This window comes from Zootermopsis nevadensis, unplaced genomic scaffold, assembly GCF_977971745.1.
Source record: "Zootermopsis nevadensis isolate Lab colony 2312 unplaced genomic scaffold, Znev_1.0 Znev_ptg000006l, whole genome shotgun sequence".
Taxonomy (NCBI): Eukaryota; Metazoa; Arthropoda; class Insecta; order Blattodea; family Termopsidae; genus Zootermopsis; species Zootermopsis nevadensis.
The window spans coordinates 11,542,311-12,523,884 of record NW_028259138.1 but is presented as its reverse complement, the minus strand read 5'-3'; the positions used below and the strand labels follow the sequence as shown (position 1 = coordinate 12,523,884).

At 38.1% G+C, this 981,574-nt stretch overlaps 14 protein-coding genes and 3 long non-coding RNA genes across 57 annotated transcripts; 6 read left to right on the top strand and 11 right to left on the bottom strand.

Moving 5' to 3' along the window:
* Nucleotides 1-42,226: 42,226 nt before the first annotated feature.
* Nucleotides 42,227-598,152, bottom strand: LOC110840051 (paired box protein shaven). Of its 13 annotated transcripts, none has more exons than XM_087343729.1 (16): nucleotides 598,097-598,152; nucleotides 568,720-568,819; nucleotides 513,728-513,890; nucleotides 483,307-483,354; nucleotides 377,325-377,374; nucleotides 307,408-307,620; nucleotides 296,948-296,977; nucleotides 122,584-122,749; nucleotides 103,993-104,190; nucleotides 78,670-78,965; nucleotides 57,608-57,693; nucleotides 56,559-56,766; nucleotides 55,185-55,268; nucleotides 50,825-51,064; nucleotides 47,827-47,946; nucleotides 42,227-45,132 (listed from the first exon to the last, which is right to left on the bottom strand). In XM_087343729.1, the coding sequence occupies exons 6-16, from the start codon at nucleotides 307,592-307,594 to the stop codon at nucleotides 44,909-44,911; spliced, it is 1,839 nt and encodes a 612-aa protein (XP_087199855.1). In that variant the 5' UTR covers nucleotides 307,595-307,620; nucleotides 377,325-377,374; nucleotides 483,307-483,354; nucleotides 513,728-513,890; nucleotides 568,720-568,819; nucleotides 598,097-598,152; the 3' UTR covers nucleotides 42,227-44,908. The 13 variants fall into 13 exon arrangements, with proteins under 13 accessions (XP_087199855.1, XP_087199854.1, XP_087199856.1 ...); XM_087343728.1 differs by lacking the exon at nucleotides 598,097-598,152 and adding an exon at nucleotides 597,768-597,849; XM_087343730.1 differs by lacking the exons at nucleotides 513,728-513,890; nucleotides 598,097-598,152 and adding an exon at nucleotides 597,768-597,849.
* Nucleotides 256,508-267,422, bottom strand: LOC147874729 (uncharacterized). The gene is made up of 3 exons (XR_015533839.1): nucleotides 267,373-267,422; nucleotides 263,975-264,083; nucleotides 256,508-256,529 (listed from the first exon to the last, which is right to left on the bottom strand). It is a non-coding gene; the product is annotated as an uncharacterized LOC147874729 (long non-coding RNA).
* LOC110831002 (uncharacterized) lies at nucleotides 389,073-392,774 on the bottom strand. The gene is made up of 3 exons (XR_002543437.2): nucleotides 392,626-392,774; nucleotides 391,256-391,424; nucleotides 389,073-391,066 (listed from the first exon to the last, which is right to left on the bottom strand). It is a non-coding gene; the product is annotated as an uncharacterized LOC110831002 (long non-coding RNA).
* A 2,261-nt stretch (nucleotides 598,153-600,413) lies between the features above and the next one.
* On the bottom strand, nucleotides 600,414-653,122 carry LOC110830994 (maternal embryonic leucine zipper kinase). 2 transcript variants are annotated; one of them, XM_087343700.1, is made up of 13 exons: nucleotides 651,799-653,122; nucleotides 650,444-650,602; nucleotides 649,962-650,112; nucleotides 649,609-649,872; nucleotides 648,175-648,281; nucleotides 646,467-646,634; nucleotides 646,040-646,237; nucleotides 644,999-645,140; nucleotides 643,345-643,479; nucleotides 634,761-634,836; nucleotides 616,844-616,997; nucleotides 615,136-615,239; nucleotides 600,414-603,031 (listed from the first exon to the last, which is right to left on the bottom strand). In XM_087343700.1, the coding sequence occupies exons 2-13, from the start codon at nucleotides 650,585-650,587 to the stop codon at nucleotides 602,788-602,790; spliced, it is 1,887 nt and encodes a 628-aa protein (XP_087199826.1). In that variant the 5' UTR covers nucleotides 650,588-650,602; nucleotides 651,799-653,122; the 3' UTR covers nucleotides 600,414-602,787. The 2 variants fall into 2 exon arrangements, with proteins under 2 accessions (XP_087199826.1, XP_087199825.1); XM_087343699.1 differs by lacking the exon at nucleotides 651,799-653,122 and adding an exon at nucleotides 651,465-651,741.
* Nucleotides 653,123-654,378: 1,256 nt separating this feature from the next.
* On the bottom strand, nucleotides 654,379-657,805 carry Pbp95 (proximal sequence element A Pbp95). The gene has a single exon (XM_022066481.2). It carries the CDS (start codon nucleotides 657,341-657,343, stop codon nucleotides 654,641-654,643), a length of 2,703 nt encoding a protein of 900 aa, XP_021922173.2. The 5' UTR covers nucleotides 657,344-657,805; the 3' UTR covers nucleotides 654,379-654,640.
* A 142-nt stretch (nucleotides 657,806-657,947) lies between these two features.
* Tim23 (translocase of inner mitochondrial membrane 23) lies at nucleotides 657,948-662,614 on the top strand. 2 transcript variants are annotated; one of them, XM_022066484.2, is made up of 6 exons: nucleotides 657,948-657,964; nucleotides 658,582-658,742; nucleotides 658,838-659,087; nucleotides 659,707-659,876; nucleotides 660,871-660,985; nucleotides 661,826-662,614. In XM_022066484.2, exons 2-6 carry the CDS (start codon nucleotides 658,664-658,666, stop codon nucleotides 661,836-661,838), a joined length of 627 nt encoding a protein of 208 aa, XP_021922176.1. In that variant the 5' UTR covers nucleotides 657,948-657,964; nucleotides 658,582-658,663; the 3' UTR covers nucleotides 661,839-662,614. The 2 variants fall into 2 exon arrangements, with proteins under 2 accessions (XP_021922176.1, XP_087199831.1); XM_087343705.1 differs by lacking the exons at nucleotides 657,948-657,964; nucleotides 661,826-662,614 and having other exon boundaries at nucleotides 660,871-661,435.
* Nucleotides 662,615-664,002: 1,388 nt separating this feature from the next.
* On the top strand, nucleotides 664,003-669,630 carry LOC110831000 (uncharacterized). Of its 3 annotated transcripts, XM_022066491.2 has the most exons (4): nucleotides 664,005-664,792; nucleotides 665,518-665,695; nucleotides 666,196-666,533; nucleotides 668,245-669,630. In XM_022066491.2, the coding sequence occupies exons 3-4, from the start codon at nucleotides 666,199-666,201 to the stop codon at nucleotides 668,729-668,731; spliced, it is 822 nt and encodes a 273-aa protein (XP_021922183.1). In that variant the 5' UTR covers nucleotides 664,005-664,792; nucleotides 665,518-665,695; nucleotides 666,196-666,198; the 3' UTR covers nucleotides 668,732-669,630. The 3 variants fall into 3 exon arrangements, with proteins under 3 accessions (XP_087199828.1, XP_021922183.1, XP_087199829.1); XM_087343702.1 differs by lacking the exon at nucleotides 665,518-665,695 and having other exon boundaries at nucleotides 664,003-664,792; XM_087343703.1 differs by lacking the exon at nucleotides 664,005-664,792 and having other exon boundaries at nucleotides 664,813-665,695.
* A 1,448-nt stretch (nucleotides 669,631-671,078) lies between these two features.
* On the bottom strand, nucleotides 671,079-723,088 carry Nak (Numb-associated kinase). Of its 6 annotated transcripts, none has more exons than XM_022066497.2 (18): nucleotides 722,443-723,087; nucleotides 720,269-720,390; nucleotides 719,171-719,304; nucleotides 718,633-718,744; nucleotides 717,344-717,547; nucleotides 716,396-716,528; nucleotides 715,081-715,184; nucleotides 713,969-714,620; nucleotides 712,542-712,770; nucleotides 711,523-711,685; nucleotides 710,414-710,570; nucleotides 707,869-707,961; nucleotides 706,336-706,389; nucleotides 686,108-686,356; nucleotides 685,565-685,708; nucleotides 684,201-685,047; nucleotides 682,386-683,604; nucleotides 671,079-673,182 (listed from the first exon to the last, which is right to left on the bottom strand). In XM_022066497.2, exons 1-17 carry the CDS (start codon nucleotides 722,567-722,569, stop codon nucleotides 682,398-682,400), a joined length of 4,731 nt encoding a protein of 1,576 aa, XP_021922189.2. In that variant the 5' UTR covers nucleotides 722,570-723,087; the 3' UTR covers nucleotides 671,079-673,182; nucleotides 682,386-682,397. The 6 variants fall into 6 exon arrangements, with proteins under 6 accessions (XP_021922189.2, XP_021922192.2, XP_021922195.2 ...); XM_022066500.2 differs by having other exon boundaries at nucleotides 671,079-683,604; nucleotides 684,201-684,733; nucleotides 684,839-685,047; XM_022066503.2 differs by having other exon boundaries at nucleotides 671,079-683,604; nucleotides 684,201-684,349; nucleotides 684,839-685,047; nucleotides 722,443-723,085.
* Nucleotides 723,089-724,507: 1,419 nt separating this feature from the next.
* On the bottom strand, nucleotides 724,508-737,095 carry FucTB (alpha-(1,3)-fucosyltransferase 10). Of its 4 annotated transcripts, XM_022066508.2 has the most exons (10): nucleotides 733,933-737,095; nucleotides 733,330-733,454; nucleotides 732,649-732,886; nucleotides 732,122-732,160; nucleotides 731,633-731,705; nucleotides 731,422-731,549; nucleotides 730,308-730,530; nucleotides 728,402-728,585; nucleotides 726,917-727,091; nucleotides 724,508-725,792 (listed from the first exon to the last, which is right to left on the bottom strand). In XM_022066508.2, the coding sequence occupies exons 4-10, from the start codon at nucleotides 732,140-732,142 to the stop codon at nucleotides 725,286-725,288; spliced, it is 1,311 nt and encodes a 436-aa protein (XP_021922200.1). In that variant the 5' UTR covers nucleotides 732,143-732,160; nucleotides 732,649-732,886; nucleotides 733,330-733,454; nucleotides 733,933-737,095; the 3' UTR covers nucleotides 724,508-725,285. The 4 variants fall into 4 exon arrangements, with proteins under 4 accessions (XP_021922200.1, XP_021922196.1, XP_021922199.1 ...); XM_022066504.2 differs by lacking the exon at nucleotides 732,122-732,160; XM_022066507.2 differs by lacking the exon at nucleotides 732,122-732,160 and having other exon boundaries at nucleotides 728,402-728,537.
* A 145-nt stretch (nucleotides 737,096-737,240) lies between these two features.
* On the bottom strand, nucleotides 737,241-750,090 carry LOC110831005 (dnaJ homolog subfamily B member 12). Of its 2 annotated transcripts, XM_087343701.1 has the most exons (10): nucleotides 749,956-750,090; nucleotides 748,183-748,348; nucleotides 747,542-747,610; nucleotides 746,908-747,016; nucleotides 745,483-745,628; nucleotides 744,384-744,530; nucleotides 742,636-742,757; nucleotides 742,344-742,462; nucleotides 739,576-739,739; nucleotides 737,241-737,764 (listed from the first exon to the last, which is right to left on the bottom strand). In XM_087343701.1, the coding sequence occupies exons 2-10, from the start codon at nucleotides 748,313-748,315 to the stop codon at nucleotides 737,646-737,648; spliced, it is 1,128 nt and encodes a 375-aa protein (XP_087199827.1). In that variant the 5' UTR covers nucleotides 748,316-748,348; nucleotides 749,956-750,090; the 3' UTR covers nucleotides 737,241-737,645. The 2 variants fall into 2 exon arrangements, with proteins under 2 accessions (XP_087199827.1, XP_021922202.1); XM_022066510.2 differs by lacking the exons at nucleotides 737,241-737,764; nucleotides 739,576-739,739; nucleotides 749,956-750,090 and adding an exon at nucleotides 740,984-741,303 and having other exon boundaries at nucleotides 748,183-748,678.
* A 354-nt stretch (nucleotides 750,091-750,444) lies between these two features.
* On the top strand, nucleotides 750,445-758,293 carry LOC147874728 (uncharacterized). Its single transcript, XR_015533835.1, has 2 exons — nucleotides 750,445-750,555; nucleotides 757,895-758,293. It is a non-coding gene; the product is annotated as an uncharacterized LOC147874728 (long non-coding RNA).
* LOC110830988 (uncharacterized) lies at nucleotides 751,303-804,921 on the bottom strand. 8 transcript variants are annotated; one of them, XM_087343692.1, is made up of 32 exons: nucleotides 804,796-804,921; nucleotides 802,395-802,523; nucleotides 800,562-800,692; nucleotides 798,785-798,935; nucleotides 797,590-797,636; nucleotides 795,648-795,764; nucleotides 794,862-795,068; nucleotides 792,978-793,091; nucleotides 792,253-792,440; nucleotides 791,822-791,948; nucleotides 791,548-791,669; nucleotides 790,865-790,994; nucleotides 790,317-790,477; nucleotides 789,003-789,048; nucleotides 786,974-787,062; nucleotides 786,520-786,592; nucleotides 784,271-784,377; nucleotides 783,338-783,456; nucleotides 777,033-777,848; nucleotides 776,154-776,284; nucleotides 773,401-773,538; nucleotides 770,819-770,956; nucleotides 769,227-769,405; nucleotides 767,263-767,388; nucleotides 765,201-765,357; nucleotides 762,275-762,854; nucleotides 761,798-761,937; nucleotides 760,475-760,830; nucleotides 758,979-759,098; nucleotides 757,281-757,408; nucleotides 753,886-754,055; nucleotides 751,303-752,828 (listed from the first exon to the last, which is right to left on the bottom strand). In XM_087343692.1, exons 2-32 carry the CDS (start codon nucleotides 802,489-802,491, stop codon nucleotides 752,739-752,741), a joined length of 5,295 nt encoding a protein of 1,764 aa, XP_087199818.1. In that variant the 5' UTR covers nucleotides 802,492-802,523; nucleotides 804,796-804,921; the 3' UTR covers nucleotides 751,303-752,738. The 8 variants fall into 8 exon arrangements, with proteins under 8 accessions (XP_087199818.1, XP_021922162.2, XP_087199817.1 ...); XM_022066470.2 differs by lacking the exon at nucleotides 804,796-804,921 and adding an exon at nucleotides 804,455-804,689; XM_087343691.1 differs by lacking the exon at nucleotides 804,796-804,921 and adding an exon at nucleotides 803,537-804,158.
* A 10,384-nt stretch (nucleotides 804,922-815,305) lies between these two features.
* On the top strand, nucleotides 815,306-819,586 carry LOC110830990 (uncharacterized). Of its 2 annotated transcripts, XM_087343704.1 has the most exons (3): nucleotides 815,306-815,402; nucleotides 817,832-818,038; nucleotides 818,156-819,586. In XM_087343704.1, exons 1-3 carry the CDS (start codon nucleotides 815,391-815,393, stop codon nucleotides 818,462-818,464), a joined length of 528 nt encoding a protein of 175 aa, XP_087199830.1. In that variant the 5' UTR covers nucleotides 815,306-815,390; the 3' UTR covers nucleotides 818,465-819,586. The 2 variants fall into 2 exon arrangements, with proteins under 2 accessions (XP_087199830.1, XP_021922169.2); XM_022066477.2 differs by having other exon boundaries at nucleotides 817,832-819,586.
* A 2,492-nt stretch (nucleotides 819,587-822,078) lies between these two features.
* On the top strand, nucleotides 822,079-826,703 carry LOC110830991 (uncharacterized). The gene is made up of 3 exons (XM_022066478.2): nucleotides 822,079-822,464; nucleotides 822,600-822,815; nucleotides 824,511-826,703. The coding sequence occupies exons 2-3, from the start codon at nucleotides 822,804-822,806 to the stop codon at nucleotides 825,003-825,005; spliced, it is 507 nt and encodes a 168-aa protein (XP_021922170.1). The 5' UTR covers nucleotides 822,079-822,464; nucleotides 822,600-822,803; the 3' UTR covers nucleotides 825,006-826,703.
* On the bottom strand, nucleotides 826,628-845,311 carry LOC110830989 (uncharacterized). Of its 4 annotated transcripts, none has more exons than XM_087343696.1 (3): nucleotides 844,911-845,311; nucleotides 831,226-832,245; nucleotides 826,628-829,383 (listed from the first exon to the last, which is right to left on the bottom strand). In XM_087343696.1, the coding sequence occupies exons 2-3, from the start codon at nucleotides 831,238-831,240 to the stop codon at nucleotides 826,963-826,965; spliced, it is 2,436 nt and encodes an 811-aa protein (XP_087199822.1). In that variant the 5' UTR covers nucleotides 831,241-832,245; nucleotides 844,911-845,311; the 3' UTR covers nucleotides 826,628-826,962. The 4 variants fall into 4 exon arrangements, with proteins under 4 accessions (XP_087199822.1, XP_087199824.1, XP_087199823.1 ...); XM_087343698.1 differs by having other exon boundaries at nucleotides 831,226-831,394; XM_087343697.1 differs by having other exon boundaries at nucleotides 845,215-845,307.
* Nucleotides 845,312-848,655: 3,344 nt separating this feature from the next.
* LOC110830986 (uncharacterized) lies at nucleotides 848,656-944,908 on the bottom strand. Of its 5 annotated transcripts, none has more exons than XM_022066465.2 (14): nucleotides 944,165-944,908; nucleotides 936,610-937,943; nucleotides 876,633-876,703; nucleotides 873,052-873,152; nucleotides 872,127-872,315; nucleotides 870,821-871,390; nucleotides 869,570-869,838; nucleotides 868,767-868,897; nucleotides 867,698-867,844; nucleotides 866,549-866,641; nucleotides 863,143-863,211; nucleotides 862,102-862,233; nucleotides 854,976-858,370; nucleotides 848,656-851,528 (listed from the first exon to the last, which is right to left on the bottom strand). In XM_022066465.2, the coding sequence occupies exons 1-13, from the start codon at nucleotides 944,273-944,275 to the stop codon at nucleotides 855,111-855,113; spliced, it is 6,477 nt and encodes a 2,158-aa protein (XP_021922157.2). In that variant the 5' UTR covers nucleotides 944,276-944,908; the 3' UTR covers nucleotides 848,656-851,528; nucleotides 854,976-855,110. The 5 variants fall into 5 exon arrangements, with proteins under 5 accessions (XP_021922157.2, XP_087199814.1, XP_021922156.2 ...); XM_087343688.1 differs by having other exon boundaries at nucleotides 866,549-866,635; XM_022066464.2 differs by lacking the exon at nucleotides 866,549-866,641 and adding an exon at nucleotides 865,773-865,895 and having other exon boundaries at nucleotides 944,165-944,907.
* Nucleotides 944,909-950,589: 5,681 nt separating this feature from the next.
* Nucleotides 950,590-969,756, top strand: LOC110830992 (cysteine-rich protein 1). Its single transcript, XM_022066480.2, has 3 exons — nucleotides 950,590-950,750; nucleotides 967,562-967,714; nucleotides 969,074-969,756. The coding sequence occupies exons 1-3, from the start codon at nucleotides 950,711-950,713 to the stop codon at nucleotides 969,115-969,117; spliced, it is 237 nt and encodes a 78-aa protein (XP_021922172.2). The 5' UTR covers nucleotides 950,590-950,710; the 3' UTR covers nucleotides 969,118-969,756.
* The last annotated feature ends 11,818 nt before the right edge of the window (nucleotides 969,757-981,574 follow it).

The window sequence follows — 981,574 nt, the reverse complement described above, 5'->3', positions numbered from 1 at the left end:
ATATTAGTCTTTATTATGTATTTTTCAGTGATCATATACATTTAATGTTAAAATAGGTCTGTCTTTAAATTCATGTTACGTTGAAATTTTAAGTTATTTTAAAATTCTAATGTTGAATCGGTCTTTAAATGATGGACAACATGGTTGCCAACACATTAAGAAGACAGACCGTCCTGTCTCGGTCGTGTTCTTTATTCTGATTCCGAGAAACTTTTGAAGATAAGGTATCTATCCGACGTCCCCAAGGACAGGACCTCGGGGAGTTTCTGTGAGCGGGTAACTTTGTTGTTTCATGCTTCGCTGGCAAACCGAGACGTATTTAAAACAAGGGACGTAGCAAGACAGGGGTAGGTTTTCGCGATCAGCCATCTCACAACAACTGTTCTACAGGTAACAGATGGAGACACAACGATCGATAGAAAGACACGTGCTACAGTTTCGAAGAACATCACGAAACTTGAAAATGTAATGGATCATTTTCGTTTAGTACGGAGGGACATATTATTTACGATCTTTTCTGTATCTGACGTGTTGATATTAGTTATAATTAAAAGCCGATCACACTTTTATATGGCAATGAAAATACCCATAAGGTTTTGGAAAAGTGTTGTACAAGAAATTTTGAGATTCATGTAGAATAAAATTTATAATGTACTCATGTAAACCAACCAAGCATTCGGGATTAAATTAGTTTAAAATCGAATATAACACGTTTTGGAGATAAAAGACGTCGAAGTGCATAACCTTCCTATTATGCGTTTATTTCACACGCGTTATGAAAATAACTTTTAAAACAAGGAATATTTAACAGTTCGAAACGAAAGCTTACCTGTTACAGGCTGACAGTATTTAAGTGAGATCACCCACATACCTGTTTCAATTTTGTTGTCTGCAGGTGGACAGCTGTTTTAGAAATCAGCGTAGTTTCTACACAAATTTGAATCTGATCATGTTGCTTTGGTGTCGTGTTGACTGTGAATTTGGTTCATAGTTTCAACACTGCAAACCAATGCTATTGCTTCAACATTATTTCTAATTTGCATACTTTATGTGGGTTTAAAAAAAGTTTTAGTCTGATGGACGACGTTGCGATTCAGAGCTAAAGTGAACTTAGATTCTCGTGGCAGTGACGATGCCTGTTATGGTCTTAAGGGATGCTGCATCCTGTAGTCTGTCGTATACTGACGTTCCAATGGAGCCTTCTGACTCCGTCATCAGCTTTAATCTGAGGGTGTTCGAGAACAATGGTGTTGAGGAGAATAATTGTACACAAGAGAGATGTTTTTACAGAGGATTGGAGAAAATTTCGTACTGAGAAGCTTTATCATAATGTATGCCTACTCCATATCAGATATTGTTAATGTTGTTAAATCAAGAAAGATAAATTTGGTCGATGCACATATCAATGTAAGAGAAGATTTGTTAGACAAAGGAGTAGATGGTAGATGGGAGGATATTATTGAATGTGCTCTTAGATAACTAAGGCGTTATGGAAAGTGGATTAATCTGGTTTGGTTTAAGATCCAATGACGTTAATTTGTGAACATACAAATTAACCTTCTTATTACATACACATGAGAATGTATTAAATACCTGTGTATAAACTGGACAAGATGTGCCGCGAAAGAAATCTGTATTGAAGGCCGCATATTTCTTGTCAGGTTTATGGCGTGTTGCGAGTTGCTTCTCGCAGGCGCCGCTATTCTAAGTCACTCTGCTGTCTGCCTGCGGTTGGCTGAACAAAGCACGCGTTAATGAAACCACTTTGTCATCATGAATATGGAAGCAGCATCAGCCGTTGTGGAGAAGGCTGGGGTATTTTTGTCAACATCATAACCGTGTCCTTTATTGCTGCAAGAACGGTTAAACAAGTAAACTAAGAAAAGAGTGTTCCCGTTATACATCAACGTTCTTTGTCATTTTCTAGTTTTTTTATTTGATTCAGGTCTTGTGGACTGCAATGCTATGTAGTCTTGTTGGTGGTTATAAATGTTTCGGTATAACGAACCAGGTTCATCTTCAGCATGCGATTTAATGGGAACAAAATTTTTGGAATGCTACGGTGGCGGGAAAGAAACTGTATTTACTCTTGAATAACTGCTACAAAAGTCTCTCTGAGAGCTTATTCTCAAATATGGAATTCATTTTGTCTTCGCCAATTCCAAAATGAAAGTAGGCATTCTAAAATACATTTTAATTCCGAGATATTGTTAAATGTTTGATAGAACAGAGTAAAGAGGACTAACAATTACATGTATTTAGGTTCATAAATTTCTAACGTGTTAAGACTAGACAGATATCGTATAGGGAATGTAAAATGTGAGCCAAATCATGTCACAAAATAGGTTCTGTATTATATAGTCTTGTAATATTTATCTGTATTTTCCATAAAATTAGTTTTAATTTTGCTCTTTAATTTAAAAATTTTCAAATATTTTTGGTTTTGCGCGCGTTTTGGACAATTTCCAGCATTTTTGTTTTTTTGAAAATTTTCAAATTTTTCAAATTTCTTTCAAAATTCTCCCAACCTTATGCCTTGCAAACCGGTCTCTGTCGGACTGTTTCTGATGTACTGTGTCTCTGACGAACGCGGTCTGTGCAAAGACACGGTCGGAAACACACCGAAGTCCTGCAGAGGCCTGTTGATGTAGACGACGAGGCAGTCAGTGACTTCTCAAGACTTGGGACGAGTGACTTCTCAAGACTTGGGACAAGTGACTTCTCAAGACTTGGGACAAGAACTTCTCAAGACTTGGGACAAGGACTTCTCAAGACTTGGGACAAGTGACTTCTCATGACTTGGGAGTCTAGTCCTGATAGGGATGAGACAGGTCAAATTTAGAAGGAAAATTTTTCAAATTTTTCGAAAAATCAAAAAACGCTGCAAACCTTCTGAAATGCACACAAAACCAAAAATTTTCGGAAAATTCGGAAAAAAATTAAAAGTTGAAAATTTTCAAAAATTCTTAGTTTTGTGCGCTTTTTGGACGATTTGCCACGTTTTTCGATTTTTCGAAATTTTTCGAAAAAATTGAAAATTGAGAATTTTCAAAAATTTTCGAAATTTTAAAAAAATTAAAAACGACTGCAAATGGCGTGAAACGCGAAGAAAACTAAGAATTTTCGAAATTTTGGGAAAAAATTGAATTCAGCTATGACGGGTGAGGCACAGCCCTAAACAAGGAGACAAGACTTGGGACAAGAACTTCTCAAGACTTGGGACAAGACCTTCTCAAGACTTGGGACGAGTGACTTCTCAAGACTTGGGACGAGTGACTTCTCAAGACTTGGGACAAGAACTTCTCAAGACTTGGGACAAGTGACTTCTCAAGACTTGGGACGAGTGACTTCTCAAGACTTGGGACAAGAACTTCTCAAGACTTGGGACAAGAACTTCTCAAGACTTGGGACGAGTGACTTCTCAAGACTTGGGACGAGTGACTTCTCAAGACTTGGGACGAGTGACTTCTCAAGACTTGGGACGAGTGACTTCTCAAGACTTGGGACAAGAACTTCTCAAGACTTGGGACAAGAACTTCTCAAGACGTGGGACGAGTGACTTCTCAAGACTTGGGACGAGTGACTTCTCAAGACTTGGGACGAGTGACTTCTCAAGACTTGGGACAAGTGACTTCTCAAGACTTGGGACAAGAACTTCTCAAGACTTGGGACGAGTGACTTCTCAAGACTTGGGACAAGAACTTCTCAAGACTTGGGACAAGAACTTCTCAAGACTTGGGACAAGTGACTTCTCAAGACTTGGGACAAGTGACTTCTCAAGACTTGGGACAAGAACTTCTCAAGACTTGGGACGAGTGACTACTCAATGCTTGGGACAAGAACTTCTCAAGACTTGGGACAAGTGACTTCTCAAGACTTGGGACAAGTGACTTCTCAAGACTTGGGACAAGAACTTCTCAAGACTTGGGACGAGTGACTTCTCAAGACTTGGGACGAGTGACTTCTCAAGACTTGGGACAAGAACTTCTCAAGACTTGGGACAAGAACTTCTCAAGACTTGGGATAAGAACTTCTCAAGACTTGGTACAAGAACTTCTCAAGACTTGGGACGAGTGACTTCTCAAGACTTGGGACGAGTGACTTCTCAAGACTTGGGACAAGTGACTTCTCAAGACTTGGGACAAGAACTTCTAAGGACTTAGGACGAGTGACGTCTCAAAACTTGGGACGAGTGACTTCTCAAGACTTGGGACAAGAACTTCTCAAGACTTGGGACGAGTGACTTCTCAAGACTTGGGACGAGTGACTTCTCAAGACTTGGGACGAGTGACTTCTCAAGACTTGGGACAAGAACTTCTCAAGACTTGGGACGAGTGACATCTCAAGACTTGGGACAAGAACTTCTCAAGACTTGGGACAAGTGACTTCTCAAGACTTGGGACGAGTGACTTCACAAGACTTGGGACAAGAACTTCTCAAGACTTGGGACAAGTGACTTCTCAAGACTTGGGACGAGTGACTTCTCAAGACTTGGTACAAGAACTTCTCAAGACTTGGGACAAGAACTTCTCAAGACTTGGGACGAGTGACTTCTCAAGACTTGGTACAAGAACTTCTCAAGACTTGGGACAAGAACTTCTCAAGACTTGGGACAAGAACTTCTCAAGACTTCGGACGAGTGACTTCTCAAGACTTGGTACAAGAACTTCTCAAGATTTGGGACAAGAACTTCTCAAGACTTGGGACAAGAACTTCTCAAGACTTGGGACGAGTGACTTCTCATGACTTGGGAGTCTAGTCCTGATAGGGATGGGACAGGTCAAATTTAGAAGGAAAATTTTTCAAATTTTTCGAAAAATCAAAAAACGCTGCAAACCTTCTGAAATGCACACAAAACCAAAAATTTTCGGAAAATTCGGAAAAAAATTAAAAGTTGAAAATTTTCAAAAATTCTTAGTTTTGTGCGCTTTTTGGACGATTTGCCACGTTTTTCGATTTTTCGAAATTTTTCGAAAAAATTGAAATTTCTCAAAGGGGTACCCCTTTGAGAATTTTCAAAAATTTTCGAAATTTTAAAAAAATTAAAAACGACAGCAAATGGCGTGAAACGCGAAGAAAACTAAGAATTTTCGAAATTTTGAAAAAAAAATTGAATTCAGCTATGACGGGTGAGGCACAGCCCTAAACAAGCAGACAAGACTTGGGACAAGGACTTCTTAAGACTTGGGACAAGTGACTTCTCAAGACTTGGGACAAGAACTTCTCAAGTCTTGGGACGAGTGACTTCTCAAGACTTGGGAAAAGAACTTCTCAAGACTTGGGACGAGTGACTTCTCAAGACTTGGGACAAGAACTTCTCAAGACTTGGGACAAGTGACTTCTCAAGACTTGGGACGAGTGACTTCTCAAGACTTCGTACAAGAACTTCTCAAGACTTGGGACAAGAACTTCTCAAGACTTGGGACAAGAACTTCTCAAGACTTGGGACGAGTGACTTCTCAAGACTTGGGACAAGAACTTCTCAAGACTTGGGACAAGTGACTTCTCAAGACTTGGGACAAGAACTTCTCAAGACTTGGTACAAGAACTTCTCAAGACTTGTTTCAAGAACTTCTCAAGACTTGGGACAAGGACAATTTTGAAAATTCTCAAAGGGGTACCCCTTTGAGAAATTTCAATTTTTTCGAAAAATTTCGAAAAATCGAAAAACGTGGCAAATCGTCCAAAAAGCGCACAAAACTTAGAATTTTTGAAAATTTTCAACTTTTAATTTTTTCCGAATTTTCCGAAAATTTTTGGTTATGTGTGCATTTCAGAAGGTTTGCAGCGTTTTTTGATTTTTCAAAAAATTTGAAAAATTTTCCTTCTAAATTTGACCTGTCCCATCCCTATCAGGACTAGACTCCCAAGTCATGAGAAGTCACTTGTCCCAAGTCTTGAGAAGTCCTTGTCCCAAGTCTTGAGAAGTCACTTGTCCCAAGTCTTGAGAAGTCACTCGTCCCAAGTCTTGAGAAGTCACTCGTCCCAAGTCTTGAGAAGTTATTGTCCCAAGTCTTGAGAAGTCACTCGTCCCAAGTCTTGAGAAGTTCTTGTCCCAAGTCTTGAGAAGTCACTCGTCCCAAGTCTTGAGAAGTCACTTGTCCCAAGTATTGAGAAGTTCTTGTCCCAAGTCTTGAGAAGTCACTCGTCCGAAGTCTTGAGAAGTCACTCGTCCCAAGTCTTGAGAAGTCACTTGTCCCAAGTCTTGAGAAGTCACTTGTCCCAAGTCTTGAGAAGTCCTTGTCCCAAGTCTTGTCTGCTTGTTTAGGGCTGTGCCTCACCCGTCATAGCTGAATTCAAATTTTTTCCAAAATTTCGAAAATTCTTAGTTTTCTTCGCGTTTCACGCCATTTGCAGTCGTTTTTAATTTTTTTTAAAATTTCGAAAATTTTTGAAAATTCTCAAAGGGGTACCCCTTTGAGAAATTTCAATTTTTTCGAAAAATTTCGAAAAATCGAAAAACGTGGCAAATCGTCCAAAAAGCGCACAAAACTAAGAATTTTTGAAAATTTTCAACTTTTAATTTTTTTCCGAATTTTCCGAAAAATTTTGGTTTTGTGTGCATTTCAGAAGGTTTGCAGCGTTTTTTGATTTTTCGAAAAATTTGAAAAATTTTCCTTCTAAATTTGACCTGTCCCATCCCTATCAGGACTAGACTCCAAAGTCATGAGAAGTCACTTGTCCCAAGTCTTGAGAAGTCCTTGTCCCAAGTCTTGAGAAGTCACTCGTCCCAAGTCTTGAGAAGTCACTCGTCCCAAGTCTCTAGAAGTTCTTGTCCCAAGTATTGAGAAGTTCTTGTCCCAAGTCTTGAGACGTTCTTGTACCAAGTCTTGAGAAGTCACTCGTCCGAAGTCTTGAGATGTCACTTGTCCCAAGTCTTGAGAAGTTCTTGACCCAAGTCTTGAGAAGTCACTTGTCCCAAGTCTTGAGAAGTTCTTGTCCCAAGTCTTGAGAAGTCACTCGTCCCAAGTCTTGAGAAGTCACTCGTCCCAAGTCTTGAGAAGTCACTCGTCCCAAGTCTTGAGAAGTTCTTGTCCCAAGTCTTGAGAAGTTCTTGTACCAAGTCTTGAGAAGTCACTCGTCCCAAGTCTTGAGAAGTCACTCGTACCAAGTCTTGAGAAGTTCTTGTCCCAAGTCTTGAGAAGTCACTCGTCCCAAGTCTTGAGAAGTCACTCGTCCCAAGACTTGAGAAGTCACTTGTCCCAAGTCTTGAGAAGTTCTTGTCCCAAGTCTTGAGAAGTCACTCGTCCCAAGTCTTGAGAAGTCACTTGTCCCAAGTCTTGAGAAGTTCTTGTCCCAAGTCTTGAGAAATCACTCTTCCCAAGTCTTGAGAAGTCACTCGTTCCAAGTTTTGAGAAGTACTTGTCCCAAGTCTTGAGAAGTCACTTGTCCCAAGTCTTGAGAAGTCACTCGTCCCAAGTCTTGAGAAGTTCTTGTCCCAAGTCTTGAGAAGTTCTTGTACCAAGTCTTGACAAGTCACTCGTCCCAAGTCTTGAGAAGTCACTCGTCCCAAGTCTTGAGAAGTTCTTGTCCCAAGTCTTGAGAAGTTCTTGTACCTAGTCTTGAGAAGTCACTCGTCCCAAGTCTTGAGAAGTTCTTGTCCCAAGTCTTGAGAAGTTCTTGTACCAAGTCTTGACAAGTCACTCGTCCCAAGTCTTGAGAAGTCACTCGTCCCAAGTCTTGAGAAGTTCTTGTCCCAAGTCTTGAGAAGTTCTTGTACCTAGTCTTGAGAAGTCACTCGTCCCAAGTCTTGAGAAGTCACTTGTCCCAAGTCTTGAGAAGTTCTTGTCCCAAGTATTGAGAAGTTCTTGTCCCAAGTCTTGAGACGTTCTTGTACCAAGTCTTGAGAAGTCACTCGTCCCAAGTCTTGAGATGTCACTTGTCCCAAGTCTTGAGAAGTTCTTGTCCCAAGTCTTGAGAAGTCACTCGTCCCAAGTCTTGAGAAGTCACTTGTCCCAAGTCTTGAGAAGTTCTTGTCCCAAGTCTTGAGAAGTCACTCGTCCCAAGTCTTGAGAAGTCACTCGTCCCAAGTCTTGAGAAGTTCTTGTCCCAAGTCTTGAGAAGTCACTTGTCCCAAGTCTTGAGAAGTCCTTGTCCCAAGTCTTGTCTGCTTGTTTAGGGCTGTGCCTCACCCGTCATAGCTGAATTCAATTTTTTTTCCAAAATTTCGAAAATTCTTAGTTTTCTTCGCGTTTCACGCCATTTGCAGTCGTTTTTAATTTTTTTAAAATTTCAAAATTTTTTGATAATTCTCAAAGGGGTACCCCTTTGAGAAATTTCAATTTTTTCGAAAAATTTCGAAAAATCGAAAAACGTGGCAAATCGTCCAAAAAGCGCACAAAACTAAGAATTTTTGAAAATTTTCAACTTTTAATTTCTTTCCGAATTTTCCGAAAATCTTTGGTTTTGTGTGCATTTCAGAAGGTTTGCAGCGTTTTTTGATTTTTCGAAAAATTTGAAAAATTTTCCTTCTAAATTTGACCTGTCCCATCCCTATCAGGACTAGACTCCCAAGTCATGAGAAGTCACTCGTCCCAAGTCTTGAGAAGTTCTTGTCCCAAGTCTTGAGAAGTTCTTGTCCCAAATCTTGAGAAGTTCTTGTACCAAGTCTTGAGAAGTCACTCGTCCCAAGTCTTGAGAAGTTCTTGTCCCAAGTCTTGAGAAGTTCTTGTACCAAGTCTTGAGAAGTCACTCGTCCCAAGTCTTGAGAAGTTCTTGTCCCAAGTCTTGAGAAGTACTTGTACCAAGTCTTGAGAAGTCACTCGTCCCAAGTCTTGAGAAGTCACTTGTCCCAAGTCTTGAGAAGTTCTTGTCCCAAGGCTTGTGAAGTCACTCGTCCCAAGTCTTGAGAAGTCACTTGTCCCAAGTCTTGAGAAGTTCTTGTCCCAAGTCTTGAGATGTCACTCGTCCCAAGTCTTGAGAAGTTCTTGTCCCAAGTCTTGAGAAGTCACTCGTCCCAAGTCTTGAGAAGTCACTCGTCCCAAGTCTTGAGAAGTCACTCGTCCCAAGTCTTGAGAAGTTCTTGTCCCAAGTCTTGAGAAGTCACTCGTCCCAAGTTTTGAGGCGTCACTCGTCCTAAGTCCTTAGAAGTTCTTGTCCCAAGTCTTGAGAAGTCACTTGTCCCAAGTCTTGAGAAGTCACTCGTCCCAAGTCTTGAGAAGTCACTCGTCCCAAGTCTTGAGAAGTTCTTGTACCAAGTCTTGAGAAGTTCTTGTCCCAAGTCTTGAGAAGTTCTTGTCCCAAGTCTTGAGAATTTCTTGTCCCAAGTCTTGAGAAGTCACTCGTCCCAAGTCTTGAGAAGTCACTCGTCCCAAGTCTTGAGAAGTCACTCGTCCCAAGTCTTGAGAAGTCACTCGTCCCAAGTCTTGAGAAGTTCTTGTCCCAAGTCTTGAGAAGTTCTTGTCCCAAGTCTTGAGAAGTCACTTGTCCCAAGTCTTGAGAAGTCACTTGTCCCAAGCCTTGAGAAGTCACTCGTCCCAAGTCTTGAGAAGTCACTTGTCCCAAGTCTTGAGAAGTCACTTGTCCCAAGTCTTGAGAAGTTCTTGTCCCAAGTCTTGAGAAGTTCTTGTCCCAAGTCTTGAGAAGTTCTTGTCCCAAGTCTTGAGAAGTCACTCGTCCCAAGTCTTGAGAAGTTCTTGTCCCAACTCTTGAGAAGTCACTTGTCCCAAGTCTTGAGAAGTCACTCGTCCCAAGTCTTGAGAAGTCACTCGTCCCAAGTCTTGAGAAGTCACTCGTCCCAAGTCTTGAGAAGTCACTCGTCCCAAGTCTTGAGAAGTTCTTGTCCCAAGTCTTGAGAAGTTCTTGTCCCAAGTCTTGAGAAGTCACTTGTCCCAAGTCTTGAGAAGTCACTTGTCCCAAGCCTTGAGAAGTCACTCGTCCCAAGTCTTGAGAAGTCACTTGTCCCAAGTCTTGAGAAGTCACTTGTCCCAAGTCTTGAGAAGTTCTTGTCCCAAGTCTTGAGAAGTTCTTGTCCCAAGTCTTGAGAAGTTCTTGTCCCAAGTCTTGAGAAGTCACTCGTCCCAAGTCTTGAGAAGTTCTTGTCCCAACTCTTGAGAAGTCACTTGTCCCAAGTCTTGAGAAGTCACTCGTCCCAAGTCTTGAGAAGTCACTCGTCCCAAGTCTTGAGAAGTCACTCGTCCCACGTCTTGAGAAGTTCTTGTCCCAAGTCTTGAGAAGTTCTTGTCCCAAGTCTTGAGAAGTCACTCGTCCCAAGTCTTGAGAAGTCACTCGTCCCAAGTCTTGAGAAGTCACTCGTCCCAAGTCTTGAGAAGTTCTTGTCCCGAGAACTTCTTGTACCAAGCGCACAAAACTAAGAATTTTTGAAAATTTTCAACTTTTAATTTTTTCCGAATTTTCCGAAAATCTTTGGTTTTGTGTGCATTTCAGAAGGTTTGCAGCGTTTTTTGATTTTTCGAAAAATTTGAAAAATTTTCCTTCTAAATTTGACCTGTCCCATCCCTATCAGGACTAGACTCCCAAGTCATGAGAAGTCACTCGTCCCAAGTCTTCAGAAGTTCTTGTCCCAAGTCTTGAGAAGTTCTTGTCCCAAGTCTTGAGAAGTCACTTGTCCCAAGTCTTGAGAAGTCACTCGTCCCAAGTCTTGAGAAGTCACTCGTCCCAAGTCTTGAGAAGTCACTCGTCCCAAGTCTTGAGAAGTTCTTGTCCCAAGTCTTGAGAAGTTCTTGTACCAAGTCTTAAGAAGTCACTCGTCCCAAGTCTTGAGAAGTCACTCGTCCCAAGTCTTGAGAAGTTCTTGTCCCAAGTCTTGAGAAGTTCTTGTACCTAGTCTTGAGAAGTCACTCGTCCCAATGCTTGAGAAGTCACTTGTCCCAAGTCTTGAGAAGTTCTTGTCCCAAGTCTTGAGAAGTCACTCGTCCCAAGTCTTGAGAAGTCACTTGTCCCAAGTCTTGAGAAGTTCTTGTCCCAAGTCTTGAGAAGTCACTCTTCCCAAGTCTTGAGAAGTCACTCGTTCCAAGTTTTGAGAAGTACTTGTCCCAAGTCTTGAGAAGTCACTTGTCCCAAGTCTTGAGAAGTCCTTGTCCCAAGTCTTGTCTGCTTGTTTAGGGCTGTGCCTCACCCGTCATAGCTGAATTCAATTTTTTTTCCAAAATTTCGAAAATTCTTAGTTTTCTTCGCGTTTCACGCCATTTGCAGTCGTTTTTAATTTTTTTAAAATTTCGAAAAATTTTGAAAATTCTCAATGGGGTACCCCTTTGAGAAATTTCAATTTTTTCGAAAAATTTCGAAAAATCGGAAAACGTGGCAAATCGTCCAAAAAGCGCACAAAACTAAGAATTTTTGAAAATTTTCAACTTTTAATTTTTTTCCGAATTTTCCGAAAAATTTTGGTTTTGTGTGCATTTCAGAAGGTTTGCAGCGTTTATTGATTTTTCGAAAAATTTGAAAAATTTTCCTTCTAAATTTGACCTGTCCCATCCCTATCAGGACTAGACTCCCAAATCATGAGAAGTCACTCGTCCCAAGTCTTGAGAAGTCACTCGTCCCAAGTCTTCAGAAGTTCTTGTCCCAAGTCTTGAGAAGTTCTTGTCCCAAGTCTTGAGAAGTTCTTGTCCCAAGTCTTGAGAAGTTCTTGTACCAAGTCTTGAGAAGTCACTCGTCCCAAGTCTTGAGAAGTCACTTGTCCCAAGTCTTGAGAAGTTCTTGTCCCAAGTCTTGAGAAGTCACTCGTCCCAAGTCTTGAGAAGTTCTTGTCCCAAGTTTTGAGAAGTCACTCGTCCCAAGTCTTGAGAAGTCACTCGTCCCAAGTCTTGAGAAGTTCTTGTCCCAAGTCTTGAGAAGTCACTTGTCCCAAGTCTTGAGAAGTCCTTGTCCCAAGTCTTGTCTGCTTGTTTAGGCTGTGCCTCACCCGTCATAGCTGAATTCAAATTTTTTTCCAAAATTTCGAAAATTCTTAGTTTTCTTCGCGTTTCACGCCATTTGCAGTCGTTTGAATTTTTTTAAAATTTCGAAAAATTTTGAAAATTCTCAAAGGGGTACCCCTTTGAGAAATTTCAATTTTTTCGAAAAATTTCGAAAAATCGAAAAACGTGGCAAATCGTCCAAAAAGCGTACAAAACTAAGAATTTTTGAAAATTTTCAACTTTTAATTTTTTTCCGAATTTTCCGAAAATATTTGGTTTTGTGTGCATTTCAGTAGGTTTGCAGCGTTTTTTGATTTTTCGAAAAATTTGAAAAATTTTCCTTCTAAATTTGACCTGTCCCATCCCTATCAGGACTAGACTCCCAAGTCATGAGAAGTCACTTGTCCCAAGTCTTGAGAAGTCCTTGTCCCAAGTCTTGAGAAGTCACTTGTCCCAAGTCTTGAGAAGTCACTCGTCCCAAGTCTTGAGAAGACACTCGTTCCAAGTCTTGAGAAGTTCTTGTACCAAGTCTTGAGAAGTCACTCGTCCCAAGTCTTGAGAAGTCACTTGTCCCAAGTCTTGAGAAGTTCTTGTCCCAAGTCTTGAGAAGTCACTCGTCCCAAGTCTTGAGAAGTCACTTGTCCCAAGTCTTGAGAAGTTCTTGTCCCAAGTCTTGAGAAGTCACTCGTCCCAAGTCTTGAGAAGTCACTCGTCCCAAGTCTTGAGAAGTCACTTGTCCCAAGTCTTGAGAAGTTCTTGTCCCAAGTCTTGAGAAGTCACTCGTCCCAAGTCTTGAGAAGTCACTTGTCCCAAGTCTTGAGAAGTTCTTGTCCCAAGTCTTGAGAAGTCACTCGTCCCAAGTCTTGAGAAGTCACTCGTCCCAAGTCTTGAGAAGTTCTTGTCCAAAGTCTTGAGAAGTTCTTGTACCTAGTCTTGAGAAGTCACTCGTCCCAAGTCTTGAGAAGTCACTTGTCCCAAGTCTTGAGAAGTTCTTGTCCCAAGTCTTGAGAAGTCACTCTTCCCAAGTCTTGAGAAGTTCTTGTCCCAAGTCTTGAGAAGTTCTTGTCCCAAGTCTTGAGAAGTCACTCGTCCCAAGTCTTGAGAAGTTCTTGTCCCAAGTCTTGAGAAGTTCTTGTCCCAAGTCTTGAGAAGTTCTTGTACCAAGTCTTGAGAAGTCACTCGTCCCAAGTCTTGAGAAGTCACTCGTCCCAAGTCTTGAGAAGTTCTTGTCCCAAGTCTTGAGAAGTCACTCGTCCCAAGTCTTGAGAAGTCACTTGTCCCAAGTACCCCTATGAGAATTTTCAAAAATTTTCGAAATTTTAAAAAAATTAAAAACGACTGCAAAAAGCGTGAAACGCGAAGAAAACTAAGAATTTTCGAAATTTTAGAAAAAAATTGAATTCAGCTATGACGGGTGAGGCACGGCCCTAAACAAGCAGACAAGACTTGGAACAAGGACTTCTCAAGACTTGGGACAAGTGACTTCTCAAGACTTGGGACAAGAACTTCTCAAGACTTGGGGCGAGTGACTTCTCAAGACTTGGGACGAGTGACTTCTCAAGACTTGGGACAAGAACTTCTCAAGACTTGGGACAAGTGACTTCTCAAGAGTTGGGACGAGTGACTTCTCAAGACTTGGTACAAGAACTTCTCAAGACTTGGGACAAGTGACTTCTCAAGACTTGGGACGAGTGACTTCTCAAGACTTGGTACATGAACTTCTCAAGACTTGGGACAAGAACTTCTCAAGACTTGGGACAAGAACTTCTCAAGACTTGGGACGAGTGACTTCTCAAGACTTGGGACGAGTGACTTCTCAAGACTTGGGACGAGTGACTCCTCAAGACTTGGGACAAGTGACTTCTCAAGACTTGGGACAAGAACTTCACAAGACTTTGGACAAGGACTTCTCAAGACTTGGGACAAGTGACTTCTCATGACTTGGGAGTCTAGTCCTGATAGGGATGGGACAGGTCAAATTTAGAAGGAAAATTTTTCAAATTTTTCGAAAAATCAAAAAACGCTGCAAAAATTCTGAAATGCTCACAAAACCAAAAATTTTCGGAAAATTCGAAAAAAAATTAAAAGTTGAAAATTTTCAAAAATTCTTAGTTTTGTGCGCTTTTTGGACGATTTGCCACGTTTTTCGATTTTTCGAAATTTTTCGAAAAAATTGAAATTTCTCAAAGGGGTACCCCTTTGAGAATTTTCAAAAATTTTCGAAATTTTAAAAAAATTAAAAACGACAGCAAATGGCGTGAAACGCCAAGAAAACTAAGAATTTTCGAAATTTTAAAAAAAATTTGAATTCAGCTATGACGGGTGAGGCACAGCCCTAAACAAGCAGACAAGACTTGGGACAAGGTCTTCTCAAGACTTGGGACAAGTGACTTCTCAAGACTTGGGACAAGAACTTCTCAAGACTTGGGACGAGTGACTTCTCAACACTTGGGACGAGTGACTTCTCAAGACTTGGGACAAGAACTTCTCAAGACTTGGGACAAGTGACTTCTCAAGACTTGGGACGAGTGACTTCTCAAGACTTGGGACAAGAACTTCTCAAGACTTGGGACAAGTGACTTCTCAAGACTTGGGACGAGTGACTTCTCAAGACTTGGTACAAGAACTTCTCAAGACTTGGGACAAGAACTTCTCAAGACTTGGGACAAGAACTTCTCAAGACTTGGGACAAGAACTTCTCAAGACTTGGGACGAGTGACTTCTCAAGACTTGGGACGAGTGACTTCTCAAGACTTGGGACAAGAACTTCTCAAGACTTGGGACAAGTGACTTCTCAAGACTTGGGACGAGTGACTTCTCAAGACTTGGTACAAGAACTTCTCAAGACTTGGGACAAGAACTTCTCAAGACTTGGGACAAGAACTTCTCAAGACTTGGGAAGAGTGACTTCTCAAGACTTGGGACGAGTGACTTCTCAAGACTTGGGACAAGTGACTTCTCAAGACTTGGGACAAGTGACTTCTCAAGACTTGGTACAAGAACTTCTCAAGACTTGGGACAAGTGACTTCTCAAGACTTGGGTCGAGTGACTTCTCAAGACTTGGGACAAGAACTTCTCAAGACTTGGGACGAGTGACTTCTCAAGACTTGGGACGAGTGACTTCTCAAGACTTGGTACAAGAACTTCTCAAGACTTGGGACAAGAACTTCTCAAGACTTGGGACAAGAACTTCTCAAGACTTGGGACGAGTGACTTCTCAAGACTTGGGACGAGTGACTTCTCAAGACTTGGGACGAGTGACTTCTCAAGACTTGGGACGAGTGACTTCTCAAGACTTGGGACAAGAACTTCACAAGACTTTGGACAAGGACTTCTCAAGACTTGGGACAAGTGACTTCTCATGACTTGGGAGTCTAGTCCTGATAGGGATGGGACAGGTCAAATTTAGAAGGAAAATTTTTCAAAATTTTCGAAAAATCAAAAAACGCTGCAAACCTTCTGAAATGCACACAAAACCAAAAATTTTCGGAAAATTCGAAAAAAAATTAAAAGTTGAAAATTTTCAAAAATTCTTAGTTTTGTGCGCTTTTTGGACGATTTGCCACGTTTTTCGATTTTTCGAAATTTTTCGAAAAAATTGAAATTTCTCAAAGGGGTACCCCTTTGAAAATTTTCAAAATTTTTCGGAATTTTAAAAAAATTAAAAACGACTGCAAATGGCGTGAAACGCAAAGAAAACTAAGAATTTTCGAAATTTTGGAAAAAAATTTGAATTCAGCTTTGACGGGTGAGGCACAGCCCTAAACAAGCAGACAAGACTTGGGACAAGGACTTCTCAAGACTTGGGACAAGTGACTTCTAAAGACTTGGGACAAGATCTTCTCAAGACTTGGGACGAGTGACTTCTCAAGACTTGGGACGAGTGACTTCTCAGGACTTGGGACAAGAACTTCTCAAGACTTGGGACAAGTGACTTCTCAAGACTTGGGACGAGTGACTTCGCAAGACTTGGGACAAGAACTTCTCAAGACTTGGGACAAGTGACTTCTCAAGACTTGGGACGAGTGACTTCTCAAGACTTGGTACAAGAACTTCTCAAGACTTGGGACAAGTGACTTCTCAAGACTTGGGACGAGTGACTTCTCAAGACTTGGGACAAGAACTTCTCAAGACTTGGGACAAGTGACTTCTCAAGACTTGGGACGAGTGACTTCTCAAGACTTGGTACAAGAACTTCTCAAGACTTGGGACAAGAACTTCTCAAGACTTGGGACAAGAACTTCTCAAGACTTGGGACAAGAACTTCTCAGGACTTGGGACGAGTGACTTCTCAAGACTTGGGACGAGAGACTTCTCAAGACTTGGGACGAGTGACTTCTCAAGACTTGGGACAAGTGACTTCTCAAGACTTGGGACAAGAACTTCACAAGACTTTGGACAAGGACTTCTCAAGACTTGGGACAAGTGACTTCTCATGACTTGGGAGTCTAGTCGTGATAGGGATGGGACAGGTCAAATTTAGAAGGAAAATTTTTCAAAATTTTCGAAAAATCAAAAAACGCTGCAAACCTTCTGAAATGCACACAAAACCAAAAATTTTCGGAAAATTCGGAAAAAAATTAAAAGTTGAAAATTTTCAAAAATTCTTAGTTTTGTGCGCTTTTTGGACGATTTGCAACGTTTTTCGATTTTGCGAAATTTTTCGAAAAAATTGAAATTTCTCAAAGGGGTACCCCTTTGAAAATTTTCAAAATTTTTCGGAATTTTAAAAAAATTAAAAACGACTGCAAATGGCGTGAAACGCGAAGAAAACTAAGAATTTTCGAAATTTTGGAAAAAAATTGAATTCAGCTATGACGGGTGAGGCACAGCCCTAAACAAGCAGACAAGACTTGGAAAAAGGACTTCTCAAGACTTGGGACAAGAGACTTCTCAAGACTTGGGACAAGAACTTCTCAAGACTTGGGGCGAGTGACTTCTCAAGACATGGGACAAGAACTTCCCAAGACTTGGGACAAGTGACTTCTCAAGACTTGGGCGAGTGACTTCTCAAGACTTGGGACAAGAACTGCTCAAGACTTGGGACAAGTGACTTCTCAAGACTTGGGACGAGTGACTTCTCAAGACTTGGTACAAGAACTTCTCAAGACTTGGGACAAGAACTTCTCAAGACTTGGGACAAGAACTTCTCAAGACTTGGGACGAGTGACTTCTCAAGACTTGGGACGAGTGACTTCTCAAGACTTGGGACAAGTGACTTCTCAAGACTTGGGACAAGGACTTCTCAAGACTTGGGACAAGTGACTTCTCATGACTTGGGAGTCTAGTGCTGATGGGGATGGGACAGGTCAAATTTAGAAGGAAAATTTTTCAAATTTTTCGAAAAATCAAAAAACGCTGCAAACCTTCTGAAATGCACAAAAAACCAAAAATTTTCGGAAAATTCGGAAAAAAATTAAAAGTTGAAAATTTTCAAAAATTCTTAGTTTTGTGCGCTTTTTGGACGATTTGCAACGTTTTTCGATTTTGCGAAATTTTTCGAAAAAATTGAAATTTCTCAAAGGGGTACCCCTTTGAAAATTTTCAAAATTTTTCGGAATTTTAAAAAAATTAAAAACGACTGCAAATGGCGTGAAACGCAAAGAAAACTAAGAATTTTCGAAATTTTGGAAAAAAAATTGAATTCAGCTTTGACGGGTGAGGCACAGCCCTAAACAAGCAGACAAGACTTGGGACAAGGACTTCTCAAGACTTGGGACAAGTGACTTCTCAAGACTTGGGACAAGATCTTCTCAAGACTTGGGACGAGTGACTTCTCAAGACTTGGGACGAGTGACTTCTCAAGACTTGGGACAAGAACTTCTCAAGACTTGGGACAAGTGACTTCTCAAGACTTGGGACGAGTGACTTCGCAAGACTTGGGACAAGAACTTCTCAAGACTTGGGACGAGTGACTTCTCAAGACTTGGTACAAGAACTTCTCAAGACTTGGGACAAGTGACTTCTCAAGACTTGGGACGAGTGACTTCTCAAGACTTGGGACAAGAACTTCTCAAGACTTGGGACAAGTGACTTCTCAAGACTTGGGACGAGTGACTTCTCAAGACTTGGTACAAGAACTTCTCAAGACTTGGGACAAGAACTTCTCAAGACTTGGGACAAGAACTTCTCAAGACTTGGGACAAGAACTTCTCAAGACTTGGGACGAGTGACTTCTCAAGACTTGGGACGAGTGACTTCTCAAGACTTGGGACGAGTGACTTCTCAAGACTTGGGACAAGTGACTTCTCAAGACTTGGGACAAGAACTTCACAAGACTTTGGACAAGGACTTCTCAAGACTTGGGACGAGTGACTTCTCAAGACTTGGGACGAGTGACTTCTCAAGACTTGGGACAAGTGACTTCTCAAGACTTGGGACAAGGACTTCTCAAGACTTGGGACAAGTGACTTCTCATGACTTGGGAGTCTAGTGCTGATAGGGATGGGACAGGTCAAATTTAGAAGGAAAATTTTTCAAATTTTTCGAAAAATCAAAAAACGCTGCAAACCTTCTGAAATGCACACATAACCAAAAATTTTCGGAAAATTCGAAAAAAAATTAAAAGTTGAAAATTTTCAAAAATTCTTAGTTTTGTGCGCTTTTTGGACGATTTGCCACGTTTTTCGATTTTTCGAAATTTTTCGAAAAAATTGAAATTTCTCAAAGGGGTACCCCTTTGAGAATTTTCAAAAATTTTCGAAATTTTAAAAAAATTAAAAACGACTGCAAATGGCGTGAAACGCGAAGAAAACTAAGAATTTTCGAAATTTTGGAAAAAAATTTGAATTCAGCTATGACGGGTGAGGCACAGCCCTAAACAAGCAGACAAGACTTGGGACAAGGACTTCTCAAGACTTGGGACAAGTGACTTCTAAAGACTTGGGACAAGAACTTCTCAAGACTTGGGACAAGAACTTCTCAAGACTTGGGACAAGAACTTCTCAAGACTTGGGACGAGTGACTTCTCAAGACTTGGGACGAGTGACTTCTCAAGACTTGGGACAAGAACTTCTCAAGACTTGGGACAAGTGACTTCTCAAGACTTGGGACGAGTGACTTCTCAAGACTTGGGACAAGTGACTTCTCAAGACTTGGTACAAGAACTTCTCAAGTCTTCGGACAAGGACTTCTCAAGACTTGGGACAAGTGACTTCTCATGACTCGGGAGTCTAGTCCTGATAGGGATGGGACAGGTCAAATTTAGAAGGAAAATTTTTCAAATTTTTCGAAAAATCAAAAAACGCTGCAAACCTTCTGAAATGCACACAAAACCAAAAATTTTCGGAAAATTCGGAAAAAAATTAAAAGTTGAAAATTTTCAAAAATTCTTAGTTTTGTGCGCTTTTTGGACGATTTGCCACGTTTTTCGATTTTTCGAAATTTTTCGAAAAAATTGAAATTTCTCAAAGGGGTACCCCTTTGAGAATTTTCAAAAATTTTCGAAATTTTAAAAAAATTAAAAACGACTGCAAAAAGCGTGAAACGCGAAGAAAACTAAGAATTTTCGAAATTTTGAAAAAAATTGAATTCAGCTATGACGGGTGAGGCACAGCCCTAAACAAGCAGACAAGACTTGGAACAAGGACTTCTCAAGACTTGGGACAAGTGACTTCTCAAGACTTGGGACAAGAACTTCTCAAGACTTGGGGCGAGTGACTTCTCAAGACTTGGGACGAGTGACTTCTCAAGACTTGGGACAAGAACTTCTCAAGACTTGGGACAAGTGACTTCTCAAGACTTGGGACGAGTGACTTCTCAAGACTTGGTACAAGAACTTCTCAAGACTTGGGACGAGTGACTTCTCAAGACTTGGGACGAGTGACTTCTCAAGACTTGGTACAAGAACTTCTCAAGACTTGGGACAAGAACTTCTCAAGACTTGGGACAAGAACTTCTCAAGACTTGGGACGAGTGACTTCTCAAGACTTGGGACGAGTGACTTCTCAAGACTTGGGACAAGTGACTTCTCAAGACTTGGGACAAGGACTTCTCAAGACTTGGGACAAGTGACTTCTCATGACTTGGGAGTCTAGTGCTGATAGGGATGGGACAGGTCAAATTTAGAAGGAAAATTTTTCAAATTTTTCGAAAAATCAAAAAACGCTGCAAACCTTCTGAAATGCACACATAACCAAAAATTTTCGGAAAATTCGAAAAAAAATTAAGAGTTGAAAATTTTCAAAAATTCTTAGTTTTGTGCGCTTTTTGGACGATTTGCCACGTTTTTCGATTTTTCGAAATTTTTCGAAAAAATTGAAATTTCTCAAAGGGGTACCCCTTTGAGAATTTTCAAAAATTTTCGAAATTTTAAAAAAATTAAAAACGACTGCAAATGGCGTGAAACGCGAAGAAAACTAAGAATTTTCGAAATTTTGGAAAAAAATTTGAATTCAGCTATGACGGGTGAGGCACAGCCCTAAACAAGCAGACAAGACTTGGGACAAGGACTTCTCAAGACTTGGGACAAGTGACTTCTAAAGACTTGGGACAAGAACTTCTCAAGACTTGGGACAAGAACTTCTCAAGACTTGGGACGAGTGACTTCTCAAGACTTGGGACGAGTGACTTCTCAAGACTTGGGACAAGAACTTCTCAAGACTTGGGACAAGTGACTTCTCAAGACTTGGGACGAGTGACTTCTCAAGACTTGGGACAAGTGACTTCTCAAGACTTGGTACAAGAACTTCTCAAGTCTTCGGACAAGGACTTCTCAAGACTTGGGACAAGTGACTTCTCATGACTTGGGAGTCTAGTCCTGATAGGGATGGGACAGGTCAAATTTAGAAGGAAAATTTTTCAAATTTTTCGAAAAATCAAAAAACGCTGCAAACCTTCTGAAATGCACACAAAACCAAAAATTTTCGGAAAATTCGGAAAAAATTAAAAGTTGAAAATTTTCAAAAATTCTTAGTTTTGTGCGCTTTTTGGACGATTTGCCACGTTTTTCGATTTTTCGAAATGTTTCGAAAAAATTGAAATTTCTCAAAGGGGTACCCCTTTGAGAATTTTCAAAAATTTTCGAAATTTTAAAAAAATTAAAAACGACTGCAAAAAGCGTGAAACGCAAAGAAAACTAAGAATTTTCGAAATTTTGGAAAAAAATTGAATTCAGCTATGACGGGTGAGGCACAGCCCTAAACAAGCAGACAAGACTTGGAACAAGGACTTCTCAAGACTTGGGACAAGTGACTTCTCAAGACTTGGGACAAGAACTTCTCAAGACTTGGGGCGAGTGACTTCTCAAGACTTGGGACAACAACTTCTCAAGACTTGGGACAAGTGACTTCTCAAGACTTGGGACGAGTGACTTCTCAAGACTTGGGACAAGAACTTCTCAAGACTTGGGACGAGTGACTTCTCAACACTTGGGACGAGTGACTTCTCAAGACTTGGGACAAGAACTTCTCAAGACTTGGGACAAGTGACTTCTCAAGACTTGGGACGAGTGACTTCTCAAGACTTGGGACAAGAACTTCTCAAGACTTGGGACAAGTGACTTCTCAAGACTTGGGACGAGTGACTTCTCAAGACTTGGTACAAGAACTTCTCAAGACTTGGGACAAGAACTTCTCAAGACTTGGGACGAGAACTTCTCAAGACTTGGGACAAGAACTTCTCAAGACTTGGGACGAGTGACTTCTCAAGACTTGGGACGAGTGACTTCTCAAGACTTGGGACAAGTGACTTCTCAAGACTTGGGACAAGAACTTCTCAAGACTTCGGACAAGGACTTCTCAAGACTTGGGTCAAGTGACTTCTCATGACTTGGGAGTCTAGTCCTGATAGGGATGGGGCAGGTCAAATTTAGAAGGAAAATTTTTCAAATTTTTCGAAAAATCAAAAAACGCTGCAAACCTTCTGAAATGCACACAAAACCAAAAATTTTCGGAAAATTCGGAAAAAAATTAAAAGTTGAAAAATTTCAAAAATTCTTAGTTTTGTGCGCTTTTTGGACGATTTGCCACGTTTTTCGATTTTTCGAAATTTTTCGAAAAAATTGAAATTTCTCAAAGGGGTACCCCTTTGAGAATTTTCAAAAATTTTCGAAATTTTAAAAAAATTAAAAACGACTGCAAAAAGCGTGAAACGCGAAGAAAACTAAGAATTTTCGAAATTTTGGAAAAAAATTGAATTCAGCTATGACGGGTGAGGCACAGCCCTAAACAAGCAGACAAGACTTGGAACAAGGACTTCTCAAGACTTGGGACAAGTGACTTCTCAAGACTTGGGACAAGAACTTCTCAAGACTTGGGGCGAGTGACTTCTCAAGACTTGGGACGAGTGACTTCTCAAGACTTGGGACAAGAACTTCTCAAGACTTGGGACAAGTGACTTCTCAAGACTTGGGACAAGTACTTCTCAAGACTTGGGACAAGTGACTTCTCAAGACTTGGGACGAGTGACTTCTCAAGACTTGGTACAAGAACTTCTCAAGACTTGGGACAAAAACTTCTCAAGACTTGGGACAAGAACTTCTCAAGACTTGGGACGAGTTACTTCTCAAGACTTGGGACGAGTGACTTCTCAAGACTTGGGACAAGTGACTTCTCAAGACTTGGGACAAGGACTTCTCAAGACTTGGGACAAGTGACTTCTCATGACTTGGGAGTCTAGTCCTGATAGGGATGGGACAGGTCAAATTTAGAAGGAAAATTTTTCAAATTTTTCGAAAAATCAAAAAACGCTGCAAACCTTCTGAAATGCACACAAAACCAAAAATTTTCGGAAAATTCGGAAAAAATTAAAAGTTGAAAATTTTCAAAAATTCTTAGTTTTGTGCGCTTTTTGGACGATTTGCCACGTTTTTCGATTTTTCGAAATTTTTCGAAAAAATTGAAATTTCTTTGAGAATTTTCAAAAATTTTCGAAATTTTAAAAAAATTAAAAACGACTGCAAAAAGCGTGAAACGCGAAGAAAACTAAGAATTTTCGAAATTTTGGAAAAAAATTGAATTCAGCTATGACGGGTGAGGCACAGCCCTAAACAAGCAAACAAGACTTGGAACAAGGACTTCTCAAGACTTGGGACAAAAACTTCTCAAGACTTGGGGCGAGTGACTTCTCAAGACATGGGACAACAACTTCTCAAGACTTGGGACAAGTGACTTCTCAAGACTTGGGACGAGTGACTTCTCAAGACTTGGGACAAGAACTTCTCAAGACTTGGGACGAGTGACTTCTCAACACTTGGGACGAGTGACTTCTCAAGACTTGGGACAAGAACTTCTCAAGACTTGGGACAAGTGACTTCTCAAGACTTGGGACGAGTGACTTCTCAAGACTTGGGACAAGAACTTCTCAAGACTTGGGACAAGTGACTTCTCAAGACTTGGGACGAGTGACTTCTCAAGACTTGGTACAAGAACTTCTCAAGACTTGGGACAAGAACTTCTCAAGACTTGGGACAAGAACTTCTCAAGACTTGGGACAAGAACTTCTCAAGACTTGGGACGAGTGACTTCTCAAGACTTGGGACGAGTGACTTCTCAAGACTTGGGACAAGTGACTTCTCAAGACTTGGGACAAGAACTTCTCAAGACTTCGGACAAGGACTTCTCAAGACTTGGGTCAAGTGACTTCTCATGACTTGGGAGTCTAGTCCTGATAGGGATGGGGCAGGTCAAATTTAGAAGGAAAATTTTTCAAATTTTTCGAAAAATCAAAAAACGCTGCAAACCTTCTGAAATGCACACAAAACCAAAAATATTCGGAAAATTCGGAAAAAAATTAAAAGTTGAAAAATTTCAAAAATTCTTAGTTTTGTGCGCTTTTTGGACGATTTGCCACGTTTTTCGATTTTTCGAAATTTTTCGAAAAAATTGAAATTTCTCAAAGGGGTACCCCTTTGAGAATTTTCAAAAATTTTCGAAATTTTAAAAAAATTAAAAACGACTGCAAAAAGCGTGAAACGCGAAGAAAACTAAGAATTTTCGAAATTTTGGAAAAAAATTGAATTCAGCTATGACGGGTGAGGCACAGCCCTAAACAAGCAAACAAGACTTGGAACAAGGACTTCTCAAGACTTGGGACAAGTGACTTCTCAAGACTTGGGACAAGAACTTCTCAAGACTTGGGGCGAGTGACTTCTCAAGACATGGGACAAGAACTTCCCAAGACTTGGGACAAGTGACTTCTCAAGACTTGGGACGAGTGACTTCTCAAGACTTGGGACAAGAACTTCTCAAGACTTGGGACAAGTGACTTCTCAAGACTTGGGACGAGTGACTTCTCAAGACTTGGTACAAGAACTTCTCAAGACTTGGGACAAGAACTTCTCAAGACTTGGGACGAGTGACTTCTCAAGACTTGGGACGAGTGACTTCTCAAGACTTGGGACAAGTGACTTCTCAAGACTTGGGACAAGGACTTCTCAAGACTTGGGACAAGTGACTTCTCATGACTTGGGAGTCTAGTGCTGATAGGGATGGGACAGGTCAAATTTAGAAGGAAAATTTTTCAAATTTTTCGAAAAATCAAAAAACGCTGCAAACCTTCTGAAATGCACACATAACCAAAAATTTTCGGAAAATTCGAAAAAAAATTAAAAGTTGAAAATTTTCAAAAATTCTTAGTTTTGTGCGCTTTTTGGACGATTTGCCACGTTTTTCGATTTTTCGAAATTTTTCGAAAAAATTGAAATTTCTCAAAGGGGTACCCCTTTGAGAATTTTCAAAAATTTTCGAAATTTTAAAAAAATTAAAAACGACTGCAAATGGCGTGAAACGCGAAGAAAACTAAGAATTTTCGAAATTTTGGAAAAAAAATTGAATTCAGCTATGACGGGTGAGGCACAGCCCTAAACAAGCAGACAAGACTTGGGACAAGGACTTCTCAAGACTTGGGACAAGTGACTTCTCAAGACTTGGGACAAGAACTTCTCAAGACTTGGGACAAGAACTTCTCAAGACTTGGGACAAGAACTTCTCAAGACTTGGGACAAGAACTTCTCAAGACTTGGGACGAGTGACTTCTCAAGACTTGGGACGAGTGACTTCTCAAGACTTGGGACAAGAACTTCTCAAGACTTGGGACAAGTGACTTCTCAAGACTTGGGACGAGTGACTTCTCAAGATTTGGGACAAGTGACTTCTCAAGACTTGGTACAAGAACTTCTCAAGTCTTCGGACAAGGACTTCTCAAGACTTGGGACAAGTGACTTCTCATGACTTGGGAGTCTAGTCCTGATAGGGATGGGACAGGTCAAATTTAGAAGGAAAATTTTTCAAATTTTTCGAAAAATCAAAAAACGCTGCAAACCTTCTGAAATGCACACAAAACCAAAAATTTTCGGAAAATTCGGAAAAAAATTAAAAGTTGAAAATTTTCAAAAATTCTTAGTTTTGTGCGCTTTTTGGACGATTTGCCACGTTTTTCGATTTTTCGAAATTTTTCGAAAAAATTGAAATTTCTCAAAGGGGTACCCCTTTGAGAATTTTCAAAAATTTTCGAAATTTTAAAAAAATTAAAAACGACTGCAAAAAGCGTGAAACGCGAAGAAAACTAAGAATTTTCGAAATTTTGGAAAAAAATTGAATTCAGCTTTGACGGGTGCGGCACAGCCCTAAACAAGCAGACAAGACTTGGAACAAGGACTTCTCAAGACTTGGGACAAGAACTTCTCAAGACTTGGGGCGAGTGACTTCTCAAGACTTGGGACGAGTGACTTCTCAAGACTTGGGACAAGAACTTCTCAAGACTTGGGACAAGTGACTTCTCAAGACTTGGGACGAGTGACTTCTCAAGACTTGGGACAAGAACTTCTCAAGACTTGGGACAAGTGACTTCTCAAGACTTGGGACGAGTGACTTCTCAAGACTTGGTACAAGAACTTCTCAAGACTTGGGACAAAAACTTCTCAAGACTTGGGACAAGAACTTCTCAAGACTTGGGACGAGTTACTTCTCAAGACTTGGGACGAGTGACTTCTCAATACTTGGGACAAGTGACTTCTCAAGACTTGGGACAAGGACTTCTCAAGACTTGGGACAAGTGACTTCTCATGACTTGGGAGTCTAGTCCTGATAGGGATGGGACAGGTCAAATTTAGAAGGAAAATTTTTCAAATTTTTCGAAAAATCAAAAAACGCTGCAAACCTTCTGAAATGCACAAAAAACCAAAAATTTTCGGAAAATTCGGAAAAAAATTAAAAGTTGAAAATTTTCAAAAATTCTTAGTTTTGTGCGCTTTTTGGACGATTTGCAACGTTTTTCGATTTTGCGAAATTTTTCGAAAAAATTGAAATTTCTCAAAGGGGTACCCCTTTGAGAATTTTCAAAAATTTTCGAAATTTTAAAAAAATTAAAAACGACTGCATAAAGCGTGAAACGCGAAGAAAACTAAGAATTTTCGAAATTTTGGAAAAAAATTGAATTCAGCTTTGACGGGAGAGGCACAGCCCTAAACAAGCAGACAAGACTTGGGGCAAGGACTTCTCAAGACTTGGGACAAGTGACTTCTCAAGACTTGGGACAAAAACTTCTCAAGACTTGGGGCGAGTGACTTCTCAAGACTTGGGACGAGTGACTTCTCAAGACTTGGGACAAGAACTTCTCAAGACTTGGGACAAGTGACTTCTCAAGACTTGGGACGAGTGACTTCTCAAGACTTGGTACAAGAACTTCTCAAGACTTGGGACGAGTGACTTCTCAAGACTTGGGACGAGTGACTTCTCAAGACTTGGTACAAGAACTTCTCAAGACTTGGGACAAGAACTTCTCAAGACTTGGGACAAGAACTTCTCAAGACTTGGGACGAGTGACTTCACAAGACTTGGGACGAGTGACTTCTCAAGACTTGGGACAAGTGACTTCTCAAGACTTGGGACAAGGACTTCTCAAGACTTGGGACAAGTGACTTCTCATGACTTGGGAGTCTAGTCCTGATAGGGATGGGACAGGTCAAATTTAGAAGGAAAATTTTTCAAATTTTTCGAAAAATCAAAAAACGCTGCAAACCTTCTGAAATGCACACAAAACCAAAAATTTTCGGAAAATTCGGAAAAAAATTAAAAGTTGAAAATTTTCAAAAATTCTTAGTTTTGTGCGCTTTTTGGACGATTTGCCACGTTTTTCGATTTTTCGAAATTTTTCGAAAAAATTGAAATTTCTCAAAGGGGTACCCCTTTGAGAATTTTCAAAAATTTTCGAAATTTTAAAAAAATTAAAAACGACTGCAAATGGCGTGAAACGCGAAGAAAACTAAGAATTTTCGAAATTTTGGAAAAAAATTTGAATTCAGCTATGACGGGTGAGGCACAGCCCTAAACAAGCAGACTAGACTTGGGACAAGGACTTCTCAAGACTTGGGACAAGTGACTTCTAAAGACTTGGGACAAGAACTTCTCAAGACTTGGGACAAGAACTTCTCAAGACTTGGGACGAGTGACTTCTCAAGACTTGGGACGAGTGACTTCTCAAGACTTGGGACAAGAACTTCTCAAGACTTGGGACAAGTGACTTCTCAAGACTTGGGACGAGTGACTTCTCAAGACTTGGGACAAGTGACTTCTCAAGACTTGGTACAAGAACTTCTCAAGTCTTCGGACAAGGACTTCTCAAGACTTGGGACAAGTGACTTCTCATGACTTGGGAGTCTAGTCCTGATAGGGATGGGACAGGTCAAATTTAGAAGGAAAATTTTTCAAATTTTTCGAAAAATCAAAAAACGCTGCAAACCTTCTGAAATGCACACAAAACCAAAAATTTTCGGAAAATTCGGAAAAAAATTAAAAGTTGAAAATTTTCAAAAATTCTTAGTTTTGTGCGCTTTTTGGACGATTTGCCACGTTTTTCGATTTTTCGAAATTTTTCGAAAAAATTGAAATTTCTCAAAGGGGTACCCCTTTGAGAATTTTCAAAAATTTTCGAAATTTTAAAAAAATTAAAAAAGACTGCAAAAAGCGTGAAACGCGAAGAAAACTAAGAATTTTCGAAATTTTGGAAAAAAATTGAATTCAGCTATGACGGGTGAGGCACAGCCCTAAACAAGCAGACAAGACTTGGTACAAGTGACTTCTCAAGACTTGGGACAAGAACTTCTCAAGACTTGGGACGAGTGACTTCTCAAGACTTGGGATGAGTGACTTCTCAAGACTTGGGACAAGAACTTCTGAAGACTTGGGACAAGTGACTTCTCAAGACTTGGGACAAGTGACTTCTCAAGACTTGGTACAAGAACTTCTCAAATCTTCGGACAAGGACTTCTCAAGACTTGGGACAAGTGACTTCTCATGACTTGGGAGTCTAGTCCTGATAGGGATGGGACAGGTCAAATTTAGAAGGAAAATTTTTCAAATTTTTCGAAAAATCAAAAAACGCTGCAAACCTTCTGAAATGCACACAAAACCAAAAATTTTCGGAAAATTCGGAAAAAAATTAAAAGTTGAAAATTTTCAAAAATTCTTAGTTTTGTGCGCTTTTTGGACGATTTGCCACGTTTTTCGATTTTTCGAAATTTTTCGAAAAAATTGAAATTTCTCAAAGGGGTACCCCTTTGAGAATTTTCAAAAATTTTCGAAATTTTAAAAAAATTAAAAACGACTGCAAATGGCGTGAAACGCGAAGAAAACTAAGAATTTTCGAAATTTTGGAAAAAAAATTGAATTCAGCTATGACGGGTGAGGCACAGCCCTAAACAAGCAGACTAGACTTGGGACAAGGACTTCTCAAGACTTGGGACAAGTGACTTCTAAAGACTTGGGACAAGAACTTCTCAAGACTTGGGACAAGAACTTCTCAAGACTTGGGACGAGTGACTTCTCAAGACTTGGGACGAGTGACTTCTCAAGACTTGGGACAAGAACTTCTCAAGACTTGGGACAAGTGACTTCTCAAGACTTGGGACGAGTGACTTCTCAAGACTTGGGACAAGTGACTTCTCAAGACTTGGTACAAGAACTTCTCAAGTCTTCGGACAAGGACTTCTCAAGACTTGGGACAAGTGACTTCTCATGACTTGGGAGTCTAGTCCTGATAGGGATGGGACAGGTCAAATTTAGAAGGAAAATTTTTCAAATTTTTCGAAAAATCAAAAAACGCTGCAAACCTTCTGAAATGCACACAAAACCAAAAATTTTCGGAAAATTCGGAAAAAAATTAAAAGTTGAAAATTTTCAAAAATTCTTAGTTTTGTGCGCTTTTTGGACGATTTGCCACGTTTTTCGATTTTTCGAAATTTTTCGAAAAAATTGAAATTTCTCAAAGGGGTACCCCTTTGAGAATTTTCAAAAATTTTCGAAATTTTAAAAAAATTAAAAAAGACTGCAAAAAGCGTGAAACGCGAAGAAAACTAAGAATTTTCGAAATTTTGGAAAAAAATTGAATTCAGCTATGACGGGTGAGGCACAGCCCTAAACAAGCAGACAAGACTTGGTACAAGTGACTTCTCAAGACTTGGGACAAGAACTTCTCAAGACTTGGGACGAGTGACTTCTCAAGACTTGGGATGAGTGACTTCTCAAGACTTGGGACAAGAACTTCTGAAGACTTGGGACAAGTGACTTCTCAAGACTTGGGACGAGTGACTTCTCAAGACTTGGGACAAGAACTTCTCAAGACTTGGGACAAGTGACTTCTCAAGACTTGGGACGAGTGACTTCTCAAGACTTGGTACAAGAACTTCTCAAGACTTGGGACAAGAACTTCTCAAGACTTGGGACAAGAACTTCTCGAGACTTGGGACGAGTGACTTCTCAAGACTTGGGACGAGTGACTTCTCAAGACTTGGGACAAGTGACTTCTCAAGACTTGGGACAAGGACTTCTCAAGACTTGGGACAAGTGACTTCTCATGACTTGGGAGTCTAGTGCTGATAGGGATGGGACAGGTCAAATTTAGAAGGAAAATTTTTCAAATTTTTCGAAAAATCAAAAAACGCTGCAAACCTTCTGAAATGCACACATAACCAAAAATTTTCGGAAAATTCGAAAAAAAATTAAAAGTTGAAAATTTTCAAAAATTCTTAGTTTTGTGCGCTTTTTGGACGATTTGCCACGTTTTTCGATTTTTCGAAATTTTTCGAAAAAATTGAAATTTCTCAAAGGGGTACCCCTTTGAGAATTTTCAAAAATTTTCGAAATTTTAAAAAAATTAAAAACGACTGCAAATGGCGTGAAACGCGAAGAAAACTAAGAATTTTCGAAATTTTGGAAAAAAATTTGAATTCAGCTATGACGGGTGAGGCACAGCCCTAAACAAGCAGACAAGACTTGGGACAAGGACTTCTCAAGACTTGGGACAAGTGACTTCTAAAGACTTGGGACAAGAACTTCTCAAGACTTGGGACAAGAACTTCTCAAGACTTGGGACAAGAACTTCTTAAGACTTGGGACGAGTGACTTCTCAAGACTTGGGACGAGTGACTTCTCAAGACTTGGGACGAGTGACTTCTCAAGACTTGGGACAAGAACTTCTCAAGACTTGGGACAAGTGACTTCTCAAGACTTGGGACGAGTGACTTCACAAGACTTGGGACGAGTGACTTCTCAAGACTTGGGACAAGTGACTTCTCAAGACTTGGGACAAGGACTTCTCAAGACTTGGGACAAGTGACTTCTCATGACTTGGGAGTCTAGTCCTGATAGGGATGGGACAGGTCAAATTTAGAAGGAAAATTTTTCAAATTTTTCGAAAAATCAAAAAACGCTGCAAACCTTCTGAAATGCACACAAAACCAAAAATTTTCGGAAAATTCGGAAAAAAATTAAAAGTTGAAAATTTTCAAAAATTCTTAGTTTTGTGCGCTTTTTGGACGATTTGCCACGTTTTTCGATTTTTCGAAATTTTTCGAAAAAATTGAAATTTCTCAAAGGGGTACCCCTTTGAGAATTTTCAAAAATTTTCGAAATTTTAAAAAAATTAAAAACGACTGCAAATGGCGTGAAACGCGAAGAAAACTAAGAATTTTCGAAATTTTGGAAAAAAATTTGAATTCAGCTATGACGGGTGAGGCACAGCCCTAAACAAGCAGACAAGACTTGGGACAAGGACTTCTCAAGACTTGGGACAAGTGACTTCTAAAGACTTGGGACAAGAACTTCTCAAGACTTGGGACAAGAACTTCTCAAGACTTGGGACGAGTGACTTCTCAAGACTTGGGACGAGTGACTTCTCAAGACTTGGGACAAGAACTTCTCAAGACTTGGGACAAGTGACTTCTCAAGACTTGGGACGAGTGACTTCTCAAGACTTGGGACAAGTGACTTCTCAAGACTTGGTACAAGAACTTCTCAAATCTTCGGACAAGGACTTCTCAAGACTTGGGACAAGTGACTTCTCATGACTTGGGAGTCTAGTCCTGATAGGGATGGGACAGGTCAAATTTAGAAGGAAAATTTTTCAAATTTTTCGAAAAATCAAAAAACGCTGCAAACCTTCTGAAATGCACACAAAACCAAAAATTTTCGGAAAATTCGGAAAAAATTAAAAGTTGAAAATTTTCAAAAATTCTTAGTTTTGTGCGCTTTTTGGACGATTTGCCACGTTTTTCGATTTTTCGAAATGTTTCGAAAAAATTGAAATTTCTCAAAGGGGTACCCCTTTGAGAATTTTCAAAAATTTTCGAAATTTTAAAAAAATTAAAAACGACTGCAAAAAGCGTGAAACGCGAAGAAAACTAAGAATTTTCGAAATTTTGGAAAAAAATTGAATTCAGCTATGACGGGTGAGGCACAGCCCTAAACAAGCAAACAAGACTTGGAACAAGGACTTCTCAAGACTTGGGACAAGTGACTTCTCAAGACTTGGGACAAAAACTTCTCAAGACTTGGGGCGAGTGACTTCTCAAGACTTGGGACAACAACTTCTCAAGACTTGGGACAAGTGACTTCTCAAGACTTGGGACGAGTGACTTCTCAAGACTTGGGACAAGAACTTCTCAAGACTTGGGACGAGTGACTTCTCAACACTTGGGACGAGTGACTTCTCAAGACTTGGGACAAGAACTTCTCAAGACTTGGGACAAGTGACTTCTCAAGACTTGGGACGAGTGACTTCTCAAGACTTGGGACAAGAACTTCTCAAGACTTGGGACAAGTGACTTCTCAAGACTTGGGACGAGTGACTTCTCAAGATTGGTACATGAACTTCTCAAGACTTGGGACAAGAACTTCTCAAGACTTGGGACAAGAACTTCTCAAGACTTGGGACAAGAACTTCTCAAGACTTGGGACGAGTGACTTCTCAAGACTTGGGACGAGTGACTTCTCAAGACTTGGGACAAGTGACTTCTCAAGACTTGGGACAAGAACTTCTCAAGACTTCGGACAAGGACTTCTCAAGACTTGGGTCAAGTGACTTCTCATGACTTGGGAGTCTAGTCCTGATAGGGATGGGGCAGGTCAAATTTAGAAGGAAAATTTTTCAAATTTTTCGAAAAATCAAAAAACGCTGCAAACCTTCTGAAATGCACACAAAACCAAAAATTTTCGGAAAATTCGGAAAAAAACTAAAAGTTGAAAAATTTCAAAAATTCTTAGTTTTGTGCGCTTTTTGGACGATTTGCCACGTTTTTCGATTTTTCGAAATTTTTCGAAAAAATTGAAATTTCTCAAAGGGGTACCCCTTTGAGAATTTTCAAAAATTTTCGAAATTTTAAAAAAATTAAAAACGACTGCAAAAAGCGTGAAACGCGAAGAAAACTAAGAATTTTCGAAATTTTGGAAAAAAATTGAATTCAGCTATGACGGGTGAGGCACAGCCCTAAACAAGCAAACAAGACTTGGAACAAGGACTTCTCAAGACTTGGGACAAGTGACTTCTCAAGACTTGGGACAAAAACTTCCCAAGACTTGGGGCGAGTGACTTCTCAAGACTTGGGACAACAACTTCTCAAGACTTGGGACAAGTGACTTCTCAAGACTTGGGACGAGTGACTTCTCAAGACTTGGGACAAGAACTTCTCAAGACTTGGGACGAGTGACTTCTCAACACTTGGGACGAGTGACTTCTCAAGACTTGGGACAAGAACTTCTCAAGACTTGGGACAAGTGACTTCTCAAGACTTGGGACGAGTGACTTCTCAAGACTTGGGACAAGAACTTCTCAAGACTTGGGACAAGTGACTTCTCAAGACTTGGGACGAGTGACTTCTCAAGACTTGGTACAAGAACTTCTCAAGACTTGGGACAAGAACTTCTCAAGACTTGGGACAAGAACTTCTCAAGACTTGGGACAAGAACTTCTCAAGACTTGGGACGAGTGACTTCTCAAGACTTGGGACGAGTGACTTCTCAAGACTTGGGACAAGTGACTTCTCAAGACTTGGGACAAGAACTTCTCAAGACTTCGGACAAGGACTTCTCAAGACTTGGGTCAAGTGACTTCTCATGACTTGGGAGTCTAGTCCTGATAGGGATGGGGCAGGTCAAATTTAGAAGGAAAATTTTTCAAATTTTTCGAAAAATCAAAAAACGCTGCAAACCTTCTGAAATGCACACAAAACCAAAAATTTTCGGAAAATTCGGAAAAAAACTAAAAGTTGAATAATTTCAAAAATTCTTAGTTTTGTGCGCTTTTTGGACGATTTGCCACGTTTTTCGATTTTTCGAAATTTTTCGAAAAAATTGAAATTTCTCAAAGGGGTACCCCTTTGAGAATTTTCAAAAATTTTCGAAATTTTAAAAAAATTAAAAACGACTGCAAAAAGCGTGAAACGCGAAGAAAACTAAGAATTTTCGAAATTTTGGAAAAAAATTGAATTCAGCTATGACGGGTGAGGCACAGCCCTAAACAAGCAGACAAGACTTGGAACAAGGACTTCTCAAGACTTGGGACAAGTGACTTCTCAAGACTTGGGACAAGAACTTCTCAAGACTTGGGGCGAGTGACTTCTCAAGACTTGGGACGAGTGACTTCTCAAGACTTGGGACAAGAACTTCTCAAGACTTGGGACAAGTGACTTCTCAAGACTTGGGACAAGTACTTCTCAAGACTTGGGACAAGTGACTTCTCAAGACTTGGGACGAGTGACTTCTCAAGACTTGGTACAAGAACTTCTCAAGACTTGGGACAAAAACTTCTCAAGACTTGGGACAAGAACTTCTCAAGACTTGGGACGAGTTACTTCTCAAGACTTGGGACGAGTGACTTCTCAAGACTTGGGACAAGTGACTTCTCAAGACTTGGGACAAGGACTTCTCAAGACTTGGGACAAGTGACTTCTCATGACTTGGGAGTCTAGTCCTGATAGGGATGGGACAGGTCAAATTTAGAAGGAAAATTTTTCAAATTTTTCGAAAAATCAAAAAACGCTGCAAACCTTCTGAAATGCACACAAAACCAAAAATTTTCGGAAAATTCGGAAAAAATTAAAAGTTGAAAATTTTCAAAAATTCTTAGTTTTGTGCGCTTTTTGGACGATTTGCCACGTTTTTCGATTTTTCGAAATTTTTCGAAAAAATTGAAATTTCTCAAAGGGGTACCCCTTTGAGAATTTTCAAAAATTTTCGAAATTTTAAAAAAATTAAAAACGACTGCAAAAAGCGTGAAACGCGAAGAAAACTAAGAATTTTCGAAATTTTGGAAAAAAATTGAATTCAGCTATGACGGGTGAGGCACAGCCCTAAACAAGCAAACAAGACTTGGAACAAGGACTTCTCAAGACTTGGGACAAAAACTTCTCAAGACTTGGGGCGAGTGACTTCTCAAGACTTGGGACAACAACTTCTCAAGACTTGGGACAAGTGACTTCTCAAGACTTGGGACGAGTGACTTCTCAAGACTTGGGACAAGAACTTCTCAAGACTTGGGACGAGTGACTTCTCAACACTTGGGACGAGTGACTTCTCAAGACTTGGGACAAGAACTTCTCAAGACTTGGGACAAGTGACTTCTCAAGACTTGGGACGAGTGACTTCTCAAGACTTGGGACAAGAACTTCTCAAGACTTGGGACAAGTGACTTCTCAAGACTTGGGACGAGTGACTTCTCAAGACTTGGTACAAGAACTTCTCAAGACTTGGGACAAGAACTTCTCAAGACTTGGGACAAGAACTTCTCAAGACTTGGGACAAGAACTTCTCAAGACTTGGGACGAGTGACTTCTCAAGACTTGGGACGAGTGACTTCTCAAGACTTGGGACAAGTGACTTCTCAAGACTTGGGACAAGAACTTCTCAAGACTTCGGACAAGGACTTCTCAAGACTTGGGTCAAGTGACTTCTCATGACTTGGGAGTCTAGTCCTGATAGGGATGGGGCAGGTCAAATTTAGAAGGAAAATTTTTCAAATTTTTCGAAAAATCAAAAAACGCTGCAAACCTTCTGAAATGCACACAAAACCAAAAATATTCGGAAAATTCGGAAAAAAATTAAAAGTTGAAAAATTTCAAAAATTCTTAGTTTTGTGCGCTTTTTGGACGATTTGCCACGTTTTTCGATTTTTCGAAATTTTTCGAAAAAATTGAAATTTCTCAAAGAATTTACAAAAATTTTCGAAATTTTAAAAAAATTAAAAACGACTGCAAAAAGCGTGAAACGCGAAGAAAACTAAGAATTTTCGAAATTTTGGAAAAAAATTGAATTCAGCTTTGACGGGTGCGGCACAGCCCTAAACAAGCAGACAAGACTTGGAACAAGGACTTCTCAAGACTTGGGACAAGAACTTCTCAAGACTTGGGGCGAGTGACTTCTCAAGACTTGGGACGAGTGACTTCTCAAGACTTGGGACAAGAACTTCTCAAGACTTGGGACAAGTGACTTCTCAAGACTTGGGACGAGTGACTTCTCAAGACTTGGGACAAGAACTTCTCAAGACTTGGGACAAGTGACTTCTCAAGACTTGGGACGAGTGACTTCTCAAGACTTGGTACAAGAACTTCTCAAGACTTGGGACAAAAACTTCTCAAGACTTGGGACAAGAACTTCTCAAGACTTGGGACGAGTTACTTCTCAAGACTTGGGACGAGTGACTTCTCAATACTTGGGACAAGTGACTTCTCAAGACTTGGGACAAGGACTTCTCAAGACTTGGGACAAGTGACTTCTCATGACTTGGGAGTCTAGTCCTGATAGGGATGGGACAGGTCAAATTTAGAAGGAAAATTTTTCAAATTTTTCGAAAAATCAAAAAACGCTGCAAACCTTCTGAAATGCACACAAAACCAAAAATTTTCGGAAAATTCGGAAAAAATTAAAAGTTGAAAATTTTCAAAAATTCTTAGTTTTGTGCGCTTTTTGGACGATTTGCCACGTTTTTCGATTTTTCGAAATTTTTCGAAAAAATTGAAATTTCTCAAAGGGGTACCCCTTTGAGAATTTTCAAAAATTTTCGAAATTTTAAAAAAATTAAAAACGACTGCAAAAAGCGTGAAACGCGAAGAAAACTAAGAATTTTCTAAATTTTGGAAAAAAATTGAATTCAGCTATGACGGGTGAGGCACAGCCCTAAACAAGCAAACAAGACTTGGAACAAGGACTTCTCAAGACTTGGGACAAGTGACTTCTCAAGACTTGGGACAAAAACTTCTCAAGACTTGGGGCGAGTGACTTCTCAAGACTTGGGACAACAACTTCTCAAGACTTGGGACAAGTGACTTCTCAAGACTTGGGACGAGTGACTTCTCAAGACTTGGGACAAGAACTTCTCAAGACTTGGGACGAGTGACTTCTCAACACTTGGGACGAGTGACTTCTCAAGACTTGGGACAAGAACTTCTCAAGACTTGGGACAAGTGACTTCTCAAGACTTGGGACGAGTGACTTCTCAAGACTTGGGACAAGAACTTCTCAAGACTTGGGACAAGTGACTTCTCAAGACTTGGGACGAGTGACTTCTCAAGACTTGGTACAAGAACTTCTCAAGACTTGGGACAAGAACTTCTCAAGACTTGGGACAAGAACTTCTCAAGACTTGGGACAAGAACTTCTCAAGACTTGGGACGAGTGACTTCTCAAGACTTGGGACGAGTGACTTCTCAAGACTTGGGACAAGTGACTTCTCAAGACTTGGGACAAGAACTTCTCAAGACTTCGGACAAGGACTTCTCAAGACTTGGGTCAAGTAACTTCTCATGACTTGGGAGTCTAGTCCTGATAGGGATGGGGCAGGTCAAATTTAGAAGGAAAATTTTTCAAATTTTTCGAAAAATCAAAAAACGCTGCAAACCTTCTGAAATGCACACAAAACCAAAAATTTTCGGAAAATTCGGAAAAAAATTAAAAGTTGAAAAATTTCAAAAATTCTTAGTTTTGTGCGCTTTTTGGACGATTTGCCACGTTTTTCGATTTTTCGAAATTTTTCGAAAAAATTGAAATTTCTCAAAGGGGTACCCCTTTGAGAATTTTCAAAAATTTTCGAAATTTTAAAAAAATTAAAAACGACTGCAAAAAGCGTGAAACGCGAAGAAAACTAAGAATTTTCGAAATTTTGGAAAAAAATTGAATTCAGCTATGACGGGTGAGGCACAGCCCTAAACAAGCAGACAAGACTTGGAACAAGGACTTCTCAAGACTTGGGACAAGTGACTTCTCAAGACTTGGGACAAGAACTTCTCAAGACTTGGGGCGAGTGACTTCTCAAGACTTGGGACGAGTGACTTCTCAAGACTTGGGACAAGAACTTCTCAAGACTTGGGACAAGTGACTTCTCAAGACTTGGGACAAGAACTTCTCAAGACTTGGTACAAGAACTTCTCAAGACTTGGGACAAGTGACTTCTCAAGACTTGGGACGAGTGACTTCTCAAGACTTGGTACAAGAACTTCTCAAGACTTGGGACAAGAACTTCTCAAGACTTGGGACAAGAACTTCTCAAGACTTGGGACGAGTGACTTCTCAAGACTTGGGACGAGTGACTTCTCAAGACTTGGGACAAGTGACTTCTCAAGACTTGGGACAAGGACTTCTCAAGACTTGGGACAAGTGACTTCTCATGACTTGGGAGTCTAGTCCTGATAGGGATGGGACAGGTCAAATTTAGAAGGAAAATTTTTCAAATTTTTCGAAAAATCAAAAAACGCTGCAAACCTTCTGAAATGCACACAAAACCAAAAATTTTCGGAAAATTCGGAAAAAAATTAAAAGTTGAAAAATTTCAGAAATTCTTAGATTTGTGCGCTTTTTGGACGATTTGCCACGTTTTTCGATTTTTCGAAATTTTTCGAAAAAATTGAAATTTCTCAAAGGGGTATCCCTTTGAGAATTTTCAAAAATTTTCGAAATTTTAAAAAAATTAAAAACGACTGCAAAAAGCGTGAAACGCGAAGAAAACTAAGAATTTTCGAAATTTTGGAAAAAAATTGAATTCAGCTATGACGGGTGAGGCACAGCCCTAATCAAGCAGACAAGACTTGGTACAAGTGACTTCTCAAGACTTGGGACAAGAACTTCTCAAGACTTGGGACGAGTGACTTCTCAAGACTTGGGATGAGTGACTTCTCAAGACTTGGGACAAGAACTTCTGAAGACTTGGGACAAGTGACTTCTCAAGACTTGGGACGAGTGACTTCTCAAGACTTGGGACAAGAACTTCTCAAGACTTGGGACAAGTGACTTCTCAAGATTTGGGACGAGTGACTTCTCAAGACTTGGTACAAGAACTTCTCAAGACTTGGGACAAGAACTTCTCAAGACTTGGGACGAGTGACTTCTCAAGACTTGGGACGAGTGACTTCTCAAGACTTGGGACGAGTGACTTCTGAAGACTTGGGACAAGTGACTTCTCAAGACTTGGGACAAGAACTTCTCAAGACTTGGGACAAGAACTTCTCAAGACTTGGGACAAGTGATTTCTCAAGACTTGGGACAAGAACTTCTCAAGACTTGGGACGAGTGACTTCTCAAGACTTGGGACGAGTGACTTCTCAAGACTTGGGACGAGTGACTTCTCAAGACTTGGGACAAGTGACTTCTCAAGACTTGGGACAAGAACTTCTCAAGACTTGGGAGAAGGACTTCTCAAGATTTGGGACAAGTGACTTCTCATGACTTGGGAGTCTAGTGCTGATAGGGATGGGACAGGTCAAATTTAGAAGGAAAATTTTTCAAATTTTTCGAAAAATCAAAAAACGCTGCAAACCTTCTGAAATGCACACATAACCAAAAATTTTCGGAAAATTCGAAAAAAAATTAAAAGTTGAAAATTTTCAAAAATTCTTAGTTTTGTGCGCTTTTTGGACGATTTGCCACGTTTTTCGATTTTTCGAAATTTTTCGAAAAAATTGAAATTTCTCAAAGGGGACAATTTCCAGCATTTTTTGATTTTTTGAAAATTTTCAAAATTCCTTTCAAAAATCTCCCCACCAGATTTATGGCAGAACCGGTCTCTGTCGGACACTCATATGTACTCTCTCTTACGAACGCGGTCTGTGCCTGATACGATCTCTGGACTAGCTGGTCTCTGTATGACACCATCTCTGAAGTGTAGTCTTTGCACACGACGGGTGCTGCAGACATCACGTAAGGCAGAGACAGGGACCGACAGAGAAGGCGTGAGTCAGCGATCGAGTCCGTCAGAGACACGGTGAGAGACTGAGTCTTGCAGAGGCAGCTTGATGCAAACACCGAGTCAGGCATCAACCGAGTGATGTAGAAGGCCGAGTCCGTCAGACAGGGTCAGGCAGTCACCGCGTCTGGCAGTGATCTCTTTGGGAGATCTGAAGAAATGTTAAATTTATTCAAAATTGACGAAAAATCAAAAATGCTGGAAATTGTCTGAAAAGCGCACAAAACCAAAAAAGTTCGAAAAAATTTGAATATGAAATTTTTCATTTTTTTGGTTTCGTGCGCTTTTTGGACAATTTCCAGCATTTTTTGATTTTTTGAAAATTTTCAAAATTTATTTCAAAAATCTCCCCACCAGATTTATGGCAGAACCGGTCTCTGTCGGACACTCATATGTACTCTCTCTTACGAAAGCGGTCTGTGCCTGATACGATCTCTGGACTGGAGAAGGCGAGAGTCAGCGATCGAGTCAGTCAGAGACACGGTGAGAGACTGAGTCTTGCGGAGGCAGCTTGATGCAAACACCGAGGCAGGCATCAACCGAGTGATGTAGAAGGGCGAGTCCGGCAGACGGTGAGGTATTCACCGCGTCTGGCAGTCATCTCTTTGGGAGATCTGAAGAAATGTTAAATTTATTCAACATTTTCGAAAAATCAAAAAATGATGGAAATTGTCTGAAAAGCGCACAAAACTAATTTTTTTTTGAAAAATTTGAAAAAAATTTTGAATTCGAAATTTTTCAAGCACGACTCAGTCTCTCACCGTGTCTCTGAAGCACTCGATCGCTGACTCACGCCTTCTCTGTCAGTCCCTGTCTCTGCCTTACGTGGTGTCTGCTGCACCCGTCGTGTGCAGACTACACGTCAGAGATGATGGCATACAGAGACCAGGTAGTCCAGAGATCTATCAGGCACAGACCGCGTTCGTAAGAAACAGTACGAATGAGTGTCCGACAGAGACTGGTTCTACCATGCATCTGGGGGGGAGATTTCTGAGAGTATTTCTGAAAAATTTGAAAATTTTCAAAAAATCAAAAATGCTGGAAATTGTTCAAAAAGCGCACAAAACAAAAAAAAAGTTGAAAAATTTCACATTCAGGCACAGACCGCGTTCGTCAGAGAGAGTACATATGAGTGTAAGACAGAGACCGGTTCTGCCATGCCTCTGGTGGGGAGATTTTTGAAAGGAATTTTGAAAATTTTCAAAAAATCTAAAAATGCTCTAAATTGTCCAAAAAGCGCATAAAACAAAAATTTTTTGAAATATTTCAGATTCAACTTTTTTCAAATTTTTTGCCCCTATCTATACATGTATATATATATATATATATATACACCTTGGAACTTACATGTGAACAAGGTGTCCTTAATGTATGTATATTTAGACCTGGAGCATATATGTGCAACCTGCACATGTTTATCTAATCAAACGTTTCTATTCAGATCCCACAAATTAATCTCCCATGTATAAAACACCCTGAGTAAGAGCAGAACCTTCAACAGATATCAGAAATTGTTTCTATGTGCTGTCTGCAGTGTTTTCCCTTAGGGATATTGGTGAGGGCAGATAATGCATGCCTGCCTCTACAACTTGGCTACATACAGCCTACACTGTGCTTGCTATCAAATTAGAGCCTAAAGTATGTTAAGTTTTTTACAGAATCTCCAGTAGAGTCTGAAGGTTATATAGTTTATGTAACAGCATAATGTAGAATACATACTCAACTCCTTCACAACTTTCATTACTTATGCTCTAGAAGTGATATAATATGGTAGGACATGTGAAAACTTAAGGCAAACAATACAAGTCTAAATGATGTTCCCGATTTGAAAGATATGCTACTCACGTTTAATGAAATTCAGATGCACAAAATTGGTACAGATGGAAAGAGAAACTCTCCAAGTTTTGTTTCAGTGCATCACAGGTGTTCAATGTGAGCCTCCTTGGTAACTCGGCACACATCCGGCCTGTAGCAGAGTTCCTCCCAGACACGTCGCACCATATCACGATCGATTGTTGCTGCAGCCCCCTTTTCTTAAATTCAGAATACCACTTACGAATTTTATGCCCACTGGGTAGATCTGCCGCAAACTCGGTTCGGAAATGCCGTTGCACACTAATAACAGACCGGTTAACGCGGAAATCCATGACACAAGAAACTCCCGTCTTCGATGGCAGCCATTTTCTCTCATATCGCCCCTGGCGGCGAACAGTGTTATTACGCGGCCGCGAAGTATACCAACATAAACATGGAGAGTTTCTCTTTCCATCGGTGCCAATTTTGTGCACCTGAATTTCATTTAACGTGAATAACATGTGATTCTAATCGGGAACCTCATTTACACTAGCCTTGTACAATTTAATGACATTTTTATGAATACACCTGGAAAAACCTCTGTAGGCCTAGACACAGAAGAGTAGATACAATCAAAATTCTATTTAGATGTGAACTTCATTTAACTAATCGACGGCAGAGATCAATTACGTCCTTTTGTGCGATGAACTTTCGTATACCATAAAATGAGAACATTTCTTGAACAACTTAACAACCGTCATCTGCTGAAGGAAAACTATGTACATGTAATTTGCTGTTACACGTCTTTCAATCATTTAATGAGTAAGCCAGTCATCTAGTTATTTTATAAAGTGGATATAGTTACCTATTCGGTAATTGTTTTCTCACACAGTTAATCAATTAGCAAGTGAATAGGTTGCTCAATCTGCAATTGATGTGAATGCCTGGACACAGGTAAAACCAGAAGCGGAAAGACGGTGTCTGTGTCGGGAGGGGAGAAGTTGGCTTGTGCTGCATGAGCCCCTTTGTTAATCTTTGGCTAATAATCCAAGTCCCTTGTTAACTAATTGGCAGCACATCTCTGGAGGGAAGCATATATATATATATATAACAATGAATTGACATTCAATTAATTCTCTACAATAACTTTATTCTCTATTTAACTAGGCTACATGATATCAGACCACGTGATGTTATGGATGAGGTGGGAATGACACTGATTTGGGAACACTGATTGAGATAAGAGTTTGTAACTCAAATTTGGGGTGCTTGTGGCAAGATACAGGTGGTGTCAAACAAGGAACTTGTCACATTTTAAATTAAGAAAAAAAAAAAAAAAAAGAGCTTAAAGCAAAGGACGTTAGTGTTGCTTCTCTTTTTACATATCAAAACTTACTTCTATACAATCAGAAATATAACTATAATAAATTTGACATTATTACCTTCGCAAGAAGATAACATGGGAATAATATTGCTTAACACTTTTTTCCTTCCTCTTTGGTTAGAATGTATTACACTTTCATTTCTTATAAGAAAAAAAGGAAATAAATAAAACATATTGAAAAAGACTTCCTTTTATATTGACATTCACTCTTTAAGAGTACTATGTGCATACTCTTTGACTAGGATTTGTAAACTATTGTTCCTTGTTTTCCTAGTGATTTACCTGATTAATGTCTTGCTTTCAACTTCAGTCCATTCATTACAATTCACCAATAATTTCTTTGTCAAATAATCTGAAGTATAAAAAATATAAAGATTGCACATTTCTGAAGCTCTATCAATCTGTAAAATATTATACTCTTAGAGGCCCATCTTTATAAAACTTGCTAATAAATTATCATTTAAATTATAGAACTTCAAAAGTTGACTCGACTTCTTTTATTATTTTATTAGTAAGTTATGATTTAATTAAAATAAAGTGCACAAAGTAAAAAATTACATAACCAGTGGAAATAACATTTTTTTATACATATTGTGGGCTTCTTTGTTAATAATTTCCAATAAATATATATTTAACCCTTCACAGGATAAGTGGTAACTATGAGGACCATTTAAGAACTCTTTGTTTTTACCATGAAGTGAATTCTTTATGTTTTGTTTCTAGAATAAAAATGGATTTTGTTTTGTTTAAATTACTCACACAATTTTTGTTTTCTTAAAGGCCAGAAACAAACTTTGGATATCATTTAGATAACTTTTGTCATAGAAAGGGTTAAAATACATACCACACTATAATAAATTCTTCTTGGGCTACCAGCCATGTCCGGTGGTTGAAAGGCAAGTACGTCAGTGCCCTGATGACGTGGAAAAAGATGGTTCTCAGAACGTTCGTTTCTTCACCTTTCAACTACCTGACATGGCTGGTAGCCCGAGAAAATTTATCGTACTTCGTCGCCATGAAAGCTCTGTATCATATACATATCATACTACTCTGGCTTCAAATAATACCATTTATGGTACAGGTACCTATGTGTACCACTTGTCGTAACAGTCAGTAGTTTGGACTTTCATATTCAAAATGAAATAATGTTATTTTACTTCTAAAATAAGCAGCTAATAGTTTCATTTAAGCCACTTCTCTTTCGAACATAACTATGATGCGTCGTCTTGCAAATCAGAAACGAGCTTCAAACATTATTTAGTTTGTTTTTCCTGTAAAGGATTAAAAATTCATTCGGTACTACGGTCTCAAAACGAATGTTGAATTCGTCAGTTACGAATTTGAACAAATAAGAAATATTTGTATTACAAATGTAATATATTTTAATTTATTTTTTACTGAGTCTATGAAACTGAAAGATATATCTGCTCCATTATAGCCATTTTTTTTCTCTCTTACATGTATGGACAAAGGGGATATGCATACTTACACGAACCTGCGTGCTAAATTAGCGACGCACAAGTCGGCATGCGATGTGCAGATATGAAACTGTTTTTAAAAAGAAGTCCGAGTCTAACCGTACACATATGCGTTATTGTGATGTGAAATGAGGTTCAGAAAGTCTTTGGTTTTTTGTCTGTATACAAAAAAATAAAATAAAAATTGAAAAACGTTTATCACTTTTGAGTTTATGTTCTCCATTCATCCGCTCTTCTAAAATGTCACGTGATTCGGACAAAAATGTCTGTGCGATTCTTAACTCTTACTTAGTCCACGCCAATGCTGTTCTTGTATCCATAGCAACACATGAAACAAACATCTCACTACTCCTCCATTTTCACTCTAGTCACTGCCTTGTTCCACTTAAAGTAATTCGGATGAGTATCTGTGATCGTTGTCTTTACTCTGTGCACTTACAGTTCACAGCAGACGTGTATGTTGTTTTTTTTTATACGAGTAATTCGGTGAAGGGTGAGATAAGTTCTGGAACACAACATCAGTTCCACTTTATAATATTCTCTAGAAATGAAGAAAACATTCATCACTGGAAAACCAATTTATATAATAGTTTATCTAGAGAGACATGTTTGCCTTACGTACTTCTTACCTACTCAATGTAAAATACCAGTTACTTTGATGCGTTGTAATGTGGCGATGTACAAGGCAATGACATAATGTGAATGTAACGTAAAATATTTAATCTCAACTTCGCAATATTACCGATTCGTAACAAGTGAAGTTTCCTTTTATCAAATACAGTTGAAAACATCATTCTTCAGGCCCATGACTTAACAAATGTAGCAAACACCTGTTAACTAGTTACATCATCATTTCATCCAGATTCTGTCGACAATCTTTGGTTTCATAGCCTTCCATTCTGAGATCCAATGTGACATTACTGAAATTTCTCACGGAGTCCTGATTCTGTCAGCCTAGGAGCAATTCTGCCGCAGCGGAGTTTATGTCAGCTTTCATACACGCACTTCCTGTGGGTGAGGCTGCACTGGCACCAGAATTTGCTCTGGTGGCCGCCAATGGAGATCTGGCCTCGACCCCAGTATCAGCATCCAGGGCACAACTTGCCCTTTGGAATAAGTTTTGGTTTAATGAAGAACAAGATGAAACACTGTTCCCATAGTAGTAGGTGGAATCTGTCAAGAGAAATCAGCATGTTGTGTTTGGAAGGCTACAGTTTGAACAGATTACTAATTACTTGATGGAGCCGCGACAGCTCAGTCAGTATGGTGACTAGCTACGGGCTGGACGACCGGGGTTTGATCTCCGACGGTGGCAGAGGATATTTCCTCTAGCCTCTGCGTCCAGACCGGATATGCGGTCTACTCAGCCTCCTATCCAATGGGTACCGGGGTCCTTTCCCGGGGGTAAAGTGCAGTCAGGGCGTAATGCTGACCACTCACCTCCATCTGGAGCCGAGGTCAAGAATGAGTATGAGCTATACCGCCTCTCCCCCCAAGCGACCTACATGGCGTGTAGAGGGAGTGCTTTACTTTTTACTGACTATTTGGGTACTGCCCACACACGGCTTTTATTACATTCATGTGTATCCTTAACTCCATAAATCTGCTAAAATTTCAGTAACTGTACTTGTCATCCATAAAATATATTATGGTTTGCATTTACTGCTCACAATGAACAGTGACTAAACATTAACAACCTGAGCATTTTGTGTAGCCATCTGAACACTGCCTTGTACTATGCGCTGCGTGGTATAAGTAACTTTCTCATAACATGTCTTGTGATTCTTGTCTCCTTTGGTCTATCAATGCAGGAGAGCTTAAGAGTTGCGTCATGTCCTACTGCGAGATTTATTGCTGGTTTCAATATATTTACGTAGTTCGAGAATGTGTTCAGAGATCAGATTCAAATTTGAATCATATTATTACATTTCAATTGTTAAAAATATTGATTTTATTGTTGAGAAGCCATAAATTCCTTTATTTGTTTAGAGATTGAAAGGATATTTATTTTACAGTTTTTATCAAACGCCAAATAAATTCAGACCACAAATCCATGCTTTATATGAGATAGCTCTTGCATAAGATGGAAGGAGATAACAGAAATATGAGGAGATGGAAAGTGAGGGTAGAGATAAAATTAAAAGAATAAGGAACAAGTGCATCAAGGTGCAGGCAGTTCTCGAAATGGACGGTCTATTTAGAAACGATGAGCGTACCGCTACGACCAACGGCACCGTTACAGACAATGGTAAATTTATGCACCACTTTTCTATACAAAAATAAAGCCCACAGAGTGTATTTTGTTTTCATCCATAAATGAACAGAAGCTCGTAACATGATCAAGGAGCATAATTTTTAACGTTATTCACATAAGGTTATGAGACGAGATAGCTCAGTCCGTGTAATGACTAAGCTATAGGTTGGATGAGATGGACAGGAGTTCAATTCCTGGCATGGGAAGAAATTTCTCTTCACCACTGCGTGCAGACCGACTCCGGGGCCTACCCAACCTCGTATCCAACGGTTATTAGGGCTCTCAAGGGATAAAGCTGCCACAGTGACGACTAATGCCAGGATAAAGAATGGCAGAGCTCCATCCTCCAATACATCTTCATATTATATGGCGCTAAGCACAAGTACGACTTTGCTTTTACAAGACCGTGGTTGAGACATACCTGAACAGCCAATACAATGGACAAGGAGGGATATTTTAGAGGGAGGTTACAGAAGATCAGAGCATGAAGCAGATATAGTGAAACCTGCTTATAATGAGGGCTCAAATATTTTTCTTTTAACATGGGTACTTTTGCTTAAATAAAAGTAATGTGTAATGCAGTGGTCCCCAACGCGGCGCCCGCCAAGGCTTTCTTTGGGTGCCCGCGTTGATACGGAAAGAGGTTATACTGAATAATGAAGGCCGTTCAACCACGAACATCATAAAATCAAAGCGCAGATCTCGACTTACTGACGCCCACCTTGATGATTGTTTGCGAGCAATAACATCATCCTACACTCCCAAATTTGAAAAACTGGCCGATGAACTTCAGTGCCAAACATCACACTAACTTCCCACTTGAGTAATAATAATTGTACTTATGAAACTATGAATTTTCGATTGCGTGGTTTCTTGTATCATTAAACGTCATGTTGTTTTGTGTATTATTTGGTGTCCATACCTTATTTGTCCAGAGAAAAGAAAATTTGGCTTTGTTAATTGGTCGGTGCCCGCCACCATCTCATAAACTCTCAAATGTGCCCGTAGGCACAAAAAGGTTGGGGACCACTGATGTAACGCATTCAAGACGTCAAATCAGGCGACATACAGAAGCAAACAATGACATGCCCCGAGTGTTTATTATCCAGATCGCAACATACATACACTACGCTGTTACTGAGCACTGCGCATTTTCAGTCCTCTTTCCTTTCTTTCATGTTTACATTTTCCTCTTTATCATTAAAGTATTTTGCCCATATTTTGTAGAGGATTAATCCTTTCTCACTTGTGACGAGAACGTTCCTTCTAAGATAATGTCCATGAATCACAGCACATCAAGAAAAATATATAAATATTCAAGAAACTTATCTTACGTTAAAGTCTCACTTCCATTTCTACGTTAAATTATTTCTGTTCATTGCAGGTAATTTTAAAAGTAGCGTCTACTCTGTTATCAGGGCTGGATACATTTTTTGACAACCGCAGGTTTATGCTTAATCCAAGATACACCATGAGCTAGTACAATGGTTGAAACGTGAAACCTTGTCTTCGTGCTCCCGTATGTTTAGGCACAGGGGATAACCTGGTCCATTTCGAGTACTGAGGTGCGGTATAAAACGAAAACTCTCTCTGAATACTCACTGTTTACTTACTGAGTAACCCGCCTGCGCCATAGCCATACGTGCCATAGGACGTAGTGTACTGGGAATATGGTGAGCTGTATGAGTAGTCACTGACTGGAACCACACCCCCTCCAACAGCACTGCCACCTACTGCAAGCAAAACAAAATGCACGTCAGATGTTTGTCTTAGTAGTTAACTGTCAGAGCCATCTAGCAGTCAATCAGGAAAGTATTTGGGTGAGAAATGGGCTGCAGAGCCATTGGATGGATAGATGGATGATACAAAGTGCATAAGGAAAAAATGTTTCTCATTAAATAATGAAACCTGTCTGGAATAATTTTTGATGTAAGCCTACTCATTCTTTTAATCTAAGTTGCTGAGAGAGCTCAAGAAATTCTTTGCTTTTATGGAACTCAAGAGATTCTTTGCCATCGTTTTCACACAGTCCGCCATTGTATCCAAGCAGAGTCAGATGGATTTGATTTTTATTTTCCATATTAATATTTCTGTAAGATCAATTTTAATATTATCTTCTCATGTATTCATCTCTTGATGTTTTGGAATACATATTTTATGTGCATTTGTTATACTTTGTGTACTAAATGACCTGTCCACATGTTACTCCCTGACTTAATATTACTCATACAATTTATGATGCTTTTCATTACGCTTTTATCGCCAGTCCTGTGATTCTACAACAGTCTTAAACTTAAAATATTTTCCTCATCATTTTCTTCTTAAACAACATAAATCTATGGTTCATGTCTCCTATTAATATTATTTAAATCAGTGAAATCAAGAGACTGCATTGGGGAGGAGGGGGGACATATGCATACAGAATTTTCATGTGGAAACCCCTTGGAAAAGAACTGGAATGCCAAACAGGAAATGGATAACATTAAGATGGGAGAGGGTCGTAGAAAGGAATGTGGAAGAAACTGATTCAGGATTGTGTCCAATGGCGGGCTTCAGTATTATCATCAGTGTTGAACTTATGGTTCTATTAGCAAGCTGTTAAGTTAGTTTAAACAAAATTCAGACAAAAGTTGCAAACACTAATAATCTCCTCGAACGTAGCAGCCAATAACTGTGATGCTCGATTTAACAAGTGTGACATTTGTGTAATGTTGAAAAATTTAAAATGAAGTTCTGATGGTAGTGACTCTGGTGGAGTCCGTATTCTGTGGGAGTCTGTGATCTGGCAAAATTAGTTTTGTGTTGGCGGGGTTAATAGGAACCTGGCTTTTGTTGCCACGTAGATAATTGGTCTATTAAGAAATTTTATAAATTTTGTACTTTCAATGTGATTTGGAAAAAATAATGTTGCAATAAATTGTATTACCGTTCAACATAAAAGAGGTTCATTCCTGTAAATTTTGACACTTATGTTATCCTGTACACATTTTGTTTCTGAGATAATGACTTACAGATATTAAAATGGAAATTGTGAATGTGACAGATGATGCATTTATTTAGTATTGTTATTGTTTTATTAGATGTTCCACAGCTTGACATGGAAATCCAATGAGTCAGGCATACATAACCACATAAAATATGACTGCCCAGTATGCCCCGTCAACTGTCCCTTAAATGTCACGGTCATCCTGAGGATTCAAACAGCATTTCTTAGCAATGCGTTTTCGCAGTAGATAATTTTAAAATACCAAAACTATTGTCGTAATTGGTGGCAAAACTGATGATAAAGTTGACAATATCAATAAAATATTAATTACTCGTGCTTACATTCCCCAGGAAATTTTAAAACCCTTCAAAGGTATTTTTAATGCTGAAAATAATACAATAAGAACATTCACAATTAATACTTTCCACATCCAATTATGAAGGTCGTTAAATCAATAATAAAGCGATTAGTGTGATTTTAATATAAATGGGGGCAATAAGAAATATGTATACAATGTTTGATCAAGAAACTTAAAGCGAAGAAACCGGTTCGACAACACAGATGTTTGAAATCTATGTTGTAAAAATAGGATCGGAGGGTACGGTCGGTATTTAAGTTACTTGCAACATGGCCAGATGGCTAGTTTATGTGAACCATGTGATAAATCTTTACATTACACAGAATTATGTGGTGGATAACCTCACATGGTCACACGGTTATGTCTGGCTGCGGATTCCCTCGTGTGATTTCAACATCACTCGTGTGCAAAAATACATATACATCTTCATCTACAGTATCCACAATTGTTGTCTGATTTTAACTAAAACTGAGATGTGTAGGCAAATTTTATGGAGGAGTGGAGGTATAGATCCACACATTATTAATCTTGGCACCAGATGGAGATACGAGACTAGTTTCATGACCCAGCAGCTTTGCCCCTAATGAAATTAACCCAATATCCACTGGCTTGGAGGTTGGGTGGGCTCCAATGATTAATTTTCAATCACTACCAAATTTTAGGTTAAGTACAGACCTGGAACAACCTCACTTTGTATTTCAGAACAAGTACTGTAACAAAACTTTATGTTTTTCAAAGATATGTTGCTAAACAAAATGCTGGTTGGTTTCTAATGCCTATAGCTAAGGTCTACAGTGACCTTGCTTGCTTATGAACATCGAGACAAGGGTTGGTGCACTCACAGTGGGTATTCCATTGCTCCAAATGATGTGTGACCATGAACATTGAGGTCTGCACAGGGGACAGAGACCTACAATTTAAAACAGACTCTAAACGTGAGTATAGGCCAGAAGTCTTTATATTCACAGAGGCTTAAAATATGTGAACAGAACAGCTGCAAAAATGTTGTTTCATTCAGCTTCATTCCTACGTAGAGGTTAATGCGGCCATCTTGTTGATTTTAGTGGTATAAATTTAAAAAGATGGGGTGGAGGTACCTAATTATCATGATACCCACACCAAATTTTATCAAGATCCGTTAAATGGGTCATGGGCATGATGACACCGTATGAAAATGAAATCTAACTTGTGTTTTGGATTCCTTTCAAAATACGTGACATTTTTGTACACAAAAACATGTTTGCGGTTCCGGCGGGTCGAGACTTGCCTGTGGAGTAGTGCGCGAAGCCGGGCAGCATTGTGGAGTACGGCGAAGCGGCGGCTGTGGCAGCTGAGTTGTTGGCAGGCTGCAGTACGGTGAGCGAACCAGGGTCGGGTGAGCTATTGCCACCCTGTGGCGCTGCCGGCGGGGCAGGATCGGCGGGGAGGGACAAGGGGAGCCCTGGGGACGACCCAGCAGCGGCAGCAGCGTCCGTACTCGTATTAACCCCGTTATAAGTGCTGCTCTCTGGTGGACGGCACAACAAACACACTTGCCACTAGCTACATACACTAAAACATGCTGCTTAAAAGCGAAATCCAAACTCATGCTAATTACATTTCCAAGCTTGCCAACGGATGTCTTACAACATATTCTCTGGCATCATTAACGTATTATAAAACTTATATCTATATATTTGTCTCATCTTGAAATACCAACTCATGTTCTGCACAATCCATTCGAGATTTTATGTTCTCATTGCGGTAAAAATATCGATATTCTGGTTTGTGGATTAATTTCGGAGAAACATAAAGTTTCGACCTTCAGGTGAAGATGGAGACAGTACGTTTTTCCGTTGTGTCTACGCACAATTCCACGGCGCATCACAACGGAAAAAGAAAACACCTACACTCAAGTCAATTCATATTAGAGGAAATTTTATAATTTGCCCAAAGATGGCTGCGAAAGTCCGTACTATTTGCTCTGCCATCTGTAAGAAGACATGTGAACTGCAACATCTAACAACACAGTGATACCAACGGTATTCTTAACCAGATTTCAAACATTTTCTGAAAAGAAATCGTTTCGCCCAATACAAAGTATTTATCCCTCCCTACCATAAGTTTAATTTCTCAGTAAACTACATCAGCAAGCAAACAGGCACTAATATGAATAAAAAATGCTTGGAATTGGCGAGTTAGACATTTTGATTAACAGCAGTCCTGTGTAAAATAAGCACATTAACAATTCATATTGCTACTTCTAAAAGTAGTAATTTCGTGCAAAATATAATTTTCAAATAAAGTTATTTACTAGTAACACGTAATTAAAATACAATATCTATCTGCAATCAGAAGCAAACTTAATAATCCGGGTACGTCTACAGGGCAATACATGCAATTATAGGCAACTGATAAGTCTAGAGCTATCACTGTATTCCAAAATGCATGGACATTCAGCCAAATAATTCACAGAAAATTCGGTGCAACATTAGCATTTTAAATAAAATTTTAATTGATCAGAGGAAATATTATATGCGACTTTCGTATCATAATTTTACACGAAGTCTTTGATGTCAAGGTCATTATCTAAGCCAACCGACAATTTTTATAATCTACACTACAAATGATAGAGGTTATAGTAGCCTACAATTAAAACCATCACGTAAATTCTGAAACTTACAAAAGTATGTAATGAATGTTGTATTTATTATTATAATGTATTTAACATAAAAATTCTAGAAATAAAATCGAACATCTCTGCGGAATAGTTAACACTTCTGGTTAATATTCAGGCGAACACGGCTTTAAATGTGAATCAGTGAGGTTTTTGGTAGTTAGTCTTTGTAGCCAAATGTTTTTATATAAAACTTTAAATTAGCACGTAATCGATTCGTTTCACATTCTATCCAATTAATTATTTATTAATTATCCTATCGTTCAGCGGAATGTAGTATAAACTACTGAATGCGATGCTGAATAAAACAAATCAGAAATAATTCAGATTTCAATGAAACGAGAGGTGTATTAAAATTTTTGAGCACCAAGAACGAAAGTACACAAAATTAAATACGTTAGCATAAATTCAATATTTAAACAGTACGTAATGTACAGCAATAAATATTCTTTAAATACAAACACTTAGCAAATATTTAACCTAATTATATGCAATGATTATATAATGAAAAAACATGTAAAAATCTCTTAATATAAAATTACAGAGAGGAATTTTTGATACGGGTAGTATACAGCGTCATGAGAGATTAACTTCAGACTGCCATTAGACTTACGGAATGTTGCATTATTAGTGACAGTTTCCGGGATCGATCACGCGACTATTTTGTTACGAGGATCATATACCAAAAACTGCATGTGATTTCTCTACAAACAAATTATATTTCAAAGCCAATAAAACTGATAATATATATTTAATTTTTTTATATAAGAAGTCATCTAATATAGTTCTAGAGCAAAACAATACGGATTCAAGCCTACTGAAGCCAAAATAAGAAGATTAGTCAGTGGACACGACTACAGGACGTAATTTCTAAACTTCTGATTTGTATTTAATTACAGAGTCACGGAAGAATTTAAACATACGCTTTGTAGTCGCGTTGCTGAAACAAACGATTCACAGAAAATTGCAAACAGTACCAAACATGTACGTAGTACACATCACATATTTCATGCAAATGCAGGAACAGGAAAGAGGTATATTGGGCATTTGCATGCAGTAGACCAATGGCGGAGACAGAGGCATGCGGGCAGCCGATCCTTTTCAGAGAGCAGGGGGTGACGGGCGGTTTGGAGGGTAGATGAAGGATGCCAACTCATTTCCAGCGGTGGAATGAAAACGACCACATATTGACCGCACAGCGGCCCACGAATAAATGGATTATCCCTACCCTCGTTTTCTGGACTACCATCAGTGTAAGCCGATTTTTAGAAAAAATATATACACGCCTTTGTGTTTAAATTTAAATGAATCGAAACAACCTTCTCCAAACAACTTTTTTTACACTCGAATTTAACAAAATATGAATAGTCGTCAAATACAGAAGCAAAACTAGATATTTTTGTACGCAGGCAAAGTTAAGTTTTATGTTTAAAATGCTTGAGAAATGAATGAAGTAAGACTGATTAATATTTTTCGCTACTCTCTGACTTTAGAACAGACGGCAAAAAATTTATCAGCATTATTATGTGGTATCTGTTTCCTTATAATCTGCCCTCGAGGCAGCTACCCCGATTTACCCTATCCAAATATTGCCTCTGATTAAATAATTGCCTACTACCAAAATGTACGCCTATGATATATTTTGCGTATGGGAGGAGCCAATCGTTTCAAATTATGTGATACGTCATCAGTCCTAGCGAAGGAACCTTTAGAGACGTAAGCTGGAACATGACCTTAGCCTTCAAGGCTTTGAGCTCACGCAGAAGGCAAATATTTTATCTATATTTTTGGCATTTTCTTACACAGTGGATTGTCCAGAATCAAATGCATCATCACCGGTCTGAGTTAACGTCCTGAAATTTGCCGAAACAGTGTACAAGATTTGTGACGTTTCTGTACCACCCAGAAAGTTGGTAAGATTGTTTGACAAGAAGAAACATTTACTGAAATGTTGGTGCAATTAGAATATAAAATAACCTACAGTAACCAAAAACCTTGTAATTCATACCTTCACAGACCGAGAGTGGGCCCAAATATAGCAATATATATATAACCTACATTTTGATATGCCGGAAGATTTTCTGAGCCTGTGAAACTACAGAGTGTCGACTGTAAATCCTTCAACCAGGGTTGATTAACAGCAGCTTAGAAGCAGATTTATAGGTTATGTTAGGTTGTACGTGATCAATACAGTTTAATGATCACATGGCTAAAAGAACGTATTGTGTAGTCGAAATTATCAAAACTCGAAATAAAATTCGGCCACAAGAAAAAAATTAAGCTTCATAAAAGTAATATTATAATTTACTGAAACACTATACAAGAAAAGTTAAAATATCTAGATGTAGTAATTAATACGCTATTCTAAACTGTAAGTTCATTGTTTGGATATCTGTAGAATATATAATATACGCTAATTAAATATAATTCAGTTTATAAACGTTGAGTCTTTTCACCAAGAATCTTGTCGCCACATAAAGGTGTGATTATATTGTTCAGTTCACTATAGGCCTATAAGCAAAAGCCTTCAAAATCTCGCCAGAGCCGTAAGACGCGTATCAAGTTGAATTTGATTCAAATTTATTCCATCTCGCAAACGTTGGAAATTCAAAATATCTACTCCCTCTTGTGCTGGTTAAAATAACTATTACTTGTCAGTATGACGAGAAAGATATTTATCATAAAACAGCTTTTCAAGTTTTGGAAGCCGCGTGAGGACCACGGGAGAACCCCTCAAGTCCTTTACTACACGCTGTCTGACACGCATGTAAATACTCCAAGTCCAAAGCGGCTTCCTTGTAAAAAAAGAGGTTAGGAAAACAATTCAAGTATAGAAGTACGCCACTTGTGAGTGACAGGCCAATCAACTTCATTCTGGTCCGCCTTTGACAACATTATAATACGCAAAGCGTAACTGCGTCGAGTGTGCCTGGGCTGTGGAAGGAAACATAACCTCACACTCTGAGCTTACCTTGCTGGTAGGCCGCCATGGTGGGATCGAGTTTCATCTCTTGCAGCGTTATTGGCGCTAGAGGCGTGAGTGTGCCAGGCCCTGCTGCCGCGCGCGGAAAATAACAGAACAACAAAAATAAACAAATGAATCCCCAAAACAAAACAAAACTCGAATAGTTCAAAATAAGAATAATTTTTTTTTAAAAAAAACACAAGTTTTCAATGCCGTGTTTAATTCAATCGTGCCTAGACCTACAGGAAACCTTGAAAAATGCGAATCATTAAAAAAAAATACATGGATCGCAGAATCTATTTCATCCGTGGAGGATATTCGAGTGTACAAGTTCGTTGTCCAGTTTGAAGTTATCAGCGATGACAGGCTGGAAAAAGTTACAGGTTTTGTGCACATCATGGACGAAAAATTAGACAAATAGCTTCATCCGTTAATATATACAGTTATCTTGCTGTAGGACAAAAGATATTTTATATAACATAATAAACCTTATTTCTTTACAATCTTACATGGGTAAATAATCTACTACGAAGTCGGCATAAAGAACTTATTCCATTTGTATAACAAAGTAAATAATATGAGCTGGGAGATGAAATGTTTTGATTATCCTTAAGTGCTGTTGATGATTTGGCGTATAGTAAGCTTAATTGCTTTAAAGAAGAACATTTACAGTGGGTAAAAGACGGAAGAATGCGTATTCTGAGCCACAACATAAGGGTGATATTAGCTGATATGTTCCAAGTTCATAGATTAATTGGACACACAAAACATAAGGTAAACGTAACACAAACGGAAAAAAAATTAAAATTAAAATTAAAAAGATTCAGACTCCACCACCAAGGTAAACCGAGCACACCACGTGACAAATATTCACAAAACTGAAAAATAGTACATTTTCTCAATTATCACCTTCGCCTTAGCACGAAAAAAGACTCAGGCGGACACGAAGTCCCGACGGGACATTCATCGCTTTTATTTAAAAGGGGGCGAAGAACGCTTAAAGGCAAAAGTAAACTTTTACAATCATCGCTTTAACCCTTTGAAGCCGAAGATCGTCTGAATATTATTTATGAATTCAGTCCGTACCGCGAAGAAAACACTACACCTCACCATTACGAAAATCAGCTGGTTAACCCTTTGAAGCCGAAGCTCGTCTTCATAATATTTACAAATCCAGACCGTACCGCGAAGAAAACACTTCACTTAACCATTAGAAGTCGAATCAGGCGGTACCACATAAGATTTAACAAAAGAACATCCCGGTCAAAGCCTTAAAAATACAAAATCCTGTTCCAACTTCGTTGACGCCTTCTGCAACCACAACGACGAGTTTGACCATACGTAACCAGAAACGAATCGTGGAACGTGTTCTCCACTTACCGAGTGATGTTCCAATGGGCGGGGTGTACACCGGCGTGCTCTGCGCTTGCGTCATAGTGCTGATACTCTCGTAGAGGTCGGAGGTTGTGGTAACCGTCGGAAATCCAGTCTGCGCATCATAGTACGGAGAACCACCGTTAGCGGCGCCACTACCGAGCTCCGAAAGCAACTTGTGTTCATCCTTTATACTCCATTTACTAGACCACAACTAAAAACAAAAATATATATATAAAAAAAAATTATTCTAGATTTGATTTCAGTGTCCTCTATCACAAGTGACCACAACTAAAAACAAATCACACGTCTCAAAGAGAATGTCACGTGATCTTCATCTCTGCTGGAGGATTCAGGATGGACGGAGATTTTCTACTCATGAAGGAGAAACCAAGTTTAGCATTTTAAACGAAAGCTTTGTAACAGAAGAAAGTCGCATTTTAGTAATTCTTAATTAAGTCCTAAATATTAAGAACTACCTGTGAATTGAAAAGCCTACAACTTCCAAAAAATATACTGAAAAAAATGATAAAATTATAAAATTGTAAAAAACTATAAATAATTGTAATTTGAGTTTAAAAGTTTATAATTTACACCTGATGACGGTTTGATAAACCGAAACATGTTGTGAATGTTCCGATTTAAATCGAATGCTCGATATGGAACATAAGATGATATTTTAATAATTTTAATTATCTTAACTTACTATTTTATTGTGATTTGACGGTAAACAAATATAATAATTATTTTAATTAATATCACAATATGACGCAGCTATACTATCTCATGAGCAGCCTAGTTTGTTATATTTCTGTCTCAACAGTCTTACAGAATCTCTTTGAAACTTTGTTTCTCTTACACAGATTATCCTACTAAAAACGATATCTACCCTCAAATAGACGGTATTCTGAGCTTATTTGACGGCTGGGTGCGATGGTGTAACACATTTCACGTAATACAAGTCAAGATGCGAAATTTCATACACACAGAATAACACCAGTCTCGAGTCTTCCTCGCGAGCCACAAGCTGACAACCATAACCTGGCGTTACTTACATTAGAATAAAGTTGATCTCCGTTGTACTGTGTTCTTTGCCTCTTGATGTCGTCCTCCGGATGGCCGTTCATATCTCGATTCTCATCTAAAAGACAAACGACGCACGTTTTATATTTCAACCTTACAATAAGGAAATGTTAGTCTACCACGTTACCGCTAAGGTAATCTTCAGGGTGGATTTCTATAGAAAATGGTTCTTGTAGAAAGGTTACTGTGACATGTTATGTTTTCCTTCGAGGTCATCTTGCAACCACCCCTCCCAACGTCTGGATGACTACGAGGGGACATTTAATCAAAAGAATTCCGCTTTTTTGGAAGCCAAGTCTAAGAGTCTTATACCACCAAAAAAAAGGGGGATAAATCTAAAAGAGACAACGCAAAAGGAAAAGATTGGGGGAAGGATTAAGAGAAGTCTCCAAGAGTGTTTTAAGTTTTATGCCCATATTGTTCCACTCTAACTCCGTTTCGAGGATAATGACGCCCCCCCCCCCCCACCCACCCTCCACAATCGGCGTCTAGGAAAGAAACTTGCAGGACGGAAAACAATGAAGTATCGACTCGAATCAGCGTGCCAACTCCACGTTAAGCTGGTGTACTTCCGGTGCGACGCCAGCGCCACTGCGGTCAAGTAACGGGACCACGAATAAAAAAAACACAGAAAGAACTTAAAATGTTTCCTTTTTGTTTTCCTCTCTTTATCACCCATTCGCTTCGATATGACGACAGAAAGAGCTTCTCTACTTTTTATGGAAGAAGGGGGGGGGGGTTTCCAGAGGCCGTCTAAAATACCAGTGGAAGCATAACGTATTTGAAGTACAATTTCCACAAAAGCAAAAACTAATTTACTTCTGTACCGGAACCACGGATAAACACCGTAGAGAAAGCGTAGTCTGAGAAATATTTTTGTTGCGTGTCGAGATTTACACAGCGAATTTATCAATTAAAACGTTTGGTATGTGATATTTTATTATTTATTTATTTAGTGTTCTGTCTGACGACAGGTCCATATGAACAGGATCCTTCCATTCTTTTCTCGGACTGGGACCTGTTCATATACGTTCTTGGCAGATGATCCAGAAGTGGTTTGCCATTGCCTTCTTCTGTGTGTGAATGGAGTAATTGTTGGGATGCCACGGAGGAAAACTCCGTGTTGCCTAGACCACGGCCTTGCCCAACACAAGTTATAAATTCGGGCACCGCCGGGAATCGAACCCGAGACCCCAGGATTACAAGGCCAGCGTTCTATCCGCTAGACCACCTCATCTTATTATTATTTAGTGTTCTGTCTGACGACAGGTCCATATGAACAGGATCCTTCCATCCTTTTCTCGGACTGGGACCTGTTCATATACGTTCTTGGCAGATGATCCAGAAGTGGTTTGCCATCGCCTTCTTCTGTGTGTGAATGGAGTAATTGTTGGGATGCCACGGAGGAAAACTCCGTGTTGCCTAGACCACGGCCTTGCCCAACACAAGTTATAAATTCGGGTACCGCCGGGAATCGAACCCGAGACCCCAGGATTACAAGGCCAGCGTTCTAACCACTAGACCACCGTGGCTCTATGTGATATTACAATTTCAGTTATGGCATTTTTAAAAGAAGAGTGTCTTTACTTTGTTCTCTTGTGTCGATGACAACTTTCCATTTTACCCTTCAACGTCAATGTCATTATAATTGTGACAAAGTTTCAATTATAATGACTTACACAAAACATATTTAGAGTGGAACTGATCGGTTTCAATAAACAGTATTTTGTTCGTGGGAGGGACTTAACCTACAGAAGAATCATGGAAAGGTTTCCATCTGTAGACACTTTTCATTCCCTTAATTTTACTCTAAGACGGAGACAGAACAAAGATTCGAAATGTAATAGGCCTATTTATTTTTATGAGAACATAAAAGCTTTTTAGGAAGAAGTTTCTCTCTCTAACCGTCAATGGCGCAGAAACTTGTATAAGAACTCGCGGGTCCAGAAACTGCCCGCTTATTTAATCATCCTAAAACGCTGTTTCTAATTATTATTAGCCACGACTTATTTGTTTATAGAACGAAGCTCCATTAATTGCACTATTTATGTTGCGTCGATGATATAGCAACTTTGGTAAGGATTTGGAACGATGTAATCATGGTCTATGTTAAAGAAACACTCATAGAATTTTCTTGGAACGAAAAAACTCAGTCAAGATGGCCGGTCTCTCTTTCGAGTTTTGAAAGAGGGATTGTCCGGAGTAATAAGAGGGGATGCTCACAACTCGACCGAAATTTAATTTATTTTATTTGTTTCATTAAATTCTTTATCTCTTCTAAGTCAAAATATTCTCCTTATCACTTTGTTGTCAAGGCCTTTAAGCTGCATATCTACTCGTAATATATGTTAACAAGTAGAATTATTACTTAACATAGGCCTATTTTAATCTCTATGTTCCCACAGGAGATGAGATGATGAAACACATCGAAATGAATGGTAGGGCATCCCACTATGCGTTATAGGAGGAGAGTGTCTTGCTTTACGAAATGGAAAGCTAATTAAGTGGTCCGACAAGCTATTCTATTTAGCTGCAGCAACTAGAAATCCCAGAGGGTCTGAAAGTCAAAGCCTTTTGTGACACACGCTGGTCACTGCTTCCTCCCCACGATGATAACGCAAATACGGGCACCATTTTAATTGATAGCCTAAGCGTCCTCTTCCTAGCTCATACTTGAGATTAAATGACTGGAGTCAACCATCGACGAGATTGATATACTACATAGGGTTTTCACAAGAGGATGATGATATTTAAAACTTAAATATTTATTGGGTGTAATAAGACACAAAATCTAAACAGATTTAAAGTTATCAACAACAGTTTAGATGTCTATTTTGTTTTTAACTTTGGCGTATTACTTTGATGACAATAACGCTGAACACTCACCCCCCCCCCCCAAGCTAGTTTCAATGTCAAAAAAATGGTAATAGGTATTTTTCGTCTCTCCCCCCAAGCGCCTCCATGGAGTGTAGAGGAAGGTTTTAAATTTTTATTTCGATGAGATCTCTATTTATACGCGGCTCGGCACACACGTACATCCAATGGACAATGTACGCAACGTGTTTTCTGGAGAAACAACGTTCAATTTGTGTCAATGGCTCTAAATTTGAGTAAATTTGGAATCTGTAGTTGTAGACCGCCTAGCGGACATCTAGAACATGAAATACGTAGATACTCCTAACACGAAATTATGCAGTGTACTCGCAAGAACACAAGAGACAGATTTTTTTCAATTCGTAGAAAAATCCGCTGCTCGTGGATAAATTAAAAATCTGAAAATTCCGATGTTGCTGGGGCGCATTAAGGTAACTTAGTGTGGCCCCCGAGGGAGAGGGGAGGGGGTGCCGCGTTTCCGAAATAACTCCAGATTCCAACAGTCGGATCTGACCGAGAACATTATGTACCAGACAGTCGTAGGACTGTAACCGCTGTGAGTTACCTTGAAGCCTGTGACAGCCGCGAGTGCCACAGGTACAGGAGGAAAGCCAGACAGAGTATCGTAACATAACGTTCCGTACGTAGCCTGGAGCAGCGCCCTCAATAGATTGCAATTCCTCCCCGAGGAATAGACGCTGCTTTCAGGATGAGAGCGATCCAATTAAAATAATGCACCAACAAGTGTTGGAACAACCCCTGCTTGCGCTGCAAACTCACCCTCTGGTCTCTGGTTTTCCAATCCCAACCCCCTACATCCCCAGCGAAGCTGTTGCACTGCGTTTCAATTGACCAGTGACATTTCGATGTCCGCCTACCGGCTGCAAAATTGTGATTAGATTGTTCCCTGCGTCCCTGCAGGGTTCATATACTAGAGGGGAGATTTTAGGGGTGGGGGGTGGGGTGGGGGGTTACTGTGGGAGACTAAAATTGGATTACGAGTGTTGAGCTAGTATTATATGATGATGATGATGGAGTGGAAGGGGAGGATTTTATAGTGGGGAGTGTTTTTCGTGAGGAACGAGGGATGAGGTGGGTGGGTGGGTGGACTGTCGGAAAAATGTATGGTTCATATGGAGTGTTATTAGGGTCGGGGGATGAAACTAGGGAGATATGGGATGGGAGCGGAATGATACATGTGCGGTATAAAAGTAGTGCTTTAAAACGTGTAAAGGGACAGGGGAGAGCATACGATATTTTTATGGTGGGGAAATTACATTTTTTAAAGGGCAAAGAGTGATTTTTGCTATGTGAAATTGCTGTGTATGTGCTTTATATAATTCATGGATTCTGGTTACATGTAATAATAACAGTGTAGGAGATCTCATCTCGGGTGTAAAATAGTTCCACAAAACACGGGCTTAAGGAAATTTCACTTTTTCGCATCAAAATTGCTCATATTTCATTCTGATTTAAAAATAGTCCCAATAGCATGAATGAGAACATTATTACTCCACCTTCAATGGTGTGTCAGTACTGCAATGTGCTTAAGAGAAGAACAAAGACAACTCTTCAACGAATATAACTGTTACGCCTCGCAAATGTTCGTCTTCGTCACTACGAAACGCCCACTTAGAAGGTTCTGTGACCATTTAAACGCATTTCACATCCGCACTTAGATTTCCCTAAGATCCGTTTTAATATTATTCCGTTTACCTTTGTTCCTACTTTCTTTGTCTTAATTTATTCCTGCCTTCTTTTATTTCTGTTTCAATATATTTTTTAATTTTTAAATTTCATTTGTCTTTGTTTAAAATGTACTTTTCATTTCGTCCTGATTATATTTTCTTATCACCTTAACTTTTTCTATAGAGAAAATTAATATTTAAAATAATTATCCAGAGGCATAATTTGTATGTCTATATTTTCTGTAATATCCCTTGGCTCTCAGGGTTTCGTGTCGTATCTTAAAGGTTTTAAATTGCTTTCACTTTTCCATGTTGTTGTGCAGCATTTTTGGAGACACCCGGTAGTATAAAAGTCCAGTGAAGTGCAACCTGTTTTTAATAATGATGATACGACATGAAAATGGTATCGAGTGTCATCGAGACCCGTTATCATGCGCACGTGTGTTGTCCGCCTGATAAGGACCCCCCAGTCCGTCAAACACGTGTCATGTCCCCGCTTACAATCAATTCATTAATTTGATGATTGCTTTCAACATCACGTCCTAATCCACGTGATACCGTGATGGATGCGCATGTGCGTTATGGAAATACGATAGAAAGATAACATACGAAGGGGCATGAAAGATAAAATATTGGTGAAATTCTATTAATTAATATTAATGGATAGGGTGATAATTAGTGGGATTTGAGGCGAAAAGACTGAGGATGGGTCTTTCTGGGTTATATCGTCGTTTAGTATGGTAGAAGTTTACCAACGTTTCAGATGTCCTTTCTGCTTCCATCATCAGGGCGATGAGCCCTGACGATGAAATAGGCAAGTTAGTAAACGTCTACCAGTCTACACGGTGCTGTAGCCCAGAAAACAGTCATCTTAAGACGAAAATAATTGACGGTGATGATAATCAGTGGTGAAACTTTAGGCTGCATAACATAAAGATTTTTTTTCAGCTGAATATCTTCAGACTATAGCCACGGTGGTCTAGCGGTTAGAACGCTGGCCTTGTAATCCTGGGGTCTCGGGTTCGATTCCCGGCGGTGCCCGAATTTATAACTTGTGTTGGGCAAGGCCGTGGTCTAGGCAACACGGAGTTTTCCTCCGTGGCATCCCAACAATTACTCCATTCACACACAGAAGAAGGCAATGGCAAACCACTTCTGGATCATCTGCCAAGAACGTATATGAACAGGTCCCAGTCCGAGAAAAGGATGGAAGGATCCTGTTCACATGGACCTGTCCTCAGACAGAACACTAAATAAATAAAATCTTCAGACTGATGAAGCAATTTATTACCACAGCAGCAAATCCTCACCAACCGGTGGGTTTACGTTGCTCAGAAAAATTTCAGGTGGCAAAAACTAGACCTTAATGGAATTACAAATACGGGACGTTGTGAGATGAGAAATGAAAACTAAATACCGCGATTCGCAAAAATGTATACAAATAGTAAAACCGCGGATACTTGAAATCCTCTTCTGGGTAGGTATTCTGTACTAATTCAGGCGAACTGTTTCAGTTTTGACCCCGGAGGAAGGGAAGCTTCCATTCACATCACCGCATTTTGGGCGTGGACAGCGTTTTTGATTATCTGGATTCAGATGCCTACTGTAGTAAACGAGGTACGAGGCAGGCAGCATCCTGGTTCCCCTGTGAACTCATAACAGTTTCGTACCTACAACAAGCGAGTTTTCTAATGACAAAGTTTCATTTCATCCTAATGTAAAAACAAAAGTTACTTTAGGACAATCGGAGGCAAATTAAATTCGTCCGGCAGATTTTGTTCTACTCTCTTATTAAAACTCATAAACATACGTTTAGTGGTTTCATTCACGAAACATGAAGCCGGGGGACTAACACGACCTCTCTAAAATGATAGATAAGAAACTATACAATCAAATTATTTTATTTTTTTATTTAGTGTTCTGTCTGACGACAGGTCCATATGAACAGGATCCTTCCATCCTTTTCTCGGACTGGGACCTGTTCATATACGTTCTTGGCAGATGATCCAGAAGTGGTTTGCCATTGCTTTCTTCTGTGTGTGAATGGAGTAATTGTTGGGATGCCACGGAGGAAAACTCCGTGTTGCCTAGACCAAGGCCTTGCCCAACACAAGTTATAAATTCGGGCACCGCCGGGAATCGAACCCGAGACCCCAGGATTACAAGGCCAGCGTTCTATCCGCTAGACCACCTCATCTTATTATTATTTAGTGTTCTGTCTGACGACAGGTCCATATGGACAGGATCCTTCCATCCTTTTCTCGGACTGGGACCTGTTCATATACGTTCTTGGCAGATGATCCAGAAGTGGTTTGCCATTGCTTTCTTCTGTGTGTGAATGGAGTAATTGTTGGGATGCCACGGAGGAAAACTCCGTGTTGCCTAGACCAAGGCCTTGCCCAACACAAGTTATAAATTCGGGCACCGCCGGGAATCGAACCCGAGACCCCAGGATTACAAGGCCAGCGTTCTATCCGCTAGACCACCTCATCTTATTATTATTTAGTGTTCTGTCTGACGACAGGTCCATATGGACAGGATCCTTCCATCCTTTTCTCGGACTGGGACCTGTTCATATACGTTCTTGGCAGATGATCCAGAAGTGGTTTGCCATTGCCTTCTTCTGTGTGTGAATGGAGTAATTGTTGGGATGCCACGGAGGAAAACTCCGTGTTGCCTCGACCACGGCCTTGCCCAACACAAGTTATAAATTCGGGCACCGACGGGAATCGAACCCGAGACTCCAGGATTACAAGGCCAGCGTTCTAACCGCTAGACCACCGTGGCGTAAAAAAAATAAAAATAAAAAAAAATAAATAAATATATATATATATCTAGCTTACTGTAAATAAATATAAGGATAATATACTTAAAAAGTAACATTTTGTGGACCGTAATTTGAGGAACATTACTACAGGTTCACAACGTTAGGTCTACGTAACTGTTTCGCGTGTCAAACATATTTTTTAACAGTGAGCTGGGTTGAACAGTAAGTATAATGACGAGCTAAGGGGCTAGGCGACCGTGGTTCGATCACTGCAGAAGCACAGGATTTTCCTCAAAATTTGCCATGTTATGGAATAGATTTAGTTAAGAAATAATTCTCCATGAATTAAAAATAATTTGTTTAATTACTATGAATATTTATAAATCACAACGGTTAAAACCTTAATTTACTTTTTAATAGGCCTGTTAATTAGTTGCGTTATTGTTATACTACGTATTATCTATCGTTACGCTAAATTACAAATAACGAAGAAATCTGTGGATGGTGGTATCTCTAATATCCACCATTTTGCCCGTGACATTACCAAGATACTTCGGTCTTTCTCTCCCCTTCCGCCATATTCTTCTTCATCCCTTACTAGCTCCGCCCCTCAGAAACTTGATCGCACATTACACTACACCCCAAATTCTCAAGACACTTCTGCATGTACTGACAGGCTGTGTACGCTATAAAGGTCAAATGCATCCGGAGAGAAGACCTGTGACCTTTCTTCACATTTCACCTAAACATTCATTCCTGTAAAGGATTACCATATAATTTGTAGTCAAGCAAATTACGACTGTTTATTCTCTGGTTCCTTCCTGATGTCTGCTTACGATTAAATCCTATTAAGCTTCTTAGAAATCGCTTAACACACACTTAGATTTCGACTAACTACACAAAGAAGATTGTTTCTTGAGAAGCTGAGCCTCGTTCAGCTTGTAAAGAAATCGTCCGTCTTTTATGGAAGTGAAACGATCATTACAGTACTTATAATAAGAGCCTTACGCTAGACAATGAACTAATCAAATTAAACCTTATAATCTTATAACCTATTTCTTTTAAATATTCTTTAGTATTATCCTCTCATATACTTTCTCTCGCAAGAGGTCTGTTTAAGCCTCTTTCTGACAAAAATTCTGCATTAATTTCTCACGGTGGTCTAGCGGTTAGAACGCTGGCCTTGTAATCCGGGGGTGTCGGGTTCGATTCCAGGTGGTGCCCGAATTTATAACTTGTGTTGAGCAAGGCCGTGGTCTAGGCAACACGGAGTTTTCCTCCGGGGGCTTTCCCGGTTTCTCCGTGGCATCCCAACAATTACTCCATTCACACACAGAAGAAGGCAATGGCAAACCACTTCTGGATCATCTGCCAAGAACGTATATGAACAGGTCTCAGTCCGAGAAAAGGATGGAAGGATCCTGTTCATATGGACCTGTCGTCAGACAGAACACTAAATAATAATAATCCCCTTTGCCCCCGACTTTATAATCTTTATTCCTTTGATCGCTCTGACTACAATCGCCGTTTCCATACTTAAAAATTAACACAAAATGAGGAGTTCGTGTTTGTTCGACCTTCAGCGTTTTATATCCGAAACTAATGAAAAGATCCAGTCTGAATTAAAACGACAAACTTTTTTGAAAACGAAAATTAATCTTCGGACTCTTCAAAACATCGGGAATTTTTGATTCAGCTAAGATACTATCGACATCTTCCGGAGGACCTCGCAGAATTAGTGAATTTATTTTGAAGCAGTTTTTAATGTCTATATGACTTCTTCCTTTCTGCGTGTTTTTACGCCGAATAACACAAGCGGTTCAGTGAGGTTTCTAGCGTCTAGTGTAATCGGGCCCGGTCCATGTAAGAATCAATGGCATGGAAGACTGCGTTTTCTCAACCACACGACGCTAGCGTCAATAAGCCGTAGCGACCACCACGGGAAACTGTCGAGGAAAGCTACGAGCCAGCTAATCAATGATGGACGGCCGCCTCTGGGCCATCATGGCTTCTTCTTTCTCGGGTACTGTGATTTTCACGGTCAAAACAAAGCAAACACAGTCATATTTTATCCGTTCCATGTCCTTAATACGCATTTACACGTGACTCTCTGCTTGTAGTCACTGCAATTGAGGTTAAAAACAGTGGAGTGTGTTCCACGTGAGTCCCTTGTTATTTTATACATCACAATGCAATGTCGCCAACTACCTTTCGTGTAGTTCTTTAAATATTCAGTATTGTCCGAATATTACTCTTAGAACTAACATGTCGAGAGGGCGGTGACGAAAGTGTGTAACAATAAAAATACTGATTTGAAGGATATTAAATTCTTTATTTATTTTATTATTATTTAGTGTTCTGTCTGACGACAGGTCCATATGGACAGGATCCTTCCATCCTTTTCTCGGACTGGGACCTGTTCATATACGTTCTTGGCAGATGATCCAGAAGTGGTTTGCCATTGCCTTCTTCTGTGTGTGAATGGAGTAATTGTTGGGATGCCACGGAGGAAAACTCCGTGTTGCCTAGACCACGGCCTTGCCCAACACAAGTTATAAATTCGGGCACCGACGGGAATCGAACCCGAGACCCCCAGGATTACAAAGCCAGCGTTCTAACCGCTAGACCACCTCATCTTATTATTATTTAGTGTTCTGTCTGACGACAGGTCCATATGAACAGGATCCTTCCATCCTTTTCTCGGACTGGGACCTGTTCATATACGTTCTTGGCAGATGATCCAGAAGTGGTTTGCCATTGCCTTCTTCTGTGTGTGAATGGAGTAATTGTTGGGATGCCACGGAGGAAAACTCCGTGTTGCCTAGACCACGGCCTTGCCCAACACAAGTTATAAATTCGGGCACCTTCATTTTTTTTGACAAATGTTCATTATTAGTGTCAATGCGCCCAAAATTTAACTGTCTGTATCTGTGTGTAGAGTAGCATCAAAATTTAGACCCTTCTAGCAGGATGAATTCGACATGCGATCCGCATCTATGCCAAAACTTTCGGAATGTAAAGGGACCAGTGTATTACTTCAGAATAAAAAAAAACTCAAGGAGCTTTTCCATGATTTGACAGAATTCGCAATCAACAGGGAGAATCAGATGAAAGGCACAAATATTTCACATACTATTTTTAACAAGTCACCATACAAACGTAAGTGACTACTTTTCAATGATCAATTACGTAGTCACGTTTTACTTTGCACCTCATTAGTTGGCTTGGTCCTAATACTAAAACTGTTAATGGCATTAAGTTAAATATATCGTAATGTAAAGAACTCCAAGCGACTCAAAAATTTCAATCACAATCATTACCAAAATTTGCCACTGAATTAAATTAGTCATTTCTGTAGTTTTGGATAAAATATCTATCCACTACCTACACGAACGCTCATACACAAATTCACACATTAGCTACAGACCAGTCGAATTGTCGATGTGGAAGGAAACGTACATAAATATCTACGTCTCATTCGGGACTCGAACTAGAGAAGCAAACATAATCCCCAGAGCGGCCGACGGAATATATCTCTTCAGACAGTTGCAGTGAGACAGTAAGAGGCCTGCATTGTTACTTACTGGTCGTAGGAATTCTGTTCTGCATGCGAAATAGCCGTCTCCCCTTACTTATTGATCCTTACCCCGGTTGGAGGAATAGAGAATTCGTGACGTTACACAGTTTTTGGAGCTCTGGAGACAGAAAACCGCCTAAAGGAATCAAGACGGCTAACCCGCCAAGCAGGTATGTCGGAGAAGTTGCCTGAATAGCACGGCGATGTAACAGAGATCTGATATTCAATACAGATGACTTTTAAGAATAAGAAATATCTTCACGGGCACCTTAAATAAAGGTAAAATGTTTCCAATTAACCATGGAAAATGTTTCTGACGTTTGGAGAAACTTACTGTCAAAATTGTATAGATACATTCTAATATATTTCCGTCTACATTTATTTATAGATCTTTATTGGCAATTATACGAGGCTCGTCCACAAAGTAAGTTTCCCTGGGGCCGTTTACAGAAACAAAACACAATTTCATGGAAATATTTATTGCAACAGATACAGCAAGTGTCCAGCTATTTTTCAACATATTCGCCACCGGAATTGAGACATTGGTCATACCGTGGGACCAACTTTTGAATACCTGTGTCGTAGAAGTCTGCCGCCTGGGATTGGAACCACTGTGTGACAACCATCTCCGCCTCTCTGTCATTCTCAAAACGCTGACGCTGACCGGACAGGAATTTCTTGAGGTGTAGGAAAAGATGGAAATCACTGGGAGCGAGGTCCGGGCTGTAGGGTGAATGATTAAATACCTCCCAGCTGAACTCCTGCAGGAGACTTGCTGTCCGTCGAGCCGTGTGCGGCCTAGCGTTATCACTGACCGCACTTCACAGTCGGCGGGAGCTGGAATAAGAACCTCCATCTTCAACAGCTGCAACGATGCTACTGTGAGAACGCGGGAAGTACCGTTAGTGCATGAGCCATGCTATGTCATTGCTCTATCACGTACGCACAGTCGCTTCGCGCAATATAAGGTTTGCTAGCTGTGGGACGAGTGGGAAACTTACTTTGTGGACGCGCCTCGTAATAGTGGCGGTATGTGTTTTGTACAGACTACAGTGCAAAATTTCTCGTACATCCCGCGTCAATTTTGTCTTAATATTATCCGATTTAAAAAACACCTGATTAAATTTCGTGTAAGTATGGTTATGCACAAGTGAATATACGGGAATATATATTTTAATCTAACCCTGAAGTGATCTGAGGGACGCGACCTCCCATCTTGTGTTCGCCTCGTACAATGGATATAAAATAGCACAGAATGTCAATAATATTCTAGAGAAGTTATATAAAATCAATTATAAGTTTTCAAAGCAAATTCGAAAAATTATAATTTATATAAATTCTGTATTGTCAAAGTACATCAGTAGTACGTGGTATAAAAATCAAACTCAATGCACCTTTCGTCATTCACACGGGCAGATGTTCTACAGCCGTCAAAGCATGTCACTGGGTTAAGACTCGATCAGCTAACCTTCATAATACGAAACAAATACGCACCGTTGATAAATTATAAAGAGAATTATAATTGCAGCAAACAGTGTAAAGGACAAAGCCAAGATATTCCATGAAGAGGAGTGTTGGAGCGGGCTTCGTGTGGATATGCAGGAAACTTGCACGTTCTGCTTGAGATGATATGCGACCAGCACAGCACAATATTTCGAAAACTACATAATATAGGTGGAGAAGCTAAACACGGATTGTGGCTTTATGAGTAACTGTGGATGAGAGAACGAGACAGAGAACTTCATAAGGGCGAGTTAATGTATGTGTGGAGTAATGCTCACGTCAAGTGGGGGACGGGCTGTTTTAAGCGCAGTGTACGAGGGTGGAGGTGGGGGTGGGTATGCTCTGAGGTTATAAAGCTGTTCCACCAGCCACCAGAAAGAGCCGTCCTCAGAGAGGGTGTGGTGAATGAGAAGTCTGTTAAAGAGAGAAGAAGTCGTTTACAATTCTTCAGATTAGCTTGAATTAAAGGACCAACTTTCTCGTAGGATTTGAGGTTTTCATGGCGGTCAGTCTGAAGATTGCTGTCTTCTGGGTTGTTGCGCCGTGTAGTCTGTAGGAGTTTACCGACGTTCCAGAGGTCCCTGCTGACTCCATCATCAGGTCGAGGATGGAGGCAGCAAGGACACAAATTCACTAATTTTCTTCTCAATATTCCATCTTTACATGCCCCGCACAGAAGACGTGCTGAAGACTAATTACTTTCACTTTTAAAATTGTTGTTCATTTGACAGCCATGTTACAAAGCCTTTGTTATACAGAACAGAAAAATAAATTCACGCCTCGTTTCAAAAAATCTGTATACATTTTCACATTCATCCCGAAGGAGTTAAAATATGAATTTTATTACTTGTTTTATATGGTTATGGAAAGTTATCTCCTACTTTGAGTGAAGAACATGAAAATATAATGCTCATAAAAATATTTAACCCAAGAAGAATGAAGTGAATGAATAATGTAGGATTGGGCCGATAACAATTTATGCAGGTCACCTACAATGTTCATGGCGTTGACAGCAAACCGGTATGCCTCCCCCAAACACACCACGCCTCGAAACGTAAAAAGAAACAAAGACAGACCCCAAAACTCAGAAACTGTCTTGCCAGATAAGAACTCGCGAATACCCCCCAAGTGGTAGTTGCGTCACTATTGCACGACAGTGATCCTCTCATCTCATCCGCACAGCTTCACTCTCGGACCCTGCCGTTCCGATGCCTGACTCCGGTGAATGGCGCGTTTGTCCGTCGTTGCTTGAGGGGACTCCCCCTCCCTCAGTGGCGGCTTGTGTCGCTAGCAGTGACAAAGGAATTACTTCCATGCTCTCCGCGGGTGACAACATTTGGCCGGAACCCAACGTTCGCTGCCGCGCGTACATCTGAAGGGCGAACTGACTGACTGACGAAATCTCTAAACAACTCACTGACTCAGTGACTGAATATTTGACGGACTATTAACTTACTTTCTCACTAACTCGCTAAATGCCTACAAATCTGTGAAACGAATTAACCAACGGACTAACTAATTCCTACCTAATTAACTAATAGGAAACTGATCAATGCAATTACCGAGTAATTAATTACATCGCTAGCAAACTGAGTCATTATACACTGTGGAAACTATATTCAACTGATTAAGCACGTAATTAATTAATCGACAGATTATTTAGTTATTATGACTGAATTAAATGACTAACAAAACTCACTAATGAAACTGCTGACTGACGAATTTACCGAAAACTTGGTAAATAATTCTGCAAATATGTAAACGACTTACTGGATTAATAAACAGTTATACAGTTAGACGAGACATATCGCTGCTAATGAATCTAAAGACTTAATTACGTCACCAAAAAGCATAGCATTCAGCAAGTTCATCCTAAAGACATACTTCTCTACAAACCCTTTTAATATTATCCTCACTGTCCTTTGACCGAAGAAACTGCAGTGTTTTCTCACCACGTGCTGGACTTTGGGCAGGTTCCAGTTTGAAGCTGACGGAGCTGCACTTTCCTCTCCGCCCCTCACATCCCGGAGTGAACAATCAGAGTAGAACACAGGATAATCCCCCACCCCTTCCCGCCACACTCTAGAGCAGTCACAAAAACCAGATCCTTTTCATGACAGCCCAACTTTCATTCTCGCCAGAAACCATGTTATTGTGTATGAACGTAAACTTTTACTCCTTGCGTGAAAACAATTGATGTAAGTGGACTCCGCTAGAAGAATTTAACAACATTACGAACCCCTTCTCATTTATAACGCAAGCATTAGCATGATTAAACTCGGCGAATGCAGTGACGGAAGAACACTGTACATTACAATCGTCTTAAACCTGCATTTCGATATATGAGAGACGCTACACCTACGAAAAACGTAGGTTCTTTCATATCAAGGGACTTGTGACTTACGGATGGACAGCTGTACTACCAGGGTAGTGATACCAAGGAAGGTTAAGAAGGGCTGCATTAGTTCTTCAGCAGCTAGCAGTCGCTTAATCCTGTCACGGACGCCGATCAAGAAATTACCTGATCTTTATTAAATCCGGAAGTTAACTGCACCGTTCACAAGAGCCTAAAACGGATATCTACCCTGAAGCAGACGACATTTTCATACACTACTTTAAGGTCAACATCAACGTCATCCTCCCATGATCACGCACTGCACGGCAGTTAGCATTTTATTAACGTATTGCAGAATCACTTTCGCTATAAAACTAATTTATAATAGATAAACTGCAAAATCAACTGATAAGGCATCGATAAACAAACTAAGAGACAATAAGATCTCTTTAATATATCATAAAATTTCTTCCGTAATTTGTTTTGATAGGCCTGTAATTGTAATTTACGTGTTTTCATTTAACTGATACGGGAAAAGTGTATAAATTTTTATATCCGCGTTGTATGAACATTGATCTTTCTCTGTTTTGTCACATCCGAAACATCAGTGAACCTCCGGTCCAACGGCAGATAAGTCGATTCTTCGCAGCGCCCACTGCGGGCGCCAAAGCTCATTTCCCAGCCTCAACTAGCGTCCTCGACTGTGTCCAATGTTACGTACGCCCACAGCACGTTGCCTTCAGGGCTCCGACCTTCGATACAGCGACAAATTCGCCTTTTCTTTCTACCCTGAGGGCCCCAATAAGGCTGGTACAGCGGTAGGCTACAGAATTATATCCCGGAGGTACTTGTTTCGAACACGGCCTAGATTCTTCGTGATTTTCTCCAGTTTCTTTAGGTTAATACCGCCTTCTTCGAAACGCCGGATTAATCACCGCCAGTAATCGTCTTCCCATGTAATTTTATGTCATTTTCTTCAGTTCGTCTAACCAGTACATCGATGGAAAAGATAATTGGGAGATCTAGGTCTAGACGACAGAAAATACCAAAATGAGTCTTATAACAAAAACAAGTGAAAGACTGGACTCAATTAAAGTGGATCAAAATATAGCACACTAGCATGCTGTTGTAAACATTGAGAAGAATCTTTTAGAAGTAGGAAATATCTTGGTCTGCCCCATCATCGTACCAAGGAAGAACGTGTTCCTCGTTCTGACCAGTTCGTTAGCTTTAATCGCAAGATGACAAACTTATCCGACTGGTTGGTACCTCATCTTCGTATTCCGGAGAACCCGGGGTCAAACCTTAGTCAGGAGACCGCAGTTCTCACTGTTTGTCTGAGTCTATCCATTCAAATACTGGCATAGCACCCTCAAATCGGCCACGGCCGCTTCCATACATATTCTCTCAAGTCATTATTCACGAATAATCCTATGATTGGACGCTGCAGTCTGTGGACAGACCGCATCTTATGTCACTGTTGGTCTGCAGAGTTACTTAATGCCCCTGGTCGCTAGGCAACAATGCTTGTCAATTGGCCGTCGTCTGCGACCGATGGTTGCTGATGTCTTTTTCCTGACTGACGAACTAAAGGCCGAGGACTGGATTGGTCTGTTAGGTCGAGGGGAGGGTTTTGATGCAGGGAGAGAAAACTGTGTTGGCCATGTGACAGGGGTAGTACAATGTATTGTCTACGATCAGCCGTGTGCATCGCAGTTTCCTTTCTTTACTTCGTTGTGAAGATCATGGACCAGCTACTAGCCTCATAATACAGTCGCTCCAATTTAGCAGAGACGCAAATGGCTGGTTAGACTTCACAGCGCTCAGATGAGGCACAGAATCTCCAGTGGATGTAACTGGTCGTCGGAATTGGAGATTCCATCGACTGGCAAATCGATAATTCTTCGCCTTTTGTGTCGGTTAGATAATAATCTGCTATTCCTGATTCTAAATAAATCCACGGAGATCGTAAAGCTAAAAGCCACTCACCTAGTTAAGAAATCCCTAATCCTTTATTGAACCCGATTATCGTACATTACCGTGTAGTACAAACAAGTAGACCTTCAATGGATTCTAACCAGGGCAAGTTGAGTCTTGTCCACAATCTACATTTTATATTATGCTCGGATCTTCTAAGACGTCTTCCAAGCGACATCGTATATTCTACGTATTGACGGTGCGTTACACTACCTTGAACTTGTCTACAACCGTCTCCATCCGAATCCCTTCCTACAAGTGAAACAGCTTTGTTATGCGCATTGAATCTCCCTCAGAAATATTGCTGATTCTAATCCGGAAGTCCTACCATCTTTCAATGATTTAAGCTAATCATTGTTATCGTTATTATTATTATTAATATTAAGTGTTCTGTCTTACGACAGGTCCATTGCTCTGCCCAAAAAGAGCTCTCCAGTTGTCCCTATTCTCGGCTTCTCGCTTTAATTCCTGGAACGTCATCTTCTTTCCTTGTTTAAGGTCGTCGGTTAGCTGTATCAATCTTCTTCCCAGTCCTCTCTTTCCTTCAACCTGGCCTTCGGTGATATCACTCATTAATCCATTCCTTCTCATAATATGTCTCAGCCAGTTAGCTTTCCTTCGTGAATGTTTCTTTGCTCGTTGACTCTCCTCAATACTTCTTCGTTGGTCACTCGATCCGTCCACCTGATCTTCTCTATTCTTCTCCAACACCACATTTCGAAACTCTCCAGGTATTTCTGTTCCTTCTTCCTGAGTGTCCAAGTCTCTGCTCCATACGTAACACTTCACTAGTTTCTTCGTCGTCTCCAAGCCCAACTTGCTAGTGAGAAGTATCCTCTTCTTGACGAAAGCTGCCTTGGCCATGGCTATCCTTGCTTTTACTTCCTTGGTGCATAGGGCGTCCGTCGTGACTGTGCTTCCCAAGTACTTGAAATGCTCCACATTCTCCAGCTGTTTACCATGGATATTCATCAGAATAATTTTGTTTCGAACAAAATCCACGACTCAAAAAATACAGTTCGGCGTGGTATATCGTTAAATAACCAAAGAATCGAGTCCACTGACGGACCTAAAACTAATATTTCTTCCGATGACTGAACGAATCGTAGAGTTTTACTCTAAGCCGTTGCACGACAAGCAGAAGTCTGCAAAGAGCCAAATCGTCTACCCACATTACATTTCTACGCCCAAATACCTTCCTTGCTTACTGCTAGCAAATCCTATCGTCTCCACACAGACCGTATTCGATTCAACCTGGATCAGCGACCAGTCATCCATTCTCCTCCGACTTCCATGACCAGAATTGAGAAGTCGGAGAGAGAAACAAAGAAACGAATGATAAAGATTTCAATAGAAAGAAGGACGTAAGAGGAATGTATAATTCAAAGTTTTCGAGTTTGGATTTTGAGGAGACAAACAAGCAAAGAATCGACTCATGTATTTGTGATTCTGTGTGTCACTGGGAACAATGTTTAACGGAGTGAGATCCTAAGAGCTCTAGAGATCGAATTTACTGAGTTGACTCGGCGTCTGCGAGAGGCTGATGTTTCGATGGTCATGTTAGTAGTAGCAGAGGAGATTTAGAGTTAAAAATGAGGGCTCAGAGTGGTAAAAAAACAAGGAAGATTCTAAAGCAGAGACTTTCGAGTATTTAACAACGCATATGTCGACCCTACAGGTCTACAGGATTCAGTGGTAAGATGACCGCGAAAGGTGAATTGAAAAATAAGTTCGGAGAAGTGGCCGTGGAGATGTTTACAGTACCAGCAGGTATACCAACATTCATCTCAAGGGCTTAAAAACGCCACGACAATTCTCAATCAGGACAGAGGATCACATAGAGGAACTTCGAACCCGAGATCTTCTTATAAGTAGTAGGGTCACTGACCAGTAGGTTCATACCGTAACGTTAGGGCACACTGGAGTCGTCCATGTAACTGGGAATGAAAATTGGTCTGTCAGTCTGACCGAAAAATTTAGATTGATACAACAACTTGTTTGAGATAAATGATGAATTCACAACACGTGGGAAATGATAAATTAATTGACAGTGGACTTAGACAGACGAGTAAATTGTAAAAGAATGTCGAAACATAACTTAGAAAAGCCATGGTGAAATGAACTAGTTTTGGATTTAGTCATATGACGGACTTCCGCAAATATAGATAGTTCTACCTCTTCAGATTACATAAGGACAGGAAAGAGGCCTTTTTTCCTCTACAGTCGTACACACTACTCCCCCCCCCTCAAAAAACATAAACCCAACCCAACTCATCAGCTAAAAGTCTTAAGAAACTTGAAGAATTTTGGCCTCAAAACACGTGAGACATTTCTTAATCTGTCTGGACATTTTGTAGGACTCCTTGGACGAGTGATCAGGCAGTTACAAGGCGCGGACAACATTTATACATCGAATGGGATTCGAACCCACGGTCTCAGTGGTCCCTGAATATAAACGATCAAGGGCCAAAGTCCCAGACCGAGCGGCCACTATGACCGATATCAAAACGATATATAACTCCCAAGAGCCCAGGATCTATCCCGTTGGCAAGCTGTTGGTTACTGGATCGGTTAGGTAGAATCAAATTGGGGTTCTACTGTGCAAAACCGGCTTATAACCGCTTCTTTGCCACCAACTTCTCGACATGTGGGCATCTGTAAATGGTCAGATTTTGTGGTTTTTCTATCGGGTAATAATTAGAAGTTCTGAGAGCCACGTGTGTTCCACGGGCCACGATTTTTACGACATCAAATGGTCTGGACGATAATTTTAAGGACACGCTAAGAGAAGGCTCTTCAGCTGCAGAAGATTTCTTCGGCAAGACTCCAAGAAAGGGCGGCGACTTTAAACAGATCTTTTGACCAATAACCGCTGTTAATTAGTCGGCATTTCTCAGACACTCGTTTCATCTCCTCAGTGTCCGTACCCGCGCGACTGCGGTTGAGAAGACCACAGGATGAAGCCAGGTTTTCGTTGAATCCCACTTTCAGAACAGACTATACGTGACTCGGGTTTCCACTTCGGTAGTAAGACGCCCATCAACACAAGCATATGCACAGTAATTTCTTAAATCCTCGACGTTTTAAAGACTTAAAAAACCTTAAAACATTAAAAATGTTTTTTTCTTCGAATTATAGATCTGTCAATACAGATTGGTAATATCTCGATCTATCGGATCTAACATAACAAATGACTTCTCCCCTTTTTTACCTGAAAATCAAGGTCGATCTACCCTTCCAAATGTAGCAGTTTTTAGTGTTTTAATATTTTAAAACCTTTAAAAACAGGCGATGGATAAATTACAGAATGAACGAAAATAGTAACACAATTGCTAAGAAAATTCTGAGAAGAATATTAACAGATGTTCATATAAAGTTTAAAAAACCCATCAATTGTTTCAAAACTTATTGAAACGGTCAGGAAGCACGAAAATTATTGTACTAAATGTTCATTATTTTTATTATAAAATAAAGAGAGATTGGATGAAAGAAAGTAATGAATTGTCGTCAATGCAAGACGGATTACGAAGTGCAAACAAAATGAGAGGGATGTCATACGTCAAAAATCTTCTGGCGTAGGGTAGAATTGTTCCTTGTATCCACAAACTGGATAAGGCAGGCGGAAGGTTTTTGAACTAGCCCTAGGTGAGAATCTGCTCATTCTCCTTTGAGATTATCTCTACATCTTAAAACTTTGCATGCCGTGCAAAAGAAAAATTAGCAAAGACAACATGGCAAGAAGCAATTCTATGCGATGTTCGATAGACATGAGGGATCAGCTGTCAGTTGTTTAATTTATCAACTATTCAAAAAAATAATCTTGTCTTTGCTACGAACGTGATATCTCGTGTGTTTAAATTCTATTGCTATATCTTGAAAATGGAATAAAATAATTTAGAGTTTTTCATGAATGTCGACTACAAGTTACCATAAATAAATTCTTCCGTGGTATAGGATCTTCTTGAAAAGTTGGCAATTACAGTACTTAGGTGATAAACATATAATGTTTCTACTCCAATTGAAGTCCAAAATGGTCTACAAAATACATGAAACTCTTGAAATTTGCCAAACAAAAAATTGTATTGTACACAATTTTCATCTCCTCCGACCCCCCAAAAAATCAGGTCTTGTCCATCTCGCCCCCTTAATTTATTTGGTCATTCCAAAAAGCATAATTTTCGGCGACGAAATTCTTCTGTCACAGTAAAGTGACGGCCCCTTGCGAACAAAAGAGGCAGTTGGCCTACTATCAGCTTCTGTTTCATAGAATTAGCAGTGAAGTCGCTCACCTTCGTTGCCATAGAAACACCCACCTGTGTGGTGGTCCTCTCTCTTGCGCTTCGTGATGCTGTTACCGTTCGGGTCCGGCTGCTGCTGCTGCTGAGGAATGCCCAGGATCCCGTTGATGCTGTACGCCCCGGGGCGCTGGGGGTCGTGGTGCCCCCCGGAGTGATGTGGCGGCGCTTGCACTGAAGAAGCCGGTGCGTGCGTGATCACAGACACGGAGCCAGTCTGCTGCTGCTGTGTCACCCCCGCGGCTGACTGCTGTTGCTGTTGCTGTTGGTGGTGGACATGCTTCGCCTTCTCTGCTGCCTTGTTCCGGACGATCCTGCAAAACATATTTTCGCGAGACATCAATACTCAGGCCCTTTCTGTCTCGAGGTGACCTTTCGAAGCATCTCTGACGAAGATAAACAAATTTTATACAAAGATATTTAGGCCTGAGTTTAATAAAATGGATCGCCGAGGCTTGGGATGTCATTAGGAGTTGGTTTCGAGCGTATGGAGGAAGGCGTGAATATATTAAGCTGTCCCGGACTGTCGAAAACGGATGGTCGTCCAGCTTTCGAAATTAAAAACAACGTAATTGATTTCATGTCTTTGTCAGTTTAATTATCTGCTTTACTTACTTGGCACACACCCTTCTGCTACAAAAACAGGGCAAATGAAAAATATATTAACTATTTCAATGGTTATATGAATAACGACGTTTCTATGTGTCTTTTGAAATACTGCTCCGTGTAGTCTGACGAGACATTTACAGACGTTTCAGGCTCTGTCATCAAGGCCCTAACGATGGAGACAGCAACCACTTCCGAAACGTCAGCAAACGTCTACCACAATACAAGGTGCAACATCCCAGAAGACAAGTCACCTTGCTAGCCGTCGTGAGAACCTGAAATATCACCAAGTAACATTTATTGACGATGTAAATGACTGTCTAAAAGTGCGACCCCAGTACGTGACTGAATATAACCATGACACCGATAACAGACTGAGAAAGAATTATGTTGCGATTTACTCAATTCTGCAGTCACTTCATGTTTCGGTTCCTTTTCAACCTGGCCCGCAGTCGCTATCAAGGACAAGCTCAAAGCTCAATCTGCACAGCCTCTGACTGACGGCTTAGGCAGTGAGCTCGCGTTCCTGAGACGCGGTGTACATCCAAGCGAGCGCAACCATCCGGTCTTGAGTTTGCAAATTTCCGTGTTCATATTTCGTGTTTCTATGTTTTGCGCCGCGCAAGCAGATCCTCTGTTTGTTGTTTAGTGTTCTGTCTGACGACAGGTCCATATGAACAGGATCCTTCCATCCTTTTCTCGGACTGGGACCTGTTCATATACGTTCTTGGCAGATGATCCAGAAGTGGTTTGCCATTGCCTTCTTCTGTGTGTGAATGGAGTAATTGTTGGGATGCCACGGAGGAAAACTCCGTGTTGCCTAGACCACGGCCTTGCCCAACACAAGTTATAAATTCGGGCACCGCCGGGAATCGAACCCGAGACCCCAGGATTACAAGGCCAGCGTGCCACCTCCGTACGAATTAAATTGACATCTGTAATTTATTCATCTGTGTCTTTCTTCCATTAAACCATTCATACTCTTTCCTTTTTCTTTGTTTTCTCGCGTAATCTTCCTTCCTTTCATGAAAGATTTAACAATTCATTTACTTCTAATACATTTCCACACAAAAATACACAGGCCTGTGAAATTCCACTTTTCCTTCTATCCTCAGCGCCACCCAAACATCACAAACATAAGTGTCCATATTAACACGGCACCTTGTAAACTGTGACCATTTATAGACACCCCATTTGAAGAAGATCCTGACATCCGCTGAGACTCGTTCTCGGGCAAAGTAGTTCCTAACACGAAGGCCTGGTTACTTAGGAACACGACGTATGAGAATATCAACGCAACTTCAGATTACTTTGCGTATTCATAATTTTCATCCCCGCCTTCCACACGTTCACCACGGCCAGGCATGCGCACTCCTCACGTGTTAGGTCACGTGACTGAGGGCGTGTTGGGTAACGCGATACCCTTATAACCCCGAGCGTCCACCCCCTTCAAAACACAGGGCGGGGGTGGGAACCCTCAATTAAGTAATGACGTGATTAATACACCCCAGGGCCAGTCAGTCGATCAATCATCAATTTCCCTAATGAATATAAAAGCACCAAAGCGACCACCAATACATATTTTGATAAATAAAAAATATTCTGCACGTGTTTTCACTGGGAGGGTGAATTTAAAAGTTACTGGCAAGCCGTGTGGCCGCGTGTTCTTCTTAGGGAGCCACGTGGCGCTTCGTTTCTAATTTCGACTCGGAGCTGGCGTCAAAGTTAGGCGCAGATTGCAAAAATGCAACCACATATGAAACTGTAGTAACACTCTTCCTATCAAAGCTTCGGGAAATTGTTTACAGCTAAACGGAATAAATTAATAACATATTCCATCGCGCAAGAAATTTCGTGAACAGCTGACGATCACATTTATCTGTTAACGTGGGTACGTAAGATTCATCACAGACGCCACATTAGAAAACGAAACTGGACTCCGTTCTGGAACAAATGTATTCAGTCTATAATCTCATGCCCGGTTTCCTGTACTCGTAGGAACATTTTAATATTATCCTGCAATCTATATCCAGGTTACCCAAGTGATATCTTCCGTTGAGGTTTTCGTGCCGAAGATGTAACTCATTCTTCTACATATGTCTCTGGTGTGCTACATGCTCCTCCTATCTTATCCTTGTTCACCTAATTAACGTAAGAAATAATAACGAAATTGGCTATTATAACTACGGCTTCATGTAACAGGAATTTAATATAAAATCATGTCACTGATTTGAACGCACCTGTTGTAACCTATATTATCTGACAATTGTAATCGCGTGTCGTAATTTAATCACGATTTCATCCACTCTAATTATCCACTTGTTCACCAATCTGTCTGTCACCTGTTGACTTCCGCTCACGTGTTGGGCACCCCTAACATCTGTCCCACCCCCACAAACACGCACCAATGCGTGACGAAAGTCCTTCGAAACGAGGGATTTTTCCTGAACTTCAGCTCAAAAATAAAGAATTGTGGATTGCGTTGAAAGTTCATAGGTCTAGCACAAATGACCATTCAAAACTCCGAAGATCAGGGTATATAAAACATTAGTTTTGTCGGGTGTCTTGTATGGTTGTGAACATGGTCTCTTACTTTGAGGGAAGAATGTATATTACAGGTGTTTGAAAACAGGGTGCTCAGGAGGATATTTGGACCTAGCAGGGATGAAATAATTGGGGAATTTAGAATATTGGATAAGAAGAAGAAGCTGTGTGAATTGTACGGGTCACATAGCATAGTGAGGACAGTGAAATCTAGGAGGCTCCGATGGGTTGGACATGTACCACGCACGGGGAGAAGGCAAGGGGGTGCACACACGACTTAGGCAGGGAATCCTTCTGGAAAAGACCACTGGGCAGACCAAGAAGGAGATGGAGGATAATATCAAGATGGATCTTAGGTAAGTGAGCTGTGAGGATGGCAAATGGATGGAGTTGACTCAGGGTCGTGGCAGGTGGCGGGCTTTGGTGCTGTCGGTGTTGGACCTGCGGTTTTGCTACCAGGGAGATAGTTAATACGAATAACCAAAATATTACAATACTACACATGGCCCAATACATATACAACGCAGCCTTTGCAGACATATACTGAGGCGTGTGTTCTTGGATTCCCACGAACCAGAGATTGACCCTGAAGTTCAATTATCCATCTAAATGTCTTTACTGCTATGTAATTTTATACTCGACATGTTACGTAAAATGATATATTAAAACGACAAAATAATCTGCAAGTCAGTGTAGCAAAGGAAATGATAGTTAGGCTTAATTAAGTACATAGTACGGTAAGGTAAATGTATCATGCGAAGCTGAGATTCATGATTCCATTTTAGGTTATGTAATTTCTCCATGAAACCCATGAAGAAAACTCATAACGTAAAAGTTAAGTCTGTCCGTCTGTTGCATGTTTTAATCTCCGAAAATAACAAAGGAATTTTGTGACTAGACTGGATTGATATCCCAGTAATGAACGACCTCTGATGGTTTCTTGTAAACGTGGTAATTAGCAGGGATTACAAGGTTAGAACGCTGGCCTTGTAATCCTGGGGTCTCGGGTTCGATTCCCGGCGGTGCCCGAATTAATAACTTGTGTTGGGCAAGGCCGTGGTCTAGGCAACACGGAGTTTTCCTCCGTGGCATCCCAACAATTACTCCATTCACACACAGAAGAAGGCAATGGCAAACCACTTCTGGATCATCTGCCAAGAACGTATATGAACAGGTCCCAGTCCGAGAAGAGAAAAGGATGGAAGGATCCTGTTCATATGGACCTGTCGTCAGACAGAACACTAAATAAAATAAATAAATAAAATGCGTTATGTTTCAAACAAAAATTGTATATCTTGAAAAAACTGTTTTCTACGTCATTTTATCTTACGCCTTCGTTGAATCCGTTCATCTACAGGGATTACATCATTCGAATTCTGATGACGTTGTCTGCTACCAGATGTTGATACAAAGCCTGTACACTGCGCAGTGGCGTCTGGAGCGGACGTGGAGAAATAGTGAGGACACTAAATTAGAATATTTTTATATAAATGTGCCGTGTTTTATTGGCCAGTGCATTGTTTCGGCTCCGAGCAGGCGAGCAGTGAACCGTTTCCACGAGTGTTTTGTTTAGCTGTTTGCTGTTCCGCTCGGCTCAAAGTTTGTAAATTTCAAGCGTCATTGCCTTCCTTTCTACCCCTCCCCCTTGAACCCCGACCCCAATATTTTCCTCATTACCTATGCCTAATTCAACCGATATTATATTATAACGAATACCAAACACAATGGCGAAAACCGTTTAAGTCACAACGTAATCTTCCTCCAAATTTCTATGTAAAATTCAGTCACACGTTTTCGAAAAGACAAACATTTATAAAATAAAATCCTTCCTGCTGTTTTGTATGGGTATAAAACATGGCTTTTCAGTCTGATAAAGAAAATATGAATGTGCGCAGAAGAATATTTGAATCTAAGACAAATTAAGCGAAAGAATGAATCAGAAACTTCCACAACCATCAGCTTTCTTCGCGTAGTGCTGTTAGTATTATGACTAAATCAAGGAAAATAAGATGGGGAGGACATGAAGCACGTACAAAAACTTGATGGAAAGAGATAGCTAGGAAGTAAAAGGGATGATAATATTAAAGTGGATCTTAAGGACCTGATTCTTTTGACTCAGAACTTGCAAACATAGTAACGGATCTTGGAGAGTTTCATGCAGAGGAGGGGGGTTTACAGTTCTGACCAAGTGAGCAGCTGTGAGGGTTTCAAGAAAGAATCTGTCACATGACGTGAGTTAGTAAGCCGGATAGGATTCTATTTTTGATGTTGTCTTTTAAAAAATCTGTAAATATAGCGACATGTCACTATACGGGTCAAAGTTGCATTACAAATTTCAATACGCCTACTATGTTGTGAATATATAATTTTCTTCCTTAGTAATTGCATGTGTTTTGCCTAAGAGATGCGACATAACCAGTACAATTGATACATCGTCGTTAAAAGAATAATTGTTAATAAAATATTTTCATGTGGAGCATTCTGTTCGTTTGATACTGGAATCAGGCTAATTGTACGGATTCTATTTCCTAAAGGGAAGCATATCTTTTTAACGACACTGTGTCAGAACTGATTCTAGTGAACATGGAGCCCCAATCGAGCCTCTTTCTCAAAAACAAAGCAGTTGACTTTGAAAATACCGAACGTAAGTTCCACTCCAATTGTTTGTATTTACCTAGCATTGCTCAGCAGCAATTATTAAAACAGACAACTGCTTCTATGGACAATTTACCATCCAAAACAACAATATTAACATCGTTTCGTGGTTCATAACGTCAGCAGCTGATACGATGTCATGAAATAGTCTAATACACAACCAGGATCCCGTACAATACAAATTTATTCTGCATTTTGAAATGGACAATGACATGTGTCGCTGTTACGCCCAGTGGTCAGTTAATGACATTAATAACTTTTAATGATCGATGTGGCGATGTATCCTGGCCGCATGTAAATTTTCAACTTCCCACGCACAGAATCTTCTCTTCCCTTCACCAACAGTTGATTTCCGTTTGCATTCCATTACGTATCGAATTCGCATAAATCATTTCTCTACACTGAAGTACAGAGTCCGTATAAAACAATGGAATTTGTGTTATCTGCTGGCTTTTGTAATCTGACAACAAATTTAATACATTCAAATCATTCAGCTAACAATAAAGTTAAATTATTATAAATTTCTCATTATTTGTATAATATATGACTAAATATATTGGATGCATTTATTCAGTAAATCCAATAGATTATAAATATCAAAGCGAAATTACGTTTCAGTAAGAGATATGATAACCACGGTGGTCTAGCGGTTAGAACGCTGGCCTTGTAATCCTGGGGGTCTCGGGTTCGATTCCCGGCGGTGCCCGAATTTATAACTTGTGTTGGGCAAGGCCGTGGTCTAGGCAACACGGAGTTTTCCTCCGTGGCATCCCAACAATTACTCCATTCACACACAGAAGAAGGCAATGGCAAACCACTTCTGGATCATCTGCCAAGAACGTATATGAACAGGTCCCAGTCCGAGAAAAGGATGGAAGGATCCTGTTCATATGGACCTGTCCTCAGACAGAACACTAAATAAAAAATAAAGAGCTATGAAGAGAGAATGTGTCACATTAATGGACAAACAATTTTTGCTCTGTTCGTATTAAGCCTACTCGTATTTCATAAGAGCACCAGGTAAAACGTTAGAACAAAAGGTCTTCAAACCGCGGCCAACCGGTATGATTTATGCTGCCCGCGTACATTCTTTTAATATTTTATGACTAGTATAGTGAAAAATAAATAGATCCCACAGAAATTTATATTAATTTTAAGTGTATAATAAACATAGAAAATCAACAAATTTATCGAAGAAAATTATATCCATATGTTAACCTGTTTGCGATTGTAACACACAGAAGTATTTTTAATAAATTCAAATAATGTTACAATAAACTAGAATAAACTGAAATAGATGTACAAGTAGCGACAGTGAGTCGATAAGGGTAAATGAGATATTTAGGAACTTCATTAAAAACCACGTCATGAAGACGTATGGGGGGGAGTGGAGGTAGCCTATAACTGCACAAATTTTTAACTTTGGCACTAGATGTAGGTGAGTGTTCAGCTTCAAGCCTCCGCCTCTAGGCTATGAGTTGGTCGACCGGGGTTCGATTCCTGATACAAACAGCGATTAAATTTAAATTTAATATTTTCGCTAATGTTCTCACCCCTCCTCCAGTCCAATGATTGGCGACATCTCTTTCTCTGATGATAAAACTGGAAGATTACGGTGGACTGCCATTAACACGTGCGACTACCGCTCCAGTAATTCCGCTCTGTCAAAAGGGTTGGAATACCTACACGCTCCTCGAGAGGAACCCGGTTTGGATATCGGCTTGGTTATTAGTTATCTTGACAAGACTTCAGAGGATCTACTCAACTCTCTTTTGTGCAAATTCGCTGACGGAACGTTTAAGTAGGCCTACGCCAGAATCGCCTTCTTAAAAGCCTTTTATACGTGCTACTTCCAACTCGATCTACCATTCTACTCGCATAACAAAGTAATCTTTAAATACTTCAGATCGACTTTTGGAGATGATAGAGTGTCATTAAATAAAATAAAGTTGTTCTATCACCTTTCCGGGTGTAGCATTCGCTGAGATCACTGTTTTTATACGTAGTTTCCGAATACCCAGCGAGTAGAGGGCCCCAGAAATTGCAAAAGTCGACAATCTAAAACCCGAGGATTTGCAGAAGAATGTGAGAGAGCCAAGAGTCTTAACGCCAAGTGGGTGTCTTGGGGGGGAGATCAGGCGAACTTGAGCGTAATGTTTCCCCCCGGTGCTGTTTGGGGGGGGGCTGATATTGTTCCCCCAAGTCTACTCAAGACTCATCTTTTGGCAATACTTCTCTTCCTTTCGAGTGAAAGCAAGAAAGTAAAGTTTTGGCTATTCGCATATTTCACCATCTCAACTGCCTGTGTTACAACTCGAACGAGAACGGCTTGAAATTAACGGTTCATGGCCAATGATACATTTTAACCTTCTATTAACATTCATTAATGGAAAGCATAATCGGTGTCTTTAACCTGAGCTACACTCATTAATTTTATACGGTCTTTGCACAAAATGCGTAGGACAAAGAAATTCATGTTCGTCCATTTAATCTATTCAAATATTTTATCTCGATACTCAACAAAATATTTCGATTAAATAAGATACACGGAATCTAAATGCTTCGAGGACAATTTCACATTTGTCTGTATTCACAATCAACGCTTCTTATATGAAACTCAAATCCAATTATATAAAATTTCTCCAAAAACTTTCGTTGTAAAACTGCAAGACACAAGTTTTACATTATTATACATATTCCTTCTATTGAAAGTTTTTTCGACGTGGTATAATAGTGGCATTCTGTGAATACTGTGATGAACACAAGAACTTTATGGCTAGTAAAGCAACTGTCAACTGCTCAAAGGTAAACGGTTTCATGCAGACAGGTCCCAGTACAATGTTTACTTCAAAATCTATGGTATTTTAAAAGAGGGCCTTTCCACATGTGAAAACAAATACATAAGGGACACCATAGAGCAGCGTAATTTCTGAGAAGCTGACAGTAGCTCGAAAATACCCCGACTTTTACGGAAACCGAATGTTTATTGCAGTCTGTCCTTACCCTGTGCTCCCCAAAATTCCATTATACTTCCGTCTACATCTATGTCTTCCGAATAGTCTCTTTACTTCAGGATTTCCAATTAAAATATTGTACGTATTTCTCACATTTTTATAAATCCCACATGTCTCGCTTAACTTATCCTTCTTGATTTGATCATCCTAATAACAAAGAGATACAAATAGGACTGTTTTAATATTATATTTTAAAATTACTATGATTGTCTACTGAACTGAAGTTAGCTTTTTATAACGGTCATAGCTAAACAGTTATACTCCACATTTCTTCACACAGGACGGAAACATATCCATTTTCGAAAAGGTGTTTCTTCCAGGACACTTGACGATAGACAAAGTCCAGAAATCCAGCAATATTAAATGTAATGTACGCTTACTACAGCCAGAAAACTTTAGAATTAAATTCTCTGTTGTTACAGGATTTGAAGATTCACCATCAAAGATGCAAAGATGGTGTTGCAGGAAGAACAAAGAGAGACTGTAATAATTACGCAATTATGAATGTGACAATGTTTTCCCAGCATCTACAGGGCACTCCGACTGGCCACTGTTTGCTTTGGCACTCATGACGGACGACGAGATAAAAGTGAGGAGGCTTTAGGTAGGGAATCTAGTTAGCTACTCAGCAAGCTAACTAAGCTCAATTCTAAAGCGTTGTGACGATGGTGGATTACACTTTAAATTATGGACTATCTGGGCTTTTCTCAGTGACGGAGACTAGCTCTACCCAACGGACTCAACTGAGTAGGTAACTCTCGCCTGAAGACGGAAACAGAGCCAGCCTCCGAAACGTCATGTTTTTTTTTTCTTTTAAACAAGGACTATGGAAAAAGTCCAGATAGTGTATAATTTTAAGTGTACCTAAGCTTACTTCCTTGAAAAGTTAATAGATAAAAAGCTAGTTAAAAGTACGTGTTTATATCTGAAACACTGTCATATGATATGATGCCATCAAAACGCGCGCAACTCATTCATATAAATCAGGTATCGGGATTAATAAACACCTGTTCTGAACAGGTTTACAGCTGACGAAACAGGAAGATCGATCAGACAGGATTTTAAATGTATTACTGGACACGGCATGTATGGTATTTGTTTAAGATCGGTGACGTTCTAACTGGAGCACTCTGTAGAATAAACAATGGTTGTGATTTTTACCAGAGCTTCAAAAATAATTAAAGGTGATCTGCAGTGATACCGTAAATGGTGGCCAGTGATCAGGCTTCAGACTGTCAACTCGTCGTCACCCAGAGAGCGACATATGGTTACCTGGCTGTTAGCTCGAAGCGCTGTTTGCTAAGGGCTAATCAAACAGCTCATAGCTTTAATAACAGCTGATGGGATGCCACCTGCAAACTGACAGCGGACACAGAACTCTTCAGGTTCTTACGAATATTTCAGGAAATGAAAGCACAACAGGGAGGGGTAGCAGCCGTCAGTTCGAGCTTTGTACGCTTACATTTCCACAAACTACTAAACGGGATTCAAATAAATATATTACTGAGGCTCTACACTAAGATCTTCCGGGAGAAATTAATTTTTATTCATATTCACAAAATTAGTCCTACTTAAAAAAAAAAATTATGTGTGTTCAATACGATTGTCAAGAAGTGTTACGGTATAACATATAAAACTGATTGAGCTTGTTATATTACATTACTTCTATTTCATTTTTCAATGAGATGATCAGGGTGTCTTATGATGGAGGCAGCAAGAACCTCTGAAACGTCGGTAAACTTCTACGAGACTACACGGCGCAACGACCCAGAAGAGAGTCATCTTCGGAGTCGCCGTTGTGACAACTTCAAATCCTTCTAAGAGTAAGAATATGTTTCACATCACGCGTTTACGTAAGGCGTATGAGGTCTCCATCGGACAGCTCCATGTATTTTTAACCTCGACACTAGATGGATGTAAGTGGCCGGCTTTACCTCAGGGGAGGAGCTCCAGTACGTAAGGTTGAAATGCCCCACATGGGCAGGACGGCGAAGAAAATGCCTGTGACCCCACGTAAACCGAGAGCTGATCAACACATGGCCTGTTTACTTACCGACGTCTTCCGGCTCCATTACTCGAGTCGTGCAGTTTTAAACAGTTTATATTCCCGTTGATTTTAACGGGTTTTGAAACACGATATATGCCTACTTGACTTGTCTATTAATTTAAGACACGATTTTTTTTTTCTAGAAGGCTAGCGGCATTTCGTTGGGGACTGAGCAGGTAAGTAAGCCCCCAGACGATCTGCACATTTCAATGTACCAAGGACAGAGGATAACAAAAGCTTTTCTTGGTGTACAGTCCCCAGAGACACCGTACCTGCCTTTTGTAATATCAGCTCTCTATTCTTCGTTGTCACCTTTTAAACGTTTTTAAAATGTTTGTAGCCAAAAACCATTCTGAAAGTTTTACATGGTTTCCCTAACGCAGAAAAGAATATACCGCTTTGTTAAACACAGAGACATTCTCATAATCGCTCAAGTCCATTTCGTCCTTGCACAAAGATAAAGTGAAACAAGCCAGCAGGTTCAAAGTTTTCACATAAAAGGGAACCCTTATCCCAGAGTAGACTCGTATTAAGAAGCTATCTGAGAACAAACTTACTTCGACAAATAAATCTCTACCTTCCTCGCAGCGAACAGAACTGAATATTTTTGGGGGGTAATTATCGTTCTGCTTTCTCTGTGTTCTCTCCTCTGGTTTGTCTGTAAGCAGTCTTCTTGCAATTATTCACTCCTTACATCCTCCAGCTCTCTTTATTCAGCCCGTCCTTAAGAATAGGCGAGGACGATAGGAGACCAAACCAAAATATTATTACTTTTAAAGACAAGAGAACATGCAAATATCCACACGACGTAGTTTTCTTAAAACCCGTGACCAAATAAACTAAAACCAATTTACCGTAACAAGTAGTAGATATAACCCATTACAGCTGCTTCGTTCGCAACCTGAGGTACACGGTCCATACACGGTCCGCAATGAAATTGTACCAGACCATTCTGCTGGGGGATACTTTCGACCGTACCTATTAAATTACAGAAAAGGTGCATCTAAAATCCTCGCAAAGGAGGAAGGCAGGGGTAGGCTATTCAGCCATTCACAGCTGCCCCTGACTGAGAGACCCACGGGGCCGTGAAGTCGAGTTCATCAATTGCTTGTTTGATGGATGTACTTCAGGTACAACAGTCAGAGGACAGTCGGTTCACGTTGAAAGTAACGCTCGGTTTGGAAGAACGCGTTAGTACTTAAATGGCTGTGTATTCTATCAGAAGAGCACCCTGTATCATCGGATAAGGTAGTACCAGCTTACAAGACAACATAAAAACACTTTCAGGCAAAAAGTTGTATTATAATACTTGAAAACCGTGTAAAATTGTAGGGGTATATTGCACAGGCTAATGCTGACAGATATTTGTACAACCAGAAGCTGACAAGCGAAGAATATTTAAGTAAGTAGGCACTGAGAATGGTCTAAGAGACTTAAACGAGTCTGCGACAAGGTATATAAAATGATAAGTGTTGATAGAATTAAAGCTCACAGACGTCATGACAAGAGGTGAATCATCATTAGCAAAATCATCGTCATCAAATTCAGGCAGGAGACGCCAAAAGAGATTTTCCTTTTTCCTTCGCTTTTCATTCGGAGGGTACACACACAGAATAATTCTGGGAATCGATATTTCTCCATTTGATTCCCAAGACATTAACTCAAGATTATGTAACGAGACGCTCCTCCCTTATTTATGTACTTAAGAATTTGCCACTTATGCTTATTTAACAACGTTGTCGGTAGTTAGAAGTATATAATATCTCATTATAGGATGAACAATGACTAATACATTAAAAATTATGACAGGAAAAAGTCTTGACCTAATTTAAAGTTAGCTTTTATCCCGGAATATGACTTAACGGGGTGAGTAAAACCACGAGAAATCTGTCCGGGCCGAGATTTGAACTCAAGATCTATGGATGATGCAGGTGTGCGAACCATTCGCCGGCAACGTTCATTATTAATGAGCTCATCATTATCAGCTGGTAGAAATTCTAGCCCATGTGACCAGTTTCAGTGTCCAGGGTACTCGAACTGATACTTCCATCTCTTCGATGGTCGAACTAGTTCTCGTATTCCTTTAACGTGGTAGTTAAAGAAATATTTAAACAACGGTCTGATATCAGATCGCAAATATTTAACACTGCTAACACAAACCCCACAATTTTATATGATTCTAAGCCGTCTCAGTCCAATCGACGTACATTAAAAAAATTTGTTACCTTAAGAAGTATTTAAATATTATGGTCACATGTATAGCTCGGTCTTTCAGGTGAACGCTTATCTTAACCATTAAACTGTACGTAGCCCAGTCACTTTTTGGTTCTAATGTCCGCGGTCTGTCCTTAAATGAACACAGAACAAGAATATGAAGATTATTGAATTGTGGCTGATTTAATCGAGTTGTGGCCTCTATGCTGATGTGTTATTCTTAACTCAAAATGTACAGTAACCGCAAAGAGATACAAGCAATGGAAAATTTGAAGTAGTTATTTGAACGAGGGGACAAACATCCCTCTTCCATTGCTGATTGGCTGATATAACAGGATTAGCAGTTCTCGATTGGTCACTAATACAGTGTAAAGTACATGTAGGGTTTATGCATTATCCACAGCGACTTAGCGGGGCATTCACAAGGGATTTGCTTCTTCCTGGCTGACAGCTACGATGAGGTACTGGTACAGTCGGGATAGAAATATTGTTAAACACCTCCTAGATTAGAACACGGCCAGTACACTGGCGTAATACAACGATATTCTCTTGTGTTCAAGAGGTGTCTGGTTCGAATCTTGTTCCGAACGATTATCGTCACTGAAGTGCTTCATGATTTACCTCAGACTCTCCAGTTAGTATCTACAAAGAGACCAAGACCGTCTCCTTCAAAATCCCTTCCTATTCATAATTATTTCAATTGTGTAATGAAAACAACATTTTTACGTAATTTATCAATCGAAAGAAATACTTTGAACAGAATAGTTAGTCCCTTGACCAAGAATCAAACCCAGAGTCTCCTGAACATAAAACATAACTTTTGACCACTGCATCAAGACGGTGTTTTGCGTTGGGATCAAAAATTATGTTTACTCTGTCTAGTCTCTTTTTGGACGTGACTGTACCACCATGCGTGCGGGACGAATAAATGTTGAAAAGAGCAGTCCGTTTGCTAAGATACAAGTACTTAACATCCCCTCAGCGGCTGGTATCAGCCTCATACAGCAGCTAATACAAGCGGATTACACACTGGCCTGCCTCTCTCGCTCACCCAGCGCACAGATGATAAGCGTATGGGGGAAAAGGGAAGGAGAAAAAGAAGAAAAAGGCACAAAGCGTAAACAGTGACTGTTGCTGTCCGCTCTCGAGTCTGAAGCACCTCCAACATTTGCTTTGCCAGCTGTTGCAGAATTTCTGAGGGGAAATACCTTTGGACACAAAGCAGGTGGAAGTATAATATTAAAAAGTTTTGTTATAGTAAATTTTAGGATGTAGACTGGATGAAATTGGTGGAGCATCGCGTTCAATACGGAGTGTAGTGGTTGTAATGTAATAAATTAAGTTTATTTTGATAATTTGTTACTGTATCTGTTATCAGTTTGGGTCTTTAGACGGAAATAGCAACACGGCTTTTAAGTTAAGAAATTTTGGTGAAAAATATCGGATTAAACTGGCTCCAGAACTGACGTAATAGCTTCACATTTTTACCGATATTGAGACTACAGTAACGTTGGAATATGGGCCTTAGGGTGAAAGGTTTGGGGGGGTAAAAAGTGAAAAATTCTAGTCAACAGTTTATCGAGAAAATTTGACTCACGCACCAGTTAATGTAGCGATTTAATTGTGACACGAGAAAATCTACAACTTTACTGTCGGAAATGAAACCGCTATGTCTTCCGGGTTCTTGTTTAGTCTGGCCTTACCTTGCAGCAAGCGCTTTAGAAACGTCGACAAATCTGTACCGGACTACACGGCTCAACAACCCAGAAAGACAGCAAACTTCAGACACACCGCTGTGATAACATCAAACTTTACTCTAAGTAGATAATTTATTGGCTTAGCTATGGTGGGAATATATTAATGGATGTTGCAGAAATATTGTTCGGACTGTACCTTAGCACTCCAAGCCGTTCCTTCTGCTCACTTAAGAGGATATGCAGTGCAAAGTGCATTATAAGTGTCTTAAGAGGTTCTCCGACCCCAGTACAGCAGTAATTAGTGGCAAGGGGACAATAATTGAGTACCACAATGTACCGAAGTGATAGGGATACTCAACGGCTTTCATATGAGACACGTGACGCGTGCCTTGTTACTGCATAATTGTTAACTTCTTCTTAATGTGGAATCTAGACGCCCTGTCTGTTTTCAAGGTTCCTGATAACAAAATTACTTACTGAGAAATTCTAGATTCGGTTAGATTACGGATTCTTACAACATTAATCACAAATTACAGTATTTAATGCACATCACCAGTACAGGGATCAGTTCCTTTACCAGATGTTCTTCTATTGCTAATATAATCTATGGGAAGATTCAAAAGTTGAATAAACATTACATTTCGCTCCATAACATTTCATTATTTTTAATTACTTTTCGGTTTAATACGTCGTTTTATTTTGTTTAGATTTCTAAGATGTTTATTTTGACTGTTCCTGTGTCAATGCAGTTTTTATTGTAGAGTAAGGATGTTTGGCTGCTGTGCCGTCAGGACTAGAAAACGCTGTAACCGGCTCAGTGACCACTCAACAGCGGAAGGCCACTGCCGTGTCGCTCTAATTACATTCCCCTCTATCAGATCCGTCTAGAAACACAAGATGAAGGAGCGGTAGTTGACTGTACACGCTGTTGCATATCTAAGGAGTCTCAGACGAGACACGCGAGCCGAGATTACGCCAGCCAATTTCAACTATACTGAGTTCTGGTTGTAGAATTTATCGCTGTACAAAAGTGGTCACTCTCAAATGACCCCTGGTTACAGAAAGTAGGGACTTAACTTCTGTTCGAATACTATTGTATTCTGTACGAATCTGATACGACAAGAAACTTTCCTACTCTGTTTCGTCAACTTGACTGCTGTTCTTACTGAAATTACTTCCACATTACAAACGCGTTCTCCTATTTCGGTGGCACTTGCATTAGGTACCAGTTAAATTTGCCAGGACGTCCAAATCAAGGACAGTAAGACTGGTGGGAACGTATCACGCATCGGGGAGGTTATTATCTATCTATATGATAAGTAAGATTTCAGATTGTAGTCTGGTAGAAGTTTATAGACGTTTCAGAGGTCCTTGCTACCTCCATCGTCAGGGCGATGAGTATAATAAAGCTTAGTAAATTTTTCGGGAGATATTTGGAAAGGTCAGGTATAGCATTCTCGAACAATAACCCCGTATTGTAATTGGAAGACGACTGCGTTCTGAGAGGCTGAGTAGCCCTGTTATACAAGACATTGCCACGTTCTCATACATAACCAAGTGACGGGGTGGGTCTGTCCACTTTCATTTAGGCAATCAATAGATCTACGGCAGCTAAAGTTGCGTTGGGGGTGAGGGGAGGCCTTGTTGTTTCCATTAATTAATTTCGATGGGACCTGCTGCCTCTTATCGCTAGTGGGGTAATATGTTGTGACATTACATAGCTTGCTTACACGTTGGGGCGGGCTTTCTGCGCCAGATAAGGGGATTGGATTTTGCTGCTATTATAAAGCCGCTCGGTACAGAGAGAAGCTGTAATCTTGTTCTGATCACTTTGCTTCAGGATACACATTACGCTTGTTATGTATTAATCAGAGTGAATCATCGACCTGAACTACACAAGTGGACCGACAGGAGGACGTTCTGATGGTAGCCACAGAACAAGTCAGGCGACGTAATCCCTGCACTTGGCACAGAATCTACTTTTGGATTCCTCAGGTTTACGCTGATTTCTGTCACACACCTTCGCCCATTCTATCTTCACATCTCTTCGTGGATGTGATATCTTAACCCTTTAAGACCCAGTGGTAACTATATGTACCACACAGTTAATAACTAAGCGTTTTGTACGTATGGGTTTCGAATTGTTCTCAGAGTAGAAAGGGATTATTTTCTTAAACAGCGTCAACCAACTGTCATTTTTAATTGTGAAGTGTAGTGTTTTCTTCGCGGTACGGACTGATTTATTAAATAATATTTAGACGAGCTTCGTCTTCAAAGGGTTAAACAGAAATTCATTCGTCAGTCATATTGCTACATGGATCTGTTCTTTAAATTTTACAGACGATCAGTCATTACAAAAGGAAAACTACGCAAGGTCCTTAGACATAGCAAAATATTAAGAGAGACATTAACCCTTTAAGACCCAGTGGTAATTATATGTACCACCTACTTCACACAGTTAATAAATCTGCGTTTTGTATGTACGGGTTTCGGATTGTTCTCAGAGTAGAAAGGGATTATTTTCTTAAACAGCGTCAACCAATTGTCATTTGTAATGGTGAAGTGTAGTGTTTTCTTCGCGGTACGGACTGATTTATTAAATAATATTTAGACGAGCTTCGTCTTCAAAGGGTTAAACTAAGTTATGTTATCGACAGGAAGTTTATAGCATTTTGTGTTCGTCTAACCGTAAATCTGAGATGGGTTTGAAATTTTTCTGTATCTGCCATTCTGTTCCTTCTTTGTCCTTTACAACTGCATGTCATAACTAGAGAACTACAGTTTAACTACGTATTCCTCTGTATCAGGTGTGCAAGTTTTTGATTGTTTTGTAGATACGTAATTTGATAGCAGTGACAAACGAGTGAAGTGAGTGACCAGGTTGTGAAAGTCAGTGCTTCGATTCTTGTCGAATAGTTGACATTGTCTAATAACTAAAGCTGTGGTCGAGATTCCATAAAATTTATTGCGATAAGTCGTGGGATAAAGATGGTTGGGCGCAAGATTAACCTGTACATCTACACAAATAAAGATACTAATTTTTTTAAAAAAAATCTGCGTGTATAGAGAGACATACATACATTAATAGAGAAACTGAGATATAGAGAGGCGGACAAAAAGGCAGATACTGAAGACCTAACAGAGATGAAGAAATGTAATCGACGAGATTGGGCCCATGTAGAAAGAAGTCTGACTGAATTTCGAAGCCCAGCCCGTGGCAAGTCCTTCCCTAACTTTGCCGTGGTTTAAAAGCACTTGAAAGCAGAGTAATATATGATTCTGGAGTCGAGTAACACATTCAATAGTTTTTCAAACCTTTAGAGCTTTATTTGGATGGAAACCGGTCCCAGTGAAACGCAGACAAGAGGCGACATCTGTCGCTGTGCCCTTAACGAAATAAATATGCAGCTGGGACGAGGAGGTTCTCTCGTGTTCAATGTACTAGAAGTAACAGTGCCGGCTTGGAGGGGGTACCAGTAAGTGCACTGGGGCGCTGGCCAAGTGTTGACGTCTGCATTGACCCCTGAGGAATATTATAAATGATTGCCCATCTCTGCCAGTGACAAGTGAAGCAGAAATCAAAGTTCTTCAACATGAACACTTTGTTAAACGTGACGACAAAAGAAACGTTGATAATGGCTCTTGTGTGCTATTTGCACAAGGTGCATAAAGTGAACGCATGATATGGAGTTCGTGGCTTTATTAAATCCGATTTACTCTGTCTCTTGAAGACTTTAAATATAATTATAATTTAATTTTATAGAATTCTACAAAAACTGTTAACGATACTTTGTATAATTTTTATATAAAACATACACATGCCTTTGGGATTCCTTATATTAATATATATATTTTAAATATCGCCTATTTTCATTTCCACTCGCAAAGCCATTGAATTTTACCTCTTTTGAAAAATAAATTTCATCCAAATCGTATTTAAAGACAATTAGAGAAGGCCGAATGTAATTCAACGTGAAATGATATCTTTCGTATCTCAATTCATTATCCCAATTATTCCTTTAATTTATACCACTCGTACATTTTTATCTTTCCTATTTTATCACGTATTCCTTTCCCATACATTTCAATTCAGAGCGAAAAAAGAACCAACAGCCACAGTAGTTGATACGTTGTTTCAAAGTTTTCGACACACACATTTTAAGTGCTCATGAAGGCACCTGTTGACAGCAAAGCTTCTAAGAGAGAACACTTTGCCTAGTAGCGCCAATGCAGAGAGCTTTAGGCCTTGTAAACTACACGAAACTTGCATCAAAGAAGCAAACATTAAACAAATGTTCTTTTGTGCAATACAAGTTTCATTCTTACCTCCAAGAAAACACAACGCATCTCTTTAACACAAACCAATCGGTCAATTACCGTTTATACTTATTTTTTTAAATAAAAAGTCACATATAAAACCATTCCATGATCAAAATGCTAAGTAGAAACTGTGGTGAACCCGGCTACACCGGAAACCTGTCTTCAACGGAGTAACGTTTCGGTATCTGCGGGTTCCGTTATAAGCAGGTTTTTGTTTTGATTTTTTTGTTTTGCAGAATCGAGTACGAAGTTGAGGGTCACCCGGTGCTAGGAATGGCAGAGTTGCTTCAGGCAAGGAGCGCAAACCATTCCCAGCAGACCGACTATTCCAGCATCGCCATGATCTGACTTCTCGCCATTTACCCCGCTAAGAACCTCCTTACGCCATCTTCTCAAGTTTTACTATCGTTTCATTTTATTCCGTCAATCCGCGGTCGATGTGGAAAAGGAAACGCGCAGGAGAAGGAACGGGATATTTCGAGGTGTCGGCGTAACTTCTGTCCCGAAGTTTCAATTCTGAAGTGAGCGAGAACTGATGATAAATAAATGTGTAACAACTGATCCCGACTCGTCTTGAAATCTTTCGAGATATGCACTGAAGGTACAGACCAGCTGCTAGAGAAAGGACGCCGATGAGCTCGTGCTGAGTTGCAGAACGCGCCAAGTTTCAAATTATTCTTAAGAGTTTCATGCAAAGGAATAAAAAAAAGATTTGTATCAGGTTTGAATATTTTAGAAAAAAGGTTATAGCATTATTTCAAGATACAAACTAAATATTTCGGAACACAAAGTCACCAAGGCAATCGAAAATAAGTTATACGAATTCTTTATGCTTTAGACCAGTGTTATTCAACCTGAGGTACGCGTACCCCCGGGGGTACGCGAAGACATCTTAGGGGGTACGTGAAATTTAAAAAAAATATTTTATGAAAAACACTGAATAATCAGTAATGTAATTTATTTAAATTATTTTAGATGTAGATTATATACTATGTATAACTTGAATTACACACCAACAACTTTGGGGGTACAAAGTTGAAGAGAAATTATATCTGGGGGTACGCGAAGACATTTTAGGGGGTACGTGAAATTTAAAAAAAAATATTATTTTATGATAAACACTGAATAATCAGTAATGTAATTTATTTAATTTATTTTAGATGTAGATTATATACTATTTATAACTTGAATTATATACCAACAACTTTGGGGGTACAAAGTTGAAGAGAAATTATATCTGGGGGTACGCGAACAAAAAAGGTTGAATACCACTTCTCTAGAATAAGCGAAGAAAGTTTTATGGACATATCCTATCCGTCCGTCCGTCCGTCCGTCTTATCTTTCAGCCGAAAATATCTATCAATGACCGTATCGGTTACACAGTAAAGGAGGCTTTAAAATCTCTTCTGCATTTCTGCTCTGCATTGTACTACTTTTCAATATTGTTATTAATAATTATCGCTCATTCCGTACTGTTTTGTCCGAAATGAAAAAAAAAAACAGTAACAAAGCAGCCAACGATTCTGACTTGTATTCTAAATGTATCCATTTCGAATCTCGGTGGATCGAGTAGTTATTTTACTTTTTTCACCATTCATAAATAAATTCTCATCCAATCCATGTCGTAAATGTTCCAGTTGAAACAGCCCAGTAAAATATCCCATCAGTTATGTTCTAAATTTCAGCGGGGTGCCATATCGGATACATTTTGGGGGCTGTACGTGAACCAAACCTCGCGTCAGGCAGCTGCAATATCGGCTAGATTATAGAGATGGAAACTACAGAAGCTTCCAAAGCCTCCATAACCCAACATAAAATCCCTACAGAGTTCTTCTTGAAGCCAAGGAGGAAACCTCCCCCCTCACGACGTCTGGAGCGCTCGGAAGGGCAGGGGGAGGGGGTGAGAGGATCAATAAGAAGGAAGGTTTCCTGTAGGCTGCAGGCAGCCACTTCTCTGTAGCCGTAGACATCAGCTACCAAGGTACAGGATAAGCCAGTCTACAGTTCATTCACATAGGCCAGCAATTCCAATAGCATCGTACCTGGTTCCTTCTTTAGAAACTTACAGTCGCTCACCTTGTTAAAAAGTGAAACTCGAAGGTTCGTTATCGTTTTCACAACACTCCGCCATTGGACCGTATTCTAAGCCAGCTGAATCCACTTGTTTCTATTTTAAATGCATTTATTTTGATATCTCCCACTAGACACTACCAATTATTCTAAACATCTAAATTCCCAACGCGTGCTATATGTTCCGCTCATCTCACATTCCTTCATTTCATCTCTTTAGCGACATTAAAAATGGATACACACTATGAACGTCCTGATTTGAACCTTTCACGGCAATCTGATTTAATGCGTAGATAAATAACTGGAAAGTTTTAATGAAGAATCTGTTTAGTTAACTGTTTCATATCAAACTTTATAACGCAACTTTTTTTTTTGTAGTGTTCTGTCTGACGACAGGTCCATATGAACAGGATCCTTCCATCCTTTTCTCTTCTCGGACTGGGACCTGTTCATATACGTTCTTGGCAGATGATCCAGAAGTTGTTTGCCATTGCCTTCTTCTGTGTGTGAATGGAGTAATTGTTGGGATGCCACGGAGGAAAACTCCGTGTTGCCTAGACCACGGCCTTGCCCAACACAAGTTATAAATTCGGGCACCGCCGAGAATCGAACCCGAGACCCCCAGGATTACAAGGCCAGCGTTCTAACCGCTAGACCACCTCATCTTATTATTATTTAGTGTTCTGTCTGACGACAGGTCCATATGAACAGGATCCTTCCATCCTTTTCTCGGACTGGGACCCGTTCATATACGTTCTTGGCAGATGATCCAGAAGTGGTTTGCCATTGCCTTCTTCTGTGTGTGAATGGAGTATTTGTTGGGATGCCACGGAGGAAAACTCCGTGTTGCCTAGACCACGGCCTAATTTAAAGTGAAATTCCAACTAATATTACACTAAACATTTGGTAAACGTGGAAATAGACGCAACACTCAGCCTTAAACCGGAGATTTTAATACACAGACCGATAAATGAAAAAGATGGAAGCAGCTATAATGTAACGAACGAAAAGCTGTTTTAGTAAATGAGATGACGAAGGAAACCGAACAAGGCCTTAATACCACCAGACTCTGTGAACTATCGTTAAGACTGCGAAAACGCAATGGAATTAAATATATTACAGAGACAGCCGGTTACGAATCAGAGAACATAGACTAGCCTTGCGGTTGCAGAGAGGTCGCTGGGGTAGACAGCCGATGATGTAGGACGTGAGTGTACCGCGTAAAGTGGTGTACGATTCTAAGAGGATGAGTCCCTTCAGGAGAGGCGGAGATAGAATGGAGATGTGGAGGAAGGAATGCAAAGCGCGGGGGAGAGAAATGCAGAAGCAGGGGGTGAAATGGACGAGGGGGTAGTAGATCCATGATGAGGTAAAGCCGAAGGAGGGATGAATTTTCTTCTTTAGGGAGTAAGGAGAAGAAGAAGAAGAATTGTGCCGTGCGACGCCTCGCCCCCTCCCCCTTCGCCGCCGCGGTCGACATTTCACTCGGTCGTCGCCGTTTCGCTCGTTTGGGTTTCTGGAACCACAAAATGGCGGTCTACTCGTCTGCCTGTAACGCGGATGTGTGTGAGGCTTACGATTGCCTGCTCCAGCTGCTTCTTGCAGAGTTCATAAATCTGCCACCACAAAGTTTAACGTTTAATAACTTAGTATTTGGCCCACACTGTTACCTACCGCGTTCTTTACTCAAAGTGGATAAAACGAACACGTCATTTTGAGGTTATGTCTAAACCAACTGCATTGACTGACGGATGACATTTCATGTTTGTGGATTTACACACTGAACGTTGTCGTGCGAATTAATTTTGGTTAAAGTCTAAAGGTTTGCGATGATGGTCCCTGAGAATCTGTGAACATTTTTCTGGACTTTGTCTATAGTCTTAGGGGGTACGTGAAATTTAAAAAAAAAAATTATTATAAACACTGAATAATCAGTAATGCAATTTATTTTAGATGTAGATTATATACTATGTATAACTTAAATTATACACCAACAACTTTGGGGGGTACAAAGTTGAAGAGAAATTATATCTGGGGGTACGCGAAGACATCTTAGGGGGTACGTGAAATTAAAAAAAATATATTATTTTATGATAAACACTGAATAATCAGTAATGTAATTTATTTAATTTATTTTAGATGTAGATTATATACTACGTATAACTTAAATTATACACCAACAACTTCGAGAGTACAAAGTTGAAGATAAATTATATCTGGGGGTAAGCGAACAAAAAAGGTTGAATACCACTGGTCTAAATAACAAATAGAAATAAAGATAAAATATGTTTCGGAAGCTGTAACTCCTTCCGTCTTCAGGTAAAACAATCTCGTTATTGGGCCCTTTGGTTGAGCTACCACGAAAGCTAGGGTTTCAACCCTTTCCTTTTTATCTGAAGAGGGAAGAACTTCTAGCTTCCGAAACGTCGTATTTTATTTTTATTTCTATTTCATTTATTTATACCATGGACAAAGCCCAAAAATATTGATGCTAATTAACTTTGTTGGTTTCTGTAACTGTGTGACTGTTCTGAAATCCGTGAGCATCACGGCGACTAGACGTGCAATAACGTTACCATATTTCAAGTGAACCAATCACATCCTATTAACATATTTGTAATCAAAGTACAAGAAGAGCTTTTATGCCCTTCCAATTGTGCCCTTCCCCAGGGTCCAGTACTTTCCGTACAAATGTTCTCTGGGGACAGAGCTACCCCTTGTATGTGCAGTGATGGGGGTAGAATAACCCCTCCACCCACCCTCCTGACACCTCCGTCACATGTAACATCTGTGATCGCGCCCTCTACAGCTCAACTCGCTTTTAATAAACTTAATCATTTGTAGGAGCACTACAGATTTACCCGCTGATGTGGCGTAATAGACTGGTGTCTTGGGGATTTCAGATTTGCACAGGCTTCAAGGACGAGATTAAAACACAGCCAGTCAATACGCAGGACTCTAATGAAAATTTCAAATAAATCGTTTCAGGATCTACAATTTCCGAACGAGTAAGTAATTCCGTTGAACAAACTGTTACTTTTTCCCTCGGGGTAAAGCGGCCGGAGCGTAAAACACACAACTAACCTCCATGTTCAGTCGAAGGTTTGTCATCTTCCCGTTCCTCAATGGTTCCCTGGCGTGATTAATATTTAGGATATTTTAATATTGAGACTCACAGAACAAGGCTGTTGGAAATGTTGGCTAACACAGCGTAATATATCTTAATTGAACATGTAAAATTCAAAAGAACTTCTTCCATGAACCCTATTCAAAAATACTCGTAAATGTGTCCCCCCTCCACCCCGTATGCTTTTTGAAAATTCGTGAAAAATAATAATGTCTCTTTGCAAATGTACTGAGGGAATACAATTACCATGAGAGATGAAAATATATCAGAAATTTCTATCTCAAAAATAAATACATTCAGTGGACGGTTCTTTATTAATTAACGCAGATTTGAGAGAAATATATGGTTTCGTTATAATAATTCGCTCCGTTGAAGCAAAATATATAATACATAAATATATATTTTATTATCCACTAGAAACAATATCAATTTTACTCATACGCTGGATCATAGAGGTAATTTGTTGCAAAGATAGTCTAAGTTTATTACCCGAAATGTTTTGTCGTCACCGTCATCATCAGGGGATGGAACGAACTGCAATAATACATATAGGATCTGCTAAGTTTACTTTTGATTTCGCGGCTTATACAATTTCCCGAAATATTAAAATAATTCCGGTATTCCTTATAGTTCTTAAAACAAGTATCACTGTTTGGTTGACGGTAGCAATGCCAAAACATGCTGGAAAATCTTAGATAAGTTTTTAAAACGTATAACCCTGCGAGAAAAACATGTAAAACTGAGATTGTACCTGGCAGATGATTAAATATATGGACATGTGTTAAGCAATTCTGTAATCCCATCCATAGTGATACGATATAATTTGAGGAAAATATACGATTCGACACTCCTGCTATTTCATAATCAACATTTTTAGAACTTTACAACATGCAGTAATGCAAGCCTTAACGAGTCTTGAGGGACACGTAGAGACTTGTTAATTTTCTACTATGTCTTGTAGCAAGGTACGTATTCTTTGACTGTTAACAAGTGACTTCTCTACGATCGAAAATATATCCTTCGTCCTTTTTATATTTACAGACTCACCTGTTTATGGAGGAGACGCTGGGAACATTGTCTTGCGAACAGATGCCTTCAGCCAGGAGTCGATCCCGAATCTCCCACGCGAACATGGTGGGATTCTCACGCTTGTAGTTCGCAATGGCGTCCACCACAAGAGGTGTCGCTACTTTGGGCTTACTTCCGCCGATGACGCCAGCTTTGAAGCTCCCCGTCTCATAATATCTGCAGGTCGGAAACAAACAATCACGGCTGTAATTTCGTGTCCATTTCATCAACTGGATTAAAAGAGTGCAATTAATTTATTTATAAACTTGACAACGGCCAAGCAAATGAAAGTTGAGGACGGCACTAAAAAGAATAGTATAATATAAAATAATGTAATAAAACCCACAAACGGCGTATAAAATCAATAAATAAAATTAAGAAACAAATGAAACGCAGTCCGTATGTAAAATACAAAATCTACATATTATGAATAGAGGAAATTTAAAATTAAATTGGTTATATGTAATGTTATAAAATGCCCAGAAACGAAATATAATATTTGTTGCAAATGTCCTTACAAAAGCAGAAACACGTGTACTTAGTTAAGGTAGTGACCTTGAAATGTGATTTACCATAGATGTAGAGTCGTCTCTAATTATCCTACTAGATATAAATATATTAAATTATAATTATTGTTATTATTATTCATTTAAAATGAGTTAATCTCATTTTAGTTCCAGTAACGAAGCAGTTGTCACATTTAAATATATAAAGACTGTGTCTAAAATATAAAAAATAAAACTTTAATTAAAAAAGTAATTTTCTTGCTGGTTTGTTAAATTTCATGCTGTCTGAACAACGGAACATGTATCTGTACCAAATTTGGCAATTTTAATGTCACAGGCCTACAGCCACGATCTTCTTACTTCAATTACATTTTCTTTTGAGACTGTTTGCCCTTATGATTAGAAAATGTACACATACGAGGTGCGATCAGAAAGTTTCAAGACTGCGCCTATAAAAACCCGTACACTTATCTCAGGTATTAAATTCATCCATCACCCTCGAAGTAGTTCCCCTGGGAGTGAACACAACGATCCCAACGCCGCTGCCAAGCCTGGAAGCATTCCTGGAAATCTTTCTTTGTCAGCCTGTCAAGCACCATCTGCGATTCGGGCTGAATCTCTTCTATCGTCTCAAATCTCCTTGCCTTTAGCTGAATTTTCATCTTTGGGAAGAGGAAACCTTAGAAAGGAAGTTGGGGTCGGTTCTTGCAAGATCTTTGAACTCCTGACAAACGAGAAGTCGATTCTGCTTCTGGTCCTCAGACAAAATGCGTCGCATGTGGAGTTCTTCCTTTAGAATCAGCTGACAGGTCCCATAGCCTATCCCAACAATGTCGCACAAGTCGTTGATGGTACGACGTCGATCTTCGTGAATGGCCTGCCGAATCTTCGTAACATTTTGGGGCGTTGTGCTCGAAGATGGTCGTCCAGAACGCTCGTCATCATCGACAGAGGTTCGGCCATTTTTAAAACGTGAATGCCACACAAAAGTTTGTGCACGACCCATTGCGGACTCCCCAAATGCTTGCTTTAGCATTTCATAGGTTTCCGTAGCCGTTTTGGCGAGTCTTTGGCAAAATTTGATGCACACGCCATTCCGAAATCGCAGGACGGTCGGTGTAATGCACTACCAAAACGCCCGTAACTAAGAAACAAATGCTAATTCGATGATGCCGGCTGGCACACTGATTCACTATGAATGTAGGCCGCATCCCCTAAAGGCAGAAGCTCGTACTACATCCGGTTCGCCCTCTATTGACACAGTCTTGAAACTTTCCGATCGCAACTCGTATCTATATTTATGCTCTCCTCGGCAGTAGATAGTTCTTTCCTCCGGCCGCAGATAAAAAGCAGGGCTTTAGCTCCTGATACGTTTCCATGGAGAGTCCTTGGACAAGACGTTTAATAGTATCCTACCATCTCTTTCTTATTCTAAGCGGCAGTTTTAAAAAATCTGTGTTTCTTATTCGAGATCCAACCAAAGCATTTGTAACCGATACAGCGTCTTTAAACAACCTTAAAAACTGCTGAGTGTTGCCGGTTAGCTCAGCTGTACGTCTGAGGAAAAGGGGCCGATCCCTTCATCTGGTTCCAAAGCGGCGAAGACCAAAGGAAATCTCGAAGCAGCGGGAATCTGCCCTAATTACTGCGTGACAGGATCAGTGCACAAAGACAGGGTTCACAGACAAGAAAGTCGTCACATGTGGCCATTCGGGGGGGGGGGGGGGGGGCGAGTGTGACAAACATTTCCGATGTATATTCAAAATAGCCCCACACACGGCTGACACCTACCTGACTTACGCGTAAACAAATTTACATGCTATTCCTGGTTTCCGAACGTACGTTCCGGGGTATCACTGAGTTTTACTCAGTTGCTCCATATGAATGCCCACAGGATCCTTACTTACATTACGAATAGTCTCCTTCCAGATCCTTATCCAGTAAAAATTCTTGGCTATACTCACATAGTTCTGGACTATTTATAATCTTTTCAGTTGTAACAGATTCGGTACCTGGTAATGAACTGATATGATCTGGCTGTTTAAAAATAATATAGTCACTAACTTTTAGAATGCGCTGTTAATGTATTCACGAGCAGGACTTTTTGAGCGAAACCATTTCGTGGCTTGATTTTTTAAGTTGCCAGTCAGGCGAGGCTTAGGCCGGCATTAGCTTCAGTGATTGTACGAGAAGTCGGTTTGTTCCCCAAGTTTCGTGTCTTGCTGTGTTGTTAGACCAAGTTTCTGTTCCGGCAACATAATTAAAGTTAATGAAACGTTAAAAAACAAAGCATTAATCGTCTCGGCGAGCAATTACAAACAGAGTGGTGGGTCCCTCGTTTAACCGCGGCTTCACCTAGACAGAAAACCGGGCGGCATTCAAAGGGAATATACACGAAGTAGCACAATGACGTTCGTGTTACTGGAAACTGGACGATTTTAGTTTTTTTTTTAAAAAAATTATATGAAAACAAGTTAAGGTAAAATTATCACTGATATTAACTGCGACGATAATGAAGACCTGTGGAGGAGTTGTGTTAAGGTCGGGCGGGCGTGGAGACGAAAAGAAAAAATGTCTGCCTCTGTCGCGAATCGAACCCCGGTTACCGGGGCTTAATCAGCCCCTTGATTGACTCAGATAGACAACCATGGCTTCCATAAGAGCAGGGATTACTTGATATTCTGAGTAATAATCAGTTTTTGAATAAAGTCTCTATATACCAAGTAGATCGCCACGGTGGTCTAGCGGTTAGAACGCTGGCCTTGTAATCCTGGGGGTCTCGGGTTCGATTCCAGGCGGTGCCCGAATTTATAACTTGTGTTGGGCAAGGCCGTGGTCTAGGCAACACGGAGTTTTCCTCCGTGGCATCCCAACAATTACTCCATTCACACACAGAAGAAGGCAATGGCAAACCACTTCTGGATCATCTGCCAAGAACGTATATGAACAGGTCCCAGTCCGAGAAAAGGATGGAAGGATCCTGTTCATATGGACCTGTCGTCAGACAGAACACTAAATAAATAATATAATACCAAGTAGGTAATGCTAGATTGTTAATTATTTACCTAGTTTTAAGTTGAGGCGAGAAATTTCGTAGTCTATACAGATTAAATATGCCATTGACATATAATTTCTTACTTACGTTCCACATTAAGTTGATATAAATTCCAAAGACTATGAATAAGAAAGAAACCACAGTTTTAACTAAGCTAAACCAGAACAATTAACAGTGCGCGTCCCATAACATGAGTCTTCCTCGTTTACGTGCACCCGAGTCTGTATAAGAATGGACTTCATTGTACCCTTGGCGGCATAATACTTCAGACTTTTTAACTATTCCTTTCTTTTTTCCTTATTAACAAAATGGAGCGTCTCCACCCGAACATTCCTCGCGTTCTGGGCGATAGTCAGCAGCGCAGGTGGCCATGAAGAGACAGAAAGACGTAAGCTCTGAGAACAATTAAGAAACTACCGAAATAAATGAACGTTGTTGTTAGCATCTGTGTCCTTCACATGTCGCAACGGATTTATCAGCGAGAGTTAAAACAGTTAATACTGTGCATGCCATTGAAACAACTCACTAAATGGCCTCCAGACTTCGCTGTGCAGTTCTGATCCGTTTCGTATTACCCTGATTTCAGATTTGAATCTCTCTCCGAAAACTAACAATCCCGACGCGGGCCATTAACAATTCACACACATCTAAGAAGACATTTATGTGATAACTTGTGTTGGGCAAGGCCGTTGTCTAGGCAACACGGAGTTTTCCTCCGGGATCTTCCCTGGTTTCTCCGTGGCATCCCAACAATTACTCCATTCACACACAGAAGAAGGCAATGGCAAACCACTTCTGGATCATCTGCCAAGAACGTATATGAACAGGTCCCAGTCCGAGAAAAGGATGGAAGGATCCTGTTCATATGGACCTGTCCTCAGACAGAACACTAAATAATAATAAGATGAGGTGGTCTAGCTGTTACAACGCTGGCCTTGTAATCCTGGGGTCTCGGGTTCGATTCCCGGCGGTGCCCGAATTTATAACTTGTGTTGGGCAAGGCCGTGGTCTAGGCATCACGGAGTTTTCCTCCGGGCATCCCAACAATTACTCCATTCACACACAGAAGAAGGCAATGGCAAACCACTTCTGGATCATCTGCCAAGAACGTATATGAACAGGTCCCAGTCCGAGAAAAGGATGGAAGGATCCTGTTCATATGGACCTGTCCTCAGACAGAACACTAAATAATAATACCTTAAAGTAAGCCACAGCCTTCATAATTCATTAGTCATTTATCTTGCTGTTCTATAGTACAAGCCTAATCAAAGCAGTTGGAAAAATAACAACGTTAAACAAACAATTAAACGTAAGTAATGAATAGTTGATGAGTATTCATTGTAGCGGGATGTATTCAATCAGCAGATTCATCACAGTCTTTACAAAATCGTAATATTAGGACATGCCCTGAAGAATATAAATTCGGTTCACACATACACAACATTTGAGTAATATCCTACCATCTTAGTTTTGTTCTTAGAAGTCTTTTTCGTCAGTAATACAAAGTAATTGTATCTCTCGTGTATCTTTTGTGTGTCTAAACTCAGAATTTACCACAATTGTTACCGTTGTAGGAAGCATGTTAAAATGAAGGAGATGCTTCCTTTGGATTGACTTCAATGACGCCAGATAGCATATTGTTCTCTTAATGCTAGCAGAAATTGCACAACGCCTAGGAGAATGTACGATGCTTATATTCTGTAACCCATTGTCGTCCGTCACGGTAAATTCAAGATCTGAAGCGCTCGGACTGATCCAGCGTTTCAAATCGAGAAAATGGAATCAACTGATGTCTCTGACAAAGGTAGAAAAGGGATTTTGTTTGTAAATCGAAGGATCTGTTAACAATTTTACAGTCAGTGCACTGAATTTTTTTTTATATTTATGGAAAAACGGGAAGATTGAATTTAGACGAAGGAAAAATTTATTCAACTGCGAAAAACATGATATACACTCACGTCAGTAAACGCCATTATGATCCTTAATAATAAGTTCATATCAGTTAAATTAAAGGATATTTCACGGCGTCAGGTCATTTATTTTTGCAATAAAAAATTACTGGGGAATGACAAATGTAAAATTCCATAATACGAAGCATTTAAAATCTTCCTGACTGACAATAATAAATACATATTTCATTCTCCAGTTGATCTCTGTACTTAGTAATGACATCACATTCTCTCTAAGTATAATATGACTCCTGACGTAAAAATTGCTACCATGGGATTAGCTGAGGCACGAATACGAGCTCAAAGCTACTTCTCTCAAAATATCGCGTATATTGATAGGATTATCTACACTTGGCGTTAAACGTTTAAACATGTCTTTAATGCTTTGTAGGGTGAAATTGTGACAAACAGTAGTCTAACTGAGTAGAGACTGTCTTCCTAGTACATCGGGAGGAAACGAGGAGATAATGGTTCTTGGTTCTGTACCAGGATGGGTAATAAAGACTAGAAGGAATCTGACGAAACACCACAATCACCGAATGAGATATGAATCTGCTACCTTCCAAATATCGGTCAGACGCTGTCAAGGTATTGGTTAATAAACACCAGTTTTTGTTGACGACCAAGTCTACGAACTGATGCAGCAGACTTCGATAAAATCATCCATTTCCTTGAAAATTATTTTATGATGTGCTATTCGCTATTCTGAAAGTTTGACTGAGTACTTTTAAATGTATTTAATATTTATTCAAATAATTCTAAGAATGTGCGCTATTATTCGGTTCAAAATTTATGTCATTCTATTTAAATCATTTAAAAAAACCTGAGAATTTGAATAAACAACACAACAATTTTGCAATTTATTTTAAATGATTGTAGAATATAAGTCTCTTTTTTGAAGGGAAAAACTTAAATAAGTTTCTGAAAGCAAAATCGTCAAAATAAGAAATTTGAGCGGCAGATGGATCACGTCAGCACAGGACAAATACTAAATAGCGATCTACAGGTTTACCTGGAATTTTTATTGTAATCAAATCTAAGACATAACGGGATTTGTTTAACTGTGTATCAACATATGTCTCTCGAAACAAGGAGGATGATAATATTAAAGTGAACTTTTAAATAAATCCCAACTGTTAATATACGAACAGAATCGAGTTAAAGTATGGACTATTTTTATTAGCGGCCTTGAAATTTTAACTTGTGGTAAGAGACAATTATATGCATTTTGTGTTGATTTGGAAACTATTTAACAATTGTTTTTCAACTTAGTTTCTTCACGTAAAGACTGATGTCTTAACGTTTCCGAACTGATCTGTCTTCTGGACTGCCATAATGCCAGCAATAACAATATAACTAAAAACCACCAGTTACATTTATCTAATAATTAACAATTATGACAGAACACGGTGTCGGCATATTTCCCTTTTAATCAACCAGCACTCTATTTCTAAATAACCATTATCATTACACATTTGTAATAATCATTTTCATCTGCCATCAGTATATGCCTCCTCCATGCCATTATAAAACCAAATAAACACAAAACAATCCACTTTCCCCCCCCACCCCACAACCACGTATCATTACACCAATATAACCAATAAAAATTGATGTCATAAATATCCCTGTGTATGTTCCAAACTCCCCTCTCCAGCGTCTGCATCCCATGACGATCTGTGTCATCAGCATATACTCATACTACCCCTTCCATCACTCACTTTGACAAAATTTACCCCCACCCTCCCCTGCTACCACACCAACCCCCCTCCCTCCGTCAAAAACAGCAGCAGAATCCCCGAGAGACTATGATAATAGACAACGGGAAATATTGAAAACAACAGACAGAGACCCGCAGCCTGAAACGAATAACATTACAACTTTACAAACGATATTATTTACAAAAGCTTTGACGTACACACACACAGGCAGCGTTGTCATCATCCCAAACTCCGGAGCTCCTGTCGATTTTCATAACAAAGCCCCGCGTTTGAGTGAGTGGATGGTGTTTGTTGTATCCCCAAAGGCATCGTCTGTTCAAATGTTATTATTAGTCTTGTTTCTAGGATAGGGAACTACAGGCCACGAACAACTCTCTCTCTCTCTCTCTGTGTTTCGTCTACACTGACGTTCTTTGCTGAGAAATCAGATGCCAAAAAAAAACTCGTTTTTGCAGATACGATAAACTTTTGCTGGAAATACACATTATAAAGTCTACTCTTCCACACTTTTTTTTTCAGTAGACTATGACATAATTTACAATTCTAAGTACTGTATTATTATAAATATTTTAATGAAGTATTGTTTATATTCTGGTTCTTTTAATTTGTCCTGTCATTAAAACCAGGTTTACTGACAAATGTCAAAGCTCTACTAGTGTTGTAATCCATATGATGTCCGGGATTTGCCTCTGTTTGACTTCACGTGATTGATTGCTATTATACGAACAGAACTGTATTGTTTCTTACTTTAAAATTTGTGTTGACATTTGGAATGAAACTCGAGTTACTTTATAAACAGAGATGGGTCTTACACAAGAGAAATCATTCGAAATTTAATCGGCTTCATAATAATAGAAACTAAGGTTTGACTGTTTAGCAATGTGTTTGTACAGCAAAATAACAATGTTGACGTCATGTACCCCGAATTGTCGCTCACCCCTTTTTTCGATGAATTATTAAATCGAAATGACGTCGAAGTAAGAAGCAACCTTTTAAGATAATACATAGTCATTTAAATTCAGTGGAAACCGTCGGCCAGAATACACTCAAAAAAGGGGCCATACAATTTCTACCACAATTCATGTTACTACAGAAAAAGGCCTGTTAAAACTTAAAGGGGAATTTTATATTTTGCATTTTAATCCCTTAGCCCCGTTTCTCCCTTCCCTGCATCCCTTATGTACATTTGTCGTCTTTTAAAACGCTTCTAAAAGCTGCATAGTGAAGACAGGGCATTAGAAATAGAACATTCTGCCATCTAGCGCCATTGCTGAGAAAGTTTGCCTATCATGCACAACACACGATATATTATTATATTATTATTTAGTGGGTACTTTCATAATCCATAGGTTTGAAAAAGTTACGTAATGGGGAGATTCATAATTTGCAATCTTCCATAGAAGACCTGCTGTTAGGGTCATTAAATCACGGAGTATTAAATGGGCGAAGCATTAACGCTTATGGGAAATCAAAATTGCATGTAGAACCCTCGAGGGAACAGATCACTAGGGACTCCCACACGTAGAAAGGAACATACAACTAAAAAGGATCTTAAACAGGGCAGAAGATTAATAGGTGGAATTGATCTGGTAAAGGACGCGGTCCAATGGCGTGCTTTTTCGAACACTATATACTGTATAGTGTTCAAATGAGAGGATGATAGCGTAATGAAATTGAAAGAATCTGGAAGGAAGCGGTCGTGGCCTAATTTAATAACGGTAGTTGCCTAGAGGGACTGAGGAAAAACCACGAAAATCCCGGTCAGGCTAGCCGGTCTCCGGGCCGAGATTTGAACTCGCGACTATCACGCACTGTTCGATAATAAGTCAATAGGAATTGATATTATAAAGCTGGAGAGACGCAGATACCTGGAGACGAAATGTCATCTGATCTGACACTAACTGTACCACAGAGCTCCCCCTTCTCCCGGTCTCGACTCTCACCACTTTGCTTTTTGAACTTCCTACGATAAAAGCCGCGCGGCGTTACACTTTGTTTAGCTTAATTATTAATGTTATCAATTAAAGAGATTAAGGTGAAACGTGTACCCCAACTCTGTTTCAATAAAACCTGCATTGTCTCTGTCTGTCCGCACGCCTTCTACACAGCAAAGGAAATACCGATAATGCTAATTAGGATACACTGTAATAATGTGTGAGTGTTTTGCTACTGTGCTCAAGCGTTTGGTTTGTCGGCCTGACGGATACGTCACAGTAAAATACAACCGAGAGACACGAATCTGCTCGTTTGAAACCGGCTTCAACGTAAAGCCGAACCTCCCTCCCCAATAATTTCGTTAATAAAATATCCAGCCTTTCACTTTTGGAGTTTACGTCTATGGAACGTTGCTGGTCGAGCAGCTTGGACTGGGATTTATCTTGAATTTACTAAGCCACTACACGTGCATGCTGAAACAGTACACTAGAGAAACCAGTAAGGTTTGTAGGGTTTCAGGTTTTCACGACTCTGATGATGGAGGCAGCAGTTGCAGTATGACTGTTTCCTGTCCTGCTTCGTATTGCCCCCCACTCACGAAAATACAGGATGCCTTAAAGTAGGCAACGACCGTTTCTATCCACATAAATTTCAATTAATTACTTTCTGCCATCCTCTCAGTAGATAAATAAAATAATATATAACAAATTTTCTTATAGTCTATACAAGCAAAAATATTGAGGAAAGGAGCGGAAAGGTTAACTTGGAGTAGAAGAGTCTATGGAAATGTAGATGGTACTAAATTTCGCATCGTATTTAATGATATTTGTAGGAATCTCAAATAGAACTTGATATTATGTAGATTTCCTACAAAAAATTCTCATCTCAGAAATACTGCAACACAAACATTTAATAGAAATCTACAACTTTAACTTCAAACATTGTTTGATACGGTAAATACTTTAAAACGTGAAAGGAAAAAATCTTATTTTGTCGCATTATAACGTCTACATATATCTAATGCTTAATATACAGTTACAATCAAAAACTGTATCTTTAGTTAATTTATGAAATGTGATTCATTCAAGTTTATTAACTGTGCAATGACAGATTCGTAACAAATTTGATATTAACGCTAAGAAGTTACGCAATATAACAAATAATGTCCCATATTTTTAATGGAAATGAAGCATCCGCAAAGAGTAAGTTGCTGAGACCCTTAGCACAAAAAATCGCCTCTGGACCCAATAATGGTTATGATCGAGACGATATATAAGAGAATTATGATTTAGCTGTCATCATAATCCGACCCTCGCTGCCACCAGCATGACAATCCTGAATCGTGACTCGAAATGACTCCACTTCCGTTTTCAATTCTCCATGCACTTCCGGTCTACACCGCACGCGGCCAGCATGCTATTAGGCTTCCCGCATTGCTCTTAAGGCTGGAGGGTGGTCTCTATTGCAGGCGAAGAACAATGTTCGCAGAAAGTCTCCTTTTAAACAGAAGCGACCAAACTTAGTCTCTACGCATGCAATGTGGTTAAAAATATTCTCTTTTGTGTGTCATCTTTCGTAACGTTGTTTAAGGCAGAATAAAAAATGGGGGTTGAAGCATTACTGGGAGTCTGACGGGGGTGGGGGGGATCTGTAATTGTGTTCAGAGCAAAGCATCACGTGCGACATGAATAAAAATAAAGCTGGATCTATGTTTCAAAAATTAGATACTTACGTCGCTGACCTAAAACTTAAAGGCTCACAGGCGTGCGGGTTCGAATTCTGCTCAGTACATAATTTTTGTAGCCATATTTTTTTGTTATCCAGAGTTGTCTTGCTATGCTCTGGTTATATACGAGCTAGACGAAAATGCTAAGAATCTTATAATTAATTCTAAAGCTTAAACTAACAGACCGGACTGCACTTCACGAAAAAAAGATTAAATATTCATCCGCCCTGTTTCAACTGCAGATGTTATTTAAGTGATATTAAATGTGCCTATTATCACAATTTGAGAGTAGCGATCAGGTGTCATTTAACTGAGGTTACTGCCCCACACAATGACAGAGAAGCAAATAATTGCAGGTTGATTTGTACCAGTGCTGGTTCACAATTTATGCTCCCTGTGTGATGTACTGACGTGAGATATAAGACAAAGGTCTCCCTGGTGCTTAATTAAACACAAAGACACGAATACGTATGGGGAAATGGACGAATAGATCAGCATATTCTTACCATGGACACTAGACAAAAGTGAATGGTCCACGTCGTACGGAAATTTACAACGATGATAATAATAATAATAATAAATTTAGCTAATATGGAACACGAAATGTTTTTGTAATGGCTGTAATCATCGGAGCCATAGGAATTACAAACTAAAGGTACAATGCATCTGGAAACGATACCAGGAAACCATTAAACAGATTCTCTTTCTAAGAAAAAAAGACAGCCTTACTAGGAACATGACATATTATGTAAAAGTGGTACAATCAGAAACTTGAAGCATCAATGGTGAGGTTCACCACTGGGAGGAATAATAATATTAATTGTACATAGAGCCCTGTGCCTTTAGAGAAACTGACAGTAGCTCGGATTGTTAAGAAACTCCCCGCCTTTTATGGAACCCAAAGGTACATTGTAGAGATCGCAAGAACTCCGCCACTGGTCCCATCAAGCGGTAATTTAAACCAGTCTTTATCTTCATGACCTATTTTTTTAAAATCAATTTCATTTTAAAATTATCCTCTCATCCACAATCATATTTTTCAAACAGTTTGTTATTTATTTCAAGTTTAATCATCAATGAAGTAAAGTTTGCATTTCTCGCCGTACACTGCGTGCTACACGGTTCAAATATTTGACTCCAATTAATTTTATCACCCTAAAAATAACATAACGAAGAGTACAACTCATTAAGTTTCTTAACCGTTAATCTTCTAAGATATTGAATAAGGGACGGTAGCTTTAAAGATGGTAAATAAACAAGTCTTGCTGGATTTACGTGCCTTGCGAGTCTGATTCACGAAGTACAAACACTGGACTGACACAAGAACGAATCAAAGGAAGGAGGGAAACAAGCGAGAGATGACGCGAGGCAGCCGACGGGGGTTTCCCGGCGAAGGATGTCCGGATCTGTTGTTCCGTTTCCGGTCCGGAACTGAGGGGCCACAGTCCCGAGGACGATTGCTGCAGTCAGCGGCGAACATAACAGCATTTCGCACGCAGCATCAGGCCATCAGGTGACATACGTCTCCTCGGCCCTGTAAGTTCCATGTCTGTCGCAGTTTGAGTTGACAGCGTCATTCGACACTGTTTGAGTGAAGTTCAACTGAACGTATATTACGACAGTCATCAAAATGCCATTTAAGATGAAACACGGACACGGAAGTTTACTCTGTAGGAATTAGTGGCACAAAGTTCATAAGTGTATCACTCGAAAGTAGGCTTAACTCTGAACTGATAAAAGAACTCGAGGTGATGTCCAGGTTAAAACTCCTCATCTGAGTAGGATTTGAGTTTTTCACAGCGCTGAGTATGAAGATTTACGTCTTCTGGGTTGTTGCGCTGTGTAGTCTGGTCGATGTTAACCAACATTTCAGAGGTCATACTGCCTCCATCATCAGGGCGATGAGTCTGAAGATTTCCGTCTTCTGGGTTGTTGCGTCGCGTAGTCTGGTCGATGTTAACCAACCTCTCAGAGGTCCTTGCTGCCTCCATCATCAGGGCGATAAGTATGAAGATTTCTGTCTTCTGGGTTGTTGCGCTGTGTAGTCTGATCGATGTTAACCAACGTTTCATAGGTCATACTGCCTCCGTCATCAGAGTATGAAGATTTCTGTCTTCTGGGTTGTTGCGCTGTGTAGTCTGGTCGATGTTAACTAACGTTTCGGAGGTCATACTGCCTCCGTCATCAGGGAGATGAGTCTGAAGATTTCTGTCTTCTAGGTTGTTGCGTCGTGTAGTCTGGAAGAATGTTATGCCGATGTTTCAGAGGTCCTCGCTGCCTCCGTCATCAGGGCGATGAGTTTCTGAAACGTTGGTAAACTTCTACCAGACTACACGACGCAACGACCCAGAAGACAGCAATCTTGTCACTCCTGATAAGATTTTGCAAACTCCTGGGCTTGAACCTCGGTACCGACTCGGGCTTTCACGACTAAGTGTCTCAAAACACATATCTCCTGGTTAAAATTACCTACTTCTACGTCAAGAATCAAACGTGACGTCTCCCGATACGAACCTGGCTTATAAACCACTACGCTGGTTTCAAATTCTTGTATAACGCATAATTTAATAATTTCAGTAATTTCAGTGACTTCAATGCTTGTACACAAATCAGCTATCATCCAACCTGACACTGAATACACTACGCCGTTAAACAAAGATACGATAAATAGGCTTAGACTTAAAATCGACTTGCATCAGAAGGAACTGACCTGGAAGTAGAATACAGTCTATAAACCATCGCCACAATAGACACTGTGGAAGGAGGGGAGTGACCGGTTAATTTAACAAGTTTCCGGGATTAGTTTGTAAAAGAGATGAGAAGAGAGCGAGTCTGAAAGAAGATTTTCAATCCATACTTGATTATAAATCACTGTCAGCAACTTGCACAAAATACTATACAGCTAGTCCCTATGGCACAGTGGGAGTGGTGAAGCGTCTTCCTGCTTTGTGGTCATTCTTCAAGGTTGGCTGCGCCAGCATAAGAAGTTCTGCCCGTCCATCTGGCCGCCTCTCAACACCTCACGTCAATGTAACAAGTCTGACAGCAGAAAATTTTATCTATTTTCTGTCTGATCTTCTGACAGGACCAATACAACAGCCATCACAAATCCAAGAAATCCATTACACGGATTAATGTTGGGCTAAACTACTTTATCAAAACTTGGCAACTCCGTCAACGAGTCAGGGCCTCAAAAATAATTCTTCGGCCCATTTTAGTGGCAATTTCTTCAGTTGAATTATATCACTGCGAAGCTGAACATTAATCACAGTAAATGAGTATTGATGGGATGAACAAATGAAATTATGCACGTGCTCTTCAGTGCAAGAAAGAAAACAAAAATATTCAAAATTCCAATGCAGACAATGGAATCTAAATGACTGAGGGGAAGAAGAACATTCTGGGTGCCATGAGAAAATATTGAGAAACACACCAGACGACTACGCCTGACAGGTTATTCAGGAATAATTCATGTCGAAATTAATATATTCTTACAACCTTTAAAGTGTTATCTAGAGTTCTAGCTTTTTTTGATTACGTGAAATCGATCTCAGCGACCTCGTGGTCTAACATGTCCACAGCTCGTGGTTTTCGATCACAGTCAGCAGGTAGAGATCTTGAAACACGCTAATCATCCGTCTGAGGAATCCTTTCAAATATCTACAAGGATTCACAGTTTCAGAAGTTAATTTTAAATATAAAGAGGTGACAGCCTGAAAAAGATTGGTAATGAGAATAAAAATGAATTAATAATCATTATATTAACTGCCACGGTGGTCTAGCGGTTAGAACGCTGGCCTTGTAATCCTGGGGTCTCGGGTTCGATTCCCGGCGGTGCCCGAATTTATAACTTGTGTTGGGCAAGGCCGTGGTCTAGGCAACACGGAGTTTTCCTCCGTGGCATCCCAACAATTACTCCATTCACACACAGAAGAAGGCAATGGCAAACCACTTCTGGATCATCTGCCAAGAACGTATATGAACAGGTCCCAGTCCGAGAAAAGGATGGAAGGATCCTGTTCATATGGACCTGTCGTCACACAGAACACTAAATAATAATAATAATAATCATTATATTATTGTCTGAAACTTCAGTCTTACGTCGGTTGTAATGGTAACTAAATTCTCACTAGAAAAATGTATGTATTTAATTAATCACAAATTTATCTTTATCGTCTAATCATCATAAAAAAGGTTATAAAATGTCTGTGTTCATGATACCTGAAAGGATTCCAGTAACGTGATATTTACATGTCTCTGTACGCTTATAAATCACACGGAGAGAAGGTTCTGCGCATGCGCGTATAAATTTTAACCTAACATAATCGCTACTAGACCACAAAACGGGTCAGAACATCATCTAAGCAGTTTATCAACTTTACATTCGCCTCGCTCGTTCGCTCACTTTGCGATGTGTGTTAAAAGTATTAAAACGCATCATTAAGAATATTGTACTTTACTTTTTATAAACAAAAGATGTGTGATTCGTCACAGTTTCTACGACGTCTGTACAGTCACTGTATAACAAACGTTGTACTTGCAACATTGAAGCCAATGAAAGGAAGATAAATATAAAGATGAGCGGAACATGTAGCACGCATGGGCTCTAAAATATTTTGGACTAAATAAGTCACGGAAAGTAACGACTTGGGAGACTTGAAAGTAGATGGAACAATAATATCGTAATGAACCCACAGCAAAATATATGGAAAGATTTTAAAAGTTTTGAACCGGATTGTATATGCTACTATCATGAGACAGTTAAAATCATTTCACGTACCGCAAACCTATTTTCTTACGATCCGACTTCAGAGTTTCCCAACAAATGTTTCATTCCTATACATCGTTTATTCCTCCCTAAGTCCTAGAATACTTATTTGACTAATGCAAACTTCACGACTTAGTCGCAGGAATAGTTTCGATTGAAGAATAGTTTGTCCCACTATACGCCATGTAGGCGCTTGGGGTGAGTGGAGGTATAGCTCCTCTCTTCCTTGACCTCGGCACTAGATGGGGTGTGAGTGGTCAGCATCACGCCCCGGCCGGTTTTACCCCCGGGAAAGGACCTCCGGTACCCATTGTAGAGGAGGCTGGGTGGGCCCCAGAGCCGGTCTGGACGCAGAGGCTAGAGGAAATATCCTCTGCCCCCGTCGGGGATCGAACTCCGGTCGTCCAGCCCGTAGCTAGTCACGGAATTACTGGCATTAATTTCAAACTAAAACTTGACGGTAACATATTCTTCACTAAACGATAGACTGCATTTGTTCTGTTGAGTGGTCACGACAATGTTCTATTCATTACGAAGCAATTACGAGAGCAGAGCCTACGTTTGAATTTTCTGTATTCATACGACTGATTGTCACTGCCAACTCAATGGGCTCATTTCAGCTTCACAGTGGCAGCGCGCGGTATCGAACCCAGAACACTTTAATTACAATTCTCGTATGTGGACCACTGAGATAGCCACATGACTGTTGTCTATGTTAAACAAATAAATATACTGGGTCTTTATGTATTTTAGGTTTATTTAACGACATTTTTCAGTAGCTCAGACTATAAAACGTAAGTACTGATTAAAAATATGGACCAGAGGCCGGCTTATGTAAAGAAAGTAATGAAATTTTATATTCCAAAACCGACGGGAAGTTTGTTGACTAACCAAGCAAATACTGTCATCTCAGGAAGTCACATAGTTAATTATTTTTAACTATTACGTCGATTAATTCTATATCAAATAATAATCGATCTTATGAAAAACGACTCCACTGACGAATTAGTAATGTAGGCCTACATATCAGATGGTGCTTGACAGGCTGACAAAGAAAGATTTCCAGGGATGCTTCCAGGCTTGGCAGCGGCGCTGGGATCGTTGTGTTCACTCCCAGGGGAACTACTTCGAGGGTGATGGATGAATTCAATACCTGAGATAAGTGTATGGGTTTTTATACGCGCAGTCTTGAAACTTTCCGATCGCACCTCGTAGAATTATTTCAGATATCTATTATTAATGAGTATTAAAGTTGCAGTGTAAACTGAAGAATACGGCGACGTAATTGTTAACACTTATTCTTCGATTCAGAAGTCCTGGGTACTAATCTTGTCTCGAAGACTGTTAATTCTGATTGGGATTTCCGTGGTCTTACACAGTTTTCCCAAGAAAATACTAACATAGCAGCTTAAGGAAGGTCACGATCGCTTCCTTCGACGTGTCCCAACACATGTCTCACAGGCATCTGCAGATCCGTAACCAATGAAATGGTCGGAAAACAAATAAACATTATTGTATAATTAATTATGCAGACCTACTGTTAAGATGAAGACCAAGGCACGTAATTGAATTACGAAGAAAGATTAGTGATGCCCACACTTGTACCATCGTGAGTGTACCAAAGAGGGGAGGAGCGTTAATCTTATCAATTTGCACGGAGAGTTGTACGCTAACAAATGGCTAGAACACGAAACACAGATCAAACACATGAACCTAATTTGTTATGGCCGTTTCTTCACCTCTCACACAAAGCATCGCTGTTTACCGCAGAGCCCGAGGTTTCTGTAGAGATTCTGGTCATGCTGATTAGAAATTTGCTTTGAGATATTTAAGTTTCGGATGGAGTGTGTTTTCATCTTCGTGCAGGGGCTGGACCACATCCTGCCCCTTCTATTCACCAGCTGTGGCTCTATTTTCATGAAATATCAATGGGCATAACTTAGTTTCAGTTATTATTGTGATATTTTATTCTATTGAAGTTTAAGCTTTTGTGCTATGTGCGTATAATACATTGAAATTGAAGATAAAATGACAAGGAATGTAAAATATTACGTTTTTATGAGTAACTTTCCATTACGTAGGAAAGTCACGAAACAGATATCAATCAGGATAGTTGGTAACCCTGTCCCGACTCGAAACAGGAAAAATTACTAAATATTAAGTCAGGACAGCCAACTTTTGAAGTTGTAACTGAACCCAGAACTTCCCGATCACAAAGCAAACCGTTGCATTTGATTTTTAAGTTAGTTACATAGTAAGAAAAAGGTAATCATGGTCCTATGTTTAAGAACCACGTAATAAAAAAACATACGCATATTTGGAGGTAATATTCCACAATCCTTGTCCTCGGCAACAGATAAAACGTCCAAGTATATAATATTTGGCAAAGAGACAATTTTTCGCAGTTAATAGTAACATTACCCCCACATTTATACGGCCAAATTTCTTATTTGAAGGGGTAGATATCCTTGTTTACATCCCGAGTCTTAGACATTGAACCTGTGACGCCATGTTAAATGCTGTCCTGAAAACATTGCTCCTTACTAAAAAATGTTTCCACTTTTGGAGCAATCTACATGGTAATGGATATTATGGTCGTTTTACCAGCGACACTACTAAATTCTGTATAAACTCTGAAATACCAAATATACTAGAATGAGGCCAATTACCAGAAATATAGAAAAGTAATGGTGAAATGAGAGTCGATGTTTCTCCACCGCATAATAGAGTGTCTGTGGGCCTACGCAGATGGGTAGTTGTGTTTCAAGGTCAAGTACATTCTCCTCTCAGACAGACAGTAGTTTGTAAGTAATTTCTGTAGTTTCATTGGTTTGTTATCGGGAACAGCTAACGTACCGAAACGGACCAACTGCACGCGTGTATCACGGCGAAATATTCAGATGCGCTTACCTGGAGAGAATCTTGGACACACAGCCGTGGGAGACCCTCAACTGCCGGGAGATGTCGCACGGTCGTACGCCGTTGTGGGCAAGCTCCACTATTCGCTGCCGAACGACGTCAGGCAACGGCCGCCCGTTCACAAAAACGCCGCCCAGCTGGTTCACACCGCCGTGGCCTGAAATGACAGCATCGGATCAGCCACTACCACACAGACTCACTGTTATAAAACCACTGAGGGAATGGAAGAATTTCGTGAAGTTCTGTCCCCCACGTCTGCTCTGTGAAAAGACATTTCGTGGAATTGTTTTAAAAAACGTAACGCAATCCAGTTACGCGCCACGTAGGCGCGCAGGGGGAGAGGTTGTATAATTCCTTCTCATTCTCAACCTCGGCACTAGATGGGAGTGAGTGGTCAGCATCACGTCCCGGTTGCGTTTTGACCCCGGGGAAAGGACTCCGGTACCCATCGGATAGGAGGCTGGGTGGGCCCCATATCCGGTCTAGATGAAAAATCCTCTGCCCCCGCCGAGGATCAAATCCCGATTGTCCAGCCCGTAGTCAGTCACCATACTGACAAAGCTATAAGGCTCATAAATTTCTTTCAAACATATCATTATTAGTTTGTATCTTATATGCGTCATGTTTGTGTTTGATTAAATATATTTATTTTGTACAGTCTATACACAAACGTTTGATGTTTATTGGTGTTGTAAAAATTATATAATATTAAAACATTTTGTTGTGTAAAATATTATATTAGCGCTCTTAATCGTGAATACGATTTTACATTATATTTTTAGCGCTTTTATTAAAACGACATGTTTCGACGGGTAATACCGTCGTCTTCAGGTTTTTATTAATTTAAAATATTTCAAAAGCTATTAGATATTTGATGCAATATATTATAATGATCCGTAGTTCTGTTTGTAGCTTTCCATTTTCATGGTAAGTTGTTTATTGTAGTCACACGTTATATTTATCAAGAGATGTTGTGTAGAGTAACGTGCGTCTGATAGCTAATAGCTTTTAAAATATTTTAAATTGATAAAAACCTGAAGACGACGGTATTACTCGTCGAAACATGTCGTTTTAATAAAAGCGCTAAAAAATATAATGTAAAATCGTATTCACGATTAAGAGCGCTAATATAATATTTTACACAATAAAATGTTTTAATATTATATAATTTTTACAACACCAATAAACTTCAAACGTTTGTGTATAGACTGTACAAAATAAATATATCATTATTAGGTTAAAGTAATACTGTTTACTGTCTTATATAAATTAATTGTGATTCCTGTCACGAACTGCATTAAAATTTATTTTGCGTGAGTTTATTGTTTACTGTCGTACTTCATGTGCATGGGGGGGGGGGGGGTCAGTCAATTGCAGAACCTCCAAAATTGGATATCACGACGAGTACGGGCGTTTGAACCCACATAAACATTCGGAATTAGGGTCACCGATCTCAGCTTTCGCTTGACATAAGCCGTGTGTAGCAGTTCTGATACGCATTCCATTAAAATTCTGTAAGATAAGAAGTAGTTTACAGAATATTGAGAAAAAAAACTCAATAAGGTAAACAGCATCAGTAAACAGTTTGCAGGCTGTAAAGAAACTATGATAATGGACGAGTGGATAAAACTTCTATGGTTTTAAGCAGCCAACTGGTAGACACAAGGTGATGCCAATAACCTTTCATAATACCAGTTCTAAAACGAAAATAGCAACAGTATTATCTAAAGTGAGCTTTCGCATTATGATCCTCAGTTGTTTCTATTACCCTGCAGCATTGGGGTGGTGCAATATGTTCCTGCCCTCAGATTTAATGACACCCTGCAGTGCAGCCCCCCAAAGAAATGCTCCCTTTGCCCTCCGCGAGCAAAGCTTTGTGGGAGCGGAGGAGAGGAGGAAATAATCCAGCCAATTGTTTGATGAAGTGGCTGGAGTGCTCATGTAACAAAGTTTCGTGCACACAGACGGTGCAGTAATATGGAAATATGCTTCTTGCTTCTGGGGAGTACAGAAAGGTTACTGCAATGTGTGACTGTCAGTGTTAAGTGTGAGGAATTCAACAGTGGCATAAGATGATTCGTCCACGCCACCATTAGCTGATTGCAATCCTGATTTCGGGATTCTATGATTTTCTTTTCTCTCGTGGTCCGTCAACTGCAGTTTCCAATTCCTTTCATGTCTTCGTTGTCTTGCCTTGTGATGTTCTGAGGTACCACCAAAGGAGTTTTAGAAACTGCCTAAAAGACGCAGAATTTACTGATACTAGTTCAGAGGGCATAATCGATCACAAGTGAAGACATTTTCTTCTGGTTTGTAACTATGTCATTAGCAAAGTTTATCTAAATAATGCACAAACTAAATGATAAGGAACTCACCAAACAGCTAGCTGATTAAACTTACCTCGCATTTAATTAACCAAGCAACCAAATATGCCTAACCTAACCTGCTTCCACTTACGTTTAGTCCTACACGTTAATGTCTTTCCTTTAGTGTTTCCGACCAGAAACCAGTGCGAGGATTTTTCCTCTGGCTTACATCGCCTAAGAAGACGTGGCAGAGTGTGAATTATTACGCTCCATCTGATGAAGTTTTATCCATCACGTTAAATGTGTTCTCATTTGGCTCAAATATTCGCCTGCAATCTTTGGTCCTCTCTCAAAATTTGTTAGCGAGGATCATGTTTGTATAAGGCAACGCGCAGAACATTTCATTATCCATTTTAATTTTCAGTTTCTTTATATACAATTATAAAGAGAGAAAAAACGAGTTTATTCCATTCTAGGCAGACCTGTTGCATTATGTGTTCCGACTGAACACAAGTAATTCTGAGAAAAAAAATTACCCCTTACTGAAACTGAGATCTCAATATCCCAGACACAAAATAATAGATTTTCGAGACATTCCTTATCATTATTACGGCACTGTAGACCTTCGAAAATTTATATTTTAAATGTCATGAACGATATCAACATGGTGGCCCTGCGCACTCACCAGAATGAAGAACGCTACCGTCGACCAGGCTAAAGTTTTTAAATATTTTATAGTGTATAAAGAGTGGGAGATATAAGAAATGCATACAAAATTTTAACTGGAAAAACTGGAGGGAAATAAGTACTTCAGCTTCAAGGTTTTGGCACAGAACACGTTCCATTTATTACGTGCAATTTTACTTTAGTTTAAATTCACCCAAAATGTAAACATTCGTCAATGTTAATGAAAACCCGCGTTCTTTGTTCACTCTTGAGCTGGTAGTAAAAGTGAGTTACGTTCACAGATGATGCAATGACACATTCCCAGTCACAGAAATCTGAAAATTGTAAGCTGCAAGCTAAAACGTGTTTTGAGTAATGCACAAGTTGTATATTTACGGCAAGGCCGCGTTTAATCCAGTTTCCGTATCAGACAGGTTTAAATTTTAGTACAAATTCCGTTTTAGACACTTTCCTTGCACTTGAATTAAGTCAGATTCTGAAAGATTTACTTGGAAATAATGATCGTGACGAATTGTGACCTGGAATGAGAGACGACACTAAACAAGAAACAAGCCGTGATAATTTTCTGCACTCAAATCCATGCTCCAGTCCGCTCGTTACGTTCTTGCAGTAGCATCGACTATCCGGCCATATTTAAGTGCAACTCCCAGTTGAAGTCATTAGAGGAACAGGCCATTTCATTCCCCTTCTTGGGCCGATGAAAAGCGAAAAAGATGCGATGGGTATTGGTGAGGGAGTCACTAAAAAGAGCAAGCGATCACCAACCACGGTCCCTCCCTTCGGTATAGGTTGATCCTAAATTCTCTACACACATAATTAACAAATCTATTCAATTAACATTCCTAATTCTATAGAATAACATCGTTTGTATTAGGTAGGTATGAGGCAGATACTGATTAATCTGATATATTCCTTAGTTCCTTCATACAAATTTTGGAACAGTTATTTAAATATAGAATATTTATATTATTTTATCCTAACTCATTAGTAACAAAAACACAAAATTTTCTTCGCATATGTCAACTTTGCATAGTAATTCGAGATGTGGTTTTTACCATTAGCTTTAAAACTGTAGTACATTGAAGACTCATCTCAGGAAACTTACAACCAAAATATGAAAAGCTACAATGTGGCTTTTGAATCATGAGTGTGTGAAGTAAGGACTCTCACGCTGGATTATTCAAACGTCTAGACTTTTATTCTTGACATATGTTATTAATTTAGTTAAATTCAAAAAAGCGAGTTGCGTTTAGCACACAGCATGCAAAATAACCAAGAATCACACACAATATTTTTCTGTAACAAAGCCGAAACTCATGACTAAAATAATCTCTGGAAGTAAGTAAGTCTACTGACTATTTACCTCACTTATTACTTACATGGTTAGTACTAGACATTCAACTTTATCAAAAGACACACACAAATTTTTCTCGAAATCCTTTTATCAGAACAATAATTCACGCAAGGAATTAACTAAGCCCTTCTTATAATTTACATATCAATATTTTACCTGTAATCAAATGTTTCCGGCAGATGACTTAGAACCAAGTAAGACTGATAAGAAACACTTATTACTCACCTTAATTTCCTTCTTCTGTGTTTGAAGAAACCGAGCACTGATATACTCGTACAACGATTTGTAAATGTGACAAGGATACAAAAATAATTTTGTGGATCAACTAAAGACCGAATCATCATTTCAAATATTCTGGAGTATAGAAAGAAATGGATTTACTACGTATACATAATTACTATGACAGTTCACAGGTAAGACAAAATGCATGGAGACAGATGCTCATGTTATTGGCAGATTGGAACAAAAACCAAAAGAAGATGACTGAAGGAATGTTTATAAAACTAAAGCATGAACGGGCTACAAGCAGCTCAACTTTATAATGAATAAGATTAATGCCCTAGAGAACGCGAACAGTGCCTCAGAAATGTATGCTATTTGTGAAACCCCCTGTGTCCACATAAAAAATTGTATTATGAGTATAAAAATGCACTTATTTAATGTCTTGATATTGTATATTATATTAAATCAATTGCACGGATCTAATGCCCAGCACAGAATATGTTTGCAAAAGCCATCGAAACTATTTTTTTTTTTTTTGTGGGTGGGGAGTAGGACCATGTAGATTTGTGCTCTGTATCCGCGTGTCCGGTTCATTCAATTCGTATAACAAAGAATGTTGTACCAAACACAAAAACCTACTACTACGGTCTGGCCAGCATTAAGAACACAACGCATATTGAGGATTACGCTGTTCATTTCATCCTGGATTTAAAAATTCCTTTTCAATTAGTAGTTTTTTTTCTGGAGAGGGAAGGTGGAAGTTTGTGGAAAGAGAGGATTTGAAACTTTCGAAGCTACTGTCTTTCTCGGCCGATGGGTCACACACAAAAATTGATGGTCGGATGGATAATGTAATATTTGGCTGACAGTGTCACGTGTTAAATACAGTCTATAGATTTTTTTGTGTAGTCTAATTCATTATGGCAATAAGTGAAAGCAGGGGCAGCCTGCAATATGTTTTAAAGTAAGTTAAATCTGTAAGGGTAAACAGAATAAATTAGAAAATTCAAGAAGACAGTGGTCCCTGGCGAGATAATTAAACAACAGTAATATGTGCATTTACGAAATTTGCAGTCAGTGAGTCGCGTTGCTGACAAGTCGTAAGCAGAGAGTGAATAATACACGGTGATAGAAACGCACTGTTTTAAACTGGTTCAATAGAAGTTTCATGAATAAATTTACAGAGGTGCTACGTAAGACATCTAGAACAGATATCTTGTTTAACGTCTGACTTGTGCTGTACTGGACTCTAACATAATCGCCTGTCTTTTATAACAAGTCACAAAAATTTACAGTTTACTTGTTCGTGTATAGTTTTATACTCACTTCAATTTCATCACAAGACTTTCAAATTACCACAGTTTTCGCCACTAAATACAAAACCCCGATAACGACAAGTATACACCGCAGAGTGTAAAAACATTTGTGTTATCGTGAGTGTGCATTGATTGTACGGTGAAATTATGGTGAGTGTTATCCCTTAATAGGTCTGAAAGAATGGGACCCAGAGAGTAGGTTTTCAACCTATCACCTGTCGCCTGATGATGGAAGCACAACCTACAACCGAAACAGCGTGATATGAAAAGAAATTAGACAACAGAATAATCATACGCGATGTACAACGAAATTGTCAAAAACCTTTAACGTCATCCTTCACTGCTCTGTTCGTACTGTAATCTGTGATCAGAAAACATTCATAAAAGCAACATTGCTCTTTCTTCTGAATTAATTTTAACCAAGATTATAATTTTTAAATCCATATAGCAGTAATGACCATACCTTTTCAAACTTTCAGAATGTTTATAGTTTAGATGCGTCATGTTTGTGTTTAAAATTCAAATATATATTTATTATTATTATTATTACTTTTATGACAATATCCAAACTCATTTTCATATAAATAATAAAAAAAATAATATTAATAATTCAAATGTTAATTATATTGTTAATAATTTCACAGAATAATGAACAACTAACATAATATGCAAAATAATAATAAGATCAAAGGAACACCCACAACAGTAATCTACAATCTACAATCAATGAAAAGCTTGCATTAATAAATATAGAATAGTTTTAAAGATAAAAAACCTGAAGATGATGCTATGACATTGAAACATGTAGTAGTATAAAGCGCAATATTGTAACATCGAGATAACGATGAATGGCGCAGAATGTTAACATTAATTTTAAATTTTAACATCAACAATTTAAAAGTTTGTGTATAGACTTGAATAATAAATATATATTTGAATTTCAGAATGTTGTTCTCTGTGTATCTTTATATTAAGAGTTCGCTAAAATTTCGAAGAACTTAAAATGTCTCCGTTTGTCACAAGTTTTTAGTCTCGTATTACATAAACTTTTGCGTCAAATAATTCTTCCGTATTCACATATTTACATTAAAGAATCAAAAGTGAGAAGTTAATCATATACATATCTATAGATCCACAACATAGTAACTTAGATATTTTCTCATTTTCAGTTTCGTTCTACTGTCCTCTTCTCCTTTCGTTTCTTTCTTTATTTCTGTACCTTACTTTTCAAAATTTTTTTTCCAGCAGAACGTTAACGAACTATACAGACATTTTTGCTGACTCAGTCCTTCCCCACTTATGACGAGAGTATTCCAGGATAAATTCCAAAAAAATCGCAGTGCAGTCCGGAACAGAACTACATAAACATAAAGCCAAAATTATTCAAAACATTATTTTCCGTTAAGCCATCTTATTTACTTTCCGAAAATACCTCAAATAACTTTCGTTTATTAGAATCAATTTTACAATCGATGTCGGTCCAAAATCCCATGAAGACAGACATTTCCTAACAAAGACACGTTTCGCTCAGTCCAGGTCGCGAGGTAAAACGATCCAAGGTAAGAAACAAACACATATCTACGCCGCCGGACTTAAAATACTTGTTAATGTAAGGAAAATAAGAACTCTCTTTTTTATGTGGAATCCATGACCATTTATCTTCATTTTGCACCTTATAGGCTTACGGTGGACGTGTGATTCTTTTGTTTAGGCCTCGAGGGGGTGGGCGGCCGACCACAACACGTAGAGAATCGACCTGAACGGATGTTCAGTAGCCAAACCGCAAAACCACCGCGGAGTGCCCTGCACTTGTTTCTCTAACTACCAGTAGACGTAATGGAGGCAGCTTCCAAGATATCTGGCGCATTATCGCGAGCAACAGCGGCCTAACAGTACACCCGCCCTCTTGTCTGCTTCATTATCAATATCATCCCATCTCAGTCATCAGCATTATTGTCATCGTCCACATTTATCATCACATTAATTACAATTTTCGTCTTCACTAATTCCTTCTTTTCAATTTTATTCAGCTCTTTGCCTGTATCTTTAATTATTATTGTCTTCGTCATCATTCCATTCAACATCAAAATGGGAGCCTTCCAATTGATCAGTTTTCTACGAGACTACGCGGCAAAATATCCCATAAAGTTGCCACCTACCTTCATATTCGTTGCCATGAAAACCTGAAAATAAAATCACTGTCCGATTCAGAGACAATCGGCTAAAAGTAATGCATAAATGATAAGGAAACAACCAATGGCTTAAATATTAATATTTATTTATTATTATAATAATCGCATTTATCATAATGTATGATCTGGAGCTTTTACGGTGAATAGATTTAATTAATTTAATTTAATTTTGGAAGTAAATGGGTTATAGTTTCTTCATAATTCCAATTTACGTCATTTATGACAAACCAATCTGCGTCTGTAACCAAGTAATTGAATTAGAGGCGTCCCTTGGCTTCTCAACATTACGTCGACGCTTAAAAACAGTGAAATTAAAGTTCTTGCTGAAGAATGTAACAGCAGACGTTCGCAGTGTCCAAGTTACTAAGAAAATGTCATTATTTTAAGATAATTTTATTCATGCTTAAACTGAATTATTCCACACAGATATAAGATATAATGCGATGTATTTTACATCAATTTTTATTTACGTTAATAAACAAAGGTCTACTTGGAAGGTCGAGATCCATTGTAATGATTGGATGAGAAAAGAAAATTTAACTATCGTAATAAAAAATAATTTTATTGTAAAAATATATAACTAATATAAATATACTTAAAATTTTACGATAACAATTTTGAAAAATAATTGCACTGTTAAGCATAAGGTAGGATAATTTAGTTATAAAATCGGTAATATAGTTAGAACCTAAATAAAGATCATTACGTCTTCCCATCGCGAGAATATAAATACAAACTAATAATGGAAACGTAGGCTATGTGCTTATAAAAATAATCTTCTGTGAAGAGTATTAAATTACACACGACATCCCACGTCATTTTATTCTAACTTACACATTCATTTCACGGGGTGTCCAAACAGGATTTTTGGATTTGTTACAGCTTCATGCAAAACAAATGCCAGCACTGGAAACAGTAAGTTTCTTAGAAGATGATAAATGTCCAGACGATGCCCAGGAACGGAGCAGTCCCATTAGCTATTCGGGACTGCTGAGTCGCACAAAACTCGCAGACGAGAATTTATGACGAATACCTTCCTACTATTTTGTGTGTACAGAGAATAGCAGAAACACAGATTAATATTTAGATGTCAATTTAAATGAGTTATCTGACTCATAATTATATCTGTACGTATTTATATTTCTTCAAATATGTCAAACATAACCGAAGAAATTAATGTAAGCAGCATCTCCGTATTTGCCCGAATGTGATCAGTTTGTTCAAAATACACACGGAAAATTTTGAAATAATTTCGATAAATGACGCGATTGTCAGTGGTACTTTCTAGCAAAATATTCAATCGCATTTCAACATAGGCTACTCGAATATAATACGCAATAAATTTCTAGGGATGCATTTGAAGGAAAAAAATTAGATCAAAGAATAAGATTAATTTTATACTTATAAATTTATAAAGTGGATACATGACAAATTTTATGCAATGTTATAATGATTCAATAATTATCGTCATTAAACTGAAAGTTGAATACGAATTTCATGCGGTCATTATTCTCATGCGCAATGTCAACCAAAGAATGGTACTATCTGCATTATCCCAGAGCCCATGACCTTGAATTACTGGTATTAGAGTCGTTTCCAAATAAGATATTTATATGGCCTACGTGTTGGTATTATACCTGAGGTGGAATTATAAAGTATAAAGGCCTATACCAGTGGTATTCAACCTGGGGTACGAGTACCCCCGAGGGTAAGCGAAGACATCTTAGGGGGTACGTGAAACTTAAAAAAAAAAAAAATATTTTATGATAAACACTGAATAATCAGTTATGTAATTTATTTAATTTATTTTAGATGTAGATTATATACTATGTATAACTTGAATTATACACCAACATCTTTGGGGGTACAAAGATGATGAGAAATTATATATATTATAGTAAAAAAGGTTGAATACCACTGGTCTACACGACTATGCGCATAGTTGAATAAAAATCCGCACGAGGGATTGTGGTTGTACCAAACAGACCTACGTTTTCGGTCCTAGTTTAAAGTTTATATTTATATTTCCTTATAATTTCATTATGTTTGCTTTTATCAATTATTAAATGTCTTATCCGCTTATACGAGCATTAGTCTATAACGTATTTAAAGGGTAATTATATTATTTTGCTGTGCAAACCTGAGTAAGTTAACTAACTCAGAATGTTACTAATGCCAATTTTGCTGGAGATACCTATTTCAACAGATTCCTAAAGGTAAAAGGAACACCAAGGAAAAGTGTCGAAGCGGTTTTATCTTGTGTTCTATTAAAAAACAATACAAGGGCTAATCTTTTTCGGGTTTTTGAAAACATGAAGTACAAAGGCGCGCACGGCATATTTTAGCAGTCACAAATTTTACACAGGTTTTGTTTAATATATATTAAATCTGTGGTACTTCACTCTTGAGTGTGAGAGGTTGCTGGCCTAGCGAGAAAAGACCCTCTGCTTGCGGTGAAATGGGTATCACCACGCCCACATATGGTGCTCAGTTACAGAGTTTTTAGTCGGATTACAACCTCGGATTACATTTCTTATCGCAAAAAGAGACAGACATAACATAAGTGAGATTTGGAGTTCTCACGACGTCGAATATGAACATGGCTGTCTTGTGGGTCGTTGAGTCGTGTATCTGGTAGAAGTTTACCTAGGTTTCAGAGGCCTATTACGTGTACAATGACTCGTTGATTGTTGATTAAACGGCCTGCTTCACATGTGATGTTGCTTCAGGTCTCGATGGATTGCTACTGTATACATTTAAGTTGGTGGTGGATATGTTTTGAGTAAAAACTTTATGGTGAGTGTGTTAACAACGATCTAACGGAGAAGGGTTTTGAGGACGAAAGAAACTGACTTCGATAAGTGTCCAATGGTGATCTTTGGTTTAGCTGTGATGTAACATCTTGTCGGATTCTCTTACTATATACTGTATACAGTTATTATTGTTCTTATTGAATTATTAATGTGCTTGATAACAGAGAAAGTCGATAACAGACAAGCGCATAAGAGAGGAAATATTTTCTCAAATAAAATATTTATTTTCTACAGTAAAAATCCAATTAAATGTAAACAAAGTACATTAAAAAAACTAAGACCAAACCCAACTAAGACGAACTAAACAAGCAGACTAGTCTAATCATGCCAGACTGCAGGAAAAGTGTTCTCAAACGCAACGATGTTTTTATGCCAAAACCCAGCGTATGGTATTTGCAAAAATGGCGTAACTACAGGTGAAGGACTTTGATAATAATTCAATTCAAATCATAATAATAACTATATAATACATGTAACATATATTAAAAATAAAATGTATTTAGAAAATAGCTGCTTCACTACGTATCTTAGGGGCAAGGTTTGTCTCGGGTACATAAAAGTAAATACCCTATAAAGTGATAAATAGATGGAATAATAATTCTAACAAATATCCGATATGTATGTTCATTATTTGTAATGCGCTAAGAAGTTGATCAACAGCTTCTGTCATGTAAGAAACTTTTAGCGTCGTATTCATAATAGACCGCCACCGGAAACTATCTTAAAACTCTAATACGCCTCCCAAATGACCTCTTCAAAATTTCCGTATACAATTTTGTTCAAATTTCTCATATTAATAGCGCGTGTCATTATATCTCTCGCCTATCTGATGAAAGTGTGTAATTTTATACGTAAAACAGTGTGCAATGTTCGACACAGAAACACTTTAAAGCTCAGTGATTAGCCTACTATACGTACGACTGTACTTATAAGTTTTGTGGGATTTTCAGAATATTTAGTGTTTATTTACCTGAGCAGAATCAACCTCTTGATCTTTGTAACGGAGACGGGTGTTTTCTTAGAGGTGGGAAATTAATTTTTAAAAATTAATTAGACGAGTTTAAACCTACGAGTAACACCAGTATTAAAACTGTTAATAAGCACGACGCTGTATTAATTATAAGTCTGAACAGCCTACACACGCCTTGTTTTATCTACGCAGTCGCCAGTTCAAAGCCAATGGCGCTGCTTGTACGCAACAGTTCAACCGTTTAGCGACAGACATCGTACATTTAACTCATTACAGGTCTCAGAGAGGATGCTAACTTTGTGTCACTACGAGTGCTTGGGGGTTTGAGTATCGGCCAGATCTCAGGACAGAGCGTTCATTGTACGCAAGGCTTATTCTAAGCATCGCCGCCAACAGGCTGTGGGCAAACGGATTGGGCTCGACTCGCGGGCAACTCACGTCGACCAAGAGCGGCGTAAGGCACACACTTTACAATTCATAATGTTCTGGTCTCAACTTGATATTGATAACTAGATGGCTTACCGAACGCAAAGGTTCATCAGCGAATTAACCAAAGCCATCCACCGGATTTTCTTAGCCATAGACAGATTAAAATACATACAGCTGAACTGTTAGTGCCAGAACCTAGTTTAGATGAAGTGGAACTAGCCATTTGAAAGTTGAAAAGTTATAAATATCCAGGTATTGATCAGATTCCAGCAGAATTAATTTAAGCAGGTGGCAAAAGGTTGAATATGAGGATCCATAATCTTATTTAGTTAATTTGGGATAAGGAAGAGATACCACACCTGGATATTTATAGGCTAATTAAATCAACGAACGGACACAGACTTTACTGGAAAGCTTCAAGTAGTAGACGTCCTTGAAAACCAAGACAATGTAAATACGAGGTTAATTATAAAACAAATAACGAGAACATTCATTATGAGGTCTAAACAGAATTTAAATGACTCGGGTTCGATTCCCGGCGGTGCCCGAATTTATAACTTGTGTTGGGCAAGGCCGTGGTCTAGGCAACACGGAGTTTTCCTCCGGGGGCTTCCCCGGTTTCTCCGTGGCATCCCAACAATTACTCCATTCACACACAGAAGAAGGCAACGGCAAACCACTTCTGGATCATCTGCCAAGAACGTATATGAACAGTGGCTCAGTCTAAAATGCAACGGTATCGTAAACAGTATATAACACGCGATTGGTCTTAGCTGTTCTTGAGATGGACATTTATTATCCTATTTGGAAATCTAACCAGTGTTTTTCAACTCGTAGCCTGACAAACAATGTTGATATCGAGCCCTACGTATTGCCAGAGTGCCCTCCTTCTCCGAATAAGATGGCAATTCTTTTCAAAAATATGCACGGCCTATAGAATAAGCAGAAGAAATTTTGCCGATAGGCCAATAGACCTTTGGATATAAATATGACTACAATCTAATTCTAAATTTTCAGCCATATTTTAATACCGAAAAGGTTAGCAAGTTGGTAAAGTTTCTGAAGTGTGTAGATTATAGCGGTCTTTAAATTTAATCGCCTTGTAGTGTTTTGGATGTGCGTCATCATTTCGGAGGAACATAGTGCCTCCATCATCAGCACTGAAATAAGGAGTGTAACAAAGTGTATGGCTTCTTTATTTGGTGCAGGAAAAGTATCGGACCTAGGACTGACCAATCACAGCCATGGGATTAAGAGGGGATGATACAGCCGTGTCTGGACCAATATGAAAGAGCCCTTTAAGGGCATCAGAGGGGTAGACTGAGTCAGGAAACAGAAATATCGGTTCTTTTGAAGAGATGAAAGGAAGGTAGGATCAAGTTTTATAAAAAGTATTTCGGGTTGCATCCACCACCAGCCCTGATAAGGGACACAGTATGTTCTTGTGACATGTTAACGCACAGTCAAAATTCTACACGGCCAAACAAAAACATTTACATCGTCGTTAAAATACATCTAGTTCTGATCTAGCCTAAATCCTATAAAGCGAATCCTCGGACACTATCGTGAAATAGGCCACGTCCTTTTACTTCTACGTTAAGCCAACTTATAATTCTTTACATGTATTTAACGCTATTGCATTCAGTACTATTAAAACTTGTTGAACTGCACGGCGTAGAATTAATATATATGATTCCAAATCATGAATTAAAAATTACATGGAAGAAATAATTCGAGAGCTATTCTTGTAAACTGCACCAGAATTTGCATGATGTGGTTGAAGAAATCTACAAAAATCTCCAGGACAGTCATTGAACTTCGATTTCAGGTTTACCACCGTAACTCATAACATCTCCAGTTTCTCTAATAATTTTCCTCGATTATACCAACATCACGTTGGACACTGTTCATTCTTTGACGCATCGTCAAGTTGGTAGAACTACGTCTCGTAAGTTTAGTCTAGTCCTGCCTTCAGGTGACTGACTGTCATCAAGCTGAAAAGCTTTGTTGAATTTTTAATTCAAAATTTAGAATAAAAAAAACCTTTAAGAAATACAACCACTCACCACAAGACGGAAATAAAACCTTTCCCAAAATATGGAACATATGAAATATATCTGAGACAACAGACAACTTCTATCATCATCAGCTTCTCTAGCAGAAATGTTTAGGACTCTAGAGCCTGTTTAGAATCCCAAAACTGATCAGGGCACATCATATTACTGGCAAAATAACCAATGCAGTTGATACAGCGCCATTTTTCTAACATATTATTCATATATAGCAGAAATGCATACAATATCATCTTCCTTCAATGTAACAGATTGTAGTATTTCGCTTTGCACGTTATAAACCGTGAAGAACATCTCTCTTCAGTAGCCTTCAAGTTACAGTGGATGCTGCTAACGAATCAAAACCCATTTACTCCAGATACCGCCATGCTGTACCAACTCCCTGCGTTACAGAATCTGTTAATTATATGAACCTGATTACATCCTTACACTAATAGGCGTAGTCCCCCACAATCCGAATACAGTCACTGCAACTGGTATTGGCTACCGGTATAGAGCAATTTGTTAACTTACGTACGTACAATGTAGACATAGAACACTTTTACTTAATGAAAGACGCACAGTAATCATCACGTGCAAGGAATATTTCAGAACAACAGTGAATTAAGTGATAAATAACGATTGATTATAGTAATAAAGAAGATTTATATGACTAACACGAAAAAGGCACAAACTTCTTTGACTGCTTTGGAGTATCTCGACAATACTAACAGAAACAGCTCCGTAAGCTAGGTTTCAATTTGCACATGATAAGCTACTGCAGATTTAATAAAATAAACGTGTATCAGTTGAGCCACTTTTGCTGTTTAGTAGCTCACAGAAAAGTATAAAACTATCCTCGTTTTTAAAAAAATACCACAGAGAACAAGACAGACGTTGTGTTAGCATAGGTAATGTCCAAATTAGTGACGAACTGAAAGCAGAGATTCAATTCTAACATTTCCTTTTCCCCCCATATACATATATAACATAGAACATGATAGAAGGTTTTGTATCTGTTGCCACGAACAGCTGGGAGCAACTAGTCTTGATTACATACATTAATGATAAAGTCAGCTGTGAACATATTTTTGTAGCTCAAAATCAAAATTATATTTGTGTATCACTAAGACCAGCGGGACAAAGTTTTCTTATCTGCCCGTCTCCCTTCTGAAAATATAAACAAATATGTGAAGTTTAATTTTACACGAATTTTATATGGTCGTGAAACTTGTCTCCAATTTGATGGAAGACGTCAATAGATATTATTTATTTGAGAAAGTACTGAAGAGTAAGAGGGACATTGGATAAAATTACTTCATCAGAAATCTCTAATTTTTAATCTTCAGAAATAGTGTCGCACTTATTAAATCAAGAAAGACAGACGAAAGTTCTTATCGAAATTTAGTCGGAAAAAATTCGGAGAAGCGGTATCTTGGGAGACCTAGACGTAAATGGTAGAATAATATTAAAGTGAATCTTTGAGAAATAAGATGTTAAGGGTGGAATAAATTCAACTAGCTCAGAAGAGTGTAAAATTGCTAGTTTCATGTTTCCGAATTCAAAAAAAGGGTGATTTTTTTACCATCTTAAAGCAACTGTTAACTTTTAATAAGCATTTTGAACCATTTAATCTTCATACTCATCGCCCTGATGACGGAGGCAGTATGACCTCTGAAACGTTGGTTAACATCGACCAGACTACACAGCGCAACAACCCAGAAGACAGAAATCTTCATACTCATCGCCCTGATGACGGAGGCAGTATGACCTCTGAAACGTTGGTTAACATCGACCAGACTACACAGCGCAACAACCCAGAAGACAGAAATCTTCATACTTATCGCCCTGATGATGGAGGCAGTATGACCTCTGAAACGTTGGTTAACATCAACCGGATACACAGCGCAACAACCCAGAAGACGGAAATCTTCATACTCATCGCCCTGATGATGGAGGCAGTATGACCTCTGAAACGTTGGTAAACATCGAACATACTACACAGCGCAACCCAGAAGACAGAAATCTTCATACTCTGATGATGGAGGCAGTATGACCTCTGAAACGTTGGTAAACATCGACCATACTACACAGCGCAACAACCCAGAAGACAGAAATCTTCATACTCACCGCTGTGAGAACCTCAAATCATGCATCATTATCCTGATGATGGAGGCAGCAGGCATCTGTGAAATTTTTCACGGGCCACAATTTGCAAGTCCTCGACTAACAAGCCGTGGGCTGAGTAAACACAAATAGGTATATGTTTTTTTCCAGCCTTTTTTATGACGGAACAAAAACGAACAGCAGATATCTCGAACTGGCATTACTAGTAATAAAAGCGTTGCGAAACGAGAGAAAGTGTTAGCCACCAACACGGTCTCCTTTTCCACTGGTTGATCACTCTCACGGACAGAATCATTTATCCGGATCAAATGTCCTCCGGAAACACTCGAAATTGTCATTTACAATTACGTGACAATAAAAAGGAAAATCGAAAGAGTAATATAAGTTCACCAGTGGGAAAGAAAATAAATTAGTGGTTATATCTATAACAAACATACAAGCAATAAAATTTGACAAAGATCCCACATCGGCGCCATTATGTCCTATTTATAACGACCTCGAGAAAAACACAAAGTCGATGTTACAAGAATCCTTGCACACACACACACGAACACACACACCAAAAACCCGCTTCATTCTTCGTCGATTTGGGAACAAAAACAAAAAAAAACCAGTTTGAGCAATGGTTATATCATAGCCCATACACATGGAGTCTTCAGACAGAAACTTTTTTCTGCTATATTCGGTGAAATATTGGATAAAAGTCGTGTGGAGTGACGACCGGGAGGTCTGGGTAGGTGGGAGTACATACAGCTTTTATACGGATCACATTTTTCAGACCAGATATTAGTCGAAGCAATTTTAGATTACGTAAAATTACGACAACTGGTATCACTGGTATTATATTAATAATGTTTTGATTTATCATTTATTATTCAAAATGCTGTCTCTTGTACCAATGACTTTACACCATCGAATTCGTAAACATGCACTAATCGACACATGGCCATTCGCGAAGCTCTTAAAATTTAAGCTGAAAGTGTAGTAACTACTGTTTTAAAATACACGTGAATACAGTTCAATTGTCAAACCAAACATTATAGAGCAGAACACAGATATTAATAGATAGATACACTACTTTACATGCCTACAGGAATTATCAATACGTAAAGATAATATAAGATAAAAGATTAACATAAAATCACATCGGTATCAGACAAAATTGATATTTACAATATTTCAATTGTAATGTCTTCCTTGAATCTTGACTTCGAATTATGAAATTACATTAGGATTATCAAGACACGTTATTGAAATAAATTAATAATGTTTTCTTCAATGCAGCAACAAATAATAAATTATTCTGACCATAAAGATATTTCGGTTTCCATGGTTTTTCATAGATGGAATAGGTTTGGTGTAGATAACGAAAAACGTATAGGTACTAAGGCTTTACATCGAATTTGTCAGGCAGGTTTCATTTTGGTTCAGACTTGATGAATATGAAGCTTACTTAAAACGCAATTCAAAACTGAATCTTAACATCTTTATCAGAAATTATCACAGTACAAAAAACTGGTAATTTTACGTGCCATAAAATACAAACCTTAACATGGTAATCTCTCGTTTTAAACATTTTTCAACGTTAAGGCATGTTAAAGAAATACAAAATGAATTATTACTTCTATAATGTATATCCGAGATATTTTACTGCCTTACAGTCATATATCTGTATCTGCAGTAAATTTAAATCGAACTGAATTCGATATGTAAAATCGAAACAAATGAATTTAAAAATCTGCCTACTCCGTTGAAGTTACCCCAGTTCGTATGTCGCACAATGTTACAAACGGAAGACATTGAGTGAGAAAAACCCCCAAAAAACACGTATATATATATTATTATTATATTATTATTTAGTGTTCTGTCTGAGGACAGGTCCATATGAACAGGATCCTTCCATCCTTTTCTCGGACTGGGACCTGTTCATATACGTTCTTGGCAGATGATCCAGAAGTGGTTTGCCATTGCCTTCTTCTGTGTGTGAATGGAGTAATTGTTGGGATGCCACGGAGGAAAACTCCGTGTTGCCTAGACCACGGCCTTACCCAACACAAGTTATAAATTCGGGCACCACCGGGAATTGAACCCGAGACCCCAGGATTACAAGACCAGCGTTCTAACCGCTAGACCACCGTGGTCCTATATATAGTTTTTGATCAGTGAAATTCTCTGAAAACACATGCGGTCCTGTCGGCCTCTTACCACTCACCAATGAGCGAGATCGTTATAACACGAAGGAAATTAGGAACGATATCTGGATCAGAACTTATAAAAGTGTGCTGTGACTTATCTCGTAAATTAATCTTCAAATATGCGCACGATCGTCTGCTATATGTACGAATCATGTACAATTAATATATTGATATTTTAGATCTAATTTAAAACTCGTGTTAGGTGAAAATCAGAATGGATTCTAAGAAGCATTTATCTGATGGGGGGGAGAATTGGAATCATGTCGTTAGCGGTGTTGAGCCCGCGTTCTGACATTACTCCACACCAAATTAACACTTTCTTATGCCTAAGATCTGCAAACTGTAGTCTGCGGGACACATGTGGCTCCAAGTATCTTAATTTTGAAAGCAATTCATAAATTTGTCTAACTCCTTCATTTTCTCTCTTTTCCTTAATTTCTTCTCTCTCTCTGCATTCTCCCTCCCTCCTATTCTTTCGTTTTTGTTAATGTCTTTCTAGTTTGTATCCACTGACGACTAAAACGAATTAAGTATTCCCTGTAGTTAAGAAACACCGTAAGATGTCCCTTTAAATTAGAATCTAGTTAAATGTCCGCTGTATTCCACAGACTATATGTGTCGCCAGCAATTTATGGGCAAGATATTAATACTCTTGAAAAGGAGACGAATTCTCACTGAAGAATAAATGTATTCTGCTCAATGCCTATTTAGATAATATCAGGTAACAGTGTTACCACTCTTACGGCCGTATTATTTTATTTTATTATTTATATTTATTTAGTGTTCTGTCTGACGACAGGTCCATATGAACAGGATCCTTCCATCTTTTTCTCGGACTGGGACCTGTTCATATACGTTCTTGGCAGATGATCCAGAAGTGGTTTGCCATTGCCTTCTTCTGTGTGTGAATGGAGTAATTGTTGGGATGCCACGGAGGAAAACTCCGTGTTGCCTAGACTACGGCCGTATTAATACAAGCAAATTATAATGCAGTTTCTCTGCGAGGTCAGGACAAACGCAAACATTACGTAACAAAGCGTGCGAAAATGTCCGCTGGGTATCAAATTGGATCAGGTAGCCAGAGGTCGAAACCACTTATCAAACGAGACACTTGGTCTGTTATACTTCTTGCAAATCATGGTCCCTTTCCGAACACACAACTCTGCATTATAACAAAAATAGAAGTGTATATTCTAGTTCGAAGGGCGTAACTTAATTTAGTATCCTCTTTGCTGTTTTATAAATCATTTGTGTGTTTTCGCCTTAGTGTAGGCAAATCCATTATTTCATCTCGAGCAGATATTGAGGTTTTCAAGGTAATGAAGATGTTCTTCCGGGCTGTGGTGCTATGTAGACTCAAAGTCATATTACACGATTACATTCGGATGCAAAATCACTCTAATGTCATTATGCATCCACTTTGTTAATTTCACATAAATGAACGTTCTCTTGCATCGTATCGTCACAGACTTATCTAACGATTTTAATAAGAAAAGCAGGACACTGCTTTAAAACAGCATCCTGCATCCTTAGAGTAAATTATTATCTTCTCATCTTAGTCAATATTTGGTGTAATGCGAATAAATATGACGTAATGTAGGATCTACTCATTACATAACTTCATATACAGTTGGTACTTTCGAATCAGTTATCAAGCCTCTGATAAAATGAGTTCATCTCTTAAAAGTATGTAAGGTGAAGTTGGCAAGACATATAGAAATAATACAGGCCCAAATGGAGTATGATATACGAATAGGACTTGCAGAATTAAGTCATAAATCCGAGAGAAATGGTCCAGTATCATAGCCAATGGCGAGATTTTGTGAACAAGATCACGGAATTTTTAAGGGAAGTTGGTTTGTTGGCCATCTGAGTAACTATCTAATTCTGAAAAATAATATTGAATCACGGAGTGAGATATCCTATATTATTTAAATAAAGAGTATTGAATGAACACAAAATGGAAACGTTATGTTCAAAAGTCTGTGTGTCTGCCTCTACTTAACGGGTTTACCTGAAATGTGTACTGAAGTCTGATCTATAATCACCCGGATAAAGTCGATTTCATCGTATTAAAATTACTATTTTACTTAAAGTTAAAATCGTACTTGTAAAATGTCTGAGAATAGATCACTGGACAAGAATGTTAAATAATATTCAGATAAATAATATTTATTTAAGATATTTATTGAAATAGTGCATGTTTAGATAAACACAGACTATGGCAAAATCTAAGTTAACGAGTTTATACACTACTGAGGTAGGCAAAAATCTAAAGAAACCAGGCTAAATAATGAGGTGCAGAGATACCACACACAGATGTTGCAATGGCCCCATTATGCCAGCCTGCGAGTTCAACATGGCAGCACATGCAAGTACAATGTCCCGAAAAACAACATTCACAACGCTTAAATACACGTCACGATCTTAATTAGCCCAATTAGGTAGAAATACATTTATGAAAACGACTCTTAACTGAAAGTTACTCTACAAAACGCCAATCCGGTCGCCTGTAATATTATTTAACAACCTTAACACATTTACCTTGAGGTCAATATTTTCATAGAAATGACAGCTCACTTAAAGTCAAAATAATAATTTCTAGAATGTTTGTACAACCTAAGTTAACACCTTTCTCACTTTGGAACGTTGTACTTACTTATCGAGAGAATTACGACCTCTGACCTGTTAATATTCATTACGAAACAATATATCCTTTGGACATGTGATATTATTTCCTGTATTTTAGATACACTGCAAGGTTTATCGTTTTTTATCATCATTAGTGCCACTTAAATTACAGCATTATATTTGTGTGCTAATAATAATATTTTTGTAACTTTACTACATAATTTATATATTTAAGGAAGGAGCTAATTATATCGACGAGTTCAGAACCATCATTATAACATGACATAATTTAAAAATTGGCCTATATTATTTTGAAAGTGATGTTTAATGTGTTGAACAGGATTAAATAGGGGGACGTATGCTTATTGGCTCACTGACGTGTTCTGATAAGAGTCAGTTTGATGAAACACAAAGTCTTGACCACTAAATTAGTCACCCACTCATGGAAGTGCGCACAGCAACCGAATTACTCCAGAGTACACCGCTCATATATTATCTCTAACACGCACATCGGGTTACTGAATTTTCTCAAATGAGAACCGCAGATTTCATTCTCTTCTACACGCTGCTGGTTCTTAAATATTATTGCTGTAATTATTATTTTCCTTCTGCTAAACGCGCATTACCTGCTAATGTTACCAGCAGGGACTTCGATGAATTTAAAAATCTAATTCTATAATAACCGCGGTACTATACACATATTTGACATTAATTAAATTAAATTAATTTTATATACATTATTACCCTTTCTCACGTCCTCTACAGATCACTGACTAACAATGTGTTATAGTCCTAATTTGTTTGTATTTGTTATGCAAATTTTCTTCTTCTCATAACCTAATTGACTTAATTTAATATTTATCAAATTTAAAACTTCTTGACGATGGTGAAGAGTCAATTGAATAAAAATTTTCTAGGATATTATCCATCGTCTACGTTTTATATTTACTAGACGATGGATAATATCCAAGAAAATTTTTATTCAATTAATTTAATATTTATTACAAAGACATCGACATATCCTGTGCCTTGTTATATTAATTTTCGATACAACCATGCAAATCCTCGATAAGCTGATTGTTGTAATATTTATTGATGAGTTCCTCCCTTGTGTTCTGTCTGTAATTAGCCTTCTGGCTGTTGATATAGCAAACTAATAATTATATTAATTAAAAAGTAAATTCTACGTTCTTTTCACGATACATTTACTGTAATAGATTGTGAGGATGGAAAGCGTACTGAACTGGACCAAATGGTGTTGAAACTTCGGGCTCTATTTCCAGAAATATAATTAACAAGCTGGTGGACATTACCTCCTCTTTGCATTTCATACACTCCGTGCGAATAAAGCATAATACGATTAAAAGGACATGTCTGAAAGCGAGTTTACAACACAGTAAATTGCAATCTGTGAGCAATCAGTGAAAACACCCACTCAGGTCAAAGCATTACACTGGTGTAGCTGGTTGCCAGGCAAATCGCGGGTGAAAACTCGCTTGCTGATGAAGCCTGTATCAGAATCGTGAATCTGTAGAAGATCTTATCGAGAACAGGGCACTAACTGCGGGAAAGAGCGGCACAAGGAAACATCACACGGTCGGCCAACCTTGCTTATTTATACGCCATAAACTGTGAATATCAGGTTCAGATTTCGCTTGGAAACCTCGTTTTGTCGGCAGTTCCTCGCTTTCACAACCTCGATCGGATATTTCGATAATTATAATTTTTTTAGAGGTCGGAATAAAGACAGATAGTGGTCACTTTTATTCCCTGAAGGCTAACCAGAGTCTTTCCGGTATCTGAAACCTGAACACCAACTACAAATGAGTCAAAAGTCGTGTTTTACGTGGCTAAAACATTAGAAAAATGATTTTCATCAAATGAGCGTCTTTTCAAGCAGACTAAAAATGACTATAAAGTGTTGGATATTCCCTAAATGATTGCCAAGTAATTTTTCTGTTAATGGAACCTGAATGACCATCATCGTATTGAGAAAACCTCACGTTCGACCCTATAACGATCCAGCTGTACATTTTGTTTATTTACGTAAACCTATTCTGATGCTATTCTCATTTTTAGGCCTACTTTTCTGATTTCCTCTACACGTGCTTCACCTCGATTAAATCACATTATCAAAATTTGGCAAAGCGTTCAAACTATGATGCTAGCAGATAAGTCGTATGTTGTTTTCAGTTCTTTGATTTTTTTTCGCCTCTGAAACGTCGGTAAACATCTATCAGACCATACGGCGCTACATCTCAAAAGGCAGCCATCTTTAAAGACAAAAACTCTTCATTTTAAAGAATGAACATAAAATGTCGATTATAAAATAAATGTAAGAAACATGTTAAAGACATAATTAAAAGTTTCGCTAGCAAAATATTTTTTTTAGTAATACAAAAACAATAATACAGAAATGACAAAAATTGTCATTATCAGACAACGACCTCTGATACAATCGCTTCGAAAATTGTAAAGTATAAATCCAGCGAAAATACCTTGGGAGAAAATTCTACGTATTTCGTAATAGGCCTATCCATAATAAGACAACCAGTCCACTAAAACAGCATTGAGTTATCTTGCCCGTTTAGATTAAATTCAATACGCACAAGATGGGTTACAACATCACATTATTTATATTTACAGATGATTCGAATTTCAAAACCAAGTAGCAGCGTTCTGCTCTGTAACCCTAATTTGTTAACCTATGACGTCACAAAATTATAAATACTTCTGGACATGAACTGCTACAAATTTTAATAGATAAATATTTCTGATACCGACCGCGTTGTACCGACATTAAGATGAAGATGAACTTTGACTCATGTGGACAAGAAAATAATTAAGTTAAAAACGTTTAAGTAGTTTCTCATAATTATATAAGATTTTTACAGCCTATATATATATATATATTTCATATAATAAATTTTGCTAGTGGTACATTCTTCTGGCAGTCCACGTGATAAAAATCGTATCTCCATTGAAATCCTATTACGTATATAACGTTACGAAACAATGCACACGATTCATAAAGCTTCTGATATTATTTATATTTATACGGGGAGAATATTCTTTGTGATACAAATTCAGTATATAAATCGGTCAATAAAGCAATAATCAGTGTTAAAATATTTAAATATTTTAGCAAAATCACTGCTCTAGGATAAATGCATATGGATGTATATTTGTGGACCTAAATTGATAACTATTGATGTTAAATTACGTCATATAATGATAGTAAACCGCATTATTTTACATATCGTAACATCCGTATGGACTAGATATGGTGGATATCTTAAAAATGTTTGCGACGGGCTGATCATTAGTCCAAGGAGACCTGCCAAGGGTCTGAACGGAGATTAAGAAACATCGCGTATTTGAAGAGGCCAGGGTCCCTCAAGGTCTGTCGAGCCACTGATAATAACAGTCTTAAACATGTCTTAAAACGTGTGTTAGTTAATTCTAAAAATTGTACACGTAACAGAACGAGTGCATTGGAGTCGAGAGAATTCGAGTTGCCGTCGGCCTGGAACGGGCGAGGTACCGACGCGCTGTGGCGGGGAAGAACGCGACGGTGGACGGCGACAACTTCTCAGCTTCCCCGGTCTACATTAATAGTCAAAGTTTTGCGTGCGTACGCGCTTGGGATCCTGGACTGTCGACGGTATTGCTAGTTTTGGCCTTAGACGAGATTAGAAATTAATTTTTATCACATTTAGTATTACGTTTAGCTATAATTAAACATCATTAAATATTTATTGACAACCACGATTATTACATAAATAGTTCGTAAGATTCACATATATTTTTCATATGATGAAGTCTTACGAAAATTATGCTTGTATAATTTCAAGTACAGACAAATTATTTATTTATTTATTTTATTTATTTAGTGTTCTGTCTGACGACAGGTCCAAATGAACAGGATCCTTCCATCCTTTTCTCGGACTGGGACCTGTTCATATACGTTCTTGGCAGATGATCCAGAAGTGGTTTGCCATTGCCTTCTTCTGTGTGTCAATGGAGTAATTGTTGGGATGCCACGGAGAAGCCCCCGGAGGAAAACTCAATGTTGTTTCAAACAGGATTTATTCTACGAATTTTTTTCCTAAAGTTACAAATTTAGCGGATTTTCAGTCTTTGTTTATTCAACGACGTCTTCTCAAACTCACACGTTATACAAAATACAATTTTGGGTACACAATGGGTTTTAGATGGCGATTTACGAAGGACGTGAAAGGCATTGGTGGTAAAAGGCGTAACTTAAGTAACTGAGTAAAATCACAAAACCCACGGTCGGGAGAGCCGTCCGATATTTAAACCCAGAATATCCCGGGTACTAAGAAGTGTCGTAATATGGATACATGCACGTCCGTAATAATCGGATTTATTTCCAAACCAGCTAGTTCTTAGTACTGATTATTTTTAAACTTATATATCACCCTATATTCTACAAAGAGAACACTGGGTTTGGCAGAATATACAGGCCCTAACACAGATTTGGAACCAAGAAATTTTCACAACTCATGGGAAGACACTAGACCGAGAAACAGATTAATACAATATACTTTAATCCTAATCACAGGAAAACAGGTTCTGAAAATCAGAACTGGGTTACAGTGGCTGAGGTTTGGAACAATTCCACACGTTACTGATAACACAAACCATTGGTTTAAAAAACGACACGGAATATCGTGAAGAGATAAATGACTGTAAAGTTTGCAGTGGCGTTAGAGTTAACGATGACACAATTTCTCCGTGAATGAGACCCCGAAATGCTTTTGGAAGATACTGAAACATAAGCAACATGACCCAGTTTCAAGAGTTATATAAATTTATAGTCATTGATAAGAATTAGCGACAGGCATAAATTACGTGGCGGAGAGATCACGCCACCAGGAAACGAGGCCCCTACCAAAACAACACATGGCTCGGGGCAGCTAGATGTCACTAATCGGATTTCAACTGAATCCACCCCCGACCGCTCTTTAACACAATTTGTCCCCTCATTAATATCCACGCAGAAGCTGTGCTCCTGCGTTTTATCTGCGCCCGCACGACCACCAGTCACGTCCTTGCAAGAGTGGCTTAAACAATCCATCTTTCTTTATCAGCGAGTGTTACAAAATATATAAATATAATTAGATTCATTGTATGATTTAATCATAACTGCATACTGAACACATTTTAAAAGAGTTATTCACTGGGTACTGGTTGGGAAGCCTGAGGGGAAGAGACCGCTGGGGAGACCTAGACGTAGATGGGAGGATAATGTCAGGCGGGATCTATGGGAGATAGGAGTTGAAGGAGACTGGGTCTGGTGGAGGACTTTGGTTAGTTCGGTGATGAACCTTCGGGTTTCATAAGCCATCTGGTTGGTTGGGTCCACTATTTGGGAAGCCTGAGGGGAAGAGACCGCTGGGGAGACCTAGACGTAGATGGGAGGATAATCTCAGGCGGGATCTATGGAAGATAGGAGTTGAAGGAGACTGGATTTTGTTGGTCCGGTGGAGGGCTTTGGTTAATTCGGTGATGAACCTTCGGGTTTCATAAGCCATCTGGTTGGTTGGGTCCACTATTTGGGAAGCCTGAGGGGAAGAGACCGCTGGGGAGACCTAGATGTAGATGGAGGATAATGTCAGGCGAGATCTATGGGAGATAGGAGTTGAAGGAGACTGGATTTTGTTGGCCCAGGACAGGGTCCGGTGGAGGGCTTTGGTCAGTTCGGTGATGAACCTTCGGGTTTCATAAGCCATCTGGTTGGTTGAGTCCACTATTTGGGAAGCCTGAGGGGAAGAGACCGCTGGGGAGACCTAGACGTAGATGGGAGGATAATCTCAGGCGGGATCTATGGGAGATAGGAGTTGAAGGAGACTGGATTTTGTTGGTCCGGTGGAGGGCTTTGGTTAATTCGGTGATGAACCTTCGGGTTTCATAAGCCATCTGGTTGGTTGGGTCCACTATTTGGGAAGCCTGAGGGGAAGAGACCGCTGGGGAGACCTAGACGTAGATGGGAGGATAATCTCAGGCGTGATCTATGGGAGATAGGAGTTGAAGGAGACTGGATTTTGTTGGTCCGGTGGAGGGCTTTGGTTAATTCGGTGATGAACCTTCGGGTTTCATAAGCCATCTGGTTGGTTGGGTCCACTATTTGGGAAGCCTGAGGGGAAGAGACCGCTGGGGAGACCTAGACGTAGATGGGAGGATAATCTCAGGCGGGATCTATGGAAGATAGGAGTTGAAGGAGACTGGATTTTGTTGGCCCAGGACAGGGTCCGGTGGAGGGCTTTGGTTAGTTCGGTGATGAACCTTCGGGTTTCATAAGCCATCTGGTTGGTTGGGTCCACTATTTGGGAAGCCTGAGGGGAAGAGACCGCTGGGGAGACCTAGACGTAGATGGGAGGATAAATGTCAGGCGGGATCTATGGGAGATAGGAGTTGAAGGAGACTGGGTCCGGTGGAGGGCTTTGGTTAATTCGGTGATGAACCTTTGGGTTCCGTAAGCCATCTAGTTGGTTAGTTATTTGTATAAAGTTGATGAAATAAACGCATAATATTAAGATTTCATTCTCAAAGCTTCTGAACGAATCTGAAGCATTATTCATTTTACTCTCGCCTTGCTTCAAAAATACTAATATCTCCAATGGGAGGTCCTTCACTTCATGCCGCCTCTCCTCAGACCATTGCAGAAAGCGAGGAATAATTTGCCAGTCTGGCAACTTGTATCGCCAAGCGGCTCTTGGCAACACCACTAAGCGGTGAAATGTGTTGCAATAATTCGGCCACGCTCCTCTGATCACCACCCTACTTACTGCCACTGTCATAACTCCACGCATGATAATCATCAGACAGCACGAGGAGTGAAATCATCATGTGGTCCATTAACACAAAGAAAAACAGATCATCTACAAATAGGGCGAACATTTGGCCCCAGGACGGCTATAAACAATAACTTATTTATCGGCAGGGGACAGGGTTATGGATCCAACAATCTCCCTCTTCATAACTGCCCATGCAGATGGTTTCTTTCATTATCCTTAAATTATTAAGATGGACACAGCACAACGACTGAGATACAGGCTATTAAATATCCACGGAAGTCTCACTTTTGGACAGAATTGAATGTTTTCCTGTCTAGAAGTGACTGACCGCCATTGATTTTCTGCAACTGTACTCTGGTGTTATGTTGGGCTATTGTATGAGACACTGGCAGCTAATATTTAACTAAAATGACGTTCTGGGTTTTTGCTCTACTCCAGTTACGAGGCCAAGGTTTGTCATTATACGGACGTGTTTGTACCGGAATTATATCGTTTTGGACACAGCCCGTTATGCGAGACATCGGAACATTTCGTGATTAGTATCGATGAATTCTGGATTCGATATTAATCGCTGATAATAATACCGGTATCGAAAATGAAATAAATTTCCATACCCGTAATCGAATTGGATGAGGAGATTGATAAGAAAATGTAAATTAGAAAAATATACCGTATTTCTGTGAACTGTCTATTGCTAAAGGTTAGTACAGGTTAAGAAAGACTGAGCAATGTTGTAGATTAGTTAGTCTAAGCAGCAAATTTTACGTGTTCTTGGCTCAGCGGTAGGCCTGCTGACCATACAGGTTTCCCAGTTTTATAATTCACACTCATAAAGGCAGACGGACTCTTCAGATGAGATGTCCGTCCCTCTTAATGCTTATAATTTCATACCACACAAACACATTGCCCCCAATGGGAATCGACCTCACGATATAGAGTACCAGAGACTGCGCGGACAAGGGACTCGACTAAATTTAGTTTTTACTCCTACCGACTGACAGACGAGGGTGAGTTGTCGTCTACCAGTGACCAGTGTACGAGAAGCGCCCTTCTGAGGTCTATTTAGATCTACATAAAAATTAGCTATCAGTAAAAATAAAAATTTGGCTTTAAACATGTACACTTTTTTACACGGTGAAAGGTTTTCAATTATAGTATAAATAAAATATATAACTGACAAGATAGTATAATTGCGTCATATTGTGAATCAAATATAAAAATTAATTATTCGGTTTTGTCCGTCTAATCACAATTATATTTAAAATTTACAAATAAGATAATTAAAATATCATTTTATGTTCCACATCGAATAATCGAATGTTCCAAATGTAAATCGATTATTCGATGTGGAACATAAAATTATATTTTAATTATCTTATTTGTAAATTTTAAACATAATTGTGATTAGACGGACAAAACCGAATAATTAATTTAATATATAACTGACTTCTATATAAGATATAAATGTGGTGGGCTTACGGAAATTCGGGTAACTATGATTAATAGGGTAAGAGAGAGATAGAGAAATACGTATCAACATTGACGTAGGTAACATCGATCAAAGATCTAGGTAATAGTTCGTCTCTCTTCCTTAAAATACAGGAACCAAAGCACAACAGAAATTTTCATACGATTATCTATCGACGTTTGCTTTTAATCGAACACGTAGTGTCGATAAACATATGTTCCAATCTTTTGACATAGTATCGTACAATTTATCGCTACTCGATTTACTTTCCAGCTAATCGGTAAGAAACATACTACGTCATTAATAAGAGACCTATTAAGGTATTAATGTTTTAGAGGAAATTTTACTAATTTAAAGTGTTTTCTAATTAAATGTATCCATTTCCGAAATATATAGAAATAACTACTCACCTCTATATTTCTGCATGTTGTGGCACAGTGAAAACTTTACATATTTTACCATCACCCGCTGGTATTTAAGAGACATTCACGTAACTTAAGTAAGTATATAAGTAAGTTGCATCTTTATTAACGCGTAATTTAAAATGTACTTACTCAAATCACGGAAGTGTTTGTAAGATATTCACCTAAATCGCTCAAGTATTTGAGAGATAGTCAGATGACTATCTCTCAAATACTTGAGCAGATCTTTGAGTGGATTTTGTCAAACTTAAGCAGATATTTGAGGCATTCACTTAACTTTGCAAATTATATGATAGATATTCACCTTACTTCAGCAGGCTTTTGTTAAGATATACAAGTACATGAACATATATTTAAAAAGAATAAATCAAAACTGAGCAAGTATTTGACATTATTTTTACTTAAATTAAGCAGGTATTCACCTAATTTGAGTAGAGTTCGATGCACTGCAATCACATAACCGAAGTAACAACTCGCTTGGGCGACTGAGGAATCTCGATGTTGAATTGAATCCATGTATTTAAGATCTCTATGTTCTCAGCCAACTCTTATGTTCTTTCACTTACAATATTGGCTACTGAAACTCAGACACTTGTAATGCTTATATTAAAAAACGCGGAAGAAAGCAAAATGCTATTCTAAATGATTAGCCAACTCATTTCAAGGCAAAACTACTATAGTATTTATTAACAAACACCTGCATATTGACTGAAATAAATATTTTAATGTTGGCATCCTATTTAAATTAGAACCAGATATTCAAGTTATTAATTTTCGGTATATAAAACTACTTATATCTACTCCACGATTAAGTCTATACTCGTCCGTGAGTCAACTCTAAGTTCTTCATTGTTTGAAAGTTCGAATGACTTGAAATAAATATTTTCAGATTCTTATGGGCGTACGTGTCATCAGTTTTTAAATTAAATGTTGAAATAAAAATTCACTGGTATTTGAAACTCTTAATTAATTTAGGAGAAAACGTATAGGACTAATCAGTTCTTATAATTTATATTTCAAAAGTTTTAAGTTAAGACTCATTTATATTATGCACGTATTAAATTAAGTCTTAAATATAACATTATTAAGCTAATTCCATTGATTAAAAGTGCAAGTCATCGATAAAATATAAACAAAACCGACTAATAAACGAAGAACTTGCTCTCGAGTACAACACTTAATTTTTGAAATCTTGATAAATCTGTGTTATTTTCACGTCAAAGTCTCCTATCACAATCTGGTTTGAATAACAACCGAACAGGACACTCGAGCACATTGAAACGAGGTACACGCCGAATACAGTAGCCCGAAAGCGACTTCTTAGCGCGTTCGTGTTAATCACACGCGGATGACAATGGTACATAGCTCTTCCGTCTTCTCCGAAAGCGTGAAGACTGCTAGGGAGGGTTTGTTGCCCGGTAGGGGAGGCAGCGTCATCCTCCCTCCCTATTCTCCACCCCCCGCGACACTATAACCCCCTCAAGAGAAGCTTCCTGGTGACCACACGATCCTGTCACTTACAATAAGACGCCCCCAGAAACTTGGAGGTTCTTATTTCGAGTGCACGAAGTGACTGAGAAGTTCAAGCACTGGGTGAACAAAAACACACGCAGACTCTCAATTCCGGGCTCCTCGGGACGACAACCACGTGGGACACGAAATAAACTGTGCAGTGACAGGATAACATTAATGGATAATAGGGATATTAATATATATCACATAAGAGATAGGGCTACGTGTATTTTTCATTAAAAACATAACACGCACATAAAAATTAGGTTCAAACCTTCATAGAACAGGTAAAAATTTGGAGATTAATGTGTAAATGGTAGGATAATATTAAAATTGATGCTACGAATATTGAGAAGTAGGCCTATACTATAGGCGGGGAGTTTACCAAGTAAGGGGTAAACAGGAAATTGGTAGAACTTACAAAGCTTGCTTTCTTTACTTAAGACAAGGCAGGCTAAAAAGATTCGGGAAAGTTTTATGGAAAGAGATCAAAAAATGGATGTCTTCAGACTCACCGCCGTTAAAACCTCAAATACTAGATGAAAAGATAGCACTTGGATGGATTTTAATTTTTGCCAGATAATGAATAATCGAGTTTTTGGAGTAATGTACAGCATGTCCCAAAAATATCTATTCAAATTTCAACACAAATATTAACCTTGTTGTCGATCTCCGTGTGTTGTGTGTATGAGGAGAAGCTAACGGTGTCCATTACGAACATCTACACTAAATTCGCTAATTCGGTAAGTGTCAATGTTACATATGTAATAGTTTAGTATATTAAAATGTATTTTATTTCATTCACCGAATGTGTGTATACAACCTTTTTTTGGGCAACCTGTATGTAACCTATAACGCATTGAGGAACAATAAATTAGCTTAGCATTTCGATTCGAAAATATTATGGAAAGATATTATTTAGGAGATCAAGATGTTAATATGTGAACAGTAGACTTGTTAATCTTTATAGGCTTGTAAGAAAATAGTCTATGGATATAGAAAACTGGAGTTAATATGAAAAACGATACATTTAGGCTATCAACGGTGATTGCCAAGGGAGCAACACTCAGTTCTCTCTTTGTGGCATTTTGTCGTAATGGTAATGTTATTTCGGGGTTCATAACAGCAGCTTAAAAATTAGCTGCTGTTATGGCTAATTCCCTTGTTTAAAGCTGAATGGTAATTATTATGCTCCATCTGCTTTAAGAATCAGTAAGATTCTGAGTGTAAACACAGATTACTTCCCTAAATAGCATCAAACATTTGGTCTTTATAATGGTAAAGCGCTGTGTTTTCTTTGCGGTACGGACTGAATCATTAAACGCTATTTGTACGAGTTTCAGCTTCAATACATTAATTAGCTACAATCCGTTCACTGTGCCTTAAGCATAAATACGAACTCATATCGGGCAGATATTAAGAAAATATTCGTATCCTATTGGCCGCTGTCCGACGAAGTTTCCATCACGCAATGCCCCTGTTTCTTAGGCAGAATACGCTGTCAAGAAATCAGTACGAACGCATGTTTTAGCGTCATGAAAATAGTGATTGACCTCCATAGACATACCGAAAAATATCTGTCAATTACGTATTTAAAGTAGTGTAACATCGAAACAGGACAGAGATGAAAGGAACTACTGTCGACTTGATATTCTGAGAAATTCTGGCTATAAACCATGGAGTCCACGTCTTATTCTGCTCATTTTGCCAATAACTTCCTTCTCTGTCGCTTTAGAAAGTCTCTACTCACTGTTCTGCAGATTATTCTAGCTCGTCTCCATGAGCGAATCCTCAGAATACCAATAAGCAACCATCCAGTAACGGTGTACCTCCTCTTGTAGAGACACCACAGCTCCGCTCCCTCAGTGCAACAGTGGCATATCGTACGGCAAACAACAAAATTCATTACTCTATTACGTACTAAAACAATTATTATCTCTGAGACTGCGATTCTAACATATTCTTATAGGCGGTTTCGGAGGAACATACCCCGTTCGTCTTCAAGGTTGAAGGTTCCAAGGGAGCCATTCCTTGAATATATCGCATCCACTTTTGAGATAGACTAAGGTTTAAACACTGATGATTGAGGCGTTACGTTCTTCGATATTTTGGTAACCACCTACAGGAATGCTCGACGGGCCAAAAGGAGACCACAGTCGACAATTATTTATCTTTCTTATTCGGGAAATAAAACAGTATTACAATTTTGATGGTTAGATGTTAAGATTCCCTGTGATCATTTAGGTTTCACTCTGAGAGTGATTATCCCCAGACCCCAAAATTCTGTATTTAACTATCGCTACCGACGAGGAGACCCGATCAGGCAGCACGAAAAACATCTGTCCTTAGTTGGGGGCTTCACCTCTGACTCGATACGAGACTCAGGTCATTGAAGAAATTAACTGTTCTAAAAAAACGTGAGGCACGTAAACCTGATTAATTAATATTTATATAAATTGGTACGTTATAAGGCAGAATCTGGAAGGAAAGGGGTGGGTGGAGGGTGGGTTTCTGGTCACAAGCAAGGGAATAGTTCCATCAGAGATAGTTATATTAGGTTGTGGACTGAAAAAACGAGGTGTTAGACCCGATGTGCCATGAAAGGTTTTCTGATGCGTGTCAGATGTGTTTCAAATTTTTATAAGAAATTACATGATCACACGTTACGGATATAAAATGTCCATTCTTATCATTCATCATAGATAGTTTTATCCAATATGTGTTACGTTTTGTTCTCAAATGTCTGCATTCTTATAGTTGCTGATACATATTTATGGCCATGTATAGCTTTGAACTCCTTTTTCTGAGGCGAAATATATTGTGCTGTCACGTGCCTTTGACAGATCAGGGTGGTCGTTGTAAAGAGGTTGCGGATCACTGTGTTAGACGGACATTGTCCTCTATATAAAAAATTCAACTCAATAAATTTATAAATGTAAGACTTGAGGTTCTCACAGCGCAACAACCCAGAAGACAGAAATCTTCATACTCATCGCCCTGATGACAGAGGCAGTATGACCTCTGAAACGTTGGTTAACATCGACCAGACTACACAGCGCAACAACCCAGAAGACAGAAATCTTCATACTCTGATGACAGGGCAGTATGACCTCTGAAACGTTGGTTAACATCGACCAGACTACACAGCGCAACAACCCAGAAGACGGAAATCTTCATACTCTGATGACGGAGGCAGTATGACCTCTGAAACGTTGGTTAACATCGACCAGACTACACAGCGCAACAACCCAGAAGACGGAAATCTTCATACTCTGATGACGGAGGCAGTATGACCTCTGAAACGTTGGTTAACATCGACCAGACTACACAGTGCAACAACCCAGAAGACAGAAATCTTCATACTCATCGCCCTGATGATGGAGGCAGTATGACCTCTGAAACGTTGGTTAACATCGACCAGACTACACAGCGCAACAACCCAGAAGACGGAAATCTTCATACTCTGATGACGGAGGCAGTATGACCTCTGAAACGTTGGTTAACATCGACCAGACTACACAGCGCAACAACCCAGAAGACGGAAATCTTCATACTCTGATGACGGAGGCAGTATGACCTCTGAAACGTTGGTTAACATCGACCAGACCACACAGTGCAACAACCCAGAAGACAGAAATCTTCATACTCATCGCCCTGATGATGGAGGCAGTATGACCTCTGAAACGTTGGTAAACATCGACCAGACTTCAAATTTATAAATAATTACAATATATATTTAATCTTGTGCATAACTTGTCTGCTGATACTTCTGTAAAGTGAACTGATATGTACATTTTAACAAAAATTATTTTTCTGACGGTCTCAAAAACTGACCTGTAATGTCACTGTTGCACGAAATAGCAGTTCTTATTCGTCTTTGCGATCAGAACTCCCTCTCTCCTAGCTGATGCGTCCATTTCTGTTCCACTAAATTAGATCTGCCTTGTCTGGTTTTCTTTTCGGAAAAAAAAAGATCCCCCCCCCCCCCCGCAACTGTTTGCAGCATCAGGGTTAGATCTACCCTTAGCTGCAGCGGCTCTGTCACTATGGTGACCCACCGCACACTTTGTGGGGGCTGGAAAAACTTTGTTTGGAACCAAAGAAATGAGAGGATAATTATGAAACTGTAATACAACCCACAATTAGAAAACCTTTAAAAGTAAAGCCCACTACAAAAGAAATTCTATTATATGTCACAGTTATTACAGTGATGGATTTCCAGTATCACAAACACAATCCTGGATATGTTTCCATTCGTGCTACATGCCCAACTCAAATATAGCTTTCGCTGACATAATATGAGGGTTTAAGGACCGTCGTGACAGTGGATGCTCGTCGGCTGTGACAAACGACGTTCGGGTTGTCCGAAGTCCTTCGTTAAAACTGTAGCTCATTCTGAACTAGGATATCGTTTGGTAAAAACTAAATTTTTAGATATTATTTTGGTAAATTTAATGTTTCAAAAGTACTTAAACCTATACGTTCCAGTGAGCAATAGAAATTATTGTATATGTCTAAAAATGTTTTTATTGAAATTAATAATAAAGCCTACGGCACACACACGTTAGATGAAACTCAGTTGGCCCCTGCATTATTTTAATTGTATGACTGCTCGCTAGTGGTCAGTGTGCATCGGAAGGTCCTTCGTTCGTCCATCTTGGCACAGGATTTCTTGGTTTTCATTTGTCTTCAAGAAAATTCTGGCGGTCTCAAATTTCCAAGTTGCTATAGCATGCTTCTCATGGAGCCCTTTCGGTCTAAATGAGTCAAAATTACCCATTTCCTGCGGAGGTCACCAAATTACGTAAATTAAGAAAGCACCTTCTCAATATGCATTTATCAGAAAATGTAAATTTTACTGTTTACCACCATAATTCTTCATTCTGTTTCTATCCTTATTACAACGAGCTGCCATTGCCTGGGAATGTTTCAACAAAACGATGTTTCTCCTTACAGAAATCCTTGCTTCAAAAGGTTAAAAGCTTTGGCTGCCAAATTACCATATAGAGTAACAAAACGTGAATTGGGACAAAGATATTTTGGTCAGCCAAAGGAAAGACAAACACTTCAAGATATATTTCATCCCTCGATGTTTGTGAGTTTCAGAAAATAATCACATTTGCTCACTTCCAATAAGATTATAATAAGTAATATTATTCCAAGTTGTGAAGCCATTAATGCCCCTGTCATATCTTAGTTCCCTATACTAATTTAATTAAACAATAATAAACATGAAAATTAACGAAATTAAAATAAATTAATGTGTTTAAAATTCACTCAATTGAGATAATCTATCCGACAAGCACTATCAGTGTGGAATTACAAGATGGCGGGGCTGACAGTACCAACAGCAATGGTCAGACGCGCAGATGACGAACCGCGGCAGTTGGTGACGTGTTTCCAAAACTTGGACGGATATTTTGGAAAACTGTGGGATGAACTGCAGAGAATCGAGAAGCAGGAAGCAGCTCCTCAACCTTCCTACCACTCTGCAAAAACGCCTATCTCAAACTTCTTGTGTGCAACCTGCCTGCTCTCAGCGTTCAGCCGAGGCCCATCCAGTCAGTCTGTCGACAGGGTAGTCTACTGTCGGTAATTGTGTTAAAGAATCTACGGCAAGGCGCGAGAGCCTCTCTCCTCTCGCTGCGAGAAGAAAGCTAGCAAACCGGGCATAACATAGTCTGGTCGGATGAAAAGACTCCCTTTTTCAGTCCCATCCCTTTAAGTCGCTATCTCGGAGTTACCAAGCGGAGATCTCCCGAACAAGGGAGGGAGAACGTTTTCATGCTGTGTTTGAATATAGGAACGCACTCGAGAAGACGAGGGCGTACAGGCCAATATAAATAAACCCCGAGCGTAAAATCTGCGACGGAATAGGACAGAAAAGTGGATACACATGTAAATAAAAGAAAAGTGTCATCGAATTTAATGGAAATCTATTCAACACGCGCTGAAGATAACAAAAATAAATGAAATGTATTCTCCAGTGTAGAGTTGAAATAGTTTTCATGCCCTCCACAAAATCTTGTATAAATTATTTTAAATAAATTTGATATATACTATTTAAACAATTATTTAATATCTAATAAGACTACAGGTATCATATTATGCATTGCCACAGATATGTGGAATAAATTCTTATCTATAAAAACTAAAGTTTGTTGATGAATAAAAAGTCTGGCTGAAACAAACTGCCCACAAGTACAGTTACAAAGAAGAAATCATCTCATTTGGATGCCTATTTCTTTACGCTTGTAAGTAATTATGGTTCCGATCGAACACGAGGTCTTCGAAATTAGAAGCTAGCGTGCAAACCACAAGAACAATAGAGTGATTTAGTGGTTACAATGGTTCTAGAAGCCAAGTATCCTAATGTATTTAGAATTTTAAAAAATTTCGAAATTTGAGAGACACGTGTGGGTTTACAAAACCTCGTTTAATACATTATATATTCCGCCCCATCTCCGTAGTAAATTTGATGGGATCACGTGATTCTGACTTTACCATACAGAAAACACTAAAAAATTGTAATTTTGTTGCTAGTGTTATGAAATGGGCTAAGAACGGGTATAATTTCTTATTTCAGGCTGGAATGACTGCAATATAATATTACATTTATTAACAAGCAGACAGGCATCCAGCAAGAAACTATTGATCTATTCCAATCAATTAATTTTATTTTTATTTTAAAAATGACAAGTCTCTGTGTGGAAGGGAGTGGGGAATTAAGTTTATCATTTCAAATTTCAATAAAAAAACCTTTTATAATTTTAACGCAGGTGTGCTGTCCCAACATCTTTAGTTTAAAATAAAGATATTAATTAAATTATAAACATTTAAACCCAAGGGTGCAATGAATCCTTAAAAACTTTATTTATTGCCAATATTAAGCAAATATTAAGTTTTACTTTTTAAAACATCCATCCTGAAATATGTAACCAGTCAATGTACTCTTTCTTTTTATAGGCATAATTATTTATACCGGCATACAACTCATTATATTGTTATTAAACGACTAATGTTTTAATTGGTGCAGTGAATCTGGAACACGATAATTTGACTCACTAGCCACTGGACACTGTCTTCATAATTTCCATAGTTACGGCGCAGACTGCATCAGACATATTTTAAAGTGTAACAGTTTACATTTTAAACAATACTAAAACATTTGACAGTCCTGTATATTAAGGTAGGCGTCTTCATACAATAACCTTAAAGCAACAGAGCGTTGCCTAGACCTATGGACTCCTAAACTGAACGTCGTAATTGGAATTCCAGAGGACAAGTTTTGAAATGTCAGACTGGAGAATGGAAAATTGTGGTTTTATGATTTCTCATGCAAGTTCTGCATTAGCAGCATATCGGGGTCACTTAATTCGATGTCCTTCTCAGTTTCTATATTTAAGATAATACCGAAAACAATGCAAGTAACTTTAAAGTAATAGCTTTCAGTCGGTAACACGTGGATTACTTGAAACAGGAAATTTGTATGAAATAAGTGTTTATTAGTACGTATTAACCGCATGCTACCATCTGGATTTTTTATTTTGAAACGCGATAGGCTATTATCGCCTGTGAGTTACACGGCACTCAAAATAGACAAATTTTAACAAAACTGGAATGCAGATTACTCAGATTTCTAGTCCGCTGGAAAATTTTATCCTGCATTCGTGTGTAACTGGGAATTTCATTAACGAAAATTACATTCAGATATATTATTAAAAGTTTATTACGTCTATAACACGAACCTTTGCGACATCGTCATAAAATGTTTCTTTTAAACCAAATTAGGAAAGCATTTCATGCTATTTAACATACCTATAAGGAGAAGGGGACCAAACCATAAATCCGCTTATATCCCTAAACATGGTCTTCTTATTAATTTATTATTTTGATAAAAAAAAACAAAAGATGAATTAGCGTTTATGGGAGTTTTATGATGAAATGCTTCACAAATATAATTTATTCTGAAGCTGATAGTCGTTTAGCTAGTTAACTATTTCTCGGCATTTCATGGAATCCAGAATTTTTCGTAATCTTGTGTAATGGTAAACAGGTTATATAAATCTTATTACTCACATTTTATGGAGATAATTTATTCAGATTTAATTCAGGCCTACCCATATAACATAATGTTGTCGACGTAAGATTACCAATTAATATCGAAACACAATTAATGCAGGGAAATTTTATGTATATGTGATATATATATATATATATGTCACTAATTTAATATTTCTTGCTTCGTGTGGAATTAAAACATGGCATCCATTACATCTCAAACATCTGGTAATTTACTTACAGAAACAGAACGAAAAACTAAATAAATATCTCAAATTAAACTAAAAATTTTTAGGCCTAACTTATTACGCGATAGGTTAAATATCTGTCATTTACTTCATAATTCATACAGGCACTGTGAAAATTCTATAGGCTCAGGCATCAAAGTTTAAAACGCTGTTACTTATGACTTTAAAAGTTGACAGCAAAACCTCTGACACTTTCCTATTCGTTTCGCTTTTGTTAAACCTGACCTTGGCTCTCTCTGCCGTAGGAATTCCAAAAGACTCTTCCGACAGGAGACGAGACCACCGGAAGACTTATAGCCTACTTCACACGGCAACACTAAGCAAACGGAGAGTTCTAAGTACATGCGCGGTCCCCAAATACCGGCACAATATTATCACCAAACTTACTGACAAACTAACAGACGGAGTAATTAACCGACAGTCTCCTTAAAAATCTTCGTAGCCATCTGATTAAGCATTTTTAAAAACAAAAACTTTATTTCTCAGTTAAAACAAAAAAATGTCATCACCGTAATCATAAAATCTCACCATTAGACCCTACCTTAAGTCACTTGAATATATTAAATTTATTTTAATTTTAACGTCTCAAATACGAATCATAAATTTTGATTTCCTTTGAGGTTTTCTGAACAAAATATTTGAATAAATGTCACTGTTTCTTATACATTGTTTATGCGCCGAAAATTTCATTACCCCCGATTAATCAACATAATAATATCCGGTGAAAGGTGAGAATCATGTAGATTCTCAAGATGAAGGTTTTGTCAGTCTTACCTGAGCACGATCTAGGAACGTAAAATTCACATCTGACGTGACTTGCGTTTGGGATAACTCGAAGCACCCAACCTCTCTCTATGATTAAGACTTACTCTTACACGTATAATATTCCATCATGTTCTGGTTGTAGCGGTAAGCGGTGGTGAGGTCCATGGCGGGAGGCCGGAATGAGAAGAGACTGAAATTTGATGGATCCAGGATGGCGGCTTCAAACTGTACCACCAACAAAAATCCTTCAAGGCCTACAAACACAGCTGCATTGTTGCTATCCAACAATGCAACAGCATGCTCGCTGCTGCACCACAAAGCCTCAACGTCACTGAAGGTTCTGCATTTCAGTTTCGAAGATACTTTTGGACAAGTCACAAGGTAAACGAAACACAACAGAACTATAGGACTCAACTTTGTCCTTGGTGTTTCACACAAATAAAGCACGAACTCTGTCCGACATTCTGAGGTCCTTCTCAAAGTTCTATCACCACACTTGAGGACACTCTCCAATAGTCTCTCTGGTTCCGAGGCACTTCCAGGGCACTTCCTCACTTCGGAGTCTCGTTTGATGCAAAATATCGTGATTAGAAATCCGTTCTGATTATCTGATAACAACAGAATACTTCGATTAGAAAATTCTGGAAACCAAAATGACGCGATGGCAAATCTGGACGACCATGGGCACGAATTTTGAGAATTTACTTTCTGGCAATGCGTACACACTGGAATAATCGAAAATAGATGTCGAAACGAGTGCTGATTGACTGTCAGCTGATCTGTCGGCATTCAACTGCAATGAACCTCTTGTTCTACCTCAAAACAAACAATTCGCCAGACGATAATCATCGTTGTAGGGGCTCACGACTACTTCGCGGTTGGTGACATTCTGGTACGGCACTTTGTTGCCAAGGGTTAGTGGTGTGCAGTGGGTGAGAGTCAGGGTATGGGGTATTTTACGAAGGAGGGGTATGTACAGCAGGGAGGGAGGAGGTGGTGGTGGTGGTGGTTACAACGAAGAAATGGGATGGGGGAACCTAGGCAACCAGATAACAACAAAAACCCTCCTCCGCTACCACCCTTCTGGCTTTCTACTCCAACCCCACGTCATGTGGGCTTGCTGAGGACTCCGGTTGACACACGGGCTTATCGCGGCCCTTCCCGTACGTCGTATAATCCCACACTCAGGCGTCAGCGACCAAAACATCAAGAGCTCTGTCTCTCTCCGCTCTCCTCGTGTCGATCCACACAAATCCCTACACTACCAGCCCGCCATGCTTTCAGATTTTACACCCATGTTACTGGCACAAACCCCAACTATGATATTGTCTTCTCGACGGCTGTGTCAGGAGCGACGGAGACAGAGCCCATCTGTCTCCGTCGCTCTCACATTCCTCTCGTGGTCTCTCATTTCCTACTTTACTTCAATGGCACCGAGGAGGCGTAGGGGGGGGAGGGGGTTGAGGTACCAACGCGGACTACGCAGACTCTGCCAAAGCAAAGCATCACAAACCAGAACATGAAAACTGTAGGGAGTGTGATGGCAGAGGGGATATAGGGGATGTTAATGCCTGTCTGTCTAGCAAGGTTTTCTATTGGCTAGCCACAGTCAAAGATCAGATCACGTGGTAGGGTAAGGGAGGGTTGAGATGGGCGGGGTTTTGGTTTCGACCCGTTCCTCGCCAGCTTTGGCCTGGACATGGGATGCTGTGGGCTACAGGCCGCCAGCTGGCGTAGTCATGACGACAAGAGATCGCGTCAAACAAGCAGGAAGGCAAATGAAATACGAAAATACTGACCGAATAATGATGCAAATCTTTTGCTGTCACTTCGAAAAAGAAAAATGTGTGCGTAGATCCACAAAGTAATTTACAGACGCTGATAGAAAGAGTGGAGTAACCTCTATGTATTGAATTACAAAAAATAATAATTTTGCAGCGAGTACCAGTCTCAAAGAACGGGAGGGAGATGAGAAAATAATACGCTGGCTTAGACAAACAAAACAAAAATGATAAATATCGGGCATAAACAAAGAGGGTAAATATGAATTAGTAGCAAAAGGAAGGAGCGACTGAGTGGTTTGTATCTTTTATAATTTCCTGAACGGTCTACGAGAATTTTATCAAACAGATTGTCCTGATTTACTATTTAGATTTCATACACCGCACGTAAAAATGTTAGGTCGATTATCTATGGTAGTTGAATCGATATATAATAGGAGAAGGAAAACAAATCAGGTGCTGAGAAGGGACTTTTCAAATTACCACTGGACCAATCTGCTAAAAAAAATATTAAGCGTTATTTCTTGTTACTGCATTTATAAATACTTATAGACTAAGTCTAGCTTTGTAGTGAGCACTACAGACATTTCTCCGCATTATACAGGAAAAATAACACAATTATTTCCGTGTAAGATTTGAGGTTCTCACAACGGTGAGTATGAAGATTTCTGTCTTCTTGGTAGTTGCGCCGTGTAGTATGGTCGATGTTTACCAACGTTTCAGAGGTCATACTGCCTCCATCATCAGGGCGATGAGTATGAAGATTTCTGTCTTCTGGGTTGTTGCTCCCTGATGACGGAGGCAGTATGACCTCTGAAACGTTGGTTAATATCTACCAGACTACACAGCGCAACAACCCAGAAGACAGAAATCTTCATCGCCCTGATGATGGAGGCAGTATGACCTCTGAAACGTTGGTTAACATCTACAAGACTACACGGCGCAACAACCCAGAAGACAGAAATCTTCATACTCATCGCCCTGATGATGGAGGCAGTATGACCTCTGAAACGTTGGTAAACGTCTACCAGACTACACAGCTCAACAATCCAGAAGACAGAAATATTCACAATTATTTCCGCTCAAGAAATCATAATTAACGTCGCATGAACCTTAGAGAAACTTTGAAATTGGAAGATACCTTCAATTTATTCTCTTCCACCAGAGGAACATGTCATGACCATTCAAATATACTAACTAAATTATCCAGCTGGTTTGTTCTGACTGATTTAAGATGTCCTATCGTACTGATAAGAGATATTTTACTCCCAAAAATGCCACAAGACAGAAACATACGCAGTTTTCTTAGGCCTACTGGGAAAATGATATATTATAATTATCACATCAATCTTTTGTGATAGCATTCATTTTCAAAAATTTATATAAATTCACAGAGCTGCTTATTCAAGCAGTGTACATGTCAAGGGGTTAACATAAGACAGTGAATTTTCGTGATCGGTATTAAAAGTGTTAACTACTAAATTTTCCACACGTTGATAAATTCCTCGATCTCGTAACAAAAGATTTGTAGGTTCAGAATGTCTTGAGCCAAAACATGGAATCTTGAATGCGTCAGTTTTCGAAATTGTGGGTAATGTGTGCCATCAGTATTCGTTTCTCGGGCGTGCTTATGATTTGCATGCGCCACGGCGGGCAGGCAACCCGCGTGTTGATCCATCAGGCTGACGGCTATTTGGCAATCTCGTGTGGGAAGACGCGGCCCTGTGTTGCTGTAATCGTACGTGTGGGGCATCGGCCCACACACGGCGAAGTCTTGCGCGCCACAATTCCCACATTTCCCATTTTGACAGGTTAATTGCCTAATAAACCGAGTAGGCACACGTAGGCCTGTGACCAAATCAACTGGTTTTATTAAGTTAATTAGGACATTTAATTATTCGTGTTTTTTTCCGTCTAATCACAAATATATATAAATAAAATTATACATAAGATATTATTTATTTTTACCTTATTACATTTTGTCTTCTATACTCGTTCTTTCAAATTCAGTAATAATTAAAAATATTTAAATTATTTACGTTAAAGGCCAATGTTAAACAACTATCACTTCAAAATATAGCCTCACTCCAATGAATTTGGAAGTAAACATCATCAGAAGTTACACAACAACAGTAATTAAGTTTTAGTTTATAAGATTATAAATTTTAACTTTTAACTTTACACCTGAAGATGGTTCAATGTAACCGAAACATGTAGTAAAAAGTTGTACCAAATATGTAAATGATATTTTAATATCTTATGTATAATTTTATTTATATATATTTGTGATTAGACGGGAAAAAAACACGAATAATTAAATTTTAAATCACAATATGACGCAATTATGTCAACTTAATTAGGACAATTAAATATTTAATTACTTACAACAACGGTAATTGTATCAACTTGACATTAAATAACGTTATTAAATTAATAAGTAGTCGGCAACCAATCAAAGGCTTAAGCTATTTTGGGACAAACGTCGAAGCCTGTACTGTATTTAAGTGTGGAGAGAAATCGTAAATGTGTTCTGGGAGACTCCCACCAACTGGAAGTCGATACCTGACTGTCAGCGTAACTTACACCACTCTGCGATGTCTACTGTGACGATTCCCATGCAACGCTGCGGGCGAGAGTGTACCAAGGTGAAGTCAGGGCTGAGAAAAATGATTGACAGAATAGAGGACATTACGTAACGGAGACACGTTATTCGCATAGCCACGTGAAGGTATCAAGATGGTGAGCACATAGGCACAAACATTATGGATAATTACGCCTGTTTCGGACACTTCAAAGTCGGAAGTTATTTCAAACACAACACTTCGGAAAATGGATTTGTTTTCGTCACGAGGTGGCAACTTTGACGGATCCTTTGGGCAGAGATACTCTCGACCCCTGGGCATATATGCATATAACCTGTTATATTACGAAGTATGACATTGGCGACACTTAGGCTTTTATATATAATGTGTGTGTCCATAGCCTACATAAATTTAATCACAAAACCAAACAAATAATTACTTGGCAAATACACGTTTTGATGTCAGGATAATATTAAAATTGGAAAAGATTATGAAGATGTGGTATAGATGTTTTGATTGACGGACATTTCTGGTGACGGTGACAAACCTTCCGGGTCTTTCAGAATGCATTTATTGGCACGCTGAATAACTGGTAGTTTCTCTATCAAGTCACTATAAAATGAACTGATTATATTTAATGACGGTGGTTCTACTGCTGAAGTTAGGGCTTTAGGTCTATAGTGTTAATGACATAGGAACTTCAGTGTTAATTTTAAGCAAATAATAATTTATTAACAGACAATTTCAATGTAGTATTCTGGCATTCACCTAGCTACAAAAATCATATGACTCCTCACCATGATAATCGATAAACAAGTAGAAACTCATTCGGGTGCCTTAGAAATTTTCCTACAAGTTCAGAGCATACCGCTATAGGATCCTTGTTAATTATAGCTTGCAGTTAGGTTAGTCTGTTAATAAACGAGTCGATCCATTAGTCAACAGATTGATTCAAAATCAGCTGTGCTGATGACATGCATTTCGATATTTTTCAATAACTTTTACTTTATGCCGTAGTAGAGTTGACCCTGTGAACTTCCTTCCGAATACAACGACTTTTTTTAGAATTAATGATCAGTTATGATCCCTTTAAGCCATTCTTCTGCTGAACAGCAGCTTCCTATGTTACAGAAAATCACAAGCCAAGTTCATGCGCCTTGTGAACATGGGACCTCTCCGTATCACCTACTCTCACACGGACAGACTTACAGCAGCTCCTCACAGTAATACGATATCTATCGATAGTCCGTCCTCTGCCAGACTGTCTTCATCCTCGTCGGTAAATTGCTTATAATGTCTTACTTTTTGGCTTGTGAATTCTTTGCAAATATAATGTCTGAAATAACGGGGGTATGTATCTTGCGTACTCTCAGATTGATTTATCTCCAAAACCACTGGATTCATTTAGATTAAATTTCATACTTACAGACTTAACTTCATTCGAAACCTACACTACAGGTGTTTAAGACATTTCACATGCGGTACGGTGATATCACACATCTCGAAATTGTACCGGTATAATATTTTGTATGTAGCAAAATGCAGACATTAAGATACGAAAATTTTACTTAAATATTTTATAAGTTTAATGTTTAAAGCGAAGTAATAATCAGTGGAGCCACGGTGATCTAGCGGTTAGAACGCTGGCCTAGTAATCCTGGGGTCTTCGGTTCGATTCCCGGCGGTGTCCGAATTTATAACTTGTGTTGGGCAAGGCCGTGGTCTAGGCAACACGGAGTTTTCCTCCGTGGCATCCCAACAATTACTCCATTCACACACAGAAGAAGGCAATGGCAAACCACTTCTGGATCATCTGCCAAGAACGTATATGAACAGGTCCCAGTCCGAAAAAAGGATGGAAGGATTCATGTCAGCAACAAAATATAATTTAAAAGAATGGCCACTGCTGAACAAGGTGGTTCGATTCCTGGCGAGGGCGGGAATTTTTATTTTCGCCATCAGGTTTGTACAGGGTGTTTGACCCAAAGAGCGTCCTATTCAGTGCGTATCGGGTACTCTTTTCTCTGGAGTAAAACGGCCGGAGGACGACACTGAACTATATATACCTCGTGAGTCTTGCATATGGAGATGTTCCTCGCCCACATATAACGCCTTAAAGCCACAAGAATAATCCATCTTGAATTTGGTTTAAAAATGTAGTTTTCATTCACTCAAAACCAAAATTTCCTACAAGATTAAATCACGTACAGCCTACGTCTCGGCTATTTCAGCTACTGGGTGACCAAGAGACATCAATAATCTTCGTTTTGAAGGAACAGACGCCTTTTGAGCGTTTGGTTTTTTAGTCTACTGCTGTAAGTCGTGCCCACTTGAGGACTACGGGGTTTCCTACCTCGGGACACAAAAGGCGAGAAAGTTGAGAGTGGACACAAAGCGAAGTTCATAATACAAGAACCCACGGTTATACACGGACACAATGCACAGTCGCAGAAATGACCCGCCGTTACACACAGCACAAAGACGAGGTAAGGAAAGCTTACATTTTGTTATCAACGGTAAGAAGGTTCCGATGAAATAAGACAATTACATGTCCAGTAGCTTAAATTGTAGGAATATTAACTGTTCTTGAAAAGTTGGTTTAAAATTTGCACAGTTTTAAATATAGGGGAGCCGTAGGCAGAACGGGGCCACGGGGCAAAACGGGGTATCGATTTTATTTAGTCTGCAATGCGTTGAGATCTATCGGGGCCGGGTGAAATTTCATTAGCATACAGCACAGGGTCATGTCATGTCATGTCACGTCAATACGCACCATTTTGAGGTTACAGTTTCTGAAATAATCACACATGTTCGATTCTACTCCTACATTTTAGAAATTTTTCTCAACTTCCGATAACGATAACACCTATTCATTATTCATATCCACTTTGTAAAATGATGCATGTTACAATGTGTTTTGTTGAAAGTCTTAAACACAATATATAAATTTATTTGTCATGATGTCATTTTTGGTGGTACAATTCTAACCTGTAAGAGTATACTCGGAGCAGTATGGGGTAGGGTAGAATGGGGTACCCCGTTTTGCCCCGAGTATACTCTTACAGATTATTTTTTTATTATTAGTGTTCTGTCTGACGACAGGTCCATATGAACAGGATCCTTCCATCCTTTTCTCGGACTGGGACCTGTTCATATACGTTCTTGGCAGATGATCCAGAAGTGGTTTGCCATTGCCTTCTTCTGTGTGTGAATGGAGTAATTGTTGGGATGCCACGGAGGAAAACTCCGTGATACCTGGACCACGGCCTTGCCCAACACAAGTTATAAATTCGGGCACCGCCGGGAATCGAACCCGAGACCCCAGGATTACAAGGCCAGCGTTCTAACCGCTAGACCACCTCATCTTATTATTATTAATTATCTAGCCAGTTAATAACTTACTCGGGTATTTACTTCGTTAACCGGCCACTTACTTCGTCACTCAAAAAAAAAGAGTCAGTTCCGGAAAGAGTTCTTTATTTAAGGCTTGCATGCTGAGACAATACTAAGCAATCAGCATTGTTATGAAGGAAGAGAAGTTAATATGGCGGATCCCGGGCGCAGTGATTAATGAGCCGATGCCAGTAAACACTTACAAGAGGATTTGTCTTCCCGCTCCACATTTCCCGCGAGAATTGAGCATCGGGCCCACGTCTTGTGACGTAAGAGGTTCACGGAGGAAATTGGTCATTCATATCCACAGCTTGCTTGATTGAATGCTCCCACTATGGGATCTCTACAGAATTCTGAAGTAAGACACATTTTATAGACAAGGAAGGACCTCGAATAGGCAGGAATTATACAACATCGGGAAATTGCAAGCAACATACCACAGTAATATGACAATAGAAGAGAATTAGCTTCCAGAAATTCTGGTAAGTTGACTTAAGCGGAAGAAATTTAACAATACCTAGAAAATTAAGAAGATATGAATTAAACAAACATATACAGATGCTCAAAATTTGGTAACATCTGGCGGGACCAGAAATTGTAAACATCCAGAAGCTAAAGACGTCAGAAATTAGCAGGATAACACAGACATTTGACCACAATAATAAAATCCAAGCATTATAAAAGGAAAGTTAAATTTGTCACTGATCTTAATTAAGCACTACGCCAAGATGTCGTATAAGATACTGGAGAACTGAATCTACGATTTCTATAACTTCCGCGATAAATAGACATGAGTGGTAATGTTTATGCTGTGGCCTGTCTGTACCTGGATAAAGATTCACTGGTTGTCACTGAAGGAATATGGGAGGCTGGCTGGACCCACGACCGGTCTCAAACTAACACCGCGGAGGAAAAGTTCCTTTCCTGCCGACAGCCTAAACCTCGGGAGTCAAATCAGCAGCACAGTACTCATATAACCCCGGGTTCTAAGCCATTAATACGGAAAATATAATATAGGACCTGTCACCTGACCGTTTCATAACAAATAAAATATTATGTTTTCTGGTACTCCAGTTGAAGGGTTCTGTAACTATCAAGACAGGACCAGAATTACAAAACAAATGAACCACAAACTTAATGGTGTTTATTTAACGGTCTAGTTCGAATTCATATTAATTTTGTGTTTCTATATATTCTTAATTGTAAAAGAAATCTTGACTTCTTGAACATGAAATAAGCAATGCTTGAAAGTAATTCAATACCCATGCAGTATTTGTGTTCAAATATATCAATGATCGTCTAACATTTGCGTTTATACAAACTTCAGATTAAGATCGTTGAGTGTTAGAATATTCGGCAAGAACACTGATATGAGTTTATAAAGAACGCGTTGACCATAAATCGGAGTCATGGTGTTATTTTCAACAAACAGAATTTATGAGACAGTTTCTTCTTCCTGAAAGGGACTTTCTGAGGTGTAATATCATTGTCCTCCTCTTAGGACATATAAAGAGGGTATAGAAATCCGAAAAGATGGGGTGGAAATACAAAACCACATAAGAACGCGTAAGCCATCAATAGCAAGACAACTTTATGGTCTCGAGATGATAGCTCTGTTGTTGTTTGGCAAGTCCTTGCAAGCAAGTGAAAATACTTTTCTGACTGTCTAAAAGGGAATAATGAAGGTAGGGGAAGGATCGGAGACTTACCTGAGAGTCAATAAGAAACACAGATCAACTGCAAGCAAAAACGAAATATCTCATTCCGAAAGAAAGAGAATTTGCTAATAGAGAAACGGTAGATTTTTCAGTGAGAGTTATGTCACTTGTGTCCCAAAGCAACCCCTAAGCTGAAGTTCATTCCTTGCAACACAACGCTTCCGCGTGAGGACTTTCTTTATGAAAATTTGACTTCTATGAAGTGAATTGTACGTTTACCTTGAATGGGAGCCTGTGAGATAGGCATCCAGTGGCTCACATTGTACATAAGATTTAGGAAGGGATGTCTGCCTTCACAACTTGCTATGGCTAACAACAGACGGCACAGACTTTTGTAAAAGTGGATGCTCTTATGATAGGCGCCTCATTACCAGCTCTCTCGAGTAATAGACTCTTCCAACCTCCCCCTGACACTCGAGTCAAGGTCACCCTGTTTGCTAGGCCGCTGCGCAAAACATATGTGCAGATGCAAACATTGTGAATTCACAAGCAGAACGTCACATGGAAATCGTTTGCTGCTGTTGGAGACGCGTTTCGTAATGCGTGTCCTGACAAGGAAGAAACGAATAAAAAACAACAACAATTCACTGACTCGTAACAGCATTTCCGGACACAGGAAGTCTGCGACAAACACTCATCGGGCGACAAAACAGCTGAAATTACGGACGTACCGATTTCAACACTTCCAAGAACGAAACGTGAGATGTCTTGTATCTTACTACCTGGCTAACAACGCCTGGTTGGAGCTGGGAACAGACAAATTTTATCTGATGTAACGTGTTCTGCAGTCTTCCATTGTATGGAGTACCACTAAACAACGAATGTTAGAAAACGTTTATCAAAGTGTTAGCCGAGCTAACAAGGTTGACACGTTCATTATTAAAGCTCAACTGCTCGAGACTATGTGATTTTGTTAATACTGTTCTGAGAAACGAATAATAAATTAAAAGTTGCAAATAAGTTTTATTGGCAACTAATACTGTTGTATAATAATCTGTAAATGTTTCCACAAAGTTTCGTAAACGGATGTCATGTGATTTTGAAAATACTCTGTGAACGTTATTTAGCCTATCTCATACATTTTATGAACTATTTTCTCCTGAAATTAATGAACGAAAAATGCTCCGAGCTAGGTCTTATTTTGATGTTTAATATATCTTGTAAATATTATAAATTAAACGGAAATAAAAAAAAAACTTTTTAACATGCTTTGACAATCTTTTTTGGATTAGTATGGTGGTGAACTTTTAAATAGTACAGACATTATTTTGCCTTCAAAAATAAAATTCAGTTTTATCACCCAAAATGTATCATGTGTTAAAACAGCCATCAGTTAATTTGAGAGACAGGAGTCAATAGAAAATATTATTTCTCCTACACAGCGCACGCGGCCGGTGAAAGGTTTTAATCTGAGTAATGCGATGCGGAGCGCTAACTGGTTTACATAGCGGCCACGCTCCGACGGTCACATGACCAATACGGCAAACATGAGATCGCAACACCCGGCCATCACAATAATGAATTGCCTGTCCATTTCATGTGACTATATTCTTAACATCTCATTAATATACTTCAGTAAGTTTTAAAAACAGAACACTGCTCGTTGTGTTAACAGAGCCAATCAAACAGCGTTAACGGAAGCTTACAAGAACAAAATTTTGTTTCAAATTCAGAAACCATGAAAGGTTTTCAAACTGTGAAACGCGGACACAAATGACTCTACCTTTTTCTTAACCGAACGGGTTTATTCTCATTTGGAATGTACCTTATTCGAATCCCAGCGAAATCCTATTGGTGTGGTTGAAGATTTTCGTAATTTTTAATTCAATGTGGTTGGAGCGATCTATCTCGAGATCTCGCAACCCAAATATTTGAGGTATGTCTACAATAAATATGCCGTTTAAATCTTTTTGTAGTTGATACAACGTCGTTAAATAACATACGAAAACATCTCTGTGCCAAGAAAGAGGAACCATATAAAACCTTTCTGATAAACAATGAAAGTTTCTTCTACTTTTAAGATTCACATTCTCATGGCTTATTTCACGACAAAGGCGAATCCTGATCTAATATTCAGGTTGTAATGAAATGCGATTGACCTATTACTAAATCCCCTAACAATAGCAGCACGATGCTAAGGCATTTAATAATAATTTGCCATCATAAAAGATCCTATGACAGACAAACATTAATAAATTCTAATAATTCAATCCCTTTATTAGAATATTTGTTAAGAGCAAAGAGTCTAGGTAGGAAAACATTAATAAATATATATATATATATACATTAATCAAAAACAAAACAAAATAATTTAACTTCATCAATCTAAACATTTCCTCGTATCGACAAAGTATCTTATAAACAATGTTTTTGTTAAAAATATCCATATGCGTACTCCATTTGCATTCATGACGAACCGAGCTGATGGGCCATGTCCTAATTCACTACTCACGATGAAAGTAGAAACGTCTCTCATTTGTCTTGTAGGCACACAAATACTAACAGTGTCCATGATTAAATGACAATTAATTTACCCTTGAAGCTGATGGCTCATAGAGAGAAATTACAACTTAAAAATGGATCCTAGCTGGTCTTAAACATCGACACTTTCTTATTTGTAACCTGACTCTCAGGATTCTAAAGAATGAAACATCTGATGATGTGAGAACCGCTACAATCATTAAGTTCAAAAATATATTGATGAAAGGGCGAAACATAAATTTTTCTAACACATAAAAATTCTCGTGATAGCAGCTTCAAAAGCAGAATAATGAGTGCTTAGCCCTTCCTGCCATATTGTGGAGGGTTGACAATTAAACCATGGCAGTTGCAAGTGTCAATACTGTGAGGGGGTTAGGTTAGGTTAGGTTAGGTTAGGTTCGGTTAGGTTACGCTGCTTTCTTACTTTCAGAATCACGACTGGTCTACGCAAATAGGATATTAGATTATAATCTTCCACGTTGGAAATGCTATGTAGCAACCAAACGGTAAATAATTTTAATTAAAGAATTGAAATTTATTTAACAGAAACATAAGTTTATTCTAGTATAGACGATCTTTATCTGTTATATTATACATTTTAGTGATAATGAATAATTAAATTTTAATTGACCATCCACAAAATTTGCATCAGAAATAAATAAGTTTACAAAATATAATATTCAGAATAATAAACAATGCCTTTGGCCTCTCCAAATGAGATTCCACATTTCAGTTCTTTTTTCTTAGTTTATTTTTATTTGTGATTTGGCGAAAAAAGTTTAACGAATGAACATAATTTATTCTGAAACGTTTCGATCGAGAGCAAATCTGAGAACCGGCACCTCACGAAAGTATGACGACTTTCGTCACGGTGGAAACAGGACGCAGCGGTGGAGCGTGACGTCACGAGCTTCCATTTGTCTCTCTCCAAGTGACACGGACGGATGAGGAAATATACACAAACACATTAACAGATGAAAACGCGAAAAATACCACACTCGTAGTCACTCAAGGATGAAAAACGTCACCAAACGGGCAGACAGATATGGGGGGGGGGGGGAACAAAAAACAAATATGTCCTTTAACTCTAGATTCATACTCCTTTTTACATGTTTGATTCTTGTCTTCAATTTGATAAATGTCACCCGATGAATCAAGCGAAGAGAGATAACAAATGTTTGTCTTGTGTATAAACCTCGTTTTGTGACAAAATAAACTCTGATGGAATCTCTAACCCCGGCACTCAGACTATAATTCATTTTGTTCCTGACTTTAATAATTTAATCTATGATTTTATTTTGACTTCGAATCCTGAGCAGATTAAATAAATAAGTGACCTACAAGCCAATCCAACTAATAACTGTCTGTTGACAAACAAACGAACTAACGGACGGAAGGACGAATTCATTGATGGCTGAATAGCAAGCTAGCTAGTTAATATTAGAGCAGATGTTTTTCCTTGTAAGTCGGCAGCTGGTAAGCCTTTTAAAAAATTACTAGCATTCATGGAACTTCTAATATATCTAGATGGTTGTCTCCAAAATATGAGTTGTAATTGTCTTAAAAAAACCTCAAAACTCATAAATTTGTACCGCGAGTTTTGTCCTGCAGTGCGCTAACTATAATATATCCTTTAAGAGGATACATGTAAAGAGTTGTTAGGTTTTATAAAATATTGTAACACGTTCATTATGTTATTTATGTATAAAGGTTTTTTGTTTAATTCTGTAGTTTAGTGGAAATCCATACACTGGAACACAGCAGAACCGATCAGATAAAATGCATCTTAGCCTTCCAGCCAGGAGCTCACCGAGAGTGTAAGCCTTAACTGCTTTGCTAACAAGATCTGGCTGAACTTCAGCTGTCTAGCGGTGCATTAACTGATTGGTTCTGCTGCATTCTAGTGCACGGAGTACCACTGGACCACAGACGTAAGGCAGAAAACTTTATTCTTCGTTTCTCAATGTGTTAGGAACAATGATTAATTCAGAACGCATTCATGAAGACGTACGAGGGATCGCAGGCATATTTAACCTCGGATCTAGAAGGACAAGGATGGCCATTTTAATGTCCTGGTCGCTTTGTCGTCGGGGAAATGGGCCCAGGTTCCCAATGACTGAAAACCAAGCCTGTACGGACGTGGTGATGAAAAGAAAAATTGCTGTCCCTACCTGGAAACGAATCCCGGTCGTCCAGCCAGTATACAGTCACTAAACGGAAGAATTAATTTGAGATTTATCAGCATTTATAATAGTAATGAAGGACAATGAAGAACGACACGTGGGGTAGCAATTCTAAGTGATTTTTACCAAAAGAAAGCTATCAGATGCACTTTCTCTCTTTCTAAAACGTAAAAACATCATTTGTAACATTCCTTTCGTTAACGAATATCCTTATTTCTTTCCTGAAATATAAATCTACGTCTCTTTCCTTCCAAGTCGAACGAAACCACTTAATTTAAGGTACAGGAAGACAGGGGTTTGAGCAGTGTTGCTGACGGAATATGCACGTAGGATACAGCATCTGCCACGCATTCAGCATGTAATAAATTTAAATGTAAATATAGGTATACTCCAGCCCCTTTTTATCCAATGTTAGATTAATGGTATGCAAAATGTGAAACACTCTTGGCAGAGCCAGTGGGAGGGAACAGAACTTGTTAATTCATTGCATCCATAGGAATCAAGCAATTTTTATCCAGTCACTAACAGCTCACCATCAAGGCGGTAATAATATTAATAATGCATAAGCTACTTACTCAGTACGGCTTCATTATCATTTATAAGAAATACATTATGTGACGTAACAGTAGTCCTGGTGTAATAAATATTCATACATCACTAAGACCATATAGGACCAGAAATTACTTTTGATTATATTTCACTAAATATTTATTACACAGGAAGACGATGCAAATGAAAGGTATAAATCGTAATTGGATCGATATTTTAAGTAATATACCGATATTTATATGTAAGACCAGTAGTCTTTTTATGATATGTTTAAAGTTAAATTTCAGTCTCATACAAAGCACGGGTTATAGAAGACACAAATTAAAATTTACCAACAAACTTTAAAGCAGTGTCCCAGCACTAAAAATATTCTAAATTCATTCAGTCGTTTTGTATATGAAACATGCAAAAAGTTAGTTATAAAATATATTCTTGTGTGTGACAACAACAACAGTAATAATAAATCATTCGAAAGCCGATCATGTAAAATATATAATGCCTCAAACGAAATCTATTTCAGAAATAGCTGCTGCACTATATACCTCAGGGGCTGTGGGGCCCATCCAAATTTCTTATACAAGTATAAGGCACTCCTTCCAGGAAGAGAGCTGTCAGAATGTGAATATGATACCAACATCCGAGCTTAAGAATGCAAGGAGCCTAAAGTCCACTTCTCATACAACTCAAACAGAAGCTAGGACACATGTACTGAGCTGACTTACTATAGGGCGGGTTTCTATGAACACTTATCTGTTTTAGCATTCAAACAAGATGGCTGGTCAGTAATGAAAGAGACGGAAATATAACGTTACAGTATTTCCAGATTTATGTTTGAAATTCACTGTCGTTATGACCGATGCCACACGCATTAGCAATGCGTTCTCACGATTTGATTACGCCGTCTTCGACGTAGAAAAATATATAAATGGCCAGACAGAGAGACAGATATCTCATATCAATATCGACAAAATTCCGTGCAATTACAACCGAGTTGCTTCATATACACAGAAGGTAACAAGCAATACGAAGAATGAAGATATCTTCATACTCACCGCTGTGAGAACCTCAAGTCTTACAATACGAAGAATGCACAGCGGAGTGTCTCATACATACCTCAGCGAAATGTTCATCTGGCCACTGACGGCGGTCAATCAACATCTGCCTTCAACCGAGCTAACAGAAGTCTCTGTCACTAACAGAATCACTTGATCACATGATAAGTGAACGCAGAACCAACCAGTATCAAGTTCTAATGCCGACTGAGATGATGAGGACTTCACTTCTTTCCGTCACCTTCTGTGTTATCTCATACACCCCTTTCCCTCCCTCTAGTACAACCCCCTACCTTCCCCTATCACCATCATTACCGTCAGCACCATCACCACCAGAGCCGTGGCCATGGGGCACGATGGGTACTCTTTGCATCACTAACTTTCCATAGCCTGGGTCCGTCACAGTCACGGTTGCTGGGAGCGAGGATTCAGCGGGCCGGCACCAATGCAGAATCTAGCACAGTGACACAGAAGTGCTGTCTGGGGCCAAACCAACTCACAGAATAACCAGCTAAGCCGCTCAAAAACTAACAAACAGGATAAGTTCCTAAGAAGCAGAGTAACAAGCTAAGAAACTGATAAGGTAAGTAACTTCGGAGAAAATTAACAAGTTAATTAACCAAAAAGAGAGGTAACTAGCAAAAACTAATAACCAAAATAACAAGGCAGATAACTGGGAATGTAACCAGGAGGATAAGTAATTAACGATAGTTAAGTAATCTGAACTAATGCGCGTCACAAGCTAAGTAACTAATAAGCAAATTAGTTATGAAATTATGTAACTGTGATACAAAGTATGTAACTAACAACATAAGAAGTCAACTAACTCACTGACAGATGAACCTTCGGGTCCCATAACAAGAGGAAATCTCTTCACAAGCTGAAAAACCGCATTGAGGAAACCGTGAGATACCGCCACGGTGGTCTAGTGGTCAGAACACTAGCCTTGTAATCCTGGGGTCCCGGGTTCAATTCCCGGTGGTGCTCAGATTTATAACTTGTGTTGGGCAAGACCGTGGTCTAGGCAACACGGAGTTTTCCTCCGTGGCATCCCAACAATTACTCCATTCACACACAGAAGAAGGCAATGGCAAACCACTTCTGGATCATCTGCCAAGAACGTATATGAACAGATCCCAGTCCGAGAAAAGGATGGAAGGATCCTGTTCATATGGACCTGTCGTCAGACAGAACACTAATAATAATAATAATAATAACCGTGAGATCTCGATGATGATGACAAAGTTCCAGAACGATTGAGATAGCGTCGTTTAACAGACTAGGACTCAAGAATCATACAGCACCAAAATAATCTGATTACTTGACCGACACTCGCATTTATATTTAAGAAGTATGGCCTTGTAGAATCGCAAGTACCTAGTGGGAGAATCATGGTGAATTGAGGATTTGATACAAAATGGAGGACTTACAAGAACACTGAAACTGTGTTGTTACTATATAAGGCTGCAGGAAGTAGGTATCTTTACCTTAATGACAATCTCATCTTATCGTGTCTCACCCCTTTATAAAAAAAAAAGAACGAGCCTCTGGTAATAGAGTCATGGCTTAAGCCTATATGTATCACATTTGATGTGGAAGATTTGTCACTACCAAACCCAAAGGTACAAGATATAACTGACCTAAAAGGTTGCATCCGATTATAAGAGCAATTTGTATAACGTAATTGACTTTCTAACATCTTCATTTTCTCATGACTTCTAATGTTGCCTGGTAAATGGGTTTTGTTTTATTTTTTTAAGTCTTTCCTCACAAAACTGCGTGTCCTGTTTCACATAAATGGAAGCGACTTTATCAGGTTAAACCTTCGCGTTCTGATAAAGTATTTATACCACACCTTTCGCCATTCAGTCACAAATAATTTATGTCAGAAATTTATTAGAAAGTTATTCACTATTATTATTATTTATTTATTTATTTAGTGTTGTGTCTGACGACAGGTCCATATGAACAGGATCCTTCCATCCTTTTCTCGGACTGGGACCTGTTCATATACGTTCTTGGCAGATGATCCAGAAGTGGTTTGCCATTGCCTTCTTCTGTGTGTGAATGGAGTAATTGTTGGGATGCCCCGGAGGAAAACTCCGTGTTGCCTAGACCACGGCCTTGCCCAACACAAGTTATAAATTCGGACACCACCGGGAATCGAACCCGAGACCCCAGGATTACAAGGCCAGCGTTCTAACAAAAATTAAATGTCGTTTGAGGTGTGTGTGAATCCGGAGTTTAACTTGTTCGCTACGTTTACCGCCAAATACTGTCAGTCTCGAGTTAAAGAGTTATCGTGAGTTCACTGAAGATCTGGTAATGAATTTGTTTCCAGAAATACAAAATTATCAAACGTTGTTTATATTTAATTTTCCTAATAATTTTGAATAAAAACAAATAAATGAGTGACATATGGATCAATACTAATGTTAAAATTGCTGTAATTCTACCAGTAACAATTCCTTTCCATTCTTTCATTTTGAGAATGAAAATCATTTGATGTGTGTTAACACCCCACTTAGTGCTCTGGGTAGATTTCACAACGCAGGGACACGAAGGCTAACGCAATCGATTGCTTCTCGGTATACAGGATACTGTCTCTTATTATTTACTGACATTACTGCAAAATGTTTAACGATTTGTACTGATAACAGTAAGACATGGCTGCATCGTGGGATCGGAGGGCAAACATCTTAGGGGCCAGCGAGTATCAGGTGGTAGTGTCTAAAATCAGGCCACGATCGAATTTTTCCAAATTTCTTCTAGTTAAATTTTCCTTTATCGTCCTACCATTCGACGCTAATTACTCTCAGCTACTGACAGCGTTATTAAACAAGCCATAAATAAACCAATATAATTCATAGTTTGTTCTGAGATTTAGGTGTCATTTAAGTAACTAGCAGCTTCTCATGAAAAAACTAAGATAAATGGAGATTTTTGTTGCACAGAAAAAAAGTGAAATGCAGAATGTGATTCCAGTTGATAATGTTCATATATTCTCGTAAGATTTGGCTCTAAAACGACGTAGCACACTGCACACTGCCCGCTTCTTCAAAATAGTTCTCAGACGACCATAAACCTTCCTTGAAGTCACAAGAGCGCACCAATGCGTAAAATCAGGCATGTTGCTCTAAACTTAGTACGTAAAGGACACGTGAATGTGCTTCTGTGGGTGTGTGGGTGGTCCAATATAGCGCTAACAGGACAGCTACTGAAGAAGAAGAAGAAGAAGAAGCAATGGCTAGGAACGAATCTGATGCTCGCATGGCCTGAAAGTTTCAACATACAAAAAGATATGCTGTGATATATCCCTCACCTGTACCACACATTTGTGTCACAAGATTACAAATTCACTGTTAATATATTTGTTGCTAAAAATTTTTATCTCAACTAGAAATTCATGAGCTAGGTACTGGTTAATTCTGTCCACACACAGCATCTCTGCCTGAATCCTTCATCCCTTGTGGTTTTCAGATAACAAATGGTCTGAATCTCTTATGCTGCGTAAAACACCCCGAGAATATTACGTATGAAGTACAAATTAATCAGTTCTTCAACACAAAAATTTCTCGAGTCATTTATTATTTAAACTCACTTAGGTTAAATGTTCTTCTCACCGATTTATTATCCAACATCCTCAATCTCCGTCGGAAAGAGTATTAAGAAAGCGATGCTAAACCCTACGTCACACAAGGAATTCCCCAACACGGTACAAAAGGTAAGCTACATGATGATTCATGAATTATGGGGGATACGCAGTTAATGACACACGGGTTTTAGAACTAAATTTTATATTTAAGGCGGTGGTAATTTTTTAGGCTCTGTCTGACTTACCCCGAAAAATACCTTTAGATATTATGAGACAGACGTGAGCATCTCTGGTACAGAGATATGAATCATTACCTCACTTTTTCTATATTTCTTACTTTTACTTAATGCCAATTTTGCAACTACTAGGCGCATAGACGCCTATAGAAAAGTCTGGTACACCGCCAAAATAATACAGCAGAATATAATAAAACAACATACTTCATATAGAACCGAAATTATATTATAAAAATGTCAAGTTTCATGATTTATTCATGGTCTATCTTCATATTTTATGCAGAGTCCCAGACTCGTAAACGAATTGTGGGCGAGCTGGCGGGATGAAATCAGCATCCGTGAAATATGAACATCTCCTCATCTTCGAGTCATCACGAACAGACACGCGCGCTCAGTGTCCCCACGAGAACTGTGCGCTGCAGCCGTTGTTTTAATTTCGCGGCAAGTGAGCGAGGGTTAGCCGCGTATTCTCCGAACCCACCTCCCCGTGACATGGGATGCTGCATGGTCATCCGTCAGACCTTGTCACGGTATGACAGAGACGGAGAGACATCGTCACGAGGGTTGATGAGACCTAGACTCTGCTGCAAAACCCGGGCCACGACAACAAAAATGAAAGAGTTTCTTCACGAGCCCCGAGGTACAAAGACTTCTTGAAAAATGATGTTTACTCAGGTGATCAAGAAATTCGCAGGGAAATTGCTCATTACGTAACTTCGTCCATCCTCACATCACTTCCTAAGTCGAAATTATCCTACGTTCCTCAACACTTGGCGACTGTTAGCTACTTAAGGACACTGTTCCATTAAACTAAATATCTTTTCTCTCATATACCCTCAATCAAAGCATGACCGTCCCTTACAGAAGGCGTGTCGATTTCATTGTCTCTAAATCGATTTAAATGTCTCTAAGTCGATTTCAATGTCTCTAAGTCGATTTCAATGTCTCTAAGTCGGTTTCAATGTCTCTAAGTCGATTTCAATGTCTCTAAGTCGGTTTCAATGTCTCTAAGTCGATTTCATTGTCTCTAAATCGATTTCAATGTCTCTAAGTCGATTTCAATGTCTCTATGTCGGTTTCAATGTCTCTAAGTCGATTTCAATGTCTCTAAGTCGATTTCAATGTCTCTAAGTCGGTTTCAATGTCTCTAAGTCGGTTTCAATGTCTCTAAGGGGTCGCTTAAAAATAGGTGACTTCCGGGGGCCATCAAATGGAGTGAGAAAATCAAAACAGTCTACCTTTACCAATTCCGGGCTAAAATTGAAGATAAGAATATTCTTCGTTTCTCTATTCTCCCACAAATACATACAAATGAAAATTTCATTAGCAACCATCACAAAGAATTATCGGGGATAATATCGAGGAGGGTGAGACGGATAAGAAATGTACCATTGGGGACATAAGAAATGCATTACACAATATTAACCACAAAACCAGGCCACTAGATAAACTTAAGCAAATACGAAAGAAATGCAATGTAAGGCTGTGGACTGGATTAATCTGGCTACAGATAGCCTAATAATAGGCTGTTGTGAACGCTGTAATCGGGTTCCAACGTAAGGAATTGCTTAACCAACTGGCTGACTATCAGCTTCTCTGCTTTACGGAGTTTATTTAACAAGTTAATCTGCTTGAAACATGAACGTAGCCCATATTCAATTTTGACAAAGTAGATACAAAGTTATTAACCTGTGTTTTCTTACCACGTCTTCTATGAGATGAAAAATATCTCAATTTGTGAATAAATAATATTCTTCTCCAGATTATAAAATTTATTAATAGTTTTGCATATGTTAGTGATAATGCCAAATAAGTGTCGGTTCATAAAAAGCACTTTCACATTTGGTTTTCGGAGTCTGTAGTTTTAGCTCGTGACGTACATAAAATTGTTGACAGAATGTTGAGTAGAGGATCTTAAAACTTTAGTAGTAAATAAATAACGAGCTGAAAAGCACATGGGAACTTTGTTCTTGTCATCATCATTTTGCTTTTGACAAATGGCGGCTGAGAGAAGGCGGGGGGGGGGGGGCGGGGGGGCCCCCGAGGGGTTTCAGAGAATACCCTTTTAGTGGCTGCTTGGTGCAAATCGGATATGGTCTTTCCTGTGTACTTGCTGGATGGTGACACGCATGACAGATCAAAAGAATGTGTTACAAAGCTTTAATGTGTTTTATTTTAACAGTTTCTGAGTGAGAGCGGTTACATTGTTTATTTTCCCACTTCGTAATACATCCAATGTTTCGTTCTTCCATTCGAATTGTATTGTTATATGGAATTTTTATAGAGTCAGCGAAAGAAATATCAGAGCGATGTGGTTTCGTGGTTCATGGTTCTTTAAGTGCCTGCTAAGCCTTCGTGCTTCGTACACGGAATGTCTGCGGTTCGAATACCAACTAAACTATCGCTTGACATTATCCCTTTAAGAATATCTACAGGCTGAAAGACCGAGTTCGATTCCCGACAATAGCAGAGGTTTTTGTCTTCACACCAGATCTGAGGCTGACCAACTTTGAACTATTTTTAGGATTAAAAAAAGAGCCTGAAACTACTTTTATCCACTATCGAGGTTTAGTGTGAGTATTATTTAGTGTTCTGTCTGACGTCTGGTCCATATGAACAGGATCCTTCCATCCTTTTCTCGGACTGGGACCTGTTCATATACGTTCTTGGCAGATGATCCAGAAGTGGTTTGCCATTGCCTTCTTCTGTGTGTGAATGGAGTAATTGTTGGGATGCCACGGAGGAAAACTCCGTGTTGCCTAGACCACGGCCTTGCCCAACACAAGTTATAAATTCGGGCACCGCCGGGAATCGAACCCGAGACCCCAGGATTACAAGGCCAGCGTTCTAACCGCTAGACCACCTCATCTTATTATTATTTAGTGTTCTGTCTGACGACAGGTCCATATGAACAGGATCCTTCCATCCTTTTCTCGGACTGGGACTTGTTCATATACGTTCTTGGCAGATGATCCAGAAGTGGTTTGCCATTGCCTTCTTCTGTGTGTGAATGGAGTAATTGTTGGGATGCCACGGAGGAAAACTCCGTGTTGCCTAGACCACGGCCTTGCCCAACACAAGTTATAAATTCGGGCACCGCCGGGAATCGAACCCGAGACCCCCAGGATTACAAGGCCAGCGTTCTAACCGCTAGACCACCTCATCTTATTATTATTTAGTGTTCTGTCTGACGACAGGTCCATATGAACAGGATCCTTCCATCCTTTTCTCGGACTGGGACCTGTTCGTATACGTTCTTGGCAGATGATCCAGAAGTGGTTTGCCATTGCCTTCTTCTGTGTGTGAATGGAGTAATTGTTGGGAAGCCACGGAGGAAAACTCCGTGTTGCCTAGACCACGGCCTTGCCCAACACAAGTTATAAATTCGGGCACCGCCGGGAATCGAACCCGAGACCCCAGGATTACAAGGCCAGCGCTCTAACCGCTAGACCACCGTGGCTATTAGTGTGAGTAGAGGTTCATATTTGCTAGAAGAATTTTCCGTCATAAAAGAAACAGTAGAATGTAGAAACGCGTAGGTGTCTACTATTAACGTGAAAATGTACAGCCACGACGTCAGGATTCGGTTCTGTGGAATTTAACAGGGACGTATCGAATACGAAGCAGTCATTTGTTTTGTTGGGCGAGATGCGATATTTGAATGGGTCTTAATGGTACAGAATGCGAATATATGAACTGAATCCCCACTGAGGGGATTCCCGTGTGTGGGGGGGGGGGGAGGTTTTCCCCGTTGATAACAAAGGTTAGAATCACGCTTTAGTAAACGCGCACTGGGGAGTTTAATCAGACAAAAACCAGAGACAATGACCTCACTAAAGACTGACTTTGTCAAAGAAAATTATCGAGTGTCACGCGAACTTATTTGCAGTATTACGTTTGTAGCATTTTTAGTTATGTCCATCGCTTGTGCAAGGGATTTGCTACAAAATGTTCATATTCGATTCTAGTCTGACGTTGTTCGGGTATAAGATTTAGGCCTGTACGAGGTGCGATCGGAAAGTTTCAAGACTGTGTTAATAGAGGGCGAACCGGATGTAGTACGAGCTTCTGCCTTTACGGGGTGCGGCCTACATTCATAGTGAATCAGTGTGCCAGCCGGTATCATCGAATTAGCATTTGTTTCTTAGTTACGGCCGTTTTGGTAGTGCATTACACCGACCCTCCTGCGATTTCGGAATGGCGTGTGCATCAAATTTTGCCAAAGACTCGCCAAAACGGCTACGGAAACCTATGAAATGCTAAAGCAAGCATTTGGGGAGTCCGCAATGGGTCGTGCACAAACTTTTGTGTGGCATTCACGTTTTAAAAATGGCCGGCCGAACCTCTGTCGATGATGACGAGCGTTCTGGACGACCATCTTCGAGCGCAACGCCCGAAAATGTTACGAAGATTCGGCAGGCCATTCACGAAGATCGACGTCGTACCATCAACGACTTGTGCGACATTGTTCGGATAGGCTATGGGACCTGTCAGCTGATTCTAAAGGAAGAACTCCACATGCGACGCATCCTGTCTGAGGACCAGAAGCAGAATCGACTTCTCGTTTGTCAGGAGCTCAAAGATCTTGTAAGAACCGACCCCAACTTCATTTCTAAGCTCCGTGTGACTTCTTCCTCTTCCCAAAGATGAAAATTCAGCTAAAGGGAAGGAGATTTGAGACGATAGAAGAGATTCAGGCAGAATCGCAGATGGTGCTTGACAGGCTGACAAAGAAAGATTTCCAGGGATGCTTCCAGGCTTGGCAACGGCGCTGGGATCGTTGTGTTCACTCCCAGGGGAACTACTTCGAGGATGATGGATGAATTTAATACCTGAGATAAGTGTACGGGTTTTTATACGCGCAGTCTCGAAACTTTCCGATCGCACCTCGTATGTGCCTATGAGACAACTAACCTAAACTTTGTACTTGTTTGGCTTCTGAAAGACAATAATAAATTGGACATACCGCAGATGGCATTTATAATGGTTAATAGAAACCACGGCACATGCTACAAGCAGATGAATGGTGGGCGAAATAAATTCTAGGGGAATTCCTCACTGTCAAGACATCGTGTGTGCACTCTCAGGGTGGCTTCTTCACGCTACGACACGCTCTGGCACACACGCTGCCTTCTCCTCCGAAGTTCCGTGGTACTTCTGTCTGATATTCTTGCGTCATATTTGTCATCTTTCTCCATCTCCGTAAAACTAAAATTTAGTAGCTACTGAAGTTATTTTAACATTTCTAGCCGTCGCCAAATGTCTGGGGTCCCGCGGAAGAACAGAAAATCTAAAAAGTTTTTAAATTATCAACAATTTGCTACAGTATTGAAGGTTTAATGTTCGGAATATGCTCTTGTCCGAAGCGGATTTTCAAATACTCGCAAAGAAATAGGCGATTGTCTAATTCATTTCTGACCAAGGAAATTTTCACGCCAACGAGCGACCAATTCTTTTTTTTTTTTTGACGTAAATACGTCTATAAGGAAGGGTCATTCGGCAAAAAAGTGGAACGAAAAGGGGAAACGTGTTTTTTCATATGCAGTGCTGATAACGACAAGCCTGTGTAATTCGTCGTCATAATTCAATATGTATATTTTATGGCGTCCATCTCAGAGTTATTTATTTTATCTTGCCAAGTATATTAAATATGGAAAATGACTTTAAATAAATGTAAGCTATAATAAACATTTTATCAAACTGCTGAAATTTTTAATGAATTAATAAGCGTTCTCCTTCATTTGTGTTTAATATTTATATCTATTTGACCGATTCGAGTTTTGATCTCCTGCAGTCAAAGTAGTCTTTGATGATTTCTCATTTAAACCGGGGGAGGTTGGACCCTTTACATGAAGGATCAGCATATTTTAAGATTTCCCCATTCACAGAAAATCACTTCAAGCTAGATTCAAACACGATATCACAATACACAGGTGAGAGAATGTCACAGTTTAGCCGGAAGACATTTTCTGAGTTTTCTTGTGGATTCTCTCATTTCATTCGATTAAATATTAGGACACTTCCTTAAAACAAAAAATGTCAGCTTAACCTACGCAACAGAGATGCCATATTTAAATTAAATAAAACACCGGATTAATCCAGGTTTCATAAATGGAACATAATTTGCACACTAAACATTTTCAACCATCTATATACTACGAATTATATATAAATCACTTGAAATCACGTGCCATCTGTTTATATTTATTTAGTGTTCTGTCTGACAACAGGTCCATATGAACAGGATCCTTCCATCCTTTTCTCGGACTGGGACCTGTTCATATACGTTCTTGGCAGATGATCCAGAAGTGGTTTGCCATTGCCTTCTTCTGTGTGTAAATGGAGTAATTGTTGGGATGCCACGGAGGAAAACTCCGTGTTGCCTAGACCACGGCCTTGCCCAACACAAGTTATAAATTCGGGCACCGCCGGGAATCGAACCCGAGACCCCAGGATTTCTAACCGCTAGACCACCATGTCCATCTGTTATGGATAATAATGTCGCTGAAAATATAACTTAGATTGTCTCTCTGACAGTCACAGATTATTGTCCAACTGAACATCGGGCCTGTATCAGTTTAGGATACGTACCAACACAAGACGACAGGTTTTGACAGCACGCAAAGTCTTAACGTCAACAAGTTCACTAGACAAGTCAGTTTTCCCGCTATTTATAAAATCGATACTTCTGCCCACTCTAATTCATCCATTATTAATAGCCGGTGGTCGTATTAAAATAATAACTGAGCATTTGTGACACGAAGCACGAACAATCGCTGTGACACGCGATGGCAGCTCCCGGCTCTTTTATTCTCACGTTGTAGTTCAGCAATCCAGCCGCTAGATGACAATACTTCCAATCCTCGTTGCCTCTAACGTCAACTTCAGTAACTACAAAGTCGTGCGCATTTCGTGTTTTTAAGTGAGTATATGGTGATAATAGGAATTGGGAAAACAAATGAGTAACGAAGGTCTCTTTATCGAAAAGGTTGCATTAGTTACTATTCGACGCTGTTGTAAACAACTGCAGTTTATGTTCAAATGGTCCTGTTTACAGACCAATACGAAAGGCTACAGTCAGATCACGAGTTAGGACCATAGTAATCCGCCATATCTGAAGGACATCTCGTCTAACAGGAGTTTTAATGTTCACTTATTGTAGATACAACTCATGTATTTTTCTGACAAAGGTTATCAGAACAGGAGAAATACATTGTCTTCTCCTTACAGTTCGTTAACATATTTTATATTCAAGTAATCAAGGATATATAATTTGTTTAGGGTACTTTCTAACCTGGATATTGCATAAAACAGATTTCTTCATAACCAAGTACTACACTCTGGTGACAGAAATAAGAATTGATAATTGCTAACTCGAAGTGACATCTGCACGGTGGCAAAAGTAACTATGAACAAAATATTACGTAATATTTCGGCTGGATTTCACTAAGCAGTTTACACCGAAGGCACGAGGAACAATTTTATTCAGAGTCAATAGTTCTAAAATCTATAGTCACAGATTATGCTGCACTCTGGCGGTAGAAATGAAGAACAATTATTAACGCTGAATTATAAGTTAACTGTTTAGGGATAAATTCGCTGCATTTCTCTAAGATACTGTCATAATAGAAACATTTCAGTTTAGTCAAACAGTTGAACTTTTAACGAGATCTACAGTATATTTCATTGTAAATGAATCTATTTTCAGTACTACAGAATGGAAACGTCTCGCAACCGATTCGTGTCACATGTTCTGTTTCACAAAGAATAAATTATATGTTATTTATCCACACACATTAACCTAACGTAACCTAACCTAACTTAACCTATTTTTAAAGCGACGTATTGCATCTTCTAGAACAAACAAAACACACACACAGTTTAAGAGGCGTAACAGAGTTGAGATTTCGAAGCAAAAATATCTCGTCAGCAAGTAGATTTGCGTGTTTCCGCACGACTACTAAAACAAACAGAGCGAAACGACTTGAAAGCGAAGTGGGATAGAATCATTACATCTGATGATCATCGATAACATTAATTGCATAATTATACCATAAGTTTAATTCTAAAAACTAACAAGCGATGTTCGTTAATTTGTCAAACTCACTTTCGGACACGCATCAAATTTTCAAGAAAGAGTGTTGCAACTAGTCTACGTCACATGACACGGTAGACTGAGCGCTGTGTTTAAATCCGTGTTACATAAATGAGAGTTTGACGCTCGTTTGTTTTCTGTTTTTTTTTGTTTGTTTTTTTGCGGAGGATATAATTAAACAAACGCGAACCTTGGAAGAAATAAAGAAATATAAATTGCTTAATGCGAACTGCGGCTAATATTTTTAATTGTTGCTGTGCTGTAACTTTCTTTACTGGGGATACTGGGAACGACCCGTTCTTCAAGTGCCTGAGCACTGCGGGACCCAACTTTTCGTTGGCTCGATCTATACACATTTTGGTAGGACTCCTTGGATGAGGGATCGGCCCGTAGCAAGGCCTCTACCTGTACACAGGACAGACATCCATGCCTTGAAGGGGATTCGAACCCACGGTCCCAGTGACCAAGAGGCACAAGGCCCACGCCTCAGACCGCGCGGCCACTTCTGACCCCCCAACTTTCTTTACTCATAAAATATAGTATTTTAGATTTATATTAAAGAGTACTGAGTCGGTTTTTAATTACGTGACTGAGTAACATTATCAAATGTTTAAATTTACAATGTAGTGTCGTGCCAGATAGAGACTGGACGACTGTGGTTCGATTTCAGACTGGGGCAGAGGACTTTTCCTCTAGCCTCTGTGTCCAGACCGGCTCTGGGGTCCACCCAGCCTCCTCTACAATGGGTACCGGGGTCCTTTCCCGGGGGTAAAGCCGGCCGGGGCGTGATGTTGACCACTCACCCCCATCTAATGCCGAGGTTAATAATGAGTAGTATCTAAACTTTGTCTACCCCCCCCTAAAAGCCTACGTGTCTTACTTTCCTAACGTACATTACCAGTAAAAGGAACAATCCTATATAATTTGGTAGCTTACAATATCTTAAAAAAATAGACTTGGAATCAAGACTATCTGTATTTTTCTGAATAATATAATAGTACAAGACAGGTTTTACTGCATATTTTAAATATATTTTGTGCTTTATTTAAAATCGCCTTCAAAAATTAAGGCTGTGTAACGTCAAATGATAGAATTCTTAATAAAAGTAAACTCGACAGCATGTGGAAAAAAGAGGTCGTGGCCTACTTTACGGTACTATCTTCACGTTTGTCTGGAGCGACGCGCGAACACAACGGAAGGCCTCAGGGTAACCGGCCTGTGGGACTGATAATCGACAACACGTGTTAGAGACACACACACACACACACACACGGGTGCAACATAATCATCGCTTTCCTCGTAAGTTAAAATAGGGAGAATGAGCTGAGAAGTTGCGGGTGCGGTTTTGGAAAGGAAAAGTCTTCGGGTGGCCACTTCGTCGTAATGACATTAATTTGTGATTAACCTATTCGCTTTCTTTGAAATATTTCGAGACACAGAAGCGAGAAGGACGAACGGAGAGGAAACACTTCATTGTTCCACATCAGAATCTGGTGAACTCACTCGTTATTAATGTGGGAACACGAAAAAGTGACAGTTAGATTACACTCAAAGCAACAGCCTGACCCTCAACGTCGTTACCGACGCAAACAACTGGCAGCGAGTTTCAGGTTTACAGTTTCGCTCCAGACGAAGTACAAATCCTGTGTGAAACATTTTGTAACTTAGTTTTGTTAAGCCTTGAAAGCATATTTCGGGAAAATGGGGAGGCTTCCGTCTCTCTTAATATTTTAATTGTTCGTCGTAAAGAGATAAAATCCCAGTGGTCATTAAAACACATCAACTAACAGGCATTCTATCTGATTTTGTCTACCGAATATATAAAAATGTATCAAAATATCTTCAGATAGATAAAATCAAGGATGATCAGATAACAAAAATTAAGGTAAATATTTCCCCTTACTTATTAAATACCCACGTCATGACGAAGTATTGAGAAGTGGAGGTGTACATCCACTTATTCCTTACTTCAGCATTGAATGGAGGTCAACAGCGGGGTTTTGTGAAAACTTTAATGAACCTTTAGGTTCCAAAGAAGGTGGAGAACGTATCTTCTCATGGCGCAAGCTAGACAGACAGACAGGAGTGTGTGTTCAGAGTTGTTCAACGTTGTTGTAGGTGGTGGGTGGTTACAGATCCCTAACACTGACCGCCATAAGTACATGAGGAAAAGGATAATTACCGAACATGAAAAACGTGAGCTGGCATTTGTTGAGCAACGCTAATATCCAAATGTCGAATATTTCAGTTCGGAAATACATCGCTGGGAGAATAAGGTCTGTCAGCTGAACCGGGATACGTCCACATATCGATCTGTCACCCACCTGAACCCGTTTGTCTTCCGTGGCTTCTATTCGAGAGTTATCTGGTTCGTACCTCGTTCTTAAAACACGTTTGAAGAAAGTTCATTATAAAAGCGAGTTATAAATATATTATCGTCTAACCGTTTATTTATTTTTTTGAAAATTCAGTCCTTGGTCCGCAAATGATGAGGGTATCAAACATCATAAATGGACGTAGTTACAGAGAGATATATGCTACATGTCGTCGTCTGGAATCGAATCCCTGTCGTCCAGCACGTAGCCACTCACAAAAGGATTTTACGATTGCAAAATGCGAACACTGAATCAAGGTTAATTTTTTTTAAAACTGTCGAGATTTTTTTTATTCGTAGGTTATTTATAAACGAGGTTTTAACCACAGAAGTAAAATGATTGGTCACAGATGGCGAGAAGGTAAAAATGTAGAAAGTAGTCCATTTCTAGTTTCTATCCTGGTGTACTCGTCGTAGAGGGACTGACATGTAGCCGAATAGTTACGATCAAGACAGACTGTAAACGCTGTCAAAATCGGCTTTCTTCCTGAATCCATAAACCACAATATAATAAGGCGTATAGGAACATGAATAATGTTACAACTGCAGCTCATTTCGGACCGTCTCAGCCGAGAAGCAAACATGGTAACCCAATCGTGACTCATAAGTTACCAAAGTTGAACAACGACCACATATTAAGGTACATCCTGTAGCAGTATCTCCCGTGTGTGTGGGAACGTTCTGTAGCCCCCCTGACAGGTATTTTCACTTTCCCCACCGCCCCCTCCCCCCCAGACTTGGATCTAATAGACCTAGAAGTTAGTTAATCCTGGGACTCCACCGGTGATTACGTCATTTCCGGCAGACCATTGCTTGCTGTATGAGAGCGAAGCTGTCACGAAAAGCATACGATTTTCCCCTCACACCCCCCCCCCCACCTGTGGTCCCACCAACCCACTTATTCATATGTAAGTATAAGGTACTTTAGGTTCGACACGATAATGAATTTTAAAATGTCGCAAAACATTCGTGTACGATATGTCTCGTGTTTTGTGGTAAAATTTAACCATGGTAAACAGACTGGGAATAAGATAGATTTCATCCATTGGAAGTTTCACGAAAGTTAAAATAAACAAATGACAACACATCGTAACCAAAAATTTCGGACATCACTCTGAAGTCAACACATACAAACAGAAATGTTAACTAAGTGTACGACACAAAACGTCTTCTAACGATGACCTATTTTACTAATGTTCCGAAACAATGGGTTACAATGCCACCACGTGTCCAATAGTTGCGTAACAATGACGCTGGTCATGATAGTTGCCTACCTCATAGGAACCGCGAAAGATATTGGCTCACCCTACAACGTGAATAATAATAATAATTAAAAATCTTAGAAATTAAAGTTCCGCCTCGTAACATGATGTATATGTTATGTACTGTGTTTTGTATGATAAAATTATTTTTAAGGAAAAAATGTTGCCACGATTAAGCAACACGCACATCATCAGCGTAAAATGCAAATATGCACTGATTATGATCTCTGACATGGCATTAATAGAATTGTTCAGGTCCATATTATTAAGTTCTCCGACTTAGTACAGACTCAATAAAAATTCACTTAACAGTTTTTAGAGAAGAAATAAGCTAACCACCCGAAAACGCGTTTATTTTATGTACGCTGAGATGATAAAGTTGCGTCATATTGTGATAAATATATATTTGTTTAAATCTTGTCAGTCTAATCACAATAAAATTCCTATTAAATATTAAAATATTACAATAATTAACATTTAAATATTTAAAATATATTAAAATGATGTTCTCTATCGAAATGTTCGATTTACATTAGAATATCACTTTTTACACGACATGTTTCAGTTCTAAATGAACCATCTTCAGGTGTATAAAATTATATAAACTTAAATATAATTTATTTTCTTAAATGCAACTTTTTAGTCAGATGTTTATCAGATTTCAAATGATGTTTTCTTCCAGATTTTAATGTATTTTAATATCGTATTCGAAGTTGTTCTGTATATGTACGTCGTGCTTAACATGATTTTGTGTGGGTGAACGTTTTGTTGTTGTTTTTGTATCATCCTGTAAAGTAAATAATATAAACACTAAATGAATATTAATAAATTAGAAATAGAAAATAAAATAATATATTTGATAATTTAATTTTGAAACATATCAGAAATGAAGTTGTGGAGGAGTTACGTCCATTTGGAAGTATTGCCGTGTTTGAACGCTGTGTTTATGTACGCTAGACAAAGATTTTTAACAAAGAAAACATAATTTAAGAGGTCAGATCGGTTAACGTCTAAATAAACAAAAATTTGTACATATAATTCTTATTCATTTATATTAAAGTAGACCTACTCTTTTAGAATCATGGTTTTAGATGTGGTATGCATTCTTACGTCAGTATGGTATCAGCGATTTTAAAGAACTGAAATTTTTGTCCTCTCTGACGATATCAGATACACCCACGATTAGCATTTACCGATATTATAATTTCACAATTAAAATCTTTCATGTAGAATTCATTTACGTAAAACTTACGAAAGGACCAAAGGGTACATGAAAGACCTACGCTTTGTGGCATAACATCTGTGACCAGCTGAATAATTGTGTTGTCATAGACAACTGTCAGAATCCGGGGTTTGCTACACAAGCTAGCACTTACATGCACCGCGTTTCACAAGCCATTACGAAAATAGGCCACGGCAGAATTATTTTCATGATCACATTTGAAAGCAATCAATGATCTATCGCAACGAGGTGACACACTTTTAAATTTAAGGTACATCGCAAAGTTCTGAAGACGTGGACGGCGGATTGATATTAAAATTAAACAATAGATTGGATTCATCTGGCTCGGAGTATGGGATAACCGCGGGTCTTTTTAACACGGCAATGAACCTGCAGAGACGTAAGACTTGAGGTTCTCACAGCGGTGAGTATGAAGATTTCTGTCTTCTGGGTTGTTGCGCTGTGTAGTCTGGTCGATGTTAACCAACGTTTCAGAGGTCATACTGCCTCCGTCATCAGGGCGATGAACGTTGGTTAACATCGACCAGACTACACAGCGCAATAACCCAGAAGACAGAAATCTTCAACCTGCAGAGACCATAAAAGACGGGAAATTCCTTGACCAGTTTTAGAGACTATGTACCCTACTTCGCCACTGGGTCAAAGCGCTTTGTAGCCTTATAGGTGAGGAACATGCCACCTCCATCTTCCTTCCCTCTGCCCTTGAGATGAAGACGATATTTTCCTTCGAAAAGTTGGTAAACACACGAATACATGGCGTCACAAGACAGAAAACTACAATCTCTCCTTTATTCATTTGTTTCGTTCTGTGTCTGTCAAGTTTACAGTCTTTTTTTTTTTTTTACAATAACACAAAAGTAGACTGAACGTACTTTTCCACTGATTCAGTCGCAAACAAAATGGCGGACAGTAACTGTAACTGAATACAAAATTATCTATCACGTGACGAGTTTCCGAAATCTCACGCGGACGTGAATCTCATATAAGCAAAAGCTCACGATACACGTAACTTATATATATAGTACAGATTATTCACGCAGGTGAACAAAAGAAGGTTGTGGGGCGCACGTGTCCACCTCAAATAGCTCCCCGCGTTACGAAACAACTGAATCTCATGCAATGTGGAAGAATAATATTTCAGTGACCTACATCTTTTTTTTTTTTTTTGGGGGGGGGGGGGTTAAGAGAAACGTACCCTCTTCATGTGGGAAAGAAGACCACAAGACACAAATAATGTAACCACAGATCAGCGTTAACACATACCGAGTTGGAACTGTTTGTGGTTTCAAAACCCTGTGTAAGAATAACACAAGTAGACTGATTCAGATGAAATAGTTTAAAGAGAAAACAAATTTCTTTACAAGCTATAAGCGTGTTACAGGCAAACTATGAAATCCGGCAATGTATAGAATGCCTAAAGTCAGTAGGCGAAGTATGAAATTCAGGCATTTTATAAAATGCCTAGAACTTTTAGGCAATGTATGAAACTAACAGATTATTTTATTACTTTGCTTAGGTATTCTATAGAACAGTGGTATTCAACCTGGGGTACGCGTACCCCCGGGGGTACGCGAAGACATCTTAGGGGTTACGTGAAATTTTTTAAAAAAAAATTATGATAAACACTAAATAATCAGTAATGTAGTTTATTTAATTTATTTTAGATGTAGATTATATACTATATATAACTTTAAATATACACCAACAACTTTGGGGGTACAAAGTTGAAGAGAAATTATATCTGGGGGTACGCGAACAAAAAAGGTTGAATACGACTGCTTTAAGAATACCTAGGAAATTAATAAAATGCCTCAGATTCTTTAGGCAGAGTATATAACAAAGAAGTTTCTATAATATGATTTATAAAGTTTTATTTTATCTTTTATATTTGCAAAAAACTTAATATAAAACAATTTTTTTTAATTCTCGAAACTTTTGTTATGTTCAGATTCAGCAATTTAATGTTTTCGCGACTATCTTGCACAACCTCCATCTTGAGAGCTTACCCAATCGACTTCGATTAATTTTAATTTACACAACCAAACAAAATTAACATTATGATTTATTTAATATTTTGCCTACAGACTTTAGATATTCTGTACATTGCCAGTAACAAGCGTACAACGTATTTAACAGTGAATCTGTGAATGATTTTTAATACCATTTTCAAATTGCTCGGTTCGAATCTGTACTAACTCATCGACAACACATCTGTGGTTTTAACCAGTCCCTCAAGATAAATGAAATTTCGGGGTATTTTAATATTGAAAAACCGAATTGTCCCAGAGATAAAGAATCGTTGAATAAAACTGTGCAATAAGACGGAACTGAAGGTAAAGAGTTTAGATCCATTTTAACTTGTAATTAAAATATTATGACTACTCATTTTTAACGAACATATGTTGAAAGTAATGCACAGTGATGACATGAAAATTATAAATGCTATTTTCAAAATAAACGAGGCTTGTACTTTGGAATGACGGGTATGATTCCCTTTAGCGGAAATAAAAAAACATTCCCGGAGTATTACGATGCTGCGAGCCGGGCGCCACCTGGCAGTCAGAATCGCCCTTCTGCAAGGATGAACCGATTACAATTTTCCCATGAATGACTTCATAACACAGGCGTACGGAACCGGAAACGAACATTTTCGTTTCGTTAAATCGAATAATCCTCAGTTATTAGCTTGGATCAAGAACAGACTATGTCACTTCACATCTGTCATTGCTTGGGTTTCTGCAGGAAAGTCGTGGGCTATTTTACCGAATGGGGAATGGAATACGAGTTTATTATATGTAATAAAAGTCTATATAAATAGGACACTCAAAAGCATGACTACAGGATCTATTTTACAGTCTGTCTTCAAACTATAATGAGATCATACCCAGGCCACTGTGCCCCTGGCGAACAGACTAAAGACAAACAAACAAACAAACAAAGGGCTTCTAAAAGGTGTTATGCCGCAATCATTTCACGGTTTATAAGCCTATGAGACACTCATTAATTCTGAAATAGTTAATGATAAGACTATCACAGAATAAGGAACTTCACAACTTGCCCAGTACTGTCAATGTATTCAAAAAGATTTAGTGAGGAGACGAATACCACATATATTTATTTATATTGTTTGGTTATTAATTAATTAATTTATAAGTCAGTAGATATTAAAATGCTCGTTTAAACGATTCGAATAATTAAACACCTGTAACACGTTTTCGAATTAAATCCTCGCGGAAAATCCCTAATTCACAGCGGTTGCAAACGACGTGAGGAAAATTAACTCGCATAGAAAGTTTTGGCTTGGAAAACAGAATTAAATTCAGGTAATCCCAGGATTCAAGTCATGAGTGAAATCTAATTTGCTCAGAAGCGCGAACCGTGTAGATGGATTTGTGAAATAAAACATACATACAAATATGAAACACATATGAATGCATACATACATGTATATAACCTATGTATACACATACATACACGTATCAACTGACTAAACCCACTGAAAACAAAAATTTGATTTGTAAGAGAATGTAATTTATACTAAAGCATCGAGTCTCTTTATAGCATTAATTTCATCATTTTCAAACGAATTTCAGTACGAGTCTGTACGACACATTTAATATGCATTTACAATACAGAAAATTTGACTTACCAAATATCAGAAACGCTTGTGTTAATAAGGTACCACTTACCTAAAAAAGAAAGAAAACAATTATTAATACAAGATAATGAACTTCATATAGGCATATAACAGGCTTTAGAAAGAGGTTATGACGTATTCTTATTATATATTTAAAGAAATTAACATGAATAACAACCTCATAACTGTACTCCTCACAGATCTATTTCTGAGCACAGCATCCACTAATGCGGAGAACCGACATCTGTAACATATCTGAAGCAAGATCACAATTTTCGCACAATTACCATGGGCGAAATTATCGACATAAAATAATTCGTTATTAGTTATTTTCAATTTATTTCATTTTCATTTCTTTTTAAATTTTATTCGATAAATTTTGGTTGTATATTTGTTTGTGGCTACGTTTTTACAGTACAATGATGTATACAGCGTGTTTCAGAACAAAATCTACCCTGCGAGTTGAAAAAAAATATTTTTACCGCTATCAAACAGAAAACTGTAAATACGTAACGGCATCATGACGTTGCGTGCACTGAACAAATCTGTATTTACACAACCTGCTCTAATATCACACGACATTTCAGGACCGACTTTTAAGTGCATTAAGCGTTGCTTGCACGTCAGAGGTGGCCAAGAAATTGTTACTGATGCCAGAGGATTTAACCAACCAACCAGTTCACACACACTCCAAGCTTCAATGATGTGGACTTGTATTCGGAAGATACTCGGTTCGAATCCCAACGAGGATACCAGCTATTCTTACTGAAGTCTTCAATAGCTCTAAAAATTCTCTCCAAATAAATGCAGGGCATGTAGGATTTGAGATTTTTCACGGCTGTGATTCTGAAGATAAGCTTTCTCCTGGCTCCATCATCAGGGCGTTGAATCGCACTGATGTTGGAGGCAGCAGGACCTCTGAAGCGTTGGTAAATTTCTACCAGACTAAACGGTGCACCAATGTAGGAGACAGCCATCTTAAAATGAAGGGTAGTATCTTCTTATAAGTTAAGACTCTCCTTCCTTTCATATGCTTACCCATTCACAATTCATATCATCTTTCTTACAGCCTACAAGCTGTATCTATGGCTGCATAGCTCTGTAAGTCTACAACTCCACAGCTGTTGAATAACACATGGAATAGCGATGTTAATCTTTATAGAGTTGTGTCCGTAATTGCTTTGGAATAAAACATTCAACATTCCTCTAAGAGCGTCTAATACGTTGTAGATCTGACATGATTTCGAAAGTTTCATACGGTTTGGATGTTCAGAATAAAAGAAAGACACCGTAACCATAATCAATCCACAGAGTGCAAAACAAGAGATGCACAGGAATAAGAAATTGTACATTCAACATGTCTATCAATGGCTTAACACTTTTCACGTTTTCTTATATAAAATGTCGTCTTGAAAGTCTATTACCGAATTAGAGAAGCTTTCAAATTCCTTCCTAGTCACCGGCCTACAGTGATACGTTTTAAAATCAAGACAAAGGAACCTCATTTGCCTTCGATGTTCCACAACAGCAATCTTTTTCTTTTTCTAACATTCCACCAAACATCCTGCCATTCTGTCCTTTTTATCTCTCCATTGTACTGCAATGTTGATTAGCCTTTCATTATCTTGAACGTCACTGAGAGCAGTGATGATGGGGCTTGGGAGGAAATCTTTCGGAGACTGTCCTCCACTTAGCAAAGTGTGCCAAATTGAATTCGAATAAATAAGTCTACGAGTCTATTTTCTTACGTAATAAGTTCTTCCTATTTCGTATTACCAAACAAACGCTACAGCTGAGCGTTGGTCGTCCTGGAGAAAATATCTGCCAATTTGTCGCAGAATCTTTTTCTACATTTGATAACTCTTCTCGGCCGGGTGTTATCCTGTCTCAAGGCCTCTTTTTATACAGGACAGCGTAACACAGAAAAATTCCGACACCTCGATTGACATTCGAAGCCACAGACTTAGAATTCGAGTGACCATGACCCATACCTTAGATCAGGGGTTCCCAACCTTTTTCGCTGGCGTACCACTAACCAAATTCGTTCAGGGAAAACTGTTATTTATGTTAATATTAACTTTTGATTTCGCTTACCACCCAACATTGGCTCGCGTACCATAGGTTGATAAATATCTCCTTAGCTAGAGCGGACACGTCGATTGGCGTTTATCTACTCTTCACCAATCGTCAGGGTAAATAAATCAAGAAATATAAGATTGGCGAGTCATGTAGTATGCATAAAGGCCGTGAAAGCCCCTGATTACGAAGAAGCTCAGATACCATGCGCGGGAACGCCACTGTGGTTACGTTCTGCTTTGAACGAGGTTATTCAGGGTTTACGTAAGTGTTCTATGAGAATGCATGTACAATTAGACCTCGAAGGATGATGGCAAATTGGGACGCATAGATAGGTTGATAATAGGGCTATCACGGTGAAGAAATTTTGCGTCGCACAAGAGAGGGGGACCAGTTGTACATCTGAATAACTGTAAACTACTCAAGCATACTTGGAGGGCTGCTTTGGTGTAACTTCACTTGACGTTTTCATCATATCTGAGACGTATTGAAGGTCCTCATGGCGGTCAGTACGAAGATGGCTGTCTTCTGGTTTGTAGATTTATCTCCCTGGTAACGGAGGCAGTAAGGACCTTTGAGGCTTTGGTAAATTTGTACCACACAACACGGTTCTACAACCCAGAACACAGCTATTTTCAATATAAATTAGTGATTATCTTCTTCAGGAAGGCTAAAACCATGGAACTTAATCATAAATGCCGTAATATGTTTAAAATTACTTTCCGATGTATTCTTTTTTATCAGCAACATTTTGCAAAACACTCCAGAATAAGATACATATCCTATAATAAAACAGACTAAGTGGCTGATGTATGTTCACGTGTACGACGACGTCCGCCATGTTAGACGATAAATTATAAATGCAAGTTTCTCTGTATACAATAATAATACTTAAACACGTTGTAACTACGGATCGTCATAAATCTGGCCGGCGTAAACCGACCGTCGTAAACAGGATACCGCCAGTATTTATGAAACAATTTGCGTAGAGTTTATCAGCCGAAACCAATCTAACGAGCAAAGTAACACGGCTGGAGACCGCAGATCAATGCCCCTCCCGAGTGACGTATTTCTTAGAAACATCAGAGCCAACAATTAACGGCATAAGCCACTCTTGCTGTAAGTGGAACAAGTTAACGACAAATGTTGCAGAAGGAAAAAATGTTTCCCACTCATTCATTTGCTGTCGTCCACCGGCTATCACACACTGACACCGACCAAACAATGAGATTCTGTGAACAGGATACACCGATCAGACAGGTAAATGTCCTTCCTCCCACTCCCATCGTGGTAATGGTCTATTCAGATGGCGTTCTTCATTTTCCCGAGAATTACTCTACACCCAGGGCACACTGAGCTGTACCAATTTTAATCCGCATCACCAAAACCCACTTAAGAATCTTTTAATACTATTTACGTCTCGGTCTTCAAATATATCCAAAGACGAGTCAACAAATTAAAAGGTAAATTTGGCTGTAAGCTTACGCACTTCGTGACTAAAAAGTCGAGTTAATGAACGTTAAATTATGCTATATAAATAACGCTATAAATTATTAAATAAAAATATGGCAATACGTCAGACCGTCACACGCTAGATTCTCAACGTGAAAAAGAGGCTTTAATCCAAAGGCCAAGGCTAGGGTAGCGTTATTTCTATCTTCACTGCCAATCATTGTTCCGTATTAATTTATCCCCACGACTGTGGTCTACGACAGGCCTAACCAGCCAGCACCTCACACACCAAAACCACAGACTCAATAAACTTCGAAGCATTCAGAGAGTTTGAACTTCAGCGACGTTATAAAAATCATACGAATACAATTATAATCACTTTTTAAAATAATGTAAAATTACACACGTATATGAGACACGGTGTTATTTTTATGTACGATTTATAATGGTTCAATACCCACCCCTCGCTTTTAGAAGCTGCTTGCATCAGAATTCTAACCAGAAACTCAATGGAATTCGATCCATTTTCACAGATCAGTTTCATAAAATAATATTTCTCGCTACGTCTGGATTGCAAAGAAGATTTGCAAATAACATATAGCTACATTTTTGTGACAAACATGTTTCCTTTAATCTTTGTTTAAATATTATATTCTGCTACTTTCAACGCTATCATAAAGAAGTTTGTTAGGCGTACTAGAAAGTTGTATTGGGTCTACACGGTATTCATATCACAAAGGCCTATGTATTGTTCTCTGTCTTTTGTATTTATTCCATTTCCTTGTAATGACCCTGTAAGTATCTCCTGCAGCTGTTGAGTCAGAGTGTTAAAATAAATAATTAAATACTATATCGATATTATTATTTAAAAATTATTAATGAATAAAAAAATTGTAAGGGATACGTAAGGAAGCGGTCGCTGCCTAATTTGAAGCATTTTTCCAGGATGGACTGAGAAAAAAAACTAATTACCTCAGCCACTAGCTGGGGTCCGGCCGCAATTTGAATCCAAAGAAGTTAAGACAAAAGGATTATTAAAAAAATCGGGTGTTGAGCAGCGAAAATGTGTTTAAGCTACAGCCATTTAGAATTTGTGCCAAAGCGCCTTGCCATGAAGATCTACAGAGTGTGTGGAGGCAAAGCTCCACGAGTTCTAAACTTCGACACTGGATGGGCGAGTGGTCAGCTTCACGTTACTGCCTCTTTTGGAAAAGGGGAAATCAACCCGAGTTACTCTTTGATCAGGATGCTGTGTGAGTGGACCTGGTCTGACTGCGGCGAAGACACAAAAGAACAGTGGGTACCGAGAACTGAACCCATTCCGCCTTGTAATAAACACACAGAAAATAATTAAATAAATAAATAAACAAATATATGAAAGAACTAATGAATAAATAAATGAAGAAACAAACGAACAAATTAATAACCAAACAAACAAACGAACGGAAGAATTGAGAATTAAATGGACCAGTGAACAAACAAATGAATGAATTAAGCAAGAGTTGCAAATGAAAGATAAACATACGAAATTGTTTTAGATGTGTTTAGAGGTCAGCAGTTATGATGCAAGTCCACGCTTATGTTTTAATACGGGTTTCGCTGCTTTGCTGTCTCTGTCCTGAATGTTTCTTTTTCCCCCCTGTAGCAGTTGGCTTCAGAAGAAAACAAGATAACAATAAATACATTTCCGCTGCTGAAGGCGAGCGGAAGTAGACGCAGAGGACGACTATTATACCATCATCTTCCTCTCCTACCTGGAGCCCGATTCTGCTACACCAAAAGTGGCATAAGTCGCTCTCGTCCGACGTTCGTCAGACTTCTGAATTAGAGGAATATAGCATTATGCGTTCTTTGCACGAAGGGATAACTTCATGGAACCAGAGCCCCTGTTGAGAAGCTAATAATCTCGCTGCCTTTCAAGAAATTTTTGCCTTATATGGAATAAAATAGTTTTTTCTCATATTCATAAGAACTTGCAACTAAACCCTGTCTAGACGTACGCAGCCCATAATAGCACAACACGATTACAGTAGATTCTGCTTAAGTGGGCCAATGAGTTCTAGTCCCGGTGTGTCCTAATTAGCCGCAACCCACTGTACAATCCGTTCACTCCTACACGTTCCACCATCAAAGTATCAGTTCTTTAGGTTTTTAGCATAAAATTTCGTGTACATTTCTCATCTCAATATGAATGCCAAAGTCATTCTACTTCATATGATACTCAACTACTTAATAAAGGGTAACATTTGATGAGGTAGTATAGCCCAACTTTTCATCACCGGAATTAAGGAACAAATTTTAAAAAAATATTTCTATAAAACACATTTAATCCCATCACCATATTGTTAGCTTACATTTTCATAAAAGATACGTCTCAATATACGATGCCATTCTTGATAAATTCTTGACTCAACACTAAATGAAACTTCGCATCGCTTCGGTCTAGTAACGTATAAAATATCAAAAATAATTGCTGCTGAGATACACTTTAATATTATCTTGGAGTGTCTATGTCGTTCTTTAAAGTGTGAATTTACAACAGGTTATCCAATTTAGCTTCTGTGTCAGCAAATTATTAAGTTTATCTCTTCGTGATGTATGTCTCAACCACCACACGAACGCACAAAAGCCTAGGACAATTACGCATGCACAAAAGTGACGATGAAATTCACAATTTCAGTCGAATATTGAAGGTGTCTAGCATTGGTGCCTTATTATAAGTAAAATTTTTCTTTTGGCCTTTGTTCGTCGCCTAAAATATAAAATAATAAAATTACGACGTTTCGGAAGCTGAATTCTGCACCCGTCTTCGGATAAAAAGGGGAAAGATGACATTAATCTTGTCTGTTTTGCTAGTGTCAGACCAGGGCGCCCCTGCAAATAAGATTTATTCCCTCTTGTCCCATTTTTACCTAAAGACGGAAGCACGATGAAGCTTCCGAAACGTCGTAATTTTATTTTTTATGATTTAGGCGACGGCAAAGTCCAAAAGAACAATTTTATGTATCAGAATTCCAGTGACCGACATCATAAGACTGTGGTATTAACTTATTATTTAATAATTTATCCTCAAACACTGTTAATTCTCACTCCATGACAGAACAGATTTCTAAATACCGAACCGATGTGTTTTAACCGAACACTACACAACACACAGACGAGGAACACAAAAGGAAAGGAATAAAAACACTTCATAATGTTATGTAGGTAAGAAATCCATACAATCTTCCGGTATATAAAAGAGAATTTCCTTATAAAAGCCACAACCCAGTTAAGGGGCATGTTGTTACACAGGGGGGAAAAGTAGCTACCTGCAATTCGTTCCGAGTGGTTCCCACTGTTTCGATTCGTTCCACTCGTTCTCCTCATTCAAACCCAAGATCTCCCCGCACCGCCGCTGTGCCTCTTAACAGTAGCCCCACGCTCGCTAAACTGCCCATTCTCTTACACACATCAAAAGCGAAGGAATTTGAACATCAGTAAAGGTAAAACAAGAGAGAAAATGGAGCACATACATTTGCAGGATGTATTCGCTCTTTCGCAAACAGAATTGACGTTTACGCTCACTGAAATCGCCCCGCAGATCTTAGGGATGTCTACATTTTATATTATGTAGGTCAACATACGAGGCGCGTCCCAAAAGTAAGTTTCCCACTCGTCCCACAGCTAGCAAACCTTATATTGAGCGAAGCGACTGTGCATACGTGATAGAGCAATGACGTAGCATGGCGCATGCACTAACGGCACCTCCCGCGTTCTCACAGTAGCATCGTTGCAGCTGTTGAAGATGGAGGTTCTTATTCCAGCTCCCGCCGACTGTGAAGTGCGGTCAGTGATAACGCTAGGCCGCACACGGCTCGACGGACAGCAAGTCTCCTGCAGGAGTTCAGCTGGGAGGTGTTTAATCATTCACCCTACAGCCCGGACCTCGCTCCCAGTGATTTCCATCTTTTCCTACACCTCAAGAAATTCCTGTCCGGTCAGCGTCAGCGTTTTGAGAATGACAGAGAGGCGGAGATGGTTGTCACACAGTGGTTCCAATCCCAGGCGGCAGACTTCTACGACACAGGTATTCAAAAGTTGGTCCCACGGTATGACAAATGTCTCAATTCCGGTGGCGAATATGTTGAAAAATAGCTGGACACTTGCTGTATCTGTTGCAATAAATATTTCCATGAAATTGTGTTTTGTTTCTGTAAACGGCCCCAAGGAAACTTACTTTTGGGACGCGCCTCGTATTTTGTGTAATCCATGATCATTCTTCGGGAGCCATAACAGTTAAGTTCTGTCCCTGTTCAACTGAATCTCAGTTAATTTTGGTGAATAAAATCCCAGTCACGAATCGGCATCTTCCAGAGAGTCTGAGAGTAGTAATACTAATGGATTATTAACAACGCCACAGAACATTAACACACCTGCAGTTAATTAGACGTGGAACTGAATTAAACGTCCCCATAAAATTACCGTTTTAGGTGATAAAGCTGTTAAAATACATCTACTTAATATTAATTGGACAAAATACATTTATAGGCCCCGAAGAGAGAAAGCTGGTTTCCTTTCTAAAACAAACATAACCTCAATCTCTACGCTGTTCCTATACTACAGCAGTAAAATTAAAACCAATGTAAAGAGTGTCATACAGATATGTATGGGAGAAATATATTTACACAGATTTTAAAATAAATACGACATGAGGTTGTGGACTTGGTTCATCTGGATAGAGATTGTTTGCGGGAATTTGTGAACGCGGTAATGAACATTCGAGTTCTGTAAAAGAACAAGATGAATTGTTCTTTAGCTCTTAAAGAATGACCCTTCTATTTTTTTTATTTAGTGTTCTGTCTGACGACAGGTCCATATGAACAGGATCCTTCCATCCTTTTCTCGGACTGGGACCTGTTCATATACGTTCTTGGCAGATGATCCAGAAGTGGTTTGCCATTGCCTTCTTCTGTGTGTGAATGGAGTAATTGTTGGGATGCCACGGAGGAAAACTCCGTGTTGCCTAGACCACGGCCTTGCCCAACACAAGTTATAAATTCGAACCCGAGACCCCAGGATTACAAGGCCAGCGTTCTAACCGCTAGACCACACGAAAATATGTGTTAGTAGTATGAATATTTGTAACGTAGCCATGTTAATTCCTTCACGGTAGGAGGGATATTAATCTGGGACTGGCTGAATAAGAAATGCGAACGGGATTTTGACGAGGAAATTTCTTGCGAAGCGATAAATTAAAAGTATAATATTATCACCATACTAATTGTACAATATAATACTATAAACATGACCTCCTTCTAGGTCTTATATGTGAACACTACCTGAGATACTTACAGGCAAAAATGTTACATGAATAACAAGTTTCCTCTCTCCGAACTCTATGTAGCAGCTCTGATACGTATTTCCTTAACACTCTCTACTTGCCGCTTAAAGTCTCTTAGATATAAGTGTTTATCTGAGCATCAGACAGAGGCTTAAAATTATTAGGAAAATTCTATACAATCTTTCCGCCAACTTGGGTTCCTTACGTATCTCAACACACTGCGCAGGGCAGACTGGCGTCGCGATAAATCTCTATACATAAAAAAGAATAAAATTTAAGCTTTATTCCATAACTTTTCAGTAAATATTATTAGAGTGATCAAATGAAGGAGGATGAAGTGGGCAGAACACGAATTTCAGATATAAGAAATACAATCATAAGATAGTGTAATTGCGTCATATTGTGAATATTCTAACAATTATTTATTTTAATCCGTCTTATCACAATATTTAAAATTTCTTATAATTAAGATAATAAAATATCATTGATGTTCCATATCGATTGATCGATTTACATTTTGGAACATCCTTTACACAACATGTTTCAGTTTTTATAAAACCATCTTCAGGTGTAAAATATTTACGAACTTAAAACTCAAATATAATTCCATTTTGGTGATGTTTCATGCCATTTGTTTTTCAATTTTGGGCGAGGTGTTGTCTTTTCTTAAATTTCATCAGATGTACATATCGGTCTGTAAGTAGAAGATTGAAAGAAACACCAAAGAATTTGAAAGAATTTATAAAATAAAATGCAAAATATATAAATTATAGTTAGAAAGTAGCAGTATGGAACATGGAACATCAAAAATATGGCCGTTATCAACAGACTAGATTAGTAACACATTATTTCTTTCTAATTTCTATTTAAGTTTACACTAAAGAATCGCATATTCAGACAATTTATAGTTACAAAAAATTATAAATAATATTTTTTATATAAAATATCCAATTACTGGTAACAAATTGTATATTATTATATTTCATAAACAAATTAACAAACAAATAACCGTATAAATAAAATTTATAACAGCTGTTAAGACAATTAAATTTATCATAAATTGATTAAAAGATTAATGCCATGGTATAGAGACTATTTTGAACAGAGTGTACTTGTTCAACCTCCGGAGAAGGTGCTAGCTTCTATGAAATCCGAAAGTATATCACCACTTTATTAATACCAACCACTCTTTCCTAGCAGCGAATCAAATTATTATTTTATTTGACACAAATAAGTTAATTTGTCATGACCGAAAAACAATCGCACAATAGATTTCGAATCCGCTGTAAAAGTTTTTCACTAGACCAACAACGAATATAATACACTACAGTTTTTACCCAGTCAAAGTTTCTGAGACTTGGGGCCCCCCTGCTGTCTGTGGTCACGGTGGCAGTTGCAGGACAATCACGCAGACCACCTAGATAGCCTGCCCGTTCACCAGGATCATAATCTGCTTCTCTATATGAACTCTCAAACACAGCTTAAGATCAATTTCACCAGCCGATAGTTTCAAGGTAACAGCTCCCTTGTAAATCTTACCAAGGAAGGGAAAATAGTCATCGAGGAAGCAGTCTTCAAAATACATTTGCTATGAAAAATCCTTGGATAAGTACAGTAGGCTGGAAACGGAGTTAGTTTAAGCTCAGTTAACTCTTTTGCTAATCACATCGCTTGCGTGGGTCTTGATCTCTAGGACACTGGGATCGTGGTTCGAATCTCGGTCCATTAATTCATCTTCGGCTTTGTGTCGTCTTGTGAAGGTGTGGGCGGCCTAGGTTCCACAAAAACTTTAAAGCCACGGGGGAAAAGAAGGGACTTTTAACTCCGTTTCCGTCAGACACACATCTCTTCGTCTCAGTGTGATGCAACTCTGGTATCATATCGTAAATACCAAGTTGACAATTTTCCAGCCCCTATTTCGTATCCCATATCAAAAATATATTTATTTTAGATTCCGACAGACGGTGTTGTTTTGTCTCGAAATGTTGCTGTCTGCACCCAGAATTCTTTCATGCATGTACTAGTACTGAGTAGCGCTTTGGGGGGAGGAGGGGGTGAAGAATATAGAAAAAGAGAACAGAAACGGAAGTACGAGGAAGTATAATAAATAACAACTAAAGAGAAACACAGATGAAAGGGCGGAAGATCAAGTATATCTTACGATAAAGAGAGGAAATAAATGGAAAACATCTTCTGATAGCTCCAATCGTGAGGAGCATAGTCGTGAGGTGGACTGGTTCCTACAGGGGCGTGATGGGACCGGGCCGCTTGTTACACGTGCCCTCAACACCCAGTAGAACCCCCCACGTGGAGCGGTGGACCTCCCTCAGAGATTGTTTAGCCGTTGGGTCGCAGACCCCAGCATCCCGCAGTGAGAGAAACATGGCACAAGCACAGCTGAAGGAAGCCTTCTAAATGCAGCCAGTATAACGGCTACCTGCAGGAAGAGGGCCAGGAATCGATTCCTTCGGAGGCAGGGACTTGTCTCTCCTCCGGTACTCAATGGGTTAAGGAAAAGACAGCTTTAAAGTCACCAGACACCTCAAACGTTGGCTGTCTTCTGGGTTGTAGCGCCGTGTAGTCTGGTAGAAGTTTGCTGCCTCCATCATCAGGGCGGTGAGACTACACGGAGCTACAACCTAGAAGGCAGCCATTTTCGTGGAAACCCCAAATTTTACCTTAAACATTTGTTAAATACAGTCGCTTAATTCACTATTGCTGATTACGATAAATTTTATCTGCTTTGTGAGCCTTAAATGGAAAGGTGTGTGTGTGTGTAGGTGGTTATCAACGTTATATGAGGGACTTGCTGAATTAATCTTCAGAGCAGAAGTTTCTCCTAATTGTTGGTAACCACATACGTGCCCATCATATAAATTTTCACAGCACTGTAAACCTTTATCCTGTTACGTTACAGCAACTTCATAAAATAAATTAAGAACAAATCTAACTAATCTGATTCGCCCTTATCGTGAATCGAATATCGGTTTTTCGTTCAAAAGCCAGGAAATTTACCGTGTTGCTTATAAAAACATCGCAGTTGACGATGGTTTCTATTTATTTACAGCTTATTTGATGATTTTGTAACTTTACCAGACTATAATCTCCCTGAATAATGTCTAAATACAAGGCGATTCATAAATAATGAACAGTAAAAGACATAGAAACAAACCGCCACAGCTTAATTTAAGTCACTACCTTAATATCCTCCTGGTTGGACTGAAGCAAACTGCGAGAACCCAACCTCAAGTCTCTTTGAAATGATTCGATCTCGTGACCTCACGATTACGAAGTAGAAATTCTAACCACTCGAAAGCGACTTTCGGAACCAACAGACAAACATAATATTGTAAACGTTCAAAAATGCTCATATAATTTATAAATTTAATCTACTCGTAACAGAAATGTAAACTCCATATACTAACTGATTAGATGACACTAAACAGAGAATGTTATTATCTAAGTGAAGAAAGCATGATCGCGTAAAAACAGTATTTCCTTAAAATTTCTTTCGTAGTCATTACATTACGTAACAAATTCTGTCAATTAGAAGTCATAACCACGTGTTGACGTCGTCATAATTTATCTACACAAACTGCGACATTTAATATGGACAAAAACAAAAGAACGGCTGGCGATAACAGAGCTAGACATGCAGTGGAAACTTCATTACGTAAAGAAATCTCATTGTCTCACTGTAATTGCATTTGCTTTGTTAAATGCGGCCTTGATGAAAGGAGCAGACCGACCGAGAGCGAAATGTCGTGTGCGATGTGAGGTAGGAGAGAGAGAGAGAGAGAGAGAGAGAGAGAGAGAGAGAGAGAGAGATATGTAAATTTCAGACAAGATACATCAAAATCCAGTCAATCATAAACCAAAACTATAGCCTCAAACTATAAAAGAATTCAGACGTATTTATAAACTGCTGACAGGTCAGCTGAGCCAGAATCAAAATGTGGACTGATAACAGAAGATAGGCCCATGATAAAGTGATCATGACAGAGGCAACACGTTAAAAAACTTCCCACCACAAATGATTCCAGTGTTCTAACATGATATATGTTTTATCAGTAACACATTATTCATATTCAGCATCAAAATCTAACCAGCAAAACACCAAATTAACAATCTAAATGGTACAGATTCCTTCTTGAAAAGTCCATCAATACCTGAGGATAAAAATTAACTGCTTTTAAGAAACCATAAAGTTTATTATCGTCTTTGAAGATGACAGCCAATAGAAAATATCTTGATGCAAATGAACACAGCTAACATTTTATCACCATAATTATCAAAGATCCATTTTGATGCTATCTCCCATCTACGCCTAGATCTACCAAATGACTTCTTCCCTTGTTCCCCGACAAAAATTCTGTGCAGACCTACATCTTAATAGACGATTTCATAAAATAACATAAGTTATTTGTTTATAAAAATATAATTATTGCCACAAAGACAGCTGCACATTGTATACAAGAAATATTCCCAGCAGAGTAATAATAAGAAAAACCTCCATTTTTATAGACCTTGCACGAACCCAATGTCCCTGAAGAATAAATTTTTGTATTGTTTTCCTCATGCAAACAGCAAAAGAATTATGTGCTAATTACAACTCTCATCACGGTCGCATGGCAACGAGAATACTCTCGCTCGTGTGCACCGATATCAGATTTTGGTCATTCAATTTAGTCACTTATTAGACTCCCCAAGGCCTCCATGGTAACGGAGGATGTTTTGAGCACATAATTAGTAAGATGAATTTTGTATCGCGTATAGGAAAAAGGTAAAATCCTCTGCCTTGAAGGCAAAAATGGATTATAACCTGACACCCCGACGGTAAGGCCACTTTAACTATGAGAAATGGAATATCGGAGTTCCATAGAAACTTTCTTCATCAGCTGAGCAATTGTTTGAGGAACATACTGTATCATTGGGAGGTCTATCGACCGTAGGTGCAGGATGACCCCCCGAGGGTGCAGTTGAGTAAAGAGCAGTGTTGGACGGTGGTAACCCATCTTGAGGCCTCCGCACTGAAAACTTTACAGTTCTTGCATCAATTCGACGAAAGGGCACCACCTGGACGCTATTTGCAATGCAACAGTCTTCAATATTCCTACATATTTGCCAACGCTGTAAGATTGCTTAGTATTGTCAGAAAGGTGATGGGCTGGACTCGTAGCTCGGATAGGAAGGAAAACTTATATGTAAATTTAGCTTTCTAAAAGAACATAATATAAAAAAGTTATATATGTATAACTCATAATGCAGAATTTCGTAATGTTCAGATATATAATCCCACATCTTATGTTTGTAATCTTATATGTAAGTGATGTAAGTTAATTACATAACAAAGCAACGCGATGCAGCACACAGCGGTGTGTGTTTATGCACAGTTCGTCGCAAGAAATAATCCCACTCCGTTACAATTTAACAATCTTGAAATTATACGTGTGTTAAAGAATGTCTTTACTCTTACTAGGATACGAGGTGCGATCGGAAAGTTTCCAGACTGCGCCTATAAAATAAAAAAAAAAAAAAACCCTACACTTATCTCATGTATTAAATTCATCCATCACCCTCGAAGTAGTTCCCCTGGGAGTGAACACAACGATCCCAGCGCCGCTGCCAAGCCTGGAAGCATCCCTGGAAATCTTTCTTTGTCAGCCTGTCAAGCACCATCTGCGATTCTGCCTGAATCTCTTCTATCGTCTCAAATCTCCTTCCCTTTAGCTGAATTTTCATCTTTGGGAAGAGGAAGAAGTCACACGGAGCTTAGAAAGGAAGTTGGGGTCGTTGTGTTCACTCCCAGGGGAACTACTTCGAGGGTGATGGATGAATTTAATACCTGAAATAAGTGTACGTGTTTTTATACGCGCAGTCTTGAAACTTTCCGATCACACCTCGTATTATTATTGTAAATGATGTAATAAAGCAATATTATAATAATTGCTTGCAAATAGAATGCAAGACACAAGATTACCGAAAAAAGCACTTCAGTACGGACCTTCAAAAAGAGAGACTTAAGAAGACCAAAGAAAAGATGGCGAGATGTATTGTGAAGATGGAATCGGCAAATTACCTAATCCACAAAGTCAAAATTATTTTTAATATTATTATTTTGGAAATAATTTAGTACTTATAGGACTTTGCAGTTTCTGCCTACATCAGACTTGTCAGATATAATATCGAAGTTTCTCACCTTTGACATGTTTGTAGGTTATTCATGATCTATCTCCATATAAAATTATATTTGCATATATCCAGTGGTTTAAACTCGATGCTGGAAAGAATTTTCGCATGACCAAAAGTTCTTATCAGCATACTACGTTGGAAACTGTCCATTGTCTAAAGCGACGTTTCAGGAGTTGGCTTTATTCCCGTCTTCAGGTGCGCCATCATTATACTGAGAGATGTAGAAGCTTCTATTTTCTATCAAAATAAAAACACGATGCAAATTTGTAACTGTAATTTCAACCATAACTCCAACAGGAAAGATTACTCCCAAAATATCCTGTATTTTAGCGTCATGTTATGATTGAATCAAATAATATTATTATTAGTCGTCTACAAATTACACATCGTATAATATTATACTATTATATCAAATACACCTCGATCAATCTACAATGCATAAAATTATACTGCGATACTTACATTTAGAGAGATGAAATGTTGATCGTGTATATTATAAAAAAGTTCGAACTTTAAAAATTAGTATAATTTTAACATCGACATATATCGCTTGTGGACTCTATGTTACGTGATGCATTTCTCGGGGCGTTCGCACCTCAAAAATTCGCGCGTTCATCATTTTCCTATTAGCGATTGAAGGAAATGAAAGTGTTCCAGATTGGAATGAATTTTAATGTCACAACATTAATATCAACTCTCATAGAAGTTAATCAACCGGTTAAAAGTTTGAATGTCGTACACAGACAGACTCGCACTGTGATTTCATAAAACTATTTCTTTCCCATAAGACAGGAAAGCTGGTTAAAAAATACATTAACATCTTATTTATATCTTCTAATCATGCGGTATATACCATGTAAGTGTCTTGGAGCCTATTCGAGAAGCGGAATTTCTGTGTGGACGAACACGGAAGTTTCAGAAAGAGGTCCTCATGTACAGGGCAGCAGGATTTGATGGTAAGAACCAGGATTCGGCAACACAAGTGCAGCACGTAGAGTTGTTATTAAAGCATTATTCATGGGGGGTCGCCGAGGGATGCTGCAAACAAGCACTGGCATGAGCAGACTGCCTCCTGCCCCCCTGTCAAATTCTCACTGGCCATTTCCAGGCAAAAGTGACTCAACTACAATTGCGCCTTTAGATAGGTGCAATATACAAGCTCTCTTCCTGATTTATTTAACGAGACTTTCTCAACTGTATTTGTTGTTCGGTAAGAATGTTTTAAGTCAATTTAATTCAGACTAATTAAAGAACTACTTACAGGCCACTAAATATGTAGCGTAATGGGACGAATCTCTTAAAAACAATAAATTGGAAGGGATTTGAAATGTCGGTTGTGGCCAACATAATATCATGGCACGGGCAATAGGGCCTAGTGTCTTATGGCTTCGCCGATACATCGAAATCTTACGTTACAAATTTCTTTGTTTCCTGGATGTGTTTTAACGTACTTTCATGTATCCGATTTCCATCTATTTTCCGTAGTGTTTATTAAATGTTCTTTGCAATTATTTACCTTCCACATTTCAGGAAAATGTTCTAACTTGTTGTTTTGTTTTAATTTCTATTAGCTCTATGCCATCAAACAAAACGCCACCTCATTACCATTAGGATTTTGCGGTTAAAATTTCAAAACCATGTTAAAATGTGATTTAAATTTTTAATTTCTTGTCATTCTTATTCTGTATTTCAAAGTTATATTAACGATTCCACTTGTGGACTCAAACTTAAGCTATCGTATTTAAAATTGGACAAAATGAATTACTAAATTAAAAATAATAATAATAATAATAATATCTATCGTCTTCTTCAGTCGACAAATTCGAAAAGAGTTTTCTTTCGTGGTCTCAGATGAATAATAGAGTATTTGTCACAACATCAAAGCTTCTTTACTGAAGAAAATAGTTACACGGTGAATACTCCTTCATCGATTCACTTCTTGATATTTACATTAGAATTTGTGTTCAATTTAACCAATTATTCGTCACAATAAGTTACTTTTGAAAGTGCAGATGCCTCAATTGTATGCACGAAGCAGAGTTGTGAGCATTTCGTCTTCCCCTCAGTGTGTTGGTTACCACGGAAACCTCTTGTAATAGAATGTGTGCGGAGCAAATTCGACAATCACGAAGCTGAGCATCTCAAGCCATTTTTTACGTTTATTTCTTTCTACAGAAAAAAGAAATCTTCGCCAGAGTTTAAACACTCAAGACAAAAAAAAATACCACTTCCCGCATTCTTGCATGCATTCGATTCTGCAAAGTGACCATTTCTCTAGAGTAAGATGAATGGCTTGTAGAACAGTTAGCTCCAGTTTACTGCCTGCCCAAAATATCTGTGGCTTACAAAGTCTCTGTCAGCACATAAGTGGAATAAATCCCACAAATCTGTTTCAAAATGTGATAAATAACATTTTAGTTCACGTAACTGCAAACAATAGTAAAGAATCAAACTCAAATTAGTTTTAAATTTGTATCTTATTTGCGTCGTGTTTGTGTTTGATTAAATATATTTATTTTGTACAGTCTATACAACAAACGTTTGAAGTTTAATTGGTGTTGTAAAAATTATATAATATAATATTTTACACAACAAAATGTTTTAATATTATATAATTTTTACAACACCAATAAACTTCAAACGTTTGTGTATAGATTGTACAAAATAAATATATCAAATTAGTTTTATTAGAATTGGGTTTGATTAGTTCAATGAAAGAAATTATAGGCCTATATTTCAAAATATCTTACCCTGAAGCTCTCCTATATAAAACCTAAAGTTAATTACGTGTTCCGAGGGGAAGAATAAAAAGACTGGAAGTAATTTTGAAAAATAAACTGTTGGGCGTATGAGACATGAAGGAAAAATTCAGAATAACGAATTACACACAGTAAGAACATTCACGGTGTTCATTATTAGGGCGATGGATTCATGAAGGATGGAATGTAAGAAGCCTTTCTGCATGTATCGAGGAGTAAGAAATACATTCGGATAGTTTGTCTCAGAACATAAAATGAAGTGACAACTTGGAATGTGCCTAGAGGGAATAAAGTTTCTCAAAACTAAATCCTATGACGTTAATTGGCGATTAGTATTTGAAGCGTGTCCATCATCCTATTTTCCACAAACAGAACACTACGTTTTCAAAGATGGATCTGCTCTCGTTTTCAGACAAAAGACGCCTAATTATCTGGGTCCGATAGAAAGGCTGACCTCAACCAACAGGTCTATAATGCCCTGCATAGTAGGTGTCCTTCATCCGAAGATAAAAACACATCAAGATGCTACAGTGAGGTGTTCTCGGCGACAAATCTATCAATACAGACTGTGATGAACCTTTGGGACTAGTTTATTTCGTGATGGTTGTGATTGATATTCGGGTTTCATAAAAGTGGGGGTTTCTTGACTAGATAAATAATTATGAGCTGCTGAAGAGGATTCGTATCCTGTATCGTGAGCTGTTCATTATATTGTTGCAGAAAGTGTAAATATCTTCTCAGACACACAGTAATTTCTTTTCTCTCGTGACCGCTCGTACTTTGCTTGTTAAGAATAACTCTGACATTAAGATGTGTAGTCACTGATCCGGGTTCGTAAATCTAAATAACAAATTCCGACTTAGTGTTAGTATTATGTTGAACACTGGTCGTCGTCTAAAGAGCACTTAACACGCACAACGTTTCGGAAGCTCGAATCACTCCCTTCTTCAGAAGACTTTTGTCATTTTTTTAAAAAAATATTTGTAGCCTGCTGTTCATAAAAATCATGATTTTGAGGTCTTCGTATGAGTCTGCGTTCATGAACCAACTGACTGATTTTAATTAAATTTAGTGTAAACGTTGTGCCACTAAAGATCACCCAAATCTCGCCATTTTTACTGTACGAGTGTAGATAAATGTGTATAAATAAACAATTAAAAATATAAAGACACTGAGAAAATGAGATTATTTCTAAAAACTTTAATGCAGTCAAAATCTGTACTGTACAATAAAAATTATTTGCGATTAAAGTGAACTGCACGATCCATGGCGGCCGTTTTAAATGCACATGCGCATCGACTGTCACGTGCCATCGTGAGCCAATCAGCTACAGAGTGTTGGTGTATAAAGTATTCACTTAATTCAAACGTGAAGCAGACGACGTTAATATATATCTCTCACTGACCCATCAACCTTTGTTTGTGTCTGCCACTTTAATGGGTTTAAATAGATAAGAAAAAACCCTGAAGAGAGTTCAGACTTACGGCAATCTGTTTATAAGCTCAACACGCTAATCTAAAAGTTAAAATACGCTGTTAGATTAAACACCCGTATTACGTACATATAACATTTCTAAAAAAAATCAGGGGACAGGATGTATGAAAAATAATTAAACTCTCTTTATTAGTTACGTCCGTTTTTCAAATCAGGAACATATTGTTTTATTGTATTAAAATGTTTTTAATATTAGCCAATGGATCAGTGCGTACAAGATTGAGTATTCGGGTCTGATTCTGTGTGATATTTGTCCACAGGCTCAGTTTTACTTAGATTTGTTAAAATATGATCCAGTAGCGGGTTCTTGTACACAAGACAATGAACCCGCGGGCACCACAGAAGGCGGAAAATATCTGAGAAACTATCAGTTTCTCAGCATAGACGATGTTAAACCAAATCACTTTTATAATTATTTAAAGACAGGTGTAGATCCAAACCCCAAAACCACACAGACCCTACGTACATTGCGTAATGCTCAGTGTAAACGAGATGGAATGACTTAAACCTTCAGAAAACGTGAAATTATCTTCTTGTTATGGGACCGTGAAGTTAAGTAACTCGCCAGACACAAGACGGAAACGAACAGAAGTCAGGATTTTGACTGAGACAAACATTTTAGCAGAATCCACGTGACTTAAGTCATTCATGTACTCAACGCTCCATTCACTGCGAGCCAATCCTCCTATACAAAGAGAACATTAGAATTTGTTCCTGAAACAGTATGGCAACCGAGTAAAATCACAAGCAAACCGAAGAATTCCTTCGATCTGCGTCGCATTTGTAACGGAATCTGCTTTATTAAACCTCGGTCTTGTTTCCAAAACCACGTCCTACCAGAAAAATCTTATCTCGCAGACGAGGTCACTTCATAAGCCAACAGTAAACGACACTTAATAACCACTGCAGTTAATACAAGTTTAACCAACGAACCATCCGGACAAAAAAATACCAGATCCTGGTTTCTCATCGTGAAGTCTCCGATCCATTCCCACGACAATCCATGCGGAATTTGTGGTGGACAAAGTGGTATAGTGGGGAGGATGTTCTCTGAACACGTCTGATCTCACTTGCCAATCGCTATCCGCCATGTTCCCGAGGTGTGCGACAGGCCTGTATAATCCTCAGGATATCACTGATCGATCCTCGTTTCGGGTATCAAATATGGCCCTGCACTCTGTTGGGTTCAGATCAAAGGAGTTTAACCCATTAAATCCCAGTAGTAACTATATATATATATATATATATATATATATATATATATATATATATATATATACCACCTGCTTTAAGAATCAGTAACCGTGTCTTTTGCTACCAGTGTTTATTTATTTAAGACTTTAATAAGATTAATAAAAATAAACAACCATTACTGATTTCCGCTGTTGCGTCGTGTAGTTTGGTAGGAGACTGATTATTTCCTTGATATTCAGGTAACTAGAGACCATTATTAACCAAACTATTCTTAAAATGGAAAGTTGTGTTGAGTTTTCTTCGATCTAAGAATTAAATATTTAAACAATATTTAGATGAGATTCGGCTTAAAATTATTAGTGTAACAACTGACAAACCCTGTTATAATCCGACTGTTCACAAAGTTTAAACATAAATAAAGCATGTCGTAAGGCTGCATTATTAAATTCCACTTAACGATGTTAATACAAATTAAATATTTTATCAAATCAAACATTCGAAAAATTCACTAGGAAGAAGTATAAGTCCCTGTCATCCAAAATCTAGTATCAAGTCAACTTAAGCAGAGAAAAAACTCCAAAATTAAAGAAATGGACAAGCTGTTTCAAGAGCGGACATTATTCTATGATTATTTAACAACTTTTGTTTCAAATTGCGCGGGTTATATAGTGCCGAATTAGAAAAGATGATAGCGAGATGTGGGTAAATAAGGATTTGAAAGGAGGCAGTTTACTATTTCAAATTAAACTTAGGAAAACTACGGATAACTTGTAAGACTTGAGGTTCTCACAGCGGTGAGTATGAAGATTTCTGTCTTCTGGGTTGTTGCGCTGTGTAGTCTGGTCGATGTTAACCAACGTTTCAGAGGTCATACTGCCTCCGTCATCAGGGCGATGAGTATGAAGATTTCTGTCTTCTGGGTTGTTGCGCTGTGCAGTCTGGTCGATGTTAACCAACGTTTCAGAGGTCATACTGCCTCCGTCATCAGAGTATGAAGATTTCTATCTTCTGGGTTGTTGCACTGTGTAGTCTGGTAGATGTTAACCAACGTTTCAGAGGTCATACTGCCTCCATCATCAGGGCGATGAAGATTTCTGTCTTCTGGGTTGTTGCGCTGTGTAGTCTGGTCGATGTTTACCACCGTTTCAGAGGTCATACAGCCTCCATCATCAGGGCGATGAGTATGAAGATTTCTGTCTTCTGGGTTGTTGCGCTGTGTAGTTTGGTCGATGTTAACCAACGTTTCAGAGGTCATACTGCCTCCGTCATCAGGGCGATGATCGCCCTGATGACGGAGGCAGTATGACCTCTGAAACGTTGGTTAACATCGACCAGACTACACAGCGCAATAACCCAGAAGACAGAAATCTACGGATAACTTAGTAAAATGGATAAATTCAAACCCATTACATCCCGGATGCAAGTCCAGAGTGTTATTTATACACGAATTTGTTCGCTCACTCTACACGAAGAACCAGAAGTGTTACCAAGCTGTAAGTAGCCAGAATTTTGTAGAAAACAAATATTTGATTCGTGTCTACGTGACTTGTTAATTTATATGTTCGTCGCCACATTGACTGGAAGCCAATCTTCTGATACAAGAAGTAAGTAATAAATGTTAGTCAAATGTAAAATATTTTAAAAAAAAAACATTGTTCCCACCAATTACATTAATATTTAATGTTTCGCGCATTTCATTAAGAAAATAAATTATTTTAAGCAACAACCATCAGACCTAACACGAATACGTAAATAAACTCAATTTATATCGATGCATGAGAAACGTTTAGCGTTTTTTGGGATAGAACGACATACAGGATGTAGGTATGAAGGACACGAAGTAGGTAGTGGCGAAGCGTTCATGTTAACCGTGTTAGCCCGGCTAACAAATTGAAAATCAAACATTAAAAAGTCCCCTGTCTTACTTTCGTAGTTCAGTGAAACACAACCGAACACGAAATGCATCGTTAGCCAGGTAACGCTCGCGGCAAGGATAAGCCAAAGTCAGCTTAGCTGACTGAAAACTGAATGCAGACCGAAATCAGTGGCTTCATCGTCGAAACAAATTTTCTTCGCTGAATTCGCCACTGGAACAATGATTTGAAGAGCGGAAGCCTCGCCCCGACATAATGAGAGCTATGACATCACATCCTGAATGCACGGGACATTGTGACGACGGGCAGTCGACAGGGTTTTCCTGGTGAACAGCTGGGTTTCTCTCCTCTGTTCTATTTATTTTTACCCCTAAGATGGAGCCGAAGGGTTCCTTCGAGACGTTTGTAACCAAGTTACCTAGACCAGTGTTATTCAACCTGGGTTACCCGAAGACATCTTAGGGGATACGTGAAATTTAAAAAAAATATATATATTATTTTATGAAAAACACTGAAAATCAGTAATGTAATTTATTTAATTTATTTTAGATGTAGATTATATACTATATATAACTTGAATTATATTGGGGGTACGCGAAGATATCTTAGTGGGTACGTGAAATTTTTAAAAAATATAATATTTTATGATAAACACTGAATAATCAGTAATGTAATTTATTTAATTTATTTTAGATGTAGATTATATACTATATATAACTTGAATTATATTGGGGGTACGCGAAGATATCTTAGTGGGTACGTGAAATTTTTAAAAAAATATATTATTTTATGATAAACACTGAATAATCAGTAATGTAATTTATTTAATTTATTTTAGATGTAGATTATATACTATATATAACTTGAATTATATTGGGGGTACGCGAAGATATCTTAGTGGGTACGTGAAATTTTTAAAAAATATATTATTTTATGATAAACACTGAAAATCAGTAATGTAATTTATTTAATTTATTTTAGATGTAGATTATATACTATATATAGCTTGAATTATATTGGGGGTACGCGAAGATATCTTAGTGGGTACGTGAAATTTTTAAAAAATATATTATTTTATGATAAACACTGAATAATCAGTAATGTAATTTATTTAATTTATTTTAGATGTAGATTATATACTATGTATAACTTGAATTACACATCAACAACTTTGGGGGTACAAAGTTGAAGAGAAATTATATCTGGGGGCACGAGAACAAAAAAGTTTGAATACCACTGACCTAGACTATCGCTACCTAAATGCCTAAAAAATTATTACCAAATTAGAATAAGTGATGTTATAGAAGAAACTACGAACAAAATGAAATCTTTTTGAATGAACAAAATATGGGAAAGTTATACAAAAAGTAGAGTTCATGATAAAATTAAGAGAATACACACAGACGTCTTTGGTATTAATCAATTTTAAAAAATGGTTATTGTGTTATTTACTAATCAAAACACAAGACATTAAGATTTGCCAATATTTTGTGTTCTTAAAAGAAGTTACTTGTTGTAAGATGTCGTAATACAAGACGTGCGTAGTTTTGTGGCACTCGAACGCAGAAACTGCAATTTTTAATCTAGTTTGGCGCTTCGATGTCGCCTGGTGTTTATCTCCTTTTTCCTGTGCCCTGTTGACCTGCGTACGCAGAGGTCACGCGACGAGCCAATCCCTCTCCAAGGAAATCCTACCGAAAGTATGAACATGCTCACAGTTCCAGAAGTTATTCTGAATCCGACCAGGCACAATGACTTATTGACAGAATAAAAATAAATACTGGCGAAGTTCCGTTGTTATAAACTGTTTAAATATCAAGTTCCAACAATTATAACAGAAAGGCTTTAACAGAAATTTAAAAATTAATTCTTTAAACTCCTGTAAGGTATTTTTGAATACATTTACCACGGATGGACACATAGAAATAACAATACGTGATGAGAATAGGTCAACATAAAAATAAATTTTTCAAATATTTTTAAAAATCACAATTCTCTGTCGATTTTAGAATCAAGAATGTCATGTCGCACCAGACAGTTGAGCTGTCCTGTGGAACGCCCAAGAAAACCTGCGATAACTTGAAGCCTGTATCTCAGATGAAATAAGGCGAATACGACTAGACTTGCTCACGTGTTCTGACTTTGACCATTAAACTTCCAGTTCTTCAGAGAAGCAACAAAGAAAGGAAGGAAGGAAAAAGGAAAATACTGGATAAAATACGCTGAGGAGAAATGCACTAAATCCACAAAACAGAGTAGTCCTTTAAAAGCTGATAGTTGCTCAGTTTCCGTTAGTTTCCTTCCGAAGTATACGTGAATAAGCATTAATTAAAATGTGGCTTGAGTTATTTGAAACAGAACGCAGACACGTGACGAGCTTTTGTGCACACAGCCATGAACCCTCCCGGTTATATGAAGTGGTGAAATTCCTGTCCGGCTCGGCGTACTACAGGATTCTACTGCATAAAGGTAGCTCATAATTTGGAAACATCGACTAAATTATTTATTATGTTTCCTATATATATATATATATATATATATATATTTATATTTTTTAACATGTATTCTTAATCTTTTGGAGTCAGTTCTTTTAAAACGTATTATTTTTGAAAGCCTCTAACTTTCTCTTTTACTTAAATTTTAATAAGTTACTTATTTACAGGTCTTAATTTCTAATTTTTATGTTTTATATTCGTGAAATTCATCGAATTTTCAAATTCCTTATTAGCAATCGTTTTGTATTACAGTTTCATCGTGTTTCTCACTGAGCATAATCTACTTTCATTTGTGATGCAAAATCCTTTCTGAGATGCTTTTTAGAGTTTAAAATATTCCCCACGTTATGTGTAACTATTTTTTTTTCATTTTAAACTCCGATTTTTACCTAAATTTCTCCGCAATTTATAGCCATTTTATTATGGCCTGAACCAAGCAGAACAGTGATGATACAATCCGAGTAACACATCTGTACGTACATCATTCTTGTCCTGAAATTGATCAACTCTAGACAAACGCTGGACAATTCAACACGGCGGAGAGAAGATTCCAGAAATACTTGCTGTAAATCTCCGTGCTTAAGAGACGCGTGGCTTTTCTATAAATGGAGAGTGGCCTGACAGGGGGGAGAGTGTTTTAAATTCACCAACGAACACAGTGTCCGTAATATGCCTCGAGAGTTCAAGCTCTTGTCATTAAAAATCAATGAAATACTTGTAATAATTACGTGACGTTATGCACACCCATTAAACAGAAATGTGACGTGTTCGACTGTGATTTTCAAAGCCACGACAAACTGGTTGCAGAGTTTCAGAGAGAACCTCGCTTGTCAATGAGACAGAATCACGATCTTACTTGAACTTGGAGACACTATGAAGAGATTACACGCGCTGAAAGTTAATCGGGAGTTCTATGTAATTTACAGGATACGTCAAAAGGACTTACCGCCAATAAAATTTAATTGGTGCTATAATAAACACGTAGATATTCAGTTTCGTACTTTACTTAAAACGTAAAAGTGTACTTCCAATGTGATTAATCGACAGGAAGTGAACGCTAGATGGTATAGAAGCAAAATACCCATACATTCTTGACCTTGAAGCTTCTAAATAGAGGTCAGTGGTCGTGTTCCCGCTCTGGCCGCTTCAACCCGTACCCAACCGATAGGAAAGCCGATCTGGACATGACGGTGGCAAAGAGAAAAATCCCTTTTACTGTCAGAAATTGAAAAAGACCCATACCTACAGCTAGTAACATCCTGACGATACTTAAACTGAGTACAATGCTATATAGAGACAGTTGAAAATGATTCTAAATTACGAATAAAGATTAAAATGTATAGAATGAAGTGGCCGTGGTATATTTTAGAGAGTATATAATTTTCTTGAAGAGGATAAGATAAACAACATCTGAATCATTATCTGAGACGAACCCAACATCAAAATACGAGGTAAGGGATGCAAACAACTGTAATTCGAAATCCGATCTGCCATTAAATTCGTTTTGAAGTGGGTAATTGAGAGTTTAGGGCTGAAGACAATTTATATTTCTATTTTTCACAATATAACTGCAGATACATTAACATGATTAATTCAAGAAAGTTGAAAACGGTGTTGTTTGCATTACGCATGGAAAAGATAAATGCAAAGAAAATTTTGGTAGGGAAACCCGAATGTAAGATAACACTAGGAAGACATAAGAATAGGACAATAATAAAATAAATGTTTTAGATAATGGGAGCTTGAGCGGGGGAAGTTGTGTGCTGTTGTGAATGCGGTGATGAACTTTCTGACTATATAAAGACGGGTTCATTCTGGTCAGGTGAGCTACTATTACGCATCAAAATTATGTAAGTTATAAAACCGGTGTTTCAAAACGGGTGAGCATTCATAATTTATATTTATTTTTTACGCAATTTACCAATTAATGTTCTATATATATGTGGAGAAATTTAAAATAAAGCAAAAGATAATATTAAAATATAAAATAAAATTTTCTTTACATTCGTCGATCTTGATTTTCCACTCCACACAGGCGAGTTGTGCGTTGGGCTTGACTACTACTGCCACAAAATGAAAGGAAACATACGTGTACAATTATGTCTACTTCATTTAGAATGGATTAGGTCCGTCGAATTGTTTAGATTAAGAATTAATTTGTGAACCAAAGCCTATTGGCAGGACTTCTTTGACGAGGAATATTACCCATTTGAAGACTTCATAATCTCGGTGTTTCAGCTGTCAAAGACTGCTTAAGCCTTGAAACTGAGCGACCACTGAGGCCAGGTGTATCATCATGTAAATAAAAAAAAAAAAAACTAGTGACCAGATTTTCACAACGTAAGAGGCCACAAAAAGGCTATTTCCCAGGATTCCCTGCGCTGTGTACAATACCACAATTCATCACGCAACATCAGGTTCTCTCTCTCTCTCTCTCTCTCTCTCTCCACTTCCTGTCACTATCCATTCCGAGCCTGTTTCACATCAACTTCTGTCTCTCTCCTCCAGATTCGTTTTAATGCTCCATTGTTTCGCCACGCCACAGTCACAACGCGTCAACATTTTCTCATTGTGTATTTCTGAGAGAGAAAATTTCCCCCACCCCCTCGCATCCCCCCCCCACCACTGCTCTCATCAACACACATTCACTGTTGTGAACCTATTCTGTATAAATTGCTCTTATACTGAGAAAATCTCCTTCGTGTTGAAGAATGGGGCAAGGCCTCTGCGCCCGTCTCTAGCTCTTGGTGAGGGAATCGACCTTGACCTCCAGGTCGGCCGGTAAAGAGGGCAAAGGGCGACAGAGCCACATCGTGTGAGCGACGAACCTAAGGAGAATAATTATGCTAAATACTGATTCAATTTTGTTTATCTAGATTTACATCAACGGACGGCGTTGCTGAAGTCCATTTAAGAGGAATTCGTGTAATGAGAAATAAAACCCCACTGGGTGGGAAACACAGGGTGATCAGTGGCGTGCACAGGGGTTACGCCGTGGTCAAATCCGAGAAAGATTTCCCAAAGAGACGTCTCGCTTTTCCCCCCCGACACAACCAGAAAATTTGTCACCAGAATAACACATATTAAATGACGATTGTGTAAAAAAAAAATTGAAGCTGTCCTACTACACTCCATGTAGGCGCTTGGGGGAGAGGTAGTATAAGCCCCTACTCATTCTTGAACTCGGCACTAGATGGGGTTGGTGGTCATCATCACGCCCCGGTACCCATTGGATGGGAGGCTGGGCAGGACGCAGATGTTAGAGGAAAAATCCTCTGCCCCGGTCGGGGATCGAATTCCGGTCGTCCAGTCCGGCTACGCCGGTTCATCTGAAGGTTTGTGACGATGGTGTATTGTAGAAAAACATTAACCCCATCATAATTCAACCTCATGACGTCATTAAGCACGAGTAATATTAAACAGCGAACTCAAATGCATTACTGTGGCATATTTTAAATGTTAATTAATGTAATATTTTAATATTTAATAAGAATTTATTGTGATTAGACGGACAAGATTTAAACAATATATAACATAAGAAATTAAGACTACGTGATTTGTACAATTATATATTACAGCTGCTTATGTTTATTTAAAATTAGCAGGTCAAGAGACGATTATCGTAGACTGTAGACCTATATTGCATGCACTGAACAGTTTATAATAGGCTTTACAAAGTCAAGGTCCCTTCATTTGAAACTGCGTTTAAATCTCGAGACTTAATTTCCATTAAACAAATGAATTAGCAGAGAAGAAAGAAAATGATGATTTAGTGACTGTGATAGGCAGACTAGTGGAATGTACGCAAATTAAATTTAAATCTGCTCCAGTTTATTTTTTGATCAAAAAGACAATTGGAAAGAGTTAAGGAATAAGTCTAATGTCACGTTGTTGAAATCATACGCTTGAATCTATCCTAGTTCCTCGGTTATTTTTTTTGTACATTTTAGTAAGAAACTGAATGTTTTGTGACGCAGCATTTAGACTCACGAGACACGAAGTCTTAATATTTTTAGCGTCTCATGATCGTGTTTGGGGGCCTTGTCAGAGAGATGCGAGAACCAGATACGCGCACAAAGAAGTCATACAACACTTTTTAATTTAAGAAAGATCTAGTCACCTGAGAAACATTCCTTCCTTCATTATGTCAATGAATATGCAACACTATTACGTCAGAAGTGGTAACCGCTGCCTCAAACGACTACTGCTAAGCCAATGCCTTCCCACTGGTCACAGTCTAAGTCAAGGCGTATGGAGACATGGAGGCAAGACAAAAAGATTATTTATCACATTCTCTAAAATGTTATGTCGATATACGTAAATTACGTTGATTGTAAATCAGTTATTAACAGCATAATAAACAGCAGATAAAACTTAACTTACTAGTAATGGAGAAGTTCTTTTGTTTCCTTTGAAGAAAGAAATGAATTCTTAAACACTAGACAGATGACACAATTTAAGAACAAATGACTGAAATATTGTCCGTTCTCAGGTCTCTATGACCGGACTACCTCTAAAGACTGGGCCCGGGCTGAGTAGATTCTGATAACAGTGATTCCAGTCTCCGAAACGTCCTTTTAAGTGAACTAGAAGGATGGATAATGTCCAAGAAGTTTGTTATTTCAACAATACACCATCCTCACAGACCTTCAAACGAGCTTCGGTTATTCCAAACAACCTGAGACCTGTTTTAATATTATCCTCCAAGCTACGCCTAAGCCCTCATGGGTTCAATCTCTGGCTTAGACCTGATGTCCACTTAGTTTAGTGTACTTAATTCTTTAAGTGACTTGATTATAAAATGAATACAATATTCATTTGTGATCCTGTCTTAATGATCGTGCCTTACTGCATCCGTGTTAACGCATTTGCAATTACTTTCAAAAATAGACATACGTATGTTCTAAGAATCTGCTGTCACTTACAAATTTACATTTGGTTTCTTTGCTGTGGCTTACAGTTTCCCCCCAAAATGCCTCTCTTTTTAGGGTTCGATATGTTCTTGAGAATCGCTGAACTCCAAGTGAACTTGCAGTTTGGCTGTGGCTTGCAGACTTTCCCTCTAGGGACAGTAGACAACCACGCCCAACACTTCACCATAGACACAAACAAAAAAATAAACTAAAAAGTTAGTCTTCATAGTTTAATGTAATTAATTAGAACAATCACCGTATTGATTGCAGATTATTGTCAGCAACAGTAATGAGGCTGTTAATACACTTTCTCCGCCCCATTGTTTTACCGTCCGCGTCCTGACCACCTCTACAACGTTAATTAATTTCCGTTCGGCGCACATCACTGGAACAAGAGTCTAATTGAAGTCCTGACATGAGAACTGGAAAGTGTAGCAGGATGCTCTCAGCAGGATAAGAAATGTAAGCAAATGAATGAAATGTCTGCCATATTAACAAGGCACAATGCGTACACTCTTGTTTAAAGCTCGTATAGACCTACTTTTTCCAAAAGCTATCTTTAAGATTTTGCGTCTCTGATACTGATTACTGTCAACGAAAATAACCAAGAGTTAAAAAAAAACATAACTCGAAAGTCTAACAATGGTATCCCACAATTTATCAGCGTTAAAATAATGGTCTGTTATACACGAAACTATTTTCTGAATGAACTTAGCATGCAATTCAGTTTTGAAAAATTTCTCTCGTTGTTTGAGATCTAATCCAGAATTTAGAACCTGCTATGATGTTTCTACATATTCACGTCACTCAAAATTCACAGATTTTTCCGAAATTCCTTCTAGTAAAAACTCTTTGCTAATAAATTCGGTGTCTTTTAGAAACACGCTCGTGGGATAGGGAATTAACTAGATAGACACTCTTTAAATTGTTTTCAAATGCTACTGAGTTTAATCTGCCATCGACATTTACAATTCAAGTAACTTTGCGTATTTGTTCTCTATTGCATTACGTGACGTTTAAAGACCAATTATATTTCAATAAATTCTTATTGTAAGCGATACGTTTTTCAATATTCTAGCCACCATCCAGGTATTAATGTCCTGCTTCTTCACGGTGGTCTCTTGTCTGCACAAGACGAGAGTGAAACTGAGTAATGTGAGAAAATAATACAATAAGATGCGATGTTTGTGTGACATGTCTGTTTTATGAACACTTCACTCTGTCGTACACATTACTTTAGTAAGTTACTGCATGGTGGAGTAGGTTGTAGGGGCAAACTGCCTCAAGCCGTATTTCCTATAAAAACAATATAAGAATTGGTGTTTCCAGTCTTCCCAACACAAAACTGCGAACATTTTTGTGCAGAGAGGCCAAGAGTTCTAGATGTAACTGATAACATTTGGAAGACCAGAGGAAAATATAGCAAAGCAACGTCTACCAGACAACACGGCGCAACAAACCTGAAGACAGACGTCTTCAGACTCACCACCATGAAAAACCTCAAATCCGACATATCTGAGAGTCGACTCGATCAAATCTTCTACGTAGTCATAAATCAGAAACCTCCATAAAGATAAAGGAATTTCCTTTGGAAGGACCGAGAACCCAAGAAACTCTAATTGCGAACTGCTACTTGTTCACAAAGCTTATCGGAATTTGACTCAATTAACCCAATTGCTCATTGTCAGATAAGATGCTGTCTTGAACGTGCATTCATATCACCTCATATGAAGAGGCATCACGCTCGTTAACAGAGCATTAAAGCAATTACCACGGTCATTACAATTCTGTGATTACCTTTCCATAAACAACACTTAACTCTGCAGCGTGTGGTCTACAACGTTAAGATATCAAAGACAACAGGAAATGTGCAATCGTTCGCACGCGAGCTTAAATTCCTGCACCAAAAAGATTTATTGAATACCTGAAGGTTCTTAGCTCAATAGTTTCAGGATTGGAATTGTCACTCACTACAAAACATTTTTCAGTTGTTATATTAGTATTTGACACTAAAACCTAGCAGTCTAATATAGCTATTATATTATAGACTTGTATTCGGTACGTAACTTTCTAGAATTCTGGTCGAACTACAGGCAACCTTGAATAAAGTTTTCAGCGGTTCTCCTATGATTCTTAAGAATAAAAGCAGAACAGCCTATATCTGTGTTCCACAAATCCTCAACTACAAACCATTCACCAGCCTAAGTTGATTCTATGTACCTGATTTAGTTGGAATGACGTCGTTAAATAAGCTAAGAGTAGACAAGTATAAATGTAACTTAAGATACGTCGATAATGCATTGGAGAGGGCAAAGTCGATTACGTAAATGATTGAATGACTAGGTAAGTGGATAATTGCACACAGCCTTCTATGGTATGATAATTCTCAGCTGTTTTACTGAGAACAAATGCTAATGGCTGTTCTATACAGATGAAAACAGAATTCCACACCGAACTAACTAAATTTGCCTCAAACCGTCACAGCCATAAATTAAAGAATAATGGAAGAAGTCAAAGGAAAACATTATTAAATAAAATAATATAAAACAGTCCTCTTGTAGAGTAAACAGTCAGTATATAAGAATGTTTCTGTCCTTTTGAAATGTCAGGCCTCCTAATTGTAGTCAGAGCATCCGGCCACCCAGAGCCTATCCTGTTATAGCCGAAAGAACTTCACAATTCCAGTATTAAATCCGTCATGACCTTCAAAACTCCTGCTTGGACATGTCGCGTGAGAATCAAAACTGTCTAAACTGCGCAATACATGAAATAAAGGTATAAGGGGTGAAATCATGTATGCTCGTTTGTGCGTGTTATATCACAAAGTACTGAAATTAATTCGACGATATTTGGTATGGGGGGGGGGGGGTCTACACTAAAAGCTGTCTGTCGAAAATAATTTTGGCTCGTATATCTTTAATTTACGTCCTAATGTACACGAAGTTTAGACCGAACATTACGTTGATATTTAGTTTGAAATTTTGATTGAGGTAAATGCACTGAAGGCTTACGTGTTTTCATGTGCAAAGTATATTTATAAGATAGTGTAATTGCGTCATATTGTGAATATTCTAACAATTATTTATTTGAATCCGTCATATCACAATATTTAAAATTTCTTATAATTAAGATAATAAAATATCATTGATGTTCCATATCGATTGATCGATTTACATTTTGGAACATTCTTTACACAACATGTTTCAGTTTTTATAAAACCATCTTCAGGTGTAAAAGATTTACGAACTTAAAACTCAAATATGATTCCATTTGGTGATGTTACAGACTTACAGACCGATATGTACATCTGATAAAATTTAAGAAAAGACAACACCTCGCCCAAAATTGAAAAACAAATGGCATGAAACATCACCAAATGGAATCATATTTGAGTTTTAAGTTCGTAAATATTTTACACCTGATGATGGTTTTATAAAAACTGAAACATGTTGTGTAAAGGATGTTCCAAAATGTAAATCGATCAATCGATATGGAACATCAATGATATTTTATTATCTTAATTATAAGAAATTTTAAATATTGTGATATGACGGATTCAAATAAATAATTGTTAAAGTATATTTATTGAATGTAAACTTCTAATTGGAAATTTTTAATAACATACGAAAAAAAAAACCTTTTTAACACTGCGAATTATGACATACAGGGCTCAAAGAACCCAATCATCTGCTAATACGTTACGGGCGAAAAATCAAGTCCAAATGGAATTTTGATTTTCGTTAAGTCACTTCCGTTCTCTCTTAGAGTTCTCAACGGAGATCGAAGAGTAGGCTCAGTTTGTCCATTGCTTGTGTAAGAAGACTTTTGTTAACGCTACATTTGACGTGTTTGAACTTCGGTATGTAGGAAAAAGATTACAGCAAAATACAATTTTCCGGTCGTTTTTTATTCATCACTGTGGGAATGATACGTCGCTTTGTTCCATTTCGATTGTTTCGACACGTGTAAGATGCTAAGATCCGTCGACCGAAGTGACTCACCTCTACAGTGCACAGGCAAGTCGCGGTCAGTTTGTTTTCTGTCACAACAAAAATGCCAATTTTATGTCTTGTATGATACGTGTTGTGTAAGTAGACTAATGCGAAATAATTATAACAGATTCAGTAGTTGCGGATTTTAATAGTGGACAAAATGCCTGGACAGCACAATTTTTTTTTATCAGAGTGGCAACGACGTCCTCGTCTAGCCTAATAAATTTGCGAGTTGTCAGGTCAGACTGTGAGCTATGAGATTTTCCTCTACACTGTAGTGTTCTGGAAACACGACCATTAAATATGATTACCAATTTCTTGAAAATTACGTTAACATTACAAACTGTAACAAACTAACTTTGTCATTATCTGAGTCTTTTAAGAAGCAAAGATAAGAAACAATTCAATTCAATTTCTGAATAAGATTCGTACTTAAACGTAATTGGGATATGACGTATTTTATTAAGTTCGTAAAACATGTAGGTTAATCAAATTTACAGGTATCAAAGAATGTGGGAATTTAAACAGAAGATAAAAATGACAGATAAGCTCATAGTTAAAAGCTAAATAGAATAATGACATTTAGGTATCTCCATTTTACATGAAACTCAATTTGAATTATAAATAATAGCAGTTACAGAAAAATATAAACCGAAACATTTCGAGGTTTCAGCGTGTGTGAAGTTATTTCGGATAAAAATTAAAACTGAAGATCTGGAGAAGGAAATGAATATTATCTGGTATACATACGAATAAATGTTTACAGAGATAACCCACCGTATCACGATGGATAATAGTAGACTCCACCGAAGTCTTTATCTTCGGTGTAAACCAAAAACCTAAATAGACACAAGAACGCGATAAATTCTGTCAGGTTAAGAAATGCACGTGTGTTGTTTACTATAGTCACACAATGTAAGTTAAATGTAATCTTAATAATAAAAATACTAAAACCGGGGAGAAACAATTATTCTCTTAGAATTATATCTAAATAATATTTCATTAATCTAACTCCGTCCAGTCATAATTTGCGGCCTCTTCTGTACCTCTGTTAATAATACGTCAGAACACTTTATTCTAGTTATATTGTGTACAAATGCAAGGCCATTCCCACATTAAACAATATATATTCCCCTATCTCTCCCACGGTCTGGTTATTATATGAAGTCTTTGCTACCACATGTAGGAGCAGAGCCACACAATGGATTTAGACACCATCTCACTTGGTACCTGCTGTTGGCTGGCGACGTAAATATACGGAGGGCAGTTACGAAATTCTGTCCAGGACTTAACAAGTCACTTCATCTCATGTAGAATTGTAAAGTGTTTACATGGTTAAGTAAACGCGATTTAAGTTGTGTGAATTACCACAACAGGTTCATTGTACATGTTAAATTGCTAGTTAACAAATAATGATATAGGAGTAACAAGAATTTAAGGCATAATAATCGATATATTTTAAATTTCTAGTTATGTGTGTCACAGATTTTACAGCCCGCCAAACTGCCTACGTACCTACAGAATTAATCAACTAAACAAATTAGTTGTTGACTGACTGACTGACTGACTGACTGACGAACGATGTTATATACGTTATGTGGTGAAGAAATTAGAAAGATCGTCTTTGGAATCTATCCTGAGACAGATGAAAATGATCATAGCCTCACACTTTACATTTATAATATGCATTTTAAAATGATCGCCCTATTTGAGCTTGGGGTCATTCAAATGACCTCATTTCGTGAGAATAGTCTGCAGAAATGTTACACGCGTTTAATTCCCCCACGCGTGCCACAGTCTCGAACATTCCCAGTCTTTTTTATTTATCCACCATAACAACATTAGCTGGTAAGCAGGCCTACAAATTACGAAATTACTCATTATATAATTTTGACGTAAATACGTCTATATTGTAGGTTATTCGGCAAAAAAGGGGAACGAAAAGGGGAAACGAAAAACTGTAACCTGTTTACTCGGCATTGTTGTTACCTATAAAACATTTCATTACATTACATTACTTTACATTACATTCAGCTACCACAGAGCCATCTTAAGCGTAACTAATTCAAGTTAAATAAGCAATGTCTTAATCAAACTTTACTGAATTGTAAAGCACGTATAAAGGAAATATTTAGAATAAAGCCAATATATAAACTTCCTTTCCGTATAGACGTATTTACGTCTAATTCTCCGGAACCGTGGTTCCACTGACAATTTTTTGTAATCCGTTGTTACTAGACCTCCTTTAAGTCTAAACAGAGACAACTCCAGCGCACCACACGCGTATAAACACGTCAGAAAATGTGGACATAACGCAATAAGTCTGGTGTATTCGCTAGAATAATATATTTGACGTTTGTGAGTGGGGAAAATTCTCCGGGTGAGGATTCCCGACAAGGGCATTCTTTGGCCAGGAATACACGAGGGAAATTCCTGGTGTGACTTCTCCCACTCCGCAACTTTGCGGGAAGAAGGGAATTTAGATTTCGAAGTAAAGTGCCCGTTATTAATCCCTATGTTAGTAGAACAAAGGGTTAAAACACCTAATACCAAAGCCTAGATTTGTAAAATATCTTGACCCACTCTCACCTACATCCAATTCTCACAGTATATTTTCCTTATATCCAATCTAATTCTATCACCCCAACTCCTTTATGGTCTTCCCATTGGCCGCTTTCCAAAATGTATCAGAATTCTATATGTATTCTTCTCTTGGGCTCACGACCCACGCATCAGACCGATCATAATGTATCAGTACCTCTATACAAATGTCGTATTAATAAAACATTACGTGTGTCATAAAGTTCCACATCAAGGATTCTGTAAGAAAATCAGCCGCTAAGGGACATAGCAATCAATCAATTGGTTTCAACACCCTCTCGCGTCTAAATTTTAAGTAGTAACATCCGGAACGGAACTGGTTTCTAATGGCTGCCCCTTTGGCAGGTCCGTATTTCGCTAATGAGGACCCAAACGAATAATATTTTTCACCTCTGACGTGAAGGAGGGCGCATTTATGACGATGACTGATGCACGAAGCCTCAACTCTGCCATCTGGTGGTGCCTTATGTATGACGAGTGACCATCTAGGAACTCACGATGGCGGACTGTTGGGGGAAAGAACGGTACATGTTGGCCGCAGATGACGGACTCAGTACCCAAATTGTAGCTGACAAACCCAAGGTGCCCGTCCACCCTTCCTCAAGGCGATGTTTCAATGGGACGTTTGCCTACCACGAACATTTTCGACTATCCAAGATCTAAGGGTATTTAACAGTGCGAAATTATAATCGTTTTTGCTAGTTTTATATGGAACTTAATCCATGTGCTCAAAATTATCGATAATGATGAGAGAAATTGCAATTAACTGTATCTGCCACAGATTTATTCTATCCCAGTGACAGAAATAGAAATATTAATTTGTAAAGATGCAGAAGGTAAGGTAATAGACTGTTTCAACCTATGCAAGTCTGTTTTCCGGCCGAAAACTGACCGCTAAACAATTTCATATCATAAAACACAACACGTATATCTGAGCGAATGTTAGCAGAGATAAAATGTAAAAAAATAAGAAATACAATGTCTGCAAGTGCGTGTTTGAATCCATTAAAAGAAAGGAAGTTCGCCGTAGGGATCTTTAATGACTTCATCTATAGCTCTTTTGACTGGGTACGAGATACGAAGCTGATACGAAGAACGCACTTCTGGAGTAAACTTTATATTCACATGCACCAATGTAGCAGGACTAGTAACGTTTTGCAGCTCCTGAGGTAAAAATTAAACTCAGACTTTTTTTATACACATTATGTACAATCCGACAGCTTTACCGCGGTACCCATTAAAGAAGAAGCTATATGGTTCCAAAGCCAATATGGAGATTATAGAAGACAGGAATAATTCCTGCCCGAAAGTGTCTGGTAAGCAGGAAGTCTCCTATCCGACTGAGCGATCCAGGCTCATTCAATTTTTCAGACCATCCCGAAATTAAATCCCATATTCGCTGCTGATAGAAACATATATATGACAGAAAATAACAAACAAAAAATTAATTAAACTACGTAATTACGTCGGACGTGTAGCACGCATGGTAGGAATATAAAACTGATGAAAGCTATTGGGTAAGGAGCACGGAATGAAACGTTTGCGCTCGACAGTGACAACGCGAACAATCTGATTCGATAATTATTTATTTTTCTGGACCGAATTTTTAATGGGATCCTGATGTTCATAGCCGAAATAACAAAAGACCTCCACTACACCCAAAGGAATCTAAATATTTTTGTTCTCACATCAATACACGTCTCCTGACCAAAGGAGACCCTGCCCTACCGTGGAATTAGTCAAGAGTGGGTAACGCTGTGGAACGTTAGCAGTTGTTACACTGTTGCTCTCAAATGCGAATGCAGTCAGATACGGAAAGTCGGCACGGCGGCCGGGGCTAAGGATATCGCCCCCAGGTGGCACGTGCCCCACGCCCCCCATTCCACCTCATCATTGACAGAGACACGGAAACATTTGACCGATCCCAGCTATCAGTTTCATTATTTCCGGACAAGACGTCGACCCTGATTAAACAACCTTCTTTTGAACTGACAGTCGCTCAGCTAGTAAGGTAGTTCGCCGCCTTAATTAAACTCGAGTGTTTATTGCCATGTTCACAACAGTCCGCCACTGATTCTTACCCCAGTCACAATCAAATCTACACTCACCAAATTAAATTAATTCTTCCATCTAAAATTATGTAGTTCGGATTTTTGTAAAGTAGCCAGCAATTACTGAACATAATTTATGAATATACTAAATGCATGAATCAAAGCCCTATTTTAAATATAATGATAGTAGCTGAGCCGGTGAAGACATTCCTCATACTTCCCGGAACCAGAAAATTCCACGCAATGTTCTCAACACCCCCGGAAACTGGACAATATTGGTTCCTCCGAGATGCACATTTACAGATTTAGTGACACATTATTTAAGCGATAAACCCGTTAGACATTTTACGAGACTCTTTGGTTCCAGGATCGGTTTTTCGTAAGGTCTTTGCCTGTTAAAAAAATTTAAAAAAAAACAAATAAATAAAAACGTGGTCGTCAACTGTCAATCAGGATTCCATCCAGTCATTCGCTGTCTAAGACCTCGGTCACGTCATCAGATATTCAGGCAGGAAAAGCAGTCTTCAGCACCATAACAAAGGCAGGCGAACGTATCCTGATCCCGCAGCGTAACGACGTATGAATGGCAGAGACATGACGTGACGTCAAGCCGACATGCACTGACCACATCGTCCCAGCCACAACCCGTGTCCCCCCTCATCAGACGAATCTTATCTCCATGTAAAGACCAATTCCACTAATTGGTAAATAGCGGGGCGGAGAACTTGCCTTGTATAGGGCCACGGGGAATTTGATACAGACTAAAGGATTTTGTACACACCCCGCTCTTCTAAAGTCGCGATTTAATGACCCATCTAATCAGTGCTCAGAGCTGTCCATCTGGAAAACAAGCGATGGCCGACGGTCGTTTTTGAAAGGCACGTTGACAGCTGCTCTGTTTTGCCAATGAATCCTCTGACAACGACTACCACACGCTTGCGACCTCACGCTTCCTTGTTCGGAGTTCAAATAATTGACAGACGTGCTGCATTATTCCGCTCGAGCTTGGGCGTGCTACGTCAAACGCAGGCGATGCTAGGAACCGTTAAATCGCAATGCTATAACAGGTGGCTCCATCATATGACGTAGTTGGACGTCCCAATAAATTGAGACAGCCGTGAATTAATATAACTATCTGAATTAGTGACTAAACCCGTAATTAGGCAACACTGTGGCATTAGAAATCGGTACGCTACCAGATCTTAAAATTACCATTATCGTTATTGCTACGCTACATGACGGTACCTGAAACAGCGTCGTTGAGTAACCTCTACATCGCGCGCACACACACACACACACACACACAGCCGCCTTAAGAAGTCTGGAAGGAATAAGTTCCGCTGGTTCAGTGCCCCTTCGCTCTGATGTTAAATGTTCGAACGAGACAAGGAAATGCTCTTACCCCATTTTAAGACACGAATTTGAAGCCAGTGAGATGAAATCACAGAAAATTCTATTCACGAATGTTTTAGGTGAAGCTGAAGAATTTTGGTGTTGTCTGTCCTTAGATAAACAGGCAAATATTGCACTTTCCGTAAGCGTGCACCTTGCAGGGTCAAGGTTCATACCGATCGCCAGTGGAAGACACAAAACAACGGGACTCAAATATCAGTACGTAAAGAAATGGACGACGCACTTGAGTCAGGATCGGTAATGAATCTGCATTTGGAGTAAATTGTTCTGTATAACTGTAAACCCAGAATTGCATGAAAACGGGAGATTCCAAGAACACACATATTTCATATTCTCTCTTTCCGATATTTCTAACTCCTTCCACCTTCATAATCACATACTGCAAAGCTAAGAACATGGTTTGAAAGTCACACTACATTAAAGTTTAATGTATCTTTTATATTTATTTAAATTACTTCAGTATCGAAAAGTGTTTTCATCTTAAGCTGTAGCTCTGAATCAGGTCTACAGTTTGAAATATGATATAAATATTTTTGACGACAATTCTTTCTTGAAACAATCGATCACGCTAAAGCTATGGCTTATATAACGTAAGAGTGACGTTGAACCATCACGAAACAATACGAGACTTGTTTCCAAGAAGATAAGAATTCCACACGCGGTCATCTGGGTTGAGGCACGGACGAAATCACGTTCATACGATGACGTTTTGTGAACGTGTACAGTAGCACATTCAAATCTGTATAGCAGTCTCTAAGCAGAAAAATTTCAAACGTGGTCTTCACTGTGTTAATGTTATACAATTTTGCAAAGAACGAATTTTCCTGTAGAGACCGAGAGCGCCAAGGAAAACTCATGATGTGAGTACCTGCACCGAGTTTCTAACCACGAACTTCCGAAAGACATTTCACTGAAACTTTGTTTCACCTACAGAGTTCACCGAACTCGATAAGAGATCCGAAAAGAAATATTACATTCAGAGATGGAGAGGAAGCGATTATGGCCTGTTTAAATATATAATTCGGGAGGGTCTGAGAAAAACAACGAAAAGTTCAGTCAGGATAGCAACAATTCGGGACAGTCACCCTAGGAATCAAAGACAGAAATGTGTGATAATTCAGTTAGTGCTTGGTCACGCCTCTTTATAAAAGAACAATTTTTGGTTTTTGTAAACTTGCATCTCACGTCTCTTATAAACAGATTTCTAAACGTGATTACCTGAGCGATCCAGCGCAAAAGTGCATCTACCACACATTGGCGGAAACAGAAGCATTCCTTAACCGGAAGACAAATACGACAGACGGACAGACTCTTCTCACGCTGAGGATGAGGTCCTTACACCCTCAACGGCCGCCCGGGAAACAGATTTTTCGTTGACGGCCTTTAAAAATAAAGCGTGTTTCTAGACCTCATTCTGTGACGTCATGAAACTCCAAGTTTGTATTTATATTCCTACGAAGAATTTATTTTATTTAGAAACAAATGGGGTAATCAAGCGATATTGGATGAGAATTTTGTAGAAATGAGGAAAGCGGACACAAACATAAGAATTTACTCATGGGGGTCATATTGTGCAATGTTTGAAAATATAACCGTACTAGCTGTTTTTTTTTCGAATATATGCTGAGCAATAAATAGTAAGGATAGAGCTCAGTTTAAATGCAAATGCTTTTCGAGATATTAAACTATTGCCGAATGAACTACAGTGAAGTTACTGTAAAATTTAGTGCTTTATAGCGGAAGGAAAATAAAGTTTCAGTGACGAGTAGAAAGCGGATTGCCAAATGTCTCAAACACCTTCATATTTATTTATTTCTCTGTGTGTGCTTGTGTCTAAAGGTTAATACTTTCTGTATTTCGTTTCTTTTAATGGTTCAGAATGAATATCAAAGAAAATGACAGCCATTTATTTTTCCTATATTTCAGCCTATCGTCTCTCTCTCTCCCTCTCCTCTTGTATTCATCTTTATTGCAAATCTTCAGTTCCTAATTTATACAAATAATTTATATCAAGAATTACTCTCGTATTTTCTTCTATCTAGTGAATTCAACGCGTTTGTAATGTAGCAGTTCTAAATGAGCACAAGTTCACACTAGATTCTTATTTTAATTACAATTTTTAAAACGCGGTTAAAATGTCTATAAAATAATTTCACCAAGTACTAGAAGGACATAAGTAACCTAATTTTTTTGATTACTTGAAATAATTCGGAATAGAGAAATAAAAACATCTAGGACCAATTTAAACTACCGCTTCAGTTCACACAGGCTTGCCAATTACTAGTGATAACGAGGTCTTAACGAAGCTCTTAATTTACAGAAGAAACAGTTTCTTACAGATAACTCGAACGTGACCACAGGAGAAAATGACTTGTCATTACGACGGCAGAAAAACTTATGTTAATTTTTAAGTTTTAAATCTGAGGAACAATGTTTTACGTGCGAATAATTTAAAGGAATTACTTTCATTTTTCTTGCATGACTTAGGAACATGAATGTTAATGTCGACACGACTTCTATTATCTACCAGAACGTTTGGATGTATTCGCTGCTTCGTTGTTTCTGATGTTTAGGCGAGAAGGTAAACAAAGACGAAACGATTAGTACTTTATGGGTTCGACGTTTCAGCAAAGGATTGTTATCATTTTGCTATAATATTTATATTACATTCTAAAAACGAAAAATCTGTATGCGCAGGTCATGTCTGCCTGTCGCTTACTTATATTCCGAGACTACTCATTGGATATTAGTTAGGCAATTTTCTAGCGAAAATATTTTGATGTTATCGACCTTTGTTCTTTATTTAGTACAGCCCTATAAATTATTTACTTCACTATATATTAAATAAAAAAAACTGCTTAATATAAAGATTATGCATCACGAAGAGGTACCTACCAAAAACATTTTTTTTAAATAAATCTATAGCCTAATTGTCTATCTCACTCACTTTCTACAGTAACTATTATAAATCAATTAAATAAATGAATAATTAACATATATTTCGGTGTTTGGCCCAGACTTGCTTCTTCGAGATCAATGAGATAACTTATGTTTCGCATCTCAACACTTCAAGCTAACTCTTTAATGAGTTTTCGGTAAAGGAAATTGTACATTAGGATTAACAGACCAACAGAGCAAAGTCCTTTAAACGGCAATCGGAAACTAGCTCTAAGGTTGTAGAACAAACGGATCCACAAGATATAACACCAAAGTCAGAAACTGAAAAAGATCTCAACCACTTCTATCAATCTCTTATCTTCACATTCTATTTTCCTATAACGTCATCCAATGATCTTTTTCTCGGTATCTCAAGTAGCTATTTTACAACGTGTTTCACATCCCTAATGCCACGATCCTACCAACATGCCCAGGTCACACGTTTCTAACTATAAAATACCTAAATTGCTAACTAGTTTTAATCGTCTTACATCAAAATATTTCTTGGGCACTCTGCAAATATTTGTAATTTATATTATCCCCCTCAAAATAAAATACAAATTTTCACGTGCATACAAAACAAAATAAAGTTTATAATTTCATATATTATAAAATTAAGCGTTTAAGAATTTAGGCCGCGTGATGACAGTTTTCGAACTGAATTACGACACGCATTTCCAGAAATTATTCTTATCCTGATTTCATTATACACTCCCGTTTCTCATTCGTAACGTAGATCCCATGCATACATTTTTTTAAATTTACTGAAATGTACAACAAACGCAGGATAATTAAAATACACACTTTTGTTCGTTTTTAAACGACCGTTAGAATGCTTGTAACGTATTAACATCAGCTTCCTATCTATAACACGAACAACATATGGCATCCTTTCGTTTAAAAAGTCAGGTGTACCAAACAAGAAAAGGACAGCAACATCTAAGGGTGTTTGCACTTCAATCATGGGTGGTTTGCCTTCCATTCAGCAAGGCAGTGAGATAATTACCCCCTACCTACCCTCTTCTACCTTCCCGTGACGTTCGTTAATCAACTTCCGGTACGAAATGGAACCAACCCCCCCCCCCCCCCCACAAACCTTGTAATATCTAATTCGCTTTTATTCCTTTCGTTTTGAAAAGAAGAAAGAACATTGAACAGTTTTACATCGAGCCTCATGTATTGTTTTGAAAGTTTACAATAGACTGTAACGGGCATTTTTTAAAACATTGAACAAGCGTCTTTTAATGTGTTGGGAGCCGTTTCATCCAAAGAATCCACGGAGATGACTTGTCAAATTCTTTTGTAATATACAGTATGTCGTTACTTTCACACACTGGCACACGAAATTACACCGCTGCTTGGCTAATGTTCTATCCAGCATTAAACTCACTTAGCTCGTAGTTGTTGTTACAAGAGTTACGCTCTTGGTATATTCAACTGTTTGTAGATGGTATTCGCATTTCAATTCCATAAAACGTTTGTTACTTAATTCCATCCAACACTCTGATCGTAAACATTCTCAATGTACGCTTTTCTCTTAGCCCTACAATAAATTATCAAGTTAAAAAACCATTTTATCAAAGATTAAATATTCACTCAGTCCAATGGATTCACAGCTCTGGCTAATATAAGACACTCAGAATACCTAAAGCATTTATTAAACTTGAGGAATGTTATTTTCCCATATATTTCAGTTGCCAAACCAATCACATTCACGACGTTTCATTTAGGCTACTGAAATAAGTAAGAACTTCTCTTTCTTACGTAAAGTGGTAAGTTCTGTAACAAGCCTCAAGTCGTGTTAATCGTACGACTGAGAACTGCTAGACTACATAACTTATAATAAGTCTAAAGACACTTAACACCGGCCACGATCCTTCCTTCCACAGTCCACTTACAGCGTAGAAAGAACACAGTCCAACCCACTTGACGCAAAATGTTTCTAGTCTTGGCACAACGTCGTTAAATAATATACTAACATAACTAACGACATTCCTTGAAATATTTATGGATTGTCAGCAGACGAAGATATTATGTGATTCTATGGGACCCCGCAGTTCAGCACTCTCTTCATCAGATACGCCACTGGTCCCTATCCTAAGCCAGCTACACCCAATCCATACCCTCTCACCCTTTCTGAAAAACATTTAGGGTTTTCTATCACGCGCGCCTGGGTGTCACAAGTGGATTTTCCTTCAGGGCTTCCGGTTTATATTTTAATATATTTCTCATCTCTCCCTGCATGCTACATGAGCTGTTCGTGCCGTTATTCCTTATTTAATCACCTAGGAAATATCTAGTAAAGAGAAGAAATTTTGAATCTATGATAGTATCACGTCTGCTTTAGAATATCCATGTATCTTTCTTATCATTTTATTATGAAACACCCTGTGGTAATGTCATTCGCTTCGTGTACTACCAACAAAGTAACCCTTAAATATTGAGTATGTTAGCATCAGGCGAAAAAGCTTTAGAAATCACAGTTGTGATGGCCACGGTGGTCTAGCGGTTAGAACGCTGGCCTTGTAATCCTGGGGTCTCGGGTTCGATTCCCGGCGGTGCCCGAATTTATAACTTGTGTTGGGCAAGGCCGTGGTCTAGGCAACACGGAGTTTTCCTCCGTGGCATCCCAACAATTACTCCATTCACACACAGAAGAAGGCAATGGCAAACCACTTCTGGATCATCTGCCAAGAACGTATATGAACAGGTCCCAGTCCGAGAAAAGGATGGAAGGATCGTGTTCATATGGACCTGCCGTCAGACAGAACACTAAATAATAATAAGATGAGGTGGTCTTGCGGTTAGAACGCTGGCCTTGTAATCCTGGGGGTCTCGGGTTCGATTCCCGGCGGTGCCCGAATTTATAACTTGTGTTGGGCAAGGCCGTGGTCTAGGCAACACGGAGTTTTCCTCCGTGGCATCCCAACAATTACTTCATTCACACACAGAAGAAGGCAATGGTAAACCACTTCTGGATCATCTGCCAATAACGTATATGAACAGGTCCCAGTCCGAGAAAAGGATGGAAGGATCCTATTCATATGGACCTGCCGTCAGACAGAACACTAAATAATAATAAGATGAGGTGGTCTAGCGGTTAGAACGCTGGCCTTGTAATCCTGGGGGTCTCGGGTTCGATTCCCGGCGGTGCCCGAATCTATAACTTGTGTTGGGCAAGGCCGTGGTCTAGGCAACACGGAGTTTTCCTCCGTGGCATCCCAACAATTACTCCATTCACACACAGAAGAAGGCAATGGCAAACAACTTCTGGATCATCTGCCAAGAACGTGTATGAACAGGTCCCAGTCCGAGAAAAGGATGGAAGGATTCTGTTCATATGGACCTGTCGTCAGACAGAACACTAAATAATAATAAGATGAGGTGGTCTAGCGGTTAGAACGCTGGCCTTGTAATCCTGGGGTCTCGGGTTCGATTCTCGGCGGTGCCCGAATTTATAACTTGTGTTGGGCAAGGCCGTGGTCTAGGCAACACGGAGTTTTCCTCCGTGGCATCCCAACAATTACTCCATTCACACACAGAAGAAGGCAATGGCAAACCACTTCTGGATCATCTGCCAAGAACGTATATGAACAGGTCCCAGTCCGAGAAAAGGATGGAAGGATCCTGTTCATATGGACCTGCCGTCAGACAGAACACTAAATAATAATAAGATGAGGTGGTCTAGCGGTTAGAACGCTGGCCTTGTAATCCTGGGGTCTCGGGTTCGATTCCCGGCGGTGCCCGAATTTATAACTTTTGTTGGGCAAGGCCGTGGTCTAGGCAACACGGAGTTTTCCTCCGGGGGCTTCCCCGGTTTCTCCGTGGCATCCCATTCACACACAGAAGAAGGCAATGGCATACCACTTCTGGATCATCTGCCAAGAACGTATATGAACAGGTCCCAGTTCGAGAAAAGGATGGAAGGATCCTGTTCATATGGACCTGTCGTCAGACAGAACACTAAATAATAATAAGATGAGGTGGTCTAGCGGTTAGAACGCTGGCCTTGTAATCCTGGGGTCTCGGGTTCGAATTTATAACTTGTGTTGGGCAAGGCCGTGGTCTAGGCAACACGGAGTTTTCCTCCGTGGCATCCCAACAATTACTCCATTCACACACAGAAGAAGGCAATGGCAAACCACTTCTGGATCATCTGCCAAGAACGTATATGAACAGGTCCCAGTCCGAGAAAAGGATGGAAGGATCCTGTTCATATGGACCTGTCGTCAGACAGAACACTAAATAATAATAAGATGAGGTGGTCTAGCGGTTAGAACGCTGGCCTTGTAATCCTGGGGTCTCGGGTTCGAATTTATAACTTGTGTTGGGCAAGGCCGTGGTCTAGGCAACACGGAGTTTTCCTCCGTGGCATCCCAACAATTACTCCATTCACACACAGAAGAAGGCAATGGCAAACCACTTCTGGATCATCTGCCAAGAACGTATATGAACAGGTCCCAGTCCGAGAAAAGGATGGAAGGATCGTGTTCATATGGACCTGCCGTCAGACAGAACACTAAATAATAATAAGATGAGGTGGTCTTGCGGTTAGAACGCTGGCCTTGTAATCCTGGGGGTCTCGGGTTCGATTCCCGGCGGTGCCCGAATTTATAACTTGTGTTGGGCAAGGCCGTGGTCTAGGCAACACGGAGTTTTCCTCCGTGGCATCCCAACAATTACTTCATTCACACACAGAAGAAGGCAATGGTAAACCACTTCTGGATCATCTGCCAATAACGTATATGAACAGGTCCCAGTCCGAGAAAAGGATGGAAGGATCCTATTCATATGGACCTGCCGTCAGACAGAACACTAAATAATAATAAGATGAGGTGGTCTAGCGGTTAGAACGCTGGCCTTGTAATCCTGGGGGTCTCGGGTTCGATTCCCGGCGGTGCCCGAATCTATAACTTGTGTTGGGCAAGGCCGTGGTCTAGGCAACACGGAGTTTTCCTCCGTGGCATCCCAACAATTACTCCATTCACACACAGAAGAAGGCAATGGCAAACAACTTCTGGATCATCTGCCAAGAACGTGTATGAACAGGTCCCAGTCCGAGAAAAGGATGGAAGGATTCTGTTCATATGGACCTGTCGTCAGACAGAACACTAAATAATAATAAGATGAGGTGGTCTAGCGGTTAGAACGCTGGCCTTGTAATCCTGGGGTCTCGGGTTCGATTCTCGGCGGTGCCCGAATTTATAACTTGTGTTGGGCAAGGCCGTGGTCTAGGCAACACGGAGTTTTCCTCCGTGGCATCCCAACAATTACTCCATTCACACACAGAAGAAGGCAATGGCAAACCACTTCTGGATCATCTGCCAAGAACGTATATGAACAGGTCCCAGTCCGAGAAAAGGATGGAAGGATCCTGTTCATATGGACCTGCCGTCAGACAGAACACTAAATAATAATAAGATGAGGTGGTCTAGCGGTTAGAACGCTGGCCTTGTAATCCTGGGGTCTCGGGTTCGATTCCCGGCGGTGCCCGAATTTATAACTTTTGTTGGGCAAGGCCGTGGTCTAGGCAACACGGAGTTTTCCTCCGGGGGCTTCCCCGGTTTCTCCGTGGCATCCCATTCACACACAGAAGAAGGCAATGGCATACCACTTCTGGATCATCTGCCAAGAACGTATATGAACAGGTCCCAGTTCGAGAAAAGGATGGAAGGATCCTGTTCATATGGACCTGTCGTCAGACAGAACACTAAATAATAATAAGATGAGGTGGTCTAGCGGTTAGAACGCTGGCCTTGTAATCCTGGGGTCTCGGGTTCGAATTTATAACTTGTGTTGGGCAAGGCCGTGGTCTAGGCAACACGGAGTTTTCCTCCGTGGCATCCCAACAATTACTCCATTCACACACAGAAGAAGGCAATGGCAAACCACTTCTGGATCATCTGCCAAGAACGTATATGAACAGGTCCCAGTCCGAGAAAAGGATGGAAGGATCCTGTTCATATGGACCTGTCGTCAGACAGAACACTAAATAATAATAAGATGAGGTGGTCTAGCGGTTAGAACGCTGGCCTTGTAATCCTGGGGTCTCGGGTTCGAATTTATAACTTGTGTTGGGCAAGGCCGTGGTCTAGGCAACACGGAGTTTTCCTCCGTGGCATCCCAACAATTACTCCATTCACACACAGAAGAAGGCAATGGCAAACCACTTCTGGATCATCTGCCAAGAACGTATATGAACAGGTCCCAGTCCGAGAAAAGGATGGAAGGATCGTGTTCATATGGACCTGCCGTCAGACAGAACACTAAATAATAATAAGATGAGGTGGTCTTGCGGTTAGAACGCTGGCCTTGTAATCCTGGGGGTCTCGGGTTCGATTCCCGGCGGTGCCCGAATTTATAACTTGTGTTGGGCAAGGCCGTGGTCTAGGCAACACGGAGTTTTCCTCCGTGGCATCCCAACAATTACTTCATTCACACACAGAAGAAGGCAATGGTAAACCACTTCTGGATCATCTGCCAATAACGTATATGAACAGGTCCCAGTCCGAGAAAAGGATGGAAGGATCCTATTCATATGGACCTGCCGTCAGACAGAACACTAAATAATAATAAGATGAGGTGGTCTAGCGGTTAGAACGCTGGCCTTGTAATCCTGGGGGTCTCGGGTTCGATTCCCGGCGGTGCCCGAATCTATAACTTGTGTTGGGCAAGGCCGTGGTCTAGGCAACACGGAGTTTTCCTCCGTGGCATCCCAACAATTACTCCATTCACACACAGAAGAAGGCAATGGCAAACAACTTCTGGATCATCTGCCAAGAACGTGTATGAACAGGTCCCAGTCCGAGAAAAGGATGGAAGGATCCTGTTCATATGGACCTGTCGTCAGACAGAACACTAAATAAAAATAAATCACAGTTGTACTCATACGTTCCTAACGATCTGACATTCATCTTCGGCTATTACGAGAGGCGATCCGCGTGTTTTTAATAAATGGTAAAAGAAAGGAAAACTAAAAATGCTACCTGCCAAAACTCAAAATTTCGGAATTATAACAGGACAGAAAGCATGACAGCTAAATAGAGGGAAACTTAAAGTAAATTAGCTAAAGTCAAAACTTCAGAACAGATCTCATTCAACACACACCATGTTGACGTATCCCCCTGTAATTTCACCGAATTCGTAGCAGACTTTAATATCAAGAGGGGATGATATGTCAAAATATGGGTTCTGTTTCCTCGACCCAAATTAGATACGAATTCAGGATCATTTATAATTTTTGAGCGGTCCCTTCCTGGAGTATTGACCGTGTTCATCTGCCCAGCTGGAGTTTCAGATCGCAAGATATTAAAGGGCCTGTGTCAGAGACAAACAGAATCCAAGGGCACGCACTTACACGCATCAATGAATCAAGTCCTAGGATTAGTGTCTCCCGGTTTTAAAGCTATGAGCGGTACGTCGGTAAACAAACCTTCTTACTACGAATAAAACCAGTTTCATTTATTCAAAAACATTGTAATTAAGGCACCACGGGTCTCGACACTGTCAAATAACAACCTCGAAATATGAGCATAAAAGTTTAGAAGGAATAAACATATTCTTATTGTCAAGTCTCTTATAAAAAATTCTTATTAACAAAAATTTATCGGGCGAATATATAAATGTATAAGCTTTAATAAAAGCACATAGATGTCCAGGTCTCTCGCCAGAATAAGGTACAAATCATAATAAGTGCAAAGATAAAGGTAATAAATCCTTTGATGGCCCTCTTCTGGTTGTAGCAACGTGTAGTCTGGTAGAAGTTTACCAATGTTTTAGAAATCCCTGCTGCCTCCATCATCGGGGCTATCCTACTTAATAAATCCTATTCATAACTGTTGAACTTGGTCTCTCGCACTAATGGGTAAAGACACAGTGTATTTGTGTAGAATGTACTAATGATAATACTTCTACATAAGGAAAAGGAAATGTATTAATAATAATTTGTTCTTCGTGAAAAATGACGAAAAAATGGTACATGTACATGTGGAAAATATCATAAGGTATTTTAGTAGCAAAACATAGAGGGTTTCGCCCAAGGAGTAGATGGGAAAACAATATTAAAATGAGTGCTAATGAAAGCGGTTGTCGATATTAAATTGGCTACTGATGGGGGGGTCAGTGGTAGGCTCTTCAGATTAAAAAGCTGGTAATATTTTGACGCGATGAACGACTATTAGCTTCCCAAGACAGATTCTGTTGCATTGAGTTGACGCTTAACATCATGGTAGTGTACTCGCGATTGGAATGGTAATATGTAAATGGAATATTCAATAACGGACTAATATGATGACTTTTAATAATCCTTCGAGTTCCAAAGATTCAAATAATTTCTTGAACAGCTGAATAATTACGAGGTACTCAGACACAATTCTGTAGCAAAATCCTAGCTTGTCTAAGAACAAAACATGAAATGAATTATGTATATGTCACTTATGCACTCCAGTGGCTGCCCGCCACGTCTCTTCCACTGGAGACCATCTGGTAGGCTGCCTTGCAGTACTCATATGTTGACGCAGTATACAGAGTCTGGGATAATTTGCAGATTCTAGAGGCAGGTCAGGTTGTTCCTTTATGTTATATTTTTGTTGCAAGGCTCAGTTTATTACAATAGATGTGTCTGGTTTTTGTTCTTTCAATTTAACACGCTCCGTTTTGTAGTTTGACTTTATAGTATAATAATTTGGGGGGGAACAATGACCCGCCGCCAGGCTGTACAGCTGTTCCAATTGCCAAAAATATGATACCCGCGAACAGTATTGTCTTTGACAAACTCCTAGGTGCAGAATCTCCCTCGGGTAGTTCGTAGTTATTCATCTGTTATATGCAAAATGAATGTCTTCATGATCACTGATATCGAACAACTTCATTTTCTACCGAGATTAAGTATGTGTGGAGCCTTATCACATAACACCTCGCATTTTCGTGACGATGTGCTTAGAAACTGGGGAAAATTGAACTTAAACTTTTGGTAAAAGTACTTATGTGGACGTTAGAGGCTATACGGGCTGGCGTTACTACGTACATGTTTACGCGTCTGGTGTAACAAAGGAAAGCCACTCGGAGATTCCTAGGAAACAAGCTAGCTGACGTTCTATATTACTTCGCGTATCTGGGATAATGTCCAGTTTGACTGTCCACAAGCTACGTACTGGGGTATGGTGTTCATGGTGATTCAGAGATAATTATTCTACAGTACTTGGAAACATAGCATGGTTCCCGTATTTCTTGGTAGGATTATCTGGCCTATCATATGTTCTAAGGACACAGATGTTTAGTAGGGCTGAATTAGATGAAAAGACATCGAATGGTATGTGAATAGGTGAGTCTTTGTAAAACAAATTATGGTAATATTCCGGTATTTGCCTGGATTGACTGAGAAAATCACGTAAAATGTTAATAATGCCTTTAAGACAACCGAGATTCGAAATGGTAGCTTACTACCCTGGAACGTTAGACCTACACAAATGTACTTGAGTGAAATGGAAAGATATTTAATTACAAGGTTTCTTTGGAGTTACTGAGAAAAATCTAGGATTTCTCTGAGAGGTTAGTCGATAAAATAGTCGAGGTTGGAATTGGGAGCCTTTAGAATAACAACTTTACCTCTAAGCCAAATTGACTGAGAAATAACTTGTATCGCGGAGTTAGTAAATTATTTAGTTAATTACTCAGTCGGTGAACTGAATTTTTATCTGCTTCGGATTCCAGGTAGTATAAAATATTTTGATTCCAACCCTAAGTGGAAAGCCGTGTTACTTTCTTCATTTCACTTTGCAACACTTCTTTGTCCTGGCAGGTAACGTCCGGTAAGTACGTTTGCTTCCAACTGCTAGCTTCCTCTATTCGAAACCATGTTTCAGAGTGCAAGAACCCGAATTTGTATTCTTCGACCCACCATATTTGCAATGATAACTAATACACACATAGTTTGATAAACATATGTGCAACTAAAATGTATTTTTGTCATTAGAATAATTTATTATTATTATTATTATTTACTGTGATATGTGACATAGATTTCTGCAAAAAAATATGTTTTAAGGCCTGTACTTGAGATATACATTTATAATGTCTTTTCCTATTTGTATTTACTTCGGTGCTGTTTATATTAATTATCGTTTAAAAATGTTAAAATTTAATTTCTTTAGTATTTTTTTGAGAAAGACAAGGAAAGTACCTGTAAAGGAGAGACTCCCTCTGTGTTGAAGTAAAGACGATGATCTACGTATATAATTAAAATGTTTCGACATCAAAGGTAAGGTAATATTAAAATGGTCATTAAAAATGTAAGTTGTGAAAATGTGGACTTTATTCATCTAATTTGGGTTCAGTTTTACAAAACGCTAATTCAGCGACTATCAGTTTCTGAACAAAGAGTCTGCTCCATGCAGCTAAGAACTGTAACAAACAACTTGGAAAAAAAACTGCATTGTGTCATAAATGCGAATCAGTTTGATGGTAGTGGTCTTCAATTTTATAGACATTAGTAACAGAAAAGTCGAGACAGACGGATAAAGATTAGGGGAAAAAAGAGAGAGACGGAGAAGATGAAAGGAAATAAATAACTTTACATGCAAGTGTCCCGATTCGATTCCAGAAGTAGTCACTTCCCCTCAAACTGAGCCAACCGGGCACAGCTATTGTTAAACTTGCGATATTTCCTTTCGCACAATCCGGAGATTACAATTTTCCCAGGGCTTAAAAATTCCACAGATAATGTTTTAACGGTAAAATTAGATGCAGAAGTTTCCAGCAAATCAAGTCGCGTTAACCAGCGGAAATGTAACGTACCTTATTGGAACGGATTGATCGCTTGAGCGTCAAAGTCACGAAGTTTCACCGTCATGTGAAGGAGCGCCGTGAAATTAGGCTTTATGCATGCCACTTCACGTTACACGAATGCAATCATTTAGCTACTAATTAATATTTGACCAACATTCGACACTGTGGAAGCAGTTTGGAACAAATAGCGACTGTCATGTGAAGGGATCTGTAAGCAAAGTTGACCTACAAGGGACGACGTAATACAAAATTTAGTCAGAATAGTGTCATAGCGCGAAAAGTTACTACGTAAAGGTAAAGGAAGAAATTTAAAGAAAATTTAAACGGGAAGGCAAAAAGGAGAATGGGATAACATTAAAATAGATGTTAATGAAAGATACTGTCCACTGTCACCAAATAGGGATTAAGGAAATCATTTGTTTTAGCGGTGTTCAACTTTGCAATTCTATTACGTCAGCCACTGTCTGTTCTCAGGGAAATTTTGTGACATGCCCCCATAGAATTTCAATGTAAATATACGAAGAGATTTCTGTTATCTCGAATGTGGTAAATAATAACAACATACAGATTATTGGAAGATCAGAAAGGAGCCGCTTTAAATAATCGAAGTAGAAGTGATGACAATATTAAAATATATTTTAAGTTAATAACTCTTCGTAATTTGGAATGAATTGGAGTGTCCCATGACCACACAGAGGTAGAAGTTATTGAACTACCGGCTTCTGAGATTGTAACAGAACTATAAAATCTACGAAGGATGTGTTAGCAGAGGTCTTGCGGAGAACTGTACTGAATTCCAGGGATCTATGTACAAGCCGCCACAAGATGTTGATGTATTGATAGCGATCTGGCTGGCCACCCAGGAGTACTAGCTGTGATCTCATCTCCCAGTCAGATAATGTACTACATTGCCCCGTAAGTATCGAGAGGCAGCCATATTTCATGTGTCTATCAAGAGAAACGTCCAGACCGCAAAGAGACTGAAGATCAAAATGATTAAGGATTTATTAAAAATCAGTCCGATGAAACCAGATTCAACACTTGTCTTTTCCTCGCCTTTCCTCCTTCTTATTCGTTTTCGTTCTTTGTCATTCTGCATCTTCCATTAGTAATCTCCTTCTTCTCATAACATTCTTCTATTTTTTCTTTTGTACTTTTTCCTGTCCACGTCTTCTTCTTCTTCTTATTCTTCTACAATCGGTACCCATTTTTTTGTAATTCTACAATTTTTTAACATCTTTCTTTCCATTATTTTCATCACCTATTGTCTAATAATCTTCTTCCTTCAAAAGTAAGTCAAAACTGAATCTGAGAAACAGATCACAAACGTCTCATACCAAGGAGTTTGTTGTAGTGATAAGTTATGTTACACATATAACATATACAACATATAAATATGAATAATAATTTTTTCTTAACTGTATCTGAAATTTGTCAAGAAATATCAATATTCTGTAAACGAAGGAACTTCATCTCTTCAGACACGGCTTATACGAGGTGCGATCGGAAAGTTTCCAGACTGCGCCTATAAAAAAACCCGTACACTTATCTCAGGTATTAAATTCATCCATCACCCTCGAAGTAGTTCCCCCTGGGAGTGAACACAACGATCCCAGCGCCGCTGCAAAGCCTGGAGATTTGAGACGATAGAAGAGATTCAGGCAGAATCGCAGATGGTGCTTGACAGGCTGACAAAGAAAGATTTCCAGGCTTGGCAGCGGCGCTGGGATCGTTGTGTTCACTCCCAGGGGAACTACTTCGAGGGTGATGGATGAATTTAATACCTGAGATAAGTGTACGGGTTTTTATAGGCGCAGTCTTGAAACTTTCCGATCGCACCTCGTATATAGTATCGAAATTTCAAACTATACCTATAGAGAGTAAATACAGTTCTGAAATAATATTCAACTAGAAATAAATTTAATAATCAATAACGCACAGCCTACAATGGGTAGTTACCCTTGTTGAGTACTGGGACCACGAACAGACAACGGCCATTTTATTAATTTGATAATAATCAATACCTTTCAACTCCACTGCCGTTTATAAAATACGTAATGTGATTATAAACAAAGTAATTTCAAGAAAATCAGCTTCTGTTTAATAAACATCAAACACGCCCTGTGATAAAGCGTTTCCTTCCTGTGGGATTAACATCAAAGGTAGATTCCCTTGATCTGTGCTCTGTGCAGACATAGAAACCCTCGCTCGTTACTAGAATGTTTTACATTTCTTTCGGAGAGAACGTACCAAATTTTAATGGCGGTAGTTAACTGACAATGAAATGTATGTTAATGATACAGTAGATGTGAGACCTCAAGTACCTGTCTGTTTTTCTACAGAGATGCACAGGCGTGTGAGTCACGATGCGTTTCAATGCGAGAGGCAATTAGAAAACACCACGAAACAATCCCAAACTATAATAGCTTACAAATAATTCCTTGAACATGAGATATTTATTCTGCTGATCAAGAAACACCCTTTTTATATGAAAATCTATGTTTTTCCAACATCATTGCAAAAACCAATCTTTACAATGGATATATTTCAATATTTATTTTAAAATTATTAATTATCAACAATTTTCAGTGGTCAATTCATTTGAGGTTTCCAATTAAAATTCTATATGAATTTTTACACATTCATTTCAATATACAAACAATAATTTAAAAAGTAACATTTATTAATGTATTCATTATATGACGATTATTTCTTCCGTAACGTCATATTTCTTAAACACCCAAAAAAGCTGAATATAATAAATTACTTATTTTATTTCCACTGTCATTATATCAGTCATAAAAAGTTCTATCACACTTGACAATGTTGATGTTCTCGACTGTGACACCGCGTACACTGACAAACAGATCTTCCAACCCTGAAAAGAGATTCACTATTTTTCTTCGAAAATTTGGCATTCATATACGGATACGAGTCTGTCATCGAAATTTACCAGCCGACGTGTTGTATTCAGGCCAATTCAGAAGGTTTATATAGCGACAAGGCGTCTGCGTCATATTCTATGTGTGCCAGGGACCGGCTATAGTCAGCCTTATCCACCCTTACCTACTAACCATCTGCAATTATTTTTTCCCATGATATTGTAAACTCTGTGTTTAAAAAATGTTTAAGTAAATAAACTAAGCCACACTTAAGAAATGTTTCTTCTCAAGCCATTTCTAAATCAAACTACGTAATTATTAGACATTTCATATCCTGAGCAGTGGATACAAAGAAAATAAAATAAAATAAGCTAACTAATCGAAGACAGTTTCCTCATTTTTTGGGTCAATTATGACACCACATGGAATGCGATCCGATGATTAAGAATGATCAATCGGAAGGGATACACGGCGAAGAGGTCTTGATCTGCTTAAAGGAATTGTGTCCTAATTTACCAACGCGGACGTAAAACAATTGTCAAGGCACTGTATCCGTATTTATGTTGAGAGAATGAGACAAACAGCAAACATTTTCAGAACGAATTTCTGGCAACTCGACCGAGATGCAAACCAATAACTTCACAAATATAAGTCCAGAGTGCTATGTCACTCGCTCGAACCTGCCCCGTGTCCTGGACTTCCTAGCCAACTGATTTTTAACGACGTAGCGCATCTGAAAATAGAACATACTGCGTTACAATCAGAAGGTGTAGGAGTTCGTGTATTTGGGGTTAAGCAACCCTCCCCCGCGGGGAACGAACACGCTACGAGGGAGGCGGTGTCCAAATTTACATAATAGGATCTCGATAGGAACTTCCCAAGCAAATACGCTGATTCCTTTCTAGCTGAGATTTGTTTTAAAAAAGTGAACGCCCTAGAGACCTCAACAGGTCGGCCGACTATGTTGCTACCTAGCGCCTCTCTCTGCAGTTTTTGAGTTATAAGTTTTCACGCTACTTTGACAGACTGATTTACAATGATTGATCAGCCTAATGTGCGATAAAGTTACAGAACATAAACGGCTAAGCAGTTATAACGCTTGTATGCAGTTCGTCTCACGGAACCTAAAGGCGAATGAAGTTCAACACGATTTGGATGTGCTCGGAACATCGGCTTGCTGTTGTAACAGCCAATTTATCTCAGAATTTCCCCTTTTTACTGATGTTGCAGACACAATTAGAGCTTTATTACAGTATAAAGCCGTCAATTGTTTCACCGTGTCTTTGTAAGGTTAGCTGTTCTACCATATGAAAGCTTCTACTGAATCCGTGATAACATCAGTGTCATAATAGTAACTCATAAGTTTTAAGAGAAAGTATGGCTTCAGACACCATTGTCGATTTATAACAATTAATAAGAAAATTCTTTAATCACTCGATTTTGCAAACAGAAGAACATTATTTAATAAACAGCAGCATGGCTTGTCATTCCTAACCTTGTAAATTATAAGGCGACAGTAGCTCTTAGCACTTGATATTAAAAATTATTCTTCTGCTTTCAACCACGACTTTCAGGAGAGTTCTGGTATGGTTTATTGATTACAGCATAACATTATGAAATGCCCTGAAAATATAAATTCGGGCAGTAACCATGAAGACAGCTGTTTCGAAAACATTAGCATCTGTTTGGAAATGGCAAATAAAAAATTCGCCGAAACGTCGGTTAACAGCAAATATTCGACCCGTGTATCACCAGAAAATCTAAGTTACACATTGTTTTTAAGAAATATTAAGGCTCTGTTAAAATAAATGAAATTAATGGCGTTAGTCGTGGCCTAATTCAAGTTATTATCATAACATGAGCTTAGAGGGATTTAGAGGAACTACGGACAGCATGGAACAAGAATTTTCATTCCAATCCTGATTTTACTCGAAGATATTCTAAAATTCATTGGGATGTTTTATCTCTACGAAGACCTGTAAGTGTCTTGTTACAGTACTCGCGCTGAAACATTTTCATCTAAATCATATGAGATAAAATCCTACGCAGATTTAACTTAGAACAAGAATATTTTAATATTTGTTTATTTTCAATTTGCATATGTGGCTTGTCTCGCACCGTAAAAGTGGCGTTGTCTTGATCGTGCATTCAAGTCCCTCATAACTATCGCATGAAAACAACAGCGGAACGAGTGCTGTGTCCTCCAAGGGTCAAAAAGGTTTTCTGAATACATCAACTGTTTTATAAGGAAATTCGTCTTTGACGGGCAATGCGACGGTGAACTGAAAATGGTGAACGGGAATGCCACAATAACCACCCGAATAATTGAAGAATTTTATACTCGTGACCTAATACTGAGAGAGGATTAAAATCTCTTCACTCAGTATTATAGCGGGGATCATTTGTGGGAGATTGATGTACGAGAGGCACTGGACACAAGGTAATGAAAAATACACATGAAAATTTTATATATTTCAAGTAAAATATCACTTGGAACATCTACGAAGTTTAAATTGGAGTACACGAATTCATATTATTAAACTGGAAGTCACGAAAATGGGAAGTAAGGTTTTAACACGATTAAAGTGATCCAGAACAGGGTACAATAGCAAAATTTTGTAAAGGCAGAGATGAAATTCCACAATGCTTAACAAAAAGATATTGAACAGTACAGAACAGAATATTAACAGCTCAAAGAAGACAGCATGGGTAGAGCAACTTTAATTAATGTGAGATCGAAAATATTTAATATAAAATTTTATTCGAAATACCTGAAGAGAAGCAAATGATATTCAAATGGACTTGAAAAGTAGAGTGTTTATTTTAAACATTTCTGTATGTTTGAAAACGCATGATTATATACGAGTAATCTCTACTAACCAACAAGAGAACTTAAAATCACTAACTTGTTTACATATAAATCTACTGTTTCTGAGCTTTATAAGATAACATATATATCCAGGCAATATAATAAATTCAAGGCCAATGGTGTATAAACATTGTGGACAAATCGTCTGGAAAATATTTATGCTAGGCTGACAAAGAAAGATTTCCACGGATGCTTCCAGGCTTGGCAGCGGCGCTGGGATCGTTGTGTTCACTCCCAGTGGAACTACTTCGAGGGTGATGGATGAAATTTAATATCTGAGATAAGTGTACGGGTTTTTATACGCGCAGTCTTGAAACTTTCCGATCGCACCTCGTATTCCAGCGGGATGATGTGAAACACATAGATCGCTCTTGCTGGCAACAGGCTGGAGAAAGCGTGCAGCTAGATCACTGCCACTGCGGGTACCTATCACCAATATGAGTCACTATTTTCTGTTTCTGCGTTATGGTCAGACAAGTACCAATATTTGTACCAGTCCAATCCTCTTATATGGAACACAGAGACAATTCTGTCATTGTGACTGGGCAATGAATCTGAACTGGATTGAACTGGTCCAGTGGCGTGCTTCCGTGGCGACTATGGACAGAAGGCTTTGACATATATAATAAAGTCTGCCATTAAGTAGAGACGGTCAGTTCCACGCTCCGACTGTCCTTACCCTGAAGAAAGAACCCCGGTTCCGAATCGAAAATTGGTATTGAAATTCGTTACATCACTTCACTGACATATTTCCCAGCTATTACAACTACAGCAATTAGAGAATATTATTTCTATTTGCACAGAGCATGTCCTCACGCCACCGAATCTTTAAGACGTCAAAAGGCCCCTAGCAACATAAGAAACACCCATTCCTCAAGCGGAAGTCGAAACCGTGATCCAAATATATGGGAGACAGAAGCCTTAAAGTGCTCATTCACTACTATCGGACATGTATAAAACGCTGTACAGGAAGGCTTGTCTATGATTTAACCAGTTTTTATTCTAACAAACAGGGAAATTAAAATTAGAACAAAGATTAACAATTTAACCAAAAAATTATATTTAAACATTCAAAGAGTTTTTTTAAATATAATTCTATTACGCAATGTGCTTTCTGAAGTTTTCTGAAAATCCCGTCAATAAAACACGTGCAGAACACTTTAACGAACTATAGGAAGAAATAATGAATGACGAAAGGGAGGTTAAAAGTGAAGGACATTTTAAAACGAGCATCGCTTAGTTAGGGGTAATGTTCCACACATTTCTGAAACAGACTCACAGTACTTGGCGTATGTATTTTTCAAAGTTTTTTTTATCTAGGGTCCACGTTTAAAGTTTAAGCAAACTAATTGTTGTGAGCAAACAATTTTTATCAAATCTAAAACTTCTTGACGATGGTGAAGAGTCAATTGAATACAAATTTTCTTGGATATTATCCATCGTCTAGTAAATATAAAACGTAAAACGACGTTTCGGAGATAGGACTCTATCTCCGTCTTCAGGTTCCTACACAGTTGGGCCCACTAGATAGAGCTAATCCCTATCTCCGGACCTTTCTTGGATATTATCCATCGTCTAGTAAATATAAAACGTAAAACGACGTTTCGGAGATGGGACTCTATCTCCGTCTTCAGGTTCCTACACAGTTGGGCCCACTAGATAGAGCTAATCCCTATCTCCGGACGAACGATTTATATTTACTAGACGATGAATAATATCCAAGAAAATTTTTATTCAAAAATTGTTTAGGTCCATTGAGATTTCGCTGTACGTAACACTGCGTTATCATTCCAATCCATTAATAAGTCATTTGACATCAATTTTGACAATAAATTTACATAAATATCTAAAGGCGAGGTCATTATAGCTTAAAACGCCATTTGGAATGTAAAAATTTTAAAAAAATTTCCAGGTAGTATTTTTGAGTGACGGATTGTATGAAACCTCGGCATATGAACCCATTTTGTCCGATTCCAAAGATGAAGTCGCTATATTTAAACATGATACAGGATCACAGATTTCCATTAAGTTTTCACATAATGAACACATAAAATATTATAAATAAAGGCAAAGTGAAGCAATCTTGATTGCGAACGAGTGGTTACGTTCAGACGAGGCCCAGAAGAGCTGTATGTAATTTTCGTGAGGAGGTAAACACGAGTGTGTGCACAGCGCACAGTGGTAGTTAGGTACGGAGACGGATGTTGGCCTCAGGGGTTGGTTAATGCAGCGTAGGTCTGTCCGTAGACCATCATGACTCCACTTAGCGTAAACAAACAGCCGTGAGGTACTGAGTGCAATCCAGTAGGATCCTAGGTTTTGCGATGGAAAGTGACCTATGGACGTCCATCTTTCCGATCTAATGATAAGAATTCAGACAGAAATTGCAGTCTCTCATAAAAAAAAAAGGAGACAAATTGAGAGAAACAAATAATGTACGAGGAATACGCGTTGTTCGTGTTTTCTTGTTGGAAGCCTGGAACATCTCTGAGCGGAAACTGCGACTATAATTTACTGGGTTGAAGTTTAGTTCCGATTCAGGGCTAATGCAAATATTCGGTCTGTAGTTATTTAAATTCGACCTGGAAACCCCAGTTATCGTAATACGTTTTTCGTGGATTTATATCTGTCTCTATGACAATTAGGGGATAGTATTTTAAAACATACCACATATTTTTCCATTCCTTATTCAAAAACTTCCTAGAATTCTAAGCGGCCGTTTTCCCTGAGATCTTCTGACCGAAATTATGTGTACTACATCTCCGCCCGGCATTAATTAACTGGCTAAACCATTTATAAAGAATCCCTGTTGAGCTGTTGATAGATAAGCCACATGCTAAGTTAGCTGAACAAAGTTCACAAATTCATAAATATTTCTCTTAAGTTCCACGTAGAAAGGGATATACCGTTATGAAATGGTGAAGATAACATCTACTCAAGAGTAAGAGAATGTAAATACCAAGAGTGAAAACACCTTTCTAGCTTATTTATGAAGTTCCTGTCAGAAATCGGAATACATTGCAGCCGCGTTATCTTGAAACAACGAAATTTGATCGCCACGCCCCGAAACATAAACCCATCTTGTATTAATGTCCCCCTTCCTCACATATTCATCCGACGTATTCATATGAAAGGTATAATGGATTGTCTCAAACAAGTTGTTTGTCGCCAATCCTTATAAACTTAATCTTTAGGTCCTAACTACAGGAAATAAGACTGATGAGAGCTTCAAAGTATGAAAGTGACGACAGCTCAATTGGCCAAAGCTCACATTTCCGTGTAAGCCGATATGAGAATGCGTCGAGGGAAGATGTAATAATATATATTAACAAATAAGAGCTCACTGATAACGATATGTGACACTTAATTTAAAAATGAATAATTCTAGATTTTATACATAATTTACTCCTGATTTTCAAACGATTCTCAAAATAATTAATAGTTATTTTCCTAAATAGTATTAATCTATTAAATTTGTACTGGAGAAAATCTGTCGTCTTCGAGGTAATGACTGGATTTTAATTAGACGAGGTTCGACTTTAAAGGGTTAAATACCACGCGAATGCATTTAATTAATATTATCATATTATTATTAAGTACGATACGATTCGCGGATAACGTGGTAAGAGTAATGTGTAAAAAACGCGTACAAATGTTTAGACGAAAATCTGAATAAACGAGAACACTTGGGGGGTCCTTCGTTGGAGGTTAATTTTATAATGTATTTTAAAATATAAATTCATGTGGTAGATTAAGGTGACTCAGAATGGGATATATTTGTGAACTCAAACACGCTAAATGAACTTCGAGTTCCGTGAATAGATGGGAAATTTTTAGATCAGGTAAGATACCGTAAGCTTCTCAAAAATGAATATTTTCTATGGAGCCAGTTAGTTTCATTTGTAAATTAGAACAAGCCGTAGAATATATTCCGTGACAGATAACAAAGAAGACTTTCAACTTTAATGCACGTGATAAATCTGTTACGGGAAATTACATAAAATCTTCCTTCCTTCAATGAATTTCCCTGTCATAACATTCAATTTATAGCGAGTAAAATTGGGTTCTTATCTGACTGCAGAAATGACTATTTATGTCCGAATGGCTAAACATTTTTACTTTTCTGACCACTCATTGAAGACGGTTACATGCATAAGCAGTGAGTCACAACTCGGTTTACGCAGTAAATTATAGCTTATTTTGTAAAAAAAGTTATAAAAACAATTATTTAACCTTCTTTGCATAACAAAGTTCGAATGTACAATTGCTCTCTGTCACTCGCACTTGAAATGCCTACATATTTTGGGTGTATTTCACAATTTGACGCTATAAAGTAACCTAAAGTTACAAAACCACATATTTATCACTAATTTCGTTTAGAGCTTCAAAAAATCTGAAACACGAGCAAGTCTGTACAAGCTAGATAAAATAAGACCATGAAGTTGTGCTCCATCATAAATTACACATATATTTCAGATGCGTGTCTTAATATTTTTCATATCTTACTGGACATGGCACTCATATATGACAGACAAAGATTCAGTATTAAAAAGCTATCACACTATACATTCACTTCACGATATCCGAAATTTTTTTAGTACTTAAAATATTTTAAATTTATTTTAATCTCGATATAAGATAAATAATCGATGTTTTTAATATTTGTCCTGTAAGAAGAAGGAAATACAGTGGATAGATATGAATCAAACTTAACATAGGCCCATTACTGATTTTGTAGAGCCTTCATATAACATTACGTCAAAATCCGATTACTTTCGGAGTGGTAACATGTGAACACATAGGCATGGCCTCCCCATCATGTATTCAGTATTTGCATAACGCTGAGAGAACGTATAATATTACGTGTCATTAAATTTAACGCAGAAAAATTACCTCGTGATGAGTTGAAACATAACACACAGAGTAGTTATTATTTTATAAAGACGTTGTGATGATGGCAATTAATAATATGAAACATAAACAGAAGACAATATTGTTAATATTGTAACTCATAATAAAATGAAAATAAGTTTTTCTTCGACTAAGTTCCAATTATATTTCTACCTCAAAATTCCTAATTTCGCATGTCTCCACATCATTTCCAACAGCGAAACGACTAAAATGTATACAGCTTTAATTAAATATCGAGTTAACACGAAAAGAGAAATAGTTTTAACGACGTCATTAGCAGTAATATACGTAGATCAAATAATCATCGCGTTCATAGTACAAAAATACATCGCTCACAGATCGCTACAGTCGGACTTTCAGAAACAAAATAAAGCAACAGATCTGAAATCACAGCAAACCTTATGTCTTCTTCATTTCGTGAGCTCTGTCCAGTGACAACAGGTCAGCATGAGTTGCTACAGTCTGGCACAAGAGGAAAGCCAGAACAATGTAGCAAAGGACACTTACCTGAAACAAAAGAGAAAGCAACATACAGAATTTTACATTGTTTCATTTCCATAAACAATACCCTGTTTTCAACACTCTTAACACCATACAGATAAGACAATGAAGTTTTCTTATAGGGGAATTATCAACAAAAGAATGAAGAATTTGATGGAAATACTTCCTTCACGTCACTGCATTCCAAAACCAGCATTAAATTAAAGAAAGCTTGTGGAATAAATTAGTGAATAACAACGGACGAGACTTTCCAATGTGGCACGCGGGCCACTTTCACGTACCTACACGTCGAAAAATATTAATATTTACAAAAATTTCTAGTGGAAATATTTCCTTTTATAAATCGGACACTCAGATATTGAGAATTTGATCACGTTTCTGTAGTGTCAAATATCTCATTGATATTCCTACAATCTGAAGATTAAAAATACAAGACAATACAAATTTTACTGTCGTAATATCCTTCCTATATTAATATAAATAATTTTTGTTGACTGGTGTCTTGACAAAAACATTTTTAATAAAATAAAAGTCAGAGACGTATTATTATTTGGCATGCGGCAATGATTTTGAGACATTTAAACAGAAATTTCATGTAATAGGCTAATCTCAATTCGTCAAATGCTCCGTTAAACAAATACTCCTAAGTAAGAAGTTCCGGGAAGAACCACTGACGAGTAATTTTATAGGAATATTTCAACACAACTGTAAATTAATGATTATTCAATTTAGTGATTTCTTTCTGCGCATATAGGAATAATTATGAATATTTAAATTTGGCATATATAACCTCAAAGTTAACTGAAATTATATGGTAACAATTCTAGAACGTTTTCTGTTACTGATTCTAGATCTTCAATTTGTTAACGTTAATCTTTAAGCTCTCTTATAAATTATGTAGAAGAGGCGAGGCGGATGATCTAGGTCTTCAATACAAAATTTTGTTCCGAATCAAACTGTTCTCGAGTCAGAAAAACACGGCATTACAATTACATTTCTTTAGCCACCTCGAAAACCGTAAGACATTCTAAAAAAGTCACTCAGCATCAACTGTGGCATTTGTCTGTGCAAATCGTGTTACAGACATTTTTAGCTTCGATAGATATTTAGCTACTTACACGTTCCCCTCAAAATGCACGCAGAAACGCATTGTGGATCTTCGTGTTAAGGGTACATCACCGTTGTCCGATTATATTAAATCCCCTGCTCCCCAAAATAAAATGTTATGAAAATTTCTTCGATCGTTTTCGAATTGTTACACGCGGACGGAGAGACATGACGTAAATATTATTTAATAATTCAGTTCCTGCCACAAAGAAAATACAACCCAGAAAGATCAGGTGGTGGATGCTGTTTAAGGAAAACCTCGTTGTTTACATTGAGAAGGGCTAATAGATATTCATCACCCTGATGACGGAGGCAGTATGACCTCTGAAACGTTGGTTAACATCGACCAGACTACACAGCGCAACAACCCAGAAGACAGAAATCTTCATACTCATCGCCCTGATGACGGAGGCAGTATGACCTCCGAAACGTTGGTAAACATCGACCAGACTACACAGCGCAACAACCCAGAAGACAGAAATCTTCATATTTTTAATCGCCCTGATGACGGAGGCAGTATGACCTCTGAAACGTTGGTTAACATCGACCAGACTACACAGCGCAACAACCCAGAAGACAGAAATCTTCATACTCTGATGATGGAGGCAGTATCACCTCTGAAACGTTGGTAAACATCGATCAGACTACACAGCGCAACAACCCAGAAGACAGAAATCTTCATACTCATCGCCCTGATGAAGGAGTCAGTATGACCTCTGAAACGTCGGTAAACATCTACCAGACTACACAGCGCAACAACCCAGAAGACAGAAATCTTCATACTCATCGCCCTGATGATGGAGGCAGTATGACCTCTGAAACGTTGGTGGACATCGACCAGACTACACAGCGTAACAACCCAGAAGACAGAAATCTTCATACTCATCGCCCTGATGACGGAGGCAGTATGACCTCTGAAACGTTGGTTAACATCGACCAGACTACACAGCGCAACAACCCAGAAGACAGAAATCTTCATACTCATCGCCCTGATGATGGAGGCAGTATGACCTCTGAAACGTTGGTTGACATCGACCAGACTACACAGCGCAACAACCCAGAAGACGGAAATCTTCATACTCACCGCTGTGAGAACCTCAAGTCTTACGGCTAATAGATACTTTATAAAGTATCATGCAAACACTGTTAATGTCTATTTGATTATCCACAAACAAAGTTTCATACGCCCGCCACCATCTGATTAATTAGCACCACTGAACCGAAATACAGTACATCAGTACAGCAAAAAATTCATAATTTTTAATTCTCTTGACGTGCCGAAGTCTGCTGCACCGTGTTGGATCTAATTTCAGAAGTTTAAAAGACAGCCGAATTAGTATAAAATTAAAATAGTCTATAATAGCATGATGATCGTACCACATTTATTGAAAATCCGTCCACGGTTAGAAAGTTGTTTGTTTGGATAACACACTTACGTGATGATACTATTTGCTTAATCTGTACTTAAAATATGTATCAGAATGTGCGAAAGAGTAAACATTTCACATAAACAAACATCCAGCACATTTCCATCCGTGCTCGTGGAATGAGGTCTTATCCAAACTGACATAAAAATGCATCTTTATTAACGTATAAGGCGTACTTTCGATATCAAGGAATCGTCGAAATGGTTTTGATAAAATTCTCACAGCAGAGACGTCTGATGTTAAGACTGACTAATTTTTGAGATGATAAAGTTGCGTCATATTGTGATAAATATATATTTGTTTAAATCTTATCAGTCTAATCACAATAAAATTCCTATTAAATATTAAAATATTACTAAAATTAACATTTAAATATTTAAAATATATTAAATGATATTCTCTATCGAAATGTTCGATTTACATTTGAACATCACTTTTTACACAACATGTTTCAGTTCCAAAAGAACCATCCTCAGGTGTATAAAATTATATAAACCTAAATATAATTTCATAAATGCAACTTTTAGTCAGATGTTTATCAGATTTCAAATGATGTTTTCTTCCAGATTTTATTGTATTTTATATCGTATTCGAAGTTGTTCTGTATGTACGTCGTGCTTAACATGATTTTGTGTGGGTGAACGTTTTGTTGTTGTTTTTGTATCATCCTGCAAAGTAAATAATATAAAGACTAAATGAATATTAATAAATTAGAAATAGAAAATAAAATAATATATTGATAAATTTAATTTGAAACATACCAGAAATGAAGTTGTGGAGGAGTTATGTCCGTCTGGAAGTATTGCCGTGTTTGAACTGAATAGAGTTCAGTATTGATCGTGGTTGTTTGTATGGGGGGGGGGGGGGTGGTAAGTGAAAGGAGGTTGTTGGGGGTGGAGTTAAGTATTTGAAGGGAATTAGGGTTATTAATGTAAATATTATTGTCATTCAAGAAAATATTTTGTTTGAATGTTTGTTGTAAAAAGTGATATCAAATGTAAATAGAACATTGCGATAGAGAATATCATTTAATATATTTTAAATATTTAAATGTTAATTATAGTAATATTTTAATATTTAATAGGAATTTTATTGTGATTAGACTGATAATATTTAAACAAATACTGACTAATTTGTTTCACGGAGTGAGGGGTAAGGTCATTGCCTTGGGGCACCAAACGGATTGATGTCTGGCACTAAGTTGGATGTGAGAAGACTACTGTGCGAAGTAACTTACTGGCAAAGGACACACAGTTAAGTAACTTCGACTACAAAATCACTGTATAAGAAAAACAGTTATGATTCTTGTATCCATAAAATAGTGTTATTATTTATATCGGAATCTATATATTACTTGCAAAAATTTGTCGAAAATGTACTTGTATCAGCAGTTGCTTTAAAGATTGAAACGTTTTCAACCTGCCCAATACCTACGAAATATGTCTAAACAAAATATTTATTAAACCATTTCTATTAGGAAACGTATCGATGTTTATCTTATGGGTTGTAACGCGTCGTAGGCTTGTAGTTAGATACCAACGTTTCACAAAAGCATTGTATCCATTACAAAGGACTTCATACGCAAGAGAGTAAAACAAGACCAACGTCTGCATTTTCAACAGCCAATAAGTTAGATTTCTAGGATTTGACAATAAGTCCTTCTTCAGTCAACACTTAGTTTAAAGTGTCGGTAAGGCACGAAGCCAGAAGATTCATACGTCTAGCTATGTGATACAAACTGCCCAGCGCGTTTACACAGCGCCAAACAGATTTTGTACAAGAGTTTTAAGAGATTGTGCAAATTACGTGCAAGAACAGATAAGTTATGTTTGCGTAAGAGTTAGCTTTCACATAAAGTAAACACCAGAGTTTCATTACAGCTTCTTGCTACATGTACGTGATGTGGTGTTCCAATTATTGTCCTCACGCAATGCGTGAAGTACGCAGGAAAAACATAGTTTCCCAAAACAGACGTATAAACACAAGGTTCATATTTCGTATTATAATATCTATACATCTTTTTGGGGCATTCCTTATTCGTTTGATAAAAGGAAACGCATGGATACTTGACAAAAATGTTACTAAAATGAGACTTATAGAATGTTTTCTGACATAAATTATTTTAATCCGTTTTTCTTCATGAAACTGTCTTCACCTATTACACAATCGAGTGCGATCCTCTTTCTAAAACCTCCTTGGTCGACGACATCTCATACATTTTACCCTGTAGATTTATATGTTTGCGCTATCTTCGGACACCTGTCCTCATCCATTCTACCTGCACGGTCCTTCCAGAAATCTCTTCGACAAATTCATCAAGATTCATTCTCTTTTGTCACTACAAAAGACCGCCATTAGACACAACCCCGAGAAATCTCAATTTCCTTACCTTCTTCAATAACTGCAGACCTGTACCAATTTCAATATCATCCTTCAGTCGAAAGCTATGTATTTACCAATGGAGTTTTCAATCAAAATTTTCTATCGACTTCTTGTTTCGCACATATATTACATATTCAGCCCTTTTCTATTTGACTGTCCCAACAACAACAACAGTTATCCTCTATTTATGATTTCTCTTATTTTTATTACAAAATTTGTTTCATAATCTTTGATACTCTCAGTCAAAATATGACGTCGACGAACAGCGTTTGTTCCAGCGACAATAGAGCAAAATATAGTGAAGTGCGCACTACTCGCATATGTGAACGCACTGGACCGCAACTTCCGGGATCCGTGAATTGAAATAAAAGCTTCAGAAACTGTCAAGTCAAATGTAAACTACCGCCTAAAAATGATTGCAGAAGAGAGTTAGACCACGTCAAGTTTTATCCCCAGGAGAATCGTGCACGTGAACCCACGAATACTGTCTTCGTCTTACTTGCAACAACGGCACAAGTGTCATTCGATAAAAATTGTAACATGATACGGCAATGAACTCACTATCATAACTAACAAGGAGCTGATACACTTGAAGTTATTTTAAAATCTGAATACGTCACTGGACTTCACGTATTTTTACGGAACATAAGAAAATATCTGGATTTTTAATTTTAATTTTGATTTTTAGATCTTGTCAATGGTCTAATGTTATAAAATAACACAATGTTTCGAGGACATAATCTGTCCGGGTCTTCAGGTGTAGGGGGCACCTACTCTGTGGGGTGTAAGAATGAGCTAATCCCAATCACTGCACTGGATTACACCGTCGTCAGAATCCTTCAGAATCTATAAGGAAATATTGTAGAGGAATTACTAGATCTACACGTAACTGGAAGTCTCAATTTTTTTATTGTCTCAGTTAAAAGTTCACTGTATTATAAATGTTTCACAAGAAACCTATAGACGTACACGATGTATATTTTGTAACATATATCAGATTTTGTTATAATAAGACGCATTTCATTAAACTACGAATCTCGGTACGAATTTCATGTAAAATGCTGTTTTGTAACGACTCGATTAGAACCAAAATCTACTTTCATGTTAAGTTTTACTATTGAATAAAAATAGTACTAAATTTCATTCTCTGAGTAGGCTAGTTGCAGATATTAAGCCTACATAAGGGCATGAAATCCCATTATGCATTAATTTTACGAACAGTAAGGAAAGAACACGAAAGAAGCAGTTCTCAGATACACATAGCAAATGGCAACAACGATAATGAATAAAAATATATAGCCTACATTAACTAAAACATAGGAACGTACAAAATGGAGGACTGGGTTCAAATGTGAGTCTTGAGACATGTTGTTCTAAATACAGACTATCCGTGTTTTGATAGTACCTTTATTCGTTATTTATATAACTATCCTGACACTCAAATCTTTATAACCAAAGTATTTAATAAAGTGTTGTTAAATAAAACGGAGACAGGAAAGATACGAGAAGCCTATAAAATAATAATAGATAGTCTGAAAAAAGGTGTGAGTCCTTCAGAATGGATTGTCTAAGTTTGTGAATTTCATACACATGGGCCAGTTTGATTTTAATTAGCTAGTCAGGCCATTTGATAGAACTTCTTGTAGTTAGAGACTCAATTAGTAATTTACGAATACTTCGCTATTCAGTCTCTCAGACAATCAGTCAAGCGACTTCACTTAATTCAACAGATCAGTTACTAATCAGTTAGTCAGAAAGTCAGGCCAATGAATGACCTATTTTGACCTCAAGATTGTAAGAGTTTGAATCTCTTTAATGGTCGCTGAGTCAGCGTCTTTTTGAAGAATCTGTAGTATAGAAGCTGTTTTAGTTTTCACTTTGTCATTTAAACCTTAAAGCAGAATCTAAATATCGTATGTTTTTTAAAAATTAAATTCTTACCTCAAACAAAAAAAGAACGTTTTCGTTACAAGAATCAGTTAATTATGCGTTACAAAATAATCATTGCTTGTTCTGAGTATCGAACAAAACCCTCAGTGGGTGAAATACAGAACTGCTTATGGTATATATAATTACCACTAGGGCTTTTAAAGTGTTAAGTTTATGAATATCAAAGGTCCCGAAGGTTTCGTTGCGTCGGTCTAAAGAGAGATGGGGTTGGTATCTACAATATGGCTGCACACGTGACTGTGTTTCAACGTTGTACCAAATAGGGAACAATGTTATGACGCACGCTTTGAGCGTCAACAATAGTTATTCTACCGAGTTCAAAGCGAATTTAAATATACGCACACCAGTTGTTTACAACTGTCTTGCTCTCATATAAATATTCTATGCAGTGGCCATGATGGTAATTTTTTTAAACAAAAAATTAACTAACACGCCTTCCAAGTGATCCCTGGTGTCATGACCTACATACCAAAGTTAAATATAAAACCGTTCAGCGACAGTAGAACCAGCAGTCTCATAAACATTCCACTTTTTCTCTTGGATTAAAGGCGGAAAATAGACTAGTAGGAAAACCATTGAAAATCGCGGCTTCGCATAAAATAGACTTTTTTCAACCCAGAAAGTACGTAAATGTGGTTAGTGCATGTTGAGTGTCGCGTCTGACTGTTACTCATGAAAAAACCACGCCAGTTGATTGATATTCGCTTTATAAGCGATAGAAATTGTAGCACCGAATAAGATTAAGAGTTTAAGGTGATTTGTTAGTTTAAGGAATCAACCCATTGGTCACACACAGGTGGGATTACACAAACCTGAAATAATTCAGAATAACGCATTAGAATCGATTCAGGAATACTTTTAGGACATTAAAATAACATGCTAGTTGCCAGCCCTTCAGAATGTCCAGTTCTTAACATATAGTCAAAACTGCTATCGCCGAATTCAAGTCATACCGTCAACAAAATCTATGCGATACGCCATTACTCCTGGGGTAAACAAAATCCCACTAACTCATTTCAAAATAATCGAGTCATGGAAGTATAACAACTACATCTGGTGTGAATAATACGTTACTAATTCAATAAAACCAAGTCATTCACTATAACTATTCAACCGTCAGTCAGAATAAACAGATAAATGGGTAGATTGTGTGACAGATTACCTTCAGAATTATCATCTTCGTGTTGTAGTGGACTGAGCGTCTCTACTAAAATAATATAATTTAAAATACGTTCTGTTGATTTACTTAGTGTGACGATTGTATTAAACAACCAGTGAAGTTGACTCAACTTAAATACTTTATAAGATGGTAAAGTTGCGTCATATTGTGATATAATAAGTATATATTAAATCTTGTCCGTCTAATCACAATAAATTCTTATTAAATATTAAAATATTACAATAATTAACATTTTGAAGCTTTATATAATTATATACACCTGAGGATGGTTCTTTTAGGAACTGAAACATGTCGTGAAACATGAAAAATGATGGTCTAATGTAAATCGAATATTTCGATAAAGAACATCATTTAATATTTTAAATATTTTAAATGTTAATTATTGTAATATTTTAATATTTAATAAGAATTTATTGTGATTAGACGGACAAGATTTAATATATACTTAAATACTTTAATCAATAATTTAATAACATTGGCTTCTCTGTCTGTGTTAAATATAAGAACATGCAGACGTAAACACAAATTACAATAGAAATTTTCAGTTCGGTGATTTCACCGACAGTGTAATTCTAAATACGTAACTTTGACGGAAAGGAAAGCAGTTTGCGCTATAATCTGTGACGTTTTTACAAAATTTAATGTTCAGTTTATGTATCATGCATCAGGCAAATGCAGTTTTGATGACTGCACTTAATGGTACACAACAACACACATGCCACATACTCCTCCCTCATATGTGGACTTACACACGTAAACACAAAATAACATCCTTGGGGCTTAAACGAGGATCCAATTGAAATCTCAGACAGAGTTCTTATACATTAATCCGTGTAATCGTCTTGGAACTCTAAACCCTTTATTTTTTTAGAGTCGCTTTGCAATTTTATAGCAGACTATCCACAAACATTGTTTTATATGATGTGATGATTGTTATAATTCGTGTAATTTTCGTTTTTATAAGTAACAATATCCCCTTTTCTCTCTTCCCACTTTTTTCTTATTGGCTTTTGTATGATTATGTAAGGCACGAACAATTTTGTACAAATTTCTTCCTTATGTTGAGTATGTACGCGATAGTCCGATAAGCTAACGTTGCTGATTAACCTGTATCAGCTCATTGTAATGTAATCACCATTATTAGTATCAGATTATCGACTGTGTGGGTTCAGCAGTGTTCACATACACAATACTGCTGCAAATTCAAAAGTGGCATAAGACGTAAATGGTAATACAGCAGTACATCGAAATATTTCGGTATAAATTAATAACGACCGTCAATAAAAGTACTCGACAGAAGAAGGCTGAACTGTCTTCGAAACAACTACAAAATTCCGATATATAAGTGTCACCTCCATCCCCATCGTCAGGGTAGATAATTATTGTATATGGAGACTACAAGGAACCACAACCCACAAGGACAGAAAAGAGAATGTATTATATTTCTTACTAAAACCTCTACAGTAGCAAATGAACTGCTAGGAAGCCTTTCAGAAAAATATTAAATTGAACAGCAAACACATCGAAACCAAAATTTTCAACAGACATGCATCAAAGGAAAGGATTTTTATATTTTTTTATAAACATATCAATTACAAATCTAAAACTTCTTGACGATGGTGAAGAGTCAATTGGATAAAAATTTTCTTGGATATTATCCATCGTCTAGTAAATATAAAACGTAAAAACGACGTTTCGGAGATTGGACTCTATCTCCGTCTTCAGGTTCCTACACAGTTGGGCCCACTAGATAAAGATTAGCTCAACTGTGTAGGAACCTGAAGACGGAGATAGAGTCCCATCTCCGAAACGTCGTTTTAAATTTTATATTTACTAGACGATGGATAATATCCAAGAAAATTTTTATTCAATTAAACATATCAATGTTTTTCATGAGGAATATCAGAGACTTATTCATAGTTTTCTCTTGGCGTTTGTTTTTGATAGATTAAATAAAGAGTTTTAAGCTTGAATATATTTAAAATTGGATCGAAATTAATTAATAACTTGATGCAGGTCAGATCAAAACCTAAAATTATAACAGTGCCTTAGAAGCACACACGAACCTAAAGGTACAATTTGGCTGCACGCGACAGAGACAAGCGACCGAGGCAGGCGACAGAGTTACGAGACCGAGACTGGTCGCTTCCTGTCTGCTCTCTGTACAATCGTATGAAGTACAAATACAGGCGACAGAGACAAAGCACAGGAGACCGCTCCCGGACCAGTAGTGTCTCGCGACGGGCTCAGGCAGCACGTGTGTTGTTGAGTAAAATAATGGCAGAAATCAAATTTACTGGTGACCAAGATGAGCAATTGGTAGAATTAGTAGCAGAAAACCGACCACCGACAGAAAGAACCTTCTTCACGTCTGGTTTTGAATATTGAACTCGTAGGTTTTCTTTGTTTCTTTCGCAACAAATAACACAGCAACACATCATCTTCTTCTTATTCTTCGAGTAACCTTTTTAGAAGCATTTGTGTACTCATTTTTCACAGAATATGTGCACGTATGTCTCAACAAAACAAAGAAAACAAACACTTTGCCGCATGTCTCGGTCGTCACCTCAAAAGTGTGTGGCGACAAGCTGCGATGTGTCCGTCTCCCGTCTCTGTCGCCAGCCTCGGTCGCTTGTCTCTGTCGCGTGCAGCCAAATTGTACCTTAAGAGACCACAACTCTTGCATTAGCTAAACAAACAGATCGAAACCTCTACAAATAGGCCAAGGCTCATGTGATCTCTGACCGTCTTACGAACTATTGGTTCACTCTCTACTACAAGACTACGAAGCATCACAATCCAAAAGACTGCAGTCTCGATTGTAATTGAGGGGCCGACAGCCGTCCCCCTGCCCAAATTAAAGGAACAACTGTGAGAACTTAAGACTGTACTGAACAGCTTGAGGGGAAAAATGTAAGGCTGGAACTTCGGTGGTGTTGGATCTGTGGGTTGTATTACAGATCCACAGATTCTTAGCTTGCAAGATGACGTTGTAACAAATGAAAGAGAATAAGCTTTGAATGAAATGAGTAGTCATGAATGGTGAGGTGGTAGGATTCTAAGAGCCGGTGTTAACAGGCCCGTTACAAGACACTATCCCAGCATTTGACTGCATGGACAGAGTACAAGCAATTAGACGCCGGCTTCTTACAGCAGAGGTCCGGATAAGCTCACGGGACATTTGATGAGATACGAACCAAGTTACTACGCCAGTCTGATCGGCTTAAATGCAGCAGAGTCGGATGTCACATGCTCGCTGCAGAGTTAAATGTGTCTAATGCACACAATGGCAGGTCAGGGTTCACTTACCCCGTCAAGCGTCACCAGAACATTATGCAGCCTGTCAAGGAATTTATCAAGATCATCACTAAAGTCTGCAATCATTTTATAAATCCCTTTAAAGATATTTCTTACGCACTTTTAGAAAATATTTTTTTTTCTCAAACGCATTCAAGATATACGTATACCATGATCAGGCAGATAATTCTAGCCTGTATTACAGGGATGGATCACTCTATGTATGAACACGAATTACATATTTAGTAAAAACATTAGAAAATACAACGTGTAATTTAAGTTTACTTTAATTACTTTAAGGGATAAAATTACTTAGGGCCTAGATATTTTGGGGCATACTTTGCAAATATAAATTGTTATTATATATTCATGCCACGCCACTACTTACATATAATTAAAAGAAAAAATAATTGAATAAAACAAAAGGTATCCATAAAAAGGATGTTACATTTTATGTAATATTTACATAAAAGTTTTGATTTCATGATATGACTAATGTAGTAGCACTGTCGTTTAAATGTGCGCCATAGTAAGCATTACAAGGAAGATATTCAGTGCATCAACCACGTATTTAATTTCAATTCTCCGCGAAAATAAAGTATTGATAAGGGAAAAAATAATTCCAGCACCAAATAAAAGAAATAATAATGTAATTTATCACCAACAGGAAATGTTAATTAGAAAAAAATTATCTTAATGAGATTTTAAACTTTCTTCATAAGTCACCAAGGATTTGAGGCAAAGACTCAAGAGTTCAGATTTCTGTATCGTATTAAAAATATAAGAAGTCAACTTCGCACTCCGGAACTCACTGAATAGGAAGTGGCCTACACACGCAGTAGTGAGGAACGTGACAATTTCTACCACTGTCTAAAATCCTACTCTCAGCGTCGCTGGAAAAATATTTTATTAGCAGATAAGGTGTAAGAAACTTGCCTTCTGTGCTAGTCACTGAACCCAGAAAGATAACTGTGCCATCTTTATCAGAGGATGACATGTGCCCATGATGCATTCAAGTAGTCATGCATGGAATTGGAAATGCAGAATATCCCATAGCATTACAACCATAGTGGTCAATGGTCCTTAATAGATTGAGCGTGACTTGACAAAAATCTGAGATCAGGGGCGGCGTTAGAACAGCTCTATTGGCGTCTACTGCAGAAATATTTGAGGCAAAATTAAAAAATATTTTTCGTCGAAGTATGTGTACATTTAAGGTGTCATTTTGATTCTGAGTCGTCAATTTATATGGCCAACAGATGCCACTAGAAATCCAAATTTTATAACTTTAACCTGCTATTGAAGAATAGAGAAGATCAGGTGGACGGATCGAGTGACCAACGAAGAAGTATTGAGGAGAGTCAACGAGCAAAGAAACATTCTGCAGGCGATTACACGAAGGAAAGCTAACTGGCTGGGACATATTATGAGAAGGAATGGATTACTGAGTGATATCACCGAAGGCCAGGTTGAAGGAAAGAGAGGACTGGGAAGAAGACTGATACAGCTAACCGACGACCTTAAACAAGGAAAGAAGATGACGTTCCAGGAATTAAAGCGAGAAGCCGAGAATAGGGACAACTGGAGAGCTCTTTTTGGGCAGAGCAATGGACCTGTCGTAAGACAGAACACTTAATAATAATAATAAACCTGCTATTGCAAGTGTAATGGTGAGTTTGTGATTTATCCCGAACGTACGGTAGTAGGAGAGAGAAAACTTTGAACGACCCTTCGTGGAATCGAATCATAACGGTCCAGTTTGTAGCAAGTCAATGTACAGAGCTCAAAAAATGATTGCACAAGAATCTAGAAAAACAAATGGTATGTGGGTTGCGAAAAGCTAGTCAGCATGCTTCGTTCTCCAGCGGTGACTTATAAACAGAAGTATTTTAAATAGCATCACGGTAATAAGACTGTAGAATATTCGTCTATTCAAGAAATGAGAGTTCTTCAAACGGTATTTGAACACGGCCCTTAAGGTCATAACAACCACTTGATATGAAAAATGTAATCTCTAACCCGCAGTACATGACTGTCCACTTCTGCACCGAAAGAAAGTATGTAAATCGCTTTCCTTTATTTCCTTATTAGTAAGCTCATTTCAAATTACTTCAGTTTTCTTATCTTCTCAACTAAAACTTTGTTCTACGTCTAACGTTAAGTCTAGTTAATGTAACAGTAACCACGGACTACTCAACGTCACGTGCCGATAAGAAAGGCAACTGGAATTTCTTAGTTGGAAGTTTTGCGTTACTATTTATTGTTCAATCTTAACAGACTATCGTAAACCCTCACGTGTCCTTGGTCGCTCCATATATCCTTCGGATGTCCAGGATTTATTCGACCCATTAATCCGTATTCTAGTACGTGATTTGGTAGGTGTCCTCACTCTGGTATGTATTCTTACTGTCATAAGTTATTTTTGTAATCCGTTTGTGTAATATTATCCATTATTATTTCACTATTATTGTATATATTATCAGTGTTTGCCTGTTATTGGCTTCTTGCTGTTGGCAAACACGTAAATAAATTAATTGAATTGAATTAATTGAATTGAATTTCATTCAACTTTCGATATATCGAAACTGTTTGACAAGAGTCACAGAGGCCTATAACCATATTTATATTTTATGCGATGTGGCCAACAGATTTTAACATAATTACCCGTTTTAAAGATCGACCAATACATTTCCCAAGAAACACGCAAAGGACTCGGAGCGAGCAGCAGTTTTGAGTAGTCTCAAGAATACTGACAACTGCAACACAGAAGAGTGGCGAGTCAGGCAGGCGAGCTGTCCGTCGAGTAGCTAAAGGCCCTACTTATCGATACCATCTCTCGATTGTGACTTCCCACAGCCTTACGTGAACATGTCATGGATGGAGGTACAGTCCTAATCGATTTCAGCATGCAAAATCTGAGCAGCGCCATAACGGGTTTATTCGGCTTAAAGATGTAACCGAAAGTCTCATTTCGCATGACGTCCAAAGTAACTATCATCGTCTCACAGCTTTAGAACTTGATTTACTTCATATATTGAGAAACACTTAACTAATCTGACAGCTATTTGTTTTGATAGTGTAAATATTTCCTGTACCGAAACCCTGCAAAGTTTGGTGTAAATCGGTTTATCCATTCTCGAGTTACAAGCGAACAAACAAAGAACATACTCATGAACCAATAGTTTTAACTTTATATGTAAGTTTATTTTAGGCGAGCTTTGTGTTTAAAGGGTATTTTATTGTTCTCCCATCTAAGCCAAGGTCTTTCAAGTAGTCTTTTCCTTCGTGGTATTGCGACCAAACTGTCTCCTTACTCTCATATGAGACAAGGCGTGTCCATCTAATCTTTGGTTTGATCATCCTAACAATATTAATTAAACCAAGAGTTCATATTAAAAACTACACTCGTAAGATGGCTGTCTTCTGGGTTGTAGCGACATGTAGTGTGGTAGAAGTTTACCGTCGTTTCAAAGGTCCTTGCTGTCTCCATCATCAGGGCGATCGCCTTGGTGATGGAGAACCCAGGAGACAGACATCATCGGACTCACCTAAGTGAAAACCTTAATTCCTATTTAACGACATTATTCTTCATATTTTCCTCAGGCATTTTTTTCCCCCAACAAGCTGTAAACTGAACTGACTCAAGACAGGAGACAGTTATGGGCTTAGTGAACGTGGTGATGGATTCTCCGGTTCGAAATGAGCAGGATGTAATTCAGTGACTGAATAATCGTCAATAACATAACATACGTCATCATGGACTCTTTATATCTTGAACTGAACGTAACTTTATTTAAACTCCCGAAAAGTGTTTATTAGCAATCAATAAATCAACCTAAAACTTATGTTATATTTTTCATGGCTTAACCAGCTTCTACACTTAAAGGGAGTTTTCATGATATTAACTAGTCAATACACAGTTTCTTTAAACAATTCATGACATTTGACGTCCTCATACGTATTACCAGTGGATTTCTAAATGGATGATAGATATAAGGTTCAAACAAACCGAGTAATTTACGCAGATAAAGTAAAATAAATTGCAATGTGGGTGATAATATGACACAGAGCTGCCCGGTATATTGTCGTGACAAGAAATCTCCACGGCTTCTTAGAAATTTTAAGTCTTTGTCTTGTGACGAGAGAGGGAGATGTTTTAGATTGCATCGTGTTACTATTACTAAGGTAGCCTTATGTTTGAGAGAGGGGCGAGAGAGAAAAAACGAGGTAAGAGGAGGGAACACTAATCAAAATTATATAATTCTCGCGTTTTTCTGAAATTACGAAGCAATAAAGCTGACAGTAGTTGAACTTTTGGATGCCTGTGAAAACATGCAATTCCATTTCGTACGTTTCATCAGAACCAGGATTCCATAAAGCTAAAAATGTAGAGGAGGACCATAAGGTTCAGGAAGGTGAACACCCACGCATTTTAAAACTTCTGTAATAAGCGGAGAGCGGACCACAAAAACCGAAACACAGTCTTCCAACGCGTTGCTAGCCAGAAAATTCTGTCACTGGATATTCTCGGCTCGTGGAATATTCCGAGCAGACGTTTTGAATAACCCAATTAATTGCATTCACGTTAAACCTCTTTCTATATGGCACACATTCACCTAAGATTGTACGGAACTGGTGTCTTATCTGTGAACTGTCGATGTGTTTGACGTGATCCTTGGATAAGGAGGCCGGAAAAGCACGCAGAATGACTGAGAACCAGTCGATGGGAACCGAAACAGAAGGGTAGTATCACCACGAATCTCAGAAACATAAGGTACGTGATACAAATTCGAACGCATAACCTGACGAAATAAAGGAAAGATGACGTTTTAATTAAATAGTAGGGAATTTCCTGTACAAAATAAGATGTCAACGACAGAACAAAATAGAGAATTTAGAACTCTAACTGGGGTAGTATTAGGGAATAGTTATAGTAAACAAGTAATGCTAATATGTAAAGACTGTGGTCGCGAAAACCTGGTGTTAGGCGGCCACAGAACACTGTATCCAGTACTCGACCAAATATATTCAATATATTCAAATAGTAACATATATTTTATAAATTAATTTATCCCTTAATTTCATCGCGAATTCCTTCTCCTATTACCTGTTTAAGTTCCTGCTCTTTACCTGGGCATTTACAAAAGTTAACTGTAACGAAATAACAAATTTATTATTTAACCACGTGTATATTAAAATTTAATATTTATCTATAATGAACTTCGTAATCAATGTAACCAGTAACAGAATTTTTATTATTATTTTTGTAAAGTGTTCTGTCTGACGACAGGTCCATATGAACAGGATCCTTCCATCCTTTTCTCGGACTGGGACCTGTTCATATACGTTCTTGGCAGATGATCCAGAAGTGGTTTGCCATTGCCTTCTTCTGTGTGTGAATGGAGTAATTGTTGGGATACCACGGAGAAACCGGGGAAGCCCCCGGAGGAAAACTCCGTGTTGCCTAGACCACGGCCTTGCCCAACACAAGTTATAAATTCGGGCACCGCCGGGAATCGAACCCGAGACCCCAGGATTACAAGGCCAGCGTTCTAGCAGAAACAAAACTTATTTTTGAAATCATAGAATTTAGGCTTTGTTAACAAGGGGACATGGCATCAAAACCCTTTGCAGTTACAGTCCACGACTGTAATCTTGAGACTTGTAATGGATGCAGGAAGTCCGAAGCTCTAAAAGCAGGCGCTATCTTTCCACCTTCCTCCTTCACCCCACTTCCTCACCCCGCAAGTCTCAAGATTACAGTCGTGGACTGTAGTTACCGTCTTGGTTCTACATGATGATAACGACTGTAAATATAAAATGCATCGCTACATGCAGCAACCAGAGACTAAGAAGGAAACAAAAGGACGGTTTCTATGAGTCAAATTGTTGTTCCACGGCGGCTGAACGCAAGAAACTTCCGGTGACAAAACACGATAATCGCCTCGTGACATATTACACTTTAGTTCTCATGCAGTCCAATGTGCGTCTATGCTATCACGCGTCCCGATTGATGCCAAATTTCATGCTCAATTGGGACTTTTCATTCTCAGCGGATCTTGAGATACGAGCATTTAAAAATAAGCTTGCATAAATTACATTTTTAAGAGCTCGCCGGCTTCCAATATTCACACGTGACCTGCCTTCTGATTCACGTCAGACGGCGACTTGAAGGAGATGTAAGGATGCGATATAACTGCTGAAGGTGCTGGTGCTTGTTATCGACTCGATGTATCGAACGTGTCAATCTCGATATATGGCGCAATCCTGAAACCTACACCTCGGATAGTCAAGGCAGATTGTACTAAATAACTTCTACAGTGTACTATGTACTTCAAGAAATCTGAAAATTGCTCTCTTCTGGGTTGTATCGCCGTGTAGTCTGGTAGAGGTTTACCGACGTTTCAGAGGTACTTCATGTCTTTATCATCAAGGAGATCATCGCCCAAATAATAGAGGTAGCAAGGACCTCTGAAACGTCGGTAAACTTCTACAGACTACACAGCGCAACAACCCAGAAGACAGAAATCTTCATACTCATCGCCCTGATGATGGAGGCAGTATGACCTCTGAACGTTGGTAAACATCGACCAGACTACACAGCGCAACAACCCAGAAGACAGAAATCTTCATCGCCCTGATGATGGAGGCAGTATGACCTCTGAAACGTTGGTTAAAATCGACCAGACTACACAGCGCAACAACCCAGAAGACAGAAATCTTCATACTCATCGCCCTGATGACGGAGGCAGTATGACCTCCGAAACGTTGGTAAACATCGACCAGACTACACAGCGCAACAACCCAGAAGACAGAAATCTTCATCGCCCTGATGATGGAGGCAGTATGACCTCTGAAACGTTGGTTAACATCGGCCAGACTACACAGCGCAACAACCCAGAAGACAGAAATCTTCATACTCATCGCCCTGATGACGGAGGCAGTATGACCTCCGAAACGTTGGTAAACATCGACCAGACTACACAGCGCAACAACCCAGAAGACAGAAATCTTCATACTCATCGCCCTGATGACGGAGGCAGTATGACCTCCGAAACGTTGGTAAACATCTACCAGACTACACAGCGCAACAACCCAGAAGAGAGAAATCTTCATCATCCTGATGATGGAGGCAGTATGACCTCTGAAACGTTGGTTAACATCGACCAGACTACACAGCGCAACAACCCAGAAGAGAGAAATCTTCATCATCCTGATGATGGAGGCAGTATGACCTCTGAAACGTTGGTTAACATCGACCAGACTACACAGCGCAACAACCCAGAAGACAGAAATCTTCAGACTCACCGCTGTGAAAACTTCAAATCCTTCTTCAAGAAATCTAAATTTTCCACTGATAAACAACCACTTCCTGAGGCTGCATATGACTTAAGATGCTTATGTAGAAAAATGTGATGGGTTGGGTACGTAGCATTCATACTACACATTATAAATGTGTACTTTGGATGGAAAATCGAGTAAAGAAGCTAACTGAAAAACTTAGGTACAAGTTGAAATAAATTAAAAAGTTGTCGGGCCGAAATAGGGCGTAGAAACAGGATTTAAGTTGGTAAGAAAGATGTAAAAATGGCTGAATTTTATGTTACAGTAAATAACCTTCGAGTTCACAAAATTAAATTTCAAGACTAGCTAAGTAAATCTACGTGTTAAATGTTTTAAGAAGATCGTGTTACTTAAATTTCTACGGTTCTGACTACACCCTCAGGCTGCTTTAACGTAAAACAGAAAAACGCTGCAAATAAGAGACAATACAGCTTCTAAAGCATTCAGCGATATTCCTATATTTAATAAGCAGTAGTGTGCAACACGTGTGAGAAAAGTAGAAAGAGACTCAGGGGATAAGATAAAAAATTAATTTATTTTCCACTAAATTTCAAAAGGCTTTTTACGTCAGTTGTAATTATAACAATTCCTATATTTTAATATTTTCCGTCAAATCACAATTTTAATAAGATAATAAAATATAAAATATTTAAAATATCACTTCGCGTTCCGCATCGAATGATCGATTTACAAATTGGAACGTCTCTTACGACATGTTTCGGTTATATTTAACCGTCCTCAGGTATAAATTAGATTGGTAAAATTTAAAACTCGAATTACAATCATTTACAATGTTATGCAGTTTATTGAAATGTTCTTATCAGATTACTCTTATATATTAGAACGAAGGTATTGTTTTTTATATGGCGTGGTTCATCTGATGTTCAATATTAGTCGGTGATGAGTTGATAGAGACATGACGTGTCTGGCGGAAGACATCTAGAAGTATTACTGTGTCGGGTCGAGGTTTAATGATATTTTAAATATTTTATATTTTATTATCTTATTAAAATTGTGATTTGACGGAAAATATTAAATGATATTTTAAATATTTTATATTTTATTATCTTATTAAAATTGTGATTTTACGGAAAATATTAAAATATTAACCTAATTCACAATATGACGCAAATATACTACCTTATAACAATTCCTAGAAAGTATTAAACTATGACGTAAAATTCTTTTGTTTCTCCGTTTATTTTCGTACTCTCTGATGGCTGCTTGGATACGCGTCAGTGCTATTTCGTACTAACACACAGTTTGATGCATAAAGCGATCTATGCGATATTTACAGCCCTCATTACCATGTGGTGGTATGACAGTACATAAATAAAAACTAACGTAATGTCCATACTTTTCATAACAGGAACCTAACAATAAACGCTATATAAAACAATAATTTACAACATTTGATCAATTAATATACATTATGTCATATTTCCATCTCACTACACAGGAGAAATGACACGAAACAATTCGTCATTTCATATATTTATTTTTCCAGTCTATACACAAAACTTGTTTTAAAATAATGTTGTTAAAATTATTTATAACATTTACAATATAAATTGCATTATGTTATATTTTAGGCGCTTTTCTGTGTCGTATAATATTACATTTATCTCAGCGCTTTTGATTTCGACGACATGTTTCGACGTTTACCACATCATCATCAGGCTTATCATTTCATATATTTTTTTAAAAACTATTGTACATTTGTGCATTGCGTTTATAGATTTTTAATTTTCAGTCTTCATCTTGATTTGGAGTATGCATTTTGATGTTCATTATCAGGTTGTATTGTGATGTGTCGGACGTCTGATATCCACAGACGATAAAAAATATATGAAATGATAAGCCTGATGATGATGTGGTAAACATCGAAACATGTCGTCGAAATCAAAAGCGCTGAGATAAATGTAATATTATACGACACAGAAAAGCGCCTAAAATATAACATAATGCAATTTATATTGTAAATGTTATAAATAATTTTAACAACATTATTTTAAAACAAGTTTTGTGTATAGACTGGAAAAATAAATATATGTATTGATATAACACAAACATGACGCAATTAAGATACAAATTCTTCATTTGTAACACATCTGGATACAAGTAAGTGTAAAATTCAATTGCACATGTGTCATTTTTGAATTCACAACTTTCAGGTATCTGAAAGCGGATCCCAAATGTATTAGGCACGGGCAGTTGGTAATATGCTAATTTAAGGAATGGGATAATTGCGTCATGATCGCCGATAAAGCACTTTATCCCTCGGCCAAAATTCGAACTGTGAAATGGGCAAAGCCACTTCCCCGTTCTTACCACGAGGTCGCTTGGGGACGAACAGAGGCCACATTCGTCTGTCCTCATCCCAGCGCATTGCCGAAATGCACTGCGGGTCACAACTAACCGAGGCAAAATATTGGGTAGGAACTGACAGTCATTCAGCCCGTCCAGAAATTCCTCGTTTTATACTCCGAAGACCTGGCTGCAAGCGGTCTCGGGTCCGATGTGGCCTGCGGACCGCCAGTTGGACCAGGTGATATGCACTATTCGGTAACATGTATTTTTAAGCTCGTCATTACGTAATTTTCTCCATTTTTACCTTCCCTTCGTTAAAATACCACTCCGAGGGAGGAACCCAGATTGCAGGTGTTTGAGAACAAGTGTTGAGGAGGATATTTGGGCCTAGGAGAAAAGACGATGGGATATGGAGAAAACTGCATAATGACGAGCTTTAAAATCTGTACTCCTCCCCCAGTATTGTCAGGGTGATTAAGTCGAGAAGAATGAGATGGGCTGGGCATGTAGCGCGCATGGATGGGACAAGAGGTGTGCACCGGGTATTGGTTGGGAAGCCTGAGGGGAAGAGACCGCTGGGGAGACCTAGACGTAGATGGGAGGCTAATCTCAGGCAGGATCTATGGGAGATAGGAGTTGAAGGAGACTGGATTTTGTTGGCCCAGGACAGGGTCCGGTGGAGGGCTTTGGTTAATTCGGTGAAGAACCTTCGCGTTCCGTAAGCCATCTGGTTGGTTGGGTCCACTATTTGGGAAGCCTGAGGGGAAGAGACCGCTGGGGAGACCTAGACGTAGATGGGAGGATAACCTCAGGCAGGATCTATGGGAGATAGGAGTTGAAGGAAACTGGATTTTGTTGGCCCAGGACAGGGTCCGGTGGAGGGCTTTGGTTAATTCGGTGATGAACCTTCGGGTTCCGTAAGCCATCTAGTTACTTTCGTTAAACTATCTCCATCAGCATCATGTTCTCTAACGCCTCTCAACTCGTATTTTTTTTTCTAGAATCACAAATGGAGGTTACTTCTGCTTTGTGTTCGGAAGGTCTCGATTTCCAGTCTCGGTTCACAGAGAGTTCCTCCATAAAAGGAAAAGCTGGGGTAGTATTATAACAGGCTAAGACCTCTTAGTGTCACGTCCTTCCAAAGTTCATAACTGATTCAAAATGATCCCCTCATGTAACTAAAATCAGTCGTTAAGTAACCCAGAAATTAATATTTCCTCTAAGAATGTTAACACGTAGTGCTTAGTAAATTAACAACTGTATGGACATCGGGGCGTCCAATCGCAGCCTTCAGAAGCCAACAACCTTCCGATGTCATCGTATGAAAATGAGTACCTTAATTCACTTTTACATCAACTTCCACGGCCCATCCAATGTTCAGAACAGACCACTGCTCTCTTGCTGAATAACGCGATAGATAACTCAGGGTAGTAGCCGTGGCTATGTTCCTGCTCTGTTGACCAGTGCCAGAGTACAACCACGTCAAAACATAAACTAACAATGCACAATATTTTACAATGTTTTTGCGTACTGAATAATTAATATTATTATATTTAACATGACACTAGCGAATCTGTAGCTGTTTTAGCGTCAAAAGTTCGACAAATTAGAAGAAAACACTTTCGATCGAGAGATGAAATAGTTAATTACAATCACTGCTTTCTTTTTCTTCTTATATAAAAAACATTATTTTACAGTGCAGTGTAGAAAAACAGACATTCTAGGCTTCTTGGAAAGCGCCCTTGGTAGACAGCCCAAAATACTAGCCGAAAAGTGTTCCGTTGAGTAGCACTCAATCTTTATGGCAGCACAGTTCTAAATAGTCCTGTTTGAACACGGATGGCGTTTGCTTAGAATACTGCAGGGGTACCAACTGTTGTGCAATCCTGACTCACTAATTATTTCTCAGTCTGATAGTAAGCAAAATATATATCTACATTTATCTCAATGACATTTACATACTAGCATAATAATTTGACTTTATTAAATATCTTAAGTTTGCTGCACTGTTTTTCTGCAGTAGAATAAGGTAAGTTCCAAACACCTCAGCCGGAAAAGTGTGTCATTCTGCCAATTATATATTACCAGAGGCGATTATAAGTTAGAAAAAAAAGTAACATGGTGATATTTTTGTCTTAAAACAGGCATTTATGAATTGGTTACGCTTTTCATTCATTATAAATAAAAACTTAATCATAAAAGAAATTTTTCGGCAGTCTTAAACCAGAACTGTAAATTATAAAAAAATATATATCAGAATTCAATCGATGTAGTGAAAGGAACCGTTATTAAAGCTACATGCTGTTCACACAGACCTTTAAACATTGTAGGTCTTGAAACCATTTCAATTCCCAGCACGTTAAATATCTGTGACACGCCACCATACAAATTTCAGAAGTGATGCAAATTGCAATTCTCGCATCAAAATATCGAAGCCGATAAGTAATTAATTTTAAAGCTATATCATCGTGTAGATATTCAGATTCTAAGTTCAACGGCGTTGCCACATCAGCAGTTCGCATGACGACCGACCACAGAAAGTGGACATTTACGACGCTGAGAACTGTTTGTACGAGAAACAGTCACTTTGAACGCATAATACTGAGATTTGAAATTTAATTACGGGACGGACGACAGAAATGCAGCTCTCAAAAAGTGTTCAAAATAATCCTAAGAATTATAAAGCGAGACTGAAAATAATTACATGTAAGGATAGCCAATCAGCGCTTACGAAAAAACATTCGAACGTACATCAGAGCTGAGTTAAAACAGAGAAAAAATTACTTGGAATTCTTGAATGACGTGGTCACGAAAATGAACTTCGGAATTGTCTGATCGCCGGCTTAATCCATTTCTAAAATTATTATAAGAGTTTGTATATCGATTATATTCTAAAATCAGTCTGGTAAATTTTATTTGGGTCGTACTTTACATAAATATTTAAACCAAAATTATACATTTTCTAAAAAAAATAACTCTTTGCAAGTAATGTATGCCATGAACTCAAGATGTTTAAATAATCAGAACAGTTTTATATAATTGTTAAATCATTGGAATATTTTGAAGGATTATGTCCTATATCCCTCATTTCTGTGGTTGAATCACACATTCACCCTGAAGATGGCATGTGAAATGTTTGATGAAACGTTGAATAACTATTCGAAGCGATATGCAACGGTAAAATCGAAACGGAATAGCGAAATGAATCTAACACTCTATAAACTCATAAAAAGTTTTAAACCAAGACCCAGTGTTAATTTTATTGTAATTAAGAATTATCAAGGCTGGTGAGAGGACAAAGTACGAAGAATAAGAATAATGAAACTGAATCTGAAGTTTTGATTGGTCATGCATTTCGAACTTACCAACAAGCAGAAGAAACCCTAAGAACCTTCTCGAGCCACCATTATGCGATAAAAAATTGTCAAAATATCAGCAGCATTTGTTGGACTGGAGTCAATGCGCCCCGCTTTTAATGGAGCTCTGTTTTCGTGACTACTCTCTAATAAATATATTCTGCTGAAACTTACGAGTTTTTTGACATCCAGATATTTTCATTATCTATTTTGTTACTCCTTAATCGTAAATATACAACTTCTGTGTGCTAATTTTTGGCCCACAGAACAGTGGGCGATACTTTCCTTGTATTGGAGAGGGACCCGGTTCGGATATTGACTGCGACATCGAATATACTAACTATGAGTCTTCATAGTTTAGTTTATTAGTTAGTTAGTTAGTTAGTTAGTTTAGTTATTACATTTTAACAGGCCTGATCGTATGATACGAAATCCGTATTGGAGCATCATTAACATAATCACTTTTTGAGAAATTATCAGGAATTTATTCGATGTTGAACCATTAGACCACATGAATATACCATGTGTCGGGCATCTGCGATCAAACTGACATCTTAACTTACGTTATTTGAAAATATTTCGCAAAAGAATAATCACAATTACTTATGACAACAAACGAATGCATTAGTTCTTAGTACAGATTTATCTCTCAATCTGAATAACACGGAAATGTTAAACTATCAGAAGAACAGATGTTCAATGCAGTCATTTCTCTGAGCATTAAAGTGTTGTACTTTTCTTCGAATATCCACTCAACATTTCAAAATAAATCATATCCAAATTATCTGATGCGTGTTTGGGGATAAATGAAGCTCACGAATTGTTAGTCCACTTTACGTAATTTTAGGCCCAATAACCGACAAATATGTCTAGGCAAAAATATTTCAATTTCCACAAAGATGCAAGATTATCCACCACTTAAATTTCATCTAATGTGCGAGCATTATAAATCTCTGTTACAAGACGTTCTTGGCGAAAGAAATCATTTGGGTCCCAAAAATTCGCAATAAATGTTGTATTTTCAGTGTTAATAACACAGTTGCCAAAAGGTTTTTTTTTCACATATTGTGATAAAATGTTCATATTACTCAAGAACCTTGGGACATCCTGTGAGATTCAATCGAACTACAATTCTGTCCGTCTCTCTTAAAAGCGCGCGCGTGCATGTTAATAGACCTGCCTACATAATCATCAGTTGTTTCGCACGGATGTGAAACTTTGTCCTTCGCTCTAAGGCAAGATCATAGAATGAAGGTGATCCAGAATATTGTTCAAGACCTTCTTTTGAGGTAAGACAGAGTACGCAACATAGAATTCGGCAGTATTATATAATCAGGTTAAAATTTAAACCCAAATTATTTTTTAATTCTACGACGCTGATAGTAACTAATCTTATATATCTTCAAAGATTAATAAATTGGAAAACATACGGCCTCAACTTCATCACGAAGATAATTTTGATTTGTTGCTCTCATTCCAAATTATTTTAATTATACCAAAGTTTCAAAACATTTATCCTATATCAATCGATATTAATGTACCATTTCTAACTCGATGGTTTACAGAATCCGCGGCTGACATGAGCCCATCCACTGACACGCGTTAGTTATCGGGGTGTTCATACCAGTGGCCCAAATCCCAAACGTAAGGTCACGTTCTGTGGCGCGTTCTGATCGATAGCCATCTACAGGATGGAGTGCAGATGATCGTTTGATTTCATTAAAAAAAAAACGAGAGCAAAATCTCACAGAACGAAACAGCAGCAACGCAGTGCAGAGAACACGACGCCAAACACTTCGTCAGATTGCATGATAGGCAAGAGGCACTTGCCTACGGTATTATAATTGACCTCAATTTGACCCCTACTGTATGGATAATTGGAGAAAATGAAAGAGGAAAAAGAACAAATCAGATTATTTTATAATCAAGTATAAAGCCCCGCTCCTCGTCTCGTTATACTTTCCTAAAGGTTTTAATGCAAGAAACGAGGAGTAATTGGACCAGAGGTCTAAGACACGTAGCCTAACAGCCTTATAGTTTCCCCAGCAGAAACATGGAATTACACAGAAATCGTCACTTGCTTGTTACTAGATCAATCTAGATACAATACGCCAGCAATTGTTTCTTAACTTCGTACAATGCCCGGATTTGAACTCCAACTTTAAGGTCAAAGACCCCTATTGGTATTTGATTAATCGATCTTGGATCTCTTTCGTCATGCTGAATCCTACGTGAGAAAGAGACGTAGCACCAATTTCAGCACACATCTTCTGTTTTATGTGTGTTTAGTGACGTAATGAAATTATGCAGTTCATTATTTTGGTGTTGCATGAAGAAGGACGGGAGATGTTGGTGGTTTTACGTGTGTTCTTGCACCAAGTACAGGAATGATGTTGATGTTCTGTAGGGAAGAACTGTGATTACATTTCGTACTGGGGATCTGTATAAAAATTCAGTGATAAAATCCTTATGTCACTCAAAGCAATCATGTGTAATTAAGCACGGTAGATCATCTTATAGACCAATTTCATTCCTACATAAATAGTTTAATGATTTATTTGTTCATATTTTTGCACAATTTCTAATAATATCAATTTATGTAGGATTTGAGGTTTTCACGGTGGTAAGACTGAAGATGGCTGTCTCTGGGTTGTACTGTCGTGTAGTATAATAGGAGTTTACCGACGTTTCAGAGGTGCTTGCTGCCTCTTCATCAACCGTGATGATGAAGGCAGCAAACGTCGGTAAACTTCTACCAGACTACACAGCGCAACAACCCGTCATCTTAACATCAATATACACTACGTTGATCTGCCAATTTCATGACACTTATCACTCTTAATTGTTAACATACAAAGAGAATTCATAGAGAATTGGTTGGTAAGTACACTTTATGATATTCAACATAATTTCACATGTCTATCTCCAATGCTTTATAATTTGGCTTCAACAGATTTAAAGCTAAATAGAAACATTACTTCAAGGCATGTTTTATATTATTCCAAGAAATTTAAAACATGTATTTCCCGGATCATAAAATTATATCTACTGGCAAGTACAGTGTAAAGCGTTTAGACGACCGCCATGTTGGTATCATGCTTGGGAACTGAAAGATATGAAGGTAGGATGGCCTTAACTCGGATGAAATTCGTACAAAATTTTATTAAAATCCGTCAGTCATTTAACAGTCATTAGGGGCAGGATGAAACACGGGCAAATCGATAACATAAAAAAAGAATGAACAACGGGATACAAATTCCTCGCTCGTGTGGAAACGACACAATTATTACCATCACCGTCGGATATTACCCTCAAACATTTCAGATTTTACCCCACTCTCACGCAACTTTTTCCTGACATCCATTTGTATGATATCGTGCCACCGTCTCCCCTGCCAGTTCGTATGTATACTAGGATGTCTTAAACATCATTTCGCATAATTCTTTCATTTCCCGTTTCGTTCATTTTAATTTAATAATTTAATGACGTAGCAGTAAATATAGGCATCCCGTGAATTTCCTTGTTCATTTCTGATAGTTCAAGTATTCTCACGAAGCTTGTTAATTCAGACTCAACGGGATTTAACCCACTTCACGTCACCACAACCCATTCACAAGAAGCAGACAATCGACTACATACCTGAAAGACTTCATTCATAAATCGATTAAATTTCTTTATTTTCCCGGTCTCAAAATTCATTTCCGTCTTCGGAAAATCTCGTTATCTGACCCTGATCCGACTGAGATTTTACAACACATTTTTTAAAGAGCTGCAGTATTTTAATAACACGCCCCTATCTCTGCGTACATTTCCTGAGTGTTCGTTCCATTTTCGCAACCAAAATGTACTAATGCAATCCGTCCTGATATCGTCAACCCCTACAGACCTTAACGACGTTCCACCTAAAAACAAAGAAGTGACTGGTATACCGGAGGCAACAGGCTCAGACCTTGACCCTGAGACCGGCGATTTCATCAGTCCCTCCAGGCAAGTGTTGTGACAGTATTTTAAATTAGGCCACTACCACTTCCTTCCACAAGCTTTCAAATTCTTAATTCATTAATCGTCCTGCTATTTAACGCTATTATATTCTGAATTATTGACAGCATCGTTAGATAAACCACAAATTAATTAAATAATAAATTATTTCACAAGTTTCCTTTATTTTATGTTATATCTAGAATTTTTAATAAAATTTTCCCTGTGAGTGTCAAACGTCATGCCATTTTCAAAGTCACTGATTTAAAATTCCTAACAGTATAATGTTAAGCGTACAAAAATATGATTCTTCCTTAAGTACTTTCTGCTAGGTGCACACACTATGCCCAGAACTTTGCTTACAAATACCTCTCAAGTCCGTTTTTTAACTTATTTCTTTACGTCATGACACAGCATGCTAGTTTATGACGAAGCACAGTGCTAAAGTTGAGCCGTGGGTCCTTCTTAACTTAACCATATTTAAGTCCTTTTTCTAAGTACACTTGACTACACGCCTTTGACTTAATGTTCTGATGTTGGGAGAGTCAGGTTAAATTTTCTCTTGTTATAGTAATTTTCTCTTTCAGTTGCATTCCACGGTTAATCTCAGTGTAATTACTAGCCATAACGCCCACAGTTATCATGTCTTATCCCTCAGTTCCAGGTAGCATTGAACTGATTCAGTGTGTTTGGATCGCTAAGCAACCAGCTCACAACCACAGTTTACCAGTGTGAAAAGTGACGCTCTGTAAAAATTACATTGGAATTCATTTTGAGTGTATTACTATCACTGCGAAGTATTCGTGTTAACCGTGTTAGCCCGGCTAACACTATAAGAAATACGAGGCGCGTTCTCAAAGTAAGTTTCCCACTCGTCCCACAGCTAGCAAACCTTATATTGCGCGAAGCGACTGTGCGTACGTGATAGAGCAATGACGTAGCATGGCGCATGCACTAACGGCACCTCCCGCGTTCTCACAGTAGCATCGTTGCAGCTGTTGAAGATGGAGGTTCTTATTCCAGCTCCCGCCGACTGTGAAGTGCGGTCAGTGATAACGCTAGGCCGCACACGGCTCGACGGACAGCAAGTCTCCTGCAGGAGTTCAGCTGGGAGGTGTTTAATCATTCACCCTACAGCCCGGACCTCGCTCCCAGTGATTTCCATCTTTTCCTACACCTCAAGAAATTCCTGTCCGGTCAGCGTCAGCGTTTTGAGAATGACAGAGAGGCGGAGATGGTTGTCACACAGTGGTTCCAATCCCAGGCGGCAGACTTCTACGACACAGGTATTCAAAAGTTGGTCACACGGTATGACCAATGTCTCAATTCCGGTGGCGAATATGTTGAAAAATAGCTGGACACTTGCTGTATCTGTTGCAATAAATATTTCCATGAAATTGTGTTTTGTTTCTGTAAACGGCCCCAGGGAAACTTACTTTGAGGACGCGCCTCGTATTCATTATCTCCGTCATTATTATTCTCAGAACGAACACAGAGTAAAGGCATTACAAACAATGAACTGAGGAGAAATATGGACCTAAAGAAGATATAGAGAGGGGGAGGATGGAGAAAATTGCATAATGAGGAAGTTCATAATTTGTACTCTTAACCAAGTATTATTAGGGTCATCAGATTAAGAAATACGTGGGTGGGTGGGACACGTATTATGATGAGAATTATGTACAAGATTTTTAGTACGAAGACCTGAAGAAAACTTGAGAGACATTAACATAAATTATATAATGATATTAAGACGGATCTTCAAAGAAAAGTTTGGAGGTTTGGAATGGACTAAGCAAGTTCGAGACAGGATAGAACGGCGAAATCTTCTGAAATAGGTAATTAATTTTCTGTTCCCATACAAGATGAAGGACTGCATAATTAGCTGAGCGACTGTTAGCTTATCAGAAATTGCTCTGATCGATTCTTTATTACTCTTACAATTTTGGGTTGAGTACGTACTGAAACACAACGGAGGAGAGACAGATTTTTATCCTCCAGCCCCTGGTCCACGCAACCTCCTACTCAGAAGCCTCTCAACTTCTTCCGTGAGATAAAGGCGGACGGAGAGTGAAACTCCTTACCATAATCAACCGAGTTCTGGGATAAATGGAATTTCATGACCACACAGCTCTAATATATGCTGATTAGCTACAGTATTACATTCCTTGTTACTTTAATGTTATGGCTGTAATTACAATCATCATCATCATAATCACCAATCTTATTGTTTTATGTTCTTTAAGGTCTAGCGTAAGCGAATGAAAACCTGAAGTTGGTGTCTGTCTGTCTGTTTGTCTATCGCGTTTCAAACAATGGGCCCAGAGGTCATTTTCCTTCTTATTCTTATTATTATCGCAAATCTTACTGTAAATATTCTCACCGCTGCTACACGTTCTTTGCATAAAGTATCAGAAATGTTGAATCTCGGAAATTAATGTACGGTATTTACGAATTTTTTTTAACTTTCGGATTTTGAAATTTCTATGATCTTTTTTAAAATTCGGAATCGTGAGATTTTACAAACATTTAAAATATACGTATTGGAATGTTTGTCATTTTAAGATCTGAAGTTCGAGGAACGTTCGGTTGGGTTACTTTACGTCAGCTCAGGTGGAGGTCGTATTTAGTTGAATTAGTTAATTCCTGGGTTGGTTTGTGGCCCCCGGAACATCGCGTGAGTTGGTCAGTACAAGTCTGCAGACATCCACGAATTAAGGGCAAGTACCGATCGCCAGCACGGTGCCGGGGTATGGGGGTGGAAAATATGAAATTCACAGGCAATGCTTGGAATGTAATGCAATTACATGACTTGATGCGTAAGGATCTTGTGACCATAAGGAGAACAAGGCATAAATACTTAAACCTGAACATCGATTTACTCTAATCCGACAGGCTTCTTGGAAGCGGAAATTCGAGGAAACGATTCTGATGAGTTGCTGAATGGACTTCCAGGCTTTGAAGCAGATTAAAGAACTATTTTATCATCGTCCTTGATCCCATAATGCATTAGTAAGTTACATCAGGAGACAAAGAATAATCTCCTCTTATTATGCACAAAATATTTTATTGTCGTGTTTGCAAATCGTTACAGGACGATTTTTCAACCACATTATATTTCTCCGGTGCACAAGAAATCGTACGGAAACATGCTGAAAAATACGTTAATCATCGCAAGAACTTGATAGTGATGTTAATAAGATAATAATACAAACCCTTTCCACGTTAACGGCACAACCGATTTCATGGAAATCCCGTCTACGTTAACAGCAAAACGCGTTCCTGGAAATCACGTGGTAAATCGGATTATGGTTTTTATACGCACATTACATTATAAATGGAGCCTACGTGGTTCACCGCAGACTGGAAACAGAGTTACGTACAAGAGACGCTACAAACAGTTCCATTTGACTTTATAAAATGGCATACGCAAAGCGTGAAAACATCTTCACAAGAAGCATTCATAGCCAAATTGTAGGTAGTATACCGAAATTTACCTAGAAGTAGTGAGGAAAATATTGACAACTCTAAACCATTACAGCAGGTCTTCAAGCCGAGATTTGAACCTCGGATCTCCCGAACGCGAAACAGGAATACAATAGGTTCGTTTCAGCAATCCTATTTCTATTTTCCCTTCTCAGACTCAATTATATAATAGGACGTAGGTTATTGCAAAATCGTAATTCAGAGTGGGGTCGTCCTAAGAATTCTGATAACAAAAGATAACTCAGTAAATGTACTTTGGATTCATCATCTTACACCAAATACCGGCATGCTCGTTTTCCTGGCAGTGTGTCTGATTTGGTTTTCAGTTTATTCAATTTTGTCCTACCTAAGATAACACGGTATGTGCCCTTTTAACGTTCGAATTTGAACACCAAATTCCACGAACGTTGGACAAAAACGTATTCTTCTTGTCTAAAATCGGCAAAATTCCGACATACACAAAACGTTAAAAAGTTTATACCATATTTGTAAATAATATTTGGCCAACATCAGGGAAATGCATAAAACTGTCATTTTAGGATCTTCATACATCATTCGAATGACGTCGTAAAATAGTCATCTCTAACACTAAAACTATATAATACATGTAACATGTATTACAAACAAAATGTATTTCGGAAATAGCTGCTGCACTACGTACCTTAGGGGCAAGGTTTGTCTCGGGTACATAGAAGTAAATACACTGTAAAATGGTGAATAGATGGAATAATAATAAACTGCTTCATAAAGCTTGTTGTTGCTGAGAGGTTTAAAGAGACAAATCGGACACCATCTGAACATAAGAAAATACCACTTAACTGAATACAAATAAAGTATTAGAGAAAATAAAGAAACAAATTTTAATTTACATGCATTTAAATGACGTATTTCACTACCATGACCTTTAGTACCAGAGAACAATACAAAAAAACTATTATAATGTTAAAATACTCTCTAATCTAAAATATGGTTCATATTAGTGAGTTATAACCACAAACTACTACCAACAACCAAAATTAAAACATTCTGAAAATAGTGCATTTGTGAACTCACCCTCCTGGTTGATCCCGTGCCCGCCTTCCTCTACAAAAGGAAGAGAAACAAAAGACTGATAGAGAAAAATCTCCTTCATGCAGCAAACGCAATTCAAAGTATTTTCGTGTGCACAGCATTCGAAAGCGGTGCAATCTATGTACAGTAAGTGTACTAACTATAGCGTGAGAAATCACATGAAAACCACACATAATGGAAAAGTTACTGGCCATAAGCTGCATTTCGCTTTGCTCGTTTCAAAATTTACGTAATCACTTTCTATTATTTTACTTGCTTTAATTAAAAGACGTCGCACATTCTTAATGACAAAGACACTAACAAGACTGACGGCTCACCTCGATTAACAAACTAACAAAATTTAAGACCTAATTAGACACCTGTCTTGTTAGCGACCCACAAACTAGATAAGTAGTTTAGCTGGCTGGCTGTAGATAACTGGGTATCTGATAAGTTATACGGGGTTCGAGGGTTTTACAGCGAACAAGGCTTTGTAAACGGTTACGTACGTTTCGGAGAAAACTAACGATTCCATTTTCCGTCCTGAAGAATGTTTTTCCGAAAAGTTAGTACACACTAAGAGACTACCAGGTGATAAAAAAAGAAACCTGAACTAGGTATTTTGTTTAATGAAAAATTAACTTAATGTGTTTTCTACGCACCTGACTGAATAAACCAGCCAGCTAATTAACTAGTATTTTTTTAAACGATCATAGCATAAATATCAGTTATTCACCTCACAAATCCTTTCTGTTATGGAACCAGCATAACAAGTTTATCTGCATTGTAACAAGTTTAGATATACGAGTAATTATTTACAGAAAATTTCTCTATACTTACTGCCCCAAAAGTCACTCAACCCTAGGAGATAAATGTTTTGTTAGTGTGGCAGGGAATTTCAATTTTTTCTGTAATTACTGGCAGCACTGGACTCCTGCGACCAGTTTCCCCGTCTTCCTTGTTCTTTAGCCAACTGTTTGCATAACAACCATCAAGTCATTTCCGACAATGCAGTGTGTGTTCATTACTGAAGATTATTTTCGAACAAACTCACATTAAACAAACAGGCAACCCGTTATAATTTCCTTAGGCTACTGTACCAAATAAGTCAACAAAGTTTTCGATCTCTTACTGTCGTCAATTTTTAAGTGATTGTAAGAATGTGTTAGAATGGATTGAGTTAAATCCATAATAGACTGCGAGACGTTTAAAAAATATATTATTATATCACGTAATTATAATTTTTTTTTCAAATTTTGGTTTTGTGTATTTTGGGGCATTCCATATGTGATCCATTATGTATAAATACTTTATTTGAAATACAATATAAATTTAGGCCACAGTCAGTAGGAGATTACTTATATAAGAAGAATATTTCGTTAAAATTATATTTATAGCTGACTAACCTATTAACTATTAACAATTTATTCCGTTATTATAATTTAATATAAACATATTATTAACGATGAGTGTATAAACTATCATAGTGGAGCAAACATCTGGTTTCAAGTTATTCTATAATTAAAGGTTTCTCGAGAAAAATAATTTTCAGGTTTTGAATTCTAGCACTCGCCATTAATAACTTTATGAGAGAATTTTTATGTTTTCATTTCTCCCATTATGAGTGATTTTCTCTTCAACCACAATTATAAGGATAACACTAATTACATATTGATAATACTAATAACTAGTAATTGTAATGAATCATAATTTAAGGCAGTTTTATTACTTGAAATAACATATTTATCTGCGTATGGAGAGAGATAATGAATGAACAGATCAGATCAGTCAGAATATATGCCACAGAATCCATCCCAGATTCTGGGCTACATCAGAACAATTTCTATACTTCTAAAAACAATATTGTGAACAAACTAACAGAGCTACAAATAATACATTAAATTCAATGGAAACACTTAGTAAAAAAAATTAACTTGTTACAGATTAATAAAACGCTATCAAATGTTTCATGTACAATTAATAAAATAAAGTTAAGCTTGGCAAAATGTGGGTCCATAAACTATTAAAATCCACAACTTTTAGCCTGACTAAAACGTTTAAGGCTTGTCATATATGTAACAAAAACAAAAATTATTTATTTACAAACACAGTGATTGAAAAGTCACGCAACCAAAATTAAAATATTTATTTATGGTTGCAATTCAACACAGTTCGATTTGACTAATAAATACACAATACCACTGTGACTATACAAGAACCCCACTCCAGTCACGTCATGTTGTAACCTGCTCGGACAAGTCCGTCTGTTGTCTTTTAACAGTCGAAACAACAAGGATGTCTTTTTCACAAATGTAACGAGTGTTCATTGTCAGTGTAATTGGCATTCTTACTTACTAAATGAGTTTCAAATACGTTTCCCGATTCTCCTGTACCGAATAAATCGACAATATCTTTTCTGGTGAACCGCTCCTGTGACGCAGGAAGCTTGAAGGACAGAAATCCTTCCACTAGAATTTCGGTGTTAAGTGACGAAAACTTGAACGATATTCCTCAAACTTTCATCTGCTACCGTCATTACCAACACTTTACACAACATTGTTTTTCTTTTGTTATCTGACTTCAATGCACTTTTGACAGGCAGAACATGTCAGAAATGGGTTGCGTGACTTTTTTATCTACCTGTACAATATCATATTGACTATATTCGCTTCGAAACGATGTGTCTTCCTGCAATAAACAAATGAATTAATAACAAGTCAAATGAAATATGAACAACAGCGAAGAACACATCTGGAAAATGAGTGTTGTTTACCGCGTTAGTATGTTTCCTTTTCTTCAGGTCCGGCAAAAATCCCATGGGGTTAATACCTTCTGATCTATCACGAATTGAGTACACTTAACTTATATTAGATATTTAAAAAACTCGGCTCGTATTGGTGAATTTATCTCTGCGATATAGCTCTTGCAACACCGACCAAAATCGGCCTTTCTTTTCAACGAATTAGTGTCAACAGGACGATGTGCTTTAAGTCACTCAGACATAACGTCTTATAGCACGCTGCGCACTCACACTGCGCATTACTCACAGCGTCTGTACGGGTCGGGACCTGATTGGCACGGAGTACACTCAACTACTCACACACCGTTACCATTTACATTAGGAACGGAGAACAGAACTTAGCCTCTCCTTAAGCACCAGCCCACGGTGAAATAAAGAACGGATCTAGTCAAATTCCATGTGTTTATAAAGTCGGCATACGAGGAAGTGAGCAGCCTGCTTCACGTTCCGGCCGATTTATTTCCAGAAGAAAAGTGAATAACGGAGTCTTACATTAGCTACACACTTAGTTACATCCACCTTGCTGAATGAAGAAATGGTTTATGTGCAGGGAAAGAGTGAAAAATACAATAAGCCGTGTATTTAAATTATCATGCGAATCTGAGCTACGTACCTGAGATAGTCGCTCAGTTAGTCAATAATTCATCATCATTTATGGGCACCGAAGGTTCATTATGGATGGGAGCTAAATATACTGATCGATGCTTATCGAATTTTATATGATCTGAGGGTATTTCTGAGCACTGAGAGGTGAACTGAATTAAAACTATTTTTTTTTTCTGTGAATACTCTGTCTTGGCTCTCTTGTTCTTCATTTTACTGCTTCAATTACACTTTTTGTGTTTCCGGATCGAAAGGAAGAGACAATTTTATAATTAGATTAAAACGTTTTCTGCAAATATTACCCACTACCCTCCTCCCCCCCCCACTATAAATATTTGTGTGATCGTGTGTACAAGAACCTAATATTAAATTTGTGACGACGTTGCACATACGACGGGGTTGTTATTAAACTTAATAACGATAAAGGCACAATATTCACACCATAATATTCCACTAAAATACATTTTAAAATTATCGTCCGACGTTTGCACGCTTATCATAAACGACCCCTTCTCCTACAGTGTTTCGGAACAAATATTTGAGGCAGTCGCTGACATCCCCTGCCGAAACGTCGGGCTCGGCCAGGGACACAATAATTGTTTTACTATTGACAATTCGTTTCATTTTATTTCAACTGCTGTGTTTGTTAATCTCAGAAAATGATGTAAGATACTCGGATGCTGTAAATCATAAATCATGAAGAAAGAAGGATATAAATTTTTAAAACAAATATTATGAACATCGCAAATAATATTCTTAGGGATATCCGTCACAGCGAACAATACATTATCTCTTCCTGTCTCTCAAAATAAGATACTTAAGTAGTCTTCCACGTCGAAGAAGTGCGGCTTTTCTCTGTATTAAGGAGCAAAGGATCCCTAACGTAGCAGAGCACTGTTTGATATATTACCCAGAATCCCGCCTCAAACCACTATTAAGAACAAAACACGTGTGCCCATCGACAGAAGCCTTATGAAATATTAAGTCTTAGAGCAAACAAGTTGAATCCAACGTCAACCGGTCAAATAGATAAATGCGGCCCGCATTAAGTCATCAATCCAGAAACATGTGTGCATATATATATATAAACTGCGAGGACCATCGGTATATTTTGTTTCTTCAGGAAAATATTCTGCGCAAACACAAATAAATGCACTATCACCTACTTTTCTGCTACAGGTACCAAATAACTGTTTCCACAGAGCAGAGTCCTTCTTCAGAACGCGATATTCTTATATCACCTATGCCTAGGTTTCCCGAGTGGTCTCTTTTCCCCAAGTTTCCAAACCAAAAATTTGTATGCATCTCAGCTTCAAAAACCCAAGATAAATTTTCCAATAATCTCATAAGCCTTCATCTAATAACCTTCATTTTATCAGTTTTTGGTCTTCTAAAATGTTATTTTCAATCGCTCTTGTAGTGTTGTATCACGTCTGTTGTTTGAAGCATCTGCAATTCTGCGCAGAATTTGATGGATATTATTAAAAAAAATATCAAGACATATTTACGTCCTTATATTATCATAGGTTCTCGATTTTTAACTCTGAATTCTAAGTACCAAATTAATACAAAGTTTCTGATATGACACAGTGCAAAAACGTTGCTTATGTACGCATGGAATCTTAAATGGAAAGTGAATACCGACGTAAAAGAAGACAGGAAAGTGAGAATGAGATGCTGCATACCTTATCCTTCCTTACATGTCGTCATTTTTGTCTACAATAAACTGGAACTCAAGTTACAGCACATAGCTACGTAAAGTTGGTACAAGAATTAGGCGAAAGTTATTAAATATTACTCTATATACGGAAACCATTTACAGCGACAGTAAAAGTTAGTCCCTGCTACTTTCAAATACTAAAACATTCACCACAATCTCTCTCTCTTTTACATTCCCATATATGACGTGAATTAACATGTGTGCGCTATGTAATCCTATATCGCTGTCAGGGACAATAATTTAAGTTGGCCACGATCGATTTCTCCCATACTTATCATCTCATCCAATTCCAAGCTGCAATTTACAAACTTTCGCTGAATAACCTGCCCATCTACGACGTCTCTCCCACCACACGTGATTTACCAGCAAAATATTTTATGCATTTCATGTCAGATTTATAAATTAATTTCGAAAACTGGTCAAAATAGTTCAAAATGAAGAACTTAAAACTTGTACTCGTTAGTTGATATTGTCAAGACGATTGAATGCAAAATTCGGGAAGATCGTACACATAAGAGAAAGAACAAATGCATAAGAAGTTTTATTAGGATGCCACTAAGAAGGGACCGCTTGTTAACAGTATGAACGTTCTGGTGATGGTATTAAACGTGAAGTCGTAAGGACCCCTCAAGAACACAAACCGGGTGCTTTTAGTGGGATTCTAAACACTCATCGTAACTGGCAACGGAATTGATTTATGAATTTCGAATAGAGCGAAGAACTCTGCCTCTTATTATGATTTACAGACTAAAACTAAGTCAGTTGCATTTCTACAAATTAAATAAATGTAGATCTTCTTCTTGTGGAAAGAGAAGCTGTGTCAATGGCTTGGAATTTCTTAAAAGAAAAAAAGTACCAAGGTCAACACATCACGTAGTTTTATAACAGAAATAAATTTTGGAAGTCGGCAAGTTGCAATTTTATCCAAGAAACCGAGTACGGATCTAACTTATTACGGTAGAAACGAGGTTGGCGGGTGAGAGACATGACATAAAATATGAATTACGAAAACTTTCCAACATTTATTTTTTCTTCCAGCAAAAATTTATAAGACGAAGAGAGCTTACTTATAATTCCTGTCTGAGTCATGCTGTTTGTAGTGTTACAATATCGCTCTTTAAACTGGCAAAACTGTACATATACCGTGTGTTGCAAAGCTTTTATAAGAAAACAGGTCTACAAAATGCATTTGAAAGTTGAAATTCTACCAGATATTTATGCTCTCTCCTATCAAAATACTTCGCGTTACTCAAGAATGGATATGAGAACCGTGTGATTGTGAATCTATGGGCGGGTAACAGATTAATGCGTCAGGAAAGCATCGAATTTACGGCCTACCGGCCCGAATATAAAGTTGTAATTTTTATCCAAAAATTTCAGGAAGAAATGTCCGCGCTTCGCAGTTGTACACGTTCAGTTGTGTTGGGTAAGACACTTTACTACAAGCTACCAGTGAAAATGTTGTTATATGTTGAAATCATGTTATTTAAGTCTACCTGATATAAATTACAAAACTGTAAAAGAAAAGTTATAGAAGTTTACTAAATTTATAAAATATTCAGTTAGTTTTGTTAGAAATGAAACATATATTTTTAATTATTGGAATACGAATTATAATTAGGAGCGCAAAACGTTTAACAAATATGAAATTGGAATTCTCTTCAAAGTGTTCTAAATTTAGGAAACAAAATTATTTTATTTTATTTTATTTTATTAATGCAATCATTTAATGATAAACATTTCATTCGAACGACGGAAAATATCTACAACATTTATTTATTACTTTCAAATATATAGGCCGGAACAGGCACCATAAACATTCAGATGTGACGGGAGTAATTACAGAAAGACTGAGGAAAATAATGCAAAATTGCGGTAACAACCAGAAGAGACTAGGGACATGTGTACCTGCGGAATGCAGAAGAGGAATGCGGGCCCGCTGTTTGGATGTCTTGGAAGTGACGTTGGAGCGGAGAGCAAGAGTGGCATTAGATTCAGTACCATATTTAGAATTAGATAGGAATGCTAAATATACCACACACGTTTTAGAAATATTATCCTTCGCCCACAGGCACTGTTAAAGAAATTAGGCTGGTCTAGAGGTCCTGACCCTTGTTAGGCCTCACACAGGACACGGCTATTCTGACTGAGAATTTTATAGGTTTCTCCATATCAGGATCTTTAAAATTCACGTCACACAAGACTTACGTGTTTACTAAACAAGTGCTCGTTACACTTTGATAGGACATTACACAACTTGTCGCATGTACCTGAGACACGGAAACGTTTCGATCTGAGTAGATCATCTTCAGTGCCCCAGGCTAATTAATGTTCATTCATGTCTGTCCGTAACCCATTTACATTCCCACTGTTCCGCTTATTAAAATTTATATTTCATCAGATTGCTGGATAATAATCTGCATAATTGGACATCAGACCAGTTTTTAACTTTTCATGCTCCTTGCATTTTCAACTCTGAATGCGGAGTCATCCCATATTTCGAAATAACCGTTCCACGTGACATGACAAGACGAAATAGAACATTACTTATAGATGAAAATTGTTAAATGTGACATGGCGCTATATTCAGTATTAATACAGTGCAAAAGTTTGTATAATTAAGATACACAGGTCTTGAAACCACAAAAATATTTTATTAATTCAAAATTGTAGGAGTTGTATTTGTGACAAACGGATTAACAAACAGACTGATTAAACCAAACTGTTGTGTGACAGATTTGAAAATTAGCATGGGGTAGCGATGAAGACCTGTTAAAGATCGAAACGTGCCTTTCAATTTCACAGGTGCTTAATGTCTTGTCAAAGCGTGATAAAAGCGAGTTGCTGAAATTTGTGACTCTTGGTTATATCCACACGGTACGAAAATACGCAAAATCACCCCCACAAGGTCACTGACCTGCTAATTCCGTTTTATGTTACATATAAATAAGTGATATAGCGATAAAGTGTTGTTGAAGGATCGGTGATACATATTTCATCGTTGCTAAGGTTGGGTTAAGAAAAGACGTTTCAGATGGGAAGAATAATTGACACGAATTCTGAAACTGAAAACTTACGTAACATTCTGATTTCAAATTTTATGTTGAAGACAGAAGGGTTGGTCATCATTTTCCGCTGTTAACAGGTCCAGTTTAAGAAGACTGAGAAAGTGAACAGGGCTGATTTGACAGTGGACAGTCCAAAGGGGGGTTTCAACATCTAGCTACTGAGTGCTCAGTGCATCCATGTGATTTCTTCACAGTACCCAAACATCCTTCAGATCCCCACAATTTGCTTCATTACTAGTTCTGTAACAGGGAAGATTTCAAGCACGGTAATCTTGATGTAAGATCCTAGAACTGATTCCCACAACCGAGCAAATCTCGAAGTCAGAAAAACGCTCTGGATAGATCTCATTCTTAGTTCGACAACAAGAAATTCAGAGACACACGAAACCGGAGCAAATTGTCTCAGTTCCTTAAAACGTATGAAGAAGAATTGTATCGTGCTGCAGGGTACTTGGTAAGTTGAAGATCGCAGTTGAGAATGGAAGGGTTTTGTGGTCTCTCAACTATCATGCGATCGCCAAATAGCCTGACTGTGGCTCCAAGCCAAGCGTTGAACTATGGCTAATATCAGTTATTGCAAATCCAACCAGGAATTGTCAAGAATAGAACCTTTCTAAATTTCTGTTTCTCAATGGCTCATTCGTGATTTCTCAAAGGCAATGAAACCATTACTATCAGGCTTTATGTAAACATGATATACCACCCGTCTGGAGAGCAGAATTTATCTTCTCTCGTTCTTTAGACAAAGCGTGCATACATAACGGATAGTGTGAAAGATTTTATAAGATGATATAGTTGCGTCATATTGTGAAATTTAATTAATTAATTTACAATTAAGATAATTATCTTAATTGTAAATTTTAAATATGAATTGTGATTAGACGGACAAAAACCGAATAATTAATGAAAGATTTTAGTTACTTTGGCCATCGGAACATTTCAATTCCGGTAATATTTTATGAAACAAAGATGCACTCAAAGTTGTCTCAAGAACTTAATTTCCATCTGGTCGGGTTTTCTCAGCGTAGGGTCACAGGTTCTCGCCTAAGGCAATCAACGTGGGATTAGTGGTGGAACAAACTGCGGGCGAGACATGGTTTTCTCCGAGTATATAACTCATTCTCACTTCATATCCTGACCTGATCAACATAGCAGCAATCTGTGACGAGAACAAACATCAAAGCTTCTATTACGCAATGTTATTTCTTGTTTCTTTGGTCCGAACCCTTTCCTCATGTGCCTGTTCTCAAGCTTTATAAAATTCAGGGTTAGGAATTTTACATTAAACCATTAGATACAACATACATTCATTGTATCTTCCTGTGTTATGCCCAACACGTCTCGGGGCACATTAGTAATCATTAAGGGGTTCTTGTATGTCCTCACGAAGCAACTGAGTTTATAGACTAATTTAAATAACAGTAACTTTTAAAAATAGTATTAAAATATATTAAAATTGTCCGTCAATCACAATAAAGTAATATAAGATAATTAAATGGTTAAAATATTATCCTTTGTTCCGTATCGAGTACTCGATTTACATATGGAACATTCTCGACATGTTTCGGCTTTCATAGAGCCGTCATCAGGTGTATGTTATAAACTCTTAATTCAATTACTAACAAACAATTACGGAACAAAGGATAATATTTTAACCATTTAATTATCTTATATTACTTTATTGTGATTGACGGACAATTTTAATATATTTTAATACTATTTTTAAATAAAATCACAATATGACGCACCTACAATATCTTACTAGCTTTTAAGTTATAATAACAAAATATTAAGAATTATATTTATATTAAAATTCTATACGCGTCTCAGTGACTGTATTTTTGCAGAAATGTTTGGGTCTCGAATTCGCTTTCCTCAAAAACGTGCAACACATCTGGCGTCTCTGTGACGACAGTCGATACTATCGATTATCTTACTGCGAATTTAGCTATCCCCCCCCAAAAAATTTTTGTTCATCCACAAACATCTGGCGTAGATCTGCAGTAACTCACGCGGTTTTTCATCACTAATTTTTGGCAAATTCTTATTAACTTTTAACGTCACCATTTTCTCCTTTCTCATCTTACATAATAATGATTCATAACGACGATCACATCGAAGACCACGTTACATAAACCTGCCGTAAGAAGCCAAAATATTGTCGTTAAGTAATTCGGCGATCAGCTCCAACACTCAGAACACGTGTCACCTATAATTTTCGCCCCGAAGTCGGCGCCCAGTAAACAAAGAGAGTACTTCGAAATATACTTACGTTTCTTCTTGGGTTCCTCCCCCGCCATGGCGTGGTGCATCATGGCGTTGTTCTGTTGTTGTTGTTGCTGTTGTTGTTGTTGTTGCTGCTGCTGTTGCTGCTGGTGCAGAGGGTCGACATGGTGCCCCATGGACACTGTCGTATGGATGTGCTGCTGGTGGACAGATGGCAGCTCCATACTAATCATAGCCCTTAGCACTCGCGTGCCACAGCCTGCAACACACAGTTCGGAGTGTCTTTTTTACTGAAATGCTCAGCTCTCGAAGAAAATACTGATTTTACATTTAGGAGAAGGTTATACTTACCGACACCTCGAAGTATAATATAATTAAAGACAATTTCGCGTCAGATATTTCTTCTGGGTACCGGAAACGTCTTTGCAGTTTGTTACATTTCATTAAATTAAATTTTATTGTACAAACCCCAAAACCGTAAACTTTTCAATTAATTCATCCCCTCCCAAAAAATGAGCTATACTTCAAAGACGAAAGTTTAACCTCATCAGTAAAAAAAAAAAAAATATTATTCACTATTTACAGAAACCGTATAAAATTACTTAAGATTACAATTTATTCGTCAGGGCTCGATTGGGTAAGTTATGCCCACATTAAGATTACAAGTTTCCGTCAGAATATAATTTTAATCCGTAATATCTTGAAGTTGCTTAAAATTTAATGACACTTCAAAACGGAACGCCTTGTACCAATCTGGTCTATCGATAGTGTACAGACATCTCTTTCAATGTAGTGAATACTAATTGAAAAACCCTGCTTGCTGAATACAGTTGTCTTCTGCATTGTTGCACCGTGTAGTAAGGGCTCATCGTCCTGATAATGGAGGCACAGAGTACCTTTGAAACGACAGAAAGTTTCTACCAGACTACTAAACGCAAAAAACCATCAAGACAGTCGCCTACATATTCGTCGCTCTGAGAACCTGAAATATCACTATTTGTTTAAGTATGGTGTCTGCCGGACAAGAATCTAATTACAAGTTACCTGTTTTTTGTTCGTTTGTTTGTTTGTTTGTTTCTGCTAGTATTTTCTGCAAACTATTTTCAAACACGCTCTTATTGTGTGTCATGTGAACGGATAAACGTTATTTTCGTATTGAAATAACATAATTCGAAAAAAAAGAAAGCTTCATATAAGTCGGAAACAACTTTCAAAAGTCGTAAATCTCAAAAATCGCCAGTTCATACACACAAAAAGACCCCTTGCTGAGCATAATTTCTTTTTTCTGGCAGCCAGATTCGTCTATCTCTCTGAAGACAGTAAAATACATTACAGCTAAGCTCGAAACTAGACAGTCATTGACCTGAATCTCGGTGTCAGTATATTTGTGAGAATTTTTATCATAGTTTATTGAACGAAGATGTCTTTAGATCAGACTTCACGGCGTCGAATTATATGGTGATTTATTATATTTTATATTATTATTAGTGTTCTGTCTGACGACAGGTCCATATGAACAAGATCCTTCCATCCTTTTCTCGGACTGGGACCTGTTCATATACGTTCTTGGCAGATGATCCAGAAGTGGTTTGCCATTGCCTTCTTCTGTGTGTGAATGGAGTAATTGTTGGGATGCCACAGAGGAAAACTCCGTTTTGCCTAGACCACGGCCTTGCCCAACACAAGTTATAAATTCGGGCACCGCCGGGAATCGAACCCGAGACCCCAGGATTACAAGGCCAGCGTTCTAACCGCTAGACCACCTCATCTTATTATTTATTTAGTGTTCTGTCTGACGACAGGTCCATATGAACAAGATCCTTCCATCCTTTTCTCGGACTGGGACCTGTTCATATACGTTCTTGGCAGATGATCCAGAAGTGGTTTGCCATTGCCTTCTTCTGTGTGTGAATGGAGTAATTGTTGGGATGCCACGGAGGAAAACTCCGTGTTGCCTAGACCACGGCCTTGCCCAACACAAGTTATAAATTCGGGCACCGCCGGGAATCGAACCCGAGACCCCAGGATTACAAGGCCAGCGTTCTAACCGCTAGACCACTGTGGTGGCTTATATGGTGATTAGTGAAAAATAAATTAGAAGGTACGCGGAATGAAGCGGTCATGTAGGAACTGAGATCAACCACAAATGACCTCAGACTGTTAATTACTCCACAATGACGTACGATATAAGAATAATTCTTGGATTCATGAAATTTGAAGTAGAAAGGTAAGTATGCTGATATTATTTTACTTTGTAGTCATCGTACTGGGAATCTATTGGCGCGGGCTAGTTTTGGTTAAATCTATAACAGTTGGATCAACAGAATTGAAATCTGGTTGGTTAAAAGGCTATTTGTCCTACTGTATCATGAACAATGCTGTTGGCTGCGTTTGTCTTATATGGAAATGACGTATCCTCTCTCGAGTTTCGGGGATTTGTTCCTCACGCTCAGCCCTCAGCGTATGTGATGTATGTGATCATGCCTGATCAGAGCACGAACTTCCTGAATAGAGAACCACCCACGCTGGCTTCTTGGCGCTCCAGTTTCTGCCGCCCAAGGGGTAGGTTTGGTGAGCACAGTACCAAATTTCATAGGGGCATCAAGGTCTCATATCCCCGTTTGATGATCTCAACTAGTACAAAGTTTTCAAAACTGTGGTTCGCGAACATAAATTTCTCATTTATTTAATGATTATTTTCACTTCAGAATTTAACAGACAACGTCAAATAAGATGGAAAGACAACAAACGATGATTACTTAACGATGGTCTCTTCTAACAGCGTCCAAATTTATGAAACACTGTCCCAAATTTTTTTTATCGAATGACTGTGGTAAAAATTAAAAACGCGATTAAGAAAGCCGAACTTCGGGCCCAGATTTGAACCCGTGACCTTCAAAATACGAATGTGAAACGATGTTATACTATGACCTTGATTTTAATATTTTTATCACTTACTATTTAATGAAGATTGTTCTACTGGAGGTGAATATCAAGTAGGAAAGATTAGGAGGCAATTGTAAGGTTGTATTTAAAAATTCTATGCCAGTAGTCATCTAAAGAGACTGAATAAAACCAGCCAGAATGCACAGTAAATGACCGAGATTTGAACCCGACACTTTCAAATACAAGTTACCGTTACACGGAAGTGGTAGGTTGACACTTTTTCGGCTACATGAAATATCTCAGGAAAAAGAAATATAGGAATATAATTATAACTGAGAATTTCTTTGTATGCCGGAGCTATTTTGAGAAAAATTAAGAAGAAACGTGATAGCGGTAGTTTCTCTTTGTTTTACAACATATTACGTCTTATATCCTATTCAAAACGCATTTTTATAACTGTGGTTTAAATAGTTATTCTCACTTCCAATTTATTTTAATCACAGTGTTTATGGAAATGGCAGCAGTTATAACGATTAAAACAACAATAATTTTATCCAATTCATTTTAGTCTATTATTACACTGTTTGCTAGCATAAAACAGCCTATAACAGGCAAAAACTGATAGAACCATAAAAACTACTAAAATACGCTAAAATATAAACAAAATAAATAATAAATCAAGACCCTTTCTCGCACAGAGAAAGTATCCTCAAATAAGACAATGTTTTTGCTAAATAAAACCAAATATCTGCAAGTGTAATTAGCAGCACTGACGCTTCAAGCTGGAAGTAGATAACGCTCTTATTTGCCTTGTAGGCACGTGAATACTTAGTGTCCACGGTGGAAAGGCAATTTATTTAGCATTTAATAAAAGAATAAACAGTATGTCGTCGCCTTGAATATAGTGTTTTAACGTTAAAACAATTTAATATCAGATCATAATTGCGTAAAATATCAAACTGAACCTCTGATGACACAAATTTGCGATAATATAATTAATAACTTGCTTAAAGACGGAAATAAATTAGTTTTTCTTCTGAATTCCACGTCAATAATTTTCTTTTCCAGCTTTAAACGTGACCCCGAAAACGAAAAAGGCCCGTCTTCTAGGTTTTAGGTTATGAGATGGGTCGGTAACCCACTCATAAATTACGCACTTCCTGCCCAGTTGTTTCAAAGGTCACACTCTGTTAGCAAACGCGAGCTCTGAAAATCTATAAATTAAATAAATCTTAATTGGGAATATCAAAATAATAATGTCACAAGACCAGTTAGTGCTTGAAGATGGCTGCAATTGCTAATTCAGAATTTGTTTTTACAACACCACCAAAGCACCTTCGCATTTATAAACGATACCTGTAGATGGAGCATTGTATTTCTGTAGACACTAGAGTAGTAAACCATCAGTCTGTTACGGGTATGACCAATGACCACTCATTTTAACAATTCTATATATAACATGTTATTCACGGGGCACGTATTTGTGTGGGGCGCCCTTCTTCGGGGGGGGGGGGGGGGTTTCCCGTAATTTCCACACTTATTTATTCTGGTTTTCATTCGTGTAACGAATATCAAAGAGTTATTGACACAAATAGTACATCCAGTGAACATGCTGGGAATTTAGCAAATCCAAACCTCGACACAGCGCCCCTGTCTTCCATCAACAGCGCCCAAGAAAGCCCCGAAACAGAAATTACCTACGTAACTTCTAAGAGAAACCTTCGAAAACATGTCATCCACGTTAGCCGTCATCCGCCAGTTTCCGTGGTGATACAAAAGTATCGTAAAGCATTTTAGTCGATTCCGACACAGCGCCATACAACTTTGTTTCCACCAGCCTTGCAGATAACTCCCAGGAACACTTAATTGTAAAATCACTGTTCACCAATAATTCTGCGATACCAAATGAAACTTACAGATACGACTCTTAAGATGGCCAACCTCGACGCATTTAACGCCTAATGTCTGATAGTCACGACGTTTGACTTGATAATAAGTAACCTGTTTAACGTCGTTGACAATGTCTTAAAATTACAGATCATCCAATATTATATTGACTGTTAAATAATGAATTGTAAACGTTGTGGCCATGGCATGATTTGATTTGCTACATTAGCAAGAGCCTAGAGGAACTGGGGGTTGCCACGAAAATCTTCAGTCCGTGTAACTGATCTCCACGCCAGAGTTTAATCACGTGACCTCCCGAATAGGTTGATATTAGACCTAGTGCACGGCATTGAGGCTCAGTAAACAGAATATTAAGTTCCGTGAGTGTAGAGGATTTTTACGTAAAAAGATCACCACTGTAGGACTCACAGAAAAAACAAAGAAAGAAAGAAAGAAAGAAAGAACATTGGGAATAAATAAAATGGAAAGAGAAGTGTAAAAAAGGAAGCGAGGTGTTTGGAATTGTGTGTAAGCTGTAATACGAAATACGTGCATGTCCAACCGTGGCCAGGGAGCTGTGGGAGGGGTGGGAGAAACACGTGAAGGACTGTTAATTGGTCCGCCAGTCAGAATCCCAAACAGCTCCAAAAGATTAAAACATCCAAGGAAAACGGTAACAGATTCAGACGTCAGTTATTCTCTCGCATTTTACCTTCCAAGATAAGACTTGATGATGTCTGCTCGTGCTTCTGACTCAGAGATAACACAGATGTACACTACTGACGTCGGACAACTTAGGTTTCCGAAGGATTTGACATAGTAATTTTAAAATTCTGACTGTTGAATAAGTAATCAACCACATTAACACATTAGTTCTTTTTTTAGAAATGTAACAATTAAACAATCAATATCAACTGCATTTTAAGATAAGTCTACATATGTAACACCCGTTTACCCTGCAGATTCAGATGCGTCTTAAAACTACACACATTACCCGTAGTCATTTGTTACGATTCCTCATCCACCATAAAAAAGTATTTAAGAAAAACGTAATGAGAAATATATTTCATACATTTAAACATTAGGCGTTTCTCAGAAATCATTTAAGTTCCATTTCAGATTCGTGCAGACTGTAGCAGGATTTTGGTTTCTATCTGACAAATACGAACAAAAATTATTCTAAATTCCATCCACAACTTTTTAATTTGAACTCCAAAAGGCGAGTTTGATCGAGAATTGCTTAGTAGACCCAATTATTAAATGTGTCCACGGACAGGTAGAAAGGCAAGTGGCAACCGCATTATGCGTTCATTTTAACTTCAGGCAAATAATATACAAATTTAACACAAACAAATCCATAATGCTGTCTAATGTTTAAATAGGTTTGTAAGTGTTTTTAAGGAAAAACGTAATTTAGGCAAATGCTGACAATATCTGGACCAAGTGAACGATATAAAAGGAGACTTGGAAAACGCAGTTAGAATTATGAGAAACTTCGTAATTTTTACTCTAATATTATCAAGTTACTTAAATAAAGATAGATAGGTTGAATAGGTGATGTGGCATGCATAAGGGAGATTAAGAGCAAATCCAGAATTGCTGTCGGAGAAAGTGGGTGTAGATGGGAGAATAATACTAAAATGAATCTTGGAGAAAAACCACATAATATCGTTATCTGGACTGGATTCAGCTGGCTTCACATAGGACCACACTGTGGGATTTAGTGAATTCGGTAACGAAGCTTCGAGATCAAAAACTTATGACTATCAGCTTTCAAAAATATTAAATCATTAATCAATTATTTATATAATAATTAAATCTGTTTTCTGTCAATCAGAAATTCACACAGTCAACTCCATAGTAAGTTAGTCAGGTACAAAGTGAACAAGTCTATTACATAACCGACTATAGTCAGCTAAATAATAAGTTACCCAGTTTATTACACAGTAAGTAAGTTGGTTAGTGAGTTAGTGAGTTACATAGTCTATCAGTAACAGACTTATAGTCATTCGACCAGATACATAATAATCGATGATCGAGGCTGAAGATGACGACAGTGTGTTCTTTTTTTTTGGGGGGGGGAGGGGACTTTAATATCTACCTATAAGTCCACACGGAGCAACAACCCAGAAGACCAACCAACATCAGAATCTTCACCGCCCTGAGAACCTCGAATCTCACAGCTGCATAATTGTGTCTCAAATGCTTTACGTAACTTGGCGAGTCACTTACATAAATTAGTCACAGAGTCCATTATTTCTTCAGTAACAACCTACTACTTACGTTCAACACCAAAATAAACCGAATCTCGTTTACATTATTTGAAATGTATACATGAGAAAAACCTTCTTTGTTGTAATTATCCTTTTTGGTGTTGCCATGGCGATGAGCTATTATGTCGCCTTTTAAAGTAAAGTAGAAAAGGAGAAAAAGATTTACTCTGAGCTTCTGGAGGTGCAGAATCAACTACCTGAGCAATTTTCTGCGTGCCAGATGGTGTATGAAATACTTAAAATATTTTTTGGTTTAACTACATGGATGAAGGTACTTCGACCTTTGAAAGTGGCAGTCCTTTGATGCGAAAGTGGCCTAAATGATAATTTTTATCGAAAAAATATTTTAACAATCATTGCTATTTTTTTTTCAACGAAGCTTTTTAGAAATAGTTTAATTATTATATTACTACGCTTAACCGCCACGGTGGTCTGCCGGTTAGAACGCTGGCCTTGTAATCCTGGGGTCTCGGGTTCGATTCCCGGCGGTGCCCGAATTTATAACTTGTGTTGGGCAAGGCCGTGGTCTAGGCAACACGGAGTTTTCCTCCGTGGCATCCCAACAATTACTCCATTCACACACAGAAGAAGGCAATGGCAAACCACTTCTGGATCATCTGCCAAGAACGTATATGAACAGGTCCCAGTCCGAGAAAAGGATGGAAGGATCCTGTTCATATGGACCTGTCGTCAGACAGAACACTAAATAATAAAAAAAAATTACTACGCTTGTGGCATGATTAGAAGTGCGATTCCATTCTATTGTTTAATTATTTAACAGCTTTGTACCCATATAAGATTACTATCTCCGTATACATTAAACAGGCCAGATACTGAGGCAGCAGGAGGCGAGTCCTAGTACTCGCAGGAGTGACCACTTTGTTTTGGTGACCGAGTTCTACCGACGACCAAATGTACGGGCATCTCGAGATCCCTTGAGAAGGGAAGGCATCAGCTGTCACCGAGACAACAAGAGATAATTTTATTAATTATAATGGAAATGTAAGTCGAAGTGGTGTTCGTCTATGTTGAATTGAAACTCACAGAAGCAATGTTAAGACTCGAAGACGGCGGCAGCCACGTCACTAATCTGACCCTGCGCAGAGTTCATGACGCAGCCATAACACGTGACTGACGATGAATCATCTCAAGAGAAATGGCGAATTGATACTCACAATAAGACTGTGGGGGAAAAATACAGAATATAAAATACACTAATACGGAGGACGTTAATACACAAGAAAATTGCAACTAAATATATTAGCATATTTGTAAAAAAATAATTTAAATCAATTAAGTAAATTATACTATTACAGAATGTGAAGACGTGTAACAATTTTCGTCTCGAATATGTCCAAATCCCTGCAGACGACATTAGCAGCTGATGAGCATCTAACAGAATGACTGTTTTTGATCGAAGGGCTAAAACTGAACACAGAAAAATCTCTCAGATTCCGAGCAGAGATGCGGAGACCGACAGCTTCCAGAAGGGAAGGACAGAATTTAAAACCGCGGTGAACCTGCTGAAGGAACAGTGCATCACTACAATGCCTTCTGTTACGAAGGGTATGGAGTTTTAAATACTCTAGAGCAGTGATATTCAAACTGGGGTACGCTACCCCCGGGGGTACGCGAAGACATCTTAAGGGGTACGTGAAATTTAAAAAAAAAAATTTAATGATAATAACTGAATAATCAGTAATGTAATTTATTTAATTTATTTTAGATGTAGATTATATACTATGTATAACTTGAATTATACACCAACAACTTTGGGGGTACAAAGTTTAAGAGAAATTATATATGGGGGTACGAGAACAAAAAAGGTTGAATACCACTGTTTTAAAGCATCAGCGTAGCTGTAATGCAATAATCTCAAATTAATCGGCCGTGACCAATTTTAATGTAGGTCTTCCTATCCCAGAATTCGCCTCAAAGAAGAGATTAAAATTCCTCGGTCAGAATATCCGATGGTCAAGATTCGAAGCGAATACCTGCCGGATACAAGTCTACACTGTTATTAATGCAGAAAACTGCTTGGTAATATTGGTCTTTTGGTGTTACCAGAAAACAGATGTGAACGTGGGTGTTTCTGTTTATTTTATATTGCTACTTTGTTGCACCACGTGTTAACACTGTTTCTCTGCCAACAAATTACGACATTGTTTATTATACACTATCTTCAATGACATTTACGTAGAACATACGACGTCGTGTGTGTATTAAAGGCAAAGTCAACACAGTGACTTGTCTTCCCAATAAAACATCCGGGCTGTGGAGATTATCACCTCCGATAAAAATATGGATCCAGCAAATAATTCTGACGAATAAAAACACGCGCGGTTCCTGGAAACAAATTAGGAATGACAGTCAATAAAGGTGACGTGCGTGAGTGCGTAAATTTATTTATTTTTAATAAATAAAGGATTTTAATGATATTGGCGAACTTATTAAAATTTATCCGTATAACATAACAGCCCACGGTGGTCTAGCGGTTAGAACGCTGCCCTTGTAATCCTGGGGTCTCGGGTTCGAATTTATAACTTGTGTTGGGCAAGGCCGTGGTCTAGGCAACACGGAGTTTTCCTCCGTGGCATCCCAACAATTACTCCATTCACACACAGAAGAAGGCAATGGCAAACCACTTCTGGATCATCTGCCAAGAACGTATATGAACAGGTCCCAGTCCGAGAAAAGGATGGAAGGATCCTGTTCATATGGACCTGTCATCAGACAGAACACTAAATAATAATAACAATAATAATAACATAACAGCTATTTAAACCGACTGATTACACGAATTAGAACCGAATAATTAGACAGTAGACACAGGCCTATATAATAGTTCGATTAATATTGACCAAACACCGATGTCCAGGTTTTTCATGAAATTTAAATGAGTCGATAAACTCAGCATCAATCAACTCTGACGGTAGTTTAAAATGACAGTGGCGATTGTTACACGTTTCCATTTTACGCGTTTTAGAAATACGCCTCGATTCGCAGAAACGTAATCCTCGCGTATGACGAGTAAGACCTGTACACATGGCATCTACTCTCTTCCGTCCATATCTAAAGGTCGTCTGCACCTGAGAACGCGCCAAGGAACCCGCTTAATAAAGCGTTTAGGATGCACTATTATTCCCCCATCTACACTCAGGTTTTCCAAGTTGACTTTTCTCTTTATAAAATATTCTGTTATACTGTTGGTTCGTAGAGATCAAGGAAATGTATAATTTCGGGGCGGTTTAGTTAACGATTTAATAAAGACCGACTTGAGCTTCAAATTATACACGGAAGCCACATAACAAATTAAATTCGCCGGGCATGAGTGGAACCCAGTATCAAATTTGGCTACATCCATTAAGTAGCCGAAACATGACATCCTATATTTCAACTATTTTATGAGTTCCGTTAAAGGAAACGTATGAAAGGAGACAACTGAATGTCGAAATTACAGCGATTCGGCACTTCTATACAATATTTTATTCGAATCACTCGATTGTGATTTCTGAGAAATTATGAAAAGAGATTATGTGATAAAAATGAAAGATAGTACATGAGATACAGGCCAAATGCCCGAAACATGATTCTAGCTCAGGACCTAACCGCCTGAATTGAGTTCCATTCAACATAATGCGTTACATTTCCACAACGAAGCTTTCATACGTTAGAGTTCTTGAAACAGAATTCTCGGAAGACATTATTAGTAGACGACGCTACGGAACATATGGGAAAGGAGAACAAAATTTCACAAAGGAAATATCAGTCAAGAAGATTACTATTACAGCTTTTCAAGATGACCGTTGTAAATCGTAGTCATATCGAACGTATCCGGATTCGATCCCCGATTCATTAAATCTTTCTTGAAAAGGGGATCTCGATCTGTAGTAATCGATGTTCATCCACTACGATTAATTTCAAAGGTTTTCCATAAATCCAATTTCCTATCAGCGCAATTTCATATAAAATAAGAATTTAATGCAATGGAATTTTAACAACAACACTGCGAAACTTCGGAGTTTATATAATATTTAGTAGGATAAAAAATAATTATTCTTGAGAGATTAAAAAAAACTCATTAAAGAATAAGTTACCGTAGCCTACTTTAATTTTGAGTTAGCGAAAAGGAACGGCAAATGTTAGTGTGGACACTATCTGCGGTGGTACTGGCCTGATCGAGATATAAACCCGGTTTGAAGGGAAAATGGCATGGAACACGAATTATATGACATGGGCAAAGTACCTTGAGAAAGACCTTGAGGAGAGACTTGGGTGAGAAATGGCCGCTGAATTTTGCTTATGCAAATCTTGTTCATGATCGTAAGGTTCTTTCACATGCCGTAAATCTTTACGACATGAGACCGCCGGCTTTAATTCCCCTCCGAAGGAAGTTGTACTACGGATTTTTATCACCTCTTAAAAAATCCATCGACCTCGGTCGGGTTTGAACCCGCGAACCTTGGGTCTAGTGGCGAGCACGCTAACCTGTAGTCCACCGAGGACGATCAATTTTCATTTAATGAAGCTTTAATGTAAATGGTTTTAAGTATACAATTGCTGAGACTTCATGTCTGTTCCGATTTAGTGGTCATGTCAGATGCAGATGAGAAGGCTCCAGCTTCCAGAGGCATCCGTCATTGCAGGAGCCGCTCGCCATCTGACGGAACTGTCCACACACCGGACCGACACGAGAAGCTCAGTCCTACTTACGGTACGGGCAGGATATGGTTTGGTTGAATGGACAAAATAGGAGAGGACATCTAGTAGACAAATACACAAGCAGAAGGATGGTATTAAAATGCACGGTGGAATGAATATATCGCCCTGATGATGGCGGCAGCAAGGACCTCTGAAACGTCGGTAAGCTTCTGCCATACTACACGGCGAAACAACCCAGAAGACAAAAATCTTCAGACTCACCGCCGTTAAAACCTCGGATCCTACGTTACTCTTGGTGCCATGGCGATGTCGAAGACGCCTCGTGGGAACCGACAGAGGTATATCCGCAGACCATGGAATGTGAGTAGACAACAGCTAGACTTCCCCCTGCAGGTTACTGGACTACAGACAAGAGCATTTCTTCTACCCGCAATTAATCAATTGCCTAGTTTAAAGTTATGCATCCAGAGAAGACATTACCCGGTTTTGCGAGTCCTAAATGTTCATCACCTTGTTCAAATAATAATTCTCCACTCTAACCTATTCTGAGGTAGTTTATACTCCAAATCAACATTCGGTGTAACAATTATTATGTTTCTGTTTATATAATATTCTTCAATCACGTGTCACTTCCTCTGTACTGTTTACAAATATCTTACTAAAAAATTGTGTTCTCAAATACCCTCAAATTAGCTTTTCTTAAAAGTGAAGGTAATATGAAAAGTTAATATACACAAATTTTACAAATGCAGTATTTTTTATCATCGCTTAATGTTGATACGTACGAATGAAAATTCACTGGAGACATCACGCTACGTATAATAATACTGCACTGTCCTCAAGGCTATTACATTTCATGGATAACATAAATTTTTGAAAACGTCGTACATAATTTCAAATAAAACGTTTCCAGTGAACGTTCTGGATCTTCAGGTGTGTTTTGTTACTTTCATCAAATGATTGGCCGCTCTTAAAGAGTGTGTGTTTGAAGCTAACGTAATCAGGTGTTCCTAGTCTATTGAGGGTACAATTTTAATGCGTAAAATTCAATTGTATATATGTTCACAGATTGACAAGCACACAGGTAGGCTCAAAGTCCCCAATTTTAGATTTGAGATTTCTACTACTACGAAAATTCGTGTGTATATATATGTACACATACACACACACATTTTTAATAATATCATGCAGGTGGTTCCCAAGTTTCGAGAGACATGTGACTTCCAACACACACCCTGAAGCAGCCACATGTAAGACCACAAGGCCTCACAGCCTAGACGATAAAATCACAAATACAATTTCTCTTTAAGCAGTCGAGTAATGCAGTAGCACGGATCTCTGTGTTTAAATCCATATCTGAGAGATTTAAGGCGTCGGACATCTGTAACAGCTAAACCGCTTGTAGGAATACAGATGGATAAACTGCATTTATTATTCATTTATGCGTTTCGCTAATCTCTCAAAGAAATACTAAATCGAAAATTATTTTTCGCTAATTCTTCTCAGAATTCCATCATCATCATCATCATCAACGTTGGGGATTAGAAGAAACAGCCGGCATCATTCCCATTAAAATCTCATTTTGCAAATCCCTCTTTTTTTTATTGGTCTTCAAACATTCCCATTTCCTTGTACGCCTTAATTCTAAGCTCTCTTTGATATTCGAACGTCTTCCGTCTCCTAAACATATCGACACCATTTATTTACGTAGTCTCAAATTCTATCTGCAACATTATGAATATGTAATTCCAGAAGAAAATGCCCCAAAATGGTGTTATTGAAGTTAATTTAAAAATTTTAAGGGCCTCTGGACCAGTAGGTCTGTATTAAGGCACGTACGACGTTAGATCACAGAACACCAATGCCATTTAAACCGTGACGAGTACCTCAGATCCTATTTCAATTGTATTAAATTAATTTATTTCAGCTAATTTTCTTTCTCAAAGAAAAAATGAAATGTATAATTAACTGTTCTTGTGTGCGTCCCACTTTCAGTCGTTCATCTGAGTATATAAAACATCTTAGGTCCTATAATTATCTTTAGACAAGTCCTTTAATCAATACGAAATAACAGGTCTCGCCCTTACATTGCACAATTTTATTATATAATTATTAAAAAAATCATTTTAAAGCCTCTTTCTTGTACAAATTTCGTTATTAACTTGTATTAATGTATTCACTTTTATTATACTTTCCTTTCAACTTTTAAATCAACTGAGTGTATCATGTAAAGTCATGTCAGATTAGGTTAGGTTAGGTTAGGTTAGGTTAGGTTAGGTTAGGTTAGGTTGGGTTAGGACTAGCCTTTTGAGCGAAGAACCTGATAGCTCAGCACAGTGACTAGCCACGGTCTAGATAACTCTGGGTTCCATACCCGAGGTATAAGAAACTTTTCGCTTACCTACAGCACGTCGACTACAGGGACCCACCCACTCCCATACCCAATTGGTATCGGGGTGTCTTTACCTGGGAGGATGACCCACATATCTCAATCAGGCTCCTAGTCAAAGAGTCAGTGGAGCTTTTCCTTCACTTTTCCATTCGTCTTCTGAATAAGGAGCTTCAACTTATACCCACATACATTCGATCTCTAAAAATGTTAACACACAAGCTGCTGCCAGCTCTGTAAAAATTTTAATCTTCGATTTAAAGTATGAAAATAATAATTTGAAATTAAATCAGAATCGAGGGAGATTATTCAGAAGGCACCACGAATTAAAGGCTGTAACTTGTGAAGTTGGGTGACTTTTATTATGGGACTTATTCTTTGTTGTTTTTTGCCAAAGTGCCAAAAAGACTCAGTCCTTGAGGTGTCAGGGGATTGCAAGAGACAACGTGCCTCATTGATAAATCTGAGGGGCTCCGTGTCGCATTGGTAATGAGGCCAACGCCTACGTGCAACGGTGGCTTATGTCGCGATTTGAGAATTCTATATGAGCTAATTTATTCAGGATTTTCTGGCTTTCATAACTTACGTCTGTATGTTGTCTGTCTATAAGAGAATTATTGTGAATTGTAAACTGAAAATGATGCTGAATAAAATGGTTGTGAAATATTTTAAGATCTCAACATTTGCCTGAATAAATTGAAGAAATATACGATTAACCTCAGACGGGATATCTCTGAACGGAAAATCGACCCCCCTCAAACGCCTTAATACGAATGAAAAGCTTTTCAAAAAGCGGAATTTGAAGCACAGATCATACGATTCTGTTGTCATCTCAACTAGTGAAGCTATTTATATCTACTGTTCGCCTATTACTGATTGTTTAGGAAAGTCAAGGAGACTGGGGTATGCAGAGCATATAACGCTCACAGAGAAAGGAAAGATAAACATGAAGTGAATCTGGATACAAAGAAGCTGAGTGGGTACTCAGACAGCTGTAAAGAATTTTGAGTTTAAACAAGAAGATTGAAATCTCTTGCAAAACGAATAACTGTTGATTGCTTATGAAACGACATCTGTGATAATAGAGAATGATCAATAACTAACGAGCACATTTGTTTTAAATTATTATTTTAGAAAACCGATAGATATTTATCCTAATTTGATTTAATCAAACAGAGCACTGTATAAGTGCACGCCTTTTCCTAGTGCCATGTCGCGATTAACTTTAACGTCCATTACTTTTAACCCCACAATTCAATCTACCAATGGTATCGTCGGGTTAAATTCTACTCGACGTATGGATGTATGTTCTCGTTCCTCTGTCACGTGTTATCCTGTGCAGATAAAGACCTTACGTTGGACCCATACTCCATTCAAGGAGCCCAATCAAACACGCGAAAGAATTTGCAAGTTTCAGAACAGTAGGATTTGAGGTTTTCACGGCGGTGAGACAGAAGAGGGCTGTCTTCCGTGCTGTAGCGCCGTGTAGTCTGATGAAAGTTTACCAACGGCTCAGAAGTCCTTGCTGCCTTCATCTTCGCCCAAACTACGCGGTGATACAACCCAGAAGACAGCCATCTTTAGTTTCAGGACAGACCACAGGGTCCAAACCCTAAATATCATTCGTTTTAAAGGTACATACGTCATAACAAGAAGTCGTGAACACAGCAATTGATCTCTTGGGCACAGACACTAAAATTTAAATTTCAATGTGTCGTGAAACGTGAGAACAAGCTGACTAAGGGATCGGAGTAGTAAATGCTTTCTCCAGGATACGGACACACAGGTAGGTTTCGTGTTTCTGCAGTGTAACAGACAAGCTACATGCATAAATTCTACAAGTAGCAACATCAGCAGCAATAAAAATTATAAAGTAGGACGATGGAAAAGTGAAAAACGTTCTAAGAGTTAAATAGAAATTAATGTAGATTTTGATACAGAAATAAAGAACGCGGAAGTGAACATTTTCATAAGACTCTCAAGATTGTCAGGAAATAAAAATAATCGATACGAAGTGCAAAGAGAACAAATCATGAAAAGCGGAATGCAAAAAAAGGTTCGAGATGAAAGATACAGGTACTTTAGAAAATATACTTGTTCAATTTCATCAGTCTAATCACAATAAAATATTATTATTAAATATTAAAATATTATTACAATTAACATTTAAATATTAAATATTTAAATATTTAAATGTTAATTGTAATAATATTTAAATATTTAAATGTTAATTGTAATAATATTTAAATATTTAAATGTTAATTGTAATAATATTTAAATATTTAAATGTTAATTGTAATAATATTTTAATATTTAATAATAATATTTTATTGTGATTAGACTGATAAAATTGAACAAGTATATATTCAACACAATATGACGCAACATTATCATCTCATCTTTAGAAAATATGTTATTTATGAAATCATACCTCAAGCCTAGAGAATTAACTAACCTAGCAGATATAGAAGCCCCAGTCATCGTGACCCCGAAATTAAATCGAAACCACTCACTGAAAAATAAGACGTCTCATAAAACGTAAAAACAATACGAAACCCGCACAAATTTAGCAAATTAACTAACTTATACGCAGAAGAAAGTTGTTTCGCAATTTGCGTAAAGCGTAAAACTTATTGTTAACAGAATGTTATGGTGTGGTAACAACATAACAAACAGGACGCTGGAAAGGCTTAGAAGGTCACGAGGAACAATTAATTACGTCGAAACGTAAGCCTTAAAGCCTGGCAGAAGTTTGTGTGACGAGGAAGACGATCTTTGTATGTCATGGATTGAAAACATACCCGTACTTTTATAAAATCAAATGCCTAGAATGTAATGGGAATGATCAGGAATTGACATAATTCAGTAACAGAATTAAGGGTTGATTAATTACTAACAGGAAACGGAGAAATTATAAAAAAAATACGTCGTTGTTATTCCGTCCCGGCTTGATTCCACATGAATAATTATTAGTCAACCTACGAGGCTGGTCTACAAAGTAAGTTTCCCTGGGGCCGTTTACAGAAACAAAACACAATTTCATGGAAATATTTATTGCAACAGATACAGCAAGTGTCCAGCTATTTTTCAACATATTCGCCACCGGAATTGAGACATTAGTCATACCGTGGGACCAACTTTTGAATACCTGTGTCGTAGAAGTCTGCCGCCTGGGATTGGAACCACTGTGTGACAACCATCTCCGCCTCTCTGTCATTCTCAAAACGCTGACGCTGACCGGACAGGAATTTCTTGAGGTGTAGGAAAAGATGGAAATCACTGGGAGCGAGGTCCGGGCTGTAGGGTGAATGATTAAACACCTCCCAGCTGAACTCCTGCAGGAGACTTGCTGTCCGTCGAGCCGTGTGCGGCCTAGCGTTATCACTGACCGCACTTCACAGTCGGCGGGAGCTGGAATAAGAACCTCCATCTTCAACAGCTGCAACGATGCTACTGTGAGAACGCGGGAAGTACCGTTAGTGCATGCGCCATGCTACGTCATTGCTCTATCACGTACGCACAGTCGCTTCGAGCAATATAAGGTTTGCTAGCTGTGGGACGAGTGGGAAACTTACTTTGTGGACGGGCCTCGTATATGAACGTGCCGAGAACATTAAATTCAATTTGAAGTAATCAAAAGTTTGATTCAAGTTTCAGATTGGTATTTGATTAGATACGTTTGGAAATATTTTACTTATAAGATGAAAATAAGTTCAATCCGGCAGACAATCAGAGAGAAACACAACGGCTTGGACAAGAAACGATATGTATAAATAAATCCGAAATGAGGAACGAGGAAGCGATTAATACAAGAGAATAAAACAGAAACTGAAAAAGAATTATTTGGCCTATTACAAGAATAAGACATCCTAAAAACTTAACTGAATGCCAAGAATAAAATAATAGCAGCAGGTCCTGAGATATCACCACTTCGTTATAGCTTCGGAATAATTAATCTGGAGATTGGAAACGCTAAACAAGACAGATAGCATACCAGGAAAATGTTAACAACGCAGGGAGCGCATACAATTAGAAGGGCCACATAAATCAAGACATAGTCAACACAATAACATATTTTAAAAAGTCGAAAAATCGCCCCTTAATATGTACCATAAAAGATCACGATATCATCGAATTCAAAACAAATTCCTTAAATCAAACATAGGAAGTCAAGAACACGTTGGAATGAAGAAAACGTGAAGAACTTCGAAACTGAAGAGGGAGCAAAGCAAAAAGTCAGTTACTAGAAAAGGAAATAAAAAGTCGGCGCTGAAATTAGATAGTGCGTGGGAAAAATATAAAAAAAACTCGAATGCCCGGATAATCAGTGAAAAGGGCGCTATAATTTAGCTTCAGTAGCAGACAACGAAAGTGAGCTAATTGCTGTCTAACATCAATCACCAGGCACTGTGCTGCAAGCAAGGTAAAAACTGCAGAGGGCACAACGTAAATGCACCAAAAAATCACTGGATACAGCTGGCTCATCTGATTAATATTCGGGATTTTTAGAAGAAAAAAAAGGTAAATTTGGCCAGCTGAGTGACTCAGGTTTTATATAATCTGCTTAGTTTATTCACAGATGATTACGACGCTGAGATGACTGGTAGGTAATGAGAAAGAATTGGGAAGGAAGCGGTTACAGACACTATCCAGAAATTAGTATGGAAAAACTTGAGAACAGCTACCAGACACCTGAGTCAGGGCAGACGGTGTCTGAGTAGAAACTGGCTCGTGTAGCTAAACGAGTTAAGTCTGGCTATCTTCTGGGATGTTGCGTCTTGTGGTCTGGTAGATTTCAGAAAATCTTACTGCCTCCATCTTCAGGGCGGCAATAAGCTTCTCTGAAACGTCGGTAAATATCTACGAGAATACACAGCGCAACGTCCCAGAAGAGTCTTAAACCACTGTTGTTCTCAGGAGGTTATAATGTTCTGGAGTGAGGAAGCTGGCGATTGGGCTGATTGATTAGACAACGTTCCCTGCCCGCCTTCTGTCCATTGTCCACAGTCCACAGGGGAGACCTCGTCAATTGCTGCTTAGTTCCCGTTACGTGGACATGGTACAATGACCAATGCAGCAGACCACAAACTTATGTGATGCCAAACTTTTCTCATCAGTACGAGCAATGTAAGAAAAGATTATTTTGTGGCTTTTTCATGCTATAAATCCATCTGCAGTCCATCTTTCCGTGCAAGGCGAGTTCAGTAGTTTGAATAAGTGTTATACCGTAAAGTGTGAATGAAAAATCAATTAAAACTGTCATCAAAATCATCACAACGATGTCAGTGCTCATGTTCAGGGAAGGAGCACACAGTCTCTTAAAACTCTGCATATATTACTAGCATGTGTTTATATTTCTTAAAGATTGAATTAAACTAATCACCAGTAAAGATCTTATAAGTTAAACTTATTTGTATTTGGTTAAATATAACCGAATTAAAAAAATGTTCTAAATAAAAGTTGAAGAACGTAATGACATATTTTACACTTAAAAGTGATGTCAAGTCTTCCGAGTTATAATACCGTGTTAAGACAGTATTGTTTCGAAGGGAGATAATGCATCCTTCTTCAAGGCATCGATAAGATATTAACTGGTTATGTACTACATTCACGAATTCCGGCCTCCAGGTCGAGAATCGAACCCTGGACCACTGGTAGTGGACGTATAGCTCAACTCTTTATTGACCTCGGCAGTGGTTGGAGGTAAGTCAGCTTTACGCTTTAAGCTTACACACGAAGAAACGTCTCCCGGTGCCGAACAGATAAAAGGTTTGTGACTGGACACGAGTCCAGATTCCAGTCATAGCAATTCTTGAGTAGCTGGCAAAAATTTCCGCTTATTTGAAAAAAAATTGTCCACTGGATCCTACCCGAGCCAGATGTAACCTTTTTAATATTATTTTCCCATAAAGCCTGCGTCTCCAAACAGTTCTTCCGACTTCTGCTGTGGGCCTGATCTTACCAATCGAGAGCTGTACGTCTCACTGCATTCATCCCCGTTAATTATTATCCGTAATTTATATGGAGGTCAAGTCAATTTTCCTCAATAAATACTCAACGTAAGGAAATATTTTATCTTTGTTGCGGGATCTGAAAAGATAAAAGTAGCAGTTCCCAAAAATGTCCACAAATAAAATAAATAAATCCTACAAAAAATCGACCATAATAACCTAACCTGACTTCCTTCTTGATATACTGATGCTTTTCGAAATCAACGTGAGGTTAGAAGGCCTACTCCGTATTCGAGAGGTCCTGTATTCAAACCCAGGTCCGAATACCGGGTGACATGATTAAGGCTTTCGTGGTTTTCCTAAGTCCCTCTATGCAAATTCTGGCGATGCACTTTAAAATAAGCCACGACCACTTCATTTCGTATTTTAAATTGATTATTCACTAGTCACATTGTCACAAATCATCCCATAGCATAAGCTAACGACAACATTATTACGCAAATCATAAACAAGCAGACTGCGTGAAAAGGCCGTGAAATCCATCAGCTGTTTGGCAGATTTGTCTCTCAGTCAGTGCATTTAGAACGGCACCATTCCACGTGGGAAACGCTCCACACTTAGTGAGGCATAACCCACTCCGAGAAGCAATCGACCGGATTAAATTAGACCGGAAACTGTGGGTAGTCGTAGAGATTAATACTCTCACGAATCTGTAGTCTGTCACCGTGGAAACCAATACCTCCTACTGTTACTTACCGGTACGATGCTCTGCTTATTCTGTGACAGAAAATTAAGTTTCTAATGCAAAAAAAGCAGAAACTCAATTTTATCGGACGTATTTTTACCGACCGCTTAATCAGAATTGAGGAAAGTTGATTGCAATAGAAATAAACTCTATCGAGTAAGGTCCTTCTGTACAAACTGACAGCCGCTCAGCTCCTCAATGAAATTTAAGCTTTGCTTATCCCAAGAACAATGAATACCAAACCAAATGAAAGATAAGTATGGTACTTATTGATGAGATGGAGAAATCTGTTACTGAAATTGAATATTTAAAATAAGAGAAGGTTCGAAACCCTTTAATATTCCCATTTTACATCTATTTACAACGAAACACGTAGAGTTTCTGAAAAGTCATGTTTTAAAAACTTACTACGATGAAAAAAAATCTAAAATGTTTATAATACTACAATAAATAAAATGATTAAATTGAATTTAATTAAACCATCGTCAAAAATATTGAGACTTAGCTTACATTTCTTGCTGGCAGGAAACATTGAATTATTTTAAATGAACACGCTTGTATGCATGTTTGTATACGAAATTAAGAATGTATATCAATTCTTGTGTAAACATGGACTTGTGTTTCATAAGCATAATTAGATGTCCCATGACTGTATGCAGCCTGTATAATAATCATGATTGTTGGGTGGCCTAACAACCAGAAATTAACAATTTTTAAGCTAATAAAATGATAAATTTTAAATGTATTCCTATTACAATGACTCTACACAGACAGACGTTTGACAGAATTAAATTTTACAGATTAAAAATACATTTATCAGCTCCTCTATGGAAAGTGATTACACGTTTTGTGCAGAAGACACGAGAGGTATTCGTGGCTTCTTGCAGCAGAGGAAAAATAACATTTGTAGCCTGTGGTGTCCTTGATGATCAGAATTCCCATATGCAACAACACGAGGTCTTTTGTGTCAACTGGTGTCGTGACGTGAGGAGGGCAGGAAGTAGACAAGGTTCCTTGGTACGTCGTATGTCAGGCAATCCGGACCTGGATCCATGACAACCACACCTGCGATCTAGCGGACACTGATACTGCTAGCTCTATTTTTTTTAACGAGACTTCAAGTTTCGCGTCTTCATATATTTCAACCAGGATTTTATTTAAAGTAGGATTTACAGGTCCAAGCAACCTATTATTTTACATACTCCACATAACTATATTTTTACAAATCGTATCCTTGACTAATTAATATTAAAGTAATGAAATCATGAACAATGACATAGGCTGGACACTTAGCACGGATGGGTGGGACGACAGAAATGAAAGGAACTTGAGAGAGACAGGTGCAGACTAAAGTATTTTGGAATTACGCTGTAAAGATGTGAACTAAATTCAAGTGCCTCAGGATAAGATCCTATAATGGATTCCTGTGAACACGGTAATGACCAATCGGTCCTCATAAAGGTCGGTGTTATGGATAACTGAGCGACAAACCAATTCTCAGAAATGTCTCTGCGCTGTGAAAATAATTTTGTAAAACGTAGTTAGAACTCAAGGTTTGATGAGGAAAGGATCCAATTTTTCGTCAGCATAAAGTTAGTCTGTGAGCACAAAAGCCATTGACAAGACAACCATACGTCAAATAACTATATTAAAATGTCAGAAATTCCTATTTGTTATGTTTTTTTAAGCACTTAAACTATCCAAGAATATTTCACATAAAACTAGCGTATCATGGTGAGATTTTTATTTTTATATTCTAGCTCAAAATCAGCCAAGACATGATTTAGATTTTCATACAAAATAACTGTTAAACTGAACATATGAAAATTAAAAATTAAATTAACCCAGTACGCATTTGGTATAAAACTCCTAACACGAAACTAAATCAAAATCCTTTGAAGAAGACAGTTTCGAAGACGAAACACACGGACAGATTGGCCAACCACAAAACATTACCTGCCGATTCTCTGCTAATTTCATGTTATTCTTGCAAATAATACGTAAAACACCCTGTCGCTTCCAGAATTTTAGCCCTGATATTCCACAGCTAATGGTCGCTTCTCAGGGTTATTTCAGCCTGTAAATATGACAACTTTTCTTGGTTGTATGAAGCATGAGCATTACATGAAGACGATGGGTCAGTCACAATAATCATCAGTACTTAATTACTAGCGTTGGGCAGGTCTTAAGCAATTACAGCCGTCCCATCTCATAACTCAAATGACGTAACTAATCAAATAACCCATTAACTAACTATATCACCAGAAGACAAATGTTCAGCTCAGCTTATAATAAGTTCGTCTTTGATCCCTATATTGAAAAAGCTAAATTCAGTTCATATCCATAAAATCTCGTACCTAAAGCTTCGTATTCATTTTAGTATCTTTCCTAGAAACTTCATCTAGTTTTCACTCCAGGCTTCGTCACCACATTTTGGCAGATCACGAAACGAGAATTTAATGGTATCTCGCAGCAAACTAACCAGATTACCATTATTATTATTGTTGTTGTTTTATACACGTAGCCTCTGCATGATTAATTCAATTCTCTGTCAATCTTCGTGTTTATTTATCTCTTTTATTTGTAATATTTTTCATGCTAAAATTTATTTAACTGGGTAGCAACACTTTACGAATAAGTTACTTATGCCAATAATAATAATAATAATAGTCAAATATAATATGACTATTATTGCCCCTTCAACAAAAGATGGAGGCTTGTGGTCGGATTCATGATGTGGTCACGTAACCCCCACTGGTAAGAAGACAGAGTGAATCTCGAAGCCGGTCTGGACGCTATATTTAGCGACTATTTACATTTTTCTTAAGTCTATTAAGTAAGAGATTAGCATTAAAAATATTAAAAATATATTAAAATTGGCCGTTAATCACAATATAAGATAATTAAAAGATTAAAATATCATTTTACGTTCCTTATCGAGTACTCGATAAGGAACGTAAAATGATATTTTAATCTTTTAATTATCTTATATTGTGATTGACGGCCAATTTTAATATATTTTTAATACTTATAAATCACAATATGACGCATCTACAGTATCTTAAGAGATTAGCATAAAATAGGCCCTTCAACTTCTTAATGAGGTGGATGTAAAGTTCCATTCAGCTTCAACGTTAGAATTAGATTAATCCGAGTGGTCAGATTCATCCCTTCCCCTACAGAGAAAAAAAATAACTAGTCCACCCTTCAGTTCGTCACTTCACGCATATTATAAACAGGCAATTTAAAGAAATCGCGAGAATCGAAACATGTTTTTGTTCGAGGCACTTTTAGATGATCGCCTTTGGTCTAATCCCTGTATTTCAGTACTTAAACGTGAATTAACTGTGAAACCCATTCAACTGTACCTTCCTATATATTCCTAAGTCTTTCTAAATATTTTGTACCAAAACTGGAAACCATTAAGCGCTGAAAATTTCTGGGATAAAGGAAAATAATAGCTTTCTTTAAAGGAAGAGTCTCGAATAATGTCTCCTATTCAGTTTGTCGTCGTGATGTAGCTGAGAAGTGTCATTTATCCCTCACGATTCTTGTCCATTCATCCTCCATTTAACCACCAATGGGATAGATCTTCCAAATACTGTGTGTTTACATTATTTCTGTATATCCTGTCCATGACGACAAGAGAAAATGCATGGCCACCTTTGATTCTTCATTCTTTACACCTGAAAAATTTCAATAGGGGACCCCCCGTTTCTTCTACGAGGCAGCGAAAATCTTGTGTACGATTTGAAGCCATAATCCTGATTATTTGCGTTTTAGAGGTAACCTGCGTTTCTATTGAAATCGTCATTTTATGGTAACCGTGAAAACCTGATTTTACATGCTAAAGGTATTTCAGAAATTGTTCTTCTCTAAAAAGAAAGGAAATTTTTTCAGAAAGGAAAAGACATGCGGTGAGAGAGGGTGACAATTATCTAGCAACTAGAAGGATTCGTTACAGCGAATTTGCATTAGGCTCGGTCTGCTGGACCACAAGATATGGATGAGAAAATTATCTCCCTCACAAGGAATTCTTTGCATTCTCATTGCAACAGGCTTTTATGCGTGGGACAACGGAAGCTTCAATGACTGAATAAAACTGATTGTAGATATGAGAGAGGGATCCATCACACTTTACAAATAGTAGGATGCTTGTTTCACAACGCTCACGGATTACGTCTTGTGGCCTGTTCCAATACAGAATTAATTCCGAAAGTGTGGACGTTTAAGATGTTTAACGGGACTCACTAAAATCATCATAAAGGCACTGGACAACACAGGGCTGCAAACTTAGATATACGACCATGTAATGGGCTGGAAACAAGCCAGCGAGATCAATCAATGCTGAAATACAAATATTAAGAATAGCTTATGGAAATAACTTAAAACGCCAAGATTTATTTATATCCTTATAACAGAAAAGATAATTTACTTCGTGCGTCATTTAGACACACACTTTAGCGAACTGTTTCAGTGTTAAATGTTGAGTAACGCACGGTAATATTCTACCATCAATAAACATAATCGAAATATTTCACTCCGCAGAAACTTTTCATGAAATTCATTACTTCACGGCTAGCACCGACAACAAAATGTTGTCTCTAGCTGTCTCTCTGGCTCTCCACAACAAATCAGCCTAGAGGTTTAGAGTTCAACAATATATTTGGTTACCTCGCTACACACATTCCGTCGAAATTCGCTTCCTATGGTTTTCTATACGTGTTAACTTAATTTTGTTAACTGCGTATAAATTGTAAAAAAAAAAAGCTTGTTTGTCTGATCATCCGACAAGCAGATACCTGACTTACAAATTCGCAAATGAATATTTCAAAGCTTGTCTTACAAGCAAGACGCCAGCCGCCTAACAACAGCCGAACTAGAAATTAGGTTAACATTGCAGGTACTATAGTTCGTTATTGCTCTTAACCAAACCTCGTTACTTCGCCACAACTACAATGGGCCACTCATATTTACAGGTCCTCAATAATTTGACACTCATTGAGTGGTAACAATTTAGATGGTTGCTTAATGGGCGCATTCTAAGGCTGCACTCAGTGCAGAGATGGGTTCTCAGCTTGTGGTCGGTGCACATTAAAATGCAGTTCTATTTCACAATCGTTAATCATTTCTTGTTATACTACTTTAGTGGAAAATACTCCTGTAAAGGAGGATATTCCAAAGACATATGCTAGGATAGTATTCAGACGAATCTAATTAAGCAGGTTTTGTGTTAAGATTTTGTATCGGCGGTGTTTGAATCTCTGGTTGTGTTACCAGAGAGTCAGTACATCAGTTAGCATCTTGAACATAAAATGTCAAGATTCCATTAGCTTAAACGGCCAAATAAGTTGGAAGCTCGAGAGGCGATCTCAACACCTCCAAGAACACAATGTTCTTTATAATAAATGTAAACCTTTAACAGACATCGCTCCCAGTACTTGTATTGAAGTTCCCTCAGCTCAGAAGTTTAAACCGATATCATTTATTTGTGACTGCTAATTTAAACACGGAACTCGGTCTTCCTATTACGTAACGTTCACACTGTCTGCGGATCAGATGTTATTAGCGACGGACAAATATTTATATACATGATCATCAGTCTCTGTGAAGAAGGAAAGGCTCAAGGAATGCGGGTTGACTTTGATTGAAACTGGAGCCAAGTACGATACGCAAAGAACGTTTCTGAAAGCCTCGACTACACAGTTGGCGAAGCCAAAATCAGAAGAATCTCATATGTGCATCGCGGTCGTTGACACACACTCAGCATCAGACAGCATGTGGTAGATATCTGTTACCATATGCCGTGACATAAGGTCTCCGGTTCATTTCTTGGTGTTGTGTTGCAATGCCGTACGGTTCCTGTGCTACTCGTGCGTTGAAGTCTCCAGCATTGAAATATTCGAGTGGCATTCTCCGTGACGCAATGTTCTGTCGTGGTCAGTTTGTTTACACTGAAGCAAGATGTGGGAAGTTCATCTTTCAAATACCTAACATTCCCACAGAACGCAAACTTTCATGCTGACGAAAATTATTAGGCAGATTACGTTTATTTGTTCACCTAACAACGTTCTTCAACTACATACGAATACTTAGATGACGCGTTGGGAAGGATATTGAAAGAAGCAATTGTAACCTATTTCGATGGAAAACTCCAAGACAATCTCAGTCATGATAACTGACCTCGGAGCAGAGAATCCAATTAGAGACATTCTGGATGCTAATCAGGATATTCGCTTAAGCGGGAGGATAACATCAGAAATAACTCGTCAATGAGTAATGGATAGTAAAGGCATCCGTCTGAAGACGAATGTGGACTCATGAGCTACGTGAGGTCTGGTGTTGTGAACACATTCCGGTTCCATACGGACAGTGTAGATTCTAAGGTGAGTCGAACGACTATCGATTACTGAAGGAAGTTACTACACCAAAGAGCTCAGTACAGAGCTTATAAGAGATTCTAAAGAAATGTCATTTTTTACAATATTAACTCAGTTGTAAAGTTTCTCACAGATAAGTTACAGGCACTATTAATTCTTAGTTTACTTTATGATAATAAAAAACTGTTTAGGTTATAGAGTGCCAAACATAATTATGATTATTGAAATGACAAGATGGATGCAAAATTCTCCCTTTTAAAGTTCTCTGATAGTATTTTCTTGAGGACTATGTAAAATTAAGGAATTTTAATAAGAATATCCGAGCTCCAAATCTAAGGACTTAAGAAATACGAAGCTCATTGCTGGATATTCTACCGTGATAATCGGTGATAGGAGATCCAAAGGAGTCAGGGTCATACTGGTCGATAATATTAAGTGAGGTACAAACTACGTCATGACTCCTCAGAAAGTTTGAAATATCCAACGTAAATGCGTCAAAATTTTCCGTAGGAGTAGACAGAGGTCTGGGGCACCGAGTGCAGTATCCCACATGAGCTTTGTGTTTCTAAGCATGCAGGAAACATCTTGGCATTCATATCGCTCTGTTATTCTGGCTGCATCTAGGCTGGTGACAGAGCAGGTCTCGAGGAATTCCGAGTGGCTGCTGCCTGACTGTTCTTCATGCAAACACACGGAAAAGTTAAAAATTATTGATGTCTGTACTCAACGCTGCATGACACCAGAGGCTTTTAGAGCTGAAAAACGACGTCCACATGACATAAGTCCAGTTCAGTACAGAAAATGTCAACCTCGAAGTATTTACCTATCTTAATATGCGTAAGTTTCTAATGAATTATTTTAACATCTGCGTCGAGACCACATCTGGGGCCACCCAGTCTCGTAGCCAACTCATTTCACCGTTGTGGGAGGGGGGGGGGGGAATGTGACCGGGGCATGACACTGACCACTGACCCCTATTTTCCACAATCCTCTCCTCAAACAGCCTTCATGGCGTGTAGCGGAACAGCATTGCTTTACTTGACTTTAAATGAATACCAGGCCGAATAAATTAATTTAACATAGTAACTAACAACCCAAGTATGTCACTAGTCACAGCTGTTAATTAACAGTCTAACGTATTAACGTCAACCCAAGCATCGGTACTTTAAATATCTACCCACCTGTAAGAACTTCCTGGCGACAAATCTACCTACCAAACTAACGAACGAACTTCTCTGCGTAACTGGCTGTTAGTTCTCGTGGAATCCGAAAGTTCAATATATCAATCTACCTGAGTCCATGCCGGAGAGACATTCTTGAAAATTTAAGTCACACAGCTGATCCATAATTGTCTTGCTTTCACGGAATTTGAATATTTAATACCGTAATCGTAAAAACTAACTCTTGTCCCACACTAATTATTAATAAGATCCATCTGCTGCTAAGCATCCCGTGAAATCACTCTCTTTTATCCATCTCGCTGTCCGTCTTATCACTCAAATATGAACTTGTCAGAAGTAAAAATTATGAAAATCATTACACCGTTTTCTGAGTCCTCGTGTTACTTCCCCTATCTTGTTTTGAAATTTTTTCTGAGGAAATTTCCACACCCCATTAATAAATGCCTTCTATTAGAGTAAAAGAAAATATGTTTAAAATTATTCATTGTCAGGACTTTTTCCATCGTATATTCTTTAAAACCCACGACGTTTCGGAGGCCGGTACTGTCTCCGTCTTCAGGTGAGAGGTACCTACTCTGTTGGGTCCCTCAGACAGAGATAGTCGCTGTCACTGGACAATTAATAATTTTAATTGTAATCTACCGCCGTCAAAACTCTTTAGAAGAAAATATGTTATTTAACAGTTGATATAATGAGTCTCCAGTATCTGCAACACCATGGTTCTGATTCCACATGAAACTGCAGGTTCACTGTACCAGCCGTCATCATCATCATCATCAGCTATCATAGTAACCTCATCATTTGCAAGGAAGAGAATCCACCCTTCGGCTACCAGCAGTTGACATAACACTTTTATTGAGATAATGCTAATGACGGCCAGATTTAAGAGAACAGTTGCACACGAAAGTGCCTGGAGCACCGCAAAATAACACACTATCATCATCAACGTCATCATTATCATCGCATTAAAGACTCGGAAAATAAACAGAAGACAAACGTTCACCTACTGTAAATTGGAATAGTACAAAAAGTGTGAGACATAACTTTAAGAATTTAATGAGAAAGCTGGATTGAAAAAAATATGGTTCCGTCACAAATCTTTGTCACACGAGGTTCAGTCACTGCTAAACCCGAATCGTCCTTTCCTTATAGACGTCGGGCTATCACGGCCATAATGCAGGCCACATATCTCATAATCTATGCGAACGTCGACAACTTGTCATTTATAAGAAGCAAATGATTCTCTTCCTTTCAGTTCTAAAGCATCATCGTTCCTTATACGGAACCCAAATAACGGCCTGCCTGTGTCTATTACCGTTCGTATGTTCTCTCATTCAAATTCGGGCAATCATCGCTATGAAAAATAATTGATCAAGTCCATGATATTTTATAGACAACATAAAATCAGAAATTACAATGTGATCATATTCACCGCCATCAGGCGTCATTTTCACAAAATTTCAACAAAAATACCAACATGGCTTCAGGATGAATATTCTGCGATAAAAGTATGAGCTCTGTTCAACATGTCACATCTACACACATCCAAAAATGGAAAACTTTTGTTTCTAGGTCTGATGCTCTGTTGTGAGCATAAACGTGTAAAATCGTGCAGGAAACGTACCACTAGTTCGAGAGTGATGTCACCAAATTTAATTTATTAATGTTTCATTAAAAAATCAAAATTATAAATAAAGCATTTAAATACTAAAATTACGGACATCTTATTCGTATTAAATTTTTTCGTAATTTAAAAGAACATCATTAAAACGCCGAAGAATGTACCATAGAACTAAAATGAAAATGGTGTTCGTATTAGCATAGATAAATTGTTTTTTTATAAAAAGATAACGTGCATTTTGATAATTTTTAAGCGCAGACCAATTACTGCCAGCAGAACTTCAAGGTTGACGTAATTACATTTACGTAAGTTGTTTAAAAAATGGAGGAAGGATATTCACAGAATAGCATATTTGCGTAATTAATGTACAGAAAAGGTCTTCATTAACTCATTTCAAAGTTTATAAGAATCTGTCAAGGGGTTAATGCAATTAATGAACCCCCATATTCATCGTCGTGGTTACAGAATGATACAATTGCAGTTTAAACGTAGCCAATGAGATCTCAGGTTCTCACAGAGTCTAGTACGAAGATGGCTGTCTACTGAGATATTGCAACAGATAATCTGGTACCGACGTCTCATAGGTGCCTGCTGCCTCCATCATTAAGTCTCGTTATCTTGTCGATGGAGGCAGTAAGCACCACCGAAACGTCGATAAACCTCAACATAGCGCAGCAATTCAGACGTCAGCCACATCTGTTAATAACCAGTTTAAAACAGTTCACAAATAAAGTATTTCTAGGATAATGAAATAAGAAATAATTTTATAATTTCGATAGAAGTTTCAGCGCAAATCTTTTAAATGTTACCGTTCCGAAGAACGAGTCAGTCCGTCCGTCCGTCCCTCCCCCCCAACAATTGAAATATTAAAACGACTAACAAATGCTTGCTATCACAAATTCGTGTTGTGTTCTGTTATCAGTAAACTTCACACGCCTCACGTCCTGCCTGGTGCAGAATGAACCCGTCGAAATTCAGCCTGATTATGATAAATTAGTCACTGGCTTCTGCTGACAACACCAACCGCACAGTTAGAAGTGTCAGTTCTAACAAATAAAACATTTTAATTTAACTGACCTCAGACTATGCTTTGTTCAGTAGCCTGAACGTTGGTGGTAATGATGCTGATAACACATTCTGGCAGTGTGACTATATTTCTACTATTTTCATGGAGTACAGAAACCATCTTCTTTATGATGGTTAAGTCTTTGAATCTCATCCTAAGGACTGCAGACACTCGAGAATAAAGTTCTCGTAAGAATATTTGGATCTAAGAACCAGGACGTAACAAACTCACAAGAATACGTAACAGGCAGCGCCATAATTTGTTCTGTTAACGTACTTTCGTTACGATAACTGAACAACGGAATATAGATGGCAAGAACATGACAAAGCGTTATTATTTTTGAAGCTGACTATCTTCCCATTTGTTTCAACGTTTAGTCTGGTAGAAGTTTACTGACGTTTCAGAGCTTCTTGCTGCCTCCATCATCAGGGCGATAGGACCTGATGATGGTGGAAGCCTACAGAATGCAGTGTCAAATGCTCCGATCTGGCTAGACCAATGAAATTGGAGGAATGTAAAAGAAATTTTTCACTATGCAACACGACGTAGGCATGTTGTTGTTATTATTATTATCATCCATATATATTAAATATTAATTACATCAAATATAAATGTATACATATTCCTCTCCTCCATTCACCATTTACTATGCGTTATCATTATAATTTTATAAATTCTCTGATTTAGTTCCTTGTCTGTTTTAAATACTTTCGTCTCCTTGTAATCTATCTGACTTAATTTAATTAAATTATCATTACAAAGATATTGATGCATTCAGTAGCAAGATGCCTTTACGTATTAATTAATTTCCTCCACGGTCATTCTCTTCTGGTGCACCTGTAATAGGCGACGCGCTGATAATAAAGAATTGAATTATTCAAATACCTTAGCACTTTTTTTGTGTTCTTGGGAGATTTAGTAATACTGTATTTCCGCACGACCTAACCTACCCTGACTTATAAACCAGGATTCGCCACTGAGAGGTTGCATCGTCTTGATGAAATGTTTGTAACAAGTGTTTAAAGCCGATGGTGGTCTGCAAAGTTACAGCCTACAATTAATTGGCAAGACAATCAAAGTGACACGTTGACATAATAGCCTACACTATTGGCTTCAAATTGTAGTCACACGTTTGCCAAGACGGACAGATTTTTCTTGGCTTTTGTTTCCCAGGTTTGTCAGGAGTTCACACGAAAGGACATCAGTTATGTAACGCGGGTGCCAGCAACGCCTACGCCCTACAGAATTTGTACACACACGACACTCAAGCGGTTTCAAGTTAGGTTCATCTAAGATCCTCATAATACACGAAGATGCGTCTTAAGTGACCCCTGCATGGAAGATGGCGGTAAATTATAAACTACAAAAGCTTTGTAAGGGAACCGTTATTCCTTGAATTTGTGAGGAAGACTGAGGAAATCCACGAGAAATCATAGCCAAAATTAAGGTCCTACAGGCAAAGAATCACGTATCAAGGAAGTGTGCTTGTTATTTAACCTCAACTTTTGGAATTATTATTATTATTTTCTATTATTACTGTACTAAATTAAATTTAGCCATTATTATTACTATTATTCCATAAAAATAATGTCAATAACCGAACTGACGGAGACAGAATGAGAATACGAGATCTCAGTTTTTACAACGAGTAGTAAAAAGATGACTCTATTGTGGTTTGTTGCGCTCTGAAGATGGAGGCAATAAATACCTCCGAAACATCGGTAAACTTCTACCAGACTGCACACCGCAACTACCCAGAAGACACTCATGTTTATAGAACATGATTTTGCTTGCTTAAGAGTTTGGATGCATAGTTTTAAAGTTTATTTCTTCTGATTCTCTTAAATTGTAAATCCATTAGTTTAAAAACAATAGATTGTAAGATTATAACACTTGTAGGTGTATAACACCTAATAGCCACGTTCGTTAGGTGGTTTCATACATTAAATAAACAGAGAAATAAACTGACTACAATCTGTCATTTCGAGATTACATCTAAGAAACGCTGTTCACGAAATTGAATAATTATGACTAAGAAAAACTCATCCCCTATAATATACAAACAAATTTACGTGCAAACATTCACTATTAGTTTGACACGATGTTAAAATTTCTGAGAGATTAAAATTGTATATTGAACGAAGAAGTGATCAGTAATAATTCGTCACTATTTACTGTTGAAGTGGGGAAAAAATTCTGAATGACTTGTTAAACACAGGTCAATGCTTCAAAGTCGTTTTGTAACAGAACATTAAATTAATTGAATACAAATCTGATTTCAAGGCGGCCTAAAATCAATCAAGATGGCTTTCTTCTGAGTTGTTGCGCCCTGCAGTTTGGTGAAAGTTCACTGATGTTTCCGAGGCAATGAATAGGACGTTCTGCTCTTTTTAACTGATGAGAACGTCTTCTCAAGCAACAAAATATTTATTTTCGTGGAGAATAACCTAGTGTCATAATCCCACATAAAGAAAATCTTATGCTCTTATGTAAAGTTGTCGTTGAAATTGTCTGATCCAAAGAAAATTTGAAATTATTCCACATATTTAGTGTAAAATTCTTCAATATCAAATTTAATCAATACCGGTTTATCCATTCTGGAGTTGCTTTATACGTACGACAGACAGGCGGACGAAGCGATTTCATTAGACGCTCCACAGAGTAGCGAACGTGCCTAATTAAATGAAGGAAGTTGACCGGAAGTTCCAATTCACAGACGCTGTTAAACAACGATCAGGTTTACGTCCAGAGCTGACAAGAATAGTGATTCTGAACGAAACAACTTGTTTTAACGGATTAAGAAGCCCTGAGAGAGATGAAGTCTTTCAACCATTTATCCGTTCCTAGAATTGAATTCTGAGAAAGTGTATTCATCCTTTACATCATTAATTAACACTACATTACAATCTTGTCACTGGTCACAGCGCAGCGCGTGATATTAAATCACATTGCTCAACGCAGATTTCGCAGAACCAAACATACGCCACTTAAGTCACGTGACTGGTCATTTCAAAATGTGGAACATCAACAGAAGCTGTTACACGGCTGTGGAGCGAGCGAGTCTCGATGACTACATAACCTATAAAATACGTAACGGTACATGCTTGCGCGTAGGATAAACAACGCGAAGAAGGCACTTGAATCTTACAACAGGCAGTGACATCTGGGAGACTAGTCAGGAACCCGCAGGCGCTTCATCGCCTATAGGCTTACCACTTAATTGATTACCCATTTCGGTACTAACGCACTCATATGTCCTTGAAAAGGAAAGTGGCTTAAGTGACCACGGATTTTAAGTTTGAAATATACACCTTTTATTCGTGATCAAAGGCAATTTAAGTCGTTATTCAACGAAATTAATGATTATTAGAAAAACAGGACCTAAAAACAAAATGTCCAATTAACTACAACGAGGGATTAGACCCTCTAACCTGTTCAGATTCACAATTTTAAAAACATACTCTTTAGACAAGATTTTATGTTTAATGAAGAGCATAACCATAACATTTCACTCATCAACTAACTTAACTAAGTAAACACAATGACAAAGTAAGTTATAACTTATTATTTTCATATTTTATGATTTATCAGTGATATTTGTCTTTCTTGGTATATTTCAAGTAGACAAGTTATATAGCGTCAAATGGAAAGACGATTATAAATCACGAATTTTGAAATGAAACAACGTGGCTTGTTTTAAGTCATTATCGCGACATTTTACTGCACGTTCTGTGTAAAACCGCAAAGAACTCTGTCTGCACAGTCAGTCTGAGACGCAAGAATTCCAACACAAGAATAATAACAACTTAACCGTGAAATTTGTTCATAATTATTGTAAGTAACATTGTGAATACTACCAAATCGCTGGACGTTCTATCCCGTTAAAATATATCAATCAACAAACACACGTCAAGCCAGATTATTACAGTTCACGTCGTCATAGTCTGTTCCTATCCCATCTTCGTCTTTGATCTCATTCCAAGAGGTTCCATACCAAAACTCGGCGACACCCCTTTGCAACAGCAGTATGTGAGAAATTACAACCAAGTCGATTTTAGCGACCTGACAATTTTATTAATTCTGAAAATATCGAAATAATCGCCACCCAAAATACCGTTACCCTCACTGTTGCTCCACATCCGAAGAATTCTGTTATTAGCTTTATAAGATGCTACGTCCATCTGAACCACACAGCCTAAAGGACGTAGCTGCTAATTACGCAAATTTTCCGATTAATATCAGAAAATCCAATAAGTCTTATTATTATTTCAGTGGTCTAGCTCTACATATTAATCAATCTTTCAAGACATTTTAATACTTGGTATAACTGGGTCTGGACTGTTACGATTATATACCTCTGCGTTCATATTATAAAGGTTATTGGTTTTCCGGTTCACCAAAGCGCGGCTATTAACTTAGAAATTACAGTCTCTAACCGGAAGCATTTCAGGAGCGGATGTCTGAGGTACATTCACCTATTTGCTATAGGTCTCTCAATACTTTGAAGTATACCGGGGATTCATGAACAATTGCAATGCAGCTAGTTAATTCAAAAGCTAGATTAAAAAGGTAACGACCTCTTAACTCCGGAGTTTGAACACGTACATTTCAAATGCGTTCTTCGATTTAAAATGCCTCATTTCACAGAAATAAATATTTATTCCTGGTATTTTGTTAAACATAAAATACGCGTATCATATCGGAGAATGTTTTAATTAAAGTTGTATAACGCACTAATATTTAAGTTTAAAGATGTGCATTATTTGCAATGAACACTGACTTGTTAAAAAAATATATATAGAAGTTTGGTTATAATGTTATGTAATTTAAGTGTTACATTGGATCGACAATTATAATTCTGTCTGCTTGATGATACGACACGTCCAATGCCTCAGCTCCGCTACTGACATCTCTAAAATATATTATCCTCCACTTTTTCACGAACTAGCAAGACACACCCTACATTCCCTGGTCTCAGTACAGACCACCAATACAAAATATCATCGAAATCCGATGAGTAATGTCAAAACTTAAATATAGGTAAGGATCTACAGACAGTCAAAATTTAGAAAATTTTACGCAAATAACATGTAACTAGATGATGTCTCTGGCATTAAAGCCATACTCCGCTCTTACTACAAGCAACCTGAAGACCTGATAGTGTGTACAGGCCTCGAGGTAAATCCTAACGTACGAGGTTTATTAACATTGCCTCTTATTATTGTACGCCCCATGTATTTCTCTCGAAAGACTGTGCTTTTATAATGGCAGAATCAATAATGATATTTGTAATTTGGATTAAAGTGGATCGGCCTTATTAACAGATTAACACAAGACAGAGAAGACGCTCTCAAGAAAACAATGACTCAGCCGATAGGGGGGCAGGTCTTTAGCCTAACACAAACACTTTAACTTGGTTCGAACATGGTTACTCGTCGTTAAAAGAAAAATAAAAATATTATAAGATTAAGAGCATATTTGCGAATTTCGTGCTACGATTAAGTCCAGAAGTTTTAATCTTCTCATCTTCTAACAGAAAACCAAATTATACTTTGACCTGCTGTTTAATGTGACTGTGAAACTATGAGTCTCTTTCGTCATATATGAAACACGTATTGAGGGTTTTGCTGAAAAAATTCTGAGCTGGTTTCTTTCCCAGCAAAGCGACTGATAATGCACCATGGAGTCGGGTTTGCACAGTCTTTAATATTGAAGACGTGCCAGCGGGCTACGCTACAGCTGTGAGACATAGCAAGGACGGTCAGGGACAGTCCACTTGTCAGGTGCTTCAGAATACATTCGCCGGAGGCTGTTTTGACTTGGAATTGCTTTGTATTGCCGCCATGTACCCATGCCAGGTCCTTAGCGTCCTATCACAAAGTTACGTGTTTGCGATTCCATGTCATCGGAGGTTAATAAATTATAAGGTGTTCCCTGCACACCAGCAAATGTTCCACAGGAAAAAATACACACCGTTACAGAGTTAAACAGTCAGAGGAGGTGAATAATTTCATGAAGAGGAAGATTATATTCATGTATAAGGTATTTAAAAACGTCATTTTAACAGAAGTTGTGTAAAGTCTAATGATATTTAAAGAGTTGTGAATTTTAATGATTTTATATAATCTTGAGTCATTAAGAATATTGTTTAAATTTTAATGGTAAGACTGCAGAGTCTAGGTACGGATTTCGTTGGTCGTTGCTATTTGAAGATATTTTTACTATCCGAAACAGACAGAGGAAAGCCATGACAAACATTATTAAACATGGACAGTAAGAAGCCTACATTCGAACTGAGTACCTCCAAATAAAAGGCCAGATCGTTACCGCTGGATTAAACTGCGTGATATTAGAAAGAGTTTTGTACTTTTCTTTCTACGAAGGAAAATTCGCAGATACGAAGGCAAGCATTAATGTCAGATATTTATTTTGAGAAAAACAGATTATGAAGATGATAATCTGTTATACTACACGAAGATTGGTCCACTGTTGGGTTTGGCTACCATAAATACAGAGACGTTTTTGATTAGCTAAATCATCTTCTGTTACTGAAAAGGTTTGAAGATTTCTGTGTTCTGGGTGGTTGCGCCGTGTAGTCTGGTAGAAGTTTACCGACGTTTCAGAGGTCCTTACTGCCTCCGTCATCACGGCCATAATGATGGAGGTAGCAATGACCTCTGAAACGTCGGTAAACTTCTACCAGACTACACGGCACAACAACCCAGAACACAACCATCTTCAGACTCACTGACGTGAAAATATCAAATCCTAAAATAAAATGTTATACTTCTACTCTTTCACGGCGACTGAATGCAACGACCCGTGTATGTAAGATATGGAATGAGGTTCTACGCTGACAGAATTGATCACTCGAGAAGATTTCAGTTCAATATCCATCCAGCATGCTCTATCGTGAGATTTTTACGTCCGACTGTCATAATGTAACGAAGAGGCTTGTGATATTTGGAAGGTTGGAAGTTTTTTAAGGTAGCTCAACGCGCGATTAGCCCGAAGATTAGATGAACAAGATTTATTTAAACAAGGAAATAAAGTAATCCTATTAAAATATATTGTATGAGACAAATTAGAGTGCGGTCCATATCGGACAGCAAAGATTTCATTCCAAGGCAGTAAGCATCACTGAAACATCGGTCATTTTCTACGAGACTGAACGGGGCAACATTCCAAAAGACGGTAGCCCTCAGGTCGAAGCCTTTTTAACATTCCACGTTTGCCTTAATTTAGACAGGATCAATTTCATAACAGGATTCATCCTACACAAGAAATACCACAATGGACAGTGGCTTCAGCCTTGTTCTTTCGCATTTATCGAAACATAACCAATTTAGCTTCAGTAACCAATGAGAAATATTTTTCATCGAATGGAAACCAAACCAAAAGGAGTCCGGTGATCATAGAACAGAAGATCTCGCTGAGAACATTGGGACAGTAAAATGGTAGTCTAAACCACCTTAGTTAATATGGTTTATCATACGCTTTTTATACACACAAACATTATGAGCAAATTAATGTCTCTATTTTACGCTTTGCATCCTAGGAGCTGTATAAAGTATCTGTACCGTTACAGAAGAATTTAAGGACCATTTCCATGCTCCGGCAAGTACATAAGAATTTACACTCCACGAAGGTTTTATGTCAGATTCGGTTGCATTTTTTTTTTTACGAACGACAAGCGGTCTTTCCCTGCTGCTTTCATGAATACGAATTTAACTGTGACTACACCACAAATTCCAGAATCATCATCAACGTCATCAAGCCAATTTAAACTCGATTACAGAGTTTCCGTGCTCTGTTTTCATTATAATGCGACAAACTAAATTCATCACACTGAAAAGCATGACAGATCATTTTTATAACGTTATAACAAATGCATCCAGTTTGTTTACGAATCGTTCTTCTTCCCTTGAGATTTGAACTACTAAGTTACATTTAGAACGAAATAAATCCTACGTGTAACACATCGGCGAGGACCAAACTCAATATAAGACATGGGAACTTTCTTTACACCACCCAGTACAGAGGAGCTGAGAATCAATACAGCCTCCAACAGTACGATATGGCTTTAAACTTTTTAATAATATCATATGGTAGCAAATAATATTGTTAGTGTATCACAGCATGTAGAAATATAGCGTAGATGGAACTAAAGTTCTACGTTTACTACCAAAAACACCAGAGTGAAGTAATCAGCACTCATACTTCGTATTAGAGAGGTCACGGGTTTGAATACCGGCGTCGACGTAAGATCCTAGCTCAGATTTTTCTTGTAGTCAAAGCCGGGGATAATGACTTAAATTAGGTCGGTCAGATTCCTTCTGGAGCATTTTAAATTCTTTTCACTTCAATATAATTAGATGCTATTTAATCTTAGGAACTAAAATCATCTTTAAATCAACCAAGAATAAACACGAAAATTCTGCATGTTCCACACCTGACATCTGAGTAGAAGTAAAGCTCCAGCCTTCTTAACACCAAGGAAGAAACATAGTAACTTACTAGTACAATATGATACAATATTTTATTTTCCGTCTATACACAAACTTAAAATAATGTTGTTTAAAATTACTTAAAATTATAACATTCTCAGTAGATACTGCATCTTGTTACATTTTTTGTATCGACGACATGTTTCAATGTGTATTACATCATCATCAGGTCTATCAATTTTAATATATTTTAAAAACTGTTGTACATCTTGCATTGCGTTTACTGATTAATTTGATTTGTTTAATTTTAAGTTTTTGTCTCTTCCTCTTGATTTGGAGGTTGTGCTTGGATGTTTTATATCGGGTTGTAATTGATGTGTGCACTGCAGTCAACAGTCTCTTAATATCGGACACACAACACATCAATTACAACCCGATATAAAACATCCAAGCACAACCTCCAAATCAAGAGGAAGAGACAAAAACTTAAAATTAAACAAATCAAATTAATCAGTAAACGCAACGCAAGATGTACAACAGTTTTTAAAATATATTAAAATTGATAGACCTGATGATGATGTAATACACATTGAAACATGTCGTCGATACAAAAAATGTAACAAGATGCAGTATCTACTGAGAATGTTATAATTTTAAGTAATTTTAAACAACATTATTTTAAGTTTGTGTATAGACGGAAAATAAAATATTGTATCAATAAAACACAAACATGACGCAATTAAGATATAAATTATAACTCACTAGCATTAGACCGGGCAGATCTCTGACTGCACAGAATGGCGACGAACAGGGGACTCCTAAACCACAGAGACCCTACCGGGAATCAAACCTGTTCCAGCCTGCAGCCAGTCACTGAACTATCTTGGATCATACACCTTTTTATTGTACTCGAACTTGATTTAAAACTATATACAGCTATTATAGAGTTTATTTATGATTCTGTTATTTAAAATTCGAACTGCCCCCGACATTAATTATTTAATGGCATACTTTGTTTATAATTCAATTGCATTGCTTCTAGATTATGAAAATAAATCGGCATTTCCCTGTGGTTAGCTTCATCTTAGTATAACGGACAATGTAATGTGAGCTACGATGCATGACTTCATCGAACCAAGGTATATTTTTAATCAATGCTTTTACGCAAATCTTATAAAACATTTGATCCAACTGAAGTTACTTCTCTGACTTATGAGATATTCTATGTACCAATACCCCACTTACTCAGCACATACAGCTCTGAGGTCGTTCTTTGCCATCCTCTTGTGTTATCGTAAAATTATAATTCCACTACAACGTCACTCATTACACACCTCTACGAGTGGTTATTGTAGTCTACTACTGAACCACTGAATTATTTACAGTGCATCTCTGCAGTCACTACTTAATAAGTATAAGGAAGTTATCGGAGCCACTACACATTACCTTGCTTATGTTGTCCAGTGCGCGTTCAAGTGTAAATACGTTGTAACATGTTAAATTCAAAATAGATAAAATACAACACAATAAAATAGCGTAAAATATTCAGATATTTCTTATCCATGCTTTGACGTCTTGGCTATCTGGTTATATTGTGTTTATCATCGCTTTGTATTCTTTGTGGTTCCTTGATGGTACGGTGTCATGATCTATTATGTGTCCGGAAGACGCTCATTTGATGACGCCGGAATAAAATATAATACAGTGAACAAACAACGAGGATTTACAACAAAAACAATGCAAAGATCAACACAAAATAACCTAACCACACGTCTAAGACGTAGCCAAAATCATAGATAAAACTTCTGTGATGATTCTACCGTGTCTTTATTTTCGTACATTGTACTATTTTACCTGCTTTCTAAATTTAACATGAAGATGGCTGTCTTCTGGGTTTGTTACGACGTGTAGTCTGGTAGAAGTTTAAGGACGTTTCTGCCTCCATCATCATGGCGATGAATCGGTAACCTTCTACGAGACTACACCGCGCGACAAACCCAGAAGACAGCCATCTTCAGACTCACCGCCCTGAAAACCTCAAATCCCAAATTTAACATATTACAACGGAAAAGCGTACTAGACTACGTAAGCAAATTAATGTACAAAGATCTATATGAGGCTGCGTGACAGTTGACACACGTTCGAGGAATGACTCCAACTAACTGCTATAACATTGCAATAGTTTAACAATAAACTCAACACTGGTAGATTAGTGTAATTAATAAAAGAATATTGGTATCATAATTATGGATAGCTAAGCGGTACTGTATTTTTTAAAAAAGGCGCCTTGAATTATCCTGTAAACACGCCAGCTGTGTGTAATATTACTCAAGGTCGGGGCTGTCCAGTGGGGACAGGTTTCATGCTCCTGTGTGTTTCGACTCCTTCATTTCAACTATTAATTATTATAACCACATCAATTCTGCCTAAATCCATGTGGGAGAACCTTCCTTAAAAAGCGTATAGTTATAAAACTGGTTAAGACAACGTCCATACTATAAACCTGAAATTATTTACGTTTTCACAAAGACCTACTCCTTACACTGGAACAATTTAGCAACTTTTTCTGGAGCGTTTGAAAACCATTTCGGAGCGTACATTTCTTAGTGCAGTTAATGACACTTTCTCTGAGGTTTTGGCTACCGGTATTTTATAATGACGGGTTGATGAATGATTATAAACGATGTGATAGGAAGTTTTCTTGGAAAGCTTTCAGCCTTCATCGTAGCATTTACCTGTTGCGACGGAGTAATTATTTAGCTCTGAAACCTAAAACAACTCACGAACACTAAACAAAACTTGTAACCACTCAGCAGCAATGTTCGGTTTTTCATTTTTGGGTCGTATCGAAGCCAGATCATCACGAACACAGGACTTTTTTGATTGCATCGAAACACATTTTACCTGATTTCATAAATAGGTTTGGAGATACTGTGTCATAATTATTGTATAAACTCTAAAAATTACTCTTCAATTAATGTTTCAATTTCGGGTAGATTTATGTATAGACCCATAGCTATCGTACACCGAAAGTTGTGACGGAAATCACATTCTGAATAACAGAAATCTAACGTTGTTACTAACAAACAAAGATTAATATAACCTTTTCGCAAATGCGCCAGTATATGATATACAGTCTTTTTGGTCTTCAAACCTCAGAAAACATTTCAGTAATCCACCCTCTCATTTCGCACAAATATGAATCGAAATGTAAGAACCTCTTATTATAAATCTATTGTAGAAGACAGGTTATAACTTCCGGAATGTGGACGGATACCTCGATATGCCAGGATAAAGACATGCAAATTTTAAATTCGTTTTCTGTCATGAAATAATTCCATCGTCAGTGGTCTGGATTATGTATTTTTGATCCATTAATCAAGGTGTGCTGTCGAATAAAGATGCCTGTAATTAAAGTGCCGTAAAGGTCACGAAAGGTCAGCTTCTAGACTTCAAGAATGTTGCTGACCAAATGAACCGGGAGATAAGCTGCATGTCGTGATGCATTTCGTCATCTCAAGTACAACGGCACCTCTTTGTCAGCTGCGGAGAGACCTACCTCGGTCCACGAATTACTACCTCTTGTTTTTTATTTCAAGTCTCTTAAGTATTAACAATCGTTCGGACCTGATGAATTGTTAACCTGCACAAAATACTATCAAATAAATTAGATTAGAAGCTGAGTCGTTCGGAGTTTGTTACCAACTGTAGCGGATTAAATTTCTTCCTTCCTCAGTTTTTCCTCTTACCGTCAGACGATTCGTTCAATTTTAGTGAAAATTAGTTTATTTCTGATACAACCTAAAAAAATGTTAAAGCTAAACACTTGATCTACAGTGATCTATCAGCTTTACCAAAATACGGAGTTGAATATATTTTATCGTGAACGTACCACGTTGTAACAAGCTACAGGCCTCGTTCTTCCAACTTTACTTCCAATTCTTAAATATATTAAAATTAATTTAAGGTGTTAATTGTCATTATGCATACCTAATACCAAACATCACAAAATCTATAGATCCAGAGTGAGATACATTTGCCCAAAAAACCAATTCACTAAGTTAAATTATAACATCACAATTCCTTATTATCCATTCATTATCAGTATATATCACATTTACTGTCGAATTACAACGGTGATCAGAGTTTACGAAAACGTTTTCAGAGGTCTGTATTGAAAGACTAGTATTTTAGCAAGTTGTTTGTGTAAAACTCAAATTAAAATCTCAGTCCTTCAAGAAAGCCACTTGTTTCTATTAATTAAAAGAGGCGGCCATGCCAAAATCCTTGTAATAAAACTGTAAAATATATAGGAAAGGAAACTCGTATGTTGTTAATCATCTGACTCTGAGATCAAGCTTCTTGTTAGAATCTCACTGCAAATACAAAATAAATGTCCTTGGCCCAGTTATAAATACTAATAGATACCCTATTAGACCACTACCTTCACGTTGCTAGTAGTAAAGAACATTTAAATCAAATTCAAATTTAAAAAAACATTTTTACACTACAGACAATAAAATGAAAACATCTCAGAGTAGTTATTCCTAATAATGTAATTGACCGATTGGCAAACACCACGAAGTAAATTTTTCCTCTTAGAAGCTGACAGTCACTCAGCTGATCATAACCGTCCCACCTTTTATGCAACCTACACGTTCATTAACTTGTACATAACAGCCTTTCACAGAAACCTATCCTATACTGAGTCACTTCAAACCCTATTTAACCCTTTAAAGGCAAAACTCACTACAAATGATGTTTACAGACGTACTTCCTGCCTCCAAGAACACACGTCACATAACCAATAAAAATTAAACAAGTCAGTTAACTTTAGAAAAATATTTGCTCTTTATTATGTCGACCAAATCAAACCTATAATAAACAGGCTGTATGAGCGACATGCAAATTTATGTAGGTGAAAAAGGTGGTACGTATACTTACCATTTACCTATACGAGTTTAAGCTCCACCTTAATATTATCCTTCTGCCCAAGACTAGGTTTTAAATGTGATTCCTTTCACCTCTCAAAAAGATTAATGAATTTCTCATCTCAACCATTATCAAATTATAGATCAGATCGAAAAGTATGTTTTTAACACACAGAAAAATTAAGTTTGCTTTATAACTCAGTCTCGAAAATTTTAGTTTTGGGTATAAAATATTCATAGTGTGTTAATTACAGTGCTCTGTAATGTTTGTTCCAGTAATCCGGAAATCCACGAAGGAACCGTCTAAATTGGCTTATTTTATATTTATTTAGTGTTCTGTCTGACGACAGGTCCATATGAACAGGATCCTTCCATCCTTTTCTCGGACTGGGACCTGTTCATATACGTTCTTGGCAGATGATCCAGAAGTGGTTTGCCATTGCCTTCTTCTGTGTGTGAATGGGATGCCACGGAGAAACCGGGGAAGCCCCCGGAGGAAAACTCCGTGTTGCCTAGACCACGGCCTTGCCCAACACAAGTTATAAATTCGGGCACCGCCGGGAATCGAACTCGAGACCCCAGGATTACAAGGCCAGCGTTCTAACCGCTAGACGACCTCATCTTATTATTATTTAGTGTTCTGTCTGACGACAGGTCCATATGAACAGGATCCTTCCATCCTTTTCTCGGACTGGAACCTGTTCATATACGTTCTTGGCAGATGATCCAGAAGTGGTTTGCCATTGCCTTCTTCTGTGTGTGAATGGAGTAATTGTTGGGATGCCACGGAGGAAAACTCCGTGATGCCTAGACCACGGCCTTGCCCAACACAAGTTGCAAATTCGGGCACCGTTGAGTTTTGACTAAATACTAAACTAAACCAAATTAAAATACCTTCACTCCTAGTATAGCGAAGTGCCAGGTCAGAGACGAAGCCCTTAGCTTATAACAATAACGCGCTGATTAGGGGTGGTTACTGCACACTTTATGAGGTGGAGGTAGACGAGGATGGATCAATGGTTGAATGAAGATTAACAGAGAAAAACTGAGTAACTTGGAGAAAAATACATTCTAGTGCAATTTCGTCCACAACAAATTTTAAAGTCGACTAGGATTGAACCAGGGTCTCCGTGATAAAAAGCCATCATGTATTAATTTATAAAATGAGTTTACTTCGTATATCACATTTTCAACAGAATTTAAGAATATACGAAAAACTGATGACACGTCACACAACATGCTTGCTGCGTTGAAATGTTATGTTTCATGGAACAGATTATTCTTTCGTTTACTTCGTAATTTTATGTCTACTGTATTTCAATAATTCTGTGCTCAAACATATTTATGTATACTCGCTTTTTAAAACAGCCTTCGGGGGGTATTTATGGGCCGGAAGACATTCCTTCTGCAGCTTATACTTTAATATATTTTGCGGTTCTGCTTAGCAACATCACGCTACAGATATAATATACCGTGTGACGTTTAATATAACGATGTAGCATTTGATATTTTGTCTACGATTCAGATAAATTAAATGTTCAATTTGTTATATTATTACGTCTACTTTACACAAATTGTTTATTATAAATAATAAACAAACCAATTACAGTGACAGCGAGTTTTAAGGCAAGCACGATCTTAGATCACAGAAAACTGTGAGCGTTGGTTCGATTCCCACTGGATGCTAGAACGCGTATTTACGTTTCATTGCTTTGTGTAGTTAGAACCCTTTCAATGGGCCAATTCCCTGTCCAAGGAGTCCTACCAAATGTTTACAAAGTGGTTCGTAAATCCAGAATTTAATTATGACGTGGAACAAATACATAAAAGATGTGGATGACAATATAATACTCTGGTATACACACAGAGCAGGGTTAATTATTTATTTAAATGCAACGGTAAACATATATATAACCTTCTTCAACAGAGAGTAACTATGCATTCTGCCCGCAGAATCTGTTTCATACGATTCTCAGACAAAGCAATGATTATTTCCATAGATGGCATTAACTAAGTGATCTTTGTAATGAAGAAATGACGTGTTTCCTTTGAGGTACGGGAAAATTTGTAAGTATTATATGGAAGGGCCTTTTTCTTGAGAGTGTTGAAAAAAATCGTTGCTAACACAAGTCTTCTTAGAAAAATAAAATGTGAAGATATAGGCATTGAAGAGGTTCAGTACAAAGTCCAACGGCGGCCTTTCGTCAAGCCGGCGATGAACATCCTGGTGCCGTAATAGGCAATTACTATAAGGCGCTGGAGTAATGCCGTGTGCCATGGAGTTTTGTATACTGCTTAATAGGTAAGTTTAATTTGGATAGCCCAAATGTACAATCCTCCTGACAGACGAAATGTTTTTGCATTGTCATTTTTTCGTAGGACAGAAGTAATTTCCTTTGCTGTCTTTCAACGGTTCTGTTACAGCTGAATACTGACCGATAAGATAACCGGTTTCTTCAAAAACTAAGTACATTCCCTTTTATGTGACCTGTACACTTGTAAAGAATGCTAAAAAATATTCTTGTTATTTACTTAACACAATAATAATAACAATTATGGATGAAGGATTTCGATTCATATCTGAAATACGATTTATCTTTGTTACAAGTTCAATAATCTGGTGCAGGGTGTCACATTTCTAATTTATGACAATGTAATTAAATTTGGGTAAAATTCAATGTTAATAATTTTAGACACGGTACATAATGACTAATAAGCATGTTCTAGCGACCATCAGCTCGCTACGATCGTGGATTAAAATTCCTTCTACATGATTAACCAACCGCATATTTAAGGCTGAGAAATCTTGTAAATTAGTAACCTAGGATAACGCCAATTAATCAATCAATTAATATCAACATTAAATTATCAAACCACAACGCAGAAGCGATAAATTTTTGGTATTCAACAATTATTTACACTAAAAATAATTGTACAAATAAATACTCATCAAAGGTAAGCATTATTATTAAGATCAATAAAAATGAAATAACAACGAATCTCAGATCATTCAATTTCAATTAAATAGGTTTGAGTTCTCATTGGTAACTAATTAATGAACACACATTCAGCAAATTCCTTAAACCTAACGAAGATTTACTCAAAATGCATATACAAGCGTAAAATCTATTAAAAGATAAACCATTTATAATTATTTTAATTAAAGGAGCGAATATTTCTGTCAACACACGCGCTATTTTTTTTTTTACATAATATTTTAAAAATTAAATTTTTTTCTCGATTATTTGGCTTATTCTAATCAAGGCGGTTTCAAAATACACTGCACTTACTAGATAATAGCAATCTAGTTTTACAAGGTCTTATGGTATACATGTAGGCCAACTGGCCTGTGGGACGGGGGGGAAAAACCAGTCATAGATAATTCGAAAATTGAAAGCATTACTCTATCATCACGACACACAGAGGGACTTGAAGTTCCGTGCAAAGTTATGAATATCTGAAACTGTACAAATACAAAACCGAAGACTCGCAACCAGCAGGACCGTTCCTACTCCACCGTTTAAATCCCCGAGTACCACCTGTTGCACGCGGACTCAGCCAATGTCCGCGGCACCAACAGAGCCGCGCCTGCAGCTTCGTTTCGTTCCGAGACAACTTTCCACATGTGTTTATATTCGAGGCACTGACAAGTCCTTGATCCAAAGAATTATTCGAATAATGAATGTATTACACCGTGCTATTTTTACATTTATCCCAAGAATTCATTGCCCTAATTTATCACAGCGCCGCGTGTTTTAAATCGACCCGCATCGAATGATCATTATTGTTAAAACCATCACACTAATAATACACGTAAAATACGAGATTCATCATTTATGATTCGTTTAATTCTGGTAATGGCTTGTTTATAAATATTTCCTTAATTTTGCACTGACTTTTAAAAGATAATATAAATGTGAAATGAGTCTATATTATTTCCGAATGCTGTGTATTATAAAAATATACGAAAAAACACTTGTATATTTTCACAGTTGAATTTTATTAAAACAATTTAAAATTAAAAACGAGAAAGTTTCTCATTTTTTAAGCTTGTTGAACAATAATAAAACAGTTTAAGAAAAAAATTCGAAAAATCCTGTTTTAGCTTGTGAGAAGGTGTTCTGCTAATTAAAAAAAACAAATTTATAAACATTATTTTGGTTATTTTCCATTTTCGAATGACATTAAACAGTTGAACATCGAAATTCTCGTAACATTTTTATTACGCCTTGATAAACTTAATTCCTTCTGAACGTCGTAAACGATAAAAGCAGACTATCACTGTGCACAATTTGTACATGGTTTAATTATTATTAATTTATAATTGTTGCTTCTTGGAACAATAGACGCCAAATTTAATTTCATTAGACATCGTCTCAAGTCCTGTTTCGATGAAGCAGGCACTTCTTCGTGCTAATTAACACATTTCCTAAAGCGATAATTGTTTCAGCTTGAAAATGATTTCCATTTAAGGAATAATACCTAATCGCGCAGTACTAACCTCACATCCACGTGCTTTTTAAAATGCCTGCTTACGAAGTAGAAACAAAATTATCAACAGGTTGACAGTCCTTCCACACAACAATTTTCATTACAGTCACAATGATTTTTAAGTTTCATTTCATGCAACAGGACGTATCCTTTAAAATCATAACAACCTAATAGTTAAGGATTTCAGTAAAATTATTTAATAAAATAAATATTTAGTTTTAATTTAATTTAAATACTCAAGACATTCGCGTTATTTCCATTTGAATTTAATTACAGTAAAATCACTCCAAAGTACAGTTAAGTGTTTCTTTCAGAAACTTAAAACTTACACATTAAAATGTACCGTTTGGGACAAATTTTCACGAAAGCGTCAAATACTACGTAAATGTGGCAAGTGTTGACTTGCAAAAAAAATATATTTATGAAATTTAGTTACTTACCGGAAGAAAAGTAAATATTTCAGGGTTTAACTAAAATTTATTTTCATTTGAAGCACGTCGTTAAACTTTTGTGGATGCTCTATCGTTTTCTTCGCAAACTCGGTTAAAAAGATTGAAATACGCGATCAGATCTTACTTCGACGTTCCTATGTTCCCTCGTCATTAATTTAAATGCCTGTTATATGTAAGACTCGGATACGGAGATATGAATGCACGAACCTGACTGCAGATAAAAGATTACAGAGTCTGATAAAATCACCAGATCACCTGCTACACTCGCAAAACTTACCTGTCAGTAGGTATCACCTCACAATACGTAGTCGGCTATTGTCTCCTGGATAATTACGTTCCTAAAGAAGATATCACAGTAAACTTTACCGGAATAGTAGACAACAGAATCAACGTCCTATCAAGTCATCACACACTGTTCAATTATATATTCGAAAACTCATTCCTGAGAAACAAACACATAACACAATATAGGACACTCAACAAAGCACAATGCACATGTTATGGTTCATCGCCTCCACAAGAAATTTCACGTGTTGACGGAAACAAAATGGTCCAGAAGATCACACGAACCAGCACTCCTTCCCCGCGGAGAGGGTTTGCTCTACCGATGAAGCGTGGGTCCAGAGGGGGGTCAACCAACACTAGGTTCGAGGAGCAAGTTGGCGACCGTGCAATAGCCGAGCTGTCTCTCGAGTGCCTACAACACGCTTCACGGAGTCCCGGTCGGCAGACAGCACCGCCTCAGGTAATAGCTAATAGGACTCCCCCCACCTGCACCTTCCCCTGCATGAAACAATTCAGCTCCCCTTCCCCCAAGCCGCCGCCGTGGCTACTCACCTGCAGAAAAAGTCACAGCCGCCCCCGCGTTTATCCTCCTTCCTCGGCAATTTTTCTCCTGAAGAAAAAGCGAGCTACAAGACGCTGATCCAACAAGCGGCAGGTTCTGCTGCTACGACTCATTATGGAGCTACTCAGACTGGAACAATCCCCTCCTTCTGGTATCCGATTGGTCTGCATTTACTGAATGCTGAAGCAAAGGCCACCTTCTTCGGGCTACCGAATTGTATTGTGACTTCGTCCGATTTCTTGTGCTAACTATATTTGTGTGTTCCAGTACTCCTTCCCCTACTCCACCTGCGGCCTCTGACAGCGAATGTTAAGATACTTTCTGGGTATCAGAAGACAGCAGCAAGCCTATTATTTGGTAATAGGTGCTTAACAAAATCTCTTAAATACATCATACTCTCTTATCTGCAAAGTAATATAAAAAAATCAGTCGGTCAAAACGTTTTAATACGTAATCACGAAGAAAGTGAACTTTCTTCTAAAAATATTTCACTGACGGATTGTCGGTAAGGAGAGTTAAAAGATTGGAAAAGCGAGTTGTTCTAAGATACTCTGAATGCGTAGAATAAGGATTTAGCTGAAAACAGACTACACATCCACTGTGTAATGAAACAGCGTGAAATGTGTAATTAAATAAGCCGAAATATGTGGAGGAAATTATTTAAAATTACACGTAACTTTGTTTCTGTTCTGACTGACTGACTATTTGTGACTGGCTACTGGACAAACAAAGAAAGTCACAGAGGGTAAAATAACATACAAGCTTGAAGACAATATAAACAAGAAATTATATTAAATGCGTAGTAATTTACATTTTTAAAAATTCATTAAATACCTTACTAGGAGCAAAGCACAATATTAAAAACCAATAGCCAATTCACTGTAAACAATATTTTGATGGCAGGAGCCAATATATGCAACAACTATTTGGTCCTGATTCATTAATTATTACTCTAAATAATACCAAAGGTCTAAAATGAGAACAGGGCAAATTTAAATTAAGAAATTTTTCCTTTCTTATTCTAATTAAACTCTTGCCCTTCCAGCCTACAGATATTTTTTGTTTAACGACGCTGTAAGGAAAAAATCAGTCGTCTCCAAACTTAAGATATTATCACAGCATTCTCCAGAGGGGACTGAAGAAAATCAGGAAAATTGCCAGGATATCAGGTCTTCGGCCTAGATTTGAACCCGAGACCTCCAGAATACGAAGTAAAGTTTTGAAAATTATCATCGGAATAAAAGTATGTCTAAACACCTTGCCAAAAAAATATATTTGTATCTTGACCATACGCAAATTTGTGACGTTTGGCTCTTGTATTCAGGTGTAAATGTAACGAAGCTGAATTCAACAAATCTTATAAATTAATTTATTACGAGAAATAAAACAATCAACAGATTAAAACGAATGGCAAGGATCATCGATCTCAGGTTTTCTCCCGGCACTGCCAATCTGTGCACAAACGGTCGTTAAGTAGGAAAATCGTCGAGAATAAGAGACGCTAAAATTTCTTAATGTAATCAAAGAAACACGTACAGCGGCAAGGTTTATGAATGCGTACGTACATCTGATTCATAAGTAATCGGTTTCTGAATGTCAGTGACAACTTATGATTGCTATCGCCAATTTCCTGTACGGGAATAAGTCGATTGTCCTTCCTACACTTTGCTCGTTGCCAATGCATCATAAATTACATCCATCCATCAAACACCGTCTTTCTCCTTTCCTGGTGAGATGCTGTCCCGCACTTCTTTGGACCACCTGTTATCCGCCATTTTTAAACGTGTCTGATGCCATATTAGTTGTTGTACTACGATATAATCCAAAGGAGAATATTACAAACCCTTCACTTATCTAATCACATAGTTTGTGATTTCCCTTCCCCTTCGGTGTTCTTGCAGATCATATCCAAGAATTTATCAGTGCGAAAAATATTTATTTAATTTTTAAAATGACGTGCTTCTGAACCGTATATAATAAATATTGTATTATTGTCCGATAAAATTGTGTTTACGATTCTTTGTGACGCCAAAACGTGAATTTTATTCGTATTTTCCTTACGCGTGGTCCCTAAATTCCTTACCCATCACATTTACATTTTCCAACGACACGCCCGCTCACCGATTAGATAGCAGCCCGGTCCTTCACATCCCTAAAGCCACATTCTTCTTGACGTAAGTCTTCTTAAATCACAAAAATACATTCACTTTGAAGATAGCTACTGCAACGTTTGCCGAAACGTCTGTAAACCTTCAACCATATCGCCAAAAGCCGAAGGTATTCAAGAAAATATAGGATTTTCATCTTAAACCTCATACATTCTTGTTGTTAATTCCAGCAGTAGAATGTAAAATTTATTTGTTCTCTACTAGCAAAATGCAGATAGAAAAGAGTACTAGAACATGGTACAAGGCCCATATTTCTTCATTTAAAATTTTACACCGTATTTCAATTCATTCCACATGTATTAAACCGCATTAAAACATATAAAATCGTTTATCCGTTGTAAACGTAAATATCACTGTTGTAAATAACTGCTCTGTAATGTTTTACAACGGACTGGGCGACTGGCTTTCAATCCCCTGCAGAGCAAAGAACTTTTTTTTCTGGTCTCTGCGTCCGTGTCGAATTTGGTGTCCATCCAGCCCCAAGTCCCGGCTGTAAGTTTTCACGGATGATAAATGCAGCAAGCACATCTGAAACGTCCGTAAACGTCTACCAAACTACACGACGCTACATCCCATAAGACATTTCTCATGTTCACCGCCGAGAGAAACTGAAATCTCACCAAGATTATGTTGTTATTTACGAAATTAATTATGGTTAACTTTGCTCTGGATCTGATACAAATCTGAATGTAGTGTCTCTGCATTATAATAATATAATCATAACAAGACGTAGCAAGATTTTGTTTCCTTTCTGTTGTATAAGAACACAGAAATTAAAATATTGAAAACTATGTTTTTATTTTTCAATGCGTTAGATGTATCCTATCAATTTATAGAATTATACGGCAGACTGATGATATTTTAGAATCGAGTGGTAGGACAATGAATGGTACTATGAAGGAGAAAGCAACAGGAGCCTGGAGAAAATCACGTAACCAATGAGGAGCTTCATGAACGTTTGCGCTGTTTGAAGAATGTTATGAAGATGGTAAAAGCAAGTAGGATGAAACAGGAGGGAAGGATACACGCAAATATGAGAAACGGATGTAGAACAACAGTCAGAAAATACAAATAAATATCCTAGACGCAGGTGTGAAAATAATAATAGAATATATTTAAAATAAACAGGATAGCCAATGAACTTTCAGTTTCTATAATAACTGACCAGCTGAGTGGTTATTAGCTTCTCAAGAAATACACTGTTACATTTCAATTCACAGGTTAAATTCAGATCATAGCGACACATGACCTGTTCTTGAAACTTTGTTTTCGGTTCCGATATAAATTCTCCATTGCAGTGACAGGCAAAACTTTTATACCCACATAAAACAAAACACAAAATTATAGTTAAACGATGGATATTTTTAGACTGAACGGAGTGGATAATTTAATTGGTTCAGACAAAGAATCAAGCTTTACAGTTAAAATAGCAGAACAAAACGTACAGATTTCTTTGACGAAAATCCATTGTCGATTTATAATCTGCAGTTGTAGCCAGCAAACGGAAACAAATTTCGAGTTTCTGTACAGTTACACGACTTTTTTTCACAGCCATCTGTTTACAAAATCATTCCCAGTGTTTAAGCACAATGCGTTCGACTGTGTAACTAATCAGATGATTGTCAGTGTAACGTTAATCTGTGTTCGATGGTCATCAGGTGGTGATATAGCACTTTAAAGTTGAAAGAAAATGCGGAAGAAATCGTAAGTTTAGCAGAAATCGAGCCAGTTTACCTCGTATTCTGAGGTCGGTCAGTCAGTCTGTCTGTCTGTTAAATTTATAAGTGGTGGGGGGGGAAAACGTTTAAACATAATTATCAACACAGTAATTGAAATTCAACAGAAAACTCGAGAAATAAATCTGTCTATTACCCAACGAGCAGTATTACAGTCTACGTTCTAGAAACCTATTGATTTGGGGTAAAAAATTAAGATGGCAAAGTTGCGTCATATTGTGATATAATAACAATAAAGTCACATTGAGCATGATGTATATATACAGAACAACATCGAGTGTGTTATTAAAAATGGAATAAAAATCTGAAAAAGAACATCGTTTAAGATCTGGTAAAAATATGATAAAAATGTACACTGGCATAATGTATGAAAATTGTATTTGAATTATTTATCGTTTTGAAGCTTTATATAATTATATACACCTGAGGATGGTTCTTTTAGGAACTGAAACATGTCGTGAAACATGAAAAATGATGGTCTAATGTAAATCGAATATTTCGATAAAGAACATCATTTAATAATATTTTAAATATTTTAAATGTTAATTATTGTAATATTTTAATATTTAATAAGAATTTATTGTGATTAGACGGACAAGAATTTAATATATACGTAAGAAATTAAGTTTTTCTTTCTGAATTATTAAATCAAGGCCATGAATTTAATAAGTAAATAAAAATAATAAAATTTCATGTATTTGTACCCGATGATTGCAGTTTTGTTTTCGTAGAACTGTTCTACCACTACTACATTTGCAAAGAAAATTTAATTTTTTAAAAATCCTCTATTTTTTCGGAGTCACTGGTAAGGGTGTGGGAACTACGACGCCAAACTCAAAAGTTCAGTGACCACATGACGTTGGCATCATTCTCAAAGTCAAAACGTCCATTTCTGACGAAAGCATCAGCACTGTTACACTTTGCGTAAGTTTCTTGTTTCGTTATTTATACACTAAAATATATTCGTCTGTAACGCGGCATGTAATTCGACCGATGGTACCCTCGCAGGGTACTGTTGCATTTCATCACTCTCTTTCTCGTCTGTCTGGCCTAATTCGCATCGATTTTAATGTCGTGAGTATAAAAGAACTGAACTTTACTCATTTCTACGCCCCGTTGTGCAAGTCATGTTTCGATACGACAACGCAAAACACCTAAAAACTAGAAAGCCTACACTTGAAAAAAGAAGTTAGACTTTGGAAGCTTCTGGGTTCAAACCTGTGATCATTTACAAACGTCATAAAGAACTGTTAAATCTATTGCAATTTTTATAATAACTGATCTTTGTTGCAAAAATATTATATTTTATATCTAGCTGCATAAAGCTTGAGGTAAGACATACACAGTTCATATGTTCAAACGTAGATACTTAATACAACTAATGTGTTTCAGAAGTAAACAAAGGTTAACAATATGGTATTTGGAAGAATCGGGTAGGGTACCATGTAATTTTTAACATCTTGATATTAATTCTCACAATTTTAAAAATGTTATATGAATTGTGTGCAACATTTAATGTGCAAAGCTATTAAATTATTGTAAAACTGTGGTTTTTAAAGCACATGATCCTGCCGCGGTAAGTTCCACCTCAATTACGGCAAATTTCAGAGAACATAAGAAAATATGAACCACAGAATGCCCCACTGTATCCTGTAGACCAGTGATATTCAACCTTTCTTGTTCGCGTACCCCCAGATATAATTTCTCTTCAACTTTGTACCACCAAAGTTGTTGGTGTATAATTCAAGTTATACATAGTATATAATCTACATCTAAAATAAATTAAATAAATTACATTACTGATTATTCAGTGTTTATCATAAAATAATATATATTTTTTTTAAATTTCACGTACCCCCTAAGATGTCTTCGCGTACTCCCGGGGGTACGCGTACCCCCGGTTGATAACCACTTCTGTATACAATGCATAAGACATGTAAGAACATATATACCGCAGTTAACAGGCCCAAAATATATGACGTCAACGAAAAAGACGTAATGCCATTTTAAATACAAAATCCCACATGATCTTTGCTTCTGAAGAAATAATAATATTTTACGAAATTTCAGCAACCTGCTTTGAGGAACAGTGGGAGGTCCGTATCTAATCTAACGACAAATAACACGGGAAACCTTCATATGAAACACTTAAATTGATAAGAGGCAAGTGACTACGTATTCAGCCAAGCTGGCAAATAAGTAACTGACCTACCGGGTCCCTGTATTACACAGCTTTTAAAACGTTAAGGAAAGAATATGAATCTTTCGATAGGCAATCACACGGCATTAAAGTCTTCACATTCATACATCAAAGAACAGTTATGGATATGCACGTATAGCGTAATAATTCATATGCGTAAAACTAGAATGTAACATTTGACCCTTGCGGACGGAACCAAAGAGCTACAACACAGAAGACGGGTGTCACTGTCTAAATCTGTTACCCTAAATGTCACATGTGACGGGATGACAGGGGACCACGTGGAACGGGAAACAAGGTTCCTCTGATCAAACACTCTTTGATCGCCTTATCTTACTCTTATCTTATGCCTGTGTTCTGCTATTTGGGACTTGGATATGATTATTATTCTTGTGTTTATATTAAAGCCCGCTCTAAATTTCCATTTGCGAATCGGTTAATCTTTACGTTAAGTTCGAAATTTGAACAACAGGGCTCTTGGTACTTCAATGCATTTAAAAATAATTTACATCTTCCGTATTAAGATGAAATTAAAAACAGCAGTGTGGGTCCGTCCGTCTGTCCACATTTTTTTTTTATATGAAACGTATCAACTCTGTATGAAAACACTTTGGTTTCTAAATCTGATTTACAAAGCATACGTTCGTAACTTTCATCATGTTTTCTAGTGTCACTACACGACACTGTAAGCAGACACGTCAAACTGAATGCCTATGAAATATATTCTTCGTTCTTCTGTCTTCCCACAAGCAAACAGAGACGTCACTTCTACTGCCGTGCTTTATTTATTTAAAATATAAAACAGCGAAACACAAGAAGCTATTTGATACTCATCTGAAACTTAATTTTTAAGATATTGTAGGTGCGTCATATTGTGATTTTATTTAAAAATAGTATTAAAATATATTAAAATTGTCCGTCAATCACAATAAAGTAATATAAGACAATTAAATGGTTAAAATATTATACTTTGTTCCGTATCGAGTACTCGATTTACATATGGAACATTCTCGACATGTTTCGGCTTTCATAGAGCCGTCATCAGGTGTATGTTATAAACTCTTAATTCAATTACTAACAAACAATTACGGAACAAAGGATAATATTTTAACCATTTAATTATCTTATATTACTTTATTGTGATTGACGGACAATTTTAATACTATTTTTAACTTAATTTTTATTTGAACTGGGGAGAAACCCCATACAGTGATTTAAAAGTGTCCAAAATGGGTTAAAGACATAAATGCGTAATTATGGTAGTCGTGGTGGTGTTATTGAAGACTTGTGATAATTTCTCACTAGCAATCGTCGAATTAAAATGCTTATTTTGTCAATAGATTGATCAAGACTGGCTGAGCATTAAACTGGATCTTTAAATGATCTGATACTGCGAAAATAGAATAAATGTCACCTAATTAGTTCCTGTGTCATTAAGCAGCCATGCAAAGCGAGTACAAGGAGAGCAGAAGAACCTTTCTATTCCCACACTCAGCGGGCTCCATGTCCTTTGAAATTAAGGAGACAGGGCCGTGTCCAGGAATAACATTTCAACGGAGGAGTGGAATATAACACGTACCACAAGGACCTGTAGAAACATTACACAACTTCCGAAACACGTAGCCCACAGATCATCGTCAGGGGTTCTCAAAGTGACACCAAGAAGATGTATTATTAACCAACCAACCAAGAAATTAATGACTAATGCTTACTATAACTCGTTTTCTTCGAAAGCTTTAGAACCCTGTCCGACACTGAAAGGATTCTTTGCACGGCCTCGAACTTGATTTGAGCCCCTGATACCAGAGCTCGAACTACCTTTGACCGTGCAGCCGTCTTGATCGCAGCATCCGAAGAGCAACTGGGACTGTTCTATCCATTTCTTTTGGTGACCTTTACTTTACTGACATAGGTTAAGATTATCTACCCCCTTTAATATTATCAGCAGAACGGGATAAAATTCTAAGTTCTTCAAAGCCCTCAATTTAACACATACACTAACCTTGGACCACATAAGTGCAACAATGACTTACGTGATGTAGCATGAAGAACATCTCGGGAATGCCTGTGTACTCCAAGGAGTATACCTTTCCAACGGCATTGCTGTCTAAACACGCGCGAGTTAAGTCACCATTTGTAAAAGAAATCTGTAAGATCCCTTCAACCTAAATAGTTTTAATGTGATTGTGAATTGCAATCGTTTATAAAGTAAGGGAAGACTTTATCTAAAATTATAAATTAATTATTCGGTTTTGTCAATTATATTTAAAATTTACAAATAATATAATTAAAATATCATCTTATGTTCCACATCGAATAATCGATTTACATTTGGAACATTTTTACAACATGTTTCGGTTTCACCGAACCATTTTCAGGTGTAAAATTACGAGGGTCGCTCATTAAATAATGCCCCACATTTTTTTTCTCAGCCAATAATGAAGATAGAAAAGTGTACTTTTACATGCTTGAGATTTGATGTTTCTCGCGTTCGTGTACGGAGTTTCAAATGATTCCAACCGATAGCGGAGCTGTAGTGAACTGTTAAAATGGCGTCTGGGAACGACTCTCGTTACAAGCAACGAGCTGTAATTGAATTCTTTGTTGCTGAAAAAGAAACGGTGGTGAACATTCATAAACGTTTGTGTGCTGTGTATGGAAGCTGTGCAGTCGATAGGAGCACCGTTGGTCGCTGGGCTAAGAGAGTTAAAGCTTCAGGAAGTGAAGAAACCGAGCTCCATGATCTGCCGCGCTCTGGGCGTCCTGCCACAGCCACCACTCCAGACATGTTGAACCGCGCGGATGCCATTATTCGTGAGGATCGGCGCGTCACAACTCGACAATTGGCCCAACAGCTTTCAGTCAGCAATGGAAGTGTAATTGCAATTATCCGGGCTCTTGCATATTCGAAGGTGTGCGCAAGATGGGTTCCACGAAGTCTCACAGCAGACCGCAGGATTCAAAGGAAAACAATTTCTTCTGAATTGTTGGAAGCGTTTTGATGCTGAGGGATCATTACAGGTGACGAAACCTGGATACACCACTTTGAGCCGGAGACAAAAAGGCAGTCAATGGAGTGGATTCACCCTCAATCACCGAGAAAGAAGAAATTCAAGACAACTCCCTCCGCCGGAAAAGTCATGATGACTGTCTTTTGGGACAGTGATGGGTTCATTCTTGTGGATGTAATGCCAAGAGGTGCGAGACGCGTACATCGGGACCCTGAAACCCTCAAGAAGCGTTTCCGACGAGTTCGGCCTCACAAGCATCCAGCAGAAATTTTGCTCCTGCACGACAATGCACGCCCTCACACAAGTTCGAGAACCCGGGAAGAAATTACCAAATTGGGTTGGACGGTGCTGCCCCATCCACCCTCCGACTTTCATCTCTTTGGGCCACTCAAAGATGCTATCCGCAGAACAAGATTTGAAGATGACGAGAGCGTTATTCAAGCAGTGAGGACATGGCTACGTGCACAGGACAAGAGCTGGTACCGGCAAGGCATGCATGCACTTGTTCCACGCTGGCGTAAAACCGTACAAGTTGATGGGGACTATGTGGAAAAATAGTATGTGTAAGGGAAACATTGATTTATATTGTCACCAAATTTCAGCCATCTTGAATAAATATATTCTGAGGAAAAAAATGTGGGGCATTACTTAATGAGCGACCCTCGTATATCAACAAATTGTAAAAATGTTCCAAATGTAAATCGATTATTCGATGTGGAACATAAAATGATATTTTAATTATCTTATTTGTAAATTTTAAATATAATTGTGATTAGACGGACAAAACCGAATAATTAATTTAATATTTTATTCACAATATGACGCAATTATACTATCTTCTAAAATTATAGCTTATTGATCATATATGATTCGTGTATTCATATATTCGTGCATTTCCCATTAATTGATAATTTTCTCTGGGCTGTTGCGTAAATTATACGAGACCAATATTATATCCCGTTGTTTGTAACGGGTTGTTCCCCTAGTCAAATTCCATATTTAAAGACTATTAGTGAGTAGACTAGCATTGGAATATATTGAGCGCATTTTACTTTTAGACTGATAGAAAACTTTCCAAGCTCTACTTTGTTAATTTGCGTTTATGAGTTAAGTTTCAGAAAATAATTTAGTATGACATTTGAGTTTTTCACAGATATGAGTCCGAAGATGGCTGGCTGTCTTCTGGGTTGTTGCGCCGTGTAGTCTGGCATACGTTTACCGACGATGATGGAGGTAAAAAGTACCTCTGAAACGTCGGCAAACTTCTACCAGACTACACGGCGCAACAACTCAGAAGACAGCCGTCTTCAAATAATTTAGTGGCTTGAATTGGAAAGAGCTGTGGGAAGATTGGTTATTACAGTGGCGCGTGTGTGAGGCGTGTGGCGTAGTGCAGGACTGGTTACGTCACTTCTAAAGGCAGCGTGTCCACACACCGGCTTGCGACTTCAAACAAGTTTCCTATAATAGACAGCTAAATATGGAACGACATCTTTAAATAACCATAAAAGTTCAAGGCACAAGAAAAATTCTTCTTCTGTATGATAAGGAATTTATTTGTACGTAATTACGACAATAACAAATTGACTTTTACCACCGGGGAAATTTTAAACCTGTCAATTAATGACTTGTAAACTTTAACAACGTATTTCTATAATTAACACTCATTCACCACCTACAACAATAAAGAGAATAATAACAATAACATTTAGCCTACTTATGTAAGAAATGACGACATTAACAAATCGAAATTATAATCACGAATAAATTAAGAGCACATTAATGTCTGCTACAATTGTAATAAAGTGTTTCGTCTTTACATCAGAGCACTTTCTAAAAAAATTTGATTTAATAAATAAAATTAGAATTTTACCTTTTCAATTTCGCTTTACTTCGATTAATAATTACGCAGATATTTATTTACAAAAGTCCAATCTATAACTCATGTTTGCACATTTAGAAGTATAAAAGTTTGAGGATCGAGGAATCAAATGAATTTGCCTTCTAGTTCAGATTGTTTCCATCCACTTGGTAGTATCGTAAAATGTTTTGATCCTACGATCGAAATATAGCACTCAGAAACACTAATAACATTTCCTAAAAATAACATCAGTGTTTTACAATTTTTAAAAACATTTATTTTTTAAAATCATGCGTATCTTAGCGATTCAATTTTAACCATGTCCAAATTTATCGAACAGAACAGATGGAAATTGAAAAATATTCACCACGAAAAGGGTTACTTGTAAATATTGGAAATATGTGAACTTACAAGACAGAACAACAGGGGAATGGCGGAAACTTTATAACGAAAAACTTCTACATTTTTACTGTTCATCAACTATATTACGATGATAAAATCAAGGAGAATGAGAGGGGCGAGGTATGTAGCACGAATGGGGGAGATGAGAATCAGAAAACATTAACGGAAAGAAACTACTTTCGAAACATAATAACAGATGGAAAGCTGATATGATACTGACTTTTAAATAAATAAATATAGTGTAAATTTAATTCACTTGTCTAAATAAAGTTCCTATTGACCGGCTCTTGTGAACACGGTGACGAACGTTCCGATTTCAAAAATGTTGGAAAATATCTTGACCAGGTGGGTCACTATCAGTTTCATATCAAAGAAAATTCTTCTTAGTTAACATCAAGACCTATTTCTTTCTTCAGAAGTAGAACTTGGAACCTGTTATTTATAACGATAATTAGTAACTAAATAATCCAAAAATGACCGAAATTATATTTTTCAGAGTTCTTTTAGGGGAGGGGAATTCAAGAGGGATTAACAGACAATGGCCATACTCCCCTTTGAAGCTTAAAGCTCACGAAGAGAACAATTTTTCTACCAGTGAGAAACAGGCGTATTAATGCTTACCAATTAGGGAATCCGCGTTTTGTTCATATAATTGGGAACGGTAATGAAATCTAATGACACGGTGTGTTACGTGATTGAATTAAAATTAGCGGAATCATCGACTTCATGAGAGCCTCTGTAATTCAGTAAGATGTTAAACAATGAGTGGGCATGAATGATGCGTTAATAATCATTTGGAGCAACAGAAAAACTACTTTCTAGTAGACGGTTCCTGTAACAGTTGACCGAACATAAATTAAGTCTTTAACACAATTTGTAGGCCTACTTGTTGCTGTTTCTAAAATCAAGGGCATCTTTTTGAAACACGAACAAAACAGTGCACTGGATTTTAATCTCGGTAGATAAGCTACATCTTCCATTGTGACGAATCAAAACATAGCTTAAAAACTTTATGTCAATCTTCTAAGAGGAACCAAGTTTAATATGCCATTAAATCACTGTGTCTGTACATCATATATGTATGAATGTTGCACGTCTCTGTGTGTGTATGTACAAGCGAATGTACACATATTTGTGTATGTATATGTATTTATGAATATATGACGAAACATTGTTTTAAATTTATTTTTCTAGACACTACCCCATATTAATATCACTATATTTAATTGTTTTCAGTCAGTATAGTGACTAGCTACGGGCTGGACGACCGGGGTTCGATCCTCGACGGGGGCAGAGGATTTTTCCTCGAACCTCTGCGTCCAGACCGGCTCTGGGGCCCACCCAGCCTCCTCTACAATGGGTACCGGGGTCCTTTCCCGGGGGTAAAGCCGGCCGGGGCGTGATGCTGACCACTCACCCCAAACGCCTACATGGCGTATAGCGGGACAAACTTTTTTAACTGTAGTAAGTAATGGACACTCACAGTTACCGTTATTGTTGCATAGAGATAGAGCACTTATGTTCGTACAGCGTTTGTAACTATACGTAATTTCTTGTAAAGTATAGCCCATATCTCTTTCGTTCAGATCCAAAATATCTCCATTAATTACGAGACAGAAATTTTTGTCATTTACATTTTAAATTTTAAAACAACCCTGGACTATAATATCTGAGCAGTTAATCAGATTTGTCAAGAATAGATTTCAATCTGCTACAAATACACATCATATAAGAATATTATACACCGGCGTAAACGCAAATCGAAATTGAGTGCAGTCAGACTGTAGGCATTCTAAGAAATTTGGCAACATCGGGTTAGGATTCAGAAGCCCTCAGCATCCGAATTTTGCGAGGCAGGATATGCCCAATCTGTGATGTAACACGGCAGAGGATGTGCCTTCAGGGAGATGCTGTACAAGCCAGCAAGAAGTACACTCCGGTTTAAGCGGACATGGATAATTTGATCCCGCTTTAAAACTCTGTGATTAAAGAGGACAAAGAAAGTTATTCGGATGATTGCAAGAACGTATCAGATGCGGGACGCTCAGTGATTCTTTCATCTTCCATTCAAAGATCTGGTCGCCACAATACACAGTTACGTGTGTAGTTACTTAAGACAAATTCATTCATCTGAATTATTAACTGCGGGTTTCTTGTTTGTATCTTACTTTATTTAACAACGTTTTCTCAGCTGAATAAGTTACGTGAATTCAAAGAGGATGACTGAGAATAATGAAGTGTAAAGGATGTGGAAGGAGGCAATCATAGGCTGTTTTAGAGCGAAATCCTAGCATTTGCCAGAAGGAACGGAGAACATTGAAACAAACCTCAAAAAAAGCCAATCTCCGGGCCTAACTTTAAATTTCGCCCCACATTAAAAGAAGCGCGTATGTAAATTTCTTCAAAATTAAAGAGAATTAAATCTGGAGTCATCCGAATATGGATCACACCTGTTAACCACTCAATCACTATTTCCGTCTAAGAGTGTAACGCTAATCTGGTATTTTAAGTTCTGTTCTTCTTATTAAACAACATTATGAGATGCTGTATTCTTTAGTAAGGCCTTCTCTTTTTATTGGAATAGAGACAGAGAAATTTCAGATAGTGGTACAAGGCACATTTCCGTTCTGATAGGATAGCAGCTAAGATGATAACAGGCAGGGATAAATAGGCTTAGCGTGGGATCAGAATCAAAATGGGGACCAGTTATACGAGGCGCGTCCACAAAGTAAGTTTCCCACTCGTCCCACAGCTAGGAAACCTTATATTGCGCGAAGCGACTGTGCGTACGTGATAGAGCAATGACGTAGCATGGCGCATGCACTAACGGTACTTCCCGCGTTCTCACAGTAGCATCGTTGCAGCTGTTGAAGATGGAGGTTCTTATTCCAGCTCCCGCCGACTGTGAAGTGCGGTCAGTGATAACGCTAGGCCGCACACGGCTCGACGGACAGCAAGTCTCCTGCAGGAGTTCAGCTGGGAGGTGTTTAATCATTCACCCTACAGCCCGGACCTCGCTCCCAGTGATTTCCATCTTTTCCTACACCTCAAGAAATTCCTGTCCGGTCAGCGTCAGCGTTTTGAGAATGACAGAGAGGCGGAGATGGTTGTCACACAGTGGTTCCAATCCCAGGCGGCAGACTTCTACGACACAGGTATTCAAAAGTTGGTCCCACGGTATGACCAATGTCTCAATTCCGGTGGCGAATATGTTGAAAAATAGCTGGACACTTGCTGTATCTGTTGCAATAAATATTTCCATGAAATTGCGTTTTGTTTCTGTAAACGGCCCCAGGGAAACTTACTTTGTGGACGAGCCTCGTATTTACACGTGAGAGGTTGAAAAACTCTATATCTTTCTGCACGGAATGTCAATCACCTTATACGTACAATTCCACATTCCAGACAACGTGAAGTATCGTATATTTATAGCCTCTTCCTGGATAACGAAAGTGGCTAATCAGTATTCAATCGAATATATAATAGCCTTTTATCCTGAGCTAAAAAAACAGAAATTTTATCACAGAGACGGTGAACCCTCTCCGAAGAAGTGTTCCACTGTTATTGAACCAAGATGTACTTTTGATAGGATGTTGTGTGTGGTGGATCAGCTTCATGTTTTGAGTCTGTAAGCTAAGGAAGCGAGGCCTAATGATTAAACTAACACGTAAAACAAAAATGAACATGTTTATATTTTAAGCACCATCAGCGCTGCAGAAATCACTTCTGGCCTCCGAAACTTGAGAGTCAAGACAATTCAATGTGCCTGCCTCAAGCTTCTTATCTCTAAACGAAGCACACCACAACAAATGTTAGGGTTTTAAGCATATCGATGTTGGCCTTATCTCGAAACGTCGGTCTCTACAAAGGAACCTACAAGGCGTCAGAGTCACTGACACACGGATAATCACATTCTCGACTCAACTGGTCCACGTTAACTTAAGTGTTACAAAGTCTTTTCGGGCGATCAGCCACGTCAGTATGGACTGAATTTTCAAGCGTTTCAGCCTAAATGATCAGGGGTCGATTTGGTTCAATTACCCGATGATTGCTCGCGCAAGTCTGGACCAGCGAATTACGTAATTGTGTACAGTAATTATGTATACAAATTAGCGGTTATATCTATTAGTTTCGAGCACTTAAAGACAACCAATAGGATCGAAAGGCAATGGATTCTCTCTCTCTCTCTCTCTCTCTTTTTTTTTTTTTTTTTGTAGGTGGACTGTCAACGTAACTTTCGACACAAGAAAGGGTGAATCCCTTGGGACTCATTTAATTAACACGGTTCCCCACGATTAAGATAGTAGCGCGAACTTCAGATATTTATCGTTCAAATCGATCAGCAGTCACAGGGTCATCGTCCCTCCTAATAAGCTGTTACTGATAATAATCACGTGGATATGCATTCATCTCGATTTCACAGATTTATTGGTTGTTTTGACGGTGGCATGTCATCCCTGTATTTGGATTGCTGTATACTTAATTGACATTTATGAAAAAAAAAAAAGTGATCGATTTTTATCTCTTTTAATGAGATATAAAGCATAACACAACATGCTCTAATTTTATTGGCAGTGATGCCAAGCAAAATAGAAATAATTTCCTAAAAAATACATTCACTTGACATTAATCCGGTTCATGAGATGATAATAATAATAATAATATATTTTAAATATTTTAAATATTAAATGTTAATTGTAGTAATAATATTTTAATATTTTAATATTTAATAAAATATTTTATTGTGATTAGACGGTTAAAATTAAACAAAACAATTAATCCGGTTGTTAAAATGTCTAGTTGTTTTATAGCCTTTTATAAACATGTCGAAAAAAAGTTCTTACGAGGAACTACACTTTATGAAAGCTAAAGTATAACCATGCATTAATATTTTATTGTTATTATACCCGCCTGACAGTGATGGAGGTCAACAGCTCAATATTTGCGCAGGCATCGAATTCTAACCAAACAATTTGGTAACAGAACCCAAAGGCTCAACACCACCAATGGAAAAGACCTTGAGTCATAACAATCCAACCCTCACTGTCTGTTTCATTAAGATTAATTTTCTTCATCTTGGTCTTTAAAGTGTCCAGATTCCAAGAGGTTTCCCAATCATAAATTTAACCTATTATTAATGTATTAAACGTTGAAATATCTGCTGTATGTCAGGTCCACTCTAAGCACAAAATTTTGATATCCTGGCGGTATTACGTGAACTGCATAAATGTATGAAATTTATCTTTATTTAATATCTTAAATTACCCATAAATCATATTTTTTCCTAGCTTAAAATATTGTACTTATCACATTGGTTTTATGTTCTTTCAAAGTAAACAATGAGTACAATTGTGGCTACACCGCGGGCTACTAAGTTACAGATATAAACAGGCGTTCTTACTTTATTTTAACACTTTCTTAAATTTATAAATTATACAGCGTCAAATAGTAAAATGATCGTGAAATATGAATGTGTGTGGACGGAGCGATAGTGGCCTTTATTAAAATAATATATTATGGGCTTAGAAGTAGCAAGACCTTTCATCAAAATGTCCAGTCTCCAAACCGAGAACGAAAGGATATTAAGCATCTATCGGAGAAGATGATTACTCCACAGCGGAATAACAAAACAGCGTAACTGTAGTTTGGAAAACAGCCTACATAGATTTCCAAATACTTTGTCTACGACTTTGCACACATCATTAGTTCGCTTGTAGCAGGAGAAAACTGTTAACAACAAGATTAATCAATATCAGACGAACTTCTTGGCAGATAATTTGAAGAAGAAATTTTACGAAAGATCTTTTTGAACTGAGTAGGTTATTTTATATGATGTGCCCAGTTATTATGTTTAGGATGATTCACAGACCGAGGGGCTCTTTGTCAATATGCGTAATACAGTGTTAAATTATTGGATAATTTTGAATTATAAATTGGAAAAGATGCTTATTAAATCGTTCGTGGTCTGAAGTAATATCTGAAAAAAGTGGGAGTTTCTATTATCTGTGCCCAGATTCAAGCAAGGGACCACATGAACACAAAGAATAAGTAATAACCACAAAAACATGGCGCTTAATGTACTGATTTTCTGACTGAATGGGAGATAATATGAAACACAACATTTGTACGTAAAAGGAGACACGGGTCTAGGTTAGTCACGTGATACAGATTGTTTCAAAGTGTTTGTTAAGGGAATGGAACCTGTTCTTACGTATCTGATAAATATATTTATATGACACTTAAAATATATTCTGAAACGGACAGTTTTTAAGTCTCAATGGAGGACATCCGATACAGAAATCATTTAGCGTTCTCCTCGAAAATAATTCCTGCAAGATATAATTTAGAATCAGAAGAGAATCATTTAACACGCCATCTAAATGTCTGGACTGCATTTTACGATATAACTAAGTAATGGAGCGTAGTTTTAGAAATAGAAAACAGAGCATGTTTGACGACGTTAAAAGATCCTTGGCTAAGAGAGTAAAAATTACGTAGCATTAGAGTTTTTATGAGGTCAGGTCAGTAGTGTGTTTGGTGAACGAAAGTGAAACTTCGCCGATGAAGGTAACACACAAATGATAAGCAGTAAACTGAAATTTTTAAGGTCACGAATATTGGTCAGAAAAAAGTGTCAGGCCTGATAGATAAGAATTTAAAAATTAAAACAAGTTTGCAATTTGTTCATAGATCTTCCTGTGTTTTACTGAAGGAATTACTGAACACGTCTTATGTGAGAGGGGAGGGGCATAACTATTTGGACGACACTCCTAAATTTAACAACTCCCTTTAGTGGGTAGAATTATATGTTTATAATTCTTTGCATTTACTATAACTGACGTTGTTGAGTTTGGAAAAAGCAAATACCTAAAAAAAAATACACGATTATTTGGCCTATTACTGAAGATCTTCAAATATATGACAACAGATTGTGATTTTTGTTACCTGGGATTCCACAACACACGTGATCACCAGTAGTCAGGTTGCAAATAAGGCCTTTTCTCGTTCCTTCCCTTTGTTTTATTTAAGTTTATTCTAGAGTAAGACCACGATATCTGTAGTTAGTCTGTTCTTTAAACATACGGCGTATATGGAAGTACTAAATTCAGAGTAAAATTTAGACGTGTTTTGAAAAAAAAATAGTACATTGAACACCAAACTCTTTTGTGGGGGTAAATAAATACAAAACATTATACTACTTTAATAACAATTCATGAAATGAATAATACTTTATACACACAGATATATTCCGAATTATAAGCTAAGAAAATAGTTAATTCTGTAATATATTTATATTTTTATCGTCTTACTCTTGTATACGACATTTACAGTTCGCGTCTGATATTAACCATTCGTCTTCCAACTTCAAAATAAACAAACGTTTACAAATTCGTTTTCAGAATCGTGACTACTTTGGCCTCCGAGCTTTTCTAACTGACTCTGCAGACATGGTCACTGATTTCATAGAAGACACAAATAAACAAGGAAAAATATATTAAGTGTTCTACTGGTTTGCGAAACAATGGCACTGGTATCAGTAGACTGAAGCGTGCCTTACGACTAAGGCTCTCGGAGTCATATTTACGAATGTCAGACAATTACAAAGTCGACAAATACAAGACACCAAACAGGGATATGGAGACGGTTGTGATAAAAGTAAGTGACGGGTTCAAAGACGACTGATAAAGAGGGCTTCCTGTACTACTAAAACTAATGCTCCTTTATACATAAGTACGAATAATATTTCAAACTGCCTAGGGTCGATCAAGTCCCAATGGGATTCCCACTTAAGTGTCGAGTTACTTCTTATTTTGGACTGAAAGAACGCGGTGTAAACAGAGACTACAAGTTAGTATCTCCTCAGATAACAAATTCTGTGTTCATTCCAATATAAATCATAGCCCTAGCGTGACTAAGAATGATTTGATAATCAATCTGTATAATAGTTTCTAAAAATGCAAGCCGATAAAAGGTGGCAGAACTGGACCACATACGTCGCGTGCAGTTGGTCACGTTGGGTCCAGTCATGTAAAAAAAGTGTCTCAGGGTTCGCGAGATAGGATCCGCTCCCCCACTCTCCTTCCAGTAATTTAATGATTCGCTATAATTTAGTCTGATACAAAGCAGAATTAAAAATACCGGTTAACATCTTAAAATATTCAAAGACAATTTTAATTTTAACAACGGGCAAGATCTTCCCGGTACCAGTAACGACTTTCCTTCAAAAGTAAACCAAACTTATATTAACGTATCTTGAAATGAATACAAAGACGTGATTAAAACGCTAAACGTATTTATACAGAGTAAGAAACGGTAGTATGGACCAGCTGAAAGCAGGAAGGATGTTAGTAAGATGTACAAATAAGATTCACTTACAGATTACGGAGGCATCAGACTTGTCATTATGGAGTTTGTGGTGAGGAAATCTGGAAAAGAAGAAACACATACATCAACATTAAACTCTGTATTAGATTACAATAATCTTTACCTGACATATCTTCACATACAGGATTTTTAACAAACTAGGAATGTGAACGCCAAGAGTTTCAATTGACAGTAACAATTCAGTTCCTGCCAACAGCAAGGAAGCTGTGACAGGAGACACATTAATAAATGTACATATTATAAACGAACAAATTTAATCAAAATTAAACTAAAACACATAAAAAGTCTGGGCACATTATATGCACTGAAAGTGTTCTCAAGGAATAAATGTTATCGTAAATATATTCAATAATAATAATCAGTTCTCTATTATTAGTGTGCTGTATCAACAGTCAGAAGATAAATTACAGATACAGCACAAGAGAGGAACACAATAATAAATACAGAATAGTAACAACAAAGACATTATCTAAAGTTGGATTTGAGGTTTTCACGACTTTCAATCTACAGACAGCCATCTTAAAATTATCTACGAGGGTCGCTCATTAAGTAATGCCCCACATTTTTTTTCTCAGCCAATAATGAAGATAGAAAAGTGTACTTTTACATGCTTGAGATTTGATGTTTCCCGCGTTCGTGTACGGAGTTTCAAATGATTCCAACCGATAGCGGAGCTGTAGTGAACTGTTAAAATGGCGTCTGTGAACGACTCTCGTTACAAGCAACGAGCTGTAATTGAATTCCTTGTTGCTGAAAAAGAAACGGTGGTGAACATTCATAAACGTTTGTGTGCTGTGTATGGAAGCTGTGCAGTCGATAGGAGCACCGTTGGTCGCTGGGCTAAGAGAGTTAAAGCTTCAGGAAGTGAAGAAACCGAGCTCCGTGATCTGCCGCGCTCTGGGCGTCCTGCCACAGCCACCACTCCAGACATGTTGAACCGCGCGGATGCCATTATTCGTGAGGATCGGCGCATCACAACTCGACAATTGGCCCAACAGCTTTCAGTCAGCAATGGAAGTGTGATTGCAATTATCCAGGCTCTCGCATATTCGAAGGTGTGCGCAAGATGGGTTCCACGAAGTCTCACAGCAGACCACAGGATTCAAAGGAAAACGATTTCTTCTGAATTGTTGGAGCGTTTTGATGCTGAGGGAGAGGTCTTTCTGTCCCGGATCATTACAGGTGACGAAACCTGGATACACCACTTTGAGCCAGAGACAAAAAGGCAGTCAATGGAGTGGCATCATCCTCAATCACCGAGAAAGAAGAAATTCAAGACAACTCCCTCCGCCGGAAAAGTCATGATGACTGTCTTTTGGGACAGTGATGGGGTCATTCTTGTGGATGTGATGCCAAGAGGTGCGACCATCAATTCAGACGCGTACATCAGGACCCTGAAAACCCTCAAGAAGCGTTTTCGACGAGTTCGGCCTCACAAGCATCCAGCAGAAATTTTGCTCCTGCACGACAATGCACGCCCTCACACAAGTCTGAGAACCCGGGAAGAAATCACCAAATTGGGTTGGACGGTGCTACCCCATCCACCCTACAGTCCAGATCTGGCACCCTCCGACTTCCATCTCTTTGGGCCACTTAAAGATGCTATCCGCGGAACAAGATTTGAAGATGACGAGAGCGTGATTCAAGCAGTGAGGACATGGCTACGTGCACAGGACAAGAGCTGGTACCGGCAAGGCATGCATGCACTTGTTCCACGCTGGCGTAAAACCGTACAAGTTGATGGGGACTATGTGGAAAAATAGTATGTGTAAAGGAAACATTGATTTATATTGTCACTAAATTTGAGCCATCTTGAATAAATATGTTCTGAGGAAAAAAATGTGGGGCATTACTTAATGAGCGACCCTCGTAAAATTACATGATGGTAGGCATTATAAAGCCAACTTGCGACACAACACATATCTTTGCACTAATACTTAAAATACATTAAATAACTTAAGTCATTTAGACTAACATGAGAAGGAAATATGCAAGAATTTAAAAGGCACTGGCTTGAAAGTTTTGCCTTCAGTCTGTCTGTATGTGAACACAAAGAGTATTATTGCAATCTGCACGCCTGTGTGAATAAATTCAGTTCCTTGCGAACAGGCGTAGTACCAATGAAATCTCAACAGAAGACACGCAGGGCAAGCACCAACAGGTTCCGAAGGATGCCGCCTTGAAAACAAAGGAATACAATTTGTAAACCGCGTAGACCTACAATTTTCGCATCTCTTCTTCAAGTGCGTTTTAAAATACTCGTAGAGAACATGACGGTACTTGAACTGAACGGAACACGCAATAATTTGTATGTATTAAAAATCAGTCATTTATTTTATGGAAACATATCAAAATGCATAGATATTTAAGGTTATACGGTGTCATAACCCCAACGACATCAATCCATAATTTCACAACTGTGGGAATCAGACATAGTTACTGATTACAATACTGCCTAATTTTGTCATTTATACTGGATACTGGGAAGGACCCGTTCTTCAAGTGCCTGAGCACTGCGGGCCCCAACTTTTCGTTGGGACTCCTTGGACGAGGGATCGGCCCTTCGCAAGGCCTCTACCTGTACACAGGACAGCACAGCAAACATCCATGGCTTCAGTGGGATTCGAACCCACGGTCCCAGAGACCAAGTGGCACAAGACCCACGCCTCAGACCGCGCGGCCACAGCGGACCCCTTGTCACTTATACCTAAATTAAAACCTTTAATTCATTTGTAATATCTCGAGTTTTGCCTGTAGCTGTCCCAACAGCCTTGGGGGAATGTGATCACTGTGGCCGAGGGCAACATCTGTTGCGATATTGCTCGCAATTAGACGCGGTTAATTGCGCTCAAAGACTTGTCGGTCTCAGGTAGTCAGCGGGTGAGAAGCCAACCTTCTTAGTTAACCGCAGTTACAAGAGCGGAAAGGTCCACTCTGATTGGAGTAAAGAAACATATTTTAAAATCTGTCATTTACAACTAATCGTACCTCATTGACCTTGATTTCAAAATTATTTCAGCCTATAAATGAGTTGTTACAAAGCTAATCACAATACAGGAACCACACCACAGAAATCCATAAAATAATTTTTGTCCCATAACTTTTTGTATATAGCATATACAAAATTATTTAAAATAAAAGTATCATATTTTAATAATTCAAAAGACAGACGGTGTCAAGTCACGTGAGATTCTATTGGAAAAGCATCTCAACTATATTTTCGGTAAAAATAAAATTTACATCAAAAATTCTCACTCTTTCACAGCGACCTTGAACCGAGAATAATGAATTTCGTGCGACAGTGCTGTAAAAATTCGGCAGGAAAACTTTTCTGCGATGGCAAACTATAGTTTAAACTTGCACGCAAATTATTGTATGCAAAATATAAGAAAGTCTCTGCTATATTCTGAGAACCTTTCGGACAATTAACCCTTCGCTCGGTGTTTTAACAGCTGTTAAATCAAGAAGATATCATGAGAAAATCAGGCGCACGAATTTAACAACCGATTATTTAATTACGATATTAACTGAACAGTTTATAAACTACGCTCACAGTCAAATATGGGGATGATTTTGAGTGATTGTTTTGAAGTAATTTAGAAAATTAGTGATAGTCAGGACCTGTTTGAAGGCACTACGTCGGAATGTACCTGGAAGGAATAAGGAACCCCACTAAGCGTCAGTCATGGTAGCCAGTCACATAGCAGAGTCTTGAAACCAGGACCTCGTGAACACAAAACAGTGGAGCACGGCTATCAGAGGCACTCGCTGGTGTAATTAGGTTTCATAATGGGATCATCCGTTGGCGGTAATTTGGTAATGCATCGAGAAGCCAGAGGGCTTAAGCAACTGTTTCATCATCTCTGCTAATATCAGCTCCTCCAGCATAGCTGTAAAATGAAGACGTCACATCATCCTTAGAGCGTGCATCCTGCCCTGTGTTAATGACCGACTGATCTTGTCATCACTGCTTTCAGGCACGGACTGTGCCCTGGGACCCACACGCCTAAGAACACGAGCACTTAACAACACGCCAAACTTCAGGACTGCAGCGTAATTGCTGAAATCCGGTTTGACACAACAGCTCAGGTTACCATGGCGGTTATTTTTTGGACATATGCGCGGGAGATGCCGAGTTTGAACCGTGACAAGACTATCTACTATAATATTATATCAATTATTTATTTTAATCCGTCTTATCACAATATTTAAAATTTCTTATAATTAAGATAATAAAATATCATTGATGTTCCATATCGATTGATCGATTTACATTTCGGAACATTTACACAACATGTTTCGGTTTTTATAAAACCATCATCAGGTGTAAAATATATCTATCTTACTATAATATTGTTTAATTTTCCTAAGTCTCTGCAGGCGAACACTGTGATAGCATCAACCAAACAGACCATTTCGTTCCACATATTTTTCTAGCCATTTTCACGATCAAATTCCCACCTCAAGTGATGTTGCAAGCCTATAAGCCTTGCAGTATAAATAGTATTGTTAAATAACTTAAAAATAGATAAATAATGTTTTTTTTTGCAGATTCAAATCTCACTTGGGACACGGATGTGTGTGTCCACTTTTTAAAATTTTCCTACGAAAATAAAGGACCCAAACGCAATGAAGAGTTTTGTAACACTTAAATATCTGTGACAGCAACGGAGGACGATATTAAACAAGAAAATCGGGCCTACGAAACATAATTAATTTTAAGCGATGTTAGGAGAGCCGTAGAACTAAAGGATATTTGTTTCTGATTTATTTAACGACGTTGAAAATATATCAGACTACATAACTGATAATGATATTAAATAAAGCGTAGTAGCATAATTTTAGGTACTATCATGGTATTTGATTTGAGGATCTGGGTAAAATCACCAACAATCTGTCAGGATAACCGGTCCACAGCCAACATCTGAACGCGGGACCTCGCGTCGTGATTAGAAACAAAACGCTCATACAAAATACAAAATGTTGTTTATAAAGTCTCGGGAAGTTTCCTTCGAGAGATCGACACTTTCAGAGACATACAGTAACAGACACAAATCTGTCATGAACGTAATAAAAGATGCAAGAAAATTTGTGAACTATGAGTGGAAATTGTATTTCCTCCCTGTTTTGAGGGAATAAAAAAATGTATTCCCTTCTTACCAGGCCACGTTTACTCTGACTTTCCTTAGCCTTCGAGCAGTTGACATTAACGTCACCGACTCTTAAGTTATGGAAGATGGTCTATTAATACGTCGAGTTAAGTGCCTTCCACTGACTTCAAAGAAACGATGCTGAGGAACAGTGCGGATATTACTTTACAGTGTGCAGTAAAACCATCACAATATCCACAGTCAGACTTTAGCTTGAAGTAAATTAGGTGAGAACGGAAGTTGAAAGGGTAATCGATACCGACGTAAAATATAGTTTTTTTTACGTATGAAAATTAGTAGAAAACTCGAATTATGAGTATAAAAATACGTAAGAAGCTGGACAGGTATGTAAGGGGTGAGAGAGATAATAGATAACTTTTGATTACGTATTTTCTTACGTACGCAGATAGGAAAATATGTTCTTAAGGTTTATTTAACGTTTTAGCAGCAACAGTTTCGGAGGAAAAGCGGTTGTCTGAGGCATTCAGAAAAATCAAAAAAAAAAAGTTCATTCAAGTTGCTCAGTAGGTGTAACTGACAAGTTTCGAACCGCGTACAACCCGCACGCAAGGCTTGAGCCGACCTGTCTACTTGCTTTGTCAGAATTGTCTTGACGTTTGCCTCAGGCAATAAACAAAGCTTTTGAATCGCATTTAAGTAGATCTTTATTATAATCTACAAATTAGAATTCAGCAGTAGTTTTATGTCTAGACGATATAATTAATGCGAAAGCTAAGGTCAATTCTGAGCATCGAGTCGCAAATGTTTCATTTTCGAAATAATACTCAAAAATAAGTTTCTTTAATTTTAATATGTCTTCACAGGATCTGAATAACTTGGAGGCGACTGTATTGTAGATTACGTATTAACCAGACAACGCCAAATGTCACGATACAATAAACTGTGGATTCATTTCTGGAGCGAAAGAGATTCAGATTATCTTAACAGAGAAAACTGGTGCATCCAGAACTTGTGTGTCCCCTTCAACAGACGGACGGCTTTAAGGCGGACGGGAAGACAACTCTAAGTATATATAATATATATATGTATATACATCCTACTTATTTCCGCTCTGATATTTAATCAGAAGTTAATTACAGGATGCTAACGGTAGCTCATTATTATGCATGACAGAACTATTTTTTTCTTCGTAGGTTATCGCCCACATAGTACGTGCTTCAGCGTGATCCAGTTTCACGATTAATTGACTATGTCAATACTTCTTCCTGACTTATTCATTTCATTCACTATAAACTACTTTGAGCAAAACATAGTAGCTTGATGCGACGCTGTGGAAACCAAAAAGAGACCAACGGACGCAGGATCGCGCCACGTGTTTTAGACCAGAATATGAGACGAAGGTTAGGTTAGGTTAGCTTCACGCTCCAACCCCATTACTCCGTGTCTAATGCTTAAGAGATGGGTTGGCGACAAACACTGTCTGCACGTAAAGACGAAGTCACTGTCGTCCAGCCCATAGATAACCTTTGTACTGACTCAGTTGTTGAGCCTTGCCAAAAGAAATGCCATGAATATTATATACGCCATTGTGAACGTAAAAGGATTGGGAAGAAAGCGGTCGTGGTATTTTCGAATGAACTGCGCAAACATTTGGTCCGATTAATTAGTGAAATCCACGCAGAGTTGTAATTAAGCTAATCAGTGAGAATATATGGAATATATGCCAGATACTTTTCCATTATTCCATACTCTTTGTTTATAAAACAATAAAGTATGAAAATGTGGCACATTTGTCAGTTCTAGTAATAGTAGTTGAAAACTAATTAATAAATGTGAAAAATATATTCAACTTTAAAACAACACACTAAGAAAGCTTTCTGTACTGTTTGCCTGTATAGAGTAATTAGGATTTCTCACTGAAACATCGAATATCTACCAGCACTCAGTGGGTATAAAGTTTCATGTATTTATTACTGTTAGAAAAATATCAGGACGTGATAATCACATTAATGGACCAATCTCCCTAGACAGCATCATTTCCTTTCTGTTTTTTTTTAAAAAAATGAGTAGGCAATTAACTTGTCTCACTTTGAGTTTATTACCATTATATTCCTAATTTATTCCATAAACAGTACAGATTATCTAATCTTTACTAAATTATCTCCCGCCTCCTATTACTTCTCCTGATTTACAATAAATACAAATAATATCCTCAGTTCCTTGATCATCGTAAACCCTCAATATATGTTGTTCTCTTGGTGTAACAAACCAAAAGTTTCCGTTCATAAAATATTCAAAACTATTACGCTGCACGTTTTCATACTTTGATTTGTCAGAATTAGACGCAGAGATTAAAGAACGGAAGCAAACATTTCCAGAATTTGATGTCTTCTGTCTTATTCGTGACTGTGAAGTTGGTTTGTTACTCTCGTTCCTAAGAGCAAACACAGAGGGGGGTATAAAGTCGCTACAACCAATCCAACTCAGTTTGTGGCTACTGACATCCCTGTAATGACTGTCATTATACTTAATTGCCAGCGACCGACGATTAGTGTCTCAAATCCGCTACTAGTGCTGTATCCAGGAAATGGATAAGCGTCTAGGAATAATAAAATGAAAGCCTTCATACCACCAAGCATTAAGACTGAAAAGATACTGATGAATCGCTTCCGGTTCACGGATTGAGATTTAATGAAAGGTATAATATTTAATTTATAAGCTGATTCCAAATAAACAAGCCTTGAGCCGGTGGTTAAACACGTCCCTAACAACGTTAGATGAAGATACAGATAAGACAAGAAATGTCCCTTCTTCACGTTGGTGTAGGCAAAGAAAAACTTAATACTTATAATGGCTTGAGGAAACTGAAGACATCTAGCGGGCGTCATTGCATTATATACCATATTTTCGTCGCGATTTGATGTTCCTCTGAATCAACGCTGTCAGCCTCGAAACAGCTCTGGTTGACAGTCACGTGTTTTCCAAGCGCAATTCCCAATTACCGTTTTGCGATTGTAATCAGCTGATTCTTTCCGCTGTCCGTCATATCGATACGTTCTGAACGCTACGAATTTGCGATTGCGCACTTCGACATTCTGAGTTAAAATGTAGACCTGACAACAGCTCTTGCAGTCTTGATGACAGCCAACAAAGTGGAGAACGTGAAAGGATTGTTGTTTCCTTCACAGTCCCTACCAGCTGTGAAGATGTGCTGATGAAGATGTGAAGATGTGAAGATGTGGATGACGTTTTAAGGTTCTACACTACGTATTGTAGTCTAAAATAATTCTACTTCTATTCTGGATCAATGATATTCCGGCAACAACTAACTAAAGAGAAATTTACATTTTTATGTGTAAGTTTCTTAGTTTCGTGGTTATTGTGTCTAAATTCCTTCTCCATCACAAACTTCTCAGTTCAAACTTTTTACTCTCGTAATGTATTTACAAGGCTTTTTGGGATTTTTCTAAAGAATTGATGTCTGCACATTCAAGTGTTATGTAAGACTGACGACGTAAAATGGAATGAGGGGGTGCAGGGAGGAATATGGAAACAGGCGGAGAGAAGGGGAGAGACATCTCTAATTTACTTGAATTTGTAAGGAACCATAAACCACATTTTATAGGGAGGCTCAAATTTTATCAGAAAGCTCTGACTGCAAGGAACAGTCTTTTTATCCAGAAGGTAACAGTCCCTGGGATGGCCAAGCTACTCTGCAGTGAACCTTAATGATCATGTTGAACTTTAAAGTTCCACAAATTTCTTCAAAATTGGGCAAGGCCGTGGTCTAGGCAACACGTTTTCCTCCAGGGGCTTCCCCGGTTTCTCCGTGGCATCCCAACAATTACTCCATTCACACACAGAAGAAGGCAATGGCAAACCACTTCTGGATCATCTGCCAAGAACGTATATGAACAGGTCCCAGTCCGAGAAAAGGATCGAAGGATCCTGTTCATATGGACCTGTCGTCAGACAGAACACTAAATAAATAAAAAATAAATACTACAGAAAAAGGAATAGTGATAATTCGAGATGCCTGATTAAGTAATCTCGTAACCCGCGCCCTCTGACTTTCAAAATCTTGAAATGTTTCACATGTCATAAAACTTTCGTTCTGAATCTCAGCTGTAGTCCTGTCTTCGCATCGATGTAGGATTGCGCTTTGTTACATTCTTGTTATGTAAATCCGTATTCTACATTCAACTTTTGCTCTAAAGTTCCCATATCGATTCACCAGAATGAATGAATAAATCAATAGTGTGTTTTAATTGGTCAATTTTATCAATGTCGCATTTCATCAGAAGTAATGTTACTTATAGACAATCTCAAGATGGTTTCCTGCCTATGAATAAAAGAAATCCCGCCTCGGCACGGTAAAGATCTGTAAGCTCACTGCAATGCCGACTAAGTTATATCAACAATTCCAAGCCATTAATCTAAATCGACTATTGAAACACGAATGTAAAAAGAATATAAGAATGAAAACAGGGGGGAAAAAAGATACAAATAACATAAATGCCGACAAGTTCCAGGAGTTGCAAAAACCTTGTCCTGCTTCCTGTACGTTCTGCCGAGCACACACACACACGTGATTATGCTAACTGTTCTTCAATTAACGTTCATAGTAGCCTTTCTGAAAGAAGCTGATGATTTCTACTTTCTTTTGTTTATTTTGGGCCTGGCTCGCGCCTGCAGCACCTCACTTGTCTGTCCGTCAGTCCGTGCGTCGGACCGGATGCTGTAATAGATCGCGAAGCTCCATTTAGTGCAGATAAAGAGCAGGTTCTGTCACAAGTCGGGCACGGGACAACCACTGGAGGATTAAACTGGAGTGGACGCATGCAGATATACCAGCGAGATTTAAAGCTTCCACGAAGAATATAAGTCTTAAAATAATATTCTTTGGCGACGAGCTCGTCAACTCGGAATAGTTCGACGTTTCGAAGGCTGGCATTGTCTCCGTCATGAGGGAACGACGACTTATGAAACAAAGGACTTCTGCGCAGAACATGCCCGAGATTTCTAAGCAAATTCAAAGGGAAGTACAGTAACTTCCATTAACCGCCAGGCGGAAATCGCGTTGAATTTATTACTACGCCGGATAATATCTGGGTTTGAAGAACGGTCGACTTAAAAAAATTGACGTAATTCCATGGGCTCCATGTTCGAGCATGTGAAAAGCACATTCTTAAAAATTGTTTGGATTGAAATTCTTCCCACTGAATTTCTGTGTTGATAATTTAGTTAAGAATGTTTCGTCAATTGCAGTGTTTGCACAGAGCATTTCGCAGAAAAATGATACTTGTAAATTGTAAAATTTATATAAAATAATTTCCTTATTCACTTACTTTACGAAGCAGAATCAATTACTCAGTTCATTGAAGAATGATAAATGATACGACAGGATGATGGTACAAAGAGTGAACTAAGAGAAATTAACTGGAATTCCCCGTTCAGACTTTCCATTTGCAATTGGATCTTTCCACTATCCGTTCGGAATTCCAGCAATCCTTTAGCTCATCGATTTCTTCTTTGATATTCCATTTGAGGCTTCAACTTAAATTACGTTTGGAAAATTCTGCTTTCTAATAAAACTGATAGGCATTTTGGTTCTGTTATTAGCGAATCGATCGAATCAGGTTGTAGTGATCTGAATGCACAAAATACCTTGAATATGAAGACAATAAATATGTAAAACCTTTAGTCACTTGGCAAGTTAAAAGGTGACAATTTTGCAGGCCGATAACGAGTTGGAAGGACACGAATGTAAACGATTAATAAATAAGTGAAAATGTTAAACAAAGACTCGACTAAAACACAGTTAAGCCGTTGTACTGGCGAGATCTTTCACCACATAACCATTACTTAATATAAACGTAAACAGGAAGATGAAAAACAACGAACTGACACGAAGCCAAGTCCATTAAGTCCTACTGACCGAACGCGCAACTTTCCAGGTCATTGTCAGTTCGCCACGCCAGGGGGGGGGGGAAACAGGACTTGTCGCGTCCACTTTGCCCCATGCGGTTTGCTAACATCCCTGAGGCCTAGTGTCGATTTCCGGTAGCTGACCGGAAGAGGTTCGCTCAACCCAAGCTTTCTCTCATCAGTGCTGTTTACGTTGATGTATCTGCCTGTTATTAAGTTCAAGTCTTTGAAGCAGCGCGAGATGAGAGGCTGAGTGCACTTCAGCTTCGGTGTGAACACGGTGCAAAGAGAAGACACCGTGTCCTCGGGTCTTTAAAGTCATATCTTATTTACAAATAAAACATGAGACTATTGTGGAATGCAAAGAGGGAACAACAAATGCATCCATGATCCCGGTTTTAAAATGTCTTGGAAAGAGGCTACCTGATAGATCGCATGTAAATGGAATGATAACACTAAAATAGATTTGTAAAAAAATACTTGTATAGTCTGTGAACAAGGACCTCTGAAACGTCGATAAACTTCAACTACACTACATGGCGCAACAACACAGAAGACAGCCAGACATCTTCAGACCGAATAAGTATTTATAATTTGCGCCCTACCGACGACCGTATCAGGATTAAAATAATCCCAGAGGCCGGGAGGTGGTACGGTCATAGGATTATTACAGGGGTTAACCCAAAAAATACAAAATAAATGTACTCTCACTATGTATTTAAAAAAATATATATACATATTTAAAATACAACAAACAGACTAAAATCAATCGAACCTCCCAAGTTGCAGGTTCCGGTCGGGGTTACGACTAGTCATCAGACGTAACTGTCTTCAAGCTCTCGCCTCGACGGACACACACACAGACTGTCCTTCGTACTGGCTCATCAGGGCCTCGCAAGATCGTCGGGCATGGGCATGGGCAGATAGGCCACTTCAAGCATGTACTCTTGACAGCTGCAGTGAGAATCCGTGGCAGAGAAACTGGTTTGAACATACAAATGCATAACTTCTTGTACGGACTTTAAACCGTAACGTCATCTTGTTCACAGTTTTGTGAATTTTGATAAGGAATTTTCTGCAACAGAATAAAACAGCATACCCGTGCAGAAGAGGGTTATGAAAGGGCAGGATACAGGGCCTGGCGTGACTGCAAAACACGTCAGAAAACCAAAATTACGTCTGTCTCCTCCAGAGCCACCATATACCAAGACACCAGGTGTTGTGCTCACGTTTGGACAGAATGACGTAGGGCAGCTTGGTCTAGGAAGCGTGCTTAGCCGGAACAAAGACAAACAGAGATTGATGGGAGTCAAACAATTCTGAGACGATGGTCAAATGTCATATCCTTTTCTATGGCTCTATGGTCCGTATTCGGTCCATGGCCTCCCCATTTGATGTTCCTTTTTACGGTGCAAGGTTGTTAGCCTTGCGACCAACCCCCAACCTGGAGGACCAGGGTACCTGTCTTAGTCTGACCTCTCCCCTTCGACCAATCTGGCTAGGGAGGCCCTACCAGTAGCTGTGCTACCGCCAGTATAGCTCTTGGGGTCATCGAGGTTCTCAAGCCCCACCACCACGACAAGGTGCAGGTACCATCGAGTGAGGCAAGTTTCATATAGTACAATGAAATTCCCATAGTAGTTTGTGGTGACCAAGATTTGCAAAATATTTAAAGTGGAGATACTGTAATGATCTAACTCCTGTAAGTTCAGTGCAAGTGAAATGGGATAACATCACTTAGTTACATTTTACAGTGGAACAAGAACATGTTAAATTTGATATGTTTTTGTTCGTTCGCTGTCTTTCTTCCCCATGACTGGCATTTTTATTAAATTTGATGCTAGCAACTAATCTGTCATAAACCTGAGAATCATAACAGAACAGCCTATTTGATAAAGACATTAATTAATTTTTAAATATCTCCTACAATTTTAAAATAAAATGGAAGAAAATGTCAGTGTGAAGTCAAAATGAGTGTTGTTTGGATCGAAGATGACTTCCGGTCCGCTATTAAACAGCTCCCTGCCTTCGGGGTTGACCAGACACGTTGGTCTCAAATGAAGAGATGCCACTATGCGATGTATGTCCTCTGAGAAGTCATCTTTACGATCAGATGTAACTGGCAACAGCGAGAGTTCGATTTAAGATGAGACAGGAGCGGAAGTGCAACCAATTGCATAGACTTTAGGAAGCCGTAGAATCAACTTCTGGCAACGAGGATTAGTCCACACGTTTTGTAGACAGTTCTTCATGGCTTTGTCGTGACATATACTTCAGGGTACCTTCCTCCTGACAGCAGGGCACCCAAAGTGCACACACAGACACAGAGTCACGATCGAAAAGTCAAAAAAAAAAAAATGCATATCAACGTACTTGTCGGACTTCTCCCAAATGGAACCCGAGCCTCCATGACAGCTTATGTAACACCATTCAAAAGAAATATATATGAATTATGCCAATGTATCCACTCTTCCTTGAGACGACCGCTACCAAATGGGTCACAGTAGCAAGTCCAGTCCGACGTATGTCGCACTGGCACAGGGTTAACAAGGCACGAGGAGACGCCATCCGCAGGCCACGGAGTAGAATTCAGTCGGAGCTGTCCATCGCTCAGGTGAACAGACGCAACGCGACCAACACAGTTGTGAAGTAACGTGCCATATAATTCCATGATTACAAACGGAAACATCTCGCCTAGGAGGACAGACACAATGTCAAAGGCGTTTTTCTAGAGTTATAACATATTGATACAATACTCTCCAGCACTTAAACTAAATATTATATCTATTATATCTATGACGGCCATCCCATCTAAGATCTATACATATCACAATAGTATTGCTTACAAAATACCATAAAATATAATAGAGTACCTCTATGTACCTTGCATGATAATGGAGATTAGAGGTCTGTTTGTGTCCATCGGGCAGTCTTCTCCGGCTAGCCTGCTGGCAGAGGCACTTCCCTCAAGTCGTTTCAATTACGACGAGAGGGTGGATAACCGCTGGAACCACTCGTCGAAGACACTGTGCCAAGGGCGTCCAACCTTTGCCTACCGGCAACCAGACAGTTAGATAATTCACGACCCAACGCGTATAAATCCAACACTGCCCTCGGCCGTTTATAAAAAAACAAAGTGAGTCCTCTGCCCGGGATCCATATTCTGTAGAATGAGATCCACAATTTTAACCTCCTGAGAAAAACCAGGCAAAACCTCAGCAGCATTAACCACGGAGTCTAAAATGTCCACGCGAGATTAAACCTCAAACAATCGCCCATCGTTTGCATTACCCGGCCAAAAGGATTTCGTCCTCCCTGACTAGGCTCAATTTAACCATCGAATTGGCCTTCATCAAAAAGGTCAACAATGCTTTCGGAGATCTGCCGTCCACCGCATACATGGACTTAACCAATCCTAACGCCACGTGCATATGAGGGCTGTGAACGGAGGACGTTCCAGGAGGATTCAAAGGAACCCCCTTACTCATTACCTCAGGACGAGTAGGATTCTCTGCGGGTATTAGCTCATCAGCCGAAGGGAGATCACCGGTTTGAACCTCAGCCAATTTAACGTCAACCGGAAATCCACGTCCCATTACCTCCACAAGAATCGCCTAAATTTCCTGCTCCTGCTGCGATCTCAAAAAAGCCACGAAGCACGGACAGCGGACCCGTCGCATCAACCCGAAACTTCTAGCACAGCCTCACTAGGTCCTCCTTGCAAAGGCCGGAGACCCAACCAACTGTCGGAGCCACGAGAGAATAAAAATAAAAAATATACAAACAAAATCGCCTCCGTAAAAATTCAAGATAATCCTACAATCCCCCGGGGACCTACCGTCGGGACGCATTCAACGCCCCACCTAACAAACTTCTCCCCTAGCTCGGTCAAGAATAAACAAGAGCTAAAGCAGGCAAGGTCGGCAGGCCACTAGACGACCTATCTGTGCCACACCGTGCCCCAAAAGCACGATCACCATAACATTCTTAATAACTCCTGAATCGTTAAAAAAAATTTGAATACCAAAAAACAAAAATCCGTAACCACGCTCTGCTACCAATTTGCGCCCTACCGGCGACCGTGTCAGGATTAAAATAATCTCAGAGGCCGGGAGGTGGTACGGTCATAGAATTATTACAGGAGTTAACCCAAAAATACAAAATAAATTAACTCCCAAAATTACCAAAATGTATTTAAAATATATATATAAATTTAAAAATAGAACTAAGAGACACAAATCAATCAAACCTACCAAGTCTCAGGGTCCGGTGGGACTAGTCACGTCAAACAAACTCAAACATCAGACCTATCTTGTCTTCAAGCTCTCTCTCCTCGAGTCGTTCTCTGCCCGGCGGACACACACAGACTGTCCTTCGTACTGCCTCATCAGGGCCTCGAAGCCAGCGACTCCAAAGATCGTCTTGATGGGGGAGATAGGCCACTTCAAGCCATGACGCATGACTCAAATTATTCTTCTTACATGCGCAGAAACTCAATTCGAGCTTTGTTCTGCTCTATTGTAGGCTCTTCCTAATTTTTGTGTGAGACAAGCTTCTTTGACGGAAGACGGGACCATCGAAATTCCTTTACCACCACAGCACAGCACAGAACGATGGGACAAACATGCTCACGGTTTAATAACTGGACCCATGAACACATTGACGATTTGATCCAATTCATAACGTTTCCATGATGGAGCGTATATTATCGATAAACAATTTCAATATCATCATAAAAAATTAATAATACTTTGATAAAAGTTAATCAAGAACTTTGCACCTTTAGATGTATTAATTGTATTTGCAAAATACATATTTGTTTACAGACCGACGAAAAGTTGTAAAAATTTAATATTATTTTCACTGGATGAACTTGCCTTGAGAGGGTATGCGTAAAGTCCATGGTCGATTTGTTGGTGCACTACAAATTGTGCACTTCGCCAAAATGACACGACTGGAGGTGGAATAAACCGGCGTATATTTAAGCCTACATGGCTAACATCTTTCTTTTGAAACTCCGCGCCCAGTCCGGTTCGACTCGGAGGAAATCATCATTAAAACGACTTGGCGTGCGTGAAATCTGTACCACTTCTTGTCGGTGGCGAAGTTAATCGTTAAACAAATATATTCTCAACAGAGCATAAAAAAGCGTAGGAATTAGTTTTCTTTGAATGGTTATTTATAAACAGGGATTAATACACTTTTATATGTTAAACAACACGACATTCAAGTATTACCCATGATATCAAGATCCCTGTCTTCTTATAAGGACAATATACATATATTCTGATGTCTCTGAGCAGGTTAAGAGATGCGCATTAAATTAATTTATAGTTTTCCGTTTATAAATGGTTTCCGTTCCATATATCTAAATCTATTAAATTAGCTTAACCTTCCTGACAGGTATATTTTACTTAATTCATTAAACTGTCTCAGATATAGGTCTTTAGTTTCGTTTAACCTGTTGGCAAGCCAGTGCAATGACGGACACTGCCAAACTACATGACCGAAAAATTGACTGAACTCTTGGGTAACTGACAAACTAAGCGATTAATCGAAATACCACGTGACTAAGCAACTGATCTACATATCAACTGACTGTCTAAGAATTTATATAAATTGTTTCTCTTGGCTATCATGTTATCAAAGTGGGTAAATTATTAATTCTAATTAATTGTACTAAATATAATGGTCCCGCGTATTTGCATTTGTTTTATTATTCCTTTCTCTTCATGTTATCTCTTTCATTGTTTCTTGTTTTACTACAGACATTTTATTTCTGCATTCTCTCTCTTCTTCTTTATTTCATTGTCTTTACCTTTCTTTGCAGTTCTCTACCAAATTCGGCTTCCTCGAAAAGCAGAAAGTCCTTAATATAATCTCAACACCTCAGTACAGTTCACAAAACATTTCAAGCGAAGGTAGAATGCAAATTGAAACCAAGGACCGTAGGTTGTAAAGACGTCAGTTTCTTCAATTACATGTGGGTCAATGACCATTGTTCATAATACCAGTGGTCCAAGGTCCGCCGTAGTGCCCAAAAGACCATATAGTACGTCAGACGTAAAACTGGCTCATGGCCAGACCGTGAAAACAACTTTATTGGTCCCGTAATTAGTGTCAATAACACTTTTACGAGAAGATAAATATTGCAATTTCCAGAAAGTAAAAATTACCCAACATCATGCTCAGATGTTTTACCTGGATTATATCCAATATCTGTTTCATAAATTCCACCTGCCATAAACGGGGCGACTCTAGAATGTGGAAATCTCAATTTAACACAAGAATTTATTTTCGCGTGGGAGTTAATTTAAGTCACTGACGTATGGTGCCTTAGGAAGTGAACGGTTACTGCAGTTAACGAGATTTAACGTCTACACAGCGGTGAATGCAACAGCGTGTGTCTTCTGGGTTGTGAGACCGTGTAATCTACAGTTACTTTAAAATGGCATTGCCTGATCTTAGCAGCATCTGTGGCAGAAATAAAATAGCAATATAAAAAACCGATAGAAAAATTATGAAAATGTCCAATGTTTACTTATTCTAGAACCTAGAAGCAGAGTAAAGGATCTCAGGATCTGTGGTAACAAAACAAACAGTATGAGAGATGCATTATTCGCATGTGATTCATTTAATGGTTACAGTTGTTCCCTCTTCCCGTAGTATCTTTTATTTCTGTTTCTTCTACTCATTTAATTTCCAGATAAAACTGCAGCCACGAGTCGCAAGAACGCCTCTTCCATATTGCATATCCGCTCGTGGTCATTAGAAGCAACACTCTTTACTACTCGGGCAATGTGTGACGTAGCGTCAGGAATCATTCAACCACCAGCAGAAGAAGTCAAGTTCACAAACAGTTCAGATGCTCAAGTCTCTTGATTGACGTTGCAATGTGAATCAATGATTAAAGACTGAATTCCAAACGGTGGTCCAACAGAAACCCGCTGTGGGTCGATCACATATCTACTGAGCTCATTCAAGTCACCATCCGCGTTCAGACCTGCGTCTCACTGACGGATGCCTTTGTGGAAATCCGAAGTCAAACATTCAGTACGGCCAGTCTAGTCCACTGTCCGTCAAAGTGCAGACAGAGTTAAGCTCGATAAAATGTGAGAAAATACTTTATCAACAACGCGCTGATAAGAGGTTTCATAAGCCAATAGGCGCTTGTAGTGACCCGTTCTTATCAAACTATTAGTTACGTCCCTAAGTATGACTCTCCTGTTTGCCTTCAAAACATTTCTACAAGAGCCCCTATCAGTCGCAAAATAAAGCAGTAAGTTCGCTTTGTATATTTCTACAAACAGCGTGTCTGAGCGCCAAAGTCTGCGATGTCTATAGTAATCAAAGTGTTCTCTTGAATGAATAATTCCCTTTCTTACCACATAACCATTCGCCTTGGTTCGGATTTAATTACGCAATATCGAGTGAAAAATTCTAAATATACGTTACGTAAGACGTTGATGGGATAACATTAAGTCTATTTGGAAATAGAGGCGTAGAATAATATTAAAATGGATAATAGTAAAAATGAGTTATGACGACGTGATTCAACTCAGAATATCATACAATTGCGAGTTTTTCTGAAACAGGTTACAAAACGTCGGGTTTTATAAGAATTAATACAGCACGCAGTTCCATTCAGCAAATTTATTCATTTATTTGTCATTTATTTAAGAGTGCTTTTTTATCTCAGACTATATGGCGTTAGAAAATAAAGGTATAGACTCTAGGCGTCAAAAATTTGGCAGAAATGAAGACAGAACTTGCACAAAGTTAGAACTGAAATCACCTTATCTATGCCCCCAAAATCATTGTATCAGAACACGTTCTCATAGTAAGTTGAGGCCTATAGGCGAAGCAAGTAGCTTGGCCTTCGAAACTTTTCATGTTTCATTATGCTTGTCCAAAGGTCGTCTTTATGTCTAGTTAGGGTCTGCGATTTATTCAGTGTCAGAACAACGTGGACAGGTATTTTGTAACAGATATCGAGATGAGTGGTTTAATGCATTTATGTACTGTAGAATTCGTCCAGCTGTTCAGATTTTCAAGTGGATCTAAAGAAACACAAAACAACGTCAGACTTAAGAATGGCCTCGATAAAATTTACGTGCAAAAGAGGTAATGACAACGCAGTCCGATATTCTCGCATTCAAATATTATCCTGGCATTCATTAGGAGAGCTTATGGAAGACAACGCAACACGTCATGATAGTAGGTAGGAGCATTACCGACACATCGTACAGATTAGCAGGGTTTAGCAGGGTTAGTGGGTATCAGAAGCTCTATTAGATGTAATTAAGTAAGACTTTCGGGAAGGAAAATCAAAGATAAGTAGGGCTATATTATTCATGTCTCGTCACCAGACAACTGGACAAGATCATAACATCATCGAAGCAAAAATAAATCCTTTGAAAATGTGGCCAAGTTCATATTACTTGGGGAACGACTTCAACAAATTATAATTTCAAAATTCCCAGCGTTATCACAAATAATTTTTTTTTGTGATGTACGTATTCATTATTCATGACATCCAATTCAGTGTTTCTATAGGCATATCGAAAAGAACATGATGTAAGAATAAAATGTACATGACACGAAACTTTAACCTCACTACTGGCCACATGTTGTGTCAAAAACGATATAAAATCACACATTACTTACATACATGTCCGGAAATAACATTACTAATACTTCATTAAAAATTAAACACGAATTGTCAACAGCATTTATACAGACCTGGTAAGTAGTTAAATACTCCAGAGATAAGTTAATCTCAGACATTAAAACCTGAAGGTTCAAAACGAGTGCACTAGGCCCGTTCCTAGCAAAATTTAGTTTAATCAATGGAATCCGGAGGTTCATTACTGTGTTCACAAAAGCCCACCTTTGACCCTTATCGTGAATCAGATGAATCCCCTTCGCACCGTCCCAACCAATGAATCAAACACTTTTACCTGGAATCTGAATATAAAAATATAATAAAAATTACTTATCTCGATACATTTTACTGCTCAATTATAACTCTGATAAGTTTCTCCTCAGTACATACCTGGAAAGACACTTTTACGTGCAATGGAAAGAAATTAACATCAATGCAGACGGAAAATGTGCAAAATATTTTAATAAAAAACACAGAAAACTTAATATAAGCAGACTGTTCAGTAACATTATACTGTAAATAGACCAATTACTAAGTCCTCTGTTAACCGAGAAAGCTGTCAGAACCTTCGAGACCGCTTTTAAAACAATTCTGCAGCGTGAGCTAAGACAAGGTACTTGCTCTGTATTCGTACCAAATGAGAGAAACACATGATTGAGGTTTGAACTCTGATCCCTGATTGGCGAGATCGTGTCTTGTAAGAACCAATGACACAGAAAGTAACGCTATCCCTCATGTGGTACAGCACATGACGTTGTGATGTTACCAGCAAAGGAGTGGAGCCGAATGATGGAGCCCTAAGCACATGAGTGGCATCAGGCGAGCTTGCCCAAGAGGCGAAAGCTCCTGCCTGATGCCTGGATGTGCCTTAAAGTCTAAAAGGTCACAAGCGCTTTAGTAAGCTGGAGCCAGTTCTGTGATAATGCAAGAACCTTTCAGCAGCGAGACATATTTTTCAACTTAATCCTTTCTATGCGTGCTCTAGTTTGAAACTTTCCTTATCAAAACGTTGATTAGCTGATTTCTTATTGAAGGTCTGTCCCTATCTTTGACAACATCAGATAATGATCAGTAATAGAGCTGGCTCCTCGAAATATCGGACGTAAATTATATTTCATAACTATATTCTTATTTATTTATTTAGTGTTCTGTCTGACGACAGGTCCATAGGAACAGGATCCTTCCATCCTTTTCTCGGACTGGGACCTGTTCATATACGTTCTTGGCAGATGATCCAGAAGTGTTTTGCCATTGCCTTCTTCTGTGTGTGAATGGAGTAATTGTTGGGATGCCACGGAGGAAAACTCCGTGTTGCCTAGACCACGGCCTTGCCCAACACAAGTTATAAATTCGGGCACCGCCGAGAATCGAACCCGAGACCCCAGGATTACAAGGCCAGCGTTCTAACCGCTGGCCCCCGTGGCTCTAACTATATTCTACGTATGATGAATGTGACTATGACATTCTGTCACGAAGAGACATTGACAGTACTTCAAACGTCTCAGGCCGCAACAACAAGGAACAAATACATTTCTAAAGAGTGGCGATTCTTGGATCTGCAATGCAGCGTGCTTAGGGTCTCAGAGGGTTTGAATGGACCTTGGAGAAATGTTGGGTACGGCCGTGCCAGAGTTCATTCGCTGTCCGTGTTGGAGCCATTCGGTCCTTCGTATCAGCGCTGATCTCCAATACCTCGGACTCTTTCACGCCCAACGCTCGTATTTCCCTACTTTCTTTCTTAACACGCTCATTCCAGCTCTTTACAAGTTTTTCTTTTGTATCGCCTGCTCTGGATTCCGCGTAGTTACAAGCTGGTATTATCCCGTACATTTCCAAAATAAATAAATAAATAAACATGAGAAAACTTTATATAAGCTGATGTTATGTTCATTGATTTATGCGGCTCTGAAACCACGGATCTTACATAAAGAGAAAACTTCCAAGCCCCTGGAAATAAAGTGTTCACGAAAAGTTCGAATCCAAGGAGGATTCAGTCAGTGGAATAATTTAAGTTGCTATCCTACATAATTAACAGCTTCGTGATTCATAAAGATATGATACTATTGTTAGGACAGTGAAATTAAAGAGGTTTTGATGGGCTGGACTTGTAGAATGAAATAATCTTTTGCAATGCGGAGAGTTGAAAGCCTGCGAAGGAGATGAAAAATAAATTAAAACGTATCGGAATGCTTGTGTATTAGCAAAGACTTTACGCTCTGAACTCTGTAATGTAAAATCCAAAAACGTACTATGATTCGTTCTAAAAATGTCTGAAAATGTTCAACATTGCTAATTGTGATTACAGTTCAATCAACCTGACATTCCACAGCTCACGTTTTTAAGATAGTTTATAGTATTTCCCTGTCGTTAAATTCGACTGGCTGATTACCAGGGGGATTATCGAAAAATAATTATATGTGTATTTGTTTATCACATATGAATAATTCGACCCATGTTAGCCTTCCAATTTAAACAAATAAATCACGAGATTCCTTCGTTTATAATTGCCTCCTTTATGATCATATTTCATCACAGTTAGATGTAAATATTTTTACGGTCAAATTCTTTAGGAACAGGGAAAAAATAAGTTTGGAGAAAGTAAGTTCTTTACAAAGCTAGTAGTTTGTACTTAATATTATCAGTGTCAATAATTCGAGAGAATGAGAAGGATCCGCTATACGATATACATGGAAGTCTTCATAAATTTTTACAGAATTCTGGTCCTAAAAGCTTCGGGAAAACTGGATTCAAGAAGTTGAGGACAGGGGTTTTGAGAACACTGCAATAAATCCTTTAAGTCAATGAAAGTGTATTACTCCTTAAACAGTTAATAAGTACAAACTTTTAAAGAACGAAATTGTACAATACGGTTAGTCAGTCAGTTAGCTTTAACACATGTTCGTCCCGCAATATGTGACGTCACGTTTGACACTGCTACAAAACAATTAATTAGTTCCGCTAGTCTATGGAAATAGGAGTTCTGAAAATGCTTACACTTGAACCGCTGTTGCGTGCAGTGGGGCATCACATGCCGAGGAGAATGCCCAGTGTGGGCGGCTGTTCAATCGTGACCTGCCCAGGAGCAATCGTGTGCTTCAAACAGCCCCTGACTCCCCTTCTCCCACACCCCGATGCAACTATGTGGGTTTTAATACAGAAAAACAACAACCCAAGACGTAATGCTAACTGTTCGAGGTAAACATTACTTGTTTGCCTTAATACAACCCAGGGCAGAATATGAAGGTAACATAAGCTTCAATCAACAAGATTTGAGATCAAGAGGTCATCAGCTTCCTCAACACATTGTATTCCGTGGCATTCACGGAGACGCAGCAAAGATGCTTGGAATGTCGCTCCGTCTTTGTCTGAATATTGAATAATCAATCAGTGATCGGCGTAACTTTAACCAGCACTGAACGCTAAACACGTGAGGATCTTCCTGAGAACGTCAACAAGATGGAGACGGCGCGCTGTACTTGGCGTGTATCAAACGGCGACTAACCTGACCGGTCGACGATGATTAACAAACCAAATGTCTGACGCTGAAGCCGATATTGCTCTGCTGGGTCGTGACATCGTGTCAACTTGCGCGTAAATACCAACGTTTCGGCGGTAAATATTACCTCCATCTTCAGGGAGATTTGCCGCCGAAAGTTTTGAATCTACCTACAAGTTCACACGGTGTTACAACCTTGAAGTTCGACATAAAGACAGGATTAAGCTGATCAGAGTATTCCGATTGAAAATCCATTTTAAAGCAGTGGAACTTTTAAAAATTTTGGAAGACGACTTTTGAGAGGCGTCTGACGAGCACAATGCCTCTATGCACATAGGAGATTACAGATAAACTCGTGTTAAATGTAAACCCTAACAGAATTTTGCGGTTCTAGTGTTCGATCTGCGCTAAACGAGACACGTCTAATCAAAATTGCATTTAAGAGGAGTACTCTTGCTTGTTATTTGGTTTTTGTTTTTTGTGCTTTTTTTTTTTGTTGTTGTCCCTTTCTTGTCGCTGTTGTTGTTGTTGTTGAAAGCTATCGGACGAGTTTTACAGAAATGTGTTTCTTCTGGAAAGTAAAAATAATCCGTAGTTCAAAATCTGACCGATTAACGAAAGGTAAAAAATCTCTCATCTAATAAATTAACTGACTAGCCTAACTAACTAATCAATCAACCAACCAACCACCCAACAAACAAACCATCATTTTAAGATGCCGCTTAAATTGTAACTTGGTGCGAATGAGATTAAGAAGATAATTGAACTGACTTAAGTCCTTCCATCCGATAAGAAAAGAATGATAAACAGAAGAGTGAGAGAGATTCTGAATCTACACATAACAGAGGACCTAATTCGTCATATCAAAAGTGAAATACATAACAACAATGGCCTATTTCATTTTACTGTCACAGAATCCTCTTTAACGCTTAAAGTGAAGCCTTTAGGTTCTCACAGCGGTGAGTATGAAGATTTCTGTCTTCTGGGTTGTTGCGCTGTGTAGACTGGTCGATGTTAACCAACGTTTCACAGGTCATATTGCCTCCGTCATCAGGGCGATGAGTATGAAGATTTCTGTCTTCTGGGTTGTTGCGCTGTGTAGTCTGGTCGATGTTAACCAACGTTTCAGAGGTCATACTGCCTCCGCCCTGATGACGGAGGCAGTATGACCTCTGAAACGTTGGTTAACATCGACCAGACTACACAGCGCAACAACCCAGAAGACAGAAATCTTCAAACCAGTGAAGATAAACCGATGTCCCGATCGAGATTTGAACTCGGTACCTGGTCTGACACAGCCAGAGCCAACTTCTCCGGTGAGATTAATGCCCCAAGCGTAAGTGGAAACCTAGGTCAAAGAGGAAATTACGTTTAGTGATTAAGCTACCTCCAGAAGTGGTCCACTTAAAGTGTGTGCGGAATAATCATCAGTCAGGCTCTGATAAGCGTGGATGAGAGGAAGAGGTTTAAGACTTCGCTGCCGTCTTGTTTCGTTGGCCCCAAACGGTTTTCCGGAGAAGTTGTCGTCACAGATAAACATCCGTGTAGCTCTTCATCAACATACTTTCATCTACACGCATGCAAAATTTTGAGTACTTCAAATCGTTCTGTACGCAAGAGGCTAGACGATTCTACAGATTATCAAAAGCTGTGTATTGGTCAAAGATCAGTTTTCACAAGAAATTTTAGAATTCAATATTAAGTTTAATTGTGAATTCTGCCAGTCCGAGGAAAGAATAATTATTTTGGATGTGTGAGGACAAGGACTTAACGCAGAGAAATTAACGATAGAATGGGTAAACGTCACAATAAGGAGCTTTACAAATTTGTTGGTCTACTGTCAGCTAAATTTTAAACGGTGGTTGCATCAACGCCGATGAGATAAATAGGTCGTATAGTGTGCACATCGGTTAGAGAAGACGCTTATAAAATTGATGTTAACATACTAAACGGAAGAAACCCCTTAAGCGCACATGAAATAATAATATTAAAATGCTATTAAGATTTTTACTGATTTAACTTACTAAGAATAGAATATTTGCGTTCCATAACAGCAGTAAATTTAGTTTTCACTGAATTATAAATGCTCAACGAAAAACCCGTAATATAGAATTAGTATTTTTCCAACTTGTTACACACTTTCTTACATCCACTTTTCATAGAATGGGATAGCACAGGGTTACCGAAGACACAGCAGAATAGATATCTCATACGACAAATCGGGAAGCAATTTTGGGATCTTGTACAGCAGTTTATTTTACAGTAAATAATTATGCAATCTTTGATTTCTGTACCATCTTAAAGCACAGACGACGTTATTTGGTGAGGCAGTACGTAGTATATTTGCATACCATCGTCGTGATACTAAATTTAGCGTCCAGAATTTCGAGTTGTGAGACAACACATATGACACGTGTTCGAAATCCGTACTGGATATTCCACTCAGTAAGCAACAAATTAGATCTATCCCCGGAAAGATTTTAACATACATTTTAATGTGTTACCAAAGAGAGAACGGATGGGAAGACCACACAACCAGATTATATAAAAATAATTGAACTTTAAAATAAGAAGCAAGGATGCTAACCACTCAACAGCGCCTGTCGTTTCATTAAGAAAATAGGTATTTATTAGAATTTAAATGTCAGATTTACGAAAGTATGCTCTTGTATTACAACCACAGATAAATATTTTAATATAGATTGTGTGACTTTTCAATCATTCTGCATAAGGTCGCCGTTTGACTTAGGGCGATGTTGACAGGAACGCGAAAAGACGATCGAAAATTGTTCGGGATATATGACATCCCGACACGTGACATTCTAAGATACAAGAAACATTAAATTTTATTTCAAGTACTGATGGAAATTTCTTTCATAAGAATTTATCGGTCAGTTTCAAGCTCCGGACGTCAAGAAGACAACATTATTTTCTTTTCTTCTTTAATCGCCTCTTTTACCTTCCTCTGCTTTCCTCCTTATAATCCTTTATTCTTCCAGCCCTTCTACGTTTATTTATTTAGTTCGTTTATTCCTTCATTTTTCTTTCCTCCTGTCATTCCCATTTCCTGCTTTGTTTCTTTCATTCTGTGCTTGTGGCAAACGTTCTCGCATGTAGTTAACACCCCAGCTTCGAATTTTGGAGGTTCAGAGTTCAGGAACATGGCTAGCAGACCCGCCGTGGTCGTTCGCGGTTTACCTCAATTCCCTAGATCAAGTACTGGGATAGTACTTTAAATTAGTCCAGCATCGCTACCTTTCATGTACTGTCCAATTCACAATGTATTCGACGTTCTGTAATCTGAGCTACTGGCACGCCATTAAATAAACCATAAACAAACAAATAAATTTCCTTTTTCTATTGGGTCCTTCCTCCACCACTTCTTTGTTTTTTCCTTCATCATTTCTTTGTTTTTATTCTCTTACAATCGATTTATATTAATGATGGCCGGACCGGACGCCTGTGAGACCCGTAGATGTGATGGAATCGAAGGGAATGCTCACTCCTTTTGAAAGGAAATAATGTTATTGGTAAATGCACACGATAAAAACAATGCTCCGCTATATAGAAAGGCTAAGCCATAAGAAATATACAAATGTATATTGAACACCGAACAAAAAGAGTGCATTCTCGGTGGTTTTCATGAATGGGCAGGTTCCTCGTCCGTGCGTGGGAAAGAACTTCAGCAAGAATCTCTCCTGAGACGACAGCCTAGCCAAGGCCTCGTCTCGTCTCGTCTCAGAGGTGTTAGTTGAGTTGCAGATTTGCAAGGGTTTCTGTGAAAGCAAGTGTGCACTCACTCATCCATGCAATTATACTCCATGGTCATTCTAGTAAATCGTATCGTCTGCAGCTGATAAAACGTCCGTCTCCAACTACCATTTTTAAAGCTACATTAAAATGTCCATTAATATCTTAACTTTCCATCGCATATTTGGACGTCCAAGGTCTCTCTTTCGTTTCCGTTGATATGTATGGAATATTCTTGGAATACGATGTTATTCTAGCCTTCTAAAACGTTGCAACAATCTGATCTAACATTCCTCTTTTAAAACGAATTAGCTGTAGCTAGTTTCTTGCAGATCTATCTTCACTGTAATTTAAATAAAGCAGTCAATATTCAACCTGAGTTATCAGAAACCTATGCCCTAGATATTGAGGATTATACACCGCCTCAGTTACATCTTACAGCAGAAGCATTAAAATTGGTCCATCAGTCTTAAACACTAACATCCCACATGTCGTCTTCCTTTGGACTGACATAAGACAGAGACTATTATATTAACTGTTCCGTCCATCACATTTTATCGTTATCAGTTAATTTACATTCCCTTCTTGAATCTGCATTACAGGCTGGTTATGTCAAAAAGTCGCTAATTTTTCATTATTTAAATAAGGTCACAAAATATCTGGCTCATATGGAACAAAAATGTTAGTCAATGTATTCACAAAAGACCATCACACCTTCATGCGTATTTATAAAATAAATGTTGATATTAAATCCTTTTTAAAGGAATCCGACCATTGAAATGAGGAAAGAAATCTCAGATTATTGTGTTTTCGTCAAAGTCCAGGAAGTTGTCCACACATGAGTTGGTAATGCAACTGTTATACCTTGGGTACATTATCCTAACGTAAATATGATTATTCTTCATTACAAATAAAGTGTCACTTCGTACTGATAATTTGCGAAAGAATGAGATATGTTTGTTGATGTTTAAGAAGACCACATTCTGTTGCCGATCCCTTTTTAAATCTACATGAATCAATAACTGCTGATGTATCCCTGACTGTTTTTAACTTAAGATTATAATTCCGTAACTCCATTTATCTATAATTACCCGGAGTGGCTACAGTCTGGACGACCTGGGATCGATGTCCGACTGAGGACATGATTACATTCGAAGCTGGCTGTCTTCTGGGATGTTGCTGTGTGTAGTCTGGTAGAAGTTTACCGACGTTTCAGAGGTCCTTGCTGTCTCCCATCACCAAGGCAATCGCCATGATGATGGAAGCAACCAAGAAGACAACCATCTTCAAAACTTGAAAAAAAACCACCTGAATTTTTCCTACGTCTAAAAATAAATGTATTATGTATTTCCCTCTGATTTCAATTATATTTCATTAACAAAAACAATTAATTCTTGTTACAAACCCGTAATCTTTCTTCGTAGATGTAATTCAAACAACAGACGATATTTTGCAACTGAATAAGATTATTCCGCTGTAACAACACAGTCACGTGCAGGGAATAAGCCACAGTAACAGAACGTTTTTGCTTTTCGTACAAAAGCGTGAAGGATTCCGGAAGCCACAGGAGAAAGGAAACAAGTATTTAAATCAATGCTACTGAACACTTAAGAAGACAGCTCTCGCATGTAGACAGAACCTATCCATTTCAGGTGGAAAACTTTGCCTTTCACTAAAACGCCCTCTCTGCGACTGCGCAGTGTTGTGTTACAGTGTTTGGAGTGATGCATTACCTCAGATTATAATATAAAACGTAGCATAGCTCGACGGTATAGAAAATTAGCTATGGTTATAACTTTCCCTGGATAATCTGCAAAGCGGAGGCCACGCCCGAGTAGAACAGAACGGCTGAGGCCTGACCTCGCGACCTCTCCGTTTCACTACCCTACATGAAGTGTTGTACCACCCTCACGCCACGGGCCAAAGAACCTAAGCCGTCAACAAGAGACTCGCTGCTGATAAGCGCACATACGCACCTCGGGAGGTGAAAGGAGAAATCTGCCTACACGTTTCTCTGGCGTTAGATGTGTCCTCAGTTCCGTTTGCGTAGCGTGAAATTGAGGCGAAACAAGAAGCCGGAAACAGTCGTCGCTTGTGTGGTGCAACATTGCGTTTCAAAGGGGTGTATACAGGGTGGGTGGCAAGTACGTAGACATTAAATAATCGCTATAAATTGGAAATATAGGGGTTATAATCATTTCTCAATGCCTACTTACTTGCTACCCACCTGTATATAGCTTATGTATGAAGCGTTTGATATTTACTGTGCCTGTAGGGACGGCTCAAGAATCAAGCAACCCATTTATTTTTATAAGCATATCTCTATATATATTTAAATTTCTTTTTTTACATATTTGACTAAACGTTTTACGAAACTTTACTTCCTACAAAAATGTTTTAATAAGCGTTTATGACTGCAACATCCATCATTAAAAAGAACTGGGTATTTGTGTGGTAATAAACATATTTTAAGAATTATCCTACTCAATAAAATAATAAATTTATGAGACGTAACACTCCATTTAACAACAACGAGGGCCTGGTTGTTCAGGGATAGCGTTAAGTTTTGCTAATGTGGATAAAATGCCAGTACATAATATCAGAATATCAAGTCGTCATACACAAACATTGTAACTCAGGCTTGAAAGGGTTATGTAAGTTCTGACTAAATTTCAATTTTTGTGTGTAGACTGTTGCCAGATGTACTGTCAGACGCCTGTGAACTTGCTACCCCGCCCTGCATGACCCTGCTAAATGACTGACCTGCACGGAAACCAGAACATGCCGAGACACGATAATGCTCCATAGCAATAGCCGGACACAGTTTGCCAACATTACCACCACACGAGGCAGAGAGTGACAGATGGAAGCTGGAGGAGCGGCCTGCAACCCATGACCCGCGGGACATAACCCGCCCGCCTCTGCTACTGACCGACGCGACCACGAAGAGAATATTTGGTCTCACTTTTAGAAATGTCTGCAAAATCGAAGAGGATGAGATGGACGGTGCGCATAGGAAACACGATGCACAAGCCTGCCAACATTTTGGTAAGAAATTATATAGAGACTTCTTGGAAGCAGACGCCATGCGTAGAAAAGGCGATATAATTGAGAAGTGACGATGTCCTGATAATTTAATTTTGGTATTTAATCTGCCCGTTACATCATATAAACTTCAATAATCTTATCATAAACGTAAAGCTCAGTCAGTGACATACTACGAAATGGACGATCTTACTTCGAATCTTAGCAGCTGCAGAGAATTTTTTCCTTCGTTTGTAATAATTAACGAGTAATAAGGTAAAAGAACTGCAAAAGAGTATGGATACAAGTCACTGTGGCGCAGAAGTTCCCGAATCTGCCACTGACGTGCCCAGAAATAGATCATCTTCAAGGAATTTCAGTGACAATGTCACAAATAAAATCGAAAAATGTTGATAAAATATAAATAACGTAATTTTAAAACATGCTCATTTATGACGAAGTATTTTAAACATGTTTTATTGTTTTAGACATACATACAAAATTTAATAATAAAAAAAATAGCATTCGGTTAAAACTTCAGAAATGTACCCATCAGACGGTGATTCTGTACAAACAGCCAAGTTCTTCGTACAGTCGTACTGAACACATGTGGTCGTGCGTCGTGCTAATAAGGTGACGACGCGAATTTGCAATAACAAGGCTGGAGTTCTAACAGTATAGAGTGGTCGTGACACATACAAGACATGTGGGAGGCCTCGAACCACCACAGATGAAGACAACGCTGCATTCACACTCTCGCCACACAGATCCGTAATGAAGTGGCAAAACCCATAGCCTCTTAACAGACCAACCACTATATATCTTTGGTTAATTTTCTTGGCTGACTCTTAAAAATGTAGTAGCAACTGATTATGAGTAATTATCTCTTTTAAGTGATTATAAGAGTAAAGAACATTAACAGGTTGATATTTGCAATGATGGAGATTTGCATTGTTTAGGCATGGACCGAATATTTAAATATTTTTCTAGGACTAACTTTGTTTTCGATGACTTAAAGTCATCACCATTATTATCAGTGTTTCCCTGTTATTGGTTTCTTGCTGTTGGCAAACATGTAAATAAATTAATTGAATTATAATCACGACGTAAGTAATGAATATTTTAATATTTTCCGTCAAATCACAATTTTAATAAGATAATAAAATATAAAATATTTAAAAAATCATTTCACGTTCCGCATATATATATAACCGAAACATGTCGTAAGAGACGTTCCAATTTGTAAATCGATCATTCGATGCGGAACGTGAAATGATATTTTAAATATTTTATATTTTATTATCTTATTAAAATTGTGATTTGACGGAAAATATTAAAATATTAACCTAATTCACAATATGACGCAAATATACTACCTTATGTAAGTAATGAAGTCTGTTCCATCTCTAGGTATAAGACTGGTTCCTGCACTGTTCCTTCATCAATCCTTCTTCTTTCTTATACAAAGTTATATTCCAGAAATGTATACTGGATGCACCCTTGGACAAATTCCATCCAATTGGTTATATAGTTGTCAAAAGCAATACTAATATTTGTTAAATTAAGATTATGCCTTATTTTCTAGTTAAATTTACGATCATATCATGTAATTACAATAGCTTGGATAATATTCTTTCCTAAGTTTTCATCACTCATAATACTTGAAATTCATATAATAATTTCGGGACCGCAAGTGTTTTATAAAATTTCAAAACCGTGTCGTTCCCTAATGTTATAAATAAGGGTCGTATTCTACCTTTGACTTGTTTAAATCTGTGTAATTTGATTTCAAGATCACTAGAGCGATAAGATAAATTCAAAGACTTGTTCCAAAAATTCGGTTGTTTTATTACAATTTTTTTATACATCAAACTATAAAAACCTTTCACTGAACCACTCTTCAGAACTTATGAACTGATATTAAACTTAAGAAAGTCTAGACAGACGTTTAAATCCAGTACAATTTCAGGTTCTAACACTAACGTGTGTTATGCTAACAAGCCCAACAAGTCTTAATATTTTTATTTTGTTTATCCACGTTACCACGGGAATGGGAGTACACTTGGACCACTGCTGTCTTAACGAGAGATTCCATGTTGTACGGTAAATGGCCAGGAATACGCCGCCCATATGCGAATTCTATCAACAAGCTGTTTGGAATTCGCAATACGAGAATTCCAGCTGAACAGCTTGGCACTGGATGGTCCATGCTATAGCAGGTTCAATACAAAAGAGAAGCCTCTCATCACGCAGGCGTAGAAGTTTCGAGAGATTTAAATACTATTAATTTATAAAACTTGTAGTTATTACTGTACTCACATCCAGATCAAATGATTTCTTTAGGTTAATCTGTACTGTCTTCTGAGATATTTTTTGACAGGGCGAATTAGAACAATATTTATGAATTAAAAATGTATGCGTTCTTCGCGATTTTACACACTTTACTGGCATTGCAGTTCACTTATTGTCAACAAAAGTGAACTTCATACATACAGAAACCTTTAATCCGCCACTCTTGAATCAGAGAACAACTACGCTGGTAGATAGAATCTTGGATAATTAGAATGTGGAACAAGTCAGCGTACAAATAAACATAACAAACACATCACAGCGTAAAAAACGCAAGACATGTGGTATACTCAGTGCCTGAGTAAAAGAGAAATATGGAATTAGCTAGTGAACAATACGTTTTAGATCCATAAACTCCAATCCCATGAAGTGTAGCGTGAACACTAAACTTTGGTTAAAATTAAATTATTTGGTTATTCCGTCAAATCACAATGTATTTAAAATAAGATAATTAAAATAATTAAAATATCATTCTGTGTTCCATATCGAATAATCGATTTACAATTGGAACAGTTACAACATGTTTCGGTTTTATTAAACCATCATCAGGTGTAAAATTATATTAAATTTAAAACTCAATTACAATTTTTTACAATTTTTCGTAGTGTAGTTTTTTGGAGGTCGTGTCCAGATATTTTTATATAATGGATCAACTTTATTGTTTGAAGTAATGCTTTTGATGTTTATATGAAAATATCTGGACACGACCTCCAAAAAACTACACTACGAAAAATTGTAAAAAATTGTAATTGAGTTTTAAATTTAATATAATTTTACACCTGATGATGGTTTAATAAAACCGAAACATGTTGTAACTGTTCCAATTGTAAATCGATTATTCGATATGGAACACAGAATGATATTTTAATTATTTTAATTATCTTATTTTAAATACATTGTGATTTGACGGAATAACCAAATAATTTAATTTTAATTTAATAAATCACAATATGACGCAACTACACTATCTTACTAAAATTTGAATCAAGGGTGACGACCATCAGACAGCAACGCGCGTGCTCAGTACTACTTCGCCTTCACTCACGAGGTTTTGTAAAGGTCCTCATGTGTCTAGTATAGAGTCCCTCTTGCCAAGCAGCTAATCATTCAGATGTTTAAGAAATTCCCCGTCTCATACGGAACACTAAAATTTATTGTCAAACTTTGATATCCTACTCCTATGAGATCCATTTAAATATTATTCTATATTCTACGCTTAGATCTCGCATGTGGTTTCCTCCCTTCAGATTTTCCAATTAAAATTCTTCAAGCACTTCTCGTCTCTCCCACCTTCAAATTACGTGCAAAAAAAACCTGGAAGGGAACTTGGCGATACAGCTCGGTCCAGGCCCAGGAATCCACAAAGGCCTTCATGTACAACGTATTTAATTTACTTTGCTTGTATATTAAATGTTCACTACGTCGAGAAATGTTTCATGTTAAAGTTATAGATCTTTCGTAATCTACATCATATCCAATGCCAGTATATTTTTACGATGAATTTTTTTTTAAACAAAATCAATGGCTTAAATTTCATGTTAAGTAGGCAGTAGGCTACAATGGCATGACACATATCGAAGACAACACTAAAAAATTTACTCGAGTACTTTTAATGTAGCCCTCCTTTCGTGTACCAAGTTTGCTCGAAAACCATTTGTACTTGTAAAAACGAAAACGCTGGGAGACTTGTCTTCCAAAGCGCGTTCAAAATCCGTGAAAACGAGGGCGAGCGGTGGAGGGGAAAACGGCGAGGAACTTTAATCAGTTGAATAACTTCCAACTGCACAAGGAGATCCCTGTCCGCCTACAATTTCCATTCGCTTTTGTCTTGGTTTGACTTACTTTACATTTGGTTCGAATTGGTTTGCTTTGGTTTTAGTTTTGGTCCGGTTCGTTCACACCGACAGACTGACCTAATCGCAGCCACGATCTATGAATTGGCCGATCTGGAATCCAACTCCTCAACGCAATTAGCTACAAAACCATTGACATTACTATAAAATAAGATATTTAACCGAGTTTTATCAACTTCTGAGATTATTTAAAGCAGTGACGTCACAGAATATTTGCACATAAAAATTTTAAAATATCTGGGTCATGACTCTTTCCAGGGTTCTTTCCGGGCATCCGCGTTGACGGAACTTTGGGAACAAATGCACGATTTTAAGTATGAGAAATAATGTAGAGTTCGGGATTCAAACCTGATACCCCATTGCATGAAGAGCGGATGAAATCCGAAGTTCAAAATACTACTTGTCCAATCGGAATTCTTTGGTTCCTTCAGTTTTATCGTTTATTTAAATACGCGTTATCAGCTGCTTATGTCACATTACGTCATAGATGTTTTGGTATTAGTGGTGTTGAACCTTCGAAAATTGTGATATAACAAACTTGCAAATTTTGTTACAAATTTATATTCACATGCCTACCGTTTCCTACAATAGACATTTTTGATATTGAGAGGTCTACAGTCACTCAGTTAGTCAATAAATTTTCCGCCCCTTAATGGAACCAGTATGTTCATTACCGGTTTACAAGTGTCGGCCACTGAAACCTACTCATATTAATCCATCCAACATTAGTCACACCTTATTTATTTAACATCCATTTTAATATTATCATCGAGGCACAGTATTTAATACAAGAGAATGTGTATGTAGTCCCTAAGCAATACTTTTACCTTCTTTAGAACTTTCTAAAAATAAGTGAGAAAATTCGAAGATATGTTAAAATGTTTTAACTCTCGTCGAGAGTTGCTTGCATTATGCCCTGAGACGCGCCTTCGTGAGCCTTGTGATCACTTTGATTTTCCCACCCCTGCGATCCACGCACTTTCTCCCTCATTCGCCGAGGTAAAAACGTCAAACAAGGGAGGATGATCCAAAGCCGTGCGTGAAGCACTCGGTCCTTACAAGGCAGCGCCCATTACTCACCGCCTTGTCCACGGCTCGCAACCTCTTGTCGGCCGGCCGCTTATAAAGGAGAACGCAATAACATTCTCAAGGGTGTCGAAATTGTATAAGACCTTCTTGGTTCAGCTCCAAGTTGTTGTTTTTTTAAACAAAGAAAAAGTTTTTCGGAGGAAAATTAAAAAGAACTATTTTAGTTTAACAGCGTAAATCTTGTTTTCTGGTGATCCTAATTAGCAGACACTTTCATTGAGATCAATTAACATCTAGAAGTTCAAAGGATATTCTAATATTACGTATTTATATAAGTGACAGACACCCTAGAAAAGAATAATTTTCAGATAAATTAATTGTATACAGTTAAGCCCAAATTAAGTTTTATGTTGGTTAAATTATTATTTATATAACAACGCTTTATCGAATAAAGAGTTTACATAGCGTAGAACTAATCTTAATACTTTCATTATCCACAGAAATAACTCCTCCTGCCCGATATATTGCGAACTACTTTTCATAGAAATCTTGTTTTATGAAGAAATATACGAATCCTAAAACCGTGACCTATGACACGACGAAATTTCGTTCCTTGTCATCCGTTTTGCCACCCCTGAGTCGTAGATCAATCGTCAGATCAATATCAGCCTAATGATTCTATAAAACTGCGTTACAATGGCGGTGCATTGATGCGTCAAGACCGGGCAGAACGTCGTTGTCCATTGTGTGCGTTCCATTTGGTATAAACAAGTGGCTGGATCTGTTCACGCGACTGGCTGCAGTAGCACTGTGAGGCGTTATTTACGTCTTATTAGGTCGTGGTTCGTCAGTCCTGTATCTAATTTCAGCTGTGATGCCTCTCAACAGTTGCTTTGTTAATTAGTTTACTGCTTTCGAAAGATAAGAAATGCAGACATTTTCGTTGGCAAACCTGAATGAACCATTTTGAAGCCAAAGGTGTTGACGGCGCTGAGAATTGTGTCAAATTGCGATAATAAAGCTTCTGGTACCATGAGAAGAGCTGAATTTCAAGAACAAATCTCCAGAAAATTAGATTTGATAGCTGAATTTATGAAACGTCTAATGAGCCATAGAGAAATTAAAGTTCTAAATCGGAATGTACGTATGTGAGAGGAAATTGTTACGACGGGTAACTGACTCTATTCGGGGAATAAATAGTTACAATTTACATCGAAAGTTACTATTAATATGTACTATAGATCATGATTTCGGAGCGCTGTTCTTCAAATTTCCTCGAAGTGCTAAATCTAATTTTTTATGGCTTCGTATTAATAAGTAATATAAACAAGGATAGATCTAGTTAGGATTCTTTGCTAAAGCGTCTACTGTTTCCTATAAAATAAGTACCTCCGGCTGTTTTCCCGAGTATAAGACGGCCGGAGCATGAACCTGACCCATCTTCTTCATGTAGAACGCAGGTTACAAGTGGCTGAAACTACACTTCCAACTCTTAAAACATATTCATATCGTGGTGTCTTTTGTGCAAAGTTTTTTTTTCAGTATGTCTCACGCAACTATAATTTAGTTTTGAATTGTTTAAATTCTAGAAAATTTTATTCCAGACGACATATATATGCTTCATTTCTTATTAATACTTTCAAGGGCAAAATAAATTGTCATTTCACCATGGACTCTTCTGGTATTCGAGTGTCTAAGGGGCGAATTATGAAATATTTACTTGCATTAAGACATAGTCCCCCAGCCAGGAGCAGCATTGCTGAAAATTACATATGCAGACTTCTGGAAATTCTTTATCAAAAATCACTCCTCCCCCCCCCTTCGATGACACTTTTCCTATACGAGAAAATTGTCTAGATTGATAACATATGTTTAGTTAAGTTTCGTTTTTAAATTATAGGATTTGAGGTTTCACGGCGCTGAGTCTGAAGATTGCTGTATTCTGGGTTGTTGCGCCGTGTAGATGTCCACGCTGCCTCCATCATCAGGGCGATGAAACCTTATTTTAAGTTGTTTTTCTTTAATGTATATATTTATTAGTGGTTGTCTGTCATAGGCTCTTTGCTGTTGACAAACACTCAAATAAAGAAATTTAACTCAATTATTTATTGCTTTAACGAAGCAACTTCAACTGCGTAGTGCCCAACGAGATGATGATTGCCAAAGATTAAGTCAAAGGATGTGGACCGAAGCAATTGCGAACTGTTTCAAAGTAGGCTACTACTTTTGCATATGGCTCGACAGACTGGCGAAAACAATGTAAAATCTCAGACTGCGTGGCTGATATTCGAAAGGACGAGCGCTCTGGAATGGACTGGAGCAAGAGACGAAAAATATAAAGGAACGAAGATATTGAAGGGAGAGGGGCGGAGGATCGCAAGTGGCCCAATATAAATGCAAGATGATGCTTACAACGTAATGTAAACACAATACATAAATCTGAACTCATGTACCAGCTCCTCGTGACGTCAGAATAAGCTTTAGTTTCAGTGTCACACAGGGAAGACGGATGTATAACAGGCTTCTCCCGAAACGTCGAAAGTCTTTTTTTGGCAAATTGTATAAATTTACAGTTTACACAAGACTCATTAACTCCTAAGTTTCTCAACTCAATATATTATTCAGAAATTTCAGATAAATCACACAGATATCTGTGAAAGGAGCTTATCAATGATAATTTTGGTAGGATTTAGAAGGAACCGGTTGTGGTCTAATTTAAGATTCTATCTTGTTATACGTACAAATGAGATGGGGATAAGTACAAAACGTCTTGGGATAGCTCGCCTCTGAGCAGAGATTCGACCTCTGAACTCCCGAATATTGGCGGGAATACTAATACTGAACTGCGAAGATGGATATCAACTGCGTAAGATCCCGGATGATCTCGAGATCCGAGTTGCTGCATGAAACAAACCATGAACCCCCCCCCTCATTCCTCTGTTTATAGACAGGTCCGCTCTTGACTCTCTATCAAATAGGTTGTGGTGTTGTAAGGAGAGGGGAACTTTTTGAATCTAGATTGTTCCACAAAGAAGCAACGAACTCTGCCCGGGTGCACTTTGTCGTGGCGGAGGGCTTGTTACAGAGACAAGCCAACACCATTTGTTCTGCCTCTTTTCTTCTTGGGTAAACGTACCATTTTTTTACGTTACGTTCTAAGTATATTACCTTTTTGCTCGGTAATTTGCCTCTTAGTTTCGGCAGCACGGCCTCTGTCAGTTTAACTACAACCAGTTTTTGTGGATGGTATGTTTCCTTGCTGTGAGATACAGGCCCATGACATGAACTCTCTTAACCAGGGGAGTACAACTGTCGACCACCACACCGACTCATTTAAACCCGCGTTCTACTACGTGACAAGCCAAGAACTACGTCCTGAAGGCTTCCATTATCACAAATCTAACTATAAGGAGTACAGTTTCCTTGAGAAACCTACCTTCACCCAGCTGATACACAAATTAACGCCCGTTTCGAACCAGAAGGTTCATTACAATCCTCACAGACGTCCTCTAACTGAGCCTGTCCTTAACCACACAAATCCAATTCACAATCTTACAAAATGTTTTGTGAAGACACGTTTTAATACTTCGTTGAGGCCTGTAACCCACATCGTCTGTTTGCGAGTATTTCAAACTTTCTTCTTACATCCTACATGTCTCGCCCAACAAATCCTCTTCCATTTGATTACTAATAATATTTAATAAAACTATAAATTTATTAACCACTATATTATGTTAGTTCATCTCTCCCAGCACTTTGCTCTCAAACATCTCAATTTAAGTTAATGTTTTTCAGGTACAACGAAAGACGAAACAAGTCTATCATCAGGAAGATCGCCCTGATGATTGAAGCAGCAACAATATCTGAAACGTCGGTAACTTTCTACAAGGCGCAACATTCCAGGAGACAATTCATCTTTATATTTGCCTCGGTGAGAACTCCAGATCTCAAAAAAGAAGTCCCTTCTTTTACACATTTAATATTATAAATTTTTGTTGAGACACCTTTAACCTCCAATCCAACCTCAATTACTTTCTCAGTACATTAGCAGGTACCCTCCATATGTGGAAGCGGCGTGTTCCATCCACATGGTCGTATTTGTAATTCTTACTTACTGTTTTTATGACGATCTAATTAAGAGAGATGAGATAAACGAGGTGTGTAGCACACATGAGGAGATATCATAATATTGCAAGATTATCATTACGTATAAAACTAGGAAAACAGTCTGTAGAAATTTTTATACAAAACACAACCTAGTAGAAAACAGTTGGATATTCGTTAATACATGGCAACTTAAATAAGATCCCTTGCATGATTTGGTGTCCGTGAGATATTTGTGCTACGTTTCAGTGTGTCGGGAAACACTGCCGTGAGGTATTATTTAATCGTTTCTTTTCATTAATAATGCGGACATGAAAAATTTACCAATGTCGGTGGTCCATGACGAAACGCAATAGTACGCTTATGCATAGTCTGAGCGAATACTAATAAGCGAAATCAGCTTTGTCATCGGATTGCGAGTCCAACAACAAGGTATTCCGTGTGGCGCTCTCAAGTGGACGCACGTACAGATCGCAGAGAGATTCCCGCTGGTGGTCCATTGTGGATGCGGGATGTCAGGCAGTCGCGTGTAAAGATTCCCGTGTGTTAAAACTCGAAACGAAGGTTGCTGATTGATACGCGTTCGAAATAGTCCAAAGTCAATCGATAGGCATCAGGCAGTCCTTCGGTGGAGATGAAACTTTATCTGAGTCTCTAAAGATACACTCACGCACAGCAACAACAATTTTCGTGTCGCGGAGTCGCTTACTTAGTACCGATAATGGCTTTTTAACTAATTGACCGATATTCATTATATATGTTACGAAGTTTATGACACTAAAGTTTACTCCATTCTACTCTTTGTACTTTTTAATTTCGTAAAACCAACACCAGCTCCGTGACAGTGCGAACCTCTGAGATGCTACGCTAGCGACTCTTAGCCTTGAAGTTTATTTATTTTATTTTATTTATTTAGTGTTCTGTCTGACGACAGGTCCATATGAACAGGATCCTTCCATCCTTTTCTCGGACTGGGACCTGTTCATATACGTTCTTGGCAGATGATCCAGAAGTGGTTTGCCGTTGCCTTCTTCTGTGTGTGAATGGAGTAATTGTTGGGATGCCACGGAGGAAAACTCCGTGTTGCCTAGACCACGGCCTTGCCCAACACAAGTTATAAATTCGGGCACCGCCGGGAATCGAACCCGAGACCCCAGGATTACAAGGCCAGGGCTCTAACCGCTAGACCACCTCATCTTATTATTATTTAGTGTTCTGTCTGACGACAGGTTTATATGAACAGGGTCCTTCCATCCTTTTCTCGGACTGGGACCTGTTCATATACGTTCTTGGCAGATGATCCAGAAGTGGTTTGCCATTGCCTTCTTCTGTGTGTGAATGGGATGCCACGGAAAAACCGGGGAAGCCCCCGGAGGAAAACTCCGTGTTGCCTAGACCACGACCTTGCCCAACACAAGTTATAAATTCGGGCACCGCCGGGAATCGAACCCGAGACCCCCAGGATTACAAGGCCAGCGTTCTAACCGCTAGACCACCGTGGCAGTAATGAAGTTTAGTACTGTGATAAATCTCCGAGGAAGTATGCAATTTTTGTGTCAGGGCAATTTTTCCAGATGTGACACAAATTTACGTCAGCGCAAAAGAAAATCGGTATCACTTTCTATTGTTTAATTGGATAAATAATTAACCTTTAGATCTGAATTTGAAAATTTAAGTTATATAAATGTATAAATGCGTTTTGAAGGTAATTATGCGTAGTTAATAAGTGCCGATTAAGGAGGCAGGGACACATGGGCTTTCCCTAAAGTAACTAAAGTAACCGGGTTTAGATTCCTAGCAGACACAGGGGCATTTTTCTTCGTCGCCAAGTCTAGACCGGTTATGGAGTCCAGTGCGTACCAGGGCCCCTTCAGAGACCAGGGCACGGAGGTTACCACTAACCTCCTCCAAAATGTAACAAAAAAAGTATTAATTCTGTAATGTCTGAGGTAATTCGGCGGAGGATATGTCAAGGTTTGTCTTCTGAACTGTAACGCTGTACTCCTAACTACATATCAACGTTCTTGAGGAACATACTGCCTCTATCTTCAGATGATATTAGAACACAGAAGATCAGTATCGCCAACATTTCATTTACCTAACCTGGCATTCGACTAGAGCAGAGTTTCTTAACCTATGGTAAGCGCACCACTCGTGGTACGCGAAATAAGTAAGAAAATCAAAACATGAATAAGTTTTCCCTGAATGCATTTGGTTAGTGGTACATTTAATGTGTTCAATTGTAATTACTGGTACGCCAGCGAAAAAAGATTGAGAACCCCTGGACTAGAGGAGACTTAGGTACACTACAGAAACGTTCAAGGTATCCGATAATTGGACTTAACTTCGAATTGCTGTTTTCCGAATTCGAGCCTAGACTATGCCCACAACACCAAAACATTCTGTCGTCATATTAGAATTCGGTCCTGTGAATCTGATTAGAATATTCTCTCCATAAGTAAAGTGTGCGTGTGTGTGTGAGACGTGTTTACACATGTGTTCTTGCGTGTGGAATAACAAAGTTACGAAGCATTTGATTGTCGAGCTGCGATACTCCTGGAGAAACGGTACTATTGTAAATACATGTACTGGCTCAATAACGAATGCCATGTAAGTACAAGTATTATACGTGAGTTATCAGGGCACCTCATCACTGCAGGTAATTCACAGCATAGCTGGTACGTGCTTGTAAAACACCAGGGGTTTGAACCTTACATAAAAGACAAGGTACATGAACAGATTTGTCCCTCTCCTGTGAGTCACAGGCTGACACATAAACCACGTAAGTAACAATAAGTTGATAACTAATTTAATAAACTGAGTATCTAGTCGGTACCAGTGGTCGAAAAAGTCAGATCTGCAAGAGACGTGGATATGCGTGAATCCGCGTACTTCTGTGTTGTGTTATTGTATGTCAATGGAGGCCGATGATGGCTCTGTACCTCCCGCAAGACGTGTATGAAGTGTCGGAGAATCCATTATTACACACGTAATTAAGATTTTAAGCAGGACACAGAAAATAATCTATAAGAAGAATTATCTACCTATTTTAAGACGTTAATGAAATAAACTAAAAACTCAGATTGTTTTTTAAGTAAAGTAATTAGTTAACTAAATTTTAAGTAGTTAACTTTATAAGTACGAAGATCGACGTCGTACCATCAACGACTTGTGCGACATTGTTGGGATAGGCTATGGGACCTGTTGGCTGATTCTAAAGGAAGAACTCCACATGCGACGCATCCTGTCTGAGGACCAGAAGCAGAATCGACTTCTCGTTTGTCAGGAGCTCAAATATCTTGCAAGAACCGACCCCAACTTCCTTTCTAAGCTCCGTGTGACTTCTTTCTCTTCCCAAAGATGAAAATTCAGCTAAAGGGAAGGAGATTTGAGACGATAGAAGAGATTCAGGCAGAATCGCAGATGGTGCTTGACAGGCTGACAAAGAAAGATTTCCAGGCTTGGCAGCGGCGCTGGGATCGTTGTGTTCACTCCCAGGGGAACTACTTCGAGGGTGATGGATGAATTTAATACCTGAGATAAGTGTACGCAGTCTGGAAACTTTCCGATCGCACCTCGTATACTAATTGCCACGAACGTAAACGTCTCTTTGTCCACAAAGAGCATTTCAGTCATTATTATTTTCAAAACACTTGCTACAGGCTGGAACAGAAGGAAAGAAAAGAATTTAAATTTAATAATTTATACCGTCTACATATCCCCATTCTTTCAAAAATGCCATAAGTAACTAAATAGTTACGTTACTCTAAATTGACTAAGACCGAGATGAATGTTCACAGCAGGATGCAAAGATCTGTCAGATGTGGATTAGAAATGAACCGCTGTTCCATAAAAATTCATATGCTGTATCTTCTGAGGGATGGATAATAACCAATTACAGTCTGTTTCACAGAGTCATAACCTCGCCCCATCGCAATAATAAAAATAATGCTCACGGGAAAGAATTGTAACTCAGATGACTATAAAGCTGGCCCTAATATCAGCTTTTATTTGCATCAACTTTCATATCTCGTGGTGCCAACACAAGACAAGCTTCTTTTGACGTGATTCCAGTTTCTCACACGATAGAAATAAAATTTTGTACAAACATCGGAAATGAATCCTTTGGTGAGTTATATTCAAGAATATTGTGTACACAGGAACAATGCCAGCTACTGCTTTAACAAGACACCCGTCAGAACTACAGTCGAAACTGCCCTGTGGCTTGTGTTCGGTCACTGACCTCCAACTAACGACGAGTGCTAATAATATCTGCCTCCTTAGATGCAGACATCGAAAAAGTTTGTGCATCAACAACTTCTAATCGCCAGGTACCTGGTTCCATTCTCGTGACGTTTACTCTGTGTTCTAATCGAGATTCTTTCTGTCGGTTATCACATGCTCCAGACCAGGGGTACCACTAATTCTAATTCAATACATTAAATGTACCACTAATTTCCTTGTCAGCTGAGCGACTACTTGCTTATTAAAGACTTAGATTTTTGTGTAGCTCTTACTTATAAATACTATGATACCGTACTTCAGTAACAAAACTCTCCATTATGGCAGAAAGAAATTACACACACAGGACTCTAAGAAAAATAAAATAAATATAATTCCGAGAATCTTTATAATCTAAACTGATGCGTACTGTCAGCAGAATTACGTTTATGGCTGTTTAAACAGGTACCGGTAACTTGCTAAAGCCTAGTGTATTTTATTGTCTGTGCTCGAAGGTTGTTGAAACAACGAACGTAACAAAAACGCCAATGATAAGACACACACGTCTCTCAAACATTGGCAGTCGTAAGCATCCTTCACGAAGTTGAAACAAACGGTACCTCTCAGAAATAACTTACGACACCAATTTCCCCAAACGCTTAAATGTCTATGCAGACCCCATATTTAATTAAAAGCAAACAATCACATAGACCAAATTAAATGATCTGTGTAATATAGAGCAATGGGTCATCTCATAAGTTACTTAAACCAGTCTTGTTTTAAACTTCATATATTGTCTCAAGTAGACGTATATTCCTCGTACACGACGTTTCGGAATATATCTCCAATTCCGTCTTCATGTGACTGCTTGTCATTACACTGACAGATGTTATTGATAATAGTATTCTATTAATAATAAAAATTCTAATGTATAATAACAGGCATATTATATATGATATTATTCCATTATATTAATGATTATTTTCATTATTAGTAATAAAGCTAATGACAACCAACTGTCTGAAGACTGGAGTACAGCCAACTCCGTAAACGTCGTGTGCATTAAGCGAACTTCAGACAATTGACAATACCCGCATATACATGTATAGTAAACGAACTATTTTCGAAAACCTTTATAGAATTTTACTGTACAGTAATTATGTTGCTAATGTCCTCCATCTCAGAAGTTCGAAATAATGGGCATGATATAAAGTTTAGTCCATATCTCATTAAAATATACATTATTTTAAATTTGTTGATATAACCAACTAAATAGAAGGATATAATGAAACCTGATTGCAAATTCAGTGCCATAACCTTGTATTTCCATGTATTCAGGCAGGCCAACTTTGCATCTATGGCCATTAAGCATAGACTGCTGATTAGCTTTGTCAACAACAGATTTGTATCTGCAATAAACGAAGATCAAGACAAACGAGAAATTTCAAATTGCAAAGTAAACATTTCTGGAGCATAAATTTTCAATTTTATTGCTTTATACACAAACGGGTTCCTTATTCCTATACACACCTATTTATTGCTAAAAGAAATATTTACCTCCGGTAGCTAATCTCACTGCAGATATTAGACTGTAAGGAGCCAATAATTACTCATTCATGCATTTCTTTATAAAGTCACCATATTCCAAAAAAAAAGGTTTTGAAGAAACGTTTGAGCGTTAATAAAATTTACAATTGTAACATATGGCAATTATTACATAAGATTTTTTTTTTTTTTTTACAAAATCAACACTTCATATTTGACCTTCGTGCAAATTGTGGACAATATTGGACAAATGAAAATCAAATTAAATTCTTCACATAAATTTCATCGTATGCTCCGAAATAAGATAAAATTCCGGAAATGCTTGCTACTTCTCAGTTCAAAATATTTTGTCTTCCCGTCTGATTTCTAAGAAGCTAAAGATTAAAATATACAAAACAATAATTTTGCCTGTTGTTTTGTATGGGTGCGAAACATGGTCTCTCACTCAGAGGTCTCAGGTGTTTGAGAATTGGGTGTTGAGGAGGATATTTGGGCCTAAGAGGGAAGACGATGGGATCTGGAGAAAACTGCATTATGACGAATTTAAAAATCTGTACTCCTCCCCCAATATTGTCAGGGTGATTAAGTCGAGAAGAATGAGATGGGCTGGGCATGTAGCGCGCATGGATGGGACAAGAGGTGTGCACCGGGAAGCCTGAGGGGAAGAGACCGCTGGGGAGACCTAGACGTAGATGGAAGGATAATGTCAGGCGGGATCTATGGGAGATAGGAGATGAAGGAGACTGGATTTTGTTGGCCCAGGACAGGGTCCGGTGGAGGGCTTTGGTTAATTCGGTGATGAACCTTCGGGTTCCGTAAGTCATCTAGTTAGTTAGTTAGTTAGTTAGTGTCGGAGATGTAACATGAGAACGGATATGGCTTCTGTTTATGCGTTAATTTTATGAAATTCCTGTGAAAAACTCATAAAAACCACATACTAATAAGTACGACACGTGTTCAAAGTGAAATACTTCCATGTCCCGCCGTGTAACTCATTTCACTGGTTGCCTCACGTAGACAGCAAGAACAAAAACGAACCTCCAATGAGGTTCATCACCTCTTAATTATTTTTGTGCAGTAGATCCAGATCTTTTCTCCAGAACACGACCTTGAGGTGCGGATTTTTTGTGCCCCTGTTCTGCCCCCCTCTTCATTTTCCAATATCACAGCAAAACACGGTCTCAACATTGAGAATTTCGATTAAGGATTTATGGGCAAAAACAGACAATCGGCTTAACAGACGACCGCCATGAGACGCTAAGCGGTAAGCCAGTAATTACAACAGCTACACCAGCGCCCATTGTGTCAAGTGGCACTTATTAAAATAAATTCTGCTCAACTGTAGAATAAGCCAAAATATGTCCATAATTTTCTTTAATTCATTTAACGACACTAATACAACCTATTAGATGCATGAGGATTACAGTGTCTTAGGGAATAACAGATTGTAATTTCTGTAGTCTTTTCGACATTTAATGATTCTTTATCGGATGTGTTAATTATATACTGTTGGACGGTAAGTTACAAAATAATTACGAAATTTTCAATTAAATCTTTTACTTCATTCAGTAAATGAAATAATATGAATCAAAATTAGACTTTAATACGTGTACATAAGCGCATAAGTCCTATGAAAATCTCTGGACTCAGAAGATAAACAAAGTTCAAGAGTAGAAGTAAATAAATTATATGTAATGTAATATTCGTGAAATAAAATGTTATTATTATTAAGTGTTCTGTCTTACGACAGGTCCATTGCTCTGCCCAAAAAGATGTCAAATATTCCAAACCAGTTAAAAGAATAAAATAATGTATGTAAATTTTTATTTAGATTTTAGGCTCTGAAGTAAAGTGGACCATAACAGTAATCAACCTAATCAACCAAAGTTTCTTGACAGAATTTTTTTAAATTTTAAAAAAAAATCGGACGTGTAGTTCTAGCACTGTTTAAATCGAACCTGAAACCAACACATATATATAGTTATACACTGTCCTAAAACCACAGGTATGTATCTTTCTATACGCTTGAAAAATGTTTACTTATATGGCAAGGGTGTGGAATGGCCGGCCGAGGCTCTCTTGAAGTTCTACAATTACTGCACCAGCAATATTGTTATCTGACTTCGCCTGTCATCCGAGATATAGACCATGGGGCGTGCACGGTGATTTGTAAACTAACGCTGCCCGCTATCGCGTATTTTGAAGGCCGCAGATCACATCTCGCCATCGGATGTCTTTGTTACGAATTTCCACTGGCCCAAGGCTCGTTTCTTTGAGTTGTATCAGTTGAAAATTATCATCGAACAACTTAGGATTATTGAGTTTAACAATCCAAAAGAAGTATAGAGTATTCTTTGTTTGTTTAAAGTCGCATTTTTATTGTCGAACGGTCGACTAATTAACTGGGAAAGACACAGAAGAAGGTGTGGCCAATTTCAAGGTATCTCGGAACTTCTTTGGAAAGACTGAAGAAAACTATGACGATGATGATCAGTACCTTGTCTTGTAAGCATGTTATTAGAAATTCGCACTAGAGGAAACTACTTTTGCAATATGATCATCGCCAAGTTATAAGGTGTACAAATTCTGTTATCATATCTGCATAATTTAACAGTCTCCAACCACCTTCTCTGGACAAAGACAGCCAAGGAATCCCACGTTTGGGCTCTGTATATGCTAATAATAGACAATTACATTTCTGATAAGCCATTGCGTTTTACAGTTTGGAAGGTTAAAAGAAACTTATATCGAACAGCAGGAATGCGTCCTTTCCTCAGTTCACTGACTCCATCAAGGGCATAAATATCATAGACAAAGAGAGATCGACATTTGTTAAACTCGGCATGAACGGAATGCTAAATTCGACTGCAAAATTCCATCAAAGACAAATCAATGCTAGGAGTTCAGGAGTTACAACCCACTTCGAGGTTCTTTCTCTGGACAAATTTTCTGACATTTTCAAACTTTTTCGACATTCGGTAAGACCCCCTTAGACAGGAGTCGGTCCGTAGAAAAACAAGCTAAAATCAGTAAAATAAAATGTTCGCTTTTTCACGAATTTATCTAGATGATACTGACAGTAAGATTAACTATAAGGGAAGATGAAAGAAATTTGAAGTTAAAGTACGGGCGACTTAATCCAATTGTGAAACTATTTTCAGAATATACTATCAAATACGGGGTCCGCAGTGTCCGCGCGGTTTGATGTGTGGGCCTTCTGTCGCTGGGACCGTGGGTTCGAATCCCACTCAAGCCATGGATGTTTGCTGTGCTGTCCTGTGTACAGGTAGAGGCCTTGCGAAGGGCCGATCCCCCGTCCAAGGAGTCCTACTGAATGTCTATTGATCAAGCCAACGAAAAGTTAGGACCCGCAGTGCTCAGGCACTTGAAGAACGGGTCATTCCCAGTATCCCCAGTACTATCAAATACAAAGATAGTAATTTAATTTTAGAATTATTAAGCCAAGATTCCATACAGTTACTTCTAATTACTATTCATGTGTGGGGAAAATGCTGTAGAAAAATCTAGTGGTGACAAGCACTGACCACGTCGCTGAATTCTTAGTTCCAGTGAAAGGTCACTACATGATATTCAGAAATACAGATATTTGAAGAAAGCATTATGAGCGCACGGCGTAACCTGTTATATAAAGATATAATAAATTATTATTAATCCGCAAGAAGATATAAACACGTCTACAGAATTTGTGAGGCACAAATGCCTTGCTTTGCTACGCTGTGGTATGAAGAAAACTACAAAATTCTGGAAAAGTTACACAGGTTAGTTTTCACACTTTTTTTGCCAGAATGTTTCGTCGTAGAAAGGAAATTTTTGTATCAAATATGTTAAATCTGCGGAATAAATCACGGATCATCGACGATTATTTTCACACGTGAGATTAATTACATGGAGCTCCTTTCAGTGCTGACTAAGGCAGAATAGTCGAAAAGTTCCTTCAGTTCTTGAAGTGTTAAGTTATATTTACGGTTATGCTGTGTAAAAAAGACTGTACTTCGATTCCCTATAACACATCATTCCAGCAGCGACCGTACAAATATTTCAGCTTAGTTTACAACGTGATATAGACTAATCAAATATTTACTTTGTATAAAGTTAGGAGATGAGAATTTGAAGACAGGAAAGAAAGACTTATGAAAACGTGATACGAAACAGAGGCAAGTACAATAGGCACAGAAAGCCTGTAGACATGAAGAGAGGACTTCGACAACGAAACAAATAGCAGAAATATAATAAAGGATAACGCAGGTCTCACGGGAGACATTATTCATTAATAGAAGCCGATTGGTCCACGGTGGTCTAGCGGTTAGAACGCTGGCCTTGTAATCCTGGGGTCTCGGGTTCGATTCCCTGCGGTGCCCGAATTTATACCTTGTGTTGGGCAAGGCCGTGGTCTAGGCAACACAGAGTTTTCCTCCGTGGCATCCCAACAATTACTCCATTCACACACACAGAAGAAGGCAATGGCAAACCACTTCTGGATCATCTGCCAAGAACGTATATGAACAGGTCCCAGTCCGAGAAAAGGATGGAAGGATCCTGTTCATATGGACCTGTCCTCAGACAGAACACTAAATAATAGAAGCCGATACGACTAGGCACCTATTCGTTCACTTAATATCAAATACACCCCCTCCCCTCACTTCCTTTGCTTCTCGAGATATACTGGACTGAATGAGATAGGCCCACAGTTTGTTCAAAAAAAAGCGCTGACCGGAAATTCACAATGCGGCGTTCGCTATTCAAGGAGTGAGAGAGACAACAAACCAAAGAAAATTTAAAAAGAAAAGGTAAAAACGAAAGAAACCAAAAGAAAAAGAAAAAGAACTGAGTGGTAAGGAGAGGAAGTAAAGAATGAGACACGAAAAACGACCAAGAAAGTGGACTCTTAATATTTCCATCAATCTGGTAAGGTAAGAAAAGGTTAGGTTTACACCGGGCTGAACCACCACACTATGAAGGTCTTGGAATCCTCGGAGGTTCGAACCCACGTATTCTACATCTCGCCACTGGAAGGCCGATATCCATTTATAACGAGATTTCGTGGGCTGCGCGTTCTGTATGGATGTGGTCGCGAAAGAACTGATCTTCACCAGCTGAAGCTGAACGTCGTTCAGTCCGTGATCAGTCACTTATGCTCACTGACTGCCTGAACTTCTGTTTAAAGATGTCACAGGCTCAAACAATGGATAAACTATCATAAATCATTAACGAAAAAAGACATTAAAATATATAATAAAATTCAGGTCAATACACAAACTTTATTTAGATGTTAAAATTTAAAATTTGCGCCTTCATTCACTACATGTTTCGATGCGAAGCATCATCTTCCTTTAATTTTAATTTTAAATTTTAAATTTTAACATCTAAATAAAGTTTGTGTATTGACCTGAATTTTATTATATATTTTAATTATAAAACACAAACATGACGCATTTAAACCTGAAAAAAGACATACAGCTGGTGACATCTATTGTGCTAATTATGTAATAATATAAAGTGAAAAATAAGACTGGAAAAATCAATAGTTAAATTTATATGGACTAAAGAATCTCCTGTTATTATTGATAAGAATTAATTTTGCTTTTGTAAAAACAGGTGAAAATTGAAAATACTATTGGACTATCGTCTTAATGAAAGGAAGAACATAAGAAATGTATAATAGAACAGCGTGGAGCTAGAAATGTCAAAGTTATTAACAAGGCAGGAATTAAACAGGAGGATAAGATGATAAAATGAATATATAAGAAAAAATGAGAATGAGAATACGTATAGAGGGTAGAGTACGAAGCGTTCAGTTCACGCTACATCACCAATGGATTACAGACCGTCTGTATGGACGAAGCCTAACGTAAGAAGAAAAAGAATTCTTCGCAAAGTCTGCATGGTTACTCGACTGTATTTTTCGCAGTTCTCATTAACTACTGACTGCTACAGCTACATTATTCTTAACCGGAGGCAACACGGTAACTTCTGTCTCTTAATAAGTTTAACTTGCTTTATTAGCTACCGTATGTGTTATGTAAGTTTTGTAGCAAATTTTCACTGAAAAAGAAAATTTTATACCCACGTATTGATTTATTACAGACACCAAGAAAAATCTAAAGTTTAACGTTGAATGTAATTAGACATTTCCTTATCACATCGTTGCTATTTGCTCCAGTTTCTTATGAGCTGCTTTGTTTGCCTGCCTGAGATACATTTCCAGTCTCTAGTAACCCCTTAGGTGTTTTTTATATATCACCGTGTCAACGCACCAGTGACATATATCGTAAAGGGGTCACGTGTAAAACCAAGCGATGAATAGGCCAAATTGGTGTATAGATAGGTCCCTAAATCATAAGATGTCCAAAGTTTAAACATGATTTCAGAAAAATTCTTTCGACTTAGGAACTTGGCCGCCGACAAAGAATTAGGCGGTCATCCTTCTAGTTTCACCTGGAATTAACAGCTACACAAGCTGATAAACGTTGTATGGGACTGGTGTCTAACTGTACGCGGCTGAATAATGACTTGTGCAGAAACATTTGCTTAATCTCCATATGCTGGCAGCAAGAGAGAGGAATCATATTTATCTGAATCAATGCCCCCATAAAAACCTCCGGGCAGGGGAGGGAGAGTGGGAGGGGCCCAGCGAAGATCTGTGGATCTTAACACTTTTACCTCACGTCACGTTTCAAGGAACGATTCGAACCTGGAATGTTCCAAAATCAGCTTCATCTCTCAACTCTTTACAAGAGCGGCAATACATTAGCAATGTATTATTAAAGTACTAACACTGCTAAACAAAATTACATGTCGTTAATTATGTAACTAAACACATCTATTTGTCGTACGAAACCAGATAGAATCATTACACTCGTTCCATAAATAAATAAAAAAAACAGCTTCATATTATTTAATGACTTTGTAGCGGGGGCAGACCTCAATTCAGTGCAAACAATAATATTAAATACAATATTACACACTGTAAGAAATTATACAGAAAATGACCTAGGGCCGGAGAGAATTTTACTGATTAATAGTAATTTCAAATGTTCTTTTGTTTATTTAACGACGCTCCAACAACTACACAAACTGCGTAGCCATTAAAAATGAAGAGTACAGAAGGCTTCATTGAAAAGGATTGAAAAGGATGTCAAAGGAAAACGTCGTAATCTATTTTAAATTACTACGCAGAAATTTCTTGGGGAACCTGAGAAAAAACACGAAAACCTTAGTTACGACAGTCAGCACCCCGGCCGGGAATGGAAAACGTGATTTTCAGGGAACAAGACAGGACGCAGCCTCAAAATTCGATACGTAAGCGATTAATTGGGGCAGGGGAGGGACAAAACTGAGAAGGAAAAGAACACTGAAATTGAAACGAGGTTCAAGGAAAGACTGGAGATGGGGGAAACGGAACTGGGCCTATTTTTCTTTCTAAATCCCCCACCGAACAAACCGCATGTTGGTCTGTAACACGAAACATAGATCTCATTAAGTTCTAGAACAGTCACATGAAACAGTAATCGATATACCAATCGAAACCATCTACAAAGGTACACGGCGTCACAACGCAGAAGACCGCCATCGGCATCCTCACCACGATGAGAACCTCGAAGCTCACATCATTCCACACCGCGTAAGAAAAACAAAAAACATATTACGATCATGACGCGCGATTAAGCTTTGCAACAACGCATTTATAGGCGCAAGAAACTGGACCTTAACGTCCCTGTAAGGTTCAAACATCGCCAACGATGTATCTGAGAAACACGTGAAGGCTTACTTCAAAGTAATGTTTCATAATTGTCTCACAATTTTAAACATTAATTCAACTTCATAAAACGTCGAGGTTAAGTGTTTAGAACTCCGAATTCGTATTCTGAAGTTATCTGATTCAAATTCTGGCGAAGAGACAAGCTATCTTGACTCTGGTATTACGTGGTTTTTCGCAGTCCTTCCTGGCAGAAAAATAATTTAAATTTTCCTCCTAATATTCGATGTTATATATTCTGAGTTAGTTACTTACAGTGTTGCTAAACAAATCACACGTAAATCTTTCAGAGATCTGGTCAGCGAAAATGGTATGACCATAACATATGTCATAACCTATGTTAACACAGCTTAACTGAGTGACTTTTAGACTTAACAATGTTGTTTAATCTGCAGATACAATAAAATGAATTGCAACTGAACATGAGTGTTGAGTATGCAAAGCGATTATGATCTATTTAAGGGTATTATCCTGGGATTATAGGAGATATATTGATGAAGACTACTGAAACTTTCAGCCAAGATAATCCGGTTGAGATTCGAACAAAAAATATAAGTCTAGAGCTTGAGAAGTCGGGCAAAAAGAATTTGATGAGATGAAACTTCATGAGGGTGTTTTTTTAAAGTCTTACCGAGGCCGATTTTTCGATAATGAAACCTGACTTGAGGCTTTTACGACTAAGCATCCTGCTGTGTTTTGTAGCTTGTATTTATAACATCGCATTTATTTTTCGTCAAGCTAACAATTAAACAAATGTCAAGTATGCCTATTGTTTATAAGAACAACAGCGAAGCGTTTCGATACTTCTATATAATCTTAAGGCTAGTTTGACAATCATCTTAAATAACTGTTATTATAGTAATGCATTAAAACAGTGAATCATGCGAAAAATTATATTCATATGAGCCTAAGAGTATTTTAATTCAACTTAATAACAAACTGAAAATAAGAGCCGGGATAGCTCAGTCAGTATAGTGACTAGCTACGGGCTGGACGACCGGGGTTCGATCCCCGACGGGAGCAGGATTTTTCCTCTAGCCTCTGCGTCCAGACCGGCTCTGGGTCCCACCCAGCCTCCTCTACAATGGGTACCGGGGTCCTTTCCCGGGGGTAAAGCCGGCCGGGGCGTGATGCTGACCACTCACCCCCATCTAGTGCCGAGGTCAAGGAAGAGAGGAGCTATACCTCCTCTCACCCCAAACGCCTACATGGCGTATAGTGGGACAAACTTTACTTTAATAAACTGAAAATGACATAAAGTTATCTAAATACGTCACCATTTACTTACAAATAATAAACCTAATTAACATTTGTACAAATGTTGTTTAGACAGGAAATAATAACAATATTATAAACTCTTCAGGGCCCTAATATAAATCTTCAGACTGCTTAGTATTGTTACTGAAGATCCTGTAACCTTGGTGTCACTGTTAACATACCATCTGATTTACTGGTTACTTAAACCTTCTGCAGTTAAATTATTTATTCTAAACTAGATTTGAGTGTAGTTTCAAGGGTTTAAATGTACCCCAGAAATGTATGTTAGAAGTTATGGATTACCACGGACTTCGAAAGGTCATAAAACTTATGTTGATGATTTAATGCAAAGGAAAAAATGAGAACATTTCTTTACACTAACAACGTAAACATCATTTAACATCTTTGTACAGAGAAACCACGTAAATCAATAAATAATTATCTGACAGTGTTAACGAAATATCAAACACAGGCCTTTAAAACAATTCGAATCTGCGATACGTACATATGCACTCTTTGAACTACGCGAGACAACACAAAATGGTGATTATGTAATAACATTTAGGCAGATGAAAAAGAGTTAAAGATGGAGATAACAAAATATATATGAACAATGCATAGGCCTATTATATTTAAATAAGATCTATAGTCTACTATTTATTAACGATTTTCAAAATATTCCCAGAACTTAACGACTAGAAACGCTATTAAATTTAAATAAATAAACTACACGACACTTTCAGAATTTCGTAGAAAATTTTACATAATCAAGAAATTACATATGCATATATTAAATTAAATATAATAGTTATACATAAACTTCTGCTGTAAGATCAATTGTTTTTTTATATAATAGACTGAATGTGTTTAAGGAAAAACTGCTAACTTAATGTTCTCGTATTTAAGAGAACCAGAATTATATATAAAAAAATTATATAATAAGGAGGTCCATAATGTTTCCTCCTCAATCTTCTTAAGGTGACTAAATCGAAAAGGACATACGTCATGGATGAGGGAAATAAGCTTTGTTTAAAATTCCTGACGTAAAATCCCAAGAGAAAAGTCTACCTGAGACAAGCAAGGATCGAAAATGTATTAATAGAAAGGGTGTTTAGAGAAATTGGTGTGACGGCGCAGATCTGATTGAACTAGCTGCGGATAAAACCCGTTGACGCGCTTAAATCGACCATGTGACTATCAGGTTTTCATTGTAGACTCTAAACCACTAAATTCCTTTGGTATATGGCGTTTTACTACTAAACGCACGGCCCAGTTATTTTTGAAGCTCTTAAGTCGTTTTTGGTTTCAATGAAGTGTTATTCTTTACAGGTTACACGTAACCTTTTCGGAATCACAAAGCATATATATTGACCGATATTATCTTTGCAACGGCCTCGTAACTCTCAGCTCACTATGTATTGGCTGTTGTAAATCAAACACCATTTACCACGGTAATCGATATGTTTTTATTTGGCCAGGGCACAAAGGAATAAATTAAGATTTCGGCAGAATTACATGCATTTACAAGGGGTCTATTTTTAAATAGTACAGAATTAGCTACTGGCTGGACGACCGGGGTTCGATCCCCGACGGGAACAGAGGATTTTTTTCCTCTAACCTCTGCGTTACGAGCGGTTCTGGGGCCCACCCAGCCCTCCTATCCAATGGGTACCAGGGTCCTTTCCCGGGGGTAAAGCCGGCCGGGGCGTGATACTGACTACTCACCCCCCATCTAGTGCCGAGGTCAAGAATGAGTAGGAGCTATACCTCCTCTCCCCCCAAGTTCCCACATGGCGTATAATGGGACAGCTTTACTTTTACAGAATTCTTTCACATAGAACGAAAATTAAACTATATAAAGCAGCGGAACCTAACAATTTAAACCTTGCCAATATCAAGGCTTCCCACTGGAAACGACCCACGTTCCACCCACTTGCTATTCTTTATAATCTCCCTAAGATCCAGATTAATGTTATCCTACAAATTCCTCTGTGTTTCAAGCCATCGTTATTTCAAGAGAAATGTCCAAATTTTTGTAATATATTCCTTTTCTCCGTCAGCGAACGCTCCTAGTTTTCTATATCCTGAGTCTACGAAACTGTCATTAAATTTTAATTGCCAGCTCAATATTATCTTCGTAATTCAGCATGTCTTTACGATATTACATTTCTTGCGTTTTAAAGTACAAAATTTATTCTTCCCTCACTAACACTTCATACATTTTTAATGAAATTCCAAACTATATCTCTGAGACCCTGTTGATTCATTTTCTAATCACTTGACAAATCCTTCCAAACTATTTTATTTTTCTCGAGACACTTCTCACTATGGTCCTTTCCTTTCGCTATTCGATGTTACATTCGTCCGTTCTTTTGCTGTTCCATTCGAGAATAATTCGAACCCCATAAATGCACTCTGTAGCTAAAGTGCATAAATACGTGGTAAACACAGGCTGATTAAAAATCGCTGAGCGCTTGTAAGAAAACACGTTCTGTGAACACTCACGCCTTACACCCAAAACTTGTGATTTCAAACGCAAAGGAATTCTGAATTACTCTGTATAAGCTGCCACTGTATTAAAAGAGGTACGGTCCACGTTATATATTCTCCAATAGCAAGACTGTTAACCAGTAATGTGTTGTAATGTTGCCAAATTTTACAAAACGTTCGTAATTGCCTGTAAGATTGTACGACAGCATAATTTGGAAGAGCAGAATTTATATTTCAGACACCGTGGAAGTCTCTAATCTAAGACAGCTTAACTTTAAATGCTTTTAATTAATTATTCTTGTCCGTCTATTCACAATTTAAAATTTAAAATTAAGATAATTAAAATATCATGTGATGTTCCTTATCGAAACATTCGATTTACAGTTAGAACATCTTTTTATTACGACATGTTTCGGTTCTTAAATGAACCATCTTCAGGTGTATAAAAATTAAAATTATATAAACTTAAAACTTAATCGTAATTTCTTATATGCAACGTTTTTATAGTTTATCAGTTAATAGTGATGTTCACTTCCAGATTCCATTTTCATATATTTGAAGTGAACATCACTATTAACTGATAAACTATAAAAAAGTTGCATATAAGAAATTACGATTAAGTTTTAAGTTTATATAATTTTAATTTTTATACACCTGAAGATGGTTCATTTAAGAACCGAAATATGTCGTAAGAAAAAGATGTTCTAACTGTAAATCGAATGTTTCGATAAGGAACATCACATAATATTTTAATTATCTTGATTTTAAATTTTAAATTGTGAATAGACGGACATGAATAATTAATTAAATATATATCTTCACAATATGACGCAACTATACCAACTTTTAAATGCTTTGTAAGAATTCGGTCTTCGCTTATTTCAAAGTAAGCTTAGTGTCCCGTTATTTTCTTTGACAGGCTTAGAAAAACCCCGAATAAATTCAAAATTGTAAGCATCCCGACCAAAATTCGAGCTGTGCTGACGTATGGACTTTCCGACGAACAAGTAAGGCGGCTGAAATAAGGTTTTTAAAAGCTCTTGAAGTTAGGTCCATCTATCATAAATATAATGATGAAATTAGAGAATAATTAAATGTGTTTTAATTAAATTGAAATATAATAGAATACAGAAATAGAAACAATATATATAAATTACTAGAATACCGAGACAGTTACATTATTATAAACTTACTAGCAAAAGACATAGTGGAAGACTGAAAAACTACATTAAGAACAATTGTAACGTTACAGGCAAGCATATCTAATGTGCGAAGGGAAAGGAAGAATAATCTTTAAAGTCACGAGCGAAAGAACAAAGCTCGAAACTTTTTTGCAAGGAAAAACCTAAATCTGTGAGCTGAATACATACAAAATCAGGCAACACGACACAGTAGCCGTCTAGGGTCTGAGGAGAACTGTCGTTCATGATATCTTCTCAACACGACAGAGATAAAAAGATTTTACAACTTAGCAGCTGATCTTTAGAGGAAGAAACTTAGTATATACAAAACATTTCGGTTTTCGACACGTTTATCTCATGAAATATTACAGATTTCTTTAAAAATGCGGACTTACATCCAGAAACTACAAGACGAAATTTAAGATAACTGCAATCTGGATAATTATATAAATAAAACTCGATTCGTATAGGAGTAATTATATGTTTCGACATGTCCATCAAATGTATGTCTACATGTTCCATAAACAAATCACCCAATAGGAAGCAGGCGAATGGGAAGGCAACTTAAATGAACACTGGAAAACGTAAATTTTTACCGTCTGTTATTAATATTTTGTAGTACAAAGTTAATATAATAACCGCGTCGTAAGGGAGGGGGGGTCATTGTGTCCGATCACTGAATCTTCATCACGTTTTATTTGCAAAACTATAATCGATTGAGACTTTATTAGCAATGCGGTGTCTAAACAAAGTATGGCGGAGAACTGATTTAGACGAGTATCTGCCTAATACAATTTCCTTGCAGGACACGTAAATAGAACTTTCAAGAACAGTTCAAAGTACATAAAATCGGTAGCATATTTAACAATCGTATAAAACGTATAATTATAAATTTATTTAATATCTACAATTATAAATTTCTTCGATATGTTTCTTTTTCTCTCATGAAATATATGGAAATATTTATGAATCAACGCATTTTGATATCTGTACTGTGATTAGCTTTGTAACAGTAAATTCGTATTTTAAATTAATTAACATCAAGAGCAGTGGTGAACGAAAAATCACAATGAACACACACACAGTATTTTCCGCTTGTTTTATTTCTAGATTCTTTAAAAATATGAACAATAATCTCGTTTCATTACACACATTAAAAAAACAAATATATTATTCGCCTTACTGTCCGTCTTTCATAATTTTTACATGACTAAAATTTACCAAAAAAATTGTTTCCATATCGTCGCCAAAGTTTTAGGAGGGATAAGCAGGTATTTGAGCTCGGTCTCACTTATGATGACTGATGACAGGATTTTGAAATAAAAACCCAATGCGCCTCACTCTCGAAGGTGAACTGAATGGTACGAACACGTTATTAGCAGATCACGCATTAAAATTGTGGAGCTTTGTATCCAGTGGCCACACATCCGGAGCTCATCTCACGGTACTCAGACCAAAACCAATGCGATTCCAAACAAACAACCAACGCCTGGCGTGTGGCTGTGGGAAGGGGGGGGAGGCTATTTCACACTATTTCAAGTCGTACAGGCACTGGGCCTTATTCTGCATCAGTCGATTTTCCGAGGGCCGCTGACAACAATAATAGTGATATTAACAATAATAATAGACCAGTCACATAATAATTCTACGGAACAGTGTCCACAGTCGTCACATGGCCAAGAGATACCAGGTATTTTATGGATTAGAAATGTAATTGTGAGTTCATAAGAATCCGCCACTGGACCATAACCTGAGCTAGATAAATACTCTGCGCTCACTTAAACGACTTATAATAACCATTCTGATAATACCCTTGAGGTTCATCATGCAAAGTATTGCATTTTCCATTTATAAGTACCACATATTTGAATTTTATGATTTCAAGGTCACTGTGTCTAGTTGACAACACTAAACACTTTATTAGGGGTAAGCGCGACTGGGGTGTGAAGCTGTCTGCTCACGCCCATCTGATACAAATTCATGATGCGATAAAATGTCCACCTACAATCTTATGGTGATTAAGACAGAGTCAGGGTTCGATCAAATTTTGGCTTCCTGGGGTGACAATAGAGAACAACAAGAGGGAATTTCCCCAAAAGCTGAATAGCCACCAAGTGTTCAAGGAAGATTTCGTATGGAAAAGGACAACCTTTAAACCTGATAATAATTTAGTCGGTGGAGAAATCTCCTAGTTATAAGGAACCGAAAGTTTATACCGTGTTCACAAAAGCCAACCACTGAATTCTAAATTAAACCAGACGAACTTCTCGCAATTTCTCGAAAACCATTCTGAAGCTGTTCAACCACGTAATGTTTTTCCTTGAATGTTCCCAAACTCAAATTTTAACACATTTGTCACTTTTTCTCCATTTTTTCGTGCAGGTAAACACTTAATTAACTATTGCACCTTGTCGGACAGTCAGTTATTTACTTCAGCTAATTAATAAGTCATTTAAAAGATTTCTTCCCGAGCTTAAGCACTTGCAGTAAAGACTTGTTGGGTTAGGTTGGGCAAAGCTCCACGTGTTTCTATCTTATCTTATCTCAATACAAGAATGATCGACTTCAAGCTCCGGCCGGTTTATTCCTGGGCAAGACGTCGCCAGTTGTCAACAGAGTTAATAACGCGCTCCGCTGAAGAGTCAGTTTAGCTACAAATTCAAATAATGTTTTAATTGATCATTTAGCCTATTAATTATTTACTTTGCTTATAAGATAGTGTAATTGCGTCATATTGTGAATATTCTAACAATTATTTATTTTAATCCGTCTTATCACAATATTTAAAATTTCTTATAATTAAGATAATAAAATATATTGATGTTCCATATCGATTGATAAATTTACATTTTGGAACATCCTTTACACAACATGTTTCAGTTTTTATAAAACCATCTTCAGGTGTAAAAGATTTACGAACTTAAAACTCAAATATGATTCCATTTTGGTGATGTTTCATGCCATTTGTTTTTCAATTTTGGGCGAGGTTTTGTCTTTTCTTAAATTTTATCAGATGTACATATCGGTCTGTAAGTAGAAGATTGAAAGAAACACTAAAGAATTTGAAAGAATTTGAAAGAATTTATAAACGAATTTAGAGAATAAAATGCAAAATATATAAATTATAGTTAGAAAGTAGCAGTAAGATATAAATAAAAATAATACTTACTTACTTAATTACTTTACTTAGTTAACCATTCAATTTTTAGAAAGTCGGTAATTCATCTGGTGATAAATTAATTAACTGGTTAAAAGACGTGGTTTCAGTAATTCCATCCAATGGAGCATAAAAGTGTTGCAGCCCTTGTGCTCCAAACTGTACCCTTTCTGACACTAGCCGCCACATCTATTGCCCCCAACCGACCTACCAGGGAGCGGACTCTTCACCTCTGGGAGGAGGAGGGGGAGGAGGTTTGTGAGCACCGCGGCAAGAAGACACAGGTGACCTATCATTGGCCACCGAAAAGAACTCATCAAACGTTGTAATGAGATAGGATGTTACGTAGCTACAAGAAATAGTGAGGTAGCTGACTAGCTACTGTGCATTATAAATAGTTCGCTTCACAGATAATTCAACAGTGCAACGCATAAACGACTCAAGTCAAAGTGTCTTCAAGCAGTAGCAAGCAGATTATCATGGCGGTAGAAATATAATCTCTCTCACACAGGTCTTATACGTTACGACGGCAACTGATGACTGATCCACGACCTCGGCAGATGGTAAGTTTCATTACCGTCATCACAAAAATCAGTCATCAATAAATGTCCCCAGACAGTTCGATTTATTTAGATTCTGCGCAATTTATTTAAACTCGTACGAAGACGTGATTTTTTTCTATCTCTCTCTGAAGACATGAGATAAAATTATTATTACGCCGTGATTATGTAATACAACCATTAATTTCAGTGTACAGATATAAAAATATATGAGTCAAGATATTGTTAAAAAAAATAACTTACTGAACCAAAGAATCGTTATTGGTAGAGCTACTTCTGCGCCCGACAGGAGTTCAAGGACATTTGCCTCTCCCTTACACCAGTTTGCAGAACAAGAACGAATAGACAGTAACTTGCCCGTAAGTCACTTCATGGAGCACAATCCTCCTTGGGGCTGAGTACGAAAGATTTCAAATAAAATTAAAATAAACTGCAAATGGTGCGATTTCATGCTAGAAAAAAAAACGGATATCAAAGTATCGATGTTCAATTAAAATCACAAATGTCAATGTGATTAATCCACGGGCATAAAAATATTTAACGGTAGATTCCTATAACACCGAGGTGTGACAATATTGCGCCAAAAATGCTGGGAAAGCTTTCAGATATCGTCTACGTAAATACCATCATGAAATTGGCGGGGCATGCAGCACGCATATCAAAGTATGGACGGAAGTCCTCTCAGGGAAAAGACCACTTGAAACCTTGACATAGATGGAAAGATTTTATTAACCACACCTTTGTAAAATATGACCGAATGAAGTTATTAAACAGCTTCGAGATTATAAATATTCATTTTTATCAGTCCTTGGATGAATAGCCTATTCTAGTTGAAGATTGTTGTAAATTGTACCAATTTACACTGTCAACGCGGAATGCCAATAAAAAGTGTGGTAAGTGTTAGAGGTAAGCGTTCTGACACGAGATGTAGACAAGTCGTCAGCTTCACGCCCTGGCCGACTTTAAAACACATGGTAAAATTTCTCTCGGTTTTCAAGAGATTAAAGGCCTGGCGACCCTACTGCATATCTGATAAAGAATAAAAGATCTGTGTTTCTACTGGGAACAGAACTGTGGTCGTCCGGCATATAATAACTAACTTTACTGAGTTTAATATCACGGTTCATAAGTGTCCACCAAATTAATATAAAAACCCTTTAACAACCCACAAGTTTTAATTCCTCTGAAGAATATAAATATTCACCATCATTTGTTTGCAAGTTCCTCTGCTGCTGGCTGTGCCTACAGTGATCCCTCTTAGAGATAGACAACAAAACAACCGAGTGTTGATCTGGCACACCTGACGTTCACACGAATCAGCTCTAAAATTAAATCTTAATTAATTTTTTTTCTCCCATGAGTGAAAGGATTTTACATGCGTAAATCAGTGCAACCTATGCGCTCTTAATTGATTACGCTCGTACGTGCGTCTTTTGTTAGGCATTGTTCTGGGTCGTGAGGGGGCAAAAACAATTTAGACGTTCATGTAAAAACCAGCAACTCTGAGACACTTGAGTATATGAGGGAATCAAGCGACCAAAACAGCTCCATCAGCATCCCTGCCAAAACGAATGAAGTCTCCAGCTGTCTGAATTCACGATACGTTTTGCTCCGATAATGGACAAAATACTGCTCACGAAATAATTCAATCGCCAGTTCGAAGCGATGAACACATCTCATTAATAATTAGTCACTGTTCAGTGCTGATTTACCATCCAGCGTGTAAGAAAATCTAAACTTCTGGCATTAACACTACACACTGGCCTATTTGCTGTTTTCAATTTGTCTTAAAAACGAGTGTCGTCATTGTATATTCATTTAAAGCTTGTATCTATCCTTGAGAACACCAGCATTCATTATATCTTATATTAATTATCATTAATATTAAATCTATTAATAGTATTCTCACATCCAGTGACAAATCTAAATGAAATTCTTTCATTCTGTGTAAATAATTCGCAGCTTTTGCTATTATTTTTAAGTAAAGAAATTTTCTCGCGAGAATCTCGGACATTACTCGCTTAAAATTATCCTCACTCCTTTTTGAGTAACTGAACGTTGTTGCGATTTGTTCCAGTGCCGACCATTTTGTAACAGTCACAACAATTTCGAACTTCATTCAACTCAGCAGTCATCCATACGGACGAGTTATGAGATCAAAATATTTCGCACGACCGCCATGCTATTGTGATTCTAAAAGAAAGAAAAAAATTACAACTTCAAATTACTGTGACCGTATTTGCGACCTGTTTATTATTCACCTGTTTCACGGCGTTTGCCAGACGCCTATCATAAAGATTGTGAATAAATGAACGAAAAGTATACGGAAGGAAGCAATAAGTTACTATTTTAATATTTTAATATTTTCCGTCAAATCACAATTTTTAATAAGATAATAAAATATAAAATATTTAAAATATCATTCGATGCGGAACGTGAAATGATATTTTAAATATTTTATATTTTATTATCTTATTAAAAATTGTGATTTGACGGAAAATATTAAAATATTAACCTAATTCACAATATGACGCAAATATACTACCTAATAAGTTACTATATCAACATCATCTTACAGAAATTGTGCCTTCGTCTATTTTAATGTGTTATCATAACACCGCTCAAAAAATAACTGAGAAAGAACACAAAAATTTCTAATGAAAGCCGGTTCCCGCTCGTAAATATAAGCGCGTAGTTCCGAAATTCGGCGCAGGAGCGTTAGTATTACGTAAAGGCAATTTAACAAACAACATACTTAAACAACAAAAATAGAACAGAGACAACTCTGTGTGTTCCTATAAATAATCCTGAAACTCTTAGGAATTCTCTGGGGCTGATAGACTGACGTAACCTCAAGAGAATTGAACAACCTTTTTTTGTGTGTGTATTTGTGTAAGTAGACTTTCTCTGTGTTTTGAAAAGTAAAAAAAAAAAAAGAGAGAGAGAGAGGAAAGCGGATTACATAAAGTAGAGAAACTGTGTGTCCGATGTGCCATGGTTATTTTGCAGACTGCGATGTGACCGACCAATGGGGGCGGATGGACTTTCATTATCTCAGCCATTTTGCATTTGCAGTCAAGACAAATAATTTCTCCCAGGGGAAGGACATCTCAAGACTTCAAGGATTAAAGATGGAATCTAAAATTTACGTAAGACGTACAATAACACATCTGATACAGAAGCCGAGACACCTTAAGTTAGAAATTGAATAGGTAAAGTATGACCTACTGCTGGTAGTTGCCTGAAGGCGATGTCTTATGTTTACCGTTCAGCTACGACTTAAATAGTTTCGGAATATACCAAGCCTACAATTTGTAAAAGGAGCTCTTCCCGATGTGGGGTAAAGGCAGCTGGAGCGTGGGTTCAGGCATTTTTCTCCACCTACCATAGTAGTCGTCAGCCAAGTGACAAGTGCAGACTGCCGTTGCAAGATCTATCGTGAAATTCACTCTCATAAGACCGGCAGAACTTGAGTCAGTAATGAGTCCTTCCGACCTGGCGACATCGTGTACAAGTCCACCATTCTGCGGCTCTGGCTTGAGGTAATCAAACACCTTAAAAACTACGACTATACCTCGTCTAAGTAAAACCAAACATCTCGTTTCCAGATTTTTTAATTTTCAAAACACGTATTCTTGTACCAGACTACACGGTGCTACAACCCATACGACAGCCATTTTATCAGATTTTAGGTTTAAAGTGGGCGTTGCGGTGGACCTATACTGAAGACGACACAAAATTAACCCAAAAACTTTTAAAAGATATTCCACAAAAATTCGCCGAGTTTGTTTTGGAACTGAAACATGCGGACAGACAATCCGACAGACGCGACACCTCAGATGCGAGATATTTCTACGTGTCTCGATCGAATAAGGCATAAATATAATAACCGTCTATGCTCTTATCCCAAATATGTTCGTACTGGCTGGCGTGGGAGTCCTGCAACACGATGTTTCATGAAAGCAAAACGAAAGTTCCCTCAGCCTGTAATAGGATCTCATACATCAGTTTAAAACTCCTTACGCCATAACTTGAAATCCAAATTACTGGTTCTGGAAACGTCTGTGTGGATAGGCTGGGTATAATCAAAGCTCATTTCTATTGAGATACTAATCAATATGTCTTTCGGAAGAAATGTTAATTTTTGTACTCCGTCCTGATTTATAGTATACAGAGCATTAAGATGTTACTGTGGTCAGCAGTCATGTCATGAAAGTGGATACAATTATGGGTCAGCCAATAAGTATTAGACCCTTTTCATAGAATAGGTGAATCCGCACGCAAGACAGAATTATCTGCTCTGTCAGATGTGGTCTACATTTTGCGCAAAAGTTTCGGAGCATGCCAGAATTAACTGAAAATCTGTTAATCTCATTGGCAGTTAAATCAGCCTACAGATGTGGTTCGATTTCTGGCATCCCACCTATGATCACACCGGCTCTGAGGGTCACCCAGCCTCCCAGCCAACGGAGACCGCGAGCTTCTTCTCCGAGATTAAATATGTCAGAGCAGAAATCCGATCACTCGCCTCTATCTAACGCCGAAGTTCATGTCTTCAATTTAGCGTAACTCCCCCCCCCCCCCCCCACCGGCTGAATCTTCATGGGGCAGTCTTTGGGCACAGAGACAATTTTTTAATTTCATTGTACACTGCCTGAGGTACATACAATTCCTGTAATTCTCCCCAGAATAATTTCAATAAAATAACAAACTTCAGAGAATTCAAAACAGAGGTCTCTTTCCGCTGCATTACCTATCATTGTTTGCAAAAAAGTAAATAAATATTCATACAAGTGTACGATACCAACAGACGAGATCTGTTATGTTCGTCGACAGCGTAATTAAATTAAATTCAATGTGATATTTTTAATAAATGCATTAAACATATAACAGCCTAAAGTTTCCTGCGTTTTCTGAAACGATTATAACGTTGACAAGATGGCGGCTGTGCGAACTTCTGAGCCGAGATCACCATCAGACTTTTGTCAACTCTCATATCAACTCCAACCAGGAATGGGGACTCCGGTGATTATGTTTTAAGCAACAGAGGTCGCTGCAGCATTAGTAGACCCACGGGTCTTTGAATAACACGAGACTTAAGATAATGTAATTTTTCTACAATAAGAACACTGCGAACGTGTGTAGTCTTTCTCTGATCAAGAGCTGTAAACGATAAATTAGGAAATTCCGTCTATACATAAGCTTATATATTTTACACAGATGTTTATTTTTTCCAGACCAATCAGACACGAACATTCTGTACTATGAAAGATTATTATTTTGCGCAATTACTTATAAATGTCGCGAAAAGGTTACAGCATACAAAAATATGGGCGAGAGAAATTTAGCAAGACCACTGAGAGCATTGCATAATATCTGACTATCACGATTAACAAATGTCCATGGCCTCTTTAAAATGATGAACGCATTTGAGGAAACAGGGCTAGTAATATCATATATTACGAACTGAAATTCAAGAAATTCATACACAGTTTTAGTTCTCAACCCTCTAAGAAAGAGACCATGTGGGAAAGCGAGGTATAAATTGAGGATAATATTAAAATGTACCTGACATAAATAGACTGTAAAGATGCGATCTGCATTGGACTGTTGTATCGTGGGGTGCAGAACTTTTATTTTGTTATGAACCATGGAGTTCCATAGAGGAGAGAATTTCTTCGAAAACTGCGTATATAACTCTCAAGAGCGCGAGGAACTGTATACATCTCAAAATTTGCTGTCAGAGTTTTTCAGTTGATATAAGACGGAGTAGAATTCAAATACCTCGCCAGGTAATCGCTGTACTACAAGAGTCGTTCTTGCACTGAACGTCAGTATAGATGCATGATATAGACCTCTAAAAACACATAAATCTGAATAGTATTGACTGTTCGGTTATAAACTGTATTGATTCTACCTACGAAAGAGTGGCGATCTCATTCATAAACTTTAAGTTCAAATATCCTGCAGCAAAAAAACGACATAAGTCCACTGCCTACTTCATATCTATTATGTATTAAATTGACAAAACAGCGTTGTACCAACACCTACAGACATAACATCCCTAACAATAAGTACATTATCCTGAGTCACTATGATTCACCATCTTAACCTATCCTCCTAAGCTCTAATTAAGTTGTACTGAAGTCCTAACGCACCCACAGAATGGATAACTACCCACTGTCAGCTGTCCGTAACCGCTTATATGATACAGTCGCAGTTATCCTCAAAATTCTAAGGTAGCCTTGTCCCTCCATCTGTCACCTGAACAGGCGGTGTACTGTTTTGACAAGACGTTTACCTAACATGCCCACCAAGAATATAGCTAAGTATCTTCGTCACGATGGACATCGGAGATGCATTAATGAAAATCGGTAAATTTGGAAGGAAACCGGTGCACGTTATGTAAAAGTAATGACCTCAATGTACAAAATAACGTTTCGACAGCTGGATTCTACTTCCGTCTTCAGACCTGATCCAGGTCTGTGGGCAGCTCAACCCGGACGCCCAACAGATAAGCTATAAAGATTTCCGTCTTCTGGGTTGTTGCGCTGTGTAGTCTGGTCGATGTTAACCAACGTTTCAGAGGTCATACTGCCTCCATCATCAGGGCGATGAGTATGAAGATTTCCGTCTTCTGGGTTGTTGCGCTGTGTAGTCTGGTCGATGTTAACCAACGTTTCAGAGGTCATACTGCCTCCATCATCAGGGCGATGAGTATGAAGATTTCCGTCTTCTGGGTTGTTGCGCTGTGTAGTCTGGTCGATGTTAACCAACGTTTCAGAGGTCATACTGCCTCCATCATCAGGGCGATGAGTATGAAGATTTCCGTCTTCTGGGTTGTTGCGCTGTGTAGTCTGGTCGATGTTAACCAACGTTTCAGAGGTCATACTGCCTCCATCATCAGGGCGATGAGTATGAAGATTTCCGTCTTCTGGGTTGTTGCGCTGTGTAGTCTGGTCGATGTTAACCAACGTTTCAGAGGTCATACTGCCTCCATCATCAGGGCGATGAGTATGAAGATTTCTGTCTTCTGGGTTGTTGCGCTGTGTAGTCTGGTCGATGTTAACCAACGTTTCAGAGGTCATACTGCCTCCATCATCAGGGCGATGAGTATGAAGATTTCCGTCTTCTGGGTTGTTGCGCTGTGTAGTCTGGTCGATGTTAACCAACGTTTCAGAGGTCATACTGCCTCCATCATCAGGGCGATGAGTATGAAGATTTCCGTCTTCTGGGTTGTTGCGCTGTGTAGTCTGGTCGATGTTAACCAACGTTTCAGAGGTCATACTGCCTCCATCATCAGGGCGATGAGTATGAAGATTTCCGTCTTCTGGGTTGTTGCGCTGTGTAGTCTGGTCGATGTTAACCAACGTTTCAGAGGTCATACTGCCTCCATCATCAGGGCGATGAGTATGAAGATTTCTGTCTTCTGGGTTGTTGCGCTGTGTAGTCTGGTCGATGTTAACCAACGTTTCAGAGGTCATACTGCCTCCATCATCAGGGCGATGAGTATGAAGATTTCTGTCTTCTGGGTTGTTGCGCTGTGTAGTCTGGTCGATGTTAACCAACGTTTCAGAGGTCATACTGCCTCCATCATCAGGGCGATGAGTATGAAGATTTCCGTCTTCTGGGTTGTTGCGCTGTGTAGTCTGGTCGATGTTAACCAACGTTTCAGAGGTCATACTGCCTCCATCATCAGGGCGATGAGTATGAAGATTTCTGTCTTCTGGGTTGTTGCGCTGTGTAGTCTGGTCGATGTTAACCAACGTTTCAGAGGTCATACTGCCTCCATCATCAGGGCGATGAGTATGAAGATTTCTGTCTTCTGGGTTGTTGCGCTGTGTAGTCTGGTCGATGTTAACCAACGTTTCAGAGGTCATACTGCCTCCATCATCAGGGCGATGAGTATGAAGATTTCTGTCTTCTGGGTTGTTGCGCTGTGTAGTCTGGTCGATGTTAACCAACGTTTCAGAGGTCATACTGCCTCCATCATCAGGGCGATGAGTATGAAGATTTCCGTCTTCTGGGTTGTTGCGCTGTGTAGTCTGGTCGATGTTAACCAACGTTTCAGAGGTCATACTGCCTCCATCATCAGGGCGATGAGTATGAAGATTTCTGTCTTCTGGGTTGTTGCGCTGTGTAGTCTGGTCGATGTTAACCAACGTTTCAGAGGTCATACTGCCTCCATCATCAGGGCGATGAGTATGAAGATTTCTGTCTTCTGGGTTGTTGCGCTGTGTAGTCTGGTCGATGTTAACCAACGTTTCAGAGGTCATACTGCCTCCATCATCAGGGCGATGAGTATGAAGATTTCTGTCTTCTGGGTTGTTGCGCTGTGTAGTCTGGTCGATGTTAACCAACGTTTCAGAGGTCATACTGCCTCCATCATCAGGGCGATGAGTATGAAGATTTCTGTCTTCTGGGTTGTTGCGCTGTGTAGTCCGGTCGATGTTAACCAACGTTTCAGAGGTCATACTGCCTCCATCATCAGGGCGATGAGTATGAAGATTTCTGTCTTCTGGGTTGTTGCGCTGTGTAGTCTGGTCGATGTTAACCAACGTTTCAGAGGTCATACTGCCTCCATCATCAGGGCGATGAGTATGAAGATTTCTGTCTTCTGGGTTGTTGCGCTGTGTAGTCCGGTCGATGTTAACCAACGTTTCAGAGGTCATACTGCCTCCATCATCAGGGCGATGAGTATGAAGATTTCTGTCTTCTGGGTTGTTGCGCTGTGTAGTCCGGTCGATGTTAACCAACGTTTCAGAGGTCATACTGCCTCCATCATCAGGGCGATGAGTATGAAGATTTCTGTCTTCTGGGTTGTTGCGCTGTGTAGTCTGGTCGATGTTAACCAACGTTTCAGAGGTCATACTGCCTCCATCATCAGGGCGATGAGTATGAAGATTTCCGTCTTCTGGGTTGTTGCGCTGTGTAGTCTGGTCGATGTTAACCAACGTTTCAGAGGTCATACTGCCTCCATCATCAGGGCGATGAGTATGAAGATTTCTGTCTTCTGGGTTGTTGCGCTGTGTAGTCTGGTCGATGTTAACCAACGTTTCAGAGGTCATACTGCCTCCATCATCAGGGCGATGAGTATGAAGATTTCTGTCTTCTGGGTTGTTGCGCTGTGTAGTCTGGTCGATGTTAACCAACGTTTCAGAGGTCATACTGCCTCCATCATCAGGGCGATGAGTATGAAGATTTCTGTCTTCTGGGTTGTTGCGCTGTGTAGTCTGGTCGATGTTAACCAACGTTTCAGAGGTCATACTGCCTCCATCATCAGGGCGATGAGTATGAAGATTTCCGTCTTCTGGGTTGTTGCGCTGTGTAGTCTGGTCGATGTTAACCAACGTTTCAGAGGTCATACTGCCTCCATCATCAGGGCGATGAGTATGAAGATTTCTGTCTTCTGGGTTGTTGCGCTGTGTAGTCTGGTCGATGTTAACCAACGTTTCAGAGGTCATACTGCCTCCATCATCAGGGCGATGAGTATGAAGATTTCTGTCTTCTGGGTTGTTGCGCTGTGTAGTCTGGTCGATGTTAACCAACGTTTCAGAGGTCATACTGCCTCCATCATCAGGGCGATGAGTATGAAGATTTCCGTCTTCTGGGTTGTTGCGCTGTGTAGTCTGGTCGATGTTAACCAACGTTTCAGAGGTCATACTGCCTCCATCATCAGGGCGATGAGTATGAAGATTTCTGTCTTCTGGGTTGTTGCGCTGTGTAGTCTGGTCGATGTTAACCAACGTTTCAGAGGTCATACTGCCTCCATCATCAGGGCGATGAGTATGAAGATTTCTGTCTTCTGGGTTGTTGCGCTGTGTAGTCTGGTCGATGTTAACCAACGTTTCAGAGGTCATACTGCCTCCATCATCAGGGCGATGAGTATGAAGATTTCTGTCTTCTGGGTTGTTGCGCTGTGTAGTCTGGTCGATGTTAACCAACGTTTCAGAGGTCATACTGCCTCCATCATCAGGGCGATGAGTATGAAGATTTCCGTCTTCTGGGTTGTTGCGCTGTGTAGTCTGGTCGATGTTAACCAACGTTTCAGAGGTCATACTGCCTCCATCATCAGGGCGATGAGTATGAAGATTTCTGTCTTCTGGGTTGTTGCGCTGTGTAGTCTGGTCGATGTTAACCAACGTTTCAGAGGTCATACTGCCTCCATCATCAGGGCGATGAGTATGAAGATTTCTGTCTTCTGGGTTGTTGCGCTGTGTAGTCTGGTCGATGTTAACCAACGTTTCAGAGGTCATACTGCCTCCATCATCAGGGCGATGAGTATGAAGATTTCTGTCTTCTGGGTTGTTGCGCTGTGTAGTCTGGTCGATGTTAACCAACGTTTCAGAGGTCATACTGCCTCCATCATCAGGGCGATGAGTATGAAGATTTCTGTCTTCTGGGTTGTTGCGCTGTGTAGTCTGGTCGATGTTAACCAACGTTTCAGAGGTCATACTGCCTCCGTCATCAGGGCGATGATGGAGGCAGTATGACCTCTGAAACGTTGGTTAACATCGACCAGACTACACAGCGCAACAACCCAGAAGACGGAAATCTTCATACTCACTGCTGTGAGAACCTCAAGTCTTACACAGATAAGCTATATGTCCTCCTTCCTCCATTACTTACATTTTTTACTGAACGGTAGGAAAAATTCAGGTTCGAAACGTTTTATTAGTTGATAATTTTAATAAAACGGGCAAAGCCTAAAAGTACAACTTTACACGAGAGAGGATATTGTCTTAACTATAGAAAATTTCTCTCATTAGCAAATTTCGTCGTTTGCATAACTTACGGTAATCATCTGTGTTGCGGCAGATCTAATTATTTGCATGAAATTGAAGAGTTTACTAAGGTTTGCTATTTGTTCCACAAACGCATAACAATTCGTTTTAGCGCAGATCTGCTTAAAAATTCCGAGCTACTGCAATATTCTCTTACTTTCCTCCAGTAAAGATGAGAAACATAAACTGATATCCTCTTTATTTGAAGAAATAGTTGATAAATTTTTAACAAATTCACATTCCAAACTTTTGTCCTTATCTACATCAATATTATTGCCTGTAAACCAAAGGTCTTCACAATTTCTCCTAAAATTTAACACTTAAACTCGATATACCCAGTATATTTCAAAACAGTAAGATTGAAATCGAATATTCTGTGTTCATTGCGAACCGAAATTAAGGCTAAAAGCGAAATAATATTGGTTTTCTTTTGTTCGAATGTCTTCTTTTTACGTAGATACGATAAATGCCTTCAGAATTTTCTTACAGACGAAATAATGTAATAAGGTTTCCAAAGAAAAATTACGACAGTCGACAACATGTTTTACTTGTTGCGAATTTATATCAAGCACAGGAGTTTCATTAATAGCATTATTATATACGCATCGTATTACGTCAAAAATGATCTATGAGTAGATCATTTCTATATTTTACTTTTTTCCTTTCCAATTTAGGTAATTTTGCACGATATTTGTCACATTAAAAAGATTTGGTATCGGAGGCCTGAAATGAAAATTTGCAGGTTAAATCTAATTTCAACTCAGATTTCTCGTATTTCGTTGCTGAATTTTGTAGTTGATTAAAATGACCTGTAAATACAAAATATAGAATGAAAATAACTACCAAACATACTCCGTTTTACACTTGTAGCGAAACAAGACTTGGGTTCAAATTTTACGCTTTCCAGAGCAAGGACATGGCAAATACACGAAACCAACACATAGAACTTTTCCTTTCTCATATAATGTACAAGATCTGCCCATAACGTCACGCCGCATGTCGAAACAGAATCCACGTTTTCTCGAGTGATATTCAACACACTCGAGCGTAGACCTGTTACCGCAAAGTCTCTTCACCTGTCACTTCAAGAATCAACAAATTCCTCCGCGTAATATTGGGCAGAATACTATACTCCGTTCAATATGTGTGTGTAATTTTGTAGATTCTACGGTCTACATAGGGCATTCTTTAAAGAAATGTGTTCAAATTACAGGTCGTAACGCCATTTATCATGTATATAGTTTTAATATGCCACGACATAGCTACACATGTGGATCAATTTAGGGAATCTTCAAGGGGCATGGGGGTTACCCGTAATTGTTTGTAAGGATAATATTAATATAATTTATTTCCGTGGTATCTCCTGTTATTTATTCAATCAAGATGGCACCCAAGTAACTTAATAAAATTATTTCATCGCAAACGTCTTTTAAGCTGTTAGGATTTCAAGTAGTGAATTTTAACCAAAACATTGAGGAAACAAACTAAATTTATATTATTTTAACATTAACGTTCTACATTATATCAAAACAAAAGACGCAACATCGCGTTTTGAAAATAGTAACGTAAAAGAACATTTTTTAAAACAATGACGAAAGTCATTTTGACAGTAAAAAATCTAATCCCACAAAATTTTAATTAACTGGCTCTACTGAGTAAATTCCTTGAAAAGCTTATAGTCGCTGACATAGTTAAAAAGTTTCCTATCTTTTAAGAAAATTACAAGATTAATGTCTTGTTCATAAGCATCCGCGACCAGACATTGTCTTGATCCACGCGGAACCACTCCACAGAAAACAAACTTTTTCCTGAAGATCAACTTTAATATTATCCTTTCATATTCACCTCCAAAGTGGTTTCTTCTCTTCCTGTTTTTATGTTTCTAGACGGGAAGAAAACATTTTCTGACACGTACGTTAATTTTATTTAAAGCTAAGATGTGTAATAATTTCTAACGCGCCGCTGTATTATGGTGAGGTGTTATTAGACCTCGCAATCCACAAGCTGGCCGACCACCCCTTGTTGGCTGTCTTTGACTGCTTACTCAATATCTTCGTAACTGTCCTTCATATCTGGAGACTTTTCCATAAACCATACCCAAATTCACTTCGGCCCAATTATGCGAAGTTCCACGTAAAGAGTTAAAAAGATTTGTTCTTTAAGATTTGCCCCAAATAACCGGAATCTACTGTATTAATACAAATGAAAATTAAAATATATAGGCCTACTTCATTCAAGAGTACACATATTTTCCAAAAATGCTATAAACTATTCTGTACATTTCAATTTCCTTAACGTTCGTTCATTGCAATATATTAATCTATTCTTATATAATTAATCACGCTACAAACACCACACTGAAAAATGTTGATCTATCTTCCGTTATGCTTCATTAAACACACAACAGCTAATATTAATAAAAAAAATTAAGGTGTTAATGAGATCTACAATATAAGTTTAAAATTCCTCACAATCAGTCGTTCATAAAAAAAATCTACGATCCATTTGATCTTCATGTGAATGAGTGGTTATGACTGACAGATAAGCGCTAAGCTCTCTCTCTCTCTACTACATCTTTAAATCTGCAGAGTGTTCTGGGACCCATGATTACTCCCCGAATTTATGGCATGAAGTCCCGAAAATCATCCAGACTGCCAATGCCATATTTAACGGTGACTATTGAGAGGTACTCAAGGATAGAACACGAGACAGAAAATGCCTCCTATTACAAGTAAATTTTTTACTCTTAACCAAAGAGTAACAGCCTCTTTGCGATCTAGAGATTATCTACATTCGCATACCAAGAACAAAATCAAAACGTAAACTCCTTCAGGTGTGAAAAGTTTGAAGCTCCTTTTTCGTATTTCGAGATGCTACTTAAAAATTAAACTCATTCGCTAATGCGGTCACTACTATCACATTTGTTTGAGAACCGGCGACATAAGCGGCTTATGCAGTGAAAGGCATCGCTTCCTTCCCGGCAATTCGAAAGATCTTATCCCAAGATAGACGAAAGAGAGATTGGATATGTGAGCAGCACGATCCTGACCTCATAGCAGTGGTTCCTCACACTAAATCATTCCCATTTTCTAATGGAAACACAGATAACAGAATCAAACGCGAATTTAAGTATATAGGGCCTAGATAATAAATTCAGTGTTAAAATTCAACCATCGCGATAATGGGAGCGATAATATTACTTCGATTTCCAAGCCATTGAAAATTGTTATTCAAGAATAGTAAACGATAAAATACTGACTAAGAACATATTTCTTAAAGAGATGAAAGGTGGTCTCATATTATTTTTTACAGAGACAAGAGCAACTCAGAGGTACGGAATAAATTTATGCGTTCCCTCGTAGAATCTTAGGTTAGCGAAAAGTTTCTCGTAACACATCGTCCACTGAAAAAAAAAATTTAAGCATAGATTAAGTATAAAATATGAGCAAATAATACGCTTCTATGATTAAAATCGCGTAAACACAAGCGTATTTATTCTATTAAATTTAAACTGGAACGAACGAACCTCTTCTCAGGTTTCTTACAAACCTATTAAAATATAACGCAGTTAATTTACTTGGTTGTTTCAGATCTTGAATGCTATCTTACTTAAATAACAGTGAATACGTAAAGATCAGTCTTAACTTTGTGTGTGAAAGCAGGTACAGATCATAAAGTAGTTCGTGGAAAATCAAGATCAAAAGTTTAAATGTCGAAACGGCAATCTAAGCTGACTCAGAGACGTGGCCGCGTCTGTCTGCCACAATTAAACCTTCAACTTCACCACACAATCGCAAAGTGTTCGTCCATGAGTCTGATAGCGACGCTACTTTTACACAAATAGTTTTTGTATTTGAATGATTTGAGGTTTACACAGCTGTGAGTATGAAGATTTCTGTCTTCTGGGTTTTTGCGCAACAGAAATCTTCAGTTTTTGTATTTATTTTCAAATTACAGCACCAAAATATAGAAACTTTTCTGCTCTTACGAAACCCACAGGTTCATTATAGACACGACAGATTTTTTAATGTATTCGTATCACTTCAACTCAGACCACAATCTTAAAATCGTATGACCACTTTTAATATTATCCTCTGACTTACGACTCTACTGCTGGAGCAGCTTCTTTTCGGTTCTGTTTACATTTGATTTCAGTTCTTTGATTACCTCAGCCTGATCATAACAACAGGAAAGGAGTTCAAATCATTAAGCCCTGTTATATGCTAAGTTCTCTCTTGTCCTAATTATCCTCCTTCGGGTCTAATTATTCCCCTAGCCAATCTGTGCTCTTCGTGCTAGACCATGTTTCACACCCGTTCACATCTCGACACATTAAATAACAACCCACAAACTCGGTAAGACAAGATAAATCTCGTCTAAAGGATTCGTCCTGTTGAAAACAAGGAGATGAGTTGCTTTTTATTTATTTATTCGTGGTTTATTTCATGGTGTCGGATAATTTGACGATTAATAAATAGTAAACAATAACATTTGAAAAATGCCCCTGATCAATCCAGTTCCACATCGTAAGTATTTTCTTTGAATTTTCGAATCAAATTACTTAAGCACTCCTCGACTGTGTTATACGTTGATGTCACAGGCATTTCATGATAAAACAGCCTAAAATTAATACATAACGTTCTTGAGTATATAATTATTCGCACTATTCTCTTCTTCAATCTCACTTTCTTCCTAATAATCTCCTCAACATTAAATTATTAAGCATCTTCGATAATTGTTACTTTCTCAGGATAAGAGCAAATTTCAGAAATATAAGCCTAAGTTAAATCAAACTTTTAAGTCTATCTCTACTGCTTTAAATATTCCGTAAATTACTAGAAATTACGACTGAGCTTTATAATATTTCAATTCTTATTTTCCAGTGAACTACAAATTCTGAGAAAAAACCCATATTTTCCTATCAAAACATCTTGGCACCTCAGTCTGTGCTGTGAAAAATCAGCACTTGAAACAGCATTGTTACATAACCTAAGTCTCAATAATCATGTACGATGTTTCTGCACATTTGCATAAGCCGTAGACCTCTCCTAACAAAGTTGTTATTCACAGACGATCGGAACTTTGCACCTGTTAAATCAAGATTAGACTCAATTATTTTCCACCTATAATGAGAGGTGGATGCATTTCGACAGAATTCGGAGTGACACTTCTATAGCCGCTCGGACAGCTGAATATCACCCCGCGATATAGATTGAAGCGGGCGATTACGTCTTCACTGGGATTCTGATTGTTGGCACTAGACGTGATATACCGGCTGTGGCCTGTGTGCTGGCCGGCGGCGGAAAATACACTGCACGACTTTAACTTCAATTTTACGACGTCCAGATTCTTATCTGTGGCGTGTTATTAGACGTCAATAGATACAAGTAGGTTCGGTCTCAGGGGTTTTGCAGTACTAGGCACCCCCCCCCCCCTACCTCCCGAACGAAACCTATCATGCTAATTTGGCACAATGCATTACTGTGTTATCTACTGTGCAGTGGAGATTGGCAACAGAGGTTGAAAATGGAGATTCAGTACTCGCATTGATGTCATACTCAATAATTCACGTACGTCTCCCAGATAAAAAGGTGTTTTTCGATGTTGATCTGCTTTGTTGTAACGCGGAGCGGGCTTGCAAGGTAGATACCGTTTCGTAGAAACGTCGAGCCAGCCTTGATGATCTACAAGTCCACACGTCGATAGAACGCAGAACACCGAGTACAATTTCACCGCCGCGAAAATCTCTAAGCACATTTGAGGGTTATAATTCAGCCACGCTGATGGCTGTGTCCTGGAGGTCCAAAGTTCGGTCCAAACACTGGCATAGCAGGCTCGAATCGCTACCGGGAATACATGATGCTTATTCTTGTGTTGTCTTGTGCTAGCAGAGACCACAGAAAGGTTCCGACCTCAATTTATTACCGATAAAAAAAAATGTTGCTACACACGTAATTAACATTTGACTCTACAAACTATCTTACTTGTTTCCATACTGTATTTATCCTAGTGTTCCGTTAAATTCATATCGTGTCACATTAAATAATGTATTAATTAAAAGTTAATGGATCATATGTAAAAAATATGTTTTTATTGTGTGGTGAGCCACTGACCAAAAGAAAAGAAACATAAGTTTGTATCTTAGCACAATATGAATAAACGAATAATATTACCGACCAAGGCTGAATTTCAAATGTGTGTGATGATATATATCGTCGCCGTCTTTAACCGACTTTAAAACTGTTCGCTGATGTCATAACGAATATCATATCTTTAAATCAGATATTAAAATATGAATGAATATTTCTAAAGTTGTGTAAAAACAGCGAACAATAACATATATAAATCTTCCACAACATGGCGTCCCAATAAACTCACGCGATAATTTTCTGTGTAGTAAACTTAATACTGAATTTAATTATTCCAGCAGCTCCAACCATTGTAAGCGCTGAATAACACGTAATCATCTCTTTAACACTAATCGTCAACTCGCGTACTTTGTGCAAATAAAGATCAACAGTTTGTAAACAATATTATAAATCGATGTTCAATAATTTGAAAGATACGATTTAAATAAAGAGTGAAGTAAAGCAACAAATTTACAAGAATTATTCTGCATTCGAATACCAATCCATGATCGAAGAGTCTTTTATGAAAAATATCCGACCGAAATTGTTACATTTATTTCTAGCTAGCTCAACAACGGGTTTAATATTTGTATCTTATATGCGTCATGTTTGTGTTTGATTAAATATATTTATTTTGTACAGTCTATACACAAACGTTTGAAGTTTATTGGTGTTGTAAAAATTATATAATATTAAAACATTTTGTTGTGTAAAATATTATATTAGCGCTCTTAATCGTAAATACGATTTTACATTATATTTTTTAGCGCTTTTATTAAAACGACATGTTTCGACGGGTAATACCGTCGTCTTCAGGTTTTTATCAATTTAAAATATTTTAAAAGCTATTAGATATTTGATGCAATATGTTATAATGATCCGTGGTTCTGTTTGTAGCTTTCTATTTTCATGGTAAGTTGTTTATTGTAGTCAGACGTTATATTTATCAAGATATGTTGTGTAGAGTAACGTGCGATTAAGAGCGCTAATATAATATTTTACACAATAAAATGTTTTAATATTATATAATTTTTACAACACCAAGAAACTTCAAACGTTTGTGTATAGACTGTACAAAATAAATATATTTAAGGGTTTAATATTGTTTGTATGACCTGCTGTAAGTACAACAAATAAAAGACGAAATAGCTTAGACTATATGGAGACAAGACATAAATAATAAACAAGACAGGCTTAGCAGAAACATTCAGAGTCAGTGTAGTAATTCGTTACTCTAAAAATTTTGGCTCACATTTACTTCGATCTATCTTAATGCAATTTTTATTAATTTTTAATTGTTATTCGAACTCGTTTCGAAATGCGATGGAGATGCACTTTCGAATATTAATTCGATTTTGCGAATTATTAATTGGAAATGATGTGGTAGGTGTGGTCATTGCTCATTTTTATGTATTTCCAGAAATACCCTAGAGGGTTTGGGGAAAACCATGCTTGACCCCAATCCACAGAAACGCTCTCAAAGCGGGATTCAAACCCAGCTTCTCTGGAATACGGAGTAGGAGTATTAATACAGCTGCAGTCTATGAATATAGCTTTCAGTTAACTAAGTTTGTGAAACTAGGGACAAATCTGTTATCACAAAGTTAATCACACAAAAGAGATCCATAAATTACGCTCCCTTTCAAGTCGATAATTATTGAATTAATTGAAAACTGTCTAAAATAAAAGTTAAAGGCCTGTATCATAATGAGATTCTGTTGTTCATGACAGAGCCGATAAAATTCAAGTAGGCTTAAGTAATGTCCCGCTTGTATTTAATCGACATTACATTCGTTATTCAACTGTTATTGAAGACCCCACAAACAAATATTTCACCGAATTCCGTCTCGTAGTTTTGCAAATAGGACATACGGAATGATCTATGAACACAATTCACTTTTTATTTTGCATTCAGTTTATGCACTTCGTTAAAAGAACAAACAAGATTACTGTGACTTATAACTTAAAACCAACTTGTCTATTTTTTTAATACTAGAAGTTTCTTACCTTTCTATGAGGAGTCACGTACTTCAGTTCTATAGTCACGTAACGAAAACAAATTTAGTTTTTAAGTAAAATTACACGAAACTAAAGAATTTTGTCCTCATACGAGGTACAGCAGAATGAAACTAAAATCTTAGAAGAGAAGAAAGAGAATTTGTGGTCGGCCATTTTCCCCCATTCATTGAAGTGAAAAGGCGAATGCAGACGGACAGACGGTGGACGGACGGACGGACATGAGATTGGTGAAGAAATGTTCCAGCACTTCGGTAATAGTTTATACTTTTTTTCCACTTTTATTTCCAGACGTTCATCTAACACAACAGGATGTTAGGGTTTTGGATGAACGACCAGGTTAGATCATCACGTCTTGCGATTTAGACTTTCCTCCTGCCCCTCATCGGCTCGATGGCGGGCAAGAAATTTGACATCTGGTTCACGTGCGTCGGAGTTTTCGTTTTCTTCGATTGGTTTCCGAAACCAAACTGCCTTTACTCTTCACTGTTTAACTTTCTGGTGTCGAGAGTCTTAATATCCAATGCCGCAAATACTAGAAAAGCCATTGGGCACAATCCTAATCCAGTTTCAACCACATCCAATCTTCATATCTATTTCCCTAAGATGCAGCTTAATAGCACTCTAGCATTAGCTTTTAGATTTGCAAACGGATATGTTCATAAGGACTAACTAACTAACTAACTAGATGGCTTACCGAACCCTAAGGTTCATCACCGAATTAACCAAAGCCCTCCACCGGACCCTGTCCTGGGCCAACAAAATCCAGTCTCCTTCAACTCCTATCTCCCATAGATCCCGCCTGAGATTATCCTCCCATCTACGTCTAGGTCTCCCCAGAGGTCTCTTCCCCTCAGGCTTCCCAAATAGTGGACCCAACCAACCAGATGGCTTACGGAACCCGAAGGTTCATCACCGAATTAACCAAAGCCCTCCACCGGACCCTGTCCTGGGCCAACAAAATCCAGTCTCCTTCAACTCCTATCTCCCACAGATCCCGCCTGACATTATCCTCCCATCTACGTCTAGGTCTCCCCAGCGGTCTCAACACAAAAATTTGAATTAATAACTTGTCATTAGTGTCCGTGATACATGTCCAGCTCGCCATATCTTTATTTCTACATCTCAACCATAAAGTAGAAATTTCAAGCTATTCCTTGAAATTTTAATTAACCTAAACCAAAATAATATCTAACCGAAAATATCATTTTGTCACACCAAACCCCCTAAGATGTTAATATATGTATATGAATCTCCGTTCAATATTACACAATTATTTTTTGAAGACAACTGACGTTTAAAGATAGAACACTTCAGTATTCGTCTACACTGCAGATCGCACGAACTTTCTGCCTGAAACACATAATCGGGTCCCGGGATATATCTTTCAGCAGTATGCAACTAGTAAACCCGAAAACAGATCGGGGATCCAACGAAATATTTCGGCCTGCTAACGATAATTTATGGGCTCGTATGTTCAAAGAAACCTTGGGGGTCTGTTCCTGCAGATTTAAATGCTCTACATGTTGACATGTTTCACGCTAAGTAAGATTTGAGGTTTTCACGGTGGTGAATCCGAATATGGCTGTCTTGTGTGTTTTAGCGCTCATCGCCCTGATGATGGAGGCGGTAAGGGCATCCGAAACGTTGGTAATCTTCTACCAGGCTACACGGCGCTACAACCCAGAAGACTGCCATCTTCATGTTTAACGAATATTTCTAAACGACGCATATGGTATCATGCCGTTAAGTAAGAGGATGAGGGATTAGAAAGGTAACGATTGTGACATCTGATCCAGCGTCCCCCTGGAGGCAGTAAGTATTTCAGCCTGTGCTATTGAAATTGCGTTGAATTAACATAAGATTCGCTCTGTACTATGAAGCGTCTGCAGGTGAGAATTCGCCGATAAATAAACGAAGTAGAATGTAAGTTATAACTGCAACAAGTCCGACTCATCGGGCCGAGAGAAAGTCATGATGTCTGCGAGCTGTAGAGAAACATGCCAAAAACTCAGTGACGCAACGTTAAGACAGGTCTGGATTCTTCTCTTTGTATCTGAAATCGCAAACCACAGTGAGGATAATGTGTCCGAGCCAACCTTTTTGTTAGCCCCACACAAAGAAGCAGTTTTATCGAGTTACAAACAGATGTAAGGAAATTATATCGTTCCACTGCGATGTTGACAAGCACACAAAAGTGTCCATTGCGGTATGGATGTCACTCAGTGACATACACGCCTTGCTTTCTTAAGGAATCCGAACCTGTTGGGAGTGCAGGAACGGCATAACAATCATCCCTCATCCTGCTCACAGCAAAGAAATTTAAGGTTTAAGTAAAGATTTCCGTCTTCTGGGTTGTAGGGCCGCGTAGTCTGGTCGAAGTGTACCAACGTCTCAGAGGTCATACTGCCTCCGTCATCAGAGTATGAAGATTTCCGTCTTCTGGGTTGTTGCGCTGTGTAGCCTGGTCGATGTTTACCAACGTTTCAGAGGATATACTGTCTCCATCATCAGGGCGATGGTCTTCTGGATTGTCTGGTCGATGTTAACAAACGTTTCAGAGGTCATACTGATGACGGAGGCAGTATGACCTCTGAAACGTTGGTAAACATCGACCAGGCTACACGGCGCAACAACCCAGAAGACAGAAATCTTCATACTCATCGCCCTGATGACGGAGGCAGTATGACCTCTGAAACGTTGGTAAACATCGACCAGGCTACACAGCGCAACAACCCAGAAGACAGAAATCTTCATACTCATCGCCCTGATGACGGAGGCAGTATGACCTCTGAAACGTTGGTAAACATCGACCAGGCTACACAGCGCAACAACCCAGAAGACAGAAATCTTCATACTCACCGCTGTGAAAACCTCAAGTCTTACATAAGGTTTAAGTCTTTCTTCCTAAATTTTTAAGGGAATATCTGTCATATTCAGCCTTTAATAAGTCACAGAATATTTCACGGAATTCAACAAAATTTAATAGGACCATCAATAACACCAGAGGCCACAAGGTCTTTTGTATACTTTCATTAATAGTACGAGAGTGGCAGAGATACAGAATTCTGAGGTAGGAACAGCTAGCATCATTTAATACAGACTCTTTCAATTTTGGGACGCAACAAAGTTATAAAATACACAAATTTTACAGCTATTAACATATTTCTAAACCCCTAAACAAGAAAATCTTTCTTTTCTTCTGACTTATAAATTAAAATCCCGTAAATTTAGATTGCCGTGATTAATGTGCTAGAATAATATTACATCAAAAATAATATTTTGTTGTGATAAGGGAAAATGGAAGGGAAAAAACTTTCGACTGAGGGGAGATGTATTAATAATAGACTGTGGAAAAAATACATAATTAATAATTTTTACTTTTCGTACAATATTGCCAAGGTAATTAAATGAATAAGACATAAACAGGCAGCATATGTGCGCATGGGATGAATGTGAATAGAGTAATAATACTCCAGTCTACTTCATATGCCCTATTTCATTGTCATATATTATAGATTTTTAATTTTTCAAAATTTACAACTGGCCAACTGTTTCTGCTGCATTGTAAACTTTTCATTATTTCCTAAGCCTGCAATCCTAATGAAACTACACATTTATTTTTTAAAAAAACGTTTCAAATAGTTATTGTGTACCTCAGAATTTATTGAATACATTTCAAATGTAGGTAATTCTCTACATTTGACACTGGCGGAAATATCGTTGAATTTAACAAGCATTCATTGCGTCAAAATCAAGCATAACATCACGAGTCGAAAGTTTGCATTAGTTGTAGCCTTAAGAAATTTGTTTCTTCTATATTTTATATATTTTATATATTTTATATATATTTATATATATATTTGTTTCTTCTGTTAATTACGGTAAGTAAAAGATAAAATTTGCGTTTTAAGGCAACGTTTAGTAAAGAAGATGGCTGTCTTCAGACTCATAGCCGTGAAAACCTCAAATCCTACAGCGTTTAGTAAAGTGTTTGCTACTCCCTGGTGATTTATTTGCTGGTATGTTGGTACTGCCAGCTCATGTTTGTTGATGTGGAACGAGAAGAGAGGACAGAGAAGACGAAGTAAAATCAGGAAGGCGTGTCTAATCTCGACTTCCTGCCACCCCTTCCCCCACTCCTTAAATCACCCCATCCCTATACATGCTGCATCATCAGGCATAATGAAGAATGATACTCTGTGTGCTTAAACTGTTGAAATTCAACACAAATCTCGGCCAGGTGCGTAATTAACTCCTGTGCTTTACAACCGGCATAGCCTAACCGTAAACACAGGATTATATCAAAATGTTTCAAATGTTATCACGGAATTATAACAAAAACTTCAATGAAAATAGGACGATAAATTCGGAAAATTTAATTTTATTACTTTCATCCGTCTAATTTATGAAACGTAACAGTTAAGAAATTTACTTTTTATAATCGTAAATAGTGGTATTTTATTTAGAAATAATAACATAATTTACAAAATAAAATTGACAGAAATTGCTTGGGGGAAAATGTCTGCACCTACGCTATATAAAATGCACAATTTAAAACATTTTTCGATATTTTAAACTTTGACCACCAGATCAAAGAACCTAAATGTCTACATCACGACTTTCCTGATCTGTTATTTTGTTATCATCGGTACGACATTTAGGTAGTGCAGAACAGCACAACCTCCAATTCAAATTTAATAAAAATCTGTCCAGTGGTTCTAGAGTTGAATCGACTGGACGGACGGACACATACGAGCAGCCCATGACGAGTTCTCGCTTTGCACTTGGGCAAACAAAACGCTATAACTATGTATTATATAAGATAGAACGTCAATGTTATAATAAGTTTCAATGAACTGGTTTTATAAAATATAATCTGAAATTAAATAGCTCACTATGTATTTCTATTGCGTGTTACTCGAGGAAAACTCTGTAAGATGTAGTTAATTTATGTCCGATTACACTATACACCATTTTGGAATTTCTACGTCTTAGAAATTCGTGTTAAGGTCTTCAAATCTGAAATCGAGAGAGAAAAGTTGTTTCAGGAATCCATCCAATAGTCGAACAGATTGTGAATCGGAAAGTTAAACGTAAATCATTGCGCTACAAGGACAAGTTCTGCATCTGCGTCAGTTATCTTCCACAGTGTCTGGTTCTTTATTATTTAACGACGGTGTATAAACGTAAAGATTCACAAAGTTAAATAAGATGGGAAGGATGTCATAAATAAGGCGTAGGTAAACCTTTGAGCCTGAAAGTAGGTAAACGTTGCTTGCTTAAATTTACTATGTTTTGCCAGCATTCACCTGGAGAGACTGGAGACAATCATGAATAAATCACAACAGAGCGTAACTCTACCGGTATTTGAAGTCTGTAAATGCCTAATAAAACTGTAAGCCGTTGTCCTTAAACCTTATAACGCAGCATATCACCACTCTTAATTACCTTTCGATACCTTCGTCAAAGAGGCATAAGAAAGTTCATTAACGTCTTCGCGAAAATCCTCCACTGACAATGCCCTCCAGTTCACGTTCTTACAGGACACCTAGGTATTTATTTTTTAGTGTTCTGTCTGACGACAGGTCCATATGAACAGGATCCTTCCATCCTTTTCTCGGACTGGGACCTGTTCATATACGTTCTTGGCAGATGATCCAGAAGTGGTTTGCCATTGCCTTCTTCTGTGTGTGAATGGAGTAATTGTTGGGATGCCACGGAGGAAAACTCCGTGTTGCCTAGAAAACGGCCTTGCCCAACACAAGTTATAAAGTTATACCTAGGTATATTAATTAAATAAACTATTACTTCGCCAGTGTCAAAACCTCCCTTTGGACATAATCCTGAATCAGTACAATTAAGTTGATATCTTCACAAATTACGTATTTCTCTCAGATAAATGTTTATATCATCCCTCAGTCTATTTTTCGTTCTCCCAAGATCATTTTCAGGACAAAACATTTTACAGAAGCAGTTTCCGGGTTGGGGATCATATCAGTCTGATTCTCTCATGAGTTTCGGGCTGCACGTGTGTTCTACGTCTCATTGGTTTATTTCCTCCGAGCTAGGCTTGCAGTGATTCTTAGCATCATGATAGTCCAATTAAGTTCTCAACATCGGACGGCTATAAAAGCATCCCTTTCTGTAAATACCAATTACATGAATCAAACTGATGCCTTGAAGACGTTGGCAATCATTTCATTGTGTCAAAACATTTAATTATATCGAAAAAGTAACAACGGTGGTCCGTAAGAAATCTAAAGGCAGTTTCTGAAGAATTCGGTACAACTTCTCTCAAAATGGTAACACTGTTCGCAACAACGAGACTAAAAATGCTACTTTCTTGACAAATTCTAGTACGGAAAATTGTGAACTATAGGACACATAAATGTTAGTACAATAATATAATTACAACTTCTGTATTACTCAGATTGTTTAAAAGTCAGCGATAATACTTTTATCATCCAAATATAATTAATTACTGATCTGCTCAAGAAAGTCGCCTGGAAGGAATGGAACAAAACATGATAAACCTTAATCAAGATTGAAGATTTCTGTCTTCTGGGTTATTGCGCTGTGTAGTCTGGTCGATGTTAACCAACGTTTCAGAGGTCATACTGCCTCCGTCATCAGGGCGATGAATAACCCAGAAGACAGAAATCTTCATACTCACCGCTGTGAGAACCTCAAGTCTTACATAATCAAGATGGTCTGTACCCGGCAGAGACTGAACCTTGAGTTCTTCGAACGTAAATGAAAGATTACCTAACCTCTTAGATTTAAGGTTAGTAATGTGACATAGTTTTTGACTATTTTTCGTTCTAAATTACAGATTGTTCTGGCGAAATTACAAACCTAATAAGGAACACCAAGGAAACTCTGGAAAGAACGATTTTGAAGCTGGTACAGACATTAAGTTTCGACGAAAACAGAAAAGTAATTTCTGGTATTTGTCACCTAACCTAACTTCTTGTAGTACTGTTTAACATTTCCTAGGCACAGATGTTTATAGGTCACGTGACGATTGGGATCGGTCATGCAATGCATCACCGGCTTCCCTAAGGAGGTTCACGTTCAATGAATTTGATTTAAAAGTTTCCAAGTAAATGGAAGCCCCCCGGTGTTTTTCCCAGATCCAAAAGCCCTGCGTTATTTTGGATGACAAACCTAGGGAGGATCACAGTGGCTTAATTAAACTGGCATTGTATCTCCATGTTGATTTTCTGGACACGTCCACGTCGCAAGAAACTCCTTTGTTCTTGCTGCTACACTTTCTTTTTGCCTGCGTATTACCATCAGAAGCCATCGAATTCAACTTGCGACCGCGTTTAGATTTATCATGCTTTCTTGTTAGAATCACGTTCTACGTGGTCTTACAATCTTTTTTTTTTTTAGTACGTGAAAGTTAAAATTTGCAGCTTTGTTGTATTACGATGTCATTAAAAAAAAATTGGGTTTCAGAGAGAACACATAAACTCCGTAAGGAAATTGATGCAGAAATTTAGGCACAGAAAACTGAGCGTAATTTCGTGTTTTACCACTACGACGCAGGTATCGTCTGCGATACGTCAGAGTTGATAATCAAAGATAATACATGGAAATACTAAGTGATAAAATGAGCTACTTCTGAGTGAGTGAGTGATAATGCATGACTGGGCGGTTTGATGTCTGAGCTAGTGTACAAATTTACATAATTTGCACCAACGATATAAATTAGAAGAGTCAATTTAGGCCTTGAAACCTGTCACTCACATGTAAAATCAGCTTTTTGGTTGATTTTTGACTTAATTAACAAAGATTTCTTACTACTAATCTTTCTTAGAGCCGAAAGTAAGGACGGCTTTGAATTAAATGGAAATAACTCGGAGCAAAAGTTGCTTTATGTCTCAAAAAGTCTTTCTTCTTATTCTTTTTGGAACTAATGTATCTTATTACGTACGAGGTGCGATCGGAAAGTTTACAGACTGCGCGTATAAAAACCCGTACACTTATCTCAGGTATTAAATTCATCCATCATCCTCGAAGTAGTTCCCCTGGGAGTGAACACAACGATCCCAGCGCCGCTGCCAAGCCTGGAAGCATCCCTGGAGGCAGCTAGCACTTCCGTAATGTTGGCAGACGTCTACCAGACTACACAGTGCAACAACCCACCAGACAGTCATCTTTAATGTATCTTACTCGTAGGAAGAAACCTAGAGCTCAACTATTTTTTACGTCAAATCTAGAATATATTCGTTCCAAACAGCCTGTAATTCAGAACTGGGGCTGTTTTCAACCTACAGGAGGCCAATCTTTCCACTAATAATAAAGTTAACGCATGGACACCCCTATATCTCCCATACGCCCTCGTTACGTGATGCTATGAAAAGCAACAGATTCATGTCAAAGAGGCCAAACTTCATCTAACATCACGCAGCAAACAAATCAATATTAAGGTAAGTGTCATCCCTTATTTTTTTAAAAAAGACTTGCACTACAGTTTTATAACACATCACCCATAAGCCGTCTCATCATAACGCCACCCAAATGCAGATCGTACCAAGGCTACGGGATGTTAATTAACGGAGCAGAATCTGCAATGTTAATTTACTGACCAAGAAAATCACGTGACGTCATGACCGATGATCTAATGATGGCCCCCAAAGTAGGCGTGACTGTTCACCGAGTTATCCAATCGCCACCTGGGGATTTTCTAATTAACATTCTGCTTAGCGATTTAGGATATATTTAATTACTAATTTATCAAAAGTTGCTCACAAACAGAGCAGGCAGGATTCCAGGTACTCCATTGAGAACTGCGGCAATAATCACTACCAATTATCTCTATTAGTCTTAAGCATGCAAGCCACGTTGTCCGATACGGACAGCTAATAAGACACGGAACATTATCGCACTTGCCATAAGGATATCCTACGGAGATAAGTATCTCAAAGCATAAGTGGTGCAAGGATCATAAAAGTATTTGGTTTTAACTAACCACTTGGGTCACGACTCTTATTTGAGCAACTCATAATTTATCAGTTGATTGAAAAATGTGTTGTTGTGAAATTCGAAGTCTCATAAGCTCATAGAAAATCTTGCCAATGGATTCTGCCCTGAGGTTGCTCTCAATTTGTTTTAAGTAGCTCAAAACCTACTTTTGTTAAGATTCACTTTAATAAAGTCATCTTTTCTAAGTCTGGTCTCCAAAATGGGATTGTTTGTTGTTTCTTGGGGGAAAACCATTTAAGAACTTCTTCCTCAAGCGTTTTACTCTGCGGCTTGGTAACTCTGTCTCCACAACAACAGAATATCCCAAAATGTAGCACAGCGCCTCGTTGACATACCAGTGACTTCTAATTAAGTTAAAAACATCAAAAACGTACCATCGATTGGCAAATTTTTCTGTAAAATTTCATACACATTCACAAGGTCCAGGACATTCATTAATGACTTTATTTTGTTCCATATATACTATGCTTGAGACGAATAACTTTCATCATAAACTCTGATGTCTTACATGACTGCACTTATTCCGGGCGACGAGAAGGAGTTCCGGTATTTTCACTGACATAAAATCTCACAACTTTAAAATATATTTAAAACTAAAGTAAAGCTGTCCCGGTATACGTTATGTAGGCATTTATAAGTAGATTTACTCAGACGTAAACGCAGAGAAAATTACGTTTTTCGCTAAAAAGAATGCAGGATTAAACCAGAAACGCAATTTCTTGAAGCCTTGGAAACCGGAGCACACTTAAATTATCTGAAACGACAATAACTAATCAAGTTTACGTTACGGAAGAAATTATGGGCAAATTATATTTGTGTAATTCCGGCTACAATTCAGTTTAGAATTTATTCAATTTTTTTTTCTACTCACCATTAACTACTATACTCCATCTCATTCGATGTAACATCTTTAAACTAAGAGAGAGTCACCCAAGCTACATCTTTCCTTGTTCTTTTTATTTTCAAAGCCACATTCTGAACCCGTCTTATCTTAATGAATTAGAAATAGGGTGGAGAAATGTATCCAAACAACAGATTTCAGCAAGAGTGGGTACCTTTTAAACACCGACCATTACACGGCGATACGGAGGTCATGATCAAATCATGTCGGCCTGACACCACATCCAGAGGTTATTTATCCAGCTCGCCCCATCGTAGAAAACTAATATTTCACGCAGAGCAGTCGCTGGCCTATCTATACCATCTACACTACATGGTGAGCCACGCAAACTTACATTTATATCAGCTATAACACGTGCTGTAGATCTTTACATAACTTGCTTTACTTATGCGGGCAAGGGTGGCTTATGTTCGCCTTACAGAACGGGACCTAACCTCAGCGCAAAGGACGTGTTCTTCCTGTGCCCAGGGACCACGGATTGACGCGAACAGGAACGTCATAGAAAAAGACCTACGAATTTTTAACATTATATTATTAAAATGTATTACAGAAGTGCAGCTTCTAGATGTGCTGAATAAAAGTGACAGTGGAACCACGGTTCCGGAGAATTTGACGTAAATACGTCTATACGGAAAGGCAGTTTATATATTGGCTTTATTCTAAATATTTCCTATATACATGCTTTACAATTGTGTAAAGTTTGATTAAGATATTGACTATTCAACTTCAATTAGTTACGCTTAAGATGGCTCTGTGGTAGTTGAATGTAATGTAAAGTAATGTAATGTAATGTAATGTTTTATAGGTAACAACAATGCCGAGTAAACACGACGTTCCCTAGGTACACTTGTTACACTTTTTCGTTACACTTTTTTGCCGAATTACCCTTCCTCAAAGACGTATTTACGTCAAAAAATGTTCAGGTTTGTGTGAAGAATTAATTTATATAAATGACAAAGAGAATAGATTATGGTCTATTTCAATTTTATTAAGTTATAAAGAAGAAGAATATTTCGCATAATTTGGGGACGGGGGTCTTATGAAACTTTTGAGTGTTTTCAAAGCGGAAGATCTAGATTAAACCTATTAAAATATTTTAGTATAAGAACAGTCTATGTGTTTTTCTTGTGTGAAGGTAATGGCGTTCAAATGATTTCTTCATCTACGTAACAACTTGTCTCAAAGAGATTTCAGTAAACCTCTACAGTAGAACAGGCCATTGCTTCAAAAAGACTGTAATGCTAATAAAAATGATGGGTTATAAAGTTTTTCTTGATGATGATGATAATAATAATATTAATAATTCAATTCAATTCAATAATAATAATAATAATAATAATAATTTACAAAGTGTTGTGTTTAGAGTAAAAGGAAAAGTGCTGTTTATCAGAGTTTTAATGTGACAATTTTTAGAACAATTCTTTTTACGTACGCCTACTTTAAAACACTTAAGTTGGATTTCCCCGAAATTGTATTTTTTTAAAAAAAAAATAAGTTACGAAGAGTGACGAAGTAGAAAGAAATCAGTTGTATCGATACAGTAGGTCGAAACAACTGAGGTGTGATTTCATAGTCAAGGACGCCACACACTTTGATCCACAGGTGACCGCAATATATACTCGTGCATGAGCGGCACATAGCAATGGAAATGAAATTAATTTCACCAAGATAATTGCACACACATAATTATTTACCCGTCGAGAAACATTAAAATCCTTAAAACTCTTTTTTAAATGTAATTATCATATCGATATTAGTTTAGAATCATTTCACTGTTACCTAGCGACCGACTCGTCTCTAAGAAAAGTGCAGTGTAATTTAAGCCACTGTAGTGTCGAACGTTATGAGACAGTCGGTGGTATCAGCAGGTGCACGCGAGTCCCCGATGCGTGGAGATCTGTGAACCGATTCTGTAGGGGTAAGAACAACATATGTTTTCTCTATGTTCTTTCGTATTTAAAGAAGCTACGTCGACCGTAGAAGTCAGGACAATAGTAATTGTTTATTTATGCTCAAAGCACATAAACCACATACGCTCCCATGTACTAATATAATGTATACAAAAAGAAAAATTTGTACCAAAAACCTGCACCTATTTCTTGCAGAATTTAATTTAGGTTTGTACTACTGCAATATTTATAGACAAACAATAACGAGTTCTTGTAAACACGGTTTTGAACCTTCGGGTTCCATAAAAATATTGAAAATTTCTTCAGTGGTTTCTCAGGAAGGACTTGGATCCAATGGGTAAGTAAGTTAAGTAAAATATATAATAAAATTCAGGTCAATACACAAAACTTTATTTAGATGTTAAAGTTTAAAATTTAAATGTTAAAATTTTAAATTTTAACATTTAAATTTTAAACTTTAACATCTAAATAAAGTTTTGTGTATTGACCTGAATTTTATTATATATTTTAATCAAAAAAACACAAACATGACGCATGTAAACCTTAAAGTTAAGTAAAGTTCAATATCATCCGTACTTTACATGAAACCCAAATCAGACATCACATTTTTTTTTCAAAAACTGGTCATTTTTCAAAAAATAATGGTACGAAGTAAATAATATGGCCCATACTAAGATCTATAACTTTCTATGGAAACATTTCCCTCTCCAGTGTACAAAACTATTTGATATAATCAAAAATAATACACGTTTACATGTATGTAATGTGGTTATCTATACAAAAACCTATTCTTCTGCAAAAAAATTAAAATAATGACTACGAAGTACACTGACTCTCAAAGAATGCCTCTAGGAGAAACATGATCTTTAAAACTGGAGTACGCCTTTCTATTTTCTAGAATTTATAGTTTAAAAACTAGATCGTTTCTACCTCCTCACGGGCTCGTATAGGAAGACGTACAAGTCCCCTGTCATTATACGTGTTCCATGCGTCTCCTTCTCTTAATCCAATTTTGCACGCACAAACGCAATAAACGCACGCGCTGTTAAATTCGTTGCGTTATGGTGATGGGAATTTGACAAACCTCTTAATAATTGACAGCCTTTAAATTATGATAACGCATGGAAATTTCCGCCATGATATTAAATTTGCATACAACTACATTTCACTATCACACAACTACGATATTAGTAGTCGACAATATGGAATACTGATTCCCGCTCCAAGTCTCAAGCAAAGTCAGAGAAATCAAATCAATTTCCACAGACGGAATGTGTCCGCGTTTAATACCGCGCTGTATATTTCTGTAAACCAGAAGTTAAAGTAACATGTAAATGTGCCCGTTTTAAAATAGTACGTCTTGAAATGTGTCGAAGAAACTGAAATAAACTGGTCTATAGTCTCATTATATATCAAATAATCGTAGCACATGAACATAGTCGCTGAGATCTACGAATTAAGTGCATTCTACAACGCCTTTGTTAACCGTATGAGATATTTTGTTAAATTAAGAAACTCCTTTTCGCCCACTAACCACAAATTTTTTTAAACGTTTAATACCATTTAAGAACTCACCTTTTAAATCACAACGGTACCAAACATGTACTATTTATTATTATTTAGTGTTCTGTCTGACGACAGGTCCATATGAACAGGATCCTTCCATCCTTTTCTCTTCTGGGACTGGGACCTGTTCATATACGTTCTTGGCAGATGATCCAGAAGTGGTTTGCCATTGCCTTCTTCTGTGTGTGAATGGAGTAATTGTTGGGATGCCACGGAGAAATCGGGGAAGCCCCCGGAGGAAAACTCCGTGTTGCCTAGACCACGGCCTTGCCCAACACAAGTTATAAATTCGGGCACCGCCGGGAATCGAACCCGAGACCCCAGGATTACAAGGCCAGCGTTCTAACCGCTAGACCACCTCATCTTATTATTATTTAGTGTTCTGTCTGACGACAGGTCCATATGAACAGGATCCTTCCATCCTTTTCTCAGACTGGGACCTGTTCATATACGTTCTTGGCAGATGATCCAGAAGTGGTTTGCCATTGCCTTCTTCTGTGTGTGAATGGAGTAATTGTTGGGATGCCACGGAGGAAAACTCCGTGTTGCCTAGACCACGGCCTTGCCCAACACAAGTTATAAATTCGGGCACCGCCGGGAATCGAACCCGAGACCCCAGGATTACAAGGCCAGCGTTCTAACCGCTAGACCACCGTGGCTATTTAAACATGTACTAACGCTATAAAATTTAGTAACTTCAATTTTTTCCCACAGAGTGTGTGTATTCGTTTAGTATGATTTTCAGAAGAAAAAAAAAGCTTTTTTTACGATACGAACCGGATTTAAAAAAATATTTAAATGAGCTTCAAAGGGTTAATGAGTTTTCATTCTCTCGTCCTATAACATGTCCGAGAACAGATCTGTAACAGTAACAAGTAATGGACATGCTCCCTCACGACACTTCCTACTCTTTAAAGCCACATTTCTTTCTATTCATTATTTTATCTGTATCTGCCTGCCCGTGATAAAGCAAAGCATTACGAGAGCCACACAAAAATGACTGCATTTTGTACGGAAATGATGGGGCTTACGATGCCACGCCACGCCACGCCAGGAAATCCGGGCATCCTCCATTTTCCTGCCTCTGATCACCAGACCAAATCTTTAACTTCATTATAACAGTAGTTGTATAGCCGGAGTCAAAGAAAACATACATAATTTGAGGCTACAGGTAAGCCGAGTCGAATCTAGTGTTCGTGTTGTGTTTATATCAACGAAAGTTATCAGTTAAATTTCGTAAAATGTCGCTGTTTAAGGCACGAGTTTCTTAACCGTGCGTTAAACCCCCCCAAGTTCGGTTTCACTTGTTGACTTCCAACACTTCGTTATCCAAAGTTTGGTTGAAAAATATTAAGGGAAGTGAATACTTGGAAGAGCTAATTGTAGACAGGAGAGTAATATTAAATCGTGATTTAAAGAAAAAGGATTTGAACTCGGTTAAAGCAACGCAGGGGAGTATCCAGTGGCGATCTTTTGTGATGAAGATTTATCGCGTTATTTTCTGCTAAATGCGACAAACAATTTACAAGTCTTTGCTGTTAAACAACACGTGTAGACGAACTTATGAAGAAAACATTTTCATTACCTTTTATTTCCTTCTTAGATTTATTATATAAGAGATATTCAGAAATTGAAGACGATTTTTACATTTTTTTATTATCTTGTGACCAGATAATCAGTTTTCTTTTGTGTATATATAGTTTCAAAAGCCAATTTTTCTCATACGAGCTGATTTTCATGGCTGTGTATCTGTTACGACTATAATTACTGCTGCCATCACTACAGCCACCAATATTGTAGACGATAATTCCTAAAATATACGTTTAACACAACTCTTAGAAAATATTAGTAATGACTTCAACAAGCACGTGGTTGTAGACACCCATCTACGCAATGTGCCATGTTTGCAAAGACACGTGTTAATTGAATCCGAAAGATAGTTTCAATCCAGTTTTTGATGGACTGTGTGAGTCCAGACAGACATCGTGAGGACTTCGTTTTCTAATTAATGACAGTTGAATGAAGATACCTCTGTGTGAATTTGTACGTCTTTTACATTATTCATGACACATCCACTCAAAATGAACTTTCAGGCTTCAGACAGAGTGCTGCATTGCTACGGAAAGTCTTGTTCCGACGCCCCCAAGGCCTCCAGAGGCATGCACGCTACGCTAACCGCCCCCCTCTCAACTTCTCATTCATCCCCACACTAACAATTTATTTTTTTATTAAAGATGAGTCCATTCAAAAAATGCAGTCTTCCATTGTGCCAAAGACTGAATAAAAAAAAGTAAAGCGCTATCCACCGAGAGCGGAGGAGAATGCCCGGTGTCAGTCAGCGGCACCGGAAATGAGACATAATTATAATTTTGTTTCCCTGGTTTAGAAATGGGGTGGTAGAAAGTAGAGATATAACAATAGAGAAGCAAAAGCATTCTGATGTATCGCGGAATGAATGCCATCGCCACGACCAGGCCTCAGCACAATAAGCTCTTTTTTTTAAAAAACTTTTTCTTTCAATTTTGCTCCAAGTGATGATGCTGTTTTCCGACTAAAATATTAGCTGTGTGGTGCCTGTACCACGTAAAGTTGACAGTGACTCAGCTGGTGAAGAAACCCGGAGGTTTGTCAATGTGGTCACAACATTTTTTTTCCATTCGAGGTCATCACAAGAAAGTTCAAAGGGGTCAGTGCTGCTAAAACCTATTTCCATTTTGTTTCTCGTTACTTGTACCCACAAATTCTCTCTACATTTGACGTTGTTCTGTCAGACGTCCTAGACGTTCACATTTGTTCATGCACTTCCCATTTTATTTAAGTGAATTATTATTATTATTAGTTTAAAATTGTACAAATTATTAATTTTCCTACTATGTAATTATTTCTCTACCCCTTTTGTTAGTTTAACTCTCCATGACAACCACTTTCTTAGTATTTTATCATCAGGCTCCTAAAATATTTATTCTTCCTTCAGATCGAAAAACCCAACTTCACACCTAAACCACAACTAAAACATTGGCCTTTTAGGTCTAGCGGTTAGAACGCTGGCCTTGTAATCCTGGGGTCTCGGGTTCGATTCCCGGCGGTGCCCGAATTTATAACTTGTGTTGGGCAAGGCCGTGGTCTAGGCAACACGGAGTTTTCCTCCGTGGCATCCCAACAATTACTCCATTCACACACAGAAGAAGGCAATGGCAAACCACTTCTGGATCATCTGCCAAGAACGTATATGAACAGGTCCCAGTCCGAGAAAAGGATGGAAGGATCCTGTTCATATGGACCTGTCGTCAGACAGAACACTAAATAATATATAAATAAATAAACATTGGCCTATTAATTTTAATCTTTGTATTTTTAGACAGAACTCAGTGATAACAACAAGTAATGTCCTTGTTTAATATGTACTTAATTCCTTTGAGAATATCACCCGACGTTCCCAAGATTATTTTCCCCAAACATCAGTAGTCTATAAAAAAAAAAAAATTGGGAACTTGATTCATCGATGCAATCACACCTGAACTGCGATGCCCGGTCGACAGCATCACACCGCATCCCACTTACATCAGTTTTTACAGGAGGACGCTTTCCGTACTTCGTTTGTCATGGGAAATCTCCTGAGTAAAGACTTCCTTCCTCTCGAGGACGTGACTCAACACGCATGGAGCGCCACAGGTGTCAATCAGAGCAACCAGCTCTTGATCAGTAATTAGTTTTATTAAATCCGGGGTCCTGTTGCTGTAACAGCGAAAAGATGCTTGTCCTATCTTACAGATAAATTCCAACTGTGATGTTTGCGAGAGCGAAAGACCTCCCTTCTTTTGTCTTCAAGTTAAATGCGTTCATTGCACATGCAACTGTATTGATATTCTATCCTCGTCTCCTATTTGAGAAACTTAATCTCGATAACAGGGAATAAAACATCAGTGCACGATGGAAAGAGACAGGTACATCATGTAAGTGGAAAGTGTGAAGAGTACCAGGAAGACCAAGACGACGATGGAAAAATATGTCTCAGGAATTCGGTCTTCCTAATCCGTCAAGACAAGAACAAGACTACTTTAATTTTTACAAAGCTAATCAGTGGTCTATTGTACATCCAAATTAATAAAATACACAAAGCCATAAATTCCACTTCTGACAATACTGACGAAGTCAACACAATTTCTTTTTTAAAAAATTAATCTTTAAAACATTCACATTACTAAAAACTGTACTGAATAAAGTTTATTAACGCACATGTTCCCCACCGCGTGGCGTCACACGCCTGGTGACGAGTTATATTTGCTATTGAGATTCGTCTTTCATAAGAATTTACGTCCATTTCATAATTCTTTGGCAATACCCACAATTTTACATCGCAGTGAAAACTGGACATTGAACAAGAAATACAACAACACAATTACAACTGCCGAGGTGAAATGTATGAAATGCACTGCAAACTACACTTGGAAACACTATAATAGATATGAAGACGTACTTACAGAGTTAAAAATATTTTAGACAAAATTTTTTAAATATAAAAACAACTGGCTTCAACATCTTAACAGAATGCAGAGGGACAGATTCCCAAATTATTAAAACGCAGCAGAAGAGACTTTTAGACTACGAGGCCGGAACAGGCCAACATTACCTAACTACTTGAGTGATGATGATGATGATTTAGGGAGCTCGACTAAATTCAGACAATTATAGTACATCAACGACAATATAAATTATATATAAAAATTCATTAGATACTAACAAGAATTCTGGTTTACAAACAAATGCAGAAAATCAAAATTTTTAGAATAAAACGTTTAGTTTAACTAAACAGAGTCATAGTTTCTATGCAGCTTTAATATATATATATATATATATATATATATATATATATATATTGTTCCTTAGTCACAAAACGTTGCTTCATTGTCTGTAGACACGCACATCAGAGCACTAAGTTTTGTTTTGGTGTAGTGTTCGCGATTGTGTTTAGATACCACTCCGTTCACTGAATCGAAATAATAGCTAAGGATCAGTCAGGTGCCTGAGGATACCAAATGACCTGTTGGACCAACCTGTAAGAAATTATGACACCTTCAAGTGCTACATTATGACATTAAACGCACAAATTTCAGAAATATTATTTGAAATGGGTCCCTGGCTGTTTCTTAAAGTACCCACGCTTCGTATTAAGAAATATATGACCACACGCTAGATTATGGAGAAAAGTTTCATCATGGTACGTCGGTCCTTACGTTAGTCAACGACACTGTCTGTATTTGAAATTTTAAATTCATTTATTTTTGGGCTCCTTTATTTTCCCTGTTTCAGTTGCAAGATTTGAAACATATTAGACCCATAGACAGTAATTGGAAAGCAACTGCCAACTTTTTCGAGGTACCGATCAACTATTTCGTTGAAGACACTGAGCCAAAACGCGATAATTCTCGTCATAGACGGTTAACCGGCCAGAATTCGAGCAAACCTATCACGAATGAGTCACTGCTGCTCTGAGCTGCTGGGTGCCTATCTCGACGTCTTCCTGGAGGCAGAAGGAAGCCCGAAGAACCCTTTTAGATAGCTGGCCTCTCGACAAAGTTTTTGGAACAGGATAATGTTTTCACAGAAATTACTAAGATCTAGAGTCGACCTCGATTTGAAATACGCAGAGTTGTCATATTTTGTCATTTTGTCATATTATGATGGAGCAACATGAAGGTAATCACAGCAAAAACATTTTTTCGTGAGAGGAGGAATTGAGGTCAGCGGACTGCAACACACACGCGAGTTCCGGTCAGTGAAGCCACACACGCCCCTGCTACACGCGTGTCTTTTCATTATCCTATTTCTTTCTACTACAAAATGACTTTTATAATAATGATCACAGGCTATTAGGTACTTTCCAATGAATGAATTTGGTCTAGAGTCGAGCCCAGGGAACAGGAGAATCACAGGGTACAATATAATTCCCGCCGATTCACTTTAATCTGTGGTTCTAATCCAACTTTTGTTTAATAGTTCTGTGGAGAACAGAAATCCTTCTTCAGTGCATATAAATAATGAACACAGGTAAACAAATCACAAAAGGACATTGGTAAATTTATTCATTAGTTATTTCGGCGTCGAACATCTAAAGCTAAGTCATGATCTATTGCTGCATAACCGAAAAGCTCAACGCATCCAAATAAAAAATAATGTATCAGAAGAATTTCTTATAAATTTTCTAGCCAATTAAGTCTCTAGTTCAATAGAATTGAGATCGTCTTGAGAAATTACTGTCGCTCAACTGGTCAATATGTTGGGCAAGGCCGTGGTCTAGGCAACACGGAGTTTTCCTCCGGGGGCTTCCCCGGTTTCTCCGTGGCATCCCAACAATTACTCCATTCACACACAGAAAAAGGCAATGGCAAACCACTTCTGGATCATCTACCAAGAACGTATATGAACAGGTCCCAGTCCGAGAAAAGGATGGAAGGATCCTGTTCATATGGACCTGTCGTCAGACAGAACACTAAATAATAATAAGATGAGGTGGTCTAGCGGTTAGAACGCTGGCCTTGTAATCCTGGGGTCTCGGGTTCGATTCCCGGCGGTGCCCGAATTTATAACTTGTGTTGGGCAAGGCCGTGGTCTAGGCAACACGGAGTTTTCCTCCGTGGCATCCCAACAATTACTCCATTCACACACAGAAGAAGGCAATGGCAAACCACTTCTGGATCATCTGCCAAGAACGTATATGAACAGGTCCCAGTCCGAGAGAAGGATGGAAGGATCCTGTTCATATGGACCTGTCGTCAGACAGGATACTAAATAATAATAAATATTCTTATGTTATCATGATTTTGTTTGGCATTCTATAACAATTCGAGAGCCAAGGTGGCTTTTACACCAATGTTAAATCTTAGATGTTTGTACCGTGATATGATAATGTCTGAAAAATAAAGTATACGTTGAACTAATTTTTTTACAAAGACGAAAAATAATGTGGTTCTGTGCAAATACTTGTTTCGGTTGCTGTAAAATTTGTATGTTGACATGTTATAAATATATTTATTAGCTGAAGCTTGTGGCACTATAACCTACGTATAAGGTCGAATCCTTCTGAATCCTAGACATTCACTACGTCAAGTGTGAGTGCCGTTAAACTAGACTTCATAAATGAACGCCAAGTACTGTTTTGTGGGACAATGTCGAAATAAGTAGATTGCCTCTGGAGATGTGTCCTCGAGGAACACGACTTCTCACATTGCTCCACGCCACGAGAGTCCCGATATGAGAGAAACGGAGACAAAACTCCTCGCATTCTCAAACTGAGCGCCAGATAGGGGCGAAAAACTTGGACTTCAATACGACTGAAAAAGGGGACCAATGTCACAAATGTGATTCGGAAACCGACAGAAAAATTGCACGAATTTGTTGAATAAATCCAATTCAAACACGAACCTACGCGTAATCTTCGATTCCGTTTTAATGTTAACGCAATGTTAAAATTAATGCAGAAGATTTAACTTTTAGGGTGTGAATATTAATCCGGGTTTGTTCCTTATGTCGAGAATTTACGATGTCATTGGAGAAACCCTGATATCTAAATTAGGTCTAAAAACGTTCTTATTTATTTTCTGATGCTTTAGTACGTACAATTACTGTGATACCAAATTCGAAAAAAGAAATTACCAGAGTGTCAATAATCATCAGCCTCTCGAAAAATATAAACCTGTAAAGTGCGGTGCAGTCTTATGGAGGCCTCGTGACAGTTTGGATTGAGATGTCTAGAGGTTTCATCAGTATTCAACACATGCAAGGCTCACAATGTGGGCGGGCAGGTTCAGAATGGCTTTCAAGTGATTCACAGTGCCGGTAGCTAAGAGGATTTGTAAGAACAAACAAACACGAAATTAGTAAATCGAAGAGGACGCACTGCTTAAATCGGTGCCTAACACATGTTAATTCATGAAGCCAATACAATTCAATACAATTCAATAAAATGTCGCGGATGTTTTTGAGATTGTCAATTTTTCTTAGCACCAAGATCGAAGAAAAATTTTCACTTGATTCCGGGACTAGACAAATTCAGCTAATTAAATTATAAAGATCATCTTGTAATCGAAATCACATTACGTTCTTCTTATTCCTTTGTTAATTCTTGTCTCTTTTTTCGTTTTCTGTTTTAATTTCCACTTTCTTCCCTTCTAGCGTTCTGCTTTTTAAGGTGTTCTTTGTATTCGTAGAGATGAGAAGCAAAGTTAATTTTAATCTGGAAACCTGAAGTCACAAGATTATTTGGGGAACCTGTGATTAAATCAAGATGCATCTTAACAAAAATCAGAATGACGGATTCATCTGGCTTAGGACAGGCCCAGTGAAAATAAATAAACTAACCTCCGAGTTCCATAAAGTCCAAAAATTTCGTGACCAGCTGAGCGGCTATCAGTTTCTCCAGATTTTTGCTCCGTGGACCAAGTTTGTCCGCTCTCTGTGTGTTTCTCTGTCCGTCTTTTCCATCCTTCTTTATTAGTGTTTACATTCTTTTCTTTTCAGCTTCAAACTTTTCACGAAGTGCGTGTAAGAACGCATAAATGTCAGGCTATCTGTCTGTCCGTCCGTTTGTCTGTCCGCATTATTGAAATCTAGATCCTCTGGGTTGCCTTGATAACTACGTTTACCATGTCTTCCTCAAATTATGTTATGTTATGTTCAGTGAGGTTAGGTTTTGTTTCTTTACACTGGGTTAGGCTAAGTTAGGGCAATTGAGTCGAGGTAGATTAGGTTAAAATGGTTTAGATTAATGTATGCTGTTTTAAATTAAATCAGGTTAGTTACGTCAGTTGCCCCGGGAGTTTCCGTGGGAATTGGAGTACCCCTGTTTTTGGCTCCCGGAGTCGTGCATCGGTGATGTGTTCCGGGAGGGACCAGTGACCCGAAGGAGCGAACACCCGTATGGGCGAACCTGCTAGTTGGAACAGACCTCCTTTGTGGGGTAGGACCCCTAACAGAGACGGTGATATCTTCCTGGAGCAGAGCCTAGTAGGTGGAACGAAGCCCCGAGAGAGGTAGATACGCAGTCCTCGGCTTTGGCGAAGACGCCCTTTGGGTTAGGCTAGGTGAGGTAGCGTTATGTTAGTTTATGTTGGGGTGAATTAGGTTTGGGCAGGTTAGTTAAGACTGGAGGCCTACTCAGTATTGTCAATGCGTCCCATAAATCTGCTTCCGAAGGCTTGGCGCATTTAGAAACTAAGTTTCCCAACGAATTTGAGAATTGTGTATTTCGGTACGGATTACATACTTCGATGAATGTTATTCCACATAATTTGAATAATTTACAAATTCACTACATCTTCAATTATGTTTTTTACATGATACAAAATCTTTTGGCATCTATTCTGCTCCCGCGGCTGCTGGGACAAACATGTTTGATGCCTATTTCATAATAATTTTGAAAATATAACAAGTTAATAGGAAGTTTTAAGTAAGAACCTGGCGAAAATTTTCAGAAATCTGCTCAAACAAGATATAATGCATAGAAAAAAATGTTTTAAGAGGGGACTGAAAATGAATGACAAGAAATCATTTACAAACTTTTTCTGTATGAAACATTAAACATCTTAGCTTACTCTGAACGACGACCTTCACAAACATTGTCTTACATAACAGCTGATATTTAATAAATTGATTTATTTAAAAAGTAAGTCCACTTCTACAAGGCGAAATCACCAAAAAGCTGGTTTCAACTATAAAGTGACCTTCAGTTTTCTGTCTACTTGTAGTTCAAGTGCGGAGATAATAAATGTAAATATATAATTCTATTATTCATGAGGTAATGAATAAACAAAAAAAATGCAGAATATAATACGCGCGTCTTCATGACAAAATAGTTGGTCTGTATTATGCGATGTTGAGGGTAATTCATTATGTCGCTTACATCCCACATATTGAACTTTTTATCTTTGAAAAAAGTTCACTGACCAACATTTAGCACGCCCTTCTGTTCCTTTTGCTCATTCTAAGAATCGTACGAAGCTTACAAATACACCCACGGCAAAATCGAGAATTACTGAATGTTTAAGCACGTTTGACGCTGGTAGCTCTAAGTTGTAAAGGGAGAGATTTGCTTCCAGACCATCTGCAGCCAGTTATCAGCGCAGGGAAGATTTTATGAGCGTGAGACCTTTGATCTCCTCACTCCATATGCGCCACTGTTTCACGTACGGCACACAAACCCGGCGTTACCTTACATGGAAACAGAACGTTCTTATAGCGGCGTTAAGGAACTACAGATTGGCGGACTGACAACAGTCATTAGCACGTGTCAACCGAGCAAAATATGGCGTTAGCATACGGAATCATGTCATTCCATTACCAACTCACCCCACTTCTGGAGAATCATATGTTCGTAACCTAAAATTATGTAAAGCCCTGCTGATAAATACAGAATTAAATAAAAAAATTGCCTTTACTAGAAAATTTGTCGCTCAAGACGTAGCCAGTCACTTTACCGACTGAGCTATTTCAGCAGAACATTAATTTTTATTTTTCTTGTTTTTTTCCCTTTACTCACTGACGTTAAAGCATGCAGTTTGGCACAGAACACAGATCGGGAAACAAGAAACGCGTATACGAGTAGATAATATTAAAATGCATGGTAGGAATTTTTTAAAACAGATATATTCTAAGACTAGACGCAGGAAAATAACATGTCATTGTTTGTATAAATTATACGAATACTGTTTTCATAATCTGTTTTACTGTGTTTCGTGTTACTTCATGCAATAGTAACTCCGTTCAAATGTCACGCCGTTTAAAATTCGAATTATCTTATAATTCTTATTTCAATCTGCTACCAGTTCATATTTGGTTCTTTATTACGTATAGTGTGATCTCGTGTGTCCTAATTTGTAAGGTAAACCTAATGTATGGCTTTGATGAACACTTGTTGAGGAAGGCTTATTAGGCCAAAACACGTATTCATAATAAGAATGGAATTACATGTGGAATTTTTTAGCATAAATCATAATTCAAATTTTAGACGGTCTGAATTTCTAACTTAAATATTTAATCTCTTAACTTGGAAAACAGACCAGAGATTGTACTTTGTCTAGCATAATTACGAATTCCAAAGACAAATTACGAGGCACTCGTTGAATGCACAGAAAATTGACGAAATTTTACTCCGATCCTTTCGTGAGGGATTAATCTGTTCTTCAAAACCAAGAGTATGAGAAATATAAGCAGGCTCTTATGTCACTTACGCAGTAAACTCTCGGAGAAAACAACAGTCTTTGATTTAAGAGACTCCTTGAGCTGGAAACCTTCCAAACAGCAGTATTAAGACATTTCAATTACGCCATCTTGTCGTCACATAAGCCATGATCGTGTTTGTAATTCATCGATTACAGCTCCAGTTGTGGGTCGATCACAGCACAGTCGCGTTCAAAAACAACGGAAACGAAGACAGACTTTCCTGTACGGAATGCTGGAAAACCGAGGTCAAAGGTGACTTCAGATGGCAATTAATACGACGTCTAGTTTTCAACGTGACACGGCATTAAGAGATCTGACCATATCTTAGCACAACACGCGAGGAACGGTCGAAAGCTTATATCGTTCCCATGTCGGAAAACTTACAAAAGTTACGATATTTGCTAGAAGTTAACCTTGCAATCTTGGTAAGCAAATTAGAGCACTCTTCAGCGCCATCGTAACCCTTTGAAGCCCGAAGCTCGTCTAAATATTATTTAATAAATCAGTCCGTACCGCGAAGAAAACACAACACTTCACCATTACACATGACAACTGGTTGACGCTGTTTAAGGAAATAATCCCTTTCTACTCTGAGAACAATCCGAAACCCATACATACAAAACGCTGAGTTATTAACTGTGTGAAGTAGGTGGTACATATAATTACCACTGGTTCTTAGAGGGTTAACTGGCCACGCGGACATTTAATTTCGGCCCGAAGTTCAAATATAATTCACTGAAGGTTGATAGATTGTATACATACTTTTGCACAAATACTCAAGATTGATTCAGACATCTTACCGTGAAGAATACACATCGCATCAACTTTTAACAGGACACAACAGAATCTGACATATACTTTACGCTGCAAAGGGTAACATCATGGACAGAAAATTGGTTACAGTGGCAAGTCTGCGGATCTGTCGATGCTCCAAGAAGTAGATTTGCAAATGTTACTTACCAGCGATCATTTCCCCCGCCAGAATCCTTCCGCGTGCCTTCCGGAGTCCTACAAGTACAAACAGAGAAATTTTGTAAAATTTGTTTGTAGATTTCCAAAGGACAGTGGGCCTAAATAATTATCGGATCATACAAAGCAACATTTAGGCCAAGTATAGAAATACTTTCTCAAATTCCCCTGCGCGATAATTACAATAAACAATAAAAATAAGAACATTAATATTTAGAATGTACTGAAGGGTGTGGAAATTTCAATACAAAACTGCACTGCCAGTCACGGAAGATTTAGTTACGGTTGCAGAAATGTTGTGAAACGTTCTTTAATAAATTACATTATAAATGTATAAATAAAAGTCATTATTTTTCTGAAAAATAATAATTAATATTACGTTTGATTAATACCGGGGTTCGATCCCCGTCGGGGGCAGAGGATTTTTCCTCTAGCCTCTGCGTCCAGACCAGATATGGGACCCACCCAGCCTCCTTTACAATGGGTACCGGGGTCCTTTCCCGGGGGTAAAGCCGGCCGGGGCGTGATGCTGACTACTCACCCCCATCTAGTGCCGAGGTCAAGGAAGAGAGGAGCTATACCTCCACTCACCCCAAACGCCTACATGGCGTATAGTGGGACAAACTTTACTTTTTACGTTTGATTAATGGAAAAATGTCACAAAATATATTTCCTTCTGTAAAATATGCAGGTCTATAATACTGCTCGAAAAATTTTCTCAGTTTTTCAATTTAGCCTTGTTTGACAGAAGAGAAGCTTCTCACCATTACAGCAGAGAGATTACCTCAGTGGTTCTCAAGGACTCAGCATTTAAAAATACCACTCTGATGTGGATATTCTGTGACAAACGGGAGATCTAAGAACCAAAAATATTTATTACGCGCTGTTTTCATTCAGAGAAGAGTCACGAGAATATTGTCAAATGCGGTAATGTCTTAAATCTGACAATTTCTTGCTTTCTTTCCACCTGACGACCTTGAAAATCGCCATTTTCCCTTATTAGTTATGAGTTCCATTTGGCTTCCATTTTTCTCCTTGATTGCTTTTATCAGTCCCTGGAAACAATCACCTCTGACAGATCGTGAGTAATGTTTTACACTGCGAGGGAGGGTCTGCCCTTGGCAAAACCCTCTGATACACAGGCGGAGTTGATACGGCATTGATAAACACCCACAAAGTTTTTCGAACCGAAGTCAGTTTTGAATCATGGCTGCATATCCTGCCCTTTAAATACTGTATACACCACGGTTCCTATTAATTATAATTAAACATATAAATGGCTGAGTCAGGATTAGAAAACATGCAAACATCATGTGCCTGTGGAAATTAGTAAACTTTTGTTGTTTGTTCCAAGTTACTCATTACTGAACTGAAAAGATGTCTCTGCATATCACAACCAGTTTACAGTGTGACATAACCACATTCCGGCTGATCGGGGCGTGTGTAAGTACGAAGTACCTACAGCAAAGGATCATTGAGGTACTAAGCGTGTAATGAAAAAATATACTTCAATAAAATTCAGAATTACAAGCAACTGACAGCTTCGTAATTTATTTATCAACTACTTGTGAATATCATGTGGCAATTAGCAGCCAGGACCTACAAAATGGAATTCGGGAAAGCGACAATTTAACATAAGAACTTGGAACATGTGGCATTTTAATCTCAAAACTGGTTGGAAGTAAATCTCTTCACGTTACCCAAGGCTTTTACCCCATTTTATGTTATTTACTGGATTTTAAACAAAAAAAGGTCACCGGATAAGTGACCATTGCATTTTAGCACGACGGAAGGTCGTGCCATAGCTCAGGTGGTTAGGTGATTCTCACTGCGGGCACCCGGGTTGGCACCCAGGTCACGATAGAATTTTATCTCAGTCCTTCGTCTTTCCCCTGTCAACGATGCTCCATTTTCACTCATTTTATCATCTCGGGGATGGACAGTAGGCTCATTTCCTTAAATATCAATCTTATCCCCAAGAAAAAAAAATCTCTAGTAAACAAAACCACCAGAAGTCCTACATCGGTAATAATATCGGACATCGGGTCAACATTCGAACCCGGAATGTCATGAATACGAAGTAGAAGTACTATAAACCACAACGTTATGTTCACTACTTAGACAATTTACGTTTATTTAAAAACAATGAGAAATTAAGTACACACACACACACACACACACACATATATTACATACATTAAGCTATTATTTCACTATGTAAAACACACAATTCAGATGTAATAAGTCCATTGATGTCCACCAATAAATAAATAATTACTAACTTAATGCTTCTTGGTGTATTTAACAATGATATCTCATCTGCACGAATTATACTTAATGATTACATATCATTAAATACAAATGGCCTAGAAGAAAAGTCACTGTTTACTTGGATGTACTATCTCCAGCCTACAGCATTAAAGCCGAAATTCGAACTTTTCTTGTTCGAATCACCAGTTCTAACCAAGTTGCTAAATCAGACAAGTTAGTAGGTTATTTAACGACGCTAATCAAGCTATATATACGTAACGCAGAGGTAAATTGGTAGATGATAATATATGGCTGACAAGAATGTATTTGTAAGATGCTGCACCTAACTGAAGATACTTCTTTGACATTTTATTTGACAAACTAAGGAAGAAGACTCAAAATCTGTCAGAATTTTCGATAAACCAAACTAGATTCAATCTGGGTACCTTCTCAATACAGGTCTGGATCGTTGGTGCTAGGACAGCCGACTCAGTATCAGTGAGAACAAAGCACCATCTACTTAGCACCCATATTGGAAGTTATAATTGGAATATTCATCTACATTTGAGACTAACATCACCTTGCTGGATTCAGCTGGCTAAAGATTCATTTTACTTGATCGATTATACTCTTTACTAGTGTATAGAGTACCACTGAACCACGAAATTAAGAGAGTAGTCATTTATTTTTCCTCTCACAAACTTTTAGTCGGGATAACACCGTGATTAGACAAATGTTATCGAAATTTTAAATAGCAGAAATCTGCCGAAAGTTCTTAGATGAATCTGATTTTGGAGAACCTTAACATTAAACTTTACAGTTAAAACTTCAAAGTCTTAACCCAAATAAGTTTAGTTAATTGCGCTTAAATTCTGTACGTGTAAGTAGGATAAAATATTTTCAGGAAAACTGGATTTTAAACCGTACTGTACTATCAACAATTTCCAGCAGTCGAAGTTAAATGTATCAAATTAGCTTCTCTTTTCTCATGTGACAAACAGCTAATTAAAATTAAATTTTGTATATTTAACGAACAACATACTCAATAAATATAATTCCAATATTATCAAAACTGCCAACCACTGTTGCCAAAACAATTATAGGAAAGCAACGTTGCCGATGTCACCCCTATTTGTGACACGCTCTTCGAATTCCAGCAAAATTGAGAACGACGTAAACGGCACATCGTAGGCAAAGCGAAGATGAGATAAAATATAATGTCCACCATCTATCGTCACACAGTCAGATTCCTGAGACAGCTCTCCCATGGATAATTGAAATAATCGTGGAGCATGTGTACAGGAGGCTGGGATCTGAGGTATGTGCTTTGAGGCACCGCCCGACAGGGCCCTGGGCAATTGGGCAATTGACGACACACACACAAATGTTCTATGTCCAAGACGCCCTACGGTTCACTTATGTACGTACCGTGGATTATAATATAACCTTTATTGAAAAATGGCTATAGAGCCAACATTACTGTTTAAGGAAGTTCGTCGGCACATTAGTAGACAAAGGAAGATCTCTCGAGTTCCCGACAGAAGGGGACTGACGAAAGAACAAGTTCGACGAAGAAAGGAAGAGTGTGAGGAGAGAAACTAAGACTTAAGAAAGAAAGGCGAGAAGAAAATGGAAAGGATAAATTATGCAAAGCCATAAAGAGAAAGAGAGAGAGAGATATGACAAAAGCGGGAGTTTTATTTGAAGTGAATTAAGTTTTTTGATTAGCGATATTAAATATACTATCCTAATTCTTAATTCCTAGCAGGGTCGTCAAACTTGACTAAAGCTGTAGTACAGGTTCCCGAGAACTTACCCCTTCCCCCCCCTCTACACACACGGAGACTCAAGTGTTGATCAAAATTTAAAACAAATACTTCACGGATACCAAAAACTTAGAAATCTTCTCTTATTTTTCTTTTCTTGTCAGGGGATAAAGAATTACTAGGAATTATGAAACAGAATTTCCTTCAAATTCATCAATCTATATGGCGAAATTACGAAGTAGAATAAATTAACAATTATACGAGCTTATATATGTTATTTCTGGTATAAACATGGTAGACATTAAAATTTCCCGACTGCGCTTCAGAAATTCGAACCCCCGCCATGCTTGTAGAACCACATATCATGAAACAAAGAGTTTTAGACAGAACTCACAAAGCTTTCTTAACAACAAACAGATCGCCAATCCTACGAATCTTATATCAGTAATGCAATCAATAGATCAGCTTGTTGAGTTTACGAGCGGTTGATCACAGAATCGTATCTTATTACACTAACTGCTCTACTCGGAACTGCAAATATGTTACACATTATTACTATTATTATTATTAATTTTATCACCCGCATTGGTAATAGCAATAATTTATTTTGGGTAAAAATTACTTAATAAGTATTGATTATCACTAGGCTATATTACACCTGGAAGGTACAGGGCATGACCACAAAGTTTTACTCAGTCACTATGCTTCCAATTCTTGACTTTCAGACTTATACACATTATTTAATATACATTTGTACACATTTTATAACTTATCTTCATGCAAAATTGAATATTCCCTGACCACAGAGAATTTATGTTAGTTCTGTATAAATACCAACTGATCTGAAAGCATTCCACGAGAGAGATAGACATCTATCAGGAAATTCTTGTTCAATCGTACCTTTAGACGGTAACTTAGCTAAGTCAGCCACTTTTCAGTCAAATTACTCGGTCCTTCAGTCTGCCATTACTCGGACATTCCAGTCATTCAGTCAAGCACGCCATTGTACACAGTAATTCTGTCACTTTAACTCAGTAACCCCCAATCAGCCGTCACTGTCAATTTATTAAAGTCAGAATTTCAATCCAGTCAGTTAAATAATTCAGCCGATTTAGCTACGGCAGCCAAAGTCATTCAATCAGCCTTTCCAAGCCGACAACTTCAATCAGTCACTCTAGTCTGTCAAATCATTATGCCAGTCTCTGAGAGTCAACAGAGCACAGTCAGTCGGGGTGTCGGAATTATCCGTTTCGGGACAGCATGACTCTGGTCTCAGCATAAGTCAAACAGGTCTGTCTTCAGACAATCCGACTCGACATTGTTTCACAGTTCAACGATCAACTGTTAAGTGCAAGCGGCCTTGAGATTCGATCCAGTGACCTTCTGAGACACATGAAACCATCATGTTAGATGTAACAATTTCAACTATTTTATAGACAGGACAGCCGTGGCTTTGAAGGAAAATAAAAGAAAGGACAAATAAAAGAGAAAATGTCTTCAAACCACCGACAGTTTATAAAATTAATGGTTATATTTCGCCTTTCTGTCAGCAAGAGCCCAAGGCCATATTTCTTATCCTGGTGCAATTATGGTGCTTACACTAACGTATTCCAGCCACAAAAGAAAGAAATGTTGCCTACTGAACAACGAACATTATGTTTAAACTCGTCAGACTTGTATCAGTCAATTAAAATTAAAAGATTATATACAAATAAAAGGCTTAACGCATTTACACTTGTATATTCTGTATGCTGACTATTCAATTTTATTTCATTTTATGATATGTGTCCGCTATAATTGCTAACAACGTTCCTCAACTGGTGGCCAACATGGTGTCAGATGTCAATAAACTGACTGGCTCGCCCGCTGCTAACTATTAACCTGTTCATTCCTAGGAGGAAAAAACACGGCAGTCAATTTTATGTTTATCAGTGGCCTACAGGATAGCAAAACAATATCATAACACAATACGCAATTATTTTCATCTTAAAAATTTAATTAACATTTAAGACTTTCCTTATTGAACTTCAATATATATTTTCAAGGCACGTTACAGGACCCTGTGAGGCAAGTAGAGTTCCCACCTCAGAAGTTCACAAGATCGCTCTGTTTATATTACTGATTACTGGGGATATAAACATATGTGGGTACGTTCTGTCGGAATTAAGTTCCTACCTACCTTAATTTGTTTAAATATTAGTTGTTTATCGGAAACACCCAAGAGATATAAACATAAATGTTATTTGAGAGAAAAATATTTTAAAAAATTGTTACCTCTCTGTATACACGGCGAAATGTTTATGACCAGGAATTCAAGGCATCTCCACAGGCTAGGAGCCAAATTACATGAGAAATGGAAGCAACATTCACTTAAATGCATTCCCCAACTCTGAATCTACACAATGAAATCGGAACTACATTGAGAAAATTCGAAAATGTTACGTAATATGCAAATATACAAAAAAATATTAGAATAATATTCAGAAAATTTTCTAGAACATTTTCTTTTCTGACAGATGTCCTAATATATATGTAGATGTAGCTTGTAAATAGTAATAAATCGTACTGTTGTAATAAAATAAATAGTATAGGATAATTCTAGTGTAAATGTTAAAGGCAGTATAATTCAATGATAATTGCATAATTGATAGAGAATAATTAAATAAATTACTTGAATTGATTTCATACAAGTACGTCGTTACTGTCGAAATATATCAAAATGTTTTAAAGTGATTACTTTCATTTATCACGTGAAAATAATGGCATAGGCCTTTCACTGAAAAATGCTTACTCTTTGTGACTGCAATGATAAGAGAAGCTGAATCCTGCATACGTCAAATAGACATATTCTGAGTTCATGACAAAAGCATCCCTAAATTCTTACGAGATTCTTCGACGACCTCTCTGGGCTGGCATTACAAGACGATTCACCGACCTCCAGGCAATCGAGGCTAAGAACAAGAGTGGGAAAATATGTTCTACTTTGAAGCACAATGAGTTTCAAAACGTGTTGTTTACAATTCTGTTTTCCTAATTAGTTCTGATATCCATTTATTACAATGCAAATCTTCTGACAAAGCTAATCGAGTTCTATAAGAGCCATAAATTATATTTCCATGTAGTCTGTTAAAACACACAATATAAAAACATTTCAAACAAGCGATACTGAACTCGATCATATATTCCTACGTTAAGTCTGTGAATATTTTATTATTATTTATTTATTTATTTAAAAAAATCAAAAATTTCAATCTGAACTGTATACATAGTACAGTTGATGGAGAACAAATAAAAACCGGATCCCAGAGATACAGAATTCAGATCTCGGTTAGGCTATCGATTATCGTGGCTGAATTTTCTGGTTGTTCCAAGATGAATATCGACGCTACCTCGGCATATTTCATCACAGTATACTTCCAAATTTTTAGCTACTCAACATTCATCACTATTGTTCCATATATTTTGACGTTATATGAATTCTTCAGCTGAAGGGGATAATTAAATAACCCAAGGACACGGTCAGTGAAATCTTTTGGCTGATATGTAATCGACGCTACTCAGAATCATTCCACCTACCCCTATTGGAAATCGCACACCCTCGTTAACTAAAATGGATAATGTAAAATAACCCAGATATAAAAAAAGATTAAGTGACAGACGGACACACTTTATCCTTTATGATTTCAATTTTTATACTCCATACAAGAAACGCATAAAATCATTGCACATAAAATGTTCTACGTTGGAAAAAGGTAATGTTTTTCACATCTTTCAAACACTAAATTGCAAACCCCATCTAAACACACCGCATCTCAACAAACAGTAATCTGTTAAAGCCTCTAATTTGAATTCAATTCACAACGGAATGTCGCATTTTGTACCACGCCGGTCTGCGGTTTGTATCAACATCCCGTTATCATCACGACTGTCTCAATGGGACAGCGACCACAGATTCTCGATGATTTTCACCATCCACCAACACTACAGTCTATTCCTAGGAAGTGATACGCGTTTTACTATTTGGACATTTATTATAAAATAAACTCCAAATTATTCTCTCACAATCCACGAATTCCTATAACAAATCTTCATTGAAAAGTTAGCAAATTGTCAGTGTAGAACTTATTTTCTGCGTTATAGGGTTATTTAAAAATTCAGAGCTCAGAGGTTCGTTAGATTTCACAAAATCTCGTTGCATAACCCTGTTCTGAGCGAGTTCAGGTACCTAACGAAGGAGGCAGCAAGGACCTCCGAAACGTCGATGAATTTCTACCAGACTACACACAGCAACAACCCAGAAGACAGCCATCTTCACATTCAACTCCGTGAAAACTTCAAATCCTTCAATGCTGTTCATATCCTCGAAGCTTATTCTCCGAGAATCAAATTAACATATGCCTCCTCCCAAGTGATTTCCTATTCCTTACGGTCTCAGACTGTAAATTTGTATACACTTCTTGGTTCAATGCCTAAATGTCTCCCATATAACACTCCCTGATTTAATCACTTAAATTGTTACGTAAAGATTAGGCCTATAAATTCCGAAGATCGTCAGTATGCATTCAACTCTGCCTTCGTGTCATTTCTCTTAAGTCAAAATATCATTTTCAGCACCTATTCTCAAATATTCTCATTCCATATTTTCCTCACAGTGTGAGACCAAATACATTTACCAAGCAAAACAACAAGGCAAGGCATTACACATAAATACAGCGATCTTAAACAGGTTCTGGAAACTTCAACGCTTAAACCGATCAAACAGGCCTGAAAGACGTGATCAACCTCCCTTCCCAGCAGCTTTAATTATTAACTGCCTGGATTACTTTATGCTCTACAATATTATGTATTACATATCACGTACATATTCGTATCATCTCACCTTCAAGTCTTTATATTCATGAAGAAATTATGGATAATGAACGAAATGTTCGCGGATATTTCATACTTCAAGAGCTTCAAAAAGATATAGTTCACCACCAGTTTAATTAACTGCTCAATGCGAATTAAACTTCTCGCTCACATACCATTTAATTAAAAAGTTTTTTATTTCCAGATTCGGCACGTGCAATGAAATCGACCGTTCGTGAACTCGAATTTCTTCACTACAGCAAAGAGTTCTGCGCCATTAGACTTTGTTTTGAATCATAAATCTTCCAGTGAGATGCTGGCGAATAGATTGCTTAATGACACTATAATTAGTGTATACTTTATTTAATGCTGAACGAGATTAAATAATAATTAAATAGGACGATGTAGAAAAAGAAGTGGCAGCTTCTAACCTGCTTAAGAAGGTTACACTGCGTTTGCCACGGGGAACTGACTGCATGTTTTGCAAATTACCAAAAAGACTTGACAGTGAGTAGTAAAGTACTCTTTCTAATACAGACCTATAAAACTTAATAAATATATTTTTCTAATTCTGTTATTTTTTTATTTAGTGTTCTGTCTGAGGACAGGTCCATATGAACAGGATCCTTCCATCCTTTTCTCGGACTGGGACCTGTTCATATACGTTCTTGGCAGATGATCCAGAAGTGGTTTGCCATTGCCTTCTTCTGTGTGTGAATGGAGTAATTGTTGGGATGCCACGGAGGAAAACTCCGTGTTGCCTAGACCACGGCCTTGCCCAACACAAGTTATAAATTCGGGCACCGCCGGGAATCGAACCCGAGACCCCAGGATTACAAGGCCAGCGTTCTAATCGCTAGACCACCGTGGCACAATTATGTTATAGATATTTGTAAAGACTGGATCACAAGTGTGTATAAGAATTTCAAGCAAGGGTTCCCTTCCGGTAAAGTCCGGTATAAATATCAAGATCCCTTCCTCGAACGCCCTTCTGAGGCAAACATTCGCATACTTCCGTTTCGGCGCTCTATGCTTTATGCATCAAATATCGCTAAATACAGATCTGACGCATCCATCAGTGGCTACTTTAAAGTTCCTCAGCAGTCAGATGTCCTGGAGTGCGTTAGGACTACAACGTCGATCCATTTAAGCGTTGAGGTAAACAGCTCTCAGCGGCGGGCTATCCATGTTTGCCGACAGATTACATCTTAATAGCATGTCGTTCGTGGCTTTGCACACAGTAACGCGGAAGATCCAAGTACTTTTATACATTTCTTACAGTCTGAGAAAACAGACTCACGTACGTACCTTTTAAATGAGTCTCAGGTAAGGTGTATTCGGGTTACATAAAGCAAGAAATTCTCGATCAGCTGAGTAAATTAAAACACCAATGGCGGACTTATTTTAAAACAAACATCTCTGGGTGTACACAAGCTATGTGATCGGTGAAAGCTTACAGCAGTGGATGAAGTCGCGGTGGATAGTGAAATATATAATTGCCGTATAGAGGCGTCAACATTTTATTTTTTATTACATGTGATTTGTTACTGGATATTTAACGACGCTTTGTCAACTGCATATTTTGTGTAGTTTTTAATGGTTAGATGATTGAATGATGATGTGGAAAGAATGTGAGAAGAAATGGTTTTGGCCTGTCTTAAGCTGAATAGCCAATATATGTGTCCATACATTCAATATGATAGAGTAACTAAGAAATTGGCTGAGTATCTGTGCTTCTGTCTTTAAATTTCATGGAAGTTATTACTAGTGACTTCGCTGATTAACAGACTAGCTTATTAACAATTATTAACTAATTACTGATACAGTATCATAATCCACGACACCACGACACCATAGCAAATGATCCTAATACCCATTCCATTACTATCATTCTATTTATGGGGTCTTTTTATAAACATTTTTAATCAAATGTCTGCATATATTCATTCTTACTTATCTTACAGGTTCAACATCCTTCATAAAAAACCCTACCAGTACTAGATATCTACATAAGTTTTTATTTATTAATTTGTTTATTTTATTATTTGTTTAACGACGCTGCCAAAAGTTCATATTATATGGCTCAGAGCCATGGGGGGAATATCGAATTGGAAAATCGATGGAAGGAAGAGGTCGTGACCTAATTTAAGCAACATACCAGCATTTGTCTAGAGACTTGAGAACCCCCCCCCCCCCCCAAAAAAAACCTCAGTCAGTAAAGTCGATCTCATGGCCGAGATTTGAACTCGACGTTCGATTAAATAAGTCGTCGAATTTTTCGCAGCTTTCTTCTCGAAGGTAAGCACATCTGTAAAATGTACCTGAACGTAGCATCTTTTGATGTGGCATATCGGGACAAATGCCACTTCTGAACGTTTCCTCATCACAAGTTGCCTGATCACGTGATTACCAAAATAACATGTAAACTCAAATTACAGAGCTGGGGAAACCACCGACCCTGCAGCTGCTGTCGACCGCATAGAAAATGACGTCACAGCCATGAAAGCTCTCAGAAGCAGCAATGGCAGAACACAGATACACTGGTTTAGTACCATAATAGTACTAACGGGTAGTATATCAAACAAAGACTGCCGCTGGACATGGTCCTCAGATAGTTCTATCCGCCTCTTATCTTCACAATATACCTCGTTGATATCCACCTTAATGTTATCCCCTATCTCCTTCTTGGTCTGAAGTGATGCTAACAAATTATCTTCATTATTTTTCTCCCCAATTCGTGCTAAATGTCTCAGATATCACTACTCTGACACCACCAAGTGACCAGCATTCATCACGTAGTTTCTCGTTGCGTCGATAAGCTGTTAGCTTGGAACTAGTTTGGGAACGTATCTAACGGCGGCTTTGAGTAATAACAGCGTTGAACTTTCGGGTTCTGTTATTAGAGTGTTGTAAGATATGAAACTATGCCCGTTCTTCCTTTCCTTGCCTGTGACCGCCGTAGAGCTAAAATATGAGACAGCATCGCAGAGCTCGAAACTAATTCCATAACTTTACTCCCATCGAAAATACTTCATACAACATTCGAGTGCGTATTTATACAAAGTCAACATGCAAACTTATCATACAATTTATTTATTTGTTTAAATCTAATCACAATAAAATTCCTATTAAATATTAAAATATTACTATAATTAACATTTAAATATTTAAAATATATTAAATGATGTTCTCTATCGAAATGTTCGATTTACATTAGATCATCACTTTTTACAAAAGTAAATCGAACATTTCGATAGAGAACATCATTTAATATATTTTAAATATTTAAATGTTAATTATAGTAATATTTTAATATTTAATAGGAATTTTATTGTGATTAGACTGACAATATTTAAACAAATATATATTTATCACAATATGACGCAACTTTATCATCTCATTCTCATGTTGCTGTGATTAACCACTTAAACTATCACAATATTTGGAGGTCTTAATAAATGTAACAGTAATATATTCATATTTTTCAAAACATTACTACAAAAATCTTTTTAAACATTCACCACTGTACGGGACTACGGTTTTCCACGAATAGTAAGTGTTGAAGAACGCCATTATGAAGTTGTTGAAGGTAGTCGAAGAGTATTACGAATAGGCGGCCTCCTGTGAAATGACTTCATACAAATTTCGATAAAAATCAGTGAATTATTATAATTATATATCTTTGTTCTGCTTTGTAACGCGGAGTGGGATTTAGTCGAAAGAACATACTGCCTGAATCTTCTGGCTGAAAATATTCCTCCTAAACGTTGGTATCTACCTCCAAGTCCTAGCGGTGTTACAGATCATTACAAAATCGACAGATTCACTGCTATGGGAATCTCAAGTTTAACAGGTAAATAAATTTTTGGAGTGTTCATCTTCATCCACACACACACGCGTTGGGCTCGCTAACATTTCCAACTCCTTCCAACGTAAAATCTTGCCTAAAAAATTAAGCACCCATCGTTTCATACGCTGCTATTGAAACAAACCTTTTGTAATATGTTAATAGTGTTAAAGCTAAGCATTTATGAAGATTTAAGTATTCTTGGCTGTCGCAATCTGTAGTCTGGTATAAGCCGCCATGACTAGGACGATGAGTAGCACAAAGTACCTCTGAAACGACGGAAAACATGCACCACACTAAAAGACGCTAAAATCCAAAAAAAAAAAAAACAGCCATGGTCACATTCACTGCCGTAAGAATATCAAAACCTTTTAAGGACATAAAATGTAACATAGATTCCTTTATATTACGAACATTTTGTAAGATTTTTTAGTGTGAAACTGTTCCAAAAGGTTTTCCGTCATGTAGTCTTGTGGGTGTACACCAGTGTTTCGGAGGAACACTCTTCTTCCATCTTCAGGAGACAAAAACTTAACATTCATTCCGCAAATGGAGAAATTGGTGACTATACACAGAAAAGACACAGACTCACTTGAAAATAATGGACATGATTCCCAAATTTTCTTCCCAGCACAAACCAGGGGAATCGTAAGATGTAAGAAGATTATTTGCGAAATGGCTAGAAGTCGGACAGGGTGTTGTCTTGATCCGAGGAGGTCAGGAGGAAATTCCGGTAATGTACACACTGTTTAAAGCACGTATTTAATAAATAGGACCATCTGTGGATTCCACAAACTATAGTGAAGTCCAGGATGAAATGCAACTACGTAAGATCACTCCACCTTGCACTAGCATCCAGTCATGCTCCCGCAGTACAAATGAAGAGTTGTTACAGCAAAAGCGACCTACGACACAACACTGAAACAGGCAGCAATTTGCCATGAAGAAACATCTGAAATATATTTTGGTTCTTGCTTTATTTACCAACGATTTCTCAAATTCGCTGACAATATAAGATCGAATCACGTGGTTATAAACGATACATTGGAGGGGAAATGTAGAAGGAAATCAATTGTATAATACTGAAAAATTATCGTTTTGTCATGTTGATAGAATTGAGTACAGAGGCATGTCAAACATTAGTCAGGATAGCCAACATTAAGGTGACACTGGGACCGGACATCTCCAGAATTTCGTAAATTAAATTTTAATATGAGAAATTACCGCCACGGTGGTCTAGCGGTTAGAACGCTGGCCTTGTAATCCTGGGGGTCTCGGGTTTGATTCCCGGCGGTGCCCGAATTTATAACTTGTGTTGGGCAAGGCCGTGGTCTAGGCAACACGGAGTTTTCCTCCGTGGCATCCCAACAATTACTCCATTCACACACAGAAGAAGGCAATGGCAAACCACTTCTGGATCATCTGCCAAGAACGTATATGAACAGGTCCCAGTCCGAGAAAAGGATGGAAGGATCCTGTTCATATGGACCTGTCGTCAGACAGAACACTAAATAATAATAAGATGAGGTGGTCTAGCGGTTAGAACGCTGGCCTTGTAATCCTGGGGTCTCGGGTTCGATTCCCGGCGGTGCCCGAATTTATAACTTGTGTTGGGCAAGGCCGTGGTCTAGGCAACACGGAGTTTTCCTCCGTGGCATCCCAACAATTACTCCATTCACACACAGAAGAAGGCAATGGCAAACCACTTCTGGATCATCTGCCAAGAACGTATATGAACAGGTCCCAGTCCGAGAAAAGGATGGAAGGATCCTGTTCATATGGACCTGTCGTCAGACAGAACACTAAATAATAATAAGATGAGAAATTGCCTATTACAGAATTTCTGCAAAATTCTAATGCATATTTAAGAAATAAAAAATGTACTTTTATAAGACATACTACTGTTTTCTCGGGGATAAATCAGTCGAAGCGCGAAACTAACGACTCACCCCATGTAGTATATGGATGAGGTCCACACCCACATACGTCGAAATGTCTTGCTGCTGAGGTCCACTAGCAAACCACAAAGAAACAAGACTGGAAATTGACTTCACAGCACACAGACTCCGCGTACGCCACTGGCATTTCCGTTTATTTATTGCAGATAAAAATCTAACTACAAATCTAATCGTACTATAGTTACACTGTAGAGTCAAGATTTGCGTTCCTTGTAATTCGTTGAACATTCAGCACGTAAAAGAGAAAATATTCCGGATAAAATTTGTGCATCTTAAATTTGTACAGATTATATTTCAAGAAGAACCGGTGCCAAAACATCGAGATATTTTAATGAAACTCCATGCGAAGCAAGAATTATACTGAGCCGATAAAAACCTACGCTAAATTCGATCGACAATTTATTCTAAACACGCGGTACTAAATTTAATTTAAATCGCTCGAGTTATTTTGAGGATGGAACAGAGAAAAACACACGGCTGTAGCATTAAGTTATATTCTCCATTAATTTTTATATTCCGTTTGGCAATCTTCAGTCTAGTTAATATATTTACATTCTATTTCCTTACGATCAGTTCCAAACAATCTTCTTATCAGCTCATATTCTTTTCGACGTTACAAAAGACAATACAAAATTACAAAATTAAATTCTGAGTACATGTCTGATGTCTTTAAACGGAACTATTTATTTATTGTTCTGTCTGACGACAGGTCCATATGAACGGAATCCTTCCATCCTTTTCTCGGACTGGGACCTGTTCATATACGTTCTTGGCAGATGATCCAGAAGTGGTTTGCCATTGCCTTCTTCTGTGTGTGAATGGAGTAAATGTTGGGATGCCACGGAGGAAAACTCCGTGTTGCCTAGACCACGGCCTTGCCCAACACAAGTTATAAATTCGGGCACCGCCGGGAATCGAACCCGAGACCCCAGGATTACAAGCCCAGCGTTCTAACCGCTAGACCACCTCATCTTATTATTATTTAGTGTTCTGTCTGAGGACAGGTCCATATGAACAGGATCCTTCCATCCCTTTCTCTTCTGGGACTGGGACCTGTTCATATACGTTCTTGGCAGATGATCCAGAAGTGGTTTGCCATTGCCTTCTTCTGTGTGTGAATGGAGTAATTGTTGGGATGCCACGGAGAAAAACTCCGTGTTGCCTAGACCACGGCCTTGCCCAACACAAGTTATAAATTCGGGCACCGCCGGAAATCGAACCCGAGACCCCAGGATTACAAGGCCAGCGTTCTAACCGCTAGACCACATTGTAATCGGAGGCAACAATATAAGACAATGGAGAAAACAATTATATTAACAATGACTTTCAGGAACAAAAAGATTCAAACACTAAATATCACAGAAGATATTTTCGGATGGGACTCGGTGGAAATGTCATGAAATTCAACGGCCACGTAACTACATGACACAGAGTCTTCCTTGAAAAGTCAAGAAATGTAGTACTCCCGGGTAACCTGAACACTCGTCATTGTTTACATTGAAGCCAATCGCTACATCGTAACCACATCCAGTTCAGTCCAGTCTACATTTACACACACTATTTCTCCAAAAATTCTTTTCAACGCAGTCCTCCGCCACTATGCACCTTATAAGCGGATTAACATCTGAGGTCTTGAACACAGATTTTCTGTAAATTTCTTATTTTTCGACGTGTGTTCAATGAATACTGTATTTATTTTTAAGTTTGGTTATAAAATTACGATACGTGAGAGTCTGATTAGTACTTAAATGTGAACATCCCGGAATTATTGTAAAATAATGACGCTACAGACACTAGAAACGTCCATAGATTATCATGATTATGAATATTATTACTGAAGGCAATTAATTTATCAAATTTATTGACTACGATAGATGAAACCAATTAAATCAAAATAATGATAAAAATAATTACAGTATTAACAAATAATAATTGTAACTTAATAATTTAAAAAAAATTGAATCATTATCTTGAAGCAGGACTAAGAAATTACGTAGAACTGCTTATTGCACTTTTGTTCTCAACAGAATATTTATAATCTTAACATTCATTCGGCTTTATCAGCTCCAATAGCGAAACAAATTGTAAGCAAATTGCAGGTCCGACCACAAAAAGAGAGTGGAAGGTGTTGAATCAAATTTGGTGTAAAAAGAAAACAACCTAACTGAGATTTAAGGTAAATAGTGCCCCAAACCAAAATAACTGCAATCGAATAGAAATGGGATATGGTTTATTCTGTAATATCACTTCACACTAATGGCTGCAATTATTGGCGACGCTAGCACGTAAGTGCGTGCGTGCGTGCACTGTAGTTTAGCTTTCAAACACTGTTCTGAACGGGATTCAGAGAATCAGCCGTCCAATAACACAACTGGGGCTCTTTACAAGCAGGTAAATTTATTTTCGCCGATTCATTCGTATTAATTGATTTGAGAAATTCTTTTACATACAAATTCAGTTTTAAAGCTCGTGTACTTACGTAAGCTAGCTCAAGGTCCTAACTGGATTGATTTCTTTCTTTCAGCCGTTAACAAACTTTATGTTTCCACAATTAAGAAAATTTCCCGAGAAGTTAAATAACCTCGGGTTCTCGGGAACATACTTTTTAGTTCAGACTACTTCACCTCCTAAAATATCTAACAAAATTCATTTATTATCTACTACTCCGCCACGGTGGTCTAGAACGCTGGCCTTGTAATCCTGGGGTCTCGGGTTCGATTCCCGGCGGTGCCCGAATTTATAACTTGTGTTGGGCAAGGCCGTGGTCTAGGCAACACGGAGTTTTCCTCCGTGGCATCCCAACAATTACTCCATTCACACACAGAAGAAGGCAATGGCAAACCACTTCTGGATCATCTGCCAAGAACGTATATGAACAGGTCCCAGTCCGAGAAAAGGATGGAAGGATCCTGTTCATATGGACCTGTCGTCAGACAGAACACTAAATAAAAAGAAGAAGAAGAAGATAACGACTAGCAATGCACGAGTCGTGACCAATTTTAGGGTTGGATTTGAGATTCTCACGGCAGTGAGTAAGAAGATGGCAGTCTGGTAGAAATTTACCGACGTTTCAGAGGTTGCTGCCTCCATCATCAGGGCCATGACGATGGAGTGCAGAAACGCGACCTCTGAAACAGACTAGAACACTCTTCCGTACATACGCACGCAAATTCCACACCAACCGCGGGGGGGGGGGGGGGGTTCTTTCCTGAAGAAGGCAGCGGTTGGCAACACGAAGATCTTATGCAAGATATAATGCGGAGAAAAAGCGATAGGTGTCAGCTCTAATAAGAGATCACTAGCTTGCAGAATTGGTCCAGAGAATATTCATCTCAAGGTTAAATACCGCGGTCGAAAGAACTGGACAGACGTACAACTGAGAACAAGTGATTTCTTTAAATTCGGGGGTTAGTAAGGAACTGCGAGATTAAATCACTCTGCCATCACTAATAAGGAGTTAGGAGGGACGGAACATTTTCTCAGAACTTTCAATCCAAACTCGCATCAAGCGGTGTAACAGTTTCTAGACTGACACTCGCTCACGACTTCCCAAATATCCGTTCACTTCAACCGGTGAAAGCAAAGAACGCATGACATTAAAGTCGTATCTTAATTAAAAATCCGTGCAATGCTAACAACACGAAAGCTCTTGTCTGAAAGTAACATGTGTTGTTATAACTGGGCGGTTCTACGGTAGCATAAGACCGCAAGTCGTGTCAGAGAAAGAATATTCAATTTGCATGGAGTAATCAACTGTTGATGTGCTGGGGTACAGACCAACGAAAGTAAACGGCATCAAACATCCCAATTTTAATAATATCACACGCTTAAAAGTTCTCCATCACACACAAAAGAATTCTACCTTAAAATCTCTTCGGAATCAATTCAAAACCACTGCACATTTTTATAAATATTTAACTTCGACTGTACTGATATTGCTTATTAATTTTTTGGTTATTTATACCATATCAACTGCCGAGTTTACCTTTTTTTATAAATCGTGAATCACTGGGGATCTGAAACGAATGACTTTGGAACCCAAGAACATACGTCATGTTATTCAGGACTCTGGCCTAGATACGAACCGAATACCCCATAAACAATCAAAGCATAACTGCTCCTTTAACCTATCTGACTCAAAGCTGCCCTACATCTGTCTTCATTGTCGATGTTTCGGAGGAACATACTGTCTGCATCTTCATAATGCAAAAGACCAACATCGACAAATTCACGGCCGTGATAGCCTTATTTATTTCTAATCTATCTCTCTCACTCTCTCTCTCTCTCTCAGTCACTCACACACCCTACATTACCTCACGATTTCTCAAACAAATAAAAACTTTAACTGGTGGCAAGCTGTTAAATACAGAGTGTCTAATAGATTCTCTATTACTATTTTAAACGTGATGAAGATTTTTCATAAAGGGATCATGGCGGTAGATCATTATAAATCTCAAGAGAAAAAGTGGCACTATTAGGAAATATTTGCATTTACAGCTTCAAATTGCGTTCTAATTAGACGATTTTTACGAAATAACCGTTTCAAATAGCCCGCGCAGTTAAGTATAAACCCAACGACCAATCACAAATCAGTTGCCAACTTGTTCTAAATGAGAAATACAGACGCCAAGTAACACGCGCGCTGTGGTAGAAAATCTGTACATAAATCCAACTGGATCTGTTCGTTATTTTATGACCAAGTCTACGGAGAGTCAGTTGAAACTTAATTTAACCTCTCTCCCGTAAAAAATAAATAAACACAAGGAAATAAGGTAGAAATAAATGGCTAGACGCTTTGCACAGAAGAAACGACAAGCACTTACGTATATATCACACGCAGAACTTTACACACTGTTGTGAGACGTACGTTAAAGCAGAAATCAACAAATCAAGTACGTGGCACACGACCTCCATGAGCACTTATTAGGCCAGCCAAAAGAAATTCGCTCTTTCTGTAACCTGATAGTTCGTTATTTTAACAAAAACCCCCGTCATTTTACCGTCTACAGTGCTAGACCAATCTATCATCATCATAACCTTTCCTTCCTACGACTCGTTTTAATATTATTCTCCCATTTCCGTCAAGGTATACAAATAGTCTCTTTTCTCGTTGTTTTTCAAGCATATTTTTATATTTTTTATTCTCCTTAACGTACCACATGACTCACGAATGCTTTACGCAAGAGAACAATAAATAATAATTTCATTACTACTCAAAAATCTGGGTCTCTGATCTGTGTTTACCACATCGGCCAATCGGAGTTGCCACAAAATCTGAAGTCTTCTTTGGTTTCAGGCATCCGTTGATATAAAACTTAAAACCGAGCGAGATATATTATTTGAATACTTGTCCGTCATTAACCAAGACTTAAAAAAACTCGAAGATTTCTGTCTTCTGGGTTATTGCGCTGTGTAGTCTGGTCGATGTTAACCAACGTTTCAGAGGTCATACTGCCTCCGTCATCAGGGCGATTAATCATCGCCCTGATGACGGAGGCAGTATGACCTCTGAAACGTTGGTAAACATCGACCAGACTACACAGCGCAACAACCCAGAAGACAGAAATCTTCATACTCATCGCCCTGATGATGGAGGCAGTATGACCTCTGAAACGTTGGTAAACATCGACCAGACTACACAGCGCAATAACCCAGAAGACAGAAATCTTCATACTCACCGCTGTGAGAACCTCAAGTCTTACATAAAAAAACTCATCAAAATCAAAACACCAAATAATCTATCTGATCAATTAATCTTTCACAGAATGCCTTATTATTATAATTTTAAAGTGTCTGCAACAAAGTTATTAACTGAAAACGAGATTTAATATTCTCATGGTTGTGAAGATATCGATGCTGGTCGGCCCTGAAGATAGAGGCAGTATGTTCCTACGAAACATTGGTATTTACATATAAGTTCACATGGCGTCATTTCCCACAAGACAAACCGATGAAGTTCATTTTTCTTAATTTTCAGAACGTTACCAAGTTTTCACATGAGATGTTTACAATCACAACGTAGTACACTAACTACATGTGAAATTCTTTCTGTATTTCAATAGTAATTCCTGTCTACTCTCTGAAATAAAAGCTACGTGAGCTGAGACTGCCATTTTCCAATGCCCCAATGCGATTAGGTTACTCACTTTGTGAAGCTAAAAATGGCGGATTAAGAAACACTTGTGCGTTTATACTAATAGAAATCAGACGTTTCCAGATATATGCTTTGGTCAACAGAACTTATATTTTCAGTACTTAACTAACTACGTATTAATTAATATAATCTCAGTCTTACTTGGATAAACTGATGCAGATTTCATAAGTTCCCACGATCACTTGCCTTCCTTCGTAACTGTCACACACTAACTGTATCAGTACTTGACGGATTCAAAGACTTCATGTGGAAAGACATTCCACTAGCACTTCTGTGAGTATTACTATAGAATGAGACAGTTATCCTGTGACATATTTTGACCAAGACAAATATAGGTTAGAATAAAGATAATTTTGAGCTCCCATAAGGAAATAATTTACTAATTACACAGTTGTGTACACACGTTCCTAATTATATTTCTTGCATTTAATGCATTCTTGTCAGAAGTAACTTTCACGTATGTGAGTCTTGTTGTGAGTTTTCGATTTTTATTGATAGCATTGAAATGGTTTATTCTTTTGAAGTGTGTATTTCGTGTACATTTAACGAAATAGACCAGAAATAAGGATATGTGTTTTAATATTGTCGGTGGCTTCAAGCTTTGTCAGTGAAACATAGAAATCTGAACAACAACAAAAGTCGATCTGATTTGACAAATCGATATAAACGCACATGAAACATTTTTGGTCGAGTGGAATATAGTTACTGTTAGCTTCCAGTCTTGTCATTTTTACCTGATGCAAAAGAGGGGGAAGGGGGTGGTTTTAGATAGGTCACGTGTAGAACAGCTACAAGGCCAAGTGGTTTAATGAAGAAGAACACATCTCTTCCAGAACTACTGCACTTGATTCGACAAGTCTGGACACGCAGTGTTCTTCCCCACTCCTACAACATCAAACTTAACACTGTTCAATACAACCATAAAAAATATCATAGCATTAAATGTTAACAGACTTGGCTTTCGCTCTGATACATTTATAATTTTCATAAAATATTTTTACGGAAATTAAATCAAGGGCGGGATATGGAGGGCAGGTGGAAATTGAGCTAGACGTAAAATAAATACATTTTTTTTATAGAAAGAGTTAATAGGAAAACTGAAGCGTAGATTGGAAGATAATATTAAAATATATGTCAAAGACATTAGCGTAAGAATGTGGACTGGATTTATCTGGCTCAGGACAGGGTCTGGTAGAGTGCTCTTGTAAACACGTTAATAAACATTTAAATTTATCAAAATTCCGAGAATTTTATTGACCAGTTGTGTGATTATTATTTTCTCAAGGACAGTGGTCCATGGTTTCAGTCACGTCACTTAAAAGAAGGGAATATTAACTACAAGTTTCTGTAACTTTCTTTGGAACTCTTGGTTCTGGTTTCCAATTCCGTCTTAGTTGTCGAGATCAAAATTCTTCCGAGGGCAAATATAAAAATATCTTGGAAACACATTTCTAACAGTTTACGTGGCTACCATCAACAGCCCTATAAGCTATTAAGCGTTTACAGCAATTGAATGCAATAAAGACTTCAAGGGATATCAGCCGTTTAAGACTGGGTTTAGTTTTCAATATTTCAATGAGTGTCTCTGCCTGGATCATCAACAACCGGAAGATATCACCGGAAATAATTTTTACTCTTTAGACCAAAGATTTCAGTTTAAATTTCAGAAACGAACATTACGTTATAACGTAGTTAGAAATAAAACTAAACTAAGAAATGTTTTATCTTTTCGTAAGTGTATTTCTTTTTGTGCTAAATTGATGTTTAATTTAAATTCTCTTTCGATGAAACAAGCTACAGACAACCCGACCCAAAAAAAAATAATAAGTCATGTGTACTGCCTATTATTCCAAGATATGTTTCTATCTACTGAAGTTTCTAAATGCACATCAGAACTTGCACTCTTGTGAGTTCAAATAATATCTGCGCCATCACTACACCGTATGCACGGTTATAATAACTTCAATGATGCTGGCATCCAATTCATCTCTCCGTAGTGTAAGCCGCGAGTGTTCAGAACAGCTGACAGGTAGCCTCAACAACGCTGTATCAGCTGGTAGAAACAGAAATCCCTGCAAATTTAATCCCAGGATTGGCAATCCACTTCACAACCCACATCCACCAGATTCATTTTAGTAATATCTTAAGGTATTTGCAGAAATTCAATGAAACGAATGTAAGGATTTGGGACCAGGCAGTGGTGACCTAATCAAACTATATTTTAATTGCAAACAACTGCAGATTTTGCACAAATTAAAGAGCCAAATTGGCCACTGCATGTCCACAAACTTGCGATGGAGAGGATTTATTTCATCCGAAATATCTCAATAAATGTTGTGATATATTTGAGTGAAATTCATGTGTAGATGCCTCGTCTTAATTTCAGGATTTTTAGAGAACTTTACCGTACAAACCAGAATAAATATTACGACACTAAAATACTGTCGACTGGTTCAGAATTAAAGATTTTTACATCCATTAACGGGATTTTAATTCATAAACCATTTCAGTCACGTTATATTTGTTATCTCAAAACAAGGAAGCTTCTCTCCACAAGATGATGTGAACCAAGACATAAGTTCTGTCATTACGTGTACAGAAGTAGTAGCTGTCTTGTGACGTAAAATGTGAAGACTTTCTGTGATAAAAAGAGAAGTGAAACCTCTAGCTTCCATCACGTCTCAGAAAGAAATTTAGAAAATATGTAAGTACGGTTTTCGACATAAAAACTAATGGGCTCACTCTCGACTTTATGTTACGTTGATTGAACATAGACATGTGATAAGGTGACACGAGGTAATTCGCAGTCTTGATGTTTAAAACAGAATCTGTAACAAAACTGTTCTATCTTACTGCATTTTTTTTATTTATTTTTTATTTATAGTGTTCTGTCTGACGACAGGTCCATATGAACAGGATCCTTCCATCCTTTTCTCGGACTGGGACATGTTCATATACGTTCTTGGCAGATGATCCAGAAGTGGTTTGCCATTGCCTTCTTCTGTGTGTGAATGGAGTAATTGTTGGGATGCCACGGAGGAAAACTCCGTGTTGTCTAGACCACGGCCTTGCCCAACACAAGTTATAAATTCGGGCACCGCCGGGAATCGAACCCGTGACCCCAGGATTACAAGGCCAGCGTATGTGAGATAATTTGGATCCGATGACAATTATTATTATGACGATAGATGCAAATAAACGAGGTGGAAAAGTGGCCAAAGTCATTAATTCCCTGACGTCCAACATTCCAGATACACGTGAGACACATTATTCTGGGCGTACTAATTGTGAAAAATAAGTTCGTCTACGTTCTGACTGCTTCATACCTACGTCATTATCGCCCAGACGCGAAAATGATGTGCAGACTGGATTGTTTCAGGGGGGGGGTGTCATATAATTTCTGTTATTAGAACTATCTTGAGTCAGTTACAGTCCGCAACTTCACGTCTTGCTTCTGTGAGATCCGTTAAAAATATTAATATTTCCATCTGTGTCTTGGTCTTTAAAGTAGCCTATTCCATTCCTTCCTTCCAATCACAATTTTGAACGCATTTCTTATTTTCCAATGAATTTTGTACGTCTCGCCCATTGTACCTTTCTCTATTGAACCATCCTACATTATCAGGTTGATCGTACAAATTATGAAAAAAAATTTTACTGTTATTTTATTTTCGTTAATATTAAATAAAAAAAAATCTTCCTCAAAACTTAATTCTGACACCCTTGAGTCTTGTCACATACATAGCTGCGTGTAATATAATGCATTTTTAATTTAAGTTTCCTTAAAGGAGGAGATGAATGCGGAGTGAATCCACTTATTTGTTTACAGCGAGAGGTCACCTGGAGAGCTGAGTTCGAGGACGTGCGGTCCCAATCTCTCAGCCATCTGACAACGCATAAATATGTTGCTCCCGCGTACAAAGAGGAGACCGACAATGTAGAAGGACCACAATTGCGTGATCTGTTTTATATTAACCAGAATCCCGGTCGTTAGATGAACTTTCTCTCCTCCAACTTCGAAATGATGGCTTACGTCTAAGAACCAAAAATTTTAATTTTGTTTTCAGGACTCCGAATGAGCCAATTTAAAAATCCAACTAATCACCACAATTACAAGGGCCAATTCATTAATCCTTATCATCAAAATATAACAAATGTTAACACACCTGCAAAAATTTAAGGAAATAATTTCTAAATTTCATAAACGTCACTTCAATGAATACACGGATAAAACTTTAAAATAGGCAACAACGCTACTTCCCGAAATTCGTTCGTATTCACCATCTAAAATCATCACTCCATAAAATTCGACGTAATATAACGTATGTAGTTGAAGAAGCCTCGTTTAATAGCCTGAAAATCTATTAAAATCTTTATCGGACATGCCAATATTGCGTGGCAAAACCTTGCTCTATCACCAGGATGAAAAAATCAATTAAAAATCATCGACATTACTCACAGAGAAATGAAAAATGGAAGGAAGCCTCGGACACTCGAAATAAAATCAATTTTGAACAGGATTTCCTCACGGAACCTCTTCGTACACTAGTTGAATCTCCAATCGAATATCAGGCTCGACCGAAAGTTGCCATTTTCAAGTCACTGCCTACCAAAAACGTCCAGACCGGTTTTGTGGCCCACCCAGCCTTCCCTAGATTAAAAACCTTTGTATTTCTAGGGTGTGTAGCTTCCAGACCACGAAGTTAATCACTGACCTCTATCTAATTCCGAAATTAATGTACCTCCACACGAGAAATAATTTTTTTCGATAGTACCTACCAATAGTACACGAACTATTTTGATCATAAGTTAATTTGATTCATATTTAAATTTAATTAATTAATTAAATGCTGACGTATGTAAAGTTTTAGTTTATTAATTTTATGTGTTTACATGTTTTTGGGGCAACCTGTACATGTACCACTTCTATTTTTAATTTCCTCCTTACCTCTCGTGCTTTGCCACAACGTCCGACCAAACATTTGTTATTTTACATCGTATATTTTTTGTTCTGTATTCCATTACGTATAAGCCTTAACAATGCAATGTCGAAACTGGCGTTTATTGGTAATTTGATAGATTTGATGGTGGAATCAACGTGTAGAGGTGAGAAAGGAAATAGCGAAATCAGAAGCTTGAAAACAAATACAAAAAAAAGAACCTAAAACAAAACTCCGGTTTGTGTTGTGGTTTTATAGAAATAGAGAGAGAGAGAGAGTGAGTTTGGCAAGACGGGAAATGGTAGACGTAAAGACCCTGCAGTTAGAGATCCAACGCGAGAACATATAAAACGCACCGAGCGCCACTGTGCTAACAATCGGAACCTCTCATCCACTGACTACAGCCTCGATTATCGTATTTATTCATTCGAGTTTAGAAGAAAGTATCGCTGGCCTATTTTAACTCCTCGGTCCTCATAAAAATGTATTCGTATGGTATACAGGCCTATCCTAAATATCCATCGAGCAGATTTATTCCAGAAAATATAAAAGTACCATCAGCTAGTCAATAAATGTTCTGTTTTTTTTATAGGGCACGAAGTTCCATTGTCATGTCGACAATAACTGGTCCCTGCAGACTACAGTCTGCACCATTCAACCACATTTCTTTGAGGTCCATTTGAATATTATCATCTCATCTCGGTTTAGATATATCCGAGGTAAACTTAATTCTTCAGCTGTTGGTTCTGAGGGAAAAATTTCCCACATTCTAACCTTTATTCATTTAAAAGATATCTACCAATTTACAACTATTTTTTGAAGAAATAATTTTAACACGAAATGATCACAGTACCAGCAAACATGACATGGCACGACCTCTCATTGGGGATAAGGAGAATTGCTGACAACAAAGCCTGCTGAATAACCAATCGCGATTAACTTTTCGACTTGGAGGAGGGGCTGTCAATTCCGGACAACAAGAAACTTGCAGTATCCCAGAAGACAGAGGCAGGGAAACACAGAAATAAATTCTAACATTTTTTGACTGAATCTGAAAAAGTGCTGGTTCGAACAATACAAATTAATTTACAGAGATAATCCACTAGCGCAAGTATAACTGATGAAGTTTATATTCCAATTACATTTCGTACTACGTAACAGAGGAACGGAAGATTTGGTTTTCGCCGCGGTGAGGCAGTCAGCGCTAGGTGCGTTGCGTTCGTGGCCAGCCAGGTGTCACAGCAGCAGCTGTAAGCGACCTTGAGGAGGTTGGAGCTAGATCGAAGTCCACTGCCCTCCATTATGCCATAACTATCTTGTGGCTACAGCGTGATCCACAAAGAACTGTATCCAGGCAATAATAAATCATCCTTCCACGAGTGGACACTGAGCTGGCAGAAGGCTTTCTTGTCATGCCAACCTAACCATCTTAATCTTATTAAATCCCTTCACGAAACTACAGCCATGTTATTAATATGGATCATTATCATCATCTTCACTTTAATAATATTTATCTTTGTCATAATCCAATCTTCTTTCTCATATATATCGTTTACTTTTCCGCCATCTTTGTTAGGATTTTGGTAAGATCCATTTCTGTCTCGGACATCAAAATCAGCGACAGATTTTCAACAGCAGATGCATTATTGTAGATCAACCTTCACAAAGTTCTTGCAGTTACAAAATAAACGCATTTTTATCCGTCTTTTCTACCGTTCTACCGATTAACGATGCAAATATTTGTATTTAATTAAATATTCTGGATGTGACATAACCTAAATTTCCGCGGATGGGAGGATTAACCTATCCAGGGCTTGTAACAACAAAGAACGAAAAGTGAACATTTATGTTCGAACCGTGATCCAGCATAATTCTCATTATTGTGTTGGTTTCACACGTTTGGGTTCAGATATTTCTCTGATGAACACTTCGATTCCATTGTTATGCACTAGAATACTGAATTTCAAGACCGTTTGCTCGGATTTCGACGAAATTGGATACTTTCGGGATATCTGAGACATCACAATGACAAGACCATGGTCTGAACGACCATAATTCGATTCCAACCAGCTGGAAAATTTTCCTTTTTGGACTGCGTTAGTCTGTTGTAAGTGTTTATAAAAAAAGTTAGCTTTTATAGCCAGAACTCTGAGTCCGGGTGTTATAGAAGACTCCAATCACAGTTCAATAGTCAGGTCGCTTAAGAAATGTGCCCCAACAGTTCCATTTGACCGGTCACCAGGCTACTTACTAAACCTTTGCAATGAGCATGACGGATTTTTACCAAAGTAAGACTCGAGGTTCTCACGGTTGTGAAGATGTCAATGTCGGACTTCTGGGTTGTAACACCATGTGGTCTTGTAGGAAGATGCCATAGTTCCGCAGAAACATATTGTTGATTCCAGGGTTCCGAAATAATGGTATCTACTTGTAACTTTACACGGCTTTACAGATCATGTAGAGTTGTAAGGTACATTTCATTTTGGACCAGTACTGTGTAACAAGGCTCACAGAGAACATTCTTTTCTCAGATATAACTCACGTCATAAAAATTTGGCAAACTGTACACGTTCTAACGGTCATATTTTAAATTTCTTTGGACGAAATACAAGGAAATTTTTCATTGTTTGTCCAGCGATATATTAAATACTGTGGAAATCATTACAACAATAGATTTGTAACTGCTAATAACTAATAAGGCCAATGGGATATGTAAAATCGTGAATAACGTATCTTTTTAATATTATATTCATAATTGGAATATATTTTTTTCCATTGACTGTACAAACCTGCGTTTAATTTTGTTTGTTAGAAAGTTACCACGAATCAACACTGCCGGTTTCAATGGAATTAATTATTCTTGAATTAAAATCTTAATTTGTTTTTACGTAAAGTTTTAATTATGTTCTTAAAAACTACCGTAGTTTAAAGATGTCATAAAACTTTTCGAGCATTCTGCTCCTAATATTGATATAACTACTCGAACTAGGCATGTCAGTGTCCGCGCATATGAAAATTAAGTGTACATTTTTTATTTTGTTTTTAAGTTACATAATAACGTTCTACATTGATCATTCTGTAATTTTACGATGTATAACTGACACCATCGTTAAACAAACCGCTAATAAACAACAAATTTCTTCATTTTACCTCATATTTCGTCCATTTGCAGTACTGGAAATATTTAAGGAACAAATACGAAATAAAGAAGTCATCGTGATTGATGATGACGGTTCTACGGAATTTAAGGGAGGCACAAACAGAGGATAAACTAGTCCGAAGTGGGCCACTTAAAAATGTAAAGACGACAGACTCTGACAGGAACAGGAGAAGAGGCTACACATATTTCAATTTCGCTAAATTAGAAACGAACTGATAGCTGAACGTTCAATCCGACCTGGATATTTAAAAGTTTTCACTTACAAAAACCTACGTCAGCCTATATTCTGTCATGAACCGGGTTTTTATTCACGTGAGAAGAGCAACACTGAACTGTAGGAGGTTGTTCCTGGAATTCATGGAACTGGGAAATCCAGACAAAGAAAGCGCCTTTGGTATTTTCACGCCCCGCCTGCACTCCCCACAACCCGCATATCACGTTTCAGTGTATTTCCTTCTAAGAGCATTTTCTCTATAGAATTTTGCGTGTTCTCATTCGTTTTCCATTTATATAAACAATAAACTTTCGGTGAATCGTTATAAATGTGTCAAAACAGGCATAATAATTGTCATACCCAATACAAATTAATTTTTAGAAATATTTAACGCAAATAATATTATAATAATTTTAATTAAATATGTCTTTCAATTAATTATAACTCCATTTAAAATTTATAAGCTCTCCTTTTATTATGTGCCCTGCATTGGAAAGAAACAAGAAATAAACTTAAAAAATATTACGAAGGAAGAGAATACCACGATCTCAGTTTTTTATCTTCACATCTATTGTAATTCATGTCCGCGTGATGTGTTAAATTAATCAGAACAATTCGTAAAATTAAACTAAGGATCAGCAAAATGGTCGCGAGTTAAATTATTAACATAAATTCTAGAGATACGAACAAAATAATATACATAAACATCCATAATCAATTCTAATTACAATGGTTACGTAATAAACAATATTTTATTTTATTTAGTGTTCTGTCTGACGACCGGTCCATATGAACAGGATCCTTCCATCCTTTTCTCGGACTGGGACCTGTTCATATACGTTCTTGGCAGATGATCCAGAAGTGGTTTGCCATTGCCTTCTTCTGTGTGTGAATGGAGTAATTGTTGGGATGCCACGGAGAAATCGGGGAAGCCCCCGGAGGAAAACTCCGTGTTGCCTAGACCACGGCCTTGCCCAACACAAGTTATAAATTCGGGCACCGCCGGGAATCGAACCCGAGCCCCCAGCATTACAAGGCCAGCGTTCTAACAAAATCCGCACGTAGATACCTGTTGTATTCTGGGGTGTTGCAGGTTTATTTTCCCTGATGATGGAAGCAGTAAGTACCTCCGAAACTTCGGCCAATTTCTACAAGACTACACGATGCAATATCCCATAACATCTTCATTTCTCTTGTTATAGGACAGATTATCATTTTGTTCATCAACTAATCGTCTGCCCTATAAAATAGCATATTATTATCAATAATTCTTACCGTGGCGTGTGTGCAGTTATTAATAGATTATCCCATCCTTCAAAGCTCGCCTTAGCCTGTTTACGCTCATTGACCTTGCATTGGGGATATGAAGTAGCCATGCACTCAGCAGTATCGAAAACGTGTATACGATAAGCATCGTCTCCACCCACACATCCAGTCCCTGGAAACAAAGGGTAGAAATGAAAGCAGTTCCAACGCTGACGTCGTAGGTCCATATGGAGGCCGGAGGCAGAGGCTGTACATGATGTAAAGTTTGTGTTGACAACAATAACAAAGACTCTATTGTTTCTCGTACACTCGCGCGTCGTGTGGGAAGGTGTGTCAGGTGAGATATCGGAAAAACATCAACACAGGTTGTACAAAAATCCAGCACAGACCTCGTCACAGTAAACATGGATTCCACAACTGTTTGAAGTGAGATAAAGAAATGAATGCATATTGTTCTCGTGCTCCTGGGGGCATCTGAAAACAAACTGCTGATGATTATGTTTTGTTCCAGGACGACGACGAGCGAGCAACACAAGAGTGGAAAGGTTTTTCTCGATAGGAACGCACATCGTTTTCAATTGCGTTATCTGCCTTCTGAGTACCTAATTCATCTTGGTGTTCATTTATCGCTGGAGCGAATGCATTTTCGAAAAGCTGAAAACACTTTACAGAAATTGAAAATGCGTCCCCCTTAGACTTCGTAAAGCATTCGACACATCAAAAACCCTACAACATAGAAGTCGTACACCTTAATAATGAAATTCGTGTCATTGTCTCAGCTAATTTTTGTACGACAAACCGATTACATGGCAGTTACATTTGACCGATGTGAAATTCGCTCGACAACATTTAGTTTATATCCCCGATGCCTCAATTTATCAGCAGTTTCGGATATGAAACCTGTAGTGTCGGACACTCGCGTTAACTTCTTTAAAGCACATAATAATTAGGTGTTGCCCCTCTATCGAGAGCGAAAAACATCTTATGGGCTTTCCAGGAGGTAGTCAACCAGCATAACCAGTCATTGTTGCTTGGATAACGTTGTTGCGTAAAGATAGTAAACGAGGTCATTGTTGGAACACAACAATTACGTAATTTGACCACATTAGTGTAAAAATGACCTGTCATTTTGTCATGTTTGCACTAATGTGGTCAAATATAATTGACACGCGACAATGGGAACAAAGTCATTGTTAAGACGCATTGTTGCTCAACAGTGACATCAGCGCAATCCTGGGCTCTCGGGTTCGATTCCCGGCGGTGCCCGAATTTATAACTTGTGTTGGGCAAGGCCGTGGTCTAGGCAACACGGAGTTTTCCTCCGTGGCATCCCAACAATTACTCCATTCACACACAGAAGAAGGCAATGGCAAACCACTTCTGGATCATCTGCCAAGAACGTATATGAACAGGTCCCAGTCCGAGAAAAGGATGGAAGGATCCTGTTCATATGGACCTGTCGTCAGACAGAACACTAAATAAATAAATAAATACTCCAAAGAGTAAGCTGTGATGTTCAGTGACACTGTGACGTCATTGAGGAAGCAGATCCAAAGTCTTCTGGACCTCGGAACTTTCCGGTGGTTAGTTGACAGTTTTACGCTCCGGCCACCTTAGATTCATAAAACATTGTGTGACTACTGGCAGTTTCCAAAACACATAGAATCCCTTATGATGGCTGGTTAGAGGAGAAACATGTCACGTTTATGAGAATATGCAATAAAATATACATTGTCATATCTGAAGGGGTCTTTACGAGGTGCGATCGGAAGGTTTCAAGACTGCGCGTATAAAAACCCGTACACTTATCTCAGGTATTAAATTCATCCATCACCCTCGAAGTAGTTCCCCTGGGAGTGAACACAACGATCCCAGCGCCGCTGCCAAGCCTGGAAGCATCCCTGGAAATCTTTCTTTGTCAGCCTGTCAAGCACCATCTGCGATTCTGCCTGAATCTCTTGCCAAAGACTCGCCTGTGTGGCTGAATAAGAATTACTTTCGAAATTTCTGTAAATAACTTACCCTGCGACCGAAGAACAAGGATTCGAGATATTTCAAGAGGACATGATTGAACAGAGGCATAATTTAAAGGGCGATGTTCATGAGGAAACGCGGCGCGATTTACTATGTGGTTTTGAAGAACGCGTTTCGTATTGCGCGGTGGCCGTGCTCGTTATGTTGAGATGGGTGTAGCACCAGTAATCCAGATGTATGAGGTGAAGATAAATCGCCCTTTTTCATTACCCAAGAATGAGATTACAAAACGAGTGTTATGAACCTTTTCCGAATTAGTTCGTTGTCGCCTAAAGGAAATTAAGTTTTAAATATCCAAGTCACGATTAAAGAATTGCACCCACTAACGTACATGGCGCGTTCATCAGTGTATGAATATTTCGAAAGAAGGTCTTCGGCTGCAGAAATGAGCCTCACAGAGGAATAAATACAAATGAAACTTCTGTCCACCGGTGTTGATAATGACAGGGCAGGAAATGCTCATAAAATTTGTGTTTTGAAAGTCTCATTTGATGAAGACATCTTAGGAACCGAGAGTAGATGAGATTGTATCACTATAATTAAAAAGAAAAATATGTTTTAATATTGTCATATGGATTGTACTTCATAATGGAACTGTTTCCCTAATAACTTTGCTGATCCGTGTAGCTCGTCGATGAGCTTCGAGGACCGGAGATAGTATTCATAGTTGTATCCACAATCGCAATGAATTAATATAAGTGATTTTTTTTTTAGAAAATAGAATGGACCAGTTATGCAGCAAGCATTATAAAAGTGATAAATGGATACAAAATTTTGGTCGAAAAGAAATTACTTGGAAGACCAACATGTAGAGATGAGGATAATATTAAAGACAAGATCCCAAGAATGACTCTGTAATCAGGAAACTTATCGTCAAGATTCGTTCTTTCTTTCCTCCAATAAATTATGTTTACTTTATTTAAAACATTTCTAGTTGCCTTTTCTAACACGCGTCAATCCGCAGCGTGACTAGACTTATATATAAAACACACTTGAACAAAGTATCCTTACATTCGTTCACTAAGAATTTGCTGGAATTCCTTATCGACAGCGAAACTGGTATCAGATCCGTACATTCAGGTTACATCTTGTAGACGTTCTCATCTGCAGAGTAAATGTCCAACTTAAGTTAAGCGCTGAAGTTTGTTTAAATCTTACAGAGAAGGAAATACGAGTATAATAAATAGCTACACATCGTATTTAAAATATCTCACAGAATCAAAATGTGTGAATATAGTTTTCCGGGAACAGTTCGTGGGAAAAGAATATAATTCGGCAAAATTATTGCAGTTTGATAAAATCTCGTACCTAACACTAGGAAAACTCTTTCATACACAGTGCGCGGTAAGTATTTCTGCTATTTTTTTTTTATAATAACTGGTTTAAATTCAAACTCTCAGCTTCCTACTTCATTCTGTTCTTAGAGTTTGTGTGTGTGTAGAAAGATCCATCCTGTATTTCGATACGTTAAGTAAGCCTACTGATGTTGTTTTATTTTAATATCAATGATCATCCCCTGGGGGGCTGTAGATCGCAGATTATCAACCCCAGGCCTAGGCTATCGAAAGTCCACCCTGCTTCAGAGGTGTTTGTTCCTCGCACGAATCCTGGTCACGACACATGTTCATATTTATAAGTACAGGACATGTGGAGCCCCACCCATGGCTCAGAGAGGTAATCGACCACATAATGTGTACAATGGATTTGTGGCGCTTTGTAAGAAACGAGCACAATACACTTTTTGTAAACAGACTTAAACCTATCATGTATTTCGACCGATCGGCGGAAAAATGGCTAGGTGACACACGAATATCTACAAAAGAGCATGATTGCCATGGAAACATGGATCTTTTATATGTTTGAAGACACAGTGATGAATAAAATGTTTGAATCTAAGAGTGAGATCAACAGAGACAATTACATAATGATTTTTATAATTAGTAATCTGCACTAAATAACATTAAGGCGATTAAATGGAAGATTACATTTTCGTTTAGAAACACACAGCACGTATGGATAGACGAGAAATGTATAAATTTAATCTAAAAATCCGAAGCGAAAACACTGGTTAGAAACTCATTGAAACCCATGTAAAATAATTAGGATGTGTTACAGTGGAGTGAATTTAACTGACTGAAGATAAGATCAGTAGAATCTGTAATTCACCCTCAGGATCATGAAGTACCTCTACAGAACAGAGTCGTTCTTGAGATGTTAATACTGACTCCGCTTCTTAGGAAATATCCCTTCCCTTATTAAACTTCAAGTTTCATTACCGTGTTCACAAAAGTTTGGCATTGCTGCTTCTCCCAAACCAGACGCAACCATCCACAAAATCACATCCTACTCGTATGGGATCGATTTTAATAGTTTCCCATCTGCTTCTAGATCTTCTAATTTCCCTTCTTTTAAGGCCTCGTAACGAAAGGTTTCATGTATTTCTCATATATTATATGCATCCTACATTGTTCCTACATCCGGTTAATCTAATCGTATCTGACGAAGACTACTGATTAAGACGCTCCTCGATACGTAGTTGTCTCCAGGACTTGTTACGTCTGTCAGGTCCAATTACGCTCTGCAGCACCCTGTCCTCTGAGAACCTCCATGGTCTACTTTTGAAAGTTATGATTTTATGTTAGAACGGAGACCTGAAGACACGTTATCCTGCATTGGGTGGTAGCAAGCATTCCAAGAATTTAATTTGTGCTTCATTTGTTCGTGAATGTAATTTTCATCTCATATTGTCGTTCCCAGTTATTTTAAATTTTCCACGCATAGAATCTTCATCAGAAACAAATGAGGAGTTTGGTCTAGCTACACGTAAACGCGAACACGTCTTTGACTCATCGTAATGAAGAACAAAAATTAGATTCCAAGAAAGGCGGGCAATTTCTTGAACAACCCAGCGACTATCAGCTTCTGAACAAGGAATCTGTTCCAGGAAATTAGTGTTTCAAAACTGAACGAATTTTGTTGAAAAGTTGAAGTGCAACTTACATTTTGAAATAAGAGATTCAATTATGAAAACAGAAAATAATTATAATTATGTTAATAATATTATTAATAGAATAATATTATTTTAAAATCTATTGCTTGTTTGCTTATATAACTACACTCATTCAGATTTATTGTTATAAAGTATCGAATAACACTGGAACATATCATTGAGAGTAGACAAGGATTTGAAAGGAGATGGTCGTGGGATATTTTAAGTTACTATTTCTCAGTCAGGATATCAGGCCAAACTTCGAAATGTACACAACCCGAATAAAGATAAGTTTAAAGAATAAATTAATTTACTAAATAACATTGAACATATCTATCAATAAATGTGAAATGTAACGTGTAACGCAATTCTAGCAGTGATAAATCTCTATCGGCGCAGGATAAAACCAATCTAATTTACATGGAGAATCTGGTAGAAAATCCACTTTACATTGTGACATCGGTTTTGAGTATAAATCACAAAGCCTAATGTGATTATGTATCAGGAACACGCACTGAAGTATGAATTTCACTTCTTGCGTTCGACTCACGTGTGAATTTCCTTTGTTCTTCCAAGTCGTCTTCTGTAGACAATACAAAAGCGCAGGGCGAACTGATATCTTATTAAGAAATCCCTAGATCACTGGTGTACTAAAATTTAATTGGGAGTTCACATGACTTCGGCATTATGTCTCTAATGTTTCATTCGCGTAACAACTTTTCACCAAATAACCAACTCTCTAGCAACGATGTCGCTCTTATATGACAGCGAATGCAGAACTTAACTAACTAACAGACACAACAAATTGAATCTTCTGAAAATAAATTCCTGAGATTAGTGGCAGGCTACAGAAGGATAGATATAAGAGAAATATTGATATTAGACAATAACTAAACATGTGAGGTTTTAATGTTTTCACGGCGATGAATCCAAAGATTATAGCGCCGTATAGTCTGGTATAGCCTTACCGACGTTTCAGAGGTCCTTGCTGCCTCCATCATTAGGGCAATTAGTAAGTCTCGCGCTAGGAACCGGTTTAAGAATCATCGCCCTGATGATGGAGGCAGCAAGGCCCTCTAAAACGTCAGTAAACTTCTACCAGACTACACAGTGCAACAACCCAGAAGCCATGCACCTCAAAGACCTAAATATATTCAACCAAGGAATATGGATGAAACTACTTAGAATATTTTTTAAGAATGCTATGTTATCATATTCTAGAGGACACATTTGACCACCATACTGAAAGAAGAAGAGAGATAGTTCGACCACCGAAGAGATGGAAGGACCAATTCAACTGGATCCAAATGGCGTGAACCTTTCAGCAGCTGTTAAATATGATGATGAGCTCTGTTGTAAAGTTTCCTCTGCCTGGTTCGAATATAGGCCAAATTACCGCCAATTATGGTATCCTTCAGTCTCTCCAGACGACTGCCGGTAACGTTCCCTCTCATATATAACTTCTGATCAAAATAGCGTAGTTAAATTCAGAGCACGAGCTGTAACTTATGCCATTCTGACACTGCAATTGTACGAGGTGCGTAAAGTTTTCCAGCGGTCACCTCCATTAGACAGGTGTTTGCCGGGATACGCTGGCAGTAGCCATCCGCACTCATGTGTAGCTGCGAAACACCATTTAAATAACGTTACGCATCAACTGACCGACAGCAATTTAGAACAGTATCGATACAGCGGCATTAGATCTTAACGTTAGGCAGGTGTAGGACTGCGATAAAAACTGTGAAGATATGAACCACGATCTGAGACCACTGTGCGGTAGATGTGCTTTGTTCCAAGCACACAGGCCGCAGAAGACACCATTGTATGGGATAACGGATAACGAAAAAGAAACAAAAGTGCTTCGAAGTACGTTATACTGACTTTGTGGGTAAGAACGTCGAGAATTAACCAGAAAAAATATATAATGGAGAGCGGCAAGAACAAATATCTGCGCAACATTTTAAATCATGAAGATGGCTGCTCTCAGTTCACCGGCGTTTCAGAGGTACATTCTGCCTTCATCATCGAGGGTATCGCTATGAAACATCGGCAAACTTCTACCAGGCTACACGGCGCAACAACCCAGAAGAAGTCAGATTTATATTTGTCGTCGTGAGAAAACAAGTTCAACTCAAGCATGAATTATATTGACACTTAAATGAAAATATTTTTTTATAAATCAAATAAAACAAAATGCTTAAATTAAAATCAGTGTAATTAATAAAATATACGTAAGAAGTTTAGTGCACACTGCCAATAAATACCTTTTCCGTTGTCGAATAATACATGAAGCTGAATTTTATTATTAATTATGTATCTGTCCACGCGAATTAGCAATCACTCTAGTGCAGTGGTATTCAACCTTTTTTGTTCGCTTACCCCCAGATATAATTTCTCTTTAACTTTACACTCCCAAAGTTGTTGGTGTATAATTCAAGTTATACATAGTATAAAATCTACATCTAAAATAAATTAAATAAATTACATTACTGATTATTCAGTGTTTATCATAAAATAATATTTTTTTTAAATTTCTCGTACCCCCTAAGATGTCTTCGCGTACCCCAGGTTGAATACCACTGGTATAGTGCATCTACATTACAAAAACGAGCAGGTCCGAAATTACTTTAGTACAGATCTATATGCTTATAAATACATTCAAATTATTTAAATTTGTTAAATTTTGGTGAAGTTTCTGAACCTGTAGAGTAACTGAATCACACAAAATTTGAAGATTCATAGATCTGTAACTCAGAAAACATTTCTCATGGATTCTTATTGTTTTTGTCTATGGGATGCTGTTGGAATGTCACGATGTCATTTCAGATCAAGAGCAGGTTATAAAGAACTGATAAAAAACATGAATATTAGACAATAACTAAAGATATTCAATCTACGACAGAAGATAAAATAACTATATATAGAACATATTTTATGATTGCAAATTTATGGAAATATTTATACGCTATTTGACGGTAGCCTTCAGAAGAAGTGAGATAGGTCAAGAGGTTATGAGAAGAAGCTGAGTTGTAAGTCAAAGCTGTAGTTAGGAACGGGCTCAAATGGGTGAGGACAATGACGAAAAAAGAATTATGAAACACGACACGCAGGTTCATGCTGGTTTTTCTCTAATTCATGTGGAATTATTACGCGCTTAAATCACTGCTTACAGTTATGAGTTAAGCGGGAGACGTTAAAAGCCATAAATGTTCTGGATTTTAAAACATGCTGATGTTTAAAAATATCAACTTTTATAAATGAGATCAGCTCTATAGCTATGACCACTAGTCCCAATGACAGGGAACTCCATGGAACATGAGCAAATATTCTTTGAGACATTTAAGAATTTGTAGAACCCAAAGGTTTTATTAATGTGCCCACAAGATGGTTTAACAGGTCCTTAATCTGAGTGCTGAATCCAGTCCACACCCCGAAGACCTATTTATTTCAAACTTCTTTTGTTACTAACCTCTCGTCTCTTCCTCGATCTCCAAAGTGGTCTTTCCATTCAAGTTTTCCGACCAAAAAGTTATTTGTATTCGTTTTTCTCGTGTTTATTAAATTCCGCTGTCCATCTTATCTTTATTTGGTGTTCCTACCTGGCGATAATTCCCCCTTTCCTCTTATATGACGAATGATAGACGGCTAGTGGCTGAAACATCGTGCTGATAATAAACAACGTCCAAAGTGAACTGCTGAGACAGAAGGTGTTGCCTGTGACGAAAGCGTCCATTAGCTCTGGCCAAGGTCCATATTGCAACAACAGAAGTTTCAGGTCAGATCAGTTAGTGAAGTCAGTTGCGTTTGGAAATTATGTGAACTCCTCCCAATCGAGGCTATAGTTAAATTCGTGAAGGCCATTTCAGCGATTATTAGAAAGTGTACACGCACTTTCAGTGTCTCAACAGAGTAGAGACTCTGTAGGATTTGTGGTTTTCACGGCGGTGAGTCAGACTAATTCCGAGAAAATCATGTCCCAGTGCCATTTCGTCCGTCGCAAATTCCACGTGGACTGACTTGGATGGCACTAACATGGCGGTCTCCTGGGTTGTAGCGCCTTATAGAAATTTATCAGCGTTTCAGAGGTCCTTGTTGCCTGAATCCATCATCAGGGCGATGAGTGACTTGTATTTATCTCCGGCTTCCATGAAAATCGAGAAAATCTTTGGCCAGCTGAGAAGCCAACAGCGCTCCAAGGAGACGGTCATTTGTTTTTCGGTCTGAAATTCTCTCAGTCAGGTACTTCAAAATAATGCAGCGATATACAACATAGTTGTTGGACTTCCTTCCCAATTCCAACATGTAGCCGTGGTCCTAACCATTTCCGGTGGCAGGATAAAACGAGGAAAATGGCCGCGCAGTGATGGCTACGCTTGGTCAGTAAGATGTGACGGGGTGAGGGGCGAGACGACGCTCCAGCGCCGTCCAATCCAGACAACTTGACACAAACACAGCATGTTCAAAAACTTTCTTCCCAATGTCGATTAATCAATGTAGTTCACTGTTTCCCACATCTTTTCGGGGTGGGGGGGAGGCATTAACCTATTTAAGGATCTCCAAAAAAGAAATCAAAGACATTAAAGCTCAAATTTGAAGAAAAGGCACGAAGCAGGAAAATATAAAGGTCTTCAAAGCGGCTACATTCTTACTCGTATTCTCGTCAAAATTCTGTATTCATTTCTTGTACACACAGTGCCTGGCCTTGTGATCCTGGGGTCTCGGGTTCGATTCCCGGCGGTGCCCGAATTTATAACTTGTGTTGGGCAAGGCCGTGGTCTAGGCAACACGGAGTTTTCCTCCGTGACATCCCAACAATTACTCCATTCACACACAGAAGAAGGCAATGGCAAACCACTTCTGGATCATCTGCCAAGAACGTATATGAACAGGTCCCAGTCCGAGAAAAGGATGGAAGGATCCCGTTCATATGGACCTGTCGTCAGACAGAACACTAAATAAAAAATAAAATAACACACAGTGCGAGCTACGCGCTCAGCCCATCATAACATCAACGGGCTCTTTAAACAGTGATTAGTAGTGGAATTACAGATTAAGCCAGAGAGTTTTAATTAGTTTGCATGGACAACCAAATATTAATTTTTAAATAATTTTTAAATAATTACTCATAGATTAAATGTCAACATGGGCTCTATCAGGGTGAATCTGTGAACACAGTAATCACATTTCAAGTCCTTAAAAGTACGGAGTTACTTTACCAGCTGAAAGATTACAAACAGCTGAAGACATAATCTGCACACGTCAGTAAATTAGTATTATTCAGCGACATTCATCGATTTTAGACCTACATGTAAATCTAGATTAAATATAAATGGATAACGTCTCACTTCAGAACGTCCTCCATTTAATATGACAGGCATTCTTTTCGTGTTTACAGGTCGCATTATGCCATTAATGCTAATCCCTTGTAATAGAGGAGTTACAATAAAAAAACATGACGGCCTATCCAGCAAGCGAATTGCATTGGAAAATGGCTGTCACAGATTACAATAAAATGAACATACGTGCGATTATTATTATTTCAGTAATCTTATACGAATGAATAAGCCAATGTTGCCCGTTTACACAAGCCTCAAAATATGAAGGCGTAAGGGGAAAGTAGGTACGTTCTATCCGTCAGCGTTAATTAGACGTAAATGGTAAATTTACCTCCGAGCCGTTGGGCCCCAGGGGCGGCGTAGATGTGGTAGCGAAAATTCCCTATCCCTGCTGAAAATTACGTTCCCGAATCACTTATTAAGAAGTTCCGGAGGAAACTTCCGAAGCCTATCTTGATAGGGAACTATGAAACTTCGAGAACTGATTCTCCAATACTTGTGCTATTTTACGATGCGTTTTTATTCTGTTGCGTAAGTTTTGTGGTGTCTAATGACAGAATGACTATGAATAATGATTCTGAGAGGATTTGGAAGGAAATGGTCGTGGCCTTTCAATTCACTTCTTATCTTTAAGGTTTACATGCGTCATGTTTGTGTTTTTGATTAAAATATATAATAAAATTCAGGTCAATACACAAAACTTTATTTGGATGTTAAAATTTAAAATTTAAATGTTAAAATTTTAAATTTTAAATTTGCGCCATTCATCACTATAAGGATGTCACAATAGAGCGCTTTCATTCATTTCACAACATGTTTCGATGTAATACATCATCTTCAGGTGTTGTTTTTTAAAACTATTTTATATTATAATGCATGCCTTTCAATATATGTTACAATAATGAATATATTGAACGGAACACATGTTACAATAATGAATATATTGAAAGGCATGTTACAATAATGAATATATTGAAAGGCATGCATTATAATATAAAATAGTTTTAAAAAACAACACCTGAAGATGATGTATTACATCGAAACATGTGAAATGAATGAAAGCGCTCTATTGTGACATCCTTATAGTGATGAATGGCGCAAATTTAAAATTTAAAATTTTAACATTTAAATTTTAAATTTTAACATCCAAATAAAGTTTTGTGTATTGACCTGAATTTTATTATATATTTTATTCACTTCTTATCATTTACTTGAAGGGACTGAGGAAAATCAGAAATAGATTCGGTGTGGAAAGTCAATTTTGAGGTGGCGATTTGAAACCGGACCTCCCGAAAAAGAAAAGACAAGACGTCACTCAACAACGATAATAATTATCATGACCAGAATACAGAACGAAATTATTATGAATGACAGTAAGAGATGAAAATGATGTTCAAGGTCAACTTATGAATAGGTCAAATTTTGGAAATTCTTTTTGATATTCATTTCTTTGTCATGTGTATACAAGATTCTCTCATTCGGCAGTTGTTTTAGTGGGCGTGAAACTTCGGTTTCTCAACTTACGACAACAGAATCGATTAAGTACGTTTCAGATCAGAGTTTGACGGAAACTTCAGCTCGCAAAGGACAAATATGTGCCTGAAATATTAAACATTTCACGACCAATAAGTTCATCCCTCCTTACATAAATTATGACTATGAAATCAGTGTTCATCGTGATGAAAATTTAAAAATTACAGAGCATACAAACACAAAATGGACTATTTCGTAATTGTTTTGATGTCAAGAAGGAAAAAAGGAAAATTACACCACGCTTCACTGGCTGCATTTACAAGCCGCTTCTCATAGACGCATAATTTTCAAATTTAATGCATACGCAAGAAGATTGTAGGAAACCTCCCTCTGATTACGATATAGGACTAATGTAATATCCGGCCTAATCTGCCAGGCTCCGTCGCTCCACAGAATTGCTAGGCAATTCATGGCACAAGACTTTTTAAAGCTAGCGACAAACATTACAGCCAATTTGTGACGTAATGTTGGCCGCGTGCTTCTCGCCACAAGATGGCGACAGTTTGGCACGAGAAAAGAGCAGCAATTACTCAATGCTGTATCAGCTACTAAGGTTATCAAGATTCTTTCCCCGACAAAACAGCGAATTGTGCAGACTACATTCTGATGACATTGCTAATACTACTATATCAACTACTGAGTTTATGAAGCCTTTTTGTCCTCATAAAATGGAGGATTAGCTGTCACACAGGTATTGCTGTTAGATATGGAGACTGTATGTTTACTTCACGTCAGTGTATCAATTAGTGAGGTTATTAAGAGTGCTCCGAGATAAAATGACAGCCAGTTGTGATGCAGCCTCTGTTTAAGGCAATGTGGTTATTTTACGGTGAAAGTAGTTACGCACAAAATAAGAAAATCTACTTTTCATTATTTTACTAAAAAATATAAGAATAAAAACCTAACAATTTCCTTACACTAAAAAATAAAAAAATAAAAACTAATTCGTGTCAATATGATTTAGTCATTTTTACTTAACTTTCAGGTAAGTTTTCTCAGTGTGTTTGTTATTTTATGGATGATTACATCCATTTATAGTTCTTGCGAAAAAGGTTTTTATTTCCATTCGTTGTCGAGGAAAGTATTTCTGCGGTTTGCAGTCTCTTTTGCCTTAATCCGTTAACTAACTTTATCACAGTATTAACGGTGCTGATACCAAATACCTTCACTGACACGATCGTAAGCCAGTTCCATCCAATCATCATAAGACTCATTACTATCCCATTTCTCTTGTTCTTCCTCTCTCTCTCGGTCTTTTAGGTAAACGATTCCAAAGTTTCCACACTAACCGAATCTCAATTAAATTATCGGCTCAACTTTTCCTCCTTAGTTTAGCTTAGCAACACTAAGAAACATTTATAAACCACGAACTTTCTTATAGTATAGGGCTCATATACTAAATCAGTCACGTAATTTATCTTTCTTTGGTTAAAACGTTTTGCTGAGCATTTTGTTCTCAAAGCAAGATACAACATTTACTTTTAAAATTAATACACTTGTTTTAAACACCAAGTAGGACGCTGTGGGAAAAGAAATAGAGCGAGATCATCTCACGAACATCTAGAGTCTTTGTTTCGCACACAAATCAGAGTACAACTGTTGACATTCAGACTGACAAACCTTTCCACTTTAAGGCAACAAAGTTATCTTAAACCTTCCCACGTGACGATGATCAAAACATTGATTATACCCAGCTGAATCCTCACTCCAGATATAAAAGTTTTGTTTCAGCGGAGAAAGTGGACAGAATTCCATCAATTTACGTACAAGTGACTGCCATTTCCTTGAAGGTACGTAATATGTGGAGCGAAAGCTCCACGCATTCTGGACCTTGGAACTAGATTAAGTTAATTCGTGAGATTGGCGCACCGACAACTTTACCCTCAACAAATGAGACTCGGTTACTGACTAGAAAGAATGTTCAGTGGGATCCAGCGGTGATCTCGACATGATGCTCATGAGAACAAGTCTGATTTTCCATTCCGTAGCTAATATCTTTGCTAAATGAGCTATCCCAGCAGGAGTTTCAGTAACAAAACATTTATTATATGCATCCACGAGCTCATAATGAAAACCTAACGTTCGTAACTGTAGCCTATTACAGTGTTTATAAGAATTGAGAAAAAGCAGGATCAAACCAGCTTCGTTTATACAGGTCAAAACAACTTCTACTTCGAAATTCTCCTACTATAGGAGTTCGCCCTGCTGGCATGTCGAAAGTTTTGAACGCAAATAATAAATACCCACGGAAATGTTATATCATTTAATGGCATGGCATAACACGAAATTTCATGAAAATTTATCACTTTCTCAAAAGTATTAATGGGGGAAAACTCATTGGCATTAAGATACAATGCGCCTAATTTTCCTAAGAAACTGAGGACGAACACGATACAAGGATTCTCATATACCCCCTATATATTTTCTGAGAAACTTAACAAAACACGATGTCATTTTATTCGAATAAGCAGTGCGGTATAAGGGTTGATTCAAGGAAATCTTAAACATACAGAGAAAACCAATTAACTACATGCACTGCTGAACATCTACACGAGGCAGCGAACAGGAATTCGTTTTGGTGTTGACTGGATCCTCTGGAACCAGAAGGCGCATCATGGAGGGCAAGTCCACGGCTATTCTTACAGTTTGTCCAGTAGAAATGTGTTCCTTTCCCACGATGCCTATTAACGTGAATGTGTGTGCGTGATTCTTCCCGGGTGTTCTTCACGTTCTATCATGGGCGAAGAACATCTTATAGGCCCGTCAATTCTGTCCCTCGAGTTTGCCCTACTAGATAGGTAACTCGTATCCGGAGCTGTCACCGTCCTCCAGACTTTGCCTACCGTGCTTTGCCCTCCAGAACTTTAAAAATCCATTTTGCGCCCTCGTTCGTGATAGGTTGGACCTCCGCCGAACCTTAATATTGTGGATGATAATTGACCAATTCGCATGATTCTTGGGTTGAAGCTTGCAATACGTCTTCTCATCTTCAACGTCCTGACCATGATAACAAGACAGCGGCCGTGCGAAGTATTGAGTTAGGTGCTAGCTTAATTATATATAAAATTTTAAAATTTTTATTATACAATTCTAAGTGTAGGTGATGAGTAAGTGAGATACTCATCGCCCTGATGATGGAGGCAGCAAGGACCTCTGAAACGTCGGTAAGCGTCTACCAGACTACAAGGCGCTACAACTCAGAAGACAGAAATCTTCAAGAACCACCGCTGTGAAAACCTCAAATCCTACAGACTAATAGTACCAGCTAACCAGTTCCATGGAGCAGATTCTATCTTGAGAAGTTAGTAGTCTTTCTGTTAGTCAATAAATTCCTTGTCTTCCCTGAAACCCGAAGGTCCATTACAGCTTTTACAAAATTCATCTTACTCCATCCTATCGTGAGAAAGAACACACTTCCTAACCGACTATTTAAAATACTTTATCTTCCCACTTACACCTATAACGTCCAAGTAGTATATTTAAATCGAATTTTCCGCCTGAAATGTTGTATTTTTTTTTCTCATAGCTAATATAATTTCAAAAAGGAAATTGTTTCATTATAAAAATAGCAGCCCCAGAGTTGTTATTTCTCAGATGATGAAAAAGTCGCGAAATGTTCACATACATTAAACATTCTTAACTTGTAACTCACAGTTCTTTGAATTTATTTAGTGCGGATAACACAAATTTAACTTTGCAAAGAAAATAGAACCATGGACGTGGCACTGCATTGAGGTAACATTAGTTTGTAGTTTCTTAAATATAATCACATTTAAAACGTTTTAAATAAAAAATGTAGACTGCAGCCATATTAATAATTTAGGTTGTGTACCAATTGTTTTACAACAAAGTGCTTTAATGAAAATTATAAAAGTTCTGTTTTGAGCTTTCCGAAAATCAGGTATGTGATCTATACGAATCAAATTTAATTTCTGCCAAACAAAATTCAATCGAAATTTGTTGGACGCTTTGAGCGATGAAACTATACGTCCATGTTATGAACTTCATGCATAGAACGAGAAATAATTAATACAGAGTTTCAAATTAATTCGAATCTCAAACGAACGGTGTTCTTCCGCAGTCGACAGCCCTTGATGTGGGGGGGGGGGGGGGGCAAGCAGGTGTGTCTCGAGGTTCATACACTGAAAACTGTTGCTTCTGCATGGCTCGGTGCTTTACCATACAATAACACAGCATCGGGAACCACGGGTCGCTGGATAGGCCAGATCGAGGAGCTGAAGAGGAGTTGGTCTGACCACAGCGACGCACTCAACAACTTACATCCCACTGAGATGGCAGCACATTATCGAGTGGACAATTACTTCGGTTGTAAACTGCTTCGATACGACTCAGGACAGGAATAGATGATCAGCTTTTGTGATGGCTGCGATGAATAGAATCCATATTAGATTTCTTAGAAGATTCAGTTTGTATCAACGGTTCAGAAATTCTCTGTCCCCAGAGAAACAGGAAGTCACTGATTTGCCAATTAGGCCTAATTACCCACTCATTTAATAATGCACTTGTCAGTTGTTAATCAACGATCCAAAATTTTTGCTAGCCGTAAATTGTTTACTTAGCTCTTTTATTATATAATTACGTATATCTTTGGCTGATCAATTCGTGATTTATTTCAAGAAATACGTGGTTTTCAAGTTACTTAATTCTTCGGTAGGATGGTTGGTTACTTTAAGAATTACTTAAATTAAATAAATTACCACAAAAGTGTAAGTTTGTTTATCTAAATTGTTGTTGTGTGTAGTCTGACAACAACAGAAAAAAATTAAATTATAATTTGATTTTACGTTGTAGTTCAAACAGAATCATTAGCCTATAAGAGTGAAAGAAGATTTGATAGAATACGACATTGAAAATATAATTATGTATTAATTGTAGCTATTATAATTATTTTGAATTTTTTTTAATATCATAAATTTTTAAAACTCATTTAATCGCAGAAATACCGAAAATAAATGGACGACAATACCAATACATATTAATAATAATGTGATAATCACATAAATTGGTAAACATTTACGAATATAATCCAAATTAGTCATTGAATAATAATTACTGTCCTCCAGAGAATTATATATTTCTTGTGACAAGGATGTTTTGTTTAATTCTTCATTTGTATCTGTTACTTTTATGTCAGGACTCGATAAATTTTTTTAAACGCAATTAACCAAAATCTCGACATAATGAAGTAAGCGGAAAAATAATTTTCCTCGGGCGTGTTAGCAGCTGTAAGTCTTGATGTGAGGGCCGAAAGTGGTAAGCCTGTGTGACAGACCAGTCCGCCGCTGCATCACGATGAGGAGGAGGTCCTCAAGATGATCACAACCGCGGAACGAAACCGTATTAAAACAAGACGAAACAGTTTCAATACGTCTGGCAGAAGCGACTCGAGCCTCGTTAGATCCAGCAGCCAGCAAACTAACAAACATCGGGAAGGAGAGGGGGAGGGAAGATGATTATGGAAACGAGAGAGATGAAGAGATTGGTATCAAGATGAGGGAGAGAGGCAACTTCTCGCGCTCTGCTAGTCATTTGTTTCGAAGCATGTCGACACGAGACCAGTATATATGAGGAACAATGGCACGAGCCAAGAAGTTCTGTCCTTCGTTTCCTGTCTTTGTTCATCCAGAGCCTTTTTAGTAATTCCAGAACTGATTCAGCAACGCGAAAAGCTCGCTCGCACCTGCCACTTCTTCTTGAACGAGCTTCAAGCGGAAGTTGTCATACACCAACCGTCATCAGAAAGAAAATAACTCATTAACGTCGAAATATGAATTACGCTGACATCATTTTAAGAGCCATTTTTTTTCCTTAACCCTTCGAAGCCGAAGATCGTCTGAATATTATTTAAGAATTCAGTCCGTACCGCGAAGAAAACACTACACCTCACCATTACGAAAATCAGCTGGTTAACCCTTTGAAGCCGAAGCTCGTCTTCGTAATATTTACGAATCCAGACCGTACCGCGAAGAAAACACTTCACTTAACCATTAGAAGTCGAATCAGGCGGTACCACATAAGATTTAACAAAAGAACATCCCGGTCAAAGCCTTAAAGAACACTGAAGCAACTCTGAGTCCTGCCACAAACATCGTATCCCTCTCAAGGTAAAGGTTTCTCTTTGCATTTTATAAAATATCATTTGAAGGCAGACGCCTTGCCTATCCGAATAACGATACAGAACCTTTCTGTATCACAGGAGGCTCTAGGACAGAAGAATTGTTAAATTTCCGGTTCCAAATAGTCGCATTATATAATATTCCTCGAACACTGAGACCCGGGAACCAAATTATCGACGTACGGGTTTCTTACCGCCTTTTTCATCGTTGTTTTGTGATGGCAGAGACATTTCGGATGCATAATATCTTATCCAAGGTGTCATGCAGTCTGTGTGGACAAGAATCTATAAGAATCAAAGATTTGAATAGGACCTGTAGCGCCAAAGATTTATAACACTTAGCCAAAATCGGTTGCCGTACGATCATTGATATCATGAGTTCGAATCCCCTTTCTGTTACTATATTTCCTGGTTTATCCTCTGATGGTTCGTACCTTGCGATGGTCTGATGGCCTATCAAAGGAGACCACCGCTAATTTGATTAAGATTTAAATAGAATTTTCCGTCAGACTGTAGCATGATGAAGGAGAATAAAGATAGTATTAAAATATATTAAAATTGTCCGTCAATCACAATAAAGTAATATAAGATAATTAGATGGTTAAAATATTATCCTTTGTTCCGTATCGAGTACTCGATTTACATATGGAACATTCTCGACATGTTTCGGCTTTCATAGAGCCGTCATCAGGTGTATGTTATAAACTCTTAATTCAATTACTAATTATTAATTTTCGTATCATTTCTTCATTTTTCACATTGTATCAACATTTGTTGTTGTATTATATATCATTGATACAATCGTATTGTCGGAGTGATGAGAATAAAGAATTGCTACGAAATATTAAAAATTAAATGATAAAGTTGTCCCTCTTCCTACGTAATGTGCAGCGAAGGCGTTTGGAAATGGAGGTAAAGTCCCATGCATTCTAAATATGATAACTACATGGAAGTGAATGGTGATCTTCACGTTCCGTCCGCTTTAACCCACGGCACTGATTCTGTGAGAGGCTGGAGGACCAAAGAAATTTGGTGGCAAAGTAACAAATTCCTGCCCGTAGCGGGAATAAAATCTTGGTCGTCTAGCCCACAGTCAAGAACTTAATGACTGAAAGATGCCGAACCAAATTAAAATGTGCATTGCAAACGAACGACCTCTTGATAATTATCATTTGTCACTCTCCGCAAAAATTTTGAAACCCGCACGATGTACTGTAACGGGGCATTGCTCTTTCTGAGATTTCATGCCTTTAAATTTGTAGCAGAAGATTAGAATTTAAGCAGGAAAGTGGAAGGAATAATAAACTATTACATCGCTGAACACCAACACGAAAATAATTAGACAAAAAAACAATGAAAGATTTTCGAAATTATTACTTCTTAGGTCAGAACCAACGAGACAGGAAGCAGCCGTTCGACTGAGTTAAGGTCTTCAAAGAAGTTCAGATGTCACCAGGTTTACGACGGCATTTTGAAAACTAAAAACTGTGGATGGAAGGGTAGTCACTCAGCGTACATAGCAAATATTGTACTCTTTAAGCAAACAATCTGCGTGTAGATCACATTTCAGCTTCAAACTCCGGCCGTTTTATACAAGGGCCAGAAAGAAGTCATGACTTATCGCGAGCTTCCATTTTGGATGTTGATTGCTGCCCCCTCCCCCTCTGTTTTGGCAGGCAAAGGCCACAGTGGTCAGACATTTTATCTGATGATGTAAGCCACAACCTAACAGAACAGTGAAGGTGACAGTTTTGAAGGACGCCGAGGCGGAAAATGTAAATTTTAACTGCGCAGGTTATATAAAACGCCAATTAAATACGACGGTCATCGTGATTAGCGAGTGAGTAATGATTTGAAAGGAGGTGGTCATGGCCAATTTTTAGATTGACTGGAGAGAATGAGAAAAACCACGACAAACATGATCGATCATAGTATGTAACACGGGCGGTATTCGAAGTAGGTACCCGTCGACTACAAGTTTACAGCAACATCGCTCCGTCAGTCACCTTGGTTCTAGAGACAAAATTGGAAAAATCACTTTTCGTCTACTGTACGTTGTGGTTAAGGAAACTCGAGATTCTTCAGCCAGTGAATTGACCACGAGGTCCACACCAATTCTGAGGGCGATCCGGTCCCCAATTGATACTCAGGATAGCTAAAAGGTTGACCACTCATCTGCATTTACTGTCGATGATCAGCAACGATGAACCTTATCTCCGTGTTCGACTACAGGTCTGAGCCAGAAACGAGGAAAACTTCACCTGAAAACCACATGTAGCAACCTGCTCTGCTAATGACGGCTGATTTTACAGTCGATTTGTCACCGTATCATCAGCGCGGATGGCCATTGTTTCAGCTGGCACAGATCACAGAAAGAAATGATGATGATGCATGTAACTGGAGTCAATGACTCTTCCCGGATGAGGAGGAGGTTGCCCGTTCGATTCATTACGCTCGGAACTGATGAAAGAAACCAGATGATTATTCATTATAAATGCCCTGGATCGAGCAAATAATGGTAACAGCTCGTTGCTTTGTAATTTTCGGCGAAACAATCGAATTCATAACTAACTCTGCAGTGCGATACATTCTATGGGGCTAATTTCGAATTCGGTCCATTCACATCTATGGACTGTCAAAGATTAGTGACTCAGAAACAGGTGAATTCCATATATAAACGGTTAAGATCCAGATTGTTTGATTTATGTTAAAATTAAAAAGTTATTTCTTCTAGCCTTAGAAAAGATATAAAGAACCACAGAAGTTTTCTCCGTATACAAAGTACGGAATAAAATTCGAAATAATGTCCAGGTTGTCTTTAAAATGTCAACAGATATATGTATGAAGATATCTGTCTTCTAGTTTGCTACGCCGTGTAGTCTGGTAGATGTTTACCGACGTTTCAGAGGTCCTTGATGCCTCCGTCATCAAGGCGATGATCCCAAAGTACGAGTGGTATGCTTTATCGTACATAGGAGAACCAAATTCAGTTATTAGATAACAGTTTGTTATTAATAAGACGTCCTGTAAGACCCTAGTGTTAAAAGGTCGTTGGTGCGATATCATTCTGAATATTTGCGTAGATCAATCGAAAATGACAGTGATGATGCAAAGGACAATGTTCATGATGAAATAAAGTGTATATTCGACAGATTTCCTGTGTACAATATTACATATCCTTACCAGACCTCAATGTATATGTAAAAATGTATTTTTGAACAGAGAGTAGGGAACTAGTGTTTGTATGAAAACGGGGCCACGGCAAATATCTGATGTCAGGAGTATAACGATTCCAGTTCAAAATATAAAAATGTTCTTTAATTTCTCCTGATGGGAAGACACATGATCAGATTTATTAAGTCTTGATAAATTAAAGACGGCTTTAAAATTCAATTAATGTATGATATTCAAAGGAAAATATTGTGACGTCGACCACTTCTGGATGATTGAAAATTTAGGAAGACTTACAACAGACAGATGTTTAATTGCAGTTATTAAACGGGGGATAAAATAAAGAACATATACCTCACACACAAAAAAAAATAGAAATCCATAAAATATTTTAGCCGAAACCATGAAGGAAAGAGCCCACTTGTGAGAACTAGGTGTAGATGGGAGAATAATACTAAAATTGATCTTAAAACATGAGATGCGATACCGTGGACTTGATTCGCCTGGTTTAAGATGGTATACAGTTCTGGGCTCTTTTGAGTCCGATAATGAACATTTCGGCCCCATAAAAGCCCGTGAATTTCTTGACAAGCTGAGCAACTATCAACTTCTCCAGAATAATTCTCCTTAGACAGGAGGTAGTACTGTAAGGAACCAAGAGCCGAGAGACTATAAACTGATTCTAGTACGAAACACAGTTATTAGCACCAAAACATCATATTCCCGCCTCTCGGAGGAGCCATCTCATGTATGTTCAATAAATCATGCAGCATCTCTGAGTTTCTACTTGAGGTGCGATGTATTATCCTCTCCCCAACCCAGAGCAGCCATTTATCTAGAAATTTCCACTTTCATCTTCGTGATTCGGTCAGTGTGGCCTCTCTATTAGCTCGTCTATACTACAGGTAAAGTCAAGTTTATTGCTATAGTGCATGAAATTATAAACTGCCATTAGACGTCAGTTTTATACTGAGTGCTCGTTCGGTCTGAATCACCAGTAAAAGCATTATGCTGGCTGTTTTAAATTTGTGACACAAACCCTGTAACATTTATCTAATTTCTATTGCTACATAATAACTCCAAAATATTTCACGATCCATTATATATTTGTTGGCATATATCTACAAATTTTTCCAAATCCTAATATAAACTAGTAGTCCATATTATCAAATCTGAATGTAAATTCAGTATTACTGATCAACTTTAATGACATTAAATATAAATTAGAAACATAATACGTTAACACAAAGAGCATTTGTTTTTCTTGGGGGGGGGGGGGGTTAAGTTTGTTAACAGAATTTAGAAGTAACCTTAGCATGTTTTACTCACGAAATGTTTCATGTATATTCTGAAATTAAATTATATGATAAAATAGAAAAATCAACCAAATTATACGTGTCACGTAAAAGGGGCTTCATCAGTGCCTTAGAACATCCTGTCAGCAACTGCTTGCAGAGAATAAGCACTGATGTCATTGTTTCCGGTAATGAGTAACACATAAATAATTAATGAATTATAAACACAGGAAAACACAAAATAAAAGTCTGAAAAAACTACCTATTATAGTCCCACACTTTCACAGATAATAATGATTAAATTTCCTTATGAAATTTCCACTTTAAAAATTACTTCAGCAATGAAAATATGACTCACGTAAGTGAGTATGTGAGTTTATATCTGTCTTCTACCTCTCAGTTGCGTTACCTTTGGTTGGATTAGGTTAAATTACATTAGGTTGGTAGAAGTCCGGTTTCGTTGGGTATATTAACCTGCATTCAATCATCTGCCCTCGGGTCCCTGAAAGTACGAGGCGCGTCCCAAAAGTAAGTTTCCCACTCGTCCCACAGCTAGCAAACCTTATATTGCGCGAAGCGACTGTGCGTACGTGATAGAGCAATGACGTAGCATGGCGCATGCACTAACGGTACTTCCCGCGTTCTCACATTAGCATCGTTGCAGCTGTTGGAGATGGAGGTTCTTATTCCAGCTCCCGCCGACTGTGAAGTGCGGTCAGTAATAACGCTAGGCCGCACACGGCTCGACGGACAGCAAGTCTCCTGCAGGAGTTCAGCTGGGAGGTGTTTAATCATTCACCCTACAGCCCGGACCTCGCTCCCAGTGATTTCCATCTTTTCCTACACCTCAAGAAATTCCTGTCCGGTCAGCGTCAGCGTTTTGAGAATGACAGAGAGGCGGAGATGGTTGTCACACAGTGGTTCCAATCCCAGGCGGCAGACTTCTACGACACAGGTATCCAAAAGTTGGTCCCACGGTATGACCAATGTCTCAATTCCGGTGGCGAATATGTTGAAAAATAGCTGGACACTTGCTGTATCTGTTGCAATAAATATTTCCATGAAATTGTGTTTTGTTTCTGTAAACGGCCCCAGGGAAACTTACTTTTGGGACGCGCCTCGTATTAGCAACTAAGCTCGGCGTCCGTTGCAACGAGTTTTCTAATAATTCCAACACTTTCCCCTTATATTCCCTAAATTCTGTTTGGCGTCTGTTTCCCAAAAACCATGCTGCATGTGTTCCCTTCTGGCTTCAGTTACCTTTCGAGGTGAGCGGTTAAGTTTAATTGACAAAATGATCCCAAGAACACGAATATAAGCGGGACAGCCTGTATAATAGGATGCAGACAGATCTCTCAGGTAAACGTTTCAGGACAAAATATCGGTTGCTAACTATGTCATCAGACCCGTATGATGATGACTGGGAATCTTCAAACAGCTTATCATCTAAATCCTAATAAGTATTAAAAGAAGTTTAATATCGCCGACAAATTAGAGACAATCAGATTGATAAATACAAAGCCGATGTTGAGAAAATCCTTAATAAACATTGGACAAATTATTTGACATAAATTTTCCCTCTTTCTATAATAAATCGTTGTTAATCAGATAATACAAACGTTTAAAATTTTTACAAGTTTCTAAAATGAATAATAACTTTTGTGTTGCACAAAGACCAACTTTAAAAATTTCTGTTATGAAAGATACTTCTCTAACCACGTAGATTTCTTAACGTTTCGCTACTAATAATTTGTTCTGTAGTCTTAACTTCGGGTAAGTTGTAAGGATAACATTGCGGAGGATTCTAAACCAGGCTACCTGGGTAATTTTTCAAACTACTCCGTATCACTATTTACTCATAAATAACTATAACCCCACGACAGTTATATCAGGTGATATCATCGGAAGAACGAGGTAAGAATTTTATACATTTACAAGGACGTAAAATGAGAGTTATGTAAAATTGACCGGAAACGACGATCAGGCAAAAGTGAGCTAATTTACTGCGTCTGTACAATGACGGTCCAAATCTGGGTTGAGGGTTCAGAGTCATTAACGTCCTTGCTAGTCAACAATTTCGGCAACAGCGCGAGAAGTGACATGTTATTTAGCGAAAGATATCCAGTATAAGAGAAATATGATTTACGTAAGTTTATAACACAAGGTCACTTTGATTCAACTGTCAAATACGAAAGTGTGCAGACAAATCTCGTATGTTAAATGGTCTATAGCAAATATTCAACTTTAATAAATACTAACTAGAAATTTCCTCACACGATTTCTAGCAATTTTTCTCTCAGGAAATGTCAATGGTTTAAGTGACTGCTATTTTGACTTCATGGAAAGCAAATGGTTTTCGAGCTAGTCAAGAAATTCCCCCACATTTTACAGAACCATAAGGTGCATTACTGAGTCCACAAGAGTCCGCCACTGGTATCTATCCTCAGCCTGATGAATCCAGTCCAAACCCTTCCACTTTGTTTAAAATTCGTTTTAATATTATTCTCCCATCTGCGCCAAGTCTTCGAAGCACGATTCTCTTTAAGACTGTGTACTTCGGTTTTGACTCCACTGGCTTAATGCGAAGTCTCGTGCATTCAGCTCCCAAATAAATTAAATACGTCATTCTCCATAAAATGGCAAATATCCAATATAATTTCGATGTGATTGTGTTGACTTAATCAAAATTAAGAAAGTACTAAGTGATTCAACGTCATAGTCAGTAATTAACATCGTAATTGCGTGTAACTCCAGTCCTCAGTAACCCTTTCACGCCTACTAAATGTCCTAGTTTCATTGAGGTACTCCAACCAAGATTCTGCACGTATTTTTTGTTTCATATCTCTAGCCTCTCACACATTTCATTCAAGCAGTCAAACAAAACAAAGGTACAAAGTACGATATCTCCCCTTCACGAACCATCTCTACAAAAGGGTCGTCCTCACTAAAGAGAGATCATTTATTCGAATATCTCTGTGATTCAGTCAGAGAGGCTGAGGTGTAACTTTGCACACTCACATAAGCAACTGAAGTGACTGTCTAATTGGTGATTGTCCTCATTGTAGGGCAGCAGGCACCTCTGAAACGTCGGTAAACTTCCACCAGACTACATGACGCAACAACCCAGAAGAAAATCATTTACACATTTGGCACCGTGGGAAACTGAAATGTGTCCAGTTAATCTATTAGTTTTGAAACAATGAGATTTTACGGTACAGCTGTGTTAACTTGCCTTTAACGTAGAAGCTGTGTAAGACCTCTCTTATTTCTATTAACAACTGAACAGTCTATGAAAAAATTATTAATATGTCAAGTCATGCTGAACATGGAGTCTACACAAGGTCAGTTTATGATTCAGGTTATTCTTAGATCCACTTCGAAAATGATTAACCATGGAAAGTGTACAGACACTTCTAGAATATTCCATTCTGAATACCGACAAATACTTTGCGATTGCAAATCTTGTGCGTAGTTTCGATTTGTAGGACACAAACACATGATTTTCAAGGTTAAATCTGGATAAGAGAAGGGGAGGTTATGCTCCGGTCTTCATAACTTGTAAGCAAGGAATTGTTGTACATATTTATACTTTTACGTACAAAATATGTTTTGCACTAAAAATAAATAAGATTGTTAGAAGTTACCACAGATTTGTAGTTCACAGTAATATCAGGGCAAAGATACAAATGTGCACTCACAAGGGGGATACACGAAATGCATACAGAATTTTGGTGGGGATAATTTTCTGGGAAACGGTTACTTTTAAGACAGGAAGAAGTTGGAAGATAACTTTATTCGGATGACTTATCTCAGAGAAATATATTACGAAGTTGGCAGTCGAACAGAAAAATCTACGAATCGCTTCTAATGGAGAGCTTCAATACTAGTGATGCTAATATTTGGATTCTGACTCCAGAGAGTTCGTAAGTAATCTTAATGCAACACATTACATAAAGTAGGTTAATAACCACTAATGAAGTCGTAAACAAACAAACAGGAGAGGAATTCGTGTCCTCAGGTTTTTGTGAGTCTATGTATTCATATATACAAGGTTTATTTATATATCCATTTTATATTTTTAGGGTAAATACGGTATATTTCCTGAAGATAGCAGCCGTAATATATGCCGAAACGTTAGATAACTTTCAGCATTCAACGTGGTTAATCCCCAAAAGCCGTCTTTGTACGTAACTAAAAGAGGAATTTAGTTAAATATTATAATTTTAATTAACGTATGATAATAATAATAATAATAATAATAATTCATTTTTTATTCAGAGGTTTTCCCAAAAGCAGAGTTTATAAGAGGTAAACACTAATAAATGTGTTAGAAAAATTAAAATCAAAAGAAGAAACTCACGTTAAATACATATAATAAATCTTAACATGTTCTCCTATCGAGAAGTGTCTTCAAGGAAAATGTTGGTTTTGCTGCAAATTCCAAAAATCTGCACCCCTCACACTGAAAGTGGTAAAATTTCTTATTTGACTTCCAGGCTCACAAATACCAACTGCATCCATGACCAAATAGAAATTTACTTTGTCCTTGAAAAATTAATATGAAGTAATAATCATCTCTTTATAGACTGAGTTACTATAACATCGTTAAACGAACAACCAATATCAGGCTCTTATAATAACGTAATTATTCCTGTAATTTGTGCTGTAAGCACGTCATGAAGACGTATGGAGAAGTGTAGGTACAGCTCCACACATTCTTCAACTAAGAACTAGATGAAAGTAAGCAATATATTTATTTGAAGCTCTGCAAACTTTGCTTTATAAAGTTTGTCGACAAACAACCACAGATCCAGTCAGAGGTTCAGAGACGCTCAAGGAAAATTCAGTACTTCTTAGCGACTTAAAGTTATTTAGAACTGAGTCTAGTTGACAGGTGGATTTAAAACAAGAATAATAGACACCAACTTCGCGAGATAATCCGAGTTCTCAGACGCGAGTTGGCGAAACTATTTCACTTTCAAAGAGTACCTGTTAATATTTACTGCGAAGCGGATACAAAACGAAGGATGAATGCAGAATATTCACATTTATTATTTATATGTACACGCATGTCATTACATGTCGCGGACGAAATTAATTATGCAACGTGCAACCTATGAACAGTCAAATTAATGTGCTTCTTGTAATAAGTAGTAGAACAGAAGAATAAGAAAGCACGATTTAAACACTACTAGTATTCTGCAGCGAGACTTGTCAAAGGATTTATTCCTTAGTGTATTTCGCACGATCCATTCTCCAGCAAACAGGTGCGCGCACAGCCAAGAAACAGAATTCAAGTGTTTGGTGCAAAAGGGGTCTACATCCACGTTGAGTGAAAATTGTTTTCATCAGAAGATGGCTGTCTTCTGGGTTGTAGAGCCGCGTAGTCTGGTCGATGTTTACCAACGTTTCAGAGGTCATACTGCCTCCGTCATCAGAGTATGAAGATTTCTGTCTTCTGGGTTGTTGCGCTGTGTAGTCTGGTCGATGTTAACCAGCGTTCCAGTGGTCATACTGCCTCCGTCATCAGGACGATGACTCATCACCCTGATGATGGAGGCAACCTCCATTATAAATAAGCACTTCTGAAACCTCGGTCGATTTCTACGGAACTTTCCAGGAGACAGTCATCTTCTAAGTTCCTCATTTTGATGGCAGAACACAGACTGAGAGTGTTGGGAACAAGGTGAGAATATATTTGGTCCTAATAGAGATGAAATGAGAAGAGGCTGTATAAAACCTCTTAATGAAAGGCTCCATAAACTGTACTCTTTATTAAATGTAATTAGAATGATCCGAATTAAGCATCATGGCATTAGAGCGCGTGGAGCGCATAGGAGAGACAAGAAATGTTACAAAGTTTTGGTTCGGAAGCCTGATGGGAGAATTCCACTCGGAAGATCTTGAGATCTATGTATAGATAGAAAGATGCTTAAATAAATATTCATAAAACAGTATGAAAGAGTGTGGATTGGATTCATCTGGCTACTGTTGGCGGCCCTTTGCTGGTACACTAATGAAATGAAGAATTTCTTGACTGGCTAAGCGACAATTAGCTTCTCAATTTGATCTCTACTCCACTGAGTGACATAGTTACCTACGTAGACGTCCAGTGTCGCAGTTGTAAAATGTTTATTTGGATTTAGTTCCCAGCAACATGAACGGAAAGAGCTTGTGAATGAATAACAGTCAATGAAGCTCATTTCTGAGCTCACCTGAAGGCAAATTGTGTTATGAATGCGACGACAATGAATGAACGAATGAAAACCCGCATCCAAACTTCAGACAAAGATTTCCCTTGTACTATAAACCCAGGAGGGGAAACGCTGGAATAATGATGAGTGGGCTACTGTCTGATCTTTTCAATGGGCTGGCCTTCGTGCTGACCGAGGAGGAACCCAAGGATGATGAGGCTGGCTCTAGGTCGCGCACCCATTGTAAAACTTGACTTCATAATTCCCTGCTTCCTTCCGGCAGAGGCTGAATTAACATCTCAGGCGTTGAACGCGTGGGGCGGTGTCCCTCCCTTTCCCTCAACAAGTGACAGTCAACTTCCGTACAAGCTTCGTCATTCATCTAGATGCAGTCAATTAAAATACTGTTTCATGTCAAGGTAAAAAGCACCCACTGTGGATATCTGGCTTTTTATATCTATGCAGTAATCACAGCGCCAGGAAACTCATAATCAGGGCCCGGATGTTCGTAGGAACGAACATAACATAGATACATCGTGAAGAAGGAATGTTTCCCCCCAAAACATAACCCATAACATAGCTCAGTCGGTGACGTGGTTAGCTAAGAGGGCAGGTCCATCCGGTCCTAGAAACGTTGTGTATTTCGTAACATCAAACGTTGGACAAGATCCAAAACTCCAACTATCAAAATTTTATTACATCACTGTCAGAACTCTACAAAAAAGATCTATTATGTATCATATATTTATAGTAACGTTATTTTGTTTAGCATTAACTGATTTATAAAAAGGTTAAAATGTATCTCCCCTTTGTCGCCACATCTGAGTTCTTGAACTTTCTCTGGATGGAAAAACCACTTTCTTTATTTACCTACAAGATCAGAACTTCAGAGTCTACTGAGAAACATCAGCGGAAAATTAACTTGGAGAGAGAGAGAGAGAGAGAGAGAGAGAGAGAGAGATATCATGTTTCAGTGCATTTGTCTTAAGAATCTCAAGACAAACCACAAATATCGATCTGGATCTAGTTGAGTTCAGTAAAAAAAAGAGGCTGTGATTACCCATCACATCGCACGTAAACTTGAATAATCAATTTCCTGGTCCAGCAGACACCCTGAATGCAACGTGATCACTGTTACCACAAGCACCAGGTTATCAGGTACATATTTCAATATTTGTTCACGACGTATTAATTTGATTTCTGCTCACTTTCTGAAGGACTACCGCCATGTACGATTTCAAAGCACACACTACGCGATGGCAGTGCTGGTCTCTGGCGGCCATAGTATCAACAACACGCGATCTTCGCCTTTAGTCGCCAGAATCAAGATTCTGACGACTACAAGATCGCCCCATTTGACGGTACTTTCTGGGTTTGTATCTCAGTGACGAAATCTTACAGAGTATTTGGTCCCTCTACGTGTTCTGTTTGTCAGTGTTCTAGGCGTCCGTTATTCGTGTCCGTCGCTTTTCCAACACCCTGTACAAAAACGGATCCTTGGACGGTTTGTCTCCGAGTTACGGAATGATGCTGTAAATTATAAAGTGGGAGTACGATATTCTTAGCCTAGAACATGTCTGGAAAGACTGGGTAAAACAGCGAAGAATTTCACTCAGAACAGGTTACATTCTATACTTGGCCCTCAAAAATACGAATCAGGAATGATCAATACTCGATCGTGATGACGTTCGAAGTGATTTTATTACATTCTGCGTTAGTCGTTAAGGGAAACGAATAAAACCTAACGGGCGATAGTTAAAAATTAAAATTCATGCAGTTATACAGTAGGCCTATTTCCAGAATCGTGCTTGAATTTTAGATTCATCTGAGAAGACATCTTGCTTTAACTACACTTTTCTCTTGCAACGTTGTGTTTTAAGAAATATAAAACAGTGAACACCATAGGTCGCTATTTCACATGACCCTAAGTATTTCAGTAAATTTCAAAACCCCTTTAACCAAAATATATTTAAATATTATCCTCCCATCTTCTATGTACCTATAGTGCATTAGTAAATATCTAGATTTCTACTCAGGAAATACACAGTTAAAATTATCTGTCATAAAGTTGATTTGAAGTCGTTTTTCTCAGCGTCACGTGGTACAGGCTTACAATATTGAAAAGGATGGGAAGGTTGTAATGTCAGTGTGGGTTAAATGTTACTCTTAAATTTTCATAGTTGGCTTAACTCTTTCAAATATAAGTTTCCAAATAAGATGTAAAAGTTAAACATATCTACGGAGGATTTCTGGTACATTTTACCGCTCGGTGTGAAGAATTATAAGGTAAAATATACAAACCTAAATCACCGTGGCCAAATTCAAAGCACTATACAGAGGTAATTGGGAGTAACTGAGAAAGATCTCAAGAACTATCAACGCAGTTGATAACCGGGCCGAGATTCGGACCGTGTTACCTCCAGAATAAAGCTGCAGATGTTACCACAACGTCGGCAAGTTCTGCTTGTTGCCTCCTTAATTCAGACCTACAAACAAGGACTTATGAGGACAACGCAGAGCGTTGGTGACTGTTGAACGAGCACGTAGAACCGTGAGACAGGAAGATTCTTCCACATCCGAGAAATTATACAGAAAATTGAAGGGACAGATATAACAGGCGGTGTATCATTTGCTAAGCTCTTAGGACTTCCTGTCACAAATCCGTTCCCATAGTAACCCTCAGACTGACCACCGTGATAGCCACAGGAAGCAAGTGTATTTACATTAATAAACATATAAAGATGGTGGAACCTATGGTTTGCCGCTACTAACACAACAACAGAATTGATTCAGTACCAGCTGATTCCATTTCATATTATCATGGTCCTTATTTTTCGTGTCTCTAATTCGTTCTTTAAATACCCACTTTCCAAAAGGTTTGCGATTAAACTTTCTAAAGGATTTAAGAAAGCACGTCAACCAAATTCAGTTCTGTTTAAAACTTCGCTAAACATCTTTTTCAAATTAATTTTAATATTATACTTCCATAATATCGCGGATCGTGTAGAATTTAATTTCTTCGAAGGCTAGTGACTGATTTTAAAAATAAATATAAAATCTGTATTTTAAAAAGCTGAGCTAGGATAACGAGCCTGAGGCTAAAGGTTAGCGCCCAGTGTCGTATCTCCGTCTGTTCTCTGCCAGACCAGTAACAGTGCAGGAGTGACAGAGTAATGTTTCAGCCATGTTTATTAATATTACTATTATATAAATTCCTTCGACTTTGGTGCGATTATTGAGGGAATTTAGTACTATTGCATTTCCCAAAAACTAGACTCCTGGACCAATATACGCCACTGTCTACTGCCACATTAAAAACTGTGAGGGTACTTCCCTCCACTTCATGGTGCTTAGACATAGGAACAACATTTTATTACGAATGTTTTATAAATCAATTTAAAAACTTACTCTTGACACAAATGTTGATCCCTGTATCAGAACTTGTTCATGTAACAAGCCTTTCGATATTGGCCCAGACATTGGAGAGACGGACTGCGTGTCCAGTCTCTGTATTTAAATGATCCTTGTTCTACTGCCTAGTTTATTTAATATGGCGTCAAATGGTCCAATGTGTGAGTTGTGAATTGGAAAGGATGTGGAAAAGACGCTGATACTGAAATGTACTATCCCGCATTTACCTGGAGGGACTGAGGAAAATACGAGGTGCGATCGGAAATTTTCCAGACTGTGTCAATAGAGGGCGAACCGGATGTAGTACGAGCTTCTGTCGCTAGGGGGTGCGGCCTACATTCATAGTGAATCAGTGTGCCAGCCGGCATCATCGAATTAGCATTTGTTTCTTAGTTGCGGGCGTTTTGGTAGTGCATTACACCGACCCTCCTGCGATTTCGGAATGGCGTGTGCATCAAATTTTGCCAAAGACTCGCCAAAACGGCTACGGAAACCTATGAAATGCTAAAGCAAGCATTTGGGGAGTCCGCAATGGGTCGTGCACAAACCTTTGTGTGGCATTCACGTTTTAAAAATGGCCGAACCTCTGTCGATGATGACGAGCGTTCTGGACGACCATCTTCGAGCACAACGCCCGATAATGTTACGAAGATTCGGCAGGCCATTCACGAAGATCGACGTCGTACCATCAACGACTTGTGCGACATTGTTGGGATAGGCTATGGGACCTGTCAGCTGATTCTAAAGGAAGAACTCCACATGCGACGCATCCTGTCTGAGGACCAGAAGCAGAATCGACTTCTCGTTTGTCAGGAGCTCAAAGATCTTGCAAGAACCGACCCCAACTTCCTTTCTAAGCTCCGTGTGACTTCTTTCTCTTCCCAAAGATGAAAATTCAGCTAAAGGGAAGGAGATTTGAGACGATAGAAGAGATTCAGGCAGAATCGCAGATGGTGCTTGACAGGCTGACAAAGAAAGATTTCCAGGGATGCTTCCAGGCTTGGCAGCGGCGCTGGGATCGTTGTGTTCACTCCCAGGGGAACTACTTCGAGGGTGATAGATGAATTTAATACCTGAGATAAGTGTACGGGTTTTTATAGGCGCAGTCTTGAAACTTTCCGATTGCACCTCGTAATATAACCCTCAGTGAGGATATCTGACCTCCGGGGAATGATTTGAACACAGGATTCCCTTATGCCTCGAATAAAAAGCAAGAGTGCTAACCACGGAGTAGGTCTTGATTCGTGAATCCCTACCATACATGTTACCAACATGATAAAATGACGTAAATTCATGTCGAAAAATAGATCGATCATCATGAGTTTCTGGAATTGTGTTGCCTGTACAAGATTACTTCCACAATCACGCGACAGAAAGGCAGGAGGGGAAAGGGGAAGAGGGAAGATGGCTGACGACAACAACAAAACTGAAACACAATGAAAATTACTTCACCAAACGCGAGTTCCCTTCCCCCTCCTCCCTGTGTAGCTTCCTGTGCTTCCACGCCTCCGCCCCCTCCCTCGGTCTTTTACTACGCCAGATTTCAGCACACAATGGCAGAATGGCTTCCGTTTCACAGAATGGCTTCAACAAAAAATCTGGACATCTTCGACTGAACTTTGCTCGAATCATTCATATTTCAGTACCACCAACCACGTAAGTTGGCAGCACGAGGTCTTATCGAGAGTTTGACTGTTGTTCTGCTTTTATCGAAGTCCATATTTCATCACAGGCTAATAAAAAGTGAGAAATTTTATTTTATCCTCATACAGTTCAATCAAAGTCACATCCTCACATTCCATTTTTTTCCCAAAATATATTATAATATCGTCATCACATACAACCCCCTAATACAGTCTTCCCTTCATGTATGAGAATAAAATATATTTATATAATTATAGACTACTCCGGAATAATCGCATTAATTAAAACAAAAACTATTTTATACACTACCATGACTAGCGGTTAGGCCTTGTAATCCTGGGGTCTCGGGTTCGAATTTATAACTTGTGTTGGGCAAGGCCGTGGTCTAGGCAACACGGAGTTTTCCTCCGGGGGCTTCCCCGGTTTCTCCGTGGCATCCCAACAATTACTCCATTCACACACAGAAGAAGGCAATGGCAAACCACTTCTGGATCATCTTCCAAGAACGTATATGAACAGGTCCCAGTCCGAGAAAAGGATGGAAGGATCCTGTTCATATGGACCTGTCGTCAGACAGAACACTAAATAATAATAGTCGTAGATGGGAGGATAACATTAATATGGACCTGTCGTCAGACAGAACACTAAATAAAATACACTACGATGACACGAAGCTTTATCATGAGACGTGATAGTCAGTCAGTAAAAATCTGTGGACTAATACAGGAATTTTTCTGTTACTCATTACGTACAAATTAGCTCTGTTTCCCGGCGATCACTGGAGTATCTTTAGTCTGATATAAAATGACGGGACGTAAAGCTTACCATTCACCTTCACCTAATGCAGGCATGGACAACCTTTAAGTAGCCCTGAGTCAGACACATTTTTCTTGTCACTGTCATGGGCCATGCAATTCAATACCACCAGCTGAAAATATCAATTCCGAAAACGAGACCAGCGTAACGATTAATTAAATATTAGTATTTCACTGTCAAAAACATAAACCACCTTCATATTGTACATAACACGTAGATTACAACAGTGAATTAAATAATGTATTGAATATATATTTATTTTCACAGTCTATACACAAACGTTGTAATTAAATGATGTTGTTAAAATTATATAATATTAAAACATTATGTAGTATAAAATATTATATTTTGGCGATTTTTATCGCTAAATAATGTAAAATCGTATTTACGATAAAAATCGCCAAAATATAATATTTTATACTACATAATGTTTTAATATTATATAATTTTAACAACATCATTTAATTACAACGTTTGTGTATAGACTGTGAAAATAAATATATATTTAATCAACACAAACATGACGCATTTAAGCTACAAATTGAATGTATTGAATACTGTAAATCTTAATGCGGGCCTAAGACGGCGATCAACATCAGGCCCGCGGGTCGAGGTTTTCGTGTGCCATGATAATGATCGTGTAGATCTTCACTTTAACGTGCTCAAAACAATTCATGCTGTGCTGGTTGCATTTATTCAGATTACAGTGGATGAAATATATCCCACAGATGACTCCTGTTTCTTGAATCATACGTATACGATAACATCGAGGAATTGCGTTCAAAATCTGATAAGTCTGTCTCATAAGATCAACCAGTTAGTACGAAATAATCGATACAAGTAGTGTTCAACGTTCTACAACGTAAAGACTGTAATAAATTGTTACTTTCATTTTGATATTCTTGGACAAACTTGAAATACGAGCAGAAATAAAGATAATCTCTAGCTGCAATATTTTCCTATAACCGCTAAATAATAATAGAAAAAAAAATATTTATAACTTCATAGCATTGTGCCGCTTGGCGAGCAGAGCGTTACGTGTTTTCATATCGTGACGTCACTTCAGCTAGGTCAGAATGGCAGAACAGAGTAGTCACGTGGTCGTGGGTGGAGTACCATCCGTGATTACAGAGTTTTGCAACTTCCGGTTTCTTTATAATGCTACGACAGAATGTTACAACTCTTAGGGGGGGGGGGGGGGGGGGGGGGGGAAACTATCAATCAAAATGTCTACTCCATATTTAACCTCAATCGCCCTAAAAGTAAGGGAAAAAAAAGAAATTTCAAACACGATTATTTGGTTATTACAAATTATAGGCAAAATACAAACACACTGTGATTTAACTGAAATGATAACGGATATCTAAATCATGACGATATATGATCCACTGTCTGCAATTTGTGAGTCTTCTTTGGGCGGTCTACCTTATGTGGGACTCTTCTAACTTCGAAACATTCTCACCAAGAAAGAGATTCATTTTACATGAATCCAATCTCAAAGTCTGCTTTAACATCAAGAATGGGTTCACTCAAATTTCATTTTCTTTTTCCGATGAGTTTGTCCACTCCACAAATCGATATGTGTAACACTTGTCGATAGATGTCATTTAATTCACTTTCAAGAGGCGTCTCGCAAAATAGAAGGTCTCTCTTAAAGCAATGTTATTTGCATGAAAATAAACGATGCTCTGACGACCGAGACCTTTTGACTGTACAAATATTACATCAGACCCTGAGGAAACATCACCATCTAATTCAAGAAATAAAAACACGATGCTTTCGTCATAATATCTGGTGCAAATAAAATGTCATATTTTGTATACGAAATTCCAGGCGGCCGATTTGTGACGGTTCATTCACTAAGATCTATCTGGTTCGAAGTATATCAGACATTCAAGAAACCGATGTAATACTTGAAAATTAAGAAATGTCTCGGTCGATATTCGAAGTCAGAAAGTCCTCATCACAGACTAGCAAACAAGATTTTACTTGTCGCTTACATTTGGAAACAGAAGCATCGCGATGTAGCGCAAGATATTTTGCTTGTGGAGATGCACTTAGGTTCCGCTCCTGCTTACGAACAAGGAACTGTGGAATGCTTTTAAGAGAAATTAATGTTGAAGCTCTGATTCGTACACTAATTATGACATGGGTGGACAAGTCGTTATTTCCATGCCAAATATTGCATTTAAATTATGTATGCTTACAGTTCAACTGAATTAAATATGAACACGCAAAGTGACAGAGAAAAGCGATGTAAAAACAATTAAAGCCCTCAATCAGTAGTTTTAACGTGTGGATGCAAATTGTAATTGTGGGTAGCGATTAACAAATCAAATGACAATCTGACTTTCTAGAAACAGGAAACAAAGATTCAGCTCAAAAATATATAAATAAAGAAATTATAGCCCACAGTACCGTGTCTTTAGACGACCCAATTCATCGTGTCTTGTTTTGAATGTTATCTTCCCACCTACATTTCGTTTTCAAGTTACATTTTTAATATTTAACCACTAAAATTCAAAGCGTGTTTCGAAAATCAGTCGCATACTTCATTTCTGCTTTTACCTGAATGTTTTCCGGTATATTGAATCGGTACACACGTACAGAGTCAAAACGAATAGATGAAATTAGACAAAGGCAGCGAAGTGACAACACAAGGAATTTATTTAAAGTTAAGAAAATGATGGATGGCTCTAATAAACACCAGAAGAATTGGTTGTTTCTACAAGATGCAAGACTACACATTATCAAATCACGAAATGTTATTAATATTAGCTTCAGATCGAACGTGGTTTGAATAGGCTATGTGACTTCTAAATTGGTTCAATGGGATTAAACCTCGAAAGGAAGAAGAATAAGAATAATTCAATGAAAATTAAACACATGTTCTACGTTACCTTTATGAGTGTGTAACTTAGGCTATTGTGAATTCAAAATATGAAATTAACACATCTCATTACTTACACTGCATGATTTATAATGATTCTGTGCCATCATCATCATATATTAATGTGTGGACAAAATCACATAGAGAATAATAAACCCTGCAAATGGCAAATTATGTACACAATATCTGTATCGTTTTAAACATCTCAGTAGCTCTTTGAAAGATACGTTGTTTCCATAAGTATAATTAACGAGCTACTTTTTTTAACGGAAATGTAGTATGTTTTCCTGAAGGTAGGAACCGAAATTTTAAATAAGGTATTATCAACGTATGATGCTGTGTAGCTGCGCTGTTCTCCCTCAATAACTCATAAAACAGGCTACTTATCTCCATACGTTTCGATAAAAGGGAATAAAAATCTCTTAACATAACGATAACTAACCTCCTGAGTTCAGCCAATTCAAGAAACGTAACATACGTAAAATGTAAAAATAATACAAACCACTGCCACAAACTTCTAGATCAGCGTCGTTCAACTGGCAGCCCGCGGGCCACAACGGCCAAAGACCACTTTTAACCAGGTCTGCGAGATTACTTGTGTTAGATTCAAGAGTGTGCACGAGTTAATGCATAAACAACGCGTAACTTCATTGTAGTTCACGCATATTTCTATTAAACTTTTATTTGAGCATAAACTGTGGTTATTCGTAATTTCCAATCACCTAAGTATTGTTAAAGATATTTAAAACTAGCTGTTACTTTTTAAAAACAATGCCAGAAGTTTCTCTTCTTACTTCAGTCCAATAGGAACATTATTCTAGGCCCCAGGGGAAGATAAACTTTGGACCACCCTGCCCTAGATAATCACTAGTACGCGACCATGACACTAGAAAACTTCATAACGAGCAGCTTCATAATTTGTGCTTTTATTCAAATATTATTAGGATCAACAAATCAAGGAGGATAAAATGCCCGATGCGTCTTCATTGCAGGAGAGAGAAGAATTCCTCTTAAGCTTTCAGTAGGAACATCTCGAGGGAAGACACAACTTAGGAGAGCTAAGCTTAAATGGGTGGATAATATTAAAGTGAATCTTAAAGATATGAAGCACATTCGTCTGCCTTGGGATAGTGTCAACCGGCGGATTCTCATAAAACGGGGAAATATTCCCCCCTGGTTCCATAAAATGTGAGAAATTTCTTTTGACTCATTGAAAAACGAAGTTATTACGAATAGCTGACTGAGTTTCGTGCGTAAATTGTATCAGAAGGGAACAGACAATATATTTATTTTGTACAGTCTATACACAAACGTTTGAAGTTTATTGGTGTTGTAAAAATTATATAATATTAAAACATTTTGTTGTGTAAAATATTATATTAGCGCTCTTAATAGTAAATACGATTTTACATTATATTTTTCAGCGCTTTTATTAAAACGACATGTTTCGACGGGTAATACCGTCGTCTTCAGGTTTTTATCAATTTAAAATATTTTAAAAACTATTAGATATTTGATGCAATATATTATAATGATCCGTAGTTCTGTTTGTAGCTTTCCATTTTCATGGTAAGTTGCTTATTGTAGTCAGACGTTATATTTATCTGTGGAATTAATGTTTAATTATTTTCTTGGAATGAGTATGAATTGACATAGGAAATAAATAAATAATCGTATAAATATATATTAAAAATATTACAACACCAATAAACTTAAAACGTTTGTGTAAGACTGTACAAAATAAATATATTTAATCAAACACAAACATGACGCATATAAGATACAAATGGAACAGACAATATTTATCACACCCTTTTTTTCGCCACATTAACCCTTTGAAGCCGAAGATCGTCTGAATATTATTTATGAATTCAGTCCGTACCGCGAAGAAAACACTACACCTCACCATTACGAAAATCAGCTGGTTAACCCTTTGAAGCCGAAGCTCGTCTTCATAATATTTACGAATCCAGACCGTACCGCGAAGAAAACACTTCACTTAACCATTAGAAGTCGAATCAGGCGGTACCACGTAAGATTTAACAAAAGAACATCCCGGTCGAAGCCTTAAAGCAACAGATGTTCGAGACAAGGCTACACCCGCTTTAAATTTAAAAAAAAAATAAACTTATTAATAAATTGATGTGGTGGAGTGTTCTTTCGGGCCCGCGCCGTGCACGGAGCTTGGGACGAAGGAGAAAGTGATTCCGCGCTGTAGGCAACACAGTTGGATTATCGCCGCACTTGGCTAGAGGCGCGCATCATGGACCCGGAAGGTCATGGCTTAAACGCGTACGTACTAACAGATCCGCTGCACCAACCGACTGCCCGTATAAACGTGTGCTCTCGCCCATGCAGGTATTTTCGTTATACCCAGATGCGCCTTCATCTGTTAGCGGCGGGAAGAAACAGATTATTTGCTACGTTGGAAATACTGTTTCTGATTACGTAACTACGCAAGCCAAGCCAGTGTAAAGTGTAAACATCATTTTTTTCCCTCCTGAATCTCATCATGGTTACATGGTTACAGATTAGTCGAAGCATATCCCCGATACAAACAGCTGTTTGCTGTTGACGGTCAGTTATTAGCTAGTGACGTCAACATAGCGGATTCCACCAGACGCAGTCAGAGAGAACAATTTTCGTAAGCGGAAAATTGTGTCAGGTCATCCGAAATAAACCCGTTGATTTTTTTCTAGAATCATAATTCAGAGTCAACATAAACGAGACCAAAGGCATATGCCAGTAAGTGCGGGCATTTTGAAAATACTTTCTTTGTTATTTTGCGTAGAAATGGGTGTTCATTTATTGCATTCGTAACCACGGCGATGAAATTTCTCACGTTGCACGAAATTTCAACTTTGTATAGGCGTATTTAGACTTACGAGAGCGTAATTAACAAATCATTAACAGAATTAGTTGGGGTCTACGTAAAAATCCATGTAGTCTTTCATATTCAGGACGTCTAGGGTTCAAATCTCAACTGTCGCGCCCTCATCCCATCCAGCCAACAGGCACAGCTTAAGTTACACCACGACCGCTTCCTTTCATATCCTTTCCTGTATCATCTGAAGAAAAGTGTAATCTGAGCTACTGACAAACGTGGTTAAATAATTCAATTCAATTCAATTCAATTCAATTAAACATAAACGTAAGTGCAAATAGCTTACGTTATTAGAGTCAAATTTTAAAAATCAGGAATCTGTACTTGTGTAAATATGCATATAAATTAATCACTAAGCTGAGTAATGATTAATATAGATTAACAATAACAAATCAAAATGATACTATGAGGAAGTTAGGAGGAGATTAAATTCTGGAAATCTTGCTATTTCTCAGTTCAAAATATTTTGTCTTCCCGTCTGATTTCTAAGAACCTGAGAATTAAAGTATACAAAACAATAATCTTGCCTGTTGTTTTGTATGGGTGCGAAACATGCTCTCACTGAGAGGGAGGAACACAGATTGCAGGTGTTGAGGAGGATATTTGGGCCTAAGAGGGAAGACGATGGGGCGTGGAGAAAACTGCATAATGATGAGCTTAAAAATCTGTACTGCTCCCCCAATATTGTCAGGGTGATTAAGTCGAGAAGAATGAGATGGGCTGGGCATGTAGCGCGCATGGATGGGACAAGAGGTGTGCACCGGGTATTGGTTGGGAAGCCTGAGGGGAAGAGACCGCTGGGGAGACCTAGACGTAGATGGGAGGATAATCTCAGGCGGGATCTATGGGAGATTGGAGTTGAAGGAGACTGGATTTTGTTGGTCCAGGACAGGGTCCGGTGGAGGGCTTTGGTTAGTTCGGTGATGAACCTTCGGGTTCCGTAAGCCATCTAGTTGGTTGGGTCCACTATTTGGGAAGCCTGAGGGGAAGAGACCGCTGGGGAGACCTAGACGTAGATGGGAGGATAATCTCAGGCAGGATCTATGGGAGATAGGAGTTGAAGGAGACTGGATTTTGTTGGCCCAGGACAGGGTCCGGTGGAGGGCTTTGGTTAGTTCGGTGATGAACCTTCGGGTTCCGTAAGCCATCTGGTTGGTTGGGTCCACTATTTGGGAAGCCTGAGGGGAGGAGACCGCTGGGGAGACCTAGACGTAGATGGGAGGATAATCTCAGGCGGGATCTATGGGAGATAGGAGTTGAAGGAGACTGGATTTTGTTGGCCCAGGACAGGGTCCGGTGGAGGGCTTTGGTTAGTTCGGTGATGAACCTTCGGGTTCCGTAAGCCATCTGGTTGGTTGGGTCCACTATTTGGGAAGCCTGAGGGGAAGAGACCGCTGGGGAGACCTAGACGTAGATGGTAGGATAATCTCAGGCGGGATCTATGGGAGATAGGAGTCGAGGGAGACTGGATTTTGTTGGCCCACGACAGGGTCCGGTGGAGGGCTTTGGTTAATGCGGTGATGAACCTTCAGGTTCGGTAAGCCATCTAGTTAGTTAGTTAGTTAGTTAGTTAGTTAGTTAGTTAGTTAGTTAGTTAGTTATAGAAGCCTATTTTCTGCTAGCATCGACATAAAGACTGAAGGTTTCTTAAGGACTCGGATTTGTTTTGAACAGGCCGGTGGCTAACAAAGCAATCCTGACCGCGCGTCAATAGGATTCTATCCGACAGCTGTTATGGTCCCAGGACTCGTGGCAGTTCGATGTTACAGCTCAGATTAAGACCGAGTGATGACGGCTGTTAATGAAGGACTCAAGAGTTAGGTCATACCCGGTACAACAAAAAATTGTTATGAAGGCAAGGAAGCATGGCGAACACGCAAAGTAAATTAGCTTCCGCGCCGGTCAGCCCTCTCTGATGGAGAGGACAGCAATTAGTCGAGATTGCAGGATGCAGATTGCAAGAAGCTTGTGGCGCCCTCCTCCGGCACGTTCCAGCTTCAAGTACTCCGGCGGGAGAGGCAAAATACTGCTCGTGCACATCGTAATGATTAGTTCAGTCATTAAGAAGTTTTTCCTTTAACCGATTAAGTAACTGCCTAAATAAACAACTGAATTTCTGACTAATTACATCGAAAATTAATTGCTTAGTGGCGAAATAAATGACATACTGCCTTGCTGAATATTAATCCGACTAAATAACAGACTAAAATAAATAGTAGACTGACTCACTGAGATACTGGGACGACCCGTTCTTCAAGTGCCTGAGCACTGCGGGTCCCAACTTTTCGTTGGCTCGATCTATAGATATTCGGTAGGACTCCTTGGACGAGGGATCGGCCCTTCGCAAGGCCTCTACCTGTACACAGGACAGCACAGCAAACATCCATGGCTTGAGTGGGATTCGAACCCCACGGTCCCAGCGACAGAAGGCCCACGCCTCAGACCGCGCGGTCACCGCGGACCCTCGACTGACTCCCACACAGATTAATTGGCCAACCGATTAACTTGCTCAGACGTAATTAGTGTCTGACTCACTGAATATATGATGCATCAAATAACAGACTGACTAATTATCTAACTAACTAACTAAACAACCAACTAACTGACTGGATTAATAAGTAACTAATTACTGACTTCGTAATTTGATGACTGATGTATTGGCTTACAGACTGAATAGATGACGGCTTAGATGGATCGCTGATTGGCGCCATAAACACTGCGAAAGCACCAAAGTCGCAAACGGCCAATTTATGCCTCTCAATGTCATTGGTGACAAATTATTTGCATCTGCGTATCAGACATCAATTCGTACGTCCTTCTGTCATACAAAAATTATCTGAGAATAATTATGTTTATTTTTGTCGTAATTTTCTACATCCTGTTTCATACATTCCAAGGTTCCTATGTCTTAATGTCTTTGCCTAATTTCATAAACATTTTAAAATTTAACATACAGTAGTTATTTAATCAATGTTTTCTGTTATTAATCCAACTATAATGTTAGATTAAGATAAGGAACCACAATTTATCGCTTCCAAATTATCTCCATTTCGAGTCTTCTTCTGTGATAAGATTTCCCATTATTCTCAGTAAATTAACCTACGTGTTGGCCATAAATTATATTTTGTCAAAATATATAATTCCACCGTACATGATTCTCTTCCAACAGTCGAAATTCATTCAGCTGGACAAATAAATCACGTGATTTAAAAAATTCGAAGTTTCACGAAGGCCACATAACTGATTTCCCTTAGATACATTATTACGACAATATTGTTCCCTCTGTCTGGCATATTATGTCCCAATATTTTAAATTGTTTCGTTTTTTTGTAAACAAATCTTTTAAACATTAGTATCTCAATAAAGCCGTGTCAGTACTGGGATATTAATAAATAGCTACAAAAATTTTGAAGTTCAAATACTCTGCTGTCTTTAAAAAGAAGCGAGAAAATTTAAATTATTTACAGATATAAGATTTGTGGAGCGTTATGAGAATAGCATGAATGAGCATCTTTTAAAAGCAATGTTTTAACGTAATTTTACTTATTTAAAACTCTAAAACAAAATTTAAATATTATTATTATTACGATATTGGTAATATCAAGATACCTAAACTATATGCGGCAATATTACTACATCATATGAACTCTTACATTACAGTAATTACTGGCAGTGCCAGCCGTTTCAGAATCATCAGTTGAATTGAAAAAGTGGTCTAGCCTGGAGTAAAAAAGTGAACTCCACTCAGCGCTGGTGATATTACTCTCTTTTAAACAGCGTTCAACTCGACTTCGCAAATAAAGAAGACTTAACGCGTTTCTCCGACACCTCACGACATGACGTGCGCAAACCAGACGCTACGAGCAACCAACATCAGTAATTACTAAAACCCAATTATCACTTCACTAATAACAGAATATCTGTCTGTACTCAGAGGCCTATAAATACGAAAACAAACATTAACAGATAATTATTCGTGTTTTTTCCGTCTAATCACAATTGTATATAAATAAAATTATACATAAGATATTAAAATATCATTTACATATTTGGTACAACTTTTTACTACATGTTTCGGTTACATTGAACCATCTTCAGGTGTAAAGTTAAAAGTTAAAAATTATAATCTTATAAACTAAAACTTAATTACTGTTGTTGTGTAACTTCTGATGATGTTTACATCCAAATTCATTGGAGTGAGGGTATATTTTGAAGTGATAGTGGTTTAACATTGGCCTGTAACGTAAATAATTTAAAATATTTTTAATTATTACTGAACTTGAAAGAACGAGTATAGAAGACAAAATGTAATAAGATAAAAATAAATAAAAATGGAATGTAAAATGTAAAAATGAACATACCTAGGAAGAGCGTAGATATCTTATGTATAATTTTATTTATATACAATTGTGATTAGACGGAAAAAACACGAATAATTAAATTTTAATTCACAATATGACGCAATTATATCAACATTAACAGAGTTCAACATTTCATAATGTGCGCTAAAGTATCAGTTAGCTTTCACTGTTAGGTACAAAATGGCGACCTTCAGACGTTGCCGTAGTTTTCACAATAGCCTTTTGCCTACCTGAGCGCCGTGTCTCGAAACGTCCGTCTTTTAGAACACACGATATGTTGCAACATATTCATAAAATCCGTCCTCATTTTTTTTGGGTATAATTTACAGCATAATTATGCTGTTAGTAACGAGCGAATAGGATGTGTATGACTGTCGTGACGTAATGCATAATTAAACAAACTACGCGCATCCTTCCGCCTCCATCATAACTTGGCAGTTATAAAAAGTGTTCACATAAATCTAAGTCTCCGTCAGGAACATAATCGCGCCTTTACTATGAAGTATCGTTGGTTAACATGGATTCTTGCAAACAGAACACGACATTTTTACTAAATAACACCTAATACGGAGAAGTGCATCGCCTAGCTGAAGAACGAGTCCTGACCGCTCATCACGAAGTGGGCAGAGCTTTTTAGCGCCTCTTAATTCGTAACGTGCCCCACATTAGGGGCCATTGCTTTATTGTAATGGAGTCGAGTACAGGTTTCTAGACGCTTATTTATTTTTATTTCCTCTGACCTCTGGGTGTCCGCTAGCAACGCAGACAAATGAAGTTCGTGAGGCGAGAGAAACGCGCTATGTGATTTTAGACGATGATTAGCCGAGTGCCTAAGTTTTGCTGTGTGCACGTTCCGTCCGTAGAAGACGTCATAACGGCATCCTGGTGGTAGAGACTTCGAGGTTATTAGACGCTTAAAGAATCACGGGCTTCATAACAGCAGTGAGTCTCTCGAAGAACATTGATGCTAACAGTACGTCGGTTCAAGAGCGTAGTCATTCCCTGCACTGGAATAAATGTCGGATGTAAACTTCCGCCATTGACATGAGGTCTACTAGGAGAAGATTAAATCTAATTCCAAAGCAAATTAATTAAGTCTATAGTAAAACATTGAGCCGACGTAGTTCAGTCAGTATAGTGACTGGCTACGGATTGGACGACCGGGGTTCGATCCCCGACGGGGGCAGAGGATTTTTCGTCTAGCCTCTGCGTCCAGACCAGATATGGGACCCACCCAGCCTCCTATCCGATGGGTACCGTGGTCCTTTCCCGGAGGTAAAGAGCTGCCGGAGCGTGATGCTGACACCATTCACACCCCATCTAGCGTCGAGGTCAAGGAAGAGAGGATCTATACCGCCTCCCCCCCCAAGCGCCTACATGGCGCATAGTGGAATATCGTTTTCCTGTAGTAAGAAATATTACTTAAACACGAATCAAAATGTTAACTACATGAGGACTGTGGGATATTAGATACACACGACGGCGTAACCGGATGTGACAGTCTTCTGGGATTTTGCCCCGCGTAGTCTCCTTGGAAATGACCGACGTTTCAGATGTTCCTATTGTATCCACAATTAAGGCGGCCCTGATGGTAGAGACAGTAAGTACCTCAGAAATTCTGGCCAATTTCTACGAGACCACACGACGCAAAATCCCAGATGACGGTCGTGTTCCTGATAATTTTCTCCACCGAAAGTCTTTATGTGATTACCTCTCAAGTTTCGTTTTCTTGAGTTCCAGGGTTCGATACTCGATTTAATTGTTTTCCTCAGTTCCTCCAGACAAGCTTTGGGGTATTACCATAAGTTCGACACGATCCCTTCCTTCTACACTGTACCTAATTTATTATTCATCGTTATAAACACTACATGGCATACTGAAATGAGAGAACGTTGTGAAATTAATTGACACAGCTTGTTTCATAACAAGCCGATGCGTGAAATTAACCACTGAGCTCCGTCTAGCGCCGAGGTTAACGATGTTCTTTGTAAGTCCTCATGACGTGAGATGCTTAAGCAGACTGATAGCTTCATCATTGCCTTTAATTCACCGAGTTGGACACCCATAGACACGGAGTCACCGTGTGTAGCAAATCAGAGCTTTATATCTGGTGCTGAATGAACAGCAGCGGAAGAGCTGGCACCTGCTAGGATCCTACCGGAAGGCCCAGCGTCACACAACGCAGAGGAAACCGAATTAGCAAAGGGCGCTGCGTTCGTGCTAGAGTGGCGCAACTCCAGCGCGCAATCTGACGCTCTCCAAGGACCGGCACGTCCATACATTTAATAAAAACAGACATTAAAATTTGAATGTCTGTCTTCATGAATAAAATATTCCACCCTGAAAACTACTTCTTTTTCTAAATAAACTTAATAAGTTTATAGCTCACATATTTCACCTCGTATTTGAATCACTTTCGCTGAAATTTGATCTTTACGGGTGATTTATACCTTCTTAATATATAAAGGTAACTTCTACCTAGAAACAAGGCTTAGACAGGACGTGATGATGGTTCATCTGAATACCTTTTTGTGTGCCCAATATCATTAACCCCACATGTATTTAATTATCGACTAAAATAAGAATTGCATATATTCATAATAGATTTCAAATCACAGCTTTACATCTTAATTTATACATATCCCTAATCATTTTATTCGCATTCTTATTTCAAGTTTATTAATTGTGCAGGCTTAGACTAGAGGATAACATTACAATTTATCTTGAAAGATGTAGAAAATAAATACGTAAATATACAATTGGTTTTAAGTTATTCAATATAGAACTCAATGGTGGCTTTTGTGACCACGGTTATGAATTTTAGTTTTCCATAAAGTAAATTCCTTGACTAGTAACACTCTGTACCAAAATGTTAGTTAAAGATGGCGAATACCTAATTTTATAAAACTCGACTCTTCTATTGAAGCGTCTTTGCATGCTAAAGGACAGACAGACATACGTTGCCTGTAAACCACTGATACACGAAAGCAGGTTGCATATCTGTTATTGTTTATCGCGTTAGAATCTCTGTCTCTCTACACAGATGAAAATTAGAGCAGGTTCATGCATAATACGAAGCCTATTATCTGCCACCTGTTGCGTGTCCATTGATCGTCAGCTCCCGACAGGAAACGCAGTCTCCATTCAGTCGCCAACCACATTAATGAAGGAAGAAATTCTTTAAGAAACTCATGACTTCTGGTTTAGAAGAAGCCATTCAGCATAGAATTGCATTAAACTTCCTGGGATTAATGTGAGATATTTTCATGTCCACACTTAGATGATCAGAAATGTATCAAAATGAACGAACATCCTCTCAGAAAGAAGACTCTGATGGTAGAATCCAAGACCTTTCGGTTAAGAAGCATACACTACAACACTGTTTCAACTGATAACGTCATGCAGCGTCGAAATTGACAGAATATGGAAAGATAAGGTGTAGGAAACAAGGCGGAACAACGCATACATGCTACAAGTTTCCTCGTTCATATTCCAGCCATCTGTGCAGACTTGGTCACTTGCAAACAGGAGAATTACATGGCTCCGCACTGCGTTTCCATATACATTGTTCGCAAAACAGGGGGATAAAAATTTGACCGAGAAAATGTTATAGTTGTGGAACATAAAACGATATTTTAATTATCTTATTTGTAAATTTTAAATATAATTGTGATTAGACGGACAAAACCGAATAATTAATTTTATAGTTGTCATAGCAGTCAGTATAGTGACTAGCTACGGGCTGGACGACCGGGGTTCGATCCCCGACGGGGGCAGAGGATTTTTTTTTTCCTCTAGCCTCTGCGTCCAGACCGGCTCTGGGGCCCACCCAGCCTCCTCTACAATGGGTACCGGGGTCCTTTCCCGGGGGTAAAGCCGGCCGGGGCGTGATGCTGACCACTCACCCCCATCTAGTGCCGAGGTCAAGGAAGAGAGGAGCTATACCTCCACTCACCCCAAACGCCTACATGGCGTATAGCGGGACAAACTTTACTTTACATAGCACAAAATTTCGTAGTCTCTCTAAACAGACTAAGGACGCTTAAATCCAAACCTGCATTACACAGTGCAAACATAGAGAACGGAGTGCAACACTTATTACAAATATTAGAACATTTTTTTCCAAAAGTTAACGAAGTAAACACATGTCTACACGTTTTGCATCCGAAGCTACTTAAACGGTTTACTAAAATGTGATAAAATTTATTCTCTGTTCCTGTCGATCGGACAAATCCCCTAATTTACTTGAATCCACGTGACATTTGCTTCGAACTTTTCACAAAGTTACCGGGTCACAAACAGATTACTGATACCCGATACAAAATATATACAACTTTATTATCTGCTGATACTTAAAATATTCTTGAAATATAATAAACAGTGCAATTTTCATTAAAAACAGATCTGCATTTTTACGTGGTCGTTACCTATACGTGCCCTCATATTGACATGAGTATGGAAACTCAGGTACTTACAGTTCGGCAGAAATAAGCGAGAGAAGACATGACCTTGAAACGACTTTGAAGTATTTAGAGGCCTCTATTCCGTAAATCATTGGGCTGATATTGTGCCCTTGTAATTATCTTCAAAATTTGGAGGCGTCTAATCAGGAAAACCTTGGTCTGATATTGTCGTGACCCTGAGATAACGTTTACCTCTTCGTGATCTCGAATTGACATGCTTATGGTCACTCAGATACCAAAAATGACCTTCAAATGACATTGAAAATTTTAAATCTAACATGACCTTTACCTATCCGCAGGGTAGTCTCCTAATATTCAAATCGTACAGGGTTCGAACTCAGCTGTCGCCATAAATCTTAAAATAAAAATGCTGATGACTAGAATCTGCCACTATGAATGTGACAATCAATCACCTGAAGATGAAAATCTTAGTGTGTATCAAAAATACATCAGACGATAAACCAATATTTGTCTAATGAATCAATTACGGACGTATTAGATAATCGTTGGATCTCAATCTGAAATAAACCAACATTAAGGGCAACGATGTATGCAACATATCAACAAATACATTTTGGAAAAAAAAAAAACTTGTACTACATGTGTGTATGTACAAGACAGGGCATGGAACAACACGTTCAGGACTCGCCTTCCAGCGTGGTTCAAGCACCCGCGTATAAGTTTCGTTTGATGTAGCATTTTATCAAAGGTATGATCGGAAATTCCCACGAGCAAATATAAAAATCGATATGCAGGGTCGAAGTTCGAACACATGCTTCGTCCAACAGACAATAACGTGCATTTGGAATTGTCCTGGAGCATTGAAATCAGCATACAAAGGGACCCCGAAGACACCAGAAAACAAAGCGAGTGCAGAGGCCAAAGTGTCTTTAACAAGTAGTTCAGTTCCACATGCATCGTGCACCGAGGGTTTGTATTACAGTTTGCGAGAGTAAAACTGGGTTATGTGCTTACATCTACAAGTACACCTAAATAAAATGTTGATGAGAACATTTGGATCTATCATAACTAAAGTAAAAACTCTCTGGAAACAAGACCCTAGCGTTCAAAACAGAGATCACCAACCATTTTATTCCCGTTCATAGTCCACATCCCTTAAACCCTCTTTAATATTATCCTCTTGTATTGGTGTTAAATTGATTAAATAAAGAGTTAAGATAGATTAACATGTAGTAACACGAGACAAACATAAGGAATTCAAATGTTCGACACTGTTAACAACGTCTTCGAGCTTAAGGATTTGGTGTCTTCATGAAAATGTTCCAGGATTCGAAGGCAAATTAATCTTTTCGCGTCTATTCTTGCCGTTGGAGCAAAGGTTATATAAAATTGTATCGACCCTTTCTTCCCATATTCTGTGTACATATTATCTCCGATTTAATTAGTAATTTTCACCTCTTCAACTACGTAAATTGGTAGCTAGTCTACGAAGTTTCGTAAGTGCAATTCTTTTTAATTCTTTTGTCATTCTTTATAATGATCCACCTTTCACTTCCAAAACATAAACGCAAGGTTTCGATGCTGTGCGGACTTCAGTAAAATATTTATCCTTGTTTCGGATTCGAAATGCCTTTACAATTTCACATTCCACCACTTTAGGTTCTCTAGGCCTAGCCGTTCATCTACACATCCAGTTACAGTGCGTGATTAAACATGTTATATACCGCAAAAATTATTTTGAAATCGGACATCTGTTCAATAAGTTTGTAATATTAAGTATTTTATTTCATCTCCTGGTATTCGCCGAATACTAGATTGAATGCCTCAAAGGGTCTCAAATCCTGAACCTAGAGCTTCTTTGAGCCTGTCTCTTTGCTCTGTAGGATTCCAGTACCACGCCATCGTCTGTCGTCTGTCTTCAGTTAAACTCTCCATTTTATCTTTCCACCTCCTTCTATGTGTAGTAATGCCTAAAATTCTTACGTATTTCAGTTTTCGTCTAATTATGTAAAAATTCCTCATGTCTGTGACTCACCACTGTATTTTACCATTGGTTCAACCAGTACCTCGCAGTTTTAACTTATGTGCTCCTGAATATTATCACACCAAAGTCTCTGTAAACTCTTTAAAATTTTACTCTCACGTTAATAAGTTCCTTCGCAGTAAAGGATTATTAGATCTCCTAGATAGTTAAATTAACTTTAAATTATCTTGAGATATTTTAATGTAGTTCATGACTCGAGAACCTATTTTGAAAAGATCCATTTCAACGTCGTCATCCCATCAAAAATAATTAATTTCGCGTACCTGGTTCATGATTTAGTGGAGTCTAACACTACATTGCTCTTATAGCGTTTTAGCACTCAGAACTGCACATCAGAATAGCCCATGCAATAACGGCTACAACATATTTGTACATATAATCTGCAGATTCCAGTCGTTATGCCATGTTCATGGCTATCACATGCAAATTACGCAAGGGACAAACGGCACGCTCTTATCAGTCATTCTGCAATATGTTGCAGAATTATTTTCTAATCGGCTGTTGTATCTGGTCGCATGAACAAATTGTAAACGGGGAACAATGAAAAGGGCGAAGTCTTCTCTTGCATTAACTTAATGTGGAAGTCGTCAAGTTCATCTTCAGAATAAATAATTGCATTAAATAATCGTTCCTAAGCCATGCCATGGTCGACTTTGGACCCAGAAGCCCCGGATTCAATCCTGGGTGACTTAGATTCGTGGTGGACAAAGTTTCACTACAGCAGGTCTTTCTGCGTGCTATTCAATTATCCTGTCAAATATCATAATGATTCGCCCTGATGATGGGGGCAGCAAGGGCCTCCGAAACGTCGGTAAACTTCTACCAGACTACATGGCGCAACAACCCAGAAGACAGGCATCTTCAAGAACCACAAAGCACGCATTTGGACTGACTTAGTACAATTTAACCTCGTAGGATGCACCCACACTTAAAAGGCAACGCGGTTTTGAACGCTGTCACCTTGGTGGAGACACTAGTTGGATGGGCTCATGTTAAACATCGCTAACTGAGCTTCCGTAACGAGATGTCTTAAAGCTGAATTCTTCCTGCGAGGAGGCAGGTTGTAATTCTGCACCTCAGGTGATCAGTCATTAATTAAAACGTAAATATTGTTCTAGTAATTATTATGTTGAGTAACTTATTTAATGACAAGAGCTCCTGTCAATAAATTCAGCAGATTCAGATTAAAAATTATTGTCTAAAATGTGGTCTGTCGAAAACACAAAGCTAAGAATAAAAAACTTACTTGGATCTAAGAAAATTACAATACGTGAACATGTTATGTATATTTATCTAACAGTGTCAAGATAATTACATCGAAAAAAATAAAATTGCCTTGACAATTAACATATACGTCTAGTTCAGTTAATAAAATAAAATATTAATGAACGAAGACACTGAGAAGCTAAGTTAAATTCGCCTTACAACCGAATTATAATTGCTACTTTATATCCTATATTTCATATTACAGATATCCGTGATTTACCAATAAACCCGAGTTTTGAGCAGTTTCATAAAATTACTTTTCACTTCCTGATCGTTTAGGTCTTATGCCCCTTTAGCCTGGCATCGGCAATTGTTTTCCGTTGGTTTGTCTGATTAACGTTTTAGTTACGTAACGTTACTGCATCAACTATTAAAGTCAATCACCGACGCATGACTTGTAATCACGGTGCAAACACAAGTTCTCTATTGAACTGCCCTGAGCAAGTTGGATCCATTTCACATTTTGACGCTTTAACATTCCTCATTTAATCCGAAATTATGTAAACAGAACACGAATATTTCTGTCTTCTGGGTTGTTGAGCTGTGAAAACCTCAAATCTTAAACAGAACACGTTTAAAATCCACACAAAGTATAAGGTAAAATATGGTTTAAGCGACTTATAATGTTCCCAGGAGCTCTCTTATGTTCCAAAGAAAAATAATTTCTTCTTAGGAGCCCAGTTTTCTATCTACGTGCGTCTGTCAGTTTATTTACGTAGTATTCCATTCATGGGAGTGTTTTAAAAATTCAGTTCATCCATCAAAGTATTCCTCGAGCACGTAACTATGACACAGCGTCAAAGCCATGAAGACGTATACGGCAGTGGATGTTAACCTCCATGTCTTCCGAAGTCGACGCGAAATTTAGGTCATTGCCCATCCTTACGCTTCGGTTACTTTACAACCGGATGTGAAGGTGTCTATACCAAGTACCGGTGCTCCACGTCCATTCACGAGGCGATGATGAAGAGAGAATCCGCAGCACACATACCGGGAATCAAATCCCGGCCGTCGGATTATTGAGTGACCTATTCTGACTTCGTATAGGGCATTCACAGCATTTTCTAAAACCAAATAATCCCTTTGAAAACAAAATATTTTTATCTAATACCAGTTTCGTAACTATTTTTTCCACGAAAATTTAATGAGGTGTCTAAAGTGAGAAGAATATTTTCCATTTAGATATTAAGAACTGAAATTTTGTAACGTTCCGTCCACCTACTGGGATAAGGTTTCTTAAAATTAAGATGGATAAGGAACGTCCGAATAACCACGAGAGATAAAGGGAGAAGAATAATTTAGAACAAGTGACGAATACAACAAACAGTCGTGGGGAAATGAAAAAAAAAAATTCCATCGAAAAATCCACAAAGGCACGAGTGCTTCGGGCTGTATAAATAAGCTTGTACTAGTTGTATAAGATATCGATATATCGATCTGTAGTCACGAAGTGATGATCGATTAGTCGATGACCCTCGTTTGATACGGCTTCCTTAGGTACAGAACCAAGAGCGAGATCCCCAGGCCAAGGGTGCGAGGCGGAACACCCGCTGGTGCACGCACTGACGCTCGAAGGCCGCCTCGCTATTCCAGACCCAGTCACGATTGGCTATTGCTCATTGAGCGACGCTGTTCCAAATGCAGAGGCTATAGCTTTTTTGTTGTTGCTTAGGATGAGAACATACATTAAGTTTTTAAAAGTAACTTCTCAAATCGATCAAATTCCTTCTATATACACTGATAGTTGCTCAGCTGGTCAATAATGTCTTGCCTTTAATAGGATATAAAGGTTCGTTGTAGTGTTGATAAGACCCCACTCATGAACCAGTTTAGTTCAGTCCAATAATTCAAACTCTGTTGTCGTAAGACCTATTTTAATATTATCTTCCCATCTACGTCTACATGATCTCTTCCCTTCAGGCTCTTCAACTGAAACTACGTGTGAATATTTTATTATCCTATGCGTTCTACATGTTCCAGGCACCTCACAGGCCTTGACTTCATCACTCAAATACTATATTTTGTAAAGATTTACAATAATTTAGGGCCTCCTCATTAAATACGCCCTCCTGTCTCTTTGTCTCCTTAGGTCCACACAACCTCTCCCCCCATTTATTTGTTCTGGAACATTCTATAATCTACGTTGTACGCATCCTGTGGCAGACCCGCCTTCACGCCCACATAAAACAACATTTAGATTTATTTTAGTTTAACATGAATGATCATATTTAAGAACTTAAAGTGGCGGGCTATGGATTAGTTACAGAGAATATTCTAGTATTCGCCTATGGAAGAACACGACAATGCCGATAATCCAGCCCGACTTCGAACCGGGTTTCAATCACAACACCGTCACTAAACCAGTCTGCTTGGACACCCACAGCTATTTAATTCACTACCAAAACTTTAGATTTCCTTATTATTTGTTGTATAGTTTGACTGTTCTTTAACATGAACCGAGAACGTTGGTTTCGATATAAACCAAGATACAATATAGTATCCATAAAAAGTCATGTTAGTTGTAAAGCTCTTATATTATCAAACACTGAAACTATATCATTTGAAATTTTTACCTGAGTGAATTGACAGAATTAATTCCCCAGCAGGATGACCAGGTGTTTGCTTCATCCTCCGTGTTGACACGACAGTCACCTCCCAGCTGACAGCGGGACACTGAAAACAGGGGTAAAGTGTTCTAGAAAACACGCACGACGCCAAGGTTCCATTTGAACAAAACTGTTATCAGTAGCTAAAAAAACGATAATCATTCAACTTAATGACCTTCTTTTAGCGATAATTTCCACTAAAAAGTACCACAAAATAAACTTAAATGTCGCTACAGTAATTTTAAAGATAGGCCGCACAAAAATATTTTAAACGTCCACCACGAAATTTATATTTTGTTAGTTAACTAATGCACTTGGTGATTAAAGTACTGAGACTAAGAAACCACTTACTAGACCCAATAGTAGATGGTAAAGTGATATTAAAATAGATATATAAGTTAATATTTTAATATTTTCCGTCAAATCACAATTTTAATAAGATAATAAAATATAAAATATTTAAAATATCTATAAGTAATGTGTGAAAGTGTGGGATAGATTTAACAGAGACAAGATTGCGCCAAGTGGTAGGGTGTTTCAAAAACAGTGGTAAACTTTTGGCTTGATAAAAGACGGGGAATTTCGTATTCACCTGAAAGACTGTGAAATCTTATCAAAATGGCGTCTTCTAATTGGAGTTAGATAATTCTAAAAGCGAAGATTGGCGAACAATATCAAGTTTGACCAAAATTAGTCCACTTCTTCAAACGTTATTAGGGAGATGGAGCACACAGTCAGACAGCTGACCGCTGAAGTTTATGTGGATTTTTACCGAATAAAATATCGTCTCTTTGTTAGAGTTTAGTCAGTATGAAGTCTGTAAACATTGACCATGACTTGTTCCGTGAACATCCCGTTTAAGCAGCCTTAAATCACCTCAAAATCACCACACAATCACCTCATCCTAGAGCTTGCAATTTGAACACATGATTTAGATAAGAATTGGGTGGAGTTTCGCTGAACTTTCAGCAATAAAAAGCCAGAAAATAATATAATACCTGCAAAGAGTAACGACCCAAACTCACGAAGCAGAGGTTTACACTGTTTATCATTGGTTCAGACTCTTCATTATTCGAAAATAGCATTCCACATAGAATATGTGCATACAAATGACCGTACATTAAAAAAGCACTACTGCTACTGAATTTTTGTTAATATTCCATGGATATACGACGTCTGATCACAATGGTCCATGTTTTATATGGATTTGCTGAGAGCACTGTACATTATTTGCATCACAATCGAATATTTTATGCCAATCAGAAGAAAAAAAACATAAATTTAACTGCAAATATAAAAAAAGAATTTAGAATGTTACTTATTTGTTTCATATTTAAAACTAATAAAACCACGCAATGCTAACCCTGCTTCCTTGTAGCTCCGTCCTAATTTATCATTCACATTAATTCTCCCATCCGCAGATACATAATCTATGCACTTCATGCATTCATTTGTAAACCGACTGTCTTTCTTTGTTCGTTTCTAACAAACTCCATGGAAAGTCCTTCGTAACAGGTTAACACTCTGTTAATAAATGCTTTAAAATTTGAAATATTCTCATCTACTAACACTTCATATTCCCGAAAGCACATTATAGGAGTCTTGATGGGTCCCAGTGTCAACCTGGACTCACTGGAGAAACGATTAATCTGCCGTACAAACAAGCAAAACTACTCAAGACCAAGGTTTCGTGGCCCGCGTGGTCTTGGCAAAACCCTCCAGATCATTAAGTTATTTGAAATAGCATAAGAAACTGTTACAGCTGAATCAATTCTTCCAAAATGACGCTCGCTTGTACAAAGAACAGTGCAAGCGTCCAAGTCACTTTTCCTGCTCCATTAATGTCTTTAAGAATATGACGCAGACAGACCGGAAGTGGCATCAGGAAGGCCTGCACGTGTCCGGCTGACGGCGGATGAGGTGATAGACGAAGACTCGTATGTCTTTCACTCATGATCAGTAGAGCATTTCATCCCATACAGAATACAATTATCATTTATCAGTCATACGAAGCTCCCGCCATCAGTTTTCTCGCGTACCCGGGGCGTCACGCTCAAGGGGTCGCCTACAGGAAGGAAAAACGTCGAGTGGCTTTGCCAAGGCGTCATCAGCAAAGAAGGCCTTGAAGCCCTCTAGCCAGGTAACTAATTAAGTTCAGTTTTTGTACTGTTCATATAAGGGCAAGTTTAGCTTTTAATTTGACTATCCAAAAACTCTATAATGAACAGTGTTGTGTGTACACTTACACTTATGGCTAAAACACAAATTATTCATATTTGAATAAGGCAAAGTTACGGACTTCATAACACCACGACACAGAACCGTCTTTGGAAAGTTTATGGATATCCAAGAAATGTCTCCTTCATGAAACCCGAAAATTCGTCACAGTGTTCATAAAAGCTAATAGTCGTGCCCTATAATAGACCAGTTGAATCCGGTCTGCACTTTTATAACTTACTCCTCAAAATTATATTATAAAATAAATCATATGACTACATTTAGTGTCTCGCCTGTTTTCGTCTGTGAGTTCAGACCAGAATCTTAGTTTCTTATTTCAACAACGCTTACTGCGTTACCCTCCCCTAACTCATCCTGGTTGATTTAATCTCCAAAAAGTATTATGTGTCTTCATTTCCATATTCTCCTCATCAAATTTTACAGTCACACCCACAGTAGAAAACAGACAAAATTATAAAACTATTACACAAAGAAAGAAATGTGTCTGTGCGCTGTTCACAGACACAAGTCGGGATGTCATCCATGTTATTTAATAGACATAATGAAGACATGGCAGTATCACTGAGGGCCCTATTCAGAAAGGACTAACCACGAACACGTTGTTTTTCGCTGGCGACGAGACGATGGTTAGACGGCCAGAGCAAACTCACTGGGAGCTCTTTCCGAATTGGTTAAAACAGCATAATTATTTAACACGAATGTCTATGCACTAAGACGTAAAGTAATTTGAATCATTAACACGTAACGCTTAAGGGATAAAGGATATGCGATAAGGTTCTCGCAATGGCGATCATGAAGAAGGCTGTCTTTTGGGTTGTAGAGCCGTGTAGTCAGAAAGAAGTCCTTGCTGCTTCCACCATCAAGATACACGGCGGTACAACCCAGAAGACAGCCATCTTCGGACTCACCGCCATCAAAACCTCAAATCCTACCAGTGACCACCCTAATATGTTTGATATCGTAAAAGTTTCCGGGACTGCCCAGATTTTTCTGAAACGTGAAACTGGAATTATTACGTAAATTTTAATATGACACAGAATGAATAATGATATGGACTTGTATTGTTTTATTCGTAATTACTAAACACCGGGTATATCAACAAGTGTTTCAAATAGATATTCTGTGGCTTAATACGATAAGTACGCTCACATCCACACTCGCCTATTTATGGCACCCTACGTACTTCGCCATTGACTTTTCTGCAACTCATGCGAGCATCAATGGTAAGGAAGCGAAATGAAATGAGTGAATATATCAACTTCCTGCCCCCCCGCACACCTGTCACATACAGAACTATGCTAATTAGGTCATTCTCCCACGGCGTCCAAAACGAAGCATTTCCAATTGAATAAAAATTTACTTGGATATTATCCATCTTCTAGTAATAAAACGTAAAAAAACGTAAAACGACGTTTCGGAGATGGGGCTCTATCTCCGTCTTCAGGTTCCTACTCAGTTGGGCCCACTAGATAGAGCTAATCCCTATCTCCGGAGATAGGGATTAGCTCTATCTAGTGGGCCCAACTGAGTAGGAACCTGAAGACGGAGATAGAGCCCCATCTCCGAAACGTCGTTTTACGTTTTTTACGTTTTATTACTAGAAGATGGATAATATCCAAGTAAATTTTTATTCAATTGACTCTTCACCATCGTCAAGAAGTTTTAGATTTGAAGCATTTCCATCTCGAGAATAGGAAAACTAAAGCTGCAATTTCACTTCGAGCTCTCTCGTTCATCCAGAAACGTTTCGAATTAATAACGAAGTGCGAGGAACAGGCACAGTTCGTGCGTGCGAATTCGTGGAATTAATTCCCTACTTAGTTAGTAGTTGTTTCCTAAACAATCAGTCGCCACTCTGTTATTAGTGTGTTATTGACGTATTGGTCGATTATTTAGACAGTGGATCGATCGATTAATTATGAGTTGGTAGGTTAATTAGTTAATGAGTTCGTTAGTTAGCTAGTCGACAGACTAAATTATTTTGTTGATTAGCTAACCACATATTTGTTTAGTCAATACTATATGTTATTTATTTATTTACGCAGTGAACGATTTGGTTACTTAACGGATCAATCTTTCGTTTCCATAATTAATAGAATACTTTTTAAATTATTTAGTTACTTATTAATTAAACTTGCTAGTTAATTACGTAGGAAGTCAGTTATTTAGTCCGAAAATTATTTTGTTATTTACTTAAGTAATTAGTCACTGAGGTAAATTTCTAGTTAATTGAATTAGTTAATCATTTATTTAGTTGATTGATCAGTCAGTTACTTAAATATTTACTCAGTTCACTTTCATTTACACACTAAACTAAAAAATTATCTACTTCTTTACTTAGTTAAGGTGTAACAATATTTCGCAAATATTTTCTCATATCTGAACTAAATTTGAAACAAAAGCTCTGAACTTAACCCAGATTTCTTCGCGACACACAATCTTCATTCCTCGTAATCATTTCCATGACCAGTGAGAAGCATGAGGTAGGGAACCCCCCCCCCCCCCAGTAGAGACATCTGTGAAGTGGTTTTTGCTTTACAAAAATGTGGCACTGCCCTACTCCAACCAAAAACCCAAATTCATGAATTTACAACTTCCATAAAATTACAGCAGCAGGGTTAAAATTTTCACGGTTAACTGTTTCGTTACATGGCTGAATAAATTTTCATTAATGTAATGTCGCATGAATGAGAGATGGTATTTAGCGTTAAATTGAGATGTCTTAGTCTGAAGTGAATTTGTGCTACATTCTTGTAAATTCTTCTTTTTTTAACTCAGAATACAAAATAAATACTTAATAGGGCGTTGACGTTAATCTGTCAATCTTCATCAATAAAATTCGAAGAAACATTTCGATAAAATTGGCACGCTACAGTAAACGTTAACGTGTGAATATATTTTCCATTCAAATGATATTTCTTCACAAAACAAGATATATTTTTAATTCCATATACTTCTTATCAGAAGAAGGCAATGGCAAACCACTTCTGGATCATCTGCCAAGAACGTATATGAACAGGTCCCAGTCCGAGAAAAGGATGGAAGGATCCTGTTCATATGGACCTGTCGTCAGACAGAACACTAAATAATAATAATACTTTTTATAAACCGTACAAACTATTAATAGAGCTTCAGTAAACTATATAATGGGAGTCGATTCCAAACCAAGACGTATGTCGATATGAAACTTTTTCCATTACCGATTCGTATACGTCTGCGCTGAGATGCCATTCATAAATAAATCTGTTCATATCTGCAAATGCTTAAGCCTCGCTGGAGTTTTCTCTGGCTTACTATAACGTGATGGCATTCGCGAAATAAAATGTTTACGCACCAAAAGAATAAAATAAAGTTTGGCCTCATACGACTAGATAATAACACACAAGTCTTAGAAACTATTTGTTTCTCGCACTGACGGATTTCTTATTCAACTAACAGGAAAGAGAACTGAGCAGTTCTACTAAAGCTGTATACTTTTAAACATGGAATCCATGGGAAGTGGCCATGTTCTTGCGATAATTATGGTATTTAATTTCTTACAATAATTAAAGCAACATTCCTTCAAACTGACACTTTTAGTGGTCCTATTTCACCTTTTAAATTATGTTAAATGTAGAATTAGTTAATTTGTCGCGTTCTTCCACTGTTTTTAACCGAACAATGGCTGGAAGATTTTAGCAGGAATTCAACCTAAGAATTATTTTTCTCTTTTGTAAAATTGTTCCCATATGACGTCGTTTAACAGTCGCATGCTTTCAGTATAATTTAATAATAACAATACAGAAATAAAAGTTTATGTTCGACTTCCAATAACATCGTTTATAAATCTGGTTTATTTTGGTTTTTTAATATCTTTATATAGGTTGGTAATCAGTAACTTGCATTCGGCTGGTACCAGATTCAAATTTGTAATGAGGTATCGACTACTGGCTGACATCCGTGATTCTAATATTATGTGCCAGAAATACCTTGAGTTGTATTCTCCTCGAGGAATACTTTTAAAACCAACCACTTCTTGCTCTATGTATTTTACACTTTACCTTACCTGCTAATATTTTAACCGGGAAATTCCTTTATGTAAAATAAGACCTCTAAACGACACACAGCGACATTCAATTTTGAAAAGGCTACTAGATGACGAGATAAATAATTGTTATCCGTAGAAAGGCGAATCTGTCCGCCCACACGCCGTAAAGGTGTACAAGAGTGTGGAAGTCGCATGTCAATTTTTCTCAGAATATTTTAGGTTCTTTGAGAAAGACGGAAAGAGTCCACAAATGTGGCTTAAGTTCTTCCGGTACAAAAACTCCAACACAGTGCTTTCTTTTGAGCAGCTGTCAGTTGCTCAGCCAGTCATGAAATTTTCTGTTTTACGGAATCTAATAACTCATCACCGTGTTCATATAAGCCTAACAACGAAGCCAGTTGAATCCAATTCACATCTTCAAAAATTATGTAAGATTCGTTGAATATTAACATCCCGTCGAAGGTCTCCCAAGTGACGTCTTCCATTACGTTTGTCCAACCAAAATTTTGCTTGCATTTCTCATTTGCTTCGTGCTTTTTGGATTTCATATTCACGTATTGATTTAATTAATGTTAGGCGAAGACGACAAACTACGAAGTTCCTCAGTGTGTAATTTTCTCCAACAAACAGAATTCTACATTACAGCTGCAGTGATGGTGGCGATGAGTTACAAAAAGAGGAAGTCCCATTTATGTAAAAAGACGCTTCTGTTTCTACTGTGTGTTTTTCGGACTTCCTGCGGGATCACTCGCCCATGGCAGCGTGCAGCTTCCACGTCACTGCAAGAACGAATTAAGTCAACGTAACCAATCCTACGTTGACCGTAGAATAGAACGAGATATAGGATGGATGTGAAAGAAAGTGGACTTAAACCATCTCTTTTACTGCTCCGCGAATTTTGCTTGAGGAACTGAGGACAACCACGAAAGCCTCAGTCAATGCATTAGGTCTTCGGATCCAGAATCGAACCGAGACAACCAGAAATAGCGCCCACGACGTTAGTACGTTATCCATCCTCCTGTTCACCAATACATTCACAGCTCGGAGATACAGTAAGAAGGTTTAAATGTATCATGTGCCATAAGATCCCTTATGTTAGATTTGAGGTTTTCACAGCGGTGAGTATGAAGATTTCTGTCTTCTGGGTTGTTGCGCTGTGTAGTCTGGTCGATGTTTACCAACGATAAATTCATCGCCCTGATGACGGAGGCATTATGACCTGTGAAACGTTGGTTAACATCGACCAGACTACACAGCGCAACAACCCAGAAGACAGAAATCTTCATACTCATCGCCCTGATGACGGAGGCAGTATGACCTCCGAAACGTTGGTAAACATCGACCAGACAACACAGCGCAACAACCCAGAAGACAGAAATATTCATACTCTGATGATGGAGACAGTATGACCTCTGAAACGTCGGTAAACATCGACCATACTACACAGCGCAACAACCCAGAAGACAGAAATCTTCATACTCATCGCCCTGATGACGGAGGCAGTATGACCTCCGAAACGTTGGTAAACATCGACCAGACAACACAGCGCAACAACCCAGAAGACAGAAATATTCATACTCTGATGACGGAGGCAGTATGACCTCTGAAACGTTGGTTAACATCGACCAGACTACACAGCGCAACAACCCAGAAGACAGAAATCTTCATACTCTGATGACGGAGGCAGTATGACCTCTGAAACGTTGGTTAACATCGACCAGACTACACAGCGCAACAACCCAGAAGACAGAAATCTTCATCCCTTATGGTCATTTTAAGCCACTTAAAATCAGGTCGCATCCTATAAGTTTTCTTTCTTAATATTTACGTCACAACTAAACCTCGAACCCAGTAGACTAGTGTAGATTTGCATTAGGGAGGTACCCGATTTGAGTCTCAGCCGGATTGCCGGAAATCGTGACTGAGGTTTCTAGACGTTTTTGTCGGCGTCTAAACGCTCATGCTCTGAAAAAGGATTTTAAATAAGCGAGGGCTGCTCCTTCCAAATCCTCGCCAAATCACTATGATCGCCTTCCTATCTGATTCGACGATCTATAACTCATTGAGATGAAAAAGCTTCTTTAAATATCCTAAAGCTCCATTAACCTTCTGCACTTTCCTGTAAAATTTATGGTGCAGTGTCTTTCTAAAATGCTAGCTTTTATGGAAGCATGAAATCCAGTATCTTGTTTACAAAACCTCGACACTTAACCATCTTCGTAGCCAATTTAATTCATCACAGATCACATCTCACATCTTTAACATTCATTTTAAAAATATCCTCATATCTGTACCTTTGTCTCGTAAATGGTACATTATCTTAAGGTTTTCCAATCAATTTTTGATACATCTCTCAACTCCACTTCTGTGCTTTGCTAAGTTAATTTTATCCTCCGTGATCCTCAGTAAGTCCAGGCTAACTCACATCCCCACATTTCATTCCTCTGACATCCGTTTTAATATCATCCTCCCATAACGATACAATTAACGTTCGTTGCAAATCGTGGAGTTCCTGTGCCACTCTTAACCTCTAACGGAGGACGCTAGGTTATAACGCTCCCCCACAGAACCCCACCTCTCACATCCGGCAGGGACTCAACACCCCCTTTACAGGGGTGGCGTGGTCTGTATCCTTCATACACCTTGCTCCTTGGATAAGCATTTCGACCTGTGACTGGCAATGCGATAAATGCATTTGCAGCTCCAACAGATACACGTTCCCACGTCTAGGATCGCGCGGCGAAGTATCCCAGAAATGGGTGAGTTTGAACTCGCTAACCCCAAGAAGACGACGACTGGAAATACCTTAGCGTACAGAGGAGGATGACGTTAAGATGAACCTTGCAGAGACAGGTTAAAAGGTAAATAAAATGTAGGTCTTCTGCCTTTTAGCACCATGTGGAGTTGTAGGAACATACAAACGTTTCGAAGAAACGTTGTCTCTATGTTCAGAGCTAACGATGGAGACAGTAACCGAAGTTTCTCCGAAATGTTGGTTTGTTCCTACAACTCCACATGGTGCTAAAAGGCAGAAGACCTACACTGACGTCAGAATCTCAGGTCCACGTAAAACGTGCACTGAGACGCTTCGGTACAAGATCTGACGTCGGTCGGTCGTGTGCCTTAGGATTCCATAAAATACGGTAATATTTGACCAGATAAGCAACTATAAACTTGAGGAAGATTGAGCCATTATTTAACAAGTCATTAGTTATTTGTTGTTTACTATAACATTCCAATATCGCGAATAATCTCCCGTGGGCAACTATCTCTGTAGTGGACCTACAGGCTTATTTAGTATATCGGTCCATCAGTGCTGCCAACTGATAGTAACGAAATTCCCGCTCTCACCTCTTCTAAGTCTTAAAATTGTTGTGCAGTTGTCTTGAAATTCGGTACAATAAATTTCGTTTCGGCCACAGCTACTATATTTCTTGGCCGATTTTTATTAAATTTAGGGTATGTAACGTTCTACATAATACGCCAGAACCATCAGTGTTTACATAATTGAATATGAGTAGTTTTCGTTTCAATTAATGCAGATGATGAAGACATCAACCTACTGACTCTTACGATAAGGTTGATCGCTGTTTCACGGTTGGCCGAATGCTTCTCCTTTTCAAGGAACTTCTAACTGGTCATCTGGAAACTTCCCACAATAGTCATACAACACTGAATTCTTAATGATTTGCTGGGAGACAAACTACGTTGTCTACAAATTAACAGCCAAAAGTCATTTCTTAGATCACAAAGACCGTGCCCTTCTGTTAAAATACGTATACATTTCTTATTATTATTATTTAGTGTTCTGTCTGACGACAGGTCCATATGAACAGGATCCTTCCATCCTTTTCTCGGACTGGGACCTGTTCATATACGTTCTTGGCAGATGATCCAGAAGTGGTTTGCCATTGCCTTCTTCTGTGTGTGAATGGAGTAATTGTTGGGATGCCACGGAGGAAAACTCCGTGTTACCTAGACCACGGCCTTGCCCAACACAAGTTATAAATTCGGGCACCGCCGGGAATCGAACCCGAGACCCCAGGATTACAAGGCCAGCGTTCTAACCGCTAGGATAAAAAGTAGTGGTCGAGTGGTTAGCACTCCTGCATCGTATTATGATGTTTCCGAGTTAAAACGTTTACCAGACGACCGGCAATTCTGATATACTTTATGCTTGCCCCAAATACTCTAATAAAATGGCACGAAAGTTACTTAAGTTAAGACAAGACCGCTTACTTCCATATTATTTCCAATTCATTATTGACTATTCATCCCATAATTCAACGCTGCATAACGTGATAAAATAAAATCCTCGTTAAATAAGCTAATAATAAAAAATGTCGTTAAATAAGCTTGTTACATGTTGTGAATACGGCAAAGTATAGTGATGCAAACTTCATGGTGTTATATCATGACAGTTCCTCACGTAGCGATGGCTTCTGGGCGTCGTAGATGCCTTCGAAGCAACTTACAGCATTTTAAATGTACCTTTAGTAAATTACATTCCTCATTTCCGAATGAAATTGATAAAAAAAAATTCGAAAATTCGAACGTTGCAGACTTTTAAAGACTGTTGGCCACAGCTGACATCCTGTGACTCCCATATGGACTCTTAAAGACGCGGACATTGTTAGTGTTTTGTCTTGAGGTAACAGGTGTCGCTTCGCACTTGCAGATGAAACACGTGGTCTCTCTAACGTAACCGTCGCGAGGAACTTGAATCGCAAGAGTGGCTCAACGGAAAGAGTCGATTTAAAAAGCAGAAAATGTTCTGGTCTTTAAAAGTTGCAAGGTTACGTACGATTCAGCAATCGTAAACAACCATACGAAAACACTTATATTTCGAAAATTATTTCTTTGCGACTCGACATGACTTAATTTTAAACGCATGAGTTTTGTTGCAAAGCCATTCAAACTGTAAATAACAATGGGACATCGTCACTTACGAAAAAATAGTTATAATAATTTCTATGAGTCTTAATGGCATCCATATTTTGAGCAACAATGCGACTTCGAATAGCATAAATTCTATAACGACCTAAGAACATCGTTATAAGATATTTTTGCGCAACAATTGGTTGTGCAATCACGCAGCAAATGACCGTCGATGGTATTAGTGCAACAACGACCTACGTGAAGTAGAGTGAAGAATATATTTGGAAACTCAATGTGCTTCAAAGTCTTGTTTGCGAAGGCCATAGAATCTTTTATTTGAAGACAAAAATAAAGATCCATCGACCGTTCTGATGGAAGTTAGGTTAAAAATCAGGCCCCAAAGATTTTCATGGAAAGTGACATCGAACTACATACCAATACTTTCACGTCTAAAATTAAAATATGTTGAGTGTAATACATTATAGAGCGCTTATGCACAAACTTGATTCTTGGGTTAAAGTTTAAAAGTCTCACGCGTTCAAACCAGTCGACCGTTAACACTTAAAAGCTGACCGGCCTTTTAAACGTGTAATAATAAAGAACATCTTGAAAGCGAATTGAGTGGACTGAGAATTCATGTTCTGGCTGAACGTATGGTTCAGGGCCCAGGAAAGACGCTAAGTCTTTCCTGCAAGGAAACAAATTTTACATATGTCAGGAACAGGTTGTTAGCAACAGGAAAACACAAGTACGCCATCTCCTCTGTGAAAAAAGTGTACCCCAATTTGGAGTATCCTGTATTCCGAATTACTGATGATTTTGTAATTCATTAGCATTGAAATAAAATTTAAAATATATATTCACCGTTGACATATTAAGCACTGTACTGGATTCATAGATTACAGGCCTATGTCTGATTAAGCTCATCTTAAGAACAGATAGAGTCCTTCAATTTAATTGTGTACGTATATGACTGATCACAATTGAAATGCAATTTGCTATATGTTACTCAAGAAATTTCGTAAAATAATACTATTATTATACAATATATGAACGTCGAGTTCAGCGTCTTGTAAAATGGGCGTCGATCTAAAAAAAAAACTCGCGGCTAAGTTGTTTACAACTCTTCCTTCTTACTCTGGTCACCGTCTACCCTGACATAGGTTTATCGTGGTTTTCCTCCGTCCCCACAGCCAAACACCGGGATTATACCCTAAATTATGCCACCATAACTACATTCTACGTCTTTTTCCAGTTAACTTATAATTCTCTATCATTTTTCACTAAACGACATTAGCTTCCGAAAACTTCTTTAAATATATGAGGAATAAACAGAGAAAACACGAATAAATAGTATTAATATTGATGATTGAGGCAGTGAACACCTCTGAAACGTCGGTAAACATCTACAAACTGCAAGCCGCTACATCCCAGATGACACTCGTCTTTATATTCGCTCCCGTGAGAACTTCAAATCTCACTTTATTTATTGATTCCGGTTGTTGTTCGATTTTCATTCTCTTGTGTATTTAACCTCACTCTATCAACTGCATTGCTTATAACGTTATTGTAAGTGATTGAATGGAGATAATAATAGGGATACAGCAATAGTTAAGATCAGCTCGCATGTGACTGAACCCCGTCAAAGCCCTCCCACATTTAGGCAGAGACAAAGCCAGAACCTCTCGATTTCCAGCAGAAGTGTCAATAACGACACCGTGGCATTCGGATTGCCCCGCGGACTGAACTCCAGCCGACATATTTATTTCTTCAAGCGGAAAATGTGTCCCACTTTCCGATTGAGAGCTGTAAACGACTTACACTGGTTGGACGGGAGTCCATAGTTTTCACAAACCAAGCAGGTGGTACAGCGGTAATGCTCTAGATTTTAATTTACCCCTCTCAGGATTCTTATGTAGACTATTCACCACTGATGATAACATTTAAAGCTCATAAGGTAGTATATTTGCGTCATATTGTGAATTAGGTTAATATTTTAATATTTTCCGTCAAATCACAATTTTTAATAAGATAATAAAATATAAAATATTTAAAATATCATTCGATGCGGAACGTGAAATGATATTTTAAATATTTTATTATCTTATTAAAAATTGTGATTTGACGGAAAATATTAAAATATTTAAAGCTCATTCAAAGCTGCATAATACAACCCCAAGACCACTTATAACCAGACCCGAGAAATTATAAGTTAATTTATTACTAATTACCACAAACTCAATTATTTTCTTCACAGAGAATAATATGAGAATAAATTAGATTCTTATATTTTTGTCTGATGCACACAAGCTATTGTATTTAAAATCCTACCGTAAAATGCACGTTTTCAGGCAAGATTAGATTCTAACTCTCGCAGGACAAAATTAAATCCCTATATAACTCTATACTAATTTGCGAACATTTAAATAATATTTATATTTGAGCATATGTTATTGTTAAAGATAACTAAATTTTTAGAAATATTCCCAAGAAGGCTTTCTTAGTCATTGGGTCCAATAGGAAATAAGAAAAATGAACCAAACAAATATAGCATCTGCAGTAGAAAAACTATTTTAAAATCTTTAGAACCAATCCCTCCGGCTATACGAACTGTACCGCGTCGAATGTTGAAAATTATTCAAGCTTTCGACAAACATTTCAGTTGCCATCTTGCCTAAAATCGGTGACTGCAGTTTTTTTGCCGAAACGTACAATTCTGGACATTTGCCGTGGCTTAAAAATTCCGAAGTTCACATTGAATTCCAGCAGTGAGAAAAGGACAAGAACCAATCGCGTATTAGCAGTCTGTTTAGGTCGAGCTATAAGATGGAGTCTGTCCCGATATAAAAGCATAAAATTCCACACGAAAATAATAACTCAAGAAGAACCAATTAATCACCAAGGTATTTCAGTATTTTAAAATTAATGAAGGAACCTCCAAGTTTCCTCAACACCATCTCGTCGGACCACACCCGTTCGGAAAGGAACACGGGTCTCCTCGTGATGGAAGATACATAGAGATGCAGAGCTTATATTTCATAGCATCTGTCCGCACTCTCATTAATTACGGTTCTGATAAAACCTGTGTAATTAATAAGCATAGCACATGCCATGCGGCCATTTTTACTTTCTTCTTAATATGTACCGACTGCAAGCTTCTTTGTCGACAATATCCATCAGCTTTTACAAACCGACTCGTTAACCACAAAATGCATAAATTCCTTCAGCGGTTTAAGAAACATCTCTGAGGCAGGTTACCGAAAGACGCAAGTACCATTCTTCTGCCTTCGAGGAGTTGTCCCTGCACTTAAACACTGTGCCATCAAGGCATTTTCTATTAGAAACATTGATCCAGTCAGCACTCTGAAGTAATTTCCACTCCATTTACTGAAGTTCTTGGGACCAATTAAATAGCAGACTTCACGGGGCGCAGTCAGGAATCGAACCACGGTCATCCATCTTCTTCATTGTCTGCCATACTCTGGGGTACTTAATTCTTCATTAATCTTGATGGTGATTTATTTAAAACACTTTCTCTATTTGGAAGAGATAGTAAAAACATGGCTCTGTGCGAACGCTGTTAAATTGGCCCTGAATTCCAATTGTTTCTCAAGTTCTGGGTCTGTCATTAAAGGAAATATGCAAACGCAGAGAGAGGGAAACTCAAGAAAGCTTCGAAATATGGAACATGTAAGAAAATTTATTGACACGGTATGATATAAACTTTGAATCAATTCTTTACCGTAGTAGTAGTGTCAATGTTCACTGTTAAATATGGAGACAGCAGATCTCTCCGAAACGTCTACCTACCAGTCAACACGGCGCCAAATCCCAGATTAACATCATCATTAATGTCTTAAATAGTTTAAACGAATAGTTCTGTCCAAAAATAGAGGTTATTGACCTATTATAGCCTCTATAACCTACATCTATATGAGTTAAAACTAAGACAAAAGTGCCAAATTGTATTGTATACGCCTCCAATACTAAATTACGTAAAACGCACAAACTTTTAAAGATGAAATATAAGCCTACAGGAGAATGGATAAATCTCCCATATAAGCTGTCATTTTATGTACTCTGTGGGAAAAACACAGATTATAGGGGAATGGCAGAAGGCTCTGTGTCTCCCTAGTAAATTTATAATTAACTGTTAGATGTACGATACGTAAAACTACGAATTAAGATCACAAAGTCCCTACACGAAATTAATTCAAATTCTTTAGACTGTAGCTAAACCTTAAATAATAAGTGTAAGAGAGTAAAAGTTTGTACGAATTAACTAACTATCAGATGGAAAAATCAGGAAACACAACACAGCAAATACCAAAACCTGGCATCGTTGAAGTTCCTGATACATTTCTATACGTCTCCCATCCTCAAAACACATTTCCGTAAGATCCAGATTGTTTTACATTGCCGTCTCATTTTCGGTCCTCCAAGTAGCAGCTTCCAAAAATCCTCTCTACTAAAAGTCTGTCATTCGGGGGTACACATCCGGTTCACCACAATTTGTAAAATTTAACAGGTCCTGGTATCACAACCCGGCAATACCAGCAGATCTCAGTGTATGTCTGGTCATATTTAAATCTGTAGGATTTCAGTTCCAGTCTCGGTGATCGAATATCCTCACGTGTCCTTTTCCCTTTGGGACTCTCACAGAGTTATTTTCAGTTGTAGAACAGAGACCACTGGCCCTTCATTGGGTGAAGTCATGTTAAGAACACGCAGAGTATAGTCACGTGTAGAGGCGGGTAGGAGTAGAGGCCCCTCGGACCGACGGGGGTCCGCCTCTGATCTCACCGCTGCGCGGAGTTTGAAGAAGTAGTTCCTCGTGAAAAGCTGACGGATCGCTCGCAAGTCACGCTGTCCGGCCTTTACATTAATTTTGTGGGGTTTTGATTCATTTCACAGCTCATCGGCAGACTCCAGACGCAATCATGAGTCTGAGCATCATTTATTGCCCTCGTAGGAAGACACTCAATGACACAGTGACTTACCTCAAGCGATTCGGATATTAAAGAAATTCCCCCCTGAAGCAACCGACATCATAGAATTCAATCACTGGTTCCTAACTTCACAATTCAATTCTTTTAACTCCATATTTATAGCGAGATCAGAAAAATTAAATTATAAAAGCCATTCCCCTTTAAAGAAATTGATTTACAACATACGTTTTCAAATTACCAAGTTCAGTCAAAGTTCATGAGTCATACTGGTAATAGTACACAGAAATTCATTTAACTCCAGGGTACTCGTGATTCTAAAGGTAAGAATAGAGTATAGGACGGTTTTCGCTTAAACTTGGGCTAATTTATTAACTCGCTAGCTAACTATATTTTCTTGTATTATAAAATATAAACGTTCATCAATATCATCATAGAATCTCGACATACGTCCCCATCTTAAGCAAATTTAATCCAGTTTTAAATCTTTATATCACTAAAATCGATGTTTATTATCCGAAATTGCCTTATTTCGTGATGTTTTCCCAACCAAAATGTTATTCTTCCCTCCATTCCTGCTTCGTGTTTCCTCCATCTTATCTTTGTTACCTAATTACCCTGATAAAGTGGGTAGAGACAGAACAACGTGAAGTTTCTCGTTGTGTTAATTCCCCTGTGTGAGTACCCTTCCATTTTTCGGTACTCCAATTGGCCGCTATCCTAGGAGTTTCCCTATCAATTTTCTGCATGCACGTGTTTATCCCTAAAACATTCACATTTTCCCCCTTGAATGCCATTTTAAGATATCCAGTCTCATTTGTAACATCTTCTGTCGTATAATTATGCAAGATGGAAAATGAGTACCCCGAAGGAGTACGTAATTTTTAAATGTATTCGTTATAATTCTGCATAACAAAAGCTAATGTCCTCGATACTCAGCTATTGCACAAAGGCTTAAAAAAATTAATACTACAGGAGCTCCTCACAACCTGCTAAGTAATTTCGTATACCGAAAATATTCCAAATAAATATTATAGACCTCAGCGAAAATTTTATTTCTACGTCACGTATCGATATTATGGAAAAAGAGGTTTTTAAGAATACCGATAAATAACCATCTGTAACAAGAAGAATGTATTCGTTGGTTACACTAGATCAGTGTTATTCAACATTTCTTGTTCGCGTACCCCCAGATATAATTTCTTTTCAACTTTGTACCCCCAAAGTTGTTGGTGTATAATTTAAGTTATACATAGTATATAATCTACATCTAAAATAAATTAAATCAATTACATTACTGATTATTCAGTGTTTATCATAAAATAATATATTTTTTAAAAATTTCACGTATGTCTTCGCGTACCCCCAGATATAATTTCTCTTCAACTTTGTACCCCCAAAGTTGTTGGTGTATAATTCAAGTTATACATAGTATATAATCTACATCTAAAATAAATTAAATCAATTACATTACTGATTATTCAGTGTTTATCATAAAATAATATATTTTTTAAAAATTTCACGTATGTCTTCGCGTACCCCCAGATATAATTTCTCTTCAACTTTGTACCCCCAAAGTTGTTGGTGTATAATTCAAGTTATACATAGTATATAATCTACATCTAAAATAAATTAAATCAATTACATTACTGATTATTCAGTGTTTATCATAAAATAATATTTTTTAAAATTTTCACATACCCCCAAAAATGTCTTCGCGTACCCCAGGTTGAATACCACTGCACTAGATAAATACGAACTAAAATTAAATTCAGCCAGCTACGCTGAGAAGAGACCTCCAAGCGTCAAACATAACACAAATACATTCATAAGGACGTTTCGGAGTTGAATAACGTTGGCACAAAGCCTACCTCCTATTATGCGCTCATTTTACCCACTTCTCGACATAATTCATAATAATGTGGTTCTGAGTGCACGGAGCGACGTATTCTAATTTTAAAATTCACCTGCAGAGCGCACCCACCTGCTCTGGAATGCCGTTGACGTGGGTACGCAACAGATGTTACCCAGTCCAGTGAGTGACACCATATGTTGCGATCCGGCATACCTTAGTTTAACATGGGGGGAGGGACACCGGAAGACAGCAAAACACGGGTTGCATTTTTTGAAGACAAGAGTCTGGAATTGACCGTTACGCCTTATGGCATCTCCGTTGGCAAGATTTTAAAAAGTTAACATAGGCCTAAAACGATTACAAATGTGTTTAAAATTAGCCTTAATTTATGAACATGGTAATAGGTAAATAGTCTGCATCAGATGTTATTAAAATATAAACGTTAACGAGAAATACGACGAAATTTCAGGAATTCGTTCGCGTTTTTAAAATTATTCGACGAATTTCGATTGAATTCGGTATTGGGACGCTAAAATAAATATTACCGGGCGAATCCAGGTTTGTTAAATGAATATTAAATTTGATCTCAAGGCCTACGGGGAAGACTGAGGGTGTTCGAGAACAAAATGCTAAGGAATACGATGGGCAAGACATGTAACACGCACAAGAGAATAAAAAATGCATACAGAATTTTTATGACCAGATTAAGGAATAAGAGTAGACAAGAATTCTCACAGGTCTCACAAATTACAGCATCGCGTTGAGATTGTGTACATTTGCGTTTGTAACAGTTACAAGCTGACTCGAAATGCGATTACTTATAATGCAGATTACCGACGCGAATCAAAATAAAATTAGAGATTTAGTATAAGTTAACGAGACCCATACAAGATCCAGACGAAATGAACTGCTTACGAGCTCAAAGAGACGCTCGTGTAATTTTCATCTAGAAATTTCATTCTTCTCGCTTATTTGTGTAACCATAATAAATTACATCAGATTACGAATGATTTAAAAGTTTACGTCAAGACAGCTGAAATATCATCTTTTTTTGACAGCGTGATTAAATAAGATAAGATAAAGACAATTAAGACATGTAGCACGCACGTATCAGTTTTTCGCGCAAATTCAGGGATCTTCAGCATAACTCGATCTTGTACCAAAATTCTGGCAGTGTAGCCGTTAACTAATTGTGAAACAAAAGGAGGTCACGAGGTAGGGACTTTATCGTATGGCCACTACATTTCGACTCTCTCTCTCTCCCCAGGTCAAACATTGAAACAAGGGCTTCGTATCTACGCATTTCGCCGCGTGGTGTATAGGACGGAGGCATCAGACACTTGGCTAAGATTCAGCATCCTAAATTATGATGCATTGTTCGTAATTTCATCTCGCACCATGAAAATAAAGGCTTGTAATAATAATAGTAATAATCACCTACACGAGGTCTTCGTACCACGCCTAGCTTACACGTGAGAATAATAAACAGCCTGCCAATATGAAGCCATCACTTTTGGGATAGTAGCAGGTCTTTGTATTTATTATTTCAAACACGACTCAAATTCCCAGCTTCTCTTAAATCATTCACGAATCATGACTTTACACCCGTAGGTTAGTATACACTTACTTTAAAATCAAGCTGCAAGTAGGACGCGAATAACGTTGGAAACTGTGAATTATTATTTACGTCATAAAATCAAAGTTAAAATGCATCTTTTATACCAGTTAACATCTGCTTCCTGGTTTTCCAAGTGGTCAGTTTACCAGAGAGTTCTTCTAGCAAGATTCTGTACTATATATTTATTAAGATGATAGAGTTGCGTCATATTGTGAAAATATATATTTAATTAATTAACCTTGTCCGTCTAATCACAATTTAAAATTTAAAATTAAGATAGTTAAAATACCATGTGATGCTTCTTATCGAAACATTCGATTTACATTTAATTTTAAATTTTAAATTGTGATTAGACGGACAAGGTTAATTAATTAAATATATATATTTCTTGTTTCTCTCAAGTAAACTCTGTTTTAGCATAGCGAGAACGCATTATGGGTTCGTAGTGTCTGTCCGTCCGTCTCTAGTCGGTTTAACTCGAAAACCACTTGACGGATTTGGATTAAATTTGATTTGGAAGTTTTGCTGATCTACATAACCTCAAAATCGCACTTATAAATATTCTATAAGCGCTGATAAGAAAATGACGAATGGGGAAAATGCTGAGATCTGGTGACCAAAGTGTGAACTATAGTTATAATCCCATCTCCTTCTTCGTCTTTCAAATGGCAGTTTCTTCTGTTTTCCACTATCAATCTTCTGGATCTATCATACACAAAATATGCTGAAAACACTGAAAAGAGGTTCTCAGCAAAATTTAAATGTTTTACAATTGTTTTATTTGTTGAAGATGATTGTCTTCAGGGTTTTGGCGCTTACCTACGTTTCAGAAGTACTTTCTGCCTCCATCAACAGAGTAACTAAATAAACTTCAATGTTTTCGTTGGAAAGCCTGAAGGAAAGAGATTACTTAGGAGGCCTAGACTCAGATTGGAGGATACATAAAATTCTCTGAGTATTTCTTAGTTCTGTCAACGGAAACTTTCTGTTCACCCAATGTATTTTTTATGTTCAAGAAAAACGAAGGGTAGAACACTCATAAATAATGGAAGTCTTATAATAAAACAAAGGCAATAAGAAGCCGTACAATCTCATGAGAGAAGAATATGACAAACTGACGGGCTACAAGAATGGACGAGGAATAAAGAAACATCCGAACATCCAGGGCATTGTTTACGTAAATGTTTGAGCAAATAAACGAGATATTTACCGTTCCCATTTTATGAAAGATGGGACACACAATGGAACTTCTTTCCTTTCTGTGTTTGCTTTCGCAACATATTTCACTGCCCTATTTGGTTTCTCGAGCATATCGTGCTGAGGCCGTTCCTGAACATGAGTCATACACCAAGAGACCAGTCAAGGCCCCTCACAACGACGCCTAGCTACAAATATAATTCCGGGTACAAAATCATATTTTCAGGGCTAGAGAAAACCAGAATTTTAACTCGGTGCGTGCTGTGTGTCCCATGGGAAAACATGTCTGCTGTCATTTAATTCAGTAAGACGACTACCTGAGTCGTCCTAACGACATATTTGTGTCAGTTTATATCTTACATGCTCGAAACATGGCGATTACGCCCAATTTTGATGTAAGTTTAACACAAAGAAGACCTCAATACAGAAATAAACCTCATGGTATTTTGTAGTGGCATTTCCTCTGCACCAAATGTAACTAATTCACCACCATGATTAAACTAACTAACTAGATGGCTTACCGAACCCGAAGGTTCATCACCGAACTAACCAAAGCCCTGGGCCAACAAAATCCAGTCTCCTTCAACTCCTATCTCCCATAGATCCCGCCTGACATTATCCTCCCATCTACGTCTAGGTCTCCCCAGCGGTCTCTTCCCCTCAGGCTTCCCAAATAGTGGACCCAACCAACCAGATGGCTTATGAAACCCGAAGGTTCATCACCGAACTAACCAAAGCCCTCCACCGGTCCCTGTCCTGGGCCAACAAAATCCAGTCTCCTTCAACTCCTATCTCCCATAGATCCTGCCTGAGATTATCCTCCCATCTACGTCTAGGTCTCCCCAGCGGTCTCTTCCCCTCAGGCTTCCCAAATAGTGGACCCAACCAACCAGATGGCTTATGAAACCCGAAGGTTCATCACCGAACTAACCAAAGCCCTCCACCGGTCCCTGTCCTGGGCCAACAAAATCCAGTCTCCTTCAACTCCTATCTCCCATAGATCCTGCCTGAGATTATCCTCCCATCTACGTCTAGGTCTCCCCAGAGGTCTCTTCCCCTCAGGCTTCCCAAATAGTGGACCCAACCAACCAGATGGCTTACGGAATCCGAAGGTTCATCACCGAATTAACCAAAGCCCTCCACCGGACCCTGTCCTGGGCCAACAAAATCCAGTCTCCTTCAACTCCTATCTCCCATAGATCACGCCTGACATTATCCTCCCATCTACGTCTAGGTCTCCCGAGAGGCCTCTTCCCTTCCGGCTTCCCAACCAGTACCCGGTGCACACTCTTGTCCCATCCATGCGCGCTACATGCCCAGCCCATCTCATTCTTCTCGACTTAATCACCCTGACAATACTGGGGGAGGAGTACAGATTTTTACACCACCATGATTAGGTCTTGAAAATTAAATAATACTAAGACGTATCTGAGAGACCAGTCAGTAAGTTGTCTTAGTGACTTTAGTCATTCTGTTTCTAATCAGCCTGTTAAGTTAACAACAAATCTCTCATTAGAATCAATCGTCTAACAAAATTCTAGAACATTTCCGTAAAATCTGTCACTTTGCTATCACACCGATATCGACCCTTTAAATTTAATACGAAACAGAAAACTGTGAAAATCTAACGTGCAGAGACTTAAGTCACTTTACCGCAAGGAAAGAACTAACATCTCTGCAGTAATTTGTTAATGAAGCAGAGAAACCGGCAGAAGATGGTGATGAATTATCTGACGTGACGTGGGTGTACAAGAAACCAAGGCGATACAGCAACCAATCAATCAAACAGTTCCTTTTCATTTATCATCAAAAATAATACAATTTGTGATCCTGCTACATTTACGTTATTTTAAATTCCTATCTACACACCACGCCCATGAAGTTAAAGAACCATCAGCTCTTGGCGTTTGTTTGAGGAGTCGCTAATCCGTGTCACAAAGTAAACAAAAAAACCATTCAAGTGTGGAAAGGGGGTACTAATAACGAGGAGTAATTATAACAGATTATAATCACCACAATACGTCACTTATTTGCAGTTGAATTCTGTATGCAATGGGCCTACTAGAGATTTCTTCACAAAAACAAAATTCTATATGTCTACGTCACTCAGCTGTTACTGGGAAGATTAGTGTAGTGTGGTAATTAATGCATTTCAATTTAATCAGAAATTACGTTTCTCAGATTTCCCGCCATATTTATTGCAAATCCGACCACAAACACAGAATTCGGTGTTTTGAAGCTGTAATAAACCAGACGCTGATTATACATTGTTTGCGTTTTAACGATGATATGACCGTGGCACAGCTCTAGAAGTTAGTCGCTGGCTAGTCATGTCGGAGTACCGGGTTTAAGGCCAAGTCAGGTCCATATTGGATCTCCCCTATCAGCATCATTCCGCTTCTGCTCAATATTCGCTATGTGTCACAGACAGGATGGACAATAGACCCGTCACGGGTCCAGCGCCACAGACGTAATCTTAACCCATCTCAACGATAATGGCGTTATGCGAGCTTCATTTGTCGAATGACGAAGTATATGAGCTGGGAAAAAGTGGAAGGAAAACAATTATGGCCTTAGGAAAGACGGACTCGGGTCTCCTGACCTGCAATTGAACTAGACACCTGCAGAAAAAGAAGCAGGAGTGTTAACTTTAAAAACACGACCTTCATTAATCAAAAGCAAGAACAGAGAAACACGCCTCTGGGAGTGATATTAAAAAGCCTCCTGTTGTGTGCTGGGAACGTGGTGGGTGTAAGAGGTTCAGCGAGCATCCGCTGTATGGCAGCGCGATCGCTGCAGCTTGGGCGACACCTACTAATAGCCACACGAGTGATTTTCCAAAAAATCATTGAGCCGCGTTCTGATGTGGACCGAAAACAGAGAACGTGTTTTTTTACAGATCCGTAGGCTACAGCTTTCATTGCACTGATAATTCAAATTAATGAACAAATTCTTACTATACCCTAGAAAACATATTTTAATTAAACTTGATATTACTTATGTATTTTGCAAAATTTCATGTGCACGTACCTTCGAAATAAACCAAAAAGTAAAGCTCGATTAATTTATTATAGATGTACCACGCGACTTAAGTCAGTGTTGTCTTAAAAGATAACATTGGTCATCGAACCCTGTACAAGCCGCAGAGGTGCTAGAAGAGTAGCCAAGCTGACTGTGAAGGGTGCGATATTGTATGCTTGCTTGGCTGACTGCCCGTGTCTTCTATGCTCTACATCCCACCTCTTAATTGCGCGCACTTCATTTGCATTGTCGCAACACGATTGGCAGCGTGATACATAGGAAACACATGCTTGCAGCCAACATTGTTGTATTATCACTAACTTTCGGTTTTATTTCCGCGTTAGTGCAATAAGCACATGCTATATTATCGACTGCGCGTCGTAGTCGGTTGACAAGTGACGCCATCGTTTAAGACCATTCAGAACTACGTCGAAAAATTCCCCCATTCTTTTTCATGGCGTAACCATATCCACTTTTCAGAGGTCAACAATGGGCATTGCGAAGTTCCTGCAACAATCTCATTCTAGCCATCGACCTCATACAAAGCAAGTCCACAAATGTAAAAACAAAGAGGCATTCTCGCAAGGGGAAGGCGATTAACCCACGGACCGTCAACCAAGCGGTTCCGCACTGAACTAGTCCCGTTGTTGAAGTCGTCCATCCTCCGACACTAGTAACAACATGATGCAGCCAAACGTGTGCATAAAGGATCCAAGTGTAGACTTACGCAAAATAAAACAATTACCAAACATCGTATCACCAATTTCCTTCTTCAGTGGTTCATCAGTTATCGCATACAAAAGTAGTCAGACTCCTCCAAGGTCACGTTGCGAAATCTCAATTATTAAATTGAAAGAATTAACATTAATGAAGGGAAAGATTCTGTACTAATTAATTCTAATACTCTTATGCCACTTATGTAGAAACCCAAGCTCACATAAACCTGTGGTTATGAGACCAGAGAAGTGTAATCCTACTTATTGACAAACATAATGAGGGCTTATTAACATTACTTGTAATCAGCGACGTAATATAATCGTATATCGCATTTCACATGTTTTTTTTTAAATCCACGCTGTGGAACAACAACAATGTTTATTTACCGTTAAAATTAAACATCTAATAAAAATAACGTAACGGTTCCGAGCTGTAAAACACTACAATTTTTATATAGGATGTCCCAAAAATATGTATACACAACATCAACTTTGGTGGCCGCTTGTGAGTTAGTTACTCTGCGCTGTTAACTGTGCCACGAAGCTAACGGAGGTCATTTTGAACTCCTGTATTAGATTCGCTAATTTACCAAGTGCCAACGCTGACGTATGTAATGGTTTATTTCATTAAAATGCCTTTTTGGGACACACTGCATTTCCAACAACATAGGAATCTTATGCTGCGATGATAAATAATTATTAATAAAACGGTCTGTAATTAGTTTTACAACTCCGTTTAAGTTTACGTTAGTAATATTTTTAAAAAAAGCGTATTCTGGCGAAAACGCAAATTTTAGGTTCCAAATAAACACATTTACTCCTTCAATTTATTACGCGTATAAATCTGTAGATGATACTGAAGTCGCCCTAATTCAAATTTGATTTCACGTGCGTCTTAACGCATTTTAAAAATTAATCAGGCGTTCAAATTATTTAATTTATATTTCTTGGTATATACTAATGTTCAGTCAGTGAGAACAATACCTGACAAGTTATTTTTAATACAGAAATTTTTTTTATTATTATTTAGTGTTCTGTCTGACGACAGGTCCATATGAACAGGATCCTTCCATCCTTTTCTCGGACTGGGACCTGTTCATATACGTTCTTGGCAGATGATCCAGAAGTGGTTTGCCATTGCCTTCTTCTGTGTGTGAATGGAGTAATTGTTGGGATGCCACGGAGGAAAACTCCGTGTTGCCTAGACCACGGCCTTGCCCAACACAAGTTATAAATTCGAACCCGAGACCCCAGGATTACAAGGCCAGCGTTCTAACCGCTAGACCACCGCGGCTCGTAATACAGAATTATTATACTGCAATGACTCGATAGCCCGTCATGGCTAAGTCGGCTTTGGAATAGTAGGACTTAACAAGATTATAATGTATTCATCTCGGGCTACCGGCGGTGTCACGTGGTTTAATGAAGAAAACACCGAACATAACCAACTTCACCTTTACACCTCGACAGATTCTCATCGCCTAGTGACTCGATGACCTCCGCTTACGTTAGTGTTCGACCAGAAAGTCTAACAACACGAAAGGAAAAAAGAGGAACTTATATTTTGTACTATTTTCTTTACTTTTTGTTCCCATATGGTGATTAATCAGAAGAAAGGCCGTGTGTGTGACTAATTGCCTGCTTCATGGTCGGGAATCTTTGGCTACCGACTCGAAGGAGCTGCCAGCGGTGGATTGTCTCACCGCGCATGAGGCCAGCGTCAGATTTATGACGTGGCCTGCCGCAAATTGGCTCGCCTCTAATTTCATGCAGACTCGATGGTTCTTTATCCGTGGTCCGCGACACACTGTTCTCGCACAAAAATTTTATCTGAGGCCAGCTTCATTCTATGACGTGTCCTGCCCACACACGGATATTCCTCCAACCCCACATAGCGACCTGTATCAACTGCATCGATTATCTAACTATAACGTATTTATTTCATTGTTCCTGTTTTAATGGTCCCCAATATACTCCCAAATTTTTATGTGCCCTGTAGTTTGATATCCGAGTGTCTTGGCCTCCCTGGAGTATCGACAGAAGATCCAATATCACCATTACGTAAATGAGCACATAACCTCTATCCTGCGTCAGTCGTGCCTTTGTCCATACACAAACAAGTGTTCATTTTACATAATCAGCTCCTATAAAATTTGCGTTGGCACCAAAACCACACATAAAGATAAGAAACTGTATCTGATTAGCACTAACTATGTTTTCACTTAGACAATTCCAGGACTGGTTTAATCCAATCCCCAATTACCGTTCTCACAGTGAATTTGCTAAGATTTACGTCGTGTCTTTAAACACACCGACCTGGCGGTGAGTTCAAAGATGGCAGTCTTCTGGGTTGTAGCCTAGTGTAGACTGTAGACGTTTACCAACGTTTCAGAGGACTCATCGTCCTGATGATGGAGACAGTAAGGACCTTTGAAACGTCCGCGAACTTCTACCAGGCTACACAGCGCTACAATCCTTAAGACAGCTTTCTTTGTACACTAACTGTTACTGTCGTATTGTCAACATCTTCATAAAACTCACAGGACTTGGGACTGAAATAGACGACACTTGACGGGATAGCAAATTTGTCAAAGTTTTTGTAGGCCAAACGTTGTCAGCTGGACTGTGTCATTCGAAGTTGCAAGGTGGAGACAATTCAATGTGAGATACTAAAATTTTGCGTCACAAGTAGATTTACTAAAATTTATAGCATTAAAAGATCATTTAGTGCAACTCGAAAATAACCTATGGACTTCATGAAAATTTTTGTAATGGATAAACAAACATGAAATTTGGCCACATTACATTTTGTAAGTTTGAATATTACAGAGCTACAACTGTTTCCAGCCCTTTTTTATTTTTTGAAAAGTAACATGGTTACGACACGAATTTCTAATGCCACGACAGAAGAATAATAATAGTACCATTAACTTATACGACTACAAAAATAAAATACATGCACTCGTGTGAAGAAATTTGTTTATATAAAAAAAAATTATATCATGGCAAATTCGGGGAAAATATCTAATTGCTGAGGTCATCGGAACGGGGCATGTGGAATTTGAAATCGCGGCAGACGAATCTTCTGAGAGTACAGAGCACTACCAACATTGCTTCGAAACTTTGAGGTTATATATTTTAAGAAGCTATTTCCATTCACTGTAATAACAAGTAAATAAATACCATGAATCAGAACGAGAGTAGACACGGGAAGAACTTTCGAAACGACAAACAAGAGAATAAGTCTCGTATATTGAACTTAAATGTAGGTAACTCCATTAGTATGTAGAGTTTCTGCGTGTACATTAAAACTATTTTACGTACATTTTCGGTAAATTTATTGCCCTAGGGCATGGGAAGGTTTGAACAAGAAGAAAGGAATTTGTTACTAATGTGGCATGCACAGTATTATGGACCACTTAAAAGACTGCAAATAACTTGCCCCCAGCATACCACGGATAAGAATACAGATCCCGCAATTTCTATTTTTAAAAAAGCGTACTGAGAACTAGGAATATCTTGACTAATCATGTGAAAATCGTAAGGAATTTTGAGACATCAATGTTAAAAATGTTTCGGCGAGGAATGTGTTACTGCAGACTTGTTAAACAAGGAAAGAAGTTGGGTAAAATAATTTAGAAATGTACAAGAGAAAAAAGAAAGAACACAACACAATTGTGGCATGCATACAGTAACCTCTCTTGACAAAACAAATCGTCTCTCATTCTAACAGTCAGCTTGAAATATCGAAGGTGATTTCCTCGATTCCCAGATGGAGCTGAATCCTGAGAAAAACGAGGATGGGAAAGACGAACATAAAGTAGTGAAATCAAGGCTATCTATTTACCATGAAACGTCACGTACTGAAATTCCCCCCCCCCCCAAAACGGGGAGGGGTGGGGTGGTGGTTAAATGCAACAAAAACTGCATCGATAATTCAGATCTGAAACTGCGATATAAGAAATCAGTCGACATACGAAAACCGGAATACATTTTTCTCTGTTGTATCGTGACATTTAGCGTTCTGATTGGTGGTTGTGTCACAGAGGTAGAATGAAGACAAGATGACAACACGCCACACAGAAGTAGCTGTCAAATTTGCATCGTCTATCGTCAAAAGGGAGACAACGCACTCCATTGCACAGCACACAAGTCTGTTTGTTAAAACCGTGGTACAACAATGCTCAGAGTTAGTGGTCAACAATGTGGTGAGCGGAACAATTGAAACACTTCAAAACTCCGCCCTGGCTGTACGTTAAACAATAACGATGTACGTGAATGGATTGAACTGGCTCCGGTAACGGGATGTTGTGAACAGCAATGAACATTTTAGGTCCACAACAAATGGAGTGTTTTTTTTTTTTCAAAGGATGAGCTACTATAAGCTTTTAGAGAAGGACTTGCACTTGTGTTGTGCCCGTTAAAAACAGAGTATAAAAAAGTATATCTTAAATTTACTAAAATTATTAATAAAAGTTCGAGACGAAACAAATACCAGGTCTATAATAAATATTCTTACCACTTAATTAGATGTAGTACCATCACTCTAGTAGCTAAAAGACTTCGACTCGACCCTGACTTAAGACTGAATGAGCCTCAACGTTGCTCTGAACGTGGTAGGTTAGAAAAACAAGTCACTGTCCCCGGCCGGAACAGAACACCGGTCTTCCAGGTTATAGAGAGGTCATACAGAATGACCTGTGCGGTTCACATACACGAGTTAATCAAAGTATAAAGACCTGTCTGTGTTTTCATTTGACAAATAAATAATATGTTTGTCATTTATGTATAACAAAATTCACGTCTTTTATTTTCATATTAACTTGTTAGGTTATGTTTTGTAGTTACCGGCAGATATTAATTCCCACGTCGCAGAAGAAACACTTCAAAGTAGCGACGTTGTTATAGTTGCACTTGTAATTCCTCCTGAGAGAATAACAAAACAAAGCTAAAGAAGGCCTGAGTATTAAAGAAAAACTTCACAAACCCGTTTCGAGACGAAATACGACCTTGGAACGCAAAGCAACAAGTGTTCCACATGAAGGTCGAACACGTATGCCTCGCGCGTATCGTATCGATTGGTCGATACTAATATGTTCGACCACTCCTCGCTTTGTGCGTGATTAACATCGGATTCTATTTCACTTTCTTGATTGTTCCTGTAAACTCTCACTTTATTCAAGACTAACACAAAGTCAACAAATTAATTACGAGAAACTAATTCTAATTAATCAAACTGTAAACATCTAAAAAGTAATTTTGCTGCATTATTTAATACATTGTATCAACTACACACGTTACGGTGGGATAGTAGAAAACTTATCAGAAGGGTACAGCCTCAGAAGTGATAGATAGTTAATATAATTTATATTAATACCTCTTAATATTTGCCTAGGAGGTCAGAGGTTCTTCGTAATCTGCTAGGCTGCAGATTAAACGAGGGGGTTACGCAATTCCAAATTAAATATAACAGGATAATAAATCGTAAATCGTGATCGAAAAAAGGTCGTGGTCTATTTTAAGGTGGTATATTATACTGCATGAGCCGAGACCGAGAACCTTGTTTCAGCGGTTTCTTTGCACGAAGAGCATAAGTGAACGTAAGTGGGAAATTGCATCTGTACGCTTTATTAAGTTATACCTTCAAAACTACTGAACTCCCCGAGATGAAATTTGTTTCTGGTTATCCGCATTAAACGTTGCCGTGAGAGAGTTAAGTTTTAATTATCGTCGATATTACAACTCTTACACTGTTCTTCCCAAGTTTTATCTTGTGTTTCTATCGTCTAACCAGATAATAAATATTTTACGGCGATATGTCGTAAAAGCGGAGATCACCTACGTTAGACTTCATTATAGTTTCATAATAAGACATTTGTTTGTGAAATGTGAAAAATTCTACATTCTTCATAAATAATAATGTTTATGATGGAGGATGTCATTTCGTAACTGAACACGATACTCTCTTGAACGCAGTGTACAGAGCAAATTGTTTGCATAAAATGGCATTAACCTTCATCGGATTTAATTTTAATGCTTAACGGTGCATTTGAATCGCCACGTACGTTGGCTACCGGGTGTTCGCTTTTAAATTACGTATAGGGATTCTCTGTTCTGAGGCTTTCGTGGGAGCAAATAGAGGGTTGAAGTTTATCGAAGTTTGACTATACTGTATTGAGGGCCTGGGGAATTTAAGTTTAATCCATATTAGTCTAATAAGCCACAACACCGACTGAAATGTTCTCCAAAGCGGCTCTTATGTAAACAGAAGGACTTTTCGACCTTACACCGACACCAGCCAACTGCAGAACCAGACATGGAGCCTCTAAGTCTACGTATTCCTGGTTTCAATTCAATACAATTCGATTAGTTTAATAAACGTACAATATCGATTATTCTGTGTATTATCAGGTAAATTTCTTTCGATCCGTTTCCCTCCGTTGATAGATATGAACATAACCTTAAAATTGACGAAACTAGTCGTAATGCATATGCACATGAGAGGACCCTACCCTTACCCTAACTAATTATGAGGCACACTGGATCACGAAGGCACACGTGCCCCCCGGGTGCAACACGGCTCGACACACGAAGAGGATCATAACAGAACACAAAAAAAAAAGAGTCCCCTCCGGTTCCCACTAAACCGGACCTGCCTGAGGTTCTGTACTACCGGTGTGAATAACATCATAAATACTTATGGACGACCTTGCCACATTCAGAAAACAAAACGACTTCAGCAGTCACAATCGCTGCACAATATGGAGTCGATCTCTTCGGGCGATGAGGCCAATAGTGGTCTAAAGGAATTTATCTTCATCACGTTCTGAATGCCTGTGGATCATACAGCATCCTATCCGGCGAATATTCAATATTAATTTGCATATAGGACACACATGGAGGTGTGTATATGAGCAGGGATCGAAATGGACCAATTCAGAGTAAAGATAAAGAAGGGGTGAGGTCTGGGTTGCGTTATTGTTCAATCTCTTCTGGAAAGTATGCGATGATGACGTCATAGTTGAAAGGACATGCGAAATCTCACAGGACCTTGGAAAGGTAAGGCAAATTATAAAAACGATGAAGGAAAGCACGGATATTTGTGTGACAGCCAGAAAGTCAGGAGGGCTAAAAAAAACAAAAATAAAACAGAAACACTTTCACCTAGTTAAACAATATTTTATATCTGAAAAAGAGTGCTCTATATTTACATTTCAAATAATGCAGTTCTATTGCTGGGTTAACAGAAAAATATGAATAAAAATGTTAGGATTTGCAAATAAATATGACTATAAAGCCAGAGGAATATATGACATATAGATGGGATACTATAAATTATTCATAAAAAATTCTCTAGTTGAACTCTGCTAATACCAAAGCCTGCCACCTGATAAGGTCATGAACCAGTTACGACTGTCACATTATTCGTAAGAAATAACAGATTAAACAGCACTTACAAAATTATGTTGTCCGTCAGAGAGACAGGAAAAGAAAATAATAGCTGCAGAATTCTTCAGTCACTACAAAAAAAAACATTTTTTTCCCTTTTGGACAGGGAGCATTAACGTATTCATTCTGAAGGTTACACATATAATAACAGGGGGGAGAAGTCCTCAGAAACATTGCACTTATTCCAAATGTAGAAATATGGATACGAAGGATTTTTGTTTGATTTGCTTCAGAATTATATAAAAACAAACAATATTACAACGTGTACAGAATTTATCTTTCAAAAACTAAACAGCACACAATACAAAACCATAGTCTAAATCGTTAAGCAGAAATTAAGACAATCACAAACTCAAACTACCTATTACAAAAATGTTATATCTTTAGCGAAAAAGTATCCAACAGATATCAGAATTTTTAATTCTGCTCTATATCACATTAGAGAGGAGCAAATATTTATCTTTAGCTTAAAAAGCAAAGGGATTTGTATTTTGGACTGTGCCCCCATTAGACCACGTTCAAACAGTTGGATCATTGCTGTAAAATTACTCTCATTCTCTCATGATGAATTAAGTTCTATAAAAAAAAATCCCTACAGCATCGTAAATGTCAAAAGTGGAAAATGTTTTAAATTTTAAGGAGATGAATATATAAATCAGGCACAGGCAAATTACATATAACACTGTGTGCCATCAACATAAATCTGTGATACTTGCACATTGTAAATCATCAATTACATTAAAATATAAGTTGGATAAGAAAACGCTATTTTATTCGCTGGAAGTTTTCAGCAACGAACACGGAACTCAGTCATAACACACGCAAAATGCTGTTAAAATTCTGTAACAACGAATGGAATTTGAAAGAACGTGGATTTGAACACAGACAATTTAGAAAATATTTAAACCCCTTTATCATCTCCACTAATTTAAGAATGTGGTCTCATTTCGGTCACAGCCTTTATACAAAATAAATTACGAAACACAACGAAAGAAAAAATAATTTTTGTGACAACAACCTTGCAACTTAATTATGATTTTAATGCAAGAATGAAGACGAATTACGTAATTTTAAAAAGTGGATAATCTTCACATCTTTGTGAAACTACAAACATCATAAACCAATCGTATTCCATCCACGTAACAGCGAGACAAGTTAGGTGTCTCCCAGAAGTTTCTTATGGTAATCATTCCACCTCTGGATTATTAACTTCCTAGGAAGGAGAACAGTAGAATTAAGTAAATTCATCCTCCACCCCTTTTGTACCTTCAAATCATCCCCTGTCTCTCATTACTTCTCAATTTCTTCCACGTCTCAGTATCCTAGACCCTACTCACCTTTGCTACCTCATCCCTTTCAGGTGCACCTACAAATCTTCCTTCTACGTAATTTACAACCTCATCATGAGTTATTTTTTAATTTTGCTGGTTTTCATTTAATGACACTTGAACAGTCAAAGCCCTTATGGAAGTACCTGAAGACATATTCCGCTGATTTAATGGAAGTACAAATTTTCATAAATGGCCAAATCCAAATTATCTGAATATACCAAATTTCTTTCTTAAGTAACTTCAAATACTCGCATTAAACACGATTATTAAGTAAAGTTGTATTATTTTTTTATTATTTTTCTTACTCCTGAAATATTACAAGCTTCAATTTAAGTAATGTTACTTTTACTGTTATATTTAAAAATCGATTACTATTGAACATTAGCCAGCAAAGAAATTTTCCAAGGTTACAAATTTTAATTTAAATGTGACTAATCTTAAAATTTTAGGAGACCGTTATACTAGCATGCAGGACTGTGTTAAGAAAAGCCGATGAATTCAAACCTTCACCCATAAATTTACGATAAATGTAAAATCTAAAAACGTCTTTCCGTCCCCCTTTCCAAAGCAAGATCTTGTTACTTAAAAAAATGCCAAAAGAGGGCATTTTAAAGGCATAATTTCAAGATGAGTGATGATAATAAAATTAAGAAGACAAGCTGAATGGTAGTAAAAATACATTTCTTCCCTACAAAAACACCAAACATTTTAAGTTATACATTCGAAGGGTTTAATTAAATTAAGCTTCGAGAACGAGCGTCAGAGATCCATGGCAGCCAGGGCAAGGATTTCCTCGCAGACTTTCTTGTAGCACCATGTGTCACCATTGAGTCTCTTGCGCAAGATGCCTACCATGGGCTGATGAAGAGACGAACACCCAGAACCAACTGGAATCAAGCAAACCTCCAGTTCGAAGGTCAACTTGCAGTTGTAAATTTTATCTGTGCCCTTCTGACTAACGGATCCATCTGCCACTTGTTCCACTTTCCCACGCAATGTAAATCTAAAATATAAGAATGATGAATGCAGTGTTTATACAATCAGAGAAATCATTGGTCTTAATACAACGAAAAGTCATTAAGATTATTCTTAGAAGTAAAATTCTTTGTGTTATGGATGTAACAACGTTGCTATGAAGCTTGGCTCCGATTTCGTGACCCACTTTCTAAATTTGTATTTGTAAATCTCAATACGTAACTAATATGTTGTGACCTTCCACCTGCGCTCCGAATTCTCCATATATCATTCTTACATTAAAGTCGCGTTTCGAAGCTCCGGTGATTCATATAAATCGCTCAGGTACAGACAAGCTCTTTCGGCCTGAAGTCGATAACTCTTCTGATGTTTTCAGCACCTCTCTGCAATACATCGACGAAGCTCTGTTAAACTTTCTTCCAATTAGCTTCAGTCGTATGACTCACTGTACAGCAAATCAGAATATTCTTCGAGGCGAAGCTTAACAACATCGTTTTCATCAGCTTTCAGGGATGAGCAACGTCGAATGATAAAAGTTTCGTCAAACACTGCAGTTGCCATCTTCAGGGTAAACATACAATGGCTGAGGATTTGGAAGTCTTCTTTTTAGGAAAGGTAGTAGGCGGCAAGTGGGATGTGGCGAATCAGATTCGATCTGGCTGAAAACACGACATACAATACAAACGTTGTTCTCATTTGATATGCAGCCGAAATCGGTTTCGAAATTATTAAAGTTGCTCTCGTTCAAAATTAAAAAAAAAAAAAAAACTTTCTCACCGCTGGTTTGAAACGAATTAAATGCATCTGGACACAGACAGGTATCATAATTCGCAGGTGTCAGTGTAAAGGATTTACATGCCAAGTTCAAAACGTACAAACAATTCCAGGCCTGTACTTCATGATACCTATACGTAATTTAACAAGTTTATCACTCCAGCCTAAATACATATGTAAATTATATGATAAAATGTATGGAAAATTTTTTGAAAAATCAATAAACCTGATTTCTAAAAACGCTTCGAAAATCGTTTTTCGTTTCGTGAACTTTTTAAAACTTGTACAACCTTACCCCGTCATTGGATAAATTTTCCCGATGTTTAATGTGATTATTAAATCCGGTGTCTCGCTCTGGAAGTAAGAGAGCTACGAAACGTGAGACAGCGAGAAAATAAAATTGAGAAAATTACACAATGAATATATTTATATTTCATTTTCTTAATCCAGTAATATTACGACTAAAAACTGCTAAAGAATATGATGCAGGCCGACACGGCACAAAGCACGAATAAATTGATAACAAAATGCGCACAAGAAGTTAAAATCTTATTGAAAGAGATGTAGTGGCCCACGCGGGACTCGAATCCATGATTCCAGTGTTCGACCTCACCAACTCCGCGCTAGTTTAGAATGGGCGTCCACCGGAATCGAACACTGGACCCCCCCCCCCCCTCCTATGGGGCGCTACACTTCGAATCGGGCGTCATTCAGACAGGCGGCACTGTTCCTTAGTTGAGGGATCAGAGCTTCAGAAGTGCAACGTGGAGATATCAAATCTAAATCAGGATTCGTATTTCAGACACTGAATTATCCCAGCTTAGAGACCAGAACTGCAGCAGGTAAACGCACGAACCACTAGTTTTGATTGCTACCAGTTCCACAGTCAGCAAGAAAACCAACAAACGCATGAGATTGTACAGTCCACAGATCAGGAGAAAATCCCTGATAGGAATTCGATATACGCGCATGCGCGACATTTCGCGGTGAGTGACCACCCATCCTAAAAGCATTCGTTCCACAACCACTGAACGAACAACAGACGACAGGCTTTCATGTGTTCTAATGGGTACAGCTTTAAGATTACCTCACAGAGGCACAGCGATTTAATCTAGAATATTATCGCAACACCCACAGAACACATTAGAGGTGCACTCACTACACGATACTCGTAACTGCTTGATGTTTTCAGTCTGTGTGTAGTAGCGTAAAACTCTGACGTATCGCACTTCCCACCAATAGCAGCCCTCTAGTCCAGCTGATAAGTAACATTCCCCCCGCTCCGCACCAGAAACGACTTCCCCCAGCAGAGCTTTTCTCGTGATCTGTGGACAGTACGTTGCACATAATAACTTGGCTCGGTAATTCTTCGATTAGCCTCGTCACGTGAGAATAAAGCCCGCTACAAACCACATAAACATCCTTCCGATATAGAACAGAGGCCAAATTACAGAAGAGACCACTACAGGATGTGGGGACTACAACGGCGACCTCAAACCAAGGCAATTTTTTGTTATACAAACGGATATGATGATCTTGCAGTGCCGTACCCAAAAAAGTAAACATGCCTGATTTGGTACAGTGTGTTAGAGGCGGGGCAGGTACTCCTGTAGCAGATGATCGCGGGTTCATCTAAATAAATGGTTTCAACGTGAAGAAGCGAAACTCTGTTTCCTTGTTAAATGATCCTACGAAACGCAAAAAATGGCTAACCTCAGCTCCGAAGTGCAATTTCATGGTTGCTTCATTTCCGTTCTATTAACAGACCATGATTAAGTCTTAGGTGAATAGATGAGGATTCGGAAGGTGGCGGTCGCTGTCTATTTCAATTCGTATGAATGTACTGAGTAAAACTTCTAGTAATCTTTGAGGCAATGAAATTTAAAATGTGACTTCGGGATTATGCCTTAACGAAGTTCCATACAAATCCATATCGAGAAAGAGTGGTTCAAGCGACGTCTGTTTGTTGCATCCGAAAAGCATTCAGATGAAATATGAATAAAATACGGCGATGCAATGTGACACCAGGTCGCCGACTGGCGGCCACTTACGTAAGCAACCCCTTCGAGAGTATTGCCGGCTTACAACGAACTAAGTTTGCACCTGATATTTAATCCGTGTTCACAGCTATTCCATAATTCGTTCTTAGGCTATTTAATATTTAACTACATTCTCTCAACTGCAGAAGTTACACAGTGTCGAATGAGGTGGGAAGATATTAATAAACATATACCATTCTCCCGTAAATATCGTGTAGGCGAGAATACCACTGCTACGATAATCGATATTCCAGCTGATATTCAAATCGATTACAAGTCTAGAGCGTAACAGGTACACCACACTGCTAGATACACTCCATAGTCTTAATTAACTAACTAACTAACTAACGGACAATCTCCACAGACTTCCAGCGACCGCGACTTTGTGTGATTTGCATGGTTCCCACAATTAGCGCACACAAAGCAGTCAATCAACATGCTGCAGCCCTCATCCATTCCAGAAACAGTGAACCTCCCTGCCATTAGTTAACAAGGCGGATGAAGGCGACATGTAAGTCGAGACACAACGCGTTAGCCTTGCCGCACTATAATGGTTTATAATTAAACTCATGCTGGGAGATGCTGCAGTCAACTAATAGACTTGTATTAGGGCCTCTACTGGAGGCTGCACACACTTTGTACTGCAGGAGCGACCAGTCAATGATGAAGGTGAAGTTAATCTTGCGCCTAGACACATCTTGAAGATCTGTGGGAGCGGAGGTCGGTACTGCGTACAGCTACGCGCTCCGGCCGCTTTGGAAAAGGGGAATCTGGCTCAGGCGATGAACCTTTGAGTTCCATAAAATGTTGGGGATTTGAGTGGCTGAGCGACTGTTTGCAGAGTTAATGATTCACTGAATAAGAAAAATAAATCATCAAAATAATTAATATCGATATACACTGCAAGTATATCAACTTTTTCATGGTAGGCTTTATGGATTTTGTATTCGTAATATTAGCCTAATGGCGGCTGAAGGAGGATAATACCCGCTGAAAGGTTTAGGTCTCCTCTCAACAGGCATAAATTAAGAGACGAATTTTCGGAGAAATCGGTAGCACTATAAAATACAAAGCCAAGTTCAGATTTGTGACTGCCATCGATAAGTAATCAATGATTTTTGCTACGTAAGTGGAAATTTTATTAAATAGACAATTAAATAACCTACATATCCGATTTTTGTGTAAACTATTTCTTAAGTGAAAACGTTTGCAGTTAGGCCTCCACTGGGTAAATTAATCTTGGTTTGGATCTAAAAGCTGAAAGTGAATACAGAAGAATCATCTTCACTCCACGGATTAGGCAATTTTCCTGTTCCTTCTTCGCAATATATCTCGCCATTTTTCCTAAGTCTCTCTTTCCTGAAGGTCTATGCTAAAGTGCTCTTTTCGAAATGAAAGGAATATACACCCTATAAATTATGTAATGCAAGATACAAGAAGTGAGTAATTAAAGTACCTAATTATTATTAATTTCCAGCTCCTGATTTCCTCGCCAAATAGACTGAAGGACGTATTGAAACAAGAGGATTGCGGCAGGAGAGGATTCTTCAGTGGCGAGGAGCCTCTCACTGGGAGCAACCCTAAGTGATGAGGGACGGTAAATAAGTCATGCTCTTCAATTATTACAATGCAGATGGAAGTACGTGCTCCAGGAACGACACTTTATAACACAAATCCTAAAAAGTGCGGGAACGCCACGATCCGATCCAGTGCCACAAAATACCAACACTGCAGGAGTCTCCCCCCACCCCCCAATTTGTTCTGGAATTTCGACGAATTCTTCATTCGTATTTAAAAGATCCAGCCCAGTCCACTTGTTACCACGAATGAATGACTTAGTTTAAGCAGTCTTAACTAGGGCGGAGTGATAACATTTCAGACAGACGGACGGACGCATATAGAGGGAAATACATGAATATAGGTATATTCTGTACATAGGCCGATGATTACTAATGGGCGTATTGCCACCAAGTGAAGAGGTAACACTGTTTCTCTGCAAAAAAATTTAGCCCGCTCCAAAAAGGTGTCACTGGACTTCAAATTCAAAACTTCACGCATCTTTGACCTCGGCAGTAGAAGGAGAAGTCGGTTTCACGCTCAGGCCGACATAACTTCAGGTGAAGGAGACAATGCCATCAACCTAATAGGTTTTACAGGCCTTAAGGTCATTAAACGCGGTAAAAGAAATTCTTCGTATAAATTTACATCGAACGACAGTCGTCCAGAGGAAAGATACGGACAAACTGAGGACGTTTCAGAACAAAGTACAGCTAAGAAAAATCTTGGACCCGAAGGACTCGGAAAACTACACGAGAAGATTCATAAATTGTACTCTTCACAAGTATTATTAGAATCATATGAAGGACGACAAAGTGGACAGGTGACATGAGAGGAACCATTCACGATCTATAGTCAGCCAGGAACACAACCGATCACCACGAACTGAACAGCCATAGCGTATTCGGCGACTGGATCTGAGGATACCACACGCCAATGACAGCAAACATTAGTTACGGTCTGGCGTGGACGGATGACCATTCCTGAACACTACGCGTCAACAATTATATTCACAACGTTCCGCCAATCAGAATGCGAATGTGGAGTGTTCTTCTTTCCAGACCTTAATCATCCGAACTAAATTTCCGTCATTTCCATCCTGAAGAAGAAAATTAATTATTCGCTGCTATAATAATCAGAATACTTCCATAATTCGAAAGAAAATTGTGGCCCACTTCAAAGTACAATTTCCGAAAGTAAGGAAAACGTGAAGGGTTTCACAGACGTGAAAATGAAGACATTGCTCGAAGGTAGAACCAAGCGTTTCGGAGAAACATGCCGCCTACATCTTCAGGGCTATAACGTTGGTATCTACTTAAGAATCCATAGGGAGTCACAACCCAGGAGAGCAAAATTGTCAAGAATCACAATCTTCACTTCCTATACTTCCAACAAATGTGAAATTGGGTGACGATTCGACACACAACCAAAGGGCGCTTACATTGAATCCGCCATACCGCAGAAAGACGTTTTCAAAATTTCACACATCAGGTTCAAATTTCGAGTGTAACTAAATAAAGGTTCTTAGTCTATTGGCCGTGTCAGCGGGGATGTCCTAGTTAATAGCCTAATGTAAATGGCTCTGTGCAGCAAGGCCAGCGACTAATTCCTCTCTTCGGCACAAACTCGGGGCTACCAAACAAGAACTCGAGTACGAAGACGATGGTCACTCATCTCCATCTAGCGTCGAGTCGAAGAATCCTTGAAGATTTACGATAATGCCCATAACGTTTTCACTTAAATAACCTGATAATACGATATAATATGTATTCCTCGAAGTTTCTCGTTATGTAATGTCACAAACCTCCCACCGTATACAACCGTCATATGTTCAAAACGTTCCTGAACAAAATGTTTTTTAAGATATTTTAACTCTCTTATCTCGTAATGCCAGCCTCCAAAGGTTCAATATTACTGTAATTTTAAATTTTGTAATTTAATTTTCTAGGATAGTCTCTAGTCTCTCGCAGCAGTAGCCAGTTTCGTGTAGTCACGACGGGCAAACTTGGATTTGAAGGATATATCTGATTTTTACACTTCCTGTAACCATCCGTCTGACAACCTTGGCACTATAATGGCTAATTTATGTTTTATATGTGGTAGTAATTTTACAAAATCCATTTATTCAATCTTAAACAATACTGGAAATACAAATTGGTTTATCGATTTCAGAATGTAATTTTCTATTGCCTGCTGGACTTTTTTCAGATGAAAGTTAGTAGACAAAACAAAGTGAAAAAAGTAATAATGTGATTGGTGCGGGCAGCTTACACAACGCATACCAAGTACAAGGAAGCCAATGGAATCCAGAACAGGGCACTGCTGGAAACGAGACAAAGCAAAACGTCCCTCTGAGTGGAAAAGTGGCACGTTTATCAGCAGTGTGAGAAACGTGCTGGCTGTCTTCGTGGTCACAGATACGTCAATATCCCGTTGCGTTCACACAGGCCATAAGGACACGCAAGCCGTCTCCTGAAGGTATGCCGCCACGCATTTCTTCAGATGCTCCGAAATAATGCCAATGTCAAACAAGATTAAACATGTATAAAATGAATCTTTCGCGGCGACTGAAGTTGATCAAAGATTCTCGGGCTACAAGCCGAGTCGGGTGAATAAATCACGTCTTCTACCAACGTTTCGAGAACAATCTCTGCTCTCATCCTCAGGGATGCTGGGTAAGATATGGTTTATTCACCTGACACGGCTTGTAGCCCGAGAATCTTTACTTCCGCCTCACTATGAGGCCAATTCCAGTGTTGAGGGACACGGAATTAACGGAGAAACAGAGATAAAGAGAAAAAGTGAGAGGCAAAGAAAATTGCCTGGAAGGAAATAAGACGAAACCAAAAAGAAAGAAAGAAAACAAAAAGGACAATATAACAAAAAATTATTTAATTCAAATTTGGTTTCTGTGAATATTTTGGATACTTAATTTCTAGTATGCGGTTTTGGTACACAATCTACAGTCCGTGGGTTCGATACTCCTGAAGCAACTTACTAGTTTCGTCCCACTGCTGTGTTCTAACGCGGGGGGGGGAGACACTTCTGACATTAAACTGGGTGGCAGAAATATTTAAGACGAACAAGAAAGCGACTGCCTTACCAACAAATCAGACAAACAATGGTAACATAATTAATTAATGAATATTTCTGTCTTCTGGGTTGTTGCGCCGTGTAGTCTGGTCGATGTTAAACAACGTTTCGGAGGTCATACTGCCTCCGTCATCAGGGCGATGAGTATGAAGATTTCTGTCTTCTGGGTTGTTGCGCTGTGTAGTCTGGTAGATGTTTACCAACGTTTCGGAGGTCATACTGCCTCCATCATCAGGGCGACCTATGAAACGTTGGTTAACATCGACCAGACTACACAGCGCAACAACCCAGAAGACAGAAATCTTCATACTCACCGCTGTGAAAACCTAAAGTCCTTCATAATTAATTAATGTTGATATAACTGCCCAGAACTACATACGACACTAGTGAAACAAAGTGCAATGCACGGTTAAGAGAACACACGGTCGACCCGGTGACTGAGAGAATCGATTTTAATCGAGTGTTTCGTCATTATATCGTTCGCTGTTAATGAAAACGATAACGTCGCATCGAGAATGGCGGAGGCACAGGACCGCGTTTCCGATTCAATGAAAATTGCTTTCAGACTTACCGCAGTCATCAATGAAACTGACTTGCGCCGTTCCTGCCCGCAAGTGGCAGCTGGACCGAGATTGCTTGAGGTGTGAGAAACAGACGACGTGCTCGATCGGACTGAGGCAGCACAGGACAGTCGCGCGCACATCTAAATGGCCCACCGACGACACTCATCTGCGACCGTCAGCTTCACTACAAGTCGCAAGCACAGATTAATCGATCCTGATTCCGTACTTATGTCTGATCACTTCCTTTTTGAATTCAGGAGGTACTCGGGTCTAGTCTCAAATGAAAGAATTTCGACCACGATTCGTCACTTAATATTTTCCTCGACCCGTAAAAATTAATTCTGTAGGCCTTGTAATCCTGGGGTCTCGGGTTCAAATTTATAACTTGTGTTGGGCAAGGCCGTGGTCTAGGCAACACGGAGTTTTCCTCCGTGGCATCCCAACAATTACTCCATTCACACACAGAAGAAGGCAATGGCAAACCACTTCTGGATCATCTGCCAAGAACGTATATGAACAGGTCCCAGTCCGAAAAAAGGATGGAAGGATCCTGTTCATATGGACCTGTCGTCAGACAGAACACTAAATAAAAAATAAATAAGCCTTTACAAAGAAACGACGATAACGGATTCCCCCAGTCGAGGTTCGTCGACTTTCTGATTCTCATTCGACGTTAAGAAACACACAAATTTATATTTACGTCCAAGACACAAATCTAATGATGTTTATCCACCTGTCTGTCTATCTAAATAACTACAAAACTGCGTAAACCAGCCATCTAGTAGCTAAATAACAAACCAGCTGAACAATTGTGATTTAAGGTTTCCTCTTGATAATACGAAAGTACAACAAATTCTATAAAAATCTGTGCAATAAATCCGGAGATTTAAACATGGCGGACGAGCAAACGTGTGCAAAGAACGCATAAAATAATAAGAAAATTGACAAAAATATTAAAATATAAAATGGTTTATTTTCCAGAAATATTTCGTCTAACAGCGGGGTTAGTAGTTTACGTAACACTGCGCAGGCCAAATGCTTTAAATTACCATAAAACGATGAGGTCTACTTTCTCCTGACACGAACAACAGATACGAGGAAACGTGTGCAATATACCCCAGACACGTCTAATTTAAGAAACAAATGCGAAATAAAAAGTATCTCAATAAAAAGATGTGAACAGAATTAAGTCACCTTCTCTCAGACGGTCACCATATTGTTTTTTTTTCCATCGTTTTTTTTTCTCTCCACGGAAAACAAAAACAGACTGAAATAATCAGCTTGAACGTGTTACAAAATTTCGTTAGAATCACAGAATGTATTTTCCCATGCTTACAATAAATATAAATATTACTTCAAAGTTTTTTTACATATCCTGTAGTTTATATTACGAAGCATTCACATCGAAGTCACGGAAAATCGGGGTATCGAATCTCGGCCCACAGACAGGGTGTTTTAAATTAGGTTTTCGCCTTGTTTGATTATACATACACATTTGGTATCAAATATTGTTTTTGAGCGTTTAGTATATTTCATGGCGACGATGCAAAATGTTGAGGTTATGTCTGACCACTTTTAAGAATGCTAGTAATTACTTTATGGTTTCATATATGCATAAAGATTTAAACATTCATCAGAAACTAAGAGTCATTAAGTTCCTCCCAAAATTTATTATGAAGTCATCAAATTCTTAATCATAGCGAGCTGTTTACAAGATACAGAACAAAACACCAACTATGGAGAAGTAGACCTTAACCAATCAGGTAACAGAAACGGTTTCCGAAACACTTCCTGTCGACTGCGGTGTTCTGGCGTCGTCAGTTGTTGTCAACTTGTCGACTCCAACTTCAGGGCTAAAAATTGAAGTGCTAACTACCTCCGAAATGTTCGTAACCTACAAGAGTATGATAAATTACAATCCAGACTCGTTTTCTCTCGTTCTCCTTTCCAACGTTTTTCAACTCCAAAGAACGGGAAGAATTGGGAAGGACGCGATCTTTTTTTTTTTCTTCGAGGTTCTATCCCAACATGTTCTTGAAGATTCCGTACAAAAACACGAAAAATTACACCAAGGATTGCCGGCCTTTCAGCCACGACCGACAGCGGGACCTCCGAAGCACAAATGCGAGGGACACCAGGACGTCCGATGCCAAGACCACGTACTGAATACAGACGGCGCTCTGGGATGGACGGATGGACTCGTCGATCCATGGACAGACGGATTTGTCTGCAATAAGTCAGGTCAGCACTCCGCGCTGTGAGCAACTCTTCCTTTCATTGATGGTAGGTGGGTGCAAAGACTCTCTATCATCAGCCTCCCACTGACTACGAAGTTCCATTCACAACTTGTCTAGCGGCAATTTCAAAAACATTACACCCAGTCCTGCAATGCGTCCGAGGGATTCTAGTGGATCAGAAGCCTTCCTTACAGAAGGTCTCAAATTCGCTACCGTCTTCATGCATTACAAAGAAAAATACTTATTTAATCTCGGAAATAAGTCGACGGATTTCAATTAAATTTGACATGCAGATGTGTACATTCAAAGCTATCGTGTAGGTATTTATTAACGTCACACAAAAAACGGTCATCGGGGAAGTTAAGCTGCTCGTAGAGATCTCACTTTCTTATAAAAAAAAATTGCATGCAAAACATTTCACGGCGTAACAAAATACTTGTAAAAAAAAAACACGGCTTCGATCAAAAGTTTAGCAACTTTGAGAATAAAACAATTTACGAAGATGACTGTCTTCTTCATATATTTATTTCTTTGTTTGTTTGTTTTTATATCCAAACACTCCCATTCGACAGACGAAACTACAAACATTACCGTACCCCAAACAGTACTTCGGAGCTAGGGTTTCGATTCCCGGTACGAGCACTGACATTTCATCTCGACATAACTGCACCCAGCCTCCTATGCAGTGGATAACAGGTTTTTCATTCAGATACAAAGCGGCTGGAGCTTAAGGCTGAGCATTTATCAAAATTCTGTGTGGAGATTCATCCCTCGTTCCTTTTACGTGATGCTCGTCACATTTTTTCATATATTACGATGTCTCGGTTTCGATTCCGGGCCCAAAGATGGGTTAACCGGACGTTCTTAGTGATTTTATTTTCAGTCTTTCCGTGCACATGCGAGGAATGTACCTTAAAACAAATCACGACCACTTCCATCCACATAATTCACAATTAACGAATCATATAATCCTTCCATTCAACGTTATCCGACCAACACAGTGTAAAGTAGATGTTTTTATGCTGAATAGTAGACGGCGGACATGAGGACAGTCACGAAACTGCCAAGACAGCGTGACCAAACCGAAAAATAAAGCAGAGCCTGTGGTAGCAGAAGAATTTACGCGGGTTCCAGAGGCAGCAAAAACCCTCCGCGTTCCTGATGACTGCCTCAGTTTCCCAAGCTCCTCTCACCTTCGCGACTTTTTCCACTCATAAAGAACTTCATTCCTCGGGGTGGTAATCCGCCTAGGTGAAAGTCGGTAAGAGACGCAATTAGTCTTGAGATAATTTAATAATAAATTATCACGACTTTATTTGGTTAACGAGCTGTATTGTTTGGGATATAAAATCACGGAAAACAAATGCGCAGGGCACACCGCGGGTAGAATAGAAAATATTTCCAAAATTATAGCTGAAAAAATTTTCAAGAGAAAGATGGTACACGGTAGTCACGAGAATAAAATAAATGATAATATAAAACTTATATTAATGAAATACGGTATGACGTTGAGGACTGGATTCAAGAGGCTTGGGGTGCAGTCCAATGGTGGACAAATCTACAAGATTTCTGTCTTCTGGGTTGTTGCGCCGCGTAGTCTGGTAGATTTCCACCGACGTTTCAGAGGTCATACTGCCTCCGTCATCAGAGCGATGAAATCAAACCATACAAATCTTCTAGTTTCATAAAGCAGGGGGAAATTTTAACTGATTATTTACATTTTAGGACGGAGAAATCGTTTAACAAACGTAAATAAATTACGATCAAATATCGTTATTCCGAAACATGAATATGAATCAAAGTAATTAAAATACTAATAAGAGAGATTTGCAAACTTAACAAGCCACGGGGTCAGTGAAACGAACTCACCCCTTCTGCTTGCACGAAATCCCCTTGCTGACAAGGGCTCGTCGAAGTTCTATCAGCACCTGCTCGGGGTTGTTACTGGAAGTTGTCGAGACATTGCACAGTCCCTGTAACCAGAAAAATGTGCACACACTCGTCTTTAGCTGAAGATTAACACGAATCTTGCACGAGACCCACGAGCTAATTTCACAAACCAAAAACTAGAAAAAAAATTTCACCTTTCACGAATTATGCCTCTGTCATGTTCTGATTCACAATTGAATTTTAAATAATCAAGTAGACGCTTGGTATGAGTCTCTTATGTATAATAGGCTCCTCAACGCAACACAAAGTGTTCGTACATCCAATGTTGGAAAGGAAACCAAAAATACTAACACAAATACAAGCAGTGCAAAAAGATTAAAACGTTTACCTTCGACTTAAGACGAAATCGACTGCAATACGCACCCTTGATTTAGTAATAGGTTTTCAGGGAGGGGGGGGGGGGGCGCTATCGATAGTAAGTAGGTTTAAAAATATTTATACTACAATAGGAACTGTCAATATTCAAACACAAAACTTCACTGTATTAATACTTTCGGAATGTGTTGTTGCTATTTATGTGATTGCTGTCTCATGACTAATGTTATGGACACGAAGATTTTCCTTGGGCTTTAGTTATAGAATATAATTTTTCGACATCGATTCTTAGACGCCATAAAATGTAAGATACTTTAAAATGTAAAAAAAAAGGTGTCTTAAAATCTACGAAAACGGTAATTTTAAATAAGGCAAATATCGATACCTATAGTTCTAACATCCCGAAAATTAATTTCTCTTAAATCACTGTTTCCAGACTGACGAACATGTGCTTGAAAGTATTATAAATAAAAATAAATAAAATTAATGCCAGCATGACTGGTATCAAATTATCAGTCCTGTCATTTTGCAGCATGATTTAAAAGTATAAAAATACCATTCTACTAATGGCATAGATACTGACAATTTAGGTTAAAATTAATAAATTATCTCATTCAAAAAAGTTATCAGGCAAATATCCACTTACTAAAATGTGTGGAAGGCAAAACGGTTGCATCACAGACAAAAACATCAGCCAGCTACATCCACCTAAAATCCTCGCAACTTCACATCCTCTAACATCCATTTTAATATTATCTATGAATCTCCCTTATTGCTTTCAAAGAGGAAAACGCCAATATTCTGTACGCATTTTTTGTCTCCCCTAAAGAGTTACATGTCAAATGTTAAGCCGTGCACAATCGCTCAACTTGAGCGCAGTTAATAATCTATTCACCTGTTCAAGAAAATCATTCCTCCACCCAAATGTTCATCACCTTGTCCACAAAAGCCAGATTGTCTATCCTAAACTGAATCAGTTTAGAGTTAAGAACCTTTTCCTGAAACACGAATTTTGTACTATCGATTGAATAAGTCCACGTAATCTTTTAAAATTTCCCGCAGCTGAATTTAATTTAGGAAACAATTTTTCATCTTTTGTCTGCGTAGTTCTGCGGTAATTTCAATTTGCTTAAAAGCTTGAAATGTTAATGGATGACAGAGTTTATTTTCACTTATATCAGGAAAAAACACAAGTTCTGAATAGCACAAATGACCAGTGTTTGACGAAATATCTCGTTCATATCACGGAAGTGTTAACACTGCTAGACGATACTCATATTTCTATCTACATACACGTGGAGGCTTGTCTTACCTTGGTTCCGAGCATTGCAGGTCGGTTAGCAGTGGCTACAGCTCGGCGCCGTGGCGTCAGAACATGGCGGACCCTGTTCAAACCCCGTTCGATGCTACCGAGGACTTTGCGGGCAGAAAGCGGGGGTTCGTTTGGAGTTTCGGTGCCTTCAGTTCTAAAATAATATCAATGGAGTAAACAATTAAAAGCAAAATCCATCAGACAAGTCTCGTAGGCCTAATCCGTCCTCTAAGGCACTAACAGACTACTAAAGGGAAGTTTGAAGTTTGGGATCAACCAGACATTTTGTACGCATGGGGTTGCTGGGAAATTATCACTCAATTTTAGTTAAATTTCGTGAGGTGGGACACTTTAAATCCGGGAGGGTAATAAGACATACAGACAACGATGGATTATGCAATGGCACATAGCACAACACATTTAATAGTACAAAAAATCTTCCTCAGAAAAGTTCATGATCCGAGATATTAAAGGGATTTCAAGTGGGCAAGATTCATCTTGAGTAAAATTCCAACATGTGTAGTTGTGTTCGAGACTTTAGACCACGCGTACGCTGTGATCGTCAATGTAAAAGTATTTCCACGTCCATAAATGACAGGTAACTAGCACACCGGTAGAATTCTCCTACACAGATATGATACCAAATGTGTTCTTTAAAAATTTGCACAGTCCAACCCATTAGCCTTTTTCATTTACAAATGTATTCATATTTACTAAAACAACACCAAAACAATTGTAGTAATTCACAGATAACTTCTCTGAAACTAGTTACAGGTATATTACATATAAAGTGTTTCTCATACGAGTTGTGAATTGTAAACGCATCTGTGTGTTAATCGTTCGCGACAAAGAGCCATTTTTAAGAAAACCCAGGAATTCGATTTCTGCTTCAAGTAAATAAGCGGTTATATTGGACCGACAGGACAAAACTTAAATGCCTCCGGCCACTTTCATGCACATCCCGAGTAGGTCTTACCAAATTTCATCGAAATCCGTTGAGCAGTTTTAGATATGAAACATGCGAAGCTCTCTATAGCGCGTTAATTTTAATAATATCACGCAAAGAACACACAATAATCTACTGATCTTAATTTATTTAACGACACTGTTTCAACCGCATAGGTTATATAGCGTTGGAAGAGAAAATGTTACAATGAATAGTGGTGAGTGGGTCGTGGCATTCACCTTTACAGGCGGAGGAAAAACACGAAAAATATAAGTCAGGACTGTCAATAGCCTGGCCCAGATTCGAATCGGATACCTTGCTAGTACAAGTCTAAACCTTTACCGCTAAACTAATCGACTCGGTACCAAGTACGGCCTCGCTTAATGAAAAAGAAGACGAGGGCTACAGCGAGAAATCTGCAAACACGACAGTTTATGAATTCTCAGCTTTCCTTGTGTCATTACCAGGGGGTAGCAGCCCTTCTACGCCGATGACAAATGCCCCACACGGACCTACAATAATGACTGCTCTCTACATTTGCATCATACACGTGGTACCAAGCATCTCTCCGCTTTCATACATCCACCAGTATTTTTTGTGTTCTTGATGTGATCCACCCTTCCTACGGCACAGTCAAGAGAAAAATTTGCATATAGAGTGGATACATTAGTATATATATATACAACGAGGAGCGCTATTTGACATAGGCTAATGTCGGAAGGGGGGAGGAAACAGCAGAAGCCTCGTTACCACATCCCTTGTGCAGCCTTCCTTCATTCAAAAACCACAACTGTTTTAGGAAGGGTCCATGTAATTGAACTACAGTAGTAGGATCATCTTAGTTTCAAAAACTCTAATAGACGCCTATGACAAGTCTCAGGAAACCAGAGTCTAATCAAATTTTCGCATGACCGATACCTAACACTCCACTGAACTTACAACGTAAAGAAAATTTTAAGTTTTTGAAATGCACTTATCAGTAAATCGTGTCCGTTCGAAAGCAGCATTGCCCAACATACGGGGCTATATAGACTTATTATTATTATTATTATTTAGTGTTCTGTGTGACGACAGGTCCATATGAACAGGATCCTTCCATCCTTTTCTCGGACTGGGACCTGTTCACATACGTTCTTGGCAGATGATCCAGAAGTGGTTTGCCATTGCCTTCTTCTGTGTGTGAATGGAGTAATTGTTGGGATGCCACGGAGGAAAACTCCGTGTTGCCTAGACCACGGCCTTGCCCAACACAAGTTATAAATTCGGACACCGCCGGGAATCGAACCCGAGACCCCAGGATTACAAGGCCAGCGTTCTATTCTTTTTATCTGGTACAGTTCATTCCAATAGCCACGTTACTCAAGGATTCCAATTAATTTTATGCACATCTTATAGTCCTTTGGCAGATTTAGATAAATTTTAATATACACTTCTTCTGTGATATGAGTGTTGGCAAAACCACGTTTTATTCGCTTCTACTACAATTTAGGCCGAGACTTAGGGATGCTTTGAGTTCGGACATGAACTTCAGCTTCGCGTAAACAGCTACACCAGGCTGACTAGTTCCCTGTCGATAATCGAACCTCTTTCGTCTATATCGATATCTAAAAAGTCCAGTCGTCACTAATCATATATTATTAAATTACACAAGGTCACCGGGTATAAACCCATTTGCAGTCAATAATAAATAATAATAATAATAATAATAATAATAAAAGAACAAATTTCATGGAGAAATAAAGGAGCAAGGTAGGCTTACTAATAAAAAGCTAGACGTAAACGTAACCGGCGAGCACAGGCACATATCAAAACAATAACTTAATGTCAGTAACCATTATATGTAAATGAGCAGTAATATTTCACATCATTACCAACAGAAGCAGTATCTGACAATGACAGAACACGGTTATTAGCTGGATTACAGACGTCATCAGCGGGAAGGGATCTACTGGTTAGGGCGAGCTATATCTCAAATAGGACTAGCTCAAAAAACTTATTATCTTAAACAGATACTTTGCACACGCCATAGATTTCTCGGTCCTTGCAATACGAATAGTAAAGACTGCACGCAGTTGATACAACACGGTCAAATAATTAAGACTGCAGGAATACAGGAATCGCGTGTTTCAGTGTTTGTCCGTGTTTTTCATTAAAGACAGAACCAGTCCGCTACAATATGGCGTCTTAAACGAATGTCTGATATAACGAGCAGAAAATGCCTATAACATTAATTGGCAAAGTGGAAAGGCATGATCTTTAATGTAGTCTCGGCGATTTTGAACATCTCACTGGCCTTGGTGCCCATGCACTGCAAATACCCTTTTGTTGCAAACTACCACGCGCCTCGAATCAAAATGCATAATCAAATTATTTTCCTTGTAATGGTGTAAGAGACCTGAATTTTTTACATTATATTTTATTTTAACCAACTCTGGAAACGGCTGGAGAATCAACACCAAAGTTCGCTATTAACACGATTCTGAATCAGTTACATCTTCCCATCATCAGAACCCATCTCTGTAAACCCAACTTCATGTTAAACTCAAATTTCTCATCGGTTTTAAGTGGCTTCCCAATCAAAATTCGACATGTATTTCTTGTTTCTCACACCTGAGCTACCTGCCCAGTCTATTATAACCCCCTTTCAGTTAATTTCCCTCACAATACAAGTTAGCCTGTACATACAAGCCATAATATACTACTTGCACACTTATTTCATCTCTCGTATGACCAAAGACGTGTCTCAGCGTCTAGATTTCAGTAAATGACGATTATTAAAATTAATATAAAGTGTAAAACTAAAATTAAATAAGAGAAATCTCATATTCTAATGGTGGCAACCATCAACATGGTAGTCTTCTGAGCTGTTGCGCCGTATAGGCTGGTATAAGTTTCCAGACGTTTCAGATGTGCTTATTGCCGTCTGCATAGACAGCAAGCACCTCTGAAACGTCGGTAATTTAATCTACAAAAATGGGGCGGGCGTCAAAGCGACTCTTTTGAGACCTCGTTCTTCTAATCCGTCGGCAGCCGTGTGCCTACAATAAAGCAGTCCTATTTCGCGATATATGATAATAGCCTGGTTTCAGGAAATGCCTGTCAAAATAGCAAAATCGAAATACTATATTAACGAGTTCTTTTGTCTGTGGCCATAATCTAGGCATTCATGCAGGTCCTTGGTCTCACAGTCCCTGTTTAGTTAGGATAAATGCCCTTTGACTTCGACCTCATAGGTACCCTGGTCAGGGCCACCGCGAACTTGAGTTGTGCCACGGACCCCGGTTTCCATATGCCCCCGTTACTATCTTGGTTATCTCTGACTTTCAAGCTCCCTTCTTATATCCATGACCGTGCTGAGATTTGCCAAAAGAAATGGCTCCCAATCCATAGGTTTGTTAGAACCACTAGCTCCCCGTGATGTCAGAGCCACTGGTTCCCAGAGAAGTGGCACCTATGAATAATACAGGTGGGTTCTCACAATTCGTGAGCCCCTTCCCCCGCGCTTACTTCTCAGATTCACTGGGTTGGCTCATACTGTCAGCTCCCCAGGGCGGGATGCCAGAAGTGCTGGCTCGCTGTTGAGAATGATCAACTTTCAAACGGAGATTCTGTAATAGAGAACTCCTCAGGTAGGTTTCTCACAATTGGTGAGCCCCTTCCTCCAGTTGCCTTCTCACCTTCCCCAGGTTGACTGATACTGTCAGCTCCCTCAGGTGGCACGAAGGCCTGCTGAGAAGAATCATCTTACAGACGGAGACTGTATCCGAGAGCGCCTTTGTATGGCTTCCGCCATTACTCTTATACTATCGTGTTGCATTAGCATTCCAAGGGAACAGGAAAAGGGTTCGTTGCCAGGGAGCCCTAGCCACGAGAACCGCTTCCGAGGGCGTCACCCCCCGACAGCCATCTTCATAAAATCAAAGAACTGCACAGTACACATAACTGAATTAGTCTTTCTACACGTGTTACTCATCAAATCAGTTAAAGACCGTACCGATGTCAGCCATCGACCCGTTATTGTATTAGGCTCAATGTCACGCGGTGCAGCTTCTCACCAGAGACCTGTGTCCAGTTCCGGGGTAATCCAGATGGGATTTGTGGTGTATTCAAATTAACACACTAAATTATCGTTCGGTAGCCGAAGCACGGACACCTAGTGAATACGATAGTGACGCTCTGTCATTGCACCACAAACGCGTATCGAGGGCGAAATTCGATCAGTTACGCGCTTCGGTCAACTTTACCCCCGGATAATAACTACTGAGGAGAAGGACAAGTAAGCCTTTAGTTTCTCAAATCTAAAACTTCTTGACGATGGTGAAGAGTCAATTGAATAAAAATTTACTTGGATATTATCCATCGTCTAGTAATAAAACGTAAAAAAAAACGTAAAACGACGTTTCGGAGATGGGGCTCTATCTCCGTCTTCCTACTCAGTTGGGCCCATTATTCTGGGACTTTCACTTTTTAATTTGTCCGGAGATAGGGATTAGCTCTATCTAGTGGGCCCAACTGAGTAGGAACCTGAAGACGGAGATAGAGCCCCATCTCCGAAACGTCGTTTTACGTTTTTTTTAAACGTTTTATTACTAGACGATGGATAATATCCAAGTAAATTTTTATTCAATTGACCTTTAGTTTCTACCATTCGTTTAGTGGGACCTTATAGGCGATGCTAAAATATATTTTTAATTTTAAAAATCACCGATGCATCAACTATTGCCCGGGTTATTCATCTCCCGTCACCATTGTGGAGCAGTGCTCCGCAACATTTTTTCACCATCGGCACACCATAATTTGTCAAAGGCACATGACGGAACCACAAAATTACGAAAGGGGGTACCAAACTAAACATGGCCATAAATGTATATTTTCATATAAATCCTTGACCAAAATATTTAGGCATAAGAAAACAAAAAATAGCACACGTTAAATATAATTATCGATAATAACACTGTATGTGTGTTTACGAAAGATAAGACTTGCCCTTTTCGAATTATAAAGCGCGAATATGCAATTTCTTTATTTAAAAAAAAAACTCTAAGAACAATTCTACAGACTTGAGACGCCAAGTGAACTGACGACGACAACACGGACAGAGATTATGCAGTTTCCGATCAGATGTGAAAATTATAGATGAAATTTGTCGTTCACTCACAGGCCTCCAGAATAAGAATGCCTTTTTCCGGAACGACACGAAAAACCTGGTAAGTTAGGCCAGTGGTATTCAACCTTTTTTGTTCGCGTACCCCCAGATATAATTTCTCTTCAACTTTGTACCCCCAAAATTGTTGGTGTATATTTCAAGTTATACATAGTATATAATCTACATCTAAAATAAATTACAGTACTTATTATTCAGTGTTTATCATAAAATAATATATTTTTTTAAATTTCAGGTACCCCCTAAGATGTCTTCGCGTACCCCCAGATATAATTTCTATTCAACTTTGTACCCCCAAAGCTGTTGGTGTATAATTCAAGTTATACATAGTATATAATCTACATCTAAAATAAATTACAGTACTTATTATTCAGTGTTTATCATAAAATAATATATTTTTTTAAATTTCACGTACCACCTAAGATGTCTTCGCGTACCCCCGGGGGTACGCGTACCCCAGGTTGAATACCACTGGGTTAGGCGACCTAGGCCGAGATTCAAACCCATGAACTTCAAAACACGACGCACGGGCGTTTCTACTACGCCACTGCAGGGCGCAGTTGGGTAATAAAGATGTTGATTTTAATCACTATTGCTTGTTGTCCCAGGGTGTGCACAGTGTAGCATGTCGGTCGGCTGCTTCCTACAGGTAATAACATTTAGTCGTGGGTCTCGCCACCAGGGGCAAGAGGAAAACGATATGTGATATGCACGGTTGCAGCAATGCGCAAAGTACGGGGCAGAGTACAGTGCACTTGTCGACGCAATGCGTCTCGACACACAACCGAATTAAATACCACCTTTGCAGAGGCCCGCCCTCCAAAAATTATCCACGCATTTATTGTTTCTATATCTTAACTACACGCTCAGCCAACCGGAGTCATGGATTTTGTCATTCGAACACAACGACACTGAGAAAATACGAGGTTCAAGGAATAAAATACCGGACGAGGAAACGATGACTGGGTTCGATTCCCGACCGAGGCAGGTATTTTTTCTGTTAGCCACAACGTCTACACCAACTCTGGGGCCCAACCTTTCCCCAGAGATATGGGCAGCGTAGGAGAGAAGACGAAAATCTCTTCATATCACATAGAATTAGAAATAATAGGAGAGTTTCCTCCACGCCCTCTCTCTGCAATAATCAAATGCTTCTTGGATTGAAGTGGTTTTATTCTCACATTCATAATAAATTAATAAAAAGTGTATAATGCTCTGTACCAGCTGATAAGAGCCTACTGACATATTTTCTGTATCTTCTTGAATATTAAGTCGTGTAGTCTGGTAGATATTGACCGACGTTTCAGCTATGCTTACTGTCTCCAACATCTGGGAGTCCTGATCAGTTTCTACCAGACCACATAACGTAGCATCCAGGAACACAAGTTATCTTCACACTCGTCACCGTAAAAACCCGAAATCTCACCTTGGATGTGTCGTAACTTATTTAACTACTCTTATTTATACTTCATTTAACGTGTCCGCGAATCCACAACGAGGAACTATTAATCAACAGATTTCAAAGCACTAATTCCTTCCTTCGTTTGTAATAAAGCTGACAGCAAAATGCTGAGGACTTCGTACACGCCATTAAACACGCACATTCTTCAAATAAAATTTGAAATCGAATGAGTGCCCAATGTCACATTCTGATTATCTTCACCTTGCAGGAAACAGAACTGGCTTCCCATTGGGTAAAACCTTCCGGTACATAAAATCCGCTTTGAATTTGGCGTTTAAGACAGATTTTAAACGCGTTCCTATCTAAAATTGCACAAATATTCTCTTCGCCATGTCGATCTATGTATCCTATTGCTGGTTGTAAGAACACGAGAACGCGTAAATGAATTTTCAAAAAAAATTATACTTAGAAGTGTCGGTGTCACTCAAATTTGTCGGCACATTCCAATTTGGTTAACATCTGAAAATAATGGGCACATTACATAAAGACGTTTATGTCTGGGTAGGAAATCCCGGGTTAATTCGATCACTACGGTTACCGTGGTACCCACAGTTATTACGCTTAGCTGGGGAATCCTCAGCCAATGAGATAACGCTGCACTGACGCCATAAGCAAAGGTCAACAGTCAAATGTTGGTGAATGCGACAGAACTGCTACGGCAATGAGTATGTTTCCTAACTTCTTTGGTTTATTGAACGATACGTTCTCAACTGTATCGTTTATGTAACGTCGAATGGTATTTTATTTATTTAGTGTTCTGTCTGACGACAGGTCCATATGAACAGGATCCTTCCATCCTTTTCTCGGACTGGGACCTGTTCATATACGTTCTTGGCAGATGATCCAGAAGTGGTTTGCCATTGCCTTCTTCTGTGTGTGAATGGAGAAACCGGGGAAGCCCCCGGAGGAAAACTCCGTGTTGCCTAGACCACGGCCTTGCCCAACACAAGTTATAAATTCGGGCACCGCCGGGAATCGAACCCGAGACCCCCAGGATTACAAGGCCAGCGTTCTAACCGCTAGACCACCTCATCTTATTATTATTTAGTGTTCTGTCTGACGACAGGTCCATATGAACGGGATCCTTCCATCCTTTTCTCGGACTGGGACCTGTTCATATACGTTCTTGGTAGATGATCTAGAAGTGGTTTGCCATTGCCTTCTTCTGTGTGTGAATGGAGTAATTGTTGGGATGCCACGGAGGAAAACTCCGTGTTGCCTAGACCACGGCCTTTGCCCAACACAAGTTATAAATTCGGGCACCGCCGGGAATCGAACCCGAGACCCCAGGATTACAAGGCCAAGGATTATAAAACTGAAGAAAAACCACGAAATCCGACAGTGAATATAAGTGCCACGGCCGAAATTCGAACCGGCCACCCCCCCCCCCCCCCAGAATGCAAGTCTTTTTTTTTCGGGTGTGATTACATTTTACGATCCGAGATCCACGGTCCAGGGAAGGACATTCAGGAAACACGTGCACTATACCAGAGAGCGAACAGTCCGGGGATAGGTACAGACTACGTATTACACACTTTATGATCGCGGTTTGGGAACTGCCTGCCGCTGTGCCGTGCACAACCCGGGGCAGGACACAATACAAGTTAAGAGCTGGGGTTACCAACTTTATTATCTCACACAGATTCATGTTTACTGAGAGAGGTGGGTGAAGGAGATGAGGCTAGCCAATTACATACACGCTCGGTTAGTTCGCCATAAATATACATACCATACGCACTATCCAACCCTGCTTCTTCCTTTGGGAAGAAGCAGGGTGCGTTCTACACAGCGCATCGATGTCAAAACAAAACAAAAAAACTAAATCATGTCCAATTATCAAATAACTTACTGCAATCAAGTGAGAGTACTTTATCTGTAACATTCTATTGCTATTTTAAGATTTTATTTCAGCAATACATTCATTTCCTTCTTGAAAAGTTGAACGAAGCGTTTTCTAAAAGCCCCCCCCCCAAAAAAAAAACAATAACCACTCGAAATTTGAGTCTCGAAATATATTCACCCTTCATTCGCTTGGGCCTAACTCCCTGTTCAATATTTTTGTTTCTCAAACACGCGGTCGCTTCCTATTGGATAGCATCTTGTCCCTCCGTTCAGCCAATCATTCTTTTACCTTCCTCATTCCGCCCACTGCTAAAGGCAATTGATCCTGAAGATGACAACTGCAATTCTTGTCGAAACGATTAGAAACCAATTTTCTCACGGTTTATTCCAGAAAGCTAAAATTGTGCAACACAAGTGGCCAGCGCTGAATAGTACGACTTCACGAAAGTGGTAACTATATGTACCACGTGTTTTCGCATTCAGTGTATGTGTTTCGTATGGATTTCGTACTGGCCATCTGACCTTTGGGAAGGGAATTGAATTATTAAATATTATCCAGAGGAGTTTCAGCTTCAAAGTCTTACACCAACCGTTGTGCAAGCTGCAGAAATGACATTCAAATTTTAACAGTTAACGCCGATTTATAAAAATCTTTTACAAAACTATTTGAACTAACCACAATAATAAACTACGCGGAAGTGGAGTCCCTTTCTGGAGTTCTGTCGATTTCTAAGCAGACAGATTAATTCAGTTCACACCTTCATTTACTTGGTTAATAACAAGGCCGAGATTCGAATCGGATACCTCCCGAGAACACGTCTAGAGCGTCGCCTCCATCATCAGGGCTCATCATTACAGGGAAAAAAGCTACGTTAAACGTACTTCTCTTGAAATAAGTTCATCAACGTGCGGTTACTATAACGAAGACGTTAAATAGATGTTACGAATTCTTTATAATATTAAAAATAATTATAGGAATAATCTGGAATGAGGGTTTTGAGGCCAGAACATTAAAATCAATGAAGACATGGAAAATTTAACTAAACCTGAACTGATTTTATGCACAAACTCAGATGTAATGGGCGAGTGGGACCTTAAGTAAAAATATATTTCCAACTGAAGGAAACCTGACCGGGTGGTGAGTGATCATCAACACCGTAATCACCAGCGGGGAACAAGTGAGGGAGTACCACTTGCTACTCATCAAATCCCAAGGCAGACATTAGCAATATGACCCAACCCGACCCGACTTCGATCCAAGATTCCTCGCTTGCTATCCCACTACTGATATTTCACGGTCCTGTAACTCGACAGATTAAAAGGCAGATTGGGATGAGGCACGGAGGGATGTACTGCGCCATAAGGGGAGGAAAATTCTCGATTTAAATGTCACCGTCATTTTCATAACTCAGACCTACTTGATGGATTCAGCAACAAGCAGAATGAGACACTGTCGAGGGGCAATGCATTTATTCCTATTATGATGGCAAAAGGTTCCCAATGATCGGTGCTTTGGTCTTTAAAGGAAATGATAGGGGAGCGTTAATATATTGCTGCATTAAAACTACAGACCAGAATGTTAGAAATAAAATGGAACAAAGGGTTGAATGTACACGCTTTTATAACATCGATTCATCATTAACTCTATTTCAATGGTACAGGGTCTTAATTTAGCTGTCTAGAAATTCCCTTCTTTTTTGGGGGGGGGGGGTCTTCACAAAAGCCCACTACCGGACCCAGTCCTGAACCAATTCAACCCACGACTCGCATTCAAACCACACTTATTGAATATTTAACATTATCTTCACAAGTGCGATGAAGTGGCTAACATGGCCTCTTTCCTTCAGTTTTGCTGATAAAAAACACTAAAATGACTTATACCTCCCCCTGCATGCTATATGTCCATCCCAGTCTTCTTAATTTAAAACCCCAAAAATACACATACTGAAATACTGGGTTGAAAAATATCTTCAAAAATAAAAATGTTTTATTAGAATAATTATTTTTACAGAACGTAAATGTTGCCGCTATGCATGTGAAATTTTGCGAGAAAAAAAACAGAACATATGCACACCTACAAATTTTGAAACAAACGTTTTTGTTCCGTTAAACCGAAACAAATTAAATGTCGATTAAATTTCGTACAGGAAGCCTGAGCTCTAAGTTGTCGGTTCAAGTTAATTTTGATGCCTACCGACCCAATAACACCTTTTTATTTTCCATGAAGCTTGCATCAAATTGTGCAACTTCTATAAAACAATTGACCGTACAAAAAAAATTTCAAATAGTGTAACCTGCACAAATTTCCAAGAATAACGTTACTAAACTTCAAAAATCTGTATTGTAAATATTATTTAAATCTTGTCCGTCTAATCACAATAAATTCTTATTAAATATTAAAATATTTTAAATATTTTAAATGTTAAATATTGTAATAATTTAATAAGAATTTATTGTGATTAGACGGACAAGATTTAAATAATATTTATTATATCACAATATGACGCAACTTTACCATCTCTGTATTGTAAGTAAATACAGCAGCACACAATCAAAACCTATTACATTACCGTTTGTTACAACAGCATTTATGACATTTTTTGCTTGCTACTGCAGTATTTTGTTATAAATGTGCTATAAACAGAGAATGAAAGCGCATATAAATGTGGGAACATTATTCTGGAACATCTTGTACACCCCATTAAAACGAAAAGACTTGGAACTGCAAAAGAATAATATTAATTCCATGGAACAGAGTACTCAAGAATCTGCCCAACAAAACCCGGAAGATCATTACTTTATTAACAAAGGCTAGCCACTAGATCAATCCGATATACTCCACACAATCACATCTTATTCCAACAGAAATCAGACCTACTATCCTACAATCTGATCCTACGTTTTCAAAATTGTCTCTTCCCTAGAGATTTTCCAAGCCAACGTTTTGTATTGGAAAACGAGTAATCCACATCGAAGTCTCGTCTTTGTCTTACCCAAATCCCAACCCAACAGCTGCTTCCAGAAGAGAATTGTCACAACGTTCTGATACGAGAGTTTTGCCCCCGCCGAAATTAACATATTAGACCGGACAAACATATTTTGTTCAACACAGACGATGACGTTGAAACAAGCCTTCGTTCGTCATAGCTCTGAAACTAAAATTTTAAAAAATAAACGAAAGCTATCAATTGTTCTCAAACAATGATGTATGCCTGCTGTATCTAATGTTCCGTGCGCAGACTAGCGGATTCTCCACACAACGCTTCATTTATTCTCGAAATTTCTCTGTATTTCTTATAAATTTCTAACCGTGAAGTTTCTAGGCCTGTTTAAACACAATGCATAGGCCTAATCAGAACGCGGTTTAAATGGAAACAGAACGGAAAGAATTATTTCATCCAAGTCCAATACAAAACTATGAAGAACGCAAACTTCTTACATTTCGCTGCAAACTTTAAAAAAATGTTCGAATACATACAAACAGCACAAAAGGATTTTGTGCTAAGCGATACACAGAAGAATTTGAAGTGGTTAAATATGAGAATAAAACATTTTTCTTCAACTACAAAGAAAGAAAATGAGCACAAAGAACTGCCAACTTAAATGTATTAAAAAAGTGTAAATACGCAAAGGCCTACGCACATTTAAAATACGATGTCTACTTTGAGATTTTGAATACGTCACTGGCCTTGATATCCAAGGAAACACAAATCCAATGATGCATAGCTAATTATATTATACAAACACTCAGTAGCCACAAATAACATCTCATTTTTCGTAGTTATACATAAACAACATTAAAAATTCTTCAAATAAAAGACCAATAAATTGTCGCAAGGAACGAAGTTGGAAAATCAGCGTACTCTGAATTTGAAAACGTACGACAGGCTATATTTGAGAAAAAAGAAGTTAGATCGAACTTTAAGCTGAGTGAGAACCTGACATAATCTACTAGTAAAGAAATAAACCGACTGAAGTCTGTACACAGAACGCTGAAGAGAATTCAACACGTATTTAAAGTTAGACCACAGATTTCTCCTACACCATATTAAGTCCCATTCATAAAATAGGAAAACAAGGTAATGTAATGTAAGACTTGAGGTTCTCACAGCGGTGAGTATGAAGATTTCTGTCTTCTGGGTTGTTGCGCTGTGTAGTCTGGTCGATGTTAACCAACGTTTCAGAGGTCATACTGCCTCCGTCATCAGAGTATGAAGATTTCCGTCTTCTGGGTTGTTGCGCCGCGTAGTCTGGTCGATGTTTACCAACGTTTCGGAGGTCATACTGCCTCCATCATCAGGGCGATGAGTATGAAGATTTCTGTCTTCTGGGTTGTTGCGCTGTGTAGTCTGGTCGATGTTTACCAACGTTTCAGAGGTCATACTGCCTCCGTCGTCAGGGCGATGAGTATAAAGATTTCTGTCTTCTGGGTTGTTGCGCTGTGTAGTCTGGTCCATGTTTACCAACGTTTCAGAGGTCATACTGCCTCCGTCATCAGGGCGATTCATCGCCCTGATGACGGAGGCAGTATGACCTCTGAAACGTTGGTAAACATGGACCAGACTACACAGCGCAACAACCCAGAAGACGGATATCTTCAAGGTAATGTAACTTAGAAAATGGATGCAGAATAAAGAATTCTGCAGGAGTAGTACGGAATACAGTGGCTTCATAAAGACAACGCGTCCTCTCTGACTTCAATTAAACTCAGCAGTGGTTGATGGAGGCTTAATGATTTGTTGAATCATGTTCTCCTCACCTACAAAAAGAGACAGCCTAGTTCATTCTGCGGTTTTTAAAGGGGTATCTACTCCCGCTAGGATCAAGACCGCACTAAAAAGTGGAGTAAAACTCTCATCTCACGCGTGGTAGAGCACAAAGCCTCGAAGTCATCGCATTGCAGACTGCACCCTCTGAGTATAAGGACCTATAACCCCCACTGCGTCACTCTGATAGCTTAGTCAGTAAGGTTACTGACTGACTGGCTGCAGATCGCACGGCCATGGTTCGAGTCCCGGCGACGTACACCCTCTCTCCCCTTCACCGCGTCTAGACAACTTCTGGGTTCCTCCTAGCCTAACCTAACCATCCAGTGGATACAAAGGACTCTTTCCGACGCAGATACAGGTGTCGCAACGCGGAGATGACCACTGATCTCACGCTAATGTCGAAAACTGTAATGCGGAGTTTCATCTCAAGGAACAAGTTTGGCCTTTACTTTAATTGGTCCTTTAATTTTACGGGTATGAAACATGGTTGTCTCAGAACTGACGACTAAAGAGCATATCCTTATTTCCTTCTTTCATTTTCACTTTGTAACGAATGTTTTAGGGGTTCGAAGGAACAAAGGTCCTTCAATGAAAATGCTTTACGAAGCGAAGTGGTCTCATCTCTTCTCGAAGAACATTTGTATGGATAAATACAGTTTTAGAATAGAACTTTTCTTGGATATTATCCATCGTCTAGTAAATAAAATATAAAACGTAAAACGACGTTTCGGAGATGGGACTCTATCTCCGTCTTCAGGTTCCTACACAGTTGGGCCCACTAGATAGAGCTAATCCCTATCTCCGGACCTTTCTTGGATATTATCCATCGTCTAGTAAATAAAATATAAAACGTAAAACGACGTTTCGGAGATGGGGCTCTATCTCCGTCTTCAGGTTCCTACGTCGTTTTACGTTTTATATTTTATTTACTAGATGATGGATAATATCCATGAAAATTTTTATTCTAATGACTCATCACCATCGTCAAGAACTTTTAGATTTGAAATAGGTTTTTTTTCGTTCTCAAGCGAATATTAGCTACATTCTTTTTTAAGTTAAAGAAACAAAGTTTCTCTTACTATCCACGACATACATTCTTTTCCGTGGCCCTCGACAAATGTATAAATAACTAATGCGGTCAGCGATAATGAAAATGTTACAGACCCCTGCTCTGAAGCACTGAAAAGTAGGATTTGTGAATGATGAATTGGAAAGAACGTGGCCTATTTTAAGGTACTAAACCTATGTTTGTTTGGAAAGACTCAGTCAAACGGGTCTCTGAGTTGAGATTTAAACCCGGGAACTTCTGAATACGAAGGAATGCTAACCACTACATCGCGACCTTCGATATTATCGATACCAAAGCTTTGGAAGACCTAGACGTAGATAGGAGAATAATACTAAAACGGATCTTAAGGAAACAGGGTGGGGCAGTGTAGACTAAATTCATCTGGCTCAGGACAGGGACCAGTGGCGTGTTTCACAAGACGAATTTCTTGATTGGATGAGTGGCATAATCCCATTAGCTTCTCAAACAGAACTTTGCTCCAAGGAGTGAGTTATGAATTTAACTGAATTTATGAAACACAAATTGACATGGATGCGAAAGACAAAGGCTGTATACTTCTTTTTAATATGGGCAAGGCCGTGGTCTAGGCAACACGGAGTTTTCCTCCGTGGCATCCCAACAATTACTCCATTCACACACAGAAGAAGGCAATGGCAAACCACTTCTGGATCATCTGCCAAGAACGTATATGAACAGGTCCCAGTCCGAGAAAAGGATCGAAGGATCCTGTTCATATGGACCTGTCGTCAGACAGAACACACACACACACACACACAAAACTCAACACTTGCCCGGAAGACTGAGAAAATACATACAAAGCTACGATTTCTCGTCTCCGGGTTCAGATTCGAACTGTGGTCCTCCCATATACACAGTACTAACCAGAACACAGAAATATTCAGTCAGGGAATAGTTAGCGGGAGATATTAAAGAGTCTGATAATTTTCTGTCGTTATGATTAGCCGAATACAAACTCGTTATCCATGGTACGGTGCTGAATAGTTGTATGATTTCCATATTACGTGTTTCAGTGCACACTTCAATTTGAATCAAACATTCCATTTCACTTCAACTTAATCGCTTTACTTACCAGAGTTTAAAATTAGACTGTAATCCGTTCATAATTGAGAACGTTAACCATCGAAGCAAAATAAAAAACTAAAATCTTTCTGAATCGAAGTGACATTTCGTAATTAGCAGGACGAAGCAGGCCTACCAACTGAATTATTCTAATCAGCGGTCGTGAGATCGTCACGGACCGGAGAGCGAATGAGCGGCTATTCAACAAATGAGGAGGTTTCGATGTCAGGCCAAGCGGCACAGTGCATGTGTCATGTCTGAGAAGTCCCAAGATCGATGTTTTACGGTGTAATATCCTTAATTACGTCTAACAATTCGCAATAAACTAATTATCAAGCTAACATACTTCCTGATACAAGTATTTAGTAGAACAGTTGATAATTATCCCTCAAAAAAACTCTTTGTTGTAATGGTAATCGAAAAGTTCATCGCCTTTATCAACAAATCCTGCCACTGAACGCTGTCTCGAGGCAGTTTTCGCAAACAGAAACCAAATATATCTAAGATTAAGACTCGGTTACCACAAGTCGTCCATTACCCGAGATTTTCCAACCAAAAATTGTGCACGCAATTCTTATGTCATTCATGCACGCAACAAGAATCAGCCATCTCATCCGTACGTCACGGTGTGGTGTCCCGTGTTCGAATATCGGCACGGCGACCGGCTATCCAATTTATCCCACACGTTCTTCGGCTAAAAGTTAGGGCACTGACTTAAAATGTACACGAATCGATTCTGACTTATTAACAGCCATTAACCATCATTCAACACTGTATAACCTCACATGAGTAAAGTGTTAAGCACTGTCCACTGCCTGATGTTTGACATTAAAACGACGTTAAACAGCAATCACGTGCAACGGAACAAAAATGAAATCAGAAGCAGGTTCACCCACGTTTAACAGACTCTCCCATCCTCCCCCGTGACACTAGAGTCAAGGTCACCTTGGTTGCTAGGCCGCTACTCACGCAAGCTGCGCAAAGGATTTCTAGATGCGAGCATTGTGTATTTATGTCCATTCTCGAAAATTACTTCGTATCGAAATCTTCTGTTTCTGTTCGTGAATCATTTATCGATGCGTGTCCTTACAAGGACGTACCGAATAAGACAACAGACAGAATTGTGATAAAATTTTTGGGCAAAAGAAGTGTTTTCGACAGGAAACATATCCGGAATCAGAGAGTGTGTTTTTATTCACACTGTGTAACCAATGCCACAAAGATTTAGAAAATCGTTGTAGCATATGAGCTACTCGGCTGAAATCGCGTCCCTAATAGCATAGAATCGCTCGATCAACAAGATCATCATTGATATTGCTGTATTCCGGTCTGACAAATTATCACAAACCACAAGGCTTCAATCTACACTGTAAAGGCAGCGAAAATACCAAATCTCACTTAAACCCTTCTTAAATTACGCACAAATATCAGGGGAAGATTTATTATTGTCCACTTGTCTAAAGAAAAGCATTGAGAAACAGACAACTCCACTGGCGATCGTGTATATTTTAACCCTTTAGTCGAATTTTAGGAAATACTTCCTCCAAAATGCGATCACTCGATCTTAAACTCAGCTGCTACTTACCCAGTAGACGATGAAACAGGTGTAGACGGCCGGTTCCTCCTATCGGCTCCTTGACGGGACGAGACTTTTGTCGGCACTGAAAATTAAATATAAAAATAATCCTATACATATATAAATTAAATAAATGGGATATCTATACAATGTTTCACAAATGTATCACCGACTCTGTTCAGAAAGCGGTTTTGAATTCTCTTTGCAACGATCATTCTCAATGTACGAAAAATTTAATCCTATTTATCACTTGTTTTAACGTTCGTTGACTCAGAAATTAACACAATTTGTTATTACGTATCTCGTCTGAGTTACAGAACAAACAGCTGTTTCTTCTTCCGACTTACTATTAATCGAATGATCTCTAAAAAATAAAGATTCCCAGTTTTAAAAAATTCTAAAATTCACATCTCCGTAGGCATAACAGCTCCCACCTGGGCCAGTTTAATGAGTTCAGATGTTCAAAGCCATTTTCTACAACATTCGATTGTTTAATGCCTCTCGATATCTTCAGATACGCATAAGTTGTAAGTATCTTAAAACAATCAATTGTTTTTTTTTTAAATTTACTGCCAACTGAACACTGTATGATTGATTTCTCAAATCACAGTACAACAGATATTTAGCAAACAAACTTGAACACTGGTCTATTAACCACAAACTAAATGTCTAATTTTCATAACACTCTCTACAGGCACCAATCGGAACTAATGTGAAAATCACAAGCAAAGCAACAAATACGAAACGAAAGAGGGGGGGAGAGAGGGGTGACGAAACAGAAGCAAGGCAACTTTTGCGTTCTTGTCTTGACTTATATAAAGCAGTTAAGAGAGAGAAATTGACCTTTAGGGAGCACTTCAAGACTTTGTTCTTCCCCCAACCCCCTGGTCTCTTAAAAATATTGGGTGTTGCGTTGAAGACACCCCCCCCCCTCCATACAGACACACACATTCGTCCCTTCAAGGGCAGAATGAAAAAAGGCGGTACTATTTCCACCCTTAAGGGCAACCTTGCCGCCATGTTTGACAAACTTTAATTATCGTGGCTTTAACACAAGCATGCATTTATTCGTCAGTGTTCGCGTAACCCCAGATATAATTTCTCTTAAACTTTGTACCCCCAAAGTTGTTGGTGTATAATTCGAGTTATACACAGTATATAATCTACACCTAAAATAAATTAAATAAATTACATTACTTATTATTCAGTGTTTATCACAATTTTTTTTAAATTTCACGTACCCCCTAAGATGTCTTCGCGTACCCCCAGATATAATTTCTCTTCAACTTTGTACCCTCCAAAGTTGTTGGTGTGTAATTCAAGTTATACATAGTATATAATCTACATCTAAAATAAATTAAATAAATTACATTACTGATTATTCAGTGTTTATCATAAAATAATATTTTTTTTTTAAATTTCACGTACATCCTAAGACGTCTTCGCGTACCCCCGGGGGTACGCGTACCCCAGGTTGAATACCACTGGGGTAAATCACCATACATTCTTAACCTCGGTATTATATTGTGGTCAGAGGCCAGCTTCATCTCCGAAGAAACATCCCCTAGTGCCTGCCGGAGAAGGGGTTGGGTGCGCCCCACAGTCCTCGGGTACGCAGTAGCGAGGAGTGCGTAATTACCGACGATAATTCTAAACAGGTTCAATATATATTAAACCCGAAGACAAATAGGACTGAAAAGAAAACAACGCGAGACAAAACTAATGTCTTGGTAAGAGACAGTTTAATTTTGTTTCTTGAAGTCCCGCAGCAAAGTTGCGCTCTTAATTTCCCCAAGTGTCGGGGACACATTTTTCGCGAAGCCAACGGACCGGACCCCAAAGTGCAGCCTCCGTATATCTTTCAGAGCTCCGTTTCTGATACTGCGCGTAAGAGTGTCACGAGTACTAAGCTTACCAATCCACGCATTCATATTCAAATATCACCAAAGTACATACTGCATGATGATCGGTGCATTAAACACAGGCCTACAAGTGCAGACACAGAATCCCACTCAAGCCTCTGTTATGTAACGTTTCTAGTATTTTTCTCCGTTCTGCTGTGAACAGGCCCCAGGCCTTACGATGAACCGATCCTCAATCTAGGTCCTAACACGTGTATGAAGAATTTAAAAACCCTCTAAAAACCAAGGCTAGAATCGGGCTGTTATTCCTACATGAATTAATCATATAATTAGTTACGTCGAGACCGGCTCTGGGCCCCACCCAGCCTCCTATCCAATGGGTACCGGGGTCCTTTCCCGGGGTTAAACCGCGATCAGGGCGTGATACTGACTACTCACCCCCCATCTAGCGCCGAGGTCAAGAATGAGTAGGAGCTATACCTCCTCTCCCCCCAAGCGCCTACATGGCGTGTAGCGGGGTGGCTTTACTTTTATTAATTAATATGTTTATTGACTAATAGATTCTCACGAAGAATAGCGATAGGTGAGTTAAGTAGCTAATTACGAACAGAACAACCGTGGTTCAATATCTGGTAGGATGTACTCAGTCATCAGTTTGGTGTCAGAGCGTTGTTTTCCTGGAACCAAAGGTGGTCGAATTCTTACCTTTGAGTTTTACGTAATATAATGAAGTTGTACCAACTGCATGGACTATATAATTTCTTTAAAAAAAACTGCTCACGGAAGATTCTAAGGCAAGCAAAGTGTAAGATGGTTAATACGTAAACCAACATTCGAGAAATATCTTGGCAAAATCCGCTTTAGGGTAAGTGGCGATATTTTAAATGAAGTCTGCCCCCGCGTTGAATGAGGGCTGTGCCACTCATACCTGCAGCGCGGAAATCACATTAACAGCCTCCGGTAATGGGGAATGTTTCGAGACTTATAAGGACTTTAAAAATAAGTTAAATCGCCAGCATATCACGGAGAACAAAGCGCGCGCACACACAGAGACAAACCGAAAGCAATCAGCAGCTCAGTTCCAGCAGAAGCATTTTACGGCCATAAACACAACGCCATGGAGGCTTATGAAAGCGTGGAGGTACAGAGTCGTAAGAATTCTAGACCCAGAGGTTAGCTTCAGGCTTCGGACATATCACACCCCCTGGGGTAAATACCCGTGTTATCTGTTAGGAGAGGTTGGGTAGGAAAAGTGAGAAATGCATACCAAATATTGGTCGAGAAACACGAACTGTTTCGCGGAACTTGTACAAAGATGACGCATTAATATCAAAATAGGCATAAGGGGAAACAGGGAGTGAAGCAGTAAACTAAAAGTTAATCACTACACGAGGAACATTCTAACTTAATTTCGTAGAGCAGAGTTTTTTTTATCAGAATCCGATATCCTCTAAACTCTTAAAGAAATTTCTCGCTTTATAGACCCCCGGAAGTTCAGTTTCGCGTTCACGACAGCCCATCCTGATCCTTGCTGTCATCTAGTAGCATCCAGTCTACACCCTTACACCCTGTTTCATTAATATCCATTTCGATACTGTCCTAAGACTAGGTCGTCTCCCCCAAGTCGTGTTTTCCCTTCAGGTTTTCAGCCTAAATTAACGTACGCATTTCTCCAGTAAATTAATCAAAATTTAAAAAAACAAAACATCCACGTTCCATAAAATCAGGACATTTGACCACCTGATAATCGTCAACCCTTCGTGGAAGTCCATGCACCATGACTTTTATATATAAAGTGGTGTGGAAACTTCCATTACTTGTGGTCACGTGCCGACCAGCGGGCCTTTATGTAACCCCCCACCCCACCCCAAGATTTCTCAGATTAAGTATATGATGAAAGTTCACAATCCAGTACAAAGCAAACATGAATATTGCAGGCAAAATCGTCTTCACCTTCCTGGAGAGCAATGATCAACATCTCCGTAAGTGTGTGGCTTTCCCAGGTTTGGTGTTGCCGGCAGTCGTCGTCTCTGTTACTTACCGACTTAATTTTTGTAGAAATACTCCTTCATCTCGAAAGCGGCCCTTCTTTGATGTGATTCAGAACACGAGGCGATATTTCCGTACACAGTACACACTCCACAGTGACTTGCAGTAGACTCTAATCGAAAGGTTTGGTGCAAAAAGGGGGTAGATCCTAACAAACATCGCGATACATTTCATCAGTAGATTTAGCGAACAATGTCTTCCAAAATTAATGTTGGCCCACTCATTTAAACCAAGCGTAAACTCAATTTTATCACATAATTTGTATATAATCATCAGTTTTTAGCTGTTTCCCAGAGAGATTTTTTAAAAAAAAATGCTACCTACATCTATTTTGCACCAAAGCACTCGGTTGTCGACATAAAACCACCGGCCATCAGTACATTACAAAGGCTTTGATTTTCCCGCATATCATGGTTTGTTCGGAGGTCCTTTTATATCCAATTTTATTCTCTTTCTCGATAGCGCTCTCTCGATTATGTCCATCAATCTACACCTGACGTCTTCAATCACATATTCGTTTCCTCTCTTCTGTGATGTAAGTTGTCCAGTGATTGGGAACACTGCTGCTTCACAATTTACGGATTAGACTTACGTTGCATGAAGCCCGTATTGAGGGTAGGAATAATGCCTGCCATTCATCAAGGCAGGCAGTTCTATGAAAGACATGCCGCCTGTAATCAAACCGGCCACAAGATCACACTGATTTCAGCAACACTCTCACCAGCTAATTGAAACAACAAGTTCTGGGAAGAACCGATTGTGCTGGCCTACACACGTATCACATACAGCGAGAGCAGAATTTCACGTTACGGAATAAAGGCGAAATATCGGCCTAATTAAAATCAAAATCTTCAATTAAATTATACTTCGAAGATTCCTGTCTTCTGAGTTGTTGCTCTGTGTAACCTGGTAGAAGTTTACCAACGTTCCAGAGGTCCTTGCTGTCTCCATCATCAGGGCGATGGAGCTCTGACCAGATTACACGACGCAACAACCCAGAAGACATCCATCTCCAGACTCACCCCCGTGAAAAACCTCAAATTCTACGAAATAACATTTGCTTACGTCAAAATAATTTTTTTTCGTCAAATAACCCCCACACTACACAGATATTGTCACACTACTTTTATTGTTTAGAAAAGTGTGGGACCTCTAAATACATGATCACATCTCATCTTACCCCTCTGGGTCTTCATACCATCAGTATTATTCCTTTACCTGTCGTTTCTGTTAATATTAAGCCTATTTGCCATTCACAACCTTCTTCAGGAAGTGAAAGCTGTAAGATGACCTTTCACTTTCATTTAGAATCCAGGTGAATCGAAATTGTGATAACTGATAGGGTCTACAGCTCACATCGGGGGCTGTGACAGGTGAATCCCACGTGGCCGGCCTCACCTCCGCGGTGAGAAATGGCCGTCGAATCGAAGTCTCAGCCAACGCAATACCACTATCAGTAACGTTGATATTATGATAATGTCACAGAACTGAAGGTGGAGTATAAGTGCGCGAAATGCAACTTTTTATCTGCGTTTAACGTCCGTTCCCACAACTCAAACGGAAACCGAGGCCCAGACTTTCGCTGTGTACACACAGAGATGTCGCTCGCAATCACAATACGATAACAAACCTCATTCAAGCGGCGCGAATCGATTATAGGCACCTCCTGCAATTCCGTTACAATCGACGGAAATACATCGTAAGTTCGCTTTGATTTTCCCACGCCATGTTGGACGTCCAGTGAACCGGACAGGCCTACTTGCAGTTTTTTTTTTTCCCCCGCAAACGCAGATCTCACTGCTTTTACGTGAAGTTCCCTTGTTCCTCAGCACCACGCGACGACAATAAAAGGAACACAGAAATAAATGGAATATAGAATGAAAGAAACAAAAGAATTCAGGGGTAAAAAAACGCCATAATCCCTCCAGAAATATAACGCTGTCGTGCTGCGTAAGACTGCAATAACATAAAGCGTCTGCCGCTAGATGGCTCTGCCAACAACAGTTGTTAGTGCCTAATTCTGCCGGTAGGTGGCTCTACCAACAACATAAAACTTTATGTTGCGTAACAGCATGGTAGGTTTGTGGGCACATTAACTGTGAACATGGCAGAGAGACACAAAATAGCTGTAATGCCTAAAAAGTAAATTCTGAGTCTCAAGAGTTACAACATGCACCAAATATTAAACTCGTAACGTCTACAATATTTTCGACGTGCTCGGATATTTAGAGAAGCGCGTATGGATCTAACCACGACCTTCTGCAGCCTAACGTTTATCTGCCTTTATTATTCGACCCCCTAGCAGTCCGGTGCTTAAAATACGACGTTATGCGTCTTTACAAGTGTTCTGTTTAAACCATTCTAAATCACAAAACGCAGACTGTACAATAAACGCAGATATTCCATGCAAATAGTGTGCATACACCAACTTCATAAAAGTTTGTAGTTCTTAACCAGTTCCCAGTCAATAAATTTCCAACTTTTACGTAATCCTAAAAACCATCGGTGTTCACGGAATGTTCCGGGGACAGTTTTACTTTTACGAGTACTTGAAACTTGCCAGATATAGTTCCTAACTTTAAACTAAAAATCATATAAAAGGCGTAGATATGTTTCTGATCTGTCGACACAAATTCTGCATAATATACTTCAATGGTTAATTTCTTGTCGATATAAAACGGGAAGCTAATGGTACGAATACATTCACCATATCGCAGTATCGCGCGGGAGCCATATTGTTTGACGTTCTAAAACAAGAAGACTTCGACAAAAGTCACACAACATTCAGAGGTATAAAATACAAAATGTTAAGAAGCCCGCCTCAGAATTTCACACGATCGCCATGCTGGTACTATAGAAAGAATATTGTTATTTCTAAAATGTGAACGTCATGCATGGCTAGTTCCACATAAACATAAAAATAATAAAAAAATCCTTTTAAAGTATTTAAATCTCGCGAAAAATTCATTGTAATTTATAATTCATAAAATAAAACGAATGAAAATCTTTAAATCTCGTGAAAATTTCACGTCACTGTAGCTACTTCATGAAATTAATATAATTTAATATAAAATCCCTGTTCGTTTCCGAATTAGCCCATTTCACTTTAAAACAAACTGCAAAAACTGCAGTACGTAACGATATAAATTTTTTGAAAATGCATCACCCCAGTCATAACACATTGCACAGTTTGTAAGAGACACGCCATCTATCAGCATTTTTTCGTACTGTGGTATCTTAAAAGCAACCTTCCCGCCATCTGTTAGGTAAATTATTTACTAGAACAAAGCCACAGCATAGAATTAAGAGTCGCGGTAATAAACATATGGCACCACCTATCAGCTAATGACTGTACTTTGATATCGGACCCAAGAAATGGGAAAACTCAACAAACCTCACAACAAAAGTACGGCAGACATCGTTTACTTCACTCTGCTTAAAGGCACACATAAATAATATATTTTTGTCTGTGGTCACTTTCAAACGTGGAACCTATATATTAAAATGATAATGAACAATGGGTCACAAGAAAAACGAAGGAAATATAGTATTTAGACATTGGGATTTCAACTCGTAGACACGATCTTTGCACTGACGTCAGTCTTCTATCAATCTAACTGATCAATGAGGGAACATACGCAATCATCCAAAGTACAGCTTTTACCTCTGTTTTGCTTAAGGAGGTCATTAAAATTAATTGACACTTTTCTTCAAATTAGGTCTTTGTTTAACAGATGTCTGGCGTGAATCATCTTAGTTAATGGAACAAACAGAAAAGCCACACAGGGACAAACACAAGGAGATTACAAATGACCAGAATTACATAATTTCAGATTTGGGACTTCAAAAATTTTAAGCACTTCATTTTTGTTTACAGAGTGTTCAATTACCCCTTCTTGCTTAATGGAGTATTACACAGAAATGGACTGTAAAAATTATTATCATTACGTCACTGTTTGGCGCTCGCATAACTTTAATGATGACAAAAAATAAATCACTTTATGCAGCTCTTATTTGAGGGCCATATAACAATTTTCCCCCACTTATTGGTACCTGCACTTTGTCGTGGTGGCGGGGCTTGAGTACCTCAGTAGCCCCAAGAGCTACTGGTAGGGCCTCCCTAGCCAGATTGGTCGAGGGGGAGAGGTCAGACTAAGACAGGTACCCTGGTCCTCCAGGTTGGGGGTTCGTCGCAAGGCTAACAACCTTGCACCGTAAAAAGGAAGATGTTTGGAAACATTGATCAAAGCCTCGGACAGACGGACCTAACAGAGGACCGAATGGAAGAGGAGAATTGAGGAGGCCGTGGACCGAATACGGACCGGAGAGCCATAGAAGAAGAAGAAGATAACAATTTCCATAATATGTCATGAGCCCAACATATTTTACCATCTTCATCCACTTGTTTCTCTGCTATAAAACTTCTGGTTTTTATTCAATGTCTCTCAGACATGCATAGCCTTCAAGATGAGAGTCAGATCTTTCACTTGGTGTGCGTATTGACGGAGTAAATTATCCCAGACAAATGTCTTGATTTTAAATACCATCGACTTGTGAAGTGGACGTATTACCAACTGAAACTCCAACTACAACAGATTGGAGGCTGGGATTAAATCTCCGGTGCAGAAGAGCAATCCGCCTGGATCTCTTAAAATGTTTAGAAACTTCTGAGCTGTACTCACCAGGAGATGCAGCATCATGAAGACCTGGACTCCTGAACCGTTTGACAGACCTCCGATTAGGTGCGCCAGCCCTCGCGTCACGCTCGTTTTCTTTTCCCTCCCCTGGTTTCTTGATTTGGATTACAGGACTACATTCTGTAATATAAAATTTTAATCTTTATTTACATTTTAAATTATTTATGCCCAAGGCTGACGCAGCACAAAGCTGTAAAAAAACAGTTAACAATAATACATGTAAAAGATATTTAAATGAAAAACTCATTCTTTATATCCTACCAGTGAAAGAGAATGTAGTTCAGACGAATCAAATGTAAATACAACATGAAAAACCTCCACAATTGATATGAGGTAGTAATGAGAACAAACACGATGTAGGTCCGTATCTAAGTAAAATTTGTAAGGTTCCAATTAAAAATTTTATGTTGAATCGGCAAGCAACAAACATTAAATTAAGACAGAAAAATTAGATTGTTCACGTCATAACTGTAAATTACATTTATTGACTGATTAGATTTTGGGTTAGGTCAATGAAGTGGTTTCAAGTGCTAGGATGAGAAGATGATCATGCACGGTATGTAAACATTTGGAAAAAAAATTGGTGTATCAACTGAGAAAAATAACAGAAAATGACAGAGTAGGTTAAGGATCTGGAAAGAGATGGTCAATGCCGATCAACTTATGCAACTACAGAAAATCTGTCGTGACAACTTTTAGCCCAGCCAAAATTTAAACTGGGCACATCCCAAGTCTAAGAAGTAGTATCATTATTTGTAAGAAATTAAAAGGAATTTGTTAAAACAATAAGTTCTTATAGTATTCTCAAATAATCAACATAAAGTTTTTGTTCGATCTTGAAAAGAAAACCAATTAAATTCTTTGAAATATTAAATCAAGTGTACGGAGAAGAGGTTACGCCAAGAGCGTATGTTTCTGAATACTGTACATGGTTTTCTGAAGGAATAAGCAAAACTGAGTTTTACAGCTGACCTGTACATCCAGCAACAACAAAATCAGAAAAGGTGACAACTTTGACGTGAATGATCAATGACCTACTATCAGAATGATTACAGAGGAAATAAATAACAAAAGAGAGACCATATGATTGATTTTGATGGAAAATCCGGCCACGGAAATAGTTTGTGCGAAGACGGTCCCCAAGAATCTCACTAGCGACCAAATGCAGCGGAAGAGGGATTTTTGCGCTAATCTCAGAGCCATGAGATACAACACACGAAAGATCTAATCAACCTGCCAGGATGTGGCCAAGACTGGTGACCACCTCAGGTACGCCCAAAGTAAGCGAGCCAGCCATCTCCGTACCAGCCAAGTTAGGAATAAATCAGGGGCTGTTAGGTGAGGGGGGCATAGGGCATGAATAGACTTCTTAAGTATAACTAAAAACATGTACTATTGCAGGCCTGCCCAACATTTTTTGTTGTGCGGGCAACTTCGGCAAAATTTGATCTGTATGCAGGCAACGTGAAATTCAATACATAAACTGTGGAAGGTATACATACATGCTTCGTCTGCATATTTTTCTATACATTATATACAAAAAAAATATACTGATGACGTGAAAAAAATGTATTTCAGAAGAGAAGCATTACTTCACGATACAAGAGCGTACAGAATAAGTAAATTATTTCAGACTCACCGCGTCTATCTGGTGTTGATTCTTTTCCAGTCAAAACCAAATATGTTTCATTTGTTTGTTTCTGAGCTGGCAACGGTGACAAGTCTTCCTGCTTATTTCTTCCATTCGGAATATTCTCTGATTTGAGCATTCTTTCAATAGTCTACACAAAATAAAGAGAAACAACTGAAATTAGACTATATCAGTATACCTTTAAAGCTTGAGTCTTGGTTTATTTAATGACACAGATTGCACCCATATCTATAATCACCAGCATGTACCACCTCAAATTAACTAAGTCACTAGAGTAAATGGCTATGAGTTGGATCAGTGGTCCCCAACGCGGTGCCCGCGGGCACCATGGCACCCGCCAAGGTTTTTTTCGGTGCCCGCGTTGATACGGAAAGACGTTATACTGAATAATGAAGGCCGTTCAACCATGAACATTATAAAATCAAAGCACAAATCAAGACTTACTGACGCCCATCTTGACGATTGTTTGCGAGCAGCAACATCATCCTACACTCCCAACTTTGAAAAACTGGCCGATGAAATTCAGTGCCAAACATCGCACTAACTTCCCACTTGAGTAATAATAATTGTACTTATAAAAATACGTATTTTTGATTCCGTGGTTTCTTGTATCATTAAACGTCGTGTTGTTTTGCGTATTATTTGGTGTCCATATCTTATTTGTCCAGAGAAAAGAAAATTTGGCTTTGTTAATTGGTTGGTGCCTGCCACGATCTCATAAACTCTCAAATGTGCCCGTAGGCACAAAAAGGTTGGGGACCACTGAATTGGACAGTCACAGTTGAATTCCTGGCAAAGAGAAGAACTTTTCTCCTTGCCACGACATTCAGACTGGCTCCGCAGCCCGCTGCAACCTCCTATCCAATAACTAGGGCTTTATCTCAGGAGTAAAATGACTGGCATAGGGTGCCAAGACAAAAACTATGTAATTTTACCTAAATAACCCCTTCATGGCATAATGTTTAGACAGAAGGACAATTTTACCTAACCTTCACCGACTCACAATAAATGCATCCAACATGAACTTACAAGCCTCGATATGAAGGGATGATGAGATGAAGTAACGAGCCTCACAGGTAATCCACGTTTCTTCCTGGTCATTAACAGCAGGTATGTCGCAGTATCATAATCATATTTCCAAGAACTAAGTCGTAGCCACAGTTCACTTGAAGACATTCCATAATATTGTGACATCACATTCAGACATTCCTCATCCCTCACATGTAACTGAAAGAAAAAAAATTGGGTTTAAAAAGAACTGGTACAAACCAAAACAAATTTGCCTGACAACTTTTAATGATGCCCAATACCAAATTTTGTCAAAATTCACAAAGTATTTTTTTTATAAATTAAGCATGTAGTTAGAAACACAGATGTCACCTCTCAATTATGAATTAATTCAATGCACATCAGCAAAAAACATACAAAATGCTACAATCACAAATATTCGACTCACATCGTATACACTGTCTTTATTGACTGGTCCATCATACCCAAGCGTCACCCACGGATGACAAACAAGTTTATCAACAGTAATACGCTTTTTGGGATCAACCTGCAACATTGACTTTATCAGTCTCTTGCTGCCAACAGATAGCCACTCTGGTTCATCATATCTTCCACTCTGAAACATCGTCATATAAACTTACAACTAACTCTCTAGAAGACAATTTTATTTCTATCACAGAACTTTTAATAGGGTTTATTTAATGACACTTTCTCTACTGGACAGATTATATAGCATCAAACTAGACAAAGATTGAAAAATGAGGAAGGGTGCATTTGTAACACATATTAAAAATTAAATTAAATCTGTGGCGTAACAGCTCCAGAGAGCAAATCCGACTAGCTGGCTGCTGGCCTCACGTTCACATGCCTAAGCAGAGGTGAACGATCATCCAACCAGATATAGGGTGACATGTGGTCAGCACGACGAACCCCCAGCCATTGCTAGCTTTCCTGACCGGATTACGCTACTTATTGTAGCTCCCCAATTTCCTCACAATGCTGGGTTGGCACCGGTCCCATACACTGGTCGAAAGCTCATGGACCGAACACGGACCGGAAAGCCATAGAAGAAAATATAGCAAGTATCAGTGCCAATAAAGAACATGTATAAATAATTGACATTACTTATTTTTAGAGTTCTATTCTTCAAATGTTTACAATAACTATAACTTGTAAACATTTAACATGATCATGAGAGACCATATTGAAACAAGGGTGACTCAATATCCAGATGTCTTATTCTCATGAATTGCATCAGATAATAATTTTAAACAGTTATCAGAAGCACTGAAGAGATTAATAACTGTGGAACATTCAGGAAATACAGCATTTCTGCAGCAAATGCGTGGCAATGGGGAAAAGACGAAGAATGATTAATGGATGCATATCATACCAGAAAATCATTCTGTGGACCTAACATGAGCCACACTAGTTGAATAAAAACAGCATCAATTTAGAGGAAGAAACAAACATCTAAAATAAAAGGATGATGATAAGAATGAATTAAAATTTCTAAAAGGCTCTAAAGGCAAGAAATTTATATGACTAAACCACATGTTGTACAGAAATATGTTTTAATTTTCCACTCTCTTTAATGATTGATTCTTGGTTAATTTAAGGATGCTGTTTAAACTACCCCTCCAAACCTGGCAACCAGTCATTGGGCCAATCACCCACACTTGGTTTTTAATATGATTCAGAGAAACAAAGATTGTTCGGCCGGACAGCTTCCATGGAGAATGACATAGGCGAGGAAAGGATATACGATTCGGAATCTGAAATATCAAGACTCTAGTAGGGAGAGAGGTATAAACAGTTCAGGAAATGTTAAAAACGCAGATGAAATTCTTAGCAAGGGATAGGAAGGAATGGAGGAGGTGGACCGAGCAATCAACCCCGACGCTATAAAGGCAAAAAGGGAGATCAGAAAGAAGAAGAAGAAGTTTAAACTGCATAGGTTATACATCAAATGAAATAGGGAGATGATCATGAGTGGAGAGTACATGTGGAGTTCAAAAGAGGTAGTCATTTTTAGACTGAGGAAACAAAAAACCACCTAAGTCAGAATAGCTGGTGTCGGGTACCTCCGGAACACAAGCCCATGCCCTTACACAAGATGTTCACTAAATATTCACAGCCAGTTAGATAAAACTCACAATGATTTTTCGATAGAGAGTGTCTATATTATTGTCATCAAATGGCAAGCAGCCACACAGCAAAGCATAGAGCAAGACCCCCATACTCCATATGTCAACTTCAGAACCTGAAAAGATCAAGCAAGATTTGTTTGACACCTTCTCACAAAAGCAAAGAATAATTCAAGAAACTAGACAACATATTTAAGTTTATATAAAGATAAAGGTACACAGTTTGAAAACAAAGTTTTGAGGGGAATATTTAAACTTTAGAAAGCCATATTGCTTGAAGTTACCTTTGTATAACATCATTAGAATGATGAAGGACTGAGAATATGTATGGATGAGAAGAGGATAAGATGTACGGAAAGTTTGTGACTCGTAAGATGGGACGTGGTTGGCCCAGGACAGGGTCCGGTGGAGGGCTTTGGTTAATTCGGTGATGAACCTTCCATAGTTAGTTAAGATGGGTCGTGGCCTTGCTGCTATGTGTAAACAGTGTTAGCTGCTGTCTTCTCTAGTTGGTCAGCTGTGACAGTAGTGAGATTGCAGGAACATTACAGATTAAAATTTGCTTACTCATGTTATGGGATAAGTTAAAAATGTTCAATGTTCCCCATTAGCTAATACATTTTCTGCATCTTCTAAGCATATTCTCGCTCACACACCACATTATTCTCCGGATATATATGAGACACTTCAAGATGAATGATTTGTCAGTTCTTCCATGTGTGAAATGGTTCAATAGAATTATAATTGTCAAATATTGGCACTGACTGAAGATACCAATTACAGAAATTAAGTCTGGTGGCTAGATCACATGTCTGAAAAAATTTCACAACTGTGGTTTTGTAAGGGTGTAGTTCCAACTATTCTGTATTAATTTTCATGGTCTCTTTCAAAGCTCCCATCCCTTGTGCAAGGAGTTGAAAACATTAAGAAGGTGAATATTCAATCCATGTTCCAATTTTGTCCAACTTTTCTTGTTAACACTTGACACTGCTTGGAGCTCTCTCTAGTAAAATAGCAGCTGTTTTTATTTTATTAACAAGATTCTTAATGGTGTTCCTATGTGGAACTCAAACCCTAGGAAACTTTCTTCTGAATTTCCTCAGTTACTTCCTAATAAACTTATATTTCACATAAGATTCACATAAAAACACATGATGCTCTGGTGTTAACTCATCCATGTCCAACACTAAGAAAATTTTGCACAACACTAATTGAATAGTCACAGTTACTCTAATAACAGCTGCTACTCAACATTATAAACTCACTCACCATCACAGCTGACGGAGCTGGAAAAGTTGCAACCAATGTAGTGACTGTACATAACAGAAAGGCAGTAACCAAGAACAGCAACTTAAAAATCTCTCAGTATCTTGGTGTTAAATGTTTGGGTTCCACTACAAGAGGGTTAATTACTTAGGTCAAAAAATGTTTACTTGGACGTACCTAGGTAACGTTTTCCTACAACCAGTTCAGGAGCTGCATATGTAGGTGAACCACATGATGTGGAAAGGTGAGAGTCCATTCCACCCTTTGGCTTAGCACAAAGACCAAAGTCAATAAGCTTCACAACATGTTCCTTGTCTAACAACACATTCTCAGGTTTCAGGTCTCGGTGTGCATAACCTATATTGTGAAGATATGCGACAGCAGACACAATCTGTCGGAAAAAAGATCTGGATTCTCCCTCGCCCAATCTGTTTCTTTCCACTGCAAAGAAAGAGTGAACACTGTTAACAAAATGTTAATGAATGTACTATATTAAATAAGGATACTCATAGTCTAGAAAAGTAGCTTACCTATGTGGTCAAACAACTCTCCACCCGAACAGTATTCTAGCACAATAAAATAATGTGTATCGGTTTCAATCAACTGGAACAGCTTGCAAATATGTTGATGACTCAAATTCTTTAATGCTTTTGTCTCTAGTTCCACCCTGGGTAAATCATCCTGTGAAATAACAATGGAATGCATGTTGCCATCAACAAACTGATACAGAAGTTATTTAATAATGATATACATTGTATTTCTAAATATTTTCTGAAAGTGATATATTTCACTCTGTCTTGTTCCAACCATACTTACTGGGATCTACGGGTTGCATCTATATTGACTTGCCTAACCATTTCAATGCCAGTAACACATCTGAGTTGATCAGGCAGGCTCTGCTAGGTCTACCACAATTCACTGCCTATAGGATGCTTTTGTATTACAATTACATAATTTTTATGTTGTAAGGTGACAGAACAAGATTAATAATGATCAGCATAAGGATACTTACACCCAGATGAGCCTTTTCCATGATTTTTATTGCCACCTTTTCTCCTGTCAATGTATGCATTGCCAACTTCACTTTTGCAAAACCACCACAGCCAATAGTTTTCTCAAGTTCATAAAAACCTTTAAGAACTGCATAGCGAACCATTGTGTCAGCTTACAACTAAAAAAGAAGCATATGCACTCATGCTATAAATAAGCACTCTTTCATCACTAATCAACACTTCACAAATAAAAAACACTATGGCAATAAGTATGAATATCATTCTGGAAGCTATCCAATGTTTTGGTTTTTTCTAAATACATTGTTTTGGAAACTGGATATTTTTGTTTTCATATATGAATAGTTGAGGAATGGTTCCTACTCAGTTACGCCCCCTTGAGTAAGCTAGTCTTGATTAATGCACAACAAAGTAATTCTACTTTGATAACCTCAACATCATCAACTAGAGATAAATATGCAAATGCTAATGGCAATTATTACAGAAACCAAAGGGGTTCCTTTCTTATACCTTAAGACAGCAACAGAAACAGATTCCAAAAATAATCAAGACAATGAATAATGCCCAGAATAACAATCATGTCTATTGTAACACAATATCAGAAACTCTTAGATTTAACCACATGATAAAATTCACTAACCCCACAAACCTCACTAAAGAATCCCAGAGATCCAAGGGCAATCAAAGCAAGAACGATAAGCATGCAGGGTATGAAGAAGCAGAAAATACACACAAACTTCTAGTCAAAAAATCTCAAGACAGTAATCACTAAGGTGCTTATGTGAAAAAGATAACAAACCAAATAAAAAAGCTGAAATCATATTCGTGGGAAGCAAGAGCAACCTCTGTATAGCAAGTAAGATGATAATATATTTCAGCCACACAAATGTCTCACTATTCCCACAGTATAATTCATTACATTCATGTGTTATTACATAAATTAAATGAGTTTATGCTGTCCATCTTCTGCATCTACTTCACATTAACCAAACTACAATTCAAACGTGTAAAAAAAATACATACATTGGTACTAATATTATTACTGTCAAGTACAATTTTTAAGACTATATAACCCGCTCCGTCCATTCAAAACACACATCAAAATTTTCAAACAGCAAATACTTTGTTTAACACTGTAACGAAAACTTCAAATTAAAACAGTCACGCGCCAACGGCTGACACCAATTTCAAAGACTTCAAAAAGAAATAATATCACATACGCTGATCTCAAAAGAATTCATCAAATTCTTATATACATTAGTAAAAAATATTAAACAAGTATAACATAACATTAATTAGATATTTATTTATAGCAGTTATTTATTTTAAAAGAAACATTATTGAAATGCTTTCAAACCAGAATACTGCACGATTCAAATCATAGATTTTCGTTTCATATCTTTCCATATATGTAATCCAAACAGCTTTCGCGCCATCTGGTGTTAGAATTTCATGATGAGCAGAGACTCGCAGAACTCACAGAACAAAAACGCCTACATTTAGCTGGACTTCGGGGCCGATGAAGTCATGAAAGGCATCATCTCAGAGAATCATGTAAAATGATTTTAACTTATATGGCACAATAAATAGTTAATAATTTAACCGATGGAAGGGAGCACGAGACTGCTGGCAAATGCTTTAGGAATGAAAGGGACCTAAAGGTATTCTTCGCCAACTGTAGAGCGAAAGAACACTTAATAGAATTATAAATGTGTCCTCTTTGGAATAAACTAAAAATCTTATAATGCATAATACCAACATCATTACGGGCGTTAATGTCAACACATGTGCAGTGGGTTGGCAATCTGTTGTATCAATATCCACCAAAGAAAATAGTTATTTTTACTAGGCACCAGTGACATATCTAAATTAGAACTGGCTAGATATTGCCTATCCCAAAAAAGACCTGTAAAATAAACATTGTTCTTAAAGCTGTCCATTACATCCTACCAAAAACCAACACAGTTCAATTTTCATTCTCATAACCTACTTTCTTAAAATCCCACATACTACATGGTCTTCCAGATGGCTTCCCCACTTAGCCATCACATTTCTTGTTTACTACAATCTTCTTGATGTAACTACCCTCACAATAATAACGCCACATAAGTCAGATTCTTCTATGCCATAACCCCTATGCACTGCCTTGTTCACAACTTTCTACGCAGTAAAAGAACCCTACCAGATGAATCCAATCTACACCTGCCAAAACCTATTTCTGTCAAGATTAATTTTAAACAGGTCTTGTATGTGCTCTCCTCCATTCAGCCTTTCCAACAAAAATTTTGAATTAATTTCTCATCTCTCCCACGCACACCACATGCTCTGGTCCTTGATTCAATCATCTTAATATTTCTCTCCAGCTTCCTGTCACTTCATCCCTCTTAGGTACAAATATACTCCTCCGCACCCATGTCACCATGGCACAAAACATCCTCAGGTTTCAGGAGTAGGTTTCCAGATATGGAGATTTGCTGCAATTAGGAGAGTTGATAAAGCCTCATCTTCCAGGTTAGGGGTTGCTCTGCAGGCTACCAACTCTTCACCATAAAGAAAGAAGCAGCATGTTACAATATATTTACACATTTCAAAATCATGTGAAGCAAAATTCATATTTTATGTCCATTAACGTCTGTATTATAAGCCATACCACACAACAAAGTTACTCAATTGAATATTATTATGCATTTCCTAAATACATGTCTTTTAATTTCATAGTAAACATAATTTGTTTGTCACTGTTATTCCTACATATTTAAACTCATATAATTTCCTTGTTATGACTATGTGGTACAGAAAGAAAATCATATATACAAACAAATTAATGAAAATTATTTGTATTAACATCTTCATTACACAATCTGCATGATAGGCAGAAAGTGCAACTCCCAGCAAGATAAAAAAATATACAAAAGAATGCCAGCATTTCAACACATTTCTATATATTCATAATAATAATCAGAAATATATCGGGACACAATGCCATAATTATTTTTTTCACACATAACTGAATATACTGTAGTTATACGTAATGAATTAATTTATAGCTTATAAAAGCTGCTAATAGACTGCTTAAAAAATGCACTCATGACTGGTGTAAAATCCTTTCTTGATAAGTGCCAGTATTTGACAATTTCTATATAACCCATACAGCATCCATGAAGTCGAAGATTTCCGTCTCCTGGGTCGTTGCGCTGTGTAACGCTCTGAAACGTTGGTTAACATCGACCAGACTACACAGCGCAACGACCCAGGAGACAGAAATCTTCATACTCACCGCTGTGAAAACCTCAAATCCTACATCCATGATGTCCTTGATACATTAACAAATTCAATAACTCAGAATATACTATAAATATAAAATACTGTTTTTATTACACACAGTTCATCCATGCCAGAAAATAGTTACTCCACAAGAAAAAAAGTTCTCTCAGTCTAATCATCTGCAGTCAACACATGGTGTAACTGCACATCATAAATATCAACGTGTGTACCAGAAAATGTATTTACTGTGAACTCTGTAAAAGAAACTAGCATGACAGATTCTTGGCAAAAAAAAATATACAGGGCACTCTTCAGTGACAGTGGCCGAGATTCAGGAAGTGTCTGTCGTAAGTCCAAGAACTTGAAAAATACTTTGTATAAAAACAAGGCACACACCAGGACTACTGTCTCAGGGATGTTTTGCCATGTAGCCTCTTAAACACTGACTGATGTTTCAGAGGTACTTACTGCCTCCATCATCAGAGCAAAACCTCTTAAATATCAGTCATACCTATCAGACTACATGATGCAACATCCTGGAAGACAACCATCTTCATACTCATCACCTTCAGAACCTGAAATCTAAACAAAGTATATACAGGCTCTCTCTGCAATCTGTTTATTACAACGGGAACGACTTACTACTGAAATGCAGTACCATACAGACATAACATACATCTTAATAATGTGCCACAAATGGAACGAACAGCAAAACTTTATTAACTAAATTATCTGAAATGCCCTACCAGATAAACAACCAGTATTGCCATATGAATCATTCTTTTTTGGTTATTAAATTTGTTAATTCTGTGGGCATTGTGTACACCCATGCATAACCAAGTGGAAATCTGGAAATAAGGGAATTTCTTCGTACTCTTAAAGGGCCGAGATCATCCACATACAAAGCCACACTTCCACGTTAACTGTAGCCAATACTAGCAGTCCGCCTGCAAGACCGGTGCATGCCGTGTGCTCCTCCTCAATAAACCACATTCACGATGTTTCTTGAATTTCCCGCTTCTTTCGTACTTTCTCTTCTTTTGTGGTGGTGGTAACGCAGCATCCTTCTTTTTTCGCCTGTTTTTCCTTTTATTGGAGAGTTTCCTATTGGACTTCGGCTTTGTGGCTCTTGTATCACCGTCATCTTCTAAAGTACCATCATTTTCATTTCTGTCGTTGTCTGCATGACTAGTACTTGCAGCTGAAGCATCATCATTTTGAAATAAATTATCCATCACTTTTGGAACTGTATTTGACATTATGGCAGGCCACAGAAACAATGAAGCTAACCGTTCCCTCCACAAAGTTGCTGCAGCTTCAGAGGTGAGCTTTTCTGCATTAGACACTGAACTGGCACCAGAATGTGTTGTGTCAGTAACAAATGATTTAAATCTTGTACCTGCATTTATTTCGATATTCCGACGGCTTAAAAGAAAAGTCCGGAATCCTACCAAAGTGGTGTGGCTGGGAGGACACACGTAAGGTATCCTGAAAGAGATGTCAAACAGATTGAACATAGGTACATAAGGAAGAGCAGAGGAAGTGTTTGCAACCTGAGCTAAAATAGCAGCAAGTGCAATCTGGCCATCTGGAACTTCAGCCGGAGTAACAACACGTGGTAAAACATCTCTGCAAGGATTAGTACTGGCATTGCCTTGTACAAACTGCTCATTTACATCTGTATGTTCTTCCCTGTCTCTAACATAACGAAGATTAAGTTTGTCTCCTTCTTGAAGCAGATGGTCAGTTTCTATTGCGGAATCATCTTTCGGAATTTTGAGGTGTGCCTTAAAATATTTAAGCATGCTGTAAACCACTTGTCCACTAATCTGAAGTACATCTTCATTATATCGAATCTTCTGTCTTCCACCATATTGAGCATATACACACCTGAAGAAAGCATAGTATTGTTTGCTGAGTATACTCACCACTTTCTTTTGCCCCAACTTGCGTCCTGGACGCTTCCTCATTTCCGCACTAAACTTTTCTTTCAGCTTCAACAAATTGTTTTCATTCATTTCTGTACCTTCTTTCATATTCTGTAGAATAACTAGCACCCTGTTCCAGATCTTTTCTTCTCTGTTACTTTCAACGTTCAGTTGTCGTGAAGGTGCAGGAAGCACATCTGTTATATCTACAGGAACTTTCTTCAGCCATTTCTGGAGAGTGACATAGCGACGTCTGACTTGAATTCTATTCCGACTCACAAAATGTTGGCTAATTTTACTCCAGTTTCCTTCTCCATGTTCTTTAACTAAAGCCAACAAGAAGGCATCATCATCTGTTGTCCACGGATTACCACTCTTTTCACATTTCAAAAATAAACAGTACCGATCACGAACCTGTATTGAAGTGCGACCAGGGATGAACCGTGCTACACGAGCAAAATCAGTCCCATACCTTCGTACAGCAGCAACCACTAGCATATCTTCTTCTTTTGTGAAGCGTCCCCTTTTGATTGAAGGGTTTATTGAATAGGTCCAGCGATTAAACACTTGGCTTTTACTACGGCCAGTCATAAAATAAGTCACTTTAGACCATGGAATGTATGAACCAAACCGACATCTTTCCACTGTTTCCTTGAGGTAATCATCCTCTTCTTTTGTCCACTTGCTCCTCCTCAATGAATCATTGAGTCTTGTTTGATACTGAAACATGCACTGATATGCAGAACGCTGAGTGCCAAGCTCCTGTGCTATTGCATCCCAGTTTTGATTTTCATACTTAACAACAAGTTCTTTCAATTTATCATCTTCATCTTTTGTCCACTTTGATTTCCTTATCATAGGATGAAGATAATTGTGCCACATTGCACGACATTCTTCAGCACTGTGTAAACCTTCTAAATCTACTACTGATATTTTCATCCAATCATATTCTGACTTATTGAATCCTACAAGTTCTGCAAGACTCTTAGTCTCAATACAAGCTGGGTTACAATCTTTAAACTTATTTTCTAATTCTTCAGCCTTTGAAGAATTATCTTCACAATCTAGTGCCTTTAAAATAGATTGCTTTTTGGCTTCTGCTACTTTAATTTGATTAGCTATTTCCTGTGCTTTTACAGCTGTCATTAGCTTAAGTTTATCTTTATCTTTCCATTGTTTAAGTACTGGGAGATCTATTATATTCAACTCCATGTTCGCAGTTTTTCTCAAATAATCTTCATTTGGAGGGCACGGAAAATAATGACGGTCCTTGAAGTATGGAATACCAAACATGTAATACCAATTACTTCGAGTCATTAGTGACTTTTCATTTTGAATCTTGACTGAATCAATATGGTCCTGAAGGTCTTTAACTTTTGCCTTGTTTTTCTTAAGTAGTGTCACGAGCTCTTTCTCCATAATAATCAGCATATCGTAACATGCAGACCCAACAGTTCTACACATTCTCAGAGGCGAAGCACTTTCATCTGTAAGAAGGTTCTTCAAATCTAAATGCGGGTGTGACAGATCAAATGTGCTTTCATCATTACCGCTGGCTCCACTGTCAAAGGTTTCCTCATCACTAAAACTCCCATTATTTTCAAGTTCTTCCACAACGTCGTTGTTCTCATCAGAAAATGAAGGTGCAGCTAATACTTCTCTTAGACTAGCAATATCAGTATAATACACATCCTCATTTGCTTTCTCCATTTCAATAAACTGAGACTTCTATAAATGCAATGTATTTAAATTTACACTTTCAACACAATTTCTGATAATTACATATAAGACATAATTTACATACGATACTCAAAGACTTCCACATCAAACACGTGTAACAACGACTTAACAACAACCACATACTATGTTGGTACTCAAAGTGCTCCGTTAAACACGCCATACGTAATACCAACACTACATAACAGGGTACCACACACCATTAATAATACCACCACACACAACCCAAACTCGTACACGTCTGGCTTATGACATTATAGATATATAATTCTACCATCTATACGCTACTATTGTAAGAAAGATCTGTCGGTATCAACGTTAACTACAACCTGCCTTTGACACACCAAAGGAACAAATAATATTAATAATCTGAAAATGACCGTCTTCTGGGAATTGCACCATCTACATTTCTGAAATGTCAGTCAATTTGTACCAGGTTAATAGTGCGACATTCCAGAGGACAGTTGTCATAGTTACTTCTTTGATAACCTTAAATCTAAATTTTACACATTTCGCCCACAACGCACAATACATCTCCATTTTTAGAAGCTAATGCACGAGAACTGGTTAACCAGTATCACTGAATTCTCACAGGTCAGGAGAAAGATTGGTAAATTCTACTTGGGCTACCAGACGTGGCAGGTGGTTGAAAGGAGAAAACACCAGAATTTCGAGAACCATCTTCGTCCTCAGGGTACTAAAGTCTTCAGTACTCTGAGAACGAAGACTTAGATGGTTCTTGAAACACAAGTGTTTTCATCTTTTACCCACCTAACATGACTGGTAGCCCGAGAATAATTCATATAGTTGCTGTGAAAACTTCAGATCATACTGGAGAAAGTTCTTCAACAATTCCTTGATGTAATTACTTTATTGTAATACTGTATTAAATCAAATTTGTCTGTAAATAGCTGCTAAAACTACATATTTAATCTGCTGTATTGAATTTGTATTATGACATATTCTACAACCTATCTGTAAACAGCTGTTTCATGTAATCTATCGTACTGCATTTGTGCTATGACATATTCTACATTCTTGAATTGGGCCTATGAAGGATCTATGGAATTTAAATGATTCTGTTGTATTCTATGAACATTTACTACTAGTACGATAGTGGCACGTGTCTACGTTCGTAATCAAAAGCTCTGTGATGATCATTTTTGTTTATGTTGGTAACAGGGGAATTAATTCTTAAACTTTGTCACCAGAGTTCTCCTTGAGCGTACAAATGGATGGTTAGGGTAGGAGAACATATAAGAAGTAAGTTTAAAGCTAAGAATATATACCGGTATGGAGTCACACTCATCTAGTGCGTCAGATACATATGCTTCTTCGTACTCAAATCGGGATCCCGGTATGAATGTTCCAGGTAAGAATCTTGTCTTTACGGTTCATGTGGTATCGCATTTTTCTTTTTGCGAATACACGATACATATTGACATTGCATTTTAATTATTTTTTTAGTGCACTCGCAACAAAATCTGGCTCCGCTTTCTCCGTATCTGAACTTTGATCCTGTATACTTGCCTCAAAGTCAACCAGAGTTTATTTTCCCAGAAGGGGCATCACGACAAAGGGGCCGTTTCGAACTTGCCTTCTCTCAGATCGGTGTTTCGTGTATGGCTGGTGCTGCTGTTGGTGGTATAGGTGGTTTATATAATGGCCTTCGAAATACAACACTTGCTGGCCATACAGGGAAGTTGCGCCGAACACAGTAAGTTAGTGTGTTAACGTGAAATGGTTCTTGCAGTTTATTTGTGATTAGGGTTTTGATGATAAAAGAACACTGACCTATGCTTATGCAGGCATACAAAGGTCTTTCAAAAGGTATGGTAACAGTATGTCACATGAATGAGAGGTTGTGGACCCCCTTCCACCCAGTCCTCATCTTACACTAAGTGATTTTAAATCTTGATTACTGTACTTATGTTTTGCAAATAGGATGGAATGTTTTGGACTGTTGGTAAGCACTTCTAATTTGCATATGGTAGTTATGTCTTAAATCTTAGCTGAAAGACTTGCTAGCGTCTTGGCCATTTAAATAGGCTAGACTGCAACTTCTTACTATAATTTTCCAACTTAACCACTTGACAAAGACACTCTGGCGACACTTGGAAAATTCTTAAAACTTTAATTCTTTCTACACAAAATTGGTTTAAACTGGCTGCTGTCCACTGTAACAAAAGAACTATATCTATATAAAAAAATTGTCAACAAAGAGCTGGTACCGCCCATCTGAAATGTTTAAGTACAAGTAGAACAATCTGATAACTGTTCGGGATTTAAGGCCGTTTCCAAACGAGTGTAATGTTACATTTGTTTTCTCTCATTAGGCTGATAAATTCTGTAATGAAACAAGGGTCAGCAACAGCTAATACTCTTGGTGTGCTAGCAGTGATGTACAGTGGGTTTGGTGTTTTGCTGTCATGGGGAAGGGGAAGCGATGATGAACTCAACACACTCGCAGCTGCCACTGCAACAGGTGTGCTGTACAAATCTACAGGTGAGTCTATTGTTAAAAGCACACCAGGGCTGATGGTCAGTTTATGTAGCTAGTCAAGAAATCCCTTGCTTTTGTGGAACACTAAGAATTTGTCATAATATGAGTCGTCGTTTGCTTCATGGAGCATTGTTTCCTCGTGTCTTGCCTATCGTAATATGCGTAATAACTGCGTACCTATGGATATTTTGTCAACGTTGTGGAGCATGACGTAACATCAAAGTTTGAAGGTTTCTAATGATGGTGCCTTATAATGTATGAAGTTGTTCTTCTGGACTTTGGCCATCATCTAAACTATAAAGATTTCTGTCTTCTGGGTTGTTGGGTCTGGTAGATGTTTACCAACGTTTCAGAGGTCATACTGCCTCCGTCATCAGAGTATGAAGATTTCTGTCTTCTGGGTTGTTGCGCTGTGTAGTCAGGTCGATGTTTACCAACATTTCAGAGGTCATACTGATGGAGTATGACCTCTGAAACGTTGGTAAACATCTACCAGACAACACAGCGCAACAACCCAGAAGACAGAAATCTTCATACTCACTGCTGTGAAAATCTTAAATCTTACATCTAAACTATAGTCATAAAATTACGTTTTAAAATCTGTCATCTACGTTTATCATCAAGTAAAAAGGGAGAAGAGAGAAAACCTATCAGAAAACAGTATCTGATGATAAACATTTTAATTTTATGATTTAGAACATGGACAAAGTCTAGAAGAAGACGTTTACGCAATATGACATCACATGTTGTGGTTATGATAAAGGACTTATATAAAAATAAATTTCATTGTAAATGTATTGAATTGGTCTGAACTTTTGTTACCAAAATGGGAAGAAAAAAAATCTGGAAGAAAATGTGCCTTTAGGTTCTATTAAGGGAGACAATGTAGTTTCACATACATAAGTAATTTATATCAGGGGTTCAACAAGTAGGTGATGGTGTCTATGGTTATCAGTATTGAACTTTGAAGCAGCTTATGTCGTCTGTATTCTTATAGCCGGTGTGAAGAAGTGTGGGATCGGCGGAGCCGTCGGACTAGGTCTTGCTTCCATATACTGTTTATGGACAGCTCGAGACAGGCTACAAGGATTTCAGCAAGAATACAATCCAGCGTAAGGCCGCTTTAACTTTAGTTCAAATTAAATTCTACATTACATAAAGTTCTGTAGAGAATAAAATGTACCAGTATGCTTTCCATTTTCAGTTGGCTGTTTCATGTTACATCCATGTTTTACAGTTGTTTTAACTAACCATCAGATGCACAGGCAAATGGATCTGTAAAGTACTGAAAACTAATAAAAGGATCTGTGTGGGCACCCTTTATATTAGTTAATATTACTCAGATGCGTTCTGCGCGTTAACAGCTTCTGTGACGATGCAGTATGTATGATTGAATTACTTAGGAAGTATCCTTTTAAATAGACATATCTGGCTACAGATAAGGATTGGTATGATATTCTTGTAATTTTTATACACTATAGGCTCATTTGATGTACATCATTGCTGTAAGTCAAAATCGTAGAAAAATAATATTAATGAAATAAAACATGTTTTTGAAGTTGTTTGAATTTTTTAATTTATGATTCCTTCAAGCTAGAAGATCAAATACAGATTGCATAAAAATAAAATTTTAGGTAGCTGGAAAGCATGCAAATGGTAATGTACTGGGACTGCAGTCATAAATGCAAGTGTGTCGTAGTGGCAGACAGGTGTCGCTGAGACTCCAGTGCATTTATCGATTAAAAACACAGGGAACATCTCTCATGAATTGCTGCAAGTTACAGTTTCGGAAGCGCTGTTTTCAGATATTTTAATTTTTGGCTTTAAATAAATTTGTATGTCCAGGCTTTTAAATAAAATTATCAGATATCTAATTAAAATTATTATTTAAAAATTAACAATACTTATACAAGACTTTTGAAAGGTAGGTTATTCTGCTTTTTTACAAACAGATGGAAAAGATAACTGAAACCTAACCAAGCTGCTACATAACCTTCCTTGATACGAAGCACGGTGAAATTCTTCAACAAAACCAACGAACGAACGATCCTGCCAATGGCTTGAACAAAATATGTAATTACAGTAGTAGAATTTGAGATTTGTTGGAACAGTGTCTCTCATATCTGAATGAAGGAGGAAGCAGAAGAAACAAACATTGATTGTAGTATTACATTTTCATATTATAACACTAAGTTGTGATGGGTTAGTTTGCCACTGTTTGAAAGATATTCTGTGCAAACTTGAGGGTAAAGCACCTTTTTTGAAACACTGGCAAACACCACACTTGCCTGACTCAAAATGTTGAAATGCAAATCATGATATTGAATTATTTGTGTTCATACTTAAATGTAAAGTTTACTGTGACATCATGTTTAGGAATTTAAAATATTTTTCCTGTTTGTTTAGAGAATCATGTACTTTTAATTCCATTTGATCACAGTGAAGTTATGGCACAGTGCACCTGAGAATATGCATGCAATTTTAGGATCTAAATCCTGTTACCATATACTCTCATTGCAAAAAAGTAGATGCATGAGGTAAGGGAGTGTGTGCAGAAATATGTACAGAATATATAACACAAAGACTTAATTTAAGTGAATATTCTTTGTAATTTCAATGAAGTAGCATATATTTCTCGGAACACTAAGTGCTGCATGTATAGATGCTTATTTAATTTGTTAATTGTGAATATTTATAAACTTTTTTGTTGTTGTTGAAATAAATACTTACTGAAGCATAAACTTATTTCAATTCAGTATACAAAGGGGTGCATAAGTTAACTGAAATCTTTTATACGTGTATATCGGTACTTTTCATATACTTGTGCTGTTTAGATTGTTTGCTCTGTTCATATTGATTATAGTTGTGTCAACGGCGTACTCGTTCTTTAAAGTTTGCTTTTTATGTGCTGCTTCTTGAGTAGGAAATGAGGAAAGAGCACCATATATTTCACTCCTACATAAATGGTGGTTTAGAATTTTGTACAGGTAATTGCAGCTCTTGTTGATGTATGACCATGGTAAGACATTCATTCATCCCTCAATAAATTATTTTAACAACCTTACACATTAAATTTGTAGTTTAAATGCGTCATGTTTGTGCTTAATTCAGTAGTATATTTATTTATTTCCGTCAGTACACAAACTTAGTTGTTAAAATTGGTGTTATTAAAGCTAAAACTTTAAAATTTGGCGCTTATCATCGCTATTACGATGTTACAATTTTAGTCCTACATAGTCTTCACTCGACCACAGACGCAAACAAACCACAATCACAACTCTGACTACAGAACAACTGATCTAAAAAATACAAAACAAGACGAACAACAAAAAGAAACAACCTACAAAAATGAAAACTACAAAACAAACAAATCAACGATAGTTGCATTAATAAATATACATTAGTTTTAAAGACGAAAATAGCCTGAAGATGATGCGGTTGCATTGAAACATGTTGTGAAATAAAATAATGAGCGCTAAAATTGTAACATCGTAATAGCGATGATAAGCGCCAAATTTTAAAGTTTTAGCTTTAATAACACCAATTTTAACAACTAAGTTTGTGTACTGACGGAAATAAATAAATATACTACTTACACATTAAATATCACTGATTTCAAAAGAAGTAGAAGACCAACGCCTCATATAACAAGAAAATATGAAAAATGTACACAAGCCTTTGTTCAGAGTCAATGAGAAAAATTTCCAAAGCAGGATCACAACACAGTCATAAGCCTACATTTAAAACCCTTCAGATTTGTGGTGCTGCAAGTTTAAAATGAGTGTAATCCTGACAGTCTGATGGAATTTGTGAATTGTATCATTAAAAGTTTTCACCAAGATTCCAAACCTTACACCCAAAGAACTTTACAGCAATAGGTGCCATACATGTATTAAACACAATGAAAAACTTTGTAACCAGTTCTTTTCATAATCTTCATCTGTTTTCTTCTTTGATTATTCTTTCACAGTGAATAAAGAAACTGATCTCAGTTAAGTAACTTATGCACCACCTTGTATTTTACTATTGTATACACAAAAATGAAGTCATCGTAGAAGCAAGATCTATTTTCTTCAGGATGTTTATATATATATATATCCATCCCCCCCCCCCCCCCCCATATGGTTTGTACATATTTGAACTCATTCTCATTTTATAGAATTACATGTGACATGTATATGGTAATATAATTTGGTACAGTAGTCTTACAAATTAATTATATTAATCTGAAACATTTTTCAGGAAATCACCAGTCTGCATTCTGACCTTCAAGCAGTAAAGTTCTTTTAATATCTAAGCTGCAGTGTTTATCGTACAAGTGCCTAAGGTAAAAATTTAGAAATTCCAAACATGAAGGAAATACTTGAATTGTTTGGTGCTGAAAGAGTACACTAACATACAGAAGATATTTTAGAAACCACTTTTCCATTAATCCACATTTTCATAAAAGAATGAACACATTTTTCTACATGAATCACATTTTCATATTATTTCCAATATAATTCAACCTGGAAAAATTATAGGAAGCAATATCAGGTGAATTCTGATGTTCACATAAGTCACAGTCTGATGCCAAACTTTTTTAAATGATGATCACTGTATTTATAATAAAGTGTTAATGCTTCTATTGTTTTTGTGTTTAGATACAGTAAGTTCATAAAGCATTCCAAGAACTGTTTAAATAAGTAAAGAATGCAAATGGAAAATGTAGGGAAGGATAAAAGTAATCTACTGTCTGTAGATTATGAGGCAAATGAGACAGATAGGACTCACAAGGCCAGTATACAATTACTAGACCACCGTCAAACACTGTACTCTTCCTATGCTTCTGTTTTCCCTGTGTTTTACTGAAGAGTAAAGGCATACAGTATCTGTAAAACTCTAGCAAGATTTTCAGCTCCACACAATTTCTAATGGTGGTAAGTAAGTTGGTTAAATTTATGAATGATTTTAATGAGCATGAGAAAATTATTTGCAAGTGTGTGAAAAGCACATGCTCAGAAAACATTTGGACCTAAGAAAAAAAATTATATAGATCACAGCATTGTCAGAGAATAATCAAATAAGAGGAGTTAAATTGGGCTGGAAATTTAGCTCTGGTAGGAAAGACTCAGACAGTTAAGAGTCAAAAGAGATAACAGATCTTTTTATCTTCTTTGTATTCTGGAAAAACAAATGGATCGATGTGACTCAGAATCAAATTTAACATCCTTTAGTGAGGATTATCTATACCACATTTCATCATAATCAAACAGTTCAACTCAAGAAGTGATACCATATTTGCATCTTTGTTGGTTGACACTTTGGACTGAAGTGGCTAAAAGATCTCCTTCCAATATTTCATAAAATTCTGTCTGGATGTAACTGAGATATTTCAAGAACATGAAATAAAAATAATTGCCAAGGATATTTTTATCTTCATTTGAATGTTGAAGTGCCATACGTATATGCATTTTTTAAATTTTATAAATACCTAAAAATTAAATTAACATAACACAAAAAGAAAAAACAGTACCCAAAACAAAGGCGTGAACATGAAATTACATTGATTATGTGCCACAACAACAAATCCCATATGCACCTCTGCATCCTTGTCTATCTATACACATTCATGTCTTATCTTCACTATATGTTTATTTTACAGATATCATAACCGGTTAAATAGGTGGGGTACTTTCATTGATAAGAGAAACTCCAGAGTTTCTAGGTAATGTTTTGTTAAAGTCAAAAATAAATTTGGGTGTGAAGAAAACAACTTAGCTGTATATATATAAGTGAAGTCAACAGTATCAAGATTGTTCAACTACTTGTATAAAGTAAAGGTAAACAGATTTCATAATCGAGACATATCGAGTAGTGTCATTCCTATTTAGGTGTTATCAGTCTTTCTTTTGGATACTACTTTTATTTGAATAAAATACTAGACCTTTTAATTACAAATAATTACCTAATAATTGAACTTTATGTTATTTTCATGCTTAAACTTATTTTTTTTAAAACTATATCATGTACTCAACAGGACTGGACTTTGCTGGAAAACCAGACACATACATTAAACAATAAATTTTAAATTTTGTATCTTAAAGCATTGAAGCAAAATATATTTTCCATGATTTATAATGCATATGCTTATGTCCACAGCAATTGCTCATGCAAAGCAGTGGATTTCCCATTCAGTTCTTGCTGTGGCAACATAAGGATGCATCCAACACAATGTTCACTAGTTTGGCTCTGCAATGTCTTTCTTTGGCTTGCCACTGACACTGCAGTGCCACTGTAATTTGAAGTTCCACCCTTAAGACAATTTTATATATTGTTACAGGTTATGGGTTTACATGAACGTGAGAAACAACTTACCTTTCTTTATAGTGCTGGAGGATGTTTGTCATTGATAACCATAATCTGCAGTGCAGTGCCATGGAACCACTGGGAAGAAATTCTTGACAGGTGCTTGAGTGTTAACTGTGGGTGCATTCTCTTTGGCAAACAAACATTCAATTCTTTCGATGGTGGTGACATCTCAGTGTGTTATTTTATAACACTTGCTTCAGTACCAGCCTTTATCATTGCTGTCATTATGGCTGTGTATCATGGCTACAGAGTCTCTATGTTCAGCAAAGAGGCAGATAATACTACAGGAAGAAAAACACGAAGACACAGGTTCGTATTTTCATTATGAGAACAACCCTCTCAGAGAAAGTTCCTTGTCAGAGTCATCATCATGATCCGTGCGTTGAAACCTCAAAACTCCATTTCCATTTTCTTTTGTCCAGTTACTTCTATTTCTTATATTTGTTTCTACACTCCTCCAATTACTGAACATAATGTTGTAGATGCCACTGTTGCTATTCTGGATTGTAATGCTGTGTGGATTCATAGGTAGATACCAATGTTGTGGAGAAACACAGTCTCCATATTAGGGTATGTTCATATCCACCTGTAAGATAACACCTTTATAACCTAAAAGACCAATATCGACACTTTCAGCACTGTAAGAGCCTCAAATCTTATGTTGCAGAGGTCAGTATTCCTATTTTGTATTCAGGAGGCTCCATGTTCTATTCTCAGCCCAAAGTCTGGCTATGCCATGAAGTGGCAATCGGTAGGCTCCAACCCACAGTTTCTTTGCAGGGGTAGCAGTTGGTGATGGCAGGTCGTTATCTTGTGTGCATTTATCACTTACCAAACACCAATCCTTTCATGAAGAGAAGGTCTGTGAATATGTCTTGAATTTTCTGCACTCCAATAAACCATGTGTGATGGGAAAGAACACTAGTTTTGGATCAACTTCTTCATCATGTGTAGACCAAAGAAACCAATTAAATAAATCATTCTCACAACCAGATCACAATCTTTCAAAGCATAAACTATCACTGCACAATTTTGTAGTCCTTCATGCAGATTTCCTTGGTGATGTTTGAAGTCTAGCATCAAAGTCATCCAAAGTCTCTTATGTCAGCACAGTTCATTTCCTACCTGGCTTTTTGTTCAGTAATGATCCTGCTGTTTTCAGCTTACTGACCAGGTAACGTATATGTTGTCTACTTAGAACTGGTTTTCCTGAGAACTTGTACTGATATGTTTTGTGACATTTTCTGACAGACTTATATTATGTCTCACTTCAACCATGTAATACAGCACTGATGACCCTTGTATTCTGTGATTGTCCATATACACAACATAACCTCAAACAAAAAACTACATTCAGGATGTTTCCCTTGGAGAAAGTAAGTGTAGTTCATTCATTCACTTAACTTCTGATGATAATTAATTTCTATCTAAGCACTTCTCATCTACCATGCTGGGATAGCTCAGTCAGAAGACAATTGGGGTTCAATTTTTATAACAAATAGTTTCTCCTCTTTGCTACCATGTTCAGATGCATCCAGCCTAATATCCAACAGGTACTGAGGATTCCTTCAGGAATAAAGTGGCTGGATTGTGAAAATAACCACTCATCTGCATCTAGAATGCATAGAACTTCACTATAATGCCTCCTAATTCATCTTCGTGGCACAAGGACAACTTTATTATTTTTAATTTTACTTTGTGACCTCTTTCTTCCTTAACCTTAAACATAACTCACATATCAGCATTATCAAACTTCATGGAACAGAGTCCTTCTTAAAAAGGTAAGTCACTAAGTTACTTTAAAAATTATCCACTTTTTATGGAACCCAAAACATCATTAGTGTGCTCATAAGAGCATGCCACTGGACCCTTGCAGCATTTCAGAACTTAACATTAATTACCATTTACCATACATATATAGTTTTAGCTGATATAATGTAAAGGAAGCAATGTTTTTATACTTATATTGATGTAATTACAGTATACCATACAACAGATACGCATTATATTGAATTTACAGGAAAGGGGTCGTCATCGTAATGACAGAACGTTCAAGGAGAGTGGCTGAAGACCCTGGATGCATTTGCTGGACAGGACTGGTTATCTTGGCATGTTGCATAAGTATTTTGCTGATAATTAATGCAGGTATTCTAATTTATGGATACTACAAGACTTGTGGAGAATACAGGACAAGTCTTTCTAAAGACAGTCAAATAACTGGTCAGATGGCAGCAGCTATTAATGGACGGCTCTCATGTGGAGCTATATTTGACTTCATGGATTACTTGGAACCTGTCACAAGACCATTCCAACGAAAAGAGTATGTAAATTACAACCGCCCACATGAAGAAAAAGATTTTGAGCGAGGGCCATTCATCAACACCGGATTATCTCTACAGACAGCTGTAGGTTCTGCTTGCATTAACTGTGTTGTATGGATTACTATATTTGTAAACAATGGCATTCTTGTATATAATTCAAGAGGTTGGTGTGGCAGTAGAAGATAAACATGTTATGCATTTCAGTGTATACCTGGCCTTCCTAATAACTTCTGAATGAATTTACAGATTTTACTTAAACTTGGTATGAACATCATGTCATACCACCATTGTATGTTTTAATTTTATACTGTCAGTAAGACCATGAACCAACATAGCTCAGTCAGTAGACTGGCTACAGACTGGACGACTGGGGTTCAATTCCTGATTGAGGCAGAGGATTTTTTCCTCTAGACTGGATGTGGGGCCCACCCAGCCTCCTATCCAATGGGTACCGTGGTCCTTTCCCAGGGGTAAAGCGCGGCCATTGCGTGATGCTCACCACCCACCCCCATCTAGTGCCGAGGTCAAGAAAGAGTAGGAGCTATACCACCTCTCCCCACAAATGAATCACTGAAATGTTCAAGTACTTTGTAGGTAGAAGCATTTAAAGAAAATTATTTTTTATATGCCATGGTGTCTGATTATGTAATATTTTGTTATATTAACCATTAATAACCACAAAAATGTTGTCATGCGCTACATCAGAAGTGAGCAAACTTTCTAACTGAAGGGCTGGATTAGAGGTTAGAAGTGTTTTTCCAGGTCAGGAAGAATTCTTTACAAAACATATTTTCAGCTAATAAAGAACTTTATCTATATACCTGCACCCTACACCTGATAATAGGCCAATAAGTTATAGTCTTTACTGATCCTCTTCAATTCCTTGATGGTAGTTTTAAGTACTCTTAAAAATAACTGATGATAAAACATTGCCTCATTTTACCAGTAAATTATTATTGGATATGTACAATTAAAGCAAAGCCTTTTCTTGGCTTAAAGTATGCAAATAACTAATATCCTGAAAATCAAATACTGTACTAGCTTATATGTAAGGAAAGTTCAGGAAAATACACATTTTGAAGATATTTCATTTCAATATTTGAATTCAACACTGCTCATACAAGGCAAAATCAAATTGTAATTTTTATCTGCAAGTTTTGATCCAATTTAAAGAGAAATATGTATACTACCTAAACATAATTAACCACATATTTTAGGTGGTAAATGCAAATATTTCTTACTTGTATTCCAAATAGTTTAATAACATGATTTCTAAAAGCCCTGTCTCTAGATTATTTGCACACACATATATAAATTATCACATATATAAAAAGATGACACTTTGATTATGTAATATAACAAAATAGCAGAGAGGGAAAGCAGAACACTTAAAAGAAGAATAAGCACAGAGTGTTCCCACACAGGGAGAAAGAAAGAACAGAAATATACTGTGTAGGATTTGAGGTTTTCACGGTGGTGAGTCTGAAGTTGGCTGTCTTCTGGGTTGTTGCACCGTCTAGTCTGGTAGAAGTTTACCGACGTTTCAGAGTTCCTTGCTGCCTCCATCATCAGGGTGATCACCCTGACTACAAGACACAACAACCCAGAAGACAACCGTCTTCAGAAATATACTCCTTTCATGGTTGTTGGACCACTACACAGATGTGAAGTTCAAAATTTTTAGTGTCTATAGCTAGAGTGACACATACTCAGCTAACCCTCTATTTTTTATTATTTTTAAAACACTGAGGCCCATATATGTAATGTTGCAACGTGTGTTTTAATTAATTCAAGTAACGGTATAGCATTACATACAAACTGACGAAATCTAGACATTAAAAATACTTTTCTAGTAGATGGAATTCCATTGTTAAAGAGTCAGTATTAATTTAAATATTCAAACAACCAACCCAAAGAGCAGCACAGGTTTCTTAATTTGTCCATAATATGATACAAAAGTTTTACTTGCCATAATTTGGTAAAAGGCTGGTATTCTTTTATTGAACCTAACAGATACTAGTAGTTGCAGATTAGTATCAACTTAGGAAAATTTGTTTATGATAAATGATTTATTTGTGGCTTTTGATTTAAATGGGATATATCTACAAAGCCTTACTGTGATTAGGGATTAACAATTATTTATCCACGTAACAATGGATAAAAGAGCCTCAATGTATTAATATATTTCAAGCATGCTTTGAATATCTCTAAGCTATAGAAGGCAGGCACTAAAAACACTAAATGTAGAAACAATTCACCCAATATTTACAATATTTCAAAATCAATTTAAATTGATATGTGTACTAGATAGACTGTCGTGGCCTGACGCAAAACTGCATATAATACACAAACCTGAATGTGGAAGCACTTCCTATAATACACAAGAATATCAATAAATGTGATGAAATGAATCATAAGCAGAAGTTATTTACATGGTTAATACTGAAAGCAGTAAATACTGTTTTTTCTATCTTATTTAACACATGCAATATAATTTTGGTAAAATAAAAGCTACTTTTCATACTCTGAATAGTTAGTTGTAATTCTCCTATTGCAATAGCAATACAATATTTTTATTTCCGCATAAAAAATCATACAGAGAAAGATGTCATTCTGTCTTATTTCATTATGCCCAACACTGCAAACCAAACTGAATAAGAAAACCTTAGCCAATATCATGATCTGTAACTGTAAAACATTTAAAAGCTGATGACATCTTTATTTTTCTTCTCTTCAAAAGCTAGCTGAAACAGATATAAAATTACAGTCTTCCAGCTGCCTTACCAAGCTCCAAAGAAACATTTCCTGATGTTGCAAATATTGCTTTAAGTCAGTACCAAATGCATGACAATAATAATACATGATAATATATATAGTTTATAAATGACCATTAATCTTTTAAAGCTCTTTTTTTGATAACAGGCAGTATATAATATTTCATAACTTACAAACATCTTACAAAACTATCATTCATTTTCTGGCAGGCACTTGGTTAATGAAACAGTAGAATGGCCACCATGTTAAACTTCATTTACTTCAGGAAAGCGTTTCTATTCAACTCAAATCTACAGGAAGTTTCAACTGATGCAGAAATACATGAACATTCCAACACATAGGATTACAGTTCATTCAATTGTTTATGGCAAATTCAACATGGTAGTATGGAAACTGTCTCACACCCACAAATCAGCACACAGCAAAGATATTAACATTATTAAACAAATACTAGTTCATAAGATTTGAGGTTTTCACAGCGGCGAGTATGAATATTTCTGTCTTCTGGGCTGTTGCGCTGTGTAGTCTGGTAGATGTTTATTACATTATTAATATTCGTCGCCCCGATGACGGAGGCAGTATGACCTCTGAAACGTTGGTAACCATCGACCAGACTACACAGCGCAACAACCCAGAAGACAGAAAGCTAAATACTAGTTCTCCTACCATTAGCATCTGGCTGACTAAACCCTGATTAGCGCCTCCAGATTGTCCCTGAAGTTTTCAAGACAATGTGAGTTTACATTGTGGTCTTTTCAGTTGTGCCACATAGTTTTCTGGTTGTATACCAATGTTTCTCTGCGATCAGAAGATCACAATAAAAATAATGTGGGTACTCGGAGCCTGGTCCACTTTATGAACCAAAACAGAGATTCCTACCAAATTCATTAACAGAGAAAATGCCATCAAACAGATATATTTCTGACTTCTCAATTAATTTATGTGCATTATTAAATATTCTGATTATGATACCTATCTTTTTTTGTGAACTTAAATACTGGAATGGATAAAAGTGCATCTCTTGAAGCATAAATAGTTTGAAAAATCAACATAAATAAATTAAAAATCTTAAAGTAATAACTTTACAATAACTGGACATGCATCATGCAAATATATATATATATTACTCTCAAATATAACATTACTGAGCAACTGAAGAGTTTGGTTTAAGAAGAGAGTGGCTCCAAAAGAATCATATGCTTTCTGTTACCATCTGATTTGGTAAACCACACCAGGCATTTTGGTACTATAACAAAGTGAATTCAGTCACTTACATCACCCATGAATGTTGTTTACACACAAATTTGCGAAAAATGATCTACTTTTTATTCGATTTCTTGAAGTTCATATAAATCGAACTGCGTTCTTGCCTCATACACCTCAATCAAACAAGATGTATAACCCATCTCGTAATTCCACGTAACAGACAACATATGTGAAATGTCTAGCAGAATCTTTTTTTAAAAAAAGAAGAAGGAAATCAGACAGTGCATTTTTGATCTGTATGGGAGACAGATGATAGCAGCCAGACATTGCACAGCACAAAAGAATGGTACAACATAGTGATAAGCAATCCACTACTTAAAAGAATTGAAGCTTTCATGGTGACTGACCTCAATAAACTCTTCTTAAGCAACAAGCTGCATCAGTTGTCAGAAGCCCAATATTTCAGAGACCATCTCTGCCTCCATCATCAGGGGAAAGATGTGCAGGAAGACTGCTGATGATGTTTATATACATGGTCAAAGTTTCCTCCCATACAGCCATTGGCCAATGGGGAATAGCAGCAGATCTGAGTCAAAATAATTCACTAGGAGTTGTTGCACCTGTCCTTCAGGCCCAAGATGCTCAATAAGTGTTACCTGAAAACAAAATTGGCCAATCATTCGTCCATGGTCTTCTGTTGATGTAATGATACATCTACAGAAGACTGACATACTGGTAAGTTGATGCGATATCCCTGTTCATCAAAGTTCTCCTGGAACAGCACTTTAATAGCAGGATGATGGAATTGTTCCAGCAAATGCTCACTCACTTTGACATATTTTCTCTTCAAAGGGAAATTCTATGAACAGACAATTGGCATGGCCATAGGCTCACCACTTGCCCCAGTAGTAGGTAACTTATATTCACTATTTCAGAGAAACAGCAAACCAACCCAATGGTTTAGATATGTTGATTACACTATTATGATATGGCCGTACGGAGAAGATGAACTCCAGAAGTTTCTGCTTTATCCAGCAGAACCTACTAACATGGACCTCTAACTTCATGTGATTTCAGAACATCAAGTGGTACTAAAAAGGGTCATCCTTTCTACATATATTATCAGGCCATGACAATTTACAATTCAGGCAGTTTAGAGGGAGAAATGGATCATTTGAAGAAATCTTTTTGAAAGAAGAGCTATAGAATAATGGAGATAAAACAGTCCCTTCTTATGCAAAGAATAAGCACGACTCTAGAGACTGAATCAACAAAGCATGGCCATAATACCTTATATGCGGACTATCCCTGGGAAGACCAGCAGACTGCTAGCAAAATATAAATATTAAGACAATACACCAGCCAGTAAGGGAAAGCAACTGTTAAGGTTGATGAAAACAATTAAGAGTGTAATGTGCTAGGCATTTATCGCATCCTGTGTAAGAGTGGCAAGATGTATGTATGACATGAACATCACATACGACAAAACCAAATGGAAAAATCTACTTCTGCAGAACACTGCACAGAACTCAGCCACAAAACTGACTATGATGAGGCCGCCAATCTTGTCAGGAGTGCAAATACTATTGCATCCCAACAAATTTAACTCCCAGGCACGGCATGCCCTCATCAGCATATTGAAAAGGTTAAGCGATACTCAGATGAATGGGTCCACAGACGACAATGAACAAAAACTGATGAGATGCCACGTAAAGTGACAGTGTTCAGACAGAGGCTGGAAGGGGGCAGAGGACAGGCATTCCATGAAGGGCGAGTTTTTTCAGACAACACTGATTGGGCCACCTGGGCCCAAAGTTCAAGTGTTACAACTCCTAGTGAATGGATTACAGTCAGGTTCAGCTCCTATTCCCCCATTGAAAAATGTCTCTACAGGAGGAAACTTTGATCAAGTAAAAATGAACATCATCAGTGGTCAACCTCACATCATTCTCCTGATGATGTAAACAGCTGGTCTTCAAAACAATGGACTTTTATCCACAACTGTTTAAGTTCGTTGTCGGAGAAGATTTTATTGGATCCATTATCTTACTGGGCATGTCCCATATATCACCATGTTCACTAGCAGCGGACACTTTAAATTTTCTCCATAAATTACATGCTAATACTTTAAATATCAAATGAATGATAGCATTGCTTTGTGCACCCAGATGATATACTGAGGACAGACGCATAGTACTGTATAATACATAACAATATACTTGCTTACCAAACATTATACAGGCACAACATTTATCATAACGTTCCAAAAATCTCCTCACAAAACACAGAAAAACTTGAAATCTATCAATATCAAACAAGATTGAAAAGGTGTTCTTTATGCCATATTCCACGGACACACCATAGAGGATGCTGGGGTCATCACAGGAGATGACAAGTATAGTCTTCATCCTTCCATCCATTATGTTGGTATTAATGACTGAAGTAATTTAAAAAGTCTGATATTACTTACACTAGGCACCAACAGCATAACATACATGGGTTTTGAGTAATGTCAAATGGAATAACATCCATATCAAATTTCATGAAAATCTGTCTAGTCATTCTTGATTTACTGCATGGGTACAAACATCAACATTTATGACATGATGGGTAGCAATGATAACAGGACTACCATAGGAATAACAAATACGACGTTATCCAAGGTCACTACAATAACAATGGCATGACTGCCACGCATTGTTTAATGACAATTTTATCAGCTGTTCTCGAGGTATTATATGGCAGATCACATAGTTCCTAGGACCACTGATAGCAAGTAGCGAGATCTCAGCTAAAATCATGACAGACAGACATGGATGGGCCCATAAGGTGTTCTTTGCCTATGTTAAAGCATAAAGAACACCTAATAATGCATTTCAAGAAGTAACGGCACAAAAAATTTGATAACTTCAATTAATTATGAATATGAAGATTATAAATATCCTTCAACATATTTCTTATATGGTAAAAACATACACACATATACAGAATATTCAACAGAAAAATATCTGGTAAAGTAACTAAGTAAAGCTTACTTTATACATACATGTTTAAACATAAAAATCATTCCATAAATATAATACATTTTACAGAAATTTGGTTACAACATATCATTACAAAAGAATAAAGATATGCACACAAAACAAAAGAATATTATTTCCATCATAACGGATCCTCTGTGGCTACAAACCAAATGAAAACTATCTTCCCACTCAAATCAGGCATGAATAATTTTCGTAGATACATTTTACAAAATTTACAAAATGGCCTTCCTAGTACAAAGGAATATCTTACTTGGCACTGCATGTTGTTTAACACTTCCTAAAGAAGACGAGATATATATATAGCAAAAGATACCTGTACAATGTGAACAAAACAGCTGAATGAAAATAATAAATTCTTAGCAAGAAAATTCAACTTAAATTTCACACTGAATGTCCATTTTCAAAGACTATCTTTCAGTGAAACAACACACTTTTACTGTTTCATCTGAAATCTAATACTCAAAGCAATGCACATTTATACCACAGGAAATTAAAAACAGAAAGAGATTATTAATCTGCACAATTATGACAGCCTGTCTATAAAGTTCCAAGTAATTAATGGAAAGCAATAGATTAACTAATTTGGCCCAAACTTTGTTTTCTTTATATGTAATATTTTATCAGTTACATTTATCCCCTTATGTACTACATATTTTTCCATGGCAACAGATTATTTATCCGCCATGAAACATTTAAAACAAATGCCTAAAAGGTTGCCAATGCTGTACATGTTTTATAAGTTTCTAAGCTGCTCATTATTTTGTATGAAATACCGCAATATTCATTCATTTATTCATATTGCCATAATGTCGTTATATTACTGGGCACAATTAAGGAGAAGTGACATAACTTTATATCTACTGACACTATGGTATGAAATGATTTCTGAGTCATTACAAAAGAAACATTTCCTATTTTCTAAAATTGTATTGTTTTTATTTTCACAATCGATTCTGGCGATATAAGCTGCCATCACCTCTACTTTGATGACAAAGAAGTGCATTCTTCAATGGGGCAAACATGAATATGCAGTATCATATTTCATAAAAATCTTACCACTTTAGCCCTCATTTTCTGGCTCCAATGGAGTCTTGCAATATCAAATTTCACAAAACAGTAACTAATCTTCTGGTAGACACATACTTCAAATTTTGGTCTCCAGTAGAATTTACTGTCTTATGAAGACTTCCAATTTAAAGTGACATTGCTGTTTTATTTTGTATTAGATAATTCTAAAAATACTTAAAAATGCACCAGAAGTTTAAACAGTGTGATACATACAATAGTTTTAAGTGGTTCATACATGAACTCTGAGGAAAACATTTACAAACATTACTTTTACAACACTATATACTCACATACGAGGCGCGTCCCAAAAGTAAGTTTCCTACTCGTCCCACAGCTAGCAAACCTTATATTGCGCGAAGCGACTGTGCGTACGTGATAGAGCAATGACGTAGCATGGCGCATGCACTAACGGTACTTCCCGCGTTCTCACAGTAGCATCGTTGCAGCTGTTGAAGATGGAGGTTCTTATTCCAGCTCCCGCCGACTGTGAAGTGCGGTCAGTGATAACGCTAGGCCGCACACGGCTCGACGGACAGCAAGTCTCCTGCAGGAGTTCAGCTGGGAGGTGTTTAATCATTCACCCTACAGCCCGGACCTCGCTCCCAGTGATTTCCATCTTTTCCTACACCTCAAGAAATTCCTGTCCGGTCAGCGTCAGCGTTTTGAGAATGACAGAGAGGCAGAGATGGTTGTCACACAGTGGTTCCAATCTCAGGCGGCAGACTTCTACGACACAGGTATTCAAAAGTTGATCCCACGGTATGACAAATGTCTCAATTCTGGTGGCGAATATGTTGAAAAATAGCTGGACACTTGCTGTATCTGTTGCAATAAATATTTCCATGAAATTGCGTTTTGTTTCTGTAAACGGCCCCAGGGAAACTTACTTTTGGGACGCGCCTCGTATAATGTACTTTTCTATAATGAAATATAGGTGCATTAAATGGTGATTTCATTCAGTGTACATAAAGCAGACCCTTATTAATGTAAGTTATCACTTGAAGTTTTAGATTTACATACAAATACTTGTCTGTGGACTCTCTTAACTAAAGTGGGAGGCCTGATATCGCTTACATTCACAACGATTTTACATTTCCAGATTTTCATTGCTATTTAAACTTAGAGAATAGTTAATTAAATGTTATTTAACACATTTTCTTGCATTAGTTATATACTAATAACTATGAACACACAAAGCACTGCTTTTATCAGCAGAATATTATATTTTTACATATAAAAACTAAATAAACTATGAGATTTCTTTAGCCAACATTCATGCCAAGTGCAGTCACTATGCAGAGGACAAATTCTCAAACTAATGATGTGATTTTCCAAGAGTATTTCTGTGAGGAATCCAGTTTGGTCTTGTTTTAAATGCTGATCCAGCTAAATCCAGGTTCATCTTATTAAACTTAATAAAACAGTAACAAACTCTGGATTGCTTTCTTCAAAATTTCATTTGAAAAAATACACTTCAGGAAATATTAAACAAGAAAGTATGGAATACGAAATGCCATATAGGTATAACATCATCTGGGTGCCTTACAATAAAATGACAACTACCAGGGTGTCTGCAAATTATGTTGTATTAACTTGAATAAGTTTTCATTCTGATCTGTAACAAATAAGAGTTGTATAAGACTTGAAGCTTACGCAGCGACTACATGCAACAAAATCTTCTTGTAGTCCATTCTAGCACGGCTTGTTGCCCGAGAAGATTTTATTGAAATAAGCGTTGGTTTCTGTAAGCATGATTTCCTTACCATTATTTTATTGCACTAATTTGGTGGTATATGGTAAATGAATAAGTGCTCCAATGAGGTATGTCAAAGCAATAATGTAATAGAACAAAGAAGTAAATACAGCAGTTTTAACACAAATTCCATGTACATGCTCCTGTCATTCTCACTGTGAAAAATTTCCTATCTCTGAATTAGAGTTAAAAAGGAAATCAAGTAGTTACAGTCCATTAAATGAACACAAAATTCACTGCACAGATGATCTGGACACATATATTTAAAATAGAAAATAAAAGCTACGCTAAAAAGTATGGCAGACAAGATTGAAAGAAAGAAGACCCAGACAACTCCAAAAAATATTCTGGAAACACTGAGAAGCAAAGGAATGGAATAAAATGAGGTCCAAATACAAACAAAAAAACGAGAATGGAGAGCTCTTTGCAGTGTCTTTATACTGCAGGGTAGATGAGAATATGCTAATGAAGTAACATTAAGTAACTCTCTTATCGTAGAATCTGAAGTCCAACAATATTAATACCAAAGATTGCCAGCAGATATAAGGAAGAGAATACTCAAGGTATACATTTGGAGTCTGTTCCCAAAAACTAATGCTCCTTCTCAAAGATTGTACATTTACCTACAAATTCATAAACACTGATACTTCATTTGTTTCTATATTCCATTAAAAGAAATTAATATTTATAGCGAACATGGAAGTGTCTGTAAATTAAGTGAGTACAGCAGCCTATTTCTTGGGCATATTTACCTGATGTAACAACTTCAGGTTCATGTAGATGGCTTCACCAACTACAATTAACTAATTTTGAAGACACACACACACATTAATAACAGTTCCCTTACTTCTGTGACATTTCAGTCCCTATGACACAATAGTTTCGTTGTTGTATAGTTAAAATTAAATTTAAAATGTCACTTACACAACTGTCTGAAAATAACCAGTCATTTACTAAAATGGCATTATTGCAATTATGGAGAGTCGCAGAGTTGATAATACATTTTTAATGATATAGCACTTCTATAAACTGTCTTTTTAATATTCAAGTACATTTACTCACTCACTCTATGGTGCAGGAAATTCTTTGAAAAGTCAATTGTATACTCAGCTTGTCAAAGAATAGTCCACTTTCTATAAGGAACCCGAAGGTTCACATACATTTTACCTTTGTTTTAAATAACTACATCACTTACCAAGTTTCACTTGGAATAAACTTGTCATTGGTATATTTATGACTCATTTATTTATAATTTATGCAATCCTCACCAGGGTATACTTTACTTACTTAATCTTTATTCTCTTTTTACCCGCAGGTGTCGAGGTTTTTATTTATTCATTTGATCTATTTGGACAATGGTAGGACTCCTTGGATGAGTGATCAGCCCAACGCAAGGTCTCTACCTATACAAACACAGAAAGACGCGGACAAACATCCATGCCTTGAGTGGGACTCGAACCCACGGTCCCAGCGGCCAGGCGCACGAGGACCAGGGTATAGCATTTAGAAAATAAACACAAAGCATCGTCCAAGATGCAGCCAACAAAACTTATAAACAAATGCAGATGTTTCAAAATGAAATGATTGACCTGCTGTTGACATTGCAGATGGCTTCATAACGCTATGTCGGCATATATCATTTGCAGTCATTTCCTGTGTACAGAGACTCTATGCATGAAATAATCAATACTAGTTAACTGGTCCTCAAAATATTTACTGCAGAATCATGATGTACAAACTATGGAATCAGCATTCAAATGAATAAACTAAATCCTTCAAAAACATTGTTGTACCTTCAACAGCATCCAGGCCAATGATAAAGACCCCATTGATGCAAATGTTACACACAAATGTGTTCTAACAACGAACAGATATGGATGGGCCCATAAGACATTCTTCACTCTCACTACAATGTGAAGAATACATACACAGGGAAATACTGGTCCTTTTATGGGACCAACGGCAAGGTATGAATGCGGTGAGACCCTATCTGGTCAGGGTTCAGTAAGGACAAGTGGGAAGAACATGGCAGGAACAGACAGACAATGAAGTTGATGCAGCTGTTACTGGCCCCAAATGGGGTTCATAATTTGGGTCTGGCTACACCATCCTCTCTTCCTGTCATTCACTGTCATTAGTTAATGGAAAGTATACAAAATTCGCATATGGACAAATACAAGAATATTATGAATAACTGGAATTATGATGCCAGCTGTACACTCACATCTTTTGTAGTTTGGAACTTCAAAAATATCAAGCACTCAAGTTTTGTATGGAGTGAAGCTTTTGCAGTAACCCTGAGGATGAGCACAGAGATGGTTCTCAAAATGATGGTAGAAGATATGGTTTGTTCAGAGTTCAGCCACCTGACGTGGCTTGTAGCCCAAGAGCATTTCATCATTAAAGTTTTGTTGTGCAAGTAGAGCATAATGAAAATTTGCTTCCTCTCAACAGTTGGCAGCATACGTGTTGTTAATGTTTTAGACCAGGGGTCGTCAATCCACTTTTGTATCTTTGTTGATGGTAAAATTTCCTTACTGCCCACCACCATGAAAGAGGTACAGCTTGAAGACCGAGTGATGGCTGGTGGTAAGCCCCGCCCTTGTTATGCACACTAAACTCGTGCCTTTGGCTACGGAGCTCATTCTTTGCTCCCTCGTCCACGAGTATACTTCGAGAAGTGTCCAGTGAATTATTATCTATATTCAAAGTTTAGAGATGGAATTCAAAAGTAAATTGCAAAAGCATATTTTAAAAAGTCAAACTCTCGAAGTTGTTAGCAATGTATTCGATATATGGAGGAAGAACAAAATTTGTAACAACGGACAAAAACCCCCACCGCCCACCATGAAAGCTTGAATCGCCCACTAGTGGGCGGAAGGGACCAGGTTGACGACCCGTTTTAGACAGTTCAATAAATTTTCCCCACACACAGCGTCACAAAAGCAGAACATAAGCTGAAACAGGGCGTAACCTGTTGCTTTCCAGAAACTGCAACTTGGCATATTTTAGTATCACTGTATGGTGATATGTGTACTTTTGTTGTGAATCAACAAGATTTCAACAAATTTTATTTGAACTGCATTGGTATGGAATCTGAGTATTTAATTTCAAAGGTGAATGATGAGTGTGTGTGGGGAAACAATTTCTATTGTAATCTTTTTGATGAAGAGAGACATTCACATGTTGAGATAAGCTTAAGACCCATTCAACAGGCTTACAAATGCATACTTGACCACACACAGCAATTCCAAAGTGAACCCAAGTCTTTGACAAAGAAGTATTCACACAAACTTTAACTCTGAACGAAAAGAGATGTGAATAAAATGGTGAGGTAATAAAGGACTCCTGTATATGAAAGACACAATTTTGACGTTACCAAGTGGCTGACATGCAGCACAGCATGCTTCAAGTACCCACACGCATACGGAGCAATAATCAGCACAACAAGTCATGATCTATTTTACACATTACACACTCATATAAATAAAATATACACAAATACTGGTACAGTGCATCTCTAGAACTTTGTAAATTATATTTAAATATTCACTATCAATGTTTATGTCAGATATTTAGCATAAAGCTGATTATGGCTACCACGGCCACTTTAAACGAAGGAACTGCAAAGATGCATCTTACTGGCATTCAGCAAGAAAGTTGCGTCTATATGTTACACATAATCACATGATGACTAATGGCAACTTGATAAGATTTTAGTACAAAAGCATTCCTCGTTATTTCTGGAGACAACTACTATTTCTTTTGCAAATTAAAATTTGAAGGATAAATAATGCTCCTCTTCAAAATATGATGAACATTTAATGTCTGTCACAATCTGTGGCATAATACTAATTTGTTACAAATCATAGTTTTAAATTTGAAGACACCCTGTTGTTTTGATGGTTTTTTTTAGAAACTAATGTTCATCACTTTACTTCACCACCATCATTTAAGACTATGGGTTACACAGCAGTTGGTAACTGTTGCTTACCTGCAGTGTTCCTCAAGAAAATGGATTAGAACGTCGTTTCAACGAGCCAAACTTCCTTTCTACTTCATGTGCCTGTTTCTCACCTCGAATCACCTCAAATGGAACAACCACTTGTTCCGTTAATACTTCATCTCCCTCATCACTGGGGAAGTCTTCAAAACTCATGTTACTGAACCCAGCTGCAGCAACTTTTGATGTTTTCTCACCTCCAATCTTCTTTGAAACTTTAGAAGACTTCCTAAAACTTGAAGATGTCATAGATTTCCCAGTCTTATGTGACAATTTTGAAGGTAAAGGATTAAGTTTCTCTGCTTTACTACTATGACAGTCTTCTATTAGATGGTATTTAGATTTGTCACTGCTCTTGGTCTTATCCTTACGTTGGAGAAGCTTCGGAGACGTATCATTATTTCCTTTATGCCTGTTTGCTTCTGTTGGAGAAGAAGCTGTACCTCCTTGGAAGCAGCAGGATTCGAGGGGTTCTGACTTCAAAACACTTACAGCTGCTGGACTGATGCTATAGGAATGCCTATGGTCAGATTTCAGTGTTGGAACCGTGTCAATGGCTGCTGACACATGACGGAGAGGTAGGGTTGTTGGTCTTGGAAAATTAATAGACTGTGACTGTTTTGTGAGGACCTGTGAAGTCATTTTGCTGAATGGAACTGCACCAAATAGATCCTGTTGTGGTTTGCTAGGCTGCCTCAGAATAGTTGAAACTGGGGTAACTCCAGCTGGTGAAGTTGCCAAGTTTGCTGCCAAGTTACTGTTAACCACACTTGAAGGGCTGCCTGGTGATTCAAGGGAATGATGTTCAGGATTCTGCAAGAGGAATTTCTGTGAAGGACTGAAATATTCAGGCTGAGAATTTGTGAAGGAAGGAGAATCCTGCTGATGGAAGACAACAGGTGAAGGAGTTGTTACTTGGTATGGATTCAATGGAGAAACACTGGTGACCATCGCAGCACCATTGTTGGTACAGCTTCGACTATTATTACTGCTGAAGGGATTAACAATATAGGATCCAGAACTGAATGGAGATGAACCAAACAAATCCTTGTTGCTTCCACCTCCATCTGAAGGATCTTCATCTTGTTCTGCAATTGGAGGAACCGAAGATGCAAAGTGAACAGAATTCTCAAACCTGCTGCTACAAAGCGAATCTGGAACTGAGTTTTCCTTCTGCTCTTGAAATGGTGTGTCAAGTACATTCTCATACCTATACAAGTGAAAGATTAAGAAATGTATTAGACTATGAAGTAATGTAGATACAATGCAATGGAAAACCACAATATAATGGCAAGTCAATCTGTAAGAATCACCAAATGTCTTATGAATTCTTCCTATTAATGTTCTAAATGACAATCATCTCATCATAATAATACAAATAACATCAAAATGTTTTTTTTCCTACACCAGACTTAAGCCTCTCAGTCATTAGTCTATATACAAGGCGACAAGTGTCAGTTGTTTTTAGCGAACAGGGGGCACCACAAGTAGGCGACTGACTTCGCCTCCCTTTTTACAAACATTCATACTTTGAGTAGGACTCAAAATGTTCAACAGCCTACCATTTAGTCTCACAAGTCTTATATACATAAAAGAGCACAGTTTAAGGTAGCAGTAGGATTGGTTCCTATTGTGGGTTTTAGTGAATGCAGTTTGGGTTTCAAGAAGCTGGTCAACACGTATTTCCCCACTGTGCATTTGTAATGTTGTGAGTACAAAAGACATACAAGAGCCCAAATGTTTAGACCAACTACGAGTTTTCAGGAGACAAAATCACACAGATATTTAAAGACAAAAAAAAAATACCTGTGCTGAGGAAGGTTCTTTGGGCCCTCTTCAAGTTCATGCTGTGCAACAGCAGGAACACACTTGGCCTCTACTGATGCATTTGAGTTTGAAGCAGATGGTTCTCCCAAATCTACCAACGGTGCATCCTGCAGTGGTACAGAAGGCTCCTGTGGTGGTGTAATAGGGTGAGAGAGAGGAGAAGCAGAGATAAGTAGTGATGACTTGCATCCACCTGTAAGAATATCCATTGGGGACACAGTCTGACTAGTTGGCTGGCTCCGACTCTGGTAATGCCCTAAAACCTTTTTGTTGCTTCCTCTGCTGGAACTTCTCCTAGAAGACCCCCCTGCTGGTTTCTGGAACGGTGCCAAAGCAAATACATCCACAATAATATCTTTTCCAGGGCTGGTTTTCTCCCACGACATTCCTTTATTTGCTTCTTCATCTACAGGATGCCTCCAGTAACTATTATGAACTGGAGAAGGACTTCTCATGCCACCATCATCATCAGTGTCCAATTCATCATCAGCAAGGAGCGGCTTCTCACCATACTGGTGCCCCACAAACAGAAGATCATGGCCATCATTAATATCAACCTCATCCTCCGCTACAATCTGTTGACTACTAGCAGTAGCATCACGTTTACTTGTTGGTACCTTATGACGGCGTCTCCCATCATCTTCATCATCATCATGGGTTGCTAAGCTCTCACACTCAGCATGGTAAGCAGAAGAACCACAGGTAATGATACTTTCTGATATGGTCTCATCATTAAGATGCTCTGGGTTACAGTTGAGTCTATCTTCCTCATCCCCTTCCACTTGAGCTTCGTCTTCATTCATAGCTCGTAGGTCACTAGCCGATCCTGTGCATCATATAACAATACAAATAGCATTCACTCGAACTCTGAATGTAATAGTTTCTGAACTTTAATTATTGCCTCAATTAGCAACAAATATTTTATGTATGGTTAGAAATGGTTAACCACTAGTCCACCAAGGGCAAGGTTAAGAATCAAGAATTATAAATTAATAATTATACAATTTAGTTAATAATCTCTGCACAACAGTAAATCTGCAAGATATAAACTTATAGTTTCACACCACAAGTTTGTACTGTCAATCTCATTCTTTTTATATAATCACATTAACAGTAGAAAATAAGAATATAAATAATTGACTACATTCTACACAAATACAATTATACTAAATTCTGCGCAATTTATTAATATCTGGATTCTGAATGTCTAAATTTACAACTTTATGCACTATAAAAACTTAGGTCCAAGAGTTACTCATCACCACTCAACTTTATGACCGAATCACTTGGTATTTAACAAAGACATTAACCAATCATGACAGGGTTTAAGAGAGACAGCATACCAATAGAGTCATCAGACAGATGACCACCACACTTTGGATCAGAATTCGGATTTGTGGTGGCAACATCTTTCTTGAGCTTACTATCAGCCACAGCAGCCAAGTTACTTCGTACTCGATGCCGTTTTCTTTGTACTTTGCTGCCAACTGTAGAATAAACGTGAACCCTTTCAATGTTAGTGAAAATATGTCAGTTTGCTGTGTCAGCCAATAATCACCCTACTGTGAACATTAGATAAACAATACTTTTTCATCCCCACACATTTTAACACAATTTACTGACTATGCTATACAGCACATATACTTTAGGAAGTGTTTTAAAATAATCCAAGAATCAACAACTCCACTCAGCATATTATCTTCAATGCAATCAACACTGTAATGTTAAACATCAATAAGGTATACAAAGAAAATTATACATCTATACAATGATGGATGATCTTCTGGGTTGCTATGCCAATATTCTGCCTCTGTGTCAATATCTCACATGAAAACACTGCCTCCATTATTAGGGCTGAAATGAGCAATAATAACAAAATACATTACCAGCTTCTGGCTGACTTGTGTGGCTGTCATCTGAAGAAACATCCTCGAAGTCGTGTATCAGCTTCTCATACTTTGATCGGTCTTCAGCTGGGGCTCGTACAAATGGTGGAGATGTGCCATTACTTCCTATAATTAAGGTCGTTGTAACCCCTTCTCTATCAGGACCATCCAGTAACTCAGGTGATGAATTCCTGCTCCTCTGTATCATCCAATGACTGACTCGAACTGAGTCAGAAGACTTTGTGTAACCTGAAATTCCAAAACTCTCCACTATATCACATTTATCAGAATTGCTAAACTACTAAATGTGGATTACTTTAAGATTATGCTGTGAGCAACAATTCACTTTAAAAAACAGTTAAGCACATTAAATGTTTGGAGGACATTTAATCTGTAACAACTAAAAACAAATTAAACATTCACACAGAATTTTTTTTTGTAACAACGATAAGACTAAAAGGTGAACATGACAGCTCAGAAGGAAGAGGTGGGTGAACATACAGCAAGCAAGGAGGCGAAACCCCAATGGAGGAAACCACTTCGCCTAAGTGGCAATGTAAAAATGACATTAAATTTGAACTTTGAGATTTATTCTTAAGCAACATACCACCAAGATATACAGATGATATGGAGGTGAAGCTTGACACATTCTAGACTTTAGCACTAGGTGTGGCGATTGCTTCAGTCACTTTACAACCAGAGGAACAGAAGTCTCCAGTAACCATTGGATGGGAGGCTGGGTGAGTCCCAGGGCCTGTGTGGATGTGCTGGCAGAAAAAGGTCCCTGTCCTATTGAAAATCTAACCCTAGCCTTCAAGCCTGTCTTCACCTACTTTAGTAACTGAGCTGTTCTCGCTATTTCTGCATCTTACAGTAACAGGATTCATTTAGTCAATGACAATGTCAATTGGTGGCCTCTTATTGTCAAGTATAAATATTTGGATTCAATAATAGGGAATTTTTTGACAGGTAGAAAAACAATCATCTACTCATGGAATATCCTACACTACCATGGAATTAGTAAAATGTAAAGCTCAGAAAAATCCCCATCTCTATCAGGAATCAAACCCTAGCCTTTCATTCTATAGCTAGTCACTAAAACAACACAGCACATGATTAACATAAATGGATTATTATTTTATGAAAATTATTCACCATGCCAGATAATGTGTCTGTGTTCTCCAACTTAGTTCTTTCTGTTTCAATATTTTCAGTATCCCAGCCAGGGACTTGCTGTCATGACATTCTTCATGGTTACTCCGACTTATCCACAGTAGCACTTAAAATATGATCATTTTCTGCTGCATAGATTACAATTAAAATTCTTGTTCGTCATAGCATATAAACCCATTCTACTCCAAAATCAGATCATCAATAATTTCCCATTGCAATAGTAGTACTATCATAAGGAAGGACAGGGAGTTCGAGTTCAGATTTGCACTGATATATAACAAGAAATTAAGGAAAAATGTCATGCCAACAATATGGTGAAAACAAAGATGAACCACTGACATATTAGTCAGAAAAGAAATGGAATAGACTTAGGTTAGGTATTTAGTTCATTACAAGTGTGCATCATATACAATTGCCAAAAGCAAAACATCAGAGAAATGCTTAGTTAATAAACTGGCAATGTCATAACCATGCTGCTATCAGATTCTGCATTTTCAGTGTCTGACACGAGCAAAGTTAAGTGGCTTGAATATTGAATGGGGCATTGGTTTAACCTGAGATATCACTGAGGATCATTCACACATCCTAATGTACTTTTATCATATAGAAATATGAGATTTTGACCCATGGGCGTGACAGGCAGACATAAACTCTAGGTTCAGAGTTCAGCAGAAATAGCTACTGTCTTAACTATGAATGAATGACAAATGTTACATTAATAAATTAAATTTTCTAATGCAGCATGGTCACGACAAAATTTTTTTTATACTAAGCAAACATCTGTGGGGTTTTGACAACTGCTTGATACATGGAGAGTTTCTGGCATGTTGTACAAAACACTGCACACTCACAGTAACATTACTGACAATAAATGATCCTATACAATCCATCGACATTACTCTTCAGTGCAAAAGGAAATCCATACTTCTGTTAATGCTCTCTCAATGTTAAATGGAAACAAATATGGTCCTGTACTATTTATTTCAAAAAAGCAAAGTTTTCCTTTGCCACAACACAACTTTGTGAAGGCATTCAGAGGACTGCAAGTTGAGTTCTATTCATTCTTAAACTTGGCAACAAACAGAGGTGTAGTCTACTTCACATTCCAGACAGGGAAAGAGCCCCCATAAAACCATTGGACAGGAGGCTGGCTGGGGCCTAGACATAGCAGTGAAGAGAGAAATCCTATCCACAGATAAGAATCGAATCCCAGTCCCTGGCCTGTAGCTAGTCACTATACTGTCTCAACAATTTGACTTACTTCTAGTTTATTTTACATGCAATTAAAATGTACTACCATAAGAAATATTAGGTTTGCCATAAGTCCTTAGACAGGTTTTATAAAAACAGTCAACAAACTACTATAAGCAGTTACAGAACTCGTGGAAGGTTTAGTTAGCTTCAGCATCAAAATATAAACAAAACTAATACATAATATATTCAGACCTATCATTTGAAACTTCTGATGAAATTATTCTGTTAAGAACCCATGGTCAGACATTCCCAATGCTGTGAAGTGTACTATTTATTGTTACAGTTTGTCGCATTTGGCAGATGACTGTGCCTACAGGGTACGGTACATGAAACATGCAGAAAATAAATTTCAGTCAAATATTAATATTTCAAGGAGTGTCCAAAAATATCATCGTAAAAACATGTGCCTTGGGTAAAAATAAACAGGCAGTCTGCTGAATGTATGGCAAGATCCGAATGGTATAATAATGAGCCACACGACAGATTGCCAGAAACTGCTCCACATTTGTTTCATGTTTCAAATCTCTTTAACTCTGACCAGGGTTGTTTCAATACAGAGGTGGGAGCAATAATTCACTACACAACATTAAATTAGTTAATCAAAAACATAAGCCTAACTAACAGTACTTGCAAAATACCAAAACTAACCACCACCACCTTGTCATCTGGAACACCCCTAATCAGAAACAGAGAAGAAAATAACAAGACGCCATCAATTTGAGAGCAATGCCATTTATTGCAGTTGCTTGTACATGGTGCAACTGATGAGACAGATTATCAAGAAAGATATATATAGAGAGAAATCCTGACTAGAACAGACTGAATTTAAATCCGTCCAAATTAACAAAGTATTCTTATAAAGCAGAGTTCTGATAAGGGCTGTTCCAGTTCACATTCTGGACAGGGAATCACTTTTTTAAATTCAGTCACATAATTACATACAATATTTGCAGCATGCATTTAAAATAGTCAAAGTCTTCCACAAAAACACACGCTTTTAAATTATTGATCAACAGCATATACATCACTCAGTTGCAGCGAGGGTCTTAGCTTTATAATCGTCATCAGACAGTCTAGCTCAGTGGTTCTCAAGCAAAACTATACTGCTGTTGCATTCCTTACAAATGTATTAAACTGAAATATATTACAGGTCACAGTGGCATTATCTTGATAGTTTCTTTTAACTCTTTTGCTAAGAAGTTCACAGCAATACAAAGGCATACCAGTCCTAGTCGGCAGTTTCTGTGGAACTCACATTATTGCAAGTTTGAACCTCGCCGGCCCTGCAGCAATCTTTTTCCTGGAAGGGTAACACATGTTGACATATATGCAGAAGTTTTTGCCTATGTTAAATACAATTTTTATAAGATGTTTCAATATATAGCTTCGTTTTTCAAGTTGTTAAGTGGTAGCCACAACTACTTTTAGGTATAAACAAACAGCGGATGATGATAGTAGTAAATTCTTATTTGCAGACTTTGAATCTTAGGGAAAATGTAAGGATGATAAATAGTCTAAAAAATAAAATTAAAAAAAGATTTTCAAATTTACTTACAGCCAAGACATTTTGTACTAACAAAAATTACACAGCAAAAGAGTTAAAATATTTATGCAATTATTTTCAGACAGTCTTCTAAATTATTTATGTAAATATTTTCAATAAAAATGGGCACACACAGCCTAGCATCTAACACACTGTACACACAATTACTGCATGAAACCTTATTCTGAATAAAGCAATCTTTTGGTCAGCTTTACACATTTAAATTACTACAGAAATCTCAATCCTTATTCATCATTCACAATAAACAATATTTAATATTTTTACCACTGGGATCTATCAATCATTTAACTATTTTCTCGTGCTGCAGCAGGTTCTGCTACGGCTGTCATAATCTGATGAAGCCGGCAATCCCAGGATGGTTATATATTACATGTATTTCACAAGTTATAAGATGGCACAACACAAAATATTTCATTTTTAATATCTTCTGCCTCTTGTTATCGGCACAGAGGTCTCCTCTGTTATCCAATTATTATGAAACAACCCAAAAATTTCTGCATAGTCTATTATGCTTTACATGGCAACAAGAAGCACGAAACATGACGACTTTCAGTCCCAATGAGCTCAACTTCTGACAGGACAAAACAATAAAGTGAGGTTATGTTAATTTCAAGCATGGTGTAAGTAACAGTAGATATGAAATACTTGCATGATTCATAAGTAGTTAAATAGACACAGTGGTTAGTAGCTGCTTGAACATTTCAATTACTGTCAGCTGGTATACAGTACAAATACAAGAAATATTGTTTCACTGTTACAGAACTACAAAGAATAACACAAACTGAAGGAAACGTTCATCAGCCTTCAAGCAAAGGAAGATCTGACCCATACTAAAACAATTAAATCTCTCTTGATCAAATTGGTGTAAAGATCTGAAAGTGGGTAAAATGTGACTTGACACTACAACTGTGAACAAGCATTTATGCACAAAGTTTCTCACAAGAATACACTCGTGTCAATTAAAATATATTCCCAATGACAAAACTTATAATATTATGCAAGTGATGCAACAATATATGCCAATCACACATGATCTGGCAGGACTGCATGGTCAGCACTCAAACTGTGGAAGCATTTTGAAATCAGTCTTTGAAGTATCACTGTTATTACACGGTAATATGACATAATAAGGAACAATCAAGATGTGACTGAGACATATTTAAAACACAATCCTTTGTCATCATCAAATTACCATGGACTTAGTAAAGTAAAGCATCCCGCTACACGCCTAATGGCGCTTGGGGGGAGTAGAGGTATAGCTCCTACTCTTTCTTGACCTCGGCACCAGATGGGGGTGAGTGGTCAGCATCACGCCCCGACCACGCTTTACCCCTGGGAAAGGACCCTGGTACCCATTGTAGAGGAGGCTGGGTGGGCCCCAGAGCCGGTCTGGACGCAGAGGCTAGAGGAAAAATCCTCTGCCCCCGTCAGGGATCGAACCCTAATCGCCCAGCCCGTAGCTAGTCACTATACTGACTGAGCTATCCCGGCTCATCCATGGACTTAGTAAGGTTAGGTTATTATGAGCTGTCTACAGCCCTTTGTACAAAAAGTAATTACGCCTTCCAGTATCCTAACCACCATCTTACTTATAATTCACTTCATGAACATCCAAAATACTAAATGCATTCAAGTCAAAGTGAATCTTGAACACGGGTGGGCATCTATTTCTACTTGGGGGCCAGATGGAGTTATTTCAAAGTGAACATGGGCTCAACAGCCTCACAAGAAAAATTATACAGCACAAACATATTAGTTAACAATTATTTACAATGACTGAACACACTTTATAAATGTACCAAAAGTCATAAAAAATATTAACAATAACTAATCTGGACAATATATCCTAATTTCTGACTGGTGTTTTTAAGGTGTTAAAGCATTCAGTAAACGTACTCTCGAGTGTGCCATGCTTCACTTCCTCATACCAGTTGCAGATGCAGTTTTAGTAAATGCAAAAATAAACAAGGTTATTAAGAACATCAAAACTTGCATCTGCCAAAATCATTTTTTTATTACAATACTTTCCCTTTGCTATGTATGGAAAGTAAAAATTAATAATGAGCTTATATTAGTATAAAAACATCATTTTGGTCAGGAGTAAATTTTTTGTTAACCATATTCCTGATCTATAATAAAACTTTGTATCAAAATGGTGATGCAAATTTGTCTCTCATATTATGTATATTTTGACCACTCTGGCCCCTGCCCATCAGGCAAGAGTAATAAAAACCCACTTCTGAAATTATAAGATCCACTGGGAGGAATTACATTTATATCTGATACAGAAGATCAGCATATAATGTGGTCTTTTAACTTCATGAAGGTACAATATTCTTCACATTCACAAAGTTTCAATGCAGTGGATTCAAAAGTAGTCAATAAGCAGGTTATAACATAGCTCAAGCATTTAGATGTAAGTTTCTCATCACAGAGGCCCAAGTTCAATCCCAGGGTAATGAATATGCCAGGAAATATTAAAAGGCGTATCTTTAATGTCAAAGTAATCTGTCGCTACTCAGACTCCAGAAAGCAGAAATAACAATACAATGGTGAAAACTAAGATGCACACTTTCATAATTTGTATCCCCATCTAATTATGTTAATGTTAAAATAAAGGAGTATGAGATAAGCAAGACATGTGGCATGCATGGAAGAAATGAAAACTACAAGCAGAAATTTGGTTAGAAAATCTGATGATAAGAAACCACTTGGGAGGCCTAAGTATAGATGACAGGATAAAATAAAAATGAATATTTGGAAAATAGCGTAAAAACATAAGACTAGATTCAACAGGTTCAGGAAAATATCCAAAGGCAGGCTTCTGTAAGATGTTAAGAATCTTCAGGTTTATAAATGTGGGGAATTTCTTGAAAAGCTGAGTTAACTATCAACTCTTCAAGGAAGATCCTACACCATGGTAGCCTCACCATTTGTTGTAATTTTAAATGTAAACTGGGAAGGCAAAAGCATCTGTTCTATAAGACAGCAGACCTTCCACTACCATGTCCACACTTTGGGCACTGACTACACTTCCACTCAGTAATGCAAGGTTTAACAGTAGACATGTTATACATAATATGCTCATTAACACCTCAAAGTGTAAAAAATATTAAGTTTTCAAGGCGACTATCTGCAATGAAGTCTTTTCAGTCAATCTGCCACACAAACAATGAATGAAACTCAAATTCTGGAGACCAGCAAGGAATAATAAAATGAGTGGTACAAAACAGTCAAATTGCCAACTGCAATATGGGAGGCTGCGTCATGCCACTCATTGTCACATTCATGGAATTCTTAGCTGGTTTCTGTTTTCCCTTAGGTGTGCGTGTGTGTATGTTTGTATATAAAAAAAATCCCATCTATTCTTACACATGCAGATGGAGACAGTCTTCATATTATAAGTTTTATTTCATATCAATATCTGATAACCTGGGAAACTACAATCCATCTCAAAACAGTTACACTTTTCATTGAAAATAAACTGACCAGCGAGTGCAAACACTAGATACATGGGATGCTACTTCACTCACTCACTCACCCAAATATGATGCCCATTATGTAAATGAAGACAGGCAGGAAATCATGGAAGAAGACCTAGGAGAAGACCCAGACAAACCCAAGAAAAATGTGTGTTCAAAGGTACTCAAAAGAAATAGAACAAATTGGAATGAGGTCAAAACAAAAAGGTAAAAGAAAAATTAAGAGTTCCTTGCAGCACCTCTACATTTAGGTACAAGAAAACTGACTAGATAAGTAAGTACAATGTATTTAGACACAAAAAACTTAAGTTCCAAGCCCAGTTAAATATCTCTTTATATACTTCATTTAAGCAATCTTTCGAGTACACATAGTTTCCATGCATTCTTTGCACCCTGGCATTCAGAATGGTCCTACTAGGGTTTGATTCCCAACAGGATCAAGAGAGGTAACTACTACATCCAGACCACGTCTGAGACCCACCCAGACTCCTACGGGTAATGAAGTCTCTTTCCTCAAGTATAAAGAGGTTGGGGCATGAGGTTGATTAACTAAATCCATCTAGTGCCAAGATCAAGAATGAATGATGGTATACTTCCACTCACATACGTGTCTTCATAGCATGGTCTGTTTTAAGTACGAAGGACTTCACCATTACCTTTACTGAATGTCATTTTTTAAATTAATATTAGCCTTTTTTTTGCTTTCTCTTTAAGAAGAACAAATTACAGAAGTACCAATTTTGTTTACATAAAATCTGTTGAACATAACCTCAAATATACACACATGACATCGTTTTAATTGTTAACCTATAAAAATATTACATACAAAATTTGTAGGTATGTTTTTGTATGCATGATCAATCTATATACCAAATAAGTTTTACTTGCCTACCTCTGATGGTCCATTAGCCATTATCATCAAACTGATAGCAAAATACAGATTACATGCATCGGCCATACTTTATTATCACATTCTTAAAAAACAAAAAAAGCATACTTTTCAAAGTTGTGCTACCATATACCATTTCAAGAGCCTACAGTAAGTGCTGCTAGTAGCGCTCCCACCTCAAAAGCTTGTAATGTGTCCCACCATGTTGTTATTAATGAATGTAGAAAATTAAAAAGTACAATGGGAAGCCTTCAATGGCACAATGTAAATAATAAATCTAATCAAAATCCATCCAGCTGTTCTCAAGCTGATATGTGGACAGACATGAAAAGATCGGTTTGTCTGTGTCCATTGTATGCACACTGTGCAAAGAATGCATAGTAACCCATCAGCACACAGAAATGTGAATAAATGCGGCAGATTCATAGGGAACTAAAGTGTGTATCTTCAAAAGTACAGGTAGCCCTCGATTTACGCCGGGGATGAGTTCCTAGACGAACCGGCGTAAATTGAAACTTTTATAATGTAAATCAATGGGAAGTCAATGACATGCATTCCCGGCACCCAAACATTGACGAGTAATATAATGGCATTACATTTAAAGCTCTGAAATAACGTAAACAAAATAGAGGGAATTTAAAAAATACATTTTATACATTTACAATCAGCAATTCGTTGGTCCTGCGATTGACTGCGATTCTTTCATGTGATTGATGTGTACAGTCATCTCTGCTGTTATGCGATAGTTGCATTCACATAAGACAACGACCTCTGGAAAATCACGTAGTAAGAATAACCCCCGTACCTCCGCAGAGATTAAATTAGTCCTTTGAAAGTTTAAAGTGTCAGGAATGAAGTTGCATAAGCGCAAACTCGCATATGCAAAAGTTTGCATTTCACAAACAGCCTTTACTGATTCATCGATCTCATTGGAGAAAATTCGCGTTAACGAAACATACGTAATTGCAGAGATGACTGTATTTATAACCTTTATTCAAAATCAGCAATGTAAGAATTACGATTTGGTATAAGAATCAGTACGAGATACTTTGTAAAACGTTATAAATAATAGTAAAATATATTTTTTTCACTTTTTGACTTTCTGGTTTCAAAATCGGCGTTATTCTGAACTGGCGCAAATCGAGGGCTACCTGTATTATACTGAGGTACGAATATTTAAGATACATGAATACTGGAGTAACAGGAAAAATAAAGTGTACAGAAACATTTACGGAACATATTGCTACTATCAGGAGAGTAACATTCATTACATCATGTTACAAAGTGTAAATATTAAAATCACATCAAAAATGCATGGTTCTATGTCCGAAGTAGCATCATCATAACTTCTGTATTAACAATTGCAACAATGGTTTATAGTAATTTCACAGTGACAAGAAACAGAGGTGTAAGCTGCGCCATGCTTCTGCATTCTCTAAGAATTTTAAATTTTTCTTGTGCCAGTATTCTGATAACTGATAAATAAAAGGCACAAGTATTTGATTCTTGTGAATTATGCCACTGGAATGAACCATCACAATAAAATTTGAAATTCCATTCTTCCAAAGTTTATTTACTTTATCTTGTAATATATCATCATGTCCAATTTATACTGTTTCAGTTTTAAACCTATACGACTACCCCAGTAACAAATCAAAATGTGAGCTTCAAAACTTAGAACTGAGTTTAACACAGTATACTCTCCGAGGCCCATTTATTTGGATATAAAACACTGCCAGACCAATTTCAAATTTCCTATCCATGAATTTTAAATTGAGTGGGATCTGTCCAAAACTGGAGCAGAAAGTTAGTCTTAAAATGTCACAAGTTTTACAAAGGGCTTGAAAGTGACAATGCTCTTGTCTGAGGGATATTTTGTAAGCTTCATCAGCAATGAAAGATGAAACTGTCGAGAAACATAGAACTACACCAAAGCACATCATTCTAAATCTACGTTTAGGCCCTGAATTAATGTTCCCCATTAGATAAGCCACGGTACATAGCAGACGGCAGCATCAGAAATTCTCTCCAAATATAAAACTAATTTAGCACCAAATATTTTCTCCACATCAAATGTAAAACAGAAGAAAAAGAAATGTAAGCGCAAGGATAATTTGGAAAGAAAGGCAGCATTGCACTACATGAGCAAATGACAACAAAAATTGTTACACACAAATATCATTCTTAGAACAGCATATTATCATTAATCCATCAAATACTGACGACAAAATTTCACCAGTACGTCATCTTCACACGCATCAAAGTCTGTAACAGTATATATATATATATATTTATGTACAACTGTAGTATCAAATATCAACGAATCAGCCACCGACTTAAAATTAACTCACAGACACGTGATAACATATGCACTGTTCCCAACTTAAATGTATTTATGATTCTGTCATTTCATATAATCTTTATATATCACATATATCATTATGGCGTAAGTCCATCTCGTTGAACAAAAGTGACAAAATATGTAACATTATACAGAGACCACTGTCTCCTTGACATCATTTACAATATCTGTATGACTTGAAGCTTCTGTAGCGACTAACACTGATAAAATGCTATCTGTATGACCTTACGATATTTACAGGATGTCTCCTGGTATAACTACAACGATACGCACTACATACACACACATTTCTTCATTCATCAATAACAACAAAACATTAAGGAAGCAAGAAATATGAGTGCCATTACTATACAGTAAGACGACTCTTTGAGCCTAAAGCAGCCCATCCACGTACGAGTCTGGCTCGGCGAGCTTGACTCGTGAGCCGGGCTCAGATAAATTTCACCACACATGTATAGCAGACTCGGCTCGTGACACCCCACCCACAATGAAACCCGAGCCAAGCTGGACTCGCAAGCCAGACTCGTACGTGGATGGGCCGCTTAAGAGACCAGTATTCACTTTGTACATTAACAAGTTCACTCACATACAGCAGAATGAATACAATAAACTAAGACCACCGTGGTTAAGTTAAAAAAAAGAAGTGTGCACAGACAAATCTTTTCAGATCAAATGAACCAGCGTTACAGCAGTCTGCAATGACTGAAAAAAAGGCCCTATCATAATGGCTTTGTTCAAGCACCATAATTCTGTAGGAGAGATTTCAGGTTCTCATGACAACAAGTATGATGGTGACTGTCTTCTGGGATATTCTGCCACATAGTCTAATAAAACTGACTGATGTCACCCTGATAATAAAAACAGTTAAGTATCTCTGAAACATCAATCATTTCTACCAGACTACATGGTGCCACATGCCATAATCCAGTCATATTTTTCCTAATTCCCTGTCCAATGATCTGTTAGTATTTCAGTATACAAAGACACTTTAGTTAAGAACTGTATCCTAGTATATTGTGTACACAAATTAAAAGAAAAGTTGACGGTGCTTCTAGAAATATTATGGCACAGTAGACACAGACTCTGTTTACAACTAACCACAGTCTGAGTGTACTTTGATATGGATATACCGATGTCTTACTTCAGTGTAAAAAGCTAACCAGTATCCTTAAGATTACCACGAGGATAGATGAGCTTCATAATTTATACTCTTCACCAATTAACAAGGTAATCAATTCACAGAGATGGGCAAGGAAGATAAGATACAACTTAAAGAGACTTGGGCATAGATGAGTAGACAAAATTATAATAAAACTTAAATCAGGTAAGAGCGTGTAAAATGGATTCAAATGGCTCAAGATAGAGTTCAGTGATGGGATCTTGAGAACATGATAAAGAAACTTTAGTTTCTACATAAGGCAGAAAAACTGATCAGGTGAGCAACTACCAGCTTCTAAAAGAGGTCTCTGCTCCAAGGAATTAGTTATCCTTGAGAGTAACCTCTTCAGTACAAGATCCAATGTTAACTATGCCTAGGTATCATAAGTTGTCAAACTCGTGTGATCTGATCACATGTTTTCATCATAAGCTCTTCGAACTGAATACATGATGTGGTTTTAGTTGCAGACAGCACAAAACATTCCAATAAACATGAACAAGTTTGGCACTGAAAGAGTTCTGGACTGTAAAATGGCAAACAAACAAAACCTATGTAAGATTTGAGGTTTTCACAGCGGTGAGTATGAAGATTTCTGTCTTCTGGGCTGTTGCGCTGTGTAGTCTGGCAGATGTTAGATTCATCGCCCTGATGACAGAGGCAGTATGACCTCTGAAACGTTGGTTAACATCGACCAGACTACACGGCGCAACAACCCAGAAGACAGAAATCTTCAAATAAAATCTAGTATCACCACCACCACCACTATCCTTCCCAGTATTAAGCCCAATCGTTCTTTTAGCAGATAAATACCACAAACAAAATATGTACACTTTTGAAAGCAATAATAAGTCGTCCAACCGGCTGTCAGCGAACAGAATACCAATAAATGGCCTTACACACACAAAGAGAAGCCTTCCATATAGACCAGTAAAACTCACTTAACTTATACAATCACCTGTTACTGAAATTCAGAATATACAGTGACTAGAATTATGCACTACAATTGTGTGTGTACAATGAATATAGTGGAACCTCGACATAACGCAGGTTTCGGGAGACAGCTTCAGTACCCATGTTATAAGCTACCTGCGTTATATGTGAAACATGTAAAACATAAAGATATCTGTCTTCTGGGTTGTTGCGCTGTGTAGTCTGGTCGATGCTAACCAACGTTTCAGAGGTCATACTTCCTCCATCATCAGGGCGATTAGTATGAAGATTTCTGTCTTCTGGGTTGTTGCGCTGTGTAGTCTGGTCGATGTTAACCAACGTTTCAGAGGTCATACTTCCTCCATCATCAGGGCGATTAGTATGAAGCTTTCTGTCTTCTGGGTTGTTGCGCTGTGTAGTCTGGTCGATATTAACCAACGTTTCAGAGGTCATACTTCCTCCATCATCAGGGCGATTAGTATGAAGATTTCTGTCTTCTGGGTTGTTGCGCTGTGTAGTCTGGTCGATGTTAACCAACGTTTCATCGCCCTGATGACGGAGGCAGTATGACCTCTGAAACGTTGGTTAACATCGACCAGACTACACAGCGCAACAACCCAGAAATCTTCATACTCAGTGCTGTGAAAACCTCAAATCTTACATGTAAAATGTATGTAATCGTATTGGGGGACATGATATCCGAGTCTGCGGTATAACAAGGCACGGTATATTGAGGTTCCACTGTATATACCTCGTACCACAAAGAAAATTACATAAAAATGATAAAAGTAAATAGCTCTGTGGATTTGAAGGAGCTCGTGCAAATTGCAGAGAACAAACATAACACCATGTACAAACAGCTTTATTCAGTTTACTGATCTGTTACACAGAAAGATATTTTCCATTCTGAAAAAACACGTATTTTATTTGCAGTTCAATCACATCAGTAATTGCAATCAGTGTTGAAGAGAATCCACATAATAATGAATTATGGCTCAAATCTCTTTTCCGATGTTATCTTTTGATACGAAAGGCTACAAATTTTTTATTGTTTGTAACTATCTGGGGACTGACAGTTCTCTCTCATTTCTATGCATTAAATGCTTAAGTGCTGCATTTCATGTCACAAGATAATATCCCATCAGCCACCAACCAGTGGAAAAGATGGGCTCAAGCTATAATCCAAGAAAATTGGGTCCTATTCAACACCGATTCTAACAAAAATGTTTGAATTATGAATTAAATACCCTCTTTTACAACAAAAATGCAAAATACTTCTCTGTGTAAAAAAATAAACCAAACTGAACAAGTCTCTTTTACATATACTTATGTAAGGTCTACGCAATTCATGTGCGTTTCATTCAAATCCATAGAGCTGTTCACTTTTATCATTCTTTTTTAAAAACATAATTTTTATACCACCTGGTATATCATCTGCATGTGAAACATGAAACTAAAATTGCACAGCAAGAATTACAATATAAAACAGCATAGCACAGTAATTCAAGGAACATTTTACCTCCTTTGTGGTATAACTATCATATGTTATGAACAACATAAAGTTGGTTTAATTTTTGAAGTCTTTCTTGACAAAGATCAACTTCATACATAAAAAAATAAAATAAGAGAATTAAAATAATATCCAGTCACACCTCCTACAATCACATTAACATACACCAGACTTTATCCTTGCTTTGCTAATTAAGCAACCAAGCACACAAAGCAAGTTTTGCAAAGCCTGATATGCCCAATGCCTTGAAGATGGCTTGCTACTGCAAGTAATACACACACAAAGAGATGTCACAACTGTTCAACAAATTTTATTTCAAGTTTACTTTTCTCACATCGTCCTCGGAGGTATCTGTTACAGCCTTTGCAATCTTTGAGTCACGTTAGGCTTGGCAGTGAGATAAAGCATATAAAATAAAATTATTGACCACAAATAAATCATTCTACATTTTCCACGTTATTCATTTTGTAGTACGTAAACCTGCTTAAGGCAACTGCAGATGTCACCATTTGCAAAGTGCTTGTAACTTATTACCAACTGGATCCCAAAACCATCAAGTTCAAGTCATTTTGCTTCTTGTAATTAAATAACATGTATTCTGCTCAGTGGTTTTGTTCCATAGAAGATTTTCAATGCAGATATGTTCAAAACATGTTTCAAGTGATCATTAGCCCACATGATAAAATACTGATGAGAAACCTCCCATTACCAAGCAACAAAAATTGAATGACAATCAGTGATAACTGAACAGCACAGAAAGGAATCTCATCGAAGATACCAAAAACATATTTCTTTCTAATGTCTCCTTTCTAATCTCTGAGTGGCAAGGATATTCCAATGATACATTCATAATGAAGACAATGGCCAGCAGAGAAAGAGAATCTAAGTCTAATTTTGATTCCATACCACAGTTAGGGGCTCAAAAACCAAGCATAGGCCAACACAAAGTTTTGACTTTGTCAGAGGTAAGAAATCTTGAAGCTACACAGAAAAATTTGTACTAAATACATCTGATTATGAACCCAAGACTTTTTACACAAAAGTACAAACTCGAAACTGGTGCTTATAAATATGTTTTACACCCACGGCCACTATTGCCTGTAAAGCCATATGAAGGAATTTGAACGTAAGAGGGAGAAAGCAACAGAAAGGAGAAGTTACATGAGGAAGTCCACGATTTGTGCTCTTTGCAAAAATTATTAGGAAGATGAAATAAAAAAAGAATGAGATGGGTGGGAAACGCAGTATGCACAAAATAAAACAAGAAACAGTCACTTAATTTAACTGGAAAATCTCTAAAGAATCCACTCGAGAAATACGAATACATTTTTGTGACACAGGTTTTGAAGATATAAAATGGATTTAATTAGCTCAGGATTGGAGTTCAATGGTTGGCTACTGGACTGTTTCTTAACCTGCTGAATAAAGACCCTGTATCATGAAGTTAGTTTCCTCATACACCACAATATAACAGTACTCAAACTATAATAACACTGTGACAGAGTTCAGCTGTCTCTCTATTTATTTAAATATTCTTACTTTATTTAATAGCACTTCAGGTGCTTAGGTAAAGAGCATCAATGATGAAACAAATAGTGAATAATGAACTAGAAACAATGTGGAAGGAAGCAGTCATGGCCTAATTTAAGGCACTAGCCTGGCATGTCCTGAGGAAAACCACAAAACATCACTCAGGATAGCTAATTTCTGAGATGAGATATAAACCTCATAACTCAGGAATACAAAACAGAAAAGCTAATCACTTAACTTTGGTTTTCAGTCAAGTGTCTCCAATCAAAAGTTAATTTACAATAAATATGCATATTTCAGAAAATAAAGAGCAAAACAAAGAGCAGAAACATTTATTTCTTGAAATAATTTTGGAAGGACAGTGTTATATCAATTAGGATCAACATGTCCATCATTTGACTAAGAACAAATTTATGATACCCAAGTCTGCATTTACCTCGTATGGAAATAACGACGCTCATCATAGACCTCCACAAATTATCAAAATATTTTTAAGCCACAAATAAATATATTTATTTAATTATACTAAAAAAGATAAATATTACTAGTAACTGAACCTAAACATGGCAATTTTCTTTCCCTTTCACAGCATCTCATAGGCCTAGTTTGGCTGCGTTGTTTGTGCACGTGCAGAACATTTTCTATCCATGAGTGACGATAGTAACGAAACATTCAAAATACATTTCATGTTTGATTATATAATGAAATACAATATAACTTTAAAATTACTATATAGTTATTACAAATTTTCTCTAACAAAATATTTACAAGTAGCACGATACAATCCCACAAAATTATTTAAAATACCATAAAGCTTCATGGAATATTTTAATTCCCCCACATTATGCTTGAATGTGTAAAAAATTTACATCCTATAAAAATCTTACAGGAACAAATGAAGTAAATATGATATATCTAAAACAAAAATAATCAAGTATAATAGGCATTGTCAGAAACTTATTCAATCACACACACATTACACTGTTAAATGTAACAGTTTTCCTCATATTGTGATGATTTATTGGCATTCTTAAATAAGAAATCATCAAATAAACTTAGGCTTCCATCCGCAGTAGGTTAACTGTCATGGAAGCTTCCTCTAAGCTAGTCAAAATCTGAAATGGCCAGTTCTTAGAAGTTGATTTTATTGTTGCATGCAATCCATATATACAGAGCAGTAGATCACAAAGGCTACCAACTACATTCTTATCAGTGATGTGGGGCATGATATGCTGGCTGCAGTGTGGATAATCCTGCAGGAACAAAATATACCCAACTGCACATACTAAATGCGGACTTAACCATGTTTTAAAATCTGTCTATAAGAACACTGTACCTAACAACATTTTGCAGCATTCAAGTAAGTATCCAATACTGAAACACATTTCCTAGTGGCATAATGTTTTCTGTAACAGTAGTTGAATCATTTGTTTTCCCGTAACATAATTAATTTTGAAGATGGCTGTCTTCTGGATTGGATGCAGGCAGCAAGGACCTCTGAAACAATGGTAAACTTCTACCAGACTACACAGCACTACAATCCAGAAGACAGCTATCTTTATACTCGCCACTGTGAGAACCTCAAATCCTACATGATTAATTTTGTTTCTAAGCCTTAGAAAGAGTGTTTCATGATCTTCTATTGGTATCACATACTTCAGATGACACCAGTTTTTATCAGCTACAGACCAGGTTTCATGGCACTTTTTGCATCTCTACAGAGTACATTTCCTTCCTGCATGAATACCTACAAGGCAACTGGCTGCAACCCTAGTAATAATGCCACAGCCTTTGCATGTTACACGACAGCATAATCAGCTGAACATTTTATTTTCAATATTTTCTTCCTACCTTGAGCACAAAGGTTTCTAAATTTAGCCAATTTTTACCACAAATGTCAACTGCAATGACTTTATTCAAACACGTGCATACGTCAAGCTAAAAAATGTTTCTGGCAAAGAGTGTGTTTAGATCAAGTCATGAGACTTTACAGACTAAAAGTCTGAATGTGATTATGTGTTATACGTAGATTGGAATACGAAAGTTTTACCCGCACAATGAAGTAAAAAAGTTTGTCCCGCTACGTGCCGTACAGGCGCTTGGGGTGAGTGGAGGTATAGCTCCTCTCTTTCTTCACCTCAGCACTAGATGGGGGTGAGTGGTCGGTATCACGCCCCGGCCGGCTTTACCCCCGGGAAAGGACCCCGGTATCCATTGTAGAGGAGGCTGGGTGGGCCCCAGAGCTGGTCTGGACGCAGAGGCTTGAGGAAAAATCCTCTGCCCCCATCAGGGATCGAACCCCGGCCGTCCACCCCGTAGCTAGTCACTATACTGACTGAGCTATCCCAGCTCATCCCATGATGAAGTGCTTAAGCACAAAGTATGAAGGTGTATATTGAATATGTAGGTAAAATTCCATATTTTTTAGGACTCAATCATCAGATCAAAGGAACGAGCTCTGGTACCATTTGGACAAAATATACAAAAGCAGATCTAAATAAGGCAACAAGCAGAAAAACTGCTACTGAGAAGTAAGCCCCAGTCACCAAACTCACAGCCACTCTCTTTACTGACTGAGCCATCCTGTCTTATATTTACAACAGAGATCTGTCCACTAATTTATACGATTAAACACATCATTTTCAAGATGAACAGGAATTACAGACTGTTTTTGAAACTTCTTTCACCTAAAAGCCATTCTTGTGACTTTTAGTTTCCAAAATATGTGAAATTTGTTAACACGTTTAGCTCAGCAATCAATATACAACACTCACCACACACAAATCAATGCCACAGTATGAGTAACGACACAGAAGTAAAGTTTTATCAAGAAATGCTTCAATGTACTGAAGAATACATAAATGAGATAAATACAATTTTGCATGCTTATGCTTCAAACACAATTATGTAGCTATGGAGAGTATATATTTCTTGTTACATCATAACACACAGGCATTTGAATCTCTTTCTGAAAAACACACAAGTCCGTGAAAAAGCAACTGCTTCTGCCAAAGGAACAAAAAACAAAATATTCTTTGTAAGATTTGAGGTTTTCACAGCAGTGAGTATGAAGATTTCTATCTTCTGGGTTGTTGCACTGTGTAGTCTGGTAGATGTAACCAATGTTTCAGAAGTCATACTGCCTCTGTCATCAGGGCAGTATGACTTCTGAAACGTTGGTTACATCGACCAGACTACACAGTGCAACAACCCAGAAGACAGAAATCTTCAAAATATTCTTTATATCATCTCCATATATGTATTGTTCAGGAAACCATTAATTCCTAAAAATGTGCATGACTATCTGTTATGAGAGGAATATTAAGGGTGGGAGAAAAATACCACTTTAACTCTAAACACACTCCTTGTTTAGTTTAGCATTCTCAGTTCTGGCTCTGAGCAGGAATTTGTAAAAGCATAAAATTTTAAAAAATTCCAGTTTCCACCTAAGACACATAGCACAATACTGCATTTCCTCAACTGATGGTTAATCCACTAATGTGATCCATCAGATATCCAGAGTTTCAATCAATTTTCACCTGATGCAACATTCATCATTTTGTGAATGTGGTATCAGTCCAGGGTTTTTATTTGCATTTGTGTCTCTGACCATATGATTTGAAGGCAAGTGACTCGATTGTATTTTTTTTCAATTTTAATAAACGGAATTTCACACCAATACAACAAAATGTTATTGTGGGTTCAAGATACAATTCCCTCAGTCTAGATGAGTTTAGTTTTGCATGCAAATCTGTTTTATTTTTCTCAAATACATTTATATTAATCCTTAAAAGGTAGTGGAAACTGTGTGCACCACCTGCTTTAACAATCAACGACTCTGCAACTTGATCACTGAATGTATTTATGGATTTCGTATGATTCTTAAGAGTGAACAGAAATTATTTGCCTACATAAGACTGACGAACTGATTGTTGTAATGGAGAAGCATTGTATTTTCTTTGCAGTACAGACTGAATTTTTACATAACATTTAGATGAGCTTCAGTATCAAACAAATATTACTTTATCACCACTTTGTTTCACTTTCATGCTACATCAATAACAATGAAACAAAAAGAAACAATTACTGACCTCTGAACAAAAGGAATTCTGCAATAAAGTCTGTTATATTAAAAAAAATGCTTCATGAAACAAGAGTCTGACACAAAGCGTCTCCTTCTTCACTGCAGGAATGAAACAATGTTATGTAACTCTTTATATAATACGAGAAAAAACTTTAACCTCTTTAAGGAACTTCTCACGTTTAGCGTATGTTCTGTTTCAACTAGCTGAAGCAACTTCGCGTCTTCAGCCTAATTAAAGAGAGAAAGATAAAGACTACTGAAGTAGTTAGTAATGAGGCTGTTATATTTTACCTCCAGATGGTGATTTCTTTGGTGTCTGCTTTTCTTTGTTGCCGTGTTTGGAAGCTACACAAAAAAGAAAGAAAAAATAAAATGTATATTATGATAAAGATGATATTCATCGCCCTGATGACGGAGGCAGCAAGGACCTCTGAAACGTTGGTTAACATCGACCAGACTACACAGCGCAACAACCCAGAAGACAGAAATCTTCATACTCTGATGACGGAGGCAGTATGACCTCTGAAACGTTGGTTAACATCGACCAGACTACACAGCGCAACAACCCAGAAGACAGAAATCTTCATACTCACCGCAGTGAAAACCTCAAATATTATATATTATGATAGTTTCCACTTTTCTGACTCCTTGCACATTCTTTGCAAAAAGTGCATGAAATGTATGAATACTGGGGATGATGCAATCACCATGCATCTCACCACTTTAGATCTGACACAAATGATACTGACCTTTGTAGATGATGTATGGTCATTATTCCATGTTTCATCTCTGAAACTACTAAAAGGATTTCAGTAAGTATGACATTTTTTAGACAACACTAAATCTGTCACGCAAATTCAGTTTTGATCCATATTAAGAATAACCCCTATTTTTCAAAAATCGTATGACAATATAGACCTCTTCGTAACCAGGTAATATTGACCTGCAATAAATTAACATAAAGAAAAATGCAAGTTGTTTCATCGTTTCCAGTGCAAAGTGCCCTAGAATGCTATTGGCCAGCAGCACTCCAAATTCTTAAGACTTCAAACCAGTTCACTGATTGAGGGCACTGCCATTAGTACAAATACTTGTTCAAAAAGTTCCATATTTACAAAAGAGGAAGAGAGATCAAAAACATTTTTAGGAGTATTTGCAACTAAGAATTTCATAAATGCATGTATCAGCTCCACTGAGTCTGTATTTCTTTCTGTCTGTCTGCATGGAACTCAAGAAATGCTAAACAAATTTTAATAAAATGGAAGATTTACTAAAATTGTATCAACACATTCCAATTTCAGTTACAATTAATAAAAACTGGAAAGGTTTAATTTGTAATTTTGAATTTTTAATAAGTTTAAGTTTATGTCAATTATCTTGCTTAAACAACTTTAGTCTCCAACTACACAAATAATTTGGTGTTACTGTCTTCTTAAAGTAACACAAATAAATAATGATATGTCATAAGGTGCAAAGATCATTGCCCCAGACAATTCTGACATCACAGGCACCATTTGCAAAGATCAACTCATGATAAAAACGCCAGAAGTGTTAGGCTATGCATAAATTTCTTGGCTTGTTCTACTGAGAGAAGAGTGCTTCAGAAAATGTCCACCACTTGCACTTAAAAATTTCTTTCCATCTGCAAGACTGATAAAAATGATTCTTGAATGAAACATAAATGCAAAATATTTAGAAAGATAAGGAAAAACTGACGCTATTAAATATGAATACCAAAGCTGCACATCTTCAGAGCTACAGAAGCAGGGACTGGGAAAATGTGGCCTGAACCACCTGTTTCTAAAGCCATTAAACACTGCTTACCTGGTAAACTAAATGGAGCAGAACTAAACGGATCCTCTGCCAAGTCTGTGTATGTCATCACAAGGCTCTCTCGACTCTTGACATTAGAAATACCTGTAATATTTATAAGAGGACTGAAAACATGAACACAAAATCCAAAATAACAAATTTCTAGGAACTGATTACAATAAAATTAGCATTAGCAATGTAGATGTGCATTTTTCAGAAAGAGTTAAAACAGTAACTGTTGTTGTAATAACAGTCTTAGACTGGATATACTGTAAGTATAAGTGCAGGCTTCCTAAAATATATAATAATATATAACAAAACTGGAATGACCACAATTTACAAGTCTCTGCAGACATTTAAGTGATTTAGCGGCAGACAATGCTAAGGTTTTCTTGTCAAGGCTGTACATAAAGCTGCCCCTTGTCTTCTCCTCTGCCCTAATGAGCCCAAGTACTGATGAAAACATAATTACTGCCCTCAAGAAAAAAAGAACACTCCCTGCACTCATAGGTTATACCATAAATCAAGTCATGACCATTTATTTCAATATCCCTTTCGATTCATTAGTCCATCTAACATTCAGTGTTAAACAGTCTCTCTTTTGTAATCAATCCTGGGATTGATTGGCAGCAGCTTGAGCTGCTGATACTTGGGGAATCCTGAGGATCTTTAATGTGGTGGATTCCCCTTGCCTTCCGCATCCTATGCCGTTGACCCATCCGGGTTCATCTGGCTTTAGGGGTGATTTCTCACCCCAAGGGCATGAGGGTGCCCTGAACCTCCACCTGCTCATCCACCCTCCGAAGAGGCTGTTGGCACTTGGTAGAGGGGGACCACTTACACTGGTGGTCACTCGGTCTGTGGATGCAGTTTAACGTAACATAACAGTAAGAGATACCAAACCTCTAAAACAGTCTTACTTCAATTACCTTAATGTTACTGACTAAAGGACTGGCTTGAAATAATTCTTGTTAATGCAGTAGTATGAAGTAAATCGAAGTGCCTCATAGCAAACTTTTTAACATAACATAACATACTCGAAAGGAGTGCACAAGTCCAATTAACATTTATCATATGGGACACAGAAGATTTAAAATCCCATACTACAGGATTTCAAGCAAAACATTTAACACAACGGTTAATGGTTTAGCAGTATGCACTGCTACACACAGCCAGCTGGACCATACATAAGCACACGACTGGCAGAGGTTACATTAACTGGACTGATATTAACAGGAAGCTGTAGCTTTAAATAGCAAAGATTAAAATAAACCTTACAAAGGTGGTTAATAGCTTTAAAGCTTAATTAATAAATGGTAAAGATAAAATTGTCATCAGTGCTTATTAAGCTCCACACCATGAAGGTGAATGGGAAAGTGGAGGTAAAGATCCACTCATTCTGGGCTTGGCACTAGGTAGAAATGAGTGGTCAGTTTCATACCCTGTCCATTTCATCCTCAAAAAACAAGCCATTCATTCCCATAATACAAAACCAGTTTCACAATACATTCTACACTGCAACCAACATTAACAGTGAAACATAAGGATGTGGATTATAACAACAAAAGTTATATATCCTCACTTAATGGTACCTGCACCTTGTCGTGGTGGTGGGGCTTGAGTACCTCAGTGATCCGAAGAGCTATGCTGGTGATAGCATAGCTACTGGTAGGGCCTCCATAGCCAGATTGGTTGAGGGGGAGAGGTCAGACTAAGACAGGTACCCTGGTCCTCCAGGTTGGGGGTTGGTCGCAAGGCTAACAACCTTGCACCATAAAAAGGAAGACGTTTCAAAACCTCAATCAAAGCCGCGGACAGACGGACCTAACAGAGGATCGAATGGAAGAGGAGAATTGAGGAGGCTATGGACCGAATACGAACCGGAGAGCCATAGAAGAAGAAAGTTATATATAAAACTGAGATGTAATCATTGCAATAAAATAATTTTGGTCAAATGGGCAGAAATTTTATAACCAGATACAGAGAACCTTTGCATGATATAAAATTTAACAAGGAAAATTGTAAATGTGTAAAACATCCATACTCTGAACATACAGCATGACTACAATAAAGCAGGTAGGTTTATAAAAGTATGTTTCCCTGATAAGTTCTTTAATGGACCAACAACAAAAATTCATAAAGGGGAAATGTACATCTTTGTTACACAAGCCCCCATTTTGAAACATCATGCACTTGAAATATACATTTCCCAGTTCATATATTATTAAAACAGATATTGTAATTATAGTTTCTAAATTGGCTATAAAAGTATGTCATTTAGCAGTGATTAGATTAAAAGTATAAATGAGCTGAGATGGTTACAAGACGAATGTCAGCAGAAGCTGCCAAAATGCATTTGTGTTGTTATAAACACAGAATTCATTAGGTGTGGATAGTTTTGATAATTGGATTGCAAATCACAGTAGACAAAAAAGAGAAAGAAAGAAAGCAATATCATGAAACTGGAATGTTTAAACAGAATAATTTTCTGTGTCCATATGCAATGCTTGAAATATGTCTCACAGGTACAAGCATGTAAACACACAAAGACACTTACTACTTTGGGAGCCCCTTCTTATTTTATCAAATTCTGCACCAAAAATATGGTCCTCTGTCATCAGACTAAATGGTGTAGAATCTTCAAAGGGATTCCAGTCAGCAATATCTGCTGACAGAGACCTCCCACCAGCTGTTACAGCACTGGACAGTTCACCCTGTACCAAAGAGACAAAGCTATCGATTCTGAAGGGTTCTGATGATGGTGTAATACATTCTGGATTGTTGGGTTTTTGGACCTTGTCCATCGTCTGATGTTATAAAATACACAACGTTTTCAGGACTGGATCTGTCCTCGTCTTTAGAATTAGTGTAGGGGCACCTACTCCATGGGGTCCATTAGAATGAGCTAATCTCAATCACTGCACAACCTAGATCAGAACAATTACATGTGTATAAGCACCTGTATTCCTCAAAAAACAGTGTATTTTATAACAGTAGATGATGGACAACGTCCTAAACCCAACAGTCAAGACAAAGCAACGTTTATCAAGAATACAATTTTCACTAAGATGGAACGTTACACAACAGCAAAATGTATGAACTGCACATGAATTCTCTCCCACCCAAACACCCATTAGCACATATATTACATCTTTAAGCAGTTACTGACCGTTCAGTCAATCAAGAAAACTACCCTAAGTTATGGAACCTATAAAAGTTCATCACCATCACCATTAAAGTCTGCCAATGAATGCTAATATTATCCAGTTTAAGCTATTTCCCAACTTCACAACCTATTTACATAAGATCCACTTTAATATTATCCTACCACGTACGCCTCTATGTGGTCTCTTTCCATGACATACTCCAACCAAATTTTTTAATCAATTTGTTTTACCCCTGTACAAATACAAATTAATCAAAGGTAAGCGAAGATGTATTTTTGTAGATGATTCATATTCCCGTGTATGAACTAAACACACCAAGGACTGAGGACAGCGTGGGATGAGTATCTGGTATACAATGTGTTAAATGCCTTTTATACATCACATACTAAAATATTAAGCAGAGGAATGGGCATTTAATGTTAATCTATTGCACTAGGAATGGCACAGATTTTAAATTACTGTAACATACAACATAATCAGTTTGACTTCAGATACTCACATGAGATGCTGACACTCCAACAAGGTGCCTGTGAGTGTCTGGAATGTTGGCGGCTCTAGAAGTGTTATTAACGGCACTTTCTGGTGGTGAATTTGAGCCGGACCGAGATCTGACCGAGGCTTCATACGGTGCCAGAAACTGACTTGTCTCATTAGCAAATACTCTTAAAAAAATGCAATATATTAGCAAACTCTCTACTGGAATAATTTCACTTACCAGAAAACAGATTATTATTTGTAAACAACTGGTCAGGCTATTGAATAAAATATTAAAATAAAAAAAAAATACTTTCTGGTAATATAATTTGACTTCAATATTAAGAAACTAGATAAAAAGACCTTTAGATAGTTAATGGTTTAGAGTCAATAAAATTAAACTAGTTATATGTGACTTACTATAACAAATAAAATTCAAAAGTTGAAAAATACACTGTATCTATAACAACCCAAAATTAGGTAGCAGTATTTCCCTAATTACTAAAGTATTGATTATAACATCACTGCCTGGTCAACAGAGACCCATTTGTGAAAACAGAGTATACCATTTGAAGGTGAGACTAACATTATGGTACAAGGGACTTTATATTGGGCATCCTATCCCCTACATTAATATAAAGGCATTATCAAACTGCACAAATTAAAATTTTAACTACTATCATGAGACCACCACCATAACATAAGAATTGCATATGCAAGAAACAATTAAAAAGTTCTTCATGCAATTAATTCAAGATTCAAGCACTTTTCTAGTTGTCTAGGCTACTAACTGTGCATGACCACAAAGTCACATTTTAATCTTCTAGAGATTTTTATTACATACAGAATTAAAACTTTTTTTTAACTTCATTATGCCAGGTTCAGCCAAATGCTGTATCAGCGTGAAGATCCAATTCCACTTCAGATTTTACACAGATGACAGACATTTCAACCTCTTCCTGTTTCAATTTCATTTACAACTCAAAAAGAGAAGAAAACATATCCACCCATGCATCTCACTTGAAACAAGATCCACATGCATACTTGTTGAATGCAGATGTATCACTCATGTTGCGACGATGCCCCCGAGGTGCAGCCAATGTAGGAGAGCTGGGAGGAGTTACAGTTGCAATGCACTGGGAGACAGACTCCAGTTTGTGGGCAGCTGGCTTAGAAGTAACTGCAGGAAGATTAAATGATGAAGGTGGGACTGGAGGAGGACCTTGGGGACAATTCTCACCCCCACCATCATCCTGAAATGGATCTGGAAAGCCTGAAAGAAACATGACAGCCAAATATGTGTACCCAATCCAAGTTCATTTTCACAATATATTCTAATTTCTTCCAGTGTTGTATGACATCTGCAATTACCGTCATCTGTAATGTAATTATTTGTTCCTTATTTCTTCTTTGTTGCTGAAAATGATTTAAACGGTTCCTCAAAACAAAGTGTTACAATTTATGTAAGAACTGTCAGGTTGTAAAAACTAAGATATACAAAAGTGACCCGTGACCAATAAAAAACAAAAATAAAAAACAAATGTGCTGAAAATCAAGAACATTTTTCATAGCTGTACCATTTATTATTAAATACAAAAATTACATGCAACAGAAAACGAGCCACTCAGCATACACCACACTATATCACAATATGCCCTCATTCATTACATAAATTCTGTGAAAGCAAAAAAATGTTCAAACAGATAATTCTGTCACCATCCTGTGACAATAAACTACACTATGCATATTATCATACAATGCCTCGTAGTCTCTGCAAATGTCCGTTAATATGAAACAGAAAACAGCTGACCACCATTAAAATCTAACTTAGTACTTCGTTCCTGTAGAGCCATCCTTGGAGTATGTAGTAACGCCACTGCCTGCTCCCTTATTGATGTTCTTTGACAGTGGCATAATAGGGCGGCATTAATGGGATGGGCCTTCTTATTAGAGCGCCAGAGAACAGGAAGTCGAGTCTTCACAACGCCCTTCATAACACGCGGATTCTCCGAATGGTACACCAACATCGGCTTTGCCTTAAAAATTCCTGATGCATTACCGCCCAGAAGCAATGTAAGCCAATCTTTTTTCAGCCTTAAAACCAGAGGCAGATCTCTCTTCACAGGCTATGCACATCCTACCAGGCATCTTCCAGTACAGCCCTGTTTCATCAACATTAAAGACCAAGTCTGGCGGACGAGGAGAAAGCAGCTGACGCCGACACTAGCGCTGCCTAGGTACCCACTTCCAGTGCTCCATTTACGCTTGCATTTTAAAATTTTCTTTATGTATATATTCATTATTATATCAAAAGGGCGTTAATGTGAAACAGCGTAAAATGAAGCATCATAAAGCCTACCTGTATTTGAAAATTGAGTAAAATGTCCAGGATTCTGATATAATTTATATACACACAATAATCTTTTTCTGTTTCACAAGAAAGATTCTGTTAACGTAGCTTTGCTCCTTACCGCTTGTTTCCTTACCTGATGCTGGGAATAGAGCTTCAAGGGATTCTCTGCTGTCCCCAGAGCTCTTCACTGGTGCTGTGCTCATGTTCATGGCGTGGCCTTGTACAGAGGCTGCAGCCACATTGGAATGACTTGAAGAAGTATTGCCTGACAACCTGGGGTCAAAGTTTACTGTCGCTGATACAGAAGAAGGGTAGAACGTTTGTACAGGAGTTGCCTGGTGCGTTGCAGAATGTGGATGAGCAACAGGTGCTGTATTTGTTGCGGGCAAAGGCTGTGAAGGAGGCTGGTGGGAGCTGGGACCGGATGATGTAACACTTGGAACTGGAGTAACAGGTGCTGGAAGGGGTTCATTTGTTGCTGCAGGTGCACCATTCATTGGAACAGGGGACTGAGAGAGAGAAGGAAGAGGAAGGGGACCAGTCTGTCGACGAGCAGTTCCTGCTACAGGGACTGGCGAAGAGCCCAAAGGAATTGGAAGTACACCTCCAACAGGCAGTGGCTGGCCTCCCTTAGGACGTTGTCGCGGCGCAACACTTGTACCCTCCACCACTGGAGCCACTGTCTGCTTTGTTACTTTCACTGATGTGCGCTTTACTTCATTATCCATCTGAGGGCATGGCAGCTGATCCACTATAGGCACAGGTGTCTTCTACAATCAAAATAAGGAGATTCATTACAACAGGCATTAACAGATTCTCTACAGGCCTGTGTGCCACTTCTAAAAATTATAAACCAGGCTGAGAATCCAGAAAGTTAGAAATATGCTACCTCAGATAAAAGACATTGTTTTAACACAATTTCACACTATGACGGAACAGTACTAGTAATTACAGTGTAATGCTCGATTAAGGTTCAGCAAGTTTTCATTCTTCGATAAAATGCAGACATACACCTCATTAGTTAATTTATACAACAAAATATTTAAATAACATCCAAATCTAAAGGAAGCCTCTAAAACATCTGTGCATGTATGTGTGATGGCTTCCAATATTTGTAAATGTCTTAACTTCTTCCAAGTTTGTTCCAGTCTTGCAACTCAAATTTTATACAGAAATACTTTCAAGTAACTATACACAACACAAACTGTAGTCAATCCTACAAAAACTTACGTGCAGATTCTGAACAGGACAATCTTTGCCAAAAAGGGAAAAGGCTACAAAGGAAGCTTGAAAAATATCAGGACGTTTATCTGGATCTGGCTCCAACATATATCCTGCAAAGACAGAAGAGGAAAAACATGTCATCTCACAGCAACAATTTTAGTTTATCTATTGTATGAAATTCACAATGTTCTTTCTGTGATTTGCTAACAAAGTGCAGTGTGCTAGATACAATCATGAGATTATAATTGGTATCAGTCAAATGATTAGTAGTGCGTGTCACAAGAAAACAGAAATGTCAAGCTACATTAAACTTCAAGGTATATATTTTCTTTTGCTGTAATTATAATTCTTTAGTGAATAGAATCAGACCATATAAAAACACACGATGTCTTCACATTTGGGTGCCAATTTCATGGCTACTGTGAACAGAGTACTGAACCTTCTGACTACACTAAATTTCACAAATTTATCAACTACTGGAGTTTCTCAAGGAGTCTACTCCATGGAGTTAGTTAACACACAATTATTCAAGCTTAATAAGTTTTTCAGCAGATGAAGTGTTAGGGAGAAACTTTGTAAAATGTAAACAATCAAGTATTTCTTCCAAAATCAAAGCTTTTTTACCTTACACTAAATCAAAACATGGTTTACTTATATGATTATAATTAACAAACTTGGAAATGTACACACAGTATAACAATTCTGGCACGTTCACAAGAATTTGATGTTTGACCTCTGAGAAAGATCAGGAAATCCCTCAGCTGGAGGATTTCTCACACGGGAAGTCCCTGACCTTTGAGAATAGGCAGAAAATTCACCAACTTAGGATTCACCACACAAGAATTCCTCAGGTGGGAATTCCCCATCCAGTCATTCCAGCATGCAACTAAACTGCTAATTATTGTTCTCCAATTGTAACCAAATTTCAAATGATCTGATTTTTCATACAACTCAGCAATATAAAATTTTGTAAGAATCCATTCAGCTTTCTCAACATGTAACATGATTACAGATGAACAACCAGACAGAGTGATTTTAATGTGAATTTTATAGTCAATTTAAAAACTATAATTACAATATTTGTTTTAAAAATGTACGAACTGGGATAAGTATATTGGAGGAAATAATGTCAAAACTGGAACGCAATAAAATGGAATTTCTTATCCAAGATTAAGTTTGAGAACATTATACAAGATTCTGAACAGAATGATAGTAAGAATTTTTACGTTCAATTCCAAAACGAGTGTGAAGTGTCTTCAAAGATATAAATTTAATCATGCATGGGTGCACAGAATGTATCGTGCACACCACAGTAACTTACTGATTAGGCAATGCATCCCTCTGGAATATCTCGAATTGTCAGGAATGGTGAAGTTTCCACTCTGAATGGCAAGTGTACTCTCTCCAAACGGTAATGAGAAGAAACACAACTTGTACAATAAACAGCCAAGGGCCTAAAAATAAAAACATTAGTCACAAAAATGTTCGACTCAAGTTCAAAGCACATGTAAGGAATATATTACAAACTGTGTTTTCAATTATATGAGCTATGCAAAAGTTTACTGATATCGCATACCAAACTTATCACTCTAGAATTGCTTTACTACAAGAAATATAAACTGCAGAAACATGAACTGAGATAAATATAAGACGCAAAGAGATGGTTGGCACTCCTCATATATATATATATATATATATATATATATATATATATATCGGTTAAATTCTTCACACAGACTGTGTATAGCAAAATAATGTAAAAAAAAGTAGGTGGCTGGGTACCAAGCTCACAAAATTTTAATTAATAATATTCAATGTCCATCATGCTTATGTTTTGTTATAACTGTTGCCATGGTAACGCTGTTCAGCAATTCTGACCACAAAACTACACATATTATGCATGGCTAACAATTGTCAAGATGCCCCTCAGAAACTAAACATAACACGAGAATAGCGCCAAAGATCAAAGTTGTTTTGGAGAGGGGATTCAAGCTGTATAACCTGTCCTGGGTCTGAGTCCTGCTGAATATGAAACTAAACAAGACAGAAAAATGGTATCAAGACCAAAGTTATGTGCTTCAGCAAGGAGATTAGGGGAACAAAGGCTACAACCCCAAAAAATCAGTTCATCAAAGGGTTAAATAAGTGATCCTTGTTTTGTTTTGTTAATGATTGCTGCTAAAGAATGTATAACAATGAATCCTATCTCTTTGAAGTTTAATCATTATCAGTCACACACATCCACTGAGCACAAAAAAATGTTAGTTACCCAAATATCAGCCTTGGTCGTGATCGGTTTGCCGCAGTACATGTCGACCATCTCAGGAGCACGGTATGACAAGGTGGTATACTTTTTTATCTCCTCTTCGACAGGTGAAACACCTTGTACTTGGGGGTTAAGCACTTTTCCTGTTGCAGATCCAAAGTCACACAGCATGTAGTGACCACTGTCACCCAGTAAAATATTCTCCACCTTCACAGCAAGATAAAAGCGACAGATTACCTCCATGCAAATAGTATGGACTTGGAATGTGTTACGCAAGCTACAAAATACCTCAGAATATGACACACATTACATTTGTTCAAAGATAGCAAGATGTAAGTTGCATAAAATAAATATAATTATGCCAGAAATACATTCACCCACTTGTTATGTATGGACAAGTTAATGAGGACTAATGACAAACACTTTTAGCATTAATCTTTTTTTTATAGTCACTCTTGTCAACTTGGAAACTGTTCTGCACTTGGGTCCACTTTACACACGAGCAAATTATGTATCCCAGAACAATAAATTAAATTCAAGATTTTACAATTTCTATAGGGAGAACCAAGTTTAAAAATTACAGAAGATATCAGGGGTAAAATGATATTGCCTTCAAAATTTAATGTGCCTAGCAGGCTTCACAAATAAGCAATAAATAATAAGCTAGCTGGCAGAAAATGGCACCTTCCCCACTATGAAGAGAACTTCAAGTGATGGAGTCGGTATATTCCTCCGACATGCTGGTACCCATCTATGGATATGACTGGCACGATTTACACCAGCAGAACAACAGGCAACATTATAATTTTATATATGTAACTTTTAATATTAGGTTTATAAGCAGGAGATTGGTAGATAAAAGTTTCTGAACTGGCTATAAGTGACTTTCCTTAAACATACAATTTTAAGTAATATTTGAAGTTTTCACAGCGGTGAGTATGAAGATTTCTGTCTTCTGGGTTGTTGCGCTGTGTAGTCTGGTCGATGTTACATACATTATTAATGTCCCAAGAAACACATCATCCCTACTTTCAGAATGATATATTCCTCCAATGCCTTAATACCTATCTACAACACTATAGCGCATCTCAATCCAGAAGACCATAGTTCATATTTTCATAGCAGTAAAAACCTCAAATATTTTATAAAGTCCATCAGAATTTATGTTATGCCAGTTTAAAGAATATACACTGTAGTGTGTAATGCTCAAAAAGTAGCCAGCCGGTGCAGGGGCGCAGCAAGCTGTCCAGGTGGGAAATGTCAAGACTATGCTACACATGACACTTAATTACCTTCAAATCCCTGTGAATTATCGGAGTTTGACAGTGATGTAACCTGGATACAGCCTCACACATATCACAGAATATTTGCAGAACTTCAGTCTCACTAAAACCAGACTGTAATCTGAAAATATAAATGAGGTGGAAATATCTAAACTAATGCAATATGTTACAAAAGATCTAAGATACAGAGCATATATATTTTCCAAATACATCTGTGATTTCGCTTCATACTCATTGTTACGTTCTTTTATTGCAATAAATATAAATCTGTGCACCCATAATGTTGAATAATAACAAACGTACGAGACACTTTTGATGAAAGTTATGTTTTGACAGTAGTTTGAATAAGAATTATTTTGACCAACATGAATCTAAATCAAAGTCACTCTAAATATTTTAGCATACATCCCCCTCCCCAACACGGCCAAAATATGTCTGATTTTCGAGATTATGGGATTTCAATATATGCATTAAATGTAAAGAATGCAGAAAAAGGGGGGACTTTCTAAAGACAGTTCTGAGTTGATGCCTATGACTACAGTATTACCTTCCATTCATTATCTGAAGAACATGGGTACGGCAATATGGCATTAACAACAGAACTTCATACACACCATTTCCTGTATGAGTAAGACTTGAATCAACATATCCAATTATGTTCTTGTGGCCACTCAAATTGCTCTGTAAACATAAATAAGGAAATATTACTGACACTTTAATGAGTTTTAGCCATACCACAGTCGCAACGCAGTTCTCTGCATCTGACTGGGTATCTCGTGTTATACTATGTTCGTCAGATTTATAAATTTCCTTCTGCCTTACCTCCTCAAAAATATATATGCATCAAAAAATTCGGACATCTTCTGGCCACATTTTAAACTATTCTACTTTTAAAAATTAATGTAATGTACAGTACAATTATTGTACTGCACTATGCAGTGTGTAATGGAGGTGCAAAGTCTCTTGCCATAACCTGTGAAAATGCCATGCCCAGACACAAATAACTGCAACCTGAATGTGAAAGGATAAAGCACAATGGCACTTTTTGAATTCACTGTAAAAGAAACTTGCCATAAGAGGACAAACAGCTTACAGTAAAAGTTTGCTGGAAAATGGTTAATACATAAAAATCAAGTCCATTGATACTTTCATGTTTTACATATCACTACAAATGCTACTAATACTCAGTAATATTAGTTATGACATAATGAAACAACAGACTAACTGTAAATTGAACATTAAATCTATAACAATATTATTTGCCACATATTGTAAATTCATATATTTATTTGTGTATGTATGTGGTAAAATGATGTACCTTATAATCTAAAATGTTATAAAGAGGATCTAAATTAAAATCCACATTGGGCCCAACATTGTGTGTGTGTAATGTTGGACAAACACCACAATTTTAATTTATAAACCATATATATTACCTCCCCTCAAAGCCTGCAGCATTATTTTTTATGGTTCTGTGGTTCAAAGACATTGTGGGCTATCCCTGGCAGTGAACGCTTTGATACGTAAAAACAAAATATGCACACCTCCTACCCATAAACTTTTTATAACCACTGCACACAAAAATTTATAAGTTCTTTATGCAATTTAACATGTTTAATTTAAACACCAAGTAAAATTCACTCACCGCAATCTGAATTTCACGTTTGGAGACATTGAGATCGTGTTCATTATTCACATACATTCGCTTCAACGCATAACGAACTCCACTATTGTTGGCTTTGACCAGAAATACTACTGCAAACCCACCTAAAAAATAACAAAACAAAGCAAATTAAAGATAATTTTTCCCACATCACTGATTTTGGTGGTTAAAATGCAAAAGTGACTAACTTGCAATAGCATATTAAGAAAAACAGTGCAATACTGCATTATGAGTATCTCACATCAGACCAAAATTAGAAACAACAAACAAGACTGAACAGATAATGTATTTAATTCATTATAATTACAGATAATTGGTGTATAATATAAATTAATTACATTAAATGGCATTATTAATTCATAACAGTTGCACAACCAGCAATTAACAAGAAAGAGATGCAAACAAACCATACTCTTTTAGCTTCCAATCAACTAAACTTCAATTCATACACGTCTGTTTAAAACTTGAGAATATTCTGTTTGAATCTCAGCTAACAGATTAGCTACCTTAACTAAATATTATTATTGACTCCCTCTGGTAATCCATGCAAATGCTTGGGCAGTACCTTAAAATTATAGATTTCAATCAATATGGACTTCTGCATTAATATCAGAGGCATTTATATTTATACAGAATCATTTTACCAGTTTAGACCTCTTAAATGATCAAGTATCAAATTATATTCAGTAATAAATACAGTGCCATGATTTATATTACACATTGCTTTTCTTACACATAAATTACAATACACACTGTACTTTACTGAAACCTTTTAAAATAATCTTAAAAAATTAAGTCATAATCACCGAATACTGTTCTCATTTGCACTATACAAGGGCCATGGTTATTAATAGTTGTTTTTATAACCAACTGAAATGTCTCCCAAAATGTTCTGTAATAGATGAAGTTCCAACTCTTCAGTACTATCAAATAAATAAGACCAATTTTATTTAGGCTTCCAAGAAATTACAAGGTATACGAACATGCTGAATAAATACCTGTTTTACATTGTATTGATTTATCAACACCAACCGATATTCATGCTCAACCAGGAGAGCTAGTCTTTAAGCTGACAGCTGAACATGGGACCTCTCAATTTGAATAGCCATTCGACAGCAATGTTCAGTCATGTGAGATGTCAGTAATGATGGTCATCTGAGAATATGGCAGGCTAGACAACAAGGACAATAATCGAGAGGGAAACCAGGAAAAGTGTTATTCAAATCATACTGTGATAAAAAGGAATATGGAATGGGAGTAAAATTCAAACCAATAACTAGGAAAGTTAAGAACTCTTTAAAAACTTTCCACAGGGTACAACAAGATCCAGTAAGTAGATAATCACTAATTTTTCACCATTCTAGAAATGTCAGGTATATCATAAGGCTACGGATAGTTGCACACGTATGCACACTGTATAACTGTTGCTTAAGACATGTCTGTGTTCAGCTGACCAATAAGTTTCTAACCACTCAACACCTCCACAACACAAAACACCATCTTTCTCAATGAAGCAAGTTTATTGAATTTTATAATTTTTTTAAAATATTTCCATGCAAAACATTGAAAAACTGTACATATAAAACAACAGCAACATAAAATGTTCACAACCTTCTTTCAAACACTCCATGTTTGTTTCTTGACACGTGGCTGATGGAGGTCATTCTTATGCCTTGTATTTATGCTATGTATGCCTAAGTTTGTTTGGAACTTCTCCATGTCATCCACAACAAAAGACAACTAAGTTCTTCTGTCCACAGCTCACTAATTTAATGACTGAGCTGACTATGTATTTCAAAGTCCTTATCACATATGCTACTAGGATTGATACTAGAATCATTATTACAGATCACACTGACCCCTGTAACAATACCATATTAACAGGTCATTCAACTAATAAAACCTACAATGATCCTCCCTTCCTTCTCTAAATCATTTAAGGTTGAAAATCTTGAAGAAATCAAAATCAGTACCCACACGAAACAGATCGGGTATGAAGGTGGCATTTGCCTATATACCTAAAATAATTAGTCTTATTCAGTTACCGTAAATTATAAATATGAGCACACAACTACAGCAAACTACCAACTAAAAAGTTTTCTGATTTGACAAATAAAAACTTTCACTTCACACTAAAAAATGTGTCAAGTACTAACCTTCAGCTAAAACATCTTCAACTGTAACCGTCATTCTTCCAACAACAAACACTTTCCCAACATAACTATTGGGCTCTTTGGCTGTATTGTCAATTTTTGTTTCTATTTTAGAAAACAGCTTCTTCATGTTTAAATATTTGATTCGGAAGTTCACTGAAAGCTGTAAAATTCGGAAAGATCCCTGTATGACGCGTCTTCCTACCGAATATGAAATATAATACTGTACGAGGAAAGGGCTGTTGCTAGCTGTCAAATCATGAGGTCAAAATGGAAATATTAACGATATTATTTTCGTAATAAGTGACGTTTAAATCCATCGACATAGCAGCTGATATGCCAGAACTTAATAAAAAAACACTTCATCAAATTAACGCCGCTGTTCAACTAGCAAATCCATTTAACACTGAAATATATACATTCAGTCTATTAGATTAACAGTAAACGTTTGCACAAATGTCCTCCGTTTCTTCATCTTAACAGTCATATCAAACATATTCAATGTACTATTAACCCAACAGCCCCTTTCTCAAGATGGCCACTTCCTGGAACGTCATTAAGAACGGAACCGGATATATGAAGGCATAATACTTCTTTCCTGCTTTTACTCTGTAATTAAATGTCCAAGCACTATTAATTTAATATGTAAAGAGTAATTCCCCGAAAACTCAAAAAACAGCAATGATAATTATTGCGCATTGCTGTAGTAAAACAGTTTCTAGGAGCATTTATAGATGGCAGAACCTGATAACAAATGACAACTATGACAATTCTTAATAATCATCATAAGTTATTCTTTGCTTCGCGTTTAAAGAACACCGTATATCTCATCTTTCAGCCCTGATCGTCCTGCCATCTATCTGTGATCCCATGAACTCCGTGTCCTTTCCTGATTCGAGAACGGCTGAACACTTTTCATGAAATTTGGTGAGGTTTCGCCATTAGGGGTCCATCTAAACACGTCCGCCGTTTCCAACACCAACGTGACAGATCAAAGTCGTGAGATACGATTACATTCTCTCTGCATGCAAATGAACATCCACATGACTTCACGAACATTGCATTTAATAACTGTACAATAGCTGTACGGGTTTTAGGAAAGCTAATGTCGAAGTCGTGCCATTGAATGCTTCTTCAAACTCATATCTTTTAATTTCCTTCTCTCATTAATAACCTACGTGGTCGATTCTCAATTGCGCGAGGTTTGATAACGATGACACCATTGATCTTCTATGCATGCGCGTTGGGCTCCTAATCGCGTCGTTGTACGTGATATAACCTGATTCAGACAAATCTGTAGGAATCTGATTGGGATGTGGAGAATGAGGCAGGGGCTAAGGAAATACAACACTCAAGGACGAACATAACTATCACATTTGCCACACTGTTGGTTTAATCCAACTTCCTCTAAGGGATTCTCGACCTTTTGAAGATCGAGGGCCACATTCATTCCATATTATCGATTTTCGGGCCACAAGGATGTAAATTAGGGCAACGTATTGAAATGACATGGCAGTCCATTAAAAATTCTCCTATATTAGGTCGATACTGCAAACAGGTTCAAATATTCATTTCTTGTTGCGATTAGAATGTATCCTGACTGTTGTTCATCAGTAAAATGAGTCCTAGTTTTTGATCTGACATTTCTAAATCGACAAACAAATGTTCACAACAATAGAAATGCCAAACACTAACGTATTTCTAATCGTCACACAAAAACGTGCCGGTTGAGAACTCCTTCTGAGAGCTTCTGACGTTGGCTATGGATTAATGTATGTAGGAAACAGCACAGTGTTTATTTCAATTACTACCACGTCAGAATGGCATGAGGAATTTCTATACATTAGGACTTAGGTAATATTAATAGCACAGTGGTAAAGAGTAGAGTAATGTGACAACAGGGTAGCGGAAAGGGCAGATTTGTAATGGTGTAAACTGTTCAATGTTCATGTTCAGGCTCTATCAGTCTGCATGCATTTCATAACTAAAGTGTACCTGGAAGGATATTAATTAAATATAGTGTGGGCCTTACACCACAAGAAAGGACTCTCTGACATGATTACCCATGTTACTTCTACACTAGTTTAACTGTATTTGTACATTATAAAAAATGTATAAAGCATATATAGTCTTAAAAATTGTATAAACAATATAAAATCGTTTCAAACATTTAAGTGAACCATTCTTAAATTTATGAAACTCGCCGTTCTACATGCATACAATTCTGTACATGCATCAAAGGTAAATTTTGATGTTTGTCTGTTAAGTAGCAATGCCATATGGTCTTGTAAGTAGATACCAACATTGATGCCCAGGAGACCAGCGTTGACACCTTCACTGCCATGAGAACATTCAATCTCACGATCAGAGGTGAATAATCATCACTCCAAAACAGACATTTTTACAGCATATATTATAAGAACATCTTTACGATGAGATCTTCTTATTGGCACAAAATGATAAGAATCAATAAATTCAGTAGTTTAACCTTTATCATCCATATGTTGGATCTTATGCACAGTCCATCTGGCATTGTGCACTCTGCGAACATACCGCTAAAATCTTAAACTTGGAACTCAATTACTGCCAGCAGCCACATGATACGTTGATTTAAATCCTGTTCTTATACAATAAAGGTAAATACGCAAAATATTAGTCTCATCTATCATTTGAAATAGCAATTCCATCTTTCTACCAAAAACTTGCATGATTGCGAGTTATTAATGAGGCACAGAATTTACGGTCACATTATGCCAGTAAATAAAATTTTATACAGATAAACAGATAAGAATATTTGCTTCTGTAATAAGTTGTGGTCGTCACTTGAATTCATAACTGAGTTTATATCAACATAACTTATTCAATAACATGTGCCTTAATTGATCATAGAATTCCTGGTAATCATAGTTAGTTTTACCTGCTCCAACATAATCCCTCAGTACTCTCGCTTCACATTTGCCCATTTGCCACTGATCAACCCACCAGTTTGCTTTGTTTTCCACGCCTGTTAGTGGAGAGACTGGAATTGGGCAGTTATAATGAGCCTTGCTGGTTTCAAAAATTATGGCTCTCTCTCCTTTCAGTTTCTTGTGCTCTTGCTCACACACAAAGCACTCAAAGTGTTCAATAAAATTTCCTTTATCAAAGTCGTTATCAATGCCCCATTTGCGTACCTCAAGGGCATCAACCAGTCTTTTATTAGTGATTTTTTCATCTTCTACTCCCAATTTGTGTTTCAAAAAGGAGTTGTATTTAGTAATATCACTGTTGTGAACATGTAAATATTGCGCTAATTCTTTTGGAGATCTGAAGTCCATTGCTAAAATGGCAGAGTTGTTGTTAGGGAGCCAGTCCTGAAATACAATGTAACATTAACATTATATGATTAAAGACTCTCAGGTTCATTTTATACATTAACATTATACAAACTATAATGGAGTTTCAGCACGTGAATGTAGTTAGCATCCTCTGAGTACCTTCTTCAAAGGTCCAAAAATATAAAACACTTCCAGGTCTCTGGTAATAAATGAAGACAATAAACATTATCTTGCCAGCAGATGTTTGGACCTTGAATTTTTTTTTTCTCATGGGGCACTGTAGATGTTTCCACAGGATGCTGGATTTATTCAAATCTTGTTCATAGTGGTTACTTAAGGTTTCTTTTTTCTAGCACCCTTCCACAAATTCTAAATTTTTGGAAAAACAATGAGTTTCATTTCTTCCTGTAAATTCTTAAAATAATTCCATTGGTCTTCTTCTGTTTTCTATCAAAATTTTTCTCAAGACCTAATATAGCCAACGCTTCCCAACTGGTCCTACCGCTTTATCATTTAACATTAGTAACACTAAAAGTGCAAAAATATGATGACATACGTGCACAAACACAGTACATTTCATAAAACAGCGATATGTGTATAAAATGATATCTCCAGTATATGCTTCACCAATATTTGTTTGCTAGCAATTTATTTAGAAAATCAAGTGTATTTGATCTACATATAAAGCAGAGGTTACTGTACAGATATAAGCCAAAATTAAATTCACCCTACAATATTCAGGATACACCTACAATACCAGATTTCACTGAAATCTATTTAATAGTTTCAGAGATACAAGATACAGAAGGAAAGATACAACCTCCCTTGTATGCTATAATTTTGTGCATGTAAATTTATATCATTGGTATTAATTCTAATACTTCAGCCTGAAACATTTTTCAGTTTTACATATTTACTAATATAAACATAAAACTTAGCTTACACCTTCAAAGTATAATCTGAGATAACTGAAAGCACCAAACACTTAATTTTATTCATAAGTCTTAGTATTTCCCATGTAATTTCAAAAACTCAGCAATGCATTCACAAATTTAAACAGTAACACACAGATATTGTGCACAAAGAGACCTCTTATTTTACACAAAGAATTACTAACACTCACATGCATTTCATTATGGTAGGCTATAAATAACACATACCCTAATGGAAGGAGATCCCATATAAATAGGAACAGACCCCACGATCAGAGGCCTCCATAGCTTTTCAGTGATGTAATCATCACACACAGCATTTTCAAATGATAGCGTAAATTTATAGCGTGCCACAAAGTGAAAGAATTCATCAGAATCCATACTCTCCATTGGATCAGCAAGACTGAAAGTGCAAAATAATATACGTGCATTACACCAACTACAAAACAAAACAAACTGAAAAAAAATTAACAAAAGGAAGTCTCAAAATCACTGACCTTTGATTCAGCTTTTTGATATCTGCTCCTTACCTTCTCTGCTTTCTCACAGAACAACTTATCTTTTCATTTTATGTTTATGTAGCATATTCAAAATAACATCAAAATATCTTATTCATTCATGTTCACATCATAATTATTAAGCATGCCAGCATGACGTGCATGAAATGAACACACACAAGGCTGGTCATGTGTGTATATCTGCAGAAGAACTGGACAGATTTGGATGAAAATTTGTATGGACATTATGCCATTGAGAACTACCCTAAAATCATACTTTACAATTTCCTACAATCTGTAGTACCAACATGGAAAACAAACAAACTTATGAGGAGTAAGTCTTTGTAAAAGAACAACACGGTGGCTGCACGGAAGAAAAACAACAACTTAGATTTAACCAAGATTTGATCCTGCATCCTCGTGCGTATGAGACCAATAAGCTACCACAGAACTGATACACCTTATGATGTATTGGTACTGATTTATACTACTTAAAGAATACATTAACACATCATCATTTGTATACTCAGAAAATAAAGTTGTTAAAGTGAGATAATTGATATAATCTTTTATTAATAATTCAAAATTTTCAAAGAACGCATGTGTATTCTGGTACATTTTTCAGTCTTGTTTTAATCTGAGTGTGGTGTTTTTAAGAGGTTATGGGGAAAAAATGCAAGTAAAATTTCAGATTATTCATAGCATTGCAATGATGTAATCTACCTCAACTTATTCTCAGCTCTTGAACCATGTGGTCTATTCTTGTTTTCAAGATACCTTGCATGTGAGTTTCTGAAATTAATCCACTTCTGTTTGCATTCGTTTAATGAAATAAATTAGGAAATGTACACAGTGTAGCATAATGATTCTGGAACATTTGCCAGAGTTTACCTATAACTAAGGTAGTAATAATAACAATGGTAGATGAGGTAGATTCCCAGCCCCACACAGCCACACAGAACATGTGTATGTCTTCAAGATAATCACCTTTATTATGTACGGAGGCAGTAAGCACCTCTGGAACTCTGGCGAACTTCCACATACCTGAGTAATGTATTGTGATAGATGGGAGGAATTAATATTATTGCATTTCTGCATGACCTGACTTCTAGAAAAGAATTTACCATTGATCTTGACAAACAGCACAACAAAAAATCATGCAATAAAAAAGACAAGTAAATGATAACCATATTATATAGAAATAACCTGGTCTTACTGTTCTGGAAGATTTCTGTTTTGTATACACTTCCCATAAGAGTCAACTGGAATGTATCTCATCAGCTCCATTGCATATGCATCCCTTTCTAACGGAGTGCTGCAGTCAGAGTGGATGTACAGCACAGGCGCCAGTTCTGAAAGCAGTTCATTCTTCCTTTCCACAGGGATAAAATATTTCAGATCTGGAACATTTATTGTTTAAGAACAAAGTGCTCAGGAAAATATTTGGACTCTTGTAAAAAGGGAATGGAGAAAATTATATAATGAGATCTACAATTTGGACTCTTTAACATTGTATTGTTAAGTGAAGCTCTCCTGCTACACACTATGTAGGCGCTTAGGAGAGAGGAGGTATAGCCCCTACCCATTCTTCAACTTGGACCTAGATAGGGATGAGTGGTCAGCATCACACCCTGGTCATACTTTACTACCAGGAAAGGACCCTGGTACCCAATGGAGAGTAGGGTGGGTCTGATGGATTTGATTACTCCTGTTATACTGCGTTCCAGCGTTTTTGGCTGCTGAACTTTGTGAATTGGAACCTCGGAGCGAGTCACTTACCAGAAGTTTGTTAGAAGGGGTGGCAGCAGGCCACGTACAGCACACTCTAAATAAAATTTCACTACGGTATGAAACACACATGTCGAAACATAATTTAACGTGTTGCAAAGTAGCAAAAATTAACCGAGCGTTACGTAAAATAACGTAAGCGTGCCGAAGCGTGACTTAGTGACCACGCGTGACCTGCTTTGACCTCGTGACAAGGGATCACCATGTGTCGAAACGTGACGAAGATTTACAAAGCGTGACCAAGCGTGACTAGTGTGGCCTGCACTGACACAGACTGTACTGACTGATGGAAACTCCCACCTTCCTTCATTGAGTGGTCCGAATACCGGGCACTTTCTACGTCATCGGCCATAATCGGTGGATCCAGTTCTACTACAAGATAGATATTAAGTGCACAGGTAACATAAAAAAAGACATACCAGCAACCATTACTGTGCACCCTAGAGGTCTAATAGTCAGCATACTAACCTAGTATTCAAAAGAAAAGTGTTTGATCCCAATCAACATAACTAATATCAAAATAAAAAAGTAACAAGTTTATTAGTATAATAAGAACCAATATGTTGAAGACAGGCAAAGAGCCAACTCAAAAAGCACGAAAAAAGTATGAAAAAGAAGAGGACAAAAAACAATTTTCAGGTTTCATAACAATTGGAAATCTGTAGATTAAGTAAATAATTATATACAGTAAGACTGTGTACCACGAGTGCCTGCAAGTACTGATGAACTGATGAACCATTTGAAAGCAAAGCACTCAAATTACAAGGTGTAAATAGATGCTTGAAAAGTTTTAAAATATAACATTTGGGGATTTCAAAGTGATCACTGTTTATTGTCATCATATAGGGGTAACACATTGTCAGACAATAAAAATACTACCAATACTTCAGTCCTGAAGAATGTGGTGCAGCAGAGTCCTGTAAAAAATTCCTCAACGAGCTTGTAGTGTAGTTTATCATACCAAATTTAATGAGAACCTGAAAAGCACCTAGAAGTTAAATGAGGTAACCACAGAATTTTTATTTTCTGACAACACTGATAGATCTAGTTTGAAGTCTCATGACAAATTTCAGTGTGCCTTAACTACATTTTTTTGTCAGATTCAGACATGATTTAGTAGCTAAAAAGGTAAATGTAGGGTTTAGGATTTTCTTCTACCATTTGTGTGTAAAACTGATGGACTTACATAGGTAAATATAAAGTATACTGAAAACTTCCATAACAGAACATCTATAGCTTACCGTATTTTCTCTAATTCTGTTCAGTCAAATCTGAACTGTTTCATGGAAACATGAAATGTACCTAAAGATCTCATAAAGAACTTGAGTTTTTACCTGTCAGAACATCTGCACTCTTCAAATACTGGAGTGTGAGTGGGAAGTGGCTATAACGGCTAAATGTGGCTGTTATGTTAAACAGTTCCAGAGCCTCTAGATGAGAGAGAGCAGGAGTGTTCTTGGGTGACTCCTCATGTAAAAGAGCCCAGTCATAGATCAGACCATTTCGAGGAAGTGGAAGATCTATGAGATCAAATTTGCTTCCATAGAACATCAAAGCCTGTAAAAATTCCATACAGTACCTAGAAATATTTAAATTAGCAGGTCATGGTTTTCATATTCTCAGAACTGATGAACAGTAACTGACAACAAAACACTAGAACAAATTAAATATAGTCCCTTGAAAATAATTAAATTAATGGGTCAATGTTTCCATTGTGTTGGAAGTGACAAACAGCAGCTGATATAATAAACATACACCAACACATTACATCATCTTCATCTCTGTAAAGGTATCCATGAATCTGTAATAATTTTAAGAAAATCATGGCTGTAATGAAGACTATTCTTAAATTAGCAAGATTTCATTAAACATATTAGAATATGTCTTTCAGCATTCCTACATGGTAGTGAAACACAGATAGCGAATGCCAAAGATAAACCTACAACTGGCATTAATGAAATAAAATGCATGATATGAACTAATAATATCAGTTAAAATACCATAAAGGAACCAGGACTATATTCTACGGACTAACAAAGACCATACTGCAGTAGCTTGCCCAGGATATCCGAGTCCGAGTTAAGCACATTTCAAATTTTTCTAATAAGATCTATATTCAGTGAAAATAGGTATACACTCCACTATCTTTTGATAAACATTTGGAAGTATTTCCACAATTCTTCTAATATTACAGCAGTTGGTAAGCCATGAAACATTCAGTATCAAAAGGTTAAGGACAACACTCTTTCATCAGATTTTAAATATGGCTCTGTTCCAGAATACATGAAGCTATCATGCATTACAAATTAAAAATATCCATACTTTCTTCTGGAACAGGAAAGTAAAAATAAATACTTTTATAGTATTACATTTTTCCTTCCAACTTAATGGTTTAAACATGAACTTCTTGAAAGCAAACACGAATGACAGAAACCATTTCATACTCACCTTTGTTAAATTATGGTTATTAAATCTTCGATCTTCTGTAAAGAAACATTTTACAGTCCCACAGTGTCGCACTTCACCTTTCTGGCCAGTGAATGGTGTCCACCATAAAACCACAATATCTTCCACATCTACAACACACACTCCATGCACTTTAAAATTCCATAAAAACCCTCAGATGGATGGCTTCATCTAATCTTTTAAATGTACAAACCTTGAATGCTTTCATTGCCATTGAATTCATGATTGAACAGTTCTGCATGTGGATACAAGTCTTCACTGTACACCTGTAAACCAGTTATGTCACTTTAGAAAGAACCCAAAGATATCTTTTTCGCAGTTCAACAGGTATGTTACAAACTGACCACATGGCACCAGGATACTACTCTCTCAATTAACATATGTACCTCTGTACAGGTCTCACTATTAATTTTATTGCTTGCTTCAAGGTTTCTTTCTGATAATCCCTTTCTTTTATTTATGAAAAAAAGTTCTACTAGTTTGATGTTTTACATTGTTCAGATTATCTCCGTTCATCTGAATTGTATTCTGCAGACATAACCATTTAGCTATGTCTTTCTGAAATCTGCTGATATTACCTCTTGCATAAATGCATAAAAGTATGCCAAACCAATATGATTTAAGAAAAAATAACTGCAACACATTAAATGTTTCTAAACAAAAATTTACCTAGAAACATTACCTTCAATTTCCTCCTTTGCATCTTAACTTACAATTCTCCCTGTTGAAAAGAAATAAAGTGTTAACTTTAACTGTCAAAGAGACAGAAGAAGGGTTTCTTTTCATTCTTATTTGTGTTACTTTATTCATTAAGCAGAGCTTTCTCAATTGCATATGTTAAATTGAATTTATGGGAGTATGAATAACACTATGGGAAAGGAGTACAAAGTGGTTATAGCCCCCTTTAAAGCAACTACAGGGTGGGTGGGAAGTAAATAGGCATTAAATAATCGCTATACATTGGAAATATTGAGGTTATAACCATTTCTCAATGCCTACTTAATTCCCACCCACCCTGTATATCAACATTTAAATTAAGCAACTGAGGAAAGCTATGAATATGGTCAGGATAACCATTTATACAAATTAAGAATGCCATCCACTCAACTGCAATATGAAATACCCGAGTTATTCAAAGTAGAAAGGGATGGTGCTCCAATACACTTTGTTTAAAGTTTTAACATGCAACCAAATTCAAAAGAAATATACCTGAATAAGAATCTGTATGAGAAACAGCAACATCACTGCACTCCCAGTACACCACAGCAAGGTCTGCAGCCTCACTTGCAACAAGCATCTCATAGTATCAAGTTTATCTGGTCAGACATTCCCTAAACTGCACGCACACTGACACTGCTGAAGTTGATGTGCTCAACAGGAAATACATCTGCTGTCACATGATTATGCGAACTGCTGATAATGAACATCAGGAACCAGTAAGATAAACCTATGCAAAGAACACCAGACTCTCTTCAAATGTAACTACAGCTTCTCTCTTTATAATATTGTGTATAATACTAGGTTTTAGTCTGTTTTCCTTACTTGTACACAGAGATTAAGTTCTTGGTATTATTACCTTTGCTAATGTAATCAATAACAATATTTTAAACAGATAGGAGCTCAAACCATAGCCTTGTCTTACACCTATTATTTCTTCCACACTCAACAAAAAATATACTATGCTAAGCTAATCAAGCTGAGACCTCCTTCAGATGCTGACAAAATGCTCAGCAAACCAAAAAACTACCCATGTTTTATCAAACCCAAAGGTTTATTACCATGCACACAAGAGCCTACAAAGGCCAGGGACATGTGAAATATTTCATGACATTCAATTTATTTATGGTAGGAGGGAGGACCATCCCTTGTCAGCCATTCACAATCACTTACTCAATACATTTGCAGCTTTCTTTCATGCCTGAAGATCTTCTCTTCCATCTAGAATCCTACTAAATTATATTCCACAACCTGATGATGCACCATGTTGTGATGCCAAGGAAACCACTTAACATTTGCTAAAATAAAGAATAAAAGTAACATCCACTCACCACATTTAACATCAGCCAAAATAAATAAAAAAAATTTCACATAAAAATATGTTGTCTATTTAGTGGGTTGTATGTGTATAAATAAAGGAATAAAGTTATCAAGTTCATGAAAGGGAAGGGTGAGGTCAACATGTAATATCTCTTTATTACATATTTATTGGCATTCTTTGTATTCAATGAGAACAAATATCTGGCTATGTTTATTAAATTTATATTGCAGAGAGTTTGGGTAACTGTAAGTAAGGTTCATTATACTTAACTATATAATCTTTGAAGATAAATAGTAAAATGCTTATCCCCAAACACTGCTACAGTTCATGAATAACAAGATAAAGTGTTTCCAGTGAATAACCACATTGTTTGAATTTTTGTAGGTTAGGAAGTTTAACTTTAACAAACATTATCACTTCTACAAACTGTATAACTATAAGCTCAGAGCACTCACTTTTACTTCACACTTTACAGCTTTGGTTTACACATAATAATAGTCATTAAAAATCTTTTTGCATCATAATTGCATTACCCATTTCCACACAGTACAAATATAAAAGCAACAGATAACTCACTACCAACTGAAATAAATTTCCCTTCTACTAAAATAATGTGACCATAAGATAAATACTGTTACAACACTTTGTGATATTTTAACTTCAGAATTTCTGTAATCATTACTAAGAATTCTCTGCTACATATTACTATAACAGTATTTTTAACATCGGACAGATGTAACCCAACTTCAGTTTTGAAACAAGAAATTTTTATCACAAAGATAAAAAACTATTGTACTACAGAAACAAAGCAACACATCATGAAGGTGTAAGGATGTATGCAAATACAAGATTCTACATAATCTAGAGCTCATATTTTAAATAAATTAATTATCAATTATAATCTGATCCTTATTTCTGGTTAAAAGAATTGTTTCTAGTACACACTGCATGGGCCCATCACTGTGGATAAGATAATGAAAAGTATAATATGAAAAACTCATACAAACATTTCAGTACAGCAGTATTTCCTAAACGTAAGTCCACAGACCACTAGTGGTTGATGTACACAGTACAGCACAGATGCATTTTATGACAATGTCTTTCTTCATTCTCCATTTCTTGTTAGCAATCAATAGTTTGTGCTTATAATTTTTGCACATAAGTCTTACTAGTGAAGCTGATTATTACTTTTCTTCCCATTATATAATGACCTGATAACAGGAGAGGTTTGTAATAATAAAACTGTTTCACACAGCTTATTCATAATTTTTAAATATGGTTCTAATGTTCAGTGCAGCTAATTACTACAGTAATATTTTAATACCACATAAAGGCATTACCTTTTATATTATATAACATATTTAGATATGTTATTAAGTAATTAGGTTTGTGGACAATTATTTGTACTGACAGAATACAAGTCATCAGAATACCCATGACTGTTTTATTAGTCTATGAATCAAACAATGTTGGGAAGCATAGGTTATTTGAGAAGTGGAGCATCCTTCCCAGCTTCATTATCATGTCTGGGCACAAAATAAGAACATCTGGGGAGAACAGATATTGGGAAACCCCTAAGTAATATACAGTGATAAAAAAGTCACATATCCCTCAACAAAATATTTATTTATGGATGCAAATTGATACAATTAAATTGGATTTATAAACACACAATATCACTGTGATTATACATAGCCCATGCAGGTAACGTCATGTTGTAACCTGCTCACGCCAGTCTGTTAGTTTTCTTTCAACAATCGAAGCGCAAGGATGTATTTTTCACAAGTGCAACAAGTTGAGAACACCATCTGGCATCTTCTTCTTATATAACATGCCAGAATGACTATAGGGATACATCTCTTGACTATGCTGTACCAAACAAATCAACAATATCTCATCTGGTGAAGTGTTTCTGTGACACAGGAAGCATCCACAACAGAATCATTCTCGTAGACCTTCAATGCTAAGTAACAATAATTTGGACAATGCCCATCAAACTTTGTTATCCTCTTCACAAACGTTACTGAGAAAAATTTCTCTTCAGAGTGGATTATCCTACAGAAGTCTACATAAGGTTGCAAAGATTCAATAATTCAGATGCTGAATGAGTTCATTGGTAATTGGATTATTTATTGGAACTTATGGACCCCTTGATCACCGAATCCATTGCCACTGTATTTCTATCTTTGGGTACTTTTGAAGGAAAAAGTGTACAAGAACAAAATAATTAGCTGTGCATTTCAAACATTGCATATTGCATCACACATGAGGAAAAGAGTAAATGCATGCGTTGTAGAACGCAGTGGTCATTTTCAACACTTAATATAGCACTTTTTTTTCCTTCTGATTTCAGTATTATATCACAGGCGACTACGTACAATGAATTCTTCTCAAGTTACCAGCTGTGCAAGGTAATAAATACTACAGTACCCTGAGGATGAGAACAAAGAAGGTTCTCGAAACGTTGGTGTTTTCTTCATTAAACCACGTAACACAGCTGGTAGCCCAAGAATTAATTTTTCTGTTCAAAATTAAAAACAAAGAAAAAAGTTAAATTTCATGCCTTAGACACAAAATAGTAGCAAAATGTAGAACAATAATATATTCACATGTGCAGGGATGAGATGTTGTATTGACATCAAAATTCTAGTAATTATTGAATACTAGTTGACACAGTTGACTGACAATGTGTTCCTAATTTGAAGATAAACATTAATCAATGTTAATGGCATTTCCGAGATTCGGGACTAGGTCCCATGGCAAAACAAAGGAAAAGACTATATAATTCACTTGAAAATCCATGCTCACTTGGAAACTAATGGATAATGTAGCAGATTAGCATCAATGCAAAAGTGAAATATGAGAGTTCATATCATGGGAAGTGAGACATGTACCATATCATTGCACAAATGCCATTCACAATAATTTTTGTCTTATTCAACACAACGGTAACTAATCAACTTCCATCTGTGGCAATAATAACTGGTAAGAGCAACATACACTACAGGGGACTGTGAATCAAGACAATTGTTGGCCAGGTAGTTTTATGGTCAAAAATGTAAATAATGCCAATAACAGCATTACCATGGCAATAACTAACTAGATGGCTTACCGAACCCAAAGGTTCATCACCGAATTAACCAAAGCCCTCCACCAGACCCTGTCCTGGGCCAACAAAATCCAGTCTCCAACTCCTATCTCCCATAGATCCCGCCTGACATTATCCTCCCGTCTACGTATAGGTCTCTTCCCCCCAGGCTTCCCAACCATTTAAAGCCAAGTGATAACTATGTCCCGTCTGCTTTGACATTCAGTAAAAATATATTTTGTATTTATGGGTTTCATGCGATCCTCACTGTAAACAGCAATTATTTCCTTAAATAGCATTACCGAAATTTATCTTTATAATGGTGTTTTCTTTGCAGTATGGACTAAATTGTTAAATATTATTTACATGAGGTTCAATTTAAAAAGGTTAAGCACAAGCATAACATGCACTATTACACTGAGACTAGATGTAAGTTGTTCTTTGTCACTGAACATAATAAACTTATATTGACCCCTTCCCTGCCATAATCTGATGATGGTTGATCCAAGTGAAATACTTGACTTTCAACATGTTCTGCTTTTTTTTTGCACAATGTTAATGTTTACAAAACAACTTGGCAATTTTCAGACAGCCTGTACTGTTAGGCATGGCAGGAACAGGACTGACTTTAAATTCATGAGGAAGTAATGACTGAAATTAATTAATACTTTAAACTCCAACATCAAACTAAAATATATTCAAGGATAAAAGTTCATAACAACATAGTAAACAATGTATTTGCCTTAACATAGAAAACAATGTATTTGCTTGTCTTTTTTGAACTGGGCAGTTAATATTGTAGTCCAAGTACAATGCGTGTTACCAATACAGAAAACAACAATTTGCCAACTTTACAAATTCATTTTCATTAGATTTTTCTGCAGATTTCTCAGCAGAATATCCAGAAACATCCATTGCCATATTTTTGTATAAATTTTATCATTCTGCTAAAAAGAATATTATAAATTACATACATATTATTGACATCAAGTTCCAAAAGCATATAGGCTAAAACAACAAGAAAAATCATATAAGAGTATTTCATTGAAGAGAATACTAAAACACAACCAGCATTTGTGTCTAGCCTGCCTGAGCTTGAAGTTCATGTAGCGCATCACATGATGGCATACGGATATTCTGTGCTTTCTGAAATAACTCTCGATCACCAAAGTTGCGTGCCTTCCATACCATCGTTTCTCCTGCAGACAACAAAGACGACAGTATTTTGAAATTAAAGGGTACTCACAGTTTGCCAAGACCACTGCTACATACCTAAAAGGGCCACTAAAGTCCCGCATTTTCCAAGGAGTTGGGAAAATTGGAGAGGTAGATCAGTTGTTTACCAAAAACTAGAGTCATTATTATGATAGCAGTTGCCATGGAGCACCAATGCCTCTCAAGTTATACATTGTTATGAGTCACTGTTGAGCACACTACAAGCTGAGAACACAATGCTAAGAGTGTGACAGTCATATATTATCCCGTAAGTCACCACGCATTACTTCTTACATTGCACATTACCATACAAGTCACCACGCAGCACGCTACAAACTGAAAACCAGCAACAGTAACATCACAGTCTAATGAGAAGCAATGGCAGTCCCCTTTGAGTCAGCTAGAGTGACAAAACCACACATACAACGCTACAAGTCAAATTACATTATGGGTCAACACAGTCTGCTATGGGAAGCAGGCAGCATCTGACAAGTCTACAGATGTAATGATATGAGCTAGAGAGCACACAGCTACACAACATAAGACATACAGGCAAACACTACAAATCAGACAACATGCATCTCCAGTTCTGTACATACGGCCAAGTCATCACAGAATTATCAGTCATCAGTCAGCCTCCAGTGCAGTGTATGAGAATCACGAGATTGCACATGTTCACAGGTTTGTAATTCAAGCACAGCAACTCTTTTTTTTTTCATGTCCAGTACACACCATTCAGCATGGTGTGCATTGGTGGTTAGCGGGATTCACGACCCATCAGTACATGGGTTCGACAGGGACTGCGACATTTAATGAACCTGCTGCGACCCCCCCATTTTTTGCGAGATGATGATGATGAAAGTGGAGTAATTGTTGGGATGCCACGGAGAAACCCCGGAGGAAAACTCCGTGATGCCTGGACCAAGGCCTTGCCTGACACAAGTTGTAAATCTGAGCACTGCCAGGAATCGAACCTGGGACCCCAGTATTACAAGCCCAGAGTCCTAACCGCTAGACCAATGTGGCGGACTCTTTTCATTGATTTAATTTTTTTTCAGTTCTGTACCTAGAGTAATTACTGTAAGGCAATGTTACTAAAGTTTCATTAAGGAGTTGCTTATTTCTGTTTACCTTGCATTAACAAAGTTCCGTGAACTTTACAAATACTACATTGGTGACCCCAATGCTTATTCCAAGTAAAATACTGTACTCGACTTTGTCCACTGTCTGAGGCATATATAATATACGTTAATTTTGTCAGTTAAATTATTCCCATCTCATTTCTGACATACATCAATGTCACTGCAGCAAAACTTCACTCTTAAGACACATGGTTTAAGCATCCAGACTCATATTGAGATATGTAAATAATTCAACATTTTCCAAAGATAATTTTTTTTTATTATATGGAAAGTTTCTAAAAATACTAACCATACAGGTGTCAAAATAATGCAGACATACTGTACTATGCAGGACAGAGGTTGGGCTGATATAAAGATATTAATCCCCTTCCCCCTTGAAAAAAATATCATATATGAAGTTGCCTTCCATTGGCCAGGACATGTTTACAGATAAGCCAATCAAAATACAAGATTCTTTCACAGCCCCATGGTCTACTCCTACAAACAAGAGTAGGCTGACTGCTACTCACTTTGTCCTCAAATATAAAATTTGTAATCTCTCTCCAATACTTACAAACATCCCTGCCACAACTCATTGTCCTCAATTGTGTTAGGTATATTACAGAATAAAACGCTCTTTGCATCTGCAGAAAGATTAATTCAAGTATACTTACGATAATTTTTCTCCCTATAGCAAGACTGTCGTAGGTTTGAAACGTACTCCTCCTCTACAGAAATCTCTAATCGCCGCAAACTTCCTTGATATTCAGTATGGAAATTCTCTTTGACATAATACGGCACCTTCAAGTTCAAAGTCTTGCGCTGAACTGGAAACTTCCTACACACAACAAAATTAATACAAATTAGGTATACAGACGAAAATCAAGATTCCAGTGCTTACGACAGATGACGGCTCTCTATGCTACAGAAACACAACCCCTATATTTGTACCTAAGTAAAAGAAAACATTATATTTTTAGTTGCAAGTATTGCTACAGTAGTTCAACCACAGATATCAAGAAGGGCTATATCATGCACGTGAATTATATAATGCATAGAAAGCTCTGGTCAAAACATGTAAAGGAAATAAATCACTTTAAGGATAAGCACTGACACATTCTATACTTCTCACTACATTTATAAAGAAACTAATATCAGGCTATATACTGACACGAAGAACATAATTTCTGATGGCCCTTCCTCTTTTGTTAAGCATTTTGTTCCTGGATCTATACATCATTGTTTTGATAGGAACAGCTGAAATTGAGATTTTCACAGTAGTAAAAATGTGGATTATGATAACCACAAACAAGATGACATAGTATTAAACCAAGAAAACAAATATAAATAGTTGAAATTATCTTCCTGATTAAGATATGAACAGCCAATGCCACAAACACAAAATATGTCGCTGGTTCTGATTCGGAGCCAGATCAGGCCAACCCATTAAAACATATTTCCTTAGATGCACTTCAATACACCAATATCTCTCTTACCAAAATATTATACAAATTTCTTCTTGGTGAGATTTCAGGTTCTCCTCTCCCTCTAAACTTCTTCCTTTCATAACATTCCCAATGGCCACCCGATCCTCTTACCTTTCTTCCTTCCACATCCATAGGCCACCTACTTCCTGTTTCACCTGTCCTTGCTCAACCTATTATTTCTCATCGGGCCTTCCTTATAAGTTTATCTTTTCAAGGCCTCTCAACCACGGGTTGATCACTTGTCCACGGAGTCTTACCAATGTCTAAATAGATCAAGAAACCTCCAAGAGGAGGCACGTACGCTCCACATAGGAACAAAAAGGGCATCAAGAAAAAATAAAGGGACTCTTAATCAATTATTGCAAGGGACCTCAAAATTTGGCTGAAAGGTCCAGCAAAAAATTTTATATTTAAATCCTGAGTAAATGATATATCAGTATTGAATAACATTTACTTCATTAAATTTACAAAATAACATATTTCAATAAATGAAAACCAATAACAATTAAAATATCAGTCATCATGTTATTTCTTTCAGTGAAAGAAGAAAGATCAAATGAACAATGTCATACTGCAGATAAAAATGCACTGAACCTTAAAAGTCAGAAAATATTTTAATTTTTTTAATATTCAAAATACAGAAAGATTATTCAAATACAAGTCAAAAATAAAAAGCTAAACATTGTGCGTAATGTACAAATGTATGTGGAATACGCTTGACTCAAGCAGAGCGAAATTAAATTTGCTCAACAACTTTTATATTAAAACCCAAAACCAAACTTGATTAAAATTTGTACAGCATTTTAAAATTAATTGGATGTAACCCTCACATCACACATACCATTTTATGTGTATTGTGAAAGTAACACAAAGAAACTACCGCGTACAACATTCCGCAGAAGAGCTTCCCATATACTGCAAGAAAAGTAAAAACATTCAATATGATCAAATAATTCATTCATTGCCTCAGAATTACCCACAACTCAATATATATAAAAATCATTAGTGAAAGTGATTTTTCATGCAAAGACCAGAACAAACTAACTCTCCGGGATCAGAATACAAAAGATCGACGCTGCTACTGGGCCAGTTCCACACCTCCCTTCCTCAGACCTACACAAAACAACTCTTCCTTGGGGCCCAATTAAAGCCTTGGCCTGCTCTAATTACATGGATTTTCAAACTGCTAATCAGTTAACCTTTATCCTACTTGCGTTCCTTGTCGGGAACGTAAGTAGAGTACTCAGCCCTACGAACGTTCCTTGTGCGGAACGTAAATACTTGCAACACTGTAAGGAGACTTGGCTACGTCTTTTGGCCTCTTTTAGGGGCTGCAAACATTGTATCACTTTCTCTAGGGTTCTGACAAGTTCAACCTGAGCTGTCAACCCGGAAACTATAAACAGCAATAAATTTTGTTTATGTCAAGTGGGTCTCGGCTTCGTTTACAGACCCCTAATCAAAGTTACTCACATTCCTCGGCATGATCTGTGAAAAGAATGTGTATCCACTGAGGTAGAGGGAAACAAAATTTTCGGTTTGGTCAGTAGTTCACAACCATGGCTTCTACCATGTCGACTGAGCTTACAAAAAAGAAAGTGAAGTTACTAAAGCCTGAAGAAATACTAGAAGTTATTTTGGACACTGATATTAACTGCATTTTTAAAAAAAACCTGTGTATTCTCTGTTCTGTTCGCATAAATATGGCCTTGATTTTGTCATTTTATCATGTTTACTTCAGATAATATTAAAGTTTTCCGTAGAGCGTGCACAAAAATTTAAATACCTGCAAAAAGAAACTCTCCATAGGGCTGCTACAACTTTGTTATTTAAATGCCTGTCGTTTAAAGGTTAAGGAAGTGGGACACATAATATGAGGGGAATTAAATCTACTGTAAAAAGAAACACTTTCTGGTCGTCCTACAGTCTGAAGGAACAAAAGTTTTGCTACTCACGAGCTTGAGTGGAGGCTGTAGATTGGATCTGATATGAAGAAACTGCTCATCATCGAGAGAACAATCAGAAGAAGAATTGGTAACATCTGAAAGAATACTGTGTACCCACTTGCTTGCCGCTGCAATAGACAAAATACACAACTCAACAAAATAATTATGGAGAAAAGCTCAAAAGTAAATATACTAGCCAAATTTCGCAGTCATTGACAATAACATATCAGATGAAACTGAGAAAGTTGTCTTTCAAAATGAATTCTCAATTTTACTTACACGAGTAATTAAGGAACGTTACCTCTCTATTCTGAGCATGATTCTCTGCACGCTGCCATCGGCCTCCTCGCCTTGTGTAAACATTCTGATTATGGAATCCACCTCCAAAGAACATGCTGAAAAGCTCTTCTGCAGTAATATCAGCTGGAAGTACAAAAACGAAATTCATATGGAACTACGCCAAATCTATAAACTCCACATGCCTTATCAAAAGAAATCAACAATACCCAAGTATTTGTTCCCTACATTCCTGCTCAATGAGCCGGGATAGCTCAGTCAGTATAGTGACTAGCTACGGGCTGGACGACCGGGGTTCGATCCCCGACGGGGACAGAGGATTTTTCCTCTAGCCTCTGCGTCCAGACCAGCTCTGGGGCCCACCCAGCCTCCTATACAATGGGTACCGGGGTCCTTTCCCGGGGGTAAAGCCGGCCGGGGCGTGATGCTGACCACTCACCCCCATCTAGTGCCGAGGTCAAGGAAGAGAGGAGCTATACCTCCACTCACCCCAAACGCCTACATGGCGTATAGTGGGGCAAACTTTTTTTTTAAAACATTCCTGCTCATGTTACACATATTTTACATTATCTATGTGTTGGGAGTACAAACTTGCAACTCAAATTTACTTTCCTAGTTTCTGTTTAATATTGTATATGCTCATCAAACGTGAGGAACATCATGTGGGCCTGTTCGGACTGATGCAACATAGAAGCAAGATCACGCTGCCATCTATTAGTTGCATTATGAACTACAAATTCTGGTACACAGTAACTCATGAACAGCTGAATGGATTATCGTGAAGTGACGTATGATAAAAATCTAGAGGTAAGACAATGATCTTATGCAGTGACATACACGGTGTTGTCACGTATCAGTTGATATATTAACTATTCATACTGCCATCAATCAGTGGCCATGTCAGAAGAAACTAACAATCTGTTGATGGATGCAAATTACTGAGCATTCTTAGTAATTAATTATTTTATTTCCAAGGATCCTCACTTAATGGTACCTGCACTTTGTCGTGGTGGCAGGGCTCGAGTACCTCAGTAACCCCAAGAGCTACTGGTAGGGCCTCCCTAGCCAGATTGGTCGAGGGGGAGAGGTCAGACAAAGACAGGTACCCTGGTCCTCCAGGGTGGGGGTTGGTCGCAAGGCTAACAACCTTGCACCATAAAAAGGAAGATGTTTGGAAACCTCGATCAAAGCCTCGGACAGACGGACCTAACAGAGGACCGAATGGAAGAGGAGAATTGAGGAGGCCATGGACCGAATACGGACCGGAGAGCCATACAAGAAGAAGAAGAAGAAGATTTCCAAGGACACGTGCATTAGCCTGTGTATATATTAGTTCCACCAATTAAGACAATAAATATGTGAGTATATAAAAACAGTAATAATAAGAAATAGAATGTTGCTTTTATTATTAACTGCTACTCTTATATATATTTAAGGAGATTATGTCAAACACCGCACAGAATGCGGCGGAAAGAACACCTCTGGAACTTCTGTGTACTCCAGAAAGCATTGCTTTCCAACACTAGAAAAATATTTATGACAAAAATAATAAATGCCTGGCATTAAAAATAATGCATCTCCGACATGATAGAGTGAGAAGCCTTCATTTCTCGGAGAATACAGTAGACTAAAAGATATCACCATTTGCTTGCTTATGGTAGCTGACTAACCTTTATGACACTAATAAAACTCGTACGATGACGCTGAAGAAAACAATGTTTTTTTTAATTGCCAGTTTTGTGTAATAAATACCTTCAAACCCACGGGTATAGTTGTATTCATGATAGCCACCATGAGCATGTCTCTGAGCATGCTGTATCCGCTCTTCTTCTGGGCCATACATATCATACTGTTTTCGCTTCGTAGCGTCCAATAGGATGGCAGCAGCATTGCCAATAGCTACAAACATTAAAAATACTTTGTATTTCCATTAAATCTTCTCGGGCAATCAGCCAAATCAAATGGTTACACAACCATCTGTCCCCATCAGAAGGGTTCTGACATCAGACATCAACCCTGATGATGTTGACAGAGATGGTTCCTGAAATGTTGGTATTGCGACGTGTTGCAGTGAGAGCAGCATAACAATGTAAATAAAGAGTTTAGTTGTCTGTTTAATGACACTGTTGTATTTGTATAAAAGCTGATTCACAAGCGGCTTTAGAGTGGTTGGAAAGGGAGAGTGTTGAGGAGAGTCAGGATGTAGAAGTGAGTTGCAAGCGATATGCTGTTGCGGACATTGGTGGCAAGCGATAAGCAATGAGTGTGGAAAGAACAGAGCTGTGAATCGGGCGTAAGAGAAGTGTGTGGTAGAACTGAGAGAGTGGAGCCAACGAGAGGTCTGGTGTGGCGCTAAGAAAGGACAGGTCGGCTGCGTGTGGGAGCACCGGGTACGTGGACCATGGCGGCCGAGGAGCCAGCGTGTGTCCAGTGGGGTGCTACAGGCCGACGCTGAGTAAGGACAGGTCGGCTGCGTGAGCAGGCACCGGGTACGTTGACCGTGGCAGCCGAGGAGCCAGCGTGTGTCCAGTGGGGTGCTATGGGCCGATGTGTAAGCGAAGAGTGTGAAGAGCGCCGAGCATGGGGACCAGATAGACTCGAAGGAGAGTGCGAGAGTATGTATGTGTGTGTGTGTGTGTGTAGAGAGAACAGAGACTCGAAGACTGTTGTTGTGGTATAGAGTTGACTGTATGTGCAGACCTCTGTAACCGATTTAATTTGACGTGAATAAATCAGGGTCAAATCCAGGGTAGCAACACCAACCCACGTTACAGTATAATGGATTACTTTATGGATTCCTATCACATAACTTAAAATTAATGTTAAATAATATTTAGACAAAGGAGCGAACCTTTGAATGCTTCTGCGGCCCCAGGACATTTGTTCTTGTCTGGATGAAGAAGGAGGGCAAGCTTCTTATAAGCTTTCTTGATGTCACTGTCTGTGGCTTCCTTGGACACACCCAGGATCTCATAATAGTCCTTACATTTCTTAATCCTGGAATAGATAAAAGTTTATTGCTTTCTCTAGAACAAGATATGAAATTGAAGATGACTGTCTTCTGGGTCCCCGCTTAATGATGCCTGCACCCTGTCGTGGTGGTAGGGCTTGAGTACCTCAGTGACCCCAAGAGCAATGCTGGCGGTAGCATAGCTACTGGTAGGGCCTCCATAGCCAGATTGGTCGAGTGGGAGAGGTCAGACTAACACAGGTACCCTGGTCCTCCAGGTTGGGGGTTGGTCGCAAGGCTAACAACCTCGCACTGTAAAAAGGAAGGTGTTTCGAAACCTCAATCAAAGCCTCGGACAGACGGACCTGACAGAGGACCGAATGGAAGAGGAGAATTGAGGAGGCCATGGACCGAATACGGACCGGAGAGCCATAGAAGAAGAAGAAGAATACTTAAAGATTTTGTCTATGTTCTGGTTTCAAATATTATACCATCAAATACAACTTTGGCTTTCAAGGATGAGCTCCATCAAATATTTAATATTACCAATGTTTCGCTAAATATAGCAGTTCCCATGTTCAGGGTCAATATATAATTTGGGCCATATCATGAGAGGAGTACACTATGAGATCTTAAGACTGATCATCGAAGGCAAAAATCCAAGGAAAAAGATCCGTTGGTAGACCCCAGAACTCCTGGGTGAAAGACCCAAGAAGATGGTTCGGACGCACTTCAATAGACATCTTTCGAGCGGCAGTCTCGAGGACAATGTTCGCCATGTGGATCACCAACCTTCGTTCGGAGATGGCGCAATAAGAACAAGAATATAACTGTTGGGTGTTTTTGGTAGCCTTATATAGGGCAGGCAGTACAGGAGCATTTTCTTTTAAAAAAATGTGGTGAGGAAAATTTTTTTTACTGACTTACAGTGATTATGTGGGTCCTACTCCAAAACTGCGTATGAATTTGTTATGTCACGCATATTGAGAACACAACGTAATGTAAGTTATACCACATAAACATAAACTCATAAATTATCTTCCCAAAGATTCATATACAGTACAATACAATACTGCAGTTCTCAACTAAAAATTTGCCTTTACCACATTTAGTCTGCGGACATAAAAATATACAGGTAGCCTCATTATTAGATGTACAAAAACATTAACGTGTGGTTTATTTAAAGTATGTAGGAAAAATAAATCAGAAAAGCAGCATAAAACCTAATGACGCATTAAATTTGATTACTGTGGACTTTTGGTCATTAAAATAAGTGGTGGGTACACTTGAGAACCAGTAATCTATAAAATGTAAATCAAATAGTACCTTTTTACAGCTTCTAAATGTTCCTTGTTAAATTCCTTGTCACCAGCTGATCTAGATTGCTGCTGCTGTTCCGTTTGCTGTGGCCGTTCCTCCGGCTCTTTCTTTGGAACTGAACAAAAAAACACATAAGAAATTCACATAAAAATGGTATAATACTACTGTCATAAACTTAGCCCTTAATAATCCAGAAATTACGTGAACTCAGATATTGGCCTCTGCATCTGAAATCTGGATATAAGAACAATACATGAGGCCAGACTCAAAACTGCTCGCACAAGCTAGCTGCATTGAGACAATATCAAGCACTATAATCAACAGTGATAGGGGAAACAAGACCTCCACATAAAATTGTTTCACATACCTGAAGATATGTAGTACTTCAATCAATAAACTAACAAGCTACGCACTGTACAAGCAAAGTTGAATATCGGACAGACATGTTAGGACTTTCTGTTTATCACACATATCAAAACAGTCACTTAAAAAGTATTAAGCAATAATTCAAAATTAAATACACTGGTGTAAAAATACGGATGATGCACCAAAAATTTGCTCAAAATAAACACTGTACATCATTTGAAATTCCTCTGATGAATACTACTCTTTACACTGCATGGAGAGTATCCAGGCTTACCGTGTCTCTTCCTTCGAACATCATCTTGGTCTGCTTCAGGCTGTGATATGTTCAAGTGTTTAAGAAGATCTGAAAAATTAGTAAATTAATTTTGTTTTTATGTAAGACTGCTCTTGTGGAGTGGTATTAACATACAAATACATAAAATAATATTAATCTTGTGGCCAATGCCTCCAGATATGGCCTATTCAAACTTACTGGTTTCTGGAATAGTGAAGAGGTAATTTCTCATGTACAGGCACTTGTAAGGCAAATTCCACTATGTCTAATGGTTGGAAGATAAAAATTATGGCTGGCAGAGGAAGAAAGGAAAGAACACACAGAAACATTTGCACTTGATTTGGCAAGTCCTAAACCAACAACTTTTGTTACAAAAGGCAAGAACCTTACCCAGCGGCCAGCAAGACCTATTAAAATATAGAATTCATAAAATCTTATCACATACCCCAAGAATTTATCTCATCATCATGATCAACAATGAATGGAAATATGCATGGTAGTTGAATTGTGATGACATTCAATCTTCATATAAGCAAAGTGAGAAAAATATACACCTCTGATATTTAATACAATATCAAAACTTATGCTTCAAGGCCACATCAAAATTGTAGTCACAATATGAAAGTGTAACCTTGGCTTACCTTTCGCTTTCTGTGTTGGATATAATTTTTCTGCCTTAAGCAAGAATTTCTCTGCTTTGTCCTCCTTTTCTTCCGAAATAAATTTCTTGGCTAATTCAATACACCTTTCCGCTTCATCTTTATTTACTTCCATAATTTTATTTCATAAGAACGCACGAAAACCCAACTGCAGAAACGAAAAGCAATAGAAAATCCTTTTAATCTTCCTTACGTAAGAAATTTAGAAGTGACAACCAATATCGGAAACGTTCGATTTGCAGACACTTCCTTCTTTTCACATCACGAGTTTCTCATAGCTATAACACGTAGCAGATATATAATATTGCTCAAAACATAGATACCCTTGGTTGAATTTTAAACACAAACTTTCAGCAATGAAGTTATAACACAAGCAATAGCAAGATCACCATTTTCACAACTCCAGTAGTAATTTGCAAGGGATCTAATGGCCTAACACAAGACTGCGTGATTTTGCATCTGATGACGTCATTTTACGCAGTATCATGCTATCGAATATTCGATAGTTGAATGCTACAATCGAATCATTACAATGTTTTCTAGTCGGGTTTCTATTCGAATTGCGGTAATCGAATGAAAATAAAATATTCGATTACACGGTATTTACAGAATTAAATTCAATGGACTAGATGATTCCCCCCAATTCTTTTACACGACTTCACAAATGCAGATGAAAACATTAAATGTGATGAACAATAATAATAAATAGGAATCCCTTACCTCAAACTTTGTTCAATTATAAGAGACAATGATCAGTTTAATCAAAACTAAAATGGAGAGAGTGGAGGGCAGTATCACAGATTTCTTAATAATTCTTACATAAGACAAGTACTTGTGATATTCTAAAACGTTTTTAACAGCACAATATTACCTACACTAAGACGCACTTCTTCTACAAGTGATTCACAGCTCAGCTGTTTTCGCAGTAACGAAACACAATAATGCTGAATAAACAGATGACACATCTTCGTATCGCTGTTTTTACCGAACTAGAGCAGAACGCTCCTTTCGGAGCGCCTCGGGGGGGTTGGTCAATATTTTAAAACGCAACCAACCTTGTGTAAGAAACTAAACTAACCCCCTCGAATGGAGGGTTAAAAACAATTGACCAACCCCCCCGGGGGGGTTAGTTTACTGTCTCATTCAAGTGTTTTAACCCTTGAGTAAGAAACTAAACTAAACCCTCGAATGAGGGGTTAAAACCCTTGACCAACAACCCCCTTTCGGGGGATCAAGTGTTTAAAACGCAACCAACCCCCCTTTGGGGTGTTTAGTGTCTCATTCAAGTGTTTTAACCCTTGAGTAAGAAACTAAACTAACCACTCAGAATGGAGGGTTAAAACATTTGACCAACCCCCCTTAATAACACACTAAACTAACCCCCCCTTCGGGGGGTTGGTTGCGTTTTAAAATCTTTAATGTGTCATTCAAGTGTTTTAACCCTTGAGTAAGAAACTAAACTCTCCCCGGAATGGGGGTTAAAACACTTGACCAACCCCCCTTCGAGGGGTTAGTTGCGTTTTAAAATCTTTAGTGTCTCATTCAAGTGTTTTAACCCCTGAGTAAGAAACTAAACTCCCCACTTGACGAACCCCCCGAAGGGTTAGTCAAGTGTTTGAAACGCCAACAGTTCTTGTTCAGTCAACTTTTTACGTCCAGCCCCACCCTTGCAAATCTTCGTCTTAAAATCGATCATAAAGTCAGTTTTCATAATAGTTTTCGTAATCGTAATATATCTAATGAGTATCACTTTACCTTGTTGGAGTTGGTACTTCAAATTGTTGATAACGTTTCAAATACTTGATAACGTCTTCTTTCACTTTTCTTAATTTCTTAAATAGTTTTATGTCGCTGTTCGGTGGCGACGTGCTGCTTCTGGAGCAGTGATAATGCGACTGGCTTGGTAGTGAAGCGTTTTTTGTTTACTCGGCATTGTTGTTTTCCACAACAATGCCGAGTAAACAAATATAAGGTGATATTGTTGATGACGTCATTTTTTGACGACAACGACTAATCATAATTTTTTTTTACCGAATGACCCTTCCGTATAGACGTATTTACGTCAAAAAATAACATAACTGTCTCTAACAGAGTACTGTTGATACAAATTGAATTTGCATAGCAAAGTATTCTACTATAAAAATTTATGATTCCTCGTTGTCGTCAAAAATGACGTCATCAACAATGTAAACAAATAACACTTCACAACAAAGAAATCAAAAACTATCAAGCCAGTCGCATTATCACTGCTCCAGAATAAGCACATCGCATTCTTGAATATTGACTGACAGTTGGCCTAAAACATCAGAAAAATGAAAGACGTTATCAAGTATTTGAGGTACCAACTCCAACAAGGTAAACTGATACTCATTCGATATATTACGATTACGAAAACTATTATGAAAACTGACTTTATGATCGACAAAGTGGGGGTTAGTTTAGTGCCTTACTCAAGATTTTAATACGCAACCAACCCCCCAAAGGGGGGTTGTTCAAGTGTTTTAACCCCATTCGGGGGGGGGGGTAGTTTAGTTTCTTACTCAACACTTGAATGAGACACTAAACTAACCCCCCCCTTTGGGGAGGGGGGTTGGTCAAGTGTCTTAACCCTCCATTCAGGGGTTAGTTTAGTTTCTTACACAAGGTTGGTTGCGTTTTACAAACTTGACCAACCAAAAGGAGCGCTCTGCTCTAGTATATATAAAGTTAATGGCACAAGTTATATTTCTGCAGAAGATAGTTAATTCAAATCCATGTGCACTATCATATACAGCAGTATTATAACAATGTAACCAATTAACATCAAAGAACAGAAAAATGCTGAACTACTCTTATAGCCAAAGTATACTAATGTATGGTGCTTAGTCAACTCCACTTCTTGCTCAAGTGATGCAATCAACAGCTGCCATGATTCACTGACAGGAAGGCACCCACCACGTCTCAAGTATTGTCAATACTTTTCAGTGTCTACGGTTTCCTATATTTAATTAATTTCCAAATAGTTTTACACTGACGAAGTCAGCACATGACACGTCCTCTTTGCAAACAAGCACTGTAATACAGAAATTTGCAGCTTCAAACAGAATAATGAATAACCAAAAATGTTTGGAAAGCTATGTATTTCCAAGTAAATAGTTACAAGTTAATTACATAAAATAAAAAGCAAAAATACATTAGCCACAAACCATAACCTTTAGAATGCATAACATGTTGAAAGCAAACTTAAAAAATATATAATTCAAACAGCAAACCAATGTAAATAATCTGGGAAATCACATCCTTAATATGGGTAAGTGATGATATATTTGCACTCTCTAATCCAGTTACTTGAACAGAAGCATCATAACTTTGGGAAAATGAAAACATCAGCATAACATAAATTACCCCATCTAAAATCCAACCCTTGGTATCCATGTTACGGAGGTAACATTTTTGGATGAACACGGTTTTGGTCTACCAAAGCCGAGGTGGGAGATATTGTGCTGAGGGCTGTATGGCTCTGGGATGGTGATAATAGTGTCTTTAGCAACCCCTTTTAGGCACTGCGCAGCATCCCATCATATCTTTCCACCCATATGGGGTATAAAGGAGTTCTCTGACATCTGTACATTGATTATTCTCATGAGCTAACAGTATCAGCCAACCCAGGGAAGCTGAGAAGACAACCGGGGACAGCTACTCACCAGTTGTAAGAAACCTACCTTTACCATTTATAGATGTCACCTTTCTGGGAGCCAATGACCCTGTTACACCACCACAGGGAGCTGGCATTTCTAGCATACCTGTGAAAGTTCTGGTACACCACCACAGAGAGCTAATGGTTCCAGCAAACCCAGAGATCAGGACATCTACAAATATACCCATTAAAGTTATCTGGCATAGACCAAGTGTCTGGAAGTGCCAGGAGGAAGCTTAAAACCATGAAGAGCCAAAGTAACATATGAAATAGGATATGTGGCACTACATAAGTCTAGAAAGACCATGATCGGTGTGCTTGAAAGGCCCAGGTTTGAGGACAGAACCCTGTTAAAGAAGCTAATCCTCTACAAAGAACCTGGGACTTCATGAGACCTAGAGAGGCCTTGTTTTGGCCACCAATAAAAGATCTCTTTAACATAGCTGTTTTAGATCCTATGTACAATACTGTACTTCATGGAAGGTGCTGGCAGATAAAGTGAATGGGCATGCAAAAAACATTAAGAAATGGTCGCAGTGCAAGGGTCAGTTAGGCACCCACACCATTTACAATCTATTCTAACATAAATTACAATAAACGTTTTGACATGTTAATCAACTACATTTGGATATGTTCAGCAACCTGTCTTGAAGCATAATCAACACTGGTGGAACTTGAAACTGCACACACACACAAAATAATAACTTCAAATTTTTTTATTATACTGTCTTCATGTGGCACATGAAGTCTTCATGACAAAGGTGGATATTCATCAACTGTTCTGCAGAGTGGACACACACCTCCTTTCTGAAGCCATCTAGTTATACACTGAAGACAAAAATGATACTAACGTCATTTGTCCTTAAGACAACGGTGGGAACTCATCAGCCATACGTGTGAACACACGGCAGATTGGGCAAATACTCTCTGTGTGAAGCCATTGTTTTATGCACTGTTGAGAGCGAAATACAAAATTAAACTGTGGCACAGAGTATGTACAATATTTTTGGGCAATAATTCATCTTAAGGATCATGTTATCATATTTGCTTATGCAACAGCTGCACTATTCCTATTACCTTACAATGAAAACAGTACAGATTTTATCTGTTGATGAACGTAAGAAATATGCTTATATAATCTGTTTAGATACACTAAAGGATGTGAGGTACATCAATGAAATTATTTTAAAAACCTCACTGTAAGGCCTCCCTAAAACAAAGAGAAAAATGCCTCATGAAAAACTGTACTGATGTGTAATGGCATGGTACAATGTTTCCATCAGCGGAAACCAACAGACTGCAACGCTCATAAATGATGTCCTGCTATCTTCACCAACATACCGAATTCACTTTTTCCAGTAGAGAATTTTATTATCACACTGTTCTCATGGAAAGTTCTTAAGACCAAATAATTTTATTACTTAATAATGGTAACTCACTTGCCTTCCTCCTATTACCACACACTATTACCTCAGCATTCCAGAAAGTGATGCAATACTGAAGGAGTTTGCTTCCGAGTGGTCTCCGAAGATCACAATGGTTTAAACTTTTGTTTACACATAGCAGGTACAATTACCATTAAATTCAAAATATATATTAAACCCCTCAAATTATAATCAAATGTAAATGTTTAATATTAGTACAAAAACCATACCTGAAGTCAGTTCTCAAAAAGTACAGGGACTTCAAAAATTTATGAAACAAACGTAGTTGTTAGTTAGGAATCATTCTTTATAACACAGGCATCGTCTATTTGCCAATTTCCAAGCATATGTAATATTAAAAAACTTGTCCTGTGATACAGGTTAGACTTTGTTATGAATTATGGTGTGCATTGACAAATCTATGTCCCCATTTTTTCATTATATATACTCAAGCACAGAATTAGTTAATAACATGCAATCCCCTACTCTCACCCATAGATGTTACCAGCCGTTTGGTTCGACTAGACATCAAAGTTAGTACAATGCAGCAACATCTTAGCATGAAATATATAACATTTTCCTCACCTTAGTATGGAAAGAATGTTTGCAATGCAAGGAGGTCTGGTCTTTATCCATGGACTCCATACAAATACTACATTCCTCCTCTAAACTCTCATTTGATTTTGACCAGACCGATGCAGAATTATGAACTCCACTCCATGCAGTACCACCAAATTTGTCCAGACCCATCGAACCTGTATTAATAGAGATTCTATAGAAATCTCTATTGGTATTCAAATATAACATGCAACATGACTGAGTTAACTTTTAAAACTACCCAAGAGCCCCTGACACACTTTAATGATTCATATGACTCTATTTTAAGATTATCATTTCTAAATTTCATTTACTCTAATCACCTTTAAGACCCACATTACTTCTTCTTTTTCCGGTTTAACAATGTTTGTACATTTTCCGGCACCCTTTACGGGTCCCCAACTTTTCAGTTGGCTTGATCTATGGACATTCGGTTGGACTCCTTGGACAAGGGATCGGCCCGTCACAAGGCCTCTACCTGTACACAGGACAACACAACACAGAAAAACATCCATGGCTTGAGTGGGATTCGAACCCACGGTCCCTGCGACCAAGCGGCACAAGACCCACGCCTCAGACCGTGTGGCCACTGCGGACCCGGACCCACATTACTTAAAAACCTAAATATATTTTGTGGGATATGTTGCTAAACATTCACCTGAACAAAATCTAAAATAAACATGTTATATCTCATATAATATTTACATAAAGCTCAGTGACTTGAAACTGATGTTATCATGGTCATTAAATCATGACACTATAAGAGTTGTCGTCAAAATATTTTAATTTCACACTTCACTAAGCTGACATCTAACTGCAGTAATCTATATATCTGTATGCTTGCAACATCTAGCATACATTCAATAAACTATTTAAAAACCCAGTACATTTCTAGTTGAGACACAACTTGCACGGACAGTAACTGGGTAGTATATTTAGATATAGCTCAGGAACGTTTGACACATTCTAATCACACTTTTCAAGAATTAATTAAATCGAACATTATTTTTTGATAGGGACAAAACCTGACTTCGGGTGTTTATGTTACTGTTCTAACCCAGGTTGTCCAGTGACTGAGACTAGCTCTTTCTATCGGACCCAACAGAATAGACGCCCCTGCCCCATTCACCTGAAGATGAGAACAGATTCGGTTTTCAAAATGTCGTATACATTTTTAACCTTTGATGAGGGACAAAGTCCAAAAACACAATAAGCCTGACTATATTACACTGTCAGAACCCTACAGAATCCAAATGAAATGAAATTTCATCACACTGACTTTCGTTACAGAAATACTTCAAAGATGCCATGGACCTTTAGTAAGGCATAAACAATGTTTTTGGTATATTAATTTATTATATTAGTGTTTGTTTTATATTTTACTGCAGTCCTCCTAATAATGATGCCTTAAATGACTCAAGCCTGAATCATTCATCTTTCTCATGGCTTGAATGGACAATTGACAACTCCAACCTTTCACTTGCAGATCTCATTAAGATTAGAGACTTCATAATCCTCCTCCTCCTCCACCCAGATTGCAGGAGTTGCAGGGTCTACTAGCAGACCACTGTCATTCAACCTGCACTACACCCATGGAATTCACATCAGAGTAGTCTCGTTGCAACAGAAGTTTCATTCCAGTAATCTTGCATATCTGGACACATGCCTGGAAGTCTTCTTTTCGAATAGCTTTCAATTCTTTCATTGTGTATTTAAGAGCATCTTCTTTACTGTGTCCTTTAAATTCAGCTCTGAGTTCAGGAAAGAGAAAGAAATCACATGGTGCCTAACTGAGGTAGAGAGGTACCACAAAAACATTGTTTCATCACATATTTCCATCTCTCAGAAGTTCCATTCTAAACAAATCACATGAACACACTCAAAATATGTGATTTATACATAAGATGAACAATGTCTCATCACTGAAAAATGCCAATATGAGCATGATGTTTTATCGCAAATGCTGCGATTCTGTTGGACAAAGTGAAATGTAGCAATTGTTTGTTTTTTCTCCCCCCACACCACATGCATAAATACAAGGTTCATCGCTAGTTACAATGCTGGAAGAGAAGTACAGACCTTCTGTAGCACACGCATAGTGACCAAGACACACAATCATGTGATCCCACTTTTGGTCATCAGTAACTGCGGAACAATATTTAACAGAAACTTTACACATGCTCAGCTCAATGGTGAGAATGGCACAAGCCATACAATATGCTAACTTCATTAGCAAGCTCATGAATTGTCAAACGATGGCCAGCATAAATAAAATGTTAAATACGAGTACTTCGTTCTTGGACACTGATGAACGGTCAAATTGTCTCGTCATTCTCAACTTATGGTCAGCCAGTTTCAAACTTTGAACAATACTGGAGTTTCGTTGCAAAGCCTAATGCTTCATTATAAAGGGATAACATACTACATATAAGATAAAATTATGAAATTATTAATTAAAAGCATTTTGTCTTTCATCACGGTGCTTACTAAAGGAATAAATGACACCCAAAGATATTCAGCATATATAAAAAACCATGAATGATAAAAAATATGGGGAATAAACCCTGAAGATATAAAACGGATAATAAAAATTTAATTATATTTCCCTAGGCTTTAATTTACAATAAGCTTCATTCTATTTGTTAAACAATTTAACCTCCAATTTTAAACTTTAATAGTTACATTTTTAGCAATAACATTTACAAAAAAATGTGAAACTTAGAAGCAAGCAACACTTATAAATCCTCCAATAACAACAGAAGTTCATATCAGAAATTAAACACTCAGTAATCGATCCACTAAAAATAAGTAAAAAAGTAAAGTTGTCCCCACTATACACAATGTAGGCACTTGGGAGGAGGGGAAGAATAGCTCCTACTCATTCTTAACCTTGGCACTAGATGGGGGGTGAGTGGTCGGTGTCACACCCCAGCCGCGCTTTACACCCAGTAATAAACAAAGATACCCAATGGATACGAGGCTGGGTGGGACCCAGAGCTGGTCTGAACACAGAGGCTACAGGAAAGATCCTCTGCCCCAATCAGAGATCAAACCCCAGTTGTCCAGTCTATAACCAGACACTATACTGTCTATTATGAAGTTAAAAATATATGTAATAAATAACACACTGTAAAAGACTGTAGTATATCCAAAACATTGTATATGTGGATACTCACCTGAACAAGATCAGTTATAAGCTGAAGCGCGTGGCAGTAATTTACGAAGTAAAATACATTTAAAATTTGTGAAGACAGTATTAGATTAAATATTCTGACTGAATACAGAACAGGGTGCTTCAATATGAGAACAAATAGAGCATTACAACTTGCAAACTCTAGCACATTTACTGGACAAACACGGTGAATAAGAAATTATATAGTTACCTTGCTTCTTACTTTCTTTCTCTTTTCGAACTTTATCCACCATATCAATTATTTTTGGCAGAGTAAAGCCTGTTAAAGAATTGTTACTCCTTTCACGTACTATTTTAACATACGAAGACAGCTCATCCCTGAAATTATAAGAATAAAACATAAAATCTGCAATATGATAGGCCAATGAGGCTAACTGGGTGGAGTTTCTGAAATAAAGTTGGGGGGAAAAGACCAGAGTCTACCAATGTCTGTATGTGCTGTAGGTTAGACCAGAGTTCTGCAAACTTTCTACACCCACAGTACATGCCACACCAGAAGGTTTCGAAGAAAAGGGGGTATAAAACTGTACATGTCCATAAATATGTACCTACATTTTGGTCTAAATCCTTGCCCTTTCAGCATGCAGACATACAAAAAGAAAATATGATACATGTTGAATAAAACTGTTGATAATGAATCTGTGTGTGTATTGATTTTCTCCAACTAAAATGTGCTAATATAGTACAATTTCTCATAAAAATTTTGTGGCACACATGAAACCCTGTAGTAGCACACTAGTTAGTTTAGTGAACTGTAAAACGAAAATATTCTGATGACAATTGCTGTCTTTTTTTCATTTCCAGTACACACCATTCAGCATGGTATGCATTGGTGGTTAGCAGGATTCACGACCCATCAGTACGTGGGTTCGATCGGGACCGCGACATTTAATGCTCCTGCTGTGACCCCCCTTTTCGCGAGACGATGATGAAATTGGAGTAATTGTTGGGATGCCACGGAGAAACCATGGAGGAAAACTCCGTGATGCCTGGACCAAGGCCTTGCCCAACAAGTTGTAAATCTGAGCACCGCCGGGAATCAAACCCGGGACCCCAGTATTACGAGCCCAGCGTTCTAACCGCTAGACCACCGTGGCGGTTACAATTGCTGTTACAAACAAAGTACATCATAAAACTTGTCAAACTTCTGTAATTCCACCAGTATGCAATTTGAAGCAGAATAAAGCAATTAGTGATGATGATGATGGTGTGTCAATTTTTAATTGTGCAGATACAAATATTTCAGAAGTAGAATCTAGTGACAGTAATAATGAAAAATCTGATCGTAGAAGTAGCATAGCAGACAGTGAACGAATTCCAGATGCAAGTGGGTAGCATAATATGAAATGACAAATAAAAATCTGGCTTCTGGGTGCCCCCCATTGGCATGATGTTCATGCGAAGAACACACAATAACCTTTACTACTTGGGAACAGAGCATTAAACCCCCATACAATGGGAATGCCAGCTGGATTTTAAATATGGGGTTAAATGATTTAGCAGTATCTAAGACACACATCCACCTGGACTGTATGCATGCAGATCAATAAAGGATAATTCACAAAATCATGTGAATATTAGCTATATCATTTTAGTTTATGCTGTAACAGTGGGATGAACAACTGTTTTCATATTTTCACTTTACACTTACACTTATTTCACAAATATGTACTGGCTTACCTTCATAAAAATAGTAATCTTAGATTAATTATTTGTTAATATTGCTTTCATTATAACAAAATCTAATTATTACGAACATAATTCATTTTTCTACAAAAGTCATAACATTTTACTAATACATAACAATTGCCTACATAATTAAACACAAGAAAATACAATTATACTAAGAAAACAATGTTCAAATCATAAGAACGAGGCATAAACTTACTCTGTTTTATCTGGGAAGTTCTTGAGTAGCTTGTCCATGAGTTTATGTGAGCTGCTTTTTGTCTTTGGTTTTAATGCTGATGTAATGTTAGGCCTTGGCTCAAGAGGAGAAGTTGTTGATCTGGAAAAATGTTTTAACTTCATTTCACCAAACAGAAATAAAATTTGTTCTAACACTACAAAAACAAATACTTCTAATAATCTAGGACACGATCTGCCTTACAACAGACAAAAGATTTTAAAATAAAAACAATTTCATAAAAATTCTAACATAAACCCTAAGTTTCAAGACACACTATAATTAAAATATTCACTTCTAGGGTAATATTATCATACATGAGTGAGAGTAGGCCATAAGATGGGAAAATGAAAAAAGATTATTGTCAAATTAAATAAATATATATATAAAAATAAATAAAGACATCAGGGAAAAAATACAAATCTGATATATAACAATTCTACATTTATTACATTGGAAATAACTTGCTGAAATAATAAGCTCCGCTAGGATCACAAAAAATAATGTGAAAAACGATACAAGGAGCATGAAAGGAGGCAACTTTGTCTTCTGTGTCACTATCAACTACATCTCCTGCTGGGAATGATTATCATAATGATACAAACTTTCACAAATATATTTGACAAAATTTTGTTCCAACAATAACGCAGCATCTCACTTCCACCTTCAGGGCAAAGTGACCTGCTTCTCATGTTTACAGCACTGGGGCATGAGGCTGGGGTAAGTCATGCCCCTTGCACAAAATTCATGAGATAAAGAGACATTGTTTTTCCATTTGTATGTCTTGTCTCTGAAAATACTGAACAGATTTTATTAAATATGACACTGACAGCCTACAACAAGTATTCAGGTGAGCTTACTTTTTATTAAAATCAGTTCAATATAACCCCCACTTCCCACGACGTTTTCATCAAATCTTACAATTTCTTAAAAACAGATCACAATACAAAACACTGACAGGTACATGACATAAAAATAATACCATTAAGATTTGGCAAAATTTTAATAAGGTGTATATTAATATAATACAACAGTGTGTGTACAACAACGAGTTAAGATATCAGAATGTAAGACTTTTCTAAATCATAATCATTAAATATAAAAATCAGAATCATGTCAAATCCCAGTCACTTCACCCAAAAAATGGGGACTGCTGATTAATTTATGTAATTTTAATGACGCTGTTTCAACTACACGTGATTTAGCATCAAATGCAATTATGATGAGTGGAGAATATGTAAGGATCTAAAAGGAGCCAGTCACAGCCCATTTCCAAAAATTACTCAGCATTCATTTGGAAATTGACTAAAAACACACACAGAACTCAGTCAGTCCAGCTGTTTACCTCGTAAATACACGTATTAAAGTGCCTCATCACTATATCAAAGTGCTCAGCACAGTTTATTTCAAACAACGGGAACACAAATTAAACTGAAGAATGTGAAGACCTTGCCAAAATAACCACCATCTTTACTCACATGTTCAATGATGTCTGTAATAAAGGTTTTGGAGTTTCAGCTGGCTTTGACATCTGGTGAAGTTCTTGTTTTGGCACCTCAGCTGTTGATGGTGAGATTTTAAAAAATGACGCTACACTTGGAGTATCTTTCAGCTGGTCTGTTCCAAAAGCAGATGTACTTGGTGGCATAGTATTTGCAACTGGAGTCAACCCAAAAGCTGATGATGGCAATTTCTTTTCCACTGGTACTACTTTACTTTCTGATGGCAAATGTAACTTATCTGCTGCAATTGTAGCACTTGCCGCACTATTAGGGATCTCAGTACGAGATAAACTTGGTGCAAGCTTGGCTTCTGGTTGCTGTTGTACTGAAGCCTGAAATGATACAGAACTGAAACAAGTTAGAAAATATATGCACAGCATAATAATTCTGGCATGTCTGCTCTGTTACTGTCTCTTTGTTTTAAATTAATGAATGCTCCCTTAACTCTGAGATTATAAGTGACACCAGTGACATCAGATATTGAGGTCAATATCCTTGCATGTCTGGCTGGGCGGTGATCGATCATATGGAATTCTCCTCAGATATTTGTGTAGGTAGAGTGTTTGTCTGGGGATTCCACAAAGTCACTTTCACATGTAGAAAATCACATAGATCTTCCCTAATAATGAAGGCAGCAAGGACCTCTAAAACGTTGGTAAACCATCACAAATCTTAACCTGACCGTGCCAAATAAAGTGAAGCCTCGGAACTAAGAAGCACAGTTCATAAGATATCTGGCAACTACTTTACCCTTTTATAACCAGGTGGGGGGTGATATTTAACAGGCTGTATAAAGAAAAAATACTTGGCAGAAATTAAAAAAAATACAAAGACAAATATGTATACCAAATTTCAGAACCTGATGAAGTGAGGTGTAAATTTTACTTCCATGTGTATTGATTTTCTGTCAAATGGTCCATAAAATATCAAAGCTATATCTTTTTACCAATTAACTACATACAAATTCAAAACAGTTTTTTCACAGAAATTTTTCACTTTAAAGGACAGGTAAAATAGACTGACAAAAGAGTGTGTGTGAGTTTGTGCGCGCGTGCACACACATGTCCATGTGCTTGCATGCTGTTCTTCAATTTCACAATTATACAAAATTCATACTGAACATGATTAAAAGAATGCAGTCCTAAACCTGCTCAGCCCATTTAACAAAATTGTGAAAAAACAGAATTTTTTCAAAACAAAATGTAGTAAATTAACAAGATTCACACTTCGATGGGAAACACAAGAAAAATACTGACAAGGGTTTAGAACTACTCTTTTCAATCAACATATAAAACATACCTTGTCAGTTCCTATGGAAGCCTGAGGAACACGAGGAGCGGGGGGCCAGAGAGCTGGGCCTGAACTGATAACTGGTGGTCCCTGTTGCTGTCCATACTGCATCGCCATTGGCAGTGGATAAGCTGTTTGCGGGGTATTATCTAAAGAATGTGGAAGAAGCAAGACATCAACGTGTATCAGAATGAGACACATTCCTGCTTGACAAAGAGGGTATCTAAATTAATGAGTAATGGGAGAAACAACAAAGTAGCAGCAGAACAGCTATGCAACCACTGGTAAACATTAACCTTAATTACAATTAGCAGTTATTTAATGAATTTCATCAATGAATAAAGATTGGGAATTTTTCAACAAACCAACTTGTGCTGTTTCATCTGTGGATAAAATGCCTCAGGCAACTCACTCTCACCTGTAATCAGGGAGTTATCATGCTACAAATCCTGAAAGTACGAACACGCACACACACATAATACTTACAAAAATATGATTGACTGTGTAACATAGGTTGATAACCATAGACTGGTGTGGAATGCTGTAACAGGGGCACACCTGTTGCACAAGTAACTGGTGATGATGGTACGTGAACACGTGAACATCCATTCTGTTCAAAGTTCTTCTCATCTGACCTCACCAATGTTTCAAGAATTTGTTTAAATTTTTCTTCTATCTTTGAATCTGAGGAGTCCTCTTTCTTATCTACCTCACTCATTTTCAGCATTGTTTCACTTGGTGGTAATGCCGTGTCTTTATTCATTAAAGTATTTTCAATTACTTCACTTCTATTTTTTATTACTTTTCTGAGTTTCAGTGCTTGCTGCTCGACAAATGCGAGATCATCTACTGCCTTCTGCCGTTCCAATTTCATTTGGGCCAATTCCTTATCTTGTGCTATAAGTTTCCCCTTCAAATCCTGTTGCTCCTCTAAAGCTTTTTGAATAATTACTTCCAGTGTGTCCACAGGACAACTGGGTTCTTGAGGAAGATCTGTCCAGTCCAGTTTAACAAAGTCTGCTACAGTAATTTTTCCTACTTTTTCATTCAGTTCTGTGCAATTAACCTGGAATAAACAAACGTATAAGAAATTCTGTACCAAACACAACATGAAACTGCTAAGAAACTATACAGGCCATATGTGAATGTTATTTGTGAACAGTTGGCGCACAGTATGCATGCTATATGTAAGAGTGGTAACTACAAAGAAAATGTTACAGCACCTGTAACATGGGAAGATAACAGCAAGGTGGGTCTTGAGGATGTAAACAGTGAGGGCTCGAGGTAGATGAAACTGGCTCAGGATCATGCTCAATGGTATCAGGAATGTTGAACCTTCATGTTTTACCACCAGAGTGTAATCTGAAAATTTCTGTCTTCTGGGTTGTTGCGCTGTGTAGTCTGCTTGATGTTAACCAACGTTTCATCGCCCTGATGACAGAGGCAGTATGACCTCTGAAACGTTGGTAAACATCGACCAGACTACACAGCGCAACAACCCAGAAGACGGAAATCTTCATACTCACCGCTGTGAAAACCTCAAATCTTACAGAGTGTAATCTATTTCTCATTTAAACATACACAGAAAGCAGTGAAATTCTCAGATGTTATAAAGGATCATTTATCAAGATAGGATCAGTTATCAAGATGGCTGTCTTCTCGGATGTTGTGCCACGCAGCTTGGTAGACAGTGATTGATGTTTCACAGGAATTTGCTGCCTCCATCATCTGGGCTCTTCTGGAATATTGGTTATTACCTACCAGACTACACAGCACATCCCAGAAAATACTTAATCATACTTGTCGTTGCAAGAACCTGGAATCTAACTGTGCAGTTACCAAACAACAAGAAAATGAAAGTTCTTTCAACCCACAATAAAAGCAGACAGACAGAGCACACAAACCAAGTTCATAATAAGGCTCCTTCAACTTCTGATACAGAAAATATGGGGATAACTAAAAATAATTAATAAATGTGCAAAAATATAGCACTACCAGTATAAGATTTTAATTTTTTGCTGAATACAATGGAACAGATAATTTCAGGAACAATGTATGAGTAAGTCACTGCTATCCTTGAACACTGACTAACTTCCTCCCCACACATGTTGTTGGACACCTTGCTTCTTCTTCCTCGTCCCATGAAACCACTAAAAGAATTCTCATCCCTCCTTCCCATCCCCCATCTCCTCTTCTCCACTGCCTGGTCCTGAACAGGCTGTGTTCAGCCATTACATCGTCAAAGAATTTCCTTCTCTCCTTTTTACATAATCGCTGATAATCCCACCCAGTTTTCATGGTCACCACTTCTTTTGTAACCTCTCTTTCTCACCATGTACCCCTCAAAAACCTTTTCATCATTTCTTTTTCTCATCTACATACCCTTCTCCCATTGGCTAGCAGGCCACTATCTGTTCCACCAATCAGAACCATCAAATGCTATTCACCACCCATACCCTGCCCTATCAGCAGCAACAGACCCTAGTTTGATTGCTTGAGGCTCCCGCCATGACGGAATCCCGTTAGCGTTAGCAAAATTCTTGTTTCCATTTTAAGGCTCGGTTTACCATCTCCAGCAATGCGTTTCGTAAGCAGGAATGGTGTTACCTAGGAAGGGACAATGTCTGGCGCTTGCGCAGGACTCCGCCCTTAGTTAGCTTTTTGGTTGGTGGTTGGCATCTGCAATGTATGTTGAAATGTTGGATAATCATCAACATTTGATGTGGCCTATCCCCGAAAACCAAGTCGGAAATCACTGATTTTTCAGGAGACAAAATGTTTTCTTCTCAGACATTTGATGATGTGATCAGAACTTCCAATTACATTAATGTAATTAAGTACCCACTTTCAGAAGGTGCAGACAGTGCCAGTAACGCTTCACTGAATTCCTAATCTTATATAAAAAGAACTACTTTAATTGTCATTCACGTTGTTTCTTTACTGACTGACTTAATGAATATGCTAATTATTGCTACACATTACTTAATATACCATTGATGTTTAAGAACAATAAATTTTGTATGAATATTTTGTTTTATATTTTAATAATACAAAGGTTCTGTGTTATACACATAATATAGCATATTACTACAGTGACTGTTTAAATAATGTGAAAAAAGCAAATAAAAAAGAAATTCTCAAATTTGGGGGGGGGGGGGGGGGGGTTATGCACCCATAATTTTGTAAGTTTCATTTTCCACCTCTGCATAAGGTCACTGTCTTGGGCTGGCCTGTACTTCAGCCCTGAAGATGGGTCAATATACACTTCTGAAACACTAGTACCTACCTATATGTGTTACAGCCCAGGAGACTGACATCAACATCACTAAATGAATGATGATTTTACTCAGTACGGTACACTTCTAAAGTGGCACTAACAATAATAAGAACCGAATATAAATTAAACACATACTGTGAATTGAACTTCATGATCAGCAACATTGTCAAAATATTGCTCCCAATTCTTGATAGCTGTTGTAACTTCAGTCTTATTGGGGGTACTAGATTCTGTGAGGTATTTCACCTGCAACCTCATGGCTTGCAATGTGTCCAAACATTTCTTCTTCAAGCTGACAGCAAAACAAATAAAAATGAGAAATGAGAACACACACATTACATCACAATTTAAAAAATAATAAAAGAGAATAATCTGTGCAGTTCAAAATATTTTGTCTTCCCATCTGATTTCTAAGAACCTGAGAATTAAAGTATACAAAACAATAATTTTGCCTGTTGTTTTGTATGGGTGCGAAACATGGTCTCTCACTCTGGGGGAGGAACACAGATTGCAGGTGTTTGAGAACAGGGTGTTGAGGAGGATATTTGGACCTAGGAGAGAAGATGATGGGGCATGGAGAAAACTGCATAATGATGAACTTAAAAATCTGTACTCCTCCCCCAATATTGTCAGGGTCATTAAAGTCAAGAAGAATCAGATGGGGGTGCGCATGGATGGGGCGAGAGGTGTGCACCGGGTATTAGTTGGGAAACCTGAGGGGAAGAGACCGCTGGGGAGATCTAGACGTATATGGGAAGATAATCTAAGGTGGGATCTATGGGGGATAGGAGTCGAACGAGACTGGATTTTGTTGGCCCAGGACAGGGTCCGGTGGAGGGCTTTGGTTAATTCGGTGATGAACCTTCGGGTTCGGTAAGCCATCTAGTTAGTTAGTTAGTTAGAATAATCTGTGGATAAATATACAGTAAAAATGAAGTTGCATCAATGGTGGGGGAATGGGTAAAAATTGTAATCAAAACATTTTAAAAAATACTACACTAACGTAACAACTTAACTCCTTTTTCATCATTCTACTTTCTCCTCCTTTTTTTAACATTTTGTTAATGAATTTTTGTTATTACACTTGCTGTCAAAATGAAGAATTCAGTGCTCACAAATTTCACCTTAAAAGAAATTTGAAACAAATTACATTCAAAGACTTCTTTAATAAATAAAAATAATGCATTCCATCAAGACTTTTTTAATGATGCAATTATTTTTCTTGTGACTTAATTATATTGTGCATAAATATATCAAATAAACTGTTAATCATGTAATAAGCTATGTTTATTCATTCCTGTTTTTATCCCCCTTCCATAAGTACGTGCACATGTGATAAAAGTAGTGACTAACAGAAACAGTAATTATAGCTACAATAACGGATATAACGAGTAACAGTTATAATGAGCGCTTCTCCTCAGTCCCTTAGATCCCATTATAACCGAGTTTAACTTCCATTCTTAAACATGTGTACTAAATTTCTGCTACATGAAAATATGCCAAGCCATGGATAGTTTCTGCCCTAACCACTATCCGTCCTAGCCTGCTGCCATTTTTCTATTGCGTTATTACATACTATCCTAGCAGCACTGGCCATCTCATCAAGTGTTGTTTAATAAATACATACATTGCATGTGTGTGTGTATGTGTGCACGTGCATGAGTGTGGGGGGTGCAGATTGTGCTTCAGTGACACAGAGCTATGCTGGTAGAGGCACCCAAGCCATACAAGACAAAGGGTAGAGGTGAGGGCTAGCTGCCATCCTAGAAGTAAGTTTAATACTTCAAAGCCCACAGCCACAAACTGCATTTTGTATTTATAGGCGTGATTCTCAATGTAAATAATAACAATTTCCTTGAACGTCATTAACGGGTTGGTCTTTGTAATGGTCAAGTGTTGTGTTTTCTTTGCAGTATAAACCAAATTCTTGAACAGTGTTTAGATGAGCTCATGCTTCAAAGGGTTAAGACAGACATGGCATTTGCGTCAACAGATGTATAAAACAACTACAACTACCACCACTACAATATGTCTTGTGACGATAAAAGATTGCATTTTAACACCAGTTACATCAAAATCTAGTATCACAGATACCATTTTCAAACTATAATTAATCTCTAACATTAATCTTGAACAATGACAGTACATTAGATGAATCTTGCTTAAGAAGCCCATGTATGCACCCACTCTTACTTACAAACTGATTTGTAGCACTCCCGCCTCCTTCTTAGCTATGAGAACGAGATGCTGGTACTGTGCCAAATCCCTTTTTGTCAATGTCAATTCCTCTTCTAGTTCTTTCACTTTCTGCCCAGTTTCACTTCTACAAAAGAAAGAAAACTTTGCCACCTATCACAAGTCACGCATATTTTACTCAAATTTTAAAAATGATCAGGCAAAAAATAAAACATGTAAATATGAGCAGATGTAATAACACACTGACAATAAGAATGATACAATCAGACAAATATTTGTTAAAAACACATTTTTGACGTAAATACGTCTATACGGAAGGGTCATTCGGCAAAAACAGCGTTAGTTCCAAAGATGTGCAAGATCCAGCGCCGAGTCACCTTTAAATGTTCATTCCTCAGGAATGGTAAGAGTAAGGGTAATGTAACCCATATGTAAAATAATCAGTAAATAAAGACCTTTAAGAATCTGTAATGTATTTTGTTGTAATTATAATTGTTTATATATTTATTGTAATTTTAATGAACCAATGTGTACAATTTTCAATGCATCTGGCGTGTTAAGCGCCCGCCTCTCGAAAACCGTAAGAGATGGATCGGGACTTATTGCGTACGAAATACGTATTACCTCTTGAGCTTTCCGTATCTGTTTTCAGATTTTACATATCACAAATAGTTTAGTTTCTACAAACATTTATTTATACAAATAAAGGCTCATCACACTTCACGCTACTGCTGCGTTTGTGTGTTGCGTCATACTATGTAGAGATAACAAGATGGATGACATTGAAGCTAAAAGAGTTCGATGATGATAATTTAAATACAAAGACGTATTTACGTCAGATTCTCCGGAACCGTGGTTCCACTGTCAATTTTTCTTTGATAAAACTTAAAATGTTAAAATCTAATGAAATTCCAAATAGCAGACTGGAATTTCTTCACATATATAGATGTGAAAAGAAGTTGATTAAGAGAGGAGTTACTGCCAAGCTATGATGGAAGGAAGACGCCTCCAAATTCTCTACTTGTACGCCAATATTATCTTAGGTATGTGACCCCCTGACTCAAATACAAGCTATGCCCACATAGTAAAGATCATGGTGACTCAGAAATAGATAATCTGGTTAAAGAGGAATACCTTAGTAGACAGAAAGACAGGATGTGATGTCAAGAGAGATGGAAGCTGCGTAGTGATGAAAACATGAATTGTAAAATTTTTCATGTAATATACATGTATACAGAGAAAGCCATGTGTCAGATAAACATAATAGGACCCCACTCCTGGCTTGGGCAGATACAGTTAAAGGGTTCTAATCCTTTTCTTGTGAGGTCAGTGCTAGTACAAAGTATCTAGCAAAGGTAAACCAAGAAGGTGGTGGCAGGCAACTACAATCAGCAATGGCATGTAACAACTGGTGTCCACCAGTAAGGATTCAGATGCAACCAAGACTGATACATTACAAATTTCCTGTCAATCAACAATCCACATCACAATTTGTGTGGAGCAACTCAATTGGTAAACAAACTGCTGCATTACTCCTGTCACTTCTACATACCTGGTCATAACACAAGTGCATAAACATTCAAATTCACTCCCCTTCACTGTTCAGTCATTTCAGAAATCAAATGAAACAAAAAGTTTTTAACAACTGAATGAAATGGTAGTTCACACTTACCGAATAACTGAAAACTTTGCATCCAATGGCACAATGGCATAAAGATGGAGTTAATAAATATGCTGAAAACTTTAAATAATAAAATGTTACAGACTGCTACCAGTTAACTACTTAATTCTGGAGGAAAATGGTTCACTTTTACAGATAGGTCCAGCAAACAAAACTATTTTCCATGCCAGACAATTTTCACAAATCCTTGCATAAGTTACACAGCTGAAGTTTCTGATTACGCAATTTCAGAGAAAAATTAAGTGTGAATTACACAATAAAATACAGTATGTCCTTTCACTTACATCAGATTTCTCATAATGGTCATTGTGTTGTTTTCTGTTATTTGTCTTTCTTTCTTTTCTTCTTCAAACCTGGTCTTTAATGCTTCACATTCTTCTTCCTTCTTGATTAGTTCCTTTATAAGTATTCCAAAATCTGTTTTCTTTTCTTCCAGAACCTTAGCCAGCTCCAACTCCAATTTCTGAAAGAAAAAAAAAGTGATTTATTCTTTACAAGTTTTGTGAATGATAATGGCATTTTCTGTAGAAAAAAAAAAACTTGCACTTGTACCAAGAAAAATTATCAGCAACAGAATTATAACGAGTTCAAGTTCTGTGAAAGGAAAGATATGGCAGAGGAACAGTGTATACCACTTCAGGGTACACACTTTCCAAATGCATTTTTTGAAATTTTATGCCCTTCACGCAATCTTATATGTATGTTACAGACACAAATCTATTGATGATAAAACTTATCAAAGACATTACATTATGTAAGATTTGAGATTACAGCATTCCCTGTCAGGGAGTACGAGCGCCACATCCGGCTCGGGCAGCCTGAAAAATCTGCCGTTGCTGAACATCGCTTCAACATGGGACACCGCATACAGCTCGGGGATACTTCTATCCTCTCCACAAAAACCGGCTACATGGATCGGATAATAAGGGAAGCCATCGAGATCGAATTACATCCCGATAACTTCAACAGGGAAGATGGACTTCACCTGAGCCAGTCATAGAAGCCTCTTATTCACACTCTTCGAGGGTTCCCAGAGCGATCCAGAGTGCACCGCCAGAACCAACCAGACCACTAACCTGGCCCTTTTCAGGGCCCCAATCACATTCAACCAAACTCCCGATGTTCCACCGGACGCACTTCCCGAGCCCCCCCCCCCCTTTCCTTTCTCTCCCTCTCTCACACTCGCTCCTATTGGTCCACTCCCACTCCTGCTCTCATTGGCTCGGGGCAGGCTACTCCATTCACAGTCTGGCTCCTATAAACCTAGCCCCTTACACCCTATTGGCATATTCATCGCCCTGATGACAGAGGCAGTATGACCTCTGAAACGTTGGTTAACATTGAACAGACTATACAGCGCAACAACCCAGAAGACAGAAATTTTCTAATTGACATTACATTAGTTTTACTTTTAAACAGAAATCAAACTATAAACTGATTCAAATGACAGTTACATCTACGATATCTGAGTTAATATATACATGCACATTCATAAGCACACACTGAGTAATTTTTTTCGTAGAATACCACCTTTTTCAACAATCCACTTTAAAATAAAATAAAACAAAACAAAAAAGGTGTATATATATATATATATATATATATATATATATATATATATATATATATATATAAAACTTGACATCATAAAATATGAGTTTATGAGGATCAACGTGGACAAAAATGAAGTTAAAATGAAAACTTTTAACGCAACTTTCATGAATATTTCATCAGACTCCATTAAGCGGTTTCAGAAATAATATTTTAAAATGTAAATAACATTTCCATTATGCACTAAATTCAGCACAGACAGCAAAGAATGCATAAGAAACCATAACCTACAAAATTACAAAGACAAATGATATATGTAAATTACCTTGATTTTTTGATTTTGTTGTTCCAATTTTGATTCTAAAATCTTCTCATCCTTTAACTCCTTTTCCGGTTTCTTCACTGTACTTTCTAAAGTACTTATTTCGTCCCTAAGTGTCTGGGCACTGGTGTCACTCAGTTCCTGCAATACCACATAAACAATAACTGACAAGAACAATCATATGATTCTGCAATACTGGTATATGCAATAATAGCAGATTTTAGAATCTTTAGTCTTATAATGGTGCAACTCCTTATTTATTTATACATACATACATATTTTATTATACTCCATGGATCCATAAGACAGTCAGATGAAAGTAGGATGTGGAAAAAGTCATAATAATAATAATACAAAACATATTATAAAGTACAATTTATACTATTATTATATAAACAACTGAATGGGTAATGTCCAAGTAAAATGTCATATTAATGCCAATATACTATTGTCGAAGAACTTTAGAATGACATCAGAAGGAAACCAGAATGGCATGAAAAACAACGTATTTGCAAAATAAATCTAAAGATTCACAGTACAGTACTTAAAAGAAATTAACCCAGTACCTGCCGCTATAAAACAGAATGAAAATGAGGAACACTGACTTGCCACAGCCTAGACAATGACATGAAAGAGAGGTTCAAGAAAGTTGCCCTGTTTAGCATGGACAAAATAAGCCTTCCTAGCCAACCTCATCCATCTACCAATATCTTATCTCTGCCAACCATAAATTCCACATGGCCTGCCCTGGAACTGAATCCACTGTGAGAAGTCAGCATCTAACCAAATGATCTATGGCACAACCATCAGAAGAAATACAAATAAAACATAAAATTAATTATTCAGGAAAATGTCCTAAAAGTTAAGGTTGTTTAAATGAAAGAGAAATATCAACACACTGAATAAGTAATCTCAATCCATACAACAGAACCTTGTAAGGTATTGTGCTGGATGTCCAACCAGCACGGTCACAGATATAAAAATCCTCATGATTGCACAAGGCATGAATTAATTTGAATACAAACCCCTTTAAGCAACGGTGTCCCATTAAGAGTCCTCCCACTTGTCTCAAGTATTTCCTATTCAATATTCAACAGTTCCCTAGTTCATTTAGCAGAGAGTTCTAGAATAAACCCTTTGAATGTTTTTGTCCTGGTGCAGACTGCCAGAATTTCTGTTCATCCAACTGCTCACATCTTCCTTAGCTACTCTTTCAGAGACACTTCAAGCCAGTTAAATTCCTATCAACTGAATAGTATTTGCATTGCCTTCAATTCCCCTATGCCATGGGATAAATATCACCTGTAGCCTGTCATGTTAGTCAGTTTGAGTAAGGATTAATGGCAATTCCAAAGTTCATCATGTAGTAAAGTGCTATGATTGCAGCCTACCTGATGTAATAAAAATGTTCCTATTTTCACAGCCTTTATTTATATTCTTGATTGTTAAACCTGCTCCTTGTGCCATGTCCACATATCCCTGTACCAGCGCCTTCTTATAGTTTTGGGTCTCTCTGTGTATCAGATTAGTCACCCAATCCTTCCTCTCCTTTATCTTACAGCATTGTTTCAATTTTATAAGAGTTAATGACAAAAGTCTTGACCTCTACTTCTTTCTTCCCACAATCTTTGTTTGATCTGTGGCCTTACAAGTCATCAGATTGAGTAAACAGCAAATGACACGACCAACGTCAATGCAAAGGTAAGCGGCATCTCTCCCTTGAAGAGGAGAGTCAGCCAAATTAAACCAAGTCATACAGCAGTCATCAGACAGCAAGGTGAAGAACAGCAAGCATTCAGCTGAGTATCAAGCAGCAGTAGGCGTAACAGATGTAAACCAATCGTGAACAGATAAGTTGCATGCATTTATTCAAGAATAATTTAATTCAAATCTGATAAATTATTAACGCACATTCAATATTTGGGTTATTCAACTCAAGCTCTAGTAAACACCAGCACATAAAAATATGATATGTGATCATTTATTGTTCATTTGTACAGTTAAGATTTGTTATGGATCACACAGGAAGTGATGAAGGTGATAGGAGATTGTGTTTGTATTGATTTGCTTGGCAAACTCAGTATATACTAGAACATATCTATATATTCAAGAGTAAAAACTAAACACTTTCCTTCCTTACATAACGACGCAATCATTCCCCTTTTTCCAGTCATTTGAAATCTTACATGATTGCCAGACTTTCCTCATGATTCTATGCATCTGTTGCATTCCTACTCATGCTACTTCTTCCAAAATATCTACCGTCATTTTGTCATCTCCAAGGGTGCTATCATGCTACATCTTTCCTTTTGAAATATCAATACCCAACATTCTTGCTTCATCCATTAACAGGATGATGATGATGGAGGCAGCAAGAACCTCTGAAATGTCAGTATAATGCTACCAGACTACAAAGTGCAATAACACAAGAGACAGCTATCGTTACCTACAACTCATCACCATAAAACAATACAGTACTTACTCCAAGTACAATGTAGCACCTTTTCTCCTAGAAACAAAACAAAAACCCAGAAGTACTCAAGCAAATGTGTGAGAATACAATGCATCATACAAGCTATGCTTACCATCTTCTGAATACTGCACACTTTGGGTTGCACAATTAATGGCCGATGTGAAAATGGAAGTGGGTATGGTGAAGGTCTGAACGTGACAGGAACAGGGACCATACCCAAGTAACCATAAGAGAAGTGATGTACATGCCACTGTTTACAGAGACAAAAAAAGTAAGACTTTCCATTCACAAAAGCACCACACTGCATTATAATACTCACTGCACTGCCACCAAAACAAAGCATTTATAAATGCAAACTTAACATATCTATCATGCAGGTGGAAGCTGTCCAGCCACTGCTGATGATCCCATAAGCAAACAAAAACATCAGGGTACAATTTACAACATTTATAAAAAATGGCCCACCAATAATAATCTACTTGAACTATCCATAAATCTCTTTCATTTTCACAATAAAAATGTGGGTGCATAAACATAATGATGTTAATCTAATAAAATACGGATTAAAAAAACCTGATCTATCCTTATTTACAGTTTTAACATAACTACATAATTCCTACATAGTAATATAATACGTGGTATACAGCGACACCCAATGGGTAACCAGGATGCTTCAGAAAGACACTTGTTTCAACAGGTATCAGGCAATGCTAATGCAAGGTGATATGTTTACCTTCAAATTTATCATTATGATATCACTCTTCAATCCAGAGATCATGCACTTATCTGCATCAAGAAGACTACTTTTTCAAAGCACACACACACACACAAAAGTGCCATCACCAGAAATGCAGAAAAAATAACCACTATTTTCTTAGATTCTGACATCATCCTCATTTTCTGTGTTTCTAAGAGCACTAACAGCTATGCACAGACAGACAGCTCAGGTAATAGCTGCTATAGAAACCCAGGTTTGTGCCCATGTCAGTCCACGTGGAATTTGTGGTGGACAAAGCGGCACTGGGGCATGTTTTTCTCGAAGTTCCCTCTGTCAATATCATTCCTCATCTGAAGGATGGGCAATGGGCCTGTAAGGAGCTCATTTCCAGATACACACTTTCATACCACCATAACGGAATTAAAAAAAGAAAAGAAAAACGCACCAACAGTGCATGAAACTACTCGGCAGTACTGCTTTAGTTTCTGGCATTTCCATATTGGCACATTCACATAGTGGAGAGTGTGATGTATGAGTAGGCTAAACACACCTTTAAGTATCTTTCACCACAGCCTTCAAAACACAAAGACGAAATGTTTCCATCTGGTTGCTGAAAGACCACAACCGGATGTATAGTGCAAAAGTGATTTATGCCCACTGTAGTTTTCTTCATGTTTATCTTTTGATTTCTCATTATCTTACATTCCAATTCACTTCAAGAAACAGTGGCAATACATTTCTGAATGTATGGAAATATATGAAGATGTTGGAAAATGTCACAAAAATTGTTTCAAATTTATTCCATACATATTTCAAATTGCATTAATGTGAACACAGCAAATTTAAGACATAATGTTTTTTTCCAACCTGTTATGAATTTCCATTCCACTAGCACAATGCAAAATTTAAACCACATTAAATTCAGCAGTATTAGTGGTATAAGGGCAATGACGAATCTTCCACATAAGAAGAAGAAAAAATCTTGAAAAAAACAAGTTTTCAAAAAAGGCACTGAACTTCACATTTCATTCAAATTTCTGTAAAGTCAATTGAATAAAAATTTACTTGGATATTATCCATCGTCTAGTAATAAAAACGTAAAAAACGTAAAAACACAGAAGAGGCGACGTCAAGTACCCTGAGCAATTTGCAATGTGTCGCGTTACGTTTTTATTACTAGACGATGGATAATATCCAAGTAAATTTTTATTCAATTGACTCTTCACCATCGTCAAGAAGTTTTAGATTTGATATTCTGTAAAGTACTTAATTATGTCATACTGACATCCATCCAAGTGCCCCGGGTTAAGTCAAGAGACTTTCAAATACAACATTTATAGAAATTATTTATCAGACATCGACCAGACTACACAGCGCAACAACCCAGAAGACGGAATTCTTCATACTCACTGCTGTGAAAACCTCAAATCCTATAAATTATTTATTCTTTCAACGATATGTCATTAGTAATTGTCCCAGGTGAGAACGTTAACCAAGCAGGCAGTAACAGACTGGAAACAATGCATGAAGAGAAACATGGAAGCAGCTTCACTACAAAACTTCCATGTTTTTTAACATTTATAGTCATATTGATATAATAAAATAGAAATGTTAGGAGGTTTCACTGCCTAAAGAGCGACTGATGACAGAAATTGCCTTTTCAAAAGCCTAGCACTAGAAAAGTTGGCACACAGAACTGAGCAAAATAATTGTTTATGCATGCGTGCGTACACATACAAATTTATAAAAGATTTACTGCAATACAAAATTCCAAGTCATTACTTTAAGTACTGACAGAGTAATTTTCGCCTGAAATTTGCACAGCCACTATACCACCAATGACACTGCTGATGGTAGTACATTAAGAAGTAAAAATGTAGGAGTGACTTTTAGTAGGCTGCAGTTCATATCAAATTTCATGTAAATCCATTAATGGGTTCAAATATTAGACACTCACAAATACCATAACATGAAATACGGAAAATGGGCTAAAAATTCCAATGGTTGTCTTCAGGCAAGACAGACGTATGCACTCATTTATAAACAATCTTACTGAAACATCCCACCAAATAATGAGTAGTAGTACTACCAAGGGGCAAGAAGTCACATGCTTGACTTCATGTTACCTGATAATAGTTCCAACTTACAGGCAACTGCAGTGAAGGAAATGGAGACGAACACAATGTTTGGTAGTATGGTACTGGATGCTGTACAACTGCAGGAAAATATGTTCTTCTTGAGGAGGCAGAACTTACATGTACTGCTAGGTCTTTGGTACCTAGGGGGGGCAGAAAAAATTATATATATATATATATATACAGGTGCTTTAATGTCTTCTTCTTCTTCTTCTATGGCTCTCTGGTCCGTATTCGGTCCATGGTCTCCTCATTTCTCCTCTCCATTCGGTCTTCTGTTAGGCCCACCTGTCTGAGGCTTTGATTGAGTTTTCGAAACGTCTTCCTTTTTACGGTGCAAGGTTGTTAATGTCAATGAAGAACAGCTCTTTGCACTGACATAACTTTGTAGGTTATGTAAATAATTGTTCAAGGAGACTGACTGTTACTTCCATCCTTTCATTACATTAACTCTTTCCAAGCAGATAACCCCATATTCTCAAAGAGCATGGGAATTGTAGCATAGGACCAAGTACAAACCAGACAACTCATTGCCCTGATGAAGGAGGCAGTATGACCTCAGAAACATTGGTTAACATCGACCAGACTACACTTCGCAACAACCCAGAAGACAGAAATCTTCAGACAACTCATATTACAAAAAAAAATATTGAATAAAGCACTGCATGTAGGGATACAATAAACAAGTATGCACATAAATAATGTATATAAAATACATATAATATCCAAATAATAAAGAAAAACTAACTAGATGGCTTATGGAACCCAAAAGTTCATCGCTGAATTAACCAAAGCCCTCCACTAGTCCCTGTCAAATAAAGTAAAACTAAAACAAAAAATCCAATAAATATGAATATACAGAACCCAGTATCTATATACTGTATGACTTACCCGAAGCATTATACCCTGAGGCCGTACCAAGAAACTCTGTTCTTTCATCTGAAACTGAAACACTTCTCTCAGTTATTTCTGGTCCATCATCTCCTTCAGGATAAAAGTCCAATTCCTCTTGCTCTGGAACTATTTTTGCTGGACATATAAACTCACTAGCATCAACATTTAATTTTTTGTCAACATTTTCCTCAACACCTTTATTCTCTTCCGCTTCTTTAAGCTTTCCATCCTCCTCTTCCGCATTCCTTACAATATTCTCCTCCCACTGTGCGCCACCATCATCAGCAACTTCATCACTTCTACTGTCAATCTTGTCAGAATCATCACAACTGTTGTCACTTATGAATGAATCCACTTTTTCTCCCTCACTTATAACACTTTCACTCACGGAAGTCAAATGTCTTTTATCAGTTCCAAAAACATTACCTTCTACAGTACAGATATCGGGATCTTCAACGTCATCAACCACTTCAGCATGAGGAATAAATGCTTCAGCACTGTTGGTACTTGCTGAAGGTTCATCGACAAATGTCGACAGCACGGTCTCAACAGCTGATTTGCTATCAAGGCTGTGTGTGCTAAAGTCCATATCGGAACTAGTATGGCTTGGTGGCTCGACTTCAGCATTACTATTCTGTTGTGACATATCAGTTAAAGATTCTGTATAATTTGCAAGTCCTGTCAAAGTAAAGAACAAGCTCTCCACAAGTTCTGTCTTTACCATATTATAAACTGCAGCCTTCTGCTCTGCAAGGCAGATGTAGTCGTCAATAGAAACAAAGCGATATGACTGAAGTAGGAAGCTGCAGATACCTACAATAAAAGAATTAATAATTCATTACGAAAGTTATTACTGGCTCCTAAAATTACAATAGAATTCCCTTTTCATTTAATGTTCAAATCCTTTGGTGGTAGTTTGAGGCCAATAGATGCCTTAGCAATCTAGGCAATTTGTATACCTGTAATTAGGAGCCAAACTGTTAAAAACACACAAGGGAGATTAAATAGGTAATGAAAAAAAGGCCAATGATCAACTGACTGATACTACCTAGAAGAGGGTACATAAACAAATACTTTAAATAACATAAAAAAGAATAAGACTTCCATTTTGAAACAAGGGTGGAAAGGTTCATGCCATTCTAGAGAAAAGTTTCCTCATGGGATGCCTTGTGAATGCTTCTAGCTGTGTGTTTGTGGTGTGCGCATGTGAATGTGCATACAAATGTCACTGAGTGCACATGCATGTGTGTGAATGGTATGTTTTTACAAGAAACTACTTGAGCACGGAGTGGAGGGGACAACAAGCTGCCAGCAATATGCTACTACTTGTACAGAAAATATCAGAATCCAACACATCTTATGATAATATTTTATGCCAGTTTTGCTTGATACTAGCTTGGCTAATTAAAATGCTTAATTTATATTACACTATAGTATAGTCCATACAGGTAACATTTCTCTGATGCATTTCCTATTCAGAATGGTATTCACAACTTTGCTTTAAGAACACACCATCAGAAAGGTCCAAAGAAAACGAAGAGGAGTTGGAAATTAAATGGACACATCAGCTTCCAGTCTACGCTGATAATGTTAATTTACTGGATGGAAACATAAACATTATAAACAAAGACACAAAAGCTGTATTATTACATGCTAGTAACCAAGTCAGTCCACGCGTAAATTAAAAGAAAACTAAGTACCTATTCATGTCTAATCACCAAACTACAGGGCAAAATCATCCTATAAATGTATATAATAAATCCTTTGAAAATGTGACCAAGTTCAAATATTTGAGAATAACATCATCATATCAGAATTGCATTCATGAGGAAATAAGAGTAGATTAAATTACGAGAAAGCTTGCTACCATGCACTTCAGAATCTTTTCTCTTTCCATAAGCAGTCTAAAAACACAAAGATTAAAATATTCAAACTATAATTTTACCCATTTCAATTTTCTGGACTTCTTCAATTGTTATTATGCTTCCTCAAATAACCACTATGTTTTGGGAGACGGCTCTTCTCCCATCCTCAAGTGAACCTACACAGTCAGACCCATTAGAAGGAGCTTATGAAATATTACCTACTGACCCCATGGCAAAAAGACAGGAAAATACAAACACTTTTGTCTAAGCATACTTAATTTTCTCATTAAAAACAGAGAGGCAATTAACTACCATATCACAGTAAACCACATTTATATGAGCTTCCAAAAATCCACAAAACCGTGGTAACACTGAGACCAACATTAAGTTTAAATGAATCACCATGTTACACCCTAGCTGCATTTATCCAGACCACATTAAATCCACTAGCAGGAAATTCCAAACCATCTGTGAAAAAACTCGAACCTCTTCATCCAACTACTCTAATCAACAGAACTTCAAGATCATGATATTTCAGTTAATTTTGACATTTTAAGTTTGTTTACCAATGAGCCAGTTGAAGAAACTCTGCAGATTATAAAAACTAAAGTGGATACAGACCAAGAAAAAATACAATTTAATCTCAAAATGAGTTATTATGAAAATACTGGAAATGTGTATGAGAACTACATATTTTCACCCTGATGACAGGTTTTACAAACAAAAGGATATGGGATGTCCATGGGAAGGCCTCTTTCTCAAGTGGAAACATCGTTACAGGAAATTTTGAAATTCTGACATTAGCCACAACGCTGCTTAAAACAAAGATGTGGCAGATGACACTTTTGTGATTTGGCCATATATCCCTGATAAGTTACAGGAATTTCTTGACCACCTCAAACAATCTTAGAAGCTATATTATGGAGAATGAACTCAATAATACTATTCCATTTTTATGCATCTTTATAACAAGAAGAGAACCATCACTGATCTTCACAGTTCACAGAAAATCCATCCATACAGAACAATATCTTCATTTTCATTTCTAACCACCTGTTGGATGGGATACACAACCTGTGTACAAAATGCAAAACGTGACCTATGGCTACACAGCTACCCCAAACACTTTGTTGATATTACAATAAATACATTTAAAAAGAATTACTGAAAAACCCAACAAAACCCAGTAGGTACAGTAATTATCCCCTATGTTAAAGGTAACTCAGAGAAGTTTAAATGCATTGGGAATAAATATAATATTAAGACTGTTTTCAAAACAAAACATACCCTGCATAACACATTTGTAAGAACCAAACCAGGTATAAAGACACAACAGATTAAACTCCGTATTTACATTACCTGTGAATGTGGACGAAGTTATATAGAAAAGAGAGGCTGACTATTGGAAGCTGTACCAAGGAACACAAACAAATGTTAAAACAAGGGCTATTTGAGAAGCCAAAATTAGAAAAACATACATATGTGGAGGGTCATTGCACAAAGTGGGATGAAGTTATCCACATGTAATTTTCAGTGTCAATTTGGATACATATGCCAATGATAGCATTGACTTCTAGGTATTATCCCAGTTTATAATATATGAGCACAATTTAATTTCTTACAGTCTTGACTACCCTGTTTTGAGGCAACTATATTTAATCTTATACCTTATCAGTCCTTCACTTTGGTTGAAAGGCCTATATAATTTTAATATTTACATTAAACACAGACAGATCTTTGTGCTGCTGGAATATATAGGCTAGCAAGCCCATTTCTCAATGTCCAAGATCAAGATTAGCTTCTTCTACTGGGATCAACTGTGCAGGTTCACCTGAGGATGTGGGAGGAGCCATCTCCCAAAACATAGCGGTCTTTTGAGAAAGCATAATGATGGTTGAGAAACTCAAAAAGAATTGAAATTAGTAATTCAACAACAGCGTCAATAACAATGAGGGATGAATTATAATTTTGCTTGCTCTGTATGGGTGTAAAACCTGGTCTCTCACATTAAGAGCAGACCACAGTTTCAGGGTGTTCGAGAACAGGGTGCTTAGAAACGATGGTAGGCTGTAGAATGTGTAATTCCATAGTTTGTACTCTTCATCAACTACTGTTAGGGTGTTCAAAGCAGGGAGGATAAGATGGATGCAGCATGTGACATGTATGAGGGAGATGAGAAATATGTACAAAATGTTGGTTGAAACAGCCAGACAGGAGAAGACTACTAAGAAGGCCTATGCAAAGATGGAAGAATATTAGAGGAATGGGGTCTGGGAGTATGGATTGGATGCATGTGGTTCATGATAGAAACCACTGACAGGATCTTGCAACATTGTAATAAACCTTAAGGTTCCATAAAATGTAGGTAATTCCTTAGCTAGCTGAGCGTGCAATTAGCTTCTGGAGGACTCTGCTCCATGGAGTTAATATGAGATGACTTATTGTAACAAAAGAACATGTAACACATACTCACAGAATACACTTTCCAAACTCAGAATGCGTATTCCATACCAGAATACATATATCATCCTCATGTATTCTTTGCAATATGCATTTATATTATTGTGGGTAAAAGCACAGATATTTCTTTTACTACAAAAAATAACAAAAAGCTTAATGGAGCTTGTATAAATCATAAAGTAAAATGTCTGGAAATTATTCTTGATGCCAAACATTTTCCCCCATCATTTGGACTATATATTTTCACACATTCTCTGGGTATTGGGTCTTCTTATTAATCTTTTTTCTTTTTTTTCATCTACAGACAGTCTTTTCATGTTATATTTTAATTTAGTTACATCGGAACATAAACATGCTTCAGACACATGGAATATTTAAACTTCTATTGACAGCAGCACAACTTTGTAGCTCACTTCTGTCCTCAGATCCATTATAAATAACTAGATGGCTTATGAAACCTGAAGGTTCATCACCAAACTAACCAAAGCCCTCCACCGAACCCTGTCCTGGGCCAACAAAATCCAGTCTCCTTCAACTCCTACATCCCATAGATCCCACCTGAGATTATCCTCCCATCTATGTCTAGGTCTACCCAGTGGTCTCTTCCCCTCAGGCTTCCCAACCAATACCCGGTGCACACCTCTTGCCCCCATCCATGCGCGCTACATGCCCAGCCCATCTCATTCTTCTCGACTTAATCACCCTGACAATATTGGGGGAGGAGAACAAATTGTTAAGCTCATCACTATGCAGCTTTCTCCATACCCCATCCTCTTCTCTCCTACACCCATTTATCCTCCTCAACACCCTATTCTCAAACAACTGCAAGAAAATAAGGTTTACGGTGCTGATATGCTAACAAAGTGCATGAACCATGTACAGAAAAGAGTTGGGTCAGCTCTTTGAACAGCAATGAATGTTGTTTAGTTTGATATAAAACTAGGAGCAAAATCATCTGAACACCTGACTTGAGGAAAAACTAATAAATAAGAAAATACTGCACTGTCACAAGGTGCGAGAGCTTTGATGATTCATGTGTTCCAAAGAATTGTTTCAGATGGCTTACTGGAAAGATGTCTAACAATACCAGGGAGTTTCTTCACATTATGATATGGAGAAAGTGCCCTAAGAGTACCGGTTTGTAAATGAAGAATCAAAATTGCAGTCTGACAGCAGTCACAGAATACAGTTTTGGATACAATGCAGCTGTTGAAGAAACAAGAGAAGCTTGGAGTATCCACTGGCAACCACACCAGTCTGTTAGCTAAACTGAGGGATTTGAGAGAACAAAGCACAGAAGGAACTCATATTAGGTACAAAACTGCAATAAAAGTAGTAAGATTAAATGCTGAGATGAAGCAAGGTTAAGAAAGCGTACCTCCAGTGTTTCAATAGTTACTGCTGGAAACAAAAAGGTACATACAGATATTATGCCGCTGTCACACTTTTATGTTTAAATTCTACAAAATACTTACCTTTACAAAGTTGCACATATCTTAAATATCTATAACCATCCATCATTTCAAGACCCTATATTAAGTGGAACTAGTGTCAATCCCACCTCACAAGTTGTCCATCTGTCATGTTGCCATTAATATTATAAAACATTAAAAATACAACTTTAGGTGGCTTCATATGGCGTATGTTCATATTAATTTTTTTTTCAAAATCAATTACTGATGAAGACAATATATGGAGAGAGAAATTATCAGCCATTTATATATATATGTTCATTCTGTAAACATCGTACTGAACAAAGAGAATAAGAAATCAACTCCAACAAGAGGATAACAAATTTGAAAGTTATGAATTGTATGTAATAAACCCTTGTGCAAAATGCTAACCTGTGTTCACTTTGAGGTAATAACAACTGTGCCAAACAAAACCTCAAAAAATGTTTACACCGTATGGGATTCAGTAAATTAATAACATATAAATAACACTTCTTTTAATAATTTCGAAAATACTTTAACTTACTAGCATGTGACGTCACAATATCATTTATTCCTTCAAATTCACCACTTTCATTCTGCCACTTCTGTTCAATCACTTTAATCTTTTGTGGCCCTTCATTTCGCAATAATTCATAGAAATACCTGAGGAATAGAACAACACAATGGCATTAAATAACAAATCTTTTATTTCCATAAAAACAATAGAAATATCTTCAGTTCATGAAAAATAAGTAGAGCGCTGAACACAAAATTTCATTTAGTTATTGCTCAGATGGTGAAACATGACTACCATTGCAATTTTTAAGTAAGAGAAAATGTATGTAAATCACTCCTACTTTACATGTTACATTGCCTTATATCGTTATCGATCCAACTTTTCGCAAAAAGTGGCTATAAACCTCGGGGGGGGGGGGGGGGGGGGCAGCATCTAGCCAACTCACACAGCATCAACTAAGATGATCAATTGTTCATCCATGTGCAGCAAAGGTGCGACAGTTAGTGATTGTGACTTTCAGAGATTAAAAATTGATGCCAAAATTCAAAACTTGTTTCTTCTTTAAACATCACTACTTTCTTACACACAAAGTACAAAAGCAGTGAACTTCAATTGTGTTGTGAATCTGAACATCAGCCAAAGCTTTGTGATTGTAGATGAATTCTGATTGTGCAAATTTTCTTATGAGATGTGGGAGTGGATGGACACACATTGTGAGAGTGATGAGTGGTCACAGTACAACAGCAAAGCACTGATGATATACACACTTCCAAACCACGTATGTATAACTAAAAATAGCTGAGAATGGATAATTATAACATAAAAACACACTAAAAAATAATTATATTTTCATGGAATAATCAAACAAAATTAGTGGTAACAGCCTGTCTTCATAGGATCAGTAGTGAATTAAAAACTAACAGTGTTAAAACTACAATTCAGAGAGAAAGTCCTACTTACGAGAAAACAAACTCTTTTTTTGGTTGAAGAGGTTCCTCCTCTGGGCTCAAAAAATGATCCAAGTGTTGTATATTTTCACTGTCGTAAGAATTTTCTTTCAGATTCCACTGGGAAAGAAAAATTACACACAGAATTTTTCACAACTTTATGCTAATACTTCAAGAGCTTACTCATGACTTAAATGTCCTACAAAAAATAGCCAGATTCTCAAGAGTTATGAAATAGGGGTATTTGAATTTCACAACATGTTATGTAAACAGTCACAGCCTTCAGTTTTTGTACACAAGAGGCAGCTTGTACTTATGCAGTGTATTAAAATGTTGTTTTCAGTCTCAAAAAGGCATGGTTCAAGACTCAGATTCTCTTATTACACTTGCATCAACACTTCCCTCTGTTCTCTGTTGCTCAATCAATTTTGTCGAACCAGTCTGAATTTGACTAAATCTTTTGCAGCTCTTGACAGCTGAATTGGAATGAGAGATTACTCCATGAATCAAACCTGAACTAAAAACTTATTTTGAGCAGTTCAAAGCCCTGAACACAACAAAGTCCAACCTGAAGTACTCAAAACATTTCCAGGCACCTGTGTTCCACTAACAAAACCCTGAAAGGTATTGAAGGTCTGCATTTGTACCACAAGCAAATTCAGTATCTTCAACCTGGGGATTTTACCACTGGTTTAATGCACATCTACAGTTGAAAACGGAACATTTTATCTAAAGCGGCTCAGTTTACCCATGAAGCCAATAATGCCTGTAACTCCCATATTATAGTCAGATGCAAACTATTAAGAAACGCTACAAAGTAACATCCATCTTTTTATCTAACTGTGCAGTCTGGTGTCACTGGCAATCAGCCTACTTAATTATTTCACTTACATATGACACTTATGGCCATTTCTTTTCATAATGAATATCCCTGCTTTATATGTTTCTCTGGTAACACAATTATACTTATACATGTACCTACAGCATGACAGGGTGTCTATACATTTGAGTCAACAAGTGCTGCAGTATCTTAACATCGATATCCTCATTACTGGATTGGCTGTAGAGGTCTGCAGACTTGTCTAACAAGGTCACCATTCCCCAACACACTACATTTCCATCTGTGTGGATATGTGAAAACCACGGTGCATAAACAAAAACTTTAAACAAATTAACTGTCAAATTGCTTGCTGCAAGATGCACAATTGACTGAAATGTCCTTAAGTTCTAGAAAAGAGTTACTAACTCGAAGCTAAAGGTGGCCACCAAAGATCTGCTATAAACTGAACTGTACACTGTAAGCCTAGTTATGTGCAAATTACTATTTACTTTCAAATACCTATACTCTGTTACTGCTAAAAATCTGGCCCATGTTTACGGGGTATTTCTGACTAGAAATTACTTCAAGTCATGCAAATGACAAGTAGACATCATCAAGTGCCTACCGGAGGGACGTAAGATTAGTCTTGGATGTGGAGGAAATGTAACCAGCCTGTTAAGTTTACATCAAAAGCAAACTAAGAAAAAATGTACAGAATGCAGGGGGTAAAAAAACAAACAAGTAAAGCGTGGTTTACATTTTTCCTGAAAACATACTCTTAAAGTTCACACTATTATGTTCACATGTTCTAGTCCTGATAGTCTACTATAATGTTGGCCCCACTAAAAAAAACCCCATAAAGGTAGTGAATATGCTGTGCATAGATGTAGAAGGGTTTCTGCTATGAAGAAGAATTTGACATCTCTCTTGAACCTCAGAACCTGGTTACTAATTTGACACTTCTGAAAGGACCTCAAAACTTGGCTGCTAAGTTCATACTTTTGAAAGGACTTATTTCACTATCTTAACAACAATAAGTGACAAGTCTAATGTTACAAACTTCAAGGGGAGGAATATTTCTGTTTCTAAACAACTTTCTCTTTAGGAAAGACTTGTGTACGATGGATTCAAGTCTAACAGATGTGTCATTACAGAATGGATTCCATAAGCAGCTTCAAAAAATATAAAAATTGGTAAACTGTGCATGGGTACAGATGTAACAGCTGATAAAAATATAATAATTACTGCTTCTGAAATAATTTCATATTACAATGATACTCTATGGATGGGTTTTGAGATGTGACATGTTAATTTTTTTCTTCAAAATCTGGAATACACTGTTTAAACATTTCATTCACTTGAAAATATTAGGTGACCTTGTATTTTTTCATGAAAAGGAAACTATCAAAACATTATCTATAGTAACAGTAGTGTATACATACATTATTATCTGTACATCCAAAATTAGAATCTCTTAAAAGCTGGAGGTTCTCGAGTTGGGTTGCCAACTCCTCCCTAAAATGTAAAAATGATATTTCATTAAAAGGCATCACCATATAATGTACCTTTCAATATAGCGCAGTATATTTTATTAATTCCTGTCTGATCTACATTATAATAATATAAACAAATGATATTTCAGACTAATGGCTATAATTTCAGTATGTATATGAAGTATAAATTTAATAATCAAACTTGGTATGTTTTCTAGACACTGGAACAACCCAACATAATAACTCTGCATGCATCTCCCAGAAAAATATAACATGGGAGAAGGTGACTATTGAAAATTACAATTTCTCTTCTAGCAAATTCAGCATTTACCAAATTCTGATATCTGTTTGAATGTTAAATGGAAATAAATTTTAATTAGTAGAAGAGCCAAATTTTACTTACGCTGAGTTGGCCGCCTGCGTTTCTTGTGATGCTACTTGTATTGTATAAGAAATAATTTTCTTTATTTTTTGAGGACGTTTAATTTTTGCCTGAAAAGAAAGTACAGTAACTCATTAGCTGTCACTCTAACCTAAAACTAAGTCCCATTTATGTAACTAGGTACAGCCCTCAGACCAGAGATGTCCAATTATTTGTGCACAGAAGCTGCATGGGACTGTAATGAAGTGACTACAGGCCATAGCTTTGCAAGAAAATTTCTGTAGTTCCAAATACCAATAAACAAATAAAAACATCATCATAAATAACTGATTGGGACACATCCTGAATTCTGATGGTGTTAAAGATACAAATTAAACTAAAGATTGTGTGGGTCCCACTACTACTTCTCATACCCTCTTGCAGGTATAATTAAAATAGTAACACACACATATAATTAGGACTACAATAATTGCATTTTCATCAAAATCTCTTCTTTATTTGTATAGCACTATTTCTTCGGTGCTACATATGAGAAACAAAAAATTTATAAAGTGCTGTATTATAAAGAAAACACAAAGTAAACCAAACTCTGGAAACATAGAAGTTCTTTTCTCCACAGAGCACATCTTGTAACATTACTCGCAACATGTTTTTATAATAAACATTTCCTATCCTTCCTATGTTTCCAGACATTTGTCTCAGCTGTATTTATCCAACACTGAAAGCCAAGTGGAATACAATGTGCCACTCTTATTTTATAACACACTTTATTTTGTGCGTAAGTTACCACAAACTTTACATCTCATGTTCTTCTGTCCTTTGCCACCAGCAACAATTTTTCTGTTTTAAGCTTCTAGTGAATGTTTCTTAGGATATCTTTGTGTAGACTAGTAATAACGAAGCTGGCCTTCGATGGAAATACTGGCCTTCATTCTCCTCTTCCAATATCCACCTCTTGTTGTTTCATGAAGGAATTCCTTACACTTTATTTTAATAGACTAATCAGCCCAGTCTCTTTTCATAGTATCTGTCAGCTAGTCATCTCTAACAAAGTTTTAGCTGACACCAAATAGTTACAGCACAGAAAAGTGAAATGGCATGCATTAGACTACGCAAATGCATTCATCCTACCAGTACGCTAACATGGGAGAGAAAACTGCAGTGATCACCATGACCCATATACAACATGCTAATTGTTTGTCAATACATTTCTGCTTTCTTACTTTCCTTCTTCTCACAGGTAAAATAAAGTTTTCTCTGATATTTCAAAGCACAATGCCATGGAGATATGTGGACACACGGCAGTATAGCTCCACGGATTCTTAACCTCAACACCAAGTGGAAGAGAGCTGTTAGCTTAATGCAGTGAGTGCTTTGTCCCTGCAGAAAGAACCCCAGTACCTGATGGATAGAAAGCTGAGTGGGTACCAGCACTTGTCATTGATATTGTGTAAAAGAAAAAATCCTGCCTTCAAGAATTAAACCCACAGCTTGGTCAATATAATGACTGAACTATCCCAGCTCCTTCTTCACACTAAAATGAAGTTCATGCCCATTATACATCATTCTATGGGAAGCAGAAAAATATGACAGCAGAAACACATTTAAACAACAAAAAAGTTAACAAAATTTAAACAAAGACCTGAAGTGGTAATTCTAATAATAAAAAAAAATAGCAGAACAAAATATACCAAAATACCAGGGTACAGAAATTAAATATATTTGAAATAAAGAATGCTACTAACATACAGGGGTCATTTGATTTTCAACATCATGAGATTCTAACGGTATAAATGTAACTAATGTATAAGATTCAACAATGGGACAAGAAACCATAATTGTACACTGTTAGATGTAACTCATGCACAACTCTTGGAGAGAATAGCATATAGTTTATTCATTATATTAAGAGTGTTGACAACAGTGTGACAAAACTAGTTGCCTAACATATTATATGTCACAATAAACCTGCCGTAAAAATAATCAAATTGATTCGAAAAAGTTAATATTAAATAATTTCTTATGTATACAAACATGTCATAAACATTACCTTGTCCTGAACAGTAATTTCAGCACTCTTTTCACCCTTCTTCTTCCTGAAAGTAAGATCAAGCAAATTAATAAACACCAATAATAAAAGGAAATCTGAACAGATGATGAATTTCAATTACCTAATTTACAATGTAGGATGTCACACAAAATTACACAATTCTTAAAAAATATGTAATGGTTATTTGCTTCTGAGCCAGCAAGGTCAAGGCAACACCTGAAAAGCAGCACGTCTGTACCCTTCGCATCCCTTTGTTGTTCAGTGTATGCAAGTGCAGTCTCAACAGAAACGAATCCCTTACTATGACTCGCAGCATGTCAGACAACCAAATGTTGGACAATTGTGACCCTACTGTAAGGTGGTTCCAACACAATGGAAGGATGGGAAATTCCCATATAGCAAGAATACTTTAAGAATATCAATTCACAGGAAACAGGGGCCTGAAATATCCATGACTGATTACAGAATGTTGTAAAACTTGGCCACTTTTTCTCAAACTTACAACCCTTTAAGAGGTGGCTGGAGTAGAGAGATGTAATGTTTTAAAGTGCAGCGTTACACAAAGATGGAGCACCAAATTACAATGAGCCAAGTGGTGAAGTCTAGTTTGGGGGAGAATTATTCTATGCTTTCTGATATGAAGAAAGTTTGGTAACAAAGTATCCAGTGCAAAGAGGTATAAATCATACATCTCATGTAACTTCAATGAAACGTACTTTGATATGATGAGGTTTGTAAAACATTTTATGACATACTCCGCAGCAAATTTCTCTTCACAAGCAGCAGAGGACAAGTTGCTTAGAAGTATTAACAAATGACAAGGACAAAATCCAAAATTAAAACACTACTCAATAAATGAATGTAGGCACCAACTCCATATAGCAAAATTGTTGTTGAGAAGTTGACAGTTTCTCAGTTAGTCTAAGAATTCCCAAAATTTAAGAGACTGAATGCTTCATTACCATACCTACAGCATTCTGATGCTGGATTTTATCTTGAATCACTCAAATCCAGTCTACACCATTACCAGCAAATCCTATGTCTCTAAGTAGTCCCTTCCCACCAAAATTTTTACTAAAATTTTGTATGCACTTCTTATCAAGAGGAAGAAAATCCCAGTTATATATGTTGAGATACTTTAAGAAAAGGGATTCAGTGGCTTGGACATGTGCTACATATAAATGACAGTAAGATGCCTTTGAGAGTTTAAAAATATAGATAATGGTCACTGTGGAAACAAGTAACAGAAGACACACAAAAGAAATCAGAGAAAAAGTAAGGACAGAGATAGCAACAGATTGGTAATTGTCTTACTTCATTTTCTTCAAATCTTTAATAGCTGTTTCTGTCTTTGGAGCTTCAATGGAAGTCTTGATGGTTGTGTCATCACCCACGATCTCTATTTTTGTTATTACTGAACGTTTATTTCCTTGGGTGACGCAATCTGTCGTCGGGCAACATCTGCCTATAAAATCCTTAAAAACATAAAAACAAAACTTTGAAGACATGTAATTTAGTAACATAAAATTCAATTAATTTATTAAAGTGTTTGCCAACAGCAAGAAATCAAAAACAGGCAAACACTGTTAATACACACAATAATGATAAAATAATGATGAAAAATATTACATAAACAGATTACTTAAACATATAAAATTTGGAGCACACTGCTGTGAGAAACTTAAATTCCATTTAGAAAACATGAAGTAAATTCCTGATTATCCATGAGTGTTCTTTATATAAATGTGGACCTGTGAAGCATATTTTTGTCTGGTAATTACTAATACTGGTATAGAATAATCACAAATAATAAATAATGGATAAAAATATCCTCTAGTCTACATAGCATAGCATGAAATTACCTTGTCGGATAACTTTCCAATTTTATTGGACAACACAGCTTCTTTATATTCTTTCCAGCATGTCAAATGGTATTCTATTCTACACTTTTCTTGACAAATTATGACAACAAAACCAGAAAAATCCGGATCACTGCAAATGAAAATCACCAACATGGCAATTTAAACTTGCACACAGAAAAAATCAGTAACTGAAACCCAGCCTCAGTGAGAGGATTTCTAAAGACTTATTTAAACATAACACATTATAAACATGACATTCAAATGTGTTTACCTGGAACTACTGCTACTAAATTAAAAATAAATGACTTTTTCAAGCCTCAAAAACAATCTAATCTAAAATCTGTATTTCCCACTAATATACAGTTGTATTTATGACAGAACACTACTTTCAAGTATTAATCCTTTCAAGTCTTCTGTCGGTCTCAGCCAATATCAAGAATGACATTTAAAACAAATGTTGGAAAAGTTCAAACAACTTTAAAACTCAAACAAAATAAACCAAAATTAGACATGGAAGTGTACAACATGTTCACATGACTGTAAAGCAGGTCCTCTGTCAGACTCGGTCAAATATACTGAATATCATATGGCACTTTTATGTTGAACTGAATCTGACAATATGAGATTTCAAACATAATAAATTGAAAATGGTGTTTAAATATATCTCAGTTGGTTAAACTTACCTGTAGAAAATATGTTCCGATGGAATGATATGAGAACTAAGAGTAAGACACTGACTGTACCTACAAATTGCATCGGGTTCATGGTAAGCACGGCAAGTTTTAAGTAGTTCTGTGAGAACTTCCTGCAACGAAAACAACTACTGACTTAGTAAAACTTCCACAATTATCACAGACACCAATAAGTATAGCAGTAAAATGGAGACAAATCTCATTTCATGTTCAATGGCAGCAAATCTCAAATTTGATCACTGAGCAAATTTTGGTGCAAAAATACCTGAAGGAAACTTCTTGTTGTTTCTTGAATAATGTTGTTAGTTCCAGGCCAGGGATGAACTTCAAATTTAACTTCTCGCTTCAAAAATAACAAACCCTTCTCCAGATGTTCCACTGCTGCTTTATATCTAAGAACAAACACAATCCAATTATATTTTGTCATAAAAGCACAAGCCTAAATTCCATCACTTCATCTTTAGGTAATCTGAATTTAACAATTCAGTAGAGATATCTTAAATGTAATATCTTAAAGAGGGAAACATCTCATATTCAGATAAATACAACAAATTTACATTTGCATATCATTAAAATTTACTTTCACCAAATATACATTCCAGTTCCCCTGAAATAATTGTATGTATCAGTGATCAGCCAGACATTTCTACACACATGTAACCAAAACCTCTCACTGGTGTGAAACTAAAAACATACCTGTTTAATTTATAATACGCACTTCCCAAGCCATAAAACACAGCAGGAAATTTCGATGAACGTTTTTCTTCAATATCATTTAAGTATTCCACTGCTTTAACAATGTCTTCATAATTGGCAAGGTCAATCCACCCAACACACAACGAATATTTTAAAACAATTACGTCTATTTCTTTTATTCTAAAATCCTGAAATTGGAACAAGTATTAAAATGTGAGACATCATCTAATGGTAGTGACGGTCAAAATTAGCATAACATAAAATGAAAACACGGCAAAATTAGACTCATTTGCACCTCTTTATGTGGACCCTCCATAAAACAGATTCACTGTAAAATTTGAAGTTCTGAGGGTTTTTAAAATTTAAATTGTGGTTTTCTGATTTGGACAGTATGTACTCTTGCAGATAATTACTGTTTCAGAGAAACCTACTGTCACTTCCACCCTGAAGATGGAGGTGATACATATCTCCAAAATACTGGTAACCACTTAATAACCCAGGTGAATCACAATACAAGAAATTCCCTACTGTTATGGTATAAAAAGTTCACTGCTGTTACCATAAAAGCATATTAATCGATCTTATCCTAAAACAGGTCATCAATTTCTCACGCTTATTATTCAGAATTACAAACACAGATTTTATGCACATTGTTTGGTGCTTCAGAAATTCTTCTCCACGTAATCCTATATCTCTGAAAATCCTTGAGAATCATGTACACTCACCTCAACAGAATGATCAAGGATCATGTCTAAAGCAGTTTTATATTTTTCAACTGCTTTTCTTGGCAATCCACTTGCCATTACTTCAGACCCCTCCTTCAGGAGTGACTGAAACTCCTGAAATAAATATCGTAATCACCTTCTTTAACAAACCTCAAGCATTTGAAAAAAATATATCAATGGACACAACACAACATTTGCCAATAAATAGAGGAAATGAACTGGGCTAAAAAGCTTAACCCTAAATGAGATTACCATATTTATCCAAATATCAGACAATTGGTATATGAGACAATTTACGTCTGACATGTTACCTTCTGTGATAAAGTTCAGCATCATTAACTTAAAAATAGCAAAATGCCTCTTTAAATTCAAAGGAAAATTCAACATATACCAACTTAAGAAATTCTTTATATTTTTGTCTCAAGCCTGTCACGTGATAAGTTTCCTGTGAATGTATTTTCAGTGCCTTGCAGCTAACGTTAATAACAAAACAGCTTTACTTTTATGGGAAATGCAGGCAGGAATAAGCATTTTAATCCTGTTGTATTTTCTCTTTAAACACACAGTTGATAAGGACCAATTACTAATTTCTTTTAAGAATCAGGGTGATTAAAATAAATATTGTTGTTCCCTACCAATTTTCTTGTACACAGAGTTAAAAAATTAATTTTGTTCTGCAAGTACATTCTATGACATATGTAAGAAGTTAAAAATTCAAAAAATAGTTTGATATTTCCCTTTACTATATTCATGACCAGAAGATTTTCCTTAAGACTCAGCATTTAGTTAAAAAAACTTTTAAATGACCATTTGTTTGTGCCCTGAACCAAATGCTTTGAAACTGGGGTTATTTTCTAAAAACCATTTTTAAACCAAACTTTATTTTTTTTAATTTTCCTGCAGCACGAGACATAAAATTTTAAACACAAAATTTTCGGGCAGCCAGTAACAATTTTTTACATTCCTATTCCAGCATAAAATATTTTCACACAGAAGTACATTTTAAAATGTGTTTGAGGTACTAAAACTGACACAGTACGGGTTCCGTCAGGTCTGACAGAACACGTACTTGGGTGGATAAGTTGAAATAATTGCACGATTTATATTGTCCAGTGACAGAGACTAGCTCTATCTAAGGCTGGGGCCACACGAAGCACGTGCATGCTTCGTGTGTTGTACCCTATACGCCCTTCTTAATTCTATGACGGACGTCACAATGTGCGTTACAACGGACGTACTTTGTAGGGTCGTGTGGCCCTAGCCTAAGGGATCCAACAGAGTAGGTACCTCTCACCTGAAGACGGAGACAGAACCAGCCTCCGAAACGTAGTGGTTTTAAAGAACAGACGATGGAAAAAGTCCTGACAAGGAATAATTTGAAGTACACAATATGATGTTTGATACTTACCACTTAATTTCAGATTTATCATTTTTTCTGGACAGTATTGTAAAGGCTCTATGCATTAATAACATAGACTTGCATCATTTAAAAAAAAGTTTTTGAAATGGGCTGCTCTAGGTCTCTGTTCTTTATGTGACTGCCATAATTTACAAGTTACACAAAACTACACCATTTAATCCCACGTGCACCAGTGTCTAGCCACTTCCTGTTCCTTTTCATTCAATAATTACACTAAACTGCCATACACTGAGTACATATGAAACAAAAGACAGTCTGCATGCAGAATGGATAACAAAGTATTTTGTTTTATTTAAAATGATAACAAAACAGTATTGCATACTAAATTAGGAAGCAAAATAAACCTTATCTTGCATTCACATAAATATACTATACCGTCTCGAGCATGGAAATTCCTTTTCAAGGTCAATATTATGTTAACACCAGTTTAGAAACAATACTCGGTAAACAAAACAAAAAATTACATTTCGTTGCATTTTCCAAAACTGTTCTGATGTCACTTCTTTTATGTCCAGCTCCTTTTTTATACTTTCCAATCTGGCCATAAAGGGATTCCCTTCCACATTAGTTCCCTTCTTCTTTTTCTTCTTAGGCTTCTTGTTTGCTTCAATGTTTACATCATCACTGCTGGTTTGGAACAAACTAGCATTATGCTGTTTAATAAAGGAAGCCTGGAAGTGCAAATATAATCTGATGAGAAGACAGCGGGGCAAAAATTATGAGGCTAAAATGCAAGCCAAAGATTGGAAATGTGGAGAGTTATTTGTAATACTTCAAGATTAGAACAAAGATGATATGATATACTGAAATAGTTTTCTTTACACACAGATAAATCATGCACACCTGGGCGCACCTGTGAATAGATAAACATGACTAAGAATGTCAATAAAACTAAACATTCTACATTTTCAAGATTTAACTTCATTTGAAAATTTTTTATGAAGTACCTTTTAAACAGATCCATGTCTGTTAATAAAATAAGGCAAATGCTAGAACTCATCACTGGACACAACTACGAGCCTTACGAATCAGTTTCACATCCTTGCATCTTTTCATTCACATTAATTTTAATATAACCTTCTCAATCTTCCCCACCAAACACCTGGTATGCACTTCTTGTTTCCCCAATCTAAGCTACATGTCCAGCACATACGCAATACTGACAGAGGAAAAGAAGAGGTGACTAAAATATACTGCGCTAATTTCATAAAACCAAATGCTCACTACAAAACACAAAAAAAAGAGGGTACCTTATTTATGTCCGAGAAAGTTGCTGCAGACATTCTGGATATGGATTGACTTCCCAGTTTGCCAGATTGTATGTACTCAGCGGAGTCAGAATCTGAGCTCTGGGATGGAACATCATTCTGCAAGTTGGGGGGTAAAAGAAGGGGGGGGGAAAGAAGAAAAATTGATGATACTTTACACAAACTGCAGCTCTAGCCTTTCATGATATTGTGCCAACACTCCACCACACATACCCACATTTACAATATCAATAATAAACAAAGAACTAAAAAAAAAAGGCAAACACACCTCTCAGGATTGCATCCATGGGTAGCATTAACCTTTACTGGAACTGGAACTGGAATAAGGTATTTAAACCTCCATAATATGGAGCTGCAGATGGAATTTAACTCGAAGGTCTTAACAGTTTAGTGGTATGATACTATGATATAGCCAGCTGGAGAGCACATAAGTCACAATGCATGGTCGATAAAGATTAAGAAGGTGTAACTTATTTACGCATAATACAAAATCTGCTGTCTAGGCATATGCAATGTGCTGCAAATCAAGTAGGTATCAACTAGACAGCAAAGTGGCAAAAGAAGGCTGCATAACAATATCAATGGTAAACACTTAATAAAAGTAAAAGGTAACCCAAGATTAATGGCTTCATTTTAAATTCTGAGTGGATATAGCGGTGTTTGGTGTCCTGAAGCTCGATGTCCGTTCTCCAGTGTCATGTTGAATGACATCCCTAGATTCATCTCTGTCAAATGTGGTATCCTGTGTTAACAACTATTGGCATTGCAATACAGCCAGCATCATGTAGTATTGTTTCCTGAGGTTCCTCTTAACTTTATGTAGAATCTTGAATCAGCGTCACATGAACAAGTTGCAGCGCTCGGTGTCAGTCTGCCAGCACCCACATCATATGGCATTCCAAGGAGTGGCTTCATTTGGAATATTCAGTCGGTGTCTCAATGATATACATAGCTACATTTGGCGTTGGATTGCCAGCTTCGTGTCATATGGCATCCCTTGGCTGATCCGCTCTTGGAATATTGTATCGGTTTTGCAAACAAGCATCATGACACTCAGCGTTGATCTGTCAGAATCGTGTCATATGGCATCCTGAGGCTTCTCTTAACGTGATTTGGAATCTTCAATTGACATCTCAACATAAGTAGCCACACTGGGAGTCGAACTGACAGCGTTGTGTAGTATGGCATCCCAGGGCTCATCTTCGGAAAAATGTGTAAACACACAATTCTCATCTTCATTTTGGCTGAACACCCCCTCCCATTTATTTTACCTGAGGGATTTCTAAATGCCATGCATAACAAAGGTTTAGGCTAATGCCCAATTTAAAATTAGCATTTTGCTAAAATTTGTGAAGTCCAGAATATAATTTTTATGAGTTCTTGCCAACCAACAAACCTACATATTCTCTGGCAACACAACCATCAGATACAATACTGCTTATACTTAAAACTGCCAGTGGAGAAACCCTTTAGCCACTTTCATCTGCCACCCATCCAAACAATCTATTTTCACGTCAGTGTGTGTACTAGAGAGCAATGTAGAGAGTATGAAACCACCAAGCTACTTTGGCGAGACTGTGTTGATACCAGGAGGCCAAAACATTAACCCCAAACCAAGATAACCTCTTCTTGCAGAGTTATGCAGAAATTACTGATTTTTGGTAGAACAATACAACAAAGGCATATTAAGCAATGGTGTACTTTCAGCATTTTATGCTACCACATATGATTTTCCAGAAAAAAGTTTTTACACAATTTGTGTCCCAAGCAAAGCATTTTAAGGGGTTTAATACATTTTGCATAAATTTTTAAAATGCTTAACACAAGGACAAGAATTGTTTGCAATGACACCTACACAAATCTTAAAATAAGTGTGGGCAATTAGATAAACTACAATAGACAAAACAGACCAAGTGCCACTTACAACCATAGTAAAGTCCTCTTGTAAACTTCGGGAAGCAACTCTTGTACCTGTACAAAGAGAAATCAATCCTTAATTGTCAGAGAACCGATAAATACACAAGCAGGAAACCTGGTTTGACCTCCTTCCAAGCGAGAGAGAGATGCTCTTTAGATCCTATTGCCAGAAAATTGGCATGAAATGCCTTCATCTCAGAGTTATGTGTCATCTCTAAATGAGTCGATGCCAAGGCAAATGAGATCCATGGTTGAGGCTCAGGGATTCCGGACATCTTACTAAGATGCCATATCTTTAAAATCACCCTTTTTGTATTCTGAATATGTCGCATATAGTTGAATACTTGACAAGTGCACAGTATTAATTAGTACTTTTGCAAATATAACACAATCATTAAAGAAAAAATCAGGCATCAAGATATGAACTCACAAATTTAATCTTCATTTCAACACTAGCCTCCTACCCTAGCAACTTGTCTATGAGAAAATACGGCCTTCAGCTCTGCTTTTTCGTCAGAATTTATCATGTGACTCAGAAAAGTCACAAACATTAATTCATGTATCAAAGTTTTTCTTAAAATTAGGAAAAAATAGGTGCCCTTGTTAAAATCAACATCTGGTATTGTACTTAACGGAAGGCATAGAAAAGACACAGATGAACAAATACGAGGAGATTAAGTACTACTGTATGTTCACATCACTTCCGGTTTGGAACTTGGAAAATTTCAAGTGCTTGGTTTTTGTTGTACTTGGTGCGCATACCAACCCAAGTTCCAGTTGTTTCTCCTGACCTCTCCAACACTTCTACACTATTTTCTTCCACTAACATTAGTTTCATTCATGCTTGTGCTGCTACATAATTTACAATAAATGCAAGATTTAATGTATTTTATTTTCCATGTGTAAATGCATAATGTTTATGGTTTTGTTGTTTTCATGTCATATACATTTTAGGTAGACACAATCATCTGTGTGTAAAAAATATGTACCTAGGTACTAAAATGAGTGGTAACATTTACCCAAATTTATTGAGAAACCTAACCTCAATGTTGGATGAGGATTTACGGTTTCAATCACGTCCTTTAATCTACGTGCCATAATAAAACTCACACATTTGCCAGACAAGACAGCGAAATATATATCAACAAGGCACAAAGTGTTAATTTCTTCTACTTAATCTAAAACACACTTGGAATATATACCTGATGGGTGCTCTTCGCACAAGGTCTTCAGATAAGTTCTCAGATCTTCTGTATCAGAATTATTACAAACTTCAATTCCCTTTTTCAAGTACTTTATTGCTTTGTCTTTGTTATGTAAACCTACAGATGCTTTTGCAGCTCGGAAGTACCCCTGCAAGAAAAATGTGTTACTGGTTAAAATTTAGATGCTATGCTTACTAAGTCTCAAGACATCCAGGTGATAAAAACTTTAATTTTAGATTTTTAAAATAGGAACATAAAATCTTGAAGAAGGTACCCACGCTTTCAAAATATAAAAAATTATAACACCTATTAGAAGTAATGCTTATCAGGCATACAGTTATCTTAAACTATTGAAAAAGTAAACTTACCATCTGTAGTCACACCAGGATAAAAGTAAATGCAGAAACTATTTTCTTCCTTTCAGCTTTATGTATCCAATTATATAATTGTCTTGATTTTTTTAAAAACCCGAGTTATTACTCTATCTGCCTTCTGTTTAATGCAACTTAAAAGTACAGCATATGGGTCTCTAACATCAATAACATTTTCAGATTCCTTGTTCTTCAATATCAATTAAACGAATCCTCCCTGAGGCTAAATCTTGTCAAAATAACACCAACAACTTCATATCTTGAGACAAACAAATCATAATGTATCTCCATGACAAAGATCAGACAACTGAAAATGTTTAGGACAATAACCACTGTTTATTCAGTTACTGAATGTTGAAGTGTGTGCTACATATAATTACCACTGGGCTTTGAATGGTTAAACTGTAAAAATACCATCTCCACTACAATACACCAATTTCCCAGGAATTAGAAAACAGAACCTGTAAGAAGTCTAAGCTTGAGATGTTAGATTTGAGGTTTTCACAGCAGTGAGTATGAAGATTTCTGTCTTCTGGGTTGTTGCGCTGTGTAGTCTGGTCGATGTTAACCAACGTTTCAGAGGTCATACTGCCTCCATCATCAGGGCGATGAGTATGAAGATTTCTGTCTTCTGGGTTGTTGCGCTGTGTAGTCTGGTCGATGTTAACCAACGTTTCAGAGGTCATACTGCCTCCATCATCAGGGCGATGAGTATGAAGATTTCTGTCTTCTGGGTTGTTGCGCTGTGTAGTCTGGTCGATGTTAACCAACGTTTCAGTGGTCATACTGCCTCCATCATCAGGGCGATGAGTATGAAGATTTCTGTCTTCTGGGTTGTTGCGCTGTGTAGTCTGGTCGATGTTAACCAACGTTTCAGAGGTAATACTGCCTCCGTCATCAGGGTTAACATCGACCAGACTACACAGCGGAACAACCCAGAAGACAGAAATCTTCTTAAGCTTGAGATGTTGGCACTAATGAGCTTCGCTGAGGCATAAGTAAATTGTACATTCTAATTGTGCATCCATAAATGTGTGTTATTGTCACTGGGATCGAAGCCCAACTTGTAACACGTGCAAACTAATTTATTTTTAATGTAGGACTGTCATTACCACCTTGTAACCTTCATGGATTTACATTTTTTTTAAAACTGCTGTAAATTTCTCATAAAATTAATTTTAGTATACTTCCTAAATTACTATAAGTGCGAAGAAATATCTGAATATATACAATTTTCCCAACTGAATGCAAGAAGAGAGAAAACATGAACATGTACACTTTGACTGCTGAGGTATGCACGACTGAATGGGGCACAAGTTCCTGACCACCAGACTGTAGAACTGTTCCGACACCTTACAACAGAAACTGCTCTCTTTTATCACACATTCATTGAATTATCTTACCTTAGGTGAATCTCTATTGGCAGAAATTGCTTTCATGGCATGGTATTCTGCCCTCCCAAAATCACGTTCTTCTAGATACGCCTGTGCTAAGTTGCTATTTATATACGGATTTTTTGCATCCAGCTCCAGAGCTGAAATAAAACTTCCTTTTTTTATTAATACTCTCCATTCAAAATGTTTTATATTTCCTACAAAGCCGGCACTTACACATGACATTAAATTCCATACCTACAAAATCTTGCGACTATTTTCTGCTGACCAGAAATTATCAAGGACCTGGCAAACACTTCATAAGATAACAGAATATATGGCAGAAACTGCCTGTTATAGAAAACAATCTCGATATTCAAGAAATATGAGTTTACAGAAATTACAAACAGATCATTATCAGTGACAGACTTTAAATGTAACAAAGAATCTACAATGGCATGCATACTCCAAGCCATTGAAAAAACTAACCATTTACAGGACAGTATTTCAAAAGTGAAATTTAAATTCTGTATGGCATCTTGAACTTATTTGCATGTAAGAAAATCACTCATACATCTAGTCACATGGTAAAAATGATAATCAACACCCAAAGTTTTTGCAATTTAAGAAATTAGTTTGCATGCAATGCTAACAGCTTAAACCTAACCTAACCGAACTGTATCACGTGCGTTGATGTTTCAGAAAAATTGCTGTTGCAAAACACTTGACAGTTCATCACTGATAGAATTCTACAAAATAATTCAACATACAGAACATCACGGTACAAACACTTGCCACCACATGCACGGTGACTGTCATTTAAAAAGTTCATAGCCAGTAGCAGCTCAAATAAAATGAAGTAAATTGAACTCTGCAATAAAAAGAGATGTGTAAACTATAAGTATAGTTTACAGCAGTGGTCCCCAACTTGGTACCCACGGGCGCCCGCCAAGGCTTTTTTTGGGTGCCTGCATTGTTACGGAAAGAGGTTATACTGAATAATGAAGGCTGTTCAACCATGAACATTATAAAATCAAAGCGCAGATCTCAACTTACTGACGCCCATCTTGATGATTGTTTGCGAGGAGCAACAAATCCTACCCTCCCAAATTTGAAAAACTGGCCGATGAACTTCAGCGCCAAAAATCGCACTAACTTCCCACTTCAGTAATAATAATTGTACTTATAAAAGTACGTATTTTTGATTACATGGTTTCTTGTATCATTAAACATTGCGTTGTTTTGTGTATTATTTGGTGTCCATATCTTATTTGTTCAGAAAAAAGAAAATTTGGCTTTGTTAATTGGTTGGTGCCCGCCATCTCATAAACTCGTAGGCACAAAAAGGTTGGGGACCACTGGTTTATAGGAATCATACTGCCATGGCTGAGAGGCTGAGTTATTCATGGAAAAGATAAGAGAATAAGATTATTAAAAAAAACATTTGCACCCCCTTTTCACAAGGGAACCAGTCATACCGCCCTTAGTACGGCTCTGTGCCTGTTATACTATGTAGTATACTTGCTATTTGACTTATTCCATGCAGCATTTTAGTCATATGTTTATTGTGATGCACCATGGCTGATGCCAGTAATGTCACAGAATATTTTTAGCTCAATGCCTGCAACCAAAATACTAAATGAAAAAAAGAACCCAGAAGACTACCATCCATTATAATTATAATGGCGGTGCAAACCCTATGATGGGAATCAGATTGTACTGCATATCATGTGGAATGTGTAGAGAAAGCAGTCATTCAGCAATTGTATTTCCTCCTCTTGTCATGGGTCTTGGTAAGGCCAAACACAAGGTACCTATGATCATGGAATCTATTTTATAACAAAAAAACTCAACAATACAAACCTTTTTTGTAAAACAATACTGCATCCAGCATTCTTTTAGCTTTGAAACAAGCATTTCCTTTGTTTCTATAATCTTGAACCACCTGTTCAGTATTCATCCTTGTAGAAAATGCACAGGACACTAATACATCTGCAAAATGAGACCAATCATAAAAATACTTCCCACAAAATGCGTCACTTATCTAATTTCATCATTTTCCAATGACTAAATCCAAATGGTAAACCAATACTAAATTTGTACCCATTTCAGTATATATAGTCTCCAAATTCATTTTCTGTGATTTAACATCTTTGTACTTAAAAAGAGTCATGATATTCATTTCTTTGTGAACAAATACACAGCAGCTCAATGAATCATTATGAGCATATTCCTCACACAATCACTTAGCAGGCAGTATTCAATGAGTCACACAGCTCATCTGACTGTTACCAACATTTTGTTCATGCGATCATTCAGCTGGTAAGCAGTTGGCATGCACTGAATCACATAATATAAACTGCAAGCATGCAGCCAAGACAATAAATATGCAGCGAATCATTGCATGTTTCTTGTGACCAGTTGGCAGTCACCATTCTTTTAGTCAATGTCCAACCATGGTGAGATATAGTATTAAATTACTTTCATTGTTCAGAAATGCATAGGAGGAAAGAAATCTTACAATACAGGAATTAATTTTTTATGGCAATACCCAGATTTACCATTATCCTTTGAAGCTGTACAGAAAGTGGCATGAAACCAGGATGACTGCCAACAAGAAGAGGCATCAATAACAGCAAGTACTAATACCAAAAACTGTCCAAGATATCTATAAACTGAATCCAAACTTTGTCAACTGCCAGACAGAGATTCTTGCTGCCTCCATCAACAGGGTAACGAATCAGCAAGGATCTCTGTAACATTGGTAATTTTCTAAGACTACATGGCACTACAACCTAGAAGACAGAAATCTTCAACTAACAAGTTAGTATGCATCCAAATATATACATGAAACATCATAAAATATTGTAATTGCGTCATATTGTGATCCGTATATTAAAATATATATTAAAAATTACAGTCATTCACAATTATAATAATAAAATAATATTAAAAGGTTTAAAACATCATATCCTATTGTATGATAATGTCTTCTTAACACCTACCAACATATCTACTAGCTTTCTCCAGTATTTGCATCAAGAATACACTCGTTTGGTCAACAACCAGTCTAAAGCACTTCCTAGCTATGATCCATTGCACTTATACACAATATTAAAAGAAAACTCCTTCAAACACTCTATCATCTTATCATATCCACATTATCATTGTGTATCCTTTTAACAAATGATCATCAAAAGGTCTATCATGCCCTAAAAGGTGCACAGCTCAAAACAGTAGCACACAACACAAATTATCACTGTTGTCATCATATGCCGTCACAGCACAGCTGAAACGCCACTGGTTTCAGCAAATTTTCTAAAGTGACATGAAGAGTTCTAATCAATTCAGAAAATATATAAAACACTGTGGCTTATGGAAAAAGTTAATCTCTTGAAGCCCATGCTATCTAGATGAAACACCTGCTTTAACAATCAATAATTCAGCATTTTGCCCACAGAGAATATTTATGGGTATCACATGATTCTCAAAATAAACAGCAATTATTTCCCTAAGCAGCACTAACCAACATGTCTTTGAAATGAAGACATGTTATGTTTTCTTTGCAAAAGAGACTTAATTTTAAATATTATTTACACGAGCTTCAGCTTCAGAAGTCAGAATTCACAGAAATTAAGTACTACCGTGAAAGAATTTTACTGAGTTGCTTCACTGCATAATGTACACCAGAAAATACTGTATGTTAAAGAATAAATGCTATCTTGCAATAAAGCTAGATAAACTGAAACTCGTCACCATACTGATACAGATAACAATTCATGCAAAACAAGTACATATTTTGTGCATGCATATCTTTTCACATTTATCTAATCAATAAGTACAATAATGAGCAATTTACCTCTATATATCTACACAATTACTTTTAAATACCAAGAGAAACAAGATGGGCTGGGGGCACTAACCTCAAACCATTTCTTTCAAATTTAATAAAAATTTACCAATATAAAACGATACACCTCAAAGTATGTTGTTTGTCCTCACTGTGGAATCACATTACGCTGTACGACCTGATTCGTGTTCGTCCAAGCTCAAAAGTTCATGAAGGTGCCTAGCCAAAACACCTACGACGGTCGTCTGGTCAACACCTCATACTGAATGAAACTTCATTTATTTTCGTTTCGAAACAACGTTTCAGAAATTCCTTCATCTTTCGAGGAGTGCCACATTTCAATACCGGCCTTGAAAATAAATACGAAGAAACTTTTACCTTATAGATATTGCTTTTCTATAAAATTAAACTTACCACGTAACAGGAACCACTCAAACAATCTTTAATTATATTAACAAAAACTCTGTAGTTAGACAACTTCGGAAGTTGATATCCTGACGCATAACTATTTTTATACAGACACGTTCCAGACGTTACACTACCACCATCTCGCGGGCACAAATTATACTCACAGGAATTACCGTACTATATGACAGATGAGCAAAATCGACAGCAGCCTGCAATAAATATCGTTCAGTATTTTGCACCAATAGTCAACGACCTCTTAATTTAAATTGACTGACAATATTAAGAATTTATAGTTTCAAATGCAAGTTTACAGTATAAGCTTAAGATTTATACCCTTAACAGAATATCTTTTATTTCATGCTCTAATGAAATGAAATGTATTATTAAATTACTTACATAAAATCTCATTTATACACTAGTGTTCTCCGTAGTAAAAAATAATGAAAAATAAAACAAGTTTAAAAGTTTATGCAGGTGATTCGTTACATATACTTCCTGTCTGTACCATGGCTTCATTATAATAAAATAAAATTGTGATAATAAACATTATGCATGGTGGCAGTATGTCTGTGGCATATACGCTACATGCGGACGAAAGATGAACTAAATTGAGCATGCATTCTCCTCCATCCTACACTTGCATATATTTGAAATTCCCGGCATTTGAACGAATTTTAAAACTCGTATTATCGTACAGACACACACACTGGAAATATTGACTTAGCAGAGATATCTCAGTGAAGATGGCTGTCTTCTGGGTTGTTGCGCCGTGCCCTTGCTGCCTCCATCATAAGGGCGATGAGTCATCACCCTGATGATGGAGGCAGCATGGACCTCTGAAACGTCGGTAAACTTCTACCAGACTACACGGCGTAACAACCCAGAAGATAGCCGTCTTCAGGTTAAAATTGTCCTAGTATTTGCAGGAGTAATGGAGGGAAGCTATTGCAGTAACCTCAATTAAAACTCGATTCAGAATCTGTGCGATATGCATTGGGCCATCTACGTAGGTAAGGCGCTATCAACTACATGGATATTATTAGTTATGGTGTGTAGTTCAGCCCTTGGAATATGATGGTCAGATGTCAGTCGACATTCTGACGTGAAGGTTATCTTGTTGAATATCCTTGCCCCCTGATGAACAATGAGATATGTAACTACTACAACAGTTCCAAAGCAAGGTTAATGGTAAAGGCGAAATGCACTTTCTTTGTTACTTGTCGGATCTGGAAGGACAACTGGACGAATTGCAAACATGCTTGTCCTTAACAATCTTCCAGGTTAATTGTTACAGTGATTCATTATTTTAAAATGAAAATAGGTTTGTGGCATCAGCACGTCTTTCCCTAAATACCTTTAGAAACAGTAACCTTCTGAAGCACTAGGCTCATCTAAATATTACTCAGCTCCTACCTAAAACAAAACACAACACGTCATACTCTACAAAAAATCAATTGGTTAAACTGACATGGCTAATACTGCTTATGGAAATAATAGCAGTTTATTCTAAGAATCATAGCCATCCACAAGTAATCTACACTCTGAGGGTAAAATGCAAAAGAGTATTGAATGTCAGAGCGGGTGGCAGGCCTGCATACTGTTACAACGCTGCGTCAGGTTTATTTAATACTGCTATTATGCAGTCATTGTCAATGTCAATAGCCCTTTCTATAAGTTACGAAATATACACGAGTTACAGTCCGGTAGGCTATATTTTATCTTATTATGTTCTGTAAAGTACAGAAATATGACGTGAGTGTAAAGATTGTTAATATTAGCAATGTTACAATTATTGAAATTTGAATAAACTACATATAATTACCATTATGCTTTAAAGGGCAGTTTTATAAACCTTGATATATAGGCTACAACATTCCACTAACATTAAATAACACCTCACATTCAATTCATAATTTCGTACGATCGACAATATCTACATGGGGGAGAGCACCCCCGCATCATTTAATAAAGGATTTAAACTGTTATGTAGGCTTACTAATACAGCTCATATAATAATTATTCGTTGGTCTATAACGCAAAACAAAAACATGTTAGTTCTAAATCCAAGTAATATTTAACCTTTGATTTCATGATTATAACTCATGAACCATTACTCATGTAAGATTCTGAATAAAAATACACGATAAACTTACCTAAAATCCATACACAAAAAATTTTCATACATTAAAAATTTCAAAATGGTGTTGATACAAATTTAGAGGTTATATCTGACATAATTAATGTAACAAAATTATGCAAGGGCGTAAATTATAAACAAAAATTATCTGTTACATTGCGTGCTAGCCTCACAATACACATTAAGGTTTTTATTATTTATTATATTTATTTAGTGTTCTGTCTGACGACAGGTCCATATGAACAGGATCCTTCCATCCTTTTCTCGGACTGGGACCTGTTCATATACGTTCTTGGCAGATGATCCAGAAGTGGTTTGCCATTGCCTTCTTCTGTGTGTGAATGGAGTAATTGTTGGGATGCCACGGAGGAAAACTCCGTGTTGCCTAGACCACGGCCTTGCCCAACACAAGTTATAAATTCGAACCCGAGACCCCAGGATTACAAGGCCAGCGTTCTAACCGCTAGACCACCGTGGCGTTATACATTAAGGTTAAGTAGAGGTAATTATTTCTTAGAATTTATTGTTCGAGGGTGAGTAAACGTATATTCAATTTATATGATTAATTAAGTAAAACACTGGACAATCTGCCATAGATTTTATATTTGTTGATATCTCAAATAAATCGTAATACAATTCATATAACCATATCATGAAAGCTAAAAGGAATACATAAATCAAGTGATTCTTTTAATGTCCTTTGTCGAACACTCAGACAGAGGATCATCTTGGTTCGAATCTTTTATCATGACTTCAGGAAAATATTTGTTCTGGCGCATAACCACTAATAAGAACTTAAAATTTTATTGGTTATGGTTCGCATTCTGTAATAGAAGCGCGGGTTGTTGGTCGTTAATCAAATTTTGAAACAGAAACACTTCTCAGATTTAATTAACACAATACAACATTTGAAAGCTGGGAACTATGGACGCTGCTAATCGTAACGGTCTCTTGTAACAGATACTTTTATTAATGAATTTCTAACATTGACAACAATACCATGACATACCATATTACATCGGATGGCGCCCAGCTCAGAAGTCTAGTTGTTTGGAAGAAAATAAACAATGTTTGCTTTGCCTTTCTAAAATTTACCTCATTGCTTCCTGAGGTTTCTTCACAAACTCTTTTTCGCTACTGCACAGCAAAGAACTTTTCAGATAAGTTCAGTCTATATTCTTATCTACATAATTCGACATCCAATTGATACAACCTGAATAAAACTACAGTACAGAGGCAGAAATGAAATCGTTACATTCCTCATACAACCGGCTTTCAATAGAACGACATAACACAGCTCGCTGTGACTTCTTGAAATTCAACAAGGACAAGACACCTCAACATCCGCTTCAAGGGCAGTAAACCTCTGGAAACAGGCTCTGCGTACTCTTACAATTATCCAAGTTTCCCATACGCAAAGTAAACAACACGAACGCACAATGGGAATGTCGCAAGAATACGTAGGTCAAATTTCGTGTTTTATGTCAGAAACGGATTTAAATTAAATTTAGCCGTTTAGGACAGAGCATTAAATTTGTCTGAAAGAATTTGATTGTGGTGTGTAACTACCTAATTTTTATCCCTAAGCAGATACTGAACATTATTAAATTTCTGTAAAAAATGTTCATAATTAAATGATTTAAATAATAATCGTATAAAGATCTACACACATAAAAGGGGATGTGTTCTCCCGGTGACGTATTTTTATCAAAGTACAAAAGTACAAGAGATATGATATCTGACTATGCAATGTGGTATCTATAGCACGATTAGCTTTCCATGTTTCAGTATTATAAAAAAGCTTAGGACTGGAGTGGTTCTTTGTCCGGGTCATCACCCACATGAGAATGCTATTGTGTGAGAGATGATTATTCCTCTTTTGTTTTGCTAGTGGTGAGAATCTGCACGCTTTGTTGAATCATTTTCTCTCGTCGCCACGTTATACAGTCCACGAGTATCTGTTCGGTCGCAAATTAGTCTGTCTGGTATGTCCACTAAGATTCATAAGGTTCGGCAGAATTAAGAGTGAGAAATATTCGATTTAAGTTACATATTAATTTCTACATGTCTTCATTCAGCTTAACCAAGGGTTAATATTTTCGTGAAAGTTAATGACATTTACAGATACGTGACCTCAAGACACCTATCACACAATAAATGTTAAAACGGTGCATATCTAAACAAAACGCAACGCAAGGGTCCCAAGAATAACCTAAAACATCTCACAGTTAACCTAACCCAACCTAACCTAACTTAACCTAACCTAGCCTAACCTAACTCAACCTAACCTAACCTAACCCAACCTAACCTAACTTAACCTAACCTAACCAAACCCAACCTAACCTAACTAAAGTGGCCCCAACTCTTGCAATGTTATTGCCCTGACTTACTCATGAAGATAAACTATAACTGGCTTTAAAACTAACAATGAGAAATATCAGTTTACTTACTTCAGATTCAGAAGCGCAGATTGCTGGATCATGTTATTAAAGAGGCCACTTCTGCCAAGCAACTAAGGAGATTTGATAAATACACAAAATACATATATTGAATAAAAACAAAATAACCAGTCTCGGACAGCCGATAAGAGGTGGTCCTCTAGCTTGTGGATTAATGAGGGGCTAAAATTACTCGTTAAATGTACGGCGTTAACGCTGAACAAATCTTCTGGATTTCTTATACATGTCTTGAAAATAACCTGCTTTCGTGTTCAGTAGCGTAAGATATATAATCAATTGCTCGATTGTGTCAAACAGGAAATTAGCTCTCACACGCTCGTCACTGCGTGTAGATAAACGCGTTGCGATGAGTAGTTAAACATCAGTTTGCACTCACATCCTGATTCAGTAACTTCCGTACAATGAAACTAACTTTAACGCAACAGTCCAACTGCTGAGTCTGCTCATCACAAAACATCACGAAAGTCTCACAAATTCGACACAGCCAGAACCTCTGTTACGCACAGAAACGCATTTCCAAATTATACAGAGTGAAACAGAAGTCACGAAACCCACACTAAAATATTTATTGATCGTTGCAATTCAATATAATTTGATTTGATTAATAAATACAATATGGCGGTGACTACACCAGAACCCACTCCGTTCATGTCATGTCATAACCGGCTCGCGTCGGTCCGTCAGTTGTCTTTCGAAAGTCGAAGTTCGAGGATGTCTTTTTCACAAATGTAACGAGTATTTATTGTCGAACACAACCAGGCATCTCGTTCTTACTTAACTTGACAGGATGAGTTTTGGGATATATTTCTCGATTCTCCTGTGCCAAACAAATCGACCAATATCTCATCCGGTGAACTGTTTCCGTGACAGAGGAGCGTGTAGGACAGAAATCCTTCTGGTCGACTCATGTGTTAAGTGGATATAGTTTGAATGCGGTAGCCAACCCATTTCTGACACAAGCCCTATTTGTCAAAGTAATAATTACATTGAATCCAGAAAACATCAATCAATGTTATATTAAATGTTGAAAATGTGTTACTTTTGTATCACCCTGTATTATTATTAATTTATAATTTCTGATAGTCTTATCGCACAAAAGATTAAAGCATTTGAATGAAACTAAACATCACAAATTTTCCAAAAAAAATTCATGTTCAAAGCTATTAAATTTGTTCACAAGGCAGGCAAATATAAATCAACTTAAATCCATATTATAATGTGTAGGCCTACAGGCGCACAATCTTTTGATATTTGGTAGCCAATTTGTGTTCATAAAATTCTTGATATGATGACTTCCCGTCAAGATATTTGTGTACCAGAACAACGGATGAAAAAAAAAATGCTAACCGGTACAGAATAGCCGTTCTTTGTGGTGTTCTATAACAAAGCAGTTAATAAAATAACAGAAAGCTCTGTTACTTTTGCTGAACTTTGTCGTGTGTTCCGTAAGCGGGTGTTTCCGGTTATAAAACTCAACAACGCTGCCAGAGTTTTTCCAGTTTCTTTCGTTCACTTCAGGCAAAATGCTCTGCAATTCATTGCAATAAACCACGGTCGCGTTCTTCCACACTTCGTCCAAAAATCATTTACAATATAACCCTAACTTACAAGCCTACAGTTGACAAAGCAACATTACATGAATCAAAAGATTGGTATAGTTTCTTTTCATAGTGACGTCTCTTATTGGGAATATTATTGCGTAATAAACCGAAAAAATCCCCCTGATGATGGTAGCAGCAGACAACCTCTGAAAAAATCGGTCAATTTCTACCATACGAGGTTCGACATTCCAGAAGATAGTCATCTTTATACTCGCCGCAGTGGGGAACTTAAATGTCACTTAACTCTTTAATGACACTGTCTCAACCGCGTAGGCTATTTTTATACCAGCAGTTGCCTAAAGGGATACTAAGGATAATTGCGATGACAGTCAGGGTCGAGAATCGATGCCACGGACATCAGAATACGAATCAGGAGTGCTGACCACTCAAGAGACACATTTTGTGAAACTGTATTTCCAGATATCTTAAATGGGAAAACATCATTTTGCTAAACCGTTTTGGAATGTCCCTCTCGCTTTCACTCTGACATGCCCCCCAGGTAACGCAATGCAACAAACCCTTATCGGACAAGATAAGGAACTCGGCAGCTGGCTCCGAACCTTACCTGTCAGTTCAGCGAGTTAAAGCAAAAATTACGAAATTTGTGTAAGAGTAATCGTAAATCAGGTAGCTTCTACAACACCCAAGTACCAGCACTACCGGTTCAACCATTAGCAAACTAGGCCAAACTTCTTAGGCGAGTACAGTTAAGATATTTTCATTCGAAAGGACGCTATATGCTTTAATACCACCCCCCCCCCCCAAAATGTCCGCATTTAAAATACTACTTTTAACATAAGGGGTCATTAATATATTACTTGCGAATTAGCCGTATACGAATATGAAAACTTACAAGGCAAAAGCAATGACCGAACTGCCCCTAATTAAGTTACTTAATCAGAAGTTCTTGCGGGCACTAGAAAACACTTCCGCGGGCTCGTAGGTCCTCTGACGCACAGCCCCTCTTGAGAAGTTTGCAGTCTGACAGTTACTCAACAAATGTCTTGCACTGTATGGAACCCGAAAGCCTGTGGTTACATGAACCCTATTTTGAGCCAAATTAAATCAGTCAGCAATCTTAAACTCTGCTTCTTTAGTATTGTATATTTTCCGCTCCTCAGGTACATTAAAAGAAACCGTGCAAGTCCCGTGGGCCAATGTGACATTCTGTAAAAAGGTAACTTCTCACTGCAAAACTGAAACACAGAATGTATTTCAACCATACGCTATGCCTACGAAATATACTAAAGAAATTTTAAAATTCACTCTTATGATTGTTCCGCTTATAACCATTATAAATACTCCTATATTAAGTTTTTCAAACATTTTAATAATTTTTATCCTACATATAACTTCTTCCGAACAGCGCGGTAAAATCATTGCCCCATACTTTTGCATAACGTTTATGGAGATAACTAGACGTCAAGGCTATTAGATCGCATAGGTACTTGAATAGATTAAAGTACCCATGTCAAGGGTACTCCCATTGTTTGATTATGTTACAGTGCTGTATTAATTACCGACGTTATGTATCGCCGAATGCAGAAATTTGCATAGGCTAATTATTTTCACAGTACGTAGCTAATCTGATATCTTTATGGAAATTAACTCGGCGAGAACTTGACGAGAAGAAATAAATGTACCACGTATTTGAAAATGAACATACGCCTGTAAACCTCAGGGGAAGAAACTAAAAAGAAAAGAAAAACATGTCATTTTATTCCACGCTACATAAACTCTGCGGTTGGTCTTTAAATAACAGAAGAATATATTTTTATTAATATTTGGAAACTGTGTTCTACAAATCTGAGTGAATCTCCTAACAGTTATTTAGGTACAGAATGGACCCAGTACCATCTTCAGGTCTAATAAACACTTACCCGGAAACTATTTATCTCTGGAGGCCTTGATGCTATATATATTTTGGAATCCTTGATATTAACAACGCAAATATAGTTCTGTTGCAAACATATGAGGTGGAAAAGAGACTGTGTTCATTCAGTTTAACGGCTCTTGTAATAGGTCTGATAATATTGTGTCGAGTTATACGATGTATGTAATTCCTATTTGAACAATTATTTAGTAAACTAGAAAATATAATCATTTCATTTGATAAGCAATTTTAATCCGAGACGTGAATTTTATAATGAAACGTTGCTCTTTCTACGAAATTTATATTAAACATTTGTAGTAGGATATCTTTTTTCGCCATACACGATGTTTGATAACGAAGAGCTGGGGAGGATATTCTGCTCTGAAACACAGGAAAAAACAGGAATATGAAGACATTTGGAGGAGTTTCAGATAACTGGTAGGCCACTCTTCACCACATATTGATAGCAATATCAAATCAAGGACGATAATTTGGGAGATTTTGGATCCAGGAGTAAGATAAAAAATAAGGACACTATTTTAGTCGAAAACTTAAAGTGAAGAAACCTCTTAGGAGAAGTAGGCGTAGATGAAAAGACAATATTAAACCAAATCTTAAAAAAGGTGCGAACTGGAAATAGCTGGTTCATGTGGCAGGCTTTTGTGAAAAGGCTAGCGAACTTACGAGTTACGTAAAAGGTGAATTTCTTGACTGAGAGACTACGAGTTCCTCAGGAACGAAAGAACTCTGCTCAGTGGAAGTAGTCCCACACGCTCTGATAATCGTGAATTATACAGTAATGGAAAAGAGACTTGGGTTCGAGGTATCGTCGGCCTTTATGGATGAACGGTTCAAAATTTTCTAATCAAAAATACAACTTTAACTCTCGAATTACAGAAGCTTTATGACTTCTTTAAACGTTTAAGTTCTTGTCCTGCGGAAATCCAATACACACAGCGCCAACGATGAATATTTTATCTGTTTTGTGTGACTGGTTTACTAAATCGCGACTTATCTAAAAAGCCGTCCTGAAGACAGAAAATTCCCACCACTACGAAGAAATTCATAAAAATTCAGAACATGTAACGACATGGGCAGGAGTAACAGAAAAGAGGAAATTCTTACTAACTTATTCGCGAGGTAAGCAGATGCTGGCTCATGAAAAATACTATCTTCCAATATTACTCACTGTCAGCTGCAATGAGAAACGTTGTGTCGCAGTAATTTCATGCTCGGAGTGGCTTTTCTTAGCACGCATGTAGGCCCGAATTAACATCGTGCGACGGTTACTGTCGGGAGCGTAGTTTCTGCAAGGCGTTCGCAAGGACTGCCTTTCATATGCCGAGAACATACACACAGAAGTCGCATCGAACTGTCCCATCAAATTCAGTATAAAACTGATTCGGACTTATGTATAATAATAGAATCATGCATTGTCTAGGTACCGAGCATTATATTTTAGTGAAATTAATTAATTTTGTTAAAAGCTTTACCAAATCCACTTACTAAACAGATGGTACAGCTTCTTTCTTGATAATAAATTTACTCAGATGGTCAAGTAATTCCTCCCCTTTCACGGGAATTGACGATTAATTGTCCTACTCACAAAACCCAGTTTCTGTGCCCGAATTTATAACTTGTATTGGGCAAGGCCGTGGTCTAGGCAACACGGAGTTTTCCTCCGGGGGCTTCCCCGGTTTCTCCGTGGCATCCCAACAATTACTCCATTCACACACAGAAGAAGGCAATGGCAAACCACTTCTGGATCATCTGCCAAGAACGTATATGAACAGGTCCCAGTCCGAGAAAAGGATGGAAGGATCCTGTTCATATGGACCTGTCGTCAGACAGAACACTAAATAATAATAAGATGAGGTGGTCTAGCGGTTGGAACCCTGGCCTTGTAATCCTGGGGTCTCGGGTTCGATTCCCGGCGGTGTCCAAATTTATAACTTGTGTTGGGCAAGGCCATGGTCTAGGCAACACGGAGTTTTCCTCCGGGGGCTTCCCCGGTTTCTCCGTGGCATCCCAACAATTACTCCATTCACACACAGAAGAAGGCAATGGCAAACCACTTCTGATCATCTCTGCCAAGAACGTATATGAACAGGTCCCAGTCCGAGAAAAGGATCGAAGGATCCTGTTCATATGGACCTGTCGTCAGACAGAACACCTTAAAAAAATCTGAGCCACCTAATAAAATGCACGCTCACAGTTTCCATCCGTATGTTTGTGTGTGTGTCTCATTAAACTTTAAGATCTGCCCTGGAATGCCAGTTTTACTCCGGGTAGGTACGGTATTTGTTAATTCTTAAGAACGGATGCCACAACAATGAAGAAGTCCAGAAATTGGCAGATTCCGCGGTGTTATCGACTTGGCCTGGTCTACAAGTTACAGATTAGCACAGGGTGAATCTAGGATACGCTACGCTGCCTCTCGCAGCGAAGCGTATATAAGGCGAAGACAAAGCGTAGGACAAGACACACACCTTCACGCCGTGACCACGGGACAGTTGGTCCTACATACCAAGATGAGGACTCCGGTGAGTAGATTCAGTATCTTAAACAATTATGACCACGTTACTTCAACTGTTTGAACGGAGCCACTTGGAACATGAGAAAATAATATTGAATAGATACAAGAAAACTTGGGTGCAAGAATGTTAATTGGATTAATGCAGCTGCTGATCGAGATCTTCTTCAGTCTCATTTGTCTGGGTTTTTTTTTTTAAATTTTCGGGTTATTACACTTATTGCTATACAAATTGTCATTCAAAAAGTTTTGAATAAGCAGTCACGTTGGGCGGTTCTCTAGGATTAGCAAAATTTGATGGAACACAAAATTTCATGAATGTGCTCGGAAGGTACCGCCACTGGATTCTATCGTGAGGCACATGAGTTGAATCAACACACACTATATATTTGCGATTCCTTGTTGATGTTATGTCCCAAAGTAGTCTCTTCCAGGAAATTATCCGATTAAAATACTATGTACATTGTGCACCAACCATTTCACCCTCCTTCATTTAAGTTTACTAATAAAAGTAAGAGAAGGTTACGTGTCTTAGAGCTTCAAATTATTTTCATCAAGCATAATAATGCAAAACGTAAGAAGAAATAAGATATGAGGAAATGCAAGATTTTATCTGTTGTTCAGTACAGGCGACTGGCATTAGGACTCAGAGAAACGAGACATCTTGGACCGAATATTATGGACCAATACCTTACTTGGCTTGCGAAAGTTTATTGCAGGAATACATACCGAGTTTCCGAACAATCTACAGACCATCTTATAACGACACATTTCGTTTATAATGTCGATAACGGCATTTCTTCACACATTGACATTTATTAATAATTTCCCTTAATTCGTCATGTTGTGAAAATGTATTTGTGCATAACAAATTATTCAGTTCGGAAAATCTTCACCAAATTCTGTTTAAAAATTCTTTCGGTTACGGCAAACATGTCAAGTAAGCAGAATTTGAGGTTCTTATGGCGGTGAATACAAAGGACCTCTGAAACGCTGGTAAACTTCTATCAGATCATACGGCGCTACAACTCAGAAGACAGCCCCTCTTCGAAATTCTGTTTGTTTATTAAACCTGCCATTGCAAAGTTTTCATGTATAACAGCTAATCTGTTTCGTTCAATCTTTGCTTCTTAAAAATGTTATTTTAGGTCTCTTATCGATATTTGGTTTTATATACCACGACTGAAATCTATAATTACTCCCAGAACTAATTTCCAGTCCAGTTAATATTTATAGAAATACTCAGTATTTTTCTATAACCTGAAAGTAAGAGTTTAATATGTTATCAGACATAGGTGACAATTATTGAAACATTTGAAGTCTATAACGCGAAAACGTCCCGCAAACAATTAGACACTCATTTCTATTTAATTTTCTGAAACCATCATACGGAAAACAAATCCAGATATTGAAAGCAAGTTACCATTCTTTCTTCACTTTGAGATTTAACACGATACCTAAATTAGAAATGGAATATATTGTATGTTAATAAACATATGTGAGAAACGTTAGGAAATATGAAAAGAAAGGGTTGATCCATAATCCTTGAAATTCGATGTGGGTATTCGTTTTGCAACATAAGCCTACTTATTAAGTAACGTTGCTACGCCCACTGTAGAGGTTCTTAAAAAGGAATGTTGTCCCAAACATCACACCTCTTAGGTAAGATCTCACAACCTCTTTCACACAGTGATAAAGTAAATTTTTAAGTTTTAAATTTTTTTTCCCTAATTCGAAAATATGGTAAAGTTCTAATAATTTGGAACGATACTAAGAAATAAAACACATTCACAAAGAAAAAGAATCAAATACTGCTTGATACCATTCGGTTCAAAACCTTTCACCTGCTCCTCCCATCATAATCCGTGGTAAATCATTTGCAGGTGAATAATTCAATCCTGATTCTCATTTCATTTCGACAGTAAGCAGTACGCCTCTACCATGCTCCACCTGCTCTGTATATTGAGGATGACGCCGTGTATGTCCGAATGTCTCTTCTCTAAAACTGACGTTTTTACAGAGATCCATAATTAAAGTTATAGGGGAATTTCATTTTGGATCCTATTGGTCCGATCGATCCAGTAATCCCTAATTGTCATGGACCTCAAATCAAACTTCAAACGTACTGTTTCATTGTGCCATCATTTTTTCCCCTAGTATCTGACGAATGCAGAAGAACTGATCACTTATATATCGACTACGTAGAACTCCACGCTAATAATTCTCAATAATTTTGTCTACGGTAACTTTGACACAAGAATTTTGGATAAAATTATGTACGCAGTTGGTGATTCGCTTCATAACATTGTATTTGAATCTTAAACACAACATTCAAGGTCATTAAAGCTCAGTATGTAAAACAGCAAGAAATGCATTTGGGAGAGAACATTTCTACTCTTATTTTCGTCACATTCCCTCATATCTGGCGACATATTCCAGGTGGCCTTTATGGTAGCGATCTTCGTGGCGGTGGCTACAGGGTCAGGTGGAGGCTACGGCTTCTATGACAAGAAAAGCCAGTATTACGGGACCTACGGAGGAAACTATGGGAAAGACTATGGCGGCTATGGAAGCGGCTATGGTGGCTACAGAAGTGGCTATGGGAGTGGCTATGGTGACTATGGAGGCGGCTATGGTGGCTATGGAAGCGGATATGGTGGCTATGGAAGTGGCTATGGTGGCTATGGGAGTGGCTATGGTGGCTATGGTGACTATGGAAGCGGTTATGGTGGCTATGGGAGTGGCTATAGAAGCGGCTATGGTGGCGGCTGGAACTATGGAGGAGGGAGCGTCAATTATAATCCAAACTACGTGAGCGGAGGAGGATACAGCGGATTCAGGCCCAGCATCGGTTATGGAAATGGTTACAGCTACGGCGGATATGGGACTTACTACAAGCCAAGTGGATATTATAATAGTCTGGGCGGTTATGGGGGCTATCGGCCATATGATGGGGGTTACAGTGGTTACCGCCCCTATCAAAGTGGGTACAGCCTTGGGAGCTACGGAGGACATGGTGGTTATGGGGGTTCTGGCGGATGGGATTCTGGTTATAAGAGCGGATGGTTGTGATTGTACCGCTATTTGAGTCCCAACTGGTGACTGTAGTAAGACTGGACAAAGAATTGGTTAAGAGAAATGTTGATTTGTATTTCCTTGCATAAGTGGGGTGGGGGGAGAAAAATATTACAAAAATTCTGAAAATAATAATTAATTCTTTAAGTTACAGACCGGATTTAGAGACATCGCTGTGTTTGTTGCAAAATTGAAATAACAACGTGTATTACAGATAAGATAAATATAGTTATCAGCCTACATACTTTGTCAATTATCAAAAAGGGGAATATTCTGCTTCAACTTTAACGGATTACGCCCTCTGGCCGGTTGTACTTCAGAACTAACTTCTGAATCGGTGGATTCTTTTTCTGACATGTCGTAGATCTCCTTTGACCGGGAAACTGTCAATTCGTAGGGAAGCCACTACCTACACAAGGCAGAGAAACTCCGACACATATCCAGCCCTCGAGTGGGATTCGAACCAACGACCCTAGTGTTCAAGAGGATAGGATCCACGCCTTGGACCCCGGCTACTGTAACCAGTTAAAATTGGGTAGATGTTAGAAAATTAATTTAAATGTGCGTATACTTCAAAACTGGCCGCAGAAACAAAAGACTGTTAGTAGCAACCAATTGTAGGTGATTTTTTTTACAAATATAGAACAGCTGCATTTGTTCTAAGAGTACGGTATTCCTCAATAACGTCATGTTTGAAACTTATATACAGTATTTTGAGAACCACATTTCTCGAGTCTTTGAACTCCGAAACCAATACAGTGTCTTGAATTAAATAAAAGTTGAAACTGTGACAATTACTTTCAAAGGAATTGAACTTTCACTTAACCTATATTTTTCTTAGATTACTTTATGGTCATATTTCAAGTTTGCAGGATTATAACTCAGTGCACCATAATCCACTCTGTAAAGAATTAGACATTTATTGCCATACAGGAAATGCCATTCAGCATTTGAAACTAGTTTTATTTAAATAACTTCTTGATTAAATATACTTGATGTAATTTTTCATTTTATATACTATTAAAACAACTTAAGAATGAGAAATATAACTAACCATTTTTATAAACAGTGATTAAGTTCCACGGTTCTTTGAGACAATAAAGGAAAAATTAAACCGTTCTTGAAGCCATAAACGCTTAATTACACCGTCAGACCTGAAACACCTCCTGTTCGCAGGCCACATCCTTCTCGTGAACGCAGGTGAGACAACCCTCAAACCTGACTTTGATTTGACACAACATGTAGGCCAGGAGTTTCCAACCAGCGGCCCGCCGACGTTTTCTGCACTACCCACGCATTATGAAAAATATTTCCCTGGTATAAAAAAAACAAGTTTCGTAAAAAAAAAATTAACAAAACTGCCATGGTGTTTCAATAAATGATCGCCATTTGTAACACCGTGGTTTCCGAATTAATAAAAGAGGGTGAATGTGACCTCATGTCTAGGAAAGAGTGCGAACCACTAATGTAGGCTAATTGATAAAATATACACACCAATTAAGCTGAAGTCTGAAAATATGTTTCAACTGCTCTGAAAAACTTCAAATGATTCACATCGAACTTCTACAGTTTAACACACTGTAGGTTTTAGATTAGAGAACTGATGTTTGTAAAAGCTCGGGGTCTCTTTCTGCACTTTAGCATAAACCTGTTTTTTCCCCCGTAAAACACACATTTGTCATCGTCAAGCTATAAAGCTTTGGGACATTCGTATCTAAGGTGTCCAAGGACCGTCCTTGCTTGTTTGTTCCAGTTGGCCTGTCTTCTATTGCTAATTTGGACAGTCTGTCTCTGTGCATTGTGTCAACACGGCGAATAAATTCTTTTATGCGTCAAATAGTACCTCGAATCTGACCAACTTGGGAGAAATCGGTACGCCATTGGCCATCGCAAAAGCGAAGCGCATCAAATTAAACACTTATGAATGACAAAGTCAGGAAAATGTTACCCAAGTTCAGGGCTCATGAATGTCGCACGTTTCCCCTTTCATTTGCCTAGAGGGACTGAAAAAGTCCACAAAAACTAAAAATAGATTAGTCTTCTTTTTCAGGGTTCATGAATCTGAACTTTTCCAATTTAGCATCGTTATTAAATTACGAATATTAAACCCAAGACCTCTGGTAGGAAGGGCCCTCTGGACGTGTCACCTCTCCAACAAAAGGTCTCTCTACATTCGCCCGACAATGCAACGCAGAAGAATGTAGACATATTTCCCAACCCCGAGAATAATTCGATCCCATTTTCTGAGCGATTTGAACGCAACCGGTGTGATTCTCATTATACTTTCTAAACTGCCCAGTCCATAAACCTAGCACTGAATGATGAGTTAAGAAATGCGAAGTAGTGTTATAGTTTTTCATACAGTCCCACATTTTACCAGAAGACTCTCAGGTCAACCTCTGTCAGGATAACCTATTTCTGGGCTGGGATTCGAACTCGGGATTTCTCTCATACAAAGCAGATAACAGCGGCATCGATTCCGTATCCCATTCGAGGTTACATAACCAGTGCAGGAGGTACAGAGTTATAAAACAGCCTAACACCAACGCCGTTAAGATGTAGCTAATGGTAAGCAGGTGGCAACAAACAGAACTCGCCTTCGCAGTGACCCACTTGGCTTCCTCAGGCTTCGACAAGTGAATGGCGGGAGGGGTTTCCCTTAAATCTCTGAACCGTGGGATGACAACGCCTTGTTGGAAGTCAGTGATCTCCAAACTGGTGTTGCAAAGCGCCAAGAACCCTCGAGCTCAAAGAGTGGGCTTCTTGATACAGGGGAAATCGAGGCAGCGGTGACTCTAGATGTCAGCTTCGAATCATACCGGCTGTGGCCTATCTTAACAAGTTTCTTTGGGGGTTACTGCATTCTCTAGAAATGTTTCCGAGAGCGTACCTTCGAATAGTCCACGACCACATTCTTCAAATTGTTAGTTGCTAAATATTCATGATTCTTCTCACCTCATTCAACGCAATTGCAATCTACACAATTCATACAGGGTGATTAAAAACTGAACACTTTATTTTTTCGGTTTGTCAGCTCATTGTACACAAGCAGGGAAATTGAACTGTACAGTGCGTTTAAGGTCTTTTTCTCCATGCCGCCGAATGTTTGGGTTGAACCTACTATGCGTTCTTTGTCCAACTGCATAGCGAGAACGCATCACGCATTGTTCGTATCTGTCTCTCCGTCCAGTCGATTCAATTTTAGAAGCACTGGACGGATATGGATGAAATTTGATGTGGAGGTTTTGATGTTCTGGACGACCTAAAAATCGTGCCGGTGATAACAAAATGACAGATGAGGAAAATTGTGAGGTGCTGCGGTCTGGTGGCCAAAGTGGGAAATAACGAACAAGGCAGATTTAATGCCTTTAAATTCACGTTTCGAAGAACGCACGAGGAAACTGTGTTTTCCCGGACGAAATGCGCTTTCCGAGCTTGTATTAATTAAAGACAGTCAGCTGACGAATAATATAATTTTTACATTTTTATTCCAAGCTCGCTCGTTTATTTTTGAGCCAAAATTTATCGTGATATTTTCTTTTTATTCGTCTTCCTTTCCCTTTACCCTATCCTTTATTTTTGAATTCCTTTCTGTTCGTCCTGGTTCCATTTTTGTAGAAGCACGCAAGCAGTTACTGTACAGGTACAACAGTCGTTCTCTTGTTAACATAATGGCTCTGAAGAGTGAAGGCCAGGCAATTAAGGTAATTTTGTGAGTCAATTTTCTTTACTTTCACACAGAGACGCACTTCCTTCGAGTAACCTTCGTCCGTCATCACAACCCCGTAGCAAAGAATCTCCTCTTCTCTCCTCAGGGTAATTTTAAGACGACATCGTGACAGATGGACAGGACGATAACGCGAAGTACATTTCTGAATTTTGTAACTACAAATAAAAGACATTTAGCGCATATGGACATATTTTAAGCTAGATAATCCTGTGTTATTCTTAGCGGCACTGAGTAAAAAGTGTGCTTGGACAAATTTAAAATAAAAGAGTTACGTATATTTTAAACTCTATAAAATATGCTACTTACTTTTTGGTTCAGCGTGTTCGATATTTTTGGTGGTTCATAGTAACATATTTTCTGCATTTATTTTGCTAACGATAAACCATTTTGCCCTTTCTGTAGTGGATTACCCAACCCGCCCGCCCACTGTGACACCAACTCAGGTAACAGTCAAGGAACTGTGCAGTTACATAAATCGAGCCCACACACCCCGACGAGAACCAAACCAGACAAGCAACACACAAGAAACTTCCGCGTCAACATTTACTCCGTAACCGAAATGAACCCGAAGCAGTGTTCCTCCAGACTCGTCACAATCAAGACGTCATGAACACTTCGGTAAGCCACCATCCTTATTACAATATTTTGACATTTAATCAAAATTAAATAACGTGCCAGGAACGCCGATTTGTATTCGAGAGGTTCTGAGTTCGAATCTCGGTCGACTTACTGGCTATCTCGACTGATATTGTCCACACATATTCCATTAAATTGCTAGTTCATTCGTACAGAACACAACCGTCTCTGGATACAGCTTTAGGCTACATACAATTCATGATCATCTTTCCATATAATTAGATGTTATATAATTTACAACTTATTCAGTTGAAACAGCATCGTTGCAAAGAAACGTAAACTTGTACGTAAAATTTAAACTATGTATGTATGCACGCTCGTTTATAGCTCGCAAAGGGATCTATTAATTTTCTGAAATTACTGATGATAAAATAAGATAAATTCGGGCAACAAAGTTTGTCCGGCGAGATTACAGTAACAAACACTACAACCCCGAAAAAGTGTCCTGGGTTCGAGTTGTGGTAAGATAGTTTTCTTTATATTGAAAAATAATTGTGGTAGATGATTGTATGAAGACAAATTACAGATAAAAACAGTTCTTACAATACCATTGTTCTTTTCAGGGAGAAGAAACCCCAAAAAATCACAAATAATTAATTCTGATATTTTCTTATCTTGAACATCATCATTAAAAGACTGTAAATATAATTTTTTATTCCAAAAGACCCCCTAGATTCTAATAAGTAAGTTCATAAATGAAACTTTCGCGTGGATATTTAATTAAATTATTTTCTCAGTTTGCAGTTGCATAATACACAACAAAACTCAATAAATTCATGGTGGAAATAACTTGTGGAGTGAAAACGAGCCCAAAAGCTATTTATATTCATACAGAATGACTGGGTAAAATGTTGACAGATATCTTTGAAACTATTTACCGCAAATGACTGTATAAAGACAATTATTGTTTGGTTATGGATAATGATTTAATCCCATGATATTCAACGATACGTGTCGTATAATCTTTCGGGCAAAAATTATTAATAACAAAATTTAAGCGTTTGTCGAATTTCCCCGTAGATACACTGCGGGTATTCTGTTAGTCTTGTACTTAAACTTAATATATGGGTTCGTTTGTACGTATGTTCATTTGCAGCTCGAAAATGATCTGTGCCTTTAAACCATGATTACAGAAATGTAAAAGCTTCTAAAATGGCTCGAGTTGTTGTAAGTCTGAAATTAAGGACGACACGACAACGGCACCAAGACCAAAATTGTTTCGGCTAGGAGATTACAAGAACAAAGGTCACAAACCCGAAAAATACTGTCCTTGGTTTGAATCCCGGTGAAGACGTTTTCTGTACCTTGGACGCCAATGATGATGGGTGGGGTATCTAGCGCGCATAGGGACATGAGAATTCGAAGGTACAAAATTCTGCTTGAAAAATCTGTAGGGAAAAGACCACTCGGATTACCTGGTCGTAGATGGAAAGATAATATTGAAATGGACATTAGGGAAATAAGGTTTGGAGTGTGTGGATTTATTTCACTTGGCTCAGGACAAAGACCAGCTCTTTACTGGCTCTAGTAACCATGGTAATGAACCTTCGGATACCATGCAGTAAAATGTGGTGAATTTCTTGACTAGTTGAACCTACTGTTAGCTTCTCTAGAAGGACCCTAGTCCATGAAGATAGTTAGTTGGTATGAATAACTTTGTGTCTTTGGTTTCTGTAGGTCCTCATTGTCCTGGTGTTGCTGATAAATCAGGTTCTCATAGGACATGTAAGTGTGAGTTTGCAATTCGAAGAAGAGAACAGCGATGTTGATTCCCGAACATTACAGAAACTGAAGAAAAAGAAGATGAAGAGACTTTGCAGTTTGCTTGCAATGGGACGTGAGAACCCGGACCCAGAATTACGCACACTCGTGTTTCTGCAAGTACAGCAGATACAGGGCTCACCCTATCCAGTGTCTGCAGACCACACATCAGCAAATGCATTTGACTGTCACAGTCTTGGTGGCAGTGGCGGCAGTAGTGGGCTTCTAGGGAGCCACTTTGGAGGGGGAGGTCTACTAGGATCTATATTTGGAGGAGGAGGAGGATTACTGGGAAATACTCAGTCTAACTTAAACCCAGAAATTTTGGGTGATCTTGCTGTACGTCCTGAGAGGTACCTGAGACCACTGTATCGGACTCTGAGACCATTAATTCGTTTCTTCAAGAAATGATGCATAAATAATTATCATACCTAATAAAGTAACAGTGCAAGTGAGCTTTGATTCCCAAAGAATGTACCTATCAAGATAAGCAAATGCTACCCCTGTGTCTGTCAGATTGTACAAGGATTTCCAGGCACACTGGTATCTACCACACTTCAGAGAGTCAGAAATTGCCTTTACTTCCGCTATCAACTATATATGAAAATTATTCAAGTGCAAGTAGGTTGTGGATATTAATGTTATCTGCATTTTATGTCATTAAATAGTCTGTTGGAGCTATTTTTGATAAATTTGATAAAGACCTACTTGAGCTTAATGAAATTTGGTGGTTATATTGGGTTAGCATATATTAAAAAATTAAATTATTATGAACACTTTTACTCTACACGCCCAATACAAAATTTTATAAAATCCACTGAGTTGTTTCAAAAATAAAACAGAAATTGCTTCCCGTTGTGTGTTAATTTATGTAATTTGTGTAAAGAGTGCATGAACCTATTAAGATTTATTGTAAATGCGTGTGTGCCTATGACAAGAGGCAGAAAATGTTTAAATTTAAATGATTTGAATGGTTATACTATTGATTAACACACATATGCATTACATTCTATATGAAAATAGCCTCTATGATTTAGTCAAACAGATCACTATAGATAACTGGTTAAAGGATGTTTGCATTCATTCATCAGTTTTAAAGATACCCTAGTTGACTATAGTTTATTTACAATAATTCAAAGTAATGTGACTTGAAAGACAAGTGTTGGCCATTATTGAGGAACATTATAACAAAGTTACTTCTTAAAAGTAACGCCTGTCAGATGCCATCCATCAAGATTGGTGATGCACTCGATTTATAACGCGTTCCATTACGTGTAGTAACATGGCAGGTTATATTGCATTAATTTCTTCAGAAATCAGCTGCTCAGCAGTTGATGAACATTTGAAGGACTTCGTTTGGACATCGAATAATTTCCCATTATGGCAACATTTCTTGGCCAGCGCATTCGCCCAATTTATCAGTTTGTTATTTCATTTTATGGGGCCATTTTAGAAGCAAAGTGTTTGAGACATGTCCAGAAGACTCAAATAAACAAAAACAGAGAATTTCTGAAGAAATTAATACCTATTATATAAATGATATGTATACCAAAGTAGGAAGAATAATATGAACACAATTTATGTGAACACACACAAACACAATTTTGTAATGCATTATTTTATAGCCATGAGATACTGAACCATATTTTACTGTACCACCATGAGGGAAAGGTTTAGCAACATTAGTCTAAGTGATCATGCACTTTCATTCCCATATCAATGATTATATTAGGGGGAAACATGTGTCAAACTTGCCTCTCCTCTGGTTTATCTTTCCTTGGCTAAATTCCATTTAGGACAGAAAGGTTTGGATAAAAGGGAACCGAAATATATACCATCAGCATTGCTCATGTATTAATTTTAGTAATTAATTGATTTTGTTTACTGATTATGATCGTGCCCACCTTCTTTTTCTTCTGGCATTGTTTCTATTTATGCAGGTCAATGAATCCTGCCTATATCTTTATAAAATAAACCCAATAATCTTATGATGAATGGTAGAAGAAGGTATATATGTAATTAATACACTTGGACATGTAGATGTGTTTCTATTTCCATAATGTGACATTTTCTGTAAATTCTTAAAGTACATTTAGTATGATGACATAACCTAACTTATTTTGGTTTCATATCCTATTATCACAAGAATTTTAAATGGTTTCCAAACACATCCTTGTGCTGAGGCCATCTAGGTTAAGTAATAATTAATTTATCCTCACTCTTGCAAAATAATACAATTTTCAGAAACCTTACAAATTACAAACAGCAGTTGCTTCTTCTGAATAGATGGATATAACATTTTTTTTTGAATTGTGACACATTCTGATTTACTAATTTAATACAGAAGACATGGTACATAATCATTACCTCATAATAAACCAACTCCTAATTTTCCATTTAGACCTAAATTTTTATCAACTGTCACAAAACCAGAACCGTCCACTCCAAACTGCCTCAGATCGTAACCATGATCTGAATGAACTCTGTGGTAAGGTGACATATAATATTGACCATAATCATAGTACCATGGCTGGTACATTAATGGAGTTGACCCATAACCAAAATCCACACCATGGTGATCATACATATGTGAGTCATATCCAGTCCATAATTTCCCATCAGCATTCCCTTTGGATTGATAACCATCAAGTCCTAATCCTACTCCTACCAACTTTTCAGTGACAGAACCCAAGCGACGTCTTCGCTCTTTTAAATGTTGTTGATTCTGTTGTTCTGAGCTGTAATGATTCTCACTGTCACCTCTTTTCAGATCTGTTTGTTCAGTTTGAGCACCTTCAACATAAGTTCTTCCTGGCAACTGAATACTACTCCCAGTATGCAAAGCAGCTGTCTGTTCAGGCAGAAGGTCTATGTGAAGTCCTCTAGCATAAGGCATGGCATACAATCCTCTATTACTCAGTGTTGATGGATAGACAGCCACATACATATCTGTTTCATGTACCAACTTATTGCTTGTACTTGTGCTGGTATTTCGTTCCGTATTCCCACTCATTTTTTCAGAGTGATTGGTGTACTTTATTAATATTTCTTTTTTCATATCATCAGTTTTGTTGTTTCTTATAGTATTTCTACTGTATGCATTATATAAATCATCATCTATTACATTTTTCTGCTCTAGTGATATAGGTTGTGCTACTCCATAACTGGGTATTACTGATCTTCCATTTTCAGTATCATTACTCTCATTGCGTATGCCTTCTGGAAACAAAGTTATTTCATTATTACCCCCCACTTTGTAGTTTGCATCTTCTGTTCCATTTTCCAACATTTCTGAAGCAGAAAATTTTACATTCTTATTTGGTTTCTGATTTATGTGTGCAGAGGAATCTTCTTCATCATTCTGTATTTCATCATGTTTGTACTGATTCAAATGTGCTTCTTCAATTATTGAATACTTATTATTCTCATCAGATTCTCTTTTTACATCAAATTTATTGTTTTTTCCATTTGACACAGGCCACTGTAAAGAACCGCCAATCTTGACAGAGCCAAGACGTTCTGTTATCCCATCATTATAGAGCCCACTTTCATAATAATCATTCATCCCATGGTTCCCATTCATTCTGCTGTATCCTCCACTGTTATATCTGTTTCCATAATATACGTTTCCATGATTTAAACCTCCATGATATCCAACTCCATGGGATCCACCTCTGTGATGACCACTTCCATAATATCCACTTCCATGATAGCCACCTCCATGATAACCACCCCCATAATATCCATCACCATGATAACCACCAAGATTATATCCACCTCCATTATAATTACCCCCATTATACCCACCTCTATGATATCCATTATTTCCATGATATCCATTTCCATGGTATTCACTTCCTGCATGATATATGTTTGTTCCACCTACATGCATAACTGTATATAATTCAGGATTCTGCACATTAGCTAGCCTTTCTTTACCCCTATTTACCCCTAAATGATACCCTCGCATTGTATTTTCATATCCAGGAGACAAAACTCCTTGAGCAGCCAGCATGTCCTTATGCGTCCCCATTGCAGAGGCACCCAACACGCCATGACCAACCACCTGACCATAATGCCATGGTGTACCTTTCACAGGGGGTCCTGCTGTTTCACCTCCTTGTACACCAATTCTTTGAAATTCTTGCAAACCTACTCCTGAATTGTGGTTGCTTACTCTAGCCACTCCATGGATGTTATTAAACTCTTGAAATGTTGATGTCCATCCTGCATAAGGTCCAGAAATTCCTTTACTATATTGCTCTGGCATGCTTGATTCATGGAACACTCCCATTCCTGCTCCATAAAATCCTTTCATTCCAGCTGCATTAACTCCTACTCCAGGACAGTTACACAGTCTAGTAATAGGGTAGTTATTTATCCCAGTAACATTAAACCCCAGCCCCGGCTTATAGTATTCATTTGTCTGGACAAAAGGCACACCAAATCCCTGCCCTGTTGAGAGTTTATGAATTACAGGAACATTGCCACTAATCTGATTCCTCTCCGGATGTCCATAAAATATAAACTTATTTGTTGGAATGAATACATCACCGCCTACAGCTTGTCTTGCTCCATGTGAAGATAAAAGGCTGTGATGTCCATTAAGAAGCCCTCCATCATATCCCATTCCATAGAACCCTTGTCCATAATTTGATAATAATCCTCTCTGCATTCCAGTATCATGTAGAGGTGTTAATTTAGAGGTGACTTTTTGGGTTTGTTCAGGAATCATAATACTTCTTCCATGTTCTGTCGTCAACAGGACCCATAACAGGAGATATGATTCCTAGTAAGGCAGTAAGTTAAATGGGTTAGAACAGACTGTTCTTATTTCCTTATTTAATAATGTTTTATTAATGGGACACATATTTAAATGGGAAGATATTAAAATTCTTATTTTGAATGTGGAGCACAGATTACAAATAAATTTTAAAGGGTACTGAAAATGGTGTTTTACAATCGGGATCACTAAATTCTTGGACTATGCCCATTGTCAGTGTTTTTAAAAAGAACACTACGTTTCGGAAGCTGGATCCAATAGAAATGACTAACCTCGATCACTGGTCCAGTGATTAGGGTTAGCTCTTTCTATCAGACCCAACTCAGTAGGTGCTCTTCTTCCCCCCTTTTAACCTGAGGACAGAATCAGATCCAACTTCTGAAACATAGTACTGTTTTTAAAAATACAGATGATCTACATAGTCCAAGAATTTAGTGATCCTAACAGATTAAAAATTATTGAAAAAACTTCTAATCAAGAGGCATTAAGGAATTACACATTTACAATGCAATACAACATATTATTCCGGCCACCTATTATCTTGAAAGCCAATCAAACAAATATTAAACTTTTATGGGGGAGACAAGATATGCAGCTGAACTCTGGTCACAGAAATTTCATGAGAAATGTTCACTTAGACGACTGGGAAGAATACGAAGGGATAACGCTAAGTTAACTTTAGGGAAACAGATTGTGAGGTTAGGAAGGGAATGGTATTGGCTGAGAATGTTCAATTGTAGGCCTTTGTATGAGCAGTGTTGAACCTTCAGGTCTACTACCAGACAGTTCGGTATATCCAATGTTTGTCGTGGTGAAACATTACAGTATGGCATGCTGGCAACCTTTCTTTCAAAGTTTATAAACATATTTAAACAAAATGCAAACGGAAATAATGGAAGATAAACTAAGAATGTTTAATTTGTACTTAAAACTTTTACTTTTTATCAAAAATCTTTAAAATTATTGTCTCCTCTCTTGTTACATCCAAATACTAGTACCATTACTTCTAGAAAGATGGCACTGTTTATACTTGCATATGAAGCAGGAGTTTTAATGAACTAATATGAAGACAAATTATATTTGCCCTATCTATTTTAATGCCTTCTTACAACACGGTCCAAATTTAATCTAAATTCATACGTTATTTACAGCTGTGGATAGACAGATGGGCAGTTGGAAAGACAAATAAGTGGTAAATATTTTATACCCTGAATCAGTCGCTGACATTTTCATAACAAGAATTTCATTTAATGACACTATATTAAAATCAAGTAGAGTCTGTAGATATATGTGATATCTGTATTTAATGTCACATATCAGTTATTCTTTGCACAATAAGCTGTTTTTTTTAGAAATCTTATAAAGTTGACTTTGAGTTTTATATGGAATGGATGGTATACTGGGTCACACTAACTAACTACATGGATCAGAGTCCTTCTTAAGTGCTATAAGTCGCTCAACTTGTTCATTAAAGTGTACACAAGAGCACTTCATTTGTCACAATCCTGAACGAGATAAATCCAGTCAACATCCTATATCTTGAAGACCCATTTTAATATCATTCTCCCACCTATGCCTAGGTATACCAGGTAGATTTATTTCCTTTAGTATTCTGACTAAAATTCTACCTGCATTTCTTATCTCACTCATGTATGGGCCAAAGAGATCAAAATTAAAGTCTCATTACCAATTTTTTTCCCCCAAATGTATTCAGTAGTTTCGGAGATGAACTATGAGGATGTAACAATCGTGATACAACAATCGTGGAAATAAAGCAAAAAAGACGGCCTGTTTAAGCTAATTATCAAGTGGCAAATAATATTTAGTCTGTGTGTTTTAAGAACTTACAGTTGGAAGCTGCATTCTAGCAGTAAATGCTGTAGTGGTGTCGCGTAAAGTCAAGTATTTCCGTTCCAATGCGTTGCTTCCTTCAGTATCGGAATAGTTGGGGCACTGCACAAATGAAAATGCTAGGTATGCCTATATTATTTGCTGCGTCATCTAGGTTATGTTTGTCCTGACGTAGACACAAGGGAACTTTGTAGTAAGTATTCCAGCCCAGACAACAAGAGAGTGCATTGCTGGCGTTTAGTACAGACTACAGAGATATCAATGTCAGTCCGAATTTTTTTTTAAAAAAAAAGTATTTTCCCGAAAATACTGCTCACATTTTATTCTCAAAATACATGACGAAATTAACTGCGCGCTAAATCTGCGCATCTGTTAAAGTTTCACTAGTTAACAACACTGTAAAATGAGATTATTAATTAAAATTGATTCATTATAATACTCTCCAATGTAACTTCGTGGTTTATCTGTGCCTCCAGACAAATATATGGATTATAACTCCTAAGCCCACGACAGCTTTCTTTACTTATATATTGTCATTTGATTCTGTATAATCTGAACTAGTTTAGACTATCGATACTTTAAATCATGTTTAAAAAAGTACGTAGGACTAAACACATAAATAAACAAAAACAAAACACTGAATTTAAACATTTCTAACATCAATAATTTTCCCCTTATTTATAAACTTCTCAATGCATTTGTATAAATGATGTTCAAAGTAAACTCCACAAATAATGGCACTGATGTCAGATGGGTGTGAGATGGTTTCACTCGGTCACCCGTACTAAAACACAAGTTTTGAGTAGAGGGCTTTTATTTTGTCAGTTTCAGACATAATTAATTTTCAAGACATCTTGATCGTTAGTATTTTATAACTCAGACACGTGGACATTAATCAGCCTGGAAATTTTATTCTTTGCTATCTGATTTCTTATATCTTGTATCTGAAACAGCCTTAAAACCCTTTTCGCAGCCTCAATTTCTTCCGCAACAGTCCACTGTCTGCACAACATTGCCCTATAACAGAATACAAACTTTGAAATTCGCCAGCACAAGCCTGGGCAAATCATGTCATCTAATTCAATTCAATTCCTTTATTAGAGTGTTTGCCAACAGCAAAGAGCCTATGAGAGGCAAACATTAAAAAAAATACAACAAAAAATACAAATTACATACAAAAACAAATAACTACCAAACACTAATATAAATGTATAACACTAAAGAAATACTAAAACAATATAAATGAAATAAAATAAAATAAAAGCAATAATAAATTTTAAACAAATAACCAAGCTAGATCCAATCTAGGCAACTATCTAGATCATTTCTCTTACTGAGAAAGTGCCCTCAAAAGAAACAATGTTTATGCCAAATACGTCCAAACATTTACGTACGTCATTTGCTGCAATGATACACCTGGCTGAAGGACTATGTCTAAGCGCACTGCGCACACAAAACATAGAAAATTCTCTTTTTTGCCTCGCCGGCACACGTAAACCAACAGCGTCCATAATGGAATTACAATTTATTTTACCCTTAAATACATTAATAAGAAGTAAAGCATCAAGATGCCGTAATCTGGAATGAAGTATTCTGAAATTTAAAGTAGTTAAAAGCAGTTCATATTTACGTGTAATATTAAACTGAAAAAAACAGTAATTGCGCAAACTGGCAAATTTCCTTTGAATATTTTCTAATTTATTGGAATTTGTCTGTGTAAGATTATTTCATACAACCGAAGCATACTCAAGCTTAGACCTAATTGAAGCATTATATAAAACAACAAGACTGTCTAAAGAGGAAAAATTATATGTAATAACCCGAATAAGCCATAAGGTCGTTAGTGCCTGTGTATGAATAAAATTTACATGGCAGTGAAAGTACTAGCTTACTGTCTAACAAGACAATAAGATCTTTAATACAGTCAGTACGAAAAATTAAAATATCACTAACAAGGTAGTTAAAATTAATACTGTTGGATTTCCGGGTGAAAGATATAAGTATGGTTTTCTCAATGTTAAGTTCCATATTGTTATCATCACACCACTGATGTACAGAATCAATATCTGCTTGAAGAAATTTGCAGTCATTCACAGATTTTATATCGCAATAAAGTTTCATATCATCAGCAAACAAGAGAAATTTAGAATACTTAATTTTGTCACAAATATCGTTAATACAAACATTAAATAAGAGAGGTCCTAAGGTAGAGCTTTGCAGCATTCTAGATAACACAGAGTAAACAGAAAAAGACTGTCCTAAAATACGAATAAAGGCAGATCTGGCAGATAAATAACTTTGGAACCATTTAAAGTAAGGAAAAGAAAGAGCAAAGTTATCAGGCTTTTCCAAAAGAAAAGAATGAGGGACTGAATTAAAGGTATGCCTAAGATCAAAATACAGAGTCAATCTTTCCATGTGAACAAACAGATGGCTGAACTTCATTAAATTTTTCAAGGGTATACGTAACTCAATTTTTCAAAGGCATATATATCCCGATCTGTAGGAATCTGAGAGACAAATCTCATGTCAGTTTGAGGTAACGTATATATCATCGTCATGTCAGAGTCACGTCAATGTAAGTAAAATGGTTTGCAGGATAGAGAACTTTAAATTTTTGAAGGTTATTCGAAAGTCACTTTTTCAAAGGCATATATCTCCCGATCTGTAGGAAACTGAGAGACAAAACTCATGTCAGTTTGAGGTAACATATATGTCATCGTCATGTCAAAGTCACGTCAATGTAAGTCCAAGGGTTTGCAGGATAGAGAACTTTTAATTTTTCAAGGGTATTCGAAACTCAATTTTTCAAAGGCATATATCTCCCGATCTGCAGGAATCTGAGAGACACAACTCATGTCAGTTTGAGGTAACGTACATATCATCGTCATGTCACAGTCACGTCAATGTAAGTCCAATGGTTTGCAGGATAGAGAACTTTTAATTTTTGAAGGTTATTCGAAAGTCACATTTTCAAAGGCATATATCTCCCGATCTGTAGGATACTGAGAGACACAACTCATGTCAGTTTGAGGTAACGTATATATCTTCGTCATGTCAGAGTCACGTCATTGTAAGTCCAACGGTTTGCAGGATACAGAACTTTTAATTTTTGACGGTTATTCGAAAGTCACTTTTTCAAAGGCATGTATCTCCCGATCTGTAGGAAACTGAGAGACAAAACTGATGTCAGTTTGAGGTAACGTACATATCATCGTCATGTCAGAGTCACATCATTGTAAGTCCAATGGTTTGCAGGATAGAAAACTTTTAATTTTTGACGGTTATTCGAGACTCAGTTTTTCAAAGGCATATATCTCCCGATCTGCAGGAATCTGAGAGACAAAACTCATGTCAGTTTGAGGTAACATATATGTCATCGTCATGTCAAAGTCACGTCAATGTAAGTCCAAGGGTTTGCAGGATAGAGAACTTTTAATTTTTCAAGGGTATTCGAAACTCAATTTTTCAAAGGCATATATGTCCCGATCTGCAGGAATCTGAGAGACACAACTCATGTCAGTTTGAGGTAACGTACATATCATCGTCATGTCACAGTCACGTCAATGTAAGTCCAATGGTTTGCAGGATAGAGAACTTTTAATTTTTGAAGGTTATTCGAAAGTCACATTTTCAAAGGCATATATCTCCCGATCTGTAGGATACTGAGAGACACAACTCATGTCAGTTTGAGGTAACGTATATATCTTCGTCATGTCAGAGTCACGTCATTGTAAGTCCAACGGTTTGCAGGATACAGAACTTTTAATTTTTGACGGTTATTCGAAAGTCACTTTTTCAAAGGCATGTATCTCCCGATCTGTAGGAAACTGAGAGACAAAACTGATGTCAGTTTGAGGTAACGTACATATCATCGTCATGTCAGAGTCACATCATTGTAAGTCCAATGGTTTGCAGGATAGAAAACTTTTAATTTTTGACGGTTATTCGAGACTCAGTTTTTCAAAGGCATATATCTCCCGATCTGCAGGAATCTGAGAGACATAACTAATGTCAGTTTGAGGTAACGTATATATCTTCGTCATGTCACAGTCACGCCAAAGTAAGTCCAATGGTTTGCAGGATAGAGAACTTTTAATTTTTGAAGGTTATTCGAAAGTCACATTTTCAAAGGCATATATCTCCCGATCTGTAGGATACTGAGAGACACAACTCATGTCAGTTTGAGGTAACGTATATATCTTCGTCATGTCAGAGTCACGTCATTGTAAGTCCAACGGTTTGCAGGATACAGAACTTTTAATTTTTGACGGTTATTCGAAAGTCACTTTTTCAAAGGCATGTATCTCCCGATCTGTAGGAAACTGAGAGACAAAACTGATGTCAGTTTGAGGTAACGTACATATCATCGTCATGTCAGAGTCACATCATTGTAAGTCCAATGGTTTGCAGGATAGAAAACTTTTAATTTTTGACGGTTATTCGAGACTCAGTTTTTCAAAGGCATATATCTCCCGATCTGCAGGAATCTGAGAGACATAACTAATGTCAGTTTGAGGTAACGTATATATCTTCGTCATGTCACAGTCACGCCAAAGTAAGTCCAAGGGTTTGCAGGATTGAGAACTTTTAATTTTTCAAGGGTATTCGAGACTCAATTTTTCAAAGGCATATATCTCCCGATCTGCAGTAATTTGAGAGACACAACTCATGTCAGTTTGAGGAAACATACATGTCATCGTCATGTCAAAGTCACGTCAATGTAAGTCCAATGGTTTGCAGGATAGAGAACTTATAATTAAACAAGGGTATTCGAGACCCAATTTTTCAAAGGCATATATCTCCCGATATGTACGATACTGAGAGACAAAACTCATGTCAGTTTGAGGTAACGTATATATCTTCTTCATGTCAGAGTCACGTCATTGTAAGTCCAATGGTTTGCAGGATAGAGAACTTTTAATTTTTGAAGGTTATTCGAAAGTCACTTTTTCAAAGGCATATATCTCCCGATCTGCAGGAATCAGAGAGACACAACTAATGTCAGTTTGAGGTAACGTATATATCTTCGTCATGTCACAGTCACGTCATTGTAAGTCCAATGGTTTGCAGGATAGAGTACGTTTAATGTTTGACGGTTATTCGAAAGTCACTTTTTCAAAGGCATATATCTCCCGATCTGCAGGAATCAGAGAGACACAACTAATGTCAGTTTGAGGTAACGTATATATCTTCGTCATGTCACAGTCACGTCATTGTAAGTCCAAGGGTTTGCAGGATAGAGAACTTTTAATTTTTCAAGGGTATTCGAGACCTAATTTTTCAAAGGCATATATCTCCCGATCTGTACGATACTGAGAGACAAAACCCATGTCAATTTGAGGTAACGTATATATCTTCGTCATGTCAGAGTCACGTCATTGTAAGTCCAATGGTTTGCAGGATAGAGAACTTTTAATTTTTGAAGGTTATTCGAAAGTCACTTTTTCAAAGGCATATATCTCCCGATCTGTACGATACTGAGAGACAAAACTCATGTCAGTTTGAGGTAACATATATGTCATTGTCATGTCAAAGTCACGTCAATGTAAGTCCAAGGGTTTGCAGGATTGAGAACTTTTAATTTTTCAAGGGTATTCGAGACTCAAGTTTTCAAAGGCATATATCTCCCGATCTGCAGGAATTTGAGAGACACAACTCATGTCACTTTGAGGAAACATACATGTCATCGTCATGACAAAGTCACGTCAATGTAAGTCTAATGGTTTGCAGGATAGAGAACTTTTAATTTTTGAAGGTTATTCGAAAGTCACATTTTCAAAGGCATATATCTCCCGATCTGTAGGATACTGAGAGACACAACTCATGTCAGTTTGAGGTAACGTATATATCTTCGTCATGTCAGAGTCACTTCATCGTAAGTCCAATGGTTTGCAGGATAGAGAACTTTTAATTTTTGACGGTTATTCGAAAGTCACTTTTTCAAAGGAATGTATCTCCCGATCTGTAGGAAACTGAGAGACAAAACTGATGTCAGTTTGAGGTGACGTACATATCATCGTCATGTCAGAGTCACGTCATTGTAAGTCCAATGGTTTGCAGGATAGAGAACTTTTAATTTTTGACGGTTATTCGAAAGTCACTTTTTCAAAGGCATATATCTCCCGATCTGTACGATACTGAGAGACACAACTAATGTCAGTTTGAGGTAACGTATATATCTTCGTCATGTCACAGTCACGTCATTGTAAATCCAAGGGTTTGCAGGATAGAGAACGTTTAATTTTTCAAGGGTATTCGAGACCTAATTTTTCAAAGGCATATATCTCCCGATCTATACGATACTGAGAGACAAAACTCATGTCAGTTTGAGGTAACGTATATATCTTCGTCATGTCAGAGTCACGTCATTGTAAGTCCAATGGTTTGCAGGATAGAGAACTTTTAATTTTTGACGGTCATTCGAAAGTCACTTTTTCAAAGGCATATATCTCCCGATCTGTACGATACTGAGAGACAAAACTCATGTCAGTTTGAGGTAACATACATGCCATTGTCATGTCAAAGTCACGTCAATGTAAGTCCAAGGGTTTGCAGGATTGAGAACTTTTAATTTTTCAAGGGTATTCGAGACTCAAATTTTCAAAGGCATATATCTCCCGCTCTGCAGGAATTTGAGAGACACAACTCATGTCAGTTTGAGGAAAGATACATGTCATCGTCATGTCAAAGCCACGTCAATGTAAGTCCAATGGTTTGCATTATAGAGAACATTTAATTTTTGAAGGTTATTCGAAAGTCACATATTCAAAGGCATATATCTCCCGATCTGTAGCATACTGAGAGACACAACTCATGTCAGTTTGAGGTAACGTATATATCTTCGTCATGTCAGAGTCACGTCATTGTAAGGCCAACGGTTTGCAGGATAGAGAACTTTTAATTTTTGACGGTTATTCGAAAGTCACTTTTTCAAAGGCATGTATCTCCCGATCTGTAGGAAACTGAGAGACAAAACTGATGTCAGTTTGAGGTAACGTACATATCATCGTCATGTCAGAGTAACGTCATTGTAAGTCCAATGGTTTGCAGGATAGAGAACTTTTAATTTTTGACGGTTATTCGAAAGTCACTTTTTCAAAGGCATATATCTCCCGATCTGCACGATACTGAGAGACAAAACTCATGTCAGTTTGAGGTAACATATATGTCATTGTCATGTCAAAGTCACGTCAATGTAAGTCCAAGGGTTTGCAGAATTGAGAACTTTTAATTTTTCAAGGGTATTCGAGACTCAATTTTTCAAAGGCATATATCTCCCGATCTGCAGGAATTTGAGAGACACAACTCATGTCAGTTTGAGGAAACATACATGTCATCGTCATGTCAAAGTCACGTCAATGTAAGTCCAATGGTTTGCATTATAGAGAACTTTTAATTTTTGAAGGTTATTGGAAAGTCACATTTTCAAAGGCATATATCTCCCGATCTGTAGGATACTGAGAGACACAACTCATGTCAGTTTTAGGTAACGTATATATCTTCGTCATGTGAGAGTCACGTCATTGTAAGTCCAACGGATTGCAGGATAGAGAACATTTAATTTTTGACGGTTATTCGAAAGTCACTTTTTCAAAGGCATGTATCTCCCGATCTGTAGAAACCTGAGAGGCAAAACTGATGTCAGTTTGAGGTAACGTACATATCATCGTCATGTCAGAGTCACGTCATTGTAGGTCCAATGGTTTGCAGGATAGAGAACTTTTAATTTTTGACGGTTATTCGAAAGTCACTTTTTCAAAGGCGTATATCTCCCGATCTGTAGGATACTGAGAGACAAAACCCATGTCAGTTTGAGGTAACATATATGTCATCGTCATGTCAGAGTCACGTCAATGTAAGTCCAAGCGTTTGCAGGATAGAGAACTTTTAATTTTTCAAGAGTATTCGAAACTCAATTTTTCAAAGGCATATATCTCCCGATCTGCAGGAATTTGAGAGACATAACTCATGTCAGTTTGAGGTAACGTACATATCATCGTCATGTCAGAGTCACGTCATTGTAAGTCCAATGGTTTGCAGGATAGAGAACTTTTAATTTTTGACGGTTATTCGAAAGTCACTTTTTCAAAGGCATATATCTCCCGATCTGTAGGATACTGAGAGACAAACCCCATGTCAGTTCGAGGTAACATATATGTCATCGTCATGTCAGAGTCACGTCAATGTAAGTCCAAGCGTTTGCAGGATAGAGAACTTTTAATTTTTCAAGAGTATTCGAAACTCAATTTTTCAAAGGCATATATCTCCCGATCTGTACGATACTGAGAGACAAAACTCATATCAGTTTGAGGTAACGTACATATCATCGTCATGTCAGAGTCACGTCATTGTAAGTCCAATGGTTTGCAGGATAGAGAACGTTTAATTTTTTATGGTTATTCGAAGGTCACGTATTCAAAGGCATATATCTCCCGATCTGCAGGAATCTGAGAGACACAACTAATGTCAGTTTGAGGTAACGTATATATCTTCGTCATGTCAAAGTCACGTCATTGTAAGTCCAAGGGTTTGCAGGATAGAGAACCTTTAATTTTTCAAGAGTATTCGAGACTCAATTTTTCAAAGGCATATATCTCCCGATATGTACGATACTGAGAGAAAAAACTCATGTCAGTTTGAGGTAACGTATATATATTCGTCATGTCAGAGTCACGTCATTGTAAGTCCAATGGTTTGCAGGATAGAGAACGTTTAATTATTGACGGTTATTCGAAGGTCACGTTTTCAAAGGCATGTATCTCCCGATCTGTAGGATACTGAGAGACAAAACTCATGTCAGTTTGAGGTAACATATACGTCATTGTCATGTCAAAGTCACGTAAATGTAAGTCCAAGGGTTTGCAGGATTGAGAACTTTTAATTTTTCAAGGGTATTCGAGACTCAATTTTTCAAAGGCATATATCTCCCGATCTGCAGGAATTTGAGAGACACAACTCATGTCAGTTTGAGGAAACATACATGTCATCATCATGTCAAAGTCACGTCAATGTAAGTCCAATGGTTTGCAGGAAAGAGAACTTTTAATTTTTGAAGGTTATTCGAAAGTCTCATTTTCAAAGGCATATATCTCCCGATCTGTAGGATACTGAGAGACACAACTCATGTCAGTTTGAGGTAACGTATATATCTTCGTCATGTCAGAGTCACGTCATTGTAAGTCCAACGGTTTGCAGGATAGAGAACTTATAATTTTTGAAGGTTATTCGAAAGTCACTTTTTCAAAGGCATATATCTCCCGATCTGTAGGATACTGAGAGACAAAACTCATGTCAGTTTGAGGTAACATATATGTCATTGTCATGTCAAAGTCACGTCAATGTGAGTCCAAGGGTTTGCAGTATAGAGAAATTTTAATTTTTCAAGGGTATTCGAGACTCAATTTTTCAAAGGCATATATCTCCCGATCTGCAGGAATCTGAGAGACACAACTCATGTCAGTTTCAGCTAACGTATATATCTTCGTCATGTCAGAGTCACGTCATCGTAAGTCCAATGGTTTGCAGGATAGAGAACTTTTAATTTTTGACGGTTATTCGAAAGTCACTTTTTCAAAGGCATGTATCTCCCGATCTGTAGGAAACTGAGAGACAAAACTAATGTCAGTTTGAGGTAACGTATATATCTTCGTCATGTCACAGTCACGTCATTGTAAGTCCAATGGTTTGCAGGATAGAGAACGTTTAATTTTTGACGGTTATTCGAAGGTCACGTTTTCAAAGGCATATATCTCCCGATCTGTAGGATACTGAGAGACAAAACTCATGTCAGTTTGAGGTAACATATATGTCATTGTCATGTCAAAGTCACGTCAATGTAAGTCCAAGGGTTTGCAGGATTGAGAACTTTTAATTTTTCAAGGGTATTCGAGACTCAATTTTTCAAAGGCATATATCTCCCGATCTGCAGGAATCTGAGAGACACAACTCATGTCAGTTTCAGGTAACGTATATATCTTCGTCATGTCAGAGTCACGTCATCGTAAGTCCAATGGTTTGCAGGATAGAGAACTTTTAATTTTTGAAGGTTATTCGAAAGTCACATTTTCAAAGGCATATATCTCCCGATCTGTAGGATACTGAGAGACACAACTCATGTCAGTTTGAGGTAACGTATATATCTTCATGTCAGAGTCACTTCATCGTAAGTCCAATGGTTTACAGGATAGAGAACTTTTAATTTTTGACGGTTATTCGAAAGTCACTTTTTCAAAGGCATGTATCTCCCGATCTGTAGGAAACTGAGAGACAAAACTGATGTCAGTTTGAGGTAACGTACATATCATCGTCATGTCAGAGTCACGTCATTGTAAGTCCAATGGTTTGCAGGATAGAGTACGTTTAATGTTTGACGGTTATTCGAAAGTCACTTTTTCAAAGGCATATATCTCCCGATCTGCAGGAATCTAAGAGACACAACTAATATCAGTTTGAGGTAACGTATATATCTTCGTCATGTCACAGTCACGTCAATGTAAGTAAAAGGGTTTGCAGGATAGAGAACTTTTAATTTTTCAAGGGTATTCGAGACTCAATTTTTCAAAGACATATATCTCCCGATCTGTACGATACTGAGAGACACAACTCATGTCAGTTTGAGGTAACGTATATATCTTCGTCATGTCAGAGTCACGTCATTGTAAGGCCAACGGTTTGCAGGATAGAGAACGTTTTAATTTTTGACGGTTATTCGAAAGTCACTTATTCAAAGGCATGTATCTCCCGATCTGTAGGAAACTGAGAGACAAAACTGATGTCAGTTTGAGGTAACGTACATATCATCGTCATGTCAGAGTCACGTCATTGTAAGTCCAATGGTTTGCAGGATAGAGAACTTTTAATTTTTTACCGTTATTCGAAAGCCACGTTTCAAAGGCATATATCTCCCGATCTGTACGATACTGAGAGACAAAAATCATGTCAGTTTGAGGTAACATATATGTCATTGTCATGTCAAAGTCACGTCAATGTAAGTCCAAGGGTTTGCAGGATTGAGAACTTTAAATTTTTCAAGGGTATTCGAGACTCAATTTTTCAAAGGCATATATCTCGCGATCTGCAGGAATTTGAGAGACTCAACTCATGTCAGTTTGAGGAAACATACATGTCATCGTCATGTCAAAGTCACGTCAATGTAAGTCCAATGGTTTGCAGGATAGAGAACTTTTAATTTTTGAAGGTTATTCGAAAGTCACATTTTCAAAGGCATATATCTCCCGATCTGTAGGATACTGAGAGACACAACTCATGTCAGTTTGAGGTAACGTATATATCTTCGTCATGTCAGAGTCACGCCATTGTAAGGCCAATGGTTTTTTTTTAGGATAGAGAACTTTTAATTTTTCAAGGGTATTCGAGACTCAATTTTTCAAAGGCATATATCTCCCGATCTGTAGGATACTGAGAGACAAAACTCATGTCGGTTTGAGGTAACATATATGTCATTGTCATGTCCAAGTCACGTCAATGTAAGTCCGAGGGTTTGCAGTATAGAGAACTTTTAATTTTTCAAGGGTATTCCAGACTCAATTTTTCAAAGGCATATATCTCCCGATCTGCAGGAATCTGAGAAACACAACTAATGTCAGTTTGAGGTAACGTATATATCTTCGTCATGTCACAGTCACGTCATTGTAAGTCCAAGGGTTTGCAGGATAGAGAACTTTTAATTTTTCAAGGATATTCGAGACTCCATTTTTCAAAGGCATATATCTCCCGATCTGCAGGAATCTGAGAGACACAACTCATGTCAGTTTGAGGTAACGTACATATCATCGTCATGTCAGAGTCACGTTATTGTAAGTCCAATGGTTTGCAGGATAGAGAACTTTTAATTTTTGACGGTTATTCGAAAGTCACTTTTTCAAAGGCATGTATCTCCCGATCTGTAGGAAACTGAGAGACAAAACTGATGTCCGTTTGAGGTAACGTACATATCATCGTCATGTCAGAGTCACGTCATTGTAAGTCCAATGGTTTGCAGGTTAGAGAACTTTTAATTTTTCAAGGGTATTCGAAACTCAATTTTTCAAAGTCATATATCTCCCGATCTGCAGGAAATTGAATGACACAACTCAATGTCAGTTTGAGGTACCGACCATATCATCGTCATGTCAAAGTCACGTCAATGTAAGTCCAATGGTTTGCAGGATAGAGAACCTTTAATTTTTGAAGGTTATTCGAAAGTCACTTTTTCAAAGGCATGTATCTCCCGATCTGTAGGATACTGAGAGACAAAACTCATGTCAGTTTGAGGAAACATACATGTCATCGTCATGTCAAAGTCACGTCAATGTAAGTCCAAGGGTTTGCACAATAGAGAACTTAAACTTAACTGTAAAGCAATATGTGAATTTCTGTGAACTCAAACAAGATATTTTGGATTATGGTTGGGTGAGAGCTTGAAGTCTCACAAAATATTATTTTTATGTTTACAGACTATTCATCTGTGTTCTCCCAATCATTAACCCAGATAATCAAGAGTTTACTGTACAACATATTAATATTATATTCATGATATTCATTTCTATCTTAAAGTTACACTGAAATGCTAATAATCAATTGCAGAAGTTACATGGCAAATGTTAGGTTAGTACTGTAAAAATGTGATAAAATCTCATTTCCTGAACACTAGCTGGTAGCACGAGCATTACAAGCCATTAGGTTAAATATATCTATGTGGCAGTGAAGGTATTAATAAATGAAGCTGTATAGCATTCCTTCATCATTTAGGCTCTGTGCAGCCTTGATGATATCAGGATAAGAACCCTGCATCTGAGCTACCAGTTGATGTGGCAAATGCTAAATGTGAGGCACGCCTCAAAACATCTGAAATTGCATGGAGGCAACATAATATCACAGTGTGCAGCTGTATCTTATAGAATGGCTCAACAATATTTGTTCACAGCTGCTCCACAGCAGACAGCAAGCACTAAAAGTAACATGATACATACTAAAATATATGTTGTATTACCATCAAAATGGATTATATCAAATAATGAAATTGCACTGTTCTGTTAGTATCTACAGTTAAAGTTCCCAACAATAAGTCTTGAGTTAATAGGCACTGTACCCAAATTCATTAATTTTAAAACTACTCAAATCGCAAATAGCATCAACCTTACTTTACAATTGCAATACTTTTATTTATTAATTAATTTTTTTCAAACTAATTCTGCTGTACACAGTGTCAACACAAGGAATAAAAATCAGCTTCATAGACCAGTTACCAACCTCTCATGCTTTCAGAAGAGTGCATATTATGCAGGAATCAAAATTTTCAATAGTCTACCATCAAGTCTCACAAGTCTTGTAAATAAGGAGCAATTTAATGTAGCATTAAAAAGATACTTAATTACACACTCCTTTTACTCTTTCAATGAATTTATGTTGTTTACAAATAAGTGATAAATTTTTCTTGTGTGTAATGGGTAGATCTATTTGTAGTTTATCATTTCTTTAGGTGAATACTTTGTTTTGTATTATGTGAAATTTATATAGTAGTATGAATTGTACTTTATAATATGTATTGTACTATTATTATTATGACTTTTTCCACATCCTATTGTCATCTGACTGTCTTATGGATCCATGGAATGTAAATAAATTATTATTATAAAATTGCATCCCCCCCTCTAATACACCAAATCTGATGTACTTACAGAAACACGGCTACTGCAGTGGGTCTCTATGAGAAACATGATGTCAGCTGTGGAATCCAGTCAAACAATCAACAGTATACTGTATTTGATTGTATTTGCACTACCAAACCCCGTTCTAACCTCTTTTTATCACTTTTTTATAACTTTCACTACCACAATTGTCCTCACCGCTCGTATAGTCGTTAAAGATAGCACAACTTCGGCATCAAATTTCATCCAAATCTGTCTTATGGTTCTCAAGTTCAATCGACTCGACAGACGGACGTACAGGCATTACCAGACCATAACAATGAATAAGACCTACCGTAACTGGAAGTTCAGAGAAATATTATCATGTGTTTGAACAGAAAAACAGCATGGAAGTTTTGCACATCAACTGTCACCAGCAGACAACGCTGAGTACCAACACGTGAAACTTTACCCTTTGGTAATTAAATTTCTCCCAGTCCCGATAGGTTTCACCACCGCGCAGTCTTCAAGCAGTTGTGGTCTGGGATGTACTGTGACATGGAATTATTTACAAAGGAGACTTCTTCAAAACCCTGTTGCAGGTAAGATTGTTGCAGATAAAATATTGTACGAAACAGCTTGCCAAATTTAGACTATCGACATTGTGTCTGTATTAGTACATAGTATTGGCTTTAACCATTGCCCTTTTGGAGTCTGGGTTACTTCTCAATAGTTCCCGTACATTATACAGGCCCGTATGATTTAAATTGTATTGAAAACCGCACGTAAGAAACATTGTTGTTTTTATTGTTTGTCATGCCAGAAGGACGTATCGACCTACTTTCTAATCAGAGGTATTTGGTCTAACAGCATGGACACCATAGTCATCCTCGTCATTTGCATGACAGGTCTTGTGCTAATAGGTTTTGCTTCGCAGAAATTTCCCCAAAGGCGCCAAATACCCTTGCGCTTGACCTGAATGGGATGGATTAGGATTAGAATTAGAATTGAAAGATAGTTTTCTTCTGGATTTTAACGCCATGTAGTCAAGTAGAAGTTTATCAACGTTTCAGAGGTTCTTGGTGCCTCCTTCATGAGGGCCATCACTCTTCATCATTCATGACTATTTGTGCCAAACTGAAATCATTGTCTGACTCACTACTTTGCTGTTTTAACTAAACTAAGTAATATCTCGATGAATGATCATTGGTGTTCCACCGAACTGACTTTCTGGAAGCCCAACTGAATTAACATTCTGGAAGCCTGGTGCATTATGTTAAATTAAATTCATCTCCACTTCCAAGGTGCCAAATGACCTCTATGTCCCTTTGTGAGACTATACTCTGATCATTTACAGAAATTAGTGTCATCCTCATTGGCTGTTGTAATGTATTATGTCAGTAATTTTCAAGGGTTTGCACAAATGACTGGGGGTTGATGAGGGGGCAGGTATGTCAAATTCCAGCATGTTTTCTGCTCAAAATATTTTCTTGCCAGTAATGAAACTAAAAGCAACCATGAAATTCATCAAATCATTATCACTGAAAATTGAAGGTTTATCTGTGAGAAATAATGCATAAAATTTCTTATGGATTACTATTATTTTCTAACATTCTATGGAGTTATCTAGGAAAATACATTCTGTCATATGCAACAATATAATTATTTTAAAATTTATTAATATTTTAGATATTATGGAATATGCTTTGGCTTGCTGTTGGGTCATCTTCAGGTTCCTCTCAAATATTATTAGAGGATATTAAAACTGTTTTTGTTGTAGCAAAATTAGGAAGATGTTATCAGTATGTGACAATCTGTGAAGTTATAAAATACATTGAAGTTCAGTTTGGTATTTTCTGCATAGCTTGGTGTTATATGTTTTTTTTAACACCTCAACACTTTATACTTGTTTAGTATGGCTAATATCGTATTCTAGCATCCTGTGAATTTCTGACTTCTGAAATATTCCGTATGTGTACTGAGTTTCAGATCTTATTTTCTTTTGAAGGGTCTGAAAAGTAGAAGACAGAAGAATGTGGAAGGAAGTTGTTTCTTATTAATCTTTGGGAACTAAGCTGTGAGGATGTAAATTGAATTGATCTGACTTAGGGTTGTGTTCAATAATAGACCATATTAATGGTATAGAAGTTCTATATAACCAAAGAGGTAGTTAAAAGTATGCATTGCTAACTTACTAACAAACTAAATGGCTTATGGAACCCGAAGGTTTATCACCGAGTTAACCAAGCCCTCCACCGGACCCTGTCCTGGACCAACAACATGTAGTCTCCTTCAACTCCTATCTCCCGTACATCCTGCTTGATATTATCCTTCCATCTACGTCTAGGTCTCCCCAGCAGTCTCTTCCCTTCAGGTTTCCCAACCAATACCCGGTGCACACCTCTTTCCCCATCCATGCACGCTACATGCCCCGCCCATCTCATTATTGACTGAATCACCCTGACAATAGTACAAATTTTTAATCTCATCATTATGTAGTTTTCTCAATACCCCATTCTCTTCTTTCCTAGACTTGAATACCCTCTTCAAAACCCTATCGTCGAACACCTGCAAACTGTGTTCCTCCCTCAGAGTGAGAGACCATGTTTTGCACCCATATAGGCAAAATTATTATTTTGTATATTTTAATCTTTAGTTTCAATTGAATTTTGTATGAGGTTGATCGTAGAGAATTCCTCAGTAATTACCTCACTCAGTTTTGTCCCCCTTCTTATGAATAGGAATAATTATGAATTCCTTCCATTCTTGTGACATCACTTCCTTATCTCAAATTAACTAAATAAGCTTATGGATCTTCATATGCAACTTTTTGCCACCTGCTTTAATTAATTCTGCTGGAATTTGATCAATACCTGGAAATTTATAACTTTTCAACTTTCCAATGGCTAGTTCCACTTCATCTAAACTAGGTTCTGGCACTAACAGTTCAGCCATATGTATTTTAATCTAACAGCATCAGTCCCATGAACATTTAACAGTTGGTTAAAGAAATTTTTCCACATATTCAACATTTTGATTGGATCTGCAAGTAAGTTGCCATTATCATCCTTTACCAAATTAGTCTGAGGTTGATATCCTTTCTTAAAATCAGATCTCTGATATTTTTGTCCTTACTATTTGTTTCAAGCTCAATAATTTTGCCTTTTCTTATTCCTAAAGGTTTTACTAGCTTCATGTCTCATGTTATATAGATTATCCATATTTGTTTTGTTTGGGTCCTTCAACCATTGGAATTTAGTTTACTTCCTTCAATCTATTAATTTTGAGCATTCTTCATCAAACCATGGTTTATTTTGTTTTTTCCTGTAGTATCCTAGTTTCTCTTTGGCTGGTATTTTGATACAGTTTCTGATATTGTTATCTACACTGTCATCATCTTTATGTCTCTAAAATTTGAAATTTATTCGAAATTTCAACTTGATATGCTCCTTTACCTCTCTCTCATTTAATTTCTTCAAATCAAATTTTTCTGTGGTGAAATTTTGCTTAGCCTCACATACTGAAAGCCACTCCCTCACTTTCACCACTACCAGATAATGGCCAGTGTCATAATCTGCTCCTCTGAATGACCTCACATCAGTTATGCTTGTCAATCATGGGAAAAGATATTGCAGTACCATCTGTTAAGTATAGACCACACTAGGTTCCCCTCATAAACACAACACACAGAGACTGATAAGGGTTAATATTCCATATTATATAATGTGTATAAATCTCTTCGGGGCTCTCTATATGGGCTGTGGCACATAGGGTATATTCAGTTTGCCACAGGACATCCATATTTCTCTGCCTTTATTATAAATTTCTTGTACAAGACACACAATAATTTGATAAAATTACAAAGTGCAGAATGGCAAAAAAAAATGACAAATCACCTTTACTTAACAAAAGTTAAACATACAAAACTTCAAAATAAATCTTAACACCATTGACAACAGCAATGTTACATATGAAACATTTCCTGTGTACATATCATTAAATTCTGAACTCATTCCTTGTGCAATGTGGCATTCAAGTTTTGTGGCCGTACATTCCAGTGATACCAGACAGAAGACTCTGTGCGTTGCTTTCTTTGCCACTTCTGTGATTTGTTTCATATAAAAGATTTGAGGTTCTCACAGCAGTAAAGATGCCCACAGTGGTCTTCTGGATTTTGATGTTGTGTGGACTCGTAAGTTCGTTGAAGATGGAGGTAGTATGATCCTCCAATATGTTGGTACCCACCTACAAGTCTACAATTCAGAAGACCACCATGGACACATTCCATTAATATTGTTATGTTTATGAACAGAATATATTTAAATTACAGGGATACAAATTTGTAGCATTCAGTTGAACATAAAGAATCAGCTTTACAGATTAAACAAATATCACTTTATAACTCTTTTTACAGTGTCTGCCGAAATACTTCCTCAGTATCATGTGGATATGCACAAGTCACTGTATAATTACTGATTTATCCAACCACATTCCCATTGCTGTTTCATGACAAATCCACCTACAGCTGAAATAACACACTAACTAATTTATTTTACACACAGGCAATATATGAATTAAATTGTTATGGAAGAAGGGTATTTCTCAGAAATGTACTATTTCTTATGTTGTGTTTCAGTCATTAGATAGCCAAAGTGATACATCTAACACTCATCTTGAAGCCTATATGTCATCACAAATATTTTAAACATTTATCATTGCATCTGTTTTTCCAAAATAAATAATACATCGTAAAATGATGTCATCATCGTCATTGGTTTTAGTTAATTCAGACATCCATTAAACCACATGAGTATATGGCAACAGTGTTGACCCATACATATCTCTGGTATAATGCGTAAACTGTTAAACTGGCTGCCCTATAAAAAGAACAGTCCAAACAAATGAAGGTACTACACATTGTGCATTTAAATAACTATATAATTTTAAGTCTCTAGTTTCTCTTTAAACGACTTTCTCTAAAAGTATAATTTTCAGTTGTCTGATTATAAATATGAAAGATTAAAATAATTGTATAATATTGTAATTTTTCTAAAATTACAGACTTTAAAAGTTATTACTGTAACCCTTTCACTGTCAGTAAAAAGTTTCTGTTACCCAGCACAGACCAGATATAATTTATACTTGCATTCAATATTTCATCCCTAAATGTAAAAATATGTTTTGTTTCTTAAAATATCACGTCAGACACATACACCTTGCCTTTAATTTGTTATGTTACTTTAAAATGTGATATTTCAGCACACTGTGCATAGATGAACAGTTCTGCCCATTAAGCTGCCCATCCACGTACGAGTGTGACTTGCGAGCTTGACTCGTGAGTCGGGCTCTGATATATTTCACCACACATGCATAGCAGACTCGGCTCGTGACACCCCAGCCACAGACGAGTTTGGCTCAGTGGGAGCCGGACTTGCAAGCCAGACTCGTACGTGGATGGGCCGCTTTACAGTGAAAGAGTTAAAACACAAAAACTGAAACAATTCATGGCTAAAGTTTTCTGTAGTATAGAAAAAGTAGATTACTAACAACTTTATAAAGCCTTTGGAAAGATCCATAACATTATTGTTTACACAGAAATGAACAAAACCATGGAACAGTTTTTTAGCAAAGACAGACTCCTAACATGCACATTACAATCACACATGTAGTTAAGAGAAAATAAAATATAATAGTACAAACAGTTTTGTTATTAGGCTGTAGTGAAGTAAAGTTATTCCACACATGGGAAGTAAAACTATTAATGTATTCTTTTTTTGTTTGCAAAGTTTTTGACTTTCTCAGATATTAATTTGAAAATTGTGATCGTGTGGTCAGTTTTATATCTTTATGATGACAATGACTTAACACTGTTCTGGAATTGAACCAGTTGAGCTGGTGCGGCAGGCTGCGTTAAGCCTTTGTCACAGTCCAATGTGGCTGACACTTAGTGGCTGGTTTTTGTTGTGTATAACTCAAACATATATTAAGGGATGGCACAATCATACAGAGTATTTTTTTAACATGCTATATTTAATATCTTGGGAACATGGCATTATTAATACTTGAAAAAAATGCCCAACAAGTTTTACATAGCCTGTAGCACTAGGCTTGGCAACAAGAGTATTAAATCAGTAAAAGTTATAGCTATTTTTAAGGTAACAGTGAGTAACTGCCATGTTGATGTGCACAGCACGATATTAGTAAATAAAAGGGAAATTAATCTACAGTTATAACAAAGTATTACCTGTTAGATACAAAATGACATGCCCCTTAGTGCAGTTTGCGTTATTGAGTTGGTGCAAGCAGTGGTGTATATGATGGTGGATGGTTTTTGTGAATACAAAAAATATGTTTCAAAAAACCAACAACACTTTTTAAAAATATACACCTCATTTCCTCTCCAAAATAGATTACAATTTAAAGTGGTATGAGTTAGTAAAATTATAAAGAGCATTCAAAGGAGATTATCATGAAGCACAGGGTCAGATAGCACATTTACAGATAGAAATACTCTGACTGTGTTTATACACTAGTATATACTGGCAGGTGATGGATGACATCATCTTCTTCGAGTTGATTGCCAATTTGTTCCATCCTTTGACCACATGTTATGTAATGCATTTTCTCTGCTTTGCTATCTACATCTTCACATATCTGACTGCCCCAGACCTATAACATAGAATAGCTTTACATAGCAGCAGAATCATATAAATGTACCACAAATTAAAATGAAGTCAAAGTTTTTGACAAATTCCTTTCAGACTTACATTGTAAAAAAACTTTCTGAACGAATAGATCTAACACATTTTTCGTTGCATCAGAATGTCTATTCAGAATGAGAATCGGCCTTTAAATAGTTGCTGTCATAAGTCAATGTAAATCACAGATCATGTCAAGCAACAAAATGAATGTAGTGTAAAGAATCTGCATGCAGCGTTTTGAATAATTTTTTTTCAGTAATAGAAATGTGCATGGTATATCACAGCAAATTTGTAGCCAGCATAATAACTCTGCCAGAGATAAGATTAATTTCTCCAATGAAGGAAATTATGTTTTATGTTGCTCTAGGGGCTGTTGTCCACTTATCAGTAATCTGTAATTAACTTTTGAGTTTTCTATGGTGATCTCTGGATTTTGGAGTGCTTTTAAACCATTATTTAAATAATTCTGTTTATTTCATCACATGTAATAGTAAGGTCTGTTAGTATTAAAGAATTTCTTGATTTTGCAGTACTATTAGTAATGCTAATTCTTACATGCCATCATCAGAACCTTATAGAATTAAGAAGAGCTGTGTTTGAGTTATGAGCATTGTAGGAAACTGTTTATTTACTGTTTCAAATTTGATCTTAAATTCAGTCTTTTACAAAAGCATCGTACATTTCATAAAGGCAACTGTTTATATCTAAGCCATTTTAATAGAATTTTTGTATATTATATGAACTTAACCAAATACACTGATTTGTAATTTCTGTTAATCATCGAAATTCAAACTCACAGTGCTCAAGTAAATGCAGTAATGCCATGCATGAGGATAACACACAGCAACATGCTTTAAATACATCCAGTTTCTTCTTTAAAAAAATCTATAATATAAAATTCTTCTGTCTCCTTGTTTTCTTTTGACCTTTCTGTGTGAACTAAGTACAATTTAATGTATAAAATTAATCTGGTTCATAATTACAAGCCTTATCACCACGTGGAATCACAACAGTAATTAATACACCTAGAAAATTGTGATTTCAGACTTTCATTTTCAGAACTTAAATTGAATGATAAATGAGAATGCACTGAAGTCTTCTCAGACGAACAGCCATGTGAGTATGGAATTAATCTCCATTTCAGAGACTTCTGTCATAGTCATCAGGGACTGATCAATTAACTTGTCATCAGATCAGTAAAATCCCTGATGATGTAGGCATATACTGGCTCTGCAATGTTAGAAACAGCGTAATTCCGTATTCACATGGCTGATCTAATTGCATTTAGTCACCACTAAACTTTAAATCTTATATAAATTTCTAAATGTTTTATTGTTGCAATACACTAATTTTCATGTGTCATTTAAGAGGTTACATTAGCTTGTTATTTATACATTTCTTGTGAAATATGTTAAAGATGTACGTAGAAAATTAATCTAATTTATACGTACTTTAATACTTTCAGGCATTAAGTATGAGTTAATTAATGATGTGTCAAATTAGAAGAAGCAATTTCATGATTCAAGTACAGTTTATTGAACAACAATAACCCCCTTCCCCTCAGCAGGAATTTGAAAAAGAACATGGTGTGTTTAGAGACTCTGATTTTGAATGTCATTTAAAACTAAAATAGGCACCTCTTGAAATATAATTGATTGTAATTATAGCATTCAGAAATCAGTATTGCTTCCTTCAAAATCATTTTTGTGTTTGTCATATTGCATTAATTGTGAATTATTTTATTGACATACAAATTTCACTGACTAGACAGCTGATTTTGTTGAAATTATTACCATATTAAGTTTAATTTACTTTACCACTTAGACAACAGACAGGCTCATTCATAAATAAAATACATCTTTCTGTTGACATCCCAAGTGTGCATTTGCCCCCCCCCCCCCCCCCATTTGAATCACATAGGAAATTTTAGGAATTCTGTGCATTCATTTATAATTTTACTAATTTAACATTATTACAGTTGAGGTTAGGTGATTTGCATACTTAGTTTTTAAGAAACTAATTTTCTGTATAATTCTTGCCTTGGGTTTCAATGTACAACAAAAGCTCTACATAAATACTAGAAATTCACTAAAAATTCTGAGATATTAAGAATCCCAAAACAAGAGCTTTGAAGTGATCTGTACCATCTGTTAATTACAACCACACGCAATAAATACTCGTTCATGCACATACATAACACACATTCTTCCATGCACAGGCAATGTTAGTCGTAACTTGTCTTGTGGCACACAGATAATGCAGGTACATCAAAGAGAAGTTCAGGGTGTACTTAAAAATTTTAAAAGTAAAAAAATCTCTAAGTAATTATATAAATTATGTTAAAAATATTACTAAATGTGCACAGACCTGAACAGTAGCATCCAATCTCCTCTTGAAGTAAAATGATCCAAAAGATATATTAATGTATCCAAATAAAAATTATTCACAATGCCTGTCACTGGTTTTCTGACTCCACAGCACAGAAAATAAATTCATTTATTGATTAGCAGTATAATAAGATGAAGATATGAGCTGTTCTAAATTACACATAAGTACACCATGTACATCTTCAAAGTAAGCTGATCATGCTATTTAGTCCCAAAAAGAGCAATTGTTATTTAAGATTAACTGTAACATACATATTAAGGTCATGAAAAACCTAATACATCCAAGACATTACATGAATGCAGTTAGAAAAAAGATAAAAATTCTCTGTGAAAAATCTCTTTGAAGCAAACTGCACCTTTCTATAGCAGTCTGTAAAAGTGTCAGAGAAAAATTATAAAGTCAATCACAATGACTGTTTGCTAATTAAAATTGTTAATTATATTATTTTATTAAGTGTCAACAGAAAATGCAAGATGCAAGGTTCCATTACCAATCAATGCATTTGTTTTGTTTAATCATAGCTGTCCAGCTGCTAATGATGTTTGAGTAGCCTGTATCTGTTTTGTTAAGTAGAAACCTAACATTTTAAAATGCCAGATTTGTTTTGAAAACTATCTCAGTTTCAGCTACAGTCACATTAAAGCAACATTAGTTGCTGATGTGAATCATGTGAACACAACAATCAATATATTTTATTCACATTACCGTTTGGTGCAGTTCAGATATTGATGAGCTGTCATATTAATACTCAGGATTCTTTGTATGTTCTTTATATAGCTTATGTCTTGACTTTCACAAGTTTTGTAAAGGTGGAGTTTACTCCATAGAGACAACACTTACTCATTGTTTAGTCTTATTTTAAAATAATTATGAATCTAGGAGCTGTGAAATACAAAAATAAGATAAAATAATAGATACCACTGTAAACTCATAAACTACCATGTGAATCAAGTACATGAGCTAATCAAATTCAAATCACAAAATGGTAAACAACCAAAAAGAAATGGTAGAACAAGAGGGTTGTTACCTCCTGGGTTTGACCTTCTACAGACATCTCATATGTCTATCAAAAACATCTCTCCAGAGAACCGTTCAATCGAACATGTGTGGGAGGAACGTGCGTGTAATCTCTCTCTCACTCGCTCGCTCTGTGCCTCACTCATCACGTGGTTCGAGCAGAGGCTGGGGCTGATTTAGATGGAGGTGCAGGACAGGAAGAGGGACTGAGGTCAGTCTTATCAGTATCATCAGTTAAATTTTTAGGCATGTTTTTTGAACTTGTTATCCTCGGACACTTTGCCCACAGACCGTTGATGATGCCTGAGCTAAATCCTCCTGGTTGGGCATGCTCTGAAAGCAGCTTAAATGCTCTGGACGGCATAATATCACTCTCATATCCGCTGCAGCCATTGGTGCCATAGCAGGAAGTCGGATTGGCCCAGGAATCATAATAATCACAGTAATCATAGTAGTTGTCCCCATACATCACCTGCTGTGGTGGCATGGGGTAGGTGGCAGTGTTATTGGAATGATGAAAGCTTCGTCTATGTGTGGGCAAGAGGTAGGCATGGTTACTGGAATTGTCTTCAGAACTTCCAGTATCATATGGGTCCATATCTTCCTGTAGTATCCTCAGAGCAGCAGCATGCAACTTGGCAAGGGGCAGTTTCTTCAAACGACGACCTTTCTTCCGCTGCAATAAACTCTGCACAAGCTCTTTAACCAGCCGATCTGTCACTGTAGGGGAAGCAGGTGATGTCACTCCAGATGAAGAGGACAAGCTGTCAGGATCACTGCCATTAGTGTTAAAGAGAGGTAATGTCAGCTGCTCCCTCCGAGACTTCATAGCAGCACCATCCTCCTCATCCTCATTGTCACTTTTCCCACACTCATCCTGGAGTAGCTTGAAAAGTCTTGAGTGTGTGGAAGCACGCTGGCACTGCATTAGGCGGCTTTGTTCACCCCTGCCTGCCTCTGACTCTGTGTCAGCATCAGAAATTGGGCGACTCATGTCAGAAGTGACACCAGAATCGTCCTCCTCACTCTCCTCTTGCGACTTGGAATTCTGTTTATCCTTTTCATTTCTTATTGATTTTTGCATTGTGTTTGTGTCTTTCTGCTCTCTGCTATGCTCAACCTCTTTGATCTTGGTTGTAACAGTGTTTCTTTGCTTCAGGTCTGTCTGAGATACCTTCTCTGATGCATCACACAGATCATAAATCTTTTGAATGATATCATGCTCTTTCTCATCTTGGCTGTCATCTGATTCTTCACTGCTGTTATCTTCAATATCCATCTCCTCTTCATTGACCATATCATCATTATGCAATGAAGGTACAGAGTTCTTCCTGCCCTTCTTAGAACTGGCCTCTTTGTTGCTGATGCAGCTTGTACTGCTTGTGGAGGTCTTACCACTTTCCGAGCTCCCATCATCATTTTCACTCTCACTCTCACTTCTCACACTTTCATCCTGTGCCTTGCTGCTTTTCACATTATTTTCTGCAGCTCGTTCCAAAATATTTATTTCAGGCCGGCGATTTGCAATAGAGCCATCTGACTTGTTTCTGGAAATTTCACCACCTTCATCAGCAGTCACTGCATTCTCCATTTCACTTCCACTTGACCTTCCTCGTGATTCTGAAGTTAATCTAACTGTTTGGATACTTGTAGTGCTACTAGAATCATCCTCACAATGACTGGAAGCTTTCCCATCTTCCTCATCCTCTTCCTCTGATATATTGTTGATGCTGTCAGAGCCAGGTCCTTTCTGTGATCGCTTCCTCAGGGGAAGTGACAAGAAAACAGAAACATCTGAGTCAGAGTCCGCTGTCTCGTAAATATCCGCTTCATCCAAAATTGCCTGTTGGGGTAAATCACTTGAAATTTTGGTTCGTGTTCTTTCAGTACCTTTACTGCATTTGTTAGACATTGAACTTTTGCATGGTATCACATTATCACTGTTTGTATCAGTCAAATTACTTTCGGTGTATTGGATAGTGTCTTGTCTCCATTCTTCAACTCTCTTACTCAGATTTGGCTTTGAAGGAAAACAAAGAGTTACTGAGATATCAGTACAGCCTCCTTCCACAGCCTTCTTTGCAGCTCCTTCTTTCTCTTTCAGGTTTGGTTTCTTGTCCCTGTTCTTCACATTTTCATCCTCCTCAGAGACCGGCACACCAACAGTATCTGAAACTTCTTGTCGCTTTACCTGACTGTCTCCCACAATGACAGTGGTCACTTCTTCGTCGTTTTCAGAGCGACTGAATTTAAGTTTAAGTGGCAAACGCACAGTTACTGTAGAAGATTCACTATCCACGACACTGTAATCACCATCACTATCATCATCACCATTGTCCAGAGTGGTGGAGCTGTCCCCATCCTCACTGGTAGTCATGCTGCTACTGGTTCTAGTGGGGCACCAGCTACCAGCTCCACCAGCCTGACGCACACTCTCAGCATCACTGTGTTCACTTTCTTCATATATGATGCTCAGCTGATGAGGAATGCACTCCTCTCCCTCTAAGTAATGCTCTTTGTCTTCCTCCTCCTCCTCCTCCTCCTCTTCTCCATCATCAGTTTCTTCCTCAGAGTCATGCTCTTCAGAGTCCATCGTGTCCTTGTACACATTAATGTCTGACACAGAGCGAATAGTCTGCAACTGACCTGACCCTATCCCATCTTTGTTATCTTTATCCTCTTCCACTTCAGTGTCAGAGTCAGTAGTGACCTGTTCGTCGTCAGAACATTTTTCTGATTCAGCAGTCTCGTAGACATCTAAGTCAACAGAACTTGAGGGTCGAGAAACATCTGTCTTTTGCCTTGGTGAATTTCCCTCTTCTACATTTACTTCTTTGCTATTGGCATTCACCACTCTGTCAGAGCTCTTGAAGCCAGAAGCATTTACTTTCCCAAGTGAGCCTTCACTGTTTGGTGTCTGGGTGACCATGATGCTTGGCATGGCAGGTGGTGGTGCTGGCAAGCCACACGTCGACATCACAGTACCACACTGATCATTCATCACAGGGGCCATTCCATGAGCAAAATTAGCTCCATAATATGGCATCTCTTCTGTAGATGAGTACCCTGAACATTCATCCAAGTCACTGCTACCACCTTGTGGGTACCTTGCAGACATAAAAGGAGCAAAATGATGAGAGGGATACATGGAAGGGTAGGGTATTGGTGGAAACCCATAGGCAGCATTTACTTCAGCCATGTAGGCATACATTGCTGAGTATGGATCCCAGTACTGCTCTCTATTCTCAAGCATGTCAGGTGCAGGAGAAGGATAACAGCCCCACCAAGCCTCAGGGCCCCAGTAACCAGGATCATAATGAGCCCAATGACCCCTATTATTCCCGCCATAGCCTTGGTGAGAGAGTGAGGCAGGGGTTTCACGCCCATCTGATGATGAAACAGTTGCTATAACAGATAATATTATAAAGAAGAAAAAAATAACAGCGACGAGATCATTTATAACTAATTGCCAATGTTTACTTCATTTAATTTCACTTGGTTTTCAGGTCTCCTCTCTTGCAAGCATTCTGGATATTATACTGAGCATACTATATATTCTGTAGATAATATTTTTGATCACTTGGAAGTTGGTCATCACATTATTACTCCCAAGAGAAAACTAATTCTTTACCAGAAATTAAGCCTAGGTATTATTGCGCTAAGGTTTCCTTGAAGAAATACAAATTAAAAGTGATTTAACACATAACTTCTGTTACTTGTACAATTTCTGTTTCTGTAGTATGACTGAATAATACATTTTGTATTGAATGTATCCTACAATATGTCTTATTCATATCACTGCACTCAGTATGTCATATGTTAAAATTAACATGTGATCATCATAACATGAAGCAATGCACACTGGTCATACTTAACATGAGTACAAAATAGTGATGAGAGTACATGAGCCACAACTCCAGATTAACACAGAGCAAATGCACCTTAAAAAGTAGAAAATCCATCTGTCTAGTAAAAAGTGCTAGAGATCAAGCAGAGTAACTACCAGCTAACATGTTCCCCTTGGCACAGTGCAATAACAGAGACTCAATTCAACATTCACAGTTATTGTACATTCCTTAAAAATTAAATCCTTGGCTTAACAGCTCCAGAGAGCCAAAGCCGACTAGCTGGCTGCTGGCCTCACGTTCACATGCCTAAGCAGAGGTGAACGATCATCCAACCAGATATAGGGTGACATGTGGTCAGCACGACGAACGCCAAGCCATTGCTAGCTTTCCTGACCGGATTACGCTACTTATTGTAGCTCCCCAATTTCCTCACAATGCTGGGTTGGCACCGGTCCCATACACTGGTCGAAAGCTCAAGAGAAAATTTCTTCTCCCCCGAGACTCGAACCAGCGCACATTCCGTATCGCCAGTCCGAAGCATGATGCCTCAGATCGCGCGGCTACGGCGCAGGACGCATTGTACGTTCCTTATTTTATCAAATAAATTTGAGGCAGTTTATACTTTGTACAAAGGCAGTCTGGTGATGGTTTATGGGTTACTTATTGATACTGTATTAACCTCATGTTATTTGGTATATGATGGTTTGGGAAGGATTGAGGAGTAGGTAGTCATGGCTTATTTTTAAGGTGCTGTACCAGCATCTTATGAAGGGACTGAGAAAAACCATGAACATCTCAGGAAAGCTGTCCCCTTTAGAACCAGGTGGATCCCAAACATGAGTCAAATGCATTACTGTTCTGTTACCTTACTCTGCCTACTTTATTCACAATCATTGCAGGAAGTAAGAACACATTTCATGTAACTTTCATTTGCCGAGTTTAACTGTCATCGTCAATAACATTTAGAGATGAATTAACTTTCATTTATTTTTTTAACAGAAGTTTCCATGAAAGTAAGGTAATGTGAAATCAGGCAAACATCACATCCTGAATTAATTATTCTGCTTTCATGTTAATAACAATTATTTCGCAAGTGATAAGTGTGAATACCCTCTGCTAGTGGCTACGAATCTATAGCCCAGTAAGCTGTAAGTCTCTGTCTGAAAGCAGAAACTGTCATTGAGAAACTGTTCAAAACATGACAGTATGTAATTCAAAATTAATAAATATTATTTGATTGCAGACTGTAATTCTCTGATTCCCAGAGCTTCATTATTTATATGACGCAGAAGGCCGTACAAAACTGTCACATGGCACTGATGTCAGAAGATATAACTTTTTATGAGCACTGTATCAAGAAAGTTTTTCAGTAGACATGCCAAAAATTATAGAACTTCTTTCATAATTTTCAGGAATATAATTCCATGTATGAGATAAGATTATTTGTTCACCTCAGAGTCCCTCCCCTATGTTTTTTTGTTTGTTTTATTGCTAGAATTTAATTATTTCAATTTTTAAATTAAGTCATAAATAAATAACTCCATATAAATTTATTATAACATTTTAAACTAATTGTATAATACATAAATAAATTTCCAGTTCATACCCTTTCAAACCCTCTTAGTCTTCTGATGATGTAGCCCTGTTCTCAAAGCCACGATATCAAACTGGTCCACAAACACATGTCTGACAGACTTGCATTAAGGGAGAAGTGAAAAATCGTAATGGTAATAACTTACACATACAACAGATGCACATTTTTATGTCAAGCCTAAGTAAATAAAGTGTCAGAACATTTTTATGAAAATTAGATGAACGAAGGAATCTTTTTTGAGATATGATTAGACTAAGAACTGCTTTTAGCGAACAAAAACCTCTCGACAAAAAAGACCAAACATGTTAAAAGAAGAGTTTGCCAGCAGAATTGTATGTCATGCTTTATGGTGAAGTACACAGATCTGAATCAGTAGCGTTATTAGGTATATGACAAAAATCATACACTACATGACGTGGTTATATCCATCTGCACATTTCACTTTCAAAATACTTTGATGGGTAGATCCTGTCAATACCTTTTGAGATGGAAGCCAAATATAAAGGAAGGACTTGTGAATTAAGATATTCCTTTAAATGTAAAGAATGGTTAATAAAGTGATGTAAGACAATTTTAGTTATAAAAGATTTTTTGATAGATGACCAGCAGTCATGTAAATATCATAGCTGAATTATACATCTGTATAATGAAATATAATTTTTCTCAACTGACGTATCGCCACTCTCCTTTGATATGCAGTTATATATTTGGAGATTTTAACAAATGCATGTTACATGCTCATTCTTGAACAATAATTATTCATCTGGTCAGGATATTATTTGATGTGGGTCCACAATGTATATTAAGTGTGCACAATAAAGTTGAACAGGCAAATTAAAAAATAAAATATTAATATCACGTTATTGTTTGTAATTCAGGCCGATTCTAACCAAGGCAATTATGTTCTGGAAAAAAAATAGTAGTGTGTACTTTATCATGGTATGAAAGTCCACCTTTCCTTTGTGATGCCATATAAGAATGAACAGAAACAAGTCAAGAATTATAAAAATTAAAAACCGTGTAAACATAAAACCAACACACGTACTGGCAAAAGTAGACATAAATGGAAAATTGCATAGAGAGTTAAGGTTTACAATAGCCAATAGGCTGCTGCATTATAAAATTAATTTAACAAACAAGTGGGCAAGAAATTTCAGTGTGGCCTCCTCTCTGTAAAATGTTAATAATATTTATAAAATCTTGATAAATGTTATTAACAGATAAAGATATAAAATGAAAACTCTTCAAGGTGTTCATTATATACACAGACAAAATTAAGAAGAGGAGGGGGGTCACTGAAGTCTTTGCCAAGCTGAGGGGGCACCGTTATATAAAGTTTGGAAATTACTGCATTTGCTTAAGCTTTTTAAATTGATATTTGTATCAAAACTTTATTACATTTTTATATAATAAATGACATTACTTAAAAATATGTGTGCTCTTAATATAAATTTTAGGTTCTGTCTTCTAATTCTGATGTGCCATAAAAGGGAAAAATTAATATCCCAAGTGTGCCATGAACACCAAAAGGTTCAGAACCAGTATATATCAGTAATGATGCAGAGTACATGTACTTTTCTTTCTATTAGAATCTTCCTGTTCATAATTAAACTTCAAGGAAGAGAACTGAGTTTCTACTATAACACTTCATGTACCATGAAACAGAGTGAAATCAGAAGGCAAGGTGCACTTACCATAGTTCTCAGGTGCTGTCATCGCTTGTAACATCCTGAAGGAACGTGACGGAATTGCTCCACCTGTGTATTTTCTGGGCTCTGGCACTTGCTGTTCAGAAGGAGGAATATATGGCTGAGGTGTTCCATCCCCTGAAAGAATTTCATTATCAGTGTTATCTCCAAACTTTGAATGAAATTGCTATTAGAACTAAATTCATGTAGTGTTGTAAGATTTGAGGTTTTCACAGCGGTGAGTATGAAGATTTCTGTCTTCTGGGCTGTTGCAATGTGTAGTCTGGTCGATGTTAACCAACATTTCAGAGGTCATACTGCCTCCGCCCTGATGATGGAGGCAGTATGACCTCTGAAACGTTGGTTAGCATTGACCAGACTACACAGAACCTAGAAGACAGAAATCTTCATGTAATGTTATTCAGTAATGTAAACTGATTCTTAGATCATTTAATAATGCTATATCAGTTACTTAGGTTGTACTGCATCAAATGAAGTGGCAGATACTTGTGAATAATGAATAGATACAAATTTGGAAGATGGTATTACTTTAAGATACTACCCCTGAACACAGCATCAACAAATAATGTAGATTTGACACTCTTCAGTGTTCAGGGTCAGACACACAACAAAGGCAAGTGCACAGAAGGCACCAAACTCCATTTTCTGTGTGATAATTCAACCTGTTACTAACGCAGGTTTATATCAGATGTTCTCTGAAAGTAATAACACACTGCCAAACAAAATTAACAGGTTTGATTGTATGAGATCAATAGGAAAAGTGAATATGAAGGATGTCTATGACAAAATTTCGCTGAAAAATCTCACCAGTGAGAGAAATAGGAGGAAAACAATTTGTTGCGATCTTTCGTCAGACTGTTGGAAGAATGGTGATCTGAATTTTAGATCTCACATTAAGTTAAATGCGTTGAAAGATCAAGAAATTCTGGGTTTCATCTTTCCTGGCTAGTTGCAATAAATGAGGTTAGCACTACCTATTATTGTGTGTGTCGGAGTTTCACCATTTTGCTAACAAACTTATACTACCTGAAGGTGTTTGCTGAACAGAAAGTGGTCTTGCCTGAGGGCCGCGTGCCACTGCTGGGCCCCTGGGTACTGCAAGAAATATCGCAATTAGAAACATCCAATCAAAACAAATATGATATCCAGGCTTTTTAGTAATGATCCTTAAAACAATGGATTTTCTTTCACTTCAATACCATAAGCAATGTAATGACTGTCATTTCCAAAGTATCAGTCATAGAAGATGAAGTAATCTGGAAAGTAGCTTACGTGTTACAAAGTTTGCTGTAATGAGTAATTGATTCATTCTTCAGACAATAATTCTGTCATGTAAAATCTGAAGTTTTCATGGCTTATAGATACAGTATTTTCTTGGGTGATGAACCACAACCATACAGAGTAAACATCCAATGCTTCGATAACTGTCCCTTTTTCCATCATTAGGTACTAGTGTTTCCAATGTTATCAGCTGCATTAATACAAATAAAATAAATGGCATGTCTTGGCTGCCTCTGCCGCTGAAACCTCAGAATTTTACTCTATAACCATGAATGACTATGGCATATAATCAGAGACCATGAACACATGTACTCTTAAGATCAGTGATGTCAAAATTTATCCACCAAATGAAATATTATAGCAAATTCCATGAACAAACTAGCGTTCTGTGTGACAGTCTTAATTGTTAATTAATATTATAAATATTTATACCCCTGTTTGTGTTCATAATGCTAATCATAGCTTTCAAAATATTAGAATACAATCACAAGTTACATTTTTATTGTAGGCTATGAATAAAACTCAGTGTCTCAAATTGGTTCCTAATACTGTATAATTATAAAATTAGTAATAAAAATTGACAGGCTTTGTCAACACAAGTAAAATTACCCAGTTTCAATGATCCCCTACCCCCATTCACCAGATGACATACCAAAACCAGTTGTGACCTTAATTTTTCCTTAGAATATTCAATTAGGAAAGTCCAAGAAAATCTTCCTACAGTGTACCGTCACCCAGAAATAGCAGTAAGAAGAATCTTTGTCTTCTTCTATCAAAACAAGATTCTTCTTAGCATTAACTATAACAGAATGCTTGTCTACAACCTACCCAGAAACAGGGTTCACATTATTAATAAATAATGTGTTTTAAGGGTTTTGTGATAGGAAATTAATTTTAATTTGGCATAATTATTCAAGGCATGGCAATGATGATACCTCATCAGTTTCATAAAAGGCACATTTTTATGGTTCATCTTCTAAATTGTATTTTAAGAAATTACAATAATAAAATTTGTGTATTCATTTTAAAAGATAGATAGAGTAGATTTTGGCTGACTCCAGGCGTATTAACGATAAGGTTGAGATCACTGATTAAAAGTGTGATAGATATTTCACTGAGCATCAGTATTGAGAGGTATAAATGTGATCCTGTTTTTGGAAGAAATAACAGAAGCATTATATTTGGTCTGTTCTATTTAGGCATGAAATAGCAAGAAGCCAGAAAGAGATATGTTCGGTCATGCAGGCAAAGGAGGGGGGGCTGCTACAAAGTGCAGAAACCACAATATCTGTAAGTCTGTATATCAGTTTCCAGCAGTTGTTAAAGAGAAGCATTTTTTGGGGCCCCAAAGAACTAGACCTTGCATACCACCATGGGCTGATGTGTTTGCAATATGTCAACATATAAATTTCATATCTAATTACGAATCTTCACCAACCATCACACCAAAAAATATTCTGCACAGTAGCAACATTATTGGTTTAAATTTTCCTAGAATAATAATACCCATAAAACATTTCAAGAGCCTAGATGACACTGTCATTTGCATGACCACCATGTTAATTTTTTAGGACAGTGTTTAAAAGTTGAATGGATGAAGGCCTATAGTGGCATGTTGTTAGAGCGATTAAATTATGGACAAGAAGGTAGAAGGATGTGATTGGCAGGGCATGCAGCGCGCACACACAAGAACTGAGATACACACGTTTTGGAAACCCTGGAGAGAAATTATCACTTCAGAAGGAAAACACTGCATATTCAAGAAACAATATGAAAAGGCACGAACTAGATAGAACTGGGTAGAGTTTAAATTGTTGGATTTTATGAACATGATAAATCTTTTGAGTTGGTTCCGTGGAAGCAAGGAATTTCTTTGTCAGAAGATGAAGTGTTGAAGTAAAGTCCTATACCATGGAATTATACTTCCTCAAAAACAGCATGCATGAAGAAAGTAAAGTCAAACCCTGTTACAACATATTTTGTCCACCACCAATATTGACATTAACGCAGAGTAGTAGTAAATCAAAACTGTCTTCTTTCTAACTCAGAATATCTCCAACACAGTGCCAAGCAATGGGTTTACTTCTTTAAAGAAATAAATAGTTAGCAGTAATCATCTGGCTTACACTGGGATGTTCTTTGGAGGCACGTCTGAAATGTCGGTAAACATCTACCAGACTACACGGTGCAACAACCCAGAAGACGGCAATCTTCAGACTCATTGCGGTGAAAACTTCAAATCCTACATATTCAGGATAGTTAACAGCACAAAATTTTGCTTAACTGGTATAACTGGATTCCAGGTTAACGAAAGGAATAGAGTTAGCAACACTGTCACACACTGGGACATACAAGCTACACACAAGCAGCCATACCCTCCTCACTGTAGTCTGTGGTTCCATCTGTCATATTCTGCAACATGCGGAAAGCTCTTGAAGGTATCGCAGCACCCCTGTACCTAGGGTCCGACTCAGTGTGAAGGAAACTGTCCTCGTCCACTGAGGAGGAAGTACATAACACATACACCAACATTCATGTTAATGACTCCAGAAGGGGAAATGATAGAAATGTGCAGAGTGGGAGTGAAATTGCCACAAAAGACTACTTTTCCATCGAAGGTATTGTGTCTTTAATGCTGATAATAATAGACCATGTGTGGGTAACGTGTCATTACAGTACAATATTGTACACTTTTTTATGCAGTCAGGGCATTTGTATTAAGTCTGAACATGTAAGAATATGCAAAGTTGTAAACAGCTTCCCAGCTCTCAGGATATCACTTATATGTCAAAATCAACATTTTAGAGGATAATAATTGCTAGTACTCACTGCTTGCACACTGGAAATATTTTATAAAGAGAGGTGAGATGAAGCACAAACAAGATATCACATTACATAGGACGAGGGAATTTTTAAATTTGTTTTGAAGGTTTAAAATTACTTAGAACACAAGAAAATTATGTGTTCCACTTCAGATTGCCTGCAACTGTGGCATGTACAGTATTTAACCACCCAGAGATACTCATTAGAACATGTAATTATAAACACCATGACATGCAGAACATTCATTTGTGCACAGAAAACCCGCCACCTCAGGCATGTTTGCTGCAAAGAGAATATCCACCACTACTAAACAGAATTAAGTCTGTACCACTCTCGTCCAGTATCCGGAAAACACGAGAGGGAATGTGGCCACCCCTATAACGTGGATTCTCTTCCTCATTTGTTGGAATCTCCTCTGAAACTGAATAAATCAAGGGACATTCACAAACGCAGCAAAACGTGGGTATGGTCATTTAAAGGCAATCTCTTTCTTTCATTCAATATGATTGAATGCGAGTATGAACCACTTAAACATTCCAGAACATAACTATTGCCTTTCTTCATTTATCACTTTGCATTTGATCTCTCTATTCAGGTAGTACATACTTCAGATCCTGGCCAGTAGACCGAATATTCTTCTTGAGATTTTTAAAGTTTCCATGATTTTCTTCAGTCCTTCCCAGGCAAATGTTGGGATATTACCTTCATGTCTACTGATACAACCACTTCCTTGAAATTTCTTACAGTTCACAGACAATCTGATATTTATTTTAAAAGTTCAAAACCTTTATCGTGGACACAGTGTTGTTGGTCAACCAGCGACTTGACATTGATCGAATAGGACAGTAAAATTCTTTTTAAATGTATATCTTTTTACAGAACAAAACATACAAAAATATAGAAAGAATGGACATTTTTTAAAAAACAAATTTATGTTTCGGTTTGGTATAAATCACACTAGGTAGCTCCTTTACAGTTATGCAAGCCTGCATTATAAATAATCCATCTTACAAATGACAAGACTTCTAAGGAACATCTCTTTAGAATCAGCCCCTATCAATTTAATGTTGACTAACATATTTACATGTTGCTGATAACTTTAGTTGTAATAAAAACTAATCTAGTGCCACCCTCAACATTTTTAAATTTTGTGTAAAAACATTTATGATAGGCATTACCGTATTAATATGTAGCACAAACTTGACTATTCATAAACCAACCATGCTACGAGTTTGAACGACATATCTAAAAACATAAAGTGTACCAGAGATGTTTATGATCTGCTTAATGATACTTCGTTAACTATGACTTGATTCTTTAGCACGGTTTGGTACCTCAATATTGTTGGAAATCAATGTTCTTTAATGGGATGATGATGAGTTTGTTTGGCATCCAAGCTGTATATAGATGTGTCAGTTTGATGTAGAAGTTTCAATTTGTGCTTAGAGAAGGATTGAGCTTTTGGCGAGAGCCTCACCTTGAGCCCTGAACTTGTTCATGAGTGCCCGATCGTCTTCACTGAGTTGTAACTTCCGCAGCTGCTGTGCTGGCACCCCTTGGCTGTTATATTGACCACCTCCACTGTTTGGAGGGCCATACTCCTGAACTGGAGCATCTGACTCACCTGTTCGGGTAGACAAATTAACACAATTATCGATACCTGGAAAAGTAGCTGTCTGTAGCATCATATTGCCCATAAAGGATCTTGGGAACAAAGAAAGGGGTATTCTCAGCAAACTTGGTGATGAAAAAAACATTATGTCAGTGACATAGTTATATTGTTCATATATATATATATATATGAAAATGTACTGTACACGAGAGTTAAGAAAATCCCTGTGACATAGACAGCCTGGTAGACAATTGACACTGTGCACATCCATAATCCCAAGTGGAGACCACTGGTCTTTAGTACAAAGATAATTCTCATGCATCTTTGTTGCCTTCTGCCATCTGTTGTATTATTATTAATTTCTTTGTTTTATTATTACTAACTTCCAGTGTTTCGAAGTATTTCGTCTGCCAGTAGTGTGCCATGACTTCCCAGGCCACATACAACACAGAATTTTAGTTTTAATTGATTGTGTTTACATTCAGAGAGTTTTACTCTTTCCGAAGATAGATTGCATTCTACTCACTTAAAAGTAGACATGTTAATGTATTTTATCTCACTGATGACACAGAATCTCTGAAACATTAGCATTTTATTCCGCATCAATGCAGTTGATCATCCAAGAAGAGTTTATTGCATTTAGTCACTGTAAAATCTTCAGAATTTATATTTGAATTTTGATAGAAATTTTGCTTATGATTCCCTTCATCTGCCTAAATATCAGCCAGTATGAACTGACAAAAGTTTTAAGCTAAACAACATCTTTATCAACCAGTGGGCATCAAGTAGTTAATTTTTTCTGGGATCCTGAAAATTATTTGCTTTCTGACTCGGAATTTGTTTGGCCATCTTTTGGACTGTGCATCTGTACAAGTTCCAAGAGCTGTAGAAGCTGACTTCAACTCCGGAAGCCTGATATGTATGTTTGACTTGCCTTCGCTGTTATCTGTGTCGGTAATTTTTTGAAGCACTCGGAAAGATCGTGACTGGGTGGGGCCACCATTTCCTCCAGAAGGACCCCAGCTCTGTTGGTGCTGATGCTGCTTTGAGTTCTGATCCGATTGACTGGAAATGTAATAAACAACAATAATAATTATAAGATATAAAACATTCATATCATAATTCAACAAGTTCTTCACAGTCTGTAGAGTGTGTTTTATGGCTTATAGTCTTATGAAAAATATTCTCAGCAGTAATATTGCTGTATTTGTTTAGAACTTTTATTTTGTTAATTTTTCAGTACTCCAATTATAATATGAAATAATGTAACATTTATTTTTCAGTATTAATATGTATTAAGCATTGTATTAGGTGAGATGTAAAGTAGTCGTTAAAACATTACAGTGAAGTTCAGAAATGTAAAGACTTGTCACTGGGCAGTCATAAAAATTCTGCAAGAGTTCTGGAAATCACCGTTGCAGTGGCTCAGGATATCATCGTCATCCCCAGCCACACTTTATCCCCATGAAAGGACCCCGGTACCCATTGGATAGGAGGCTTGGTGGGCCCCAGAGCCGGTCTGGATGCAGAGGCTAGAGGAAAAATCCTCTGCCCCCCGTCGGGGATCGAACCCCGGTCATCGAGCCCATAGCCAGTCACTGTACTGACTGAGCTTTCATAAAGTAAACTGAGTTGGAGGTTACATTTCTGAAGTGGACTCGAGTAAGAAAGTTAATGCTGACATTATGCCTGTTGATACGATCCGTGGTGTATGAAGTTAGAGGATAACGAACTCACTTGTCGTCGTGATTGTACGGGGCTGGAGAGGCTGGCACTGGTGTTTGTGGAGATGGAGGATTGAATTTGTTGTGGACGTAGACAGGTTTCCTCTGTTGTTGACACGATGCCTGTTGCTTGGTTTGGCTAGATGTGTTGTTAGCGATGGTTGCAGAGCCCTCAACTTGGATTGGGATTATCCTTGTTTGTGGTTGATTAAGAGCTGCCTGTTGTTGTAGCTGTGGTTTCGGTAGTTGTGGTGGTTGAGCAGGTTCATTTCGTCCCTCCACCTACAAGATGAGACACATTTTCTGTAGTCCAAGTTGTTATTTCTCAGGTATGTCCAAATATAATCTGGTTCCAAGAAGCAGCATGAAGGACTTCACATGATTTTCTGCTATAAATTCGGGTTATAAGATTATTGATCATCGTATGTTTCAAACATTGGAATTGTGGCTGTGAATTGTATTGGGGCATGGATGAATGCCCATATTCTTCTTTAAACTTGTTTTCCTGCACATAAAAATGCTTTTTGATGGGTCAGTTGCCCCATCCAGACATTCATAATTTGAGCAATGGTTATGAATTAGAAGAGAATAAATCACATACTCTGTGACAGAAGAAGACGAATAATTTTTTTTAATTAAAATTATAGAAAAGTTATTAAGTTTTTAGTTGTGATTTGAATTTTGAACTGGACTTTTCGCTTCTTAAATTGGTCAACATAATACAATAGATCTTCACCATTGGTATAGATCTTAATCATAAATATGTATTTTAGTTGTAAAGACATAAATTTGAAGATTTCTGTCTTCTGGGTTGTTGCGCTGTGCAGTCTGGTCGATGTTAACCAACGTTTCAGAGGTCATACTGCCTCCGTCATCAGGGCTATGAATCAAAGGCAGGTTATGAGTCCTCCCCATCACGCATTTGTTCTGAGCACTTCATTAAAACATTCTAGACCTGGACTCTTAGGCGGATGTAAGTGGTTAATTTCATGCTCTGACTACTTTACTCTACAGGAAATAAACTGCAGTAGCCAACGTACAGGAAGCTTCGTAGACCCCAGAACTATTCTCACTCCACTAATGCCCCTGTGTCTAAGCACCATGCTGTGCTTGGCATTAGATGGATGGGAGTGGTCAGCTTCTTGCTCCATCCATTTTACCATCAAAGAAAGAGCCCCCAGTTCTCATTGGATACAGGAGGCTGGATGAGCCTATGAGATTATTCTGGATGTGCCTTGCCTCTGCAGGGATTCAAACTGCACACCTGTATGGGGATAATGCGAGTAGTTCCTGCAGCCTGCTGAGGTTCCTCCCTGTTCACCCACGACGGGGTGCTCTGTTGCTGTTGTTGCTGTTGCTGCCGCTGATGCTTGCTTATCCAGGGTGTCGGTGCCTTGTTCAGGGTGGGTAGTGGAGAAACTGGTGTCTGCTGGCGCTGTGGTGACGTTGCAACCGGCTCCTGCTGAGAGGTGTTGTTGATGGGCGGGATGTACAGGGAGCCCACCTGCGATCTGCTCGTCACAGGGGGTACGTAGATACTTCCAGGCTCGTTCTGAACTTGGACAGGCGGTGATACTGGTGGGGATTTTGGTTTTACGGGTTCTGGACTCTGTACTGGCCTGATTACAGGGGCTGGGGAAGGCTCTACAGGGGCAGGGCCTGGATGTGGAGGTGGTGGTGGGGGTGGCGGAGGTGCAGTAGTAGTTTGCAGCTGAACACCACCTGTTGGGAAGACAGGCACTGCCATCTGGGGTTGCATAGCAGCAAGGGCAGAAGGTGGCAGGGGGCCTTGTGGTGATGGCTGCACCAATGGAGATGTCTTGAGGCCTGTGGTCTGGAAAGGAAACAAGGATATTAAAAAAAATTAAATATATTAACTATTTGGAGAATTTTTAGATATTGCTACGACAGCGCCTGCCCTGTGCTGAATCCGTTGCAGCCTGGGGACTAGGCACAGCTCACAAGATGTCTGATGACTACAGTACAAACTATGCATCTTTATTCCAAATAAAGAGTAACACATACAAAATCTGAGACATCCTTTTTCAAAGCTCAGGCATAAAATGTTTTGGCAAATCGATTTAAGTGAGTATAAAGCTTGACAGATGACAAATTTTAGGAACTCTGTTTCAAATTGTTTCGTAAACTACAATTTTTTTCTGAAGAACACTTCCTGAAAGAAAGATGTGCTCTTTATATTTTAACCCCTAAGCAGAGTTTGCTTCAAAAATTAAAAATAATTTATTTTTTGCTTACTGATAATTAGGCTCTTATTATTCTATTATGCTAATTTTTTTATATTATATAATCGACCATTGTTTATTTCGTGTTTATGTAAATATTTTATTTTTTAAAATCTTTCATTTCAGTTCTTTGTTTCTTGCAATGCACATACAACATATCCTATGTAAAAATTTTACATAAAGTTTGTTTAAATAAATAAAAACACTATCGAACTATTTGATAAGTTTCATAGATCATAAATCAACATTTTTTTGGGGGGGGAGATATTTTACGAGTTCAGAGACGCGGAGTTACGTGGTACATTTTAAGAACAATATCGTGCGTACCTGCGGCTGTTCGCTCACGCCCTCAGCATTTGCATTCCTTGTGATTCGCCTCTGCATGCGGGGGCTCCGGATCTGTGACAGGTCCAACCCCCCAGGTGTGTAAGTGAATGGCTTTTTGTCCTTGGTCATCATTGCATTCTGTATTGCAGCAGGCGGCTCGTACCCTGCACCTCTTCTTGTGTCAGGGATCTGGAGACAATGTTGCGTGTATCAGCATCACAGTATGACAAAACCGGTAGTATCTTCAGTCAGTAGATCAGAATTGCAATGGGACTCTGTATTCTTGTATATACTTTCCATTATAACCAATACTTAACACGATTAGACAAATCCAAGATTTCCGAACCACAGGCTGGGTAAGACAGTCTAAATAAACAGTTTAACGCTCCATGAACGATGGCAAATGCTCTGGTCTGTCGCAGAGAGATCATTAAAATTGGAGGAATATAAAAGTAATGTTTTACTGCGTAACACAACATCGGCACATTCCATCTATTCACCATTTTATAGGGTATTTACTTCTATGTACCTGAGACAAACCTTGCCCCTGAGCTACATAGTGCAGCAGCTATTTCCGAAATACATTTTATTTTTAATATGTGTTACATGTTTAGTTTTATTGTGAGGGTTAATTATATTTTACGACAGCGTCTTTCGAATGATGTATGAAGATACCAAAATGGCGGTCTTCTGCAGTTCCCTGATGCTCTGTTCGCCCGGAATGTTGGCCAAATATTTTCTGAATGATTGTTGTTGTTTTTGTTGTGGTGCTGACTCTGTGATTGGCTCCTGTAGTTGTTGATTGTAGTCTGTAGTTTGCCAACTTCTGCCAAACTACACCATCTTAGGTTTACACATGTTGTCAAAAAAGAAACATTAGGAAATGTCTGAAGAAGAACAGACTGACAAAGAATTTGAAACTTACTTCTGTGCTGAGTCGTACTGTAGGTAAGGAGCAAAGGCCCGGCGGTGGTGGTGGAGGTGGAAATGAGGGCGCTGTGTTGTTGCTGTCTGTCACTCCATCCCCTGCAAAACAAGCAAAGTATGTGCTTTAATACTTGGAATTGGCATTATTTACATTACCTGAGACCCACGGGATTACAACAGTTTAAATCTTGACAGCGTGTGTTCTGTTGAACATAACCATCGCCTTAGGAGTTAGGACATTTAGATAAGGGACCCAACAGAGTAGAATTTTGTGTTCCCACCTGAATACCGAAGCAGAACCAACTCTTCAAATACTGTGGTTTCAATCGAAATGATTTAGGCGATGGATATTATCCACATTGTGTTCTTTTCCATTTTACAACTGTACAGGTAGACCTCGTTTTACGCCGGGGATGCGTTCCTGGACGAACCGGCGTAAACGGAATCGGCGTAAATTGAAACTCTTTTATAATGTAAATTAATGGGATGTCAATGACATGCGTTCCCAGCACCCAAACATTGATGAGTAATATAATGGCATTACATTTAAAGCTCTGAAATAACGTAAATAAAATAAAAGGAATTTAAAAAAATATGTTTTATACACTTACAATCGGCAATTCGTTGGTCCCCGCGATAGTTGCATTCATGTAAGACGCCGACCTATAGAAAATCGCGTAGTAAAAATAACCCCGGTACCTCCGCAGAGATTAAATTAGTCCTTTGAAAGTTTAAAGCGCCAGGAATGAAATTGCATAAGAGCAAACTCGCATATGCAAAAGTTAGCATTTCACAAACAGCTTTTACCGATTCATCGATCTCATTGGAGGAAATTCGCGTTAACGGAACATACGTAATTGCAGAGATGACTGTATTTATAATTTTTATTCAAAATCAGCGATGTAAGAATTACAATTTAGTATAAGAATCAGTACGAGATACATTGTAAAACGTTATAAACAATTGTAAAAAAAAATTCACTTTTTGACTTGCTGGTATCAAAATCGGCGTTATTCTGAACCGGCGCAAATCGAGGGCAACCTGTAATTGGTTTTGATGCTAGTTTATCTGTTAACATTAAATTCTTTCATCTCCCTTGGTTCGTTCTGATGTGTCTGGTGGTAGCTACGAGACTGGAACGGTTTGATACAAACCGCTATCTCGTCATTTGATCATTGTTCAGCAACCTTTTTTTACCATCCTCTTACTTCGTCTGTCGTCCGTCCGGACACTCACCTCAGCAGTTGTCACACCCACGTAAAAGAACAGGTAAAATTATAAATTCGTATATTTAATGTTAGGTTTATCGAAAATGCAAAATATTCTGAACTGACTGAAAGCAAGCAGTCCCTGTATTCGATCTACTCTTAATTTTCTCTTCAGTATGATTTTAATTTGTTGCTGTTGTTTCGAATGAACGTCTTTTAACGTATACCACATTTCGTAAGGATTTTACGAGTATTAGCTACCTTTGTATTTACTCCTGTATTCTGGTGACCAGACATTAACACACATTAAATAATTTTTAGGATAATCCAAAAACAACGGCGGTCTCTGGATACATTTTGTTGTGTTTCTTTTTGAGAAGTCAGTGAAATCTGACGTCTGAGATCTGTTGGTCACATATACATCCAAAGTCGTAAAACCTCCTGGTGTCTTATACTTCGGAACGTTATAAATAACGTCAACAGCAAGTTCTTCTGTTGCTTGTTACTGAACGCTATATGTACTAACGATTGTTTGCGACTGTATGAGACAGAATTGTTGTCAACTCAGAGGAGTCTGTCCTTGCCTTCTTTAATTAACCACGTAGTTGCTGATACTATGAGGGTGATTACAGTTATTCCCTGGAATCACGTACACACGTGCACACTCAGCGCGTTTTATAGCTGACACCGCCGTCTTAACATGTGTTGCAAAGAACTTCAGGTGATGCCCGAAAGTTCACTTTTAACCCTTTCTGTGCTATGCAAGAAACATCTTGAACCGCCCGTTAGTTTTTCGTCTCCATATGGGCACACTTGAAGGTAGAAATCTTACGTTAACAAGTAGGACTGTAGGTGCTAACAGTGGATTTCTGTAAATAAATCACGGAAATTCTGCATTCCCATTGTACGTGTTTGTAGTTCTGCAAATTTTCGTGTGGGTTTTGAGATTTCCGTGGCTGTGACGATGTTCATGTTCTTTTGGGTTATGGCGCCGTGTGGACTGGCCAGTAGATACCAATATTTCGAAGAAGCGTTGTCTCCATCTTCAGGGCTGCCGATGGAGACATCGTCTATCGACCAGTCGACATGGCGCCAGATCCCAAAAGAAGTAATCAACAAATGTTATGTCTGTTAATGTGATATTTAGGTACTGGTAATGTAAATTTATAGTCAGCAGTGAAATTCAATGACAGTCACGCGACTGAAGTGACCAGTGCAGAATTTGTGGCCAAATTCAGTTTTACGTTGTTTAATATGCAGTATAGAATATCGTTCATCGTTGGTGGAAGAATGTTGTGGCTAAATACACTATTTAACGCTGCTGCAGTGAAAACATAGCATGCGTTGTGGCTTTACGCTGTAACGAGGTGAATCTAAGAGTCGCCTCGCTTTTCTGGAAACAGTTGAGTGTTCTAAGCGTATAGCCAATCTCTTCGGCGGTCGTCCCTTGTTTCAATCGGTCTGAACTAATTTGGGAAGTCCGTCTGTATTCTATAAGCGTGGTAAATCCTTCTTTTCCTCTAGTCCAAAGATTTTGGTCAGTGCTATTCGTTTTCCAGTTAAATCTGCCATGTTTGTTTCCGCGCGTGTTTTGGTTTCACTTGACTTGGCTTGTATGTGAACGTTTTACTACTTTAAACGAACATGGGAGAACTATTGTACTTTGTATTATAATTCTTGAGTTGTTTCAAATTACATCATTCCCTTGAACAGTCACAAAACAGTGAAGATGTAATAATAAAATCCTTGAACATATTTATGTTTCGGGCCTGTTTGCGTTTGACACAGATAGTCACGTCTTGTGAAAAGTGTTACTCTTTTATTTCGTATTTGATCTTCTCTGGTCGTCTATTTCGTCTTCCTTCCGAAGGCCACATTTACTGACGAAAATATTCGTCTTCATTCAATCCTAGTTTTAGTTTAGGCTAAATTATGTGTTATGTAATGCGAAGATTCGCCCCTTTCAACAACACAAAGCCTGCATTTGGAGTCTATCGTAGCACCTTCGTGCTGGGATCTTATCATGCACGACTCTTGTGGTCCATGCAATTCCTCTCTGCGGGAAAGACGCCAAGTCACGACAGAATGTCACTGTCTCCGACGGTCTTTGACTGCGGTGTGCAGCACTAGGAAACAGGTAGAAACAAGAAAGGCACAAAGAAAGCATGGAAACAACAGAGAAAAACAAAAATAGATACAAAATAATAAATCAGTTGACGAAAGACAGAGGAAACCTAGCTCGTGTTTCTGTAGTTTTACTCAGTCTCTCCACGCGAATAACGTAACACTGCTACCTTCAAACAACAGATGCTACAGAAACAGTTTAGTTGATACAGCTTCGTTAAATAATGCATCAGCTAATGAAACGTACCCGAAACTGTGGCGCTCAGAGGTCGTGGACTGGGTGTGTTTCCTCCTCCGGACACTTGGCTGGACTGACGTCTGAAACAAGCGAAAGGAAAACTTAAGCGTGCGTTACATCATCGCCGTGCTGTGGAGCAGCGTGGGTTGCGTGGGGATAAAGCTGGACACAGCTGTTGTGAAGAGAGACCCTCCCCCCCCTGCCTCTGTCAGGAATTGAATCTCGGTCAGCGCCCTCTTGTAACCACAAAAGTTGCTCGTTCGGTGTGTACGACGAGACTCCTCGTTACCGTTAAATTCCTCCCTGACCTTGCCCTACTGCGCCCATTACCTTGTAATTCCTTTTTAAGTCCATTGCATTTGTAAGGAAAATTACAGAGGAGAGATATTGCCTTGCAGTGTAACCGATGTACGTCGAAAGGTTGCCTTGCAGTGTAACCGATGTACGTCGAAAGGAGACAGACATATTTTCCTTTTTGCCACATATTCCAGTTCACCGTGTACCGCACAGCGTTCGACGATAGATAGTATCTGTACTTGATACAGCGTAGTTAATTACACCTTAAAAGTTCACATCATCACCATCTCATTTGACGGTGAATAACCTCCATAGTTGATACAGCTTATTTATATGACATTCGAAAGTTACAATGACGGGAGGTAATGGTTTCTGCACATTAGTCATTTTGATCCTCTACGATTTGAGCTTTGTTTAATAAATGTATCGTATTTTATTTTAAGATAAGTTATTTATATTTTAATTGAATAAAAATTTCCTTGGATATTATCCATCGTCTATTAAATATAAAACGTAAAACGACATTTCGGAGATGGGACTCTATCTCCGTCTTCAGGTTCCTACACAGTTGGGCCCACTAGATAGAGCAAATCCCTATCTCCGGACAAAGTAAAAAAGTGAAAGCCATCTCCGAAACGTCGTTTTTTACGTTTTATATTTACTAGACGATGGATAATATCCAAGGAAATTTTTATTCAATTGACTCTTCACCATCGTCAAGAAGTTTTAGATTTGATATTCATATTTTAACCTCGCATATTTGTTTAATAAAACTCAGAATAATTTCCAGTGACTAAACGACACAAAACACATCTCTTAAATTTTCAGAGAGTCAGTATATTAAGTATATTATGACCGATAAAGATCGAAATTATTAAGAACATTTGGTTACTATTTCGAAGTAAGATAACTTGTTCTTAGTCACAAGGTCCAGGGAATGGAGAGAATTATGGAGTCTGGTTTGTGAGTGTGGGTAATCAATATAACGTGTGATTACCATATTAGGCTCAACTCTTGTTCTTGCTGGACTCGGCGCCATAATGACATCACGCTCTAAGGTTACTTGTTACGAACACTTATGAGTACCGCCATCATTAATGCGTGTGTAGTCTAGCCTAGCCGGCTGAGTCTTGAGTTCCAAACATATTTGTAATTCGAGAAACGTTTTAATGTCCAATATTATTTTGATTTGCTTTCTCGTTGTCCGAAAAATTCAACCATTGTTTCACGTGTTTGGTTACCTGTAGGTAATGGAGACCTTTATGAACATAATACGGACCCTTGGGCACAGGGGGGCATTAAAAAAGTTTCGTTTTATTTACACTGTCTGCTCTACGTTTATGCAGTTGTCTCAGTGTGAGAGCGAATTCCAGTTTTGTAGTGAGTAAATCAAAGCGGAAGTCACACAGATCTAACCTAACCTTGTTCTCTTATTTCTAAATGTAGTTCTGGATAAGAGTGACTTATTTTCTGGATTTTAGAAGAGGCCATTGGGTCCTTACAAAGTACTAGTGAGCTGGCGGTAATGGTAATAATCTTAAGTAAATTAAGAAGAATTTTACGGCAATTGGTACAGCGGATTCACAAAACACTTGATAAGCGTTTAAGAAAATTGCTATGCATACAGAAATTAAGATCAACAACGGAAGGGTTGCAGATGCCCTAATACCAGTTTGCATCCTCAAAAAGTTTAGCTGAAACTTTTTTTATAATTATTTTCCCATATGCGACTCGATCGAAGGCCGCGGTATATTCGGAAACACTTCAGTTTCCGAATCAAGAAATCCTTGATTTCATTATCGACCCAGATACTAGGCTTTCTCAATTTTCCTCAGTCTCTTCAGACAAGTATTGGGAGAGCGAATTCAAACGGCATGTCCGCTTCTTTCCTAGTCTTTTTTCACATTGAATAACACCGCACAAGTTCGCATTGCCGCCATATTGGTATCTCTAGACCTACCATGATATGGAAGTGTCAGCATCATTACGTAGTCTCTACATTGCTGATGTAATATAGTTGTAACAATTCCTACGGAAGGACAGACAGACACATGCATCTCGATAATAAGATCCAGGAAAACGGTTCCCTCTATTCTGAACCCTAAAACCGATATGGGTTATTTATACATCGTTTTGTATTTTTCCTTCTTTCTTTTCAGAAGGTAAAATACTGTCGTCTGCCCCACTTTGCTGATGAAGCCAGACTGAGAGTATTGTAGGCATAAGAAAGTCGAGACGGTGGCCTATTTTAAACTACTATCCCAACATTTGCGTGGCAGATCTTAGTAATCTACAGCTCGCCCGAAGATCGAAGTATAGACATCTGAATGGAACTGTTCACTGCACAACTTCCGATGGTAAGTTTTACTGCATTTGATTTCTACTGATCAAATATTTCTTGTTTCTTGTTTCCATTTTTAATATTGTAATTTCCATCGTAACAATTACTCTTTTTTAATGTTTTGTATTCGAAGGGAGCTGGAACAAGCGACATTATTTTTTATTTTGATATAGCCAAGAAAAATGTAAAGAGATCGTAGTATATCAGTCACTGAAATGACAATATCTGCTTCAGATCAAACCTAACACGACACTGAAACTTTGGGCAATTATAGAGGAAGATAAGTAAAGAATACAAACCGAAAAAATGCAGTCCCTTAGAAATATTCTGAGTATTCATTTACATGAAAATTCTGTGTCGAAAAAATAAGACTTGTGTGTGACTGTAATTGTGTGTTCGGAATTTTGAATGGTCTGATGTTCGGTCGTCGTACAAATGTGGCGGCAACCCTGACCTACAAAGTAGACTGCATTTATCCGATGTATAATCTAGCAGTTTAATTTCTATTATTTTACGATAATGACCATGCAAGTGTCCCAAAAAAAGATGTATAATACACAGCAGAAATTTTGGTGGCCGCTTGTCAGTCAGTTGTTCACCTGTCAACCGTGCCACGAAGTTAAGTGGCCATTTTTAACACCTACACTAGATTCGCCAATTCACAGTGCCATTGCTGATGTAATTATTTAGTTTATTAAAATGTCTTTATTTCATTCATTGAATGTGTATACACCTTTTTGGGTCACACTGTACTAGAAGCAAGTACGTACGCCCATGGTATGATATAGAGAAAGAGGACAGGTAGAAACATAACCCATTACCCTTCCCATAAAAGCGTTTTCGAAACGTAGAAAAGAGGTTACGTGGCCAAAGAATTTTTTTTTCAGAAATTGCATAACTGCTTCAAAACGAATTATCACCAAGATTCGATGATGTCAGTACCATTCCGGTGAAGTTCTTAAGTTTCAAAACCATTTCAAAGTAAACATCAATGACGTCAGTGAACTTCAGAAGAAAGTGATTTAACTACGACCAGTGATTATTTAAAAAATGTCTTCGAACCGTCAGATCTGTGGACGTCGCTCGATGCACGTGGTTTAAATTATTACGTTTTATAACCTATGTATGGGTAGTAAACATTTTAAATTTGTTAGTTCGGTTTAAGATTTAAACCGTCTCTTTACGATGTCGTCATCGATATTTTTACATAAGTCGATTATGTTTGAAGTACTGCTATGATACCTCCGTGCTATTAAAACATTTCGTGTATTAATATTGTGGTCTTAAAAGTTTATCTTCCCTCCCTTTACGTACTTTAATACATTTGGCAATTTAACTTCTATTGAAAGCAGATTGCGACACTGATCATTATCTGGTGGTAGCAAAAGTGAGGGAGCGGCTTTCAGTAAGTAGACGAACTAAACAAAATTTTGACACAGAAAGATTTGATTTGAAAAAATTAAGTGAGGGAGAGGCAAAGGAACAATATCAAGTTGAAATTTCGAATAGGTTTCAAATTTTAGAGACAAATGAGGATAATGAAAGTGTGGACATCAACAGGGAGTGGGAAAATGTCAGAAACTGCATCAAAATTTCAGCAAAAGAGAAACTAGGATACTACAGGAGAAAGCAAAATAAACCGTGGTTTGATGAAGAATGTTCAAAATTAATAGATCGAAGGAAGCAAACAAAATTTCAATGGTTGCAGAACCCAAACAAAACAAATGCGGATAATCTATGTAACGTGAGACGTGAGGCTAGTAGAACCTTTAGGACTAAGAAAAGGGAATACCTGAAGGGCAAAATTGCTGAACTTGAGACAAATAATAAGGAAAAAAACATCAGAGACCTGTACAGAGGCATTAATAACTTTAAGAAAGGATATCAACCCCAGACTAATTTGGTAAAGGATGATAGTGGCAATTTGCTTGCAGATCCAATAAAAATTGTGAATAGGTGGAAAAATTTCTTTAGCGAGCTCTTAAATGTTCATAATACTGGTGATATTAGACAGATTAAAATGCATACAGCTGAACTGTTGGTGCCAGAACCTAGCTTAGATGAAGTGGAACTAGCCATTGGGAAGTTGAAAAGTTATAAATCTCCAGGAATTGATCAGATTCCGGCCGAATTAATTAAAGCAGGTGGCAAAGGGTTGCATATGAGGATCCATAAGCTTATTCAGTTAATTTGGGATAAGGAAGAGATGCCACATCAATGGAAGGAATCCATAATTATTCCTATTTATAAGAAGGGGGACAAGACTGAGTGTGGTAATTACCGAGGAATATCGCTGCTATCAACCTCATACAAAATTCTATCCAACATTCTTTTGGCAAGATTAACCCCATATGCGAATGAAACTATTGGGGATCATCAGTGTGGGTTCAGACGAAACAGATCAACGATTGATCAGATCTTTTGCATTCGTCAGATACTAGAGAAAAAATGGGAGTTCGGTGGGACTGTACATCAGTTATTTATAGATTTCAAAAAAGCCTATGACTCTGTGAAGAGAGAAGTGCTATATAATATTCTTATTGAATTTGGTATACCAAAGAAGCTAGTGGGTCTAATAAAAATGTGCTTAAATGAAACCTGCAGCAAAATTCGAGTAGGTAAATATGTATCTGAGACATTCCTCATCAAGAACGGTCTAAAACAAGGAGATGCTTTGTCTCCCTTGCTCTTTAACTTTGCGCTAGAATACGCCATCAGGAAGGTCCAAGGTAGGCAGGAGGGTTTGCAATTGAACGGGACACATCAGCTATTGGCATATGCTGATGATGTTAATTTATTGGGGGACGATATAAATACAATAAAGAGGAACGCAGAAGTTTTACTAGAGGCTGGTAGACAAGTGGGGCTGGAAGTAAATTCAGAAAAAACTAAGTACATGTTAGTATCTCGTCATCAGAAGACAGGCGGGCAAAATTATCTTAGGGTAGCTAATAAATCCTTTGAAAGGGTTACAAAGTTCAAATATTTGGGAACAACAATAACAAATCAAAATGATACTTGTGAGGAAGTTAGGAGGAGACTAAATTCCGGAAATGCTTGCTACTTCTCAGTCCAAAATATTTTGTCTTCCCGTCTGATTTCTAAGAACCTGAAAATTAAAGTATACAAAACAATAATCTTGCCTGTTGTTTTGTATGGGTGCGAAACATGGTCTCTCACTCAGAGGGAGGAACACAGATTGCAGGTGTTTGAGAATCGGGTGTTGAGGAGGATATTTGGGCCTAAGAGGGAAGACGATGGGGCGTGGAGAAAACTGCACAATGACGAGCTTAAAAATCTGTACTGCTCCCCCAGTATTGTGAGGGTGATTAAGTCGAGAAGAGTGAGATGGGCGGGACATGTAGCGCGCATGGATGGGACAAGAGGTGTGCACCGGGTACTGGTTGGGAAACCTGAAGGGAAGAGACCGCTGGGGAGACCTAGACGTAGATGGGAGGATAATCTCAGGCGGGATCTATGGGAGATAGGAGTTGAAGGAAACTGGATGTTGTTGGCCCAGGACAGGGTCCGGTGGAGGGCTTTGGTTAATTCGGTGATGAACCTTCGGGTTCGGTAAGCCATCTAGTTAGTTAGTTAGTTAGTTAGTTGAATCATTCTCTGTGACTGCTAAATTAGTTAATACAGTAGAGTCCGGATTTTCCGACCTTCGGTCATTCGACATTCAGTTTATCCATTACTAATTTATTAAAAACTAACTCACTTACAAATATACAACATATTAAAAATTATTTTTGGGGAGATTTTTCATTTAATTCCGTATTTTCTTCGTAATTTAATAACATCGTAAATTGAGTTGGTATTTTCCCTCGTCTTTCATTAGTGTTCCGTATTATCCGACAGTCCTTCGGTCCGTTTAGTTCGAATAATGTGACTCTACTGTGATTATTCACATCGTTTGACATTTAAAATAATTAGTTTATAACAAAAGATGCAAGAGAGAGACTCCAAGGTCCGCAAATAATATTTTCACGTTGACGTACGGCAAAAATCAATTTATCATCCACGGCCATCGTGCTATTATTTGACACTACATAACTTATGCAGCTGTCAAAGTGTCGTTAAACATGTATAAGAAATACACAAAGAGGACACAATAAATGTTGTGGAAATGAGATACATAATCTGCATAGATAATTAATTGGCTTACTTACGATAATAAAACATGAAACAGTCGACAACTACGTACGTCAATTTTGCATTATTTGAATTAGTCTGCTGTAACTATACCCCCCCCCCCCCCAAAAAAAAATATGGGCTGTATTTTTCTCTTTTCCATCTACACTGAACCTGTATTCTTACTAATTTAAAACAGGTAACCAAGATAAATGTCTAATAAGAAATCTGTTCTTCATTTTGTTTGCGATGTGAATGTTTTTAACTCAGCAAAATCAATTAATGTATTCGTCTTTAAAGGTTACTGAGTGGTCATTCCGGTGGCACAAGTGATAATGATTACTGTACACACCTCTGAGACGCAGTTATACCTACCAGCAGCCTGAATAACTTCCAAAGACCTTGTACACGTCATGAACCGTCTTCTGTTCTTGTGATTCATTCCTGTTGAAGGCCTCTTTTTAAGTTTCGTCTTGCATTATGAACGTTTGGATCCCCAAGTAAAAATAGGTTCTCAATGGAAATTTTTCAGACAACGTTCCCTTAACCGCTGTTGCCCAAGGTAAGAAGGAAAGAATCTATGGCCCTGCTTTCATTCAAAGTTAGAGTTAGTGGGTTAAGTGGATACGGCGCGTTCTCAGCTAGCGGATGGAAGAGAAGGCAGACAGCCGATAAGGGGTGGTAAAGAGCTTGAGAGGGTTGGAAAGTAGAGAGGAGCTAACAACTGTTCACCGTAAAAAAATCAGCGTGTTACTAAACGTTAAATTCAGCCTCGAACATATTGATGAGCCTTCGAGTTTCATAAAATACGAGGAATATATGTCTAGTTGAACGACTGTGAGATTCTAAAGGAGTCTTCTGCACTGAATTAGCATTCGACAAAATGTGTCCACCTTTATGCATAAATTAATAGTTGTACAAATTGTGTCGTCTCTACGTCCTGATAGTTGTCACAGAGAAATTTCAAAGATTCCTAACGTCCCAGTCTTTGTAATTAAAACATAAAAGAATTCTTCATACAAAACTTGTAGAAATGTGTGTGGTCTATCATCGCACCAAATTCCATGCTCATTAGTTGCGATTGGTTACGTCCACCAAACGGTAACTTCGATATAAGTACCACTCAGTTTCTTTCGTTATGTTGTTATTTTTTATTTTACAAGATTATCTTTAAAAAAAGTCACTTGTCTCAAAAGTCTGCACACTTGCCATGTTGGTGTTACATGTAGTAGGGAATTAGGAGTACGTTCGACCGTCTGCAGTGGAACATCAAATCCCATGAATTTTCGCCCATTTATTCAGTCCTTATTCCTAAGAGGCAAATATACACATACATACGAACATGATACCATACGTTCATGTCTTCATAAAACAACCTTGATGTTCATTTATTTTAAATACAAATCTGTTACTGCAGAGAGAACCTTATTGTTCCTCAGTGTAATCAAACTGAAAGGCACACTGCAGAAAATATTTCTTTGTGTTGAGTAAAACATGAGTTTTTATAAGGATGAGCTGTTTTTTTAGAAACTACAAAATTCGATTTGTGCGTCACCTCAAACGAGAAATTTAATATTTATCCATCAAATATTTTGGTAGATAAAACATTTACGTAGGTGACATCCCTGTTATGCATTCACTTGTGTAAAGAGCTTATAACTGCGAAAGTTGGCTGAAAATCTAGTTTCCGTATCGCGTGAGATAAAACAGCACACTTGGCTTACGTATACGACGCGGATATAGTATTCATGTACGTAGCTTCGAGGTTAAGAATGCGGAAATTCTCGTGAAGAGGCAAATGTATTTTAACCCACGAAACCTCAGTCTTCAGTCTTCTGACATGGAGTCAAGTCAAACCGTGAACTTCTGTGTGATGCTAAATCTTGGAAGATTTGTCATGTTTACCAAACAAGCGCTGTCTTCAGAAATGTACCTTTTCATTTGACATCAGAAGCTAATGAATGGCTGAAACCAAATATTTAAAACAGTATGGAGAGAGAACATAAACACTCTTATAATATATGTGTGGTTAAATTATTGGATGTTAAATATCACTAATATGACATCGGTTCGAAACTCAGTTATGTCTGCCATTTATCAGGCAGTGGAGATGTGTGCTAGTTGGCATTACGCTAACAAATAGATCACTAACTTGTGTGCTTATGAATTTATAATTTTTCCTACTCTCTGTATACACAAACAATTATTTATGAAGTGCTAATATTAAAAATTGATAGGCACGTTTCTCTCTCTCCATTAGCATTCAAATTAATGTGTAGATTTTACATTTTTTTTCGAGTTTAATATCTTTCTCGTTATACAGGATTATACAGCATTACAAAAATATTCACGGATTACGAAATATGAAGGTCAGTTAATCGCTCACTTGGAGTAACAGTGTGCGAAAGTGTGAACTAGATTAATCTGACTCAGGATAGATTCCTGCAGCGGAGTTTTGTGAACACGGTCATGAACCTTCGCCCTCCATAAAAGCAAGCAAAGCGGCTGAGTAAAGTATTCACCACTCTACAGACTTTGTGCCATGTAACTGACGGATAAATAACATGCATTAACCTACTAGGCTATAATGTTGCTCACGGAATACAGGCTAATATGACCACTTATTAGATGGTTACAGATACAATTTCACTTGTAACGGCACACTCAACGTGACCTATTTAGCGTGCAGTTGATATCTGCGTCGCCTTGAAAAATCAAGACTGCTAGAATGTCGTCACTGATTACTTGAAACTTATTTAGTTTCTTTGTTTATGACCAGACATACGATCTGCAGTGAAAATGTTAATGAAAGTTATGTTGTATTTTGCACATGTGATCGCCATTACGCAGTTGATATGAATAGCTCCTTGGTAATTATGTAGTTTTCGTTTTTCTTCACCATGGATTAAGACCATTTAGCATCTACCGATTCAGAATTAATTCTGAAACAACGAATTCTTTAGTCAAATGATATGACTCCTTTGGACAATGGATTTGTTTATCGCAAGATCTGTAATTACACACAAAAAAGAACATGTGGATATATAGTTGTGTCGCAGGCGGGATTCATACCCACGATCCCAGTACACGAACGGCCCGAGAAAATACAAATTAATTTATATAGGATTTGAGACTTTCGCGGCGAGTACAATCAATAAAATCTTCTCGGGCATTCAGTCGTGTCGCCGTAGTACTACGGCTGATTGCCCGAGAAGATTTTATTAAACTAATTTACGTAGTTGTGGCCTTGCATGTTTTATTTTAAAATTTAAATTACAGTGTCTTACAATTTTGGTCACGAGTCGAGATTTGTATAGGATGTCAGGGCGCCAAAATTTTTCATAATACCGCCTACACTTTTCTGTATATCATTCTGATGGTTTTATGTCTTTGCATATTATTATGCAACATTTTTAAATTCGAGCCATGTAGTAACATCCCATATATGCGTATAAATTAATTTTCTGGTCACAAGAGTCCATCAATTGTTCGCGTCCTGAGCCACAAGACTTCAGTCCACAATGTCTGAATATATTTCTTTAAAATTTCATCTCCGTCTGAAGTTAGGAATGAAATTTTCTACATCACAGACTATTACAGTTTCCGTGTAATGTGAATTGCATAGGATATAATTACTTCGAAAACGTGACGTGTAAGTACGTAGATCTAAAGCAGAGATGAATATGGTTGTCGTCCAGGGTTCTGCTGTATAAACCGCTGTTCGAACCCTGGGATCGTGGGATTGAAACCATAAATCAGTTTCTTAGGTGAGGTTGACTCATGATACATGCTCCATCCGTTTGTCTTAAAAGGATTTAGGGAATCTCAAGAACAAGTAGGGGATGTACATGATGATATCCTCTTCATACGATTCATTGAACTCTCTAACTTTTCGCCTGACCTAATTGCATGCACTTCGCTGATTCAGTAGTTGCTGTTAAACATGACCCCATTATCAGTCGTTCATCTTGAATGAAGTTTAGCTTCTGAAAGAGTAGGAGGCGATTTGAATTTTACTTTTGAATATTACGTAACCTCCCAGGAAGCAGCTGACACACACACACGCACAGTGGAAATGTGATTAGAAGGTACCCACCCTCGTGCTTCGTAACAGATAGGCCTGTGCTGGTGTGACAGTTCATTTGCTAAGAGGAACTCGTAATTTTTCAAAAATGTCTTCACCTATACTTCTTCCTTATTGAATGTTCAACTGCATGTGTAGACAGAAACAAGCCATTATATACTATCAGTCGGGATATGGTATAAAAAATTTATTTCGAAAAGTCCTGGGTTTGAATCTCGGCCGAGAGACTGAGATATTTTTGCGTTTTCCGTAATCTGTCCAGGAATTTCTAGAATAATATCTTTAAACAGACCGGTACGTCTTCCTTCCCAATTCATCATTCACAACCATCCTCCATAATTTTACCACGCATTTGAACGGTCAAAGCCCTTAGTAGCATCACTGAGAAACAAATCGCACGTCTGGGATATTTCGTGGCCTTTTCTGTCCACGTCCATGGCGAGCAGGATATTGGCTCAAGAAGGGACCTCATTTATTTTCACCAATTATGTGTATAAAATCTTTTAACACATGCAGTGTGCTGTTTACGACTATCCGATTTACGACTATTCGAATTCACGACGTTTTTATGTAACGCCATTACGGGATCGATTTACGACGCATAAACCAGACGACAGGCGTCGCCAATTATATCGTCAAGCGTTGAGGAGTCATTTTGGTTTCCGGCGGGACTTGGCCTTTTTTTTAAAAAAAAAAAAAACTTTTGTACTTCTCAAGTTTTGTTGTGATTTTATCAATTCATATTTGGCTAACAAAAGTACAGACACATCGCCAGCGATATTAATGTACGCATAAGATTTTCTCTCGCAAAATTTATAGCACCAAGGAACAGTCTTATAGCTTGTTATGTAAATGGTCAATGCTACACGCACACACGGGGTCCACTTTACGACTTAATGCAGCGCATCGTAAAAGAGAAAAACTTAAAATGTTCATTTTCTTTGTGTTTTTGTGCTTCGAGTTCTCACCTGATCGCTGTATGTCACTTCTGGTCCCTTGATTCACACAGATTCACGGCACACCAAACACTTTCACTCTCAGTTAGACGCAGACTGATTCTGGCCCACATCTCCACGAGGACCCTTCCTTCGCCTACACCCCACTACAACTCTACACGTGGTTTGCCTTTGTCAGGCCGAGAGCAAAGCAGTGGTTCAATCTGTTAGCTGCTGGGCAGCCATTTCAATGTCTACTTTATCCGATTAACCTGAATTGTGTCCTACACAAGAAAATCTTACCTCATGGCATAAGTCCATGTATGTGACCCTCCCGGAATCATTTGACCTATTTTCATTAAACTTGGCATAGACGTCATGGCATTACGATCATCGCGTCTTCGTATTCATCTGTTAATAATACCACATTAATGACGTAAGTGTCATGTGACTGAAAGTCGCGGTCGAATGGTTAACACTCGTTCTTCATGGTTTCATGATGACGGACTAAAATATTATTCGTTATCACTAGACCGCAACAGGATGCTTGTCTTTCCACGATAGAAGGTCTTAGCTACTGGAAGAGTTCTTATATAAGCCCCCAACATTAACGACGTTTGTGCTGTGACCATTTTGCTCGCGGATTTGTCAGAAAAAAACATTGTCTGCACAATTTTCTGTTACGACTGGTTGTCAGAACTTGCAGTGTTGTTTATTAGGGGCAATATTATCAGAGTAGATAGTAGCAGTATTGTTAATATTATCATTATTATTAATTTTGTTCCGAATAGGCTGTCTGAACTCTTTCGATTTAGGATTAATTCTAAAACTGAGCCCTTAGACCAGTGGGTCTCAGCCGTTTCGCTTCACACTTGGTCTTTTTCACGTTATAAATAGAATAGAAAACAAAATTTATAATAAGAGTACGCCTATTTTTAAGTAATATTTTAATTCCACGTTTCCTTGTAATAAATCTAACCATTTTTAGAGGCTGGCTTGTAACACTTGTTTCTTTCAATAGATCGACACAGAAACTTGCATACACCATCCTCCATCGTCAGGGCCCTGATGATGGAAGGGTAGGGAGGTAGGTCGATTATACACGGACATGCAGGCGGACAGATATATAGTTTTCAGGACCCAGTAAGACGAACGTGGACACATGTTATCCTTATGAGCTAATATCGTAATGTAAGAGTAAGTTTCTTTAAAAAAATGACAGCGAACTTCACTCTCTTACCCTGAATATCGTACTGTATACCCAAAACAAGGCAACTGTTTGCGTCTTGAAGTCTGTGTGGGTTGCAGTTCTGACAACACGGGGCGCTGGGCGTGAAGTGTTGATGAGCTGAAGTCCAGTATAGTTGCCATTCCGTTTTCAAGACAACTTCCGAATTGAACACAGGGCGACCCGTTCTTCGTTTGTTCGATGTGAGATTCAAAGAGTTTATATGACGTGACGTCAAGCCGTTTTCCACCTTTACAGAACACACAAACCTCTGGCTTCTACATAGAACTGCTCTGTTAAAAATAAGCTGTAGTTTATTTACTTTCATGTGAAATAATTTCTTATCGGTTTTGCAGTTTTTAATAATGTGCTGCAAAATGCAGAATTCCTTTGTTGTGAAATGCAAGCAGCCACAATGTGAAGGAAACAGCGTTTGTCGTATGATAACCGAAAATAAACTTCCGCGGAGAAGAAACTCGTATCTTCACACAGAACACAGAGCTACAAAGACACAAATAAGTGAATGTCTATTTCCTTGTGTGTGAAATGATTTCTTGCTACATTTGTGAAGAGGCAAGAGAGTGTAACACACGTACAATAAACCAGTTTGTGCCTCATAAGGCCATATTAAGACAGCGCTGAATTTATCTTGCGTAATTTTCTACATTACCCAAGTATCATAAGCATTCTCTTCATCAACAAATGGTACTGGCAAGGAAAAGCCCTTTTCAGTTCTCTGCAACTTCGACGACATTCGTCCTTGAGTAATTAGGATAACTGCTGATTATGACACCAAGGTCAACGTAAAAAAACTTAAGGCACATGAAATGCGGCAAACATGTTGTGAGGATGTCCTACGTTTTCTGAAAGTTTACTTTCAGAATTATTTATGGCGGAATTTCACTTATGTAAATATTGACGTATGCAGAGCGAAACTGTGCTTTGGGTTATACCCTTGACCGGAATTTATGGTTACAGTCCTTGTTAAATAGTAGTCATTTTGCACCAAGTATGAATCGGGACACTGCAGTCGACAAAGTTACTGGGCTGTATGACTGCAGTTCAGGGGCGTGTATAACCGTGTTAGCCCGGCTAACATTTTGAAAAACGAAAAAATAAAATATTTTCTATATTAATGTCTAGTTCAGCGGTATTCCAGTTTAACGCAGAACAACGGAGCAGATAAAATGCACACATGGGCAATTAACTAACTAGATGGCTTACCGAACCCGAAGGTTCATCACCGAATTAACCAAAGCCCTCCACCGGTCCCTGTCCTGGGCCAACAAAATGTAGTCTGCTTCAACTCCTATCTCCCATAGATCCCGCCTGACATTATCCTCCCATCTACGTCTAGGTCTCCCGAGAGTCCTCTTCCCCTCAGGTTTCCCAATCAATACCCGGTGCACACTCTTGTCCCATCCATGCGCGCTACATGCCCAGCCCATCTCATTCTTCTCGACTTAATCACCATGACAATCAAATAAATAAACTCTATTGTCGACGTGATAACTGTACGTCTAGTTACAAGTCACAAAACCTGAGATCCGTATGGAGTTCACGTGCTGAAATCCATCTGCAGAAACGCCTCGTACTTGACGAAGTTTAAGCACAAACGACATTCAGAGCGAGGTCGAATTCTAGTGGCCTAGAGATAATGTCGCGGCTGAGAGGTTAGCACTCCTTCGTGTTCTGGAAGCCCTGGGTTCAGATCTACGCCCGGAGTCCTTCCAGGCGCCGCGTCACGACCTTAAAATCAGGTCACGGATGCTTCTTTCTGTGTCCTTACCGATTTATTATTCGTTAATGATCCAGTCATTCCATGCTATTTAGCCTGAGCTACTCACGACGATGTTATATAAACAACAGATAAAAATACTGGCCTCTACTCGATCAAGGGCAGTGAAGTTTTTGCTACTATTCATTTTTACTTGACTTAATCGATATACAGATGAAGATTTCTGATAATTGTAGTTAATAATGTGAAATTTAACATGCATAAATCAGAAACATCCTCAGCTGGTTAAATGTACAGATTCTGAAGCACTTGTGTGCTGTCTCCACCCACCTGTTACTTTCTTCCTCCTACGCCCGAGTATTCTCGGTATTTTCTTCTCAGAACACTTTCAATTGTTCGTAGCACAAAACACTCCCTCCCTTTTCTGGCATTCCTGAAGATAAGTGGATAATTTATAGAGGAAGTCTGCAATTCATAATGGAATACTTAAAATGTACACAAATTAGCATACTTTTTAAACAGACTTAACATTCCAAAGAACATTATGAAACTTCGTTTGAGCCATACAGAAATTAGAAGACGTAAACAGGAAGGAATTTGAAGTTAAACGCATTACAAGTACAGTGTAATATGTGTTGATGACGTAATGTTATTTTGATTACCTTTCTTTGCTTGGGGGAGCATACAAAAAAATGCATAATGCCAGCCGGATTCCTGGCATACCGTTCGTGTTTTCAACCAGAGAGAAAATATCGTCTCTGCATTTAATCAAATCGCTTGCCCGGTGTAATTCTGATGTCAACAATTTACCAGGTTCTTATGGAACGTACACTTCGTCACTTTGCATCAAAAGCAGAATTTCGTCGTAGAAATAAGGTTACTGGTCATTTAATCTTAAACCATAATCTCAGGCGACTGGCAGTTTTATTCAAGAAATACATGTAAGTGGGTACTAGAAACTCTTACTTTGATATGGTAGGCTAAAGCCCGATTTGTAAGAGAAATGTTAGGACCATTCATCGGGACCTCTCAGAGACGTGTCTGGAAATCTAGAGAAATAGGTTATGAAGGTTGGAACCTGATTCAGCAGGATGGAGGTACTAGGGTCCAGTGACCCCATCTTTTGTGTTTGTGTGTGTAAGCGCGGTAATGGACAGTCTGGTTCAATAAACGGGTGAAATTGTAACCAGATAAAAGGTTGCTTTCAACATACATTCAACTTTTGTTAGTAGAAATTCAAAACACTGTTGATTTTATCCTAATTTCTTTCTAGCTTGAGTGGAATCTTTGCATTTATAGGGATCCTCAGGTATGCTACAGGATTTGAAAAAGGAAAAACGTCTTAGTATTTGGAGGCCCCTCAAATCACGAGGCACTAACCTCTAGTTGATTTAGCCTATTAGCAAATCCATCACTGGCTAGTTGGAACAGGTTTAACACAAACTATAAAAGAAAAATACTACAGGAATTCAGCTTCTGACTGATCTGACTACTGGCGTCTGGTTTCTCGACACAAAATCTTCCCTGACAGTCGGTATTCAGATGCTCAAAAAAAAGTACCCCGTTAGGGAACTCGAAGGTTCATCACAGTCACCACAAAACCAGTAGGCGTTATACTAAATCGATCTTCGTAAAAGACTTCTCTGAAATTCATTTTAATATTATCCGTCGTGCTTCTACCTAGGATTAACAAAGTGGTCTCAGTCCATAGGGCTTTTCAAACATGATTATCTTCTTCTAAATCCTGTCCCATATCTTCAGAATATGAAACAGTGCAGACAACTGTATTTTCCAATGTAATACCTCACTGCTGACTTGCTACGTGAATAGCACGTTTCTGTATGTGCTAAATAAATACGAAGACCGACAGAGAATAAAATTGGCGAAGGGCTTACTTGTAAAATAAGTGTGCTCCAATTTTGGGTGCGTCCTTTCACTGAATTCAATATTTTGATCCGGACTAGAAGGTAACCAGTAGTTTGCGAGCTTCCATGTGTAGGTGGAAAGACGCGGATTCTTTACTTAATCTTATTCAGTTGATACCCCAAGGTTTGCCCCCCCCCCCCCCCCCCCACAGACTTAACCTTGGAAAAGGCACTTATACTGTATATAACGTCATGTCGGCAGAAACCGGTCTATGGAACGACAGACAGCCTTAGGCTGTCACAGGTTTGGATTCCACTCGGGTGATAAATGTTCGCGTTTTTCTTCGTTATCCGTGATAGTGTGACCCCACCCAAGGAATCGCGCCGATTTTCTGAATATGGCATTGGAAATTGGTCCAATGGGTGCCAGAGGCTCTTACCCCGGGGCAGAAAATCGACTTTGGGGTAAAGCTGGCCATTTACCCCATCTGGTTCCGATGTTAATAATGATTTACCTTCGCGGTCTCTTGCGTTTTTATGATGTGCTGCTCGAATACAGAACACGTTTTCACTCGCAATAGATGGCTTATGTAGGGAACTAGGGAAGATTCCGATGAGGATACTTCTTTGAAATCAACAGCTTCAAAGAACGAGATGGAAATGTGAATAAGATATTTGGACGGATCTTACGAAATTTGTTGATGGTCAGACGTACATTTAATGGGCTGAGGATCGTGGAACATTGGGGCGTTGGTGTTAACGGTGTTGAACTTATGAATACTTCACCAAAGACTTGCAAATGAATCGCAAAATTTTTAAAACACCCTTTCATATAACACACAAAGTAAACCGAAAGTGGCCTAGGAAAGTAAGGATACGAAATTGGTAATCGTGTGCTAAATTCCTAATTACATGCGTCTTGTCAATCAGTGCCAAACGTGGGCTTCTGTGTCGGGAGAGCGTGATATCTGATTTCTGAAGGAAATCAGACCTTGGACAGACAAAGCTGTGTGGGAAAATTACTGAACACTTCACAACTGAAAATTAACATAACATTTTGGAAGTTCGACTTATTTAATCGTACGAGTGGAACTTACTACCTGTATATTATGCAATTAACCTGATTATTAAAATACAGTACGTATAGGGCAGATTAGCCAGGCGTGGTGACCCTTGTCACATGTAAAATAAACTGAACAATTTGTCTGTCAGATAATATAGATTAATATAAGCCCACATTAGGTTAAAGCGAAGTGATAATGCTTAGTGGATGTTGGGGAATAAGATGACAAGAATGTCGATTGTTCTTGTGGACTGTGACTTCAAGTCCATAAGATGAACGTGTGTAAACCTCAGATGTTACAAAATGATACGAATAATTGGATCCACGAAAGATGTAAAAGAAATTTATAAAACTTCATAATCAGGAACTTCATAATTAACAGACTAACTTTTTGTCTTTGTTAAGGAAATTAAATCATGAACGATAAGATGATTGGGACATTTAGCGTGCTTGGGGATATGACTATTAAAACAAAATTTTGCTAGGTTAACCATTTCGCTACGTAGGTGTATATTAAACATACCCCGGTCTCCCTTCATGAGCCACTTCAATACACTTATTATTTCCACGTTTGGTTGACTTTTCCGTGTCACACAATCCACTGTTCTTTCTTTCTTTAAGCATCAGCATCAGATACAAAAAAAGAAGTCATTAATCGAAACGGAACATTCGATTTGTAACAACGTCTCAATGTGTGTAGATTCACCTACGTTGACTTATTCTATAATTCAATTTCTGCGCTGGTTATGTTTAGAACAGACGAATTTTTGTGATAAAATTTGCATGTTACTCATTTCATCCCTCTGAAGCATGAGAAAAGTGCGAAGATGAACCACTTAGGATTCCATACAAAGCATAAAAGTCCTGGTTGGAACGGACAAGGCATGTTACATGAACACATTTAAATATTTAAGTGTAGCCCGTGATAATAACAGTAAAAGCTCTGTAGCCTTGACATTCCAAACAAACTCTATTTGTTTCGAGTGTTAATGTGTGAAATTTCACCTCCGTGTCCTTTATGTGCCTTCAAGAACTAATGCATATGTGCAGGGATATACAGGGTGAGCACAAAAGAACTTTACATCCTCAGAATGTAACGGAAAACAAATACGGCGTACTTAAAACTTCACAACTATACCAGCTGGTAGAAAAACTGTCAAAGTTTTGTAAAAACCTCACAGAGACTTGATGTGTGCTCGGCGACTCTTACCAAAATCCAACTCATCCCAAACTTTGTGTAGAGTGTCCCTGGTGATGGAAGGTTAATTGTGATACGAATTTCTTGTACCAGGCGTAAATGCAAACTCGGTTGGGTGGTTCCGTGTCAAAGTGTGAGCGACCCGTTTCACAGCTGTTACAGACTCTTTCGTCGCTAACTGCAGAACACACCAACTACTTTGTTGTGGAGTAGCCATTTTCAAAACCAGTGGCATCTAGCGTAGGCGCGCAACAACAACAATCAACCGAGTAATTTTAGACAAAACTTTTGAGAGTTCTATCGACTGGTGTGGGTCTGAAGTTCTAAGTACGTCGCATTTGTTTTCTGTATCATTTTGAAAGTGTAGAGTTCTTTTGCGCTCAACCTGTATATATTTCTTCTCATCGAGAGTAGAACACGCTCGTACGGACTTACAGACAAATAATGACTACTGGAAAGGCCGCTAAATGATTTTGAACAGAAGACTTCGCCTATTAACGTGGGTTACTGTTTGCTGAGAGATGCACTTGAGGCAGGAGGCACGAGGGAGGTCGTTAGGGCCATCTTAACAACGTTAAATTTCCCGATGAGTGAGTTATTCGTTTGTTCACTGATAGGGATTCAAGCATTGCTGGAATATTCGCTTCGGACAGACATACAAGACTGGAGACACTGTTATTATATAATAGGATTAAAGGAGTTCAAATATCTGATGACTGAGTAAGGCAGGGGGTTGTGGTTTTTTAGCATAACCTTCGCTCCCTGTAAACCCAATACGCGTTCGAGCATTGCTGGGAGAAGCATTTGAAGAGACACGGACATAGAAAGTCCCAGAAACTTCAGTCTCAAGGAAAGGTCACCATTTGACGTTAAATTAGTCGATGGCTGAGCGCATTAAGAGGATTGTGTTGCTGGTTTTACTCCACACGCCCTGAAACTGATAGGCGTTAAAGCTTTGTTGGAGACGCGCCTAAAATGTCGTCGGAAGACAGACAAGGCTGAAGAGACTCCAGTGTTGACCGTAATAACGTAAAGTACCCTACGGTTTAGCGTAATGGTTTGGCTGGCTGGGTTTTTGTTCTCCACTCGCCGGGCCGCGAGCCAAAATCCGCGCTGGACACCGGCCACCATTCCATGCTGCTGGCTAAATTTGGCCACAGACGATCGTCGCCCATTCCGCGGTGGACATACGTCACAACTTTAACCCCCTTCCAATCTTCTACGTCTCGGATCTAGCCGAATCTCGTCTTAAAATGCTGCAGGCAAGCGATAATCCACACACAGTGATCTACAATTTGTGTACTCCCGGACTTAAACTCCGGTTGGATTCCCTCTTATATTCTTTCCCCCAGTTTCCATACCATTCATTCGTCCGTTTTCAGACCTGGTAGATTAAATTACCAGTAACATGCCTTACTCGCATTCGAGAGGTCCCCTTTCAGACTTCGGTTCGGTCAAAGGCTACCTTGGCTGAGACTCTGTGGTGTGCCTCAGAATCTCCAAGCGACTGTTTAAACTTCTCCAATCCTTCCTTTAGATTGACACCACTAATTTGTCTAAGTTAGTGCTTCTGTTGAAGTGTCACATTTATGAAACGTCTCCAATTTCTCGTTAGTCGTGTAAATGTTTATTACTTTCGGCCATCCGCGTGTGTTGAAATTATAAAGACCCTAAACGAAAGTATTCTGATTACATTTAGTACATAAAAAGCTTAGTAATAGTATTTAACTTTGAAATTTAATTTTGATTTTAATTGTAACAGCACGGGCAACACTGTAGTGTAAAGGCTAACTCTTGTCGTTTCTCACAAAGATTCCTCAGGGTCGTTGGCTTCATGGGCGATGGGTATAATTATCTGCCTTCGAGAGGTTTAACTTTGTGTGTTTATGTCTTCGTTTGTTAATGTAAGTGTAGGGCGTCAGTGCGTCTGACATGAAGAAAGATAAAACCGAAGGTTTTATTACTGGAGATGTATTTCATTCGTGTGTTCTGTAGAATACGTGTTTGGTACATCTCTGTGCGTAACTAAGTCACGACAATCACAGAACGAAATTCAAACGCGAACATCAATGGACCCCGCTAGAGAACGGGGTAACAGTCAGTAAGTATAGCTGGCGACGCTGAGCTCCAGAGTGCACACTTTAAAGAAAGATTTCTTGCCTTGTTTTACTATTAGGAAAGAATTTCACGAATAAAATGTTTAATTAAATTCGTAAAATGTATCTGTCGTAGGCTGATTAAAATTTTTATGACGTGCTATAAAGCAGCTGGTTACAAGAAATGTTTACGTTTAAAAAAGTTAGAAAATTGAAGAATCCTCAAAAGTCACAACGACCATTGAATTTAATATTCTGTTTCATGAAATTTCTTTTCATAAAACGTGTCGTTTCCAAGATCGCGCGATTAATAATTCTACTTATAATGAATTGGTCTTTCTTTAGCTATTTATTTATTATCTGACACAGGAGATCATGTAATTCCAGCATCTTCACCATTCTTTGTTGTGCTGTTATATCTTGGTGTAAAATTAGATTGAATTAAGATCAGAATAAACATTTGTGTAGCATCTGGAATTGTGTTACTTAGGTACACGCCATTAATAACAAAAAATCCATTGCATTCACAATGACTCATGAAATACAGAGAAACTGATGATGCCCTTCCTTCGGGATGAATCACTTTACGTCAAAGTTGGCCCCGTCCTGGTTTCTCTGCAGCAAAGAATACACCGCACAGAAACAGAACAATGCCAAAACAAAACAAAAGAAGGCAATATACCATAAAAGAGACGAGAAATCCCAGATCTCGGATGCGAACCTTGGAAAGATACAGTGATTATGTACATCTGGGTATCGAAATCGGTTTCTGGATTATAATCCAGTGATTTGAAACGCGGCATTAAGCTCTCAGCTGCCTTGAAGTTTGGCGAAGTGCAGATAGGACGTCCAACACCAATTGTCTTGCAGCACGTTAGGTAAAATCCGTGTTATCTAAAAGTCATTACGACACTTCGCATGAAGGAACTATAAGATATATTAATTAATTAACCTCAGTGCTAGTTATGTTTGTCATTTGCATTTTCTGAGGTACTTAGCATTTAATAAAATATGGGCCTATATATGGCAGTAGTTCGTACTCTTTAATTCTGATAAATTCATCAAAACTTGTAACTTAGTAATAAGTAGTCTGTCACCAGACGAACTCAACGTAACTCTGAAGTCTTGCATCTTTGTGATCCGCGAGATGGTGAACGTGACACATAAAGTTTCAATGGATTTTTGTGGTCTAGCGGTTAGAACGCTGGCCTTGTAATCCTGGGGTCTCGGGTTCGATTCCCGGCGGTGCCCGAATTTATAACTTGTGTTGGGCAAGGCCGTGGTCTAGGCAACACGGAGTTTTCCTCCGGGGGCTTCCCCGGTTTCTCCGTGGCATCCGAACAATTACTCCATTCACACGCAGAAGAAGGCAATGGCAAACCACTTCTGGATCATCTGCCAAGAACGTATATGAACAGGTCCCAGTCCGAGAAAAGGATGGAAGGATCCTGTTCATATGGACCTGTCGTCAGACAGAACACTAAATAATAATAATAATAATATACACACACACTTCGTCGCAACGTCCAGACGGGCTCTGGGGTACACCCAGTCTCCTATCCGTTTGGTATACCGGATGATTTCCTCTGGGGGTAGAGTGGCCGCCATGACGTGGTCGAAGAAGGGCAACACGAGATGATGAGATTGAATTTAGAGTAAGACAGGTTGTTGAGAGATTCTGCCTCTCCTTTGCGCCAACTTAATTGCCGATTATCGTTGAACGCTGTGCGATTTCACATTCTTTTCCCTTGGCGTCTACCGCTTTCGACAAGTTATAAAAACACGTCTGCAAATGGACGGAAATAGTAATTGATTGGTAAGAATCCTTTCATAGGAAGAATCTGTCAAAAAGTAAGAGGTGTACAAAAAAGACAAGGTGAGAGTGAGTGAGGCCACGTCTGTTAACTGACAATGACCTACTGAAATCGGTTCAGGGACTTCTCCATCGTTTCTACTGCAGTGTTTTGTTTTATTTTCGCTCGTTACAAAAAGAAACAATTTGTGTGGAAGGCTAAATCTTTTATTTCGCTTTCCAGTGTAATGCCAACAGAATTAAATTTACGTCACTTGAGGAGCATTTGTCTTCATTATTTTAAATTAGTATGAAAAATTATGTGGTTGCTTTGTAAAACGAGTTTAGTGTCAGCCTTGCCACTAACAAGCGTCATTTTAAAACTGCCGTTATGACTGGAACTTTAATTAACCCTCGACTGAATATTTCTCCAATCTACTTGATTCTCAAATACCATTTTAAGTTAGATATGACGAATCTTTTATTTCATTGAATCTACTACGTATTCGAACATATCCACGCCTCCAACGGGAATCAAACCCGCGAATGCAGGTGTTACCCTTTGTGTAGGAGGCTTGTGGGCCCCACAACATTAGTGTGGAAAAGAAAAAATCTGACCCCTGTCTGGTACCGGACAGCACAAAGAAATTCGGACACAAAATACTGCCCCAAGTGGAATTTAAAACCGCGGTGTCCATAACCACAAGCTCCTTCAACCTCATTACCATCTGATCTTTCATCTAGTTGAAAAAATATGGGCACAGCTACAAGACGAAATACTAACAGAACATCACAGATGCGTGAAGGATAGAAGAAATAATATAATTATCAGGTCCATACCATTTCGTGGTTTATTTCTGTGGTTAATGCCAATTAGTATGAGATGTCCTCTCTTAAGAGATATCAGAAATAACCTCAAACTTCGCTTCATCGCCATATTTTCAATTTGTAACACAGAGAAAAGAGGGCTGAAACATTTGTACGTTCGTTTATCACCATCTTCATACTAACTTCCACATCGTATTCAAATTATCCTCAGACTTAACAAGTTGAACAGCCCTGCGCAACTGTGGGTCGACTTATTGTATTTTTTTATTATTTATTTGACTGCAATTGGGTTTTTACCCGGTGGCAGTGGTCCTACAATAAGACACAACAAAACATAAGACAACAAAAACAATAAGAAACAACAGAACAATGAGACAGAACAAAACAATAAGACACAAAAAACATAAGACAACAAAAATAATAACAACAGAACAATGAAACAGAACAAAACAATAACACAAAAACATAAGACAACACAAACAATAACAATAAGAAACAACAGAACAATGAGACACAACAAAACAGTAAGACAAAAAGACATAAGACACAACAAAAACAATAAGACAACAAAACAATGAGACACAAAAAACATAAGGCACAACAAGAACAATAAGACACAACAAAGCAATGAGACACAACAATACAGTAAGACAAAAAGACATGACACAACAAAAACAATGAGACACAAAAAACATAAGGCACAACAAGAACAATAAGACACAACAAAACAACACACCACACTCAAAATAAAACAACTCATAATATTACAAAACCGTATAACCTAAAGTACATAACTTAAAAATTAATACCAACTAGACATAAGTCAGTAACAGTAATGAATCACACGTTTCATCAGGACCTTCTCTTCACTTCACTACACTTACGAAGCCTTCCCATCCTCACCCCAATTTACCCCCCTTCACTGCCCCCACCCATCTATTCCCTTTACTTCACCTCATTTATCACTTTCCTAACCTTCTTCCTAAACGTACTTGGTTTACAGGAGAGAGTCCCTAAAACCTCAGCAGGTAGCTGGTTCCAGAGTTGGATGGTCCTATTTACAAAGGAATATTTTCCGATATCTGTTCTTTGTTTTCTGCTCCTAACTTTCCGAATATGATCGACTCTGCTCAGGTAGTATGGCCTTTGCAATCTGTCACCTATAACTTTCCATGCCCGATCTCCCGTGTACGCCTTGAAGAGAGCACATATTCGTGCTATCTTTCTACGCTGTGCCAGGGTTTCCCAGTTCGAATCGCTCCTGTGATATGCAAATTTACATGCTTTCCTTTGCACCCGTTCTAACGCATTTATCTGCCCCTCCCTGTAAGGATCCCAGCACGCCGCCCCATATTCCAGAATCGGACGCACTAGTGATGAACCTATCTGGAAATGTTTCCCGTTAATTATGTCCAATTGTGACTCCCACATACGTAAAACCTTACATGAGTCACAGGAAAATCGGTTCTGTCACAGATTTGAACTTGTGAACCTAACCTAATTCTCTAAGATTCAGTTCAGGCTAGCGCTTCTGACTTTATATCCGGAGGTATCCGGTTCAAATGTCTATTAGGAGTTCGGATTTCCTAAATGAGTTCACACGTGATTCTCGTCGGTCCTTACGCACGAATATCAAAGTAACCCCTTGAAGTAGGCTACGACCATTCCTTGAATATCTACCCTGTATAACATCCATGATATTCTAGAGCAGGGGTACTCAACCTTTTTCGCTGGCGTACCACCAAGTCTAATTTAACACATTAACTGTACCACTAACCAAATGTTTTCAAGGAAAACTGTTATTTGTGTTAATATTAAATTTTGATTTTCTTACTTAGTTCGCGTACCACCAGTGGTACGCGTACCATAGGTTGAGAAACGCTGTTCTAGATAACTTCTTCTATACTACGTCTGTGCAGCTGATAGAACGTTATTAAATAATCAAGCAATTACAATGGATATAGTGGTTTAAAAGTCACGCAAACCATATTAAAATATTTATTGATGGTTGTGATTCAATACAGTTCGATTGGATTAATAAATAATATCGCTGTGACTACGCAAGGGCCCACGCAGGTAAACGACACGTTATAACCTGCTTGTTCCATTTCGTCAATAGTCTTTCAACAGCCGGAGTGCAAGGATGTGTCTTTCAAAAGTGCAACGAAATGTTCACTGTCGAACACTAAATACCATCAAGATCTTAACTTGCGAGGTTCAGTTTAGGGATACATTTCCCGATTGTCGTGTACCCAACAAATCGACAGTATCTCGTCTGGTGAACCGTTTCCATGACACAGAAGCTGTTCATTGGGTAACATCAAACAACACAAAATGTATAACTTTCTTTTCCTGATGTCAGTGTAATTTATTTTTGACAAGAAAGGGTTGCGTGATTTTCTGATCATCCTATACTACTTACTTTGCTGCAGAGTGTTAGACAGTTAAACCCGCTGCTGTTCTACCGGTCCACAGGTCACCAAAAGTTGACGAACCCTGGCCTTTACGACAGAGACTGAAGCTCATTTTTAGTACACGGAAATGTAAAAGATGAAGCCCCTAACTTGTTTCCTAGGGTATGAAACGTGATGCTTGGTCATGGCTATCGCACGAATTGGGGTGGGGGGGCAGTGGGGGGATGATTATCAGGGGAAACCTAATAACTCGGAGAAAACCCAGCCTTTCTGCCAATTCAGTCGAAACGAATCTCACGTGAAGTCACTGGGAATCGAACCCGAGACTCAGTGATAAGAAGTCAGTGTCCAGCAGCCCGAATTTTTCATTATAAGGCTTGCCGAAGCAATTAGTGAATCTGAGTAATTTTTACTTTATAAACGAAGAACACTTTCGTGTTTACGGAATGGGGTTTCGTCATTCCCTGTATTTTCCGTGTACAATAATATCGATCTTTGTTCACCAGATAACGATAATCTGTCAACTATATTACAATGAGCCGACATATCGATCATAACGAAATGTGCTTCAGACGCCAAGAAAAGTAATAAATTCTTTGATTAAAGTAGTTATTTGTTGAGTAAGCAAAAATGAAGTACGATGTTCGTTGGCTTTTATATTTCGCGCTGAATCTCTCTTTGCTTCAGTGTTCACCATCAACTGAAATGAGTTGGATGGAACACAGTTAAAAAGTAGACTTTGACCAGGTGTTCCCATTGAGATAATGAACGAACCTAATTAATCGTGGAAATTAATTACCGATTCTGTGGTTAGTGATAATAGCATTGAAACAATGCCTAGGGACTGTTCACGAGATATAACTATTCCTTGATAAGAGACAAAAATAATTTATCTACTCTATTTTTAGTTTTTTAAGCGAAAAAATAATTTCTCACTGTCTTCTGAACTGACAGTTTACGTCGGAGTTGAAAGCCAAGCACCTGAACATTGACCCAAGGAGATGAAGAGGATATCAGTGGTTCTGAACCACACGTTCACACTCTTTGCATTTAAAAGAAATGTCCCCAATTTAAATCCAAGTATTCCAGACGAATTCCTTGCGATTTTGTTGGCTTCACTGATCTCCGTGTTTGTTTACTGCACACAAATAAATTGTATTTCGTTAAGTACCAATAAAATTAAAATATTTCTAATAAAAGCTAGGAGTCGACTGGTTTTCTTAATGTGACGCACAGTTTGTTCAATCTACGTCGCCATGTTTTACAAAGAGACGTTCAGGTAAAGTAGGGGCTATATTTGACCTGTCCGGGCCCAAAATTAAATATATCTGGCACGTATAATATGCCCTCATTATCAAATTTAGTCGAAATCCGTTGAGTTCTTAACTGAAACTGTTCTACCGACGATCACTAATTTCTTATTTCGTGTTCCTTAAATGAATTATGTTGAAAAAACGAATAAAAGTCAAACTGTCTAAGATGCGTGGATAACAGCAAGTGATTCCGTCGAAAGAAAGATTGTAAAAAGCTGAATAAAACGAATTCTAAATGCGATTAAGTGTTTCGTGAAGAACAATATTAGTTGAGATTTATGTTTCTTACGGCGACGAGTAGAAAACGTCTGTCTCCTGAGATGTTTTACTGTGTGTTTAGTCTGGTTGATATTGACCGACGTTTCATGGGAGCTTACAGACTTCAGACTGCACGATGCAACATCCCAGATGACAACCACCTTCCGTTAGAACAATTCCCAGCAAACGCTTTACAGTTATAGTGGCTCAGAATTGTAACGCGATCTGGGGAGAATACGCGGTCTTTCATTCTCCGGCTTTCTGACTAATATTTTGTAAGGGCGATCAGTTCTTATCTGCTCCATTTTCCCCGGCGTGGTCTAATTGGTGGCCTGAAACTACTTGTAACCAGACCCACGTAAAAATTATGTCGGATACAAGCTGTTGCAGGAATCAATTTAAAATAATAAGTAACTCTACAATATTTTCTGCACATTTCAGTCCAATTTATATCTGATCATTTTCCCTTCTACAGAAGGTAATTTGTAAATTCTGAAGAAAAAAGTTGGGCCGCCTAGATTTAACCAAATCTCGGGCTACCAGCCTCGTTCTCAGGAGTACCCTGAGGATGAGGACGAAGATGGTTCTTGAAACATTGGTGTTTTCTCCATTTAACCACCTGACATGGCTGGTAGCCCGAGAAGAATTAATTATACTTAGTCGCCGTGACTACCAGTCTTGTAATTTGTGCATTTGATATCCGTGTCCCAAAGGTCAGTGGAAAAGGCAAACAGTCTGCCTCGAAATTTACTATCTGTAAACGAATAAACGCAAATCACTCAGTCTTAAGATTCCATCTTGTTCTTGATGGTAGCAACGACCTCTGCGTAGAGGTATGGCATGACACTCCGCCTCAAAACAAATATGGAAGCAAGAAAGAAAATCAAAGTGCAGACATACTAATTGCACCACGTGCATGGCTGAGAGAAGTGCAGAACTGCCCACGCAAACAGAGGGGACGACCGACTGTAAATCAAAGTTCACACTTGCCGAAGTGCTGAGTGCTGCATAACACAAGGACACATCCGGTGGCTGGCGGCGTATATTTGCACCACGTCACGAGCGGGTTAGCTTAAGAGTAGAAATTCTAACGCGTTCGGGATGTTTGAACATCAGCCGGGACTGAGGATTTTTGTGGTCGTTTGTACACCTTCTAGTTGTACGTCATGAAACAGGTATGCAGCGCTTACCAGTTTGCTGTACATAGATCTGTTTCGCCTTCTTCGATCGAATGAGTGCAGTGAAAATATCTGTTAGACATTAATTTAAAATTGCAAGCTGGAAAATTTATTATATTTTTAAACTTGTGGATAGTCTGAAATTAAGATTGAAGACGACTGTCAGGTCATAGTGCTGTTTCAGCAAAAATTTAATCTGTATTAGTAACCTTCTTATTTCACTGTGACCCTCACTTTTATTCGTTTATATAATACTGCTCTACATAAGGAATAAGAAACTTACAATATTAGACCATCTTAAGAACCGAGGCGTCAATGAAAGGTTATTACCGGTAGTTTTAAAGAAATGGGGGGTGTGGTTCAGGACAAGGTCCATTGAGGTCTCCTGTGAACATGTTAATGGACATGTGGTTTCCATAACATCAGAATATCTCCTGGCCAGTTTAAAAAGTACCGGGTGGATGTGCCGTGGATCTAGTGGCCTTGGAGGACCGAAGTACAAACAGGAAACACGGCGTGACTCAAACCGTCGATCTTCCGGATAGGATTTCAAGTGCACTGCCAGTCTGTTCAGTGAGAGATGCACAGATAATCTCGATGAAGTGGTCGTCAGGTATTCCATCCCGCGGCCCTTTTGTCAGATTACTTAGTCTTCACCTTCTACACGGATGAAATTGTCGCTTTCTGGCGGTCAAAGGCCCAGATCTCTTCCGGAAGCAGTTTGTCTCTTACGACACTTACTAAGGCAATTAAGCCACGTGACTCAGGTGTGCAGCTGTTTCCTGCTCTGACACGACATTTCCAATCATGTTCAGTCTTCGACACTTATCAGACAAGTTATCCATAATTCTGAACACACTGTTTCGACACCCGACACTCCAATCTCTTTCCAGGTGCACTGACCCAATAATCAGACACTATGGGCATTTGGGTATCAGTTTCCGGAAGTGACATCGTATCAGTCAATTGCCGCTAATTTTCAAGCTTCAATATTGCGAATAACAATTAGTGCATTTCTTACATGGGCCCATGGATCCCTGAGTAGCACCAATTTTGCAGGGAATTACTTTTTCTAGCCTTTGCACGGCCGGGGCGTGACGCTGACCACTCACCCCATCTAGTGCCGAGGTCAAGAACTCATAAGAGCTGTACGGCCTCTGCCCACAACCGCCTCCATGGCGTGTACATTCTCCATGAAGTAGTCTTTCTTGAGAAGCTAACATCTACTGAAATGATCAAGAAATCCCCCCCCCTTTCATGGCACCACAAGCTCCATTAATGTGTTCACAGGAACCAGCCACTGGTTCCTGTTATGCCCCAGATGAATCCAGTTTACAGCCTCTCTGCTACGCTGCTTGAATTGCTATGGGGGTGTGGCCAGGTATTGGAACCAGCGCAGACACAAGACGGGCTCCGAACCTACGCCTGTGTGTGGGTTGTCCTGATGGCTTCCACACCAAGCGCGTGCTGCTCTTTTAGAGGACAATACCCCTCGTGACAGCTGAGTCGGTAACACGACGTGTTTGATGGATGGCCGAAAGAAGCTGGATCATTTTTCATCCGTCTCTCACTTTCCGGGCACCCGGAACCTTCTCCCCGGAGGCAAAATAGCCGGAGTGCCTAACTGACTCACTAGTTACAGAATGCGGTCGGATAGGTAGCATATTTATGCATAAGTTATTATTATTTAGTGTTCTGTCTGACGACAGGTCCACATGAACAGGATCCTTCCATCCTTTTCTCGGACTGGGACCTGTTCATATACGTTCTTGGCAGATGATCCAGAAGTGGTTTGCCATTGCTTTCTTCTGTGTGTGAATGGAGTAATTGTTGGGATGCCACGGAGGAAAACTCCGTGTTGCCTAGACCACGGCCTTGCCCAACACAAGTTATAAATTCGGGCACCGCCGGGAATCGAACCCGAGACCCCAGGATTACAAGGCCAGCGTTCTAACCGCTAGACCACCGAATACGAATCCATGTCCTCCGAAGTTATCCTGAGTCGGTCGAGGCCATTGAAGGTAGGGAAGTCTGATAACATACCGCTATAATAATTTGGTTTGTAAGATGGCTAATGTAATCCTTGTACATTAATTAAAAACAAAATTAATCTATTAGGAGAATATTAAAGTACGATTATTTCAGCGGTTTGTTATCAGACTTCCCTACCTTCAATGGCCTCGACTGACTCAGGATAACTTCGGAGGACATGGGTTCCTATTCGAAAGTTGTTCTCTCTGAGTCCCTCTATACGTTCCTTCAGTTGGGCCCTAACATTTTGAATCATCCTGTATATAATAGAATTCAGTAAATTTATTGTGATTATAACGCATAAAACCAAATTCTTGATTTTGGTTGCTCGTTGATAGTGAAATGTAACGCAAGGTCGTGACTATATTTTGTGCGGTCCCAGGCCTCTCACAGAAGTGTCATCGGACGGCTTCTGGTATCGTATTCTCAAGGCCAAGACAATGTTGAGGAAAACTGTTTTCATGATAATGATAATGATGCTAGCAAACGAATTATCTTTCAGGAATAAATTATGTAAGTTGGCGGAATACTTTGTCTACACATCGGTTGATGTTATTTTGTTCTTTGTTGTGTTATCGTGTCATGTGACAGCTGGCACTTGAACAGGTCAAAATATTGCTCTGGTCTTCGGAAACCTCTTTGACTATCGGTGTGGCATATGAACGGCATGTGAATGTAATACATTCTAGCTCCCTGACAGCTATACCAATATGGCGGCCCTGCAAAATTATTTAGTAACAGCGACGCTAGGACCATTAGTGTATGGACGTGATATTTTGTACTGTGATAGATCTTTGATAATATTAAAAGTGGTACCCAGCTTTATTTTTTAGCGGAGCAATAGGAAATAACATTCCTTCCGCACAGAAGAAGGCAATGGCAAACCACTTCTGGATCATCTGCCAAGAACGTATATGAACAGGTCCCAGTCCGAGAAAAGGATGGAAGGATCCTGTTCATATGGACCTGTCGTCAGACAGAACACTAAATAATAATAAGATGAGGTGGTCTAGCGGTTAAAACGCTGGCCTTGTAATCCTGGGGTCTCGGGATCGATTCCCGGCGGTGCCCGAATTTATAACTTGTGTTGGGCAAGGCCGTGGTCTAGGCAACACGGAGTTTTCCTCCGTGGCATCCCAACAATTACTCCATTCACACACAGAAGAAGGCAATGGCAAACCATTTCTGGATCATCTGCCAAGAACGTATATGAACAGGTCCCAGTCCGAGAAAAGGATGGAAAGATCCTGTTCATATGGACCTGTCGTCAGACAGAACACTAAATAATAATAATAAACACATCTATATTTGATGAATTGTTGTAGTTTGAGGCATGAATTTGTATCTTCAAATTTGGTATGAAATGTGGACCTGTGTCTTGTAACTGAATGCTGTGGTGTTTTGTGAGATTACGTATAAAATCCTGGAAAAGTAATATGGATTTCAGTTCGTCGTACGAAAAACAAGTTTCGAGTCAAATGTGTTAATTTTTATATGTAAATTACGCAGAAGCTGTGTTTCGTTACCCCACTAATTCTGATCCTTCAGGACCCTAAGTAACGACAGCCTTCTTGCTGCTAATGCTAGTTGCAGGAACAATGGCATTTTCAGCAAAGCTACTTCTTCCTTATTTTCACTTAACCTTTCTTTTGGCTACTTTCTTCAGCTTTTATATTCCGTGTTTCGACTCTTTTTTCTGTGCTTATGTTCATCTTCTCTGTTCTCTTATCTCTGGAATGAAATTTTCTGTAAAATTTTCTCTTTAGAATAATAGTCAGTTAAATCAGGGCGATTAGTGTTCGATTCCCTGGAGGAACATTTCTCTTCGCCATCAAGTCCAGGTGGTTTTTGGGTCCACCCAGCCTCACATCCAATGGGTACCAGGGATTCTATCCTCGGGGCTAAATCGACGTAGTGTTAAACTCGTCACCATTTAATGTCGTGGTTAGAAGGGCTCCTTCGTCTTCATGACACTTAAGTAGGGGACACCTTTACTATGATACTCTTATTTCATTGAAGACTTATTTCTCAAACACGCCTTGGCATGTCCGTCTATCTGTGTTTCACTATTTTACTGTTCTGTTGCGGAAGAATTTGTTTTCATTAATTGTACATAAAGCCCTTGCTGTAATGTATGGGAAAAGACTGAAATCTGATATTTCTTGACTATCTGAGCTTGCTGTTAGCTTCTCTCAAGAAAGGATCGGCTCCAAGAAGGTCGTATCTTTCAGTACATTTACACCTTTCGAGAAAGTGTCTTCAGAGCTGCACTTAAGAATGTACCGTTTATTTCCACATCACAACATTGATTCTACCTCATACAAAGAACATTCTTTTCGTTATTAACGTCTGAACAGACAAAGGAAATTGACTGTAGACCGGCTTTTAGCTTTAGGGATGATGTCTGTGTGCAGCGCCTTTAACGTGTCGCCCCGCCAGACATTCCAGCTGCTGTTATGGGACCCAAACTTTTAAAAAAAAACTAGCCACTCGCCCCAATCCTGCGCCTTCAATTCCAATTTCTGAGATCCATTTTGTCCATACCTAGATCTCCCCAGTTGTGTCCACACAACAGAATTATTTCAAGTATTTCTTGTGATCACTATGTTCACCTAATAATTTTCACTTTTTCTGTTTCATTTAACGACTTTATCAGTAGATAAGATTGTACAGCGGTTGTTGTCTAGTTTGTACCATCCCGGCATTTTTCTGGATTGACTGAAGAAAACCACGAAAAACCTTGGACAGGACAGCTAGTTTCCGGACTCCGAACCTCCCGTATACGCAGCGGATGTACTGACCATTCGACTGCAACGTTCGCTAATTACCTTGTTTCATTGTTTATTAATTTATTTGGCAATACTGTATCAACTGTTTCGGTTAATAAACATAAAACGAATACGGATTGCTATTTATGGATGTGTAAGAACAGTACAGAGGTCCGTACTGAGTTACTATCCCAACATATGACTCGCCGGACTGAAAAAATCCATGGAAACCCTCAGTCAGGCTCTGTCGATTGAAGCTGTAACTGAGAACCTCCCGATCACCTATGAATATTCCATCAAGAGTTAAAACTGTTAACACCTCATATGCAGGCTGGTAGCCACAAACACTACATGCACGCTGTTGCAATTTGGTGACGTATTGGATGTTTACTTTCATGAAATTTAATTTGGTTTACATTACTTTGTATTTGTATTTGATTAAGTTTGCCAACGTCATATGGGTGTGAGTTAAGGACATTCAGATACATGGTTACTGCAATGTAATCAGTTTGTATTTTTCGTAATCGGAAAAAAAATGTACAAAAGAGATAACGTCAGCCCAACCCAAATAACAGAATCCGAAAGTGCATAAACCAAAGCCCACTGAACTCAAACATGAGCCTTCTATACTCGCAGCCGGAACCCTGAAGATTGATATTAACGTTATCCTCCAATCTCTTAGTCGTTTCCTTAAAGGTTTTCGCGCCAAAATTCTGTTCGAAATTGTCACCCCCCCCCCCCTCCTTTTAAGTCATGTTCATTTCCGTCATTCAATTTTCAACCAAAGAACGGACAAGGATGTACTCACATCATACTCTCCAGTTGTCGGGCAATACCCTGATCTTCCCGTACCATTTCCTTGGGAAGTGCCCCGATGATGTCGTTGGCTTTGTTGTTGTAAGTCCCCAGCATCCCCCGGTACATGTTGTACACGAGTCGCTTCACGTTCGGGTCGTTTGGGTCCACTTTCATCCCCTCTGCCGATGCCATTGTAATCCGTCGGTGCTAAAAACACGTTTCCCCGAGAGATATGCCGGACTGTGGACCTTGCCTTCCAAGATCTGATACTTTAATCGCGAGTGGCCTTGGATAAATAACCGCACAGTTTAGACAGAGAAGAAATTTTCACACACTTTCAATTCGTATTGTTCCAACTTCAATTGTCCCGTCTCTGTATTCAACTTTCACACAACTTGTGCGATCGAAAGACAGAAGAAACCGTGTAAGCAACCTCGCGCTAACAAACGAAAAGAAAACTTTACAGCTTCGCGCGTAATGTTCGTTCGGTTGCTGACAGCTAGCAGCAATGGAGTGCGTCCGTACTGGAGGTGAGAGTAGCTCACACTGAAGTCGAGAGGAGTGACCACGATCATGGAAGCCCTACGTCATGACGTCACTCAGGGAGCCCTTCCTGCAATGGCTTCCTCTGGTTCCATAGAAAATTTCTGCTGACTATCATTGCCGAGCCGTGAAATCACAGAGCAATTCCTCACGACAGTTCTCAGGCCGCTCACAAAACATATTGTTCTTTTGTCAAACATTGGGAATTAAAATTAGTGACCACTAAATTTGACTAACTAATGAACTAGCTGTAGTAGTAGAACCCGACGGTATGGAACAAATGCAGATATATATAAGAACAGAATGTGTCTCGCCTAGACAAAAATTTCAATATACACGTAACGAATAAATCCTTCGATAGGATGGCAACTACGACAGTGGTAGAAATAATGAGACCTGCGCGGTGAAATTCCCTCCATGGAGTTAATTATTATGTAAATTGTAAATTTTCGTAATTCATATTGAATTAAGAGACACAGGAAATGGATTTCCAAGGTCTGCAAGTAATATTTTATCCTTTTCTATGAAATTGTATTTCCGAAAATTGTTACTAAAGTCTACAGATTTCCTCAGGGTGTTAACAACTTCTTATCCAACGTCTCCCCATGTGAGGGCAGTACGAAATTACATATATTTGTAAGGGTGCTTCATACACAGCTTACAGACCTCGTTTTAGACAGGCCTGTCTTCGATGTAACTTAATATTATCCTTCCGCCTGTTTCTCGGTCGTCCAAATGGCAGCTTTCAAGAGGTTTTCGCACCAAGGTTACGCATTTTTTAACCTATCGACAACAACCAGCACAACTTAACTTTGTTAATTTCTGTGTCCGGAGATACCAACCCGGGACCTCCCGAAGAAATACAAGTGCAAACCGTTATATTGCGGCGTTGTATCGTGCGCATACAGACCGACAAAAAATAACAGTTCTGTTAATTCAGAGCTCTCTCTCTCTCTCTGTAAAGTTGTCTCGATCTTCGAGGTGAAAGTAGGCCCCACACTGAACAAGCACAGTCTCAGTGTGTCATTGTTTTTGCTAGAGTCTGATATTTTCCAGGCATCACATGGGACATCCTAGGCTCCACATAAGTCAAAGCCCAGGGCACAAAGACACTCTCCAGCTTGCTACACTCTGGCGACACGATTCTCCTGCGTCCTTCGTCCTGAAACAAGGCCCTTCATTACGTGGAACTATACCATGGAGTTTCATGTTTCCATTGCAAAGATGCAACTAATTGTGGCAGCATCCCAAGAGCTTCCGATTGAATGATGATAATACTTATTACTTAGCGGCAAAAATTATTAGCATTGATACAACTTAAAAGTAACATACTCCTTGGAATAGGGTCCTAAACAGAAAACCGATAGTTTCTCAGCTGGCGAATGAAGATATTTGCGTTTTTGCAAAGCTAGAAGATTCACTATTGCACGAATGTCCAATCACTGGGTCGTGTCCTTAATTACTTGTATCCAGTTCGCATTCTCATACATTGAGATACATTTTAATAATATTCTTACTTCATGCCTAGATCTCCCATACGATCTTTTCTTTTGTGGTTCCGACTAAAATTACCGGTGAAAATGTAGAAGTTATGCTTGCAATTATTACAATAAAGATGACTGTCTTCTGGGTTGTTGCGCCCTGATGATGTAGGCAGCAAGGACCTCTGAAACGTCGGTAAACTTTATCAGAATGGCCGGCGCTGCAACCCAGAAGACAGCCATCTGAGAACCTCAGATCCTATTAAAAAATTATACAGTCAAAAGAACTAGCTGTAACACTTGGAAGAGTTTTTGAGAACAGCAGGGACTAGTTAGGATATCATGTCCGCTGTATAAAATATGTTCAGTCACCTTGAATAGTACAACATATTTAATGATTTTTAAGTTGGGCCTACAGAATTTTCCTATCGGGCTCTTTGTTCGCATTAATTTTGAAATAGTAGCATCAGGTCCTTGAGTAAAAGTAATGTTGTCACCCCTGCAATAAGCATGTTTTAGTCTTAAATACAATACAGGAATATAAAAGTCCTAAAATCCAGATCGTCGTATATTTGGCGTGTCTTTGTTTTACCCTTCACCGACATTGGACCTTCAACTTGTTGCCTTCAGAGTGATGTGAATGCTGGAATTTGCTGCAATTTTTTTTTTTATCTTGAGATCTGCTATGTTCGAACGAATTATAATATTAACATTCAACAACACGTTGAGAAAGTTGTATTTAACATGTCCGCAAAGCTGAGTTGAATGCTGAACGATAATTCTACATTTCACTTCCAAAAGGTTAGCAACCTACGGCACGAGCGAAGGCAATGTTTCTTCTGCATTGTAGGAAGTGGTTACACACGCATGAAACCATAATTGTGTATCTATTCGGAATGAATATATATTTAAATTTGTATTTATAGGAAATACCGGTATGTTATTTTTATAATAAAAATTCTTTTCACAAATTTTTAACGTTTATGGCCCTCGGAATCAAAAATATTCGCTGTCACTGGTACAGAACAATTATGATCAAGGTGGCTTCTGTCTGCGCAATGCGCATTGTCGTCTGTTTCATTAAACATTTCAGCATTTTCCCGCATTTCAGGTTCACACCCGACCACTCTGAAGGCTGAGGTCCCCGTTTCTAGGCGTCAGGCGTTCGCTCGCCAAACCGGACATACTCATGCTCGAGGGGAGGTAAGAATATCCAGCCGTCTTACTATTGTTCTCTGGGCTAATTGATGGGTCTACAAGAAATTATGTTGTGGCGAAGGGATCGCTTCAGTCTTGTTTTGCGAGAACCATGTGAGGATCGCGTTTGTTCCAGCCGCGTGTATTAATTTATCCGTTCATTAACATATTTTAATGATACTGATATTTAGCGAGTGAAAATAATGAAAGAATAAATAAGAAAAATAACTGAGTAAAGAAAGTTAAAGAGGGAAGGCAGGAAAGAAACACGACCTAAAAAGAATAAAGAAGTGATCTTAGCAACCAATTGCTCTGACTCTCCCTCACCGTGGAACTTCGATCGAGAATCCCGCCGTCTTTCCACTTCTGTCTCCGTGTATTTCTCAATACCTCCGATCATCACAATACACGGAATCGAACATGGTCCACGCAGTCTAACCCAGACTTCTCAAGGCCCAACATCCGACCCACCGGCGCGGCAGATGAAACTGGTAGAACGACCTGTGTTGAAGGTTATTCGAATCGGGGCCTACAGTCTTCATAGAATCACTTTCAGTTCCCTGGTACAGTCTTCTCTTCATTTCATGTGCTTCGTGCGAGAAATGTAACGCAGGGTGTACAACTTAACGAGGTTAAAAATCAGCGCATCTATAGGCCGTCGCTTTACAAAACACTGTAACTGTGAAGTGGGAATTGTAGGATATATTTACATCTTCCTCGGCACCAAAGTTCTTGGTGTAATTGCTAACATTTCTTTCTCTTTGAAGGGCAGAAGTTCGAATCTCTGGCCACAGACCGGCTATTGTGACTAAGATTCTTTCTTAGTTTTCCTGAGACCCTACATGCAAATGTTAGGTGTTAACCAAGGATAAATTAGGATCGCTTCCTTTAACGTCCATCCCACATTTGTCATTCATAACCATTATACCACCAGAAGTTATATTACCTATGCGACTGATATCTGCATGTTGGATTTCAATATTTCCCTAACTTGTACTCCAGAAATAGCCTACAACTTAATTCCCCTTACCACGTGACAAATCCGTTATGACAGCCACCGAGACATTTCACAGAACGTAGGCCAATGTAAACGGCATTTTTTTATGTTAACTATTTGATAGTTACTCAGCTTTTGAATAAAATTCCGCACCTTATTTATCATGCTTCCATTTTATTATTATCCACCTGTCTACACCACGTTCTCACGTATCTTGATGTCACCCGACCGAAATTTTGCATAAATCTGTCACTGAATGTTAACTTTAAATGTTTTGACGTGTGTTTCCCTCCTGATCATTGCAACGTTGAGAGCAAGACGACATCCCTGCTCAGCTGATTCGCGCACCTAACATGTGGTCTGTGTTCCTGTGTTCATCCTTGGACGCCAGGGTGGTTCAAAAACTTCTGTACTTGCAGAAACAAGTCATAACGCCGTGCAAGTCACCGGAGAATGTGTTAGCGGGAGAAAATTCTGATAAAACGAAGTTCACAGCTGCTGTGCCATGGATCGTGACGTCATAGTGTTGACAAAGGCTGTTCAAACTTACGTACACATCGTGTCAAAGCCAGCAGCAGGTGATAAAGACCTCAAACCGCGTACAGTCTCTGTTAAAATATTGTTTGCTGGAGAAAATAGTACCCTGAAAGTTGGTTTATGTGGGGCTGAGGGCAGCCAGTACACATCCAACCCCAGCTTCCTGATGGCATACGGAATTCTAGGATAGTAGCCAAGGACTTCTGAGAAGAAGTTAGAAGGAACAGTAGCAATCCATTCTGAAAGAGGCTAAGATCTTAAACCGTGGTACAGTTGTGATGATGTTCAATGTCTCGGAACACCTTATACGAAGAGAGATTTTCTTCTGAAATAAACTGAAACTTTAAATATATTTGGATCTGCTCAATGTGTAAAATGCACGTTAGGCCTTCATTGGCAGGCAGCCTCTTTCCGCCTTCCCAGGTGGTTGTTAGTGACAAGATTTTGTACTCGACCTTTTTTTTTAAAATACTGCAACGTTTTGGGGGTAGGCTGTATCTTCATATCTTCAGATAACTGGCGCGACCTACAAACGTGGACCTGGGATTTAGCTTTATCGGACGGACACACCCGATTACCCGAAGAAGGTTTCAATAACGAAAAACAGTAGGCCTACTTCAAGTGCATAACACGAAGTAGAACATGAAGGTCTTATCAGTCCGACTTCTTGCATGTTTCGTGTTTGATACTATTGAACAGATCTTTACGAAATTTGATTCTGATTACAGTGTAGAATGCTTAGCAAATGGTAAATTGGGAAGGACGTCATTGCATAAGGTACGGCACTAAATTTGCATTTGCCAGGAGAAACCAAACACAATATTAAAACCCTCAGTCAGGCTTCGGGAACACATTTGAACCCCGGACCTTCCGAATAAGACGCAGGAGTGACAACCACTCTCCCTCTCTCGATGTTCCATTTTCTGTTAGGTTCCTGCACCAAGAGATGTCATTTTGGTCCGTAGCGGTCTGATATAACACCTACTCCGTATGAATGTTAAATCAAACATTTTTTCTCAGATTGGTTAAATGTTGAGGGTTACACAGTATCATCTGTGCTGTGATAAGCTTTCGTGGTCATATTCACCATCGTAACAAACTGAAATATCTTGCACTTTACAAAATAGTTCTGTCCCCATAAACATATTTGTAATAAATTAACATCAATGCCAATTCGATATGCAGAATTACAGTGAATGGGTTTAGAATGTCCATTTCCAACCTTGTTTATCCACACAATCGACATTGTGAAAAAGGAATCATCTCTATGACAGTATAAATCTGTCAGCCACACGACGAACATGCTGTAGAAAGGAATTTGCTTTGGTTTAAAATCGCCACGCTGCACTTGGCTTTTGGAAGGAAACTCTTATCAACAAGTTTCTACTTTTGGATTTCCGCATTTCGCCACCAACGGTGGACGGACTTTCCATTAGCAGCAGGTAACCAGAAATGGATGATAAATCATACTGTTTTTCCGTCGCATGTTGGCAAGTGCTTTAGGGAAACGTGAGTCGGTTTAATGTGAGTCGAATTGTCGAGTTATTGCATTCGTTCGTTCGTTAGTTAGTTAGTTAGTTCTACCTAACACACTATTGGCGTCACTAGCTTTTAACGATAGGCCTACTTGCCTAACAAACTAATTACCAACTTACTTAATGAGACTTGCATTTTATGTTTTATAATATGTTTTTAGGAATCTGATAAAATTCGTACTAATCTACATGTAAAGCAGGTTCGAACTAAAATTAATTTCTCCCAAGTTTTGGCCTGAAACCCCAATATTAAATTTTATAGAAATCACATAAGTTTCGGGGATGAAACATGCTGGCAACGGTTCAACCATTAAGCCTAGGTGTTTATTTAATGAGCCTCACTCAAACATATCGCAGTGTACTCAGACAGGATGCCTGCCTGTCTCTAATCGAGTTTACGAAAATCTATCAGTGTCTGTTATCGAAGGAAGAACATTTCCGGTAGCTTCGCTGCCTTAAGCGTCACTGGGATCGCACGTTCACATTCCGCTGTAGTGAAGAATACCTGTTTGTATTTTTCTATGTTATCCTGATACTCCATCCGTCTTGCCTTCTACCTTAATAGAATCTCTTTTGTAGAAGACGGATACAAATCTTACAGCTCATTAATGGGTTTGTGAAGAATTGCTCCTTGCTTAGTTAATTTCGTGATAAAGTATTCTTGAGAAATTAATTGTTATTCAGTTGATCAATAAATGTTGTGCTTTTTGGGATACCGTGGTCCATTACCGTGTTCGCAAAAGCTTGTTATTTGATACTATCCTGATGTAGTTGAATACAGTGTACACTTTTTCACAGGTTAAAATACGTTTTAATAATATCCTCATCTTAATTTGTCTGTGCCCTTGAGAGTTTTCCATCAAAATTTAATTATTTTTTTTTTTCATATTTTCCCCCATGCGTGGCACGTGCAACATATTTCTTCCTTGATTTTATGATTTTAACAATATTGGACAAAGCTTATAAATCATGAAACTAACCAATTCATCATTATGTTCTCCAGCCTCTTTTTAATTAATATCACTACGATCCATGTAACTTTCTCAGACCTTTGTTCTCTCTAGGGGTGAGAAACGAAGTTCACATACTCTGTAGGTCAAAACAGGTAGAACAGCTAGTGAGAATATAATTCCCCATTCGTTCAAATGTAGGTTATCAAATTATACTCCGGGAATTAAAATGTTCTGGACTCAATGGTAGCAAGCATTAATGTGACCCACCCGTTCGTTAAGAATCCTGGATTAGGACATCGTGTCCTGTCATTTACATGACGTGATTGTAACAAGTCTCTCAGTAAAACCATGCCGCTTAGAATAAGCTCTGAAGACTTCAAGAAAGTATTTTATCGAGCCCCGTCGTCTTTTTGAGATTATCGCAACCTCTTGAGGATTCTTTAAGGTTGGCATGCACAGACACTCAGTGCCACACAGAAATAGACACTTAGAATCTGTAAGTTACAACTTCTTGAAAAGTTAATTTCGTAGGCTATGGACATTTTAAAACGAGTAGGCCTACTCTATTTTTTTCTTTATCAGACGTGAGGCAGATTTTACCTGATATTTTTAGGATTATAAAATCAAGACTGTTTAAGTAGATGGGACATATTGAAGAAATGGAAGAATCAAGCAGTGCATAAATAATTTTGCTAAATAAACTTCATGGCAATAGACCCCTCGGAATACATAATCATTGACAGGAAAATAATATTAAAGTGGATCTCACAGAAGTATCGTAGGTTATGAGGATATGATGCAGTGAAGATAATTTTATGGCGACAGTGAAGAAGCCTTGGGTTCTATAACGAAAATTCTATCAGCTGTTCGACGAGCAAATAAATGCCTTAGGCCCATACATTCTAGTTTGTCAGTCTGTTAATTACAATTAGTATCGTTAAGATAGTAAAAATCGGTGATTCTGTATTGGAAGGATAGGCCATCGTGGCTGAGTGACAGCTTCGGTCCATTGTTCTTGGTATGCAGGTAGTTAATTGCATGGTTGATGGTTAGGCTTGCCTCAGGAAGGTTTAGAAGAATCGCCAATAGATGGCGTATGAACATACACGACGGAACTTTTTTAGCCTTCCCCAAATAGAAAACTTCGATTTTAAGATGCAGTTTGTTCACATTTTCAATTTTCTTAAATCTGGGTGCGTCTTACAATCGATGGTGTCTTAAAATCGAGGATATACGATATTATAAACAGTCTGAAGTGGCTGCAGGGCGAAGTTCTCGTTCGGTTGTCGGTAGGAGCACAGTTTATTCCATTGCCACTCCTTCAGGCCTTCCCTGGGGTCCACCCAATCTCCTACCGATGGTTCCCTCAGGATCAGCTGACCTGTGCAAAGATCTGCTGTGGGTACAGCCGTACTTTCACGTCCGCTTCAGTTCACCTCGGCGTGGTTCTTACACACACAAGTAACTTCGTATTCATTTGCCATAAAATATGTATTTCGTTAATGTCTTTTTACCTGAAACTTTTTTCGTTTGAAGATTAGTTCATGTACCTCTGAGAACTCTTCATTTCTCGTCTCTTTCCTTCAACCTGTAGCCCGATTCAATCATGGCCTCCTTTAATCACGAAGGTTTTGATTGGAGATAACAATAACTGAGAGAACCTGAGGATCACCCTTCACAGGACATCGCAGGAAAATGCCGACAAACATCCGTGCTCCGAGATGGATTCGAACCAGCGATCCCAATGTATAGGCGGCCCAAAACTTTGCCCACAAATTGCGGAAATCAGTTTATAATCCAAAAGCGTATATGTTTTTTAGAAATTAAGAATTATTTTAATTCTGTTACTAGACAACAATTTAGATTTTCAATGTATTAAACTGTATCAGACGTATTCATGATGTATTATAACCATAAGCCGCTCTTTCACTGATATGTGACCGGTTTATTGTGTCATGACCTCAAGGTCAGTACAGATTAGTACCTCTGACAGGCTGGGAACTTGGGCACTGGGACGAGAGAGTGAAAATGCCTTCTTCTGGCTTGCGCATGGTGACAGTACTTTCTAACACTTCCGTACAGGTCGCAAGGAGGTCGGCTCTGCAGTTTCCTGTGTTATCTACACCGACCTTCTTTCGCTTTTGAGGCAATCCTGGTCCAGTCGCTCTATTAGATTTCTGTCTTCCTGAGTCACTACATTTCCATTCTAAGGAAATTAACTACCGTCTAATAAACTCGATTTTCTTTCTCAGTGTGTGTGTGTGTGTGTAGTGCAGCTTTTGCATTGATACGGCGATGTTAAAATCTCGAAACGCGTATTTATTTATATGTTGTTTATTTCACAGTGCTGCCAATTTTTAAATGACATTTCACATGCTCCAACTTCATTTACTGCCTACAGTCGCCCAAATCCAGTGCCGTGAATTTTGTTGTGACATAATGAAACCCAAACCCTATGAGGAAAACCACGAAATCCCTCTGTAAAAATAGCCGATCTTCGGACGGAGACTTTAACCCGTGATCCCGATATGAAACAGGAGGGAATGCTAACCACTCACCCGCGACGTTCGTTTAAAAGTCCTTGTTGTCGTTCTTGTCATTATTAAATCAAATGCGTATCGTCACGGGGAAGATCTTTCGTAGATCAGTCGATGATAGTTAAGATGTCGAAGAAACTTCTTCGTCTTACGTAAACCGGCGATTAATCGCCTTCATTACAATAACCCGTCACTGCGCCCTGCCCTGAGCCAGATTAATCCAGTAACTGTCACACGTATTTTGGCTCCGTTTTAATTTAATCCTCCACAAACATGTTGAATTCCCAAGTGACCTCTTTCCATGAAGTTTTCCAACCAAAATCTGTCTTGTTCCCCCCACAACCACCGTCAGTCATCTTTTTTTTTATCAAGTTACTCCAAAATAAATAACAGAGTAACAATATCAAGGTAGTAGTTGAAACTGAAATAAAAATTCATCTTTTTTCTTCGCGTCGGATGCCCGGACACAGTCTCCCGGGAAAGTCTGAGTAACACCACATCATCACGTGACACTTCTGCGTTGCTGCCAGCGGTTACGCGGGACTTACTATGCGTTTTGGTGCTCCCACACAAAGAACTTCTTTGTCGGCACTGATGGCCGTGATAGCACTTACCTGAAACACACAGAAAGATAAATCCTTACAACTTGTCTCCCGACAACTCATTCAGAAAAGTAAATCGAGTGAGAAAAAACATGAAAGCAGAAATTCAGAAGCGTTCCCGAAACGTCGACAATTCCTGTATTAATGTCTGTGATGAAGTGGTTATTACGCCTGATTCTTATTCGGGATATCCCTGGTTTGAATCTCGACCCGGACACTAGCTATCCCGACGGAGATTTTCGTGATTTTCCTCGGTCGCGCAAGGCAAATGTCAAGAGAGTAGACCCTACCCTAAATCAGGCCACAACCGCGTTTTCCACACCCTTGGCAGAAGCATACAAAACGCAGTAAATCCTGTTTACAACGTAAAACTAATTTAAAAAGACATCTGTCTTAGCCGAAAATGTTTCTGGTACAGAAAATGTAGAATGAAAGTTTACTTGAAATGGTTTAACTTCGAAACTGACAAGAATGTCTTGATTAACACTTCTTGTATTTTAGTCTTATAAATTTGTTCCAAACAGCGTTTCCTGTATCTGTCTCGAAAGGAACAAGTCTTTCACAAACACTAGAAATAATAAAATAATGCTAAAATGTGTCTAGTGTAAGCTGCGTGAACACATGAATTTCTAGTGTGTAACTTGGATCATAAATACGTATTTAATTGACAAAATTTAGTTTTTATTTATAATTAAAGACCTGTGTTAAAAGAAAATATATCTGAAACGCGTAAACCCTTCAGGTCTTTTCGATTTCCGCAAAAGAAAGATTCACTGTTTTTATTTCCAGCACAGCATCCCATCAAACTTTTAAAATTGGCTATTGATCACAGTCTGTTGGCCGTCTTGCGTAAGAAGGAATCAGTTACAATAATTGCCGATCAGTGCTCAAAGGTCAACGACACAGACTTGGTAACAAATAGATCCCAGACTTCCGCCCTTGAACCATTCGCGAATTTGCTAATTCGACTGTCAAGTGTGTTGGAACGGACGGACGGACTGACCGGCTAGCTTCTGTACAGATTTAGCACCTCCCCGTCTCCTGCGTGTGCCAAGTTACAGCCACTGAAACCTACATACAGATTTCTTGTTGTTTATTACGTCTTGTAGGTTTCTGTCTGCCTAGACACAATTTTCCTCGTAAATAACACTGAATTGGAGTCATTTTTGAGAGGACAAAAAATATAAACAAAGAAGGGTAAACGTCATGGCAGGATGGATTGTCTTACGTATGTGAGATGTGTCCATACCTAGCACGAAGGGAGGGAAGGAAAATTACATATAAAATTTTTGAGTCAAGATATAGTACAAACGTGTGGGTAGGACCGTCCTTAGGGCGGGTCTACCGCACTAAGTCCCTTGTTTCAGGGGCTTAACTTATTCATATTACGACTATCAAATAAGTAACAAACAACTATTAGCACTATAAAAAAAGACACTATTGTCATAAGCGTTTCAACCTCAAGACGTCATCATCAGTGACATCTGGGAAATAAATTCATTTAATAGTTGTTTGTTACTTATTTGATATTCTAATACACTACACGGTATGCAAAGTTTTAAGATCATATTACGACGTATAAAAAGTTTAGTGCACAGTCACGTTAGGCGCCCAGGAAGTAAAAGTATTTCATAAAAATACAAAAAAAATTTAACAAATGAAAGAATCAAGTCGAGTTAAAGTTGGAGCTCGAGAACATTTAATCCTTTCTCACTCTTTTCTTAGGGAACTGATCGAAACAAAGGTTTGTTGACATTGGTGGGGGGGGGGGGGGTGTTCCTTGTATCTTTTACGGATCTGATATAAGAAAACACTGAGGGGTTGAGCTGATTCATCACACGCTCGTGACTGGCTTCCTATACGTTATATGTTATTAGATCAATTTAGAATTTAAAAATAACAGTACTAAATGAATCGATAATGACAACAGTTATGATGATTCTCCACGCCATGTTTGAATTCTCATTCGACGTAGATGCAGTCATGTGACAAATTTTTGTAACTTTGGGTCATTGTCGATTTTCGCTGTGACCGGCCATGAATGCTGAATACAGGGTCTTACTCGTGTTGTTTCAATAATTACCCAAAACACGTGTTAAAATAATTATGCAATTTTTCCCGTTCAGACAGTTCCACGAGATCAGACAACTTCCTCTCGTAATTTCCCAAGTCTTATATTTTCTTTCCACACGTATCCTCGCATGGTCTTCGAAAAATCAAATTTTATTGTCATCGTTGCCAGTCTGACTTTGTTTATTACATTCATGTACTTAAATCACTTAAATACAGAACATTTTTTTTAATTTTCTTGCATTCTTATTGTTTCACTGAAGCTGAAAGCACGGCGATTAGTCAAGGCAAGAATCTTGGAAACGTTTAGTCACGACGGATCAAATTGCCGTTTATGGGGAAATGCACACGTGTTAGACACGTGTGAGTGAGACATGTCTAAATGTGTCCCGTCTGCTTGTGTAAGGGAATAGCGCGTGCACCATTCAAATTAGTATTACACAACGTACTGACACGAATTTCGTTTATTTTGTATTGTGTTTTGTTGCGATGGCAAACTGCCCGACTCATAACTTGGTAGAGTATTTTAAAAACGAAATTTTCCGTCCGAGATCTCGTCCCAGTCTACATTTCCAGGGTTTTCGTTTTATGAGGTGATGAAGCCCACTGGATGCACAGAGATTATCTGAAACCCTCTTCCAAAAAGAGATTATCTTACGATGATTTTAGACCATACAATTATGGACTATACGGAAATCCCACGCTCGTTTAAAACGTTCAACGTGGTTTTTGTTTCCAACTCCATTGTCGATGTCTCTTTTAATAAACCCGTAAATTTAGGTGAAGGATCTCTCAAACTGCCTTGAAGGTTTCCGTTACAACAGGACTGGCTGTTGTGACGCCAACTCTAAATTAATAATTCAAATATGCTCGCGCATGTTTAGCTCCAGTTGCCAAGAACCTGAACAATAAAAATGATATTTGAGAAAATGATAATTCTCAACAATTAAATGTTTCCATAACAATCGAATAATCACCATTGATAAAAATCTTAAATTTATATCAGTTATGGAGAAAAATGTTGCAAGAATGTCTTACGGTCGAACCTAGAAATTGTTATTTTAATATAAATAATTCTTAAATGACTGTCACTTAAAATCAATGGCTGAATTTAATTCAAATACATCTATTAGCATCATCTGCATAAGAGATATCCTGTGCCATACTTAATTAGTTCAGACCTTCAAGGTAAGAGAAGTTAGTGTTCTTTTGGTCACTGTCTCTTCGCGTTACTTGAACTCTCTCTAAAGGAACGTGGGCACTTGTTAATTATAGCATCAGACTCGCATCTGAGCAATTTGGATACATTAGACTCGCAAGACTGAGATCTGAACATGAAGGATCCTCTAAAACGCTGATCGCCAAGAAAAAGAAATGAATGTTGTTACACGCTTCTCCTTTGTTGATGATGACAATAACATGTAAACTGCTGTAAATAGACCAATAAATGCCCGGAGACGTAATATCATGACAGGTTTTTCATGGTCTTCCTCAGTCTCACTGGGTAAATGGCATTATTCATTAATCGTTCTACTGTTCGCGTCTAATCTGAGCTGTTGATGTTAGGTCCACAAGTCTTTGGGCACTTAAATCTCGAGAATGTGAGTTATCCAGGTACGAATTTTAGAATCACGATTTTCTGTTCTCCAATTCGATACCTTCAGACGGTGTAAACGAGTCTTCCGGCGTGTACACGTAAAGGTTTGCGTGAATCTTGTTCTTTTACGATGCGTTTGTGAACCTTCGTTACGAGACAGGGTCACGGTAATAAAACGTAGGAAAGGTCAGATAGCTAGAAGTAGAACGGATGTAACCTGTTACCGCGTCAAGTTTACGTGTAGCCTCACTTTGTGTATCTCGTGAAACACGCTGAACGGGATTGCATGTAGCAGGCGTTGGTTCAGGCTAACATCTCTTCTACAAGAATGACAGAAATCGAAATAAGGGACAAACAAGAAATTCTGATAAAAAGGAAATGGCAAGGAAGAAGAATAACAAAAGCGAAATAATGGACAAATAAAACAATTATCTGAGAAATTGAGACCAAAAACAAACACAGAAATAGATCAGTGTGTGTATGTTAATTCTCTTTAGCATCAACAAATCACTGTAATACCGATATTTAGGGAATGAAATTCATTAATCAGAAGAAATTAAAGGAAAAAAATACAGTAACTAATGAAAGGCATGAATGATAAAAAAGAAGGAAGAAAGAGAGAATGAAAGAAAATAATTGAAGAAACGAGGAATGATGCACTTTCCTACTTCGGTTCGTAGCGTTTGTGAAGGGACTGTAAGTTCCCAAAATAAGGATGTACTGGCCCGCCGACGAGCTATTCTTATCCCACATGTAACCTTACGATTAATATAGAGACCACGCACTGAATGCGGATAACTGCGGAGGTACAGAAGAATTCGCACTTCGCACTTCTGGGCCTGTGGGAAGTTTCAGGCTCACAGCGAATCACGTTAGGAGTATTAAGGCAAATGGTTGGTCGAGGCGAGACCCTTCCTTCTGTCCCTATGTCCCTATGTCGTCCGTTGTCCTCTAAAGATGAAACAGAAATTTGGAATAAGGGGCATAATTAGGAGCTTCATAATTGTTATCGGAAACCTTTTTTCGTTGGAGTGACTAAGTCAATGACTAGACGAGTGGAACGTGGGAATTTACAATTCTATACAGAAATTTGGTGGGAGAACCTCACAGTGGAAAATCGTTTGGGATCCCTATAGGCGTATTTGGGAGTATAATATTAAAATTACTGCTGGAGTAGTAGAGTCTGTGGACGTACGAACTTGATTGTGCTGGCGGGTTTTGTGAACAGGGAGACGAACAGTCAGGCTGAAAAAAGCTGGGAATTTGTCGGCCAGTTTGGACATTTATCAAACTTCCAGTGAAGACTTAGCATAATGGAGTTAGTCTTTATAATGGTGACGATGTTGATGAAAATGAATATGGCGATGAGCGCAAGGTAGAACTGCATCAATTTGTGTAGGTTTGCCAAATGGCTGCTGCCCACCCAGGGGGCCCCATGCTTGCAGCATCTAAATATACCCCCCCCCCCCCTCCCGCTTGGTTCACTAACCACAAAGTCGGTCCATCAACGCATGACTGTAGCCCAGGAACACATCACATAGTGGACTCTTCCTCAGTGGGTTGCGAACTTCCTTGGAATAGGAAATATTCTTCTTTCATTTTCTAAGAGTTCGCCTATTTTTAGTAAATTTGATATGAAATTTATGCCACTGGAGACCACACAAACCTCTTATTCTTTAATTTTGTGTATCCTGTAATAACAACGTGCGAACTTGAGGGAACTTTTCAGTAACGCTGCCCTGGTCCTTTTTATAATAATAATAATTTGTACGCGTGTGAAACGTGGTATGTCATAGGATGGTTGGTGTTTGGGAACAAGATGCCTAGAAAAATACAGAAAAATTAAGTAAAATTGGGCTTAAATGTCCATATAAATTTGCATGGTCGATGTATTGGTTGTCTTTAGTAATTAAAAATATGGAGTTTATAGTTTAGATGCGTCATGTTTGTGTTTACAATTCATATATACATTTATTCTTCAAGTCTATACACAAACCATTTTAAATATTGATGTTAAAAATTAAAATTGATATTTAAAATGGTTTGTGTATAGACTTGAAGAATAAATGTATATATAAAAATATGGAGTCTTACAATTATAATTACAGTCTTTGGTAAGTCTTTGCCTGTTTTCAAAATAACGGAAATATAAGTTTGTGTGTGGCGCCATAGTATCTGTGTATTTGTTGTCCTTAATAACATTCAACCAGCTGACAAACGTTTATGAAACATGTGTGAACATGGCGTAGCATGAGGCCATCATTATTGTCCCTTAATTTCTTGTCATTAGTAATCCTTGAGGTCTTAAAAATTTCTGAGATAAGCAATTAATCTGGTGATATAAAGCCCTGAAATGCTGTACGGTAATATATTTGCGAAGGATTATAATTAAACTTTTGTTGAGGTACGGTAGCGTATTTATATAATGTAAAATGTCATGACGACCACGAGATAAATGCGGTTCGAATATCTTTCAACACGATTAAGATAACATTTGAATCATCACAAGTACACAGAGAAATTTAATTTGTAGATAAGATATGTAACTACACATTTCTGTATGAACAGTTCCTTATGCGTGTTAAAAATTACAGATGTAGCAGTCTTTCAAAAGTTGAGGTTCGGTCTGACATTGTCACTATATAGGTGGAATAAATTTAAAAAAATTATGCGAGTATTTCTTGTTCTGTTTCACTCAATCTCTGGAACCTAATCACGGGCAACTTCGTTTGCGTGTCCCGGTGTATTTATCCAGTAATTTCTATAGAACTTAAAGAATCTAAACTTGGAATAATACCAAGAGGGCTTTATGGTGCTTCGCCTGTTTATAAACTGCATATTATCGAGTCTGTTTACTCTAGTCGGTTCTGTGCTCAATGCAGGCTATGACTGGAGACTCCAATTCCGTCTTTGCCTGGTTACCGAGTATAAAATTAACCTCATAATTACAGTTATTGATGAAAGCTGTCCTCTGAAGGCTTCTTAACAATTTTGCTGATTTTTACTGAGCGTACGTATGAATGTAAAATTGTTGCGAACTTTTCAATCAGACGAATCACAATGATAGTCAAAAATTTTAGAATAATAATAACAACTTAAACCACGTAATGTTTTCGACAATATTCATCTAAATAAAAAAAACCAACCTGTAGTGATCGTCCTTAATTGTATATCAACAGCTTAACCTTTCTAGTTTCACATGACATAAAATCGGTCTGCTTGCCGATTGTATAAGATTTAATGTACCTGATGTAACTATTTACAAGATTTATCTCTAAGAGGTAAAATTATCGATTGGAAATGCACTTCGATCACACAACATTATGTACTGCGTGATAGAAAATGTTGTTACCAAGAAACTTATCTCGTAAACTTTAGTCGATGAGAACTTTATAATATAATAGCAGTTATAAGGTGCTCAAAAATGTGTTTTTCAACTAACAGTGGGAGAAATAATAAGATATAATGAATTAGTTTCTTTAACTACGTGTTACTTAAAACGTAAAAAGTCTGTTGTCTTCTCACAGGGCACCTCAAAACATGTATATTAAAATCTGATATAGAAATAAAACTCTCTGTAACTTGCTCAGCTTGTTACAGTCTGCTTTAAATATATTCTGAGTAAGAAGTTTAAGCCTACTGAACTTAAGTTGGTGAAAAAGAGAAGACATGTTCTCAGAGAACTTAACTACTGGGTCTGAGAGTAAAATGAAACTTTCATGTAGGTTAACAAAGTTTCAGGATGTATGTAAGCCACAGATGTTCAAAAATATGTTTGTTAAAACATGTTACACACTTCAAGTGGAAAGAAAAATGAAAACAGCTCGTTCCTTAAATGTAAAAGGACTGTTCAGTTACCCACACGATGCATAAAATATGTTTGCAAAGAAGTTATCTCGTAAACTTTAAGCCGGAAATAAATGGATGCCGGCGACAAGAAAATTAAATTTAAAAATAGCTTTGTATGTTGTATATCTGGAGTCGTCGTTTGTTGCTGTAACATTTATAAACACAGGCATGCGCGCTTCTATCCCAACTTGTTAGTTACATCAGGATATTAAAATTGTTTCCACGAACTGTGCAAGCAACTTCCGTTTTGTGTCTTTTAAAAAGACCAACATGGAGAGGATTTTTTTAAAAAAAAAATCTAAACAAGCCTTAATTAGACTGGATTAATCCCGATGTAAATGTCATCAATGCGAAAGATTAGATTAGAGGTCTGCACGGACGAAATTTTATAATTTTACCCGGTCCGGCCCGCGGAAGATTTGGCCCGAGCCCGAAGTTTATCTTCAGATACGATGTTGCCCCTTCCCCGTCTAAGCCCGAATTCCTTTTATTACACCCCGGATGAAGCCCAGTCTACGTAAAATCTGCCTTGACACGTCGGTACAGTTTTCGTTTAATGTATAAATGCCAGTAATCCTTGAATCAATTATTTAACGACGATCTTCAGACATCTGAGATGATTCTGGATTTTGAGGAACGGTACTCAGATATCGGGAGCCAAGTTTGTAAAGTGTGGAAAACCTGAAGTCTGATTTCGAAAGGGCTCTGCGAACTCATTTTGAGGGTGGTCCTAAAGCTCTATTCTGCGATTCAAAATACCACTGGGGCTTGGCGATTGGCTTGTCTAGGAATAAATGTGGTTTAAGTTCCTGTAATCCAATACTGGAAACAGTCTGTTGGTAAGATCCATTCCGGTACAGTCGCTCACCTCGCCTGTCCAAACAAAACAACGGCTAATGTAAAAATAACAAATTCGCCAGAGACAAGAGGCTGCCACATGCATTGAAGCCATACGTAGTTCCATCAGCGACGTGTGTTTTCTGGCTTGAACCATTCCCCAACGCAGTTCTATTAAATTGCCCAAAGGTTCTGATCTGTTAAAAGCAGATACACAGACGTCGTGAAGGTAATACGCGAATTTTGCAAGTTTTAATTGCTAACCCATCTCGTCTAATGGTTATTTTAAAACATTGCAGAATATAAAATATGATAATAGAATGCAGCAAGAATTTATCCGATGCTCAAGAGAACACGCCGATGGATGAAATGCAGGGTTACCACACTTTGTTGTGAAACGTGCAGAAACACATTTAAACTCAGATAATGACGCATAGGAGGGAGGATAATATTAAATTGGATCTTATGTTGTCGGTCAAATAAGACTTCTTCTTGAATGTTGCTCCGTGTGGTCTGGTAGATACTGACTGACGTTTCAAATGTGCTTACTGCCTCCATCATCAGGGCGATTCATCTAACAGACAGTACTGAGCGACATGTCAGAAGACACTCGTTATTTTACACTTCGCAGTGAGAATCTGAAATGTCAACCAGGTTATCGGTCGTCAGATATTGAGGCTGGCTTCAAATGTAATGATTAAATAGTCGCTGACTTCTTCAAGGGGTGGACCTCCAGCTTGGGTAAGGGATTCAGAGTGCTTATTTTTTCAATGCAAAATTTCCGTTGCAAAATTTTTTATTTGCGAATGAGAGGAGGCTGTAACTGATTCAGGATCATCTCCATTGGGTGGGATTTGATACCGGGGGCGTTGCACTGAACTGGCTCAGACCAGATACGAATATATTAATAACTGAACTGGTTCAGATGGAGTCAGATGAAAGCCTTTTTTTTTTGTGAACCTAATCATCACAATGGAGGCTCTTTAAACCCCAATTTTTTCGAGGATGTCGTTAAAAATTTGTGGCCATCAAGGGGTTGTGATGCCGTAAGTTAGTCACTCTCTGTATTTACAACCCGGAAATAAACCTCGCTGTCAGTCAGACGAAACTGTCTTCGTCAGTGGGATTGAATTTGTTTAACACCAGAACGGTAGATGAGTCAGGCGTGGGCTGAACGACACCAATAAATGCTACTCTCCCTTTCCCCCCCCCCCCCCGCTCCCAAATCTACAACAGTGTTCCAAAAATACATTTTATAGGCGAAATCTGTGGGGCATTCAGTGCTGCATGTGGGGACATGCGTATGGAAGAAGTTTTCTTTGAAGAGGTCTCTGAAAATTCTCACACGATTTATTGAATACTGAAAGTCCTGAGGTCTGGAAGTCTTGGGTTCTGTTCTCTGTTCGAGGCGAATTTCCTCGCAGCAACTGGGCCGGACTCAACGACGTATTTTTGTTAAACTTATAAACCAATGAACCTGATTCCATTCTCACTTCGAATATAAGAGAACTCAGTATGAATTATTTACGATTAGTACAAGGCAGTGAGACCATAGAACTTCTAACAGCCTCTGAACGGTTCGGACAACTTTGTATTTAAGTGGACACAAATGGAAGAATTGTATTCTCCACGATATTCGAAGCAGAAATACATGCTAACATATGTTAATGAGATCATATTATTTAATCAGTGTAAATATTTGATATTTTAGATTAATTTTAGAGTGATTAAGTGCAGTTAAAGGCCAGAATAGTACTCTAAAACCTGAGGCTTACCCTGAAAATATATGAAAATATGCCCCTTAAGATGACCGCTTAGAGGTTGAAACATGTCGCCGTACTGTGACTATAGAATTAATTTGTGTTGTAGTGTGATTGAAATTAAGCATATTGCAAGAAATGTGAGAATGAATAGCCAACTGGTAGTGTTGTTTTAGACCGGTAAAAACAAAATTAACTAGACCCGACATTAAAATTGCTGGAATCTATTCAGTAGATTCGAAATTCACACAAATGGGTGATAATATGGACGGTTATCTTTATATTTTAACAATATAAGTGACTAAAAAGTCCAACATTGAAATGCAGTGTAGCTCTTCATAGGATCGAATCCCACTTGAGTCAGAATGTCTTACTTTACACACTGCTGTCATTATTTTAACCTTTTCTAATATTCTTTTGTTTTTATAAAAAAAAGGCCACCATTTAACTATATATTCTGTGTTATATTTGTCCGACGACATAACCTCAAAGTTTCTCACTCTCACCATGTTTATAATATTTTATCACACTTATTTGTACGCGTGTTTTTAATTTCTGCATACAAAATTTCATATGAATAGCAGAATGGTCCACTACTTAAAATGGTCAGACTGAAAGCAAAATTAAGATGTGGCACGGTTGCCATGTTGTTTTACGTTGTTGAGAAAGTTATAAAACAAAAGTAGCCAAGTTTTTCGCATATCTGTTACCATACATCGTTTCAGGTTCGTACATTCATGGCGCTAGTGTCGCTGCCACCTCACAAGTTCGTAGATTCGCCATGCTGTTATTACAACGAATATGAAATTAAAGAAATACGAACTTAAAGTAGCTTCCGGTAATATAATGTCCGTAGAACTCAGCTACTGTTATAATTTCTCCGTCTGCAATATGAACTTCGGATTTGCTTGTATCCGCCTACTACTCGAATATTAGTCGCTGTTGAAACGTCTCTGGCGCAGTTTGAGCTCTAGCTTTCTAGAATGTTTCCTGTAGATTTACTCACCTCCACGGTGTAACTTGGTCGGTACTCATCTTCCTGAAGATGTTCTAGTCTAACCCAGCGTGCTTTACGTGTGGCCGATATCCTTGCAGGTCCCGTCTGCACCACCCACCGGCTTCTACTCTGCTAACTACTGCAGGAACGACGCCCCGACGGCATGCGTCGCTATCGGCGCGCCGGTCAACCTCGTTCGCGTTCTATCTCTCTCTCTCTCCCCGCCGATTTCTCTTTCTTCCCATTGGCTACAATTTACATGTGCATCTCGGGGTCCGTAACGATAGTCTTGGTAATTAATGATTTGTTTTGGGTACAAATGTGAGGCAAAAATTGAAAGTTGCGCGAAATTCTATTTCTGGCTTCTGCTCGTCCACGTGACAAGAGATTTAGCCCCAAATTCAACAGATGTTGAGTTCGAAGAAAGCCCGAAATGCAGGTGATCATTAAAGTACGAATTCCGATACGTTTATTTGTACTGTAAATGTAAAGGTACTTAGTATAAGTAGGATTTGAGGTTCTTACGGCGGTGAATACGAAGATGGCTGTCTTCCGGGTTGGCGCGTCGTGTAGTCTCATAGAAGTTTACCGACGTTTCAGAGGTCCTTGCTGCCAAAGAGTACATCGTTCCAATGTTGTTTATCTAAGGAATAGTTATTTTGAGTGAGGACAGAATCTCTGGAGGTATTTATTTACTATAAATGTGCAGGAATAAAATAAAATTACAGCAAATTAATAAATAACTAAATAAGATAGGAAATAACACAAGAACGGAAAAAATAAGCGGGAAATAGAACAAGAGAGAAGCAAACAAAACAAAAAAGGACGCAAGAAGAAAAACAATGGAGAGAATAAAAGAAACATAAAAACAGACAGAGATTACCTTTGATAGTTCGTTTCAAAAATCGTGATTTTTAACTTAAAACTTTAATTGTAGGTCTACAAACTATCGAAAATTATATTCAGAGCCACAGTACGTCATCATCCCATGCTGTCGGACACAGGGCAATCGGTTTACGCTATAAATAACAATTAGAAACGGTTTCATCACGCAGTGCGTCCGAAGTAACAATAAACTGACTGCAAGGAATATTGGGCTCTACTCTGGTATGCGTGCCAGTTGCTAGATGAGACGGGTCGCTACTAAGTTGGCGAGGAGACAGCACAGAGCTGTGGGAAGGCCATGGGTCTCTGAAAATATCACAAGGCGTGGAGGGCAATCGCTCCTTGAGGTACTAGAACATTGTCGGAAGCAACAGGCAATCAGTAATACACATACCCCACTCTCAGAAGCAAAGAGTTGGTGCCTAGATTAACAAAGTCGTCAATACTTAATTAACTACTGGATTAAATGTTCATCTTACTCCTAAAATATGTAACTAGCTAGCTGCTTAACTAAGTAACTAACTGGTTAGCTATGTACTTTACTGACTGACAAACGATCTAACTAGGTGAGTGGTTAACTGATTGACTGATCAAATAAGTAACTAAATAGGTGACTAAGTAGTTAGCTAGGTGCTTAAGTCATTGACTACCTACATAGGTATTTAACTAAGCAACCAGCCAGCTAGATACTTGTCTAAGCAACTAGTTAAGTTCTCAACTCACGAACTACCCAGCTAGATGTTTTTAACTGCGTAACTAGTTAGCTAGATGATTAGCTGCTTGCGTGGTCGAGTTCTTATCGCCCATACCTTCATTTTCACGTGATTTTCGCAATTTTTCGTACAAGTATAAGAGGTGAGGGGAGTTTTCGGAGACCCTGGCTATATTCCTGGAGTCTTGCCCAGCGACGTTAAAGCTTGTGACGACTTTCATTGCGATGGGCGTGAGGAACGAAAGAAAGTCAATTCCTGGAGGTTCAGAGGGTTTAGAAATCAGCCAAGCTTACGATCTGTGGAAGGCGTTCCGATCGCCCTGTTTTTTCATGAACCCCAGCCGTTCGCAGACGACAGCACTGTTGCTCGAATTCGTGTGCTGAGAGGAACAGCTGAACCGAACTGTACATTTGGCAATGTAAGCCAAAGCTGCAGCCAACTAGCGGACAGGGATATCCAACAAAGATGTGGGTCACAAATTCATGACATCAAATAAGGCGTCGTCAGATTTGTTCTGCCTTCTTCTTCTTCTTCTTCCCCGTTTTCTATCTCCTTTTTTAGGTACGAAACGGGAAGACAAAAAAATTCTCCGAATTTAATATAATCTTAACTCCTTCATAAACGTAATTCTGGTTTAGTAATGCTGGCCCCAATTATTTTAACATTGCCGAATTTACGAAGGATCCGTTCGTTCAGAGTTTTTTTAAATTCTCATTAAAGCCAAGTGATCGGACTACGTTGAAACAGGAGAAACCATAACTAGGCCTTTGTCATTACGGACAACAGGGAGAAAAACGTCCATGCCCCTAGCGAGATTTTAATCTGAGATCCTGGTGTCAGGGGCCTACGACCACCCCCATTTGAATATCATTGGTCTTTCCGCAAGATCTTGGCTCGTTCTTTCGACTGTGATCGGAAGACGCACGCAGATCGACTGTTACAATGAAGCTAATAAGTGGACTCCGCTTCAGAAGCAAAGTTGAAGCCCACGGCTGGCATCAGACATTGCCAAAAGGTACGTAGTCTGTCGAGGACTTGTTAACTCGGACGTAACAAACAGCAGGGCCACCGGAAGAGGGAAAAAGAAACAATGAGAACACGTGGAGAGGCCATGGGATCTTGAGACCCACTTCTATTGTTTACCTATGGTTCTACTGACATTTCTGCGTCTGGGTAAAACCACTGCTGTTTCCGCCTCATCGTACAATCTCATGAGACGCTAAAATAAACTCTTCAGCAGATAGCGCGTCGTTGAATAGCCTATAAAGCAACAAACTGTATTTATCGTGTGCAAGTACAAGGCGTTCAAGGAAGTAACCATCTCTCATCTGCAGTCTTTCCTGTCCTCGCGTTTTAGAACATAAGCTTAACGTCACATTTCACAACATTTATGTTAGTGGGTTCTGAAAAACTAGTAAATCATGTGAAATCGTGGCTAAGTAGATGGGTGCAACAAAGGTAAACCGAGATGGAATACGTTTGGAGAGTATTCAGGCCTCTTGGCGATTAGTTTACAATCTTTTAGGTTAGGTTACCATATGCTACCTGTAAAATCGAATCACTGCAGTGCATAAATCTAAATTTTGGCTGTTGTTTTCGATGGTGTTTAAAAGCAGTGTCCTGAGGATAATATTTAGACCCAAGATGAAGTAACTCTTAGAGTAATGAAATCATGTATGAATGGAAAGAGAAGAAATGCAGAATACACACAGAATGTGAAGGTGTGGACTGAATTCAACGGACACCAATGGCGGACTCTTATGAACACCTTCGGGTATCATTAAATCAGATGATCACCTGTAGAACGATTAGCTGTTCAAGAATACCATGAACTTTGAACCCAGAAGCAGGAGGTTCACCTTTGAGTTGTTGGGTGCCTGTGGCCCACACTCGATGGACCAATGCCCAAATCACAGCATTCTTCGTGTCTGTCCTTGTCACTTCACACCGTGCAGTTGTGCATGTCCCTGCTGGAGTACCCGCTAAAATATGCGCTCCTCGCAAATATGCCAGAAATATCACTCAGCCGCTCCTCGCATTCCTGCCCACACTTTGACACATTACCATGGCGAGTGTCACACGAACACGTGTTAGAACCCACTTCCACAAACATGTCTACACATTACCTGACCCAGGGTAAGCCCTAAAAACTCATGAAACGAAACCCAACCTTCGGGAAGTTCTCACAAACGACGTGTATCGATTCTCCAAAAACTTTTAGAAGTATAATTACGTAATTCACGAAGGAAGATAAATTTCAAGTGATTGGTTTGGCAAATTACAGGTAATATGAAACGCAGGTTATGAAACAGCAATTATACGTCTGTAGTAATTTTTGAAGTTGTGCCCCTTTTACACTGGCAACGTCGATATTACGATAAATATATTCTCAGGTTGTTGGTAAGATATATTTTAATTCGCCTGTGTATCTAGGCTATATGCCTTCAATTTCTCCACATATATCTATTTATCTATCTTCCTGCCTAGTTTTATAACTCCAGCTATAGAGAATATATGTCTCGTGTTCGTTTTCTTACCCTCTGGAGTCATCTGGAGTAGATGCTGAGTCTGGAAGAGGAGAGGACGCTGAAAGGCGGCTGCTGTTTCTGCTTAAGGACTCGCACGACATGTCACGTTGTTGAAGAAGTTCACTGTCGTCTGAAGACCCTCCCTCGTCATTCTCTGCCATCCAGTACCTTTCGAATATCAAGCTACCACTTCCAGCCAGAGAGGACTCATAAGACGTGTTGCGTGGTTCTTCGCTGCTGGTATCATTTCCTTCTGCATCATCGTCTTCGTCTTCCTCGACATCACTGTCTTCATCTTCATCACGTCCGTCATAAATTTCTGTAACAGATGCTTTGATTTTTTCAAAATCTTGAGGAGAATAATTTTGAAGAGATTTGTTTAACACCAACTTCAACAAGCTGTTACTTTTGCTATTTGGGAACATTGTAAATTCAGGAGAAATGGGTCTCTTGAGTACATCAGTTGTGGTCTGAATTCTTGGTTTCTCAGTTACATGTTTAATCTTATATGCTTCCACATTTCTGCAACAAGAAACCCCTAATTTTACATTACGTTGTTCCTCTATAATCCCTGTCGCTTCATTATTAGATTTAATTTGAATCTCGGTGATATTTTCCTGTGACAGATCTACATTATGAGACATCTGGGGAGATTCTGTATATGTGCAAAGATGAGGTTTATATAGGTTATCTGTCATTTGTGGTAACTCTGAAGTGATTTGAAGACTTCCTTGTGGTTCTTGTAAATTATGATTCACTTTTTGAACCTCACGGTATATCTGACTATGCCCCTTTGCATACCGTGCATTATTATCGCAGGGTCTTTTCCCCGTAGAAACTTGCTGATTGAAGTAATTGTCCATATGCTGTGTCACAGATGATACTTGATTAATCACCTGTGTCTGATACATCGTCGGTGGCATCTTCGTGGTTGTTTCAAATCCGGCACTGGTGAAGGGTTGAAATTGTTGCTTCGTTCTACTATCGAAGGCAGTGGGTGTGTAGGCCATCTTTACAATAGGATCTTCCTGACTGACAGCTACAGAATGCCGTCTTAGCATACCAACTGGTCTAAACTCCATTTTAGGCTCGGAATAATCATCTGCAAATGGCGACTTTGACCGCCTAATCCATTCACTGGGTCTGTGTAGAACAGGAACAGGACCCCATATACTTGCAGGGATGTGGTCTGTCTTTTGGACCAATAGCTCTAAATTCTTCAGGGGCTCTCGAATCAGGTCTATTGCCTCCACGTGGAGCAAGTCGTTTGCATTGTACCCCTGAATCCTCAAAACGATGTCCCCTGGAACGAAGTACTGGGAAGCAAGCGTACCAGGAAACACCTGGAACACAAAACCTGTGAGATTAGGCGGCACGCAGTGAAGACGACATTCATTTATTGCTTCTTAAGTTCTTTAAGAATGTTATTTCACCGTCAGAGGATTATCATGAACAGTTAACAGGCAGGCAGTGACCTAGCCAAGATATGAAGTCTAGGGTATTGCGTATATACCGTATGTTTTCCAAAGCAGTGGTTCTTAAGTTTTCTGACTTAGTTACCGATAAAACTACGCCTGCAATGTGTTTTTTCGAGGACTGGTATTCTGTCCGAAATTGTGCAGTAAACCCACATCCGTTTATCTACAGATATGATCATGACTGCCGCCATTAAACACACAGGACAGAGGGTGAGAATGGGGTGCAGAAGAGATGGAGTGACCTTTGAGGGATGAAGTGACAGGAGGGTAGAGAAGAATGTTAAATGAGATTCTACATAATTCTTAATCTTCTGCAAACATCATTAGTACGAGAGAATCAGAGATGACGGGATGGGCGAGGCATGTAGCAAGCATGGGATAGGTAGGAAATGCGTACAATATTTTAGTTGGAAAGCCGGAAATAAACAGAGGGTACGTGTCCTCATCCTTCCTTCAACAATTTCTGTCTGCTCTGGTATAATATTTCATCACAAAGCAAACACGGAACTTTTGTTGTTTTTTCTGTTGCGCAAACTTTGCTGTTACTAACACAGAGTGCAGTTTCCTTTCCACTTCGTAGTGGACTTTTCCATGTAACTGTAATTTAAATCATAATTAGATTTTGTATCATGAAAGTCTAATTAGGCCGGCCGCAGTGGCCACGCGGTCTGAGGCATGGACCTCGTTCACCTGGCCGCTGGGACCGTGGGTTCGAGTCCCACTAAAGCCATGGATGTTTGTCCACATCTTTCTGTGTTTGTGTAGGTAGAGGCCTTGTGTCGGGCTGATCACTCATCCAAGGAGTCCTACCATTGTCCAAATAGATCAATCGAATAAATAAAAACCTCGACACCTGAGGGTAAAAGAGTGTGAGAGAAAGAAAGTCTAATTGGTTATGTAAAATTTAAATCTTAATTAGATTTTGTATTATTTAAGTCTTAGATTTTGTGTTATTTAAATGTTAATTGAATTTTGTGTCATGTAAGTCTAATTAGATTATGTGAAATTTAAATCTTAATTAGATTTTGTGTTATTCAGATCTTAATTAGATTTTGTGTTATTCAAATCTTAGTTAGATTTTGTGTTATTCAAGTCTTAATTAAATGTTGTGTTCTAAAAATTAGGTCTATAAAATTACGATATTACCTGTTCTTGATATGTGTATGAAACTTGGCCTCATACCTTGAGGGCAAGGGTGTATTTGAAAACAGCATGACGAGAAGAATATTTGGACTTTCGACAAAGGAAGTAAACATTAAAATACTGAAAATTATAAATAATTAAGAAACTTGACATTTTGTACTAATCACCAAATATCATTACAGTTTCAAATTAAGTTTGATTAAATTGGCAGGATATGTATCACGGATGACGAGGGTCACACATGCATACAAAACATAGGTGCACGCCTTATACAGGAGCCTCGTATTTTTGGTGCACGATAAGGACTTAAGTCAAAACAAATTATGTTTCAAAACCCTTATTTCCTAGCATAAAAGATGGACTAAAACAGTGGATAATAAAAAAACAATGCCTATGGACTGGAATATCTTTTTTCCGGATAGGGTCAATGCCTGCCGCTTGTGGACAGATAATGAACCTTCGAGTTTTACGAAAGGCTGAGAAATATCGGGATATACAACTGTCAACTTCTCAAGACGGACTCTCCCCAATGACTTTAGTTTGTTAGTATTGTTTGATACCCTTTCGAACGCTGTACAGACTTTAGAGCTACGTATGTTCTAATTTAAGGCATATTTTTTAAAGTGAGAGTTTTATAGTTGGAAGAACATTACTGGCACAAAGGATATGTGTTCGTATGCAGAAGAATATTGTGGTACTTTAATATTTTGTGGTAATGATTCAAAAGATAATAAAATATTTTTGTGCTTTGATAAAGAAAATAAATTACTGCGTTTAATATGTTTCCGTCCATCGTTCACGGCGCGACGTCGACATGTCGAATCCCACTAATAACTTCAACAGCTGATACGTATGTTTTTAACTCTTTTCTTTCGTTCAGTTCGGTTTATATCAGAAATTATATGTTCCCTGAGTTTGCTGTTCATTTTATCTTCGGATGCGGTTTCGCCATAAATAAATATAGCAACGTCACACGTGACCACGAGACGGTCCAAATCGCTTCAGTTTCTCTGCCAAGTTTATGGGATTTTCCTTTCCGGAAAATAAAAAGAGTGTAAATATATAGGCCTACTCCATTTCGGAGTACACTGAGTTTCGAACTGCATTCTTCAGAAGGTTTGCCTTCCCAGACGTAAGTCTTCCTGTAACTCGTAGCATGTATGGCCACCCTAATGTTCAACATATTCTCTGTGGTCTCTGAAAAGAAACGGGTAACCATAACAGCTGCTAACTTTCAAAATATGGCTTTTGAGTTGCGGTAAATCGGTCCTATAGGACAAATTTACGCCTACCATATTGCTGACAAGAATTTGCTGACTGTCATTAACAATCAGCAAACCAACAGCTGAAAGACACTGTAGCTTCCTATTATAACAGTAACAAGGTTTAAAATGAGTACTCGGAGTACATTGACATCTCTTCCCAATCCGCAGCAGTCATGCATATTGCCTAACCCGTAGAGAAATCTCATGAACGAGCCGAAAAGGAGTTTTTTCGCTCATGTTAGAGCATGAAGAACAACTGACTGGCTTCATTGCGTAAACAGTATTTTGATCCAAGAACAGCCTATCTAAGTGACTTGGCAGATCACTTATCTCCCACACTCAGTGGATTTTTCCCCCCATCACAGATTTTCCTGAAACTCATTTCCGTATTTAAAGTTGTATTTTAAGAAATGATGGACCTTTTTTTAAATTACCGATTCACTGATTTTGGCGATATGTCAAAATTTTGCCATGTAGTTGCCCGATGTCCAGAAGATGGCGTATTAAAACAGGACTTGATATACTCTGCAGTGGATTAGTCGATATAACAGCACCTGCGAGTTATCGTCTACCGCGTCCACGACTGGCACACATTCGTGCCATCACCTGATAATTCTTGACTTATTTAAAGACGACTTTTAAACATGTGGAACATTTGCACATATGAATTGGAAAAGTTTTGAAATGAAACAGCTGTTGTCCATATATTAGACACTGTTCCACCATTTGCACATTGGACTTCCCGAAATTATAGTTATAGGCCCGCATTCAGTCAGCTTTCATGGCCATAAAGCCATCAAGGAGTACTTCTAAAAACTGTGGAGTACAGACATTTTTTTCTAGAAGGCTTCTCTCCTACTTATTTTGCCTTAATATCGATTCTACTGAAGATACAAATCTTCAGTAGAATCGATATCAAAATAACACTGTATAATACTGCCTACAGTCACAAATAATTTTGTGTTTTATTTAGGTCCAAATTTTATATAAAAATACAAATTCTTTTATATAATAAGCCTTTTTTAATTTCCTAGAAACCTGTTTTGATCTACGTCGCTTTATCGTTCACAGATGTCCTCAGTTTTTATAACCCCACACAGTTGATACGATGTCATTATACCCTAAACAACACGCTGTCCACCTGACACCCCTACCTCATCACCATCTGTAATCATGTTCCCATCTCATTTGATGCTATATAACCTCTGTATTTAAAATTAAGTCGTTAAATTTTTTATGGTTCCTTTTAGAGGATTCTGAAAGTTGGCAGCACTGTCACAGAGTTCTTAAATTTGGTACCGCACAGACTAACAGAGGCTCGTGCCTTGCCGCTCTGTTAACAGAGGTCATGGAGCGATTTATATATATATATATATATATGTGGTGTTCAGGCTCTTCAAAATGCATTCTTGATGGCAAATTGCCATTGCCATTGCAATGCAGGGGGAAAACCGCCTTGACATTTTCTTATGTGACATCAGGGACCTTCACTAAAAGTTATCGAGCGAATTTAATTTTTATTTATATCGGTGTACAATATGTACGTATTCACATGAAGAACGAGAATGTCGTAGCCAATTCCAAGGTGCTTCCACCTAGAGGGACTTGAAAGAGTTACGAAGGCATCGATCACTATAAACACACGTCCAGTTTCCAAAATTGGAACTTCCCAAATGCCGGGTAGGTATACGAGTTACCGCTCAACTAATCAGCTCATTAGGTTGTGGGAGGGGGGGGACCATTTGTTTCTTATCTGCGTATTTTATTACATTTTTCTCTTGAACGAATAATATTTGTCACTTTTGTGCGCCAAGTACAGTAATGCTTATGATAAAATATGCATCGTCCGTTCATTCTTAACCTCGACATTAGGACAGAGATGAGTGGTCAGCTTCGTGATTCGATGACTGTACCCCCCAGAAATATAACATATTCCAGAGATGAAAGAATGTTAACAAAGTGGATCTTACATAAATATCTTTACCACCTGGAAATGCTTTAATCTCTATAGGCTACAATGGCGAGCTTTTGTTGTGGCGGTAATGAGCCGTCGGGTTTCTTGTGCCAAGGAATTTCTTGAAGAGTCATTATACGTTGCTTGTAGCATTAAGTTAGTTGGTTAATGAACAGACAGAGAGTTACGTCCGACCTTATGATCCGGTAGCTCGGGCGATAATTAGATCATAGCATGTCTCCGTATAATTAAAATAGAAACAATCAGCTACCTCTCTTCGGCTACTACACAATCAGCTGTGAGAAGCACACAGCTTTGAGAGGGCTTCTCCATTTCCTTGTTCCTTATCTATTATTCTTTCTTTATTTCTTAATTCTTGCCTTTATTTTGGAATTAAAATAAAATTAATACGCCGTACTTAAACATGCTTAATCTTACATCTTGGGAGCTTAAGCCCCCTCAGAAGCGTGGGGCTACAGCCCCGAACTGAGGGACGGAAGTGTTAAAAGTAGCCTTGATGTAAGTTGACCGAATGTAACCCAATGTTACATATTTTTCGAATTCATGGTTTCCCGCAAGCAGCTGCTAATTCTTCGCGACCGTCCGATGTTTCTGAACTGTTAGCCGGAGAATTAGCCCGTGATGTTGTGTTGTGTGGAGAGCAGATGCAGGCCACCGGATGCAATAAGACTTACATTGCAGCATTTCCGGATAATCATTAATCCAGAGGTTCTCTTTCTACCTTTTCCGGACCTAAGGCCAAATTCACACCTGCTTATCGACTCGTATAAATGAAGACAGTTTATCGAAACGTCTTGGAAATTTATTAAAAACGCTGCTGGCATACTGTATTAAAAACAGGCTTGCGTATAACTCAGTTTGCTCAAATAAAATTATTCATTAGTGAGATTTAACATTGCTTTACTTAAGTAATCTAGGTTTAATTTATGTTTTGGTATTCGCATGCATCCTTCCAAGTGTTCATCATCAGTAAGACGCATTCCAGATCTTGATTTGACCTTACAGAGATTTCTGAATACGGGTCGCCATGATTGTTTTCAATTGTCAGACTTCATAATTTGTTCCCTTCGCCATTATTATTAGGATGAGGATCGCTATCTTCTGGGTTGTTGGTTCTTGCTGCTTCCATCACCAAGGTGTTGATCGCCCTGATAATGCTGATGATGGAGGCAGAAAGGACCTCTGAAACATCACTAAACTTCTACGAAACAACACGGTACAACAACCCAGAAGTCAGCCTCTTCATACTCGCAGCCTTGAGAACTTGAAAACTCTCTCAATATTAAGATCATTAAATCAAAGAGTGTGACGTGGGTGGGGAGATGGAAATGCACACAAAAATTTTCGCCGGGAAACCTGGAACGAAGATACCACTTGGAAGATGTAGGAATAGGTAGTAGGGTAATATTAAAATATATTTTATGGCGACAGCGTGAGAGGGTGTGGACTGGATTTATATGTCCCATGACTATTAGTTCGTCAAATTGTGTTCGTCACGAAATTTGTTAATTACAGGAAAGTGATGTGGTTTGTTACATCTGTTTTGTTGTTAGGTCAGAAGTCTAGTTATTACGCCTAAATTGTGTCGTGTTAAGCGGGCTAGTAGCTATGTCATTGTGCCCCAGCTTCCAATTTCAACCTAAAGGACGTTCTTTCTTAACCTTGGCATTGCCGTTGGAATAATTCCAAATTGAATTACGTACCTTGACAATTGTTAGAGGTTTGGCCAGATCTTTTCCACCCGAGATTCTGAATCCCCACTGGACATTGCTGTTGTCTCTCTGCAAAAGGATGTTCAGCAACTTGGGTGCCATCTTCACTGACCTTCCAGTGCGATTTCCGCCTTAATTTTCGCCTTGTCGTCCCAGGTCTGAATCAAGTTACGTCTCACGCACTATAGTTTGCTATTCTTCGCGTCTCTGAAGAAATGTAAACACTGCATAGTCACAGTACATCTTGCAGCTGCTGGTAACAGGATGTTCAATAACTTTGGCGCCAATTTTGTTTACGAAAGAGAACGCTGGTGATTGTCGCGATCCTCAGGAGTCTGACCGCCCCAAACTCAAATTGTTGTTGCTTTATTTAGGACTTCCGTTGTTCTATAACAATCGTATCAGGTTTCGCGCACCAAAGTCTGGTACCACACCCACTCCGAAAGAACAAAATATCACCGGGTGACGTCTAACCTATGCATCAAATGACGCAGTTTACAGCTGGTCATAGCAGCTCAACAAATATTGTGCATTTTGTAACGAGACTAATTAAAAGAGAGCAAGTAGGTTTGATGCGAAAAATTTCCACTGTTTTTTCTTTAAAAAAAACCTTTCTGCTCGCGTGTTGCAGCAGAAAGGTTTCACCAGCGTGAAACTGAATCACCGAGATCCCTCACAGATTCGAAGATTCACCAAGGGGCCTTTGGTAAATGTTTCCTGATCACCGAATCTTAACCACACTGACGTACCAATTGCAAACGCCTTGTGATATAAACAAAAACGAGATGTGACGTTTGCCTACAGCGCACCAGACACAGCGGGTGGCTGCAAAATCCTTCAGTTCCTTTAGCTGACCGAGGTGTGACTGTCCGACTGTACCTTAGTCTTGGTACTGTTCGGGAGGCTGCAAAACAATGCTGCAGCTGCCATCTCTTAGGTGGTTGCAGAATTAAGGATGGCGCAAGCTTGTATCAGGTGCTGCGATGTTACCAACAGATGAGAACTACGGGGGGGAAAACGGATTATCGGTTACATCTGACGTCGAGAGACGGGAAAATATTGTGGATGATAAATTATGAAGTATATGACATAATTTAAGAAATCAAAATCAGCCTGGAGGGAATGGAGAACACTTCAATATCCAGGCTCAGAAATGCGATTCTAACATCCCGAATACGAAGCCAGACTTGGAAACATTCACGTGAGATTTTGAACATTGATGCAGGTAGCAAAGACAGGTAAATCATATTGAAGGGGTGGCAAGGAAATATGAAGGTGGAGTTCACACCGAAACAACAGGCAACAGACATTACGTGATACGTGTTGCTGGAAGAAACATCAACCATTAAAATGTGAAGTGTTCGCTCTTGAAGAACGTCACTCTTTAAGATTATCGCTGACTGACAGGCGATAAGTGTTCAGAACAACTTTTCTGCCATATCGACGACCGATAGGCATCGGTTATCGCTGGTGCGGGGAGGGGGGTTGTTTGTAATGGCTAACTGCGTTATCGCATGCATCATCACAGAAGACAGTTAAGTTCGTGAAAATTATAGAAAATTTGGGTATGCAATGATCATTTCGTAGGATTAGTGGTTCTTCACAGCGGCTAATACGGAGATGTCTGTCTTCTGGGTAAACTTCTACCAGACTACACGACGCTACAACCAAGAGGATCTTTTCATTTCCCGATATTTTCACGGAGTAACAATTTGAATGCTTATGTGACTATTTCTGCAGACACAGGTTTTTCGTATGTGTTATAAATAAGTCATACATGCCCTTCAAATCGTCCGCTAATTTATGGACATTATTGTTTAGACAAACTTTGGCTTCAGAGGGTTAATTTTGAAATATTTAGCTAAATTTATGCGGGTATTTTGGGAACAGAAAATGATGTAGCCGTGTATCAACACCGTAGTTCTTAGAAGAACGTAAATTATTACAGTAATATTGCTTGTAATTCTGCATTTTATCATGAGAAGTTTGACGAATGATATTAAACAATATAAGACATGTACGCATAACGTATCGTAACAGTTCTGTCATTTTCAATATTGACGGGGTGATAACAGTTTTCGAGTTTAAAAAAAAAAATTCCGGAATATGCTATTTTCATAATTTCATAATAAACCTATTTTTATTAGTGTTGTTCTCGAATGCAGTGGCTTCGGAAATTTTTGACCGGAGGAGAATCCAGCGGAGCTGGCAGACTTCACGTTTAGTGACAAGGTCAAAATCGGGTTCCTCGTCGAAGAGAGGACAGACCCAAGAAACTGTTATGCGGTAACAGGAGGTGAATGAACATATGCCTGAACATGGCTTACAGAAAGCCCGTTGAAAGTGCAGAAGAGGGTTGAAGCTGCAATCAGAATAATTTTAGGGGAAGAAATACCATGAGTATTCAATACGCCCGGCAAGACATACGAAACGAACTTCAGTCCCCTGAGGACGAAGATGGTTCTCGAAACGTTGGTGTTTTGATCATTAAACCAACAGACACGGCTGGTAGCCCCGAGAAAAATTTATTAAACCTGGTTCGAACGTAGTCTGGAACCCCAGCTATCCTTACTGAGTGCTTTTGGCAGTTTTTATTGGACCTAGATTCAAAAATAAACAGGAAATGTGACCACGCTATCTTCGTCATAATTATGTTATCAATCACGTTTATATTTTCTGCTAATATGTTGCAGTTGAAGTGCCTTTGAACCCACTACTAATGAGTCGTGGCCAAATGGTTAACCCTCTGGCTTCGTATTCAAGAGGTGCCTGATTAAAATCTCGACACGGAAATCAGCTTCAGTATAGCCAGGCGAATGTCGAGATTATGCCTTTAATTAGGCTACGACCGCTAATTCAACATATTCGCTAATTATCCTACCTTTCGATGCTACAAGCCTATTGTTTAAAATGAGCTACTGACAGCGTCGTTAAATCGTAAATAATTGTATTGATACGGGCCTGTTAAAGTCTTTGAAGATTTACCTGTATCACCTATATTTCAGTCCTTTATAGTCTGATCATTGCAAATATCTCAATTAATGCTGAGTAACTCAAAGTTATCAAACATCATATTTCGATTAAAACAGGATTTCGATCGATATCGAACGTATGAATTGTTACGAGAATGAAATGGGTGTCGGTTGGAGTCAGTTATGGATTCTGCGAGGCTTATCTGTGGGAAGACCGCTTAGTTTTTCTATTCAGAATTGAGGATTAGGATTGTGAGGAGTCATATCTTATTTTATCCAAGCAGTTAATAGATTACAACTTGGTATGTGTTCAGGTATCTAAGAACTCATGAATTCATAGAATTTTGCACTCTTGCAAAAGTTCTTTGCAGATTAGACGCTATGTCTGATCTGCAATTCTTTTCCTTTTCTTGTGAGTACGAGGCTTATCGAATTTTGTCATGATTATTATTAGACTCTCTAATTCGACTTGGTGTAAGTATTGATCAGACAGGATTTATGATGTCTTTTTTTGGATAGATAAGACACTTGTTCATTTCATTTCCACCTTCAAACCAAACAAGGTAATTTATCGAACTGAGATAAATCCTTCTTTTATCTCAGTCCAATTTCACTCATCATCACGAGATGAGGTCACCATTGGCTGATAAATAAATGGAACCAGCACTTCGGAAATTCTTGTACGATGACAGTGCAGGACACTCCAGTCCAGAATGAAGAAAGAAATATGGGAAGGGCCTTTGAATGGAGCGTGAGATGTCTGTGAGTTAGTTCCGATTAAGCTGTACTAATCCGGAGGCAAAATATCACCCATACCAAGTTCACTTTGTCTGTTCTCCAGTGTGAACCTGCATTTTGTCTCTGTCAACAACCCAATTTGATGTGTTTAAACTCTTTTGATAGGTCCATCTTTTCTTTTAAAACTCGTGTTTTTGATTAAGGAAAGTCTTCTGGGCTGTATCGCCGTGTAGTCTGGTAGAAGTTTACCTTCGCCCTGATGACGTAGGCTGGAAGGACCTCCGAAACGTTGATAAACTTCTACAAGACTTCACGGCAAAATATCCCATCTTCGTTCTGGCCGCTGTGAGAACCTGAAATGTCACCTTGTATGGGCCCTAAGTCCTGACCCTCTTTTAATGTGCAAGTTACCCAGTTTCTGTAAGTTGTGGTGGCCTGAACCTCGTAAATTGTTTTGAGGCGTGCTGTACGTAGATAACAGGGTAATATTTCGAACCGCCTTTGGTGTTATTTTATACCGTGCTTTCCAGGAACGCGTAGTGCTGGCCAACTGCGTTTACGCACGCCTTTTAACCAAACTTCCTTTCAGTTTAGTACTTCCGGGGAGTGTTGATAGACCCAGTAGACCCAAATGTAGTTCAGCCTATAAGTGGTGCGCTCACATGACTTATGAAGTTGGAAATTCCTTGCGTCGTAAATCGCCATTTGCCATTCTGAAGTATTGCTGAAGGCACAGAAGAAAGGCCGTGTTATGACTCGAATTTTACTTGTGAATTTACGTGATAGAATTTGGTCCATGTTTTTTGTTTGTTTGTCATCAGTCTTTCGACTGGTTTGATGTGGTCCACCATTTTCGTCTATCTTGCGCCAATCTCTTCAATTCCTCAAAAATCTGCGTCACATATTCCAATCTTTGTCTGCCCCTACAATTCTTCCCTTCAACTGTTCCTTCCATTACCAAATTAACCAATCCTGGGTTCCTCAGAATGTGTCCCACCATACTATCTCTTCTTCTCGTAAGATTTTTCCATAGACTTCTTCCTTCGCCTATCCTGTCTAAGACCAGCTCATTTCGTACTTTATCAGTCCACTTCCTTCAATAGCACCAAATTTCAAATGCTTCTACCCTTCTTATTTCTGCCTTCCCCACTGACCATGGTTCTCTTCCAAACACATAACTTCAGAAAAATCTTTCTTAACTCCAAGTCAATGTTTGACATTAGTAGAGTTCTCTTTTCGCTTGTGCTAATCTGCTTTTAATGTCTTCCTTGCTTCGTCCATATTTTGTGATTTTGCTTCTTAAATAACAGAATTCCTTCGCTTTTTCTACTTTGTCTTTCCCAATTTTGATATTTAACGGATCATTATTCTCATTTCTGCCGCTCCTCATAACTTTTGTCTTGCTTTCGTCTAACCTTAAGCCGAATTGCTCGCTGAGTAATCTATTTATACCATTCAATAATTTCTCTACATCTTCCTCCTTTCAGCCAAAAGGGCAATATCATCAGATTACTGTCCTTTCCCGTTGAATCTTTATTCCTATCCAGAACTTGTCTTTCAGTTCCTTCATTGCTTCCTCAACTTAAAAGTTAAACAGCTGCTTTCTGAGCCCTCCTAAGTCAGCGTCTTGTAAGTCATAACTGTGCTTATTATGGGTTTTACACATATCTTGGTTGTAGGAAACTTTATATGCATATAGAATTTTGCTGAGGTTATCTAGGGGAACATGTAATAAGAGGTTTTCACCGCGGTGAAAATGTAGGTCTTGGTCTTATGGGTTCTGAAGCCGTGTGGTCTTTTGAAGGTATCTTCTACCGCAGCGTTTCCCAACCTATTGTACGCGTACGACTGGTACGCGAGCCAATGTTGAGTGGTACACGAACTAAGTAAGAACATCGAAATATAATATTTTCCCTGAATTCATGCGTGTGTTTAATTAGAATTAATGGTACGCCAGCGAAAAAGAGTGAGAACCCATGTTCTGACGTTTCGGAGAAATATACTATTTTGGTCCTGAAGATTGAGACAGTATGTTCCACCTACAAGTCCACACGGCATTACAGCTCAGAAGAAAAACACTGACATCTAAAGGAACAGACTTTTTGAAGGCTAGGACATGGATGGCAGAATTTTCGCGTCAATGATTGCGACAATTTGTTGTGGAGCCTAAAACTATTTTGAACGTGTTAAATACATGGTCCAGTGACTGTGAAGAGCCTTTGTCTGTTAACAGAGACATCGTTGGTTTGTTAGTTTTCTTTTTTATTCATATTCGGTTATTTACTTACCCATTAATGTATATTTATTTAGGAGCTTCGTTAGTTAGTTAACCACGAAGTTATTTGTAAACTTAGAAGAGGAATATGACGTCATCTCTCTGCTAACGAAAGGTCGTAATAAATACATGCAAATGCTTGAAGCAAATATACAGGTACTTGAAAAGACGTCAACTCAATTTAACTGGCTGGGGATAGGTCCTGTGGCGGACTTTTGTTTTGGTGGTTATGAAAGTGCATGCACTGTTTTCAGTGAAGAAAGACTGGTTATTATGGATGTGGTTAGTTGCGTATTAATAAAAATTTGATGTCACAACAGCTGTGAGAAAGTGATCACTCTTTCCACTGATGTTCCTTGAGTTATACTCATCTCTCCTTCTTTCGCTTTATCTCCTTCTAGTGCTGTCTCCTTCCTTCGTCCTCCATAACCGGATGAATGCTTGCCGTTACGTTAGCAGTGGAAAGCTGCTTGCATTCACTTACACAACAAGTGACCATCGAGAGCGGTCGTGTCTTAAGTGCATTTGTGTCTCCGTGCACCAACAACCACGATGCCCAACTGCCCCAAGTGTGAGAAACCAGTCTATTTTGGTGAGTGCTTTCGTCTGTTTTTGTCATGAACACGTAGCAGTACTTTGTATTTTTAATTTGTATTTCTGTGTGTTAAATTCGTGTTTGGTGTTCGTCAGGTATCAATATTTAAGCTCATTGGTGATCTAAGAGATTCATTTTCCTGCAGTAGGTATGCCGGAATGTGAAAACGCAAATGCTGATGTGGACATTTGGCATTGTGTAATCCAATCCAGTTGGCTGTTACGTCGCGTTGTATTGACGTTTGTGAACTGACTGTGGGTTTTCAAGCACCGAGGAAGTTATTTCGATGTTCGTAAAATGATCTGACATTGGAGTAGAAAAAAATCACATATTAAACACTTCGCTTGTTCTTGCTAAATCAAGAAGAACGCATGACACAAATGAAAAATACCCGAGATGGTAACATAACTGTCAGTTTACGAGATTTGAGATTCTCAGGGCAATGAAGACCAAATTCAACGACGACCCTAAATTGTTTGGAAAATAAAGTGGGCGTTGCATTCGTGATTAGAGTGAAGTGAAAACATTTATGTCGGTGAAAATATATATATGCTTGCAACATTGACGGTCTAGCATTCAATAAAAAATTATTCAGATTTTTTCCAAGTTTTAGTTTAAAATGTCCAAATGGTCTTCCGCTGTGATGTACGTAATATTTACTGATATTTGATTTCATGGGAATCATTTATGAAAGTATTCCAACATTTATAATTGTGCTATGTACAGTTCTACTACGTAGTTTTATTAGAGCGACCAAATGAAGGAGGATGAGATGGGTGGAACGTGTAGAAAGAGTTTTACAGATGACATGCGTACAACATTTTAGGTGGAAAACCTAAAGGAATGAGATTTTTTAGTTTACCGACGTTTCAGAGGTGTGTGTTGCCAACATCATTAGCCCTGATGATGGAAACAACTCTGTAACGTCGTCGCAACGACCCAGAAGACAGACCATCTTCAGACTCTTCGCCGTGAAAACCTCAATTCCGGCAGGGTAAAGCGACTGTAGAAAACCACGAAAATTTCGGTCACTGTATCCGGTAACATGGCCGAAATTCGAACAGAGTACCCCTCGACCAGGTCGGCGTCTTCGTACCTAGGAAATCTGTCCAGGTGGACAAACATATCAATGCCCGAGCCATGTTAAAGAGAACAGATCTAACCCATTGAATCTTGGGTAGTTTAACGAAGGTCACGAGTTACGAAATTGTAGGCGATGCTGAAAGGATCAACCTTGGCCTGCTTTGAGGTAACCTGCCAGCTTTTCCTTGTACGGGCTCAAGAAATCGGGGAATCCCTGTATCCCCGCTGATATTAAAACCCGGGGCCTCCGGAATTCGAACTTCTCAATCGCCAATTTTGGTCTTGAGCTAACAACACACTCTTCCTTCTACAGCTGACAGTTGCTGAACTGGTCAAGAAATGCCTTGCCTTTATGGATCCCATAAGAGCTCGCCATTTCACCCACCATGATCCAGTTCAAATTGGATCACTCCTTTACATTTTAATATTATCCCCTTATCTCTACTTTTGAGGTTTCATGACCAAAGCTGTATTTGAAAATCTTATTTCCACCATGCATGGTATATTTCCCACCTGTCCCAGTCTCGTTCGCCATATTAAAACTGGTATCAGCTGAAGAATGGACCAACTAATTGTGAAGCTCCTCACAGTTGTATCACGTGATTAGAAATTAGCATTCTGGAGGCAGCCTTCCGTAATGAAGATAACTGCATCCGTAGAAGCTTTGGCGTTATGTCTACGCTGCCTTCACGATACTCTTAGGTTCGTTTTCATGTCGATATACCAAGTGCCCGCTTTCCAAAGGCGGTGTAATATCATGCAGTTGACTTACGAGTTGTCTTTCTTAAGATTGCACGACTTTCAAATATCGGCCGGTGTAACAGTTGAACTGTTTCAAATCCGAGTATGGTAACTGTGTGGAGGAATTTTGGGCCGTGAGTTTGCGTATTGGTTACGTCACGATTAGGCGTACGCCATCTTCTCTGAAGGCGTTGCTGCTGCATCAGGAGAGGCGTCGGAAGTCACCGTCCGCGACCTTGAGCACGGAAAGGTTCAAGGTTTAACGTGATGTTTGTTTCTTTGCGTGTTTGACGATGTTTTATCAGCTACTTACGTTTTATATAATGTCGATTGACTGCGAGAATTTTAATCATGAATTGGGTGGTAAGTGGATAGAGGCGGACGTTGTCTGAATTTATCATTTTACGTGCCATAATTAAATCTGTCCATAGTACAAAATGATTAAACCAACTTAAAATGAATAAAGGGAGAAAGCGATTAATTCCTAGTGTCCTGGGGCTCCAGTGTGAACCTGCTGTACACATTTAGCATTAATTTATTAATAGGTTCTATTCATATATAAATTTGAACGTATTTCAATGTGAAATTCTGAACTTTACCATAAGTCTTGTGTGAGAATATTCTACAACTCAAACAGGACTTTTCTCTACGAAGGTAAGTAAACAGGTGGTTGGCTGGTTAGTTAATGAATAAAAGAGTAAAAATGGACAAAGAAAAGACATGCTTGTTACAAGAATTTAGGACAGTTTGGAGCAGAATGAAATAAGAAAAGTCCCTGATCTTTATCAGCGTCTGAAGAACAAGTTGTGAAAATATGCAAAGAAACCCACTGTTGCTGATCATTTGGTAGCTGGTTGGTTGGTCTAAAAGAATATCTGTTGTTAGCAAGCTGTGTTCACGAGAGCCCGCTACTGGACTCCGTCCAAAGCCGACACAGTTCTTCTCAGTACCCTTCACTATTCTTTTCCAAGATCCATTTCAATATTATCCTGCCATCAAGGTGCTCACCGTCATTCCGCCTTGCATGATACATGCCCCGTCTGTTTCATCCTACTTATGAATCTCCTTATGTTACAGTCTCCAACCAGTTACGTCCTCTGTTTCCTTCTGTTTTGTCCAAATATTCTCGTCAGTTATTTGTTCTGTGGCATTCTCAGTGAGAGCGATAGTCTTAGAAGGTGGTGTTTAAATATTTCGAATTTTGGATTGGCCACGGCGAGGTCCAACTGACTTGATCTCACAGTGTACAAACTGACAGATAAATCAGTGGTAGAGACATTGAAGCATCGGACTTTGTGACTGAAATATTTATAGAATGAAATACTGCAGTTAATTGTACACTCAACGTTAGGAGGATAATTCAGTTAATAATTTGCAATTGTTTTGTCTGGACTTACGGTCAGTGGTTATTCAGTACCTCTGTTTCATTTTATTATTTGATATCTAATCTATGAACAAAAATTGATAAGAATCTGGCGATAAAAGGCAAAGTAATTTTAATTCTTCGTAATTAGTAGCAACGAGATCAACGTAAGCTTATATTATCTCGCAGGATCCGTTGATCTTTTATCTTCCCATAATTTGAAAGTTTTGTTATAATTATAAAGATATTATTTCTGAGCTGCAGTCTTCTAGACACAGCTCAGTACAAAGTTCAGCATTATAATAGAGTAGCAAAATAAAAAGTCATATTCTCCACACTGGAGGTTGGCAAAATACGCCCCTCAGAAAACTTCAATCCATCCCGTTGCGATTTTCAGGTATTATTACTAATAATTCGTATCAATTTTAAAGTTTACGTGTACCATACAAGATATGTACTGTTATTTCAATTAAGTTAAAATATCAAAATTCTAACTAAAACCCCATTTGTGGAACACTGTCATAGACCATCCCTTGGGGGCACTGGATACCAGTTAACTGTAGATGGCTGTCTTCTGAGTTGTTGCGTCGTGTAGTCTGACAGAACTTTACCGACGTTTCAGAGGTAAATCCAGAAAACAGCCATGTTCAGACTCACCGCCGTGAAAACCTCAAATCCTACACATTTAACTGCAAATTATGTTCAGCCAGTAAGTGATACATATTAACCAGCAGTTTTGTTACGGGTCTCAGCGGCCCGCGATAACGAAGTAATTTCTCATCCCTGCCACGTACTAGCACGTACGCACATTCCTAAGGAAGGTGACATATGGCAGCGTGCACTCAGGAAGGGGTTTGCCTCCTCTCCCGGGACTCCTATTACGGATGGGTTTTTTTTTTGTGTGTGTCATAATTTGTCGTGTTTCTTATAATTTCTTCCAATGACGACATACGACGCCCGCATACTTTTCCTTTGCCTACATCCTCTGTAGTTTTTTCCACCTTCAACTACGAGTGAGCAATTAACTGGCCTTGTAGGGTCCATCCATATGTAATTTAATACAGGCCTAAGTCTACGTCTGAGTTTAATGAACATCGCGAGTTGTAAGTATGAACACGTGAGCGGAAAAGTGGCCTTTCCGACGGAAAAAACCTCACTCTCGGAGCGGAAATTTCAGATTATGGTAAATGCTGATAATGTAGTAGCGAAAATTTGCTAGGACAGTGTCCTCCTCTCCTTGATCCTGTTAATTATACGCTCATAGGAACGTCGTGTCTCCGGCATTCCTTAGAATTAATAAACATCCATTTGTATTAAGCACTCGGCACAAATTGGCCTGATTTTCAGCACCTGTCCCGCAAAAATATTTATTTTCAGCCTTCCTAACATTGAAATATTAAACCTCTGAATGAATGACGTTCATCTAAATAAAATATAATAATTCAATTCTTGCCTCAAAGAGAATGTAAAGTTTCTCAGAAACATCGGTCGATCGAGGAAGGTCACTGAGATATTTTGATTACTTTCGTCTGAATTTATAATTCATTTGCCATGGCATTTTATTATTTAAAAAAATATTATGTTGCATTTTGAGTTATTCTTCACCGCGTATGTGAAAAATATACCCTGCTACGAATTTACGTTCTATACAACCTCACGCCAACATTCTGCTTATGAAATTAATCGAGAGGTTCAAACTTTAAATTTTCGAAAACCACATCTCAATCGGTCTCTTAAGATAATACACGCTGAACGACGACGACCGGGATTCAATTCCCAGCAGTGGTAAAAATTGTTCTCTTCACCTATGGAAGGCTTTGTTAAATTGTAATGGAACAATGTGGATGAGGCGAGAGGCAAAAATGTGTGGACGTGTCTGTCGTGAGACCCGTAACCCAGTTTTACATGGACGATGAGGTCATCCGCTCCACGCAGCTCTCTCTCTGGGTGACCTCACCATCTGCCTCCTAGTCGGTCAGTACATCACGTCGTGGCTATGGCATGAGTAAGCTCTTTCGACCTTGTTATATGGGGGAGTCAGATAAAGGCGAAAGTTGCTGATTATCGTGGGTTGTCGGGAAGAATTAGCAGTGACCTTGGGAACGTCGACGTGGTGGTAGACATTTGCTTTTCTGCTGCGTTTATACACAAAGAACAGTCATTTGACTGTGAACCACTATTTACCTACTGCTGTAGCAAGTATTGCCGATATGGTCGTTTTGCCATGTGATCGAAGCATTGTGCGGTCAAAATATCTTCACAGGGACACAATTACGAGACCGGAACATGGCGCCATAAAACCTGAATTGGAAGGAATGTCTCTCTGGTGCCGAAAAATAGAGTAAAAATTAATGTATAACTGCATTTGACGAACGTAAATTTTGACGCAGAAACATAAATGAAACGCCCACATATTATATAATATTTGAATACTCGTACAGATTAACTGATGTTTCATAGGTGTTTACTGCCTCCATCATCAGGGCGAAGTGATGTTGGAGGCCGTAAGCCTGAACACTCTAAGGTATAAATACACGGCTTCAAAAGTCCATAAGATCAACATCATCTTCCTCGACGCCGTGGAAACGAAAAATCTTTCCGGGCGGGAGGAGCGAGCGTGGAAAACGCCAGACACAAAATAATTTCCTTCAGTGTCTCTTGAGTCACTAATGCTGCACATTAACCTACTTGTCAGCCACGTCTCTGTCAGCAGGATTCAATACAAGAATTGCTGTTGAAAGCGACGTTTTCCTACAAATTCCCCCCTCCCCCTCCCCTCCTTCAGACGCTGATGTGACGCCAAAAAACGTTCTTGGTATACGAACCAACCGTTAATTAGTTTTCTATGATGGCGCAATGAGAATTCTTTTCGTTTTCTCTTGTTCTTCATCAAAAATAATTACGCGTTAATTAATCTTTCCGTTTCATCCGGTGTCACCCCATCCCTTAACTTGGAAACAAAACAAAATTGTAGTGTGCCGTAGCTTAGTGCTACATTCTGCACCCTCATTTCTCGGACGTGAATTGACATTCGCTGAACGGTGAGAGGTTCTGTATTAAGCAAGAAAATTAAAACTGAAAGACTCTCTTCAGTCGGCGATTGTTAATTTCGGCAAAGCAAGAATAAATAGTTGACATCCTCATTAAAGGACCAAGTTTTGAATTCAAACACAAGAATCTGCCATAATTGTTTGGGGGGAGGGGGCCAGGGGGGGGAGATCGAATAATAATTTCGGAACTTTTGCAAAAAAGTTTTACGTTGTTGAGTGACTAGCTGTCCTGCCTCGCATTTTGAACGTCCAGGGTTCAAATCTAAACCCGGAGAAAATTTCTTATCTTGTTTGAGAATTTTATGGTTAGCATTACTACAACAATAAATTTGGATCCAATAATTTCTTTCGATACCGTTGTTACATTTTTTTATTCCCGTGTTTGCCTTGCTTAGGTCATCGGACATGATGTGGTGTAAAGAACGCCTCTGGAATTTTACTGTAATGGATAACGAACAAAACTGGAAAATATAATTTTTAGGTTTGTTCATCATATCTTCGACGGTACAACATCCAAGCAGTTGATAAAATGTCAAATAAGCAAAAATCATTGTCTTTCTTGTTTTATGTATTACATTTTCAGATTGTACGGAGTTTTTACACCTTAATTTCCCTTTTTCTGTCTCTCTATCTCTCAAAAGTGTCACCAACGTCCAGACCGCCTCTGGGACCCACCCAACCTCCTTTCTAGTGGGTGCAGTGACTTGTTTCCTCAGGGTAAACCTTTCCGTGCGTCAAGTTGACCTCTCCCCTCTATGTAGTGACGAGGTTGAAATTTCATGGGTCTACACCTCAACTCCCCCCGTACGTACGTTTGGCGTTGTGCTTAGTTAAACAGCAGGGAAACCATTACATTTACCTTAACGCCTGCGCCATTGCCAAAGCAGTTGTAGTGTCTAAACATGGCTAACACGTTTCGCCTTGTCAGTGATGCGGATTCCGATACAGCTGTAAGTTGGCATGTTTCTTTTCTGTAATTTGAAAATTTTTCGTATAGAAAAATTGTATTGGGCTAGATTCTGATTTGGCCACAGATGGCAGGTCCATCCAGTCATTGTTTCCTTCTTGTCCTGATGTGACAGTAGGCCTAACGAATAATCATTTTGCGGATTTTCAGATTTCTGACAATTCTCGTCGATGTAACGCTATTTAGGCTCCTTGGACAATTTAGGCCCTCTGAGAAATTTAGGCACTTTTGACTTTCTAGGCCCTTTGGACAATTTAGGCCCATTCGGCCACTGAAGCCCATTCTGTACTTGGGAACAAACAGCCCAATCCATCAATCCGCTAAGTAACCTAACCTAACCTAACATAACCCAACCCAACCTAACCTAACCTAATTCTTCGCTAAACAATCGGACTGATATTGTGGTTACCTTCAAAGGGCACTGACTTGACTGTGACCTAAAATTGACAAGTATTGTCACCCAGATTCCAGCAGATCGTCAGATATATGTCTTTGAGAAATTGACTTACGAATGACCTTCAAAACTTAAAAAGCCTGTATCCGGCTATCCCTCTCGTGACCTTGACATGAAACAAGACATGTTCGTACGCGCACACAGGTAGAATTCTTCGTGTTACATTAATAATAATTTGAGGACAGTCGAAATTGACTGCCAAGGTGAAAGCTTATCAATAGCTGATGTTATTTGTGCTCACTTGTGCGTGGGATCACTGTGACGAAGTCCCTACCACGCGCCGTGAAATTTGTATTCCAGTTTTCTGCCAGTGCTCGGCTCGCTGAAGGACCGGCTTTCAGTGCCTCCTAGTTACCAGTGAGACCTTCCCTGAATCCGTAACAAAAGTCGACCTTCTTTTATTCTTGCCTTGTTCTCCTTTCCTACTGCTTTGTGCATCGAGAATAAAACCTACGATGCGAAATACAAAGAATACATTTTTAGCTCTTTGTTGCCGTTAGTTTATTTTCTACAGTGTGATGCTGAGCTGAGTTCTGCCGACGTCCATACGCTGTACCATTTCATATTTAATTTTCCTTATTTGGTGATGATACCCTTGTAACATCTTACATTAGCGTTTTTCAAGGTCACTGGTGATATGTACCAACTTTTTAAACAATTAGCAACTCTTCATTTTGTATTTATGGATTTTCGTATGATGATTCTCAGTGTAAACAGCTCTTATTGTCTTAAACACTGCCGTTTGTAATAGTGAACTGTTTTGTTTTCTCTGCGGTACGAACTGAACTCTTTAAATATTATTTAGACGAGCGGAGTAAAATATGGAATACGTCATGAACGTTTAGCATGAAGAAGGCGTACTCATATTGCATGTGGGTAAGGAAGATAACTTTGTGGATTTTTCGTTGAAAATCGAATTTGATTAAATGTAATCTCAATACGAATTATAAACTTTTCTATTCTGTACAGGAGATACATCGCTTTGAAATGTTGGACATATTCTTTGAATTTATTTGTAGTGGTCTATTAAAACAAACCTGTCGTCTGTCAACATTTAAATATGTCTGTATCATTCGGCATTGAACATTACCTTGGAAACACGCATACAAAAAGGACTTATGATGAGTTTACGTGAATTCACATTTGACTTTCGCTTTAAAACTATTGCTCTAATTAAGTGCAAATTATTCGCTCGAAGAATCTGAATTGGAGCACGTAACTGCTTTGATAGTTCTTGCATGTAGTGAACTGAATGTAAGTTTCAGTTGAGAGTGATATATAAATTGCTTTTAAGTAAAACGCAAATGATTCCATTCCTTCTTTAAGGAAAGAAAATATATTTATGGTATCAACATGCTGTCTGTCCGTGACCTTCATCCTGTTTGAACTTCTGAAACAGTTAATTTAGTTTCAAAAAATTCTGTGGACGACGACCGATGCTCGGATTTCTTCAGTTTCCTACAATTAGTGACACATGTGTTACCCGCAAAATTTTAAGGTTCATGTGACTGTAGAGCACGTAACATATGGTCCTAGATAATATGATAATAGACCTTGGTAAAATATGCATCTTTTGTTGAGGGAAGTTTTTTTTTTATAGAATGTAAAATAATATGGTGACCTCACATTTAGCAGCAAAAACTGTGATGTCGGTAACGAAACATTGAAGCCAGGCATACAACATTTTTATGTGGAGTTCGATCATCGACGTAGCTAAAAATTTAATGTGAAATATTGTTTATTTTTAAGCCAACAGTCAGAAATATGGCAACTGCACGAAACTTTAAGGTTGTGTCCCGCAGATTTAACATACGTAAACGAATTATTAATTCAAGAATAAAATCCAAATTGGTTCACAGGCAACCATGCTGGACCTCTTCACAGGTGGTCGTAGATCGAATTCTTCTAAAGTCAGACATCTTTGTCGCAAGCATATTATTATCGTTAAACCTTTTTATGTTTTTTACAGCAAAATAGACAATCACGAGATGGTTACAATAATATAGTAACTGTAGTGGTGTAGTTTAAAAGTTTCATTTTCATTTTTACAATAAGTATTATTCAGAATTTTACAGATTATTTTCAGAACCGCCTGCTCATAGTGATATTTGCATTGCATAATATCGTCACCAGTAGTAACACAAAGTCGTATTTAGACCTAATTTGTTCCAGTTTCATTGTCAGTGAGTGGGGCTAACGTTTGCATGACGGTGTGTACATGTCAGAACATCAGATTTCCCTTGGCTGATCATAATTAGCTCCTTTTTAATTACCCAGAACAACAACTTCGTCCTCTGCACCGCCATGAGAACCTCACACGTCACAATTACTTTACAGTATGCTGACCGTCGTGTATTCAAGCCTATTTAGCATTCAAGACTTCTACCGTTGCCAGTCTAACATTCCAGTTTTCGAATTTGTATTTCAGGCCTACTTTCTGAATCCGATACATACAAATCACCAATTAATTATAGGCTCTTGACGTTACATAATCCGCCCTAAACTTTCGCCATATTTGGATAATTGTAAAAGTAGGTTATGTTCTTTAATGTAGTTGGCACGATTGCAGACATCTGTCGATAAGTAATATGAGCGTATCTGCATCCAAGGATTGTGCGAGCATAAGAGGCACAAGTCGCTGATTTCTTGTTTTACAAACTGCGTACGATTGTGAGATTTGGGGTCCTCGCGCCTGCATTTATGAAGATGGCTGTATTCTGCATACAGATTTATTGAACAGCTGAGTGAATATTCATCGTAACATTTATCATCGTGTTTAATGAAGCCCGTAGTTAAATATAATCTCGGATTACTTTAACCACGTTCACAACTTGGTAGCTTACATTTCTGAGTAAGGTTCGTTTTAACACATCCTTCCGCATGGAACTAGCTTTTTTCCCTTGAGGATTTCTGATCAATATTATGCCTACACATCCCTTTTCCCATTCATTCTACATATCTAGTCCATTGTATCATTTTTTAAAGTTATCGATACAATTATAAAACTCTTCATTATGTAATTTTCTCGAGTTGTTTTTCATGGCATATATTTTAGGTCTAGTATGCCTATCACAGTTGATGTAGCGTTGTTAAATTAAACTTTTACTTATTTTTACATCTACCTACTTTGGGGGGGGGGGGGGTTGAGTGAAATCTCTCGCGTGTTTTACCACAGAATGCATTTTTGGTTTTTTTATATGATTCGCTGAATAAACAGAGATTATTTCCCGAAACAAATTTAAATAATTTATCTTTGTAATGGAGACCCGTTATGTTTTCTTTGCTGTACCAAATATGTTATGAAGGTGAGCCTCGGGCTTTAAAGGGTTAAATACCGTATTTTCGTATTATAACTTTTAGTTTACTTTGTCTAGGGTTGAATTCATTGACCTGTTTCATTTACGTTAGTTGTGAGGGAGGAGGTCAGTCGAATTATGCAAACCTGTGTTGAAGGGTCTGATAAAAGAATATTTCATCACATCTCGACGGCTAACCAACGTCAGAATCTGAAAGGCTTTTTCTGGTAAAACGCATTTTTCAATGTCGCTCGCCGCGTCTGGAAAATACAGAGTGGGATAAAGCAGAAAAGTGGATTAAATTTTGAAAATCTTTTTGTGTAGTGCCCTCATTTATTGCCAGGCTTCAAATATTTTAAGGGTAGAGAGAGAGAGAGAGAGAGAGAGAGAGAGAGAATGGAACACACAATAAAGAACGTTCCAGGGAGTTGGAGTACAGTAAAGAATTAATCGATATGGTATATTCTCTCTCCCTAGCGAAAATTGAAGTTTGGCTTTTTCATTATTTATACCCTTTGTGAAGTAACGACCTTCCCGTTCAAGTAGACATCGCTGTAACGTGCTTCGATATTTCGCATGCACGGTTATTATAATAGTAAAAGTGGTCTACAAGACCCTGTATATATCCAAAGTAAACATCAAAGTTGATTTGAATTGGAGGAGCCCCGAGTCACGGCCATCTGTTTGAGACGGCAATAACCATTCATGTGAGAGAATTTTTCAGTCATTACGGGTTACAAGAAAATGTTAAGTGCCTTTTTAAATAGGGACGGTGCAAATTTTAAGATCGTATTCAGAATGACCCTCTAGAAGATTCTAGTGATTTTATTTGAGATGTTTGTGTGAAAAAGGGAAAGGAATAATCGAAATAAAGCGGAAATCAAGAAGGAAACAAAAATGAAACTGAAAAAATTGTGTGACTATTTAAAAAGGAGTAATACGTAGGAAGGTACATCAAGATTCAGAATAAAGTGTACATTGCGTAGGAGTACGCAATAAGGACATAAGAACGTTCGTGTAACAAAATTTTAACCTTTTCTTATGTTCAATACAGATTACGTGGCAAGCTGTGATAATTACTGTGTAGCGGATTGGACATTCCATATTTCCAAGATTTTAATACGCATTTTTTTTCTGAATTTCTGAAATCGGGGTGCGTCATACATTTAATGGCGTCTAAGAATCGTATAGTATTATTAATGGGCAAGGAAAATCTTTTTGTCCATAATTGTAGTCGTGGGACGTTAAACACAAAAAAATAGCAACAAATAAGATTCCGAAAGGATCGATACAACAATGTTTTTAATGTTTTGATATTGACAGTTCCTATTCTAATATACGTATTATTTCCGGAAAACCTTTTACTGAATTAAGTAGCAGAGACCTGATATTGTGCCACCCGATCTGTAAATATTTTACGAACTAAACAAAACTAGTTGTGATGTATAACGCAGGTTATTTCCTGTACCCGCCTCTGAATTGAAGATTGTGACGTCATAAAATGACGTCAGCTGTTCGGTTTGTAGTCGCTGATTCTTTGCACAGATAGTGGACGGGCGAATCACTGTTCGCGGTTCTACGCTTACATTTCACTGGCTTTTTCGACGAGTCAAAGTAAACATCGGAGTCCTCTGAAGTAAACCGGAAACAGACTTTCCCCCCCCCCCCCCTCCGTTCCAACGTTATTGCTAGGTTACTCAGCTGTTTTTGCAAAGTATGCAAATTGCACCGTCATTTGGTTTTTTTTTTAATTCCTTGTGTTAATAAGCTCATTCGTGAATTCTTCCCAGAAGCCATACTTATATTTTGGACTCGGTTATATCCGAGACGTACGAAGGAAAAGCTGCCTAATTGCGGAAATAATTTGAAAGTCTCTGTCTTATTAAACAAACAGGAATTGTTACACGAAATCCAACGTGATTCGTTAAGCCGGCTAGCAGGTTTTTAATTTTGCGTGAGAGAAATATCTATTCGTTTCCTGGTTTTAGAGCAGTTTTTATGCAGAACCTGAATGTGTGCCTGAATTTTAGGCTGTATTCCCCCCAGAGCCGGTCTGGATGCAGAGGCTAGATTCTGATACTGACAGATCAGTGTTCGTACCTACGAATTCATTGTTGCGGGCTAAGATTGGTCCCAATGACGACAGAGCGCAGCACTTTGCTAGCGAAGTGATCGTGGCTGACAGAGTGCGCTGTAGCTTTGACAGAATTTTCCACGGAACTTTTCAAAGGTAGATGACACCACTGTCTGTGTATGACGACGACACCTCGAGACTTCTGGTATTAAGTGGAGTGGAATTTTTTTTTTCTTCAAATTTTGAAAATATGTTTAAAAAATTATTGTGTAGGTGAACTGTGAATCTGTCGACTTCTGTTTGCCTGTCGTACGTAAGTTACCACACGCGGGGCTGAGAAGGAGTTTTGATGTGTCAATAAGCCGTCATACTATGGTCATAATAACAAAAAGTTGAGATTTTAGGTTTTCACGGCGACAGTTATGAAGATGACTGTCTTCTTGGATGTTGCATCGTGTAGGGCCCCGATAATTGAGTTCAGTAAGAACCTCTGAGTTCGTTGATCAATTATTATCAGATTACACGACGCAACATCCCATAGGATAATCGTCTTCAACAGAAAAGTTTATACCGAAGGTAGAATGTTTCGAAAAAACGTGGACTTTCATTTTTGATGTTCGTAAAAGACAATCTGTATTTACGGTTTGCAAAGAATATGCATGAAAATACATTACTCAACCGGTGATCTCAATGTTGAAGTCTTCAAGGGAAATTGAGAAATAATGAAGTATAAAACCTTCTCTGGATTTATCTGACTCAAAATAGTGATCATTGCCGGGCTATTGTTACGGTAATTAAACTTTGAACTTGTTGAGCGACTATCAGTTTATCAAGAGGGGAGTTTAGTTCTCTTCTCTAAACTTCCCGGATCTGATTTAACTCAAAATATACCCCAAAAAAAACATAAGTAGCTCAGGGTGATGTAGGCTACCGAATTTCAGCTGTAAAGTCTCAGTTTATGTCAGTGTGTGGTCACAGACAGACTCCAGACTTGTCTTGAGATTTGAATCTGTGCAGACTTACCTTGGAATAATTCACTATTTGTATGACCGCCTTCAAAGAAAGCTTTGTCACAGATCCTGCTTGACTAATCACGTGGTAATATATTTTTTTACATACTATAATCGACTCGATCAAATCCTGTGTGCATTCAGGTGAGATCAGACATGTTAAAATAAATAATACAGTAGCTTACATGTTATTCATATTGATATTAATACACAATGTAGAATTCACGTCTGTGGTTAACTGAACAACAAATGACTCAACGCTAAAATATTAATGACAATTTATCTGTGTGGAATTGGGTCACATAACATAATTATGTCCTTCTATGGAACCACAGTTTCTGTTGAATATATTTTGCTAGTCAGCATATCATTTCATTACTGGATTTCATATCTGCCCCATGCCAATTACACTACCGTGATAATTAGAAGGTAATTAACTAATGGATTTGCTGACTCGGCACTCCGACCCCCTCACCACACCGTTAATCAATTCAAGACCTGATACTGAATGCATCGTCATGAATTGTGGTCTCGCGGGCTGTGTGCTTTTTCACATCTCTGACTGAAGAGAGATCTCCCTAGGACTGTGGGGCGGGGAGTCTGATTCAGACATTTTTCAGAGACGCACAGAGAGAGATTCTCTCACTCCGGGTGCATGGTGACACACGTAATCCGGTGGGAGACGAGACGGTTTAGAAGTACTCTCGCCTTGATTAATATCATCTTGTCGGTGGTTGATACGACTGAAATAAATAGCTTGTGTGTACTGATATTTTAAAGCGATTTATGAACCTGTGGTGATTCGGACGACCGAGGTAAAATGGCGGGAATGTTTTCACCAACTACTTCCGTCTAGTGCCAAAGTTAAGAGTGCGTGGAGCTGTACCTCCATAACCACGTAATTAGGCGTTCTTGATTGAGTCTTCGTTTCTTTAGAAGGAAGAAATTCGATTGTGTTTTGTTATCATTAACGTGATAATGATATGAAGCTTTCACGGCGAAGAATTGATTATATTAAGGTGACGAATGGTGACGAATAAGTTTTTCGCCGTCTAGTATTATGTTACTCCAGGGTTTTCCCTGATTGATTCCAAAGTGAAGTGTAGGAATGACTGATTTTTAGGATGGAATAGAACGACCTTCTCTCGATTCCTTGGTACCCTTGACTTGTTACAGAAGGGAAGTGAGAGTCCAGCTTGGTTACTGCGATCGAGTGGTTAGCATTTCTGTTTTGTATTATGGAAGTCCCGGGTTCAAATATGGGGATCTACTCTGGTTGAAAATTTTCATGGTCTTACTCAGTCGCTCTACTTACCCGTCTGGATTGTTTATTAAATTAGGTCACGTCCGCTTCCTTTCAAATCCTTTCTTATTCATTAGTCAGTACTCTCCCTGTCATTCTGCGCTGTACGTCTTTTGTCTGAGATTCTGTCAAATAGAACGTAAACAGACAATAGATAAGCTTTGAATATTAGAGTGCTTGTGAAATGAATCTTTTTCTGTGAAGTTACTTAACTGAACACTTGAGTATCTGTGCCTCTTCAAAAATGAAACAAATTACGATACAAATAAAAGCAGGTAGAGAAGTCATCGGTGTGGAAAATGTTAAATCATGGGTTAGTGTTTATGGATGTATAGCCTTGTTCAAATAAAATATGTCTTAATTCTACTCAAATAGAAACAGGCAATATTAATTTTTATTACAGTAACAATACTAAGGGAATTTCAACCCTTCGTGGACGTGTTCAGCCGTTCCAAAAGTTCCCAAAATAATTGCACGAGAGAGAACGTTTGAGAAATTAGTCCATAAATCGTATTACATTTCTGGGCGGTATTGTTGACAGTGTGAATCAGGTGCTGTAGACTAACTTGTTAATGTTGTTTTGGTTCGTCAGTGAGCGCCCAAGCGGAAAACCAAGAAAAAATCGCTAAGTGTCTAATCAAGCTGCGAGTACACGATGGATCTCGTAGCGGGAAGTCTTTATCTCCACTTCCATCCCCCTCACCCCTTTTCTCAGCAGAGATCTGTGAAGCTGTAACGCTTCTCGTTGACATAACTTCAGCAAAACTAAACCTCCGGTTGGGTTCCTCGAACAGGTAAGATGGTGGCGCTCCGACCAGAGCTGGGACGGCTCGCGGTAACGCGAAGGACGTGCTGAAGATTGAGGTACACATCGCGGCAAAGGGACCCTTATTCAAACCAGTGTCCAGAAACAAGAACAAGGAGATTGTAATTTTGTAGTAAAACGTGTAAAAATAAAATAGGAACATCGTACAGAAAAATAATAAATTGTGAAAATAAAACACATTTAAGAATTTTACCAAAATATTTAGATGAATTTTGACACACGTGGGAAAACAAGGCGAAGAAAATAAAATTATTGTGTGTGTATGGAAGAGACGGTACGCCATAAAATGAATAATTAATCTGTGATCACTCTCACACTAACTTCCATTTGTAATTGAACTCAACTCAGATTTTAATTCATTTCATGTTAGTGAATAGTACATGATGTAGTATTCATTATTCCCTGATAAAATCATTTAATAATTTCAAACTGCTGTACAGACGGGTGATGTCGAACCTGTCCCTCGATGGTTATCATGAAAGCAGTGTTTATGCATTTGATGTCGAGCTGAAATGTTAAAGTCTTGATGTATCTTAACCTTGTAGCCCTGTCTCTCAGTGCGAGAATCTCGTCACTCGAGCTGCATTCTACTTCGAACTTAGGTCAGCTGATAGACTCAGGGTCTTTATCTTTGTCCACAGCTGAGAGGAAAACGTCGCTGGGTAAGGATTGGCACAGCGCCTGCTTGCGATGTGACAAGTGCAACAAAACCCTGACCCCTGGCAACCACGCCGAACACGAGGGCAAGCCGTACTGCCACCAGCCTTGCTACTCCTCGTTGTTCGGACCTGGTGGTTAGTATACATCGCCCTGTAAAATCAGCTTCTTCACTAATATTAAGTGTTTAATTTTGTCACAGGTCGACATGATACGAAAAGGTGTTTCGACTTAAAATGATGTGTGGGAGGGTTCAGTCAGATTTAGGTGCTCTATTTCAGTGGTATTCAACCTGGGGTACGCGAAGACATCTTAGGTGGTACGTGAAATTTAAAAATATATATATTATTTTATGATAAACAATGAATAATCAGTAATGTAATTTATTTAATTTATTTTAGATGTAGATTATATACTATGTATAACTTGAATTATACACCAACAACTTTGGGGGGTACAAAGTTGAAGAGAAATTATATCTGGGGGTACGAGAACAAAAAAGGTTGAATACCACTGCTCTATTTCACCGCCTGATATTGAATATTAGGTGTTTAATTATATCAGAAGCCAAATGCGACCTGTACACAACAGCGATCCCGCAAAAAATTACACGTGAAGATTCACTAAAACTTAGATGTCGCCTTTCATCTTATTCTGAGGTCAAGAAACTATGAAACTTTTTCTTGACACCCCTAAAAACCTTGTAAGGAGAAAGACCAGACATCTTGTCATGCTTCTAAGTGGCCGTTTGCGCATGTTAGAATGACTCCCTGAGCAGATGGTAGCCAACGCGAAAGCTCGTCTACTGTGTTCATAAGAACCCTCCGCACCGATGGTAATTATCCCTAACCAGATGAATCCAGTGCACACGTACTCACGTTCTTCGAGAACCATTCTAATATTATCCTTCCTCCTACTCCAAGGTGTTCCAACCCAAGTGGGATCTTCCCTTCAGATTATCCGACCCTTTCCTCCTTCTACATTAGATTTCTCGTCTATCCCATTTTATCCTTTATCACCTTTATAATATTTGACGAAGGGCACAAATGGACGGGCGCCCGGAGATCGGCTATCCTGGCTGAAAGTTAATGGTTTTACTCAGCCCCTCCAGTCCAATTCTGTCATAATACTTTAAATTGGGTCACGACCACTTCCATTGATATCCTTACCATTTAATTGTTCATTACTTGTCCTATTATCGGACGCCATGTAAAATGAGCTACTGGCAGCGTTGTTGCGTCTGCCACAAGAAAGTAAATGCAAGGGGGAGACTTGGCTGTTTGTGTAGCGGGCAGCTTTTTTAACGCCTTAACGTTTAATTGTTTGTGTTGCTGCGTGCTCACCTGCCATCGCTCCATGAGGTGTGCGATAGCCCCCTACCAAGCAACAGATTATCACTCCCTCGGTCAGAATTTACGGGCTACATCTGTGACCCAACACTTGGCTGGTGTCCCAGTGGAAGGCGACTTAAAATTTGCTCTGTGCTTCTGTTCCAGGCTTTGGACGCGGTGGAGCGGAAAGTTACGTGTATAAGAAGTAAAACAGAAGATTTCCGAGACTGGACTTCTGACCTCCGTTTGATTTTTCCACCTTCATATCCAACCCATAAATCAATATTCAACGTGTAAAAAAAAACTATACTTTAGCTTGTCACAAATTTTCAAGTTGTCGGCTGAAATGTGTGTTCAAAATCTATGTTTTCAAAGCTTAGGCGTGACATTGAATAACACGCTTTATAAGTATGAATAATTATTCAACATGTTAAAAAAATAGTAATGTTGTCCAATGCAAATTTCCAGGTTCTCAGTTAAATCTGATTCAAAATCTGTATTTCGAAACACTTACCTATTCGTATGTTTGTTTGTGATGACATAAATCACTGCTATAAGAAGATGTCTGTGGATCTACAACAAATATCCGAGGAACTGGAAGTTTTATAAATTCTGCTTTTATTGTAATCTGCTTTTGCGTCTAATTTCTTTCCTACAAGATTTTGATATCTGCCCTTGTGCTTTGAATTATGACAGTCTGGGCTGTTTCTTAAAAGCGCTGTGGTTAGACTGACTTAAACTTTTGAGGAATACATTCACTGATTACTCCGAGGCAGTTATATAACAGTTGTGTATAATTAATGGACTTCTAATTTTTATGATGTATTAAAAACATGGTTGTAACTAAATATTTCCAGAAAGTTTTGTTTTGTCTGACATTTTATACCTAGAGACTAAAGAGATTTTACAAATTTACAAATTTTGAAGTTGAACAATATTGAAGAAAATATTTTTCAACTTCATAAACGTCTTTTGATTGATCTACCAACGATATTACTGACAGTCAAAGCGATTGGCCAACTGACGGTCAAGGTTATCGTATTTTTCGCCAGTCAGGTGATAAAATTGCGTCTCTTCGCCGTCGGTCTTCCACAGCGAGGAATGGTATTACGGAGGATTTGAGGTTTTCACGGCGATGTGAATGTAAATGGTTCTGGACTGGATGTATGCCAACGTTTCGGAGGAATGTTCAGTCTTCATCTTCTTCAGGTCTGAAGTCAGCAATATCAACATACGAATGCAAATTATGGACCTCTAGAAAAGTGTAATCGTGAGTTCGAATTTCGCTCGGACTATTGATATATTCTGTGCCCGCGGTTTACTATTTTGTCTTGTCCTCTGCAGATAGAGGTTTTGCGTTACGACGACATCCCATCCAAGCGTTCGTACCAGAAAGTCTAAACGGATTTACGTTTTCGAAATTAATTCCTAATCTAATCAGATCAGTCCGCCGAATAATAATATAAAATGAAAAGCAGATGATTGTACTGGGTCTAAATATGTATTTGTTTTGTTTTAACTGAATATTCATTTGACTTCTATCGATTCGAACTGCTGTGTTTCGAAATACTACAGATCTTCGCAGCTTACCGGTATTTTCATAATTTTATAGTAACCGGAATATCAAGAAGCAGTATCTTGAGCCGCTGGTATAGTAGCCAATTAAACTGGATACTTGACTTTTAAATCACGAATTCTCTGCAAGGATCAGAGCCATTCCTGGCCGAGATTGGAGCGCACTCTGAATTATGAATCCGTTCTCTGTCTTTCTCGCTTTCTTTCTGTTTTATTCTACATTGTATCGCGCTGTTGGAGTTCGCGTCGTGTTTGTCTTGTGTTCGTTGATGGTTTCATTACACCCCGCGAGAGCGAGTTAGTGAGGTGGATAAATTATTTCTCGTTAATTAGCAAAATCTTCTTTATGTAACTCCGTGTATATACTTCAGCGTTTCTTTTAAAAGATCTTTCTGATGCTTTAATTTTCTCGCCGATTAGATAGCTTTGCCGGTTACGAGCGCAAAATTAAAGCAAATAAGATGTGCACAAAAAGCTATGTAATAAGAAGGAAGATAGTGGGGGTTGTATGGGTTTTGATCTTTCTCATTTTCTTCAACTCAAGAAGTTTTCAAGGGCTAACTTAAAAAGCAAATAGTCCGTTAAGGATTCGTTTCTTATTCATTAAAATGCTATCAATTAAAATGGCAGCCTCGCGAGGGATAAAGCAGCGTTTAAAGGTCATAGAACAAAGATTCTCGACGACTTATTCATCTGTTACTATTTCACAGAATTGGGAAATTTTTTTTGTTTGTGTCTATTTGGGTTGGCAAAGTGTCTTGACGTTGGTACTGAGTAGTCGTAACTTCCTGCTTGAACAGTTTTGAATTAATTGCAACTTATTAATACATACTTTAGTTTTTGAATGAATCATTTTAAAATAAAACGAGCTGAAGGAATTCCCCCCCCCCCCGTAAAATAAACGAGAAGATGAAGTTTGTAACTTTACTATCGCTTTGCTGACGAACCACTTACAACAAATTAGCGAAAAAAAAGCGTGGAATTCATTTAAACCAGCGGTGATCTTATTTCAACAAAAAAGGACCGAAGGTAATGCGTGATATTTACACACACGCACACAGTTTTTGTAAAATTTGAAGCACAAACGAACTTCTCACTGACGTTCCTACATTCTTTATCACACTCTTTCCTTCTTGCCTTCACAAACACCGCGTAAAATCATTAATAACGCGTGCAAAATATCACCGATTTTCAATGCATCCTAATTACACTTTTCTTGGCGCACTAAACAAGTTTTGCCGTATGCCAAGGATTACTAGAGCCCACCCGGATTAAATAATTTCGTTGTCGATTTCTGTCTTCTGGGTTGTTGCGCCGTGTAGTATGATAGATTTTTGGTAAACATTGGTAAACGTTGGTAAGTATCTACCATAATACTACACGGCGCAACAACCCAGAAGACGGAAAACTTCATACTCATCGCCCTGATGATGGAGGAAGTATGACCTCTGAAACGTTGGTAAACATCGACCAGACTACACAGCGCAACAACCCAGAAGACAGAAATCTTCATACTCATCGCCCTGATGATGGAGGCAGTATTACCTCTGAAACGTTGGTAAACATCGACCAGACTACACAGCGCAACAACCCAGAAGACAGAAATCTTCATATTCATCGCCCTGATGACGGAGGCAGTATGACCTCCGAAACGTTGGTTAACATCGACCAGACTACACAGCGCAACAACCCAGAAGACAGAAATCTTCATACTAATCGCCCTGATGACGGAGGCAGTATGACCTCTGAAACGTTGGTAAACATCGACCAGACTACACAGCGCAACAACCCAGAAGACAGAAATCTTCATACTAATCGCCCTGATGACGGAGGCAGTATGACCTCTGAAACGTTGGTAAACATCGACCAGACTACACAGCGCAACAACCCAGAAGACAGAAATCTTCATATTCATCGCCCTGATGACGGAGGCAGTATGACCTCCGAAACGTTGGTTAACATCGACCAGACTACACAGCGCAACAACCCAGAAGACAGAAATCTTCATCGCCCTGATGACGGAGGCAGTATGACCTCTGAAACGTTGGTTAACATCGACCAGACTACACAGCGCAACAACCCAGAAGACAGAAATCTTCATACTCATCGCCCTGATGACGGAGGCAGTATGACCTCTGAAACGTTGGTTAACATCGACCAGACTACACAGCGCAACAACTCAGAAGACAGAAATCTTCATACAATTTCATTTCATTCCTTCTTTAGATTTCACATTAAAGAAGACAGAACATAAACCACCAGAGACAGTGATCGTGCTTTCAGGAAGTGTCAGAGGCCATTGTTCAGGCCCCATATTGCAGTCAATCTCTGTCATGAAGAACCTGTTGGCTGTCGTAGCAAGGAACGAAGCCCGGACAGATAAATGTAGCAACACCTGAGATGGAAACAGAGGATTTCTGTCATCACTACCACTGCGGTGGCTGGACCAAAAGATTCAGCATCAGAGCCCGTTCTTGGACACAGACCTGCCTTAGCCAATTTCATCCATCTTCGATATTCAGAACGTATTTCTCTAAGATCCGCCTTAACGTGATCCATCCTCGGTCTTTCAAGTGGAAGATAACCAAAATATTTCCGCAACAAATTATGTAAGCATTTCTTGTCTCCTCCAACCTAGCTACATTTCAAACCCATTGTTTGTACTGAAAACACTGGGTATCCTATATAAATCACTGTTTACTATGAAATTAAGACAATTAAAGGAATAGGCTGCAATTAGGAAATGCTTGTTATTTTTTATGTTCAAAAACTGTTTCCTGTTACGTTTAAAAAAAATATGAAGATCGAGATTAAAACAATTTTACCACGTGGTCTCAGTTGTGAAATCCGGGTGAGTTTAAACGTATTTTACGTATATTTTGTATGCAAAATGATAAGACATTACTTGAACATTAGAAAACGTAAGTGGGACATTTGTAATGACGAGGAATTTCGCGATTTTAAGGACCTGTAAAATGGCTGTCTTCGTGACAACCTGAAATCCTGTATAGGCTTTCGTTTTTAAAATGATCAAATCAAGGAGGCCAAAATGGACAGGACAAATAGCTCGGAGAAGAAATGCATAGCGCAGAAAGTTTTGGGAGGAGTCCCTTGAAAGTCCGACGAAGATATGAGAGGATAAGATTACTTTTGAAGTGTCTGTCAGACTTAGAAGCCCTTGGCACGTTTTTTATATTAACTATGTTGTTCATTTGTAGTCTATTTTATTTATTTAGTGTTCTGTCTGACGACAGGTCCTTATGAACAGGATCCTTCCACCCTTTTCTCTTCTCGGACTGGGACCTGTTCATATACGTTCTTGGCAGATGATCCAGAAGTGGTTTGCCATTGCCTTCTTCTGTGTGTGAATGGAGTAATTGTTGGGATTCCACGGAGAAACCGGGGAAGCCCCCGGAGGAAAACTCCGTGTTGTCTAGACCACGGCCTTGCCCAACACAAGTTATAAATTCGGGCACCGCCGGGAATAGAACCCGAGACCCCAGGATTACAGCGTTCTAACCCCTAGACCTAGGGGCGAACAGAATCAGCTTAGAATAAGGTGGAAAGTGAATTATGCGCGGGTTATTGAGAGACTCAGATGCCCACTGAAACCTGAGGAGAATTATCGACTACCCTGGCCAAGAGATTCGGTCAGTCTCTTCCTGCGATCTGTTCTGCTTCGTGACAGCGTGGAAAATGTTCAATAATTAATGCAAAGAAGCTCTACGCTGCATTTGAATACAATCTGCAGTTACACATCGAGCTTTGGCTTATACAAGATTATCGACTTAATGCGGAAACCAATTAGCACATGAACCTAACCTAAAAATCGATTGTGAATGCCATTTAAGACACCGGATACTACGTCATGTCAGTTTCCGTACCGAGTTTATTTTCGTCTATGGACATTTTCCTTCCAATTCCTTCTACGTTCTTTGCCCACAATTTATAAAATTAACGCTAAATGTTGAGATCATATGTCTGTGCCCTCGAGAAGCTCTTATTTGCTCTGCTGGTTAAAAAATTATCAAATCTTTATGGAGGCCAAATGTTTATTACCGTGTTGGCAGAGTCCAAAGGGTCCAGGCAACAGCCTCATTTCGATAAGATCCGTTTTAATATTATAATTGCGTCTCCGCTTAGGTCTCGCAAGTGATATTTTCCTTTCAGTTTTCTGAACTAAAATTTTGTACGCATTTCCAACCTTGCCAGTCTCGTCTTGTCCGCCGGGTCTGATTACCTTAATAAGAGCCTCTACTTGGTGAACAGTATTTATCACGGAGCTTCGAGTAACTAGTTGATGGACAGACGCGACCTCCCGGTTATTCGTTCGTATTATGTAATTTCATCAAATAACGCACAGGAAGTTTTATGAATCATGCCATTCCTGTGTCAGCACGTTTGGTCTACACGTAATTAATATTATAAGATAGTGCATTAGGTTTTAGTACGTATCTTGATGTCTATCGTCTGCAAACAAGCCGCGTTCACCTGTTTACATTGCACAATGTGGCACGCAAAACAGTGCTTACTGTAGGTAGTTTATAATCTAGCCCACAGATGGCAGAAGAAGCATGCTATACGGACATTAAATAGCTTGGCCCAAACAAAGGCTTGTGTGTTAAACCAAGGCGATAAAAAATTAAGAAGGCATTGTTACACGACGTGAAGTACACAAAGGAAAGTGCCTTTCTTATTCACAAACACGCGCTAGTTTATTTAATTTGTTATTTCTCGGATTTCGGACACGATGATGGATTATTTTTGAGGGGAATCAGGACAGGAGACAGTATTTGTGTAGATTTTATTATTAAACCAACCTCGGACTTTCTGCTTCGATTGTTCTTTGTGCATTAAAACTTGTTCATAACGGAATACCACCTAATTTTATTAGAATGAGGAAACCAAGGATTATGAATTAAACAGGGTATGTGGCTCATAGAAAACATTAAAAATGCACACAAAGTTTTGGTCGAAAACCCTGAAGGAAACCGGTCACTCTACTGTTCTGGCACAGGACACAGACCAGTGACTGGCTCATGTGAACACGACAACGATCTTCGGGTTTCATGAAAGATGAGACTAGGTGAGCAACTGCCATTATGTTACGAGAATCCAAAGTTCCTGGACATAAAAAGCGTCATTACATAAACTATGAATAAATATTCTTACTCTCTCTGACTTAATATTTACTATCACCCCACAAAAAAATGTTTTGGTTCTATGATGAATCACATTGGTGTACCTCCCACCTCAGAATTTCGCACGTTACACCAAATAATAAAATAACACGGCAATGATTATGTTATTGTCATTCGTCTGGTTTTGCTGCTGTGTAAATGCGTAGGTAGATGCTAACGTTTCGGAAGAATCTCCTGTCTCCATCTTCAGGACTGAAAATGACCTCATATCATTTATCTGCTTGTATAATTCCAGGGAATATCACCTCATAATCTAAAACATTCGAACGCAACTCATATAATTTAATAATATACTTCAGGGATTTTTTTTCTCAATCTACGGTCGTAAATTTTTAATAAGGTGTCACCCTGGATTTGAAAACTGCTGAAAAAGACCTCTAATTGCTTCCCGCTGGTGCTGCCACTTCCAAAGATTATTCGTCTGGATCGTTTGCTACGACCTTGTCCGTAACAGAATCGCTGACATGCACCAGTGTCCTAGCGTCACTGTCTTCTGCTGGTGTGCGCCCTGCAATAAGCATAACTTCCCCAATTGTGAAGATTCCGCCGAACCGGAAGCAAGTGGCGACGTGCGTGATTCCTTGCAAGCAAAAGTAATATTGAGGTTAAGATTCAGAGTTCATGTAATCGTGAGTTTCCTGACAGAAGTTGCATAACGTTAGTGTGATAAATTGTGAAATGAAGTACCTTGTGTTAAAATACTTTGATTTGTGTACGTTATAAAACAGACCACATGCAGTGTGATGTAATCTTGGTCCAAACATAGTCAAGATGGGACATGATGCATCATGCAGTTCTGACATCAAATCCAATGGCGTTGCGTGGACTTCTTTGAGGTAAGGGACGATTGACAGATCTTTCTTAGTAGCTGACACCGCAAGGAAAGATTCTTACATTTTTAATTATTGGCAGAAATGTTTAGAATCAAAATGATTACTATTTATTAACAGTGGTTGAACCCTTGTGTTTTGTCCGTCAAAGCAAATGATCATATGATAAGTAACAGTGTGAAAACATTTTTCCACATAACCTTGAAAATGCACCAGTAATTCGCGTCCATAATTGTTTGTCTTGCCAGTGTTCGACACGGAAATGAATCATTGTTGACAAACCTAACAGATTCTGCGCAATATGTCATAGTCTATGTAGAATTGTAGACTAAAGAATGAAATTGTTACTAGTCTATAACAACCAGGTCTACTATCTGTTATTTTACGTGTACATTCAGACAAAATTTGTTTTCTGAGCACCACATAAACTCACGCCAATAGATTTAAGTACAACCCAGAGGATGTTGCATAGATCGAAATTGTTGTTTCAAGGTCGCGGCCGTATAGTTACTGCCCCTGCTAATTCTTTCTCTCCGAAAGGTCCAGAGTTCAAATTCCCACCCAGAGACCGTGTATCGTGAATTATTTTTCGTGGTTTTCCTTAGTCTCTCCAGGAAACGTCCTGTATATGTATTAGGCCACGACCACTTTCTTCCGTATCCTTTCCAATTTAGTATTCTTCAAGTATCCTCTGCTTTTGCATTGTGTTTTATTTACGTGTAAATTAGGTTGTCTGCTTGTAAATCAGGTACGTCTACATGTGACTTGCTGTTACTACAAAGTTTAAGTGTAATTACTTCTTAAAACTTTGCAGTGAAGTGTTACTTATTATGGTTTTGTAAAGAAATCACCTTCACAATCTGTTTAAAACCATATTTTTGATATTACATGAATTAATTCCCTTTTTGCCACTGATGACCTCTTTAGGCCGAAACGCGTTTGGTACTAGTGTCATTTATGGTGTAAACAGTTTGTTTGTATGCTTATTTTTATGTCATTAATGAAACACGTGAACGTTATTTTTGGAGCCATTTCTTCCATAAAATGATATTCATTTATTTTATTTATTGTACGTAATTGGCGTTCGGAAAAATGTGGATCACTTTAATTTTCAGCAGCAGAACCTAATTAACATGCCATCTATAAGTCGTAGTCTATTTCGAGATTCGATCCACTCCTCTTCCGAATGAAATGTTAGTTTCTGACTGTGCCCAGCTTACCTCCACTGGTCCCAGCAGGCCTCACTTTGTTGCCTGGCCTTCAGTGGCCTCGTCTTGATCTTTTTTACAGCCCTGGGTGTCTCAGGTTGGATTATCCAGGCCTCAGGAGGATCTCGATTTTCCCCTCTCCCCTTCGCGTTACACCCAGATAAAGCCCCAACACCTGCTTCAAGCCAGGATTATTTTAGCCTTTGGGGCTTTATCGTCCACGCCCTTTCCCAGGACTCTCGTTACGTTTGGATGTGACCCCCAGCGACGGTTACTCCAGGGACTTTGTCCCACGGGCCACATCTCCCCCTGCCATGACCACTAGGCGTGAACACCCCTGGCTTCCAGCGTCCTGGTTGCGAAGTTTGTCAAGAATTACGTTAGATCAGTGTTTGAACACAACAATGGACTTTCAGCACATTATTGTGACAATGACACACGTGATGTGCGTGAAGGACGCCTTTGGAATGTGAGTTTCCTTTAAAGAGTACGTCTTTCCAATCTCGTTAATTGCAACAATAATGAAATAATTGCGTTTACGATGTTCTTTGGAAAGGGGGGTGTGAAAATAAAGACAACTTATTTTTGCATTGTTGTCTTTTATTCTAACGGGAAAAACACGAACTGAAAGAATTTTAAAACACGGGCCTACGACATGAATTAGGTGAACGTTGTTACTGCATAACAAAAAACTTTTCATTGTGTATTTGAAATTAACAAGAAATACACATTTTGAATCTCGGAACGATAATTTGTTTTATCGTGTTTGACTTTAATATAAAAGTGTCCTATGTCAATGAATTGGAGAAAGTGCGATTCTGTATCCAGTGTTGTTGAACAGGAGAATCACAAAGAAGTCACAAACCAGAATAACAAAATGGAACTGACATTGTTGTTCAGAAGCACGCGTTGAGCTGTGATCATATGGCCCTAGCAGCGCGTGGCATTGGTATTCATTGGAAATAATTTTACAGACAATCCAAATGGAAACATTACGAATAAAAAGTTGAAAACAAGTTTTTTTTTTCGCTGCTAAATCAAAGTGAAGCGATATTTGTTTTTAATCCAGAATGTTCTCTACGTACGCCACGACAGTGCATACTCGACGCATATAAAATACGACTGAGTTGATGAAAAATTCATTCCATTGCTTGTGCCAAGAATGACAGAGATAACAAGCAATGGTCTTAGCCTTTTTTTTTTGCAAATGTGGTCTGTAATTACTGACTTCGTGGTACAGTGTCTTCCATTAAGAAACTCCGGAAGGTTTAACATCGTATTCACAAACCTGCCATTGAAAATGGCGTGACATTATACATTATTGCTTTGCTAAATACTAATAAATTACACATTTTTATTAGGATAATGAATTAAATATTTGTATGAGATGCATGTATCTGATTAAACAACAGATTTATTCAGAATTTTTGTGTATAAAACTATTTTCGGTTCACGTAGCGTCGTTAGGCTATAACGTAGGTCATTGTTGCAGTCATTGTTGAGTAACAGTTTGTCCCAACAATGACCTTGTTCATTCTTGTTGCTGACTTCTAGGAAAATCGACAGAGAGACATAGACGAACAAATAATTTGTTCCTCGATCACGTTAGAGTGTAAAGAACACCTAGAAACCAAGTTTGGCCCGAATCGGGTTAGGTTTAATGCGTAACTTAAAATTCGAAATCACCAGTCAGGATTTAGGATATCGTTTCCGAATTAATTAATAATAATTCTGTTTTTATTTCTTTTATTTGTACCTGTTACGTATGTACGGTCACTGCAGATTATAAGTGACCATTTAACATGTTTCGTTACCATGATTTGCGGCCCAATGGCTCCATTTGGCCACAGAATATAAATAATTGCTCACCCCTGCATTATACTGCCTGCCCTCCACACATCTCTTCACTGCACACAGTCAGCGATCTCTTGCGGCGCTGAGTAACCTTTACAGTTGATACAACGTCGATTGTGGAGCAGGTTTCTTGGCCGCCACCTCACCGCGGTAGGTTGAAACGTAATGAAATACAGGTCGTGTGTTAGCACGCATCAGTCATGGTCGCTGTTCTGACGTCCTCCTGGCGATGGTTTGGTTTATTTTTGGCCGTGTTTTCGCCTTGTACCTGAACAACGATCCCTCGTTAACAGGTAGCCTACACAATAGTCACTGACACACCGTGAAGTGTAGTAGCGAGCTGGGTAGCTCAGCGGTAATGACCACGCAGAGGTACTGCATAGAAAGAACTGGTGGCTAACCTCCATGCATTCGAGACAGGAATTGTCTCTAATACACAACTAACTAACTAACTAACTAGATGGCTTGCCGAACCCGAAGGTTCATCACCGAATTAACCAAAGCCCTCCACCGGACCCTGTCTCCTTCAACTCCTATCTCCCATAGATCCCGCCTGACATTATCCTCCCATCTACGTCTAGGTCTCTCGAGAGGCCTCTTCCCCTCAGGCTTCCCAACCAACACCCGGTGCACACCTCTTGTCACATCCATGCGCGCTACATGCCCAGCCCATCTCATTCTTCTCGACTTAATCACCCTGACAATATTGGGGGAGGAGTACAGATTTTTAAGCTCGTCTCTCCTAGGCCCAAATATCCTCCTCAACACCCTATTCTCAAACACCTGCAATCGGTGTTCCTCCCTCTCAGTGAGAGACCATGTTTCGCACCCATACAAAACAACAGCCCTAATGCACAACAGTTAGCATAACTCAGATCCAGTCTGAACGTGCCGGGAATTGAATCTCAGCTATTCTGACTTCTAATCTTGGCAGCACTATATAATATAACGAAGTTTTCATTATATTCCTTATTTCATCTAAACAGACATCTCTGAAATAGGCTACAAATGATTCTTAAGCACTCTTTTGCTAACAGACTCCGTGGTGTGTAATCTTTCCTGAGATTAATAAGCATGTCGTATACTCCTGTTATGAATATTTCATCTCCCAAATTACTCGACGGGTCACAGTGTGGTATTCGGGATCTTCTTTCTTTCTTTCTTTCTTTCTTTCTTTCTTTCTTTCTCTTCTTCTTCTTTTTTTTTTTTTTTTTTTTTTTTGAAAAGTTGTCGCACGAATGTACCATGAAGATGGGAAGAGATATCTCCTACGAAACGCTGAAGTCCACGTACAGGAGCACACGATGTCAGACCACAGTCTGAATCTAATTGTGTCACTCATTGTCCTGATGATGGAGGCAGTAAAGACCTCTGAAACGTTGGTAAATTTAAACGGCATAGCAACCCAGAAGACAGCCATCTTCCATTAAACTCACTGTTGCGTAATTTTCTCAGTTTTGTCTTCCGGTTTGTAAGGACTCCATGCAGACCTATCAAGTCTGACACCCTCCGAATCGGACTTGCACACGGATAGATGGAAGTAAGTACCCGAGTCAGGATGGCGGGTCTTGATATGCTGGCCTCCTGAGTAAAAGACAAAGAACTACTTATTATGCACCACGACATTTCCATACAATTGCTGTCCCAGGAGACAAAGGACAGGGAGTGCATCCAATCAAATTCCTCTGGAAATGTGGATCAGTCCACTGCGTAGTGGGTGACAGACACACTGGCACCTAGTGAGTGATTACCTGAGGTCCAAAGGTCCTTGGTACTGCTCATATGAAATTGGAAATTTCTGTGTTTAATATACAAGACGTTTTGGACATTGACTGTGCCCTTCGACAGTCACCCTTAAGGCTTGTTCACACACAGCCAGTAATTTAGTCGAGTAGCGAGTAGTAACTATGACTAAAATGGTTTATAGTCGCTTTTAATGTGTCCGGACTAGTACAGTTGAGCGTTTGAATTCACGCAAGATGGACAGACGACACCGTG

What these genes read in the sequence shown, in the direction of transcription:
- LOC110840051 (XM_087343725.1), bottom strand. Translation starts at nt 163,971, where the DNA reads ATGCCGACAGATCAGCTGACAGTCAATCAGCACTCGTTTCGACATCTA. An exon ending in GTGTCCAAGATTCTCTCCAG is followed by an intron (nt 104,191 to 122,583) that starts GTAAGCGCATCT and finishes TCCGACCTGCAG; the next exon opens with ATATTATGAGACGGGGAGCT. An exon ending in GAGATCAACTTTATTCTAAT is followed by an intron (nt 56,767 to 57,607) that starts GTAAGTAACGCC and finishes TTTTGTTTTTAG; the next exon opens with TTGTGGTCTAGTAAATGGAG.
- LOC110830994 (XM_087343700.1), bottom strand. Translation starts at nt 650,587, where the DNA reads ATGGTTCGCTATGCAGTTCTTAAAGGTTTTTATGAACTTGAGAAAACT. An exon ending in TGGAAAAGGCTCATCTGGGT is followed by an intron (nt 650,113 to 650,443) that starts GTAAGTATCCTT and finishes GTTATTTCACAG; the next exon opens with GATGATTTACCCAGGGTGGA. An exon ending in CTGCAATGCTCGGAACCAAG is followed by an intron (nt 615,240 to 616,843) that starts GTAAGACAAGCC and finishes TTCTGGTTACAG; the next exon opens with GGACTGTGCAATGTCTCGAC.
- Pbp95 (XM_022066481.2), bottom strand. Translation starts at nt 657,343, where the DNA reads ATGGAGAAAGCAAATGAGGATGTGTATTATACTGATATTGCTAGTCTA.
- Tim23 (XM_022066484.2), top strand. Translation starts at nt 658,664, where the DNA reads ATGGAGTCACACTCATCTAGTGCGTCAGATACATATGCTTCTTCGTAC. An exon ending in GGGAAGTTGCGCCGAACACA is followed by an intron (nt 659,088 to 659,706) that starts GTAAGTTAGTGT and finishes TTCTCTCATTAG; the next exon opens with GCTGATAAATTCTGTAATGA. An exon ending in TGTGCTGTACAAATCTACAG is followed by an intron (nt 659,877 to 660,870) that starts GTGAGTCTATTG and finishes GTATTCTTATAG; the next exon opens with CCGGTGTGAAGAAGTGTGGG.
- LOC110831000 (XM_087343702.1), top strand. An exon ending in AGAAAAACACGAAGACACAG is followed by an intron (nt 666,534 to 668,244) that starts GTTCGTATTTTC and finishes TTGAATTTACAG; the next exon opens with GAAAGGGGTCGTCATCGTAA.
- Nak (XM_022066496.2), bottom strand. Translation starts at nt 722,569, where the DNA reads ATGAAGAAGCTGTTTTCTAAAATAGAAACAAAAATTGACAATACAGCC. An exon ending in CGACCAAGGCTGATATTTGG is followed by an intron (nt 716,529 to 717,343) that starts GTAACTAACATT and finishes TTTTATTTTTAG; the next exon opens with GCCCTTGGCTGTTTATTGTA. An exon ending in TGCTCCATTTAGTTTACCAG is followed by an intron (nt 706,390 to 707,868) that starts GTAAGCAGTGTT and finishes TTTTTTGTGTAG; the next exon opens with CTTCCAAACACGGCAACAAA.
- FucTB (XM_022066504.2), bottom strand. Translation starts at nt 732,741, where the DNA reads ATGAGATGCTTGTTGCAAGTGAGGCTGCAGACCTTGCTGTGGTGTACT. An exon ending in TCATACAGATTCTTATTCAG is followed by an intron (nt 731,706 to 732,648) that starts GTATATTTCTTT and finishes ACTGGTTTACAG; the next exon opens with GTGTACAGTGAAGACTTGTA. An exon ending in TGGGATCTCCTTCCATTAGG is followed by an intron (nt 725,793 to 726,916) that starts GTATGTGTTATT and finishes ATTGTATTTCAG; the next exon opens with GACTGGCTCCCTAACAACAA.
- LOC110831005 (XM_087343701.1), bottom strand. Translation starts at nt 748,315, where the DNA reads ATGGAAGTAAATAAAGATGAAGCGGAAAGGTGTATTGAATTAGCCAAG. An exon ending in CATTTAGAAGCTGTAAAAAG is followed by an intron (nt 745,629 to 746,907) that starts GTACTATTTGAT and finishes TATCTATTCCAG; the next exon opens with GATTAAGAAATGTAAGGACT. An exon ending in TACAGCCTCCACTCAAGCTC is followed by an intron (nt 739,740 to 742,343) that starts GTGAGTAGCAAA and finishes TGTTGTGTGTAG; the next exon opens with GAAGTTTCCAGTTCAGCGCA.
- LOC110830988 (XM_087343691.1), bottom strand. Translation starts at nt 803,570, where the DNA reads ATGCAAATACTGGAGAAAGCTAGTAGATATGTTG. An exon ending in CTTTCTCGGACATAAATAAG is followed by an intron (nt 795,069 to 795,647) that starts GTACCCTCTTTT and finishes TTGCACTTCCAG; the next exon opens with GCTTCCTTTATTAAACAGCA. An exon ending in AACATTCTTTCCATACTAAG is followed by an intron (nt 752,829 to 753,885) that starts GTGAGGAAAATG and finishes CGCTCTCAACAG; the next exon opens with TGCATAAAACAATGGCTTCA.
- LOC110830989 (XM_087343695.1), bottom strand. Translation starts at nt 844,949, where the DNA reads ATGTTTCTCATAGAGACCCACTGCAGTAGCCGTGTTTCT. An exon ending in ACTGCAGTAGCCGTGTTTCT is followed by an intron (nt 829,384 to 844,910) that starts GTAAGTACATCA and finishes CTGCCTTACTAG; the next exon opens with GAATCATATCTCCTGTTATG.
- LOC110830986 (XM_022066464.2), bottom strand. Translation starts at nt 944,275, where the DNA reads ATGGCACCCAAGTTGCTGAACATCCTTTTGCAGAGAGACAACAGCAAT. An exon ending in CGACACAGATAACAGCGAAG is followed by an intron (nt 867,845 to 868,766) that starts GCAAGTCAAACA and finishes CTACCCGAACAG; the next exon opens with GTGAGTCAGATGCTCCAGTT. An exon ending in GACAGCACCTGAGAACTATG is followed by an intron (nt 858,371 to 862,101) that starts GTAAGTGCACCT and finishes TATCTGTTATAG; the next exon opens with CAACTGTTTCATCATCAGAT.
- LOC110830992 (XM_022066480.2), top strand. Translation starts at nt 950,711, where the DNA reads ATGCCCAACTGCCCCAAGTGTGAGAAACCAGTCTATTTTG. An exon ending in TGAGAAACCAGTCTATTTTG is followed by an intron (nt 950,751 to 967,561) that starts GTGAGTGCTTTC and finishes CTTTGTCCACAG; the next exon opens with CTGAGAGGAAAACGTCGCTG. An exon ending in CTCGTTGTTCGGACCTGGTG is followed by an intron (nt 967,715 to 969,073) that starts GTTAGTATACAT and finishes CTTCTGTTCCAG; the next exon opens with GCTTTGGACGCGGTGGAGCG.